At 42.6% G+C, this 895105-nt stretch overlaps 37 protein-coding genes, 2 long non-coding RNA genes and 1 other non-coding gene across 83 annotated transcripts; 20 read left to right on the top strand and 20 right to left on the bottom strand.

Annotated features, from left to right (window-relative positions):
• Positions 1–11858: 11858 nt before the first annotated feature.
• On the bottom strand, positions 11859–17604 carry adcyap1a (adenylate cyclase activating polypeptide 1a). Of its 5 annotated transcripts, XM_076761706.1 has the most exons (7): positions 17296–17604; positions 16980–17084; positions 16217–16357; positions 15470–15574; positions 14502–14636; positions 13851–13971; positions 11902–12341 (listed from the first exon to the last, which is right to left on the bottom strand). In XM_076761706.1, the coding sequence occupies exons 2-7, from the start codon at positions 17075–17077 to the stop codon at positions 12333–12335; spliced, it is 609 nt and encodes a 202-aa protein (XP_076617821.1). In that variant the 5' UTR covers positions 17078–17084; positions 17296–17604; the 3' UTR covers positions 11902–12332. The 5 variants fall into 5 exon arrangements, with proteins under 5 accessions (XP_076617822.1, XP_076617821.1, XP_076617819.1 ...); XM_076761707.1 differs by lacking the exon at positions 15470–15574 and having other exon boundaries at positions 11859–12341; positions 17296–17592; XM_076761704.1 differs by lacking the exon at positions 11902–12341 and having other exon boundaries at positions 13624–13971; positions 17296–17505.
• Positions 17605–23821: 6217 nt separating this feature from the next.
• Positions 23822–43272, top strand: LOC143339708 (tyrosine-protein kinase yes-like). Its single transcript, XM_076761103.1, has 12 exons — positions 23822–24076; positions 32990–33299; positions 34767–34866; positions 35346–35444; positions 35706–35809; positions 35996–36145; positions 36628–36783; positions 37284–37463; positions 38323–38399; positions 38682–38835; positions 40260–40391; positions 41613–43272. The coding sequence occupies exons 2-12, from the start codon at positions 33002–33004 to the stop codon at positions 41819–41821; spliced, it is 1659 nt and encodes a 552-aa protein (XP_076617218.1). The 5' UTR covers positions 23822–24076; positions 32990–33001; the 3' UTR covers positions 41822–43272.
• Positions 43273–43311: 39 nt separating this feature from the next.
• Positions 43312–47859, top strand: enosf1 (enolase superfamily member 1). Of its 2 annotated transcripts, none has more exons than XM_076761106.1 (15): positions 43312–43517; positions 43623–43725; positions 44412–44527; positions 44976–45062; positions 45152–45178; positions 45260–45332; positions 45444–45482; positions 45641–45723; positions 45815–45937; positions 46013–46147; positions 46578–46619; positions 46703–46832; positions 47136–47235; positions 47356–47437; positions 47587–47859. In XM_076761106.1, the coding sequence occupies exons 1-15, from the start codon at positions 43437–43439 to the stop codon at positions 47677–47679; spliced, it is 1314 nt and encodes a 437-aa protein (XP_076617221.1). In that variant the 5' UTR covers positions 43312–43436; the 3' UTR covers positions 47680–47859. The 2 variants fall into 2 exon arrangements, with proteins under 2 accessions (XP_076617221.1, XP_076617222.1); XM_076761107.1 differs by having other exon boundaries at positions 43352–43517; positions 44412–44906; positions 44991–45062.
• Positions 47860–47861: 2 nt separating this feature from the next.
• tyms (thymidylate synthetase) lies at positions 47862–50986 on the bottom strand. The gene is made up of 7 exons (XM_076761108.1): positions 50644–50986; positions 49928–50001; positions 49653–49827; positions 48832–48933; positions 48558–48733; positions 48395–48466; positions 47862–48314 (listed from the first exon to the last, which is right to left on the bottom strand). Exons 1-7 carry the CDS (start codon positions 50885–50887, stop codon positions 48177–48179), a joined length of 981 nt encoding a protein of 326 aa, XP_076617223.1. The 5' UTR covers positions 50888–50986; the 3' UTR covers positions 47862–48176.
• On the top strand, positions 50724–53511 carry LOC143339713 (uncharacterized). The gene is made up of 3 exons (XR_013079365.1): positions 50724–50861; positions 52879–52972; positions 53389–53511. It is a non-coding gene; the product is annotated as an uncharacterized LOC143339713 (long non-coding RNA).
• Positions 52037–55935, bottom strand: LOC143339709 (clusterin-like protein 1). Of its 2 annotated transcripts, none has more exons than XM_076761104.1 (8): positions 55825–55935; positions 54795–54898; positions 54559–54707; positions 53902–54072; positions 53339–53795; positions 53120–53248; positions 52756–52970; positions 52037–52367 (listed from the first exon to the last, which is right to left on the bottom strand). In XM_076761104.1, the coding sequence occupies exons 2-8, from the start codon at positions 54883–54885 to the stop codon at positions 52158–52160; spliced, it is 1422 nt and encodes a 473-aa protein (XP_076617219.1). In that variant the 5' UTR covers positions 54886–54898; positions 55825–55935; the 3' UTR covers positions 52037–52157. The 2 variants fall into 2 exon arrangements, with proteins under 2 accessions (XP_076617219.1, XP_076617220.1); XM_076761105.1 differs by lacking the exon at positions 55825–55935 and adding an exon at positions 55691–55761.
• Positions 55936–60518: 4583 nt separating this feature from the next.
• LOC143339707 (collectin-12-like) lies at positions 60519–96441 on the top strand. Its single transcript, XM_076761102.1, has 10 exons — positions 60519–60784; positions 61797–61847; positions 86038–86160; positions 91604–91690; positions 91785–92828; positions 93238–93735; positions 94261–94397; positions 94541–94650; positions 95313–95458; positions 95554–96441. The coding sequence occupies exons 1-10, from the start codon at positions 60778–60780 to the stop codon at positions 95571–95573; spliced, it is 2223 nt and encodes a 740-aa protein (XP_076617217.1). The 5' UTR covers positions 60519–60777; the 3' UTR covers positions 95574–96441.
• Positions 96442–96562: 121 nt separating this feature from the next.
• Positions 96563–104175, bottom strand: hacd1 (3-hydroxyacyl-CoA dehydratase 1). The gene is made up of 7 exons (XM_076721631.1): positions 103914–104175; positions 101532–101649; positions 101434–101452; positions 101238–101326; positions 100811–100932; positions 98385–98563; positions 96563–97901 (listed from the first exon to the last, which is right to left on the bottom strand). Exons 1-7 carry the CDS (start codon positions 104030–104032, stop codon positions 97819–97821), a joined length of 729 nt encoding a protein of 242 aa, XP_076577746.1. The 5' UTR covers positions 104033–104175; the 3' UTR covers positions 96563–97818.
• Positions 104176–105641: 1466 nt separating this feature from the next.
• LOC143314508 (transmembrane protein 236) lies at positions 105642–108413 on the top strand. The gene is made up of 4 exons (XM_076721573.1): positions 105642–105913; positions 106160–106232; positions 106953–107076; positions 107716–108413. Exons 1-4 carry the CDS (start codon positions 105642–105644, stop codon positions 108411–108413), a joined length of 1167 nt encoding a protein of 388 aa, XP_076577688.1.
• A 2514-nt stretch (positions 108414–110927) lies between these two features.
• Positions 110928–122433, top strand: mrc1a (mannose receptor, C type 1a). 2 transcript variants are annotated; one of them, XM_076721477.1, is made up of 30 exons: positions 110928–111086; positions 111218–111619; positions 112584–112757; positions 113244–113399; positions 113490–113603; positions 113796–113936; positions 114027–114209; positions 114621–114778; positions 114882–114998; positions 115092–115207; positions 115424–115572; positions 115770–115969; positions 116065–116180; positions 116275–116353; positions 116447–116591; positions 116722–116760; positions 116916–117079; positions 117245–117309; positions 117467–117567; positions 117675–117814; positions 118315–118423; positions 118572–118744; positions 119482–119587; positions 119735–119967; positions 120079–120244; positions 120350–120496; positions 120584–120700; positions 121354–121512; positions 121591–121623; positions 121708–122433. In XM_076721477.1, exons 1-30 carry the CDS (start codon positions 111017–111019, stop codon positions 121938–121940), a joined length of 4305 nt encoding a protein of 1434 aa, XP_076577592.1. In that variant the 5' UTR covers positions 110928–111016; the 3' UTR covers positions 121941–122433. The 2 variants fall into 2 exon arrangements, with proteins under 2 accessions (XP_076577592.1, XP_076577591.1); XM_076721476.1 differs by having other exon boundaries at positions 121591–122433.
• Positions 122434–123219: 786 nt separating this feature from the next.
• LOC143340009 (zinc transporter ZIP12-like) lies at positions 123220–133615 on the top strand. Of its 6 annotated transcripts, none has more exons than XM_076761591.1 (14): positions 123236–123470; positions 124054–124145; positions 124283–124582; positions 125262–125582; positions 125657–125864; positions 126696–126859; positions 126982–127153; positions 127379–127551; positions 127675–127830; positions 128049–128129; positions 129537–129609; positions 129744–129902; positions 130004–130191; positions 130697–133615. In XM_076761591.1, the coding sequence occupies exons 3-14, from the start codon at positions 124334–124336 to the stop codon at positions 130823–130825; spliced, it is 2073 nt and encodes a 690-aa protein (XP_076617706.1). In that variant the 5' UTR covers positions 123236–123470; positions 124054–124145; positions 124283–124333; the 3' UTR covers positions 130826–133615. The 6 variants fall into 6 exon arrangements, with proteins under 6 accessions (XP_076617704.1, XP_076617706.1, XP_076617707.1 ...); XM_076761592.1 differs by having other exon boundaries at positions 123271–123424; positions 124062–124145; XM_076761593.1 differs by having other exon boundaries at positions 123300–123424.
• A 926-nt stretch (positions 133616–134541) lies between these two features.
• cacnb2a (calcium channel, voltage-dependent, beta 2a) lies at positions 134542–193372 on the top strand. Of its 6 annotated transcripts, none has more exons than XM_076761012.1 (14): positions 134542–134923; positions 137459–137551; positions 175777–175896; positions 182108–182230; positions 182342–182478; positions 182586–182662; positions 183325–183344; positions 185880–185960; positions 186069–186127; positions 187054–187163; positions 188336–188487; positions 189746–189841; positions 190370–190552; positions 191540–193372. In XM_076761012.1, exons 1-14 carry the CDS (start codon positions 134840–134842, stop codon positions 192344–192346), a joined length of 2142 nt encoding a protein of 713 aa, XP_076617127.1. In that variant the 5' UTR covers positions 134542–134839; the 3' UTR covers positions 192347–193372. The 6 variants fall into 6 exon arrangements, with proteins under 6 accessions (XP_076617127.1, XP_076617125.1, XP_076617129.1 ...); XM_076761010.1 differs by lacking the exon at positions 183325–183344 and adding an exon at positions 182992–183125 and having other exon boundaries at positions 134610–134923; XM_076761014.1 differs by lacking the exons at positions 134542–134923; positions 137459–137551; positions 183325–183344 and adding exons at positions 145639–146330; positions 182992–183125.
• Positions 193373–194578: 1206 nt separating this feature from the next.
• nsun6 (NOP2/Sun RNA methyltransferase 6) lies at positions 194579–200965 on the bottom strand. 4 transcript variants are annotated; one of them, XM_076761017.1, is made up of 13 exons: positions 200917–200965; positions 200370–200405; positions 199964–200047; positions 199632–199787; positions 199449–199546; positions 198605–198711; positions 198359–198512; positions 198036–198117; positions 197791–197910; positions 197504–197648; positions 197250–197395; positions 195866–195991; positions 194579–195780 (listed from the first exon to the last, which is right to left on the bottom strand). In XM_076761017.1, exons 3-13 carry the CDS (start codon positions 200036–200038, stop codon positions 195601–195603), a joined length of 1389 nt encoding a protein of 462 aa, XP_076617132.1. In that variant the 5' UTR covers positions 200039–200047; positions 200370–200405; positions 200917–200965; the 3' UTR covers positions 194579–195600. The 4 variants fall into 4 exon arrangements, with proteins under 4 accessions (XP_076617132.1, XP_076617134.1, XP_076617135.1 ...); XM_076761019.1 differs by having other exon boundaries at positions 199449–199543; positions 200917–200957; XM_076761020.1 differs by having other exon boundaries at positions 199449–199540; positions 200917–200952.
• A 948-nt stretch (positions 200966–201913) lies between these two features.
• Positions 201914–208455, top strand: arl8 (ADP-ribosylation factor-like 8). Its single transcript, XM_076761271.1, has 6 exons — positions 201914–202325; positions 204401–204461; positions 204557–204704; positions 206072–206155; positions 206311–206462; positions 206993–208455. Exons 1-6 carry the CDS (start codon positions 202280–202282, stop codon positions 207039–207041), a joined length of 540 nt encoding a protein of 179 aa, XP_076617386.1. The 5' UTR covers positions 201914–202279; the 3' UTR covers positions 207042–208455.
• A 136-nt stretch (positions 208456–208591) lies between these two features.
• maf1b (MAF1 homolog, negative regulator of RNA polymerase III b) lies at positions 208592–213985 on the bottom strand. The gene is made up of 8 exons (XM_076761270.1): positions 213445–213985; positions 213017–213105; positions 210922–211053; positions 210634–210796; positions 210421–210542; positions 210201–210320; positions 209907–209999; positions 208592–209800 (listed from the first exon to the last, which is right to left on the bottom strand). The coding sequence occupies exons 2-8, from the start codon at positions 213097–213099 to the stop codon at positions 209776–209778; spliced, it is 738 nt and encodes a 245-aa protein (XP_076617385.1). The 5' UTR covers positions 213100–213105; positions 213445–213985; the 3' UTR covers positions 208592–209775.
• A 959-nt stretch (positions 213986–214944) lies between these two features.
• On the top strand, positions 214945–215017 carry trnar-ccg (transfer RNA arginine (anticodon CCG)). Its single transcript has one exon. It is a non-coding gene; the product is annotated as a tRNA-Arg (tRNA).
• Positions 215018–215797: 780 nt separating this feature from the next.
• On the bottom strand, positions 215798–218525 carry zfand1 (zinc finger, AN1-type domain 1). The gene is made up of 8 exons (XM_076761578.1): positions 218417–218525; positions 217827–217869; positions 217443–217482; positions 217205–217332; positions 216914–217005; positions 216599–216717; positions 216298–216453; positions 215798–216022 (listed from the first exon to the last, which is right to left on the bottom strand). Exons 1-8 carry the CDS (start codon positions 218469–218471, stop codon positions 215846–215848), a joined length of 810 nt encoding a protein of 269 aa, XP_076617693.1. The 5' UTR covers positions 218472–218525; the 3' UTR covers positions 215798–215845.
• Positions 218526–218874: 349 nt separating this feature from the next.
• On the top strand, positions 218875–221144 carry chmp4c (charged multivesicular body protein 4C). The gene is made up of 5 exons (XM_076761701.1): positions 218875–219223; positions 219712–219889; positions 220070–220178; positions 220362–220488; positions 220709–221144. The coding sequence occupies exons 1-5, from the start codon at positions 219010–219012 to the stop codon at positions 220768–220770; spliced, it is 690 nt and encodes a 229-aa protein (XP_076617816.1). The 5' UTR covers positions 218875–219009; the 3' UTR covers positions 220771–221144.
• Positions 221145–221471: 327 nt separating this feature from the next.
• On the top strand, positions 221472–225771 carry gimap4 (GTPase IMAP family member 4). 2 transcript variants are annotated; one of them, XM_076760956.1, is made up of 3 exons: positions 221472–221618; positions 222263–223033; positions 223385–225771. In XM_076760956.1, the coding sequence occupies exons 1-3, from the start codon at positions 221588–221590 to the stop codon at positions 223387–223389; spliced, it is 807 nt and encodes a 268-aa protein (XP_076617071.1). In that variant the 5' UTR covers positions 221472–221587; the 3' UTR covers positions 223390–225771. The 2 variants fall into 2 exon arrangements, with proteins under 2 accessions (XP_076617071.1, XP_076617070.1); XM_076760955.1 differs by lacking the exon at positions 223385–225771 and having other exon boundaries at positions 221492–221618; positions 222263–223041.
• Positions 225772–227434: 1663 nt separating this feature from the next.
• On the bottom strand, positions 227435–307701 carry plxdc2b (plexin domain containing 2b). 2 transcript variants are annotated; one of them, XR_013079393.1, is made up of 15 exons: positions 306988–307701; positions 274077–274300; positions 263904–264050; positions 261423–261492; positions 255487–255609; positions 251765–251883; positions 250745–250844; positions 245505–245600; positions 245240–245321; positions 241724–241784; positions 241415–241568; positions 236806–236844; positions 232697–232863; positions 229190–231383; positions 227435–229151 (listed from the first exon to the last, which is right to left on the bottom strand). XR_013079393.1 is itself a non-coding variant. In XM_076761697.1 (14 exons), exons 1-14 carry the CDS (start codon positions 307079–307081, stop codon positions 231264–231266), a joined length of 1596 nt encoding a protein of 531 aa, XP_076617812.1. In that variant the 5' UTR covers positions 307082–307701; the 3' UTR covers positions 227435–231263. The 2 variants fall into 2 exon arrangements, 1 of the variants encoding a protein (XP_076617812.1); XM_076761697.1 differs by having other exon boundaries at positions 227435–231383.
• Positions 307702–314319: 6618 nt separating this feature from the next.
• malrd1 (MAM and LDL receptor class A domain containing 1) lies at positions 314320–363974 on the bottom strand. The gene is made up of 33 exons (XM_076761672.1): positions 363797–363974; positions 362621–362752; positions 362420–362508; positions 362178–362336; positions 359701–359797; positions 356982–357113; positions 355479–355631; positions 353413–353518; positions 351483–351850; positions 350613–351055; positions 348428–348515; positions 348153–348332; positions 347863–348016; positions 346786–346942; positions 346576–346686; positions 344289–344502; positions 343937–344184; positions 342055–342343; positions 337753–337998; positions 336048–336205; positions 330544–330724; positions 327594–327722; positions 327340–327501; positions 324911–325068; positions 324126–324327; positions 323218–323496; positions 322327–322452; positions 321287–321353; positions 318666–318757; positions 318429–318525; positions 318272–318332; positions 316538–316645; positions 314320–316437 (listed from the first exon to the last, which is right to left on the bottom strand). Exons 1-33 carry the CDS (start codon positions 363972–363974, stop codon positions 316324–316326), a joined length of 5478 nt encoding a protein of 1825 aa, XP_076617787.1. The 3' UTR covers positions 314320–316323.
• A 12262-nt stretch (positions 363975–376236) lies between these two features.
• LOC143314474 (leucine-rich repeat-containing protein 14) lies at positions 376237–380236 on the top strand. The gene is made up of 3 exons (XM_076721503.1): positions 376237–376843; positions 376930–377787; positions 378099–380236. Exons 1-3 carry the CDS (start codon positions 376566–376568, stop codon positions 378664–378666), a joined length of 1704 nt encoding a protein of 567 aa, XP_076577618.1. The 5' UTR covers positions 376237–376565; the 3' UTR covers positions 378667–380236.
• On the bottom strand, positions 380229–383934 carry LOC143314473 (uncharacterized). Of its 2 annotated transcripts, none has more exons than XM_076721502.1 (14): positions 383748–383934; positions 383543–383675; positions 383377–383453; positions 383226–383274; positions 382974–383132; positions 382676–382822; positions 382443–382550; positions 382181–382357; positions 381881–382075; positions 381676–381797; positions 381265–381433; positions 380766–380938; positions 380625–380689; positions 380229–380524 (listed from the first exon to the last, which is right to left on the bottom strand). In XM_076721502.1, the coding sequence occupies exons 1-14, from the start codon at positions 383891–383893 to the stop codon at positions 380343–380345; spliced, it is 1902 nt and encodes a 633-aa protein (XP_076577617.1). In that variant the 5' UTR covers positions 383894–383934; the 3' UTR covers positions 380229–380342. The 2 variants fall into 2 exon arrangements, with proteins under 2 accessions (XP_076577617.1, XP_076577616.1); XM_076721501.1 differs by having other exon boundaries at positions 382443–382553.
• LOC143314524 (WD repeat-containing protein 97-like) lies at positions 383931–387054 on the bottom strand. Its single transcript, XM_076721587.1, has 7 exons — positions 386833–387054; positions 386330–386583; positions 385664–386241; positions 385464–385585; positions 384661–385381; positions 384275–384423; positions 383931–384199 (listed from the first exon to the last, which is right to left on the bottom strand). Exons 2-7 carry the CDS (start codon positions 386477–386479, stop codon positions 383931–383933), a joined length of 1989 nt encoding a protein of 662 aa, XP_076577702.1. The 5' UTR covers positions 386480–386583; positions 386833–387054.
• A 249-nt stretch (positions 387055–387303) lies between these two features.
• On the bottom strand, positions 387304–395204 carry dync2i1 (dynein 2 intermediate chain 1). Its single transcript, XM_076721565.1, has 23 exons — positions 395094–395204; positions 394817–394870; positions 394033–394699; positions 393873–393940; positions 393470–393697; positions 393298–393363; positions 392833–392883; positions 392308–392539; positions 392059–392161; positions 391804–391933; positions 391579–391690; positions 391409–391503; positions 391182–391311; positions 390898–391070; positions 390540–390702; positions 390009–390122; positions 389830–389891; positions 389166–389217; positions 389010–389070; positions 388594–388693; positions 388330–388461; positions 387993–388216; positions 387304–387898 (listed from the first exon to the last, which is right to left on the bottom strand). Exons 1-23 carry the CDS (start codon positions 395106–395108, stop codon positions 387727–387729), a joined length of 3204 nt encoding a protein of 1067 aa, XP_076577680.1. The 5' UTR covers positions 395109–395204; the 3' UTR covers positions 387304–387726.
• A 501-nt stretch (positions 395205–395705) lies between these two features.
• On the top strand, positions 395706–424222 carry esyt2b (extended synaptotagmin-like protein 2b). 2 transcript variants are annotated; one of them, XM_076761837.1, is made up of 23 exons: positions 395768–396438; positions 401240–401281; positions 401792–401926; positions 402236–402312; positions 403289–403361; positions 405506–405595; positions 408930–408985; positions 412450–412570; positions 413088–413264; positions 413395–413477; positions 413920–413968; positions 414431–414520; positions 414646–414741; positions 416132–416194; positions 418365–418439; positions 419966–420052; positions 420151–420300; positions 421251–421603; positions 421911–422009; positions 422301–422432; positions 422838–422943; positions 423058–423107; positions 423212–424222. In XM_076761837.1, the coding sequence occupies exons 1-23, from the start codon at positions 396037–396039 to the stop codon at positions 423279–423281; spliced, it is 2676 nt and encodes an 891-aa protein (XP_076617952.1). In that variant the 5' UTR covers positions 395768–396036; the 3' UTR covers positions 423282–424222. The 2 variants fall into 2 exon arrangements, with proteins under 2 accessions (XP_076617953.1, XP_076617952.1); XM_076761838.1 differs by lacking the exon at positions 416132–416194 and having other exon boundaries at positions 395706–396438.
• A 396-nt stretch (positions 424223–424618) lies between these two features.
• On the top strand, positions 424619–435118 carry ncapg2 (non-SMC condensin II complex, subunit G2). Its single transcript, XM_076761377.1, has 27 exons — positions 424619–424692; positions 424921–425048; positions 425758–425937; positions 426032–426146; positions 426243–426400; positions 426498–426632; positions 426759–426853; positions 426932–427088; positions 427174–427266; positions 427351–427476; positions 427575–427754; positions 428248–428400; positions 428955–429177; positions 429293–429384; positions 429940–430107; positions 430196–430266; positions 430353–430506; positions 430635–430808; positions 430919–431035; positions 431614–431772; positions 432908–433007; positions 433153–433355; positions 433546–433680; positions 433828–433931; positions 434546–434646; positions 434750–434849; positions 434956–435118. Exons 2-27 carry the CDS (start codon positions 424971–424973, stop codon positions 435005–435007), a joined length of 3423 nt encoding a protein of 1140 aa, XP_076617492.1. The 5' UTR covers positions 424619–424692; positions 424921–424970; the 3' UTR covers positions 435008–435118.
• A 1811-nt stretch (positions 435119–436929) lies between these two features.
• ptprn2 (protein tyrosine phosphatase receptor type N2) lies at positions 436930–559825 on the top strand. 2 transcript variants are annotated; one of them, XM_076761378.1, is made up of 22 exons: positions 436930–437254; positions 451980–452030; positions 459018–459131; positions 466166–466422; positions 468782–469235; positions 469379–469672; positions 469932–469972; positions 470502–470926; positions 473540–473626; positions 479283–479362; positions 507848–507912; positions 531056–531271; positions 533631–533834; positions 539164–539311; positions 541124–541197; positions 545764–545841; positions 549005–549124; positions 550506–550672; positions 552991–553044; positions 554044–554108; positions 556244–556317; positions 558272–559825. In XM_076761378.1, the coding sequence occupies exons 1-22, from the start codon at positions 437170–437172 to the stop codon at positions 558341–558343; spliced, it is 3225 nt and encodes a 1074-aa protein (XP_076617493.1). In that variant the 5' UTR covers positions 436930–437169; the 3' UTR covers positions 558344–559825. The 2 variants fall into 2 exon arrangements, with proteins under 2 accessions (XP_076617493.1, XP_076617494.1); XM_076761379.1 differs by having other exon boundaries at positions 436933–437254; positions 466166–466416.
• Positions 559826–576764: 16939 nt separating this feature from the next.
• On the bottom strand, positions 576765–600451 carry dnajb6b (DnaJ heat shock protein family (Hsp40) member B6b). Of its 3 annotated transcripts, none has more exons than XM_076761713.1 (10): positions 600320–600451; positions 592733–592855; positions 590777–590886; positions 589931–590005; positions 589690–589794; positions 586504–586641; positions 586269–586416; positions 585822–585892; positions 579606–579764; positions 576765–577724 (listed from the first exon to the last, which is right to left on the bottom strand). In XM_076761713.1, exons 2-10 carry the CDS (start codon positions 592795–592797, stop codon positions 577615–577617), a joined length of 981 nt encoding a protein of 326 aa, XP_076617828.1. In that variant the 5' UTR covers positions 592798–592855; positions 600320–600451; the 3' UTR covers positions 576765–577614. The 3 variants fall into 3 exon arrangements, with proteins under 3 accessions (XP_076617828.1, XP_076617826.1, XP_076617827.1); XM_076761711.1 differs by having other exon boundaries at positions 577479–577724; positions 589690–589791; positions 600320–600445; XM_076761712.1 differs by lacking the exons at positions 576765–577724; positions 579606–579764 and having other exon boundaries at positions 585319–585892; positions 589690–589791; positions 600320–600445.
• Positions 600452–604585: 4134 nt separating this feature from the next.
• ube3c (ubiquitin protein ligase E3C) lies at positions 604586–630314 on the bottom strand. The gene is made up of 24 exons (XM_076761421.1): positions 630179–630314; positions 629433–629543; positions 629225–629278; positions 628939–629013; positions 628080–628226; positions 627839–627954; positions 627459–627616; positions 626803–626956; positions 625725–625945; positions 625438–625589; positions 624623–624810; positions 621577–621663; positions 621297–621454; positions 620307–620533; positions 617190–617294; positions 616982–617069; positions 615389–615486; positions 614777–614909; positions 613137–613384; positions 610077–610289; positions 608026–608214; positions 607864–607930; positions 607494–607624; positions 604586–605845 (listed from the first exon to the last, which is right to left on the bottom strand). The coding sequence occupies exons 2-24, from the start codon at positions 629496–629498 to the stop codon at positions 605675–605677; spliced, it is 3246 nt and encodes a 1081-aa protein (XP_076617536.1). The 5' UTR covers positions 629499–629543; positions 630179–630314; the 3' UTR covers positions 604586–605674.
• A 5576-nt stretch (positions 630315–635890) lies between these two features.
• Positions 635891–638087, top strand: mnx1 (motor neuron and pancreas homeobox 1). The gene is made up of 3 exons (XM_076721514.1): positions 635891–636389; positions 637230–637390; positions 637800–638087. The coding sequence occupies exons 1-3, from the start codon at positions 635891–635893 to the stop codon at positions 638085–638087; spliced, it is 948 nt and encodes a 315-aa protein (XP_076577629.1).
• Positions 638088–640280: 2193 nt separating this feature from the next.
• Positions 640281–647208, bottom strand: nom1 (nucleolar protein with MIF4G domain 1). Its single transcript, XM_076761223.1, has 12 exons — positions 647170–647208; positions 646063–647006; positions 645858–645973; positions 645563–645758; positions 644629–644952; positions 644426–644536; positions 643930–644100; positions 643105–643226; positions 642830–642962; positions 641935–642066; positions 641702–641811; positions 640281–641073 (listed from the first exon to the last, which is right to left on the bottom strand). The coding sequence occupies exons 2-12, from the start codon at positions 646990–646992 to the stop codon at positions 640896–640898; spliced, it is 2523 nt and encodes an 840-aa protein (XP_076617338.1). The 5' UTR covers positions 646993–647006; positions 647170–647208; the 3' UTR covers positions 640281–640895.
• Positions 647209–647287: 79 nt separating this feature from the next.
• On the top strand, positions 647288–678386 carry lmbr1 (limb development membrane protein 1). The gene is made up of 17 exons (XM_076761224.1): positions 647288–647540; positions 650767–650839; positions 651954–651993; positions 653218–653357; positions 654648–654751; positions 661575–661701; positions 661997–662065; positions 662217–662281; positions 662566–662638; positions 666248–666337; positions 667493–667569; positions 668077–668154; positions 672603–672676; positions 672929–673019; positions 673658–673724; positions 676456–676617; positions 677126–678386. The coding sequence occupies exons 1-17, from the start codon at positions 647478–647480 to the stop codon at positions 677209–677211; spliced, it is 1479 nt and encodes a 492-aa protein (XP_076617339.1). The 5' UTR covers positions 647288–647477; the 3' UTR covers positions 677212–678386.
• Positions 678387–681234: 2848 nt separating this feature from the next.
• On the bottom strand, positions 681235–688852 carry rnf32 (ring finger protein 32). The gene is made up of 7 exons (XM_076761225.1): positions 688838–688852; positions 687955–688195; positions 687736–687878; positions 686242–686399; positions 685711–685819; positions 682463–682630; positions 681235–681584 (listed from the first exon to the last, which is right to left on the bottom strand). Exons 1-7 carry the CDS (start codon positions 688850–688852, stop codon positions 681354–681356), a joined length of 1065 nt encoding a protein of 354 aa, XP_076617340.1. The 3' UTR covers positions 681235–681353.
• Positions 688853–739577: 50725 nt separating this feature from the next.
• Positions 739578–748413, top strand: shha (sonic hedgehog signaling molecule a). The gene is made up of 3 exons (XM_076721563.1): positions 739578–740232; positions 744274–744535; positions 746634–748413. Exons 1-3 carry the CDS (start codon positions 739933–739935, stop codon positions 747311–747313), a joined length of 1242 nt encoding a protein of 413 aa, XP_076577678.1. The 5' UTR covers positions 739578–739932; the 3' UTR covers positions 747314–748413.
• A 2588-nt stretch (positions 748414–751001) lies between these two features.
• On the bottom strand, positions 751002–777042 carry rbm33a (RNA binding motif protein 33a). 4 transcript variants are annotated; one of them, XM_076761039.1, is made up of 20 exons: positions 776817–777042; positions 773872–773950; positions 773438–773486; positions 772951–773024; positions 772492–772807; positions 770432–770599; positions 769518–769686; positions 769133–769347; positions 767437–767758; positions 765895–765956; positions 763221–763350; positions 762444–762811; positions 761605–761862; positions 761115–761399; positions 760469–760694; positions 759867–760420; positions 757980–758159; positions 756952–757137; positions 756516–756604; positions 751002–756316 (listed from the first exon to the last, which is right to left on the bottom strand). In XM_076761039.1, exons 1-20 carry the CDS (start codon positions 776833–776835, stop codon positions 756268–756270), a joined length of 3798 nt encoding a protein of 1265 aa, XP_076617154.1. In that variant the 5' UTR covers positions 776836–777042; the 3' UTR covers positions 751002–756267. The 4 variants fall into 4 exon arrangements, with proteins under 4 accessions (XP_076617154.1, XP_076617151.1, XP_076617153.1 ...); XM_076761036.1 differs by having other exon boundaries at positions 759867–760694; positions 767437–767755; XM_076761038.1 differs by having other exon boundaries at positions 759867–760694; positions 762456–762811.
• Positions 777043–777779: 737 nt separating this feature from the next.
• Positions 777780–843013, top strand: LOC143339673 (uncharacterized). 14 transcript variants are annotated; one of them, XR_013079352.1, is made up of 7 exons: positions 780536–780807; positions 781450–781524; positions 783771–783828; positions 784453–784521; positions 797994–798061; positions 798170–801506; positions 801807–802030. It is a non-coding gene; the product is annotated as an uncharacterized LOC143339673 (long non-coding RNA). The 14 variants fall into 14 exon arrangements; XR_013079353.1 differs by having other exon boundaries at positions 784453–798344; positions 800122–801506; XR_013079349.1 differs by having other exon boundaries at positions 784453–798061.
• On the bottom strand, positions 802478–807639 carry en2a (engrailed homeobox 2a). The gene is made up of 2 exons (XM_076761033.1): positions 806757–807639; positions 802478–804834 (listed from the first exon to the last, which is right to left on the bottom strand). Exons 1-2 carry the CDS (start codon positions 807241–807243, stop codon positions 804515–804517), a joined length of 807 nt encoding a protein of 268 aa, XP_076617148.1. The 5' UTR covers positions 807244–807639; the 3' UTR covers positions 802478–804514.
• Positions 819561–827909, bottom strand: insig1 (insulin induced gene 1). The gene is made up of 6 exons (XM_076761654.1): positions 827658–827909; positions 827182–827529; positions 825533–825657; positions 825164–825330; positions 824376–824475; positions 819561–822129 (listed from the first exon to the last, which is right to left on the bottom strand). The coding sequence occupies exons 1-6, from the start codon at positions 827713–827715 to the stop codon at positions 822100–822102; spliced, it is 828 nt and encodes a 275-aa protein (XP_076617769.1). The 5' UTR covers positions 827716–827909; the 3' UTR covers positions 819561–822099.
• A 10500-nt stretch (positions 843014–853513) lies between the features above and the next one.
• On the bottom strand, positions 853514–867269 carry htr5ab (5-hydroxytryptamine (serotonin) receptor 5A, genome duplicate b). Its single transcript, XM_076761032.1, has 4 exons — positions 867097–867269; positions 866876–866947; positions 863214–863994; positions 853514–856526 (listed from the first exon to the last, which is right to left on the bottom strand). Exons 3-4 carry the CDS (start codon positions 863919–863921, stop codon positions 856194–856196), a joined length of 1041 nt encoding a protein of 346 aa, XP_076617147.1. The 5' UTR covers positions 863922–863994; positions 866876–866947; positions 867097–867269; the 3' UTR covers positions 853514–856193.
• Positions 867270–895105: the final 27836 nt, after the last annotated feature.

Genomic DNA, 895105 nt, shown 5'->3' on the forward strand with positions numbered 1-895105 from the left:
ACGTGCGATGTTGTTATGGAGGGAAAATGTCCACAGAGAGAGGAAGTGGAGGTGGATGGATGAGACAACAAGATGTCGGTCTTTGCCAAATGTTTGCTTCCTGTTTCCCGCCGACAGCTAACTTTCTTTTAACCGTGGCTGTTGTTATTCCCTCACCAGAGTGTTTATTAGTGCAACCATGATGATGAAGATCCCCGAACCTTAACAAACCAACAACAACTAACTACTGCTTTAATTAGTCAAATTGCTAATCTGGACTGGACTGTCATGTCTTCCTGTTTATACTACAGTCTAATAAAGCATGATATGAGCCTCTGATGGAAGGAAACGTTAGACTCCCTCAATCCAAATTCATTTGTAGCATTCAGTGGTGATAAAGAAAAGTGTTGCGTCGTAAATTAGATCTCATTTTGTAAATAATTTCCCTGGAAGTGCACAACAACTCCTACTGCATGTTTATGCCAAACATCTGCAGAATGCACGTGCACATATAGATTCTCTCGGCCTTTTTCAATGACTCAATTAATAATTTGGATTTCTCCGCAGGCCTGAAATAGCTTAATTTATGGGCACATGTTGCTCCAGTAGCTGCATATTTTCACCCGAGTATTAAGAAATTTAATAAAGGAGGAAATCAATGAGTTGCAGGCAGGATATTATTTTCAATATAGTGTATTTTCGTTATATATAATATATTGTATGTAAATGTTATATTTCAATACAGCAACAGAAAAGAAAAAAGTTAAACACATAGAAATTAAACACAGACACATTTAGAGACTTTGGGGTATAAAACGTTATTTTTGGGCTCAGATATTATAAGACTTCACGACTGACTGTAATAAACCCAAATGGTGATTAATGATGATCTACCAGACAAAGAAAAACAGCATAAAGCACTCAGGTTTCAACCCTTAATATGTTTCATATGAATAGGAAGACTCACATCATCTCATCAGTATACAGTGAGGTGATTCAAGTAGGCTCTGTGGGGGGAAAAAGTACCACAGTACTGGATTATTAAAATGTCTGCGCGCATGCATTACCCATAATGCTGTGAGCCTGTATTATGAACACATTATGGCCATTAAATGAGATTGTGGGATCATTCACCTTCATTGTTTATCACCAAGAGGCTGGGACGTGGTTTAAGTTTGAGTTTTGTCGACACAAACTTGCCAAACTTTCACAGGGAGATGATATCCTGGCAGAACCCATTAGAAAGACGCATAAATCCTTTCCTGACTTCATCAAATATTTACTCATTTTCGCCCAGTTTTCCCATATATCTGCAAACATTCTTGTCAACAAAATGACAGAATTTCCCCAAAAGATATTTAGCCTCAACAAGACATCAGCGCAGATTAGAACAGATGAGAGTCGGCGCCGTGTGGATTGTGGATCATCGTCCCTTCAGCTGCAGGGGCTCCGCGCTCATGTTGCCCATAACAGTAGTGAGCCAGACAGGAGCAATTATTCACCATAAAGCAACATAGAGCTGGCTGAGAGTAAATTACACAGAGAGCCTCGACCAATTACTTCTTGTAATGGTGAGACAAATCTCATTTGACACCATAACACCCTTGCATTGAATGGACCAATAATGAGCAAGTCCTCGTTCCTACAAAGCAGAGCAGAGAGGGAAGAGGAAAACACTCATCCTGCTGGTGCATCCTCTCAATTAAACACCAAGAAGTGTTTTTGACGTAATTACTCCGAGCTGGCTGAGACTTTTATTACGGCCTTTTAATGCTGTTTTTCAGATGGTGGTCAAACGCTGTGTGGGGGAATCTTTGCTTCCCCGGGGAGGTTTTTGTTGAGTCTGGGGTGTATGAGCTGATGAGTGTCAGGGTGAGGTGAGGGCGCCGTGCCCTCGCTGTCATTAGACGGGCATCACTGTGCACAAATGAAAACGTCCACACAGGCCATAAGGACCACAATTAATAACGCGTCCACATCTGGGATGATGGTAAACCACCTCTGGGTCACATTCTGGTATGAACTTTGACTGTATGTGATAATTATTTGTTGGAAATTAAAACACAGCTTCGGTTATTTGGAAATGAAGTGAGATTTGCCGCCAGTTAACGTCGTTTCATATTGCTCTTATTAAGATGACAGAATGGATTTTTCATGATATTCCAGCCGCCTCAAGAAGAGATTTAGCTGAGCGTCGTCGTTTTATATTTGTGTGAATCATATGTGTGTGCTATATTAGTAAATAAGCCTCCCCTTTAGCTTTTAAGATGTTTATTTAAATAGCTTTTAAATTTTCTTTTTATTGGTCAGGCAGAGGTTGCTTTAATGAAAGAAGTCTTCATTAATTTAATAATTAATGAGTCACACACAACCCAACACTGTGCACACATATCAGACAATATACATAAACAAAGCTGCATCCATGCTAGCAGCTCTGTGAGGCTGCACTTTAAGCTAAATGCTAACAATGTAAGCATGGTGATGTTTAGCAGGGATAATGTTTACAGTGTTCACCATTGTTGTTTAGCCTGTTTGCTAACAAGCACTCAACACAAAGCAGAGCTGAGGCCGATGGGAATGGTTTTACAGGCATCTGGTTATAAAATGAAGTATTGAATAAATCAGTGCGAGTATTCTCTGTTTTGCAGGCTCAGTATGAAACACCGATATGAAAAACATCCATATGAAAAGAGAAAATATATACAGTAGATGCTGTGCAGTACCATTGTTAGAAAATAGGAATGTGCTTTAATCTGAGGGGCTGCAGAGGACCAGGTCTCGAGGGTCTCCAGCTCGCCCTCGATGCATTCCAGCACTGCACCATTCACTGTGAATAATGTCTGAATAATGTTTAATGTTTGTATGAATGCAGAGTGTATTCATAAAGAAGTGATGTGCTGCGGGTGCCATGTAAGCATATTTTAGCAGCTGTGAGACTTCCCTGTAATACTAATTTCTGCTGTGGTGAAAGACAAAAAGAGAAATCGTTGGTATGAATTAAAGGATCGTCTGGTGATAGTTAAACGTACAGTGTGTATTCTCAGTGGATGCTACATGTCTGAAGCTCATTCCCAGCATGTGAATGAAAGAGTGACGAGAGAAGACGAGGCCAGGGTTTCATGAGCGACATCTTTTTAAATCTGATGCACGAGTTAGATTTAAAGATGAGCTGTTTTAGAGGCATGTGTCTCCCTGCAGATGTCACCAGTATCGTCATTCACACTGGACATGCTGAACCGGTCATAGGATTCACTTTTAAAACAAACAACAAGTGAGAACAAGACAGATTGGTAGACACAAATGCTACTGATGCTGCAAGAAATTACATTTACATACAACTGTTTTACAAGAGCAAATATGTCTGGAGGGAAACGTAATGCTGGCCGAATTTTCTGTGAACACAGTGAGGAAATGTTGTTAATTAAAGAACATGGCAAGTCACAAAATGTTGGTGAATGCATGTTTGCTGATGACATTTGTCTCTCTCTCTCTCTTCTGGTGTTACACCCATGATCCATCTAACAAACAGCTCTTTTGTGAGTCTCGCTAAGTCAGCGGGGCGCTTGATGATGTTGGCAAACAAATATATGACATAATTAGATTAGTTCAAATAGAGTGTGGGGACATAAGAAGAAAGAGAAAGTGCATAGGATGACACCCAAGGGTGTTGCCCCATCCATATGTTCCCAAACACCAGCAAAAAGGCTCTGCTGAGTGATTCCGGGCTGTCAGCAGATATGGCGTGATCAGTCTTTTTTAATAAGCTCAGAGCTTAACAGTGCACCTCACTGCCAGACAGTAATGGTGCTGATTCTGACATAAAGACTTGTTTGTTGCTCAGCTGTGATTTTTCGGTACATGCAGGGGGACAAATAAACGAGCATCGTGCATTTTTCGGGACTTTGAGCTTAAAGGAAACTGTAGATCCTGTGAAAGCCGTACAACTTTTTCCATCCTCGCGTCTTTAAAGTCTGCAGCTGGTGCGTTGCTGAGTCGCTCGTGGTTTTTCTGTGTTCCTGTCACATCTCTGATATCTTATTTGGACATTATTTATCAGCTACAAAATGATGATGTCAATGCTTTTCAGTGGTTGAAAGTGTTCTGGTTTTCCAGTCATTCGCTCCCTGCTGCTTCATCAACACTTCCGCCCGGCAGCATTACCGCAGGAGCAATCTGAGAAGACAAGAGACTTTATTTCAGGAGCAGTCACTGTCTGCTAAGATGAACTGTGAACGGCTAAAGATAGAGGCTCTATTTTAGTAACTGAAGATATTAAAGATACATATGAAACAGGCACAGGCAGGAGATGAATGATATCACACTCATTCAGATCTTGGCTGACTGCAAAGCTGCTTTTGTTAAACATCCAAAGGTTATCTCCAGTCAGCGGCCACCAGTGTAATTACAGATGTTTAATTGACAAAGGTTAGTTAGCTGCTGATTAGCGGTCAAGCTACAAATTAGCCCAACATCTGAGAAACAAACCTGCTGTTATTTTTGGTCATTAACCCACTGACTCATTACATAAAACCATCACGCTGAGTGCATGTTTGTATTTCAGGGGCGCCTGCTGACATAGAAACAAGAAAATATGCTTACTGTGTACTAATAGTGGCTCAAAATCAGCAGCATGAAGGAAATGTACACCAAGGACCGGGCAGTGGGGGCACATTATACTGAATGACAGTAACGACCCAATAATGTAATAGTGCACTTAACAGTCACCACCCAGCATTATGAGTACTTTTGTTTTTGAGTTTCAAGTATTTTGATGCTAATACTTGTGTACTTTTACTTGTAATGGAGTATTTTTATACAGTGGTGTTGCAGCTTTTACTTAGTAAATGAGCTGAACACTTCTTCCACCACTGGGTAATGACATGTAAAATCCAAAGAGGGATGAATGACTCATTTGCTTCACCGTGAACAGGATAATATTCAGAACAAGCTGTCTAATCATGTATGACAGGAAATTAATTCCCTCCGCACAGCAGAATGTAATGGTCATGCAGCTATTGCTCAGATAATTTAGAGATATGTCCCAGCTTGAGTCATATCTAATTACCTTTCTTATTCGTCACCTGTTTATTTGTGTGTCATTTCAAAGGTGGCCACTTAAAAAGGGTTAAAAGAATCCATGAAATCTTATTAGGCTGCTGCTCACTTTGGCAGCTGGAAAGACTGATGGAGGAAATCTCCGATGAAGATGTACAACACCAGCCTCTCTTCAAATGCCAGCCCGAGGCCACTGCTGTACTGTAGAGAGGAATGAATGGACTCCTTATAGGATCAGTGTAGATTTGTCCAAGCACAGTTTCTATGATTCATTTTTTACAGTGTGCAACTTTCCATTTTGAGAAAAGATATCCTTAGCTTAACGTTGAATCAAAAGTTTTAATATATTAACGGTGGATAAAGGGATGACCTATAACACTAAAGGGGTCACTCATAGTTATGAACCCACAGACATTTAGATATTTTCCTCCAGAGTTGGTTGAGACCAAACACAGAGCTAAAAGGAGCATAAATAACACAATTTTGCTTCATATCATCAACTGCGAGGTGATGTGTTTACAGCTTGCATGTGCTTCCCACGGGAAGCCAAAAGTCTGTTAATACAGAATTAAAATAAATGATCAGGATAAATAACAGTTATGTTACAAATAGGCAAATTTGTTGTCATATTACCACTTCAGTTTCCCAGCAGGTGTCCCTCCAAATGGTCTCTATTATTTTTATTCAAGTTGCCTTTTTGTGTTCATTTCCATTATGAGCATAATAAATATTAGCCTCACAAACGGTAGCATATGTTCAGAATCAACACATCTTTTATCATTTCCTTATCAAATATTTGGCTGGAATAAAGATTATTTGTTGCTCAGGTGAAAGTATGTTTTCACGAGGCTGCACGGGAGCAAAAGAATAAGGCTGTAAAGGTCTGATGCTCTTTTTTAAGAGATGAATGAATGCTCTGTTCTGGTAGCATGTGATTTATCTCCGCTTGCCCTGTACCTCCTGCAACAACACAAGACAGGTATATCCACGTCAGCACAAGTGAGATAAATTAACTTTACCTCTATCTTTAGCAGGATTTAGAGCAAGCAGCTGAACTGATTTATTACCTCCATCTCATTGCCGTCAGATGAATGATGAACGCCTCGACGTGAAAACTACCACAACAGACACTTTATAGCCTTGTTTTTCTTTTCTTCTGTGACCTCTCAACGCGGTGGGCAAGAGCATACTGTAATGTGCAGAGAAGTGTGCGATTTAATTGTGTACATATCTGCCAAATCCCCCAAAGCGTCTGTGACCTTCTTCATCCTGTACGCTTGTAAAGTTACAGCCGCTGTCCTTTCTCAGTGATGATTTCATGAGGTAATAGGTTGTGCTAATGGAGAGATCGATAGCGTGACGTCAGTAGATGCATATTAATGGCGCTGTGGCCTCTGTGTGTGTGTGTGTGTGTGTGTGTGTGCTCTGCTTAGCCTTGAGACCTACAGTACCTCTAATGATGTGAGGAAAATGACATCAGGGGTCAGCTGACAGCCCAATAATGAGTACAGCGTTCAGTCCAAATCCAGGTACATGCTCCCCTACCTCTGGCCTCTGAACCCAGCCTGCCCGTGACGTCTGAGCCGGGAGAATGCTAATTGGGCTCTGATGTACTTTTCGGTGTCCACAGAGGGAAGAAAGGTGGAGGAGAATCATGAGGAGCGGGCTGCAGATGAACAACTTTTAAAGGAATATGGAAATAAAACATTAATTCGTCATTTAGATACGGGGCTCTGTTCAGATGTTGTTGTTCATAAAAACTTCAGCACTTAACGCCTCGGTGAGGAAGGTGGGATGGAGAGCAGACATTTCAAACACTTAACAAGGTATCCTGTGAACTGCTGTCAGCTCGCTCTATTCCCGATGCACTCGCAGAGCAGAGACGACCAGACACACACACACACACACACGCATAACTGAGACTACTGCAAACAAATTGCCAGCTGCTTGGCCTTTATCAAATGCCACATGTCCGCGAGTCATGTGGTCCACTACCAATATAAACCAGACACAAATCTGTTAAACCTTCAAGTGAATCTCATTTAATTGTTCAGTGATATTTCTATAATTGATTGACACTTTAATAGCCTGTATTGTGGCCACATGTGACACTTATGGGAACATGGTAACTGCTGCCACTGCTGTCCCATCTGTATGCTGACACCTCCTTCCGTCTGCAGGTCGGATCTGATGTGTCCAGGCACCAGTTCAGCTGCATTTAACAGTCAAGTAAAGAAAAATCATAAGTCGGCAAACTGGTTTAGTAATAATGTCCGTCACACAGAAAAATCCACCTCATGTTTGCTGCTGATCAAAGTCCGTAGCTGAGAACGAACGCTGGAGTGTATTGAATTGAAGCTTCATTTTGTTGCTATGAATTGCCATGAAGGTTTCCTTTGCAAGAGGAAGGACTTGTAATTTTGTAATTCAGAAGCTCCGGCCTCACTTTAAAGAGTTGCTAAAGGAATCAATCCCTCCTCGTCTTCGAGAGTGATCTGAAAGCTGAAGGTTGTTCACCTTGATACGAATCAGATTCTTGTCTTTATCCGGTGCAGATGTCTTTGAATTTAAGGCTGAAGAGTGGCACAAAATCTGGGCAATCCATAGCTTCAGTACAAAAATATATGATATTTCCCTGTTGGTTACACAGAGCTGCTGGTCATACCAGACCAAGAGAGGCTGTAGCTGTAAAGTGCATTGACTTGTGTGCGATTCATTGCTATGATTTTAACTTTTTATTTGTAAGAGAGAAATGTGTTGAGTCTCACTTAAAGAGATTTAATACCGGTCTGAAAAGTGGCTGATTCACAGCTTCAGTCCAAAATAAGTGGCCTTGAAAAAAGAATCAAACTCAGGGTTGATCTTTGACTTTTTTGATTAATCAAAATTGCTGTAACCCTCATACCAAACTTAGGCTCTGTTTACACACAAGAGTAAAATGTCCCCTCCCTTAAAAGGTGGAAGATGAAGTGCACGTGCATAACAAATGTCTCCTGCTAGATGTCTGGCATTAAGGAAATGACATGTTTCACTAGTGTAAATACAGCAGCAGCTTTCCATAATGGCTGAACTTTTGCACTGTGCTGCAGTCAGTCAAGCAGGGCCCAGGGGGCGGCGCTGATGAAAGGGCTTCATGTGGATTCCCCCTCCGGAAAGCTGCCACTCACACGGCCCCCAGAGGAGCAGGGGGGGATCCCAAGTTTGAGCTGTGGAGTAGGAGTTGAACGTGGAAGACAGACAGTCTGAGTATTTTAAGCAGCACTTTGCCATCAGCATACTTGGATTTGACTAAAATGGAGACAAAGTCAAACAATCACACCACATACTGTAAAAGTGTTAAAAAATTGTATTATTAGTTCACAAGAGATTTACTCACCACTGTGCCCACATACAGCCGAGCAGAAACGCAAGCATGGCTTAGCCTCTTCGTCTTGTTTCTTCTTCAGGCCTCTAAAGACTTCTAATAAGAAAAACTGAGATGGTAAAGTACTCTTTGGCGCAGATTTACTGAGCTGTATCAAGGCTGTGGAAATCTTAGTCTTATTCATCAAAATCTCTCTTTGAATTTTTGTTGATTCACTTCCAATGATTCGCTCAAACGTAGCCTAGAATCTACGTTTCCTCTTGAGCCGCAGAATTGTTTGTACTTTTAGCACATTTTCTGTCTGTCTTGCCTCTTGCTGAGCCGTGTGAGTAATTTGTGAAGGCATTATTTTGAGTGTGTGTGTTATGAGTTACTACACATTACTCAACCTCAGTTTTGCTCTATCTATCAGCAGCTTGCCTTTGCAGCCAGTAAAAGACATCATAGCTGAGACTGAAGACATTTGAGTGAAATATATCCAGGTTGATCTTTGGGTGTCCAGGAAGGCCGACGGTGCCCCGCCCAATCCCAAACGCATCCTCCCGGGACTGGTTGCCTGGCAACACCAGCTGATTGGGTTAGCAGGGTTAAGAAAGGGTCTGGTACGGGCCGGAGGAATCAGATCACTCCCATTGATCATCTTCTCTCTGCACTCCTCTGAGAGCTGAGGCCACGGCCACAAAATCAAAGCAATGCCATCATGTCTGAGAGGGGGTTATTACGCACACAGGGGAGCAGAGAGAGACACGGCAGGCTTTGTGTGGTTGCTCGGTCTGACATCCCATACCACACATCACTGTGCGATGCTGCGACTGTACTCACAAGCGACGTGATTGTAATTGAAGACCTGCCCTGGAGAGAGCAGGTCTGGAGAGCGGGGGCGTATGGATAAGCCTTCCATGTCCGGAAAAGGTCCTGCTCCGTGGTGACCTATTATCAGATGTTATGAGATATGGGGGATCTATTTAGGGTCATTAGCTGTGATTTGGATTGACGCACAAGTATGAAAAGGTGTCATGTGTGGAGAGAAGACAGAGGGCGGAGGGATATCGGGTGGGTGGTGGTATTCCAAATGCCACCTGCTGCACCCACACTGTGGGACTCCCCTGGTGTCTCAACAGGAGGGGGACACGCTGGACTGATGGATCACATTACAAGCAAGAACACTTTAATGTGGTTATATTATATTGATGATAGCATTGTTCCACCTGTAACAAGCACAACAGATCTTTTTCACCGCAGACGTTTTGACTTGTCATAGCAGGAAAGAAACAGGTGCAACAAACATTATTAACGATCCAGTGAGCCAGCATGCAATAAAAAACAGAAACCTGGAGCTAGCTCACCCAAATGTAATGTGATGCCATTATTCACACCTGTGCGTGTCCTGCTATGACATGTCAGGATGCCTGGTGTGAAATAGTCTGTGTGCGGGTTAAATGGCCGTCTAAGTGAGTAATAATGCACCAGTTGTTCTGACATACAAAGACTGTAGACAAGACAATGTGGAAGATTTCCACGCTGCAAAATAAGAGCTCTTTGCCTGTATGACAGCTAGCAGCTAAAGCCTTCCTGAATGGGTCTAATAAAGCCCAAACAGATAAAGAAGAAGCTGTATTTAAAAAACTCAACACAAAATAAAGCTATACAGAAAGCATATTTAAGATCGTGGCAGCTTTACAAAGTTATCATGTCAGCATTTAGAGCAAAACAGGCGTACATTTGCTTGCTACCTAGCTAAGTTAGCTAACTTAGCACTGTCCTCCGCTAGTCCCGCTCCATCTCCGAGTTGTTTGCTTGTGTTTTCTTACAGGGGACAGGCATTTAACCCATGATTTGTTGTGATAATAGAGTGAAAAATAAATAAAGGATTTTCAAAATTAACATTAGCTTACATATGTAGCTACTAAGTCTTTGTAAGAGAGCATAGCTAGGCTATCCTGTGCAACCTGTGTGAATGGGCTACTAGCTCGGTGTGTTTATGCTTTTTTTAATCATTATTTTAAAGTGATTATAACATTATTTCAATCATTTGCTTCTCCTTAGGTGTACTCTGGTACCACTGCAATTACAAAGGGAAATCATTTTGGAAATCTTTTCAGAGCTAAAGCCGCAGTCTCACTCAGACCTGGTAAAACACCTACATACCATCATAGTGATGAGGTCCAAAAATACAAAGACAAACCTCCTGAATTACAGCCTTTGGTTTTTATATTGTTTCCCACTGTTGCAGTAATTTTGTATGCAAATAATATAGGGCTACAATAAACTAAAAATATATATTTTTATTATGATTCATCAACAACTGAATTTCAATCCCGTAAATTTGATGCCAAAATCAAAGATATTTGATATAAAATTAAATATGACTGCAGCAAATATTAATATTTAAGAAGCTGGAGTTTTTGATGCTTTTGCCTTAAAAATTATTACAGCTGATTAATTTTTAATAAATTGTAATCAATCGATTAATTGACTAATTGCTCTCTAGAATAAATGCATGCAGGGCATTTCCACTGAGATTAACACTGTGTAAAGAGTGATCAGCCACAGAATTAAACTGCATTCAGTCTATTTTGTGATTTGAGCTGAGCTATGAAGGCACGCTGGGGAAAAGATGGCTTCTCCCAAAAGATTATTTTCTGTACGACCGACCATAAAAAGGTAGATTTCTATCTTAATACATGTGGATACATTCCCTCGTTTCTGTGCATGTTTAGTTGAAACCAGTCCGCACCGGCTCCTTTGTTTTTGGCCCAAAGTGACTGTACCACAGTTGAGACTGGCCAACTGTTCCACCAGCACTGCAGGCCTTTGGTGGCGACTGCTGAAGTCCTGTAGAGGTGTAAAGTGCAGCGTGGCAGTGTGTGTTGCGGGCTGGGTGATCCCTCCCACGTCTCTTTACTCATGCTGTCCCGAGGGGAGGCAGACACCCGGCCAACTGGTGTCACTGTTCCTCCGCCAAAGCCACTGAGTCACCATGAAAATGGGGCAGAGATTTGGATCTTTTGCTCTCCTTTCCACCAGTTTATCCTTTCTTTCTGCAGTTTGCTGATTTATTTTGCAACATCCCGTTACTGACCGTCCATAGGGCGACAACACACAACACCCACACAGAAGACGGGTATTTTTGTTATTTCAGCATGAATTTTACAGTTTGTTTTTTTTTACCAGGTGTGTGCATGTGTGTTTGTGCGTTGAAACTAATTTGCAGTATGCTGCCTTGTCTTATCTGTGTGTGGCTTTTTGATGTTTCATGTTTCCCTCTGTGATGTCCACAAGCTGATTTTTCTCTTAATTCCTTTCATCTCTCTTATGAAACATCCCGTTAAAACTGTCGAGGGAGGGTCTATCTCCATTATAGGAATATTAGTACTCATTTTCATCCTCCTAAATGTGACCTAACTTAAAGACTTATGGTGATATTGGCTTCAAAGATTAGACGAAATTTTTGTTGTTTACAAAAATTTATTCATACAAATCTTACAACACTTTTTTTTTTTAAACATTTATTGACTTGACCCTTGCAGATCGCCATTTGAAGTAGTAATCTAATATTCACTTTGTACACAGTAAATATATATATCTTTGAAGATTACTTCATTTTAGTAAGGCTATTGGCGCTTTCATTATCATACATATAATGTTTCATGGAGAGCGGGAAACTGATCCTTCCCTCTATTTTCACAAAAATCTACATCTAGTGCTCTAAAAACAAAGTGCAACAGAAAGCAGTGCAAGCAAGAGCGCTTGACGTCTAAGCTGGATGCTACTAAAGATCCTACCAAACGTCTGTGAGACACAAAAACAACAACAAAAGGGTGAAATGTAAGCTGATGATGTGCAGCATTGTAGGGCCACTAAATAGCCATCTGTGATTCATGGCGATTTTAAAGTCGATGCAAGACGCCACAGCCGCAAACTGCATCCTGCGTCACAAAGCCTAGAGGAGAATGCAAAATTAAAGAAAGATTGATACAATAAACACATCGAAGAACTTTTTTTACCCTGCTGTTTTAAAACTAAATCACTTTCTCTGCAAAAATCTGTGTTCCTTCCTCACAAATCTCAAAGTCGTGCAAACGGGGGGGAAGCAGTGAGACTGATGTCTACTGCTGTAACTCCTGCAACGTGTTTGGTTTTTAGTCTTACATGTAGATTTTCCAGACTCCTCAGCCCACCCTTTGCTCCCTTTATTTCCTTTCTCTTTATGTCTGTCTAACTGTGTTTTCCTCTTGTGTGCTTGCTTCTCATCCTCCCTCTTCTTTTAATCTAGTCAAATCGTCAATTATGGCAGCCTTTGTGCCACCCTACAGATTGATAATAGAGTCCCTTTAAATGTCCAATCACAGCTGTGTCCTCATATACAATTTAACAGTTGGGTACAAAAATGGCTTGGTCACAAAGCCTAAAAGATAAAGCATGACATTAGACTGGGAGATTCTTGCCAGCAGTTAAGTACATTCAGATAATTCTCCAAAGGAGGACAAAATTCAACATACAGCTTGTGTAGAAACGTCAGCGAGGAGAACAGAACACAAAACAACATCCAGGTATGACAGGTATGTATGTTTGCAGTAGTCAGAAAGCAAGCAAAACCATCTAGTTGGAGTCGTCTGCACAGATGCGGTGGCTAGTGCAATTACTTTAATCATGCAATCTACTGTAGTTTTTACATTGGTTCACATGACAGAAAAGGGAAGCACAATAGACCCAGAGGGCTCAAACACAAAAGTTCAAACTGCCTCTTGTGTCTCTCACAAAGAACAAATCGATGGATCAGTCGCCATGTAACAAGTATCATATATTTTTTTATGCTTTTTTTTTTTCTTTAAATTTGCTTGATGGTGCTTTAGATGTTAGTGATACTTATTATATGGGCAGAGAAACATGAGAAAACCTTCAGAAGGATAAGAGGTTTCCAAACACACAGAAACCAGTTGATAGAAACACAAGATTGGCACTTTACATGAGTCAAAGGTGTAAGCTCAGTCTGTAAACACTGCGGAAGAAAAGGACAAGAACAACCTCAAAAGTACTCTGGTCCTCATCTCAGATTTGGGATTTTTGTCTTAAAATGTGGATAACTGGCTTTTTGAGAGCCTCTAAAGCCAACAGGGCTTTCATCCGGTCTAACCCAGATCTGTTAAATAATTTCTTATCATCACAATATCACCCTTGTGTCCATAAACAGGACGCAGATAAATCTGTTCCTCTTGTGTCAATCAGCAGTGATATGAGTGACACATCGGCCTTCGCCACATTAGGTGGGATTAAAGGTGCTAATCTGTGAGACTCTCGAGAGACAGGAGCACAAATGAGGTGGAAGAAGAAATCAGGTTTGAGTGTTTGGAGCAAGATCACAAGGTTAAGAGTTAAAGGTGAGAAGGAAAGGGAGGGACATGAGACGCCCCCGCGAGGACACGGCATCAGGAAAGAGCCTGAAACTCACCGGAAATTCGGGAGAAAACTGTTTCAGCCAGTCTCCCAAAAAAGCCTCAAACTCATCCCCGTCCGGGAGGGCATCAAAGTCTATGTCTTGTAGGATTTGTTGAATACCTATGTCTTCAAGGCTGTTGTGAATAAAGACAACTAAACTCTTAATGTCACTTTACAAAAAGCAGCATTCAATACATTGATTGTCTTTTAAACTATTTATTTTCCTCACAATCATATCTCTTCACTGGATGTTTAAAAGACAGGGCTGTTGGAGCATATCGTCACGTGAACAATTGTCTCCCCTCAATAAATAGGTTTAAAAAAAATAAATCAATGAATACATAAATAGAGGCTATTCTTTTCTTTTTTTTTTTTAGAATGAACAAAAATTGGTCCACAAAGTAGATATGTATGTCCTCAAGTGCTTTAAGTACAAAATAAAAAAACAATATTATTATCAAAATATTCATTTTAATGGCTTACTTCATACATAAATACATGTTTAAGAACACAAAAGCGATCCACTGATTGTTCAGATCTCAAAATGACTTCATCTGGGGCTGCACACACTTAAGTTTTTTTTGTTTTTGTTTTTCAGGAGGATGGGGGAGGATGCTACAAATATGCCAGCCGGCGTCCTTTGTTTCTAATTCTCTGTCTATACCTTTTCCCAAGGACTGCCGCCAGGTATTTCTTGACCGCCATTTGCTTTCTGTAGCGGCTGTAGCTGTCTGTGAAGATCCCGTCTGAGTGTCGCTTGGACAGAGGCTCCGAGCTGTCCTCCAGTGTTTTCCCCCCGCTGCGAGAGAGAGAGTGAGAGAGAGACAAGATGCAGGTCTCACTACCATCACACTGATGCATTTCCATCCACATGACCCCCTGTATGTACAGCCTGTGGTGCTGAGCTGAGGAGCCTGGACACTTGGATTGAGGCTGGGGGGGGGGGATCTTTGTGTCATCTTGCAGATGATCAGAATTTATTCAGAACAATGCAGAGCTGTAGAGACCCAATCTGGGTGCTTATTTTGGAGCATTTTTGGGAAAATAATCAGATTTCACTATTTGGGTGATTCTAGAACAAAGCAGGCAGCCTGTGCTGTCAGAAAGAGTTTGCCTGAAGAATGATCTTACAAAAGCCTCAGAGGCATTTTCTCTCTTTGTTTAACTTTCAGCCCACCCCAGGACGATCTGGCATATATTTTCGACCTGCAATAAGATGTGATAGGCCTTCTCATAAGCCTGGAGTAATTGCAACCCACCCCGCCTCCCCTCCACTGGGACCCCATCCTATAAATTATTCATATGGAAATAAATTTAAGCCTGCGCGGGGGGTTAATTCTTCCCTCTGCGCCTGCACGACGCAGCAGCGGGCTCAGAAAATGACTCTTCCCAAATCAATCAAGTGCCCGTTTGAGCTCTCCACGACCATCCTACAGCATTAACAAAGGCTGATTCAGGGGGCGCCAGCTTTGGCTGCACGCTGGGCGATAATGGGACCACAGACACGTACAGTACGTATAACAGCGTGAATTATGAGCATTTAAAGGATCAGTCCAAAAGAAAGGAAAACGCACATAGGACAGAAAACATCAAGCATAAAAGAAGAGGTGACAACCAAGAAGATGTTCTTACCCTACACGTTTTGCCATCAGAGAATGCAGATATTTCCTTGCTGATAACTGACCCAGCGCTTTCCTGTAGGCTTTATTAAACATGCCGTCTGCGTGCCTTTCCGTTCTGGGGTGACAGATAGCCACACAGTAAAATCACCACACACGCAGCGCAAGAGGCAACAATTTCAAGTAGCTGCACTGCAAAAAAATACCCATCTGAACAAGTCAATTATAGGAGGAATATCGGGCCTCGTGTTCTGTTTTTTAATTGGAGAAAAAGAAAAATTCAAGTGGTTTTTGGATTAATTCACTTGAGTCTGTGTTTGAGGGGTTTTCTTCGATTATTTTGCTCATAATATATTGCATTGTTTTATAATTTCTGCTGAAAAGTAAAAGTTTTGCCGCTGAGCTTCAGCCTTCGTTGCGCGGCCAGATTTCACAGATGTGTTTTACTCTTTTTTCGCAATTTGTTTATTTGTTTGCTCAGAAAAAGATTGATTTAAATCACCTAAGTTCCCCTGGGCATTGAGTTAAAACAGAGACTAATTTGCTGAAGTCGTTTCTTGAGGTGATAAATAATAAAAGACGCTTCTCGTCGTGTTGAAAGTTAGACAACACCTCGACGGTACGTTACACTGATTCACACAAAACGCCAACTTAGGTGGACAGAAATAGGACTACAGCGATGAGATGTTCAACATGAATGTCTCCAACGTTGAGGGGGGGGGGGGGACAGAAAAGTTTTCAGACTGGTGGTGATAGTCACCTTTTCTCTGCTGGTGGGTAATACAACGAGTAGACGTCGTCAGCCACAGACACAGGGCTCCTCACATGATCCATTTGGTCTCTGTCGTAATCCAGGGACTGTAAGGAGTTCCCATCCTCATCATAAACCTCACTGTCGAGTCTGAAAGAAGCAGACACGTTTTCACAACCTGTTTCCCAATCTGCGGCTGAGAGGTGACAGCACGCTGAGATATTACCTGCATGTTTCAGTCAAATTCATGATCACACGGAGCGGTTTGATATGTTTTATGAGCTCCTTTAGACTTTTTATGTCTTAAACTTAAAAAAAAATATCCACCACAAATGTTTCTTGTTGCCACACGAGCTATTTAAATAACATTTCTTTGATTGTGCTTGTACAAAAATGCAAATTTATCCAAAATAAGCCATTTTTTTCTGCAAAAACGTTTTCCAATCATCAGGCCCAATCTGACCACATAAACTGGTGGATTAATGGCCGCAGGACGCATTGAGACACTGGTCTTCACTGCCTCAGCAGCCTAAATCACATCACAGCCGCTCCCTGGTGAATGTTTCTGCGCAATTATTTCTGTGTGAACAGCCCTATGGATTGATGATGATGGTGTTATCCAGTAATCCAATCGGCAATTACAGCCCCAGACAGAACTAACTGTGACTGTGAGGCAGGCATGATCTGCAGCCTGCGCCCCGCTGCTCAGCGCAGTAACGCACAAGTTCTCCCCTCAAAGTGACACTGAAACGATGGGTGAGGGTGTACGTACCTAACACTGGGAAAGCTAAGCCCCACAGGTGAGCAGTTGACGCTGTAATGCATCATGATTCCATAGATGAGTAAAGCTAAAGTCGCTTTGCTAGACATTGTCCTGCTGCAAAAGAAAAAAGAACGACGTTAAGTGAGTGAACAGGTGAATCACGTGTAAGAACAATTCTTTGATGCCTTCTTTTGTTTCCTGTGACATTTAGTTACTTTTACACCTCACCTGTGAATTCTAAAATGAAAAAAAAAAATCAGCCACACCTGACTTTCTCCCCAAACGCTGCCTACTTTTACGCTGCGTAAAAAGTGCATCCTCTTACCAGTTGCGAGACGCTGGACGCGATCCGCTGAAGTCCTCGACTGGGAGAGTGAGATAGGATCTCTATCTCAGTCTCTCTCTCTCTCACTCCCTTCTTCTCCTCTTCCTCTATTCCCTCAGTGAAGCGCCTTCCTCAGTCTCCTTGTGCTTGTTCCGAGTGTGCAGCCCTCCGTGCGCCCGCAGCTCAGTTCTCCGGGATTTCTACGTGTACTCGGTCATGGGCAGAATGAAGAGCGCCAAACATTTGTCTGCGGGGAACTTTCCTGCGTGCTAAGAACTCAACTCCCCTTGGTTTTTTATTCATGAATCCGAAAGGCATGCCTTTTTCACTTCTCACGTAGGTGTGGAGGGGGGGGGTAAGGGTAGGAGAGGGGAGGTGGGCGGCTGCGTCATCGCCCCCGTCCCATTGGAGTGCATCCGTCTTCCGCGTCAATGAAAGACCCAGAGCCAAGTCATAAAAAAAAAAAAAAAAGAATGGATCTGGAATTTAAACATGATCATTAATTACACAGTGAATTAATGTCAACATTTGACGTCACGCCATTAGCAGGATCACGTGGCCTGTGAAGCCTGGCGGGATGGAGGGAGTTGTCCGGTGCTGAAAGACGACTGACAGCCTCCCTTCTACAAAAAGTTTGTCTGAGCAAGGCATCAAAGAGATGTCTGATTGATTGACCTGCATATTTTTAGCTATTTTTCCCATGATTCACCTGTCCACCCCTGCTTAGGTCAGGGGTCAGTTACACAACCAGATACTTCAATAGTGCTCAGAGGGACGTTTCATCTGGAAGCAAAGCGGATCTAAAATGTTCAAAACCACCAAATATGGGAACGCATGGTTTCACTGGCCGGTGACGAAAAGCTTTATTAGCATATTTATATATCTGACATAAGCTATTGTCTTGTGGAGCTGACTGACTTTGACTAACTAAGGCACCAGAAATGTCTATTATAAGTATATTCATAAGTTATTTTTAGCGTCTTCAACCCGTCCTGTTCAGGTTGGAGGTCGGGCTCAGTTACACAACCAGGACATGATAATAACGTACAGATTTAAACCTGAGTCATGTGGCCGAAGGTTTTGGATGAATCAGCTTTTACATTCTGATGTCTTGGTGTCTTATTTTAGCCTTATTGCTGCACTCCTTATTTGCAGTAATAAAACAAACCATCAGTCTCCCGCGAATGTATTCTCGAAACGTCACCTCGGAGTTAATAAAAGGAGGCGTGTTTTCAGCTGTGTGATCGTGCATTTTTCAGATAATTCAGTGGGTTTTAAGATGGTTTATGATCTTTGGAAGAAGGAGTCATCCATGCGGTAACACAGTTCATGTGGAGAGTCATGGTTGTAATTTGACGGCGATGAAAAGATGATGTTTTAGTTTATTTCTGTGTTTAACATTAGAGACTGCCGTGTGGAGCTGGCCAGTGCTGAAATGTGACAGACGAAAAGTTTCTCTAAGGCACCAAAGAGATAATTTATTTTACGATTTTCCCCATGTTTCACCTTTCTGCCTCCGTTAAGGTCAGAGGTCAGACTGAGTTATAGAAGCAGATCTTTGTCAGCTGAGTCATCTGGTTGAAGGAGAGTCTCTTCGGCTCTACTTGATGTCGCTCTCTCAGACACTTAAGTGGGATTTTATCACAAACCCAATTTCCACAACTTTCCCAGTCTTTAGTTGCTTCTGTCCCAACTTTTTTGAAACATGTTGCTGCATCAAATTCAGAATAAGCAGATATTCACAAAAATCAGTGAAGCTCAAACATTAAATATATTGTCTTTGTGCTGTTTTAAACTGAGTTTATGTCAAAAAGGATTAACGAATGATCACATTCTGTGTCATAACGTTTTCTGAGTCAAGGTTGTAGATGATTAGATTGTTCGTGCTTTTATTTTTGTAGCTGCTGGAGGTGGAGCATGTTTGAACAATTTTATAGAAAATTAAGTTTAGTCTAGTGGTTCCCAACATGGGGGTCAGGCCCCTCCAAAAGCCCTCAAAATAAATCTGAAGGGTCATGAGACGATGTGAAAGGAAGAAAAACCAAACCTAAATTTACTATAATTTTATTCTAATCTTTGCTTTTTCGTGTGTGAAATAATGGATAAATAACGGAGCATCTAGAAGTTTAGAAGGGAAATGACACGTGGCCTCAAGTACAAACTATCAGTTATTAATCTTCATCATGTGTTTTATATGTTACATATTATCTGTCAAACAATAGTTCCCTCTGAAATGTAGTGAAGTTGAAGTACAAAGCAGCATAAAATGGAATAACCAAAGTACAATTACCTCAAGGCTTTACTTAAACACAGTACTCGGTGAGTGTACTTGAATTAACTTTGTGTTTTCTGCTTTACTTTCCCTCGTCTGCAGCTCTCGTGACTGTCTTTATGGCTCGGACGCTTTTCATTACCAGTCAGCGGAGTCCTCTGTCCACAGAGGTATCAGGACCATGTGCTGAATCTTTAGTGGGTGATTCAGACCGGTCGATCCTCCTCCGGCTCTGACGTCATGTGGTGGTTTTTACACCTGACTCTGAATCCTTCAGACGTAGAGAGGAACATGCCCGCTGAACCGAGGCGCAGTGTTTACTCTGAGAGAGCACTGCACCCAAGTGGTCATGAGAAGAAAGTGCACTGTGATCCGAGTCCGGTGACGTTGTGAGAACTGGGATCTGGAGGATCAGGTTATAAGATAATAATGATTTTCAAATGGTTCGATGAATTGTAAATCAAACGCTGTAGATTATTGGGGGGGAAAAAAAACATGTGTTTCAACTTTCTGCCTTAACTAAGTGCATTTATTCAAATTTCCATTTTATGCAACTTTATACTTTTTACTCCACTACATTTGTCTGACGGCTTTAGTAACTCATTACTTTTCATACTGTAGGATGAGTTGTTCCTTCACGGGTTGATCAAACTCTCCTTCATCTAAATAAACAGATTAAAACCCTCTCGGATTATCTGGAAAATGTATCGTCACAAAGATGAAAACAGGCTGTTTCTCTCATGAGAAGTTGACTTTTTAGAGATACGTGGTTCCCACAGGTCAACGACAACACAAACATATGGTGATCTTATAGAAAATGATGCATTTCTGCAGATTAAACGCATATTGATCCAAAAACATCAGATATAATAATAAAAAAAACTGACAGGGGCCATTTTACTGCACAATGAGTACTTTTACTTTTGATACCTGAGGCATGTTCTGCTAATACTACTTACATGCTGAGGTTTTGAATGCAGGACTTTTACATTTAGTATTTTCACAGCGTGCTATTTGTACCTTTACTGTAGTAAAACTACTTCTTCCAACGCTGCTTTTGGACCCTGAAGTGAGTGGAAATTAATTAACATCATATACTGAAATGTAAAATGCTGATTACTCAACCAGCCTCTTAATCATGTTAAAACATATTCACCAGGATATCACTTTTTTTTTTTATCATCTAATTACCTGTGAGAACATTAGGTAGATAAGAATATTTATCCTGCGATCACCTGACGCTTGACTCACCACACCATATAAGAGTCTTCCTGTAATAATCACGGTGGAATATTAATAAACCTGCTGCCTGAGCAACCATTTGTGGAAGCACACAGAGTAAAAGAAATAAACCCGTGTTTGCTCAGATGTGTCTGCAAACAGCAGCGTTTCATAGCTCTCACGTGGAAAGACAGCTGTGGGTAATCAGAGCAGGCGTACAGTGTGTGGCTGAGCTTTACACGCCAAACAGACAGGTGAAGAACATATGACTCACTCCGGTTTTAGCGCTGTTCGCTTTTTATAGCGCCGACTGGTGTTGACGCGTCGTGTTTAGAGAGTTTTATTGAAGTTTGAGCCCCATGACTCAAATATTTTAATACTCAGCTTTTACAGCCACCAGTGTTGACAGAGAGCGGCTTTTTGAATCTAATTTGTAAGGTGTGTGTGTGTGTGTGTGTGTGTGTGTGTGTGTGTGTGTGTGGAAGGGCAGAGATGAAACGAGAAAGAGACGCAAAAAGATGTAAATTTGACACACTGAGAAATGCGCATTTATTAACTTTGAGTTTTTTTGCTCCTTATTTGCAGCTTTTTGCTGTAAATACGAGCTCCTGTAGAAAACATGTATCTCCAAAACATGATGATTTCACGAGTTAATGAAAACAGATTTATTTTCAGCTTTGTGATGATGATTTTCCTCAAATAATTCCCTTGATTTTTTTAAAAAATGGTTTATTTATCTTAAGAATTAGGCAAACCCTCTTAACCTGGTAACAAAATTATTGGAAATATTCCAAATTTGGAGATACGTGGTTTTCATTGGATAGCCATAAAAAGCCACCATATAAGGATGTCATGTATTTGATATTAGAAATTATGTTTCTAAACCCTCAGCTGCCAGTTTATTAGGCACATTTAGCTATAAATCAGTCTTAAAGACGTACATGTAGCATATAAACTTCAGCTTATGTATCTTCTTCATGTGGGAATTTGTACATCAGTAAATTAAAGCGGTTTGTTTGACTCAAAGCCTTTTTCTAGGTTTATCTCAGGCACCTGATGTCAGATACATACACTGACTTTATTGTTCCAACAATGATTTGGAGAAACTTTGACTTCCAAAATCATTTTTCTCTGGAGGAAAGTGACTTCATCAGGGTCAATGACAGGCGAGTGCTTTACGGTTCACGTTACCATCCTTCTCCTCAAGTTTGTAGTATTGTGTAGTATTTCCGTCTCTTCACTGCCATATTTTTAACATTCTGTTGGCTGTTAGTATTAGTATTATAACTTTGAGCTGAATTATTCATGTGTAGTTTTTCTGCTGCTGCAACAGCTAAACTCCCCCTCCAGTGATCAACAAAGGCTTATCTTATCTAATCTTATCAATAGACCAATAATGTGTTGATCTAATATCCATCCATCCTTTGCTCACACAAAGTAACTGTAACCTCAGACGTCTTCACTAAAGCCAAACACAGACAGACAAAAACAACATGGTCTCATCCATAAAGTGATTACAACATCATGAAGCCCTTTTTCTTGTGCTGTATTGAGGTTCTGTTGTACAACAGTTGCCCAAGGACACTTTAACAGCAAACTTGAACTCAGCACGTCCTGCACTATCTGACAGTACATTGTGTGTGAGCGTTACAAACTGATGATGTGTGGGCACGTATTGTTCAAACTCACAGAATCGTGTTTCTTAAGAGTCACAACAGCGACGTGTGTGAAATGGATTAAAAAAAACACATTCATGGATCTAAATATTCAAAAATACCTAAAGGACACAAAGTAATGAGGCTGTAAAATGAGATAATTTCGTCCCTTTTACCATAAATCATGTAAATATCTCTCTCCTGTTATTTCTGATGTCTAAAATCAATCAACCAATGTTGTGTGAAGAACAGCTGGTGAGAAGAGTCCAGTCGCACAGCTGGTTTTAGGCGTACGGGCTCACGCTCACAGGGAGCAATGAGCTTTGATCAGCATCTTCATCAGGCTCTTATATGACTTCAGGTGTCACAATAGATAAGATACGATAACACTTTGTTAAGTGTGGCCTGCCTCATCTGAGCAGACCTCCCTCATGACCACACAAGCACTCCTCAGATCATGAAGCACATCATTCAGATGGAAACATACACACAACCTGTGGTTATACAGCAAGTGAAACACCAAGACACCAATCAAATAAATAAACAGAAATAAAATTACTGTAGCTTGCATTTGCTTATATTTGCGTCTTTGTGAATTTATAATGTCACTGTCCTCTAATTACAACCAGGAAGAAGTATTCAGATATCTTATTTATGTTAAAGTACTGCAGTTATACCACCCTGTGAAAATACTCTGCTAAAGGGAAAAGTACTGCATTCAAAACTTAAGTGATAAGTGTTATCAGCAGAATGTATCTGAAGTATCAGAAGTAAAAGTACGCATAGAGAGCTATGAAAAAGTATAATCCTCCAGTTCCCAGATCTCACTAAAAATCCTCATGAATAAGCACAGTCAGTCAAAGGCTGTGATGAAGGCTTTTTCTGTCTCTACAGCTCCATTATGTCTTAATACAGTTAGTGATATTCCAGCTTTGACAGCTGCTGCAGCCTCGACAGCGAGTTACAGATGTGCAGCCGCTGCAGCAGCAGCGCTTTAACCAGCAGGGGGCGCCAGAGCTCCGCACTTCTGACTGAAAGCGGTACAGATCGAGGACGCTTTGAGTCCTCCTTTTTCTCCACATGAAACCATCCTCGGCTCCGCTCCGCTCCTCTTCCGCCCTCGCGTTGTTATCTCTCTATGGTTTTGTTTAATCCCGCCGGTTCTCCTCCGGTGATGGTCCGCTCTCCCCGCTGCTCTCGGATCAGCTGCACCGGACGGATCTGCGTCTCCAGCTGTGTGGCTCCAGTCCCGCAGGCAGGGTCGGCCATGTTGTTGTGTGGGGGTTGATGTAAGTTTAAGTAGTAGGAAGTAGAGGCGACAAAGAGCTGGGACACTTACGGACCTCACTTTTTTTTTTTTTTTTTTTTTTTTTTTTTTAAATCCCTGTCATGCTGCTGCCGCTGGATTCATCCTCTCTGACAACAATGAGCGTCTCCTCCGCCATCCTCTCACACAGCAGCGCCGCTCTCATTTAACTTCACTAATTCTGCTCTGCTGGATGCATGAAGTGAGGATGAAGGCGGTTCGGTCCCGGTTGGAATAACTCTGATTTTTTTTCTTTCTTTCCTGGATCTGATCGAAGGTGGGGGGAAAAGGGAGCGAACCCAGAAGAAGGACGCGGATTTGTTGAAGGTAAAAAATCCCAAATGAAGCGGGTCTTTGTCAGAGCAGCAGGATTAGATAAGGATGGGCCGAAACGCAGCTGCTCGCCTGTCTGACCTGTCATCAACAAAGGAATGAAGCTGCCTCATGATCACACTAATATATACCTGTGTGCAGGTTGTAGTCTGCGCTGCAGTTCTTCCTGCAAACTGTGTATTAATCCTCAGAGCGTTTTTAAATGGGCAGAAACACACAGCATGTGCTTTAAGTCCCACAGGAATATTAGTGCAACCACATCCTACAGCAGATAAACACTTCAAAGTAGGGCAAGGTCACAAGACCACAGATGTTTTACAGTGTAACAGCATTACAGTCATTTAAATATGTTGAATAGTTCATAATAGCTGGTTTAATTCGCATGAATGTGAAGCTTAACTCGTCATTGAAGATATATGGTTAAAAAGGTTAAAAGTCAAAACATGTAATTGATGATATGAGTCTTTTTTTTTTATCATGTATGATTTCATCACAGTTTTCAGGATGTTTCCCTCTTATGATATTAATTTAAAGTCACATTGGCTCCAGGACTGTTAGACAGACACAAGAGGCAGAAAGTGCCACCTCATCATTTCAAATATCAAACCCAATCTTTGACTCATGCTGATTCAGATTGTTGTCAGAGAGTTGAGGAGGAGGAGGAGGAGGAGGACGAGGAGGAGGAGGTTCAGGCCCTTTTGGCACTGCTGTCAGTCTGAATTCAAACTGGTCGAACAGCTGAGTCACAGATTGTGTCTCCCGCACTTTGTTATCATTCGTGTAGTTGTACTTTTCCGGGTTGAGGGGCTGAGGATCGTCCTCAGTGTGTGGCAAGCCCGGCTTAAGTAAACTGACTCCACATTGTGTCACATAAAGGATGCAGCTCATCCTGCACTTTTTGCACAACTGAGACTGAATCATTGCTGGTGTAAATCCTTATAAGGGCTGGTGAACGTGGAGTGAAGCAAGTTAAAGGGGAATACCGCCATTTCTCAGAGGTATGTCATTAAAATGAGGCGCCACGCCTCAGCCAGCACCCCGGAAAGGTTGAAATCCCTGGTCATATACCTAAGAGATAAGACAAGCCTGTATTTACCTCACAGTGGGGACATTTACAGCAGCAAAGCAGAGTGTAATGGTGTCAAACATGAGTAAAAAAGCAAGATATGATAAATAAGTACACAATATAGGAAGTAAAAAAGATTTAAATCTCTGCTCATATGACTCACTGTTTCCAGTTCTAAGTTATAAGGCTCAGTTCAGGATGTTCAGACTCGCCAAATATGGATCCAGTTTACAGATTCTTCGATCCAAGACCAGAACGGCTGCGTGGAACGTATTTAAATTAACTTTATTTAACGAACCATGAGTCAGAGAGGCGGAGAAAGGATGTAAATGATAGAATAACGTTGACAAAAAAACAAAAACTGTTGCGTAATTAGAGATCCCCAAACAGCTTAATAAGGTCAGTGTCAAGCTGGCGGCAATCTGGTGTTTGAGGTCGCTGCAACAAAGTCACTGTGCCATTTAATCTGTAAGGAGCAGCTGATTTTATATCACAAATTCTGATTTTCTGTCTTTCCAGCTTCGGGAAACGCTGTCAGTTCAAAGCTGCTGACTGATGCTTCTAGAGCAGAGAATGAAAAAGGCGTTTACCTGAGCGGCAGCGAGCAGGGCAGCAAACACCCACCTGCTCCAGCAGCACCTCTATGAAACACTGGTAGCTGTATGATCTGCCCCTGAAAATGAAGTGTTTTTTGTAAGATTTTCCTAAAATTGAAGTCAGTAATATTTGACAAACATAAGCGAAACAAGGACAGAAAGGACTTCCTGTGTCGTCGTGTTAAATCTTGATCGGGTTCACCGTTTTTCTGGTCAAGATGTACCTGTGGGTTTGGCCCAGAGAAAACAGCCTAATCCAGTCTTTCACTCTGTTAGATGTTGGCTGTTCAAACACTCGGCCCTGGATGATTGCAGACACACTGAGGTTCCCGAAATAGCTCACACCTAGCCAAGACTCAGGTGCCGTATTCAGGTATTCCCATAAGAGCCGTTATTCTAGAAAACGTGTGATGTCTGGCAGCACAGTAACTCACACGAGCGCAGCAGAAAGCTCAGGTTTACTGATCACATTAACTCAAATTCTAAAGACAGCTGAGGAATTAAGCTGCTATGTTTCAAAGTGAAACGGTCAAGGACCCTCAAGTCCCTCCATTCATTTCCACCGCGGTTAATATTTCTCGAATCGAACAGCTTCACAAGTCATTTCTTGCCTTCAGACTGTTGTACGCCTCGGTTTTATTTGAGCATGCTCTCAGCAGAGCTCTACACCCGGTGCAGTGTAAATCTCATTAGGAGCCATTTATTGATGTTTCTGTAGAGCTGTGAGGCTTCACATCCGAAACATCACATGACATTCCTCCAGACCCAGTTTTAACCCGTTGGCATTGGAGGAATGTGGGAGATGGTGGCAGGCAGCATCTGTTGCAGATCTGAGGCCCAGTAAAGCTCCAGAGACCCTCCCCGTCTTGCAGCCGCAGCGTCAGCCGCTGACAGCTGTCCGACGGGATGTTGGGCAGGGTTTCACTCCAACCTGATGGCTGATGGATGGAGGAACTCCACCATTGTACCACTCATGACCGCCATCCGGCCGAATGTCGACTTCATCACAGTCTAGATGATCGAAACCCCAGCGGAGTGGAGGCTGTTTAAACAAGTGAGATGCTAAAACAGACCAAAACATATCCGAGAATCAGGGTTTAGTTTATTTATAATGCATGATATGCAAATGAGAGATTTGAAATGCATCTGTTCAGTCACTCTCGAGTGAAAAGTGCATCTATTTAATCAGTTTGCAAGCTCTGGAGCAGATAACACACAGTTTGCTGTTGTTTAATAATGAATACTTCACAAACACATTTTGTATTGTAAATTTTCCAATTCGATTCCATCAGTATTACTTTAAATTGTGTCTCTCTTATCTCAATAATACTCTAAAAAACACAAATATGGAAGGTTTTCCTAATGATTATTAAGTGTCAACCATGCAACAGTCCAAAAAAGTGTTAAGAAAATGGAGAAATCCTCACTTTTGAGGAGCTCTGATCAGTCATAATGCACAGGCTTACATTCAGATTGGTCCATAAAGAAAGCTTCATATAATTTGTGTGTAAGGCCACAAGTAATGGCTCTTTTTATTAAACGTTCAGAAGGCTTGTTTTGTCCATCTAACATCCTGAAAGCCAAAAGTAATCAATTCAAATGAAATGAAACACAGGAAAGCAACAAATCCGATTAAGTGTCTGTCAGTCTGCGACTCGATTAATCAACCAGTGTTGCTTTCTTTGCCCTAACTTGAGTGCATTAAATCTAAAGGCATCTCTTTGTTTGTGACCACCAGAACTGTAAATGTGGGCCTTCACGTAATCCTGCAGCGTCAGCGCACTCAACTAAACTAATGTCTCTGCAGCCTTCTTTAAAATTCTGAACCATGACCGCCGCAAGCTCCCAAACTTCTTCATCATTCCGGCTATCGGCGAGCGTGAGAGAGACAAAACTGAGCTCTCGTCTGTCTTATCAGCACGTCGTGAAGCTCGGGAGGAATTCTCACACTGTGGCTGAAGCAGGGGGGGGAAGGAAAGCGTAGGCAGGTCGCTGATAAGGAGAGCGCAGGTTAGCGTTATCACTGTAACAGGAGAATATGTACAGTTTTGATTTCATAGCTTTAGTTTGAAGAGCTCAGATGAATGTTTTTCTCCCACAGCTGATGACGGAAACGCTCTGTTGTTGGTTTAGCGTGCAGAGCTCTCTCCAAGCCTCTGCTAAAGGTCTCACAGAGGCATGCATTGATTGGAATCAGGACAATATGAGCAAACACAGGTAATAATAGTGAGGGTACGCCTCTGTTAAAACTGTGTGTTCGAGCTGGAACCAAGCAGGGACAAGGGAGGTCAAGGGTCACAAGGAAGCTCAGATGTTCCTGGAGGACTCTGTCCCTCAGGGGGAACATCTGGAGGCTTCTCAGACATCAACCAGTACATTTAGTTTTTGTTTTTTATGTATTTCCTGTAATATTTTTTGGCTTGCTGCTACGCCTCTTGCAAGAAATGTATTTGTCTATATTGGCGATGTTGGATGTTTGGATAATTCATAACAGCAAGTACAAAAACTCAACTTGCTTTAGAGGATTAATCAATTATTTCCATAAACAAATAAGCCTTTTAGCCATTTTTTATGCAAAAGAGTGAAATAGTTGCTGTTTTCAGCGTCTCAAATGTGAGAGTTTGATGTTTTTCTTTGTCGTAAAGGATAGTAAACTGAGTATCTTTAGGTTTTGGACTGTTGGTCAGACAAAATAAGACATCTGAAGATGTCATCTGTGGGAACTTTTAGCAGGAATCTTTCACAAAACAGTCGTTTAGTAGAGAAAATACTGTCTGTTCCAGCCCAGTCTGCAGGCTTTCAGTTACTGACATGAAATCAGAAAATTTACTGCCGTAGCTAACCAAATCCTGCCAGTTCCAAAAGATAATAATCCTTTTCAAAATGTCCGCGAGCTGCTGTGTTAGTGTTCACCCTCCAGCTAACGGCTGGGATAGTTATCATATCTGCGGCAGGTCTGTCTGATGAAGTGTCCTTGAGCAAGACACTGAATCCCTTCCAGCTATCAGTTCTACAGTAGCTAATAGAGCAGTGTGACCTCCCTGGAGGAGGACTATTAAACAAAGATCGTATCTAGTCTGTGGCACGTCAAAGAGTTTTTTGCACAAAAGATGAGGAAAATCTAAGCAGTGACAAAAAAAGTTATCCAAGGTTTTTGTGCTCTTATTTCAAATACTTCACTCTGAAGAAAAGGCCTCTGCCAGCACTGAATAAAAGAACACACCTCTTTGTTTTTAAGATTTCACAGTCGTGTTGGCTGAAGAGAGACACGTTTCTGCCTGTGGCGGATCATTTCAAACAGTCTGTTCCAAATCACAATGCTTTGATTGAAGCTGAATGAGAAGTCAGACTTACTTTGTCCTCATTTTGTCTCTCTTATCTGTCAGAACGGAGGAGCGCCAAGACAATAGCGCCACGCCTTTCCAATCAGATAGAGGAAGGGGCCTCGGTATATGCATGTTTGTATTTTGTGACGACGTGTAAGCTTCCTCTTGTAAACTCTTCACCTTCCTTTCTCATTGTTTCTGAGAGGCTCTAACTGGTGCAACTGGGAGTCCTCCCGAGGTTTGCATGCAATGTGCTGTTGTAGGTCATGCTATCATCCTGGGGGCAGCGGGATGTTGCCGGCAATAAGAATAAGCTTCTATAATTAGCAGCACAGCAGATTTTCCTTGTGGTTTCAAGGCTCTGCTGCTCAGGAATGATCAGAACTGAATAGACTTGGCTGGAAAAGACAGTGAGGTTTGACATTTAAGATCCAGCCTTGCTGAGTCTCTCTGCACAGTTTTGGACTTCTTTATAAGATTAGATGTGACACTTTGTGGCCATAAAGGCCACACGAGCCGTATTTGTTGCATCATTTTTCGCCTCATCCAGGGTTGCTGCATTCTCACTTTGCAGTCTGAGGTGTGGACAAAGCCCAGGGTGTCATTATGTGACAGCTGGCTGGTTTCCCCAATATGACTCTGATAGAGGGTCAGATGAGCCGATTCAGAGGCTCCAGGCAAAGCCGGTCTGCATTGTATCCTCACGGCCAAGAGTCAGTAAGAGCCCTCCAACAGAGATCCCCCTCAGCCCTGAAACACATCTCACTGTAGTGCTTTTCAGACGAATGCAACAAATATTGAAGGTCGCTCCAGGCCAAAACGACCACGTGCAGGTGGAGACTGGGGCCAGCACTGTTTCAGCTCCAGGCCCTGGTGGTCACTCCTTTTTTTTGTTTTTTGTTTTCTGTTATTATCTTCTTAGGGTAAATCCTCCATCCTCATAATCCTCCTAGTAGCTCAAGCTGGTCGAGTTGGCACTGGCTGTCCAGTTGCCCCCTCCCTCATTCGACCAACCTGCTGTTTCCCTCTGTGGTTCTCCATCAGACTAGAATCTAAAGCATTTTCTTTATGCCCACACGGCCGCTAATGGGAATTTTATCTGAGTTACTCTGTTGCTTTGCAGTGCTCGACCCTGGATGTGGTGGGAATCTTAGATATTGTGTTTTTATGTGCATAAAAGGCAAGGATTTACCATATTTTCTAAATTTCCCCCAAAGAATTCATTTCATCCAAGTTTTAGCTCCTAGTAAAGATGGAGGACCGTATATCATGTGTCCAGCTTCGCTCTGTTAATGCAAATATGACCAGGGAACAGGTGTGTATGTACACACCCTGTCTGCCAGATAAGCTCTGAAGCTCTGCTTTCCAGTGGGAGCGTCTGTGTGTTTGCAACTGTGCTTCAGAGACATTTACTGCATATTAGGGTAACCACCAGCACTTATTTGAATCCTTGATTGATCTGTTTTCTAAATGCTAACATACTGAAAAACAGGTGTTTTTTGGAGCATTTCACACTTTTCCCAGTCTTTTGTTGCTCCTGTCCCGACTTGACTGAAACGTGTCGCTGGCATGAAATTCAGAATAAGCAGATATTAACAAAAATCTGTGAAGCTGATGAGTCAAGCATTAAATATATCATCTTTTTACTGGTTTCAATTGAGTGTATGTTAAAAAGGACTAACAAGTTACCACTTTAACCGCTCCAGTTCCCCACAAGGACAGACTTTCAAAATGTAGTTAAATGAGTTTGATCACCTTTACTCCTTAGAAAAAGAGACATTATGCATGATTATTAATCAAAGTTCTTGTGCAGTGTGAAGGTAAATGACAATATACTAATGTGGTGTTTTACTTTGACATCCAAGGACTTGAGTTCTCTTTAAAAGGCTCCATAAGTTCAGCTCAGTATTTGCGCAGTCGTGATCATTTTGGAAGAGTGATGTCACTTTCATGAAACGGCTGATGCCTCGTTTTTGGAAGGGAAAAACATCCTCTCTTTAAAGTGCAAATATTCCTGGGACGCCGTCCAGTGTTTAACAGCGTGGTAAGTTCATTGCTGAGCCATCGAGCCAGGCTCTCGTCTGTCTGATGATGAAACACAAGCCCACCATAGTTGACTAAGCCGCTGAGTGGAGACCTCTGCTTTCCGTGACACTGGTTCTGTCTCGAGGTTGAAGGAAAGTTTGGCTCGGAAAAAGCCTTTTTTCCATGCCAACATTCTCGGCATATTGGCTCCAGATCTAACATCTGAGATTAGATTTATTGCCGTATTCCTCTGCATACGTTTTTAAGAAATCAGCTTCCTTTTGACACATTTCCAGTGACTGGTCACTCATGAAATGGTTTCGTAGAAGTCGACCAGTGCGCAGCACGAGCCGTAACCTGCAATTTAACCGGTTGTACGGTTTTATTTGAGCAAAGCGTTCTGAATCTTTGGAAGGTTTCTGTGGTTTGTCCCCATTTTGTTGATTTCCTTGGCAGTTCAGCCGGAGAACTCGATGAACTCTCAATTACGCCCCTCCTTCTCCGATGCGGAAAAAATCCCTCCCACCTCGAAACATCAAGGCCACTGTTCCAAAATCAGTGAAAGGTGTATTACTGCACCAGCAGATCCTCCTCTGTGTCACCGATGCACGACTGTGACCCTGTAATTCACTGAACTGCTGCCGTGTCGCTCCTGTCACCAGCTGTGCCACAAAGCTGCCCAGTAGCACCACGTTTGTATCGTCTGCGTTCATCCTCCACACCTTCTCCACACTGAACAAAAGCTCATATTTCACTTCAATCCTCTATTGTTTTACTGTCTTGTAATGTGTCGACGCCAATTAACCAAGTCCAACTCCTCGAGCAGCTGTTGTTCTTGGCGAATGAAAACGTCCAGATCTCCCCGAGCTCAGACTTCTTTACAAGCGTGTCTGATTGTCTCCACATTTTCCAGCCCTTCACCTCACAAAAGAATGCCTCAGTGTGACTCCGGCCAAGTTGTGTTAGGAGGAGGAATGACAGCCTCGCACATGGAGACACACCGATGTTTTAAATCTTGTAGCGTGGTCCGGCTGAGGCGTGGAAGGACTATGAGGCAATGAGCCCCTGGGTACAGCCATGTTCAAGACTCTCCTCCCCTCCTGCATAGAGGAAAAATACCCAGACTGTACATGTGATACTCTGCAGGTGAACCAGAACCTCACTGTTTTTAGTCGTTTTGTGTCTCTTTGTTTATGTTTCGCATCTCTTTGTGGTCAATTCAAGTCTCTTTGGGGTCATTTTGCTTCTCATTTGACAGCCACTTCATACAGAGGCTGTCACACAGGGACACCATGACCCCTCGGGCCCCTGGGCCTGTGTCCTCTGGGCCTTTTTAGTCATTTCTCCATGGGCTGAGGTCTCTCAATAAGGCAGAAATGTAGAACAAAGCTCTGATGCTGCAAATAACTCTTATTTTTTTCCATTTCAAGGCAGAATGGCTTCAGACTGACTTTAATCTGTCATTTGGACGTGAACATTACGTGATCTCTTTATCGAACAGTGACATGTAATAGATCACAACAGTAAAAAATGATAATGACCGTTTCATCCGTCCGTTTTACGCTCGTCATTCTTCAAACATGCATGCACCATTGAATCTATGCGTGTGAGTCAAGCAATTCGAAGCGGATTTAACCATATGTCCCAGTTACCACTTGGCTTATAGTCTTAGTCTTTGCAACAACAACAACAAAATGACTCACATATTAATATCAGGTCATTAAATTTTCATTTCATAAGGCATGTCCTACAGGCCTTATGTTGCAATCGTTAATCCTGCACCTCCCTTGGCCCTTCACTTTATTTATGGATAATCATTGTGAGTCATGAATTGGATTCTGTATTCTTCAATCTTCTGGCATTAAATTGACGGTTTTGGGTTGTGTCTGTCCAGGCTGGCGAGACGATGGGCTGCATAAAGAGCAAAGAGGACAAGGGTCCTACGATGAAGTATCGGCCAGAAAATTCCTCGGTGTCAGACCCCAACGCCACCGCCACCACACCTCACATAGGTCACTACGGTCCGGATCCCACCCAGCTGCAGCAGAATCAAGCCCCCTCCTCCTCATCAGGCTCTGGGGCTGTAAACTTCAACCACACCCTCACGCCGTTTGGCGGCTCCTCATCTGCCATGACTCCCTTTGGAGGGGCGTCGTCCTCCTTCTCCGGTCCTGTGTCCAACTCCTTCTCTGGTGCTGTCTCGAGTGAGTAGTGTTTTTTGTCAGATGTCATTGTAATGCTGATAAAGGTCTTCAAGGAGAGCGTCTTCATATTCATGCTCAGTACACATTGTTCATTGCTGACCACATTTTTAATGCTAACCGTTGGGTTTTCAGTTTTTGAATGTATTTTTCGTATCTTTAATTTATGACCAAACATCTGCAAAAATGACATTGCCATTTTTCTACTTTATGTTTAGTGCTAAGCAACAAATGTTACAATGCCAACACAGGCTGAACTAAGATGTTGATTGTGGTCAGTATACCAACCAAACATTAGCATGTTAGCATGTTCACTGTGAGAATGTTAGCATGCTGTTGTTAGCGTGGAGCTCGATGGAAGGCAGCGCCCACATAAGTAGAGCCTCTGTGATTTGTCAGCATGGCTGTGGACTCCTGTTTCATCCAGTTTTGTCTTTTTTGTTGTGTGGTACACGACTGTCTAACCAGTCTGCATGGCCACATGACCGTAAGTGACAAAATGTCAGAGCTAGCATAACGTTAACTGTGTTAGCTGCGGAGAGTGGTCATGTAAAGTCTAAGAGCTTCGTATTACAGTAAACAGTAAATGGGCTAAAACATGTAAACATGTACTTAACACCGATCTTCACTCGGTCACTATGCTGATCCGACATGTAGGTGTCGCGGCTAATGCCCCAGTCATTGTTGTTTTAACTAGCTTTTGCTTGTTAGATTTAACACAGGTCCCGCGATCAACTCTGATAAACGTGCCTGAGCAGCTTACAGTGATCCTGAGAGCACAGAGATGAGATTGAACCCTCCTGTTTCAGTGGGATTTAGGTTGTAATCCTCCCCCATGTTGGATTATCTGCTCTCAGAGGGGGGGGGTGAAGGTGGCACTGCCATGGCATTTGCTTTCTACAGGAGATAATGAGATTACTGTTGACAGCATTGTTGTCAGTGGTGGGTATATGAATGTCATCTGTTTGGAAGTGTGGCTGCACAGTAGGCACAGTGTTTGCAGGATGTTGGCATGGGATGGAGCGACGAGTTCATTTATACCAGAATTGACTGTCTTGTAATATTTAATTTGAGCTCATGCCAACACCCTGTACCAACATGTTTCATACTTGTAGATTATGAGGGAAATTATTCTATTAAAAACAGGTTTGATGTATTGACTGTCCTTTGGCTTCTGTCTGTCTTTGCAGAGTCTCATCACGGTCATATTTCCATGCAGAGGAAGTACTCATTCTTATGAATTACAAGCCAAAGAAAATCAATACAGTATGAGCTCTCGGACCTTGGGGAGACAGATTTATCCACTTTAATTGGCCATTAAACAGTCACACACACAAGCAAACCTGCTGTGTCCTGATATGGTCCCTCTGCAGCATCATGATGTCCTCTGCTGCTCTTATGTGTTTACTCACTTTTAAAAGCTCACAAGCTGTTTAATCAATACGCATGGGCCTGTTGTTGTGTTTTCAGGTGGCGTTACGTTCTTCGTGGCCTTGTATGACTATGAAGCTCGGACATCAGATGATCTTTCGTTTAAAAAAGGAGACCGCTTCCAGATCATCAACAATACGTAAGCGTCTTCCTCGTCTCTCCGGTGCAGCAGGGGTGACGAGATGCCTCGCTTTCACACTGTCATCCCAAACTGCACCTGTTCCTTGTGTATCTGGATTCATGAATGAGTTTGATTGCAACTTGTTTCCTGAAGCTGGCTTTCTGCACAGTGCTGCGAATTCTTTTATTTCATTCATGCTGTGGCAAAGTTGTCGCCTGAGGTTATAGCATTGTGATGTAAAGTAGATTAGTCTCATTCAGCCCCCAGTGTGACCATGTTTTCCACTCCCACCTCACATGCTCACAGTTTTTGCATCAAATATGGAGGCTTAAATAAATGCAAGGACAATTTTAAACCTTTAAATTACTGATTATTAACAATTATTAACCAGTTTTTCATCCAGAATATCAGTCATAGCAGGATGTACCAGGCCCTGGTTGAGTGTTAAATGAACGAGTCATTTGTTTCATCTCTCCTGTGTCATTGTCCTCCTGCAGAGAAGGAGACTGGTGGGAGGCTCGCTCCATCAACACCGGGAGGAAAGGCTACATCCCGAGCAATTACGTGGCCCCTGCTGACTCCATCCAGGCTGAAGAGTAAGGCCCTCTTATAGCCTCATTACTCCGTCTACAGCGACTGTACCAGGAGACTAATGACACTGGTGTGATCTGATCTCACTTGCAACAAGCACACAGTCCAAATATTAACAGCTTCACAAACCAGATTAAGCTTCAGAACGTGATTTTGATGTTCTAAGCAACGACATCTAGTGACACTGACTGATTTTCAGCATCTGAGTCACCGCTCAACGTGTTGAGTTTGGCAGGTTTTTTTATGTCAATGCTTTCTATTCATAGGTGGTACTTTGGTAAAATGGGACGCAAAGATGCAGAGAGGCTGCTGCTGAATCCAGGGAACCATCGAGGAACTTTCCTGGTGCGAGAAAGTGAAACTACTAAAGGTGATGATTGTTTTTTTAATAAACAGAGTGGCAGAATATGAGACATCATTGAAAGATAACTGGGAATTTCCAGCAGTAAAAAATAGTCATGGAACCAGCGTCTTGCAGCTTTTACAGGCATCACGGGGTCCAATCATTGACACTCTTCTTTAGACGGATGAAGAACATTTCCCTCGTCTCCTCCAGGTGCTTATTCTCTCTCCATACGAGACTGGGATGAAGCCAAAGGAGACAATGTGAAACACTACAAGATCCGCAAGCTTGACAGCGGGGGATACTACATCACCACACGGGCGCAGTTTGACACCTTGCAGAAGCTCGTCAAACACTACACAGGTATGTCACGTGCAGTGTTTTCGGCTGGCCCTCTTTTTCTGCCTTCACTCATTCATTATTCATCGCAGTCTTTCATCACACCTGGAAATTACTCTCAGTCACGCCCGCCGCTCTGTGCCACCACGCGTGTTCCTGTGATACCTGCAATAAGCCCCAGACTGTTACCAAGGGAGATGAATAGCCTGTAATTTTAATAACAGTTGGTGGCGCAGTTATGATTCTGAGCCTCCCTCCTCATCTTCAGCCCGAGGAAGGTTGAGGTTAAAGGTTTTGTTGTGTTAAAAAGCCACTTCATCTCGTTTATATTTCCTCACAGTTAGCATAACAGTATAAATTCATCCACATCAAATGGCATGAATCGATGCATGAAAGAGACTGGCTTTAAAAAGCTGCATCCTGCTGGTTCAAAGGCTCATGTGGGCGTGTGTGGCACTGCTGGGCGTAATGTAGCGTTTTCATCTCCGCGTCTCGCTTTATCACAGAGCACGCCGACGGGCTTTGCCACAGGCTGACCACGGTGTGCCCCACAGTCAAGCCTCAGACCCAGGGGCTTGCTAAAGATGCCTGGGAGATCCCCCGGGAGTCCCTGCGACTGGAGCTCAAACTGGGCCAGGGCTGCTTCGGAGAAGTCTGGATGGGTAAGAGCGAGGCAGACAATACACGCAGGAACATGCTGAGAAAATTCTGTCTGTTGTTGTGCATTTGTTTAGCGTTCAGTCGTAATTAATGTAGATGTGGAAACACAAGATCAGCCCAGATTTACTCAGGAAATGCAGACATCATGCGCATAAATTGAACACACACAAACACTCTGAAGCCTGTATTTATTGTGTCTATTTTTGTCCAAACTGGGGAATTATCCACTTCCTGCAGTCGCTTCCTCTGTTTGTTGTATTCTGTCTGTCTCCAGAGATCATCTCACTCAGGAGGACCAGACAAATCTATTTGTTCCCTTTTGAACCGCGGGCGTGCATTCGCTCATCCCAGAGACATTTTTGCGAGGAGCGCATGCATGACAGCACATGTCTGAGCAATTACAAGACCTAATTAATGATATTGTCCTGCTCCCACCCCATTAACAACACTGATTACCCCTGCGGCCTGTGGGCGTTTTCTCCCCCTGTCTTTGTCTCTGCAGGCACATGGAACGGCACAACTAAGGTGGCCATAAAGACGCTGAAGCCGGGCACCATGTCGCCTGAGGCCTTCCTCCAAGAGGCTCAGATCATGAAGAAGCTCAGACACGACAAACTGGTGCCTCTCTATGCTGTGGTGTCTGAGGAGCCCATTTATATCGTCACAGAGTACATGGCCAAAGGTACACTCAGATACCTGAAACATACCTGAAAAGCTATTACAAGCTTCAGACTGGCATATTTGATTAGCAATTAAACTGATTTTCTGGGAACCCTTTGCCCTGGGGAGTAACAAGACTCAGCTGTTTCCTGTTACTTGACACTGACGAGGTCTATTTTTAAAGAAAAGCAAAACAACATCAAGCCTTTAGAGACTTTTCAGGCACCAAATTGAGGCAAGGCGCTGATGTCAGATATACGCCTGGTGATTTCCTTAAAGGAAAAATGTAAATTTTTACGGTGTTTTAATTAATATGCTGTTACATATTGAAAGTCCTTGAAGGTCCCTTGTGGTTCCCGGAGGCCTGAAACTGGGATGTTTAATTGAAAACTGCAGTAGTTTTGTGGGAGGCTTTCGTAGCGTCAGCTGCAATGCGTTTTTTTTTTCAGGCTTTTATGAGTAATTAGATTTATGTGTGTGTAAATGTTAACTCTATGACATACGCCTCCGTGTGTGTGCATGCGTGTCTAAATGCCTGCATCTTGCTGATCCGCTGTGTGTTGTGATCTCATAGAGCAACTGCTGTAGTATTTTCCACCGTTCTGCTGCTCTTCCTGCAGAAAACACTCCTCTGATAGGCACTAAAGGAACACTAGTGGTTAGATGCCACTATGAATAGCATACCAATTCACTGCAAAGCTTCATTTAATATTCACTTTAATTTTCCAACTAGGATATGGTGAAGACCCAGGCCTAAATTGAAATATGTAACATGTCATATAGCAGTACATTAGTATGCAGGTGGTATCGCGGGCCTTTTATTGCCTCTCCAGTATATCTTGGCTGTCCTGCATTTATGACTTCTGTTTCTGTGTTTATAGGAAGCTTGCTGGACTTCCTCAAAGAGGGTGACGGCAAATTCCTGAAGCTCCCCTTGCTGGTGGACATGGCCGCACAGGTGAGACAAACCAAATATCTGCATTTTTGTTTCGCGAGAGCAGAATCTGTGTCAGTGAATCATTCTTTTAAGCTCTATTTTAAGCCTGTGGTTTTAAAAAAAGATCGACAGCCTCGGGTAAACATGTCTTCCTCTCCCAGATTTGGCCCGCTTTGCTTTTGTTCTGTCGATATTAGCCTCCCCTTTGTGCCTGACAGAGGGCTGGATGAGAGGAGTGCGAGAAGCTAAAAATTGTTTGGCGAAGCAGCCGTCGTGAGATGCTGTCAAATGTTTTGTTTGTAGATCGCTGACGGCATGGCTTTCATCGAGAGGATGAACTACATCCACCGGGACCTGCGTGCCGCTAACATTCTCGTGGGAGACAACCTGGTGTGCAAGATCGCTGACTTTGGTCTGGCCAGGTTGATAGAGGACAATGAGTACACGGCGAGGCAAGGTGGGCACACACACACACACACACACACACACACACACACACACACACACACACAGACTGTGTGAGTCACAGGTGAATGAGGCATCCGGGTCGAAATGGACAGAGCAGTGACCTCACAGCAAGGGCGACTCCCTGTTGTCTCCTATCATGGTGAATTAGGTTAATGGTGGAAACCAGATGCTCCTGTTCTCTCTGATTAGTTGCACTTTTCACACGCTGGGAGAATTCAGCTCACTCGAGTGTCTGCTCCTTAAAGGGCTGCTTCACCCAGATTACAACCTTACCTGTAGCGGCATCTAAGTGGAGGAGTTTTGTTGTATTTACTTATTTCTGCCTCCAACCTAGGATCCAACCAGACTTCAAATAAAGGTTGAAGGTAGGAGCTGGACTATAAAAACAGCACTGGACAGCAATTTCAATATATAGTCAAATCAGAAACAGTGGACCAAACACTCTGAGTCCACAGCCACATGAGTTAATATCATCAAGCCAGCGAGCCCCCACAGACCCACCGAACCAGGAGAGGCGCCACAGCTCTAGACCCAACACTTATCCAGCAACTTTTGGAGACTGCTAGAATCAAGGCTGCCAACATTAGTTTTTAAAAAATAACCCATTTTTCTAGTCTTTTTTGTATTACATTCTATTAAGGATTAAGAGGCTAGCTTGGTTAGCATCGCAGAAAAACTCCGGCCGTAAAAAAGAATAACTGCAGATGATGCTCCGACGAGGATCATCGGAGAGAACATAAAAGATGCTCGTCAATAGTTTCTCAGTCACAGATCTGACAAAAGGCTGAGAGGAACGACGTTAGCTTAGCTGCTGCAGGGCTGTGACAGCAGTGCTGTCGGCAGAACAGGAGATGAATGAACTTTAGTGTCAGGTGGGATGTTTATGATGCTCAAAGCACTGAAAAGGTTGTGTTTAAAATATTCAGAGGCAACATCTCTTTCCAGTCCCGGTGTTACTTTGATTTATCCACTGATGTCTGGAATTTACAAAAAGACAATGAAAACTGCTCACGGCGAGATTTTTGGATTACTTCTCTTTACCAAAATATGATCTACTGTTTCAAGCTGATGACAAAGAAACATTTCCAAAGAACATAATGTCATGTTTGAGCACGTGGAAACTCACTCTAGAGACCTTGTTTTACCATGAGTGATCCTTTAAACACAAGATCCTTAATAATGTCCTTTATTCTCAACTGCATCCCTTAAATCGTAAATTTGAGCCTTGCAGGACTTTTCTTTGAGCTGCTTTTACAAGCCTGTATGAACCAGAATACCAAAATAATGATGTGATCTCAATGATGTCATCGTGGGTCACTTTGGTCATCATGATTTCCTGGAAACGAGGCATGAAATGAAGGCCTGCGCCCTCTAGTGGAATCAACTCACCCCCCTTCTCTCCATCACATACAGGAGCCAAATTCCCCATTAAATGGACGGCCCCCGAGGCTGCTCTGTACGGCCGCTTCACCATCAAGTCAGACGTCTGGTCCTTTGGGATCTTACTCACCGAGCTCGTCACCAAAGGCAGAGTGCCCTATCCAGGTAAGTGACAGTGACAGCAGACGCGCACACACACACTCACACTCGCCGGTGGTGGCGAAAGAAATGTTCAAACTGCTGTCGGAGGGCGGTGACTCACGGCCGGAGTTATCAGCTTTCAGTCTGTCAGCAGACGTCAAGCTGGCGTGCTCGTTAATGTCGGAGGATGAAGCGAAGCTGTCTGACATTGTCTGCGCTGGTTGTTTATGCCTCTGCAGGGGGAACAGTGACACCCACGCACACACACACGCACGCACATTTGAGATTAGATGGGACCATCTGGTGGAGGACGATCAGGAGATTGAACACCACTCTTGTTTATAACCATCTGCCAGACTGATATTGCCCTGGGGAGCGGTGCCTGCAGTGTTTTGCACCAAATTCACACAGCTCCGCTTTCTATCAGATGTAGCCCTGAAAGCACCAATAGATCAGTCCATCGAGGGGAAGATAAAAAAAATATTTTGATAATTGTTTTAACGAATAATTGGACCTTTTGGGAAATACGCACATTCACGTTCGTGCAGGAAGTTAGACGAGAAGGTCGCTACTCTCTCACGTCTGTGCGCTAAATATGAAGATACAGCTTTGCAGCCCGTTAACTCGGCTCAGCATAAAGACCAGAAACAGGAGTAAATGGTTAGCCTGGCTCTGTCCAAAGGTAACAAAATCTGCCTATCAGCATCTCCAGAGATCACTGTTCAACACGTTATGTCTCATTTGTTTAGTCCGTCCAAAAACTGAAGTGTAAGAATGACAGTGTGGTTTTAGGGATCCACTTTAGATAACACCACCCCCCTTTCCTTATGACGATAACGCGTTCCCTTTGGCCCCTGTCACGGCAACGCTAGCTAGCTAATCCTGGTCTTATTTGTACACCAATAAACAGTAAATTCATCAAAGTCATTCCCCCATATTGCTATTTTCCAAGCTATAGATAATGTACCGTCAATACTTGACCCAAAGTGTTCACTCAGAGTCCTTCAGAATTAACGCTTCACATTACTCAACACCAGACACCAACTGAATAAATATAGAAAATGATCAATAACTTCAGCCCTAATCTGATCTATAGTTTGGCAAACATACACACGAACCCCTTCGAGTTTCCTTCTCTCATTTGTGTCGTTACCATTCCTCTTTTTTTATTCTAGCAACCTAAAAAAAGCCTGAAAAGTGATTAAAAGCTCTGACGGTCCTTTGTGTCTCGTGTCTCCCCCTCAGGCATGGTGAACCGGGAGGTGCTGGAGCAGGTGGAGCGAGGCTACCGCATGCCCTGCCCCCAGGGGTGCCCCGAGTCCCTGCACGAGATGATGAAGCTCTGCTGGAAGAAAGATCCGGACGAGAGGCCCACTTTCGAGTACCTCCAGTCCTTCCTAGAGGACTATTTCACGGCCACAGAGCCGCAGTACCAACCTGGAGAGAACCTATAGCTGCCTGGACTCGAGCAGACCTGCTTCATGGCAGAGAGAAGACTGAGCTCTTAATTATTCGACTATAAAAAGTCGACTGGAAACCAGGCCAACCAGTCGCACAAACCACTACTCGCTCTACCCACTCTTGCTTTTTCGTCTTTGCTTTCAGCGTCCACCACCATTTCATTTTCATTTTTTGTTTTGATTCATGGTACTAAAAGTCTTAGCTGTGTGAAATGTTTGAATTTTAACGTGGATTTTACAACAATGTACAGCAATGACTGAGCTAGAGTCCATTTCAGCTCTGTTTTAAACACGCTGCCGTGTATCGCTGTGAAGTACTGTGATAATACCTCGCAGCAGAATAACATATTGTAGAAAAGCAGTCCAACTGTTGGGGCTTTTATGTGGTCTAACGTGGAGATCTCACGCTCCGCTTGCCTCCATATAGTATTGGTTTGTGGTGAATTGGTGAATTATGCATCAAAACAATAAATTATTAACAGAGATAATATATTAAAGTGATAGGGAGAAGCTCTCAGGGGGCTGATGGTCATCATCACAGTCCGTTTGACGGTGAATATTTAAAAGTAAATCCCACACAGCTTAACCTTAGGTACATTTCATCAGCCACATTTCTTTATTTCTCACAAATGGATGACTGGAGTGAGACTGTGACTTGTTTTTTTCTGCCTTTCTAATCTTCTGCAATGCATTTTTTTAAATATTATGTTCTTTGTTCCTTTGCTATCATAAGATTTTATTATCGCAATTTATTCATATCACATGGATGCGGTTTTACAGCATCGTCTGGAGACTTCCCCAACTGTCCATCATCATGCAGAAATCTCTGATGAGGTTTTTGTCATAATGCTTTCTGTCCCTCGCTGCCCGGGTTGTATAATCTCACTGTGATCACTACAGAGATGTGCTTACACAAAGACAGCCTGTATAACAGGTCAGTGAGTTAAACGGTGATGAGTCTCGTGGACTTGTGGCTTCTTGCCGAGCCGGACTGACTCATCACACATGAAATTTCTGCCAACAGGAAGATTTTACAGACTATAAAACTCTTTCCGAAAGTGGAAATCATGATGAAAGCCACCAGATGAGTTGGGAACAACCATTTTATCTTCTAAAATGTGACTGATGAAGAACTTCGGACTCTTTTATGTTCACGAATCTGAGGTGGCTCCACAAAGACTGTTTGTATTGCAGTGATTACAGTTTTTTACAGTGATTTTATCTTTGCATTTTGCTCCTGTATCGACTCACTGGGACAGTATTATCATGGGAATAACACTAATTGACGCCTGGGCTTGCAAAGAAGGGCTCTGTTATTATAAAATCCTCATTTTATAAGATGATTAATAAAAGATTGTGAAATTCAGGCCTAGTTGGGAGGGAGGTAGTGGGTGGAGACTAATCTGAGCGAATCTGTACAATAAAAACGTGATTTTACAGTCCAGTATTTTATTTTATTTTATTTTATTTTTTTCTAAACTGGATGATTTGATTTGTCTCTTTAAACTGGAAAATGATTAAACCAGTGACAGGCTGAGGTGGGTGGGCTCAGCTTCTGCAGGTCAGTTAAGAGGAAACTACTCCAAACAAATGTTGTATCAGGGCCAAAATGTCGCACAAAATTGTTGATTTGACAGTCAGGGATGTGAGATTCCCGACGTCTTTGGAGCAACACGGCTCAGATGCAATGGTAAGGAAGTCGCTCCAGCTAAGAATCAAGATTCATGTGTTCACATTTGGACTGAACTGGCGTAAAGTGTGAGACCTTTCTTCGCTGTAACTTTCCACACTGCAGCACACTGACCCGGATTATTCGGCCGCATATGTGGTCATCGACACGGACTGCGCGTTGAAAGGCTTCGGCCTCACATTCACTTTGGGAAAAGGGACGGAGATTGGTAAGATTTGCGCAAGAGAGGCCATGATCCCCCGAAACGCACCTTTATGACGCGACCAGCTCAAAGGCACGAGCTGTTTATTGCAATGTTGCAGATACGTTCAAGTGCTCAAAATAGACTCCGAATTTTGAATTCCCTCATCGAACTTCTTGCAAATTCCAATAAATGAATTTGTAAATTGGACGAAATCGTCGTTGGCTGAAACAGTAATTATATATGCATCAGCTAATGAAATTAAATGCCAAAATGCTACTGTTTTATTGATAAACTTTAGTGACATGCACAGTATTCAACAGAAATAACTAGCCTGTACTTCGCTCGTACAAGCAGAGCAAAAACATTAACACAAAAAATACAGAAACAAAAATATCATTGTGGCAAATAAACTATTTAATAACGAAATGTTACATGTTTGTCTGGAGAAAGTTCCCATGATTCCGACTGTACGGGAAGGTAACACATCATTTCTCACGTGCCTGTCTGCACAGTTGGGCCACACACCGCCATCTTGTGGTAATGGAAAAACAACACAATCGATTTTAGTTTCGCCTCAAACACTAAACTATTACAACTGAGTCAAGTCCAGTAAAGTTATTTAACAGTAATGGTGTTTGTATTAAAGTTGTAAAGCTTTGTTGAGCTTTCATCCTTAAAGAGGATGATTTTTATCGATTGTAACCCCGCAGTGGTGCGTGCTGTGGAGGCCCTGGCAGGACTGGTTGTTGGGAAAACCTTGGAGGAGATTGTGAGCGACTTCCGTGGATTTTATCGCCTCCTGACCAGTGATGGCCAGATGAGATGGGTAAGAACAAGAAAAGAAAAATGGCTCTTAATTAACATTAACATTAACATTAACGTTATCTTTCACGGTCACAGCACCTTGGTGTACTTGAGCATGGAGAGTGATTCACATCCTCTTATCAATGATTCCTTTATTCTCATTTCAATGAGATACTGGCTTCTGTCTCCTCACCCAGAACATTATGATTCACGACACTAAATTAAATCCAAAAAATAAGAGCCACATAAATCCTGTTTGGTCAATGTAAAGCCGCTGCTGCTCAATGTCCTCTGGCCAAAGTCTTGATTTGGACTGATGGGCCAAGACAGATAAACAAATCCAGGTTTTTCAAGAAGTGGCAGGTGTGTGCAGAAGAGGCCCTTCAGATAACAAAAAAAAAGCTATTTATAACTGTGCAAAAGTGGTCAAATTTTTTTCAACTGTGCCCACCAACTCTGGTCTGGAGCAGCTCGGCCCGGAGAAGGGAGTGATCCACCTGGCCACTGCTGCAGTCCTGAACGCTGTGTGGGACCTGTGGGCGAGAGCGGAGGGCAAGGTGAGAGCGGCATTATTAGAAAAACACCTTTTCCCTCCATGAGTGCAACACCCCATGACTCACAGCCTGTTGTCACTGTTTTCCTGCAGCCGCTGTGGAAGCTCCTCGTTGACATGGTGAGTCACAGGAACTGTAGATCCTCGGTTTTTCAGATGTGATCACAATAGAAACAGCATGTCTGATATGTGCCAATTCAGGATCCCAAGCAGATTGTCTCCTGCATTGACTTCAGATACATCACCGATGTGCTCACAGAGGAGGAGGCTCTAGGTGAGGCCGGTTTATGACGTGCAGCGTATGTCTGGTACAGTTTGGGTAACGGGATCCCTTCTTCTGTAGTCAGAGCCACAGACTCGTTCTGCTTCTCTTTTTCTCATTCAGACATACTTGTGAAAGCACAGGAGGGCAAGCTACAGAGAGGTGAGCACGCTGAAAAGACTCATTAATTACATGGCTGAATGGGATTTTACAGAACAAAATTGCCTCTTTAGAAACTAACAGGGGTGCTTTTAGCTTGCATAACATCCCCCTGCACTCAGTGATTGCTCTATTAAAACACACTTCTCCTCCTCTGCCAGAGCATCAAATGCTGAACGAGGGTTATCCTGCCTACACCACCTCCTGCGCATGGATCGGATACTCAGACCAGCAGCTCAAACAGGTCTCCAGGCTCTCAAACACATCATTTCTCAGTCTGGACAAATCCTATCCAAATAGCCACTGTACTGTATGTGAGTTGTGTGTTTGTGCAGCTCTGCGCAGATGCGCTGAAGAGCGGCTGGACCAAGTTCAAGGTGAAAGTCGGCGCTGATCTTCAGGATGACATACGCAGGTGCCGCCTGATAAGGCAGATGATTGGACCAAATAACACGTTGGTATGGTTGTTTTGGCCCCCACCGTTGTATTTACATTGGGAAATTTTACAGCATACCAAAGTGTTTCTGTGGTAGATGATCGATGCCAACCAGAGATGGGACGTAGCCGAGGCCATCAGCTGGGTGTCTTGCCTGGCTGAGTTCAGACCTCTGTGGATCGAGGAGCCCACGTCTCCAGATGACATCCTGGGTCACGCTGTCATCTCCAAGGCGAGAGAGAAGTTTGAATTTACAGCCTGTTTGCTTCCCACTGTTTATTTTTTCAATTCATTTCAGTTTATGTCCTTTTGTAGTTGGTTTATGTCCCTTGTTGTCTTCATTTTGCATCTTTTCGTGGTTGTCTTGTGTCTCTTTCTTAGTTGTTCTGTGCTTCTTTGTGGTCTTTTTAAAGTTGCTTTGCTCCCTTTTGTTGTCATTTTGTCTCTTTGTGGTTGTTGTACATGTCTTTAACATGATTTTGCGTCTCTTTGTAGTCACTTTTCATCCCTTGGTGGTCATGCTTGTCTCTAGTCATTTTGCATCCTGTTCTAGTGGTTTTGTATGCGTTTTGAAGTTTTGTGCCTCTGTGCCCAGTAGGCCCCTTCAGTAATCCATCCATGGTTTGAAGGCTGATAAAAGATATTTGATTTTGTTGTTTTAGGCTTTGGCTCCACTTGGGATTGGAGTGGCAACAGGAGAGCAGGTCAGAGTTTGTTCTAGCGTACATATAAACTGACTGATATTTGTAGTATTTATAGGTAACATGGGTAACCGTCTCCTCTCCAGTGTCACAACAGGGTGATGTTTAAGCAGTTCCTCCAGGCCTCGGCCCTGCAGTTTGTTCAGATAGACAGCTGTCGGCTGGGCAGTGTCAACGAGAACCTGGCTGTGCTGTTGATGGCTCACAAGTTCCAGGGTACAACTCATGAAACCACAAATCACACAAGAGTGAAGTATGGAGCGGCAAAAGGGACTTAAAGGTTATCAGATGAGTCGAAGATATAAGTGATTAATAAACAATGTATCAAAATTTCTTCTATTTATCTCCCACTAGTTCATTTCATCTTTCATCTTTGTTTCCATTTGTATTCAGTCATATTTCTGATGCATCTGAAAACCTCTCACTTCCCTTTTTCAGTTTCAGAGCTCCATAGCATCATCATACCCAGAGTGTAATGAAAACATGCCTCTAATGCACATACTATGGTTTTTCACCCAGTGCCAGTTTGTCCTCACGCCGGAGGAGTCGGTCTCTGTGAGCTCGTCCAGCATCTGATTCTGTTTGACTACATCTGTGTTTCTGGAAGTCTCAGCGACCGGTATGAGCAGGATTTGTTTTCGTCACCTGTCGGATCTCTTGACTGTACCTGATAAGCACATCATCATCATCATCATCATCAGCATCAGTTTTTCTGTTCTGCTTATTTTCTCCCTTCCAGAATGTGTGAATATGTAGATCACCTGCATGAACACTTCACCAGTCCTGTGGTGATTCATGACGCCCACTACATGCCCCCCAAGGTAAGATGAAACACAGATGCAAAATATCACTTGAAAAAAAAAAAAAAAAAATCATCTCTGCATCGCTCTGAAAAGCCAATGTCGCTTCTTTACATCGACATTTGTTGCTTCAGGCTGCTCGTTTGAGTACGTGTGCTCATTGTTCTCAGGAACCAGGATATTCTTGTGAGATGCTGGAATCGTCAGTGCAGAGACACCAGTACCCTGAAGGAGCTGTATGGAGGCTGCACACAAACAAATGACTGCAACATTAAGGCTTTTAGGCTCCAGATTAGACTCGGCTAAGTGACTAATTAGCTGTAATCATTTTAAACTGCTGGAGTAGAAGTGCAGCACACGCTGTTAAATTCAGACTTTTGTCATATTAAACTGTGCTTTGCTGCTGGGCTCCTGCTGGGCAAATAACAATTCTGAACAAGCTGACACAATGTTAAGTCTTTATTTACAAATTAGATAGTTTGAATACTTAAAAGACAAGAAAGGAAACACATCTAAATGGCATTTGATCCAAAAAACCAAAACATTCCCTCTGCAGTAATCAAACTTCACATCAACTGTACCTGTCTGCAAGGACTTAATGTGGTTTAAAGTGTCAGTTTTATTACATGTACATATATATATGGTCTTTTCCACACGTGGAGTGACAGACACACACACGCAGAGCAGTGTGATGATAGATTCTCCATCATTTTCCACACCCACCATATTTCTCCCTCGTCGCCATTGAAAGTGGGACTTTTCACACAGCCATCTGCATCTTAATGGCGGGGTAAGGGTTGTAGTTGCAGATCTCAAAGTCCTCCGCACGAAAATCATCGATGCTCTCCACTTTCCTCAGGATCTTCAGCTTGGGGAAGGGGCGGATCTCCCTCTGAAGCTGCAGATTTAGACAGACGAGTTTAAGGCTGAAGTCAAGCGGAGAGTGTGCAGAGGCAGAAAACTCTTTCCCTGACCCACCTGAACTTGGAGAGGTTCGATGTGGTTGACGTAGATGTGAGCGTCTCCCAGAGTGTGAACGAAGTCGCCGGGCTGAAGGGACAAAATAAAAAAAATGTGACAGGTGAGGTGACGCCAGGTGAGCGCACAACCACACGCTAAAGACTGGACAAGACTGACTCACCTTGAGTCCTGTGATGTGTGCGATCATGTAGGTAAGAAGTGCGTAGCTGGCGATGTTGAACGGCACCCCGAGGCCCATATCGCCCGAGCGCTGGTACAGCTGACACGACAGCTCGCCATCACACACGTAGAACTGACAGAGGGCGTGGCAGGGGGGCAGAGCCATGAGGGGCAGGTCTGCAATGACAAGATACAGATTTAAAACGATAGAAAATCACTGTTAACACGTATAACGAGCGCTCTGCAACTGTTAGGAAGAGGTTTTAAATGAACACCTTTGGGGTTCCAAGCGCACATGATGATCCGTCTGTCCTCTGGATTCCTTCTGATGGTGTCAATGACCTTCTGCAGCTGGTCAACACCTTGTCCTGTGTAATCTGTTGAAGGAGAAGATGAAACTGATTACTGACAATCTGAAGCTCAGTAATCTGTTGTGTAGCATAATATGATCCTAGAATGAAATAGCTTTACATTTTGGGAAACGCGCTTAAAAATGTTCTGCAGCCACGGATGCAGCCAACCAGGAAATAGTCAGTTCTCCCATTTTTCTAGCCGTGATGCTAAGCTAACTGTCTGCTGGCTGTTGCTTCATAGCTGTAGAGACATGAGAGTGATCCTTCTTCTCATGTAAGCCTCAACAAGAAAGAATACAGGCATTTCCAAAGATGTCAAACTGCTCCTTTACGGTTACAAACATGAGTAGCTGTGTGGTTTTTGTGTTGAAACTCTGTTGTCAGGGATGGGCCGACTTTTAAAAACAGAAGCCTAGCAACTGCGATTCTCAGTGGAGATCTGCCCACAGCGGCTTTACAAAGTCTGGGCATCCAATTAAAAAGCTCACTAATACTTTGAGTGATTAACTGCCGCCAGCAGCATTTCCAAACGACCTTGATCATAAAACCAAATCCACATTTGCTCAACGCGAGAGCTGCTTTAACTGAAATGGAGGCTTGATGTCAAAAATCAAATGATATGAAAGACAGATGGGTGGAAACCTTCAAATAGGACTGACCTTGAGTCGATAACACACACACTCACAAAACAAAAGGCCTCGGTCGCTGCACAGTACTCTGGGTGTGGCTGTGACAAACTGTACCTGCGTGCATGTTCGTGTACTTGGCCCCAAAGTGCCTCCACTGGAAACCGTACACAGGTCCCAGGTCGCCCTCCTCTCTATCTGTGAACCCAAGGTTGTCCAGGAAGACCCGGGACCCGTTGGCATCCCAAATCTTCACCCCTTTCGCTGAGAGCTCCTTGGCATTTGTTGATCCCTGCGACCACACAATACAGACAATTAAAAGAACAGCTCAGTGCATTTTTAACACAAAGTCATTTGGGTTAATAAAGAAGGGTAAATCTTATCACCCTCACCTTGATAAACCACAGCAGTTCCTCAAGGATCCCTTTCCAAAACACCTTCTTGGTTGTCAGCAAAGGAAACTGATCTACAAATAAACAGAAGCAGGTTATTTGACATCACTGCCGACAACACCGATGTAGATACAAACACATTGAATATTATGATTTATGTATGAGACAGTTAACACCTGAGAAATAAACTATCAAATGAGCCTGTCGCTGCTCCCTGCTGGACAAACTATGAAGTGGTGACACACTGCTGCTGAGTTACGTATTTGGTGTACAGCGGTTCCTGGTGGTGACTGTCGCTCGAGCGCCATTCAAAATCCTTCCTGCACTACACATATTTCTATACAGATTAAGATTTTACAAACAGACCGTGATCACTTCGTAAAACGTGCAGTGTTGATTCATTAAACTACCGATCGGTGTATCAATCAGATGACCTCCACCTACAACATTAAAACGCTGTTTACCCGTTAATGCATGAATAACTATTATCCAGCAGTGTTTAGGACAGGGCAGTCCTGCATAATGTACTTCGCAGATACTTCTGTGCTCTTTCTTCCTGATATTTTGAATGCAGCACTTATTAATGAGTATTTACACTGTGGTATTACTTTTACTCGAGTAAATGTTGTGAATACTTCCTCCACTACTTTGTTTCGGGTATTCTTAACATTCACAGGAAACAGATGAAGTACCAAACAAAGTGGGAGCTAGCAAACCTCGCAGACTGTATCTGGCCTGAGCGCCGAACACAGAGATGACTCCTGTCCCGGTTCGGTCCCCCTTCCTGCGGCCGTGCTGCATGATGTACTCGATCTGATCCAGGTACCCGCGCTCATCACAGAAAACACCGAAGTTCTTCTTCTTCATCTCCTCCGCCGCCATCATGAGGGTCTCTCCCTCCGTCTGACTTCCGTCCTTCCTGTGCAACTCTTCGGTGTGTATTTCTGAAGTGGCGGGCATGTTGGCGGAGACGATTTCTGAGCAGCACCGACAGACAGCTGTCCTGTTGTTGTGTGTCTCCGTGAAATTTTCGCGGGTGATTTTGACGTACTCACGCGCCTCATTAAACAGCCAATAGTGGGCCAGGGACTGCTTCCGGGTTGACAGTAAATCTCGCGAGACTATCGGAAAAAAGCGCGCTACTCAAACAGGAAACGCAAAACTTTTTTTTAACAGTACTTTCATCTGCCAAAAGTAAATGAAAATAATAATTCAATTATAGAAATAAATTAATAAACATAATCAAGTAAAAGTACATCACATACATCCTGTAAAATGTTGTGTTTTTTTAATGCTACCATTATGCTATTTAGACCTATTATTTAAGTAAAAGTAGCGATACTAACATTTTAAAATATTCCTTATAAGGAAAACTCTTGTGTTCAAAATCTTACTCAAGTAAAAGTATGTGAATATTATCAAGAAAGTGGGTTTAAAGTATAAAAGTAAAAATAGTCACTGTGGAGCCAAAATGGGCTCTGTCATTATTACATTATTATATATTAAACTATTGGACTATTAGTATTGATGCAGTAACATGTAAGATACATTTTTATATTGTAACTGGCTGCTGTAGAATTAATTTTATTTATTTTTTCTGGTTAAAGCATCACATTATATAACAAGAAAATAACTACAGTACAGTTAAATCAATATATATTTCAAACAACAATATTGATATGATAATATAGAATAATAAAATCGAGGTTTTGTTTTTGCACAGCCAAGAATACAGAAAAGATCAGCTTATTTGTTCAAGACAGCTGGTTCTGCACTCCTCAGTCAGTATCTGAAGGTAATGTGTGAACACTGGGATGCTCACGTTACTCCATTAGAGAGAGAAAAAAAAACCCAACAGTTTTTAAAGAAAATCAATCACAATTTAAAAAGAAGTCAACACAAGTCAGTCACAGTTACATATTATTATAAATTCCCACATTAATATTCCCATGGTTACAAATACCAGTGCTGCAGTGCATGTGGATCCATTTAATCTTTTAATAGGAAGTCAGTGAAGAGTGAAATTCCTTATTGTTTCTTAGTTACCTCATCACTTCGGATTATAACATATCATCCCATTTGCATTGTGTCTCTCAGAATAAGATTAAATTTGAAGAAATGCACAGGGATTTGTCTCTGTGTAAAGTTGGCGGTTTCAAATTAGCTCAATTCATTTTGCTCAAATTCAATTTGGAGCTCTGCCAGATGATGCTGGGAGCCAAACAATTAACTAAGCTGCAACACTGCCAGGATCAATACCTCTTGTCTGCCGTTTATGGAGAGCCAGAGCCTCCTGAGCTACATATTGGATAAAAGCAGGGTCATCCACCTTCAGCTCTGCTGGGACTGAGACAGTTATTGGGGCAGAGTCCAGTAAGGTTACAGCCACGATGCTGTCAGCCTCAGGTCTGAGATTCTTCATCTGTTGCTGTGGATTCACCTGAAAAGGCAGATTGAGTGAATCAGTTCTTATGATGGCAATAAAACAAATTTTCTGGCTCACCTGCCAACAGCTGATACTCTTAAAATAACACCTAACAAGATTCCAGCTAACATAATGTTTAATGTATAGAGTCAGGGAGTTTTAATTTAAACCTTATTCATTCATTTTACAGATTGAGCCTGTTATCTGTGACAGACTTCAAATAACACGATTCATTTGAATTCTCTTTGGCGAAGAAATTCACATGTTGCAGGTGGGTTTAACAGTAATCCTCTGTGAATTATCAGCCAGAGAGAAACGCATTTGGCACTTAGCAACTGTCAAAAGATCCCAAATTAAATACTGTAAGATAATGCAGACAAATCCACTGTTGCTGCAAACATACCGCAATCACACTGAAGATGTTGTGTGGGTCCGCCGTGCTGGCCGACAGCCGGCCGACCCAACCGTACTTGTCATCCATGTGGCTGAGCCATCGCTGTGTGTCCGCTGTGTGTCTCTGAACCAGCTGCAGCCTGTCGTCGTACTGCTGTCGGGAGGCGTTGAGCAGCATGTACATCTCCTCCATCTCAGAGTGTAACTGCTGGACACTGGGACACTCTGTGAGTACAAAAGATCACATATAGAGAAGCATGCATCAAAGTCGAGAGAAGAACTGTACAATCACGTCTGTAGACTTTTATTTTCTCAACTTCTTTGGAATAACTGTTTCAAACACAAAGATATTATCAGATCTGGCAGTTATTTACCTTTTAAGAGATAATCTTCACATGTCTCACACAAATTCTGGAGCTGCCAGCACTCTGATGCTTGTCTGCGCAGTCGTCTGCACAGATATCTGCTCTGGGTCTGTCCCAAAGCAGAGAGTGATGCTGTATCTTTGTAGATAAACACACAGGAATACCTGTTACAAAGCTTATCATTACTTTATATGTTAGTGAATAAAGTGAATGGAAATGCTGGGACACCTCTGCTTGTTTGCTGGAAGTACTCCTCAACTTCTTGTACCTCCTCGTAGACATCAGCCACTGTGGAGCTGAACTCTTCGAGCACGTTCCTCCCAAAGTCATACACTGAATCCACGATGTGACCCAGACCCACCATCCCGAGGAAGGCGGCGCTCGAGCCGCCCTGCGTGGCTGGCAGCAGGCTGGGCTGGAGCTCTGTGTTGAAGGCCGCCAGGAAGGAGCGGCCGAACACCTGCTGCATCCTTTTGACCAGAGTGGCGCTCTGGTTGTGCAGGAGGCTGATGTTTGACAGCAGCTGGCTGAACAACGCGTCTGCCTGCAGAAGCTCCACATCTGCCTCGTCCTCCGTGACCTGGTTCTCAGGTGAGTTGGTGCGACCGACGTTCTCCTCATTTTGATCATAAACCTGCTCTGTGGCTTCCAGCTGGGCAGCCATTTTCCTGAAAAACTCCTCCACCTGCAGGCAGAGATTCATAGAAGGGCCACCACGTTTGGCGTTACAAATCAGTCTTAACTGCTCTAATCATGAAGGATGAGACAGTTATATGAGGAGCGTGTCAGACCTTGAATGAGAAAGAGGTGAAGCCACGCCGACACGTAGAGGTATAGAAGGCCTTACATGTATCTTCAAGACAAGGTCGACATTCCTCAAAGGAAGATTTGGTTAAGTCTTGACATTGCTGCTCAGCCTCCTCTAGTTTCTGTTCTGTTTCGCGGGCCAGCTGCATCGCCCCCTGAGGGAACCCCAAAACAGAAAATTCTGTCACAGATACGTTACCTCTTAATAAGCCAGACAGGACGGGAATGCGGTTTGGGGCCCTGGCACAAAGCTCCCGAGTTTTATTTTGAAATGGCATAAAAAAAACCAGATGAATCTACAGACAGTTCATTTATCCTCGCTGTAGTAAAACTACACCCCGACTCCCCAAACCAGCCCCGCTCCCACATGCATTATTCACTGTCTGCTCTGAGGTTTCTCTGAGGCTTTGTGTGGCTTTGTCTTTATGAGGCAGAAAATATGTGATGGGCTTCAGAGTTATGCACAGAGACTGCCATGTAGCTGCTCAGGTCTTGTTCTGTGGAAAGTTATTGTGATTAAATGCAGCCCGACTTGATGCTGTTTTGATCGTGGGTTTCTTTAATAAGGAACGATTACTGTGAATTCAATAGGCTTGCAGAGGCTGGGCGCTTAACTCCAATCACAGAATCAGAATTTATACCTTCTTCTTGTCACTGCTGTGTCTCAGGGCGTCCATAAGATGCCTGTGCTTCTCCTCTTTTTTCTCCATCACCTCCTTCACCCGCTTCACCCCGAGTAAGGCCCGCTTGATCTCCTCATCAACATACTGCTCTCCGGCTGCAGACAGCTCTACACACACACACCAACGAAACATGCTGTCATTCAGTCCTGCAGCCACAATCACTGAGAAGTGTTTTCCATGATTGAAGGCCTCACTTGTCAGCGTGTCCTCGTTCAGCGGTGGAGAATCAGCAGCACAGAGCAGGACCTCAGCGATGCAAAGAATCTGAACCAGCAGCCTCCTCATCCTGTCTTGAGCTCTGTGAAAAGTGAAGAACTGACTCATTATTCTGCTGTCGAGGAACACAAAGCACCGGGTCTTCATACAAACAAATGTTTTGCCTGCTATGTAACCTGCCACAAGGTGGTGCCGTTTCTTAAGTAATTTAAATTAGAGGTCCTTTAAAAACTACAAACACTTAATAAAATAATATAATAACATGCACCTAATTATCCCAGTGGACAAAAATGTCAGAATATCACATGAGGGTCAAGACAAACAAACATGATTACCAAAAGAGATCCCGTGAACTAAAGCTACCGCGGTCTAATCTTTCAGGGGCTGAAGTGTCACATTGCATAACAAGGATAATAACAAGAATACAGTGCAACTGAATTATAATTTATAAATAATATATATAAATTATAAATAATTATAATTTATAAAAAATATATATATAATAGCTCACATGACTTCTTTAATCTTTGCTAAATAAGGTTGAGTAGTCCTGTCCCAGCACCTGTAGAGGTGGACTGTGGACATTCAGCAACAGCAGGCAACTTTCATACTATTATAATCTCTTTGTATGAATATCAATCAACAAAATTAAAAAAATAAAGTTGAAATTGAGTGATAACATGAGTCAAAGTCAGCACAAACTGCCATTTCAGATGCAAGTACATTGAATGCAATGTTTAAACCGCAGTCAAATTCCTTATATGTGCACACATACTTGTCCAAGAAATCCAATTCACATTCAAATTCTGATCTTCATTGACTTTCTCTGAAAACTGTATTTTCCAGGCTGCATACATCCCAAAATCGACCTTACTGGAAAGTTAGAGCTGTCTTTGATGCTTCCTGTGAAGAAAGACCTCCAGGTGTTAAAGAGTGAATTATGGTGATCCTTGCAAAACAGGAAGGAGATTAATTGCGAAACATTTTAAAGAAGTATGAACGATTTACCTTGACAACTAACAAAAGCAGCAGGTTGAGCCGGAGAGAGCAGAGTGAGGCGTCTGCATCCTCAAAGGATTGTTCTATTTTTATGGATCTACTCACCAGCACAGATCCTATTAGTGTGTTTGAATTATCAAGCCTTACGCGCACAGCATAACTACAGATTAGCTTAAGACAGGCTTTGCTGCACGGTTAACATTACATGCTCGGTCGTTTGCAGGCCTATCTCACTTAATTGTCTCCAACATACTCCAGAGCCCCTCTCAGGTAAAACATTCTGCTCTAATCTCCATCAGACCGACAGTAAGCCTGAGCTCCCCGCAGAGACCTGGCACTCACTGGCATGGTCCCTGCTAAGCTCTGTATTGTAGGCCACGAGAGGAGCAGACGGACTGCATGTACATGTGCAAATATGCATGCTAATTCAAAAGCACTAAAGAGGAGAGGAGTGTTCGCAGCTTCTGGCTTTAACTACTCATCATGTCCTGCGTGCTGCATGCTGTAGAGTTTTACATTTTTGGATGTACTGGTTTCAATATGAACATTGAAATCTCTAAACCACACATGGACGTTTTCTTGGTTAGCTGTGATTTAAAGGGGGTATTTCTGTGATTTAGTGTGGCATGTCCATAGAGGACTCGTGAGAGACAGATTTAAGCAGCACAGGCTGAGATATTGTGACCTGCGGTTAGCAAAGCCCCAGAATCGGTGCAGCTGGATAGTGTCGTTCATTAAACCCTCCCTGCCTCCTGAACTCCTGCTTCTTTCGAACCCAACATTTCGCATTTCTAACGCAGGCTTCATGTTAAAACTGATGAATCTCAAAACCACATACTGTGTGGTCCTTCAGGCTCTACCTGCTTTATCTCAAGCCATGATCGGACTCTCGAAAGCCTCTTCAGGTGATGAATTAGAGAAATAAACTACATGTAAACTACTACACTCACAGCTTCACGCGTTCCTCAAGTCTGTGAAACAACATGTCACTCCAACATCTCCCATAGGTGTCGAGCTGGGTTGAGGTCTGCTGAAAATGAAGGCCACAGCATATGATTCGCATCATTTTCATGCTCATAAAACCCCTCAGTCGACCCTCGTGAACTGCTCAAAACCATCTGGATCTGTTATGTTTCTCCACTTGTTTATTCAGCTTTTTCTCACTTGGCTCTATATTGTATAAATATGTCAATTCATGATGAGCGCACAGAGAGACAGTTGGAAGTTGATGGATTGATCCTCCAGGTCAAATTTATTTCAATAATCTGCATCACAAGCTTGACTAAAAAAACAACTAAGAACTCATAAAACTTACTTTTTATTACTTAAAGTAGCTAAATTCAATATTTTGATATTAACAGTGGATCATGTGACTGCTTATATCAGACAGGTCTTGCCTCAGTCTGCCCTTCCCTTCAGCGTTTTAGCATCTTTCAGCTCATTGTTTTGGTTTTCCGGCCTGCAACTTCACTGTTTTGGTTCACTGCTCTCACAGTATTGTTTCCAGCTGTTGCAGGCAGCTGCTTTCAACGAGAAAGCTCTGCTAAACTGGTTGTACGCTAAAACTAAATGGCAGACAGACACAGTAAGGGGCTAGCTGGTGAACATAGTGGAGCATTTAGCAGCCGAAGAGGCAGATTTCCCTCAGGAGAGGCCAAAACAGAGCTAAAACAGAGTGAATATTGACTCCAAATGAGTGATGAAGTTGTTATGTAATTGCAATAAGCAACTGTTTTCCCAAAAAAGAAGTTATTGCAAGGCTCCTACGATGGGATAATGGGATGCCACAAGGTAGCTCACTGCCCCCCTTAAATCTTATGCCATGAATGCAAAGTTAGAAGCAGAGAACTTCCTGTTATCAGTACAGATCCATTTCAGACTTCACTGCAAGGTCTTAGCTGACATAATCTAAAACATCCATCATCCTGTGTCAGCTCTGTATGAGGAAAAAGTCATGTTGCTTCCTGTTCTTCTGGCCTCCACCGCCAGCGACTCTCTCCTGCAGCGCACAAGACAATCAGAGCGGTTCTTATCACGATATCTAAACATGGCAGCGGCGTGGTAAATGTGGAATTCCTCTGTGCTTTCTCAGCCCTCCCTCAATCTGAGCCCACTGCTGAAAGCCTTGACCCAGCAAATGAGGTCCCAACCCCTGAATGAGGACCAGCAGGGGCAGGGCTGTAAGATACCTGACCCTCAGCTGCTTTTTATCAGCTCGTCACGATCCCTATCTGAGCCCTAATACCAGCCCGCTGCTCCAATTATAGCCGACAGTAAAATAACAGTTTTGAAGCCTTTAGGAAAACAAGTAATTAGTCGCTTTTTATCATCCCAGGCTGGTCTGGAATCTAATATGTGGTGGACTGGGTCAGACTTGAGCTATTAGCACTGAGCCTGGGTTTGAAGGCTCTGCTATCCAAAGAGAGAAGAAAAACAGATCCGAGTTTTGTGTTTGTGTTGCGTTTTTTTTTTGTGAAGCTGAGAGGATTTTAGAGCGGGGACAGTTTGCGTTATCTGTATCTCTGCCCCGTAAATCAGCTGGTTTGAAGTGGACGAGTGTAAATGTGACCCAGTGACACTGAGCTGCGCCGTGAGGACACGAGAGTGAGTCTGTCTGATTTCTTTGATGTTTGATGCAGCTGTTTTCTGCCTTTGATCGGTGATCTGCATCTGCAGGCTGGAGAGATTATGGACACAGGAACTGTTGAAATTATCACTGCACCTGGAGGAGTTAAGGGGAAATGACCGCCGGTGAACCTAACAGTCTGATTTTGATAGATTACGGTTAGCTTTGGCGGCCATTCCAACATTTCATGCAAGAGAATATATTGCTATTACAAATGCAAAGATTTATATCATCTTATAAAAAAAAAGTTATGAAGGATATTATGTATCACAGCATAGCAAATCTGGTTTGGTGTATATCAAACACTGACACCAAGGAAGACACGTAAAGCACATGGTAAAGTTATCAAGCCTGATACAGATAATATAGTACTAAAATTTAAAAATATGCATCTTCATCAGGTGATTTTTGCAATTTGTTTCATGCAAATGAAAAAAATAGCCATTGAAGTGAGGCAATTTATAATTAAATTAAATTAAAAGCTGTTTGTACCATACCAGGCTGAAATCATTCTGCTGTGCTGTCTAATTTTTTTTCCTTGTTTCATGGGAGTAAATAGAAAATGACTTGAAAATGTGTACATTCTGCAGTATTACAGGAATGTGAGGTTATTGTGATAAAACAGTTGATAAAATACCCCAAAACCACGCGATGAACCCATTATTGAGTACCACAGAGAGGTCAAATGGCCCTGAAGGAATATCATATGAATATGAAAGTCAGTTTTCATCCTTAAAGGAAATGAGCTGTGAAAATGTAAAAACACAGGAACTGTGCTGAAATGTCGCTGTTTCAGTGTCGCTCCACCTCCCCAAAACTTTGAAATTATCTTTAATGGGTACCAGATTTTCACCCGGGGACGCGATTGCCATCAACCCCCAGTAACTTAATCTCATCTCCGGCTGGATTAGTGCTGTAGCGCCGCACGACGTCCTCACGGGTCTGTGGTGTTGAAAGCAGCCCGCACCTCCTCTGTCTCTGCCGGGGGGGACGCAGCAGGGGAGGACGGGACTGTCATTGGTATGACCTCAAAAGACGAAGTGGGACCGCGGCTGTGGTTAGAAGTGTTGACGATGTGAAGTTGCAAAGAGAAAGCTGGAGAGAAGGATAGGAAAGACCGGAAACGAGACACACCAACCTTCAAAATAAGTGTTTCTGTAGGTTGGCCTTCGTTTTGAGGGAGAGAAATGTGATTTACATTGATCTGTAAACACCTATCCAGCTACATGCATATAAAACAGGACCATTGCCCTCATAAAGAAAGACCAGAAGGAGGAGTTAAACATTTTGCCAAAAAATATTGTCTATCTTTCTGTGAGTTGAGAGGATTGAAACTGCCCTACTAACTACTGTCTTCAGTAACTATGAAGCCAGAGGGAGCAAGGATAGCTAGTTATCTTAGCTTAGCAGCTAACAACAGCGGCACAGTTTTGAACGAATAATATGGCAGCCTTGACATTTGTGTAGTTGATATTGCACTTCACCTTCATGTTTGTAATTGAGCTATTTTTGGTTGCTGTAGCTTCAAATGTTGCTGGCTGTCCACCACTCAGTGTAGCATGAAAACAACAGTCAAGCTAACCAGCCATGAAGCTACTGCCAGACCCTGTGGTGGAGCTTTGACAGTCACTAGCAGCACATTTACGTACGACATATACGTCATTGCAAACAAGACATAGTTAAGATATTTTATCTTGTTTGCTTGATCAGTACAAAAAGCAAACGTAAAAAAACATATTTAGCTATTTCAACAAGAAATATCGTGTTTAATCGTGAGCTTTAGAGGTGCTGGTTTGGCGAATTTTGTTGCCTTTCAGCAGGACTGCATGCTAGCTTTCCCCCCTTTCCAATCTTGATGCTAAGCTAACTAGCTGCTGGCTGCTAGCTTCACATTAAACAGACAATGTGAAAGTGGTGTTCTTCTCATCTTTATCGAATATTGCACTGAATTACTACATACTGTGGCTTTCTCGACAGTGTTACGGCAAAAAGGATTTAATTCTGAAAGCGACACCGGAAGTGCATCACGTCGGTCTGTGTGGACTGCCTTCACACTGGCACCAGAGTGCACTCCTTCAGCACAGCGCTGCTGGAAAAAGGCTGAACATCGCATCACTCCTGTAACAACTCCTCTGAAGCGAAGCGAGCGAGAGCACAGAGACGATGGGATTGTAAACCGAAGACATGAAGACATACTTTTAGTGTCATCATTTCTGTTACCAGCGTGTGTCGTTCTCCGTGGAACAAGTTTACGCCTTTGCTCTGGATGCTGAGATGCGCAGAAAGTGACAGGGGTCCTCATCTCTTCTACAGTCCTCAACGAGTTACAAAGCGCCATGAAAGGTATGTCGCCTTTACGTGCAGCTGTGCATTTTATAATCCAGACAGGTAGATAACACTTTTAATTCAGACTATGCGTATTCCTTTGTGGTGCGCGTTGCACATCTGGATGACATTACGGTACTGCGGTGCAGAAGTTGTGAAATACTGAAGAGTTTTTTCTTCTGTTCCACCACTTAGCTGCATCCCATTGAAGTTTATAAAAGAGCAAATAATGTTTGCACAATTAGCACAATAGTTTGCGGTAAAATGCCACATAATGCGTGAAAAATCCTACATTAAACTTGTTGAATGTTTGATTATTTGAGAAGCGGTTGAGATGCATTTTCTGAAAAGTCGCGCTAAAGAACGACTGATGATGACCAGTGAACACCTCTTCATCACTAACTTGTGTTTACACGCCAACCAGTAGCCACTTAAAGCAACATGCTGCATTTGTAGCATCTAAAAACACAATATTCATTTGCCAAGAGAAACTGAGGTGAAATAACTGATTGAGTTGGCATCAGAGACTCTTCATCCAGTCAAACCCCCTCCGACCCCCCACCAACAAGCACACACTCAGCTCATCCCTCCCTGTCTCCCCTGTCACCCCCCTCAGTCCCATCTGGTTACCATTACCAGTGATGTTCTCTGAGCTCTGCCCCAGTACTCAGTGTAGTGCAGCAGAGTGTAATTAGAGTTTACTGTCAACAACCCAGAGAAACCGCAGCCTGTGGCTTTTACAGTTCTCTGGACCTCCTATCTCCACACACACACACACACACACACACACACACTCAGACTACATATGATGCTCCACTATCTGCAGCCGAATGCCTCGCTGGCTGCCTCCACTCTGGTAAACTCTACACTGTATTCAAGGATAACATTATGAGTTCTTGGCTCCGTGCAGCTGCCCTGTTGTGTTTCTGTCTGTTTTGTTTGTGGAGTCCCGCCGACTGCTTAAACACAGCGCGGCCCCCATAGCGTGAGTATGACCTATTTACATCATGTTTCTGATTATGTCACGCAGACGACTTTGCAGACGAGGAGGAAGTACAGTCTTTCGGATACAAGAGGTTCGGTGAGTGAAAAGTCCTTTTTCTTCAGGTGGAGGAGAGAAAAGCCGGCACACTTGGGGCTCCGATCACAAAACCTTTAATAAACTGTTGTGAGTTCAAGCCACTAAGTGTGCGGGCTTCACTCTTTTCCTCCTTTCTGCTGTTACTTACCTTTGTATTTACGGGCATGGAGCTGTAACTGAAACTTCCAGCTGACGTAAAAGACACGTTTTCCATGTCAGGACTGTCCCCATCTGTCCTGATATTTGGCTCGGTCACTAATGGTTCTGCAGGGTTTGGGTTGGACATAAATGTGGCTGACAGTCTGTGAGGTCCAGCCCGCCACAGGCCCGACGACTGCTGACAGAGCTCACCAGATCAAGAAGCTTCAGAAACTCTCTTCTCTCTTTTATCCACTTAAATCGAGCCACTTAAACACACTGAGTCACACAAACATGCCCCAGGACCTCAAAAATGTGCAGTTACTCAAACTGAACTTGTCGTCAACATATATCTTTCTCTTGTGGTGCGACACGCAGACACAGCTCACATGCATTTGGTTTATGTACAAGTGCACTCGTGCAGCGTGGCTGTGTGGCTCAAAGGATGCAGCCTGGCAGCTTTCCCAGCAGACTTGTACACTGGTAGTGAACCAGGAAAGATCGGGATGATGAGGATAAAAAAGCTTAAAGGGTCACTTCACCCAAATTACAAACAGTCGAGCCGTGCAGCGAGCAGTGGTTGCATTTTTCCCAGTTTTGAGAGATCTGACCCTGACAGCACAAAGGAGGTGATTAGACTTTCGTTAGTGATGCTCATAAATACAGAGGACGTCTGTACCGTCACTTCTACTGAAGGTTTTCAAATGAAGCTCTGAATGTCATATTTTATAACATCATGACCTAAAAAATGTTGATTCCTTGATCAAAATCCTCAATTTTCATCGTCTTTTTAATTACATCAACTTAAATGCACACAGGCAGCAGGTTAATCCAATAAAGGCATAAAACATTGATGAAATAATGCTGCGGTGTAGATGAATTTTGTTTTTGAAAGGCTCAGCGTGGATTGAAGCGGAACATTTCATTAAATGTAAACATGTTGTGAATTTTGGAAATCAATGCGTCTCTCTTTCTTCAGTAAGTTTGGACTTTTGAACTTTACAAAGCTCTGAAGTTACTGGAAACTGGATCATGTGAGTCTGGAACAATCCTGCGCAGCCACCACTAGTTTAATATTAGTGCAGCCTGATTTTCACCTGCAACTGTGCAGAAACACTATGTGTGCTGTGACCATCAACAGGTTTCCTGCCTAACGAGTAGTTACTGTGACCAGTACTTCCTGTAAAGTGGGAAAACGTCTTTTTGAGACCTTAAAATGTGCGTCTCTGGCCTCTTTTGTCTTCTGTGGGGACTTTAATACAGTCCGTTCTGGCCTCCCTCGTTTCTTCTGTAATGCGACACATTTTCATGCGGATTTCTTCCTCTTACACGCGACATTAACGATGCACCGTCTCACCATCACAAAGAAGCATCAGTCGGATTCGCTGCTCCTCCAGCTGCAGCTGTTGGTTTGCTTTTCCCATCAAGTGCTTTTGGATAAAGAAGAAAACCCTGGCAGCAAAGGGCAAACGCTGTGTCACACACACACTCAAACACATCATCATTACTCTCCATGGGGACAGAGCGCGTGCCCCATCGATTCAGCTCTGACTTGGGATCAGGAGCCTCTGAGTCTCTGTATTCAGGGTGTTGCTGCTGTGTGACTCATTCACACGCAGGCCGGCCGAGGTCCACGAGAAGTGGATGTGAGGCAGCGGACAGCAGCAGCAGCAGAGACGAGCTCAAACTGTGTTTAAACACGATCTCTTTCATCCGGGTCACCCGAGTAGAGGCATCCTGTTTGTCTTTCTCAGTGAGCGCGTGCGAGTCCCGCTCATGGATTAGATTAGGGAGCTTCAGGGAGGGAGCCAGATCCAGCTCACTTTTAACTTTATTCAAATGAACTCTTGACATTCGGAGGAGTCGGAAGAGAGAGCGGCTGAACTCTGAGCCGAGTGCTGTTGGCCCTCTCAGGGGCACGGCAGCTGTTTTGGAGGGGTCGGCTCCGAGGGTCCGCATCACCGCTCCAGAGGCTTTGTTGTGCAATAGAGTTGTGTTCATGCGAACCATCACAAACGCTCATTCTTTCAATATTAGCACAGTAGTGTCAGGTCTCAGGGGAAAACATGCGGTTATTTCCTCTCTGCATGTTTTGCTTTAATTCGCTGCGATCTCCCCGGAGACCCATCGTGTTTAAAGTGTTGTGATGTGTGGAGGCTGCGACAGTTGTACAAATGTGAACTCAAAGGAGGATGACTTGACACCGACACAGAGAACACTTAATCCTGCTGGTTTTAAGTAGTGAAATGGGTAAGAAACACAGAGTCCCAGTGGACTTACATACTTTGCATTGCTGCTGATTTTCCAAAGTCCTTTAGAAGTTTTTCCAGGAACAAAGTGACTTCCACCAGTTCCAGCACACAATAAAAACCACTTTGCAGTGGTTTGAAACATGAACGCATATTCCATCAGTATTAGCATGTTAGCTTTGAACAGCGTCGCATAAGTCAACTTAGCTGCTTAGAAGGCGGTGGCTGTCGCTCAGCAGGCACCGTCCACTAATCACAGGGTTGGTGGTTCGATCCCCGGCTCCTCGTGTCCCCTTGTTGAAGTGTTAAAGTTGATCAAGACACTGAGCCGCCATTGGTCCTCAGGGTGGTTTGCCACCATCCGTGTGTGAATGGGCGGATGAAGTCAACGCTGATAAAGAAATCAGTGGATGATGTTCCTTAGAATGTGGACTCCAGTATAATAAAGGATGCATGGCTGGTAGGTAATTGCTTAAACATGCAAAAAAAAAAAGTTGCCTCAGCTTCGTGGGATAAAGAACTGGGAGTCTGTTGGTTTTTTGTGCTTTGGATTGTCTCTCTCTAAAGCTGTATTAGGAAAGATAAAGGAGCAATAAAATGCCATATGGTCTGATGGCTGGCTTCATCTCCGTCCTCCAATTCCTTGAATTTCCAGAGTTGATGTGCTCATCTCACTTTTGTAATAACATCTGACACAGCTCTGAGTTTCCTCGCTGCTTTGGCTGTAATTCATCGACACAAACAAACACAGGCCGGCCTCCAGCCTTTCAGTGAACACCTCTGGAAGGTTTGCATTAAGAAGTACACGTGTGTAATATCAACACACACGTACACGTAACACACTGTGACCACGTTGCTGAAATGTCTTCAGAAGCACCTCTGGGGTAACGAGTCAGCGGACGTCAGAAAGAACCCAATGGGGAGACACACACACACACACACACACACACACACACACACACAGTTTAAACAGACTGAACTGTTTTTGATTCTCTATCATACACAAATGTCATCCAGAAGGCTTCATACATCAAGTATATTTACACAAATACACAAATAGACACACATTTTTCCACCCGTTTTTGTTTTTTTATAGTGGAAATGCACAAAACACACACACACACACACACACACACACACACACACACACACACACACACGTACACACCAGTGCGTTCACTGAATGAATTCATATGGTAATCCCATCTCTCCTCCTGCCAAGTCGAAGCCCGGCCGGAATTGCTTCCACAGGGCTCAAGGTTTAAACATATTTATTTTTCAGTGGGGGGTTGACATAAGAAGGCCATCAGAATAAAACAGAAATCTACCTGAGCTTTGGCTGAACTCTCGCAGTCCCCTTTAGAGCTGGTATAATCATCGGTCATTGGCTCCACTCACTCCATGAACCGTCCAGTCATAAAAACCCTGTTACTGTAAGGTTTATGTCATATCTTCGTTAACGTGGCAGCGTAGCCCTGCACACACATAAAGAATGATGCCGCGTAAAGACGAGCAGCAAAAATCAGTGGAAAGGTATTAAAGTTAAACATTTAGACTCAAAGAGCTCTGAGAGATGTGACGTGGTTTGCAGTCCGTTGTGCAACAGGAGTGGATGATACTCCCTTAAAATAACTGCATTAACTTTTATTTTGGTGGTGACCCAAAGCTAACAAACCGATACGCTTCTAACGCAGAAGCTCCTGGTTTGACGTGTATTTCGGACACATGAGTGCCTTATTCTTAGTTTAACAGCTGAAAACATTTCAGCTATTGGCACCCATCAGGTTGAGGTGTCATATATTCAGTGTCTGTCAGTTTAGTAGTATTTATTGCTCTCTGTCTGTATGTATTGAACTCACAGCTAAGCGCAACAAATTCAGGCGCACATCTGATGAAAATGAGGATATAACTTCCAGCGAAAATGTTAGCAAAATGCTAGTGGCACCCAATGGGAGCAGTATTAGCGTTAATGTGTGAGACAGCAGTCAGGTTTTCTGACTAATGGTATGTTTTTGAATGGGAAAAATAATGTTTATATAGGCAAAGTCTATAGATTTGAAAGAACTACAAAGGACACTTTTCTGAAAGCACAGCAAACTTCCATCTTGATCCCTTGTTTGAGCTAGAATAGCAAGTTAGCAAGTAAGTCAAACATGAAAGGATTGCGGCCTACATTATGTTTCTGTTTTGGCAGTCGCAAAAACATGTCAAGTGTTAAACACGAAGTGATGTATTGTGAGTTCTCCCAAAGGGTTTTCTGTGGAGGAAGATGAATGCAAACTGAGTTAGAAATGCACAAAGCAGGTTGAGGTAAAGTCAGGACAACAACGAGTGAATAAGAAAAGACTTCCTGTCAAATTAAAGATTAAACATCATACGATGACAATAACAAAGTGTGATTGCTTCACAGTCCAGTGAGCTTCCAGTTACCAGTGACATGTTGTGCGAGTAGGACTGTACTTTGGGCTGTTTTTACTGGAGGACTGGCATGTTGGTCTGCAGGTAGGAGTCCGGGCCAGTCACGAAATAATGGAGGCTTGATTGCTCCTTGTAGCAGGTCCCCCTGGGATCAGCGCTGATGTCTGGATGGGGGTCTTACTCCCTCCGCTGCTGCGTCTCCTGTTCCCACACATGTGGGTTTGGAGAGGCCGGGCTCAGGAGGTTTGTGGCCGGTGCGGAGCCCAGAGTGCACTAATCTATTTCCTGCACTTGTTATGGTTTCTCCAGCAAGGCCCGGAACATTCCTGGAGCCGAGCATGGCGTTGGGCCGTCTGTGCCTGCGTGGAACCAGCTGTGTCAGCACAGCCGGGGCTCGGTTCGGTCCGGTGGGTTTCTCTGGCAAAGAGCATTCCTCGTCTTCACAACCACCTTCAGCTGTAGTCGTAATGACACTTCACCCACCACCTCATCCATCCTGGTTAACATGGAATCAAACATGGTTATGTTGACAGTGCTGGCCAGCTTTTGTCCGACTTTGACACGTTTAATACACGCTGTCATGTGGTACGTTGCAGTGTGTTTGTCAGAACGTTTGATGGGGATTTTCGTACACTTTGCTGTGGTTTCTTGGCCTTTTCTTTACAGTGTTGTGTTGTGGTTTTCTCAGATTTTGCCTCTTAGTTCTTTCTGAATATTGCGTGGCAGGTTTTGATCACTTAATAGTTTTGTGAAGTGTACAAAGCCTTCTTAAATGTCTGCCTTACCACCGTCAAAAATGTTGTTTTGGCTTTAAGATTTCGCAGTCAGCATGTCTTCTGTGTGAGCAGAAATGTATTTGTCTTGATCTGTTTGTGCTTCTCTTTTTGCTTCTTATGTTTTCATTTTCTCTCATAGTCCATCAAGTCTGCAATTCTTATTTCCAGTTACCTAAACTGCATTTTTCCATAAGAACTGATACAATCAAAGAACCAAAACCAAAACCCAAAGAAAGCATCTTACAGCGTTCATAGAGGAGCAATTGTCAGCAAAGGAGCTACAGCGTATACTTTCCCTCCAGAGGTGGTGGAGACCAAAACAGAGCTGAAGAGAGCGAATAATGGACTTAGATTCATCAAGTGGAGCCAAACATGACTCACATGGACGCTAATGTTGCTCTGTATCAGCAGCTGTTTGCTCACATGTTACCATACCAACTTAAAGGGTGACAGTATGTCAGTGTTGTGTGTATAGATTGTTTCTGCTGCCCCCAAGTGGCCAAAAAAATCAGCTATTGCAGCTTCATTTCAGTGTTTCACAGTGACTTCCTCTGTTGAAATGAGCTCTTGTAGAAGCTCCAGGCACAGAGGTACCTGACCTGAGCATGCAGCGGGTTAAACACCTGCTGTAGGGAGCAGACAGGGATGGGAAAACACTTACCAAAGTCACCTGCTAAAATGGTGCAGACAGCAGTAAAACACAGGGCTTGTCTGGTAAAAATCAGGAAGTGAAAACTGGCTGCTGAGGTTTTGTGTTTTACTCATAATCTTTACGGTGAAATCACTGATTTTGAAAGCTGTATCAACATAAATATCCACCATTCCTCCACATGCAAAGTAAAGATAGCTCTTTAGTGATTTAAATTGATTTCAAGGCCATAAATTCATTTTCGAGCACACATGTTTTAGTTTTATTACACATTTTTTCCCCTCTATCAAAGGTGTCACGCCTCTTCAACACCTGTTCTTGATCATTTGTGGTTTGCTGCCCCACACCTGCTGCTTATTGACTAATGATGCCCTTCAATATAAACCCAACCGTGTGCTTCTGCTCTGTTTGGCTCTGATGATGATGTGACAGTCAAAATGTCTGTCTTCCATTAGCTTGTCTTTTCGATGTTTTTAATATTTCAAGTGCCATAGCCTGGGCACACGTCTTATTTAATGAGTGATTTGTCTTATAGATATTCATACCCACAGCAGTGGGGAGCCCTGAAAACATCCCAAAGCACATTTAAGACAAATTGAGACGTTAATGTGGTGACAAGAGGAGAAAGAGACAAATGAAGTGTTTGTGTGGATGAGAAAGAAAAATGTAGGCAGAGACTATAAATGAGTCAGACGTCAGCCACTGGGTTATAGAAACCAGCTCCATCTCTCAGTTTGTCATTTGAGGCTTAAGTCGTATTTTCTCCGTACAGGGGAGGAAAGTTCTCCCATAGACTTTCGCAGCAGGCTGTTAAACCTGAAGCCTCTGCGGTGTAAACAAAAAGATGATGTACAGACCTGGAATGAGGGATTTCCTGGTATCTGGTTTTGGGAGAATCTCACACCAGCGGACAGGACAGGAGGAGAGATAACACCCAAGATGCTGAATGAGCTAGAGGAGCAGGGGGCGCCGGGCCAGAGGGCATTTATCCCAGGAGATGGGAGGGGAGTGAAAAGGAAGTGGGAGAAGGTGGAGGCGACGCAGCTGGTTCCAAGAGAAGAGCAGGAAGTGGATGGATGGCTTTGGAGGAGCATGAGAGGAGCTCTTTGTGAGGAGATGAGGGTTTTTGAGTGTGTGTGATGGTGGTAGATAAAGAAAATGAGGTAACAGTGTAAGATCCAGCTGGAACTGTTTACACACACCTTCAGGGCATCTATGACACTCACACATGTCGTTAAAAGCCTTAGTTTAGCGCTGCAGTTTTCAGACTTGATTACTCCCGCTGTCAGGCATTGAGACGCTTCTCGGTTATAATTCAGCTCTTCCAACCTGGAAGCCCACAGAACTGTCTGAACGTGAAGAGAGGCCAAACAGGATAATGGCAGCAGATCACAGAGGAGCTTCACAGTGGTACGGTCCAGGAGGACAGAAGCAGTGGTGGAAAGTGGCTAAACACATTTACACACAGGCTGTCTTCAAGTATGGAGCTACTTGTACTGAAGTGTGTCAGTTTTACACAAAAGTCTGAAAGTAAAAATATCATCCTTTACTGCGTGAATCTCTTTTTTTCACACGTTTTCTGTTTGTTCTTGTAAGTTTTGTGTCGTGTAAAAGGAGATGATGCATCCTGATATGATAAATATGACTAATATTATTTTTATTTATCCGTGAATCCAATCTGATGCATTGCTGTAAATCACACAGCTAACCTGGAAGTTAGCGTCTGGGTTCCCTCAACAGAAAGCCAATGGGATTCTTCCATTAGCTTTTGTGATTATTGCAGAATATGAACTCTCTTAAGATCTTAGAATCTGGATTTGAGAGGATGAAAAGCGAGTGAGTGGCCGTTGATGAACCATTGAAGCAGAAATGGCTGAGATATTCTGACTTAAATCCCTAATATGGGTCAAGATCCAAAACCCTTGGACCCCACACTTCCCACAATGCATCTTGATAGGATCTTTCATTACACCTCCTGTCTGTTAATGTCGATATCTGAACGATACCATTTGAGGAACTTTCCCAGAAAACTCCTCCAGGACTTGATCCAACTGCTTTACTCATGGGCTGTTAATTCAGTGTGACACGTGAAGTCAGTGGACTGACACCTTCAGTAAACGCTCTGAACATGTCTTTCAACATTGGACAGTTGGACAGCAGGTATAGAAACAGCACAATTGATGGCTTTAACATCAAAGTCGGTTCGGACAGATCCCGTAAACTTTTGTCCAAACTTTCCAAACCCCTCCCTCTTTTTCTCGCCTTCATTAGGCTGAATAAAACAGCAGTAACGTGACTCCGGGCGCTGGATGCGAAGAGCAGGCGTCAATCGGTGATGTTTTTGCCAGAACAACACATGTGCTGGTAGTTAGCTGCTATTTTCAATCTGGCCTGTGATCATCCGAGTGTCAGTGACTTTTCTGACTCACCTTTAAGAGTGAAGAAAAGCAGCAAACCCCATCACTGCCCCCCCCCCCAGCTCTCACACACCATAATAACCCCCGGTGTCCTTGACGTGACCCACATGCAGATGTCAGGGAGGGTTTCTGGAGCTCAGTATGGCCTCTATTTAAGTGCCTTTAAGGGGGTGTTCAGACAAGGCGTGTGAGTCATTGATTTGGTGATTAAATAAAGAATAGCAGGGCAGAGAGACGCCGCTTCAAGACACCTGCGTTCCTTCAGTGCCTCCTTGTGTTCTTGCTTGTGTTCAATCTGGCAGCTCTTTGTTCTGCAGGGAACGTGCTTGAGCATTAGATCTTACACTTGTATTCCCTCCAGTGTGTGTGTGTGTGTGTGTGTGTGTGTGTGTGTGTGTTCAGCCTCACAACATCACACTTTTGTAGTACAAACTGCTAAGTTTTCTGCATGCGAGTCTCTCGTGTCCGCGAACGCTGAGAGTTGTCCAGCACCTCCGGCAGCAGCTCACACAGGCGCACTTTAACAGCGAACGTGGGGATTCTAATTTCTCTTCTTTTAGTACAAGTAATAAAACCCCCTGAATCTGTTGTTCACAGCCCAAAATGTTAATGAAAGGGGGGAAAAAATGACTGTGACTCTTGCCAAGATCAACCTACAGCTTCCTGGTTTGCAAAAGGGAGTTGAAGCGGAGAGGAACAGTGTTCGGCTCCAAAACTCTGTCAGATGCATAATGACTATCACATTTTCCATGTGTGGCTAAGACTGCAGACAGAGGGAGTTCACTACACTCATTCTCTGGCACCTCGCACAGCTCTGCACAATGCTTGTCATGCATGCATACGGTTAATTGACAGATTAAAAAGGACTAAGATGCACTATATTTCTGTTGTTCTTCCAGGGATCACACACCTGATGGAGTCTAGCTGCTCCACTTTGAGTTTGAGCGGCTCTGAACATGCAGAGTTTGTCCTGATGCGGATCACATTCACTGTAGTCTGTGTTCAGTGACTCCATATGTCCACTGCCTGCAGCCTCCCATGGATGGTGGAGCTGTTAAGGAACCAGTGATTTGCCAAAAATAGCAAGTTTTTTGTGCAGACAGACAGTAGCAGGACATCATAGAAAGAGCAAAGAGACTGTGTGAGACACAATAAGCAAACTATACACATCACTCCATAAATATACAGCAGTTTTATTGGAGTTTGGTTTGTTTTACTGCTAGTAAGAAAAATGTCAAGGAGAGAAAATGTTTACGGTCCCTGAAGAGGCAGAGCGTGAAAAGGTTAAAAACAATGGTGGTAAACCTTAAATGAAAATGGACGAACCTCTGGACCATAAAAACTCCAAATCTACATCTTCACTGTTTCCACTGTTCAAGTTATGGATCAGACAATATCGATTTATAAAAAGGCAAAGTTATTATCACTGTTATGTTGTAGGATTTACGAGGTAAAGGCAGCTGGACTTGCTCACAGTAAATCATGGAAGACACCTTTGACTGAGCGTTCGTAGATATACTATGACCTTTGTGGACGACTGAGACAGACACAGATATGTGTGCTGTATATACTGTAGGATTAGGACTCTTTTTCTTGTGGTATGAATGGAATGGCAGCACTCTTGAGTCCAGGCCAAGATGTCTTTCTACAGAGACGAATAACTCATCTCATTCACCAGTTTGTGTTTGCATGGAACTTTCTTTAAGGACAGATTTCCTCAGATGTAAAATCCTGCCGCTGTTGTTTCTCATTTTCACTGTCGAATTGTTAAAGTAAATCCTGTAATCCTGTAAGTTAATACGGGACGATGCATGAGCGCTTTCACAGATTCCTGTTACCCGTCTCTGCACACGTTGCTGAAAAGGTCTTGAACACACAGCAGTTTAATTACAAATTGGTCCGGGTAATCAGATCTTGCTGTTGGAGTAATACAGTAATCACAGTGCAGCACAGATTCAGTTCTTCCATCGTTTAGAGAGTTTCTCCTCCCAGCACTTCTTCCAAATTGCCCTAAACAAACAGTGGAGTAATTTAAAGCCATTGTCTGGTGTTGATTACTGCTTTCAGTGAGTGGTATCGCCTCCGTGCGATTCACTGCCCAGATGTCAGACGGCTCCTCCTGCGTCCTGACGCTTCGTCTTGACTGCAGGCTACTCTGAGGTAGGAGAGCGTGCCACCCTCATGTCTGGAGCGCGTCTGTCTGAGCATATCTTGGCAGAAAAACGTCCTCTTCTTCCTGACCGGCGGCGGGGAGAAGATGGCTCGTTGTCATTCAGCCTGACAAACCACGCCCCCGCATCCGACCGCAGACGTGGCGGGCCACCCAGAAGCACCTCCAGCACCCTGGATGCCGCAGAGGAGAAGGCATTTCCATTGTTATACCCACCTCAGAGAGCATCCCAGCGACCCTCAGACCTGCTCCTTTTTTGTATTTTGTCTTGCTGACTTTGGAGGAAAAGTGTATAATTTAATAATTTGTGGTTTGCTCTCACTCTTGAATATGAATTATTGTCCTGAGCAAATCCTCCAAGTGATCGTAACTTCTTGTTTCCATCCCGAAGTTTCCACCTTCTTAGCAAATGCAGATTTTGTTCAAAACACCCATCTCTGCTTAACATTTACAGCATTAAATGCTGCTTCACTGACACTTTATGAAAGAATATCACCTGTAAAGCTCAAAATATGGTCAACTACAAGATTACATAACCACAAACTGCATGTGACATCCACTTTTTGACCATTTATGTTTTCTGAAGGCTCACCTCGTGTAATTTAACTGATTCTCAGCCCCTTTGAGGCAGTCTAACCACCTGACAACACACAGACCACAGCCGTATTCACATTTTACAGCCCTCCATGTTCTCTCGAAGCCACTGTCAAATGATAGAGCGTCTTATTACAAGCAATCCTGAAATCACAGAGCGGCTCCCTCCATGACGGCCATAATGTTATACCGACTTTACCCACAAGCAACGCCAGACCAGAAACCGCCGGGTCGAGTGGAGGAGAGAAACTGTCAGTCCAGCGTCGATGTGCTGGAGGAGGAAGACGTTCAAAGCAGAGGTGCTCGGGTGTCCTCCGTCCGCTTGGCAGAGCCGGTGACGCGTGTGGTCGACCTGGTGACGAGCTCGGCTGGTGCGGTCGTGCTCTGAAAAGAAGCGTCCCATAGAGACTTCTCCCAACCGGCTTTCCGTCAAGTATCCCGAAAATCTGCGCTGTTCTTTTAAGCCTTCCTGGTTTTATCTGGCAGCACCTCAGCAGAGCAGGAAGTGCAGTTCAGCACATTTACATTTCAGACGCTGTTTCAGTCGGACATGGAGCGCGACAGTCGACCGAGGCTGAAATTCGACCTGACATTACAACAACTGGATATTTTTAGCTGTAGATGTTTGAGGAAAGTCAAGTCTTTGTCAAGATAAGATCGTTCTGCTGCAGACTTTTTGTTCATTCATCCATCTGACAAGCGATATTTCAAACACTGCTCATCAGATTTTGATGGGTATTCACTTCACCCCACCAGCGATAACACGGCCAGTCGCATTTGTGTCGATTTAGCAGCTATAATCCTGAAAATGAGTGCAACCGCAGCTGAGAGCACACTTCTTTAACAAGACACACGATAAACTAAAATTACCTTGGAGATCCAAAGACTAATTCTGATATATGTACTGCAGTGTTTATGGATCTGTACTGTCTAAGAGAAATAAACTTTATGGTGAACCAGCAGACAGATAAAACGTTGTGGACGCTGTGCAGACGAGGCAGAAAGAGGTGGATTTTAATCCCTCAAATACTTTTTTGTGGTTTATTATCTCAGCTGCTCATCAGAGGGAAAAAGTGATGTTATTTACTTCTGGCTTTCTCCGACTGGTGACATTTAGACGTTTGTTTGTCTTTGAAGTACGTGCCAGAACTCCGTCGGCAGCGGGGGTCTCAACAGTGGTTTTCACGTTTTGACTGGCACTTGAGGCAACCACCTGGAGACCTGACCTGGGAGGGTAGACGGCGATCAGATGCGGTTTCAGAGACAGAAACTCGGATCCAGATCGGCTCTGCAGGATGGTTCTGGATCCCTGAAAATGCTGACGGGAAGAGAATTACAGATTCTCAGATTTTCTTGTGTTGCAATTTTATTATGAAAGGGAAGAAGATTCAAATACCGTATGGTTATGTTGTGAAGCGCTGCAGTTTGTGATCATTTCTCACAGCTGAATGGCAGCTGACTTTAGACAAACAGCCTTTGAACCTGTTTTTCATTGGATAAAGTGTTTCTTTTGTTTTTCTTGTCCTGCTCTCCGGACCTCTCTCTTTGAACTCACTGCTTCTTTTTGCTGATGGTGTTGTATTTCCTTCAAAGTTGAGCGTAGGCAGGCTATCAAATTCTGGATGCTAATGTGATGGTCATTAACCAGCGGGCCACACACACACACACACACACACACACAGACAAAAAGAAACACACTCACTGACGAGAGAGCTGCAACGTTTAGGGTGCTTAAACTCCGATGTTTTGGTTTGTAACTAAAACCCAAGTCGCTCTGTGGGCCCCAAATCCCCGAGCTGAGTGAGTCCATTCCCGCTCTCCGCTCCATTGTTGATGTAGTTTTGTGGAAAGACGACCTGTTTGTGTAACTGCAGCGAGCGCTGAGTCTGTGCAGAGCCGAGCGGGGGCCTCCGGGCTCGTGGGAGGGGGCAGGGCTGCAGGCCGGGAGAGTCCGTGGATGCTGCTGCAGCCCGCCTGCCTGTCTGACCGCAGCTCATCTGAGAACCATTTTGGAAGTGTTTATTTCTCTACCTTTACTATCAGTTGGTGAGATGTCATTATGGTGGGTTGAGGAGTGGGCAGCTTGGTCGGCTCTCTGTGTGTGACCAGAGTGGTTTGCAAGCTGGAGGGCGACTCGGGATTCCTTCTGTTCAAGAAAACAAATTTTCACAGAATTTTGAGAAAATCAACCAAAAAAAATATGTGAACAAATGCTTGTTTCCATCCACAGCTATTATGTGATTATTGGGAGATGGTTCATAGCGTTCATAGCGTCTTTTAGTGTTGTTTTGGTTTTTCTGGCCTCCTCTCCACTCTTACCAGTCGCACTTGGAGCAAAAGCAGCGAGCTGTTTTTTATGAAAAACCTCTGATAAACACACCGCATCTCCAGCACCAAGCAGCAGGCAGACAAAGTTAGCAACTAGCTGGTCAACATAGTCAAGCATTTCGCTGCAAAATTTTTGGCTCACCAGATGGTGGAGACCAAAAACAGAGCTGAAACATAAAGGTAAAAGCTAAATATTGAGCATGGCTCTAAATGAATGCTCCATGTCTGCTGGAAGTGCAAATGAGCAGCTGTTATATATTCACAGCAAAGTCTTCATAATGCGATAATGTCAGCGTTTTTCAGCTGCCCCAAGTGGTCCCAAAAAAATCACTTAATGCAGCTTTAAACATTTCCTGTGACACTTTTCCAGAGGCATAAAATAAGTGTTGCACCGCTCAAAAGCAGAGATTTTCAGCATGTTAAAGCACTCAGTGAGACAAAATGCTGTGTTTTAACAGAAACTCTCATTTTCTACTTCTTGCCTCTTTCCTCTTTAATATGTGTCTAATGCCGCCCCATAAACCTGTCACCGGATCAAAGGCGATCTGACACATGAATTAGAAAATCTTAATGTGGAAAACAAAGTTCTGCGTCGCTCCCCCACAGCGAGGCGGCAGACAGTTGGAGCCTGGGAGAGCTGCTGGATGCTGCAATGCTGGTTGCCTCACAATTTGACAATGCCTTTCGTTGGCCGGGGTACAAAACTCAGAGATATCCTGTCAGAAAGCACCACTTTTCTTCTCTTGTTCCCACTTAAACGTGGACGACCTGGCCCATGTCACAGTCCCTGAGAGGTTCTTGGCTCGCTGTGGGCGATGTGACAGGGGTTACTGGCTTTCAAAGTCCATCCGTCACTGCTTTCTCTCCACCTCTCAAATCTTGAAATCATTTTGCTTCCCCACTCTCCCTCATATTTTCTCACATTTTGTTTTTTTTCTCCAAAGTCAACCATTTTGCAACTGAGCGATGGCCTCGTCCTGCCTGTCTTCACGTCTCCTCTCACCCTTCTTTGTTCACTTATAACCAACCGTGAGCATCGTGCCCACCGCTCTCATGTGATGGAGGCGTATGGTTTCCATTGCATGTAATAAAAGAGACTAAATCAGGCCACACACGGAGCCTGGATGGTGTCGGTTTCCTGCAGGCCCCCAGAGCCATCCCATGAACTCAGAACCCTTTGGCCCTCTTTCTGCACTTCCTCTGATTGCGTCATTGGCAGGTACAGCCTCAACGTGCGCTGTGGTTATGCTGTAGGACGGAGCATATTCTCCAAGCTGTTAAAGAGTTATTGGATGGGGTAACCATGCAGCCAGGACCTCCGCTGTGAGAGAGCTTCATGCATTGGCTGTGGATCATGTTCAGCATGTCTGCACAGCACCTCTCTTTGCATGTTCCTTTGGAGGACTATCCAACCAAAAATACTGTTACAAGAGCTGCTAGTGATGTCATGATCACTTCCATGTCTGTTTGGGACGCGGTCTTAAACATAAATAAAACAGAATGTGATAACTTGCTAATCTTTTTTGACATATAGTCAACTGAAAACAGCAGAAACAATAAATTTAATGTCTCACCTCATCAGCTTCATTGATTATTGTAAATATCTGCTTATTCTAAATCTGATGCAGCAACATGTTTCAAACAAGTTGGGACAGGAGCAACTAAAAAGGCTCCAAACACACCTGTTTGGAACATTCCACAGGTAAACAGGTTCACTGGTAACAGGTGAGAGTATCATGATTGGGTATGAAAGGAAAGGCTCAGTCGTTCACAAGCGTGGATGGAGCGAGGTTCACCACTGTCATCATAAGCTCAGGAACACTTTGTAAAACCACTGTCAGTAAACACAGCTTGTTTGCAACTAATCGCATTTTATTTCCAGCTTTTTTTGGAATCGGGCTTGTGTAAAGAGATAAAATCTATTTGCTGGAAAATCACTTTGATCTCCTTCGTTGCAGCTAACTAACTTAACTTCTGATGCCTTCTAGGAAATTTCGCCGTAAAAACTAAGATAGATGTTGCCAAGATAAGCTGGGGAAAAGCAGACACACCGAGGAGGTAAATTAAAACATCACAGAACTTCACCTGGAACGCATCAAACATCACAGATCGAAGCATTTTAAGTGTGAGAATACCCCAAAGGCTTATTCTTTACAATCAAGCAGAGGTTAGAAGTGTCTGAAAGTCACTGATTTATGTCCACCAACAGTGAAAGTCATGCACCAGCTCACTCGTTCACACACACACACACACACATTCTTGTGCACACACACCGTGGCAGACCATGATTCAGTGCAGGCCACCTCGCCGTGCCATTGAGAAAGCTGAGCAGCGTATGACTCATTCATTGAGCCATCATCTCCCTCCTGACTCTAAAACATCTTGGCTTCGCTGACAGTGTATCAGAGATCTTGTAAAACTTCTCATTTCAGTTTGAGTAATGAAGGACAGATGGCATGAAAGACAACTGCAATGTCAAAAAACCAAAAAAAAAACAATAAGAAACAAACGACAGCTTTGGCATTCAGCGACAAAAAGCATGTTTCACAATCAGCAGAGATGATGTTGTTGGATAACAGCCGCCCACCGTCTTTGTGATGTAATGATGTCAGAGGGGGTAAAGATGCGTTTAGTCAACAACCTGGCTTACGTGACTACGTGTGGAATTATTATGGGATGTAGCGTTGCTTTTGTTTGCAGAAAAATGACAGTTCTGGTGACAACTGGAGCAGTTTGTGTCACTTCCATCAATCTCAGTGTCGCTGGGTTGAATCCACAAGCTGCTGGTGAACATGTGTTACTGTCTCCCACAGAGCTTTTCAGGTACCACCACTAGGGGGTGTGGATGTCAGGACATTTTAAAGCAGCAAACAGTGGCTTTAAGGACTTTATACTTGTTTTATTTGGCATTTGTTGTTACTAGTGGCTTTGCATGTTCAGATTTTAGATTTCAAATGATATCAATTTAAGTGTTGTCACGTAGCAATCTTGTATCTCAAAACTGTGAGTTCATGAACCCTGAAACTGACTTGCCTTAACTCTGTGACACATTATTGAGGGTATTAAGAGGATTCAACCTAGTGTTGGGTGGTACGATGCTAGAAATGCGTAGAGATTTGGCAATACCGTTTCCATAGCTAGAGCTATCCCTGGGTGTCTTTGCCGTATATTGGGAGTCGGCTACGTAGCAAATCAGGGCTGGAGTCTCGCATAATCTTGAGAAGGTAATTAAATTTGGGCAGCAGGACAGCTGACTACGTTCTCACTTGACATGAGAGCAACAGGTGGCGGTAAGTGTAAACACAGAGCAGGAGGCATCTCAACCGACCCACGATGAGACAGAAGAGCTTGTTACGAACTTCTGTGTCGTGGATGTGGTCTGGATTTTGAAATGGATCTAACCATTTCTTAAATGAATTTGCTGAATGAAATTACTGTATCGTGATATATATCGTTACCACGATATAAAATTACATATATCTTGAAGATTTTGGCCATATCGCCCATTCTTAAGTCAACTTGTGTTTGTTTTGTACATGTTATCACTCCTTATGTGCATTTTATGATTTTATAGGTTTGAAAACATTTCTATAAACATGTAAAAGATAGAACAAGGCTTTATTTTTTTTGTATGTTCAGGGGACAAAGTCCTCCAGTAGCTTCAGTAATTATGAAGTCACAAGGGTCGAGGTGGTTGGATGAAATGTCAGATTTTAACGCAGGAGACTTGTTTGTTTCCTGTTTCTATGCTGAGAGTCAGTGTTAGTTTCTTTTATAATTGTGACCGGGTCATTCTCTAACCATAACCACATATTATTGTAAGCGTGACGATGAAGCCAAGTAGTAATTGTATCCCAAAGCAAGGTCTTTCCCTGACCTTAACTGAGCACTCATTTTAACCTAAATCATGATGTTTTGTGCCTGACTGTAACCAAACCTTAACCGTAGGGTTGTCACATCATAAAATGGATTTAATTTTGAAACAGCGATGATGTCGATCATGGCATAATATCAGAAAGCGCTCGTATGTGTCATCCTGGACGGCATGGACATATTTTGTCATTTCGTTTGGACGACTTGTTCTTTCTGTCTCTTTTTTCTTCCTTTGTTTCTTCTCTCTGTCCCTCTTTGATCCTTCTGTGCTCATTTCTGTCTCCTTTTCCAGGGTTTTTCTCTCATTTTATCTGCCTTCCCTTCTGTCTTATGTCCTAGTTGCTTTCCTTTTTCTGTCTCTCTTTCATTTAACTGCCCTGAAATAGTGGAAAGTGGACACAAAGAGCTCACCTCTCCTTCTTCACAGAGAGTCTTTTTAATATTTTAGCTTGAGTACTGTTTAACTTAAAATACATGACTTACCATCCCGTGCTGATACACTTTCAGTCAAGGCTTTGAGGACTTCTTCCACCGCTGTAGTTTGTCTTGAACTCCTCTCTTTGTCTTTGGTGCCAGGTATAATTCACTGATTGCCCTCTTGGAGTAATCTGCACTCTGGTTCCTGGAAAGGGGTTGAGTGTGTGTTAGGCAAGGCAGGGATCCAAATCACAGTTTGTGTGACCTCAGCTCACAGCTTTGTGTTCTCATCCGTTACTATAGCGTCCCTTCTGCTATTTACAGTAAATAAACATTGTCTTTTAATGAGCGAGGCCCATGTATCAGCAGTCCTTGGCTGTGGACATTATTAAGGCATGTCAGGGTAAGTTAATGGCCATGTTGAGATGAAAAAGATGATGTTTGGGTAATCCTTTCTTACAGGAAATGAGGCTGGTGAAAGACATAGACTTGGAGACACTTAATTGCATCTAAGGTGGACACTGTCCGGATGTTTTTTCAATGTTTTGCTTGAACAATGGGCGGCTTTATCCAGCCAAAGCACACAATGACAGGGAATCCATTCACATTTAAAAGCCCACTGGTTGTTCTTGTTTTGGGAAGGCTCTTTGTCTTCGGAGCATCATTCTTGTTTTGCTTTGAGCAGTAAAAGTGTTGTTGTCAGCTTGTGGTCTGAGCATCCTGGACGATGGTTGTTTTTGCGGTTGTGGTCGGTCAGATCCGACTGCCTCTGACTGTGCAGGCGAGGGGGAAAGATGACGAATCAGTGTCTGATTTAATGACGAGCAGCAACTAAAGGAAACCGAGTCCCCGATGTGAAACTGTGAACAAGGAGGTCAGTGTCCACGTATGTTTTTCCACAGCCTGCTTCACGTTCTCTGCTTCCTAATTTTGAACATTCATTAAGATTTCTGTCACTCCAGAAGCTTTTTTTCATTGTATCAGCAGGCACACGTAACTCTGCATGCAGCCAAACTTCGTGATACGACCTCAAGATATTCTATCCATGTGTTAGGATTTGTGCATCTGGGCTCTGTTTGTGTGACAGATATTTGAGATTGTGTGAAAGACGTTTGTCCTGACTCTCAGACAGTCAGGGAATGTGGAGCGACGCCATTTCCTGTTGTCTCTGTGGTGCTTCATGATGATGTTTGGTTTTCTAACTTTAGTTTAGAGTCAAAACCTATTTGGTTCTCTTTGTCGACAGTATGGTTTATATTTTTCAACATGTCCTCATACCTAAACGACTGAATAGGCTGATTGCCAGTGACTCCCAAAACGACATATTTGACCATTAGAGAGTACCACTGACGACCGGACCTTCATCGTCATGTGGTTAACGTTGCGAAACAGTCGTCATTTGCTTTGGTTTAGGCACCAAATCTATTGGGTTAGTTTTCTGGAAACATCATGGTTTGGGTTTCTATGTAAATTCAGTACGTTATGTAAGTCAAAATAGGTCAACGTCTGGTGTCACACAGGACATGAACAGCAGAATGTCCTCTGTTTGTTTCTTTGGCCTGTTCATTCACCCCACTTTCCTCCATATGTGGACTTCCTTGCTCTTTATACGGAATCTGACTTCCTTGTTAGCTTCCCTCGTAATTCCTATGGCCACTAGAGGTCACTGTGAGGGAATTTTCTATCACAGGCCTTCTGTACAGTTAGGCGCCCAAAGGTCTCAAGGTTGGACAACACAGAGACCTCAGACAGAGACACATTGACATAATATTTAGAGACCATTCTAGCAGACAGCAGATAGGAAATCTCTCCCCCCTGTTCTTACTACGGAGGTAGCCAAGGTCTTATAGATAAACTGTAGAGACATAGACCAGACCAATTCTAGGAGGATTGCTCGAGGTCACATTTTAATAAGGGATTAGGTCAAAATGTCCTCAGTTAGAGGGTTGGAGGTCAGGGCATACGTAAGTACAGTAGGGGCTGTTGTTTGGTTTTGACTATCCAATAGAGTACCACAAATGTAGAAGGTAGGTTTAGAATATCCATAATAGGGAATAGTTCAAGGAGTAGAAAGGAAAACATGTGACATTGAGGGTAATAATACACTCCATTAGAAAGGACATCTTCAGAATTTGGTGTGGCACTGCCCTGTTTCACTTGTGGACATTGTGTTGCTCCTCAGCTTCTCCTTGATGCATCAAGCCTGCAATACCTGCAGTACTTTACTCGTACAGACGACCGTTTTTCTGGTGAGGTCGGCCTATTTTTTTGTTTATCATTTTGAAATGCAAAATATGTCCAAATCTATCTTGAAATTACTTTCTGTTCATGCTAACAAAAACTGCTTGAGTCAGAGGACATGAATGTGACGTGTGCCACATCCCATGTAAGCATGGTTTTGGTAATTTGCAGTTTGAAAGACACCTAGGCGTCTAAGTTCAAACTGGGCTAAGTCTGGCTGCAAAAGTGAACTGTATAGGTGTCTCTATTTACATATAACCATCCTTTTAACCGATTTCAGTGATTACCTTTTTAAGGTGTAATTAGGACTTGCTTGACCTTGAAATGTAGTCATTTAAATACTGTAGAAAGAACAGTTATAAGTAACCTGAACAGTCACTTTTCGACCAAATTTAGCCCAGTGTAAACCTTCACTCCCCTATCTGTGTAGGTAAGTGGTGACTGACAGTGAGCAGAATCAAGGTTAACTAAGGCTAGTTATTGACCATCAGTACTTTTGGTATTAACCAAAACATTTCCAGTATTTTTAGGTATTGAAAGCTGATATCGAATGGTTGATCAGATTCATGTTCTATGCAGCGTATATAACTTATTTTTCAGTCAGCAGTGAGTAGACCCACAAGCAAATTCCCCATGATGTGCATCATTCAGTAGTGTGTTTTTTTCCAGGATGGCAAAGGCATAACTCACCTTGCTCTGCCTGACTGGCTACTACTCGTTGGCTTCAGTGTTTGAGTTGGTAAAGCATGAGTGATTGGTTAGGATTGTGATAAGAGTACCAGGTTAAGCCAATCAGAGGCAGAGTATCAATCAAAAGTAACAATCAGAGGCCTTGGCCATCCTAGAAAAAAATGTGGCCTACCTGCCCCATTGGTTTCCCTCAAATAACAACATGATAAATGGCCTTTGGGATATGTACTTAATGAAATGAATAAGAAAGATGAAGCAAACTACTTGATCTTGATCTTTTCAGACTTACAAATTAAGGGTATGTCCACTTCTCCAGTACACCACTGATTGGTGCAAATGAAGAAAACACAAATGTTTTCCTAAAGCCTCAGTCAGCAGTCCAGTCCATCATCTGTCTCCTTATTTGTCCCGCTCATCCAGGAAGTGACCCACTGGGAAATGAACAGCAAGCAGGTCACAGCCCCCGATGGAGCCTTAGACAGCCCACTGGTGTGTCCACACTCAGGGGTTGAAAAGATTACAGCTGCTCCGTCTCACGTCTGCTCTCTCCGTGAGCTCGCAGAGGAGCTGCAAAACTGAAATCTCGCCTTTGCTGTTGTGTTGTCGGCCATGTGTCTTGTGTTATGCCAGGTGTCCTCCATATTTGACAGCCAACCTAAAACTCTCCACTTATCCACTGAGCATCTGAAGTTCATCAGTCAAATGCAGCGCTGAAATGGAAAAGCCTTCTGCCTGTGTAATAGTTTATACCCTTACAAAGTGTTTTGGTATCATTTCAGCACAGCAGATTTGTAAACACTGTCAGCGTGTTTGGATTGGAACAGCAAATTTGGGCAGCAGCACTTTGATTACTGTGAACTGATGAACTGATATGTTTGCTTTATTGTGGAAGCATGCATGAGCTGACACTTCAAACATGTCAGCAGTTCTGAATGATTCCGAAATGCAATCATTTATCGTGGCCGTATTCCCAGAGTGCACTTCTGTGCTTACAGTTGAACCGGTGGCGAGGGAAGACTTTGGTAACTCCTGATGTTTCATCCACAGCTGTGTTTGGAAGCCACTTTGTGAACTAACTCGCTCCACACCCAGAGCTGGAGCTGTGCTTTTAAAAGACAAATGTCTTTCAGGCATATACACTTGTTAATACATTTTAAGGAGCCATTCGAGGCTCTTTACGTGATTTGGGCCTGAGCGTCAGCCATGTTTCAGGCTCTAAAAGCTGATGTCATTTTCAGGTGGGTGGTACAATATGTAAGCAGAAAACAGCGATCCATTTTCCTCCAGATTCCCCAGTTTCTTGTCCTTTTCTTAATCCCCATCATACGTCTTTCTTCCGTCCCCTGTTAAAACATTTTTTTCCCCACATAACGTCCCGCTTGCTTTGAAGATGTGAACATTTTGGCAAGAAATCAACAAGCGTCACGAGTAGTTGATTTTGTTTATTTAAAGATGTCATGCTTTGAAACAGTTTGATGAAATATGCAGGCCTTTACTTTGCCATTCTTTGGAACACATGTTCGAGATTTATTTACAGATTTTTCAGTGAAGCTTTAAGTGAAAAAGTAAAGCAGGGCTGTGATTTGGCCGCAGAGCTGGTGGTGTCATCGGTGCTGGCAAACAGTCAAAAGAAGCATTACATTAAAACCTTTAAAAAAACAAGTAACTTTAACTCTCAAATGACTTGAAAGGAGCTACTCACAGTGACAAACCCACAGGGAATCTGTTGCCCTCAACTCTTCTGAGCATCTTTTTGGGGACCCAATTAGTTAAAAAAGACCCACAACTTACTGTGCCGCTTCTTTCTGATGGCTGTCATGACTGTGTTTTCTAACAGCAGCATGCAGCTGTTCTCAGAGGGGAAAGCTCTACCTGTTCAGCCGCACCAAAGAAAGAGAAAGTTAGCATCTAGCTGGAGAACACTGTGGAGCAGTGAGGAGAAAGAGAGCCCCTCCGTCAGCCAATGTATGCAGTGAGCTGTATGGGAGTTTGATGATAGTATACAGCACTTTTGGAAACACAGAGTGCACCTTCAGGCGGATGAAGTAAAGTAGGTCTGTGTTTTGGCCTGTGAGGTGTCATTGGCAGAGAATCAAAACTCTGGAAGTATTACATTTAAAACCCTTTTAAACTCGCAGCACTTGCCCTCGCTCTTTACGGTAAATCTCATGTTCTCTCAGGTTGGCCTCCCCTCCAGCTGGACTCGGCGTTTAACACTCGGTGGTCATTAACGATCCCTTCACACCCATAAGAAAGAGTCAAGTTGTTAACTTTGGCATCTAAAGTCCCATTGAGACCGCGACGAGCCAATCGGCGCTGCGTTTTTAATTCATTGAAGTATTACCTCATCTAATGCATTTGAACTAGATGTGGGGAAATATTTGGCGCTACACACTCCCCGCACCTCACAGATTGATTAATAATGGTCATGTGATCGACTGGCTTTCAGATGGCGATGGTCATGTGTTGCACTCTTTGTGTTGCCATGTCCTTCTTTCATATCACGAATCTGAAGTTTAGTTCCAGGTGCATGAAAAAGCAGAGCCCCACACACTACTGCACCCCCCAACCTTTCCACACACACGCACACACACACACACACGCACACACACACACTTCCTGAATTGAAAATGAAACGCAGCTGTGTTCCCGTCAGCACTGGATCTCGCCACTCATCTGTCATGAAAGATATCCTCAGAAAGGAATATTCCACCAGTGTCCCCACCAGCTTTTTAGTTTGCCTCCAAAGTCAACCGACTCTGCACCAAGAGAAGTTTAAGGTGCAGATTCAGGGGGAGGCAGCGTTTAAAGTGCGTTACACGTGATTAACTTTCATCGCCCCTTGTGCAAAACTCATGAAATCTGTTTGTGCCTCTCTGGGAAGGAATCTTTGTGCGCACGAGAGAGACGGCGACTGACAAAGAGGAAGTTTGCTGAGTGAAGCCTGAGTTCAGGAAAATAAGCATGTCGCTGAGTGTAAACAAGTCAGTGGGGGGGATTGTTTTTGTGTCCCCTGCCCCTTCACCACCCGGGCCCTAAGGGAACTGCTGGACTCTTTAATGTGGACTCCAGGGCTGTTTGTCCAGATGTGGGACTCCTGGACATGGAGAGTCCCCAGCTAACACCAAATTCTACCCACATGTCCTTTTTAGACCTCGCTGCTCCAGAAAATGTGCAGTAGGCAGCAGAATGTATTGAATCATGTGGTCCTCTTCATTCTTTTGACACAGGGATCCAGGAGGGCACCCAGTGCACCAAGTGTAAGAATGAATGGGCGCTGAAGACCTCCATAGCTCTGCTCTATGTGCTGTGTACTCTCCTCACCATCGCTGTCGCTGTGCTGGGATATAAAGGTAAGACGAAGCTCCTTTCAGCCCAGTGAGCTCCACTGTTCCCTCACTGTGATCCGATGGCTACAATTACAGGGGCTCGGGATGACAAACATTTCTAAACATCGCTTCACTGATGCAATTTGTTTCCTAAAACGTTAAAATGATTTGCTTACGCTGTACCGAGAGAGCCGGCGTCCAAACATATAATTTGATTTCTCGTTAGTGCTGCAGAGAAATACGAGCGTTTCTGTTTGATGAGTGTGCGAGTACACTGAGACCTCATGGAGTTCTTAGTCACCAGAGTGGCTTTCTGCACGTCCAAGCATGACATGAATGTTCTTTGGCAGTGTTTCTTTGTCATTATTTAAAGGCAATAGATCGGTAATGGAAAATATGAGGAGAGCGACGCCACACCTAAAAAAAAAAATCAGCAATTTTTCTCTCAGAAGTCACTCGTTCGTACAGAATAAGAGTCGGTTTTGAGAGTTACAGGAAAAAGGTGCCACTCTCATGTACTGAGAAGCTACAGCCAGCAGTTGGTTAGCTTAGCTTAGCACAAATACTGAAAGCAGAGGGAATCAGCTCGCCTGGCTCTGTCTGAGAGTAACAAATTTCACCTTCCAGCACCTCTAAAACTCAATAATTAACACATTACATCACCAAGCCTGGCCAACAAGTAGTGCAGCTCATAATCCCCCAACGAAACCACAACTAGTCATTTAACACAGTTTTTTATACAGATTAAACAAGATATATAACATGCTAATTAGATAGCTTTAGAGGTGTTGGTACAAAGTCAGACTAGCTGTTTCCCCCTGTTTCCAGTGTTTGTGCTAAGCTAAGCTAACTGTCTGCGGACTGTAGCTTCATATTTAGCCTGCAGACACCAGAGTGTATCGATAGCTCTCTGCAAGAAGGTGAATGAGTGTATTTCCCAAACTGACGCATAGTTTTGGCATGATTTGTCCAGGTTTGAGGTATCTGTCTCTGAGGTTTCTCCTGCTGCCTCAACACAATGCTGTAGTCCAGTGGAATTACGGTTTCAGTGTGCAGGGCATTGAAAAAGTACATTTATCTTCTCTTTCCACAACATCCCCATTAATTTCCATAGACCTCACTGTCGACAGTTGCAGGCAGAAAATACAGCGTGTCTCTTTGTCATTTGGCTGAACACTTGAGTTTCGACCCCTCTCTCCCTGCTTCAGCCCCTCTGTCTCCACCCCGCAGCCTTCTCTCAGTTTATTTTACCAACACCCCAAAGCTCACACCTCCGGGGAGGGTCTTCAGCCGTTGTGGAGCTGAACTTCCTGGTTGGCTTTTTTACATTTTTTTCCAGGTCGGGAAACGGTCTCGCCGTCTTTCAGTGACTTGAACTCTGAATGTTACTGCCATAATTGTGCTAAACAGTTCCATATGCAGCTGTATATGTCCCCCTTATTTTCAGCCTGTGAAAATGGCATGAAGTTAACATGTTCAGGGGTTATCTGTGTACATTAACAACGATGTCCCCTAACTCGCTGAGCTCAGTCGGCCCTACTTGTTCCATGGTGCATGTTTTCATGCGGGTCTAATTGATCCCAGATGAGCAGCGAGTGAACTCGGTGCAACTCCAGCAGAACCCACTGAAATTGGGTTTTTACTGGCACCGAAGCAGCTCTGTCAAGGGAACCACAGCTCGGCCTAAACACACTCCCAGCTCCAGATGGTTATGTAGTGAGACCGAGAGTGCTCTATGCACTTAACATGTGTGCTTCTCTCTGTCCTCCGTCAGTGACCCACAGAAACGTCCTCTATGTGTCTCCTTTGTTTGATGCAGTTTAAGTTTGGCAGGGTTTCAGTGGCCTGCTGTCATCTCTCCCACGGCCTGTTGTCTTGATTGACACGACCAAAGGCAATATGAGGTAATTCTCTGGACTCTGGAGGATTTCAATCCCATTAATTTTCCTCAAAGAGGGTATGAAAAGTGACTGAAAGAGGACATAATCTGTGCATTTCACCTCCAACTGGTTTTGAATGTGCACAAAAGGTATCATAGAAGCTGAACATCCTGCAGAGTTCAGCGGTATTACAAAGAGGAGCCTGACGAATATCCATCAGTGTCTGGATCCATGGAGCCATGCATTTAAAAAGCTTCAGAAGAAATAAGAGAAACATCCTCAATTCAGTGTCATAGATAGAAAATCAAGGTTGAAAATAATTGCTGATTTAAAGTGAGCTGTGTAAAATTTGAAAGACGAAATAACAGTCCTCATCTCAAAATAAAAAGTCGGATTCATGAGCAATAAAATGCATCCTTTCTCAGTTCAGTAAACTCGGGGATTTTCCTGCTACAGCCTTACTTTGTCTGGTATGACCAGTAGCATTAATGTCAGCCAATGTAAGCAAACTTTAGATAGAGGATCGCTGAGTCAATTCTGACTTTCTGACTCTCCTCTACTTGTGCTACTGTCACTGCCACAGCTAAACCTTCTGTTACAGTAAAACAAGACGTAAACAAACCTCACTGAGCGACATACTTGTTGTGTGTCGTGGGTTGTTGTTGTATTGTAACACCGTTTAATGACAGTTAGGATTTTGTATTTGGTTGAGCTTAAAATACCTGAAAAATGTGCAGAGCAGTTTGTAGGTGGTGTCTGGTCCTGAGCGCTGCCTGCAGGCTGCAGATACATTCGCCACCAGTAGCCTTTTTGTAGTCTGACAGGCAAAATCCAGGGCAACAAAGTCCAGTATTCACTCACTGCTTCTGCCCGTAAAGCTTACTGTAACGGATGTGAGCACAGGTTATAATTAAAGGCAACCTGAATCAACTTATCAACATGTTGATCAGCTGCTCTCCTCTCATCTGGATTGTTGCAGCTGGACAGTCAGAGGACTTCTTACAGAGATTTAAGTGGGCAAATCAACTTTCAAACTATAAAAGTTGGGGGAAGAAATGACAGAAATTTAGAAAGTGAGGCAAAGGAAAATGCCTTAATGTCAATTAGTTGTTGAGGATATAGAGTTACTGACTTTTTCCAGTTGATCAGGAGGACATTTAGCACAACATTCAGTGAGTAAAGCATGATTTTAGTAATCAAGCATGTAATATTTCTGTAAAAACATTACATGAAGGCCTTAGATTTATGTTTAGATCCACGTCCACTTGAAGCATCAGTTTGCCCTCAGATGTTTTTCATGTTTCTCCCAGCAGCTGTACGTTACAGTGAGTTTTGAGATTCTTGCCCCGCGGCTCCGAGAAGTTATAAAAGACCCAAAGCATGGAGTTTACTCTGCACTAACTTCATAACTATTTTTACTATTCCTGACTTTAAATGTACTGTATAAGAAAGTTGAATTTTACAAGACAACCCGGACAGTTTTAAGAACCACCCACACAAGAGCTGGAAGGAGTTCAACTTGGGTACAAAACAGCTCATTTTTACAACGTTTGGACCAAGAAGGTCTTTGCCAAAGTAACGCTCTCCTCAGCAGCCCTGTTGCAACTTCTTTGCATGTGTGTTTTATGGTTAATTTAGCTCCAGTATGATGCAATGAGTCTCTCTGGATGCCAGGACATGGACAGAATGTATGGAAAAGGTCCAGAAATGTCTGCATGTGGGAGTGCTTGTGTTAGTTTCAGTTTGCAGGCGAGTGTATGTGTAAGTGTTGATGAAAGAAACAATGTGCCATAGGTGGAGCATATGGTCCAGGCCCTTGGGCTTGAAGTCAAAGTGGTTTTTTTGGGCTCTGCAATGCTGAAGTGTACCTTCTGTGTCTGGAAATGTGTCCCATGTAGCCTAGTGTGTGCAACACGTCCTGTCCAACTGACCATTTTCTCCCATACGTAAAAGTAATGTGGCAATCCTGGATAATTTTATAGGTTCATATGGTTTCAAATGTGTTTATTTGTTCCATGAGACAACATTAGGTATGTTTCTAGGACAGCTAATAGGGTGAAGAAAGGAAACAAGAAACAGCTTTGACCATATTGGTTAAACATTCATTTTCCAATTTGAAGTTTCCCAAACATTTCAGTGTCAATTACTCAGAGGTAACTCAGAGACTATTTTTCCATAACAGGCATAAAAGGTCTTCTTTATTCGCAGTCTGGAAACTAAAGAATAATTTTCTTTTGCCTTTGAAGTCTTTATTCTTTAGTGTAGGTCTTTATTAAGTTTTATTTTATTTTTTATTCAAAGGAATTGTTTGACATTTTGAGACTTGTACTTAATTGCTTTCTTACAGAGAGATCAATCTGCCTCAAGCTTTATATTCACCAAACAGAAGACAGTTAGCTTAGCTTAGCACAAAGACTGGAAACAGTTTTGAACAGCTAGCGTGGCAAACACACATTTCAGCACTGCTCCCAGAAAATAGTCAAGAAAGCCATAAAACCATTTGGATTTTTTCACTTTGGTTTTTTAGTGAGCTTTAGAGGTGCTAGCAGGCCAATTTTGTCACGTTGCTATAGAGCAAGGCTAGCTGTTTCCAGTCTTTATGCTAAGCTAGGCAGAGGCTGGTGGTGGTTTCATACTTAAAAGACAGACATAAGACATATTATATCATCAAACTCTCAGCGAAAAACCAGGCATATTCTCCAAAATTTGAATGTTTTGCTTTAAGTTTAATATACACAGGATATAAACTGGTGTTTAAGTATTATACTATAAAATTAAGGCCACTATCAGAGTTAATTGGGCCATAAATAAAAGGCTTTACCTGTGTCCCCATTCGGAGGGATGGATGGATTTAAAGCAGCTCATCTTGTCTTTCTGGTGATTTGACCTCTGGAGGTGAACGCCTTGTGACTGAACTGTTGTCTTAACTGTCGGAGCAAACAGCTGGGATGCAGCTTCCCAGCAGAGGAGCCCATGCAGTTCCCAGTTAGAGGATGTGTCCCCCTGGCGAGGCTGGTGGTAGAAGTGGGCTGATTCCCTGGAATCCCAGACACATTCCAGAGGAAATGAACACCGGTGTCGCCTGTGGGGGCGTGAAGAGGCTCCCTGCCATAGCGTCTGTCTCTTTGATCCGCATGTTTACTGAACCCCCCCCCCAGGTCACTTCCTGTCCCCAAGGGCCCTCGCCAGTGTCTTCCCATGCACCTCCAACTGTGGTTTCTGTCATTGGCCACCCACTCCATCTTTGCTGAATCAATGTTTCGTCCTCCCTCTCACCCTCCATTTAATTGCGCTCCAACTCCAAATTCCGCTTTTTCCACATCTCCCTGCCTCTGTCACACTCTAAATCTGGCCTAACCCAAGAGATTACATTAATCGAGTCCACCATTATTACATGCCTACAAGATATGTAGACACATCTCTTATAGTGTCTGTCCGTGAATTTCATTGGCTTCTGCGCTGATCCCTTTTATATATGATGTCTGTGGTTGCAGGCGATGCAGGTCTGTTATATCTTAATAAAACATGGAGCCTGTGATGAGACTATGACACTAACCTTTGTCCTACCTGTCCTGTTTTTCTTCCAGTGGTGCAAAGAGTTGACAGTGTGTCTGAAGGAATTGCAAACTATGGAGGAAAGATAATAGCTGTTGAGACTGATCTGAAAAAGCTAGGTAAGTTTCACGTATCTGGGTATGAGCTGGACTAAAAGCTAAAGCGACAGTCTGAGACATTTTTGTGACTTATTGTGCAAATCTCTGTCTTCAGATGATCAAGCAGGGGCGAAGTCGGAGAACACCACCACAGAGATTCAGGCTTTTAAGAACAACATCTGGAATCTCCAGAGGCAGCTGTCTGCGGTGGAGGAACGCATCCACAGCGATCAAGCTAAGCTGAGTCAGCTGGAGAACATTGGCTCAGACATCCAGAGCAACCAGGGCTCCATTCAGGGACTGCTGGATAGCAACACAGCCACCCTGCACTCTGTAAATGGCACCCTGCAGTCTTATGGCAGCATCATTGGGGGTCTGCAGGACGACACAGCCAGGCTGCAGAGAGAACTCCAGCAGCAGGTGAAACTTCAGGACCAGGCGCTGCTCAGCATCAGCAGCCTCAACTTCACCCAGGCCCAGCAGAGAGGCCTCATCGCCGTTCTGCAGCGCTCAGTGGATGACACCAGCCAGGCCATCCAGAAAATGCGCAATGACTTTCAGAGCCTCGAGCAGACGGCCAGACAGACCCGCTCTGACGCTGAGTGGCTTCGTAGCAAGGTGGAAATCCTGCAGGTCATGGCCAGCAATGCCTCAGTTCTTGCAAAGGCCAACAATGACAGCCTGGAAGAGGTGGGATCACAGCTCACTTTTATAGCAAGCGAGCTCCAGAACACCAGCAGCCTGGCTGACGCTCACGACCAGACCCTGAGGGAGATTTTGGACCAGCAGAGGGACTTCAGTAACCTCACATCCACCAAGTTCGACCGACTGGAGGTGCGTCTGGATGAGTCAGAGCAGAGCATGGACCGCGTGACCGGCAACATCAGCTTCACCACACAGCTCCTGGGCGCCATCAACCTCAACCTGAATGAGCTGCGCACTTGTTCCGAGACCATCGGCCGCCACTCAGACTTCTTGCTAAACCTCAACAGCAGCATGACAGATGTGAGGACAGATGCAACCAGCCTGAGGTCCCAGCAAGAAGAGCTGGCATCACGTTTGGACAAGGAAGTCACCAACCTCTCTATTGTCATGGAGGAGATGAAGCTGGTGGACACCAAGCACTCACAACTAATAACCAACTTCACTATTTTAAAGGGTGAGGGCCACAGTGTGCATTGTACTAATGAAATTGATAGATAATAAAAAGAGATCGATAAGAAGATTGATACCACAGTAAATATGAAGCAATAACCAGCAGCTGGTTAGCTTAGCTTAGCACAAAGACTGGAGAAGGGGGAACAGCTAGCCTGGCTCTGTCTAAAGATAACAAAATCGATCTACCAGCATTAACATGCTATGTCTTCTTTGTTCAATCCACACAAAAACCAAAGTCTACAAAACAAAAGTTGTGTTTTTCCTTGGGGTTTTGTGACAGATATTAAGCTAAGCTAACTGCTACTGGCTGTAGCTTCACATTGATCCTACAGAGGCGACAGTGGTATCAATCCTCAGCCCTTTCCCCAAAATGTTTGTTTCATTATCTTACAGTATGTCTTATTTTTCAGGTCCCCCTGGTCCCAGAGGGCCAAGAGGGGACAAAGGACCTCAGGGACCATCTGGTCAGCCTGGCCAGAAGGGAGAGAAAGGAGAAAAGGGTTCTCCAGGGATACGAGGAGCTAGAGGAGAGCAGGGTTTCCCGGGACCACCAGGTCTGCCAGGGTTAAAAGGCCTGCCAGGCGCACCGGGCAGCCCTGGGTCCAAGGGTTCACGAGGGTCAGGAGGAAGGGCCGGACCTCCTGGAGCTAAAGGAGAGCCAGGTACTGCCGGTCTGCCTGGAAGAGATGGACAGCCTGGTCCTCAGGGGGCACAGGGCCCACCAGGTATCAGAGGCTCAATGGGACCAGCTGGGGAGCAGGGGCCAAGGGGACTGCCAGGACCAGTGGGGCCTCCAGGGCCAGCAGGACCACAGGGACAACCAGGAATGCCAATCAGGAGTCCCGTCATTCCTTTTGGCCCTGTGTCTCTGCAGGATGAGGCAGTAGCCCCGACACTATGGGCCCCAGGTACGACCTCACTCATGAAGTTTCTGTCGCAGTTTCACATTTCAACACTTTACTACAATCATATCATGAGATGCTGAAGTAATGGACTGAATCAGATAACATCAGTGTACATCACCAGATCCAGTGTGTACAAATTTACTGCTTTGTTTTATCACTCCAGAAAAATACTAATGTATTACTCACATTGAATGACATCTTAAAAGAACATTTGAACTTATTTGTTTTCTTGCTGAGAGTTAGATGAGAAGATCGACATCTGCGAGTTTGAAGGCATAGCTAGCAGCTGGTTAGCTTAGCATGAAAACAGCAAACAGGAGAAAACAACTAGCTTCTGGCTGACAAAGACAAAGTATTCTTACCATAGCTCATCTTCATGCTAAGCTAAGCTAACCGGCTACTGTTTCTCGCCTCGTATTGGCAAGAAAGCAAATAAGCATATTCCCAAAAATGTCAATTATTTTTATAATGAATGTTTTTGAAGATTTATTTTTTAATCATCAAATGAAATGGCGTGATGTTTTACAGGATGTCCTTTTGAGTGGCTAAACTACAGAGACAAGTGCTACTTCTTCTCCAAAGACCTGCACAGCTTTGATGACGCGAAGGCAACCTGCGAATCAGCGTCTGCTTCCCTGCTGATCATCAACGATATGGAGGAACAGGTGACTCATAACAGTTGGGATTTTTGCACTCAAAGACTGAAATCTATCAAAATCATTATGTAATGGAAGGAAAGGTTGTCGTTGCTCTGTAGTGTGTGAGCTAACTTCTCAGTTGTGCTTTTTCTGTCCTCGTGTGACCTCAGAAATGGCTGAAGAAGCAGACCTTTGGAAAGGGTTATTTCTGGATGGGTCTGACCGACAGGGAGGAGGAGAACGTTTGGCGCTGGCTGGACGGGACTGAACCTGCTTTCACGTCAGTACTAAATCAGAAAATAGCTCTCTCTTAGGGAACACCATATCCTGTATGAAAGTAGGGGCTGTTCCTGGGATGGATCATTTGTGTCAGAGCTGTGCAAAATACTGCTTTCCAATAATAATAACACGCGGTAGGCTTTCAGTTACATAAAACAACACCAAATAAACACGCAAAGTCTTCTGAAAGTCTCAACTTTCTGATATTTCCTGATTGCTCTGACCTGCATGCAGAACTCACCGCTCCTCTATTCCTGCTGCCCAAACAAAGCAAACAGCTTCACATGCAATAAAGCTTCAATTATTTAGGGTGGTCCATCCAGAGAGAGCAGTTCCCTCTGGTTTGCATGTGTACAAAAGACAACAAAAGCAAAAATCCAACATTTAGGCAAACATTAACGCTCACGAAACGGATAAGGTAATAATATCTGATACAATCTGAACACAGCGATGTGGGATAAAAGCCTGTTAACCTCAAAGATCCACACCGGTGGTCTCAATTAAAATTTCAAAACTTGCCAAAGAAATCAGATGATCCAACTTCAATTCCTGCTGCAGTTGATTCTCTTTTATTCCCTCCTCCTCGGCTGTGGTTTTCCACCAGCCTCTTGGATGAAGTGCTGTAAATCTGATGTGTGACCGCCCCCTGCTGTTTGCCTGCAGGAAGTGGAAGGCCGGTCAGCCTGACAACTGGGGCCATGGCCATGAAATGGGAGAAGACTGTGCTGGCCTCATCCACGAAGGGTTATGGAATGATTTCTTCTGTGAAGATCTCATAAGCTACATCTGTGAGAAGGAAATGGAGACCTGTACGTCTGTTTCCCTCTTAATTCTTACTCGACAAGTATCTTCAGGGTGATTTCCCCACAGGTCTTCTCATGTCTTTCTGTATCTTTTCCTGCAGCAAGATCGCCTGGATCGTAGCGATGTCTTGAAAGGGAGCTTGCGGTGAGCAGCTAGACTTCCCCCATGTGGCCCCGGTCCACTGACGCAGCACATGGAGAGTCCATACGGAGAGAGCAAAGGGACAATTTTGAAATGAGCCCAGGGCTGCAGCAGCAAACGTCTCTCCGATGTTGAAGAGATGCCTTTCTCCTCCAGAGTGAACCCAGTCCAACTTTACCAGCAAGTGCAATACAGCAAGGCAATCAAAGATGGAGGACTTTTATTTTTTAAAAGTACCAAATCAGCAATTGATTTATATATATAAATATTTTTATGGTTATTTGAAGTACGTTTTATAAAACTGTATTCCATGTGCAACTGAATATCTGAATGTATATTTCATTATGCAAGTTTTGTAGGAAATTATAAATTCTATGAAGCCAAGTGGACTTACCGTAGTGCTTTTCATAACATGTAATTGTCTTCAAATAAAAAGGTGCAAAATGATGCGCAAAAACCATCATGTCGCTGATATGCTATCTTTGAGGAGCCTGTTATCTATCCTCACAAATGTCTATTTAGCATTTTCATTTATACGAGTAGAAACAAGAAGTATTTACGCATAAATACAGAAACATGTCACAATCAGTTTAAGTTCAAGACTGCAAGTTTACACTTTAGTACTCTGTCTGATACAGTGTTTTGTGATTAGGAGATCTATTTTTCACTATTTCAGACGTACATGTATGTTTATGACTATGAATCTGTGGATCCTACCTACGAATATAAAATGTGCCATTTTCTGCACTCAGGTACTGTTTCCTGTTATTAGAATAAAAAAAAAAAAACACTTGAGTTAAAACAGCAAAGATGAAGGAAACTGTCACAAATAAATCTGTAAAACCTGCGAGATGTTTGCATTGGTTGGCTTGTTTCTACTTTTTTATGCAGCTCAGACGAGCAGATCTCGAGTCAGATGATCTGTCTGCATCTGACTCGGTGTGAGCGTCATCACAAAACTCTCCACAGTATTTTAGAATTTAGTTTATTGATTTTCCACAAAAAGGTATTTTCACATTTCTGTTGTTTTTTTTCTTGAAAAATAACTTCCCCAGTGATTTGACATTGACTTTTATTGTTTTTCTCCTCTCTAACCCAGATTATAGGCAAAACTGTTGGTTTTCTTCTTCTCAATCGTTTCACATCCTGGTTTCCTACTTCAGGTCAAATCCAATCACAGTCACTCCTTCAGCTGCACAGAAGATTGAAATGATCTCACAATAGCACCTTTTGTAGGAGGGAATCGAACTACCTTTCGATCAACACGGACATGAGATCCTTTATGTTAAAAAACAAACACAACAGCGACTGAAGACCGCGAGTGCTAGTCCCAGTGGTCTCTAGGAAAAGCCGCTACTCTATGAAGACTGGGATTTGTTTAAGATGCACTCTTGTAAATTAATTTGACACAGCGAACATCAAAGCAACATAAAAGAATGCAGAAGCAGAGCCGAGCAGGCAAAATGTTAAGTCTGAGCTGTGCTTGCTCAGGATGTGAATGCGTTAAGAAATGTGCTTCTTATGAGCCGCTCATGTCGCGTTGCATCACTTACACATAAAACAAAACATACACAGAAGAAGCAGCACATTGTCTAAATGCAGATTTATTGTTGAGGTATGATAGAACTATGAATATTCTCTCTTTTGAAACCTTGGTTTGTTACAGCCATGCTCTGTCTATGTAAAATCACTGCGCTGGAATCAAAGATAATAAAACTGCCAATTTGGTAGGCTGGGCGATGAAGTGGGGACAACTTCAGGAGACACAACTTACAATCTTCCTCCCATGCTTCATTTCACATTTCCATGAAAGCCTCTCATTTGCCTTTTTCTCCTTCAGACAGGTGGGTGCAGCGCTGGGGCTCATGTTTTTCAGTGCAACAAGGTGCAATAAGGCTGGCGGGTGAATAAAGGACTCAGGATCAACGTCTCAAGCTCCAGCAACACTGGGACTGTAAACATGTTTCCAATATTACCACTCAGATAGGAATTAATCCTGTACAGAGATGCTTGGGATCAGTTATGACTGCTCAGTACTGGTGAACTCCTTTCTTCCTGATGATCACTGCCGATAGCTCTCGTCATCTGTGCGGCTCTTCCGGTCCCGTGCAATGAAGAATGTAACGGCCGATGGTGCTAAAGATGAGGATGGTGGGGATGAAGTGAGCGGGTGAGGTGGAGGCGGGTCTGGCTCAAACGAAGGCGAACTGAGGCGGCGGCTCGTCTAGTCGTCCTTCTCCACGATGACCTCGCCGTGAAGCACCCTTCTCCTCTGTCGCAGCATGTGGAAGTAGAGCTGAGGAAACACTGGAAAAAAGGAAGATAAAGAGGATTGATCATTTAGTCTAACTGATTTTCTGTATGTTGCAATCACTTATTTGATAGGAAAATAGCTCCAGAGGCTTCAGTGAGCACATGTTTCCTGTCTCTCTGTAAAGGCCCCAAAAAATCATCTTAAAAAAACAAACATGAAATTGTGAAAATCACTGACCTGGACACTTCAAACTAAAGCAACTTTCAGAACATTTGTTGATTAGCCTCTTAAAATTAGCATTTTCTGCGTGGATGTTGTATTGGATTATACTGTTCATGCTATGATTTCCACAGCTAATACATCCCCCTAAATCCGACACACTGCACCTTCAATCATGTAGATTTACTGCTACAGTCAGTATTAACTAATGCTAATAGCTCACTTGTCATGTTTATAGTTTTTAAGAGGCCATTAGCATCATAGCCTGACCAGTGTTTCATCGTAAAGTGCAGCGTAGGACGAAGAAAGCTCCTTACGTGGGATGTAGGACAACATGAGGATGATGAGGCAGTAGTAGTAGTCGAAGGACACGTTATACAGGTTGGGGAGCCTCATGGAGTACATCCCAGATCTGCGCACGAACGGCAAAGCAGCATAAATGGTCATCAGTTCTCCGATGACTCCCAGGGGGTACAAGACGATGAAGAGGTTGTATCTGAAAGATGAGTTTTACACGATCACACACCTGCAGAAAAACACTCCTGCAGTTTGTGGATGTTAGAGCACACACATGCTGAGATGTCCAAACATAATCCACATTCAGATGCAACCACAATCGATGCATGTGTACAACAGTCAGACGCTCTGATGTAAGCAGACGTAACATAAAGTGTATTATCTTTTTTTAAAAAAATATTTGTAATAAGACATCTGGGAAATCTGGGATTTGATAGTGCTATGCTGCAGTTTTCCTGGAGCTGGTGCAACAGAGTGTTGTTGGAAAACTTTGACATTGGAGACTTAACAGTTGGCTGCCAAACAGCAACTGATCAGGAATTGGTCAGGAATGCTGCTCAGTCGCCAACCATCAATCATGGATACTGGAGATACCCACAATGTTCCAGAAAACTGGAAATCAGAAAGTTGTTCATCAATGTGGAGCCGAGAGAAAGAACAGGCTGAGATAAAACAACATTGAGGTCACCAAAAACTCCTTAATGTCTGCTTTTAAAATACAACCTTTTTGTAAATAACTTTGATGTAACCTGTTGGAAAAGTGTCTTACAGTAAAGTTATCCTTCATACCACAAGTGCTGCTGGAGTTTTGACCTTGTCAGGTTTCTTCCTTTCTCCCTGCACTTTGAAAGTGGGTGTAGTTGAGCCACAAATCCTTAATCTGCTTCTATAACATATTGGAGGAAACCAGCCAATCAAGAGAGACTTCCAGTGCTAACGATGGGGGGTGGCTAAACCTTGGACGTGGATCTCTGATTTGGGAGACGCTGTCATGGCCAAAGCTGCAGGATCTGCTTGTGGCTGAAATTTCTGCCTCTGACAACTGAGACAATGTTCTACATGACAAACACAGTCCATCTCTCAACTTGGATGAAAACTTGTGTTTCAATAAGTTGGAGTAACCATCAAAATATGGTCCCAAATTTGTCCTAGAATCATCTAAAATTCAGACTCGAGCTGCTGTTTGTGATATCCTTCATCATCGCTTCACTTCAGTGTGAGCTCGCCCGCCTCCCTTTGTGACAACACACGGCCTCTCGAGTGCGTCCGATCTCCGCCATGCGTCCGACGCACAGAGACCCTGCATTCAGTCAAGACCACAGCAAAGGCTCGGGGGAGCGTCTCAGCGGATGTGAGAGAAATGTTGGCCGAACATTCCATGACCAAAACAGATGGTCTTAAAAACAGGAGCAGCTGAACATGAGCCGCTCTCCCGGAGGGCCTGGCGTCTCCTCCGTGCTTAAAGAAAGACGTGAAGCGTGGGGGGCAGGGAGGAGAGGGGCATTCAACGCACAAGAATCAACCCCCGACACAAAGGAGGGACTGGCACAGAACTGAATCCTCTCCTGAGGATCACGTGGCAAACGGAAGCAGCAGGAAAATGAGCATTTTGCCGGTGAGCCTCTCTTCGTGGGAACCTGGAGGCGGAACAATGTGTCGCCTTGTAAATGAGTGGATGTAATATGCAAACTTCAGTATTCTGAAGGGAGATCTCTGGGCTGTAAGATGCCAAGTCTGTGTGTCGGGCAGCTATCAGTGTGTACAGCTGACGGCCCTCCAGACGACTCCAATTTCAACTGAGCTACTGTAGCAGAGAGGCACACAAGGCCAGACCGCCGCGTCACAGCCGCTCTTCATACAGTCGGCTTATGTCACTACAGCTGAGAGCGATCATCATCACAACTCACTCATAATCAATGCGGTTCTATGCTTTTCTGTGCTGATAATTAAGCATTTAAAACAACACTTTCTTTGATGGCTAACCTCATCAGAAGTCGTGTTTTTTTTAACAGTTTGTTACAAACTGTGTGTCAGGATGAAGGCACGCCATCGTAAACCACACCTCATTCTGCTTTTAAATCTGTTTTTTAAATGATTCAACACTTGATAAAACAGCCCTAAATGTCAGCCTGTGTTTTTTGTATCTTCTGCATGATCAGTATTGTCACAGCACAATGTTAGCAGTTAGTTCGCCCACCATTTACACAGAATGGCTAATGAGGTGCTAATCAATAAACACACACATGCTTCTCCTCTGTGTGTGAGCCAGGCGATACTTAATACACAAACGGCTGCACCGCTTCCTGATGTAAAGCCGGTCTAGGCCCGGGGAGGGAAACATGCCAGAGGTGAAATCGGCAGATCAGTGCCGGCATGCTCAGACACAATGTCCGACACGGTAAAGACACTTCAAGCTCATCCCGGCCGCGGGCGACGGCGTCTCCACCTGGCCCATTTGATGAAGTACGGCAGGTGGTGGAGCAGGTTGAATGTGTAGTAGGAATATCTGGTGATCTCTGTCATCGTCCACACAACCAGGAATAGGATTACGCTTTCTTCACTCTGGATCTTCATTCGAGTCAGACAAAAACGGCAGATGTACAGATTTACGGTGCAGCTCTCACAGGGGCTCGTGCACAGGAAACACTAGAATCTATCTTTGCTTATAGAATATAATTAATGTGTTCACTCTTTTAATAAACAGTAAAATTGTACTATTTTTCATTTGCTTGTGCGACTACATTTACTATAAACTGCTTTTTTTGAGGGGGCATTGATAAACACTGAAAAAAGAAGCTTGTGTGACTAACTGAAACCCCGCAGCAGCAGCAGCAGCAGCAGCAGCAGTGTGTCATGCTCTCTCTCATAGTCACCTGTCTGATGCTGTTGGTGATGAACCAAACCATGAAAATCCGTGAACACACTTGAACCCCGGTTACAATCACAGAAGTCCTCACGATCCCTGCAGCGGAGCAGGAGAAGAGAAAACAACAGTCTACAGCTGCAGAGGTGCCGACGTCAATTTCTTTACATTTAAACATGAGCCATGAACAAAAAGTCACCACATACCGATGGCACAATGTCCCACCTGCAAGACAAGACACACACGAATCAGAACCTGAACACGAAGAATCAAAACTCAAACAGCGTTCGACTCAAATTCTCACCTCAACTAATGCGAAGGTCTGGAAGAACTTGAGCGTCCTTGCTATACTTCTGTACAGACCCTTGTGTGTGCCTTTCTGGATGTAGAAGCGCATCATCGCCATGGCCAAAACCATCCACCTGGAGAAGAAAAATAACCGCAATATTACACAACGGCACCGCTCAGTGTGAACAGCAAGACTGTCAGGACATATGGGACGGATGGCTTCCTGTTTCCCAGAGCTGATAAGAGAGTCTGACCAATGAAAATCATGTTCTTCAGCTCTGCATGTGTTTTCAGACGTCCTGTAAGCAGCCAATATATCACAATAAAACAATCCAAATCAGATGCCGCACATGTGTATGTTATTGCTTCAGTTAGGAAACTAAAGAACGGGAGAGACACCAACCGAGGACAGAATATAAAACAGACAGAATGAAGAAAATCCACATCCACCACAGGAGCAACATGACAAAGAGCTCATGGCCGCACACACCTAAAGTTAAGCTGACTTTCCATCAGTTTAAATCTTCCTCTCACGTCTGCTTCAAAGTGATATTTGCACAATTTCATTTGCATTTTAAGAGTCAAACATTAAAAGCTAACGTAGATCATATTAGCGTATTTAAACTTTACATCCAACCTGCACAAAACTGCTTGAAGTTGCTTATTAGCATTCATATTAGCAGCATATTGGCTCTTTAAGACAGAATAAGACAGGCGATTAGCTGAGGATCATAGTTTCCATTTGTTTTATGACAACAGTCACAACAATAGCCAACTGCTAACATAAACCAGTGCAAACATCTGCAGGCTCTTTCACTCAGACTTCAAAAGTTCTGAGTAAAGACGACCAAACTGCTCCTGAACTCTTAATATACAACCGAAATATAATCCAGGTGTAACATTCAAAGCTCCTTTAAACAAACTCCTCATTCTGTCCTCTGACACTGAACAGCTTCATAGCAGACTACAGGACAGATTATCTCACAGATCAGCTAACGGGATCAATGATTAAGTGTAAGAAATGACTGTCAGTTCACTTGTTGTTAGACGGCATGTTACAGTACTGGAAGGTCAAACACGTCGTGTTCAGCCGGAGTCATTGTTAGAAACAGACAAACGTCGCTCTGATATAAACTTAAACAACAAATCTGTGTCCTGGCCAGTTGGTACGACTGGAAAAGTACTGATGCCTGCCTGTACGGTCATTAACGTCATAATGTTTCATAGAGCCCAGATTAGCTGTAAGTGAGGCTGTAATCAGTGGTGGAAAGTAACTAAGTACTTTTATTCAAGTATTCTTCCTAAGACTTTAACTTTGTAATCCTACTCCACCACATTTCAGAGGGAAATCTGTACTTTTTACTTCATTTATCTGACAGTTTCTTCACAAATGAAGATTTTACATGAATAAAATCATGTGATCGGTTTATAAAAGGTAGTTTTTAAAGATTAAACCAGCGGCTGGTCTAGTCCGGCCCCACGGTCACGCCTCAGACGTCTCTGAGTTGGTTACTTTTTACTCTACTTCATTTATTTGACAGCTTTTGCTACTTTGCAGATTCAATTAGTAATACAAAATATGATCAGGTAAAATATATGATGTATTACTTTAGATAAGACAAAACGTCACTGGTGAAATTAGTAGGCTACCAGCAGTACAGAAAGCAAAGTATAGGCCTCCTATAATATAATATATAAAATAAGCTCCTTTTTTTAGCAGCAACATTAATGTACATATTAAAGCAGCAATATTTAGAGTCCAGTCATTTAATGTTCATTATTCTGGGCCATTCTGCATAAAGTAAAAGCTCTGAATACTTCTTCTATCACTGATCTGACAGCTCTGTGTTATGGCTGAAGTGACTCAAGCAGACAGCTTTTGACTCCAACCTGTCTGAATTGCCACTTTTTCGCATATAAACGACGGAAAATCGACTGGCTTTGATACACAGAAATGTTATGTTGTTACTGAAAAATGTGCCCATTGAGCATTTCAGTGTCCTGGACCGGAGCTCCAGTGTCAGCGCGCTCCGGCTATACTTATCACTGGAGCTGTGGGACGCGCGGTGGGCCTTGACGCAGACGCCGCGCAGTCAGCCCTATTTGGACACGGCTGCAGCGCCAGCCTGTCACTTTCACCCAACGCCATTCATTCATTTTCCAACACTCACACACATATTTTGATCTTTTTCTCATTTTTTACGCTCCAAACCTTCACTCAACCTTTCTCCAGCTCCGGTGAGCCGCTGGATTTTCAGCCAGCTGGACGCACACTTTCGGCTTGACACTAACACACACACAGTCCTATAAACAGCAACACGCTTTCAGTTTTTTAGGGAGCGGCTAACTTAAAGGCTTTTCTTATTAATAGGCGACGTGGGCGGAATTACGCACGTACCCGGCGGTCATGGCGATGTTGTAGAAAGTGAGCCATGCGGTGACGAGGGCGCTTTTCGTTCTCTTCTTGTTGTTGTTTTCCTTCTCCTCAACCGCGCCGTCCTCCTCGCTGGACGCCATGGTACCAGGGGCAGGGTGGGGAAGTCAGGCAGGGGGCTGACAGCTGGGGGCTGGTGGGGAGGGGAGCAGCAGGGTCATCCATCCATCTATCCGCCCACGGCGCCCCTCTCTCGCGGGACTAGTGCTGCAACAAGCGCGTGGCCTGCCGGTGGGCCGCACGCGGTTATTACGCAGTCTGTGTACTGAAAACAGTGGTGGAATGTAACTGAGTACATTTACTGAAGTACTGTACTGGAGTACAAATTTGAGGTACTTTACTAGTTTGTCCATTTTCTGCTACTTTCTGCTTCTACTCCACTACATTCCAGAAACAGTTACTTTGAGTTTATTATGATTGCATTATTAAAGTAAGATTTTTACATGCAAAACATATGAAGAGCTTAAAAAACTGTGGGAGTAAAACACGCAAATAACTTTATTTGTCATCATCTGCTCATAACTGACAAACATTGGAAACAGACACAAAGGCAGTCTGGATATAATCTGCTTTATTTATTTTAAACTGCAGATGACTTTTCCTCTTGGAGGGAAAACTGTGAAAACAGTCTGACTCCTCACAGCTTGAAGCCTTGAGCCTGAGCTTTGTTTTGGCAAGGAGACATTATAAGGAGCTGAAGGAGAAGAGGCCTGTGGTATTATTATTATTATTGTTGTTGTTGTTGTTGTTGTTGTTGTTGTTGTTGTTGTTGAGCTTATCATATCTACAGGTATTCATTTGGACTGGTCTGGCTGTCACGGAGGCTCTGCCTGAGAAACTGCATCAATGCAGAATCTAAAATTAGCTCTTCTAATGGCATCCAGTAGAAATGTGTATAAACCTAAGACAGCACCAAAGTGCAGACCACCTGACCCTGATCCAGATACTCGATCAGGTGTTCAGGTGCCAGCAACAGTACAGTGTCTGCTGTTTCAGGTCTATCTAGACAAGTCAGCAGCAAATGTTCTTGACCAACTTGAAACTGCATGAACACACAGTGTTATGGCATTAAAGACACTGGATGGTATTTGGACTTAGTGTGTAGCTCCAGACATATTACAGTTATCACATGTGGCCACTAGATGGCGATCTATCGACATGAGAGGAGCCACTAACGCCTTCAGGTTCTCTGTGGTCTTTTGGTTCACACATGTCTCAAATCCTCTTATGTTTGCTGGCTTTGGAGAATGCTCAGGTTTAATTCAGTTTATAACAAATGCAAAGCTACGTGCAGTTTAGGTGCTCAGAATAATGCAGGTCATCTATTATATGTGGCTGATTGATAAGATGGGATTGTAGCTTCAAAAGCGTTGACTAGATCATCCCGCTGAGATGCCTGCAGTACACACGTATCCTTCAGGGTGCAGAGTTAGACAAACTTTGTTTGTATCCTGTATATAAAGAGAGTAAAGGGCCAGTCACATCACCGTCACACCGAGGCACACAATGCCTAGTGCAGTGTAAGCAGTTGGGCGAGCAGAGAGCCAGAGCTGTGGTGTGTGGAAAATGCTAGTGGAGGCAGACAATGCACTGGTCCGAGGCCTGACAGCCCTCAGAGGGACAGGGGTCGCCTCACTGCGACAACAGCCCCCGTCTCCCTCCCTTCTTTTTCTTTTTTTGAGCTACCACAGCATGGGCTCGGGGAGGACGCTGAAGTTCGCCCTGTGCGAGGTGCTGCAGTTTGCAGGCCTGTGCGTGCCGCTTTTCATCGTCATGCAGAGGTTCGCCATCATCGTAGCAAAGGTCAAAGCGTCGGCGCAGCCCCCCGGCGACGGCAGCACGGCCTACTGGTTGATCGTGGCCTCCTCCATTGCCTATGTCACCTCCACCGCCCTGCTGGTCTGGGTACCCCTGAAGTATATGGTCTTCATGAAGAAGAAGTTCCTCATTGGGAGGAAGAAGTGGTGAGTTTGTCCTGACGCCGGCGGGCTGGAGAGCCAGAAATGCAGGTCCAGCACTGTTCTCAGCAGCAGCTGGGACCCCAGTGCAGCACTGACCTGAAAGCTGACCAGCTGGTTTGACTCTGAACAGGCCCGTAGCTGGTTTGGACTGCACTTGGCTTGTGAATACCATGAGTTAGCAAGTCCTGCAACTGCCTTTGTCTTCCTTCCTTACTTTTTTGTCTTTCCCTTCCTTTGTGTTTGTATCAGGAGGCCTGTGGCCCTCGTATATGTGATCCTGTCCACATTACCCTGCTTTGCCTTTCTCATCGCCAGCTCCGAGGTACAACATGCTGTGGATTGTTTGCCATTTGTTTCATCAGTTTATCTGTACTCTGATCCTGAACTTTGACCCTTACTGTTGCCATATTTGTGACAAGAGTCAGTCTGTAATTATAGATCCTTTGTGGTTATTTTGGATGATTGTGTTTATCACCCAAAAAAGCTGCTTGGAGCTTAAAATAATCCTTAAAAATATTCAGTGCAACTTCACATTTAGGACCAACATTATATCTGTGAGTGGAATAAAGGTGATGATTTGTGAGGAGCTTTTTGGTTCTCAGGGGAGGAATATCAAGCCTTATGGATAAGGAGCTACTGATAAGCAGCTTGGTTCCTCTTCCTGTCCAAGCTGCCCTTGTCAAATCATCTGTCCATGAGGCACATTTTCACTTCCTCGCTGGCTGCAGCCCAGCTCCTATTTGCTGTTTTATGTGGCCCTTTCTAGAGCCAAAGCTGACCTTTTGGCCTTTGCTTATCTGGTGTCTTTTACATAAGAGCCATCAATTCTGCTAAGATGACCAGCTTGTCTGCTTTGTTCTGTGTCCTGTTGCCATTAAGTCCTGACTCAGGCAAATATCAGAGCTGCAAGTGGCCCACAAACCACCAGAGGAGGTCAGAAATGTAGACGTAAATGCTCAGCGCAAATGTCTTTGATGGGTTCTGTATTGATTGGAAGTGACTGTTCGGCTCAAAACTAATGATTTTCTGGCTGTTTGCACAGGTTCAGATAAATAACAATATGAAAGATGATACATTCACGGAGCTCCCTGTATCGCTAGTCCTCTTCTCGCTCATCTGTATTGACGTTGTGGAGAGGATACGCCACTGCAGACTGACCGGCCAGGGTGAGCACGGCTCTCTGAACACACTCACTGAGGGCTATAGATCCTGAACTTTCCTCTGCCAACTTCTATAGTGATACCAGCCCAGCTTTACATTGCAGGAGGCAACAAATACAGCTCCCAGTTCTTTATATCATTTATCCGGAACAGTTTAGAGAACCAATTTTAACTTCTTATTCTTTGGCTCTGTGCCTGCAGTTGAAAAATATTGGTGCAACAGAGGAAATGAGCAGGAAATATCTTTGCCACCTCTTGTGGGACAGTGCTGAATTGACAAAAATTTCAGCAGTTTTTCAAAAAGGGAGGCAAGGTGTGGTGTGAGTATAATGGTATTCCCTTGAAAACCTCAATCCTTCTGAGAATTTTTAATGTCAGCTGTCTCAGGAAGCTTTGGCTCCAACTGCACAGCAGTTTAATAGTTGGATTTTTTTTATGATCACTGCATGTAGTGGTGACATGTTGTGTATTTATTATATTCATTTATCACCATGTCTGACAGTTTTCAAAATAAAATCGTGCTGATCATTGGGATTCTTGTCATGTTCTCCAAAAAACAACCGTATGAACACAAACAACACATATGCAACATGAGCAAATGTAATGTCAGAAATAATTTGCTTGCCTGTCCTTTTCTCCCCCCAGCTAATGACATGGAGAGAGACGCCGACATCCCCTCCACTGTCCTCACACACGTGGAACAGGTAACACCAGTAACACCTATCACTCCAGCTGTGCCGGGGCCAGCTGTGCCCGGGCAAGCTGTGCCAACTCCCATGCCACCGGGAGCAAGCCAGCTCAATGACAGGAACCAGAACGGAGCAGGGGCTCGGCCGGAGACCAACGGGACAGTCCCGGGGATACCAGGTAATGCTGGGAGGCCGTTTAGTATCTCTGGACTGAGCTCACGATCAGCGAGCACCACGGCGTACCGCATACCCCCGTACGCCTACACGGGTCCGCTGAGGTTCCTGTGTGCCAGCGACGCCCGAGCAGATGTGTTTGTGGACAGCTTTATGTTCTGGATGGATACAGTGGAGATGGTGAGGGTGGCAGGACATCCCCTGGTCTACTACTCCGGCTGGGTGTTCCCCATTTATATCTTCAGCTACCTGTCTTGCCTGCGTGTGGTGGTCATGCCCCACAGCCCCCTGCTGTCCTCACTAGGAGTGGCCGTGCAGGACTTACCCTTCTTCTTTGTGCGTGTTGGCCTCATTGCATTCTTCGGCTTCGTCACACCCCTGCTGTATCTGATGAAGAACCTGTTGATCTGCCTGGCCTTTGTCTATTTCAACTTTATGACCAAGCTGAGGGTCTTCAACACAGAGAGGATGTTCTTTTGAGACCAACACTTCAAGCAAAGACGGCAAAACATTAAAACATATAGTAGGAGTCCTTGGCCGGCACAGTCAGGAGGTGTAGGATGATAGGATTCAGGAGGCGGTCGCACCAGCTCTTCACGGGTTCAAACTTAGCCCCAACAGTGTTTACTGAACCTCACAATCTACTTTTTACACAGAGATTTGTTATCAGATATCAAACCCAGTAACTGCCAGAGTTAATAGTTACTAAGAAAAACCTTAAGCACAAACTTATTTGTGAGTTGGCGTACTACTTATAATGTTTATTGGAGATTTACACATCACTAAATTAAAATGAGCTTCATTTCGTTGCACAAGTAGGACTCATTCCAAATTGCATGAATGCTATGAACTACTTTACACTGTAAAACACATTTTAAAACAAATTTTTCAAAGGATAGGTAGATAAGATTAATATCATGTTTGGTCCCATAATATCTAAATTTTTAACGTCAGCTTGTGGTGCTACAGTTATTTCCTGTTTACAAAGTTGATTAATATATTACAAGCTAAAACATTTCTTAAGTGCTGATGGTGCAGCCTGGTTTAGGACATCACCAACTAGCTATGAACACAGGAAGCACTTTAGGCGTGAACTGTGTCATGGATTTAAGAAAAGCTGGTGCAACCAAACTCAAGTATGAATTTGTGTATGAAAGGCAAGAAGATATATTTTGTTAAAATGCATGATGGTACTTTTCACAGGCCAAAAGGGAGCTCTTAGGCAATGTTTTCCCATGCAGGACATTATGTGTCAAATGACTGTTGTGTTATGTATTATCTACCTTTATGTTCAAACACAGCCTACTTTTTTTACCCCTCAAAACCCCTCCCCCTCACCAAGCATGGCACTTTGGGAATGTACCTGTAATGTCACTTGAGATTTTTTGGCAAATTTTTTTCTACCATCATAAAGTGCAGTGAAAATGTAAAAGCATAAATCCATGTTGTTTATATTAGGTTTTTCTTTGCTAAGTTATATTCACAGAAGAAGAACAAAGTGTGAGTTTGTACCATTGATACATATATTTTGGTAAGATTAATAAAGAAAGTCATTCAAATATATGTTTTCAGTTTTAAGTTTTGATTTATCACATATGTAGCAACATGAACTGAGAGTCCATTCAGTATGTTTTTGACCTCCATTCAAACCTTTTACACTGGAATTTGTCCTCTTTCTTCCCAGTCGCTCCCCCAGAGAACAAGTTTCCTGTCTTTATTCCGCAAAACATTCTCATCACATTCCTTCCCGCAATCCGATGTGGTCCACGGCACAAGAGCACTGACACCTGGAAGACACCGTGTCATTCATTGCACATGTGCAGTCTGATGCAGTTCAACACAACAGCATTGGATGAGAAAAAAAAAAGGTTTTCAGGATGGGATAGAATGGCACAAAACAATATTTATATACATACATCATCATCATCATACATCATTTCATATATTTCTTACTAAATTGTACATGGGTTCAGATGTGTGCCGCAGAGTTATGGGACTTTAATGCCCCCACTGGACACAAAAGCTGCAGCCTCATGACTCCCAGTCCCAGAGAAGTTTCATGCAGTCACTGTATTTTCATGAGAACACGCTGCACAACTTGCACAACAAGATTTCCCGAATTCTTTGTGTTTTGTTCTGCGTTGTCCGTGCGAAGGACAGATAGTTCACAGGTTCGTGGCCTGTTTGTCTGTAGCTCATTAGTCTGAGCACCATTGCTGGGCATCCCTGCAGTGTGAGGCCAAAGCGGTCAGATGTCCACTCACTTCCCCCGATAGGAAACAGGATTTCCTCCTGTCATCTCTTTCTACTGACTTGTGTCATCATTGCACTGCTCACCCGAAGCTTCCAGACCTCCTGGGGGTTATTATCCCACGAAAACCCCTTCATCAGCAAAGTGCTTCAGAGTAAACCCAATCCTCATTTACCCTGGCACAGTAACTATGAAGCTGGCACATTCCTGATCAGATATGATTCTCTTAAATCTTGACACCTGACACTTCTTCAGAGGTAGTCTTGCTGAGTGACACGTGTTCTCTGGATTCGTTATGAACCGGGCACAGATTTAGCACAGGCTGAGGGGCTATTTATAATTATAAATAATAACATTATTCACAATAGATCAAAAACCTCAGATAAAGGTAATACATTAAAGCCTGTTTTGATGAATGAATTCACAAAAAAAAAAAAAAAAAAATCATCCAGCTCCTCTTTAGCCTTTGATTTATTAAAAATAGAAATATTGTCCTATCCTGGCACACTGTGTTTCCTTGAAGTTATCACCTGCGACTTTCAGTTTTTCTTGTTTAATAGTGACATGAGTTTGCTTGCTTCACACTTCCTGTCTTCCCATCCTCTGCCAAAAAATCTGTGGAAGCTCAGGGAAATTGCTGTTGTTTGACCAACCGTAGTTGCCCATGTGACAGGATATCCATCAGTGTGATTAAGGGGGGAAAACACCATGTCTCTGTGTCATTGTTGCTCTATGTCACACACCTTAGCACACACCAGACACCGTCTCTCATGACTGGAAAACTCTCCAACCACCTCATCCACCACTGAGTGCAAACTACACACAGAGGATAATGTTACCCTGTTCAAACCTTGCTGTGGTCCTCTGTCTCCTGCAAGTCCTCCTCATCACTGCTGACATAGGTACGTACCCCTGACTCATCTTTTCTTTATTCAATTTGGCTGTGAGTAAAGCTGTGGGAGTACTTGGATAATACATTTGTTTGAAATTGTCATAAGAGATGTGCTGCTGAAGCTGTTCTGTTCTGCTCCAGACAGTGGCTCCTTCCTGATCTTCAATGAGAACCACAACAAGTGCATAAAGGTGGAGAGTGCCACCTCCGTGACGGTGGCTGTTTGTAATCCTCACGCCAAAGAGCAGCAGTTTCGTTGGGCGTCCGAATCGCGCATCCTCAGTCTGTCCCTCAAGCTCTGTCTGGCAGCTACAGAGATTAAAGACTGGGTGAAGGTGGTCCTCTTTGAATGTGATGAGAGTAATGAGCTCCAGCATTGGCAGTGCAAGAATGAGACCCTCTTTGGCCTAAAAGACCAGGACCTGCACTTAAACTGGGGCAACCGCAATGAGAGGAACATAATGATCTACAAAGGCTCGGGGCTCTGGAGTCGCTGGAGGATATTTGGAACCCGGGGTGACCTTTGTTCAAAGGGGTATCAAGGTAGGAAGTGTGGGCACGCGATTGATTTTAGTAAGGATGAAGTCCCGATAGTTTATAGTGTAGAGTCTAAACTGTGCTGCAGTTTTTTTTAGAAAGGTTGAAGGGGCATTTTATGAGCTTCCTCAATAATGTTTGTTGTGCAAAATCTTCCCATGCTGGAGATTGTTTCCAGGCATTTCATTTTTCAAGCAAAGGCAAAATACATTTTTGATGAATTGTAATTTCTGAGATTCAGTTTGGATTCTGGAACGCATCCTTACAGCACTAAACAAGGTGGTGTTTAGTGAGGAGTGAGTGCGTGAGGCCAAATACCAGCACCAAAAGCATTCTAATAGAATATCTATAGGTTGCTGAAATGTTTCTGTCCACAATCTGCAACGCATCGCAAATATCAAGCATGATTGATACAAGGGGAGTCACTCATAATGCAACTGCAGCACCTGGGATCAGTCGGTCACTGATCTTCTCAGGGCAGCAGTGAGATCCTGGGAAATATGTAGCCTGACTGTTGGACTTGAACCTGTCTGCAACTCAATTAAACTAGTCCTGAATGTAATTGAAGGCAAAATAAGAAGCTGGCTGGTAGCAGAGCTTGAGAAGCTTGAGAAAAAGCTTCAGTGTGGGCAGATGGGCAGCCAATTAATACTTTACACTACTCATCAGAAACATATCGTAGAGGTAGAGGTATCATAAAGGTAGATGATGTGCTTCCAAATTTGTTTGTTGAAAGAACCATTTTCAACATCACCCTCTTCCATTAAGGAACTGTTCTGGAAGTTTGATGTGGAAGAACTTGATTGGCCTGCACAGAGTTCCGACCCCATGACTCCCATCTAACACCTTTGGGATGAACTGGATACTGCGAGCTAGGCCTCCTGGCCCAACATCAGCGGAAGCCTTGTTTATTTTATTTTACTGAAAAGAACTTCGATGATCTTTAAATCCATGCTCTCTGTCTCCTCAGAGATTTTCACAATAGGGGGCAATGCCTTCGGAGGTCCCTGTCAGTTCCCGTTTAGGTTTGAGCAGAAGTGGTACGCTGAGTGCACGAAGGACGGCCGCTCAGATGGACAGCTGTGGTGTGCAACAGAGAGAGATTATGATAAAGACACAATGTGGGGCTTTTGTCCCACCAAAGGTGAGTGTGAGAAACATATTCCAACCATTTCATATCTGTAATAATTAGCATTCGTAAAGGGACTGTACAGAATCAACTTGTTTGTCTGTAATTCCTCTAAGCGTGATCACTGAAGAGGTCACCGCTGACAGGTCTGGTTTCTGACCCCCCTCCTCCTCTCCGCCAGCAGAACACTATCACTTCCTCTCATGAGTTGTCAACACAGCACTGTTCTTGTTTTCCTCTTCTCTCAGGCCTGTCTTTCCTGATGCTGCTCTAAAACTGTGGCATAAAAGGGACAGAAAAAGAACGCCAGCTCACTTTTACTGTACTTTTCTATGACGCAAAACACAGTCCTAGATAGGAACATAGAAGATATTTGTCAAAGTGAGGTAGATTCAATGTGAAGAAGGAGACACTTAAAATCCATTCAGCTCAACAGGTATTACACTAATTTTACTTCATGTTTTATAATGTTTAGTACTTTGTGTCTCTACCAAAATGCAGCAACCCCAGGCTGGGACACTGACCCGGTCACAGGGGTTCAGTATCAGAGGAACACACAGTCAGCGTTGACCTGGCATCAGGCCAGGAAGAGCTGCCAGCAGCAGGGAGCCGACCTCCTCAGCATTGTAGAGCTACACGAACAGTCATACATCTCAGGTACAAAGCCAGCCTGACATCAGTTATCCAAACAGCACAATGAACATTACTGAACAGTGACTGCATTGCCATGTACGGGTTGACACACAGGGTTGACAAATTCCTTGGGAACATCTCTGTGGATTGGACTGAACAGCTTGGATTTTGAGAGTGGATGGCAGTGGAGCAACGGAAACCCATTCAGATATTTAAACTGGGCCCCAGGTTAGTGAAGACAAGCAATACACTGTGATGGAGGCACGATATTATTGTCTGTTGTGGTTTCACTTAATGTCACTGGATGCTTGATACCAACAGTAGGATTCTTAAATTATCGAATTAACTTGCGACTACACATTTACATCAATGAATTTTTACCTTAAATACACATAATACATGGATTGATGTTTCCAATAGGTCATCCCTCATCAGAGCCAGGCCTTACCTGTGCGACTCTAAACGCTGGAAAAGCCTCAAAATGGGAGAGCAGCGCCTGCACCAAGAAACTTGGTTACATTTGTCGCAAAGGGAACTCAACCAGTCTGCCCACACCATCAGGTAAAATAATATCACCATTTCTATTGAGGATAAGTTGGCATATTATTAGAGTGAATCTTCATTCCCACCTCTTTCGGTCTCTATCCACAGACAAAGCCCAGCCCACCTTCTGCCCCAGTCACTGGGTTCCATACTCAGGTAGCTGTTACTACCTGGAGAGGAGCAAAAAGATGTGGAGGGACGCTTTGGCTGCGTGCCGCAAAGACGGTGGAGATCTGGCCAGCATACACAACATAGAGGAGCAGAGCTTCATAATATCTCAATCTGGATACTGTAAGTGTCTTTTTCTCCAGCAATCTGTTGGTTCATCATTGCTAATCATTTGAATCATGTGATATAAAATGGTGAAGAGTAACAGTAAATAATTTGATACAAATGTGTAGAAAGAAGGTATCTTTGTATCTTATTTGCTTCCTTGCCCACTAGCTCACTAACTAGCGAACTTCAGAGGTGCTGGGGGATGTATTCTATTCCTTTGGACAGAACCATGCTAACCGTTTCCCTCTGTTTCCAGTCTTTGTGCTAAGCTAAGCTAATCAGCTGCTGCCTGTACCTTCATACTCACCGTACAGAAATGAGAGTGCTATCAATCCTTTTATCTAACTCTCAGCAAGAAAACAAATATGCCCCAAAATGTCAGAGGAGCTGTACTCTAAGACTGCCATGTGCATTTAAAACACACAGTGCCAACAGATCTACTCTGGATCGGCTTGAATGATCAGAGGAACCAGATGCTGTTTGAGTGGTCTGATCACTCCCACGTTACCTTCACCCAGTGGCAGACTGGTGAGCCATCTCATGCCACCAACCTCCAGGAAGACTGTGTCCTCATCAGAGGAAAGGTAACGCTCATTACTGTCCAGATGCAAAAAGGACTCGCAAAATGTTTATGAATGCAATGATGATACATGTGCTGCCGCTCCTGTCTGTATGTGGCCGACGCAGGACGCGAAGTGGGCTGACCACATGTGTGAGAAGACGTATGGATACATCTGTAAGAAGAAGGCCTCCACTAAACAAGACGAAGGCGCACATGAGGAGGCCAACCCAGGATGCAAGCTTGTGAGTGATGTAGCTTCCTTTAAATAATGGGTGTAATTATACAACAAAGCCTTTATCAGATTTGGTCTCACAGTGTTTTTTATTCATCTCAAGGGCTCGGTCAGGTTTGGCTCTTACTGTTACAACGTCGGATCTGAGACAAAAACCTTTGATGACGCAAAGCGGGCATGCTCAGACGCTGGTGGTCACCTGGTGGATGTGGCTGATAGGTATATTTTCCTATTTATTTGCGTTTATGTGAAACATTTCCATATTTCAGTAAAATTTCAGAAAAATGATCTGACATGTTTTGACACCCGTATTTCAATCACTTTGATTAAAACAAAAGCTGAGCATTGTAATAATTTTAGTTAGCTGGGAACAGTTTGTGTTTTTATTGCTCATTACGGCTCATTGTTTTCCTTTTCTATGTTTTTCGTGGGTAGGTATGAGAATGCCCTCTTGGTCAGTTTGGTGGGTTTGAGACCAGAGAAGTATTTCTGGACAGGTTTGTCCAACACAGACGACAGAAGCACTTTCAAGTGGAGCACCAGACGAAAAGTCACATTCACTAACTTCAATGTGGGCATGCCAGGTACAGCACACCTCTCCTCAGCTCTGCATCTGTGCTCTCTTTCATGTTGTCTGCTTTTAGTTCGGTCGTCCAGCCTCAGAGGACACTGGCAGTCTACTCGTCTATCTTGTCTTTTGTTATCTTTGATCGTAATCTTGACATATTTGAGCTCAGTTTATCTATATTTTCCCCAATTCTTTTGGTGTGTTTCATAAAAGACAGAAAACAAGGATGCGTTGCCATGACAACGGGGATTTTTGCTGGATTATGGGACGTTGTGAGCTGCAGCAACAAGGAGAAGTATATCTGCGAGAAACCAGCAGAGGGTATACAGGTGACAACAGTTCCACCCACCACCCCAGCCCTGAGCTGTGAGCCTGGGTGGACCGCTGCAGGCAGAAGGAACGTCTGCTACAAAGTAGGAGGACAAACTGAACTAACCTGTGACATCTATGCGATTTTGAGTACACATCACTCATACTTGCATGTTTTTCTTTTTCGTTCATTAAAAAGTTTTACAAAAAACCAAGGAACCTCAAGAAAACTTGGCAAGAAGCGCAGGACTTCTGCAGGGCCATTGGCGGGGATCTGATGAGCATACACAGTATGCAGGACCTGAACAACGCTCCGTATGTTAGCTTTACAGCTTGTATACGTCAAAATTTTCAAAATACTACTGAACCATTCGAGTAATCAGATCTGCTGTTTTCTGCTGTCGTAAAGGTTTCATTCCTCTGATCCAGCCTGGATTGGCTTCAGCCTGGGTACCAATAAAGGTTTTGTCTGGAGTGACGGGTCGCCTGTATGTAGCACTTTACAGCTGTCACAAAAATATTACTCACTGTCATTCTCAGCGCTGGTCTAATCATGTGTATTTCCAAAAATTATGACCTAGTCCGACTTTGAGAACTGGGGCTTTGGTGAACCAAACAACCACAATGACGATGAACACTGTGCAGAGGTCCACTTTTACTACGGACGACACTGGAATGATCGGCACTGTGAGGCCTACAATAACTGGATCTGTCAGATACGTAAAGGTAAGGCCGACCGGCCTCATCATGCAGCTTCAGTTTACACAGAGTCATTTGTCCAGAGTAGTTATGTGAGGTGAAATTAGAGCTTTGCCCTGCTGTAAAGACTCTTCCTTCATGGTTCTTGTACCCCCAGGTGTGACTCCAAAACCTGAGCCTGCCATAGTTGCCCCAGGTAAGTTTCACGCATGTTAGCATGCTGATATTCTCATTTGGCTCAAAGCAGTAAGTGCTGCCTCACAGAGCTGTAAGTACATTTGCCTTGTTTTTCATCAGTCTCTAATACTGTGTCTGTGCGACATGTGGTAACAGTTTTGTTTCCCTTCACAGTGTACAACACCACAGAAGATGGCTGGCTCATATACAATGACACACAGTATTTGATCAACACTGAAAACCTAGATATGGAAGCTGCTAGAGCCGTCTGCAAGAAGGGCTTTGGCGACCTTGCGATCATCACAGGAGAGAGTGAGAGGAAGTTCATTTGGAAACAGGCAAGAACCGTTGAATTTTCTTTCCAAGAGAACAACAGTGTTGAAAATGACAACACATTGGATGTTCTCAAAAATCTGATCTGTTGGCAAAAGTACTGAAAACCATATGTGTAACAGTTGTTTCTGTTGAACCTCAACGTAATGTCCCTCTTACTATGACAACAGGTATCGAAAGGCTCACAAGCGCAGTACTACATTGGCATGACAGTGAATCTGGATAAATCATTTAGGTAAATCAAACTACATTGTTTAGGTGTAATACTGTGCAGACTGGCTGCTTTCCATTAGCCAGCCATCCAAGTCCGAAACCTGGAACACAAATACAGATGTTGTACAGAGGTTTTTTTATAAGCGATGTCTTGCTCATTATGTTATTCCCATTTTCAGCTGGGTGGATGGCACCCCTGTAACATACACTGCATGGGAACAGAATGAGCCCAACTTTGCTAATAATGATGAAAACTGTGTGACTATATACAGGAGCATGGGTGAGTATACATACTGTGTTGGGTTCATGAGTTTTAGATAACCTAACTTAACCTAATCATTAATTTCTTGCTATCATTCATTCCTTGTTCTAACTCTGCACATACAGGATACTGGAATGACATTAACTGTGGTATGGAGCTACCGTCTGTTTGCAAAAGAAGCAGTAATTTTGTCAACACAACTATGGCCCCAACTGATGTTCCCACAGGAGGATGTGCACCAGAGTGGCTATCTTTCCATGGAAAGGTAATGATCTATAACCGCATGTAACAGATTACTCCAATACATTTCTAAAACTATTCACGTCTCTGATCAAGACAAAGGTTTCCTCCTGCTTTTGGGGAGTGATTTAAAGCTGGAGTGTGGGACTTTTACATATAAATGAACGTCTTTTACATTCAAACTCTTGCCAAATGAGTTCACACAATTCTGATTAAACCTATAACCACCAGGTAAATCTCTCTGTATTTTGCAGCAAAGCAGAGTTTTTAAATCTAGCGTCTGTGGTGACTTTTTCACGCTGCCAGTAGTGATCTATTTCCATTTCATAAGGGCATCATTAGTGTTTGTGCAATTACTCTCACTGCCAGAAGGGGGAGACAAAGATTCCGTCCTGCAGGTTTAAACTCTCAGATGAATTTACGTCCGTGCTGGTAAAATATGTGGTCCCATTTTTTCACACTGGTTGCCTGCCGTCCCTTTGCTTGTTATTCTAACACACAGTGCAAATTCCTCATTTAACACAGTGCTACAAAATTGTTGTGGGGGATGATAATAAGAGCTGGCAGGAGGCCAGGAAGTACTGCATAAACCAGGGAGGAAATCTGATTTCTATCCTCAACGAGAGAGAGCAAGGTGAGCGATGGCAGAAACATGTCTCTAATGTTGTTCACAAAGCACTTTGTTTTTGTCTGTGAAAGTTACTTTTCACTGTGCAGTCATGAAGAATGGAAATAAACCACAATTTTAGCGAGTTAGATCACAGTTATGTCTTCCTTTCTAGCATTCCTAACGACACAGATGCTGAAATACAACAGCGATTTCTGGATCGGCATGAATGATGTGAACTGGGAGATGCACTTTGTGTGGACGGACGGCAAAGGGATATCATACACCAACTGGGCCAAAGGGCATCCGACAACAGTGCCTGAAGGACGTTACCCGTTTATGGATGAGGTTATTTCAGCGTCAATATCCAAAGATTTTTCTGTCCTTCTCTCTCTGTCCTGCAGTTTATGTTGACAATGTGATGGCCACATGCTGCCAGAGTAGTCGCAAAGAAGTGTGACATGAGCACAAAACAACTATTTATCATTGGACATCCTGTCACCTCTACCAAAGAACCTTGTTTATCCTAACCTCAGACATTAAAATTACAACAATGACAGCGTATAATAAACAAATTATGAGCACACATGTATGTTCAGATGGTGCATGCAGTGTATTGTACAAGAGCTGTACTCTACCATAAACAAGAGTAAGACCAAAGATAATGTAAAGATTAATTAGTTCTGTAAAATAGTGGAGCCTTGCTAATAAACTAGATAGTTAATAGTCGCTGGTGACAGGAAGAAACAAAGTATCATCAGTGAAAGTTGAACATTAAGTCCCCACAGGAAGTACAATGTAGTAACAATTACTTTACTGAAGTAAAATACCATAGGTACATTTTACTCCATTACATTTATTTGATAACTTTAATCCTATAAAGGTTAACATTGTACTTGAAAGAACGACGTATGAAAAGGTTGTGCAGTGTATTTCTAAAGATCAAATCAGTTTTTAACATTTTTCACTTATGATTCCCACAATCAGTAAAAATAATCAACATGTAAAAAGGAAAGCAACTGTAAGGAAAACCTCTCGAAACTGTGCAACCACAGGCAAATAATGCACCTTCTTCTGCCTGACAGACGTATGACTGTGTGATTATGGTGGGCAGCGTTTCCAAAATAACAGGATCCTGGAAGGTGGAAGACTGCCACTCAAAACATGGCTTCATCTGTAAACGAAGCATTGGTGAGTAAAATATGAACGACGCCACATTATCACGAGCTGCACTGACGGAATTAATCGTCCATGCTAACTGGGATCAGCGTCGACATTAAATTTTATGTTGGAGAGATTTTCCAGCTGAATGATTTATGTTATTTCTTGTTTACAAAGATTCTCAGATTGTAGTCCCACCCACAACCGTATCACCCAAGGCTTTCTACAAACTTGGCAATGACTCCTACAAACTGGTGACCCAGAAGATGAGATGGGATGAGGCGAGGAGGCAGTGCCAAGCAGACGACGCAGAGCTGGCCAGTATCCTGAATCCTGTAAGCCAGGCGTACACCACCTTGCAGATTTCCAAGCACAACGAGCCTGTGTGGATTGGCCTCAACAACAATGTGGTAAAGGGTCTACCTGTTGTTGCATACCACTAACCCAAACAGGGTTTCTAATGGAGACAAGGACCTTTTGGCCAAGTACTATTTTGCAAGTACTATTTTTCTTTGTCGCAGACCGGTGGGCGGTTCAAGTGGGTCGATAACTGGCTCTTGTCTTACACCAAATGGGGCACAGATGAGCCTAAACACAACTATGGCTGTGTGTATATGGATGTAGACAAAAGATGGAAGACTGCACCGTGTACCAATACGTACTACTCCCTTTGCAAGAAGTCACCAGGTCAGACAATCCCTCCATTAGTTGTAATGCAATATATATAATATATACTGTACATAACCAAACAGTAAGTATGTTTTCTGATGCGATGTAATATCACTATCCCAGATGTAGCTCCCACTGAGCCCCCACAGCTCCCTGGAAACTGCCCAAAGAAGCGAAAAGCCTGGATACCTTTCAGAGGCCATTGTTACGCCTTCCTCAGCTCGATGGTGGACAACTGGGCGCATGCCTCGGTTGAGTGTCTGAAAATGGGTATGTTATGAAGACTCTCCACTAATAAGTTCAAAATTGTGTGAGTGTAAAATCTTGACAGCATGTTGTTGCGGCTGTGTTTTCCAGGTGGTTCTCTGTTGAGCATTGAGGACCCTCAGGAGGCTCTGTTCATACAACAGAACCTGGAGCTTCTACAGGACGGAGCCAAGTCCTTCTGGATCGGCCTCTACAAGACTCACGAAGGTGAGCATGGTTCAAGTGTCTGAAGAGTGTGGCTGAGTAATCAGTCAACAGTCTTCAAGAACACTGAATTAATATTAGAACATCAAAATGAGTCACATTTTGACGTAAGTTTTGTTTTATTTCTTGTCAGAATAAAACAGTCAAGCTCGCTGATTTCTTGTGTAACAGCTGCAAGAGGAATGCAGTATGAACCTCACCGTCAACTACAACCTGTATACAATAACTACGACTGCTACATGTATGTTCCCAGGGTCCAGTGTTCCCCAGTCCAACATTGTCAGCACACATTAACCCTCCTACTGTGTTCAGGTCAAAACCCTGACCCTGGAAACACAGTACCCTTTGCCACGTTCCCATTACGTGCGATATAAATCTGGGGAACATAGGAAGGACTTCAATAGGTTAACATAGCAACCAGAGAAAGAGGTTAAAAATCTTTTCCATCACACAGTGGACTGAGTACTATTTATCCAGATGCTTAGAAGAGTCTTTGAAGACTGTTTAGCAGCCTTCTGAGTGTTTCAAAGATCATTCGGGTGTTTCTTTTTTAAAATCGGATGATCAGCTCTGTGTCTTTAATGTAATGACAGTACAGGAGAGGCACAGACTGGAGCTAAAGGTAGAAGTTAAAGTAACGAGCTTCCATGTTTCAGGTGAGTGGATGTGGCTCGATAACAGCGCTGTGGACTACACCAACTGGAAAAAAGGGATGCCAAAGTCAGAGTCATGTGTGGACATCAGTTCTGAAACTGGACAGTGGAGTACAAACAGCTGCGGCAGATATAGGTCCTACATCTGCAAAACCGCTAAAGGTAAGTTTAATCAGCTGTTATGCAGTTTTTAAATGAGCCATCTGTCGCCTACAATGAGTAATTGTTCTCTTTTTTCAGTTATTACACCGACAGAAAAGCCACCATCTGTTGGTAAGTGTTTTAACCTAAGATATATATTAAATATGATGTTTCAAACTCAAGTTATGTCACTGCTGTTATGTTTTTCCTCCGCAGCCCACGTCGTTAAAGAACCGTCTAACGGGTCTGCTGGCATCACTGTGGCTGTAGTGCTAGTCGTAATCGCCGTAGTTGGACTTGGTGCTTTCTTCCTCTTCCGTAAACGGATACCCACGCCCGTCTTGGGAGAAAGCACCTTTGACAACAAGTTATACTTCGCCAATCCTCTCCGAGCCACTGTAGACACCAAAGGCCTGGTGGCCAACATAGAGCAGAATGAACAAGCATAGACCTGAGATCAGTGGTGATCAGCACTATGACAATGATATGACCAGATGTTTTCATCTGGTTCAATCTTTATTTTGGGTCACTTTACTGGGAACTGAATCTCAACCAAACCCTGCAGTGTTTTTCCATATAGAGAAGACTGGATCAAAGATAATGATTCATTATTGATTCATAAGTATTTTATAATAATCCATAGAAGAACTGGCAATGCACTAAGTGAATTTGGGACAAGGTAATGTAAGTGAACAATCTTAACAAAATTTACATGATTATGTGAGCTGTGAAATGTGTACAGATTATTTTTTACTTCCAATCAACCAATCAACATAACTAAGAGCATTTGTAGACCAAACACCAGTTAAAATCAAGAAAGGTGAAGATGTTTTATTAATGCAATTAGCCCGATTTTTTTTTTTTTTTTTATCACTGGGGGCTCTATGGGCTGTTCATCAGTCTATTCCTGGCTTACGATGTAAATAGATGCTCAATAAAAGAAACTGAAACAAACTAAACAGATTTTTTTCTCTTTTTTGTTTCTTTTAATTGACCTGAACGTTTTACCATGATTTTATGGAGAACAGTGATGTGATTCATCAAGACCAATATAAAAGTGACTCAAACTGTTTTCACGAGAGCAGAAAGAATCAGTTGCAAAATGTTCAATGGACACTATTAATTAAGCCAGGCTAAGTGCTAACATCAGCATGCTAACGTGCTGACAATCACAAGGCTAAGACGCTGATGCTGATGTCTTTCACTTGAAATGTTTCAAACCTAAAAAAAAAAACCTCCAAAAAAGTCTTAAAATCAAACACTTTGATAAATTCCTGAACAAAGCACATTTGATTTATTAAAGATATAATTTTGTCATACCAGGAGTGATTACAGGATACTCTGATGACTTTTCTCACAGCTGTCATCACTGCCTGTCAGGCTCTTTAGTAAAAGAGAGACGGGGACGCTTGATTCCTGCCTTCTGCCAACATCTCTGTGGAAACCTTTAATTCACTTTTGATTACAAACTGTACACAAATAATGTTTCTTTGTTTGTATTTTGCTGTGCCTCCTGCAAGTCTTCTGCATTGCTGTGGATATACAGGTGCAGACCAGCTTTGACTGGAATAACAGCATGACTTATAAACTGTCATTTGATACACTGGCACGTAATAATTACCACAGATTTTTAGCATTGAAAAATATTACTCTGCCAGGCACCAGGCATTCAATCACCCCTACTAGTAGCTGGCCACCCCCATCACCTAATATTGAAAATGAGGCAGCATTCTCCATGGCAACCACAGCCCTTTAAGGCAGTCGCAGCTAATCCTCAGGAGCTTACTCAACTCTTACTTCTCATAAGAGGGTTTTACCAGCAGCACCAATGCCCAAGAATTCTCCCCAAACAAACACCGGATCCTCTGTTTATTCAACCGGAGGAGGAAAACAAACCTAGTTACAGCGGCTGAGAGGAGCAGAGGGGAGAACGGTAGGCCCGGTTCAACCGCTAAGCTTCTTCTTCTGTTCTATCTGAGGTATTACTGCCGCTTTTGTCCTCTTATTGCTCGCTTGGTTTGACCTGCAGGGTGTACAGTGTGGGAGGCTGCTGGAAAGTGTTGCGAAAAAGCTTGGCGTGTTTTGCATTGTATGTTTGATCTGCGGTGACTCAGAGATCATTCAGCATAAGAAACCCTTTGATTTGAACGTCCCCGGTGCTTTATGTATGGGGCAGCTCTGGGGCTCGTAGTCAACACACTGCATGCACTCACTCATACCAGCGCCTGTCTTGTTCTTGAACAATTGATGCTGCTAAATAAGGCAGCTGGTTCAATATTTATACCATTATGAAAACTGACAGTTTTGAACACATTCAGACTTTCTTAAATTGAGCTACAAACCGAAGAGGTGCAGCATTTCCAGTGACCAGCACTTTATAAAATCTCCTTTCTTTTAGATGTGGATCTGTCTGTGTGAGCCTCCACGTTGTGTTAATTATAGCTTCTCCCTAGTTTTCCTCAATACTAATTATTTTCTGTACCGTCTCCCCCCTCATGCCCCCTTCTCCCTGCCCCTGTGCTCTCTCACTTGCCTGCACTAATCCTTTTGTTGTGGACTGAGGGGCCCAGGCTTTGGCTGACCGTTTGGCACTGTGAGGACTGGTTTTGCTGAGGGGTACCCACCAAGCCCTCCTGTCTTCCACCAGATCAGACGTACCTATTATTTACACCTCCCACAGCTCTTCTTTTCTAAAAGCTTTTCATTCTCTCTTCTCATTCACCTTGAAACAAACTTCTTTCTGAATTGGCTTGTTTGTGTTTTCTATCCATCACCCCCTTGTTGTCTCAAGCCCTAAGCCAGTCCTGGGAGCTTGAGGGAGTCGGACGGCCTTGGTAGGAACATGCACTTCAGGAGCAGTGCTCCCACTTTGCTGCTGCTGCTGTGTCTTTGTCTGCTGGCGAGGGTGCTGGAGGTGAAAGGACAGGAACCGGGGTACCTGCAGGAGGCTCTCAGGGCCTTGGATCTGCCTCTGGGTACCAACGGCCAGCCACAGCTACAAAAGAACCACACAGGTATCCTAATCACCAAGCTCCTCCAGGCGGTGCACTGTGCAGAGCGGACTGGCACCTCTCAGGACGTCTGCGACAAGGTAAGGACGATACCTGTCTAAATGTTACCATGTAAGTATCCCTACATGATAAACTGAGGTACTTTTACATCTATATGTAAATTACATTTTATGTATTCATCCCATTCCCGCCTGCCTATTCCAACAAATGTACTTGTTGTGGCTGGAATGTGAGTGAATGTGGAGGCTTAAGTCCTTGACCTCTCTGGGGCATTCATGCTGAGTGGCTTTAAACATCCTTCAGTTTGACCTAATAAACTCCATAGAGTGGAGTTAGAGGTACCTCACATGTTTGTGAGGGCGGGCTGACAATAGGATTATGTGTGTGTGTGTCGAGCCTCGAAAGTGAGATTCAAAAATTAAGAGCAACTTTCTACTTTTCCTCACTGTCTGCTGAAAAGTCTGCTCTCTCTCACAAGGAACGGTGCCTCGCTCACTCTCCTAAGCTTCTGTATTTTTCTGACTGGATCTAATTGGGCTTGTATTCCCCTCGGCAAGACACAAACAACAGCACAAAGCTTTTCTGAGAAGCGTAGTACAGTATATTCAGGGAGAAAACAGGCCTTTTGTCAAGCGGGCTCTTTTCCATCACATGCTGACATGTAAACCTACAGTCAATACTCACATGACCTGATATTTTGTGACTTTCTGTCCTTTTAATCTGCCTCTTTTTACTTCTATATTCCTGTTCTTGTTGCAGTGCTTGACACCAGATGTAGCTCTCTCTGTGCTCGAGGACGATGTGAAGGCTTACCTCACTGAGGAGGACTACCAGCAGATCTCCACTGTTCTGCTGTACTACATAATTAACTTGCAAGACCTGTGTACATCAAATGCTGCCTCTCCTTCCTCCCTTTCCTCCTCCTCGTTTGGGAACTTTCAGTTCTACCTTTTGGCCCTCACCAATCTACACCCAGCTGAGGACAGCCGCTTCTTATCATCCAGTGAAACAGAAAGTATTCTGCAGCTCATCAACCAGCACTACCACTCCTCCAATCAACATAGCTCATTAGATCTGCAGGTAAGATCTGAGACATCTGTCCTGTATACACAGTTGCACATCCAGATATGATCATTTCATCTTTGACTCCACAGTGCATTGATGCCATTGGCCTCCTTAAGGATGTTAACGAGCAAGAAAATCCAGGTGCTGGCAAGTCTTCTGTGCCCAAACTGGCTGCAGCCATCATCAGCCATATCCTGCAGGGCCACTGTTTCCGACAGCGGAACCTCCCGTCTCCTGCTTTCTTTACAGACTACATCTTCCAATCCCTAAATCGCACAAGTAACCTGCAGATAATGGGTAAGTCCATGAGCACAGTTGGTTTGTTAAGTGCAATGGCTTTCACTTTCCTGTTGCGTGTTATTAAAAGTTGGTGAGACAGTCCAATAATATGGCGTCCACCTCGAGGCAAAATCAGGCCCTCTGCTATTTCTCGGCCCTCAGTGCTGAAGATAAAATAAGATAACACTTTACTGCCTCTGAAGCCTGGGGCGCCCTGCCCTCGGGCTGTGATGCATTGGAGGGAGTCTTTGAGAAGTTGGGTCATGGCGAGGCTCACGCTGTGGAGAACGTGGAAAACTTCACAGGGCAACCGACTCCTTCTCCTGCTGTTCAATCTCGTGGGTTTGGTGGGAGGAGTTTAGCAGAGTGACTAGAGGCAGCTGAGAGAGAGGCGGAAGGTTTTGCGTTGAATACTTTCGAGCTGCCTACTGTAGCTTTAAGTTAATTCTCATTTCAAGGGTTTCCTCTCGCTGCCACTGAATAAGAGGAATGAGTCATCATGCATGAAAGAACCGCTAACCCTCCTGAAAGATTTTCATTAGTCTGGGTTTTTAAAGAGAGATTTTCTAAATACTGTTTCAGCTGCTTTTCCATGCTGCTAAAAATAAAATACAGTCATCTTTTATATGAAAATGGTCAAACTCATTATTGAATACAGGCCCCCTGCAGGTTCAGTCCAAAGTCTCAGTGCTGGTTACAACCATTAACGATCAGTCATCTTAGCCGTTATTTGTTTTGACAACTTTTCTTTTCTGCAAGAAGTTGTATTTCCGCCAATCAGACGGATTCATTTGGTTGAATCTGACCTGCTGTGCAGTACAATGATGCATATCATGATTCTTTGCTCAGACTTGGAGGAGCTGCTTCATCAGCTGGGAGTAGGACAGGACGGAGCAGCACACACTCACAACAGGAAGAGACGGAGCGTAACAGGAAGTTCACAGAAAGGGGCCGGGCGTCCGCTGGATGGATGCAACCATGACACTGAAGGAATAAGCCGAGACTGGGCTCAGGTGAGGCTGAGGCAAACGTTTGATTTAAGAAGCGTGAAAACAGGCATGCAGGTGCTGTGAGGCTTGATGTGAAGAGCCTCCAACTCATCCACAAATTTGTGTTTCCCTTTGAATCGATTCAGGTGTGTTTTTCAGCCAATCAGCTGGTGGATATTTTTGCTCTGAATCCTCATTTGCCAATTTCCAAGGAGCACTTCAGACAAATTTGCCCAGCCATCATTCAGCAGTTGCTAGGCAATGCATGCGAGTCTGCAGAGCAAAAAAGAAAAGGATCTCTGCCCACTGCTCTCGAGAGTAAGACATTTTACCTCTACAGCCCACAGTCACCGATAAACACATTGTACAATTTGTTCTTGATTTGTGACTTTGTTTTACTAAACAATTTAAGTTTAATTTTCAAACATTATAAAATACATAAATGGATAAGTGCAGGTGATGCCTAATGAGAGCTGCAAGTGGCTTGTTAGAATGAATGATCTTAATATCTGGGCAGAGAATAAACTTCTCTCCTCCCTGCAGAGTATGGCTACAGCACGGCTGCTGTCCTGCTCATCACGGTGGGCTCCATGCTCGGTATCTGCCTGATCTTCTTCAACTCCTGCCAGGAAACGTACTCACTCATCCTGCAGCTGTTTGTGGGCCTGGCAGTGGGAACCCTGTCAGGAGATGCACTCCTGCACCTCATACCACAGGTATAGGACACAGAGCCACTGCACCATCCTCTGTAACAGTGAGTCAAGCGCCACACATGTATAAAACTCTGTTTTGACTGTGGAGTGAATGTCTAATTGTCTCCCTCTTTGTCTCCTTTGGAGATCCTCGGCCTCCATGATGACACACACAGTCACGATGACAAACACTATATAGAAGAAAAGGACTATCTGTGGAGGATTCTGGGCATGATCGCAGGGATCTACGGCTTTTTCCTCATTGAAAGAATCTTCTCCTTTTTGGTTCCTTCTCATGGCCATGTGAGAATGTACTTTTTGTAGCCCTTATCAATTTAATGAGACAGATACAGAAGCAAAATACTCAAAACATAGTGTGTTAAGAGGAAGGTGCTGAAGTTGGAGCTGATTTTCTTTATCTAGCCAGAGGTTGAACTTTTCGAGTTTTCCATTGGACAAGCAAGTTTGTGCCAGGTCTGAACTTTTGCAAAGCTGGTCTCATGACTTTCTTTTGTCTGCAGGGTCATTCTAGTGACCTTCCTCTGGAGCTCAACTGCAACAGTCAGTCACAGAGAGGAAAGTCCATCTCAACCATACAGCTGGTGAGTCTCACAACGCCCCAGACTGAACTATTGTGTTTTTTATTAGTGTTCTTGGCAGGAAAACCTGATTCCAGTCATCACCCCTGTTATTTACTTGATAGTGGAGACACAGGGACCATGACAAGGCAGTTCCTGGAACTTAAACAGGAATATATTAAAACAGTGCTGCATATGAAGTGCCTAGAAGACAAACAAGAAAGATTTAAGGCATCATGTTTCTACAATAGTGGCTTCCAACCTTTTTGGTATGATTTACCCCCACAGCCCTCACCCAAGTACCCCTCATCGACGCCTTTTCGACGGCATCGACGTATTTTGCATACAAGATGTAGAAATCCTGCAACTGTAGTTTAGAAGTAGTGTTTGGTCAAGTTGAATTGGCATAACACTACTGAATTCAGCCACTCATCCATTACATTTAGCCACATATTACAGTAATTTAGACTGGTCGGAGGCATGTCAGGCGAAGTTGGTGTATCGTAGCTAGTAATTAATTATGACAATAAATAGCTCGGCAGAGTTTAGCATCACATTAATTTGTAATCCTATTTGTGTTTATTTTTCTTTTAAAGACAAATATGTGATTTTTTTTTAAATAATCTCATAACATGAGAAGCAGCTGTGGTTGCAGCTAAGTCAACACACTGGGTAAATATTGTGTTTATGTGCTGTTCCACTGTGGAGTTATTAAAGTCAATATGGTTTAGTCTCCCCGCTGATGCTTCACTCCCTCACAACTCCTCCACCCACGCGCCAAGAAAGCACTCATGCACTTGATATAAACAGTGGAGTTCTGCTGGAGGGCACTGTTGACAGGAGAGCAACCAGTCAATTACAGCACAATTTTGGACAGTTTCTTTATTTGCACACATACACAACAGCACAAAGCAGCTGTGACAATGGCAAAAATTAATCAACCCATCTATCTAAGAATCTCTCAGCACACATACTGTAAATCGAAGAAAGTATGAATCCACTGAATCCATATTCACATTTTAAAGAACTGACTGAAATTCACTTAAATCAATTTTCCTGTGCTGCTCTTATATAACAGGCGATGAAGAGTGGTGTGGGAGGGAGTGAAGGAACAGAGCATGTAGGATGTTGGAGAATGAGAAGTATTGAATCATTCAGAATGCACTTCATGCTTCTGTTGAATCATGTACAGATGAATACATCAAAACGAGGACATTTCGGACACAGAGACAGGCCAGTCACGTGGAAAGCCTCTTTTTTTTTTGTAAAACTGCAGAGTGGGACCAATTTTCCAACCACTCATGTTACATAAAAATATCCTGTTTTAGTGAATTTGTCTCACCTCCTCTCATTTGATCATTTTTCATTTCTCAGATTAGAATCAAAGGTTAAGAAAGTTCATAAAACTGTGCTGTGAATAATTATCTGCAGGGACCAGTGGATGATTTGGAGTGTACAGAAGTATCTCCTGAACACGCAGACACAAGGAGGCCTTCACATCAGAGTAAGCTCTGTCACTGCGAGCTGCACAGCGCAGCTGAATGTGATGTACTTTGTAATTAGTTGCCTGGCATGACAGATTAATTGTCACGGTCTGAGGATGAGCTGTAGCGACACAGGCTCCCTTTGTGTTCCCAGGACAAGGGGTTCCCCTGCTGGCTGTGATGGTAATCGTGGGAGACAGCCTTCATAACTTTGCCGATGGCCTGGTTGTCGGGGCGGCCTTCTCCTCTTCGGCCGAGACTGGCATGGCGACCACCGTGGCCATCCTTTGCCACGAGATTCCGCACGAGATGGGTGAGAGGTCACGGTGCTTACTTTGGGAACGCTTTTGTTTTTGGCCCGGAAACACTCTGCGTGACTGACAGCTTATCTTTCTTCTGCTTTCTGTCTCAAAGGGGACTTTGCAGTGTTGCTCAGCTCCGGACTCTCAGTGAAGACTGCTGTGCTAATGAACTTCCTCAGTGCTCTGACAGCCTTCATGGGCCTCTACATCGGGCTGTTTGTCTCCTCAGAGATAGAAGTGCAGCAGTGGATCTTTGCTGTTACAGCTGGGATTTTCCTCTATTTGTCACTGGTAGAAATGGTAAGAGAGCCTTAGTAAAGTCTCTTATTGTCAATGAATCCCATGAGATCTTTTTTGACAAAAACTATTAAAAACACACCAGTGAGGCATGCCGTTGAACTGGGACCCACATTCTGTCATTGACCATGGGAACATAAAACCATCCCACATCCAGTCTCCAGCTGATGTGAAAACTCATGACAGCACTGATTCCTGACCAGGTGTACTTGTACTGCAGGAGTTACTTCTACAGTTTCAAGAGGTACATGGATAGATTGTGGAACTTTGAAAATACATAAATTGTGATTTGATAGTATATATTGCAGCGCCCAAAAAAGCCCACAAAAAGGTCGAGAGGTAAATGGTTGAAATGTCTGCTTACTGCCACTCCAGATTTTGGCGATAAAAATACAAATTTGGCTGAAAGAAATTTAAAAAGAGGTAAAATACTGAAACTTTCTGACCAATATTTCCAGCAAAACTGTTAGTAATTTAGTGTTGCTCTTCATGTCTTCCCTTTCCTCAGCTTCCTGAGATGAATCGAGTGAAGACCGACCGACCGTGCCTCATGTTCTTCCTGCAGAACCTCGGTCTACTGATGGGTTGGGCCTGTCTCCTGCTCCTCGCACTCTTTGAACATGAACTGAAATTCTAAATGCAGCGTACATGACGTACCTCTTCACACGGGGTCGAGCTGAAACAAAGGTTGACTTGTTTTCTAGAGCTACTTTCAAATTTTCTTCTGCTCTGTACACATACGAGTGCTAGTGTGCGCAATCAGGATGTTTTAACAAGTCGTTATCCGCCAACGAGTGAGTATTTATGATGTTGTAGTCTTTGCACTGGATAAGCAATGTTCATTAGTGATATGAATCCTCTCTTTTTTATACTTTGTGATTTATTTTTGTATGTTAGGTGTGGCTGGGTGACTGTCTCTGGACACTAAATAGTTAAAACTCCAATGACCGTATTTGGAGGCATCAGGTACAATTGCGCATTTCTGTTTTTCTGTATTTCCGTGAAATATTTATGTTGCCTCAAACACTCAGATCATTTGATTTTGAAGTAATTTCTCACCATCAAAATATAAAGCCTTGTAAATCTACTTGTTTTGATTTACATGTATTTAAGTCAGTGTCTATAGGGGATTGTGTAATTTAAAAAGTCTTCTATAGTCCATATGGTTTTATACACTGAATTGGGCCACAATGTCTTTTACAGCTGTGTAATTTCCAGAAAGCTCCCTGAAAAAACTATGAAATTTGGACCAATTACAAAGACACTACAGACAGTGTTTATTTAGTTTTCTTGCAATAAAATGCACACTCTTGTGATTCAGTATTTCCCTCCCACAAATTGAGAGGACTGATAAAGGAGACATTTTAAAAACATGTCCCTCTTTTTACACTGTCTTTCATTGGACCCTCTGTGCAACAAATCACAATGTGCTTTCCAGGAAACTTCCTCAGAAATTACACATCTTTAAAATAGAGCATTACCTTGATTTCAACCTCAAAATATTCAAAACCTGATTGGCTTAATGAGAAATTATTACATTAAGTGCAAAGAGAGGACTAATGCCTCTTTGTAAGGCATAAGCTGCTCTAAAATACATTTATTTTTGAAGCCTTGTTTGGAGAAACACTGCTCTCCTTCAGCATCTCATCTCAGAGGCATTGTTCTTTGTTTTTGAGGCCTCTCTGTGATCCAATATGAGGGCACTTCCACCCACCTGGGCTACTTGTTCTCTTCATCCACCAACCTGGATGACTAACGCTCGCTGTACAAGACAGAAACTCCGGAGCGATCCGGCCCACACAGCACACGCGCTCTTTACTGGCCAGAGTGGGCCTGTAGAAAGAGGTGGAGGAAGAAGAGAATATGATGAATACTTCATTACAATGAGATAAAGGAAACACAGTAAATCAACTTATTTGTACATAAAATTGGATTTGTGATATTGAAAGAATGAGTGGGCTTAAGGGAAGATTTTTTTTTTTCCTTCTTTTTAATCAGCTTGCTGTGATTCAATTCTGGTGCTCTCAGCATCAACATGCTTCTGTAAAATCTGAACAAACAGCTGTCAAGCACTTGCCTTATTTGTGCTGGGGATTAGTTGCATGGCGATTATGTTAATTTGCCATTCTGAGCTCACTATCAAAGTGCAAAGTCAGTTATATTGACAGTGTCAGGAGATTATTTGGCTATCACGTCAAAAAAAAGCTGACACCCTTTATTGTGGCTTCCCGAGTAATGTTCCAACAATAGCAGGAAGTCCATCGCGTTTTCTCTTGTTTGAGCGTTTTTGCTGTTTTTTTAGAAATGCCAACCCCTTTGGCATTTCCTGGAAAGCCTCAGGCCTACTGGTTTGTGTGTGTAAATCTGCTCTATTGCACCAAAGAGGCATTTTTTTGGCATGTGTGCATCTTTTCAAGGCAACTACTGCCAGGATGGAGGAAGGAAGGGCTCTTTATCTGGACCACGCTGGTGTGAACACTGAGTATCCTCGCTTGCTCATCAGAGACCTGCCAGAAGAAGAGTTCAGCTCCGGGGCCATCAGGGCAGCAGAACACACGGAAACAATGGCATAAGCTAAGAGACAAAGCAGGAAATATAAAAGTGTTTTTCTTTTGATTTGAAAGGACTGAAGGGCCGTCTGACTGAAAATAATCCTTTGCACCTGTTATTGTTATTACACAAAACCACATGGGATCAAATCATAGATACTAGGAATTACTTTAGTTGTAGTTGTATTTTCTATATGTAAAAGTGTAAAAATTTATGGAAAACAACAACTTTAGGTGAGTTTATTATCTGTACTAAAAACTGCAGCTCAGCAGGATTCTTGTGTCATTAAGTCTCTAGTTTAAAGGGGCACTCCCTCAGTTTAGTTACACTGGATCCTACATTTCACATACTGCAACACAAGACCCTCCATATCTACCAAATGCCCCAAACTCTATGCAGTTTGTAACACTGGCTTTCTATTAAAGATTTCCTCAAGGCTAAGATAACCCTAATGACATCGATATGACATCATCTGGGGTTGATTTTTTTTTCTTTTTTTCCAGACTTTAGGGAGCTCCTGGACCCACAGAGGCTATTAAACAACTGCTTTCAGAGTGGTGCTCAGTAGTAAACTGACTTTGAAGAGTGAAATCAGTGGAGTGGCCCTTTAAAATGCAAATACACAAAAACCCACTAGAGGGCAATAATGAATAACAAAACTTTAGAGCACTCTGTAGTTAAAACTGCTCTGAGGAAGGGGTGCACTGTATAGGGCTTGATCTGCTGCTTTTGTCTTGATTTAGTCAGAAAAGCAGAGGTGTTACTGGTGTTAACAGTGGTTTCGTTTGTGAGTTTCTAAGTAAAAAAAATTTTCCTACTGTGAAATGTCAAAAATAAAGAAATAAAAGATCATGGCCAGTATATGCAGCAGTGACTATCTAATTGTCCCCCTCACCTTCTTTTTGCCTCATTAGAGCTCCAGCATCATATTCTTCTGCCTTGTAGCCAATGGTCTGCAATCAGTCACAAATAATAATAATTTGGCAACAGTCTCCTTTTGAGTCTTAAAATCTTCCTTAAATGGCAAAAAAAAATGAATTAGGTTCATTTCACAAATCAGTTCTCCACCCACTCTCAATTTATAAACGAATACAGTTCAGTCTGTACATCCACATTAATGGATTCTAGAAAATCCTTGAAACATTGTTGCAGTGGTGGAGGAAGTATCCAGATGCTTTACTTAAGTACAAGTTCTAATGTCACACTGTAAACATACTCTGTTAGAAGTAAAAATCCTGCACTGATGTGCCCTGGGACTGTTACATTATTACAGTATATATGATTAGATTAATGTAAAAGCAGGTGTAGTTTGTAGCTGATGTAGTTTGTTAAGGTGGAGCCAACCAGTAGTGCAAAATCCTAAAAAAGAAACCTTAAATGATCAAAATCCTTAAAAGGAAATTCAGCAAATCCTCACATATGTGAATTAAATGTTTTTGCTGAAAAAATAACTTTAACGATCATCAAAATATTTTTCTGTCAACCTGTAAAAACTACAATAGTTCCCCCTGAAATGTAGTGTAGTAGAAGTAGAAAGTGACATGAAAGGAACAGACTGAAGTACAAGTACCTCACATTTTAAGTACAGTACTTTTGTAAATGCACTTAGTTACATTCAACCACTGCAAATGTGTTGTCACTCGAAGGCAAAAAGGCTGTAAAACACTTTATTTTCAGACACATTTTCATCTTGAACGCTGTTATTCATCTCCATCCTTGTGCACTGTGGGGAGGCAGAAGTGTTGGCGTTGGGTGGGGGCACATGGAGCTGGAGAGCTCTCAGCCGCTGCAGGTAGGAGGGCACTGATGAGGAGGATCTGTGATGCTTAAGGCTATAATATCCGAGAATTCAAATCACCATCATCATCTGAACTAGAGGTAAACTGCTTCACAAACCTCTTCCGCTCAAGCTCCTCCTTTCACTCCCCTGCCTCAAACTTGAAGATTGGCGGTGCCAGCTTAACCGCAGCTCCGCTTCGCTTCTCCAAACGCGGACCGGTGACTGGCTAAAAATGCGCTTCAGCTTTCATCTTGGACGCAGCTGGGGCGTCAGTCCGAGCCGAGAGGTTTTGTTGAGTATTTGCTCTTATCAAATGATGTAATGGTCGTCAATACTACCCCTAAAACAAGAGCCGAAACACCTCTGGAGAAACACATGGACTCGCTGGAACATCCGAGATTACTAGTAAGTTCATTAAATTTAAATAATACCGACATTTTTCATGTAACAGCCCCGTTACAGTTCAGGAAAGTTAGCATGCTAAAGATACAACTTTAGCTCACCTGCCCTGAACCTGCTGCTTCCTAGCGCCGATTGGTGGCTGCTAGCTTAAATTGAGTTTTGATTACGTAAACCGCGAGGACACCAGCTCGTGCGAGTCAGTTTCTTTTTAAATTTTAACGGTTGACTTAAAACAGAAATGTCGTCGGCGGTGGTACGTTTAAGTGTCACTTTACGGTGGTGCCGGTCAGGTTGGTGTCTAGCATTGTTTTTGTCTTGTTAGCCAGAGTTTAATGTTTTAATGTACATATACAAACTTAAAATATCAGATAAGTTTGAACAGTTGACTCGTTGCTGGTGACATTTTTCTCTTGACCTCTTTACATTTCCACACGAAACCGTTTTAGTCCAGCGGTTTAAGTATTTAAATCCTGTATTTAAGTAAAAGTAGTGATGCCACCGCGTAGAAATACACCATTACAAGTAAAAGTCCTTCATTCAAAACTGTACTTCCATTTGAGCGAAATGTACTTGAGGTATCAAAAGTAAAAGTACATATTATGTAGACCCTTTAAGGTTGCTGTTTCATATTGTCTGGCTTAAGTAAAGCTAATTTTAACAATTTTATACGTTATTGGGTAGTGTGTAATAAGACAATACGTCCAATTTCAGTAACTGATCAAATAAAATCCCTATCTGCAAAGTAACTAGCTGTCAGAAAAATGTACTGGAGTAAAAAGTACAATATTTCCCTCTGAAATGTGGAGTAGAGATACTTCAAACCGTACTTGAGTATTACTGAACTGAGTTACTTCCACCACTGTGCCACTGCCAGAACAGGGTGTTCAGAAAGCCTCAGGTAAAATATTACAGGTGGATTATTCATTATCTTTCTCATGCAGCAAAGTGTATTTGTTCAACATATTTCTGTTTGGCTTAGTGGGGTTAATTAAACCTCATCCTGTTCCTCCAGACGCTCTCTGGGCAGCTCAAACTGTTCTACATGACCGGCTCCCTAAGAAACAGTCAGAATAGCTGTCTCTCCCTCTTTTTATATGCATGATTAACATGTCCCGGGGGATCGGGCTGGAATAAAAGGCGGATTTGAGATGAATTTCTGTTTTTCAGTTGCTACTGGCAACACATGCTGTATGAGCACTCGAACTGAGTGCATTACTTTTCCAGCCCTTCACCATATCAGCTTGCATGTTCGAGACCACCCACATAATTACCATCATTTTTATTACACCTGTCATAATATTACACTTCAAATAAAACACTGAACGCTGTATGGTAACTAATTGAATTTACAGACAGGCTCTATGTCTACACTAAAAGGATAGGTTCACATTTGTTCAGATCTGTGTTAAAACACACTCTCACGTGCTCATTTGTAAAGTGAGACAGTCTAGTTTGCTGCAATTGATGCGATTAAAATGTAAGAGCTGAGGTACAAATTCACAGTGCTCCCTTGAAAAAAAAATGCTTTTTAAAAGCTTAGCTGGAGCTCATATTAGGCTTCAACAAGTTGCATGGATATCTTTCCAAGTTTTAAATGTTTTAGTATGAAATCGCTGCATTAATAGCCCTCCACTATAGCTCAGCAAGGAAACATTGTTTGCGGACACAAGAGGAAGGTCTGTAATAAAAATGACTAATGTAGACAGTAGAGCTGAAACACTGAGTCCGTTAGCACTGACAGAAAAATAATCCCTATCTGATTTCTGATAAATATCTTAAGGTCAACAACCATAGATTATTTTCATTATTGATTAATCGTCTCGATTAATTTTCTCAAGTAATGCATTAATTGTTTGGTGTACAGGATGCCAGGAAATAGTAAAAATGCCCCTCAAATTTTCCCAGTATCCTTTCTGATCATCAATCATCGTCGATCATCAAATATCAGTTTTTGTCCAACCAACAGTCCACAACTCAAACATATTCAGTTTTCAGAGATGGCCTCAAATTCTGGACGCTGCAACCAGAGATTTCTTTGGGCTTGTGCGATTGTGAAAATAATTTGCCAATTAGTTTTTTGTTGCTCGATCAATCAGTTCATGACTAATTGTTGCAACTTGTTCACATCATTTTTCACACAAAAATATTTTCTGGTTGCTGCTTCTCCACTGTGAGTAATTGTGGCTACTGTTTTATATCCTTGTAAAGTGAATGTGCTTCTGTTTGGGACTGCAATGAGTTCTTTATACTCTTTGTTGACATTGTATTGCTGACTGCTGAAGCCTCAGATTAATTCCTGCTGAACTTTAATGCATTTTTGGAGAGAAGGACAACTGTGATTTTAGTCCATTATCCCTTAGATTGAAATAGTGTTAAGATGAGATCTCTTTACCACCCGTATGGACAGAAGGAACTACAGCAACAAAAAAAACTGTTTTAGTGTACCTATAGGCATGTATGTGTTGTATTAAAACAGGCTGTAAAAGACGGAAACCTCTTCTTTAACAAGTTTGTTCTTTCCTTTTTGGCTCTATGTAGTCTCATGGCAAAGGGGCTCGAAGAAAAGGTCGATTTAAAGGTTCAGATGGCAGCACCTCCTCCGACACCACAACCAACAGCCTAGTTCGCCAGGTAAGGATCGCAGTTCACTTTTCAGCAGTCAAACTTTGGGGCCAGCTGGAGGGTTGGTGGTTAACCGCTAGTTGAAATTTTAGCTAATCTTTTTGAAAAGATTATTTTCTTCAGCATATCAGCTTTATTGGAAAATGACAGTTGGGGAGAGACAGGAAACACAAGGGAGAGAGAGGGGACCAAAGGGCCCAGATTGAAATTGAACACTGGCCACTGTAATAAGGACTCAGTCTAAATACATGGTACCCGTTACCAGGTGAGCTTCAAGGGTGCCCCCCAGAAAAATTTATTTCAACACCTTGCAAAGGCAAATGGTGCCACGGTCTGTGAGCCATATGCCAAAGTACGGAGAGAAGGAGATTTCTACTGCCTAAGGACATAGTTGTGTTTTTGACATAGTGCAGGGAAGATGTACCTGATCGTTTTATGCACCATATAAGAACATCATAAAGCGTTCTGAAACTTTCTGGCAACAGTTGCTCCATTAAGGAATGTAACACACACACACATGTGTGTGTGTGTGTGTGTGTGTGTGTCTGTCTGAGTAGGTGTAATGCAAACTGGCACAAGAGCCCAGCCTCAGTCATCATCATCCATCAGGGATGAGATGTGCATTGCAGTGAAAGGCCTCTGTAAACACTGCTGGGTACAGTATGTTAAGTGGAGGCCTTTCTTCTAAGCTGCATCCTCAGTGCGGTGAGTGTAGCTGGCCTGTTATAAAGCAGACCCTGCAAGGTACAAACTCAACGTGTCTGGTCTTTGTTGGACAGACCTGCAAGAGACAGGATGGGCCGGGTTAAGGATGCTCACCCCTGCCTAAATGTTTTTGCCTTTTTTGGAGGAGGCACACAACGTCTCATCTTTGGCACAGCATCTGTAGAGTGATGGGAAGCTGGAAGAGATCAGAGCAAGACAGCATCTCCAAGCCTGCTGTCTGCTTCATCTCAGGGCCATAGAGAACTTCTGAATGAGCCGCTATCATCAGTGTTACAGCTCAACAGGAGCTGCTTATTGAGAAATTTCTTGATTTTACCACTACCCTTGGGAGCTCATGCCCATTCCCACAGTCCTGTCCCGAAATGAAGAGTTTCCCTCCAGTGTGAGTCATCACAGATAAACTCAATTAGACTGAGACTGACCATCTATCTGCAGCGTAACACCACATCCTACAGAAATGAGCAGCCATTAAAGTAAGAGACAGTGGAGGGATGTGGGGAGGGTGGAGGAGTAATGTGTTTCAGGGTCAGCGAGGCCCTCGCTTGCCGAGCAGAAATGTCCTCTTTGAGATATTTGCCGCAAGAGGGCCCCAGAAATAGCAGACCTTCCAGTAACTTCTCCTGTGTTTGGATAATAATGTAAATACTGTTTTTCATTTGTGTTATCATAACATCAGTTTTAATCTGGCCTTATTTTCTTCACCCCCGTGCTCAATCATGCTGCCTGCGATTATTTTCCCTTTTCACAGAAGAATGGGCACGTAGTATTGAAATCACTAAACTAACACCATCCCAGGGAAAGTATGAAACTAATCTTTTGTGTGGTTATCTCACTGCCTATTCATCAATCTGTCATTTGGCTTTCATCTTGTTCTTGTTTCTCTTTGTTTTAGCAATTCTCTCCTCACCATCAACAGTCAAAGTTACTGTTTACTGAGGAATGTTTGCATGACTGGATTTTAAGATTTTGAAATAATCAGTTGTATATTTTGTTTTGCTCCCCCTCCTGTCTGACCTGTTGTTTTTGTGCCTCATAGTCCTGGCATGCCCGTAGGCGTCTTAAGAACAACTAGTCAAGGTTACTGTGTGATCGATCCACTGCAGCTTTGAGCATCAGAAAAATGTCTTCCCAGTAACTTGGTATAAATGGCTCCTAAAAAAGAATTAGTCATGTTGCTGCAGATAGAGGGCAAAGGGCAGACAGTGAGTAGGTTGAGAGAAAAAGGATGAGAGACGTTCCCTGTGGTCGTGGCCTGATGCCCGGGGGAGTATGGTGGAGGCTGGGAAGGGAGGAGGTCCAGGACAAACCAGACTGCTTAGCCGTGGGAGTAGCGAGGTCAGTGTTGGAACTGGAGCTCAGCTCTCCATTGAGAAGGAAGAAGGTCAGAACTGTCATAGATTTGTCAGCAAACTTCAACATCAGGTGGTTTATTTTTATTGATGTGGTGGTGGTCTGGTTGTGTAGTGTACGCAAAGAAATTGTCTCGCTGATGGCAAACATTTTGTGATTTGTGGTGCATCGTCCATCTGCCATTGTTTTGACCCTACATCATTGTTTTAGCACTCTACATGGATTTCTTTTTACAATCCAGACATTTACGTCAAACCGTTTCGCATGAGGTAGAAAAACAGATGTTGGAGCCAGCAGCCATTTAGCTTAGCTTAGCATAAAGACTGGAAACTGGAGGGAAACAGCTAGCCTGCCTCTGTCCAAAGTAGGGTGGGTAATATGAGCTATAATTTCTATCACACTATTAATTTTTTAAATGATGATGGTATTCTATCATGGGATTACAAAAATAAAGGGGATTAAATAAAAGGGATACGCTACTCAAAACACAATACTACCTCTTTTTATTCTGCTAGCAGTGGAACAAATCTTAAAGGAAAAAATAGTACAAAAAATTGGTGTGTTTATTGGCTCAAATAGGAATGAAAATTAGGTATAGGCCTACATTTCTGGAAGGAGGAACCTGCTCCATAATATAGATTAATTAGTAAATGTAATTTGATTCATTCTCTGAGTTACACAACATGTAGGATAAGGCGTCTCAACAGCATTTATTTGGCAGGAAAGCCAAAGTATATTATGCGAGTACAATTGTCAGTGTACCACGAAGCATGTCTATCAAGTACATTTACACACAACAGCAATAGACACTGATGGGGCACACTCCTGAGGAGGCTTTCCTGTAACAACAAAACCTGCTGAGCTTGTGTTGCAGTATGCAGTACTTTCCCATATCCAACATACAACTCTGGTTATTGAACTGGCTTCACGTGAGGCTTAACGTTCAGTTTCCCTTGACTGTCTCTCAATATTAAATATGCCAGTATGTCAAAATATGTATTTGGTTATGATTAAACAAACAACGTGTTAAGTGAGCTTTAGAGCTGCTGGCAGGTGGATTTTATTACCTTTAGACAGAGTCAGGCTAGCCCATTGTTTCCAGTCTGTATGCTAAGCTAAACTCACCAGCTGCTGGCTCTATCTTCATATTCAGCTTACAGATGTATGAGTGATTTCGATTTTCTCACTTAACTCTTGGAAGAGAGCAAATAAAGGACATTTTGCAAACTTTTTTGTTTTCAAAAGACAGTATGTTTTAGTGTGCACAAGCAGTGTTTTGGTGAAATACACCATATGGAGTCTTCAGACTTTTATTTTCTGGTCATATTGGAAACTCAAACTGCCAATAGGTGTAAATGTGAGTGACTGTCCATCTGTCGACTGGCAATGTGTTTAGAGAGCCTGCTTTGTGCCTAATGCATCCTGGGAAACGATCCAGCCCCCCATGACCCTGAATAATAATAAACTTTCTTTATATAGCACTTCTCTAAAAACAGAGTTAACAAAGTGCTTTACAGAGAATGAGAAACAAAGCTCAGAGCAAACTGCAGGATTAAACACGAAGGGAAGAGTTGCTTAAAAGCAAGTCTATAAAAGTGTGTCCTAAGTGGGGAATTTAAAAAAAGACACTGACTTTGCAATTTCTTCTGTCAGGCTGTTCTAAAAAGTATGATCTGAAATGATGAATATCTGAATATCACCTTTTCTTGTGTTCATGCCTGAGTCTGATGAGCTCTAATTGAGGATGTCAGTTTGCCCTGTGGCTCTTGTAGAAATATTAGATATAAGATACCAGGCTTACAGTGGATTGCCTTGAAAAGTGTAGACCAAAGTCTTGAAATATTCTCTGTAACTGACAGGTAACACATACAGAAAAGCATAAAGTCAAAAGAAACCAAAAAAACAACAGTGAAATAAGAACAATCAATTCAATATCAAAGCAGCTGCCAAAAAAAAAAAAGATGTTAGAGACTCGGGGGAAGATAATTTGAATGAGATTTTTGCTGCATTTGAAACAATATACAGTAAATATGAGGATCTGACGGACAATAGTTCAAACTGTGATTTGCATAACCTGCAGAGCATTATGTGACAATTAACCTCCTGCTGCTTCCCACACTTGTTATGTTTATGTAAATGGTTGCACCAACCTCTGTATCGCCCACCTCCCTCTGTCTCTTTAACCTCTATCTCTATATAGCGGTTTGTCTCCCAGTGGAGCAGCTTTTTCTCAGCACATACTTGGGGTTTGATCCTCTCTGTCTTCTCCGTCTTTACGTTCAGGTTGGAGAAATGTGTTTGGTGATGAAAGGCTGTCTGAGGGGGTGTGGTGAGGCCAGGAAATCTCTTCTCACACTCTCCCTGATTGTGGGCATTTTCACTTTTCAGCATCCTCTAGATTGTTTTTTCTCTACTTAATGGAGAGAAAGGATGACGCAAAGAGCTAATCATTTACTGTGATACTTATCAGATCTGGCAACCCTTTACTTTTTATGTAACAGATACCAGTGCCATGGAGAAGCTGCCACTGGAAATCTAACATTAACCCTGCAAACTAGCTGAACTTTGAGCAACGTATGTCATAGTTTTCCAATAGTAGGTATTTCTGGAGAGCCATATGTATTTTCTGGCATGAAACTGCAGTAATGATGTGTGAGTTTAGATACCGTAAATGTGGAAATGTCATAATGTGAAAACCACTGGTGCTCTATCAGCCATCATAGAAGCACCAGACTGCCATCTAGTGGCAAAACAAATGAATATAGGTATGTAATTTAGTGATAATTCACAGGATCACCACCAGAGTAACGAAATCAGGGTAAAATCTGTATTTGGGCTCCGAATTTCAGCATTTGACATTTGATACAAAAACCAGCTAGGAAGTTTCTTTTTTATAAACATTTTTACCTTGTCACATTTGCCTTTGCAAATGTGAAACAGAGAGAAAAACACATATGCAGGAAAAAAGGCTTTGCTAAAAGACACATCAGCAGTGCACGCCTTGCATTCACAATGACCTGAATCCAAGTTTCTCTGCTGTTACATTAACCCTACCCTGCTGTGTTATAGTGAAGGCTAAATTAATTTGGCACTGTGTTGATACACTACCCCCGTAGTCGACAAGGTCAAAGCTTTGTGCTGTTGTTATGAGTGATCAGAGTCTTCCATTTTAATAACGTCCATCAAAATGTTATATCAGACCTCATGTGTTAAAACAACGGATGCTACATGATATAGTGCTTTTCTAACCCACTAATTTGAAGAAAAGTGCTGCAGATCATTCACAATTTTGCGATTTTTCCTCACTCTTATTTTAGTAGTAATAGTTTGTAAGCCATTAAATGGAGAGTGCTGCTGTTGATTCTATGCAGTTGTTTTGTTCATAAATGGCTGCAACTCTTGAGTATTATCTTTGTATTATTCTGACATAAATCCTTTAATTGTTAGGTAAAGGTGTGTCCAGAAAGTATAATGAACTCAAATGTAACATGCAGCATTTTAGTGTGTAGACAAGATCTCAGCAGCTGAACGATGATTACTTCTTAAAGGGGGGAAACACTCTGACAGACTAACTGATGGATAGGATTCCCTTCTCACTGTAAGTTGCACCTCTCTATGTCTATAATGATGCCTTTCCATCACAGCAGACATGTGTCAGCAAGTGAATTATTGGCAGTAAACTAAAGAAGCCACGGTGTTTATGAAAGACGGTGCCAGATTTATGTTTGGCTGATTGTCTGTCAGGCCTGAGCAGGAGATATAGATACTGATACTATCGCTGATGAGCACAAACCTTTACAACAGGTTACACACCATCTGCACAGAGCCACTTGAGTCCTGAAATGCTGCCTGTATCCACCAAAACAACACTGTGATCCATAGACCTTACACTCAATACTGCAGTATGGTGTGAGAGGACGAAAATTTAAAAAGAGGCCCCAGGGGTGTTACATGGACACAAACAGGGCCTTTCTTGTAAGGCAGCTTTAGGAAAGACAAACGATTTTTTGTGTGTTTGTTCCCTATTTCTCTAAATACTGATGTTTCACAAAATGGAAATTATATTACCTAGTAAACTGTAACATATTTAACATATTTTCAGAACTGCTGTTTATATTGGGTTACATTTGATTGCATTGCTAATATTGTAGGTAAGGTTCAGTAGCATTATACCAGCACTGAATCCTCTTAATGAATAGGTATCCATTATGAAACATGGATTCAGTCAACGAAAGACTGGGAAAGTTGTGGAATGCTCTAAAAACACCAGTTTGGAACATTCCACAGGTGAACAAGTTCTTTGGTAACAGGTGATAGTATCATGATTGGGTATGAGAGGGCATCCTGGAATGGCTCAGTCATTCACAAGGATGGAGCGAGGTTCACCACTTTGTGAACACATGATTGTATAAAAGATTTTACTACGTGGGCTCAGAAACACTTCCTAAAACCGCTGGCTTGCGTTAATGAACACCGTTCATTTGCAAATGGTTGCATTCTGTTTTTATTAACATTTTGCATGGTGCTCCAACTTTCTGGAATTGGAGTTATATATAGTAATACTGGATATTTGTATCTGTTTGGTGAACACAATCAATATCACTTCTGATTTTCAGAGACAGTTGAGTTTGTCCTTATCTCTCTGACAGCAGAAAAGATGTTGTTATTTTCACTGTGTGGCACCTTTTATACAGAGGAACAACACTGATAGAGTACGTTGCCTCAGATGAGAGAAGCTGCCCTTTGCTTGATGAAACAAGTTTTGGGCTTGTCACCATCAAAGTCAGCTCTCCACAGTATTAAGAACTGGCTGCTATAAAGGAGGTGACAGTAAGGGTATTATGTAAAAGGACCACAGCAAATGCATATATACAGAGTCAATGCCATCTTTTAACATTAACATGCCATCTTAATCATCTATCTCAACAGTCATTTGTGTCAAATTCCATACGAAAAGGCACTTCTTAACATTTTCAGTAAATCCTTTAATTACAACTTTGTGCACAATATGAGTGCAGCTTCACTCTTCAGTCATATCCAACCATACATAATTAATGCATGTGGAAATATTACCAACCGTTGTACCAAATTGTAACACCCAGTCAAATAATGCAAATGTTATTGAACTGAGTGAAATTAGGCATCATGTTGAAAGCTACCCAAGTGAATGATGCAGCTTGGGATGATTGAAAGCCATGACGTGTTTACTGTGATGAGACCTGATTAATTCCATCACAAACCCCTGTAATTTAAGGGAGTGTCTGTTATTATCTTAATATTCCTACATCATTCACACATACATTAATGAAGTGTTTGCAAGTGTTGCCAGAAATATATTTCAAAGCCAAAGCACATTGTTAAATCATTCAAATTCAGTCCATCACTCATGCTTCATGCTTGTGCTGTCCTTGTTGCCAGATGACATTCAAAATCACATCCGCGGTCATGCTGTGTATATGAATATACTGACACAGAGTGAGAGAATATGTGCCCTTCTGGCTGACACAGCAGTTATGACGACACAGCAGTGAGGAAGCCTGTCGGTCTGGAGTCAATCACCTGAACGCAGTGGGGAAGGGCAAGAGTGGAGAGGAGGTGAGTGAGGGGAAGAAACAATCACGCCAGCCCTGCGTTCACACTCAGCAGTGTGGCATGACCGAACTGTGCGAGTGACTTCCTTCTACACCACAGGCAGAGTTGTGCCGATGCTCTGCATGAGACACACACACACTTGCTCTCTGTAATATGAAAGCACAGTGCAGTCTCTTCAGCAACCAGTAGCTGTCTCAGCCTCTGTCCTAACCACTCACACACAGAAAGCATGATGGTAATGCAATGCAAATGAGGAGGGAAATACAAGGAAAAAATAAAGGCAAGGAGCGAAGAGGCAATAAAATCTGAGATAGAAGGGGAGGCAAAAAGTCAGGAAGAAAGCCTGAGTGTGTGTGTGTGTGTGTGTGTTAAAGCTTTTAAAGCAGATTGAACCTTGGATGAAAGGAGGGGGAAGAGGTGGAGAGTATAAAGGCGTCGTCGTCCATTAGGAAGCAAGGGACAGCGGTCAATAAAGGACACTCAGAGCTCCACTCAGAGCTCCACCTCCTTTCCATGCTGCGAGGGAACTTGTGTGTGATGATGAGTGTGTCTAAATCCACCAGCAGCTGAACCAGTGTGCCAGCCAGCAACTGTTCCTCTCTGCCACAGCACACAGCAGCACTGCAGAGGATTTGGCAGCCCAGAGGATCTGTCGGAGTGGTTACAGATTTCGGGGTGGGGTAAACAGTCAGCTCAGACGTGCGCCTCACTGACAGCTCGTGGACACTGTACTGCAACAGTCCGAAGATGTGTAGAAGATGAGGAGGAGGAGGGAGCATCAGAATCTGACTTTCTGAATCCTGAGAGTTTGTGAGTCAGGGGGGATTTGACGAGCACGTGGGGGGTGAGTGGACAGAAGTAGGGGGCTGGTGTGGAAACGTCAGTCCTCTGTTTCCTCTGCTCACTCCTCTGTCAAGGATCTCCTCCGTCCCTGTCATCTCCTCTGCGTCTTTTGGTGGTCCGCACCCGTGTGGGCCAAGTGTGCAGGCATGGACCGAGGCTGAGTGGATGCTGCTGCCTGACAGGGAGTCTGTGAGACGGCTGTCCATTCCTCCCCGCCCTGGTCCCCTTCATGCCGTGCTGTGGGCTGGGCCATCGCCGGAGAGCACAGCTTCCATATGTGAGTTTATGCCTCTGATGCTGAATTATCACAAGGGCTAGAGGAGACTGTGCGTGAGGGAGATTAAGAGAAGGTGATGAAGCTGACAGTCACCAGCGTGTGCACACTAATGTGCTTTATTATAATTATTGCATGGTTTAGACTATGAATAATTCAGACATGATTTGTGCAGGTGTTACATCAAAACTTTGCCGAAAATGTCATTGTTGCTTCAAAGCAGCAGACTGAATGATCAGTGGACGCCTGCCAGCTTTCTCCCTTGATGTTGTTCACTGTTCCCAGCTAGATCTCTATCCAGAATCAATCCTGAATGCTGCAGGATTTAGCTGAAATATGTCATTTGCACTGCTCTGACAGTTTTCTGCAGAGCTCTGGTCTTGCTGTGCATGCCGCCAGACACGATAAATCTTTTATTTCATATTTATTCCGGGTTTTTGGACAGCGAGCTGAGGTTGTAGTGTTTTTGAACACAGAGGGCTCACACTGCAGGTTGACAGCTGCACTTTATTGGGCTTTGCTGGGTAATCTAGTGTGTCCTTTGTGGTTTCTGGAACAAATAGCTGTGAATTTTGAGAATAAGAGTACCACAATGGCCGGTGGGTGAAATGAAAGACGGTAAGAGGAACATGTGGGTGCTAACAGGTATGGCTTGAGATGGGAAATTTGATGAGACATGCATTTTTTTATACTGTCCCCTGCATCAGTAATTCTGTCATTCAGCTGTGGTTGGATTCTGCAGACTCTTGTTTATAGCTCAAAGGAAGATTTCTGTTGACTAACTGAGCAATGCAAAAAATTAGGATGTTTTTTTCCCCCTCATCCAGACAATCCTCCAGTACTGCAGATAAGGATGATGCTCTTAATTGAGTTTTACCACCAGATGGCCATGTTACACTTTTACTCTCACTCTCACACACACACACACACACATAAATTCATAAACACACCATTTCCATGCGGAGAGAAAATGTTTTAATGCCCTCAAGACTCAGAAATAAAGTTTTCATGAGGTGTAATTTTTTTTATTTCATTGTCTGAAATGAGTTATGATGTCATCCCCAAATCAAAGACAGAAGCTCATTGCACAAAATGTTCTGAACTCAATGAGCCACAGCAGCCTTAGATTGACCAACAGAGTGATATGTCAACACAGAAAGGTCTGTGTGTTTAAGTAGTGTGAGGACATACCCATTTAATGTGACCATAATTAAGTCGTCTTATGACTCAAATGTTTCATGATGCATTTGTAGACCTCACTGTACAGACTGTCAGAAATGCAGGCACAGATGAATCAATTGGATGATCAGGGGATAAAACAGTGACAGTTTTGATAATTGATTAATCATTCCAGGCATTTTTCAAGCAAAAAATGCTAAACATTTGCCCCTCAATTGTGAGGATTTGCTGCTTTGTTTTATCTTATGTGATAATAAACTAAATATCTTTGCACTGTTATTCAGACAAAGCAAGACATTTGCAAAAGCCATTTTGGGATTTAGGTAATTGTGATGGGAATTTTTCACTATTTTCTTCCTTTAAAAAAAAGATCAAATGAAAGAATAATCAGCAGAGTGCTCATGAGGAGATGGATTTTCCAAAAGGCATGCACTGTTAACCTGGATCCCTGCCAAAGCAAAAAGAGAAACTGCATCGGACATCAGTCGACCTGAAGTTGGGCTGAGCCTGTGCCACCAGCCTAAATGAGACTGTCTGGCCTCATACAGATTAAAGCTAATGACGTTTCAAAGCAGCTGTATTTGTCAGAAATGTCCAAATTCATTACTAGGCTAATTTACAATGTGTGTTTATAATTGTGTTAACTAACACATAGTACACAACTTGCAGATAATGTCAGATAATAATGCTGAATAATGTCTTTATCAATTAATAGTGTGGTTTATAAAATGTCATAAATGTGGTCTATAAAATCCCAAAGGCAAAGAAGACATCATCTAAATAAATAAATAAATAAATAAACAAATTAGTTTTACCCCCCACCCCCCACCAGGAGCCCCCAGATTCCAAACTGGGACAGCTACTCAGTGCAGACTGCTGTTTTTTTTTTTTGTTTTTTTTTTTGCAGACAGTCTGTTTTTTGTGACACACACTGCAGTAGGCTGAATCAACATTTACTGTACAACTGAGTAAGCTTTAATTTAACTGATGAGTGGATTAGTGTAGCACCAGCTGTTGATACTCTACACCGGACTGTCTAAACCCCATGTGTAAGGTGTTTGCATGAAAACAAACCATTCAGTGTGATGGAGTATCACTGGCAACATGTGTTTGTGTTTAATTACTGCGCAAACTGAGCATGTTCAAATTAATAAAATGAGCACAGTTAAAACTAGAGTTTTTGGTTCACAGAGCAGAGTCTAGTTACCTAATGCCAGTACTGACCTAGAGAGACCTTAGCTGCCGTGACTTGCCACTCTTTCTATGACACTCCTCTCACATGTTTCCAATATGGAGCACCAAACCGCCGTTTTACGTCTGAAATGGGGCGGAACACAATTCCGCTCTGTATGGAATGTGGAGCACGGAGACCCGGCCGGATGGGACTCCGTCTGACAGACTGAGTGGCCAGTCCCAGACACTCCTCACGGAAACTCAGCTAATTGAAGACAGCAGGCCCTACTCCATTCCCCCCTTTGTTTTCTAGGCTTTCCTGCTTGCCGTGATGCAACAGTGGTAGCCGGTACTACCTGTGAACAGAACAGAGAGCCAGTGAAATGTACAGAACGTTTGGTTACACAATGCAGTACAATATATTTGCTATGATACAATAAGTAATATTTTGCAGACGGCAAATAAATAAGTTGTCATGATTGTCGTAATTGTCATTTACATTAAAAGCATGTAGTCCTGCCTATACCCTAAACGTCCAAGTATATTTTTGCCGAGTCTACAATCATGCTAGTGGGTCTTTGAAGCTGCATAGCAGTGCTGAAAGCCAAACGGTAACTTTAGCATGCTAACAGTGATAATGGTAACATGCTGTTGTTTAGAAGGTATAATATTTACTGTATTCAACATCTTATTTTAGTTTTTTAGTGCGCCACCATTGGGTAATTGGCACCAAACACAAAGTGCAACTGATGATGATGTGAATGTTGCAAGTTTTGCAAGAATTTGGATATAAACAAAAGTATTGGATAAATTGAAAAATTATAATTCTGACCTGATGATGGCACCGTGATGACGACTCATCCTGAGGGGGATGTGAATGTCTGTACCAAATGTTAATGGAATTGCTGTCTGTGCATTTTATTAAAAAACAAAAATGTCAACCTCATGTTAGCAGTAGGAGGGAAAGTCAATGGATCCTTAAAATCAGTAAGATTGATCCTTTACTGATCATGAATATGTGCACCAAATTTTGTACCCATGTATTATTTAGATGCTGAGATATTTCACGTGACAAGTGTAAACTCTGACCTACTGAGGACGCTGAAGTTACCACATGAAGAATGAGAAATGGCAGAGACTGAAGTATTACTCAGAAGACTATAATTATTCTCAGACAATACTGAGCTTTTGTGTGCTAGTGGTGAGCTAATTTCCCATGGCGAAAAGTGTGCCCTGGAATTCCCAGTTTTCCAGGCCATGGGATGCACGCCCAGGGAGGAGTGTCGGGCCAGCGCAGAGCAGACTGGAGCAGGGTTTCCTTGGCAGTAGTTGCGCGTTCTTTCACTTTTCCAGAGAATATGGAAATGTCCGGAAATGGTGCAGCTAATTGGCCACGGAGGCCCTTAGGAATGTCTCGGATTTAGGTGGATTTTTACTGCTTTTACATAATCCATCACCTCACCATGGGGCTGGAAAGTGTGATATATATCTTTGAGGGCCTATGTAGAGCATAGCTTCACTCCAGCCTGGAAACACTGATGTCAGTGACACTGTGTGCTGTGTCTGTGTGCACTGACCCCGGTTTAGTTACGGCTGGGCTGTGACAGTCTGAGTTTTAAAACCCTCACTTGTCTGGAAACGGTGAAGTCATGGGGGGAAAGATGCAGCTCACTCGCTACAAAATATACAGTATTATGAAGGTTATGTATGTCAAGTGGTAAAGATGCATACCACATAACCACAAAAGTTAAAGGGATCACCAAAGATATAACAACTCATCCAGAGGGGAACATGAATTTGTGTACCACATTTCAGATCAATCTATCCAATAGGCATTGAGACATTTCACCCAAAACTACAAAGTGTCAACCTGCTGGTGGTGCACGGTGAAAAGTAAGCCAGAGACACTGGGATTCATCCTCTGTTGACCATGAATGTATAAGATTGCATGGCAATTGACAGTTTTTTTTGGTTTGGAAAAAAAGAATTGGACCAACCAACTGGCCACCCACAGAAAAATATAAAAACTACACATAATGTAATAAATCCTATATCACCCAAGTATTTATGAAATCTATTCATTACTCTTTATCTTCCTTACAAAATGCACAGCTTCTGTGTGGCCAATGTCAATAGATATGTTGAAGAATCAATATGAATCTGTGGTTTTACAACCTGCTGCATGAGATCCATACATATGAAGTAATTTGCTCCCTGTGGTGAATGTTAATTTTAGCAGTGTCTCTCCTGCAGCACATCATATCGGCTGCTTCACTGCTATCGGTGGAAAGCAGCTGCTTTGAGGGCTGGGGTGCCGTCATCCATTTTTGTGAGGCTTGCAGTTTCTGGCAGTCTATCCAGTAATTCCATTTATTAGCGTTACACTACAACACATGGCTTTTGGAAGAAATATGTCTGCTGTTGATGGAGCTGATGTATTCATTTGCTGTATGTGAGGCATAGGGGTTAGTTTAAGCTCGCTTTAGTTCAATTTGACACCATAAATTCCCATATAATTCCCTGTTAATACTGTTATTCATCTTTACTTTCCACTGTCTTGAATACACCTTGTGCTGACTGTACTTTGTGTCACTTCCTTCCAATAAGGACCAACAAAAGGCATAGTACAGAATCTGCATAAAAATGGACAATCATGCTATCATGAGAGGGATGAAGGAGCTGTGGGCTCAGCTCACGCCCATTAAACTGGCACCTCAGACAGCGAGGGCAGCCAGGCCAAACCGAGCATCACTTAAAACAGGAGCAGATGTTTTTTGAGGCCAATTAACAGTGGAGAGATGTAGACAACCTTGTGCACCAGAGGAGGGCTGCCAGCCCATATGGATACTAGAGACAATTAATTAGAGCGACAGACGTTAAAAATGGATCAGGACTGTATAAGGTCTTGCTTTAAATCCCTGCACTCCACAGATTGGGTTTTAATTATATGTTTGCTATTTGTTATTTGCTGATTTGAGTCTGGAGCTGGAATGAAGAGTCGATCGACAGAAAATTAATCAACTGCTTCAATAACCGATGAATGGTTTCAGGTATTTCTCAAGGAGAAATACCAAACATTGTCTGGTTCCAGCGTGTCAAACGTGACAGTTTGCTGTTTTTCTTTTTTACATATGACATCAAGATGAATATGTTAAGGTTTCGACAGTCAGGCAAAATAAGCAAATTGAAGACATTAGTGTGGTATCCTTTTTGTTGCAGCCCTAATAAAGTTATTTTGTGTGTAGCAACTCAAATCTGCAAGAACAGCTGAAAAACCCTTGACTGATCTTTAGTAATCCGGATGGACTCCTGCAAACAGACATGAGGCGTTGTTGGTGTCAGAGAAAGGAAGAAAAGACAAAAGTGAGTTAGTTTGTAGAAGTTGAGTAAGAGAGTAAGAGGTGAGATGATGATTCAGGACATTAATAAGCTAAATTGTTGCCAGAGAGAGTAGATTTAAGTTTGTCTCTTAGCAAAGAGGTACCATGACAACAGGTACCAGCTGGGCAAAGGAGACACACCCCTGAGAGGGACATGGAGGTAGAGAAGGAGGCAGGGAAGAGAATAGAGGCAGGAGAGTGAGATGAAGTAGGTGGAGAGGAGGAGAGAATAGATGAAACAGAAAAGGGGGGGGGGGGAGACACCTACAGTAGATGAAGACAAGGTCAGTTTCTTTAAGTTTCCCCCTGTCTCTCCCAGTTTTTTTTTTTTTTTTTAGTTTCTGGAGGTTTCAGTGACCTATCAGTCAGCGGAGAGCCACATCCTCTCCTCCTCTCCAGAGAATCAGTATGTTCATCCTAATGCTTCTATAAGCTCACCCTCGGGAGCTGGCCACAAGGATCTACTCCACGATTGGGCGTGCGCTGAGGCTCAGCAGGGCGGGGTTAAACCTGCTGGGATGTTTCATATTCATACTCAGCGTGAATACATAATCAGTCCATCAGGTCACTGTGTGCTGTCAGGAGGAAGAGACTCTGACTTTGCGGGATAAATCTTATGTGATCTTGACTTTTTTTTGCCACGTGAAGGAAAACTTTGTCATCGTCCTCTTCTACCTGAAGTGTGGTCTGATGCTGCTGACAGATGCTGGATTCAGTCAGAGCAGGCAGTCTGAGCTCACAGGTTTGCAGGGCAGATGATGACCCCCGGCCATCACCCCTGATCCTCAGACCTGCCCACACGACAGGCTGTGGGGCTGAAATCTGCTGAGGAGGGGGCTTCTCTCTCCACTTTACCTGCCTGCTCTCGTTGCCATGATCAAACAAACCAAGAATAAAAATGTCTCATGGGTAAGTGAGGTGTGTTGGTGGAGTTTCCTCCTCTATACTTGAACTACTTACTCCTTCATATGTGGCTTTTAGTATCCGTGTTGTTAGCTAACAGACAGGAAGCCATGTAACATTTTTGCATCGCTATTGATAAGATGTTATGATTTAACAGATTATGCAGAGACTATTACAGTATATTCCCTTTGGTTTTTGATGCTCCTGTGCCCAGTGGCAATTCCAAAGAGAGGCTTAGAGATTTAGGTATTATATAACTACAAGCTACTACATGCCCACTTTATGAAATCTGGTTATCAGTCTGCCAGCTCTGCCTGCATTACAAGGAATGTGAAGGATGTTGATGAGTTGAAATTATAGACAAGGTCAAGTCATGGCTGATTCTCCAGAAAATAGCAATTTAATTAAAATCATAATAATAACAGTAGGTGAACTGGTATTTTCTATCATGTTGTCCCAGGTTTTTCAGTGTGTGTGTGAGTTTGATATCTGATTCTTTGCCAGTGCAGATGGATCAGGGGAGATTAGAGTGAGAGTGGGTTTGCGAGGATGAAATCAGCTACTTGGGGAAAAGGGGGGAGGGGCAGGGAGGAGAGGATATGATGGAGTTATGGTTGACTACAGAATCTACTTTCTGTCTGTGGACTTTAAAACATTCTCTCTCTCTCTGACTCTGCAGTTACTCTGCTCAGCCTCTTTGTTATGTAATCTTTTAGCTCAAGTTACTGTATGTCAGGTGCAAGTGACACAGTCGTGGTGTGATGAACCTGAGGCTAAATCTTCTTCCAAATACACCATATGTCGTGCACTCCTAAACAGGCATTCATGTTTGACACTGCGATTACTTCGTATTTTTGTCCGGTATATTGTACATGTGCACATGTGCGTAAATAGAGACGTACTTATGTGTTTTCCTCCGGAGGGAAACACTGCTCCACTTTTGCTCAACCCACCCATATGGCACATATGTCACGCTGCTGCTTTCTGCAGCGCAGCTCTATGTCCTCATAATGAACCTGATCATTACTGCACACACACAGCCGGAAAGTTGAGTACCTTAAATACCTTGGTACCTGGTGAAATGATGTCACAGTGATGCCTTAGAGACTTAATTAATGTAGCTTACTAGTTTCAAGAGTCTTTGAGTCATAAAGCAGTTTTGCCAGTTTTTAATTTACATAAGATTCATTTTCGTTTAATTACGTTTTTTGGTGAATGCTATTTAATTTAGGGAATAACTACTCCCGATACTGATACTGATGATGGTGGTATATTTCATTGCAGGCTGCACTGGATTTTAATATATCTTGTGTGCAAGTCGAAATTCAGTTTGATGGTGGTGGTAGTGGTAATGTCAGTGGGTCATCAGAAACACTGGGTGTCATTAAGTAATGGTCAAGACAAATGGTAGAGTTGGGCCAACTGCACTGTTCTCAAATCATTGTGGCCTATAGCTGCATTGATTATGAACAATTTCTCATTGTTGGTCTGTAGTCCCCTAACTTAGCTATTGGCAATGGAGATATGCATTCTCTGTAAAAGTTTTAACAATGAAAGATCACATGCAATTTTCCTTTATGTGTGCTGATTTGTCCACAACTCCCACTATATTTGAGAGCAATAGCAACTCCCTCAAAGAGGAGAGTGTGGCTTGTGCAAGCATGTGCACATTGATAGAGCAATGTGTCATCCAGACATCCCCTCTAAGTGTCAGCATGCTCACCAAACCTTACATATACATTTTCATTAGTTCCTACTGGTATCTGGCAGAAATCAGGCTGCAGAAAATGCAGATTTATGCGATGGAGTTTCAGCGCCTCTGCAGTGCGCTGATCCCAGGTATCTATTTGTCTGTCCAATAAGCCTAATGACTTTGAGGGCCACATTCATAATGACAGGGGTGGGCAGTGCCAGGCGGATTAGGACTCCAGATGGTGCTGTTACTGCCTGACTGTCTGTCTGGCCACGGATGTACAGCTGCAAGAGGTCACATGTTTTACTACAGCGGTCAGCTCTGACACTGCAGCTCAGTATCACATAGACTCTTCAATAGCACTAACGCTGACTATCACAACACCAAGTATCTGTTGACAGAGTGTTTCTGGACTTTTAAGGTATGTTTGTGTATCTGGTGTGTGTTTCTGTGTGCTTCTTATAGCGTCATGTAGTAGAGTTGACCATGCAACAGATGTCACACTATCAAATTAAAGCTTAATGCCCGGCCAGCTGAAGAAAAACACTTCAGAGCTAACCATGACACCACAGAGCTTAAATGCTCAACTGTGTGTGTGTGTTCATTCGTGCATGTCAGTGTGTGTGCGATCTGCCTGAGATACTCTTTACTCCACATGAGGCATGACACTTGCTGTTGGAAGGGCTCTTTTGGATGACCACATCTCATTTCCTCTCCTCTAGATATCATCCCAGCAGTGTCACCGGTTGTGACGACTGCAACTTACCAGGTAGCACAGCAGTCAGTATTATCCCTTTTTGACTGAGGCAGAGAGGTTGGCTTTTTTTATGCCAGGCGTCAGCTGCTTGCACCCCTGGGTCATGGTACTCTGAACAAAAACCAGGGGATTTGCATAATTCATTACAGTCGCTGTGGAACGGAGAGGCGACACAGGTGTCCCGGGCATTGTGGGAGAACGAGCATGTCTAAGAAGGCAAAGGTAAAAAAAACAAAAAAAGGAACAACATACAACCTGTTCTTGTTTTTGCGTAAATCAGCAGCTTACCTCTCTATCCAGAGCTTGTGCTATTAGTTGTAGCGGTGGCTTGTTTCTGAGTGCTTTTTCCGTGTTTGGATTCCATGGATTCTTTGCTGTGTGCACTTGTGTTTGTGATGACATCAAGAGTGTCACAGTCTATATCCTGTCTGTGAGGTCTGTCTACATAGGCCTATACTGTTGGAAATGCACCTAATATAACTAGAGCTTAGTTTTTAATCACGGATTCATGTGGGACTGTGTCTGCCTTGTAGTCCTGTAAAGAGGCATTGATGCTCACAGAGCTTTTCTGTAGGTGAAAGACAATCTGCAGGGTCATCTTTCTCTTTCCATGTGTAGATACGTCCAACAGGTGCAATGAAAGAGTCTGTTCATGCGGCTAAATCCCTTCTTTGAATACTGATTTAGAATATTTGGAGCAGAATGATTTAACCTTTTGTCATTGTACACGTTGTAGGGTGGTGTGTTTGAACCTTTTGACTGGTGATTCCTTGAAACTAAGCAATATCTGTTTGTGACTAGTGACTCCTTGGTTTTTTAAAAGAATTTTTACAGGCTTAAAGGTTACACAAAGCTATGTTTACTTGGACTGTTACTCACTGAAATGCGTTGTGTGTGCATGTTAAACCTGACAAATACGTTCAGTGTGTTTCCTTATCAAAAAAAAAAAAGCATTTTTTGAATATTTTAAATTGTGCATTGTTTACATCCATGTTTGTTAGCTAGCTTTGCTGGTGCATTGCATAGCCCAGTCGCTAGAATGAAATGTTGGCATTGTATGTTTCTGCAAACCATGGATACGTTAAATTTGCACATTTCATATGTGTTATTTCTACAATAGGTGTCAAAGTGATGTAGTTCAGAATACCGGTACGTTTGTCTTTGCTGAATTTTTCTTACGGTGGTGTGACAGCTAGGTGAGATGACTGCGAAGCAGCAGAATATGGTTGGAGTCATGTTTGTGGAAAAAAATAAATAAATAAAAAATGGGTATTTTTCACAAGATGTTGGGACATTTTCCCAGCTGTATTTGTGGTAACTATGCCGGGCATTTTTAATGAGACACTGGGATATTTTCCAGCTTGTTTGTGGCGACTACAACGGCCATTTTTAACAAGATGTCAGGACATTTTCCAGATGTGTTTGTGGCAACTATGCCAGGTATTTTAAGCCAAAACATAATCTTTTCCTAACCCTAACCAAGTGGTTTTTGTGCTTAAACCTAACCAGACCTTAAACCCAGTGTTGTCACAACATACAGTTGAAAGTTGAAATATAAAGAAACTTTGAACGGAAAGAAACAGCGTTTCAGCATGGCTATGGTTTGCAGAAATGTATAATGCCAACTTTGATTGGGTTGGCATTACCACTTTTATTTGTTTCTTAACGTCAACTGTCAATAGACAAATAGTGAGTTATGGGTAGCAAGAATATGTATTGCATGTGTGTCCTCATGTAGATGCATGATATAATCCAAACGGGGACCCACTTGTAAAAACATTATTCCATTCCGCTATTAGTAGTCAAAAACTCCACATGGCAATTTAAGAGGTCAGATAATCCAGTAATTCACAAGATACAAACCAGAGATTAGAGGAAAATGCATAAATAAAGCCGCAGGTTTGCGACCATTGCAGTTAAGTGCAGTCTCCTGTTCATGTTACCATTGTACTATGACATCTTTCAAGGTATAAAGGACAGACTTTAACTGTTTCCAGCCTTGTTTGATGTCAGTCATTTCTTCTATGCTAAATCCTGGATTGGTTGAAAGGCTGGAGCAGATTCAAATCTCCTTACTGAGAGAAGCAATCATTACAAAGTGAGTCAGGGGATCAAGTGGACACAAGCAATCACCCCTGTGGGTGTTATTGTGTGCTGCATGGATCGTTCTCTTCCTCCTGTAGAGATGTACAGTACACAGAGGACCATGTGACCACACAGCAGATGATCATCTCTTACTGAACTGCTCAAACTGTTGGACTGTGTTCAAATTAGAGGCCCATTAGTGATGTCAGAGCAGCACACAAAAGTGGCTTTGTTAGTGGGGGGAGTATACTGTATGGTTTCTGTTGTATAACAGAAAAATAAGTGTATCGTGATGTGTGAACTTCTGTTTTTTACATCTGACTGCAAGCTTAAAGTAGATAGTCTAGTAAAAAAGAATCAGGAAATTACTAAGTGTTTATGTCTGGAATTTAGAAAATGTGATCAGTTGACAAAAGAATAATCAGCTTCAAGGAAATTCAGGCTAAAACCATTAACTGTTTACTTTTTTTACTTAATTAGTATGACTCAATGGGGCATTATCAGCCACTCACTTGAGCTTCCGTCCCCTTGCTATCCTAATCTTCTATAACTGGAAGCAGTTCCTGAGCTGTCAACATTTTAAGAGGACCTACTTTACTGTAAAGTGCAGTGGGCAAAGGAAGCAACAAAACCCAACAATTTTTTGGTGTATAGGGACATAAAATCTAGGTGGAAATTGGTTCCCATTGAAATAGTAAGGTATTTTTATTGGAAATATGTAAATGGATAGCACAGTGATCTTTAAGCTAGAAGTCTGGCGAGATACTATATTTTTCTCATTGTCAGCAAATCCCATTAGAAGACCAAAACCAGCGAAGAACCAATCTTATGAACAGGTAGTGTCTGTGTATCCAAAGCCTGATGTAGCCAGATAAGCTATTTTACCTTGTTTCCAGTCTTTATGCTAAGCTATGCTAACTGGCTGCCGGCTCCAGCTTCATATTTGTGATATTGATGTTTTCATCTAGCTCTAAGCCAACAGCGAATATGCATATTTCCAAAAATGTCAAACAGTTCCTTTAAAGTCAGGGTAAGCTTTCAAAAAAAACAACACATCTTTAGTGCCAAAAAACAACTTTTTGAAAACAAATGTGCACCCAAACCCTGATCACTAAATTACCAGTTATCAGGCCATCCGTTTAGCTGATTGAAAATGACTGAGCCATAGCTATCTGACAAAACAACTCATGTATGACGACGTGTGGGTCTGGGTCTCTCATCTGCTCTTCTATCCATCATATCTGTGTGTCACCAGAGGGCAGGGATTGCATTCTGTGAGTGTGAAGGTGTGTTTGCATACAGTGTGCAAGTGTTTCGCCCTCTGCCTGTGTTTGTCTGACCCATGCGTGACTGTATTGGTCACAACGGCCCCAATTTGTCGGCTGAAGAGTTTTTCCTATGAGTCCACGTGGGACAGCCGATGTGTTGATGTGTTCAGCGAGCGTGAAGTGACTCAGCACCACACACTGCACTGCAGCCGCCAAACGTTGTACACTGTTGTACATGTCAGCGCTTCAGAAGTCATCAAGTCTTTGCTTCCACTCGCTGTCCAGAAACTGAGATGATCTTCATTCCCTTGGGCATGCTTGACAAGCTTCCTTTGTCTCCACTGACTAAACACATCTTGGGAAGGGTAGGCTTTACTCAACTTTTAACTTCAGTCTTTGGTCTCACCTGGAAATGTGCTGCTCTTATACCGCATTAATAGGCTGAGGCTTTTAACTTTAGACTTAACTGTCATTTCTACAGAGGAGTACAGACACTTAGCCTCATTTGTGTGATGCGTGCACAGGTTCAGTGCTATTCTCGGGTTTAGCACACATGCTAGCAGGATGCCCGTTGGTGGAGAGGAGGAAACAGCAGTCGAACTCTCGAGTCACTCAGAGAGGCAGCAGGAAACAGAACAGCTGGGACCTCTGTCTCCATCTCTTGTTCTTATTCCCTCTGTCTCTCAGTCTCTCCCCCTCATTTTCCCTGCTTTCCTTTCTCTCATTGTCTGTAATTAGAGATGGTCTAGGGCTCAAGTGGCCTGGCTTGTGTTGTAGCTAGGTAACCTCAATCAGATGCTGGCTGCTGGCCCTGGGGGTTTTATTAGATGTGAATCACAGCCACATCAGGCCCAGCATGGATTCTCCAGTCTGATCTGGCTGTTATGCATCAGATTCAGTTTAGTCCTGCTGTAAATTCATGCTTTACCTTCATTTCAGTAGAGTTGTTCAGTAGGGCATCATTTGATTTTTTTGTTTTTAATACCTTCCTTTTTGGAATATAAACATGAAATCTTATTTTTCCCTGTGTAACAAAATAAGCTAAACTCAGCAATCGTATAAAGCCCCTTTTCCATAATGTCAAACTATCCCTTTAATTTTGTCTTAACATAAAACAGCTGGGAAAGAACTTTCCCTTCAAAAAGGGTCAGAGTCTAAACTTACAAAATTATGATTTATGTGAAAATATCTGATCAAAGAATACATAAACAAGACTAAGACGCTAACCAAGTATTCAGTGCCAACTTTCCGCACTCAGCAGTCTTTGATACTCAGTGTTACAGACATGCCAGTCAGTCACAAAAAGTATTCGTTTTACAATTCAGGAATATAATGTCATTTAAAGTACTATTACTATTTGACTATATGACCACTATAGTAGTGAGCACGGGTGATGTTTTGTCTTAAAATTCATGATCATAAAGGGTAATTAACAGGACCAACTAAATACAGTGAATTTACTGTGGGGTTTTTTTGGTTTTGTTTTTTTGAAACAAAGAAGAAGAATTCTCTAGTGAATAGGGAATTTCTGGGGGGAATTTTTTTTTCTTCCAGGGAAATTGAAAGATTTATCCACCAGCACTTGAAGTCCGCTTGGAGAGTTTAATTTCCGTAACAGCATTCTTGGCAAGGCAGAACACCATCGGAGGGACCTTTCTGACAAATCTTCGGTGATCTAATTGTGGTGTATTTTAGTGCACTAGTGATCTTTTTAATTTACTAAACATCCATAACATAATTTGTGTGAATCATGGCCTGACATATTAGCACATTTGACAGGAACAAAACACTGTTGCTGTGGTTGGATATTGTTTTCGTCTTTAACAAGATGCTCTGGGTCAGAATCAATCAATTATCTTCAGTAGCTATCTTTGTTTGGTCTTGTGTAATGATGTCTTCAGTGTTGTGATCTTGTAGTGATGTAACACAGATTAACTCGTGATTCTGAGTGCTTTAACACTAGCAAGTGAGTTTGGCAGGGTGGAGAGGTTTTGTTTGGGACTGTTTACTGTAATAGTGAGTGGTGACCACTGTGCAACATGCTTGTTGGATACTTGTGTTCGCTCCTGATATGGAGGTAGATGGTGGTAGGTCGGTTTGGTGGCATGAGAGAGCGTCCTGTAACTAAAAGTACACGTGTAACCAGCCTAATACAGCACTTGTGACTGATCTGACTTTGCACTCTTCCCGTTTTAAAAAAGGATGATGTTGCAGGCCTTATAAAAACAAATGGTTAACTTTAGGAATTTATAGCCAAATCAAGGAATTCAGTACAAACAGGGATGTTACACAGGCCTCTTCATACTGTACAAGGTGACACTTTAGTAACTACATAATGAAAGGAAACAACTGTTGGCAATGTCGTTTTTTTTTCTAAGTGAAGCACATTGGGATGTTGTATTGATCCCCCCTTGTGGTCCAATTACTGTATGCTGGTTTTGTAAGGTATCCTTGTTGGCCTTTGTGTGCTTGTCAAAGTGAATGCCTCTTGACGTCACTGTGTGCATGTATACTGATCGATAAGCCAAAGGCAATGCCGGCACTCATTTCCCAGCGCTGGCAGAACTAGCAGGCATTGATCCATCAAATCCCATTCAGAGAGCCCATTCAGAGAGAGCTGACAAATGCTGTCGGTAGTGAAGAATGCTTTTATATCATTATATTATAATTACTGCACAAAATAAAACAGCTAATCTGGACTATGATTTAATTTGCTTTAGTTTATTTGGCAAATTGTATATAGTAGAGGCTTTCAGCTAAAACCCATTACACATTTAAACACCGTAAACTTTTCTATGGGTGTCCTCAGCATGAGCAGATCCTGGCAGGGACATAGGATCAATAAACATACAGTGGTTCTTAAGGATTATTGTAATTAAGTGGCATTTTAAAATCATCATTCAACGTGTTCCCTGATCATAATCTCGCTTTTTAGATTTATTAATTTGTTTATTTGTATTTTACGGCAGACTTCACATGCGAAAGTCATTTTTAGTGATCTTTCAGTGACACCAGGTCACACTGCTGATCAACTGTCATCACGCTCAGCATGTGAGGGTTTTTGCCTCCAGGAATGAACTTAATTAGAGTCTGCTTTCACCTTCATTTACCTTGACCTCATGCTGCCACTGTAGGGTTTGGATCGGACTATCAACTTTATTATGTTTTAGGACTAAAAAGCAATAATTCCACAAATTCAATGGTTCTAGGCTCTCAAATGTCAATATTTGCTGTTTTTTAAATCTTCTGTAGAAGCTATAGGAAGCTATGACACTGAAGCCACAGCACAAAGAGCAGGGAAACCAAAGGTAGTAAAATCTGCCTGCCAGCAACTCTTTAGATCACTAACATGACACATTATATTTTGTCTTATCTGTACAAAAAACAAACTCTTTCTTGGCCTGGCGAAGTGACTTTTTGGTGTCTTGTCTTGTAACTGTAAGGTTAACTGGCTAAGAAACAGTTTTGCACTTAGTTTTGTTTTGTTTTTTAAAACATATTGCTACATATTAATAAACTTAATGTAGCACATTCATTAAAAAAGACACAATATAAGATATAGGTTATGTTACAAAACAACTGAAGTTTCAACCTGACTTTGTCAGAAGAATTTCATGTCAAACTGATGCACCGGGACTTGAAACCATTGTCCTGGTGAGATGAGGATAACTATCTCACAGTTTGTCACATGCTGAGCACACGCCCTGGATGATAATCCCCAAAAAGGGGTTAACCCTGATCAAACACAATATAATCCAGGATTTAGGCTGGGCTGCCAGAAAACATTTTCTCCCCACTGAAAAATACAAATCTGGGCTTTACTGGGATGTCAAATAAAGCTCACGGCTTGTACTTTTATAGTTGTATGATCTTACAGGTTGGACATAAAATGCCACTGTCTGTTCAGCTCTCATCTGTGCTGTTCAGTTGGTATGTTTTTCCAGTGACATAGCTGCATTCCTCTGTCACTGTTGTTTTTATAAAATGAACATTTAAATGAGTTATGGTTTCATTTTGTGAACTTGTGACTCAGCTGTGGCAGTTTCCAGCTCATGTTTTGAGTCACTTTTTACCACTTTAATAGAATCTTTAACTTGTTCAGCCTACACGAGCTCTGACGCAACAGCGGCGTGATTACAAAACACACATCACAGCTTCGGAGTGTCTGATGTCAGATCACAAAGAGATGGATCTGCTGGGAGTTCCTTTGATGTGAATGTGCTTTTTTTTAACAGGAACCACTACAGTTTCTTAGATACCTACCAGCTGCATTACACTGGATCTCTGACTGGTAATAGAAATCTGTCACTTGATTACTGAAACAGATTTTGTATGACTTTGATTTTATGGATGTAATAGAATGTAGTGTGTAAGGAGCTCTTATTCTACAAAGTAGTCTTATTTTTTTAGCATAAGGCCGTCAAGTGACCAAACGGAAAGTTTCAATGGCTTTGGTCCCCTTGATGATGAAGGCGAATATGGCATTTTGTCGATGTAGTGAAGATAATTACTTCCTGACGTTTTGGTCTCAGCAACATGTGCTGAGACTATACAGTGAGTTCAAATCCTTTAGCCGTCCTCTCGTCAGAGTGTAACCTCTTTAAGGCGAAGCGGAACACATGTAAACTCCTCAAGATCACACACTCTCACACAGACATAAAAAGCTTCTGCAGCTGCTTTTGGTACTTTCTGGAATTTTCAGGTCGGCCCTGTTGGCCAGAGATCTTACTTCCTAACTGGCTGTGTGTGTGTGTGTGTGTGTGTGTATGTGTGTGAAACAGAGAGAGTGTATATGTGTGTGTGTGTGTGTGTGGGAGGGGAGAGGGGCAGGGGGGCTTGTTTTTGGGGCTGTAGGACGGTCGCGGCGCTCTGAAGGAGTGTTCTCCCAGCGTGGGAAAGACGCTTGTCTTTTCTTTGCCTCTCAGGGACTAAAGTAGGCCAAAGAAGGGCTGAGAGGAACTAACTTCTCTCCTCTAGTTCCGACTTTCTCTGCAAAACCGTTCCCCTCTGGAGCTGGGACAAGCGGGTTTTTAGGAGTGAAGCAATCGGGCTGGTAGGAGTTGCTGTGCTCAGAGAGGAGATGGGCAGCAGCTGAGGAGATTTTCTCCCAGCCGGGCTGAACAGCACAGAGTCGGGTAGGGCAGAAATGTATCACTCGGGCAGTGAGGAGTCAGATCTGGTAAGTTTGAGTAAACATGTTTCCTGCTATTCAAACAGTGTCCTTTCACACTTTTCTGAACCTAAGTCGGCTGTACCGCTCATTCTTCTTCTCTCTACCCTCTGAACAAAGAGGAATGGCTCAGACTGCAGGAGAATGGAGGTTATTAGTGCAGGATTTAAAGGGGCGTAATCATACACTTCCTATTTTTCTCTTTCGTCGCTTTGCCTGAAAGTTAGTGAGAGTCATGCTCAAGATGCACACTGTGGCTCTCTTGCAGTGTGCTGTTTTGAGACAAATCTGCATCTTGTCTGAATTTGCGAGCACCACTGCGTGACCACTACTAGCTTAAAGTGGGGAGCTCAGACAGTGGTTAACAAGCAGAGAGAGGGAAAGAAAGTAAACATCTGGGGTAAGCTTGGTCCTTTATGTACAGAGACCGGTAGAGAGCACAAAACTTGGCCGTGACCCGGAGCAAAAGCTAAAGTTTGGTCTGTTTGTCACATGAGCCAAATAGTCTGTAGTTTTTTGTTTTTCAAGTCCTTTTTGTGTGACGTCAGAGCAGAATATGAGCACAAGTGTAAATCAGAAGATGTCATGACCATTCAAGTTTCTAGTTAGTATTTCAAACATTTCCTGTTCTATTTGTGTGTGTGTGTGTGTGTGTGCGTGTGTGTGTGTGTGTGTGTGTGTGTGTGATGCGGTAGTAATAGTCCAAATATTTTTCTGTGATAGTAATCAGTGATCGTCACAAACCACATTAATGTCTGATCAGTCTCCAAAAGCAAGTCTGAAAAGTAGCTATCAACGCAGAAAACCCTGTTATAAACAGACTGCTCAGAGCTGCAGAAGTTTATTTTAAAGTCTAGTTGAGATACCAGGTATGTCAGGTTGATGAAGTAAATGTGCATAAAATGATACACAGGATATCTAGAGTATTTCTATTTGATATGATGGTTCAGCCATAAGAATCATTTTGGTCTTGTGATTGAATATTTCACTCAGTGTAAACACTGTAAAACTTCAATGAAGAATTGAAACAGATGACCCAGAATATATGTTGTATGTTACTATTCAACAGTGTGGTATAAGAAAAGGGAAACACATAGGGAAAACAGTATGCTAATGGCTTAACCAGTCTGGAATAACGTCAGTATATGAGTGACTAGAATCAGACCAATTCAAGCCATTAAATCACATCAGTGCTACAGTGTATGTGGTGTGTGTCCATGTGTTGAAGAAGCTCATGCAGCAGATAGTGTTGTCTATCCTGTAGTTGATTTCCAGTTGTGGGTATATGAGAAACTATGTGATCAATAGCTGGTTGCTGTTCATTTAGGTCTTGGAAAACCAATTACTCACTCCCACACATGCACGCACACACACACACACACACACACACACACACACACACACACACACACACACACACACACACACACACACACACAGAGAGAAGAAGAAGCAGAAGGGATCTGTTCAGAAGTTGTACTTTAAAGTATCCACTTGGTTTGGTTCCCACATCAAGCAACACCTTGTATCTTTTCAGAGTGTGTTCAGTTGCCACTGTGTGAGTATCTTCATCTGTCATTGAAGGCTGTGAATAGTCAACAAAGCTGATAATGAAGAGGTTTAACATGTACAGCAAGTGGTATTTCAGATTGACTAACACATTTGATGAGAGCATGTAGCGCTTTGTGACACACATTCAAGGTTAAGGTAGGATAAATAAGACCTTTATCGTTCCATTTGTTTCAGGGGTTTTGTTGACCGCTTTGCTGCTTAACTCTTCCTAACATCAACATAGAAGTCAAATTAGAAGTCAAATTAGCAAGAATGATGGAAAAGACCTATGTGGGTCCGCAGGGCCTTAATGAAGGAGTGTTTTGTAATTTAGCCTGTGATTTAGTTGATGATCACCATAAACACTAGTTTCAGGATTGCTAACAATGACTAGCATTATGAATAATTTACTTAATTGACAAATTCTCTTATTCATCGAGCTGAAACAGTTAATTAGCAATCGTTGAACTGGTTCCTAAAACAACACGAAAAGACCAAATTAAACATGTATTGTCTCCTCCTTCTCGAGATATAATTAGAATATATTTTAGGCATATTTACAGAGAGGTTCTTTTGTTTTGTTTAGCACTAAAATATGGAAAATCCCCATGCCTCTTTGGCAACAACATCCATTTTGCATAAATCATAAATTTACCCAGGAATTGTTCTAGAGTATTTAATTTATTTCTATATGAGATAAAATAAATGAAGCTGAAATCATTTTACTCGAGCACAGTCCCATTTGTAGGATGGCATGTTTTGCTCCACTGAAGATGGTTAGCAGCTTGTTCTGCGCTCTTAGCCAGTTCTCATCAATCATCCACAGCCTGCTTCATACACCAGGAAACTGCCAGAATATTGATGACGCAAGCACAAAATAGCAGCACAGAACAGCCACTGGCCTCTCTTCCTGTATCCCCTTAATCAGCCATCATCCTATTATAGTGCTTCGCTTTCACAGAGGGACCTGAGACCTGCTAGATAAACTAGATCTCACTGTGAGGGGATTCACTGTTAACGAGAACAATGCCCCTCAAGGGACTGCTGCTGCTGGTTGCAGGTATTACTTACTGGAGGGAAAGGATTAGCACATAATTTGCAGTTGTCGGGGTCCCGTCACCCAGCATTGACTTGACATTATGTTGCAGGAGTTTGAACTGTTCTCTGGCACAGCATCAGTGAGCAAGTGTCCAAACAATACCTGTTCATTTGTAAGTCACACAGTCAGAACAGCTGAGCACAGAACAGCGCCTGAAATGATTTAATCAGTCTCGGTACTTTTAGACAGAAGTCATCAATGTTTTGTTGTTGTTTTTTTTTCCAGACCGAAACCTTTCAACAACTATCCCCAGAGGATGAATCTCTGATTTTTCATTAAGCCAGATCAACAGGGCAACATTTTAAATTTATTAATACATTGGTTTATGACTAAATACCTGCAAAAGTATGTGTGTTTAGTGTTAACAACAAATTTTAGCATGCTAACACCCAAAACTTGATACCTAAATAGCAGGTATCCAGTGGTTCTCTATCCATGTCGTTGTAACGTCAGTAACCTTAAGAGCTGAATTGTTGGTCAGACCAAACAAGGAATTTAACTTTGTGTTTAGCATTTTTCACTTAGTTACTTCTGAGAATTCCTTTTATTTCCTTGTTACCATTTCAGTTCAGTATTGTGAATTGTATCTATGTTTAAGTCTTACTCTACGTGTGCAATAATAGACGTGTACACAAAACGCTTGTGGAAGCAAGAACGTCTTCAAGAGGCATATCTAGTTTTATGTCCGCTTGTTTCTAGCCATCAACTGTGCGCTCTGGGATCCTGTGACTGACAACCAGTGAGTTCATCACCTCGATGGGATGATGCACTTATCTAATGCACAGGCACATGGAATGCTGGGTAAACACTTTTTTCATAGGCCTGTCAGTGTCACCTTGACATCCATGTAGCCAATCCCTCTTTTGCCACAGCAGAGAGATCATTACTCCTCCCCCCCTTCTATCTCTCCCCATTTCTCTTTCTCACACACTTTCTTCTTCTTTCTCAGATGTGTCTTGCTCACTTGGTTTTCGTTCCTCTGTTGTGTGTTAAATATTAGCAATCATCCCTTGTAGCAGTCTCACATCTCTCGCTCTTAGCTGTCGTGTCTGCTCTCATTGTCTCTGTTTGATGAAGGAGGTGCTGCTTGTGGCCCGATGATTTAATTGACTTTGTGTTGCACTGAGTGAAGTGGCAGTGATGGACAGATGGCTAGGAAAAGAGGCTTTGGTTCTAGCCAAGAATGAGTCATGCCAAGACTGAAACTGCTAGCACACTTGCTTAGCCCATTGTCAGCCCTCTGCAGTTAGCTGATGTCCATCAGTCAGAAGTGAACATGACTTGGCACGAGCAATAATCTTCATTTTTCAACCATGATGCATGTGAGGATTACTGTGAAGTCTGACCACACTGTCCTATTAAATTCACTGCTGACGCTGGTCTGCATTTTGGCCTTTTTTTTTTATTTTGTTAGTAGGTCAGGATTTTAAGATGAGGTTTGCACCGTCTTGGCATTCTGATTGGGTTTACTAGTGGGTGAAGTTTGCAAACTGCAGACTAAACTGTTGCGTCATTCATAACTTATTAACCTCTTCTATCCTAGTCCATTCATACGTGTTTTTTAAAGATTAGGGATCACTAAAGTCAGGGGAACATGAATGTTTCACAGCACAACAAATATTTGAAAAGGATTCTGTCAGTGTCCCAAGAATGTAAGAGTCATGGTGATGGGACAGTGAACCTCAGTACTGTCTCACCACAAGGTCCTCTCAGTAGCTGTTCTTGAGCTTTCAAAAGTCTACAGTGATCTTCCTCGGCAGATTGAGTTGTCATGAAAATGTAGTTATGCAGATTTCTATTTTTCTGAACATTTTAAGGACTTGCTGTTCATCTTAGCTAAGAGTTGATATGTAAAGTTAATTCTTGACCTTGGAAACAGAAGTTGACAACGCAGTTTTCTCCACTACTGTTCCCAAGGTCAAGAATTTGCTTTCACTCTCAAACAAGGCCTTCATAGTGTACAACAAAAATGTAATTGTCATGGATTTTGTAACTCCTATTTTTGTGTTGGTCTTTGATGAGTTTTGAGGCCTTCATTTTCCATCATGGTTTGGGAGTTGTAAACAGGAAGTGTGATGCCATAGAACAGTTCAGTTAGCTGTGGGCTACCTGAGCCTTGTTATTTTCTTCTATAGTTGTTTACATTTTGGTAGATCTGTGCCATAGAGAGTCATATTGTAGTCGCTGTAACCATGGATGTGTCAACAAAAATGTCCTTCACATGTGAGTTATCAACTTGAGTTCAACAATTCTTTCTTAGCCCTAGAAACAACTGTTGACAAAACAATCTAGACTCCTGTTGCTTAATTGGTCTGGAGCTTTTGACGGTATCACACCATCCTTATCAACAGATGAAGTTTGCTCAGTTGAACGGTAGATGCTCAACCTCTTTGTCCATGTTGGCCAAGTATCAACTAAAAATCAGCAAGCAAAAGATGCATGTAATCATCCCTTCTTGAGCAAACCACAGAAGCAACAAGGCCAAAGCCATTGGGAATCCTGTGAGAGACAGGAGAAGAGTAGAGCAGAGTAAGAGGGTCATATGGGATGGGAAGGAATGGCAAAAGGTGAAAAGAAGTGCAAATGGGAGAAATACGAATGAGAGACCTTCTGGGGAACTAAAAAAGAGAGGGGACATGAATGAAAATAAAATTGGGACCAGTAAACAAGCTGTGAGAGACCAGGCAGTGTGGCCTGAGTGGGAGGAAAGAAGCAGGAGTCTTACCATATGTAAGAACTGAGATAAAAACAGCTAAACATAGCAAGGATTCCTCGACCATGAGAGCACTTTATAGCTGACATGCACAGCCTTTATTTTCTGCATGACAGCTCTCCATTTTTATAGTGGATACATATAGAGAATGACTTCTATAGTGGCCACAAATGAAAATGGAAGCGTTCAGATCACAAAGCGATTCTTTACTGTAGCGGCTTCGTCCACTGTAAGTGATTCTGTCAGATGCAGAAGGCAGGAGTGGCTGACTCACAGCCTCCTGTTTGACTGTGGTAATAGCCACAATGATTTGTAATGTTGTAATGTAATGATCGCTGTGCCACTGCTGCATGTAGAGGTCATTGGTGGTCTTACAGCAAGGACCTCTGTCCAAATGAATCAATAAGTGTGGTATAGAGACCACAGGACAGTTGCCCTTTCAATTCCCCCGTTCATTTCTCTTTCTCTTACCAATGCATGAAGATGGCCAGTTCTCACACACAATTCTGTTTGTCTGTTCTGCCTCCCAAGCGCTAGTGCAGATTTGCAGCCTGGTTTCTTTGGCAAGTAGGATTAATATTCGACAGTTCTGCACGACACGATTTAGGTCCAGTGCCAACTTTGTACGGCAATGCTTGAAGTAGTGTGTTATTTATGTGGCAAGGCAAAGGGTGTAGAGGTCGTGGTGATGGATGGAACTGTACTGCTGCATTGTGTCCCATCTCAGGCCAACATTTAATGTTGGGTTTTTGAGAAAATACTTAACCAAAAAGAATTTTCATGTGATTTTGAAGTGTTTTTAGTTGATGTTTGATTGATAAGGGATGTTGTTGAATGTTCAATGAGATTAAAAGTCTGCAGCCATGCCAGTGGCTCTGTCAGGCTGTACTTTGGAACAGTATTGCTCTGAGCTAAATGCTGATGCTAGCACGCTAAGCTGCTCACAGTGACAATTGTAACATGTTGATATCTATCAGGTATGTTTTTAGTTTAGACTGTGTTAGCATAATATTTGCCAATTAGCACAAATCAAAAAGTGCCTTGCGTGTATTTGGCAACAAACCAGTTTTTTTTTAATAGCTGTTGAGGTATTTCAAAGCACAAAAGTCAGCCTTGTAGTGGAGGAAGGAAACCTCACCGAATCACCAAAGTCATTAGCATACATCATCTTGAGACCATGGGTATCAACCAAATTCCACACCAATCCGTTTAGGAGATGTTGAATAGCCATGATGCTTGTATGGCTAAAAAACACTGCAATCAAATGTAATTCAGGGTTTTGCTGAATTGTTTGATACCAGCACTTTGTTTGGCAAATGTGATGAGATTTGCTTTTTCCAGATAAATGGGAAGTAAAGTTGGGAGAAGTGTCCTGTAAACACAAGGTCTTTGAACAAGACAGATTCTTCCTACTTTGAATGGAGTTGTGATCCTCAGTCAGGAATCAAAGCAGTATCATACTGCTGTTAGATTATTATTAGTGGCCTGTGTGTGGGTGGCACAGCGCTGTCAGTATCAGTGTGGCAGCGGGTCTAGAGGTCGGTCATGTCAGGCAGCCGGAGGCTCGTTCTGTCGCTGTGACTCTTTGTCAGTGTTGCGATCGGAGTGCAGCCTTCACAGTGTCACCACTCTCATCTGCGGGCTCCACAGCTCCGTGTTCAGAGCATCTGTGCCCTGTGTGCTCTTGAGGCTAGTGTCAACCCACCTATTCAAACATATGTGACATCGCATGATTTCTTGGCAAAGCAGAGGAGTCCTGTTTTGTTTTCTCTCCTAAACTAGCATTGTAGGTGAGGTGAGAGAGAGAGAGACAAAGGTTTGATGCAAAGATGGACAAAATCAATGTTTTTGTTCACCATTCCCACCAGTCTCACGTCAAAACATCTCAGGTAATCGCCCTCCTCATCACACTAAGTGGTCTTAATGAGCTAAATCACATAATTCTCCCCCAGCCTTCCCTTTCATATAAGAAGTGTCGTTTTTAAGTGCACGTCATGTTGAAAAGACCCTGAGCAGATGGAGGCCTGTCATTGATTGGTTATGATAAGCACTACTGATTAGCATGTCATCCTTTGATGTACAGTTAGTGCTCCATGGGGAATGACTGCTGATCATAAACTAGCAGGCCTCTTTCAACTGCTCGTCCCACAGGCTGACCCATGACTTCTCTGACCTCACACAACCTCATGATGGGTCAGACAGAGGAGCATCATGCGTCAGCAGTCCAAAAAAAAAACAAGAAGAAGACATTTTAAATAATCCATCTGCAGGGCTTAACTTTGGCTGTTTCTTGATGAGGATAGGAAATTTTTAATTAACGATGTGATTATTCTCATTTGTCCTGTGTGGCTTTGTGATGCTCCGCTCAGTTGTAATGAACCACCGCTGATCTGACAGGCGAGGATTTTAGAGCTGCTTTCACCAAGGAATGCCTAATGCTGACATCATAGTGAAGAACAGATTATTTAAAAACACATACAGTATATTTAAGTCTCATTTCTAACAATTAGGGCTGCAGCAAACATTTTTTTTATTATCTATTAATTTGCTGATTACTGTCTTTACTGTTGAAAATAATTTCTGGTTAGCATTAATCAATTGTTTTGTCTAAAATGTCAGAGACCCTGAAGTGACATATGTCATTTATTGTCTGACCAACATACCAAAAGTCCAAAGATATTCTGTTTAATATTGTGCATAACAAAGAAAATCCTTTCATTGTTGAAGCTAAAACTTTATGCTTAAGAACTTACTTAAACAATTCATTCATTCTGCTTTGCTCAAACTAGACAGTCAATTAATCCAGAAAAAATAATACAGATACAAATGTATTCATGTATTGCATTAGAAATATGTATTAGAAATATGAAAAGAAACATGCAGTCTATGTTGTAGATAATGCTGTTGAAATAAATTTCACCTTTGTTTGGTGTTCCTGCTAAAAATTAAAATGCAGCAGTTGGACGAGGCATGAATTTTCAGCTTCCAAAGGATGGTACGAAAGGAAGTTCCAGATCTTCTGCATGAATCAATAATGAGAATAATGATTAGTTGCAGCCCTAATATGATGCATGATAAAAAATGAGCAGATGTAGATTCACATTTTGGGATTATCTGCAGTAAACATCCTCTGAGAAGATGGCGATGGGACACCTATTTTTCAAGTATAAACAGCTCATATTAGGGTGGATGGAGTGTGTTTACATGTGAAAAGAACAAAACAGCATGCACAGTTGACACATGAACATTATCCACATAGCACATGCACTGCCCAGAACTGATCACTGCAGAGACACAATGAGCAGATGGACTGACTGTGAGGGGTAACTGAGGAAAAAAATGAGGGGAGTGACAGAGGAGGAGGAGGAGGAGGAGGAGGAGGAGGAGAAGGAGGGGTGGGTAGAGACAGAGATAGAGAGGCAGAATCACTGAGGGAGTGTGCAGGACAAACACTAACAGGCTGAGACACATAGTGAGAAGGAGGGAGCTTGCAGCACCTGAGTGGCAGCAGCTTCATTAGCTTTAGGAGGAGAGTCAGTCACACGCAGCCACACCAGGACTCATGTAGATAAACTGCTGTTATCCATCGCTTGTGGAGCAGCACGGGGAGGCTACAGCGGAGGAGGAGAACGAAGCTGGAGCCAAAGCTTGAATGAGAGAATGAGAAGCATCGCTGCCACCTGACTCATACTGGGAGTCAGCCTCAGCACCTGCAGCGGCAGTCTGAGCAGCTATCAAGGAGACTGGGGCAGACAGGGAGAGAGCTGCTGAGATTATGCGCGGGGCAAAGAGCTCCTGTGGATTCCCCATCTTTGGCAACGGCAGCAGGAGCAGCAGGATCTGTGGCTCTACAGATAGCAGCAGAGCTAGCTGGAGCTGCAGCAAAGCAAGGAGCTCTCACTCCAAAGCTATTTATTTATCCAGAGATGAAGGTAGCATTTACAGCCAAGGTGTAACAGGAACCAGCTGTCGATGCTGCCACAGTGTTGAATGTACCTGTAGCCAGAGCAGTGACGGTCACTGCAGTACTGTTGTAAAGGTGACCACAGCAGTGCAGTTAGGTGTAGTTGTAGCAGTAGTGGGGGGGCGCAGTGGCTCAGGACACTGAATGACCAGTGTGGCTGATGAAGGCCACCTGGATCCGCTTGCTGAAACGAGCCAAAGGAGGTCGCGTCAAGAGCTCTGATGCCTGTGTAAGCAGATTTTGAGTGTGTTTACATTGTGAAAGCTGGTCTGTTTTTGTGTGCTTGTGCATGTGTGTGTTGTGCCGTCTCTAGTTCATCCATCAGTCCATAGCGTTGGGGTCAGTGTGGCACAGTTGTGAATTGCCTGGTGATGATGAGAGGCTGGGTGTTGTTATCAGTTATGGCTGTCAGATTCTGGGCAGAGCTCCATATCGCCTCCCCCTGATCCACTGGGATGGTGTTCTTAATGACGCCCCATCGTTAGACATGACCTGATGACATAATCATATCAGGCCAGGTATTTTCACCTGTATTTTTCAAGGCCAAATAGCTCCACAGTAAAAGAGAAGTTAGTGTGCGATAAGATGCCAATTTAGTATATTTATATCCAAATGTGGAAGTGATGCAGATTCAAGCTCAGTGGCATTTGACACGTACTGTAGATGCTTGTTGATGTTTTGAAAGCCACTGAGAGATTACATTGATCATGAAGATGGTGCCAGCAAAAGCAGCCTATGGATAGTTAATGAGCTTGCTTTCAAATGAGTTATTCATATCAGGTACAAAGGAGGGAGGATGAAAGACACAGAGGCAATTGAGGAGCAGCAGGGTTTACCATAAGATGGAGGACATAAATATGAATGACCCTGTACTGCAACTGTATGTACGGTAACAACTCTTGTGTTGTCTATACACACAAGTCAGGTATTGTAAGTGGAGAGGTTGGAGATCCTCCTTTGTATGTGTATGTGATGGCAGGGTAATTCTAATCAAGCACAGAGTGAGGGAGGCTATTTTTAACTCAGACAGCAGTGTAATGGTGCAGTGAGATGAATGAAAGACCTTGTGTGGGTGGCATAGTAGCGTGCAGGTAAGGATAAGGCTTACACTGCCTTCACTTACTTAAAAATCCTTTTTAATCTTACAACCTGAAACTGATATGTGGCACTGGGAAATTTTTCTGTATGTACATCTGTAAATGTTGGCATTGATTCCAATATTTTACAATGAAATTGTAAGACTTTTCCTCACATGTTTGTGTTTTTCTTCAGTATTTAATTGTATTTCATTGTTGTTTTTATTTCATCATTGCTTCCATACATAGCCAAAATGCAGTAACTACATATTTATGCCAGTCGAAGACCAAAATCTGGCTCTGTTTTAATTTAAATTTTCTTAGTTATATATGTGTTACAAAAAAAAAATTAATGACATTTATAAATGTATTAAATTACAGGTGAATAAATTACATACATTTCAAGGTAGATGTTAAAGAACACATTTGTTTGCTTATCTTATGCTTTTGTTTCCTAAACTACTTCACTTTCCCAAAAGGTAGAGTGCAGTTTTTCGGTTGCATCTGCGGTCTATGCCACTTATCATTTTGTTGTCTAAAAAGACATGAATGAAGATTTACATCCTATCTATCTGTAACAGTTTAGCCAGTCAGCCTGAAAGCTTCGAACCCTTTTGTATCTTCTTCGTCTTCTTGTGTAGCAGTTGTTCTCTGCTGTTTGCAGGGCAGAGTGCTTTAAGAAATCCTTGTAAACACTATGGTCTATACAGCCATAGCATGCAAGTATTACTTTATCTATTTCAGAAATTATTCATGATCTGTGTACATGTAGTATATGACAAGCAAGTGTGTGCGTGTGGTAGTGTGCACTAATGCACTGCACTCAAGAATGTGTCTAAGATAGTAATCATGTGTGTTTCGGTATTTGTGAGTCTGCTTGTTTATGATATCACATATCACATAGAGATATACTGGGACCTAGTGTTCTTTAACAATTTCCCCCAGTGTTTGTCATAGAAGGATCACAACAAATCTGCAGGCGAGCAGCTGAGAGAGCTAAGGATAGAAGAAGAGCTACTGGTGACTTGATTTTATGAAAAATGACTGTTTGTGTCCTTTGGCGTCTTTTCCAAGAAAAAGAGGAAGTCCAGATGATTTGCTACAGATTCAATCAGCTCATGTGATTTCCTCAAGTTGTTGCAGAGATGTGATTGATTGTAGAATTCCATTTTATTGAGCACAGTCTCTTTCATTATTTCATGAAATCCACTGAGACTCCTTTGATGATCAGAGCTGAACACTTCAGTCTGTGTGGATGTGTTTGCACATTGAAGTTACACGTCAGATGCTCAACTCCAAAGTTAAGCATGTCTTTGAAGAGCAAGGGCAATGCGAAGTAAATTAAGTTGCGCGTGTGAAGCCCACCATTTCTCTTACACCTGTCAAGTGTGAATCCAAATGGATGGAGTTGAGTTTCAGCGTACGTTTGTCTCTGCAGGGTTCGGCCGACTCCTACACCAGCCGTCCATCAGACTCCGATGTGTCCCTGGAGGAGGATAAGGAGGCAGTGCGCAGAGAGGCAGAGCGACAGGCTCAGGCACAGCTTGACAAGGCCAAGGTTGGTATCCAAAACCTAGCAGCAATAAGGTCACTCTGTCCACTTCTTACCCTCCTGAAACATGTGCTCTATGGGTCCCAGATAGGGTTTGTCAGGAGCATTTTGAATTCTGGGTCAGGTGGACACACAAGATTTATCGAAAGTGCGGACTTTGTGGTTGTTTCAGTGGGCTGTTTTAGGGTTAAAACTGGACAAATAAAACTGCAGGACTGCAATTTATGACATTAGGTCTGGGATGGGGCAAGAGAATGCATTATGTCAATGAGGGTCCCCACAGACCGGTTTATTATGCTTGAATGAATGATGTCAGGCATCACTCAAATGGTAATGTAAACTTTGCACTGGTTGGTTTGTTATTGGAAAATGAGAAGCTGCATCTGCTTCCTTTTTGGTCTCATTTCTTAGGCCTACATGTTTTTTTCTTTTTTTATAAGGACATTAAAATGAGCAACAGTATTCTCAACCTGGAAGAGGGGTCGCCAGTCACATTTGAGTCGGGGACAGGGCCACTTATCAGTCTAGTCAAGGTTTCTTTATAAAGTTTTTTTTCTTATTTCTGACTTCCCCCGCTCATTTTACCCAGATCTTAATGGTGACTAATTTATATGGTGTTTTATTAATCCTGGGGCAAGATTAGCGGACAATGCTACAGGACTGACTAGACGACTATGAGAGCAGGGTATTGGAGCTGATTTCAACTGGTTTCTAAGTTGAAGCTGTTTGGGTCTACTGATGTGAGAGGTTAGGGGCCTCGGAGGAATCAGCGTCAGTATTTATCAGAGCCAAGCCTCGCCTGCTCTGCTCTGCTCTGCTCTGGGCCACAATTAGTAGCATATAAACAAACACACACGGCAGAGCAGGCTTGCCTTTGTGGGACAGGAATTGCAATCAGAGCTCGCTTCCACAGAATCACTCAAATTGCTGTCACTGTTAAAATTTATGCCTTTGATCTTTGAAATAATTTGGCTAATGTCACATTCTGTTCTGTTCCCTCTTTACAGCTCACTGGATATCTCACAGTGTTCTATTTTTGCATATTAATTCAACCAAGTGTCTGAAAAATTGGTTTATTGTCTTTCACTGGGTGTTCAGTGTCTATAACCCAGTAGCTGTAAGCTGTAAGCTTTTGGCCATCTATCCATTCCAGCAGACACTTTTCTCCTGCTCTGTGTCTTGGGGTAGCTCGAAGCTGGCAAAGACAGATCATTCCAGCAGATCTACAGCATGTTGTTTCCAGAGCCACCCTCTCTGGCTCACTAATTAAAAAGATAAGTTGGCTTTATAGATAACCTGTCATAGATTGCCCCTGCTGGCATTTTACATGACAGATGACCAGTAAAAAATAGCCTCTCAGTGGTCTGGCCACCAGAGAGAGTGAGCTGGGGTCAGAGGAAGTGCAGACTCTCAGACTGTGAGCCTTTATGGGCAGTAATTCACAATGACTTCCCTGATATCACGCCATTGATATTTGTAAATAGCGTGGATAAAGTGGATGCCTGTAATGCTATGTACAAGATGTCCCATTGCCTTAATATATTTCTTCACATTACTTTCATTTGGCATATGAAAATCCACATGCATTTAATATTGAGAGTAATAGTCAGTCTGTGAAAACAGCTGCATAATGTCAGGTCTGACAGAATCACCCCCAAATGATGTCATCAGGCTTGGAGGCTCAAAATTTTCACCGAAAGTCTGTTAGTAAATAATTCCCAGAGGATTTCACGAATGTATTATTTCCATAATCCCGCATAGTTCATCATAGTCATGTTACAAACTTGGTGAGTGGAGTTTAGAATTTAAGATCATTTAGAGAGAGAGCATTGAAGTTGCAATATGGTACCTTATAATCCATACATGTGTGACTGTATATGATGATGCACAACAGAAATGAATATACTATACTGTCTCTTAGGTTATCTGATTAGTGGCACATGTAGTCTGGAGTCATGAGACTGTAATCTGTTTGAAAGGCACTGTTCAAGTCAGTCCAGTCATTGTGAATGGCTTACTGAGTATTTAAAGGTGCAATAATCAATCGTTTTATAATAGCAACGGATGAAACAGCTACCTACATGTGATTCATAGGGTTGAACCTGAAGACAATTATCGGCGACTCGTCCGTTCCCCTCAGCTGTATGGAGAGTTTCACAGTCTTTAAGCAAATTCCTTTGGTATCTCAGCCCATAACAATACATTTTTATGTTCCTACTCACTGCTCAGCAGGCAGATGTAAAAGTCAAAAAGGCTCTGCTAAAGCCACTGTACACCACCTGCCCAGCACCAAATGGCAAAAAGAGAAAGTTAGTGACTAGCTGGTGGACATAGTGAAGTATTTCCCTCAGGAGTTGGTAGAGACCAAAAACAGAGATAATAGGAGAGTGATAATGTATCAGATGTTGTGTTTACAACCTTTTTTCCGCTGCCTCCAAGCAGCCAAAGAATCCAGTAATGCAGCTTAAAATGTTATGAGTAATGAGTGTTTCCCCTGGTTTTGCTGTACAGTTATAGATTATGTAATAAATGTAGATCTGAGTCAGAGTTCTTTAATCTCACTTTGTCCGTTGAGAAGCCTTATCTAACCAGTGACAGTGAATACAATATGGAGCTGACAGGACTTAGTGCACACACACATTACAAAACAAGCAATTAATTAAGATAAAAGTTGATGTATGATAGAATACAAACACAACCTCCCTCTAGCAATACAGTCCAGCCAAAAAGAAAGCCAAATAACCGATCGCTGCAACTCCATTGTTATTAACAGGCTTCATTTATCACTACTTAATGTGCATACCTACAAAATGCTGGAGCAACCTTGGATAATTACAGAAATCTTCCCAGACTAAATTAATGGAGGTTATGGTTCCCTTCAAACCACATAATATTACATTTTACAGGCTCTCAGTACAGCCTAAGGCCAGCGCACACATCTAAAGAGAAATCATTTCGAATCGATCGACAGCATTCAAGGTGAAACAATGTGGGTATCTTGATTTATAGCATGAGATCCTGTGTGTGCTGCTAATGGAGAGGCTATGGCATGTAACATGGCAAATCTGCAACAGCAAGGGCAAGTGTTCACTCAGTCAGTTCAGGCACAGCACAGAGAGGAGTAGGAGGTATCGTCAGCTGAAATACACATGGTGTGATGAGATGTTGTGACAAGCATTGTGTGGTGTTAATTGGCTGTGGTCCATAGCACTGCCTCCCAAGGTTTCCAGTTAAAGATACGGCTTCTCTTGAACTGGTTACCTCTGCCTTGTATTTACTCTGCCTCTTCTATCCATGAATGCGTCTCCTCTCTCTTCCTGTGCTCTGCTTCCTTTATCTTGTCATTTATCCTCCCATCCATTTCCTTAACCTTTCTTTTCTTCACCTCCTCCATTTCCCCATCCTCCCATGCTTCTAACCCCCTGCCTCTGTCCTTCTCCCTTCCTCACTGCAGTCAATATGGCATCCATAATGAAGGCAGGTGTTACGTAAGAGGCAACAGAGCCTTATGGGCTCGGTCAGGAGATGGAGAGATACTGTAGAGAAGTGTTTAAGGTGCCATTATGTACAAATCCTGCAGTCACCTATGGTACAAGGTGGCATGTAGGACATTTATGTGTGCGTGATTGCCTACAGGTCTGTAAAATGTCATTAAGCCAATAGAAAGCTTCATCTGACAGCCAGCCATGATGGATAAAGGCGAGCAGAGCAGCTGGGAGGGAGGAAAGACGCAGCGGTCCATGAGACACCCAAGAGAGCACACATACATACATGTCCTAATGGACCTTATACCTTCGTGCAGCCATGTGACTCAATGCATGCAAACGCCAAGGACACTCTGTCCTGTACGAGTCCTGGCACTGCACACATTGGACTGAACGATCACCTCAATGGATGGACGTCACAACCATGCACACACACACACACACACACACACACACACACACGCACAGCTTACAACCATCACTTCATGTTACATTGCTTTCCACGTGAGGAAAATTATTCCTGGAGGATTTCACTAATGTATTATTTCCATAATCCCTCATAGTTCGTCATAGTCACTTCACACCTGTTGTATTTCAATGAGGCATTAGGGGACAGTGAAAGCCATGATGACAAATAACGCCCGTCATCTGTAAAGCTCCTCCCGGCGCTGCTGTTGAATTAACTCCCATGGTGCTGAGCTTCACTGAGCGCTGCTGCCTGTTTGAAAGATTTCGAGTAGCGTTTAGATACAAGCAAATCCGATCAGTTCAGTTTTTAGTTGGAGGCGAAGGGGAAAGAACTGCATGAAAAATAACCATCTTTTAAAGTCATTTCATCCCATATTGAGTATTAAAGCTGCAATAACATGTTTTTTTTTTTGCTACTTGAGGGCAGCAGAAACATATTGCTAACACAACATTGACATAGTTGTGTTTGTGTCCATGGGATGAATGTTACTCCAATATTCACTCTCTTGTAGCTCACCTTTTGTTCTCAACTAACTCCTGAGGGAAATAGCAGCTAAATGTTCCACTGTGTTCACCAGCTAGTTGCTAACTTTATCTGCTGCTTGGTAGGTACGATTAATGGCTGGAAAACCGAAACAACGGCCTTAAAGATGCTAAAATGCACGACACATATCTCTTAGAAATGCACAGTAGGGCAAAGATTTTACATTTTGTTTTCTATACCAATTCATCTCCCTAATATCAGTGGGGAAAAGTGATCAGTGATTGTCTCTTTAGTCGTCACTAGCCAAACTAATTGCCAGTTGGCACAAGCCCACTTTGGATATGTAAATAATAAATTGTGGGCTAACATGTGCCATGACAACTTTTAAAAGTGCTGGCCGTGAGTGATTGCAGCTTTAACGATAATGGAAGATCATTTCCACTTGCTTCTATTCCAGATCAACTTGACCTTATACATTATGTGCATTGAACTAACACTGTACTGAAAATTAACACAACCTGTTGGTGCATTTTATTTTTAGCTTGTTTACTAAAAGTCAGATTGTAGGACCGCTATGATGAAACCAGCTGTTTGAGTGGTCTTTGAAAGCATTTTTCAGAATCTGTTCAAAGTCCAAGTGTCATTATATCATCAATGCTCTGATTTGGTGGGTTCAGTTTGGCTCAGAGCTGAATATCACACACTCCTTCCACTCATCTTGCCTTGTTTCATCTACAGGTAAATATTAAGCTTGTGAGTCTATGCTGGGAGATTATTCTAAGATACATTCCTGTGCATTCGTTTTGGCTTTTCAGCTGACTTCAGTCTTGCTTGTCACGCGGTCAGAGGCAGAGCAAATGTAATCTGGTTGAGGGCATGACTGTGTTGCCAACTGTTGCTGCCATCGCCGCCAGGCTGGCTCCAAGATTATGTCCAAATGCATTTTATGTAATTCTGAAAGGGATGTGTGTTTTTTATGGGTACGTTCTAGCCTTGCAGAGATCTAGATTTAGACGGTTTGTCTGTGAGCATATGGTTCCCACTTTGCATTTTTTCATGACGTGACCTTATTAAATCTTGTTCAAATCCCTTTTGTAAAAAATGTAATACGTCATTATGGGCAGAGGAGATTTGCTGGCTGCAAAAATGTGTTTGGAAAGAAAGAAAGTTATTCTCTCATACTGTATGTGGACAGTCAGCGCATTAGGTGGCTATGTCATGTGCAGGAAACATTTCATTAGCTGTATGCTTTATCTCTATTTCCTCTTTGTCCTTAAGAGGAAGATCAGCAGTGATCCGATAGAGAGTATTGATTAAGCTGTTGTAAAGATTGTGGGATTGATTTATGAACCATTTACATGAGTGCTGTTTGTGCTCCTCATAAGTGCAAGACAAGTGGCGATTGCTACAGACACTTACATGTTGCATCTCTCTGAATTGTAAAGTGTAAGTGTTTTAGCCTGCAGCAGAGAGACAGTGCAGCAGCCAAATCATTCATAGAGTGATAGCTAAACTATAAGTCTGGATGAGTCAGAGTCTGCTCGTAGCCCTCACCCAGGGTTATTTTTACACCTCGCACATCACAGCTTACCAACAGTGCACAAACAGACTGAAATTTAAACAGTTCTCTACTCTCTGGTTGTTATTCTGAGGTTATAGGTCTGTTTTTTTCCCCCAATTAGGATACAGTTGCTATTTGACATTTTGACATTTTTGTCATTTATATCTTTTGCACAATCTGACATTTTCATTTTTCTCCCTCTTTTGTTCCTCCTGAAAGACAAAACCAGTTGCATTTGCTGTTCGCACAAATGTCAACTACAGCCCAAGTCACGATGATGATGTCCCCGTGCCAGGCATGGCTATCTCCTTTGAGGCTAAAGACTTCCTCCATGTCAAAGAGGTGAGTTCATTAGAGCTGATATTCAAGACAGTGATGCTGAGGGAGATAAGGATGATGATCAGGAGAAGATGGAGGATGCGCAAGATAAGCGCCTTTAATTATTCTGTGCAGAAATTCAACAACGACTGGTGGATAGGACGCCTGGTGAAGGAAGGCTGTGAAATCGGTTTCATTCCCAGTCCAGTGAAGATTGAAAACACTCGCATCCTCCAGGAGCAGAGAGCCAAACAGGGCAAGTTCCACTCCAGGTGAGAATCCTCATATGACGTCTCTGTCTTGGCTTTGGAGTTTGTCTAAAATTAATGTCAACTTCTTCAGAGTCGTTGTTGATCTCAAACACGTTTTCTTTTTTCAGTAAATTGGGAGCAAACTCATCCTCGAGTTTAGGTGAAGTGGTTCCTAACTCACGAAAATCTACTCCTCCTTCGTCTGGTAAGTGGCATGGCAGAAAACTTTAGACTCCAACTTTACACTTAATATATTCTTTCTTTTAAAACAGCTTTTTCCAATTAAATTTAAGATGAAGGTAAGATGTGCTTCGTAGATTCTAAATATTTTTAATTTCCTCCGGCAATAAAGTTGATATTTACCTGTTAGTTATTTGTTTTAATGGCCATAATTGTACTTTTACATGTTTCATTTTCTGTCTCTTTGTAGTGGCATACTTCCTGTGCTACTGTCAATGTGAAATGTGTCCTGATACCTGTGACCTCCTGTGTTCACCTCTGTGTGATGGTGCTCTTGTCTGTCTGTGTGCGTAGCCATTGACATAGACGCCACAGACTTAGACCCCGAGGACAATGAGCTTCCAGTCAACCTGCGCTCCCCTAAAGCCAGTCCAAACACTGTCATGTCACCCCTAGCAAAAGAGAAACGAATGCCCTTCTTTAAGAAGGTAAACTCTGGACTACCCCACCCTCTCTTCTGCTCTATCCGTCTGCACGGCTCAGACTAAATGCCTGTGGCTGCATAGCCTCACTCAGCGCCCGTTCTGTTTGTCTACACCACTGTCCTTGTCCCTCGGCGTCCACCCGTCCATTAGCTTGCATGCCTGTTCTTAATCTCTCTCTTTCTCCTCTTCCGTCTCACCACAGCTAAGCAGAAGCAGAAGTCGGTAAGTCGTGGCCCGCAGTGCACCAGCTCAGCAGGGTCTGGGGATGACCTCTGTGGTCTGAACTGTACCAACCCTCTATATGATTCCTCTGCAGAGACTCAGCTCTGTACTGACCTCTCACCCTACTCACTGCCCGCAATCCTGTGTGTGGTGTTTGTGATTGTTCATGTGTCTATAAGTCAACTTGTGACCCTGACAGAGTGAGAGCTTGGTGTGAACAGCATTTTAAGAAGATAGACAAGATCTTAGTCGGCTTCTTTGTATTTTAAAGGAATAGGTCAACATCTTTGGAAATATGCCTGTTTTCTTTCTTGCAAAAATTCAGCTGAGGAGGTTGATACCATTCTCATATCATTCATTGAATATGAAATGGTTTACTTAGCTTGACATAAAGACAGGAAACAGGAGAAAAGCAGCTCGCCTGTCTCTCTCTAAAGGTAACAAAATCAGCACCTCTAAAGCTCACTAATTAACATTGAATCCCGACAAAAAACTGAAAAAAGACTCCCCACTCCAGCCAACAAATGGTCTGACGCCTAACGATTTTATATGTTTCTGTCTGGATTAAACAAACAAGATATATTGTGATAATTAGTGACCTTTAGAGGTGCTGTGAGACACATTTTGTTACCTTTGGACAGAGCCAGACTCGCTGTTTCCACCACTTTTCTAGTCTTTGTGCAAAGCCACACTAAATGAAATGAAAGTGGTATCAGTCTTGTTATCTAACTCATCTCACCTAACTAACAAAGCAAATATGAACTATTCCCCCAATGTTTTTGTAAAAAACAAAAATCATAATAAGTAACATTAGTTATTATTTTTAATATTCTTCCTTTTATCGAAATATGTTTTCCATATGCTAAATATATATATACAAAATCACAACAACTATCAGTCAGCTTATTTTTTAAAATGCTAATACATTTTGATGATATCGTGATAATACGGACAGTTAAAGTTTCCCATGACAATGCCGATGTTAACTAAGTCATCCAGAGCTGAACTTAGGCTACCAGAAGTATTTGCCCAGAACCACACTGTCCATTAATACCCTTGTGTTAGTCAGCAGTAGTGTGCATCGGTTCCCACAATGTCCCAAGGGAAGCCCGATGACGACAGCAAATGTTAGACAGAAAGAAAATGTTTGGAAGAGGAGAGAAGAGGAAGAGGGGGTGATAGTCTCCACCATGAAATCTACTAAATCACTCATAAAGATAGCACAGACTGAGGGAAGAGCTTCAACATTAGGACGAATAAGGGGGAGAAATTAGTAAATAACAGTAAAAAGAAGAAATACTGTGTGGTGGATATGATAGACGACAGTCCTTTTAAGTAGCTAACCCTCTCTGCTCTCCTCCCGGCTGCCTGCTCTCCAACAGAGTTTCAACTAAGATCACGCACATTTTCTGTTATAAGAAAAAAGAAAGACAGAGGCAGTACTTCCACTTTCCTGCAGTGTGCAGACACATCCTCACATCCTTCAAACACGCAGCTCTGCCTGACGCCTGGGACTCACAGCAGCATCAGGTTCACTGCCTCCCTGTCAGATGCAGACAGAAGTGCACTTTCCTGAAAGAAAGTACAACCAGTCTACAAACAATTTACTTCTGTCCGAAAGTACACAAACGACTCTGAGGATCTAAATGTGGCTCTCACTGTAAGAAAGTGAAACAGCAGATAATAACTCCTCCATCAAAGAAAATTACAGTGTGCACTAGTCATGCCATTTTTGACTATAACCATCCTCATCACCATTATTCTGATTTTTCATTTCTTTTCAATTATAATTGCTTTGCCAACACATTTCAAATAGAGCTGCAACTAACGACTGTTATCAATTAATCTGCAGTTTAATCGGTTATTCAGTCTATAAAATGTTTTAAGACATATGAAAATACTCTCCTTTGAATAATAATTTGGATTTGATGTGTTTTTCCTACAGGAAATATTACATATATGCAAATATTGTTTCAAAAGTTTGATTAGTAACGGTCACCAGTCAGTCTAATCTGATGGGTTCATCCTTTATTCTCAACTGCTCTCATTTTCAAACATCTTTGTCAAAATCACCTCCATGATTTGGTTTAAAACTCAGGCTGTTACACAAACTGAGCTCCCACTTTGTCCCAACAAGTTTTTCTACCTGCGTCCAAGTTTTTCAGTTGTAGCCTCCTGTGACTCGCTGTCTGACTAACCTTTCCTGTTACATAGTTTCCCGTTTTACTCGGTGACATCAGAACCATGAAATGGGAGGATTTATCTAAAGATTGTAATCCATCATAAAATATTGCAGTTTACCGTAACTTGCTTGAAAGTTTGCCAACCAAAGTAAACTGCCAAATTCATTATAAATCACAGCTAGCTTGTGTTTTGTCGGGCCAGCAGAGACATCCCGTTTCATGGTTCACAATGTTCCAGCGCTTTTAAATTGTCAGGTTCATTGTTGTTCCAACCCCTGAAGTGATTTGTGATGGCGAGTGTTTACTTTGTCTCCATAAATGTGTGCAACTGTTTTTCTTCTTCTCTCTTAAGACGGAACACATTCCTCCATACGACGTTGTGCCTTCCATGCGGCCCGTGGTTCTGGTTGGACCGTCACTGAAGGGCTACGAGGTGTTTCACAACTTTGACAACACGACACGTCTGGGAAATTACCAGCAAAATATGTGTCCCGTTTTAACTCTGTTGTCTAAATATCTCCCTGAAATTTCCTGTCCACAGGTGACAGACATGATGCAAAAAGCACTGTTTGACTTCTTGAAACACAGATTCGAGGGAAGGTAAGTTCCCCGTGACCTTTTTAAAATGCAAGCTCTCATCCTGTTTCCTCCCTCATTCTTCGTCTCTCTCCGACTCTATAGGCTGGTATTTATCTGTCCCCTGAGGTTAGCCAAGGGAGTGTGTAACAAGTTTGTTTGGCCTGGAGATGTGTGCTGCTGCTTTAAATAGGCCCTCTCCATGTCCTTAATAGGCCATAGTGGGCCCTAGAGCAGAGCAGGATTCTCCTTACTCAATGTTGAGTCCGTCCACCCATCTGAAGCAGAAAGGCCATGAAGTTACACAACACTGAGATCCACCAGACCACCAGCAACAGCAGTGAATTCTGTCAATTCCCTTTTGAGCCCTTTTTCTGCAATCACAGTTTAACTAATGCAGGATGACATGGTGTCATGCTAAAATGATCCTGTTTGTTCTTATCCAGCGAGTTTGGTCAGAGAGTGGCTACATGAGTAGAGAGTGTAGATCATATGATTGCACTTACTGTATGAAGTCTCCCAGCATGCACTTAGGCAAGAGTCCCATGAACATAAGCCTCATTTTATTTGTTTTTCAGTGCTGGTGCTGGTGTTTCAGTATCAGTATAAACATTTTACAAAGTTTAGAGTTCATGCCTCCATCATAAAGGGGTGAATACCATGTATGAGTTGGCCTGTTAGCTTTTTAAACCACCTTTGAAGAACGATAAAATACAGGTCATGTTATCCACAGTAAAATCAAGCTAACTCAGGTCCTTTTTATCAATTGTGTTTCCGTGATTTTTAACAAATCTACACTTGTATTCCTTTTGTTTGAACTCTCTGTTCTCTGTTGTTTGTCTGTTTTCTTCTCCCTTATTTTTAGTCTCAATACTGCAAGAATGAGTGTTTGCCTTGATATCTCATATAATATCAAGTTAAGTAAGTGTTTTTCTTGCCCATTGTTTCAGAATATCAATCACACGTGTCACGGCGGACATTTCTCTTGCCAAACGCTCGGTCCTGAACAACCCCAGCAAGCACGCCATCATCGAACGTTCCAACACACGCTCAAACTTGGGTACGTTCAGGCTAGAAATCACTGCAATGCCTGGGAACATCTGGTGTTTTGATTCATAATGTTTTCAAGGAGACCAGCTTATGTGGAAAAGGAAGGAAACGATTAAAGAAACTCTTGACAATGGCAATGATAACTCCTGACTGCCCAGAGTGGCCTTGGCCAGTTTTCTTTTGTTAGGAATGAAAGATAGAGCATAAACGCACGATAACAAGTTCAAGAACCGCTCTGATTCGACTGGGGTTGATTGGGGTTCAGATGTGATTAGAACGAAACAGATTCCAGAGTCAAACTGAGGTGACGAGGCTAATGCTTGCTACAGATCAACATGAGCATCAGTCAGCGCCTCCAGCACAGTAAGAAGTCCCAGGAAAAGAGTACGCTGGAAGCAAAGAGTGTATTATGTTTAAATTTTTTATAATTACAGAAAGCCACCACGCTTCAACATGATCATGTGACCTCAGTCTTTTTCAACAGTGTGCTGCTGTCCCAAAAATAAAACTCATAATGAGATAAAAATATCTTATAAAGCCGTTTTGTGCTCTATGAAGCCTGAAATCACTTTCCCAAAAAAGAGCAGATTTGTAGATTTGTTTCTAAGTCAGATGAACATTTTCATGAATTTTCTTCAACCAAAAGTGACATTTGCTGAACGCTTGTGAAGCCTCCTCTGCTTCACTATACAGTGCATGACTACAGGAAAACTCTGCCCTGGAAACAAGCGAAATTATCTCACCCCTCTGGCATATTTTAGCCGGAAAATGAAAATTTGTGACTCAGTCGAACTCTAAATGAGCTGTTAGGTTGGAATGTTTTCATGTTATCAGTTTACTTCAGACTTTGTCGTGACTGGAAGTCATGAAGCTTGGCCATGACTCCTCTCAGACTGGGAGTCGTGCCCTGCTGTGATATTTGTAAGATAGTTTTTGCAGCCACGTCGTCATCTGTTGGAGTCGGGGTTGTGTGATGTTAACAGTCCGTATTTGTTAAAAGTAATAGAACAGGGCTCACTGTTTGACGTCAGCAAAGTCAGGATGTCTTTTGAATATTTAAGTTTCGGGGGAAAACAGCTAGCCTGGGTTTGTCCAAAGGTAACAGAATCAGAAATTGGTATTTCAACACATTGTATGGATTAAACAAACAAGATATAATATGTTCTTCCCTTTCTTCTTCAGCTGAAGTCCAGAGTGAGATCGAGCGGATTTTCGAATTGGCCCGGACGTTACAGCTGGTCGTTCTGGACGCCGACACCATCAACCACCCGTCACAGCTGGGGAAGACTTCCCTCGCCCCCATCATTGTCTACGTCAAGATCACCTCTCCCAAGGTGAGTAAACATAATTTGATCCAGACGATCAGTCAATGTGAGAATAGAATATAAGGAAAATAAGGACCTGGCGATGTTCCCTCTACTTCCCTGGATGTATTAGTCAGCTGGTCTATGAGTGTCTCTGACTGGTCGTGGTGTCTTGTCACTGCTCATGTTGATTTTCTGTTTCATGTTGATTTGCTCCACAGCTGTGATTTTAAATGCATCATGTATTTGAAAGCACTTGTTTGAAAGTGAGCAAATCTCCGAGTGGACTGATTCATCACTCTGACCTTCAGCATGAATAAAAAAAGCTTATGATTCAGTGATCAATTAAAAAACACAGGCTTGTGGGTAACATATTAAAAGAGAAAAAGCATAGCTAAGGAGGCATGAGATACAAGCTTTAAATCAAAGTGGCATCAGTGTGAATCACTCACAGTGGGATAAAATAAAATACTTCTACCATCTGTCTGCTCAGTTACAGCCTGCTGCCGTGTCACGCACAGCTAAGCCTAATGGGATAATCACAGTATTTTTACAAGGTATAGCATAACTGCTAATATAAGCAAGAAGTACTCAAGTCATTTACATAAGTACCCCCACACAATCATGTATAAATACTAGCACTAAAGTATAAGCTCGAAAGCATCAACAACAGTATGTATTTAAAGTATCAAAACTTAAAGTACTCTGCAGATGAATGACTGATATATGGTTACATGTTACATGATTAGATTGTTAAAGGGCATTTCCACAGTTTTTATCAGTCTGTTTACTGGTCGGGGAGTACTACTGCATAAGCGCTGTGTTGCTCCAAATCTGATAATTTGACTCAAGTGACATCACTTGAGTCAGCATCAGTTGGAACTGAAGACAACAAGTTTTAAAATGAGAGAAAGGAGTGAGAAGTTTACCGGACCTCTGGAGCCCACTCCTCATGTCTGCTTGAGGCTAGCGGCTAGAGGCTACGTTGGCCGCTGCTAGCATAACACCACCACATCTCTGATTGAAGCGTCAGCGGTCGAGTTGCGTTGTTGGTAGTGTAGTCTTCTGGTTTTGACAAGTAAGAAGAAAAAGAAGATATCTGGTTCTGCTGTTTCTGCTTGATTGTTTTTAACTTTAATTGCCTAACTTCAAAAGAGGTTTTCATCTTTTTTGTACAGTGTATAAATAATTTTCACCAACTTGAAAAATGCCCATCCATAGCCTAAATTTAGTTTTGTACACTAAAACAATAATGGCCTTGTTGCCTTCTGTCCTTATTTGCCTTCAGGTGCTGCAGAGGCTCATCAAGTCCAGAGGAAAGTCTCAGGCCAAACACCTCAACGTCCAGATGGTGGCCGCGGACAAGCTGGCTCAGTGCCCTCCTGTAAGTTCAGTGGACCCCAGTTATCAGTGGATCCAGTGTTTAAAATAACCTGGAGTTTTGTCCTTGAAGAGATGTTTTGGCTCTAGGCTCTGGTTTCATGCATAGTCAGATGCGAGTCTGATTTTTTTCTAAAGCTTTATAATTCGTGCCAGTTCTATTTCTGCTCCTCTGTAATCTGCTTAGTTATTATTTTAGAAAATGAAGCAAGCACCCCAGGCTTGTGAAAGTGCAGTCTTAATTTAATTCAAATAGCAGTTCTTATCTTTTGGGAATTACTGTTTAAGATTTTCTCAGAATCATTCCTTACATAGCTCAAACATCTTGTGTATATAAAGATCAGTATATTTTTTATAGATAACGTTTAATTTTAGACATCTGTTGATTTCTCAAAACAGTCCAAGAATCAGATTTTCAAAGCAGATCAAGAATCTTTTATTGTGAAATTACACGACAGCACTGTCTTGTTTCCTTACCCTCGACATGTCTCCTTTCTATCTTCTTTAACATGTCTGCACCCTCCTTCCTCAGGAGATGTTTGACATCATCCTCGACGAGAACCAGCTGGAGGATGCATGTGAGCATATGGCTGATTACCTGGAGGCCTACTGGAAAAGCACTCACCCCACCAGCTGCAACCCCCCGAACCCACTGCTAACGAAGCTGCCCACGGCCACCCTGCCCTCCAGCCCAGCCCCGGTCTCCGGCATGCAGGTAAGAAGTGCTGAGTGAAGTCAGGGTGCGATACATGTTGCAAAGCTGTGCAGATGAGCTGGACAGAACAGAGGCTGTGCTAGAGGGCTGGAGAGAGAGAGGAAGAAACCCTGCAGTAAATGAGGTTGAGGGTCCGCCCTAATACCCATGCTTATGGTATTTGCAAGGAGTCAAGTGCCTACATGCATTTCTGGTGTATTTAATTGTTCATTAGACACACTTGATTAATGAGGACACCATGCTCGCTCCAGCTAAGATGCTTTGTTGGTCTTATTTAATTTCCACATAATGAACAATGAGTAGGATCAATCAGACAGTTTTTATAGATACAGTCACGTACAGGAGCTGCACTACTGCCAAATCCTTGATTTCAAAAGTAATTCATTTAGATTTCTTACTATAAAATGTGTTGTTTTTTTTTAAGTGTAACATGTAGGATGAGTTGTCATTAGTATTGACACTTAAGAGTAAGAAACAACACACAACTATGAGTCTTTTCAGCTAATGTCATATATGAGTGTGTCAGTGTATAATCGCTTAACCTGCACCCTCTCTCCATCCACTGCCACCACAATGGGAAATGTAAGATTGAAAATGAAGAATATCCTGATATTGATGAGGAGCAGGAGTGAGCTTGATTGCTAGTGTGGTGAGTGTGAAGTGGCCCTCAAAGGTTTTGAGACTTCAGGTGATCCAGATCCAAGAGGAGTCTGCCTTGATCCTGGAGAAAATACAAACCTTGACATTTTTTTATTTGCCTCCTCCAGGATTCATCAACCTTCAATTGAAGGTTGATGGATTTTCCAGCAGTGTGTGTGTGCTCACGTTTGGGTTCAGATGTGAGTGTGTGTGTGTGTGTGTGTGTGTGTGTGTGTATACACCAGAAACAACAAGTGCATATTAATCAGCATGAGTTTGTGTGTGTGTTTGCAGTGTGTTTCCTTTCTTTCTGTCACCCTACTGACTGACATGTGTTACTGACCTCAGGGTAGCACTGTAGAGCAGAGAGGAGATAAAGCATTAGTGGAGAGAAAGGGCTCCAGAGAGGATCACCAGCACCACCATCACCATCACCACCACCACCACCAGAGCCAGGACCAAGCTGATGCCGACGCAGAGGCCGAGGGGGAAGGCAATGAGGAGGAGAGGCCTCTGAGGACAGAGTCCTCCAAGAGAGCCCAGCACATCCACCACCGTTCGTCTTCCACCAGGACTGAGCACCACAACCACCATCACCACCACCACCACCACAGCAGTCGAGGCCGGGGCCTCTCCCGGCAGGAGACTTTGGACTCGGAGACTCCTGAGAGCAGAGAGAGCCGAGAGAGCAGAGAGAGCAAGGACTCGGCTTATATCGAGCCACGCACTCAGCTCCTCCACCAGGAAGAGGAGGAGGAGGAAGAGGAGGAGGAGGAGGAGGAGGAGGAGGAGGAGGAGGAGGAGGAGGAAGAAGAGGAGGAGGAGGAGGAGGAAGATCTAGGGGAGGGGCACCCTCAGCAGCAACAGCGTTATGAGCCACTTCCCCACCGGGACCACAACCACCATCACCATCACCACCACCACCGTGGTGGGGCGGACGAGGCCGGCCACAGCACGGGACACCACCGCTCTAAGGAGCGCGAACAGGACCATAACGAGCGGAACAAGCAGCGCTCTCACCACCACCGGCCAGCACGCGACCACCACCATCACTACTACGACCGGGACAGAGACAGGGACCGAGAGGGGGAGGTGGCTCCCAAAAAGAGGGGTGATGCAGGGGAGTGGGCCAGAGACTCTTACATCCACCAGTGACAGACCAAATCCCTCTTCAAGCTCATTTGGACTCTCCTCTTAAAGACCTTCTGTTCTCCCATCGTGCTGCTATACCCTGAAACCACAGCATCCTATTTATGTACACTTCCTTTGTAAATGCTGTTGCATCTTTTTCAATGGCAGGATTTTGATTACATAGATACAAATATAAATATATAAATATATGTATGTGTGTATCTATGCATAGACGTTGTTTATGTGTGGATATGCATGAATATTCTTAAATATGCATATTTTAAACCTGTGTTTGATAAAGCATGACACAAAAGCAGAATTTTTTTCTGTATTGAGCTGTGCTTTCTGTGATTAGCATTTTTATTTTTATTATTATTATAATAATTATTATTTTTTTGCTTGCTAGCACTTGAATCATTTGTTCCTTCAGACTACTGCTAGGGTTGACTGCAACGGTTGACTAACCAAGTTAGTTTGATGCTGTATTTGCAGAGGTCTTTTGTTTAAAACAATAGTTTGGCAATTTGTGAAATACGCTTTTTCACTTTCTTGCTTAGAGTCAGACTTGGTTGCCAGTTTATTAGGTACACCGAGCCGAAACGAATGCAACACCAATGCAGCAGTCCTGCCATGAATCCTACCTTCAGTTCTTGTTGAAACTGTTTGAGGGAATTTTATGATCCTTCCGGAGGATGTAATTTGTGGTGCTGTTGACGCTGTTAACTTGCCAGATGTTTCCGACATTTTGTCCACCACATTAATATCAGAATGTGGAATATGTGTGTGAATATCAGTATTAATGCAACACAGTTGAACAGCACCAACGCCTTCCTAGAACCGTTCTAACAAAAACGTACAATCTTTATAATTTATTACAGGCCTGTTTTATTGACTGCGTTAGTTTTGGCTAACTGTACCTAATAAACTGGAAACTGAGTCTAGATGAGAAGATGAATGCCGCTCATATTTGTACGATATACATGAAGCTAGAGCTAGCTACACTTAGACTAAAAACAGCTAGTCTGGCTCTGTCTGAAGGTAAAAAAGAAATCACCCACCAGCACCTTGAAAGCTCACTGATTAACACTTTATATCTCATTTGTTTTTTCTGTACAAAAACCAAAAGTCTAAAAATGAAAAGTTACAGTTTTACGGTGGAGTTTAAGTTTAGCTAATTTAAGCTAACTGGCCGCTAATGCTAGCTGTAGCTTCATATGTAACAGACAGACATGAAAGCGATCTCCGTCTTCTCCTCTGAGTCTCAGCAAGAAAGCTGCCAAGTGTGTTTCCCAGAGTGTCTGACTGCTCCCTTCATTTTATGATCATCGTTTATTGCTTAGTTCCTTTTTTAATTCTGCGTCCATGGTTTTAGACATTTGGTTTTAAGCCTCCTTCGAGGTGCACCTTAGTCTTGCCTTACAAGACAAACGACTTCTACAATAACTTCCTCTCTTACATGCAGTACTGTTCTCTTTGTATGGGTCCAGAAACATTTTGTAACATTGATACACCCTTTATTCTGCACTTTTACTGATTTCACGTTGATTTCAAGTGAAAGCAATTTGATATGACATCACAACTTACCGTAGGTCTACTACCAAAACTCCATCGAGGTTCATCTTTTATTAAGTCTGACCCCTTTTCTAATGAATGTTGTTTAATTCCCACTTAAACTCCCACTTCATAGTATAAAGAATGTTCATGTCAGGAGATCATCTTCAGTGTGTTCCTCACTAAAAATGAAAACCAACTCAAAGCATTCAAAATGTTTACCAGACAAAGATAGTTCTGTTTTCTGTCTTCTGTCCTTTTTTTTTCACTCCCCTGACTCCATCGGTTTGATGCAGAGTGATGCCCCGAATGCTCAGTGACGTTGGATCAACTCATATTTTCACAGATTCACCATTCTGAAAATCTGAATTGAGCCCCTCTGTTTACAGAACCACCAACCCCGTCCCTTCACTTTCTTTGTTTTTGCCTGACAATTGTAATTATAAAAAGAACTACTCCATTTCTATGCTACGTTGGTAGCATTACAGATTTTCTAACAGTGTACATGTGTATGTACATACAGCATAAATATAAAGAATAAAGTTGGCAACAAAGGACTGACGAGGGGGGAGAAGAATTTGATGTGTGCTTTGTCAGAAGACCCAGACAGAGGAGGGAAGCTGTGTCTATAAATAGTCATCTGAAAACTTGAGGTAGACTCACCGGCCTGCCTCCTTAGTCGTCATGACAACATCGACATGATGACAATACAGAGGGGATGCATCTAAAATAGGAAGCAGCTTCTCCACAGTCAGATGCCTCCAAAGTAGACAAACAAGGCGCCCAGAGAGGCAGCTGATTTGATCTCTGAATGTTAATGTTGTCAGACAGAAAAGGCAGCGGACAGAGCGGCCATTTTAATCTACAGCAACATACAGCGAAACACACAGGCTGCTGCGTCCAGACAGATGTGTGGATGGATGGATGATAGGAGTGCAGTGGTACTCCCAGGAAGAGGGATTGAGCTGAGGTCACAGTGAAGGTCCTGCGTGACGGGGGAACAGGCCAGATGTTTGCTCACTGGAGGCGCAGATCTATAAATTACACTGTGTGCAGATTTATGGACGCCGCTAATTCAATTTGCACAGAAGAAATTAGTGCTGAGTGTTGCAGTTTGTATTTAAACCGGTTTCATCTGTATAATCACTGCGCAGTTGCTTAACATGTAACAGACGTGAAGAAAGACAGATTTTATTTTAATTGGGAACTTTCATAACGATGGATGTAACTTCCTCTCCAGCATCATCTCTCTCACAGGCAGCTGAAGCACTAATTAGACGTCCCAGTTGTCTCCACCGCTGCTAAAAGACACTAAATTGTTAATACCTCTCATGACCTCTTTCTGCATGCTACTTCCTGATCTGAGATCCAGCCAATCCGCTGTCACCATGGCAGCTATGTCGTCACTGTTGTTATGGCAACGCTAGCACTGCTGCATTTGCCAATACTCATCCAGTCTCCATCCCCATGTGCCCCATCTCCCCCCTCCCTCCCTCCCTCCCTCCCTCTCTCTTCCTTGCCCTCGGTGTTTATAAAGCTTATCCCTATATGGCCTGCAGTTTCAGAGAGCAGCTGTTAAGAGGCAGATGCTGTAAACAGCACAGTGAGCGTCTTTGTCAACACTGCCCCGTCAAAGCACACAGAGTGTCGAAATATAAACACTATTGTTCCCGTCTGCAGTCTCGTGTGAGAGCTGATGGCGCTCTAAGAGAAAACATGCCCTCCGGTCAGTTTTTCAGGAACTTGGCGATAAAAAAGCCGATGGTGTCCCTGTCGGCTCTGCAGGGGAAGGGAGCCGCCGACCACGTCTGGTCCCAGCTCAGCTCGGGACTGAACCTCTGGAGGAGGCGCAGCTGCTCAGGTGGCAGGCCGGCTCCCAGCATGCCTTCTGCGCCGATGTGAGGCTCCTGAGACAAACAAGAGCGCGGTTTTGATGAGGTTTCCTAACATCGACATTTGTGGGTCTGTCCACGTGGCTGAAGTGGTTTTTACCTGAGGCTGAAGCGCGAGGCAGGGGAAGGTATCGAGGGCCCAGGCTACCTGCTCCTCATTCTCCGCTAGAGTCACTGTGCAGGTGCTGTACACCAGAACTCCACCTTTCTTCAACAGCCGCACTGCCTGCAATCACAAGATGTATGTATTCATGTATCTGCTTCATAACCACGAAGATCTTTTATTTAAGTGGCTGTAATCAATATTTTAATGTTGACAGTGTGAAATTCGTTGCTCGTGATGAATCTACAGAGAACTATCACCCAGATCTGCAGCGCTCCTCATTGTCATCGTGTTAATAAGCAACTGTTTGCTGACCAGATCGTATTATCAGAAGGTGAAGGCATGTCAGTGTGATGTTCACAGCTGATTTGCGCTGCCCCCAAGTGGCCAAACAAGTCACCAAAAAAGTTGTAAATAAAGACAGAACGCAATCACGTGCAAACGAAGTATTTACAAAGTGTTCCTGAGCTCATGCAGTAAAATCCTTCATACAATCATGTGTTCACAAAGTGGTGAACCTCGCTCCATCCTCGCTTGTGAATGCCTGAGCCTTTCCAGGATGCCCCTTTCATCCCCAGTCATGATACTCTCACCTGTTACCAGTGAACCTGTTTACCTGTGGAATGATCCAAACAGGTGTTTTTGGAGCATTCCACATTTCTCCCAGTCTTTAGCTGCTCCTGTCCCAACTTGTTTGAAACATGTTGCTGGCGTTAAATGCAGAATATCAATTATAATCTATGAGGGTGATGAGGTTTTACTTTTGTTGAACACAGCATCTCAACATTTTTGGAATCAGGGTTGTAACTTGTCACATAGTTCCAACAAGTCTGTGGAAATGTGTCACACACTGACACACGATGCTGAATAACCTTGAGGAAATGCTGATGGAGCACTGCACAGTATGTCACTGGGATAAATGATTGGAGTCTAATCACACTCTGGTAATCCATCTACAAGCCACACTTACAGAAAAATTCATACTAATTCTGATTTTCACATTTGCTTCAGTCTTGAGCTACATTTATACACATTTGTAGAAAAAGCGAGGAAGACGAGTGCCACTACTGCTGAATGTAGAAGAAGAAATACTTTCTGGTACTGCTGTCTGACAAACTATCAACAGTCAAAATGCATGACGTGGTTTTAAAAGTCACACGATGAGATTGGAATCGCAGCTTTGAGCAGATTTGTAAGGATTTTTTCCCCATAAATAACATTTTGAGGTGTATTTACCCTTTTTAGATCTGAAGCTGTGGATCAGTCAGTCTAATAACTGCCCGATGCTGCCATCTACTGGTCAAAATGAGCTGCTATCAATGTGATGTGAGAAAACCCCCAAAGGATATCAGGTGTTTTATCTGTGGGTGGTGAAACCTACAGCGTGGAACAACTTGCGCTGCAGAGGCTGATAGGAACAGATCTCCTTGAGGCTCCAGGTACTGCCCAGGTTGGGTCTCTGGCCGAGTCCACTGCAGGGGGCGTCCAGCAGAACCCGGTCGAAACTTTCAGGGGGGAACGGAGGTCCTGGAAAACGTTCAGAAACACCAGTGCTTTGTAAAAACTAAGTCCTGCTGTTGGTCATTGATCAATGTTAACAGGAAACTTAAACGTGTCCCTGCTGTCACTCGTTACCTTCAGTTTCCTGTGCCGGGTCACTGCTCACAGCTTGAGTGCTGTTAAAGCAATAAGCTTTGATGGAACTCAAATGCAAGATTTGGGCGTTTTGACGAATTCGATCAACCTTATTTCGGATCCTCTCCAAGGCCACAACTTCACCCTGTATGAGACGGACGGAGACGGGAGTTCATTCATGTTCAGGGCTGTACAGTCTCCAGATGCTCTAACACTCTCCGGCCTGTGCATGTTAGGAGCAGCTGGCGTGTGCAGCTGACTGGTCACGACCTTTGTAGAACTTGTACCTGATCCCCCATCAGTGCAGCGATGTGGCAGGTCTTCCCCCCGGGCGCAGCACACATATCCAGGATGCGCTCTCCAGGACGAGGCCCCAGCACGTGTCCCACAACTACAGAGGGAAGGTTCTGCACAACATGAGATCACTTCAGTTTTTCACAACAACGAACGTGAACAGTTACCAAAAACTGAACGAGTGCATCACCAATCAATCATTCTGACATCACCACAGAAGAAAAGTAGACACAAATACCTGTAGGAAAGTCAGGCTGGGGAGAACGCCATCAAAGGAAGGACTCCGGTAAAGTGGATCCACCATGCGAACACCTATTCCTCTAAAATAAGACAGAGAGTGAACCATTTCCCTTTTTGAATCTTAAACCACAGCATCACCATCACTGTTCGACCCTGAGGACAGACTGATCCTCGATGGCTCACCTGTGCACCAGGAGCGCCTGTTTTGTTCAAGAATCACTTCCTCATTTGTTTGTTACTGAGTGTATTTACTGCATTATCCTCCTCATATCACACCAAAGCAGAGTCATATATTTCTCTATGAAGCTAAAGTCTACTTACTTGACAGGTTCACCTGTGCAGAAGATGCTGGAGCGGTCAATTTGAGCGACTCCGTTTCCCAAAAACGTTCTCTTTCCCTGGAAGCTGGTGGCTCCACGGGTGCACTTACCCTCCATGTCAGAGAAGACGGACACCACGTCTCCAGCCTTCATGTCTAAGAACAGAGAAACATCAAGTTAAAGAAGCTTTTGATTCAACACACGCCACGTTTTTTTTAATTTAATGACACGCGGCTTTGAGTCTTACACTTTGGGCTGGCGACGATGCCCGGGACGAAGACATGAGCCCCCCTCAGCACAGCGCTGCCACACTGAGCACCAACCACCAGCTCTGAGCTGAGCTGCTTCACAGGTCTGAGAGCACAAAACAAAGGGAGGTCACACACTGCTGAATCAGTCTCATCAGACAACCAGCAGCTGTACTCATGAGATCACATGGGATCACTCGAGCCAAGCATGGAGGCAAATAAGGGTCATTATCAGCGTGTGAAATGATGTTCAAAAAATAATTTCACAGCCTGCAGCTGTTTATCAGTTCTGGATGTCTCACAAAATCAAGTCTGTGAATGTGTGAAAGTTTTTTTTCCACGTGCAAACAAAAGCTGAGATACAACTGCAGGCTTTGAAGTTATTTGTGAACTTCATTTGACAAGCTGTTTGCTTCCACAGCTGAGAATCCATCTTTCCAGGTTTCAAGTTATGGCGCTACCCTTTGTCTGTCAGCTGGTGGATCAGGTTGCATTTCCATATATACTTTGTCATGTGCAGTCATGTGCGAAAATACCTCCACGTACTTGACTCAAATATCCCCAAAACAGAACAAACCACGAGATCTTTTTGTGCCGTTTCTGTATTTTTAAAAAAATCTCTTTGGGCTCAAACCACACTTGAGTACACACCTAAAAAAAAGTCAGCCGAAACGGGTAAACGAAAAGTGTTCCTTCTGTCATCGTTCTATGAAATTCCATGAGGGTTTGGCCTCAGGAAACACCCGCCCAGCGGTTGGACTGATACTGCAATTTAAGGCTAAGTGTGTGCTCCGTAGAGCAGATTCGGATTTGTCTGACGTCGTTCCAACATTCCTCGCATACCTCGGGCCATCGACAGGAAGCAGCAGCACATCTGGAACTCGCGGGTGAGGAAGAATCTGAAGGGAGACCTCCTCTGCTGATGAGTCGCACATCTGCTGCTTCAACGACAACAACGGACCGACTGATTAGGACTCACGGCTGACGGGCAGTGACATCTCAAAACACACTGAGGCCAAGATTCACCTTTTTCAGCTCTTCTGCTAACTTGTGTCTGATCTCCTCCAGGGGAGCGAGATGAGTGTTGGCCCGGACACAAGTGCACGAAGGCGGGTGAGACAGGCATGAGAGCAGCTTCTGGAAGCGACTCTCGGCCTCCTGATGACCCACCGCAGCTAACACCTGAACACGACAGAGACGAGCCAGCCAAGAAAAAGAAAACATGAGAGTAAAAATTAGAAAACCTTCAGGAACGAATTACAATCATCTGTTAATGGTGTTAAGAGAGGAAGACGCTTCTTTTCAAAAGGTGCGTTCATGATTCTCCAGGAGAGAGCGACAAGCTCAGAGAGTCCTACCTCGTTGTTTAAGAAGACGCTCCTGAGAAAATCAGAGACTTCAGGACTCAGAGAAATTCTCGGGAAAACAGACATTTCTTTAATCTGTGCAGAGAAAAGTATCCAATCAGTTACAGAAAAACAAATCAATCATGATTGATGAAGTGCAGCAGGAGGGTGCTGAGCATATCTAAGAGGGGATTACAGGCTGGAAGCCCCTGATGTTGATTGGATAAGGCTGGAAACCCATCAGGGGTTAAAACTCCATTACTTTCCAGCAGACAAAGAAGTGATTTACCCCTCAGTACAGAGGCTATAATAACAATAACAATTCAAAATAGGTCACAACTTATCATTAAATCGTCATGTTTATTCTGTTTTGTCTGTATTTTATTGTTTAGTTTTGTGAATTTGCAAATGTGCTTACATGAATCCAACATGTGGCATTCGTTCATGCTTGTCCCTGTACAAATAAACATCAAATAAATTAATAATAACAATACAATAAATAGTATACAAATAAGTAAGATTACACTGAGTGGCACTTGAACAGATGTAATTAAAAATAAATGCAGTATAAGCATAGAATAAATGACCAAATAATGTGTTTTTAGCAGAGATTTAGCTTTAGCTTAGCTCAGCTCGCCTGTTCCTGATTATGGTTATTCTTTACATATTCTGTTCATCCTTCTTCACACTGTCCGTCTATTATTGCCACTAATCAAATGTTAGAAATGTGAAATAATTAAATAACAGAGTCCATTTGAGGTATCGACCTGAGGAGCGCGTCCTCCTCTTCCAAACATTAAATCCTTTTCAATAACAGAGCTCATTTTTATCATGTAAATGCTCGTAGTGAGTCCTGTTCAACACTCCTGCTTCTTACATTCACAATTAAAAACGCGTTGAGTGAATTTAAGAGTTTATTCTGAGTGTAACAGCCACCTAAAGGCTGATAAATCGTCTTTACTCACGCTCTGTGCCTGCGTGCGTGCCCGTGCTGACACTTCCGCATACGTCACCAGGCTAGTCACATGACACCAGTTGAATTTATAAATCGAAGTAATGCAGCCTGTTGATCGCCACCACCTGTTTGAGATTTGTTTGTTTTATTTGGAGCAAGAGTAATTTTAGCTTTAGGGACAGACTGAACGCGTTTATCACACAAAATGCAAACAAATACAGTATTACAGCGACAAAAACTGTCTTTTCTAAACCTCACTGATCAATAATGATATTATAACAGTAACACTTTCACTTTATTTTGCATTAATTTGCGGTATATAAATATTCTATTACTGGATTATTAAACTCTAGGATATAGAGACATGTTTAAATCCTGAAGATGGTTTGGCAGTTGGATGTGTAGTTTCTGACAAATACATGAATAAACACTTATATCCGGTTACAACCACATTATAATGTGTTAGAAATCATTTCTAACGTGTCTGCATACTACTTATAATTGCTATTTAAAGTGTTGTCGTTATAAGTCATTTCCAGTTCCGTGCAGTAAAAAGAAAATAAACAATAAAAGTAATAATAATAAAAAAGGAAAGTATAAATGCAATTTGTCTGCCTGGTAAAACGAAATGTTAAATATTGACATAATTTACAGTAAAATAGCTTTACATTTAATACATCTAAAACTAAAGCATTAAATTCTTAAGATAGCTCATATCAGGCTTGATGTTGAGTTAATGTTCATATTACTGTTATTGTCAATTGTCCAGATATCTGACAAATTGTATTTTGATGCTTTGGCGACATTGATTTAAAAAAATATTAGATAAACGAATTACTTCTCTATATAACTGTACCAGTTAGACGTGTGTATGTGTATATTTATCCCTTTTTTGAAAGTGTTTTTGAAAGCTGCTCTAAAAAAAGCAAACAAACAAACGTCAACGTCAACGTCATCACGTAACCGGAAGATAACTGAATATCTGGGGTTGCTCTTTTCGCCGCACCAGCTAACGGGCAGAGGAAGCTGCACGAGCAGACTCAACACAGCGTAGCAGTTCTCGCCTTGTGCTTTTACGTTTTGTGAGGCTTTAACGACACCTGAGAGGCTCGATAAGGAGTCATTACATCTGTGTTACCTCTCACCATTTTAACCTCGCGTTAGTTACGTTTTGAATGTAACGGGGGCGCATGGAGTCGGCGTCGAAAAGGTCGGTGAGGTGTCTTGCGGACAAGAGATCATCCAGCTAATGTTAGCTAGCCGCAGCCAGCCACGGATTGACCGGTCTGGATTCGAGAGTGGAGAGGCTCGGTGCTGCTGCCCACTCTACTGACGGACGGACGGACGGACGGACATTTGTATTAACCTGAACAATGGGCCTCATCTTCGCCAAACTGTGGAGCTTCTTCTGTAATCAAGGTGGGTGTCGGTGAAATTGTTACGGCTCACTAACCGAGCCGCTAGCTTCTCAAAGCGAGGATAATGCGAACTGTTAGCCTGTTAGCATAAAGTGAGCAGCACGACTCATAATAACGAATGGGGGGGAGTTATCTCGCTACATATCTCTGTGACTTCAAGACCCAACTGTCTTTGTTTAAAAACAGCCATTTAAAGGACAGCTCTCTTCATCCTCAGCCACTCATATAGTTAATCTGTTTATCACTTTGTCAACCAACATGATCACCTTAAGTCACGGTAAGCCTGCAGGAGCACGTTCATCGAGTTGTCAATCAGCTTTATCTCACTTTCCAGGACACATCACATTACATAACTTTCCCCTCGCTTTCCGGAGAGCAGTTTAATGTAAACATTCTCACCAAGATAAGGAAAACTGAGCAGAAATGACAGGAAAATAATCTGAGGAGGAAAAAGAGAGGCAAAGGCAGCAGAAAGCCTGGATAATCCCACCCTTGTAGTTTGTGGCTGCAGGATATGTGGCGAGGGTGTGTTTTGTTTGAGTTTTTCTTACGAACAGTGAATCTTTAATCTGATAGGTTTTCATCTAGAGCTGCATCGATTCATCGGTTTGTGTTGTTTTTTCGGGAAAGCTGTCAAAATTCTCTGATTTTAGCTTCTTCAATGTGAATGTTTTCTGATCTCTTCACTCCTCTTTGACAGAAACATCTTTGAGTTGTTGGCAAAACAAGACATGGGAGGACGTCATCTAATCAATTAATAACCTGCAGATTAATCAACAAATAAAATGGTCGTTAGCACTATATTAAACTACATTTTGCTGGTTGATGAAGGTGATTGATAAATGATCTCAGGCTAAACAAAGGAAATACTGACTGAGCCTTTTCACAATCTGTTCTTGATCATTATCATTTGATAGTCAACACGAATCCTTTTCGTCTTGACTCTTTTGGCCTGTGTAGCTGCATTGTTGCCTGGATCAGAGAAAGACTCCCGATTTTCATTCCCTAATTCTGGATTACACTGCTCCCAGTGTCAGGTTTCACTCACAGATTACAGACGAGGTCTGAGGGGGATTGTTAGCAACAGAGTAGAAGCTAATTACATGTAATCAACACCGTATAATTAGATTAACTGAAAGGTAGTTTATCAGACCAGGCATATTGGTTGTATGATTGCTTTTTAATTGTATGCTTTGGTGTTTTTTTTATTGATTTATTCTGTTCTGAAGCTTTGTACTTGCTTGCAGCCAGTGGAAATTAGCATTTTTCCTGTAGTCAGTATTGTCGTATAAAGCTGAAATCTAAATGAACACATTGCTGCTTAAGAAGTTTTCTGCTTAGATAAATATTTTTAGGTAATCCACTGATCACTGACTGCTAACATTAACATCTAGTTTGTCCTCAGCAGTGCACATTTCAAAGGAATCTCACCCAACCTGTGTTAGAGCAACACATTTCCCTCTCCATAGACAGGCCTTTGTTTCCATTAGATTGTTTATTGAAGAGTTGTATGCATGACAAATGCAAATGTTTGAATATGACGATGACGAGGGTGATGGCGACAGTCAGTCTAATTGTGCTGTCAGGATCGTGGCAGGGTAGCTGCCCTTTTAGGAAGCAATAGACATGCAACATCCTCCGAAACCCCATGTGGTGCACCGAGGCTGCGGGTCCTCCGACCAGACTTCCTTCCTCCCCAGCAGCCGGAGGCCTCAGAGGGGCAGAGAAGTCAAAACACTAAAGTGGGACGCTTTGGCACGACCGTGTCAGCTCTGATTCAGTCCTCAGTCCGTTACGTTCGAGCCTTCTCTGCTTCAAACTGCGCTAGCTGCGTTTTCTGAATGGAAAGAATTCACATGGAAAAATTTAGGTCAGGGAGTTTTGAGGAAGGAAATAAGTTCAGCCTTTATGATTCTGAAGGAACAGCAATGAATAGCAGGAATGCATTTAATAGACTGCAGACACACATGCTTTCTGAGGCAGTCATTGCCGCTTATTGTCTTTACTGTGACAGAGGTGAGGAGCCTCGTTGAAGATTGTTTCTCACACCTTTCATGTGCTGTGCTTGTTTTGCAGAGCACAAGGTGATCATCGTTGGACTCGACAATGCAGGGAAAACCACTATCCTCTACCAATTGTAAGTAGCTTTATTTTCACATTTACAGCTGGGACCTCCTTCTTTACTGCATCCGAACGTGCAAGAACTCACTTTCTGATTCTGTTTTCATCAAGTCTGATGAACGAGGTGGTGCACACGTCGCCCACTATCGGAAGCAATGTGGAAGAAATAGTGGTGAAGAACACCCACTTCCTGATGTGGGACATCGGAGGACAGGAGTCTCTCAGGTCCTCCTGGAACACCTACTACTCCAACACAGAGGTGAGCAGCACGTTTTGTACGCTTTCAGAGAGGACAGAGGGATCGTCCAGCTGCGGGTTTTCTGGCAGCTGGTGTGTTTGCTCAGAGCACAGACGGCAGCAGGGGCCGCCCAGGTCAGAGGGCAGCCTTTCACAAAGGGGCCTGTCTGAAAGGCAGAGCGAGGGTCAGGGGGAGTCGTGCAGAGGCAGATGTGTGGAGATCTTACAGAAGGCTCTCAGAGTAAACTTTCCTCATGCGGCGTTGTTTTTACTGTAGTTCCACAGGCAGCAGACTTCGCTCATTCGCGTCGCTTTCACGCACCGGCCCGCATCTGTGACGTGATTTTCAGCGTGGGTCCACCATTCATGTCACACAACAGGTCACGAGTAAATACGGGGCCCCCATCCATTCACACACTGCCCGACTCGCCAACTGTTGCTCTCTTACAAGAGCAGCATTTTGTTTCCTGTAGAGCTGAAACAAAAGGTTTTATTCAGCAACTATTTTGATAGTTGATTTCCATGTCTATGATTTTACTGTACGTCACAATAAACTGAATATCTTTAGGTTTTCTGACTGCTGGTACTGTTTCTCTCTTGCTTGTTGCAGCCTTTCTGTTTTCAGACAGTTCATAGACCAAACACATAATCAGTTAATCAAGATAAGCGCCCACTGTGGCCGATTCTTGTCTTGTATGTTTACTGGTTAGAGGACTAGTATGTAACATTTCTGCATTAAAATGTCTAAACATGACCCCACCTTTGTTAGATATTTTCTTGATTTGTGTACATTATCCCAAATGTTTTTCAGTCAGTTTGATTTTCAGTCTGGTTGTTCAACAATGAAGACAACAGCTCCCATGATCCCACACTATTTCACACCGTCATCAGACTACCTCTTTTGTTTCCATTGTTTTGATTGAGAGACCCCTAGCAACAGAAATCACATACAGTACATTTGAGGACATTAGCTGGCCAGAAGCCCTAAATATCTAAAATGGAGTTACCAGGAGCCCTGCGGTTACTGTCGGAGAGTTCACCCTTTCACTGAAACAGCGTGAGACTTTCTGGAGATCTCTGGCTGTGGTTTGGGTCTCGCTCATGTTGGATGACACGTGTTGTTGAAGCGCTGCTCTTTCCTGGGTCGTTTGCTTTAAATGGCGTCTCTCACATCTCACCAAAATTAACGTGCCTTTAGTCTTTTGTCATACGGGCTCGCTCTGTCATTCACAAAGGGTTATTAGCATAGCAGTCACCGGGGCCCATTGTGAGGCCCCTGGCCCGGAAGTGGCCACCCGCTGTGTTGCATTTCATTGCTGTATGTGTCGTTAACGTCTTTTGGAAAGAGGCCTCTCAGTGTGATTCTTGCCTCCTCCTCCTCCTCTGCAGTTCATCATTCTGGTGGTGGACAGCACAGACAGAGAGAGGCTGGCCATCTCCAAAGAGGAGCTCTACAGGATGTTGGCTCATGAGGTAACATCTTAATACATCTTTACACGGCCATGAGGAAACAGACTACACAGAACTGGCTGTTTTTCATTGATTTTCCACCAAGCTTCGCCCTTTCCACCCTGCTGCATGGCTCATGGTTTCATTGTTCTCTTTCCTCTGCCTCGGCCTCCCCTCAGGACCTGCGGAAAGCAGCTGTGTTGATATTTGCCAATAAGCAGGATATGAAGGACTGTATGTCTGCAGCGGAGATCTCCAAATACCTCACCCTGAGCTCCATCAAAGACCACCCCTGGCACATACAGTCCTGCTGTGCACTTACAGGAGAGGGGTAAGAGATGTGCAGTAACAGTGGACCTGGAGTCACAGTCGGTTTCCAGATGTTTTAAACTGACCTTCACAGGGCCACAGGTTATGAATCAATACCGTGTTTCCTCTGCAAGGAAAGAAAAGGCACGTTTATTGATTAGAAAGAGGTGTTCAGATGTTATCCCACAGCAATTTGTTCTCTTCTTTGCAAGTTAGAAATGAATCACATCACTTTACACTGCAGTTCATATTCACTGTGGCGCAATAATATGTGCATTTATTGCACTAATAAAGTACAATAGATTTTTAAAAACGTGCAGGTTAATTGGACTTTAATTGCTCATTTGAGATTAGTTGAAACCAGACTTGAGGGGCTGCTGTGAGCTCTGCAGACCACCAGGTGTCGCTGTGGGCTTTCAGTCCAGAGCAGTCACAAACAAGAAGTCTATCCATCAGTAGTACATCAGAAATATTTATTGTGTTCAGGGAGAAAGTCACTAAACATTGTTGAAGTATTCACCACCTACATGTTTTCCTTCTTTGCTTCTCCAGTTTATGCCAAGGTCTGGAGTGGATGACCTCGAGGGCTGGGCTCAGATAGCCCCTCCCCCAGCCGTCGGCGGCCTGACTACCTGCACCACCCGCCCGGTGGCACAACAGCTCGTCCTTACTGGCTTCTTGTTACTTTTTATTTTTTTAATGATGAATTTTAACGGACTCTGACAGCCGGCACAGGACGGGAGCGCAGACCCTTCCACGGCTCAAGTCTTTGCAGGGCAGCGGCTGGAAAACGTGACCAGAACTAATGAACTCACCTGGTTGTGGAACGAGAAGAAATCATTTCAGCGGTACTCAAGTTCAGAGTAAGTCCAAGTGCAAAGCAGGGCTGCGCTGGACGCTCGTCGACACTCCGTACATATCATGTTACACTACAGCACGTCATATCGAGAGTGTACCATTAACATCACGTTGGTGCCCAGCGTTGGGAAACATGGTGCAGCTCTATTATTATTTTTTGCCTCTATGTAAGTTTGTCGATGTTCAGGTGAAAACTGGGGGGTTACAGTCAGTATTGTAAAACCAGTTTTAATGGGACACTAATTGTTAGTTTTTCAGAATAATGTTCTCATATTTTTTTTTTTTTTTATTTCTTTTCAGTTCTCATTCTTAGTACAGCCAGTAACATCTGCACACATGACTTCAGTTTCATAAGCTACATTGCTGGTGGTTATTCTCACACGCACACTTACCGGTGCCGTCTTGAGATGTGGTCAAATATGAACCTCCCTTCCTGTTACCTTGGAGCCTGTTTGTTATTGAGCCAAATGGTGTGGAGTCAGAGTGTTGGCATGCAAACGTTTTCTTAAAGCTCACCCTCTGAAACAAATGGAAAGTACTCCGGCCATTTACTCAGCTAAGCATTGAATGGCTGAAACTTGATCATTTCAAATGCCGGTACAAAGCTCAGTTTTAATAACAGTATTTTTTGAACACTGTTTTGTCAGTGATGCGTTATGATTTTTATTTAATTTTTTGCTTTTTTTTTTGGCCATCATACAGTTACGATACTTGATCCTCAGCCTTAACCATGCCGTTCTGAGTGTCTGGAGGTCCGTATGTGTGTGAATCTGCTCCTGATTTTTACCCTCTTTGATCCTGTGTAAGAGTCCACTGGCAGAAGAGCTGTGCACGTGTCACTTTGAGGCCATGCATAGTGAGCTCCTCAGTGGCCCCAAAGGAGGAGATGCATGAGTCTCACTGTACTGGTGTCCATCTTGGTCAGCGAGGTGCCTCTGGGTCTCTTGTGTTTTCGTTGTGGGACAAGGTGTTTTTACATGTTACAGGAAAAAGGACGAACTGTGCAGCCCCCAGACTCTTCACAGCGTTAAAGTTTACAGCTTTGACCTTGATCTCTCAAAGCAAGGGAACAGATCATGTGCTCAGTGTGGTGACGTCTAGTCTGGGTCACGTACTGTATTTCAGTTTTTTCAATTAAAGTTTGTTTTGAACTTTGAGCCTTTATAGTTGTTTTTTTTTCCAGTATGTGTGGAATTATACAATTTAGGGGAAATTACATACTTACACAAGCTTGGGCCAAAATTTTACCTTAATGCCAAACAAGTTGATTTTCACGTCAAAGAGGAGCCAGGCTGATTCAAACACCGGTTTAATAATTCACATCTGCAATATATCGGCCAATTAAACAAAGCACAGAGCAGTCAAGAAAAGTCACAGAACTCCTACCCACATTTTAAGGAACGTAAAGAGGAGCTTCTCAATTTCTAAAAAAAACAATGGAAAACAGCCATTTCTCTGTCGTGTTTTTTCCTCTAAATTGAACTATACATTCACCTTTCAATGAAGCCATTGCACTGAGGAACTGAGCAAAGAAAAACACTGGCAGTACCAACATTTAGAAACGGGATTAACCACCAACAGGTCGGGGAGAGGAGCCGGGAAAAGGCTGTCGAATCAGACGAAGTATAAAATGAATCATGGGACTAGAAAACAGTGGATGGAAAGAGGACGATGGGACATCTGTTAAAAGCTGATATGTTTTCTAAGCTGCAACTCAGGTGCCAACGCTTTCCTTGGCAATGCCCTACTGTCTAAAGTACAGATGAGCGTTCGCAGTAATGTTCAACAATACAAGTTTCAGTTATAAATGCAGCGGTTTTTTGTTTGTTTTTTTTAAGATTTCAAACTCAGTGCTAAAAACAGTCTCACAGTAACGTCACTGTCGCACATAAGAAGCAACACGTAAAAGGAGCAAACAATGAACAAAAAGGGAGTTTCTCAGCCGATCGGTGAGTCAGTCTTAGCTGGGTTTTGGTGGACCCAATGCAGCCCCTTCCCCGGGTTATCAGAAATCTCAGTTCTCATTGTTGCTGGTGTTATCTGGGCTCCTTTTTTTTTTTGACATCATTTGCAAGAAACTCCGTTCCCTTGCAGTCTTTGTCCGCCACTCATCCACAACAAGACCTTCTATTCGAGCGTCCGTGGTCTCTCTGGAGATGTGGCAGGTGTGGAGAAGCCTGTGTGTGCTTGTTTGTTTGGAGCTTACGGTCAAAAAACGCCACACTGGAGAATGAAGGAGCTTAAAGTTACCGCGGGGTCTCAAAAAAAATGTCCAACGCCTCACGGCACACAGTTCACTGCCAGCAGAAGAGAAGCCTTCAAACATGCACTAGTGTAATGTTGTGAAAATGGCTTTGGATGAGCAAAATCCCAAAAAAACAAACCAAAAAGGAAAAAAAAATAGATGGGGCGAAAAACTGGAGGAGAGGAGGAAAAGCCTAGATATTCTTTGGCCGAGGTGCGTCCATCAGGGACGTTCACACGCACAGAGCTCTGGGGAACCTGGCACGAGAGGAGAAACACATTAATGCAGGTTCGTTTCATCGCATCCTTTGCATTAGAAGCCACATCCAATCGCTGAAAACCACCGGAGGGTAAGGAGGCTAACCTGTCCTCAGTGAAGCCGTCCATCTCCTCCTCGTCCTCCAGCTCCATGTCCAGCTCGTTGTCGAGACAGTCGCGGCCGTAGCCACTCAAGACGCTGCAGGTGTCAAAGATTCATACAACTTTTGTTGGATTCTACCTTTCTGTCACCTGAGTGTTTCTGTTATTTGTGTGTGTGGAAATGAAGGCTGTGGTGATTTAATGTTATCTCGCTGGTAAAGCAGAAATTTCCCCCGTAACGATTAATTAACTAAGCATTCATCTACACTCTACACAGCCTGAATGTCTCTGTGCTGACCTGACTGAGCGACATGTGAAGAATACAATCCTCTTCAGCTTCTTGTTGTAGAAGAAGTAGTTGAAGGACCAGAGGCTCCCCTCTTCACCAAAAGGGTCTGAGTCCAGATCAGGGTTGTAGCTGAGAACAAATAAGACATCAAGTTGAAACGGCTCACCTCAACACCAATTTTCAGAAGCATAAATAACACACACACCCACGTGTGTTAGTGCGTGCCTACCTGTAGATGTCACAGCCCTGCAGGTTGATCTCCTGGTCGATGGCGCTCCACAGCTCCGGCCCCAGAGAGTTGAACTCCCCTCCCACAGCTGAGAACAAGCTGCCATTTACTGCATTCGCCACCTTGAGAGAAACCACAGTCCCTCAGTTATCTGACAGAGACTTTCCTGTGTTGTCACAGTTTTCTGTAACAGCTACAGAGCAGCACACTAACCCAGTTGAGGCTGGGCTCTCGGCTGAACTCGTGAGCCCGTGCCGCACTGAAGTCATAGTCCGGCCTGAAGGACTCGTTGAGCGTCGTGATGAGGTAGAAAAGGGTCTTCCTGCAACACTTGTCACTCAGGGGGTTCTCCCCGTCCTCAATGCTCTTCCCCAGCCTGGACAGCAAAACACAGAGAGTGAAATCCAGAGAAATGCTTCATTATATTTTCTAACTATTCTGAAAAAGGTCCCTGGTGCCAGAGTCCCTGACAACAAACCCACTCTGGACTGCAGTACTCACTGTGAAGGGCTGGTGGCGCTGGTGGACTGAGGGGGAGACAGGGCCTCCAGGACGTGTGGCTCCCCCTCCTGGCAGAACTGCTTGAACATATGTTTGTCATCCCCTGCCATCTTACAGGAGTAGCTCTCAATCCTGCAGAGCACAAACAAAAGTGCATTAAATATGTGACGTTCGTGTGCTGCAAACACCACAGAGGAGGTCAACAAAGACACATCAGGGACACTTTTAAAGAATTTCATCAAAGACATGAAGCATATAAACCAGTTTTAGTCTTCCGTTCACAGATGTAAACAAATAAAAATAGAATAAAAACAAGCTGTGACGCAGATTAAACTTTTTTTATTGTGTTGCTATTCAGACCTCTTAGTGCTACTGTTTAAGCGTGCACTCCATCTTTGTTTTGGGAAAATACAAGTATCAGATTTGACAAACTTATTAAAAAGGCTCATAATGAGTGCAAAACAAGCAGACTGCAAGATCTCTATGAGCCGCGCCTCTGTTTGACAGACAGCCCTCGTCTTTCCACTGGGAGCCATATCTGCACAAACATCTGACAAGAACAAGCTGGTGCTAACATTTCCTGCCCGCTCTTTCATGTTTCTGGGTCAGACGCTGATATGCGAGCGGAGCAGACTGTTGCGCAGTTGTTTGTTTTGCCCCTCCCACCTACAAGTTATGCAAGAGCAAAAGGTTGTGCAGCTTAAGACTACTGAGACCCTCGCTGTCCTTGCCAACCTAATTATAGGAACACTGGGTGGCAGCGACACCACAGTGGAAATAACTGGCCTGGTTTTCCATACGCAACACAGCTGACCTGCCCGTGAAAACCCTGTGGGTAACCAGATGACAGGGCAGACACTGGAGCTGAGTGAGGATCAACACCAACAGACTGTTTTTAAAAAAGCCACAACAGCAACAAGCTCTTAACATCTGCGCACAACTCTAACCAAAAATGCATGTGTTTTAATGCATTTAGTAACGTAGTTAGCTCTGTGTAACTTTAATCAATAGTGGTACAAAACAAGCTGATAATTGCTGTTGAAAGTTGTTTAATTCAACCCTTACATTTAGTACAACCAAATGCTTATCTCCTGAAAATATCATAACCCTCCTGTAAGCCTGGTTGGTACATTTTTAGTCCAAGGCTGCAGTTTGTGAGTCCTGCTGCTATGATGGGCCGCCTCACTAATCCACTAAGCAGCCTAAACACCAGCAGCCTTGGCAGCCTCAGCAGCACTCAGCTATCATGCACCACTGCGGTATGTGTTTATGCGTGCATCCACATACGCTCTGATAACATACTTCACAACAGCCTCCAAAATAACCCCAGAGTGGTGGTGTGAGAGGACACCGTGCCATGCGTCACTCTAGGTCACAGACAGCACAGAAGCTCGGTTTCACCGCCCACGCTCAAACCCTGCACAGCTCCGCAACCCACTGCCCTTTATGTAACTCCACTGTCACTGAAACTGAAGGCCTTACATAACCTGAAACACACTGTAGCATTTGTACAGTCTGCAAAGTCGAAAACATGCAGTGCTGGTTAGCTATTAACTTTGAGCAGAGGCTCTGAAGCAGAATTTCAGCCTGGTCGTCTGTTATCAGGATACTGCAGGTGTCTGTTTGCTCCACTACCCCCGTTTATGAGCACTGTCAGCGATCTCTGGACCAGCCACACCTTTCATACACTGACAATCCTCGTTTGATGACATCACACCAGACATGATTTTTTGCCCTATAAGGGGAACTTCAGCGTACATGAAGTGCTCTCCACTCCAGTGGCTTTTGCTTTCTCTGGCTTTGGTACAAACACAATGCCTGAAGTTTCACTTTGGAGCTGATTTTCCTGTTGAGCCGATAAGTCTGCTCTTCTGACATAAAAACCACAAAGCTATTTGCACAAACACACCCTCAGATGGGACTCATGCATGCATCTCTCCAGGGACGATGGGGGGGGTGTTTACTACGTGTCTGTGCAAAAGCACTTCAACTACAGGAAGTTAGACCTCTGGAAAATACTGCACCCAAAAAGTCTGTCAAGAGTCAATCCTGATGGGCTCAGGTGTTCTTGTGTTGCTAGGGCGACGACCCTTACCTGCCAAGAATGCGAGACTCTCCTGTTTCAACACACAGTCGCGAGCTGAGGGCTTCAAAGCTGGAGTTTTCCAACAGTTTCATGGCTGTCTGTGACAAACAACAAACAAACACACACATTAGGAGACTTTACGTGTCTCGCGCATTATAAAACATAAAGTTTACATAAAAACAGACGCAATGGTTACCACGCGCACATAGCAGAGCACCGCTGATTGGTTGTTCAAGACAATTTAGCTTTTGCAAGCTAATGATATAGAATTAGTTACATAAATAATTAGCACGATCGGGCTACAGCGCCCCGCGAGGGTAAATCTTAGGTCAAAACACAGTTTCCCCTTTCTGCAGACCGCTGCCCCTCCCCCACCATGTTCAATTGAAGTTGACAAATCGTCTTCCTGTTTCCATATTACGCCACAATTTACTTACCGAGCAATATTTTCAGCGCAGGCAGAAAACAACTGGTTCAAAACCAGACACTCGTCTTCTTCGCCGAACTGGTTCCTCGGTGACGCCAAAGATTAACGACCCCCGCTTTGTTGTTGACCAGCTAACGTTAGCGGCTAGCTTGCTGGCTATTAACGCTCCTGTCTTCAATTCACAGCTGAGCTTTTAATTCGCACTCGAGCTTAAGCGTCTTACAAAAGCACTCGGTCGAGAATGAATTATTCTGAGGCCTTTTAAATTTATAGAAAAGCTGCTCTTCCCGATTAAATGCGACGAGATTAAATCCAAAGACTGTTGGCGTCCGTCGGAGTCTGTCTTCAGCGGCATCCCTTTCGACCTGATTTTACTAAAAGGTTTGTATTGGCCGAATCAAGTCGCCTTTTTCTGAGCGACTCGATCAGAAAAGTAGAAACTAACGAGCTACCTAGCCTAATAATTAACCGAAATGGCTCAAGGGTTCTGAAAATCGTCGACTACCTCAGCAACACATCTATTCTCATGAAAACAACGGAATCTACTGTACGCTCAAACCCAGCCCCTTTTCCATTATATACGCTGAGAAGACGTTCACACCCACTTTTATCACAGCCCTCTTGAGATTGGCTAGTTCATCTGTCTATATATAGTTGACGACTAATGTGATTGGTTAAAATTTCCTCCGTCAGTCCCGCTTGTACAGCTGTGTCAAATTTCTTGGTTATCTTGATGTTTTAACACGTTATCATAGATTTTATTTATTTTTTTTTTTAATATTATATTTGTTTTTTTTGCCCTTTGTGCTGCTACCATGTTGAATTAGTCGTCCAACAGAGAGCAGAGTCATGCCCGTTAAATTATCCTTATTCAATTATGATGCCAAACGTTATTATATTACTGTTTAAATGTCACATGTTGTAAGTGACAACTTGTAAAAATACAGTGATAAAATAACATTTCTTGATTATCTCTCAACCGCTATTGCTGAAACAAGAACTGCAAATTCAGAGTTGTTTTGCATTTATTTAAGATATTATGATAGGGTTTAGGTTTTGGAACAAGCCGTTAAAAATACGTATAGATGCACATATTCTCAGCCTGGCTCTGCATAAAATACGCAGTTTAAATGGTCTCTTTATTCAAGCTTCATTATTAAGTGGTCCAAATTTATCTTTCGTCATCAGTTTTATAGCTATCATTTGTGTTGCTTTTGAAATTTCAGCTTTTTTTTTTTTTTTTTTTTTTTTTTTTTTTTTTTTTTTGCGCTCTGTTATATCTCGTTATTGTAAAATACTGTACACTGCAGTACATTTCGCGAAATGTGCTGACTGAATTCATTAAAAACGTATCGGAGCATCAAGCATCCTGCAGCAGCATGATGATCTGACGAAATTAAATCCACCTTGAAAGGAAGAGCAGGCTGTTTTTTTGTTTTTCTGGTCTTCCCTTGTCAACCAACCACCTGCTGAAAGTGAAAACAAAAGTCTGCATTTTTTTCCTTACATCGGCCCAGTGGCCTAATGGATAAGGCATCAGCCTCCGGAGCTGGGGATTGTGGGTTCAAGTCCCACCTGGGTCGTATAAATCCTACCTGGTAACATGATTTATAAAGCAGCACATCGTAATCACAATATGTAGCACCCTGTTAACCTACCACATCAACTTGAATGTGAATTGGGATGCTGCTATGTTCCCTTCAAAGGAAATTGGAGCTTTTCAAACTGGACATGTTGTCCAACATGTTTTTGTGTCTAAGCAACTAATAATAACAATGTGAAAAAATATTGTGCACTGCAGCTGTAAAATAGGCTGCAATCTAACCCCTGAAGGAGTTTATGTACTTTCAATGCATGTCCACTAATAATGTTTAGTTTTGCCACTGACAGGCTAAGACTGTTATTGCTCTCCTCATTTTACCTCAATGTTAAACACACTTCATTCAAACTTTGCAGGAACAACAGGAAACTCAAAAATCTCTCGGTTGCCTTTCCACTTTTCCAATGACCATCAGGTCTGATTTCATCAAAATAAACTCTTAATTCAGAGTTTGAATTGAAAATATTGGGTGAGGAGCAATATGGAGATCAGGCATTGAAGAGGCAGCTGGGAAAACAGCATGAAGGAGCAGAATAATTTCATAGTGGACGTACATTGATCGTGCTACAGATTAAACTGCAGCCTGTTTCATGGCTGCAACACTCTCACTCAATAATGGACTAGTTTCAAAAGCAGATGCCCCCATTAGTCACTTAGACACAAAAACATCGGAAAATAGGGTCCAGGTTGAAAAAAGGTTTCCCTTTAGCCAACAGCTTCCACATTTTAATAAAACCTACCAGATAAGAAAGTGCAGCCCAAGTTAAAATTATCAATAAAACACTTTAATGATAGAAATACAAACAGTTTGTCAGGTCTGTGGGATATAGTCAGAAACATCCTCGAGGCCTGTGCACTCATTGTCCAAGTACTCCAGGATCACATTACCCCCATTGTACAGAGGGGTTTCTGGGTGAGCCAACAGTGAGAGCAGGGTGTCGTCCATTCGGAAAGCCTCGCCTGTAAGAGGGTGACATAGCCGTAGTTTCTGTAAACAGAGAGCACAGAGAATCACTGTTAAGACTTATTGGAGAAATATACACCATGTTGTGCTTTTTCCCTGGAATATTTCAATGAGAGTTTACAATTCAGTTACACTTGGAGGAAAACTTAGCCTGTTAGACTAAGAAATGTATAAAATATTGAATTCCTTTGCGTTCATGCAGAATTTAGAGAAGAGACCCTTAAAATGGAAAGAGAGGATGATTCATTTAGTGGCAGCTGTAAACTTTGTGATTATCAGTGACTCCTGCTTTCTGTTACCTTAGCTGTCAGTATGTTATTGCTGTTCTTGAGGCTCGCTAGAGACGCTGCAAAATCCACCACTTTCCCTACACTCCATTTGGAGCAGAAGAACATGGGTTGGCTCGATTCTTTGGATTCTTTGGGAAGATACACCTGAAAATAGGTTCTTTCTGTCTGGAAAGCCAAAAAAAATGAGAGGAAATGAGTAGTTGGACAAAATAATAGAGGAACAGATGAACAATGCAGATAATCATGTGAATGTGAAAAGTTATTTTCACATCAGGATTCATGAACAGAATCAAGACAGCTTGGATTTTACCTGTGGCAATCCCTTGTCTCCTGCAGCATGCAGCTTCAGTTTCATTAATGCTACCTTAGCTGCAGTTGCACTGTTCTTAGCTCCTCTGCGTCCTTTACGTTTGGATCCATCCTTTGACTCTGAGTAATCACAAGAGAGTAAAACACACATAATGCAAACACAAGCAGGTTGAGGATCACAAAAACATGCTAACGAGTTATGACAAAGATCAGAGCTGTTTCTTTTAATACTGATTCCAGGTGGACAAATAAAGAATGACAGAAAAACGTCTGTCTGTGAGCAACTTGTCAAGATACAAACTACACAGTAACTAACCAACGATCTTCTGAACCAGCTCTTTCGTGGCTGCCATTCGAGGCTTTTGGACCTCCAACTTCTCACACTTGTGATCATCTTGATGACGATGGCTGTAAGGAAAGAACAAAAGAAATACGACCCTTTCAGTTTCTCAAATACAATAATCATGTACTGTAAAAAATGAGGACAATGCAGTAACCCCTTTCCTCTTCTGTGTAAAGTCTATGAGGTGGGATGTGCCATACAGGTCAAGACAAGCTACGCTGTTTAATAAAAATGTTACTAGAAAAAAAAAAACTGTAAACCTACACCAGACAGAAATGTTTTTCACACTGCGGACATATTACTGGAAGCAATTCTTTCCCCTTGCAGTCGTGAAATGAGCATGGGTAACTTGTGCTGCCACCCACAGACCGGGATTCCTTTTTCACCGGCTCCTGAAAAAAAAGTTAAAGGAAATATGAAAACAACCCAGGACAGGACAGAGGAAAAAATGTCAGAGTGGTAATCTTATCGAAGAAAAAGACATTAGAAATCAACAACATACCTCTGAACATGAATGGGCCTCTCTGCTTCTGTGTTCAAGGCTGTAAGAGGCAAAAAAAATAAATAAATGTTTAACCAACAATAACATATGTGGACTGATCAGAGGTGAAAGTATCAAAGTACATTTATGATGTACTTTATTGGACCATTTCTATATTATGCAGCCTTATACTTTTACTTCCCTATTCTGCTTTGTGGAGTAGACTAGAGTTACAAGCAATTACTTAAAAAAATAGGACTTTTTAAATGAAAGTAATACTTAACCTTTCTTTGGGTTGAGTGCTTACACAGTGTGGTATTTCTTCTTCATTACTTAAAGTTCGTGATCTGAATACTTTCTCTGATTTTGTAAAGTCATAAACATTACAAGATGATGAACTCGTACCAGAAAACACCGCTGCAGCAATCACAAACAAACGGAAGGAAATCTAGAAGAACAAAGCAAATCCAGTGAGTCTCAGAGCTGAATTCAACAACAAACTGCAAAACACAGACACTTCAATGTTTCCCAACTCAAAATCTGTCTATCGGACACAACATATTGGGCTGAAGTCGCAGATGTAACAATGGTGAATATAGGTAACGTTAGACACCAGAGTTATTCAGTGATGCTAACTCATTTGAATCTGGGCAGAAACTCTTACATTTTTAGTGGCATACCTGAGTGCCAAACATAATTTCTCCACAAACACCGGTTTCCCATACGAAACTCTGTATTTGATATAATTTACATTGGAAAGTTTTTAATTGATATAATAACCGAACACCGACCATGATTAAAACTAGTTAGCGGTTAGCATGCGAGCTAGTGTAGCGAGCTAACAGTTACAGAAAGTCAAATGATACCAGCTAGCTAGCTAACAGGCTAACCACGCTAAAGGAACGCTAGGTGTGTTTCATATTAACAAATACGACAGACTAATGTCAAACTTTAATACACTTGCTTATTTCAACTCGGGTGGCGATGACACGGACCTTTCTGATTGCAGGAACCGATCTGACAGTGCTTCCCAATATCTAGTTCAGCCATTAGCTAGCCGTGAGTCTGCGGACATCAACATGAACCTTGACCCCAGAGTTGACGTCACGTGACCGAGATGTTTTTTTCTTCTGTTCTTTTTGAAACAGTTTCTCTCGGTTTTACCCCGAAAACTGAATTTTAATTACTTTCTTGGCTGTTTAGATTAAATTAAGATGCAGGTTTAAGTATATATTTGTATCTGTTCGCCTCTCACAAAATACATCCGATATAATTTGTTACATAATTAAAGAAAAACTTTATTAGTTTATTATCTAACTTTAACCAAGAGACGTTCAACCATGAGATTAAAAAAAAGCTTAGGGTGAAAAAGGAGGGAGGCGTCAAGTGTCACCACGTCACGCAGGTAATGATGAAAGGTGTGGTGAAAGGTGCGTTCACTGACTGGTTTGAATTGAAAGGACAAAGCCGTCGAGCTGGAAAATCCGCCGCAACGCACCCGCCCGTCGAAAAAATTTGAAGTAGGACGGTATAACCACACAGCCTGGAGGAGTTCGTCTATACTCCAGACATCAACAACGGCTAAGAAATGAGCAAAATCACGAAATTATTCAAGGGGAGCTCCGGCTCGAGCTCCTCGAAGTCCAAACACCACCGGTCGCGCGGCGGACCTTCACCCCAGGAGGCCATCCACAAACTCCGGGAAACAGAGGAAATGCTGACCAAGAAACAAGACTACCTGGAGAAGAGGATAGAGCAAGAAATCGCGATAGCCAAGAAGAACGGCACAAAAAACAAACGGGGTACCTCTTATTTTAATCTTGGCCTTAAATTATCTGTGCACCTGCACTTCCTTGGCAGAGGCTTTTATTACGTATGTGCGCCATGGCTTGAAACGGGTGGGACAGTGTCAAAGTTTACCAAGTTTTAAGGGAAATATTATAATAGAACTCCTTAAAAGTATTAGAAAATTAGATTGAAAATGATAAAACACTTTGAGGTGGAGGAACGAGCCTAAACTCAAGGCCACACATACGTACCTGTAAGACGTACGTTTCTTAAGGTAGTATGCAGCAAATACAAGAGGTTTGTTACAAGTGAAGTATTTCATTAAATCTGACAGTGAAAGGAACCTACAGAGCTCAGTGTGTTTTCTCATGTGAAGCCTTGTGCTCGTTTAATCACCCCAGACTAAAAATAACCATTGGGAGGAACCTTGTATCTGTTGTTTGTAAATGCTGAATACTTCACAGACAGATAACACCGTCAATCTGCGACCTTTCTGTATCAGCTGCCCTGCAGGCCTTGAAGAGGAAGAAGCGCTTGGAGCAGCAGCTCACGCAGATTGATGGCACGCTGTCCACCATCGAGTTTCAGAGGGAAGCTTTGGAGAACTCGCACACCAACACAGAGGTCCTGAAGAACATGGGCTTTGCTGCCAAGGCCATGAAGAAGGTCCACGAGAACATGTAAGAACACCGTCCAGTAAGCACTGAACCTTCTCACTTGACAAGTGTCAGAAAAGATTAATAAATGGAAAGGACAAATAATCATTAGCCATAATGACATAATCATTAGCTGCAGCCCTGTAATTTAAATGTAAGTTTACACTTGACTTTGCAGTGTTGTTTAATTTTTTGTCTTTTCAGGGACGTTGACAAGATCGATGATCTGATGCAGGACATCACAGAGCAACAGGATGTGGCCCAAGAGATCAGCGATGCCATCTCCAGACCTTTCGGCCAGGAATATGATGAGGTTGACGCATTTCCTTCCTCCTCCATGTTGTCATTTACCCTTTTGACACATCACAGATTTGGAAATGCGCTCTGTACTTTCTGTGTGCTAATCTGTTCCCTGAACTGCTATTATTGTAAAAATGGACCAAAAAAGCACCTGACCGAAGCCTGAATCCTGTGTGTACTTTGTGTGTTTTGTTAGGATGAGCTGCTGGCAGAGCTGGAAGAGCTGGAACAGGAGGAGCTGGAGGACAACATGAGGAGTATGGGTGGACTACCCGCCGTGCCCAGCTCCAAACTGCCCTCAGCGCGGCCCAGTCAGCGCGCAAGTGAGTGCAACTCTGCAAAGACCTGATACTGATTACTTTTTTTAAGCAGTAGCCACAGGAAGCTGCCGCATGTACTTCAACATGTATGAACCACTGTCACCACCGCGGAGCAGCAAAACTGAGCTGTCACCTCCAAAACTACAAGCATGTGATTGATGCTGAACAGGGAATTTTTACTTCCTAACCCATTCAGTGTTAACTGTTCCTTTCTTTTTCACAGCAATCAAGAAAAGGGCTGAAGAGGAAGACGACATGCGTATGCTGGCATCATGGGCAACTTAATGGCATGAAGGCTGCCTCTCACACCAAGAGAAACAAATAGAAAAATTCTAGAAAGATCTCTTTCTTTGTTTAGCTTTTTGTATTAATTTTGAAGGTTTTTAGGGAAAATGAAGAGCATCACATCAGTTTTAAAATAAGCTTTTTGTTTATCGGCTTCTAATGCCACTTTGCAGATTGTATTTATCAAGGAATTGAAGTTTTTAAGCGAAGGAACTGACAAACTGAATTTTAGATTTGTCTCTTTTACCTTTTCTGTCTTTACAGTAATCGTTCTTACTTAGCCTGTACAGAATGCACTATTTCCACAGGACTAATGAAGACACAGTTATGACTGTGATGTTTTAACACATCGAGTTGATGCTCAATTATATTTCATACAGCTGTAAATAAAGTCTGATTTCACATCATTGTTGTAAATATTTTGCTTTATCAACATTCAACAATAAAAACAGCTATTGTCTAATAGTATTGTCTTTATTATGTTCATGTAGTATTTGTCCTGTGTGCCACATATTTGGGTTAATGTGGACTTTTTGGGATTTATATATTCTTTACAAGTTTCAAGTGGTGGGTTCTGTAATTTTAGAAGAACCTTTCCGCTCCTCATTTGTAATTAACTTTCAAAAATATCACGTCGTGTAGTTACGTAGCATCCGTTTTGTCGGACCTTTATTTTGAAAGACGAAGCCGGAACCAACGTCATTACATTTCGGTTAGCTTGCCACCTCTGTCATCAGGTAGGAAGTCCTCGTCCGGCTAACTAGCCTCCCAAAGACAAACAATACCTGAATAAAACCGCGATCAGGAATAAAACAATATGGAAGCGAATAGACCAGTTCAGACGACAGGTGAGCCAGTGACGTTAATATGTTTTAAAACTGTTTGTTGTTAACTTGCGAGTTAATATGAGGAGTTTCCATGGCTATTAAAATTAGCGCAAAGTTAGCAGACTGTCTCCAGGCTAACAGTATTTCCCCTCAATCCGGGATGTGACACGTTTCACACGTAATATGTTATGACGTTAAGAGGTTAGAAATATCTCATCTACTTTTATGTTCTTCTTACACTGTTATTAACGACGTCTGATGCAAATATATCAACTTTAGCAGTACGTCTTCATTAATCAATTGGGAAACTATGCTGCCACTGCGCGCTAACTTGACAAAAGCTTTTATTTGTGAAAGTTGGGTAAAGTAGAAAAAACATCCCAATGTAAATAAACCAAATGGGTTTGCTGAAGCGTATTATTTACATCATTGTGTTTTTAATGTACATTCACAACATATAAAAACAAACTAGACATATACATTTAGTATATTAAAGAAGATTTAGAAAAAGGTATAAATAATAGAGCATATTCAGGTAAGTGGAGCTAAAATAATCAGTTAGTTGATCAGTTAGTTGACCAGTGGAAAATTCATGACTGTAAAAATGTCTGCATGAAAATAATAAGTTACTCTAGTGCTGAAATATATCCATTCAATGACCGCAGCCGGAGATGTCTCTGGATCAGAGGAGGAAGCCAGAAAGGCGGCAGCTGCAGCCAAAGCAGCTAACCGCCTGCCTGAAGTCCGTCTGGTGGTGCTGGGCTGGAGGTGGCCGGGGAAGAGCCTGACTGGAAACACTATCCTGGGCCGAGAGGAGTTTCGGCTGGAGCGAGCAGCTGAGTTCTGTGTGAAGAGGCAGACGGAGGTGCAGGAGCGGCAGGTGACTGTGGTTGACACTCCAGGATGGTTCTCCGCCCAGGATACACCATCCTCCTACAAACAGGAGCTAGTGAGGGGAGCATCTCTCTGCCCTCCAGGTCCACACGCCTTCCTGCTCGTCATCCCTGTGGGCATGTTCACAGAGGTGGACCGGGCTCGCATCGAGGAGCACGTGAGCCTCTTCGGCGAGCGTGTGTGGAAGCACACCATTGTGGTTTTCAGCTGGGCGGAGGTGTTGAGGACCATTTCAATCGAGAGGTACATCCGCAGGGAGGGCAAGGAGCTGCAGTGGGTGCTGGAAAAGTGTAAGCGGAGGTACTTTGTTATCAACAACTGCATATTCGGGGAGCATCCCCAGGTGGGACGCTTGCTGGAAAGAGTGGAGAAGATGGTGGCAGAGGAGGGGGGCTTCTACAACCCAGAGGAGGCGGAGGAAGAGAAGAAACCTCTGGATGAGAACCAGAATCCAGCCAGGGAGGTGCGGGAGCTGGGGGCACGGCCCAAACAGAACTCTGGGCTGGCTTTGTCTAAGGCTATGGAGGTGGAGCCGCTTTCCAGTGAGTGATGTGTTTATGTTTGCTCAGGAGAAAGTCAAAGTGAGGTTTTGAAATGTTGTGAGTACCTTGAAGGACCCCTCCATTAATCAAAGATTAGAATTAAAGCTTGCTAGTCTTCTTTGAGATTTCAGTTTCTTTGTGCCAGCCTGGTGTGCATGAAATATAGTCGCTCACCAGCAAGGATAGAGCGAGGTTCACCACTTTGTGAACACATGATTGGATAAAGGATTTTACATGGACTCAGGAACACACAGCGTCAGAGCTTTTTTTGGTTAGAGCTAAATCCATGTGAATTAAGCTTGTATTTATGTGAAATGCAGCTGTGGTAATAATGCGTTTTTGTGATTCTAGATTAACAGGACACTCTCGGCTGATGGACCGTCTAAAGCACAGCAGCCTCTGCCTGACTGCACCGACGGCAAAGCTGCTTATTTGATGAGACAGAAAAGGGTAAATAACAGAAATGTTACTGAATGTACAAGCCAGTGTGATTTATTTATTTTTTCAATCAGACATGTTAGCGCGTGTTTTAGTCGTGAGCATTCTTTACGATGCTGTATGTTCTTACTGTGATGATATGAGAGGCCTTTGCCACATAAACCCCCTTTTCTTCATGCTGTCAAAACATATGTAATGCCCTGTTTTAACATATAATGATATTTTGGACTTAGCGAGATGTTCGAAGGTTTGTTAGAGTCTTGCAGGTTGTGTGATGGGATGGATTTTTAATTTAATGTAAACGAGGAAGCGCGAGCTGTTACACAGGTAACATCCAACCCAATGTGTACTGGACACTCCTTTTTCAGGGCGCATACCAGTTGAAGAACTGCACTAGTAAATTGTTACTATAATATTCTGTTAATGGCTGTGGAGGGAATTGCTTTTTTAACAGTTCCCATTTGTTGTGACCAAACTGTAAATGCTTTACTCATGTTGTAATGTTTATTACACTCTCACTGTACAGTTAAAAAGCACTCCAGCTGTTATTGATTTTTCGTCTGTTGCCTTAAAGAATTGATTTTGTTTCCCTTAAATGGATCTGTGAGATGTTTTTAATCACTTTGTGTGGGGGGATACGCTTGAGGCAAGGACGGGCGGCCGCGTAGAGCTGCGACGATGAGTCGATGCAGAGAAAATTAATCAGCAACTACATTAATAATCGATTAACTGATGCCAAATGTTCACTAGTTCAAGCAAAAGCAAGCAGAAAAGAAGTCATTTGACTTTAGGAGACTGTTCTGGATATTTTTCACTTTTTTTTTCTTTACATTTAAAATTCACTACTTTGACATTTTCTACCTCAAATGATTCATCAGTTAACTGCAAAAATATCCTGCAGATTAATCAGGAAGAAAAATGATGGTTAGAAGCAGCTCTGCTTGTGCTTTCTGCTGCAGAGCGACCTTATAAAGCCTCCACACACAGATGCACTCGCAGCCAGCTGGGAGTCACGTAGCTCCTCTTCCACGGGACAGATGTCCCTGCCTAACAGCAGAGTCAGCTGCTCTGGACAGACCCTCAAATCTTCCATGAGGAGGCGTGCCTCTGTTTTTTCTTTCATAGGCCCTTGATAGCTCAGTCGTCTTTTGTTAGCCACACTGATCACCAGATGAATCGGGCACTGTTGCACCACCAAAACAGTCCAGTTTAATCACTCCAGTGCTGCTGCTTGTGTGTCTGTGTTTATGGGGCCATTATAACGCTGGCCGAGCTGCACAAAGCATAAACAGGTCATAAATCCTTGCCTTAAACGTATCCCTCCACTGCAGGCCGTTTCACACGTAATTATACTTCACTAGTTTGCTTTTAGTTAACCTGGTGAAATGTAGGCGTGAATCAGGTACTAAAAGCATTTCTAGAGTAGCTGCGAGTTTTAAGAACCCTGTTTGGAAATTAGTGCCTTAAATATTATGTAAATGTCACAGATCACTCGTCACTCTTGGCCCTCAGGACCCACATCTGCTGGTTTTCACTCACCAAGATGGTCAGATAGAAAACCAGCAAAGCCTCGAGAGCCAGTATTTAACTTAAAGCCTTTCGCACTGCTGTAAATACTGTCTGTCGATCTGTTTCTTGAAAGCAGCTGTTGGTCTCGCACGAATGTGTTAATAATCTCAGCAAACCTCATGCTGTAAACGCAGCTCCATGATTGTTTCACCCCATGTGGGCAAAAACAGACATTTGTTGGCATTTAACACAAGAATATGAGACATTAAACAGGACCTGCTGTACACTGGTCCCTAAAGGACTCAATATTATGAAAAAGGACTTTAACTCTAAATATTCACCATTACAAACACTGCTGCTGTTGTTCAGTAGCACCAGTCGCAAAACAGCTGAATTATTTAACATGTGAAGGAGTCTTAAAATCATGACAAAATGCCAAGCACTTAAATTGAAAAAGAATATCAGGCACAAAATAAGGTTAGGATACAGCAGATGTGCAGCATGCACACAAACTGCTGGTAAACATGTAACCTAATATAACCCACCTCTGCAGCAGTGTTTGTAACGGAGACTCAGTTACTGTCTGAGTTCAGCACATGAATCAGGTTACTCTTAAGAAATTAATGAAAGAGTCGTCGTCTCTCTGAGCTTCGCCGTTCCTTTGTAGACCTGCAACATGTCCACTGACTGACACCACTTACAGTTGATTTGTTTGTGATGGAATGGCTTTATTTTAACTACAGCTGCACTGTCATTTTTCTATTAGGTCTAAATAAATGTATATTTTGATCAAACTCTGCAGCCTGTTCCTTGAATATCTGACAGGTGAGACTCATGAGGATTTGTCACTAAAGTGTACCTCTTTAATTTGTTATAAATTATGTGTCTGGGGTGATTTTAGATGCCTGGGCAGTAACTGTAAGACAAAATGAAAGCTCCTGGCTCAAAGAGAAGAGGTAGCTATGAGGCTAACCAAGGCTGCAACTTCACTTTTTGTAATTGATTAATCTGCAGATTCTTTTCTTGATTTATCTCTGCATTGTTTAGTCAATGAAATGTTTTAACAAAACCAGCATCACTTCTCAGAGCTTGTGCTGATGTCTGCAAATTGGTTGATCATCTGGCCAACAGTCCAAAAAATATTCAATTTATATCACAAATAACACATAAAAGGAGTAAAAACCTCCCATATTTCTAATTAAGCTGGAGCCTGAGTATATTTGGCATTTTTGCTGAAAAAAGGACTGAAACACTCAGCTTTTAAAATTGCAAACTAACTGATTTCTCGGCTTATTGTCTCCACTCACAAACTAATCCAGCATAACAAACAGCCTGAACATGAGGAGAGTAGGTGGTCTTGTTCAGGAAACAGATGGGAAACAAACTGCTGTCACAAAGGATCAGATTGTTTTTTGTAATAAATCACAGATGCGTTCAACCTCAGAATGGAGCCATCTCACTTATGTTTGTTTCTTTATGGACAGCAGTTCTGCAGTCTGACCACCAGGTGGCAGTAAAACATCATGTTGACATGGTGCACAGCTCTGGTGTGACCTTGCCAACAATATATTCATTAACTTCGTTTGGAGAATGTCATAGCTGAGTGCCAGCGCCCACTTATTACTGTTTATATGCAAACTATGCGGCGCCTGTGTTCATGTAGCACACTTCATTACTCCTGACTGTGCTGCTGAGTCTGTTCTTGTGCCACACATTACAGAAGTTTAATTCTAGCTTCGTCCTTAGTGCTGCTGCACCAACCTTAGGTTAAAAAGTCTGTAAGCTCTGCCTGGCTCGGTCAGTAATATGTTCCTCCTTCCTCGTACCTCCCAGCTTGCTGCGCTCCCCTTTGCTGTCCTGTTTAGTCAGCTTTTTCTCTGTACCGCTGTGGAGCTCTATCTCCTCAATCTGCAGGAAGGCAGTTCCACTATCTACCTGATCCAGGGATTTCACACAAACCAGGCAGCATTTTTCACTGCCATGCTCTCTCTCAGGGCCGATACAGATGATTTAAAGTAGAAAATTAGTTGTTTTTTTTTTTAATATACAGAAATGGGCCGCATGAAGCTGTGGGAAGATTTCAGTCAAGAGATTGATGTGCAGAATGAACACTGACAGGAAGCATTCAGCCTTCTGTCAGTCAAACGTCGGCTTCCCTCCAAATTAGCCCGTGCCAAGATCTTATTTAAAGTTTTGGCATGCATATTTAAATTAATTAAGGTGGCATTTAAGCCACAGTAATGCAGTAAGTGCCTCTGTTTTCCAGCTGCTCAGTGTTGGGCTTCGAGTGTATGCCTGAATGCTGATCACTTGAAGTGGCTGCACATGAAATTTCCTCCTTCTATTCTATGGTACTTATGAATACAGCCAAATGTCCACTTAAATGAAAGAGACAATCAGTTACACACAGCTGTAGGAGTGCAATGGAGATATTCTGAGGATGTCTTTGTATTTAACAACATTGTTTATTATTTCAAATGTAATCAAAACAACAGCAGTTACAGAAATTACAGACAGCTATGATACTGTGTGATTGAGTCTCATTGTGTGCTATGGAGTGTCATGATAAGATAGAAACAAGGTCACAGTTCTTGTTTCTTTATATCGAGCTCTGGCGACCGTCGCTCAATCTCTCTGACGTAACATCTTTCAATCCAACCCATAAGTCAGAGATCAAAATAATATCACACAGCAGTAACCTATCTCAACAACACCACTATGCTGCTTTTCGTCATCTAAAATAACACTGTTAAAGACAGTGGGAGTGAAAGTGATTAGTCCAGTCCAGTGAAGCAAGTGAAGCCTTTGCTGCGAGACAACATCAAAGTGTTTTCGGCTTTTCTGGTCGTGTTTAAGACAAACCAATCCGAGCGTCGGCCACCTTTTCTCTGACTGCATTTGAACAGTGGTTATAAAAACACTTGCAGTTTCAGGTGGCAGTGTACAACAAGCAGATGTTACAAGCACTTGCAAGGAGCAATTTCTCCACAGGGTTCAAGCTAACAGTAATGAAAAAAAAAATCTGTATGCATGAAAAAGCCATCGGCCTGTTAAACCTAACCCTCTGTGTCTCTCCTGTTGTGGAGAGGAGTTATGAAGAGTCACAAAAGAGGGTTTGAAAAGCAGGTTTGTCCTCAGAACTCAGTGTAAAGACGGATCTGTGTGAAGGTTTAAACAGCCAGTGAGTCCGTAGTTTGGTATTTGCGCATGACTCTTTGGGTATGTAGGCGACGAGGTGTGTTAACGTATTTAGAGGATGAACGTTTACGTCGTGTTAAGATGATTTGATTGGCGTCTACCGTCAGCTAAGCCCCGCCCCATTCGTTACTGTTGCTAGCACGTCCAACCTGACCTCGGTCGGTTCACAATGATAAGGTGGCAGATTTAACATCGAGATTAAGTTATTTCTGAAACAATGGATCCTTGATTTCAGGCAGTGGTGGTCAAATTCAAGTTTCTCATTTCGAGCCAAATGACAACTGTGGCTTTATCAGCCTCAGCTAGCGAGCTAATGAAGCTAACGTTAGCTTCTGACCTTAAAATGTTTCCGGTTGACTGCTTTTAAAATACGAATAATGTAAAAGTGGCCATAAATATGTATGTACATGACTAAAGCTGTCCGAGGCAGAGGCGAACACACTGTTGTGATGAAGAAAAAATATTTTGTTCGGCTTGCATACTCCTAGGAACAGGACTAACTGACTGGTCCGGTAAACGCAACGCGACCTCGGGTAACGTTAGCGCGAGTTTGTGCCTCTTTTTTCTAACATAATGAACCAGCAATGTTTGAAGAAAAAAAACTTACCAGTACTCTGACTGTATTTTCAGAATCATCAAAAACTCCTATATCCATACGGATGAAAAAAAAATGTCTATGGCAGGACAGATACGATTTTTAAACCGTTTCCCAAGTTTGCCACGGTTTCCCATCCCGATTATCGACAGGCCGCCATCTTTGTTTTCATTCATTAGCTTAATTCCGCGATTCTTGGCTCGGAAGTTGCTACTATAGGAAGTAAGCTAGTTAGCCGGACATGCTAACGTTTGCAGGTCATGATAGAGCAGATAAACACACTGATAAATCCATTCCTTACACTGTTTCTCTTGTATTTTGGTTTTGGTATGGCTAAATAAAGAGACACCACCCGCCTATTATTTAAATAGTGAGTACCTCTCTTACCACAGTCACATGAAATGTCAGCCTTCAACAGGTGGACGAATCCAAATCTTCACACCGTGCCTATTTACGGCTGCGTAGCTAGGATTGGACAATCCGCATTAGGGGGCGGGGTTTAGAGAGATCGCTTGTATTGCAGGTGTATATTGGAAATGGTTGTTTACTAACCAGTAAACCACCATAGCTACAACTAAACTGGTATGTTCAGGATGGTGTTATGGCTGCTGAGGCTGTGGGCAGGTTGAGGTAAATACTTGGAGATATATCTCACTCAGATGCTGATTAGTCTTTGGTCTCGATGTGATGAAGACAAGGTGAGAAATAAAAATAAAAAAAAATCCAGATGATTGTTATTTTTATGTGTTTTCAGTGTCAAACTGAACGGGTGTAATATTGCACGTTTTATTTTTTCAGTAGGATTCCAGGATATTGATCATGTCTGTAAAATGCGTCTACAATCATTGGTGTAAAAACATGATTTTGTCTTGAAGTGATACCTAAGAGTAGAAATGAGCGAATGTTTTCAGTTAGAAGCCTTGTGTACTGATCAGTGACAGTCATGACTGGAACAGTATTCACATTTAAGTAAAAAAGTAGAGAAAAAAAGGCCACTCATAAAAAATAAAAAACGTTTTTTGTACCATAACTGCTATACTACAAATGTTTGCCATGAGTTACCTGAATCTGCAAATGTTTTGGCCTTGGTATATACATTAATGTGTTGACGTGGATGAGCCAATCATAACATAAACACAGAGGTGCTGGCAACATCTTGGAAAAGGAAACCACACTGTAAAATCAAGGAAAACTCCAACCACCAGTACCAGTGTGTTTTCTGGCTCACACAAACTGTATCCAGATACCTCAGATTCCAATCAATAAGAATCAACTGTGCAGAGCCAGCTCGAACATATGCACCCATAAAGCAGGTGGATATCCAATCACTACTGTAAACTGCTCTCTTTTGCATTCACACAAATATACACACACACAGAATCACTTACACTTTAGAAAATATATTCAGCATACACACTCACAAGCGCCTGTCTTGTCATTTTGCATTAGTACCACATGTCAAATGAGCAAATAAAATGTGCATGGGGGAAAAAAAATGTGCAAACTCTAGTCAGGACAAAATGGCAAGGCAAAAAAATAAAATAAAAAACAACATAAAATGGTGTCAATGATGTAAGGAATCAATCAAAGAACCAATCAAAAGAATGAGAAGGATAAGAGTGTGCCCATCACCCATTAAAAATAAAACCCACTGAGATATTCCCAGTGAACAAAAAACATCTTACACCTCATTTGCAGAAAATGAAACCGGCCAAACATCACAAACTAAACTTCAACACCGAAGCTGAAAGTTCAGAGCTTTTTCTCTGAGCCGCGATCAATCGCAGTGACAGGAGTTCAGCTCGCGTCATATCGCGCGGCTGCAGCCTCTCTGTGCAGAGCGGGCAGTGGAAAAGTCAATCAAGCCTGCTGTGGTATTGAAAAGCAATACCGGCGGTCTATACAGATAAATGTGCCAACCCCTGTGAAAACAACATACTGAAAGAAAAAGGAAAAGAAGTAAAAACCTGATGGATATACAAAGGCCTATACAGTATAACCCCACCGACAATAGAGTGGAAATCTCTGTTCACATACTCTGTGTTGTTTCTGAAAATATATATTGTATAATTCACCCCCTCAGACACACCAGTATCCAGTCTAGGCAGTCAGGCTGTACAATCCCTCCATGGCGGCATGATAGCAGCCGTACAAAACTTAACCAACGCAGACTGAGTCGATGACATCAATGCTGTTCCCTCCCTCTGTCCCCGGTAGGTCAGTTCCTTGCCAAAAGGAGCTGAACGACGGGTTCAAGTCTTGGATCAGTTTTCAGGTTTTTCTCACTTCCTCAAGTCGTTGGCTGCTCTATCCAGTCTCATGTAGCGCTCAAGGGGCCGATTCCGCAGTCTTAATGAGTCATTGTGTACACTGAGCTCCTCCGTCGATAAGCACATCCTGGAGGTTCCTGGTGAGAGGTCCCTGTGGAGCAGGAGGGAGGAGGGCCGGTACAGGAGGGGGGCTGCGGGGATGCAGGCGCCCCCCCCTCCCTCAGCACTGCTCGGACTCGATGAAGCCCTCCTTCTCCTGGCCCACCGGCTCCACCTCTGCATAGGCTGGATGACCCGAACCCCGGCGAAACTTCATGGCCGGCCATCTGCTTGGGCGTCTCTGCAAGGGTGGGCAGGAGAGGACGAGCGTGAGGACAGCTTCAGGGCAAAGGTCAGAGATCACAGCCTCATCTAAAGGTTACGGCTGAGGTTGATCTTTGTCTGTGACCTGAGGACAGCCAGTGTCCACTGCCTATATAGCGCACTATATTTAACCTCGTATCAAATCAGCCATATTCACTTTATAGTGCACTGTGTTTAACCTCCACCATTTGATTTGAGTGTCTGAATTCAAAGGGTGTAACAAATCATGCTCTCCCTCGACATAAATATACAAAATAGTCCCAGAAAATACATGATTTTATTTGTGTTTAAGTAACATTGACAAAAAGCTACAGTGTTCAGCAGTTTCAGGAAGTTATTTAGCCTTTTTAAAAAGGAAACTATATACCTAAAAACATTTTTTTAAGTTTTACATCTTCAGTAGAAACAGAGGGGAGTCAGAAAGTATCGAGAGACTGACGCTGGTTTCTAATGAGGTTTGTTGACAATAATAAAAATATCCCCTTCCTTATCCCTTAAAAAACCTAAATTCGCTGTCTGATGTACGGCATGCCAGGACGGAGCTTCACTTCAGAGAAAGACATCCACATCAGGGAGTTCCTGTGATTGATACTGACCTTGTAATACTGACGAGGAGAACAACTTTGAACATGTGCAGTTTTGGTTTTAAAAGACGTTTGAACACTACTCAGTGTGCCACACTCTGCAAACAGCACCTGCTCATCCTCGGGGGAATTCACATTCATTTATTAAGAAAGACTGTGTGCACAGAGTTTCATCATTCCCCTCTCAAAATCCCCATGCATATGTATGAGGCACGAGTGGAAGGATAAAATGCACTGAGTCCTGAATGTGGTGTGTTTTTGTGCGGTCCTACAACTGTCTGTCTTTTCTTACTATTACACTGGAATGTGTGAAGGTTTAACAAAACGTGTCTTATTAAAACCAGAGGGACTTTGTACACATTTAACTACATGTCCATCTTTTTTACTGAGGCTTATATCCTGTCCTCATCCTACAGGTCAAAAACTCGTTTAACTATTTTTCTGTTTACCTAATTAGTAAGATAAAATTTAGTTTACAAAAAAGTTAACAAGATGATTGAATAAAACATTTTCAGAAAACTTCAAGGACTTCTCGTATGTGTTGGCTTAAAAGTTTAAAACTATGAGACTGAACGAAATACATTCTTGACCCTAGAAGAGCGAAGCAATGGACCTTGTTGTGTGCTGATGTTTCCAAAGTCAAGGACAATCTTCCACCTGGAACCAACTACCTGGCTTCATGTCAGATGGCAGCGCCTCTACTCACCTCAATAAGGAAGAGGCTGGCTGCAGAGGTCGGGTGATGGTAGACGTACACGGTGACCAGCACGCCGGCGACCATGATGAGCATCACCAGGAGGATGCCGAGGATCAGGCCGATGTGCAGTGGGTGTGTACCTGGCATCCTGTCTACAGCGCTGTCCGCAGGCATCACTGAAAAACAACACAAAAATATCCCATTACAGCCTTTTATGCAGCGATACCAACGCTAATGTGTTTATAAGTGTTTATACCTTCAGTTTCTCTCCTGTTTTCATTGCAACTTTACTGTGTACTAATGCTTTTTATTACTAAATGGATGCTGTTAAATGTTAGCGATGATTAATGTGCACTGCCTGCTCTAAATAAACAATAAACACGCCTAAAATGCTGAGATAAAGCAGCAAAATTAGTTTTCTGCTTTTGCTGCAGTTCTGTTGTTGACCAGCAGGGGACACTCATCATTCATCAATACCTACTTGTCTCACAACATTGTCACACTTCTGGACCAAATTCTGCAATTTGTCCCCACATTAAAAAAAAACAAAACGCTGAAAACATAAACACTTCTACAGCAAATCTCCTTCAGCCATGTATGTTTGAAAATATTCATTTTCAGTAGATTTCATAGGGATGATTAACGGGACATTTCCTTCACTTGGAGAGCAGATTGAAGGTTCATGTTTAAATTGGGTCTTTGGTACTCTGTGGCATGATCGCTCTGTGCTCTGTTTAGGTATTCATGGGCAGTTTCTTCTCCCCCCAAAGTACGAGTAAGAGTTAATCCCAAGACAAGGTTAGCAGCATATGGGACTGATAGGACGAAGAAACAGGCCTACAGATGCTGATAAGATTCCTATTGCAGCCTCCAGCCGTGGCGATGCAAACTGAAGAGGCTGTATATAGTGACTACATAATGGGTCTGTCCTTCAGCGCGCCTTGGAAGACATCACTCGTCTTTAAAGCACTTTCTCAGATTCATATTGGAGCCTCGACCCGGCAGGTAGTTCTGAGAGTTCTTTTGAAGATGATGAGAGCATCCTGTCACCTTTTGGGAATATCTGTTTTCATCTATGGCGGCGCAATTTCCAAACAAGAAAAATACAAGAGAATTTTCACCTGCAATTTGTCAGCTGGAAGAGCACATAGAATAAGAATAGAACAGAGCAGAGAGAGAAAGAGTGTTCGCAGTGCTGGCAAGACCCAGCAGCCAAACACTGATCGTAGCAGGGGAGAACAAATGAAGTGATTATGAAACAAATGGCACGGATGCAGCCCTCATATCGTGTCTCGCACAGATTTATAGCAGGTTCAGTCCAGATCTATTCGCAGATTTCTTCTTCTATGGCCCCCTGACAACCTCTCCCCTGTGCCGATCTCCTCCCTGGCTTTAATTAGCAGCTATAGCCACTGCCGAGCTTGTCAGCCAACCGGCCTCTCCCCTGGCTCCCTGCCTCATTGATTTCCAGCACACAGAGTAACCGAGTGGTAATCAAACCTGTCTGATGTGTGTGGCCGGTAACTGTGAACGCGTGGTTGTGTAAGTCAGTGTGGCCATTATGTGCACTCCTAAGCTGGAAATTTAAAAAGCACTAAGTATAGATGTTTTGGTGCGCTGAGAGGAAAGATTACCTCCACTGTCCACAATCTGACTGTAAACTGTTTTCATAATGCCATTTGTTGTTGGATGTAGTGTTTTTTCATGATAGCTCTCAGAGCACGCTGTCAGCTAGCAACTCAGGAGCCCTACTTTTCAGAGAAAAACAGCTTGGCAGAGAAAGTGACATTATGACATCCTCACTATTGTGCTTTAATCCTAAAAGAACACAGCATGAGGCTGTTTGATTTTTCTCAGAAGGCATTTCTCCTGTGTTTATCTGTCAGACCTATAGAGCCCAAGAGCCATCTCTTGGTCAGCTGGAAGCCCAGGCGACGCAACGGGCTGTTCGTCTGGGGCGTTGGCTGGTTAGCAGGGGGTTGTGACTGAGCGGAGAAATGGACTCAAAGAGAAATCAACAGCCTAGCAGCTAAATAACCAGCTGGATGCTCGGCAGACTCTATTTAAACCAACAAGACAGCAGAGGCAAGGGCTCCAAAATATCATCTTTACTTGGTTATAGCAGGATGCTCAAAGACGGGACAGCTAAAAATGCTGATGCTAAGCAGTTCTAACATTTAGCATGGCTAAAAATATTCTTGACTTCATAATTGTGGAAATGTTTGGTAATATTTATGCAGTCGGGACACAGAAATGGCACATCTTTAGCAAATTGCCCTGAATTCATTCTCCATTAGCTGTGTCCTTATGACTGCTACAGCCTGAGTAAACACTAATGGACTGCAGGAGCTCTTAGACAGCAATAAAATACATTAGAGTTTTGATAAAGGACAAATGAGACCAGCGGAAACCCAGCCAAGCTGCTCTTCTTTCAGCTCTACATTAGAGGTAACACAGGAGCACAACTGTAACGTACTCTCACCTGGCTAATGGCTTTTTAGGAAACTGACAGTATTAACTAAGCAGGCTTATAATTCACACTCTTTGCAAATGTGCGCTGAGGGTGGAAGGTGTTGAGGGTGGGTCGCTCCTGTTCTTCCTTATTTCAGCACCTGAAGCTGCAATCCAGGTCAGAGGGCACCTTGCTGAAACTGGCTGATATGAGAGCTCAACAGTAAAAGACAAACTACTCTAGAAACTGTCTGATTAATTAAATTAATCAACAGCAGTTATAATATGGACAAAACCTTCTGTATAAAATCAATAAATAATCTTTGTCTTGGACAGCTTTGCGTGTTTTCTGCTCAGGGTGATAATCCTGCCGCCTACCCCGCAATTACTTTTCACCTTGAGCAACATTATTGGCGGGCAGACGGTGGAAAAAGGGTTAGATGCATGAAAAAAATTGGAGATATCATCACAGTGCCAGGCGCGGCGCACGAGTGCCGGCGTGATGAGAGACGTGGAGCGTTTGAGTAATGAAAGTGTGAGAGAAGCCGCGGATTTCCAATCCTTTCGAGCAGGAAATGAAACATTAGTGAAGCCACCTCCAAAAAGACTGATGGAGCTGGAAGCCATTTCAGAGTTTGGATGTTTCGCACATGTTGGCGACATTTATTCACCTCAATGTAAAGAAGTGGGATCGCTGTCAAAAAGACCACGACCTTTATCTCAAGATCTGCTGTCAGCTCTGTGGAGGTCGGTGTTTTCACTTTATTTTCTCTTTTCAGGGTGAATGTGAAGTAATTTTTCAACAGATGCTTAAAAAAAAGTCTAATTTTAGGAGCATTACCTCCTACTTTTATTTTGCAATTCAGCAGATTTCAAGCTAAATCCACCCAGGCAGCACATAACCTGCAGGAAAAGGTAGCGTGGTGGCTGCTACAACAGTCCTGTTTATTTCTACAGTTAATACAGACGATATATCAGCAACTTCTTTGATAACTGATTTTTTCAAATAAAAACATTAAACATTCCCTTATTTAAGCCTCTCAGCTGTGAGGATTTGCTGTACTTTCTTTGTTATTCTGTACACACAAACATGCAAAACAACCTACTTTAACAGCATTTTAAGTTCAGTCTCATTCCCTCCTGCAATTTCAAAAATATACGATTTTCTTTAGATCAACATTTATGCTAGTTGACATCTAAAAAGCTGCTGCATCGTCATGTTCGTCCAGCAGCTTTCTTTTCCACCTCTTACAGGAATACGGCCACATCCGAATGACAAAATATTATACATTGTTCTTCTGTGTGTCGCCTTTGCGACTAATATAAAGTGATATAAAGTGTAACCTGACACAGCTACAACTTTTGGGCACACTGCCTCTACTCTCCTTCACACCAGCCCAGACGCTGCAATTGATTGCTGCAGCCCACAAAGGACAGTTAAGCATTATAGTCTGCGGCTGGATGAATTTTATCAGCTGATTGAGCCACATATCCGTCCAAAAAGATCAAAAAGCAATCGGGGATCAATAAGTCAGTGGTAAAAGCAAAACAGGAGGCAAAGAAAACACACACAGCCATGAAAACGGCAGGGATTAAAGGCACGGTATATCAGCAGCCAGGGCAACAACAGCTACTGAGAGGCAGAGCTGAGGAAGACAGAGACCTACCCTGGTTGTCTCTGAGATGCAGGGCGATCTTGGTATCATCTGTGAGGAGACAAAGACACAAGTGTCAGACAGAATAATCAATATTTCTCTTTGTAGTTTGTTTTTGAAGCTCTCACAATATAAATAACTCCCCGAAGGTCCCAAATGAGATGTGAAGCTGGCTTCATTAGTGGGCCATCTTGCTTTCAACATGAAATTTACTACATTTAAAATCTGATTAAAAATTAATGCTTTGAATATAATGTTCCAGCATGCATAATTCAGCACATAAAAGCTGTCTGGGGTTAACTATACACGTGAAATACGGAAATGTAGCATGACCCACTTCTCCTCGAAAGAGGTAGCAGACATTTTACACGCATTATGCAAATTCAGCACATACACCGGCCGATATATTTCACCGAACCATGTAATTCAAAAGGATTTTCTGTGTCAATCCTCAACAGGGCGACGGCGGCCACATTTTGGCGTCCGAAATGAATCATTAAATGAGATATCGTACTGTAAGCGACCACATAAAATTTAGTCAGTGGTGTGAGTCAGTCTCACACCAGAGTGAGGGTCATGAATATGAATCATCATAACCGCTCAAGGAAAATAACACAAAGACGCTATCTGTATCTGTTCTGTTCAAAAATATCTGTACCAGTGTTCAGATTGATTCCAGAAGTGGGTGGAATTTACTCTGGAAGTCAGAAAACATCTACAGTGTTTCACTTTCTGTTTTAAATGGTTTAAACTGTACACTTCTTGTACATATAGCTCGCCCAAAGTAATCAAATATCAAAGCGTGATTTGTAGAATAGGCTGTAGAAGGTAAAGTTGGTCTAAAGTGTTTATGAGAAAAGGAAAATGAGAAAGATATTGACAAAAATCAGCCATAAAAACACTGAGAAAGCTGCTGATTCAAATCTGTGACTCTCTCTTGACCGTTAAGCACTTTTGGGACGGTCCCTTACTTCAACGAGGTGCCAGGTTTCAGAAGCAGAGTAACAGCTGTACGTCAGTCCTGCACTGCAAACAAATCTGGTGAAAACTGATTAAAGGTATTGAAGATGAACTTTAAACTGAAGCATCACAGAGGTGTCTTCTGTTATTTACCGCTTCCTAATTTAACAGCACCACAAACTTCACCCTCCAAAGTGACCATAAAGTTGAAAAACTAGACCTCTCCAAAGAGTTTCTACAAAAATTGAACTTTATAACCTTCCTGATTTACTGCAGGGCTGCTGCTTTAGTTTCAGCCGGCTGTACCTGGCAGCTGACTGCATTTCCTCTGGAGCAGTCACAGTTTAGTCGAATGAAAGGAGATCTAAACTTTCCATGTTGGGATTTTCCCACCCACACGGATACATTTCTCCTCTCCTCTCCCACTCTCTCATCCAGCTGCAGATCGCCAGCTCGACCGTGAGCCACCCAGCCTGCTCTCTACTCTGACCTTTGACCCCTGCAGCTATAGAGACAGGTGAGAGTTGAGGAACCTGATCTGCTGTACGTGCAGGAAAGTGTGCAGAGCTTCTCGGCGTTGACTAAAAAACAAATACCACCAAATGACCTCTTGACTTCCTGGACATTAACACACACACACACACACATACAGTCACACACGCACCAAACATGTTTTATGTCTCTTGTCCTCTGTTTGTCCTCTCAACATGAACTGGTTTGATCTGTAGGGCGACTCGTCATGCTTTGCCTCACAGCTGGACAGTTTTCACAGTCCTCCCTGAACTCACTGCAATCACACTCATCCCAGCAGCCCATCCAGCAGCCCAGCTGTGATGGAGCGTCCATTTCGACTCGCGACAGAGAAAAGGCCGCCTACTAAAAGTAAACACTTTTTTTGGGAGAATGAAATAATGGATGACCCAGGTTTCAATGTAGAAAGCTTTAAAAAAAAAACACTCGAGGGAAAATACCATCAGCGAGATAGAAGCAGAGTGGAATAACACTGCAGAGGCTGCAGTCTTACACAACAAGAGTCCGTCTCACGTCGTTTAGTCTCTTAAAACTCTGATTTTCAGGCCATCTTTAAGGATTTAGTTGTTCTGGAAAAATATCTTAAAACTAAGTCGTCAGAAGAAATTTAGTTGAAGATGCTTTTTTCAGGAACAACAACCCAAATCACCTCACATCCAAGGTCAAAGCATTGACCAAAAGTCCCTTTCAGAGGACCTTTAAGGTGGATTATGGACATTAACAGATATGCTCCCTTTGACCGCCATAGCTCATTCCAACATTTCCCATCAGGCCCTCAATATAAAGTTCCTCTGGTGAGGTCGCACACCTTCAGAAAATCACTCACTCCAACTGCTGAGTCTGTAGATACTCTACACTTTACTTTCTGCAAATCCCACGAAAAGACTCACCGGCAGACCAAATGTCCCCGACAAATGCACCATTTCATTCTGTTTGTGGAGCATTTGCTAAAAAAAACTACAGTCCCCAGCTGTTTTTGGAAATCACTGAGCCTAATTTATGTCTTCAGTGTTTATCTTTACATTTTAAACCAGCATTGAGCAGTCTACCCAACACCTGCACATATTTTGCAATTCTTCTTCTCCTTTTACAGCCATATTTGATGTATCTTGTAAACTATAAGATAAGTCACATTTCCATCAACCTGTGATGGTCAATAGACATTTTCTGAGCATGAGCCAGACGCAGTTGAAGCCGAATGTCCTTCAAAGGCTCACCTACGTTTGATGGGGTCTCAGGTTCTTAAAAGGGTGCAGTAAAATGACTTCATCAGAGAAGAGTGCATGTCTGAAATGATTAGATATTCATCAGCTCAATGTGCATCCAGATTTACCCAAAGCGAGCACGGGGGACACTACATACAGTGCAGTGCGTATGGTATTGATTATATACATGTCACATGATGACACGCTAAAATGTAAGACTTGAGTAGGTGAGTGGCTTCTTCCAATCATTTTGATTCAACACCACCACATCTGGAGCTGATTAAGATTAATAGCCTGTTTACTTAGATAAATTGCTCAAAAGGCCATAAAAAGTGAATTGAGCTGAAAATTGGCACCATAAATTCAGCCAACTCGTAACTCCCACGTCTCCAGAGACGAGGAAGAAAAAAAGAAATGGAAGTAAACAAACTTTAAAGGACACCTTGGCCGTTTTCCTATCATCAGCAGAGGAACCCCGAGTCCTCCGTTCAAAGATGATTTGCATGAGATAACTCTGAGATTATGCAGCAGCGTGGGTTGGGTTAGCTTCCCGCAGCGAATCATGTGCTCAATACGATAAACTGCAAAAAAGCACGAGAACCTTGAACTTTGGGGGGAAATTAGTAACGTTACAGATGAAGCGTGAGCCCTTGTGAGTACTTATATCTGATCTGACGTCTGTTATCGACACACCAACGTCCTTGTTGGTGTCTGTGGGCTCTCTTTCTATTCTAGCTGTGCTGTGATTGTTGATTTGAGATTTAACAGAATCAGCTAACTACTGAACTAGCTCTCAGATGCTAACGTGGTGCCAAAGCAACACTGCAAACTGTAAACTACTGTTGGGTTTTTACTCTTTTTTCTTTTACTTGTGTGTATTCTATGTTAGGGAAGCTTAATTATGGCAGAAATCATAATCATGATTATTTAATACAACGGAATTGAAACCAAATGCTGTGTTTATTCCAGTATATTTTCCTGATCTGCCAGCCATACTGGAATGTTCAGCCGACCACATATTACACATCTGTACGCTGCCTCTGTGGCTTTATGGGACATATTCTACACAGATTGACAGTCTGTTTAAGCAAAACATAATTTCACCGTGCCTCTGTATTCTGTTTTCTCCTTTTCTCTAAAATGGGACCCGACAAGAAGCAGCCCTCAAATGTAAAACGCGACCTTGAAAGACGAGATAGAGAGAATGCAGGTAATAAAAAGAAACAGCTCTCAGAGAGCCCCGGTATCTGGATCAGATCGAGCCAATTTCACTAAACTCCAAAATGATTGTAAAGTCACTTTCCACTTACTGTGACAAAAGCCGGCGCCCATTCTAATTTCCTATTAAATGCTCAGCCTTCAGAAATGAAAATTGGCCATCACTCGCCTTCACAGTCATATAATGAAAGCTAATGCTTTATAATTAACCTGAAAAATGATTAAGAACAATAGCAGGATGAGAAAACTTTTGACACGTCAGCCGATCCATCGTCTGAAAAGGACGTTTTTAGGGAATAAAAGATTTCTGAGAACAAAGATCGATGGCGAGCCGGCAGAGCTGAACGACACGATCACAGGTTTGTGAGGACGCATCTATTTTGGACTGGTGAGATTTGTCTTATTCAATTTGCATTGTTTAAAAGTTGGTACAAACACAGCTGCTGAGCCTTGCTCCACTGCCTGCCATCTGGAATGATTGTTTCAGCTGAAGTGAGAGCAACAGCACATATTTATCCAAAAGAGAGAGGTGTCTTCTGCATGTTGTAAAAGAGGAGACACATCAGTACCAATAAAGCACAGTTCCAGCAAATGCACTTCATTTAACATCAAGCCAGGACAGAGTATCCGTCACTGCTGGCGGGAAAGCTGGCGGCTCTGGCGCGATGTGCACCGTGGCCTCGTTCCAGCTGTGTTTTCTGCTTTACCTTCAGTGGGGACGCTGGTGGGAGGGTGGGAGGTGGAGGGCGTGTCCCCGCCGGCAGTGGCTTCTTTGCTCCTGGGCGTTGTTTTGGCGACAACCGTGGTGGTGAAGGGGTAGAGATGTGTGGTGTCGATGACGTCACACATCTTGTCCTTCGTCTGAAAGAGGGGAAACTTTGTCACAGAAATCACACAAATGATGTGCATGCAAGGATCTAAGAGGGATCTCGCTGCAGACTGCAGACAAACACACACACACACACACACACATTTCAGCAGACTTATTATTTTAAGTCCTCATCTTGACTGCTTACCTCATCTGGGCAGCTGTTGTCCACCCAGTCCTGTCGATGGCGGTCAAAGCCACTGGAACACCTGAAGGCAGAGGGAGCAAATATCAAATATCAACGGGGAATCTTCAGTCTGTTTAATAAATATGGTTGTGTGGTTGGTGCATGGGGAAAGATTAAGAGTCACAGAGTTTGTACTCCTCATGACAAGTGAACTGATCTTGATCTCTAAAAACTGGTGGCCCTTTAACAGATCTGTAGTGTCATTAAAACCATGCTCATAGGAGTCACAGGTATGATTTCTCATTTTACATAATGATACTTCTTAAATTTTTACTCTGAATCAAGCCAAACATCTGCACCTCCCACTGCCTCCCGCTGAGGTCTGGATTCAAGGAGGGAGCAGCTTTGTACAGCGTGAAGACAGAGGATCTGCGAGGGGGAAGTTCAAGAGGTCATGGGGCCTTGGGATAAGGGTTCTGTTGAGTCGACTGTGTATCACGGTCCAAGACTCTTAATAACCTCAAAAGGCAGACAGTAATCGAGGCGGCAGCTGCTAATCCTTCATGCTGTAAACGGATCAAAATTTTAACTCGCCCACTGGTGAACTCGCCATCTTTCTGTCTTGGCCCTTTGCCACAAATAGTATTGTGTCTGGAAGGAAAGGTTAGCATGCAAAGCAGTAAACCCACTCACACTGTGCTCTGCCCAATAAACTGGAGTTGAAAAGCTGTGGTAGTCTGCAAATTATGTGTCACTGCAGGTGGGAGACGTATAGAAAAATGCCCACAGACGAAAACGACCTATGACTAACTGGCAAAGCAGAAAAGCTGTAGTTTAAAACCACCAATGGTATCTGTGCTTTGTGCTGCCAGGACAATATGAGTCCAGTAGGGTCTGAGACATCCCCAGCAGGCCCCATTTCTCCACTGAACATATTGTTATGGTAATAGCTTTATGTGAAGAAGTCCATTTTCATCTTTCTACCTCTCTAATCATCCCATTCCTTTTATTTCCCCCCAAAAACATTCGGCCTCATCTGCTCAATCAGGCGAGACAGATTCCTCCGCTTAATCCCCCACTTTTGCCCGACTGCTTTCCCTGCGGAGAGGAAGGAGAGGGAAGCAGAATGAGACACAATATTAGCGAGCAGGTCTGGTCTAACCTGTGCCTATGGGGAGCTTGTGTTTTGTTTCTTCTCAATGGCATCCATCTCAGCTCGTTGCCATCTAGCGCAGTGAACCACAATGCTTTTAATTACAAATGGGCAGCGGTGCTTCATCTGAATATAAATGAATCCACTAAAGAGAGTGTTTCTCCTCAGGTTTCCTGCATTCACAGCAGGATGGATAGATTTCATTAGGAGATTTTACTCCCACCTCTTGAAATGCTATCTCAAATTCAGGAAAGACTTTTTGTCTCTCAAGCTGCAGAAAGTAACCTCGTGCACTGTTTTTAACCCCTGTTTTTAATAGCATTCATGGTCTGACTCATTATGTATTGTTCAGCTATACCAGAGCTGTACTACTTTATTCTTAATGCATCAATTATCACGACTGACTTCTCTGTTAAAACAATGCAAACTTGCTGAGAAACATTTCATAACTGCTTCCTTAAAACAATCAACAGTGAGTACTGGCTTCACTTTGGACTCAAACCCTGGTCTCCTGTGTGAAGGTCTTGTCCCCGATGTTGCCCTTTATACTACGTTTGTTCTTAGCTTCCATCATTATCACCCCCTGCTGGTACTGCACCTTCATCCATGCGAGGCATAACCTGATAAGCTGTCCTCTTGTGGCTTGTACGCACTATGATGTGAGACTGAGCTGTTTTTTACGCAGTTATTAGATTCACTAATGAGACATATTAAAACTCAATATTTGTCTCCATAATGACCAAAGAGCTGCATTCCTGAAGCTCACCAGCTATAAAATTCCTCTAAACACATGAATGTTGGGCTACATGGGCACTTACGGCTCTCTGGTTCCACTGGAAATTCTGTCCTGCTTTATTAACCTGCTTCAGCACCGACTGCACGCATCAGCCACAACAAGCTCTTTAGCTCAGAACTTAGCATGAAAGAGGCGCCGCGCTCTCACCTTCCCAGCACTTCACAGTGAGAAAGGTTCATCAGGGCTGTTCTCTTAAAATGTCAGCGCCTTTCATTAACCCCGGAGCCAACGAGGCTGCCACCGTTTTTAATTAGTGGGTGTTCAAGGCATGTTTGCCTTTTTCAGAGGAAGCGGCTAAAGGATACAAAGGGCAGAGTAAGGCTGAACAGTCAGATATTAACACAGTGAGAGCTAATTAAAATGCAGCCTAATGAGAACACTGCTACAGGCATACAGTATCTCTCCACGGTGTCCATAAATTGCTAAGAGGAAAAACACTTCTTCATGTTGCTGCACTGTACTGTAAATGAGTTTGTCTCTGTCAAAGGCAGGAGAATTTAAGATGCAGAGTGAAGGGAAAGTCAAATTCAAAACCCCCCCGCAAGTCCTAAATAACAAATCTCAGCGGACGGAGCAGAAGTGCTGCACATTTCTCACGTCAAACACATTACTCACAGAATAAATGATGAGTCCAAAATAATAGAGTGGCGGATTAATATTTGATGCACAAGGCATTCAAAGTGCAGCAGCGTACGAAAGAGAAGAGATGGTGGCTGTCCCGAGCAAGACTGAATAAACCCCAACAACAGCCTCCAAAAAAACATCCAGGCTACACATTTATTAGGACAGCAGACATCTGTTGACTTGCAAGTTGGAACTGTCTTAACTTTCAGTCTAGGAATGATTACACAACTGTCTCTCCATAATTTATTTCTTCTTCTCGCTGCCTTTTTCACCCAAACTTTTCTCATCCAGCAAAACAAACCCCGCCTCAGCTCACATTTCAGCTGTCAGGAAAGTCTGAGGAGGAGCGCTAACACTTCTTTTAGCAGCTCAAATATTTAGCTTTGTTTGAAGTGCAGGGGAGACGGGAAGGATAAGATAAAAAGGGGAGCAGAGGTTGACAGAACAGGTGTGAGTTGAGTGATGAGCTGCTGTCTCATCTAAATGGTAGAACTACATTCCCATTCACTGAGTACGACTCTGCTGCAGCGGTAACAGATACCGTGGACGGCTGTGAGTTCTCCAGATGGCTGTTGTTTGTAATTAAAATATGCAAAACCACAGACAGAACATAAGTTTAACCTTGACCAAATTAAGTTATTCAAATATCAAAGTGTTCACGCTGAACATTCCTGTTTTGGGTTCCTGATTGATTGATTCCTGTTACTGATTAGCTGAAGGACAAGAGAAGTTGTAGTGACTATTTTGATTGATCAATCATTCCAGTAACTTTTGATTGTCCAATGACTCCATGTGAGTTGCTACTGAACATCTTCAGCTTCTGTTTGTCAGACAAAACAAGTCACGTTGGGCTCTGGGAGACATTTTTTCATTTCAGTTGCAGCCACGGTGAGAATGTGTCGGGGGGAGAGGAGGAAGAGGAGAAACGGGTGAATCTTTTGAGGGTGAAAGTGTTCAGTCCAACCTGTTGAGCCGATGGCACCAGCTACAGTTGAAGTTGATCTGCGAGGAGATGCACGAGCTACAGCTGGTGAACTGGAGACAGGCTGGAGAGGAGAAAGGGTCAAAACCGGTCAGATCTCAAACTGTTAATACAATCAATAGCCTAATGGACATACAGCCAAGGAAAAGGTCTATATGTCATATAATGAGAAGGAATCCATCTAATAATACTTGTCCAGAGGCCCACACTGACTGAGCTTAAAGCAGTTACAATAAATTCTTCTTACTGGGTAAAGGCATTATTTCCACGGCTGTAGAATTGGTGATCTTCGTCTTCGTCAGCTCCACGCGGTGGTACTCGTAGATTGTCCTCCGCCTCACGTCTATATTTTTGAAGAAAGAGGAGACAGAGTGAGAAAGCGAACAAACCATCACAAATCTTCCACCCAGAGATAAAAACTGGGACAAGTGGTCCCTGAAGAAAGAGGAGAGAGAGCAGGAGGCAGAATCAGGTCATAAGGGATGCTACCACAGCACTTTATTTCTCCCCTCGCTTTGTGCCCAAGCATCAGCCCACAACTTGGCAATGGACGATAGCAATTTCCCCTGGGAGCCGATATCAATCAGACCCTGTTGAAAGGCTGCCTTCCCAGTCATCTGTAACAGCAAGTCATCAGCCGGGGTAAGATGGAGCAATTGATTAGATACATCATTGACTCTCATTGCATTCTGGCCCTTATAACTCATATGGGTCAGTGTGAAATGGGCTGCTTGCTTTTGCTGGTCATGCATCTTCACTACCGTCGGTGGAATTGAAAAAGACAAGGCTAAAGTACATCCTTTGTTAAAGTGAGAAAGGCTTTTTTCATGTGTGGTATCTAGTGCTGTTAATACAGTGGTCAATGTAAACCCTAATTGGGTTATGAAACGTTCTATACAAGTATTACAGCCATTAAACAGTAAGTCTGTAAAAAAAAAAAAACATTAGGAAGCACAGAAACGTACATGTGGCATGGCTCAATACATCACATTTCCCTTAGGTTTGAGGACAAGAACGCAAATAAGTAAATAAAAAATACATTTGATTTAACAGTATTGAAGGTTAGCTGAGTTGAGTGTGTGTGTGTGTTACACTGTTGCTCTCCTCATGTGAGAGGATGTTGTTTCCCTGCAGACCTGCTTGGTTTGATTATACACGGAACAACTGATCAAAGCAGCAAATGTGAGCCAGCTCCGTATAACCTGAGAATAAGACCGCCCTTCCTTTCCCCTTCTCTCCTCCCCGGGTGCCTGACTTCCTCTTGCCTGTAGCAAAGGGATTATCAGGTGCCTAATGACACGGTGGGGGCCAGAGGAAGGTCAGTACCCCAGCCTGAGGCTGCTGATGTGTGGGCAGACTGTGCAGCCTCACGGGCTTCTGGTTTGTAGGTGGAAGGAAGCCAATCAGATCAATTATAGCTTGGTCTCAGCCACAACATAAACAAGGCCTAATGAGGATTTAGCTACCTTCCACTGATTTTATCAAACAAAGGTTCGCAGAAGTGTGTCGTCAATTACACACAAGACGGTCAATATCCCATTCAAATCAAAATCACATCCAGAGAAGTTAACAGCTCTTTTCAGCTGTGAAACATAATGGAAAAAACGTGTGTGTCTGGATACTTGCTTTCATAAAATCACAGGAACTGTTTGGAAATCAGTAGAAATGCGATGTCAGTGCATTGAGTAAAGGATCGATGGTGAGATGGCAGGCACTGCATTGCCCGCTCATCAGACAGCACTCCGGCAGTTTGTACAAAATATTAAAACACCCTCAGTCGACCTCTTAAAGCTCACGATTACACTCTTGGCTCTTCTCTAATATATTAAATAACGCTGTTTCCTCCCAAGCTTAAATAGAAAAACAGAATGAAGACTGCATACTGTATATAATTAATAGCTCCGGTCTTGGCATCTTCCTCCTGGGACTCACAATTATTAATCCAAAGACTGAGGTGGTTTTATCTTAATTTTCAGGATAACTCACACTGACTGATACTGCAGAATCTAGCACTGAGAAAGTTTATTAAAACCTGGGTCTCCACATGTGGTTGTACCTGACCTGTTAATTACACACCGTGGCCACAGGACACCCACAAATCGTCTCTCTCATCTCTTTCTTTTACTGGATGGGCTGTCGGCCTGCTCTGCCTGGAAGCAGTGTAAAATGTTTTATTTGAGCTTTTAATCCGTGGCGAAGCTACAGTCGGTTAAAAAAACGTCCCCTTGTTGCCATGGTTGCTGTGCAGTAATTGGCCTCAGAGACAATTAACCAAGTAGAAACACTTCTTCATGGTACAGCCTGCAGCGGTCATGCCTCTCCTCTCTGTTTTTTCTCTGGTAATTAAGGTTTAATGTTCCCAGGATATGGAATCTTAACATTCCCCCCATCAGAGGCCAGTTATTAATCTGGCACGACTGCCTCGATACATGCTGAAAAATGTCACACTTATTTCTTCCACCCAGATAATCGCTGTTAAATAAGATCTGAAGCAGATCTAGACAGATCCCAAGCACAACCTCCTTTTTTTCAGACAAATTAATAACATTACTTTACAAGAACGGTCTTCTCAGCTGCATCGTTTCCAACCTACATCTCTACTGTACATGCAGAGATCAAGAACAAATGACTTAAGATAACACATTAACTCTAACCATCCTACAATGATGGACTGTTTCACCATGAAAACTGCTGATTCTTGCTCTTCCTAAAGGTTAGTCCCCATCCATCTATGTATAGCATCCTATTTAAGTGCCATTCTCTATCATTTGCATCAATATAAGGACTGTTACTGTAAGAACTGTTGGATCTTTGATGCTGCATCCTTTGCTGTCTCCACAGACTGCACGGACATCAAGGCCTTGACGGGTGCAGGATGCAAATACTGCCCTTTTCCTTCAGACATGGACATGAACCTGTGTGCTCTGCTGGCTCATTGTACAGCAAGAAAGCAAGGCTTTGTTTGTTTCAGCTGCTGCAGGAGTTCGATTTTGCTTGCAGTGACTGAAGGCAGTCTTAGGAATTGACTCCTAATTTAAAAAAAATCGTGACTGTCCAATCATAACGTAACGAACCATCACTAGGCACTGCTGGCCTGTCAATATAAGGATTACTCCTCATGTTGAAACACTGTGCATCGGGCTGTAGTACGACACTCCATTTAAAGAGTTTGGAGGGTTGTCTCTTTCATTTAGCCTTCCTGAAACCAAAAACTAAAGGACAGAAATGTGGATTAAACTGCGTGTTTCACTTCTCTAACGATTAGCTTGGAACTTAAAATTCCAGCAACCCCAGCCAACGTCACCTGAGACAGCGCTACACAAAGACAGCAGTTACCTGGTTTCTCAACCAGCTCTTGGCGCTAACATTAGCTTCACTAGTTAGCTAGCTATAGTTGATAAATTCTGCCTGATAGTTGTTATTTGAGACACAGGCTAACATGAGAAGACTGCTTTTGTCTGCCTTTGTCTGTTTAAACGTTTCCGAAGAATTTTGATCCACAACACCAGAGGCAGAAAATAAGAAGCCGCTTTCGTTCTTTTATGCGTGAAACCAGAGGCTTGTCTCAAAAATTACGAAGAATTTTTTGTGGTAAACCTGACACTGTTGTTGTGGGAAACAGCATTTTACAACAGAAAGTTTTGACGGGCGTAACAACACTAAGTAAGACGTCAATTATCAAGCAGTGTCTCAAATACGGACACATCATTTGGATTTAATGTGATACTTGTAAATGAGGGCAAGGCAGGTATCGTATTTCGTTGTTTGATCTCTCCAAAAATTAGACATTTTAAAATATTTAGGTTTCTTGAGAAGTACAGTAAGTGCAGTGATGTGATCGTTGCAGACGATCAGAGCACACAAAGAAGAGAAACACTCCTCAGAGACGTCATTCATGTTCAACACAATACCTCGGTTTCAATCTGCTTCCATTCAAGATTTCATCACTCCATAACCAAGAAGCTGCACACACTGGTTTCATCACGCTGTGTCAGAGGCATCAAAGGCAGCTCGGTTTATGAAGTCTCGGATGACTGCGCTAACAGGTTCAATATACAAATCACTCAGTGCCAACTACAGCCTTCGAGAAAGAGATTTTGTCGAAAAAGGCTTCAAATGAGACAGAAAACAAAGTCCATGTCAGAAAATCCTACCACTCCAAGGATGTGGTGTTTTGTAGAGTTGTTTTACTCTTATAGCAGACTTACAAATGTCAGTCTCGTGACATATTGAGCTACAACTGCCTCCACATCCAAGTTAACATGAAGATGCCCAACGAAGGACAAAAAAAGGCCCTTACTATGTAATGGATTTTAAGTTATAAGTTATTAACTTTGAAATAAATGCGATGCAAGTTTCACACACGCAACCAAAACAGAGTTTAAATGGCTGAATAAATCATACTTGACAACTCATTATTGTGGCAGACTTTGAATCAGAGCCCATGAGAGAAAGAGAGAGAGAGAGAGAGAGAGAGAGAGAGAGAGAGAGAGAGAGAGAGAGAGAGAGAGAGAGAGAGAGAGGGAGTTTGACTGTGGATGAAAAGGTCTGAAGTGTCTCCCCTTTGCTCGCATTGCTTTAAATTTAATGGGCCTAAATTGCAGTACCTCAAAAGCAAATGGGAGAGGCAGATCTGGAGCTGTGCCCACAGCTCTGCCTGCTGCCCACTGAGAGAGATGGAACAGTGTTGGAGAAGAGGTGGCGACAGCTGGAGCTAAAGCAAAACAGGCCAGGCTGAACTCAGAGGTACGAGACACAGTTTAAAGGGTAAATAGGAAGCTGATGAGACAATGCACTCAGTCATCGTAATGACTCTTTGCTAGGCCCCGCCCCCCTTAGTTACTGCTGCTACGCCGTCAAGCTTTGCATTACTGGATGTAATTTACCACAGCATCACTGACCTGCAGAGGTGGAGAACTCCCCATAGATTGTATTAAATGAAGGATCTTTTAATCAATACGAACGTTTATTACTCTAAAACAGCTGCCTACACACACAGATACACACGCGGACAAACACACAGTCTTCGTTTGTTTTTCATTTCGACTGGGCAGTTGCTTTGCCTCTTGCGTCGCTGCTAGATTTGGAATTCATGAAGCAGAGCTGCACTTCAAAATAAGCATCCCTTATTCATTTTTCACTTGCATTTTATGCAGATTTTACCATTCACCGAACCACCGCTTTCATCTGTTGTTTAAACTCCTGCATCTGTACATCTGAAATGTGGGTGTGGATCTGCAGGGGCTCTCCGGCTCAGTGGCAGGTTTACCACTCCAGACTCTTGGTGATTTTTAAAACAACGAGCCTTTTGATTTCACACAAAAGTGAACAAAAGCAGTTTATCATTTCTTGCTATTCTAGTCTTCATCAGCAGGTTTCCTCGGCTAATTAGCTAATTAACGCTAACTGAGATGGTTGAAAATTATGCCTCCAGTGGACTTTTGATGTTTCCATCTGACGTGATTTAAATGTGTGTTTGAGACTCACTGGGTATCTGTTGGATCTTGTGGACCACCACAAAGGCATCAGACAAGCCCACCTTCACCGGGTGATTGACAGAGCTGATCTGGGACACCTCAATGGGGATCTGAAATAGAAGAGGAGAAAATCAATTACCAGAACCACGATGGTCCGACTGGGACAGCCTCGCCTGACAGCACCGACAATTCCACCAATGTATCATCATCTCCCATGGGAATGTGCTGGGGCATTATGCAACTTCAATAAGCATACGTCTGTCTTTGGTGCACAGAATAAACATTTCAGACACAGAAGGAAGCAAAAAGAAAAGTAAAGAGAAACTGGACAAAAAGTCCTCAATGTTCCGCAGATAAATTCTTCAAAGTAAATAAGAAGGAGGTCTGGTTGCTCTTTTCAGACCAATAACAGCAGCACTCCAGCAGCTTTCAGATCAGCTCGTCTAAAAGGTGAAAATAACACAAAAGAGGCCTGAGTCATAAAAGAAGGAGCCCTGCTGTTGTAACCATTGCAATTACCACAGATCATTACTTAGTTATTGCAATTTCAGACTCTTGCAGCAGTCTCTGCTGGATAATATTTTTCATTGCCGCATGTTTTTCTATGTTCAGTTAACTTTTATATCTATTTGTTTTTGAAATAAAGAAAATTAATAGACACTATTGGGACATTTAATAAAAACGTGATACAATTTGAAATAATGTCACGAACAAATCAAACATGTGGAAACAGCATGAGGGCATTAAGTGATATTTTCTCAAGGAGCGGCCGTCATTAAACTGATTTTCTCAGTCATGTGGGCGTCACTCTTCTGTGTAATGACCAGAGTGAAAACACATGCTGAAAACTCAAAAGAGCATGTGAGCTGTGTGTTATTCATTTTCCGTGAAAAGCCTCCATCAAGCCCTGAAATATTCTAGCGCGGATCATGTTGTTCACCTGTAATGTAGTAGCTTCATTTAAATGCGTTTCACTGTCTTCGATACCGGAGATAAAATAAAAAAGCTGCTTTGGTAAAGGAGCCCTGACCTCTTTATATGCAAAAACAATCCTGCCGGTGTTGTGCAGCGTCGCCTGAAAGGTGAAGCTTCCCAGGTTGTAGTTGTCCTGTAGGTGGACATGGTCCCACTGCACCACCAGAGCGGTACCTAAGGGAAAAAGAGGCATCATGAAAATTCATACAGCCCATTACCACATATGAGAGAATCACCGAGGGAAAAACAGGCGTCACTGCTGCCTGCGAATAGCTCACACTGATCTGCTTTTCACTGGCTTTGAAATACCATCTCTACTGTCTCAGATCTAGCGTGAAATGAACCACTGACCAGCCAACAGGGTGTGAGTAAGAAGACATTAATGTAACAATCATGTTTGCAAGGCGATATGTTTGTGAGGGCTTATTTCCTGGCAGAGGCTTCAGTTCCCCCTGTGGGTGTGAGGTGATTGACACTGAAGTAGTGTGAGCAGTGATATGAAAACACTCCACTGGAGCAGGATGAAACAGCAATAAAACTGAAACTTTTGACAAAACCAAATCAAGGAGTGGTGGTTGCTGTGATGGATTATGTAGCTCCGGCAATTTTCACGACAGTGAAAGTTTTTCATACTGTGCAGGCGCGAATGGCGGTGCTGTAAATGACTTCTTCTTATGGAAAAGTAAAAAGAAAATACTTCCAGCTACACTGGCTGACAGCGTTCACCAGCAGAGGTAACGTGAAGCAGAAGGACAACACTGACGGTAACTTAAAGAGTGCATAAGAAAAGGACATACTTTTCACCTTTAGAGTCATGTAGTCATGCTTATACTGTAGTTTTGGCTTTAGTTGCTCATTTTTTGAGATATCAGTTTAAGTAAGTAAGGTTTCAGTAGTCTGAGCTGCACAAGTAACCTTCTGTAAACCACCAACTATAACTCTGCATCACACTTGACCACAAGGACTCATCCTTTGGTGTTGCCTTAATGTGAGTATGTACGTTAAATTAGCACCAGACTCACGGGGCCCTCAGCTCTACCCTGCAGACAGCAGGGCCCCGCATTACTTTTAACACTATTGTGTTTTACTGTGGACTTCAGAGAGCCTATTGACGGGAAAGTCATTCTCTGAGATATCCATTTGACCATACGCCAGGGCAATAAAGGTCTGTTAACACAACGAATCAATTTTTACATCACACAGCCAGAGCTCCTCCATCCAAAGCAAAGATGAGATTTAGCTCCTCTGCTGACAGTGTGGAGAGCACAGGCGTCCGCTCGCACAGGAAACCCCATTATAAATTCCATGTGGTGTGAACAGACAGCCTCTAGCACTCGACATGGATGTTGCATGTGTTAAAGCAGGAGCTGAGACAAGTCTGGGTATGATCTTTCATTGACATTTAATATCATGCGACTAATATCGCAGCTTGACAACTGTTGAGTGAAGGGCAGCAACTGCAGGGCATTCTTCACTATTTTGAGTGTTTGGATGGGAAATAAGGAAAAGGAGGCAGTGCTGAGGAGCTGCTGTGTAATGCATTAAGGAGGACAGAGTGTAGGAGAAGGCAGGGAATATCTGAGAGGACCAGAGCACTAAATTGCTGCCTTATGGCACGGCGTGCTTCCTCAGTCAGCACAAGTTAAAGCCTAATATAAGTCTACTTAAAATGCATTGAGTTCAGGAGGGGAGGCTGCCACGCTATCTGGGGCTTCCTGGCTAAAAATACAGAGTGGGTGAGGAGGCCTGGAGGGAGTACACACTGGCCTTGTTTCTAATTCCACTTACAAGCTTAACATGCTGTATAAACTCAAAACAAACAAATGGAATCTAGCTCTATTACGCAAGACCACCCTCAGCACGGCGAAGCAGATTTTTTCAAGAGGTTTAGTGAGGTTTAGACAGCATCAGCTCTAAAATCGGTTTAATTATGTTTAGTCTGTTTCACATTGAACACTTTTTGAACTGTATTTATGACCATTTGAATAGACATTTCAAGTGTCACTAATAACGTTAACAATGGCGGTTCAACTCAAGAATCCCAGTAAGTGATGACAGTGTGAGGCCCACTTGTCATTTTACAGTTTAGTTATTAGCAATTAGCAATAACAAGCTTGTTAGCAAACAACTAGCTGTAAACTCACACAAATACATGGATTTGTCGTATTTATGAACTAAACAAACTTAAGTTTTAGCGTCTCATCAGCTCAAATCCACATTGTTCACCCACACAGAAAAGTGTATTGTCACCAGCACAGATATTTCAGTGCTTGAACTGATCAGGGATCAGATAAATGCTACAACAGCTCTGTTGGTCTCAATTGACTGGAAGTGCAAATTTCCTTGTAATTTCAGTCTAATTTAAAACGTCATCATCTCAGTGTAAATTGGATATTTGATTCCTCTGGGCCTGATGAAGAGCACATTTGTTCTAAAAACTACTGCTTCTTCATATAATAAATATTTGAAGAGGATCAGTGTTGCAGCTTCTTTAGGAGATAGAAGTCTTGACATTAATCAATGAGCAATGGATTAATACATACTTGCTTACTATGCATGGACGTTACAGCAGAGTTCTGCAGTTGTATTAAGTCTAAGTGTCAAACAGGCTGTGAGAGGTATTTTTACCACTGTGGTGCTCTCACTACGGTCACGCTGGCGACAACAGTCAAATCTCTTATGTGCTGAAACACTCCTCTATAATTGTGTGATATCACTTGAAAAACTCACTTCTTAGCCAAACACATGTATTCTGCATTTGTCAGATTCTAATTAACACAATAAGTCAAGGTTTTTGTTAAAATTGACAAAGAAGCTTCACACCGTCTTTGTGAAGTTGAGAACAAACAATAGGCCTCATCAAACTGCTTACAGTCTGATGGAGAGCAGCACCGACTCTCACACAACACAGCACACCATACAGTTCTTCTGATGTATTGGCAGGACATTGACTGATGGACAGTGTGTTGAGAAGCAAGCGGGCTGAGAATCGATCGGCTGCCAGTTTGGTTAAAGTCTGATGAGCTCCACTGTAGAAGGTCACACAGTTGGTCAGTCACTCTGCTGCGGAGGGATTAGACGGCTATGACTGACATGATGGGTAACAACCATCACAGATGGCAAAGGAAAGGTGCGGACAGAGAGGAAGGGCAACAGTTTGGTTAGAAGTCAGAGAATGGAATTTAAGGCGATGCTGCAGAGGTCATGGGAAGTTCAATAAATACAATCTAATTAGGAAGAACTGCTATTTCATGAATTTCTCTCTGAAGATGACTCATATCTCTTAAGTAATAACAGATTATCTGCATTAATTTCACCATTATTTTGTGCGAATTTGGATAAAACTGATACATACTGTATCAAATAATGTATTGTAATACACTTTCTGTAAAATCAGTTGAGAAATTGTTGATGTCCAATATGTTTGGTTTAACGTGAGTAAGTGGAATTATGGGGAATGTTACTGTAGTCATAGAGGGTTATGGAGGGGTGTAATTTATTGAGCGTTCCATGACATTTGTCAGTTTGCTGGATGCCTGTTTTTCGTGACTCACAGAGCTTAAAAAGAAATTGTGGTACAGTTTGCTAACCAGCAGTTAGCTGATTCATTTCTCTCTCTGTTTGAGTATTTTCTGGAGCTTGTTAGCACAAAGTTGGCAGCAGGAAAACTAATTTCATTCTGTCGTTACCAAAACAAATGGCTAGTTGGAGCCAAAACTGTGTGAGTGAGAACACAACGGCTACACATTCAGGCAGAAATAAGATATCAGCTGTTACCGTTGTCAAAGTAGATGACGGTGGAGTTTCTGGAGACACTGGGGTCAAAGTTTGCCATGAGAGGAGCGATGTACTGTGTAGCTGTTAGCATCCGGTGGACAACGTCACCTGTGTAGATGAACCCTGAGGAAGAAAAAGAGAAAATAACATATAACTACTAACAGAAGGGAAATTTTCCCTCTCAAACATGCTTGCATGGTTAGAAAAAGCAATGTGTGATGTTCAATATATCACTTTTATGGTGGATTTAGCCTTCAGCGACTCATAAAATCAAACATCCATGTTCTCTCCCTCCACGGCTACTCGTCCTCCCTCTGTAGAGCTGTTAGCAGTAGTTAGTTACAGTATCTTTCAGGAAGACAACACGTCTGGCCTGCAGTCAAAAGCTAAAGCTCCTCATTACCCAACAACTATAACTTCGCTCTCTGTCTCTGGCCTCGTGCTGCAGGCTGCTTCTGCTAGCAATGGCAATTAATTAGCACCATTATCAAAAACAGAAGGGCAAATCTGAGGGGCTTTCAAGGAGGATATGCTGAGCGAGCAGTTATATATCACCATGGGGTTATGAGTCTGACTGATTCTCCCTTTTACTCTCCTGTGTACTCCTTTCCATCCTCCTTTGTGTGTTTTTACTCCGCATCATTAATCACAGGCGCTAACGAAGAGACCATGACAACAAAATGGGATTATGTTAACTTTTCCAATTTATTCGTCCCTTCAACGAGGCACAAATAGATCTCTCCACAGAGAGGGACGTGCTCAGTCAACACAAACTAGAGCTGCATCATTTAGCAGCCTGTAAACATGGATATTAATGGACTCAGAAAAGGGGGAAAACGCCCACTATTCATCACGAGGGAATGGCCTTTGCATAACGAATAAAGCACTGACGACAACAGAACCAAACAGTGTCTTAATTTCCCTGCTGACAAGAAGTTTAGCAAAGTCAGCTGCTACTTCAAGATTTGTTCAAAGGACAAGCTTTTGTTTCTCCTTCTGGCTATGCCTGAATTGGAAAAATACTCATTAGACACCTTAAAATGTACCTTTGAAAACATATTTTTCTCAGAATGAAAGGAAAACATGGCATTTGGGTGAGACAATCACATGTATCCAATTCAATGTACCTCTGAGGAGCATTTGAAGAATTAATAAGACATTAACAGCCACAGTATCTTGAAAAAAGTGTGTTTTTTTTTAAACAAATGACTCTTGTTTAAAATTATTCTTGCTACAGAAAAGGGGGCATCTATTGTTCCCTGCTGCTGCCACTCTTTTCTTGTTGAAAATTGTGAAAAAACTGCATGATTTTTATGATGACAGACAGGGTTCAAACATTAAAGACTGGCTCTTACTTTCCAGTAACAACTAAAAACCACTAAAAACATGGTCTTTTCTGGACAAGAGGAAAAAGTATCAATATTAAAATCTGAGAGCAATAAGTTCTGGAAATGTTTAGCACACATGTATTATTACAGAAATAGTTCAACATGCTGGGAAATATGCTTTCTTACTGGGAAGTTAGATGAAAAGACTGATATCACTCTGGTGTCTGTACGCTAAATACGAAGAACAGCTAGCCGCCGGTTGGCTTAGCGTGGCATTAAGATTAACAACAGGGGGGAATAGCTTGGCTTTGTCCAAAGGTAATCAAATGCACCTATCAGCTCCTCTAAAGCTCACTAATTAAGATGGTATATCTCATTTCTTGCAGTGTAAGAACAGGTTGAGTGCTCCCAGCCAAGAAATAGTCACATATCCCCCATAAAATTGTGAACTCATGTTTTTACACTTTGTTTTTTTACAGATTAAACAATGATAACATGTTAATTATTGAGCTTTAAAGGTGCAGGAAGGCATGTTTTGTTATCATTGCTAGGTTTGCCATGGAAGCTGTTTCCAGTCTTTGCGCTAAGCTAACTGGCTGCTAGCTGTAGCTTTATATTTACCATAAAGACATGAGGGATATCATTCTTCTCATCCAACACTGAAGAAAGTGAACCAGTGCTTTTCTTAAATTGTCAAACTACTCCTTTATATCACTGTTAGACATGGGAAATGCTCTTCACCTCACTTGGTCTTAAGGATGGACAGTTTTACAATAATGTCACCAAACAACCCAGAGTAAGAAATCACTCTCTTATAAAGGGATCTGTTTGCCTTTTTTTGCAGAAGTTCAACAAAAATACAGCATACATGTAAAGTGGCTGCCTGAGGCATTTTTCTTTCCCTGCGCGGAAAGAAAAGAGGATTTTGGGGAAAAGTCTCATTGAGGCCAAGCCTATAAAAGCCCATTTCATGTCACCATATGTCTTCTCATACAGTGGGCGGGCTATCAAAACACATCTATCACTTTGGAAATCAGGAGCACAGCATATCATGAGAGGAATCAATCCTTCCCTAAAGACCTCCCTGCTCTCTATATAGAGCGCTGTCAGCACACACACAGTGAGAAGAGCAGGAGAGGGAGGCGGGAGTGAAGATGTGACTTCATTTAGTTGTGTCAAGTCCTCTGACTACATGCTTTGCCGTCGTTATGTTGTTATTCCTATTAAAACTGTACATCGTATTTACAAAATAATCTGAACTCGTGGGCAACTCGCTAATTTATCCAGAGCTCTGTTTACATGCTTTTTGTTAAGGCTGGCTCAAGCTATTCCACTAATTAATATGGCATTAAAAGCAGCTATTGTTAGCATAAGCTAAGCTTCACGGATGCTAGCTGTAGCTGCATATTTACCAGACAGACATGAGAATGACGTAGCTTGACGACATGGCTCTTGTGTGATCTCATGAATCCAGCTGCGTCGCAAGGTAAACATGAACACAGTACAGCAAATCATCTCATGTTATGATCTACGATTGTAAACAAGATAGAAGATAAAGAGGCAGGGTTGTTTAGTCTACCTGCCTAAATTAAGGTAAACAAAAACATAACGCCAAAGTGACTGGTGATGACTTCATGGTTGTGTGTTGCTGCATTGGCACTTTCACTTCCTTTATCTGATTGTACGACGACACAAACGACTTCCTCCAAATCAGCACTGCACATTCCACCTCATCTCATATTTACCCAACATCCTATTCAAGCACGTTTTATCTTTCGCTCTTTCTTCGGTCTTCGTTGTACTTCACAATTTTCTCCTTTCACTTTAAACCTCCAGAAAGCTTAGAAATCCTCCACACACTTGGCTGGACACACGCACAATGCCCTGTGTCAAAGGCTTTTACTTCTGGTGCTGCCTCTGCTCTCCGCCGGCAATCTCCTGAAAACACAATACCACGTATTTGACAGTCTAAAGAAAATCAGACAGCCTCTCAATACACTAAAGAGCTGAGAGCTGCGGGGCGCTCAATAGAGAGGCAATTCATTCATTATGGCCGTCACTTACAGCAGAGGGGGACTGGACAGAGGAGGGAGGGGGGTACCTGAGGAATGACAGATGTAAATTGAAAGAGGAGAAAGAAAGTCGACGTGAAATAAAGGAGTCTGAGGTCAAGAAGAGGTTTGAGGATGGTGGGATGGAGTAGCATAATTCTTCCAAAGTTATGTTTATATGTGCTGCTTTCCAAAAGTGCGGGGCTGTGTATGCCCAAGAAAAACATGAGCAGGAATTAGCAGTCCCTTCTAGACTAAAGCTTCACTTTATTGGACATTGTGTTTAGATAAGGTCTTTGTTCCTTGGTTCTGAGCTGTGTTTAACTTACAGGATATTTACCACAGCTGTTCTGAGTGAGAACTGGATCGCACACACACACACACACACACACACACACACACACACACACACACTCTGTTTAGTCTTTTGTCTTTTAAATAAAAAGCTACGAGGTTTTTATCTAAATGAAATGTCTGCTTTTCGTGTTTTGTTTTTTTTTTATTGCTGATTGATACGGAGCATTACTGAGTCAGCCTTCCGATCCATTATTTCTCACCAAGGGACAATCCTCTGGCACGCAGAACAAAATGCTTTTTGTATTTCACAACTTTGGAGTACGGAAAATTGGCAACAATCACCGCCATGACTGGGCAAAAAAAAGCCCAAAAGTTCCCATCCTTGTCACAGTGCTGTCTCCCACAAATTACGTTGATACGCTACTTATTTATTTTGTAAAACACATTTTTCAGGAAACACAATTGCTTGGAGAGGTGGCCTGCAGTGGACTGTCTGAGGGGCAGGGGCAAAGAAAAACAAGCACCGGCTGCATGTGGTGGGGCACCAGCACGCAGAAGAACTTTACATTTATGGTGGAACAGTTTTCTAGCATGTAAGGCGCACTGTATGGCACTGAATCAGGTCATCTTATCGAGCCATTTTGGTTACAATTGAGCCTCAGAAACAGTTTTTCTTGAAATTTGTGCAGTGATGCGTCCTTATCTCTATCTTGTTTTGAGGTATTTACATTTATTTGCAGAAACAGTCTGTCAGGTTGATTTGTATTTCAATCAGCAGACAAAATTTCCTCTTACGGTCGACACTTTTTGCAGAGTATCTCTCAATTTAATGGAATGAAAAACCCATGAAAGAGGATTTAGACCTCATATGTTTGACAAGGCTGCATGCCAGCCCCATCTTGTTGCCCACATCGTTAACGTGTTTGCGAACTGGCTGCTGGGCTGTTTGGAAAGTAACTGTAACTCTGAAAAGACAACACTAAATGTAATTGTAACTCCGCTGTGGAGTTTGAGCACAGGTAGCAAAAAGAAATACTGTTTATTTAATATTCATAAAAACAGTGACTCGCTGACAGCAATGAAAGCTTGGAGAAAAGATGGTGCGGTGGGGAGAGGAGGACGAGCTGACTGATAGGCCCTGAAACAGAGGGATATGAGGAGGGAGTCCTGGAGAAAAAGCCCCAGAGGCCTGCGAGAGGCAGATAGCCGCCTCCTCCTTCTCGGCTCCCCCACTCCTCCTCAGTCTCATTCCTCCATCTCCGTCTGGAGGAATGCAAATTCTCGTTATCTCCTCTGTGCTTGTATCATCTGAGCCCGTCCATCCCTCCACACCATCATCCAGCACATTTCTGAAGCCAAAGAAACCAACTCAAGTTTGCCAGTGATGGAGGATCAAGTGGGAAAATGAGACAGTGATGATAATGATGATAAGAGACACGGTGGATTATTTCTTTATTATTCCAGTGGCAGTTAAACGCAGCACAACATCTCTGAAATAGTTGGGTAAGAGCAGGGCTTTAGTCTTTGATGTGATAATAGCTGGTTGGGGTGTTGTGGTTTCGCCGTCAAGACTCAAGTGGAAAATTGCTTTGCACACTCTGGCAAACACGTCTGCTGTGTCACGTGTCCAACCCACGCATACACATCTCCCGATACCCCCACCTCCATATCCACGTCTATCAGAGTGTGCTAGGCCACTTGGCAGAGGGACTCCGGTTTCCAGTCCAAACCGTCGGTCTGGTTTCTCTTCCAGTTAAGTCTGGTGTGGAGTTGGTGGTGCTGAGCCTTGGGAGTGGTTTGTTTTGTTATCCCCCAGTCTAGCAGACTATCCCACAGAGGTGAGAGCTGTAAATGGTCTTGTATCAGGCTGACTGCCTGGCTGGCAGAGCGTTGTTGGTGGTTTTGTACGGTGGTTTGTGCCAGACGAGCCTTTTTCAACCCTGGATCTTCTGATGTAATCTCCCACAGAAAAGAAATAACTCATTGTTTTCTGTTTTCAGAGGTGAGATGTCTTTGTGCAGCCGCCACCACACTCACAGGTACCAGAAACACATGCAGAAACTCTCGTTTTCTTCTCCATTTCACAAAGGTCTCTCCACCCCGGACTCATTTTAGAAACCTTACCACATTCCCTCCTAAACCCGGCAGCAATAAAAACTGCCTGTGTACAGTGTAACATGCCAAGCACATACAGTATATCCAATAACAACACTAATAACTACTATTGAGAGAACAGAGTCCAAGAACAGTGTTCACTTACCACCAGTCGCCACGGTGATTTCGCGCAGGAAATGTCCATAAAAAGGGAAATCGAAGGACAGATTAACTCTCTGTGAGGGGGAAAAACAGACAGATGACCTCGGTCAGAAAGATAGAGGTAAGAAGAGGATCAGAGAAGAGACTGTTCACATCTTAAAAACAACAAGAGGATTTAGATCAGAAGAGAAATGTGGAGAGAAAACACAAAAGGTGCCCTGTGTGCTGCATCAGCTCTGCTTTGGGAGGCGTGTGTCACTTCTGAGCAGAAATCTAAAATAGAGATCTAAAGAAGAATGTAAATGTGGTGAAATATATCTGCATATGACCTTTATTACATCTTTGTACAAGAAGCAAGAAAAATCACATCCTCTTTTAAGAAATGTCCAATTTGATCATTACTCAGGCAAAATGCTAAGAAAGTGAGTTAAAACTATTAAATATGTCAGTTTTTACTCAATGTTTTTAGTCTGAGCCATGCTAACTGCATGACATAAGGTATGCTAATGTTTTTAAAACTTATGACATTCCTATTAGCCTCAGCTGTACTTGTGTTTAGAGGCAATCAGCAAATGTTAGCATGCTAACATGCTAACTAAGATGGTGAACCTGGTAAACATTAAACCTGTTAGCGTTTTCATTGTGAGGAGGCTGATGTTTGCATCAAACTCAAAGCATCACAGAGCTGCTAGCCTGGCTGCTGGATGGTCATGTAGCTTTGGAAACCCCCTTCGCTGACACCTTTCCAATGTTGGATCAGTGTGCTTCGTCGACCATGTCTGTAACCTTCTGAAAGCGACAATCTGACATTAAAATTTCTCTTGGACCAAACTGCTCAAGAACATCACCACAAACGATGGTTTAGGCATCCACTTTTTTATCCCTGAACTGAGTATGCTACAGTCAGACAGCACCACCGCCAGAAAATGTTATGGAAGTAAACATGCAGCTATTATACATGATCCTTGATTAAGCTGGGAGGAGTAATCCTGTGGCAAACCACAATGAATCTCACAGACTATATAGCCGATCCAGAGCTTAACTTTTCTACAATCCTGTGATGAAGCTGACCTCTGCGGCTGTGTTTTGTTTTACGACCTCATTGGTCCAATTCCTTTCAGCCTCTCTGGCAGGCGGCAGTGCCAGGAAGGAATATGGACGCTTTCCCCAACGCTGCTCCAGCACTCAGGGTTTTATACAGTTTCTCAGGACTTTAACTACCATCGTAATAAACTCTATTTGTTTAAAATGTTAGTCTGCTGACACAGTGGTTAAATTTTCAGCACAGATGGTTTTCACTTCTTCTTGCACTGTAATCTCTCTATGAAATTATCCAGTCAAGATTTCCATATCTCCTTTTGACTCTGCATGACATGGCTGGTCACTTAACTGGGAAATTCACTTATGCATTATTTCAAACTAAGCCAAAGTCAGAAAAACCCCCCACACCCCTCCTATACAAATTGGAGGAAAATGCTTGTCTCTTTGCCAGGTCTGTGGCTAAGAAGAATAGCTTGTATGGTTCAATCCATCACTACATGACTGAAGGTAGGGGAGCAGAATGCACAATGTGGGACTCTATTCTATCTCCTCTCCAGCTATTGTTCACCCTGTGTGCCTTTTCTGTTTTTGTCCCAGTCTGTGACTGCTCTGCTGCCTTGTGTGACTTCATCAGTATGTGCCTCACATGGGTCACCTGCTTGTGCAGAGGTGGAGGGAGGGGATCTCTGAAATTCACTGCAGAGAAGCTTTTAAAACTGTTGCTAGAAGGAAGACATTATTTTTCAACCACATCTCCGTGGTTTTAATGGTAAAGTCTTTCTGGTGACATATTATCAGCAACCAATGGAACAACATAACAGCTGAGGCTTGTGGGTATAACGTCATATTTGTACAATGAAGCTGTAAAACATACACTGCATAAAGTACACATGAATACTGAGTAAATCTGTCTCTTCTTTGTGTTGCTAGCTTTTCCATCTCTGGCTAAACTAAAGGGCTAGCAGGCACAGGTAGCTGATGACATCACGGTGTGTGTTTGTGAGAGGATTAGACCCCCAAATGCAGATTGGTGTTGAAAGAAAAGGCTGAAACAGCTCAAAGCTTGACTCTGAGTAGACAAATGGGAGGCTGCTGCTGCGTCACTTAGCATCTGACTAGTTCAGCTGAACTGGAACATGCAAGTTCAAATGAATCTCGTTGGGTTTTGGACTGTTGGTTCAGACAAATCTACACTTTTGAAGATGTTTGAAAAGTGAGATGGACATTTTTTTACTGCTATATGATTTTTTTTTTTGGAGAGAATATCCACTGGCTGTTGCAGCCGCAGTCGACATTATTGTTGCATCTTAAACATAAGATTAAACCGCAGCTAAGCTAATGGCAGTAAAGCAACAGCCCTCCAGGTTTGGGTATATTTGAACGCAGCAGAGCATCACCTTAAACTTCCACAACACGTAGGAACTCTCCTCTCATGCCGACTTACCGCTGCTTGTCTGTGCGTGTTGGACAGAATCCCGTGAATCTTCACTTTGTCCTTTTCCATATGGTTGATGTTTACCCACAAGTCCTTGCTCATCGGATCCGACGGGCTGTATGTTTTTGACGTGTAGTAGTCATGATCTGTATCCTCCTGCAGAAACGACAAAACAACGTGCATCCTGTGAGTTTACATAACAGCCTCAATATTAAGACTGTGAGGAAGCGCAGTACAACAGAGGTTATTTAGAGGGATGTAATACAGCTTGAAGAAGAGAGCAGATATTGCTGTGTTGCTCTGTGAATTAAGCCGATGGAGTCTGTGCTTTTATGATATGGTATACAGTGTGAAGAATATATAAACACAGATTTATAAAGACATCCTGTGGCTCATTGTTCCTCTAAGCTGCTGTGAGCCCAAATCAAATTCCAAGCGACACAGTTAGCTGCAATTTCCAAAAAACAATTACAGCCTCTGCGCAAACAGAAAACTTCTACATGTGGAAAATCTATAACAAAGAGTATTTTTAATTTTGCTGCAAAACAAATTACCTGCTAAATTAGATTATGTCACAATGCAATCCTTTGTATTGTGCGTGCTGTGTGTGCATTCTCTTTGTCCTTTCATTCAACTCTGTGGTTTTCATTAGGGCACAATCAGCACACAAAGTGGTTTTAATGCCCGCTAATCAAATTAAATAGAAAACCCAGGAAGCAAATGGAGTTCTTCGACTCTTTTAAAAGCCTGCACCAGGCTGCGTAGTCAGGATTGTCTTTTATAACACAAACATTCATGGACTTTTATAAGCCACGTGGGAGCGGTCTGTCTGCTTTTATGTTTCCTGTACAGAATTAGGAAGAATGCTCGTGTCGTGTGCTTCCTATTGCCTCTGTCTTTCCCCGTGGGTCTAATGAGATACCTTACAGCTGCGCCTTTTATCTAAAACAATGTTAAAGTTGATGTTTTGCTGGATGGGGAGCCAGGGAAGTTTACACAACATCTGACTGTGATCTGAGTAAAAGGAACTCACACAGCTCTGCGGATACTTTGATATATGGGTGGTATAATTCTGAGCTACTGCGCTTTGGTTGTCAGAAAGCCATGAAACAAACATTAATTAAAGTACAATCCTTCCCTGTTCAGTTCGTTTTGCTTCAAGGAGTCATATTTCCCTCAGAGAGTTATAATCTAATACCTCTACACAATATTCAGCCTGGAATATAAGACAATAAGATAATGTTTCAGGCTTAGCCATGCCTCTGTGGGACTGATAAATATCAAAATACCAAAACGGAGTTCGGCTGTGTAGGTGGTGTTACTTCTGATTAATTTGGAGATTTAAACAAACATTGCCAGAGGCCTTTCATCACAGCTTAAAGTGCAGACAAATCTTGTCGGCGAAAAAGGCCCCTGCAGGCAGCCTTAGTCAGCACATTACTTTCAGAATAGAAAACAAGGGCACTTGTAAAAGGAGTAGACACAAATGCAAAGCTGTAAAGCTTCCTCCTAACCAGCACAAGATGTTTTCTGGTCTTGTGGAGAAGGAGAAGGGAGATACAGGCTCCACAGAGGTGAGAAAGACCAGCTGGTGGTTCTTACCCTCACGGGGGAGAGAGAGGGGGAAGGCGGGCAGGGTGCCATCGTCCAGCTGGGTGTAGGTGGAGACCACAGCAAACAGAGTGCAGGGTGCTTGACCAGAGAAATGGCCTCACACACACAGAAATACACAAGGGTCCGGAGAGGTTTGGTGGGTTACTGTGTCTTGTGCCAAAATGTGCCACCAAGTGAAGTGTGGTACTCAACACTGATGTGTGGAAATACAAACTGGAGTTCAGTTCACCCACTCGCCTGTTAGAGTGCTTTCAGCAACACAGAAATGGTGTAAAGTGCACACACAGCCAGTCTTATTTAAGACCTCCACCCACATTTCAGATACACTGCATGTGTATATTGGTATTGGGCCCATTTATGGCTCTTTCTTGTTGGTACAGTGACTGACTTTAATATGCAGACTCTCGATGTCAAAAATAAAAACAGGTGACCTTTATGCCCCCTCTCCCTCCAGTCATTGCCTGTTACACCTCTATAGTCAGTGATCAAATGAAGGCAAAAATATCTAAAAAGTCTTTCAATTTCAAATGTATCGCTAGTGCAAACCCATACATTTAAAATCTATTTAAAAAATAAGCCAACAAATTCTTATATATTAATGGATATATAGTACTATACTGTATTGTAAAAGCATGTCAGATATATCTTCATGACCTATGTGATAAACACACACACAACTCCAGTCGACCCTCAGAGACAATAAAGATGGCTGAAAAGTTCAAAAGAGGATAATGGATGATAGATGACGATACATGATGAAACGAGGGAGAGGAGAGGAGGAGCATGACCCTGCCGCTCAGCTTCATCCCCTGCCTCATTTTCATCTGTCCATCACAAACTGAAATACTGCAGCTAGACAGAGGTGGAGAAAACCAAAATTGCTGCCAATAATGGACCCAATAATAGACCATTTTCTGCCTCTAAACACAAAAACAAACTGAAGAAAAGATTCATTTTGTGTGTGCGAAACCTATTCCACATTCTCTCCCGTCTCTGTCTGAGGCCTTCACTCGAGCTGCCCACCACATCAATATTGCATTATACTGAGACCTGAATTTCTTGTGCCAACATAGTTTTCACTTCTGAATGGCTCCTTAACACACAGGAGAGCCTAAAGAAAGGAATTTATCGCTTTGCCTTTATGAGATTATTGCTGATGTTTTACTTAAAGAAAATAAGATGTTTTGAAATGTTTCTTAAAGCTGCTACTGAAGACGTAGTCGTGGCTGTGATTCACGAATGTTTTTCAGAGAAATAAAGGAAAACCATAATCCCCTCAACTGCAACCATGTCTCTGCTCCTCAGAAAATAAAATTTCATCACTGCACAAGGAGCGCTTGAGCTTTGAATAAATGTTCCAATATGTTGGGATTAAGCTGCATGTCAGCCATCCCCATACTTCTTTTTCCTAAGACGTTGCACACACACACACACACACACACACACACACACAGAGCAGAGTTAAATCAGACTGTCTGAAAAAGCGCCATCGCTCATGTGTGCAGCTCTTCATCAGCTGATAATACCTGTGATCCATTATTCATCGCTCCGCTCCATCTCCTGCAAGTCGTAGCAGCCTGATGGTACTGCTGCTGCTGTGTGTGTGTGTGTGTGTGTGTGTGTGTGTGTGTGTGTGTGTGGTGAAACTCAACAATGTGAAACCACAAACTGGTCTGTGCTGCAGGAGCCAAATTCTGCTGCCTTTCAATAGTATTATGGATACTCCGGTATGATCCAAAATGTCAGAGCTAATCCAAAGCAGACCTGCTGAAAAGTTACCAAAACCGAACGTGCATAAACTTATTTTCACTTGGATATTTGAGATACTGACACACAGACAATGGCCATAAGTCAGCTGCTACCTGACCTGAGTTTCATTTGGACCCAGTTTGACTGTACTCGGTCAGCCTCCTCAGAACACAGAGGAGCCATCAAGACCTCTGCTATTCAGTTGGATACAATTCATGTGTCGGTCTGTGATTGTTTCAAAAAAATGTGACAATACAGAGAGAAGAAAGTAAATTATAGTCTGAGGTGAATTCAGGCACCTGATTTACAATTTGAAAGTTCTTTAGGTCTTTGGTTGTGGATTTGACAGCTGCTGGGTTCAGACTGATTGACGATGAATCTCAACTTCCCACTGTACAAAAATGAAGCCAAAATATCTGGAACATGGGCCGAGACATCTTGCAAAGTCATTTGGACTCTGCGCATTTGGGAATGGACCCGTGGTATCGAGGTCATGTCTAAACACCTGCCGAGCTCAGTTGCAGGTTAGCTGTCAATCATGGCATTAAATAACTCATGAAAGACAAACCGATCAGAAAAACGAACGATTGAACATACAAAAGCGTGGTAAGACCTACCTAAAACAATAGAAACCATAGTACAATGTGTAATTCTTTTTTTAGTTTGGTCCGTGACCCATCTGTCATAATGAGGGGAGTGGGATTTATGACCTATACTGCAGCCAGCCATCAGGGATCGATTGAGATGGTTCTGCTTTTGAGGAGCTGTCACATTGCTTATCTTTAAATACAGTCACTGGTTCAGACAGGATGTATCTGCGTGTTAAAGTGACCTTCAGGGACGTAGAGCCACACAGAGTTCACTACACAGCGTCATTGCAAACTCACTACCTTTGTTGTCTTTGTTCATCTGCAGAAATGACTGCAAACCAAAATGTTGTCTGATCCACTGAGACGACTCTAACACCAGGAGATGACGCTCAGTTAGACAGTAAAGCCTAAAGCAGACTGGACTCACAATGAAATTTAAACAACTTCAGGTTCATCCGTGGAGCAGCTGCCTGAGCTCGTATAGCATTTCAGCATTAAACGCTGAACAACATAAAGACAGTAAACATCTCTTTCCAAACACATTATCCTCTGGGAATCCTTTTTTTTAACAGACCTGACAAACTGAGACGCAAAACAAACAAAGGAAAAAAAACCCCCTAATTTGCATTCGCTGCAGGTTTTGAAAATGGAGCGTGGTGAGGGTAAAAGCAGTACTGGGAATCAAGTGAAGTAATAAAAATTAGCAATCCGAGCTGCTTGCTGCCTCGCTGCGTGAATTCTCTCCCTTAAGAAATAACACAAATAAACAGTGAATGCAGTGAAGCATGTAACCCCCGAAGAGCCTCCTGAGCTCCAGATATCCAATAACAAGTCTTCAGCATAAACCACACCCTTATTACTACACATCAAAGTAAGCTATACAAACAACACCCCCAAACACCAATACACTTTATGCTTACACTGGCAACCTGACATGTTTGACAGTAGTTAAATTATCAGGACAGGCTGTACTTTGCCAGGCGGGAAAATGAGACCCTCAAATGTACTTATTTCTGAGGGAACATGAGGAGTTATATGTCTGACTTGGCTTCACTTGTGGTGTTGACTGGCGCTGCAATATGACACAGGATTTGAAAAAGAAGCAGTCCGTACAATTTACCATCCAAGTGGCCGCCACATGTCTCCTGGATGCATGTTTGTGTGGTTTGTTTACGCTCCTCATAAAGTTCTGAACTGAAACGGTGCCACCTGACAGCTGTGAGCGACCTCTAAAGCAGTTTCTAAAAGTTGAGGTCAGGACCCCGTGTCGGCTCGCTTGGTATGCAGACGGGGTTTTCCACCGATTTGTCAGACTGAGCTGGTGTTGAGAACAGAAATGGCACTATATGCAAGAAGTCCAGTTTGAGTAATACAACCACGAGTTTTAGGGTTCACCTGATACCAAATCACTGCACAGTGGTTTAAAACACTTCTGTACGAGACAACTCTGCAAAGTTATCAGAGCTACAATGATTTTATCCAACAATCACAAGACAAACATGCCATTCACATTGCAAAGTATGTACAAGGAATGCACACTTAATTTTAACTGAGTGGCTCAGTGATTACTCCTGAGTTTTCTTCGCCACAGCTTTCTGCATCTGCACCTCTGAAATGCCAATATAGTGTTCTCACTAACATAAATGAGGAGATTGTGTTGATAAACATTACACACTGTTAATTTACAGTGCAGGACAACCTGACAGCTGGGATTATGAAATGTCTGGGAACTAAAAACTACGATCCTAGACAGGCTAGACTGAAGAAACTGCTCTGAACCAGCAACTCTGGAAGATAACAAACAACAAAAACACAACAGCCACAAGCCATCACTGACAGCATGTCTGGACTAGCATAAACTTTGCCTTTCCTGAATAAAAGAAACTGTGATGAAACCTGGCTTGAACTCAGTGATACCGACCCGCTCCCACAGTTTGTTCCAGCCTTGCCTTATTTTACCTTACAGTGACTTGAAGACACCTTTAGTCAAGAGGTTGTTAAATCTGGGTTAATGATCTGGAGAGCTGACACTGAGTCACAGTCGTTCAGGGCGTCAGACAGTCTGCCGTTAAGGCCACTGTTATGAACCTGCATGTTGAGGTGAGATGAATCTATTGTTGGAAACTTGCGTTATGACACCAGTTAACCCAAACACAGACTGTCCTCAAAGCAAAGGCAATGAAGGAGATGGAGAGATTTCACGAGTTTCATAAAAGTGGAAGCCTGATTTATGGAAATTAAAGCAATTTGGAGCGAACGCTGATTCAACATGCTATTACTAAGAGGCATATGATACACCTTAAACTGCATCTCTGTAGATATTTATGTTTTTCATATTCTAACAGATAATTGGCCAAACTTATAGAAATATGCTTATTCAGTTTCTTGCCAAGGGTTAGATGAGACGACTGACACTACTTACACGTGTGTATGGTACATATGAGGCTGGAGGCAGCAGCCAATTAGCATAGCTTAGCATAAAGACTGGAAACATGGGGAGACAGCTAGCCTGACACGTACCAGCACGTCTCATGCTCACTAATTAACACGTCAGATTTCATTTGTGCAAAAACAAAATGTTGTGGTTTTACAGTGAGTTCAAAGCTGAACTATTTCACTCCAGTTCCTTGGGTTTTTGTGGAGATGTCGAGACTCCACTTTCCAGTCTTTATGCTAAGCTAAGCTAACTGGCTACTGGCCATAGCTTCATGCTAAACTGACAGAAGTGACAGTGGTATCAATCTTCTCAAATGTCAAATCATTCTTTCAAAACAATACATTTTCGGTGTAGCTGTAATTAAACAAAATGATCTATCTCTAAGCTCCCCTTCACTAAAAACTGTTTTTCTTCTTGTTCCTACAGTTGAATGTTTGAGCTTCACTGTGCAGATTGATGTATGTGCAGAATTTGACGCTAGAAGGCTGTTTTCACATTCATCTGCTGAAAGTGGAAAGTTTCTCTATTCTCATTGAAGATCCGGTTTTGAAGATGTGCGAGCATGATTTGTGACATCACAGTTAGATTGGAAGCCAATCCTGGTCCAGTATTCAACTTCTGTAACTGCAATGTGGAAACATGAATCCTCTGATGCACAAACACTGAGAAATCTCCTGTGAAGCAGTTAAACTTTTGAAATGCCACATATTTGCAAAATCATAGATTGGTAATCTTTTAATGAGGAGGAGTAGATGTAATTTTAAGGATTTTAACAAGATAAAAGAACTTTTTTGTGGAAAAACCATATCAGAAATGCATGTCTGGAGGGGATCTAAATATCAATAATTAACATCATTTCTTGTTGCCAGCCTCTCCAAAATGAAAGAATTCTGAACTCACTCTTTTTCAGCAAAAGCCATGAATCATTTAAAAAGAAATCAATGGTGAGAGAGTCAGAGAAACCTGTTTCCACAAGGGACAAATCTTCAACAGACTATTTGAGAGAAGACAGGAAATATAGTTCCAAATCACTGAGTGAAGGATTGAAGGGGGTGATGGACGGTAGGCGTGCCAAAAAACATAAATTATGACACAAAATAACTCTGGGAATGTGTTCAACATCACAGATATACAATGATATATGGCTATGTGTGTGTCTAAGGGTAGATTTTTCCTCGAGGTGGGCACACAGTCCCTCCTCTGTCTGTCTTTCGTCAGTTAAGCTCATTCAGAGCAGCGGAGACAAGTCTTTAGATCCATGCAGCTCACTGCTGGGTGGAAGATTTCAGCTCGACTGTTTCTGCCCTCTGAATACAGTATGAAGGCTTTCACATGTCAACAAAGTGTTAGAGGCAGGTGAGGGAATGTGTGTGTGTGTGTGTGTGTGTGTGTGTGTGTGTGTGTGTGTGTGTGTTGAATAATCACAGGAGGAATGACAGCGTGTTTGTGCCGTGGACTGCTTCTCCATCCTGCAACAACAAATGAGCCTCAGAGAGGGACAACAATGAGGGCGGACATGTTTGTGTGATGGTATGTGTGCATGCACGCGAGAGTGAGTGTGCGTGTGGATGTGACATCTGCAGTGCGCGTGTGTATGCATTAGTGTGTCTCCAGTTGTGTCCATACATGAAGGTCTGTGTGAAGTTTGAAGTGTGGCGTATGCGTGTGTGTGTGTGTGAGTGTTTACAGCTGACGATCAAAGCCCTCCCCCCTCCTCACTGAGAGACGCGGGGCTGTGAACCTGAGATGATTAGAAGCCACAGGAAAACTTAACGAGCTGTCTAAGCCCGGGCGGCCGCCATCATTATGACAGAACGCCTCGACGCTGTGCGCCGGCCAAGACGCCATAACAAGAGGACACGGGCGATGCCTTTAATTTACGTAGACACAAGCACGGGCCGGACGCAGCTATCAATCTCCAGCAGCTCCACCAACCCCCTGGAACTGTGGGAGGCCAGGTTAATTTCCTGTTCTGGTCTCTACGAGGTCAAGTTTAAGAGGATCCAGTCTCACACAGAAGGTAGATGAACACCTGAGGGCTGAGCTTAATTTGATATAAAATATTAATCCTCAAAGGCCACTCCTAGTCCTCTTTTTCATTATGAAACATCCACTCTTCTGAGGAGATTTATAATTGCTCAAGGGAAGCAACCAAAGAGTATTTTTAGGTACAGCTCAACAGACGGCTTTATCGATTCATTCTCTTTGTATTAGTTGGCTTTTTTAGGAGACAGGAATGTTTTACTGCCTGAGCCGTTATGTTCTGTTGGAGGTGCACTGATCTGAACTGAGCCACAATGAAGCTGGTTCATATTAACCCAGCAGGAAGATGGTGATGGCAAACACTGAATGCTATTAATTAATGGGATTATGATTATTCAACACAATCATGTGCCGCAGTTCCAGGACACCATTTTTCATTCCATGAAATAACAACATACTATAGACAAATCATATAAAATGAAACTCTTTCCAGTCCACTTTCTATTCATGCCCCATTAATGCTGTAATTCATTTTGCATGACTAAAGAATCAGTCATGAGGCAAGTGATGATTATCCACTAAAACACTTAACATGAAAACAGTGAGTGAACTCTGAAACTCAATTTTTAAGCTAACATGGACGACAGGCTCAGAAAACAAATGGAAATTTGAGCATCTACATTTTCATGACAGCTGGGCAAATATCAAAAGCTCCAGAACTGCAGCTAAATTGACTCTGTGGCAAGTATGTTTGTCAAGAGAAAAAAAATACTTGTTGTAGCTGTAGTTCTGTAACTTTGTGCATTGTATCTTAAAACTTTCGACTGGTTGTGAGTCATGGATGCACTTGATCTATCACACCAGCACTTTGAGTAGAACATAAAACACAACAAATACTTTAAAAGCCCTGCACACCCATCCTGCACTCACACAGCTGATTTCACATATTATTGAATCATTAAGGCTCTTTGCAGGAGCTTGTTCAGGCTGTTTGATTGACATCTACCTCACTTTGTTGCACCTGCAAGGACAGAACAAATTACACCTTTAAGGGGTCCGGAAACCTCACGTAATTCCCAGCAGCACACCTCTGCCCATCTGGACGGACGGTAGCGATGGGAAAGATTCGACTTGCCAGTGATTATATCATCAGACTACTCAAGGCAGTCGTGTGATTGCTGTGATTACTGTGCATTGACAATATAACACTGTATCCACTGCATTCGGGTTTAATTACATTGACTTTCACTAATGTGAGTCGTCCATGTTTGCTCGACTTTGAGGCACTTCTGTATTATGAAGCGCAAAGTTAGGTATTTTAGAGCTCCCCAGTCATAATTATGACTTAGAGGTTGTCTACACTATTTAAGATTCTGAAACTCATAATTAGAATTACTTTGACACAAACAAGGCATAAAATAGAAAGAAGGATCACAAAGATGTCAATCAAGCACACTCTCACACAGCCCTCAGAAGAGCCAAAATAAGTCAAGACGTACAAGGCTTTTAATGTTGCTTACCTACACAATTAAAAAGAGCTTCAGAGATTTACTGTTGCATCAAATTTCCATAAATTTGTTGAGTAGTTAAATAAAACAAACTGCCAAAATCAATGTGGCAGAAGCTGAGAAATCCCGACTTTGTATGGGTCAATCTCCAAAAGCCCTGGATGCTACACCTCCCACAATGCAAGTGGATGGTCTTCCAATAAACACTAAAGACAACCCTCATGACGCTCCCTTAGAGTCACAGAAGAGTCATGCCTAAACTCAGTGGAGCAACAGTTTAATATTGATGTGAATCACCTACCTCTATCTGGGAGCTGTTGTCTGTGTCCTCTGCAGACAGCAGGCCTGGGAAGCCCTCGGGCTCCTCCTGCACAGGATCCTGGTCCTGTTCCTGACTGGCCCTGTTACTGTCCATGTTACGAGGTTTTGGGGGAAGCCATCTCCTCCACCGGTGACTGTACAGCTTCACGTCCACTGCTGTGTCCTCATCTCCTGCCTGCTCCTGCACATATGAGTAAGAGACCCCTGAGGAGACAGGAAAAAAAACATGTCAGCAACAAAAGAAAACATCAGTGCAACCAAATCACCCTAAAGTGGTAATTTCATGTCATTAAATTTGCAGTAGGTCACCACATATATACTTCCACTGTATGCAGTGTTTTGCAAATTGGTGGGTTGTGCAAGAAAAATAACTACACAGGAGAATAATATTTTTACTTTCAGTATAGGCAATAGTCAAATCACAGAGGCGGAGACTACTCAGGCTATTGTGTTTCTGCTGCTCCCTCATAACTCATGGTCTCTGCAGACTTTTCTCATTTCCCTGTGGAGAAATATCACTGCTTGAAACAGATGCACATTAGGAATGACTCAGCAGCCATCACACAGATCAGTGGGCCACAGTCATACAAAATCATACCTATCCCAGAGTGTGAAATGAGATGCTGAGCGACAGGTGAAAAATGGTACTGTGTTAATGTAAACACTGACGGAACTGATTAACCGAGCCTGAGACAGACTGCTGGATCCGAGGCGAAATGTGCTGCATCACTGTGAGGATTGAAATGAGGATTGAAATGAGGATTGAATATGCAAGAAAATTACATAACAATGGTAACAGATACACACACGAGCAATTGAGTGAGTGAATTTTCCCTGAAAAGGAGTTAAAACAGAGGTGCTGTCCTTGTGTCCTAGTCTCTGTTTATTAGCAGCGAAATGTAGAAAGCACACAGTAGCCTGTCCTTTCATGGTGTTACAGTACAGGCCACACATTTCATTTGAGTCCTGCTTCCTCGTGGCTGACAATTGATAAACGCACCTCTTGGTTCATTTGCAACAAGCCAGTTGGAACATAACACAGACCAAACATGAAACAACGGGTTTATAACCAGCTCTCTGCAACAGATTTATCACATCACGTTTATTTACGTGGGTTTGCCTCTATTTCCTGCTCCCTTGCTTTCCCTACCGATGCAATAGTTAAGCTTTAAACCTGAAAAGGATGCGTGTTCTCCATTTGCTTACATGGGCATGGGTTTCCCCAAATCATATGGATTAGAGATGTTAAATCATCAGCAGGTATGAGTGAGAGCAGGCACGTCTGTTTATCTGTTAGCCCTGTGATGGGCTGCAGGCTTGTTTCCCTGCCTGCAGGCTAATGCTCAGCATGCTTGGATAAGCTCCTGCTCCCCATGACCCTAATAGGATTAAACGGTTAAATACAATTAGTAATAAACTTTATTTTCATAGTACTCATCCAAACACAAAGTTTACAAAGTGCTTGCATGCTGCTGCAGCTACAAATAGTTTTGACTTTAGGCTAGAAAATACTGCTGAATCCTCTACTATTACTCAGTTGCTTGTTTTTTACGAGACAGAGGTCACTGGGTTTAACTAGCAGAGCGCGTTTTCCGCTCCTTTCCTCTCTGCCTCTTTTCTCTCACGCTCACATTTCTTTCTCCTTGTCGTCCTCCTCTCTCCTCTCTCCTCTTTCCGGGCCCCCGACCAGTGGTTCTCAGGAGACGAGGAGAGAGGTGGTGAAAGCAAGCGGAGGCGCTTCAGATGCTAATTCACCCAAAGTGGAAGCTGACAGATTCACTTTATAATGAGCATCGGCAAAGCAAGAGGCAAAGAGACCAATCTGCTCTTTGAGGTGGATGTTGATGTACAGTTTAATTGAGCAGAAGGCACAGCAAAGAGTAAGAAAGAGGGCCAAGCTCAATTTGCGGCTAATTTTTTCAGAGCCAAAGCAGAACAATTAAAAGTTAACGCTCACGTTCAATCAGTAATGATAACAACCTTCCTCTGTCACAAATCTTGGTGGAATTATGGACCCACTTTACAAAACTAAGAGAGGCAGCATTCATCTTTTAAGTGCCACATATCTGGAAGAAACTCCAAAAAAACTTCCAATCAAGGCCTAATACTTTTCTGTGTATTTTAGACTGTCCCTAAAAATCTCTTTCCATAATATGCTATTTTAAAGCTTTTACAGCTTTCTATGAACATAAACACATCTTATATTATTTGCCAAAGTTATATGAAAGATTTCTGTATTAATGGTTTGAGTGCGTTCTTCTCACTGGTTTTGAAGTGAGTGAGGCATAAATGCTCTGTTTTGCACCATAATTTGACAAACTAGAACAGAGTTTATCTATATGTTGATCAAAATCAGAACCCAATTTCGAATTTGAGGTTGTTTGCTTTTGTTGCTACAAGATGTCACTGACAGTACATTTGATGACTTGACCTGATTTTAAACAAAATAGTTAAATAAGGTATTATACATACCTTTTTCTTGTAAACAAACAGAACATTCAATGTCTCCTGTAGCACTTTCTGCAAGAGTTGTCTTTATCAAAGCCAGACAGTTAGCTTAGCTTGCTAGCTAGCTAGCTAAGTCACGGGGTGACTGGCTAGTTTATCTTGCTAACTAGCTAGCTAGTTAAGATTTTGAAGACCACAAGTTAACTCAAGGTGTAGCTTTTCTTGGTTATCTTGAAGCTTCACAAATGAGCACAACTGACAAACAAGTAAAATTACAGACATTAAAAAACTAATACAAATTCATGAAAGCCCCAACCGCTTTCTGCTAAACAACTCCTAACAGACAGAATATGCTGAGTCATAGCTAACAATGCTAATTACCAGTCTTCATTTATGCTAGCTCACAGTAAGCTGAATTTGAGACCCAACCTTCAGCAAAACAAAAATACAGCAACAATATTTTGCTTACAACATGTTATGTTTGATACTCACAGACAAAAAAAAGGAGATAAACCGCAGCAGGAGAAGCAGTCACCCTCTCACACAACAGTACTGTCACAGAATTTCCAGAGGGGGCGGTATAGCACACAGAGCAGTTAGCAGTTAGCTGTGTGTCAGAATAAATTTTCATCTTGCTGTTGTTAGCCTGCTAGCCATGCTAGCTCTCACAAAGTTGCAACCCTGCTCAAGCATATTTGTCCTATTTTTTCCAACACCACGCAAGTAATTTTTTGCTGGGCAAAATTGGTGTCTTTGTTCATTCATAGTGCCTCCTCTTGCAGAATAACCTGTGTTATACTTTGCCTTTGTGCGTAAATACAACTTTAAGGCCACTAGTTGGAAGTGCTGGCAGCTCTCCTGATCTCATTCTCACCCCATACCACTAATACTTCATGACACTCACTCTATGCCTAATGGTCATTAGTCACACCCATGCAGACAAAGTAGCCCAGGCAAACTTCCTGTCAACAGCAGTTATATCCTATACTTTAATCCAAGAGGCACCTAAACATCTATTTTCATCCTTCAAAGGATCTTTGTCAGTTCCTCAACATACGATGGAAAGCTGGCAAACAGCGGATGCTTTAAAACACACCATGACCACAACATAGGGGCCTTGAATAAATGGCTGCTCTTTTCCCAGCATGCCCCCCTGTGAACAGTCATGATGAGTCACCCTTCATAGGGGCACATGCACCTGCATTTCTCTTGTGAACACCACCTCCGTGACTCAGGGGCAGCAGATTCTTATTATCCAGGGGAAACTCAGAGTCTTTTGTCAAGCATATGGGAGGACACAGAGGGCAGACCCCTGAGGGACACTTAAAATAACCCCCCAGCAGGACAAGGCTTCTCCTCAGTGTGAGACTGTTCCTCACCTTTTGTGCGAAAGGAAATCTTTCCCCTTCTACTTTTCTTTCAGTGCATCTCAAAGCCCCTGCATACCTTCACCCTGACTCTGTCAAGCAGCCTTGTTGGCTGGACTCATGCCTGTCAACACCTCTGATTCACAAACACCGGAGGGACTGTAATTCGGTTCCACCTAAAACGTTTCAAGGACGTTTAGGAGGTCATAAAACCGCAGAATAAAGGTGCTGTCTGCACCCCTTCTTTCATTCAGTTCCTGCTTGTTTTCCCTTCTTTTCGCTTAGTTCCCACCTGACTCAGTGTTGCTGACAGGAGACTGCCACACATGGCTGGCAAGTAGAGGAGGTGGGATGCTTCGTTGCATTTGTGCATGCTAGTGTTTGACTGTGTTTTCAGCAGAAAAAGGATAAGAAAGTCACATCCCTCTACGGTTTCTTAGCCTTTCTATCGCTGGATGTCAGAGTGCTTAATTTAGTGCCCACTGAAAGCTGTTTTATCAGTGTACCAGCAGACCCTGCCAGGCACTCAGGAGGACCCTTACAGTGTGGACTCTGTGCAGATCAACTCAACAGGGTCAACACAGATTTAAGTTAGCATAACTATTGCTGAGGCCCATCATTTTACTGGAATTGTGCCAATTGTAGCTTCGAAATAACAATAAAAATGTAGATAACTTGTGTGATGAAAGGCCTCTTGTAAGAACAGAGCTCAACATATTCTTACATGAAAAACTGGCAATGTGATTAATGGCATCGCTCCAGATCATATGGGAGAACATTGCAATTTTTCCTCCATTCAACATGTCTTGGTCTCTTCATTAGCAGTGATTCATTGGGAACATTTGTCAGGAGAAGCACTCCATCTCTCTCTCTCTCACACATACTTTCAAAGAACTAGCAAACAATAATGCATTCAGCAAAATCTGAGCCGTACAGAAACCTTTAAGCTGTGTGATAATGTTTTATTTAGTCAATTCACCCAAATTAGGAAAAAAAAGAGTACATTTTCTCACTTGCACGGTTCAGTAGCTAGTCATGGTTTTACATGTCTGAGTTTTGAGAAATCCATCTGTAATTTTGTCTCCACGCAAAAACAACAGCAACTGACCCTTCAGATATTTCCGTTTATTTAGTCTCTAAAATGTCAGAACATTGTGAAAACAGACCAATGTGATGTAGTCAAACTGCTTTTTTTGTCTGGTCCCACAATATTACATTCAAAATAATATAAAATAGAGCAATTGAGCTAATCCTTGTTTTGAGAAGCTGACAATGGAGAATGTCTGGCATTTTTGCTTCATTATATTCAATGTTATTTGGATAGGGACAAAGATATAGCATGAACCAATGCCACACACCACAATAATTCTAATTAATTTGCAATGCAATCAAGTCCTTGTTTCATCTTAGAATGGTTGGTGCCTGACGTCGTGTTTGACACTGACCCACCGACGAGGAGCATGGTTTCACTTTACAAGCCGAGCTACGATCAGGATCATCTCAGAGCAAGAGCAATGACAACAGACAGAGACTCAAAAATATGGAAAGTCCTGACGGAGTGTTATCAGCCTTGGCTGATGCTAAAATGATGAGGCAGAGATAGAAAAGATGAGACACTTAATATGACTGATTAGTTCATAAACTGGGTCTAATAGGAGATGGCTGCTGTTTTGATCTTGACTAGATGTGAGTTCTTGAAGGAGCGTCTCTATTCCTTCCTGTGTGTTCATAGATTATAGATTACACACAGAAAACTACAACACTACATGCTCCATTGTCATATTTAAATGCACAGCATGTGTGATGCTCAGTAATCCTACAGCAGACCGTTTAAATCTTTATGGCCTGGGGTTGAGAGACACATTAACCATTACTGCTGCCTCCACATAAAGCAGAATCCACAGAAATCACAGACAGGAGACTGTCTGAAATGATCATGCAGAGCAAAGTGTGCTTTTCTAACCTGCCGAAGCTTGCTTTTTACACATCCTCTCTTAAAAATCGCAGCCTGTCATTAAGCAAACACATAAAGTCGAAAAGCTGACGGCAGGAGAAAGTTAAACACCGGCAGACAGAGAGGCAGCACCTGCAAAAGAGATCCAGTTTCAAACAGCGCTCATAAAGTGATGAAGGGCGTGATAAAACAGAAAATTTATATAGATTAAATGTGAGATATGTCTAAACCTCAGATAATCGGTGCGTGAGAGAAGCTAAGACAGGAAAATTAAATAGTGCAGGAGAGACCAAAACATTCTTCTTTCAGAAAACTCAATGACACGCCAGGTTTCTCCGCTAAATATATGATGACTTTGACTACAGACAGAGGCATCAAGCGTCCTGCCTGTCATGAATGCCTGATTATATGAGAGATTTTGTTTTGCCGACAATTAGTCACACCTTTCCAAGTCAAAGCACTGCAACACAAACGTCCCCTGAGGTCCAGATTAGGACTGTAGATAGAGATACGTGTCTCTCTCTCTCTCTCTCTGAATCATATTAACTTGCTTGTTGAGGACATTACATCTAAAATCTTCAATAATGATTTATAACTTCAGTAGCCCACAGATGGATCTAGGCAAAGCATGAAGAAACATTCGAATGTGATTTTATCATGTAGTGACTTAATATTGAATTTTCACCCGTCTATAGATATATCAGAAAAGTAGGGGCTACGCCAGAAGCGGTTAACAAATAAGGGACAAAATAATCTCTAATCCAACACTCTGTGGTGAGCAGGCATTTCTTGCATGTCGCCCAAATGAGAAAAAGGGCAGGTGTGAAAGGGGGGCTATAAATAAAAGCCCATTTTTAAACTCTCAAGGTGTTAATTACAATCTGCAGAGCATGGAAGGTGGAGGGAATTCATTAGACGGAGACTAATGTTGCGTTTGCTGTGCCTGGGGTGACATGGCGCCTATGAAGAGGGCAGGTGTCACGACTGCATGTTGGAGAGGAAAGACGGAGGGAAGGAGACTGAGGGGGGAAACAGGAGGTGGCAAGTGTCTGGCTTCAGGTCCAGATCATTTTAATCAAGGCTTTAACCTTGAAGAACATAATTGGTATTTCTGTGAAAATGTTCCAATTTGCCTTACGAGATTCTTCTCAAAACAACTAAATGCACTGGACACACAATCCAAGCAGGCTAAGCCACAAAGCACCCAGTAACATACCCGAGCACACAGTATCAAACCCCAAAACACAGGGTTTAAAGTGCTGGAGTAAACCATCATGGAGTCTGCTGTCACCGCCGCGGCTTTCTTTATGTAATTGGTGGTTGTCTTGGCTCTGGCGTTGGTCAGTGCAGGAAGTGTATACAAAAATGCTTTGGCAAAGAGACAAACAGCCAGGCACTGAGGGCTGCAGGCAGTCAGGAGACAGCGGGATTACAAAGAGAAGTGCGCTTCCTGAGTGACACAGGCGTTCAGGAATTCAGGATTCCAGTCAGGCACAGTGTCTGTCTCATATTTCAGGAGATTGAGTGATATACTGTACGACTATGAAGCGCTGCTGTTGGCTCTCATTCCACTTTTGAACTTTGCGAATGAGCAGGAGCCCTCGAGGCCTTGAATCGCTTTACCACGAGAGTGCCGGAGCCTGGCAGGCAATGTATCACTGGACACTGGACCTCCCGTAACTGATTATTTCTCCTCCCTCCAGTGCAGACCATTACCTGTGGTAATATTGCTGTATTCTTGCAGGTCACCGGCTAGCCGTGGCCAAAATCGTCATCTGCACAGAAGAAAACTCGCAGTTTCTCACTCTGCCTAAATCTCTCCATGAAAACACAAAATCTGCGCTTTCACTGTTCCCACAGTCCTTAGTGCCTGCTTAACAGACCTTAAAATTGAAAATGGTCACATCTCTAGCGGTGAATAGAGAGGGATAAGCAGGACAAAAGCCTGCACTTTTATTCTGATACGCCACATCACAAACAATAGCCTCGCTTTTATCCCCCGGGCTCACACACTCTTCAGCTGAGCCTTTGTGGGTAGAAACACACCTACACACCGAACATCTGAGACATGCTTGACACAATGATCGCTCTTTTCGTCCAGTGTGCCTCTCCAGGAGTTGATCTCTCCATCACTTGAGGTCACAACCTCATTGACTCACTTGTGTCGTGTTTGTAAAGTATATTTTTTGCCAACTACACATTACCGTGAATAATATTTGTAGGTAAGATAAATCAAAAATTCAGACTCACTTTTCACAGTTTTCATCATATCATGTGCTTTGATTCAAACGCTATTACGAGAACAACTTCCAGAACTAAATTACGGTAATTTTAAACATATTGATTAGCAAGGGTTCTTTAGGCTAATTGACCACCTCTACATTTCGGTTACTCTGAAAGCAATCGATCTGAGAGGTGACTCAGAGACAAACAGTGATGCATGTGTGAGAAATAGCACGTCTGTGCCAGGCAACGCCGCCTAACTGAAGATTGATTCGCTGTGGTGTGGACAGGCTTGTTCTAAGTGTGTGTGTGTGTGTGTGTGTGTAGATGTATGAGTCTGCAGTGTGTTCGATGTTTATGTGTAGATTGTCTTGCAGGTGGAGATTGATTGACTGAGTGTGAATGTGAGTGTATTAACTGCGTTTCTTCCACTTTCTTTCTGGAGCGAGGGCTCGAGGCGAGGGCAGACGGGGCCCTTGGGCCTGTCCTTGTCCTTCCTGCTAATCCATCAACATCACCGGGGCCCTCGCCCCTCCACCCTGTCAAACCTCTCCACACCCCAATGTTAAGCTGAACACTGTGTAAACACAGAGAGACTGGTCGAACTCTTAGCCCGATGGACCTGCCATTTCCCACAGTTACAAAAGAGAGCGGAGCTGAGGAGGAGTGGGAAGGGCAAAGGACAGCCATGAGGACTGCGATATCTTGATTGAATAACTGAACACACAGCCGATAGCAATAACAATAGCCGATATGACTCTTTACATGTTTAGTCAATGACGCATCCCCTTTTCTCAGTAGTGTCCAATCCATCATGACCAAATCGACCGACAACACGTACTGTGGTTCTCAGACTCCACAGTCGGTCCATTTTCCAGTACAAAGCCAACCCTCATATCCACTTATGAAATTCCTTCTAATCAACTTAATTTGCTTCAAATACTTAACATGTGAGTGATACAAACCTCTTAAATAAAAACATTCATTACACATGTTTTTTTTCCCAGATTTGGATCATTTCCCAGTGAGCAGATGTAAACATATAACCCAGGTTTTTAATGTTCTACAGAAAAAGATTAAAAAAAAAATGGAAAAACATACAAGAAAGTCCTTAAAAACTTGCCAAATCCCATATCCTCCCACCTACAGCCTCCAGGCACACACTCCCACAAACCAGCATTAACAAAGAGACTGAATATACCGAAAATCTACAGCACAAGCATCCTCGCAAATACATATTTTAAGACTCCCTTCATCTGTTGTCCATACTGAACAGAAGACGAGCGAAAAGGAAAGAGAGGACCATTTGCTGGGCTTAAAGCTGCCAAACCAATCCCAGCACATTTCATATATCTGTTGACAAACTGTGAGCCACATCCAAGTCACACAGAGTCTGTAATTGCTTCAATCTCTTCCCATAAAGCGGTGGTGACTTCAGCCACTCAAAGGAAATCAATATTAAATATTGTTTACAACACAATCGCCTCACCCTCGATAGGGGTTTTACTGTGCAGCGTGACACCGACAGAGTGTCACCAGACAGGCTGCTGATTGTGTATGTAGAAAAGCGTATCTCGTTAAGACTCTTAAACTCCCATTCAATCAGAAATGAACACTGCCAAACATTTGCACTGTCAATTGAATAACAAGATTTCCTCTTTACGTCCTGTGAAAACTTCTAATAAAAATGTCCAATTATGCAGATTTATCTTAGGGGAGAAGATATTCCATCTGAGCTCTGCTTCGTTTCTTTTCTGACAGGACGAGTGAAAAGCACAAAGGTTTCTGCACTTATCAAAGTATGCAAGCTTAATTAAATTCACTGAATATACAATTCATCAGATTTCTCATTTATTTCACTCGTTGCACGCTCCCCGGTAATTGCAATGGCACCTAAAATGACATGGGCGACTGCAAGAAAATGTTCTGCAGGCTTCAACAATCTAATAAACAGTTCAGCTATTACATTTCTTTAGTCAGAGATGGTTTCCTCAGGAATTAGGCACCTTGATGTGATTTAAATTGCTGTCTAGGAGATAAGACGTCAAACACATCACATTAAATATTGCAGTTTTTGCAGGAATCCTCTTATTGGAAGAGGCAGAAATAGAGTAGCTGACAGATCATGTTGTGAATGTTGCTCAATGTGGGAGAGAGGTTTATTGGTGAGGTCACCAGGGTTGAAATAAAATGGTGAAAGAGAGAGCAGGTTGTTCTGGTTTATTGCTCCCTGCTGCAGCTCTGGACAGCTGCGTAGTGCAGCTGCAGGGTCCAGGTTGGTGGTAAAGCAGGTTGTTAACAGGTATGCTTGCTCAGTCAGTGGATCATGAAGCCAAAGTTGAAGGTGCCAAAAACTGCAGTTCCTCAAACAGCCACTTGAGGCTGCCTCCAAAAGTGAGTCAATCCCTATTGGCCCCATATTAAAATGCCCAACTTTACAGCAGGTACAAAGCAGGTACTGCCAGGTACAAAAACTGTTTATGACAACTGTACGGGGAAGGCTTTTTCCACATTAGCAGTCACATACTGTCTAAACGATATAATGTGAATGCAGCACTGCCTGTTTGGTGAGGGCCTGTGGAGGAACTCTGCAGTGCTGTTTTCTGGTGTGCATGCTGACACTTGCCTCTTCACCCTCAGGCTCAAACACTCACCGGACAGCCGCTCATGTCGATCACCTCGGCCGTATGCTGACTCTGTGCATGTGCTATGCATGTTTGTGGAAGCAGCCCCTCGAGTGTTAATGAAAGGTGAAATCAGCTGGCCAACATGTGTCTGCTTCTGCACCATCGATCCCCCAAACATGCCTATTGATCTTACCCAAACATATTTCTGACCCCTGCAGAGGACACGGAAGCAATTGCTCACTCCAGGACTGATGGCACCATTTGTCTTGTACGGCTGAACGTGGCTGCACTGAGTCTTTAATAGAAACAGACAGTTCAGCGCCCTCTGACAAACAGCCTGAGAGACACTGGCTTTGAATGCAAATGGGATACACTTCGAAAATATCCTCCAACTTTCTCTCTGCCTTTGTTTGTCCCTTGCTGCTTTTTTCTAAGGTAGTCTGGATGAGGATTGGTTTGCTGCTCCTGAGGTGATGATGAAGAGGGGGGAGGAGAGGCTGGGTTGTTATTTGGGTAGAGAGATGGATGTACCTTGGCAGTCTCAACCCACACTTACAAACCCTCATGATTTTCCCAGGAGGAGAACTACTAACACTGCCTTTGTTTTGGCTTGGAGTCAGCGAGAGTCTCCTAATCAGTCAGTGAGAAATTCATATTCACACCTATTTGAGCCCTGGGCTTTTTTGATTTAGAGGAAAAACACTGTACTGTTGGCTTATTTGTGAGGGTGGGGTGAGAGCTTCACGTCCAGGGAGGGAAAAACAATTTTGTTTGTGTGGCAGGTGCTTCTGCTTTGCACATGCACACCCTATTATTATAAAAATATGCAAGATAAACTCATTCCTCCCCCATGTTATTTTTAATTGGTTATTAGTGCTGGCAGTAGTCAGACGTGATCCCAGTAATCATCTGCATGTTGAAAAGGAACCAGAAATCCAGCACACTTTTGTTTGCTTGTATTCACTGTATTTAATCACAATGATTTGGTCCTAATTTTTCTTGGTAAACCTTCTGGTCCCCTCTCATTAAAATGTGTTTTAGGAGATACATATATTTACATCCTTGTGCAGTGTGAGATGAAAAAATCAATACCACTCTCAAACTGGTACACTAAATACGAAGCTACAGCCAGCAGCTGATTGGCTAAGCTTAGCATAAAGATTGGAAATGGGGAAACAGCTAGTGTGTCCAGAGGTGAAAAAAACACCTGCCAGCAAAAAGCTCACTGATTCACATTATATCTTCTTTATTTATTCTGTGCATGAACTGAGGTGTAAAAATGACAAGTTCATCAGAAAAAGCAAGAAGGTGCATAAGCGTATTTCCTAAAATGTCAGCAATTTGGTTTTTGGTCTTTTGCACCTGTCATCAAGACGTCACGGTGGTCAAAAGCGTTGAAATCTACACTTTCGGAAACCTTTCCACAATAACATACAATAACACAGTTTTCATGGTCGACTGCACTGTAGAATTGTTGCAGTGTACTTGCAGGATCTTGACATTTTATGGGAAAGCTAAGCCCCAAACCCACTCTGCCTTTGAAAATCTCCCTGTCTTGAGACTTTCAAGTGTGACAAGTATGCCTCAGCCCCCCCCTCTCTCTCCCCATGCCATGCTTCTGGGCACCCTGCCATCAGCACTGGGCCCCATGTTCTGCCTCTCTGGGCTTCATTGATCAAACTGTGGGGCCCACAGCACAGACACAGCCTTGGCTGGCTTCTCCAAGCAGCCAGAAGAAGGAAAGGGAAGGAAAGGTAGCAGCACTGATGCCTTTACACTCTTCTAGTGGTGGAGCTATTCAGACTATTACTTAATTTGAGGTAAGGCTTTGAGGCTAATATAAAATCTAACATTACTGCATTTGTAATAAGCAAAATGTACTTAAAATATAACAACTTCTCCAGAAAAAAGCCTCTTCTGACTGACACATGAAGAAAAAACAACATTTTTTGGACTTTTCTCTCGTTTATGGTGAAATAGTGGATTATTTTACCCGTTTGGGCCTCAAACTGTTATTCAAATAAAACCACATTAGAAGTTTAGAGGAACAATCTCTTTGGTGGAAGTGCTAACAACTAGTGATGTGTAAGACAGTAAAGGGCCCCAATCTGATTTTCTGCAAGGGGCCACAAGACAAGAAGGTTGAGATTACTTTCTTTTAAATATACATGCAAAATCTTAATCTGAATTAAATTAATACTGTAGTACAGAACAGGACTGGAATGAATGTACATAGTTGTCACCACTGCTCCTCTCACAACTTACAGCTGCTGCACAGAGACCATACATATTCAGAGGCAAATGCTTACAGACAAACAAATAAGTGATGACACATGAATAAAACATGAAAATCTCCCTGCAGTGATAACCTAAAACCACTCAGCTTTTTCTCCTACACATCAGATGAAACGCGTACGACTCGACTCGGGAGCAGGTCAGAAACCACACTCGCGCTCTGTTTGAGTTTTTTGGGAGTGAAAAGCAGGTACCAAAAACAAGGCAACGTCAAAAAAGGTGTTTAAAAAAGGGGGCTCAGCCTGCCACGGTTCAATGTGCCAAAGGTAGGTGATGATGAAGGAGGGAAACAGCAAGAGGGGAGCTGTCAGAGCCGCTGTGCAGGGGTGGGAAAAGCCCTGAGGGGGTTGAACGCTGGGCTGAGCTCACTTTGTTACTCCGAGCTGCTGTACGTGGAGCTGCAGCAGACGCTATCCCCTGACTTCACACCACCTGTCTCTGAGGATTCAACCACGGGAGACAGACTGCCGGGGGCTTTACAGGCAGAAAACACAGGCTCTATTACACTGAGACACACAGGGAGGCCCTGGCAGAACTGTATGTGACAGAGGAGTAGACTTCTGAAGCTACAATTCATCTTTTCTGAAATAATTGGCAAGTCTTAGAAATGAGCGGCCCAAATTTGTCAAGAGCCAGTGAATAGCGTGAGGTAATGACGGCCATTTGGGCAGCGATTTTAGCAATTCTTCACCTGTTTCTAAAATGTCTCAAGAGTGATTCTGTCCTTGGAAACAGAAGACAAAGTTTGGTTTGACAAGGAAAATAATTACAGCATTAACATACCATTACTGGCTGGCAGGGAGACAATATATCAGCAAGAATTCTATTTGGTCCTGCTCCAAATGTAGCCATAATATTTGGCAGATAGTGAGATTATATCGCCATCTTGAATTGATTTCCTATCACACTCTGACTGGGCTTTAAAACTTCATATGAAAAATGATTTAAATAAACATCAATCAAAATGGGAGAATGTAAAACAATATTGCAGAGATGAAGCATTTCAGTTTCGAGGGGGGTAAAACTCAGATTCATCAAACGCAGAGACAAAGACAGGCTAACAAGTCCACAGTGGGAATGAAGCCATGCAGAAGCTAGAGTTGGTGATTTGACTTGGATGAGAGTGTTTCTACAGCCTGTTCTGTGCAGACCACCAGAGGTGCAGACAACAAAGCCAGGTAGGTTTTGTAGAGACCTGTCCCACAGAGGCATATGACTAGCACTGTGTAAGACTGCATAATGACGCCGCTGGCTCTTTAACAGTCTGTAAGGACAGTGCAGTCGTGTGTTGCTGTGTTTATGACCATGTCAGCTGAGGAACTGGGTCACCGCCCAGACACAAACCTGCAGAAACACGACGGAGACAGCTCTGCGCCGTCTCTTGACGCTGTCAGTGGAGCAGAGAAAATGAACTTGATGCTTGTCCTCGTACTGAAACACATTCAGCGGATCTGCTCATTAACTCCTCCTCTGTGTGACAGTTGACATTGAAGACAACTGGGATTCAGTTATTTCACACCAATTATCATTAAATCAGAATGACGTACGCCTGCACAACAACTGAAAAAAAAAGTACTATCAGTACTGTCAATACATTCAAGCAGCATCTAGAAATGAAGAGACTACAACTTAAAGAGATGAGGTGAATCCAAAAATTTGACATTCTCTTAAGTGAGTGCTTTCTCACAAGGCTTAAACTTGTTTTATAATTATTATAATCATTTTGAACACTATCTATCAAACCCACTAAGCAGACACACATGCCAGTTCCTTAAGAGAGTGGGTGATTGTGCAAATGTCAGAATTGATTCAAAGTCAACCAATTTCCATAATTTCTCCACTAATTTTGCCAATCACTGCAGTTTTCCACATAAAACAATTCACAAGTGGTGGATACCCACAAACAGGCATTCCCCAAATCAATGTTACTTTCACAGTAATTTATCAAACAAAATGAGAATCAGTAAGCTGTCTCAGTGTTTTACAGCTAAATAACAAATTAAAAATATCATCACAATTTATCACTGGACAAAACAAGACTGAGAGTCTCTGCAGCCATGCAAGAGGCTCTGCGAGGCTGCACAGTGGTGCTTTAAGCTAAATGCTAAAGTTAGCATGCTAACAGGCTCAGAGTGGAAATGCTAGCGAGCTGATGTTTGCCAACATTTGCTAATTAGCACTAACCACGAAGCACATCTGAAGGTGATGGGAATGTCATCAGCCATTCTGCAGGTATTTGGTCATAAATGAAAGTATTGCACAAACTGAAATTTTGAACTGATGAGGGAAACACCACGTGTTTCCCAAATTTGCCAAAAAAAGAAGAAAAAATTAGATCCAGGAAGGATTGACAAAAAGGAAAATAATTTCCTTTGTATGCCTCAGCTGACAGGTCAGAGGTCAGACCAGCAGTTTTAGAGCTGGAAGCAAACTCTTCCTTCATGACACTCCAACAGGAGACATGCTGGCTGTCCCCGGGGCTTGAACCCAGATCTTTTCCATTCTCCCAGGACAACCTCAACACAGGCATGATGCCACCCTTTCAAACACCTGTGTGAGGGCACTTTATTTATAATGAAACACCTACACTCTCTATGTTCTTCAATAAAAAATAAATGAACGCATTCCTGGCCAACACAGCTGAAGCTGTCCAGAGCTCAGGCACGGCCGGGATGTTTGGTGACTTACAAAAGCTTTCACATCTGCAGGAGAGGAAAAGGGGAGTAGTGGAAAAATAAGGCTGGGAGAAAACAAGACATCTGCACAAAATTCTGCATGTTTTCTAAAAAACTTCAGCTTTTCATGACAGGAGCGGGGGCTGTGGAGCGTGGGCTCTGTTTATGTTCATGGGAATGTCTGTGTTTGTGTTTCTGAAAGACGGAGCGAAGGAGTGGAAGCTAGCAGGAGAAGCTAAGAGATACAGAAAGGCCAAGTCGAACGAATGTCAAGGAGGTGAGCGAGTATTGCATGCGAAGCAATAACAGGCTCGCTCTGCTAACAAGCTGGTCATAGGAAGCACAAGCCTGAACTCTGACCTCTCCAACACACTCTGCAATCCCTGTAAAGCAACATTGAGAGTCTATATGTTCTCTTCAGGTGACCTTTTAAGTTCGAGCCATTAAATATTTATTTCAGAGAAGTTGCTGTGCCGCATCCATGCTTTCGTAGCATACAAAATAAGCTCTTGTCTCTGAATCGAGGTTGAGTGCATGGTGGCTGAAAGGAAGCTGCTCCTCCAGCTGCTCGACCCCGGAGTCAATGAGATCAGACCTTGGTGTAGTTCCTCCACTGCCTGCCCTCGCATTCCCTCTCCAGCCTCTCCTCATCTCCTTTCTGTTCATTGTCCTCTTTACGAGGCCAGACCTGTTTTTTTCCCCTTTAAGGCAGATGTGCAGTCCCACATGGTATTCCCATCGTTCTTTCCCTCTGAATGCCTGGACTTTCACTGAGAAGAAATGGAAAACTGAAACAGCTGACAAGAGGAAGATTATCAGCCAGAAAGTGCAAAATGTGCTGTTAAATTGACTTGTTACAATAGTCTTATCTCAAAGCTGCTGAATCTTCTGGCAAATTATGAGAAGCATCCAAATGTAAACTGTCGTGTACACTCAACTTTTGACAGATTAAGTGCATCTACAATTCGAGCAGATAACCTGTGACTGCCCAGACAACCACGTCCTCGTTGTGGTGCCACCACATAAAGAGAGACACCCTAACAGACAGGGTCAAATTATCACAGTCAATCACTCCGCAATCTACTTCAGCACCGGCATCGAGTGGGACAGCCGAGGTGTCAGGGAGACGGGGCCTTTCATTACCTTCCTGTCAACGCGATTGTAGCCTCATATCAAGCCGGATATGTTGCCTGTCATGTCTCGGTGGTGGGCTGTCACTGCAAATCTGCCACAGGACACAAACACCTGGGGTGATGCACCGAAATCCCTGTGTCACCCGGGCCAGAGGGAGCGATTTACCTGCCAGCACGTATGTTAGCCTGAGATATGACCCCAGCGGCTGCAGCATGCACAAACACGAAAGCATGCAAAGTAAACTTTTTGCTTATCTTAAATAAAAGAGCGAAGATAGCAGATTGGATAAGAGATTTGCCTCTGAGCTCCACAGATCTTGTATCCTATTAACTTGGAACGGAGTCCAATATGGAGCCAAACATCGGACCGATGCCAGCGGTTGAGCTGATGTTGATGTGGATTATGTCAACATTCATGTAAAAATACTGGACTGGCAAATGTGAAGCTTGTGGGAGTCAGTGGGATACTTGAGACTCTACTATTTGACTTTAAATGAAAACATTTAAATCTTTTCCCTGCACAAAATTAAAAACACCTCTCAAAGTAGCTATAATCAATAGTTTTAGATTAACAGTGGATTGCATTTGTTTTGGCTTCCAGCTCAAAACTCTCTGAACATGACCCGCTCAGCATCAACAGGCTAGCATGTAGCAGGTAAAGAGACAATTAGCTTGCTCGGGTGTTAGGGGAAGCCAAAACAGAGCTTAAAGGAGCGTGCATGTTGGACTTGGAAAGACCACTAATGTTGCTCAAAATTGTGTAATAGTACGTTTGCAGCTTGTTTCCTCTGCCAGCAAGTGGCCAAACTACTTGACAAATGTACTGTTAATGTTTTTATGAGTGATATGATGGAAAAAAGTGGAAAAATTGCAGAAAAAAAAAAAGCAGCACTAGTGAGGGACAAACTGTGTTTTGTTAGCTGTCTAGACAAACTCTAGATCTGCATGCTATAGCAGCCAAAACATACAATTCAATCTGAGTTGGATACACATCAGGATCTGACTTGCAGGGTGTCTGTCTTTTTTAAAAGACATTACCTTTCAATTACTTTTAATGATGCACTTAGAGAGGGCAGGGGCAAGTATTTACTTTTCATATTGTCAAATTTATCTCTTTCGATAAAGCACTCATAAAATTATGAGTTAGGTGTTCTTATGAGCTCATTGTGCGACAGATTTATGCTGAAGTTCGTGAGATGCAGACGAATCCAAACATAAGCAGAGAGAGAGAACCTTTTATCTGAAAAATGACTGACTTTATGAGGCTCCACTGACCTTAACAACCCTAAAAGCCCCCCAAAGCTTTTCTCTGTCAGTGACATTCTGCTGTAAATAAAGATTTATCACTGAATCATCTGAATGTGTTCGCTGCAAATGCCAAGATGAAAAAAGAGACAACATCCTGCCGAAACTGCCAAACAATAAGTTGATGAAATGCAGCCAGCGATAACTGAAGAGACACTGCTGGTTTGCAGCATTTCTTCCCGCACCAACAATCAGCAGAAAAACATGTCATAAATGTTGATCATTCACTCTGTTTGTCAGGGTTTTTTAAAGAGCCGTGTAATTACACAGGACATATTTATAGTATTGCAATGATTAATTTGGAACAGCATTTCCTAGAGTTTCTGTGATTTACTTTTCCTTTAAAATCAATTAGCCTCCTCTGTGACTACTTTTCCAGCCCTGAGTGAAAGTCCTCACTGGAGCTTAAAGGCAGTGTACTCATGTATGTGTTCATTGATTAGAAACCTTTTCCCATTGTCTGCATACTCATGTTTATATTTGCCTACTTGCATTGGTATTTATTTGAGGTCTGTTGTTGGTGAGTGCTTTATTTGGCCACAGGTCGACACCACAGTGTTAATGTGTTTGCTTCCCTCACGCCCAGAGAGACCAATTTAGCCAACGGGCCAACGAGTCAGAGGGGCAGACTGAGGTCTTTTCTTGCCACTAGAAAAAGGTCAAGGGTCGAGAAAAGGGACATTGGCTACTTCTGTCTAACTCTGTCTTTTCCACTCTCTCACTCATCTATACTTAAGGAGAGTTTTACTGCTTAGCCCCCACAAAATGCATGATACTATAGTGGATATTATTCTGTAAATGGCCAAAAGTACCTGGACAACCCTGTTCTGGGCTTTTTCATGCTCAGCCACTCTCATGTCTGTGTGGAACTAGGAGGTGATTGGCTTAGCTTAGCATATAAAACTGGACTCAAGGGGAAGTATCTTCTCAACTGACTCCAAGCAACACAGAGAAGAAGTGCTCTACCCAAAATGTCCAACCATTCCTTCAAATCGCCGAAGCGTGCAATGATATTTTAGACAAGAGTAAGGTCCAACTTTGTGGTTACAGTTTAATGACCGTCCTTTCCTGTTTCAACTGGATAATGTCCCAGCGCATAAAAACCAAGCGGCAACCCACGGGGCTGAAGAATGAAACCAATGCACAAGCGCCAAAGACAGTTCCTCAGATGGCCACTTGAGGCTGCCTCCAAAAGCAAGTCAATCCCCATAGACCCCCACATTGAAATGCCAGCAGAAATAAGCATGTTTACAGCTTGGTACAAAAAAAATGGATTTGGACTCTACAGATAATTTCCCCGTTCATGACAACTGTACAGTGGTGAATTTTTCTAAAGGTCATTCATTTAAATTATATTACGGCTTAACATTATGCGTAATTATTTCAGCAACCAGGCTTCATCCGACCCACCTCAGCTCCACATGGAATGAACTGATGACCTCAAACACCTTTGGGATGAAATGGATCTCCAAATGCAAGCCAAGTCAAAATGCCACCAATGCTTTTGTTACTGAATGGGTATACAGCTGAAAACATGTATCCATTAATCAATTAGTCAATTGACAGAAAATTAATCAGCAAGAATTTGATAATTAGTTGGTCATTATAGTTCTCTATCAAGCAGTTTAACAGGTTGGACTGCTGGTCTCTTTTTGTAATGCTCTAAAAACTTGTGTGACTAAACATTTAATTAATCAAAATCAATTCACAGATGAATCATTTTGGAAATGAATCATTACTTGCAGTCCTAAATTGGAGTGAATCCCTGACAGTGAAGTTACAAAATGATGTGTAAAGCCTTCCCAGTTGAGTGGAGGCTATTAACAGCACATATTTATGGGTCTACAGTTCATGTGTGCACATACTTTTGTCCATTTAGTAAAATACGACCAGAAACCCTCAGTGCAAGAGTGCTGTTTTGTTTGGCTGTGACACTGGTGTCATGGTGACTTGGTGTGATTTTAGTATGATATTGATTCTTATCTTCTTTCCTTGGGTCAAACTCAAAGTTTGCAGTGATGTATTGATTTCCAGACTCTTCATCAGCCAGGGTATATAGACAGCAGGTGAAGGACAGGCCACACAGCCAAACTCAGATGATGGATGACTCGGCTAAAGACTCCAACACTCCTCATATCTAAGACTGTTCATCTTTTACAGAGCTCTATAAAAATCTGGAGCAGGAAGAGAAATGAGACTAAGAAAGTGGGAATGTGAGAAATAGAGAGGCAGAAGCAAAGATAGTAGTTAAAGGATGAGTTTTTAAGAAGGCATACAGGATGTGTGAATGCTCATAATGCATTTCTCCACCATCAGGACGGACTGTGAGATGTGAGAAGAGAGGCAGGATGTCTCCTGATCTCAGCAGAAGATTACTGTGACCTCCAGCTTATTAAAAACACATCCTCAGGCCATGGCTCACAGTCACTCTGGGCCGCCATGCAGCAGGCAACCACTCATTCGAACTCTATGGCTAATCACACAGGAACATTAACAGGAAACTAAGAAAGCTGCAGAGATCCTGATTGTACGCAGGTAGAAAGACTCCTATACTGCAGCTCTGTAGGATTAGTTCATTTGGTTTGTTTGGAGATCTCACTGAGGCTTTCACATTTGACAACTCTGACCAAAAGCTAACTGGAATGAGGTCATCTTCTCTGTTTTGTCACTAAAGTCAAAATTAAATTTGAATTTTCCCAAAGAAAAAGGAAGCTAGCAAGCTAGGCTAACTAGCATCTACCAAGAAATTGAAAGCTATTCTATGAAAGTGAAAGCTAGCAAGCTAGGCTAACTAGCTTCTACTAAAAAAGTGAAAGCACCAATCAGAGAGCAGATAATGAAACTCTTAGCAGTGGGTATGCCTGTAACCTCAGCCCTCCATACATCGCCTGTTGATTCAAAACACGACACAACGTAATAACAGAGTCATGGAGTAACATACAACATGCTCAAATCCCACATGGAGCTATGCAACAGCTAGCAATGTCGGCACCCCACCTCGTATGCTGCCTGTGTGGTTGTTGGAATTGGAGTGCTACTACAAATTAGCTTTAGTGCCAAGCAACACTGATGTTGCTCTAATATAATTACGAGTAACATATCAGTTGGCACCAAAATTCATGGCCCCTGGAGAACAGTAATGTCAGGGGCGCTATCGCTGCGGAAAAATAAACATTTTAATTCACTCTGGCACTTTGACCCAAAAAGTACACAAACACCAGTGATAAAACCAATTTTCTGCCAATTTCCTGACACTAAAGTATTGCCTGACCTTCATCTTCATCCTTGCATCACTGAGGTGCTGCAAAGATTCATCCAACAACAACCAATCTATTCCATCTGTTTGTACATAATATACAATTATTAGCTGACAGCTGCTGATGGGTTGCTGTGAAGTTAGCTGCTCAATAATCTCAAACACAGGCAGGACACATGCATGCACATTCAAAAGCTTTCACATGCACATAGAGACATGCACACACAGACGGGGCAACCATGTATAGGGCCTAACCTTTTAATAACCTCCAATTCATCCACTCAGTCCTAATTGTTTGCAGAAATGATGTGTAGACAATAGAGCGCCTCAGTGCAAGATCGGATGAGCTCATCGCCTCCTCTGATCTGAGCTGATCCTCTGCACCATTGAGGGAAAAACACTCCCACAAATTCTCTGCATGTGGCTCCACATCCACGAAGATCAAACAGCCCTGAAGCAAGGACAATTTTTTACAGTAAACATATAAACTTAAGTTCAGGACAATGCCGGCTTTTACCACTGTTGGCTCGATTCCTCCGCCATAACTTTGCTTTTGATTCTTTGTAGGGTGATTTTACTTTTCATTTTTGTTATGTTCAATTGAGTAAAAGTCATCAAAAATTATGAAATATCTCTAACTTTAGTGGACACGCAGTTCTGCTCTGAACTGTCAAAAGGGCATCTGACAGCATTTAAAATTGAATTAGCTCCCATTAGTAGAAAAAGGCAATGTGACTTTGAATGACATATTAAAAATCATGTTATGTCATAAACAGCCCAATTGGCTTTGCAGCAGCAGAGAAATTAGAGATTATTGAAGGACTCAGTGACGGGCAGGCGCCTTCAAAAGAAAACTGGCATCATGCCTGCCAGCCAATTGGGGCAGGCTCGTGGCAAGAAAAGGACATCAAGTAACTCATTTATATTCATATCGCCACCTCTCATTTTCAGCTTTGGCTCCTTGTCAATAGATGAGATTTTCAGGCCATATATCAATGGTTTGGCTGCACCCTGGAGAGAGGGCATTTCACATTTGACCTCCATTCAATATGTGCTGGGAGGCAGGTCTGTCATTTTATCAGGCCCAAAACAAAACAGAGGGGAATTTTATTACATCACAGATGTCAAATTACATTCCCACAACAACTCTTTATTTACGACTTCATAAATGTGTTCAGATGAAGTTGGGTTGGCAGCAAGTAGGTCCCAGTTGTGATGATGCACAGTGCGTTGGCACCCTGACCACTTCCAGCGTCTGTGATACCAGAGGCCTTTGGGTGAACGGGGAGCCAGCCAGACATTTAGTCAATACCTGGACCTCCTCTGCCTGAGACACACATCAGCTTTTGGTTGCTGTGGGACACCAGTGTAATGATAAACCCCTCAACACTGCCCCTGGGTTGAACAATAACACCAAAATGAGGCTGGACGTTCTGATAAAAGGACATCTTTTCATTTATCTTTCCTTTTATACAATAGCTGTGAGGTGTGAAAAACATCAACGTTGGCCAAAAAATTTGTAAAAACCCAATAATAATAATAATAATAATAATAATAATAATAATAATAATAATAATAATAATATAGAAAAAAACATTCACGAAAACATTAAAAAAAAGCTTTTAATATGTTGTATTTATAAGATGTTGCATTTTCTGATTTGCTGTTCTAATTTGGGAATGTTTTTTTCTGAAATATTGTGTTTTCTATTTTGTTGTGTCTCTTCCATCAATTACAAATCCTTTACTGTCTGCTGCTTGTACTGGTTGGATGCTTCATCATTCACCTGTCATTCACTCCCACCTGTTTGAGAGAAGAGCACATTTATTACCTTTGTGCAATGGTATGAATAACATATTCATAATTAAACTGCTCAGACTAATTTACCCACAATCTAATTAGAACATTCTGGGGCACAGGAGACAAAGGCATTTAAATGGGAGCCAATTAACACTTTATGATGTTAGGGCTCCTCTCAGCACCTGACAGAAGAGCTCTCGCGTAAACACCTTTTCGTGGTCACAAACACAAAGAATTACCTCCGGAACAAACACCATTCATCACAGTCTTTGGACAGGACATCATTAGCAGCCTAAAATTGATGCCGTTCACCATTTTAATACAACACCTTGCTGCTAGAAATAGAGTGCGACACATTTCTAACGCAGAGCAGCCCAACAGTCCTAGAGAGGTGACAGAGCACTTCAGCAAGATGGCCCAGATCTGAAGAGCATTCATTCTCCGTGACTTTCAGTGAGCAAATACTGCATGAGACAAGACAAAAGACCCATCAGCCTAAAGGAAGGAAATTATTGAGAGCTGCCCTCCCCGAGAGCGAGAGGAGAAAGTGGTTGATAGTCAGCTGTGTGAGCAACCTCTTCCTCCTCGCAGCAGCTCCGTTTTGTTGTCAAAGACAAAAGGACAGGAAAGCAAAAACGCAAAATGTTCCAAGTGCAAACACACTTTACAAGACATATTCATACACAGCTGCACTAAACAAACGCCTGCGAGCAGTGAGGCCAAGCTCACAAATCCAGCTCATGCTTTGATCTGTTGTGCCCTTTACATTGATGTGTTGTTGCCTTCTGGATCATAACATGTGTACACATCACCACATCCAGACCTACCCTGATATCAGGCTGGTACAAGAAAACACAATCAACATCCAGTCAGTGCAGGACATACCACTGGATTAAGACGTGAGGGTCTCTGGTTACCTGGGCAGAGTTTCCCACTTTCTCTGTCTCCCATACAGTCCACACATACAAAGGGTGCTGTTACACCTTGCAATTCATCACCACAAAGACTGAAAGCAAGCCTTTGTTCCTGGCTCTGTGTTGAGCTCTGGGAGCAGCTTTCAGCTAGCAGGCACTGGCGAGGAGACAGAAACCTGAACACCTGGCACATACTAAACTTACCAGAATCACTTGTTGATTTTTTTGTGGTTTGACTCACTTTCGCTCAATCAAGCATGTTTGATTAAGTCAAAAGAAGTACTGGTAAAAAAGGACTCAGATGAAAATGTGGTTGGTGCCAGTGCTGCTCACACTATGAATGAGCTGCCAAGCCCTCCTGTTTACAGCTTCAGGCTGAGCTCAGTCCCGAGTTAGGAGTTGGACAGCTGAGAGACACTGGAACAAGTTGTCCTAAACTGCATGATCCAAACAAAGATCACTCTGACCTCCAGAAACCTTTGCTTACTTCGGGGAAGAGGCCATTATCTTCCCATTCCTGGCAGTCCTGTTTCCTGAAGGGTCAAGTGATGAACAGCAAAGCCGAGCAGAGCCAGCAGAAAGTCTCAGTGATGTATTACATGAGCTGTGTTGCATCTACATGACTCAATCGACGAGTGAATCGGCCAAAACAAGTAGCGGAACAATGTTGACCATTCTCTTTCCAGGACATACTGCGACAGATGACGTTGTCCAAATGTAATTCCCTGAGGCTGCTTTGCCCAGAAATCTGAGCCAATTTCAATTCGTGTGGCATTTGGTGTTTCAAGGCATCGAGTAATAACATTTAAGTCACCAAGAGGTGCCTCCAAGTGCACAGAACAAAGATAAGTTCAGCAGAAAGGCACACGACAACAGCAAGTTTCTACATTCTACATCTTTTCAATCCATATGCATTATACTGCAGATGTAAGGTGGCAAAGAGACGACAGCTCTGAAGCAGTCATCAAAGTCACAATCTTTTCTCTGCCTTCGCATGCAGAAATACACTTGTGGCTGTAAATCTTTTCATTTTCACCCAAAAAACGCTCCAGCCCGTCAATGTCTTGCAGCCTGTGTTGCACTGTGAAAAGCCGTTGCTTCGGGGCATACTTGTTCTTTGTCAGGATGAGTTTGGTAGGGGAAAAGAAACTTCTGGACAGGGGACGCTGAGACATTTTCCGGGCAGAGTAACAAAGGCAGCGCTGTTGGACCTACAGCAAGGAAAACACATCAATGTCTGCGAAGGTTCGCTTGGCACAGTTCAAAACACCGTTTGAACATACTCAAGTGTGTGCAGCATTAGGAGGCTAATCATGGCAAAGGCCACGTGTTACACCAGGTTTAACAGGTTTAATTCAGAGGAAGGAACAACACCTGCGCGTTATGAAGCCAGAATTGATGGCTTTTCGTGTGAACACGCTATTAAAATGATAAACAGACGAATAGATCAGTCTGAGCTTCGGGGGGTCAGGTTAATTATAATTGCACTCACTGAAATATATGAAGACGTTTTGCATTTTGCTGACTCAGGCCACCTCAAAGAACCGAGGGAAATCAGTCACTTCACTCTTAGCTAAGCTGCCCCTGCCCCCTTTATTGCTGTTGCTACACCTGCCAACCTTTGCATTGCCAAGTTCATGATGATAATGACGGCAGATTCCCTGATTGAAACTCATAGTAATTTGTGTAACAAACATATTGCATATGCAAAGTAAATCTATCCCACTGTACCACAGGCCCATGTACAAGGCTTCAGCATGTGGATTCAAAGTATGTCAAGTCTGCTTTGTTACTTTTGCACACAGATGCCAGAACAGCAATTATTCAACGACTCAATTTGCAAGAAATCTTGTAAAAGCCAGATTTTCTTTTAACAATCTAAAACAAACTTCTGAAGTGTCTCCACCAGACCTTGATATCTGATGAATAAGTAAACAAGACTACGAATCTGACAATGCCTTCACTGCCAAATTTCAATCTCAAAAAGTACTGAGGTTTGAAACTCAACCCTGCCTCCGTTTACTTCACTTGCTGCTGTCTGAATTTAAAAAACATAAAGAGTAAAGGCAAGAAATCACCAGTGGAAAAAGAAAAACCGTGTGGGAAACTGACAGACAAAGATAGAGTGTGAGAGAGAAGATTTTCACACACAGTTGCACATATAGGCAAAGGCATGTAGCAGCATGCCGTAAACCCCGTGAGTGACACTGGCTTTTGTGGGACAAAGCCAAGCTGCTGCTCCCGCTGGGCCCAGGATATGAAGCCTGCTCCGGGGTGGGGTGACGGGCTCCTCTGTCGGGCGGGCACCTTATCTTCTTTCAGCATGCCTGGACGACCTGAAACACCACCCTCTCCTTTCACGATAGCCATGCATGTAGCACTTTGTTCCCTTTGGAGGGCTGCTTCTTTCAACTTTCTCCAGTGAGCGCAACAAATCTCTGGATTCTTTTCATCATTCCTGTGCAGGCGCCGCGTGAAAAAGCGACAGGAACCCGTACATAATTTTCACATTCAGAAAAGCTGGTTTATGTTGTGATGCACAGCTACAGTACGGGCACCTGCTGGGGCTTGTGTGTGGAAAAAACGACCTAGATAGAGGGTACCAATCAAAATCACTCCCTGTCTTCTTAAATAATTTGACTGATTGTTACATATTTGTTGTGCAACACCTGCAAGTAATTCCCGTCTTTCTTGCTCTCTCATTACAGACAAATAAAACACATAAATGCCTCCCTAACAGGTCTACTGAGTATCATGCATGAAGTCTTTCCATCTGTGTTTCACATCATCACATCTTTGAGACGTTTTAACAGGTTTCAACCAATGGAGACCCTGTTACAGATCATTCAGCTGAGTGCCAACCAGCCAGCCTTTTTACGCTATCTTATAAAATTCAGCACTTAGTTTGCTGTCGTCAAATACCAGGCACTTACTGGCATGTATCGAGCTTATAGGTGCAAAGGTGACCCCCTCTAAGACCCACTGTGATCTAATAGGGCACTCAAAGATCCTGCATGAAGCCCAGTCAAGGTGAAGACATTTTATTTTACCCAAAAGCGGGTAAGCACGTCTCTGCACACATGCAAGACTAGACTGGTATTAACAAAAGGCCAGATTAGATGACTTCTAAGGAAAAGTCCACCCTTAACCATTTTAAACACTGTGCGCAAACTCCTGCAGGCAACGTTTGCTGCATTTTCTGACTGTACTGTTGACTGTTCTCTGCTTTCAGTACAAAATATGATTATATGCCATCTTTTGTTGTCTCTTCCCTGCAGCAGTTGCCATGGGATCATCACCATTTCCTGCTTTACCTCGATCTGTAGGTGCCCTCACTGTCATGGAGTGCAACAAACAAAAGAAAGGCACAGAAAGTTAAGGCTATTTCAGGCATATATGAGCTGCTGCTGTATGCACTGCCAACTCTCATGTATTGTGGACTACAAGACATATTCACTTTGGTGGATTAAATGCGTTACAGTAATTAAACTGATCCAAAAGCAAATGCTGCAGGTAATTCTTCAATTGCTGGATCTTATTGTTGAACATTAACTTGCTAATATATACCCGTAGAAGAGTGTCCAAGGGAACAGTTTTCCTTTAATATTACACCCATATATTTTTCCCCCTATAATCTCTGTTGTTAATCATCACTCACTATCCTTCAGAGTGTATTATTTTTGTAATTATGCTGCTATAATTCTTCTCCTCTAGTGAGCAAAGAAGCAAGAAACTGCCTATTTTCTAAACCTCCTCCCTCTCCTCGTTATCTCCTCAAACTTCCCCCTCCAGGCAAAAGAAAAGGCGACCCCTCCCACCTAAATAAAAGCCATTTCGCTCATTTCACTCGTCATCTTGTGATCTAGCATCTCCTCTGGCAGCATCCCGCAGCAGAATCAACAGGAGGAGCCGATAACAGCCTGACTGTGGACGACGCCGCGGTCTACTGGCAGCTTTGCAATCATCTGTGGAGAAGGGATGTTTATCATGGACAGAAAGTGCTCGCCATCTCTCACTGAACCGCTGACATTCAGATCTGTATCACGCTGTAACAAGGCCGCTTTAACAATCACGAGGCTCCCGCTCCTGCTTCTGACCTTTTCAAACTTGCTAGACGGACAAGATCCATAATTCTGCTGCTTTGAATAAACTGAATAAATCACACAGAGTAGAAAATGCCAGGGAGTGATTACCCCAGCACATGATAACTCTGGAGAAGCACTGCAACAATTGGAAGTGAAGGAGCTTTTGAGCCACATGAAAGACAATGAGGGGGAGCTAAAGAGGAGCTTAACTGCGCTGGGTTTCATTAACTAGTGGCCTCTTTGCTCTTTGTCTCGGAGCCCCTTGAACTCTGTGTGCCGCTCACACCATCAGCCTGAGCTTCTTCCCGGACTAAAAGGGGCAGGGAGCTCAGCGACAAGGGCCAGGCGTGACTAATGCAGGAGCCTGGTGCTGCTGTTGCATGCTGGTACAGGGGGACGACCCTGCCTCCCTGCCGCTGCGATGTATGGCACGGCCCACTGTGGCTGCATACAGCATATAAACCCCAGCCGCCGCCCCTCTCTGTCTCTCATCCCCTCATGCTGCCCCACCCCCGTCATCCATTCATGGCAGATCTTTTCAGCAGGTCATTCAGAAGGCCAATAAAGAGGCTAGCTCATTCTGTCCGTTCTGAAATGTGCAATGTCAGAAAGGAGGGGAGACGGGGGAGGGCTGGAGGATGGGCCGGCGGGGGTGAGATTCCAAGAAGGCTTACAATCTCCCCACTGAACCAGACAGAGCTGGACCTCCCATTTTGTGGAGAGAACTCCTCCGCAGACAGTTTATGTCGGGAATCACCCCCGTGACAGGGATGAGGGAGCGGCCATGGCTGCATCAGCCATGAAAAGGGAGGGCAATTCAGAGCATTTTACTGAATCTGAATCCAGTTTAGGAATCAATTTATCAAATATGAATCCTTTCAAATCCCTTTTTAGGCAGTTTGTTTGGTGGGAAATGAAGGCATCGTTTAGTATGTGCTGTAAACGTGCAGGATCATACCTAAACCACTGAAATTCGACTGCCTGGAAACAGTGCAGGGCTTCCATTCTGCTTCTTCTCTGTAACATTTATTAACTCTGTCCTGACTCATTTATCCTTTTGCTGTGAGTGCTTACTCCTCGCTGGAGGCTGTGCTGCTGCTGCAGAAGCCGGAGAAGATAAAGTAAAAACAACACTGTGCAAATAATATTAATCTACTTTATCATTCATATCAGGTAAATAAATCACTGTTTCTTCTGCATGAGCAATGCGCTTAATGGTACCTGATGTTGAAATCTGGGCAGGTTTGTTCCCCCTTTAGGTTCGGTCATGTTCAGGCTCAGCACAGGTAAATTTTTGGATTAGGGATATGGTTTGGATTCAAGTTAATGTAGGAAGAAACACATACCACCACAGAAACAGAATTCAACACCAGCGGGAGCCTGAGGCGGAGCACTCGTCAGTCTAAAGTTAATCAAAAGCACCACAAGCTACACACCACAAGCACCACAAGCTCTTCCTGTCGATGTGCTGTTGACTTTGGTGAAATGTATCCACAGTTTGAAACATTTAAGGTTCAGTCAGTCTTGTTAAGAACAAAAGGCAACTTTCCATCCAAATTTTGTGCAAATATTAACGATATTTCCAGAACGCCTTCAAAAGAAAACGGGAATTAATGCGCGTTTCCATCCAGTGCTCTTAAATGAATATTGAGGAATTGGAGGCAGCAAAGTAAACAGGTGGTGGCGCTAATTTTCCAGTCTAGTGAAATTAAGTCGCAGAAGAAGAGAACGCAAACAGATGATGCATTTAAAAAAGCTCCGGTGAAACCTCAAACGGTGGACAACAAAGTGGACAACAGTTTCCCCGTGGCTCCTCACGGATCGGATGCTTTCGCCTGCTGCAGTTTTTCAGTGCAGTGTGGAGGCTTAATGCTGAAATCCATTGAACTCTGAACTCGGAAAAAAAGGACCCGCGACATGGAAAAGTGCAGTGGAACAATCATTTGAGCCGGAATTCCATGTCGGAAACGAAGAGCCATCTAGGCTGAGTTTGCCGACATAAACACACCTGACGTCACGGCAATATGGCGGCAGTGTCAGTTAGCAGAAGTACCTCTTCATCAGTTTTTCCTTTGTGTGGTGTTTATGTTATGTGTTGCTGTAACAAGTTTACAGTAGCCATTTCCATTCGGCTGAAGTCTGGAATATCAACTCAGAGGTATGGACTTGCAATGGACTGCAGCATGAGTCACATGCTTCATGCACGTCCCGGTCTGACTCACAGGAAGCAGTCTGTCAGTGTAAGCCTGCCATTGGCCCACCGTTTCCAGTTGGGACTACGTTCGTCATGACGTACCTGCGATACACCTTTTCAACTTTTCAATCTCAGCAAAGTCTGAAAATTTGTTTGCGATATCTCAACGTTTGGGGGAATTAAAAGCATTTCAAGATGTTTTATGAGTGTACAAAAAGGTGAATGGAAACGAGCTAGCACGCGCTCCTACAAGAGGAACTAAAGAGAGACTGTGAGCATAATACACTATAAGGGATTTGTTGTCTATGCAGCTTCAAATCCAGGTATCCTAGAACTGGATCAAAATGCTAGCAGCTATTGGAACCCATCCCTTGTCATGAAGGTCAGTCTGTGTGTGTTTCTCTGCAGCTCACACTCCTATGTGCCTCTGAGTGTGTGTTTGTATGATTGCAGAGGCAGCTGCTGGCAGTATGATGGATGAGGAGCGGTGCGTCGGAGCTGCAGACGTCCACATCGCTGCCTGCGAGCGGGTTAACCCTCCATCAACCTCCGCTCGCCTGCATAGAAACACAACTCCGAGCGTGCATCCACAGCGAATGAAATTCCACACACGACCACAATCTCAGCACATTAACAGCCCTCAGCGCAGGCTTTTAAATCAGACCACATCATTACACCAGGCAAGACTTTCTCTCTCACGCTCTCCCTCTTTCACAGACACACTCCAGACTGTAGTGGAACATCTCTTTTTCCACTCGGAGAAGCACCGGAGTGCAGATTAACCCCAAAATCAGCCCAGATTTTGTGAGTGTGCCACTGGTGAGAGTATCACAGAATGAGCATCGCAGACTGAAAGCTTATTAAAAAAAAAAAAAGAAAGAAAAAAGGCGATGCACTGAGCTCACAGGATGTTGTGTAATTTCACCCAGATGTTCTCCACAGCTCATCTAACTAATAAATGCAAGGAGGGAAATGGATGCCTCAAACGGTCTCAGGCTCTGCTGGAGCTGCTGAGACACTTTCCAAGAGCCTGAAAGCTTTTCTGCATCACATCTTTCCAGGTGACATCCAGAGAGTGGAGGAGTCCACCTGCGCTCTAATAATAAAGGCTTATCAAAGGAGGGACAGGGGCTGCTCCTTACAGTCAGGTCAGTCTGCGACAAGGGAAGCACCTCGCCCAGATGTCTAAAAATACTGTCCTACATACTAAATGTGTCCAGCTTGAGCCGGAGATGAAGCGATGAGGCACTATGAGAGGGGAGATAGACATTTTGTTTGGGGTCCTGGAGGCTCCTTCTGATTGTTTTCCAGGTTATGTCAAGGAAAACAAGCTGTTTTCGACCAAAGCACCCACGTCAAAAGAGGCAGAGTGCAGCTGCAGCCCGGTAGATTGACTGAATTCACGAGTAAGACTGAAACTAGTGTGAAACTTAAAAAGTGTGTGCAGCGACCGGTCGCACACAGCTGATAGCATCTCTCCCTGCCAAACAGAGCCATACATTCCTGCAACTCTGTGGTCTGCACTCACACACACACACACACACACACACACACACACACACACACACACGGGTTTAATTTACAGTGACTGTCAGCAGCCGAACATTTCTCTAACCACTATCTGATATGTGATGAAAATCCACGGCCAGCAGTGAAAGCCCTGGGAAACAAGAGCTCGCCTGTGTGAACAGAACCAACGCTGGCATGAACTTATTCCACCGCCTGTTGGAGGGCGTGTGTGTGTGTGTGTGTTTGCAGCATATGAGATGGACTAGATTTGAGATTAGTGGAGTTGAGGTGCACACGCTGTGGCTTTACAGTAGGGATATTGTTCACACTGGAGTCCTCATCTTCCAGGATGTCAAGAGGGACAGAGCATGCAGGTATCCAGCGTTTCCTCTGCAGGACTCTCTACAGAGAGAAGCACCTGCACCATTCAGTGGTAACTGATCTCAAACCTGCTAAAAGTTGCAGAGGGTTACAGGATGTTCCGGCTCTGAACAGAGGGGAAAATCTCATGCATGAATAAGCCAAAAGACACAAAAAGAGAAAGTTCCAGAGGCAGTTTGTGATTTCCATCTCCTGGACTGAATGATTTGACTGTATTACTGTACGCACACTACACAGCATTAATCAGTGCAGCCTGGGGGAGATGCATGAGCAAAGATGGAAAAAAGCAAGGCAATTAACTCAAACTTGTAGTAGTTGTGAAAATATTATAATTGGAATAAAAATAACGGCTTTGATCTAGACAGAAAAAAAGGGAAGTTAGTAGGTCATGACAGCCTCCTCTGCTCAGATTATTCCTAAAAATAAGATAATGAAACAGCCTTCAGGGTGTCTGACTTCTCTTTGTTTTGCACACACAGAACCTCTGCTTTCATTTAAATATAATAAATAAGGGGTTTATGCAACAACAAAGGATGCAATTTGAGCAGAAACGAAGTCATTCCCATGCACAGCAGACCATCCTCCACCTGTGTCTGATAGTTGTGTGAGCAGGACTGATCATTTTCTCCTGCATGTTCTGCACAAACATTTGCCTTCAGCACTAAGAAACGGACCTCAACTGAGTCTGAGCAGGTCTGGTGAAAGCTTGAGGTGTTGCCTCTTACCGTTGCTGGCTGTGGTCTCGGCTTGGGCATTCCGCACACACTGCAAAACTAAAACAAGTCCAACGAGAAGGTCGAACGTCTTCACACCCGCCATATCCAAGTTCCGCCGCTGATCTCTCCTCAGTATCCCGGTCGTATTTTATAGAGGGGTCTCCGTGTTTCTCATGCACCGACGCCGCTTCCCCGCGGACTCCGTCACTCTCCTGCCTCTCCTGCTGCTTTTAAAACGGAAACCTGCCTGCGCTGCACTCGCTGCACTGAGCTGTTTTTGTTCCAGCGTGTGCCACACTGCGCGCTCCTGGAGAGAAAACGCGCTCGTCCTACTGGCTCTCCACCTCCAAAATAAGCAGAAAATAATGACGGCAGACAAAGAAAAAGTTCTCCTCTTAAGTGTGCATGCCAGTCCGGCACACTGGTCTCATGCCACAGGACGGAGGTGCAGTGTGTGTGTGTGAGTGGGCTAATGCGCTCCTGGAGAAGACAGTGCGCTCCCTCCGTCATCAACTCCTCAGAGCCAATGGTTCTTCTTCCTGTGTTCGATGCTCGCCGTGTGCACCAGAACCCGAGCAGACAAACGCACTGCCGGGGGGACAGTGAGGTTTTTGCCTTGGGGTATTATCAGCAGCGTGTCTGACAAGCAGCGTCTGAGTGATGTGGAGAGATGTAGAGAGCAGAGGTGCTTTTGGAGCCACAGGAGGTGCAGCTGTAGGCCTCCTGTTTGCCAGCGGACAAAAGATGCTGATCATCCAAGACTAAACCCCCAGAGGGCTTTGTTTTGATTGAGGATGGAGGCTGTAATAAAAGATATACAAGAGGGGTGGGCTGTGTGGTTTGCTCTGAGTGCAGTCTTCTGTCGGGATTTCAGTCTGTTTTATTCCAAATCTTTGAGTGTCCCTCTGTCTCTAATTCTTTATTTTGTGATCTATCTATCTATCTATCTATCTATCTATCTATCTATCTATCTATCTATCTATCTCACCTTTGCTGCACAGCCAGGTGATTGTGAGGGCGCCCTCTTCAGGTGCAAATTAGGTCATGATATATGAGTGTGTTGTTTTGTCTGCTTTCTTCAGACCACACTGCTAAAATACTTGCAAAAAAAATCATCTATTCTGTTTTGAACTCGTTAAAACCAAATATGTAGAGTGAAGTTGTGACTGTTTCCTTCAAATATATTTTAATTTTGTTTGCTTCAAAGTCATTTATAGACAAGGAAATGTTATCCTACATGCTGGTACTTGGCTCAGTTGGATCCCAGAAAAGCCTGACTCCTTGTTTGACCTCTTAAAAACCCAGTAAGAGAAATCCAGTTATTTGGGACTTGTGAGGAGTAGAGCTGCAGAAAATGTGCTCCTAACACCAATATAATAAGAGTCTGAGAATATTTAACAATGTTTTACAACATGACAACAACTTGTCATCTGTTCCAGTCGTGCCGTCAGTCAGGTAAGTCTGACCAAACACTCGTTCTCTCCCTTCATTGTTTTGTGTTTTCAGTTTTCTCAGCAGACATCCAAGAGAGAAAACTTGAAAGCTCTCGTGTGAGGAAGCATTTCGTCTTTTTTTCCCGTGGCAGCCTCCTCTGCACTCAGGACGACTCACCAGACCTTTTCTTATGCTCATTTTGCACAGGAAGGATAAGTTGGACCACATGCTTGTTCCAATTAAGACGCTCGCTGTGGGAATTCAGGAGCTGCACCACAAGTCATGGAAAAGCTTAAACAGGAGAGGAAACTCTTGCATAAAGCACCACTTTTGTAATGCACTTGGCTGCTGTACATGCATATTGAACATTTCTAGTATATGCTTTGTGCTGAATGGGTTTTCATACATTTTTAGTGGTTAAAGAGGTAATAAAAGTCATCAAAATCCAAACCAGAGGGCACGAATATTCTCCTTTCTCACAGTCTGGCTCCAAAATGAAAACAGATCAATAAATAGCAATTACTTTCATAGCTTTGTCAGTAATTAGTCTTTACCTTGATTATCTTCACAGGCCACTGAAAGTCATCTGTCCCATTATCTTTACAGAGTGGCGACTGCCAACAAAGTGGGTGAAGCTGCCATGATGGGATTTGTCTCTGAAACAAAATGAATACAGTGGCTGCTTTGTGCCAGAAGTGTCAGTGATGGTACAAGAACCTGGATTTTACTCTGGAAGAGCACTAGAGTTTTGTCTATTATTCTTTTTTTTAACTTTCACAAACACAAGTCAGCTGTTTAAAGAAATGATGTAAGACAGAGAGGGCATAACCAAAACAAATTCATTCAATGATTAATAATGTGATTAACATCTAACATTAATATCTATCTCTATGCTCTGTCTCTAATATTTCACCTAATGACTTGCTTTAAATCAAAGCAGAGAACGTAATAAATGTCCATAAATCTGCTCAGAAATTCTATTAAAAGAGAGGCACTCCTAACTTCAGAACTTGCCTGAGAATCATCACATTTTTAGGCTTTCTTCAGTATTCAAGTTTTCCAGTGATAGTTGTCCATATATCCATGGCTACATTGCAAACATAAAGTCCTAAAAGTCAATTCGGCATACTTTTAATGGTGCAAAAATGTGAAGAAATATGAACAAAAAAGAAAAAAACTAATGGACTCAATGGCAGTATTATACTTCCCGTTTACATTGCCCATAAATCCTAAACTATGGGAACCAAAAATTAGAGCTGAATATCCTCCAAACAGAATAAAAGTTTTCAAAATCTGTGGACATACAAACAAAAAAAATCATTTATTTGAAGTTGCAGGTATCTTGGAAATCACATATTGGTGGGCTTATTGTTGAAATGAGGAACCGTATTGTTAATATAAGGATCCTGTAATTACCACTTAGCAAGTCTTGAGGATGAGGCAGTCAGGGACATGTGAAAACTCTTCGCTCAGGTTTGAGAAATAGAGGATGTTTTGACTTTCGCTTCCCTCTTAAACAGCCGCGGGTGACGTTAAGATCATAAGATCAAATAAATATCTGCTGACAGCGCCTGTCCGCGATAGTGACAAATCCACTTCCTCACATAAATCTGATTCACCCTCAGCGTGATTTGATCAACACACACCTAAAGGGATGTATATCAAACATCTATACAGCAAACAATCCCACTGCGATAGAGAGATGTGCTGCTCAGTGATGTGTTTTCCTCGCAAAGGGAGATTGTGGTCGACAAAAGCAGTGCAGCAATTTGAACCACAAAACATCCTCAATCTGTCCAGGATCAGGATGAAATGTGATTTTGTCATGAGTCTGGGAAAGCAGACCTTTCTCCTCCATCCGCACACATGCACTTCTCCACCCTCTTTTCTTTCCTTTCCCCTCTCTCCAAGCAGTATAATCATCACAGGAGTTGAGACTCAGCGGCCGCAGCTCTCCATTCAGTCTGCAGCTCTAATCACCTTGTTCCACAACTCCAGCAGAAAGAAGCCAGGCTAGTCCTCAGATGACCACTGTGAAAAGCTTTATCCATTTTCCTCAAAGCATCCTCTTTCACTGTAAACTCCCTTTGAGCCTTTCTTTCTCCCTCACTCACAAACCCTCTCTGACTCCTTCCCTGTGTGACGTGAAGCAGGATCAGGCACAGATGCCGTGAACTTTTGCTTGGCCGGAGACCACACCGCACTCCGTCTCCCCCGGGCGACCTTAAAGAGCATCAAAAAGTCTGTGACGAAATTAATGAAATGACGCGGGAGGCTTCCAGCAGCATCAAGGCGTTTAGATCTGAGGGCGGTGGCAAGTGTACATTTTCCAGAGAGTGCTCATGTGTAGATTTGGGTCACACTTGTTGAGTTGCAGAGCAGCACGTCACCGCAGCATTTATGATGCTTGGCCACTTAATCACCAGAGGACAGGGGGGCGGTGTGGCGAGCTGAAAGCACCGAGGAGAACAAGCTCAGCTCTGTTTCTGTTTTTCCATTATAGCACTGACGATTATTAGCCTTTCTGTCTCACAGTAATATTAACAAGACCTGAACGCACACAACCATTTAGCTTCGAGTGGAAGCTGTTTTCCACAACTTAACTTGCTTGGTGCACCAAATGACAGACTTTCTTCAAGGTAGATTAATGTTGGACGTCAGCCCAGTTGCCAGAATAAATGTTGGCATTGTTTCTGCAAAACACGGATATGTTAAATTTGTACATTTCATATGTAGCCTATCAAAGTTTCTACAATAGGTAACCACAAGTACAGGAGCTGAGGGGAAGATGGTCACATGGCAGCTGGAGTATTTTTTTATGAGGTTTTTTTTTCCCACATGCATTTGTGATGACAAAACTGGATTTTTGTGCCTAAAGCTAACCAGACCTTAACCACAGCGCTGTCACAACATTAACTGTAAACTGAAAGGTGGAGGTTGAATGTGAAGCAATGTAAAGTTTCAACACATCCATGGTTTGCAGAAACGTACAAAGCAAACATTTATTTTGGCGAATGGGTTGTGGATGTGCATGATAATCGCATGAATCAGGAGGACAAACTTGCCTGGTGCATGAATAAACTTGATGTACATGATGCTGCACAAGCTTTCTCACCAGCGGTCATGCAATGATCACACTCCAATGAGTAATTTACTGTATTTCTAATCCATGGCAGAATAAACAGCTCTGCTGCGGAGGCTGTTTATCTCAGTCTCTACAACCCCATTTGTGCATCTCATGAAGCAAACAATAAAGAATCTCATTAATTCAGCATGTTTGATGGCACAACTGTCTTGTATTTAGAAACTTAAGCCTCACTGCACAATGAGGGAACGCGGCAGAGCGTGGGACAGGTCAATATTTACAGCAAGAACAGGGTCTAATTGGTTCTACAAGGCGCATAAAATACCCTTCACAATTAGCTTCAAGTCACAATGAACCTTTACTGTACAACACAGGAGGCAGTTAAGATGTAGATAAAATAGTTTTACAGCCCAAAATCCACACGAGATCCAACCAGAAGCAGCTCAGTGGTGTCTTCTCTACTCAGCCTCAACAGAGGCCGAGACCTGGGGTGTTTTTCTGAAGAACGGTCAGAGGACGGCCCCCCTGGGCTGGTCGCCATCCACTGTCACTGAACAGAGAGAGAAGAAACAGACATTTTCCTCTGCACTCAGCCAGAGAGGATGAGAGAACCAATTCTTAGCTATCATTACAAGGAAAGCGGGTACATTTCACCTTGACCTGACTGGGCTGGTTGGGTAACCCCAGTGCCCGGCTGCAGGAGGAGAGAAAATTGAGCTGAATGCTGTGATAGCAGGTTGACAGCCCGGGACAGGAGAGGACTCAGCTGAGTAGTTATGTAAATGAAGCAATAGTCAACTGTTATTTTGACAGGGGGAGTCCTTAAAGGCTGTCAACGCTCTTCAGGAGCGATTCCATTACAGGCACCTCTCGGAGCCGAGTGGTACACAAACAAAGCGGTGACCTTCTGATGGACTCTGCTCTGTGACTAACAAAACTGTGACAACAATGGCTCCGGTGAGAAAAGCTGACTAACGTTGCTTTACCGACAACACAAAGACAAAGGCTGGTGGCGCGTAGCAGCTCTCCAGCGCGCTATTCAACAGCACGAATAACGAAGCTACCAGAAAAAGGTTCGCCCAGGACAAAAAACATTGAGAGCTGCACATTCTCAGCAGGCTGTCATGTGAGTGTGTGCAAGCTAGGCAAGGCAAGTGGAAGGTGGCATTGTTTGTGTATGTGTGTGGTGGCACGTTAGTGGAAAAGGTTTTTGTGTCGGCCATTGATTGGAGGTTTGTTAGGTCAAATGTCACCGGGTTGACACAAACAAACATTGATGTAGAGGCTGTGAAAAGGCTGAGCTGGGGGTTTTTGGTGATTCACAGAGAGTTGTCCTTCTACAGGACTGTTGGCTTTGTGGTTGTTAATACTGCTAACGATGACAAAACTAAAACAAGAACACAAATAGGAAGACAGATCAGAATGTCTTCTGAAATGTTTATTCAATACTGCTTTTCAATGGCAGGGAGCAGGTAGCAGTGAGGGATTAAACGTATCTCAGTTTTGCTGTTTGTCTGTCCACCATTAACATTTACATTATATTCAAATCAATGACACATAAATGTAAAATGTAAAAACATAAAATCTACAAAATGTATGCTGGCATGTCAAAGCCTGAGCTGGCACTTCCTGCTACTCTGCTAAGCTAGTTAGTGTTTTAAGAGTTTAGCTTGGTTTTTGTGCTTGGATTTAGCTTGTGTGGAATAACAATGTTTTCCCATCATGGTAAATTAAAATTGACTCGCTACATTCACTATGTGACTCACTACGCAGTTTGAGAAAAATCAGTAAGTAAATTTAGCTTTAGCTTGAGCTGAGGCTAACTATTGCTATCTCCCCAGTTAGCATTTTGCATGATCTCTCCCATTTTCTGTGCCTCTCAGTTCACGTTACAAATATCTTTGAGATATTAAATTCTGTTTGTTTATTACTAATCTTTACACTACAAAGAAATCAATTTTAACTACATTTAACGTGGGATTTAAATGTAGTTTCACAACACCAAACTGCATGAAAGGGTCCAAAGCTGACCATTACTGCTACTCTGCTAGTAACCGTTAGCAAAAGATTAGCTGATTTCTTTTTTCAAACATGATTGAATTACAGCAAGCAACTGCCTCATAATGTCTGAAAACAAACTTAAGGACCAGTTGGTTTATGAATATTGATATTTTTCAATTACAGTTGGAAAAATCGCCAAGTAAATGTGGTTTTAGCTTAGGCTAGCTAAAGCTAGCCATGGCTATCTGTCCACAGAGCTATTTCTCCTGCTTTAATGTGACTTTCCAGCGGTCGGTCTGTCACTCTCTTACATGCTGTTTTCATGGAAATCATACATTTTTATGGCCTAATAATTTTTCATACGGTAAAACAGAAAGTCAGATTCCAGCTTAAACTCAGTTCTGACCAAATATTGAGTTGCTTTTTGGCTTTGCAGGGCAGAACGGTGAGTCAGAGGAAAAGGCAGTGAGCCAATATAAGGCGAGGGCACAAACAATAAAACAGTGGAGCAGCTCAAAGGCTGAAATTGATCCTTTGGCCCTCTGATAAATCTCCGACCCAGAATCCACCTACAGACTCAGCAAAGACTCTGAAGTGATGGAGAACAAGACTAAACAGTAATGACACTGGAGATTGTGTTCAAGCAGTCTAAAAATTAAAGATTCATAACTTGAACTTGAACCAATATGAAGGAATGGGAGTGTGTTTTGATGTGTTTTTGACTAAGTGCAGGCTCTCAGAGCACTCACACAAGCCAACAGATTTACCTGACATTTATTATAAATGGGATGGACACGACATCGGTTCATCGCTGCTTTAACTCTAAAAGCCATGAGTACAAATAGGGAAAAGGGCCAAAGAAAGAAAAAGTACTTTAAAAAAAAAAACATGTTTTTTTCGCCCCTATGTATGTTGAGCTATTTTCATTTAGAAAAAATAATATTGAACACATACACGCTCATTTGAAGTGTCCCAGTAAGCTTGATTGAACAATATCACGACTCTAATTCCGCGGTGGCTAAATGGAATTCAGCCATCATTTACTTTATTATTTACACATGTGCTTTCACTCCAATGACATGTCAAAACATCTCCTGAGAATAACTGAATTCTGGGTTCGTACCACTCTATAAATACTGAAATATGAAGGCAAGAAGATGCTAATCACATTAACTTTTTATTGGTTTCATCAAACTTCAGTTCATGTGTGTATTGACAAAGCATCAATGTGAGCTTTCTTCCTTTTCCCAGTGAGTTTCAGTTTCACAATACTGCAGCGCAAGAGTTTGCATAATATCTGAAAAATGTGATCAGGACCAACAGCAGAAGATTGCATACACTCTAACTGTGCTGCCTAACGTGATTTTAAAGGAATCGTTTCGCTTTCTGCCAAAAGTTACATGACATGATCGATGCCACTTGTGTCTGCAGGGTAAATATAAAGTTAGGGCTTTAGAGGTGCTGGAAGGCTTATTTATTATTTATTTCGGACAGAGGCTGTTCCCAGTTTTTAAGTTAAACTAGCCAGCGGCTGGTTGTATAGCTTCATGTTAAACTATAACTCAAATATATTTCCCAACATGGTGAACAAATCCTTTAATGAATTTTAATCTGAAACATAGTCAGTACTTACTGAGCCCGAGAGGAGGGTTCCTACATGAATCTCCAGCAAATCTTACTGTACAGAACATGTCCTGATCTTGTAAATCACCGTGTTGACCGTCAAATCAGAGCGTTATTTATGCTGCCATGTGTGATGATTCACAGCTGAGGAGAGCCATGACTGTGAAATTCATAACAGACTGGTTTAACTGTGCTGTTTATGGTCCCATCTGTGCGCATCTGTGCGCTGGTTGATACAGAGAGTTAGACTAAGTTCACACCACACCCAAAGCAGCTGCAGGACAAAGACTTGTAAGGGATTTTAATTTGTAAATAAAACAGGGCAAACTATTTTATTTGCACTTGTGAGGATTAGAAAGGATCACTAATGAAGTCGGGACTCCGTTTTGAGACTCTGCATGTTCAGTGGAGCCTTTCAGCTCAATGAACTGAATGTTTTCTGCTTTTGCCAGCACTAAAGAAAACCTTTAATCACCATGCACAAGGCACAAGGCACCCAGGACCATTTCTGCAAGTTAGAGTACCGGAACACTATTGATAAACTGATGAAAAGGCTGTATTAGGTGCACAAAATGGACAAAATTTGTTTTAATTTGTTCTCATGGCCATTTTGATGCATGTACTGTTGGGTTTTGACATTCAGCCTTTTTTTAAAGTCTATCTGAAAATGTTTAGTTTGACTGTCTCCCCAATATCTTTGACTATTAAAGGAGTGGTTTGACATTTTGGAAAATACAGTTAGCTGGTTAGCTTAGCTTAGCTTAGCATAAAGACTGGAAACACTTGAGGATGCAGAGGCATCTAACACCCCGAAGAAGTTTAAGTTTCAGAGAGCAGAGATGCCTCAGAAGAATCTCCATCTCTGTTCACCTCTTTAAGTATTTTTTAAACTAAATTTATTGGTATTTACAGAATATGGACACAATTGGCTCAACAATCATGGGCTCCCTTGCAGCCCTTTTAGCTTATATTTTCACACTGAGTGCCAGATGGGTGGCGGGTGTCTCATCATTCATTTGATTAATGAATAATTTAGTTGTCAGTCAGAACAGTAAAAGCAATGTGTCAGAGCTGACACTGAAATACTTGTAAAATAGCTTTTTTCCACTCTTTGCCCCCTGCTCTGCACCTCAGCGGGTCAAGACAAACTCATCAAGGATGTGCACACACTGTTTGACCCAGATCTACTGCAGTGTCAATACCTAAGGTCCATTGTTTTTATGCTTCAGAGTTTTGCAGTCAGCGCTGTTAGCATCAGGGGGGTAATTGTACAACGGGTTAGCGAAGGACAGCTTGGCATCTTTCCAGGTCGAACCCTGCCGAGGACGAAAACACAGAAAGAGAGTTACATCACGTCAATGGCTTCTGCACAAGTAATGAGAGTAAAGCCCCGAAGGCTGAGCAGAGATACCTTACCTCCACCTCCCTCCTCCAGGGGTAGACACTGATGGAAAGCCCCCGACCATCTCTCCTCCTGGGGTTAGCTCTGGGACAGCCGCCTGGCCTCTCATGCGGGGACGGGAGCTGAGGGAAAGAAAAATCACGTACGCTGGCTTAAAATTAGATGAGGCTTAATGTGCGAGAGCGCATGAAATGCAGATGCAATTAAAATCAAATTGACCTGTTATGCGTCCATAATTACACCTCTAACCTCCATAAAACATTCCATCATCTTCCAGAGGTGGAATAATCACACACTGTTTCCGCTGTTAAACGAGGGCTGAAGCGGATCTGCCTGGGCTGTGGAGATACCAGTTCACACCTACACCTCTCTATTTATAGCTGCGTCCTCACTGACAGCCACATGAAAGTAAACCGGTACAAACATGCAGAACACACTGAAATACATGATATATGTTGTGTGTGTGTGAGTCACATTATGGGAAAGTCGTCTGCTTTGGGAACATCACACTTGTTGCAATTAATGAAGCACACAGAATATTTATAACACTCTCTCATAAAAAACCATGAACAGTATAATGAGACTACATTTCATCAGCATCACACACTCACACACACACTCAAGCAGCACCATTAAATCCGTGATAACCTCCATCGTCGGAGTCATGACAGTCGACTCTCAACATCACTCTCACTTTCATTACTGGATCACACTTGCTGCAGATAAAAACCTGTGGGTCTGTGCTCGGACGTCCAGCTCACTCGCTTTGTCATTTTTAGAAACACACACACTCGAGAGCCATTATCCAAATGGAATAACTCTGACAGTATCATCTCTGGTGCTGGGATCTTTTTCAGAGATAGCAGGAATAACAGTGGAGAAACAAAGCAGGGTGAAAATGATAATGGTACACAGAGGACTAAATACATTTACTCACATACTGTACTTAGTATAATTCTGAGGTACTTATACTATACTTTACTATTGCCATTTTATAAACAAAACATATTATAAGATTATAAAAAACACACAGTTGAAGATCAAACCAGAGGTCCCCAACCTTTTTGACTTTGAACATCTCAGTTGATTTGGCTCCACCTCAACCAGCTTCAACAGTAAAATGTTACCGACACACTGGTGTATCAGCATTAACATAACAATGTCAGACATTCAATGATGTATCAGTTCCAGGGGTGTTTTTCTACATAATAAATACTTTTAATTTGAATATATTGTTTTTTTCTGTAGGATTTTGAATGGAGGACTTTTACTTACTTCTTGCACTGATACTTTTACATGAGTGAAGGACCTGAGTACATATTCCACACTGCAGCTGTGTCATGTAATCAGCCACCAGTCTAAAAGCCTTGTAGTGTCTGAAGCTTCTAATCAAGCTGCATTTTTGTTGTTGATTAAACCGGTTATTTTGGGTGCTGTAGCTTGTGGCGTTGCATGTGACCAGACTTTCTTTATCTTTTTAGTTATTGTGTCTACCTGCTGTGTGCGCATTACTGTGTAAATATAACAAAAACACATGTCCACATAAACCATAAAATCAATACTCTAACTCAAAAATGTAATCGAGCAGAAAGGCTGGGCGGTCACCTCCTGACCTCCTCTGACATCAGATCCTCTTATTGAATAAATGTGAGGCGGATGGTGGAAAAATGAGATTTGTGTGGCTGAGAAACCTAATGTTGCCCGAACAGAATTCGCTGATGATTGATTGGACATTTTAGTGTGCTGACCTCTGCTCTCCCATCGAAGGCTGGGTTATCCATCACCCCGTAGTCCATCGTGTCGGACTTTCTGTGGAGCCGGCAAAGAAAGTCCACTCTTCATCATCGACATCATCATCATAAGTAACAGCAAAAGAAGCCACGGTGTCATTATTGCAGAACTCACGTAAAGCAGCATTTTTTCTTGCATAAAGCCAGAACGCAGACAGCGACTCCAGCTGCGAGCAGAAGCAGTCCAATGGCGATACCGACGTACACGGCGTCTAAACGAGAGGGACGTACATTCAATCCTCGCTGCCTTTAACGAACTGCGGCGATGTTAACAGGGTGTGCAGCGATACAGTGCATAAATTCAGGTGAGACAGTTTAATAGAGACGAGTGGGGAGGCACTTTCTTTATTACCCAGCTGTTTGTCCTCCGGTTTGGGCGACATGGTGGAGTGAGACGGCTTCTCCTTCACATGGCAACGGTTGCCCGTCCATCCTGGATGACACCTGTGATCAAAGAGCAGTTCAAAGTTATGGCACTGATGACAATGACAGCAGCCAATTGATTAGCTCGTACTCACTGTTAAATAAAGGCTTTTTTTGGTTTGTTTTTTTGGGTTAATTGTCCGTCCCTAATAGTCTTGGGCATCACCATTTAAAACACCTCCATCAGCACCACTCCTCATGTTCCACGTCTTAAACTTGGATGCTATGAAACACTTCTACTCTTAAACTACTTTTCTCACAATTGCAGCACATTGTTAGGGTGTTAAAACTGGCTGTGGCTGGTGGGAAGCGAGTCCTTTGCAGTTTATTAGTTAGACAATGAATATGTTTAAGATCAGCCTCACAACAATTTGTTATCCTCTTAAATATAAATATTTTTCACATAAACTCGTGTTTTATTTGTTCAAATAAGCTGAGCCACTCCACAATCTTTCCACGTACCCTCTGGTAACTGCTCCAGGCTGCCCAGGTTGGGATTTGTTGACATTAAGAAAAGTAAAGAATAAAACTGGCCTCATCCTTTTAAATGTGACCAAAATGATAAAAGTGAAATAAAGTAAAATACTAAAATACTTAAAGAATATAAATCATAATCTCTATTACCCCTGTACACACGCACACACATTCTTTCACACCACTTAAAAAACAAACAGAAAACCATCACTATCTTGATAAATGGTGCAAGATTTATCTGCTGGACATCCAGCATGGAAACACAGAGTAATTACAGTTTGGGCCTCCCTGGTGAGCTGCACATTCGACCAAACGCAGACTCTGCTCCAAGTCAACATCTGTTCAGTATCAGCTTGATTTCTGAGCAACATTGACCTTCTAATGCGAAACACACAGCTCTCAGCGAAGCCAGACTGTCATTATCATTCAGAGGGGGTCAGGGTATATATTGTGTGACGGTCTGGCCATGGCAGTGGGCGGTCCCTGGCCTGGTTCCCTGGTGGGTCCTGCTCAGCAGAGTGGAGGAACGTGATGCAAATACTGAGCCAGAGGTGCCCTCCAACGCTGGTGTCGGGCTCTGCTACACCGCGGCTGTTATCAAGGCTGGAACAGCCACCAGAGCTCCATACCACACTGTGCAGTGAATGGCGGCGGTAAAGTCCTGTTACATAATGAGAGGAGGCAGTGGTGGTGGCGCTGCATCGGGGTGAATGTTGGACAGGGGGTGAATAAAAAAGGGGAATCAAAGACAAGGAGGCCCAAAGCGAGAATGAGAGCGAGGGAGAGGCAGCACGTCTGCCGCGAACAGCAGTGAGACCTCTTCACAGTGCAGAAAAACCACCTTTAAAGCCCAAATAAAATCACATTTAATCATCGTTTTTTTAGCAGCCCAAAACAACACAACACACACAACTCTTTCTATCAGTCAGAGGAAAAACAGCCTTAAATATTCCTGCTTCTCCGAGTGTCAAGGGGGGCATGTCTGTGTCTGATTGACCAGAAACAGATGTTGGTGGTATTGAAGAGTTAGAACCAAACCAGCATGCATCTGAAGGCACCAACGTGACTTTTGCAGGTACGTTAACATGGTTTGTTACAGAGAAACATCTGGGAAGTCCTTCATGGAAAACTGGTGGGAAAGGGGCAAATATGGCTTAAAATGCAGAGATTTGATTGGCTATAGGGAAACTGTCCACATAGACAGAGAACTGATGGCATTACGATGAATTCATGCAAAGAGAGGAAGCAGATAAATATGCAGTAGCTGGCAAAAATTTTAAAAGGTCTTTAAAAGTCTTCAGTTTTGAGTAGGATTGGGTTTTTCTCTTCAATAATACATCCCAATATACTCTGGACACTTCGTGCCGTCAGCGATGTGACTTTGGTAAACAAGTGTCTCGCCTGCTGCGCAATTCACATCCAGTCTGTGGAAAAAGCAGCCTTCTGACTGAGGATGAGGAAATGTGAATCTCTCATTGAGGATTCGCTGGAGCGAAATGATGTTAGCAGATCCAGCAGCAAGTCTCATTATTGCATTCTTACTTTCATAATGAAATATCTCGTTGCAGACATTCCAAGCCGCTGATGCAGACAACCAGATTCATGACCTTCCTAAAAAAATCTCCAACAGAGCCATCCCGGTGTGTCTGTCTGGAATGTGTTGTGCTTATGCCAACATGACGGCCTCCCTGCAGATTTATCTGACGCGTGAGGTTATTTTTTTTTCGTTCAGTCTCCCCACTAAGACCATCGGTAGCAGGGCCGTGTTTAAATATTGACCAGCAGAATCCACGAGAGATTCCCAGGAAACACTGTGCGGGTGGATAAAAGAAGGCAGAGCCACCCTGGTTAAGCTGTCGTGGATAAGCAGATTCCCACATGCTTCATGGAGCGTGTCTTTTCCAAGGAAAGAAACAAGGCTGATGGGATTTCCATGTTTCAAGTGTCACAAAGAGAGATAAAAGATGGGAGGGTGAGTACGAAGAGCAGACATGATGCTTATCTTTGTGCATGTTTAGAAGTGTGACAGAGTCTGTAGGTGTGTGTTCGGCGGCGTGAGCGTGAAGTTCAGCTTACATGCAGACCGGCCCGTGTCTCTCCACCAGGCATGAGCCACGATCCAGGCAATACAGCGGAGGACACTCTGAAGAACACACAGAAGAAGAAACTGACCATCGTGACTGATAATCTTCTAAAAAATACATAGAAAATAAAGCTGTCTGCTCTGTTTCTGTGTAACCCACAACCATCAAGTTCTCTCTCTCCTCCTGACGGGAAGCAGACGCACAGTGAAGCATGTTACTGCTCTGGCATCAGAACATGAAATCAGTGAATTAGGTTGCTGGAGGGAACGATGCAGTGTTGAACGTCATCCATTAACCTCTGCAGAGAGTGTTTTTTTTCCTATCTTGTGCATCTGCTGACAAATGTTCGTCCCTCCGTAGGTTGTGTGAGGTTTATCAGGGTTGCCTGTTAAATAATCATCATGTTTGAAACACCATTATGAAAACCTGAAGTCCTGTTCAGCCTTGATAAAGTGACTTTGGCTTGGCAGTGAACGCAGGCTAAATGTGAGGTTTGGTCTTATTCCTGAATATGCAGGAAAGCATGGGTTTTAATGGATTTTGGCAGCTCGCTGTAGCCGCTGAGGTGTGCTTTGAAGACTAAACAGCCAGACTTGAAAATGTCCTGGGAGTCACTGCTGAGGCTGGAAATGAGCATGAATGAAGTTTGGCAACACTTGAGTCAAAACTGACTGGTGTCTCATGAGAGTGTGATATATGTATATAAATAGCAAAATCTATGCATTTCAAAACAAACAGATGGAGGGAAGACAGCTTGCCACCCAGCTTGAAGGCCTTTTGTACAGGGATGGAGAGCTATATCTAAACAAAATGTGACACTAACTGTAATGAAATTAAAGTGAAAACTACTTAAACTATATGAAAAGTGAAAAGCACTGATCGACATGGAGCTATGATGAAGGTGACAATCTGTATTTCTAAAATCAGTGTGCCTCTTGTCACATGTCTGACCCTCAAGGTCGGGGAGTGATAAAATGGACTACGGTTAATGGCAAAAAGCTTGAGATGAGAAGGTAGGTAAAAGCATGTTACCATGGCAGCTGGACTCATCGGAGTGAAACGGCAGACAGTCAGCAGAGTGGTCACAGCGCCTCTGAAGAGGGACACAACCGGGCGAACCTTCACACACCAGTTCTCCCAGCTCACACTGCATCAGAGCTGGGGGACAAAAAAAAACGAGAGACAGAGAGGGAGACAGTACTGAGACATGAAAAGGGTCGAGCAGAGTGTTTGAGAGGTTTATTCTCAGATCACTACGAGCAAACCACAAATGGGATGTGACAACTCAAGCTCTCATTGATGCAAGAGGTGGCACAATTTCCCACTTCTTGCACCAATATTCAAACAGTTCAGAGCATTTCCACCGCCAGGAAAACTGGTTCCTACACAGAAGAATCGTTTTCTTTTTTTAGTTAAAAGTAAGAAATGCATTTCAGTTAAAATCATGCAGTTATGTTGGTAACTGATTTAACTGGCTGGTTTTAAACGCAAGGACACAGACCAGTATTACAACTGGCCTCACAGTTAGAAAAACATGTTAAAATATTATATAATAATATTTCCTTCCCCATAATCATTTCTACAAGAGCCACACAGTTTTATTTGTCCAGCCTTTGTCTGTAATATCATGTATCACCACACATTTGCCATTGCAAACATGACATATAAATGAATTAGGCTTAAAGGTATTGCGATGGCTACATACCACTGCTATGAGAAAGCATGTTTTTAATTTAATCCACACTTGTTTGAACCACCTGTGGCTGTCAAAGCTCTTCATAGCTTTTATACACTGTTGATAAATCTGTATGAGTCATATTCTTGAAACCAAAACACCTGTCAAGTGTTTGTTCTGTCCTCAGTGCTGCATGTGCACTGACATCAGTCACTAACCCTTCTTGACAAAGACACACACACACTTACGGCAGCTGTACTCATCCTCTCCGTCGGGGCAGTCTGCGATGCCGTCACAGCGCAGTATGGAGGGGAGGCAGATGCCATTCAGACACTGGTAATGTCCAGTCGGACAGCTGTCCTGAGGAGGGACAGTACCGGGCACGACAGCCTGACAAAACTCTTCATCGGAGTGGTCGGCACAGTCCGGCTCTCCGTCACACCTCCAGCTCTCTGGGATGCACTGAAAGGAGTACATGCACTGGTACTGGTCCACAGCACAGGTCAGAGGCTGCGGAGTTACTGGTCCTGAGGTGACACATCACAGAGAAGACACATGCACGTACTTACACATGCACACAAACAGCTTAACACACCTTCAATCTGCTTTCATGGACCACACAGTTTCAGCATCCCCCAGTGAGAAATCTCAGAGGATGTTTTTAAGACACGTGGTGAAAAAAAAGACAGGCATGCTAATGATCTGTCTGAGATCGATCACGAGGACTGGCTCTTCAGAAGGTCAGCCGAAGAAGCGACTCAGGGGTGAAACGAGAATGTCAGGCTGGGAGTGAGGAAACGACACAATATAAATGGAATTGCTTTCCCCCCCCATTGCCCTCTGTGCCGTCCCTCGGTGCTGACCCAGGGTCCACAGTGAATTTATATGGACCTACAGGGCAACAGGCCCCATTAACTCACTACACTCTCCCTGAGGGTCTACACAATTTAAATGGAAACGGAGCAGGGGAGCATGGATGTTGGTGGACAGAAAATGTGGAAAAAGAGGAAACGAGAGAAGGTGAAAATTGGAGGAAATGGCTTGAAAAATGAGCAGCAGTGCTGAAAGGAAAGGAAATAAGGAAAAAAACAAGAAACCAAATGGAAATGGAAAAGTGAAAAGTGAAAAGAGACAATGGACAAAACATCGGCTTTACCTCCAACCACACACTCTGCAGTGTAGGAGATGTCATCCAAGGCGATGTCTGTCCACATGTCTCCGCCCACCTCCGCCTGGAAGGTCACTCTGAAAGGAGCCGGGTTGGACAGGATGACATGCGCGTATGTCCACTGGTTACTGTGTTTTCCGGTGGCTGACCACATCAACAGACTGGTACCACTGGGACCAACAGTGTAGACCTGGGTGGAAATATTAGGTGACGCTACATGGGATTACGACTTTCCACATTAAGTGATGTACAGGAGTGAACAGAGTATAACAGAACCTGATTTAAGAAATCTTTTATACAGGTGACATTTCAAACTCTAGCCCATTTGTGAACATCGACGTGTTTTTCATTTTTTCACTGTCATTCCCAATTAGTTTGCTTTCTTAATGTCTGCTTAGTGTTTGTCGTCCTGAAATTAACCCAGCAAACAAAGACAGCTAAAAAAGACATGAAAAGATGGATATGACAATCAAGCCTGTGAGCTGACGGGCTTTGATGGATTATTTCCTGGCAGGGTGACGTTCATTTCTTCCTGTGGGTGCGCGGGTGATTGACAGTAAGCAGACTGTAATGTGGTGACAGGCTCAGTGAAATAGGAAATACATTTCTGACAAAACCAAATTAAGCCTTCAGGTTGACTGTGATGGATCATCTGAAAGCTCATGACAAAAAGAAAAAAAAAAAACATGTTTGGAAGGTAAGATGCATGACACAAACTAACAGGAAAAGACTTATAAGAATTATTTATGGAGATGTGGCTCAGATTAAATTACCTTCAGTGTTCCCATCCTGTCAGAGCTGCGCATGTAGAACCAGAAGCGGAGGTGACACACGCCGATACTGGCAGGAAATGGACTCCTGGTTGTCACCTTGGCAATGTCTCCCTCCCTCTGCGTGGCTGAGTGTACGTACAGGAAGTTCCCACCAGCACCTTTGGACATAAAGCACAACACATCGGTAGTACATTCACGTAAGTTATGAGTAATATTTCTGTGTGATGAACGACAGTGAAAGAAGAAACCCTTCTCAACCATTCGATTTTAGCACTACAGAAGTAAGAAGTAAGTAATATACATGGTATTTGGACAGAAGAAAGTATTTGTGTTGCAGCCTGCAGCCTAAAGCTGCAGAGAGCTTCTTCAGCTCGGCTTGGTTCAAAGATGAGACGGCATCTGTGTGAGGCCAGAACAAAGTGGGAGTTTTCCACATGAGAAAAAGAGGATTTAAGCCCACCACAATCCAGAGTGTGCAGCAACCTGCTCCCACTCAAAACACACTCCTGACTCAAAAAACCAAAACAGAGTCTCTGCAGTCAGACAGATTAAAGCCATTGTCTGCGTCCGCACATGTGGCTCCGTCATCCAGATGTTAACTGCAACCAGGTGATGTCACGTGTCCCTCTAGTCCTCCAGCTCTCCTGTGTGTGTGGTACAGATGGCTTATTGATCTGCTCTGGAGTGAGGTCATAAGTTCATTCTATAACACAGCGTCCAGAAGCATCTCTGAGATCAATAAACTCAACTGGCCAATCAGAAGTGGGCGTGAACTCACAAACAGTCCATAAAAGGAAGAATTAGAGCTACACGGTACTCAATCTACAAGATATGCTGGATGATATGATGACTCGGTGTCACACACACCTTCCTCCAGTCCAGTTACACTGGATGCTCTGATGCGTGATACACGTCCCAGTACAGTGACGAATAAGCTGAAAGTCCTATAATATCTCAAAACGGTCTAATTAAGGCTGCAACTAACGATTATTAATATTACTGATCAATGTGACGAAACAGATCATCAGAAAATAATAAAAATATGCAGCTTGGTCAAATAAAAGTTTAACATTTTTCAATCACATAAAACAGACTGATTGATTAATCAGCTAGTTGTTTTAGCTGTAACTCTGACCAGTGTTAATGAATTCAGGCTGCTCCTGGACTTGGTTCTGCATTACTTGTTGTCTATCGCTTCATTTTCTCTCCATGAAGTAAAGCAAACAGTCACAGTCTCGCCTCAAATTAACTTATAATACACAAAACTGCAGTTTCATTTTCAGCATTTCACACTGTTACTGTTTGTTTATCAAGGTCATCCATGAACACCAAGAGTGATTTTTTTCCAAGGGCAGGCAAACAAAGCTGCACTAACAAAATGCTGACAGCCAATGTATGAAACAATAATTAATGAATACAAATTACAGGCGAAGTCAGACGGAAATGAAGGTTTACACTGCCTTGAGTAGTGAGTGCAACCTTACTCCAGGATTAATTGTTCACTAATCGGTGGCAAACATCATGTTTTGATACAGCAGCATCACTGTACACAAGATAAACAACACGTCCAATGCTGTTAAGCTCAGTTTGACTCAGGCCGACATTGATCAGGATGTATTATTAACCCCGCCTTCACATGCCTGTCGAAAGCTCCAGTTTCCCAGCTGTCAAGCCGTAATTACAAAGGCGTTGCACTGAGCCGACTGCGAGCTGAAAAAACATGGAGGATGTCAGGAGGACGCAGGAGCTGTTTGTTCATAGTTTTGGCGAAGTCTTTTTTTGACAGCATTATTAATCTTTTACTAAAAAACAGGGCAGGAAGCAAACACATGCAGTGAGTTTTGAGCACAAACAGAACCCGAATGAAATGTGTCAAAGGTTAGGAGAACTCACAAACTTGATTTCTAAAGCGGGCTTCTGTAACTAAAACCTGGAGATAAACTTGTGTCCCAGTAAAATCCCCAAAACAACACATGTTAACATTTAAGTGACAAAGTCCTCGAGCTGACATACGACTCCGCCGGGCGCAGAGGAGAATGTTGGGTGGCGTTATTATAGAGCTGTAAAGTCTGCACAGGGAGGAGGTGGGGGTGAATGGACGGGTCAGCAAAACACAGGACTCTGCCAGCGGAGACCGCAGTTTGTTTCCCATTTCCTACCAACAGTCAATATTGTTTCTCTTAACCATGACCGAGATGTTTCCCCAACATTACCCAGTGCTGTTTGTGCCTGAAGTTACCCGAACCGTAACCGTGGTGGCGTAAGATCACAGGGCAGATTTATTTTTCAGTGGTGATTTGTGGCCGCTTTGGAAGGCGCAGACAAATAACGTCGCCCTGCTGATAGTTGTGTCACATCAGAAATGCTTATGTAGTCCTTCTGGATGGCAGATTGTTGAATTCGGAGCAGTCGGGTGGGTGGGTACTGACCAGGACTGTGGTCGGTCTGAGGTCCAGCTCCCGGTGTCTCACTGCAATGACCGATCCTCCAATCAAAGTCATCATCGGTGTCCTGATGGAGCTGGCAGGTCTGTTCCCACTGGTTTTCATTAATGTCGAAACTACAAGCGCCTGGCACGCCAGCGATGTGGTCTGCGAGGGAGAAGAGGGAGAAGTCCGGCCTGAAAGTTGTTTTTCTGCTCCACAGCAAGGCGGATTCACTCTCATTTCTCATTTCTACTCACCACAGTCTATCTCATCTGACTCATCAGCGCAGTCTGCCTTGTTGTCGCACACCAGGTGGGACTCAATACAGTGACCACTGCGACACACAAAGTCTGTGACAGCAGGACAACTGACAGCATCCACGGCATCTAAAACACACACAAACACAGGGAAAGATCTGAGGGAGGAACAATTATCAGATATTTCATCTTTTTTTAGGACTGACCCAGCAGACAGGAAACTATCTCCCCTTTTCAGTTCAGATCCATCAAATCTAACGTCAGGGAAAAAGCTATGACTGTGTCTTATTAAAACACAGCCTTCCTGTTGTCTGCGCCAAAGGATGCGAGCGGTGGAGAAGGCGGTAAACAAAAGCAGACAAAGGCCTGTCAGGCGAGTCAAAGCCTCCTTCCTCCAGCTCCGCCTGGTTTGAGACAGAACGGAGAGGAAGGAAAAGAGATCAGGTGGAGCAGAGACAGCACATGAAGCTGCGTTCTGCATGTGGACGGGTGTGTGCGCTGTTAAACTTCAAAGGCAGAGACATTAAACGTTGACTGAAGCGAGCAAAGAGTTGAACGTCATTCCAGGAGTTCAGCAGGGTTAATACCACCACAGAACAAACTGAAAATGTTTTTTTTTTTCATGCATTTAAAGCTGAGGGAAGTTGAGCCCAAGTGTCATTTACTTTTGGACAGACAGCCAGTCGTCCAGCGGACGCCTCGCTGTCTGTTTTGATGACAGTCTCGTTGACTGTCGGTCTGTATAATAGGTTATGTCTCCCTGTGTTCTCCAAGTGTGTTTATGTTTATGTGTTGGAGAGGGAAAGGAAACATCCCACATGGTGTCCAGCTTTGTGCCAGGTCCTGTTTAATGTGGAACATCTGTCTCGGACATAAACATCAAACGGCGTCTGTCAACACAGAAAATCAGACTCTCTCCCTCTAAGACACAGTCCCGCTCTCTGTCTCTGCTCACGTCCTGAGTGTGCCAGTGGCAGAATCAATTTCGTACCCCAAACTATCAGTTAAAAAGATCATAAAATAATTTCACAGCATATTTACAACTTGCTTGTGAAGATTACTGGAAGTGTGTTTGATAAAGCAAGGACAGAGGATGGCGACAGAGGAGTGTAATGGAATTTATTCCAGAATTACTTTAAAATTCAGATTCATTTTCTCAGCCACGCTCGCTGCTATGGTCGCTTATTCAGGGAAACCACCTCAAAAAGTAATCATAGCAAGAAACCTTGGATCTGGAGGGGATTACATCAATCATTAATGGGCTGTTGACGGTTCACAAAAACAGAGTCAATTCATGAGTTCAGTAAACTTGAAAGACCAGTTTACAGATGTGATAACTTTCAAGGAAAAGTTAGATGTGTGCTGGTATGAAAAGCCAACTGACTAAACCAGTTAATGACATTACAAATGAAATATTTTTCTCTAACTATCAAAGGTTTAGCCAAAAAGTTACTTTTGAATTAAAGAAGTTAGACTTGCACAGCCGCTCTGCACAGAGCGTGAAGTTTGCTGAATACTGGTGATTACTTTGCCAGGTGGTGAGATTTTTGGCTTAAAAAAGAAAAAAACTTTTCCACTCCAGCGCTGCATTCGGGAACAATTACCTTTCAAGACATTTCCCATCTTCTCTGCCCACCTACTTGCATTTTTAACACCTCAAACATGGATGAAAGTGCTGTAAAGTACTTAAGCAAAAACAGGCGAATGGCTTTTTATAAATCACACGTGAGCTGGTATGATGGGATTCAGTAAATGTCCTGGCATTTCTTACCGGTTTCCAACAGATGTTGATCACTTTCCATAATACCCTGTTAAATGAATGGTTTGACCTTTTGTTAACACATGCTTATTCACTGAGAGCTACATAGAGCAGTGCTACCTGCATTTCTGTTTCCAATCCACATGCTAAGCTAGGCTAACTGCCTGTTGGTTTTGGTCAAGTATGTATGGTTGTTGAAGTAGAGGCCAGTGTGTTTGTTACTCTGTGGGAACGTGTTTTCAGTTGTGAAAACAGCCAATCTTGAGCATCATTACAGCTACAAATACGCTAAACTGGATGAGCTACGATGACAAATGTAGTTGGATAAAGCAGCTTTCACAAGACCACATTCTGACAGAGGCAGTGTTATGCAGGCCAGTTTTGTGGTGGGCGGGCTAATGGCTAAGAAGCTAAAACCTCATTCAGAAGGAGAATTTGTGAAGGAGCGCCTTGTTGCTGCTGCAGAGCTGCTGGCACTGGACAAAGTCAAACAGCTCCAAAGAGTCAGTTTGTCTCAAAGATTTCATGGAGATGAAAGGAAAACCTGTCGTGGAAACGATGCAGCGATGGCAAGTGCGAACTGGACTTCATGGTGGACGTCACCAACAACCTCTCAGAGCTGAAGCTCAAGCTCCAGCCAGATTCATTCCTCCCTGCTTTCAAATGTGAAATCATCTGAAGTGCAATTAAAGCTGTGGCAACTGTAAAGAGGAAACACTGAGCATTTTCCTACTCTGCAAGAACAAACTCATTTAACAAATTTAATGTGGGACCAGCTGATGAGCCCGGCAACAATGAGCTCAAAGCTAACAACCTCCCTCTGCTCGAGGTCTATAAACTGTATGCACGTCCTGAGGATTTTCCCTTCGTGAGGAGACATGCACTGAAGTTTGCGTCTCTGTTTGGGACAGCCTTCGACTGTGAGCAGCTCCTGCAAACTCCTGCAAAGACTCGCTAAAGTAGTATCATCATCACTACTATCTGACATCAGACGTCTCACCAGAGAGAGGCAGTTCCCGCCATCGCATTAGAGGTTAGTGTGATCTATGTGTTCAATAATTCAGTACGGCCCTCGAAGGATGTTATAAAAATTCAAATGGCCCTTGATAGGAAAAAAGGTTCCCCACTGCTGCTCTGAGGGCATAACACCTACACTGCTTACAAAATGTGTGGACTGTTCATGTCACATACTTGGGGAACAGGCTACGAACTCCAGATCATCCAGGGCGGCTCCTCCACTCACGTCCCTCGAGCGAATCCCCTCAAAGATCAGCTCAAAGTTCCTCAGCTTCCTCAGGGGGACCTCTGCTCGGTTCCAATGGTTCCCTTGATGCCCCGTTTGGTTCCACGCCTCCCACAAGTCGTTCTCCGTCTGGGGAGAAGAGCAGCGTTGACAAAAGACGATCATGCGGAGCCATTTCTGGTTACGACGTCAACTCTAATATCGTCACCAAGAGCTTCAAAGCGGATTCAGAGAAGCAGCAGTGATTATTTTCTGAAATGTACACTTCAAAATTTGAGCATCATTGAGTCACAAGTCAAGAGTGAGGAGTGAAGATAAAATGAGCTGAAATTAACTCTTGGCCAGATCGCTGCTGCTGAGAAACAGTGAAAACCATCTAAGGGGAGTCATTAAAGTTTCATTAGCGTAACATTGTAGTAATAAGTTCCCCTGCCTTGAGACCTGCTATTGAGAATTAAAGTGTGCTCTCCCTGAGTTATGGTAATGGCTTTCTCTCATGCCACATGTGGAACATATTAAAAGACAGACCGATGTGTATTCCTCTGTAAGTCCTCTCTGTCTTTTCCCATAGTACCAGGCAGGCACTAAATCATGACTAATACAGCTTTGAACCAACAAATGTGACTCTCAAAGGGCTTCACTGGATGAATGCGTTACGAGCCAGAATCTCACTGGTGGTTTTTAAATGTCGTGTCAAGAACATGAATGAGACATTTACAAAGTCATATCGCATCATATTGAGAAGAAATGGTTTTCATTCAAGAACATGAAGAAGCAGTGAAGAGTTATGTCCTATGTCTACGTCCTTTATTACATTTCTACAATAGCACAGAGGTTATTTTACTCAAGGAACGATGAATTTGAAAGATATAAAGGAAGACTGATCTGTGTATCATGGTACTATCACCTGCTACCAATGAACCTGTTTACCTGTGGAATGATCCAAACAGGTGTTTTTGGAGCGTTCCACATGTTTCCCAGTCTTTAGTTGCTCCTGTCCCGACTTCTTTGAAATGCATTGCTGCATCAAATTCAGAATTAATGGTGTTGCAAGCTAACATAAACTTTACTGACGGAGGCCCTCCGAGGTATTTTTCCAGGTGATATAACTGACTTCTGTCATGTTTGCCTTCCTGCAGGTTTAGTGCCAGACTGACTCATCAATGCTGTTTTCTATTGATTTGAAGCCTGACTGTCATGCTGCTGATACCTGCTTATGTCTTTTTCCTGTAGGTAGTGGGAAGCCCTGCTCGTGCTGCATATACAGCCCTCTTTGCATGCACTGTGGTAGGCCTGAAGGGCAGCGGTCACTTTAATCATCTTGTGGGTTTGCTCTTTCTTGCAGTGTAAAGTTGCAGTGTTGCCAGTGATCACTGAGCACACACGTGGTGTTTCTGTTGCGGTTTGCAATACAATCTCCCCGCGGTACGACCACGTCTACTTAATTGCGACCATTATATACTGTGTTATATTTCATAGTGAAGTCAGTTGGTGTTCTAGCAGTTGAGCTGTTTTATCTATTATGCATTCTGAGAAATAAAAGGTTTTGGCTTAGATTTACGATCGTTTCTCCACCAATCAGCCCATTTTTCACATTTAGTTGTGAGCTGAGTGTACATCTTCTGATCTTCATGAGCCCATAAACATGGACTGTGCCAACACCTAAATAGTCGGGGCCTATTACGGACTGTAGGCTTATATTGATGTATTGTATCTGCCTTGGACATTGGCTAATCAAGAGGAGGTAATATGGACTGAAAGGCTCTTATTGTCGCTTGCAGCTAAATTACATCCATGTTGTGGGAACAAACAAACCTTCGATCTTGTTTCTCTGTGAGGTGACTGTGGTGTTAAAATCCACTTCAGCTCCAGGTCGATACAGAGACATGCTGCCTAGTTAAACTACAGAGTGTTTAATGGAGGAAAGTATAGATTTAACTACCTGTCCTCCTGCAGTTCATGAGTGTCATATTAAGACTGCCGTAACACAATAATTCATAACAGCTTCCTCGACCTCTGGTCTTCTCAAAGGTGACTGCGGGTCTATAACATCACATCATTAATTCAGTCTTAGCACGGTGAGAATCAATCTCAGAAGCGTCAAACTTTCTGGACATTGCAGGTGAACAGACATCTAACTTACTGTACTTGGAATTGACTGCAGTAAAAGACCTGATCTAACGTACTCAAAACCAGAGGACAAGCAATGTCACATTCTGCTCTGCAGTTTGAAAGCCTATTAAGATGCACCCTTGGGTGAGGCATGCACAGACTGTCTCCTCTGCTTTACACCAGTGGAGCCCTGGCTTGAAATAATCTTGTTACTGTGAGAATAGAGCATAGATTAATAGGCAGCGTTACAGCAGGACTTATCCAGATTTATGTCATGGAGTAAAGGCTCAATCTATAAAAGCAGCCTTAGAGCGACTGACGAGTGCATGATACTGGCATGTGTAGCTCACACTTTATGTCTGGGTGGCGTATCAGCCGAGGCATTTCCTCCATCAGTTTGAAGGTTTGTCTCCTGAGCTCGCAGTCGAGGTAATGCTACCGCAAATCCAGTTTGCTTAAAGTGAAGAGCAGACGCACATTTGCATAATTTCATTTACATTAACCCCCCCAGCGACAATCGAGAGGCCAACAATGAAAGTGGTTATCAGAATAAAATGTTTATTGTATTGAAAATTTGATATGCCCTATGTCTTAACCGCATACTGAATGTTCCACTAAACTGAAATCCAATTTGTATTCATGGATTTTTTCATTTTATGGAACCGCTGGCAGCTGTTTTTCTGTCGACTCACCTTCGATTCAGAGTGCGACCGCTTCTTTTCTACTCAATGTGAGCATATTGTTTGCATGACAGAGCCGCTCTACCACCGCGCTTCAAATCAGGAACACGTTCAAATGATTAGCTTTGTCGTGCTACGTTTCACTTGGGGGGACATCCCTTCTTTGGTTGACTGGCAGATGTTTGGCTCGCCATAATGGCAGGCGGGTGGAATACCAGTGTACTTCTATACGACGCTGAGATAATCCCTGTCTGATGCTGTATTTCAGAGTTTGTGCTGATTCCATAAATATATATCAGACTGCAGAACATGCATGCAAGCAAGGTTTGAGATCCTGATTCTGTTCTGGTCCTAGCCGACACATCCAGTCCACCCGCTGCTGAAGACAGTTATCAGCGTGATGAATAATGACTCTTGGGAGCAGTTCACAGGCCTGGTGATATAAATAGACAGGACGGTTGAGCCCTTTGTGGACTTCACAGGGGAAAACACTTGCCAGGTAAATATAATCCCCTCCCTCCCACCCTGTGTCTCTGCCCATTGAAGCCTCCAGTGCCATTACCATAACTGCCTTTGTTCTTCAATCAACCTTTAAAGATGGCTCACACTGTGTTTACACTATGATGCTTGCAGAGTGTGTGTATCTGTAGTCATGCCTGTGCAAATGTGTCTTCATGTTTGTATTTATGTTGCTGTTTTGACTCAAGGCAACACCGAGGCTATAAAAATGCTATGTTGTAAGTTACAGCACAAGCAACATCTCTGTTGATATCTTTGAACCTTCATGGTCATGCACGCACAGTCAATGTCTAAAATCATATACAATGACCTCTGACCTCATCATTCTCTGTCTGTGCTTAAGTGATTCCACCATTTTCAAGTCTCGAGCTAACCTTCTTTAAAAAGGCCAAATGTTACATTTTCCATCCACATGTGAACACGGAGGACATGTAAAATAGTCCACATGCATTCATCGTCTACTGCCTCTCAGGGAGTCACATAATCAATCAAACAGCCAGTGGGCTTGATTGAGAAACTGGGCAAATCCCATGATATGAATTTCTAAGAGCGGTGCTGTCCTCTCTCCACCAGGCTTTAATGTGCAATCAATAATATAGTTGGGAGGTAGAGTGTTTGCACAATAGCTACACTCAGAACAGCATGAATAAATAAAACATCCACATCCACGCGTGCCAGATTGAGTATAAGAGCAGTATATGATACACAGGAAGGATGAACATTTAAAGGAAAAGTCGGCTGATATTCTTTATTTAGATTTTATGAGCAGGTCCCACAAAAAGACCAAAAATATATCAGTCATTTCAAGTTGGTTCCAACTAAAGACATAAATCTTTAAAAAAGTAGTATCTACTCTCACCTTTAAGACAGCTTGAGTGCGTTTGTAATTCAGCTGAGAATGTTAATCAGACAGGAGTGAATGGTGCATTAGTTGGGGATGATTTTCATTATTTTACAGCAGCAGGACAGTGGATGTGAGAATCGCTCACTGTAATCAAGAAAGATGTCACTTTTTTATCGTTTCTGGACAACACGGTGGTCAATGGCACAGAGGAATGCGCTCTTAGTAGGATCAGTTCAGTGTCCTTTTTGGTCTTTTCATAGGATGTGTTGACAAAATTCAATACTGTGCCTTATTCCCTAATCTCTATTATTTATTTTTAATGTTTATATTTCCACTGTGCGTCTGTCACCTACCAGTAAGACCCAAAGAAACACTTCAGTTCAAAGTGCCGATGGAGCTTTTACCTCCTGAATAAGTCAGTTATTCTCTCCAAAAAACAGTCACGTCATGAGCTCTGTTGCCTTTTGGCTGCTGCAACACAAGACAGCATCAGTGTCATTTTTGCAAGAGTAATGGTATGTAAATGCTGTGAGATGGGACACAACGTCTGGCTGTTTGAGGAAAAAAACACTGTAAGATTTATATGATAACTCGCTGACCTGTTTTGCAAAATGGAAAAAATAAATAAATAAATAAATTTTCTGCAGCGCTCGCAAGGTCACACTAACAATGGCGTTCGTGCTGCGCATGTGTGAGCATGTGAGGAAAATTTGCACACTCACACACCAAAGAATGAATCTATCAATGCACAGCTCCTGCACCTTGCCCTTGAGTCGCACCTGAGAAAGTTAAATGAAGTTGAGGGTACACAGACCACAGGATGGAGGCAGAGTAAATCACAGCAGAATTTCAATGGCAGAAAGCTGCAAGCAGAAATCTTAATCCCTGAAAGTCAACCATGCATGCACAAACTCGATGGCTGAGTGCCTAACAAGCAAGAAGCCTTGAGAACTGGCAGGGCTGGTGTGGGCCCAGATGGTGGGGTGGGGTCGCTCTGAGCCGAGGCCTGACCATCACTCACCTCCACCCCCCACGGACGCACTGTAGATCAGAAAAACTGGCAGAGGTTGACAGCCTCACCTCCCTTTTTACCAAATTACTGAGACCACTAGACCGCAGCGCTAATATGATGCAATTACTGTCTCCATTAAGGTGATTTAATATAATCAGGCTTTATTTCTGACTCAGTCTGACCGTGTGACTATCGTGAACTGGCATCTGTGAGATTCATCATTTCTCATCATGCTGCGCACAAGCTGAGTCAACCCATATCTAAGTCAAAACACAGATGGTCTACCTTGATCAGCAGGCGGATTGTTCCCGTGGCCTTGTGGGAAATGTAGTACCAGAAGGAGAGCTTGCAGATGGCGCTCGACTCTTTCCAGACAGAGCTCCTGATGCGAGCTTTATCGCCTTTGAGTCCCACTGGTGTAGCTTCCAGATAGAGAAAATGACCTGAAGAGAGACGAGGCGAAGAGGAAATATTTCTGTTTGGGCAGCTGTTACAGTCAGTGACAAATTACAGCAAGGTCACAAACAGAGTGGTCAGGGAGTGAGGGGCAGGGGTCACAGAGTAATTTCTGACACATCTAATATCTCACTGCCTTTTTGACACTCAGGGACCTCTCTGAAAGTTTCTCAGTCGAGCCACGCTCGTAAAGAAAGGAGAAAACCTGGGAAGACGGCCGAGCACCAAACCAAAGGGAGTGCACCTGTGCTGTCATAAGTCTTTCTTTTTGCAAATATCTGGCAATTATTCTCGGAATAACACACACTTCAGAGCGCCTTTTTCATAGTCTTTGCTCTTTATCGTTATAACCTTCAGTGCTGAACATCATATTCCAAACAATCTTAAATTATAAAGCCATAATCCTTCAGATCTTCATGAAATAGAACCAAAGTCATTCAGTGTCTTTACATGCAATATCTCTCTATAGAGTAGTTTTCATTGTTAGTGGCGGGGTCTGCCATTTCCATGCCGTATACAGTTGCCTTTCGTTAAAAGAGGGATTCACAGGAAATGAAGAACGCATATCATCCAGTGGTTCTGTTTAAAATCATATCTTACGGACATCAGCCTCACTCAGCTAAATCAGAGCTGTTTCACGTCATAACTGAAGGAAAACTGGACATTTCCTGCTGTTGCTGCTTCACATTAAAAGCATTCAGCTGGCCAAACACGCCGTGGTTTTTATTGTGATCGCTGCACAAAAAAACAAGACAATGATCCATTTCTGCATTTTTTCACGAGCCGGTAATTTTTAGTTTTCCAAGTATGTAGTGGAACGAGAGGGAGCAGCCAGATTGAGCTGTTAGATAAAGAGCTGCAGGCGACAGGCTCCACATCTCCAACTTCTCGGCAAGGCAGCCATCTCCTTTACTGTGCTCTGCTGTTGTGTGGACGCGACTTGAAATCAGAACACGGGTGCAGGCATTAGTGACTGATCAAAACAATGTGAGTTTGTTTGGCTGCACTGTAAACAGACACAATTGCTCTCAACTCATTGTTTACCGTGATGGGTCTTGAGGATTAGAACTTTAAGATGTTTAGGAGAAGCACGTCCACAGGAGCTTTGGTGTGCATGTGTGTTTATTTATTCATGTGCATCCCCCTGTAACATGGACATTGTGTAATGGCCCTAAGACCCTGCATCAATCACCTGAAGGCTCACCTGCTGTACATTCACATACAGGGAAGTAGCTCATTGATTTTGTCACTGGAGTGGCTAAAGCATGAATTAAACATCGTGGAGAGAGACCACGGCATTTTGGTTTGAACAGGTGGAAATTTAAAGTCAGCTCACTCTGATTATACGAAACCACCCAGAAGAGAAGGCGCACTTGTTCAATTATACAATGGTAATTCAAAAAGAGGCTATAACAGTAAGGAACTTATTATCTAATGAGAAATCTGGACTTAACAAAATGTTATAACTTTTAAATTAGTTTATAAATGTGTACGAACAACTCACAAAATACATAAAGGAACACTGAACACGTACCGCTTTCATCCGACCACGTGTGATCATGCGGAGGCCGTACGCGTTTGAGCGATCCAGCCCCCAGCGTCCAATCAAAACTGTCAGCCGGGGAGCTCCTCCAGCCACAGCGGCCGTTCTCAAAGGAGCAGGAAGTCCCACAATCCTTTTCATCAGTGCCATCGCCACAGTCGTCTGTGAAGTCACAGCTCTGGGCCGGAGTGAAACACCGGCCGTTTTCACATGGCAGGAAGCCTGACGGACAGGAGCCTGGAGATAAGACACAGACATTAAATATCGCTCACACTCCTCGTGTTGCTTCCCAACATCAGTCTGTGGCTGATATATGTCCTTAAATGTGAAGTTATCAAGGTCAAGGTAGGTGGTTTTTGTTGCCTTTTGACAGTCAGACGAGCAGCTTCTCCATTTCTAGTCTGTACGCTAAAATAAGCTAACCGTATCTGGCTTTAGCTTCATATTGACTGTACAAACATGAGAGCGGTATCGATCTTATGACCCACATCTCAAGACAGCAAATCGGCCTAGTTCCAAAAATCTCAAACTATTCTTTTAAGAACTGAATAGTGAAATGTTTTTTCATAAAAGCTTCACCAGATTTAACAGCGCCACAACAGTTTAGTATTAACTTCAGAGCATAAGAAGTCAACTCAAGAGTGTGGAGACCATCTGCATGCAACGTCAGGGACTCTTTAAGAAGCTTAAGAAGACAAAGGAGCATGGGGCTATAAGCCCAAATCAGTGTATCATAGGGTGGCGGTGCTGGAGTGGCTGGAATCTGCTTCTTTTGGCGTCAGGCATTCCAGCAGGGTCAACGCTTGGCTTTGGGGAGTGTTAGAGAGGGAGATGAGGCGTGATGAAGAGGGGTGGTCCCAGTAAGTAAAGGAGAGAAAGGGGTATAAGTCCCTCCTAATCCTTTGTTCCTCTTCAGATGCACAGGACCAGAAGCAATGCGCCCCAACAAAGGCACATAGGAAGCCAGGAAGCCACGGCCCCCGGCTGTGAAACCGGGCTGCCTCACCGCCCGATGTGGAGCACGCTGAAGCTGTGGTTCAAGAAAAGAGCCCGTTCAGAGCGAAGAGTATCTGTTCACGTATGTATGTAGTTCTTCAGCTGTTACTTCAGCTGTGAACGTAGACTAATGAGTTTGCCCTCATTAATTCCAGTACGTATCTTGTTACATGGATGACTTCAGGGCTCTGCACTGCTATCTGTAATGTGACCTTCACACCAGGGACCCACTGTCCTCAGATACAGTGCGTCTGTCTGTCAGGCACCCTGGGTGGCATACTGCCCCCTGGTGAGAGGATGTTACTGCCGATCATCATTATGAAGAATTCACACTGAACTACTTCTGACAGACACACGTTATCCAGTCATGGCAACAAAAGGAGCCATGTGATCCACTGTGCTGCTGCCTTGACTCTGACATATTTCTCATTTCATTTACAGCGTTTCTCTGGCTTCCTGCCGTTTTCTTTGAATAACTCATAAATGAAACTGAAATAAATGAAGCTCCCTTGTTTTCCAGCTGCCCTTCGCCCCCCTCCATTCTTTGACAGTGACGGCATCAAAACCACACTGCTCTCGTGGCATGTGTGATCAGGAAAAACTTGTATGCACAAAGTGCTTTTTGATCAAATTCACAGCTGTCACGAAGAAGATTAGATTGAACTTAAGAGATCAGAGGCCACTGATGATAAGAGAAAGACAGAGAACCAGTCTAGTAACATCTATCTGTTAAAGTAGTGGCTTTCTGTCTTTTGGACACATACACTCAGTGGCCACATTGTCAGGCACACCTCTACAGCCTGATGCCATTTCCTTTCGTCAGTTTTCTAATTATTTAAAACATATTTAGCCATTGAAGCCTTTATGAATAACCCTCATGAGTGTGAGGGACATCTCCCCAATTCTCCTCTGCTGAATTTAATGTTTTCTCATCACTTTCAATATTTATTAGATAAAGATTTCTGCAGCCCATTTTGTAAAGTCTGCTCTGGCAGCGAACGGTGGAGCTTAAATTGGGACTTCTGTATGTAAAACGACTCCTGGATATCCAGTTTTCCATGCAGCTGGCAGACATAGATACATACATACTAACCTCTGAATATGCTAAGGCTCCTCGTGACAGTGCATTATATTAAAGTTGTTTGCAAGTACTGGCCTACAGTGTCTTGTTAAAGCCAAGACAAAACGCCTAGTCATAAAAAACACATTTCGCCACTCCATCATGTAATGTGATAGTATTATAGAACGAGGCAGTGGAGGAAAACGGCCCTGAGGGGCTTCAGTATTTAATTACAGTTCTTGCTGTCTTCTGTCTCATCGGTATAACTGTTCGTCCTCTGCAGCCTGCTGCAGCGAAGGCTCGCCCTCCTGGCTCCCTTAATGATGGGATGGACTTCACTTCTCTGTCAGGGCAGCGGTGTTACTCCCCGTTTTAACCTTCAAGAAATACTTCCTATCCCTCTATCCTCCAGACCCCCAGACATCCCTTTCTTTTTCCATCGAGCTTTACTTGCTCTGCTTTTACTTGCTCTGAAAATGTCCCTGTCATGTTTTGTGAAGGAAAAAAAACATCTTCCCTCTCACCCTGGCAATATTTTTTCTGTCCGCCTTGTAGCTCTACATCCTGAAATCCTTACGACAGATGCTGCCAGCTCCTTTGCATAAGCTAATCACTTACTGTACAGCTTATGTATGTAAACTGCTGCACTCGTACAAGTAAAAGTCATTTCACCCAAATGACAAAATGAACCATACTTTCTCACTTCTTTCTGTGTTTAGATTTTTTTTATACCTGTCTGAAATATCTGCTCAGTATTTAAATAAATCACAGCATAAACTGTGTTAAAAACAGTCCCTGTTGTTCTGGATAATGCACAGAATACACGGTCGAGGGACTATTTCTTCAGTAGAAAGAAGTTCCAGTGACAATGTATCACGACGAGGAGTAAACGAAGCTTTGTTCCTGTAAAGACGCACTGCTGCTGAATTTCTTAAATGCATCACAGACAACATTGCATTCACGACCCCGTGTTGGGGTTTAGGGCAGCAATCTCGATGCTGAGATCTCAAAACCTGGACAAATAAAGCTAAAACTACCCTTGAATACCACTCGAGCACCCTGGTGAAGGCATCACACAGGAGCAGGAGGGTGAGATGCTGAACGTAAAGGGTTTAAATTGGAGGCATCATCAGCAGACCTGCGTTACATCTCAGTGAGGCCTCATGACTTTAGAGCTCTTTAGTGACTGATTAGCACCCTGACTCTGTGACAGTCTAGCTATTCACTCTGAGCACTAACTCTGGCAAATGCAGAGAGACAGTGAAACACTGCTAGAAGGAAACTCTTCACTACACATCACACCTCTGCTGCCAAAGACTTGTCCAGCTCATCTCAAAATGACAGGGAGACTGTTGCAGGGGCCACACGGCTTCAGTTTCACCCCTTTCCAAGCACAGACAATGCAGGAACTCTGTCTTCTGACCGGCATCCAATACAAGAGAAAGGCAATAAATCTAATAGGGCAATCATAGCCACAGTAACAAAGGCAATAAATCAGCTCTTGTTCTCCTCTCTCACCTCTTAAAAGCCTCCCTAATAAAGAAGGTAAGGGATGCAGAGGAACATCTAACAGATGAATAGTTCCCAAGTCTGAGATACAGACAATGATGGGGCTTTTTGTCAGGGCTTGGACGAGCAGCGACAAACACTATGTGGGACCAAGCAAATGTTTTGCGGTGTTTTTTTCAGCAGCATAAACTAGTTGAATTTAATTTTGTTTTCTTTAGAAATGCTGCATCAATTTCTGAAACAGGCGTCCAAATGAAGACAGAGCTCTAATATCCCAGCAGACAGTCGTTCTCTGATTTCTCATATGAGCACACTATTACAGTGAAAGTCATCACAGCTGCAATTATCTACGTTTTAGTGACGTAATATCGTTTCTAAATCGAATTTAGCAGCTGGGGCTCCACAGCCATGTTCTTCTCACACTGTCAGTTCATTTCAGTTTCACTCATACACCGCCAAAACACAGCAAAAGTTATCGGTTTTCTTAAAGAGATCGAGGGCTGTCGGCTGCCGGTCAGTGACGTGCAAAAACTGAACCAAAACTTTGAATCTTGGCCGACTCTAAACGTTATGGAATATTCTCATATAGGAAAGTAGCCCTAAAAAAAACACAGATGTAGAGTTATTAACTAGGGGGAGGTTGGATTTGGTGGGAGGGTGGAAGAACACAGATGCTTAAAAAACAAGCTCAGCCTATAAAAACAAGGGAGACAAAACAGAGTGTATACCTGCAGGAGGTGGAGGAGCGTCGTCCTCTACTCCAGCTGAGGAGGCTAGCAGACACCCCGAAGAGAAAGTGATGTCATCCAGGCAGATGTCACCCTTTGGACTTCGGCCCACCTTGCCCTCAAATATGACCTGAAAGTCCCTGGTGTCGCTCAGCGGGATGTCCCTCATCTGCCAGTAGTTGCCCTGATCTCCCGTCAGGGTGAGGAGCAGATGAAGATGTCCTTCGCTCTTCCTGAACACACTCAGGGTGCCGATGCCGTCGCCAGACATGTGAAAATAGAAACGCATCTGGACAGAGGAGGGGAAAGGAAAAAACATGGCTGACCCACCGAGTGTGCAAATGTGAATTTTCAAAATTGTCCTACACTGATGATCAGGTTCAGTTTTGCAGGTATATATCTGCAGAAAAATACAGCATTGAAATGGAAACCCAGGCAAATTCTGAGTAACAGGCATATTATGTGTTATTACTGATGACTAAGTAGACATATCACGTCTTCTTGGCACTCTGACACCGCTTTCTTCTCCATTATGTTTTTCACTTTTCCTATCTCCCAAATTACCATTACTCCTCAGGGGAGAATATGGAAAAAAGAAAAAAAAAAAACAGTGTAGACATACAAAGGTAATTACATTTCAGTCTCTTTCCTTTCAGTCCTTTTCTTTACGAAGGCTGAGAGAGAAATTGTGTCTCTCCATCACGCAGCACTGAGGCAGTGATATGTTTGATAGGTTTTCTCTCCAAATGGAGGCTTGTTCATGAGCTGGAGCAGCACAACAAACCGCTCCATCACAGCAGGGAGATGGCTGGTACTTCTCTCCTTCTCACTTGCCCCCTGCACAGCCTTCCCTTCAGTTTAATTGGGGTCTTTTAGCTGACTGTGTGATTGATTGACAGGTCAGCCGTGGGATAAGACAGACATGACACACAGAGCAAACTGTGCAGTCAATCAAGACATCATTCCCTGTAGAGCATCAGGCTGACAGCCGGGAGGGTGCGCACGTGCACGTGCACGCGCACGCGCACGCGCACACACACACATACACACTATGAAGTGCTCAAGCACATATATTTAATTCTAATTGCTTGTTTAGTTACAACACATTTTCATCTGTAAAGTACACGAATGGCTGATTCAGAGATGGTCATATTTTAACATCAATTTCTGAAGGCTGCCTTTTTGAAATACCTCCAAACTTTTCAGAAATATGCTCCTATAAAATAGAAATATGAAACTACAGCCAGGTAGTTTCATATTTATCTTACAGATATGAGCGGTATCGACCTGCTCACCTAACCCCCTGCAGGAAAATGAATTAGTGTATTTCCCAAAAAGCCAAACTAAAAAATGTCAGTCTGTAAATATACCAAAAGTGTTACAGCACTGAATAACACATAGAAATACGAATATATATTTTAATACAAATTAAATGTATGCAGTATCTTCAGTATGTAGTTAAAATATGCCAATATATCGATTAGAGCAATGGTAACACAGGAGGAGGCTTGAAAATTAGATTCACAGAATACATTTCAGTGTTCATGCTAGGGAAGCCACATGAATGCTAATGTTTTATTACATGTTTTAGTGTTGTTAACTTATTCTATCTATTCTGGTTGTTATAGTTTTTGCATTCCTGTTTTAGCACTTTGTAGTATTTGTGTATTTCAGAACGTGTAAAAATGACCTCAGTCCCCAACGGAGCAAAAATAAATAGAAATAAATTGTTCATATATTGATCTTATTCTTCATACAGTTAAATTTAAAGTAATGGCATCATAGTAACTTGCCTTCCAGTTTGAAGAATGAGCTAAAAACAATATTCAATATTCAGTGTAGCTTTGTTAGTCAAATAAATGCTCCAGGACCTCCGCCTCACCTTGCACTGTGAGCTCCTGAGGCTCAGTAAGGGTCCTTCTATGCTGGCGGTGTCTCCGGCTGTCTGGGGGAAGGAGCTCTCCAGATAGAGGTAGTACCCTGAGGAGTCCCTCAGGGTGTGGTCACTCAGTGGCCCGGTGCCAAATGTTGGAGTGCTGCCTGTTTTGATCAGCCAATCAAAGTCATCCTGTTGGCACTGGCGCCAGGAACAAAGGTCGAACTCAAAACTGCAACGCCCGCTAAAGCCCTCTGAAAGACAGCAATAAAAAAAAGAAATCCATCCAGGCTATCCAATTATCTGAAAATTAATCTCTTGCATGGTGTCATCGGTCAGACACTGGAGGGGGCCTCACTGCAGATATAGGGGTCCTCGTCAGAGCTGTCCCCGCAGTGGTTGATGAAGTCACACAGGTTGTCCTGAGGGATGCAGTGGCCATTAGCGCAGGCGTACTGCTCAGGTGTGCACGGCTGGTCTGAAGGAAGAGGCGGGGAGCAGTGCAGAAAGCTGACATCATCTATCACCAAATCGCCCATGTAGCTGATCCCTCGCTTTGCCCTGAATACCACCTGAGAAAGAAGAACAAACCAGCATCAACTCTTAGTCCTGTCTGTCATATAAGCACAATCACACCAGGGTTGATGCTTAATATCATCAGACAAGGCACTGAAACAACAGAGCTCTAACGTCCAATGGGCAGTCAGTTGATGAAGACCACAGAGACAAAAGGGGACTGTGACTGTGAAAAAGGGGCTCGGTGTGAAAAGGCCCTTCAGCTGCTGATTGTACCATCAGCATGGATCTGACTCTGGTCAGGGGTTAACGAAAATGTGCAAAGGCCGTGTTATCTGCTCAAAGAGGTGACTGCTGCCGGCCGACACAGGTCCTCTGCCCCTGCAGCGTGTGGACACGACCTGAAATAACCTCAGCAGAGAGACACCATGAGGGGACTGCAACTCTGATCACTGTCACTCACAAGTTAAAACTCATTAGACTGAATTAGAATCAATCGATTCATCATCGATCAAGTCTGTGTGTCCAATTTACCCCGGCCTGACTGAAATTAGGCCAATTATAGCGATGTGCGCGGCCATCTCAGAGGCTGTCCATCAGTTCAAACTGAATGACAGTAATCTGAAACACAAGTCTAGGGTTGAGAAAGTGATGATGACACTGGAATACACGTCATGTCAGAAGGGCTCTTCATCTCATATACTACATCCCAACACTGTACACAGCCTTCCACACATTGGTCAGTAAAGAACTGAGAGTAGTAGTGAAGTAATGAATGACTGTTGTTGCTGTTCAAGCAGCAGTTCTGGTGATAATTCTGCCAATAAAAGCAGCCGTTGGTTCCCTGACAATAAAGCAAGTCACAGTAACTACCATTAAATATTTTATGCTCCATGATAAATTCATCCAGAGCTGGGTCATAATTACAGTATATATTAGAGCAGGGTGGGGGCTGACTGTTGTGGGTAGGTACAATCAACGTCAACACTGTACTGCCTCTATTTCATTCATTTCCATCCTATTAAATTGCGGAAAACCAGAATGTAGCATTGGCTCCATCACTGTTGATGTTGAGTTTTTGTAATGTGTTAAGAAAATGATCATTTTATGGAAGGTTACCGCCCCACAATGTCATGCCATATTGTTATCAGCGAGCTAGCTAGCATATATTCCATGCATTAGCGAGCAAACAGCCCACACATTTGAAGCACACTCCATTCTTTAGCTTTGCACAGGGTGTGTTAATGTTCCCATCAGTTGTTGACGGAACACTTATCAATAAGGAGCGAGAGAATAAATGACTGCAGAGCAGGGGAGAGGAGGAGAGACCAGGAGAGCAGAGCAGAGTGAAGGGGAGGAGAGGAGAGGGGATGACTGAAGCATTAGCTCAGGAAGTAGGTTCAGAAAGTCATCTGATAAGTTTTTTCTGACATTTTAGGAAAAGGCATCTTATAAGATGAAGGCCAAAGGAAGCTTTGCCTGGCCTCTGTTGCCAGGTGCTGAGGGAATTGTTGGGTCTCTGTAGATAAGGATGTGGGATCTTTACCAGCTCTGCATGGATGAGTTGAACATTAAATCTATGCAAGATCTGCGCAATCACCACAATTTCAAGGTGGTACCCAAGACCTCCAATTAGTTATCTGACCACATGTGAAATATGGTCACAATCTGCCCTTTTATTCCTGAGTAATGGTGTTGAAATATGGCCAGAAAAGTGCTTCTGCAGAACACTATGATGTCACAGTGAAGTTGACCTTTGACCTTGACTTCTTCATTTTGTCCTATAAGACATTAGTGTGAAACTTTGCCAAAATTAGCATATGAATCATTAAGTAATGTGCGGTCACAATGACTTTGAGCTTTTATCCTCGACCACCAAAATGCAATCAGTTCATCCTTGCGTCCAAGTGAACGCCTTAGAGGTCCTGAGATTTTACATTCCGGCGAATGGTACATACGCATGTAAATACGTGTGGACAGGCAGCCCGAAAACACAATGCCTGCAGCCATGGATGAGGCCTGAAAACAACTGAAAAGGGGAACTCTGTGGGGAACAAACCATGATATGAGCCCTTTCACTGCATTCAATCTGCTGAAATAACACACAACACAGTGACAAAATCACTGACCTGAACGTTGTTTGATAACCCCAAAAACACTTGTCCTCGTCTCCATTTGTTGCCTTGGTTACCAGCCTGAGACCAAACCACATGAGAGACGTTTCCATGCTTCAACAGCACCTGCAAACGCGAGAAGAAGAGATACGAGTTTTCTGATGAAGCTTTTTCTTACACCGACGAGTCTTCTGCCGCTGAGTGCAGCATGTTGAATCTTCTTACTTGCAGTGTTCCTACTGTGAAGCCGCTCATGTAGTACCAGAAGACCAGAGTGCACTGTGGCCCAGTGGAGGAGATGACAGGTGTCTGGAGGTCAGTGGTTTGACCATAGCCACCGTTTGAACTGTCTGCACACATATACCAACCCTCTTGACTGTCTCTATGGGAGGAAGGACAGAAAGTACAGCACAACATCATAATTATGTCCCCAGCTCGAGAGTCAAGCAGCGAGTCTTAGCAGCGGCTCGGGGTTTGCATCATTATTAGATCACTGTCTTGTTTTTCTTGTACTGTGAGTGTAAGTGATGTTCTATTAAACACCTCTGCTCTGAGGACGGCCTCTGGACACTGATTGCTTTAATGGTGCGCCATCCTTTTCTACTCTGGCATATATTTGGCTTTTCGTCTGTTGGTCAGACAAAACAATATTTTATAGGTGAATCAGTCAGCAGATTAATCGATAATGAAAATAATCATTACAGTGTTTGCAGTCCTAATGACAACACTTTACCTACTCTTATTGAAGCTCATCATCTGTTCTCAAGCTCATAAACCAGAAGCTATAAACTGGCAATCACAGAACTGCTCACCGACAGTAAGATGAGCAGTGCTGTAATAGCCTTCAGAGCCTCATCTGTATCCTCACACTGCGAGCACTGTGCCTTTATCTGCCTCAACCGTTTCTGCTTCTGCTTTATTTAAGTCCCATGAGGCGAGTGGCTCCACTTGGGTTAAATAAGACACAGCTTCCCCTCTCGATTTCACCCTGCCTGCCTTATCGATTGAGAGCCAGCCGAGGCTGCTGCAGGAGTGAGGAGGGAGAGAGTCACGCAGACGGAAAGGTGATGAAAGAAGATAGTGTCTGCATTTCTGGACGAGGAAAGAAATGACTGAAATATATTGGTCAGGGTGCGCTGCTCTCACTGCCCACTCAATAAAACACATAAGGATGATCAAGTCCTCTACATACGCTATGGATGGGCCATGCTCCCTCATTTTTTGGACAATCAACTAACAACTAACTGACTTATTGTTTCAGCTCTAATGATATTGATATTAAATTGTTCTGCTGGTACTCACAGGGTGTGGTCATAAATAGGACGGTGGTACTCGTCTCCATCGTGAATGTTCGCACCTTGGTCAGGTGACCAGCGAAATGTGTGGTTTGGGATGAAAGAGGAGTGGACAGTCTCCCAACCACAAGTATCGGCCTCAAAATCACACTGTTCCTTCACTGCAGAAGGAGAAGGGCAAAGAAGAAGCAAAGGGAAGAGGAACGAGAAAAGAGAGAAAAAGCATTGTGAAAAAACGTGAACGCTGTGATGGAAGTTGTTCATGTAGAGATTTTGAGTGAAGAAAAGATGTTTTACCACAGTTTAATTCATCTGAGCCATCAGAGCAGTCCTGCCTGAAGTCACACACTTTGCTGTTGGCAACACACTCCCCATGTGCCCCACACACAAACTCTCCATCAGGGCAGCTGTGGGGCTGAACTGTGGGGGCTGGGGTGGTCGCTGCTGGGGTAGTGTTGTTTGGTTTGGGGAGCTCTCCTGGAACAAGGGATGGTAGAAGCACACAAATCGATGGTAGACACTGAAAATGAGGGAGGTGCAACAACATTTGGTGTCATGGCACAGTCATTCACCTTCATACGGTTCGCAGTCCAGGAAAGAAAGGTCATCAATGGAAATGTCTCCATTAAAATCATCTCCAACTGTACCTTCAATCAAAATCTGTCAGTAAACACAAAACAAACACCGAAAAGAGGAGAGTGAATATTGGACTTACGCTTATTATTTGACCAAACATATGACCCAAAATGAATGCTAATGCTCCACCTGTAAGAAGACAACGGTTAATGCACTGCTAACACATTAGCTCTAGGCTCCGGCAGAAAAGTCAGAAAACCAGGATGCTGAGTACTGTATGAGAATATATCGACCTTTTCAACAACTGGTAACTGTTGACATAAACAATGGCTATCAGTTTAACATCCTTGTTTCATGCTAAGCAACACCAGTTAGAAAGCACGATGTGCAGCCCTAATTAATGAAAGTTATTAATTATCATAATAATAACCCAGCAATTCTAATGCTGTTATTTTTTCTTTCTAACACTGTTTAAGTGTATTGAGTGTGTTTCCTGTTGGCTTGCTCACAAGCTTTGCTACATACTCTGAATTTTAAGTTTTGTCACAGCTTTCCAATGCAACAAATCATTAGCTAAAAGATTACTGCGCTAAATAACTGGCTGTCAGCAGCCACCAGGTCTGTTGACTTTGTGTCACTGCCAAGGAGCAGAGCATAATTTGGAAATACAAAACAAAGAGTCTGCTATTAGTTTTCAATGAAGGCAAATTGAACCTCAGAAATAAGGAAATGTTTTCTCCTGATAATGTCGTTACTGAAGTAATCAGGCCAACACTGAATGGGCATATCTAACAAGCAAAGAAAGCCTGTTAAATGTTCATTTGAAGCACTGTCTGGAAGAGGTCCTGTGTGAATATTTACTGTAGCTTTTTAGAAAGTCACATTAGCATGATTCAAGCAGCAGCAGTGTTCAGCTGACACATTTTGAAATATTTTTCCAATAATCAGCCATTTCCACTTGTTGCCTCTGCAAACAGCTCGGAAACAGTTTAATTAACTGTAATGCTGCTAAGCTCACTGTGGCTTTTTTGTGGTCTTCAGTCGTTCCAAGCTGAGATGGTGCGGTTTTCACATGTAACGTGGTAATGCATGGAAATCATTATGCAGCGCATGCAAAATAAAAATGAGCAAATGGCCCGAGTTTGAATTTAATTCATCAGTGTGTCTTTTTTGTTCACTTTTAACCTTTCTGCACTCAATTAACTTGACAAACAGAGCTCCTGTTTTCAAAGCCGTAATGAAGGAAAGTCTTTAACCGCCTGTCAATTTATATTCACTTATGAGTAATGACAACAGCGCATCCATCTTCAGGGATCGATGTCGAGTAGTGAAGCTATTAAATAGATCTTCATCATGCGACGCTGTGGTGCACTCTTAAATACAGACTCTTTATGTCAGTCATTGTTGCCTGCTGGGGAGCTGTGTTTACCTGTAGCTCATGTCTGCATGTCTATCTTTGATTACACAAGGGCACTGAATGCAAATGACTCAGAGAGGGATGTGATGTGACTACAAGTGGCATCATCATAACATAATGCCTCTTAACCAGTGTGGAAAGCAGCTCAGTATATTTTCTCTTTTACTGCACCTGTGTAGAGATACTTGTACTTAGAGAACAAATTTTAATTTTTTGATAGTTTCATTGTAGCAGGGAGATAATGTGCTTTCAATTGACTACATTTTAAGCTTTTAAAATATGACGCTTTGTTACAGATTAAACTACCCAACAACATAGGATGAAATTAAAATTAGGTCCACTTTAACCAGCTGCAACATTAACATAATGCCTAAAGCATCAGTAATAGTCCAAAAATACACGGCAATTCTGCATAGCCAATACTTTTACATTAGATATATTTGTTCATAATAATGTGTTCAAAGTATAAAAATTCAATTAAAAATATCAGGTATGTGGGTGAAAGCACGATATTTACTTGTATTGGAATATTTTCACATTGTCGTCTTGCTACATTTAAGTGAAGGACTTGTATACTTCCTCAATGATGGTTCTTAATGTAAATGAACAACTTGTCTTCAGAGTCAATGATCTAAGGAAAACAGAGGACGTGAAAGGAATGTAATATAAAATCTCAGTCCTATTCTACAGAGCAGAACCGTCAACACACATTAAGAAAGATTTTATTCCCCTTTTTGGGTCAGTCTCTGGAGCATTATAGTTACCTGGAAAGGCCGAGCGCTGCTGAGGTAAAGAGTCTTCCTGTGCCACAGGTTTCCCTGGTCTCCATATCGTACCCACAGCATGTACCCACGGCCTGTAGCTGTGGTCCTGAGGTACACTGCCAGGCAGAACACATGCGAGCCGAACATGTGGTAATGGAAGCGGAAAACACAGTGGCGGGACCTGGACGGGTCCTCGCCGCGCCGATGGGTGGGCTGGAAGACTCTGCTCAGCAACACAGCCGTGTCCTTGAACTCCTGGGGCGCAGAGGCCTCGATGTAGAGGTAGTGGCCGTAGCTGGTGCCCAGCGTGTGGTCCTTCCAGGGCCCCGTGTTCAAGGTCGGAGTGGGACCTTGGATGCGGGTCCAGTCAAACACATCTCCTCCACTCTGTTCTTGTTTCCAGCTGCACAGCCCGTCCTCAAAGTTACACTGCAGCTCTGGAGCTGTGAGACATGACAGGGAAGTGGATTTCACTGGAGCAGGAAACACTTGGATTACAGCGGCAACATGAACTTCACAAGCAGAAATAGAAACAACTACTAGGTACTGTACTGTACAGAAGTAGAATTTTGCTGTATTTGTATTTTACTTGAATGTTTCCATTTTCTGCCACATTATACTTCTACAATCATTTTTTTCTGCATTAGTCCTTTTAATACTTAAAGCACATTTTGCTAAAAATACTAACATACTTGTGCTTAAATGATGTCTCAAGTGAAACAAAAGACTTCATACAACTTTTTTCACATGTGCACCAAAAATCTGTAAACACACTCTGATGTGTAAAATCAGAGGAGCTCCTCTGTAATTGAAGGATCTGAGTATTTCTTCTTTCACCGCTGAATATTTGTAAGCAAAAGAGACACTCACAACATCCCTCCTCATCGGATCCATCCCCACAATCATCCACAAGGTCGCAGAGCTGCAAGTGCTCCACACATGCCCGGGTGTGCACGCAGTGGAAATGTGTGTGCGCGGGGCACTCCGTCACTGCTGGGGGCAGCGAACAGTTCTTGAAGATGACATCGTCCAAGGCGGAGACCCCGTCAAACACACCGAGGCTGATCTTAGCCAGAGAGATCTGGAAGGGCTGGGTGATGCGTCCCAGCTGGACAGTGGCCTGGTTCCAGTGGGTCCCCTGGTCGTACAAAGCCTTCCATATGAGGGTGTTGTTTTCGACCCCGTTGATTCGAAGGTACATGTCTGCAGCCCCCACGGATATGCCAGAGTTATAATGCCTGAAGAGGATGAGGAAGACACGGACGTTCAGCTTCTACTGACATTAATATTAAAGCATAGCAATGTCTGCCTTCCCTGGTATTATTCTTTTGAAAGGATTTCCTCACACCAGATAGTGTAAATCACAGATTCCTCTTGTGACAATGCATATGCTTGCTAGACATAATACAGGAGAGCTTTTGATTACCCTGCAGAAAGAAATATAATTTATAAACCTCCAGCACTTTTCTGTCAGGAGTACCCCTCCAATCACCTGGTAGAAAAAATAAAATCTGTCATTTGACATAAACTTTTAGGGGCCATAAAACTGTCAAAACATGAAAAATTCAGATGCGCATCTTCCCATTGTGTTTGACTGTGAAGTAAGAGATGCTGAGAGAGCAGAGCTGAGACAGGTGAAATGATGGGTGGAGGAAAAGGAACAAGATCACGAAAGACAGAGGTAGAGAGGCAGCAAATGGAAAAAGTCTGAAAATTGCAGGGTGGATCTACAGTGATGAGAAGTCATGTTGAATAGAGTTTATAAAGGAAGCTGAGTCAGATCAGACTCAATGCTAATGAAGCATTCACAGATGGATTTCTGGATTTATATGCAAATGACCACATAAATATTTTTCAATGCACACAAATAGTTCTGGTATTAAAATGTAAAACAGATCCACATATAAAAAATAAGCTTCACAAATGTAGCTCTGATGCAAACACTAAAGATCTTGTTTAAATGTAGCAGAAATCCACAAAAATATGTATTTGAAGTATTTATAATTTTCATCAAAAAGACGTTTGGATGTTGTCACATTTATATACAAACTGTTGAACCTGCCGCCACAAACTTAACTGCATTTGTGTGTGGGTGCTTTGAGACTCCCCTGATGTGGGAATTATCTGTAGCCAATCAGATGGCTCGCTCTGCCTCAGCCAATCACATAAGCATAGATTCCAGGGGATGTGGTGTACAAGTGATAACTCTCATGTCATGCATAATTAAGTATGTCTGAGTTATGAATAAGTTAGCTAGCTAGCTAATTTAGGTTGTCAATCAGCATTATATAGCTAACTTGTTAGCTAGCATTAGTATTAAATGCCACATCGCTATTTAACATACACATTCATGCACCACAGGAGAGTTATCGCTTACCTGTGGGGAGCAGACACCATGATGAGCCTGACCTTCAGGCAGCTGTTAGAGACTCATGCTCTAATTCATTATCGCAGACTGTGGGTAGAAGTAACGCTATCACATTAAACGATACCTTCGAATCTACGCTTACGTGACTGGCAGAAGAGGAAAGAACAAGCTCAAAACATCTGCACACAAATGCAGTTCACACAAGACAGGCAGTTTGTAAATGCAGGTTCAGCAGTTTGTTTATGTAAAACAAGAAATATTTGTGAACCTTTTTCTATATGTGGATCTGTTTTACATTTATGTACAACTTTAACTGTTTTTGTGTGCAGGGAGAAATATTTATGTGGAGAAAGTCATTTGTATAGAAATCCCTTAACACATTTATGAATCCTTGCATTAATATTGACTCCGTAAAGCTTCAGTGTGTCTCACCAGAAGGTCATGGTGCACCCAGAGGCGGACTGTGTGAACCAGGGTCCTCGCAGTACAGCCCTTGGATAGACACTGGTACTGTTCTTCACTATAAACATGAAGTGGCCTGCAGTGAGTGAGACAACAATTACTATTCGAACCATATTCAGCTTCTGCTTTATTACACACACCCCCACATTGCTGAAAAACACCTTGTTCCGCCAGACAGTGAATCACCTTTAAAAGAGCTAAAACCATTACGGATGCAGACAGTGAAGAGGTTCAATTACTATTCGACTAAACGCCTTCGCACGCTGTTGTTGTTGTTGTAGCCAGATGGGTCAATTTCAATACCTCTCGCTGTGGGATTTTTGTGCACGACAATATCTAGTGTGTATATTAAGAATCATGGGATAAACAAAACATAACCCGGTGACTGCAGTCGACATGCAAACAGTGTCTTGTTGATGAGATGGGTCAGAGGACAACGGCGTGGCTTGTTTGTAACAGCCGGGCTGCAAATGTGCAAATAGCTGCGCTGTGAACAGCGATACGCAGAGGGCCAATTCATTTCACACATTTTCAGGCTGAGAGCTGCATGCACGACACAAAGAAAGGCTGCAATACCAAGAAAGAAAAACGTAGCCAAGGAACCTACAGGACACACAGCATCGTTCACACGGATTAAATGTAATGTTAGCGCTGTCTTGCTAATGAACTGCTAATATCTGTATTGAAATTAACATAAAGATGTCATTTAAAATTGGATAGATTTACATTTGTGATTTAAAATCAGCGTAAACACACCAAGTCCACCAAGATGGTGATGGTTGGAGCCACTGAGCTTCACAGTGGCTCCTCAGAAATCTATGGGTGACGTCAGAGAGACTACGTCCATGTTCCCTCTGCTGATGGAGTTTGTCTTGGGTGGTGAAACAGTTTCAAACTTTTTCTTGCATGTAGGGCAGCCTATGTGACACTGCATCACATGTTCTCTACTGGACTTTTTTTCTTGCATGCTGGGCTGCTGTAGAGGGCACTTCAACATGTTTTATCGACCATAGGGGGCGTCCAAGAGGGCACTTTTGGAGGGTGTTCCTCAAACATGCCGTTGGCCATGGGAGCAATTGCCCTCCACAAATGTTGGGCTGTGCCGTGGTGATGCATTCATGAAAAGTCATTGAAACAGTTTGACGAGGAAAATGACAGCTGGTCAAGGGGAGGGTATGAACAGCAAGAATCCATAAATCCATTCCACCTGATTCTGTACAATATGAGCTGGTGCTGTGATGGAGTTGGATCGTTTCCTTGGCTCCTATTGGATGCTCAACTGCCAAATAAGCAGTGTTTGAACACCACACTGCTTACACATTGTTTCACACAAGATCTCTGAGTGGACACAATCATATTTTCTAATTATTCAAACAGATGCTCCCACCAGGATACGTGCGATTCCACAAAGCTCGAAGAAAAAGATGCACTTAACTTCGGTTCACTGCCTGCACAGCCTTCAAATCTGAGCCTAACAGGGCATCTTCTCACAGCGTGTTCACACAATGTACATAACAAGACAACAGATGGTGTTGTCATGTCAATGTACAACAGGATTCCTCGTTAAACCCATAAACACATCCTCAGATTTAAACATTTTCTGGAGAAAAGCCGATGAAGATGTAATGAGGCAGAATATACAGTAACATTTTGTGCTACATAAACCTTGAAGAGACTAGTGGTGTTTCACTGCGAGCGCTTTTCAGTGAATGATGTGGCGTTAATATGCAGAATGGGTACAGCACATGTCGATTTCCTTTCTATTATTCAGATGGCTGAGAAGGCGTTTTTCCATGAATTGCTTATCTCTCAAAAACACACAGAAAAAGGATTTTCTTTCCTTTCAGAAAAAACTCGATTTGATCTTTTGATAATATTATCTTTTGCCGGTTATTTCTGACCAAACACTGGGGACGCACTGAAATCATCTTATCAGCTCATCGCATTTCTTTTCTTATCCCACCGACTGGCAACTAACTGCATATTGCTAAAGGCAGCGCTGCTACTGAACATATGTGGTTCATTTGCTTCCTTACCATCGGTGCTGTTTGTAGAGTGGTCCAGAGGCGGTGGGTGGCCATAGAAGTGTGGAGGTACCTCAACAGAAGAGCCCCTGACCCAGTCAAAACCATCGCCAAGGGTGAGCTCGTACCAGCCACAAGAACCACCCTCGAAGTCACACTTGGAGGCTGAAGGAGCACAGAGGCAGGAAGTTATTTAAAAGAAGTTGAAGCTGTTCTGGAGCAACACAACATCATTTTTTCTTGTTTTCAAGGTCAAGACTAACTTTTTTAAATCTCAACTTTTAAACCATGATGGATGAAAAGGTCTCAAAGCGCTCAGAAAAACAGACATTTGAACATCTATAGTCCATGACAACCTGAGCTCCATCTGCTGAGGGAGATAGTGTGATCTGATCTAAAGCTCCAGAAGGCCGTAAGCCACACTTCTCTGGCTTGGATGGACATGAAACCCTCCAAGTTAAATCAGTATAAAAGATTAACAACTGCTGTAGAAAATATCAGGTTCTTTGATCAAAGAAAAGGTATAAGCCTCAGTACAGAAAAACTTCCCGAGGAGCTTAAAATTCTGTTACATGTGCCGCGAACAGGAAGAAAAGCTCAAGATCACACTGGGGGAAAAAACTGACAATCCAATCAACATCTTAAATCAATTCACTTTTGGATTCTGGGTGTATTTTGCATTAAGTCTGCAGCTCTGACGCCAGGTTTTATTCACAAATTCAATGAAGCGCTTTGAATTCACTACGGCTGTGATTGGCTTCTTCTCCCTCGCAAATTTAGACCCATCTGCCAATCAGACGGAAAAAACTCATTTCTCACAGACAAAATTTAAATTGATGGTCACAACATGAACCTCTATGATCGTTACAGTATCCCGGAGAGAAAACATTAGATAAGCGTGAGTTTATTCATTCATTTAATGGAGACATGAAAGCAGGGAGAAACTCTTTAGTAGGTGTTGAGAAAAGCGAACTGTGTCGGTATCATGTCATGTTTTTACAAAATGAAAGAAACTGCACAGATAAAATATTCTCTGTCAGCTGATTTTCATTAACAAGCCTGACTGGATCAATCTACAAACTATGATTGATGCACGTCCTTTGTGCCATAAATCGTTTTCCAGGGAGATTGTATCTGGTGGCAGACAGAACTTTATAGGTTTATAGGCAGCCAATCAAAACGCTGATGGTGTCTTTATTCCACAGCCGTTACAGTGTGCAATCAACATTTACTTCATGGTGATAAATTAAAGCAAGAACTTGTCTATTGCCAGTTTAAATAAAGTTTTCACATATCTTGATGAACTCATTCGGTGGGCTCTACTTCTCAGCACACACTGACGAAACAAATGTAAAAATAACAGAACATCAGATGGAAGTCTGGTTGATACTGGAACAGGAAGCACTCATGTGTTTCCAACCACTTTCATCATACTGGCAGATTAAAATAATCACCAAACTGCTCTCGGTCAAACGTACAAATAGACTGTGATTATTTGGCAACAGGGTTTCTTACGGCAGCTGGCTTCGTCCTCTCCATCAGGACAATGTGGGGTGAAGTCACACACTTTGCTCTCCTCGATGCACCTCCCACTGCTGCAGGCAAACCAGGAGGGAGGGCAGACGGGAGGAGGGGGCGTGCTGCTCTCTGCAACAGAAACCAAAAGTGAAAGACGAATACGATCCACATTTTTAATGGAATTACTGCGTTCAGTTGCAAGAGGTGCTGGAAAGGCGCTATGAAAGCAGATGCAGACCCAAAGAGTTCCAGTCGTTATCACAGGCTGCTATCATGGGATTTTATCATTAAAGAGCACTCATGGGAGATCATGGTGGATTAATATAGATGAGTTCTGCTGCATCCAGAGAAAGTGAAGTACATTAGCCGTGTTACGGAAGATTAGATTCAACTGTGAAGTAATGAATGAAGTCCAGATACTTTGATCAATAGTACGTCCCAGACCCCATCGCTTAGATGAACTCAATTCCATTCCGCTTATGAGGAGAACTGGAAACATAAGTGAAAAATGGCCCAATTTTTAAATGGCTTTTGGCCGGCTATTAGAAATCAGCTCCTAAAGCGGTTGCTACTTTTAGGTTTCTGCAGTGACTAACTTTGAAAGAGAAAAAAATTCACAGTCTTTAAAAGCGACAGACGGTGACTGAAAATGTGTTTCCAGTTAATATGACTGATTAGACATCAGCAAGAGAAGATATCTGCTAAAATGATTAATTTACGGCAGAGATTCTGGAGAGTGGGCCAGAGAAGAGCCGACCAGGCATAATGATTGGGACTATCAGGCAGGCATATACAGTGAGAGGATGGCCCTGATGAATCATATGGTGGCTTCTCAAAAACAGGCACAGACACAAAACACCTTTGGAGACACTCCCATATACAAAGAGTGTGATTTATAATAACAGGGTGTAAAAGATGTGTCAAACCCAGCCTGAAAATACGATATACAATAACATGTTTCTGTCGTATTTTCAGCCCACATCCAGTAATTTATAGGCCAGTTTTCAATGATTATAGTGTCAGTTTTGCGACAGTGCACTTAATCTGAATTCATTGATGTTATGACCCCATAATTTTATGTAGTAGATAGGATGAATAATAAAGCACATGGGACATAAAGAATCCTCTATAGGTTACCGTAATGGCAGGTAGTTAACAATATTAGATGTGAGCCATCTCTCAAAACCATATCCTTGTCTTCCCTCGCCTGTACAGGTCAGGCTGCACATGCCAGCCATGCATAATAACCCTTTGCAGTGTAGTAAAGTGTTATAGATATTTTAATGTGACACCCATTGGTTTTTTTCTCCAGCACTGGAGCTCAAGTTGGCTCCAGTTTAGGATGTCGTTCTGACCAGCTCAGTGCCTTGTGCACCGCTGCTTATATGATAACACCAGCCTTGCTTTGCGAGCTGTGGAGCAGTTCACAAATCCACTGTTGGGAGCAGAAGACAGATGGAAGCTACGGGACCAAGTGCCAAGGTGACAGTGTCCCGTTTCATCCACTCAGACATGATAAACGTCTGGTGACGGTCCAGCACTTGTCCCTGTGTGTTTTGCTCTTATTTAACACACTTTACTCAACTTAAACCTGGTAGATGGAGATAGATTTTAGCTCAGCAAGCTGTGAACAAGCTGCAAACAAGTTGTACAGCCAGCAGATGTGGATTTAATCTAAAATACTGATTATAGCTGCTTTAGTCACAGAAATATGTCTCTGGAAAAGTTCCTCTACAAACAGAAATAACCTGTGTGGGTTATTTAAACCTAAATGGGTAAAGAAACACTGGTTTTCCACAAATACAGTCTAACAGAGTGACAGATGAGGGAACTAACACAGCAGAAATCAAAGGAACCAGCTCATTGTGGCTTTGGGTGCCACTGGGGACGAACAGGAAATTTCAGCCTCATGATTGGCTAAAAAGCAAGCAACCTTGCCGCTAACAAAAAAGATGCAATCTCGGCAAAAATAAGTTACACAGGTTAGACAGCTTGCCTGCACATCTTCCATGGGGTTATTAATAAATTAATGAGGAAGCTAGAGTTGTTATTGATTTTTAAAATTTATATATTCAGTACAAATCTTTGCAATTCATTTGGCAAAAGTCCTTGGTGCAACAGCTCCAACTATTGAAATTAATCCTGCCCTTAGAGCAGCTCTGTTACCGCTCTGGCACTGATGCTCCACCAGGGAGCCCTAAAAAACCTGAAGGCTACAGGTTCTATCCCAAATGAGACAATAAAGAAAGTTCAACACTTGTTTCACAGGTAGAGAGCGTGGGCATCATCCCATATTGGATGAATAATAGCAGTTGTAAAGAGAAGCTGAAATACCCGTATATCACGAAGGCAACATGTAAAAACTGTGTCCAAAACGCCAAGTGGACGGTGCTTCATCAAATCCTCCTAGCGAGATGTTCAGCTGTATTACATTTATCACTGAGGTGCAGGCAGCGCGCTACAGCAGACATAAATAAAGCCACAGAATGTGGCGCTGACTGTGCTCCATATTCAGTGCAGGGAAATGTGTCGTAAGCACTATTTTAATGATTCAGTTATTCTGTTGTGAATCTCATCCTGGACTTTAATGTCTCCCCCTGTTATCAGTATTCAAAACAAGTTTGTGGTGGTTCGTTTATGCGTGGCGATATTTCAGCATGTCACGGTCTGAACTTGTCCTGTCTGTGTGGTGAGGTGTTATTAATGGGAGCCGTACCAGGTACAGTCACGCAGCCCGGACTGAAGGATAGGTCATCGATGGCCAGGACCTCAGAGGCTTCGCTGTCTGCTGAAAGCTGCCCTCGAATCAGCACCTGGTGGACACAGAAAGCATCTTTTTATTGCCGTTCCCCACAACCTGTCTTTGTGCATTTTGGCACAGGAAAAGCCTACATCAGCTCTGTGACACTGTACGTCTGCGCTTTGAGCTACACGTTAACACCAGCATACCAACATGCTGACGGCGGCCGACAGGGTGGAAAATCTAATGACACACTGTATTGTGGCGGGAATATTTTGGAGTTGGGGAGGGGGGCGACTGAAGAAGGCTGTTAGAGGGTTAACATCCATTGCTGTGTTGAGGGTCTGGCCAAGTGTTTTAAATATCCTGGACCAAAAGAATGTCAGCCACAGGCAAGTCAAGAACATATGTAAAAGCAACAGACACCGTGGCTTCAATATGCTTCAGCTTTGTTTCCAGTATCAGGATGGTGGTCTTGAATTCAGCTGAGACGGCTTTCACGGTGTTCCTCCAGAAGGCTAACTATGGACGCCATGTTGCTTTCCTTGCCAGTAGCCTCAATGCAGATCTTTTTGCTTTCATTTACCAGCCATATTTCTTTCATCTGTAGGATGCTGATGAGCTGAAGTCAAATTTCAGGGCAGGAAGCAAGATTCAAACTGCATCTTCGCCATCTGTGTGCTAACATGCTAATGCTGTGCTCGCTGGGCAAATTTTGACCTATAATGGCTAAAGATGAAAAGCAGTTCATCAGAGTTAGTATAACTCACTCTGAGCAAGACATTAATGTGTCATCCATCCAGTAACTGTAGAGACATTTGACTAAAAGCTACACATCCAGAAAGGCATGATCATCTGGGAAACATAAGTTTTGTACCAATCCATCTAATAGTTGCTGAGAATGTTCAGTTACCCCAGAGTCATGATGCTAACTAGCTAAAAACATCACATTTTCTCTGACTGTCACAGCGCTAATATCAAAGCTGCACTGATCAAAGTCCACAGAGCAGCTTTATCTCGACCCGTGGAGGTTTACAGCCCGTCATGACTGATCTAAACAAACAGTGGTTGTGTCGTCATGCGTGATGAGTAAATGCACTCAAATGCACAACTGGTGATACTTGTCAGCTGGTATTTCTTCTCTTTCCTCCAGAACTGGACTTTGAGGCCATAAAAGTACTATCTGTGGGATGATAGCAATGAGTCTACATAACTCTGTTTTTAGGATTTCACAGCCAAACCAGTGAGTTTATCTGATCCAGACAATGAACCCTCACCCTGAGAAAATCCTGCTTTTATCCACAGAGCTCTGCAAAATACTCCTTCATAGATTTTCTGTGTTTTTGCTTCAAGCTTTAGGGAAAATTTTTATTATATTGTATACACAGCTGTCCAAAGAAAAGGTTTTCTACAACACAATTAGAGAACAACCTGTTCAACAACAGCATGAAAAAGTGCTGATCGTTAAAGCAAACTGACTGAAATTGGAATCACCCGCAATCACTGTGGTAAATAAAAACCCAATTAACCTAACTGCCTTTAAAACAGGAAGTAGATTAATGGCAGGGAAAGTGATTGTTGGCAGAGAGCTGACCTCCCTTTACCCCCAACGCTGGTTCAGCCATGTTATGAAAGTGATCTGGCTGCAGTCGGTGACAGCTGGTGAAGGCAGAGAAGAGGAGAAGAGCAGCGCACTGACATTGTCTGAGGATATAGAAAGGACACGAACAGCAGGCTTCATAGGACTCCAGATGGCCTCTGAAGGGTCCAGTTGGGTCAGTACCCCCTCACTGCACATAAATGGCTCCTGTTGCGCAGCTCATTTCTGCTGAGGTGACTTCAGCAGTTTCACTTACACTGTACATCTTCCATGGTATATTTTAACATGCACACACGTTGGCCTTTGAACAGTCCTGGTGCATGTTGCATATCATCCTACAGCATAACCTACTGTGCGACACAATATGGTGTAATTTAACAAGATGATGTCAGACATAAACTTTACATTGACAACATTTTCAGTTAGACATTAGCAAACAATTGCTAGTTTACCAACTAAAAAGACAAAGAAAAAATTTCATTAATTTGTGTTTTCTGATGAACCAATGGACTTAAGTTCAATATTTGCTCTCCTTCTAGCTCTGCTTTGGTCTCCACCATCTCCACTATGTTCACCAGCTAGTCGCTAACTTTGTGGTGCGTGGTGTGTGGTTAGGTAAGTAGCATACACTCAGTTTTTAACATACATATAGCTAGGTTTTGATTTTATAATACATTATTTCCAGCTAAAATAACAAAGTCTTCCTGAACAAGAGCGTATGATGACAATCCTTCTAAAGACTACTAAGAATTAAGAGAGCAAAGAACAACACTTGACTGGGCATAAATATAACTGAGTGATGTGGCTACAGTAACTGTATTAGCTACTAAAGTAATTTCTGAATGTTACAGACCTGAAAACTGTGATTGCTGGAAAACTTAACCACCGCCCTCGACCATTTTCCCGTCTGTGACTGTGTCGAGTTTTTCCACACCTCTGTGCTCTGACCCAGAGTCTGAACCAGGACCTGAAGATCTCCATCTTTTGCCTCAACATAATGGTAGAAACTCATCTATGGAGAGAAAAGGCAGGATGTCACCAGCTGCTGTCATGTGGCCGTTGAGGATTTTGTCTGCATGCCAAAGATGTAGTTACCTGGCAGGTCTGACTGGGCAGGAAGACGGGACTGTTCAGCTCTGCTGTGGTTCTGTTTCCTCTGACAGGTAGAAGGGACAGGAAATGTGCTGACGGAGAGAGACGTGTGGGGGTGCGGGTATGGACAAATATGAATAAAACAGGTACAGCGCAAGGTGAATGTTGTTAATTCATGAAACGTCAGGTGTCAAATGCTCCCACCTGATGTGTTGTTGGTGTGGACATGTTTGAGTCCCGGGGCCTCAGTTGTTCTGATCCAACCAGAAAGCGCCTCCGAGCTCTGGATCAGGTCACAGAGTCCCTCCTCAAAGTCACACCTCCTATATCCGGAGCCTTCAACAGAAAACACTTTTTCTTTTGTGTTTCACCCTGAATATATATTGTGCCGTGAATGTGTGTACTGGGATTAGGCTGTGGTTTCTACACACCATAAAGATTCATCAACTCGGCAGCGCTCAGGAACTAAGTGGCCTCTCATTTTAAGCAGGGGCTCTTATTTGGCTTTATGACCAAATGTGCAACAAGGGACAATAAAGCATTAGTGTAATACTGTATTTTCAGAGGTAGCCAGACAGGATCGGCAATGATGCAACAACGAATCACATTTCTATTTTAAGACACATAAAGAATTGAATTTAGTTGCCTTTTTGGCTGCTGTGGTTTTTGTGAACACTGTTGAACATTGTGCTCATATCACTGATGCTTTTAGTTTGCGTCCAAGCCACTATTCAACTTCACATTCATCTGTATATTATTCAACTGCAAAAGAAATTCTGCCACCAATTACAAATATGTTTCTGATGATTTTCTTTATTGTTTATATTATCTTATATTTTAGTCTTGATAATAACCACGCTGCTTTTCACCTCACTGCACATGCGTTGCTAATTTATCTGACTAAAAGACCTTTGATTTTTTGAATACTTGATCTACCAAAGTACCAACTATAGCCTCAAAAGTCCACCCTTTGGCTTTTATGAACTTCAACAGCAGTCATGTGAGAAAACGTCACTGTCAACAGACGTGTGTTACTGCCGTGGCTCATTAGAGGACACACAGACATTTGTTTAAATTGAAGTCATCCTTTAAGTACTTTCAGTAGTTTTGTTAGAGAAATAGACAGATGGTGTGAGTCTAAGTGGAAGGTTATTAAACATCGTGGATATGTTGTATCCAATTAGTCCAGCCCTGCACACCTTCGCCATAGAGGGGCAGTTCACTCTCCATGTCAACGTCAATCCCCTTGAAACTTTGCTTTCACTTCACGTTTACGCAAACAATGAGCAGCATTACTTTTGTTTTTCTCTAATCTGCTCTCTTCTCTCAGTGTCGTTCGGGTTTATATGATTAAACTGGAGATTTTCCTTCTTTACTCACAGTTTTCCTCATCGCTGCCATCTCCACAGTCGTCAGTGAAGTCACACACACAGTCCTCAGGCACACATAATCCCTGAGAGCAGGTAAACTCCTGAGTCAAACAGGCTCCGACAGACACGGGGGTAAAAACCAGAGAGAAGGCCAACAGCAGCCACAGCGAGCCCAGCCGCAACGTCATCAGCCCGGTTATTGTTTGTCCTTTAACGTCTAACGCCTTCTCTTCACCTCCAGGTAAAGCATTTTGTTGTTAGGACATGAGGAAGAACTTCTGTCAAGGTAGAGACTTCCTTCACCATGTACACTTTACTCGGACTGATCCTGTACGTGTGTTCAAGCTGTTAGCAATCTGTAAAGGGTCATAAATGGCTTTTATGGCTGTTACTCAATAAGGTCACTTTGCCACTTTGCATGTCGCTGTATTTAACATGGACACATGTCATTACAGGAAAAAAAGAAAGGAAGACAACTCTAGAGTCTTGGTGGTGCTGTCTTCTTGATATGGTTTATACTTAAAATAAGCGTTAAGATTAGCAATAAAATGGGTGATTACATTTGGAGATACGTGGTTTTCACTGGACAGGAAGGGCATGAAAAACTGTAATCTGTAAAGTAACTAGTGACTGAAGCTGTCAGTTTAAAGAAGTGGAGAAAAAAGTACAATATTAGCCTCTGAGATTTAATGGAGAAGTGTAAAGTTGCATTAAATGGAAGCACTAAAGTACAAGTACATCAGTACTTAAGTAACTTGAGTAAATGTACTTTGTTACATTCCATCACTGACTAGTACTCATGCTACCACTACTATAATAATGTGGTTTATACACTTTTTTTCCTCCAAAGCTAAAGGAAAAATGGCTCTTGGGTTGGGAGCAGAGCCAAAAAAAAAGTCTACCTTTAAGATCGATAGCCTCAAACACAAAAGGTAAAAAAAATATATATATATATATGGTACTACAGTGTGTGCACGCACAGCAAAGCCACAAGGTAAAGGAGGGAAATCAAAAAGCTGTTCGCTGCTCTTGGAATTGAACACTGCAAGGCAGACAGGAGAGCACAAACAGGTTTTAAATAACCACTGCTAATAATAACACAAAATTTAATGGCAAAACTATGTGTGTACATGTGGAAACTGATGAGTCTGCATAAAGCCCACTGTTTCCAACAAGATAAAACACATTACCTCTAATTACAAGTAGGTAGACTGCAGGTATAACAAGGAAGAGATGAGCCGAGTTCAGAATATGAAGTGCCATAAGAGGATCATTAACTGGGTCCAGCAGGGCTCAGCCTCACTTTACAGTGAGGCATAATTTCATTTCACAGCAATCAATAAAGACAAGACCTTAAAACAGACAAGCAGCAAGCCAATACAAGAGCTGCTGTAGTTCAAATGAAATTAACCTTGAGAGAAAAGACGGGCTCGACAGCTCCATGAGGGACGAGGGAGCAGTGGAACAAGGAAAAGATCATGTCTATATTGACCTCTATTGGCAGTGGGAGTGAGGGTGTATAGAGTGCAGCTGGCAGCATGTTGAGACTCTGCCACATATAATGCAGAAGGCCACAGGCTGAAATGTGTCCTGTTGTTTCTGAATACCAAACCTCAACTCGTCACTTTGAATCACAGTGTTAGGATACAAAAATATATAGAGAGAGTGGAAGAGAATATAAGGTCAGGATAATTAGAGACTAATCATCTTATTCCAATTTTAACATGTAACAGGGAGGTGCGAGAGTAAATCGTGGTCAAACATGATGACTCATGACCACAATTAGCTGATCTCAACAAGGGGGAGTCATTAACATCTGCCAGCAAAGAGTTGAGCCAACAGGGCAGCACAAAGCTGACTTCATTTTTCAGTAAATAAAGCTGGGAGTCCATTAAAAACAATTATTTTCAGACAGGCTCGTAATATTCAGTGCAGCTGGATATAAAAGCAGTCAATCACTCTACTCACTGGATTAAAATGGGACTTCACATAAAGAATATTCAGTGCAGTGTAGTACAGGAGCTGAAGATGCTGGAGAAAAATAAGAAGTCAACAGCTAAGCTAACAGCCCTGTGGTGCTGCACATAGGCATGTGCTTTGAGCCAAATGCTAACGTCAGCATGCTAACATGCTCAGAAAAACAATGCTAACATGCTGAAGCCATCTTACTGTAGTATGTCAGCACTAGTTAGGAAGAGACATTGAAGAAAATTCAGCTGAAAATCAGCAAAATCAGAAGGTCTTTCACTGCAATCCATCCAATAGGTGCTGCGATTTGACAAAAGAAGAGGATCAAACAACAGACTGGCATTGCCATCCATGGATCCACCCCTCCATCACCATAAAAATGATCTTCTGTTCATGTATTTCCTTCCTCTTCTGTCTTGAAACTTATGAGCTCTTAAGAGCTCTTGTGATTTGATTCACCTTCAGCACTTTGAGCACTAAATAAGATAAATTTAGCACTGATGACACCGGTGTGACCACTACAACCATTTGTCAAAGATCTGAACTAATCTGTTTCACACACATAGTCTTGTACATATTAAAACAAAGATGTGATTAAATCCTGTTCTCGTTTCCAACCAGATGGATTGTCTTCGACCTCAAATGTCTGCCCCTCTGTTGATGTTTCATCTGAGTAATGATGAGTGGGAGGTTACCTTCACACACTCACAGACAGCAATGGAAAAAAAAATGTTGAGTGAGTTAAAAATCCCATTATCTCACAAGCTTAGAAAAAATACAGAGAGACTGCTGAATAGAAAGTCGGGATGTAGAAAGAAATGCTGCCTGGTGTCATTTTTTAATGTAGGACTGAAAGGCATCAAGCAATGGTCTGTTGTACGAAAGACAAAAAGAAAACAATCAATGAAATCTCAATGAAATACACACTTTACATTCCCACACATATTTCATTCAGCAGCAGTAGGAGAGCTGTGCAACTGTGTTTTTATAGGAACTGTGGCTCTAGCAGAGACACAGAAAGTTGTGTTGCCTCATCATTCGTCTTCATAATGGCTTTCTTCCTACTCTGGCACCTTGCGACAGCCTGTTAATTAGAACTTATTGACAGAGAAGCACATTTGCATGGCACTTTGAATGCAGCCATTCTGCTTTCACAGTCTTGCTCAAGCCGTGGAGCACCTGCTAATCTTCCTCCAACCTGAATCCAGTGATTCACTGCTGAGCGGAGTCATCATAACAGCTGGGGTTTAATCTTAACGGTGTACGTGATGCTTCAGTCAGCCCCTCCAATCTACACAGTATGAGAGGGAAGATCCTGCAGTGCTCTGTGATGTGTGATTGTGCACAAAGCGGCCAACAAAGCATTGACAAACGAGAGGCAGAAGCCCAGACTGCATTAAACGTCCCAGTCTTATGCATCAAATTTGCCAGATCCTTGTCCTTCCACAATGCTGCCACCTGTCAGTATTTAAGAGGCACACTAACAAAATACCTGCACCTTACCGGAAACCAGTTAGTCATCAGTCATGCTATTCATCTGAAGCCCCCTGCAGGCGACCAGACTTTATTTCTAAAGACATACTTCACACCAACACAATAGCATTGGTGGAGGAAGTATCGAGATTATTTAAGTCAGCCTGTCGTCACCAGAAAAACAGCCGTATAGGTCGTCTGTGCAAACAGGTTATTACAGCCCATATTTACGTCTGTTGAACATAATGCATCAAATCACGATAAAGTCTTTGGAGGGCAAAGAACCTGTCCTTCTCTCCCTCTGGTCATTAGCCCTCAAAAGGAAATCACTGGAATAAATACAGCTTGATTGCCAAGCATTTTGTTAGACAGGAGGAGAAGACAGGTTTTATAGTGGCAATCCAAAATGATCATCTGATCTGATTTAACAGGCATTTTCTCCACAGTAAGTTTAACCTTTAAACCATCTTCACAAAACACAAATCTGATACAGCCTCAGTGTTGTCTACTCCATCATGAAAAGCATGATCCTATTGCAGAGAAATAAAAAGGAATATGACGACCTTTTTGATGTTAAAGTGCTGCAGCGTGTAAATTAAAAAGGGAAAATGACAGAATCCTTGACCATGGCAGCCCCGTGTGTAAGTGTGTGTATGTGTGTGTGTATGTGTGTGAATAATGAGCTGACATCAGGGCCGAATTCATGCAGTATTTGCTGTGATTAAGGCATTTACATGCATTTGTCATGGACAGAGAAGTATTGAGTCTGTGCAGTTATAACCATGTGCAGGTCAACATGCAGCCGTCTGTATCCAGGTCAATGACAACTGCTGCATGTGGGACTGCTTCTACACATGATCAGTAATACAGACATGAAATTATAAGTGCTGCCATAGTGGAGCAAAATGTCAAGGCTCATACGAACCGTGTCTGGAGTTCAGGTTGACAGGTGATTGATGTGGGTTCGCAGCTGCTGTGCTGGACTCATGTTTATCTTGTCCATCACATCAGTGGCATCAGACCTCCTGCTTCCTCAGGCCTGTAATGATTACAAAAGGCTGTTTTCCTAGCTCTTATTCAGACTGCCAACCCAAATCTGTTTTTTAGCTATATCCAGATTGTATCCAGCTTGATTTTAGGAAGTCCAGACAGCAAGAACCACATGAAATAATGTTTGCAAATGGAATCCAAGCCACATCTGGAGGTGATGAAATGCAGTTCAAATGGGATTTCTACAGACGCATCTCAGTCCAGATGCTCTGGTCGCTCAAATCGGATCTTAAAGTGTCTTTTGCATCACAATCTGACAACAAATCCAGAGTGATGAATGTGTATCAGAGTAGCTGAGCAGAATCCACGGTGCTACTAGCAGAGCGATGGAGGGCAACACAGAGAACAACAGTCCAGAACAACAGACCATGCAATAACCTGTCTGATGGCACTTTGGTGGGAAACGCTTGTTCAGGCAAAGCTGGAATTTCTCATGTTTTCATGTTGCAAAGCCACATCTTCAGCGTGCATAGTTACTGACGCCTACATTGTTATATCAGCAACCCACACAGGTTGGTTTTTGATGTCTGGACACACAAATCCCATCTGAACACTTGGAAATAACAGTGTGGACAGTCTAAAAGGCTTTGAGAGACAAAACAACGAAGCCTTTGTTGAATTTCTCTCTACTACAGAGATGTTAATTTCATGTATTTCCAGGGATGGTACAGACTTAAAGATATTTCTCCATAAAGCACATTCTCATGATAAATGTGTGGTGTGCCCCAGGGGTCAACTCTTGGTCCATTCTTATTCTCTGTGCTCGTGTTCCTCCAAGACAACTAAATTTATCATGAGGCCTTATTGTTGATTAAGATAAACAATACAGTATATCTCTCTTTCTCAAAAACTTAATTATGACAAAACTGATTTTTTTTTCCTTGGGCTTTATGCTATTTTTCACAATTAGCCAAAATGAAATATCCATATCTAACGGAATGTTGAAATAAAGGAAAATTAATTTTCAGTCTAGATTTCAAGCTGTTTACATTCAACTAAGAAACACTGCAAATATCAAACCTCTTCTTCAGCTAAGACCTGTTGTCACTAATGCCTTTATTGTTGTTATGGTTTGCAATGTGGACCCCAACACAGAACATAGACAGGGAAACTGGTAAGGTTTAAAAGGCTTGCAAACAAGCAGGCAGACTTGTACTTATCCTAAGTACGAGGGAAAGACAGTTAGTACAATCTAAGAATACAGTATAAAGAACAGATTACTAACCCTAGAGGCCTGCAGTGTGTCTCTACCGCTGAAGCAGAAGCAATGATCCAGCGACAAGTGGGAGTGGAGCCAGCGTTGATATACTGCCATGCTGATGAGCTGATGGACAGCAGGTGGGGAGGTTCAGCAGGTGTGCCTCATCAGCAGGGATCAAGGAGCCAGGGGAGTGAAAAAGGGATTGTGAAGACCACACCAAAAACACAGGCATGCAGGAGACAAAGGGAAGGGGGAAACATAAGGAAACAAGGGAAAATAAAACAGGACTGGGATACAATGCCTCTACCTCAACCAATTGAACACAAACAAGACATAGATCACACACTTCCTTGCTGTCCACTTTAAACATGTTATCTTTGACTGACAAACACTTGCATGACATGGTCAGGTGGCTCCTCGTGTCCTCAGAGGAGTTATCCCCTCATTGCTGGGAGAAGCCACAGCTCCTCAGAGCCGAGACTTCCAAGGCCACAACTGAAAACTATCTGTGAGTGTATAACTGATTTTACTTGCCTCTGAATTTGAAACAGCCTTCCTCAAGGCCTAAGAAATGCTTCATCAGCATGTTTTCAAAATTCATTTTGAAATGCCCTGTATGCCCTCTGCCTTTCATGCCTTATCTATCATTATAGGGAGATGACAGGAAGTCGAGAAAGAAAGATGGAGAATAGTGTGCGACAAAGGTCTTGAGCCAGACTCATACTGGGGATGTTATTATCCCTGATCTGTGCCCCAAACCTTTAAACCAGCAGGGCACCTAATGTCCATATTTATACTTTTTGTTTGTGTGTTTGTTTACATTTTCACAAATTCTGCAGCCTATATTTTTTTCTCTTTGTAAAGCACTTTGTAACTGCTGTTATAAAGTGGTTGGTTGGTGTCTTACCTTGACTGATTCAATGTAGATATGCACGAATTGCAGCATTACAGCATTTTATTGCTACAACAAAGTATTAAGCTAGCTCTGCTTTTAGCACTGGCAACAGACTGCAATGCTCCTCACCCAGAACAAAGTTTAGACAAAATATGTCAAAATGTCTCAGCACCATTAGGTCTGTCTTTGCTCCATTGGTTTGGATGATTTGGGTGATGCACTCTTCTTAGTTTGGAAAAGTCCGAGGTGGGTAGTTCAGGGTTTTGGGTAGGATGTTCCCTGTTGTGTGTGTGAAGTTCACTGGTAAAGGTTCAAGGAGTTCCTGACAGATTCTGACGGAGACAGTGCTTCCTCTCCTCAATGCCCTTGATGTGTCCCGCCAGGAGGAGCTTTTAACTTGTCAAAGTCAATATTTCACTTTTCTTACTGGCTCATTTCAAGGGCACTGCTTACCAAGTTGAAACATTTGGAGAGTTCTTAAAAGAGGTGAAATATTTCTAATTTTACTTGGCAAGATTTTGTATTTCTAAGACACTGTTACATGAATATTTTCATTGTCTTATAAAATCATCATCAGTCAAGCAAATTTCAGTGCTCATTGTTTTAAAAAAAAAAACTGTACAAAGGGTTATTTGAACTTTTTAAGATGTTCACTTGATTATATGAGAACTTAAAACCACTGTCTCTATGATCATTTCCTTTCCATTTCACTCCTGACGGCACACCTAATTGTTTTGCCATGTTTCCTGTATCACACAAAGTCCTCAGTCTTCTGCCAGAGCAGATCAGCGAACACATGCTGCCATTTCAACCTCGTCCAGTCACAAGTGTTGCCAGGATATGGCTGCAATATGTGTCAAATTCTCTGCTATTTACAAGGGAGGTGAACATGATTCTGCAGAGGATGCTGATTAACCTGTCATCATATCAAATATGTACCCTCTTAAAGGCCTATTAAATTGCATGAAGAGTTTATGCTCACGTATCATACCTACTGTGTGTAGTTTTAGAATGAGAAAGAATTATCTTGAAGGAAAAGACTCTTTATCATTACAGAAATGTAGAAGAAAAAAGTAGATGCATTGTGATTTACTGTAATATCTAACTCTCATGCCTACAGCCACTAGAGGCAGTAATTACCTTTTAATTTCGTAACCACACAAGAGTATGAATTTGGGTGACGAGCCACAATAACATTTCTGCAGCAGTTTAAGAGGCTGTGTGAGATGTGGGGTTAATTTTGAGGATTTTCAGTATTTTCAGAAGAAAAGAAAAGATAAAAATTTACTGCTATTTTTTCTCTGGTATGTGATTTGACATTTACAGCCAAGTGAGGACAGCTTAAGAGTGCATACTTTCCATAAAAACGTACTATTTTATCATTGAGTAAGATGCATTTGTTCTGGCTGGTAACAAAAAGGTTGAAGGCTTGCTCTCCAGCACCATTAGCACTGTTACTTGCAGGGGAAACCTGACATTTGTCTTACACTGCAAGTGAAATATTTACACACCGCTAAAACCTGAAAACAGAAGGGAAATATGTGAGAAATCTGTCTTTAAAAGCAAAAGGTAATTTAAAGGAAGTAAAGACCTCGTGCATTATACATCTGGTCTGCTGCTGAACAATTAAACATCTATAAAAACTCTACATAAAATGTATGGTATATAAGATGTTCAGTAGTGTCAGTTTTGAATGTTTGCTGATGCAAGCATCCTATACTTGGTGTATAATTGATGGAAGTGTCATGGTTAAACAATGAAGCATCCCTGTAAAATGTGAATTAAACTGCACAATGCATAAGAAGACAAGCTTACGCTGACCCTTATATGACTGTCAGCAGAGTGGTGGCTGCTCAACACATCTAGGAAATTGAATTTTTCTGTGAATTAATCAGAATCTCAGGCACGGTAATTATCTCTGCGCGGAGAGTAGTTAAAAGGAATAACAACTCTATGACTGACTGGCTGGGAAAAGGGAATCAGGAAGATATTGGATCCCAAAGTGTGGAAATTTGTATCTAAGGATTAAAGGACTTCAGGGAGAACTGCACGTCCAATTAAATTAAATAGAGATTGTTGGTCTTGTGGCTTTTGTTACTAACCTAAAGTAATAAAAGCTGCAATAATCAAATATGCTCAGTCAGCAACAAAAAAGACTGGGATTGTCAAGAAATGAGCATTGGTGGGGTGAGGCCACAGGGAGCTGAAAGTTACTGGCCCATCATATCTCTCTAATAGCATCCAGCTGCATAGTTATTGATAAATTACAGGCATGAGCCAGTCAGAACTGCAGAGGTATTACTGTTTTTGTGTACACATGTTTAAAATACACTATCCAGGATTTCAGGAACGGTGCGGTTGAATTTTAAGAGGCTCCAATCTTGTGTACATATTTCTTGGAGGCATTGTACGACTACAAGCCAGGAAAAAAACATAAAAGGTGCTTTTTCTCCTCTCCATTGTATTGTACCAGTGCCCGAGGCTTCCATTCTGCCCGTCTGTTGAGCATATGGTGTTTATTCCACCAATTTTAGTACAACAAATCAGTTTCATCTCAACTGAAAATATGTTCAGTTCTAACAGATCCGCCCTTATTTGGAAGGGGAAGGCAATCCAGAAACTCATCTTGTTTAATACAATGTCCAATTAACAGACTATCTGTGTGAAAATAACAAGGCATATGTGCATAATAGATTTTAAAATAGAAAGGAAAAAAAACTGTCAAAGAACATGAGGCAGGGTGACTGAATATGAGACAGAGGAGACATTTTGACATAGCACAAAGCACAGGTGTAGGTGACATTCTCAATTAAATCTGAATGCCATGCAGCTGCTTCAGTTTCAGGATATTGTGCATGCTGCCTCACTGACACACTGTCCGGGTTTACAGGGACACTTAAATGGAGAAATTCAAATTACTATTAGTAATACCTGAATTGTCCTACTATGACAAGTCAAGTATTTTGGCACGTAAATATGCATAATATTAATTATGTTCACCAACTTAACTAAACGTATTAGCATGCTATCATTGTTCCGGTTCCGCAATGATTGCGTAGTGTAGCGTAAGCCATTAGCTAACTGAGGCTAATTTGCTGCTAATGCAAAGCTCTAAATAAATATTAATATAATGTTCTGTATTGTTTTTATTTGTACTCTTATGTACTCTGTCTGTTTAAAACATTAATGACAGTGTCATACTCCCTGTACGGACTGAAGGTTTTGTTGTCACTGTCAAATTAGCATGCTAGCACTAGCCCAAGCTAGTAGCTAGCCAGTAAGCTACAAGCTTTTCCGCTTTTAAAATTCCTTTGGTCTAACTCTTGTTTGTCCTGTCTCATCTTTCTCTAGCTTTCTGTATCACCAGTACTGTTTTCACAGTTTCATAATTACCTTAATTTTTCGACTTGAAAGGCCAACTGCTGTCTTCAACCTTCACATGAAGTGTTCTTAATGCTAACCTACATCTGCACACATAGTGAGGTTAACGATACCTGTCCACAGTTTGTCAATAAAGATATTGTACTTGTTTTTTGACATTCATTCAAAAATAAATCTCCAACTTTTCAGGACAAACAGGCATGTATGCCAGTCTGGATAAAAGGCAGTTCTCTCTTTCCGCTTAATATCTTTCAATTTTTTGAAAAAATTGGTATTCAAATAATGATAGATACCAAACTGAAGCAAAGCCAAGGTAATGCACACATCAAAAAACCACAACATCATCAAACCAGAATGACTCTGGCTCCTGCTTGCATTTCAAAAGGTGTTTTGATGGAAGTGGTATTAAACTGCTTTATATCAAAGGCTGAAGTAATGAGATGGACGAAGATCCCGCAGGTCATATGAAGGGACTGCAGCAATAAATTAAGTAAAAGCATCTTTATTTGTGTTGTGCTTGTGCGCGCGCTGCTGTCTGTGTGTGTGTGACTGCTGTGTTGCAGTAGTGTTAAACCTGTGCTCTCTGTGAAATTAGTCCTTCAGAGTGTGCAAATAAAAAAAGTCATTACATTCACAAACAAAGCATCAATTAGAGCTGACATAAATTTAAAGCCTGAGCAAGCAGGAAAATATTATAGCATCTCCCATGATGTGAATCCACTTGCTATCAAAGTATTCATCACTGTCATCATAATTAGTCTCAGTGGTCTTAACTAAGAGCATTTCTGAGGTCAGGCATGATAAAGGATGAAATAGCATCGATTTCAACTGAATCAATAGCTGCTTGGAATATATATACAAATGAAATTTAAGCACTTTAATATCAGTGACAGCTAACATGCATCTTGGCAATTATTCATAAAAGTCTTGTTTGTCTTTTTTAAGGCTTGCTGCAAGAGAGAGGAGCTTCAGAGCACAGTCATCTTACACAATCCTTTAGCGCCATCTAGTGATTGATCCGTTTTTTGGGGGGGGGGTTTGTTTTTGTTTTTTGTTTTTGTTTTTTTTAGGAAACAACACAGTGAGCACAAATCAAATTTTGTGATGTTAAATTATACTTGTATTCTCCCTCAAAGCTCCTCTGCATGTTTTTTTACTTTACAAAATATCACCAGGATAATCCACTCAGTATCAATGCTGCTTCCCAGGGAGTCCTGGACACATTACTAAAATTACAATAGTACAATCAAATCATATCAAAGAGGTGGTACAGTCTGTGGATCAAGTGTGTGTTTTACCTCGAACATGCTTTTGATAGAAGTCCTATTTTAAAGCACATTCTTCACACGGATGGAAGAGTTAACTAACAGAAAAAAATTCATTTCATTTCCTCACTTGTTGATCAGTCAGTCATTCTGAATCAGCAAATTCATTATCACTCTGGATGAACCGTATGTTTCAATTGCACAATAAATGTATTATGTGTGTTGTGAGATTTTAAGTTGACATCTTTCAGTATTCAGTGTCTTCAGGCAAAGCTCTTCTCTGCGTAATCCATGAAAAAGAGCATCACCAGTGTGATACGATCTCTTCTTTTACTTGACTGAATCAATCACTGAATTTAACTGTACAGAAGTTTAGAAATCACAGGTCCTGTGAAATATCATCAGTCCCTGTGGCAGCATGGTGCGCTCCTTCATTCCAGACCACTTTCATCACTGGCAGGCGAACTGTTTTTCAGTGTTTACATATTTATGAACACCTCTGCAGGAAGATGAAATGCGCTCATAGAAAATCAATAGAATGCACAGATCTGTATCGGGAACCGAAGAAAGATTTTTCCTGCAGTAGAAAAAAAATTAAAATAAAGTAGAAGGAAGGTTTGGAAATGTTGGGGGGGGGGTGCCAAAATATATATGGAAGCTTCTATTCAATGGTGGAAAGTTACACAGTATACAATATTTTCTCAAATGCTTGTAGTACTTGAGTATTTCCATTTTGTGCTACATTCCAGCAGAAAATATTTTATTTTTTTCTCCACTGCAGTTATTTAAGACCTTCAGCTACTAGTTACTTTACAGAAATGTACACATAAAATATGATTAACTGATAGTACTTGTCAGCATGTCTGATAGCCTTACTGAAGTTAAACCCCAGGTTGTTTTCTACTTAAGTAAAAAGCTTTTCCCAGTATCATCCCCTTAAAAAGATGCCCCTTGTGGAGGGTTATAGAACCTGAGTTTCAGCATTGTAAAGCCCTGAATGTACAGACCATTCATTAAACACTACTAGGTGAGGGTAAAAGTGCAAAACCGAGCTTTCATGCAAAATAACTGCACAAAATCAAGCTTAACAGAGCACAAAAATATGTCACAAGCGCACAGGATCGAATCTATGTTTTCATTTCTACAGCCGTGACGTTACGCCTTTACGTCTTACGTCATACGTCCGCGTAAAATGTAAACACTCTTCCTGCTCCAGCAGCAGCAGCATCCTCAGTCAGTGAGAGTTAGCGAACTGGCGAGTCAGCTAACATGGTGTGCCAGCGTTTTATATTTCAACCGCAAAACGTTTCCAGTCGTGGCTGTATAAGTTAATGCTGTTGATAATCCATGTAGATATCAGGTGATGTCCTAAATCTTTTTCGGGGCTTTACAAGACCGCATCGAGTTACTGTCATAAAGTTAGTGGTCGAGCTAGTCACAGCTAGCTAACTCTCAGGCGTCTTAAGTCTGCTTCCTCTGCAAAGACGCCACATTATTTCCGCTGCTTTATTGTTTATGCTAAAAGCTCGCAGTGCTCTGCGCTGAAATGGTGCTTTCCTTGGTGAACCTTTGCGCCAGGGAGGTGGTGAGTGACCACAGCTCGTCACCCTGCTGGCTGAGGTGGGTGCCCAGGGAGCTGTACAGACCGCTGCTGGAGGCCGCGTTCAGCAGCTGCAGACCGCTTGCTGTGGGCGAACTCGTGCAGAGGTGGCCTGAACGCACCCTCCGTGTTGGCGGACGGAGGAAACAAGGACAAACTGCGCCAAATCGACTCTGCATCCAGGCTCTGTTACTTGCAGTTGTCAGAGGACTGTCAGACCAAAGGTGAGTAGTTTCTAGCGAGTGGCTCTGTTCTTATATATCAGTATTGCTCCCATGAGTGGCATTTAAGACCAGTTCCTCTTTCCTAGGTGCGCCTTGAAAGTTTTAGATCTCTGTGGACTGCAGGGAGATGAAGGAGGACTGGGAGACCCCATGGGAGGCTGGTCTCTGACTGTAGCTCTCTGCACCATGGCTGTTCAGGCCAGAGCTGCAGCTCTGAGGGCCCAGAGGAGAGAAGGAGAGCGGGAGAGGAAAAGGTTCTCGGCCCTGGAGAGAGAGAAGGATGTGAAAAGAGAGAGGGGGCCGTGGAAGAGGGAAAAGGAGTCAAACGGACACGAAGCAAGCACAGGCAAAGAGCTGGGCCTGAAAGACAGAGAGAGGACAGGCTCGTGTGGGATTCTGGGTGAAAAGGAGCTGATAAAAGGTGTCAGGAGGAGGATGGAGATGGAGAGGAAAAGAGAGACTGCAGTGACAGGTTTTGGAGGCAGCAGAAAGGAGGCAGAAGAAAAAGATGTAAGTAGTGAAGTGTTGGTGCATGTGAGAGCTGATCTTTTTGTAAATGCTCGTTCTTTGGAGCGTTTTCGTGTGGCTCTGAGCACATTGGGACCCCTCAAGCTTCAGTGCAGATACCTGCGCGTGGAAGAGATTTCGGTGTCTAGTATCAGGACCCTGCTAGACCTCCTGCCTTGCCAGGGTCTTCTAGGCATTGATATTCGCTACAGCAGCCTTGGGGTGGCTGGTTTGGCGGAGCTGTTACCTCTGCTCTCCTCCTTCCCTGCACTGAACTCCCTTCGCCTGCACTACTGTAACTTGGATTTTCGTAGAGACCACCCTGGCCAGGAGGACACACTGAGGGACTTGTCTCTGGGTCTGGCAAAGCTTCAAGAGCTGCGACGCCTCAGCCTCACTGCTCTGCGCCTGCCTGGACAGCTTCGTGTTCTGCTGAGGTATGGCCTGATCTGATGGGAATCTTGTTCGACCCCGATTCCAAAAAGGTTGTGACGCTGTGAAAAACATAAATGAAACAAAATGTAATGATTTGCTAATCTTTATTGACATATACTCAACTGAAAACACCACAAAGACAATATGTTTGATGTTTGACCTCATCAGCTTCATTGATTTTTTGTAAATATATGCTTATTCTGAATTTGATGATCCCAATATCTATGAGACAGAACAGAAACAATTCAAGCTCCACCATGAATATTTGAATTGAATAATAATTTTTTTTTTGTCCTTCCTCCTCTTGCCACAGCTCTTTGCCTCAGCCTCTGCAGATACTGGAGCTGCCATATTTGAGCCTGAGCCCAGCTGACCTCGCTTATCTGTCCTGCAGCCATCATGCCTCCACGCTGCAGCAGCTGGATCTAAGTGAGAACCATCTGGATGAAAACACCCTGCCCTCCATCCGCCGCCTCATCTCCCAGGCTTCCAGTACCCTGCAGCATCTCTGTCTAAGTGGCTGTGGCCTGACCGATGGCCTGCTGGGACTCTTGCTGCCCTCGCTGGGAGGCTGCTGGGCCCTCAAGAGCCTGGCTTTGGCCCTGAACCCACTCTCTATGGCTGGCCTCATGGACCTAGTGAGGATGGCTGTGAGAATGCCCTCCCTCCGTCACTTACTGTACCCCAACCCCCTGGAGGACTACCAGCCGGGCCTTCCTGACCTGCCCTCCAGCGCTCAGCTCTTAGACTGGCCGCTGGATGAAACCACAGACATCAACACGACCAGCAGCCAGCTCAACAGAGTGCTGATGGAAAGCGGACGCTCTGAACTCTTTCTGACCTGCGACCTGCTCAATTATGATAAAGACTTGGTGGACTAGAGCAGAGGTGAAGGGAAGGACACAGGTGCTTTTTAGTTTGCTCACCGACACTTACCAGAGCAATGTAGACACACCTGACAATCAAACCATCACCTTCATGATGGGCTAGCATTCAGTTATGTTTTTTAATCTTTCCCTTATCACCACCTGTCTTGTGTTCAGGCAGAATTATTCATTTATGCTTTATATAAAATACAAAGTAGCAGACATTCAGTACAATGTAGACCTCCATCAAGGCACAGCAATCTCCTTTTTATTAATGACAATTTTATGGGGTAAATGTCAGAGTAGTTACATGAGGGTAACTGGATCGGAGCGTGATGATGGGGTGAGGAAGAAGTCCTCGTGTCACCAAATCAACAGGTCTGTTGTCGTATCATTAGGGGATGGATCAGAAGACTTCTACGACATACGGAGGAAGCAGTAACAAGCCGTGCTTCAGTAAAACGGTGCTATCCTACTTTAATAAGTTCACTTGTTGACTATGAATTTAAGTGTCACTGCTGGTTTTGTACCAAAAATAAGTGCTTTGTAAATAATAAACTTCCCGCTGGCAGAGTATTACAGGCTGTCTGCGCTTGTGCCTTTACAACCATCACCAGTCAGACGCAGCATCTGATCAGCTGTTATATGTTCGACTGGTCACAACCAAGTTTGACAAGTTTTCCTTTATAATGGCCTTTCCAAATACTACATCCTTCAATGCAAAATGAATTTTAACTGCAGAATATTTAGGGTTATTTTAAATGCATACCAGTGAACTGAGCGGGGGTGGAAGGGTTTAAGTAAAAAAATCTGACACATTCAGTTTTGCTTTCCAGAAAAACTTATAAAAACAAAACAAAAAAAGCCTCGCTCCTGTAACTCAGTGAAACCTCTCAGTTGGCGCGGATGAAGTGCAGCTGTCAGTCAGTCTTGGAAAGTGGAAAAGACAAAACACAGCTAGAGGACCTGCCAGCATCGTTTCGGTCTGCTGTACAGGAGCTTTACAGATTGACGACAGGAAAAAAAGAAGTGCTGGATAAAACTGACTGTGTGCAAGCACCGTGCGATGGGTGTGTTTTACGCTGGCAGCAATACTCCAATATGATGAAATATTTACGAAGACATCGTCCCAGCGTGCCTGTTGATAAAACCTGATCTGCACAGAGCCACAGTCCTGGATCCAAAGCTCACGTCCCCGCCTGAGCTGACCAGCAGTGTTTTGAAACTTGTACACTGTGTGTTTGGTTTATGCTAAACGTATCGAACCAAACCGAAAACCATGACCCCTAAACCGTGAAATGAACCAAACAGGGAACTTTATCAACCGTTCCACCCCGAGAGCTCTAATGAGTTTTTTTCTGCTTTATTCACCAACTCATGTATTGTATCTTTGTTCTGTTCTAATTTATAAATCTGTCAAATTGTATTTCTTGAATATGGGTTTTAAGCTGTTCATGATTGCACATTTTTGTATTCAATCAACTTCAAATCAAAAAATATCACCATTATCAGGAAAAGACTGTGCCAATCAGCCTTGTACCACATGAATGCATTTACAAGTCACAGAATAAACCAGCCATACAGCAAAGTTTTCAGAGTCCTTTCACTGTTAAACATATGAACATATTTCAAGCTAATGTCTGTTAGATGACTGGTCAGGTGTTAATGGAGGTGTTACAGACTGAGCAGTATCATCTGTAGTAGTCGACATATGACTGCTGTTGAATGAAGTAGCGGCGAGATGGGACCTTCACCCAGTCCTCGTCTGAGTAGGTGTGAAAGGGACGAAGAGTGACCCGAGACAACGGCAAAGAGATGAAACTGGGAAAGTGTGTGAGGCAGGGACGGCTTCTCAGCGGGGGCAACATTAAACCTGCAGGACAAGAATGCAATAGATGTTATAAACCATTAGACTTCTACAAGCACTGCTGCATGTAATCACAAGTCTTCACTGAAGTGTGGTGAAATCTTACCTGGTGGCCTGGATATCCTCGCCATGCTGTGCGTCTCTCCTAGACGAAGGATTGGCTGAGAACTACTACACAAACAGACAACTGGGTTACATTAAAAACTAGTGGAGAAGAATTTACCATATGTGCATGATTTTTACCAACCAGTCAGAAAAGGGCAAAAGCACTGTGTTTTTGCGATCGGTAGGTGCAACACATCGCGTCATTCTGTACTCCTCTTTTTGGACGGAGCAGAAATAATTCAGCACATCCACCCCGCTGAAGGTCGGCGGCTTCCACTTTGCTGTACTCCTGAGGTACAGATATCTGCCATGTCCCTGGAGGCATGGGAAGAGAGACAGAAAGCAGTTAATCACTTACAGTAGCAGGCCAAAACTAGCCACGTCATGCCAGTCAACAACACTGTGACAAGCTCCCATGCACTCCTATTTAGAGGAGTTAAGGTCACGGTGAAGGACATCAGAAGGAGCGATTCACAGAAGGAGAGCCTCTCAGTTTTCAAACACCTGTTCTGTCCTTTTGTCACACTCAAAAATACTCCATGGATGGTGATAATGATCGTGAAAGATGTCTCATTTTTTTCCATCGTAAAACAAAAATTTAAGGTCGACAGATTAAGATTTAAAAGAAACACGTCTGTTACTTTGTATCTGGAGATCCAGAACTCCAGCCAACAATCTGCTCTGTCATGGAGGCTCTTCCAGGTGTCAGACGGGTCCTGCAGCTCTGAGTCCCAGCTCTCCAGCTCCGGCCACAACCACTGCTCAGCCTCATTTACCCCTAACGTAGTCAGCATGCGCAGCACTGTTTCGCTATTGACAGGACAATAACATCATACAAAGTCTCAGTCATTTCAGATTTCAGAAGATTCTTAAATTACACATGCAATAACATTTGTTGTTGGAACTGTGAACTCTGAAATATCATCACCTACTAAGGTGATATGGTGGATGTTTTCGCATACAGTTGCTTATTTATTTTGTATACCCTTTGAATATTACGACTAAGATGCTTCTATCGTCATTAATTGGGATTTTAACATGGATGAACTCACCAGAGACCCAGTTTTTTAAAAGCCAGAAGAGCAAGAAGCTTTTTCACAAGGTCATATCCAGCAGGTTTAAGACCAACCAAGAGATTCAGCATTTCAACAAGCACAGTCTGCTCCACAGGTGACTGAAACACACACAGGAAAAACAATCAGACATGTCTACCTCTTAAAATTCATGTTGACAACGTTGATCCCGGACATACAGTACCATGTGAGGTCTCACAAATCTGGGCACCAAGTCAATGAGGCAGTGATAAAGCTCGTCTGCATTCTGTAGGAGTCCCTGGGTGTGCAGAGCCTGCAGTGCAGCGAGGATCTTAATCTTCGACGGAGCACTGCAGGTGTTAAGACAGCCCAGCAGCTCCAAGGAGAAGTCCTCTGGGGACAGGGAGCTCGGGATACACTGCACGCAAGCACACGTTCATCAAGACCTCAACATGGACCAACTTCACCAATCTGCATGATTGGCTGGTGAATGGATATACAGTATGTGTCTGGCACAGGCTACCTTTTCATCAGGATACAGGTCTTTAAACCAGCCTGCATCTGCAAACTGTTTGAGGAACGACGGCACCTCAGGGGTGGGTTCCCGCAGTGGGAGTGGTGTTGGGGTCCTTGAACGGTGAGAAGGTGGAGTAGGAGTTTGGGGTTTAGGTTGCTCTATTGGAGAAATTTTCTGTGGAGGCTACAGGGACAAGTGAAGATTTACACAAATGAGAGCTGCTCTTTTACGCGTTCTGCTGTGAAACGAAGACGTTGCACGCTGTCACCTCTTCATCCTTCTCCACGATGTCGGGTTTCTTCGGTATGGCAGCAGGCAACGGTTTGACTTTCATCAGGGTCTTTGGTTTAGAGATTGTTACTGGAGTCTTTTTCTCCTGCTTTTAGAGAAACAGATCAAGACTTTGCTTCCAGACACGCTTGCATACTATTAAACATTTCTGCACATTGAGTCCAGAATGACTGAGAATAACTTTGTTCTTATCATGTCAGCAGTTTTTACCTCTTTTCTCTCCACATTCACAGGAATGTTTAGTTTAGATCCAGGGTGGACGTCCTCTTTTAAGGTAGGAAGGTTACAGGGCTTGTAGTCATATGGTTCAGGATGAAATGAAAGTTTATCTGGGTCAAAGGTGTCCTCCAAATCAATCTGAAAACACAGCGTAAGGCTATCAAAGATATAGTTCTCTCAGCGTAATGAAAATGTGCAAAATATTGAAATAAAACACCTGATTTGTGAAAGCTTCAGGAAAAAATATTATCACAATTGAAAAGAAGTGAGTGAAGGGAGATGGAGAAACCTTAATATTGGGGGGCAGCCTATATATTATCTTCATGTAGCGATCAAAAGCCTCTTTCTTGGTTTCCTTTGTACTGGGAGGCTTTGCTTTGTTGCATTGTACTGAGTCTTGTAGCAGTGCAGCTAGGTCTTTGTTTGAGGTCACTAATCCCTCAAACTCCTGCAAAAAGACAGATGGAAAGGATATTCAAGGTATTTGAATAGCTTTTTCAGAAAGCCACTGACGTCTTAAAAACTATCAGTTCACACTCACCTTCTGTGTCCACATGTCTTCAGTTACTGGAAATTCCTCTTCCTCATTTCTGTCAACACGTGCATTCCTGTTTGTACTAGCATTGCTCACTCACAGCTTATTAAGTCAATGTTTTGGATTATTCTTAATATGTAACATGAATAAATCTTACTTCCTTTTGTTGTGCTTTTCTGTATTCTCCATGATAGGCAAGTCAGGGACGGGCTCAGGGCAATAAGTGGAAAGGAGCTGTGAAAACAGAACAGGATTAAAGAAACGTTTTGTTTACATTTTATCCCCTATATGCCCATCAGGCACACTGCAAGCTGAATAGTTACCATTTGTTGGTAGTTGTGTGGCAGGAACGTTGTGCAATTCATCCTGTACAGATCCCCTCGGAGGCCAAGAAACAGTTCCCCTCCAAACCCACCGTAAGCCAGACACTCAGGCACAGCATTCAGCTGTAGCGTCCTGGAGAGGTCACGGATACATGAAGATGAGTAAAGTAATATTTATCACTAAATTACTAGTCACAAGCCCAACCTGATCAGGTGATTCTCCTCATTCCAGATACACACTGTCCCATCTAGACTGCTGGAGACAAACACCTCCAGATCAGGACACACACACAATCCTGCAACAAAACTGAGCCAGTCACTCACACACACAGAAAATAAATACAGCACCATCCAGAACAGATAATCGATTCATCAGGGACACAACATTTCATGCTGCTTTTTTCAAACTGTTTTTGTGACCTGTGAAGCGGTCTAGATGTCCTTCCTTGGGTGAATAGCTGGTTTGGTTCTGGTTGAGTAGGTGAAAGTGCATCAGGCTGTAGGTGCCATTGTTAGGCCCTTGAAAGGTCAGGGCCAGCTGGGGCCCCAGTGCTGCCATGTAGACTAGAGGCTGGCCACAGCGCAGACTCAGGTGCTGGCTGAGACACTCCTGGATGTAGGGGGATACTCTCCACACCACCACTGTCATGTCCTCACCTTTGGAATCAGGGAAAAATTGTAATATAAACACTGACAAGCATTCAAAGGCAATAAAGTTACATTGGGACATACCTGTAGAGAGCAGGTAGCCATTCTCAGGGTACGCCTGCATTGTGGTAACTCTCTGGCCATCGTGTGCCACCGTCCGGTACAAGACCTTCCCATCATCCATTTTCAGAACACTCACACAGCCTCCACTTTGGCCAAGAATGACAAAAAACCTGTGACCGGTTGCAAAAAAACCCCAAACGCCCTTAAATTTTTATCTCAGGATAGCTAACAAAATAATAAGTTAAATAAAATCCCCATAAGTATTTCCCTAAAGAAAATATTTAGGATTTTCTTTTGAGAAAATCCTTTGATTTCAAACTGTTTACCCTTAGTTACGTATAAGTATTCCCTTGTGTGTTGATATTTTTTACTATAGTGTATTTACTAAAAGCAGAAAAAAGGCTTACTTATTCTTGGCATCATCAAGAGTTGCTTTGTTCCTGTGACTGCATCCTCTTCTCTCCTGCAAACTCCTCCACTCCTGTAAAGCTCCCTGTGTGTCAGTCACATGACTGTAAAGTACCAGGCAGCAGGCCGGGCCAGGTATCTGCAGATTCTGGGAATCATTCTCTGTCATGTTGTCCCTGTGGTGCCAGGGCCTCTGGCCTCTCCTCTTCCACTCTTGCATCAAAGTGATTGGATTAGTGAGTGTGTTGGCTTGGAGTACCGTACCTGTCTCAGTCAGAGCAAACAAAATCTCTTTTTGCAGGCAGTAGTCAGCACACAAAATCCTCTGCTTTGCCTTGAAGGAAGTCAACACAACTCCTGTTTCTGCAGCCACAAGCATGATATCACTGTCCCCTCTGACACAGAGGACTCGCGTAGGGTAAGGAGCAGGGATGGGGGGAACTAGGATTTGTCTCAATGGGCATCCTTTGTCCTCTTTGAATTTGCAGTGGAGCGTGTGCAAGGTTCTGATGGTCCATAAGTCGACACCCTGGAGAGAGAAGGAGAAGAAAGTGTCTCCCTTTCTATTGCCTCCTATGCACAGTGGAGGGGTTTTCTGCTCTGTGTGGACACACTCAACCATGTGGCCCTCTTCCACGTTCCAGCAACAGATTGTACAATCCACAGAGGCTGATAACAGCATGCTTAATGCAGGGCAGTAGAACAATGAGTTCACCACACCTAGACACGAAGAAACAGAACATTTCAATCTTATGTCTATTCATAAAGAGGGATAAAATGTGCATAGACTTTATGACTGTACCATTATGTCCTTCAAGAGCCACACATGGTTCCCATTCTGGACCCCATATTCTAATGGAGAGCGCTTCAGATGCAATGATCAAACAGCCCAGTTGAGAGCAGTACACCATCGCAGTGATATTGCTGGAAAAAATAACTTGTTAATCTTTATGCTGAGAAACTCGACCCTCCACCAATCACATCACATGCTCCCGTACACACCTCGAGCAGAGATCCCTCTTGTGCTCCAAAACCTTCCCGCAATCAAGGTCAACCACCGTCAGGACCCACCCATGCACAACAAAGGCTCTGTGGGACCTGCCAGATTGTGGGGGAGCCAATGCCATTTGAGTGAACGTGCTGTGCCGCAGTCCCTCCTGTATCTTCACCTTACATCTCATGAGCATCACCGACCACACACACACATTCCCCCCACCTGCAGTCACCACCTCTGTGGAGTGTTCTGCAGCTTGACAAACACGTATGTCCAGGGCATCGTCAGCAGCATCCAGGGGGTGTAACTCACTGTTCAGAAGTGTGAAGACAGGCCCTGGGCCCCAACCAACCAGACAGCCACAGATCTTTGTGTCGGTCAGGCCCATGAAAGGGAGGTGTGCTAAGGAAGTCTGCTTGTGGCCGTCAGCTTTGTAGAGGCAAGCTGTGTTGTCTGAATGGAGGCTAATAAATCCTGCAGCAGCTTCAGAATACATCATGAAACGCACAGGGCTGTCACATGAGAAATGCTGTTGAGGATGGAGACCGTGAGTGAACACATGCTGCTTGCTCTTGGAGTTTTTTACCTAGAGTCAGACATAGAGAAAGCATATAAAGTGTGTGAGACCTCTGAAAGTGATCAAAGCAGGTGAGGATCACATCAACATGGTCTACCTTGCCTGTAGTGTGCTTCACATCCTGCTTGAACAGATTCTGCTTTCCCAGTGTCCTCCCATTTGATGTCCCATTCAGAGGCCTTATGTTGGGACTGGAGCAGGCTGCTGTTGTTACAGTTGTCTCCTTGCCTGGGGTCGCCATCTCCATTACTTTGTACACGGGACTGCTGCATCCAGCAACCTTTTGCACTTTTGCAACAAAATTCTATTTAACTGCTGATGGCTATGTGATATTTACTTGTGTAGGACCGTCTACAAAAACACAAAAATTAAACTTTGTACGGTGTTCAAAGAAGATGATCTTGTCTAATGGTAAATAAAAAATGTAAAAGGCTACAATTGCACACAATATCTTACGTACCTGTACCTTTTAAAACAACGTCATGCTATTTGGTAATACAGTAAGAGATAGGAAGTACACTAATTAAAAAGTGGGGGGAAAAAACATGGTTTCAAAACAAGTCATCATCAAAAGACAACCAAACAACAAAAATAACTCACCTTTTAGCTGACGTGAACGTCACTCCTTGAACTAAACACTAGCTTAGCTAACTTCAGTTCTGTTTTGTTTTTTTCGGTCTTCTATAAAATTGAAGATTTATAACGTTAGGTATCACACCAAAAGTGGGCTAAACTAAGTTAATATTTGTGTTTACCCTCCACAAACTAGTATTTATATAGCCCGGGTGCTACAATATGTCTTTAATCAATACAACGTTATGTTAAGTTAGCTAAAACAATGAACAAAGCTACAGCTAAGTGTGCTAAAAGTTCGATCCTTCAGGTTGCAGGCACAGCGCGAGCAGCTCACTGTTGCCAGGCAGCGGGTTACTCGGCTACATCCATAGCTGCGGGTCGCACGGGTTCGACTGAAAGCAGCAAAAATGGCTTCTCATGAAACAGTGAGGACAAAACAAAGAGGTCCTGTCCTGAAGTTCTTTGGGGATAAGCAGGTGCTTAAATAACACAACTAGAGATATACTCAATTTATTGTATAAAAATGACTCTTGTTAATACCGTACAAATATTTTACATTAATCAAACAGTAGAAATATTTACATCAGCAAACATTTACATGATGTGTTTTTTTTTGTTTTTTTTTTAGAGTGTGTTTATGGAGGATACTAAATGAATTGTGGCCCCTGTGGAGGATCTTTGGTATTCAGCCACATTCTTCTCATAGCTATGTTAATGTAAAATTTTCTAGCCACGTGTCATCAGTTTAAGAGGAAAACAGATCGAAATGAAATATGCCATACACTATACAATGTGACTGTGACAGAAACAGATTTATAAATTGATCTTTATGCTCTTGTGGTGTTAAAAAATGCAGAAAAATCTTCCGAATGAGCACAAACACATCAGTCTAAATGCAGCCATATAAGACGCAGCGTTTCAGAAGGCTTCATTCATCATACTCTCCAACTTCTCCTCTTCAGCAGTAACGGACGCAGTAAAGTCTCTTGTGAAATATTGCATTTCTATTGTTCCTGACTCGTGTGCCAGTGCTATTCCTGAATATATGTTTTGTTGTCCCGCGTCTCCAAACACAGCCATGGCAGTCACCCTGAGGAGAGAGCAGAGCATGTGCACCACGAATCAATACAACAAATCAAAACTTGCTCAGAAAAACATCATCCCTCATGTCTGAGTGCTTCTACCTGTCAGAACCCATCCTTTCAGTGACCACAGGCTCTGTGTCATTTTTCAGCAGGTCCCATATGTGGAGGTGAGAGGCTGCGTCGAGGACACAGAAGACTGCTGGTCTGGTTTGAGCCCACTGCAGTGAGACCACTGCTTCACCAGCTGTACCACTCTTCCACTCTGCCACAGGCTGCTCATGGCTGACTGCATGCAGCCTGATGCTGCCATCCCCACAGCCCACCTGGAATAAGTGAAAAAAGTTTTCAATGAACATTATGTAAGACATTTATGTTTATGTCTTTATCTATGAGATGGTCTTGAATGTTGGTCTGTGTTGAACATTTGCACTCTCACCAAGAACAAATGCTGCATGAAGGGAGAAAAGTGGATTGAGCTGACATCAACAGGTCGAACTCCCACCTCCTCAAACCTGTAAAACTTTGGCGGAGCCTTCAAACCGTGACTCGTTCCATGATTGACCAGACCCTAGACAGAAATCATATTAACGCACTGCAACAAAATGACCAAAGCTGTCATTGAGGAGGAAATAGTTTCTGAATATCTTCACGGTGTCAATTTGAAAGGACATCACGGTGCAGCAGACAAGATTATGCTCACCATATTGGTGCCAATAAAGAAATGATTGGAGTCTGTTGGAAGGAATTTTAAATGAAGTGTCTGCAACGGCCCCATTTTCACTGCATCTCGTGGTGATACCCTGAGAGCCAGACAGCCCAAGAGAGGGAGAAAAGTGCCGAAGCAGAGGTGAGAGGTTACAACATTCCCAGCCAAAAACAAACTGTGCAACGGTGGAACACGACACTGCCGCACATTCACGCTGCACATACATGACCGTAGATATGTTCCCATCAAACGTCGAGGTGACACAAACAACAGCCCGCAGTACATAACAAACAAGATCGTATGACCATGACTGAGCAGCTGTGTTCCACTGGGCAAAAACATTGTGGGGTATTTTGAGCCCAGCGGCTGGCAGTGACAGATGATCGTCATAAGCTATTTATCAATCTCACCTCTCAGCAGTGAGGAGGGAGGAGCTGTGAAGTAACTTTACTTTGCCCCCAGGCCTGAGTCCTGCGAGAGAGATGGAGAGAGCGGCTGAAGGTGGAACCGCATGTGTGAGAAAGCTGAGGAAAGGGAGGGAGTGCTCTGAAACGTGACTGCCTTACCTAGATCTGTTGGAGAGCCAGACTCGTTGGCTTTTGGGAGTTCCACTACCACCTAAAGGACACAGGGAGGAAGTCATGAAAGTCCGTCATGGTATAACTTGGCTGTTTGTGTAGAGCAGTGGTTTTCTAGTCGCCCTGTCCACAGGTGTTCACCACAGGACGTACAGACAACTATCACTGGATGTCTCTAGCACTGAAAAAAATGTAAAAACATGATGATTCTCAAGCAAGTTCTGCAGTTATAAGGAGGCATCTTTTTTCTATGATATACAAGACGATTTATGGCCAGTTACTTGAAACAGACATCGGAGATAAGATGTCCTCTGGAGGTCTGAGTCACGCTGTGTCTGAAGATAGGTGCATCAGGTCTGTGTGTTTGGATTCAATTGTGGCATTCAGTGATTAAAGGTTTTTAAAGTACCTTCACTTGCCTCTGTGAGCTGTACGATAATAGTAATTACAATAACTTACTTCATGCTGCTTTTAGAACATTGGCATGCACAAGTCACTTTCGCCTCACACAGTATCTTCACCTCATGTTTCTCCCACTGCGTGGGACTCTCCTGTGGCCCCCCAGGGGCAGCATGCCACAGTTTTTAAACCTCTGGTGTCGACAGAAGGTATGCACTATACTGTATATGTACTACTTTGTTGACCAACCTACCCAGAAATTTAAAACCCCACTTTCATCCAGAGAAGCCAGCTGGAATGACAATCCTGACGACTCTGGATTGTGAAACAGAATAACAATTTAATATAAAACCAACTGTGAATGACAAAAACATAGAGCACATTCATAAAATGATACACACGATCCCGATCAGTGGGTTTTCCATTCCATACCTTCCTCAGACGCCAAAAGGGGGACCTCTGGCCTCAGCCCTCCTGCTACTGTGGAGGGGACAACTTCCACAGAAGTCACAGATGAGAAATGGCCTGCGCTGGACATCACTGCATCTGTGTTGACAAGATGATAAAAGAGAGGCTATCAGCACACACTGAATCAGAGCTACTGTTACGTAAGAAAACAGCCTCTGAACCTTAAGTGAGAGAAGGAGCAGGGGCCGTGCCGAATCACCACAGACAGTAAATAAAGATGTTTGTCTCTTAGTGGCTGCTGACATTCATTTTCTCGGGACTGCAAAGCACAGGGTGAAAGATCAGGGGGCTTTATGTTCTCAAAATAAAGCGGGGGGGGGGGAGATTCCCAGTGCCACCATCCCAGACAATCAATAATAAATACACATGGAAAGAAATTCTAGGTCTTATCATTCCTCCTGGTTTTCATTGATGTTTTTTTTTTTTCTTATACAAAGATTAAATTTGAGTCAGTGAAACAGAGAAGAAAATGGTTACCCATCATCTGTAACATACCAGTGGAGAAGGTGGGCTGTCGAAAAGTCCACTCATCCTCCCCTATCTTCAGGCGGTAATGGTTACGAGCGTGCTCCCTCAGGTCCCACAGCAACACAGAGCCGACTGATGTGCCTGCAAACACCAGTGTGGCCTTTCCAGGGCTGAAGCAACAACACTGCACCTGCAGCAGTGAGCATTAAAGAGGGTTACTGATGCACACCGAACAAGTGAAGCTGTCTCCTGCATCACAAACATGTCAATCTCAAGTTTTGAAGTCTCTTGACTGTCTTGAAAGTAAGTTTAGAAATTTATGCTTATTTTACTTATTGTTAATTCTCACAACTATGTTTGCTATAACTGAAAAATGAAATGTCACCTCAGATTCGTAGACGAGGACTTTTTGAGGTCTGGACGGCTCCCAAATGTTCCAGATGCAGATGATGGTGCAGCTGTCCAGACGCACAGCACTGGGCTTAGTTGTCGGGCTGTGGACTGACATCATTGTGTGCCTCTGCACCTGAGAGAAGTGCACCAGGCTGATGCTGCGACCTGCAATTGATCAAAAATGGTGTGATCCACGGGAAGAACTTCCTGAGCAGTACAATCACAACTGCTATGGACCACAAGGTACAAAAAACAGCTGATAAAATACAAGCTTACCATAAAGAAAAGGCAACTTAGTGTTGAGCTGTAAACTTCCATCGCTGAAAGACAGCATGTCTGTTTGAGACCTCAGCTTCCTGCGGGATTTCCTCTCAGCTCGATCCTCTTCCAGCAGGACCACCATCACCTTGATTCAGTCACACAAGACAACAGGCGTTTGTTGTTTGATGTAGGAAGTCAACAACTGCTCCATTTTTAAAACTGTGTGCGAGCGAAAAGCGAACCTGTGAGGCTGAGCGCAGAAACGCTGTCAGACGCTGTGAATCAAAGTTCGCTTCCCTCATGGATTTGTCTTGTGCTTCATGAGCGAGATTGGGATCTGTCACAACAAAAACCTCGTCATTAAACATGCAAACTCTGAGGTGATCGGGGAAAACTCTTGGCTGTTCCTTACCACCACAGGCCCCACTGTGCTCTGGAGGATGCTGTGTCCACTTCTGACACACCTCTATCTCTTCTGTCTGGATGTCTCTGTCTGCATTGTCCTCATTACACTGAACGTAAGCCTGACAGGGACGAAGTTTTCACACGTTATTCAGACATGAACAAGATTTCCCTTTTATAATTTGGCTGCAGGTATCTGTGTAAACCAAATGCGGCAACAGAAACAAACACGGACCTGCTTTGTGTTTGCATTTCCAAAGTTTCTGATATACATGTCATATTCATTAACAGGTGGGAGATCCAAAAGGGAGAACGTCATGGAGAAATCCAGATCGATTAAGCGAAGAAGCTCCGTGCTGCGTTTCCTGTAGCCAGAAAAAAAACACATCAAAGGCACAATTAAAGAGCACATTAAAAAGTGCTTGAAAACCATAAAACGTGAATTACAATTATTCATTTACATGAATATGTTTATTGCAAGTTAACTTACTTCTGTTTTGTGGCAACTTTCTTGCTGACTTCACGCTGCTTTGCGGCCACAAAGTCGATAAACTTCCCACGCTGGGAGGCTCTGCTCTGGGCTTTCTCAGATCCTATTAACAGAGCAGCAAAGATGCATTATGTCTCGTACAATTCTGCACAAAAATATGCTTCAGCTCAGTCATAAACAAACCAGTCTGGGTACACCGTAACATGCAATGACACTAAGTGCATATATGTTGGGTAGAATTAACTTTACCCCTGGACCATCTAGGCCCATCTTCCTCCTCTCTGCTTGTAATTTGTCTGGACTGAGCTGTTCCGACTCTCTCGTTCTCTTCATCCATGGCTCTCTGAATCGCTTCAATTTCCTTTCTCCTTTGTGCTGTGAGTTCCTCCCTCTCTTCACCCACCTCTGGATGCTGTGACTCCTTCTCGTCTTCACCTTCATTTGCACTCTCGTCCATCTCCTCAAAATCCTCCTCATAATCCTTTGAGCAGAGAAATGTATTAAGAGCTATAAAGGGTGATCTATTTATTTATTTATTTATTTATTGCTTATTACATTCAATATGTTTAATGCAAAAATATATACCCATGAGCACAAACTTAAACTGGATGCAGTTATAAAAAGCTATGAATACTCACCAGTTTCTTAGAATGTAAATCGATTACAGCATGCAAAAGTAACACAAAAATACATAAATGAATGTTAAAAAACTAAAATTTTATCACGATGAGGATTTGATTCTACAGTATGTGACCGAGTAGGCTGTATTATTACCTCAAAGTCATCCTCATATTCCTGGTCAGCCAGATCTCCATCATTGACAACCTGCAGCCATGACATGAAAGCATGAAGAAGAAAATATCTTATATATTTAAATAAGTGTTCAGAAACTCTTTGGGACGGCGCAGCATGACAGTGAAACTGAAGATGAACATAATGTATAAGAGAAGGGGTGCAGTGCATGCAGTGCAGACAGCAGATGGCTCCCAAGACCAAGTTCATCAGTTCAAGCTTATTTTTTCCAGTTTCAGCTCATAACGTCACATAACCATCTGCACTGTGAGCTGAAATATGGTTTGCTTTCATGCAAGAAAAGGAAATGTAGCTGTGAGATAAAACTGTAGCTGGTGTGGTATTATAATATTTATGTTCAACCCGTTATTGATGGGAAAGAGAAATCACCAGATTAAAAACAAAAAGAAATCCAGAAATGCACAGCAAAGTAACACAGCATCTTACAGGCTCCTCTGTGTCCCCTACACCTGCCACACTAGCTGTCCAGCGCTCAGATACCTTTGTTACATCCTGGATCACAAAAATGACACATGGGGGAAAAAAGGCAAAGGCTCCATTAGAGAAAATAGAAGGATCTACAGGTTACAGCATACAGGCAACATACGTGCATACAAACCTCAGTTTTAGTCTCAGGCCTATGACTTTTGTCAGATGCTGATTTCTTGGAGCTGGTTCGGTCTCTGTGATGATTTCTTTGCGGGTCCTCCTCATCTCTGTGCCTTCTCTCCTTGTGTGTGTCCCGCTCTGCTCGCTCTCTGTCACCACGGTGATGCCTGACCTCTTCACCTGACCCCTTTAAGTCTCGATGTCCCCTGGATTCACTGTCATGCCTCCGCTTTTCATCCTGGAGAGCAGCAAAATCCAAATAACACCATGTAACCGAAGGATTTTGACACAACAACATTAAAGTTACAAGCCACAGCGCTGAAAGTGAAATGCTCCACTTATGTGACATTTAGGCACAATGATGATGAATCACTCAAACTGCAAAACAGTGATGAACAACTGCACATTCTTACATGATCTCCTCTCTCTTTGTGCCTCCTCTCTCTCTCCTCTTTATGTCGTCTATGTTCGTCTCTGTGCTCTGAAATCACAGTCAAGTAAATCAGGTAACGAATGTTGACCGCACCTATAAATAATATGACAAGCGAAGTGAACACTCTGCAGTGGCCTTACCTCTTTCCTCCTTCAGTTCCAAATGCTTTCTGTCTCCGTGTCTCTCTCGTCTTTCTTTGTCTTTCCTCTTGTCTTCATGTTCATCTTGGTGTCTCTCTCTCTCTCCATGCCGATCTCTCCTCTCTTTTTCATGCTTTTCTATCCGGTCTCTTTCTCCGCTGTCCTCATGTCTCCTTCTCTCCCTCTCAGTCCTGTGCTCTCTGTCCCGTTCTTCTCTCCTTCTTTCCTTGTCTCTCTCTTCCCTCCTTTTGTCCCTGTCCTCCTCGTTGTGCCTCTCTCTATACCTTTCCCTCTCTTTCTCCTTGTCTCTGTGTCTTTCCTTGTCCCTCTCCCTCTCATGCTTTTCCTCTCTATCTCGCCTCCTCTCTCTCTTCTCCCTGTTACCATCACCGTACCCCTTTTCATCTACCAACTTGTCTCTTTCCCTTCTCTTCTCCCTGTCCCTCTCATCTCTTCTATCCCTTTCCCTATCGCCTCTCCGATCCCGTGAGCCCTCTTTCCGTCGATCTGCATGTCTGTTTTTCTCATCTTCATCTCTTCTCTCTCTTGTAGTCTCCCTTTCCCTCTGCTTGTCTCCCTCTCGTCTAGACTCCCTCTCCAGGTCTCTGCGGCGCCTATCTAGGGATTCTTCACCACGGTGCCTTCTCTCGTCACTATATCCTTCCTCCTAAAAAATGAGAAAATAAAACCATTTACATTATTTAGATGGAATTTAGTCCACTGATATAAATCCAGCTTGAATCACCGCCACTTGCAATGCTTCGCCACACTCTCTGAAACTTACCCTGATGTGTCTTCTCAGGTCAGCTGGTCTCCATGTGTCTTCCTTCGTGATTTTCTACATATACAGATTATTTATGTTCACTGGATGATCATATTAAAGCTCATTCAAAGACAATATAAACATATGTTAACATCAGACCAAATATATGCCAACCAGTGCATCAAAAACACGTTCATTTCTTAAGATAACTAACGTTCGGCGGACATGACGTTATCCATTGAAAATATGTTGCCCAGCTTTAGTCCGCATACGGTGAGGTCAAAGATAAAGCAGTTACCTTGTCGCTTTGCATGTTCTCATCTGTGTATTTAATTCTGAAGTCTCTCAATCGCCGAAAACTCGCTCATATTTTTGTAATAACGCCGCCATGATGGTCTATCTCTAGTGCGCAGCCGCAGTTAGTTGAAACCAAGGAGACGCGTCACTTCAACTTGACAACAGGATTTTTAATCAATAACAGAACAATCCCTGGAATCAACAACCAGTCGCCATGGCAACAGTTAACGAATTCACCGTTAAATCCGTATTTAGCAAAACGTATAAAACGTTTCAAGTTTGCACAAACGATTATTATTATTATTCGACAGTAGTCGACTGGTTGCTGCGAAATGAGCTCCAGTTCATTTCGATGATCACTGTGAGACTCGTGTGCTAATCGATTTCTCTGTGCTCGTCATTCCACAACAGCTTCTATTTTAACGGCTCTGTCATTTGATAACTAGTTAGCTAGGTAGAAACATACGTATTTGTTTGAAATATAAGCACTGACGTATGCTTGCTTTCTTCTCGTTACTTTAAGAATAGCTAATGGACTTGGTTTTACCACAGCTAATAATTACAGGCTGTGTTTACCGCGATAGAGAACCAGATGGCGGTATTTCATCTTTTTAGCTAGGCTACAGGCACCACTGGGAGCGCACAGTGCATGATCCCTGTGCGTTTTGAGAAATTATCATTTTAAACCTGTGAAGAGACAGAGCAAGTGGAGCTGTGGACCGGACTGGGTCAGCTGGTCATTTTAACAAGGAAATGCACTCTGAAGCTTTTAATCGTTTTGGAAATTAAAGTGGTCAATGCCAGCGATTCCTCCGAGGGCAATGGGCTGGTGTGCAGTTGAGCCAACGTGAGAACAGGGTCCCCAAAGGAACCGCTTCGGTCCGCTCGCACATGGGAACCGTGTCTCCCAACTACATCCGCATTTTATCAGTTTGAAGACGGACATGTCTAGAGACAGCATGACAGATGTACGAAGAGCCCACTCCCACAATGCGAGCCCTGCTTCAATTAAGGAGAATGGACACGCCGTACCGAGCCCCGCTCAGCCCAACTTTCCCCATCCCTCAGCGGGGAACATACCCGACGACACCCCGGTGTCCTCGACCAGCGAGCTGACCCAGACCTGGGTTCACCTCGCAAAAACGTTTGTTCTCATTTTCCCCATTTACGCATTGGGCTATTTCGAGTTCAGCTTCAGCTGGCTCTTGATCGGACTGGTTATTTTTTTCTGGTGGAGGAGAAACACAGGAGGGAAGCACAGCCGGCTGAGTCGAGCTCTCGCTTTCTTTGAGCAAGAGGAGAGAAGTGTCAAGCAGAGTCTGACGACCTCTGATTTACCACCATGGGTAAGACACTGTCAGATACAGTAGATGAAATAATGTCCACGGCCGCTTATCCAGGCTGAGCCGTTTCTCTGAAGACCGTGTGGTATTTTTGTGCTAAATATTTTGGAGTTTCCAGGAAAAACAATCAGCTGACAGGAGCATGAGTTGAGCTGTAAAGCTGTGATGGAGCAGCTGTTCCCCCAGCAGTGACATTAGACTGAGTCCCAGTCTAAATACAGCAGGGTACAATGGTAAACCAGACACCACGCTGGAAAGAAACATGCCCACAGGGTCTCTGTTATTTTGGGATTCAGGCTGCTGTCTCTCAGTTAACTCACCCTATTACAGCAACACTTGTTAGATTGTTAGATAACATTGGTGTTCTTGACTTTTCCATTCAGGGTTAACAGTTCAGTGTTTAGGGTTTTGTTGGGAATCTCCTGAAACCTCCTCCAAGACCCTCAGCGGACCCAGTATGCAAACTGATGAGATAGCATAGGTTGCATTTAATCAAGTGGTACCCAATGCAACCTAGATAATAACATAATGACAGCAGGTATTACGTATATATATATATATATGCAAAGTTCAACTGCAGGATGTTTTCCCCAAAGTTAAATATTTAATGTTTTGGAAGGCATGCGTTATGTGACTTGTCTCCAGCACTAGTGCCTTTGAAAGAGGTCTGTAAAACACCATGTAATCCATGTTGTTAACTGGTGTCTGGAGGGAGCTGGATTAAAGCATCAAGGGGAAACATCTTACAGTAAATGCCATGGCTTCTTTAATAATCATATATTATTGTAATTAATATATAATAATATTAATGCTCTTAGTTTCCCTAGTGAAGGCAATACAGTGTTTATGTGTCAGTAGTTTAAATTCCATGTTCTCTTCAGTGTTGACTCTAATGGAAGTCCAATGGACAGAGATCAACTGTGGAAGCCCCTTCATATGTATTAGTGCCCTGTGTGTCTTCAGGACTGGAAAATAGAGTGAAATTTTGAGATTTCTTTTCACAAAAACGTTTTTTAGGACACCAGATGGTCCCAGGAGTCCAGTTTGGAAATCACTAAGCAAACAGTTTCGATTGCATTTAATCAAGTGCTATCCAAGCACAAAATTAAATTAAAGTGAGCCTCGAGTCTCGGCTCCTCAGCTTATCTGACTTAACTGTTAGCCTAACTAAACTATAAACCCAACGCTTTCCGTATCAGACTCATCCAGCTCAACTGGTCAGCGATGTTAAGTGCAGCCTCATTTTGAACAGTAAAAAGCTTATTCTGCTGACACATGGCTGAGGAGGCATTGAGGCTATTAAACGGGAATGGAGGAGCGAGATGGGGTAGAGCAGCAGCATCCCACTTATAGGGAAAAGGCATTATTGAATGGCCTCAGCACCCCCCTGCCTTAAGTTTGCGGTTAATAGAAGAAACTGCAAGCCAAGCGCTGCATGTACCTCCGGTCAAACCTGGTGAGGCCGTGCATGACCATCACAAGAAATAACACTGCATGTCCCACACTGAGCGCATGTCACTGCATTGATACTGTAGCCTAACCCTAACCCAGCTCCCAAATCTTGGCTAGGGCCAGTTTCTCAGCTGAATCGAGTCTTAATAGACTTGTCACTGTTATCACAAAGGCTTTTTTAGCAGGAGTGCCTCCATTCCCAAGCTTCCATTGCTGAAGTGTACTCCTCCTTGTTCCAGTTTAAACCCTCAGATGTTTTCATCCAGGGTGAGTCACTGGCTGGGTGGGGTAGCAGCTACTTACACTGAAAGTATCAGTAAGGGTCTGAGTTTAATATCACATGGGAATGGAAATGAAAAAAAAAAAAACATGCACTGTCTCACCAACTGCTATATTTATTCATTAATGATGTTTCAACCTGCTTTGTTAGATATATGAGGAAGCATCACAACAGTTCCATATGGAGAGATGCTCATGAAATCATCCAATTAGAGGATCCCAGACATTAGTTCAATTAGTGAATGACAAAAATGACAAAGTAAATAGCAAAAGTGACAGTGTTCTTCTTTAATCATACAATTTAATTATACATAAAATATTGCACTGTGTATTTTTTGATGTCACATGGGACAAAAGCAGTAGTAAAGAAGGAGGCCAGTATGCTGCTTGTTTTCAGTTTTCTGATGTGTTGTTAAGAGGAGTCGTATTGTGTGCATTAGAGTAGAAACACGTAGCAGCACTTATGTCAGTGTGACTTATGGGATGTACTGTATGTTTGAGAGGTAAGCATTGCGGTATGTGTCTGAAGTCAGCAGGACAGATGTCAGCTGAATCAAATGGTTTGTCTGCTGTGTCTCTGAACGTGGCACTTTAGCACTTTTTGAAGATGTAAAGCTGATGCCTCATTAACTATACTGTCTAATTATATTTTGAGTTTGTCCTGATGACTTTACTTGCACAGTTTAGGCAGTTTGAAGTAAGGGAGAATAGTTTGAAAACCCAAACTGTTAATTACACTCTCAAGACGTAAACCCCAACAACACAGCAACAAGCTAAATAATTAAGATGCTCTGCTCCCACTCTGCTGCACAGCTCAGTTTCCTCAGCCAGCACTTAAATGTGTCCTTTTGACTATGGCATCCATTACTTCACTGACATTTCCTGAATAAGATCACTGTGTCAGCGCTAATAATGAAGCCATGCCAGCGTCCCTTCCAGAAGATTATATTGTTTACACCTCACAACATAAACTATAGGCCTGAATCTGTCATATTAAGAAGGACTTTCTGTTCCCTGTTCTCCTGCTCTTTTCTCTGCTTCATCCACACTTTGACATAAATGCTGGATAAGCACTTTTGCTGCCACCATGAGGAATAGTGCTGTCCCTTGTAACTGTCCCAACACATCTCATATCTCACCAGCACGCCGGCCAGATCCGTCACTTTATCTTACTGTTGAGATTAGGGAATAAATGCCTTCAATTCAGTGTGATAGAGAGGTAGGGTTGTATATCTGTTATTTATTAAGGTGGTGCGTGCATGGCTGCACACCTTTGTGCACGGTATTGACTTCGTTCTCCCCATTTCCTTTTCCTCGTGTTAAATCAATGCCTGATTTACTTTGGCCGTTCGAGAAGATTAGTCAAACTGCAACTCAGTCTCTCAGCACAGTTGTATTATGGACATGTGTGGAGGCCTAGAATGAGACGGATAGAGGATTTATTTTGGAATCTAGGAACATTATAAAAACACAGTCTTTAGGTGATCTTTATTTTCTAGTTTATCTTTGAATTCAGCAGTCTTGAGCAAATAACGACTAACATGACATGACTGCTTGTTGCTCACATTCAAAATGTGAAGGAAAAATAAGTGTAAGGTTTTCACTGATGTCTGATAACAGCTTACACGCCAAAGATGATGATGAAAGAATGGTCATGGATCAATGCATTCTTCACGTAGAAATGAAAATCCTTGAAAAAATTTAACAAACTTTTCCTTCATCTTCTTTCTATTATATATCAAGCAGCCACTCCACATCAAAGAGCTCCTGCAGCAGTGGGTCTCATGCATCACCCAAAAGAAGCACACTCTTTGTAATGATGGTGTTGTCAAACTGTGGTATTGCTGTCAGCAATGTAGAATCCAGGTTTGTTTTAACATTTCCAATGCCCAAGAGACATGTCTTGTTCAAGCTTTTGCTTTTCTGTGTAGCAGAATTACAACCCAAAAGCTTTCCAGAAGCAGAATTTGACCTTGGAGTTTGGGAAAGTCACTTACTTTACAGATTTCACTGTACACAACCGCAATTTGAAACAGTTTGAACTGGAATGCTTCCAATGAACAGCATTCAGTGCAGCGTCTTTGGTCCAGACTGAAGTATCTGAACAACTATCCAATGAAAATTTGGAGCAGATATTTATGTTGCCTAGAAGATCATTCCTACTATCTTTGGGGATTCCCTGACTTTTCATCTAGCATCACCATCAGGTTAACATTTGTGGTTTTGAGTGAAATGTCTCAGCTATTGGAGGGATTGCCTCAAGATTGAGTACATCACTCATGTTTGAATTGTTGTATTTTGTGTTTAGTGCAGATTAGTAACATGCTGTGCTGCAATGTGAACATGATAAAGCTTGTTAGCATTGTGAGTGACATTAGCATTTAGCGCAAAGCACAGCTTGTGCCAAATTACAGCCTCTTGGAGATGCTAGAAAGGCTGTTGACTCCACCGTGTTGTAACGATGGTGTAATAAAGGTTGTGTAAAACATAAATAAAAAGAAAACGCAATCATTTGCAAATGAACTGTTTTTGTCGACAGCGGTTTTTGCAAAGTGTTGTCGAGCCCATCTGCTAATGTACTTTGTACAGTCAAGTGTTTCACAAAGTGGTGAACCTCGCTGCATCCTTGCTTATGAATGACTGAGCCTTTCAATTTAAAACATTAAGTATGTTGTCGTTCTACGGTTTTCAGCGGAGTGAATTGCAAAATGGATTAGCAGCTTATCACAATCTGTTTTATACATCATCCCAGCCATTTTTTGAAACTTTGAAATGGGAGCAAAGAAAGCTCTGCACACTTTTGTTTTTCATCAGAGTGATCCTGCATCTGTTCTCTGGTACGACTGCAGTGATTTTCTCCAAAGTGGTGGCTTTTTAAACTGAAAAACAAAGAATTTTCATTAGTATGAGTCAAAGTCCAGTTGATTAAAATTGACGTTTAAATACAAGCTTTTAGTTTCAGCGATCACACAAGAATTTCAAATGTATTTAAAGTCCGATTGCCTGTGGAACAGACCTCTCCCCTGAAAGCCTCACAGACTAGAGATTATCTGCTCTGTTTTCTCCATTGTAGGTTCACTTCCCAGACGTGGAGCGAGTCGAGTGGCTAAACAAGGTAAAGAATCGAGCGGCTGTCTCTTGAATTTGTTTGCCTGAGTGAAGCCCTCCTCCCTGCTTTTTAAACACTGGAGTAAATGGGATGTCTGTCGCTCCTCTTCCCACTGGGCCTGTGACTGTTGCCACACTGCAGCACGTCTGACTTAACATGCAGCCCTGTTTTCACAGCGCAGTGAAATGCATTAACCCCTGTGAATCCCCATGGCAACAACCTGGATGGACATTTTAAAGCACTCGAGAGTAAACATTAAAACAATCTAGATCCTGACATCAAAATTTAATTTGTTGGTCCCTGCTTGATGCTTGTGAGAGACTTAAATAGAGCAAAATTTTGAATATTTTAAAATAGCTGTGTCATTCGCAGTGTGAGAGATGTACCGGTATGAGGTAGCCAGAAGAGCCTGTACATGCCTTTATGATTATATGATGGAAAAAGACAACATTTTTTAGACAGACTCTGCTATGATTGGTCTATAAAGTTCAGCCCTGTCTTCCTGTATCCCCTCAGACAGTGAAACAGATGTGGCCCTATATCTGCCAGTTTGTGGAGAAACTGTTCCGCGACACCATCGAGCCGGCGGTGAAGGAGTCCAACTCCCACCTCAGCACCTTCTGCTTCAGCAAGATCGACATAGGAGACAAAGTGAGCACCTCCTAGTGTTCCTGCACGGTTTAAGACCGATCATGTGTTGTTTCAGCTGTCACTAAACAGACTACTGGCAGCAGGTGTCGTAAGGACAGCTGGTGAGGGTGCGTGGGAGCTTGAGCGGGAAAATACATGCATGTCGCTGACATATGCCCTTGTTTCATAAATAGTTTCCATGTGGGGTCAGGAGAGGGGTCGACTGTGTGCTAACCACGTGGGAGTTTGTGAGCCGTGGAGGTGTTGGTGTTGTGTTGATAGACTGGAGTGGTGCAGTGGCCATAATGTTTCCCTTTTGTTGTGTTGTAGCCCCTGAGGGTCAACGGGGTCAAGGTTTATACAGAAAATGTGGATAAGCGGCAGATTATCATGGACCTACAGATCAGGTGAGCCTACCACATCCCTTTTTAAATCACTTTTACCTCCGTAGCTTCTTTCTGATTGTGGCTTCAAGTGGTTTGTGCAGACCTTGAAGGAGTGCTCCACTGATTTAGCATTGCACTCCGATCACATTGTCAGACTTGTGATTGACAGTTTGAAAAAAGGATAAAAATGTATAAATGTAAGACCAGAGATATACTCGTTTTGTATTCCACTGATTCTTTGTCAAAACCTAACATTACCCATAATGCAGCATGATTACCAACAGTTGAGTCGGGGATGTGGGCAATTTTAGGCACTTTGTCAGCTGTTGTGCAGCTCCCTCTGGAGCCACAAAAGGCTTCATGTGACTGTTTTCACATATGCAGCAGTACTCCCCAAAACATGTAAACAGATTTTGATGTGTAAAATAAGTGGCGTTGCCCTTGAAGGGATTGTTGATCTGAAATGAAGTTTCAGTCCTTAATAATTCACTGCTGGTTCATTTGGCAACACCCATAGTTAGTGGTGATAACAGGAAGTAACGTGCTACAGCTCTAATATGGTGTTAGTAGACTGAGCAATAAACAGTGAGGTTGATAATGAAATAAAATTAAAAACAGCAATGCTGGATCACATGCAGCAGTTTGAATCTAGAGGAGGCCACAAACTTTAATAACTACATCGAGAGGTCATTTCTGAAAATTTCTGATTGCTGAAAAATGTTGACCATAGATAGCATCAAAAATAACTTTTAAAGTCTGGAAAATAAGATGATTTAAAAATGCTGAATATGATTCACTGAGCTCAGTAACTGGATGTTTGTAAGTATAAATTCAAATACAGGAAAGGAAATGAATAAAACATGGAGTCGCTATGATGTCTAAATCAATGTAATGCCTTATCCGACCGAATCAGAGCTTCAGAGTCCTTCTAACATTGATGGAACAGTAAAGGAACCATGGCACGGTATCTGACACAGTCTGTGTTTCTGTCACTCAGCTTTGTCGGCAACACAGAGATCGATGTAGACATCAAACGCTACTACTGCAAAGCTGGCATTAAGAGCATCCAGGTAAGGAAACTCCTTTTTCTTCACATCCTCACAGAGCTGTGGTCCTTTGGCACGAGTCTTGGCCTCTACAGTGGTTTTCAGAAGGGAACCTGAAGTGTTCGATAGGAAGTGATACAGTGACTTCGGGTAAAGGTTGTCCTGTCAGCTTCAAGTTAAGAGGTTTTTCCAGTACTGGATGATCACAGCTTTGATTTTTGTGCAGCATATTACAGATGTTGAATGTATTTGTACAGGAGCTTTTCTCCTTCACCAGAACAGTTTCTTATTATTCTTGTGCTGTGACGTGTGTTAAATGTTTGCATGTATAAAGCTTTAAGCGTATAATTTCATCAAGCAGTGGTATCAGTACAAATTACTTATGTGTGTTGTGTACTCATACTGATGAGGCTGTACTAATAACAAGAAATTCTGTACAGCAATGCTTTCCAAGCTTTTTAACAATGCCCACTTGCAGCCCTTTGTCACAGACGGCATATGGCTAAATATTGTGAACAGTTCAACCAAAGACTCATTTTCGGAGATTGTTTACTCTGAATCTTATTTAGAGGCCTTGTAAGGTAAAACCCCACGGTCTTGTGTTTTGTACTGCAGAAATGTTTTTTTTTTTTTCTTACTTTCCCATTTATTGTCTTGTAACCCCTTAAGGGTCTGAAGTTGGGAACTGTTTCTCTGTAGAGCTATGAAGGCAATCAAGTACAACAGAGTGGCTGAGGAGAAAGTAAAATGAAACAGCATCGTAATACAAAATAGAGTGTAAAAACAGAATTATAGAAGGTTTTGGTGCACAGTTTAACTTTGAATTACTGTAAGGAATATATAATTATCTCAGAATGAGCCCCTCCTCCATGAAATGTATGTAACTCACATCATTTTAACGTATAAACTGTGAAAAATGAATGAAAATATGTTCCCTTTTAATTTAAAATCATCCTCATTCAGAAAATACACCTGCTCTCTGTTGTGCCTAAGTGTGTGTGTGTGTGTGTGTGTGTGTGTGTGTGTGTGTGTATTCTTGTATGTCCTTGACCCTTTTGTGTGTGAAAAAAACAATCAGCGTGTCTCCTCGGAGACCGAGCGCTGTTAGGTCTGTCCCTGGGGGGAGATCTGTTGCTCGCTGCCCTCATTGTGTAACTCAGGCAGACCTACATATCTCTGCAGCTCATTATCAACCACTAATACATTAGTCCCCATCACTCCTTGAGCTGGTTTACACAGAGCAGGTGTGTTGGACTCCATGACACTGCTGAGATTAGTGATGGCTTTGTGAGTGTGAGTGGGGTTAAATGCCGGCTGATATTGGTCTTTTATTATTTATTTTATATGTCGCGTGGTCCCACTACCATGATGGAGCTCCACCACAGCCACTGTACATTAAAAGCCTGTTAAACCTCCAAATAAATGATGTCATTTTCCTTTCATAAACAAACCCATTATGTAAGATCTATGCATCGTGGCATTGATCTGTGTGCTGCTGCATTTGAGACATCGTTTCTCTGTTAAAATGGATAAATCAAAATGAGGTTTGAATTCTTGCTCACGCCTCTGACAAATTCAAGGATATATGCTTCACTTTGGTTGGCCAGCTACTGTCTGTGCCATTAAGGAGCTGATTTAATCTCAGAGGTGTCAGAGGGAAATAACGTCTCAGATTGAACTTCCTTGACCAAGAAATAACATGAAGCAAATGAGATGACATTTCCTTTGAAGAGCTGCACAGAAAAACTTAAAAAGAGCTTTATCAGTAACGGTATCGAGAGTGTTATTGATACTGGTTGGGCAAGATTTTCTTACCATCCATCCTGAAAATATAAATATAGTCCGAAAACAAATATATTCGTGCTAGAATTTAAGCATCCTTTGTTCCCTGGTGTGGATTAGAGCAGCTGTGTGGCATCCACATGACGCACGTAAAGCGCTTCCAGCACCATAATCCCTGTAATTGTCATAATATGTTACTGAGAAGGTGGAGGATGACACGGGGCAGGTGTGAAATAAGGCTGTGATTGAGTTTCCAACCTGTCATGTGCTCCAGCTGACAGCTCCACTGCTGAGGAATGTCGAGAGCCAGCGAGGCGTGACTTCCCTTTACCTCTAAACCTTTGTGTACGCGTGTGTGTCAGTGCGTTGCTCTTGTGTTTCCATAGATCCACGGCGTGTTGAGGGTGGTGATGGAGCCGTTGCTGGGTGATATGCCTCTTGTCGGAGCTCTGTCTGTGTTCTTCCTCAAGAAGCCAGTAAGTCCAAACACTGGTAATATGACACTGGTTAATTCAATTAAACCTGTTTGATTGAGAAGCAGTGGAAATTATAATGATGCCGCTCTTTAAATAAAGGCAATATGATTAGAGTGGAGGCTATTAAACTGGGATTTGCATGTGGAAATACAAAACCAGCTTGCTCCTACGTCTTTGCCAGCACCTGAGATGATGCAGCAATGCAACACTTTGAGTGTTAGACTGTTATTTTACATGACATCTGAAAATAATGGACATTTTACATGATCTTCTCTGTATCCATTGGTTTTGTCAAAGTTGCCCCCATTTCTGTGAACATCACTCTCACTAAGCTTTATGATATTGCATGACATAAAACAAATTGCTCCTTGGTTTTCGGCTTTGCTAATCTGTTTGCCTCTCTCAGGCAGAAATAATAAACGTAAATTGGACGTTAAATGTTAATTTTGTAAGTCAAGTCACTGCTGAATCACAGTACAATCTGTTTCTTCATTCATCTTCATTTTACAGCTCAACAACTTGCAGTTTAATTTCAGTTTCTTCTCCCTCTCTGGTTTTGCTGTTGACATTGCATATTGTGCTCCATTGATTAAACCCTTAAAAGCTCATCTCTGTTCATCAGAAATAAATATTTAGAAGTCCATGGAAAAATCCTTCAGGCCTTACTGGCTGAGCTGGAACTCTGCACCTTTGCCTTCATGTGCAGATCTAAGCAGTCCCTGTCTGCAGGTCCGCCCACCCCTCCACCCTCGCCTACAGCCGACAATCTGAAACTGTTCTGAGTAACGTTTGCAGTCATTTTCTTCATCAACACCCCCAAGCCATTTAAAATGTCCTGTCAGCATTTGACATGAATCATCATGTAACTTGGCAGGCTCACGTTGGCTAACATTATCACACTGCAAATTTGCAGTCAACAGATAAAACACAACAAAAATAATCTTACCAACATTGGCTTGTGCTGCTGTGTCCTCAGGACAAACGGACGGAACAGTGTCGGGCTTCAGTTTCAGTTCTGTGTCTGGAAACAGGTTTCAGTTCAGCTGGATTTTCAGGCTCTTTCTTAATACATGAAGGCTCACCATTGCTCCTTCTGCAACTTTGCAACCGTCTCTGCCGTCATTTTGAAAATATTGAAACTTAGCTTGAAATATACCAATACAAAGCTACACCTGGCTTCTCCTCTGATACTCCGCCTTTCACGGCAGCCTTGTCTGCAAGTTGACGGGTTTGTTCCTGAGCTGTCTTATACATGAAACCCTGCTCAACAATGGTATTATCTGCTTATTTATTATGATATGTCTTGTAGCATATAAAAAACTGCATATGGACATGCTAACTTGCTTAAAAACTTGATTTTAGTTGGAGGTAGTATTTAATCGACATCACTTTATGTGACTTGCACTTCACATGGCTTGTTACTTCCATTTTCCAGTCCATCAATCTCCCTGTTCAACCCCTGTGCAGAGCCACTGCTGCATAGCTTAAAAATGTTTGACCGATTTATACTAAATGGGAGGACCCAGTGGAGCTATAGCAGAGCTTTAAATAGCCGCAGATCAAGCCAGTCCTACTTTGGCAGATTTCTCTACCCAAGGCACTCAACTAAAGCTCGGCGTGGAGATATTACTGTAGGAGGCTGAAGTGAGAAGGTAGCAGTCAGTAAATCACGATGCAGTTCCACATGTGTACACACGCACTTATGCATCTCATCTTCTGCCTGCCTCTAGTTGAGGAACGTTGCATTGAGGCGAGAGAAGAAAAACACAAAAGCAATTTCTTTAAAAAAGCAAAAAGCAAAAAAAAAAAATTCTTGACATTGTGTATCCTGGAAACCAAATAACTCATCGTCTTCCTTTCAGCGTGCCATACAAGGCCTGATCCACAGTACCAAATGAAATAGAAACGTTTCCAGACCATAAGAGGTCTTGACCGCGGCGGGTCTGTGTGATCGCACTAATGTGACTCAGTGCAGTGTAAATAAAGAGATGCAACGCGTTCTGCTGAGAGAACTGAAAAGAGATTTCAGAGCTCAGGTTCAGCTGAACAGTCCTGCTCTTTAGAAAAGGACCTCTGATGGAAGACATCCACTCCATATTGTGAGCACATGGTTCTTTATGTCACCCACTAAATAATAGATTGATTGCAACACGGTGACAAAATGTCAAAATGGAAAAAGAAACCTGTAAATCGTGAATATTTTTCAGGATAAATTAATGTTTTGTCATTTGTAGATTGACCAAGTGATTTAATGAGCAATTATTTCTGCCTTGATCGCAGACCAAGTGCTGTTTTTCCCAGTACTACATTGCTACTCAACAACAACAAGTCGAGTCTTTTGCACACTCTGCAGAGAAGTGATTTGCAGGCAGTTGTGTGTCCCTTCGCGCCACGCTCCCACAACACTCAGACCTCCCATCACATCATTCAGAGCCCTGCAGTGCTCCCTCTCTCCCCTGCGGCGCTCACTTCATCTGCTGCAGTGAAAGCGACTTGGCCAGAAAAGAAGGGTGGGAAGGAGTCATTAAGAAAACACAGCGACTTCAGCATGGAGGCAGAAACAGATCAAAGCTCAGTGAGAGGCGGGATCTGCCTGATGCTGATGAGCCACACTCTCTTTGGTTTGCTTTCCTTTGTACTGTCTTCCCTTTTGAAAATGTGAAAACCTGCTGCCAGCTTTACCCAAAAACTGAATGGAAATTGGTTTGCACTTTACTCCAGATGTACTCTGGAGTACTTTGGAAAAACTAGTACTTTTAACGATAGATAGCTAAATTGTTCCTGACCTCATTATGCAATGAAAACTAATGAGACCCCAGAGGGCTGCTGCTATGTCTATAAATATTTCAGTAAGCAGGTGTTTTTGTATTCATTTCCATATAAGGATCTGTGATTTCTGTCTAATTGTGCATACAGCATCCGCTTAAACACTTAGAAGGTAAAGCATGAAAAAAACAAAAAAGGTAAAAGCAATCCGCTTAAGGGCCAGAAAAGGCTGCTGTTTTTATATTTTATTAACATTCCATTGCTGAACATCTTTCCTAAATAATTTAAATATCACATTAAGTATTTCTTTGTTTTCAAAGTCGACCAAAGCAGCAGCAACTTGTTCACAGAACTTTTGATTTATATTATTTTGCTGCAACTTGTGTCGGACACTGTCTGTGCTGTTATTATTCAGCAGGGCTTGTTGGCCAGAAATAAGAAGCGATGAGGTGAATGTAGCACAGGGGCCAGAAAACAATAAACTGAAGTGTTTGAATCAATTTAATTTACACTTTCTTCTGCTGCAGCCCGACCACCTGATATGTTCTCCTTTCCCATTTTCTTTTAGCTTCTGGACATTAACTGGACTGGCCTCACCAATATACTTGACATTCCTGGACTCAAGTAAGTAAGCTCAAACGTACTTTTCTTGCTCATCAAGAAATGTCTTTGTTGGTGCGTGTGAGGGAAAATGAAATGGAACCTCGAGGATCAAATTTCAAAAGAACAATAATTCATTATGCGCCTGAGACTTAATCTGCAAATAATGAGGAAATGCTTTCACTGCACTTTCTGGCTGTATTTTCACCAGAGCCTGTCTTGTCCAATATCTGACGAGATGAATTTCACCAAATGCACTGATATTATTTTCTGCTAAAGTTTTATTGGAGTGCTGAACGCCTGGGGTGTCCTTGTCCTTGTTGCTGTTGTGATTAAGAGCTTGACCTGACTTAGCTGATGGAGGTCATCTTTTTGCAGGCTGACAGTGAGCTCAAGCACAATGTTGGCAGTACGTTTACATGCACACATCACTGTGAATATCCAGATTAAGATAACAGTTTAATGATCTAACTGGACTAAAAGAGTTAAGGTCAGAAAATGTGCTGCTTGTAGCCAGTTTCCTCAATCTTTGTTAGGTTGTCTCACTTGTATTAAGTGTCTTTTCCCCTTGGGGTTGTGTGGGCTGAGCAGGGAGTAAATGAGCGTCAATTAAGAGTCGCTAACAGCCAAACACAATTACTCGCTGCTGTCTGAGTGGTTCATACATTATTTACACCCCAAAGAAAGTGACACATGCATGAATGCGGCTGCATGTGATTTTCTGGGATTATGGCTGGTTGTCATATGCCCTGCTGATGTGGGCAGACATGTTGGCACAGGCAGCACTTAGTGGCCGGTCGCTGTCAGCTCTTCTGTTGAGTCCTCTGTGGGTTGAAATGGATCTATGTAGCTTGTGCAATGCAATATGTGTGTGTGTGCGTGTTGGTTGTGGAGGAAGGAGAGCACGTGCATATGAGAGGGAATAGCTGGTGGAGTGGAGGCGCAGATGGTGAAATCGTAGCTGCAGCGAGACGGTCCTTTGAATGCAGCGGCAGCAGACAGACAGCATCAGCTGCCGACTTGAAGGCTCGCCCAGTGTGTCGTCGTTAAAGCCTTTTTTTATTATGTTATGTGAACATGTTGTGATATGTCATGGTTGTTGAGTTGGTTTTAGAATCAGAGTCAGAGTACGAGCACGCGAGCAGCTCTGTTAGGCTGTACTCAGCAAAATGCTAACGCTAGCATGCTCCCAATGACAACATGCTGATGTTCAGCAGTTGCAATGTTTACCATGTTCAGCATCTTAGGTTAGCATGTTAACATTTGGTAGTTAGCACTGAATATTTAATGAACACGTGAAAACTCGGATCATGAATGTCTGCTTAGAATTTCATTGCCATCCATCCCATAGTTGTTGAGATATTTCAGTCTGGACCAAACAGACACACCTGTGTTACTAACCCTGCAGCCATGCCGTCGCTAGCATGGCTAAAAGCATTACTGTCTGTCAAAAGATGATGCACATTTTTCTTTGACATGGCTCTTGAGAGTGAAACACACACTCTAACACTATATTGTACATTCTGTATATTGAAAAGTGTCCATGTCTGCAGTCAGCGCTGTTCTGAAATGAATAAACGGTCTCCCTGTTATTACTGTGTGCACACTCAGGCAGGTGTGTGGGGGTGTTCCAGTGTTTATACCAGGGGGGCAACAAAAATGCAGCAATAAGCGCTGATGCAGCAGGAATCCCTTTACGCTCTCAGATCTCAGCCGAAGAAACGCTCTGATCAGTCCCCCTCCAGAGAATCATGAAGTCTCTAATCGGCTCACAGAGAAGAGCTGCAGCCTGCCGTTTCAAAGAAGAGCTCAGGGTTGATCGAATGAATGTTTCTCCTGACTCCAGACAAACACGGTGGAGTTCATTTCATTGTCATCAGATTAGATAGTGTGTTGTTTTTGTGTTGTTTCAGAGAAGCAAAGGAATTTTCTGTTTTTAGAGGAATCTTAATTGCTTTCCTTTGACAGTCCTGCTGAATTACCTTTATGACTGTAAGAAATTGCAAGGTTAGAATTAACTGCAGGCAGTTATAAAACATTCATTCTGAATGTCCTGCTGTTGGAACTCATTCATAACCTTGACTGTATCTGTATCACCTACAACAAATCCCAATAACCTCAGAACTACTCTTTACTTTGAAATGTCAAATAGCTGCTGGCTAATTGTAAATTGCTGGCATCTGAATGGTTTGACATTTAGAAATCTTTCCATAATTCAGTTCACATTTTGCTTATGGATTTTGGTCTCTTAGCTGCTGAGTGAGGTGCTTTCACTGATCCGCTGGCTTTTAGTTTCTGTTTGCTATTGTATGCTAGGCAGGGCTGCAGCTAACGGCTATTATGAGTTAAACAATGACTCAGTGGCTCTTGTTTAGCTAAGCTAAGTTAAGCTAAGCTTTTTATGGTGTATGACAAATTCAGTTCTTAAGACGTGGGAGTATCAAAATTGTTGGTTGGTTTTTATCTCTGTTTTCTAGTTTGTTTGTTTGTTTGTTTGTTTCAAATTTTACCGACTGTTTTTTTTTCTATTTTTATGTCTTATTCTACTTTTAGATGGTAAAACACGTGTGAAAAAGTCTGGATTTAATTTAACCTTCACCAAAAATGTAGTTACCGCGTTTTGACTTTGCAGTACAGGAGACCTAATCAGTGTAAGTGGACGTTCTTGGTTTGGGCAGCGACTCTGAAACATCCTGGGTCTAATTCAACAGGACATCTCGGATAGAAGTTCCTTTAATTTATAACACCAATTACACACAGGCTGTCATCTAGCTACTGTAAGTTGCTCCACTGGTGCACTGGGGATAGGTACATCAGGTCCTGTGTATTAGTTAATGTCCCATTAATTCGGCCGCTTGTCAGCAGACCATGCTGTTGTATCTCACATGGCAGCACTTAAGTGTTTCCTCCAGGCCTTTGTGTACATTTAGCCGGTGTGTTTTCAGGGTCACAGGATCACTCCAAGAGACTATTTCAGGAGCTTCCAGTTGGTATCTCAGACAGTTTATGAACACCTTTCACTGGGACATCTGCATCATGATATATGGACAGCTGTGCTGTAATCACAAATGTTTTTCTTCGAGGGACAGGCGGAGCAATAACACCAGATGATGAATTCCAATTCTAATTCCATTTTTTCCTTGCAGTGATTGCATTTTTACAGCTGTGCCGCAGCTAAATGAATCTAGGGACTCCTGGCGGTAATGCCATTTTCTGCCCTCACTGTCATTGTTGTTGCCACGAAGTGTTGAATCATTTGCAGAGCAGAAAGACATTCAGAGGTTTCTTGGCTCGCAGCACCAACATGCTTGAACTGACTCCAATTTTCCTACTATCTTCTCACATGTAAAGCAGAAATGTACTGTACTAAGCTGAGATTAAAAGAGAATATTTATAACCCAAGGGCACCCTTACTTAAATAATTCACTGCTTCATTCTGTTTATCCTGCTTTCCTCCTTTCTCTCAACCCTCCCTTCTGTCCTTGCAGTGGCTTCTCTGACAGTCTGATTCAAGACATTATCTACAGTTATCTGGTTTTACCAAATCGGATCACCATCCCACTGGTAGGGGATGTGGAACTGGCCAAGCTGCGCTTCCCCATGCCGAAGGTACCAATACAGTGTGAAAATGAAACGACACATCAGGTGGTTTAATCTGCATCCATTAAGTGTTTGGGTGCTTCATGGGGAAGTATCTCATTGGCTCTGTGTGCTGTGTGTTTCATTGTTCTTTCTGTAATAAAAGGAAGTAGATGTCAGGATTTTGTCAGTAACTCACATTTCATGGCTTTGTCGCTTGTAACTGTTATGTTTATATGTTTAGTGTCTTCTGAGTCACATTTAACATGATGTACAACACTTGTTCCCATTCAAATAGTTTTTTAATTTCTTGTCTTTAGTTCTTGCAGCCATTAGCTTAATTAAATACTTTTAAATAACAATATGAAGAATATTATGTGACTACCTGACGCCGGTAATAAGCCACAGTGTTCTCTTGCATTGCCTCGTGATACTCGGTAGGTGAAGTCACATCTTATCAGCTCTGACTCTGTCGTGGCCTCGAAGTGTCAGAGGCTGCTATTTCAGAGTCGCTCCCCTTAACGCTGTGCTCTGCACGTCTCCACAGGGAGTCCTGAGGATTCACTTCCTGGAGGCTCAGGATCTGGAGGGGAAGGATAAATTTCTGGGAGGGCTGATAAAGGGCAAGTCCGACCCGTACGGCGTCGTGCAGATCGGCAATCAGCTGTTCCAGAGCAAGACGGTCAAGGAGAGCCTCCATCCCAAGTGGAACGAAGTTTACGAGGTGGGGTGTTTGAGTAATTGTATCATTTGTTGACAAATTAAACGAGTGTGTTCTCCCAGCCTGCATTAGGTAATCTGTGTATTGATTGCACATGCCTGCACCCGCCTCAGTCTGTGCTTCTGCTCATCAGGCACTGGTGTACGAGCACTCAGGTCAGCACCTTGAGATTGAGCTGTTTGACGAGGATCCGGACAAAGATGATTTCCTGGGAAGGTGAGCTGCTTTCATTTCCTGCCCTGCTCTGATCCTAACACACATTCTCCACAAGAAACAAGTCCACAGAAATGCGACTGACACATCAGAACAAGTGCTGTTGTAATCGACCAGCTGTATATAGACAAGCTAAGGGTCTGGTGCGGCGTTGCATACTGTGTCCTAAACCCAGTGTGGACGCCTGAGGGGACGGTGTGGTGAAAGTATCTGAACCAGTAGACATCAGTTACAGTACAGAAGAAGAGGTGTTATCCCACAGTTCCGAGCTCAAGGGCAAAGTCATTGATTTTGCCCCAAGGCTGTAACACTACACCCAGTGCTCACAACACGAAGGAGCCAATCAATAGCTGGACCCCCTCTGCTCAGATTAATTGGTGTGATTTCCCTGCTTTCTGTCTGTCCGTCTGTCTTGATTTGAGGAATTATTTGTCATTATTTACAGCCTGATGATCGATATGACTGAGCTGCACAAAGAGCAGAAGGTTGATGAGGTAAAACCATGTCAATGGTCAAGTTATGGTACTCTTGTAATTAGAATACAAGGAATTGTTTGACATTTTAGGAAAGATCTTTATTTGCTTTCCCGCTGAGAGTTAAGTGAGGGGATTGACACCACTCTCATGTCTGTGTGGTAAGTATCAGGCCACCAAAAGCAGCTGGTTAGCCTGAAAACAGGAAACGCAGTGCAACCTCACAGTGATGACAAGACTTGTCATACAGGTATGAGAGTGGTTTGAGTCTTCTCATCTAACCCTGAATGAGGAAACAAATAAGTGTGTTTTCCAAATTGTCAAACCTGTTCCTTTTAAAAAAACTCTTATGTGCTGTTTTAGCACAGCTTCTAAATGTTTTCAAGATATATTTTTAGCCACCCATTACCTAAATCAATACTATGGTCCCTTCAGTGACTTAACTCAGTGATTTAACTTTGACGTTTTGTCACGCTGTTGCAGTGGTTTAACCTGGAGGAAGCTTCTACAGGGAAACTCCACTTAAAACTGGAGTGGCTGTCTCTGCTGTCCACTCCTGAGAAGTTGGACCAGGTACAACTTTCTTGCTTTAACAGAGCAAACACTGTGTCACTGTTTCGATATTTGCTACTGATACTGGAGGGTTGATACACAGCCTCAGTCTTTCTCTGAGGTGACTGCATTTTCTGCCCAATTAGGTGCTGCGAAGCGTGCGTGCAGACAGAAGCCTGGCCAATGATGGATTATCGTCAGCACTGCTCGTGGTCTATTTGGACTCAGCAAAGAACCTGCCAGTAAGATGTGACTTTATTTTGATGCTGGCAGGGCTGTCGTTCTGATGTCAGAGCTTGTGCCAAAATATTTGACGAGGCTTCTGCAGGCTTCTTGTTCTCCACCCAAAACTCACACACACCACATTTAGCAACAGTCTGAACCAGTTTAGTAAGAAATACCAGTGTGGCCCACTTGTTTAGATAAGGATTATTGGTCACTGTGCAGCAATGCTCCACTTTCCTGTTACCGTAATGTTTCAGGCTTTGTGGTGCTTGACTGACCTCCAGGTGAACCTAACAACCAAGGCAGGTTTATTATTTTGCTCATTATCTTAGCTGCTCCAAACCTACCCATAAAACCAACAAGTGGCTATTATGAATGTGGCCCACAGCTCCAAACGGGTCAATATGTTTTATGATCAGGTCGTTACAGCTCAGGTATTCTGTCTTATATCAAGATTTTTATAGCTGGTGTCAAATGAGAACCTTGAACTTGCAAAACCTCAAATTTTCAGGAGCGTTGTGCATTTTTTTTAGTGTCTAATAAGCTCTCATTACACCAAATGAGGTAAAACTTACCTGTAACCTTTAAATAACTTAGAGTCAAAACAGCTAAAAGGCTTTTCGCAGTCAGTTACAGAATAACACCTTTTAGTCATCTCAGATCTCATGACTCCACCTTTTTCTCTCCCCTCTTCACCCAAGAGCGTCTTCACAGGCAGCTTAGGCTGTGGAAACTTAAGCGAGAGGAGAGCGTCTGGTCTAGTCTTTTGTGAGAGCAATACCTCAGAGTATAGGACAATATGCGTGAGTCCCGCAGTGATGTTGCATCCTGCTAGTGTTAGCATTAGCCGTGTGCGATGGTGTGGGTTGGACAGTAACAGGACCTGTGTCTCAAAGCATGTGTTAGCTGCACGGTTTTATTGTAATGTCTGAGGAAAATTACCCCGAGTGCCCAGTAACCATTAACATGAGGCAGACACTCCAAATCACAGGAAACAGACATTCAGATGCATATTGTGCTAAATCAGGTGCAAGCGTCAAATATCAAACGTCTACAGAACAAAGAGCTGGAAACCGTATTAGTGAGCCAATTAATGCGTAGTCGTACAGATAAGGAAAGGCTGTAGCTTGTTAAAAAGTCACACATTGTTAGCAGCGCCTCCAAATGTTCCCAGAAGGAAATAGCCTCATTATTCTGACCTACGTTTTCATTGTTAGCTTGCTGCAGTGTCGACACAATCAGCCCTCATGCTGCTTTTTACTATGTATTACCCATACTATCATGTTTCAGTACGTATATCAACATAGTCTTGTGGGCTTTTCTCATGCCTCTTAACCATTGCCAGTCACTCCCGCCCTATTAACTGTGGGTGTGATTTTCTCCCCCAAATCTCCTTGTGGCTTAAAGAGCAACCTGTCAGATTTCACCTATGATGGGTTGAAGCAAGTCTCAGTCTTTAAGGCCCTGAAGGTAATGTGGGAAAAATGGATTGCATGTACCGATCACACCCTGTGTCTCATCTGTTGCTCCTCGCCTGCGCCCTCAAGTGCTCCGTCCAGCGTCATGTGACTGTGATGACTCAGCCAAGCAGAGTGAATTTCCTTGATGTGCATGAAGTTGGATGATTGCATTGTCTGCTTTATGCCGTGTTGTGCTTTGCACGCCTTTCTTCTTCTGTGTAATGACACATGGTTTTCCACATTTCCTAACTCAAGTGCTTTTGCATGCATGCGTCTAATATTGCACAGAAAATGTGTCTTCATGGTCTTTATGGTTGATTGAAACAGTGGCCACTTTTGCTGGATCCATATTGTAAGAGAAATGATCGTTCTGCCTATCTTACAGTCCCTACTTATGCTTGTTTTTATGGCATTAGAAATGAATGGGGCCATGTCCACCTCAGGTTGGAAGTTATGGTATGGAACAGGAACTGATGATTGTCGGCCCAGCATTCCTGCATTTCTCATGATGTTGGACAAGCAAATGTCCAGTAACAGTAAACACTAAATGCGGCATTATAATGTCAAAACATGACACTACAGTTAAAGAGGCAGAACATCAGCGGGTGATCATGTCACCCGCTGATGTTCTGCCTGTGTTACAACATACGTAGTTGTTTGTATCCAAACACAGTTTCAGGTTACACAAACTCTCAGTCAGAGGTCAACTGCTGCATTCTTCCAATTGACAGAAGTCGTTTCTTACCTTCAATTGTTCCAGGAAGTTTTAGCCTCACATGCAGCGGCACTCCCTCAGTGCAACATCAGTCCATGTTTATTATGGGCCACTTTCCTTTGGCATCACAGGGTAACTGGAGTAAAAATACTTCCAGTTTGCACCCAATATTTTTATTATAGGGACTGCAGTGCTGCTGCTACCGGGTTGGGCTGGCTGCTAGCAGGGTGACAGCCTGAGCTTCTGCATCTCTTTGTTGCCTTACATCATTAAATGATATAAACCAGCTGAGCTGCTGCACATCGCTCTTTAATTTCCTTATTGTGTCTGTACTGAGAAGTTGTTTTGATATCTAAAATGCGTCTTTTACTTGCTCTTCTCGTTGGTTTTTCCACATCAGTCGACATCAGAATAGATGTTTTTGAGAACACTTAACACATTTTGTGCACACAATGAGGAGCACACCGCATTTTCAGTGAGCTCTCCTTAACCAACCTGATGAAGGCAGGATATTTAAAAATGTGATTCACTTGTTAAAGATGTGTCACCATGATGACAAATGCGTGGAAATAAGATTGAAAATCAGGGTTTTGTAAAAATGTGAGTTTGGCTAATTGTGGGATAAACTGTTTACTGAATATATTTCAGTGCAAAAGCACAAAATGCCAAGACACCCACCTACCCACACCTAGTGATAACCCCAGTTGCAGATGTGAAGTCAAGCCAATTTTACTTATGTAACTGAATTATGTAGCAGAAACGCAGAATTTTCTCAGAGGGCAAAATACCCTCGATTCAGATCAGGAAAAACTCCACAAAGAAAAACTTTAACAGGGTAAAGAAGGGAAAATAATGCAATAGGTGTTGTTTCTCCACAGATGTATATAATGACAATATAGAGAAACAGAATCACATTTTAGGCAAATGAAGTACAAACATATAACCTCAATAATATGAAATGTTTTTGTGCTCAGTTCCCTCTGAATTCAAGTCGTGGCATATTAAAAAGGGTGGGGTTGTGTTAATCAGCCTGCGTGAACAATATGGAGCTTAATTCTAATGCTGGTGAGAAACTTAAACTCCCTCCTCGAGAGAAAGGATGGGTTAACACGTGAATCAAGACTTTCCCCGTGGCTTGTAGATATGCACAGTATTATTATTCTGTAAGGAGTCCTGAATAATACTTAGCTGTCAGAACCCAGCATGCTAAAATTAGAAAGCAGAGGAGACAAAGCTTGGCAGTCTCCTTGGTAGCCTCTGTGCCTGCAGCCCTGCTTGTCAAAGCGTATGGTAATGTTCCTTCCCCTTTGAACCGCAGACTCTTCCACCATTGTGTGCTTGATACAGAGTTCCAAAAGCTGATGTTTGAGTTTGGGTGTAATTATGTTGTCCGTTACTGACTTTGTGCATTGTGTGTCACAGCGAAGAGAATCGGCTAACTCCCCTCTCTCTGACTCTCTAATAGTCTGCAAAGAAGAGCAGCAGTGAGCCCAGTCCTTATGTGCAGTTGACTGTTGGGCACAAAACACTTGAGAGTAAGGTGAGTCATATAAGCATCCACGAGTGTTATTATATTGTCAGATTTCCTTCTGTCTGAGCCAAAAAAAATACCCTCTGCAGGTGATTTTGGATTTTGGTGAGTTTGGAATTAAAGGAGAGAGTGTAGTAATACAAGTGCTAACAGCCTCCAACATACCATTATGTGTCGGCAAAAGAGCCATTACGCTGACATTTAGTGTGCTTACCCGCTATTTCTCATAGAATTCAAAGGGGAAATTAGTCAGGAGGAGGACCAAGTTATTATTGATGCTGAAGGTTTACTACAAGCATCTAATGGGTTTAGAGAGGTTTGTTGTATTAGACTCCTTTTGTAGCAGAGTTATGGGCTAAATAGTAAGAAAGACTGCTACAATGCCCACGAGACTCTGTGCTATCACTACAAAGACGAAGCCAGTCAATCAGAGTTGTAGAAAACTCTAAATGTTCTGTCGTTGCAGGAACGAAACAGAGCACCTGCTGAATTCAAGTGAAACTGAGCCTGAATCTCAGTATGCTGCAGACTGTATCATGAATTTTCTCTATACTGTAATCTTTAGCCTCTGTCCACTGTTAGCTGCCCACGTAACAGCATTTTAAGCTCTGTGATTAGATGTTTCTGGCTGAATTGCACCTTGGGAGTCAGAGCTAACTCTTATGTTTTCATGTACATCGGCTTAGCGGATATTTTTAGTTTTTAATCTTTTGTGCTAATGATTCAAGCGAGAGAATTTCATATGCATCTAAGCCGCTTTACAACTATATGCATGAGAGTGAGTGATGCCAGTAAAGTTGCAGCGTGTACATGCCAGCATGGTCCTTAGAAGAGGTCTAATCAGACAAAATAAGTAAAAACACCTGTGCTGACTGGCTGAAGTTCAGGACCAAAGACATCTCTGCCAGGCCTGTACTGCTGCCATCTTCATATTCTTGCTTGTGTCTGTGGCTTTTTGCCTTCAGGCTGGTCTTTAGCAAGTGAGAAACAGACTATTTGGGGCTGAGGTGACTGAACGGGTCACTCGTGTTCGACTGCCTGGCTATAGAAACTCCTTGTCTCTCCTTGCCTGCAGTATACTATGTTTAGGAGTGTTGTGTCGTCCTAAAACTGTGCAAAACTATGTAAGTAAGAAACACCCTTAAAGTTTAAAAGAATAACTTTAAGCTTATAGTCATTGTTCCATTTAAAATCCTAATCCTAATTGCTTAAGTAAAGAGCCAAAAATATGAAAAGCCTGTCACTGTCCAGATTCTTTATTCATGGATAGGAGTTATGTGGGGAAACTTTCTGACACATCGAAGAGTAGATACTGAAAATGTATATGTATGTATAGGTTAAGTGTGCAAAAATAACTAAGTATAATATGCAATATATATATATACACAGTCTGAGTGTGTTACTGCTGATATTATGGTGGTGCATTCAAGCTCAACACTTTGTAATGTCCTCTCGTGATGAACTGCGGTTTTAATCAGTTGCTCTAATGTCGTTTAATTAACACCCAACAAATGAATACTTGTCTGCCCGTAAAGATCCGGTTCAAGACCAAGGAGCCTCTGTGGGAAGATTGTTTCTCATTCCTCGTTCACAACCCCAGGAGGCAGGAGCTCGAGGTGGAGGTAACGCTGCAGCAACCTTCATTGACAACATGCCTGTTTTATAAGATCGCCCACTGACTTGTGGAAGTAGCTGACTCTTCATCTGTCTTAATGCACAGGTAAAAGATGATAAGCACAAATGCACCCTGGGTAATTTGATGGTGCCTTTGAGCAGCCTGTTAGCGGAGGAAGACATGACGCTGACTCAGTGCTTTCCTCTGAAGAACTCCGGACCCAGCTCCGCCATCAAACTGAAGATGGCCCTGAGGGTAAAAAATGGACCTGCGTGCATTAGTGATTTAGGGATATTCATTTCATGAGAGCAGAGCAGATGTTCAGGATCTGCTGATTCACACAGGATGGGTTGTCAGAAGGCTGTGAAGTGGGCTGTGAACTGTTTGCTGAACTGAAGATAAAGATAAGCTAATGAAGCTAATATTAGCTTCAAGAGTAGGTTGAAAACACCGTTGCCAGCTGAGTTCAGTCCCTGGAAACCATCCCTGTCACACCTGAACTGAACCTCATTGGACAAGCACTCTTTAAACCCTGAACTCAGACATTCACTGATTTCATAAACATGCTTTGCTACTACATGAGATCGACGATATATTGACATTGTGTCAGACTAGAATAACTTTTAATACTGTCTAAAAACACAGGATGCTGCTGCAAGTAAATTGCATTGCCCTTCTTGAAACAAAGTACATTCTCCATTATTGAACGACCAAAACTGATCAAATAAAAGAATGATTGCAGCCATGTCACAATATTGACCCGCACTGAAATAGCTTTCCTATATTGGATCACAACCAACTCAAGATTCATAATGGATATTCACAAAGGGAAACGGCTTTACGGGCTTATTGACAGTTCCGGATCCATTGTGGAGAGATAGATAGCACCATAAAGACAGGTGCTGAGCAGCCACTCGAACATACCTGGAGTGTTTCAGCAGCATTAATGCCATTTTACAGGAAAAGGTTAGTCATTCTGACTGTGCAGGCTTCTTTGAACAAATCAGAGGATTGCAGTTACTCTAAGGTTGCATGTAAACCCACCAATCGAACCAAATCCCCTTTGTGGAGTTAATATTAGGAAGGTGTTTTACTTGAGTTGCAGTATTTTGACAGGAAATAAGAGTAAAATTATTCTGAAACTGCAGTATTTAGCTGTAGTCCTTGGTCATCATTCCCTGTAATGTCCTCCTGTCTGTCTGTAGATCCTCTCTCTGGAGAAGCAGGTATCCTCAGACCAGCCTTCCTCCGTCCAGGTCAGGAAGTCCAGTGTGCCGCAGCCGAGCACAGCCCCCACCCAGAGGCGATCTGTCTCAGAGTCCCCGCTGCCTCCGCCCACGCCTCCGCCACCTGTAAATGCTTCCACCCTCACCCTCCAACAAAGGGACGGCGAGCCGTACTCAGCCAGCCCTCGCCGCAGTACCTCCAACCTGAGCACCTGCATGTCCAGCTCCCAGAAACACCTGCCTCATAAGGAGTCCACACCCAGCCTGGCCTCGGACATCTCCCTGCCCTTCGCCACCCTGGAGCTTCAGCAAAGGCTCCGTCAGCTGCAGAAGTAAATGGCACACGTGATGCGTTGCTTTTAAAATCATTTCAAACCTACTCCTCCTGTCTTTCTCTATATTTTGCTCCACATTTCTAAATTTCATCATAATGTTTTTCGATTTACTCATTTATCGACTCATACATTTAAATTCTGCACTTGCCTCTGATGAAATGGCATTGTTTGTTGAATATGTACTTTTAATGAATATCTTATCAGACTACCTGTCAAGCTATCCGTCTGTCCCTGCTTTATCCATGCTGTATAAATTCACCTGCAGCCTCTGGAAGTGACACTGACTTCCTCTGATGTCTTATAGTGGCTCGGCCCCCAGCCAGTTCCCCCTGGGTGAGGTCCAGCTGACTGTTCGACACAGCTCCCAGAGGAACAAACTCATTGTGGTTGTGCACGCCTGCCGGTGAGGTCCACAACTGCCAGTGTACTCTGCGTTCCCATTTGTTGTTTGAAAGATATATGGTAGACTTGCTTTCATTTAATTTCCAAAGACTTTTCCTGCACACATTTGTCCTTGTATTTTGGCCCAAGTCTCAGGCCTTTATTGTAATTTATGGGAAGTAATTCTTCAGTATCCAGATCCTCTTGCCTCTTGTGGAGCCACCAGCACTTAAGAAGAAATAAGCAGCATCAATCTAAGCAACATGTGCTTAGCAACATGTGAGTGAAACACTTTTGTCCTGTGTGTCCTCAGTAACTTGATAGCCTTCACCAAAGACAGTTCAGATCCCTTCATCCGCCTCTATCTGCTGCCCGACAAGAGCCGGACAGGGAGGAGGAAGACGGGCACAGTGAAGAGGACCCTTAACCCAGTTTATGATCAAACGTGAGTTTAGACATCATTACTGTCTCATGCTTAAAATTAGTAATGCATGATATTACATTTTTGCTTATATGATGATAGTTTCCAACCTATTTTGGATGATTGCTGATGCAAATTTATGCACATGTTGTTTAAAGTGTCATCTTATCGGCCTGTCACATCAGCGGAAATGTCCATTTTTGTCCAATACCAGTATTTGATTTTAAAGCCTTTATCTGCCGATACCCTTGATGTGCCGATATCATCATGTATCCCCACTTAAAATGCTCATCAGTGGCATGTTTGTAATCTACAAAGTATCAATAAATACTCAGATGTGTGCTACAGCCATTGGGCCTTTCACATGTGTCTAATGAATAAGTGCTTGTTTTGTACCGTGACATCTGTCTAAAATGTGTGTGTTTGTAGGTTTGAGTTTAGTGTATCTATGGTGGAGCTCCACAGGAGAACCCTGGATGTAGCCGTGAAGAACGGAGGGAGCATCCTGTCCAAACACAAAGGGCTTTTGGGAAAGGTAACTCCTGCAAGTTCCTCTTTCTGCCTGTTATTAGAAGTATTTTCCAGCAGCACAGCCAGCCTTAAGTCCTCCCCAGAGCCAGAAAACATAATTTCTTTTTGCTTTTTGCAGGTGCTGGTAGATTTAAGTGGGGAGGATATATCAAAGGGATGGACTCAATGGTAAACTTGTATTTTACCCTGTGCAGCTTTGAGTGAGTTCTTGAGGTAATAAACAGACTATCTTTGTGCTTAAATGTATTTATTTTTATCATTTTCTCTTGCAGGTATGATCTGAGTGAAGATGGTTTGTCGTCTCAAGGCTTAAGAAGTATTCAAGATCCCTTCCTCACATAGTCACACCGTCTCCCCGCTGTAATATAGTGATCTTGTTTATATAAGGGCACATCGTTCTGTTGAATTCATGTACATGTTTCATATAGTTTACAGCCTTTATTTCAGCATGCAAGAAGTTTTTTCATGATCATGATTGGAAGATACTGTAACGTATTGTAATGCGCTGAAACACACTAACTGCCTTGTCTCTGTTTTCAGTGTTTTATGTAAATATCAGTTTGTTAACGTGTAGTTACAAGATCAAGCAGGAGGTCCCATGGCATTTTATTTAATTAAGGGAAATGATATTGAAATCTGTCAAAACTGTTGTTGCTTTCTGTCCAGTTTGTTCAAATGTGACAAATTCTGTCGGTTTGTTGTCTGAGAAAACTCTTACCAAAGGAACAGAAACAATCACAGAAGTAGGCTTCAGTAGCAGTCTTGACTTTGATATGTTTTTGTCATGCAGTGTTATTTGATTGTTTATTGTTCTTTACGCTCGATTACCAACGTGGAATGCATACATGCAAAGAATGAAATGATTGCTCTATTTTAAGACGACTTTGTGCAATATTGGTTGTTCTGAACGTTGTCTTGGATACTGAAGACCTGGGGGCATTTTAGGGCTATGAACAAGTGCTGTACTATATGAACAGTGCAGAGGATACTTGAATAAGGGTTTGACTGTTGTTCAAACCAGTTGAGTCTAACAAACAATATAATGTGAGCAGAGACAACAGTTATTGCATTTTATGAGCAGGGCTGCCAGAATAAGTTGTTAAGATGACATTTATGTCATAGACTTGTACATGTTTTGCCATGCTGTTGGAGCATTATAGACTTTTCTTGTTATCTATCCTGTGCCTTAAAAAATGCAATGTAATTTTTGCCTTCTTAATGTTATTATTTTGAATGATGCCTCATTGGTTTTGAAAAATAAATGGTTTCTCTTGTGAAAATGGTCTCTGTTGTTTTTTTTTGAAACTGGTCCTTCTGTCCAGCAGCGTGGACTATGAATTATTCGCACTTTAGATGTAAATGCGCATGTGGATTGGAGTATGTGGTCAGGGACTTGAACAAATTGCGGGATTCGACCTTGCAGCATAATTTCCCTTGAGAAATTGGGTGTGATCGATAAAGGAGATTTCTTAACGGAATAAATAAAATCACGTGCAACTTCGGTACAACGCCATCGTCAAAGCCTATGTGGTCTGGTAAAAACACCGCAATCTGTAAGATGCACACAACATATATAGTAATTTGTCGCCATCAAGTGGTAGAAGAAGCGAATGATAATTGTACGTCAGCGTCTTGAACGGACGTAAGACGTCATGACGCACGGGGCGTCGACTTCTTCCAAATTTGCGCGGGTTCGCTGTTGTGGTTGGTTGTCATCCGTCTGTTGTCGGCTCACAAAATTACAAATAAAACGGTAAGAGTCGAAGTTTTTGATTTATGTTTTGTACTTTTAAGAGTAGAAGTAACAATACTAGCAGTACCGACGCACAGTGCAGGAATAGCGCTCGTAAGTAACACTTTTAACGTAAAACGACAAACGGACAGCCATGTTTGTTTGGACCCTGTTACAGTAACGTTAACGTTAGTCAGCTAGGTTAGCTAAAATGGTATAACCGTAACATTTCTGTGTTTCTCATCACAGGTTCACGGGGAATCTTAACGTTGTTTCCGGTCGCTTGGAAAAACAAAATCATGTCCAAGCGAGAAGCGTTTGTAGAAGCCGCCTGTAAGGAAAATGTGGAGGACTTCCTTCGCTTCGTCCAGCTTCATGTAAGTAACGTTAATATCAAACCGGGAAGAACTGCGGAACCATCACAAACCTCCTGAATGTGTCTCGGCTTCGTCTGTTGCTTGTTTCGTTGGTGCTCTTGCCTTAAAGCTGGAGAAATATACTAACTATTCCCACACATACAGCTACAGTCTCCAAAATAACACCAGGTTGAATCAACACTTGTGTTAAAAAAAAAAAAAATCTAACAAAGACTGAACATTACAACCTTCATGAAGGTTTTTTCAGGGCTGCTGTATTTGACTGTCAATTTTAGTATGTTCAATAGAAAGTGACGACTAAATGTACATATTTAAAAGAAAAAAAGGCTGTGCTCTCTAATACAGCTGCAACTCTGAAGCTCTGCGGTTGTAATATAATTTGGAAAATGAGTCTTAAATTTCATTACATCTGGCAGCTTCTGCAAATCAGGTTGCTCTGGTCATTGTTTATTTAATTCCATGTTTTAGTCTGGTTAATACAATTTTGATTAAACGTAAGATTTTCTGGCTGACCAACACAAAACAAAGAGCTCAGTGCAGCACAGAGAAGCTTCCATAGTACTACTAAGCTACCAAGCAGCTATTTGCATTTATTTAAAAAAAGAAAAAAAAATGTAATCACCAGTTTAAGGTTTGGTATCTGTCAGTGTGTCTATCCTGCATCTCCCAAGTTGTTTCTCTCACTGCTCCTGTCTGTATTGTTGAGCAGAAGGACAAAACGGAGCCTTTCGATGTGGAGGAGGTGGTGCAGGAGATGCCCAGAGACCAGAGACAGACTCTGTGGAGGAACCTGGCTTCACTCCTGCAGGAAGTCCTGCAGGAGTCGCCTCCGGAGCGCTGGGAGGAGGGCAGGGGGGAGGGTATGGAAGTGGAGCTGGCTGCAGACCCTGTGAGTTTATCAGTCAGTGTGCAGTTGCAGTTTTGCTTCTATATGAACAACATGTATTGTTAAAATCTACCTGTATTTACTTTTCCATGTTCAGAAACATGTCATGGCTGTCGTGGACGGCGTGACACTAGTGGCTGCAGTATCCTTAAAGGTCCTACAAGACGGTGACACCTACAGTGTCCTTCTGGAAATTGCCCACAGGCTTCATGGTTGGTGTCCCTATGAATTTTTCTCTCTGCTAAATTGATGTGTCTGTAGTTTCTTTTCTTTGTGAGATGAGTCTCTTGTTTGTGTCTTTCCACCAGATGTTCTGGTGTCGTTGCCTGTCTCAGAGGCGCCGCTGCAGCTCCGTATCCACATGCTGTGTGAGGCGTGGTGGAAGAAAGGCCTGAAGGAGAAAGAAAAGTTTGGTCGCACTGCTCTCCTCATCTCTCTGCAGAAGAGCTTCATTTTGAAGAAACCAGTCAGTATATGATCCCAGCTACGCCTCAAGTCGATCGATGTTGGGCCTTTTGCTGTGGCCTTAAGCTTATATTTTCATCATTCATCTGTCTTATCAGGGTGTTGAGATCCAAAGAGTCTGGAGTCTGCATGATGTGCTTTTGAGCCTGGACTACGCATCAGAAGACAACAAGCAGATTATCGACCTATTGCTTCAGTGCTTTCACAGTCCTGTTTACATTAGAAACGATGACGTAAGTAGAGTGATAATTAGCCGCTGTGTGCGTTTAAGTCGCTGTCATTTCTTTTCCCTTCTCTTTTTGTCATTGTTGTGGCTTCGTCTGTGAGCTGTCAGTCTGATGATGTGCATATTGTCACAGGGAAAGCGATTCCTGGTATTTCTTTTCAGCTGGAACATCCACTTCATCTGGGTTATTCATGGCACCATCAAAAACCAGCTGGAGTTTTATAGCAAGTAAGACGCTCACTTTGTTCAATTTGACAGTTGTCACTTTTCTCTTCATATTATTTATTACTGAATTGCTCTGTGCAGGACCATGATGACTCATATTACGGAGATCTACTTCAGAGCATGGAAGAAGGCTAGTGGGGACTTCCTGGACCAGATTGAGAGCACGTGCATTCAGGATTTTATGCAGAATGCAATCTTCCTTCATAGAACATCTCCTGTCCACGCCAAAGTCCGACAGGTAGACGTGTCACCTTCTTTCATGATGTCCATACTGTCCTGTGTGTGTTTAGTACATCGACAGATCTCTCTGTTCTCATACGCAGATCGTGAGCTATTTCCATGCAAGGAAGGGCTGTCACAAGGTGGACAAGATGCTCTATAATCTCTACAAGCCCATTCTCTGGAAAGCTTTAAGTGTACGGATACAAATTTGTAGCTCATTCAAGCCAGTGCTTTAGTATTTTATTCTCGACTAATGTGTTTCTGTTTGATTCCTTCAGGCTCCAAACTTTGAGGTGCGCGCAAACGCCACTTTCCTTTTCACTGAGGCCTTCCCAGTCCACGACCCGGATCAGAACAACAAAAATATAGATGAGGCCATTCAGAAGCAGCTGGACACAGCTATGGTAAGATCCTTTAAAGCTATTCATCTCCTTTTTGAGCTTAAACAGGAGCGAAATGCAGTCATAATCAAAATTACAAACCACCTGTCTGTGAACCACAGGGCCTCCTCAATGACCCTCATCCCACAGTGCGTTCAAATGCCACGCTGGGAGTCTGTAAGATCCTGGCTAAGTGCTGGGAGCTCCTTCCTCCCACAGTCATCGCAGACTTCTTGAAGAAGCTGGTGACGGATCTGGCGGTTGATAGCAGCTCCCCTGATGTCCGGTGCTCAGTCTTCAAGGTAGGAGATGCTGTTTCTGTCTGACCTGGTGTAAGCTGTGCTGGAAAATGTAGCGGTGGAGCCTTTTAGACTTAAATTACTGTTATGAAATCTTACCTGGGATCTGAATAAATCGACTGTATTTATATAGCACTTTTTTAGTCTCACTCAAAGCACTTTACGACAAGAGCCAGCATACACACACACACACACACTCACTCACTCACTCACTCAAGGATACTTCGACATGTAGCCTGCAGGGATCGAACCACCGACCTTCTGATAAGTGGACGGCTGCTCTACCCGCTGAAAGCATGTTTAACAACATGTTGAACAAACAAGCAGCATTAAGTCAAATTATATTCGTAAATTATGATTATTTGGGATTCTCGTCTAAAGGTTTTGTGATGACAGACTGTGAGCGTTGTCGCTGCGGACAGAATTAGCACAGCTGTCTTCATTGGCAGCAAACAGGATGTTTAATGACTTGTGGTTTGTGTAATGTTTTCCCCAGTGCCTGACTATTGTATTGGACAACGCACTCAGCCATCCGCTGCTGGAAAAACTCCTGCCTACTCTCAAATACAGCCTTCATGACACCTCGGAGAAAGTCCGCATAGCTTTCCTTGACATGCTTATCAAGGTGAAGGCAGTGCGTGCTGCCAAGGTACTGTTTGCTTTATACGTGGTTGTGTAATTGTTGCAGGTTTTGAAATGTTCTTCTTTTGACTACTTTGAATTATTATTATCTGGTTTCTAGATTGGGAATTTGATTTCTTTAACGCAATGTATTTGCTGTTTCCAGTTAAACAAAGCAGTATTGACAGTGCAAACAACTGAAACAACAAAGAAAAGAAAAATACAATTCAGCTATACAACCACAGACTCTCCATGTTGAGAGCAACATGTTGTCCATAGTATATTTTAATGACAGAGCATGCCTGTCATATTGTAGTGGGTGCTTTTCATCATAGATACACAGGGAGGGGAATGGACTGCGAAGACTCGAGGATCAGGGCAAAAACAAATCTAACTAAAACAGTATCCACAAGCAATAGTAGGTAACATGAAAGTTAATCAATAACAATAACAAGAGAAGTATGCATGTATATGAAATACTGAAGATATGTTTAAGTGCTGGTACAAACTGAGATCTAATCCCCTCACGAGATGCACATTAATGCCAGCTGTAAAAAAGGCCTCTTGTGTTCCACTCTTCAGTTTTGGGATGTGTGCAACATGGACCACCTGCTGGCCCGTCTGGCTATCGATTCCCATTCGGTGTCCAAGCGCATCGTCGATCTGCTCTTCAAGTCCTTCTTCCCTGTCAACGATTCTGAGAGGGAGTGGTGCTGTCGGTGCATCACCCTCATCCAGATGAACCCCATGGCTGCCAGGAAGTTCTACCTGTACGCCCACAAACACACAGCCCCCACTAACATAAGTAAGTGCTTGTAAACCTTGTCAAAGACGAGCCAGAGAGTAAATCATTCAGCATGTTGTGTTTGTACTTGAAGTTCTTCCAATGTCCAGTAGCCGTTTATCCTTTTGTCTTCCAGTAAAGCTGATGTTGGCTATTCGCCGTGTTCTGAACAGCTGTATCCAGGCTGACCTGTCTGAGTTGAATGACAGCAACAAGGAGAACAGCGCAGTAAGAGACACCGATGCTAACAGACTGTTTCTGTAGCTCCACAAAGTGAACTTTGAGAAACACTCAGATCTTCCCAAGATCAGACTGAAATTTCTGTATTTGATGTGAGTTTGTGGACACGTGCTCAGTGGCGGCTGTATGAGGCACTCCTGTAAAATCTAATGTCATCCAATACAAGAACTCAGCCATCAGTTAGTAATGTTCAGGTTTAATTGACACAGTCAGAGGTTTAACGTGTTTGTTATTGAGTTTGCGGTGTTGTTCTGCATCTGTCCTCCTCAGTGTGATCTGCATTTCTGATTTAAAATGATGAAAAGCTTAATCCATCATCAGTATACTTGCTGAGTCAGTGTCTTTGTTCAACTTTAATTTCATGCCTTTGAACATGCAGATCGAAACGATGAAGTCTGAAGGTTGTTTTTCTAAATTTTGATGTTGCAGCTGTTATTTAGTTGTCAGTCTTAACCTTTATTTCCTTAAATGAAATAAGACGTGACAGCTCGTTGATATTAAATAGTGTATACACTTTGAGTTTATGGAGTTTGATCTCAGCAGGCTGAACCTCTGCTGGGGAAAGACACGTCCGTCATGGCCCGTCTGCTGGAGGTCGTGGTCATCCTGTGGAGAAGTGTCCAGAAGGCCCTGAAACAGCATGAAGAGGCCCAGAAGTACACTTTTGCCAAGTTTGGAAATGTCATGGCCAAGTATTTCCAGACCTTTGAGGTACTTGAACCTGCACGTGTTGTTTGTATTTTCCAGTTGTGCTTCATGAATGAACGACACTGTAAAACGTTCTTGATTTGTTTTTCAGGATGAACAGTGCACCGTTCCTCTCATACAGCTGGCCTCCTTCATGCCTGCTGCTGCAGTTCCAACCTTCAGGTGTCTCCATCTCGTCTTTTCCTCTTCCGTCTGACTGACTCGTTCTTGTCTGACATGCCTCCCTCACGCCGCTCTCTCGTCCTCAGCTGTGGCGTTCTGTCCAGACTGAGGAGGATGGACCCAGGAGCGGCGCCGGCACAGTACAGCCAGCTGTTAGACTGTATGTGCAGCTGGGGCCACGCCGCCGACATCCTCGAACTTGTCACCGACTGGCTCACCGAGGCTCTGCCCAAGCCGGGGGTCAGTCAACACAACACCAATGCACTGCGACATGAAGGGCTCAAGCTAATGTTGGGTTTCTCAGATTTTATGAAAAGTGAGAGGTTCTCGTTGCTCTGTGTAAAAGTGCCTCTTCCTTTCAACTTCAGGAGAAGGGGAACACCAACCGAAAGGTGCGTATCCAGGAGACGGTGGAGGCCAAACCTGACCTGGCTCTGGCTTACCTGGAGCACCTGTTCAGCCGCACTTCAACACGAGAGAAGGTCCTGGCTCTCGGTGAGAGGCCGCTGAAGCAGCTCCATACAGTTTTAGGAAACTGGAGGGTATGTTGGATTTTAGAAGCGGAATAATTAAACAGTGAATCCCTGTGACGAGAAACATTTTATCTGTTTCCTCGATGACATGTGAACCAGTGTGACATTTGTCTCAACAGTCGGTGCTCTACACTCACCTCAGCTCCACCACAAATGACCCCAAAACTCCCAGCGTGGAGACGGCCCTGAAGGTCTTCGTGTACCACGGCCGTCTCGGTGCACATCTGCAGCATCATGTGAGTTTTTCCTTCTGCACACACTGTTTTTCTACCTTCTCATCCTGCTGTTCACTGCTATTGACACTGCGGCCGTACAGGGTTACAGGACGTTCAGTAATCACTGTTTGTAAATGAGCACAGAACAGCTTGGGACTGAATTCTTGGTGAAAACTAATCAGCGATGCTTTTGTTAATAAAATTAATTGTTTTTCAGGTGAAAATAGCCAAACACTGTCAGGTTCCAGCTTCTCAGTGGACAGGATGTGCTGCTTCTCTTTGACATAAACTGAACACCTTTTGATTTTCAACTTACTGTCACACAAAATTTGAAGACGCCACTTTGGGCTCTGCAAAGTTGTGATAGCCATTTTTTGACACGTCATAGACCGAATGATGGAAAACATAATCTGCAGATTGAAGGATAATGCAAACGATCGTTAGTTGCTGCAGTGGGTGAGGCGGGGAAGAGAGCTGATGACTTTTCAAGCTTGTGTCTGTCTGGTCTCAGTTGTATATTTTACTCATGTCCAAATATAAATTATTTTCCTTGTTAAACTACAAAAGTTAGGAAATTGAGAGGGTTGCTTCTGTCCTAGTCCCCAGAGGGTCGAGACTACCTGCTCTCTCTGGAGAATGTGGCAGCGTGGGTAGCTGAGAGGGTGCTGCCCTTCCTGACTAAACATCCCAGTGATGATGATGAGGAGGAGGAAGGGAATCTGGCGAAGTCTGAGCCACTGGCTGCACAGATAACTGAGGTGAGCTCCATACATTTAATTATACCGGTGTGTTTTCACCAGAGGACTTTAGACTGGAAAACTTCCTCTAATAATTAATTGACCCAAACAAATATGTGTTAGGCATATTCTAAGTGTCTGTTGTGCCTTAACAGTCTACAATTAGTGGATCTAAATGACTTGCTGAATATGCAAGGCTGCAGGAAGCACCAGCATTTAATTTGGCCAAATAGGGAAAATGTGTGTGGTCTCCATTAAGGGAAATGGGACGCTCTTTTTCACTGCAGCACAAATGAGGAGGGTACATTTCTGCGGGCATTACCTGCAGCAGCTGCCCGTGAAAATGCCTTTTATTTTGTGACCATGTAAATTATTGTTTGATCATTACGTCTTTCACCGCACAATTACAAATAATTACCCCGGAGCTCGCAGCGTGGGACGTTTTTCTGATGCCTGTTGATACCAAACACAAGCGTGCAGCTACTCTGAAGTGAGGTCTGTGAGGTGTGTTATGATGGATGGATGGATGGATACGAGTGTTGGAGTCTGTATCTCCTAAAAATATTTCTGCAGTGAGGTCATCTGTGTGAATAGTAAAGATCAGATTTCTCTGCAGGAAACCGTGTCTCCTTGTTCGCAAAGAGCCAGTTTAGGTTTTTGTCTGACTCATTTTCAGCCTAATACACGGCCCGCACCAGGGCAGGAGATGAAAATACACAGTTATGTTGTTAATCAGAACATTAAGTTTTGTGGAGCCTTTTTGCCTCCTGCCTTCAGGACTTTCAGTTCTGCTCAGTAAATTTAGACTCCTCATAGATTGTTCTGCTCCGCTCCACACACACTCTGTGTACATACCTCCTCCTGCTCATCCTGCGACACTGAAATAGGCTTATTTTCTTTATTTGTGCCATTATTCTTCAGCCTGTCACCACATGGCTGCTGTGATCAGATATTGAAACTAAGCCCGTTTCACTGCATTTCTTATTCATGTCGTGGTGGGGGATCGTAAGCAGCCACCAGCAGAAATGATCATTTTGCTGAAGTGTTGTTCCCCTAAGACTCTGTCTCATTTCTGTTTGTTGATTTTAATAAGTGCTCTTTTTTTTTTGGAAGTGTGAAATGTTTTCTTCACCGTGACGCTGATGCATTTCACCAGAGTTTCCTGACGGTGTGCCGAGACGTTTTGCTCGTGGGTTTGGGCGACGAGACGCTCAAGGGTCAAATCCTCCGCCTGTGCTCGCTCACCCTCCTCTCGGGTGAGTGTTTCAAATGTCTCTTTAAGTGAATAATACAGCAACAGCACTGGAACAGCATCTAGCAGAAGCTGGAGTTTATTTCCCTTTAAAACGGCCCTGATGCCTCTCATTTACCTGAATGAACATCCTCATGTTGTGTTTCCAGATGCAGGCTACCTGTGCATTCCTGCCGTGCTGCTGATTCTGAAGGAGGTGGCAGACAGCTACGTACCGGAGGACATCAACCAGGCTCGGGAGAATCAGGAAGACCCGGCCGCTGTCATCCTGGGTGTGGTGGCCAACATCTTCCAGAAGATTATAGAGCTCTTGGCTCGCCGTGTCAGGAAGGAACCAGAGGAGGGAAAGCAGGTGGACATTTCTGTTTATTAGTTTTACCACTCCCTACAGTTCACTGCATAAATTGAACCTGTTTTTTTCTTTCATGATCATCTAATGGACTTTTTTCCACTTCTGTTTAGTTGCCCTCAATATCCCAGCACTGTACAACTTTCTCCATCAGTATTGTGTAAGAATATCTCCATATTGTTGCCTCACTTAGCTGTGTCAGTCGGCCGTCCCTGGCCTGACAGACTTCCTCCAAGTGGCTCAGACGTGGGACACAGCACCCCTCAGCGGGGTCTTCTCTACTCTTTTTGCTGTCATCGTCGTGGAGAAGAGACATTTGCTCCAGAAGGTATGAGCCACAGCGAAGACGGGACACGGCATTTGTCTTTTACCAATATCCCACATGTCCTGAGCATGATAAGGGGCTTGACGGATTACATTCTTGAGCAATTCAATTAGGGGAATGATGAATGCTGGTGTGGTCTCATTTTTAAAGATTACCCATCCTGAGGAGGTGATGACTTCAGAGTCATTGGAGGACATGCCTCCTCTGTCCAACATCCTGCTGTCTGTCATCCTCAAATCACCCTCTGTTACCAGGTAAATATCCCCTGTCCACTCTCCCGTACCCACGCCTGAAAACATAAAACCTTAACCTGGTGCGCCAGACGGTTTCTTGCACAGAACCATCTGGGAAGTCGTCCCTGGAAACAAATCCTTGTCAGGTGATTGGCTGAACCATCTGTCCATCACCGTCTGTTACGGGGTAATTTCAACCAATCAGATCAACAAACCACATGATGCTGTAGTAGCATTCTTGCTTTTTTTTTTTAAAAAAAAAAAAGGCAAGCTTCAGTGCCGCTCTTCGCTCTACTTTCAGTGAAGAAATACTCTCCGGCTCTGATGCTAAAGCAGCATCTACGCTAACCTCTTTAGGAGCCGGCTTTAAAACACCGCCGGCTCGTAGCTTCCAGTAGTTCTTCATAGGACGCTGGTTGATCCAAACTGCTGTGGTTTGGACACAAACACGTAACTTGAAGCCTTGCGTGATGGATTCTCAGCTAAAATTTGCCGCAGCGAACTGAACATGCCCTCAGCTTAGTCTGTCGTCTGTCCTTTACAAAGGTAAGTCTCATTCTTCTGTCTATTTCAATACATTTGCTTAACCTAATGTGATTAATATGCAGTGTAATAACCGTGTTGTTTTCTTTCAGGGCCTTTTTGACAGAGGTCGTCTCATCGTTGGACTCGGAGGCCATCTGCAGTCTGCACGAACTGACCGCCGTCCTGCACGTCCTAGTGGTCATCAAACACGGTGCGTTCACAAGATCAGAGTTTTCCTGCTTATTATAAACCCAGATCAGATATTTTTCTTTCTGCTGGTAAAGATGAATCACAGTTTGTTACATGTGGCACAGCGGGTCAGTCTAAGGCGGGCTTGAAGAGCGCAGCCACATCCGTCCAGCAGCAGCTCCACAAACATGCAGTCATGTCTGCAGACGGCGCAGACATCCAGAGGTAAGTGAAGAAAACACGATGTTTATTTCAGATAATCTGTGAATAAATACATTTATTGATTTCTGAGCTGTAATGACTTCCCTTCTTCAATCCCTTTCTGCCACAGGGTTATTTATGAATCTTCTGTGAAGGCCTTGAATGAAATTCTGGATTTCTAAGTCGACCTGTTTGATATGTATATCTGCCAAGGAGACCAGTATAATATCTGCTTTTTTCTGTTAGCATTACAGACTTTATTTGGCAGATAACAATGAAAAAAAAAACCTACACTGACCAGGTGTTTAAAACATGATTTGGACTGAATCTGAGGCTGAGGACAGAGTGCCTGTCTGTTACCATGTTTTTCCAGATTGGCTCCACTTCTCTGTGTTTATTTATTTGTTGATGGCACACATTGCTCAAGTCTCGTCTCTCATAATGTTCAGAAATATTGATCGTGTACTCCAGACTGCAGACGTATGGTTTCTCCATCATCCTTCTTTAAAGCTTTCTCTCCACAGCTCTTGCTCCACTTATTCTTTGACCGGTTTCATTTCATGTTTCTCTCTGTTTATATATATCTGTGGGTCTGTCACTATGTAAGCTATCGCGTGCTTCTAATGAGAATAAAACAAACGGTATCAATCAACGTAAACCTGATGTTTACTTCTTTCTCCGACGTTTGGCTCGCCTTTAAAGCAGTTTGCCAACTAATCACACTGTACAGACAAGCAATAAATCACCCTCTCTTCATCCTTCGAGGGGACTGGCCCATCTTAAGAATATGCACACTTATGATTTAGTCAATATTTGTTGCTGCGCACCCAAGAGACGCAAATGCAAACGTTTTGTCTGATTTCAGTAAAGCAGAAAAGAAAAAGGTGATTCTGATTTTTCCTCTTGGAGAAAGAAGAGCAGGTAAACGTTTCATTATCTTGGGGCACATGTGTTATATTTTAATTCTTCAGGCCTCTTTGAAGCTTTTGTTCTGCTCTTCTGTACTGAAGAACATTTTGAGGTACTTGTACTTGATCTACTCCACAGGATCTCACAGGCAAATGTTGTCATTTTACTGCACTCCTTGTATTTGACAGCTGTACTTTCCAGTTACTTGCAGATTAAGATTTTACATACAAAACATAATCAGTTAAAAAACATTTTGCATGGTCACAGATTAAACTATGCAGCAGTTTACATAAAGTAAACATCGAATACTTCAGCAGTAAAATGCTGCATATTCAATATTCAGTACTAACAAACCACTGATATGATATAATCATATTAGACTAACGTTTTGCATAACTAGTACTATTAAGCTAATTCTGCAGTTAGATTTGGAATGCAGTACTTTTAATCAAGTATATTTACACTAGTATTGCTTCTTTTAAGTAAAGGATCTGAATACTTTCTGCCACCAGGTACGATGTTGTCTGCCTTTATGTTTTGGTATCTTTGTGTGTGCAGCATCTAAAATCACTTCAGCAGAATTAAACAATTAAAATACTGATGCTTTTTTTTGTAATATGCGTTTTTATATGTGTGCATGTGTTACATATATGTATGGGGATATATATACATATATAAATACATTGTATATATGCTGTATATTATGTTAATATTTGTGTCGCCTTTGTCTTTGTTTCATTAAGAGATACTTTCACTTCATTTAGTCACTTTAATTTGGAATATGTGGGCCTTTATGTTTTTCCTGTCTCTATGTATGTCGAGGTATCCTGCTCCAAAAATAACTAAAATAAGAATAACAGAAAATCACCACAGTAGTTCAAAGGGACGATAAAAACGCCAGCTTTCACCGAGGTGTACAGTGAGATGTCGTGTGTTACTCCAGCTTTCCTCTAATGGCATTTTTGCCGTCATGCTTCTTATGAATCAGAGTTTAGAACAGTACGTTCATTTTTCCAGTCGAGCTAATGAGATTGTGTTTCCTTCAAAGCCTCCGGCCAGTAATCATTTAGTAGCTGCTCCTGTCTCCTCAGCCCTCCATCCTTCATCCATCCTTCATCCCTCCATCCTTCGTCCATCCATCCAGGGCGCTGTTGCATGCTGCACGCATCATCCCTCCTCACCATGTGTGTTTGACGTCAGAAACTTAGGAGGGGCTCTCCGTCAGGCTGGTTGCTGTTTGTGGTGCTGAAACAACGCCTGTATTGTGTTGCCATTTAGCGATCCTTTTTCTGCGCCCGCCTGCGTTTCCAGCCGCGCTTTCTCCCTCCAAACATGCCGCTTTTAGTCCGAGCAGCTCGCACCTGAGCTCGCGTTAAACATGCAGTTTTAGCGGAGGTGTGCGATGGATTAGTGGCAGTGCATAGGCAGGAGCGGTATGGATTCAGTGTGGTGTCCCATCCTCTTCGCTGCATTGGCTGTCAGCCTCTGCTCCTCACCTGCCCTCGCTGACAGAAAATTTGGTAAGCAGTTGTTTTTCAGCTTCTTCTGCTTTTATTTTCCCCAAACACCCTCTGGTCTCATCTGCCTGTCCACGGTGCTGCGTCCACCTGACGGTCTCGGTGTGTCTGGGTCATCTGCGCTGACATTCGCTCTCTTCGCAAAAGTTAGCTTATGTAATAGTTCATTCTAGTATTTGCAAGTGCATGTCGCCTTATTGCAATTTCCAAAACTTGTGCTTTGGTGCAGCTGTTGGGATGAGATGTGAGGATCCAACAGGAAAAGTTACATAATCCATCAGGCCTAATGATGATGATAAGATGTTTGCTCTGATCACTCTTGTGCGGTGAACACTTATTTATCTTAAGTTCAAGGTTTATCAAGAAATGCACGGCTATGCTTTACATTGTAAAAAAAAAAAAAAAAAAGACAACTTTTGCAGCCACCAATGAGTTTTACAGCCAGGTTGACACTCGCAGTGAAAATAATGCACTAAAATTCATGTGGGGTTAATGGTCTGCGTGCCCATAAGAATTACTCAACACATGCCCATAAGGAGCATGCAATTTTAAATCCAGTTAAATATTTAATAATATCCTATGCCTCCTCAGGAAAAGGGCATCTTTTATACAGCTCTGTTTCATTTTCAGACTTGGCCGGGTTGTATTTTCATTACCCTTGATTTGTTCTTCCAGCCCAGCCTAAGACACTACACTGTAATTGGAAAAAGTGTGGCCCATGTCCAAACTATGCCATATTAGAGGAGCCATTGTGGTAATTGTGTCCTTTTGTTAAGACGGAAAGAGATTAGAGGATCTCAGAGTTGTTTTAGGGCTTCAGGTATATGTGTGTGTGTGTGTGTGTGTGTGTGTGTGTGTGCTTCCTTACCGTCCTCCAATTTTCACACCTCGTATCACACTTACTGGTGTAGGATCAGCAGTCAGAGCACATGACAGTATAAACTTTATTATGAGCAGGAGGCAAATATAGGTCTCAGGCTGGCACTCTGCTCTCTGGTGATTCACACAGGCATCGAGCTTCATCATATTCTTTATATTTAGAACACAACGGTGTTTTTTTTTTTTTCTAAATCCATCCACTGTACACCTTTTTCCTTTTTGAATGCACATAATCTGTGCTGTTGTTGCCTATTAGGTTAACAAGCATAATATAGACAGCTCAGACCCTGTCATTTAATAACATGGGGATTCTCTCCCTGCAAGTTGGCCAATTTATGCTTCGAATACTTGTGAATGAGTCAGTGCTTATTCCCCGAGTGCATTTCTCTCATTGAATTCTCAGTCTGTTTTTCTCTGTGTGTGCAGGAGGTCTCCATTGTCAGAGTGTGGCTGGGACTTAGAGATGGTTATTGTTTTTAATGAGTCCCACTGCACATTGCGCAGTGTCATTGAAAAGCTTTAGATCTAAGTGTGCTGGCGTGATGCATGCATATAGATATATATATGTGTATGTATATGCGTGTGTACGTATACATGTGGGTGTGTCGATGTGTTTGTGTGGGAGAGAGACAGCGAAAGCGTGCTGTGTGTAGGTGTGTACGTCCTGCTTGTCTGAGAGCACATGGAAGCCAGACGGGGAGAAATAAGTCTGCAGCTTCATGCTCGGAGTATGAAATGAAGCGCTGTAAGGTTTAAACAGCGTTATGAATGTGGTCCTGTGCGCAAGACTAAAAACATCAGAACTTTTCAAGTTTATGCAGCCTGAAAACTCCAGTCTCCAGAGAATATCTGAAGAATCACCCAAATATAGAGTTCACAGGGTTTTTGACTTTTTCATGCACAAGCTCAAGTGTAAATCAGCGGTAATATCCACACAGACAGCAAAACTAAAGATTATATTCAACTACACGGCACATGAATTCTTCAGAAGCAGCTCAGGCTCTGTTATACTGCCTCGCAAACACAGTAAAACATACTCGTTCAAATTGAGTTTAGATCTGAATCAGACTTTTTGGCATCACATTTAACAAATTAATGAAAATATCACATAAAATTGTCAGAGAGACAGACAGCTACACAGCTAACGCTAAAGCACAGGAGACAATGGGGGAGCTAGCCACAGCTAGTCTTAGCCAACGCTAAACGTTAGCTTACCGGTTTTCTCTAGCTGTAGTCTAACCTGTTGTTTAAAAATATCCATTTTGATTTGACCAACATCTTGGTAAATCAGTTTGTTATTCCATATAATTAATGATGCAGTAGCTAAATCCAATCACAGGGACATAATAACAGCTAAACTCTTGCTAACTGTAGTTAGCTTAGCTTTTACCTCTAATGGAATTGCCATGATTGGTTCGATTAGGCCTCCTTAAAATCACATTTAAATCTATTAAATTTTAAATTGATTTATTAAACTAATATTTTTCTATAGAACTTTTCTTCACATTGATTTCAGTATAAATATTAGCTAGGAGTAGATGGACAGGCACACACAGAGCCAAACAGAGACACATTTAAATAATCAATATAGCCAAAGTTTATTTTAACAAAGTGGACTGAGAAACCGCATTTTATTGGTAGATAATGCATTTTACATTTTGTGAAAATTATAGCCCAAGGCAGAGTACGCTTTCTGAATTTTTTAGGTGTTTTGTAGGTGTTTGGTGAAATAATCAGCCTGAAAAGGCATAAAAAAAAAGGAGTTATGCAGTTTTGGCAGCCTGAAAACTTCAAACATACATAAATCCAATCATGATGGAGGTAAAAACCCAGCTAAACTCTTGGTAAGCTAAGCAAAGCAGCAGTATCTGTCACCTCCAGTCTGCTGGGATTTATGTGATCTGTGTTGTTATCCTGCCTTAAAATGACACATTAGTCACTCAAGCAGACGTAAAATGAAGAAATTCCAGCCATTCGATCTGTTTCAGCATAGTGAAGGTCACATCTGCCTCACATGGTTTAGATTCAGACATGAAAAGCAGTAAAACACCAAGTCAGGCTGTTTGGTCACCTTGATCCGATGGTGACATCTCTTCCAGGAGGACGCACTGGTCTTCCAGTGAACTGGAGAGGTCATGGAGGGGTTAATATGTTGTGCTTTTCCTACTGGAGTGACTCACTAACCAGCCTTGAGTCCAGCGCCTTCAAAGGAGGCATAATTTAAATGGATGCTTGAGAATTAGCCAAAGGCTGGTATTTGTACCAGTGGGAGGCGTTTGACAAACGTAACGAAACTGTTACACATTAATTATGTCATAAAGTACTCCCTGGAAGGCTGTTTAATGCTTTTCTTCTGATGAAAGAAGGGAAAAAAGTGGATGGAATTAAATTTAGGATTGGCATCTGTTCCTCTCAGCTTTATTTTAAGAGTGCAGGAAGGTTAATGCCCTGTTTACACTAAGTTAGGAAGAATAGAATTTGAATAATGAATGCACTGACTACTGAAGGGAGGCCTGCCAATGGAAAATTTGCAGAAATTGATTTTGTAGCGCATTAACACTGAAGCGCCTTGAAATCAGTGTTGCTATCAGGCCTGTTGTTAAAATTCTGTTTGGCGTCTCTTTTCTGTTTTTTTTTTCCCATTTGGCAGTGTCCTGAATCCCAACAACAACCAGTGAAAATCCCAGAGTTTGTTAACTAGACGGCACATTCTCCGGCTGCGAGGTCGTGTTTTGTTAGCAAGATAAATGTACTTTCACCAGGTTTGTTGAGCAGACCCTGAACGGACTGAAATAGGAGAAATATAAATCTAATAAAACGGAAGTTCTGAATAGCTTTTGGGATTTTAATGAAAATGGAAATACCAATCCAACTCCCACCAGCTCTACTCTAATAACACATTCACAGATCTAGCAGGAACACAGAGATCAGACATTTTTCTCCAAAGTGAGAATGCATGAAAAAAACTTCAGGCCTTAATCACACCATATTGATTGAGTTGATTACCAAAGCCTCACGTCGCATTTGCAGCAGGCTTTAAAGTATTCTGTCCCAGCTCACGTAAGCCCACTTTATAGAAACAACTGCCTTTTAGACTCAGATTAAGGAGTGTTACACTGGTATTGATGGATAGAGATATGTGACAGGGTCGGTTATCTCCAATATGAACATGGAGACGCTGTCCTTTAAAGCTGTGCTGCTGGGTCTTTTCATTACGGCTGGCTATCAGCAGCCATCGCCTAATATACTCAGACAAGTTAGATTTGATTCATAGGCTGCTGAGCTCTATCTATTTCGCCACGGGCCTCTGTCATCCCATAGATATCAGGACTGAGTAGTGATATCAAATATTTTACAGTAGTTATAAATCACCTGAGAGGATTGAAATGTGGTGTGATGTGAGGATGGACATTTTACAGCCATGTGGATTACGAACACGGTGCCGTGCAGTACAGTGAGGTTAGGCATTTTGCTCCACTGGAAGTGGTTTGTTTTCATCCTATATGTTGTGTGGTTTGTGCCGTCTTATTTCCTGAGTTGCTAGGACACTCCCAGTCTGTCCCAGTGGAGCACTTACTTCGATGTGGTTTATCCTGGGAGTAAACTTACTATAGAACACAGGAGACAATATTACACTGACTAACTTTATGTGAAAGGAAGGAAATGTGAGATAACTACGACTGTACTTTAAATGCAATTCATATATATTTTATATTTTTTGGTGTGTGCCATGATAAGAGCATAGTGTACGAGAGTCTGCAGCCATGCGAGCAGCAATGTGAGGCTGCACTCAAGCACAGCAGTGCTTTTTAAGCTAAACGCTAACTTCAGCATGCTAACAAGTTCACAGAGACAATGCTAAAATGCTTATCTTAAGCAGCTATAGTGCTTATTTTTACGGCTAATTTCAAAACATCTGCTAATTAGGATTAAACACAAAGTACAGCTGAGGATGATGGTAATGGAATTATAGTTTTGTAGCTATTTGGTCATAAACCAATCACATTCCTTGACCTGACGAGGGCGCTACAGGGGAAGTCAAGTATCTTCAAAGTTATTACAATTCAGCTTGAAAATTTTATGCTAATCCATCAAAAAAGTTGGGACATTTCGCTAAAAGCCACCAATGTTAGCCCCATGTTGGCACCAGAGGAAAAGTCATACGCTCACCAGTCAGTAGGATTCATCCTCTGAGGACCATGAATATCTGGACCAAAATAGGCTCACAGTCCCATCCCTGGAGCCCCAGCATGGCTAAAAACCTTGACTCAACTGGCTAAACGGTCCATTCAGACCCCAAATCAAAATGCTTTTTACACCAACACAAGCAACACACCCATCACAATGGCTCATACTGCTTATTAGTCTTTAAAAGCCAAGACGTTTCTGAATAATGAAAACTCCATTTCTAAAACTCTGCTTGAATGTCCTTTGAAACCGAATCATAATTAAAGTAAAAACCGATCCAAGGATAAAAGCTAATAGGACTGCCAAAACTAATATAACTCTGCTGTGGTGTCTCTCATGCTCTCAGGAAAGGTCGCAGTGCGTTTTTCTTATCTCTTAGGACGCCTGAGTCATCTTGACAGAACTGGTAAAGGGTCAGCTTGAAGCAGCTAGCGCCGCCCCTCAGTTCAGCCTTTATTGACACTTTGGATGTGGAGCTTTTCTAGAATTCACTAAAGGCTTTGACTCATCCGGTAAATGGCAGGCTATTTATTGGATAAGACTTTATTTTGAAATACAGCCCTTCTTTGTGCACATAGCTGCGCAGGATGGGTAAATGAGCATTTGGTGTTATTTGCAAAGCCTGTTTTTTTTCCAAATTAATAATCTCAAACAGCTGCAGCTGAGTGTAATTGGTTTAACATCAAGATTTTCTGCCATCATCTGTTGTTGAATGTAATATACGCCTATTGAATCAAACTAATAAAGTATTAAAGATGACTTCTCAGCTGCACTGAACCAACATACAGCTGCTACAGTCTTGTTTTAGGGGTTCAGCTTGCCATGAATTGTAAACTGATCAGCTATTCATGAAGTGTTGTTGTATTTCATGGGGAATGTGAGATTTTTCAGTTAATTTCGAAGTTGCAGCCTCTAAAGTGTAAGCACTGAATTTCAGAAGGAAACGACACAAAGCAGGCTGTATATTCCTGGCTTGGGATGCTGCCACGGCTGGTGTGATAACAGACGAAGTGCGATGTTTCTTTGTGACTCAACAGATGCTCGGAGGAGTGTGTTGGCTTTGAGTAGTTATTGAGACGAGGGAGTGGGAGCAAAGCGGCTGGCTGTGCTTCTGCGTCTTTCCCGACAAATGTCAGCGGCTCTTGAGAGGAAGTAAGTCAGAACTGTGTCAAATAGACGTGTCGAGGCCATCCATCTCGTTATTCTCTTCTCCTGCTTCGGTTCAAGGTGAACCTGGAAGACATTCTGGGTCAAGGAGGAAGAGTGCCACAGGAGAGGGAAGGACGGTTATGTTAGTGTTTTTTGGGGGGGAGGGTTGCTCTTCTTTTACACTCTAATCTAAAATTAAATTACATTTCAGTGGAGGTTTATCACTCCTTGGAGACTTGTCAGGTGTAAGAATACGACGCATTTATACTACTATGTTGGTAAAAGTGTTTTCCCACTTGCACATAAAAGTGCAAAGAATGTGCTCCTTCTGCGTTCTCACCTCGCCAGATACCTGAGCTTCATTGCCTCGTGACACAGAGAGCGTGAAAACATCCTCAGGCATTAAAAGGAAGGTTGGACGGCTCTGTTTTGCCTTTTCACAACAGTTTCATCCAGTTCAAATTAAATGGTGTTGATAAAGGGGTCAGTGTGAAGGTCACCTCTGTGTTTCAGAGCCAAGATTTATAATGAGGACAATAACACAGTAATGAGGGTTCTGAAGGCTGCGAGCTGAGCACAAGAATTAATCTATACTATCTCAGCTGTGATTAAAGCAGTAATGTGTCTGCTTCGTATTAAGGTGATGCTGATTAATACTCTGGACCATTTCTCAGTGCAGCAGGGAAACAAAATGACTGTCGGTGGGCAGGCAAGGCAAGGGAGAGTTACTGAAAACCTAATGGGGGAGGTATTTTCCTATTTCTGTGACTAATTGATATGATTGCTGTAGTCCATGAAGTGCATTAGTGACATTTTCCTCCTCAAATTTGGCTCAGATCCACCACAATTTATTTGGTTTGCAGCACTCCACGCTTGGGTGTGGAGTGCTGCAAACCGAACACCAAGCTGTTTGTAGCATCACAAAACTGCCAGTGTGATTAGCTGGCAATGCTGCTGCATCCTGCTGAACCTTAAGGCTGCACTTACCAATGTTTTTATATTAACAATGGATCAGATGAATGTGTGTAATGTGAAAGGGGTCGCTCATAGTGGCAAACTCACAGAGAATTATCACCAGAATCTGCAGTACGCCTCAGCTCTGCGGGGCTTTAAAACATCTTTCAGTTCATTGTTTTGGTTCAGTCTAATTGCTGGTATCAGTGCTGTATCCAGCTGTAGTAGGCAGCTGTTAAAGCGAAAAAGCCCATATGAATCCAATATACGCTGCCTGCACAGGACCAAACGACAGGCAGACCATGTTAGTGATTTAGCATTTAGCTCCTAAAGATATTTCCTTCAAGAGTTTGTGGAAATCAAAGGAGAGCTAGAAGAGAGTGGACTTAAATTCACCAAAAAGGAAAGAGATTTTATCAGTTGAAGAGAAGCTCTTCATAAACACAAGCTTGGACAACACTGTTGGTGAAAATCCAATTAATGTAAGTCTGCGCAAGCTCTGTTTTAATTGTACTGAAAGTCTGTGAGAGACTAAACTGATTGGTTTGTTTGATTTTGGAAAGATCTGTGGATTCTCCTCAAGCCACAGAAAGCGCCTTTCCCCTGTGATGAGAAGCGGTCTGAAGTGTGGATACAGTTTCGAGCTAAAGTGGGGACCCAAATGGCCCTTGAGCCGCATTAACACAGCCAAAGGTGCTTCACTCCACAGGTGACGCCGCTGAGCAGTTTAATTTGAAGCTATGAAATCACCAAACAGGCAACAAAAATGTCAAGCCAGCTTCATTTGCATGTCCGCTTTTCATCTGCAGGAAAGTAGTGCCCAAACACAGTTGGGGGTGCGATGACCCGTGCTTTAAATGAGGTTCAACTGGCGCTCATAAGAGTTAAATGTTTGACTTCATCTGGGGGCTGGAGATTTCCCCCGGGGACCAGATGGTGTTGGTTCACTTTGAGCTCCTCAGCACATGAGGAGGATGCTTCGCTGTTTGACTCGCTCGGGCTCTGCACTTCAACACCCAATCACACCTCAGAAGAGGGGAGAAAATCAAATGTCTGAATCATTCATTGCGGGTCACAGAAAAGGTCAAGCCGACCTATTTCTGGGTCCTCCGTTGCCGCAGTGACGCTGCCATCTTTAATTCATGGCGGTTGTCTGGGCTGTAGCCTGGAGCTGGCAGCTGAGTGACTGAGAGTGACCTGCCTGCCTGGGAATCCTGAGACAAATTCTCTGGAAAGTCGGTGAGAAATGTGTTCAGTTACACTCCTCTGGACGTCAGGTGGTTTCACATCAGGGTCCCTCTTCAATCAAAGTGACCTCGAAGCCCCCTGACTCCCTGCTTCAAGCTCCTGCTAATTATTCATGTTGTTAAGTAACTTTGGATTTATTCTCTGATGCATTACGTTTGCCTTGAAGGAAACTTTGACATTTTAGGTAATAAACCTATTTGCTTTCTTGCCAAGAGTTTGACATGTCCTCATGCTAAATATAAACCTACAGTCAGCAACCAGCTAACTTAGCTTAGCACATGGACTGGAAGCATCTAGCCTGGCTCTGTCCAAGGTAACAAAGTTTGCCTATTAGCACCTTTAACGCTCAATTGACATTATATATCTCATGTTTTTCATTGTACAAAAGCAGACGCGTAAAAACAACAACTGTTAACTGTTGTTAATCAACGAGCTTTAGTGGCGGGCAGATTTTGTTACCTTTGGACTGAGCCAGGCTAGGTCTTTGACCCTGCTTCCAGTCTTTGTGCTAAGCTAAGCTAACTAGCAGCTGGCTGTAGCATCATATTCAGTGCACAAACATGACAGTGGCATTAATCTTCTCTCCCTCTCAGCAAGAAAGTGAATAAGTGTATTTCTTAAAATGTCAAATCTGTCCTCCAAGCACATAATGGACATTTATCTGTAAAACAGTATTTAAAAAGCAACGTAGCAGCATTGTTGCAGTCTGAAAATGAATTGTCAACAGTGTGATTCACCCCAGAAACATGAAATATAGTTGTGTAGAATGTCACAGCATTATTTAAACAACTGTTATCACAAAATCGTGTGTTTAGATGAAAAGTGCATGAGGAAATGATGATGCTGAGGATGCGGATAAACTCACCGCAGCTGATTTGCTGACTTGTAACGTGCAGCTTTTGACAAGAACAGGCCTGCTGGAGCAGAGAAAAGCTTGGAGCCATCTTTAATTTTAGCAGGAGAGCGCCGTAATGACACAAGCTGTTTAAATCTGCGGACATGGTGTCAAGCTGATGCTAATTTGCTTGCAGGTGATGTTCCTCTCTGCTGTCCCTGCTCCAGCCACGCTCCCTTTTCAATTCACTTGCACTTTTATTGCCGTTGTCACCAGCTGCACTTTTCCAAAATGGCTTTTTTGGCTGACAGTACAGGTGTGTGTGTGTGAGTAGAAACGAGTCAGGTGTCCTTGGTCGCATAATTATAATAAAAGATATGTCGGTGGCCCCAGAGAGTGAATGAAATATGTCCTAAACTGCAGCAGGCTCTGGGAGTGGCTGTCCTCGCTGCCAGACTCCCAGCGTCCTCCTTGGCCCCTCAGACATCGCAGATGGTATCCCGGCACCGGCCAACCACCTGTGAGGGGAAAGTGAACGATCAAGTCACTGACTTCATGTTCGGCCTTGGGTTTAGCCTCATCGGGACATATTTAATGTTCCAGGCAAGGTCAGCCAATCGCGGCCAAATGTCTGAGACAGTCTCGAGCAGCTCGTGCAGACTGAAGTCTGCTCTGAGACGTGTCGGGGTGGCTTGGTAATGCACACGTGAAGATTGTCTAAGATATTAATATGGCTATAATGTTTTCTAATGAGAGACTCTAAGTTATAATTGCTTTTCCTGAAATGACCTTAAATGAGCTTTTCCCTTTAAACACGCTCCTCTCTGATTTCACGCCCCCGTGAGGGTAGACACGCATTCTGTTATGTCCCTGACACGCCGTGTAGCTGAGATTTAGCTGAAGGAGAAGGTTTTGTTGTGTGTGTTCGTGTTCGTGTGTTCGTGTGTGTGTGTGTGTGTGTGTGTGTGTATTACTCATGCTGTGGGGAAATATGTCTGTTTACACTGTCACATTGTAGGGACTCGCCTTCCTTATGGGGACAAAATGCAAGTCCTGATAATGTAAATCATTGCATTTTAGGGTCAGGAATTGGGTATATGTTAGGGTAAATCTGTGTGTGTGCGTGTTGATCCTTGCTTACTTTTTGAGACGATGCACTTGCTGCCCTTAATAGCGTTTAGTTGCAATAAGGCAGGCAGGGGGTGTCATGGGAAAGCGTCTGCCTGATTCACAGCTGTGGATGAAGGCTTTGGAGAGGTTTAGGCCACACTTAATTGATCCGGGTTCCCTTTTCTACATGCATTTCTTGAATTGCTTTTATGCAAACCCTCCATAACATATGGCATGTAATTTGCAAAGACACTCTGAGACAAAACGCTGTGGGATCTGTAGAGCTGCAGGTTTATCTACCATCTCTTATTTCACAGTCTACTGAGAATACAGGCTGCTAACTAGCAGTATATCATGTTAAAAAACTGTGAACTGACTTACTGCATCCATTAACCTTCTGGATACTCCCCGCATACTGTAGTTGTAAATTAGGTCACACACTGCCTATTTTGGGAGGTGAAGCTGCTGCACATTTGCAGCACCTGTAGGTAGCTCGCATCTAGTGCCGCTGCTCGTGATCATGATCTTTATTGATTAGTCTGACAGCTATTTTAATGATTAATTGATGAAGTGAATCAAATTCTCTAAAGATGTTTAGTTTGCAGTCATATTAAATTGACAAAGCAGTGAAGCCACGCAGTCAAGCTGTTTTGAATATAGGTTATATATGTACGAGTTGTCCATAGACAGCAAATCAATCAGCAAGATTTTTTTTTTAAGACAAAATGATAATAAAATTCTGTTTTTCTTCTCTAAATATATTTGGGTTGTGGACTGTTGGTCAGACAAAGCAAGCAATGTCAATCAGGAAAATATTGTTCTTTAAAGCTCCATAACTGTCGAAATTGTAGTTGATTAATTCTCCACCAGTTGGCTCATCGATTAAACGGCTGATCAATCATTTTACTGTAGCACTAGTGTTGTTATTACTAGTATTTTTAACATATAATGTATGTTAAATATTGAGAAACTGGGACACCAGATAAAAATGAAGATTACACATTGAACAGGTTTAAGCATAAAGGATCAGCTGAAAAGCTCTCATATCACCTCTGTTGATGCACTGAATCCCACTGAGGCTGCACATGCTCGACTATCAGCGTTTCCCTTTGATGAGATCTCTGTGATTGATCTGTGATGAGGTTGACATGGCAACAGAGCATCATCACTCAACAGCGAGCGTAGCACTTTTGTGGAAAGGTCATTTTGCTCGTGAAATTATCTTGTAAGCCTAGAATTACACGAGACAATGTGACTATTCTCTGTCAAGATGCTTCATTGAGATATAGCCTGGACACCAGCGTTCCTGCTCAAACACAGTCAGTCCAGCATCCTTTTTTTTTTTTTTCCTCCACCTGAGGTAATCAGCAGCATCCACTGTGATTGCATTTTAATTAAAAGCCGCCATTTTAATCATCTCTGGCATGGTGTTGGAGAAAGAGGATGTGGCGTTATCAATCCTACGTCCCTGCCTATCACACATGCATGCGCATACCATCACACACGCATGCACACACGCACACACAATGTCTGACTAACTATGCTTGGCTGGATGCTTCATTAAATGGAAGGTCGTAATTAATATTGAGAGCTGACAAGGCCTCCCCGAGAACCCAATGAATTAAGCAGGGAAGTGATGAGGAGGTAAAGTTGAATGGACTGACACTAATTGCAGAGCGGTGAGATGCTTGATCAACAGGGATCCCGTGAGTCTTTCAGCTCAAGTGGCTGCTCTGTATAAGTTTGGCCTTGTTGTTGTCATCTTCAAGCTAACTCTAAGATCTTCTTGGTACAATAAGATGGAATACTGAATGGGCCCACAAGCCTTTTTTTTGTACACCCAAAGTCTAAAACCTAAATATGTTCAGATTATTGACACATATGATAAAGAAAAGCAGCAAATCCTCACGATTTAGAAGCTTTAACGAGTTCATTTTTGGCATTTTTGCTTGAACGATTAATCAGCTGCCAAAATAATCAGCCGACTTACTGTTTCAGCTTTAATTAACATTTCCCAATAATTACTCTTTTATTTCTCATTTATTATATCTCAGTTTATTTCTTTCTAATATAATACTAATCTAATATGTATTTTTTGCCCACTTATTAAGTTAACATGACAGATGTGTTAGCAAACAGTCACCTGTTAACACATTCAGCAGACAGGGAGCAGCACTAGCATCCGTTTAAAGCTGCATTTCTGTCCACCTGATGAATGTAAGTCCAGTTGTCCCTCTCCTTTTAGCTCTGTTTGGGGGCTCCACCAACCCCTGAGGAAAAAATCTGGCTCTTTAGTTGCTATATACTCCATTATGTTCGCGAGAGAGTTGCTAACTTTGTCTGTCTGCTGTTTGGTGCTGGCCAGGTGGTGTACAGACTATTTATTAGGCCTGATTCAGAACACTTTGTCTTAAACGATTATCATCGTGTCAGATTTAGCTGCCATAAAGTCTTGCAGTGTCTTGGTCAGGTGACTGGAACATGTCGTGGGAGATGTCACACTCAAGACAATAAATTCAGAAATGGTAGTCTTTGCATCCCAAACTATATTGTAATTTAATCTTCATTGTTAACAAAAAATATTGATTAAAGCAGCCTTAAGCAGTTATACGTGAGCTTTAAAAGATGAAACAGTTTGTAAGGTTTCCTTTTGTGTATATATTGCCATCCAGTATCATATATAAGTGTCGTTATGTATCTATTGTGGCAGGAAATCGATGTGCAGTTTTCAACCAGCAGTAGCATTTTAAAGTTATGGTTAACCTGCAAAAATAGCTGAGTCTGTCCATGAAGATGAGAGATGTATGAGTGAGGTACAAGTTGTCAGAAAAACAATTTGTGGTCTTGGTGTTCGAGCAGCAAGTTGTTTCTCTTCAGTTCAGAACATTCTGCCTTTTAGCTTTGTTCCAGAGAACTGAGTGACCTTACAGCTCTGTTATGATGCCTCACTCTACATCATTAAATAGCCATTTCGCTGACATATTGAAGCCATTATCTCCAAAAGGTGTAATTTCATGAGATGTGCCCTCAGCTTCCAAACAAAATGGCTGCATATTGTTTCTCTACGATCAAGTTCTCACGCAGGACTGGACTTTAACAATTACAACAGAATAATGACCCGAATGATGGATCCGCAAAGACGAAACTTGAGCAAACTCGGATGCCTAAAAAGTTCCCGTCTCGTCCGCACCTGTGCTGATTATCTGCCCTTTCTCTGTCAATTGATTAACGGACTTCTCGCACCTATCTCTTCTCATTATTAAAGAGGTCTGACAAAGGCCTCTCCTCCCACTCAGCCTGTTCTTTATTCACCGTCATGAGCTGCTTGTTGCTGTCCATCGAGGCCACCGGGCCGAGAGGGTGCAGCCAATTACGTCACTGCTGCTGATCAGCCGAGAGAGGGAAATAACAAAGATAAAAGACTTGAAGAAAGAGGGGTGAGGCTTGGCCTAGTTGTTTACAGATTGTTTCTGTGCAGCCAACACCGCAAACGGCATAAACTCTCTAGCATGAGCCTCTCGACTGCTTACTGTACGAACCTAAATCAAACCTAAATTCTATGTTGTTAGCGGCTCATTTCTTGGCTGAAGGTTTGGTTATTGTCTGGGCTCCTTTTGACCCTCAGTGTGCCACTTCATTCAGCCTATGAGACAGAAAATAACACTTCACGAGGAGTTTTTTTTTTCCTAGCCCACAGACTTTTTCTCTCTCAACTCCGTCTTTTCCTGGAAACATGTAAATGTGGAGGATCACCTGTGCAGATCGGCGAGCAGAACAATCAGTCCTCTGCTCGCTGCAACTCCCACGTGTGAAATATGAACACAGGGTACAGCTACCCATAATGCTCCTGCCATCTGTTCATTTATTAGTCTGGAACACCCAGCCCTAGTCCAAGCGTTAAAGTTCATTAATATTCATACAACATTCATATATGGAAACGTTGCCCATGGAGTTGGGGTATTAGTGTCAGAGACAGGATAGGAGAAGTCGCACTAATTGATGATTGATGGCTCTGCCATTAGCAGCGAGGCCCACAGCCAGAGTTAATGTAGTACTAAGCTGCACTTTTATAGACCGGTGGCATATTTAGAAATTGTGACGGGGGGATAATTTTGCACTGCAATTTAGTACATTTTCTGTATATTCAGTCATCTGTTGTATATACTGTGTATGCTAATGGACTCCATTTCTATCCAATATCAAGCATTTTTTACGATTTCATCATTGCCATTTGAAGTATATTTATACAGTCAAATTAGGCTGTTGCTAATTGTATTTATTATTATTATTTTTTATATATATATATTAATATTTTTCCCCCTTCTATTTATTATTCATATTGTCTGTCTTCTGTCTCACCTCCAGGTTGCCTGTTTGAAGACGAGCTCTGTACACCGTATGAGTTCTGCGTCAACGGTAGGTCACATTCAGAGAGTCATGAACGCCCACCACACCTCATTATATTGTACAGCATCCCTGCGGTACACGACCACCATCGACTCAACACAGTTCTAAAGCCGCCCTGGTTATTTTTAATCATTCGGGGATTTCTAGGTAGATAGATGGCCATTGGAGAGCCAGCTGAAAGTTTCAGCTCAGTTAAGACATACAAGTCATGTTTAAAAAAAACAGCATTAAAACATCTGGACTGCAACAGTAAGAAACTGTACGACGTAAACAAACAGTAGTTCATCTAACTCACTAACTCCATCTCTACCAGTGACATGTTTTGCCTTTTATATGTCAAGGTTTTCCCCCAAACCCCGAGTGGTCACGACCTCATCTACAAATCATCTTGTCTTGTAAAGATGGATGTGTGTGTGAGTGTCAGTGGTTGTCATGACAACGCGTCACCTGATGAATAGAGAGGAAATGTCGGGGCTTTTCACAGTGTGGCATTCAGCGGGCTTTTCATCCTGAAGGGGATTGAAAGCATGTCGATATCGAGGATCATCTTCACAACAGAGCCATCGAGAAAGGTTAATGTATTCTCCCATAGCTGACGGCTTCAGCACAGGAGCAGTGGTTCAGGATAACGTCTTAGGCTTGCATGTATACTGGGAATCCACATCCATCCCAGTGCATGTTTGTTTTTGGCCTCACGAGCATAATGATTAAATGCCTGTGCTTTGAGGTTGTTTGTTTTGTTTGACTGAGTTTTGCTCACTTAATTTACCCTCTGCAGATTCATCATACAATCAATTTCACAAACACGATGAAGTCAGCAAAGGCAACGTTTGCTCTCTGGCTGACAGTAAAAATGCGTACAAAACGTGATGTGACCTATAGGAAACTGCATGGAGTAACACGCATGACAAACAATGAAAAACAGGACAAGTGCCAGTTCAATATTAATATGTCAGTAAGAAGAGGAGGAGAGGAGGACACAAGATAACATAACATGTCGAAAGATAAAAGTCCCCAGAGCTCAAGGTGACATCCAGAAATTAATTGTTTTGTCCAATCAGCAACCCCAAAGTCAAAAGTATTCAATGTATATGTTATATGTCAAATATTTGCAGATTCATTTTCTTTTGATCAACTAATTAACTTACTACTAAATGTTCACCTAAGTGCTTGCAGAGACATTACATCTACAGTCAGATATGAACTGAAAAATATGCAAGTCACTTAAAAGTTGTATAAATCAAAAATAATTGTGAATGAGGATAAAAACAGTGTCTTAAAAAGGATATCAAATAACTAAAGAAAAAATGGGTCTTAAAGAAATAGTGAGATGAGAAGATTGATAGCACTCTCTCATCTGTACGGTAAATATGAAGCTACAGCTAGCAGCCTGCTAGCTTAGCTTAGTTTAACGTAAAGACTGGAAGCAGGGGGAAGCAGCTAGCCTGTAGTAAAACCACCATACAATACCACATGACACCCTGCCCCTTGTAACTTTTACATTTCAGACTTTCTAACACTAAACAAGGCTATTTGTTAATTAGGGAGCTTTAGAGGTGCTGGTCAGAGGATTTTGTTAAGAGCTAGGCTAGCTGTCTTGATGCTAAGTTAAGATAACTGTCCGCTGGCTGTAGCTACAATTAGCATACAGACATGAGAGTGGTATCAATCTTGTTTGTTTGTGAGATGTTTTGCAAAAGATATATCTGTGGAGGGCTAAGGTCTAATAGGGCGGAGGAGTCTGTAGTCTTTGGGTTTGCAGCATGTTAGAGAAGCAAATTTGGATATTTCTACCCTTATTTCCATATTAACCCAGTTATGGAGCGCACAGCGCTGAAGAGAAATCTAAAAACCTGACTTTAATTACACCGGCTGCATTGGTACAGAGCTGTGTGTAGCCTAATAGAGGGAAATTGCTGACACCTCGACAGAAACATCCCCCAGAGGCAGAGAGGAGGGTCGTGGTGGGTGTGGAAGTTCCATATTACATTAGACTATCATGCAAATCATGCAAAGCTATGATATGGTCATTTCTTTCGAGATTTAATGCGCGTCTTCTCCCACATCTTTTCATCTTCAATTTTATTTTTTTAACCACGCTTTGGCCCAAGGAGCAGCACTCACATTATCCCTCTCACGCTGAAATGTAATTACAGGCGCTATGCTTGATAAAGGCAAACATATACAGGCAAGAAAGACTAATGTTGGATTAATGTTGTACCTAATATGCAAGTAATGAGACATTATTTAGCTTCATAACCTTGTGCGCATACTCAATCTACGCTCTGTCACTCTCCATCAGACTCCTGATGAGCAGCAGCCTCAGCACAGACAGAGGATGAGTGGGAGTAACTAGGTCTACCACTTCAACTCATCCCCAGGTCCCTGAAGGAGTAACCTGGTTTATTCTGGGCTGGGCCAACCATGCTCTTCCTCACCCGTGCTGTTGCCATGCAAGGTGGCTGAGGGGAGGGAATGTCTGGATGTTGCTAATCAGCACCATTTTATGTGTGGTTGATGATCACTTATGGTGCTTTTACCTTAAAAAAAAAAAACAAAAAAAAAAAAACGGTGTTTTCATGTTTCGCTCTTTTACAACATCGAATCGGTAGATTTAATGGGGCTTTTTTTTAAACACTGATCAGCAGAAAAAAGCCTACAGATCTTAAAAAGGCAGTGTAAATTAATTTACAAATACTCAAAACATCTCTGGTGCAGCCAGTTGGATGTTGGCTAAACCTTGTACAGAAGCTACTAGTGATAGCATTTGCCTGTTATGCTTGGCGGCACATACGAATAATGCTGGCAGGTTTACCACCCAAAATTCTTCATGATTTTCCAACAAATGGGTCTCTAATTTCACACGTAAGTAAATGAAAGCAGACTTTTCATTTCTGGCAGACGACTGAAATGACTGTTGCTAGCAGTCTTGAACAGCTGTGGCTAGCTAGTGTAAGCTAATGCTAATGCTCAAACTGTACGGGTTGAATGAAACCTCTGTCTCTAAAATGACCCTTTTAATGTTTCAAGCTTTGTTTTAAAAAACCAAGAACCTTGTAAAATGCAAATTGTATAATGCTCAAAGAACATAGGCATATGAAAATAGCATTGCTTGTGTATTGCAGGTTAGCATGTGTTAGCTGTAGTATTACATTACATTATTATAAACAAAATGAAAAATTGGGACAAGACTGTAAAGACTGCTGCTAAAGGTGCATGTAGAACAGTAAACTGACTTAGAGGGGGTGAATACTTACGCAAACAGGCATTTTCTGTTTTATATTTGTGGTTAATTTTGATCAATTTGCCGCATTAGGACTAATTTAATCAATTGTTGCACTAGCAGCAGCTGAATAAATGAAGAGTCCATTTTCGGAAAAAGTTTCCTCAGTATGTTCTTCTGCTGCTGTTGTGTCATTGATTAAGTAGGTCAATTAACACCCTCCATATATCATTTGATCTTCTGCTGCTGCGTCCCGTTTTGGAACCAACGTCTTCAGATCTTTATTTCCATCTTCAGAGGAATACTTTCCTCGAGATTCCTCTAAAGGGTATGTGATTACCCTGAGACCGGAAGTGCATTTTAATTTGATGCAATTCTCTGGAGTCTGTGGCTTACTGCTATGATAAGCTAACCTAAAGTACAGCGGATAAGTGCTACATGATTCCCTGAGGGCACCGGTTGGCTCCTATTAAACACTTAACCAACAGCGTTTTATCGATTGGCGGTTATCTTGCTTCCACTTGGGCCAATATTGTCTGAAACGTCTGCACTGTATTTTAGATTTAAACGATTTAGGTGATGCTTCTATTGATCGAAGCTTGCAACAAGTTCAACTGCAGCATAAACACTTTAAGTAACCACTACAAAATCTATAATCCCAAACAATCTGCATGGGCAGAGAAGGAACGCCAAGGCAGGAGATGCAAATCCAAGAATAATCAAACAAGAAGTGATCAGTGAGGAAACACTTAAGTAGCTCTTAGGTTGCAAATATGTGGGGCTGTAATGGAAGAAGTAAACAGATATGTTAAAAATAAATGTAATAATAGACCTAATTTATATTCCACTGCCAAACTGAATAAGCAGCATGTTTTGATGTCGCTCTGAGAGTCTGGTTTATCTTTATTAATTTCTGTATTTACATGTAGATTGCATTGCATGCATAATGTAATTATCATTTCAAAGCCACAATTTTCACATAAAAAGGCTGTAAACACTTCATTAATCATATCCTGATCACTATAGCTTTTGTTTCTGTTCTTTTCTTTATTAGCAGACTACATCTGGACGGTCTCGGTGCATTGATTTAGGCCTATTCATTTTCATGACATGAGTTGCACAGCTAATACACCTGTTCCAATACGTCTTAATTTGTCTCCTGGGTCCGTCTTCCCCTCCTTCCAACGTACAGTCTTTTGGAATTGCTTTGCTGACTGTCAGCATTAGTGTTTGCTCCTGTTATCCCAGAGCATTAGCTTTCACAGTTTAAATAGCTTTAGCAGCAGCCGGGTGTCACAGTGGGAGGAGAGACAGTGTCTGGATTTAGAGCTCTTTACCTTTTTTGGCTGAAAATCTTCGTCTTTATTCCTGTCAACATGGAACTTATCCAGACATCGCTTCTCTTTAGTGAGAGTGACACTCATTTGTTGGATTGTACATCCAAGGACTCATTGGTTGACTGGTTATATGGCCTGTTTTATGCATTATTGATTACATTGATCAAGGCTCATTTGCATTGCAGTTGCTGTTTCTTCATCACAGTGACAGCATTAGTCTTGTCTTGCAAGGAGGCACAAATTGATCTATTGTCAGCTTAATATTTCCTTAAACGTGACAGATGATCTATAGAAAATCTATGTGTTCTGCTCTGCTTGATAGACTTTGAATGTGTTGTACCTACAAACAACCCCAGTTCCAAAAAAGTTGGGATGCTATACAAAACAGGATTGAAACACAATGTGATCATGTCCTTTTGGACATATACAGTATATAAAACAGTATAAGCACAATAAATTTCATATTTTACCTCATCAGCTTCATTGATTTTCATAAATATATGGGAGACCTCTCTGATATTTAATTGCACTACATTTCTGTTTTATTTCCAGACTAAGACAAACCTCCATGCACTAAACACATGCTGCGCTCCCCCAAGCCTGAAATTAAAATGTTTTAGCTGTCAGAAACAGGGAGAAAAAAAATCTGTTTCCTGCAAACTGTCAACTACAAAGAGCTGTTGTGGCTTGTTTTGATAATCTCAGTATTGTGAATATACACGATAAAGTGACAGAACGGCGCTCTGTGATTCATCATGCATGTGGCTCTGAATGGCTCAGCATCACCTCGAGAAATCAATCAACTGTTGTGTTTGCCAAACATGAATTTCTTTGTTGTAAAATACCTCTGACTTCTATTTTTAATGCACTGAGTCCCCGCGTGTTTGTGTGTCTCTGTGTCTGGTTGCTATCGGGAATGTCCCTGACAACGGAGAAGGAAGTAACATGTTTAACAGTGTCCGTTGCCATAGAAACCAATGAGGGATGCAGAGCATCAAACATTTAACAGTTTCCCATCACTTGTTATGTCACCAGCCTCCCCTCATTCCTTACATAATATGTGTTGTTGGTGTCTAACTGGGAAAATAAATGACACCAGAAGTCCTTAAAGCCTTACACTATAGTGACAAAACCTTATTTTGCCATATTAACCGTGTCACTTTTGATGATGTCATTACAAAAGAGGCGCTGTTGTTGGCGAGGAGCATCGAGACAGTTGACGTCTTGTGATTCAGACCCGTCTGTGATGATCTGTGCATCCGTAGGTGGGAAGTTTTCCTCTGCGCTGCTCGAGATCCCAAAAATAACTCCTCTGCGTTGTGCTGTGTCGTCTATGCTAATTCGCCGCCTCCTGCTGGCTTTTCCCTGTACGGAGCTGTCATTTAACGGGTCACAGGCGAAGGGGGGACGTCAGGAAAACACCCGCTTCTCGTTTAGAATAAGAATTCAATTTAGAGCCTGGGCTGACATCACATTATTATCTTTGTAATTATCAGTCACTGAGTTTTACACCAAACATGGCACTGTAATTACATTTTGCTAGTCGAAGGGGAAAACTGATGACGTTTAAATAGTTGAAATAAAAAAGTGAATATTCCTCTTCCTCACTCTTGGTGCAGAGATGAAGCTGGACATCTCTTGGTGTCAAAATGTTGCCCGTGTCACTGAGCATCAATCGGACCATTGATGTTTCCTGCCATTGTCCGACATCTTGGGGCTAATTAATGGGATGCTGTGGTGCGTGACAACGTGTTGATTCACATCATTAGATCCCGTCTAATCACAGTGGCATCGTCTCGCATACTCTCACATGGTAGTATGCATGATTGCACACACACATACACACAGATAAGATGGCCCGGATCGAATCTGCAGGATTCATCTCCAGAGATCATCTGTGCGGTGGAGTTTTCATTTAGTGAGTGTAGCCAACAAGATGCATGGATTTATCTCTCCAGCTGAAAGAAGGTGACAACGCAGGTCATTTATATTCCAGGCATTACATCTGCACACTGCTTTCTGACCCCATGAGCCTCAGCATCCTTCTGAGGTCTAGACCAGCCACTGAATTATGGGGCTGATAGGGACTATGTGGCGTGGGTTGCCTGGCAACCTGTATTGAGTGAGGCGGGAGGCCTGCTGATAGGGAGATTACCAGGGTCCCTGATAAAGTCCTTCCTGCCATGAACGGCTGCTTATCGTGGTGCTGTCAGAGAAAAAATGTCAGCTATTAGCTCCCCCAAAACAGGCAGTCAGAGGTACGGAGACACTGCAGGTGCCACACGCCGTTACAGCATTTCAACTGGGAGACGTCGTTTGTCCAGAAACATTTGTTACGTCTTTCTAATGTGTGATTCTCACATTCAGCTATGAAAGCGTGTCCCTCATGAACCTGTTTTCACTGTTTTCACTGTTTCCTCTTTCCTTTTTCCGTAGATGGAGTGTTTGGAAGGTGCCAGGAGTTAGCCCGTGCAGACCTGTACACGTACGATATTTCTTCCTCCGCTCTGCAACGCCTCAGGATCCTGCTACAGAAACTGGCGCACAGAGGTACACGCTGCCCGTTTGCCTGTCCGTCTTTGTCCGAGTGCCTTTTATTTTTCTGTCCGGCAGCCGTTATCAGTCATGTACAGGGCTTACAGCAAATGCCTGTCAACTACTATTGTGTGAAGCAAGCCAAATAAGCCAAGCTGTCTCTTTGGCTAGCACAGCATAGCGCCATTGAGCCAGAACAGGTCATTTGACTCATAGCGGCCCATTGTTTTGCCATCATCACCTAACTCCAGCAGCCAGTCTAATTGGCTTGTATGTGGTAGGACATTTAGAGCTAATTTTGCGGATGAGTAACTGTGAGGTGTGCAGTGTAATCACATCAGACAGTCTCTCCTACTCAATCAGTGGCAACAGCTATTGTACTTGTTATAACAGGTTGCATCTTCACGGCCATATAGTGCATTTACAATAAGATGTCTTCATTACAGAAAGGACTATATAGCTCACTGTGAATGAAGTTACAGCAGGGATTTCGAGAGTCAGTGGTTTAAGTTCCCCGACCTGGTGCCACGCTTGAGTCATGCTGAGAGTTTAAAAGTCTCATCACCTCAGTTTTGTCATGTTCTTATGGCTTATTTTATATTGATGTTTCATACTGGCCGTGGTCGACGGCGCTTCTTCTTCATCTTCTTCTCGCTGATGGTTTTTACTGTGTGAACAACAGCTAGAAATGACTGAAGCCTGCAGGCAGTCTGCTGTTAGAGATCCATTGCTGGAACTGCTAAACAAATGGCTCTGGCATGTTTGTTTCAACAAGTAACGAAAGCACTCTTGGAAAGAATATTTTCTGTCCTTGACATGCCAACAATTCAGTGAAAAATGGCTTGACTTAGGAAGTTTCCAGCAAAGAAATATGTACTTTGGTACATATTATTATTATCACTGTTATTATTACTTGGGATTGAATTTCACAGTTTTCTTCTCAGTCAACGATTTCTTATAAGCTCAAAATCCAACTTATAATTAGTACTAATTTCATAGTTCTTTCCAGGAAAGTCAGAAAATTATTAATGAATTTGTCGGGAAATTGCAAACCCGTAAAATAAAATGTTTCTTTTTTTCTCTACACATTTTCTCCACAATTTAGCTGCCTGTAACTGCAGTCATAACCCACCAGGGGGCAGTAGACACCTTTAACACAGACCGTGACCACAAACACCAGCTTTCCAAACATAATTGGCTTTGCAGGCCACTCTGAGCTTAATATCTTTTAACAGGCGTGAACCAGTGTTGAAAATCATTAAGAGTAAGCAGTCGGCCAGAGGAAATAAAAAAAAAAAGAGAGAGAGAGAGTAAAAAAATCTGTGATGAATATTAAGCCAGGCGAGACCACACATTCATTCTAATTACTGCTTAGAAATAAACAAATGAGAGTGAGGAGGATGAGAAGAGATCTGGTGTGTAATTTTTTTTCCTGCTTAATTTTAAGGGTGTTTAATTCTTTAGATGCTTTTCATCACGAGCCTCGTTCCCTGACCTTGTGTTTTTAGACGCCCGTTTACAGACGCTGCAGACATGACATCATCACTTTGAATCATTCTCCCTTTTCTGTCTTGTAGAATCACATCCACAGACACAGAGCATTATCTTCGGATGAGTCCACAATACACTGTTAATGCTCGGTGGCACGTTATTCTTATCAGCTCAACAGCTATTGAAGTGTCATCTTTGAGATGTGCAGGACCCTTTTTTTTTGGGCCCATTGTACTGTAACCTAAATTGAAGAGATGACGGGGAAAAACGGGGAGGAACATCAATGGAATCGATTTACAATCCTCTTTATCTTGCATCAGAGACGCAGGTAGAAATCACACAATCTCTGCTCACTGCACAACACCAATGTCATTCAGATCAATAGGAATTGACCCTTGCACAAAAGGGCTTGGGTTGTCTGGATGTGTCCCCATAGGCAGAGCACACTGTCTTCTATTAAATTTTCACTACAATACCTTCTGAATGCGAGGCCCTGTCATCCAACTGTAAATGACTTTTATATTACACAGCATCCAAAGCTAAGCAACTTTAGTATTCACCATGTGCAGCCACAGTGTGTCTACACATTTCATAGCCCAGACTGCTGTCATATTTCTTGGGAGTCATTATGGCTCTGCTAAATGTGTGCGTGTGTCTGTGTGTGTTTGTGTGTATGTCTGTATGTCTGTGCAAACTGGGATTACAAGCACAAGAGCTAATTCAGTAACTATAGTGTATTAATTTGATGCACAATACATTAAAATGATGGACCTTTTAATTAAACATTTTGCTACACTTTGCCCCTGAACAGCAATTGTCCAATCAGAGCTTAGCATCCGTTACTAAGCACGACAGGTCTGTCTGGCTTTGGATTTTACTAAAACCAAGAACAGAACTGCAAATCTGGATTTAACTTTGCATTTATGTGCTCTGTTGCGAGATGCAAATATTAGCAACCCTTACTGAAGCTTACTACCTACAGTAGTAACCTAGCATTATTCACAAAGGTATGGGTATTTGATTAGCTAACTACATTGGGTTTGCAAGTTATGTTACCTGCTCATGATTCGAACATCCACCTTATGTGAGCCAAGAGGCTACTACACCAGAGGGTAAGGTTAGTGGACGTTTACACTCCTACTGTTATCCAAGTATGGTTTTTCATCCTGAGTATTCAAACCACCAAGGTTTATGATAGAACAAATAACATTTTAATTATCGCCATGTCTATTTACAATACAGTACTACAGCTAACCAGCTCTACCGTGCCTTGACATACATGGACAGTGTTGCTCTTGATAAGCCCGTGAGGATGCTAACTTTTGCCTGGGACAAGTAGCATTAGCCTTGACCTTTTACCATGATATCACGTATGTAGCCATTGTGTGTAAAATTAAGAAGCATCTAGAGGCTTCTCGCTTTAAAACAAAACAGCTCATGGAGTTTTAGGATTAGCATTAGCTCATGCTAGCTAGCAACACACATTATTCAGTCAACAAACCCCACAGTTACCATGTAGAAATGATAGTGGCTCCATCACTGTCTTGGCAGTGTCTGGCTCTGCCAAACTCCCGACTTATCCAGAAATGATCAAAGAGGTGGAGCGTGGGTGGAGCTGAGGTGGACCGAATGAAGCCCAGTTGCAGAAACCTAGCGGCTAACAGTCGCTCAAAGCAGCCACACCCATGATTATGAATATTACTTTAAGCCTTAACAAAACTTTAATGAGTGAGTTATATAAAGGCTGTTCTCATGTACAAGAAATTAGCTATAGAAACCAAAGCAGTTTTTTTTTTGTACCAGACTGTAAACATGGTTATTTCTGCATTTTAATGTGGGGGTCTATGGGCTTGCTTTTGGAGCCAGCCTCAAGTGGTCGTTCGAGGAACTGCAGCTATTGGTGCTTCCACATAAGCTTCGTATTTCAGTCAAAGGGGCTGGAGTTGCCGCTTGGGTAAATCTCATCATTGTAAACTGGTTATGTACCACCATGCCAGAATAGAAAGCTTGACATGCAAAGCAACAGTGTGTATGGGGTGGGGGGTGGGGGGGCTTAGTGAACGATCAGTTGGGACCGCAAGACCGATGAAGGTTAATTCTGCTTTTTTGAACTGGTTATTGTCATATTTTTCCATCGCCGGTCAAGCTCCATACTCTCAACTTCAGAAAGCATCATGTCAGAAAGTAACCCTGGTGTTCTTGATATACCACGTTAGACTACACTAACGTGCAGTCGATTGACCTCCTGACCCTGTGCAGAGCGGTGGATACTCCTGTAATACAGACAAGTGAAGTAAGATGATGCGTTGTGACATTTGCATTAGCTCCATTGACAGGAAGCGTCAGTCAAGGGGAATCAGTGACCATAAACTGACATTGTCACTCCAGTGCTACTGAAACCGCATGTTACTCCCACTTCCTGCACAAACATGTTTTCTTTGACAGACAATCAACAAAAAACTATTGTTGTTCCTCCTCATATTCTGCTCTGTCTGTTCCTTGACAACCTTACTCGTGCTGGAGAGAAAAGAAGTCAGACACAGATACGCTCGCGCACTAACATGCCATGTGAAAACAAGAGTGCCTTTATTGAACCATGCAGTGTGAGTCCATGTCTGTGAAGGGGGCAGGATCGTTTCAAAGAAACCTGCTGCAGATTTTTACTCTGAGAAAAATGATTTCCACCTCAGGAAAGTAATTGTTTGTGTCCTCAGAGATGTTCACCACTTGTTTTGCAGTAATGCCAATGTGTGTATTACTTCAGTAGATTTGGACAGTGTGGCAATGCATATTATTGTGGTCCTCAGTAGGCATTCGCTAGCACAGAATACAATAACACCTTTAACCTTCCTGACTTGCTCGCCGATCAGTCATTACAAACTCACACTGTGCAGTCAAACTTTGTTCAAACCCTCAGAACTTTATTTTGAATTCTGGTGGAGATCCTGAGGTCTCCGAAGATACCAAATATATCTGGCTGGATTTGGGGGAAATGTGTGTAAAATAATGCACAAGATATCTAGAATATTCCCATTTTAAGAAATAGCACAGCCTCAAAAACATGGAGTTGTGGGTTTGAATATTTCTCGACTCTAAACATAATACAGCTTCAGTGAGGAGCTGCAACGCGACTATAAGATGAGTTTCTCCTAATATAAAACTGCATAAGGGTAAAAAATGTATGTGTAAGTATGTAAAGAAGATGGAAACATATTCATATTTGTGGATCTGCCACGCCATTTCACAGTTGGTTTTATTTTCATGTCAAATGTGGATTGACACATTGCATTTTGACTAATTAGGTAGAACTTGCTGCTAAATTATTCACGCTGTCTTCCATTAATGCCTTTAAAATCAGTCGGTGGACAGAAGTAAAGGAAAGGGGAAAATCTGCATTTCAAAAACACCAGATGAAACTACAAGACGTGTAGACTGGATCCCATCTAATAGGCTTTGAATATTTAGGAGCACCCCTCCCCTCTCTCCCTCTCTCTCTGTCACACAGAAAACAGACAGGAGGCCAACAGAAATATCTTGCTTGTTTGAAAGCTGTTGCGCTAATGGCAAGGCGTTAATTAACTGAGGCATTTGCCTGAGACGGCATGCTATCCTTAACAGGCAAAAACCGGCAGCACTTGGTGATGGAACCTGCTCTTTCTCCGGACTTACAGATGAATTTGCATGACATTTAGCTCCTCAGTGCCAGGATAATCAGCTGAGAGGTTGATTGAGAGGAATTCAACCGTAAAGGCCCCACTACTTTTCTTCCTGACTTTTTCCTTTACAAAATGGCTCACTTTGAGGCTGTAATTTGCGCTTGCATACCTTTTCCCTCAAGTGTGCCCATCACAGACACACAAAACATGGTATGTATGGAAATGAGTGCATCCCCCAGGAGACGGAGGGGATAGAGGTGTCACAGTCAATGAAGCCAGCCTCATCCTGTTGCGGCGCCATCGCACTCTGAACCTGTTTAACCAGCTGCAGTTATCCGCAGGTACCATATGGATCCTTTAGGGCTGAAGTCAGACCTGATTTCCCCATCGCGACTGATGATAGCGTAAATGATCATCACCATGCTGATATATAACAAGTATACACCACATCGGTTAAGCCACGGGTAGTTAACCGTCATTGTTGTACGGATGGATGGCTGCGTTCCAGAACAGTGACAACATACGCTGCTTTGTGCTCCATTCAGCGCTGCCAAGAATGACTGGAGGCATCTGTAGCTGCTCTGCATTGCTCAGATCCTCATCTGGTGCTTATGAATATCCCATGAATATACCCAGTGTCTATGGGTGAGAAACCAGGGTAATGAAGACATTCTGTGGCGTTGATACATTCATTCTTTCATATATGTTTAAGCCCAGGCTTTTAGTTTATCGCTCCATATATGTCCATGTCATTAAGAGCAGCATGGTTTCTTTAGATGGGTCCGGTAAAGGGTCAGGTATGTGGCTGCTAGGAATCCGAGCCATGGCTGCAAGGTAATTACAACTTTGTCATTAAAAGGTGGTTCTGCACTGGTATGAAGTGTGGTCAGTGGCTCCTTTAAAAAAAGTATATCTTTGGTATTTCTGTGCTCTTTGCCGATGGAATGCTGGGCCTCTTGGCTCATTGGGAATGGGGCCATGTTTTGGGTATCTTTTTTGCTTGGGTAGCTCCATCTGGTCCTGGCACCACTGCGCTTTGCCCCTGCCCAGGAGTTCTGCATCCCAACTATGTGTTGGCAATTAGCAGAGATGTTGGCAAGGCGTCAGGCCGCAGTGTGACATTCTCCCTGGGCTTGTTGACTGGCTGTGTGTGTGTGTACATGTCTGTGTGTGTACGTGTGTGTGAATGTGTAGTCATGGCTTCCTTTGAATGTGTCGTCATTGAAGCCCTCCTCCACTTTACCATTCTGATTCATCTTTGCAGTTTTGTTTACCTTGTAAAGCTGAGAGAGCTATGGACAATCTCCCCAAGTTAGAGGACATACACACTGTACAGTCACCGTTTACAGACATACTGTCCCAAAGAGAAACTTTTCTAATCATATTTAGTAATATTAGTCTCAGGGTAAAAGTCAATTTTTCAGTAATTGCATACCAGCCATCCTTTGTTGTTTGCATGCAGCTCTTTCCATGTGATGGCAAAGTATTTTAAGTTCATCGGAGCGATCCAAGACTTCCAAATGTTTTAATTTCATCTCTTTTCCAATGTCAAGCAATAGTGCACTAAAGAAAATTACAAGAAAAGCCCAGAAAGTATTAAAATGGTCAGGCAGTGTGCCTCCAACATTCATTTTGTCCCTGGAAACAACTCTGGAGTCACAAAATATCAATAACTGAACTCTTGCCAGGAACTTGAGTTGGTAGTTTTAGCCTAGCATATATTATTCCAGTCATCCTCAGTTATCTCCAGGCCTAATTCTCTTTACTACCTCTGAGTTTGTCGTTAATTTTGTATTTTATGGTATAATTTAAATATTGTTTGACCTGGAGATATCCACAGAAATCTTCTATGTTCAAGGTTATTTTGAAGTGAGAGGTCCACCATGTCCCTTTTGTATCCAGGTTTGACATGGCAGGACGACATCACTCAGCAGGTCATCTCTAGAGAGCTTTCCAAGCTGAGGAACATCCCTCTCCGCCATCGGGCCACACCTCCCAGCCCCCTGACCGCCTACAGCAGCTCCAGAGACAGGAAAGCGAGGCCTGCTCAGGCAGAGCTGAACAGAAACATTCAACAGTACCTGACCGGCCTGGGCTTCCTGCCATCGTCCGAGGTCGATGCACAACCGGGGATCCAACAAGAGGGAGCCGGCGTTCAGGTAAGACTCGTAGCAGTTGCTGGTATTGGAGCAGATTAGACAGGTGTGAGTCATGAAAAAATGCTATATAGCTGCATTGTGGGAAATGTAGTATCTGGTGTTCTTGGATCAGAATCTATTCCAGAGACACCAAAAATCAAGATGTCGCAGCCTTTTTTGTAATCCGTCTCTGGCTGCCTCAACTTTCAAGGAAGTGACATATTAAATAGCTGGAGACCTTTAACAAACTGTATTTAAATGTCATAATGTCACCACGTGGCTCGAAATATGGCACAAAGGTCTAGATTTAAGGCAAGAAATACACAAAGTAAACAAAAAAACAAAAAAAAACAAAAACATGTTTCCACTGGCTAAATTATGGACGGGCCTCTTCCTATTCCTTTTGAAAAAGAGTCAACGTCTTTTGCGGGGGTCTCCCTCTTGTCCCTGCACATCTTTTGTTTTTGCCTCTCTGTCTTCTCCTCCTGCTCCCACTGAGCAGGGACCCTTTTACACAAAGATCTTCCATCACCTCTTTACATTATTCAGTCCTCATATTTAGGGTGGAACCCCAGCTTTGTGTGAAATGTGCTCTGCATCCGTCATTGCTGAGCCGCTTCCTGCTGCTGTGTCAGTGCAGCCATAATGCAAAGTTGAAGAGTTCAGGACCTTCCTTATTGATGAGACGAGGTCCTTTGTTGTGTAGTGTGATGGAAAAAAGCAAACATGGTTAGTATGAATGGCAGAGCACCCCCGTCTCGCTGTGCTAATGCCATTATGGCCTCTCAGTATGCCGGGCTTGGAAAGACTGACATTTTCTCTATATACATTTGAAGGACAGAAAATGGCACCAAGGGAGATAGCTAGTATTAGTGCAGCAGGGACATGGATAATAATGCTGCTCAGTGGATCGGGTATAGTGCATGTTGAATTGAAGCGTGGGTCCTTATGATTCAGATGAGAAGAATGATTTATCTTTCTCATGAAAAAACAAAATCACACATTTTGGTGCCAGTATTAATGCCAACTACAATGCCAAATGGTTAAAAGGCGTCTGTGTACCAGCGCATTGCAATGTAAACACTTAATTCATCATGTGTCAAATATAAATTTATTTGGCTAACTCTGAAATCAGATGACTTATATTTTTTTCTTTTTAGATAAGGGTTTGCTGCTACTTCTCTGACAGAAGGGATGTGCTTTTAAAGTTTGTTGTGTGTTGTGGGAATGCATGAAATTACTGTTTGAGTGACATTATCTCATCTATGATTTCCATAATGTAATTTCCAAGGGCAGTTGTCTTTGATCTCAAATCCCTATTCATATCCTGTCCTGTCTAGGCGAGTCCAGGTTGCTTCTCTTTTTATACTAAAACCTGTCACAACAATGCTGACCCAGCACAACCCATCTACTGTTCTCATGGGGGGAAAAAAAGCTATTGCAGAGCAGGAGCTAGGTTGAAGATTAATCACTTGAATGTTGTCACTTTAGCTTTGCAGAAATGAACAAATCTCATAGCTACGAGCCATGCTAACAGCTCTGTTAGGCTGTACTTGGTCAGTGCTTTTATGCTAAACGTTAATTTTAGCATGCTAGTGTGTTCACATTGAAAATGATAACATGCTTGTTTAGCAGATATAACGTTTACTGTGTTCACTGTCTTAGTTAGTGTGTTAGCATGCTAGCATGTTCACGGTGACAATGCTAACATGCTGATGTTTAGCGGTTATGTTTACCAGTTTCACCATCATAGTTTTGCATATTAGCATGCTAACATGTTCATAGTGATACTGTTAACATGCTGATATTTAGCAGGTATAATGTTTACCCTGTTCATCTTCTTACTTTAGAGTGATGACATATTTTCAGTGACAATGCTAACATACTGACGGTTAGTGGTTATAATGTTTACCAGATTCACCGTCTTAGTTTAGTGTGCTAGCATGCTAACAGTTAACAGTGACAACGTTAACATGCCAATATTTAGCAGTTATAACGTTAATCAGATTCACTATTTTAATTTAGCGTGTTAGCCTATTAACATGTTCACAATGCTAGTGCTAACAAGCTGATGTTTATTGGGTTTAATATTTACCATGTTCACCTTCTTATCTTAGTGTGAAAGCATGTTTAGTGATAAGTGACCAAAAAAAAAAAAAAAAAAATCACTAGGATTCACCCTTTAGGGACCATGAATGTCTGTAATTTCAAGGTAATTCATTCAATGGTTGCGGAGATATTTCAGCCTGGACGAAAGCAGTGAATCGATTTTCAGGCCTTCAGTCATCCCCAGTGCCACATCGCTTGCTAGCATGGCTAAAAATTATGTTTGACATATTAACAATGCTCTAATGTGCTAAGTGACCACCTTCTGTTATAGAATGGAGACGTCAATTCTGATGATCGTTTGGAGGCCAGCCGGTCAAAACCACAGCAGGGCTGGAAGGAGACTACTCTCTACAGCATTCATAAAGGAGATGGGCAGCCTCCACTCACCAAAGTCTTCACCCAGAGTGGAGAGGGCAGACACCCCAAACTCAGTACAACCTACTCTAACCAGGACTTGGGAAGGAGCAAACTGCTGTCTAGCCAGCTGGAACGGCTTCTTGCAGAGGTACCAAGCACTCAGCAGGGAGCCCCAGGTGGCAAGGCTGCATGGCCCAAAGGGAAGCTCCACTACCTCAGCTACATCCGACCAGCTCAGAGTGACCACACAGAGGCGCAGTCTCAGATAGCTTTTGGCTCCAAAACCCAGAGGCCCAATCTAGACAAACTTCTGCTCAAGGCTGGCTCAAACCGACTGACCCCCAAAGAACCTCTTAGTGTCACGGACGGTAAAATCAGCTTTTTAGTTGGTTGTTATAAACATTTCACACCCTGGCTTTCTATATTTACCACCAGTATGCCTTGTTTTTTAGGGTTTTTGTTCTCTTCTTAGTATGATTGTGGTTCTTATTCTTCTGTCTTCCCTGTCCAGAACAATTCATCCAGAATATGGTGAACCAGCTGGGAAGGCACAGCATCAACATGGAGGCTTTGATGGGCAAAGACCTGGACCAGCTGGCTGAGGTCATCACAGGAACGCTGCAGGAGGTGCACGAGAAGCGGCCTGTGGTTGAGGCCCAGCCAGAATCTGGAGCCGCTGTCTCCAGGGGGGGCAAGGAGGGTAACAGGGAGCCACTGGCAGCCATGCAACTGAATCAAGACCAAGACCTGAAATCAGACAAAGGGCAGGATCTAAACCAGAAAGACAGACTAAAAATGAAACAAGGTGCACGTTTTTTCTGTTGAGAAAGAGAATATAAGCTGGCAATATTTGGAGTAGTTATGTGTTTATTTTCTGTCAAAGACACAAGTCTAAATTTATAAATGCTTTGATAATGCTTTGTCTGTATGATCCTCATAGAAAGTGCTGCCAAATGTATTTTTGAGTCTTTCATTTTTAGTCATAACTGCTTTTGCTTTGCTAAATACAAAAGAGAACTTGAGTTTTCACACAATCTGCTCACATACATTGTGTTTGTTTCCAGGCCAACAAATAGACGGTGCAGACAAAGAGCCTGTTGACAAGGTGAATTTAAAATTACTCTGCTCAGCCAACAAATTGGTTTCTCAGGGAGCGAGACATGTCCAGACTTACACTTTATTCACTTTTGAATGCTACTTCAGATCGGGATGATTTCAAAGTTGTGCAGACCAACCCTTACTTTTAATTTATTAGTTCTCAAAAGCAAACTCACAAGTGCAGGAACTTTAAAAGCAACATGAATTAAACTAGTTTTGCATGATGCTGTAAATCTTTTGTTTAACTTAAAGTAAGTAAGCTAAGCTACTTGATGCGCCCTTTAATAATTTGTAAAGAAAAAGGATGTCATCAGACCTTGGACCAGCACTCAGACATAGAAATGTCAGTGAATGCAACACAAATTCATACCTTTTCAGTGACTGAAAGAATTTAGGTCTCTATTCAGGATGCTAATTAATTTTTCCTCAGTACTTAATAAAGTCTCTGAAAAGCAAGGTAAAAGTAGTATACAGGTAAAATGAAGCAGAAAAAGCTTTGACTATTCTGAAGAGACATCTTCTTTGATTCAACACAGCATGCAGCCTTCTTCTCCAAGCTGCTGGACTACCTCAACCTGCAGCCCTTCGGTAACGCGCCAGAGGTCAACATCAGGCCACCAGCTCCCCTCCAGAAAATGGTCGGGCTGGAGAGTGTCCAAAGCCGGACGACGCAGGGACAAGTTCTTGTTCCCCACTACTGGGAGGAGAAGACTCTGGCTGTGCCTGCGAAGGAGGTCTCCTCCCTGCGATTAACCGGTGGTGCAGAGGGACCTGACGCTCAGGTGGACTCAGAGATCCAGAGGTGGATGCAGGGGCATCAGGCTCCAGCAGGGAAGAAGCAGCTGGAGGAGCCGCAGAAGAAGGACATGAGAGTCAAAACTCAGCTGGTCCACGTGGGGGTGAAGGAGTTTTCCAGCAGAGGGAAGGACAGACACTTTGGCTACATTATCACCGGCTCAGAGTGAGTTTGATTCAACTATACAGTAAAACATGTTGATATAAGCAAGATTCTAATCTGAGTTGAATTGAATCATGACCGATTAGACGCCTTTTATTAGAATCTTAGACATTTTATTCTGTCAGCATTTGATATGATGTGTACTTTTCCCAATAAAGATAAACAATAATTAAAAACATTGCTTAGAAAACAGCATTGCACTGAATTTTACAGTACAGAGAGACATGCTGTGGCAGCTGTCCAGGACAACATTACAGATGTAGGCTTGCAAACACTAACAACGGATTGATCTCCTGCATGCCTAAATCCTGCTTTACCTTAGTCATCGTCCTCGAAAACACACACGCAAAAGACATCAACAACAATCTTGTAAAAGCTACTCTCCTATTTTTAAGTGGTTATTATAAACTGACTTGATGGTGTAGCTCACAGCTTCATATTATAGTTTATTGCTCCACTCAACAGTCGTCAGCTGCACTGTTGGACCCGTTTCAAGGCAGACTCATTTTACATACCTTAATACCAAGCATATATCTGCTTTGTTCGGTTACTTAAAACTGCCTTTAAGAGACGCAATTTCTGTCAAAACCGCCCACGTATTCACGTCTTTATGGAAAAGAATACTGTAGTTTGAGATCCTTAGTGTGTGCTGCACCTGATTACAATGGCGGGGATGATAAATCCCTCTGTGTGTGGGTATTACTGTGCCGTATTACGGCTTTAATGATGATACTTTGTCAGGAAGGGTAGCCAAGTTCTCTCTCTCTCCTTCGCTCTCACCTCTCAGTCAGCTCAGGCTCAGCAAAGATAAGTTCCTATCGACTGTGTCTTCGCCCGTGGCCTTCTCTCAAATCCCTTTATGGCGTTATCAAGTCCGGTGTCAGTGGGTTGTCCTTCACCTGTTCAACAGACGTAGGCTCATAAAGGTCCGATGGGCACAATCTGTGTCGCCTTATTGCCGCACGTATAGAAGTGCAGATTAAGATGTAAACACACGGTATAGTTGATTATATGGCAGGGGAAAGGAAACAGGTCACCTTCTGAATGAAACATCTTCACCCCCTCCTCCTCGTCTGTCCTCAGCCCACCGAGTGGACACCTATAGTTGGCCCATAGAGGTGTCTGCATTTGCTGCAGACCTCATGATTGCACGGTTGTTATCCCCAGCTCCTTCGCACCCTGCAGTGAGGCTACGCAAACCTGCTTATCTGACAGCTCCTGACATTGTGGTGGTGGTAGTGGGGGGTTTGGGGAACGGGGGGGGAAGTGGGAGGAAGGGAGGGAGTGGAAAGGTATGGAGAGAAGAGAAAGAGACAGAGAGAGAAACCCAAGGGGAAAAGTGCTAGCATCAACAACCAAGTCACTCCTGGAGCTCTCCAGTTGCTAGAATTACCGCAGAGGGATGCAAACGTGTCTGGAATTGCTTCGGCGAATCTTTAACTTTCAAAACCCCTCAAAAAGTGGAGAAAAAAAGAGCCACCCACTCTCTCAAAGGTGGAGTGAACCAGCCGCTCATGCACAGCACGCTGCTCTGTGTTCTGCTTGCCGTATTGTGTCAAATGTGGGCCAAACAAAACAACGTCTCAGCATCATTTTTAACTCCGATGATGTCTAATGATTGTACGTTTTTAACGCGGGAGGACGCTGAGAAAAAACATATAACTGATAATGCACTCAGTACCCAGTGCTGCATGGAATTGGTTCCCAGTTAATTTCCCATTACTCTGCTATGGAGTGCTCGGGAAAATTTGAACAATGTCTCATTATGATCCATGACTTTTTGCTGTATGTCACCTTGCAGTCACTTGGCAGTCTCAGTGATTCCAGGTTAAGCTGTCAGCAATAAAGTAGCTTTCTGTGTGTGTGTGTGTGTGTGTGTGTGTGTGTGTGTGTGTGTGTGTGTGTGTGTGTGTGCCCTTCTCATTTCCTCCATCCAGCGCATTGGCCTGCAGATTGCCTTTGTTTGGTCTATTTCCTTGGCGATTTACTCTCTGAGTGAGAGAGCAGCCACGGACTGAGCTGAGATGAGGCATGGCTTTATCAGACCACCATTACACTTCACCTCCATTCCATTTGCACCTTATTATTCTCATCTCACCGCGAGGGAGCGTGCGTGGCCGGCGTGTTTGTGTACTTTGTGTTATCATGTTTTACTTTGAGCGTACGTGCGCGCGGGGGAAAGAAAAAGCGAATGTGGGCGAAGAAAAAGAAGGATGAGGGAAGGAAAGGGAGAGAAAGGCACGTCCATATGATACAGCCATTACACCTCATGCAGGTTCCATTTGCACCTTATTGTTTGTCTCATTGCTGGAAAAAAGCGGGTGATTTACCAAGCCTGAAGAGGCAGCTGATCCCTTTTCCCTTGGCACAGCTCTTTGTGTGTTTGTTTGTGTTTGTGCGTGCCTTGTGTGTCTGCGAGTGTGTACATGTGTGCAGTACATCCATTCAGACAACCGTAGCTTTTGCTTGTGTGCAATGACCCATTTGTGGGTATGAATTGTGGCAGTATCTTCCTAAAAAAAATAGCATTTTAACGGCTGAATAGCTGTGTGTATCTCGTGTGGGTATGGACCTCTGAAAGTGACGCCCAGCTGTCTGTGTGCGTTTCTCCCCCAGCTCCCTCACCGCTGACCAGGGCTCGGACCTGATGGAACGGCTGACGCAGAGGCTGAACCTCCACGCCGCGGACCTCACCCAGCTCTCGTATGTACAGGCCCAAACATCCCGTACGGTCTCAAATAATGATTCACCTTGCCATTTACAAGTCATACATTGCATAAAGGATAATTGCCCCTTTTCAAAGCATTTGAAATGGTTTTGTTGTGTGCTTTTGAGCTCGGGGAAACAGTGAAGGTTGTCCAGACACGGCAAGGACTGTTTGTGAGAAAATTCTATGCCACACTGCCAGAGACTGTAGGCGTTTGTTGTTTTTCTGACCTTTTGGAGTGTTTGACTTCTCGCAGGGAGTGAAATCAGGCCTAATTACCTCCAGACACATACTGATGTCTCCATTGTATTCAAAACACTGCCTCGCCACTATTGTCACTGTGCGCCTTGTCAAAAAGAGAGCAGTCAAGCCATCAAACGATGCTCAGTTAGAGGCAGACAGAGGAAGAGAGAGAAAAGGAAGCAGCAGTGGATCGAGAGCTGGAAATAGAGAAAGTAGTCCAGCAGGAGGCGGTTAATATATTAATGAGCGGGCGAACTGTCCTTGAACCCAGGCTGGTTTGTGCTTGTACCATAGTTCTGCTGTACATTTGGTGTCAGACCATGTAGGAGGCAGAGGAGATGTGTTCGCCTAAGATCTGACAAGCCTTTCAAGACGCTCCTGCAGGAGAAGTGAAGTCTGGGTGGTTCAGTAACACCCGCAGCATATGAACACCAAAGCCGGCACAGTGCAGTCTGTGGCTGCACTGTAACTGTAGATACAGAGTATTCTGACTCAGATAATAGCTACTGAGAGGGTAAACTGTCTGACAGTACTCTGTAGTCTAGAGCTCAACGCTGAAAATACACAGTGACCTCAAAACAAATGCAACCAAAGAGACGTTATGATCTCCATCTTTTAATTCAAGCTTCTGATTTTGATGAGCAGGAACACCAGGACGTGTCACCGCGCTGGCACTGATTGAGTCAACCTTGTGATTACACCTGTCATTTCACATCACTCAGAAGCAACTCCTGATTGACATAATGATTAATGTCATTATCTGGATGCTGATGAGTAGCCAGTGACGTTATTGCTCTATGCAATTATTCATATGTCCGGTGGTGAAAGACGAATTCACACCCTTTACTCATGTGAAAGTAGTAGCACGACAATATAGTAATACTTAGGACAGCTCTAAGCCATACATTCAAAGTTTAGTTTAGAAGTTTTATCAGCAAAATATAGTAAGTATAAAAGTGCTCATTTTGCACAGCGTTAGAAATTTACTGTATATCACTGGCAAATTATTCCTGGTTGATGAAAAGGGCTCAGTGATAATTCAATATTATCCTTTTTACTTTCACTGGAATCTTATCATTACAATACAAACATACGTATTTTATCATTGTACAGGACTGACTTAAGATTCTGAGCAAATTTTAATTACATTTATTTTCATTATTACCTATGATTTCGCATACATTTGCTGTATTTTGGCATATATATGTTGTTGGCAGAACCCTCTAATATCGTCTTATTGATTCCAACAGTCTCATCCAGCCTCACAGACGCATCAACGCAGAGGTTTCCAAACACACAGACATGATACACATATTTTTAGATTCAGTGTTACTCACACTTTCTGAGGACGTCATTAACTCCAATGTCCTTTTACGAATAAATCCGCTAAGATATCATCAACCCAAGAGACGCTGCAGAAAGTGCCTGAGGAATCTCACGTTTTTAGGTTTTCTTAAGTATCAAATAATCCAGTGATAGTTGTCTGTACATCTGTGGCTGCATTGCAAGCAGGAACTACTAATAGCGAATTCGGCATACTTTTAATGGTTTAAAATTCATTTGTTTCTTCCCCCTTTATTCTTACTTTTCTTTTTTTTTGCGTTCCCCTGCTTCAGACTGTGTAGTTTCATACAAATAAGCATCATAGTTTAGCAGCAGATATGTAACAAGTGTAAAATCTGAATCTCCTAAGTGATTATAGTTTAGGTTTATGTGTAAAATAAGATAAAATGTACATACTGAAGTACACTACCTGATTAAATGCTGCATATTTCCTTGATCAGCTTTAATGCACGGTGCATTAAAGCTGTTAAGCCAGTGTGAAAGTCAGAGACAGATGCCTTAAATCAAGCTTTCACACTGTATTTCACCTCATATTGATAACAGTATTATATACAGAAGACAAACACAGAAAATGCCCTCTTTGTTGGGCTTGTTTACCCCTGTTCTCTTTCCTTTTACAAAGTAATGAAAATGCATTTGTGTAGAAGTAGCCAAGGCGGACGACGTGACGCAAACCCATTGTGCCTCTTGCTGCGTGACGACGGCAGGTGAGTGTTTGAAAGCCTCTGTCTGGATATGAGGCGGCTCGAGTACGAGAGCTGGGTCAGAGCGCGCCGCCCTGCTTCGGGGGCCGCTTGCTTCGCGCTCGCTCTGATGAGCCCTGATAGGAAGACTGGAGAAGAGATACTCAAATATGACAACAGGCAAGGCAGAGAGGAATTTCAGACAGAGAATATGAGAAGAGGAGGCTGAGGGTTTTTTCGATGTTGTTGAGATTTTCAGACGCCGCACACAATTATGTTCAAGCCTCTCGCTGCAGTAATCAGCGCGGAATATTCCCTTTTCAAAAGAGATTTGAAATAGCAGTTTTGGATGATGATGGGCTGGGGGGATGATATGTGCCTTTTTCAGATGACGTAAGTGCTTTGCTCGTCAGAAACACTAGGGGGAGTGGGATACACACTCACAAGTCCATCCTCACACACAGACTGTGCAGGCGCGCAAACACACACACACACTCCATGCCAATATCCCGCCAACCAGTCTGCACATACACACTCATCATGTCCCAGCAGCAGCGCCAATATGAAGTCCAAGCTTACGCATCCGATAACACAGGAGACAGAGTGAAGTCCTCCAGATAACTTATCTGTCTTAACTTCATCTCCCAACTGTGGTAGTGTTTCCCCCCTAGTATATTTAAATAGGGTTTGTGCAGCTTGGAAAAAAAAAAAAAAAAATCACGTCAGTTCAATTTGAGATGCATCGAGATCTCTGGCAGAATACGTTCATCCAGGAAGGATGGAGGCAGGGGTAAAGATTGTGGAAATATTGACATTTACGTGAGCAAACAGAGCCCAGGTGAAGGCATTAGAGAAGGACATATTTCTTTTCGAGCCGTGTGTGGGTGTATGTATGTGTGTGATCATGTTCACAAATGCATCGGTGCATGGTTGGGTCCGTCTGTCTGCCGGTGCCGGCTCATATATCGCCTCTGGCCGAGTGAGTGAAGCTGCCTGTGTAGCGGGCTGACTGATGGTGAGTGGGTCTGGGTCACGGCACTCTGGCAGTCTGATGAATCTCCCTCTCTGTTGTTCACTCTGCAGAGGCGCACTATAAATGTATGTACACTTTCCAAGACTTACAGTAAGTGTTAAGACACCGTGATGTACTGTAATGGCTTAGTGATTTAGAGCTGATGGAAAGATGGCACAAGTAGACATCTCAACTCGCCATTTATGTTCATATTGACTAATTATTATGGAAATTCAGGACTAACTATTGGCCTGTATCCATCTTCTCTCTGTCTTTCTATAAGTTCGTTATTATTCAACAACCCTGATTCTGAAAAAGTTGCAACTGTGCAAAACATAAATTAAAAAGAATGTAATAACTTCGTAATCCTTTTTGACATATGCAATTGAAAACAGTACGAAGACAATATATTTAATGTTTTACCTCATCAAGTTGGGACAGAACCAACTAAAGACTGGGAAAGTTGTGGGATGCTCCAAAAACACCTGCTTGGATCACCAGAGTTAATTTGTCATTGCATCAAAATGCTGTGAAGTCTATTCAAATCCACAGTATCTGCGCCTAAACTGTATTGCCATGCAACACTAATGAAACAAAAACCAGAAATTGTTTTGAGGCGAAATGAATGGAAATCAATAGCTAGCTGGAAAAGCATATCTACGATCATAAGTCCTTGGGCTAAAACATGGTAAAAGAGTGGTATGGTCTTAAAAGGGAAGATTCACTCCAAAAAAAATCATATTATCAGGCGAAGTCTGTCTTTTATTGAGCCCAGAAGTCTTATTTTCCTGAAACAAGTGACAAAAACTGCCGGTGCTTTATGATTATGTCGGCCTGTTTCAAGCACAAATCAATCTGGAAAACAATTTTCCACAAATGTCAGTATATTGAAAAATACAGAATAGGGCTGCATTAGAATCAAGAAAGAGACTCGATTCTGTGAAATTATTCAAACAAGTAATGTGTTGGAGACAGGCTGAAATATGCTGACCTAAAAGACAAAAGGTCCTTGATAAGATGCAGATTCTCACCGTGTGGAGCACATTTTAAAAGCCTCGCTAACGAACTGTGAACCAGCTTGGGAGAGTGATGCATGTGACTCCTGCATTGATCATGTGCTCTCTCATGCCAGGTGTTCATCATCCATACCTCAGATATCACTGGTTTCATTTTGATTTTGACAAAACTCGAGCAAAATGATCTCACTGCTGCATTCCAGCATTCAGAGCTCTAATTGGCCCATTGGGGAACTACAATTACATCTCAAAACAAGGTGCCATGTTTGTTACTGATTGGCCCCGACAGGGTCTTCATCATTCATAGGGGGATGAAATGCTCATTGTTGCCTTGTTGAAACCTGCTTTGAAAGACAGCCCTCCCCAGGACTATGAAGTCACTCTGTATTTGTTCTCTTAGCTGTCAAAAATGCTCTTTTTTTGAGCTTCTTACAAAAATATCTTCATGTGGGATTTTAGTAGGTTACAGAAGACTTGAGTGTGATTTTGATTTTGCTTCAAAATTCGCAGTTAAGTACGCTGTTTTTCCTGACCGCTGCTGGGAGTTCTTACAGAGTCTGGTGGGGTCGTTAGATTTTATTTCATGGCCAACCTCAGGGACCTTCGATATTTATTCTGCTCCAGGGGGAGAAGTCTGTTGCTGACTCTTGACCAGACAGACGAGAATATAAGCACAGGGAGTACAGGCAGGTTATTGTAGTGAAAAGAAAACAAGGTGCTCAGCTGATGACTGCACTTTGGTCTTTGGCCAAATTCAAACTGAAAAAGAAAGAAGAATTCATGGTGATTGTATGCCTTTCAGAAATACGGCATCTGGTAGTTTAGCCTCTCTTTGCATCTTCACACCTTTTATTTGTGCATTTGTGCAAAGTCAAACATAAGTTAAAGAAGTTAAAGAAGATCAATACCAGTGAACATATAGCCAGCAGCTGCTCAGCTTAGCTTAGCAGAAAGACAGGAAAACAGGGGGAAACAGCTAGCCTGGCTCTGTCCAAAGACAACAAAATCCACCTAGCAGCACCTCTAAAGGTCACTATTTCTTAGCCGGGTGCAGAAACTTCCTGAAGTCTCCGCTGGGTGCAAAGAGTACATCACCCACGTTTTCACAGTCCCTATAGTTTTGCACTTAAAGCTGAAGGAAATAGACCTGAGGCATGAAAATAAGCCTTGGATTGCGTTTACATGCGCATAATGGTTGGTAAAAATGTGAGGTGTTATGCTGTGCCTGTAGACAGCTGGGGTGATTAACACAGGAGTGTATTTATTTGGTCAGGTGTGTTCAGATCAGCACAATTCCCAAAATGCCAAGCTATTCCTTTAAATTTCCTGCTCTCTCTTTGCTGTTTTCCTGCAGAGTTCTGGGCCCAGCGTTGACTTTCAGAATTGGCCCCAACCCCAAGAACGTGACCACCGCAGATCTGGTTCAAGTTGCAGGTACGAGCGCTCTATATTTTCCCTCGTATCACCTCTCACACAGTCATCCTGTTGACAGCCTTCATTGCGATTCATCTCATTTTCACTAGCCAGACCGTTCTGTCACCGTCTGTGCTTCAGCAAATGAGAACACAGATTAGTCTCTCCAGATACAGTAGATAGACTGGTGTTCATCTTGTTCAGACAAACCCCTGTCCCAAAGAAGATTATCAACAGAGTGCAATGACAGATGACCATCAATTACTGAGATGATGAGTCTGGTGTGCACACGTCTCCTGTCTACACACACGCACGCACACACACTTGGATACAGAGTACCAGATAGTTTATTTGGTCTCCTATTATATCCAACAGCCTGACAGGTTGAAACAGGTTTGCACCAGCCAATCAGTTAGAGTGTATCCTCTTTTGTGTGTCTGCGTGCGTGTGTGTGTGTGTCTGCGTGTGTGTATGCACTTGTTTGATGTAGACTGATGGAGAGCTGTCACCCACAGAAAGGAGGGTTGTCAGTATGCACTGCCTCCGCTCCCCTGTTCATTGTCTGCAGTCCGACCTGCCCGGCGCTGGTGTCGGTGTGTGCGCGCGCGATGCTTGTTGGATGTGTGTCGGTGTCCTTGCTTTGGTCGGAAATGACTTTCAGAAGCACAGCAATACTCCCAACAGTCAATATCATCCAATATCACCCCACTGGAATCAACATGTTGGTGTTGTTATTGGCTGAAATGTGTTGCTGCTCCGGTTTTTCAGCGCGGCGACATTTTTTGGCACCAACTCGTTTCCTATTAGGGATGTGCTGGATGACGGCTGATGATACAGATTTACCGCAAGGAAGGCTGGGCCGGGGGTTGAGCTTTGGTTCACTGGTTTCGTGCGTGATTTTTTTTTGCACATGTGTGTGCTTGTTGGATTAAAGTGTGTGTCTGTCTGTATCCCTCACTGTCGTCCCACTATTGCAATGTTTGTTTAACAAAATGATCAAATGAGCAAATAGCGCAGCGGCTGTAGATTCACCTCTTCAGCATGAGGTGTAATAATCATACTGTATCATATCATCCACTCCGTTCTTCTTCTTCTTTTCCGTCCCTTTTCTGCTTCCTCATCTCTTTTTTTTTTTTTTTTTTGCTCCTCTCTTGTGTGACTGACTTTGATGAGGTGGCGTGTGGCGAGAGCTAATGACAGGCATGAGCACGGCTGAAATGTCAGACCAAATGTTAAGTCAACATGATCATCAGCCTGACCCATGTTGATGAATTATGAACACAGCCCACCTGAATAGTGATTTGTAAAAGGCGACAGAAGGAGCTGATTAAACTTCTCGTGGTTCAGATGCATCGCCGCCGTCGCTCAGTCCTGACTGACTTTGGGTCCTGAAATGTGCTAAAAATGTAACTGTGTTTGGAGACAGCAGAGTGCTTAAATCATCTGTTTTGAACTACATGTGTGGCTCCACTGACCTTAGACTAAATCTTGTTAGGGCTTCATCTCCTGCGCCCCACCTCCTACCCCCCCCCCCCCCCCCCCCCCCTCCTTTTCACCACAGTGTGAAGTGAAGTGGAGTTCCCACTGTCCTCCTCACATTAAAAACAATGCAACGTTAATGCAAAAGCTCTCCTTTCAGTCCTTGAAATGCTTTTCCAGCTGTATTCCAACTGCAAACATGCATGCATGACACTGAATTCAACACAATGTGTCGATGGCATCATGCTTCCAGAGTGGTTACCAGGTTGTGCAGCAACAGCGTGGTTTAAGGAGTCTGAAAATCAAACTGACACCCACATGCGGTGGCCACCTGGGTAATCCTGGCTGACCATTGCCTTATGTGTGACTGTGCATAAATGACACGGCCTCTTAATGAACTCATCAAAACCCCTGCTGTATTCTGTGCTCAACCTGCTGCTGAGAGCCTGCACAGCATGCTTTATAGCAGTCATTAAAGCAGAAAACCAAAAAGTGTTGAATGCTGTAGAAAATTCAGCGCACATATTCTTCTTTATAACTTATTAGCCATTGAGAAAGAAGAAAGTGTGTTTGCATTGGAAAAGTTTGGGCACCTCTCCTTAAAATGTATATTATTGTGAATAGTGAGTGTGAACGCATGAAGTTAAAGATCTCTTCAACATTTTAAGCAAGGTTTTGTGGATTTTAGAGTGAAAATATGGGAAGGAGCACAATGTAAGAGTTTGGGCACCCCAAATGAGTTGAGCTCTCAGATAACTTTCACCAAGGTCTCAGACCTTAATCAGCTTATTAGGGCTGTGGCTTGATCACAGTCATCTGTAGGAAAGGCCAAGTGATGCAAATTTTAAAGCTTTCTAAATACTCTGACTCCTCAAACCTTGTCCCAACAATCAGCAGCCATGGGCTCCTGTAAGCAGCTGCCTAGCACTCTGAAAAATAAACTAATTGATGCCCACAAAGCAGGAGAAGGCTATAAGAAGACAGCAAAGCCTTTTCAGTTAGCTGTTTCCGCAGTCGGTAACATTATTAAGCAATGTCAGTTAACAGGAACAGTGGAGGTCAAGTTGAAGTCTCTAAGATCAAGACAACGCTCAGAGAAGTGTTCATAGGATCGAATCAAACCCTCCAGTTTGACTGCAAAAGATCTTCATGATTATTTAGCAGGTGATGCACTCCTCAACTCTGCAGCAACACTTGCACAAATATGACCTTCGTGGTTGAGTCATCGGGCAAAAACCTTTACTGTGTCCTCACCACATAATTCAGCACCAAAGGAAAAGAACATGCAAACAGACAGAAACTTACTTGTCATGAATGTTGCCTCCATTATAAGCTGCTTTTTCTAAGACCTTAGTTATGAAAGATAACTTCGTGTAGTTCTGGGGCGAAGAAGGGTCAAGATTTGGTTTTTGAGATAATAAGCTGGAACAGGACCAGATGTCAAAGAGTTATTGATTATACAGAGCACACGAGGACGTACAAAGCCAATGACATTTTTGAACAAAGGAGTGGTTTCACTGTCAAGTGGACGAAAGGAGGTTTTCTCATTTTCCAGGGTTATTGGGAGCGGGGGCGAGGAATTTTTATATCTTCCTGCAGTGATATAACATGTATAACAGAGAAAATAAATAAATCCTCACATTTAAGAAGCTGGAAGTGACGCATGTTCACATTTTTTGCTTAAATGTCTTAAATACTCTTACAGATTTTACTGTTGGCTAACGGCTGATTGTTTCAGCACTACATAGGATATTTTGCATGGACTGTTCGAGCTGCAGCTAGCTATAACTTTCATTCGGTTGATCATGTTCACCATTAAACTGTGAGCGGTTACATTTTTCAGTGTCTCATTTTCATGACCAACAGCTCAAAACCTCAAAAGATGTCAGATTATATTATATGAAACACAGAAAATCAGCAAATCTTCACATCTGAGACGCTTGAAGCAGCTTGAAGAAGTTTAGCATGTATGCTAATGAGAAATGTGAATTTTCCTACATGGGAAAACTCCTCTGAATACTGTCAATTCACTGTAAATGGCTGTGGTGAGTTAGTGCAAATGTTGCACTGTACATTTACTGTTTGATGAAGCAATGTTTTAAACCTTCAGTGCTCTTACCTTGACTGTACTCTGCAGCGACTGAAGGAGGTTAATATGGCTCGGCTACATTCTGCTGTCCATCTATCTGCCCATCAGTTCTATTTGATGTGTTCAATAGACAAAGAACAGACAAAGAGACTCGGTTGAAAGGCATGGACAGTATAGAGGAGATTTGATAACTCATTGAAAAGCATCTTTTGGGCAGCAGGTTCTTAGCGGCTGTGTGGTGAAAGGCCTGCTGGGAGGTCTGACTGTATTAGTGGAGGTAGAGGCTCTTGTGTTCTGCTCAACTGGAAAACCGCAGGACAAAGACCCGCACTGCCTAATCCCTGCTCGGCTGCAAAACAAAAGAGAAAGCTGCTGCTTTATCAAAACTACAAGGCATTCTGTGTGTCCGTGTTTGTGCGCGCGTGTGCGGATGTGTGCATGTTTGTGTGCGTGTGTGTGTGTGTGTGTATGTGTGAGATTTTTTTTTTTTTTTTTTTGCAGCTGTGTTCATGCTGTGCCAAGAAAATGATTTATTCAATATTTGATGAAGTGGCAGCCAAGCTGTTAAAACCAGTGTTAAAATGTGTTGTTTAGAACTCTACTTTTTTGCCGTCTTGCTTCCTCTCAATCTCGACGTGATTTCTAAACATGTAAATCACCTTCAGTTGGAGGAAATTGGATCTGCCAGAGTTGCTTTTGCTCACTGTAAAGCAACATTTTGTCGCTGATGATGGATTTGATCCACTCCTTGTTTCCACTTGCATGTGCATGAGTAGGTGGATTTATGTGTAGGGAGAGTGTTTGTGCTTCGTGGAGTGCCTATAATTATGTCCCATCTTTATTTTTTTAATTGATGATATGGATGTGTTTTGATTGATCATCCTCCAGATTCCAGATAATTATATCTTACACTGGAGCTTCCTAATGAATATTTTGGTTATTATATAATGTTATTGAGTTGGTCAGCAGCCTGTGTGAGTGTTGGCTGATGCCTGGTGTCTCTTCCACTGTCTACCAACTGTGGTCAAGGGTGGCCAGGCCAAACGCCATGGTGAGTGAGCATATATGTGTGTGTTAAGAGAGGCTGGTAGGTGGTGGGTGGGAGCTGGGTGAGGACACTTCTATTGTCTTGGCTGTCACGGCTGGGCGACCCCGGAGGCCCTCGGAGGCCCCAAAGGCCCCAGAGGCCAGGCCACAGCAATGAGTCCGCGGGCCCCCAGGCCGTGAGAACCCCGGCCCTGGTCAATGAGCGCTGGGAGCCTGGGGACCCTGGGAGCAACTGGCTGGGCCATCTGGTCCAGAGAGCAGAGACCCTGACACACGGCTGTCACCCGAGGGAGACACGCAGAGACGTCGACGTAGACAATGTCTGCCCCCATGTTTCTGCCTCTGCTTCTGTCTATCTGCCTCACACACACACACACACACACACACACACACACACACACACACACACGTTCAGTCACATGTAAGTGACAGCAGAAAGGACATCAGGGGAGAGTGAGAAGGGAAATGTTGGTGAGGAAATTCCTTCAACGGACGTTTAAGTCACATGCTTCATGTTCATTGTGACTTACTCACCGAGCCTGTTTCCATCGCACTTTGTCCAAACATCAACTTTTCCAGCTCAGCCAAACACAAAAACCTTTTTTTTTTTTTATTTCCGGTGTCTCCACTCGTGTTTTTTTTTTTTTCTTTTTCCACCGCAGATCGAATGTTTTGCATGAAAACAGATGGTGGGATAACGCACTTAATGAGAAGTTTGCCTCAAAGCCAAGAGGAGAGACTTTTGTGGGCAGATGTGAAATGTACTCCGCCCACACTATGTCTATTGTTTTGTTGTTAAAAACATAAGAGCGCCAGCCTAAATATAACTGGGATTCGTCTCTAGCTTACTCCATTTGTCCCGGTCTGTCTGCCTGGTTCTGTCTGTCTTCTCTCTGCTCTTTGGGAAGGCCTGGTGCTCCCTCTGATCTGCTTGCAGGCGCAAACGCACACACACACACCCGTGCAGACAACTCCAAAAATGAAAACACGGTAGCTGTGGCTGCATAATGGTGCTAGCTACCATTTGAGTGGTGAGTGGTAGTCTTTTCCAGCTGAGCAGATTAGCATAGATCTCCCACGCAGACAGAGTTGACCTTCACTCTGGCAAACACTTGTCAAAATGCCAACGATAATTACCTGCTCTCTTCGCAAACAGCACAATGGTTTACCCACCTGCATCTCAGGCGTGGAGGACGGATCTGTAGTGTGTAGCCGCCTGTTTTCGGCCATACACTGTTTGTACAGGTAATATAAGCCATGGGGATTCCTATGTGACACAGGTGTGTGTGTGTGTGTGTGTGTGTGGTTTCTGCTTGATATTGTAATATTTACCATTCGGAAGTCAGCAAGCCGCCAGAGGCTAAAGAAATAAGTGTGAATTAAATTCTCCGAATGTTGCCACCGCTTTCAATATGCTCATGTCCAGACACAGCGTTCATACAGCTGAAATGAAATTAGTTTTGTCAGCGTGGGTTTGCGCGATCAACAAACATGTCAAGAAAACTTGTTTATTTTATTTTTTTGTAATACAACAGAGCTCTGCGGCGTCTGTGTCGGATGCCTGATTGTCTGTGTGTTCATGCCTTAACATCTGTATCAATGAGCGTAGAGGTCAGAAAACAAGCCGAGTCCTCTCCCTCCTCTCTCCCCCCCCCCTCTCTCCCTGGGCTCTCTCCTCTCTCCTCCTCATCACTGGCTGCCCTCTCTGGTTGAGTGCTTGAATGTGCTCAGCTCGGTGATCAAAGTCTTCCTCAGTCTCTTCTCCTCGTCGCCCCTGGCTCTGTGTATGTGTGTGTGTGTGTGTGTGTGTGTGTGTGTGTGTGAGAGAGAGAGAGAGAAAGTGTGAGAAAGTGTGTGTGTCATCCAGCTACAAGCCCAGCTCTCAGTCGTCTAAACCGTCAGTCTCACTATCTTCTTTCAGTCTCAGTAGTACCCTGCCAGGCTCCCTTGCATCATCTTCCCGTCTGCTAGAGGGCACACACACACACACACACACACACACACACACACGCATGCACGCACACACAAACATAAACCCACGATGATGCTTATTCGATATGACACATCTCACTTTTCTGTCTTCCTTAACATTTATGCATTGTTGATCTCAGAAACTTCCGCTGTCTGTTGCAATAGGTAAACCGCAATTTATTCCCTCCACACATGCATGCATCTGTGTGCGTGTGTGCGTGCGTGTGGATGTGTGTGTTTTCTCGCTGCAGGATGCTAGATAACCAGAGTTGCATGAGTCACGAGAAGAACCGCTAAATATTTTTGCTTTGTTTTGTTGGAGACTTTTCGTCTCTACCAGGGTGTCAGACATCTTTTTAATTCCAAGGTCACAATACTTCATCCTCATTTTTTATTTTTTTTCTAACCATCTTCTCTTGTGCCTCCAGTAAAAGAAAATATCTGAAATTGTCAAAGACAGCCATTAGAAATGCTCTAACAGGGCATTCGGGCGCTGGATATCGGTCTCAAACGTTTAGTTTTTATCCTTGTCCCTGGCCCTGGGAGTGAGCTTTCATCAGCCGCTGACTCTTTGTGCTCAAAAAAAAAAAAAAAGGTGTGGTGTGGAAACATTTGCTTTTGTGCTGAGGAGCCAAGAATGTTCCAAACGAGGAATCGGGCTGTGTCTTACATTACCCTTTATCCTGTTTATCCTGTTTATCCTTTTCAGTCGTGCTCTTGCTCTTTGTCCATGCTCTCCTGCACTCAGTTATTCTTCCTTTCCTTCAGTCTTCTCGCTGTACCTCAGTGCAGGGTCAGGGCTGCACTGCTCCTGTAAACATATTTACTGTGTCAACATTGCTGTTGCGAAGCAGCTGAAGACAGTAACAGGTGCCTGTCAACAGCCGGCCAGATCTCTAGTGCATTAAAGGATCTTTGCTGTAGACGAGGATTAGTGTCGCCTGGCATTGTTTGTTTGCTAATTCCATCTCCAAGGTATTTGTGGAAAATAGGCATGAATAATTGAAAGCGATTTCTAGTGGACGAAACGAAGCTATCAGCGAATGGAAGGAGATTAATGAGTAGGGGGTGAAACACAACGCAAATTGGAACAACGGAGCAACCTCTGAGACACCCGGAGAGACCCAGAGTTCGTAAACAAGAATTGAATATGCATTGTTTAAAAAAAAAAAAAAAAAAAAATAGCAATGAAATGAGAAAGACGTGGATTAAGAAAGGAAAACAGCGATATGTTTAAATGTGAAGTGTGTCAAGGCATGATGCTGTGGTATTAAGGTGCTTTCTCAGTTTCTCCACTCGGAGCGTTTCCAAATTGAATCAACATATTGTGTGTCCTAAATGTGCTTTGATAAAAATCCAACTTTCTGGCAAGGTTAGGAATACATTTGTTCTGGTGTCTAAACCCGTGAGTGGCACTTTGCATCTGTGAGTCTCTGATGAAGGAAAATGGCACATCTTGATTTTGCTTTCAACTCGTAAGTTTGTAGCAATTCTGCAGCATTGTTGGTCCATATGCATCTGTACAGACCACACAATCACTGGACAAGGGCTAGTTTCTGCTTGGATTAGCATGAAATTTGGTGAATTGTAAAAACTTTGGTGATTCTGTGAAGTTGAATTTAGCGCCACCATCAGGTCAAAATTTCACTTTAGTTTATGACCAAATACTTAACATCAGCTCTACTTTGTGTTCAGTGATACCTGGCAAATGCTAGCATGCTAACGTACTAAACTAAGGTGGTGAACATGGTCAACATTACACCTGCTGTGTTAGCATTGTCATTGTGAGCATGTTAGCATTTAGCCTGAAGTACTGCTGTGACAGCGCACTCTTCTTCCCTGATGGTTGCATTAATGTGATGAAGTATTTTGATTTTACAGGTTTTCAATTCAATTTATTAGTCAAAAACAGCAAGCAATTAATCAGAAATATATCACAACAGGTGTCAGTATTTTAATACATGAATTACCTGAATAGAAGATTTTATCCATATTTTACATGCATCATACTTCTCCACTTAGACCTCATTTCCTCTTGATATTACGTCTTTTGAAGAAAACTTTTGTGCCAGGAGTTTCTTGCAGTCACACTGAGTGTACATGAAAAGCTAATGAATATGCTATTTGTGTATTTGTTTGGTACAAACGCTTCCAGTTTGCCGGAATTCGTCACAATGCGACTCCAAACTCTTGTAATTGATCATCTCTGGATTGGAGCCAGAGTGCTGATGACACGATTTTTATCTGACCGAGGATTTTACCATGATCTAATTTCCAGCTGAGCCGCGCAGGGCGGCTGGCAACAACACATTTTCTCACACATGGTGGTGAACTTAATAACACAATGGCTCACTAGCTTCATGTTTTATGAACTGACAAAACGGAACATTTTGCCACAAAGTCACAATGATGATTAGCTGCCCCTGAGACGCTCACACATCACAGTTTTTCTCTGTGCATCTTAACAGAATGTGCTGAAGTAAAATGACAGATTTATTAGTATTTTTGCTCAGAAAGACCAGGAAATGTAGATTATTTGCACCCTGTGTCTGCAGCCACCTTTGGACTCTTCATGTTTTCTATTCTTTGTCACTATAAACTGCAGTAGCTGAAGACATGCGAGCTGTCTGACCAAAGAGATTGGGAGTACTCGTTCAATGTTGCAGGTTTAAGCACCATGTTGAGCAGAAAATCCAACCTCCTCTTCGGTTCTGCCACCACCAGTACTCTTATTCCCCTTTCGCTTCATCCTGACCCCCCACCCCTCATCTTCCCCCATCCCTTCATCTTCCATGCCTCTACCCACAGTGAACGCTACTCCAAGCGAGAGACCGTGCGCTGATGGCCCTCATGTCGAGAACAGCAGGTACTTGTGCATTGTGTTTGTTGAATGCACAGTGGTTTGTACACTTGATGGGTGCTACTTTATGAGGCAGCAGATACAAACAGCTATGTAAATGAGCTTCTTCCCATTTCCTGCTATGAGTCATAATTCAACAAAAGAAAAACTTTCCCATTATAACGTTCTGAACATTCGTGAAGGTTTTTGCCTCACAGGGAAGTTTAGTTGCAGGCTTTATGTTCCTATTTGTCTGAGAGTGATGCCTCTTAAAGTGAGCATCTGTTTCATGAAACAAGACAAAGTAATGCAGATCTCCGGTTTAGTATCAGGAATTTTGATGCTTCATTTGACAAACATGATGACCCAACTTTAACTTAAGATGATTCACTTTTTAAGACTCAATAATAGTCCAAATGACTTGTAAAGGTAAGAATGTGTTCTCTTTATGTGTAGCACTTAAAGGGGCATTAAAGCTGTTATATTATTTATATAATTTAACTTTCTGCAAACCAAAACTTCCTTCACCCTCCTTCTTTTTCTCTCTCTAAGAAAATAAAGTATTTTGCTTTGCGCTTGCTGTGTTGGTGCAGCATTATTTCTTATTCTCAAAGGCCTCTCCTCGATCTGCTGCGGCTCAGATTGTTCCTCATTTGTGTATCATTTTGGACTAAAGTGTTTGCCAAATGATTGCATAGAAAATATAAAAAATTATAATAGTCTGCCACCTTCCCCCCCCCCACCATAAAAACCTTGAAAGGAGGTAATCAGACCCTGCTCATTCCCAGGTCGTCAAACACTGATGTTTTGTCACACCCCTCTGCGTCTCATACGGACAGACAAGGTAAGCCTGAGCATCTGTATGAGGCGCTCTCGGCTTGCAACTGACGCCAGCGTAAACCCATCTGCTGCAGCACTAGACGCTGAGAGCAAGTCAGGTGACGTAGTATGAAGAGTGACAGTCCATGTAGGGAGCAGGTTGGGGTGGATGGACAGGATTTTCACCCAGGACACTCTGACGTATTGTTTTAACTCAAAGCATCGTCTTTTCTTAAGACTAACCAAGTATTTAACTGAACCGAACCGCAGCCTGTTTCTACAGCGTTAAACATGTTAGAGAGGCTCTCTGGCAGAAAGGCTTTCTGAAGGCGAAACTCTCCCAGAAGCAGAGTTAGTTGAAAGCCTCATGCGCTCACACAGATGCTAAAGGGTACCTTGTGCAACAGTATCAGATGGGGGGGCTTGACAAAACATTAAGAGCTTTGGAAATGCATTTTAATCATTTTATGTGGCTGCACAGAAACATTTTTGCTCTCCAGCTTGATGCTTATCAAATCTTTATGATGGCAGTACATTAGAGCTGCAACCGAGGATCATTATCATTATCAATTAATCTGCTGATTGTTTTCATAATTTATCTGTTCCTTTCTACTTAATCTGTGAACACTGGCCATCACAGTGTCCTAAAGCTCAAGGTAATTTAATCGAATTGCTTGTTTTAACTCTAGATATTCAGCTTCCTATCAGATAATGCAAAAGAAAAGCAGCAAATCCTCACAACTGAGAAGCTGGAAGGAGGGAATGCTTTAAAAAAAATGACTCAAAAGATGAATCCATTATCCCGATAGTTCAGATTCTTTATCTGTCGGTCAGCTAATTGATTAATCAACTCATTGTTCCAGCTCTGCACTTCACTTTGTATGCGTCACAGCCCTCTCTCACACTCACAAAACTGAGTCGAGGGTGACTAATTGACAGTTGCAGAAACTCTCCGTGTTGAGCTTCAGTATATATGCTGAAGAGATGTATGTTGTTTCTGTTGAATATGGCCGTTAATGGACTAACAAAACTGCATCAAAGAGGCAGCAGATGACACTTAAAGTCCTTGAAGCCACAAAGGGTTGTTACAGTACAAAACAAAGAGAGATGGCCATACATTTGCTGCAGGATGTAGCCTTCCAGGTGTGTGCGTACGCGTTAATGTTTCTACAATATATCACTGTCTGAGCTCATGAGCATGTGTTTGTATATGTGTGTTTTTCCTCTTAATGGTACATCCGCACTAAATTGGCCCCTGAATGCAGTGCTCTCTGTCAGTGGTTTTGTGAGCTACAAGTGTAGAGAAACAAAGAGAGCCAGGGAGCTTCAAAGCGAGTAGGTGACATTTCGGGCTTTCCATCTTCAAAGCACTGTTTGCTTTTGTAGTTCCTCTTTGAGAATAATTATATTTTTTTTTTCCTAAAGGATTACAGCTGTCTGAAAACATACTGTAGAATCTGAGGGCCATTTCCAAACAATGAGCTGTCTGTGTTTTTTTTTGGTTTTTTTTTGACGTCGTTATTTCGCAACATATTTATTCCACTGTAATTTGGCATTATGTATAATTTAACACTGCTTTTTATGAAGCATATAGTACTACACTATATGACAGCCTTATTGGTGGCTATTGGCAGTGAATTGATCGTTGACCCAATAGAGGCACCCGGTAAGTGTCTCCAGATGGGGGAGACGTGAAATCCACCCGGTCCCCTCATTCTCATTCACCTCTCTTCCTCTTGTCTCTTTCTTCCATCCTCCTCATCCAAGTGCCTCTCTATAATTCATGTCCAGGTGCAGCACCAGCTTTCTTTGGCACGGCGCTTGAAAGGAAAAAAAAAAAAAGAAGAAGAAGACAGATGTTCAATTTTCACTTCCTTTGTGCATCTCTCTATATCTGTTTGTGTTCTTGCGGACCACTCATGCCCCCTTTTACCTGTAATGCAGATTGTGGCGTCCCCGTAGTTCAGCATAAGCAGTAATTAGGGCGAGTCACAGCCGCGACTAACCGCTGGCTTCCTCTTCTTCGCGTGGATTTAGATGTTATGGTCTGCAGAAAGATGTGCTTCTTGTTGCCTTTCAGTTTAAACATGAAACAGCAACTGACTGAACCGACGGAAGTAACTGACGGACTGACAAATAGAAGATAATCTCCGATTGCGCCGTGTTTTTTCTCTTAATGTAACGAGCTGTAACGGCCATCATGAGAAGCATGAACGCCACGATATGCCCGCGGCACAGCTGTATTTACATGCAGCTTCTGTGCATCTTGTCATACAAAACGCGCGAACCCCCCGCTGACTGCAAAGCTGCTGGAGTGACTGAACTCCGCAGGTGGATATCTATATTGTGAAGTGACATGTACAGTGTAATGCACAGCTGCGGTCTGGAGAGAGCCAAGACTGAAATCTATAAAGCGTTTCATCGCCATCTTTAACTTTACCAGATGAGACAGACGGTATGTTTGAATATCAGAAATGTATTTTTCTTTGGTTCTGGCTGTTGAAGTTGAGGGAGTCTTTATATGTGATTACGACAAGGATGAAACGGTTTGATTTTTGAAATGCTAAATCAAACAGTGGTGTCTTTCCAAAATACATAAGACGCTGATATTGATGCAAAAGATACTGCTTTGGAGTTTAATTTGGCTCTTTGGTCAACTCACAAAATGAACATGGATTAACTACAGTTGAGTTAATTTGGAGGCTACGGTTCTCATATCTGCCTGTTAAACTCTCATAGTAACCGGGTAAAACTGGTTGAGAATTAGCTGTAATGGCCAAGTATGTGTGCACATACAAGGAATCTGACTCAATGTACCTGCACAGGAAAAAGGACATACAGCTCGAATTCACATTATGACCTGTCACCGAGCATTCATTGACTGTTATGGATGCTTCACTCGAGGAGTTAATAAATATGTCAACTGACAATTAACAAACATCTTTCTGGCGTCTTATAAACCGTTTATTGATTGTCCATATACCGCTTGTGAGTTCCAAATAGCACAAGTTTAGAATAAAGTTTCAGACAGGAGTGTCGACATTGGAGGCTTGTGCAAAACTCACAATTATGTTAAGATCAGGCCTCGCTGCATAAAGGGCGCGCCGCTTCCTGCAGCGGCATCAAGCGTTGAACCGAAGTGTCCAGCATGAATGTAATGCCAACGGAAAAATAATTATTGCTTAGTGGGATCTTATGCAGGATTTTCCACCATGATCTCACTGCTCATGCCGTTTCTCCCATTGTACAAATGAGACGAGTGAACATGCCTGGAGGAGCTCACAGCACTTTTAAAAGGAAATCATTAGCAGTGGCTGCAATGTAGGTTTTCACACCTCTACAGAGTTTGTTGGGGGGGGGGGCAATAACACAGTGTTTACATTTTGAGACAAATATTATGACAACTTTCATAGTGCTTAATGAATTCGGCATGTTAATTTACCTTTTTATCTGTGTGAATGAGCAGAAGTTGCTCACGATTCCTCGTCAGGCCATCGCTGCCTAACAGACCCTGCTTCATTTTCACTGAATGTCCACAATTATGTGCTTTTGGCAGTAACATGCCTATATTGAATCTGATTTTTTTTTTTTACATTATGACCATTAAAACCTGCAATAACGGGCTCACCTCATTGTAATTTCAAATTTCAAGAAACAGGGAATAATCATTGCTCTGATATTCAAATGGTTCCTGTTGGGCACATTTCCTTCGTTCCCACAATAGGACTGTACGATCCAGGCTGCCAGTGTGTCTGTGTGTATCCTTATGAACGTACTGTATGTGTGAGCGTGTGTGTGTGTGTGTGTGTGTGTGTGTGTGTGTGTGTGTGTGTGTGTGTGTGTGTGTGTGTGTGTGTGTGTGAAACGAGTACCACAGGGATGCATTTCAAAATAGGTCGTTGCTAATCCCCCTTAAAAATGAACATTCCCCCGCCATGCGCCCATCTGAAAGAGAAAGAAAGAAAAGACAATGAATTATGGATAAGTTTTAAGAGGGATATTGCTCCCTGGCCTCCTCACTGTTTTTCATTTCTTTCCTCCTCCCCTCCCTCCCCCCCGTCTCTCTCTTTTTCTCCGTGTCCTCTGCCTCTTCTTAAATCGATACGGGCTGACTGTCATGGGTCAGTAGCCTGTATGCATCAGGCTGGACTGCAACAGAAGAGCGCTGTGTCTCCCTGGGCTCTCTGTAGAGGTGATAACTCGCTCCTATCTCAAACCTCTCTTTAAGGGACACCAGCTTTCAATTTAACTCCAATATCCACCTCAGATTGACTTGGGATGACACAAAGGAATATATATATATATATTTATATATATAGATATATATATATATAGATATATGATCACCATTTATCCAGAAAGAAAGTGAGCATTTCTGAATACCTGCAGTTGTATCGTTGCATAGATTGAAAGGATGAAAGTCTGTTTGGCCTTAAGATATTGTGGAGTATTTTATATAAAGTCTTTCATACAAAGATGTCTTTTAACTGATCTTTTGCTAAACCCTGCCCCGCTTAGTTACTGCTGATACTGTATGCTGGACATGCTAACGTTTTCTTCTTATGTTAGCGCAGACAAACACACTGTTTAATCCAGGGGTGGGGAATGTTTGACTTCTGGGCCGTATGTGGCCTGCGAGACCGTTTGATCCGCCCGTGATGCAATTCATAAATACAAAAAAGAAACTCAGAAATATATAAAAAAAAAAAAGGCAATTACTTTTTGCTCTGTGATGAAAAAAGTAACAAAATAGCAGATGAACACGTCCTTTGACGCCAAAAGAAATGTACAAATGTTTTTTTTTTGTTGAAGTAGTGGCGGTGGGCCTGAGTTAGGGTTATGGTCAGTGATGAAGAAAGCCCACCTCAAGCATCATTACAGCTCAAAACATGTTAAAATGGACAAATGTGCTGGAGATTGGGTGTGAATAATTCATAGAGATGAAGGGAAATCCTGTCGTGGAAACTCAGCGATGGCAGTGTCTGTGTAATTTGGCCTTCGTGGTGGACGTTACCAAACAACCTCTCACAGCTCAAGCTCAAGCTCCAGCCAGCTTCTCAGCTCTCTGCCTTCAAATGTGAAATCATCTGAAGTGAAATTAAAGCTGTGGCAACTGTAAAGAGGAAACACTGAGCATTTTCCTACTCTGCAAGAACAAACTCATTTAACAAATTTAATGTGGGACCAGCTGATGTGCTCGACATCCTGCAGCACGAAATCACTGAGCTGCAAAGCTCAAACAACAACCTCCCTCTGCTCGAGGTCTATAAACTGTATGTACCTCCTGAGGATTTTCCCTTTGTGAGGAGAACTGAAGGAGCACTGAAGTTTGCGTCTCTGTTTGGGACAGCCTTCGACTGTGTGCAGCTCTTTTTAAAACTGACTCCTGCAAAGACTCGCTGAAGTAGTATCATCATCACTACCATCACCAAAGAGAGGCAGTTCCCGCCATCCCATTAGAGGTTAGTGTGATCTATGTGTTCAATAATTCAGTACGGCCCCAGAAGGATGTTATAAAATTTGAAGTGGCCCTTGATAGGAAGAAAAAGGTTCCCCACCCCTGGTTTAATTTTCCATTCTTTACACTTTTGCACCCGCACTTTTGGTTCTGGAGAGAATCAGATGAAGAACCCAGCGTCCAAACTCCAAACACAGCCCTGGTTTTTGTGAATACGCCTGTCAAGCAGTTTGTTCTTGCACTGCTAGCGTTACATAACACACCTTACAATAATAACAGTGGCATTTTCAAAGAAACTGGTCCAAGGCTGTAGACAGACTTTGACAAAAGCAGGCCTCTCATTTCTCCCCAGCAACCGTTGATTTTGTCAGTTGTTTATCTGTTGCTAACAGATTTTGTCAGCAGTAGCAAGCTAGCTAGTTCAGCTAATGCTGGTTGTGTTTTTAATGAACAAGTTTGAGTGGGGTTGCTTGAGACTGGCTAAATGCTGGAAAAACAGTACAGAGCAGATGTGCTAGTTACCTGAGAGCTGTGTGAAATGTAAAATGAAATTGGCCTTGGAAGTAGCCTTTGGTTACTGCTGTAGGTGCTAAGCTTGTTAGCCGCACATGCTAACATTTGCTGCTTACGTTTGAGCAGAGAAACACACTATTTAACCCATTCTTTATACTTTTGTTCTTGCATTTTTGCAGCTCAAGAGGATTTTTCAAAGAATCCAGCACCTGAACTCTTTTTATATTCTTTGTATATCGTCTTTATCGATCCCTGCCCACAGCTTCGACATGCAGAAAAATCCTGAGCTCGACAAAAATACGAGCAATTCTGCTCTTATTTCAAATCAGTCTGCAGTTTGTGTGTATCTCAGCGGTGTGTGTGTGTCTAGCCACAGGCTTCCTCACACTCCAAGTCCAATTACCTGTGTTAAGGCCACATCTGAGACGGGGGATTACAGCATATTATTCTAGCACAAACAACAGTCTCTCTGCCCACCAACCTGCAGGCAGCCAGACACAGGCAACCGAGGAAGGTGTGAGAGGTGTTACATTAGCACCTGGATGTGCGAACAGCAGACTAGTGACCTTTTACCGGTGACTGATACACTACCTGGAAAACTTGTTCGCCTCCCGTAGCTTCCTCCTCTGTCCTCAACTCTTCTCAATATCTTTCCGCCCCTGCGTCTCACTTTTTTTGCCCTTCTTTTCTTGTCTTTCTTTGTCTGATGTTCTGTTTTTTTTTTTCCTCTTTTTGTGCCTTAAATCGAGCTTTTATTTCATCCTTCATTTTCGCTGCTGTATCCATTGAAGCACTCTCCACAGAACCACAGCCTGTCTCAATTTTTCTCTCATTTTTTTGACAGTTGATACTTTTACCAGAGGATGTTAGTCAAGATGTCGCCTCTTTCTCCTGACTTGTTGTCACCACTTGAAATTTCCTGTGAAAATGACTGTGATGCAAAATACTCTATTAAACCTCCTCAAGGCACCTCCTGTTCCCCAGAAAGGCCCTGAAAATACATCCCCCGCACAGAAGCAGCTTTACTAGGAGCGATCTGTCACAACTCTCTCACCATAATTTCATATCCTTCTATTTTATTTGTTGCATTATTGGATTTTTGTCTTGTCCTCTTCCTTGTAACATGTAGCAGTCAGCATGCCTGTACAAATCGTTGTGCCTGAACATCCGTGAGACACACAACTTCCTTCAAGTCACCTGCCAGGGGCTCTAATTAGACTGATAAGCAGTGCAACTGGAATCAGCTCTTCCTGGTAATCAGCCCCACGGAGCCCAGACAGACGGCTAAATGAGGAGGAGATGAGCCATGCAGCCCAACAGGTGTCCTTAAAAAGACAGGGAGGTGTGCTTATACGGTCTCGTGTTTCCCCTCTCTAACAACTCCAGAGTTCAATCTCAGGAGAGTTTGGAACATATAGAGAGATTCTGCCGTTATTTGGGAAATTAATGCTGAAAAATAACAGTATGTCTGTGCTTCTGTGGTGTATAGATTTAATCATCACGCTGTGACTCTGAACCGCTGCCTCACTTTTAAAAGGAATTGTCTGAGAAGCTCTGCAGCAAGATGATTGATTCAGAGTGGGGGGATGTATACAATAGCAAACACACCAGTCAAACTGTGTGTTTTGATTTTCGAATCGCATCCTGAATACATTTCTTGCTTTTCTCTTTGCAGCCGCAGCTGCTCTGCTTTAGACATATAATAATGATTATCACATTTTGTCCTGAAGCAAAGTAGTAATAAAAAAATAAAAAAGAGCCCAGTGACACATCAGGCAGGCTGAATACAAAATGATATCAGAACTAATAAAATCTCAGAAGGGAAATGTCATATTTGTCATTTTGACACCTGCGTGAGACTGTTGTGTTACACTTTCATTTTACACCCACCACTCCCAGCTGTACACAGGGAAGCAACACGGCGAGATTAACGCTGCCATCTGAGGAGCAGCCGGGGTGCTTCACAGAGACGGAGAGGGGAAGGCAGATAGGACCAAGCTCTGGTTACTTCATCCACTCCGAGGAAAGATGTCCACCGCACTAACATCTGTAAATGTGGTTAGAGGGATTGACTTAAAGGCCACTGACAGCAGACGCGCTCGCTTTGACATGAACCTCCTCAGGCTGAAAGCACTTGAATACCTCAGCGAAAAAAAAAAAAAAAGAGCCTCGGAAAATTAATCTAGATGCTCAGACGGTGCATTAGCTCCAACTTGGAGGCTGAAATTGGTTGAAAGGGAACAAAACAGAAGCTATCAGGTGTGTTTTTATAGCGTTTTGATGAATCTGTGCTCTGTCAGGGCGACGTTAGCAGCTCAGCACTTAGAATCTGATTTAGGATCCATTGTGGGTTATTGTTTTGAATTATAGAACATGGTGGCATCTTTATCTTGAAATAAAAGAGAAAAAATTAAGCAAACATAGTTAATAATTTTGTTTAATTGGAGAAATGAAGCATATCCCGGTCCCAGCTTTTCTCTGTATTATGTGACAGTAACCTGAATGTACGTCGGCTTGCTGTTCGTGATGGCATTTATCAGTGTTTTCTGCCATTTTATAGACAAAATGATGCATCCAGATAACAATTAGCACATTAATTGACGATACAAGTGATCGCAGCCCTAATTTCAAACCTCAACAGAGTGCATGCAAATGTAGTTTTTGACTAATTTATGACAACAGACGTAATGATGTTTGATCGACATCGAGCTCCTGTAGGACCACATAATATTAAAAGTATATAGTTGGTCACACTTTATTTTACAGGTCCCATCGTTTCCCAATAATTTCCTTAAAGGGAAGCCGTTAGTTCTCACCTGACAGTTGAAAATGTCTGTCAAGCAGTTGTGAAGGAGTTTCCCATCACAGTGACATTAGCTTTATTTGTAACAAACCCCGTCTTGTAGCTGGAGATCATGGTGGATTCAGCACAGTAACGGTTTAATGTCTCATGGTGGGAGTCGTCTTTGGGCTCAAGCGCAGATATGTGTCCTTGGGCCAAACGTACACTCGGGTAAACACACTCTATGTGCAGATGTTCTCTGTTATCTGTAGATTGTTTGACGATAGATCCTGTTTTCAGATCAAATCCACTTGATTACCGGCGGAGCCCAGCCCACCACCCCCCACCCCTGCTTACATCGCCCCGTCTCTCATCCTCTCCCTCATATTCCTGACTTGAGTGATGGTGTTTGTGATTCCTAATGACAGTCGGAACAAATCTACGGTAATGAGGTCACGTTGGGTTCGTTTTTTCCTTTCTCTGAAATCACCCTTCACAGCTCCGCGCAATCAACCTGTTCCTGAGACTCAGACTGGGTCCTGGATCTGAGCTCCAGTGAACCAGCGTGAAACAGATCAATTCCTTCCTCTGGAAGACCTCCCTGCAGCCAAAATGGACACCCTGTCCTTCTGAGCATGTCTGTTTTTTTTTTTTTCCAATATCCAAGACTTATTATCTTTTGACTCAGTGGAGCTCATATCCTGGCCTCATGTTAATGCTGCCTGCTATGTTTTCAAACTCTGCCTTATGACATCCTTAGCATATTTATTGATTTATTTGGGTTTTCTAGTGTGTGTATTTGCGGACCTCTTAGCAGTCTCATCTATGATAATGCATTTATATCTATAACAGAAGAGATATGTGTGCATGCTTGCATGAGCACCCACATCCACGTAATGATGTGTGTTTCTCCTGGCTTGAGCAGGATGTCTGCACCAACACATCATTACGATTCGTTCGAGCCATTAGCTTGTGGAGAGTGAATTGTGGATGAAAAGCACAACCGAGCGTGTGCAGCCCTGCGTGTGTGTGTGTGTGTCTGCGAATATGTACAGTATGTGTACTTGTGGGTGTGCGGTGTGCCCTCCTGTGCGTCAGTGTGCATACTCAGTATGTGTGTGCTCAGTGATGTGGTTAGTAATGTGGAGACCTGCAGGAGACGGTCCGTGGAGAGAGCCTGCAGGATAATTGCTGCCACAGTGACAGGTAGGGCTGCCTCTGTCAGAGTTCCCTCAGTGGGGAAGCAGCTGAAGAGTGTGTGTGTGTGTGTGTGTGTGTGTGTGTGTGAGTGTGTGCGGCTCTGTGTGTCAGCCTCACCATCTCTTCCTCCAATAAGCTTTCCCCCAGTAGGCTCCCTTCAGACGGTGGCAGACTTCCAGATGTTTTCATCTTGTATCACACACACATCCAGGGAAAGAAATGAAGCGTCTTTTACAGAGAGCAGCAGGCTTAAATTGTTTTTACCTTTTTACCCGAGGAAAGACCTCGGAGTAATGTTTTTCATCATGTCTTAATTTAACACGTTGTTTCGCACGTTGAGCGGATTTCACTTACAAAGAGCTGTGTACTGTAGTGGACTCTAGATGTCGATGTGTAAAGACTTTCCACTTGTTGACGTCTCCCTGAAGACTGCAGTGAATGTTTTTTATGCAATGTCTTGCTGACAGCGAGGCTGCCAGCTTGTGTTATTGGAAAAGGTCATCCAAAGACCCAGCAGCATCGCTCTGCAGCATGCTGGACTTCTGGTGACAGTGATTGTTTCAGATGCACATTGTTTACCTCATCACTCACTGCGATCCTCAAACCTATCCGTTCTTTTTGAGTGATTGTCAGATGCGATTCATGTCGCATATGTCACACATCTGCAGATTGTCATCTCTGAGAGGGAGCGTAAACGCTGTAAACGTGTCCCGGTGAGAATGCAGAGTGACATCCGTGGGGTTTCTCCCACATCTGGAGGTGCCTGCCATCCAAGTCATTTGCCGGTGCTGCTTCTGTTCCCCCAATCTCCTGCAGTCCGTGAAGAATTGGTGTCAGCACCTATCAAAGGCAAAATGCCTATTCTACACAGAGTGTCAGAGCAGCCACAATCTATTAATCAACCAGCCGGCAAAGAAACAGATATTATGTGTGTGTGCGTGTGTGTGTGTGTGTGTGTGTGTGTGTGTGTGAGGCTGTTTGCGTGTCTGAGCTTGCGTTTGTGTGTCTGCACATGTGCAGCCAACACTCATCCAGTTGTATTATTCAGCCATCTTCGAAAGGGGCCTCTAATAAGGGAGGATGCAATTATAAATGTGTCATGTGGGTTCTGTTTGAAAGAGGAAGGGGCCAGTAATGTGTTTGATACCCAGGGCAGGGTCTGCCGCGGACTCAAGGCGCATGCCGATCGCACGACTACAGCCATTACAGGAGCGGAAACCAGGCGGCGTCTCCTGTCCTCTTTTCCTGCCACGTTGTCTTCTGATGTCTTCTCTCTCCGTCAACCAGAAAACGGGTTTTGGCACCTTAAAGGAAACATTTAGCTTTTGTGAAGCGCTTCGTTTTGCAGGAGAGTTAGAAATAGCGAAGGTTTTTGGTGCGTTGATTTAGGCTGAATAACAGCAGTTGGTTTGTTTGGGAGCTCTGTTGGCTTATCCACAGGAAGCGATCGATCAGGGTGAATAAACAGTGAGCCAGCCAGGACCCCCTGCTGTTAACAGCATGGTCCGACCATGTGACAGACATGGTGGTATATGATTGGCACTGCTGACTGGACATTAGAGCCTAATGATGTCATCACTATCATCATGAAGGAGAGAAGAGGGTTTGTTTTCTGTTCAGATGAATTATTTGGCTGATTGAACAATATTTACTGTTTATTAAGTTCAGCTGTTATATTGAATTATGATTATTGTTATTAGTATTATTAAAAGGAAGTAGTTTTAAAGAGTGGACGGGTTGAGAGCTGTAGTACTGTTACATTAATGAGTGCTGAAATCAGACCATAGACAGGAAATGAATGATCACTTTTTTGCTGTAATTATTTAATCTTCATCAAACATAACTGGTTTTAGCTTCTTGGTGTGTGGATTTGCTGCTTTTCTCTGCCCAAATTGAATCAGGGCTGCAACTAACTATTATTTTCATTGTGGATTAATCTGCAGATTATTTTCTTAATTAATCGAATGATTGTTTTGACAACAGTCCAAAACCCAAAGTTAGCTAGTTTATTATTGTAGGAGAGTAGACAACCGACAAACCAGCGATAATTAATCAGTTGCCAAAATAGTTATTTCTGCTGATCGACTAATCAGTTAATCGACCAACCGTTTCAGCTCTAAACTGAATACTTGATGTTCGACTGTTGGTTGGACAAAACAAACAATTTGAAGACATCATCATCATCTTTTACACACACACGTATATATTCATCAACAGCCTCATTTGATTTAGTAAGATATTTATTCATATCTTGATTGGATATTAGCACATAATGATGTTGTTTTTCTACCTTTGCGCTCTTTTATTGTCCTCCGGCTCGGCTCCACTTTGCCCTTCTGTTTCATTTGTAGGTCTTCTCAGGTGCAGACCCTCTGATTTGGTGTCTTGATTTATATAAAGCAGGAGGAGCAGAACAGCATCTGATGTGTGTGAACGAGCAGAGGAGTGGGTCTGTGGGGTTTTCAGTGTGTGCTCAGAGAGCGCTATATATTAACTTATTTACTGTATTTTTATCCTCACTGTAAAACACCAGAGCTCATGTGAAAGCCATTTTTTATTAGTGTGTTTGTGTCTCCTGTAGAATATCCTCTCTGTGATGAGTTTCCAAGAAGCCACACTGGAAGTGAAAAAAAAAAAAATAAGATGAACAAATAAGCCTTATAAAAGCAACAACAGTATCTGTGGACTGATTTGCATTTTGATAAGCATCAGCGTGCAGGAGTCATGTGTAAAGGGGTCACATACATGTTATATACATCATACATGTAATGAATACGCTGCTGCGCTCTGCTTCCTCACACTCCGAATATTATTGTTTTTATTTCCCGCCCAGGATTTTGACTGAAAAATGGGTTGCCGTGCGTCTTATCTGGCAAGGGGATCAGGTGCATCTCCCTCTCTTTCCCTCTCCCCCTCCCCCACCCCCACCTCCCCCCCCTCCTCTCGCCACTCTGATAGGTAGAGACAGCCATCATATGTGCAAGGGGAAAGTGATGGGCGGAATGGCAGCTTTAATATCGGAGCGATTGCCTGCTGATAAGGCTAACGGCTGTGGAGAGGCGTGAGCGTCAGCCCTCCTCCGCAATAAACACTTTCATTTTGTTTGGTTGGAGTGACGGATGGAGAGATGGAAGTGGTGAATAGACGACCTGAGGAACAGGGGAGGGACGGGGGGAGATAGATGGAATGGATGTGGATGTTATTCAATATTAACAGATCAATCAGAGGGTGGTGAAATATGCATTTTGTCAACTATATACCGCCATTTGGCCAAAGAGGCAACATTATGATCATGTGACAGCGCCGGCTGCTGCGCCGCGTTGAAATACAAAATACTTACAGCAAACAGTCAGTGATTTGTCTCCCGATGCTGAATTAATATTGCTTCTAACAATAACAACCCTGTCGTATATCAGAAAAATGAATATATATATTCATGACTTTAAGCTCTGATGACTTCATGATAATCATTTCTGAATTGCGATGAGAATCTATGATGAGGAGTGCACAATTGCCTCAGTTTGCAGCATATGGTGGAGAAAAGCAACATTTTAATCAAATTATATCTCACCACAGATAATTTGTGTTGAGTGCATATGCTACAGAGCAATTTAAAGGTCACATAAAATCTAGCTTAAATGCGTGCTCGTGTGTTTTTCGCTGTTACTTTTTGTTCATTAGCGTTCTTGCCAAAGATGTTTTGAATGGTTCTTTAGATTGATGATTGAAATGGCCTTTCCCTCTCCTTCAACAAGTCCTTGATGAGTTTTTGAAGTATTCTTCTGTTCTGTCTGATCGCCTGGCTGCATGTTCGGATCCTTAACAGAAACACGGCGATTGTGGACAGAAGCGAAGCACGTTCCTTAACGCTCTTCTAATATTTTGATAACGTAAGTGTAATTGTAAAAATGAGAACCTGCTCTTTGGCAGCAGGCGCACTTCCAGCTGAAATAATTCAGGTATTTTACGTGTCCGCAATAAATACATTATATAGTGAGCAGCCGATTTGCAAGCCAGTGGGCCTAATTTAAAGATGTAATTTAAAGTTATAACTTGAAAATTTGTTTGAGAGTTTGATTGGGAAACACCTGTGGTTACTGGTGATAACAGTAAGTGTGGCTGATTACAGCAAACGCTCCCCGAGCAGCTACTTTGTCAGAAATACCTCAGAAGAGCGAGTGGTGTATCTGTTCCAGGGCGGCCAAACAAACTCACATTGTTTTAATCAAGAATGGAGGAAAAATAAAGCGATTTCGTGCTGCACACAGCGCAAGTACTTTCCAAGCAGAACACAGTAAAGTTCACAGTCGCTGTGGCTGCTCGTCTTCTTCCATTACTCCTTCAGCAAAGTTTGAAAACGACCTGCCCATGAAAGCTGCAGACCCCTTGTCTTGTACTGTTGACACATTTATGATGAGTGATCTCGGCCAATATTAACCTTGCTGGTAAATACGTTGTTTCCTGTTGCTGCTTCACAATAAAAGCCACCTCATCTTAGGTCGATGTGACGAAGCAGCAGCAGGAAATGCTGCATTGTTTCTCGTGGATCCCTCGTATTCCTCTGTGTTAAGGGTGGACTTCGCTACTAACAATGCAGACCACTCTATGAATAGGTAATTACAAAATGTAAATTCACTGAATGGCTATTGGTGAAAACGTGGTGAGCATAAATAGCATCAAAAACAGGTTTTTTATTTCATGAATAGTAACTTTAATAGTTCATTTTGCAGATTTAGCAGCCACCTTCTCTTACAGGGTGATTGTTGGGATTTTACTAACAGAGGTCCTTTTAATTATATTGTTTCTGACTGAAGATGGACCAGGTCCAATTGTAATTGTATTGCAAACAAGCGACACTGTTGTCCAGTTTAAGCCATTTATTCACAAAATAGTAATCACCCACTTTGACTGAGTTCATATTGAATAGTCCCAGGCAATTATCTGTTTTATATTCCAATAAAACTGGTGTGCGTGTGTGTCATCCCAATTGAAAGCACATGAAAATGGAGCACATTTTAACACACATGAAAAAGCCCTTTTCATTCTGCCTTTTTTTTGCCTGCTGAACATCAAATGATATGCCTCAATATGACTCGGATAGCGAAAAGATCAAATGAGCAGCAGGGATCAGATCTCGATATTAGAGATCAGACTAGATAGACTTGGACAATGCCTATTAAAATGGCTGGAGGAGCCTCTCTGAAATGAGACCTGACATCTCTTTTCCACAGTCTGTCAGGAGTATTTGGTGGCTAATTTGAAGCTTCCAAAATCTTTGTGTGTGTGTCTGTGAGGAAAAAGAGAAAGAGAGTGAGCTCCAGGGGGAGGTTAATATAAGGGGTGACCAGAGAGAGATGCTGTAGGCTGTTACCTGTACAGTCAGTGACAGAACAAGCGATCCATCAGCTGGATTCTCTCCTCAGCCCAGATCCATCCAGTTACCGGCTAATGAGTGCGGCAAGTACATGTATTTACATTTAAAGTGGCTGTTGTGGGACCGTCCTTTCCCTCAGGTTGATTGGAGAGTCCTCAGCTTTGATTCACGAGTAAATGCCGACCTTCAGGCTTCTTTGGTTTCGCCATAAGACGGTTAATGCCAGCTTGTCAGTCAAAACCTGAGCCGCGGCCGCCGTGACGTGTATGTGTGTTGATTCCAGGCTAATCTTTCGTAGTTTGACTCATGATGTGTTGCGACCCCAGAGGGGTCCTCATTAGGACCGAAACGTTGTGTGACCTTTTAGCAGCTTCGCCTCCCCCCACCATCTACGACCTCACACAGCTGGGCCCAATTACCTCGCTCATTACCCCCCTCGTAAATAGCACGAGGACCACGCAGGTACTGTATCTATGTATGGAGAGGCAATATGTCGGACTAAATTCAGGGGTGGCAACATGATATCAAAGTGAGCTGAGACATGCCAGATGAAGACTTCTCTCCTCTCACTAATAGCAGAAGATTTCATTTCTTCCTCCTCTTGTCTCCCTCTTTTATGTGGCACTCTAATTTAGAGACTTTGAATGTATATTTGACCTTTCCAGCCCACTCGCCGCCTCCTTTATCCTCCTTTCAGCCATCCTTCAGAAAACCCTGGCTGACACCTAAAATATAAGATGCCCCCTTTGCTGCCATGTTGATGAGATGATAGGATGATCAATGTTTGCAGGATCCTTAATAACCAGAAAGAGAAAAGGGGAGAGAGGAAGAGCAGGGGAGATGGATGATTATCCTAAAAGTAGCGTGCTTAATTAGATGGAATGCTGCATACATTGTGGACTGAGTGGATTCATTGGGATAGATTAAAATACTAATTAAACAGGCCCTTGCCGAATTTGGAGTGTGAGGTGGGGTTCAGCTCTTCAGGGTCATTTGCATAGCCTTCATCTGGGGAAATGGGATTTAAAGGACCTGCTCTCTTTCTCTTTCTCTCTTTAACTCTCACTCTTTTTCCTTTTCCCCATTACCAATCACATTCACATGCTAACAAACTCAATTAAAATTATGCTCCTTTTTTTTTTTTTTTTTGTTTCACTCCGTAATTTGGCATAATCTATTAAGGCCCCTTTGATTTTGTTTTTCAATATAAATGTCTCCATCAAAGTGAGGAAGGGGCGCAGGAGGGGGAAAAAAGTCGGCGAAGTGAGTGATCTTGAACGATGGATATTTAACATTGCCTCACTTTGGTTTGATTTGCATGAGAATATCTTTCGTGAACAAAGCTTTGGAAATAGCATGCCATATTTGATTAGATCAATAGATCTGAGGATCAAACTCGGGTGGTGTATTAATTACTGCAAGAACAAAGGCAGGAGCTCAAGTTATTGTGTGCTGTGAATCTACAAGCACTTCATCTGCTTTCTGGTAATCTTTAGTAGGTCTGACTCAACGTGTGTGAGGATACGTTTTTCTTTTTGCCATTTTATGTTTTTATCCGTCCTCGCGGCACGGCTCTGTGGATCACACTCTCTTTCATCCAGACTGAAATATCTCAACACTATTTGATTGTCATGAAACATTCATGGTCCCCAGAGGATGAAGCCCAATGATTTTGATGATCTCTGACTTCTCCTCCAGCAGCACCGTGAGGTTTTTTGTGTGAAGGTCTCAACAACTGCAGGATGGATTGCTACGAAAGCTGGTACAGCTAGCGCCATCATCAAGTCACAATTAAAGTTTTGCAGTACATAGCTAATGACATGTGTTTAGTGCTAATTAGCGAATGTTAGCATGGAGCACCGTCTCCTAGAAATTACCTTTATACACAGCTAATTAGCAACAGCAAATATATTTTGAAGGAACTGTAATGTCGACTGTATTAAGTAACGTACCTGGCAGGTCCCACAATGTATTTCACTTATTTTCCATCAGAACAGGCAATCTTGCAATGCACTGTCCACTCGTAGTGACTACAGCATTATTCAGCTTTTTTATGGTTATGTTTAGGCGCTGACAGCACTTTGTTCAGGTTAGGGAAAGATCATTTTAATACAGAAAAAGTAGCAGCAATGATGATCTTTCCCTAACCTCAACCAAAGTGCTTTTGTGGCTTAAACCTGAACACAGTCTGTACTTCTGCATACCGACAGCTGATGTCCACCTCCTCAAAAATGTAACCACGCATTGGAGCTACAGCATTTACAGAAATGGACATTGAGGAGAGACTTGGTCACACACATCTAGCACAGCCAACTCCTCTGTCCATTGCGACCCCGTGCTATCACAGTGAAGGTAACAACATGCGTTATAATCCCACATTCAGCCGCCCGCATCACAGAGCAAATGAAAGCATGTAAACACACTTACTGATATCATTGAAGTGCGATACGACCCGATCGTGTACAATTCATCCGCCAAGTGTTGCAGTGGTGATATCAACGGGCGAAATCTGACGCTGAGCAATAAATCAAACCTACTCCCGTTAAGCCTTTGTGTCAACCGTAAATCCAGTTTAAACACCAGCATGTTAGCATTGTCATTATGAGCATGTTAACGTGCTGGCATTAGCATTTAGTACAGCCTCACAGAGCTGCTGCCGTGGCTCAAGACCATTACCTGTTGCAGGCCTGCACAGCATATCATTCCTCCAGGTGCCACCACAGAGCTACCCTGAAGATTATTTTGCTTGATGAAGATTTTATGTGTGTGTGTGGGATGGCCATTTTCTATGACCAGTTTGACATCTGACTCACGCTGTCACATCCATTGCATCATTCTCGGTTTCACTGACCAGTTGTTCTGCCTCAGGAACTGAAAAATCTGCTAGCTTGTCATCTCGTACTCAACACCTCCTCTGCTTTTGTCTCCCGTGCAGTCCAACAGAAGCAGCAGCTGGAGAAGGAGACAGGCCTGAAGATTGTGGAGGCTGGAGTCAGTGATGTAAGTTATACTCTCTAAAAATATCCGTTGTGTGTAAAAAAAAAAAAAAAAAAAAAGAAGAAGAAGATGAAGAAAGCAAGAGTGGGTGTGCTTGTAATTGTGTGCGTCTTCTGCGCTTGGACTCATGGGACAGGAATAGCTCTGTGATTCCGACTTGTCTTTGCATTCGTATCACACCTGCAGCTTCAGTTGTGCAGCCAAACACTAATCTGCAGCAGCAATGAATTCCAAACACACATCCTTTTAAGTGTGCTGCTTTGATTACCGTCCCCCGTTTGCGTTTCCTTTAGGTCTCTGAGAGCTGTTGTCACCATGGCAAATAAAACACAACAAGACAAAAGCCGGATGCGTTTTGTGAAACTTAAAGTAAGTGTTGATCATCACCGCGGAGCGACAATAACCAGATTATCTTGAGTGCTGTCACTTTGTCGGGGGCCCTGATGCTCCTGTGACATATTCATTGGCAAAAATTAAGAGGAGAGCAGGAGGACACTCAGGATGATCCAGATGAAAGGAGAGTAAATGTGTATTCATTCAACACTGATAAATATTCATATGTATCAGCGGTAAGGATCTAATCAAGCACCCATTGATGCATCATAGCCCTCCATGCTTGCCTGGTAAATGAGTTTCTCTATGGAAATGAGACAGACAGCCTTAGACCCCTGAGCTGCCCTGATCATGAGGCATGCTGGGAGCTAAATGGATGTGGCCTGTGCATCGCAGGACAGTTGCCATTGGCAACAACCGTCACACACCGTATAGACAAGATCATTTTCCCGTGTTAGTCCTCTCTCTGCTGTCTCCCCTTTGGTGCCACTGCCTTTATTCGCCCATCTGCCTCCTATTTATATCTTTTTTAGCGCAGCAGTCTCTCTCATCTTATTTCACATTGTGTCTTTATCACATGCTTCTCAATTATCTCTGATTCACTTTGTTTCTTCTTTTTTTTCCCCTCCTCACTCTGACTTTTGTCCTGTTCTGTGTCTGCCTCTCCTTGCCTCCTTTTCATTCTTTTATTCCTTCTCAGACTGATTCCTGCGCTTAGCCAGCGCTGGTACAGGGCTGTGTTTGTCATATTGGGCCTATTTGTAGATAATTAGCTGCAATAATAGCCTCTCTGCAGGAGCCAGGGTGAGGGAGGGATGGATGGGAAGAGGGAGGGAGGTAAGGAAAAAATCTGTCTTCCACCTCATGGGGAGAAAATCTGCGCCAGACTGTGTTTGTAGAAATGCATGTTAGGGAAGCTCGGCATTTACTGTACTACAAATAAAGAGCTGGCAAAGTATAAGCCCTGAAAACTCATTCAGAGGGCGTTTTATTAGCAACAGCTCTAAACGTGGATGTGTTGATCCTACCAGTTTGTATCCAAGAAGTGGAGAGTTGATGGTAAGTTGGGCAAAATAGTAGCTTTTGACAGGAGAGCCTGTGGAGTGGGCTCTTCAAATACATTAGTTTAAAAGGTGTTAAACCAAAAGCCTGCTTTCAGTAAATTTGCAGTAAATTGACCACGGTTATGAGTGAATGCGTGCTAGAGGTTGCAGAATAGGTCTCCTGTAGCCTGTTTCTTAGTGGCAAAAATAGAAATATGCTGGCTAAAATTGCTCAGTGGATCCATAAGAGGTGCAGAGCGGGAAATTAAGCGAAGCACAGTGCTACGCTTTGCACAGGCAGCATTCTTCCCTCTCCCGGTAAGCTCGTATAAAACCATCAATGTGGTCGGTGTCATTAAGTCTTATCACTGACAACTCCCCCCCTCCTCCGTTTTTATTTAAGAGGTGACAAATGACAAAACAGCTTAGGAAGATGTCCAGATAGAGCGAACGTCAATAGCAGTAGATGTGGATGAGGATAAGCAAATGTCAAAGTGGGGGGAAGGAGACATCAATCAATAGGCCGAGCAATATCTACTCCATTATAGATTGCAGGGAAGTCGGCTTCCTAAAGAGAAAAATCAACAGAAAAATACTACTTGTTTTTTTTTTTCTTTTCCATTAACGTATGTGTGTGGGCCAGGATATTTTCTGAGTACGGCTCTTATTAACAGCTGTTTCCCAAGTGTGAGCTGCACTCTCGTGGAAACCCAAAAGGCAAATGGAGGTCCTCTCACGGCAATTCGTGAGTCCTGTAAACGTGTGAAAAACTGTGAGGAGGAAAAAGAAGCCAAGTGGAAAGAAATTCATGGTTGATGTGGCCTCTTTGCAGCTTCTGCATCAGCTGACTCCACGGTCCGTCCTCATGCTACATTGAAGTCATACATATGAATACGTGTATCCGTGCTATTATCAGACACTTAGTACTCTAAATGTGGAAATAAGCCCCGGCAGATCATATCGCACCTAAAAAGCTCTGTGACTGTGCATCGCCGCTGCTTTCCCCTGCCTCCTCGTATCTTCTGCCGTGCAGGAGGGGGGGTTGATGATTCAACCCCTCCCCACCCCCCACACCCACCCAAACTGGAGACAGCGGCCAGGCACCAGGCAAAAGGGTTGCTTTTGCTGGCAGCCATAGACACAGCATCGCTGGTACCAGTGGGGAGCGTGGGGAAGAGAAGCGAGGGAATAAAAGAGGTTCAGAAGGATGTTTTTGAAAAAGGGAGGGGCGATGTTGGTCAGATGTTTTTTCGAAGTGATTTCTCTGTTTAGTCACAAAAAAGTCTGCAATCGTCTGACAGTCCTCATGCTGTATGTGGGTCCAAATGATAGAAGTATAACAAATCTAGAACTTAGAAATTATAGCTTCTAGTGAATGACCTTCAAATCTTACTTAATGCTGGTGAGGTGATGCTTAATCTCCAAGAATATTTTCTGAGGTTCAATATTTCCATGCTAATATTGCCCTAATCAAGGTCTTAATGACCGAACACTTGGTCTGCACACTGATGCCAGTGTGCAGAAGCTTTCCTCTGGATTAAAAATTAAATATTAAAAGAATAGAAAGTATCTCTGACAGCTGAGACGACAAAACTCCACCCAGACTGAGCGGCTGGGAAAATATTGCTTCCAAATCAACATTTTCTTTACTCCGGTATACCTGCTTAACTTGAAATTGCTTTGAAGACTTACAGTGAATGCCTAATGACCTATAAAACATTTCGAACTGCACATCTGTAAAGAGCCAACGGTAATGTTTTCCCAGATTTCCATTTTCTCCCTGCCGATCTTTCCAAACACGCAAACGCGATACAGATCTCCACATTCTGTATGAGATGGTCCCCATGTGATTAAGATGGTAGTTAAATTGAGATTCATTGACATTTTGACAGCGGTCTCATGTTCGAGATAACTCCAGCATACTGCTTATGTGAAGAGGCACTTACTAAGCATAGAATTCCCTGAGCTGCATGTCAACTGATTATTCAACCACTAAATGTAAATCATATATGGCAGCCAGGGACTCTCTGCTCTGTGCATGTGTGTATTGTCTGTGTGGATGCAAGCACAAATGCACAGTAAATGTGTAATGTTATTGTCTGTGTGGCCGCAGAGTCTGTACTTAATGCATACTATAATTGGTATTTATAGGGCTCGCTGCAAGTGTGCATTTTTCTTGTTTTAGCACGCTCATGACGTGTCGATGTGCGCCGGACTCACTGGTCTTCCATGTGATTTCTACACTTGCCACAGAGTGGAAGTGGAAGTGGATGCAGGCGAAATGATCCTGTCGTGTATCAATCAAGAGGAGCTGGTGGAGAATGCCACCGTCTCATGATGGTCGAAAGCTCACATTATATTTCTAATCAAAAAACTAAGTGCAGAGGCACAGAGGCAAAACTCATCTCAGAGAAAGGTCACATGTGATGATGACCCCTCCCGATGGATTTGAAGGCTTTCTTTCCAATATCCTGTGCCGTAATTAATGCAAGGGCACATCCATTTGAAACTGTTCTGACAGGCTTCTTTATAAAAATGATGCGGTGCATCAGGTTTTTAGTATTATTGTATATGATGCCTCAATTTGAACAATCGAATGTTGAACAAATTAGACCAACATGCAACATGTTGTGCACTGAATTTCAACTAGACACAGCAAACTGCTTATTTATTATCTTCCTGTAAACCATCTACATGATGAGTTATACAGGTATATTTAAGACCAGAGGTCGAAATAGCAATGGTGCTTCATTCTGCTATGTTTAGTGTTTATGTTTATTAGGCATGCTAGCGGCATTTTTCTAGCAATGTCAGTCAGTCAGTCGGTTGGTCCATCGCTTTGGTCCAGACTGAATATCTCAACATTTACGGGATGTATTGGCACAAAACTAGGTACAGTGAAGTCAGAATTTTAAGCTGTACAGTGTACTAATTAGCAAATGTTAGCATGCTAACACGCTAAACTAAGATGGTGAATATGGTAAACATTATACCTGCTAAACATACTTATGTTACCTAAGCATGCACGTTGAATCTTGGTACTAGTGTTTGGCCCTGCTTCTGTTACAAATGCACGTTTTCTCATTTCACTCTATCCTCCTGTGTCATTTTTATGTTGAAACACAACGCAGTGGAAACTTGAGCAGCACACACTACATTTGTACAGTCACTCTTAACGCACTCAAGAGGATCCAACTTCTGCTTCGGGGTTGATCACTTTAAATTTGCATTTTGTTTTGCTTGAACCCTTTTTCGCATTAATATTTATATCCACATTTTTTTTATATTATGCGCATGACTATCAGGCAATATCAGTGCATTTTGCTTTCCTTTAATCTAACAAAGCCCGAATATTGTAGTATAAACCACTTAACAACAAATACCATGTGCAACCATCAGCGAATGCAATTCCTCCGAGCGAATGGGACAAATCATTTCAGAGGGGACTTCAAAGGAAAGCTGCACTGACCATTTCCTACCAGAGAGAAGAAACAGACACACAGGCTGAAATAAATAAATAACGGTGATAAGAGTTGTACAAATTGATCATGTAACGGCACGGCTATATGCTTTACTTCAAAACATATTCAACCATGTTGGCTTTTCAAGCTGTGTGTGTGTGTTTTTTTTTTTTTTTAAAGAATCACAAGATGAGAAAATATATTTTTATGTTAATTTCAGAGATCTCTTATTCTCATTTAAGTGCCGATGTAGTTCCTCAGAGGACATCAGAGCGGCTTGGTTGCACTGCTGGATGTATTTTCTACCCATCCTTACGTGTTGTACAGTGTGTGTGTGTGTGTGTGTGTGTGTGTGTGTGTGTGTGTGTGTGTGTGTGTGTGTGTGTGCGTGCGTGCGTGCCGTAGGTGTGTATTTGTATCAGCCAATCAATTCCACATTGGCCCTCAATTGCCTTTTCCACATTGACAACCAATCCAATCTCCTTCACACACTGTAATAAACCCAAACAATGAAAAAATTGCGGCCTATAAAATTTTCAACAGTGAAGGAAGGCCAATCTGGCTGTTTTAAAAGTGGCTAAAATGCCATTACTGTGGCAGATCTGGATGCGAAATGTCATATTGGAGCAGCCCCACTGTGCCTGCAGCCCTGAGTAACACTGCCTCTGTGGAGACTCCAGCTGCCTCCCACTGATGAAAGACCGTCCAGCAGCTCCGTTTCTCAGCAACCTTTTACCATCACCTGACCTTTGGACTGCAGAAATGCCTTTGATACCATGCCATGCAGTTTGGTATTTGCCTCTCTCTATATCATGACGTGTGCTTTCCCCTGGGTGAGGGTGGACTTGTCTGTTTTTAATGAGTGTCAGAATGTAAAGTGTTTACTCTCCTACCTTTTGCTTCTTTTATGTTCCGCTGCCTTTGTTAAAGAGAGGTATGGTGACTGTGTATAGTTGACAGTGGTATTTTTATTCAGCTTGTTGAAGGGCAATTCCTCCGCCTATTGTAAGGAATTAAATGAGATACTTTTTTTTCCTGGTGTGTTCGTCTCTTCCTGGAAATAAAAGCTCAAGGCCAAGGTGGCCTTGGAGGTGTTATGGAGATTTAGATAAAATTAAAGCAAAATCCACTGATGAAAACTCTAACACTGTTATAAATCATCAATCTGTGATGTTCGGTGCTTTCAAACATTCATTCCACTTCAGTCTATGATTTCCTGAATTTTTCACCATAACTCAGGGTGATGTCGTAGTTCAGTGGTTAATGCCGTTGCTTCAAAGCGAGAAGGCCTTCTTTCTGCATTTTTCCAATTAATTGCTTCATTGTTTTGTCTTAAACATGTAAAAAACGGCTGTTATATTTACCTAAACCTCAGAGTGAAGTATCCAAATAGCTTGTTTTACTCAGCCAAGAGTCCAAAACCAAAAGATGTTCAGTTCACTGTCTGATATGACGAAGAAATGCATTAAAATCCTCACATTTTAGAGGCTGGAACCAGAGAATATTTGATATTTTAGCTTGAAAAATGGCTAAACCAATGAATCAGTGATCAGAATAGTGGCAAACTAACCACTCAACCTCTTCTTGCAGTGTTCCCTGGCATTTGGATGATGGCGTCTACAATTTGTGAAACAAATTACTCACATATGTGTTACTGTTGTTTGTATTTAACGTGCACAAAGAGTAAAACAAAGGCCATTTTAAGGCATTAAGATTAAAAAAGCAAATTGAATGGAAATATGTAAAATCAGGCGGAAACAGGCCTGCGAAGAGGTTTATCGACTAACTGGTGTTTTACACGATTGCTCTCATTAGTCTACATAAGGAATTAGTTGTGTTGATCGTTTGATTGCATATTACAATTATAATTCGATACTGGGATACTCTCCATTAACCTTACAAAGCAATAAGCCCGAATAGTGAATTAATAGACTTTTGGCGACTCTATATTTAGTTGATGTAGGTCGACACGGCAGCACTTCTAGCAAAAGCACAGTAGCAGTAAGAGATGACAGACTTCTTGCAGCTGGAGTTGTTCTCAAACTGCAACATGTCCTGTTCTGTAGCTGCTTTGCATTTTAGACAGTTGAGGCTACTGTCAGAGGAGGAATTTAAAATTCTGCCTCTTCTACGGTGGATTTCTCCCTTTATGTTTGTTAAATGTCAGTAGAAAATGGAGAACCTGGAGAGAGGCTCTTGAGCTTTGAATCTGACATGCTGACACCAAACCTGATGTTTACTGTCGATGGTTTGAGAAAAAAATCTGTTGTTTATGTTTTAGTCGTCGTAGCTGTGCCGTTTCACCGTATCATGCCATCTACTGTTGGACAGTTATCCACAGAAACTAATAGAGTAAGAGTAAGGAGACAGTAATTAATCCTGACCTTCAAGGTAGAATGCATTTGTTCCTGTAGTTTAGGCAAATATATGTGTATGATAAATACACATATATTTGTGTGATCGGAGTGATGAAGTGTTAACGAACATTTCCTCTGGATCTGGATCTGGATCTGGATCTGTTGGAAATAACTCATTCAGCTCAGCCATTTTGATTATTCAACAACATTCAACTTCCATGACTCTCAAAGCAGACTTAAAAGCTCCAATGACATCCTTGTGGGCGCAGGTTGGCCTGGTTGGCATATTTTAAGAGGAAATAATGACACTCTCGACTGCAGCCGGAGACTGACTGGACACCCCGCTGCTTCCCCTCCAACTTCGTCACGGCAAATTCCCTACGTGGTGATCACTGAACTGAGCTGCCACTGGTGTAGAACAGCTTATGATTTCTATGCTGCCGTTATACTCTTAGGGTACATGGTAGGCGCCGAATGGGGCTACTGCAGCTCTATGAATAATACTCATTGTGGAACAATGGCAAATAAGCCTAGAAAATTAATGCAAGTAGTCAGTGTCTAGACAAACACTTTACAGTGATAATTATGCCAAATTCACCACTGAAATGAAATGATAGTATTCACTGGTAGATCTACATCAGCTGTAGTTTGCTAGCTAATTAAACTACTGTTAGCTTCACGGGTCGAATGTCTCCGACTGAGTTTTTGATGTGTCCAGCTGCTTTTGAAATGAAAATCCCATGAAAGATTCATAAATATGGCCTGGATGGCTATCATACTAAAAAACTGAGGCTAAAGCTCCTTGTCCCGGGCAAATGTTAGCATCCTCGCTGTATGATCCATGTAGTAGACATAGAAATAATGGAGCCAGGGTTACGGTTAGCATGTGAGGGCTAAGAGGTGTTTTTGATGTGGTGACTTGTGTACTTTCTCAAATATAATGAAGAGGAGGAGCTAATGTCAGCCTAATATGATGTAGTCCAAGTTTAGTTAATGGTTAACTGATGGCTGAGATTATGACCCCATGTGTGACCCCCACACCTGCTTTGCCCACAGTTGATAAATACCAGTAATCTGCCTCATTTTTAAAACTTCTATCTACAGGTGTGACATGTCCTGCACTTTCACTAAATGATGCCACACTTGTTTGAACAAAAGCTCCGGCTGCATGTTGTCAACTGGTGTCTGGCAGCAGCAGCAGCAGCGGCAGCAGTGAGGGCTGGGTGCCTGGGGGAGGCTGAGGGTAGGCGGGAGGGGGGGGGGACCTGCGGTGTCCACAGCTGGATACCATGGCAGAGGTTTTAAATGTCAGTGTTGAAGGGGGATGTGGTTGCCATTTGGCCTGACAAGCTGCATGCCAAGGGACTGGCAGCGGGATCCAGGGGCAGGGTGCTCCCGGTCCCGGCCACAGAGCTCTCACCTTCTGCCATTTATCATGCGGCTACTTGCCTAGCGCATCTGGCACCTTAGCATTGACGGCAGCAGGAAAAGCCGTTGCTGCAGGCTAAGCGGTGGCCCATGGTAATCTTTTTAACATTATGAAAAAATCAGGGCAGTAGTATTTGTTTGCAATATAAATTCAGCCCAGAGTATCTTGTGGTTTAGTTGTTGGAGGATTTTGAGGAAGTTTTGAGTTGCTTGGAGTTCAGATGAGAAAGGGTGCTGGTGTGCTTCTGATGTGATCGACAAGGCACAGGTTGTAAATTAACCAATAACCAGCAATAGGAGTGATGTTCAATCAAAAACTACACATTTGAGAATATACTGTCGTCATTTGCTCGCCCTGATGTATAAATTAGTCATAGCTGTCTTTTTAGGAAACCCAACATTTTGAGTTTGTGGTTGATGTGATGCAGTAGATTAATTATTGCTCAGCGAGCGCACAATACGGAAACCACTTTGCTCTCAGTAAATTAAATGTAATCAACTGTCATATCATCTTTTATTGACTTTAATTGACTGTAATTATGAATCCTGCTGTAACTGCTGGTTACTTTCTGCATGGCAAGGTCAACTAAATTGCTTGATGAGCTGTTATGGTCTTTTATATGATGACCTTGACTTGGGAGGGTGTGTGAAAATCTTCTATCTGTGGTGATAAAGCATGAAATGAAACTAGACCACTCTGCTTCTAAGTGGCTTTACAACATCTACTGGCTGTGTCACTGCTTGAAAATACTGTGCTCTAATGGCCTGACAATATTTAGACATGGCAATAAGTGTTTGATAAATATTCTGTGCATTATACCTTAAAGCAACACATAGCTGTAAGACTTACATATCCGACCCCCTGATTTTATCCTTTGTAAATGAGTGTATATTCATGTATTTTATATAAAATAATAGACAGTTATTCATATACGTATTTCACTACTGTGAAAGCCATGTACCTCCAAGACTTCAATGTTTCATGAGCTCAGAAAAACAGCCTTGTTTTCAGTTTTGTGACATTGCATTTTTTGCTAATCCGCTGGGTTTTAAATGGTTTATTTATCTTAAGCAGTCACAGAATTTTCTCCTTAATCTTTTAGTCTTTATGGAAAATTGAAAATAACCAAATCTGGATATTCATGGTTTTCTCTGGAGCAACAGTATATTGAATTTAAATCAAAACTATGCCAGAAACTTGCAGAAAATTAAAACTGTAATTTTTGCTCTACCTGGATCTGCACCTAGCACTTAATTAAGTCTAATAATCATTAATCTGACAGCATTCAGCAACTGGTGTTAGGCCCTTTAGCCATGAACTGAAGACATTTCTTTAATGTGTTTGCTGTAATATATGTTGTCTTTCATCCTAATATATGATGCAATCATTGCAAATGTGGTGTAGATGTGAAGGTAAAACGCAGTGGCAAAGATCAGACGCTGATAGTGTGCTGTGAACTGGAGAAGCATCCTGCTGTGATGGAATTTTTGCTTTACATATCACAGTCATGTCCATGTGCACTTGGTTGCCATCATGCCGATTTACATTCACAGACATGCTCATCATGTCGGGTGTTAGCGGCAAACGCACAGATGCAGCTAACACCCAGTGCGGTGCAGGTGGATGTCTGTATAAAAATAGGATTTTCTGCTCATAAACAGAAGCTGCTACAAATGCACCAAACCTGAATCATAAGCCCAGACAGACAGGAAGACCAGCGCACAGATACATGTATGCAACTTTAAAACATGCAGAATATCAGATAGTAATGACACAAATCCTGCATGTCACTTTGGTATATCTTGTAATTGTTTCCCACAGTTTCATCCAAAAGTATTTTTGTGCATTTTATCCAGAACACCGACAAAAAAAATCAACAAACTAAATGTCTCCCACTCTGTATAATTTGGAGGAATATAAAATGTGTCATTTTCTGTGGCTTCATCAACATCAAGCACTAATAGAAGGACTTACATTTCATTGTTGGAAACAACAAAAGGCAAAAGGATCTTGGCAATCCAGGTCCATGAATACATGCAATCACATGTCAGTCACTATTCATTACATTATCCACTTTGAAGAAGGAGGAAAAAAAAAAAAGACATCATCACAGCTTCACAAAAAGCCATACAGTGTAATTATGTTTGTGGATGAAAATAGGCGAGATTGATTATATGCATTTACAATAATGAGCCGTCGATGTATTATTACGTTACAGAGCCATCAAAATCTTGACATACATCATAATTAATTTTGCCTTCAGAATTTCTGATCAGCCATACTTTGTATTGTTGTCAGAGGTTGTGGTGTGAAGCGATGGGAGATGTGAGCGGCAAACAGGCGGCTGATACCGTACTACAGCTGTGGCAGCGGTCTCATTAGGGATTCACAGGGGTTTCTTTCGACGAGCGGTGCTGCTTGGTTTGGCTCGGGGGCAGACTGCTCTTATAAATCTGCTGGAGCTGTGAGACAGACAGACAGACAGCGAGACACGCAGGCAGGCTGCGGCGCTGGGCAGGCAGAGTGTCAGCTCTGTTCGTGCAGAGGATTGTTTTCCAGCGCGAGGCCCCTGACTCTCCCCCAGCTGATTGGTGTGGCTTCATTAGCATGGGCTGCGGCTCCTCCGATTTGCAGTAATTAAAGAGAGAAATCAGAGCGCTTGCCTCCAGTCCAGACGCAGCCAGTGCCTGTCAAGTGAGATCGCTGTGGAACAGATCTAGCGTTCCTGGCCGCCTGCCACTCCACTCCCCCCCCCCCCACCCCCCCCGCCTTGTCCCTATAGTAAGAGTGAGTCTGGAGGAGAGGTACGGGGTGTTGGCGTCTGTGCCAAGTTACCCCGTAAGTAACCCCCGGGGTTACACAGGCACACACGCCTCTCCCCGTGGGCGCACGCTGGCCCAGCGTTGTCATGGTGATAACAGGGGAAAATGTTTAATGAAGACACTGATGAGAATTTATGAGGCGGTGGCTGTGTGCATTTACAGTGATACGACCCTTAGCCTATCACGCACTGCCTCCTGTGGTCCTACATCTATATCTTCACTTACACAAGCCGGTGCTGATCATCAGCGTGTATGCACAGGCAGGGGGCCTCAATATGCTGCAAGTACAGCAACCCTCAGGTACGGGTGGAGACACGTGACGTCGGTTGTCCGATAAAGTTAATCCAGTGGGATCAGAATTATGTATCATTTCCATTTAGTCTAAACTGGAAGGATCATTATCTACTAATCTCTTGAGAGGGATTCTCATGGGGTAATTTGAATAAGAATTGTATTAGGGTGACTGTACACTCCAGACAAAATTGAATCTGGCGTTTTTAAACAGGCAAAATGACAAGAATTCGACAATAAAAAGCATCGATTGCCAAACATGGATGACTAACTGTCAGCACACCCTCAACTGTAACTGACCACTGGAGCCATGATTGGGTTGGACATAGCTTCAATTTGATTTTCCACAGAACTTCTTGAGGCTTCTTGTTTCCAGCTGTTTTTAGTAGTTTTCAAGTTGTGTCTTGCAAGACCACATATCTGCCATGGACGTCACTGAACAAACAGGTTAGTCTCATGGAGTGTGCTGGCATTTGCCCAAGTTGCTAACCGCAGGTCTACAGCCCTTGAGAACATGCCAGATTTCATTCATTTTAAGTATACTGCTAACCTTAGTGTGGACACAAATGAAAGGCCATCTGGAGTGTGAGGACCTTTGGACAGTACCTTAGCAGACATAGCATAAATGTCCACAGGTGCAAACCCATTCATCTTGTCTAAGGGTACCATATAGTTCCAGTTAAAGGTCCTAATTTGTATCTGTAATTTAGCCTAAAGGCGCACTTATTTAAGGATCAGATGGCACAACATTAAAGGAATTGTACGTTTTTTGGGGGTTTTTGTGGGGTTGTAGTGCCACAGGAAAAGCGCTGTCTGACGGCAATGTGAAATGGTGAATGTACTGAACAGTACACTTAAACTGATGTTGATTATTCTAGGTGGACCTTTTTTAAGGTGGATACATTTTGCTGCTGACCCTGTCCACAGCAGGACATTGCTTTGCTTTCTACAGCGGTGCTCCTGTCTGCCTCTCTAAACCGGGAACATGCTGACCACCATCTACTGACTGTGCATAAGCACCTTATACAACACCACTTCAAAAACCTGAACTATCCATTTAATGTCTTTCAAGATGGTCATTATTTCAGATTAGGTGATCATGGTTCCTTAAACTCCTGCCATGACTTGACCCAGATACATGTCAGACTTGCAGTGTTTCATGACCCGAATGACTGACTTCTAGCAACCATCAAGACTCATGTTGTAAACGTTGACGAACTAACAAAGAGAAGGCAAATTCTCTTGTCTTTTTACTTCCTGGCACCCCTTGTCTCTTGAATCTAGCTCCTTTAGTCTAATCCCGGTGTTACTGAAAACAGTCGAGTAAATTGATTGCATTTATACAGCGTTCTTCTAGTCTTACCGACCGTTTAAAGCACTTTACGCCACAAGGCAGCTACCATGCACCTGCTCATCAGGAGCGATAACTATTCACACCCACACTCACAATTTGGGGTTTGGGGTTCAGTATCTCATCCAAGGACACTTTGACCACAGTGTCCGCTGACCACCGACCTTCTGATGAGTGGGCGACCGCTCTACCTCCTGAGCCACAGCTGCCCACAGTTAAGGCAGCACACTGATTTGGCTGCCTGGAGGGTGCACTGGAAAAAGCACTCACCCAACACAATAAAGACCTGAGTTCAATCCCCGGCAGCAGTGCTTATGCATTTTTCTGAGATTGTGGTGGAACTCTTTGTACAATCAAATTCAGCACTACTGAGAAATACTGTGTTTCAGAGCCTTTGAGATGGTATGTGGACCCAGGTGTGGAGGGGACACATCCTACTGAACCCATGAAGTTATTCTGTGCTCTCCACTGAACACTTCTTTGTCCTTTTACTGTCAGTCTCAGTATCAGAGTCTCCCAGCCCACTAAGTCTCTTGTGACTGGGGTTTCAATTATGAATGCTACCTTTGACTACCTCTGTTATTCCGCGGCAGCCCACATATCCCTGCCTGCCACCACTCATGTGTGACTTGATGTATTGTCTCACTGTTTTCCCCCCTTTCAAAATTAATTGCAGTTTTATCTCTCCCCAAGATAAAAAAGCCTGCCGAGAACATAATAGTCTAAAAGTAGTGTGGATTCTATTCAAACAAAACAATTAAAACCTCGGTGTTTTCCTTGTTGTTTTTGGCTGTGGAGGTGCGGATGAGATTTTTAGTGGCCGTTCTTCTTTTATCTTTTCACTCAATAGAATGAAGTATTACCTTCAATTACCTTTTGTGATTGGGTTGTGTTTTAGCAAACTCAGATCACATTCCGGACCTGACCATTTCATTTGTTGTCTAATGACTTTTCACCTCCACTGTTGTAATATCCCTCATCAAAAACTAATTACATCTCGAAAATATTTCTTGCCTTTGTGATTAATGCAAATCTGAGCGTAATTTGCGCTTTCTCAGACCGCAGTGCAAACACCTTCACTAATACTGAGTTGACTTCAGTTTTTGGGTGTGTGTACAATTTGCTAACTTGGTTTAATTAATTGTGGCTGGCATTTTAGCAAACATGAACATTATCCTTGTCAGGCATATTGCTATTGTCAACACAGCTGCAGGTAGAAAGGATCATTGCTGTCAACTTAAGCCAGTTGAGAATTAACGCTGCAACTTAAATGAAGAAAGAAAAGTTTAAGTAAACTCAACTTTTACAAAGATAGTTGACGACTTTGTCTTCTCTGCAAGAGTTTTATTTAAGTGACCATTCCCTTAGCTCGATCGCTATATGCCATAGCTTAGATTTAGCAATGTGTATATCTGCTCTGTTAAAACAAAGCCCTGTTCATGACTAGCACAGCCAGCGTTTTGTGTTTAGTTAAGTCAGAGTTTAGTGAAATGCTAGCAGCATGCTAGCAACATATTAGTCCTTATCGTGAAACATCATATCATGCTTGCTACACAGGACTAACTAGTTCTACACTGCAATACGAGGACAGTGCTTTCTCTTTACCTCCACGTCTTCTGCACAGATCATCATCTGATCAGGACGCCAGCTTTTTGCCGGCAATATGTAGCTTTAGCCCCAGTTGTTTAGCACAATATCATCTACATGCAACCATCAAGTGTACATTTAAGATCTCTTTTACAGACTTCTTGTTTTAAAATGAGTCACCTGAAGGTAGCAGTTCCATCCAACTAAAGGTGGTAATGTTATCTTAATCAGCTATCTAACTACAACTGATAAAATCTGCTAAATCAACAGCTACGTTTATGGTTGCTTAACCTATATATCATAAATCATTAGCAAAACTATAATAGCCTACACACGATCTGTAAAGAGATTAAAATGAGCGCTCAATATGTATCACTTTGTAGTCATCCTCATAGATTACAACATTTTCTATCATTTTACAGATTATGGTGTGATTTTGTACCCCAGGCTATGACGCCACAACACTGTTTCTTTTTGAAGTGCACATTGTTGTGCATGTGTGTGGGTTTTCCTCTCTGCTTTAAATATAGTCAAGATGACAGGCATAGCATTTACCTTGATGTTTACTGCTTTGAACTACTTGGCATGGGCAATGCCTGGGCTGGGATTCACATAAGAAAGAGGCCTATTTGAACAAGCTCATCTGGGGAAAATACCAGAATGACATGGCTGACACACACACAGGATTTGAATGGTTCGTCTCTGAGCAAGTGAGGAGCATGAGACACAGCAATTCAGATGTTTCAAGAAAAACCTAGAAATGGGACCTTTTTGTGTCTTTGAACATCATCCATTAGGAAATATGGTGTTTCTCTGTCTCTCTCTCTCCATCTCACACATTCACCAAGACTCAATGCATTTAAGACATTCACTGTCAAGTTTCTGCACCTTAAGTGATGTTTAAAAGGGAGTTAAGATGGAAGAGCAACGTGTCACCTTTTCCATTTGATCTCTGTATAAGTGCAAAATCAAACCGCTGTCGTACCAACTAACAATATACCAAAATTACATCACAGGAATCCAGACAGACTTTCATACCGAACTTTGTTTTCTGCCTATATTACAGCTATGTCTCGTTATAAATGTTAAAGATAAGCATGGAAATAGAATATTTAAAAAGAGTAAAACCCAGATTAGTCTAGATCTTTCCCTCTCGCACACGTCTTTTAGTATCATTTCAGCAGCAACAATAACAGCTGGTGGATCTGATATAAAAAAAAACAAAAAAACACCAAGAACACCCAAATGTGTTTTGTTTTGCATACATTTCTCTCCGCATTACAGTTTGAAACTAATTCTCCAACACCTTCCCAAATGGAGCTGCAGCAATAGTCGTGCTCAGATATTATTATGAATAATTTATTGCACCCCATTTCAAAGAGCCGAGCAGAAAACCCAACTATTTTTGGTGTAACGGTATCACACGTTAGTTAAGTCTGCAGGTACACGTTGCAGCTGTTGGTTTCTTGTGCAGCACTGGTGTGCAGCAGTGTAAACGGTATTAGCCTCTCACTGATATCATTATAGTGTGATTGGTATGTGGACCACCGGCACAGTGTGCTACTGGGCAGGTGTTCTCTTCTGTTTGCTCAAATATATTACAGTTTCTGTCCTCTCTGTGGCCACACGGAGGTATCCTTGCAGGTATACACACTCAGTCATATGTACTGTATGTGTACATGCATGTGTTTTTTGCAATACAAGACCTACGCACACCTGTGCATGCATATTCAGATTGCACACACGAGGACGAACATGTAAATATGTTCAAAATTGCGCAGCCTGTAGGTGCAAGCAAACATCTAAGTTATTGTCTCTTCATCCCTTCTGTCAACTCACATGCACCAGCATCAGTGGATGTCTCTGCTCTGCCATCTCAGGTAGCGCACTTGATCATGACATTTGTTTAACATTCCTCATCCCCCTCTCTCAGCGACACGGCGAAGTGCCGCATACCTCTTTCTCCCGTTGTTTAAACACGCTCGCCGCTTTTCCATCTTTTTTTATTAGAAATGAGAAGTGTGTCATGGAGGCAAACACCGGAGCAGCACGGGAGAGGAGGACAGATAAGCCTTGCAGGACTCACGCCGACTGTTCGAACATGTGTTACCCCGAGGAGGTACTTACCAGAGGAACACACAGGTGTGACAGCAACCACGAGTATCACCAGTGACCATAAGAGTGACTTCAGTACGTCCCTGAGTTTGACTGCTCGTAGGTTTTTTGTGCGAATGAATCGATGCACGTCAAACCTCCCTGGTGTGATAACCATTAGCACCGGCCTCGCTGGAGGATGTGACATGAGTTGTGAAATCGTACTGTGTAGTGCGTAGTGGTGGCTGAAATGTGTGAAAATGTGTCCACTTACGCAGAGTTCAAGTGAAGGAAAACAACAGGTGCTAAAGTAAGGTTTTCCTTCAAAGAGCAGGTGAGGATGGCGTCTTCTTCTTGGTAGACATTTTCTTTTTTCCCTCCTTTTTTTTCTCCATTCTCTGTGGTGTCAGGGGAATGCTCTTGTTGGATGAGGTTGGATTTAGATAGGACTGACACGTGGGTGACCAGGGTATCTGGTATGAAAAAGAGTGAACAGGGCTCTCTTCCAGTTCGCCAGACAACAGGATAGATATGATCGTATGGTTGACTTAATGTAGGGACTGATTTTCTGGGGATTAACTTCTGGGGGCCTCTATTTCTTTCTTTCTTTCCAGTTATAAAACCACTCACTGGCAGTCATGATGAAAGTCTCCCACCATGCATTGCTGGGTTGCTTGTATGTCTTGCATTCGTGGAACAACGTGCATTGCAGTCAAGCTTTTTTGCATTCAAAGTGAACGCTGCAAGATAAAAATTTGCCTCTCTGTCGACGGGTGGTCGGACCATTTTTGGGCCCTCTAGCAGGCGAAAAACTGAATTTGGATTCTGAATAATTCCTGATAAATGAGGATGCCAGTATGCAAAAAGCATGACGTGAAAAGTGTCACTCTGTGGCATATGAGGATGGAACAAATCTTGTTCAACAAACAGCATAAAATCACAAAATGCGTGATTAATTTCAATTCTGCAGCAGCATCATACACATTGTCTAGAATTTAAGAGTTTTGGGGATGCAAAAAAAAAAAAATTGTTGAGTCAGTTTGAGTGTGTTCTGCATCAGATTTGGTCAATGCAGGCCGTCTGGTTGGCTCTGCTTTTTGAAGGTGGGGTGGCGTCCGATGCGGCCACGGACCCAGGCTGGACAGCGAGCTCGTTTTTGTTCTCCCCTTCACATTGCCAACTCCAGCTGTCACACAGAGGGACAATAGAGAAGAGGAGGGGGTGCTCTCTGAATGGAAAAAATAAACTGGAGAGCCCCCCGTCACACAGCCACCCCCCCCCCCACCTCCTCCCCTCCCTCCCCAAGACTCGTCATCTGCATTTGACAGGACCCCCGTTCTCCTCTCTTCACCGCCCCTTTTCTTTTTCTTTCTCCTTTTCTCTCCCTGTGCTCTCCATAATCCCCCTTTCTCTCTCTCTCCCTGCTAAGTGCAGCTGTTGCTCTCCATTGGATCCTTTTTTTTTCAGACTGATTGCTAATTAGGATAGCTTTTTGGTGAGTTTTATCTTTAAAACTTGTTAAACTTGCAATTTTCCTCCCTCTATTTCCTTTATTCCGGCAGATCTTGGAGGGAAGCAGAGAAAAGACTTAGCCAATTACACACAATTTACTTTAGGCTGAGCATTTTTTCAGACTGCACCCAATGTCCCATACAGCATTCATATAGTTTACAACTACTGTACTGTGTGGTAGCCTCTTATTATAGTGCTCACTTCAGCTTTGAATGCAAAAGCCTACTTTGAAGAATAGACTGCCCCATCTCCCTTATTCTGCTCACATAACTGAATCCCTGGGAGAGGGAGCAGAGGAAAAGGAGAGCCTGAGAAAACAGCAATTCACACACCGAACACAGAGACCCCTAGTAGCTCAACAAATGAGTGTCTAGCCCTATGTCCATTCATATCGCCCCTCGGTCCGCAAGCCTATTAGCCAGGCATCGCTCCTTGAACATTCACTGTCGACAACATGTGGAGGCATCGCTATAGCAACCAGTGGATATGACATGTGCAATGGACGGGGACTCCTGAGCTGCTGAATATAAGGAGGGGCTCAGCCTTAACTAAATGATCGCAAAAAACCCAACCCCACCACCTCCCCATCTCTTTTCATTGGCACAGAGACGCTGAAAGGACTCACTAGTGGGGCTTCTGCACATTCTTCCGAGGCTCGGAAAATCAGGCGGGCATATCCCACATTCTTCTCCCTTTTCTTATTCTCTCCGACTCTTTTTTTTTTTTTTTTTTTTTCTTCTTTTTCTTCATCTTCGTGTTGAAGCCGCGGTCTTTTGTTGGCGCTGGGGGACGCATGGGACCCTCGCAGGGGAACTTTTGGAGAAGCGGACTGAGTGGGCGGCCGGGACGCACAGACGCTTCTTGGAGCTGCGGCGGGCGTCAGTGGTTAGCCATGCTCTCTGGAATACAAGACACAGCATCCTCCGTTTGCTGCGAAATGTGCGCTCTGCCCCGCGACATGGATTTGGGTAATTATCTCCTGGCTTTGAAACGTGTGTCTGTATTTTATTTTATTTTTTTCCCCCCCATTGCTGTGTTGCAAGTTTTAATGCGTCAAATGCGTAAAAGGCGCCCCGAAGGACCGGCCTTGAAAACTTGTCAATAGTCTTCACATCACGTTGAAAGCTGGTTTTGTTTACGATTGAAAATGATTTTCGTGTGTTGCACAGTATTTTAGGCGCTGTGGTTTTGTGGTTTCGTTCTGTTTCATCCTGTGTGCTGCGATAGTCTGCTGGAGATCGAAGCTCCAAAAATCTTATGAAATATGATCCGCCATCGAAGTGTTGCAACATGCATGCAAGTGTAGTCAATCCAAACGTAAGATCATCGACACATTCCCGTAAAGCTGAGGCTTGAGCCCGGTGGTTTGCTGCGAGCACATCTGGCTGAGGGGGACAAAGTTTCTGTGCAGGTTCATCCAGCCTGGTGCTGCCTGCTCCAACTCACAGACCCTGAGAACTGAAAGCTGCTAAATCCGCTCTGTGTCTGCACAAATCTTCCTCTTTTAATCATGTGTTGAGTTTAAAAAAATAAGAATAAACGCAGTTATCTTGATCTAATTTAAATCTGATGCATCTGAGCTCTCATTTTATTACTAGATTTAGTTCCATAAATCTGGAGTGGGATTTATTAGAAATTTTAGAAAAAGCTTGCAGCAGATGAGTTTCTCCATTAAATGGCTTTATTTCTTTATTTCTCAAATTAATGATTATTTGCAAAGGTTTTTAGAGTTTATTTATTCATTTGAAAAATAGGCCAATTTCCACAAGTGCTGCATTTATAAAATTAGTACTTGGTGTTTCCAGTGTTTTCAAAGATCTCTGAAAAATAGCTTGAATTTTGTGTTTCATGTGTAATCTTTTTTTGTTAATGGCAGGTCTACCAGTCACATTTTTTTCATAGAAACCACTGCATATGTCACTGATTTCAAATCTCTTAAATCTTCAATAGTAGCTCCAACTTTAAAAAAAAAAAAAAAAAAAAAAAAAACTCCTTGGATTAGGGTTAGCTGAGGTTTGGCAGTTGTGTGTTTTGGAGGATATTCCTCTTGTACTTCTTAGAGGTATTGTGATGGGAGTGAATGGAAAGCCAGCCGCCCCAACAACACCTCTCCGCCTGACCTTTCCTCTATCATTTGAATAATCCAGGACACCGAAATCCATCTGCCCCTTGTCTCCTCTCAGATTGGCTAATTCACCAGACAGGGGCAATATGAATAGAAGAGAGGAACAGAAGAGGAAAGTCTGTCAGCCAGTTTGGATCCTGCACAGGAGCAACAAAAATGGCCGTGCTGAACGTGATTCGAAAGGAATAAAAAAATGAATTTATTGAGGTTTAAAAGGTGAATTTTGATTGGAAGTAGAATTCATGGAGGGAAAAAAAAAATCTCAGTCATATTTCATACAGATCTTAAATTTCAATACAAAATCCTGCATAAACAGTCATATTAAAAATGTACAAGTTTTGATTATGATAATATTTAGTCTGATTTATTTAAAAAAAAATCATATATTGATGTGTAACCACTCAAATGCTTTCTTCAGTTAAAGTGATTCAGTGTTTTTGAATATTTCAGTCAGGCAAATCTGTTTTTAAGACATGCTCCAATTATAGTAAAATAGAATAACAACAAAAATGTTTTTTATAAAAAAAAGCAAAGGAGCAAAACTCCAAAGGCCCATGAAGGTAATTCTTAGCCTCACATCTCCCCCCTCTTCCTCCTCCTCTATTCTCTGTCTTTCTGTATCTCCTCTGGTTTCTTTCTAACACGATTACCACCTTCAAACACTCTTTTTGCTTGCAGTGCATTTCAAGCCTGTTTTCTCCCACAGTGGAAATGCTTTTTTATTCATTTCAAGGTGTTTACCTGCATATATTTCAAAAGTAGCCACAGATTGAGGAGGGCCACGTCTTTGATTGACTCGATAAGACTTGTTGTCTTTTCCAGAATAGAGGAAATATTTGAGTCGAAGGGAATAGCTTGGAGTTGATAAGCAGGTTTGGACCAATATGTCTGTAGGGGGCACTTTGGTTTCAGGAGCAGCAGTCTTGAAGCACTACACCGATGTGACATGCTGTGTCTACATTGCAAAATATGCTGAATATTAGGCCTAATGAGGGTTTTCAGGTGCTATATATTCAGTCTTTTATTGTGTAATTAAGTCAGAGAGGACGGTGGCTGAAATACATTCTCAACAAGTACTCTAGCAAATGAAAACTGTGTTAATTTCTAAATGTTCCTGCTGTGTGTATGTTCATTTGATCACCGAACACAGACGAGTCACTGGATCGAGGCCATTTCTCCCCTCTGTTACCCGTACATGAGCCTCTTCAAACCTCTCAGTTGTTGACTAACCTCTTAATGCTTGATTGAAACTACATGCTCGAGCTACAGCCATTGCAATCAACAGCAACTGTCGTCAGGCCCAACACAGTAATCGAAAAGACCTGGGCATCCGCACAGCCGCTAAAACATTGGCAATTACGAGCCACAAGGTCAAACCATATTGTTACTGGTCTGAGGTGAAGTGTCTTGTTTTGAAAATGGTATAACAAGATGTAGCCATCATTCAGCCAGCCCATTAGACCCCTCGGGCTAAATGTCAGAGCTCTGCCATTTTTTTTTTTTTTTTTTCTCATGTTCTAGATTTGATTCACTTCAACCATCCATCTTTCAATATTGCATGCAGACAATTAGGAGCCTGCTGATGTATTTGTGCACTGTTATTGATATTGCCCTTTTGCAGATGCATAGCTATTGGCATGTATGCAGCTGATAAAATTGGATCAAAGACTGTGGAGAGATGGCTTTTACAGAAACTACACATTTTTGTGTCAGTCACCGAGGACGGAAAGGATGATTTATGTGAAGCAGATTTTGTTGGGAAAATAGTATCTTCCTGTTTTTGAGTAAACTAACTTCGCATGATGTCTGCATTTTATGCAATCAGCAAAGAAAATCTTTAACAGCAGCTACATTTTAGGTATCATTAATTATCCCTCCCAATTATTGCTGCTATTATCGCTGTTATGCTCTCAAAATATTCCGTATCAGTGGGGCCCACAGGGAATTTATCATTACAGTAAATGGCCATGAGTGGACCCAATTATCTACACTACAGGCCAGTTTTTTAACCTAGGCTGATAAAAATCTCTTAGTTGATATTACAGCACATTAAAAACAATTCTGCCATAGTGAGACAACCCCTATACCCTCCTGTTTGAATTAACATGCAGTGTGGGTGTGAATATTTGAAAAGGCTTTTCTATTCAACTGGTGGTGGATGTATGAAGGTCCAGACTGGGCTGTGCCCGTGTCTCTACAGTCCTGGTAGCCATTAGCTGTGCGGCTTGGGCCAGGGCCTAATCCAGCCAAACTCAGGACCAGAGGAGCTAATTAAGCACAAGCTTTTAGTATCCCAACCTCCTGTAGCTGCACAGTGCCAGCCCGCCCCATGCCAGCACTAAATGGGGTTGTAAATATCTATAGTGGGCCACAGTGTGGACACAGCACTGGACATGAGCTGGTAATAGGGGTTGACTGAGTCTGAATGCATATTATAAGACCAGTTTTACAGCTGGCTAATGAGTGGGGGCGGGTCGGACAGTGGTGGTGGGAGGAAGGAAAGAGCGGGAGAGGAAGTGGAGGTAGGTAAGGAAGCACTCACGGCGCTGTCTAGTCCACATTTTTTTTCACAGGAAAGTCAGGACGAGCCTTCAGGTGAAAATTGATGCACTGCAGACTTGATATGGAGGTTGCTGTAAATCAAAAAAAAAAAAGAGCACATCAATCAGAAAAATGACAGAGTAGCATCCTTTACTGCTCTGACACTGTGTTCTCTCTCTGTGTTTGTGTGTGTCCTCCAGAGGGGCAGCCTGACCCAGATCCCCGTGGTGAAGGAGACCAGGGTGGAGTCGGGCCAGTTCCTGCTGCTCTCCGTCCTCTGCATGCTCTTCATCCTGGTGGCGCTGGCAGTGTCCGCCACTTTCTTTTGCGTGCGCCAGCGCTCCCACCTCCGCATGAAGGAGAAGCTGGCCAGCCTGGGGACTGACACCAGCACGGATGCCACCGCAACCTATCAGGTTAGACCAGCCCCCTCACTATGGGCCAATCAGGAGCCGGGACACTCAGCCTGTGCTCTGCCATTGGAAGAACACACACTCTGTTCGGATACAGTAGATTTTCTGATTGGTTTGTGAGAGTGTATTTGTTAATGCGTGTATGTGTTTGAGTGATTCTCTTCTACCTGCTCTGATGACGGTTTTTGGCTGTTGTGATGATAGTGGTTGTCTTATTTTGATTAAATTAATTGTCTTTATTGTGCAGTGCAGTAATTGTACATCAGAAAGAATCCTTTTTGTGTTTATATACATAATTTTCATGCTCCATATTTCTTGCGTTTTAGACTTCTTGCTCCAACAGATACTCACTCTATCCAATTATTGAATGCTCACCCTTGCCTGAGAAGTGTGTGTGTGCGTGTATGTATCGGTGTGTGTGTGTATCGGTGTGTGTGTGTATGTGAGAGAGACAAGGGAACAGGCCGCCACTGTGACCTATTCCCTCTGTTCCTCCAGGGCCATGGGCAGCCAGGGCTGTATTGATTTTCAGCGTTGGGGCTCAGCTGTGCCCAGCATGGCACTCAGAACATATTTATCTGCATGTCGCGTTAACATTTTCAATATTTAATCAGGTTTTCACAGGGCTTCTCGATCTATTGAAAGCTGGAGGTGTTACAGTGTTATAACAATGGCCGCAGAGATGCAGAAATAAGCAAAAATGTTAAAGAAAGAAAGCTTTTTTGGTTTTAGATGCTAGGATTGTGTCCACTTTTGTTTATTATGAATAGATTTTTCATTTTTTAAAATCCTGTTGTGCTACTATGTCATAGTTCTGTCTCAGTATACCTTTAATGATGGGATGCCTGCTCTGTCAGGTGTTCATGTGGGTGTGTTCTCTGCGTTTGAGGTATACAGTTGTTTTCGTGCTATGGGACAGAGATATTGTTAGGTGGCAGCACATACTATAGATGGTCTTTCCTCTTGGCCTGTTTTCATTCTTATTAGCAGCCTGATAGTGGTAGGGGGGTGACAGGGGCAGTAGTCCCACGACCAGTGCTCCTCCCTGGGCTCCATGTGTCTCTGCTCTGACCCTCTCTGGTGATAACTGCATCCCCCTACCTGCTCCAGGGACGATTTCTCGGATCCAGTACAGCACGCTGCTTTGCAGAGATGTTGAAAAGTAGGATGAATTATGAGGTGGACCTGGATATTGCCCCGAGGCCAAGGCCCAGGGCACCACTTCATGGCTCTAATCATTAAAGTCTGACGGCGGGAAAGCTGATCCAAGACCAGGGCTTAGAGGGGTCTGTGCTCCAGAGGGAAATATCACTATGATAGATCATGAGATAGCATGTGCTTTCACGAGGCATTTTCTCTGGCCTGCCCTGCCCTCGCTGTTATTAATTGAGTATGGAAATGAATTCTGTGGAGATGACTTTGCCTCCCAAAACCAAACATGATGAGGTTTACAGATTATGAATTTAACACAGAAAAGCAAAATGTGACCACTCCTTCCTCGTGGAGGAAATGAGGCAATGTGTGTGCCTGTTTGTTTACACATGCATAAGATTGCTCAAATCTGGCAATAGGGGCTTTTTCATTATTTTATTTTTTTCTTTCTTTTTCATTTTGTGTATACTAGAGGAAATAATGCCTAGTCTTCAAATTTTTTGATGCCTTGTCTCTGCACTGAGGCATGATGGGAAACAGCTGAGTCATTGGGAGAAGCGTAATCTTCATCGCAGTGGGTCTTTTAGCAAGTTCCAGAAACCAGGAGATATCAATCAAACCAGAGGATTATACTTTACAATTGTGCCAATGCATTTTTATCTCCTTTGGTTCTCTGTGGTTATACATTTACGGTGGAACTCCTGTTTGACTGATGGATAGATTCTCCTCTTATGTTTCTATCTTTGCACATTCTCCTGTTTAAAGTATGCAGTATTTGCTCTATAGAGCTTGACTGTGCAGGATTTTACTTGAAAAGATCATCTTTTTGACAACTAAAAGATCCATTCTTAAACAATGAAGACAGTCACTGTGTTGCAGCCAGGTGTGACATTCTAAATTTATTCTGTAAATCGTGTAGGTTTCCTCAACCATGTATTTTTGACATAATTAGTATAAGCTCCATAATCCACGAGGATAAGCCATTAATCTACAGGCGAGTGAGGACAGATCAAGTCGAGCCGAGATACAGGATTTTACAAGGTGCATTTACAGAACTCAGCCCCTAACAGCAAGGATAAGCACATAACCTACATAAAACTATTGTTATGTGCATGAAAAGAAGATAAATGCATGAAACCTTGCAAAGAGTCTGGAAGAAAACTGCATATCTTATGATCAGTGCTTCACAATTATCTCCTGTAATCCCCAGGAGCTTTGTCGCCAGCGTATGGCGATCCGGACGTCGGAGCGTGTCGAGAGACCAGAGACCCTGCGCCACTCGCGGCTCAACAGCGTCTCGTCCCAGTTCAGCGATGGCCCCGCAGCCAGCCCGTCCACCCGCAGTAGCACCTCCTCCTGGTGTGAAGAGCCAGTGCCGTCCAACATGGACATTTCCACTGGTCACATGATACTGGTAAGGAACTTACTTTGACTCCAGAAACAATGTGAATGATGATTCATGCGGTGGGGAAAGTGGCAAGGGAGGAGGATAGATGGAAGATGGTTGAGGTGTGGTTTGTTGTCAGGCCCTCAGAGACCTTTTGTGGTTCTTGGCATCAGACTGTTATGACTAAACAACCACAACATGTCATGTCTCACTGACTATGCACTAAACCTGCCAGGGTGGGTTTAGTGTTCTTCTGGAAACTCCAGTGCTTTACATAAGAATAGGTCATAGATCATACATCAGTGGTTCACAACCAGGGTTACTCATACCCCAGGAGGTACTTCTACAGTTGCCATGGGTTATGTAGAGCTGCAGAATTAATTAGAAAAACAGAAATAAGGATGAAAAGCTGAAACAGTTTTGCTAAAAGTAATGAATAGCCAGTTTGATTAGTTAGCTAAAAGTAGGATAAACATTTGAAACAGCCAGCTAAAAGTAATGAATAAACGGTTGAAACAGTTGGCTAAAAGTCATGGCTAAGCAGCTGAAACAGTTAGCTTAAAGTAACTGATAAACAGTTAAAATAGCTAGCTTAAAGTAATAAATAAACTTGAAATAGTTAGCTAAATGTAATGGATAAGCAGTTGAAGTTGTTAGCTTAAAGTCGCTAGCTTAACTTAATGGATAAACAGTTGAAGCTAAACATAATGGATGAATGGTTCAGATTGTTAGCTTAAAGTAGCTAACTTAGCTTAACGGATAAACAGTTGAAAGAGATAAAAGTAGACATGCTTTGCTGAAAGTAAAGGGTGGTTGAAATAATTAGCTAAAACTAGTGGATAAATGGTGGAAACAATTAACCGAAAGTAATGGATAAACGGTTGAAATAGTCAGCTGAAAGTAATGAATAAACGGATGGATAAACGTGGAAACAATTAGCAAAAAGTAATTGATAAATGGTGAAATGGCTAAAAATAATGGATAAATGGTTGAAATATGACGTAGTGCAAAGGTAAACTTGACCAGGCTGAACTAATGACAGCTCAATTTTACAACAAAATATAACAGCAAACAATTTGATATAATTAGCAACACCAATTTTAAAATCAATTAAAATGAACACATTTGGAGCGTGACAGGTTGTGTCAATGTAGGCGGAATTGTAGATGTAGGCATAGTCTGGAGAGGCCTTTGGGGATACGTCAGACAGAAATGTTGGGAATCACAGATCTCCAGGAATAGGCTCGTGCATAGATTATAGTGTATGCTTTTAAAACTCCCTGTGTCTATGAATATGCTAGACCCTGTGCTGAAAACCAACAGCTTGATTTCTCTGTTTATCTGTTTGGATGTGTCTCTTTTTCATCCCTCTCACCTCATCCCCCTCACAACCCTGTTATCGTTGAGGTTTTTTTTTTTCTTTTCATCACTCTTCCCGCTGTTTTCTCCCTTTTGCTTTATCTTGGCTCTGTTGTCTTCATTTTTTCTCCTCCAACTTTTTCCTCCCTTTACTGTGTCATTTTCTCTCTTTATCATTCCGTCCTGCTTCTCTCCACACTGTCGTTTTCATCTTTTACCCCCTCCGTCTCTCTCGCTCTCTCACTGCTGCAGCAAAATAAGGCAGACATTGTTTTGCGTGATGGGAGCTGCTCAAAACTGAAATATCATTACCCAGCTGATTGTCATTTGGATGTTTTAGAAATTTTGTTAGGTTTTTATTTTGGTTGAAAAAGCTTTCAGTTGCCAACGCTTCCACAAACACACAATGGATTGTTTTAATTTTGCACAACTTTCGCTTCATTCATTTGAGACAAGCTTGATAAAAGAGATGGATAGATGCCTTGCAGTGTTTCCATTAATGGAGAGAGCATTCATCACACTGCATGTCTAGCTTTTATATTGGGAGGCTATAATGAATGAGAGTGAATCTGAGTAATGCCTTGTATTGGTGGTAATAGATGGGTTTTGTTGCACTCGTCAAGGCTTGTTTGTGAAGCCCCTTTTGAAAACATTGACAATAGAAAAGCATTTAGCCCTGCAATAACAAAAGAGGCACTGTGAATCATTTCTAGGAGCTGTTATTATTAGCCCCAGTTTCTTCACAGCAGCAACGCAGGCATTGCAAAGTAGAAAGGTAAAACACACAGGGACCTTTACTTCTCTTTCATGCCATGATTGACATGGAGATGTCCTATAGGGGTCCTTCTTTAAAATTCCACCACCATCTCACATGAAACCATGTGTGAGATTGCCTTGTTATCACTGATCTCAGACCTATATTTTCCCATCTCTGCTCTCCTCTCCTCTCATCTCCCCTCGCTCGCTCTTTGGAGCTCACACCGTGTGGAGAAGGATGATGAATACATGGCTTTCCAAAGCACATATGCTGGGGGTCCTTTTTTTTGAGGCCCAATCACCTCTTACACACACACACACACACACACACATGCAGTATACACAGCCGCTATGCTACAGCGAGAGCTAGGTTCCATCAGGATAAATGAACTATGATGCTGCACCCCACTGTTCGGCCCACCTCAAGACTTAAAAAGTCTTGCATAACGACTTCCAACTTCAAAACTGAAATTGGATGCCTCTTTGTGCTGAGTCATCTGTTGTGTTTTTTTTTTCTTTTTCAGAATTATGACACATCTCTACTGTCTGAAATTTTCTATCTATCTCTTTTGCCATTTTCAGCTGCAGTTTGGTGCTGCAACAATGCAAATATTACCGACTGAGTGATTCAAATCCTCAAAAATGATGATCAGATGTAGCGTGGAAGTATATGTAGCTGTATTTCCATGCTTATGGTTGCAGTGCTAAGTGTGTTCAGCACCATGGACAGCACTTTACAGTCACAAAACAACATCCACTGTCCAGAAACAGGGTCAAAATGTTGATACAGTTGCTTTTGCTCCGGTGATCCTTTGCCTTAATCACCTCTCTCCTGAAAAAAAGAAAAAGAAAATCCATAATTATGTAGCCTGGGGCTCTTTTTCATTATGTTGACTAGTTATTGTTCAATTTTTTTTGAAATGATGAATTATTTGCTCAAAAAGAAAAACAGACTCAGGCAAAGGAAAATAGCCACTGACTCGTGCAACATGTTCTGCCCTCAGTGGCTTTAAATCACAATTTTACATTTAGTTTATGAGCAATTCAGATTCCATTTAAGGCAAAACAAATGTGTTCTTTTAATTTAGCTATTATTAGTCAGACAAAAAAAACCCCCAGCACATTAATATTTTTTTTTTAACCTTTCTCCACCGTTTATCATATCATAAAGCTCCCTGTACAAACTGTTACCAGCATTGTTCGTTTTAATTTGACAGCAGAGCTTGACAGTAATGTGTTACCTGTTGTGTCTGGCTCCCCTGGTTGTCCCTTCATCCTGATTTCACCCGGCACCCTCTGCTGCCGAGGAGACTGCTTAGGAAGGATTAGACATTGTTTCCCTGACACCCAGGCCTCCCATCCCAACCCTCTGATTGGCAGACATAATCCCCCCATTCACTAAACCTTCGTTACCCTGTCTCTGGAATACGCCATGGTCCACTGCCTCCCCCTAGGAACGGGAGGGCTTGATAAGGGCCTGCTGGCTGCATTGCATTAAGCTGCGAAAATATGAATTTGGAATGCAATCGATTCAGGGCATCGTTTGAATAGAATGGGATGCAATTCAGAGTGGATTTATCAAGTACATGGAGATGTAATATTGGTAGGGGAGGTGGAATGCTGTCAGGCTGGCAAGCAGAGAGTACTTGTACAGGGTGACAAGAGCATAGTGGTGACAGGCTCTGTCAAGTGGCCATAATGGCATGCTGTCATTTTCCTGGGAAGACAGCACTGTGTGTTTGCGTAGGCGATGCACAACAACACACATGCAAATATACTTGTGTTGCCTGCTATTAGAATTGACATTAACTAGATTTTTTTTTTTTTATGTAATTGAGTTTTTTGCATGCATAAAATTAAGGACTGCTTCAAAACCTAAATGTAGAAATCTACAGTGGTGTCTGAGAAATATCACTCTGTGTCATTAATGGGTTCAGACAGAACACGTTGTGCTTTTGTGATCTCTCATTATGCAGCTGCATTAATCGCAAGAGTTGCTTTTTTTTTGTTCTCTTTGTGGCTTTTAAGACCCGAGTGGCACCTTTGGCGCCATATCTAACAATAAACTTTGATTTCTATTGTCTGTAGGATTTGTAATGTTCTTATAAGTCACCTAATATCCTTTGCGTTCATGCAGGGGATGTCTGAATTTGTGAGCCATCAAAGGGTAATTGCCTATTATGTGTTGGACAAGCTTATTTGTGATTATCATCGAGGTAGGAATTGTGTATATGCTGCAAAGGCTTGAATTTCCCTTTTGACAGACAGGAGAGAATAAGTCGGATGTAACAATGGAGTGTCACCTCTCTGCTCAGCCTACCTACACTGCCTTTAATATGGGATAAAAACCCAGCACATCTGGGTATCACTTTCATTGTATTAGCCAGCTGATCCCTGACATCAGTTTATGAGTCTGTAATCTTCTGCCTCACACAATAGCGGACTAAACCATTTAACCCCATCGGGAGGGGAGCTATGATACAGGAGCGAGGGCGAAGCACGGCGTTACGCTAAAAAAGACCGTCTTGCCAGCTACAGCCTCTAAGCTCCCTAAGACTTGCCCTGGTTTGGGAGAATACACACGCACACACACACACACACACAGACACAGGCCTCTTCCCCTCCCCCTTCTCTTTTTCCATCTTTGTCTCTCTAGCGAATTCAATTTTGTCTTCTCCAAGCGACGGCTTAAATGCAGACAATCTTATCAGGGGCTGTGCAAGCAGTGAGGGACGTGATTGAAACACCCCTGAAGTATTTCCAATGCAGACAAACCTTTCAGGAGTCTTAATTGTGTGTGATTTTTTTTCTCTTTGTCAAACACACATGCATCAACACACAAAGACGCAAACATTACCACACCTTCCCCACCTAGACCTTCAGCAGCCTCCTCCTCACCCAGTTGTTACACTATAGAGCAGCTTAGGACAATAATGCTCCATGACACCTGATCATGGCTTTAATAGCAGATGCTGTTGTCAAGGGTTTAGTGTCTTGCTCCAGTTTATTTACTGGGTAGCTCATGGTGAAGAAAATATAATGAATAAATAACAACAAGGTATCTCAAGCCAGCTATGATATGGTGGAAATGAATTGTTCTCATTTAATTCATTCAAATTCTCAGCAAACAAACACAAACTGTCTTTTTACAGCCATAATGTTGGAGACATTTGACTGACTTCTGAATGGTTTTGGCTTGGTGTGTGAAATGGTGGCTAAGGGGGTGTCTGTTTTCTTCTAGTCATACATGGAGGACCACTTGAAGAACAAGAACCGTCTGGAGCGTGAGTGGGAGGCCCTGTGCTCCTACCAGGCAGAGCCCAGCGCCTGCAGTGTGGGACGGGTTGAGCAGAACTCCAAGAGGAACCGCTCAGACGCCGTGGTTGTATGTGAGTCCGTCCTCATGTCTTTTTTTTTTTTTTTAGCTGTCAGAGTGTTTCCACCGTTTACAAGGCTGCTGCTGGTGGTATATTTATATATCATATCTTTTATATGGATCCTTCAAAGAGCTTCATAAAACCAGTTTGGTAAAGAAGCCAAAGCACTATAAAAAGCTGCTAGTAGAGGCCTCCGTCATTGTGATCAGAAAATTCTGTGTTTTTTCAATGCAAATCAGCAGCTTTGAGACTACTTTGGATGAAATTCACATAAGACAAAGGGCATGTTAATATCTAACTGTATTATTAAGTCGTCAGGTTATAGATTCCCTTAGAAAAATACCTGTTTTGGACTGGAACATACACCGAGTCAACATGCTGGTATATCAGAGCTTCAGGTAGTGATAGTCGCTCCATTCTGCTGTTTTTTAGGTTGGAAATGTTTACCTTGAAATAACTCCAGCCAAACCTCTTAGATCGCATTAAGTTTCCTAAAATCATCCATTATTCCCCTCCTCAAATCCTTTTCTCTGTCCACAGGTTGGATTAGAATGAACAATCACATTTTGATTAATAATCCTGTAATATTTGGGCTAACTAGCTCTGAAACATGCAAACAATGCAGGATCTTTTATTCCATGAGGACATTTTGCCAGGCACGTGCTTTAGCCTTAGTACTTTAACTGGGTATTATGTTTGAGGCCATCAAGTGCTTACGTAAGACCCCTTCACAAGGTTCTCATTCTTGAAACGAGCGAGCTAGAGATGGAGTGTTCAACCAATTACAGAATTTTAGCGTTAGCCTACGCTAGCCAGCTGCTCAAATAATCTTCTCAACAACATCCACGGTTGTCGAGTAGAAATGAGAAGTGGTTTTGTTTGCTTCTGGATGAAATGTAGACATATAGTTTCAAAAATAACAGCAAATTAGGAGTAGTAAGAAAAATGAGAATGAAAAGCTTGACGATCAATTACTTCATCTTCATACAAGTGGTGTTATCACCTGATTTCCACAATCAGCCTCTTTGTAATGTGGATCCATAAGAAGATTCTGTCAAAGTTTGAACATTTTGGGTAATTTCACATAAGAGATTTCTGTTTTTCTGTTTTTCTCTGCCCTCTTCTTACTGGTTTGAGGTGGGCGGGGCTCAGTTAGAACACAGTGATGTCACATAGTTCCATGCACCAATCAGGATTTAGCAACATTTGAATTGGAATCTGATGACATTTGGTGGGTTTTTCTGTAACTGTCCATCAAGTCTGATCAAACCACACCCACACAGTCCTGATGAAGATGAGTTTTTGACTTTTAAACTCGTATATATTATCAGAAATAACAACAAAAGCTTCTTTTTTTTTCAGCTTAAAGTTGTGCTTATGTAGTCATGATTATAAGAAAAAGATTTGAGGCTGCGTTTTCAGGGGCTTTAACTTCAAACAAATGTGTTTAAGAAGACGACTGAAGTGGGTTCAGATTCATTGGAAGCAGATTATATGAATCCTGCAACAGTTTCACTTGTTTAAGAAAAGGAGGATTTTAAGGCTCCGTACTTACAGGCTTCTCCACATAAAATATATTATTATTATTTCACTTGGAACATTCCTTATTAAAGGTGGAGCAATTCAGGACTTCAGAATAGTGTGTGTGTGTGTGTGTGTGTGTGCGTGTGTGTGCGTGTGTGTGTATGATGAAAGTCTGATGAAACTGCCCTGCAGCCTTTTCAGTTTCATATTTCTGTGTTGCTGCTCAAAATTCTGTTGTTATTGTGTGGGGTGGAAAAACAGTGGAAAAGTATGTTGATGAATTATGCATCTCCATTACAGACGATCATTCCAGGATCACCTTGAAAGCGGAGAATAACCACGGCAACTCCGATTACATCAATGCAAGTCCGATAGTGAGTATTGTTTATTCATTATAGCTCTGCGTTGTGGCTAATATCTGTTGTCTCTCAAGCCTTTTTTGTACCAGGAACACCTGTTGTGGTTGGATATTACTTTGAGATAAAAAGAAGTTTCAAAGGACTTGTCATTGATTCAAGTGCATTGATCTTCTTCCTAAACTTTGTTCTCCATGCTGGGAGCCTCAGTGGATTCGCTGTGTCTTGCTGAATTGCATTGCTACTTTCAGTGCTTTCAAAATGGCCGCTCCCTGGAGATACCCCTTTTTTTTCATCGGCACTAAAAAGAATTATATATTATTTTTGACTAAACAAATGAATCCCACCACAAATCCAGAAAGACCTCAGTGTTGGAGAGTGCTACGTTTTTTTTCTTTTGTTTTGTTTTTTTTTTTTTTTTACTATTTTTTCCCCAAAACATTGCCAGTCATGATTTCCCCTGAGGCTGCTGAAAAGGGATTCCATCAAAGGGAACAGGAAACTATGCATTTCAAATACAGTGCCAAAATTTCTGAGGAGATAGATGAGGGGGCTACACACAGCTGCACTAAAAGCCTATTACTCTTCAGAAACAAACAGTGGAGACTTCTAGATGCTCTATTTATTCCTCCATTTTCTCTAATGGCATATTCATAGAGGTTTTTAGCTTATTTAAACAGTGCTGTAGTGCGACATTTGCCATCTTATAGAAATATATTATAATAGGCATAATCAATCATGGGAAGAAGTTAGCAAAAAAGCAGATTGGTGCATTTGTAAAAGGGTGTAAAGTTACCCAAGTCTGTTTTGGTGCAGTTAAAAAAAAAAAAAAAGAAGCATCTAGAAACACAAGCGGATGTTGAGGATGGGTGAAGTAATGGCGGATGCAGTGGTGTGTGGATGAAAGGACAGTAATTACACCACAAAAGGGACCCCTGGCTGAGCCCAGCAAAACTGTGATAATTATGTCTGTCAATGCGGCTTCTTCCTCCTCATTAGCTTCAGGGGCAGTGGCCTACGAGTAAATAATCTGTCGCTTCTTTCTTGGAATCCGGGGTCAGAGAGGCAAAGGGAAGGAGCTCCCTGCAAAGCAGAGGGTGACATGCACACAGGGTAAAGCTTGGATAATGGTTAATGCTTGACCACAAATGATGCAAGCGCTCCCAGATGCACAGCATCATTAGCGGGAGGAATGGTTTCAAGGGAATGTGCGGTGGCATGAAATGTGGTCGGAGCCCGGTTGCCTTTGTCTTTGCTGGCCTTTTTACAGAATCAAACGCTGTGTGGCTTTCTGCATTCCCCACCTGTTCTCCATGCTTTTGTTTTCAAACTATCTGTGATGACCTCAAGCCGGCGCTTAGCTTCCGAGCTCCCTATCTCTCATAAACACCGGATCAAGGTGTTGAAAGTTGAGACGCTTCTCCAGGAAGTGATATTTGTGCAAGCTATTTTAGCACAAGCTATTTTACTTCAAACCAAAGAGCACTTCCTTGCCTTTTTTGTTGTAGTCTATCTTCTTCCCACAATGGCAAGGGGAGGACAGCTGAAACGCAGGACTACTCTTTCATGTTTGCACTTTAGTATTCATGCAGGGATGTCAACACACAGCTACAGCATGTCTGTGTCCTTGAGATTGGCTAAACGGAGTGGCAGCACTAGCATTCGGCACCACCCTTTCATTTTTTTTTTTTTTAACAAACCCACGAGAGGAATTTCAACCAGGACGGATGAAGGGAAAATTGAACAACATGGTTATACCTAATTGAAGTAGAACAGTGGGTAATGAACATAACATTTCCTGTGTGTCCTTTTGGGAAATTTCTTTAATAGACAGGCAGGTACATTTTGAAATAGCAGCCAGACCTTGTGAAGGTGTGTTTAAAGAACATGTTCAGTCACTCATGCTTCACTTCTGCCCCCCAATGATCGTTTAGGTACTACTAACAACAATACCCACAATGAATATTGACATCCTGCCTGACATCTTGTAGACACTTGATACAGGTAATATAGCTATAAATCATAAACTATGAATATGATCAAATCTGATCTCAGTAGAATCTGCATTATTAAGTGTTTCACTGCTAAATGCTGCAGAGAAAGAATTTCCAGCATGAGGATGACAACACAATAGTCTGTTTCTACTGAGCCTGACAATTTGGAAGTTAAAAGAGAAAACAATTTGACATTTTTAATCCACCGTAATGAAAATACATTACAAAGACATAAATAATAAAAGACTTGATTTTTATTTAAAATCTTGGACTAAAGTTGTACGTTGGGGTTTATCGCCCGTTCAGAGCATTAAGAATTAATCCTGTTGTTGAGGTTATTAAACATGAGGAGAGAAAAGTGTTATGGTAATATTAAAGCCGTGAAGAATGCTCCGTAATTAAGGTCTATGAGCTTGACAAATGAATCAAAGAAATGAAAAGAGAAACTAGATGTTCTTATAAGCTCATGTTCGGTGTCCTTGACCAGTTGTTCTTCAGCGTTTGAAAAAAAAAAAAAAAAAAGGGAGTTCATAAAGAATGAAAAGCCATTAAGAACGACGATGTGGCTTACTGTCGTGGTGGTCCTTAACGTTGTGCTCAGAGATGTCTCCTTCCTTAAATCCCTCTGTTACAGTTAGGGGATGTGCTGCAAAGAAAGCCTCCATTTTCATTGGTGGATGTCGCTCAATGTCATGTTGATATGTAAAGATACAATTTTATAAAGACTTCTGCGTCTTTGGTGACCTCGTGAGGCAGCTGGATCTCATGAGATCACGGCAGAGTTCAGCTTGCCAGGTTTCAAGTTATGTGCTTGTAGCTGAACCACAGTCATTCGGACCAATTGGTGTCCTGTGAGACACTTCTGGCAGCTTTGGCCGTGATTTAGGTGTGACGTCAGAGCAGGAAGTGACTGTTCATTAAAAAACATCAATGGCGCCTCCTTAAGAGGATGGCACTGAAGCCTGTTCTCCATGGAAAAGATGTTTTCACTCACCTACTACGTCATATGGTTCATCGATTTGATTGGTTCGTCCATGATAGATGGTGACAGACAGATGGTTCATCCAATCACCTGCCAAGTATTATTTGAAAGTGCCTGAGTGTTTCCGAACGGTGTTTCCACAGACGACGTCCCTGATGGTTCAGTGTAACAAACCGTCTGGCACATCAGGTTATATCTTTAGTAGGTGTACCATAAATAATAGATTTACAAAAATACAGCACTGTTGGAGTGCCTCATCTATCATTATAATGCCAAATATACATCAAGAATGCACTGATATGTACCCACCCATTTCTTTTCCTGCGGAATGTGTCAACATCTTTCCACTGATGCATCTCGCACTCGAGGGTGTGCATAAAAATTCCATTCAATAAAATGCGATCATTGATTTTGCAGCCAACACCTACTCAATCAAGTCTCAATCACATCCCTCAAATCAAGTCCCCCATGTCATTATGTACCACCTCAACACTCAGCTCCCTCACATCAGCCGCCTGCAGGCTTTACAGGCCCGCCACACCACCATGTTTCATGCAGAAACACGTCAAAGCGTGGCAGAAATGGAGATCTGAACGCCATTTCATGAGGTCATAGAGGACATTAGAGAAGGCTGTACACAAGACAATGAGTGGGAAACTGAAGGTAATAAGAATTAAAGCCTAAATATTTTGAATATTCAAAGGATTTGAAGTTAGTTTTCAAGGTTTAAGGTTTTATTGTAATTATACCATACAGATCAGTTGTAGTCCCCTATATGCTACACGTACAGAAAGAGTGGAAACAAATATTCAAATAGCTGAAATTAGAGTAAAATAGAACATACTATATAAAAATAACAATAAAGGAAGAAATAAAAAGGAAAACCAAATGATATTTACAAGGAAGATCTACCGTTATGTACAGTGCGTTAGCAGCAGTGGGAATGAGGGTAGCACAAGGGTAATGGCATGGTAATGTCTGCGCATAACAAACAGTTCAGTGTAAATTCAGAAATCTTTTCACTATCAAGTAGAAACAGTATCTTTTTGGAGGAGACCATTTTCTATTTGCATTGAAAATTGATGAATATCATTTATGCCGTGGCATTCTTCCCATAAACACTAGAGGTGCCTGTTTGCTTAATTTTCTACTCGACAGGCCGCACCGTGCAAGGTCTTCTTCAGTCTTTTTATGGAAACGTAATGTTTAAAGAGACTGATCTTAAACATTTTGTCACAAAAACAAGTTTGACTGACAGGCGTACAAAGGATGTCCTTCAAATAGGTGCTCAAAGCTTATCCAGCGTAGCACGGCGCGATGTTCACAGTTTACCAATGGGAGTCTGTGGTTTTGTCCGTGTTCCAATTTAGTGTAATCAGACCCATTAAAAACTAGTCAGATCTTGAGGACAGAAGGGAAGCGACAAAGAGGAGCGAGACTGAATCAATGAATGAAAACAGACAGGAAACACATCAGAGGCGAATGTTTTCTGCTCTCATTTCACCATCCAGATGGAGGCTTTGATGGAAGTCTTTTTCCCTGACTGTGTGTTTTCATCCACCAGTCTCCGCCCAAACACTGTGTCACACTCTGTTCCCTCTCTCCCAGATGGACCATGACCCTCGCAACCCTACTTACATCTCCTCGCAGGGCCCACTTCCCTCCACTGTGGCGGACTTCTGGCAGGTAATGCTCATCTCCGTTCACCGTGGTCTTTCATCTTTTACCGTTTTCTTTCTGCACAGATGAAGGTTTGTAAGAACCAGGACAGAGCTGCACTACCTGTGGTTTTGTGAGTCTGGTGTCTTCCTGGTCCAAGAGAAGAGTATAGATTACTATTTCTAAGGTGTTTAAGCAATGGTGGAATTTCTCAAAGAGGGATCGATGAACTTATGTTGCCCCACTTTGTGCCTCTCATGAGCGAAACATCAGAGCGAAGCATCCGACTGTCCTAAAAATATCTACTTTGAAAAACCCAGAAGGTCCTGAAACAACAGTTACTGCTGTTCTGAGGGCGTTTCCACAATTCACAAAAGCTCCTCCAATCATCTGGATAAAGAAAATATACTGTCTGGTGCCTGAGAGAAACATTTTAACCCTTTTCTTAAGCTGTGACTGTATAATCCAGGTAACATTGAAATGGCAGAGGTGTCCTTGCTCTCTGTAAAACAAGCAAAAAACTAACCTTTAATGCATCATTGCTGCAATTTGAATCCTAACTCAGTCATCTCTGGTGTCCATTGCAAATAAACTTCTATAAATCTGCTTGGAAATCATTAAGAGACGTTTCTTATACTGGGAATTTGCTTGGAACTTGCCTGGGAATCATAACATTTTTAGTTTTCTTCAGTATTTAAGTAATCCAGTGATAGTTCTGTGTACATCCATTGCTGTGTAAACAGGAACTACTAATGGCTAACTCTGCATACTTTAATGGTGACAATTTGCCAAAGTGTGATCAAATAGGGGCTATAAAAACAGGGCTAAAGTTGGAGCCAACAGCTAACTCACTTCATCCATGGCAACATTATACTTCCTGTTTACATCCCCCAAATTATGGAACTATTGTTCCAAAACTTAGGGCCTGATTATCCCTCAAATAAAGGAAGGACAAAGCATAATTGTATATTTTTCGTGAAACTGTTTGCTTTGCTCTGTAACTCCAGCGTAATGCTGATACACGAGAGGCACAAAGTGGGGCTTGAAGTAATGGTGCTTCTACTGTTCCTACTCATCAATAAAGCTGTTTAACTCGCTGAAAATGTGCTATAAACCTGCAGCTTTTAGTTCTATATAGTAGTTTAGTTATACACACCCCCAGGAATTCTAATATTATTTATAATGATGCTGATGTTGGCTCATATTTGCATTTTTCTCCATGCTATTTGCATTCCTTATCTTGTCCATAAATGTCATACGAACCCGCCATTATTCACTGGCTGTACGTAGGCTATTGTAAAACATGTCGTCTTGTGTGGAGGTACAGTATGCCTTAAATGATGCATGGTTGCCAAATGGCGTTCTTATGTGTTAATAGGACAGGACTGTAGTAATTAGCGGGCCCATCACCTCCATATGGTGAAGTAACTCCGCTAGCCGTGACCAGGATGTAGAAGTGTGAAGCATAAATCCTGGCGGACCAGCTGGCCCTGCACTCTGCACTCTGCATCATGTACTGAATGGATACTCATTTCGAATCATTATGGTAGTGCTGACTTGGTGTTAGCACAGACGCCGGCACTTGTTTGTGTCCAGGGACGGGTGGTAGCACAAAGTTTAGTCTGGTCAGGTTGTTTTGCACACCAAAAAGAGTGAAGCCCTTGATTTTTGTTGTAAATCACTTTTTAAACCCATAAAACTGCTGCAAGCTCTGTCCTCACATGGTGTTTGAATCCATTAAAAAAAGAAAAAAGAAAAATTCAGTTCCTATTATCTGAAAAGTGTACCTTTGACCACATTAGCTCAAACAGGAACAACGGCTTCCTGTATTTAATTTGTAAATTTGAAAGTGCCTCAAATGAAACAGTTGATAATTATCTCTTTGTCAATTTGGTTATTTGTTTGTTTGTCTGCCAATTTTTTTCCGTGCCAGGTGAATAAATGCACATCCATTATCTAATGAAATGGGCCATTTAGCCATGAACTCGACTCTAAATCTTTCCCAATTAAGCAGAAAATAATGGAAAATTAGACACAGATTGACTGACACAATGAACATCAGTTCTGTGTCTGGCAATAAAAAGTAGCCATTCATTATTCAATATGGTTAACCTTGGTTTGTGACAAGAGAGAAAAAACACTCTTTCCCCCCATTAGAAGTAAACAAACAGGGGAAACACTGCCACTCTCATGCAAATGGACCGTGCAGGAGGCAAATCTTTTTGCTCTGTCCTATCTAATCCACACCAGCCCCAGGCAGCGCTCTGAAAGGCGGCTCTGCTCTAATCCTCCACTCCTCATTCCCCCATCCCTTCATCCTTCACTCCTCCATCCATCTCCCCTCCCTCTCTCCGTCCCCGGCTATTACCTGAGCTCTGCTGGGCCTCGCTTTCCTGCTCACTTCCCCTCAGAATTCAGTTCACAGAGCGGCAACTTCGGCCATTTTTGAGCTTTTTTCCTGTCTTGCCTCCTTCTGCGCAAGTGATGTAGAGCAGCTTTATGTTTTTGGAGCCGAGAAATTGATTATCACATAAAAAAAAAACTGACAGGCTTTTTATGAGCTGAAGGTGGAAAATAAGAATGCACTTGTTCCTCAATACCTACAAATATTTGCCAAACCTTACAAGACTAAATGGATAATATTCCCCCACATTATCACCTTGCCTAATCTCATCACATCTTGGCGCAGTTGGCACAGTTGGCGTGTAATGTGTCCACTGGGCTGGATCACAGAAGCTTGTGATTAGTGTATAGTCAAGGCCATTGTGTTTTTATAGCAATCATAAAAGCCGCGTTTCCTCCTCATTTTCCTAATGGCTGCCGTGGGCCTGTATTTTTTTCCCAAGGACACATTAGATTGTGATAAGATGAAATGGAGCAGCAGCTCAGTAGATGTTGTGATCCCGCTCAGGCGACTGAGAGAGGGCGCCACGTGACCCGCCCTCCCGCCGCTCCGCCCAACGTTTATCATTTGTCACACACAGAGAGGTGACATTTATTCATACTTCCTGGGCCAAGATTAAGAAATCAATTTCTCTCTAATACAAGGCTGCCATGTAATGCTAATGTGCAATATGCTGCTCCTGGTGGCACAGTTCAGCTACACATTAGTGCTACTTTAATGTCACACAGATGAGTATTAAAGGGTTGTTGTTTGAGGGATGTCTGACGTCTCTCCTCCGGCGTGTAGATGGTGTGGGAGAGCGGCTGCGTCGTCATCGTCATGTTGACCCCGCTCTCTGAAAACGGGGTGAAGCAGTGTCATCACTACTGGCCCGACGAAGGATCTGATGTCTACCACATATACGAGGTACGTCGGCGGGGGATTGAGGAGAAGTCACAAAGCCGGGGAGTTTATCTGAATCAGTTCACCCACATCACAACAAAACATCCTTCCTCCTCTTAGTGGTGTCTAGCAGTGCACATAGTTTTGATTTTATGTTCTGAGTTTATGAGATTTCTGTCTCCACCCCAATGCAATCAAGATGAATTTTATTTGTGGTGCTCACAGCGCTGCAAAACGACGTTTAAAAAATTCAACAGCGACATGTCCCTCCAGAAAACAATGTCTATAATTTACCAACTTCACTGTGAGCGGTTTTCAGTGGAAATACTCCCTGCCAAATAAAATAGTCCCCGTGAAAGCTGCTGAGTAACAAGGACGCTGGTCTTACAAATGTAACTTTTACTTTGAGCGCCACAAACAAAATTCAATCACCGCTAATTTTATTGGGACGCTGGGAGAAATCTCAGAGGCCGATATCTCACAAGCTTTTAAAAGAAGAAGTCTGTAAATGAGAAGCCTCTCAGTGCTGCGCTGGTGCTGCTCTTCAAACCAGACTCCATTGTACTTACGTATAATGGTAGCGCCCACCTTCCCAGTTTAACCTGGCCAATCAGGTTGAGGAGTCAGAAAGGTTTAGAAACACATAGACACTCTTTTGCCACTTTATTATGTACAAATATACCATTAAACTCAATCCACTGCAACAGCTCTGCCACAAACTCTACAGTTAGGGGGTTATTAAGACCTCCCTGACAGTGTCTGTCAAAACTGAACATTATTATCTTTGTAGCAGTCGAATTTATGGCTGAGCTGTTCCATTGGATTAGCATTAGCCTGTTCAGGTGTACCTAATAGTGGCCACTCAGTGTATATTCATATCTCATCATTACTCATAACAGCAGCGTCTCAGGTCTTTGTTCGACACTGCGGCATAAAGACGCTCACAATAAATATAATGAACACATTCGTATCTAACTTAATTGCACCTCATTTCACCAGACAAAGTTACCTTGTGATAAAAAGTGCAGACTCTGAAAAGAACAGTTCATATCTTTGATTACTGTGTGTCATTTCTTTAAGCCTTCTTTAAACCAAATTAACCTCTTTTAATGAGAACTGCACATGTAATCACTCCAAAGCTTCCTCCTTCCTCCTCGCGGTTTCTTTCTTTCTGAACTGGAGGAAACTAAATTGCCAGTGAGGGAAACCTAAACTATTTGCATGGTTAGATACCACAAGGACTAAGTTGTAATTTGGGTGAACCAGCCCTTTAAAACATTTGGTGCAAAAGCTTCTTTAAGCTTGTTCCTGCAGGTTGTTGCATAGTTATGAATGAGATTTGACTGCTGGCTTGTCATTCATTAACCAAATGTCATCCTTCGTTTATTCCTTTTTCTATTTGTAGGTCAACTTGGTGTCGGAGCACATCTGGTGCGAGGACTTCCTGGTGCGCAGCTTCTACCTGAAGAACCTGCAGACGAACGAGACGCGGACCGTCACCCAGTTCCACTTCCTGTCCTGGATGGACCGCGGCATCCCCAGCTCGGCCAGGACCCTGCTAGACTTCCGCAGGTAGAGTGAAGGACGCTGCAGGCTGCCCTCTGACACTGGAGCTCAGTGGATCTCAGGCAGATTCCCACCTTTACGACCGGCCTTTATCCTGAGCTTGTTCTTAATCATCTTCCCTTATATTCTGTGTTCTGTCAGCGCCTCTCTGGTCCGTCTCCTTTTTGCCCCTCTACCTTTTGGTGTCCTAGAGAACAGTTATTCTAATAAGGACTGTGTTTCTGTACTATCCCTTTCATCCTGGGCCTGTTTCCCTCACCTCCCTCCAGCACATGTGATGCAGCAAATTAACAGCCCTGCACTGCCTGGCTTGGCTTGGGAAGAAAAGAAAAGAGAAAAAATACCTAATTCAAACACCCAATTAAATGAGAGCTGTCTCACTAAAAACACGGGAGAGGGGGAACGCTAGTGACTGAATAACCTCACTGTGTTCTCCATATAATGTGTTCTGGCAGAAGAGCAACAATAGCTCCTCTGGGAGAACCCAGAGGGATCGGAAAAGCCCTCCAAATGAGAATAGATGCATCTGATTTGTGGATGGAAGTCTGTCCCGCCAGTTTGTAATGCAGATGAGAGAGAGAAAAAAGAGGATGTGCAGCGTTATCTTGTCATCCTTTCCTCAGAGTTGATGCTGTTTTCTTTTTTCTTTTTTTTCTCTAAATTAAACTGGGTGTAGCTTGCAGTTCTATTTATTTATGGTATTGGTGTGCTGGTTTGAGCTGTGTTTTGATTACATACATAGGTTTTCCTTTCCAATCTGTTGACCAGATTGCCTTGATGTAACCCCATTAACGCTGCTGTAGGTTATTGGGAATCTAAAGCTCTCTGATTATGTGAGTCAGAGGTCTCAGATCCACACGATGTACTGCACACTCACGGTTTTCACGGTTTCGGCCAACTCGGTATTTTGCGGTTGCCAGTGTCATTTTTGTGATGTTGCAGCTAGTAATATGAGCCCAGTTGCATAGTCACAAAAGTGATCATTGGAAACTGTGTCTCCTCAGCCAGGCCTGTGCACAAACTGTCTTTCTCTCACTCCTGACTCTGTCTCCTCTCTCCCCCTCTCACTGCTCCTTCCTCTGGCTTGCATGGGAACTCCAAACATCTCTGTATGCTCTTTAACTAAGGCGATATTCTGATTTCTCTGATATATATATACTTAAAATGTAAAAGATATACCCTTAATGTAATATAATTTGATGTCAAAACAAAAAAATGAGTATAGTACAACCAAAAAAATCAAAGGCCTTCCTCCTGCAACAGAAGCAGTGGTTCACTTGAAGTAGCTTCATCACATTTTGATTTTTGTGTTCAGTGCATGTATGTAAATGATAAAGCCAAGCCAACATCACAGCAAAGGGAAACGTCATAGTGACATCAAATGGGGCACAGCTGTGCTTTGAAGTGCAAGTACACATGGGAAGGGCACTTCATACTTGTACTTCTTAATGTTCAAATACATTACAAACTCACAAATACAACATGCAAAATGCAAAAACTGAGGTTAAAACAGCAGAAAGCAATGCAAATGGAAATATAAGTCAGACATTATGCACAGAAATCCTCTGTATCAATACAGTATCTTACAGTACATTTAGCAAGATAAGATATTATAAGCTACAACACATTATTATTACTATAAGTAGTAGCAGAAGTACTTTAGTACAACTGACACTTTTATACTACAGGATTCATGCAGTGTGCTTTATGCTGTATTTTTCCATTTATTTCTAATGATTATGGCTAATAAGTTCAGTTAAAAGCAACAAAAACATTCGATAGACGAGACAAACTGAAGACGCGATGAGATATTCAGACGTTTATTGTTCGCGTCGTCGTTGAAAGGTGAGAAACGAGGGACACGGAGGCTCTCGGTGTAGTCAGTTTCCATGGCAACGGCGGGGTGTGAAAAGGCTTGTTGGCCTTCACCGTGCCTGTGGTGTGTAACAGTCATAATTGGCCGGGGTTAATGCGTTGGCGGCGGGCAATCACAACATCACACCGCCGCATCCATCAGCCTCACGTGTCACAGTGGTGCCGTTTGAAATGATGCTCAGTTTATTTAGGCGGCGCGACACGGACTTCTTCCTCCGTCCTCGAATTAAAGTGATTGATTGACGGGCCGGTGCATCTCTGCGGATTCTGCTTGTTCCTTTGATTATTGCTGTCATTAATTCCATCCTGACCACAGCGCAGAAGTCCTTCATTATCACTGCTGTTATTCAGCAAAAAAAAAAGAGTGTGATTCAGCAGCCTGTGCATGTCAAACAACGTGCCGTCAAGCTCGCGATAACATCCAATTTTCTCTTTTTTTTTTATTGCAGAAAGGTTAACAAGTGCTACCGGGGTCGATCTTGCCCGATTATCGTTCACTGCAGGCAAGTATGACTGTTTGAACCTGGTGACAGTGGCTGACCCTGCTGAGTTGGGATGGCGTTTGTTTGTCGTGGCTGTTTGTTTTAAAGCCGCTCAGTCCATTTACTCTATCTGGGTCCACTGGAGCTCCTGCTTATTCCACTGGCTGTGCCTTTATGGAAATGGTGTGGCACAAAGACACTCAGCCAGAGACACTTCCATTTCCCATTTGGTGGAGTTAGTTAACTGGCCTTGATTGGTTTGTATTAAACACCAGGTATCTGTCTGACCACTTTTAATAGTCACATCCTGTTAAGTCATGCGTGGGGCCGGGCTGCCTCTGAGGGAACTGTGCGGACTGAGTGTCTAGCAGTGGATTAATGAAGCAGTGGTGCTCAGGCCTGCTCTCCTGTTTTATTGGCCTTGCCTTTATTAGAGAGATGTGCACGCCTTGTTTGCAATTAACATGCAGAGCCGTTGAATGGCCGGCGGGCACAAAGGGAGGCTTTTCATAAGACTATCTCTGGAGTAATGGAAAAGCAAGGCTCTCCAAAAGCTGTTCTCGAACCGCCCCTGGCCTCTCAACCTCTCCTCTGCTCCTGAGGTGCATTCATTTAAAAGCCTTTGTCCCCAGTGTGCCTCAGAAACCATTCCCCTCTCCCCAATAGCCGAGCAAGTCTCCAGACCACACATGCACTCGTGTGCAAAGGTTCGCCATCGTCACATTTATTGGGCCATCAAATATTCAGATCTGTCGAGGCATTTCCATAAGAATATTAAGGATTATTATTGATTTCTGCTTGTTAAGTGTTCCATTTCATCCGTTAATAGCAGGTTTTCGAGCAGACGGAGCAGTGTGTGTCTGTGTGCATCGACTCATTTGTGTTTAAATATACTCCACAGTCTCTCAGCAGATGTAAATGAGCAATTTGTTTCCTTCTAAGAGAAACACTCTGAGATTAAAGCGTCACTCCGCCACCTTAATGATCTCCATCTCTCTCTCTCTCCCTGACTCTCTGCAGTGATGGAGCTGGCAGGAGTGGGACTTACATTCTGATTGACATGGTCCTCAATAGGATGGCTAAAGGTAACGATCAATGGCTTCCCTTTCACTCTCTCTGCCTGCGTTCAAGTGTTGCCCTGGCAACGCTAAAGCCTCTCATTTTCCACAGAGGGTGTCGGGGATGCATTAGAGGGTGACTTTTCTGAGGCCTGGAGAGGCAGCGAGGACAGAGGCAGAGCTGGAAGGAGTGGAGAGAGTGGAACAAAGAGAAAACAGAGAAAAGGAAAATGAAAAAGAAACCTGCGCCCACATTAGTAATTATCTATTTAAGCTAGCGTCACGCCGTATTGACCTGCAGCACAACTGCAACATGAATTTAGATAGCACATGCATGGAAATGAAACGTTTAACGGCCAAATACGTTGGAAGCCACAATCTGAAAATGTTGCTCCAATGGTTTGAATCAATATTTAATATTTAATGAGAACAATGGGCTTATTTTATTTCGTTTCATTATTGAATTATTCTCAGGTACGTTTGCTCCCTCCTGTCGGCCTTTATACCGTCTTCTATTTTTCCTGTTTTACACAAATATAAATTAAAACTGCCTGAGAGCTCCAGGGTGATAAAAATCTGTTCGTTCAGCTGCTTTTGCACATTATTTTCTGTGATTTTGACTTGTCGAGTTGGGCCCTAGTTTGCAACGCATAATCAAAAAACACAGTCAGCGGAGATAATCTGCAGCTGGTCACAAATCACAGCACCCTGGCGTCATCATGGACGTCTGCTGGAGGAAATATTACCCACAAGTCGAAATAAATTTGAAACAACCGGGCAAGAAAAGCCATCTGAAGAGGATCTGTGTGGGTGTGGGTGCATCATTACATGTAAAACAGGGATGTTTTGAAGGTAGTTTTGTTTCTAAATTGGAGGAGCTGTGCCTGAATCTCCAAGCAGGAGTTGTAGCTGAAGAGTACGTATGAATAAACAGAGGTTTTTGTGAGCTGCATCACAAAATAACCAGCACAGGTTTGACATGCAAACACACTTTGTGGACCTCCATTGTGGGTCCTTCCAAAGCCGCCTTAGGTCACCTTTAAAGTCCTCCATAGCTCAGCCTGCCCTCTGCCCCTCTGCCCTTCGACCTCCGCCCTTTACCCTCACCCCCAGCCCATCAGTGCAGGTTAGGAGGACGGCCCCCTCTGGTGCGGACCCTCCCTTCGCAGTCTGTAAAACAGTAATAAGACTGACCCGTCCTGATGGGGCTCATGTGGCTCGGTGACGAATGCGCCGTTGTCCGCGGTGATGAAAGGTGCCACCCAGTCTCTTTTTAATCTTTTGTTTCCTGCTCCAGAATCGAATGTATAAAATGAACATAATCTCACTCTCCAAAGCTTTTTTCCTTTGGTCGAAGAGCCTCTCTTCAGCTTTACTTTGGAATCCAGCCCTTCTGAGACATGAAAGTCTTGTCGGAGCATTGGAGCACTTTGAGTAGTCCAGCTGCATTAAATCCCTCTTTTTTCACCCTCTCTCACCCACACACTTACATACATTTTCACTCTTCCTCCATCTCCTTTGCTTCCTTTCTCTGCCTCACTTTCAAAAAAACATCTTGAGAGTTCAGGGGCTCCCTCCTGGTTCTCTCCCTCCGTCTCTGTCTGTTCTCCCAAATGAGCTCCGGCGTGCCGCCTGAAATCCATAAATCTGAAAGTAGAATCAGATTCCCAGATTAAAACGACACTCTCTGGAAGCCAAGACAGACTTAACTCAGCAGCGGCTGATCAGTGTCGAAGGTGAGCAACTGTTGCACAGGTTAATCATCAGAGTGGCTGCTGCAAAGGCTATTTAATTAGACTTTGCTGATTGTCAGATACACACATCCATGCACACACACTCAGATATTGTGTATCAAAAAGCTCTTTGCAGACTTTATAGTGGGACATAATCTAAACCAATTTTTGAACAAGATTCTCGCAGTGAAGCCGGCGCTCAGCGTTTCTGAATGCGTTATTGCACATTTCCCAGACCCCAAAAATATCCTCTTGCATATTTTATTGAGAAACAGTCTGTGGCTCTCGTCCAAGTCTTTCGAGGGATGAATGTAATAATTTTCAATCGCTGCGCTGTTCCAAAGGGAGCCCAGTATAAAGAGAGATTGACAGATGTGAGCTGGATTACTCTGCTGCTTTGAACTCAGTCCAATTTTCGGTCTGTTGCAGGTGCTAAAGAGATTGATATTGCCGCTACCCTGGAGCACTTGAGAGACCAGAGAGCTGGCATGGTCCAGACAAAGGTAAGGTCCCCGGCTTTGAGTTAGAGAGGTGGGGGAGACGGGAGGAGGAGGAGAGGGGAGCAGGGAGGGAGGGAGGAGGGGCTGCAGTCATTCAAACAGACGATTGTCTACTTCATGTGCGCAGGATCAGGGGAAATGATGTGGTAATTGATAACTGCTTCAGGATTAGAAAAACATTGTCTTGGAAGATAATAACTGACTGTTCCACATTTATCACAAGACACACAGAGACTGACTGACCAAGATCTCCCATTACAGAAATATTTTTTTCCATGAAACTGCAGCAGTTTAGGATCTTCTCTTCGTTTGAACCACTGACACAAATGTTTCCAACGATGTACAGCACAGAAAAACTGCGAATCCTCACATTTCAGAAGCATGTTTGGTCCATCGGCTCGAAAAATGAGTCAAACCATTGATCACATGTGTAGTTTAAAGGGTTTTTTTTATCTTTTATTTTTTGTAAATCTGTGGATTTCATGCGTTTCTCTGTGGTCTCAGCGGTTTATATCGCAGCAGACACTTCACCTCATAACATTTTAGGAAATGATGAGCGTTTCCTCTCATCCTCTAATGCAGATAACAGAACGTCTCTGTTGTTCTTCTCTTGTAATTGGAAGAAATAATAACAATAATAATAATAATAATAATAAACCTGATGCAGCAGTGGGTGATAATATTTATGGATGCTGCTCGCTAACAGACTCCAGTGTTCCTCGATGGTTCATTAATGCTGCTTTTACAGCTCTGCTCTGTTCAGCGCAGAAAAGCTTCTCAAGCACTCTCTCTTTTTCTCTTCTGACAAGTCTAAGTGAAATTATATTGGAGTATTGTTGATTCCACTTTGTGGCTTCATGCTGGGTCTACACAGAAATTAGATTGTAATGAGGTATGAAATTTAGAGTTAGGTTTCAAGGATTGGACAACCAATTATCTTTTTTTTTTCTCCTTCCTGATGTTGCCACTTTATTTTTGGATAGAGCACCAAAAAAAAAAAAATTATTTCTCCTCTTTTTCTGGTTACTCCCTTTTGACAGACGTCAACTTGCAGTAATTACAGCATGTGTGACCAGTTTTCCTCCTCACTAAGCGTCCGTCTCTGATCTGTCGAGCAGAGATTGATCTCCCCCCAGTGGTGCGAGTGTGAACAGCACGGCTCGCACAGGAGCTGCTTTGAAAAGAGTCTGTTTTTAATACACAGAACTTTAAACTCGACTTGGGATTAGACACGGGCGCAGAACCGCAGCGTGGATATAGATGGATGCACCTACATATTCTCTGGCCCTATCGCAACATCAGACGACATAAAAATAGAAAACCCTAATCACTCCGCATAATCTCCACTGCGAAGCGAACGGTACGGCCACCGGTGACTCCTCCGTATTGATTTAGCCTATCCTCAGGCCAGACTATGGCAGGCTATGTGTTGACACATCTAAAGACTGCTCCCTCCAAACTCCTACGTACTTTTTCTCTGTGAGAGGACCCCGTGGCCCGCAGCCTGGGGAGAGGAGAGGAATATAAAAACACCAGGTCCATGGGGCAAACATCAATCAGCCCCTTTTGTGCTCCTCTGGGGAAACTGTGAGTCGGATTCACAAACAACTGCACGCACACACACACACATGCACACACACGCACTCAGAGCTGAGAGACAGCTTGACTCAAAAGCTTTATTTTAAGACACACCTGGCTGGATCGATGGCGGTGCCGGGTGCTCGTGCACTCCTGGGCTGAAAGCTCAGAGAGTGGTTCACCTTCACCTCGAGTCTGCGGCCAGACGAATCCAGTGCAGGGTCAGGAGAGAGGGAGGAAGAGGAGGAGGAGGAGGAGGCTGCTGTTGCCAATCATTCTGAAATGGCATTCCTGAGCTGTTCCACACTAAAACTTTCCCTCTTCCCTTCATTCTCTCCCTGCATCTTTTCCTCCTCCTCCACCTCCTCCTCCTCCTCAGGAGCAGTTTGAGTTTGCGCTGACAGCCGTGGCAGAGGAGGTGAACGCCATCCTGAAAGCGCTTCCTCAGTGAAGGCATCGCATCCCCCACCTTCTTCTCGCTCGCTGAGCACCGGTTTCCTCTGCCCACTCAAGACTGACATCTCTCTCTGCCCTTCCTTCTCCTCGCTCTGTTTCTCTCTTCTGTCTCTGCCTCCTCTTCACCTCTATATATACTGTATACTTATGAATGTCGTGCCAGATATCTCACCTGGATCCGTATTCGCAAAGATTTTTGCCTCAGAGTACGACTGTTGATCTGGGATCTGTGTCGTTTTTAGCGATGCAGCAGAGAGTGCGGACCAGTGGGGCCTGATCTGATCTGATGTGGGACCTTAGATCAGCCCTCCTACTGTGAGACCTTTTGTCAATATGAACCCTGGTCCTCTATAACTGTGATGTTGTTCCTGAACATACCGTTTTAGTGCCACTGACGAGCTGTTTACGTGATGTCAAGTGAAGATTTTCGTTCCAAAATCAGCTATCTGCCGTCAAAAATGTAAAAATACAGACGCTTTGATAATGACTATTGGCAAATTTAAAGCAAACTATAGTCGGGCTGCAACTGAGGATTATTTTATTAATGTGCTGATTATTTTCTCAGTTGAAATGTGAAAAACATAGTGAAAAAATGGCCGCAGCAGTGTCTTCAATCTGCTTATTTTTCTGATTAGCAGTTAAAATATTCAGTTCACTATCACACATGACGAAGAAAAACAGCTTACTGTCACATTTGAGAAGCTGGAGCCAGAGACTGTTTGGCTTTTCTGCTTGAAAAATGGCCGAAACAATTAATCAGGACGGTTGCCAGTTAATTTTTTTGCAGTTTGACTAATCGTTGCGGCTCTCGACTGTAGTGCTTTAAGAATAATAATATGTATTGTACATGAAGTTCTTGGCCTGTGAACGTCCGAGCGTTGTGCAGATTGTATCCCTCTCGATGAACCGATGCATCGGATAGCTCTTTGGAAATAAAACTCCTCACATGTTCCTTCTCCTCTGTGATCTGAATCAAACACTATATACTCAGCATCACATGTTGAAGTGTGTGTGTGTGTGTATTGTTGTATTTTGGGTCCAGACATCTCACTCCTGTAAACCACAGATTCTTACAAAGCCTCATGATTCCTGCAACATATCAGGTGTTTTGTTTTTTTTTAATCCCTCATTGCATTGATCTTACATTTTACACCATCAATTGTTTGTTACATGAACATCTCTGTTAATATTTAATGTAATAGAAACATACCAACTGAGATAGTTCCTATATATCGATAGTAACAATATGATATATTTAAGCAGAACTTCGATTATTATTTGTCCCTCCATCACTGGTATATTGTGATATTTTGTGCAACATGACAGATTATTCCCTCTATGTATTGTAGAGACAATGAATGACTTTATGAATCCCTATATAGTGCTATCTGAAATGTATACTGAGAGCCTCAATGAGAACTATTTATTTTGTGTGAAAAGTAACATTCAGGTTGATAATAAATCAGAACAGATTATACTTGCTTGGCTGTCTGGTGTTTAATGTTGTTTCTCACACACACACACAAACAGGAGGCTGCTCTTACAGCGAATGGCATTTGATTGAATGGTAGCCTTAGTAAAGTCACAAAGAAAAGATGTATCGTGCTCCCTGAGGGTTTGTGTCTGGGAGAGACTCGCAGGTTTGTACAGATGAAATGTTTGGTTCAGCAGCTCTGTCAGTGGAGAAAGTGGCTGGGATTTGAAATGAAATCACTCATGTATTTCAGCCACCGAGGTCCTTTCGCAATATTACAGAGCAGAGGTGCCTCGGTCGCTCTACAAGTCCAATTTTATCAATATTTGCTGAGGGATGTAGGTGTTGGAGAGTAATTGCTTATTTTAGCATTGTTTTTATTTTAGTGTCGTTTTTTTTTATTACCACCTGATTTAGCGGTTTGTCTGCAGCTTCTTGTGCAGATGTTACATGCTTCATGTTTTTAGAAATAGCTTAAAATTATGCGCTTGCTGTTCCATAATGACATCTGCATAAGTGTGCATTTGCATTCATTTCACCCCGTTTTGATGACGATTAAAGGGAGCAGACTCATCCAGTTTTTATATTGACAAATTTGTTTTTCACGCCCCAAATTGTGACAGTCAGCATCGTTAAATGATCGCTGAACAGTGTTTGGAAATGGCAAAGAATCCCCAACATAGGGTCATCTGAGCTTTCACCCACATCTCACGACCTTCCTCAGGGGATGGAATTACTAATCCAATCAGTTACATTTGCTTTATGTCACCAGGATAATCCACTCAGTGTTAATACTCGGGTACTTGTCATAGTTTAGTTTCTTATCACACATCGCAAGCATGAAGTTTTAGTCTATGATAAGATGTTGAATAAATGTTAATGTTACTGTAGATGTCTTCTACATTTGGGTGGATTTATGCTCTTCTTCTTCACCATTGGAAACAGGTTCAGTACAGGCAATAATACAGCTTTCTTTATGGTTTAACAGGTAAACACACAGGGGAAGGCTAGTAGTTTGTATATATGTATATATATACAAACTTGGTAATGTATTTCAAAAGAATCTCTGAGTAAAACTAAAAGTACACGTTTTAATAAGTTTGTTAATCCAACTAATGGTCCTATCAATAGTTAATTAACCATTTATTGGTGCTGCATTGATGAGTTCTAAGGCATTAAAATAAGTGGTGAGTGTAAAAAATACTTTTCATGAGTATTTGTATTGATAATAATGATTGTATTGAGTCTCACTCTGTAATAAGCCATCAAGTCCACAATAATAAATGTTGATGTGTCATCAAGATCAAGATGCTAAAGAGGATAAACACCAGCCAAAGGCAAATAAGTGTTCTTCTTATTAATTGTGTGGAGCTGATCTATAAAGTATTTTTAAATGATTAATTAACCACTAATAAAGCCATTACTTACGACCTTTTAAAGGGCGCCTCGTTAGAAAGTGTTAACAAAATAAATATTACAATTAAAGTATCTGTATTCACTGTATATCAGCTTAAACTGTGTGTTGGTCACAAGCTGATCATCAGTAAAACTTTCAATATGGAGCATCCCTGAACTGAAGGGGAAATGTAGCGTGACGACCTCTCAAAGTGCTTTTACAACACAAGTCTGCATTCACCCATTCATACGGCGGCTAAGCCACCTGCTCATTACGAGTGTCACCCATTCACACACACCAATGGCACAGCATCGGGAGCGATTTGGGGTTCAGTATCTTCACTAAGGATAGTTCAACATGTATACTGCCGAGGTCAGGGATCGAACCGCCGCCCCTCTGATAAGTGAATGACCGCTCTACCCTCTGAGCCACAGCCACCCAAAACCTGAGTATGATAAGGAGCGTTAACGGAGAAGCACATAAACACATGAAGCACGTATAGAGAATATGTAATTTCCTACAGCGTGTGTGCTTCATGTGTGAACTTGCATTCGTGTGTGTGTGCTGCCCGTTGACATGTCCCTCCCTCCCCTGACACTTCTAATAGCTGGGAATGAGGCTTCATGCACTTCCTGAGGCCTCATTTGCATATGATTTGCTGATGAGCTGCCACCGCTAACCAGCAACGCCAAACCAAAGCCCTATTAATATTCTCCCATTCAGGTTGTAAAGCACACAAACCTAATCAGCTTAGAAATTACTGTATGGAAACCATAATTACGCATGTTTAATTGCTTATCATCTGATGGGTACAAGTTTATTAGAAAATGTATTCATGGTAATTGCTTCCTGAGGTATCTGGTGTGCTACAATACCATGTGATATCCTGTCAGCTCCCATTTTGGAGGATTAATGCGCTCTGGAAAAGTCACAAAATTAGATACTGTGTATTGACTCTTTGGATGCTTGGTTTAACTCAAAGTGATTTTTAATTTAGTGATTTCTAAATTACTGCTTAAGCTCTGGTAAAGTCTTTGGAGTGAGGTCCGTCAAGATCAGCATATCTCGCCGTTGTTAAGGAGAGCTGGCGTATCACAGGGATATACATGACTGTGAAGTAGACCTGTGTAATCCCGACGTCGCCAGAAAACGCTCACAAACCGGCCTGCTGTGGTGGACGCCACCACGTAGAAAAGCTGTGAAATCAGGGGAAACGCAGGAGCAACACAAAAGTGAAAAGTCACATGCATGAAATGAAGAAACACATCTTATGAGAGAGAGTTTTTGAAGTAAAGCCATCTCAGAGCCGATGAATCATTCAGTCCTGAAACAAGCAGATTAAAGCACACAGTGCAGGTTCCTCAGAGGGGCCTCCACACCGCCAAGAACGTCGAGTGGGCCTTTTCAGCCATGGACCTCAGTGAGGCTTACAGCTCCTGCCCACTCTTTGATGATCTCTCTATGGTTTATTGTAATCACTGTTGGCTCTCAGTCCTTCCGACACACTTGTAAATTCATGCAGTCTTAATAGGAAACGCATCAAGCAGCCAGTAGTTCCTCTATGCATAACTCGTTCTTTCATTACAGCGGTGATTGACAACCAGGGGTCCTTGTACCCCAGGGTGGCAGTTATCACTATGTGGAAAGATATAGTCAAAAAAAAACAAAAAAACAATTGAATAAGAAAATCAACATATACATATGTTTCATATGTATATGTTTCATATTCGGAAATTAGGTTTATTTGTATTCAAGGGAGGGCAGGAAATGGTCTGATGATGATCTTTAGTAAATGCACAAAGTTCACAAACACAAACTTGTCCTCAGCACTCAGATGCTGGTCAGGCACAGGCATTACGTAAAGAACCATCATTTCCACATGTGACAGACGACTATGCACCGCCTGCTCAGCACCAAACAGCAGGCAGGCAAAGTTAGCGACTAGCTCGTGAACATGGTGAAGCATTTAGCAGCTAAAGGAGATGGTGGAGACCAAAGCTAGAGCTCAGAGTGGAGGGAATATTGGACCTGTTAGCTGGCCAGAAACACAATTTCCAATGACTGCTAATCCATAAGAATAAGATAAGTAAGATCCGTAATCCGTAAGATAAGACGTTTGCCATCAAAGCTGACATGTACACAATAAAAGTAACTTTTGCAATTAGCAAGCTAGCTGAAAAGTTGAGATGAGTGGTACAACAGCAAACTTGGCCAAATGTACTAAAAAACAAACAAACAAATGAAAGAGTCTGATCATCCTGAATGGATATGTGGTTTATGATGGGCATGGAGTGTGTTTTCTTCGATAATTTCATGAAGCCATTGAAGGGTTACAGTGAAGGAGTGGTTTGCTTGTGCCAATCTCAAAGGGCAGTGGGGGTACGTTGGGAAGAAAAAAAAAAGGTTTGATAACTACTGCATTAGACATACTTGAGTTGACTTGCTGTGAAATGCTGTTATTAGTATTTGGTCCAACAGCCTCATGGGTGAAATATCCCCTAAAGATATTGTGGACAAGTCAACAAAAATAATTGATTTTGCTCATTAAACCACGTCCCGTTGAATTATGGGAGAGAACTTGTAGCTTTAATCAGATCTACTTGGTTGCTTAAAAAGTAATTGCTGAGTGCATTAAAAAACGCAGCTGCTCAACTTTTCAAGTCACGTTTAGGTTTGGGAGCCAAGTCCGAGAGGTGCTTTAGCTTTTTGCTCTGGAAGGAAAAAAAAAAAACACCTGTGGATCATTAAACTTGTGGATGATGCCACACAACATGCTGACAAACATGTCATTTCCCCGTGGAGAGGGTTGGGGGATCCTAGAGTGTTTGCTTGTTGGAAAACTGTCTGGGATGCTTTCCAGGATTTCCCAAAGAGAAAAGCCTTGTTTTTCTTTGCTGATGTTGTTGGGAGTGAATGGAGAGCAGATTGTAGAGGCTGTGCCTCTCATGTCTGTCCAAGGCCTTGATACCTTTGATCTTCTTAAGAAACAAACAAGCTTTTAAACTTGGCACTCCCGGCTAGTATCTCTCCTCTTCTTCTGTTCGTGAAAAACGCTGATCCTGAGAAAATTGATCTTGCCTGAATAGTTACGCAGACTCGTGCTTGTGCCATGATTTTGGTTTAAAATGTGGAGCAAGCCACATCTTAACGCAGTACAACAGCGTGTAGCTTTGGGATAAATGTTTGCGAAAGCTTGTGTTTTTCTTTCTTATCTTTGAACAAACTACTGAGCCCACAAACAAAACCGTTTTAATCAGCTACAAACAATGTTTCAAGCATCCGAATTTGCCTTTCCAAGTAACATTTGTTCATAAAGGATCAAACAAAGATTAAAACTTCACTGAAACAGTTTTAACAAAAGAGGGATTCCACGTCTGATTCCTGACATCATTTATCCTCAGAGGCTGGTTGCACCAACTGTTCATTGAGTTTAAACTTAGCCAATTTCTAACATCAGTGTTTTCTAAGTGGAGATTGCTACATTAAAATGGGTTGCATGGCACAACTCGTTCCTACATAGAGATCAGGTGTTAGTAAATATTTACATCCAGTAAATGCCAGTTATAACTGTTAGCTAACTGAAATGGCTAAACTGGCAGAGCTAACGGTAGCTTGGTAATGTTAAAGGTAAGATGGAGTATCCAACCTGACGCTGATCAAAACTCTGTTTAATAACAACTTGAAGTAACATCTCAAAAAACACAATGTAGGTCAAATTACTTGATATTAAGACTAAATTACCAAAACTGTTGGTTAGTCACGTTAGCTTAAGTTAGCTTAATCCCTCCCACTCATGATTGGGCGACTGCTGCTGACTTCTACAGGCATGTTTTCACACATGGCAACAGCAGATCAAACCTACATTTACAGAGGAATGGCTGTTAAGTTTAACATATATTTTAGCCTCATAGAAAGATTATTTGTGGAAGTTAAACTGCAGTCAGTTAGCTTGAAGCTAGCTCGTATTTGCTACAGCTGCATGTTGCTGTGACCACACAAACTGCAGCCAGCTCCAGGTGTGGGACTACAGGCCCAGCTGTAAACTTGGGTGCTGGATCCTTCCCTGGATTTATGGTCCAGTCACGATCGGTGACGCGGTTCGGTGAAAGGTTTTAGGATGTTAGCAGGTGAAGGTGAGAAGTCGCAGCGAGGGCCAACATCTGGCTGAGCAGAAAATCAAAGCCTTCAATCAAGAAGCAAATCTCCTCTCGTTAGCCACCCCCCTTGCTTGCTCCTCTCCGGTTATTAATGGCCGCACAACAGCCACAATGACATTTTACACCGTTTCATCCCTGTCCCATCATGCATCTGGGGATACCCTGGCATTTGGCGGCGGCGTTGTCATGAGTGTCTGCGGCGGTGCTGACCAGCGCGACTTCAATCCTGCTTACTGTCACTCATCATAAGTGAGTTTATCAACACACATCTAATCGCCGCACTCCGCAGGGACCTTAACCATTTGCATACTAAGATTGCTTTCTTTTGCTCGGCTAAGAAGGCGCCTCCTTTGCATAATTATTAATGATAAAGAGACGGTGAACAAATGTGTCAGAAGGTATTAGCGTCACGTATACAACTCGATTCTAAAGGATGCGTTTAGTGGCGTGCGAGGAGGAAAGATGAGGGCAAAGGGTGGGAAGAGAAGAGCAACACTGTCAAGGGATGCACTTTTGCATGAAGGGAAGGGGTTAATTAAAGGGCTATGGATGGAAAATATAGAGGAGTGTGACATTTTTTTGGTAGTTTAAAATCATTGTTTGACCATGAAGCCCCGTTGAGATTAAGGGTGTCTGTCAAAAAGAAGACAAAACTGGAAGAAAAAAAAAAAAAACAGTTGCAGACAAATACTGACAGAAATGTGAAAAAACAGCAAAAGCACTCAAAGGACTTCGCAGCAGGACGCAGGATGAGGATCCAAACTGATATATAACATATAATTACATCAAAGAAAATATTGCTCCAGTAGAAGGAAAACCCACAGTGGTGAACAACACAAGATGTTTACATACAGCAGAGTCACTGTAGCTGCTCCTTTCAGTGTTTCTGCTGTGTACCATTAAAGCAGCAGGCCCATATTGTCTGTCATCTGTTGTCGGTAATTACCACTTTTTACACTGTCTTACCCTCTGTGGATAATGTTCAGCGTCTATACGAGAAGTGTTTCATGTGAATAGTTTGACTGTTTGCCACTTTTTATGAAACAGCTGCACTGTTTTTACAGGACAGGAATAAATAAGTCATGCACACTATGGTTCAATTGGGGGTTGAAATGCCCTCCCCGTGTTCTCCACTAAACACAGGCCTGCATACCCTCTGCACAGTATAATAGCATGATATTAAAAATGCCCACAGCGATTGTTAAGTCACGGCGCCACATTTGCACCACGATGGATGACCTTTTGTGAATCCTAATGAGGCTTTTTCATGACTTTCAAAAGCAAAACGTACTGTAGCATGTAGGATAATAGCAGCTGTGTGAAAAGTCTGCACAGTTAAACGCTACTGGAAATTAAATCACAGTTTTCTGTGCAGCATGTAGTTGCACAGACGGATATCAGCTTCATTTTTTCCTCTTTCCCAGCGACAATTAAAACGATTAGGTTCATCTTCAAAGCACTGTTAGGTGGAATCCTGTCGATGGTAGCTTGAATATCAGCTGCACGTTTCCTCCCTCTCAGGAGGTCTGAAGCTGTCCAAACTTCACAAGTCACAGCATTAAGAATAATCTCAGGGGTCAGGAGGGGTCGTCGCTGCTCTCCCTGTGGCTCTCCTTCAACAAATAACTGATAACGACCTTTGACCTCCTTGTTTTTGCATGAGAATTGATATCAGTATTCTACTCCCCCCTCCGTCGTAACCTCAGGACCATTTGAAATGCCAGCCCTCGAAATCCAAACTTGATTTTTTTTTTTTTTTTTTTTTTTTTTTTTTCTAATGAACCCATCCAGAGACGGGGGGGGGGGGTGGAGAGGGTGTGGGGGGGGCTGCCTTTGGGAGGAGGAGGAGGAGGGTGGAGACGGGGGAGGCGAGCTTTGGGCTCATCTGCATCACAGATTAGGGTGCTTAGAGAAAAATCAACCATCCATGATTCATTACATGTTTCCTGCTGAGCCTCTGAGATGGCAACCGTCCTAGCAACAGGATCCTAGCAACAGCAACAACTCTCCGCCGCCGCGGCAGCCTATCAGAAACTTTGATGCCTGATCAAAATTTAGCCAATGAAGAGGGGAGGACGCGCGGGAAGCGTGATGATGCGCTTCCTCGTGCTGTTGGCTGCTGACTGACGGTGTGTTCAGGGCTCTGTGTGTCTGTGTGGAAATCTAACAATCGTTTGTGTCGTCTGTGCATTTTTAATGAATTTAATGATTTCCAAACAGTGTTTTAGAAACATTTTTGCTGTCTGTTAAAGAGGTCAATTTGACATGGTTCATTCATTTCTGCATTGGAGTCCATTTTGCCAACTTTCTGTGGATTAAGTTTTGTTTTTAACACCTTTAAAATGTCCTCAGCCAACATGCACATTATCCTTATACAGCTGCTTCAATTTGACTTATCAGTTTAACCAGTATAGAGCCAAAAATACATGAAAAATGACACAGACACCTTTAAAAATATACAAATTTTTACTCAAGATTACTCAAAATATGATTACAGAATAGTCATTCCACTGTCTGTACATACATACAGCAGGAGAATGTAAGAAATAAACTTAAAATGCTGTTTATTTTCATGTAAAGTGATTTTATTCTAGCTCATTTCAAAGGCCTGTAAATCACTGCAAATATATATTCAGTATTCTTTCAAAAGAGCAAATGTGATGGTATGGGAAAACCCCACATCAGCACTTTCAGCTGCTTTTCTCAGCTTGTCTCTGCAGGACATATCAACGAAACTACTGTTACTGTGAATAAAACATGCTCAGTGCGTTCACAGATTAATAGATGGACTCCAGAGGGTTTTAACCAACATGCATGCACATCTCCGCTCTCACTACACAGCCTGTTTATGCTCTTTATATGCTCAGTTTGTGAGTAAAAGGATTTATTTCCTTTAATTAGATCTCAAACTGCATTATATTACATTTTCTGATGTAGTCCAACAATGTAGCTTTACGAGGAAAATTCACGCTCTGTAACTAAATTTCTCACATTTCTCAGGCAAGACTTTCTGCACTTTTTCCGTCCTTCATCGTGAGCGTCTGCTCAGCAGCCTAAATGCTGCATAATGATGATCGTGTTGATTTACAGCGTGCGCTCCTCTCACATGTAAATGATCCAAAAGTGCGGGATGTTTGTTCACCTGCCGCACCGTAATCATACATCATTATCCAAAGAAAGCTTCGGCCGTCATCTGATGTCAGATAGGCCTGATCTTCACTTCAAAGGGATATGCTCTGCGCTGGTCCAAATGGTGTGATAATGTTCAGTGTGATAATGCATCACACAGATGTCTCTCTCTCTCCACTTCAGAGTAATCTTGCTCTTTCCACCGCGCAGTGTCGAGAGGCAGCGTTCCCATCTGCCTGCGCAACCAGAAAACCTTCAGATGCAGTACACAGTTTCACGTGTTGTTCAGGCCTGGAGGGGCTGACTGAGGGGTTGCACAAAGAATCGCATCTTTGTCTTTTCTCCAACAGCCCTAAAACCCAGATATCAACCACTTGATCCCCGAGCACTTAAGATTTATTTTGTAAACCTTTGCAACCAGAAGTTGCCTGTTTCCAGACCTTTGAATCCACCGAGCTGACGATTCGTGCGCCATCATGACATGAAACAGCAGTTTCACGGCTGAAAGAGCAATCGATCCAATGAGCGAAGCAGGGGAGACACGATTAGCCAATCAGCACCACAGGCGGGACTAAGTGCACTGCACTAAGTATTGTCAAGCTGTTTGTTTTTACTTTAGGTCGCTTAGGTCGCTCTTAAAACCCCGGCGAAAGCAGTATGATGGCATGGTGATGACTTTGTTGGTCTCTTGTGATTGGTTAGGAAAAATCGACCCCCCCCCCCCACCACCACCACCACCACCACCACCACCACCAGGAAATCGGTTAGAGTGGATGCAGAGTCGGACTGTGGATGGAAACTGAGCATAATTCTGTCTATCAGCTAAAACCATTTGCTTCCTGAACATATTTGTTCTAACATGAAGTCAGCGGAGGATTCAAAGCATAAACCCTTAAAGATGACTAATCTATTATGCAAGCAGCAGCAGAGTGTTTCCTTTTAACGCGAGCAGCTGTTTTGAAATCATGTCCGGTTCAGTGGAAAGGGTCATCAAATATTACTCCTTCAGGCTGGTGATGTGTTACATTTTCCTTGTTGTCTATGAATCCTGTGAAAAGACCAGGACCAACAATGAGTTATGACGAACACGAGCTCTTTCTGAGTCGACCCCGCATTCACCAGCCTGCTACTATAATACTGTATTAATCCACAGCTGAAAATAGTCCCCGACAAATGCCCTTTCTCCTCCCATCTGAGTCATGTTTGCTTGCACTCTGCAGTTTTATTAGTCACTTCTTCACCAGTAAAGATAAAACTACATACCTGAGAGCACTTTGTACAGACTTCATTTGGAATGAATGGGCTGAGCTCACCAGCTGAAAGGGTGACTTCATCCAAATTCCACAAAAAAAATAACAAAACTGTCGCTTACCTCTAGGTGTATTTAGCCATGCAGGTGGGTTTGGTTTTATTTGTCCAGGTTTGAGGTATCTGTCTGAGTGTTTTTCATCCTCTCCAGCACAGTGGACGTGGGCGGATCGTTGTTTGTGGGGGTTTTCATGTTTTCATGGCCGTTATTTCTTTGGTCGATCCACAGTACTCCAGCAAGAGTATTAATGCAGCTTTTCATGGAAACCTCAGGGACTAAAAATGTACTGAACTGAGATTAATGTAAAAAGAGTTGCAGTAACACAAATCAACATTATATACTGTTAATGTTCACCATTACTTACTCCTCACACAGATGAAATGAGGGAGTTGTTATACAGTTTCTCACATCTATGACTGAAGCCTCACAGTGTTCTGTAGTCTGTGTGTATAATTGGTGATTTCTCCACGTCGGATCAGTTTGTTGCACCTTTCCTGAAAAACTTTACAGCACACTAACTCTTAACAAGAGCTTCCACATATGGAGTGTAAATGTGATGCTTGTTTGAGAGTCAACTAAAACTGATTTACACATTGTTTTCCCCTCATTTCTTCATCTCACTGCATGTATGTTTCTTACAAGTGCGTGCTGATTGCACCCAGCGGGAGAGGGGCCGTTTTTATCATTAAAGTCGCCTGTAGATTACTCCTCCACGTTTGGGTCTCACAGTTTGAATCTACACTTTTTTGGCAGAGGGCTCGGCTCAATCAGCAGACTGTTGTTTCACTTGTAGATTGTCTTCTGTGAGACACATCCCGGATCGTTTCTTCCCAAAATAACATCCAGCGTTTGAGAAAAGTGACTCTTTGCTGGCATGAAAGTAAAAGCCTCACCGGCTGCATTTCATGTAAGCGTTTGACTGTATTTCCTCACACCTTCAGCAGTAGGATTTCATTTTAAGCCGCCACACTTCTCCTCTTGTGATGGCCTTGAGTGAAACGTTTGTGGAAATCCATCAAACACGAACTGATAGACGTGGAGCTAAAGGAGAAGAGGGGGTAGAGATGGCTCGGGGGGGTCACATACGAGGAAAAGACCAAGCAATGTCATCACCAAACAGATGCTATCATGAAGCGCCTGGGGAAACAGAGGTAGATACATCCAAGACAAGCTGGAGAAGAAACACTGAACATGAAAAAACAAACAGGAAGCTGAAGGACACACTCTGCACGCGACATTTAAGGTATAGATGAGCAGTAATTGAATTTACTGATCAGACATTTTTAGCCACACTAGCCAGGTGAAATATTTCAACAACTATGTGCTGGTTTGCCATTACATTTAGTACAATCATTCATGGTCCCCAGAGGATGCATCCCAGTGTCTCTGATGAACCTCTGACATGCCATCTAGCCCCACCAGTCATCAGAGCTTTCACTTATTCAATGAAACAGTCTGACATCTACTGGCACAACATTTGGACATTCACGGTCAGCAGATGACGAATCCTAATGACTTTGGTGAATCTGACCTTTGCTCTAAGATCTTTTTTGATTCAGACTGAAATCTCGAAAATTACTGGACGGATTGGCATGAAATTTTGTACCAGCGTTCTCGTCCCCCTGTGGATGTATCCTGCTGACTTTGGTGATCCCTGACCTTTCCTCTAGCGCCACCATGACATTGACAAAGTCCTGCTAATGAAAACTAATGAAATTCAAACCTAATTTGTGTTTAGGGACAATTAGCAATTTAACCTGCTAACTGGCTAAATTAAGTATGTACAGCTGATAAACATCAGCATGTTCAGTGGTGGAAAAACTAGTACCATTATAACATTTATTCAACATCCTGCTGAAGAAAAAGTATGAAAGTGTGATCAGATAAATATACTTAAACTAGATGATCAATCAAGATGGCCTCTTCTTAAATACGTTATATGTCATTAAGTTGTTCAATCTATGCCAACACAATGCATTTTATAAACATGTATAAAGTATAAAAGAAATACCGAAAGCTGTACTTAAATACTGCACTTTAGTCAGTGTGGTTGTGTTGTACTTGTCAGTCAATGTTCTTTTCCAGAAAGAGCATGTTAACATTGTAACTGCTAGCATGATAGCATGCCCATGTTAGCATTCAGCTAGCATGGAGTCTTGTTTCAGCACAGGTATTGTGCCTCTGAATCCTGCTCTCAGAGAGTTCGAGTGCATCTTTTTTTTACTGTGTCTCCTCCAAGCTTTGACCCACCTACCCTACATACAGTACACCCTGCTCTCGCTGAGCCCCTCTATCCCGGGATTAAGGGACACTCAGACTGTCCAGACAGATTTCTATCCCTGTCAGAAAACAACCACCTGAGTCAGACGAGAACTTTACTCACTCCGCTGTCACAGAGTCAGAGTTCCTACATGCCGCCGTTTGGCGCACTGCGGTCGCAGAACGGCCTTCACCGCGCTGGATCTGCTGTTACTGCACTCGTGATCCAGCTGGTACACAAACGCAAAACTTGAGGCTTTTGTCCAGACTCGCATAAATCCACCCTCCATTCCCAAGACAAAGCAGCATTAATACCTCTAATGCAATCATAAGCAGCACAAGCAAATACACCAACAAGGCACGAGCAGTCAGTCACTGAAGAATCTGGAGATTTATTGTGCTGCAGCTGGATGAGAGTCAAGAACAAGCTACTTGGCAAAATGTACTCCGAAAAGAAACAGAATCTCCCCATATGTCTGCAGATTGATGCTAAATTATGTTTCATTTGACATTTAGAGAAACTGTTTCATAGCATTTTGTGGAAAGCCGTTATTGTAGGCGGACACGTAAATCTCTCCGCTCCCGCCACCAGTTTACTGAAAGGACACTTGCTATGATGTTTCCTCTCTCCTAATCTGCTGAGTGCACCCTTGGAAAAATCTCACTCCAATTTAGCTCCACCTAAATCCCTGTCTGACAGCTGTTCCAAAATAAAGCACACCCAGGTGGCTTTTTGTTTCACTTTGTGTGTCCTGTTCCTGCCTCCTTTCAGTGCCGTCAGGTAGCCGAATCGTTCTGTAAAATAGTTTTAAAAATCTTCTTGCTTCAAGCTTCTTTGACCCTAGCTTTTTCTTTCTTTCTTTCTTTCTTTTTTTTATCCACTGAAAGTCTGAAGTCCTTGAGCACAACAAAAGCCTTCGACATGCAGATGAGTAACAAAGTCTCTCTCAAAGCTTGTTTGATATACAACAGATTCATGAGCAATTTCTGCACCAAACCAATCAGGCGCTGATCGAGGACAAGAAAGAAAACATCTGTGTTTCGGGGCTTGTTTGGTTTAACGCTGATTTAATCTCATGAGCAGTTATAAATGCAATTACATTTATTAATTTCAACAGCACTATACATTTGTTGCGGTCGAGACCTCCTGTTTGAACGGCTGCAGCTCGTTTTATTGTAATAACAAAGCGTTGATCTGGCTGAACTGTACCCACTTCTCTGCTTTTTGCATAATATGAATAAAACATGTATGATGCAATTTGTGACACCACAGATGACAAACTTTGTGCTTTAATCCAACAGTCGCCTCAGAACAGCCCACATTGTTTTATCTGGTGCATTTTATGTTGTTTTTTTTTGTGTGTACACATAATACATATTTGATATGTTTCATCGTGGTCTGGGACACTGGTTTGATTGCAGCTTTTTGCACATTGTGTAGAATTTAATTGTGTACAAGTATCGTGCAGTTACCCGATTTAACAGATCCTCTTTTTAGAATTGATGAATACTTTAATTTTCTGCAATTATGACCATTGTTACACTTTGTTTCTTCGTCTGCGTCTGATTTCAAAATCTCTTTTGTCCTTTGAAACAGTACTTTTGAATCTGTTTTCTATCTGACTGTCTAACCAAAGGTGGGACGAAGTCACTCTTTTGTAAGTCGAGTTTTGAGTCCTGAACACGTCATTAAGCACTCCTCACCTAATATAATACCATTTTAACAAGAGCCTCGATTTACCGCTTCTTGTGCAGCTTCAAATGTAAAACATCTCCGTCTTTGTGTTTCCAATCTGCACAGAGTTTTTGTACACAAACAGAATTATCTTTGCTGTCGTTTTTTTTCCAAGTGGAGCTCAGTGATTTACTCCTGCAGCTTGACTGGATGCTGCTGAACTGGTTCAGACAAAGTGCATCTGGGGAACGAAGTGTCGGCTTGCTGAGAATGAACAGCGTTAACTTAGTGGACTGGGGACATGAACTGATCTCATGGCGCTCTTCTTAAATAACTGTATTTGTGACTGGAGTCTGACTCGAGTGCACACCTCTGTATTTATCCGTTGATGGCGAGCTAGCCATGACCGCTGTGGAAATCAGTTCTAGGCAGGGACTGTATGTACATGAATGGGCTGGGGAGGGGGCCGAACATAAGGTTTCACCTTTAGACTGTGAGACAACAACGATCATGTCAGTTTATTGGACGTGTGACGAATCATAGAGCTGCAGTTTAAATGGAATATAGTGTACGAGAGTAGAGACGCATCAATCTGCACCATTCAATAAACAGGCTTTAGCTTTAGCTTTAGCGCTGACACCAAACAAACCTCAAAACCAGGACAATCAGAGCAACATGTTTTGTCTCTGGTGTTTTGATTTGTGTGTGTCTCCATGTATTTTCTCCCCAAACTTTACTCAAAAGCGGTGCGTGCACAACGTCAGGCCAGCCGGTGCATTCTGTGTCACTTCACGTCTTGCTCTGATTGGCTGGTTTGTAGACGAGCTTCGTAGCAGCAGACACATTGAGAGAAATCGCTCTTAAATTTCTGACTTTTTCTTGATTTTTGCCACAGGCTGTTCTTGCTTGCCAAAACTTCAAACGGAGCCTTTTTGGATGTGTCTCACAGTGTGACTGACGACCAAAGATTTCACCACGTTTCTCTCATGATTGGCAGCTTTTGTCTCAAACAGCCTAAAATCTGTATCACAGTAATAAAACACGATTGATTGGTACAACTCATTTTTCCATTTATAGCGTGTGCAAAGAATTTAAGGTGGTACAACAAATGGCAAACATAACAAAATGACCTATTTCCAATGTGCCACTGTCACTTTTTATGACACGTTTACATTTATTTTAACACATTTTACTTCATGCTGCTGTGGAATAATGATGAATAGACCAACCTTCATTCATGTGTTTATACAGAACAATTGCAGCTGCCATTTATCTTGTTTCATTTTATACCTTCGGTCTGTCTGTCTGTCTGGTTCTACTGTATTGAGTGTACATACTTACATTTAACATCATTCCTCTCCGTGTGGTGGTGGTGGGTGTCGGTCGGTGCTCTGCTTCACTCGGGTGAAAGTGGGTGATTTTTCTTTTGAAAGGAGGCAGACTGTGGCTGACAGGGAGCTTGACAGTGAGCTGTCGCTCCGCTCTTCGCTCCTCAGGAGGTAGATGTCCTCAGAGTGGAAGTCAATAGGAGGATTTCACTTTTTTTTTTTTTTTTTACTATTTTTTTACACCCAGTCAGAAACAGTTGTGTAATGACTTTAGGAGGAGGAGGGCTGTAAAAAGCAAGGCAATGGAGGGAGATGGGCCACTGCCTCGAAACTGTTTAATTAAACCCTCAGAGACTACTGGCTGCATGGGAACAAGGGCCAAATGAGTTGCTGGGTCATGTGCATGCGTTCTGCCACATGAATAATACAAAACACTGCAGTCTCATTCAAAATAATCTGAGAATACTGCTGCTTCCACGACTCTGTGACAGGAACATCCAGACTGCTTTGAGTCTGTCTGTTCAACACTGCAGCTCAGGTCACCTCACAGCGGAGACAAAGAAGAAATATGAGTTGATGGAGAGTTATTTGATGCTTATTTTTCACTTGATTAAATATATTTGTGTTGTGTTTAAAGTTTGCATAAGAAGTGTTGTTGATGTAGCTTTGGAGCAATTTTATTAAAGCTGCCCTGTGCAGTATTTTTCAGTTAACAGTGGATCAAATGACTGTGTGTAATGTGAAGTGGGTCGGCCACAGTGACGAATCAGAAACATGACTCCAAATCAAAGCTAATGTGTTGAGGCCTGGTTGAGCGAATAACAATGTAGAAATGCCGAAAGCTGCAGTTCCTCAAATGGCCACTTGAGACTTGAGATTTTTGGATAAACGTTTGCAGCTTTACAGCACAGAGTGAAAAGACGCGGTTTGAGAGTGCAGGTTTCAACGTCTGCGGTGCTTCTTATCCTTTACGATGAAGTTGAAATATATGGCTGTTTTTAAAACTCAGTACAGGTTATTGTTCCTCAGGCAAGAAGTCCTTCAGGGTGAGAAGTTTGAAATGTTTACCGTCAGAGTTTTGTGCTCAGCGCTTTGTTTTACGTGCCTGCACTGTGTGTGTGTGTGTGTTGGGGTAACAGTATTACTGTCGATGATAGGAACAGGATTAACAACTGACTCCTGATCCTTTAGAAAAGGTTTTCAGAGAAAAGAACCAGAAGTTTGAACCATTCTTCAGTTTAAAGATCTGTTTGGCATTTTTACTAACCTGAAAAATGTGCTGATGTCCAGAGGCTCCGTGGAGCGATTTACAGCTGTGAGACCTGCGAGCGACGTTTATTAGCTATCAGCTGTATTTTATGGCATGATTTTAGTTGATTTAAGGTATGATCAGCCTTTTCTTTATTCATGCACCAATTGTATTGCATTGTTTTTTAATCTAGTGGCCGGAGGTGTTCCTGAACTACACTAATGTAATCTCAGAGCATGTGTGACACAAGACACTGATCCCCAAACTGATCCTGATGGTCAGGCCAGGACGATGCATAGCGGGTGTGTGAGTGTGTGTGTAAATGGGTGAATGTATGTATATAAATGTAGCTATTTACCATTTATATTCATCATAGGACACAGCAGGATACTATGGAATACAATAGAAGATTGACCGCCCACCAGGACATGTTTTTCTTTAAGCATTTATTAGGAGGAGTCCATAGAAAATGGACATTTCTGAGACATTTCCACTTGCAGTAATCACGAGAACGTGTCAAGGACAGCTCTGATGAGGGAGTTTCAGTCTTCGAAATCTTTTACAAAAACACCTGTGGAAGGTTAACATGTTGCTGAATCCACTCTGAAGAAAATAATGACTTTGAGAGGGGTTAAGAGCTATTTTTCACCCTGTGGGAGTCGTTGTGAAAGAGTGGATAATGTTACCGCCGCAGTGTTAATAGTCACTTTTCATGTATGATGGAGGAGTGAGGAGAACATGCTCATCTCTGTCTGTCATAAAACTCACTCTTCAGTGCTTCCATCCTGCTCTACTCTCACACTGTCTAGATAGCCTTTTCCCTCCTCGTCTCCGCAGAAAAAAAAGTAGCTTGACCTCCGCCTGTTCTCACACGCTATACAATATTACTGCAATCATTTTCATGCTCGTCACAAAAACAAGGCTGCGGCTGCAATTCTCCGTCCACCTGAACTCTTTCAAACGCACTCTCTGAAACACTGTAAAAAATCCAATCACAGGGGTTTAATTAGGGTTCTGAACGCTCACTGTACATCCACAGGGCCCACCCACAATAAATACAGCAACAGCTAGAGCTCAACTACTAAAAATGGACAAAACAAAACATTGACGTGAGGTCTCTGCAGGCTGATGGAAGCAGTTATGCAGCTGATAGAGGAGGGGAGATACGGCGCAGCAGTGGGGACGTCGGGCCTGCGATACATAGCAATGATGAACTACTGCCACGCATGATTGATGGCACCTCTGCCAACAAATACATACGTGGGCGTGTGTCTAAGTGGTTGAGGCTGTTTAAAAAAAGGCGCCGAGTCCACCAAACCGAGGGAAGAGTCGAGGAGCTCTTTTCTTTTTGGACTCTGCCTCCTTTAGCCACAGTTTCTTCCTCTTGGTGTCTGTGTGTCCTGCAAAAATAAAAGCAACACGATCATTAAAACTTCCTAATAAGACAGCCTTTATTTCGAGTCTCTAAGCTTTACCTAAAGGCTTAATTAATCACTTACTAATGCTTTGTAGATCTTATGTTTTGCCAGGTTGTGACTGAACAACATTTTTACTATTTTTAGAAATACACTTATTCACTTTCTTGCTGATAGTTATCTTAGGAGATTGATCTCACTCTCATGAAATATGAAGCTGGAGCTAGCAGCCAGTTAGCTTACATTAGCTTAGCATCAAGAGTGGAAACGGGAAACAGCTAAAATTCACCTTCCAGCATCCTGAAAGCTCTAAAGCAGTAAGTAAGATATTTATCTTGTTTGTTTAATCTGTGAAAGAGTAAAAACGACATGTCACAGACTATTTCCTGGCCAGTTGCTGTAACTTCCAGGCCAGGAAATAGTCTGTGACATGAACCTCACGTAAAGAAATTGACATTTCCGCTCTTTGATTTTTTTGCACCGACGAAACAAAAAAGGTATAACGAGCTCTCGAGGTGCTAGTCGGTGGATTTTGTCATCTAGCTGTTTCCACGTTGCCCGTTTGATGCTAAGCTACGCTAACCATCTGCTGGTGCTGTAGCTTCGTGTTTACCGGACAAACATCAGAGTTGCATCAATCTTCAGGAAGAGACTTCCCAAAATGTTAAACCTTTCCTCTCATAATGTCAAACCAAGAGTCCATCATTTTCCAGAAAAGTTATATGTCTTCTGTTTGTAATATCTGTAAACAAAATGAGCGTCCGTGCTTGGTTGAAATGATTTCACATTCATTTCACTCTGGGATTTATTGGCTGTGACGCTTTCCTAAACTATTTTTTTAAGTGTTGACCATCAATCCAGGTGAAATCAGAAAGGTGTCACCTGATTTCACCTGAGTAAAACCCACATAAAATGTACTCTGAGTAAACGTTTGTTGTTGCCCGTTCGCAGTTCTCTCCTATTTTATTTATTATTTATGAGGCACTTGCGAGTCCATAGCTGCTGTCAGTTCCAACAAACATTTCACAGTCGGATTACTGCTGTGAAATGAACCATCATGCAGCGTTTGACACCTTCAGAATCCTAATAAAATGCATTTTCTAACATAATTTCTTCCAGTTGTTTTCTTTTGTTTGGCTTGTTTGTGTTATTTCAGTGTACAAATTGCACTGAATGTATACCACACACACACACACACACACACACACACACACACACACACACACACCGTCTGCTGTCTGTCCAAAAAAAAAAAACAAAAAACTATAAAGTATTAGTACGTTATATTTCATCCTGTGATGAAGCCGTCAGTTCCAGTGTCTAAACACTTTGTAAAGAGTGACTTATTAGAAAGTGGCACAGATTATTCTCACACTTAAAACTTTTAGTTTCAGCCGGCAGCAGTATTTAAACACACGCTCTCCGAGGGCCCATATTTGAGTAGTTTGTGTCATTATCTCAGAAAAAGAATTAGGGCCTTTATTTGCATCCCAGCAGGAAACATGCACGCTTAAATTAAAGGTTCCCCCCTTTAACTAGCGAAGCTGCTCTTCTAAAACCTTCAGCCGCTGCGTGCTGCAGATAATTGCTCAGCTTTTGTGCGCGACTTCCTGACCCCGCGAGGGAAAACAGAGGGCGACCTCTGACCTCTGGTCGTTACTGCAGCATAGAACAGAGCCGCCTAATGAACACCTCTGTCCTCGGTGTTTACATCTGCCAATCAGACACGCCACTCTTCGTCACCGTCCTTTGTGCGGCCATCAGACACAAAAGCAGACAATTAGCTGCGCTTATTAAGGCTCTGCTCTTAAAAGGAGAGCTTGTGCGCTGGTAATTAATCAGGCCTGCTGTGGCGGGTGGGCGGACCTCTCGTTAGTCCCAGGCTCTGTAGGCCGTGCTCCTCCTCTTCCTCTGAGGGGTTTTGGGCGGAGCTCCTCAGGTAGCGCTGGTGCAGGCCGAGGCCAGGAAGTGCGTTCTGTCTGCGGCGACGAAACTCTTCCTCCAAGGGGTCTTCGGCTGAAACGTCTGTGGGTGTGGAAAGAGCAGAGCAGAGCGGGGAATGAATCACACCTAAAGCCTCTCTCCTCGCTGTCTGGATGGATGGCCTGAGGTGTTCAAACCAACATTAAATCTGTATTTTTTTATTTTTTTTTTTTCCAGTGTAACGTCTTTGAATTTCAGCCTTCTGACACGAGGTGTGGTGCGAAAAAAAAAAAAAAAAAAGAGTCAGCTGAAAGGAAAACATATTACCTTGTGATGCCCTTGGCAGTGTGAGTACAATCAGACAGGAGAAAAAACACACATCTATTACAGCAAGTTGAGCACAAGTGCAAAAAGGCATATTGATGTAACCAACATGAAACAACAAAGATGATATAAAACAAGAAGTTCAAAGAGCCCCTGAGGCCATATAGACCCCTCCCTCCTTTCAACCATATATTTCATTCATATTTCATCTGCCTGACTTCATTGTGATTAGTCATGTAAATAAAATGAGATTTGGTTATTCTTTTCTCTAGGTAATTTACATTTATATTGAATTAGTGGCAGGCAGGGTATGGGAGGGGGGATGAGGTTGGGGGGGGGGGGGACTTATTATGCTGCGAGATTACAGGCAGATCTCATCGCCATTGTGTTGTGTAATTAAGGCAGTGGAGAGGAGAAGAAAGGGGGCCAGATGCTCGCCGTGCTGAACCTGGTCCCATTTAGAGGAGATCTGCACCAGCGTTTCAAAATCCCCGGCACGGCGCGTAACAGCGCAGCCTTAAAGACATCAGGAGCCATTAGAGACCTGGCAGCTTTGTTCGACATACCTGTGGGAGCGCGAGCCCCCTCAACGTAAACATATTGTCATTTTAATCATTAATGTACATGGGAGACTGTGTGCTGCGACACTGTCCTCAATGTTATTTTTCCTCCGCTTTGTGTGACATTTTGGAGGCAGATGCACCTCTTTCAGGTGGAGCTCAAGGGATCTGAGGCTGCGTGTTGCTCAGGTCTTAACAGAGACAAAGACATCACTGGATTTCAATTCTCTCTGAATAGGAATCTTATTACTGCAGGACCTCCATTTTGACCCAAGTCTGCTTCTTTGTCACAAACCCTTTTCGAGTGAGTTAAGGTCGAAATTGGGTAGTTTCTTGCTGGAAACACCTAAACTTTAAAGGTGATTTATGTTGCTTTGGCGGTGGATTGCAAAGAGTTTGCAAATCAGCTTTTTAAATCGAACACACTTTTAAAAACACAGAGTTGACCCCTGCGAGGAGAGACCAGCGCCCGGTGGAGCAACAGAAGCAGGACAATTGGTGGCTTTACTCTCAAGGTTGCTGCTACTTGTTCTCTATCCAGCTTTGGAAAAACAGCTAATCCCAACCTGCATTTGTCTGGTGATCCTATCAAGTGAAGTTAGACAGCTGGATTAAGCCAACGCGTATGGGACTGGGAGCTTGTGTGCTTTGTTCCAGCCCTCCTTTGCTCCAGAGGATCAATATTTGCATCTATTATGGGCCTGGACGATAAGATTCCTTCCGCTATCAAGTCGCATAATCCATCATCAGTTAATTAATTTCAACAAAAACAATATCAAAGAGCAGCGATGATAATGAGATCTTTTAGTGCTCGTAAAGGCAGCCTTTTATTTTCTGGTCTTAATTTGAAAAGCAGTCGAGTTCCTGGATGCTTTCATTTGCAGCTATTGTCTCGGGAGTGCCTGTCGTTTGTCTGCAGTGCTGTGTGTATCTGTAAAGGCTGTTTGATACACACTGTCCAGACTGCAACAGGAGCGTGCACACGGGCGCAAACACCCGGGTTAACGCCTAAACACACACAAACACAAAAATCTGTTCGTGACAGACAAAAGCAGCCTCACTTGCAGCAGGCTGGAGCCTAAAGCCGAAAATAAATCACTGTTCAGGAGGAGGCTAACGCTACATGACAACTACAACTGTGGACCAGATTATTTTCAACAGTCCACCTTCCCCCGGTTCAAGACATGTGGTGTGGTGCTGATGTGAGGCCGCTGCTGAGCACAAAGATACAGTCTGTGTCCTTGTCCAGACACAGTCGAAATGAAACTGGCAGCTTATCTTTGCCATCGTTCATAAAGTGGCCAGCAGCTCCGGGCCGATTCCATGTTTCATGCTAAGCTGTCAAGCAGACGAGGTGGGTGGGTGGGTGTGGGGGTTAAGACCGGATGCTGCTCTCTGCCAACAGGAAGCCATCTTTCATATATGGGGAAACTGGTGGACAGGAAATGACAGTATTGTGTGTCGTACTGGGATGGATGGATGCAGGAGGAGAGGCTGCAAGACGTTATATCTAACAAGAAATACATAGATTTTTTTTAATTAAATCAAAACTAATAAAAAGTGTACTGACACTCAAATATGAATTACTGATGAATACATTGAGGAAATTAAAGTTTTCACATTAAAAATCAATTAAACAAACATGCTTATACTAGAAGTGTGTCACGTGTTGCTGCAGTCGTCCTGCCCATCACTGTCTGCCTTCAATATATCTCATTCCCTGTTGTGGAAATGGTCGTTCAAGTCAAGTCATGTTGTCTTTTGTATACAAACAGCGTCATCTAGTGGCCTCACGAGGGCCCACCTTCAAATTCTGATGTCTGGTAAATGGCAGCTTTTTTTTTTTTTTCTTACAGGGACATCTCACACTGAACTAAGGACGAAAGGGTTTCATTTTCCTTCCGCTTATTATTTTACATTATTTCTTTGATTGTACATGTCATCTAAAGCAGTGAAGCCCAACCTGGAAGTTTGGGGTCGGCAGCTGTTCGCGCCAAACATCATTCTCCTTCATGGACTCGTATCTTAGTTTAATCTAAACACGCAGACGTGATACACACGTTTTAAGATTCAGTGTGACTTACACTTCCGGAAAACGTCATTATCTCGGACGTCCATCGTGAAAAAGTGTGCGCAAATCCGCTTAGAAATCACAGATGAAAAGACGGTCCTTGAACTTGCCTGACAATCATCGCGTTTTAAAGTTTTCTTCGGTATCAAAGTAATTCAGTGACAGTTGTCTGTACGTTCACAGCTACATTGCCAACAGAAACCGCTAAAAGGTAATTCGGCATACTTTCAATGGTGCTAATTTTACAAAATTAAAAAATATGGTCAAGAAAAGCAGAGCAGAGTTTATGTATCCCACAGCTAACCCACTGCCTCCACGGCAATTAACTTCCTGTTTACACCCCCTAAATTATGGGAAGTGTAGATCCAAAAATTAGAGCCCGATTATCCAAAAAATAAAAGTAAGACAAATAATTTGTAATAATATTAATTAAAGTTATAACTTCTAGTTCTGGCACAAAATCACAACACCTCTATTGATCCAGCAGAGGGCGCTAGGGCATCATTAATATAACTCCTGCTCCTGCAACACCTCCTCAGCCGCTTGTCCTCCACACTGTGATCTCTGTAGAATAATTTAATCATGTAAATCTTTATTTTTGTTTTTATTTTCCAGCCTCCTCCGGGAAGTTAAATATGCGTACATGAAATTACGTCACGCTGACATATTTGTGTAGATCCTAAGATCATTAGCTGTGGTGAGATATTGCTGCTCACAATTTACTTCTAGCGTCATCATCTTGGTCTACAGCATCTGTTTCTATAGTACTCATCAAACCTATACAGGCACACGTAGAAACACACACCTAACGGGGGGGGGGGGCGTCCAGGCTATGTAAGCCATAGAGATTGGCGCAGGGCTGCAGTGTCACCTAGCAACAGGACTGCGCAAGCGCCGCTCCAATCAGCGCTGGAGAAAAGGGAGATTTAAAGACAAAAACATACACAGGCTACATAATGGAAGACGCGGCCTTGCAGCGTCAACACAGGCAACAAATTCCCAGATGTTGCGTAAAATGTCCCAGCTGTGAGCCGCTTCGGTCGTGTTGTTGAAGCCTTGAGTCTGAGCTGAAGGCCTCACCCTGCCCTTCTCTCTCTCCCCCCTCCTGACTCGTCTCTCTCAAAAATATGCAGCGAGGCTTGTGTAAATAAACTAGCCTCGAGCACATTCCTCAAGAAACACACACAGTCTTTTATGTACACAGTGACCTCTGAGCCAGCTGCGTTCACACACACCACGCACTTGAACTTCATGCGTAATGTTTAAAGCAGCACCCGGTCAGCACACGCAAGCACACCTTAAGTTTTACAACTGATCGGATTTTCCCGGCTGGAGGATGAGGCTTCTGGTTTGGCAGATAAATTTTGAGTCCTTTGTTTAGCTCTGTGTGTGTGTGTGTGTGTGTGTGTGTGTGTGTGTGTGTGTGTGTGTGTGTGCGTGTGTGTGTCTGCACAGCTCAGGTTGTGTTTGAGGGCGTATTCAAAGGAGGTGCACCATCAGCACTTTTACAAGCCCAGAAAAATGTCTGCATGGGAGGGGTGAACGTGAAACATGATGACGGCCACATGAGTCCACGGAGTGGGTGTCGCTTCCTTCTCACCTGGTCCGTAAAGGTAAAGGAAAAATACACACAGGCGTGCGATCATGACCATCTTGATCTTTTAGACAAATAATGAACAGGATTATTTTTGAGGTCACACGCAGGCAGCACATTACCGGTTTCTGTAGTGTCAGCGACCAAGCCCTAATGTGAGTCACCTGCGCTGGAACGGAGGCATTAGTAGGTTAAAACAATGCACACACGGTGAGCTGCGCACTGGGTGAGTGTACGAAAGAGGCAGCCGCTGTGCTTTCCTTTATTGCGGTTGTGTGAAGCAGGTTCAAACTGTCATCAGGCACAAGCACACACGCATCACACATCCGGGTGGAGTGAGACGATAAAAAGCCTCTCAAGCCAAAAAGAAACCACCACACACGAGACACCAGGTGACTGCAGCGGCCTTTCCACGGCGTTCCACAAACTGATGTTTATTGACCAAATCTGAACTCTTTATTTTGGTTTTCCTTTTTACAAACAATGAAAACTCCCCTGCGCGTCCTTCAAATGGTGTGAGGATGTGACGTGGTCTACGTTCACGGTTTGAGTTGCTGACAGAGTTACAGTGAAACTACGAAAGCAGCCTCCTGGAATCAGCAGTCATGCAGAAACACATGAAACACTGTTATTCTCTCTTATTCTTGTACTTTTAAACTAGGCCTTCCCTGGATTTAATAGGTTGTTTGCAGTCACGTGACATTCAATTCAGCCGGATGGCCGGAAGTGGAAGCTGCGACGGACGCGATGGAGGAAAGTGTGCTAGTTTAGATGAAATTAAGAGTTTTCACCCTTATGAAAAACAACTTTTGGTACTCGATTAAAGCTCCTGGTGCTTTCTTGGTTTGATCTGAGGAACCATAAACGAGACAAAACAGGCATTTTCAGTGTGTGTTATAGAGTTTCCTATGTACAAAATCACTTCCGGCCCTCCATCTGCACGACAAAAGAGCGGTGTGACGTCATCTGCAAACAACCTATTCTCAAATACACAAAAATAATGGAAAAGTAAACATTGTGTTCATTAATAATCTAAGTCATTCGTATTACACACACGCAAACATGGTAACGGCTAACAGGTTAGTTCAGGTTAAAGGACAGTAGGGCAAAGGTGTCAAGCTTTAATCATTCACTTGTTAAAGTTGGTCAAATGAAAAGAGCAAAAAATGACATGCGGAAGTCTAAATGTACAGCATCTTCTTTTCCTGCCACAGTAAGAAAGACAACATCAACCCCAAAAGGAAAAAAAAAGAGATATAACACATACCCAGCATTGTGCATACAGCAGAAATTTAAAAAAAAAAAAAACACAATTCAATTATTGCAGTAAACAAAAACACAAATTCCAGCAAAATGGTCCCCCCATAATAATGGAATAAATACAAATAAACAAATACTGTGAACATCTCTCTTGCCTCCGTTGCGGCTAAGCTAAAAATGAGAAAATTGTTCTTTGGGAATGAGATGCAGGAGGACAGAGGGACAAGAGACCAACTGCCGGCAGCAAACATAGCCACTGGGCGAGTTCTTCCAGGTGTGAAAACTGTATGTTGGCCAAATGTTGTGGCGAGATAATTACTTGTTGTCCAGTCTTAGGAGCTGCTCCTTACCATTAACTGTTAGGGATTTCAACTGACCGTCCTCCTCCACTTCTACCCGCTCCTGGCCGTTCTCCACGATCCTGTGACAAACACACGGAGGAGACAAGGAAGTCAGGCTGGTACACGTGCCTCAAAGAAACGCTCGGGAAATATGCTTTTTCCATTCCTTGCCAAGAGTTACATGAGAAGTTTGATATCACTCCCTTGTCTGTACAGGAAATATGAATGTACAGCCAGCAGCTGGTTAGCTTATCTGAGCATAAAGACTGGGGAAAACCTCTGTTTCCAGTCTTTTTGCTTAGCTAAGCTAAACTAAGCTAAGCTAGGAGGGCTGTAGCTTCAACGTTTACCGTAAAGACATGAGAACAATATCAAGCTTCTCATCCTGCCAGAAAGCAGACACGCTCATCTAAGCTATTCCTTTAAAAAATTCTGGGCTGTGTGACATTTAAGTACCGTTTCGTAGTGATTTTTCTGCCGTTGATGAACTTGGTGGAGGTCGACACAGATCTGAAGTTGCCCATTCCTCCTCCCCCACCGCCAAAAGATGAAGAAGAGAAGGAAGTGATTCCTCCTCCACCCATGTCTCCAAATGAGCTGAACCCTATAAAACAGCACATATTTAAAGTCAGAATGGAAAAGCATCATAAATCTACATGTGGAGTTACTGGATTTGTTGGGATGTACGCACCTGATTCGAACCCTGAGAAGCCAGGCCCAAACGCCGGGAAGCCCCCGAAACCAAAGAGCGACCCCCCCATCCTGCCTCGGCTTGCGGCCCTGTGGCGACTGTGACTACCTCCGAAGAAATCGTCAAAGGGGTCGTCAGCTGTGGACGGAAACATTAGATATATTTGTTAGCAAAAAGATGCTTTTTTTATACACATGGTGCATATTTGGAGCAAAATTAGCATTTATCTAGAATACTGGATCAAACCAATGAGCTGAAAGTCACTTCAACACTTTGGGTGCTAACTCTCCGTGGGTTTGTCACTACACTACAAAGTCATTTGATCCATTGTTAATCTCACATTGATCAGAGCAGCTTTGAGGCTGACTCTAGATCCCAACAGATACCCGATCATAGAAAAGCTGCGGTGGATGTCAGAGCACCAGTTTGTAATTTCTGGAACAATCTTAACCCTAAACTGTCAAAGTGCCCACCACTTAATTCTCATCCCAAAGCCCTGTGGACATGCTACTAATTGCGCGCTGCCAATCTGGGTCACCCCGGCAGGATAAGGCTGGATCGCTGGCACCATTTGCTGAAAGAAGACTCCTCCTTCAACCTTGAATGTACCGAGGCAGCGACAAGAAAGCTCTGTTTGTTCCCTCTGACAGAAAGCTTAAAATAAAAGTGTCCCCTGAACACTGTTGGAACTGCACCGCTGTCCATTTACTTGGAAGAAGACATTAGAGGAGACAGCTCGGCTCTCGCGAAGCTGTCAGCGAGACGGCAGCCATCAGTGGAAGACAGAGAGGGAGATGTAAAGCCTGAGAAAGGCTGCTTAAGCACTGGAATTCTGGTTTAATACTCAATTAATCCACAAAGGTGTCCCCCACCAAACAGACCCCAGTGTGATGTTTACAGATTTTTAATGTAGTGAGACCCACAGGTGACTGTTTGAGGCTTGTGTTTGATGTCATATGATTATATTCACATAAGCTGAAGAGGCATCTGGAAACTAGTAGTTGAGTGGAGGTGTTTCACTGTCTGGACATCTGGCCGACAGCCGGTGCTTAAGGAAAACTCTGCCTATATAACATTGCACAGGGTGTAATAGCACTGAGGAAAATAAAAATGGCTGTCAATGGGTTTTCATATTGTGCGTGTCCACCATAATGTCCAACAGCTGAGAACAACACGATATAAAAGAGGAAGGCAAGTTATGGTTTATTAATGTTTCGTTTAAATCTAATTGTTAGAAATACAGCAGCTGCCCGGGGAGATACTGCGGACCTTTTTCTTTTTTCTAATATTTCTGCAGTACATCCCACAGAAAGTATGTAAAAACAGTCTGTTGATATCTCCTTCTTGTCCCCTTCTTCACGTCCACTTGAGAATGAGTGCGTGCTGTTCTTGGCAGACGACTAAGCCCTCGTCATCGTTTGAATCTCCGTTTGTCTCAACAGACAGTCTGCTGGTCGCTCAGAGGTGGGTGAGTGACAGATCTACACGACCAGCTGCTGCTCAGTGAGGCAAGCTGCTGGACAATGCGGGACTGGGAGGGGAGTGGGGGGTGTTAAAAACATATCTGGACTCTCTTCCTATCTATGTCTGCCATCTTAAGGACAGTCAAGAAACCCAAAATGGTTCTTAACAGAAATCTATCTGAGTAAATACACTTAATATAGAGCTGGAATAAACAGATCCGGTGTCATACCAATCAAGCATAATAGAGGCTGTGAAAATAGCACTTGAACTTTGCTCTTCGGGTGCAGGCAGCTTTATGGTTTGGCTTTTTTTCCAGCGGTCAACAACAACAAGAACTCCTGTGCTCCACTGCTTTATCTTATCCATGTTAATACACCTCAGTATCATGAAGGCAGCTCATAAAAACAATCTGATAAAGCAGACGATGACTTGACTTTTCCCTACGAGCTCTAATTCAAGCATCACTTCTAATAAAACTCATATATTAGGTTACTCTTTTTTTTTTCCAGTGAGTTTGTGTTGTAACGCCACGTTTCACATGTGTTCTGACACATGGACACACACGGCGCGCACACACTTGGCGTTATTACATCTGCTTTTGTTTTAATACGGAAGCTATTTTTGAAAGCATTCCAGTTGAGTGATGTAGACGCTCAAATCCATCCTCTGCCTGCGTCTGAACTCCATATTTAGAGCTACACAGGGTGAACTGCACATGCTTTCCAATCAGCCTTTTGCTGAACCCAGACACCCCAGGAGAGCCGACAGAAGCTAAACTCCCATAACTACACTTAATACTAACCTAACCTAATACTGGCTAACCATATTTCACCTTAGCCAGCAGTACACAAGCTTTCAAGGATTATATATAAAACAAAAAGCTATCTTCATTTTGTACAAATGTAGTGGACAAGAGAGGAGTATCTGTTAGGAATATTAAGAGTAAGTGCTTTGAAGCTAATCACTAAGAAGTGGTTGCAAAAACATGTCAAAATAGATAGAAATGAAAGCATGTTCAACACATAGCAAAAAAGATTCAAAGATGTAGTACTGCCACTGATGATTATTTCTATTCTTAATTAATCTTCCTATTAACTTCCACTGATTTACAATTTCATTTAATTTGTATTTATGTGTTACATTTTTAATATTATTCTTATTTTTGCTTTTTCTTTTCACGGAGCACATTTCACTAATGGAAAAACTATTCTGTAACCATTTGCTTTCGAATTGATGACTCTTCATTCATAATTAACGAGTTTTTTTTTTAGAAGAAGCTGGAGTAAATTAAGAGGTCTAAACCACAGTTACTAGATGAAGGCTACATACTGAAGTTGAGGTGAACATCCAGCAGGGACACTCAGTGTTTTCCACCATGTGACATTTAGTGGCAGATGACCTCCTGAGGTGAGCTGTGCTTAGTGTATTGGAGATGCGCATTACAGTGCTGTGGGGGATTAGCACCAGGCTTTACAGAAGGTTTCCAGGGTCTAACGCTCCATCTCCCACATTTCTACACAGCAAGAGCTGTTAGCTAACAGCTAACAGGCAAACCAATTAGGAAACAGAAATATAAAGGGTTTACATGATTGATATGAAACTGGGACCTTGTGCCGATCAACGGCGCACAATTTGACCAGATAAAAGTTACAGCCATTAGGTGCAACCCACTCCTATGAATCACTTCAGTCCCTGTTTCTTCCTCCACGCCATCAGACTTACCAAAGAAATCTGCAAATGGATCTCTGCCGCCAAAGAATTCCCTGAAAACGTCCTCGGGATTACGGAATGTGAAGCCGCCGCCGCCAAAGTGATTATAATGGCCTCCTGTGAACACAAACAACAATAATGCTCACAAACTACACGACTGTTCATCGAAAACAGGACTACAAACAGCTATCATCACAATCGTCTCCATGGCAATGACAGGAATATTTTGTCATTTTGAAAGTCCTCTCCTTACCTCCTCCTCCTCCTCCTCCTCCTCCTCCTGAAAGGCCATCTTTGCCGTATCGGTCATAAATATCCCTCTTGTTTTCTGTTGTGGAAAAAGAAGCTCTTTAGATAAGACGTACCAGCAGTCTTCACACTGCATTGTATGTGTTAGCATTAGCATCAAGTTTGCTGCCCATTTTCACTGAGACCAAATCAACAACATTTCCGAAACACATCCAAATGATGTGCGTTTCATGCACATAATTCATCAGTTTGACCGCCTGCATGTCCACTTGTGAGTACTTGAAACTGAGCATCAGTTTCTGCTGTTCAACAGCAAAAAAGCACATTTACTGCACAGGTCATGCTGACATTTATGACATCAAATGACAAACAGAAAGCAGAAACTAAACCCACCGCAAGGACTCACAAGAGCTCCACACCCCAGCATAAACAATCCTGGCACTGTGCACCATAACTGCTTCTGGTGACTGAGCGTGTGTGGTACATAACGGGACTAATAAAATGAAAATGTACAGACTTCTGCTTTGTTCTCAGACCTGGGCTCTACTCGCATGTTTACAGCATTCCTCTGGTAACGACATCCACTTCAGAAACAGAAACATGACTGAATCCTGTTAGGCACTTTTTAATGCGTGATGAATTTTACTGGTCTAAATTTGTCCGTAGCACGGTAACTAACTGGTGACTGCTAACAACAAAACTCTGAAGCTGACCTGCTCTAGTGGTCAGAAATGGAAGTGCAGTAGAGGTGACAACAAATGTCTACTTTCAAATTCGGGGTGCTAGTGACGAGACATTTAAGTTGGCTGCTGTATATAACAGATGTTCTCCCTCTGCTGAAAAGCCTTACCGTCGGAGAGTACTTCATATGCCTCTGACAGCTCTTTGAACTTTTTCTCTGCTTCGTCCTTGTTGTCTGGGTTTTTGTCTGGATGCCACTTCAATGCCAATTTTCTGTAACTGAGATACAAAATACCATACAGTCAATATAAAGACATGGACATCAAAATAGAGACAAACACACACATGTTCGTCATACACTGTGTATGTGGCAAAGGCAAACAGTCAGTTCTTAATATGGATGATGGGAAATTTGTATGTATATATAACAAACATCCCCCCTATGAGAAACACAAATCCATATGCAAGTCTTTTTTTAGAGTTGCAACCATGCCTACACCAAACACACAGACACCAACCACCCCTCTATGTGCACACACAAATACATACATGCACACACTGTCCTTCTCCCAACCCAAGCAGAAATAACAAAGACAGCCTGAACTCCACTGACGTGCAGCGTAGGCTCGCACAGCAGCTTACGCTGCATCAGCTGTTTGTTTCTGAGCTCTGCAGCAGCACCGGCAGTGGACACACAGATGCTGTGGATGAGACTGAGAGTCAGCTAGCAAAAAGGCTGCACACAATCCAGGGATTGACCCCCTTATGGATCCATACTGAATAGTCTTTGTAGTCTAGGTCTTTGTTGTAATCTGTGACATTATCTGGCAGTCTAAAGCCTGGTCAATGGTCAACCAGCCAGGCTAAGTTGAACAATGTAATGTCACTGTTTGTAGTCAGAAGTCTGTATGTCCATGAGTAAAAGCTCCAGCAGCCATTATCTTGCTCTGAATACTCCAAAGTCTCTGAGGACAGTATTAACTCTTGCTCTCTTGGCGAAAATGTCAAACCAATCACATTTAATCAACAAACAAGACTATAAGAGCCTACAGCCATGCTAGCAGCTCTGTGAGTTCATGTCATACGGGATGGATGGCAGAGATGGCAAAGACTCCCATGTTAATCATTTGCTAATTAGCACTAAACACAAAGTACAGCTGAGGCTGATGGGAAGGGCATTAGTTTTACAAGTTATCAGTCATAAACAAAAGTATTGGACAAATTAAAAAAATGCTGACGAGGACAGCATGAGATGAAAAGTTAAGGGATCACCTCTGTTATTACAGTTCACCCTGGGGTGGACATGCATGTCTGCACCAGATTCCGTAACAATCCATCCAATGGTTGTAGAGACCTTTCACTCAAAAACACAATGGACCACAGTGGTGAACTGAATGACCGACACTGCCACCCCTAGAGCCAAACTGCTAGCATTGCAAATCAATCACAGATCAATAAGACAAAGCTGGGGTCATAAGATAAAGATTAGATTCATTGATTGGTGTTAGTTGAGATACTATTTGACTTTGGCAGCCAACAATTGAGTGCACAGAGAGAGGAGCCATGCAGCGTTCTTCATCATCTTTCTGCGCTGGATTCAAATTGGATACTCTTACACTGGTTGATTTGATCAGCAATAATCAGTCATATTCAATTGTTTCCTCCTCTCACACAATATTTGACTTTACTCAGAGATTTACTGCAATACCCTCAGCAGCTTTTAGTTTCCTCTGGGGCTCATGTCCTATTTCAAACAGGCTATTTCTGTCCCTAAGATGTGGATAGAACTTCAAATCATTGGAAACTCTTCACTTATCAAAACAAAATGCGCTAGCGAGAAACCCGAGCAGGTAATTAACCGTAACTGGTCTGTTCAGTGGGTGACTGTGATTGGTGGGTGAACACAGGGGGAAGATATTTGACAGCGGCAAGGTTACAGGAAGAAGAGTGGAAACTTTCTGCATTGCAGTCTGCTCCCTCTCTCTCTCCCTCTCCGCTCATGTTGGTTTATACAGCTTGAGGGGATATAATTAACCTATTACACCCCCCCGAGTGGCCAAGTTTTAACAACACCACCACCACCACCAGGGGAAAACCAGAGCAGAAAACAGTCAGGGGCACTTACGCTTTTTTGATGTCCTCTTGTGTTGCATTTTTCTGGACTCCTAATATCTGGTAGTACTCCACCATGGCTCTGTCTGTGTAAGTTCGTAGCTGCTGTCCTATGTGACGGTCTGCCGTGTGTCCTCTGTAGAAAGAAAGTTGAGTTCTGTTAAGACATGTTAGCTTGGAGAAATAAAGCCCAGCAATCTGTGACCGAGCGTAGTCATGTGTGACGGATGAGAAACCTCTCTTCCAGACCTGAGGGGTGAATTTGTTAAGGGGAGGGAGGGGCAATGGCTTTAAACAGAGTGGCAATACCCAACAATGTAATCAACTGCACTGAAATAGAGATTCAGGGAGGAGGACAGCTAAGCTAATTCAAGCCCAACAAAATTACATAATAAGCGGGTGATCATCCCTCACCCTGAGGCTGGAACAGAGAAAACGTGACTTATGGTTTACCTTTGAAATTAGGAGACCAGGACCATGAAGCATTTTTTTTAAAAACATGACTTAATGTTGAAGTTATGAAGTTAAGGCTCTCAAAAACAAGACAGGACAGGTCTAATGAAAAAGTATCAGAAGATATTCAAGCTGTCCAGATTTAGTTTCAGATTTCCAATTTTCTGCAATACTGCAACACAGAGAAGGTAACCTGCACCAACATATTGTCATTAAAGTCATGCCATCAAAATCTTTTCTGCACTCTGCATGTAGCCGGATAGATACATAACAACATCTGCTGCCAGCACATTGAGTGTTGATCTGGAAGCAAATACGAGGAAATATCAAACTACTAAAAGCAGCAGAGATCTGACTGTTTGGATGAGCTTCATGGTGTAAAACTATTCTGCAGAACACAGAAAGAGACAAGCAAGACTAAGAGAAGAGATATCACATGACTGATCAAGTTTTGAGTTTTGAACCACCTTGTGGAGCTAACGTAAGCTTAATTAGCTCGCTAGCTACAGCTGATAACATCTGACAGTGACGGTTGTCATTTTAGCCGACAAAAATCATGGTTGCTTTTGTCCACCACTGTCTGAAATCAAGGAGCCATTGTTTCAGAAAACATTACAAATATCAAGTGTGGCATGCGAGAATGGAAAGCTAGACCTGCATAACAAAATACAGTCTTTAGCTGCTATCTTCCTCATGAAGGTTTCCTGAGGCTATCCACACCCGTTAATAATGACCTTTACAATCTACTCTAACCTACATTTTACCCTTTGTTGCTTAGTGTTTTCAGTGCATAATCCACTGATAACATATGCAAATCACATTCTGTGGGGAGCACGTTTTTGTAATTGTTTGTTAATGAAAGTTTAAGACTTTCCCACTCACATACTTTTACTGTGGGTGGGACTTGACCACAGTATGTCACAAGTTTTCTGTCAACACTGATACAAGCAGAGCTGGTTTTCAGGCTCTGCTCTGCGGTCCGTATGAAGAGGAGCTCAGCAGGAGATCTGTTTCTTCTCCCAGATTGAAGTTACATAGTTAAAAAATTAATCTCTGTATGCTTTGCCTAGGAAAGTCTTGTTTTACTTTAAAAAAAGGGAGAACTCAACCTCACACGACCTCACTTTTTAATATTAAATCGTACTACATCACGCTTAATAACATAGCTACTTTCCTCCTACACATAAATGAGTTTAAAAATAATACACCTGTAACAGAGCATGAGGGGAAACAAAAACAACACGTTAGGACATAAACCCACGCAATTCTGTTTACTGCGTGTCTTAAATGCATCATATGTAACTTCTGCCACTCGGGGTCTCTCAATCAAAACAATGACAAAGAAACAGGTACTTCGATGATGTTGTGAAGTAGCATGGGATCATGGGAGTCGGTGTCTTTATTGGGAGTCGTGTATCTGGTGTGACTGAGACAGAAATGTTCACAAACGAGGTAATTAAGTTTAATTCTCATTACATTTAATGGCGTTTAAGGACTCCCTTACTCATTCTGATGCATCACCTGGTGTGGGTCAAGGGGACCAAATTAAACGCAGTTATCTTGAATAAAATTAGGGATTTTCTGGGTTTGAACATTGTTGGAAACATTTGGGATAATGTAAGTACACAAGTCAAAAAATATGTAACATACTTGTCATTTTAAAGCAGAAGTGTTACACATACCTTCAACAGACCTCAGACAAATATCTGTGACACAACATGTCAACCAAAGCCTGATAAATCACCCAAAGTTTCTACACTTAAACAGACCTGTTTTCCCTCCAACAACTTAACGAACAATCCAACAACTCGACAGTTGCTTTGTGTGTCTTTCTCAGACAGGCAAAAATCACTCATCAGACAGCAACTGGCCAACTAAAATGAGGAAAATGCCAAGCAAACCCACAGTCGCCTATCATCAAGAGATATCTCAGCTATTGCACAAAAAAATGATATACAAACCAGTGAGGATTACTTACATTGGGAGTCCACTGTGTCCTTTTTGTTTGCTATTTATAACCTGTGTCCTTTGCCGTTAGATTGTGTTTGTGTGTGTTATGAGCATGTGGGGGGTTGGGGGTGTTTGGCACACGGCAGTGCCAGTGAGTGACTCCTGGTTGGAACATGGCGCAGGCACTCAACTCCTCTCTTTCAGATGCCTGAATCAGGCAGTAAGTCCAAATCTCCCTCTGACACTTCATTATCTGTCTCCTCATTTTCTGTTGAATTTGCTGATGTAAAAATCAAGTGTACTTCTACATCCCAGTACAGACCACAGCATACAGAGATATGACCCAGAAAGTCAACTTCCTCAGCCTTTTTCTAAAAAAAACCCCAAACCAATGTTCTGACTTCTATCATATTTAATGTATTTTCTTTCATCCCCCTCACTTCAGCCATTACTGACCCCCTCACCTCTCACCAGTCCCCTGCAGCAGCTGGGAGTTAATGGACACTAGTGCCTGCTAGTGATGTGTTTACTCATGGTTCTGTGCAGGGAGTGTATCCATGCATGTATGTGCATACTGATGCCTTGTGGTAGCATTACACAGCTAACCCAGATCTGGTGGATTCCTGCTCCTCTCAGCGTGAACCGAGCAAACAGATGTGGGTCAGACGATCCCATGATGCCACAGTGAACCAGAGGTGATGGTTCACAGAAAGAGGAAGTCAGTTATTACATTTTTAATTATCCTGAAATAAGCATTACAAGGATTCAACTAAATAATGAAGTTAACAATGATATGGGAGGTCTAAACTCTTGTTAATTAAAGCACACTCAAAGAAAAACAGATGGAAAAGCAGCATTTTCCCTATTCTGACATAATTTTGACAACGGATTTGTGCTGCGCATGAATCCCTAATCCATCTCTAACAAACTGACTTCATACATTTTTTAGCAAATTGACTGTGGGAACAGCTGTTCCCATAAACATTTGAACATTTAGCGATTTTCCCATTCAAGCCTATTTTAAGAGGAAATTACAGTGATTAATTACTGTTGTCTGCAAGGATTTCCTTCTGTTTTCATAGTGGTTTAAGAGCTGGTTGAAATAAAAAAGGCTGAAGTCAAAGTACCTTAAGTACCTTAAAGTACTTATTTCAAAAGTGAAGGTAGTAAAATCATGTAAATGAAAGTGATAGCCTGTTGAGAGAGAGGTGATTCACAAAGTAACCCTCTAAATTTACTGGTTGATCTTTAGTCTGACCCTGATGTACAACCTCAGTCTCACACTTTACAAATGCAACTGCACATAGATGGTAAGCAGCCAAAATGAAACCTCTATACAGGACAGAGTGTTTGACAGGAAGTGATCAGGTGAAGACCGCAGTAATGACTGCTTCTCTGTTTACAGTAGCCAGCTGCGGTGGTTTGGGTAACTAGGCTCACCACCTACACTTTGACAGGTGTACTGAGGACGACTGACTGAAGAGTATTTCAGGGCAGGACTCTCTGGAGGGACTGCATCACCCAGCTGGCTTTGATATAAGGGATTCCCAGGAGCAAAGGGTGGAAGATGCAAGAGAAAATCAATGGATGGATAGATGAATGAAGGATTACTCAATCATTTAAAAAAGAAGGTTGCCAGAAAGAAGAGCTTGCTGGTGTTCATGGGCTCAGGGCAGAGCTAATTAACAGAAGTCAACAGCAGGGGTTTGGTCTCAGTGTGACACATTAGTTGTAGGAATCTATGCAGGATTTTGGAGCAAACACATTCAGACAAGTTGAGCAGTGAGAGATTACAACAACATCTGCTCAGTTTTTTTTTTTGCCCCAGCTGTGCACTAATGATGTACCAAATGAGATCTCCCTTGAAGGGCCAATATTGTATAACAGTAGATAACTCAGACTTAAAGTCAAATTCTTGCAATGGTAAATCACAAGAAACTAGAGCAAAGCCAGGAAGGCAAAGACGTTAAGATGTTTTAAGTCATACCAACTTATTTATTTAGAGCATTTTTTTGTAGGGTACAGGAGCTACATTTTGCTTACAGTGTTTAACTTTGTCAATTCTTTGTCAAACTGTGCAAATAATCGATAATCACAGGGTAAATTCCATTAAGGTGCATCAATACTTTCCCTGACTCCAGGCTCAAAGGACAGGCTGGAACAAGTTTTCACCCACATTCAAAACACACTAGACCAAAGAATATTGCAAAATGTGACAACACATCATATAGATCAATGTTTCAGTGGGGCAGGATACTTTATAAAAAATAAAATAATAGTCAAAAATACATACATTTCCATCCATCCATTATATATTTATAAGTCAATATTGGCTAAATATCAGTCTGCTGATAGTTGTCAAAACCTTCCTGGGAGACAAACCTAAAACACTCTCTTAAAAAAAACACTCTTATGCAAAATATGCTATATAATTAAAAGAAGAGACATGACAGGTTAGGTGTCTTAATGCAGAGCTATTCAGAAGCTATCAGCAGCTTTATTCATTTTAATGTAGGCCAAGTGTGCACTGATTGGCTATATTGTTTATTATACAGAAATGAATATCAGATCAGATTCAAGTCGCAATGGAAACTCAGTATAAGAGGATACAGATCAAGATTGGAGGGCAACAACATGACAGGAATTTCCTGAGTTACGCCTTGCAACTAACTGTAAGCAACATAATGTCAGTATCAGCGGATTAACAGGGTATGGGCTCATAAAAGGTACATTATTGTTATAAAAGCTTTCACAATTTCTGTCTGCACAGCAACTCCCCCAGTTAATTACCTGAAAGCAACTCTAGGTTTTATCTCTTGATTAGAACCTCTGATTAGACTTTCCAGGACCTCTTTTGTTTGACGCGCAATTTGTCCCTACAGACTTCATTTTTTAGAGTAACTGCCTGCAAACTCAGAGTTACAAACTGAACACTGAGTACACAGTCACATCCAATGTGACTGCAGTCAACAAAGAAAGCAAGAGTAGGTCTGTCAGTGTTCACGAACACTCAAACGCCACTAAAAAACTGACACTGACAAGACAAGAGCACCGGACAAAACAGGCTCCCAGAAACCAGCACCTAACAAATCGCAGCTGACAGAACAGAGACACAGATGACAGCTGCACACAACACAATAATAAGCTTGTGCCTTACCTGAAATGATTCATAGCAACGAGTGGCGTGTTTGTGATTCAAACACGACAGAGTGAGCACATGATCAGCAGCTCATTTGAGTTTTCACTGGATTTTCCCCTTTACTTTCTATTAGTGGAAACATGTTCTAAGAGGTCATCATCCCAAGAAGACTTTGTTTACGGTAAACAGCAGTGAGCATTAACTCCTTGGACAGGGAATCTGTTCACAAATTTAAATATTCGTGGGACATAAAACCCAGAGGGAGAAGAGAAACTTATTAAAATTGATATGCTTCTTTTAGAAAAATTATTTACTGTTTCAGCAACAACCCTGCACCTGTTAAGACTGCATGTACCACGGGGTCTCGAAATAGTTGTTAGCACTGTAATTTCTTCTGCTTTACCCATACTTCATAAAGACGACACTAGCACAAGTCAAACCTGACTTATATGACGAAAGCGGTCAAACTGGTCAGCCTCAGGAGACCAAGACGCCCCTTTTTGTCACAAAATGACTGCATGTCAAACATTTGTATAGCTGCAAACCTATGAATATTGGTATTTACACAGCATACAGGATATTTCTAGACAAACTCTTAGTTTAATGCTAACAAGACTCATCTCACCTGAACATTTTCCTTTCCATTATGGTAGGTTGTAGTCTAGTCCAATAACCAAATAGATAATAAAATAAAGTCCACATTATTAGATTTTAATTTTAGTAGCAATCAACTGTTTGTGTCACTCAAAGGCTAAATATACCAAATTTAATCTGTTACAGCCTCACAGGGTTGCAACTAATGATCATTTTCACCATCAGTTCATGAGTAGATTATTTTTGTGATTAATCCATTTGTCTAATAAAATGTCAGAAAATAGTCTGTAACAAGTTTTCAGATCCCAATATGATATAAAAATGTCACATTGACAAGGATCCTGCAGCTGGAGTCTACAAATGTTTGGCTTGACATTTTGGCTTAATAAATGACTTAAGATTACAACTATCAACATCTGGGGCAATTACTGAGGGTCAGTTGCCTAGTTGATTATTGATCTATCTTTCCATTCACATTTGATATCATAAATTAAAGGCTCTTTGTAGTTGATCTACCAGCAAACGGAACAATATTCAGAATAAGGCTAGTTGCAGTTATTTTCCTGTATTCTGTCACACATATGCTTCCTCTATCGAGGCCTCTCGACAATGGCAACCACTGCTGAAAACAAACTGCAGCCTAAATTGAGGAACATGCAGACTAAATAAGTGTTTTTTCCTTCTGTAGCTGATGTTTGTGGACTTTCTGGAAGCTACTATAAAAAAATGGCCAGTCAGACATGACAGTATTGCTGTAACTTGTGTAACACAACAGACCAGTCAGATTAACAGAAACTTCCAGAAAGTCTCACGGCCGAATGAACTGTTTTAGAGATGCGCTCACATACGACATGAGGATATTAATAAAATCTCAAAAACGTTACATAAGGAGTGAAAACATCTCTAAAAATAGTGGCGTCGTAACTTTAATATTGGACTGATAGTCTCGTATTGCCAGACCTTCACGAGCAACGGTTGGACGTTTGGTGACAGTACGCTGCTAGCTACACCGGCAGTTTTTAGCATTAGCATAGCATAATTACCATAAACTCTAACGTGTTTGGGTATTGTTTAGGTACCACTGTAAGTTAGCTAGCTGCGGCTAAGTTAACGTCATTTAAGTGAGGATAGCTACAAAAGGAGGGAGCTCCTCTCATTGGTTATTCGTTAGGCTAAGGTTAGCTTAACGTTTGCGGGCACTTCGATCTGTCCTCAAACTGAAAACTAACTTGACCTACGTTTGTGGTGAAATGACGGTAATGTATAATTTATGACACCGACAACAGCGGGGGACATCAGGTTGCGACACCACAGCATCTCCACATGTAGCTAATGTTACTTGCGCCGATGCGACAGGAAACGGTAAACACATTCAGCGGTCTTTCGGCAGAGTAAAGCCGCACATGCAACACATGTAGTACTTATATTTTCACTAAAAACAAAAAAAAATAAAGGAGTGCTCACCTGTATGAAGGAACTCGTATCGGTCTCTGTTGTTGCTCTCTTCGTCTTCGCCTGAGTGCAGACCCTGTGACTACAGCCGCTGGTGGCTGTTCGCTGGTGATGTGGCTCCTGATAGCGACTAGCCCACTATGCTGCTGCTGCTGCTGCTTTCAAGTACTACCGAAAAAATCAGAGCTTCCAACGCTCTTCAAACCCGATAGAGCAGAGCGTTGGTGGGAGTGCTATTTATTATCTTCACAGACAATGTCAGTACTCAGTGGCTGCTGTCTGTGTCGAAGTTTGACTGTTTACAGCCCGAGTCTGACACTGCTTGAATGTGTGCGAGGCGAAGTGAGAGGCTAATTATTAAGCACTTTGGACAAGAATCCTAAGATGTAATTTGGTGTTTTTACCTCATTTTATGGCCTTGCCATGTTGAGGGCCCCTGTGTCAAATTCTATTCTTAATACCATAAATATTTTGGTTGATATTGTACTTGCATTGTGCATATTCTTAAACAAACCTGTTTTCATCAAGTTATATAAAACTAACATACTGTACAGAAAATCCAGTTAAAGGTTGGATTCCAGTATTGTAGGAAAACTGGTTGGTTTCTGGAACTCGAGGCAAAATGGATTTTGGCTCAGAAGGGGCCCACCCGCTCATTTTTGCCCCAAGGCCACTTAACAGGTAAATCCAGCCCTGCTTGGATGGACACAAAAAAATTCTCACCATTGCAACTGAATCATTATTGCAGACAAAAAGCAAAAGCATTTATAACACCATGTTTCAAATGAACATACAGGCATCATCATGTGCTGCTGCAACCACATTATCAGTGTTATGGCACCTGTGAAGACAAATACTATTGAGGGCTGGTGTTGCATTCAGAGTATTCAAGAAGACCTGGAGGAATCTTCCCTGATGGCTGATGAGACCATGGCAACAGTTAATGAGGCTCATGGAAACATTGTTGTGTGAATAATTTCATGGCTTCACTGCAGAGAAAAGATAACTGTAAATAATAATTTGTGGATTTTATATTATATTGAGTAAGAATTTATTTGTATAAATAATGGATGATCCACGGATATTTCCTTTATTTCGCTGCCACTGTGCTCTGACACTGAAAGCAAAATAAGAGGAAAAATAGGATACGCCAAGTCCATAACTACCCTGAGGCTATCAAAAACAATTGTACGTACTCAAGGTTAATTTTAAGGTGGAACTGAAAGCATGAAGCATCAGGATCAAGCATCGTCTCTTACGTTTGTTAGATCTTAGGCTCTCTGAAAACACGAGCGAAGTTTTTACGAGAGGCACGTGAAAGCACCGTGCCTTTGAGTGTCGACAGCGGCGCTGCTTCACTGACCCGCTCACACACACTCATCACACATGACACTCAACAACCCAGCAAGCCGAGGACAGAGGACAGTCTTTTCTGAACACATGTGCACTATGCATCAGGCGTATCACATGAGTCAGGAAAATGGGTAAACTGTCGGATCTTCAGTCATGCAAACATACAGGTACCAAGACCTGACAGACGGCTTTCTGCGCCATCTGTCGTGCGGTGTGGGAAACAGGTGACCTATGACTACTACAATTATCAGCTTTGCCTGTGAAACTCTGTCAATAAAGGAAGGAAAAATATGAAAAGCTTATGTAAATATATATTTTTTTAAAAAGTATTCACAGTCAAGTTGACTTAACAGAGCTTTTACACACAGAGGAACTTTTAATGAATAAAAGCTGGAAAAGCACGGATATTAGTAATAATGTCAACTTATTTGTCCACCTCCAGGGGACTGGCATGGCTCACTGGGACACTTAAATGGGAAAGAACCAATATTAATGCTGTATGAAGCTTTTCTGAGTTTCTCATACAATGATAAGGCAAAAAAAAAAACTGCTGTGAAAAAGCTCTTTGTCTCATACTTTTGACTGTTGCTTAAAACTTTGAGATACTGTGACTGTCTGCAGAGGGTCTGAGTGCAGCCTTTAAATGCTGAGATATATGGGCGTTACACGAGGTCACCAAAAACTGGACAGCATGTTGGCAGCATGGTCAAATATAATCTAATTCCCCATCATGTGAATTTGTTTGAATGTGTCGTATTTTATTAGTTTTTACTTATGTAAGTATGCTATTAGTCCCTTTTCTTCATTTTGTTTTTGCTCACTTCACTCAATTTTTTTAAACTGTGTTATGTTTGGGTCTTTAAAACACTTTGTAATCACTGATTTTGGTAAGTCCTATATAAATATTACTATATTATTGTGTCAGGAGAGACATCACAGTGTCCCTGCCCACACAGAAGAGGCCTGACCAGACAACACAAGTGAAAACTCCTGTTTAGATGTACCAACAGCATGTAAGGCCTGTATTATGTGACGTGAGGGAGACAAGCTTCAAAGTCAGGATTGAACAAAAGTCCAAATTAAGAAAAAGACTGTGCTTGATCTAAATTTTGACCCCTTTGGCAGACACGGGCTTCCATATTTTCAGGGTACAGGAAAACAAAACTGGGCAGGATCAGCAGGCTGAACTCATCGTAACCCAAAGAAACAGAATGAAGCTGTGCAGGTTATTGCAGTTTTGAACCGAATCGAGCCTGAAATTACAGACTTGCATTGATTTTAAATGGAAAATGAAGGTCGTTCTTGCAGTTATAACCGGCCAGAGCTCTTGCCAGCTAAGGAAGACCCAATGAAAATGACAGATGGCTATTAATTACACAGGACATTATGGCCAGTCAGTATCTAATTAGACTCATTGAGCAGGAGGAATCACAGCAATAGATATCATGCGCGGGTCATTTTTATCATTCAGTCAATAGCTTTTTCTGTTCATACTGACATTCATATGCTTTTCTTTGATTGCTGTGGCTGCAGTTTACATCATACATTGACAAATGAGGAAGGTTAAATGACAGACAAGGATAATTCTTGACTGTGAACTGTGAAGTTGCCCAAATAATGTAGCTGCTGCTACTCACACGCAGACTTTTGAAACCCATAAATAAGGTTGGTCGACTCCCTGTTCATGTCTGGACAGGCAGAAAGTGCACAGATAACGCTGCACTATCACACAGAAAACTGTCCTTGTGTGCTGCCGTGCCACATTATCTACCCTTTGCCTTAATTGGAAACTGTATCCACGCTCCTGAAGCCCAGGCAATCTCAATTTATTGTCTTTTCTGCTGCAAACAAGCGGCCAAAGTGTAATAATCATGTGTCTTTGAAGTGTTTCCAGGGGTCACCGGCACAGTGAGCTGTAGTTCATCCTGTTTCATTTATTAGGAGTTGGCAGTGGCAGAAGAAGGCGGCTGATTTTACATGAATTGTCCTGCAGATGAACAAGATGAAAGGCCTGTAAACGTTCAAGATGTTTTCAGGCAGTACCACTAGCTGACCGCCAGATGGCACTCTGTTATAGCAAAACACAGCCTGAGCAGCGCGCTACACGCTTTCTGTTTGATGCAGTACCTGCAGCTATGACTGTCATTCTGGTTCATGATTTGTTGCTTGTTCATTGAAGGCTGAATCAGGTGTGATTAACTTGTCAGATGCCTCCATGTTGGCCACTTACATCTGCTTTAATGCCCACTTTCCAGGCATGCAGTTGATGGAGTAATCTTGTGCAAAGTAGGCTACAATCCACCATCATCACCCTGAAGTGATTTTTGATGTTTCCTTGCTCTGCAGCAAGATAAACAAGCCTAAAAGCTTCAATTAGCCCTTAAAAGGCCTATGAGCAAGCTAAAGTATATTACGCACTGAGGATGATTCATAACATCCTGCATTAACTTTGTCAGTTATAATCCATCACGAGGTAATAGTCTTAAATAAATCTCATAGTAATTGAGATGAATCCCTCATTTCAATGACAAGTCTGGTTTTTAAGACCCAATTATCACTTTGAGTTCCCTGGCCCAGCGGATGTGCAGGGTTCGGGCTCTGGGTGGAGAAGAGGGGGCAGCGAGTTGGCTGTTTCAGCAGGGAGGAGAGGATGGGGAGATGGACTCGGTCCAAAGGGGGATGGATATCTTCCTGGGCTGTACTGCATCGGAGGGCAGGTGGATTTATGACAAACGCACACAATCTTAATTTGTGCTCAGCCCGATAATGCATCCCAAGGCCAGAATAGTTCTGCTCAGTGTTTCTTAACTGGATGTTTCTTTAATTATATGTCAGAGGCCATAAAACTCAGGAGAAGATTTTCCCACAAAGCACTGTTTTATGTCTCGGTCATTAACGTAAATTACAAGCAACAAGAAAAGAGACTTATGGAAGGAAAATGCAAAAAGAAAAGTGGGTTTATTCATTTCCATACTATCTTTTTTTTTTTTTTTCACCCTGCTGGAACACATTTGAAGCCTTATCAACGAGACACGGTTGTTGCTCCCGGAGAGCAAACGTCAGGGCGCCGACCAGGGAAGAGGCTGTTCACCTTAGCGAGCGCGTGTGAGTACACGAGGCCTCCGTTCATCACACAAGGGAAAGAAAAGCAAACCTGTACAAATACTGAATAAATGAATAATACAAGAGTAGTTGTAAACATATACATATTCACAAATCCATAATCATATAATACTCCCCCCCCCTCCCCCCCAGATCTAGTCCAGCAATAATAAGCAACACTTCAGATGGCGTGTGCACACTTACGGTATGGTTATCGGACATGACAGTTATTACTAGGAATAATAATCATTGGAGAAATCACAAAAACTGGAGTTTCAATGACCTCGGCGTGAAAATACATGATGGCTGTACAGAAAAGCTCCCCCACCTCTGCAGCCCTTGGCACACCACAAGGTGGCTTTGGAGTCCCACAGTCTGTCCCCGTCTGTCTGTCTGTCTGTTACTGAATATTGCCTTTTTTTTACACGACGCCACTTCATCTTTGGTGAAAAATAACCATCCGCTCACGTTAGGTCACGCGGGAGAGCAGCTGCTGCCCTTGTTCTCTTAGTCTTGACTGGTATTTCCTCAAAATTAAACTGTTCTCTTCTAAAGATTTCTGTAAGATGATTCAACATTTAAATTACTTAAAAGCAACAAGGATTTTTTTTTTTTTTTTTTTTTTAAAAAAGGCTTCCTACCCTGCTTCATCCTTGCACCCCTTTATCTTCAGTCTGTGGGTGATCATTTCCTAAGCCACGGCTTGGCACGCACGCACACACACACACACACACACACACACACACACACGCACACGCACGCACACACACACAAACACAGTATATCAGACAGGTCAGTGCATCATTTGCTTTCCCTCCTCTAACCCCTAATATGTCTCAAGTCTTTTCCTCCCAAGCCATTTTGTGCGGCGCAGAGTCCACGGATGCAGGGACAGAGAAGCCTTCGCCCTCCTCAGCTCAGCTCGAACCCAGCGGAGGACTCGATGGCGTACAGCAGCTTGTTCCTCATCAGGTTCTGGTCGCAGAACTCCGGGAGCTTGAGCAGGTTCATGCAGGTGCTGGCGGTGGGCAGCCGCTCCAGGTCGGTGCCGCCGTTGTGGATGCAGAAGACCGGGTAAAGCTCCTGTGTGCATACGTAAGCCGTTAATGAGCGCCTGACAGATTGGCTGCGGCCGCAGAGATACTGGAACATTCAGAGGTGCTTAAAGAGGAGACAAAAACTGAGTGATATCAAGTCCTGTTGATGATTGCCATGTCCAGAGCAATCGCGATTAAGCAATAAATGTCAAATTCCACAAGGGGATAAATGTTAAAAGAGAGACATTAAGCGTTAAGCTAATACAGTGGAAGTATAAATTTAGGAAATCAGGTTAGTGCTTGAAAGGTACTGAGTGGGAAACTGGCCCACAGTTTGACCCCTGGATGAGACACCGGAGGAATGGTCATTTCATGTTGTCTATCTGGCATTTTTTTAAATCAAGCCTCCTCGCGATGAGGCCACCTCATCTTCAGACCGTGACACTGACCGTTTCCATCACAAGCCGGACCGGCGAATAAGCTCCTCCGCCCTGATTTCATCCCGCTATTTAAAGTTAGCGTATACGGTTCAGCGGCCATACTCGCCCGATTAAATGGCTCTTCGGGGGCTTAGCCGTAATGACCCCATTTTTCTGACAATTACCGTATTAAACTATCGTTGCTTATTGAGAAAGTGCCATTACCACGGCTATCATTTTGGAAAAAAAGAGAGTTTCCATCATCTTTTTTAAATGGCTTCTCCTGACAGAGCTATTTCTCCTCTAATGAATCCTGGGCCGTTTCACGACAGCTAATTAAGGCTTAGCTGGCTCAGGCTGAGGGCCGGGTCAGGGGCCGCTCCCCCCACGAATTACCGCCCTTTCCAGCCCGAAGAAGAGACGAGGAGCGCGGGGGGGGAGGCATCCGCACTCTGGCCAAAGTCAAATTGATTGAATGAGGAGTGAAGGCAACTCTCAAACATCGAGACAAGGTGCTGCGAAGGATTTTAAGTTTTGTTCCCTCACTGTACTGCAGAACTGCAATTAGATTTTCTTAACTAATGACAGTCATAAAGATCACTAAAACCAATCATACGATGATTACAGCTTCTGGTTAGAAGAAATAAGACACATAAAAACTCTCTAATGGGCCTGAGCCCCCCATCTCAAACTACCTAAGTGTCCCACAAATCAAGTCAGTGAGAAACTAAAACGGCCTCCAATTAGGAAATCATTTCTGAAACAGGTTTGCAGTAACGACTGAACACTGCTGACACAATGTTTAGACATCAGAGGGATGAAGTTTCCTCGTATGTTCGTTTAACAGGAAATTGCTGCTTTCTGCCGTGTCACACAGAAGGCAAACGTTCAAAAGTTCAACCTGCTACCGAGTCCTGAATGGCAATATTTGTCCATCCAGGATCTCCGACCAAGCCCACACATACAGGGCTGCAGATGGGGTTCTTCAACAGATGAAGGTCATGAACTACAAAACAACAGCGGACGTGGAGATAAGGCCTCAGCAGTCTTATCGCCGCCTAATTTGAAAATGATCATTCTGAGGGCTGTTATCAGTCTGGGTATTTTCATTACAAGCCCATTAAGAGCGAACACTCCCTTCTGTTGAGCTTGGAAAAGCTGCCAATAATGGAGGATACAGGCGGTACACAGTCTGCAAGTCTGGAGGGAAGAAAAGATGGAGCAAGGGGGGGGGGGGGGGGGGGGGGGGGGGGTTGAAGCCCGGTAAACCCTCACCTTGAAGCCCAGCAGTGGAGGTCTGGAGCAGCTGGTGACGAACTTCAGCAGCTTGCGCTTTTCATCGTCTGTGAAGCTTTCGACCACCTCCCAGAAGATCTGGATGACGGGGTGAGTGGCCGTGTACCCACCTGAAGGAGATGATGATGATGAGAGAGTTCTATTATCAAACCTGCACTGACACACACACACTCACTGCACGTATTACTGTGAGCAACTTAGAATGACACTTTGGTTAATCTCTATGAACAGTTATTTGCATGTGAATTCAGATAAATCAATAATCATTTAAAAAAACTAATACAGAGCTCAGCTGTGGTCAGATGAAAGCCGATGGGTTCTATGAAAGCCTCTGAGCACCGCAGCCTACCTGAGTAGTTTGTGAACTTTTTCAGGTCATCAAGACAAATTGGCACATGGGCTCCAGATATCAGCACCTATCAAAAAAAAAAAAACAACACCACATATTTTAAGTTTCTGACTTGCTGCAGGTTGAAGGACGGTTTTGCTCGCCGTCAGTGAAGCAGTGTACCTGGATCTCCTGCTGGTCAAACATGCGCAGCCACTCCAGGTTGACCACGTTGGCCAGGCCCTGTCTGAAGGCCAGGCAGTGAGGCCTGATCTGCTTATTCAGTCTGTAGTCCGCCACCAGATGGATGTAGGCTATCCGGTTTGCCGTGGTCACGGGAATGTCTTTGCCTCCGAGCTTCAGCTCGACCACCTGAGTCAAAAAGACACGATGCATGTCCAAGTTTTGCACTCTTTTAGTTGCAGTATTTCACTTTGTTTTTGCACGTCTTAGTTCTGACAGTGGCTGAGTAATATTACTGTTAAGTAGCCATACTTCATACTTCATTATGCATATCACTGAGGCTACCTTGGGTGCCAGATGACCAACAAACAATCTACGTGCCAGGTGCATTTAATTCAATCACAGAAAAGTAATTAAATGTTTTCCAACGGCACTCTGATTAAAGGTATGGCTCAAAGTGAGTGTGTGTGTGTGTGCGTGCGGTTCAAGAGCATTTCAGTGGTTCTAAATATAGCACATCCAATGAACATCTGGTCCAATACAATTTGGCCTCAAGTTCTCTTTTCATTAGCTATAGAGCAGTTAGCACTTGATAGGATGTGCTCATCTCTGTTCATAAAGCCGGTGTATGACGACATCAGCAGCTACAGGGGGGCAAAATGTAACGCGCGTCTCTTTCCAGCGCAGCTTTCCTTCCTTTTAACATCTGTTTTCAGAACATAATGACTTCTACAACTGTGACTGAGTAACTTGATCATTTTCTCTTTTTATGATCAGTTTTTTTTAGTTTGACCACCTCCTAAAATCTGAGCACAAGAAGGTGGAAATCTAATGTCTTACTTTTATTTTTTTTTTTTTAAAGCAACATTAAGCAGCTTATAGGGTGGAAAATGGCTAAACAGTTGCCTGAATTTCTGATGCGTCAGCTGCAAATACTGCAAGATTACACTGGATTAAAACTCCAAAAACTTTGTTTCATGCCTGATAAAGAACTGCCTTTCAGTCCAGTGAAGTTTTAGGAGTTTTAATACACTATGCGGATGCTCATCATTCTGCACGGTGGAGAGTTTTTGACGTATGCCCAACAGGACCACTGCATCAGCAATGAGTGACACACAGACTGGCACAAAGACGGACTGAAAGAAACAGGATATCTGTTAAACCACAGTACGAACCGTCATGAATCAGCACCTCTCTGACGCAGTCTTTAACAAAAAGTGATTGATAAGGGATTCAGTGCAGCGATACTGAATTAGACTGCATTATAAAGTCAGTTGTTCCTCTTATTTTGTCCCTGAATGCTGCATACAGCATGTGGTTCACTGACAGGTAATCATTTTCTTTCTTTTCTTTTCTTTCTCCTCCACAGTGGATTCTGATTATGTGCTAATGTAAGAGAATTACTGTCCTTATCTTGCTTGCTTTGGCTATCTCACGAGGGCAAATGCAGGGCAGACTGCTCCCGGGTGTGTGCCTAATCTTTCGCAAATTGTTTTCCCTATCGTGTTTGCGATGCCCTATTTGTGACCAGGGAGGCTACATTGTAACTCAACCGTTTCAGGTGTTGTTTGAGAAGAGCTAATAAGACGCGTTAAGGCCCTGAGCAAACAGGGGCTCCGGGTAGAGTGCAGGTCTGGGTCCAGGTGACTCAGAGTGGTGGTGGCGGCTCGTCTCCGCAGCCTTGAGCTTTGGAGAGGACGTGCTTAAGAGCCGCGAGGTGCTTCTGTCAGGCGTGTTCTGAGATAATTTCTGAAGGAAAGGCAGGTGGAACGGTCAACAGAGCCGCTGTGTTCCCTGCGCTGCTGCAGAGCTTAGGGCGACAGTGGCGACGTGCTTTATCTCTCTCAGAGCTGAAAAGTGGTACATCATGAGGGAAATGAATTATTAACGCCACAAAGAGGAACCAAACAGGAGGAAGGAGGGACAGCTGAATGAGCGGTACAGGCCAGGGTAGAGGCAGAGACGGAAAGAGAAAAAAAAAAAAAAAAAAAAAGAGGAACATGTGAATCATTTATCCGACTCCATCCCACCCCGTCCCCAACCCCAGTCACCTGAGCCTCTCCCAGATCGTTGTTGACCACCGTGAAGTTGAGGCCCAGCTCCTCCACGTCGCCCTCGTAGCTCTTGAGGAAGAGCAGGTTGCGGTACATCTCCGGGTCCAGCGACGCCAGGTGGTGGATGTCCACGTCCGCGCTGGTTCCCAAAAGCTTGGACAGGAAGAAGCTGGCAAAGGGCAACTCCACCAGCATGTTCTCATACAGCGCCTGGAGGGAAACGCGGCTGTTAAGTTGAGGACAACTGCAGGACAAGGATAGAAGCTCTTTCTCGTAAATTCCCCCACAAACATCAGTCAATCAGGACAAATGAGAAAATGCTCATGGCGTTAAACACAGCGATTGTTTATTGCTTGGGTGTCACTGAATAAAACATGATGATTAGATAACCAAGGTAACTAAGTGGGCTGCAGCCTGGATCAAGTAGCAAGCATGATATTACTGAGTACAGATGCAAAAATCTGATTACAACATACATTAAGGAACATTAAATTTGCCTACTGCTCTTATATCAAAGAATCAAGTGATAAGATTTGGTCACATCGGAGTGACTGAGAGCAAAACACAGAACACAATCTATCTAAAACACACAGGCTTCTGTTTCCACCACCTCAAACTTTATAAATGTCAATTCTCACCTTGACCTTAAATGCCATTAAGAACCACAGCCGGGCAGGTGGCTCATAAAACCCAAAGCTAATGTACTGGAATAGTCCGAAAAAGAGCCCGTTGGAGGCATTAAAATATACAGGTCTTTATAAATGATAGCGCTAAAAACCCTGACCGCATCAGCTAAATGGATTATAAATCTAGAGCATTTCCATAATGCATGCATCTTAAACACACACGCGCGCATAAATCACTGCTATTTTCTAAACACAGGTTAATTGCACAACTTCAAACATTGTCTATTTTTTATGCAAAATAATCCACTTAGTATTTCTCTCGTGGCCGGCGCTCATTTCAGACCATATGCGCCGCATGGCCCCTTGAAACCTATCAATAACACTTATGCCGGGAAGAGGCAGCAATAAGTATATGGAAAAAAACCTGTAGCCTTATTTTTTCAATGCCACTTACTTTATTTATGAGTGTTTATTGCCAGAAATTGTGCCAAAATGACTTGGGCTGGATAGAATTAATTATTATGGCCCAGGCCTTTTAATATAAGTGAGTGCAGTGGCAACGCAATTAAAGCAGATCGCGGCACCATCAGGTGGAATAAATGCCAGCTACATTGCAGGTGCATTCTGTTAGCTGCCAGATACATTCTTTAATTTACAACATTAAGAATCAATAAAATTATAATGCCTTTCAAACGCATCTCTATCAATCAGGGGTGCCAACCTCACACACCTCTAACGGGAACTATCAGTGGCTGGAGATCAGTGAGGAGACTGTGCAGGAGTCCGGTGGGTAAGGCAGGAGGAGGAGGAGGAGGAGGAGGAGGAGGAGGAGGAGGAGGGGGATGAAACTTTCCTCACCCGTTATGGAGCAGAGAGGCCACTGCTGATGAGGTTGGAGGTTTTGTACTAATGAGAGACGAATGAGGCACAAAGAGAGCCTCCTGCAGGTCGTATTACATAATGAGAAATGTGATTTTGACAAAACCATTGTCAGCACTCCCATCGGGATTAAATTAACTTTTTAGTCCAAAGTCTGGAAGGATGGGACCACAAAAGCAAAGTAACCCATTCCACCATTTGTGTCTTAAATCTTTCGGCTTGTCAGCTGGGTGGACAGGTGAGGAAGAGGGATGATGACCGGCCCCTATTCTGATGTTCAATCCCATTTCAGTGAGTACCCCAGACAAGCCACTCCTGCCTGTAATACATCACCTCCACAACAATGGCACGCCTCGGACATTAATTAACAATATTAATCTCCTGTGTCCTTTGAGCCGCAATGTGCACTGTGCACATTGCGGCAGCGGTGATGCAATCCCAATCTATATAAACGCTCGCCTTTTATCCAGGCAATAACGGCACTAAACAAATATCAATACACCTCTCAAATGGACACTCAAACGTCCATTTTTATGGAGAAAGAGGAACTTAAGGTAGGGTTAATTGAAAGTCAAATTCAAATTAATTTCCCCCTGTCTAATTGCCTGAACCATTAGCTATTGAGAGCACAATATCAAGGGAGTGGGGGGCGGAGAGCTTGAAGCTGCTGATTGATTGCTCGCAAAGAATACAGAAGCAGCAGCAGAAGAAGACGAAGAGCAGGAGGGAGAGGAGGAGTTACGGCGCTCTGATAAGTGGACCGAACCATCTCGGGCCGAGCAAGAGAGAAGAGACCCGGATGTTCTTGACTGTAAAACAGATCAAAATGCTATTACCACATGCTTTGAGCGCTTATTTATGTCCTGTCTGTGTGGGCTCGCTGATTTAGTGCCAGCCAAATGCAATCACTACACAAACAAGAGGTAGGAATCATCGGCTAATGGAAGCCCTAATTGAGAGGCGACCGCTTGTCATGAGGTAATTCTTCTCCGGGTTGAGATGATAGCCCCCCCCCCCCCCCCCCCCCCACACACACACACACACACACCGCCATGAGGAAGGCATCTTGATAAACAATCACTAGCACATGCATTAAGGATGATTTAGAAACATTAGGCTCTAATAAATAGTGCCATCAGAGGAAGGAAGGGACAGAAAAACAACGGCGTCAACAGATTACGCTGAGGGCTAATTAACAAAACTGAAGCTTGCACGAGTGCCAGGTTCAAGTTCTGACCCCAACCCTAAAGTCTGCTCCAGAAACAAATGACGGCAATTTCTCTGAACGTTGTCAGCCGCCAGAACAAACACGAAAACAACCTCTACATTTACATATAGAGCGAGTGCAGCCTTGACACTGTCTGCGATTGATCTTCATTGACGTATTGACCATCAAATCAAAGCCGTCTGGGACTCGATCGTACTGTTAACTTGCTGATTTTACCAGCAGCTTTTCTTCAGACATTCCTCCTTGTTTTAGGGATTTGGAGGTTTTTTAAAAAGCACATGGGAATATCGAACACCATCATCAGGTTTCACTTCAGAGGCTCACCTTTCCCAAGATCCTGCCCAGAAAGTAATAATGCCTGGTGAAGGAGTCTCCGACCAGCATCTCCGCGGCCGGGCTGGGGTACAGCAGGCCCTCGTTGGTCGTCTTGAAGAAGCCCTGGTTGGGATTGAAGCCCGACTTGAGGAGCTCATTGAGGAACTCTCGGAAGATGCCGCCGCCGTCGATGCCCGCCTCGTCCAGGCCGTGGGCGTTCAGCAGGTGGACTCGAATCCGTTTCTTCAGGTCCGGTTCTGATGTCAGGAGAGAGGAGGAATTTATGAAGGTACAGAACGACACAAAGCATTTCCTGCTTTTTAACAATAAATCAGATCCACTCGACGCCGTGCAGTTACTCTTTTAATGCATCGTCATCGTCTCTGACATGAAATCGCATCACAAAAACACATTTTGTTGCATGTTATGTCTCTATATTTTAACTTCAGTACCACGTAGCTTAACTAACACTGCTGTGCTGCTTAACCTGTGTTAAACAAATGTATATGCAATCATACAATTTATCTCATTTGACTAACTTTTCATATTATATAAAATTATTACATTTTTCAATTAAATCTGACAAATAAATGGGATTTTTTTCCTTTTAAACTTTTGCTTAACATTTCATCTTAACACACCTCTTTTGCAATTTCATAGGAAACCCCTACAGAGGTAGTTTTAACAGCATCACAGCATTGTTTATATTTGTATTTAACCACTTGAGTTTGAGAATCTATCTTTGGCCCAGACGGCAGCTCATAAACAGCTGTACATAAACCAACAATTAAATCCAAAAATCACCATTAAAACATGCAATAAAACAATGAGTTAAAGCCCATGACGTATTCCTAACAGGATGACACAAGTAAGGCAAGTAAGAGGCGGCCTGTGAGACAACTTTGCTGCTCTATCTTTCTTTTAAATCGGCATTTTGACACTTTCAAGTAGTGGGGATTTGGACTCAACTGGTCCTGACTTCTAACCTTCATGCTGCCCTTTCCAAATCAGTCAAGGTCAACATTTCACCAGTCCACCTGTCTGTACGATCCCTCCATCGCTTTCTTGGTGTACGTAGAGAAAATGGATTAAAATAACTCCAGTAGCATTTTAATCCGGTGCATCATGGGATTTTTCTCAACGTGTTTTGCAAGAAAGCACTTTCTTGACCTGCAGAATATTCAAATCAAATTCTATAAAAAGGTCATCTTTCAGAATAATTAATGTACAGGGATAAATCAAGGCAGCTATAAGTTATAGACACATAAATGATATAGATCATGTCTTCAGCCCAGGTCGCCTACTACTCTTTTTAATCAGATTGGCCCCACTGAAGTGCCCTTTCAAATTCAAACACAAAAGAGGTGACTTAAAATAATTGATTCCACTTTTATGTGATCCATTATTATAATCGGAACCACAATTACGCTTTACTGAAATTCAATATTCTACACAAGGAGAGCCCTAACCTTCATCTTTAGTGCTAACGGGAGCCTTGAGTTTCACTAACAGTGTCAACATCAGCTGTGCCTCCTCTCCCTCTCGTCATCTTGGACATAAATGCGGCACACTTTGACACATGAAGCGTGCCGGTCTCACATATTTAATACAACCAACAATTATTTAAGCTGGCTCGAGGCGATCCGTACCGTTTTCTGGAGAGAGCTTATCGTAGGCATCCTCATAGATGTAGTTGCGTCTGATGGTGACATTGATGCCGTCAGGGAACGGCCCATCCCCCTGCACGTCCCGTTTGTCAGCATAGATTAACCTCTGGAAGATCTACAGGACAGGTGTAAGCCCGGTGGCAGGGTCAGTGACAAATCCTTACAGCTGTAAAATGTTTCATTCTCAGCCCGGATTCGACGGTATATTATTCAGCCTTTGTCTTTGATAAGCTTTTGTTTAGATCGGAGCAATAAAAGACAGAAAGAAGGTGGAAAAAGGGTATAAATGAAGCAAAATCAAGGAAAATCAATGCAGCATCATTCAGAGAGAAAACCAAAATGGCAGGGATGTTATCTGTCAGCTCTAACAGCTCTTATTAAACAGCTAGGATCACATGACAGATGCACACACACACCTGGATGTTTACTCAGCATCCCGTGCTTAATCCTGTCAGAGCTTTGCATATACAGAATGGCAATAATGCACTTGTAATAGATAGGACCCTCATTCTGTGTGTGTGTGTGCGTGTGCGTGTGTGTGTGTGTGTGTGTGTGTGTGTGTGTGTGTGTGTGTGTGCGTGCACAGTGCAGTACCTTCACTCGCTCCTCGAAAGGAACCACAAAAGGGAGCTCTGTGAGGATGGCCAGATGTCTCTCTTCAGACACAGACAGCTGCGGAGGCTCTAAACCAACTGCAGAGAGACAAAATATCTGACTCGATACAAGCTAAATATAACTTTCTTCTCACGTTAACTTTGAGCAGTTATCTGAGGGTTTCTTATAATAAAATGAGTGTATAAAGAGGGTGTTTTTCTTGACTTCTGGGCCTTCATCATCATTCATTTTTAGCCACGTCTGAAAATTCAAAGGTCAAAGTCAACTACAGGCTGACTGGGCTGGATCTCACAGGGATTAACAGCCTCGCTCAGAGAAACTTGAGCTGAGGAATACTCCCCAACATCAGGTGTCACCTGCGTGTGACACTCATCTAACAGTATCATTACCTTCCTCACTGCTGCACTCTACAAGTACGACGTTGTCCACTGTTGACAGGGCAGCCATTAAAGACTTTTCCATCCTACACCCTTTTAATTAGACCCTTTTAATTAACCAAACTGTGAGCTGCCCATCCACCTGCCGGGCTTTATCCATTAAGCTGATGTTTGCTTTGTATTAAACTCGGGGTTTGGACTGTTTAGCCCACAAAAAAGAAAAAGGCCAGTAGCTAAACTGCTCTTCACCCTCCACGCTTCACGTCCACTGCAGCTCAATTATTCTGCCCAATTAGTCAATCTGATCTGCATTTTCCCATCAGGTTTCCATCTTTGAGGAGAAATATGGCCTCGGAGTGGTCAATACGTTGCTCATTCATCAGCCGCGGGCCCGTCCATTTAAGGAAATGAGAAAAGGCCAGACAAACACATGGACCAGATGTGGCTGAGTTCATCAGGTACTTTCACACTAATTGAATTTATCCCATACAGCCTCTGAGTGGGATTAGGTAGATCATACACACATAGTTATCAGCTTGTTTTCACACCATACTTCACAGAAAGCAGAGATGGCTCAGAGAGAGCCAGATGAAGCGCTGCCTGCGTCAGTCTGTTTTCCTCTGAGTGCCTAATTGAGACAACGAAGGGAAAATGTGGCGATTTATCAGGAAGGTTAGTGACTTCTCTGAGGCTTTTCTGCTGTCCCAATGAAGCGCCGCAAAAGAAATCTTCCCTCCGCGTACGAGAGATAGAAACCAGGGAGATGACTCCTCGCACTGCTTATGGGAAATAATATCTATGCGCAGCTGCACAGAACATAAAAAGCAAACACAGAGAAGGTGACTTTGGGCAGCAATTAGGATGATTTCCTGGGCTATGCATCAAGCTGACGCCAGCACTACTGTGTACCATTCCAAATTTTCATTCACTGCCAACAGAGAGGCTCGGCGCTGTCCGCCGGTACAGCATTTTGGACAACACTCTGGCAGTCTAGTGGTCCAAGCCGATCACAGATGTTTCATGAGACTGTTCTAAGACCCAGATAATTTCAGATTTGTGATCCATGTGTTTGCACACTGAACGCAAAACAATTAAATCAAGCATTAAGCTACTCAACAACCTACAATCTCATGAGATTATTCAGGTCTTCTCAGATGAAAAGTGGTTTTGTAAAACAACGGACAGATTAGACTACCATCCAGTGTGGACTGAAGCGGTCCAATGCGGCCCATCCTTCTCGTTCTCCACACGTGTCTCGCAGACGGGACATACAGCTGGGTGACCTGGAGAGAAGAGAGGCAGGTAATGTAAAAGGCACCACAATAAAGCTGAAATCTGACATAATGCCACATCTGACAGTGAACAAATAGAAAATCAAAACATGTGTGATGACAGCGAAGCACCTTATCGGCTCGGATGTTGACCTCCTCAGAGAGCCAGTGACCTGCTGGACAGAAGGGTCGTCTAATGTCGCGAGCTTTCACCATCTTCACCAAGTTAGTGATGACCTGGGTAGTACATCAAACACACAGACAGGAAGAGCCAAACATTAACATCTCTAACCCACTGCACGGTGAGACAAAGAAATGTCCATTTCAGGTGCGTAGACAACACAACACTGATAAAAGAGGTTTTTCTGTGCATACGCTGTTCAACAGGACGAGGCGCCTTCGCTTAGAGGGGGGGGAAAAAAGCAATTTGAGAATTCAGCCATTAGTGAGCCATTTATGGGGAGTATAAAAGAAAAACGACCTGTGCCGTCCCTCAATGTCCAGCCTTGTTAATTACCGGCGAGGTCTGCTGACATCAGCCATCGGGTGGAGAATGCAAAAGAGAGACCAGGCAGCATCGGTTCACAGCACCAGCATGGCTCTGGACTGGACGGCAGAAGGCTCCCAGCTACAATGATCATCGTCTAATGATTTGATAATGTGCACGCTGAAGTGGCCACTGTTCTTTGCCTCAACGTGTTTATAAAGAACGTCTACCTGCACAATTTAACATGAATTCCAATAGGGATTTCAGTCAAAAGACCAGGAGTGGGACTGAAGACCTTATGGCAGTACGTTTTCTGGGTGGGTGGCATTACAGGCCGCTGTTGCGATGGCTGGTCGCCGTCAGACATCCGCTCTATAACCTCATGCATGTCATTCATTGAGGATTCGTTAAGGGAGCTGTTACGTCTGCCAATAACAGTTAGAGCCAGTCCATTTCCATATAATACCCGAGCTAGATGATTTCAATCGAAATGTTCTTTACTAAAGCACGTCATTTTCATAGAACGACAATCAATCTCGGCCAATCACTGCGAGGCAACCGGAGTCCGCAATAATGGCAAGTGCAAAATGCTGTAAAAGGTACGTGGCGATGGGTTTGGAGCAGGCCTACCCCCTGACTCTGGGAATGAATAAGCATTCCTTAATTAGCCCATCGGGTTAAGTGCAAGCCTTAATGGGCCTTTCCCAAACTCCAGCGTGACATCGTTCTCCAAACATGGCCAAGAAGAAAGTTCCATTAGCAATATTAATACAAGCTTAGTTGATCATTTTCATTCAATTAACTTCTTTCAATTAAATAGATAGCTCGACAATGGAGGTGATAAAAGATGGGGAGGGACGGCTGATGACACGAACCAAACATTAGCGTGTTAGGGGTCAGCGGCGTTAAACCGACTGTAAATCCCACCGTTCAATTTGGAAAATGCATTTCCCCTGCTCCCCACTTCTTTAATGGGTCGTTTTAGCTGACAAGAGGCCTTTGAGCAGATCTTTTATGAAAATTCCCGACGTGCTCTTCGCGTATTTGCCACCTTTCACGGAACTCCAGTGTTTCTTCTGTCAAAGACTAACAGCCAAGAACGAAGTCGCTTAATTACGGAGAACAGACGGAAGGGAGCGGGCGGAACGAACGGAGGGATGCGGAATGGGAAAAAGAGCAGAGAAGAATGAAGTTAATGCTGTTTTCTGCCTCATTTCCTCTGGGTAAACAACCAATGGATGACCTCCGGGGCAGCGCTCCACCTTGTCTTTGCCTGCTCATGCATGTATGCTTGATTTCCACGAACAGCATTAGGCCGCCATGCTTCATTGCACAGAGAGGCTACACAAGAATTATCCCTACTGTTAATGTGTCACACACCGTGGTTTATGAGCTTAGGTATCAACGGAAAAGAATGAAACAGGTCTTGAATTATCATCATGAAGATTTTTTTCCACTGACACCAATTAATGGCCAACAGATGCGGTTAAGATATGTGATGTCAATGTCAAAAGATATGACATACAATGTATAAATAGATATGGATTTCACTCTAAATGATCAAATAAGACTATAATCTGGATTATATTTATGATCATCATCTCTGGCCAGAAAAATACACATTCTTATTTAATTCTTATTCTTATTTACACACTTACTTAAGTGCTTAGATGGTTAGCTTACGGTTAGCACAACTGGACCTGAATACTGCAGTATCACCTGAATACAAATCAATCAAGCTGTGGTTCAATAATGATCTCATTTAATTATTTTTCTTTTGGGACAAAAACTACGCAATATCTAAATAGTACATTTGGAGTCTGTTTTTATCGATGTTAAAATTGCCATTATGGAAGCAAACATCTGGTCACACTAAACATTGAAATATACATGAGCATCAACTACTTTCTTATTAGCATGCACATTAGTAGCACTTTGGTGCTTTTTACTCATTGCAAAGCACTTAATAATGTCTTATTCTGGGGTTACAGTTACTAAGGGTTAGTGTCACATTATTAAGATCGTAATTCATGCACAACAACTTCCTTCTTTAATATCAGTGAGCAGCAGTTTGGAAGTTATTGAATGAATGGTTTTCCAGAATGAGGCATTATTAAGTGCTTTATAATGACTAATAAAGAGCCAATATGCTACCAATATGCTTGCTAATAAGTAACTAGTGAATGGTGAGTATGTGTACCTTAATATAAAGTGTTACCAAACATCAACAAACTCTTTAGCGGCACTGTATGTAGCACAGTCCGTAAGTATGTATGCAATGAAAAAAGCAACATTATGTCATAAGACTAAGGTCAATCATCTACTACCTGTGTGTGTGTGTGTGTGTGTGTGTGTGTGTGTGTGTTTGAGTTAACAAAGTGTGTCTGCACACACAGTGGCCGTGCAGCCTCCCGGCCCCTCCCACTCTATTTCCCACGCTGTGTTTAAAGACAGTGGGAAAGTGAGAGACAAAGCACAGAGGACAGCGGTGACACATCTCTACACATCAAGCTACATTTTTGGCACCACATTTGCAACAACTTTATACAACAAATACTTTAAATTTACTTATCATTGCTCACTGTTGCATGCCTATTCTGGCAAATTAAAATCTGCATTCAAGGACATTATCTCTACTTAATGTCCATGTCAAGACTGGATTCAGGTAAAACAAATTCAGCTGTATGCCAGGCATGATTCTGAAACATCAGCTACTTGACAAATCTGAAAAAAAGACGTATATTCAGCTTTACTGGTCTTACCTTAAAGAGCTGCACCCAGCGTTTCTGCTCAGCCTGGATGCGCTGCTGAACCTCAGTGTTCGTCTTGACGCCCACACTGCGGAAGGCGGCCATGTACTCCTCACGGTGCTCTGTTTTGGTCTCGGGGTAGGCCAGCTTGATGATTCCCAGGCACGCGTCCCTCAGACAGCGAGACAGAGTCACCAGCTCTGACAGCGTGAAGGGCATCATGGAGGACTGCGTCTGCCCTGTTGGGAGGGAGAATGGATTCATTGTCTTTTACAGATATTGATTTCACATTTGCGTGGCAGCAAGACGGTGTGTGACTGCTGAAAACAGAACAATATATTGTTTTGCTAAGACTACCAAATGAGGGAAATGGGAGAGGACTGATGAGAGTGTCCACAGAATGACCAGCTCCAGTCAGACACATGATATTCATTTGTCAAAAAGAAGACATAACCAAGGGCAGGGATGATGAACGTAAGGGAACATGATGTGAAAATCTTGCGAAACAAAGGCAGTAAATGACATTTTTTTACAACCAAGACTCCAAAAAAGTTGTGATGCTGCATGAAACATAAATAAAAACAGATTGCAGTCACTTGCAAACAAGCTGTGTTTACTGACAACAGCTTTACAAGGTGTTCCTGAGCCTTTCCAGGATGCCCCTTTTATACCCAATCACGATACCATCACCTGTTACCAATCAACCTGTTTACCTGTGGAATGTTCCAAACAGGTGTTTTTGGAGCGTTCCACATTTTTCCCAGTCTTTAGTTGCTCCTGTCCAAACTTGATTGAACAAATAAGCAGATATTTACAAAAATCATTGAAACTGATGAGTTCAAACATTAAATACATTGTCTTTTTACTGTTTCAATTTGAGTTTATGTCAGAAAGGATTAAGAAGTTTTTCCATTCTGTCATATTTTTACAAGATGTCACAACTTTTTTTTGGAATCGAGGGTTTAGGATCCAATAAAAAAAAAGAGGAAAAAAATCTTCTACCTTCCATTTCATGACCAAAGAACTCGCTGTCGTGCACGGAGATAAGGGAGTGGCTGAAGAGAGAGCTGAAGAGATAGAAGAGGGGAATGATGCGGTTGGAGTCCTCGAACGACATGGGGGACCCTCGCGAGATCAGCTGGAGCAGCGGCACCATGGAGCTGAGGGGGCAGGCGGACAGGAGGAGACTAAGTGCGCGGAAATAAACTACAAACAAAATATGAAACTATGATTGCACACCAGCAAAGATAAACTGCCAATAATCAGGTTTGATTTGGCTCACCCAGTGATCATTTTTGTCGTCATGGAAGTTATCAGGTGCCAGAGATGCCTCAGGAAACGTGCATTGAAAGCTAAACTGTACAGAAGCCTGCAGCGATCAGAGAAGCGGAGAGACATATTAAATTAAAACACTTATTTTGATAAAGTATAAAGCACTGATGAGCAGGACGCCATGCGTTAGAGAGCCATTTCAATCAGATGACACAATCTGTGCGAAGAACAGTAAAATCACTTTCCGTCAATCTGTCTGCTGTGTGAGATTGTTAACTTTGCCCTGTTAACCAGAGGACACGGGGAAAAGGGGAGAAAAAATAAATGACACTGTTAACCAACATTTCCCTCGTAGAATCTTCTTGGCCTTTCTCTCCCCTTTTATACCCTGTGAGGGCCGAAAAGAGATTAAATGAGCCATTAAGCTTTATTTAGGCGAGGCACCTTCCATTAGTAAACTAGTTGCTGCCGAGGGTACCCAGCTCGGGTCATAAACAGCCCTCTGGCTTCCTGCAGGAGCCCCATTTAACTTAATGGCCAGGGGAGCAAGACAATGGAGGACGGAGGAGGAGGGGAAGCCTGGTCCTTGCTGTGACCCCCCAGCGCCAGCATGCTTCCACACTCGTGATGAATTACATGATAACGCTGCGGAGGGGCCACATACCTCGCCATAGTCGCCCTGCACTCACGGGGCTGTGGCACCAAGGTGTGAAGCCGCTCTTTGTTCAAGTGGAGGTGCCTGTGTGTTTGTGTATACTCCTAAATTGCTTGGCTTTTCACACGGAGGGTTAAGTACAGGTGACAATAATGTGTTAAGTAAGCTAAAAGGCAAAATAAAGTGGCCCCGCATATAATAGGCCCTTGTTTAAGAGTGACAGTGCTGACACCCATAAGGATGCTTGCCTTTAATAGGGCATCATGTATTCTCAATGGAGAAGAGGAGGAAAGGTCAGCGGAGAAAAGGAGACAAAAAGAGAGAAGAAAGTCCAGCGAGACAACGAGAATCCTTCATTGGCAGAATATTCTCATCTCAATGTCAATGCTCAAATTCCCATTCCACCATTCAATCTACCAAAAACCCCGTTCAAATCTCCCAAAATGGAAATGAGCACTAGGTGCAGAGTGTCACACGACCCTCAGTGCGACTTGAAAAATGGTTTGTGCACAGCGTGCCGAGCACACGCCATCTGTCAGTGGTACAAGGCTCAGGAGAGAAGAGAGGAGTACTGCTGTGGGCTCATAACAAGTGATGCAAGTGTTTGATTGAAATGGGAAACAAAGCACTAAATGCCAGCTGACATGCTGATTTACGGCCTGAGAGAACCCAAACCCCCATTTCAATCATGGAATGAACCACTAATAAACAAAGTCAAGACATCAAAAGGGGTTGCGTGTGCATGTGTGTGTGAAAAGCAGCTTGATGAATAACGCCAGGATCATTTCATTTTGCGGTAATGAAAGAATCTCTGTTCAGCAGAAAAAAAATAACAGCAGCGCTCAGGTCAGATTTGATGTCATAAAGAGCAAAGGAGCCGGTTTCCACCTCAATATGAATTTGTTTTGCAGACTTTTGCATCAATGTGATCAACGGCATTATCTCATGACAATGCAAAAATCACAGCACCCACTCGAAAGTCAACGGAGGACCAAACCTCATCCGCGGCCCCTTTCATCAGAGCGAGCCCCGTTAGCAGCGGAGCGCTACATTGGGTGAAACCAAACTATCAAAGTGAAATTACACCAAACATCCAACACTAAACAATTAAAGGGAAATTACAGCACACGCACGAGAAAAAACCTGAGCTTAGTACAATTAGCAAGCCAATCAAAAATCAATTTTGCTCTCGAATCCTCGCACAGCTTTTAAGTCGTCTTCTGAAAAAAAAAATCACTTTATGAGACATTTTACATATTTAATAAAAAGGCAGCGTGCTGGGTCGGTCGGACGACCGGTCCGCCTCTCTCTTCTTCTTCCTCCTTTTTTTCTACGAGCAGTAAATCAAGGCCGGGATGCAATTTGCTCCCCTTAGCCTCTTGTAAAGCTATCCCGTCCACTCCTGCAGTGATTAATCTTTCTCAGTGAGCTAATTATTTTGTACAGATATCCAATAATGATGGAAGACGAAGGGCAGGATTTATGGTAAAAGCGAAGAGAAGGAGGAAGCCATAAAAAATTAAGCGGAATGGGGGGATCCGCTGAGAAATTCTTCTAAATTCTGCTCAATCACTTGTAAGCAATGCTGCAAAATTACTAATTGACCATCAGACCCGAGCTGCTTGTGTCCAGTGTTTTTATTACCGAGGAAGCTAATTTATGTGTATCCATTTACGCATGGTTTTGGGTAAGTTGGGGCTAATAAAAGAAAAAAGAAACAGAACAGATGCACAGTCAGATACAGATGCAAACGTGATGTGAGTCTTTATGCATCAACATCCCAAACCACATGTTTAAATCAGCTGGCAGCAAGTGGCTCGGCTAATAATTAACTACAGCAGGTTGACCATCCATGAAGCTCAGTCTGGACCACCTCCCGTCAGTCAATGCACCACAACAGCCCCCCCCCACCACCCACCACCTCTGACATCCTGGCCCTAATGTAATCAGCCTGAGAAGGGGTAATTGCCCTCATCCAGAACTGACAGCTTCCCTGACATCCCGGCTTCCTTTGCCGGTTGTAAATGCCAGCGGGTACGGACCACTGATAACTGCCTGCCTCACTTCACCGTTATTTACATTACTGCTTACAGCGCGGAAACACATAAAGACACGGTTTTCCCCTCAATCAGCGCGGTGTGTAAACAGGCTCTCTGAAAGCAGGGAGACGTGTAAAATGTTATGATCTCAAATGAAAATGAAAATGTTCTGTTTTGATTCAGAAACGCCTGCTTCCAAGTACCAAAAGCAATTTACTGAAATAAGGAAACCTACAGTCTCTGCTATCTGTAATCCATACACACCATCAGGTTTTCTTGCTGTTTACATGACAAAACAATAAAGTTTCAGGTTGCAGATTCTGCCTAAATAAACAACTCTCATGAGATTCGTGCATTTTTACCTGACTTTTGGCACCATGAGGCGATGCTGCACCATGAGCGTGTGACAGATGGATGCCATCATGGTGAAAACCTCCTCGCTGGCTGAGTCCCGCCACACCAGGTTCAGCAGGGCGTTAGTCTGATGCTTAGTGTCCAGCTTGTGGACACACTCCTCTGTGATCAGCTGCACGGAGATTCTGCTGTCATCCTGATGGAGAAGGAAACACGTGTGGGTCGGAAGACCATCTTATTTCTATTTTATTCAAAGCAGGCTTTTATTTAGTTATTTAAAGTATTTATTTAATTAAGTATTTTTGAGCATTTAGACGAAAGAGACAGGATATGAGGAGCGAGACATGAGGGGAATTGCTCTGTATTTTGCCTATATTGATTACATCAAGGCTGCCATTGTTCTGTCTGCATTGTGCAAAGTGAAAGGTTAAATAATGAAATATATTAATTTTCTATAACACATACAGCCTATAGTTTGTTATATCTACCCACAATGACAGCAGTACTCCCATTGCTGTGTGCTTAAGAGTGGCACAACTCTCATATCTATATAACAAAACTAGCATGAACAGGACATGCTGTACACCTGATGTTTGTTGTAACATAAGTTTTTTAAAGCTGATCCTGATGCAGCTGCAGACAGAGAGGAACCATATGCCACAACGGGATGCACGGATCTGACTCCTAATGTATCAGGGCCAGAGCAGACCAGATCAGCGCATCCCTAATGCATTGCACACATTTATGAGCCTGATTTATGAACAAAAGGAATACTAATCTACCATTTTGTGTGTACCTATATGTCCCAGTGGATGCATTGTACCTGCATGGGAGGTGGATGGATGCCGGTGTCATCGTCGTCCTCCGAGTCGCTGCTAACTTCAGGCCTGCTGTTGCTCTCCGACACTGGCAGGAGGGGCAGCAGCGTCTGCAGAGCCCGAAGGTACAGCAGGAGACCTTCCTCTGATAGTGAGCCTGCCAACACACAACCATCACTATTAGTGTGCACACCATCATATCTTCATCTCTACAAATCAGAGTTCAGGCTTCATGTGAGCCATATATTTCTAGAGAGAGGGAGTGTGCACCTCCCTGAACTGTGCCACCTACTTAAGCAGTTCTCCCCTGCAGAGAGGACAAAGTAAAACACCCACGGCGCCTGGCTCTGCGGTGCAGAGGAGGAGCTGATGGTGGCCTGGAGGGAGCTCAGGAAGGCCTCGAATGGAAATGAGAGACGGACGTCGGACAGCGCCGGGATAAAGAAATGAAAGATCTGCTCGGTGAACGGCGCAGAAATAAACTCCTCAGTAAAGGCCGCAAATACAAACTGCCTGCAAGATGACGAACAGACATGAGACAGGTCAGCACAGTGCGTGGACAGGGTAACACGTCATGTGAAATAACCAGAATCAAAACGCCGTATGTCCATAAAGACATTAGCTAAGACGATGGCTTGTTCTAACACCGCCCTGCTCTTTCTGTGGCGAGAGTGCTCCAATATTGTGTCTCCAAACAGAGCATTGTGTGGCCCAGTCACACACATCTGGTGGGTCGAGTCAGATAATTAGCTGTAAGAGTCCGTGTGTACACAAGTTTCTCTCACTCCCGCCTTGCTTTTCTTCAAAGAAGAAAAGAAGTGCCCTGTCGTTTGTTATTAAGAATGTCTGAAAATGAGGGCAAACAGCCTGATATTCTGCACTCTGGCGAGCGAGCGAGTCTGGGGGTCTTTTATGGCTTGTTGTAAATTGGCCTCTGAAGCAATTACTGCTTCAACACTGACGAGAGGGGACAAAAAACTGCTGCAGTTTGTCTGATCAGTTTAATGGATGATTTTTAAAGAATTCTCTGGGGACAAAGGCTTTCCTGCTATGGTACTGCTGTCTTCTCTCTGCACTCAGAAAGAGGAAATTTGGGAGGTCTGCAGACATCCCTGACTTTATGAGTGAATCCTCCTCATCCTATTATGTGCAGACTTATTTGTGATACTACCTTAATTGTAATTAAAGTCTGTTGCACGTGGACACTTAGCAGAATCAGTCTCATCTTCTCAGAATAAAATTTGCAGAACTAATTAAGGATAACCAATGGATGAATACTGGGTACACTCTTGAACTACTGACCCTGATTCTGTCTGCTTCTATTAAAATATATAATTATTTTGGCTTTTCATTGTACACTCGTGCTGTACCTTGCGCCTGTTGTGCAGGAGGAGTAGGTAAAGTGTAGAGGTTTGAGGATGTGCTCCAACAGTGTGCTTGCTAGAGGGACAGAAGGAGCGTCACTGTACTCCAGACTGGAAGGGAGCCTATGATTCACGAGAATATAAAGGGACCTGTAGTATCCTGAAGAAGAGACACAAAAAGAAATTAAGAGTCAAAGTGGATGCTGAGGCACTACCTCATTTTATAAAACATTTCCTGATATGATTATACACTTTAACATAAAAAAAGGAACCCAACTGATCTTATCTCATTGCTACAGCAAATGTAACTGGACTTAGAAAACAACATTTTTATACTGAGAATGCTGCTCAATCAGGCTTCAAGACATTTGACTGTGGTTGACGTGCAGAAAATGAAACAACACACTTTGTGTTGACGAGTAAGAATCATTTCAGCAGCTGTTAAATGAGTCATGCCTCCTGGAAAGTGTCAACACTGTGAGATGTATTTGACCTGTGCACAGCACTGCATATACTCAGGTGCCAGTCAGAGCAGGAACTGCCCGTGTCCAGATAAAATTAATCAAACACACTTCAGATCAATTAACACATTCACATCCCTATACAACCCTTGACGTGTCTGTGCTACAGTCCACGCTGCAGTAAGTTCACTGTGAGCTTACCTTTCTGTACCACATAGTGCAAAATCTGCTCGAGTAATGAAGCTACATAGTTAGCATCTGGAATAATAGGAAGATAGGTTTTCTCTGAGGAGAAGATTTCTAGCATCCGCATGGGAACAGCCACATTTAAACTGTCGTCCTTGCAGTTCTGCAGGAGTCTGTGGAGACAAAAAGAGGGACAAGTGAAATGGTGGCAGCAGCTGCAGCGTTCTTTGAGGGCTGCAACGATTAGCTCGAAGCTTCATTCATAATGCTTTCGTAATGTTTTTTCAGAAATGACAAAACGACATTGAGCACAGCCCTGCTTCCTTTGTTATCCCCCCTTTGTTATGCGTGTTTATGCAGCTAAAAAAATGAATTTATCATTTGAAGTACTGTACCTGCAGCAGAAGCCTAAGATCCTCTTGATCTGAAACATACATGTTTGTCTCTGTGGGCCGACCAACAGCTTCACAAACTGACTGTTGAGCTTCACCAGGTTCTGGCACAACCATATCTTTATAAACACACAAATAACACACAATTTGTTAGATGTATATTAGGCCTCTGGCTATAATGGCCTCTGTGAAACAATCAATAAACTTGTAATTGAAGAGCATCAAAGTTGTATCAAATTCTTACCAATCTATGTGCATCCACACTCTGTCTGTAGAAAAATATGAGCTGTCTGGATAAGAGGCAGAGAACGGGCCCGTCCAATCCATGCTGAGCTCCCCCTGCCAGCGTCTGGCTGACGCACTCATCAAAACTGGCCCTCTGGGTGGCATACTGGAAGAAAAAGATCCAAGGTCACATACTGCAAATGCTTTGTGTGTGAAGACTTGTTTGAAGGCTCTATCTGTGGTCATGAAATGCCACAAGGTCTGTTTCCTACAGTGATGAAACGGTAACAGATGTCAAAAACAGTAACACCTACATACACTAGTCGCACACTTTTGGCAAATTACTACTGTCAAACCAACTGTATACACAGGGAGAAAAACAATCAGCCACAGAGGGAGTAATTGTTCATGATCAGACCTCTGATTTCATGAAGTCTGACTACCAGGTGCTGAAATCACACAACAGAGCTCCAATTTAGATTTCTGAAGCTAGACACACAAACCCGCTGCCTGTAACTGCAGGCTGTGTCACCAACAACAGTGTCTACCAGACCACGAGACAGGCAGCATCATTCATAAACCACCTGCATGTTACATCAGGGAAAGTTACCAAGTGGTCATATTTCACAGATGTTGTGTTAAATTTAGCTCGCAATACTCATAACAGTCAACCCCCTTATGTTAGTGACTTACACAAGCCAGTACTAACAGACGGTGTTTTTCCTTGTTCCTCCATTCACTCTATTTCAAAAGCTGTTGTTTGACTGAACCACAGGCCGATGACACAGCCAACAATACTGATACAGATTTTAATATTTAATTCTGAAGGACGTATGTGAGATCTTAAAAACACGGGTGTTCAGTGCGTGCAGACGTACCTGTCGTTTCAAGTCCTGGTAGCCACGTATGTAGGACTGAATGATAATGGCATTTTTTAGCCGTTTTCTTTCATCCTGAGCAATAAAAGAACAATTTAGAAGTGATGAAACCACTGAAACAAAGGAAGCCAAAACCGTTTGATCATAAAACCTTCATATTCAGCTTTTACACGTTGGGCTGCAAGCATTTCAATTGAATTAGTAGCATGATTTTTAACTGTTGAAATGTGCCTGTACGGGAAAATCATTACGGGTTTCTACAGATAAACTGCACAAATAAAGTTACCTCTCTTTTTCGTCTTTCCTCTTGAGTGCGGTGCAGCAGAGATGCTTTCTCCTCCTGCAAAGCAACACAAGATAACCTTTACGGTGCTAGTTTAAACAGATGCATGTTTAAATGTGAATGCTGATCATATGTGATATATATAAATGATAATGTACTGTACTAAGAGCAGCCGGTGTTGTCACTGGTTCCTTGTGAATATGACACTTGCCTTTTTACTTGCTCCTCCAAGTGATACCTTGGGTCTTGTCTTGAAATCTCCCTCAAAGCTAAACATTGTTAGATTTTTCCCATTGACCGATTCAGAGTTTGCCACTTATTTCTGAAAGAGAAAGGGAAAAGAAAACGAACTCAAAGTCCTTATCTAACAACGTTTCCTGATGGTATGACAAGCGCTGAGAGAAATGATTAAATGAAAGCGAAAATGACACGACGGATCGTGACTTGGCTTCAACTTATAAACAATTAACTTAAGCAGATCGATTCTTCAACCATTACACCAAGCACCTCTGTTTGCTGCTTTTAATTTATGCGATCAAATTATGCAGTACGGAAATCAATGTGGACAACTTTTATACAACAAGACAGAAGGTTAAGTTATCTGCAGCTAATTATCCGGCTGACAGCTTCAGTTTGGTAGCAACAATAGTTAGCTAGCCGGTTAACTTAGCTAGCTAATGACTCAGCAGCTCTCAGGAGCTACACGCTGCTGACGTTATCTGACTCCAAGCAGCAACGAAGACACCAAATCACAAACCATTTATTGATGACATGTCGCAGGATTGATTCGGACGTTTGTGAGTAACATGATCTTGTTGACGTTAGCACTGCGGCTAGCTAGCAGAGCAGCTAAGCAGTCAGACAGGCTAACTTTACGTGGGGTGTCTTCCTATGCGCGTGTCCTTTTTGACATGACTCATATTACAGGACGCGCATGTGAGAATTTGAAACGTTTACCTTTGACTTTTGAATTAAGGAGTGAAACAGACACAATAACACTGGGAAGGCAGTTTAGGTTAATCCAAACGTCAAGTCTTCTTTTCCTTCTCTCTCTCTGTCTCTCTCTCTAGAAATCATCACAACACAGGCAACTGCCAGCTTAACTGCATCCGGTTCCTGCGATATGAGGGAGCTGATTGGACAAAATGCGTGCCAATAATATCCGAGCGGCTTAAACCCGCCTTTCAGCTACATCCATTGAGAGGGTTCTGTGACGTGTGTGTGCCGCTTGCATGTATTTATAGTCTGCTGTACTTATACAGATTAAAGAGGAAATCCACATTAAACTGTTGCTTTATATATTTATTTATTTGCACTCACAGATGCTTGTTGGTGCATTATGGAAATACAGGTGAATATTATACATACATAATGCACTTTTGCTGCTCAAAACTAGCTTGTATGCATGTCATTGACGTTGAAAGGTTACATAGAAAATGAATACAAATGCATAGAAAATGAATAGATGGACTGTTTATTGATGAGCCTTTTGAAAACGTCTGGGGTTTAATCTGACGTCTTTGATTGGCTTCTTTACACCCGTGACACAGTATAGCCAGTCATATTTTACTGAGACAAAAAACTGTTTAATGGGACCCTTGCAACAAAGCTGAACAATGTAAATGAATAAATAAACAATGCAAAACTAAATAAAAGAAAGTAGACTCATATGCACAGCTGATGAAACAATCTCACCACAAGGTCCACTGAGTGACTGTTCTCAAGCTTTCAAAAACCAGTATCACATAATAGAAGAGAAAAGGTGGAGTTTCCCCAATTGTCACAGAAGTGGATAAGGACTTCTCATCTTTGCTGGACTTTCCTCTTGACACTGGAAACAACCAACAGTTAAATACTTACACATATACTACATGCACATTTAAATTATTTATCAAATTATAGTCAGCGTGGACAAAAAGGTTTTAAAGAGCTCAGAAAAATCTCAACATACTTATATTCCCTTGATGTCTGGAGAAAACTGAATCCAAATAACAGGATGAGAGTTTTGATTAAACACATTTCAATATTCATCCAAACTGTTTATCCAGAATGGTATTGATACCCATTAGGTGACCATGGGGGCATCTTCTTCATATTAGTGCCGATTTACTTTTCTAAATATCAATAATGAAATAAGTGAAATGCAGCCCAAACAACAATGGTCTGCTTGCCAGAGGTGGTTCATATTTTGGTGTTCTTGCCAGGCACTGGACAGACTATTTTACAAATACAAAATTCCTTATGTGTGGATGTATTCGTCTCTTTAAAGTCTCTAATTATATGTGGTGTGCCTCAAGGCTTAGTCCTTGGACCAGTTACAGTCGACCTCCAGGGAATGACATCTCTCGCCATTGTTATGCTGATCACACACAGTTTTGCCAAGTGTTGACTGAAACTGAAACAAAGGCTGAACTGTAGAGCCACGAAGCTGTATCTCCCTGGTTTATCTTTCTCCTCATTAGTTGTGTCTTTATTTTAGAATTGATCTTAGCTTGTTATCTTTCTGAGCTTTTGATCTCTTATGACCCTGCACACAGCTGGAGGTCTCAGAAGAAGTGAAAAGATCTGCTTGAGCACCACTGGATGGCTGAGCCTCTGTCATGACTATCAGGCCTTTTTAATTCTTAAATCTTATTTTATATTCAAATGTCCTCATCAGATTCATTTTCTCCTATGTTTTGCTATCTTATGTTTTGTGCATCTGGAAATGAACATTATTATGTCATAATATTAAGGTATCACTGGTATCATGGTACTTTATTACTGTTTTTTTTTTCTTTTTTTTCTTACATTTACATCTATGTTTATATAATCTATTTAAATTTTGAAGCATGCATGCTTCAAAATATATATGTATATTTGCTCTGAAAAGTATTACACAAACATTTAACACATAAAGATCACAAGCTATATATAAGATGATAAGACAGTATATGTGATGATTAACAGTAGATGTATTTCTGTTTCTGCATATTGTTGTTTGCACCTGCCTGATCCAGATGGCTACAGGGAAGACTTTGCTTCATGTATTCATCAGTTTTTACACATATACAATTTGGTTAACATGTATAAGAAGTAGAATCTAATGCAACTGTCCTGCAAGAAAGCTTACTATATAACAACATAATGAAATTGTGTTTTCTGTTGAATAAAGAAGCACTGTGTTCATTAAACGTTTAAATGCATTGATTGTACAAGTTCAGCACTGTGTAACAGCATTTGCTGACTTTTTCCACTTTCATTAATTCTCTAGATTGAAGGAAAAAGTCCAATTAATAATGTCTGTCAAGCTCATAGTAACTTAAAAAGTGACATGTCTGCTAAAATAGTACATAAACAGCTGGAGAGTCCAAAACACAGTCAAGTCAAGCACAAGCATCTATGAAAAAATGTCCATTTTAGAAATTAAATTTGTGTTGTAACAAGCCTACATATTTTACAGATGTTTATTTATTTACTTACTCACTTGTGTATGTTTTTTTTTTATTAATATTATTTTTTGGAGTGGCCTTTGGCTCATTTCCATGTGAATTAAAGCCCATATACTCAAAGTAATTCGCTTCATATATTCAATACTGATTCTGATTTTGTGGCCGTATATAAGTATTTATGGGATACATATATTATTGTTATTATTATTATTAATGCACACTTTTTGTCAACAAACTGATGACGGATATCATCGGGCTTTTTATTGGCTGAACGAATAAAAGCTTTAAAAGCACGAGCACGAGACACAGGCGAATGGTTTGATCAATAACATCTGATTGGGCCCATATATAATACTGAGGACTTAACATATTGAAGCGACGCAGGTATTCTCTTCCTCCAAAGTGTATTGATAACACGTCTGAGACAAATTTACCAGCAGCATCGAATTTCACGAAGACTTTGAGATGCACAGAAATAAATCCTGCTGTAATTATCTGACACTGACATGGAGACTGGAGTTAGGTTTTTGTTTCTGACAGAAGAAAAACGTAGCTCAATGAATCTGCCGCTGAAAAATCAGGCAGAGAAAAAAAAAAGATTATGAGCCACAAACGTTTTTAAAAGCAGTTTCACGCATTTCACTTGCGCCAATTTAACGGAACGTATTTATTGCATTAAAAGAGACTCATTAAAAGAGACAGTGCAGGTCCCTTTAAATTGCCTTTTCATGCTGAATACATTTACCAAAGGTAATTAATATATAAACTATCCCGATTTGTCACTTTGATTTGTATTTTAGTTAATTGTGAAAGTAATTACAGAGCAAATTAACAGCTTTCGGGAAAGACCAAGGTTTTAGGCTTCGGTTCCATCTTAAGGTGCCTTATTAATTTTCTCTCCCCTAGATGTGATGAAAAGGAGCGATAAATCTGGGTGATCGGTGAAGGCCAATACTAAATGGCTCCATATTTCACCGCTGCTTTAATAGAAATATTCATGCGGGGCCCTTAATGAAATTAAACCCGCGGTGGGGAAGAGGCGCAGCTCGGCCGTGTGGCGACCGAGAGTCCGGCTGTTAGAATAATCACACGGACGGAGGATAAAATGTTTAATTGATGAGAGACCTGCAAAACAAGACTTCCGGTCCGCAGACTCGTTTCTGCTAAACGTCCAGAGGTTAAGATGTTTATCCTGCCCTCCACAATAAGATGATAAATTTTAGAAAGCTGCCTCTGTCCTCTTGCGTGGCTTTCGGTGTGTCTAAATTTGATATTATAATGTTTTACCATTAGAATTGAGAGCATAGGTCAACTAAAAAAAAAGAAAGAAAAGAAATGGATTAATGTAAAAAGAAAGCTAATTTCAGGAACATTTAGGACAATTTATCAAAGCAAAAGAACCAGAGACCTCTGTAATAGTCACTTTATGGACTATATGTGCTATCATCCGCATTTTCTCACAAAAATAAGCTGCCAAAAGCATATCCGTGACTTGACTCTCTCCTCTGTCTTCTGTCTTTTTTTTTTCTGTCCACGTTTCCATGCAGGCCCGCAGCCCACCCACATCAATCTCCCCGTTATCATTCTGTAATTGGTCATGATCATCAAGGTCCACAATTAAATGGCGATCCTTTACTTGGAAACTACCCGGTGACTTGTTGATTTCCCCCGAGCAAATAAACGTCCCCGGAGCGCGGTTAGCTGATGAATTGACAAAAACTAATCAGCTTTATTGGTAGACAGGTTAAGGGCAACTGGGTGTCAATAATTCTCATTCTGACCTCCTCTTCCATTAACTTTAAGTGGCTTATTAGACCCAAGTCACCCGGAGCCACGGGCCTATTAGCCACATCTCTGTGCTCATCACGCTTTCGGGCTTTCAATTACAAAATTCTTTGGCGGCTCCTTTGCGCGCAGGTTGGGCCTAGATTGGACTTAATTTGAAGCCACTCATCTTCGCTGGGAAGCACAAAAAAATCCAGTTGATTGCCCTTTGTGATGTTTCTGATTGGATAAGGAAAACATCACAGTATCTTCAGCATTAGAGAGGCAGAGATCAGTTTTTAATGCGCGAAACTCCATAAACGAAAGTCTCCAGACAGAACTCGGTTTGTTGATAACACCATGTAAGCAGCAGTGAGCTTCTAACCTAATCAATTCGGTTGTACAGCTCCATTATAGGAGGCCAGTGCGCGTCTGTCACCTTCAGGTTTGGAGAGCGACAGAAGGAGGGCTTTTACGTGAATTTCCCAGTTGGCCTCACAGGGTGATTCAGCTCGAGATGTTGACTTTTGCGCATGATTTCTTCTTCTTTTTTTAAAAAAAGGAAGATATATTTAATTACGCTCAAAATTCAGTAAAATGAGCCGGGACAGCCTTTCACATCACCTTACATGTAAGGAGTGAAGGTTTTACATCGATGGATAAACACTCGTCCAGCACGGTTTGGTCTGTGCTGTCATTTAATATTTCCTATATTTCCTCTTTGTTATTAATACCACGTTTTGCTTTTCAATCATCTCCTATGAGGCATGCAAGTCCAAGATAGATCATCCCTGTTGTTTTAATTTAAGGAAATTCTGGATATACAGTATCAATAATAAAGGGAAATTATCTCAAGGCATTGATTTTTTTTTCCACGTCAAGAAAAACGAAGGTTGTAAAATTGAATTTATTCATTAAATGTGCATATGAGAGCTAGTGGCTGCAGATGCTTAATAAAACGTTACTGCACGTGCTCCTGTGACCTTGGTCAAACTGCTGATGTATACAGAAAGCCAGTCCCCAAAATATACAGCAGGAGCAGCACATTTACTCCTATAATCATAAAACGAATAAATTCCTCCTTTAGTCAAACGTTTGCTCCATAAACCCGCTCTTAATGAATTATACAAGCACAAAAATAACATCCAGTTAGAACTGGTCCAAAAACTTCAGTTTTATTTCAAACGTGTGCGTCATTTACTTATAATAGCAATATTTTATGAAAGCAATAACGCAGCCAACGTCGTGCTTCACAGTGATTAGAGCGGAGAGGCGTTGTTGGGTCTGTGGCGCTGGGACAGCCCCCTGCTCGACGGCTGCACCAATCGCCTCCATCTGACGGGGATTAAGTGTGACACGGAGCTCCTCTCTCACACTCCGGACCACATCATAACTTTTGAGAGGTGGGAAAACAGCACCGACTTCTCCTTCGTTTACAGCAGCACAGGCGACAAGGACGCGCACCAGGGGCCCAATGGAGAAATCCAAAAACTTTCGCATTGACGCGCTTTTAGCAGTCGATACACCCAAGGTGCAGACCTCTCCGCTGGCGCTTGTGACTTCCCTGTCCTCCTCCTCCTCCTCCATCCCGTCGTCTGGAAGCGCTGCAGCCCCGGAGCTGACCACTAGCGCCGACTCTTTACGCACCGAGACGCCGTCTCCGCCGAGGATTTCCACCTGCGGGTTGATTCCTAAACCGGGTTTCCTCAACAGTCCGCACAGCATGGTTGGATTACATCCGCAGAGCACCGCAGGGATCCCCGCACAGGCTCTGTACGGCCATCCCATGTACACCTACTCGGCAGCCGCCCTCACAGGCCAACACCCTGCTCTGTCCTACTCCTACCCACACGGCTCCCATCACCACCACACCAGTGATCCCATCAAACTGTCAGCCAGCACCTTCCAGCTGGACCACTGGCTCCGGGTCTCCACAGCCGGGATGATGCTGCCCAAAATGTCTGACTTTAACTGTAAGTAGCTGTTTCATTGAAGAACGTCTCGGCATTTTGTTCTACCATTTTCACTCCAAAATAAACATACAGAATATTTATATTATGTGGCCTTTTGCTCATGAATGGCGACCCAGGCTGATTTAAAAATGTTTAATGGTGCCTAAGAAGTCATTAGCTTTACGCCTGCCAGTTCGGCTTTGAAATAATAAATATCTCTAAAAAAAATAAATAATAATAATTCGGCCTGTGTGATGCTGCTTCAAGACAGCTCGTGCTACTGTAGAAAAGGCACGAAATTCTCATTTTACTCAATAAAGTCAGCTTCCCTCGCACATCATGACGGCCTGAATGAAGGGGCTGTCACAGAGTGAATGTTTTTCTGAGAGGAACTAAAATGGACAGATAATGGACAGTGGGAAAGTCGCAGAGGAGTGTGAAACCCACAGTCGACATGCTATTTGCTCACCAGATACTGCCTTTTTGTTTCTGCTCGTTTTAACAGATTTGTTCAAAACGGAGTGGCGAAATAACTTCTCTATGGAAATATTCATATGTGGACGACCTTGAGCAAGGCAGCACCGAGATGTTGAAAATTATAGTTTATCGCACAATAACAACAGAGGGATGACAAATCTGGACTGATTTTGAGGCTGGATTCTTAAGTTTCCCTCATATTGAAGGTTTTGATTATTTATTGTCAGTCATAGGCTGCTGGTTTTGGACACGAATCTCTTAATTTAGATGTAATTAATGTATGCAGTCTATGAAAACAACAACAACAACAATTGCTTTTTAAATCACTGTTTTAAAGATTGCATTTTTAACGTGCAAGGAATTTATGTGTTTTCATTCTTGCAGCTCAGGCGCAGTCCAACTTGCTTGGCAAGTGCAGAAGACCAAGAACTGCATTCACAAGTCAGCAGCTGCTGGAGTTGGAGCATCAGTTCAAACTGAATAAGTACCTGTCACGACCGAAGCGCTTTGAGGTGGCTACGTCCCTCATGCTGACAGAAACTCAGGTAATTTGCCTCAAAGCATTTAGGTCCCTTTTTTAAAGACTTCAAATGTGTTTTTACAACATCCACAAAAAATGATGAGCAAGTTATATATACATTTTTAGCTTGGTTTCATTTTCTGGAAATGGCCCCAATGCATCCTGACTGGTTTAGATGTTGTCCAGAAGAAGTTTTCCTTTAACTCCAATAAAATCCCATCCATCCATCCCATTGGTATTCTGTTTAAAGACATATACAGTACATTAAATCACTTTTTAGACATGTTTTTAGTGTGGGATAATTGGAGCGGTTGCAGAGGTCAATGTCAGGTGAAGTGGTAACCTTTACGCAATCTTTACGCATAGTTACGCACAGGTAGTCTCATGCTTTACATGTTTAAACCAATGAAACTAACAATTTCTCCTTCCTGTAGGTTAAAATCTGGTTCCAGAACAGACGCATGAAGTGGAAGAGGAGTAAGAAGGCCAAAGAGCAGGCCGCCCAGGAGGCCGAGAAGCAGAAAGGCAGCAAGAGCGGCCAGGAGAAATCTGACGGACTCGAACAGACGGACTATAACAGCAAGACAGACTCAAAAAACGGCAGAATAAGAGACTTTAGGGACAGTGACGACGACGAGGGCGATAATTTCCTGTACAACTCGTCGGACTGCTCCTCGGACGACGAGAGGAATCACACCAGTGACACAAGTCCACAGCCTTGAAGCTGAGGAGGGCTGTGACTGTGGGGGGGATTTTCGCTATAAAAATGCAGTTGCATGTAATCCAACCTCTAAATCACCTCCATGGAATTAATGAGCATCTTTTTTTTTGTCATGAGAAGAATTAAAATTGGGTCAAGAATAGATGATCTCGGTGTCACGATCGGGCAATAAAGCAGGGGATTTATGTTGTCTAATACAGATACAATAGGAGCATCATTCAGCGCTCAGCTAAAGGTAAACTGTGACATATTGCATGGTTTCTATGCAAACGCTGTAAACTGGCTCAGGTCTTTGCGATCTCTCCCTGCTGTGATGGTTAGTCTGTCAGCAATAATCAACATCCCAAAGCTCACACTACAGTAAATAGTCCGCTGTCATTTCTCTCATGTTGGCCTCGTTTTGTTCTTTGTCGTGTTATACTTCCGCAGTGGCTCATATCACGCTGGAAAAAATGTTATGTTTATTTTTCTATACTGTATTTATAAACGGTCATACCAGTGCATGCTAAATTATTGTTTAGCGTCCCTCTTGGTGCAAACAATGTGAAATAAAATGTTTTTATATAAAACTCAATTGGCATTTTGGGCGCAAGTCTTGTGGTCTTTTTTTTCCCAAAAAAAGTAGTCCCTTGATTTACGCAGCGTCCGAGCTCGGATGTGGACGGAGGCTTGTGTTTTTCCCCTTGCTCTGACAGGTCGGGTCATGGGAATTACTGTTAATAGCGCTGTCGGATCTGTGCAAACGTGCAGTGAGAGCAAACAGCGAGTAGGCAGTCAGACGGAGGAAACATTTCACACCACACTAGCAATGGGCTCGCATTAATAAACCTTTTAAACGGCTTGTTGAGCGACAACTTGGGCTGCTCCGGCAGTGGAATCATTTTAAACGCATTTAGCCGACAGAGAATCTCATTAAATACCCTTTTAAAAATTAATTTAAACATTATTCTTAAAAATTATTACTAGCTACACCTTTATGGCCAGATACAGGCACACGCATAGACTGTAGGTAAACTCTTATTTTGACAAGTTTTTGATGTGAGGTTTGGAAAGGCAAAATGTCACGAGCCATTCTAGCTGATTTAAACCGAAAAACAATCTAACAAAGCGAAATTATACACATGAAACGGGTTAAAATTGTGAAAAAATAAGAGTGGACTTCCTGAAATGCAAACAAAACATCCCATGAGCCTAATTTTCCAACCTGCACAAAACATGCATTCAGTGTGTGTCATGAAGGTGACATCCAGCATGATCCCCTTTCAACCTCATCTTTTATTCTGTAACTTTTTCATTAAAATCTACCAATGTGACTGAGCTGTAGGGCCAGTTTAATAACTCCTCTGTAAATGGCTTTCCACTCTTCAGCTACTTTACAGAAAACACACTCCACACTTGCTTGTCATTGTTCCCGCAGTCATCAGCGTTAAACTATAGCAGGGGTTGACTGATTATGTGCCATTTGTAACAGGATTACTGAGGGATCTGGTGGTTATCTTCAGCTGTTTGCTTTAGCCTTAGCAGACTAAATCAAAGTTCAGCCGAGGGTCAAGCCCAACCAGAGTACACCAGGTAAAGCCGATGGCAACTCTCCGGCTCACGGCTGCAGACAATGGCCAGTGTATGGACTGCACAGTGAGCCTATTGATTCCACTATCTCCACCTTTTTCACTGACAAATTCTGCAGTTTTTCTCCCGCTTGCCTCCATCATTTCCCCATAAAAACACAGCTGCTCAAGCCCGAAGTGTATTCATCCATGTGGCGATGGAGGGATGTTCTCCTTGCCATAAAAAAAAAAAGGATCTTAATTATTAAATGTAATTGAAACAACTCTGCAGTCCCCTCAGCATGAGGTGCTTTGTGGACTCGTGATGGACGCTTCCTCTGGTTGACCTTGGTGGCCCATTCCTGACCTCGGGACACGCTGCAGCCTCAGATTGATACAGGCCGCGCCGATGGAGCTAATTAATAAGAGCAAGTATCAAATGTAACAGAGCGACTCTGCTATGCTAACCATGCGGGCAGATACTGGTGTCAGCGAGCAAACAGAATAGGCTAGACCAGAGGCCGCGGGGTCATTTCATCAGGGCGTGTAAACACCGGATGAGCGACACCAGCGTCCCACTCGGCTCTTGTTTAGTGGAAATATCAACAGAAAAGGAACAACATACAAATATTCACCACCAATCGGCTGCGTTTAAGGCCGGGAGAGACTTTATTATAAAGTGCTTTATTTCGTGTGAGAGTGTAAATAGACTCAGTAAAGCCCAGAAGAATGGCTCCAGGTGTCTGAACTCAACAATATTAACTCTTGCTGTGGACTGCCGCCATGAGGGCGATATCAGAAAAAAAAAAAAACATGACAGCGAAGGAGGAAGAAATGAGAGCAGCTAGAGGAAAATGGTTTGTCCAGCAACACTCCAGTGCCTACATATTCTGATTTGGGAAGTGAAATATAGAAAATATCCAAGTATCAAACTGTCATTGGCAAAACCGGTAGTTATTTATTGCAGAAAAATAAAGCTGAACCAAAACACACTGCATGAAAATAACACGCAGAGCACTGAGACTGATGTGTTTCTAAGGGATTCAGTATCTCCTCATTTCAAAAGTCTTCATTGTTAAAAAAATATGTACAATAACTCCCCAAAGCAAAATTAATTTAACATCAAAAACCTATTTATTCTTCCTTGCAGAGAGCTGCAGGTTTGGGTATTTCGAGACAATTCCCACGAACAAGCCGTCTTCTGTCCCACACTTTTCTTACATGTGTCTGTCGGGTTTCTGCTGTGTGAGCTTGTGTGTGTTTTACAGTTTGAGCTTGGCCTCTTTGGCCTCCATGGCTTTGGTGGCGACCTGGGCGCGCTCTGACAGCAGCGCTGCTTGCTCAGCTGGTCCCTGTGACTGGGCATTCTTCAGCAGGAAGTGGCTGATGAAAAGCTTCAAGCCCTCCCGCAGCATTCCTAGCTTGGGAATGCCTGAAATCCTGGCAGACGGGAAACAATGAGGGACATTGATTTTAGACGTTCACGCCATGCGGAGCAGTAAAGACGAGCGGTTTTAAAGGATGTTGGATAGTAGAAACTAACATTGATGTTACCATAGACTTTTTTTAGCCACCGCAATTTTGGTCCAAACCAAAATATCTCACCAACCACTGGATGGATTACCAAGAAATTTTGTGCAGACATTCATGGTCCCCAGAGGATGAATCCTACTGATTCTGATCATACTGTGACTTTTCATCTAGCACCATCATCGGGTCAAAATCTCAATTTTTGCAGTATTATGTGACAAATCCAGACAGATCTAATGACATTCCCATCAGCCTCAGCTATACTTGGTTAGTTGTGTTTGTCCCTAATGAGCAAATGTTGGCATGCTAACACGCTAACACGCTAAACTAAGACGACCAACACAGTAAACATCTTGTTAGAATAGTCTTTGCGAGCCTGTTAGCATGCTGGCGTTAGCATCAAGCTCAAATCACTGCTGTGCCTGTATAGCCTCACAGAGCTGCTAGCAAAACCTAAATTTTTATTTTTCAGTGTGTCTTATGTTGCCTTTACATTTACGTGCCCGAATCTCCAAACCTCTAAGAACGAAGTGCTCACCTTCCAAATATGCTGCCGAGGTCCTCAGGCTCGGTTTCTTTCAGCAGTTTGGTCAGCACCTGACGCAAGAAGCGCACTGTGGGCTTATCTAGTTCCCCAAACTCTATTACCTACACAGAAAAACACACAGGAGTACGTCATGAATATGTCTTAAGATTACATTTTATTTCTAACATCAGATATATAAATGTAACATAGTGAAGGCTTCAGCCTGCACATGACACGTCGCTTACTTTGAGTATGGAGAGCGAGAGGCACTTCCTCCGAAGGAGCTGAGTAACCAGCTGGACCAGGTTGTTAAAGGTGCTGCTGGGAAGGTTGGACAGCTCCTTGAACTTGTCCCATAGGCTGAACTGGAAAGTCATCTTGGAGAATACAGGACAGCAAATTGAAAGACGGTACAGGTGCACTGAACGATTCCCAAAAACAGTCAAACTACAAACGGGCTGCTCTGCACAGGTAATCCCCTCATCCAGACCCAGTTTACATGTGAAAAGCAAACATTCCCAGCAGCTCCGGTTGGAGCTCTTTGATGAGGACAATGGTTCATCAGTTTCTGATATGGACCTGTGGCCCACATGGCAGCAGAGTAGGAAGTGTGGTCTCACCCCCATTGTTTGGAGTCACAGTCTGAGTCAAATCATTTCAGAGGTGAGAGGTGTGAGTGGCTCCCACACTGCAGAGGTGAACCACAGGCCAGGTCACACGCAGTTTAAGAGACTGGGTGGTCACACACAGGCAGCAGGACACTCCTCTGGTTTTCTCGTGATGAAACGTAGAGTAAACTGGCCTCTTTCGATCCTTCACTGGCATGAAGTATAATCTCCTCTCAACCTTCAGAGTCCATTTTCAATTAAGGACCATGAGCAGCATGTACTGCGTCTTTAAATGGTACCACATCATTTACTGAATGTGCAACATTCATGTAAGAATTTTTAAAAACAGCAGGTTTATAGTGGCAATCTTTGAATATTCTGTGCTTTTCAGCTTCACTTCTTTACTCTTTACTGCTCTCAAGAAAACTATTTTACGTGTTTATGTATCAATCAACTGTTAAGGGAAAAGACACATACTACACACGCTAATCGGACTGTACTAGTGTCTCAGTCATCAACTGATGGCTTTTACCTGGAAGCGGCGATCTTGGCCGCAGAATTTCTCTCCCAGCACGGCGTAATAAGCGTTGAAGGTTTTCTCCTGCAGACAGCAGTCCATCAGAACATGAACAATCTCTCTCTCCTGCTTGTCCTTCAGGCCCATCCTTCACACAGAGCAAATAAAAGGCTTGAAAATATCAACCTCATAGCTGGATTATTTTGCAAAACACAGCCAAAATAATGCACACTTCCTTCTTTCTGTCTTTGGTCAGCAGAGACACACTGCAGAGGTGCGCGAGGACAAACCTGAGCAGCTTCTCGAACGCATCCAGGTAATCCTCGCTGGTCATAATCACACAGAAGATGTTTCTTCTGACCTCAGTGTTCATCCTCTGCTTCTTGGCCAGCTCCAGGACTTTGGCACTAAACTGAAACAAATAAAACAATGACAACAGTTCAGTGAGAAATGCTGCTGAGGCTGAGGACACTCATAAAAGTGCTAACATTAGTGAATCATAATGAAACAATAAAACAACATGTTTTCAATACGGTACTTTGACAAATATGAAAAGGTTTTTCTGTAAACATTTTTTTCCATTTAACAAAAGACAAGATGAACTTCTCAAATGTTAAACACAAGATACAGCACAAGAACTGAATGAATGTGTAAATAAAATAGATTAAATTTGCAAAATCTGGGTGTAAATGTGAATGAATCTTAATGAGGAATAGACTATGGATCTAGACTGTGTTACACACAGGACACACTTCAGTTGGTGCTTGATACCAAGAAAAAATTCAGACTAATTTGTATTGACCAATAGTGGCAGCCTCCCCCTAAAGCATTAAAATATAAAGTAGCCTGCGGATAATGTACAAACAAAGTCAGATAACAGATGACTGACACTAAGATGCAAAATAATTACTATTAAATAATTTTTTAATGCAATTAAAAGATGAGAAATGACTCAATTAAACACAATCCTGCAAATGCTATAAATAATACAACAGCTACACAACAAGGTACGATCGGTTCAGTTTGTGCCTTCTGCACCGCGGCACAGCTTCATCCTTTCACATCAAAAGATGCCCAGCACCAGTGGTGGGACGCCTGCCGCACACATGCACTACCTGTCCTTCAGCAGTGCTCGGCTTGGACGTCGTGTTCCCTTGTTCGCGGATCATGGGCGCCCCACTCCACGAGGAGCCGACGATCCACCAGCGGCCCACTTGCTCTGCTGCCAGGAGGTTGTCAAGAGAGACCCTCAGTTTCATGTCGCTGCCTGCAGCGCTCCGGTGGACCTGAGTGCCACATTGACCCAGAATTAGACACGAGTGCAAACACCAGGTGCAAGATATTAAAGTACTACTCCAAATTAGCAATCCTGAAGTGGACAACTGTTAAAACAGCTACACTGATGATCAGGAAAGCATCAGTAACTCCCTAAAGGTGGTACTCTGGCGCCACCTAGTGGTACAAGTGGGAGCTACAATGAAAAAAGCACCTCGAAATAAGATGTTAATGCTCAGAAGGATGAATAAAATTAGTGCATAAGCTGCACGTTAAACATTCATTTTCACTAATGTAGGGAGATGAGGATATTTCAAACAAAATAGGGTCACCCACCAGAGTCCTCTGCAACTTCCTCAGTCTCTCCACAGGCTCCGGATCGTAGCCTGGGATCTTCCGCATGTCATTGTTCTTCAAAGCCAGCATGGTTTCCAGCATGAAACGCACCTGAGAACAACGCATAAACTGATGCTCGTGTCCAAACTGATACATCATTGAGAATTCAATGTGTAGTAAAAGAGCGATTCTGTGTGCCGTACCCTGGTCTGATCCTTGAACTTTGACCCCATGTCGCTGGCCTTGCGCTGGCCTTCAGAGATGAGCTCCTTCAGAGCCAGAGCGTCGTCCTTCCTCAGGCCGAAGCCGACATTCCTCAGCACAAACAAAACCAGCTCGACGTCCTTCTCTGTAAAGGCTCCGATGAAAAGCTTTAGGATGTCGAAGATGAGGGCAGAATGCACCACCTGGAAGTTGTAGAGGTGACCGACAATGGCGACCAGGTTGTCGCACTCTTTGCCTTCGGTTGGGTTCTTGTACACCTCGTCGAACTTTCGCACGACCGTCTCCAGAAAATGGGCTCCCACCTGGGAAATGATCGAAAGGGAATATTCCGGGCTTGTGACTGGTGTTATAATCAGATTGCCACACAGACTGCATAACTTCGACATCTCAGAGTATAAATACTGATTGTCTGTTGCATTGTGAAACTCCATAACATGAAGTCAATGTTGAATCTAATGCATGTTCCAGGGCTGTTGCTGCATCTCCAGATCTCACTGTTGACTGTGGCTAATTCTGCTAATGATCCCGTCTCAGGCCATTCACAGGCTGGAGAGTCAATACAACTGAGAGATAACAATCCTATTACATCTTAAGCAAAGGAAACCAAGGTGTTAGATATCACTTTCCAATTCATTAAAAGAGCATTAGCTTACAGTGGAGATGTGCTAATGCGGCTAATCCCTTTGAAAAAAAGCCTCCGATGAATAATCCAAGATCTGATGTCAGCTCTCGGGTGAGTGGTTGCTCTCACGCAGGCTGGGAAAACCTCAAGCTTCTTATCAATGGAGGAGGCAGTGAACTGAAGGAAAATGGAAATGCCTCCAGAGAGTAAAAGCTCTTTAACTGAGATCCATTTTGCATCTATCACAGGTTTCTTAAGTCCAAAGCCGGGACTAAAGGGGGTGTGTTTACCTCTAACCCGACGGTGTGATGGAGGACGCTGACAAGCAGGACGTGCTCCATCAGCAGCCTGTCGGGCATCAGGGCTGGGGTGACGCAGGCCGCGAGCAGCACCTCCGTCAGGGTGTCGTTCATGTCCTTCCTGCTGCAGCTCATGTACAGCTCCTCCAGCTGACCACTGATGGATGCCATGTTGGGCTCACTCAGCCTGAAGAAAACAATCAGTTATATATAGAAAATCCTCACATCTTATGGCTGCTTCTCCTCAATGTAAGAGGCAGAATGTGTTTCATTCTGTGAGTGTTACCTGTTCAGCAGGCCTTTCACATTCCTCTTCAGCTTTTCAAGCTCCGCTTTCCGTTTATCGTCCCCAGCGCCGCGCAGGTGAGGCGGCACGTACTTACCTAACGCTGCGGAGCTGACCTGGACATCGGAAGATCACAGTTAGATCTGTTATACAGCAAATAAGACGTCAACGGTGTGTAATACTAAAGAAAGATGTCTGAACTCACACTTTCTGATGTGTTTGTGTCCAGAGTTTCTGCCTCTTCCTCTACTTCCTCTTCACTTTCATCATCTGAGCCAGCTGCATCACTCTCATCCTGCTCATCCTCCATTTCCTCCTCTGCTTCCTCCTCCTCATCACCCATATCATCATCATCATCATCATCATCTTCAAATGAACCCATATCTCCATCACTGCCCTCACTCGCCATCTCATCTCTGGGTTCTTCCTCCTCATCTGACAGCTGAGAATCATCCTCATTGAGCTTTTCAAAGTTCTCCTTGGCCACGTCCATGTCATCATCATCATCATCATCAAACATCCCCGCGGCCGACGAGCCGGAGTCAAGCACGCCGAGGATGTAATCAAGTCCATCGGCCACGAAGGACTGAGGGAGACTTTTCTTGTTTTTTCTCTTGTTTAATCCCAGGCGCCGCTCTAATTTCTTAATCTCCTTGTCCTCGTCTTGGTTTGCCTCCATAAGTGCCATTTTTCTGGATTCTTGAAGCTTGCTGACTTTCTTGCCTTTCTTGGAAGATGAAGGTGTTTTGGGGGTGTCTGGTTTCTCTGCAGGAGCACGACCAGACTCTCCTGAATGGGCTTTGGACTCTCCTTTCTTTGTTTTCTCCATTTTCTTCTTCTTTTTCTGCTGCTGCTGTTTATCAGCTGGTGTTTCTGAGTTTTCACCATCACCGAGGGGTAAACTGAGGGTCTTTTTTCCCTCATAATGACTTTTCATTTTGGCTTTTTTCATTTTTCGCTTTTCTTTTCGCAGCTCCTTTCTGCTTTTCTTTTTTACAAATCTCAAGCCATGGTCCTCCTCCACTTCTTCAGTGCCACTTTTGCTTTTAATAAACTCATCCACTGCCACCATGTACTTCTGTAACACTGCATTTCCCTTCTTCTTCTTGCTCTTCTGCTTCCATTTCCCCTTCATCTCTACAAATTAAACTTCAGATATTTTCCTATGAGCTGGATAACGCCAACTTCATCTGGTTACCCTTCTGTCAAAATCCTCAGTTTAGCTAACAAGCTAACGTTAACGTTATTTAAAAGAACCGTCAAACGTAAAGCACAGGATGAAAACTTTCGCCAATTTTAAACACATAAATACCTTAAACTTGCACGTTTCTCCATGAGGACAACATTGTTGCTACGACCCATGAGCACGTGACCATTCCCTTCCAGGGCAGACCGAGGAGCTGTCGCGTAGTGATGACGTACTTTATTTTGGGGCGGCTTTTTTTTTTTTTTCTTTTTTTTATAGCACAGAGCGCTTTTCCTTCGATGTAAACTGTCTTTTAACCAGACTGGGCTGTATTTGCAGAGGAGCAAAGTCGCAAGAGTTGATCCTGCTGTTGCCAGTTGTACGAGCTAGCATGTAGTGAGTCTGTAGCTTTTTCTGTATTTGCAATATGAAGAATGGAAGAAGACGATGTTACTATCAGAGAGCAGAATTTCCACAGCCAAGTTCGAGAGTACATCGTAAGTAACGTACGGAGCGGCTAGTCCAGGCTAGCAGGCTAACAACGTCCTCTACTGCACAGTGACGTTAACGGTAGCTAACGTTAGCTTCATCTGTCACTTTGACAAGGCAGAATTTATTAAGATCCATAACAATAGTTCAGTTTAAGGAGCAGCCGAAAAATATCTCATTTTATATCCTGTATAGTTATTGCTTATCCTTGTTTAATTTTAAAACAGTGAGTGAACGCGCTAGTTAAAGTTAGCTTATGGTAACGTTAGCTAACGATAACTAACGTTTGTTGATAACAGCGGTATGACTTAGCTAAGGCATTGATCGGTGGTATTGGTACAGATCTGTATTAACCATGACTGCCGTTCATGAGGAAGGTCTTTAACTGGGCCATGGACAAAATGTCCCAGCCCTTACTAATTCAGTGTCCCTCTTAATTTAGGACTAGGACACATCACTAATTCAATATCTTTGAATTAGTGAGATGAAGTCTTTGTTTTTATGTTGTCTTTATCTTATATCTTCCAAAACATGTTAAGGTGCTTTGTAATATTCGTGCTGCTCAGCGGAAATAGTTTCAATAAGGAAGGATGGTTTGTTTATGTTTGGTGCAGAACTAATTTAAAATCATAATGTCTCATGTATTATTGTCTTTTAAGGTTTATGCTTTTTGGTAAAATGTCCTTAATTTCTCATGGGTTTTTCTGGTTGGATGATTGTAAAACTTGAGTTTTTAGGAAGGGAACCCTGTTTTATGACAGCTTGTGACAGTAGACAAAGTTCTTTGTTAGCAGTGCGCTATTACATGTATGAGGTTTGTTTTTTTGTCTTGTTTCCCAGCTGCACCGTTTAGTTTTGGTGTCTTACACAGTAAGTCCTTGTGGGCTGGCCTCTTGGAAGAGCATGACAAAAAATAAACACAACTGACTCTTGTTGATGCCGTGAAAATTGATGTTGCTCATGATCCTCCTTTGCTTGAATCACGCAGTTTTTTAAAGTGCCTTGATGTCCAGCCAGACTTCTTTAGAAAGTTCAAGAGAGGACACTTTGTCTGGAGTTGGTCTTCTTGATAATCCCTGATAGACACTTCGAAAATATAGAAACTATCAAATGTCTCACCGGCAGGCAAGATGAATATCTCGGCTTTAGCTTTTGCATTTTGTCCAGAGTGTCGTCTCAGTATCCCATATCAACATTCTCATCTAAGATCCCTTTGCATGATTATGCAATATATCATTTAACCTTAATGTCCGTGGAGAGTCAGCTAATGGGTGGATATCTACAGGCATCAAATGATATTTATTGTTGTGTGTGCTTATTTTGCAGCCAAGGTTACTCTGGGCTAAGTTTCACGTTCATAAACATGACACATTGACATGGTGGTGCGCTCTTATCAGACCCTAAGTGTGGGAAACGGTTTCTTCCGCAATCGCCAACTACTGTAAATAATTACTGAAGAATGCACAGAAAATCATGTTACCCTGAGCAATCAGTCTAACACAGGAAGATGTGTCACTAATGTACATGCGATTTGGTCAGTAATTACATTTTCCACTGTTACTACCAAGTGGCTCTAACATCATTATCAGGCTTTCATGTGGCGACCTGAACAACAGACTTTACAACATCATGTTAATCACCTTATCCACAGTTTCATGCATGTTTCCTTATACTTTCTTTTCTTTAAGTACTTATAATGCCTCATACTGTATGAACCCATGTTGCTTGTTCACCCATTTGAAACCACCAGTCCACCACTAATAACAACATTACTGTCGTGCATGAAGACGTGCTGATCAGCTCATCCCCTTGGAGGAGTGACAGGATCCTCTGGCACAAAAATTACAATTACTGTCCCTCACCTGCAGCTTGAGTTCATATTTCATAAAGGTGTGAAATACTGTTCCTAACTTGTTTGGTGATGCTTGCAAAGTGCCTTTGAGAAGCTTGATTTGTTATTACCTGCTCCTTTTCCATTGCTTACAGTTTTACACCGTATATTTTGAGGCAAAACAGAGTAACAACTTTGCTGGTGGCAGTGGAGTTAACTGGTCAGCTTGTCGTTATCTCTTCCCAAACTGTTGTGTCTTAGGGTCTGTGCCAGTTTATCAGCTCTGTGCACCTGGTTGTGTTATTCTGGGTGATCCCCTTTGTGGACATGGTTTTGCTTGAGCCACTGTCACCACAGAGTTTTGCAGCTTGTAAATATATCAGCTGTCTTTCACTTGGAAGGAGACTACAGTTGATAAGAAAAAACTGTTTTTGCTGCAGCTGTCATATAACACCGTGTACCCCCCAGATTGACTGCGGGGGTGTTGGATTTTTTCTCTATATCAGTCTGTCTGTCTGAAATGTGCACGGTCTGCCTGGTGTCTGGCTGACTCATCTTATAATCCCAGCTAGGCCATGATGAGTTGTGCAATGTTGACAGGGTGCAAAGTGCTGAAGTGGGAGCTTCTAACATTAGTTACGTGCCGGCCACTGTCACAGTAGAAGGGGGAATGTGGAATGTGATCTTTCTGTAAGATCATCCAGCTTGTTTTGAGGTCGCGCTTACCTTATAAATTCAATGCATTGCATTGCATAATTTCTGTACCACTTTGCATTCAGCAGTGGCCTAATTAGTATTGTCAGACATTGGAAAACAGTGATGCATTGCTTACTTTTGTTCTTTATGATCAAATAACTGGGTCATGTTCAACTATGCTGCTTAGAAGCTAATGATTTGTGAAATAGTAGGGTGGGAATAATTTCATTTCCTTATTCTGCAAACTTTAACAGGCCTAAACCAAATGCACAGTTATTTTTACAAAGTGAACATTTGTATTTGCAAACTGTTCAAGTACCAAGTAATCAGGTAATATATTCCACCTGCTCTTCCTGTCTCTCTCCAGAAAATGCATTAAATGTACAACATTTAAACAATTCCATGGATTACCATTCATTTTAGACGGCTGGTAATGGGTAATTACTGAGGCTACACTGAAGTCTTTCAGCCTTTAATATTTAATCTTACTACATTTTATCTGTAGTATGATATTGTCAGGATTATAAAATATTTAGTAAAGTTTATTCCCATAGTCTAGAATGGGACATAGAATAACAGGAAATGGATGATCTAAGTTGGAAGTCTGCTGGGCGTCCCGTCGATAGCTGCTTGTTGTGGCTATAATGTGCTGATTCATCTACAGTCAGAGTAAATCCTTCACTAAGATTCTTATGTTGTCATTTCAGATTTGCTTCCTCCTGTTTGCAGTCCTCTACATTGTGTCCTACTTCATCATAACAAGATACAAGAGGAAGACTGGTAAGTGTTTGTGGAAAATATGAACGCTCGCTCCGTGAGAGCGGAGATCAGCATGCGACTGCTTTTAAAGCATCCGTAACGCTTACGCAGGAGAAATGTGCCCATGATGGACCCATTTTCACAGCAAACAGTAGAAGTTAGTCTGTCCTTCTGGTTATGCTGTGTTTGCTCACAAACAGAGGCCTTCATTGTGTTTCGACTGAAAGGAAGTCATGGCCGGGAAGGTTTTAGGTGCTTAAGAGACCACACCCTGTAGAGTAATCTGCAACTGTCAGCTCCGTGTAAACTGTATCCACCCCAAATTGCTTTTAGGGCAGTGGCAAAATGAATACAATTGGCCACATTATAACCTGCCAGTAACGAGGACAAGCTAGTGACATAACCTGTCCTGTCGAGTGATATTCAAACAGCGGAGGCTCAAGGAAAGTCTGAATTTCATCCTTCTTCAAACAGAAGGATATGTTTCGTTCATCTCTGACGCAGCATTTGAGCCACAGCAGGCAGACGTGACTGAAGATGTCAGAATCTGACCGAGTTATGAAGGAGAGAACGGAGACGAAAGGCACAGGCAGACATTATGAACTGTATCCCATTTTTCCGGGACAAATTTAGTATGTCCAGGTCATCTAGGCTTCCCTTGTCTCATTTTGAAAGTAGACCACTTTGCAGCAGAAATCCCTCCTGGAGTTTTGTACAGTAGAAATCTAGGCTGCTCTCTTCCTCACACCTCGAGGTCTGACAGCCTATTATTTTTACTCACAATGGAATGAAAGTAGCATGGTTTACATTGTTTTTGGAGCATTTATGGATGCATGGACATAAATAATCCGCCTTAAAGTTGCCTCAACATTGGAATGTCGAACTGTTTTGCTCCTGTTTTGCACTAACACTCTTACAGTAATTCATGTTGGTATCAGTCGATATGGGTGGGAAAATATTTGACATGACTTCAACAACCATATGTCCAGAATTAAAAAAAAAAAAAAAATTCCAGGCTGTGTTCTTCTAGGTACTGGTTGAAGTAAGATGTGATGAATGAAGTGTGGACCTTACGCAGCTGAAAAGGTCACACTCGAGCCACCTTGTGACTGAAGTGCTTTGGTTTCCTTTATAGATGACCATGAGGATGAAGATGCTGTTGTCAATAGAATATCGTGAGTAAAGCTGATTTCAGTCAATTCTACTTCTTTAGAACAATTTGTTTTAGAAACTGTGACAAGCAATGTAGAGTGAAGTCACTTTTAAGGGTAACTAGTTATTTATTAGTCATTGAGGAACTAGTAATCAAAGCTTTGTTTTATTAGAATGGATGGAAGTGAACAAATACAGGCCATGAAAGTTAGTCTGCTGATTGAGGAGCTCACAGCTAAAATGATTAGGTGATCAACTGACTGCTATTTTATAATCGATAAATGATGTAAGTCAGGTTTTACAGCAAAGACAACAAATTTATATCACAGTGAGGTTAATGTCTTTGGGCTTTTGAGTGTTGGTTAGACAAAAAAAGATATTTGAAGTCATCTTGGGCAATCCTTACACCATAACAATACATGTCTTCAACTAGAAAATAATTGGCAGATTAATCAATAATGAAAGTAGCCATTAGTCGCAGCCTTACTACTAATAACTAATTACCTAAATTTAACGAAGCATTGTACTAATTCGCCGCCTACCACTCTTGTTGTGCCATTATCTAGAGCTGTGGTGGCGAGTCTCACGTATCACTCAGTTTAGGATTACAGTACACATCACACACCAGGGTGTCTGTTGTTGCCACACGCATCCTGCATGTTTAAGTCCAGCTAAGCAAAATGGTACCTAAGGGTCCAGCATAAATAATGGAAAGCATTTCAGTTAATGAGATCCTTCAGTGATATGGTGAAGTGGGGACTTTGTGCCGGCCTACTGAGGACCACTGAGCATATGGTCCCTCCCCTGGGTCCAATCTGGAGACCCGCGGCCTCTGAATCTCGACAAATTGCAGAAACACAGCCGGCCCGTGTCTTTTGTTCTTGGGTTGGATTAAACTGAGGAGCAGAAGGACGATGGAGAGCATAGACTGACAAGTGGTCGCTTTCTCTAAATAAGTGAATTGCTCACTCGCTTTTACTTTTGATTCTTGTAACACTGTAAACCAAGTGACGCCTATAATACAACATGTGATCCAAAATGAATCTTCAAGTAACCAAGTAATTGCATGTCACATATAATCTGACTTGAAACAGAAATGTGTTATTACCTTGTCGTCTTCTGCATGCCTGTGTTTTTATCTAGATTAGTCCTAACACTGGTGTGTGTGTGTGTGTGTGTGTGTGTGTGTGTGTGTGTGTGTGTGTGTCTTTGTCTGTGTGTGTTTGTGTGTGTGATTCCATTTGCAGATTGTACTTGTGCACCTTCACCCTGGCAGTGTCGGGTGGTGCCGTCTTCCTACTGCCTTTCTCAATCATTAGTAATGAGATCCTCCTCTCCTTCCCCAAAAACTATTACATCCAGTGGCTCAATGGCTCCCTCATTCACGGTCAGTAGATCCCACAAATCACATGTGTTTGTATTTAATGGTCTGTGTTTCTCTCTCTGTCTGCTCTTCAAAGTAAATATCCTCTAACATATTTGGGATGAGATGCGTTGGTTAGCGTGCTGTGCAGATTGCAGAGGGCTGCCAGTAACTGTTAGGTTTGATCATTTATTTTAAAAAGTGATAAAATAAAAATGAATCCTTCAAGAAATATGATTGTTGAGTTTTAATTCGAAGCATTTTGTCAAACAGTTTCTCGATAAAGGAATTCTTGTCCAGTTTACTTTGAAATTAGCATGTGTGCTCCTAATTCAGTATAAGGTTTTGTTTTGGTCTTTAACAGCTACGACAATAAAACTCAAATCAGAGATAATTTGTTTGAATCCAGTTTCAGTTTGTGCTGTAACACTCCTTCACACAAACATAAGAAGAGTTATTCCAATAAAAGGAGCATAGAGGCATTGTTGCGGTTTAGAGCTTTTGGTTTTACTTAAAAACTACTTAAAGCACAAACTGGATTAAAGGGGTGTATTAATAGACTGGCGTGTGCAAACTGCAGACACTTTAAACTGACTGGATGTCAGTTTAAAGTGTCTCATCTTGTTTAATTCTTGGTTGAATGCAGCATTTTTGCTCTTATTTTTAAGAACTGACACCATCTATTGAGGTTTCCAGCGTGATCCTCTCTTTGTTGCTGTCCCCACTGTTTATGATCAAACTTTAAAAAAAAAAGAAACGTTGCTCATAAGAGTGTTGAGAGCTTCATCGAGACGTTTTTGGGCCAAACTTGTTTCTCTGAGGACAAACTATTCTACCACAAAACTGGAATGCACGGTTGAAAATGTTGTAATATTATTTGACTGTAGGTTTGTGAAGAGTAATATGTAGAAATGTGTAACAATGAGTGGCAGCTGCAGACTGATGGAATACACCCGTTTCTTTTACTTCATTTACAATCAAACTATTTTAGATGTAAGGTCTATATATCAGATCACTTTATGTCAGGCATGAAGACACTCCAGTCAGTGTTGATAAGGCTGTTGGGTGCAGCAACAGCCACCAGGGGGCATTAGAGTCCATGACAAAGAGACCGCAGTGAGACACTGGCCAGATAAAACCCTGTGCTGGCACCCCGCCTCACAACTAATACTTAATATTCAGGGGAAAGCTCTCAAAATTCTGGAGAAACCTGTTTGTGGAGTCCATTTCTCACATTAAAGTTACCACCGGCTGATTTATAACATTGTTTTTCATACAACCATGAGTGTACGCTGATATGTTTGGTTTGTGCAGGTCTGTGGAACCTGGTGTCACTCTTCTCCAACCTCTGCCTCTTTGTCCTGATGCCCTTCGCTTATTTCTTCCTGGAGTCTGAGGGATTTGCGGGGTCGAAAAAGGTACATTGTCCATAATGTTTGTCGTAGAATTTATATGCATAGTTTTCATTTTCCTTTATTGTCTTCATGTGTTACATTAGGATACCGGCTTTCATAAAAAAAAGATGGCTGCGTCAGCTTGGGGAAAATGAGTCTGACGCTCTGCTGGGCTTCGAACTTGAAAAATCCTGGAAATTCACTTTTGTGTCACTGATACTTGACTGATTTATTAGTCATGAGTCACAGGTGAAAACTGAAAAAACTCTGAACTGGAAAAGGTGGAACCCTGTCCATTTCCTCTCTTTTGTGTTGATGTATTTGTATGCTTTGCTGTCCACGCAAGGGGTTCCCTCTTAACAGCCAAAGCAGCAGCAGGTGCCTAGTCCTTGCCCTCTCCGTGACTCACGCCACTGACTGTAACTGCCACCGCGGAAAGCTCATTAACCATGAAAGTCTGAATCTGGACTTTGCCCAGCGCCACATCCTGACAAACCCTTCCAATAAGGCCATAGGCTGCAAACGCTTCAACACTGCTGCATCGGCCCCACTGATTTAAAGCCTGATTCCTTGTCACCCCCTCCCCAGCCCCCTAAAATAAAACTTCAAAAGGACAGGCTAATAATCGAGTTGTAAGGCTCAGCGAACTTCCTCGTTTAATTGATTACCCCCCAAAAAAAGAGGCTGGGGGCTCGTGTTCCAAAAGTCCATAAAGTCGCAGCAACATGACAGCACAATAGAGCCTCGCAAAATGGAGGGGGAAAGATTTACTTTTAATACACCTCTATCCTGTGTCACAGTTTGAAACTTCTCTGGTTTATGTCCCTCCTGGCAAAAGCACATAAAAATTAGTCTGTACTGTAGTGTATAGCCAGTCCTTTTCTTCCTCAGCCCACTAATTTGTTTCGGTTGGATTTCTTCGGCGGAGGGCAGGCCCTGATGTGTAGGAAGCAGGACGAGGGCCTCTTTCACGTTCCTCCTTTTTTGTTCTTTTTCATTTCAGCAAGACTGTTTCTTGCTACCGATCATCCATAAATTTGCTGAGAGGAAGCACTGTTCAGTGTTGAGCTGCACTTCCAGGTCTATATTGTGTGTACGCTATGGAAGGGGTGGAGGTGACACTCACCGCTTCACCTATATAAAAAAAAATCAACCAAAAGCAAAATTAAAAAAAAAACTGCCTGCAGAGTCGATCATGCGGCCAACAGCAAGAGGAATGTAGAACACAGATCCCGGTTTTTATAATGTGATGTTATCCCTTTCCCCAATAACAGCATTAGACCGCAATGTCATAAGGTTTTATGTGGCATTTTAACCTCCTGGGCTAATGTTATGGCACTGCGAGCTCCTTTTGACTGCGGAAATGAAGTGAATGATGAATTTCACTACTAACGTTGTAAGTCAGCCTTTTCATGTGGCTGTGTTTACGTTTGACGATGTACTAAAAGACGCCACCAGAATAAAGATGGAAATGTGGATGTTTTTTTTGAATGTTAACTGTTCAGCTCTTCAGAGGCTCTGTCACCTGAGTGATTAATAGTTTAACAAATTGTCCAAATTGTGGATGAATCAGAGCGACTTAGGGTCTTGATGTCAGATGTTATGATCTAGCTTTTATTTGCCGCTGTAAAATGTCTCCCACTTTACTGCTGCGCTCTCAAATCTTTTGCATAAGAGCTGCATCACTGAGGCCGTTAAAGGCCGTTGTGTAGTTCAGGTTGTTTGGTTCTGATCATGTTTTAGAAGCCTCTGTACCATGGTGTATTTGCGCACACAAAGAAGTACACTAAAATGAAGCACTGTGTATTATTTGGGTGTTTTTAGTGCATTGGGAAAGATAAAAATCCAGGCTTTACGAAGCTAAAAATAGCATTCCTTTCACTTATCTCTTATAGTTGTCTCCACACCACCAGTAGATGGCATTATAATGATGGCAGCCGTCCTTATCGTCCTTATTGAGATGATCAGCGCGTTCTGACAAAGACTGTGAAGACATCAGCACCAGCCTTTGTTCAGACTTCTATTTATATCGAGCCGGCTTAACAGCTACACATGAAGAGTATGATATCTGGAAGATATATTTACTCAAAAGCAACTGGAGAAAAGTTAAAAAAAAAAAAAAAAACTTCTGACAATTACAACTTCCTGGTCTATTTCAAGCGTGGTCTAATCTTATTTTCTTAACTCAGATGCTAGAAAATATGCATCCAGTGCCGCAGCCTGTACTGACGATTATTGGACATTTAGTATAATGAAAAGTTGTTAATACTTTAGGTTTTTGCATCAAGAAATGATATGTAATTGTGTGAAGTACGCGCTGCAGTGAATAGTCTTTTGGGCTTCCCCACAGTATTGAAATGTGTTTGATCCTGAAACGAGTTGGAACGAGTCTGACCCCCTGACTGACCCAGCAAAGGGCCAACAGGTTTCATCTGGTAGTTAAAGAAACTCCTCATCAATCTCATCCTAAGCCCTAACCCGCCAATGATGAGAAGTGTGTTTATTGTGGAGGGAGAGGAGCAGAGGTGGGGGGAGGCTGGGGGGGAGGCTGGGGGGGGGGGCGGGGGGCGTCTCGCCGAGCAAACCCGCGTGGTGTTACTAAGATACTCCTCTTTGTTGGAGCTCCACAATGGGGGCTTGGATATTTATTTCAAATCTCCTGCACATGCAGACATTTTTCCCAGGCCTTCTTACGGGCAGGGCCAGCCGGAGAATATAAAGTGGTGTTTACATACCTTCCTTTAAGGTCACGATGTCTCCCCAAAGCTGCCGGTTACAATGTTCGTTACCATGGCAACATATTAGTTCGCGCTGGGAATTTCAAAACGAACAAGCGAGTTGGTCGGGATTTTTTTTTTCCCCCCCTTCTTCCTCTCGTGACTCAGTTTGTCTGAACTAAGTGATAAGTTCTGACGCTTTGCTGATTTCTCCGCCAGGTTTTTAGCAGTTTTCGCTCTTTTAAAGCAAGATGTCAGCCCGTTCGTGCAGCTTTGAGGAGGGCAGAGTAGACGCCGATAGGCTACGAGGTGCACTTGGTCCTAACGTCTTGCTTGACGTTAAACGCAGGATACAGTCTTTTCTTCTTTGAAGACTCATCAGTCTGACACCTCTCTGTAATCAGAACAAGCTGCCGTCACTGTAGGATGTCAAATAAAAGTTGGCAAACATCAGAAAGTACTGAAGCTGCTTCCTCCATTTAAATTCTTCTCTTTTCTGACTCTTTTGGTGAATAAGCCATGAAAGCAGCGGGGAGACAGGAGTTTTAAGACGCTTCCTGAAAACCAAGATACTGAACTTTGCCAATGTTTTCTTTTCCTTGCCAACCCCCCCCCCCCCCCCCCCCCCCCCCCCCCCCCCGCCTCCCTCCACGGTTTGAACAATACGATGTGATGCTGATCATTTTCCATGCTCTCGTGTCATTTATTAAGAAGTCTTATGGAGAGTCTTTAGAAGTTCATTGTGCAGCTTTACAGGGGAGTGTCCCTCCTCTGCTTTCTGTCTCTGACACGGTCACTGCGCTGCGGCCGGCTGGTTGAAGGATACACTAATAAGGTCTCTGGGCATCTGGCATATCTTTAGCAAAGAGGGCAGTCCTTTTTGCTGGGGAGCAAAAAAAAAAAAAAAAAGGGACCCTGCCCCCTCCTCACTTATTACACTCTTGGCCCTTGTTCCACACGCCCCTGACAGTGAGCAGAAGGATGGTCTGCGGGATGATCTCTGCCACCGCCTGCTGACCTGCTAAGGATTGATGGTGGCAACTAGGAAGCTCCTGCGCCACCGAACTCTCTTCCTTTGTCTGATTTCTTTCACGCTCTCATCCCCCCCTCCTTCCAACATCCAGCACAGCCCTGCACCTTCCCGAGTATCATCTCTCACACTTGTCCAGCGTTGCACAGTGGCATTCAACTTCCAGAGGTGAACTCTCTGCTGGATTCGTCAGCCTGAACCACTACATCAAAGACAGTGGCAGATTGTGGTTTCGTTCCTCTGCAGCACGAGCTAGGCAAAAAAAAAAAAAGCTTGTGAACTGTTTCCAGGCCCTCTGCGGTTGTGTGTAATTGGGTGGATTTGGAGGTTGATTTACTTGGCCGGTCATGCGCGTGTGTCTGTCTGTGTGTACGTGAAGTGATGCATGTTTGTTTGGGACTGCATATGAAGCGGTTACTTTCCTCTCTGGCCACTACACGCATTTCTTGGAAGTCTCTCCAGTCTTGTTCGAGCATAGCTGCAGTTAACCAGCCCCTCACTCGATGTCGGTGTGAGGATCAGGGGATGCTGAATATTTCAGAGCTGCTATATTTAGAGGTAGTTACACATTTAGAATGGCAAGAATAGAAACTTTCAGCGGGCGCTCTGGATGCCAAGGCGCAGGTCTTTTTTTTTTTTCCTCCCTTCCTTCACCAGTTGACAGTTTTATCTTTGATCAGTGATGATAGCGTAGTTGGATTTTCCTATTTTTGTACCATGTTTTTTTGTACACATTTGCCCTCCCTTACCTTTGAGACGAGGAACAAAGGACTTAGTTTTGCCCTTGCAAGAATTGCTAACGCTAGACGTAACTTTCAGTGTGCAATGTCATGCATGTGGATGGATGAGTGAAACTAATTTGCGCTCACAGCTCGGCGTCCTCTTTCTCTTGCACACTCAAATCATGTCTGACACGGTGGATTGTTCTTCCAGCGAGGCAGGAATGATAGTAAGGGAGGTGACAAGCATTGCCTTTGCCCTAAATGATCTGAATGGGTAATGATTTGAGTCTTATAAATGATTGAGAGACCTATCTGAAGGGAATACACCTTCAGCATGGCATGGGCAGCTTGTTAAGGTGGACTGGTGCGCTTGAGCGGACGCACGTCCTGCTCGGCTTCTGCTTGTCCTGATGCATCCTTAAGAGAGCGCGTGTGGGACGTGGCTGAAGTCCCTGAAAGCATTCCTCTCTCACCTCTCTTACCTCTGGGGAATGAGATGCGCTCAGACGTTGACTCCTCTCCTCCACCACTCTCTCCCTCTCTCTCTGTTGTTCTCTTAATGTCTCTCTATCGCTCTCCATCTCTCCCTTTCTCCCTCTTTTTTTTTTTTTTTTTAATTTTGGCGGTGTTGAGAGTTTTCCCCACTGCCCCGTTGAGCTGGGCTGTGACTTGCTTGATTGCAGCTTCCATCTAGTGAGCTCAGAGTGTGTGGGAGAATGTGCACGAGGCAGTCAGCAGAACTGAACGTCCACGTCAGATTTGTGGCTGTATTTTTAGTGTATTGATCTGCATTGAGTGGTGAATTTATTGTTGGTTAAGGGCACAACGGCACATATGTGTGCATGATTCCCTTAAGGTTTGTCATCACCGTGATCTATCTATTAATGTTATATATTTATTCATAATACACCACTTAGATCTTTTAAGGTGGGTTCCTGCTAACTAAAGACTCAGTCAGGTCCACTCACCCCCTCTAACATTACCTGTCGAGTGGCTGCAGTGTCTACCTTGGCCACACTGGGGCACTCCAGACCCTGCCCACTGTCCTCCCTGTTGTGCTAGAAAATTCTGCACTCGCTCACTGAGGCTTCTCCAGAATATGAGCAGAACAGGAGGCGAGAGGCAAGTGACTGCTCAGTGATAGCCAAAGGATGCTACAGGGGACTTTGACCACTGATAATGAGTGGAATCTAAGAATGAGCTTACATTTCTGTAACGCCTACGAAAGTATTGGCTGAATGGGTTGGTGATAACGTGTAGACATTTTGCCAGTTATACCTGTGACCCATGAATGCTCACATGCAAGGAAAGTGTGAGTAAAAGAGCTCAAGAGCGAGTTACTTGTATTTTAGGTTGCATGGGAGAGAAGACAGCTTTAACTGTGAGTCGGATTGGAAATGCTAAAGGACAGGTGGTTCGGATGACAATCGTGAACTGTGTTGGGAAAAAACTTGCGCCTTGTCTGATCTAATCTGCAGAATTGAAACCATTTCCATTCTATAAAGCCACTTGATTAGCAGGGGGAACTTTCAAAGAGAGACCCCCGTCATGTACCTGTTGGCAAATACTGAACAGCAACCGCACAGCCATTATGTTAGCTGGTAACAAATTGCTCACATGTACCCAATTTAAGCAGTGCTCCAAAAGCAGAGAGCCCTTGTTATCCCATGCCTGGTAGCCTACCTGACTTGTGTATGAGAACGCCTATCTATCTTACAGTGCTAGACAGCTCGGCTCTCCAGCAGGGGTGGGGGGATGGAAACTGTGTGAACAGGTAGAGGAGGACTTTATTAACCACTCAGCAGTTTGTGACCCGGAAAACCCAAATTACCCCAAAACCCTCTCGTCTGCGCGGCCTGGGACACGACCGTGGTGCTAAGGGAGCTCCTAATCGGCCCCAGATGGGAGGCCTGCTCTTGATCGCAGACAGTAGCTGACCCAGCCAGGCTTCATGCTCCTTACAGCAGCACCCCCCCACCCCCCCCTACCCTCCCTACTCTTTTTAATTTCACCTCTGCAACCACCAGCCCCCGTTAGACCCTCTTTATAGACCACAATATGTGTGTATAAAAGAGCTGTTTTACGCAGGAGTCCGTGGGAGCGTTTATGTCATGTTTGTGTGCTGTGAATGGAAATGATGGTGTTTAATATGAGCGCGGCAGGAAGGAGATGTCTTGTAAAACGAATCTGTGTTCTGAAATCTCATATGAAATGTGGGAAATACCACCTCCCAGCTCAGTGCAATGAAGATCAGCTTGATTAATGTGTTTTTTGATGTATGTGGATAGAAATGCCTTATGTTGATTATGATACTGATTCCAACCATGTTAACAATCTCTAATTAGACTTCTTTCTTCCTTGTGTACTTTTCCTGTCAGGGCATTAAGGCGCGTATTCTGGAGACCTTTGTGATGCTCTTCCTGTTGGCTTTGCTTATCCTGGGCATTGTGTGGGTGGCATCAGCGCTCATTGACAATGACGCAGCCAGTATGGAGTCACTCTACGGTACGTTTTTAAAGGATTCTGCCTCACTTGGACTTTATAAATGTCTTGTATTTATAAGGAATAGATTGGAAGATTGATACCGCTCTCGTGTGTGCATTAACTATGAAGCTTGATTAGCTTAGCTTAGCATGAAAACTGGAAACACAATATGTCTTAATCCCTCCACAATCAAAATGTAAAAAAATATTGTTTTTTTTACTCAGAGTTGCATACTGAAGCTATTTCTTGTGTATTTTCCAAAACGTTGAACTATTTAAGTCTACATTTTGTGAAATGAATGTGCTTTTTTCTGTAGATCTTTGGGAATTTTACCTGCCATACCTCTACTCCTGTATATCTCTGATGGGAGGACTGCTTTTACTCAGTAAGCCATTGAACTTTTTCACATGCACACTGAAAAAACAAAATGTCATTGCTGATGTGGTGTTCGAGTAGCATCAATCTAATGTGGATTCGGGCACCTTGTTGTGGTCAAACAGTCATGCTGATCACGCTGCTTTCTGTCTCATACGTAGTGTGCACTCCTGTGGGCTTGTCCAGGATGTTTACTGTCATGGGCCAGTTACTAGTAAAGCCAACAGTAAGTAATTGCTACTTGTGGTTGTTCTGTAAATGGTTTGGTGAGTAGAAATTTAAAGCTAGAAGTTTTCTGTGAAAGACTGAACTTGCACAGTTCCACTCAGATCTGAAGCCACTTCGCTTCTCCGTTCTGAAAGATGTCTGTCTCAGTCGGCCATTTACAACAGCGACAGAGGACTACAAATACATCACCAACTCATCCTCCCATCTGCCATCTCTCCAGTCCCACTTTGGGCCTAATTATAACCCATTTCATCTCTTCCTCCTCTGCTCCCTCCCCTTCAGATCCTGGAGGACCTGGATGAGCAGATTTACTGCATCCATTTGCAGGAGGAAGCCCTTCAGAGGAGATTAAACGGTATGTCTGTGGGAGACGTGTTGGCACATTATAGGGGAGGGGAGGGGAGGGGTTGACTGCCCTATTGGGTGTGATGGAGCGCGCCACACTGGAATCAATTAGCATTGAATATTCAGCCAGGCATACGCACACACACACACACATACCCACAGACAGAGGCAAAAAATCCACACACACACTCGACACTGGCCTTTCCCCACCGCTGTCTTACTCTCATAACTTTCTGCTAAAGGGCAAAGCAGCCACAATGGCAAGGACCATATTTTATGTTTAGGAAGTTTTTAAGGATCCATTTAAGACACTCCAGTGCCTCTGTCACTGCTGGCAAAATGATTGCCTCATTTAATGTCAGGCCTAGAATGGCAGCCTGGGTAATAGGATGGAAATGAAATCTTTTACAAGAACTTTCGGCTAAGCGACTTTTTGGTGACTTCTGAGAGGAGACTAGGAGCCTCGTGCTGTTCTGGACTCGGGCACAAAGAAAAAGTTTGAAGAGTTTCGGGATGATGACGATGTTATTTTTTCACAGCCTGCATTTCCTTTTCACGTTCCAGCCCCCTGTGTTCCCAAATTCCTTCTTTGACATTGAATGATCTCAAAAAGCAGGAAGTATTTGGGCCAAACTCCAAAACCTACTTTAATATTAACTCAAGCACGCAACCAAGTGTACAGATGCGAGTAAATGAAGAGGACGAGCGTCCTTTCAAACCAGGGAGGTAAGGGAGATCGCTCCCTGATAACGCATGTTTTTGAATGCTACGCCGACCTCCTCCATAGACTGCCACCAATGCGTATGGTTCCTTAAGGCTCATTCCACGCTGCCCTGCTTTGAAGTAACTGATAGAATAATTGTAATCTGTTCCTTATCATCTCCAACAGTGTTTGATCTTTACAGGTCTCCTCTGTGAGGCAAAAAAACCCCTGTGGTTAATGTGTGCACAGAGGGCGAGCTGCAGCCCACTTTTACCTGTTAAAAAGGTGGGAATTAGAGGCGACAGAGGATGTTTACGTGGATGTTTTTATGCACGTAATGTATGTACGTGCGCACACTCAACGTTCGTGCTCGCGCTCGGGCCGGAGTTGCGTTCCTTTGATCTGCAGAGAGCGCCGAGCAGACGGCAGTTCAGGAACAGTTCACAGGACACACTCCAGAGGCGAGCAATGTTGTCTTCTTGCTTCACCTGTGTCCGCTCCGCATCCAGCTCCTCCAACAGATTATGCTCTTACCCAGTTTGTGTTTGTAGATGTGGACTGTTGAGCCACTTCAGTTGATGCATCAGTGTTTATTTACACATCTGGCCCTTTGTTGTCCTCCCTCTACATGTAATTGCCCATTCGTAATGGCATTGTTGATGTCTTAAATCTTGCAGATCAGACGGTATGGCTGAAATTGGCTGATTGGACATGGGTGTCTGTTTTCCTTGTCAGGGGTATGATGAGCATGATGATGGCAATGTGAAATGTCAGATAAGCACTTAACTTACGAGAAACAGTTTTTTTGCACAGTGATGTGCACGTACATTCTTTCTTTACTGCTTTTGAATACATTTAGTTATAGATCCAAGACAAAAGAGGTCATTTTCTAAGTTATTTTTCAAGCAAAAAATGCTCAAATTTGCTTGTTCCAATAAAGCAGAAATGACTTAAAAGGAAATACACGGTGGTGCTTATGAATCACGCAATAGTTTGCAAAGAATTCAGGCTGTAGGGGCAAAAGGGGCTTCTACTTAATTCCTGCCAATTGTACCCAATCAATCAAAGAACCGCTGTGCTTGTGATTTCAACAGGTTATTAGCTTAGAAGTTATTGCAAACGTACAATCTGGTAACTGGAATACACAAATATACTGCAGTACAGGCAGTGTGGCGTACACACTTGTCCACACTGCCCTCACAAGACCCTGATGTGCTGATAGCAGAGCAACAGAGCGCCTGTCCAGATGCTATGCGGCACAATGACCTTGCCGGTGCCTCTGTTGTCTCAGCATGGTGTTTAGCATATGTGTGGATGACGTAATTTTTCGACTGTGGTGAAGGTTGGAGAGGATACGTTGAATTACTCCGGGCCTTCCTGGCTGCCAGAAGCCTCACTCAGCATCTCTGCCTCGCTGTAACTCAGCCTTTTACTTGATGCTGCCAGCAGAAGGAGAAGAGGGATATATTTAACTTCGGTTTGGAGTGATGTCATTGAGGATACTGCAACTGAAATTCTCACCGTTTTCCTCTCCAGCCCTGAACAAGTGATGATAGTGTCTTTGGTTAGATCTGCTGTTTTTCAAGGCTGTTAAGGACCTGCTATTCATTTGATCAATGATTTATCTTCCCCAGGTGACGGGTAAGGCCGTGTTTGGATATGTTATGCGCAAAGGTGATAGATTAGTTCACTTGCGGCTGAGCAGATTTGGCTACCCTGAGGCAGGGTTTTCTAGTTCGTCTCTGGAGAAAAAGAGCTGTTGAACTGTCCCTGACATTTCCTGTTGTGTTGTGACTGCATTTGCTCGGAGGGTTCAAACTTCCCCCTGCTTAGATCCTGGGACAGGTATCTGCGAGGGCACAGACAACAGTGTTAACTCTCTCTCTCCCCGTCTATCTCACCTCTCTCACCTACTTAAACCCATCCAGACAGGGCGTGTCGTAATAACAGAGGGAAGAAAAAGGTTTGATCAAAGTGATTGGTCCTTCACTCCTGTAACAAAGATGAAAGATGGTATTTTTATTGCACGCTAGTAACGGTGTAACACTGAACTAATTGGTCTTGATCTGCCAATCACCCCAGGGGATGCAAATGGATACTCTTCCACTTTGGCTCCAAGGGGCCTCTACGCTGGTGCGTGAAGCTGGAAGGAAAACAGAGTAAAATAGATAAATTAGCCTTAAATGAGCTGGCCTTGTGGTTTTCCTGGAGAATCCCTTGCTGTCTTCTCCAGCCCACTCAACCAGTTGTGGCATGTGCGAGACAGCTCCTGACACAAGAGATTATTTTTACTTGTTTGAGATCACATTGTTATGTTCTGAGAAGGATTACTTGTTTTGATGGGATTTCTTAATAAGGATAAGTCAAATACCATACGCTGAGGTAAGGCAAGCACGGTGAGAAGTTAACATCCTCTTAATTAGCACTTCACCTTGTGTTTTTTCTGATTTGATGCGTTCGGTGTATGAGAAATGTCTGAAAACACTGTTTCCAACTGAGTGAAGAGTTTCTTAAGTGGTCTGGCAGATGCACACATCACATGTCAAAAAGGTGGGGCTTCAGTTGTTTTTGCTTAAGCAACATCGGAGCTGAAACTATTACTTAATTGACAAAAAATGAATTTTTTTTTTTTTTTTTTTCAGAAATGATCGAACAAAGAAGCTTCTCAGATATGACAGTTTTCTCCTTTCCTTTCCATCATTTTCAATTGAATAACTTTGGTCATTGCACATGTTGGACAAATATAACAAGACTCTCGGAACATTTCTGACAGGTCACAGACTAAATGATTAATCCATTCTTTAAAAAACGTACCTGCAGATTTATCGCTAATGAAAATGATCATCAGTTGCAGCCCCAGACGACATCTGATCGTGCATCAAATTTAATTAATTTCGCTGGTTTCTCTTTCCGCAGGATCGTCCACACACACTTACACTCGAGGAAGCTTTACTCACCAGCTCAACAAAGAACTGGACAATATTAGAAATCAGAGGAACAAATTGGGTAAGTATTTGTATTGTGTGACAGGGCTGATATATTTTGTCTTAAGACCTTGAATTGCCATGGAAATATATGCCAAGAAGTTAGCTTTTTACATATTGCTGACAGGCAGCTGCGTTCTCCCCGTCTGCCTTAATTTCTTAATTTGGACTTGGACCAGAACTGCCTGATAATTTTCCATCCATTTTAGGATATTATAAATGAGGCCTGAGCCTTTTGGGGAGCAGGGTGGGGGGAGGAGAGCACAAAGGCACTTAGGATATTGGACAAGATGCAAACTTTATATTGTAGCAAGCCTTTTAGTGATGTCATTAATTTAGAAGGATGGTGCATATAAAGTGCACTTGGCAAACTTCTCGGGCAGGCAGGGTGGGTGCACTTTGAGAATAAGGAGGACTAACAAGGTTGGAAATGCAGAAAGAAAGTCAATATGGCAAGGACTAGAGGGCAGTCGGATGCACATTGTGAGGGGACAGTGGATGTCCATAACAGACGACGTCGTGCCATGTGGTCTGCAGGCTGTCAACAGCGTCTACAAACATGACTGATGAGCTGTTGAAATAAGACGAAGACGGAGGACACAAACTTGAAATGTTTCATCTGGCATGGAAGACCGAGGCACATTAGTTGCCCACCACATGCACGCACGCACGCACACACACGCGCACACACATACACACACACACACACACACACACACACACACACACACACACACACACACACACAGCTTCTGACCAAAATATAAATCACAGAATTAATTTTGTTGCTTTTCTTTTTATCCAGGATTTATTGTCGTTTCCACTAATTAAGGCAATGATGAGTGTGGCTAATTAAAGAGGAAGAGCATAATTTATAATTTATGAAATGTATATTACCTGGAGGGAGGTGGTTACGGTGAGATGTGAGATAGTGTTTGATACACACACACACGATATGTTTTACCAAACCGAGCTGTACAAACCCTGGAAATAAAGCCAGAGGGCTTGAGGTTTCAGTGCTCGTCTTTGATGAACGTATTAATTAACCAGTGGTGGAAAGTGGTTTGTCATGGAGGGGTTCAGCTCATCTCTGAATGTTGTTATTAAAGAGTTCCTTATACATTCATTTCTTAAGACTAATAACCTCACGTTTTGTCTCACTGTCATTTCCTCTCAGAGAGAAGAAAGAAGGCATCAGGTTGGGAGAAGAACTTGTTGTATCCCATAGTAATGCTGATCCTGCTTACAGGAACGGTGAGTGCAGGGACTGACCTATCATTAAGCCCAAACTGTTTACTCATGGCGTACACAGCCTGGCTGGTGGCCACTGGGACTAACACCCTGTACCTCAAACCCCGTCCTCTCACAGTTTCCCCACAGAGTCTGGGTGTGGAAACTACTTTTGTTTAATAGCTGTTTAAGACAATGCTGAATAGCCACCTGCAATAACTGTGATTTTCAACAGATTATAGTGTGGGAATACTATTTATGCCGTCTGATATTGTTGGATAAGGCAAGAAAGGCCATGTGAGAGGCATGGCACGTGCATCAAACAACCCCCACATTGTTCAGGCTTTGAGAAGCTTAATGTTGGAACAGTTTACAATCACAAGATGGTTATTATGCTTTACCATACTTACGGATCAGCAAGGCCCCCCACAATTCAATTATATCATGATGCCGGATACTTTGAGGATTTGATCAATCTTTTCCTAAATATACCGTGTGTAAACAAATCTTTATCTTCCTCTCCGTCTGCAGACAATCTCAGTTCTTATGGTGGCATTGAATATCCTTTACCTTCTAGTGGATGAGACTGCCATGCCCAAGGGATCCACGGTAAGCCTACCATCGACACACACACACATACACACACCAGTACACGCCCAGAATGTAAACTGCAGAAGAGCTCGCCTATCAGACCTGCCATGTTCCTGTCGGAGACATAAATCAAATTCCGGACATGCTCAGATGCACGTTGGAAGAAAAGGCCCGGCCAGATGTTAATCAGGCTCCAGCCTTGAGCCTCTGGTTTTGTTTTGGAAGCTCATTGAAAGTCATTTCACAGCAGTGTGCAGATTCAATGAACTCACTACGTGTCTCGAGTCCACGGTGTGTGAATAAGCTGCTTTTCCTCCCTCCCTGCAAAGGCACACAGGGCCAGGTGAAGGGCTCTTACTGTGAGGCAGGCGAGCAGAGTGCGGAATGGCTCTCAGAGATTCTCATCTCCGCCTAACGTGCAATGTGTTTTAAGCACTCCTTATCTCATCTCATCTCATCTGCAGTGACAGAGGTGCATGTGCGCGCGTGCATGCGTGTGCGTTTGTGGTTGCATTCTTGTCTGAGAGGGGGCAACATAATGTATCCTATTACTCCCTCATTTCATTTTGCGTCTCGCGGGCAACTGACAGAGCTGCCCTCGACATTCCAATTATTTTATTGAGCAGAGATGTTTTCCTTGGCATGACGCATCCCAGAAAATCCCCCAAATTACACTTGTCATGCAGCTTGAAGCTGTCCTCCCTGACAGCGTGGCCCCACTAAATGGTTTACGCGTTTCTTAAGCTGGATGGATGCCACACCTCTGATCTCACAGCACTGCGAGGGAAGGGGGGAGGTCTCGTCCTCCAAAACAATCGATACTGATATGATATCCATCTATCCACCCCGTTAACCTTACCCTCCAGCTCTCAAACTCTCTGCCCCTGTCGCGCAGAAATTCCCCTGCAGTTAACCCGTACACAGTCTGGAAGGAGATAAGCGCAGAGGAGAGAAAGTGAAGTAGAAAGCGGCTGGTCTGAGGTCTGGAGGAGGTACAGCCGGAGCAAAGAGACTCAGACTGTGGGAAAGTCAAATGAGGCCCCGATGCGCCGATTGTTGGGAGGGGGGAGCACAATGGAAGTGCCTTGTCAATGTTTGTCTTCCTTTCCTGCTAAGCATCCCGCCGTAGTCCTTAGCATACTGAGCAGTGCCCCGATCGCCTCTACAGAGCAGAGGATGGAGGTGGAGAGGGATGATGAGGAGCAAGTAAAGAGGAAGAGAAAGAGCAGGGAGGACAAGCAGGTGGATGGAGACGAGGAGATACAGTAAAAACAACAAGAGGGAAGGAGGAGGAGGAGGAGGAGGGGAACTGGAGCTGCCTCTGTCAAAGGACACAGTGTTTTACAGCTTGATGAACACGCACTAAGAGGGACCAATAAAATTGTTACTGCAGGCCCTTCTCTTTGGTAGCAACCACACTTGACACTGTATTTTGTAAAATGGACAATTAGCTGCAACTGGGCCGCAATCTTCACCCCACTAAAGTTTCCCTTCTCTAAACACACACACAGACCTACACCACAGCACCTTCCAGCTCCCCCTCGCACGCATACTTGGCTGTGAACTTCAAACTTTTGTCCGTAAGTGAATGTGAACTTAAATGGGAGAAAATTGGTTGAGATGTCTCAGCACCGCCATCACACCTCTCAGTTATTATTTAAAAGCAATTATGGGAAACTGATTCCCTGAAATAAGGAACAATTTGACAAGATGGTCTTAACAGTGAGAATGAATGCACCAGTGGGAATACTGTTATTCCACTCTTTGCCAATTATTGTCAGGAGCTCTACAGTTAAAAAAAAAAATGGATAAATGATGTTGACATTTTTATGGCAAGAGGAAAGTGGCAAGTGGAATTAAATACATGAAACTAATATGGCCCAAAAGAATGGCTAGCACAACTCATCGCTTTAATTGCTTAATGATTAAAGATACAGCCACAATATGGGTGGTTTCAGAGCAAACAGTATGACCAAATGTGCTTTTGGAGTCTCTCCCACTTCTAATTTAACATCCAGAAGGAAATGTATTAAGGAATAGATTAATGTATCTGTAACAACACTACCGCCCTCTACATTTACAGCAACAGTAAATACTAAATTAATTTGGACTTTATTGTTATTCTCCAGGGTTTCTAGAGACTGATTAGAAACCCTTGGCAGCCTTTGAACCATGTAGAAGATAAACCTGCCATTGTTCTTGACTGACACGTGCACTGATGTCAGTTTTAATTATAGCCGTCTGTAGGATGATCTTTGCGTGTGTTGCCTCTTTAAAATTGGGGTCTGTTGTTGATTTGTCGCAAAACTGGTTGTCAACCGTGCCCACAGGGACGGCGGTGGGCTATGGGGAGGTTTGGGTAGATCTTTTCCGTTACACAGTCATTAGAAAAGGAACGGCTATGAAACAAAGATTTTATTCTGAGCTCAGAATGACTCTTTGTATAATCACAATTTGATCTAATACAGCAAGGGGAAGTCTTAAAGACTTTAGTTTGTGTGCTCGATGGGCTGTGAGAAAGTACATTCATGGTGTCAATGTCGCAGGTTTGTCTTTGGAAGACAAAGCTTTCAATATACTGTAGGCGCAGAACATTGTGTGTGTGTGTGTGTGTTTGTGTGGTACACTCTGTCGAATAACGTCAGTCTGTTGGTCAAAACCAGAGCCTCCATCTGAAAGAACAGTGTAAAGCGGTGGTTCCCACTCATACATCCTAGCACTTCCAGAACTCTGTACCTTACGTTCATAGCACCTCTATATATTACATTCACTGTGTTTTTATGGCCGCTTCTTTCTCCTACTCGTTAGATATGTGATAGCCGGGGGAATTATCTGGATAAGGGTTAGGTGGGCGAGGTAGTGTGAAATAGTTCTAACTATGTAAAGGATGTCTCTTCGTTACCTTCTTTTTCTATGTTTAAATAAATTAGGTTTTTAAAATATGGTAGCGTTACCGAGGGAACCCACCTGGGGTCAAATGTTCAGGACGTGAGGCACCGTGGTGCGTGTTCGTACAGTGCTTGCCAGCGCACAGGTATTGCGAGGTGTTAATCTCACAAGCAACGTATGCAACGTCTCTGCTGAAAGAGCCGTGGCAGGCAGCACAGACGAATCTACCAGTCCGCCCCCCCGCCGACCCCTCCCTCTCTTTGACACACACAAACACACACTCCATCACCCTTCCTGCTACTGGAATGAAAAGAAGTAAGAGTTGAAAGGAGGCGTACTGTGAAAGCTAGCTGTCCTGAGCGCGCACATACACGCATATAGCGAGTGCGCACACACACACACACACACAATCTTAATGCATGCCCGCCCTCCCTCCATTAATAAATTACATCAGATGCTGTCTGCTAATTCCCCGTGTAAGAGAGAAAGAGCACTGCACCATGGCTCTGCAGTAAGCTCCCAGGGATGACAGTTGCATAAAAAGGCATGAAACAACCTGCCAGGCTTTCCTTTTTTCTTCAGGCTCTTTTACAAAACAAATCGAGCCAAGGACACTAAAGTCGGATACCAAAGAAATAAAATACAGTAAAAGAAATAAACAGTACACTTAAAACTAGGACCGTACTCTATAATGTGCATTTGTAATATTTATTGCCATGGCAAGAATATATAGGCACAGTGCACACTGTGGATATCATGGTGCTGTATTTGAAATGCTTTACAGATAAACTGTACATTCAATATATCCAGCATGACAGGAGTATTGTTTACTGTACAGTGATTGGGAATACACTGTACAGTTGTAATATACTTCATACATCTGCAGCTGATTATCTGAATATGCAGCTTTAGTAAATAAGTATTTTTTTCTAATGTATTACTAGTTAAAGCTGAAAGTGAGCAGTCTATGGTCACCTCTTGTGGACATAATGTATAGTACTGTAGGTGCCCCACACGATACACTGATCCTCTGGAGGATCAAGCCTGGTGCCAAGTCCGACAAAAGCAAATATTTATCATTTGACAACACAGATGCTTGGTATGTGCAGCGCATGTAGATGTATGTCTTTTTCCTGCTCCAGTTTCAAAAGGCCTTAGAGGTTTAGGGGTTGGAGGGGGGGTGGAGGGGTACGCCTAGTGTGTTTGCTGAAGTATTTGTTTTGTTGTTTTTATGTTTTTGGCGTGCTTTCAGCCTGTACACTCTTCTTACCGTAAGCAATGTGCCGTTTTTGTTTGAACACCTGTTCACATATTGTATGATCGACAGTGATTTGAAAAGAGCCTCTTTCATCTTGTTCCATTCATTACTTAGCCAATTTGATTCTGTCTTTCTCAAGTGGGGAAATTCTTCATGCACCGCGTACTTACTTTGCAGGATTTCTGTAATTGCATGTGTGTGCAACTGCCTGCAGTGCTGTCGTTTCCCATTTTCTTTTTTTATTCGTGATGTGTTTATATAAGATCGGTGTGTGATGACATTGAATAACCCAGTTCTGTCTGTGTCTTCCACCTTCCAGGACCGAGGCATTGGGAACACCTCTCTGTCCACGTTTGGCGTGGCTCAGGCGGCGCTGGAGATCATCCTCATGTTGTATCCTTTCAGTGACACCCCCGCCACGCACACCTTCCCTTTTGTCTGTGGCCGAAGTAGCATGCTCCATGGCCAAGAGCAACACTGTCGAGCCAGCTTTGTTTACTCAGGACATAGTCCAGCCGGACATCTTCCGGAAGACCTGTTGTGCTGTTTCGTCACCTTTTATCGTAGCTGAAAAGGTGCAGACTTTGGATAAAAATGACTCAGTGAAGCTGTTTTGCGTTTGGTCCTTGATTGATCGCTGCACAGCTATTTGATGGTGTCCTCTGTGGTTGGCTTCTACAGCCTGCGGGTCTTTGAGGTTCTCACTCCCAGGAAGGATGACACAACCATGACAACGGTAAAGATGGGATGGGAGGGTTGGGTGTGGGGTGAAGTGGGGGCAAGGGTGCTGAGATTGCTCCTGATGTGTTTGAGACCCCCTGCGTTTCATCTGTTTCCTGTTTTTGTCCCCTTCTTCTCTCACGCCTTGCTCTCCACTCCGAACTCCTACTGCTCACTAATGTTTTCCTCATGGCCCCTCGGTGGCTTTAGTTGATCTGTCTAATATTTGTTTGTGGGTTGCGCAAACACTGGCAAAGTGCAAGCTCCTTTCTTGTACATCAGAGGGAGAGTGGGGTTTTTCTTCGGGGGGTGGCCGGGGGGGTGGAGGATGTGTGCTCTGTTTGGCCCATAGTGGCACCTATTCAATTGGTAATGAGTTTGGGAGTGGTGAGGCTTGTTAACTAGCCATGACGCTCCAGTGAAAGGGCTTGAAAGGACAACAGAGGGAACCTGGTAATGAGCAACTTCAGAGGTACAAATTGTATAATAAGTGGAACCAATTTAACATCAAGTGGTGTGTGCATATGTGTGGGCACATCATGCCTGAAAATGTTGGTCCAATGGTTGCTTTTTTCCCTCAACACGTCTCAGAGCCCCCCCCTCACTGTCATATATGTGCTTGAGTGAAGTTTGATCATCTGTTCTGATTTGTAGATCATTGGTTGTTGTGTGTCCATCCTGGTCCTGAGTTCTGCCCTGCCAGTGATGTCCAGAACTCTGGGTGAGTACAGGTGTGCGTGTTTGCCTGCTGGTTAATGAGCCTGTTTACAGGTTAAGTATTTAAAGCAGCAGTTGTACATTTTGGGAAATTGACATATTCTCTTTCCACACTCAATCTGTGCGCTAAATGTGAAGCTAGTCTCTTTAAAAATAATTCCAATAAAACTGCAACATGTCATTTTTACACTTAGGTTTTTCTACGGATTAAACAAGTAAGACGTTGCATGTTAATTAGCTTTAGAGGTGCTGGTTAATCCATTTTGCTGCCTTTGGACAGAGCCAGACGAGCTGTTTTCTCCTGTTTCAAGTCGTTCTGCTAAGCTAAGCTAGCCTGCTGTTGGCTGTAGCTTCATATTTAGCGCACAGAGTTATCAATCTTCTCACCTAACTCTCAGCAAGAAAGAGAATAAGGGTATTTCCCATAATGTCAGACAAAGTGTAGGTTGAACAAACAGAAAGCATAAATGCCCCTCCCCCACAAAAGTTTACAGTGCCGCCACCAACGGCAGACCGTTAAGGTTAGCAAGTTGAATTCTCCTATAGTTTCCCATAGTGACATTCGAAAGGAGTGCGGGGTGAAGGGGTAAAAATGACAGGAGTAGCAGCATCACAATGGCACTAATAAACATGCAGAGTGCAGAGCACAGCTGTTCAAATAGCACTACTCTGTGTGTGTGTTTGAGTGTGTGTGAGAGAGACCAACAGAGTGGGAAAATGGGACGGAGTGAGCATACAGTGACTCATTGGGAGCTTTACAAAATATCAACAGGTTCTGCTTTGTGACGCTGAATAGATAAAAAGGAATAAATGCATGAGACAGAGTTGAAGGGAAAAGGCCTCCCAGCGAAAGAAAAAGACGCAGAGAGTCGAGTGTGACAGAGTGAGATGTTAAGAGACAAGAAAGGGTTTTGTGTGTTGACGTGAGGTGTTTTTTGTGCGTCCGTGTGGGAAACATGCACCGTGCGAGTGAGTGGGGAAGTGTACCACAATGAAAAAAATATGCCAAAGTGGACGGAGTGGAGCGTTTAGCAGCTCGAGTCAGATGTTTCCCTCAGAAGTTGGTAGAGACCAAAAACGGAGCTACAACAGAGTGAAGTTACATTCATCAGGTGGGCAGAAACACAACTCTACATGTAGCTGCTGGATGTGTAAATAAGCATGTTTGTAAAAGCAACTGAATTTAATAAAACACAGATTCTTAAATCTCTTAAATCGTGCAGCCCCCACCTGACAGTGAAACCCAGTAAAACGGCTCATTGCTCTCAGATATGTGCCTTTTACCTTTAACACCAGTCGCGTCACATATTAAGTGTTGCTCACACACATGGAAAATGATCTCACTGTGTCACACGACAGTGATGAATCTGGCATAATGCGTCTTGGATGTATGACCGGCTGCATGCTAATGTATCCAACTCTGCTACCGTACCCCTGACATTTCAAATGCCAAGCATCTTTTTACCCCCAATTAGATTTTCTCAAATTACCAAACCAAGATCAAAACCTTTGGCATTAGAAACAGATGTAGCCAGACCACAGTGGCAAGCTCTATTGACTGGGGTCTCCATCATCTCTCTCCCTGTCTCTTCACAGGCAATTTTGTTAAAGGTCCTTGATGCTTGCAAACTGCTTACTGCGGCTGTAAATACATCTCTCCAGACACTGAATCGATTGCCCGGTCTAATTGACGACAGAGGTTGTGAAGATGTTACAGGAGGAGTAGAATCTATATAGACTTGTGCGTCTCCACGGTGCCACATCTGAATATCATTTCTGCATACTGAAACAGAAAATGATTGTGGTGCACAGATTTAACACATTGACGCAGTCATTTCTGTGGTCAGTGTTGTGTGCAAAATTAACATCTGAAAAAAGCCAAATACAATTAGTAACATTAAATACAATTGTACACATCAGATTAGCGAAAGCTTAATTATGTCCTGATACTGGATGGCGCAGGCAGCCCATCCTAGAGAGCAGGAACACCCGGATTGGCTGTCCAAAATGGATAAGCAGGAGAACAATAAGGTGTTGATGGCTTTCCAGGCAGCGTGCAATCAGCTCCCTGCAACCATCAGTGACAGATGGTTTGAAAATGGTGTAGCGGTGTGGAGCTAAGAGGAGCCTGCAGGAGAAACCACTCCTTTATCTCTGTCTGAAGGTCCTGGGAGAGAGATGAAATCCACCTGCATACCACCTTTGCTGCTATACTTAGTCAGCCATCCTTTCATATTCCACAGGGAACGGTCCTTACAATGCTGCAAACCGAGACACAGCCAAGTGATGAAAATAAGCAGAAACTTTGCAGTGCAGTGGATCAGTGTTTGTTTGTGGAAGCCTGAGTGGATTTGTTTCAGTCCACGTCAAATATCACACAGAAATGTGTCGTGTTTTGATGACGGCGTTGCAGGAGTATTTATATTAAGGCTAAAAGGTAAAGACGCTGAAAACATCAGGTGCATCTTTCTTTCAGGAGTAATCTCTGTTCTTGGGTTGGAATTGTGCAACTTGCAAGATGGTGCTTGTTTATAGTTTGGATTAGATACGGTGTTAGCTCAGTGGCTCTCAGGTGGACAGGCACAGGTGATGCTATGGAAGAACCACTGGAGAGAGACACTGTCCAAAGAGCCTCAGCTGCAGACAGAATGTCAAACCGAAATAGTAATTGTGTTGCGTGAGCGTCAACTTGCTTTCTAACCCAGTTATTTGACTTGTATCTCTGCCCTTCACAGGCATCACCAGGTTCGATCTCTTGGGAGACTTCGGGAGGTTTAATTGGCTGGGAAACTTTTACATCGTCCTTTCATACAATCTGCTGTTTGCAGTCGTGACGACGCTCTGTCTTGTGCGAAAATTCACCTCAGCGGTCCGGGAGGAGCTTCTGAAGGCCTTAGGTAAATTTATCTATTTATTTTTCATGTATCCTGAGGGTTTCTAACAGCAGCTGTGAATATACAACAACAAAATCAGCTCGTATTCTTTCAGCGTCCTGCCTGTGCTGTGCTGTAGAATAGAAAGCAATCTCTTCCATAATAAACTTTGACTACTCAATTTCATTCCAATTCCGCAAAGGTTTGGTCTGAGACACTGACAGCACCACCCTACTCTGCGGCTTTGGAGGGAGATAGTGTTTATTTCTCTCGGGCAGCACGACCTGCAGTGACAAAATGGAAGAAATTGCAGCGAGATTCAATGTGCTGCGGGACTGACATGTGACAGAGGATGGGGCTAGTCTCAAAGGCTTGTGGTGACAGGCCCTGGATGTTTGATACACAGGGTGGGATAGGGTTAGAAAATGTCAGCAGAGGCACTGAGGGGGAAAACAGCACATCAATACCTCTGTCTAAGTGAAAGTCTGAGGCTTTTTAATGAGATTTCTCTCCCTTATCTCCCCCTGCCCAGGTCTGGATAAATTGCAACTGTCAAACAGCCCAACAGACCCTGAATCTGGGAAGCTCTCGGCCAACGGGCATCAGAAAACTCTGTGAAAGGGACGATAGATCAACACACACACACACACACACACACACACACACACGTACATACACACACCTTAGCACAGCCAAAGGGAGATTTCGACAGTCCGGCCTGACTGCTGAAAGGTGAAAGGGATTGGAAGGGACTTAATAAACCCAGGCAGTGTCTGACGGATGCTGCAAATGGAGGCTGAGAGCAATTTAGCTTCGTGACATTCCATCCTCTGCGTCTCGGATGGAAGCTGGGACGGAGCCAGGGATGAGACCGAGGAGTGAAATAGACTGGCATCACTGCAGTGACCTTGATGTTGACCTCAACCGCGACTGTGACTTTAAACCACCCATTTCTTGCTTCAGGGGCACTCCCCCCCCCCCCCCCCCCCCCCCCCCCCCCAGCATCGCTACTAGTTTTCCTACTACAGCCTCCTCACCGCTGCACTAGACAAAAGCAAGAGGGTACAGCAGGTGAAACAATGCACCTTCTGTCTTACATCAAACTAAAAGGTAGTGGGTTCTTTGTCATCACCCGGATCCTCCTCTGTACTCAGTATAGTAAATAGACACCCCCCCCAAAGAAAAAAAAAAACCCAAAAAAAACCAGTTAGACTCACTCATTTTTAATGTCAGTACGCGGTAATCGGTGTCAGTGATACATGGTGCATTTGCAGTTTCTGGTCTCTAATCATTGGTCTTTGATTGTAATGTGAACTGAAACAGGCATGATAAGGTGTCCATTTGTCATTTTTGATTTGTTTAAAGGGCAAAATGTGAAAATAACAAAACATTTGTGAAGCATGAGAGAAGTCATTTATTCACACTCATCACAGCCAGTACATAAAAGAGCACGGCGGCACAAGTCACATGATATGCAGCGGCGCTGTCATCACTGATGGGCCTCAGATTTTAGCACTCCTGCTGTCATTTGTCTTTTTATTTGGCTTTACTCAAGTGCGCTTTAACTTTATTGATGATGTCATTCGTTTGTATGAAGTAGGGTAAGAACTTTTTTTTAGGTGCTCTAGATTTGAGCTACTCTACAAATGGGAAATTATATGGGAGTTGCATCCACTTCAGCTCCGCTGAGCAGAATGCTTCCGTGCATTTGGGGCTGATCCTGTGGTTGAATTTCCTGAAATTTTATTATGCACATGGTTAGAAAGTGTCATCACATTTTTGCTTACCCCCCCACCAAAAAAAAAAACACGATCTACTTTAAATTCACAGGGCATACAGGAAGATTTGTCAGTTTTCTTTTGTCATTTTTGTAAATGTTGTATTTACATGTACATATTATATCGTGTTTCATACCTCTTTTGCATTATTTGGATGTAAATATTGGGCTGTCATTGAGCTCATGGAGGGTCTGACTCACTAAGCTACCTGTATTTTGTTGTACATATATATTTTTTTTTTATGAACACCTAAATCTAATGCAAACCTGTAACAGTCTTCACGTACAGAATGCATGAGTGAAAAATGTGCAACTTTGCAGCCAGTAGAAAGACTTGGTGACTCAGGCCCCATTTACATGTTGTTGTATTGCTGCATAATCTTCTGAACTGTGATGTTCTTTGTCTCCAGAACCACCTTAAATGCCTTATACGACAAGCGTCTCGCAGGCTCAATGTTAAGGTTGTTTCTTGTTCCGTGTTGTTTGTTTATATGCATGTACATGTGTGTACATGTACATTGTCTCTAGACAGTTCCACTGTGATCCCCTATACGCCACCGAGTTTCTAGTCTGAAGCCAGCTGGATAGATCATACACATTGCTTTTGCTATGAATGTTGTCACAGTAGCTCTTATGTAGTGACAGGCTCCATTTTGAGATTCATTCATTACCCATGAAACTTGAGCACTTGCCAGGACAGGGCTGATTGATTGAATTAGGCTGTTTTTATGGGGTTATAGATGTCGTGCGTTTTCACGATGACGACAAAAGGAATGAAGGAAATTTTACTTTACGCATTTGAAACTTGTCTTTCTTAGAGCAGGGAATGTTTTACATCAAAGCTGTCTGCCATTGGTTGTTGCTACATTACAAAGACTGGATTTAAAGAACACTCTGCAACTCTCAATCACAAAACTCATGCTGAAGCCATCTTCTCAAATGAGCAAACCGGACCTGAGAATGTTTTGTAAAGGATGACCTACATGTATATAAAAAATGGCTCTCACCATCCCAAACCCAGATGGGATTTAAAAACATGCAGGTTTATCCCGATTCTTGACCAGCAGAAACATCTGGTAGATTTTCTGGTACGCTGGGCGCCATTTCATTTGTTTAGTGTTTGTCTGCAGCTTTTATTGGCGTTATCAAAAATCAAATCTAGCCCAAACTGATTTGGCAAAGTAAAAAGTATGATACTGTATATTGGTGAGAGAATTTTAACTGCTGGATGAATTATTGAAAGTCAAATTTATGGCTTTACTGTGTGAACTACATTAACTCTAATGGCTCGAGGTGGACTTTTCCCTCCAGCTCCATCATAGCTGTGCATACATCCACTCAGCTGCAGACTGTGGGAACACTGGGCTCTGCCATACTGAGCAGGGAAGTGTCTCACCTCTAATAAAGCATCACATGAGCGTCTGAGGTCAGAATCCGAAGGGCCATTTTCTATTCAAGCAAGCTTTTCTGGTTGCCTTTACAGTACATCTCTGTGTTGTGTGGGGGTTTCAAAAGGTGAGAGTTGGCCTTTACAGTAAGTGAAGCAGCTTTTTTTTTCTGTCCGTCTGTCAGTCGGTCTGTGCATGTCATTTTTGGTACATGTTTTGTGAATGTATTTTTTTACAATTTCTCAGTTTGCTAAATGTACGTTTTGTTATTTTTGATGTTTGTGTGTTTGCAAATAAAACTAGAAAAATGCTTCGTGAACATGTTTCCATTTGTCAGTGTGACATCCTGCACATCAGCACTGATTGACACACGAGCTGAAGGAGTCATGCGGCATTTTGGGAAATATGCTTTTTCAGTTTCTTGCCAAGAGTTTGAAGAAAGGATTAGTACCACTCATGTCTGTGCATGTGTGGAGTATGGAGCTAGCCAGGAGCCTATTAGCTTAGCATTAGGACTGTAAGCAGGGGTAAACAGCTTCTCTGGCTCCAAAGCTGAAAAATCCACCCACACATATCTTTCTTGGTCGATCCACACACAAATGATGTAGAATGAACAGTTTGTGATTTGACAGAGAAACACATGCTCTAACTATTTCTAGGTGACCAAAGGTATGATGCAGTGACTTCCTAGTGTCTACACTGGCTGCCGGTAGATGGCGGTTAGCATCCCCAGGCACAGGAGCTAAGTAATGTACCGCAGTGGACAGAGTCAGCAGCCAAATGGATGTTAGCCACCAAAAATAATCAGTACCAGTTTAAGTGTATGCTACATTTTGAAGAGCTTCACCTTGCCGTCAGACATCCTTTTCCTTCAGCACATTTTCTCAACAGCAAACAACCCTCCACACGCTGGTCCAGACCACTGCTAAATAGGCCAGGTAGATCCTTGATGAGGAGCACTGCTGTACTCAAACATCAGGTAATAAAGCACTAAATGCCTACGAATAAAAGAAACGAGCAAACAACCAGGACAGAAATGGAGTTTAAGCAGAAGCGTCCTCTCCCTCTCTCTCTCTTTCAGTCTCCATCTACAAAAGTCCTTCTGTAAACTCTGTCTCATAAAGGTTTTCTCTTGTCTCCACAGTGAACAACATTTTGTCTTTGCAGTCATAATCACTCATTTTCGTTTTCCTGTATTTGTTGTCTCTTCCACAAACTGCTGAAAGTGTGACCCTGCTGTGTAATACAGGAAAAGGCACAGTTGCACTTAGGAAGAGGTAGTCAGATGGCAAGGTAAAGTCCTGAAAATATTCTAAATATACAATTACAATTATCTTTTATCCAAAAGGATGCACATGTTGGTGCCAGTAATCCTACTGCCTCTCCAAAATGGGTCATGGCGACCACCATCTACTGTAGGTAATACAGGGTTAAGAACCTACTTCAAAAAACCCAAACTATCCTTTTAGCACACAGACATGAGTTCCTTTACTCTCATCATTGATTGGATGATAATCATTTGGTTTACAATAAAGGGTACTTGAAGTTACACCTACTACTGCACAGGATCTAAAATACCGTAAATGTGTACCTGCTTAGATGAGTTTTTTGTGGTAGACAGATCTGCAGAGGGGACAGGATGGTCTGCCCTCTACTGTAAAGGCCTCAAAGGCCTCCAGGCAGAGCTGGTGGAAGAGGTGGGAGCAGGACAGAAGCACAGTGCGCCTGTGTTGTCCATGGCTCGGTGCATCCGCTGCTGTTGGAGGGCTCGGGCTGCGCAGTGCAGTCAGGCAGATGGGGCAGTCCCATTCTCCTCTCTGGATAACCTGCCAGCAGAGAAAACAGCATAAGTCCTTTGACTAACTTAAGAATTTACACCAACAAATGTATAGTGAGAGGGAATTTTTGCATGTTGACTAATAACAGTGACTTTATTCCCGCTGCTGCCATTTCATCATAAAGACCCTAATCTGTTGGCAACTGGCTGACAGGTTTGATCGGACAAAGGGTGATAACATGTTTATCAGTGATCCTTAAGAAAACAAAGCAACACACGCACAGCTCCGCCAATGATTAACCTGAGACAGCTTCCTGTATTTAGGGGCCAACCTGCCCCGCCGTTAAATGTTTCATAACGAGCTGCACTCCGCTTTATAGAGTTTGCACCCGTGAAAAAGGTGCAAGGTATGTGTTGAAAGCACATTCACTGCTTGATACTCCATGTCAAGGCTGAGCCACTCCTGCCTTGTGCTCAACCTTTTCACACCAGATAAAGAAGAAGAAGAAGAAAAAAAGACATCTTCTTTGCACACACCCCACGCCCCCCATGGAAAACGGTCCTGGTTGCAATGAAAGCCAACAATGGAGCCTTATGGAACAGCAAATCTTAATGTCTTTTCAATTCCTCCGCAGCAGTCCAGGCGATGAAAAGCCTGCCGTGCATTATCAGACTGGTTCGTGTTTTTTGTAAACACGGAGGATTATTAGCCTACCCGCTGCCATTCACTTAGTAAAGTGAATGATCACCTCTGGAGAGATGTGTACTTTCTATCCAGCAGCTGTGATGCTGTCGTCCCCATGCAAGCGTTAACATGTCAAGAGAAAGGCAAGGCAGGGAGAGGAAGAATCAGACTAGGATTAGATATTTTCACGGGGCCTTGTTAGCGGACAGAAGTGGCTCCGGGTTGAGCTTCTTGTTCCTGACCTGCCTCTGTATTCGGTCCCAGTCGTTCTGCCGAGGTTCGGAGACGTGCTTTCTCTCCAGCTGCTGGAACACTCGTCTGCTTGCTGACAGCGAGCGGTTGATATCACTCAGAAAAGCCTCCGTGTCGGTGTGACAGTATCGGACAAAGCTGTCATTCAACTCCTGCAACTAATTAGAAAAACCATTTTAGTGGCACAAAGGAGGCATGTTTCATTCAGATACACAATAGAGTCGTGTTGTCGGCGAAGGCTAATTGTGTGTGTGTATTGTAATGGCTGAGGCATGCTGACAGGGCGCAGTTGTTAAACAGCCAGATCAATACAGTCACGTCTCCAACTAGCATGGAGAATTAATGGAAACCAGTAAAAAGAGGAAGATAGTGCTGGGAAACATGGAAACACACGCATCTCTGACACTTTCTCTGTCTGGGGATTTTATAAATTGGTCGTTTTAAGATGAAGGATATTCAAATTTGACTAGTTTTAGAGCGATAAATGAAAAAGTACTTCCACAGCCTGCAGAGTGAAGATGGCTTTGAAACAGCATTTACAGAAAACACAACTGAACGGCTAACTGAATGAATAAAACATAATAAAAACGAATACCTTTGACATTTTAAAGACAGTCTGCTTTTGGTATTCTTTCTGAGGCGGGCTGGTATTGGAGATTTGGGATTGTGACCGCTTGTCTTTCTGTTTCTACGATGTAAATTTCATGTATCTGCCCGGTCACCTCCTCCATTCAAACTGACCGATTTCACCAGACCTCTTTCAGCGTCTGTCCTCCAAGAACTCATCTGTCTCCTCCCATTTACAGCAGCTGTTGCTAAGCAACAATTAATGCCTGCATATGCATGTTTATATCCAACACATACTCGGCCGTCAGCGAATAAGATATTTATATGCGTAAGTTTCAGCAGCACTATCCATTTGACCAATTAACACACATTACTGCACAGAGCGTAAGCAACAACCAAACCATCTCCATGACAGCTGGGCAAACTGCATCCACTGATGGAAGACCATAAGATGTGGGTGAAAGGTCCGGAAAAATTAACCACACAAAGTGAGCCTTGTGATAAGAATTCTTATGAGTTTTGTATCCAAAGACATTCAATTCACCGTCTCACGAGACAGAGAAAAGCTGTAAAAACCTCCCAGCTGAAAAGCTCAAACTAGGGACGGTTTCAGACGTCACTTAATTGATTATTAAAATTCCCTGTCATTAGACTAATCTCTACATTAATGTGTTGCACCACATCTGGGAAAAGTGCTGTAATTACTGTGACATGTCACTAAGAGTAGCATTAACCTCAGCACCTGCTTGCACACATGTGCATGTTTTCTCTGCCTGTTACACACACACACAAACACACACACACACACACACACACACACACACACACACACACACACACACACAAATACAAACCCTATCCCTTGGCCTGTCACAGTGACATCAGAATTGCTTTACAGCTAGGCTTTTATCACTAATTAAACAACTGTTGACCATTCGGATGGAGGGTTTTATGAGCCTGGCTGACTTTTCAACAGTCAAGGCAAACAGTACAGCCTCTGGTGAACTTTGCCTTGCTCCACAGGAGATGCAGACGGGAGAGGACGCACAGGGGGAAGAGGAGGAGGTGCAGGGCAGAGGCGTTATCTCACAGCAATCCATCTACATGTCGGTAGTGTCCCCCTTAATGTGTTGACTCAGGGTCGTACCTCCGAAGTGAATAAAAATTGAAAGCTGGGCATCAGGATCAGCTGATAAGATTTCTGAAACTGATCTGATACGTCGAGGGTATTTTTCTCCAACGAACACCTGTAGCCTTGCGGTACAAAGATGCTTTATTGCCTCCTGCTATCAGGAGGAAAACTGAAAGACCGTCTCACACAGGTTCCAGCCCAGCACTAACATGCCTGTTTGCATTACAGTCAGCTAAGCAAATAAGTCTTCCCCTTGAAAATCAAGTCAATCAGACCTGTCAGCGCTGCGCTGCGCAGCTCAAAGCCCTTGAAGATCATCCTCAGTGTGACAAAAGACACGAGACAATCTCATGACCACCCACAACCACTGATTCACACAACTTGAATGTAAAGTGGCTGACAGCGTCTACGACTCCATCCTAAGCGTGTGGACCCGGACACGGCCTAATGTGTTAGAACACAGTTAATTGGCTCAGTAAATGCTATGTCTTTGTTTACGTGACATGTTAAAGGCACGGTTTATAGGGGAGATGATAGAGACTGACAGGGGGATGGGTAGGACACTCCGACCCTTGCAACACATTATGAGTGTGGCCCTCACGCGTTTGTCACTTTTGCTTAATCAGCCTCTTTGAAGCGCGGGAGCACTCTGCATGATTACAACACTGCACACAGAAATAAACAGAGCCTGTTCTTAAAGACTTGGGACATTCACTACATGTGTTGGAGCTATGACTATTTTAAAGCAGGGTCATGAGATGAATTTGCATGAGAAATTACTCTGTGTCAGAGCAATGGTGACCAGTCTCGTGTTTGGTCATCCAAGGCCTCAGATGGGGGAGGTTCACTAGGTGGCAATGTTCCCTTTTCCTGAGAACCAACATGAAGGCAACACAGCTTCAGAGTCAAACAACCCCATCCGCTGGCTGCTCCTGAGGCCACTTCAATAATCCGTCCATCAGGTCCAGTCGCTGCATGATTTATAGCTTTCAAATGGGACTAGAGAACAAAGTCTGAAATGACAACCCACGTCAGGTATTCAAAGAGTCTGGTCAACCTCACCTCTTCACCCTTTCCCATCCAACCCAGTAACGGAGCTACACACACCAAACATACATAGATAGATGAATGAATAGCAGACCCAAACATGCACAGGAGACATCATTGTGTTGACCCTGGAATGTCCAGACTGTTTGACTAAAACACAAAACTCTCTCCACATCAGTGGACAAACAGTGTATGATTCACAAAGCATCAAAGGAGCTTGAGAGGGTGAGAGCAGGTGAAGGTGTGTGTGTGTATCTAGGTAAGCAGTGGGGTCAGTGAGTCCCTGAAACCCATGTATCAATCCTCAAGATGTGATCTTTGCCACAGGCTTCAACTAAACCGTCTGAAAGTCTGAGGGTGAAGTGAAAAAGGAGACGTGAGGAGACAGATGATAGGAAATGTGACTTTGTGTATGTTCAGTGAGGTCCAAAGAGGATGATGAATCTGTACAATCTCATGATGAATCACGGCAGATTTTACGTCCAAACTCACCTTTGCTTCGAAGAATTTGCGTCGTAGCCGTTTGTCTTTTGGGCAGATGGATGTTCTCAGTGTTCTGTACCTTTTTCGAGCAGCATAGCCTCGCCAGCACGCTTGAATTCTACACACACGCGTGGAAAACATTCAGAGAGAACAAAGAAATAATCATCACATCACCTGAGAGGATGCTCTCCAAACTCTTCGAAAGCCAAGAGTCAATTGTTTCAAAAATGTGGTAAAATTCAAGATTTGCAGAGATTTGAAGAACACGCTATTTCCTGATTAGCTTCTTAGTGAGGCTAATTACTGAAAATGAGATGACATTATGGAAAACCTCACCTAAACTTGAACAGCTGAATGTTGATCATGTAGTTTGAAAGTCTTGTATTGGCTGAACGACTGCTTGACTTACACCACACATTAAAAACAAATATTTCACACATGAAACATATTTTAGCGTTTGAGGATGATTTTCCCTTCAGCACTACATGAGTATTTCATGCATTTCTTTTTTTTTACTTATTATTATTTCTGGCTTAGCACCTGGTGGCACACTGGTGTCTGAAGAGGCGAGCTGCATCGTGGATCACCCGTGTCTCATACTGCTCCTTTCTGCACATCGGGCAGCACTTCCTCCCAGAAAACCTCTCAAAGGCCTGCAAACATGCTTTGTGGAAAACATGAGAACAAGACAGCAGGACCTGAAAACAAGCAGTGACATAGGCTGCTTAGTATATGTGAAATAAGAACTGTATCATACATCTACACCGATCTTAAGAGTTTAGATTTCACAGGTTTCACGGGTTGATTCCAGGGGATGCTGCTCAACATGTATTGGTTTTCAGGTTTTCTTTAAGTGCTTAGGAAAGCTCTCATACAGCACGCAGTCTGTGCACATGTGGTGTGTGTGTGTCTGAGCCTTAAGCCATGCTAAATCTGTGTGTCCTCATGCACGTATGTGAATGTGCGTATCTGCTTTTAAGTGTTATTTGCTGAGAGGATAGAGGGAGTCAGCATGACCCCCCGTGGGCCTACTGGGACCTGGACTATAGCCTCTTCTACCTGTGAGAGGGACTCTTTTATCGTCTGAAAGGAGACAGCCACAGCTATGGGGCTTGGCACACAAACCAGTTTACTCAGATCTCTAGAGGGCAGGGGGGAGGCATATTGATTTCCCATTGTTTTTGGCCTGACCAACACACTCCATCACCAGTGAAAGGGCCCCCTGCAGTGTACAATTTCCAGGAGCTCGACAAGCCATTAGACCACAGAGAAATTTCCCTTCTCACAGTGCTTTAAGGCTACAAGCTGGAGTTTGTGGACAGACATACAATACAGAAATGGGATAAAAATTTAATGGAAAGAAAAGAAACCTTTTCTTTTTAAATTCCTTGCTGGTATAAAAAGAGAAGCAAATATTTCAGTGCAAACAACTGATTCAGAACAACCGCTGCTGTAAGCATTTTTAATTGTCATATTAATGCTTCAAGGCAACACAAGAACGCAGAACACAAATGCATTGTTACAATATGAAGGCTTGCAGGAAAATGCCAAATCAACAAAGATTTCCTCTTGTCACTTTCCCTTGTTAGCAGGCTCTAATTAACTTTTTTCTTTTTTTCCCCCCTGAGTCAAACTAATATTTACACGTGCATCTATGGCAACTGTGCTTTGTGAGGCCGCCTATTCTAGTCCCACATTCTTGAGGAGATTGGCATCTTAAAAGGGGATCGGAAAGGTGTAAAAGACTGAATGACCCTCACAGTAACACACTGATTGCTACATCATCACGTCACAGTTGAGTTCCAAGGCAGTATGGGTAAATTTGTACAGTTGTCTACACAGATTAGAACATACAGGAACTGCAGGGAGAGGTGGGAGGGGGGCTTCATGTGTGTATGTGTGTGTGCGCCCATGTGTGTATATGGAAACACAGGTATCCCTGAGGACAGACAGAACACTGGAAACATGTGAAAAAAAGGAAAGCAGGAGCTCTCTCACAGAGTATTAACAGTAGCTACTGTGTTGGGGGAATACCTGAGGCTGAAGGAGAAACTCCTCCCTGCATATTGCACAGGGCTGAGCTGATTCCCCCTGCTGAACAGACCTCGCCTTGACATGTGTCCATTCGTCCTCTGTCAGTCTTCCTGCAGGGGAGGCCACTAAACCCAACTTCTGAGCTAAAAGAAATAAGAAAAATTGCTAGTTAAATATTCACCAGTTACATAAAGTCTCTTCTCAGAGCGTTCGTTTTACCTAAAGATAAAGGCCGTGGAGCAGAGTCAAGCACATATTCTCTCTCCTCTTGCTCATCTTGTCTCTGCAGACCCCTTTCTTCCTGACTTCCTCTTGTTTGAGGATTTCTGGGTGCTCTTCTTTTGCATCTCAGCAAAGGGTCAGAAAGTGAGAAGTCAGGGTGCAGCAGGCTGCGTGTGATGTGGTCTTGAAATGCAACTGAGGTGATCACCAACTTGTTGCAAGCTTTAGATGTCAAGCCCTGCAAAAAACATGACCTAAATGCTCATCACTGCACTTACATTAAGTGTTGCGTAGCAAAACTTCATAACCCTGGCAAAGTAGAAAATGTAGACTTTATATTTATAACAGGATAAGCAATAAATACACGTAAATGCATTCTGACAAACGCTGTCTAGACCAAATAATAGCAAAATGCAGGAACAAATCACTGCATGGCCAAATGGAAAATGTTACAATTGCCAAAGATAATTTACCAATGCAGCAACGAATGTGTGAAAGAAATTACTTTTAAAACCGACACAAAGTGCCAGGCAACGGTATATCCTCCGGTTTGCCCAAAATATGGCGAGTCTAACCTCGTTTTACGCAGAAATTAGAGAAAACACTTGTCGTTTTTAATGTAAACTGAACCGAAACGGAGCTCAGTTCACACAGGTGTTTGCTAACTATCTCATTAAGCTAGCAGGTGCGTAACAGGCAACGTCACAACTTAACGTCGTCCTACTAACGACGTTTCAAGCCCACTATAAGAAAGTCTAAAGGCTAAATGTACGTGTAAGGAGAAACTCCGAAGATATATCTACCACAGCTTTTCAAATTAGCACATTTTAATTCATCAACAACTTCACAAAACGGGGTGAACAGCAGCTAAAATCCAAACCTTCCGCATTGCCATCCTATCACCACAGTGTTTGAGCAGTTACCAGGTAACCAGTCCATGTCCCGCCTCCTCTCCACGCGGTGCTTCATCGGTGCATCTGATTGGCTGAGCTGAGACATTTTGTTTAGCTGATTGGTTATTGTTTCCAATCTAAAAACACCATAAATTCAATTGTATGAAAACTAATAATGGCGTAATACGTTAAATCTCCTATTTGCCAATCAAAACTCGTCTGTGTTTTAAATTATGTTCTAAGCGTTTAAAGCTTATATCATAATATATGTATATTCAAATGAGATAAAAACAACAAATATATGTTAGAAAAGAGGTAAAAGTTGTATAAACCACAGAGCAAACAAATGAGTGATATCTGACAAAACCTACTCAAGTGAACTAAAACTCACAATCAAAGAGGAAAAAAGAAATGAGAGCATGACTGCACCCCTCCTCAGAACAGGTTTGAGGTATCTGTACTTTGGTACTTTCATCCGATGAGATATTACAAACAGTGGTTGATTAAATTCTCAACAATATTCAGAAACGTTAGAATTTAATTTAAATGCTGCGTACACCTTCACACATTAGTAATAATAATCAAATACCATTCTGCTGCATAATTCAATCTTTTACCACTCATATGGAAACAGCAGAGTAACTTGGTTCAGTGAATGTCAGGCCATCTTTTACTTGTATTTCTATATTGCTGTACAGCTATTCTTTTTTCACTGAAATAAAAGATCTGAATACTTCTTCCACCACGGCTGAAAGCTTTCTATGTCTATCCCCTTCTATCACCATACAAAGACAATTTTGCACTTTGAAAACTATGTACTGTGTCTCAATCTCACTAATGATTATTTTATTGTCAGGGAGTTGTCAGTGAATAGTTGGAACCTGACCAAAGGAGGTTAGTCTATGTGTCTAGGTGACTCACCGAGCTGTCGTCAGAGTAGGCACTGAACAAAGCTAAGCTGCTCATACCTGTGCTGTGAGCTAAGGGATCCCTCCCAGGTCACCCTCACATGGAAAACCATACACACAAACAGTCCAAACCGTCTCTTTTTGTGAGCCTGATGAAAAGTTTGCTTTATTTCTCACACACGGCGTGGGGGTGTGTGACTTTTAAAATGCTTTGCAGCCTTGATTGACTTTGATGTGTTCAGTCAGAATTGGTGAAAACAGATGGCCGGGGAGAGGGCTAACGGTGAGGCCTGTCAATCTAGGGAGCCTTCTAAGAAAACAAAGTGAAGACCTGGCTCTGGGAGAGGAGGAAACCCCTGAGCTTCTCAAGAGGCTGCTGCATTCTTGAGATTAGGGCAAGAAAAACGCAGACCACTGCTGTTAATGCCCCAGACAAAGGCGTGGAACAATTTATTAGTTAAGAATTCAAGCTCAGAGCTCAATCAAAGGCCTGTCGTCCACAATGGCAGACTTGGGGCTTTGGTTTGTTGTTTTAAAGTAAATAATCATGCTTAAAAGATATGGCAAAGATGGGGCTCAAGTCCCCCCTAAAGCCTGCATTCTCAACTGTCATCAGAATGGATTTCAGCGTGCGCTTTTATTTTCAACAAGTACATTGTTTGTCTTTTTCTTTATGAATACCATTTTAAAGAGCTTTTTATTTGACTTTCTTCCTCCCGGACCTCTTTACCTGATCTGTGGTATTTTTGAAAAGACAACTCACCTTGACGTGCAAAGAGCTGATGACTTAAGCGAACGGTTAAAAAAAGGAGGGGGGAAAAAAAATCTGTGTGCAGGAAGTGCTTTGCAAATTCGCACCCACAACAGGTTGAAAAGGAATATAATCTGTCAGTTCTTCAGCGCTCATGCATATTGCTATGGTGCTGAGATAAAGCTGCCACTTTGATTCATCTCAGACACCTGTAGAAAATATCATGTGAAACGAAAATGACGGTAATCAATACTTGAGTAAATAAAGCATCCAGCCATGAGTCAACACTTTCATGATACTGAGTCGGTTCATGCACATAAAACGGGTCTGTGTCCATACATCATACGCTCTGATATATTGCATTGTTGTCAAATGAGTAATTGCTGTGAGATATAGATGAGAGAGGGCAGCCCATAATGGTTAATTAACAATTATGTCAGCCAGTGAGATGACCAGGAGACCAATCACTTTGATAGGAGACAGTGGAGGGGGACAGAAATCAAATTATTTTATGACTTGACCCATAATGCTTCCCTAACATGACTTTAATCACTCCATGGTGGATAGGAGTCCCCCATGGCTATCTAAGAGTGAACCAGTCAGGAGTGGAGGACGGCGAGGCTTCACTATTTGCTGTTATCTCCTGCATCATTGCTGAGTAAGTAAGCTATAAAAGAACACAGCCATCATTACAGCCATTTCTTTTCAGAGAGATGGAGCTCCTAATGATTAGACATGTCCTTTGTAAATGAAATACAAATCACCTCAGGCTTTTGGTTTTACTTCATTTACTAAGTGCTACATTACCTCATACTTTGGACCTAACAATGGATTTCCTATAAATCTCCGGGTAGTTGAAATGATGAAGGGGCTCACATATCACGAAATGTGCCAGTGCTTATTAGCACTTGAGAAGTTATTGATCGGGCATTTTGATTAATGTCCGCTGGGGGCTACGGTGGCATTCAGAGGCCCATGGAGGCCCCAGTGTGCAACTGGCTGGGACTTCTCCCTCTCAATTACCTCCAGTTTGTGCTGACTGCCAGCCTGAGCCCTGGCGAGACGACAGCCACTGCAGCATCCCGATGCCAGGAATAATAGGAACTCACCCTCTATTTCCCAATTCTTCTCCATTATTTAGACATAAACATATTGAGAGCAGGAGAATGGCTGTGCATGGTTTGCTTATTGGATATAGTGTAGTGTATGTGTCAGGACCAGTGTTGGAAAATTGTTAGATAGGCTCATTAGCAATGTTGTGCGGACAGCATATGGTTCAAAACCAAAGTTTAATTTTTTGAGATGCATTTTCAGTTGAGACAATAATTTGGATAGAGGCGAGACAAACCAGACCTCCTTTAGCTACTATTGCTACACCAACCTTCTGTTGTCACACCACATAAAATGCAATTTATAATGATACTGGTGGCAGATTTAACACTTTAAATGTCATAGAATTTGTGAAACAATGAGTCCTTTATTTAAGACAGAGGTAGACGGAAACAGACTCCTCATTTCTGGCCGGCGGCTGAAATAACTGTCGCTGTACCTAGCTAGCTGTACAAGCTAGCTAATTAAGCTAACGTTAGTTCTATGAGTTGGCTGAAAACACTATCTCTTAAATATTTCCAGCTGACTTGTTATAAAAATCTTGTAAAAGAAGTTTTGCATATTCATTGTATTTCTGTATCGAGCTAGTTAATCATAGTGTTGTAAGTATGATAAGGAAAAATGCAATTTCCAAACTGAGTATTATTTCATCCTCAGATAAACCTCTTTTGCTATTAGCTTAGCCTCCATTTTTGGACAAGAAATACTATTGTGTTTCAGTAGGATTAGGACTCAATAGCAGACACGCAGACAGGGAGTTTGGGTGAATAGGAATTTACTGAATGAGCAACGAGTGGTGACTCGAGGAAACTCGTAGCTGGGAAGTCCTGAGAATAGCAGGTGAGGCAAGAAGTACTGAGGTGGGGAACAGTTCATAGATTCGCTGGAGCACTCAGGTGGTGTGAATACTAGTGTTGAGGGCACTTGGTAATGGAGGCACAAGTGAAGCAAGGTAGTGGGGGTTGAGGGTTTGAGGCTTGGGGCAGGTAAGAGGCTGGGCAGCATGGGGCTGGAGTTCATCAGCACTGATCAAATACAGAGAAAAAAGACACAGGAGATCAGGCCCAGGGGATAAACTCAAAAGAACGCGAAGCTAGATAATAACTACAACTCATAACACTGGTAAACGGCCAACAATACCACAAAGCAGCAAAAACAATCTGGCAACAAGTCTTCAGCGGTCCACTGCCTTTATACTGAGCCTGATTGTGATGAGTCTCAGCTGTGTGGCAGCCAGCTATCAGCCACCTGGAGAACCACACCCAGCCTCTGCCAAAAAAGGACACACAGGAAACAACCCCACACCTCTCCACAGCACACAGGAAAACCCAAGTTTTCCAAACCACCACAAATACAAGAGCTTAGATTCATGCTTTATTGTCAAATTTCGAACATTATATGCTAGATCCAATTACTAAAGTAAGCTACTAGCTAGCCTGTCCTGCTAAAGTCTGCAACCCCACAAGGGCTTCTGAGACTAATGTAAGGGGTCACCATGTAAAGTAAAAAAGCAAAAACTAACTAAATCTTTGCTTTTTTTACTACAAATATACTATAATAAGTCCTTAAGGCCTCTACAAATTGAAGAATTGGAGAAGGAGACCTGCTAACATGCTCATAATATGCAACCTGTTATGAGGAGCCACTATGCTATGTATTAAGGGATAATGTGCTAAAAAGGTTTGGAAATACGGCATTAATCTGTCAGAACAACTGAATTTCAGTTTAGGTTACTTTTGGCTGAGCTGAATGTGCAGCTGTGATTTCAATGTAATGTCAGTGCAGTGGGAACCAATAACTTCTGGCATGGTGGTGCGGCCATCTTTCTCCATAATGGACAATAATTGAGCAGAATCCATCACTATAGCTAGAAATAGACCACCATAATGGCCATAAATTGTGCCCTGCGAAGGCATGAGCACTGAAAATCTAGCCACCCCCGCTGCGTCTGAGAGGCTGTGCAACTTCTACACATTCCCTTTCATCCTTACATTTTGACTCCATGCTGATTACATACAATGCACATCCACTCGAGTCAAATCATACCTTTTAAGCACAGTCAGTGCAGAGTGCAGTCGATTGACCTTTGCAGCGTGTTGTAGGCACAATGTGCTGCAGTAATTCCGCTAAATAACAGATGCTCGATTGAAAACTTTACATCAGATTTGTCTGATTTTCAGATCCATCAGTTCTAGGTTAACACTTTTTGATTATATTTCTAAGATCAGCTCATTAAAAAATATAAAAGTTGGAAATACAGAGCATTGTTTCTCATAGCTATGGAGAATTATACACTTATCCATGAACCCTCTCAAAGAGGAGCTACTGTAAATGTAATTAACTTATTTCATTTTTTTAAAGGAGCACCTGAATTAAATAAGCAGGGCTGCTGGAGACCAACTTCCAAACTCCACCATAAATCAGCACCAGCCGCTATTTCATCTGATTGAGCGAGTGCAAAGAGCCTGAAGTTTGCCTGTGCTGTGGGGAATGTGTTTGTGGTGAGTCTCATAAATGCCAAGTTCTTTGGGCAATAAGAATAAATATCACAACCACTCTCTAGAATTACCACATAATTGGGGACTTTCCGCGTCTGCACAGGACCCCGCTGTCTCCACCTCCTACCCTACATGCACTACAACGGATGAGTCCATATTTAGGTGAAGAGGGGCGGGAACATGGTGGGAAGAGCCATATTTAGCTCATCAACATGCACAATTTAAGCAATTTAAGACTGCTTCAAGACAACAGTAAAAAAAAAAAAAAAGGGTGAGCAGCATAAGTGAGCAACATAAAAGGGTCCATAGGGTTCATTTTACATTTTCTAGTTATTGTTTTTTTTTTACATTTTGAATATTATTTTTAAGCATGGTGTGAAAGAGGTGTGTGCTTAATATTGTGTTCCACGCTATATACTAATTCTACAGTAAGAGGGTCACTGCATAAACAATGGAAAACATGAAAAAAAAAAAAGTGTATTGGAGGATGTCGGTATGGATTTCTAAATTTGCTTGATTTTTGAGTGTGATATTTCACAATACACAACAGAAGTGTGTGTATTGATGGTGTAAAAGTGTTGTGAACAGTGGTGACACAGCTCTGGGACCGTTTCAGAAAAAACAAACATAAATAATTAAACCTTTGTTAAAAATAAAAATAAAAAAAAATTGACAGTTTTCCAAGGGCAAATTTGTTTTCACAGCCTGCACATGTACATAAATCCTCAGTATGTGATACATAATATATATAATATAACCAGCCAGGAATATCTGTTTTTGGCTAATCCAATGACTTAAATACCTGACAAATAAAGTTACATCATTATATTGATGAAAAATCATATAAAAACCAAATGATGCCATAAAGCAGTCCTGCTCATTGATTTGCAGCATTGCCCATAATGGCCCAACACACCCACAGATATAAATGGATAAATGCCACACTATAAATGGTATGGGAAAATCTCTGGCACTGAACAAATCATCCAGTCTCATGGTATATATCATCATAATCTCCCACCCCTAATAAACACCCACATATCCTTACATGTAGCTATGCATACAGTCACATCTAAACATGCAGAGCTCAACAAGGTAATGTATTTATGGATGCTTTGGCAATTGGGATGAATTCTTCTGCCAAAGCTGCTCCTCTTGATTGTACATACTGAATGGTGTTGGTATGTACTGTAGTATAAACTTGGGAGAGGCAGCTCCATCACAGTGCAGGACTCTGATTGGTTTAGCCAAAGCAAGCCAGGTGGTGGGAGGTGTTAGTGTGAACGGTGTCATTCAAGACCAAAACCAGAAATGGAGGAAATTTTTGAGAATATTATATATATTTTTTCTAATAAGGAAAATTAAAGATCAGTAAGAAAGCACCGGCGCATCCTGATTGGTTATGGGTTTAGGATGCATCACTGGTTTAAACCTTTGTTTACTGCAGTCTTTCTCTACATACTACATCTCGTTTGGCACGGATCATGTCTCATTCCCAGCTCAGCGTTCAGTATGAAGCTGTCAAGCATCTGCTCTAGTAAAACAACCCCGAACAATCTGATCGTCAAAAGCAAAGCCAATCATTAAAAAAAAACATCAGATCTCGGCCGTCTAAACGACACATGTTGCTTCACCGTTCAGAGGGCAAGTCATTCAGCATCGCTCGCGCACTTCAAAGCTTGTTGAGAGTCTGCCAAACAAGCGCAGTCTCTTGGTTTCTTGTTGTAATTTTAGTGCGTGATGAAAGGTAAGGCAGCAACACTTATTTACTCGTTACTCAATGTGCCAAAGGTGCAGCCACAGATGTTTTTGTTTCCATTATCTGTCTCATCGAATCTACTCCTCTGATCATCTGATGAATGTTTATTTACGAATCTCAGCTTTAGTGGCAGCGTTTGAAAGAGAACATCAGATAACTCCATACTAATGACATAAACCCCATACCTAAAATAACTAACCACCTATTTACCTATTATCAAGATTTCCTTCCAGTAATGAGAAGTTACAGTAAATGTGAGGGTTTTTCCTGCGGCGCAGAATGAATTTGTAACTTGTAAGTTGCTGATGTGATGTTTGACTGTCACCGCTTAATTGCATTTCCCATGGTGCATTCAGGTGAGTGCAGAGGAGTTTGAGCGACAGATTGTAAAACTGGTGGCTGATGGGAAAATTGGAGACTGGAAAAGCTAAATAAGGAAGCGCTGGAGCAAATATAGACAAGCAAAACAATATCAAAATCTCAGTAATGTATCTAGAAATAATGCCATTCTGCATCTACAGCGTATATTCACCTGTTCCACCCTTCACAAGCCAAAATAATGTCTTTTCCCCGTGACACAATCAGTTTTTCCACATGCGTGTGATTTATGTCAAAGCCTTTAATTTACATAAGCTCCTCCAGGCGGGACTGATCCAGAAAGGCTCCCCTGACCCGTGCTCGTCATGTTAAGTGCAGTGCCAGGTAACATTTCTGCATGAGTTGCATCGATTCACTGGCATGTGAGGGGACACCAGTGGAGGATCCAGCGGGAGAAGTGACAGGCTACTGGCTGTTTGCCTGCTCAGTCTCCACTGCCAAAGTAAACAGGTGAGCTTCTCATCTTTTCACACCTCCGCCTGCTCCTGACAGAGAATCACATGGAACAGAATCAAAAAGAAGGTATGGACAATAGCTTGGCCTACTTACAGGTAGCAAAGGTGTTTTGATAGTCAAAGTTGCTTTATCAGACTGAATATTTCAGGTTAAACTTCTGCTCTATGTAATTTTGCTTGGAATATGGGAAAAGAGCTCCTGTACTTGCAGCAGCTCTCATTGGCCGGATCATCGGGATAGACGTGAGGATCTTTCTGGCTAGACGAGAGCTGAAATGGAAGATCAAGGCTCGCCTTGTTTACATTCCTACATATAGTCCCACTCAACATATCTCATTTGACACCACAGATCAATTTTAGGAGAGATGAAGTGGGGAAGAACTCATGAAATTCAAACATTTCTCTGATGTATATTCCAATTCGCTTGACCTTGTGATAGGGTCAATAGCGCAACGTCAGTCACGATGAGACGGCTTTGTGTTTATTTCCCCCTCAACAGCTGTCAAATACTCGTGCTGAAAAGCAGGCTGCTGCAGCTGCCTGCTGGGAACCCAAGATGTCATACAAGCAGCACAATACCTGGCCATCAGAAGCTGACAACCTTTGAACTGTCACTCCTCAAAACGGCTGAATCCGCCGAGGCTAAACAAGACGTGTCAGGCTAAACAAACTGGCGTGTAAGCAGACATTTTGAAGGTCATGCAACACGGGAACCACAGACGAATTCTTTAAGAAGCTCTCTGACCATACAGAGATTTACACACACACACTCACCTACTGTACATGCACGCACACGCACACACACTCTACAGTGTACACTCACACCTTGCCCACGCAGCAGTGACTTCAAAAGGAACAAGGAGATAAAACAAAATGAATTGCAGACACATCAAGCCTCCCATGCCCTTTAAAGCTTAATTATACCTGTTGGGGTGATGAGAGACACATCACAGAACCTAGTGATTAATAAACAAACGGCGCATCCCATAAAGCGTCTGACAAGTCCCTGCTCATCGCCCCTCACACTCACAGTCTGGGCTCAGGTGGAGTGCACATATCAAAGTGTATCAAACAGGAATGAAGTTAGCCCAGCCTTGGCCGGGGCCTAACCCCCCGTCCTCCTTGTCCTCGTCTCTTGGCCGTCTTTGCGCTCTATCTCCTGCACCTGTCCGTCTGCGGGCCGATGAGAGCATCATCCAGACACGTGCTTCAGAGCGCCAGCCTCAGTCTGAGCTTTCATCTTTCATGTCCAGGCCCAGATCACTCGACTGGGGCTTTGTACCCGCCGACGTGGTAAGTGTCGCGTTTGCTGGGGTTTTGTAAACAGACACACCTTTTGTGAAAGATGATGTGAATGAGATGAAGTTACTAACTGCTGGAGCTGTGCTGTTGCTGAAGGAAGGGGCTGACCTGAGGCTAAGGGCATATTAGATTGCCCCGTCTTGACAGGGCTACGTGTCGAGTGAGATTCAAAGTTGCAGCGAGCACTTACAAGAAGTAGTCAAAACTCAGGAGACACCAGCAACAAGACTTCCATCAGTGGCAGTAAGATTGCAGTTCTCGACAAACAGTTATCGTCTGTGCCGTCCTGCTTCATAACAGTGGTGAAAAATGCCATCCTAAATGCCATTATGGGATATCTCATTAGAATCACATTCTGATTAAGACGCTCATATCTTGGAGAAGGTCTGCACTGATGCACAGGTGCATAATGCTAATAGACCAAATGTGCTCCTTTGGGTGTACAAATAGAGTCAAACCACTATCAATATATATGCGCTGAACATTTACATTTAATCTTTGCATGAATTGTAATGAACTTGAACCCAAACACCGACAAAATGAGGCCGTAAGACCTAAACTGCTTGTTATTTTGTCAGACTTTTGGTATTTCTTAAGCCCCTCACCAGTCACTGTGTTATTATGCGGTTGGCGATGCATGCTTCTTTCTCTAAGCTGCTTTAGCCAAACAAATGTGATTTAGCCTAATCATTTCACTCAGACAAGTTGGCATTGTTTGGGGTGTTTTTCCACTTCGTTTGCATCAAACACTGTTGGTATACTTCAGACACGTGTGCTGAAGTTTCAGTCCAAAGACAGCAAAGAGCACGGTGAATTTCCACCTGGTTGGCTGTCATAAGGCTCCAGTTTTTATAACAAGACAGCACAAATGCCCATAAATAATGGCAGAAATCTGAACTATTTGATAGGAAACACTTAAATTCAACATTTTTAAGGCAAATTAGCCAAACTGTAAGTCATTGTAGGTGCTGGTTCTCAGGTTTGGCTTCAGGTAAATGAAATATCTTATAGCTTACAAACAATTGAATAAGCCACAAAATGTAAGACCGTTTGATTAAGCGAAACATCTGTAAGTATACTATGAATGCAAATTAGGCAAATTTAATTCCAACTTTGCTGAGATACACATTAAAGGCTGTTAGGTGTCAGACAACGGCTACTGTCATAACTACCGTTATTAGGAGAGCCTGTGTGTTGTACTGCTGGGGACTGGTGATAGACTTGGACCAAATGAAAGGGTTGACAGAGACACTAGAAGTGCGGTATAGTATAAATGATCATGCCTTACCATTGATTTAACTAATGATGAGTGCTCAGAGTGCAACAATAGTAATTTTGTCATAAAGCTGTCAGCAGTTAATCAATCTGTTAAGGGTTTCCTCCTTCAATGTAAGATTTATTAAACGTTCACGCTGGCGTGTCCGGACACGCTCAGGTCTGCCTACACAAAGAGAGTCGAAATGTTTCACAAGAACTTTGATGTTCCTATTTGTCACATCATTATTTCATACTAGCTACTTAGTGAATGGCATAAAATTAAGGTGACATAATTGTGCTTTTTTTTTTGTTCATGTGTGTAATGAGTTGACAAGACAATTTATGTCTCTTCTCTCACCTGTGTGATGACTCCTTTTTTTGTATTTGGGGCTCGAATATTTCGTCTGAGCTCCTCAGGCTGTGTCTCGTGTAGCCAAGACTTGCACGGTAGATGCCTAAAGGACTTTTTAGGCCTGCTGGTACATCTGCCAACAATAGGAATTTCCCCAGTTTTTACAACTCGAACACAAAGTGAAGATATCTGTAAAGATTTCGCCTCATTGTTTCCTTTTTGGAGGGTTCACGCCACTGAAATGTTTGACTGATGTTACCTCAGCTTAATCTCCCGTGATTAATGTAATGAACATTGCTCACAGGGCTGTTTTCTAATTACATCTCCTTTCATATTAAAAAGATAATACAGCAGACTTGTGGTATGGCTCATGTAAGCCTAATTTTACAAATAAGTGACTGAATAAAAACACTTTCAATCTTTCAATTCAGTCTTTACAAGCGACAAAAATGAACATGTTTATTGCCTTGCCTGTGAAAAATGTGCCTTTTGACACCCTACAATCGACCAAACTCAGATTCTGAAATAAGACAACAAAATATTTTAGGTTTTCGAATGCTTGTATTTAAATGAACACAATATTTTGGGGCAAAATGAACTCAAGCTGTGTCCTGCATTTGATACATGAAAAAGGCTTCATTTCTATCTGAACTCTTCTGAGAAACGGCAGCATTTTCTCACAGATTCACCATCCAAACCTCTCATTACACAAGGTAAACACAATAAAATCCCACTGAAAAGTAGATTTGAATTTTAACTAATATTTAGAATGATGTATGAAATTATTGTTTTTGCTGTTGGTGGTTGCTCCTGGTGCTCTTACTCTGCCACTTTGAAGTCAAATATTAAAGTGCTGTTTAATGTGGTCATGGGCTGTTCATATATTGCCTTCCGACTGTAGTCAGCTCCTCTTAAATACATAGCCAGGGCTGTAATTTTTACAAGTTAAGGCAAAATGCACTCTAAATACAGTATCATAGTTTCAAATGGCTGGGATAACCATCTCATTTTGTATATATCACCATTTGATATTCAGTCAGCCATCCTTTCTCTCATCCAGTGGCACGGTGTTATTAAAATGTATAATCATAGATTTTGTGAATGAAACGACTCACTGTCGAGTCAAAATGGCAGGTATGAAGCACTCACTTAGAGTATTTCAGACCCAGCAAGCCTCCAGGTGTGAATGTGTCATTTTATAGGCATGAAATCGTGTCTTTCTGAGTTGGACTATGAACACTTTGATATGGTGCAAAGACAGCAGTAACACACACGTAAATAAGTTGATATGAAGCTAATGGAAAGCCTGCTCTCTAATTGCAACAACCACATTATATCTGACGGTGTTAATCCCATTTTGATGGTGAGATTTGTAATTATATTGTATGCCTTTGAAAAGGACACATAGCAAATGTGCCGACACGCACGCACACTTCCTGTTTCTGGGCGTTTGTGTTGTTTTATCTTTATTTTTATCTCTGTTTCTATAGATGTGTCAAATCTGTTACCTAAACTGGTCTATAAATACCCCTGTTTTGACATGATTTGGCTTAAAATAACCTTTTATGTATTTCTAGCCCTCATCTGCTAAAATTGTCCTGAAATCGGGAGCATCAAAGCCGAATGCGCCGAATCTCTAAAGCGAAGTCCCTCTTGAGTCCGAGCCTTCTCTGGCGCTTATTAGGTTTTGTCTGCAGGTCTTGTCGGACGAGCAGATGATGAATAGGAGGGGGAACACTGCCGGTAGCTGGGCGCGGACCACCACATGCTCCCCTCTGCGTCTCCTCCACCAATATGAAGCGCTGCGGTGTTATGAGAACAGGATAGCTCTTGAGACGCTCGCCTTTCACTCCTGAGATGGTGCGTAAACAGAGCAGGAGCCGACAGATGGGCCTCAGCAAACTGGTCCCGTTGACCTTTCAACCCCACTGTCCATCACTCCCCTCGTCTCTATAAGAAAATGCAGCGGAATTCCAAGGAGATTATCATCCTTTATGTCCCTTGGTTTGCCACCCATTGCAGGCGGTGCATATACAGAATACACCAGGAAATGCAGAGCACATTCCCAGGATCCTTGCGCTGGAGCAGCGAGAACACCGTGTTCTGCTAATGTACTCGGTTACATAAAAGTTACAAAACATAAACACAAAATTATGCAATCTAATGTATGGTTAAGTGCTCGGGGTAAGATTCTAATCTGAAAAGGTACATTTTGGTTTGGCTGAATTGCTGATTTGAAGCGATGTTTCACACATACCCACCCTATGTGACAATAGCCTGTCCAAACAAATAGTGTGAATTCACCTCATGCTGCAAGCCCACCTCTTTTGTGATTATTATTACATACAGCAGCTGAGTTTGGATGCACATTCAGCTACTGTGCTGCTGCTGCTGCTGCTGCTGTTTACCTGTTCACATCATATGTATAGTGTGAGCGGTAATGAGAGAGTCGTCTGTCTGAGGAGGGATTTGAACTTGTATGGTGAGACAGTAGAAAGAGGAGACTAGCAATTTGGAAAATTATCACTTGAGATCGCCTGAAGCTATACTTTTGTATATTCTTGTTCTTATTTTCAACCTATTTCCTGGTATAAGTGGGATCTGCCCAATGTTTTAGGGGGTTAGCAGCTACTGTGAGGAGGCTGTTTCATTCATAATTTCCTGTGCATAATGTTTATTTTGCTTCATTTTACAGTGGCGCACTGCACACACACACACACACACACACACACACACACACACACACACACACACACTACAGTTTTCACTTACCTTTCTATAGGTGACTTTTAAGACATACCATATCAAACAAATTCAAACATTTCCTGAGCAGAAACAGCGTTCCTCGTGCAGATTTGCAGAGCTCGGCATTTGCTGCGCAGTGACATCTGCCTTAAATGAGCAATTACTGTATATTACTATTGTTTTTAATAGTTGTTTTACTAAACTTTCCAGCTTTACGTGATGTGATGTTTTGCTGTTTTTATGCTTAGCAACCCCGCATCTCGACCTCTTAAAGTGAGAGCGAAGGGGAGCCAAACTTTAAGTCTAAGGGGCCAAAGGTGAAGTTTCTGAATCTGTGCGAAATGAAGAAGATTCATTGACGTCCTGATGACCTGGGAAGCCACGAAAAGCATTAGATGCCATCCTGATCCATAAAATGTGTTTAGCAGCATGCTTCAATAGGGACATTATCATCTTGGACAACAGGAACATCATTAACTGTTTGCTTTCTTGGGCTGTCCTGAGCAAAAAACTGCACTACCTGTGTAGATTCTCAATCATGTTAATCATCAGGAGATATTTAAGATAGATATTTTCACTTTAAGACAAACAGTACAAACAGACTTAAAATGTAAAATGTCTTGTATGAGTATGTTTTCTCTGCAGGGCTCCATGTCTCATGCTTCTTACACAAGGTTATGTCTTTTTTGTGTGTTTTGGATGTAAGCAGTTTTGCAGTTTATGTGTCCTGCACACCTGTGATTTGGCCAATTGGGAAATCAGGAAAGTGCCTTTTACCACTAAAATTAATACTGCAACCTAGCATCCAGCTCAACATGACCTACTTGTGCAGCTGCTTTGTAAATTAGCAGTCCTTTTTCTGAGGTGCATCCATTACTTAGCGGACCCTCTCTGTGTGTCAGTGAAGTAAACATGCGTGTAGCATAGCCGAGACTGTTGCTGATCCTTGCAGAGAGGCATTTTTTGCATTCCTTGTTGAATTTTAATCTCCTTTGCATTTTTTTTTTTTTTTCATACAAGCAGAGGGAAACAATTCAGTATAAGCTGGTCAGGTCAGCATTGTGGGTTGTTTTCCATGCCAACTGCAAGGAATTAAACTGCTGTGAGAAATGGTCATTTGATGCAGTCACACTACACGCTCATAACTTTCTGTTTACCTTTTGTCTGAGCAGAAAACGAAGGGATGAACCGGACACACAGATATTACAACTGCGAGTTTACTTTCCCAACACTACGCTCATGTAATATTTGCTCATGCTCATCCCTCACTATCAATATTTTTCATCCACCCCCTCAGAGGGAGCGTTCAATCACATAGTTTTGAACGAAAGCACACTTACTTATATAACAATGCTGATTAACAGAACATTTCCCTTTTGTAGACGACCACAAAGAGCGACTCTTAGCGTCTCTGTGGCTGAGTCACCACGCAGCTTGGGCCCCATTCATGTTTTTCCCATGTTGCAATTTACTCACTGAATTAGGCTTGGACCAAAAAAAAGTGTTTCAGTCCCAATTATCATCTGGCAAGGAGAAGAGGTGGTCTGGGGTGGGGGGTGAGATACTTAAGCCTTTTCACCAGTGCTGCCTTGTTTCCCCTGTTCCTCTCCTTGAGAGAGTAATGTGTTTCCTCACACAAAAGGAGGATCTTCAGAGATATGCCAAGAGTCTGGAGAGTGTGTTTGCTGGACCTGTGAAGAGACCTCTTTAGGAGGCTTTGAGGACAATGGAGCATGGGCACCGGCCGTGGTTTACTTTGTCCACGCCAAGCATTTCACACGCACCCAGGGCAACAGCCGGTCTGAGCAAAGGCACAACATTAGTCTGAGTTATTGAAAAGGCCTTTTTCATCTTTGTCACCCAATCAGTGCAATGATCGCTCTGAGGGAGTTATGTTTGACCAACAGTTTTTTTTTTTCTATTTCTTGAGACTCTCCACATTCTTTACCTATAAGCTACTTTCTGGTTTCCTTTCCTTTTTAAAGTTAACATGTATATTTTCATCGATCATTTTCACGTCGGGTAAGTTTTGGATTTCGAGTAAGCGCGCATGAAAATGCAATGAACCCGACTACAAGCAGCAGGATGTCTACACTAATTTTACTGTGCAGCTCTGACTGCTTCCTGCCAAAGGTGTGTTTTTGTTACTCATAAATATTGAACAGGAATCAAGCAGAGGATGTAATGATACGGTGTGTTTGTTAAATAATCAAAATAATCAATGCAAAGAGATGAAGAGGATAGACGTCACATCTGGAAACGCTGGCAGGACAGAGTCAGTCTGCATGAAATAATAATACACTGTAATAATCTATAGCACAGCTTAACAGCATCAATGTTTGAGGCAGTTTATGACAGAAAAATCAGCCTCTTTTGATTTTTTTTGGTGGTTACACTACAATAAAATTCATTAAATTATCCTATTTTGGTTTAATTAAGCAACAATCTATCAAATCGAGATCATTCCCTCTGAATTTGGACACCACACTAACTTTGACCAAAGGATGTCGCTCTGAATGATCTACAGCAGAACTGGAGGAGACACATCATACATCTTCATTACAGCTGAAGTTTCCCATCTCTCCTGCGTCTCCAGCCTCAGCCTGCTCCATTTGCCCCGTCACATTGTTCATATCTCAATGGCCAGGCTGTTGTTGCTATAGCAATACGTATGTGGATCAGACAAGGGCCCAGGTTGCTCCTGCTTTAAGTAAATGGTACCTTGTGCTGGATGTCTTAAACAGTGTCTTTACAGAGGATGGTAGATAGAACAGGAAGCGTTGACATGTGCAAAAACGATTGATTTCAGGGAGACAAACATGTCAAAATCATATAGAGGGACTGTGAAACTGACAGCTTCGAGGTATGAAGCTGTTTGTTATCTTTATTGGCTAACTTGGATCTTGGTAGAGATGAGTTTTAAGTTATAAACTGCATGTTAAATATGAGAGTGGATATAAATTGAATATGTGGGGTGATAAGGACAATACTAATAATACGTGTATATTCCTTCTTCGTGCTTTTTGTTAAAGCAGTGAATTCCCAGAAATGATTTCTTTGCTATGTCCATTTTGATTGTGTGATGGCTACTTTATATTATTTTTACTTTCCAGGCTGCGGATAGAAACACAGCGATTATGCATCACAAACTGTTCCCTGCGCCCTTAAAAGTCAGCATGTACTCTGGGACAACAACAACACACCCACCTGTGCATCAATCACTTGAGACAACCCATAAATACTTTGTTATGAACGAGAACCTGATAACGGAGGCAGCAGAGCTCTTAAGAAAACACAGCCATACAAACCACAGGCTCTGTTCAGCATTTCAGCCGATGTTGTGTTAAATATTAATCTCACACACTTTGAGAGCAGCATTCCTGTGAGATCACAGTCGAGGCGACTTGTGGAATCCAACGTTAAGTCTTGAAACTGTACTTCCTGGCTGTGAACAGAGGCATGCTGGGAAGGCCTGTAAGATACCTTTTACCCTCTGTCTTTCAACGGGTGGCTCTCCCTTCCTGATCCCTAAATTACCGCTCCTCCGTGAGACCCTCCAAGTGGGATGGGTTTGACAAATATGATTGTGGTTGTTGTATTCTCTCTTTGATTTCAGTCAACAAAAGCATCGTGACAGCTTGCACTGACATTTGGACTCTGGCTTTTGAAGACCTTTAAGTTCACGAGGTGAAGCCTTGACTGTATTCCATACCCAAACAAATAATAGTCTCAGTGATCACATGGTACATGTCTTGAGCAAGCATGTGCAGGCAGATCTGTGGTAGTCCTTGTGAAATATCTTGATATAAGCCCCACTTGCCAGACCACATAATTAGCTTTTGACCTACATTTCTCCCCAAGCTTTTTGTGCATAAGCTACAGGTCAGTTTCACTGGGATTGTGACTCCACACTTGAAGGAAATCTTTATTCTTTGACCAGAACTAAAGAAGCTCACATCAATGACAGATGTCTCACAGTATTTGCCAAACAAATATGTTACCTTCTATTCTCAAGTAGCAGCTGTTTATGGTTGTGTTGCCTCAAAGCGAATTGAGAGGGCGTTTGTGCATGACTCACTGCAATTGTAAATGCTAAAAGATAACTTCCTAACACTGAAAATCCTCCTTTAGTGACGTGATGGTGTGGGTGGACAGGTCCTTGAATGGTGTTTCACTGTATGAAGGCTTTTAATTAAGTGTCTGAATAAATATGTTCTTTCAAATGCTGTGCATAACACATCACAGGCTGAAAGTGTATAACATCACATCACATCACATCACATCACATCACATGACACAACATACAAAAAACAACATAACAAGACCTAATAAAATGTGCTGTGGTGTAGCATGATGTTCCATAACATGAAATAACATGACATCCCATGACATGACATGTGACATGACATTCTATGACATCATATTCCATGAGATGACATGTCACTCCATGGCATCACACGATACAACGCAACATGACACAGTGTAATGTAACGTCCCCTGACGTGACATAAAATTCCATCAAACTGGATAACAGGCCGTGACATGACAAAGTGCGACATGACATGACATAAAATGTGACATGACATACTGATCATAACATGCCATGACATGGCAATGTGGCACAACATTCAGGACATAGAAAATCACTCCATGACATGACACGATATGACATGCGTTCCATGAAAAGACACAGCGTGCCTTGGCATTCCATTACATGACATAACATGCCAAGACATGAAATAACATGACATGACGTACCGTGAAATACTGCATTACAGACTATAACACAACAGATATAACATTTACGACATTATGACATGACAAGACGCAATACAACATGACATGCAGTTCGATGTGACACGTCATAAACTGTGGTATGACAGATAACATGACACCATATAATAACAAAAAAACTCAAGAAACATAAGAGTGCACATTCAAAAGCTCAGATCTTTGAATACACCTTCTTTAGTGTTCAATCCAGTGCACGTGGTAGCAAAGATCAAGCTTGACACGGGAAAACACATCAAAAGAAACTGGAAGGTCTTTTTTCTGTATGGCTGTTATTTATGTGGACTTATTCCTGTGAGATTCGCTTAATCCAGACAACGACATCAGATTTACTTTGTTGTTAATAGTTTTATAGCTTAAAAAGACATAATCACTGCAGGGCGTGATGTATTCTGGGAAACATTAAATGAAGCCATGAAGCAGTGCAGTGGTTCACAGAACTAATGAACTTATAATGGCAGGACAAAACATTGTTATTTTACCAAATACAATAACAGTGGTTACAATACAGTAACAACTGTCTATATGTACAGTATAGAGTCTTTAATGTGTGAAGAATCTGAACTGTTTTGTACATGGTATTTGCACAGAGGATGAATTGCTAAAGACATAATTCTTCTTGTGTAATAAAAGTCTTTTCATTGTTCATATAATACACAACATGTAACGATCATTAAGCTACTGAGCGATAACTCTCCTGAAGAACTGAACAGGAAACGCAGGCTGGATTATTACGTTCCTGCCGTGATTTAGAAATTCATGATGACACTTGACTATTCACCATAGCGCAGCCTACTTTTTGTACCTAGTTCGTGCAATAATCTATTTATGCGAGGGAACGCTGATCGTCTGTGTAATCCCAGTCGAATTTCTTGCGGTGAAAGAGGATGCGGGCCTTACAGCAGATTAACGCCATGACGATGTGTTACGCTGCTGATGAGAGCAGGCTGAGCAGTTTCTTTATGGCCGGTGGAAATGTTTGGGTTCCCTGCGCAGAGGGACGGGGGGCCACAGGGTGACATGTGTTGCAGAATTCATACTGTTCTTAATGTTCTCACCGTAGAGAATAAAGGATTTGAAAAAGAAAAGACAAAGTAATTCAGGCCTCTTTTGTATAAAATCCTCCCAAGAGCTACTCAGCCCATGATTTCATTATCAGTCCGACTTACACTAATCCTCTCAGAGTGGAGTTGGCCCTTGTTAGATGTCTATACTTGGGTATCAAAAAACCCTGGGTGTCAATGGGTAAGAGGGATGGGAGTGTCCAATATGCCTAAAGTTTAGACGTGCGTGTGCGCGACTGTGTAATTGTGCATGTTTGCAAACGAGCGTGGATGTATGTGTGTGTGGTTAGTTCGGGTGTGTGTGTGTGTGTGTGTGTGTGTGTGTGTGCATGCTGGGGAATGCTGGATGTTTGAGATCATCCCCAGACGCTCAGGACTGTTTTGATTTCCCACTTCATGGAGAACGTGAGAGTAATCCCCTCAGGATTCCCCCTCTAGAGGTCTTTAGCTGCCATAAGCCACCATTCAACAGGCAAAACCCAACATGGGCTTTATACAGCCTGCTGGTTTTACTGGATGATTGGGGAGGGGAGAAGGCTTAATCTGCCCTGGTGGCTAACCTGTCACTGAAAAGAAACCTGCAGGGAAGCCGGCCATGAGACTGGTGGGCTGACAAAGTATATTGTTCATCCTCTGGCTGCATCGCAGGAAACCTGGGAAGGATTTTGTAAACCGGCGACTGAATTATAAAATACTCAATTAGATTCTTATAAATCACTTAATAGTTTTGGAGCTTTTTATCAAAGAGTTTTACAAATGAAGTTAAACAGCACAATGGCCGTTAGATTGTAATTAACATTAATGCATACTACTAAAAAAAAAAACAAATGCTGAATGTTTAGTAAGAAAAATTACATTTTTTTAACCCACAACCCTGATTCCAAAAACGCCGTGACGCTGAGTAGAACAGAATAAAACAGATACTCAATTGAAAACAGCACAAAGACAAAATATTTAATGTTTTATCTCATCAGAGTCATTGATTTTTGTAAATATCTGCTTTTTCTGAGTTTGATGCAGCTACACGTTTCAAAGACGTTGGGACAGGAGCAACTAAAGACTGGGACAGATGTGCAACGCTCCAAAAACACCTGTTTGGATCATTCCACAGGTAAACAGGTTCACTGGTAACAGGTGAGAGTATCATGATTGGGTATGAAAGGGGCATCCTGGAAAGACTCAGTCCATCACAAGCGAGGATGGACGATTGTGTGAAGGATATTACTGCATGAGTTCACACTTTTTTGGAATCGGGATTGAACTTCTTTGACTGTCTTTCACTTACTGTTTGCAGATCTTTGTCGATACTTTTCAGAAAGCAGCTCATTGCAGTTTGTGCTGTTTTGGACATTTCAAAGGAACAGACACAAGCGATTTCTGTCGCTGAAGTTTATAATATATGGCTGTTTAAAGATGCTGCACAATACTTTCAGTTTGCTTCTGTTTTGTTTCAGACAGATGTGGAAACCTTGAACACCCTCTGCTTTAATCAGTCAATGGATCACCTGTGCAACATGAACACTTCTTCACTCTCTCAAAGAGGATGGAAACTCAAGCCTCAGCTTCAATCAGCGGCATTTCCGTTTAATATTCAGATACTGTCAACCACACAGTCACCGTTTCGGACTTCATGTTTAGCTGCGGATCAGAATCCGCTCTACATTAGTTAAGGTGCGTTCAGGTACAAATGAGGGGGTACTCCGCATTAGGCAGCCTGATTCTTCTCCAAAGGTTAAGTGGCCATGGATCACTGGCTGACATATCTGACTTAACATTTAATCTTTAAGTTCAGTAGCAGCAGTAAATTATGCAACGAATGGCAAAATTAAAAGAAATATGTCATGGCGAAAATATTTTTGGATTTACATCTGGCATTGCATGTTGATGTGTTTGCCAAATTCTCCTGCCATTCAAGTAAATCCAGATGATACACTAACTCCCTTTTAAGTGCTTGATCTGAAAGCAAGTATTGTTAAGAATAATAACATGGATGTGGGATGGATAATACTGACAAGGAATTAGGTGACCTGAATGCGATGCAGTAGCATGCCCTCCTTTCCAGCCAAAAGATTCATGTCACATTGCACATATTGGCGGATTACTGGCTAGTTTAAAGAGCTTAAGATGAGTTCCTCTGGTGTGTGATCAAGTCTGAGCAGTGTGCCTCATAATGCACCGCTCAGAAGAAAAGGCCCTGTCACACCAGCTCTCCTTCCGTCTTACTCTCAAGGTCTCTCGTCATTTGACTGTCTGAATGGCTTTGTGTGACAGCCGTAGCTACGCTGCACTGATTGCAGCCAAGCCACATGGTGTTACCATGGAAATGGCACTCAGGTTACTCCTTTTGTGCTATGCTCTGTGGCAATCTATAGCCGTCATACCTGCAGGAAATGTATGTATTCATAGCTGCAGTTAATGTGCAGTTAAATACTTAAAGCGTGAAAACGGTGAATGCAGCACACGCTTACTGACAGACTCAGCCTGACACGGTTTATCGCCAGCTCACCTAAAAGACACACTTTACCTCTGGAGGTATGGAGCCATGTGGATAGTTTTGGCTCTATTTGCAGAGGTTTTGACATATCAGCCTCTGAGATTTCTGCTTGGAATTTGTGGTGCTCGTCGTATTGACAAATGAGATTTAAAAAAAATCATCAGCAGCATCTCTTTCCAGTAAAAGTGTCCCTGCTGCTCTGGATAATCCGCCCAATACACCCTCAACAGTTTTCATAGGAATTATTCCTTCAGCCGCAAGTAAGTCCTTTCCACAGAATGTATCTTACTGCAGTTTGTCTCCAGAAAAATGTCTTCCAATACATGAAATCTTTGCTGTAATTGTACGCCTCACAGATACACCTTTTACGACTTCATGTAAGTCACGCGGAGGTGGTCGAGGTGGGCGATCGGCATTTGAAGTGCAGGACTATGTTTCTATCAAAAAACAATGTGCAGTTTGCTGTTTATAACTTACGATATATAAATGTGATTTCTGGGAGTCAGGGTTGAACGGATGGATGTTTGTTCTTTGTTAATGGCCTCATTTAAAAATACTTGCTGGGCATACAGTACTCTGTTATTCAAGATGTTATTGGAAAAACCCCTGCGGTGACATCAAGTTTGTATTTGTACACCTGTGATTCCAAAAAAGTTAGTAACAGTTTTACAAAGTGTTCCTGAGCTCATGTAGGTATATTCTTTATCCAATCATGTGTTCACAAAGTGGTGATCCTCGCTCCATCCTCGCTTGTGAACGAATGAATCTTTCCAGGATGCACCTTTCAGACCCAATCGTGACACTATCACCTGTTACCAATCAACCTGTTTACCTGTGGAATGTTCCAAACAGGTGTTTTTGGAGCATTCCACATCTTTCCCAGTCTTTAGCTGCTCCTGTCCAAACGTGTTTGAAACATGTTGCTGCATCACATTCAGAATAAGCAGATATTTATTTATGTTGATGCTCTTTCTGTGTGTATATATATATTATATATATATTTGATTTTATTTTGTATCCCTTTTCGTCATCTGTTTGTTCTTCTCTTACCTGTCCTTTTTGTTCCTGTGTCGTTGCTGTCTGTAACAGTGTCATTTCCATGCCATGGGATCAATAAAGTTATATCTAATCTTACAAATACCAGTGAAGCTAATGAGCTAAATGTATGGAGGAAAACGATGTAAAACATTAAATATATTGTCACCCCTTTATGTTGGATGTTGCATGTATTTGTTTCTCGTTATAAAAATCGGACTAAATCTAAAATAAAAGGAACGAACCTTGAATGAAAATATTTCACAGCAACATGTTTGTTTTGTCAATCGGGCGAATCAACCATTTGACGCGTCGTCTCGTTCATTTTCCAGAGCGAACCGATCAGCTGTGACACACGACCACGTGCAAAGCTCGTACGATGTTAATCATTCGCATTCCAGACAGTGTGAATATTTCCTTCAGGTCTGAGCAATGCGTCACCAGGACGGCCACCACGAAACTCAACATGTCATCACCGAGGGCCTTAGAAGTCATCACGGCAATACTCAACATAATCTTGAACTGGCAATGCCCTGTTTGAAGTTGTCTGTGGGAGAGGGAAGGCTGAGGGACAATTATCTTGTATGTCCTCAAGAGGTCTGGTATTGTGGAGGAAAGGCTGAGTAAAAGAGATCAGAGAGGGAGGGTACACACAGAAGTACATCTGAGGGCTTCGTAGATCCCAGGTATTACCAACTGTCTGAATTAACAGGATACACATACTTCACTAAACAGTCAACATGTCACGTCTTAACAGCGTTTGGCTTCACCTATGAGCCAAAATTCTTACACGAAGCCCCATGAGCCCCTTGCTGTTTCGCAAGCTTAGATGAGGTCTTAAGCCTCAACAGAAGATGAATGCCGAGTGCTAAATTAATTTGAGGCATTTTCTTTTGTGTGCTGACAAAAGCGACCAGGTTGGTGCTGGTTTCCATAGCTGATGACAGATCATTGGGCTGCAGTGTTTGCCCAGGTGTCAGGCCTCCCGCTGCAGACAGCAAAGGGTTTGTCCAGGTCTCCGAACTTCACATTGCTGAAGCGTCTGTTGCCTTAATTGTACAGATCGCTTCATTCAGTATCGCCATGAAAGAATGCGAAAAAATGATCGTGACAAAAAAACAGTGGCCCTCGTTGAAATGTTGAAACATGCCCTGTATTCAAGACATTTCAGGCTGCAAGAAATAGGAAGAGGCTCTTTGAAAACACCTTTGAAAGTAGTGTTTTTGAATGTGGTCTTAAGAAAACTTCCGACCTTTAAACTCTCACGAACTGACATTTGTCTGATATCCCGTTTTGAATTGTGTACGCAATACTTTTAAGCGCTGCACTCCCATTTTCAACAAACAACCTTAATCGAGAAGACATTATAAGTTCCCTGCATTGTATACAGCTTCAATAAGGTGTTTTAATTGTTCAGCAGAAGCCATGCCCCGAGGTGTTTGGCAGATCACCTCAGTGTTTGGTGTGGTCAGGAATTTCTTGGTGCATAAATATATCAGTATTTATACGGTTTGATCTGTGTGTCATTGAAGTTCGCAGTGTTTGGTTAAGGGTAAGCTTTTAGAGGCCAGTCCAACAGATTGTATCCCATCACTCAGGAAGCTTGTTATGTCTGCATTTGGAGGATTGGGCGGAGTGATCTTTCTGCACAGCTGGCAGATACAATACGTCTGGATCTATAAATTTCCTTTGGCTGCCATGCTTCACATCCCTCGCCTTCACCCAGCCCCTCTGACAGAGCCGCTGCTACAGGTAACAAAGCTAACCAGGCGCTTTCCGATCACGGGGAAATGCTAATCCGTCGCTCGTCGTCATTTAAATACTGACATATGCTGCACGAGTGTAACAGCATTTATAATCAGCCTATTGCAGCGAATGAGTGATCATCGACAGGCTTTGAAAGCACATTGTGCTCTGGTGTAGTGAAATCACAGGTGCTCTAAATCACTCTCTTTGCCTGGTTTGAGGGAGTGTCATTTGCACTTCTCCCACAGTCGGTCTCTTCTATGATGTGTTCAGCCTTTTGAAAAACACTCACCCCGGACCCGATCATGTGCGCACATGCTGCTCCTGCAAGTTTATATTTGTCCCTCTTTTCACTTTTAGGAGTTGATATAAGAGGGGGGGGGAAAAACTGCAGAATTTCATGACAAACTTGAAAAAGGGCACAAGTTTCTCTACACTTCTACAGCTTACTGGACAAAAGAGTGAGGGGATTCGTTTTTCCACGGGGCGAGCGGGGGGAAGAATTAGAAGCCTCTGCCACTTAATTTGGCGGCTGAGACTTACCCTGCGAAGTTTTGTTTTTCTAAGCCTCCAACATAACAGAGTGTGCCTTGCCGTCAGCACCTTAAGCAAGTAAAAGCGCTTCCTTTATGAACTAAACCCGCCAGATATTTGCTTTGCGAAGCCCAGCGAGAAGAAAAGAGGAGGGCTTGCAGTGAATAAGTTTTAAAACACTGTGTGTACGACACGAAAAGAGCGGCAGGAGACATGAAAGAGCAGGAGAAATGAATTGAATGTTGTTTTTTTCCCCAACTCTATGAGAAAGAGGGCGATGGGATCTGAAGGCTTCTTTTCCAAAAGCCTTCGCCAGGTGATTCATCACAGCGCTCTGTCAAAAGAGCTTTCCACAACATGAGACGAACAATGACACTGTGATTGCAAGGACAGGAGAGCTCTTGATTGAAAGATATCAGCTATATGTTCGGCTTCCCAGAGAGAGGAGGCCAAATGCGAGAGGGGGGCCGGAGGAGGAGGGGAGGGAGGGCACGACTCGCTGATGAAAATCAAAAATCTTAACCCTTCGACATGGGTGTCAAGAGAGCTTTTTAGGGAGTTCTGCGTAACGACAGCCTCCAGATACGAATTAACCAAAATAATTTAACAGCTGCTTAAGCGAGAACAAGGGGAGCTGCCAGGCAGATTGATTGGAGATGTAGCAAAGGAGAACAACTTCCAGATTGTGTTCTGCTTTTGTGTGACGGTGAGTCCTCAGCTGTGGAGCGATGCCGAACAGATCGTGGACCGCTGCCAGATCTTAAGATCACATATTCAGCTGTTCAGTGGAGATACAGGACACCACAGAGCAGCTTTAGGAGCTGCACTGTGGAGGCTGTTTGTTGCCTCACACTCAAATAAATATATTGGATTTTTTTTTTTCACAGTTTAGTAATTGTAACTTAAAATGCAAATGTTTCGAAGGCAAATTTTCATCTGCAGCCACTTAAAATACTACCTGCACACACACACACACACACACACACACACACACACACACACACACACAATAATAATTATTCAAAATTCAATTAAAATGTAAATGTGACAGAATGAGCCAAGATTGACTTATTTTCAGTCCCCTGGCAAAATGTTAAAATGGACCTCGCTGCAAAGATGGAGAGTCTAACAAAAATGTCTTACAGTCAGGCACATTATGTGAAATTCATACTCAACAACATGTATATTATGTGTTTTTCTGTTTCTTTTATCCCTTGTAAAGAACCTTCTTAACTCTGCTTTTAATAAGTGATGTATAAGCAAGACTTATTATCATGAAACTGGAAAAAAGCTCAATACAACAATACAATAAAACTTTGACGGCACTTCAGCAGAATAAAACACTGAAACGTTAAGACATGGATCATTACAGATGATGAAGTATTCAAACCCTTTAAGAAAGTTAAAGTAGCAACACAGCGATGCAAAAATAGTCCTGCATTCAAAATCAATGCGTACTTGAAGTACTAAGTGTGTTAAAAGTACTCCTTATGCAGTAAAATGCCCCCTGAGGGTGTTGTAATATTAGATGTTATTGGATTAGTATTACTGATGTGTTAAAGTGTAGGCAGCAGATTACTGTTGGAGCGGCTCAGGGTGGAGTTTATATACCGCTGGACGTCTTAATCTGTAATAATGCATCATATTTTATGAACCTGTCATATGTTTTATATGTAAGATATTAAGTTAATCTTAGCAAACTAACTGTAGCCGTCATGTTAATGCTGTGGAAGATTTTAAAGTAGAATTTTTCACCCTTAAATGTGATGGAGTAGAAGAACGAAGTATGGTACCTCAAAGTTTTTCTCAGGTACACTTACATTATACTGCAATGTTACGTTTTGCCTGTATTACAGTCGACTCTGGACCAAAACTCACAGCCAATGAACCAACCCGAGAAACCATCAAAATGAAACAAAACCAGCGTTCTCAGTCTGACGCCCTCCGTGTTGGATCTCACATTTTATCTTTAAGTGCTTCTCCACCTTTTCCCACCCCCCGTGATAAAAGAGTAATCACCTTAGATACTATTTACACTCAGGGCCGAGGACTACCATTACTCTTCCATCAATATCAGCACTTAAAGTTCATAAAACTGCGAGGCAGACCTCCAGCCTGTAATTTTCGTAGTCCCTAATTCACGGTGAGAAGAAATAATATTACAGGGTATTCAGCTAAATAGTGATGACACTCACGCGTAATTGTGAGAGGCAACAAGAACTCTCACTGGTTACAAAAGCCGCAATACATTGACGCCTAGTTATATAAGGAAGTCTTTGCATCACAACAATATAGGATGAAATTCGTTCTGTGGGAAAATACTAGGTGGGGTCACAACAGACAGGTTCTTCCTTTCTGCATGTATACACTGTGGTCACATTATTAGCTACGTCTTCCTGTTTATACACACAGCTTGATCCTGCAGACAGTGAGTCAGCAGTTAGCTTCTATTTTACTAAATGTGAGAACGGGCAAGACGTGTGATTTAGGCAACTTTGGACATGATACGATTGGTGATGTCAGGCCACGTCAGCTCCAGCAGCCGTGGGATTTTTAAGTACAGCGACTTGAATTAGTGGCAGACCTTTGGATTAAACTCCCTGATGGGAACCCTGAGGACAATAGCAGCTCGGCGATGTGTCGCTTCAGGTCACGCGGCTCGACGGACTGCGACGCAAAAGGCTGCAGCGGCCCACGGCCGCGCTGGCGGGAGTCGCGCTGCTAATGATCGTGAGTGAATTGTGATTGCAGGTGATTAAACAGAAATATATTCAACAAATGTCAGGATCTTCATGGGCACAGATGCCCCCTTTTTTCAGCTTTAAGCTTTGTGTGGTCATTTGAAGCAAACATCATCCCAAGATGAATCCAGCAAGGGAAAAAAAAGGTTTATTTTTTGCTTTCATTCTGCTGACCTGCTCAATCCTGACGCCTCCACAGCACGCTATGACCTGACAGACAATATTCCCTTTAAACACTTCCTGGAATCCATGATGGAACGAGGATGTCGTGAAGGCCAAAGTTGGTCTATCCAATACTGCAAAGGTGTATCTAAAAAGAAGCTGTGACGCCAACATGGTAAAAGTCTTAAGAGGCTGCTACAAGCCAGACTGAACGCACATTTAAGTGTAGGACTCCCACATGAAGATTTGATTTTTTATGAATCTCTATCACAGGGAGACACTTATTTTTACCACCTATTGCACCAAATGGTACAAAACCTCTTAAAACACATATTCATGGATTCATGTCTTCCAGTTTGTAATTAACTATTATCTCCTTAATTCACCTTAACTTCGTAATTCTTTATCAGCTTCTTCCTCTGGGAACTGTCTGTTTGATCAGAGCTGGACTGCATGACGTGAGCTGTGTAAAGATTGTAATGTTGGTCAAAATAGAATAAAATACCATAAAACTGTCCATATGCAGCACTTAAATTTGGGAGAGGAGGTAGAGGAGGGACACAACCTTGTTGCAGCCTCCATCTGAGAGTCTTTCCAAGAGTAGCTTTCACTTCTCTCTGGAAGGTTACTACACATTTAGAAATGCTGGTTAATGACTGATCTCTTGCAACATCCACTTAATGACCTGTAATGTGTCCTAAGAAGACACACACGTGCAGCCTCCTCCTCCTCCTCCTCCTCCTCTTTCCAGCATGTGATGGACGGATTCTGTCCCACAGGTTTGCATTGAGCTTCTTCCTCCTCCATGCTGCAGGCTCTGACAAATCTCCCAGGAATGTCTCATCGATCCCAAATCCTGATGTGCTAATTAATAACATCTCAGATTACACTGTAGGCACGTCATGCGATATATTGTGATTTATTGGTCTAATGTATTTTAACTGCGACAGACAGTTAAGCGGAGAGGAAGGCACTTGGCGGAGAGAGTGTGACCCGAGGCGCTTCGAAAAGTGCGAGGAAACGCTGTCTGCTTACTCACTGATCTGACTGATGATATCATGACTCAATTTACTGCTTCTGTCAACTGTTCTCAGTTCCCTGCTCGGGTTTAAATGGACCCGAGATCACATTTTAATGACCAAATATTACCTTTGGTGCAACATTTGGTCCTGCTGGATTAGATATTTTAAAGTTTGCATGTGGATTTCTCAGCACAAAGTAATTGAACCTACAGAAACACTGACAGAATAAGAAAAAAAAAGTGAAGATTAATACATACTAGATGCAGACAGTTGTTATTGTTTTTCAAAATGAAGCTGGAAAATTGGTATTGATTTTAATCCCATCTTCTTGGGAGCGTCTTTTAAGCTTAGCGATACTCAGACAGTGAGTCACTATATATTGTTAGAAGCAATTTCTTGGAGGTTACGGAGTGCAGTCGTACTTTGGCAGGCTCGTCGGCAGGGAGAGGTAAATATTTGCTGTCCTGGACTCCAATAACTGGAAATGCATCCTTATCATTTGTGTAACCAAACTACATATGGCCGTGCTGAGGTGCTTCATTTCCTTCTGCAGCTCTGGACCAGAAAAGATAAGCATGGAGGAAACTCAGGCCTACGCGTGAGCGGGGAAACGTGCTGCATGGACACGATTTGCATGACTCCATTTTTGAATATAGTAAAAAAAAATGAGAGTGAAAGAGTATGAACTGGGCTGTTTTTCGCAGTTAAACTGTGAATATTCTATATTCTCTGTTGTCACGTTGAGATCTTATCCTCCGGTTATTGATCTTCATCTGTTTGTTGTCAGACTTTTAAAATAACAGACTGTCAGATATCTAATTATAAACATACTCTGACATCTGAGCGCTGAGAGCATTTAAAATGATTTACACATGTCATAAGCAGCATTTATGCTTGTCAGCACCTCACTTTAAACATGTAAGAACACGTCGAGAACGTTTAATACCCATAAGCGTGTTATGAAAATAGAGGCTGATACTCTCCTCAGACCAGCGTGGAGACAATGGCCGAACTACAACACTTCTATCCACCGTATTCAGTGATTTTCCAAAGCATAACATTAATTATTGAGATGTGTTTTAGAGGAACTAATGGCACGCTTTTCCCCAGACAGATGTCGATATGGAGGATAGAGAAAATAGATGTTGCACTATAAAACTGTCAAACAACTCTTCAGGGGATATAATTGCTTCTTCCTGCACCCTGGTCTTGTCATTCCCACCCTGAGTGTAGACACATTGAAAGCCTCCTCATTTCCCCCCAAAATCCACCAACTTACCAAACTCCTCTAGACTATCCTGAGATACTCATTTTCCCCCACAGCATCACACATGATTGAAAAGCATCTGCTAAATGATAAAAGGCACCGTCGTTGCCAAATTAGCACCACATTCAAAAGTTCTGAAAGGCTGCTGAATGTCAACAATGGAGGCTGAGCAGCAAAAGCTTAATTATCCCAAATGTGTGTGTGTGTGGGTGTGTGTGCGGTCGTGTACGGTGCGCACGTGTGTGTGCTCTCTACCCAGGTTTAGTGGCGATGATGTAATATCATATATCTGTATTTGTCTCTGGATGAGCATTACATCATTGATACCTCTGGCTGCCAGTGAGGCAGAGATGCACTGATACTGGAGGCATCGCTGGAGCTGAAGGCAGAGAGTCTGCTCCACCTACCCGTCCGCAGACTACACAGCAGACCATGTTTCTGTGATAATAATGTGCAACAGCGAATGCATTTTGAAGAGCATTTCTTATCAACGTAATGAGGAAACATCGTTCATTACAGATTTAGAAAGACGCAAAATGTTGATATTGAACATATGAGTAAAAAGCTCCTGACAGGATGTTGAATTTGTCTTCCTGTTGCAGCTTTATTCAACTTTTTTATAGTCATGTTTAGTAAGTGTTGGAGAGAAAATGTCGTTTTGGTTTAATAAAGAAAAAGGCTGCAGTCACAAGGAGCAGCATGTTTCTAAACAAATTCAAGATGTTTTTTCCCTAAATTTGACCAAAGTGCTTTTGTTGCATGAACCTAACCACACGCAGGACTCAGGATGCAGCACTTCCTTAAGTTAAGAAAATAAAAAATTTCTGGGAATGATCAAATTTCTTATCTCAATTTTCTGTTCAGACGTTAGCTGCAAGCTAGCTAGCATGTAACAGCTCAGCCTTTGATGGACCTCGGATGTTCTTTCATTTTCCTACGGTCTCCTTTTCCCTCGTCTGTGAGCCTTTGTGAAGTAGTTTCATTAAATTGTGTGGATAAACACACATTTGTTGCTCAAGTTGAAACATTTTCAACTGGTGGAAACTACTCACAAAGCGTTAAACGATCAATAAATTCAGGCTTTGATCGAGGACTTCTCTAAAACAGATATCAGTTTTGTAGCTGCAGAAACACAAGATGCTAACACAACAACGACCCTCTGTATCTAGACTGAAAACCTGCCGCCGTGCTGTTATGCTGTGTCTACTACTGTTGTAATGGTCCATTGAAATATTTAAAACTTCACCACGAAGCATCTCTTTTGACAATACGTAACATCATAAAAGCATCTGGGAGGGATTCATCTTTTAAATGCAGAGATTACATTATCTCAGTCACTGTTCTGACCTCTTTTCTTAACCTTTATGTACCTATTTGTCTCCTACGCTGCAGTCTGTGCAGCTGCAGGTCTCTACAAAATTATAACAATATGTTTAACCTTGTCTTCTTTTATTGTACATGAATTTTGGGGCTTTGACATTAAAACTTTGGGAGCATCTGTTGTTAGCGAGCTTGGAAAGAACCTGCTAACCAGCTGTCCTGATTTTAGCTGCAGTCATCCCGTCAGTGTTGGGGACTGACAACCACATTTACCATGTCGTTCATATTCCAGCAGCAGGTAAACTGTAGCTAATGCAAAGTGTTTAACTCGCTTGACAGCTCACACCACCAGAGGCATAACCTCATCTGTCACACTCTAATAGACTGACACTGACTGTGATGTCGTCTGCTTTCCCTCCTGACAAATTTATTACTTTTAAGTGAAGTGCTCGGCGTGGAGCGCAGCCTTTGATCAACGCTGATGGAAAGACGGGGTCGGAAAATGATACCGTATCTCCGTCTCCGCAGAAGAAAGCTCAGACTGTTCTGAATCACGTTAGCGGCTGAAGCCCCCTCATCAGCCTCAATTGGCTGATGAAGCAACAGCCAATCATGTTGGGAGATAATTATTCCCTGTGCAGCGGCGGTTGAGATGCCTGTCCAGCCAGGAGAGTGTCAGTGATTTGTTTTCCACGTGTTTTGAGTATGTAGGTGTTCCATGAGAGGATAAAGGATTATGTTCCTGCGTTAAGTGTGCGTGCAGCTGTGGGTGTGACATTTCTTCATGGGTTAGCTAACCGTGTGCAGGTAAGGAGCAGATATGTGCAGATACTTATTTGCTCTTGTCACATTAATCATCTCACAACCCCTCAGATTTATCTTGTGAACTTCTAAAGGGTCCCGACCCCTATTAGGGACCCCTGGACTAAACCTTCTAACTGTATATAAAGTAGTTAAAACTTGCATCTGTGTACATGCAGGAATGGCCCCAAAGCTACTTATGAGCTGTTGCATCAGTATTAACAAGTACTTTTTGATACTGAAAGGACATTTCGCTGTACTTTTAAGATTTTAAATGCAGGACGTTTACTTTCTGTTCTTTCATTGTGACATTGGTGCTTTTATGAAACTAAAACTTCTGAGTACTTCTTCCAGCGCTGCTGAACTCTGCACACAATGCCCTGACTCAAATCTCACTTTACTGCTGTGATGAGGCAGACAAGATATTAAATGACAACAAAAAGTGGATTCTCAGGACAAAATGTCACACACAAACAAACACGCACACACACACACACACAGTCTCACACTCAGACTTACTCCATTGCAAAAAGTGCTTTGTCATTTATTATTTCTGCAATTTATAATCCTTAATATACTTTCCTCTTTGGCGAAGGCAGAGCAACGGGTTCAACCGAGGCATTTCTGAATTATGAGCCAAGCAAAAAACGGTTTTAGAACTTGGCTGGAATTAAGTTTGCTTCAATGACCTCATTACACAATTTAAGTAATCACTGCAACTGAGTCACACACACACACGCATTTAGAATAATGCAACCGGGAATGTTATATTGCAAAGTATTGATCTTTCATTTTCATTATTTGGTAACTTTCCGTCGAAGCGCTTTGACAGACTGGGGATGAAAATGGCTGTGCCCCGAGTTAATTACTCGACTTGGAAACACATCCTGTGTTCAAAGGTTGGAGCAGAGAACATAAAAAAATCAGGCATGATCATCTATGTAAAACTTCACAGTGGCCCTTCATCTTCGACAGCAGCCAGCTCTACTTAGTAAGCCACAAGAAAGTGTGGCTGACAGTGTGCAGGAGCCCTCCTGTAATTCCTACTGATACCTGTGCATTAAGCTACCTCTCCTCCGTGGAAGAACACATCAAAAGGAGATTAAAATTAAAACTAAAAACAAGGTGATCCAATGTATGGTTAAGTCTGCAGATGATAAGCTCTATCCGGAAATTCAAGACAAAAACCGAGACTTGAAAATTACCATAATGGAAATGTACCAAACTGCGGGGCTTTTTTTCCCAGAGTTCTGCAGGTGCCATAAATGACGCAATGTGGACAACCACAAAATATCAAGTGACCTTTTTATCACAATGCACGACCAATACAGGATTCAGAGATGATGTCTGCCTGTTGTGCAGTGCCAGTCACCCAAACCAAAAGATCAGAGAGAAAGGGGGGGTGGGGGGGGGGGTCAGCAACAACATGTCTGTCTGGAGGAGTAAATTGATCACTGTGTGGATGTCACATAGCTCGTGTTATTCCCTTTTGGAGCCACAGAGAGGGTCATTGTTGTATTGTGAATACATGAATACAGATGTATGGCTTTCTGCAGGGTTTTCTTTAGACCCTGAATGCATCAGCGCAGACGGAGAGCGTGCCTGGTCCTGCGCCTGAGCTAAAACATACAGGAATTATGAAGGGCAAAACTTAAAATGTGCTGCCACGCTGATACCCCCAGACACCATTCAACCACACGGCCATAATTAATACTTTATTCCCCAGCAGTTGCCTTCATGAGGAGCAGATGCAGGGAAGATGACCTGAGATTGGGAAACCACATGTGAGGAGGCAGCATGGAAGCGTGGTATCGCGTTTACTTTCATAAATATGGCAATCCCCCCCAATCATCCCCCCTCCCCGCACCCGCTCTCCACCTAGCAATTAAATCCAGTTAGAGATTACTCTCAGCTGCATCCCGATCTTCACAGGAGTCTCAGCCTCCAGCCTGGACTGATAATAACTATGGTCTGCAGTGCTTCAGCCATTCATTTGATAAAGTGCTTTTCACCTTGCAGCTTTCATTATCCGCACACCAGAAAGTGTGTGCATGCGCATGTGAAAGTTTATTTGCTTGGCTTGGAGTGAGTTGATTAAACAAGTGTCGTGTCATTACTCTGTAATCAATTTTTCAATTATGATTCAGGCTGTATAACGTGATGGAAGGTGAACTCGGATCTATACCAGAGCAGTGAGGTGATTAGACATCCCTGGAAGCTTTCGAGAGAAGAAAAAAAAAGAGGGAGAGGCTTTTTTTTTCTGAGTTAGATCGATCCTGTTGACTGAAACGGCCTTGGTTCATAACAGACCATGTCTGCTAGCAACAGCTTAGCTGGTCCACTGAGGCGTCTGTCCGCACATCTTTTGGGGGTGCTCTTTAAAGACGGTGAGTAAAGCAGTCGCTCCCAGAAAGAAGGAGAAAAAGATGTTTATTGTGATGACCCTGCTTGACACTTTGAGGCTGCCTCCATGCTGCAAAAACATGCTACTCCAGGGCTAGACTTTCAGACAGTCTGCAAGCAAAGACTTCTGAAACTATATTAACACGCCCATGAAGCAGACCGCCTGATTTTTTCCACCCATATCTTCATTTGAACTCACAGAGGAGGGTCTTCACCTGAGTTTCCTTCATCAACGCCATTTTGCCTTGAATCAAAATGCTTCTCGCTCCAAGTTTTGTTGTGCGAAACGACCAGAATCATGCATTAAAGGCCCCCATATATGTATTTTCTCAATCATCTTCTTGCTATACGTGATGGGATCCTACATGAGTAAAAGTGTTTTTGTCTAACTTTGAACAGTTTTGGTCATTTCACGGCAGAGATATAGAGATATATGTTTTTGTTTTTGTCTTCTTGCTGGGTTGAAGTGGGCGGGGCTTTGGTGGGAAAAGGTGATGTCATGCATTTCTCTCCATAAATCAGATTTTAGCAACATTTGAATCAAAATATGTTGACAGTTGCAGGGTTGTTTGGTTACGTCGGCATCAGCCAATCAAAGCACACCTACACGGCTCTGATGAAGCTTTCTGTGCGTTTCTATGAACTTTAAATTTGACTGTTGCTTATTTACCCGCCAATAAAAAAACTACTACTATTTTGACATATTTATCATTCATATATTGCCTTGCAGATAGTGAGCCATACAAACCTCACATATTACAACACAGGAGCAGGTGAATGATCTGCTCTTTAAGAGGGAAAGTTCATCTGTAGCTTGATCAGGACAAACCTTGAAAAGCAAGAAAATCGCTAAATAATTTCTTCAACCCGTACTGTAATTTTTCTGACCAGCAGAGATTAGGAGGCACAGAGGTGTGACCAGATGTCAGCAACTATAATTTACAGCACTATCACCCCCCACAGACACACACACATTCACCTCACACGTAACCTGCTCCTCCTGAGAAATATTGCTCACTGTACTGCCATGAGTTAGCAAATAATTGCTAGTCAGGGGAGGAGGTAGCTTATAATATGCATTGGGAATTTTAATCTTGACTTTTAATAAGCTTTTGACCTTCTTGCGTCTGCAGCCTATAATTAGAAATTCTGGCTGGGCCAGATTGACAGAATGCTGTGTCTTAGGGGAGGTAAAACCTTGTGCGACTGCGGTCAGCAGACCTTCTAAATCATGTGGCTGCATGAGAAATGTTTAATCTAACAAATTGGTTTCTGTTTCCTCTCCTTTTTTTCATTCTTTCATGCAGTTGGTATTCTGAATATGGAGGTGATGTCATCGTCTCATCCTTTTAAGAGTTACTGTGGACCATATATTCTGAGGGGGAGGCAGAGAATCAGGACCTAATGGTCTTTCCTCCCTCAGCCAAATCTAATTGTGCCCTTATCTTCTCCAAGTTTAACTGCCCTATTGAACAGGATTGAGCCGCCTGGACTTTAACTGTTGACTTGCCTGTGTGTGTCTTTACACTTGTGAAGTTATATATCAGATTGAGCCTGCAGGTATCCCGGTTTGAATCTCCTCAAACGGCAGCAGTTGCAGTCTTCTTGTATCTGAATTAAAAAGAACTCTCCCTTCTTCTTTGGGCTTTTTGCATCTGTCAGGCAGCACTAAATTTAGCGGCTGGCGTTTATTTACTTTATGTCCTTGCTGGTGTGTCCTTGCTAAATGAAGGCGAACAGGACTGTCACCATCCAGAGGACAGCACTGCCCAGCCCCTCGGGAGTTGATGGATAATGTGAGGATGTATGCGCCTGTGTGTGTGTGTGTGTGTGTGTGTGTGTGTGTGTGTGTGTGTGTGTGTGGACATAACAAGAACATAGATGCAAATAATCTATGCACGTGCACACAGTCCTTTTGCACAATTATTGTTTGCACTAATCCACTCAGATCATAGAGTACAGGAAGCAGGGTGCATGACAAGCCATCACAACAGGCCTGTGTGCCTCCAGTTATACAGGTATTTGAGTCTGCAGCCTGTGAAGGTATTTGGGCTTCCATGTGGCATAGTGGTATTTGCACCTTGTGCTGTTTCAGTGTGTTAGTGTTGAGCGCTACATAGTCCTATGGATCAGTGCCTCTGTATAGCTCCCCTGGAGCAGCCTCTTGTTCCTTTAACATTCCAGGTACATCCACGCCAGCTCCTTCCTGTCGCTCCCCTTGTGTGGCGCTGATTGACAAGCGTCCGCTTCTCTCAGGCGCGTAATCAATCTGCTAATTGGTGTCGGAGGGTCGGTTGCTGTTGAAGCGTCCCCTGCTCTTTCTTTGGCTAATTTATCTTTGTCACCGCCAGACTCGCAAAGTACATTAGTTGGGAAAGTTCAGTTTCTGCAGAGCCTTGTCTCCATCTCTCTCTCTCTCACACACACACAGTATGCGACTGTGCTTTGTTCATCCTTCTTTTTTTTTCTTTTTTTACTGCAATACATCACACAAAAGAGTGAGGGTAAATGTTAGCCTTGCACTGTTTCCATTGGTAACCACAGCTCATGAGACAGAGAAGGAGAGCAGGTCAGTCTCTCTGTGCGGGATAATTGGTGACAACAATGTGCTTTATCATAATTCACTACGGCAACTACATCACAGAGGCAGAGCAGAGTTATAATTAGTGGGAAGGCTTCTCAAAGTTGCTGAATAGGTTGAATGCAGTGAGCAGATTTCCTTTAAACGTTAAAACTGCACCATGTTAAATGCATGCAACTCCTGACAGAAGCAGCATTTATGCTTATGGAGAGCCGACTGAGCCCTTGAAACAGCACTTCACATCTGATTGATTTACAGGCCGTATCTACCCAGGGTGCCAATCAAGCCCTGATTAGACATCACTGACTCGTTGATGACGGTACAGACAGCGGCAGCCGTGTCCGCGGTCTCACCGAGCGCAGAAGATTGATTGCACGAGGCCGCCTCGCCCCAGATTAATCTCCACAAATGACACAAGAGTCATGAAGTTTTCATCTTTCTCCGTTTGCCAGTTCAAAGCAGGTTCGGTGTAATAGTGGGGAAGGAGAGGGAAAGCCATGTGTGTGCTACTTGAGCTTCTGCTTGCTCCCAAACTTGTGGATTAGGCCCCCAGTGCCCCCTATTGGCCCCCAAATCATCTGTTGATCCTCTCACACACACTGATCCTCCACATGCATGAGGAAAAACAGGACTTCACTGTGAGAAACTGTGAAAATTCCGATTGAACGGTCATCGTAACACAGAGACATTTAGCATTGCTATACAAGACAAACTAAAAAAGGAGAATTCTTTGATGTATTCTTATCATCCGCTCCCTCTTCTCCACCTATGTCTTCTCTTTTTTAGTGTCTTTTCTTCTTGCCTCCGCTTTCTTTCTGCCTTTATTCAGGTGCGGTGATATATAGGTGTAGACGTGAGGTAAGGTGCTCTGATGGGAGGAAATTATGGCGAGCAGCAGGGGAGAAGTCCATATTCAAGCCCTGCCAGCTTCCTCGCTCGCTACGCGACAAGAACGGCGGCTGCACACTGATCATACCGTCATTAAAGTTGTTCACTTTCTCCTTTTTCACTCTTATTTTTTTTTCTTTGATGCACTCGCTGCTCTTTAAGTGCTTTAAGCACCGCGGCAGTCGCCTCTCTAAAAGTCTGTCTCTGAGCTGTTAACAACCACCTTTTCAACAATGTCAGGACTATCAGTAGATGATTTTATGCAAACTTCTTCCGCAGATCGATCCACCTCCATTACCTCCGCTTTTATTCACTCCCTACTTTTATATTAGTGCCTTAAATGTCTTTTCAATGCAAAATAAGGCTCTTAACATAGTTTAGGGATCAGAGCAGCACTGATCTTCACATTATTATTATTCATTGCAGGCGTGTGAAAGTCTTACAACTCCAGTTTAGTTGATTCTTAAGTTTTCACTGTTACTTTTTGACTTTGATTACTTTGATGACCCTGTGAAACTTTTAAAAAAAATCTACGAGATAAAAGTGCACTTCAGGCATTCAGACACAAGCATGATTTCCTATTTCCTAAAAAGTTTACATTTTGGAGATTATTTTCATTAAATGTAAATGAAAAATGTCAATCATCTCATGGGAGACAGTGACGTACATTTTATAGTTTCTGCAGCAGAATCTACCATCAGATTTTAGACCAAAACCATCATTTTAATGGGATTTTTGGACTATGTTGAGGTGCTTCTTGTTCCACATCAAAGGACATAAACTACCACAGAGCTCCAACAGGTCATGACTAATACCACGAGGCCAGATAGCTCAAGACACCTCCGATCAGCCTATCTGCAGAGTTGCTTCATTTATCTGCCTGCTATGCGTCACACCGCACGTTGTTTCAACCCTGACCCAGACATCCAGCCAGACAGGGACAAGACCAGCGGACAAGCTGAATACAAATGAGTCTTTCCTCCTTTTCCGCAGGTCTTGTAATTGTTCTCATGATTTTTGGACATTCTTTGCCTCCTGCGGATTTACATAAACTAGATTATGACATGCGATCACTGGGTTTTCACATTCAAACCTCCTTCAAGTCAAAGTCTGGACAATAACGCTTCTCTCTGTGTCTCTGACTTTCTGTATTTGAAGAAAAAGCCTTCATGGCAGTAAATTCAACACATTTTTGAGCGCCGAGCTCCAGTCTTTTCGGCAGCTTACTCGACAATGTAGCGAGTGGGTGAGCTTTTACACACTGCCCTGTCAGTTTTCAGGGAGCTACGCAAGCAGAGGATGTGGCGAAGTCTCACACCGGCCCCGACCTTCCCAAAAACTCTGCGGTGGAAGACGGCCTCTGATAGTTTGGTGAGATTATAGAGGAACAAAAGAGGGTCTAAACTGAACAAAAACACCCGGAAAGAGGCAAAACAGCAGCAGATCCATGTAGCTGCTGAAAAATATGCTATAATACACCAAAAATGTAGAATTTTCTTATGAGAAATGGTGTGAGGTGAGGTTATTCGAGAAACAAAAGAGGACCTAAGGTGGGAAAACACCTTTTGTGCAAGAACAGAGCATAAACATCAATTTGAGCAGCACTAAACAATAATCAATCTGTGCTACTATTAAATAATAAGAGCCTTGAGAGAGATAATCTCTGTGAGATTGGCTGCACTGCAAGGTGTAACCATCATCCCCACTCTGAGCAAGTCCGTTTCCTGTGCTTTTGATCTGCACAGAGAACACGTCTTCACAAAGCTGAAAGATAATGTACGACGTGATATTATGTTCATATGTACACGGTACTAAAACAGCCTTCAGTGCGCTGCTCAAACACCTGCACAGTCTCCTCTGTGATCCCCTCACCTGTGATCTAAGCCTTTTATAAACCTCTCCACCCTGCAGAGGCACAGTCAAAAAAAAAAAACCTTCAGCCCGTAAACTCCTCCCCTGTGCTCCTGACGGGGCAGCCGTGCTCCGAGGCAGTAAAGATAAAGGATGAGGAGTTTCCCACCTGCAGGTAGGAAGTGGGGAGAAGTTCACCAGCAGACAGGGCTGCCAGACACAAGCGTGGTTGTACTTTCACCTCGTAGACGTTATCCTGTATGATTTAGAAGCCAACATCCAACAACTGTTGGGCTCACGATAAAGTCTGACCCTCTCTGATAACGCAAAGAAATACGATGTTTGGGGCTTGTGCTGACGTGCCCACGCAGACCCGTCTTCTCCATGTATCCCACCAACGGCCCAGTTCCTTGTTTGTATTGTTGAAACATATTTAGTTCTCTGGGTTTTATTTGCAGCGGCAGGATGGGATTAGTCCCAGCTTAACAAGCTGTACACAGACACGTCTTTAGACTGCGTGAACCCTGCTGGAAGAATGTAACCGGCTTCAATATGAACAGATATTACGGTGGCCGAGAGAACTCAACGCACCGCGACTCGAAGCTTAAAAACGAATTAACATGGAGTATGAAAGGGATCACTTGTAGTGACAAACCCATGGAAAATGATCACCCGACTCTGCGGTTCCCCTCAACTATTTAGAGCTTTTTAAGCATCATTGTTTTGGTTTTACGGCACACTAGTTTCCTGTTTTGGTTCAGTCTCGCCGCTCTCAACAACCACATTTCCTGCCACAACAGGCGGCTGGATGAAGTGGAAAAGCTCTGACAAACCCGACGTATGATACCTGCCAGCAATAGATGGCAGACAGACAAAGCTAGCGATTAGCTGGTGAAGCTAGAGAGGCGTTCAGCAGCTAAAGAGCCGGACGTTTCCCTCAGGAGCTGGTAGAGACCAAAACAGAGCTAAAAGAAGACTGGCCACCGACACAAATCCAAATGGATGCAAGTAAAATGCAAGCAAGCACCTGCCATACAGAAACTCACTGAAAACACAAGCAAATACAGAAACCAGCGGGAAGATGTACGCAAATCGAGGTATTTCAGACTTTTTCTACATACTGTTATTGGAAAATTTGACAACATGTCAAAACAGAAGCCACTGAAGCGAGAGCCCCAAAATGTTTTTGTTCAGGTTACAAAGGCGTCTGGCCGCCATAGGAATTATGACGGCAGGAAAGGAGGAGGTAACATGACGGGATCATCCAGTGTTAAAGTCCATGTTGGGAGGAGGTGGAGGTGAATGAATGAGCAACAAAAAACCAGCAGGTTGCTTTTGCTTTCCTGTTTCCAACCAACAGTCAGTGTTTTTTGATCATGATTGTTCCCTGACCTTACCCCACATCTTTACGATTGTAAGTATGACGACCGAGCTCCCCTAACTTTAATGAAGCAGTCATCTTTACCCAAACTGCGATGTTCTCCATGATGTTTTTCTACAAATACTTTATCCCACAAAGTCGTATTAGTGCGTAAACCAAACCAAACCTCAACCAAAGCATTTAACCAATTTATGTTTTTTTCAAATTGTTTTGGAAGACACAGACAAATTATGTCTGATGGGTGCGTCTGTGTTGTGCTAGAGGGCGTGGACGATGTATTTTGCTGTTAAATGAAGAGGACTCGACCTAATGTGCACGCAAACTAACAACCTGGCCGTGTATGCCGCAAGTTCAATGTGACGATGTCCCTGTTTGTCCCTCGTGCTCTGGTTACAAGCTACAAAACAAACCAAACAATTAATCCCAATCTTCTTATCATGCAACAGCTCAACATCTCCAGGCATCTCCCAAATATGTCAAATCAACAGATAAATACAACCAGACCCAACCTTCAGTGCTACGTCTGCGCTGACTGTCCAACGTCGCCCTGCACACGCCCTAATCGACCAAGCCAAGAGACATCTATCATAACAATATATTGTCATATTGCCCAACTCAAGGAGAGATAGACAGATCCCCCTTTCATGTGGTTAAAATAAGCTGTGTGGTGAGAGGTGTCTGTTTTGTAAATAGACACACCCAACAGTAATGGCACAAGTCTGTTATGATCTATCTATCTATCTATCTATCTATCTATCTATCTATCTATCTATCTATCTATCTATCCGTCTGTCTGTCTGTCTGTCTGCCTCATTTTACTGTCTGTCTGTCAGTTTAATCTGCCTGTTGCTGATCAGACATCAAAGGAGTTTTTAATGCAGGTCAATGCCCCACATTTTCTCTCAGGGGACACAAACAGAAGCCTCTGCCACGTAAGATAATTAACCCAGAGCCCACACAACCACGCCGGCTAAACAAATCATAAAAATTGGTATAAGAGCCCGGTGGCTGATTGTTTGGCAGCTTTTTATGAAGCTGCCATAAAGAGATTTGGTCCTTCCCTGATTTATTTGAAGTTTGTCGGGGAGTTCCTGCTTGTTAAAAAAAAAAAAAAAAACGAATGAAGATGTCTCTAGGTGGATTTTGTTATTCAGGGTGTCGGTGGAGGAAATCAGTGTGAGAGGCAGGGGTCATCGCCAAGGTGCAGTGCAGTCTGGGTGCTAATCAGACTCGTCCTCCGGAGCGGCGTTTGACATTTCCCATCAACGCCGGCTCCCTGACTCGCTCTCCCTCCTCACCTGGGCTCTCTGAGACGCTTAGCTCCCAACCAGACTGCCTTTCCTACTCTGTTGACACAGGCAGGCTGCTCCGTCAGTCACTCGCCTCATTAACTCCTGTTGGGCTGTTATTCCCACTGCTATAGTCGAACACGCACGTGCCCTCGCATATGCACACTCATGTACATCCACTGAGTCGAAGATTCCCACTGGCAGGCAGTGGAGTGTTTGTCAGTTTGCACATTCTGACATGTTTTGACGTTTTGCTGCTTGTGTGAATTACTACAGCTGCAGGATTCACTTTCTGTCTGTTACCCTCTGATCAGATGAATTGATTTCGGAGCGTGCTGACAGCATAAGTGTGTACTTCTTGCCCTGTCTGTTTGGACTGAAGCTCAATAGACACATCACTTTTCACTCTCACGCTGATAAGGAACAGTAGAAAAATTACAAGGGGGAGGGCAGTTCAGAAAAGGGGGAAGTGTTTTTTCTTCTTGCTAGAGGGTAGTCTAAATTGTTTGGGAGAGAGGGGGAAGATCGAGTGATTGAACGTCATCTCTGCCGAGAGCACGTCATTTGTCACTATCCTACAGCAGCTCCCACCTTCGCTTTATTCTGCACCTGAGCAGAAAGCAGCTAACAGGATGCATCATTTTGTTTGGCAATCGCTAATTCAACTGTCATTCTGCAGTTTGGTGGCTGTGTAAAAAAACATCTTAAAGGGGAAGTGCACTGTTTCAACAACAACACATGAGGAAAAAAAAGGTGCATAAAGACTTTTGTGGTTCCAGAAGGAGAAACATTACCTCAAAAATCTGGGTTGTGTGGCAGTCAGTTACAATCAGCGACTTTATTGTTGATGTGTGATAGGGAGTCTGCACAGGGGCTTTTATTTTGAAAATTTATCAGACTCTCTACACCTGTGTCTGACTTCCTGTCTGGCTCAATCTGCTCTGTGGAGATCGATGCATCATCCGTCAAAAACAGACTCAGAGCGTTCCACGTCTGTGCTTGAGGCTAGCGCTCTAGGCTACATTAGCCGCTACTATCGTAACACAGCTAAACCTCCCACTGAGCTGTACCATTTCAATAGTGCGACATTACTTTGAGATGTAGTGGGCATTGCTTTTTAAAAACGTGAAACACCTGATGGTTTTTGTACAGTCCCTAACTGAACCCTGAACTCTGTTTGTTCAGACTGAGTTGTTTTTGTATGTGATTAATCAGCCAAACCAGGTGCATTTACAGTAAACCGTTTGATTACAAGTACCTGGATGGGAATAATCAACACATTTCAACATGTATGCCAGAGGGAAATATTTGTTTGATTGGGTTTCTCATCTCTACCATTTCTGTTGGCCACAAAGAGCATTGATCATTGCGCAGAACGCCATCAAATATCCAGCCGACAAAGATCTGCGTCCATCCAAAGCCACATCTCATAATAGGATATGAGGCTGTGTCACTTTTGTCCGGCTTCCTTGTTCCTTCCAGGCAATAACTTTGATTGGTGGCAGCAATTTCCTGGATTAGGAAAGTTTGAATGAACGCACTGAGCGGGAAGGACATAAGTTGCTGTGGAAATGATTGCTATCGACTTTGATTTACCACAGCGTGCCAGCACTTCCTCTTTTTAAATGGGGATACATGCATGCAGTATCGATGTCACATCGGCTTATGTTAACGGGGAAAAACGACAAAGCCAGAGCGGAGGAAATCACGTTTCCGCAATGCCAAACAGGGTTTTACTGAGGAAATGTGAAATATGCAAGAAATCTCCATTTAACCAGCCAAGCTAACAAAAATAAGTGAGTGTCAGTGTGATGACAGACACATTGTTTTGCAGGTATGATTCAGACAGATGAGAAAGAGCTGATTGAGGAGAGGAATGCCTGAGCAGCATGTTAGCATATCATAATTGACTATCAGACACACAGGTGGTTACTGTGGTTGGCATGGGTAGCGTAGTAGCCTGCTAACGGGGTGTGATTAAGTTTTCCTGCTGTTTGTTGTGTTCCTACGCCTCATTTTAGTCAGGAGGGAATTATAACCTCCATTTTCGTAGCCCGGGGCGAAATGGCACACACTCAAAGCACTCAGGGCTCATTAGAGAGATAGAATCAGTGTCCCTGCTTTAATGAAAGCGAATGCTGAGGAGATCATGTTGAAGCAGAGTGCTCATCACTAAGAAGTATATTTGCATTGCCGATACTCTCACACGAGTGTGATTATATCGGAACGTCAGTCAGTTGTAGGCTGTTTCACAACATCATGTCTTGGAGTCGCCGGTGATGTTTTGATTGAGGCTGTTTCCTCTAACCTTGCTACATTTTTCTCGTATTTAACAGCGTAACAACAGACATGCAAATTATTACATTATTAAGGCATGGGAGCTCACATTCAGCCTTTAATTCTGCCAGTAGGGTGAGATCACTTAGTTCCTGCACAGACTTTCTAGAAATTATTGAAAGTAGTGGGCATTTACCAGGCGGGGAATGTGTAAGACAAGATGCTAGAGAGGTGCACTATGGGAAGTGTAGGGCTTTTGGAACATGTCTCTCTACCATAGACAGTGTAATAAGTGGACAGAACTTAAAACGGCATTCTTTCAATGGCCAGCAGGGGGTGACGCCACTGGTTGCAAGAAGAAGTGTGATTGTATGGAAGCTTATGAGAAAATGACTCTACTTCTCACTTGATTTGTTGCCTCAGTAAACATTTTCCTAATTAGTTTGTGGTCTCAATCGATAGTTTCAAGTCGTCTTCACTACAGCACGATGTTCAGTCCGATTCAGATCTAATCAGGATTGAGGTGGAGCGACGGATATCCTCCCCAGCTCCACCCTCTCGTCCAAATATGGTCACTTCTGGTTAAAAAAACAAACAAAAAAAACAAAGGTGGTGTCAGCCATTCTTCACCACCTGTCTCTTGTGAGTCCTCCAACTTTATATCCATTCATGAAATGTCATTCTGGGGCTCGAATAAGAGACAGATCAACTTGTTAAGACGCACACTCATTATTGTTTCTCCCCAGAAACTGTCAGGACATTTATGGACAAAAGCGACCTGAAATCAGCCACATGAAGATGACAAGTTGGACACCACTCATTTATCTGTACATTAAATATAGAACTGGAGCCAGGAGATGATTAGCTTAGCTTATTTTAGCTTAGCTTAGCTTAGCTTAACTTAGCTTATCTTAGCTTAGCTTATCTTAGCATAAAGACTGGAGGAAACAGCTAGCCTGACTATGTGCTAAAGCTCACTAATTTTAACATTAAAATCCTGTGTATCTGATTTGTACCATAACTGAGGTGCGAAGAAGACAGGTTGTGGTTTTTTTGGGAGGATTATGCGCAGCACTACTGCTGCCTGAAGCTGTGACTTTCTGGAGTCTCCACTGGTGGTCTGGCAACTTCACGCTGACAGCAAGACAGAGCCAAACTTGCTGTTTCCAGTCTTTATGCTAAGCTAACTGTAGGTTCATATTTAGCATACCGACACAAGAGTGGTATCAATCTTCTCAGCTGACTCTGGGCAAGAAAGTGAATGAAGGTATTTCCCAAAATGTCAAACTATTCCATTAAGATGATTATTTACAGTGTTTCTGAACAGTTACGGATGGAACCATAGAACAACTTTAGCCATTTTAGAAAAAAGAGGCATAATCTCCTTTGTCTTTTAGAAATAAAAGAAGAATTTTCTGACTCTCGACAGACAAAACAACTTGTTTAGATGTAAATTCTTTCCACTCAGTTACGTCAGAAAGTAAACAGCCGCATGTACATATCAGTGAGAACGAGCCCTTCCCTTCTCCGTCACCGTTGCTTAAGATTGTGATGGTGTTGCACGGCGGCCAGCGCTGACTCACCTGGTGGAGTATCGCTCGCTCGCGCACACACACACACACACACACACACACACACACACACACACACACACACACACACACACACACAGCCCCCTGCTCACCACTCACTCACCTCCTTCCCCTCCCACTGAGTTCACCCTGCACTGCAGTTCAAAGTGGTTTTGCCTGTCTAGCCTTGGCGTTTAATGTTTAAGTATTGGGAGCGGCTGGAGAGTGCAAATAAAATGCCTTTACAGACTCCGGGGCACGCTGAGGGCTGTGATTCCAGATACTGTATTGTGAAATTTCCATTGTGCTTGACAGAGTAGCCTCAGGGCACCTGAATCTGCTCAGATGAATTCTGTCTCTTTACCTCTTCATAATGCTCGATGCGTGCGGCTTAGATAAACCATTTAGAGGAAGATTATTCAAACTTTATTATGCTGACAAAAGAGTACACATGTTCACGGGATAGACGACAGCATGTCCGTGCTATAAACTGTTTGTCAAAAGTTCAGAACAGGATAAAGGTTTGAATGCGGACCCCACCTGCAAGAGAAAACCACAATGAGTTGTGGTATGGCTGGCTTTCTGTTTGCCTGCAAGAAAGGAAACCCTATTTGCAGCAAAGGAAAACAACACAGAAAGCCTGACACTACTTATATGTTTGTGCGTGATTATTCTGTAGTTTTAATCCGTCTAACAATGTTACAAAACATTCAGACAGGAGGAGGCTTTAAAGCAGTAATTGGGGGGACTTAAACTGGTAAAACTCCGCTCAACCACTTCTAGTTGCATCTCGCTCGTGCTTGATCGAGACTGTGGCACAAGAAATCAAACATGGGTGTGGATTTAGTCTGATTCGAAGCATATCTCTTAATTCCCTTGAATGTCAGGCTGAAGAGGGAGCTTTTTAAAGAAAGAGTAACCGAGCAGATGTAGATGCCTCCGACTGGATAGAGGCTTACGGGAGGTCTGTGTGTTTCGGGGGGGGGGGGTTACAGGTTGTTATGTGACACAGAAGGAGCCAAAAACTGATGACTCATTGGCCGTTTTCACGCCTCATGCTGGATTAGCCATCACATGCAATCGGCTTCTTAATATGAATTGTGTAATGCCCTCAATCCCTGCAGAATTGTTTCATAAAATCAGCCTCTGTTTTGCTGTGTCACCTCAATATGCAAAACCAAGGTCAGTGCACATGAAAGAGTAAAGGAATGTCACACAGCAGTACACATACGGGATTTTGGAAGCGGCTTATTTGGTAAAGGCCTTTGTTTATGCTTTGTGATGATCAGATAGCTTATACAACAGAGCTTCCAAAAAACTTGGATAATGTTGCTGTCACAGTTTCAGTTTGCTCGTTCTAACTTAAATTGCTGGATTATGAGCTCCTTTGGGGTTTAGCTCTTGGGTTTATAAAATCCTGTCAAACTCAAGATGTCTATTTTGAAGATGAAGTGCAAACTCTAAATTATCCATAGGCGTTTGAATATATTGTTCTTGTCTGTGTGCTAACCCTACGATTGTCTGCTGACCCGTTCAGGTTGTTTACATCCCAGCACGCACGCACCCTGAGCAGGAGTAACCCTGTTCTAGTCCAGAAGTGGAATAAGCAGGTATTGCAAGTATTTGAAGTGTTTGTTTTAAGCTGTCAGAGCTTTTTTTAGACAGTATCAAGGTAAGTTCTCAAACAGAAGTTCATATACTAGAATGACCTGAGATACTTTGTTTAATTGTCTAAACTGTCTGCTGTGATTTCCACTGCATATAGTCGCAAAACTCCACCCATCTGGCACCGAAGGAGGTCAAAACCAAACAATGAAGTGTAATGTTTGCAAATACTATTTGCCCCAGGCCGGGTTGAGAGATGGCTGGTTTCCTCTGTGGGAGAAACTCAAGTTCAAATCCAGTCTCTCACATCAGCACACCTTGCTCTTTAGGCTGCATTATTCATCACAATCTCTGCATTATTCATGTCACTTAGCATCACATTTTGTCACTTGGTTCATTTACAGAGGACCCCTTAAAGTCTCTATAACACTCATAATCCTTATTATCATTTTTATTACACTCTCATCCTTCTTTGGATGTGAGGACTGAGGCCTCTATGGACTCTTGCTGTCTCATCTCCTCCCATCTCTGCGGTTTTGAGGCGTTTGTGTGGCATGCCAGGTTTTATCTCAGAGCTGTGACACCTGAACCAAGACTCTGACCTGGGGCCAAACAGCGCCTCCAGTGTCCCTCAGGGCACCACCACTGCTGTCAGCTCTGTGTTTGAACAGCACCTCTGCAGAAAGACATCTTGAGAATCTCTATGACATTTAGCAAAAACAGGGGGAATTCAGTGATATTCAGACCTACAGCCATCACTGGTAGTAGAATATCTTGGTCGGGGTTGCCCAGCAGTGTGCCAAGTGCACAAGCCATCTCTTGGCCGAGACTTGATGTTCATGGTCTCGGCGAGCGGCAGGTAGTCTCACCCGCCCTGGTTGCAGTGCCACAAGCCTGGCACAGACTGAACCAGACTGGAGGTCAGCCAGAGTGAGGTTTAATGAGACTGAAGCCACACCAAAGGCTGGCATATCTGTCCTCACTTCAGAGCACCTGTGCCACACTGTCAGTGTGATGAGAGCTAAAGTTGCCCCAAAACAGCCCCTCTTCCTGTAATTACTCTAACAGTTGGTTTGTTATCACACAAATAATTTGACTTCCTGAAACAATTAGGATATCTGCTTTTGTCTGATATGCTTTGAATGCGGACACGGTCGTGTTTTATGTGTGATGGCGATGCATTCTTTTATCAACAACACCATCACTTAAACATTTCTTAATTAGCTCTAATCACAGGAATATAACTATCAGTGTGTGCCGGGTTAAAAACAACTCAGGAAGTTTGGTGATTGAAATGAAATCTGTTTTAACACCCCGGTAAGTGGAAAGTCAGTGCTGGGTGTTACTGCTGTCATGAGTGCAGGAAGCCCCCCCTCACTCCTTTAAAGGAGAGAGCACAGAGAAAGTTACACTACTGTGGCCAGTAAATGCAGTGGTTACAAAGGCTCAATCTGTCAATGAGGTGGACTTTGGGAGAGATACGGTGTGTAGGAGAGCCTATGGGTGATCCATAGTAGATGCACGCAGAACATTTTACGCACTAAACAGGCTGGTTACAATAAGAAAGGGTCTTGGATGAGTCGGACCTGCCTGGAATACACTCTCTAAAGCCTTATTGTACTGTAAATCTGTCATTCATACGGAGTCTGCTTCATGGTGTGAGTCCGAGTTGTGACAGTAAGTAGTGTAATTAGATGAGTATAGGACAGATAAAATGAATCGGGTGAAATCATCATTTAATATATGTTCTGATGCGTAAAAAGGAGGGGGCGCAACAAGGGGCGGACAGTGGGCGCACTGTACAGATATAAATGTAGGTTTGTTTTTAAGTTTAATTGAGTTTGAGTGGCGTGAAACCACAACTCCGTCATGTTTCCTCAAATTTCTTTAGTCTTTGATTAACCCAAATGGTGCGAAACGTCTCCAAAGTCATTCTCGTGCGTGTAGTCACGCTGGCATGCGGAGAAACTTAAACGAATTTCAAATTCAAAGCCACTGAAGTAATCATTCGTACAGTGAGCAAACTCTTCATTCTGTTCATTCATCTGTTTGGTGGCTGCGGGGTCACAGAAAAGAAACATCCAGCACATGCGTGCGCAGTGCGCGTCCACGGGCCGGTTTATTCTCCTGCGAAATGCAATCTGTGCGGAAAGTTATCCCAGACGCAGTTCAATCACCGCACACACACTGAAATCACTTCACCTAACTACACCGCTTCAGATTGGAGCCCGGCACCGTGCAAGCGCTCCTGTCTGTCCTGCCTTTCCTGTGAAATCTGGAAAATGGGAGGGTGAAAAAAAAAAAAAGACGGTTTATAATTGATGTTTTCCCATGGAACAGCCCCTCCTCCCCGCAACACAGGCTAACCCTCAGGTGGAAGAAATCTTTTAAGATTTTTTTGTGGGATAACATCAGGAGGGTTTGTCTAGGCGAGCCAATCAAATCCCTCCCCTGCTATAGATCGGTGCTATAATACAAAGCAGTAAAAGCGGTCGCCTCACACAAGCGGCTGCAGCTCGACTAGAGATCCCGTGGCTTTTAATTCCCTCACTACTTTTTTTTTTTAAACTCTCCTTCGATGTGCCCCGTTATTACCATTTGTCTGAGGCGTTCATTTCCGCACCTGCCACAGTAGAGACCAGGCGAAGGCGAAGTAGAGGAGGAGACAAGGACATTGCGAGAGCCGGGAGAGGCAGACGGTAGAGATAGCAGCGGCGACTCGTTTGAGATCTTAAAGGACAAAAATGCTGCTCTGGACCAGAATCGTATTGGTCGGTCTCATCTGCTTGTCCTTGGTGTCCTCTGGGATGGGATGCGGACCGGGCAGGGGCTACGGCAGGAGAAGACACCCGAAGAAGCTGACACCTCTTGCGTACAAGCAGTTCATCCCCAACGTGGCGGAGAAGACCCTCGGGGCAAGCGGCAGATACGAAGGCAAGATCACAAGAAACTCCGAGCGATTTAAAGAACTGACTCCCAATTATAACACAGACATCATATTCAAGGATGAGGAGAACACCGGTGCCGACAGGCTAATGACTCAGGTAAGGAGACAGAATAACCTTTTTCCCCCACTGGCCGTCTCCTAACGCACCATCACTGCGCACTGCAACAACCTCCTTGTCAGACTGATTGCGCACCTTAAGTGAAGTCTGTTTTACCCGCTGCTGAACTCTTCACACTGAGCCATTTAACTTCACTGTAAAAGCAGATGCGCTTTATGCAGCAGCATGGGAGTTTTCAAAGGCTGCAGGCTTGAAGCGAATGTAGAAATCCAGCTGGAGAAGTGATGTGCAGGCGGACAGTCAGGACACTCGGCCTTCATGATTGTGACAGTGTATTTAAAATATTAATGTGCCCCTCTCCTCATATCTATATTTGTATCTTTGTGAGGCTCTATTTGTTGTTTCACAGGCGCGCATTCGTGTTGCCTTACATTTCGCGAGCACATTCAGCATTTGATGCCTGTTTAAGCTCAACATTGCAGCTTGTTTTAAGCGCCTTTTCTTTATTCCAGCCATGAATACGGGGAGCTGCTGATGCGCACCGCTTCAAACAGCCGGGCTTATTCAGGCATGGCGTGGCTCAATCAGACATTTTCTCGCACAGGCTGCTGTAATTTAGCCTTTCGCATGGTGTGCATCAGTGCATGAAAACAGTGACATTTCTTTGAGAGTGTTCTGGACACTACCAGGACTTCAGAAATGGGTGGGACTCGGTCAATTATAGGAGCAAGGCGCACAGGGGTGATGGTGCTTTGCTTGCAATGGATGATGACATCTTTTTTTATACTCCATCCTCATGTAGGCAGTTAGTTACCAAAGCTCATAGCTCGATCCGTACAGATAAGACGATGCTCACAATACATCGGAGAGATGCAGCCTTGATTTCTTTCCAGGCTGCAGGATGCCGCGTCTCTTCAGCATGACTTTTAGCACTCAGAGGCTGGTGAATTATTAAAGGCGCTTGGGTGATATTGGCTCAGTAATAATAAAATGCCGGTGGTGATGGTGGTGGTGCTGGTGGTGATGAAGCCAGGCGCGCGCCGGAGTCCCTGAACCCGTGCCTCGCACCATGCATGAGCACGAGCTCCGATGAAATATTCACTGTGCGTGCGGTCTCGGCGTCCCTCTCAGCCCTCCCCACACCGCCTCTGAGATGCACCTATAGGTTCTCATACACACAGAGCATGAAATTATGGGCGCGTGGGGGTGTGATGCCCAAACTGGGGTTCAGGGAACCCCCCCACGGATCCTCGAGGAGGTTCCAAGGTCTTCAGCGAAAAGGGGATCAGTTTGATTTCACTGCTCTTCATTTCTGTGAATATTGGTGTCTGCAAGGTTTTAATCTGAGTAAAACACCCCACCTGCTGTATAAACAGTTGTGTTTACGGCTCAGTAGAAAATCATTCAAAAGAAGCGGGAGTGCCTCAGATAAAAAAATTGATTATATATTGCGCCTGTGCATGAAGTTTGTCTATTTAGGGTCCTTAAAATAACATGTTTTGAGAGCTGATTTGTGTTTTACAGACTTTATTAAAGGGTCAATAGTTGTGGCTTCTGGTTCATCATCCGCTTTCCATTCAGCATCCGAGTGTTTACAGAAAACACAACAACAGGCTCGAAGTGTGACACGAACATGAAAGCGCTCTTAAGGCACCCCTCACTGAGTCTGAAACGCAATTTGAACTTATGACCTCTGGTTAGCGGGAGGCCACAGTAAGTTGAAACAGGTGAGATTGTCGTTATCGTTCGTGACATTACAAAGCCATCAAATTCGGGTATTTACATCCAAAAGAGGAAGACTGTAGCTGTTTTGTAGGCGACTCTGCCAGGGGCATAAGCATTATCACATGGGGATTTACGCTGTGCCAACGGTCTTTGCGCTGTTCCGCGGCTTTACGCATGAATCTTGTGGGTTTTACGCACGGAGTTTTACGCACGAATATAGCAGACTTTCCTCGTTATCTTACGTTTCGGAAAATATAAGCTGGAGTCGCACATGAAACAAGGCACGTGCCTGCAGTCGCTCCCTTAGGCGTGTGCAAGATATGTGCTTATCAATCAATTCACTGAGGTCTAGCCAAGACTATAAGACGTGATACTTGAAGGAGAGCTTCAACAAGCGTCTACTCCTTTAACTGGTAACACATAGCTCACTCCAAGGAACGCTGCCAGCAGTGGCGTTTTAGACATTTACAGATAGTGTTTCCCGGAGTGACGGGGCCTGAGATGAGCAGAAGCATCAATCTTATCCATCTAATCCACAGGGTTGTTTCATATTCAGTCGTAAAATATGATTTATCTCAGTATGAGTGGAAATGTTCTCTTGTGGAGCAGTGAGTGCTGGAATTAATCAGTGTGTTTCCAATGAACTTTCATTGTTCAAAGACAACTTGTAAAGCAGAATTAGAAAATGTAGAGAAAATACTTGATTTGTCCTGTGAAACCACGTCAGCCACACGGGCAAAGGTTGCTTTGCACTTTTAAGAAAAGGTCCAACACCAGATTAAACGGCTTTTAAACGTGGATGATTGTGTTTCTTGCAGTGTAGCATTGTTGGGAGCCTGCAGTCTCTGCCCACAGTGCAAACGCGTCGGAAAGGAGATGAGCTGGCGGCTTGTTTGCACTGACAGGTAGCTGATAAGTGTTTCCTCTAACCAAATCATTTGTGAAAAGATTAAGAGGGAGGCTGTTGAACAACTTTACCCCGAGCACAAAGCGCCGGTCTAGGGCGCCCTGCTGCGCTTCACGGTGGCTGAGCAGAATTTGGCTTGATTTGCGGCACACGACCTAATGAATTAATAAATAGGTTAAGCTTTACGGCTCTTGACTCCGACAATCCTCCTCAGAATGTGGGAGGTTTTTCGGGGGCCGGTTTTTATTCAACACATTCTACAAGTGTGATATCCTCATAAAACACCCACTGATATATGTGGAAGCTCTTTTTTTTTTCTTTTTTTCTTTTTTTGTTATACGAGTTTTTGGGGTCTGTGTGAACATTCTTGGTTCAGGACACTCAGGCTGTCCATAAGGGAAGAGGACAGTGGGTCACACACAGACGCTTCTCTGTGCGCCCCGTACCACCCCTGGATATTTCACAAGTCTGTCAGTCAGCAGCCAAAACACACGGACTTAAGGAGGCATGTCACGTTTCCCAAGACTTTGCAGGAGAGGAATAATGAAAGTTTCCCTCCGCGGTTGGAGTGAAAAGACTCTTTGTGATGTTTTATTTGACATATTGGTTGAGTGTCGAGAATAGTTGTCTTGGAGAAGGCCAAGCATCTTCATTGAGCGCGCGGAGAGGCTGGGGTGCGACGATTTATTCATAGGACAAACTCCAGATATTTTAAGGCAGCAGCTGCTCTTGAAGATCATCTTCATATCATCTGCATATCAATTATTGATTTAAAGAAAACAAACAAGTTGCAACCAACAAAGGACTCGCTCATTCCGTGGCCTAATACAAGCTCATGAATTTGTAATGATGCATGTTGTGCTCAATGCGACACTTTCTGAGAGAAAGGGACGCTGCTCGCACCTTTCCAAGACCAAAAGACCCATATGTTATAGGCCAGTGAAGCGAATGCGGTGCCTTATCAATATTTCATCGGCAGCTTTCCTATCCGAGATGTGCCCTCTGACGCTGCTGCTCACACTGAGAAATGTAAGCTCACATTCAGCACCGGGGATGCAGCTCAGTGCCAGTGTTTCACCTCAGCTGGGAGGAATCAGGGGCGTCAGGTGGGGATGGAGAGGTGTGGTTTTTAATGGTATCGCTATACTGGACGGCAGAGATCAAGCCAGCAAAGCAGATATCTCTGCAGCTATTTCTGGGGGGAGAAAAACTTCCATGTGTGGCGCATGCGGTCTAAAGCTTTATTTCTCTGACCAAAAGATATATTTTTAGTCAGTTGTGAGCACCTGCTACTCTTGGCAACAGAAAAACGTGCCAATATAAGAAAGGCTTTGATGGAAACTGCTGTTCTAGATTCAGACTTTTCCGCATTTTATCCACGGACATCTTATATCTGCAAGCCATGACACACAACAGGTGACTAATTGGTCCATTTCTCCTTCCCGCAGAGGTGTAAAGACAAGCTGAACTCTCTGGCCATCTCAGTGATGAATCAGTGGCCAGGGGTGAAGCTGCGGGTCACCGAGGGCTGGGACGAGGACGGACACCACTTCGAGGAGTCGCTCCACTACGAGGGCAGGGCCGTGGACATCACCACCTCGGACAGAGACAAGAGCAAATACGGCACTCTGTCCAGGCTGGCGGTGGAAGCCGGATTCGACTGGGTCTATTACGAATCCAAAGCACACATCCACTGCTCTGTGAAAGCAGGTATGGCTGCGAGATGAGAGGAAAACCCATCATAATGGGCCCAGAGAAAAGCGGTCATGCGCACTGTGGCGGAGAAAATAACCAGATAACACCAGTGCGCATTTCCCGTCAGGTGCGAGTGCAATCATCCAAAGAGCAGGTGCAGCCCAGGGAGGCTCCTGTCCTGCTTCACCTTCGAGAAGACTTTCAAAATCAGAGTTGGTGCAGCTGTTTGTGAGGGAAAAGTAAATCAGATGTCAGTCACGAAGGTGTCAGAGAGAAACGAAGGTGATGCCTTTCATGCGTCATCTCATGACAGTGTCCAAAAAAAAAAAAAAAAAAAAACGGATTTCAGTCACCAATCAACAATTAAGAGCTCCAACAAACAAACCGCGACAGTAGAAACGTGTCATAACATCTGCTGATTGATTTCTATCGCAAAACTACACATTTCATGATCATCAATAATGTCCAAATTGTCAATCAGTGATTAATCACAAGAACTTGTAGTGGACACTGTGTCTGTCTGATGAGGTAATCGCGCGCACAGACCAAATGTTGGAGTGTTCGGTCCTTTTGACGCGGTGTTTCTCTCATGAAGTCTGTCTCTGTGACTGATGTATGGCCACATCCCAGCTTTTCCCCATGCAGCTTATTTCTTGATCTTACATCGCCCCACACTGTCTCCTGGTGGGAACCACGATCATAATCTAACAAGGCTCCTCGGTGTGACCTAGAAAAACAAAGGGTTTTTTTTTGTCCTCTCTGGATTTTGGCGCACCGGCGGACAGCAGAATAGAAATGCTCGGAATTATGACGTTTTTAGGGAATTTGGTACATTTTTGGATTTTATCATATGGCGGAAAAACGAGAAAACTTGCTGGTTAAAGCTATTTGGGGGGATTTTTATCCATCTCAGCTTTGAGATCCACTTTTAAATTTTAACACAAGCTTCATTTGAGCTCCTTTCATTGGTTAAAATAACATTTCAGGCTTTCACTGCACGCTAAAGGACACCTATGGCGCACAGAACACATTTCTTCTCGCTGATTGATGAACCGTGGCTCTTTTTCTGGGCTCAGACTTTATTGATAAATCCCTTACTTATCATTCAACACACACGTTTTGAGATCAGAGTATGGGCCAGGCCGACGTGTCATTGGGGGTCATGCGACTTTACCAAAAGGATTTGGCTGAACAATGTTGAATTGGTTGGGCTAAATCTGGTTTTCAGTTGTCACCTTATTTCATGCTCGGGAATCTTAAAAGAAGATTAAAAGCCCCAAATTCTGGGTAGGAAACCCCCTTTTCTGTGTGCAGGACAGTGTGATCCTAGAGACTGGTATGTGAAGAGCTCCACCAAGGCCAAAATTATTGTCATCAAGACTGACAACAAAGCAGGGAGAGGTGGTAGAAAGAGGGGACATTGATGTTGCACAACAGAAAGCATTTAAGAGTCCGGGCCCTCATTTAAATTCAAATCTACAACTCGAGAGGCTTGGAAAAGTGGCTCCACTGGGTAAATAGTAGTTGTGAGTCGCCTATTTGTGTGAATTGTCACATGGAGGTTTCTGCACCTGAGTAAATATGGGAAGAGTAGCTGGGAACGGCGTAAGTGTTCTTTACCGAGAGTAGCTCGATCCACAAGCTGATTTAGAATAACAATGCCTGCTCTTTATTGGTTTCTTTCTTTCTTTTTTTAATTAAGAATAGATGAGCCAAGGCTTTCGCTTTTCTCGTCTCAGACAACGTGGGCCAAGCCAATACGCATTTGGCATGGAGGAGCAGACAGGCATCATTATGCAAAATGCATATGGCCCACCATGATGTGTGTCGGCAGGAAAAATACAAGCACGAGAAAAGAAGGAAGGTTCCTGAATGGGCTTTTGAATGGGGCGGTGGTCCTGAACGGCGGTGGCTCAAAGCACCTGTGATTTATTTATTTTGAACTCCTGACAGTGTTTAAAAGTTTTAGCTAACGCTGCTTTTGCGCATTTGACGTGTCTTGAGGCTGTTTTTTTTTAATAATTCTGCAGTGCCACAGTGGGTTCTGCCTCTTAATAAACATTGCAGAAGGCACAAAATGGGATTTTAATAACACGATCTTTTGTTTTAACAGAAAACTCAGTGGCAGCAAAGTCAGGCGGCTGCTTCCCAGGCTCCTCCACTGTCACCCTCCAGGATGGCACCAAGAAGCCGGTCAAAGACCTCCAAACCGGCGACAGGGTCCTGGCAGCAGATGACGATGGAAACCCGATTTACACCGACTTCATCATGTTCATAGACCAAGACTCGACGACCAGGAGGCTCTTCTACGTGATCGAAACCGACTCGGGCCAGAAAATCACCCTCACCGCCGCGCACCTCCTCTTCGTCGGCCACAACTCCACGCGAGAGGAGCGGATGTCGGCAATCTTCGCCAGCCAAGTCCAGCGTGGACAGAAGGTGTTCGTGTTCGACGCCGAGCGAAGTCGGCTCGAGCCCGTGACCGTAAAACGGATTTACACGCAAGAGCACGAGGGCTCGTTTGCGCCGGTGACCGTGCAGGGGACCGTCGTGGTGGACCAGGTCCTTGCGTCCTGTTACGCAGTGATCGAAGACCACGTCCTGGCGCACTGGGCCCTGGCACCTGTCAGGCTCGCCCACTGGGTGTCCTCGTTGCTTTTCAGTTCCCAGCCTCAAGTCAGTGCACAGAACGACGGAGTGCACTGGTACTCCAAGATCCTTTATCAATTAGGAACATGGCTCTTGGACAGCCACTCGATCCATCCACTCGGGATGTCAGTATACCCAAGTTGAAACCTCAACTCCAGGAGCAGAACGAGACTTAAATGTAGGACACACGAACTATTCAGTAGATTAAAAAAAAAAAAAAAAAGATAAAATAATAATAATAATTAAAAAACGAACGAACAAACAAACAAGACAAAGGCCCCAGCGGAGTTGGGATATTTATTTCAGTGACTTTTCCATGTTATCCCCTTTCAAAGAATGAATGGAGCCTTAAAAAGTTTCTCTTTGAATAATTTATTCTCATGTGAACTCGCTGCTGTCACACAAATGGATTCTGAAACGGTGTGAGCGGCAAATTGTGCATAATCTATTTTTGTATATCTCAAATGCAAAAAAAAAAAAGAAGAAAAAAATATGTTAAAAAAAGACGAAAAAAATGAAAAAGAAAAAAAAATATCGCAAAGAGGAAAGGAGACCATGTAGAAAGGAGCTAACTCTGACAGGTTGTAATGTTCATATGTGCATATATGTGCAACTGACTGTTATATTTTGGGGAGAACAAACTTCGCGGGGTTCCATAAATTATATTTTTATACACAGAATTGTAAATTAGATTTTGACAGATCGCTACCGAATCACATTTCGTTATTTGAAATAGTGTAAGATATGAGAATATATTTTAATTTAAATACAGTAGTTGGGAAAGTATTGGAAAATCTTGTACTGCTTGGTTTATTAAGATTTTTATTATTTTGGAAACTGTTCGTTTAAGTTGTCGGAGAGGGACAGATATTCTGCCTCATGTCTGCATTCTCTGCTTTTTTTTTCTTTTTTTGTTTTGGTTGTGTTTCTATTTTTCTGTTTTCTTCTGAGAAAAATATTAAATGCAGATTCTGACAATTCAGTAACAGTTAAAGTAGTACTGAAACAGTTTCGTTAAATAAATTAATAAGTAACTCCTGTAAATGTACTAAAATGTATTTTTCTTTTCATATTTTGTAATAGGGAAATAGTTTTATAGAAATGACCTGCGGCAGATGCAAAGTTTGGATAGTCTATATAGCCATACCATACCAGTTAACTTTCATAACAGGGCGATGCGTCAAAAATGTCTAGAGTTTATTATTTATATGTTTATTACAAAATGAGATAAAGAAAATCTTCAAACTTGCAGTTGTTACATGTCTTTGTCTGAACTGAGCTTCACAGGAAACACAAAGAGGATCATTTGAGGACGTTATGAGGTATTTTCCGGCCAAATTCAGGACTTAGATCAGCTGTTGGAGCAGCTCATTGATTAACAAATCAGCTCAGCTTGTGGTGATAGTTCCCCTTTGGCCCAATTCTCCTTTATACCGAGCACAGCCTGCATTTCGCCTGCTTATAATTAACATATAACAAATGTTTTACAGGGTAATTGAGCGGGCTTAGTCTACTGGGAGCGCTCGCAAACAATTTCTCCCTGTTTGCTGGCTTTTCCAAAATGGGGAAAATATGGCGCTTTGAACTACCTTTTGCGTGCTTGCGAAATGTTGAGCGCCCATGTCGAATTTAACGAGGTTTGCCCTCCGCAAATAACTTCTACCTCGCAGACAAATTAAACACAAGCGTGTTTGTTGGCCCTAAACGCTTCTCGGCGTCTGCTGCTGGAGGTCAGGCTGCTCCATCAGTGACTGACAGTCCGGTCCAAAGGAAGAAAACGCAGCCTTTGTTGAAATCACAGCTCTGTAACACGTTTGTGAGTCTTAACAAATCGCTATAATCCTCCAATATTTTCACAGGGACTTAAAGTGTGCATGTAGCACTTAATAGGGAGGTTTTAGTGATGATTTTTTTTTTTTTTTGTCCTCTTGAGGTGTGCTGAGGTATTAGAAGGCTACATATCTCTGAGATTGATTACAGCATCAGATTCTGCCTGTATTAAGTTGTGCAAGGGCGACACCATGTGGTGGAGCGCAGGTAGTGCTGACTAGCAATGGCTGGAATATATTTTACAGCTTAGAGGTGGAAATAATATGAAAACTGACTCCACTCACAGACAGGAAGCTGCAGCTACTGCCATTCATAGGTTAGCTACCATTTTAGCTAATTTGGGCACATCTGTGCAGCGAAAGAACAAACTGGCTTTCAGTTTGGCGCCTCAAACTGGATAAATGCACTCGTAGTGGGAAGCAGAAGAGCAAACGAATGAGCAAAATACACAAAAATACGAGTGAATAATGTGAAAACTTTCAGTATCCACCATACTTTTCCAATCAGAATCACAGAAGTGATCCCATCCTTCACCAGGCTTATCAAAGGTAAACGGGGCCACTGAACCTGAGTTTCTGAACACTGTAGCGACATGAGCAGGAATTCCATTTCCTCCTCCCGGGTCGCCCACATTGTGTTTCCTTGTTGATACTGTGAGGTGGAAACTTTGGAGAGGGACAAAGCGGCCCATCTCTCCCGGCGCTGTGACCCTGGGTCCCTGACAGATACAAAAGCGTCGGTGCAGGGCAGCATTCCTCAGAGCAGGTAAACAGAGCCTCCTCTAATCCCTCTGGGGGCCCTCAGTCTGCTGGAGCTCAACAACGGCTTTTACAAATGTTGACATTTGCAAACATGAACAGTCTGGCATTCTGGAAAACAAAACTCCCCGTTTCTAAGAGAGTTCTGCAAATGGCAGCGCTCCCTTCTCCCATTCAGCAACCAGCCGAGTGCTCAAGACCTGAGCGGTGAGTTGGAGGGTAAAGTGATTTTACAAGGACTTGGTCCAAAACGTGGTCGCACACCTTTACTACTGCCTCCTCCTCTACTGTCAATAAACTGAACCAGAACTATTTAAGACAAAATCCAATGAGCCCATGATCAAACGGTTGGATAGATAAGACAGAAGACGGACAGATCCTCAGAAATGCTCTACACGATTTACATTTTTGAAGAGATTTAATCAGCGTTGTCAGATGTAACATGTATGACCTTTAAAACCCTTCGATTTGATGCAGTTAGAGTTATTTCAGTGAGGTCTCGACCCTCCCTGTTGGTGCTGTCTATGAAGAAGTTTGCAGGAGGTTAAGTCTTCATGGTCTCAAATCTCTTCAACCGTACACTGTTTTCAAATTCCATTAAAACAAAGCATTTAATCACAGTCAAGAGCTCAACATTTTGGTCCTTTTTTTAAAAAAATTCTGTCTGAGATGTTGGTCCCCAGCCTCATGTGAAGACGGCGAGAAACCAACTAAAGTACAGCATTAATGCAGTCAGTCCTGCTTTGAGAATATGAAGGAAAACAGTTTCTTTGGATGTTAGATGACAAGTGGTTTCCAATGAGGGGACTGGGACCCCTTAAACCAGATTAATCGCAGAGGTAACAACACAATAAGCGATCCCGCTTATAATGTTGTTACCTCTGTTGACTGTTGATAGTTCTAGTGCTCAGATGTCCTTTCTCCCTGACTTATCTTTGCTTTTTAATGTGCAACATTAGACAGAAGCCTGACGAGGTCAAACCAACAATCTGAGAGGTTTAATCACTCTTTGGTTGCTCTCAAGCTGAACTATACTGAACCTGTGACGAAGGATCGCAAGCAGAAACATCTTCATTTAAAGGGATCACAGGTGGAAAAAAGTTATGAACCACAGCTTCAGATGACACCCACTTCCTGTCTAGGCTTTTGCCTCTGACTGCTGGACCTCGGTGGTTTTGATTTGAAACAAAGTGGTTTGGAAATCTTCAGATTTCACAATAAAAACAAGCTCAATGCCACTGCTGTGTATGTGGAAAAAGTTTATTTTTCTCCAGTTTCTGGTATCAAATTTAACACAATGCATCTCTTTAAGAATTCGTTTCTCTTAAAAAACATACAGTGTCTTTTGAAAATCACATCATTTACAGCATGAGAACACATTTCACAGTGATTTCAGTTTTTCCAACACAAAACATGATTACTTCATGTTAAACATCACAGTGTGGACACACGACAGGATGGATTGTCAACAGTTTCAGTCAAAACCCAACGCTGGATTTTCAGACATTGTCTGGTGCACCGTACTGTTCGAGATGAAGAAACCACTGAAGTGTCTTTCTCAAAATCCAACCAAACAATGCATGTCAAGAAGCTGGATGGACCCTTGGTGCAGTGAAAGCCACAAAGCGGCTTTAGAGTTACGAGTCTGCTCTGTGAGCCCGGCGGTCGTCACAGAGATGGAAACCTCCATCCACTGGGCTAACAAACAATGGTAATCCAGGTGGGCCCCCCTGCTTGATACAGAAGTCTTAAGTTCATTCAACAACGGCAGCATCAAGGAAAAGATGAGTCAAATGTATGCAAGTTGGAAGAAAAGCGATGGCAGGAAAAGCAGGGAGGAAATGTAGGAGGCCCAATACTCTGAACGCAGCAACATCTATTTAGTGAGGGAAGTAAGCTCAAGTAAGGTCTTCACCCCGAGGCTGGACGAGGCACGGCTGGAAAAGAACCTCAGCGTTAAGTGAGTGAGTTAAGGCAGGAAAAGTGACAGAGCGGCATCATGGCCAAAGCTGGTCAACGGCTCCTTCCACCAGCTCGCTGTTGAAAAACTCATGCGTTAATAACACCAGAGGTCATTCTGTTGTGGTGACACCTGTCGTGACTGGTGGTCACATCAGGTGTGTTTTCATAAGAACGATCTCTGTTAGTGCCACCGAGAACAAAACATCTGTGCAGCTACAGCATCAAACTGCCCGGTGTGTTTGAACCAGGAGCCCCGCAGGCGTTGGACCATGCCAGTGGTTCGGGATGCTTTCGCTCAACCTGTTTGTACCTCTCATGTAATCAATACATCCAGTTTTAAGACAATTACATTTAAGTCTCAGATTCCTAAAAGTTAAAACAAATTTAGGCCATTTGACAACGTATAATGCTGCTTTTTGCTGGTACAAAAAATACTTCATCTGTGTGTGCGCAGTTAAACAAACAGGGTGCAGCTATTAATTCAACCAAAGACTGTGGATGACATACAGAGTCTTCTTGGTTGCCGAGGAATAAATAAAGCTGATTAAAACGTTCAGTTCGGTGATGTGTTGTGTACATCAGGCTGAAGATGAATCATTTTTCATACCAGCGGGACAGAAAAGCTTTTCAGAAAATGGAAATTATCTTTAAGTGGCTTCAAATGACCAGCTGGGGTTACATCAGAGGGACAAACGAAGAACTACCCAACTCAAATCTCTTTGCATAAGAACCTAAACGCATCACCGGGGAACCAATAATACCGACTGCCTTATCATGCAAGTATAGAACTTTGACAAAAAGTAAAGCCAACCATAGTTCAGAGAAATGGACGACCAATCGTAAGCGAGCTGACTTTCAAACAGCCTTTAAGTTGGGGAGTGCTGTAGTTAGAATTTGTAACTACAGTGCAACTATAATCCAATTTGTTGCCTCGCTAAAACACGCTAAACCCCTGGGATGGTCCGTTAACTTTGGTGGCCAGCAACCGCACTGAGGACAGTTTGAGGCTGAAGTGATGTGACCTGAAGAAAGGGAAGGAATGAAGTGGTTATTTCAGCTGGTCTGCAAAACCTCAGCAGCCATGATCACCAAACGGACCTGCTGGAAAAAAAGTTTTAGGTTAGTGTTTGCAAATGAACCCGAAGCTTGACTAAACATTTGGATACTAGTCATTAGCAGCGATGATGAAGGTCTCTTTTAAAAGAATAATAAAACCCCATAGATGTGTCACATATGAGCTCAATCAAATATCTAAATATGCTCCAGCGACCAGGAGGTGATGTGACTGGAAAACTTAACTACATAGCTTACGGTCAACAATTTTCCTCAAGGAAATTACTTTAAGAAGTGAAACATCATACCTGAAAGTTCAAGGTACAAGTATGTACTTAATCCTTAAAACTAAGGTACAAATAGATTCAATATGAATCTGTTCTTTCATTACAAGACCAGATGTCTTATACCAATATACCATCACCGGCATTGCCGATACTTTGTCAAATCCACAGGATTTACCACAGCACTAAAAATCAAGTGTAACGCACAACATGAAAGACATTAAAAATACACATAGTTAGGGAACAAAAACCTCTACATCAGTTCAACTAATAACAAAAGGAAAAAAAACATAAAGAAGTCAGTTTAGAACAACTGTACAAACACAGAAAAAGACTTGAAACCAGGCAACCTCAAGTTTTACAAGAAGTAAGAAGAAATTTGGGGAGTTAAGACATTTCCAGGAACCCCATCAGCTCAATGCTTTTGATACTTGAAGCATGTTGAGAAGTCAGTGACCTTCGCTGGCAAGAATCAGGCACGTGCAGCTTACTTTAAACCTTTGTGGGTTTCGAAGTAAAAACTAATTTAAGGCAAATACCACTAAATTGATCAATTTGAGGCACGCATGCAGTCAAAGATGGACGACAATGAGTACTCTTTGCCGAGTCTTCAAATACCAGAGAACCAAGAACTTAACCTGTGATGTCATCCAGATGCACAGCCAAGAGCTGGTTTACGGACACTAACTAAAGAGGCCGAACGTCTGATGGCGACCCTCCAAATTATCTTTGCATTATGGCTTATTCCAACCCAAATACATCAATAGAATCATTGAAAATGCTGCCACGTTTGCTTTGCCTATTGCCTTACTTCTAGCATGTCAGGGCTGTTTGGGGCTGAACATTAGCATGACATCACAGTTGAACGGGCCGGACAGAAACTCTTGTGTTTCTGGTCATGAATCAAATCATCTCAATGCCCAAATTCAGTGGCGTCCCCCTGAATCTATAGGAGATAGTATTTCTTGCCATACAAGGTGTTAAAATGTATTTGAAAGGATATGTTGATATGATGCAAGTTGAATCCCCAGGAACTTACAGAATATGTATAAATGAATAAAAAGCAGCACAAATACGATGATTCATCGTAAAGGCACCAGACACATGGACATCACACACAACCACACATCTTTGGGCTAAAGTTGAACCGGCTTCACATACCTGCATGCTCACGGTATATTGGCCATGTTTTTATTTTCTTATTTTCCCTTAAACTTCTTGTCAAATGTCTTATAAACAGAAATGTGGTCCAGTCATTCTTCATTTTGGCTCCAAATTAGAAACAAAACACTTGTAAAATGATTTCTGTCTGGACACATCAGTATATCCTTACATATAAAAATGTTTTACTTGATACAACAGAGGTAAAGAACAACTCAAAAAAAAAAAGAAAAAAGAAAAAACTGAACAGGATGAATATCGAGGGAACGTTCTCCTTATGTACATGATCACCACGTCGATAATCGTTGCCCCCTCGGCTCCCTGCGTCACATTCCTGCCAGTTATGTACACGACATTCACGTCTGAACTCATCATTAGTAAACATGGGTAACCGCGAATATTTACAAGAACTGCTTTCGATTCAATGGCTTTAAAGCCTGAATAGACAAAAATGTTGTGTGATGAAGAAATGATTATGGATTATGGAAACGCTGCTTGAGGCTAATTCGATGTATTTACTTGAATAAAGACGCCTCATGAAATCAAAGAGCCACACATAAAAATTAAGCATTTAGAGAATTTAAAGTTTTCAGTGACGTGGTAACGCTCCCCGAACGGGGGCACGTGCTCAGAGATGATTAAAATAAACTGATGCATTAGAGATTTATAACAATTTCTGACACATCTGAAACGTATCTTTATGTCGGATGTTTTAATTATAGTGAGGGGAATTTGACTCATGGGGCTTAATATTATGGTGAATTTATCTTGCCAAACGTCTACATTATCAGTTCAGAGAGAAGTCAAACTGCTCACAGTGCTCTTCCAGGTACGCCATGCAGCTCAGTGACAGTCACACTGACTCCACAGATCCACTGAACCAGAGTACGCCTGACGTATAAGCTAGCCAAAATGTTCTTAATGTGTGTGCAGCAATTCTCTGGGACCTACCAAATCTGTGAGGAACTCTAACTCCCAAACAATGTGTGTTTAAATTGTAAGCATTAAAAATCTAAAACAAAAAAAAGAAAGAAGAAGAAATATGCACGCACATTCCCTCAAAGCACATTTACTAACCGAGATCTATTTGCTCCATAATCGAACGTACAACTAAAACAGACACCCAAAAGGCCTGAAGGACTCCAGGTAACAGCTAAAAGACTAAATAACACTTAGAACAAGAGCCAGATGACCAAACTAAGCTAAACGAGAGCTGATCTGAACAATCTGTCCCTGAAGCAGCACCGAAACTGAAAAGCACCACTAAATCCACACAAGAGTCACGACTTGTACAACTCCCAAATTTAGAAAAACCACATTAATGTCACATGATGTGCCAATTTGGTCCCAATCGACGTGTCAAATGTTAAAATCGTCCACCTCTGTGCCTGTATGCCAGTTCTCCACTAGGCAGTGCCATTCACCAGAAAACTGATAGAGACTCGTCTGTACCTGAAAGCGGACTGGAGTTGGAACAAATGAAGCACCATTAGTGATGAAATACTGCCATCTACAGGGGGAAGAAGTACTGCTACTGTGTGTGAATAAGCCGGCCATGGTCTGCCACCACCACGTCCTGCATTCGATCCAAACAGCGAGCCACAAATAATACGAAACTACTATCGAGTGGTCCGATGACATTTACAAAAATGTGTGTTCTTGTTCTCTCGGTACTGAATCTAAGTGACGAGGGGAGCAACCATTATCCCGTGACAACGTCAACTTAAGTGTCCATGTAAGATGCGCAAACATTCTTCACAATCTACATAAAAATAGGATTAACTGTCAATTAACAGTGTCACTCCAGTGCCATTTTACAACAATGGACAATTGATAGATAAGGTTAAACAAGGTCATGCTCGTGGCCAAAGGTCTTTATGTCCACTGTTCCAAGTTGATAGCAGATGAATGATGCTTCTGTGCAGAGACGTCGACTGTGTGCAACCTCCGAAAGGCTGAAGAAATATTCCTATGGCAGGCGCGTGAGAGGCTCCCACGCTGGGAGGAAGTGACTTCTTGTGACAGGACTCCCTCGCTCCTATTGTGCTCCTCATCCATCAATCAGCGACACATCAATGTGGGACAAATCTATCATGTGCCTGCGTAGCAATTGTGATAATGACGTTTGAGCCGTTGTCTCAGGGGCAAAGACACTAATGAACAACTTATGCTGCGCTGCGTACAATCTGCACAGCAGCTAAACACCCAAGACCATCACAACATGCAAAGGCGACCAACCACAGTATGTCATCATTTAACTGGTATCGCTACGGAGGTGAAGGAAGGAATATTGATTACCTGTGGAAGCTCATTTGGAAACTGGCTGCATGCTCGGCGCTGGAAAATTTGGCGACTGCTTTCCTCTGCTGGGGCATCATTTTGAACATCTGTGATGCACAGAAAGAGAAAAGTACAAACTGAGTGTAACTAGGTTCTCCCCTCATCCACAAGAGGGAGTGAGGGTGGTGGAGGGAAATTGATTAATTCATTCACTTTCTCTAACTACCTAATCACTACGACAGAGGGCGCTATGGGATCACGCTACGACAGATTCCTGACTACCACTCTGGTGGGAGGAAGTAAATATCTATGTTTAAAGTTTCCATAATGAGGTATGTAGCTTCAAAATAAATATGACATACAAGTACTTTGGCATGAGGTAGAGCTTTAACTTCTGACTGACTGCTGAGAATGTTGTTGCTCTTTATATAAACGTTAAATCAAGTGTACCTACCTCTATGGGGCCGATGGACCTGAGCAGATTCTTCAGCTGAGCGTCGGTTGTGGATGAGGAGAGGCCCTCTATGGACACAGTGCAGCGCTCCTTCTCTGCAGCTCTTTGGTTTTGTCTGGTGGACACCGGACGACCTCGACCCATCTGAGCACCCCCTCTACCTCGGCCCCGGCCCGACACGACAACCTACACCGACGGCAGGTGTGAGAAAAATTGCCCACATGAGGTAAAAATAAAATACGGGGAAGTTTTGAGGGAGTGACGGCGAAAACACAGGCTGAACCTTTCAGTGCTTAAACAGGCATGTTGATGTTTTAATCCTGCATTCAACCGTGTGGAGAGGAGCTATAGTGTTTCTCGGAACAAAGGAAAATTTAAAAACGCTGCGTGTTTTCATCTCGCACCTCTCCGACACGCCAAGCGTTCACATGATTGACTTATCATATTTCTACATAGAACATCAACGTCAGAACATGATGCATGTAGCAGCATGGCATATCTTCATTTGAGCTCCAGAGTGAGAGCTATGTTTCTTCAGCTGCAGAGGAAGAGGAGGTGGAGGAGGGAGAGATCCCAAAAAGAGAGAAGAGGAGGTGTGTGTGTGTGTGTGTGTGTGTTGGGGGCGGGGGAGCATAAAGGGAGAGGGAGCCATGCAAGCGTTATGGTGACTGCCTTACCCTGTCAGCGTCAGTGAGTATGGTAACTGTGACAGCAGCCTGGTGGTGACAGGCGTGCAGAGAGGCCAGGGGACCTTATGTAGCCCCCCGTGTTACACTGCTTCCAGCTTGTCAATACTCCTGCACCTGGCATACTGTCCTGTCTTATTACCACTCCTGCTCGATTGGTATGTCTGCTGAATGCCAGGGTAGCGCCAGCGGCACAGGACAACTTTACAGGAGACATTTCAGCTTCTTCTATTTAAGAACTGCCATTACCCCCCAGTCTGCACTATTAATACATATGTTTTAGGTGAAATGGTTACTGGTGTCCAAAGAACAGAAGAAGGCCAGTGTTCAGTGATGACATACCCTGTTTTGCTGTGGGTTGCCCATGCCCCCTCGGCTCGCCAGCGGTGCTCCGCCTGCTCCCTGTTGCTGCTGCTGCCCTGTCATGGTGACCTTCCTCTGGACGGCCTTGTTGACCGGGGTTGCCGAACAGGTGCCTTGTTGCTGCGCGGTGCTGTCGGTGGCAACGGGCCCCTTTCCAGTCTGGATGGGAGTGATGAGGGACAACACTTATTCAACACCTCACACAAAATCCCAGCGTTTATCTCCATTTGCAGGCATCAAAAAACTCCTGCTCACATTAAGCATTTAGGCAAAGTGTTTATGGACAACAGGCAAAAATGCATCTACAAAGCAAACGGAAAATGTGCCAACACTGGAGCGGGATCCCTATCAGACGTGCTGTGGGGAATAAAGATCAACCCAACAAGGTGATGGTCTCATTATCAAATAAAGTCACAGCTCAACTCTGTTGACATGCGGGGAGGAATTGAAGGTCGTCTCTTCCCCGACTCTGCGGAGAGATGTGACAGATCAATACAGGGGAAGAAAAGAGGCGATATCTCTGACCTGTCCCCAGTTGAGAGTAAATGGATTAATCCCTCCTATAGAAATCACAGCTCCTGATTGCACCCATCAAATGCTAAGCTGCATTACACTGGAACGACAGCAGCTCGATGTGTACCCCATCCCCCTTACACCCCCCCTCCTCCTCAGCTTTTGTGTCTTGCGCTGCTTTGTATTATCCCTGATGAAAATATAATTTGCCTCTTATCTGTGTGCCTAAGCCATACAAATCCAAATCCTCAAAAGTGGCAACTTTCTTACACAGGTATTATGTTGCGAACCCCCACCTCCCGTTCAACCAAGAAAGATTAATTACAAGGGTCTTGGATTGGCATTCTTTTGTTGCCTCGCACCTGAGAGATGGGTTGATGGAAAGAAGCAACCGAGGGATGACAGAGGAAGAGAGAGAGAGCAAGAAAAGAAGAGAGGAGAGGAGATAACATTGTCAAGTGCCCGTTGATGACAGCAGAACAATGTGGAAGAGGGAGCATCTAGACAATCTTCTTTTCACCACGGCTATAGGCCTTAGCTGTTTCTTTCTGTTTCCATCTCTCTTTCTCCACCTCACATCCCACTCCCCCTTTTTTTTCCTCCAAGATGCGGTACATCAGATAGCTCTGCGCAGGTTTCCATTAACGCACTGACACCCAGTTATCTTCATCTGCAGCCAGCCTGCGATTTTGGCTCTGTGGCTTGATCCTCTGGGATGGAGTCGGAAAGCGGCTTATTTCAAATACTATCACATCCCACCAACATGTCTCATCAGTGACAAGTATGAATGTTTAACATGCATGCCTTTGTGGTTTTTCAATAAAGATTAATGTGTAATTAAGGCCACGGCAGTAACTTATCAAGGCAGTGTAAAATAGCCGGCAGTGGTAATTCTGGACTTTGTTGGTGTTACTGTCATTCTTGTTTTACCCTCTCCAAGGCCTCTATCTTTAAAAGAATACTCTTCTGCCCTTAAAAGAGGATATCAACCTTTAAGAGCAGTGATGAGGTGTCCTCAACTGCACAGATAAATGTCATACTGCTCTCTTTAATGCCCACAGCCTTTCTGTGTTCTAAAGGTAAAATGCGTGTAAAGACATTGTGACTTAAATACCAGTTCCCAAAGCTTGGGAGAGGAAACTCTTAACAGATCAATTTTGCCAAAATGACACAGACATCACCTTGTCATTCCCATAGGTTAGATATCTTTTAGATTACAAAATAGACAGTGTGAGGGCAATCAGTGGCATTTCCTTTCAAAACTGCAGTTTCCCCCTGTGTGCTGGGGAGGATCACATAAATGTCGGACCCAAACACAAAAGACGTTGGATGAAAATGAAATCGCATGCTCACCGGTCCCGAAAGTTTGACGACTCTGACTTTTTGTGGCACCTGCTGGACTTCGAAACTAGCATTCTTGGCCCGCTGCATCACAGTTCTTTTAGCCCCAGGTTTAGGTCCTTGAGGCTGAGCCTGGGTCTGAGCTTGGCCGGGGCCCACAGAGGGAGTTACTGGTGTGTTCTTTTGAGGGACCTGACTGGGCTGGATGTGAGCACCAGGCCTGTTCATGTTCTGCACAGCACTGTTCCTCCGCTGCTGTGGCAGCTGCTGCTGATTTTGTTGGGGCTGCTTCCATTGCTGGTCTGGACCAGGCCCGGGGGTCTGTTGCTGCTGGGTGCCACCTTTCACCATCTGGAGGCGTGCTTTGACATTGGGACGTTGTGTAGGGGTCTGAGCGCTGCCGTTGGGGGGGATGGGGGTGCCTTGATTGGGATTCTTTAGTGATTGATTTAATGATTGTGGTGTTCTCTGAGGAAACTGTCTCTGCTGATGTGGTTGTAGTTGTTGAGGCGGCTGTTTTGGTTCCTGCTGCTGTGGTTGTTGTTGTTGTTGTGGCTGTTGTAGTGGTTGTTGTTGTTGTTGTTGTTGTTGTTGTTGTTGTTGCTGTTGTACAGGGTGGGGCATTTGCCGATTTTGTTGCGAGGGCTGAATCTGTGAAGGAGCTGGGTTTTGGCTGAGTGTGTTTGTCTGGGAATTGAGTCTGTCCAGCAGCTCCTTCTTTCTGACGCCAGCCTGCATCTGCCGTCGCATCTCCTTCCTCTTCAGGATCTCCTCTCTCAGACGCTTCTGCTCCTCAATCTTCAGACGGTACTGCCGTGTCTCCTCATCCTCATCCGGGTTCTGTGGCACAAAACACAAACGGACAATATGAGTCCCTGTCTGCACTCACTGGAAGGGGAGCCATGAAGCACTGTGTCCTATATTACTTGGCTTCACACTCAGATGTAATCAAAGGCAAAACCCAAGAGAAAAAAATGCAATAGTATTGATCTGTTCTTTCCAATGGAATGAGACTGCTGTCATTAACAGGCTTATGATTGGGCTTTTAATAAACGGGAGTCCTTCTCTGCACACTAATAAGCTTGGTTGAGCTTAACATTTCTGGGTCACTGAATTTACCAGGAAAAAAAAACACTTCATTTATAAGACCATTTCAGAAGAATATAAAAAAATACACAATTATCTGAATGTTTTTGTCCAATAAGCCAGCAAATTGACTCTTTTCCTATTTTTTTCCTACATGAGTGCTAACAAGCTGACCTGTGGTGCCGTGCTGGACACTGTGCTTGGGATTTCCTTGCGAACCACTGTCCTGCCCTCTCCCCCAGGCTGTGATTCAGTCTTGGCAGCAACGTGGCCTCTTCCTCTGCCACTGGCAGACACCAGCTGAGTGTTCTGCCCGGGACGCACCCCCTGCGTTGCCTTGGCAACAGGCCTAACGCTGGCGGCGGAGCAGGCACTGTTCATGTTTGTGTTGCCAGGTGCTACGGGGAGCTCCCGTAGGTTGCTGTTGCGCTGCTGCATTTGCTTGGAGATAGGTGTGTTCTGGAGAAATGGCAAAATATAAATTTACTATCCGTGTTTACAATCAATCTGATCTTGAAACGTATTTCATTTCATCATTTTTCGACGTGGTATGTTTTTGTTCACAGAGGAAAGGTGTTGACAGAATGTACAGTAATTAGAATGACACACAAATTTGCTGCCTTTCAGAAAATAGTTGAACTAAAACAGTCTATCAATCCCTCACCATCCTCTGCCTGCTGGACATGTTTCGCTGTTGTGGGTTCTGAGGGCGGGGAGTCATCTGCCTGGGGCTGCCATGCGCCTGCTGATGGTTGAAGGGATTCTGGCCATGGTGCATCATGGGGCGAGGTTCATTGACATTTAGCTGCTGCTGATGATGATGGGGCAAGTCCTGTCTATGGTGTTGCTGGTGCATGGGCTGATGGGATGGTATGGGGTCGTGGTGCGGAATCTGGGAGACAGGAGGGCCGTGCATTAAGCCCTGAAATGTCAGAGAGAGAAGACAGACCACAACATGAGCAAACCAGCAAAACCAGAACTTAATGTTCCAGAAAATGCAAAAAGTACATGTCCTTTTTATTTCATTTTTACAGCAGCAATCACATCACTTGCTATGAAATCTCATCTCAACACTTAATCAGACAATTCTTGCTTTTAATAAACCTCTAACTGGTGTTCTCAAGTATCGACACAGTAGTAGAACAATAACAACTGAATCACTAGAGGGAGCTCTTGTCTATGTCTCTTGACAGAATGCCGAGGTGCCAAACAGACATGAGTCTTTTTCCGTACCGGCTCAGTAGCAGTGAATATGATAAGTTTATTCATGTGTACAGTACTCTCGTCTAGTCATTGCTCTTGCCACAGCAACTTTAATAATCTAGAGCAACGCTGACAAAAACTTATACATTCATTCATGGCAGAGCCAGGCTTCTTTACAAGAATTGCCACAGGTAAGAGGATGCTCACAAAAACATCAAACAGTTGGAAACAGCACACACACTGTTGCACAACAAACAGACACAAACACACAAACATCTATGGATAATAAAAATCACTTACTCTTAATCGTACCTGCATCCCGAACTGGACTTGTGGAGGAGGGAAAAGGTTCCCCTGCTGGCCAAACGGCTGACGAGGCCCCATGAAGGGTCGGGGCTGGTTGGGAGGGGCGCCGTGTTGATTCATGCCGATCATCCCCTGGTGACCTTGGTGGGGAGGGAGGTTGGGTCTTGGGGGTTCTCTCGGAAAAAGTCCAAGAGGACCCTGGCCGGGCTGGTTGAAGGCTGGTCCTGGTGGGCCAAAGCCCACGTGGCCCTGGCCGGGCAGCTGCTGCTGCTGGTGGAGGTTGTGGCTGTTGTTCATCAGAGGGCTGGGGCCCTGGTGATCAAACATGTGCTGCCCTGGAAACCGTGTTGACTCTGTGCGCTCTGTGCCCACACGAGGAAGACCAAACAACAACAGGGAATGTCAGTTTTTTACCTTGTGAGCCAATTTCAATACATCAGTAACTCCCTTTCCAGATGCATTATGTTCAGGTAAGGGAAAAGAAAACAGACGACTCCATCAAGGTGAAAGCGTAAGCAACCAAGTGGGTTGTATATAATTCTGCATCAACACTGAGAATGAAAAATCAGAAATATAGATGTTTAATGCAGTTTCCAAGGCTCATTCAGATGTATATATATACACATGCATTTAACATGAGTGCTCCTCATAGAGCAGCACCAGCAAGCTAGCAGCGTACCCTGTAGGTATACTGCCAGAGGTGATGTCGGATAGGATTAAATATGCTAAGAGAGCTTTGTAACTCTGGTGAAGGCTGGGTGTGGAACTCACCTCCCATAAAGAGGGGCTCTCTGTCTTGGGGGCCTTGAGGTGGCTGGTTCCTAAAGGGCTCCATGTGATGAGGGGGCCGCTGGGGCTGACCAAAATTACCAGACATGTGCTGCTGGTAGTCTCCCGGCCCCTTGAAAAACACAAAACTCATGAATTATAGGCCATACTGGGAACTCAATAATCACACACAAATTCAACTAATGAAAAATGGGAATTTGTTGTGGAGTATTGCATCGGGCATGGAGCGCTTGTAATTGAAGGGCTTGGGTCATTAAAAAGACGCAGAGTCTTGAGTTGTAAACATCAATATGCATGCCAATATTAAAGAAACCCTTCAGCCTGAATTTGTGAGCCAACCTGCATTAATTCTGCTTGGGGCTTTGTTGATAAACCTTCTAAAAGCCTGTTTCTAACAAGGAAAGGGTATTTCAGGAGGGGATAAGTGCCCTCACCTTTGTTTCAACCACTTCGTATGTTCAACAGCTTTCCACTCATTGCATGCATGTTACTCCCTATCTATCTTCCAAGGAAAACTAGATAACAACCCTTTAATCCCTCCTTGGAATTCGAATCCCCCTCATAACTGTCTCCTTTATTCTTTTAAACATCCATCTCTGTTGAAAAATTAACCTGCTATTCAACACGTGGCACTTCCACAAATGGGCTTCTTGCCTCCTTCAAGCCTATTGTAAATTACTTAAGATGCTATCAAGGCTTAATCCATCTTTATTCCACTGCTGCGTGGCGGTATTTAGAGAGGAGAGGTGTTAGAAAGCTAGAAGGCCAGAGTCCCAAAAACTTGCTTAACAGAAAGTTAATCAAAGGGGCTTACGAAGACAGGGGATCACAATGGGGACACAATCATACTGTTCTAAAAGGTCAGACAGGCAGGTTTGCACAATGAGGACTCTGGTGTCCATATAATACCTCTCAAATAACACCTCATCCTCTCGCTTTTAATCCTTGATAAACAGGCTGCGGGCTGCTCAATATGTAACTGATTCGAGGATAGGCCTCTGCAGTGAGGGGATAACCAAGACATATATAATGGAGAGGGGGCCAAATGTCAAAGTATTTAATAAAGAGTGGAAATTTACATGTAAAGAGATGTTTTGTTTCTGGGTTTCATGTTAACTTCTTAAAGCTAATACCAATACAGAAACGCAGGCTTTGTTTTCGGGATATCAGAGTGTTCATGAAAGAGCTAAAGAGCTGTGACTGCTACCCACTGCCACCAAGGAACCATCTAAAAAAAAAAAAAAAAAAAGGCTTCAAAAGGGTATAGACTACTACAAATTACAGCACTTTACAGACAATGTTTTCAAACAGTGTAGTTGGTGGCATCTTTATTTCATGGTCAGACTGAATGTCATTATCTAAAACGGATGAAATATTCTCATAACGTTAATTGGCGCCGAGATTAATATTTCAAACCCAGTCTCCACCAGCAAAAATTTAATGCAGTAATACTAGAGGCTATGACCCCCCATTCGCCAGGTCTTTTAACAATTAAATTTGATGGGATGATAATGTATGATAATCATGAGTAATCAGGTGCCCACTGGTAAATGGAATGTTGCCGGCTGGTATGTCACCTGCATTTCAAATTGTGTCCTTGGCAACAGCAGCCTAAATGGGATTGACAGCTGGGGAATCCAACACTATGCTGTTCATCAGCCCGCCATCATCAGCATACCCTTCCAACCCCACCTTCTTCAGTCTGATAAGGGGCAAAACAGCTTCCTGCAACTGTGCTATCAATATCTAGCACAATCACAGACCTCAGGGAACGGGAACTGCACAGTACTGACGTTGAAGTTTGGAGAGGAGGTAAATAAAAACACTGGTTTTTTTTTTGGACAAGGATTGACTCCTATGTGAAAGGCTGGCTCATTTGGCAGCAGGGTTGTAAATCCACATGAATGCAATTGGATGCAGCTATTTTCCAAAGGCTAATTTGCATAAATCCATACAAAATGCACTTCCCAGGAAGATGTCAGTCAGTAGCAGCACCACCTGATGCCTGGACATCATTAACTAGAAGGACTGAAGAACTTAAAGCACTTTGGGCTGACTTGCTGGCGAGCCATTTCCCTCAACACAGTAATTACTTTAAAGGCATTTCCGTCATCTCTTGGACGGGTTCTTTGTGAGTGAAATAAAGGACCTTTTCTTACAGGAAATCACTGACTTAAGACCCCTTTTCTCTGACGTGAAATTCAGCCTTTGGAATATGTGGTGCGAGAGGCTCGCTGCAGCCCCATCAAACCACTATGTTTCATTAATTCAAATACCGTTCAAAAAAGGTCTCCGTGCCTTTGGGACACAAACTTGTGGAAAGTGAATTTTAACTGGCAGTATATCCTGGTTTCACAATTCCATTATGTGCCAAGCTGGCTAGTCTGAGCCCCAGCCCATCCATGAAGAGTTGCTAACTAAGTCCCGCCACTGCCGCCCCGACCTCCAAAAGTCTACCGCCTAAAGCCTCTATCATGCATTTCCAGTTGTGCAGCCAGACTCGTATCAGTGTTTACAGATTTGCTTTAACAGTATTTGGCCAGGGCAGGCGGTCTAATTGCCGTAATGATATTGCCCTCACAAAAAGGGACGCTAACCGTGTGGAGAGGGAGAGAAAGTGAGGCAAAAGGGAGGGAGAGGAGCAGCTGCTACTCACAGGGAACCTCTGAGGACCCACAGCAGGTCTGGGCTGGCTCTGAGCAGGAGGCATCAAGGGCACTGCAATGAGATAGAGGGGGGGGAGAAAGAGAGAGCAGGAGAAAGGGGGGAGGAGGGAGGGGGAGAAAAATGAAAATGAGGGGCAGTAGGCAGAGAGAGGGTGGTGATAGTAGAAAGGGAGGAGCCCATTAGACATCTCCATGCTAAAGGCTGTTCCACAGACACACATGTTAAATTCTATTTCAGAGTTAGTCCTCACATCTTTCCGCGGCTGGGCACGGACCAGGGTGCTCAAAGAAACACTAAATACATGAGGATAATTTGCCAAATTCAACAAATAAAAATGAGTCAGACGTTTGTGTTTTGACGTTTGGCACAGTCACATTGATGGCATAGTGCTTCAAAACAAGGACAACCGTAATTGTATGTCAGCATCTACGACTGGAAAACATTCAATTGGAATCCTTCACTTAAATAAATATATAAACAAATAAATATACACACACACACACACACACACACACACACACACACACATTTAATCATAACCACAGGCAATCCCTGATTTTCCACAACACATCTTCCTCTCGGGAGCGAAACCCAAACCCCATGCACACTTGCACACAGTGACACACACACACACACACACACACACACACACACACACACACACACACACACACACACATGCTAACATGCTTTGCTAACAAAATTTCAATCTTGGCCTGGACAGACAGGCCAGATAAACCCTTCTCAGGGAATGAAATGGTGATGCCGCCAGAAGAAAAATGGAGGATAAACCCATTACTGGCTGAGAGAGCTATTCACTTGTCATTCAACCAAACAACAAAATGACATTCTAATCCAGACACCTTTCGGGACAGTGGAAGGATAACTGCCAGCCATAATGGCATCGCGCACCTCAACTGAGCATCTTGCTGATTAACTGAGGCTGCACAATTTTGGATGAAATGAAAATTATGACTTTGATACTTAGAATTTGAATTATAAATCTTAGCTATTTTTTTAAATAACAATATTCACTTTAATTTGTCTTCATGCAGAAGGAACACTTCGTGCCTAGTATGGGATCATCATATCAACAATAATGAACTAATAAAAGACTGAAAATCTCTGGATTTTAACTGCACTCTAGAAGGAAACCATTCACTAATATTTCTATTACTATTTTAATATAGAAGTAATTCCAACAAATTCCACACTGTTTATAGTCTCTAATGTCTCTCACATTTTGCCTTTGCACAGTTCATCGTGTGCTTTAAACGCAGTCTTGTGACTTGGTTGAGGCAGATTGTGTATAATTAGGAGAGCTTGGCTTGACGATTCATATCTCCTTGCTAATGCATCGGTGGCAGAACTGTTGTCATTTTTGAATGAGAATGCAAAAATAAATAATTTGAATAGCATTAGTCATGCAGCACTGTGCTAAATCCAGAGAAACTGTAAACTGTGGGAAAATATTTTAAAGCCATCAAAGTTAAATAAAAAAAGTGTCTGGAGTGATTGTGCATTAATCTACCTTGTACAGAGGATGACGCAGGCCCTCTGAAATGAGGGTTAATGTGGATGTTTTTGGGCTGTGGAGGCTGCTGCTGGTGATGCTGGGGGAAGTTGGGTGGCGGGGAGCTCATCATTCGTGGTGGCGGCTCCATCTGGGGCCGCAACGGCGGGGAGCGGTGAGCCATGTGCGGGGGGATGAGGGGCTGAAGGGGCTGCTGGGCCAGCGGGCGCCCATGCTCTTGGAAGGGAGGAGGTCCTCTTGGACGCGAAGGGTGGTGCTGCTGGGACTGCAGTTGCTGCTGATGAAGCTGATGAGGAGGAGGCATTCGGGAGGATGGCTGCTAATTGGAAAGAGATGGGGAAACGGAGAGGAGGGAAAAACCAAAACAACCTGTCAAAACATATTTCTTTCTGGGAAGATTCTGATATCACTGCTTGCAGCCATGCGATGACACACCAACAAGTCAATTCACCAGCAAGATTGAAGATGGAGGTATTTTAATGCAAGGCTCCCCTGAAGATTTTAAGTGCATGTATTCTGGAGACTATATATAAGAGACATGAAGCTGAGGTGGCATCATAATGTATGTTTTCATTAAGAAAAAGAAACAAAAACTAACTGTCTGCTAGCACTGGAATACATGAACGAGGCATGCATGAACTGATAAATGAACAATAATTATATCGTCAAGTGATGTCTCAGATGGGTCCTTGATAATTGGCCAGTCTACTGTTTAAGCTACCAAACAAACAAACAAACAAACATGCCAGTAACCAAATTAGTCAGGTGGTTAAACATACAGTATGCTGTAAAAAGTACAATCTCATTAACAGCAGTCAGCAGAGTGTTTGTGGGGTTGCCATGTTGTTTGTCCATCTGTCATTAAATTTTCATTTCAGTGTTTTGAATTTCACAGCCGATTATCATGAATTTGAAAAAAACAACAACAACAAAATAATGGAGAGAAATGTCACACACACAACAGTATATTGTTATTTTTATCATCTATGTAAAATACTTCTGTTTTTGAGCACATGTACACAACGTAGCCTTGGTAATGATGTAGTTTCTGTCAGCCATCAAATCATAAATAACATGAAAAATGGAAATGTGGTTATCTTTTAACGCCGTGATTAACATGAAGTGATTATGTTACAGACTAGTCCTGGCCCAGCTCCGAAATCCGATAACCATCACCACCGGTTCTTTTGATTTCGGGACATGTACGAAGTGACTTTTTCACTAGACCTTCAAAAGGTGTTGTACGAACTGATGAGCCATGTAAATCAAAGGATTAAATGCTTGGAGTGATATCTAATAATAAAAGCCCACAAGAAACTAAATCCTGGGCAAAGAACAAATTTAATTCTGTATAATACTGTCTGAATGGACTTCTGCCAAATCATTCGCTATAATCCATATATCAACACTGATACCAGGGAGCAGAGTGGTTGTACTTTTGTCACACCTAAACGACCATGGCTTTAGAGGTCTTGGATAGTAAAAAGAGAACAAAACGCATGTTGTAACGGTGACGAATACAAGAAGGTAAAAAGTGGAGGCATTTCAAATCATCTTATCCAGTGGAGCCCTCACGCTCCCTTTAGCTGCTCCTCAAGAGGAGTGATTCAGTAGTGAGTGAGGCGTCACTCAGTGTAGCCCAACAGATGATCCCTTTAAAGTTGTTCAGGTGGATGAATGTACAATGGCTTACCTGCATGCCCATGTTTCCCATCAGGGGGATCCTCTGGTCATTCATTCTTCCTCTGTTTCCTCCTCTAAAATCTGACATTCCGAAAGGTGGGAAACCTCCTCTTCCTCTGCCTCCTCGCCCGCCTCCTCTGCCTCGGCCTCCGTAGCGGTTTTGCCTCTTCTGCCGTTCTTGTTCCTCAAACGCCATCAGATCTTGCTTGGCCTTCTCAGACAGTTCTGATGATAGGTGGAGCAGGAAAACAGAGCATGAATTAAGCGCCTGGAAAAACTTAAATTTGGGAAAAATACAGGTTCAAGTCCAAAATAACGTCAACCTGATTACAGAGGAGAGACTCTGACTGTGACTGAATAAAGGATAAATTACGCCAAACAGGAATAAATTGTACCTAAAGTTTCAGGGATGTTCCTGCTTTTACTGCCCGCGTCAGCCAACCGCACAACAACGCCATCCTTTCTCTCAGATTTGAACCGTATGCGACCAGACTCTTCATCTTCCTCATCCTCCTCATCGGATTCCTCCTTTGTCTCTTCTTCAGGCACAGCTTCATTTTCAACCTGAGGACATTTTCAGAGGTTAAGGACAAACATTCTAACACACACCCTTCAACATTTTCACAGCGAGCACAACTTCATGAAAATTTGGGTCAGTAATGACACGCTTCACTTGAGTTTGGCTTCCTGATGGTTTGCAGGGCATCACAAAATCTCCTGCTCTGCACTGTTGTCTAGATCTGAAACAATTAGCCAATTAATGCATTAACTGATTAAAATACTTTTAATATGCCACAATTTTCATAATCAATATATAGTTTAAGTGACTTTTTTAAGCAAAATGCCAAAAATGATCTGGCTCCAACATCTAAAATGTGAATATGCACTGGTTTTCTAAGTACACTGAACTTGTTCTGGACTGCGAGTCTCGAGTTTAAGGAAAATGCAACAGACTTTTAAAGTTTTATAGACAAAAGAATTAACTGATAAATGGCACTTTAAGCGATTGTGAAAAAAATTGTTACAGTACTCCACATTTAACACTGAGGATCAATACTGCAAACCCCTGCATGAATTATTATTATTATTTTTTTTTTTTACAGATTATTCTTTGAGAATTAACTTAAAATTGGCTTTATACATGAAACTACATTGCTATGAATGCACCTGATAACAGCAAACTCATATATTCATACATACTATGACAAAAAGTAAAAAATAAATCAGTTCTTAACTATCGTCATCCTCTATGCTGGGTTTCAATAGCAGAAAAAAAATCGAAGGTGTCGTATGGGGGGTCTGAGCATACCTCCTCTGTGTCAAAGACCTGAGATCCCTCGGCTGTGTCTTCCTCCTCTTCTTCCTGCTGCTCTTCTCCCCCTACCTCCTCCTCCTCCTCCTCCTCAGGAGCCTCTTCCTGTTGGACTCCATGTTCATCAAGCCGCTGATCATCATAGGAGGTTTGAAATTCATCATCCTTAAAGATCACATAGATTATACATATTGATTACCTTAAGTGGAAACAACACTTCGATATGCATCAGCAATGACCGACTGCAATTCAGCCAATGCTGGAACACAGTCTCTCTGTGTATCTATTTAAGCTAAGCAATGCTGTTATGATGTACAGCAAAATATATATGTAAGAACAGGAGATACATGTATGACTTGAGCTAACATTCACAAGCAAATTTATTAAATATGGATGCACATGAACATGGCTGTACATTTTCATCTCATGGGCTTGACAGTGAAATACTTATGCAATTAAGACACAGAGACATTTCACCTTTTTAAAGAAAAAAAACAAAACTCATACAGAGCATAAAGGCAAACATTAAAATGTCATGGAGAGGATTTTGGGGAGACACCATGTACCTCCCCGCAACAAACCCCCCCTCCATCCCACATTACCATAACAGTGGGAGCCAGGCTTCATTACTATTCCTGACAGCATTTGAAATTCAATGAGATGTAAATGTTTGACATGATATACAGAAATGCAGGCACAGATAAAAACACTCCTCCCCAGTTCAGTGATGGTGAAAATATCATTGAATGACTCCTCGCAAATCACTCCGTTATTGGCTGCGCTGTAAGTTCACGACTCCGTGCCAAAAACATCACACCGACGTAAACATTCTGGGATATGACAAATCAGTTTTATGAAAAGGAAAAAAAAAAAAAAAATCAGTTCAACCCATGATGCAATCATTACATATAATCCCAAACACACACATTTCACCAAACCAGCAAACTCCTATTGGTGTTGCTTGCAATTCAAACATCCTATCTGCATATCACCCTCTAACAAAAACTCACTGCTAAATAAGGTCAGACTGTAGGTCACACCATGGTGTTTGGTGTTGCGCTCCATTAACCTGCCAAACAGCAGCACATATTAATGCAGAAAAGAAAAAAAAAAAAACACACTCCCAGCAAACCAGATGGATGGACAGGCTGCCCCAAGGGAACACAACAGCTTAATCCTTTAAACTGTTCCACATAGTACTCAATGAATACCATGACGAGCAAAATGTCAAGGCCAGGCAGTTTATTGACCTTGTAAACAGTTATTACACATTACACAAATACACATCCACACCTGCAGACATTTTCCCAAAATCCAAAATAGGCATCCACTTGTGCTGCACACCCTCAGTAAGAAGGTCAACATCTTATCTGTGTTTGGAGAAAGGAGGTTGGCTAATATATCTCTGTCAGGTGCCAAACACCATCACACCTTGGTAAATGGACCATAACGTACATTTGCACATGGATCTGGTCTTATCTTTGATCCTCTTAGTCCTGGCTAAGAGGGAAGGGAAACGAATAAAAGGGAAACTCGCATCAATCATTAGAAAACTGTATGGGGTGTCCTCAGGAAGGTCAATAATCTTTTCACCTGCATGAGACTTTATCAGATCCAGTCTAAAGCCCTAGATAAAAGCCCCCCACATTAACCTCCGCCGATTGGCAGCACATCTCCCCGACACAAAGCAGCTTCTTACTCCCCCAAAGATACAGGCCCCAAGGTCACAAAGGCACGGGGCTTTGGAGGCGACAGCAGAGCATTACCTCATGCCAAACAAGCTGTCAACACAAACTTTGTCAGCAAGATGGAGAAATTAACTGGCAGGAAGTGATAATGAATCTAATCCTCCCCTGCCCAAAAACGCCAACCGACATCTCCTTCTCCTGAATAGATTTTCAATCCGGACTGTCCCCTCACAGAGACAAGAAAACTGACGTTATCTCTTGATACAATAGAGTGAGACAGAAAAGGGAGTAGGACGTGTGTGTGTGTGTGTGTGTGTGTGTGTGCATCTGAAGGCTTTTACATGTGAGTAAGCAAACGTGAGAACTCACTTGAAATTCACCATCTATTGGCTCATTGATTTGGATGTCTAGCACTTCATCCTGGTAGCCATCGTCACCCTCAGCGTCCTCTCCAGTGTAATCCATTTGGTCTTCAGGCATCTCTGCGCTGGCGTCCTGACCGTATCCCTCTGTGTACTCCTCTTCCCCCTCTTGCTGGTACCCCTCCTCCTCTACATCCCCCTCTTCACAGCCCTCTGCGCCCAGGTTCACAACGTCATCTGTGTAGTCTGCTTCCTGCGAGTTGTCCTGCTGGTCATAGGTTGCGCCCAAGCTGTATGTGGCATTGAGGCTCACATCCTGGCCGCTGAAAACAAACAAAACAGTGGCACTTTGCAGAAAACTGAAATGAAGCCTGATGGCAAAATATGCAAAATTTGGAGCTCAAATTTGTCAGCATCATTATTAATAATGTTAAAAACTCGAATGACGCTTATGTAATTGGTGTACCTCATATTTATATCTTCATCATCACTTTGCAGAAGGTCATCATTGAGCTCTTCATCTGACACTTCTGAGGGATTCTGAAACAAAAATAAAGGAACATTAAGCTCTCTGCTCTGTGCTGCATTCTACTCTTCCTCAGCTGTTTGTCTGTGTGTGAGTTGCGGGGGCAGGAGACCACCTCCACCCCCAAAGGATGCTCTATTCCCATGTGGTGAAGGCAATCTGGGCAGGTCAACCCAGTTCTCTTTTGTCCACTGTACTTCCTCCTGTTTCACATCAACACTTCCCCCTGTGGAGGAGCCACCTGCTACAAGTCAACTGTTCACTTCTATTTTCTAAATCTTCTACCAACACGAACACCCAATGCTTTGGATGTTATTTTCCGTTTCCTGTTTGTAAGCACAGATCCCATACTGAGTGTTTACTGATGCCACGTATAAAATCAAAGTAAACAAAGCAGTGTGATTGAGTGAGATGTTATTTATCTTACCTTTTTACCTGACAGCCAATCCTCCTCCAACAAATCCTCTTCCAAATCACTATTAAGGAGAAAAGACAACCAATAGCAACCAATAGGTTAGCTGAGTCAGATAATAGTGCAGAGTGTTATCTCTATTTGCAAATGATTGAACAGATAAGCTGAAGGATTTAGTGCTTATGGAATAAAAAAATATTCTACTTCTTAAGATAAAATACACTATTCCACCTATTGAACTACCTGAAAAATACATCATCACAAAGCTGAAAACAGAGCTATGAAAAGTTGCTGTTTTGCTGATGCATGTTTTTCACAGGATGGTGACCTTTTTTTTATAGAAGGATTATCAGGCTGCATTCAGCCTGTCTTGGTTTTTAGCAGGTTGTGAATTACATACACTACAGCCCTCTTCCTGTAGAGACATGAGAACATGATAAAATTATTACCTCTCTAGATCATCATCTTCACCTCTCCTCCTGCGTGACCGCTCAGCACCAGGTTTGTCGTACTCATCAAAGTCATAGTCTGCAACAGAAAAGCAGTTTTGCTTATAGATTCGTTCCCATCAAAGCAACGGACTATGCCAGTAACATGCATCATCCTCATTGCTTAACATCAGAATATCCTACCGGTCTGCACAATTTGAAATGCACACAGACGAAAAGCACACTGACTGCACATACCGCTCATGCCAATCTGAATCAACAACTTGTGCAGCAAATACACAAATGTCATGTGTACCATTAGCACAGTCCACAGTAGAGGCAGTAAACACATCTTTCTCATGGCTTGCTTTTGCTGAATCCAAATACAAAGGCATTGTACCATTTTGTCAAATGTTTTAAAGCTGTCCAAACATGAAACTTAAATTTGCCCTTGTTACAGTATAGTTGTATAGGTTTTAGTGTTTAAAATGTTGTCTTACCAGATATTTATCCAGTTATTGACATAATCCTCAGTAAAAATTTGCTATCAGAGCACCTGCCAGACCTCCTGCTGCTGTTTGATCACCAAATGGTACAGATCAAAAACAAACCTCATGTGCCCCATGGACTCAGTTTTAATAGGTTTTCCAAACCATCCAACAACAACACATTTGGCACACTGGCTCCACCAAGGGGAGCGTAGATACCGTGAGGAAACAGATCCAGCAAACGGCAACTCATGATTCTCTCCAAGTCACACATCATCTAGAAAACAAAGGAAGGAATAACAGAACACTGACTCCACAGCAGGAGTGAGTGGTATACCAGCTGTGCCATGCTTACCAGTGTTGTCTTCTGCCACAACATGGATTTTGCAATACCATGATTACTGTAACAAATGTTTTAGCATACTAAAAGCAATGTGCTTCACTGTGGCTGTGATAATATGCAGGTAGAGGTCTATGCATGTACTCATAGCACTGAAGTTACATCCAATAACTACTATTTTTCTCATTATAACGCTGATTCGGATAAGATGAAGATGTGAAAGGTAACATTATGACCAATGCACATCAATTTCACTGTTGTTGGCTGTGAGAACCAATACAAACATCTTCATCAACTCCTACCAACTGAGGAAGTGACCTACTTTGGAATGCCTTGAGAGCCAATTAAGAACAGGATTTGCTTCAAAACTGAAACTCCAGGATCGGTCAAGACTGACTTCAAACTTAGAACCTGTAAGTTTTGCAATTTTTGTATTGCTTTACTGCTTATTTTGTTGGTTAGCCTGTTGAATGTGCTATTAGCGCGCTCTGTGGTTTGTGTGGCTAGTAGCATGTATTTTACACCCACATGCTATTGGGAGTATTGGGAGCACTGTGTGAACATTAGGTCTCATTTTCAGTCAGTTAAATAACCAGTGTAGTAGGTTGGATGTGGGAAACCGTTTTTTCACATTTTTTTTGTGTGTAGTCTCATATGGCCAGACCTAACATTATCTTCATACTTGACACTGCAACACAAGCTCAGCTGGTTCTCAAAAGCCTCCTCTGCTGCATGCTGTGTTGGTATGTGAGTCTGTTGCTGCCATAATAAGTGTACTTGACAGACGTGCTCCGTGGTACACTGACAATTGTACTTAAATAATATGTTTTGGGTTTTCTACCAAATAAAAGCCGATGAGATGCCTAATGCTACCCCCTGTCCATCTCTGAGATAATTAACCTATATTATGCAGCAGGTTACTCCTCCCAAAACACATGTAGGCCTATACCTCATTTTCATTCCTATCTGTTTTCAAAATCGTTTTTTCTTTCTTAACATATGTTCCTGTACGTTAAACTGAGAAATATTTACCTGTACAGCTTGATCAGAACCTGAATACACCATTAGAGACTAGCTCTGTGAGATTGTCTTATTAAGGGATGAGGCGAAGGTGTTCCCTGGCCTTCAGGTCCTCTGATTGACCTCCCTTCATAAGCCACATCCTTTGCGGGATCACGTCCGGCTTCAGTGAATTTATAACCTTACCCCCACTTTTGGTGCGTTAATGTGTTTACTGGCAAATTTTTTCACTGCCTTAAGTGACCTGTATAACGTTAGACTCTATTTCTGACGTGCCAGGTATTTTCCGGTGGCCACTACAGCCCAATGCTAATCGAAAATGGCAAAGCATACACTTAGACACACGTGCAGTCGTGAGTTCAGTCCCAAGCCTGGCGACAAGGCCTGAAGATAAAACCCATCACTGTCCACAGGTAAGCTAAACAACGACAGCTCCTATTAGCAACCTTGCGTACGTTCACTTGAATTTGAGCCCAAACACCCAAGTCGACTCTTCTCCAAATACCATATACAAACGGTTATGGAACCAACATTCACATTATGTTAACAACGTTAACATTTCAGGAATTACTCTAACATGGAAAACGGGACACCATCATCAACGTTACTTTCGACGAGTTAATACAAAGTATGACACATACGTACACCATGGAACTTAGGTACAAGCTAGCTAGCTAGCTAGCTCAATTGCGCAGCTGCTAGCGGCCTGAAGCCGAAAGTATCGACTGAAACATTAAAAGCTTGCGTTAGCCCACGACTTGGCCCTGAAGTCGTTCGCTTAGCTTGTGGCTAATATTATTCAGCGAATATAAACTCTAATTAATGTCGCAAATCAGGCAACGGTATACAACATTATCAACTTAAGTTAGCTACTAAGCTACCACCAGCGTTCGCGTAACGCTAAACTTATATCCGTTTACAATAAACAGTGTCAAACACTGGTGGTCACTTATTGTCAAGGGAAAGCTCTTTTAGCTAACCACAGCTTAATACCACTATGTGGCCTACAGTAAACGTAGCAGTATTTGAAACCGCTGACCACAGTAGCTAGCCATGTTAGCTAACTTAGCTACACTGCTAACTTAGCACTGTCGACAAAAGCCGCTGACTTTACTCACCCTGCGCGTTGGCTGACATGGTGCAAGGTGCGTCCCGCTTAGATTCTGACTATAAAACTGGAGATTGCATTTAATCTTCAGTATTTCACCATTATGACGGTCTGAAAAGCGAAAACTGGCAAGGGAACAGCGTCTCTGCGGCAATTATTCCCATCCACGGAGTACAAACATGGCAGAGCAGTGTTTGCTGCGATGATGCATTGTGGGTGGGAAGCAGCAGCTCCCTCGATCGGTTTGCTGCACAAAGCGAGCTGTCTGCCAGGTCAGGTAAACACACTGGCTGTCCATTGTGAATCCGACTTGTATCTGGCCTCCGCTACTGCATGCAGTCCATAATAAGTGTTTGTTGGCGAAAATACGTTCATTCTGCTTTTGGGTGGGTTATACAATGGATTCAGTATTGCTTCCATAAACACGCCACCTCATTAATACGTTGAATTCATTAGGAATCTGGCATCTCTAGATGATTTCATTTATAGATAAGTGTCTTAAACAGAAATTCCAATAGACCGATAGGAAGGCTATGAATATATGTCCTCATGAGTCTTTTTCTCAACGTTTCTAGGCTGAATTGGGAACACAATATATTTCAACACATACAGTAAATACCTTGGGCTCAAGTGTGGCATGGCCCTTGTTGTAGTTATGGGTGCAGTCAGTGGTTTTATACAAAATGATTAAAACAAAGATCATACCATTATTATGACATTTGCATATTCAGATATTTTTCTCTGTGCTAATTATTCAGAAGTAATTGTACCAATGTGTGTAATCGTCGCCTCCTGATGAGAACTATGTGTGAAAATGTATTTATATTCTCTCTGTGATTTATTATGATGGAAATTCTATAGAACAGAATAGAAACTGCAATATCATGTTACGCTTTTCTTCTCTTTGCTTTCATGAAATCTAATTAGGCCACATGAACACTGGGGCACAACAATAGCATGATGGAGCTTCCAGGGCACATCCTTTCATGTATTTAACAGTAAGTATAAAATGTGCAGTTCCTGTCATAGAAACACAAGATATTCAGACTGAGAAGGGAGGCCATATGAATGAAACACCATGCAGATAAAACACTGATTCTGTAATGCAGAATATTATCACAACAGTGTTATGACCTGAGTTTTAGGTGCATGCTTTACACACAAATTAGCAGTGGCATTTTCATCTTATATGGACACATTATAACTGATATGACTCTCTCTGCGTCAATCAACACTGTACAGTATTAGGTTGGGATCATCATCATGCAGGTGTAACTGACTCGAGTCAGCGTTCATGGTTGTCGAATGGTGACATGAGTTTGACACACTTGTATTTACAGAATTGAAGTAACTCTAATCAGTTCCACTTTTCTTTACCAGTGGTGGCAGGTTTACACAGCAGATCTTTGTATGCATCAGAGCCTGAAAGTTGGTCAGAGTTTAAAAATATAACAAATCTTGGTTTCCAATTTCAGCCCTACAGCAAATATGCCAGATGTATGAATGCTTGTCCTTTCCAAATCTTAGCCAATTTGGCAGAAATTCAAAATGGTGCTTAATCTTTATTCAGGCCACTCCTTTGATTTTTCTTCCCTGTAAGGTCAAAGCCTTTTTATCTCTGACCAAGTTTTTTCCTCTTTCGTGCTTAAGTCTGGGAGTCAAAGTTGTTGTCTACAGCGAGACTACAGCAGAATTCTAACCCCCAAATTCCTCCTGGGCTGACAAACGTCAACAAAGACCCCGAGAGACACCAAAGAGAGGTGAGCAGTGAACTGAAGCCTCATTGTATTGGCTCATTATGGGGTCCCGCAGTGAGGAAGAAGCTATTTTGTAGCACCACAAGGTCAATATCTGAAAGCCAGGGCGATGGAGGGGATCAGCCATGAGATTTTTAATTTGGGAAAGCGTAAAGGGGCTTTCCTAGTGAAAGACAGTCTGTGAATTCTAATAGACTGGGGATTGTACAGACAAGATGTTGAGTTGGCAAATGTTTTCCTCTCTCTTTCAAAGTAATATGAAATGCAATTTATCCACAGTATCACAAGCTCTTAGACACTTCCTTGTATGTCATATGCTGTTACTGCTGCAATCAAAGTAATCAGGCCAATATTTGTAATAGTCTACAAGTTAAAAAAATGGCAGTGTCCCAACATTGCCGCTCTTTTAAAATGTGCTTTTTACACTTTCTAGAAGCCTGATGTTTCAGCCTCCCAAACACATTTTGTATGTACATGCACAAACTCGTGTGTCCAGTTTTTCTCCCTGAAATGACTGCAGGTGCAGTTCATATCAATATGTATTCCACCCCCTTATTAAATATTCACTCTTAACAGCTGTTTCCAAAGCTGTATGAGATATTTCTGTGCTCCCTGGATTCACTTTCCCAGGAATTTTGATTTTACTTCCAAATAGATGTGAAAAGAGGAGCTGTCACACTCTATTATGGTGACCTCAATGATTCTGTGCCCTATCCAAATCCAGCGGTTTTCCATAACAATGCAAATTAAAGGGTGCAAAGCCGAAGGAGACAAGACTTGTTATTTTCCATCCAAAGGACAGAGGTTCTTTACAACAAACTTGTCTGTACGCCTTGTGTATTCTTTGACAGAATTTAAATCCAACTTGGAAGTTGTTTTGTGTGAGACAATAAGTTTTTGCTGTCAGTTCACAAGGATCAGCAACTGCCTTGAGAAAGTGATACTGGAGCTGTGGAGTGGGAGTGTATAGGCCGGCAAGATATTATTTTGGAAATGAAAGAAATGTAATCACTTAATTTTTCAAAAAAATCATTATGTATAGTGTTTAGCTGCAGCTCCAACATTTGGGATTTGTGGATGTCTGTTTGAATCCCACATGGGAGACTCAGGTTTGAATCCCATATTTTTCACTGGACTCTGGTGAGAAATTTAAGCATCGATTCTGAGCATCTTCTATGCAGAAAATCCAGTTAATCTATATCAATATCTGAAGATAATCCTACATCTTTCTGTACAGTATATGTGCAGGGTATAGTATTATCTGACTTGCATGTAATCTATCTATCTATCAATCTATCTATCTATCTATCTATCTATCTATCTAATATGTTTAAAATATATATTGTTTTTTACTAGTCACACATATCAGCAGGGGCGTCTTGATATTCATGAAGCCACGACCACTGCAGGAATTTCAACTGTCGTCATGTGCAACAAAGTATTGCATGTGTATACACAATGGCTGCAGCAGATATCACTGGCAATTGTAATTGGTGTCTCAGATTTAAAATAAATGGCACCAGTCTGGCCTGCTGTATAATTTTAAGTCACAGTTATTTGCTTTTATATGGTATGTAATATGGTATATATTCAAATAGCATAAGGAAAAAGGCTGATTGTGATTCACTTAGTAAATTGCATCTAGACCATGTGATGTACAGTTAATTGAATGATTTGAGGTAATAATATGTCTCTGTAATGAATAACGCCATCCCTCTGCAATGTTCCCATAGTGAATATAGGCTGCAGTCAGTGACCCACATCTCAGTGCAATGAACTGCTTAACTCAGACTGTTGTTTTATTCAGTGCACTGTCAACAGACGGGTGAGGAGAAGCAGAGGCGGGTTTTTTCGACTTATCGCCCATTGTGATTGGACGCGGGATCCGGCTCCTCTCCGCCATTGGCTGCTCGCGCTGTCACTCCGCATCTGTTATCGCCGCTTCCCGCGCCATTCGGCGTGCACGCGCAAGACAAGCAGGCACGTAACCGCTTGGAGACTGTCTGGAGTCTGTCTGAAATTGATAAAATTGGAGATGGAGTTTTTTTTTTTTTTTTACATCTCTTTGCGCATTTACCGGGAAGCCGCCTGACGGAAACGGGATTTTTTTTCGCTCTCCTCCTCAAACGCCTTCGCCCACGAGTCGCCACGCTCAGCCAAAATATTTTTTTTTTTTTTAGATAAACGCTGTGAAAGTTTTTTCTCCTGCAGTCTGTCAGCAGACAGCTCTTTACACAGAGGCAGGTAAGGCAGGCGCCACAGTGCAAGTTGCCTACACGCAGAGGATACTGCAGCATTACACATTAGCTAAAAAAAATATCTTTATTTCAGACTGCTAGCTGTGCGTTTTTGTTTGAAAAACGGTTTCCTGGCGTATGATTTTAATTATCCTCTTCTAACGTGCCAAACTGTAAGTAGCCCCAATATTTAGTCGTCGCTAAAATAAGTCGTATAATGTGTGTTTCCTCATTTCTGATGAATTCCTCGCAGTAGCTATATTGTTTTGGAGGCTTGACCTCATTCACACTACTTCAGGAGGATGCGCAGGTGACGCACCTTTGCTGACGTGAGGTTGTTGATTAACCCCACGCGCGCTTAAGCTACCTGTTACTCTGCAGACACGTGAGGGGGAAACCTGTCTTCTGTGTGTGTATGTGTACTCATCAATTGTCTTTTTTTTTTTTTTTCTTTTTTTTAACCCTTTCAGCTATACCACCTTAACAATTTATAATGACAAAGCACCGAACAATACCCTTTATTCAGGCACTGGTGCTAATTGCACTAATCTAAACTAATCTGTGGGACCCTGGGGTGAGGTAATATGAATCCTGTATGAAATGTTTTTCTTTTTTTTTTTCCCTTCCTGTCCTTGTTTGTGCTTTGCAGGGGATCAGCCGGCAGCCCTGGAGTTCAAGAGGAGTGCACCACCATCCACAAGGCAGCCTGCACCAGCTCAGGAAGGTGAGTTTCTGCACACTTTGTGGGTTGAGACAGGAGCAGTGTGTTCACTTTCTGAGGATTTCAGACCGAAATCCTTAGAAATCACTGATCATCCCTGAAATTTTCAGTGATACTGCATATGTGTTATAAGGTTATTGCATTTATCCATTTGTCATGATAACAATTTTGGAAACATTTTTAGCCACTTGCACTTTAAGTGTTTTCATTATTTACCTTTAAGTTCCCCCAAGTAGCTTCAAAGTACAATAAAATATTTTTCCACACTGTCTGATGTCACAGAAAGTATATGCATCTTTCACACTGTATTTAAATCTATAACTAGATCACAAAGATTTAAATGTAATTATAAATCTGGCAGCATTGTCACTTTAAATGGAAATTTCTTGATTTTTTTTTTTTTTTTGTTCTACACACTCTCATTGGTTGAGCCTGGATTATTTGATGCATTTTGAAATGACCAGACCTTCATTGGAATTCAGTTTGAATCATCCTTGTTCACACTTTGGAAGAGATTAATTGTCGTACTCTTTGCTGCCCATATCGATGAGCTTTTACATCTCACTGTGCAGAATTGAGAAGGGCGGAAACCTGAAACGCTTTAACTAACGTGAATGTGGGAGTCAAAGTAAGTTGTGCTGCGACAGTGCACGTGTACCTGCTCTGTGCTGCCTCAGACTCGTCTAGACGCTTTTGCTCTGTCACTGCAGTTGTCTGCAGACACTTCAGTCATATGACTTGGGGGAGCCCCCCCCGCCCCAGCGTCTGCTCTTTTTGGGCAAGATGGCTGCTATAGCATTGTTGTTACCCATGACGTATCTGAGTTGATGTGAGCAGAGAAAACATGGGAAAGATGGTGATGCATTGTTCCTCAGTGGCACAGACCACAGCTGCTCTGGCATGCTGTATCGCACACAGAAGGGGCAGTGAATGTAAACTCTTTAACGGGTTTTTCTGGCCTAAATTTGTTGTGTTTAGTCGATTGGATTATTATTTAACCACTAGTCACCATCCGTGGGTCACTGCAGCCCGGTAACTGGATGGTTCCAGTGTTATTATGTACTGTAATTCTTGCCCTAATGGAAGTTTAGTCCTTACTCGTTTCCCTACCGCCACATATCTGTCTGTTATTGGGACGCTTGGTAGCCATTTTGTCCAATTCATCACTGCCAGTTGGTGCCAAAGGCTTCCAGGGTATCCCAAAATATGCTGTGAGCAGCCATAATGTCTCTGTCTCTGTATCTGTCATCGGTGGCTCCTGAGTTTGAAATATTTGTATTTTTAGAATTGTTCTTTATATGTATATCTTTATAGCTCCCAGGTAAAACCTTCCTCTGAATATTCTACCATATCTGTTGAATACATCTTACAACTGCACATATTTGTAGTAGGATGACGAGGAATACTACGGTATCTTCCAGGCACACATAGAATCTGTTACCTGTAATCACTCAGCATTTCCTACCGTGTGGCCAAGCATGTTTTGAAGGCAACAGCGCGAACACAAGTGGCTTTTTATGCAATATGAGATGGTTTTGATCCTGAAATTAGCAACTGCAAAATGAGCATATTTGGTGGATTTTGCACTAATTACTGAGAGTAAAATCCAGTAGATTGCGTTACTCATCAGCCAGCAGCGAAAGGTAATAAGCAATAAATGATAATAAAATGTAACAGGCTGCATTTTATTATCACTTTTCATGGCTTTGTTGCTTTAGACCCATTTAAGTGGTTTAATAATAGCCAGTGAAACTTATCTTAAAAGCACCAACCTATCGTGAAGCGTGATGATAGGAGATGAGCCTCTCCTTTCACAGAGGGCTCTGTTTTGTTTTTTAATGTGAAAGAAAGATTTTACGTGCATTGTTTACATCTTTAAAAAGTCACATAACGCACCAAGTGATGAGACGTGTTTTTAAAAAGTCAAAGCAGGATTGTTTTCACAGTCCACTCTGTCAGTGACTGAGGGTAAAGGCAATATTAACTTTGGCTTGTGAAAGTGCTGCTAGCCTCATTCTGACATTACAAGTTACTCTCACACAGTGAGTCTGTGATGTTTATCTGTTTGCCATATCAGTGACCAGCCTGGACAGATCTCTTCATTATCACCTACTTAGTGCATACTCGTCTGCTCCCAGACAGCTCCTTTAGCCCCGTCTTGTCATATTGCTTAATGGTTTTTGAGTTCTTGTTGATTATGTTTTCACTGGAGCGTACAGACACACTGAAATCATGCAGTATCTTTGCAGGCCTGTCCCAAACCTGATCCAGTGTCTGACAAAAATGATTGGAATTTCAATTAGAAAGGTAAGAAAAAAGTGGCGCTTTTAGGAGTTTTAGGGTCATGAATTTTTCTTGGGGTGACCTGTTGCAATTTCTGTTCGCCTTGTGTGTCTAATTGTTGGTCTAAATGAGGCTTTTTTGACGCTCAGCTGTATATACAGTGTATTATCAGATGACCCCTTTTTGACGACATGGCTTCCATTACTGTTCAAAACAGTCACAGCTGTCAGTCATGCATGCAGTGCAGCAGTTCATTCAATCGTTTGTCATTTGTGAGCTTTATTCTGTGTGGATGAGGATTTGTATGCTTCCTTTAAACTCATTAAAACAGTTCAGGTTCCCAGCTTGAATTCTGTCTGTTTAAATATTACAACAAACAGCTGCAGCGTATGCATTTTTCACAACAATTATAACAATTCTTATTTGCTTTCAAATCGTGTCAGCGATAGTGTTTATTTATATAACTTTCTGGCTGCACATTTAGCCCGAATGTGCTAAAAGTCAAATCTCCAAAGTTATAAATTAAACAAGGATGAAAAAGCTTTTTAATTGAATGCTTTAGTTTTCTTTATTTACATGATGTGTACCTTCACTGTTACCAAGCCCCACAGTTGTTTAATGATGTTTTCTTTCTTTTGTTTTTCACAGGGGATCCATGGTTTCTTGCAGCCTGTCATGCCTTCATGTCTTCGACGCTGGAGCGTGTCCGCCCAAATGGTAAGATCTGTGTTGACCTGTTCATTAAAGCACATTTGGGCACGCTAAAAGTTGAGAGGAGCAATTCTAGGAATGCTTTAAGGTGCTGCGGTGAGTGAACGCGATTGCCTGGGGGAAATATCAGCCCGCTGCAGAGACCAGTGTTTACAGAGGTTGAGCTCTGGCTTGCAATGCCAATTCTACATGATATGATGCTTGGAAATAGCAAATCAAATTCAGTGCTGTCATTCACTCGTCAGGAGCAATCATTTTTTATTAACGCAGATTTGTGATCTCTTCATAAGATAATCATGGATATGGATCTCGTAACTTTCACTTGAGGCTTAGCCGGAAAATGCTGATGCAAGAAGGGCTCTGAATCTTCGTTCTGTCTTTCTATTGGCTCGTTGTCTCCACCCACAGTGCAGTCACGAGGTGTAACATCATGATGATGTCTGGAGAAAACAGGCTTTCATCTAGGCTCTAATGCTGCCTGAGCTATAATGAAAAGATTTCTTGGGTTATTTCTGTGCACATACAGAGTAAAATCTGAGCATGTTTCAAAGCATTGTTCTGTACGAGAGCAGCACCTGCCATTGTCTGTTGTAAACGGTGGGTTGTTTATCTCGCCAGCCTCTGCTGCGTAATGACGCAGTTTTTGACATTGGTGTGGCATATTTTAAATCAAGGCCTTCACTGTATTTTAAGGAGTCTCCTGGCAGGCTGCCAAAACATGGATCCATTTGCCTGCTCCCTCCGAAGAGCACAACTGCACAGCTGTGACCCTTCGCTGGTACTAGCCATCGATAACTCAAAGCCAGCAGCGTCCATTTTAGGTTTAGGCAGTGGCGAAAGAGATGAACTGTGGTGTAGCTCGAAGAAAATGAAATCTGAGCGCACAGCATAAATCCTGTTAGAGGACGTCACGAGTTCTGTGGAGTAAACAAACTTTTCAGTGGAAGAGGTTTGAAAACGACTCTGAACAAACGGGTACATGTGAAAAATACTCGCACTATATGTTTTTATTTTTAGTTTAACTTTTTGTCAAGTGCGGCGCGCTTAGTTTTTATTTGCACGACGAGCATTTTTCTGATTTTATTTTCATACATTTTAAACCATCGTTCAATGTTTTGGATGGAATATTTAATATGATTTACTGAAAGTGCACATCGATAAAGATTTATAGAAATGTCGAAACCGTAATTAAATTCCACACGTGTATTAGTACACTGTTGTAACATAATATTAAAAGTATAAGTTGGAATTATTTGCTGAGGAAATGTCGTGTGTGCGATTGCACAGTTTATTCTGTTTAACATTTTTCATTGCAAAAATGATCCGAGCTACAAGTGCATCAAAAACACAAGACCACCAGTAAAAAAAAAGATATTTTCAGCAGCAGTGAAAAGATCATTTTTGGATTTGATCAGGCGAATATTAGAGGTATAATTACTCATCAGCGTAGTTAAATTAATAATAAACAGTATTTATAGAAAAGACACTGTAATAAATACGCATTAAATAAAAAAGCGAGTCGGGGATTATAAACATTATTTAAGACAAAATATTTTTTGCGTGTTTCACTCGATTAATTAAGGGCAAATTAAGGACAAAATGTCAGGTAGCTATTTTGTGTCAGATTTGTGGCATCATGTCATGCATATATTTTGAACTTACTTCATTTTGCAAATACTGTTAATTTATGGACGATACCATTTTTGTTGCATAAAGCTAATTATATACACGGATATATTCTACTTCTAAAATCCAATCAGCGTCAGAAAACATTTTACTCTTTATATAATACGCTGATAATTAAAGCAATTAAAGCGATATATAATGCGATATAATTATATTGCATGAACTGAAAATTCTTGGTCTTAAAAGTGGTCTTTACATCATTTGTAATGAAGTTGCACAGGATTTAAATGCTCTTTAAATTTTAAAATCCGCCCATTGCAACATTTATTTAAAAGTACTGTATGTTGTGATGTAGAACTGAAAGGTTTAGGTGACCTTTACCCTCCTGAATACTTTGTTTTCGTCCACTGTTAAGACCTCGTGTGAAAGCCAGGCTGTGTTCTGATGCCACGTAGCACAACAGTGGCTGTCAGTAACATATTAAGCTGGGCCTCTGCTCTGTTGCCATGAAGATAGAGAGAGAAAAGGCACTCTGGGTTTATGCATGTGTTGTGGTTTCATGAGGGAAAGGAGGCAGATCGGAATTACAGAGTGCTTTTTTTTTTTTTTTCTGTAAATTTAATTTATTTTTTTTGCACACTGAGACCTGTTGACCTTTTGCAGTTGATCCAAACAAGTGAAGTCTGCTTCACCAAACAGCACGTTCCAATGCTGAAACAGGGCAGGACGTTTTCCAGTTGTAATCATGCACGCTCAAACTAAACTCTTTCAGCTGTTTTCACACTTAGACATGATGATTGTAGAAACAGTCATTCCTTTCATTAGTGCACCCACTTTTGATAGCATGCTATATTTAGTTTTTGCTGTGTAGATCTAATATATCTGCGGATCAGTTACAGTTGAGTATGTTTCCTTTATTACTGTACTCACGATGCCCTAACATTAGAATAACAACATGAGTGACTTGTTTATTGGGCAGGTTTTGCAAACTACCCTGTTCCCTGCTGCTCAAACACAATTTCTGGGGTATGAAATTGATCTTGGGTCAACAGTAAGATCTTTGCCTGGAGATAGCAGACCTTTTGTTTATCGTTAACACAACCACAACACACCACTCGCTGACTGAGCAGAGGATTTGAATTTCAGGTGCAGCCACAACATCAATATCAATGTCACATGAATATTAAATCCTCATTAGCAGAAGGCTACCTGCCTGAAATTGTGCAGTGATGTCAGTTGTTAAAACACCCTTTTTGGGGGGCTTTGTGAAAGGTAAGTAAATAACCTGGTTTCTTTGACTGCAGTGTTGTGTGGATGTTTGCCTGCATTTGTTTTCCACTGACCCGGCCGGTCTTAAGATGAGCACATGCAGCATGTCCGTTCCCACTCAGCTGCGTGACAGCTTCAGCAATACTTCCTGTTTTAATTTGACTGCAAATCCACCACTGGCTTTTAAATGGAGTGTGCTCATCTATAACACCTTCATGAACGGTACAAAGAGCGCTGTCGGCCTGGGTGACCACTGTTTGACTGCAGTGCAAGGCTGCATGCCTGCTTAAACTGAGCAGCAGCCTGAACAAGCACTTTCTGGAAGGAAACTCTTGGCCTGAGATGAACTTCTGCTTTTTTACTCAGCTCTTAACTTTCACTGAGTTCTTCGCACATACCGCTGGACTGAGGCCTCGCAAATGAAGAGAAGTCCAGTCTGAGTTACCAGCAAAACAGACAAATGGTTACATATAAGCTTTTATCATGCGGCACAATGCTTCATGAAGATTGGAACAGCAGGCTCAGCGTCTGTAGTAGTGTGTATGTTTGGACTTAATTGCCAGCTAAGATTTTTTTTTACCCTTTTGTGCAAAACGTTGATGGAAAAAACTGGTTGCTGTTGAGGAGAGTGGGTCAGTTATCTAAGCCAGGTCGACTTTGCTCTCATCTGGGTTTTTTAATGCAGGCCAGACCCTGTTCAGCTTTGGTATGAGATGCTGAACATAAAGTACATAGTGTCCTTGCGACACAGTCACTATAGAGCCTGACCAATACTGGATTTAACAACCTGACAGCGATATTCAGACGTAAGAAAAACAATCTGATATGACAAATCAGCAGATATTTGTTTGCTTCGTACACATTTTAATCCAGGATCTATCCAATCTGGTTATCGACAGTATGTTACAGTAGAAGGATAAAGTAATATTTCTGACCAGGGTGACTACAAACATCTGGTCAGACTGTTATGTGGTTGTCTGAGAACCAGGCTGAATGAATAACAACACAGTCTGTGTTCATGTCTAGTTCGCTCACATATAAATTTTGCTGTTTTCAGCCCTAAAGATGCTTGAACAAAAGCGTAAACATGTTTTCAGGATGTTTCATCTAATTGACTGTCAGGTGTAAAAAATAATACTGCACTAAGTTTAACCCTTTTTAGTCGCAAGTAATGTACATACAGTTGTGGACTTGTGTAAACGCTGAAAACATTCTCATTTCTCTGTATTTATGTAATGAATGTGTGGAAAAAAAAAAAAAAAAAACACTCTGACATGCCACAGCATTAACATTTCTCCAGTTCAGGAGCTTTACTCAAAGTTTCCTTCCAAGTTGGATATGTGAGACTTGAGGGTGTGCTTGCATTTTTCCCTAATTGGGGCTTATTTTAACACACCTGGAATACCTGCTTTCACTTTGCCGTTTGACCTTTTGTGAATTAAGACGGCAAGGCAGACTTAGAGCTCATCAACCCCGCGGTACATCATAGCGAGGGGAGGCTGCACCATGACTAATTAGTAAATCTCACTCCTCTCTAAGGTGAAAAAAATGATTTCCTTTGCAGGGAGGTTGGGGGTTGATGAGTAAATACCCACCTGCACCAAGTTGCAGTAACCTAATAAGTCTCCCTGGACTTTGAAAGTGAATATTTCATATTCCACTGATCTCTAACAGCTTTTCTGCATGTCTCATATTTGACTCTCCATAAGCCATCTAAGATGGGCGAAGGGGAAACAGACTGCAGGGTCTCTTTCCTGTCACACAATGGCGTGGAAAGGTCAGGCCTAATGAAGTCGGGGGTGTGACCCCTAGTATTCAGTGACTTTGCATGGGCCCCCATCCTACCGCTGCAACCATGCCAGTTAATCCCTTTTTGATCCTAATTGATAGGCATTAACATGATCCTTATCCAGGAGCTGTGTTTTGTCTTCCACAGCCCTCCTCTCTGGGTGTCAGTGACACAAAGTGTGAAAGCGTTAAACCAAATGTGAAATTGATATTTTTCATGTTTGTGTGCTTAAAATCTGCCTGTGTTTCCAAACACTCACACAGAAGTGCTCAGTGTGGAGCGTTTGCCCTCTGAGGCTCTTACCAGGACTTAGCAGATGACCTCTAGAATCCGACTGTGATGTGAATGGTACCAGCCCATTTCCAGTTTGTTTTCCTTTGAGTCCTTTCATCTTCATCACTGGGTGATTACTGCCTTTAACTGTTAACTAATTACCCTCTTTAAAGTGTTTGCACCCACTTTAAGTCAGGGCTCATGTCACTTTTCTGAAAGTGCAGACACTGCATGAGCGCAGGTGTTGTCCCAGTTCCCCTCATCATCGTAACATCTTTAAAAAATATTTGTTTACATTCTCTGATCTTCACCCTGCAAACCCGATAATCCAATATCATTGAATTAACAATTGATATTAATTATCAGTGTTTACAGGTAGCCACTAGACACTATTCAAGCCTTTGCATTGCTTCTTATAGCTGACCTGTTATTCGTGAGGTTTCATGCTGGCAGTAAGTGACAGTCCACTTCTCTAAACTATGTTAGACCTCTTTCATGCTGGAGCATCAGCACAGTTTTCCATTATTGTCGCGTCCGCGTCAGCTTTGTTTTAAATTTACACTGTGGCAGGCATTTGCGAATATTTGCCACTTTGCTCAGAGTCAAAAGCAACTTTATTAATTTTAATAAATTCTGTCACCATGAAATGCCTGAAACTGAATTCAGGCTGAGCCGTGAGTGATTGACTGAATAATGCAAAACATAAATAAATATTAATTCAGGATATTTAGAAAATACTTCATAAAACGAACCTTTCACTAACTAATTAGCTCAAACCAGTTACACAGAAACATGAAGATGGAGCAATATGAAGGTTTTATCAGGAATTAAGAATAAGCTTGTTCAGTTATTTGTGTGAACACAATGAGGCTTTGTTGGAGATTGATCCTCTGATCAGTTCGATTGATCTTTACAGTCTTGTGTATGCTGATGCTTTTTTTAGTACATGAGGACGACTTTTACTTTGATTAAAAAAAGCTTGAGATTCAACATTAAATTAAGATTAACTTGATACTGAGAGACAGGTCCAACCTGCAGCATGTCTTCAACAGGTTTTTTTTTTTTTTTTCATTCATTCACACTGTGGATGAATGAATCACACAAACAGCGAATGCCTGACACCCTGCAAATTGAGTGCTGATCAGCGAAATGCTGTTGATTACCGCTTCCCCTCCCCATACTGCCAAGATTACAGCGAGGCTGTAAGAGGTGGTTATAGCAAAATAATGAGAAAAAAAAATTCTAAAATTGAAACCTTTGCGATATTTAAGGAACTTTTTTCATCTGATATTCTCCCCTTTCTCCTGATTTGTGATTTGATTTTCTCTTGTGTTTTGAAACGTTTCCACCCCGTTGAATCCTGTGGGGCGTTGTCTGAAATGAGTGACATGACTAGATCATGATTCACATATTGGACAGACTGAAGTGACACTAAGCCACTGTAACTTTTGGTTTGCTCTCTTCAAGATGTCCAAACATCAATCACATGCATTTTTTTTTATATTAATAAATGCATGCTTATAGAAAAAAAGCTGCAGATTTTAAGCCTTTATGTGGACAACCATATGTGTGCTTTTTCTCGTCCCCCAGTGCTCTCGAACCTACACAATTAAGAAGCACGTCTCGCCATGGTGCTCAGCAGTGTGCAACAGCCCACTTTAGCTGGAAAATGCCAGGTGTCGTGTTGGTTCTTGTTGGTTTCACACAGCGACTCGAGTCCCTCCCTGGAACGCAGTTCTCAGGTCTCCATAGGATTGAGTGTTATTTCCAGCTTGTTTGTTGCAGTGAATAATGAGTACTCTGTAATGCCTGATGACATAATTTGGAGATTGATATGGAAAAATAACTAATTACTGAGCCAAGGAACTACAGATTGGGACTACGCTTGTGTACTTCACTTGACTGGCACCACCTGCCCTCTATATGTCACACTCACTTCACTTATCCCACAGTTGTGAAAGCGAGCTGGTGTCTGCCAGTTATGTGCAACCCCCAGCAGACACGTGCACAATGCATCAGAAGTGGGCTGGAGTTGATAATGCTTGTTGTTATTTAGATTTTATTTACCCGTAAACAAAGAATTAAAAGCACGTGGCATGCAGGATTTTGGAGTTTTGGTGGAAGAAGGGTTCAGTGGCAGCAGCAGGAAGGGAGCTCCCTTCAGTGCTGCTGTCTTCTCTGAGACAGTAAGCTGAAGTCAGAGCATCAGAGAGAAAGTTCTGGAAATGCTGCATTTCACCGGACTGTGTTTGTCAGATGTTGTAGCTTGACCTGCTGGTGGAAGCGCTTTGGTTTTCTTGCATTTTGTCTAAAATCTGTTTGAGAGGAGTTGTGGGAATAGACACTTAGGTAGGGCAGGAACATGGTGTATGATCAGATGCAGCACTGCAGGAGGAGCTCGCTTCAGTTCTGGCTGTGAATCTTGTTGCTCTGCATTATTTTTTATTTTTTTTTCCTCCACACTACCTGCTCGAAAAAGTGCCAAAGTAGTTCATGAATATTACAGTTTTCTGTTTGTAAAACTTCTGCGCACAATTGTCTGAGCTTATAGAAAGTTTTAACATTTCTGCCGGCGTCGCGCCGGTGTAGCAAGTTGAGATAAATTAAGTGAATTCCTAAAATTGTCGTAACATTCAGCTTTACGAGTAATAATCGGCTGATATCTAGTGTGTATCTGATTCCCACACATTTACTTTTGCACAGTTTACCAGTAAAATGTCATCTTGCGGCATTTTCACACTCCACAAGCACTTTGGCCTTAACTTGCATTTTATATTCTCCTCTGGTCGACAGGCCTTTTTCCCCCCGACTGTTTTTTGTATCAATAATTGCAAGGCCAAAAAGTACTTCTTGAGCAAACAAAGAACAAAGAAAAGCAGCATGAGCCATGCCAGTTTGTGTGTTTTTGGTTTGACTTTCAGTGCTGAAGGGGAACCAAAGCAGGTGCAAGCGTGCAGCATCATTAGAAAGGACAACCAGAATGACAAGCCATGTTTATGCAAGGCAGAACCTTGTTTGAATGCAAGTCAATACAGCAAGTTCTCAGCATTATAGAGCAGTTACACGCCTCATCTCTGCAGTTTGGAACTTTCATTTGGTATTGGAAAAAAAAAACCTCTTATCTTCCTCTTGAGCTTTATCACGAGGACAACACACTGATCTCAGCACCTCACCTGCTGCAGCTTATTCTCTCCATATTGTTTTTATATTAACGGCTTCTCCCAGAAATGACACAGATGGAAAAAAAAAAAAATCTGATGTAAAATACTTGCAGGATGTTGCTGCATCACAGGAGGGATGAGAAGAGCTTGTTGTCATGTTTCAAGTAGGTCTTTTAAGACACTGAAGTCTACAGTAAATTCCACTCTTCTCAGGATATAGCTGTCAAAAATCACACCAGCAGACTGTCATTCGCTTTCAGTTCATTTTTAAGAATCGGCTTATTTATCTGTGCCATCTGACCATTTTCAGCTACTTAGATGCGCATCCTTTTGTGTGTTATCACAGTCCTTTTGCTTATTTTTTCATCATTTTCATGCATTTCATTTTCATTTCAACTTATTTGAATGTGGATTAAACACAGCAGAACTGAAGGTTATGGTCCTGTATGTGGTTTACGATGAAAAATGAAGCAAGAAAACAGGAAGAGAAAAGGTGGAAAATGAGGACCTGTGGAGAATGAAAAGTTAGAAGGTAAACGGTTCACCGGATTGCTGGTTTATGTAATGCTTTACATAAAAAACTTGTGCTATGTCAGACCAGGGACACTGTATATTTAACACTAATCAAAATTTAAGACGATGTTAAAATTACATGAAATTGCAGTACTTAAAATCAGCTTTACATAATTTCTCTGGAGTTTAAAGCTAATAAGGGAATCTTTATCAAAAATCGTCTTTTGGAGTTTTACCTTGGATGCTTTGCATGCCCTCGCTCTACCACTAATATGCATATATCTCATGATTCATTAAAACATCAATTTGTTCTGGCAATGCTGTTAATTTGGATTTCATAAATCCCCCATACAGTTTCTACATTCAAAGTTAGGATGACAGGTCTATCTGAACCCTTGAATGCGTACATTCATGTAAAACTGAATTCTGTGCTGTAGCTGATTGTATTTACTGTAATCCTGCAGGTGTAGACAGAGTTTAAAGAGATGGCGGTGAGTTGGTTCGTAGCTTTCCTGTCACAACTGGTGGACGGAGGGACACAAGAGAGTCCTTTAATATCAAATTTAGGCTGTGATTTGTAGCTGTTAGACGTATAAAAATAAGTGTTTTGTGCTGGCACACAATGCATCTTTCATCGGTGCTTGGCTTGTGCCAGTCAAGAGCTGAATTTAGATTTTTAGTGTTGTTATGAAATCAGTTTTCATAACAAAGCTGGTGGTCCCACATGGGCAGGCTCCTCAATCCAACTTTACTTCTCAATGCTGCACATTCACCTTTCTCCTGACAAAACCGCTCAAGATCAAGGGCAGCATCACCTTTGCCACTAATGAGGTTGTTTATTTACCAAATTTCCTTGTGGACTGTGAGAGGAAAAACAAGCCATGCATAGCAGAGCATATAATCAGTGTTAGCAAAACAGAGCTCCAAAAGCCCCAAGTTATACATTTTGTGACAGTATAACACCTTGTAGCTTACCTGAAGTACCTGCGTGTTAAACATGTGAACATTTCAAAGAGGCTGCTGAAGTGAACACAACGTTATAATCTGGACAAACTGGATTCAAAATCAGACATAATCTGCAAAAATAAACAAATACATCTGGATTGGTCTTTCCCTGTGATTAGCACTTTTAAGGCTTTTATTGAAATTGAGCTAGAGACCCATTACCCATTCAAAAACCCACACGATTACGTGAAAATGCCACAGCTTTGACAGCAAAGACGTCCAGAGGACTGACAACTTTAACAGCAATGTCCCCATGTGATTATGCTTATAGTGGGCTGTTAGTCTGTCAGTGCACAAAACAGCCTTAAACACATCCCGAGAAAGAATCTGAGCTGTGAAGTAACTTCAACACAATCGCAAACAATGCTCCAAACGCTGGTGATACTATGTGGAATGCCAGTTAGCAGCATTTTCAGCTATAATAGAGGCCTAGTAATCAGCACTTGGATTTCTGGGTGTTTTCAAGGCAACATGAGCTGCAATTAGGCCAAATAATGTGTGCCCAAACAGCAGCTGCATCAGTGTAAAAAAAAAAAAAAAGGGTGAAATGATTTGGTATGTGGAATGAACAGTCCAAATTCATGAGGCCTCGTTCCAAACACAGACGCACAGCTTTGACAAAGTGGACTGGACACAAGGTGAATCGAACCAACAGGGATATGACAGACATGCAGCATGCAGACAAGGAGCTGGCACATACTGCTAATTGTCAATCAATGATGCTGATTTACTAAATTTAAAGTTAAAAATCCTTTTAGCTACAGTATACTTCAGCTTTTTTTTTAGGTGCATCTTGAATTATTTCCCCGAAATCGACTTAAAAACCCCAAAACTATCACATATTTTGGCGTTTTCCTCTCACTTCCATCACACGTCTATCCACGTGGTCCACGGTGGTGCAGCGAAGATGAGTTTAACCTGACGAAGAGCCTCTGGGCACGGATAGTTTGCAGTAATGATGATGTATGTGTGCCACAGTTCTCTATTTGGTGCACAGCAGAATTCCATTTCGGCGTAAATCCGCCAGTGATTTGCAGACCTGCTCATCAGAGCCCATGTACACGGCTTTATTTGCTGATTTAGATTGGGTTCCAATCTCTGCGTAAATGTGTGAGGCTTTACTGTATGTTTGCTTATCTGTCCAGCCATCCCATCTATTCAAACAGCGTTCCTTTCATTTAAGGCTGTGTGCTGCCTGGGCTTTTTTTTTTTTTTTTTTTTTTTTTTTCTTCCTGGGACCTTTTCTGTTATTTTGGGACCAGATGGCGAGGGGCACGGAAGCGCCTCTTTTGTCCGGGCGCCCCTGTGAAAAGAGGCTGTCCTCCCTAATGTAATCAGCGGCACCGGAAGGGTCCATTTTGGGCTGTGAAAGAAGACAATCGGGTCTGGACACGTCTAGATTACAGAAACGCAGAGTTCATCTCCCGACCCTGCCCCCTTTGACCAAGGCCCTGGTGTGGAGGATCCTCATCTTTGATCAGTGGAGGGTGGAGGTGCTGATCCGACCTCACGAGGGCCAAAGGCCACCCCCACCCCTGCCCTGTTTACCCTGCACTTGGCTGCTGCTGACACCTCCTTCCGGAAGGAGCCAGGGGGTGGTGGGTTGGTGTGGGCATGGGGGGGGATACCATGACCTGTCTAGACACCGTTGCTTGTTGCCCTGGTGTTGTCAAGGGGACATAATGAACTTTGACCTCAAATGTAGTTGGTTAGGAGCCACTCTGGTTATTTTTTTTTTTTTTTAATTTTCAGAGTTGGGGGTGGGGAAACGAGGCGGGGGTATGGATGTGACCCACATAATACACAATCTGCTTTGAGGGACCACAGGCATGAATTTGTTGGCAAAACTTCCCTTTTTTATTTGAATAATTTCACTGATGTTACAGGACGTCAGGACACACAGAGAACAGCATCAGCTCTGAAGCAGCAACGTTACTTTCCTGAGAATTTCACGTTTGTTTGCTTTAGTTCATCTGAGCCCACGATGACACTCCTGGAAGGAGAACTGCCTTCGCTTTTTTAATTTCAGACACGCTCTAACACCAAGGAAGTCCTGCTGCTTCTTGGTTCATGCTTGTTTTTTGAGTTTGATGCATTTTTGGACATTTTGTCTCTCATGCGCAGTAAGTAATCTTTGAATTTGATACATCTGTTTTATCTGGTTAAATATGATATTCAGCAGGCAGCTTGTAGATGAAACACAGAAAAATATTCTTACACTGACTCAGTATTTTGCAACATTGCTGAGTAATACTCGTCTCCCTGAGCTGTTTTTATGCAGTGCCTTGTTGAGCCAAAGTTATCTACTTGCATTCAGGTTTATTCTGTTTTATCTCTATGAAATTCTCATTTTATATTTCAGTAGATGAAAGTAATGCACAACACATGTGCAGCACTTCTCAGCATGCAATTTTCTTTTAATTTGTACTTAAAGCGAGGAGGTTATACATAGATGATTTAATGAAAAAGATTTGAAAACCTTATAAATGTAACACTGATGTACAGTATTGAAATACAGGGAGTATTTTGTGTTTGAACACGTGCAAATTTTGCAAATCAGATGAGTAGAATTTTTTTTTTTGCAAGTAACCAGGATGAATTTCGTGAAATTGTTTCAAATAGTCAGAAAACCGTTAACAGTAGGTTTATTCTCTAATGCAAATGTTTGGTCGTGCATGCACTGAGCTGTTGGTATTTTTTATCACGTCATGCTTCATCCTGTACCTAGAGTCCCTGGTTTTGGCCTGAACCACAACATAGCCCAACGTGCGGGTTGGCTTTGATGTTGAGGCTGTTCCTCAGGAGTGGGTGTAGCGTTTCCACCATCATGGCCGCCGCTTCCAACCCCGCCCTCTCGCCTGCCACTCAGGAACAGTTAAAATGGCAGCATGCAGCAAAATGAGTGAGAGGGAGAAAGGGAGAGACGCCCACTCCTGCGAGCTAAGGCACGGTCGACTGAGCTGCAGCTCGCCTTGTACGCCAACTCAAACTGAGATCATTATTTTTGGTGTATTCGGCCGTCTGATACAATGTGGAATCTAAAGAAGCCCAGACAGGTAGATGGTGGTGAAATCAGTGAAGGGTTAACCTCTTTTGTCACTGCTTTATCCAGAATTAGTAGTTCACGACAGTGCTCCTTTCCCAGCCACATTTGTGCACACATAGAAGGAAATGTCGCCGGATTTTCTCCTTTTGAAATTATTTAATCTCGGAATTCATTCAAACATAATTAGCGAAACCATGCCTACACTATTTTCGTAGCGTAAATGCAGCTAAATTGAAAGCATTTATGCTAAATGTGTGACGGTGTGACCCTTTTTTTGAACTCTTCATGCAGGTCTTTGGCGGGCTGCCATTTTATTCTCCATATTAGCGGTTGCAGCCTGGCTCAGTGGGAACAGGCGCTCGCTGAGTATCACCAAATTTTCTGCTCCGTAGCATCTCAAATGTAAAAACAAGCTACTTTATTCCTATACTGTATGTGTCTTGGTTGTAACAGGTCTAAGTTTGGCTTGTCAGCATTGGCCACAGCGTCATTTGTATTCTGAAGTGGTGCAGTACAGTATTTCAGTGACTGTATTCATTTTTAATGCAGGAAGAACAAAGTGCTGTGATCAGTGATCATTGAAAGCCTTTGCTCTTACTCAAACAGCTCTATGCATGTGCTTATTATGTCATCCAACTAATACCAATTAAAGGCTATACGCTACGCCAACCCATTGCTGTTTCAATGAGCTCGAGCCCCTTTTAGAATGGATCACAGGGTGTAGATGTGTGTTTCTAGTCTCAATAAACCTTCGAAAAATGAAGCATTTCCACCCAGTGGTTTTAAACCTTTGCAGGTTTCCCACTTCGTAACGACTCAATTGCAAGCATCCCACCTCCAAACCGCAGTGTGAAGAATTTTAAGGTAAATGTCCAAATCTTCTATTTTTAGGTCTCCCTCCTCACTCTGAATGACATTTTATTATTGGCTCTTGGTGTGAATATGTCTCCCCCCCCCCCCTTCCTTCCACAGTGTTGAGAGCTGGTGGTGGACTAGTAGGAAGATGTCATGCTAAGGATGGGTTTTGGTGATGATGTTGCTGCTGTTGATGCAGCATCGAGCTCTCACTTTGTGCCTCTGTCAGCCTATGATGCGTAACCACAAAGTGAGTGACAGGCCAGTCCCCGGGGAGAGCAGGGGGCCTGAGGTGAGTCAGATGTATCCTTGACCCTGTCGAGCTGTGTCAGCAAGCAACACAAACTCAGTAACAAAGGCCAGAAATGGCTTGACTGTACATTGTACATCTTAATTTAGTATGTAGAGGAATATAACCACCTTGACAGTGTCTGTTCAAGAGATCTCGTTTTCATTGGATAAACTCCCTCAACTTATAAATTATGAAATTATAATACAGCTTATCATGTTCAGATGATACCTCTGGACCCCTTGCGTGCATTTGTATTTCCACCAGTCTACTGAATGTTTGACTCTCGGCCCTGTGATGTTGTTAAGAGCCTGTCTCTAACATGAGCCTGGTTCTGATTTCTGGTAGAGATTCAACCTTGTTTACTTCAGTGCATTACAGATGCAATGCTGAACACGTGTTAAGACTTTGATAAAAGGTGTTAGAGACATATATCATTTCTGTTTTTTAAGCTTGTTTATTAGGAAGTTTTTGTTGCATACCTGTTTTTACTCATATTTTAACTTGGCACACTTTCTGAGTTTAGGGGAGCAGGAGGATAAACGTCGAGTTTATAACTTGAGAATTTGAGAAAACCTTCATTAGGATATATCCTGTGTGTGATACATGGCCAAAACAGCAAATTCACTAAAACTTTACAATACTTGAAGGTGATCTAACCTCACGGACTGAAAGTGCTGTCCACGCCTGACCATTGCTTGTTAAAATAAAAGGCTAGAAGTGCTGAATAAAAACTTCGAATAATTAAGAAATTTGTGTAGAAATTGTGGATTTCAATATAATATCAGTTGTTTTCATTCATTAGTGGTCTCATTTTTTTATTTTTGCCATAGTACTCATAATATATGGGAAAAGAACGTGAAGTTCTTACTGGTATTAAAGTCCCATTTGGTGCTGAAACAATTAGCTGATAAACCAACAACTCTGATTATCAATAAGTTCAAGTCATCGATCAAGAAAAAAGGCTAAACTTTTACCGACTCCAGCTTCTAAACTGTGAAGATTTGCTGCTTTTCTCTGTTTTATGCCATCATAAATTAAATGTCTTGGGGTTTTTGACTGTTTGCTGGACAAAACAAACAATCTGAAGATGCCGCCTCATGTTCTGGAAAATTCGTTATTGTTATTTCTGAGACTGAACGGTTAATCGATGGCGGATGAAAAATGTAAACAACAACAAACTAATCGATGATGAAAATAATGGCTGGTTGCAGCCCTCGTGTTCGGGGTAAATGTAAAGTTAGAAATAAAATCTGTCGACGCTTCATGGGTTAAAATTATTAATTGTTTGGTTCAGGGAGGAATATCTGGTACCATTTGCTAAAAGTCAGTTTTTGGAGTTTCAGGAGTGTTTGTTGTCAAAAACAACTGATTGATCTCAAACGATTGATACTATCTGCATCATCTGCAGTGATTTCCTCTGAACAAATACAAACTTTGAAACGTGAACTCCTTATGAACAGTTATTTGTTTCAGTGTTCTCTCAGCACGCTTTCCACATTTTGACCCTGAAAATAAAAGGGCTTATCTTTTTGTGACGCGTCCGTTCAGCCGGCGAAGACCAGACGAACTGCTCATCGTCACAAACAACTTTGTGAAATTTAAATTTAAGATGATTTTTGTTTGAATCCCCCCCCCCCAAAGCAGGAAACGTGCACTCAGGAAGCCAGACGTGGCGTTCATGGAGATTTGTTTTTATTCTGAATTTGGTCAAGTGAACAAAACGAATCCTCACTGAAAACTCTTGCATCTCTCTCTCTCTTTTTTTTTTTTTTTCAAGGGTCGCTCAGACACGGTGTGTGAAATGAGAGTTGCCTGGGTGTGACTTTTCCAGAAAGCATCCGCTTGCTATTGTCTGCCTAGTCAACTTCTGCAGGCCCCAGCGCCCTGACTTCCATACATGAGAGATCAAGGGTTACCAAGGTGCTTTTGAGAAAGGAGGGCTCAATGTGAGAGGGGACACACCAGTCCACAAAATACTCATTTCCTTTGCGTGTTAGGTGCCCTAGTGGGGATTCAGACGGGGTCACTGACACAGCCACTGGGCTTTTTTCCCCCCTCTTCTGTTGTTCTTAATGAAAACTGTTGCTCGCCTTTTCAGCGGCTTGCGACCGCTATCTGCCGCCTGTACAGTACGCGGCCTGATCATATGCCGAGTTTGGCCGAAAGAAAGTTTGTTCAGACTCTGGCTGTTTATCCGGTGCCAGACAGAGGCACCTCATGTAGAAAAGGTAAAAGTAATTCTGTCCACCTCTCATTCTTGCCAAAAAGTTCAGTCACTGAGCCACGGCATTAACTTGTATTCTAACAAGATTAAAATATATTCGTCCTGGGGATTAGCATAGTTAGGTGTCCTTTTGCCTCTTTTTTTTTCCTGCGCTGGTGCGGTGACAGTGGGCTTTGATCTGTGTTGCGAGGCAAGAGTCCTGGCTTGGACCTAGCCATTCGAGTGCCAAGTGTGAAATTGGCCTGATGTCATCCCCATTCTTCACCTTTTACATCTTTCACCACTTTAATTATGTTTCCGCCACAAAGCCCAGGCACCTCTGAGCAGATTCCACTCTGGCCGTAGGAAACATTTAGAAACTGTGGGTAAATGACACAGTAGGGGAGGGGGGAGGATGGTAGGGAGAGGTCATAGCAGGATGGGGCCCTTTTGTGTTTAGAGGTAGACATTGATACTTTCCTGATGTATCCTGTGCTCACTTCCATTTTTTTTTTTTTTTTTTTTTTTTTTTTTTTTACAGCATGAGAACTTTCAGCGATTCTCCAGAAAAGAACTTTCATTCCAGGCCAGTTTCTGCATCCCATCCCACAAGAGATGCTCATTTCTCAGCCTTATCTTACCCACATTACCAGTGTTTCAGGCCATATGTTAGGGTTTCGCCAGCAGTGCGAGACTTCTCTGTTGCGTGACGCAGCTAGAGGCCCCAAACAAAGACCACTTCTGGTCACTCGACCACCTGAATCTCACTTCTGGAGATGAGACTAATCACTCTCCGATAAAAGCTTCTGTTCCAGGAGAATGTGCCCGTGCAGCCTTACAGCTTCAGCTATTGTTCATGCATCGGTGTCCCTATCTGAACTTCAGGGAGCTTCCCTGCCTGTGAATATTTTGACGAAGGTTCCTATTGATGCGCCGAATGAAGGACCAAAACAACAGGGGTATGTGTGCATGTGAGGAGGAACAAGAAGTGAATGAAGTGTGTGGAGATGTGTGCGTGCCAGGCAGGAATAAAATAAAAGTGATAGTAAGATGTGTGTGTGTGCGTGTGTGTGTGTGTGTGTGTGTGAGGGAGAGTAGGAGTTAGGGAGTGAGAAAGCTGTGTGTGGAGAATGGGTTACTGAGGGGCGGGAGGGGGGGAAACCAGCCACCTGCAGCCATGACAGGCTTTGACCTTCATTGCTCTCTCTCTCTCTCTCTCTCTCTCTCTCTCTCTCTCTCTCTCTCTCTCTCCTCTCCAGTGTGTCTCCCTCTTTCTCTCACCCCCTCCCTCCCTCCTTCCCTCCCTCTCTCCCCTCTTTTCGACTCCCATTCCTGCCTCGTGATAGAAGCGCAGGCTCCTTTCAGAAGCAGCGAGGAAGACTGACCGTCGTGAAGACAGTGCTGGGAGCAGCCCTATCTGCTCTAATGCTAGTCACCGGCCGTTAGACATGGCGTTCAAAGACTAGCGGTGCAAGTATGGAAATGCAGATAAGGCATTGTTGAGGAAACATGCCTGGGAATTGTTCAAGGCTTTCCCTTGCATAATGTTTGGATGCTTTTGCAAATGTTTTAATCTCAAACCTCATGAATTTGATCCTCCATGAATGTGATCCTGAACCGCCCGTTGAACGAGTGGGCGTTTGCATGGAAGGGATTGTCATGCTATGCAAATTATTAATGTGTGTGCTCACATTTGTGCATATTTGACATCTTGGCAACATCTATTTAAAACTATCATTGTGCATATTTGTCTTTTCTGGACTGTTTTAGCCAGCAATGCATTGTTTTTTCTACATTTTGACGCCTGCAGTAGCTCAGCAGTGACTGAAGGTCAGTTTCTGCTTCAGCCAGACCTCAGTTATTTTTTCTGTGTATTTATGGAAATCTATGAACTCTTTGCTGCACACAAAGATGCTGGAAACCTCATTTGTGTATAATCTTCAAGGTTTATTTACTCTTCTTTTGCAGTTTTCAGGAGGCAGTTAATTACACAATTAATACATGATACAAATTATGTACATTTATACCAAAGAATACTTCCAACATAAAATAAAAAATAGCATTGTATTCTACAACTCTGTGTTGTAATTTTATTTAAACATGTTCATATATAGATAGATATACGCTGATGAGTAAATTCATAATGTCGTACCAGCAGTTTTCATAAAGGCATTAAACTTGAATAGTCTGCATTTGAAGTAATACTGCTTCTCTGATTCGGCACAGTTCTGTTTCATAAAAAGTTCACACTTGAACTTTAAGGCAAAGTGTGTTTCTGTTTGGTGGATTTTAATTCACACACACTTTTTGCAGATACACAACAAAAACACTTTGAAAGGCAAAAAGTCCACAATTTGGTATGGATACAGTCGAAAACTTAGCTCGATCATACTTCCGTCGATAAAGACCAAAGTTTATAAACACAGTTATTTGCCCAAGTACAACAAATTGCAGCTTTCATGCAAAGGCCCCATAAACTATATATCATTCACAAAAAAAAAACCAAACAAACAAAAACAAACAAAAAGAAGTTATTGCAAGATAAACAAGCAGTGTAAACACCTCAGATATCTACTCTAAAGCAACACTGGTCATTGGATAGATTTTTTTCTCAATATAATCTATATAAATACACATATGAAGTCCTTTCAACAACGATAAGAGATTTCCAACATTTGTAATACAGTCACTGACGGATTTGCCTTCTTTTTATGATATATGGATATGTAATAAAACTGTATATAGAGAAAGATTTAACAAGAACATCCAACCTGCTTTTATAGTCTATACTCAAGAGTGCGCAAAATGGTTGTCATTGTCTTTATGCTACAGAGTTGTTTCTGTGACTTTATAGGCAGCATTATAGCCTTCAATTCATTTAGCTACAAAAAAAATGATTCATATTGCTATTTAAAAACTATAATAGCTGCACTGATGCATTGGTATAACGAAGGGAATACGCACATAATGTTTGTTTAAAGGCTATGAGACGACCACATAAGCAAGGCCTAGCTTAGCATTTTAGTCAAGTGGCGTGTTAGGAAGAAAAAAAAAGAATGCTACCCCTCTCAGTCCCTTACAATAATATGTTCCTGTTTTTTTAATTTTTATTTTTATTATGTATCTTTTTTTAAAAACGTACCAAAATTCATTGTCTGCCCAATTAAGTCCGCAACTGCCACTCCACAAACACCTTCCTCTGTCCGTTTTTTACATCAAACACAACCAAGGAAACCCAACAAAGCGTGGAAATAAAACTCGTGTTAGCATTTATTTAAATTCACAGTAGCCTGGATGCAGCAGAAAAATACTCTTTGGACTTCAGTGTGTACACTTCACTGACAGATGGAAACGTCAAGTGCCAGTTAGTTTAAATGTGAAATGATGACCATCATGGATAGCAGTAGGCCTATATAAAAAAGAAGAGTGTAAGCATTTGTAGCTACCTCCTGGGGGGGGTGGGGGGTGGGGGGGGGCTTGGGGCGACAAACAATGAAAACATACCTTTATACAACATCTTTTATAGACGTGATATTGCAGAAATATCTCTATTTTTTTAAACAATTTATGCTGGTATACTCTACACACTGGCCCTTTATTTGATGAAATTATTGCATTGTAGGCTTGACAAAACCTCCCATATAACGAAAAATCACTATAATATTCCCATAGGAACCTATAGAGACTTGTGGTGTCATTAAATATTCCTGTAGGGACTCTCTGCAGTCCAGTGACCTTTTTGTTCCTATGTAGTATTTTATTTTTTTTAATTTCCTGTGTGTCCTGGACCTGTGGTACATCTGGAGTGGGTATAGTGATAGTAATAGAACTTTGTGGTATTTTAATCTGCTGTGGTATCTTTAAATATTCCTGTAGGTAGAGTTTCGCAGTGATATCTGTGTAAAAATCTATCATAGGATTACTATAGGGTCTTTTTCGTCAGGAGGCTGCTTGACTTCTCTGAAAATCAGTCGCTGTCTGATTTTTCGTCTTTCGACGTGATGGTGGCGTGATTGTACAGTCCCTGTGCCATCAGGTGCAAGGCCAGAGAGTTCTTTGCGCCGCTGGCCTTCTTGATTTTGGCCCTCTTGTTCTGGAACCAGATCTTGATCTGGGACTCGTTCAGGCCCAGCTCCTGCGCCAGGTTCTGCCGCCTCTGCTCGGTCAGATACCGATTTGTCTGAAACTCCGATTTTAGTCTTTGCAGCTGTTCTGCTGTGAAGGCCGTCCGTGGTCGCTTGTCCTCTTTGCTGGTCGTTTTCTTCTTTGGTTTGCGAGATCTTGGCCCTGCAGTGTGGGTGATGTGTGGGGTGGGATGGTGGGGGGGCACAGAGACACGGTTTGTCAGTATCAAAACATGGTCATGAATGTGGCGATAACCAGAAAATGGCTTTATATGCAACTTAAACGTAAAAAAATATTGTTTTTTAGGTTTTCTCATTAAAATGCTCATCTCACGTTTAATTAGTACATTATTCTACTAGTTTGTATGCAGGATAGAGCCTGAAAATGTATCTAAAACTCGTGCGTAAAGTCTATTTTAGAAGAAAATGAAGGTTTTTAAACTTATTTCAGTCCCCGAAATTGAGATATTAGTCAACAAATAGCTGTTCAGACATCTGTTGTCATTAGGTTACTGTCTTTACAAGCTTTTTCTATTTTTTAAAAAAATACAAAAATGCGTTTTCTTGGTTCCCTAAAGCTTTTTTTTTTTTTTTCAAACTTGTAAAAAAAAAAAAAAGCATTATGATTGTAAAATGTTGACACGTCCACTGAAGAAAACACCCGAGAAGCAAAACCTCCCCTCCCTCCCTGTTTCTATCCCTCTTCCTCGCTTACACACACACATACGTACACACACACACACACACACACACACACACACACACACTGGCAGTCTATAGTAATAAGGAATTATTAACCAATAGGACAACACTGGAAAGACATCGCTGGCGCATCTCGGTCACTGTTTTGCAGGTGAGCTGAAATGCAGGATTCATTTCAGTGCAGCTACTTTGCAATTTTTTGTTTTTTGTTTTTGTGGGCCACTTGAAAAGCTCCTCAATGGGCAAACGTGAATAGAATTTGAGCAGCGCACACTGGACGCACATTAATTTTCCATCTGGACGGAGGCCTATTTGGTGGAGCTTTGGACCGAGTGTTTGGTTCCTTCCTCCGAACAGTGTTCAAAACATTAATGAAACGACATAACATAGACCGAACCTCTATAGTGATGAATCAGCTCGTGTGTGTGTGTATGTGTGTACGTGCGTGTACGTGTGTATATCAAAACTGTGCAGCTCTACAACTCGTAGTAGTCGCCTACGCCACTCCATACAGCGTTACATAATGCATGAGAACAAGCTGTACTCCACTTTTGATAGACACTAAGAAAAATACACTACATATTAACCTTACTGCGGGCTCAGAAGTTGCAACTTGTGCTTTCCTTTGAATAAGGACAAGAAACAATGCAAAAAAATGGAAAACTGGCCAGCACGAACACGGGCTGTGGGAGCCTCCATTGTGAAAACAGATGCATATTTAATCCATCCCAAACACAGCTCGCCTAACGCATCTAAGGAGCAAAAACAGCCACGACAAGAGCACCAGATATTATTTTACAGTCCTGCAGATGCTCTAAGATGTGCAGCCTGTCAGCGCGCTTCAGTTTAGTATATGCTGGACCCCACTATTATCATATTCATAACCCGAGGAAATTTGCCTGAATGCAAACATTTTAGTGAAGAAAAAAATCTGTGCGTAATAGCGCAAAAAAAATGCCTGTTTTTTAAAATATGTTCATGCATTTTGGTGAGAAGTTAAAATAGAAAGATTTAAGGAAAGTTTGAAGGTTTAAAAGATTTTTTTTTCTTTCTCGCTTGCCTTTTAAAATAGGCCCACTCTCATCCGAAAAGCTGTTTTCATGTTTGCTTTTTTTTTTCTTTTTTTTTTGGCGTATTTTTTCGCCATTCTGCAACGACGTGTTCGAGTAGTCTACGGTGGGATTTGTGTTTTGCGGTGAAAAATGTTTCTAAAAAAATCTGCATGGATTTATATATGATAAATTGTCTGTTTGCGCTGCACAGCACGCTTCGCTCTGCTCTACTCGGGAGAAGTCGGTCAAGGCATCCGGGGTCAGTGTTACGGGGTATTTCAGGTTACCGAGAATACGGTATAGAGTAAAACGCATGCACGGTGCCACCAACCTGAAGAAGGCCTGTCCGAGTATCTGGTGCAGTACACCCAGGCTGGCCACAGCATGGGCTGAGACGAGGGTTGGTTTGAGCTGGCTTGGGAACTGTCAGAGTCTGAGCTTAGGCACTGGTCTCCATTCTCCCCGCGGGGTTTCACGGGCTCCTCGGCGGCTATAGCGGGCTTCTTGGTCCCGGTAACCGTGTGCGGAGTGGAGGTCCCCTCCGCCGGCACCGTGCTCCCCACCGGTTCGGTCTGAGGGGCGGCGGGGCTGTTGCGGCTCTCCCGCGATGCCAGGCTGTTCTCCTCGCGGTTTGCGCCCCCGTCCTTTTTCCGTCCGAAATCCGGCCGCAGGATGTTGTCGATGAAGAAATTGGTGACCCGGTGAGGGATCTGCAGGTTCCCCGGCGCCTGTAAGAGGGGAAGGATGGCTCTGTTTGATTCATCCGCCGACTCCTGCCGCTCCACCACGTCTCTGTTGCCGTGATCATTTTCTTCCATACTGATTCACTTTCCCCGCTTTACTCTCTTTAACCCCTTTATCGCTCTCTCTGCTGCAATAAAATTGGCAAAGAACTTCGGGGAAATTAAATTGTAAAAAAAAAATAAAAATAAAAAAATGCACGCGTAAAATAAATAAAAAAAATAAATCTCAAATTCTAGTGAGTGCCTTGGACACCATGCAAAGCCTTGCGGTAGTGTCCTCTGAGAAAAGCATACTTTTTTGACATATATTCCCTCAATCTCGGGTTACAATTGGTATCATAGAGCTAAAACATGTGCCATTTGCGCACCTTCCAATTTATTGTTATCCGATTTCAGTGTGCCCAGTTCTGCCTACGCCTAAACTAAACTAAGGGTAAATAAAGAGGCTCCTAAACTGATGCTCTAATACTCTCACTCTGGAGTTTTGTTCTTATTTTCAATACGAGCCCCCCGAGTGACGTTTTCCCACCGTCCTCCCAGACACGTGCCTTGGACCAATAGGGTGGCAGAAACCAAGCCACGTGACGCAGACTCCAGAGCAGTCCACAAACGCCCATCCTCGCCTTAGTAAAGGGAAAGAGTCCTGGACTGACGGAGAAGAAGCCTAATTTAAATCCAGTGCATGCTTCCAGTTACTCCCAATAATTCATCTGTGTTTATGAACCTGCAACTTCATTTTTTTTAGTTTAGGTTCGCAAAGGAAAACAAAACGCAGGCCACTTTGTTTGTGTTTATTAAAACAATGAGAGATGGAAGCATCGCTTGTCAAAGTGGGGTTGGGGACCCCCGGGGTTCCTTGCTTGCAGGGCAGGGAGGGATTCCCACAAAATGAAGAATAATAGATTTTTACTATCTGTTAATGCACTCTAACATATATTAGGTGTGAAAAAAAGTTTCATTCTCGACACTTTGAGTTCCCTTCAGTTCAATGCAGTTTAATTTGAAGCAATAACAACAGAAAATCTGCTCATATGAAGGCAGACGAGACAAAATCCAATCAAAATAGGGTAAAATGGCACATTGGGGTGCATTTGGAGATCCGTGACATGGAAATCTTTGAGGCAACATGCGCTTAAATATTACGTGATAATACGCATTGAGACAGGAGTGAAAACACTGTTATCTATTGGAAATATCTCTCAATATATCTGTATGAAATGTTGTTATAGCACCTGTACGGAGAACTGGACTCAGTAACTTAAAGCCAGTTTGTCCTGGACAAGGTTAAATGCGGAACGCAGAATTGCTGCATTTCTATACGCTAATCTGAGGGTGGGGTGTCTGTATTTTCTTGAAAATTGAATTAAATGAAAAGATTTATCTCTTTTTTAACCCACGGCAGCATCAACCCATTCTTCATGAAATTTTACCACCCTGGTTTGCAGGATGGTCTAACGTGACATGTTGCTTCCAGTCGCTCCATAATTGGCACCAAAACGCATCAAAACTGAAACGTGACAGCCCAAGAGTCTTTCCCTGTCTTGATTTCAAACGCGCAGGGATGTGTGTTAAGTGTTTTTGATGTTCTCATGTTCGCCTGTCGTGACGCTGCGGTCGACCAAGAACTGGGTCCATATCCCTTTAAAAGAAATCAGTGATGCAAACAAACTGTTTTGTGCACGGTGCTCAGGGTACCGAGTCGCGCCAAAGACAAAACTTTGAGTAACTTTGCTGACCAGCACTAAGTTTGTATTCCTCCTCCCAGGACACCAGCGGGCTGGCGGGGATGGCTCAGCCGGCTCTCCGCTGGCGTTTGAACCGGGGCTGCGCGTAAAAAAAAGGGGGCATCGAGGAGGACCAGAGGAGCAGCAAGACTGAGCTAAAGTGAGGAGCCGTTGAACAGATGAGTTAGAAAGTCAGTCAGCTGCCTTCTTTCTATTATTACAAGCATGCATTGTCTGTTCTTCTAGTTTTTGGGGGGTTTGGGGGTAACTTCTATCCAAATTTCGGAAATGAACGCAGGCGCATACTTTGTTGTGATTATTTGTGCATCATAGGCCGCGCAGCCGTTCTGTTATGAATGGATTGTTCACATTTATTCGAGCTGTGGTGACTTTTGGCATAAAGGAAATGTTTGGGCTGCTTTACGGATGCATCAATAACCTGCTGCCCAGAACAGTTGTTTTAATTTGTATTTGTGGCACGTTAGAGGCTGCAATGTAAGCTCGAGTCTAAGGCAGGGACTGTCCTGCAGCGAACTTCCCATCGTTGACTTTTCGACTTGCTCAGCACAGGCTTTGTGCAAATTGTAAAGCAATTAGACTGAAGTCTCATTGGCTAAATATTTGTTTGTGCTCAGTCTGTTTAAGCGTACATTTGCAGCTCACATGCACACAGATTCTCCATCTTCAAGCTGATCTTTGAATAGTGTTTTTCAACTAAATATGAACGCCTGCTTTCTGATACCGCTGCATTAAAAAAATAAAATAAAATAAATAGATAAATAAAAAAAATCTCATGCCAAAATCTACCTGAACAATACCCCCTGCTCCTATCCTCCATGTCCCCACCACAAAGGGCCCATCCGAGCTCTCACGTCGGGCTGCTGAAGTGAAAGTTGGGAGTGAAAGATGTAATTAGACAGGCCACTCTCATGCTGCGATTGTTTCTCACTTGTGAGGGGAAGCGCAGATTAATGTTGAGCGCTAAATAAGCAGCAGACAATGGAGGCACAGACAGGCCGCTACCGCCCGGGCTTGGCCTCTAACCTCACAGCAAAAACAGGGATGTCTGGAGGAAATGACACCATTTCAAGCACTGAATTATAATCAGAGCCTGTGTGCAGTGCCAAAAAAATACGCATTTTTAACAGGCCAGTCTGCTGTAAGCCCTGGAATCTTATTTTCCTTTCATAATTGACACACCTGGCACTTGTTCCCGTTTTGAAGCGGCGTTTTAAGACAAAAAAATGAAGAGTGATGATGGTAGCTGATCGGGAACAGTGGTTTTTACGCACAGGACCTGAAATAAGGTGAAACAGCATGTGTGCAGAAGTCATCTCACTCCACTGCAGGTTTTAGCAGGAAAAGAAGCTTTTCATAGTCAAAACTCGATTATATGTGTATTTTTTGCAGTGTATACTCACAAGCACAAAACCCCACCAGTGTTCACTTTTGACTGGCTTGTCTTGGTTTGTGGTGGCTAAAAAATAAAACTAAATATGTCCTGTTTTGGCAGAGAGTCAGTCGGGCTATCATCCTCACCACCGCTGTGTTTACTTTCTCTACTGGCTGAAGATTTGTGTATAAAACAGACTTTCGCTTTTTTACTTTTGTGCTTGTGGATGAAAATGCATTATAGGACAGTTTGTCCTGGTCGATTAAGGGTTAAAATCGCGCAGTAGCGTTCAGCTGATTTGCATATTGTGATATTGTTGTTATTTATTTTTATTCCTACCTAAAGTCAGTCATTAATCGACTCATATGGAGCCATCAGTTAGTCTGTTTCATGAGCCTGCCTTATGATTATGTTTGGCTGTTTTTTTGGTGCCATGCTTGCTTTGTAGTTTTATTGTCTTGCTCTTTGTCGACAATCAGATTGCTTTGGATGGTGAAGCCCCTCCATATTCTGTCTTTGGGATGTTTATTAAAATATTAATACAAAGAGCAAAGGGCAGTTTTAAAAGGAAGCTTTTATGATGGTCCCTCACTCTTTAACACAATTGTTTTTATATATATATCTGGACCTGGGCTGTCCACACGCACTGCTGAATGGATGTACGAATCCACAATAATATTTTAATTTTCTTGCTTCTAACATGCTGAAAACTGTGAAAACCAGCCTGTAAAACAGCTTTTATAACGCGCATGCATGCGCTTACCAAACAGGCCTCAGTCGCTTGTATTATGGGCGCGTGCAGTTTTTATCTAAGGTGACTTTACAACCTGTGCACGTGCTGCGTTTTCACATTTTGATCACAGTCCAGTGTTGCGCTTTGAGACAAATCTGAATGATATATGATGATATAATACATGAATTTGCTACTCAGATATGTGCAGAAATCGAAGCCTGGCCCGCCATCCCAATCGCACGTGGAACACAAATGCGCACTTTTCATATTCAAGCGTTATTTGTTAACCTTTGCTCCACAGCAGCCTGCCACGTAACGTCCAGACAGCCGCCAGCAGGCCCACGTCAGACCGCTGATCGATATTATGAAGTTTTGGAGAATTCTTTTGATGATTATTGCTGCTTTGCCCATGTGCGACCACCTTGGCATTAAGGCGTTATTTTGCCTCTTTTAGGAGTGGATTGAGAGTGCTGCCATAAGCTTAAAGCATAGGCTGGATGAAATTATTGTTCTCCACGAATACATTCTGTTCTTGTTCAGGGAAGCAGGAAATATTGATTATCGTACGTCATGTCTGTCAGGTTCCACTAAACAAGTGCATGCTTCTGTTTTTTTTTTTCTTCTTGTTTGCTCAAAAAAGCAGAGCAGGGTCTCTTTCGCTTTGCACTGAAGGGTTAATATCTTCTGGTTTTAGACAAATTCAAGGCTGCAAGCGCACAGTTTGAACGTCTGGCGTTGTTTCTATGCAGCCTATAAATCCAGCAACCGGGTCTATTTCATATTCACTTATAGCTCTGCCCCCCCCCCCCCCCCCCCCATCCTCTTCCTCCTCACGCACACACACATATATACACACCCCTCCTACTACTACTATAATAAATCGCATGCATTGTGCGCATGTGCCCTGTCCTTGAGTTCCTATAACCTATTTTTTTTTTTTTCCTCTCTATTTTCCTTGGTAGGATTGTCTTACACGTCACCAGCGCTCAGTACTATGGAGTACTACAAAAGGTGACGCGCAGAAGGAGGATTTGTGAATGGACGCCGTGATGTGTGCCAGCTCACAGATCAGAGGGCGGTGGGACCTCTGCAGATGCACCCTGAGCCCCCTCCACCCCACCACATACCCCAGCACCCCTACCTCCCCCCCGGTCACCATCCTTCCCTCCAGATGAATGGGGGTCTCTAAGATATCAGCTCTGTCACCGTGCAGGGGTCGGACCAAATCCTCCAGCTTCCTGTGCCTTTCAAAACCTGAAAGCACGTCTCTCCTATTTGATGATCCTGTATGATTTTTTTTGTTGCGCTTTTGTGGGCCTGGAAGCTCGCTGCCCTCCTGTTTTTCCCTCCCGGGTCAGCCAAAAGCATGGCGGCCGAATTAGCAAAGATTAGAAACGGGCCTAATTGCGTCTGGTCCACACTGCAAAAAGTCAAGCAGTTTGGAAATAAAATGTATCTAAGAGAAATATTCGGATTTGGTAAGGGAGCCTCGGCTGTGTCCAGTGCCCCATTGTTTCCCAGGAATTTTCCAGAGAGTGCATTGTGTTGACTATGGGACAAATGGGCAGATCACAAGGAACTTGTGGGAAAAAGTGGATTTGGATGACAAACAAATGTATTATTTGATCGCATTGGTGCACTTTGACCACTTGCGCAAAGATACAGACATTTTTGCAGCGTATCCTGCGCGAAGCTCTTCCTGCCTCATAAGCTACTCTTGCTTCGTTTTACAGGTCAAATCTTGCAGAAATACGGTGGCCTGTATGGAAAGTTTATTTGGGTTAACTCCTAATATACTAGTTATTCTTCTAAAAGTCATGGCGTGATATAAAACTTAAGTTTGGATTTTTGTTTTTAGGGAAAACATGCAGTAACATGGCGCTTCTCAAAAGTCTGGTTGTCTAATTAATTTATGCTTGTTTCCGTTGCTGATTCGCCCTCTAGATAACACTCTTTACTCCACTATTTATTCATCATACATCACTGTATGTAGATGATGTCTATATAATTTTTCCCGTGGTGTGAATGTGTTTACAGAGAAATCCTCTGGAGTCGCCACGCAGCGGACTTTGGGGCTGCTGAATCTTCTGGTTTCAGCCCTTTATAGGTTTTAATAACTCTTAATCCGTCTGATCGCTCTGGCGTAGATAAGTCTCATTTGAATTGGGATTGTTCTTAAGGAGCGGCTCGCATTTCTCCGCAGAAGTCTCAAACAGAGCTTAGCACAAACAACTGCACCACCCTGAGCGCAATTAAGGCCTCGGCGAAATTAGATGGAGGCTAATTGAATGCAGCTGAGTTCCCATCAGCAAACACTTGAACGCGTCACTAATAAGAGAAAAACATTCAGTGGAAAGTTACTTTTTTCCCCCCATCACGTTTTTAAGGAATAAATATGTCAAAAAAGTGAACTTTCTTCCAGACAAAGCAGCCGCACTTTTGTCTGAATTTACATCCTATTGAAAAAGGAAAAAAACAAAAACAAAAACAAAAACAAAAAACATTTTTAAAAAAGAGAGAAAACTTTCTTTAGCGATGGTTAATTGAGTTGTGTTAGATGTCGCCTCGGAAACTGGTAAGCTGGACCAATATAAAGACAAATAATCATTTTTACGGTGCAAAGTTTAATAAATTTAACTTTGATTTGTCGCCTGGCCCAAGCGTCGCACTGGAAAATACAGTTTTCACAAAGTCAGTGATGCTAAATAGGATTATTACGAGCCCAAGCTGGTCTCAGTGAGAGTAACATAAAACTAGATGAAGAACATGAGGAGTCAGTTTGTTCAATTTCTCAGTCTTTTATTGCGAAACGAGGAAGCTTAAGTCGAACTTCATGGGGATGAGGCTTTTAAAAATAAGACTAAAAATGCTATATAAGCTGCTCAAACAGAAATCAAAGTTTCACCAGTAAGCCCAACACAAAGGAGCAGGTGGAAAGACAATGAAACAAACATGGTAGCTCTCCACACCAGTAAGCCAGTCATTACAGGCGTGCTCTAAATTGAAAATCAATGTCCACCTGATTGATTTTATTTTGAAATTATTTAAAGGTAGAGTAGAAGGGTGTTTTGAAACAGCCTGTCCTAAATTATTACCTCAAGAAAAAGAAAAGATTAAACAATAAAAAAAAAATCGCTTAAAGTGGAGGGCCTTTCATTACGTCCATCTAGAGTTTCCTCTTTTTAACTTTAAAACTAGTTTCTCACTATTATTTTCAAAATAAACGTGTCAAAGTCATGCACGAGTTTTATTTTCTTCAGAATTTCCTCACAAACGCTGTTAAAGCCTCAAAGTTCCCACCTCCGCCTGCTGCAGGTACATCACTGTTCTGCACGTCCTGCACTTTTTCCAGCTGCTCGGCGGGACGTTTCACACTGTCCTGCTCGTGACAGCGCAGAATCAACCACCCTTTGCAACCATTTCCGTGAGGAGAACAGGTTTAAATTCTCAGTCACAGAACAAATATGTTACCGTGCAACGTGGGCTTTGGGTGGTGAGGGGGCATCTATGAGTGGTGGCCCCTGAAGTTTGTGCTCTTTGGTGCTCCTGTGCGGGGCACCCAGGATGCTTCACGGGTCTTGGATGGTCCAGATTCCTCGTGCACCTGTCCCGAGCTCCTGCGTTTAACAGGAGGCAGGGACAAGTGTGGAGGGAGACAGGTGGAAAGCACTTGCTGCAGAGTAAACTCTTATTTGTAGGCTGAGAGCAGGTTAAAGCACGCAGGCAGGGCAGTAAAATATGTCACCGCAACAAAATGCGTGATGTTTATGCTTTTATTTCTGTTTCCATGCAAATATCCTGCAAATCTGAGGCGGAAGTACTGTTTGCATTCACTGCATCTCTGCAAGGGGCTTTTTGCCTCAAATGCATGTTACAGTGCTAAATAAAAATGTCTAAATCTTCTTAAATGTAAGCAAGTCTTGCAGCAAACCAACCTGCAGCCTTACAACCTGTAGCCCGTCTAAAAGTTTTTGTGCAAGCCAGATCTGATCATACAGCTGCTAAAAGTTACGCATTTAATGAAAGGTAAAAAAAAAAAAAAAAAAATCCAGCGTGCCGTCGTTTATTTCTGTTTCACTCTAAATGGGAGCAACAATCTCTGTTATGTCTCTGAGTCCAGCTTGCAACTTTAATTATAGTGGAAAGAGGTCAGTCATAAGCGGTTATTCGACCCCTCTCCCTGTGTGGCATCGCGCCCTGCGCCGTTCAACTCGCCAAAATAGTGCTGGACTCCCCTGAAAGCGCCATGTGCGCGGAGTCCCTTTCACCCCCTTGTGCACCTGAGTTGTTTTTACCCCCCAGTCGCGGGCATGTTGTGAATTTGTCACTTATCGGGGGGCGCGCTGTCAAAGGCCATTTTAGGCGCAATAACTTTCCCAGATGGATTTAGCCTGCCAACTTTGTGCATCTCTCAGCAGCGAGATGAATAGGCTGCATGCCTGTTGCTTCCCAGAAATGCCTCTTACGCCTACTAATGAAGACTAATTAAAACATGACAAACATCGACCTTTAGTGCATCCTAAACAGGGCCGCAAGCATGATTTGGATTATGCAAATGAAGCATTCTTTTGACAATATTCGAGCAGGTGACATTGGACATATTTCCTGGATGTGTGTGTGTGTGTGTGTGTGTGTGTGTGTGTCCATGAACGGCTCATTTTGTTTACATTTGCTGTAGATGTGTGTGATTCCACACAACAGGTGTCTGGGCTTTTGATTTTAGGGATTGTGTTTTTCATATTTGATATTTTGATAAATATGTGCACAATTAAAGCCCATTTGTAGGCATCTCCTCATGTTTAATTCTTTAATGATTTATAGAAAACTAAGGATTGAGCATGATTGACGAGTGGCGTACATACTCTCTGAGTTTCCGCAACATGCAGACTTTTTTGTTGTCTGCCTCTCAGGATACATCATGCAATGGAAATGCTCACCTTGATTTATTCCATTACCTTTTATTCAGTTATTCATATTACCCGGCTCGATTTACAGAGTCTGATCTGGGCTGTAAGATGCACTGGGTGTGTTTAATTTACACTGGGAAGGATTTGTTTGGATGGCATGCATAATGTGCCATCACCTGAGGTTTATGCTGTCATTTTTATTATTGTCCTGCGGAGGAAGAAGAGGAATCAGCAGCTCACAAGGCTGAGCATGCTGACTGAACTGATAAATCCCAGTGAGACGTGAACTGTTGTTTACACTGTTAAAGATGATGCTGTATCTGCAGCCTGTTCCCTGTGTTTTTGTGCAGGTGTTTTGCTTGTGCCCCTTTGATTTTCCCGGGATTGCACCTAATCACTGGAGGGGTGACCACAAAGAGAAGCTGGAATCACAGCCTCTTAAACGAGCAAATGAAGAAAAGGTGTGAGCGGATAATTTCACCCCAGACAGGAACACAGAGAGAAGGCAGAGAGCAGCCTGAGACTGCCATTTGAATGGGATCTGAGAGGTAATTTGAGCTAAAATGGAGTCCACTTCTGAGCCACTCACTCAGCCCCCCCATGGCATCCACTGTAATTCATTATTCCTGGCCGGCACTGAGAGAGGCAATGAGCGAGGGCAGAGGACAGGAGTGGACCCAGCTCTGGTGTAATGAAGACTCAGTAGACCTAAACGACCCACACACACACTCACACACACACACACTCACACTCACACACACACTCTCTCTCTCACACACAGAATCTTTCATTATATATCGCAGAGAGCAGGACATTAATGCCACTGAAGACCTCTTGGCAGAGAAATAAGAGTGTGCAATGATTTTCTCCACACTAAATCCATTTCATTGACCTTTTCTATCATGCATGTGACTCTGCCCGCTCACTGCAGTGTGAGATAAATATTCCAAGAATAATATCCCTGCCACTGTTTAATAAATTATCTTTTTGAATCTGAATTTTTGTGTTCATCAGTGGCTGTGAGAGGCTTTAAGGAAAATCTGTGTTTTTTTTCGCCTTTGCTGAGAGGATTTTCTGAAGTTTCCCTCTTTCTGTGCAACATTTGCAGACTTGAACATGCATTTCTAGAGCTTGTTATCTCAGATGTTTAAATACTCTATCTGTATTCTGTCTGAAGCCTTAAGGAGATTTATGCTTCCTAAATTTAGTTTTCATAAAAGTAGTTGGATGATTAGGTTAAACCTTTTTGCATTGTAAGATCAGGGCTTGCAAGAAATTGTTGTCCCCTGTCCCTCCACCAGGGGTCCACAGATGTCATGGTAATAATGTCCAGACAAGCTGAGAGGATAAATACTGTCATCTGGTGGTAACAAAAGCAATCACTGTTGAATAGACAGCACAGTAATCTCGTGTTATTCTGCATGGTTTACTTCTCCTGTGCCTCTTAATGTCTCTCCATTCTCTCTGCTCTCCATCGTGTCTTTGTGCCACCTGCATTTCTAAAACAAGCTGTTTAGATTTATTTCCAGGAGGACCGAACACTTGTCAGGACGTCTGTAAAAGCAGCGGAGAGACTTTTAAATGTGTGTGACAGGCAGATGAGGAGTTCACAACAGAGGGAGTGTGAGTGAGAAGCTGCTGAGGGGCCCCAAGGTGAGCACAAATTACTGTGCAAAAGTCTGAAAAAGTCATTTAAAGTGGATTACAGACAGCGGCTCATATGGATGTATGTTAGCTAGGCTGAAAGGTGTTAATGGCAGGAATTTTATACCATTAATATGAATGAACATGGCTGACTGTGTATTTATGTTTTTGTGTCTTCATCTTTCTTTCTTTCTATGAAATCTGAAGACATTTATTTGTTGATTTATTTAATTTTATCCAACATAACGGTTTAGGAACACGACGACAATCTGATGTTTTCTTCTGTGTCAAGTTGTAAATGTGTGTGAAACCATGAGGAAAATGTAATAAAACATTTAAATCAGAGAAAAAGGTATTTTAGTCTCATATTGAATACGAAGATGTTTTCTCTCTCGCCACAAGTCTCAAACAAAATCTTTTGTTAAAAGCTGCATTAACCCACCAAAAACACAAACTTTTCCACTTATTTAAAAAAAGACGTGATTTTAAGATTCCCCTCAGGTAACACGTACACACCTCTCTGTATCAGCCTGTTCAATCCCTTCATTAAAGCTGTGTGGCTTTCAAAGCCTTTCAAATATTCAAGATGCCTCGTGCATCATTTTATACACATTTCCCCAAAATGCATCCTGACATATTTGGTATCTTTGGGAACTTTGGGATCTCTGCGAGTTTTTTAAATAAACTGCTGTGGATTTGCACTATGTTTGGCTGCACAGCATGTGTTTGTGCTGACTGAGCCCCTGATGGGCCTCTGCTTGTTATCTTTAAGTGACTTTCATAGAGGGTAAGTGCTGTGTAGCCTGTTATAATTTGAGAGTTGCTAACATCATTGTCTTCATGTTTAGTGGCAGTTGACCCGCTGCAGCAAATTAGAGGCTCAATAACAGACGTAATCAAAACACAAAGGTGCTGCGAGGAGATGGAATTGAAGAGCAGAGCCTATAGATGGCTCAAATCAATAGATCAGATGGGCCAAGGCCTGTCTCCTCGCCTTGAAGGAAGGACAGGGAGGGTAAGAGGAAGGGAGAGAAAGAGAGGGGGTTCTTTTGGCAATAAGGAGGCGCTCTAATGGAGTCTTTCAGTTTGCTGTGGCTGGAAATGAAAGGAGGTTGAAGCCTGGCCAATTATTCTGCCTGAGAAGAGGAGGAGACTGAAAGAGGAGGGAGAAAGAAGAAGTGGCGTGTGGCGCTGGATCGTTGGCCTTTCAGATAGATAGATAGATAGATAGATAGATGGATGGATAGATGGATAGATAGATAGAGAGCAGATACATGGATGTATAGAGAGGCTCCCAGAACGAGGGGTTCATTCAGAATAACCCACAGATATTGGCCCCACTCCCAGAAATTTCCCCCAGTGCAAAAGGTTAACTGTCAGTCCCCCGCTAGGTATAAATAGAAGTCTGCCCTCCAGAAAGGCGTGTTCAGAGAGAGGGGGTAGACAGAGGGGGGGGGGGGGAGGGCAGTTCCTCATGATCCCAGTGACACAGAGGGGGTGGAGGGGTAGTTTCAGGGGTTTTTGCGGGGGATAAGGAGGGGTCTTACAGAGGAGGGGAGAGGAGGGAGAGAGGGAAGATGCAGCCGAAGACATTATAATGGCTCTGGAGACTGACAGAGACCCCGGACAAAAGACTGTCCTCATCTATTCAACTTGGCTGTGACAGCAGACACAACAAAATGCCATCGTCAGCACCCCAGAAAGCTCCGGTGCGATTGAGCTGGGGCTGCATTGAACCCCCCACCCCAAAAAATAAAATTTAATAAAAATCAGAGGGCTATTGTCTCATGGAAGCTGTTGAGACGTGTAATTAGGCTGGTGTCTGGTAATCAGAGGCAGAATGACTGAAGAGAGGGTTTAGTTTCTGCTTTTCTTCCTGATAGAATGAATGTGTGAGCACCAGACACGCGATTCTTATCCATCTCCTATAAGAAACTCCTTTTGAATCCCTTCATCCAGTCCCACGCGTGAGTTACGACTATAGGCAGACATCCTTGTCGGGTGTTTTTATTTTTCACTTAAATCCATGGTAGCAAAAACGATACACAGCTGAAATATCAGACACACACAGAAACTCTGAAACATCGAAACAGAAGGTGCTTCACCACCTCAAAAAAATAAAGCTTCCTCTTCAGTTTAGCACACCTGAATGTCAGCAGATTCAACCTGAAGTGATCTGCCACAAGAAAGTATTTAAAAAAATAAATCAGGTCTCCTTCCATAATGCTACTAAATGAGATTTTTTACAACAGTTTGACACAATATATTTTTTTATGTTGTCTCTCTGGTGAGAGTCATTGGTATTGACTCTAAAAGGCATGTAATCTCTGACAAACAAAATCTTGTTCACAAAAAACAAAGATGTTATTGCTTTTTTGAAGTATCCACACTGCATATACTTACAAGTTATATTTTTTTTTAGCCATTGTCAGAAATAATAATAAATAATCGGCTCATGTATACTCTGATTGCACTTAATCCTCTAGACCCCCAAACACTAACTATCATACTGTTGGCCTAGTATGGTAATAATACCTGTCTGATTACATAGGCAAGCCATTATACATACAAGCAATAATGTCATTATGTTTGTACAAATGATAAAACTAAACTGTTATAGTGACAAAAGCACTACATTCTATAATACACAGGCAATCACAGATTGCAAATCTTAAGAAATAATGTCCTGCCCTCTCCTTCAACCGCTGTATGTTCCCAAACTGTTAGCATGAGCTTGAAGATACAATTTAAAGTGGGAAATGTGTACGATAGCACAGTAAAACGTTTGATGGGAATCACAAGTCTGTTGTACAAGACATTTAACACCTGGTCATAAAGGAAAAATCATCAGTGGAAAGTGGTAGAAACTGGTTTGACATGAACCACGAATGCTGGCAAAAGATGAAGTCAACTCCGGGTACATTCTTTCAAAACACGGACCACCATGGTGGCTTTCATCACTCTGCCGATTTAAAAAATAAAACAAAATAAAAAAGTGCACGTCTTTCAGTCCAGGCTAATGCTTTGACGTCTTCTCCTCTTTACGAAACAATCCTTTGTCCGTCTGTCTGAAACGTGTCAGAAACAGACGAAACAACATACTGAAGGTCTGCGTAGTTTTCCAACAAGTAGGCTACAATGTGATTTTGTGCTGACGGAAAGCTCCCAGTATGACACCACTCACAGGTAAATACGACTAATTCCCACTGAGGGACCTAAAACAGTTTACATTTTCTGCTCCAAATTTCTTAACACTTGAAGTGAATCATCATATACACAAGTGAACATCAGCTAGCACAAAGTGGTAGTTGGCACTCCTGTACATAATTCTTAGAAACCGAAGTGAGAACACTGATAACACTTGTGTCTGTATAGTAAACATGTAGCTATCACCAGCAGCGGTTAGCTCAGATTTTTAAGTTTGAATTAAACAAACTAGACATAATGTGTTAATTAGTGAGCTTTAGAAATGCTGGTTGGTAGAATTTGTTAACTTCAGTCGAGACAGGCTGGCCGTTTCCCCGTTTCCAGTCTTTGTGCTAAGCTAGGCTAAGCTAACCACCTTCTGTCTTTAGCTACGAGTTTACAGAACAAATACAGTATGATAGTGTTATCAATCGTCTATTTTATGGTCACTTAAGAACGTGCTAATTAGCGAGCTTCAAGATGCAGGTAGGTGGCTTGTTACCTTTAGCATAGCAAGGCTCGCTGTTTGCCTGTTTCCAGTCTTTGTACAAAGCTAAGCTAACCAGCTGCTAGCTTTAGCTAACATATTTACCGTGCAGGTATGACAGGGGCGTCAATCTTCTCATCTAACTCTCCGCAAGGAAGCAATTTCCCAAATATTTCAAATGTCAAACTATTCCTTTCAGCACTTGAAGCATCATTCATTATCAAATATTTGGCTTGGGGTCATTCAAAGATGATAAAATAAATACTTAATTTGGTTTAACTGGGAACATACATCTGTCCTGTGCCTCAGTGACGCAACCGAGGCCGCTGAATACATTTCTACGTGAGAGTGAAGACATTTTTTTTGCCCACTCATACTACATTTCCCTTTTATGATCATATTAAATTCAGGCTTTAAAAAAAAAAAGAGACATTATAGCAGCCCCCTCGTGTCTTCTCTGCTAAGACCAGGTTACAGCCACACTAAAGCACACACACGCACGCTTCCACTCCTTAAACTGCTGAGAGACACGTACTTCCAGCATGAAAATAAAACCAGTCAACAGTTCACTTCAAAACAACAAAAAAAAGGCAAACACCATCCTCCTGTCTAGCGTGAAGGAAGCCTTAATGCTAATGGAGTACAACAGAGGTCGGAGGGGGAGGTCGTTTGGCCACAAGGAGGTGTAGAGGACATGGCACGTTAGACGAGGGGCTTTTCTGACCCGCACTGTTACGAGAACAAAGGATGACGTCAAAACAATGAGTCTTTTTCTCCTGTTATTCGTCTCGTTCTTCACATAACTTGTCCATTTGTACATCGGCCATCCTTCGCCTGGCTGTCTGCGTTTCCGCCGTTCAGTCCATGTGGGGTTTCTCGACACCACCCTGAGGGGGAGACAGAGAGGAAGCAGGGTGTTAATAACAAATCGATCAATCAATCAGTGTGATGCAACAATTAGGAAAACAGTTAGAATATCAGAGTAGCTTCTTGAATGTGTCCTGATAGTGGCTAAAGTGAGTCATATGTGAGCTCTGATGTAGATTTATGATCCGTATAGTAAGAGAACTCATGTAGAGACACGTTAGTCATTGATCACTCAAACTATTGCTATGTTCTGCCCTGTAACACCCTCTGGTGACTCATTTGCAAGACACACATGAACACATTAGTTATAGTTAAGTTTCAGTTTCCCGTTAACTCCAAACTGCAGCTGAAACCAAACTCTGTCAACAATTTCCAGATTTTCCTGTAAATGCGGAAATGTTGCCGCTTTAAGAACAAATCAGGACGACTTTAAATTTCAAGATTTTGAAAAGGTGCAATTTGGCTGTTGAAGGTTGCTCTAAACAAATAGTAGCAGCATATCCTCAGAATTACCGCTAACTGCTGCTCGCTATACTCTTTGCTGTAGCTAGCTCTGGCTGTTGCTAGCTAGTTAGCTCAGTTGGCCGTGCAGCTAGCAGCCCTATCAGCTGACTGGAATCTGTCCTGACAGAGACATCAGAGCAGTGGGGGATTGTTGGTGTTCACACCGCAGACAACGGAACAAGAGACCAACAGCTGAAATCACAGGAGCTACGCTTCCAGACTTTCGCCTCCTGAGGTACAAAGCGGGCTGGAGCTAGCTGGTTAGCATGCTAACTGCAGTGGATATCTCTGACATAACATCAGAATTGTTACTTCTTCCCATTCTGTTTGGAATTTAAAAAACATTTTAAACTAAAATTCGGGCCACATGTTACACTTCATACCTTTAAAGGAAGGAACATTTTACTTTCAGTTCCCTTTCTTCCTCAAATGGAAACTGAACATTTGTACCATAGAGGAAGAAAGTAGTGCTTGTTCAGCAGGAGGAAGCTGCGTACTGCTTTTCTTATTGCTCATTTTAGCCATCAAAAACCATTGAAATGTATTCAGACACAATGTCAACAGTTTGTGTACTGAACTGTGCGATCTGTTTAGCGACACATCTGACTGTAACTTCAAATAAGCTGGTAAAATTATTAGCCATTCAGCTTTAAAGCAAATCTAATAAGTACAAGAGCTTTTATTCTGCATGGCTAATGTGCCGAACAGATTGTTTCGCTGTTACAATCTTTAATCCTTAATTTAAAAAAAAAAAAAAAGTCTCATGTTCCTCCTGATCCTTCTCATAAATGACTCACTGGAGCGAGAGAGAGAAAAACAGAGAACAAAAACACGAGTGCAGACTTGTGCCAACATTCCTCAGGCCTCATCACAAACAAAAACAACAAGTAGCAAATGACCCTCTGGTCAGCCGAGTCCTGACTGGCTCTGTGTCTCGCCACGACTGTGAAAAACAACAGCCCTTAATCTGCTTTCACGCTTTCACTGAGTCAAACTGAGGGAGTGACGGGACTCTTACTTTACAGACAGAATGAGGTGAGGCTTCCGGGCACAAGCTTAATGAAGACATCAAAGCTGCCTGGATGGGATAATTATGAAGGAAGGGGGGCGTCCAGTGCACTTTGCACAACTACAAACCATCTGACAATGTTATTGGCTGTCCTGGTTCAGATGAATAATTGCAAGTAAGGCACGTGTGGAGTCTTTTGAAGTCACCCTTTTCTCTTCCACACTTTAGACAAATGTTTGAAGGCAGATACTGATTAAAGGTGGAGGGATAATTTTTCGCCAATATGAAAGGCCAAAAAAATGTTCAAGACATCACATGGAGTCACAGCTGTTTAAAAAACAAACCTTGCAGACAGAAAGATGAATGCTAAACTTTGGGACCTGAAGCCTGCTTGCTCTTTAAAACACATTGATTGTGCAGCATTGAGTTGTGTGGATTAATTCATTAACTCTGCTCACATTTCCCATTGAGAGATTCAACAGTCACACGACATAAATGCTGATATTAGTTTTTCCCGTAAACACATATGCTTTTTCATAACTTATCAACTACGTAATAGAGATGCTTTGGGCTGATTTATTTCTATTATAGATTAACAGAATCTTCATTTTTCATTGCTTTAATGCAGAGTGAGGCTATCACCACTTATCAGATACCTGAATTTCATTTAAAATAATGGAGTCATCTGTTATATATTATATCTCTGAGGCTTAAATTACAGGATTACATATTATAAATGGCTGCAGACTTTACCATAGCAAGCTGCCGTCCAATGTTTCCCACAGTAACACCGCCTGAGAAGAATATGCATGGGAGCCAGGAGCGTACATACAAGAAGTCCGGAGACGTATACCTGAAAGACAGAAATCATCTCATCTGATCATCCTTGATAATGCAGAGCAGGTTTAATGACTCTGTTCTGTGGCTGATCCCGACCTCTGACCTCTTCAGAGGGGGTCAAAATACACAACGAGCCCTTCAAAAGCTAAATAAGATGTTGCAAGATGCCACAGAGTAAGCAACACATCAACTCTAAGAGACAACCCCCGAAGACAGATCTCTGAGAAAACATACAAAACAAGTCATGTTTGAAATCATAATTACCTCCCCTCATTTTTCCCCTCTCTGTTTCTTCCTTGTAAAGTCAGCAGAAGCTGCAGCTGCCTTTTGAACTTCTTACCGTGAACAACCATCCCTTTTCTCAGCTGTGTAGTTTTGATGATGTGCCACTGAAGCCGTTAGGAGGGCCCGTTAATTGGGCTCCCAGAGACGAGGGGGCTTCCCAAAATATAACTCCTCGAGCATTATCTGTCACATCTTTTTTCGATGGAATCGCACTTCCAGGTATTTTATCTACTTCATTCAAACCAGGGCAGGGTTCATCTCGCTGTTATATAATTAATAGTTAAGCTAAGCAATGTGGTTTTTATTGTGGGTGCGATACGAAACCAGTACTTAATGACGACAAAGCACTACTGATTACCCCCCTTGTACCTGAATGCAGCTTTATTACAGAGGATGAGAGCTAATGGCTAACTTACTGGTAGACTCCATTGTAGACCAGCAACTGTGTGAACACAGTAGCCAGGAAGGCGGTGGTGATGCCCAAACCAAAGCCACTCCTGGACCGGTCGAATGTCCACCACAGGCCCAAGGACAGGGCTGCGAGCGTTAGGGAGAGCTGCACGTTGTTGTCGAAGTCTAGTTTCTGTGTTATGGGGCAGTTAGGGACAAAGTCAAACAGTTTGACGCTAGCATGACATTAGCTCTTACTCAAATATTTGGATGACCTGCAGGCACCAAGCTACATCACGTCTTATGGGTGGAGCAGGGTGGCCACACTGTTCCATAAAAGTGAAACAAAAAAAACATTTACAAATTTACAAGGTGAGATCTTTATGAGAGGATACAACACTGGCGTGGTTGATCCCGACGAACACCGCGATGCACCTCATGACGCTGGCCCACTCCCTCTTGAACTTGTGCGGCTCTCCCAAATGGCTGTCGAGGCAGGGATACAGCAGGCCGACAACAGCTGTGAAAAGGAACAAACAGACCCGAATTACACAAGATAAGCAGAAATTCTGTGAAACGCCAGCAGGCAAATCCTGTCATGGAGCTGCTGTGTGGGATTATTCTATTTGCTGAACACGCGCTTCCATAATTAGTGACTGATTTAGACACCTGCATACACTTAAAACGGCTGAAAAATGAATTCAGTTTTGTTTTTAATGTTGCCTCTTAAACTTCTCTTTTATCTTTGGCTGTTCTTTTGATGTAATTCTTGGTTTTGTGTGATGTTGAGCTCCCTTTTTCTTTTATACTCTCTACTCTTCTTGCCAATCAAGCATAAAAAGCCCACGGCAATGTCTTCAAATTGCTTGTTTTGTGCCAGCGTCGCGCCAAAACCCAAAAGATATTTACTTTACCATCACATAAGACAAAGACAAGCAGCAAATCCCCACAATTTAGAAGCTGGAATTAGGTATTGTCATTTTATCTTTGGGTCTCAGACAGTAGGTGGGACAAGACAAGCAATCTGTGCACATCCTCTTGCACTGTGGGGACAAGTGAAAGACCTTTTTAATTACTCTCTAACATTTTACAAGATAGACAATTTATAAATTATAGAAAAAAAAAAAACTAATAGACCAAAGAAAAGAAAGATAAATGTTAGGTGCAGCAATATTTGAGAATACAGGAGACAGAAACAGACCAAGAGTTTCCTGTAAACTCGATGCTTTGTACTACAAGCACCTGAATTAAACACTGATAATCTTAAAAAAAGCTCCTACGTGACCCTGGGAGACACTGACAGGCACAGACTAATGTCAACAGATTGTTCAGACGTGTTACTACTCCTCTTCTTTCATTTGTTTTCTGCCCTGCAGCACATGGGAGGAGGAGCTGAGGATGTATGCTGTTTTTTTTTTTTTCTTTCCCCGCTTCCTGGTTCCTGGCCTTAGTACCTCCTCCTTAGCTCACCCGTTATGACACGAGCCAATGAGTGCGCAGCTCACCTCGTGTCCGGCTGTTGCGGCCAATCAGAGGTCGAGAATCGCTACCATCTGTACTGAGTCAATTTCTTTTTCATAACCGACTGCCAGACAAAACCATCAAGACTAATATAGCCTGAGAGAAGAAGGCTTGTATAATAGGTTACAAAAACAAAGCCGAATGATGATTCACTACCACCTGATCACACAGTCGCTGATAGCGGTGCCAAAACAGAAGTGTTGAGTTTTTTGTCTCTTAAATAGTTTAAAATTGCACAACTGTACAGCACAGTATGGTGTGTTGGCTGCATTACCTCACATAGATGATTTCCAGACTTTTAGCGGCCATAAATTATAGGTAAATTGAATTTTCTGTCTTCATTTTAGTCTTTATACTAGTCTTTATCATATGGAAAAGTCTACTGTACTGTAACCCCTCCCCTCTCTGCATTCCTTTGTCCCAAACTTAGCAGCAAACTACTGATAACCGAGGTCAAACTGCCCTCCACAACTATTTATAACGCACTAATTAACATTTTTCGACCGGCGTGGTGTCCACTCACCGGCTCCTGTGCCGCAGCATGGTGGGATCCACCAGGCGGACGAAAACAAAGTTGTCATCACCTCCTCGGGAAACAGTGTGACATTTCTTTGTATCTGCAGCAAGTTGAGCACCAGGGCGAGGAACGCTCCGACGGTGAAGAGGACGAGACCCCGGCGGATCAGGTTGGCCGTCCGGACGTCGTGCAGAGAGCCGTACGCATTGCTGAGCACCGAGGTGATGATGGACATCATTTCTTCAGCTTTGGATGCAAACCACTTCGCTCCAGATGGATGCTTGGTCTCAACCCTTGGTGCACAGGAGCAGCTCCAGCAGTGGTCCTCTAGTCTGGGCATTTGGCACTTTAGGGCTGCAGGAGAGGGGACGTGGGATAAAATGAGACGCATGTTTGTGACAGAATACACTTAGCTCACAAGTGGAGAGACGCATTGTTGAATGACGTTATAATAACAAAAGAGTGTGATCCTTAATCCTTACCTTGATCTCCAGACGTCTTCAGTGTCTGCTCCAATGAGAAACCTCCAGTCTTGTTCATTCGCGCCTCCGGGTCTCAACCGGGTTCGCTTCCTTGTTTTCCTGCTCGTTACAACAAGGGCTGCAATCACGTTGTTTTGTTCACATCATCGTTAGCAGACACACACACACACACTGAGAGAGAGGGGGCACAAAAAACGCAGTGCTGCTCCATTCCACAGCACAGAGCTCATACCGGGGGCAAGAGCTTCCTCTGCAGAAAACAATCACAGCTGTGTCGGGTGAGAATCGGCAACCAATCAGAGCGCGGCGGCTGATATGACGTGTCGCCACCCCACCGCCCCCTCGTCCGGAACAGACGCGCAAAGCAGGAGGCTGGAGAGCTGAAGTGAAAGTGGAAACAGAGAACTACTTTAAAAGGCAGCAAAAACGCATTAAAGAGAATTTGAAGAGTTAGAGGGTAAAGCAGGGATCCAGTACATTGCAGGAATTAAATGAGATATTAGAAGAGCAAATATAAAGATGTAGTGATGCAAAATGTAGTAAAAGTAACCCAGGATAAACTGAAATCCACAGCTGCATTAGAGATACACGATGGAAAGGAAATGAAGAAAAGGAAGTATGTGTTCAGTACCAGACTGAAAGCAGAACTTAAAAGTTGCTCCTCAACGTGCCGACGATTCCAGCAGGCTGCACCTCCACAAAATAGATCCAATCTCCTGCACAGGTACCTTTATATAAGCAGCCCTTCGGAAACTAGATTAGTGGCACAGCCTTTTCCTCATGTTAGGGTTTGTTGAACTTTGTGTCAGGTTAGAAGATCTATGACTTGCAAAGAGGAGTGTGGAAGGGAGGCGTGCAGGGCCCTGGCACGTCAGTCAGAGATAATGTGAATGGATAAGGTTCAGTCACCGGATGACATAGTATTTCAAGGCCTGACAAAAACATGGAAACATGTTTTGCAAGAGCCTATGTAGCCCAGCCCGGTGTATATAGGGCAGTACGATAACAAACCTCCACCCACTGCATACGTGCAGTGAAAAACATCTGTAGGTGCATGTTTTGTTTTTCACCGTGTCTGAGGACATGCATAAGGGAACATGGACTTGTGAAAACATTTTTATGAGACAACACCACATTGTTACTCCAGTGAGATTCATGAAAATTTATAGTTATTGACATTTAACTGTCAAAAAGTCCCAAGCCAAATTTACTAAATTTCAGCTGTTGGCAATTTGCAGAAAGTAATACCATGGATGAATCATCTTTTCCATGCAAATTGGCTTGCAAAACAAAGTGATGCTTCATGACCAACAGCGAATTTGGTAAACAAAAACAGAGAGCAAATCAATCTGATAGCATTTCTTTTCAATTAAGTTTAATTAAAAACCTTTTTTTTTGGTGTAATTATCTGTGGCGCTGATGTCTCAGGGTATTGGTGCAGTGTGGGGACTGCTTTCTGGTTGTCACCAACTGTTCAGCTTCAGAGCCTGAAACCCAACTGCTGAATTTATCTCTTCTTTTTATGGCTGATTTGATGTGCCATGTGGAGGAAAACAATGCCCCAATTACTGAGAGTTAAAAAAAAAAACCCACCAATAACTATATTTATGAAAATACACATGGAAACACTGTAGGCACACCGGAGACTTTTAGCCATGCTGGCAGCATGGCTCTAGGAATTGCAATGTCAGTCTGTTGGTCCTGTTAGATGGATTACCAGACTTTCATGTTCCCCAGAGGATGAACCCTAATGACTTTGGCGATCCCCCTGACTTTTCTTCAAGTACCACCAGCAGACCAAAGGTGTTGGACCACCATGTTATGCCAGGAGAGCTTCAGTGCACCTTGGCATTGATTCAGCAACTCTCTGGACCTCGACTGGATGGATGAAGCACCATTTTTCCTTAAGATATTCCCTCTTAAGGTGTTTTGATGATGGTGGTGGAGAGGGATGTCACACATCAGTTCAAAATCTCCCACAGGTGTCCAATTGGGTTGAGATCTGGTGACTGCAGCAACACATCATTTTTTAGACTCGTCATACCATTCAGTGATTACTCAGAACAGCTTTGTATTGATTTGCAGTGACCCTTGCCTCTAAGGAGAAAGGGGACTCAAACCATGCCAGCAAAATGCCCCCCACAGTAGAACAGAGCCACCAGATCCCCCACTAGGGGTCAAGCATTCAGGCCTGTACTGCTTTCTTGCTGCATGAATTGACTTGTCAAGACTGTAGTGAAGGATGACTCATCTGAACAGAACTCTTTTTTCCATGTGTTTGTAGACCAGTGCAGATGCTCTTTGCACCACTGAACTCTCAAATGTGCATTCATCTCTGTAATGATGTGTTTATGCTCTGCAGCTGTGCTATAATATCACTCTCTGCGCAGTTGTTGACAGACCTGCATTGACATCCTCAGTCACCTGAAGAAGGGTTGCTCCTCTGTTTTCCTTACATATTGTACTACTATAGGTCTAAATGCAGATGCCACTTCAGTTACCGTTCCTATTGAAACACAAGCCAGCTGAGCAGTCTGAGCTTCAGTGACTGAAGCTCCTCCCATCTGTACCCCTGCAATCAACCCTCTTTTAAAGTCACTTAAATCTTTTCCTCTTTCCATCTTGATGCAAAATCAGAATCAGCTGGGCCTGCTCAGCATTTTTATACATGCCACAGAGCATGACTGGATGTTAATTGCTTAATTGTACCATGCAGTGCACCTGTGTGGAAGCATCTGCATTCGTTATGCTTCTCCTCTCATGTGTTCAGGTTTTGCCTTTCATTTGTCATCCGTCTGTATCTCATCATCTACTGAATGGATTGGCACAAAATTCTGCACAGACTTTCATGGTTCCTACATGACGTAACCTGATGACTTGACGAACTAGTAAGCTTTTTCCTTCAGCACCACCGTGAGGTTCACATTTGCGGTTTTGAGTGAAATGTTGTGCCAGTAATTTGTGGATACAAAGGAGTGTTTAATTTATGCATTGACTTGGTAGTTAACCTGTGAGGCCTCAGAGGCCTTTGCACACTTTATGTTGGGAGACTCTGGTGTCTGTAGTTATAGATAAGCTGGGACCTTGGAGCTGTTCCAGACTTGTCTGATAATATTGAGTGAGAAACGACATTGACCAACAGTTACTCACATTGTTCTCATTGAGTTTATTCTTTTATTAATCAAAGAGAAGATTATCCAGAAGTGTTTCCACATCATGTCTATGAACTGTGGCACACGCATTCATGCACTGCACTGTACTGTACTTTGTGTTTAGTGCTAAATGAACAATTGTTAATATGCTAATATGGCATTCTAAGATGGTGATAGCAGTAAACATTATGCCTGCTTTGCATCGGCATGTTAGCATTGTCATTGTGAACACTTTAGCACCCTGATGCTAACATTTAGTTAAAAGCATGTTGTGTCTAAGTGCAGTCTAAGAGAGCAGCTAGCATGGCGTAGACTTAACAGTGATGGCATGTGGAGGGGAAGGGAAGCTCCTTTCTTCTAAAGCCTGAGTTACTAACCATGTCATCACACACTTTAAAAGATAAAGGAGCTTTCTTAGTCTCACCAGAGCAGTTTCAAAATGAGTTTTTTAATGTTAGCATTACGTATGGATATACAAGTCATCTTATAGGTATTACAGCTTCCAGACAGCACATTCAAATTGACTGTGTTTGAATTGGTTCCACTTGAATAGAATGAGAAAATTCCATTTCATAAATGGCAGTGATAACTGAATGGTTAAATATAAATGTCACAGCTGCACTCCACTGGAGCTGTTTCACGACTTTGTACCAAACAAGTCAAGCATGAAAGTATATTGAGGGTTGAAAAGTTTGCATTTGTCCCACGTCTCATTTCTGAGTGCTTAGAGTCATGTTGGTGTCTGCAGAAGGCTTGAACAAATACAGCATATCTTATTGGATGAGAAGACTGTCAAAGAAGAAACTCTGCTTTTTAACCATCTGAGCAGGTTTCCTTTTCTTCCTCACTCATTTCATATCTTTTTTAAAGGACGCTTTGATATAATGGCATACACTTCACTGATGACCTCTTTACAAACGCGCTGTTGTGGTCCTAAACCAACATTCAGACACATTCACTTTGCTGCAATCCATAGATAATGACATCAGTCATATTTACTCTCTCCTAATTTCAGTGGGCCATGTGGCCAGCACAGATAAATCGCCAGAGCCTCCATGTTTCACAAAAGGGGAAAGGAGGTCAAAATGAGCAGGGTGCACCTCCGGGGAGCTCCCCAAGGCCCCAGACTACTACAACGCCCCAGTAATCCGGCAATAGTATTCTTCTCCGCCTCAGGACAAAATGAGTATGTTGAAGGCTTGTCTCTGGGAAGGAGTGTGTGTACGTTCCCCAAATGAATAAGTTTCTCTCTATGTAATTCTTGGCAATCCAGGTGCCTGAGGATAAAAGCCTACAGCAGTGAGTGTGTGTGTGCGCTCTGTTTTTGCTTGAGTGTGTATGTGTTAATCCACTAAGAAAAAGTGCACTGTTGGATATGTGACCTGAGATGACTTCCACACGAGTAGACACACTAAATATCTTATATTTGAAAGAAGGCAAACACGTTTAATAGTGAAAAATAGAGAGATCCCGCAGGATTTTCGAGTCTTAATTTAGCTTCTAGTGCCTCTACTGACAGTAACATGTGCATTAATGTGGATGCTGAAATCACAAGTCTTATGTTGGCTAATGCGGGGCCATAATAACCATGACAATTACATATAGCAAATAGCTCCTAGCAACCGGCAGAGCTGGCACTGGCGCCGAGGAGGTCTCAGCCACATCAGAAGATAAAGCAGGATGCTACGACACTTCAAATGAATAGCAGATCAAGCGTGTCATAGATTATGCTGTTAGACTGGGAGGGATTGAATTATAGCTAAAGGAAAAGCCTGCTGGAGCAGCTGGTAAATTGATCTATCAAACTGGAGCTTGACAATTTCTTTCCTCCGTCCTGTGTGAAATTATGAAGGGAAACATCCTAATCCAACCTCTCGGATAGTTGACTACGACAGAAACGGCTTCAGCTTCATGCTGTTTATCCCTTCTTGCTCAGGTGTCAAAATCATTGTACTTATTCCCGTCTAAGTGCTAAAACACTGTACTTTAGACACATTAAAAAGATGGAATTTTTCATGTAAATGCATCATAGGTAATTGCAGCATCCGTGCCTTTTTATGACTCGGTTAATAATGTAGTTTGCTCAGAATCCTCCAACCTTATCTCCTTTCTTTTTCCAACACTTCAATGCATTCTGGGTACTCTGGATACATACAACCTTTTCAGCAGCTCTCTCTCTCCCTGTGCCATGAAAGATGAAAGGGAATTCTGGGGTATAGAGTGTATCAAGCTGCTTAACAAAGGGTGCCATAAAGGCCCTGACTCTACAGCCTGAGGGCGTGGCACCAGGATGCGATCTCCCAGCCCCTTTGTTCTTTACCGTTCAGCTCCGAAATTGTTTCAGAGCAGCTCACCTTCTTTCATAGCCAGATCCTGCACTTACTCCTGCGCGGCATGCTTATTTTTTGTGTATTATACCATAACAGAAACAACATGCTGGGCTTCAGGGATGATAAACATATTCTGAATCAAAACCACAAGCCAAACAAACTCTGCTATTCAGTAAATAAAAGGTTACTATCTCAGGCACAGTGACTTGCATTCAATGTGGCTGTTGAGAAGAGTTCAACACTTTGGGAAATCTGCTCATTAACTTTTCTTGCTGGGAGTTAAATGAGAAGATCAATACCATTGTTGTGTCTGTATGGTAAATATGTAGCTTTAGTTGGCTGCTGGTTAGCTTAGCACAGCATAAAGACTGGAAACAGGGGCAAACAGTTAGCTTGGCTCTGTCCAAAGGCAGCAAAATATGGCTATCAGCACCTCTAAAGCTCACAAGTTGACAAATTTAATTGAATATGTGCATTTTAGCAGGTGGATTTTGCTGCCGTTTCCAGTTTTTATGCTAAGCTCATATTTAATGGACAGACTTGAGAGTGGTATCGATCTTCTCTTCTAACTCACTGCAAAAAAAAAGCAACTGCCTTCCCCAAAATATTAAAATATTCCTTTAAGTTGATGGACAGTCTTCACTGTGCGTCTGTTACGATAAGCTGCCTGCTGCTCTTATCATCTGTGAACTTCCCTCTGCTAAGCTTATTGCTGCCGTTGACCTTTTAATGACCACTTCTCTTGAAAGGAAAACACTTGAGTTATCGTTCTTTGATTGCACCAAGGAGATAAGTACTGTATCTACTGGACTGGACTGCATTTTTAATCGTTTTATGATTTATGTGCCGTCTAGTCAACAGTGGAGTCAACACCACAAACTCAAAACTTAACATAAATAAAACCCCTCTAACAATCTCACAAAATGTGAAGCTCTGTAAAGGTGCCACTTTGTTGCAGGGCAGCTGTATTTAGATGACAGCACCCTGTTCATGATGCTGTTCCTGCCAGCCTGTATATGTGGCATATTTACACAAAAGCTCTATTCAAGTCAGCTACACTAGAAGAGCCCACAAACAGCAAGGTTCTGAGAGCCAATCAGCTTTCTAAATTATCCCCGGCTGTCTGCTCAGGTGTCATTCCTGACCAATCGCAGCCGCTCCCTCACTGGGTACATTCGTGCGAGAGACTCTGAGACAGATAGCGAGAGCAGAGAGGGTGTTTGTTTAATGTTGGACAACGCTCTGAAAATACACCTCATTTGTTTTTGTCTGCAGTTTTGCTCAGTGGTGTTTAATTTGGTAAATCTGAACAAGTGTCTTTCTGAGCAAACAGCAATGAGACAGTTTAATGATGACATAATCCATGGACAAATCCTGGAGCTACTTCACAGACAGTGAATAATCAGACAGCTCACTGTGACAGCACCCGTCCACAGTGTCTTTACTGGGATTTGGATGCATGACTGTTAGCTAATAAAACTCAATCACGTGGAAATGTCTACAACAAAAACTCTGTCAGTCATTAACTCCAGAAAAGGTCACCGGTGATCATCGCTGAATCAAGCCACATGAATTATGTCAACAGACTTTTCTGTCCAATGAAATTAATGCAATAGCATCATTTGAATGCATTCAGTCTAAAAGAATAGTTCAACATTTTGGCTTAGCTGCATGTTATATATTGTTACATAAACCTAAGAAGCTAAGCAAGCTGCTGCTGGCTCTCGCTAAATGTTTATCGAACGAGTATCACGGTTAATTACATACTTCAGTTTTTGTGTGGGTTAAACAAACAAGATAAACATGTTATTTAGTGGTTTAGTGTTTTTTGTTGCCTTTGAACTGAGCCAGCCTTCGTGTTAAGCTAAGCTACGCTAAGTGGCTTCAAATTAAGAAGCTAGTCTCAACTTATTTCAAATAAACATGCTTCCCAAAATGTGAGACTGTTCCTTTAACTTTCCACAATGAACACGATGGCACAACTCCAAGGCTTAGCTTCCCCTTCATTAACAGTTTTATAATGGACAAGTCGTCTGCTGAAGCTGTGAGGCCGGTCATATTGAATGAGCGTGGCATGTTTACGGCCACGGCTCTTTGCAAAGCACCTTTTATAGACCATCTGATCACACCACCTTCACCTGAGGTAACCTCTTCCTGACCTGTCTCTGAGTATAGTTTAATATTTAACATAGTGGCCCCATGTCAGGCCAAGCGCTGAACACCCTATTGCCAAAGAGGACTGGTGTGGGAAAAAAAGGTAAAAGTTAAAAAGTAAACTTGCCTTGTTTACTGTTCTCAGATGATTTCCACTTGACCCTGTTTTTTTTACAGAAACCTAACATCATTCCTACGCTGCTGGGATAAGCTGTGACATACTTTTCAGAAGGCGAGAGATGTTGTTTTGGAGGTTTTTGTGACAAAGTATGACTTGTGAAGGTGGACATTGGATAACAAAATAGTCCAACAATGAAGAGATTTTGCAACATTTTTTCAATTGTACAAAGACAAATTTTTTTTTTCTTTTCATACAAATTTTACAGTCCCACTGACACCACACAAATAAGACAACACGGAAATACATTGACAAAACCACCTGCTACATCCCAATGCCATCATCCTACAGCAACACCACAAATAAACAAATAAATACCAACAAAGGACATGCAAAAGGAGTCCCATGCAGGACGATAAATCGCCCTTATGTCATACAAAGCCAAAAAACTAAAAAAAGGAGTATATTTAGGGAGTAGCACTAAAAGGATACCACACCATACTACAAAAGGGAGATAATAACAAAAGTCAATCACCTCTTCAAAAAAATCCTAATATTTCCCTTTAATCCATTGAACTTTTTTCATAATTAGCAATCTCATTCATATAAAGGCAAATTTGATAGTTACTCAACCCTGCAAGCAAGTTATTTCCAGTCTGTGTTACATGATTTAGGTGACATATTTGGGTAAATGTGCTTTCTCTGACAGCTGTTCTCGGGGGAAGAAGCCTAAGCATTTCATTGTTTTTTAAGTTGATGCAAAAGTCAGCTGAGAGAATTTCAGTAGATGAATTCATGCCATCAGTCCTAAACCTGATTGGCTGTTAGATGTGGTTTGACTGTGTCTAACAGCTTCAGACTCGCTGACATCATGTGATTATGGAAGTCACAGGATTGGCTGGAGATTTGAACAGTGTGTCCCGCACAACTGTCCTACCATTGTCCTTGTTGGCCTGCCCTGCACTTGTCACAGATGAAGCCTTGATGCGTTCTCAGCATGTGATTTTCTTTTGTTTTAAATCGTTTCTTCAGCCTTGCATCACGACACCGCCTGTCCACACTGGGGGGGCGGATTCTGAAGTGACCATATTTTAAGGTTTATCACAAAGCATAAAAGATATTCTCTGCGAGCACCGTTGACAAACAAAATTTTATGAAGGACATTGTCGGTCCTATTGACATCTGAAGCAAAAAAGCTGGAAGTAGTACTGGTTTCTGGTTGTGGATCAGTATTCTGTCTGGACAGAAAGAGCTGAATAAATGTAGCTTAAATAGTTCAATCAGCTGTTGAACTGACGTACTCAGAGATGATACTGAGTTACTATTATCATCATTTATAGAGGTGAGTCATAGCTGAAAGGAATGACACTTAATGTGACTCTCCTCCATATAATACAACACTGCCATGAATTAAATTTGCTTCAGTATTTTTCTGGAGAGCGTATAATTAAACATAAACGCAGTATATTATTAACCCCCAGCACAATGGAGACTTTCATTACTTGTCAAAATGTCATAAAATGGCATTTTTAATGTGTAGTAAAAGCTATAAATGTAATAAAGTGCTGGAGAATATGACATGGTGTCATGAAATCAGTGATTATGATGATGACTGGGTACTATTTGCTATTACTACCTTAATTCTTTAGAGTTTTTTCATTACTAATCAGTATTATGAGGGCATATTCATTTTAAAACACTCTGAAATCATTATGTGATCCACATATTATAGGCTGTATCAATTTAGAGGAGCCTTTTATTACATGAGTTTTAGGTTTAGTTTCGGGACATTTCATTACAACTTTGTTAGGTACATGTCATTATTACACTTTTTATCACTGATAAAGGGCAGCACATATTGCAGCGTTATTATTGGACAGAGGCAGGCGGCCTGTAAGGCTGATCTGTTATCTCTGATAAGTTAGAATAGCGATAGCGCTGCAGCATGTGTGGCTTTTATCTGCGAAGATAAAAGAAACAACACAAGACTTTATCTGTGGAAAAATAGTTGCAAGCGCTGCAGGATGTGACATTTTATGGTGCTTTTTATCAAGTAATGGTCAGTGCAATTGTTTGAAGCTGTTTCAGTGTCCTCCTAGTGGTACAATTGAGTATAGCACAGTTATGTTTTTGCATAAGAATAACCAGCAGATGGCACCCACATAACAGTGAAAAAAGGATGATTTTAACCTGGATTTTCCCTCTTTTTATTCTTGCATGCTTTTAGTGTTCTTCCAGCTGCATGATCCATTTTTAGACTGTGAGAGCACATGTTTACACCTGTTTCAAAGTGGGGCAGTTCATCATTTTCTCACCGATTCAGCTGCTCGTCTCACTGGAGAATTAAGTCAGGTGATGTATGTCCTTCACATCATTTCCTTAGTAAATGCAAGACTGTTGCTATGGCACCAGAGCAAAAACATACGTCCTTCAGCTGCAGTTTCTCTCTGACGTTTATGAAAGAAACTTAAAGTCTCTGACATTAATTTGAATTTGACACCACGCTGCCAAGGCTCACAGACATTTAATACACAAACTAATTAAAGATTTATATGCTTGCTGCTGTACCATAAATTGGAAATTAGAGAAGCAAAGGATGTCACTTAGGGACATTGTCCTTAAGTTGTTTTCTCACTGTAAGTGGAAGCAGACATTTTCAATTTCTAGCCGAAATCTCCCTCAGCTCATTTTAAAGATTCCAGCAGGGTCCACCGAGGCGACAGACGTATTTGTCGATAACAGCCCGTCTGGTGGCCTGAGGGGTCAGAGAAAAGTGACTCTCCATTCCACTGCTGCCTCCAGAGTGCATATTACCTGTGAATGAATTTCACTTGACAGGGATAACATGTTTTAAAGATGCACATGGTCTGCGGTTCTTGTTAAAGTCTAACCTTCCCCTTACATATTGTTCTAATGCAGGTTTTCAGTCGCATGAGAGCTGTTTTGTAGAATTTACTCCATGTGCCACACTGGGAAATAAGATGTGTCCATTTCTGCTCTTGAAGCTATGCGGCCACGCTGTTGTTGCAGGTAAATTGTTTTCTACTTAGTCTGCCATTACCATCCCCTTAAAGCTAATTGTTCCTCGTAGGTTTATTACAGTTGCCGGTTTACGGGGCACTTTCAAATCCTGAAACAAGCAAAATGCTAATGGGTGCCGGCTAGCCAATAATTGCAGGCAATTATTACCAAAGTTCTCTTTTCATCTAATTGCAGATAATGAAATCATGAGATAGTGAAACAAGGATGATAATTTCAGTGAATATACATATCAAAAACCCTACTTTGACTGTCAAGTGGGTCTGCTTGACGTCACCACACTTTGAGCCGGAACACATCCCATCTCCACAGGACCAGGCTGCTAATACTGATCAAGGGAATATCACTTGCAAGTAAATGCGAGGTGTTTTGTACAGAAATCCTCACATGACACCTACAGAAACTCATTTACATTTTCACGCTGGGCAGAGATGAAGCACATCAGCTTCACATTTTTCTTTATGTTTCATTGATAAGTCGCACGGTGCCACACTGCAGCGGGACTCTGAAAGGGGCACGACTTTCATCAACGCCTGAGTGCTTGTGAGTCGAGCCGAGGAGAATCTCTTTTGGTTCATAAGGCCCCTGAAGGTGGAATCTCAATCCAGCAAGTCAAATGGAGACTCTGATGTGTTACGTTTGACACTCACTTGAGGCATCTGAATGTATATGAGGGGAACAGGCTCACTGGGTAGTTACATTAGGTGTGTGCACGCAGTCTGTCCTTAATGATCCTGAGCAAACAGGAGGAAAAGTGAGCTGAGAAATGTCACCAGTGCCACATATGGGAGCACATACTATCAAAGTCCTTGACACAGAAGAAGGCTTGAGGAAATGACTGACACTGCGTTAATAGATTAAAAAGGAGTAAAGCTGATTATGCTCTTTAATCAACGTAGAGGTTATTAAACGATCGTGGAAATTAAACGTGTTAAAGAACAGTCTTTGGAAAACTGAAAATAAAGTTGGGCAGGATTCTAATACTTTGCTAATTAAAACTGGAGCCTTTCACTCAGAGGTTTGACAACAATGCTTTGCAATTAGCCAGCATATTTCTCTCCACATTTCAATTGTGTTGCCTCAAAGTGAGCTCGCCGCCGTTCTGAGAGTTGAATGTGCATCAGTGCCAAGGAGGTCAGCTCCAGCAGGATGTAAACACACATCCTGTGCTGCAGTTTTATGATCGATTCGGCTGAAATGAGTTGCTACATGCTTTTCACAGAACGTCTGATTGATGAGGAAAGGTCAGTTTGCTCAGTGGAGATGTCGCGAGCAAATCTGCTCAGATGCTCTTTGCATTATACGCAAACCTGTTTAATGTGCATGTGCACTTGTGTGCAAAAATACAAAAGTATTTTGCATTCATACATTCAGTGGTGGAATGTAACTAAGTACATTTTCACCAAGTACTGTGAGACTGAGAACATTCTTCCACTTCTTAATCTAAATAACCTATTTAAACACCCTCTAGGATAATCTGGAAAATGCATCATCTGTTTGCCTGAGCTCATGAAAAGTTGACTACAAAGAGATACATGGTTCTCACAGGACAGCGGTGCTGCAAACACATGTTGATTTTATAGATTATGATGCATTGCTGTAGAATAAACCACCCAGCAGTACACACAGCCATTAAAATTAGCTCAACCATAAACATCTGGAGCAGGAAAATGCAAAACGCAGACATCATATATCATAGTAAAACACTGACAGGGACCATTTTACTTTTACATTTACTTCTACAAGGCTTTAATGCAGGACTTAGACTTGTAGTGGAGTGCTTTCAGAGTGCAGCAGTTGTCATTTTTCCTAAGTAAAGGAGCTGAATACTTCTTCCACTACTGAATAAAATTGATGCTGTATCATGTAGTAAAATCTTCCTCAAAGTGCTTGACAGCTTCTCACAGCACTGAACACACGAGGAATAACAGCGTCTTTTGTAAGAGAAGCATGGCTCTGTTCCCTCTGAGCGTTTTGGTATGACAGGGAGCGACACCTGACCGGAATGCAGCAATTACTCTTGTCATTAATTACACCTGTGCTTCCCCACGATGTGTGGATATGTGTGAAATGAAAAGGGTCTGTTCAGGCTGACCTGAATGTGGCAATACGAAAGTCTTCATGATAGGGTGTCCTGAGCTACATTAAAGCCCCTGCACCCTCGCTGTCCACCCACACAGGTGTTTTCACATATGGTGGCTAATTAGACCTCCCCTTAAGACTGTGTGCAGGTACGACTGCCTCACTTTCAGGCTTTGTTGCAATGATCAGAGCTGCAGATTTTACGTCGTTTTCAGTGTTAGTTCATAGAGTTTGGTGGCATCATGTAATTCCCAGCATAACAGAGGTCTAATCAGCGGGAGCGATGCTGCATTCAATGGTGACAGAGTGGGAGGAACAGGGAAACCTTCCAGTTATTCTGACCTGCCAGAGTTCACACATGCACCAACCCACTGTTAGCCTCGTCACATGATCCAAACAGCCTCAGTGAGCCTCTTCCTGTCATTTTGTTTTTGCCTCCTTATAATTTGCATCATTTAAATCATTTTACTAGAGTGTCCTGAAAAAATCCAAGAAAATAAGTGGCGTCCTAGTTCCTGCTAACAATCCAAAAATACAATGTGTTGCATTTTTAGATGGGGAAAACGGCAGCCATGGGACACTACACCCACCTGTCAGTAATGACACAAAATGATGATGATTCATAAGTGTCTGAAATCTTAGTTTGCTGCTCACCATGGAGAAATGTGTTGAACAGGGGGATGATTTTGGACACAGCACAAGTTTTTGTATTTATTCTGACCTAAGTAGACCTTTTTCTCAGCAGGCACATTTTTGACTTTGCAGGAAAACTACAAGTGTAATTATGATGGATTGGTTCCATTAAACCTACTACAAGGAGGTTTTATAGAATGGTCTCAATGCTTATGCCTCTATCACTCTGTGCAATATTTAATGAATATATGTACTCTATTTCCATCTTTTTATCACTATTATTCAGTGGTTTTATTCTCCATCTTATTTCACATTAATCCCTGCTTTTATGTTCAGTCTACATCTTTTTTTTATGTGAAGCAATTGGTGCACATGATTTCTTTGTTGCAAAGCACTTTGAGCTGCATGTCTTGTATGAAAGGCGCTATACAAATGAAACGTATTATTAATATTGTTATTGTCTGCTGGCTGTTGAAAATAGGTGTTACAAATAGCTGCTGAAACATGAAATGTTGCAGCATCCAGTCAGGCACAAAGGTGGGCTAATGTTGTTTTAATTTGACTATATACTGCAAGATTAATTATGTTTGATTAGCCAACATTTTATTAGCACTCAATTAGCATAACATTAGCTCGCCCTATCATTAACTAACTTCAATTTTGTAACATATCCTTTGCCTCTGTGGAGGGCTTCTCTATCTATGGCCGTTTGTCTTTGGTGTGTACTTCATAGATTTCTGATGATGAACGATTGACAGGCGACAGATGACAAATGATTGGTGACAGTGACAGTTAATGACAGCCTGTACGCTACCCTCCAAAAATAGCGGCACCGACCCAGAATGCTCTGCAATTTCCATTTTCTATTCCAGTGACACAACACACACAAAACTGGGAACTCCCCTATGTGGAACACAGCCATCGCTGATGTTATCAAACACACCTGTGCTCTTCTGATTGGACTAGACTGAAAACACCTGTGTGTGTGGAGGGGGGACAAAGGTGTGTTTGAATTGATTGGCTTATTTGGTTTGTGCTGCTGTTAAACATATCAAATGACCAGTATTTTTAATTTAGTATGTTCTTGGATAAATAAATCTTGGTTTTCCTTTATAGGATAAGACAACAGGAACAGTAACACTGAAGGGCAAAAGGCGAGATAAGTCAATATTTCCTCATATACAGGAAACAGGCCTCATAAATTCGTGTCAGTAACTCCCAAATGGCAAAACCAGGTTCAGATGTCAGAGTTCATGCGAGGGAACACCTCCCTCCATTTGCACTGGCATGATTGTGTGCTCAGGATGTAAGACACCGCGCTGCTCGGATGAAACACTTCAACACATCACCTCAGCTAATAATACCAGTTTTCATTCCCATATGTTACCCACTGCGTCTCACGTCACCCTAAACCTCGAAAAACAAGATGCTTACAAGCCAGGCCTGAGAAATTGGTCTTGTCGTGTGCATGGAGGAATCAGTCATCTGGTGTTTGTGTTAGGGTCCCCTCAGGATAGGAGCTGTAGTCCTGTTTCCCATGGTGAACCAGCCAACCCTGACACACACCAAACAGACACTGGCAGGTGCAGAAACGTTCTACTTTTGATCTTTCCACAGAGTGCCTTGCTATGATTATCTCAAGCTCACTGCCTTTGATTCATTTGCTGCTACACTGTGGAATCCATCTATTTTAGTCCATCTATTGCGTGGTTTTTCTTGTGTTTTCAGATGATTGTGGCGGAGAGCAGACAGGCGCAGCAAGAGGAGTACACCTACACTCTTTCATGCAAAGAAATGTATTGGGGGAGGGGAAAATAGTCATTCATGTGCGCACTTGTGGCTGTGTTAGTGGGTAAATGTAAAGGTGTTGGCAACCCCCTCCTCATAACTGAACATGTTTGGCTCCATTCATGACATTAGATGAGGTGGCGCTGTAAGCCAATCGGCATCTGGTACTGTTACTGCTCTCCATATGTGGACTCCATTCAACAGTTATGTTCAAATGATAGTTGTTTGCAAAACGTTATTAATAATTTACTGATTTTCCTGAATCACAGAATTTGTAAGTCAATGAAGCCTGCAAATATATATCAATCAATATGTTTGTATTGACCGTGGTGACCAAGGGGCAGAAACAGAGGTGAAAATGTCTCCCGGTGTTCTTGAATTCGCTCACACAAAAAGACCAGATTGTGTCCTTTTTGGCACCTGAATCGAGTGTGAAGCAAATAAACAGTTGGATTACGACTTCGATTTTCGGAGACGCGAAGAAGCAGCCAGGACCAAACAGAGCCAGACCGGCAAAAGCAGGCACTGAGCTGGTCTCTGCTTTTTGTGGGTTTTGTATTTGTGCTGGTGGCAGTGGCAAAGTGTGTGTGCATGCGTGTGTGTGTGTGTGTGTGTGTGTGTGTGTGTGTGTGTGTGTGTGTGATGTTTGTGTTTGTGCCCCTGAGTCAGAAAGCACAGAAGTCATACTGCCATACAGATGGGATTTCTATCCTCAGTGCCTCCAGAATCTACAGAACACCACTTAACACTGAATAACAATTTAAAACACATCCTGCCAAGTTACTATGTCAGCAAATGTAAAGCTTTATTCTACCAGTCTCATGTGTAATGTATTCTGCAGAAACACTCCAACCTGACTGCTTTTCTTTTACTCGCAGAGTCAAGACCTAAAAAAGCTTTTGTGATAATAAGCAGGAATAAAATCCAAAATACAACCAACCCTTCATCATAGATGTGAGTCTGCCATATCATTATTATTTCCAGCTTCTGGTGAAGATCAATAATTGCCCTGCAGTTAATCACATCAAACGGCCTCATTAGGGCTGACACAGATATTGGCTTTGCTTTGAGTAAATCTTTTTGCATCTCCAGTCTCTCTGCATCCTCATTTTGTTAAGTGCCAAGGAAATGTCTCTGACAAATATTTGTATATATTCGGCAACAGTTGACAGTAGCAGTATGCAATAGCGGAGTTGTCAGAAGTATCCTGTCGTTCCATCTTCAAATATTTCGTCTGTTCTCATGTTGCTCTGCTCACTATGCGTCGGCCATTTGCGCTGAGCCAAAAAGCTTCTTTGACAGGCCAAATGAAAGACTTATTTCGTGAGCAGAGGCAGAAAGCACTCACTATGAATCCTTTTATCTTTGTTCCTGTGAATGCAGAAGGAAGACTTTCTGCTACGTTCAGGGTCTGTGATTTCTATATTTTTTAACAAATTCCAATATGAAATGACTGGAGAGTGCCAGATGTTAACCAGAACACTGTGAAAGTATCTCAGATTGTGTCATAAAACATTTATCGGTTTATTTCTTTATACATATATAAAATGAATGAGGGGAATTCAATTTCTCCACAGAGTTTGTTTGTTTGTTTGGCCCTGCACAAAAGGATGCATCTTTTAAAATGTGACTCTCATCACTTAAAAATGACACCATGTCTTCTTCTACTCTCTGAATCACATCCAGCATCAGCTCTGCTAAAAATCATATGGTCAAATACATTTTTGCTTAATTTTCTGTGGTTTTAAATGTATATTTCCCCATTTTAATTCTAGACACACTCTGATATGTTCTTGTGTTTGGGGCATTCATTCCATCACTCTTATATAAATAAATCACTTTACAGTCATACAAGGCCAATTAAGGGAAACTGCAACATTTGGTGCATTTGTTGTCTGAGAGCAAGATTACTCTACAGCCACGACTCTGTGAGGCTGTGCTTCCTGTGAGCAGGTGCAATGTTTACCATGTTCGCCATCATAGTTTAATGTGTCAGCATGCATGATTCGACTTGCACATTTTTGTATCAAGGAGCTCATAGCTCAAACAATAAATTGCACTGTTGTAGATTTAACTGGAATCCAATAAATCACAAAGTCAATATTTCAGATGATTGCATTTCATTACAGTCATGTACTGAACCTCTGAATCAAAACTAGGCATATATTAAAGAGCATAAAACACTCATTTTGCATTTCACCCACTAAAAAATTCTCACATGATGCAGACCTCATCGTGAGGTGTAAAAAAATTGTAACAGATGAGATAGAGCGCTGGATTTAAGTGGAATTTAATGGCCTTAGCACTAGTATGCTAATTAAGATTGCTGGCTATGGAGAAGGCAGCGACGTGGGAACCATTATGTCTAAGGGAAGTGAGATGGAACGACGATTCAGCAAATGGTGTCAGTGACATGCCATTCATGCCACCTCGTTTCACCTTGTGAATGATGTCTGTGGATACGCACATTATCTATCTATCTATCTATCTATCTATCTATCTATCTATCTATCTATCTATCTATCTCATCAGAAACTGCGTCAATTCATCAAACAAAAAACTGCTTTTCTTGAGCTGATATCACCTGCTCTCTTCGTTTTTAACATCCCACGGCGCTCAGCGGAGAATTAAATTTGTCCTGCCACATTAAAGAAATATGGATCTGTTTAAGGCTCTAAATCAATACTGATACATAATGATGAGTCTTACAATTACACAGGCACAGACACAAACAGATGACCGTGACTGATAATGCCGCAGACTCTGGAGACACACACATGAATCCACATACGGTGCTCTAAATTACATCGTGAATCTCAATTAAGCCACACAGCTGGGGTTTTTTAGTCACGCAGCACATCATGTTGTACTTTTTTGAACTTTTCGGGGAGTAGCTGAGGGATTGGCAGACGCACAACGCCTGAGAAAGCTACACTTTTGCAATGACAGATTAACAGCGATCGGTCAGCGAGGTGAAATGTTTCCCAGTGGAAGGTGTGCGATAGCGTGTTGGGGGAAGGAGCGTTTCAGGATTCTTGCCTTTATGTTGATGCTGTCATGAGGATAGCTGCATTGTCACCAACACATATAAGGTGTGGACATCTCTGGGAATTCCTCTGAAATGTTCGACACGCTGACAAGCTTATTAATGGGGGAAGAAAAAGGAGGATGTGGATTATTTTTACCACTGTGAACACTGTCAGTGGACAATGCCGTCAAACAGGGCTCAGAAACATAAATGCATGGCAGGAAAAAAGGATTTGTATGAGCATTAATGGTAATTAGGCTTGTAATGGTCAAGACAGCGTCCTAATTATTTCTATCCATTTAGCATTATGCATGAGAGATGAATATTTGAAGAGTCATGGCAATACATTTGTGAGAGAGTATGAGTGTCTAGTTCATCAGTGAGGTTTATCTTATACTCAAATTATATTCAAAGGTACCAGAGGCTGATACTGTGCTAAAGCAATAATGCATGCCAGGAGGTTTAGCATATATCTCCCTGGAGTCATTACACTGGTATCACACACTGTTGTCAATGCGAGCACAGGCCGACAATGATCACTCTGACCTCAACATTATCATGTGCTCGTCTATGCTCTGGTGCCTTGTGCATACATTTCCTGTGAATCAGAGGGCTGTGATGAAGGTTTGATTGGCCTCCGTCTGGCAGCTCCTTCCTGCCTTGATGATGACAAATGACTCACATGCATGTACACACACCTGGATACTGAAACAAACACAAACACACACACAAAAATGGCCAACACAGTCAGTCAATTCAATTTTAGTTAAGCAATTAAATGGTGGCTTCTATGATGTTTGCATTCATTGTGATCAAGCATTTTGTTAGTATTTGCAATTCTTTTTTAATTGTATGTTTTATTATTAGCCGTTTGCTAAACACCTCCCTTGAGCAACTATTGTCCAATCATACCTTAGGAACCGTAACTAACATGCCTGTCAAACTCTGGATTTCTAACAAAGCAAAATGTGTAAGGGATGGATTTAACAGCTAAACTGCTATCGTTAGCATGTCTGTGCTACGACGAGCTTACTAGCTTACTACCTTTAGCTGTGAGCACGTGCCAAGGCCAGGGTGCACATTGTTTACTAACTACATTAGCTTATGGGGTTACATAAAGCCCTGTTCATGACGAGCATTTTGTGGAAGTCTGTCCTGGATGCTGTCAGAGTTTAGTTTAAACGTTAGCGGCTCTGTTAGGGAAGTTTACGCCCGCTAACGCCACCTGATATTCATACGTTTGCCAAACACAGCAAGTTCTCATCTGAATAGCCTCTTTTCTTGTAACATTAAAAGCGAAAACATATGGTTGAAAAATAGTCACGTATGTAGGCTAAGCTAAGCTGCTTAGCAGTGTGATACCACAGTTTTCCTTATCACATTCACATACTTGAACTAAGAAATATCAGCTATTTAATATATAATCTATATATAATCTGTAGGTGTCACAGATTTTTAAGAGACTTTAACAAAGATTCTTGATTTAAAACAAGCAAGCTGGAAACTAATGCGCTAATGTTAGCTTAATTAGCTAGCTACAGCTGATATTTCATCAGATAAAGTGAAGTTACGGACTCGAAATGGGAAGCCTGCTTTTATGTGAAACTGAGGAGATGTTGCTTTATTAAATTACTGCAAGGCTGTATATTTGTTATGCAAAAATGCAAAGCTTGACAGGCGTGGGAACAGTAAGATAGATGACTGTTAGCTAATTTACAGCTGTAAGTAATTTGGTAAAATAATTCACTGCATCAATATGTTGATGTTGGTGACATTTTCTATCATAGATGTTTATTTTCCAACACATTAGATGCTTAACTGTACATTTTCCTCTTCGCTTATTTTGATACTATTCACACTGATCGTAGCTATACTCGCCCACACAACACTTATTCCCATGATCAGAGTTAACAGGCTTTAGCTAATGGGACAGCTCACTCCTCTTGAATCTGCCCACTCAGCACACTGCAATCTGCCTAATTGATTAATCAATAATCGAATGAACACTGCGGGCTGTGTTTGGAAGCAGCTAAAACAATATACTCATGTATGAGTGAATACAGAAAGCTATGTGGATGGTGATCGCCCAACCAGAGATAATGTCCTAACTATATCATGATAATACTCTTTTCTTGATTATGGTTCATTAGGGAGTCATTCGTTCTCATTCATTTCCTCTTATGTTATCTCACTTTTAATTCCACTTTTTACTCCAAATTATTCATATTTAAGGCCCTCTGGGTGTAAAAATGATCAAACCTTTTAAGGAGTAATGTTCTCCGTTTATAATACAGTGCTGTAACTGAACAGTGCGTTGACTTAATGTGTCCTGAGGAGAATTCGCAGCTGATTTTGGGTTCATCGCTCATCTCTTCTATGATTTAGGTGGTATCAAGTCTTCCTGGGCTGGCAGAGAGAACATGTTGCTAAGTGCTGCAGCCCAAGAGGACATTTTAAGTGAGAAGTGGGCTGTGTGGAGTGGAGTTGGCGTGGACCAACTGTGTCTATAAAAAGCCAAGGTAGGGGTAGACAATGTAGCAATAAATACAAAGTGCCTTGTAGTTTGCCAGCAGTTAAATATTACCAAGAAACTGTCATGCACTTTTCCACTATCAAAAGAAGATGTTGTTTATGTATCTCAGTCATGTTTGTTGTGGTTAGATGATCAATGAATATGATGCACGTGCACTGTAATGAGATTTTTGGGCTTGATTTATGAAGATTGTTTTGGAGTATTTACTGAGCTGTCACTTATCTGCAGCAGCTGAGATTTCACAGTTGTTATTTGTTATGTGCGTCTTACCACACAGCACTTATATGCTAATTCAACATTTCCTCCTGCAGTTTGAACCTCTCAAAAACGGCTACGGCAGAAGTGGAAACTAACAGGCAATCAGCTGGCCAATAAAGGTTACCACTGCAGGCATTTCAGCAACGCACAATTTGTCAAAGACCCTAATGAAAATGCTACGGTGACACATAGAGATGTTTTTGCATCTTGTTGATACTTTCAGCTCTGGTGCGGATACCGATGCGCCTGATGGATCAAATGGAAATAAAACTGTCCTTTATCTAATTGAGAGAAACACACCAAAGCTAGAAGTTTGATGAGCAAGGCATCATATTTAGATTTGATCTAAAACGAGGATTTGCTGATGTTAATGCAGCTTGCATAATAGAAAAGGAACAAGTTAAGCCTGAGCAGATTCAACAAAATACCATGGCAACAAGCTAGACAAAATGTTGCAGTTTTCCAACAATGCTCATCTTGGGAAAACACCAAAACAGTCGTGTTTTCACTGTCTGAAATGAAGTAATGGGGTGTTTAGGGCCATGTAGTTGGTTTAGCGTCTGCCAGTGTACCACAAGCATCTCCTGAATATGAATGCACTACAACAATGGAATGCAAATCAAAGGCAGTTTTCCCCCTGAGACTTGTTGTGGTGCTACCATGAGCTGTAATGCAGGCTCTTGTTCCAGTTGCAGGGGCTGGGTCAACGTGGGTTCTGAGGCAGCCCTAAATCTTTGTTAGGGAACACAACCGGCAGGGGGGGTTACTATAAAATCCTGCAGGCACAAGAGAGCCACATGGTCACGCTGTTTTCATTGTCTTTCTGATCATCAGGCAGGGTAATCAAACACATTTGTTCCCGTGCAATAGATCTCATTCATATTGTAATGTGTCTTCAAGGGAATTCAAACCAGAGGCTCTCGCACTGGCGGTGTATAATGTGAGCAATGATAAAGAGGTGCCGGCGTGCACATCCTGAGACATCAAAGTGGTGCGTGCAAACATCTTCCGGCCTGACTGAAGCGGACGGCATTAGCGGGGACTAAATCAGCCGAAAAAATGAACAGAAAGGATGACAATGCATACAAGCTGTTCCTTACCAAAGTACCACGCAGCTCTGCCAAAAATGACATCAGCCCCTTCTCGATTCTCCCCTCCGGCTCGCTCGCCTGCCAAGAGTTGTCCTGCCACTCAGGCGTAACGTTGCGGTTTCTGTGAACTTCGCTGGACGTCTCGTATGCAAACGGTGCCAAGCATTGCAAACCTGAGCAGACTGCACAAGGCACCTGTTCGTGAGTGTTGAGGTGAGCACAGGTCTGGTCATGCAACCAGTTTTAAACAGGGAGTGTGTCACAGCCTTTCTCTTCGCTGATTCCTGAGAATGATGAGTGTTGAGGTAAAGGTGAGCAGACTTGTTGAATTTGTCTCAGGACTCTTGGAGGAAGAGCAAATCAGATCCGCACTTGGTTTCTTTAACTTAACACTTGTAGACATCCTATACATCCCGGGTGTCTGAATCTTCACAGACATGTACAGAGCTTTCCTTCACTGTCTTGGTGCCATAGCAACAGAGCACGAGGCTGCGCTGGTTTATCTTTACAGTACTGAAGGAAACGTTGAGGAGCAGGGGAATCACCTGCTTCTGCTCTGACTCCCCGGCAGCAGAATGACTGAACATCAATACTGTAACCTCTTTGTCTTTGTGTTTCTGTACGACTCTGGGTCTTATCTGTGTTTGTGTGCACACGTGCCTGTCTGACCACATGGTGAGACTTCCCACGGCTTACCATTTACCCACCCTGAGCAATCACCTCCTGAATTAGTTTGCTTGTGATTTCCTGCAATCTGGAAATTACAACACCACCTGCCTGATCTCACCAGGAACCAGCCCTTTTAGATTCATCTGTGTGTACAACGTGTGTTTTTTTAAACTGCTCTCGATGGTCTCTCTGCTCTCTCTTCATATCTGCATTGGTTTTACTGAGTTCACTGGGCTGTAAAACTGAAATGCAAACAGCCAGACAACATAAAGATGACACTGTTCGTTTTTTTTTCCCACTCCACCACAACCTAATAAAAATACATTTTTGTTGTTAGGATGCACGGAGAGGATATTTTAAAAGAAACCGTGCAGACACATGCTGCATCATGTTATCACAAAGAGGATGCATTACTCTTTAAAAAAGCTTTATAAGCTGATAGAGGTACTCAGGAGTGCTTCCATTTAAAATGTCATAGGCTTATCTTAATGCATCAGTGGGACTGTAGCACCGTGGCGTCTGCTGAATCTGTTTGAGATGCTTCCCACATACATTGTATTAACTATTCATGGCCTAGGAGAGTGAGTTATTATAGTGAATGATGGCGCCGGGGTCAGAAGACAGAGGAAGCGCAAAAAATGGGAGAACATGGATCAGTGTTCAGAGCGAGTGGATGACATTACTTACAAACTCCATGAAAAGACTGATGACGTTTAGCAGTCCTGAAGAATTTAGATGATAGCCTCAGGTTTAAAACTCTGTCTTGTTTTTTCTGTTGAGGCCACAAAGAAAGTTTATTAAAGTAGTTTGTTATACTCACATGCCGCATGCTTGAGACCTGGAGTCATGAAGAGTTTTATTATGGACTGAACAGCTGTTTAAATTATAGGTGCAGTTTATTCTTGCTTCGCTCTCTTTTACATCTCTGGAAAACATGGGAGGAAATACTGTTTGTTTGTGATGGTTGAATTGTTCTTGTTATTTGTGCTTTCATGAATATAATCCCTCTTCACAGGCGCATTGAGAAAAGATTTGAACCTGGCTCAGATCATAATATTTCAACAGCTATTGGATGGATTACCATGAAATGTTCTACAGAAATTTATGGTTCCCAGATGAATTATCATAATGGCTTTGGTGATCTGCTGACTTTCCCTCTAGAGACACCACAAAAATGACTTGACAACTATTGCGTGAATTGCTTTGAATCTGGTGCAGACGTCTCAGGACGACTTATAACAACAAAATACATACAAAACTATGATATTTACATCAGCCTCAGCTGTGCTTTGTGTTTAGTGCTAATTAGCAAGTGTTTGCATGCTAACATGCTAAACTAAGACGGTGAACATGGAGAACATTATGCTAAACATCCACGTTAGCATTGTCATTTTGAGCATGTTAACGTGCTGATGTTAGCACTTAGCTCAAAGCTATGCTGTGACAGTGTAACCTTAGTGTTACCTCTTCTTTTGTGCATTGTCATGTTTTATTTGTTTTTTCCACAGTCAAAATCTGCAAATTCACAATCATTCATGTCTGTCGGTGTAATGTTTTGAGTACAGTTTTGGATAGCTTATATAGCAGTTTTCAGAGAAAAGCTAAATTGGTGGCAGAAAACATCCCTTAGTACATTTCTTTTCTGTGTTAACCTACAACTTCAACCCAGCACATCAGCTGACCTCATGTATTAAAATATGAAAGACGAATCATTAAAAATCCAGTAAGCACTGTCCATCCCAGTTCTGTCCCGAGGCAAAGAAAGGTTTATCAGCTTGTATCTCCTCTGGAGTATTTTAGAATTTCCAATTTTCTGTTCTCCCACAATCACCTCTGTTTTGCCCCCAGAACCTGAATTAAAAGCAAGCAAGGAGCTGGGCAGAGGGTGAGAAAGTGAGAGTTCTGCGCTCATTCAGATCACATATACATACTCGCCAGGATCCTCTCCTCCACAGTCCTGCTGTGCAGTTTCTATTTGGATAAAAACTGAGCTGTCGCAGAATAACAAGTGGAACAACAACAGAGTCACACAGTCGACGTGGCCTCAGACAGTCAGAGACTGAGCCCACTTTGTTGTGGAGATAAGAGAGAAGAGGCAGTGAAGGGAATCTGGGCCTGTCTGGTCAATCTACACGACAAGTCTCCACCACATGAACTTCACCCGTTGCATAAAACCTGCTTTATTGTTACTGGTGGCTTGTGTTGGCATACTAGGAATCTCTCTGTTTACATAGACTGGCTGGGGTATTACATATTACATGCAGGTGCAGAAAGATAGCACATATGCATACAGCAGGTACTGTTTACAGTATTAATGTATTAAAAAAGTAATCCTCACTGCATTTGGCCACATATTCCATTTGTTTTTTTTCCCCCCTTTACTCATGTGGCGACAGAGAACATCCTATCAATGTATAGTACACGTGTGAGGCTGCTTGTTGCATCTTTTTCTATAAAACCCGGGAGCTAAAGCACAGGTTTGCCTTGCCAGGGGCATTTGGTTCTAATCCTAAGTCAGTTTAGCTAAGCCACATTTTCATGCATGCTGTCTTCCCCGAAAACATGGATGGACGTGCTCCTTTGAACAGCAGCAGGCTCACTCCTGGCTCCGAAATGTGCTTGCTGGCAGTCTCGTGTAGCGAGAGAGAAAACACACCAATCCTTGTTCAGAAGCTGACCTCCAGTTGTGGGTAATGATCCTCATAAAAATTGAAACTAAAACACTGACTTCTTTCTCCCCGTCATGCTTGCTTTTCCCTGTTCTCTTTGTATTAGGCTATGCAGATGTGTGTGTGTGTGTGTGTGTGTGTGTGTGTGTGTGTGTGTAGCCAACTGTTAGCAAATAGCTAGCAGTGTGCCTCGTGGCTCAACCTGTGTAGCTGTTACTTTCATAAGCTTCTTGTCAAAGTGCCAAGCACGCTGTGTATCACAAATTAACAGCTCGTTTATTGTCAGTTTTATCATCCAAGGCTTCTGTGGAAGGAATCATGCACACACTGAAAAAACACTGACACATACACCATTCATAATTCCACTATTTTCTAGTTGTGAATACAAGTATGAATTTCCAACACGTGCCTCTAAACATTAAAAACATCAAAAATGGCAACAGGGATGGATGGTAGACACATATCTGCAGCACTCTGCATTTCCTGAGCAGGGTCGTCACACAGAACGAGAGCTAAGAGCTGCAAAGGGCGAATAATCAGCCATCACCGTGCAGTTTGGTCATTTCAGTGACTGAACCCTGCAGTACACCACTGGCTCAAGTCGACCAACAAGTCATGCAATTAATACATGAAGGACGTGCGAAGAAAGAACAGACCAGTTTCACCAGTACTGTCGTTTATTTTAGCCCATCTGCTGCTGTCGATATTCCATGCATTTCATTTTTTACCACAGAATATTCTTCGCACTGGAACCACAAGTACAGTTAGTGGGATAATTCTCTTTTCACATGTATTTATGATTCTTCATTGTGATATATTACTCATTTAACTTGATAAAGTATTATACCTAAATGATTTATCTTTTTTTTCTTTTACTGTTGATGCTATCTCTTATACACATGGCAAATTTTAAATCGTATTTTTTCTCATAAACAATCTCATTTTAAGTGTTTTTTTAAACATACGTACATCAAAATATAGCATAAAAGTAAAAATAAATGTAAAAGGCTGAGGTCAGGTGGAGACATTACACAGACTTATTGATTAAGCCTGAATTGGAAAATCCACACTTAACATTACAGTTGTCATACAGATCGCTGTGTAACTTTGTGTACAAAAATTTGTGTAGAAAAATCATGATTCTTTGTTTTTTTAAGTATTCTTTACAGTATTTAAGCCACATAGCCCTGCTGTCCAATGAAAACTATTTCTCTCTCAAACATCAACTTTTCATGAGCTAAAATACACTTTTTCAGCATTATTTTCGTATAATCCAGCATGTTTTTTAGTCATGCTAACATGGCGGCTCTCTGGTGATGTCAGCTGATTGGTCAGCTTTATTCCAGACTGAACTATCTCAAGACCGATTGGACAGTTTGCCAAAACATTTAGTGTGATGTTTCTGGAGCTGCTGATGAATCCTTATAACGTCGGCAGTCCCCTGACTTTACATATAACACCACAAACTCAAGTTAGCATTCAGCTCACAGTCTCAGAGCAAGCGTGGCCGTGAGTTAAGTTTAACACGTAATCCTTCAGGTTACCTAAAGAATTCAACATCACCAAATGTAGAGGTACGTGGCTTTCAGTGAACTTTGACGTTAGATACTTTGAACAAATGCATTTAATCTTCTTACATCTAAAATAACGTTATATTTAATGAGATTTTGTGCAGGAAAACTTCGATGTCGCTTACATATAGCACAAGTATTTGCTGAGGATCACTTTCTCATGCTCAGTTCCTCGCGTGACAGCAGATTACACAACGATATGAAGGTTCACTAACTGAGTCTACTTTCAGTAGAAAGTGGCAAATTTGTGCAGGAAACACGGAAGCTGTATAAAAAACCGATCAAGACCCACAATTGAAAAACATTAAACAGACTGACACATAAGTTTTGTGTGCTGCACTCATTAGTGACATTTGTATCGGTTAATATTAGCTTCTCTTACTTCCATAAAGCCTGTAGTATATGGCCACAATTCATACTTTAAAACATGTCTCACTGAAGCGCCCTATTTTTTATTTTCCAGTTTCATTCCTACTGACTTCTCCCACTGCAGAATCAGGAAAATGCTTCGTCCACATGTCTCCTGTGTGCCATGGGTGCTTTATGTATCTGCTGTGAGATGTTATCGTCCGTGGCTGCAGTTTATCAGCAAAAACAACAACATGTCTTTTGAATGACGATGGAAATGATAACGTGTTCTGATATTTTCCTGCTTTCATGAAGAGGCGTGGGAGTGTGTGGGTGTATGAGCATGAATAAGTGGTGTATAGCTGACCAGCATTAGAGGAGAGATTGTACATTTATATATAATTATGTATGCATCAATAAACTCCAGGGAGTCCATGTGGAGGTTACTATAAGGTGGAGGTTGCTCACTTTATTGCTTCACTGGAGGACCTTCAGGTCCTGCAGTCCTTCTTTTCTATAGTTTCATTATTTTTTTAGCTTGACGTCTACAGCGATGAGCATTTTGTTGACTAGCTTCATAACGAATGCACAGTTTGTTCTTGGTTTATTATTTATGTGGTTCTTTTTGTTCAGTTCTAAAAGACTTTTCTTCCAGCTCTACTTTGAAATTATTCCCAGCAGTCTCACATATGATGATGAAACTGTTTATGAGGGAGTTAACATGCCTTTCTCCCTAATAAGCCTGAAATGGCAGAGAGAAACCAACATGTAGACAACTCTGTATCTGCTGCTGCCACAACACAACCAATTTATTCCTCTCTTTGTAGATTCTGTAGCGCAGACACCCGTCTCCGTCAAGCTATGAGGTTACCTCAGCATGGCAATAAACAAAACAAAACATAAATAAAAATGACACATTTTTAAAGACAGTTTTCCAGACGTAGTTTCTGGTTATCATCCATCTGAAGGATGACGGAGTGACGGATACAGAGAGGTTAGTCCCTTCCTGTCTGGAGGAGTAACACTGCGGAGTGCATGCTGGTGTAGTGTGCCTGCTGATGGTGCAGAGTGGCTCAGCGCTGCCGGGAGAAGAGGTTCCTCAGGGCGTTGTTGTAGTTCTTATTAAAGGCGGTGTATATGAGCGGATTAAAGAAGGAGTTGGAGTATCCCAGCCACAGGAAGATGCTCTTCCAGATGGGCGGGATGTCGCAGGAGCACAGCGGGACAATGAGCTCGGTGATGAAGAAGGGAATCCAGCAAAGTACAAACACGCCAATCAAAATGCCTACCATCAGCGCCGCCTTTTTCTCCTTCTGCTCACGCCATGTGTCCCCGTCTGTCTGGAAGGTCACGGTGGCGTGGCGCACAGTAAACACCATCTGGGGCTGCTGTGTTTCCTCCTTTACCTGCAAGGTGGCCGATCAGACAGTCTATTAGTTACTCCATTTATTCATTAAATAAACAGACACAGCTGGTTAGCATTAGAATAAGAAAAGGAATGTGACTAACAAAATAGGCCAAAGGAAAGCAATTGCTGAAGTGAAAATGCTGTGGCTGCTCCACAAAAGATGGATTACAGGCTGCTGAACAGGAGTGTGAATCAACAGGTGGATCAACAAGCTGAAGCTTATTCACACACACACGCGACACAGAGCATAAAGCCAGAGCTGTGTCTTAATCTGCATTTTCCTGCAGCCCATATTGTGCCATTTAACAAACACACTGCAGAGCTGGGGAGAGGAAAAGGAAAATGTCAGCATTAATCTGCTGCCTTTCTCCTCTCTTACTTTGTTGCCTGACACAGCTCAAGGCTGTCTTCATTTTTAGTTTATCAGGTGAGGTCGCCCAGGTCATTCTGCAGCCGAACAGCTTTCACAGAGACCAGCCATCCCTCTTAATGCGCCAGAAGTAACACTCTAAACCGCTGTATTCGGTTTAAACCAGAACCTGCACACGGATGGAGAAACTCAGTCGCTCTGAGGTAAATTTAGTTGAATCAATACGGGTCAGAGGGACCAATAACTGATAAGATGGATGAAGCAAATCCATTTGCCGCAGAGGCCAGAGGTTAAAAGCATAGGGCTGTTGGGAAGGAGCCCACATATTCAGTGGATGGTTTTAGATGCTTCAACATTAGATGCTAGATGGTGCAGAAGCTGAAATGTGCACTTAACCACAGATCCTCCTTCATACAGCGGACCAGTGATGAGGTGATGATGTGCTTCCAAATTGTGAGACTCATTTTAAAAGGCTCACTTCAAAACAAAATCTAGCTTCCCTGCTACTCTCATGCCTGTACATGAAGCTAAAGCAAGTTAGCTGCTTAGCCTTCTGTAGCATAAAACTGCTTGGCTCTGTCCAAAACTAATAAACTTTACTAGTTAGCAGGTTATATTCCATTTGTTTAAGCCGTAGGCACGCTGCAGTGTGATTTTTTTTTTTTAGCTTTGACAGAGACAGAGTAGCTGTGTCCTCTTTGCTTCCGCTCTTTATGCTAAGCTAATCATCTCAAGGCTCAAATTTAACACTGACAGCGAGCAGAGGTGGCGTGAACCACATTCTCCAGTGAGATCGAGTGTACAATGTCACATACTTTGTGACTGATGCTGTCTTTCCTCTGATGAGAACAGTCTCCCATCTGCAGATATGGATGGTTTTTTGTCCTGTTAAGAATTTTTCACCTGCTCTCATATGTTATAAGGGTATAAGTGTTCCAGAAAGACAGACAAGAGTACTTATGTGCTGAAGGTCAGGTAATTCAGTCAGGAAGATAGAATGTTTGGAATGGATGGAATCTAAAATGAGGAGATAGAAGTTAATTTATCAGTGTTTCAGCATCACTCATTTTTCACATTTGCAGTGATGTTAAGCATTTTATGAAAATGCACATTTTATGGCTTTTGGCACTGTTGTGTTGAGCTATTTGTGCATGCAGTCCAAGAATCTGTGCACCTCATTAATCAATACAGTCTATTTCTGGTGGCATGTCAATGTGTGTAGTCTTAATGTCTCTGAGTGGGTGTTGTTGATGGATGAGTGCAGGAGGTTTATTATCTTGGATGTTGATGCCATTGCTGACATCGCATCTCCATGCAAGACTCTTTGCAGGGCACTGTGCCTTCACTCTGTGATGTAAGATGGGAAATGATGAGAATAAACTTTGGCTGGGTAAAGAGACACGTAGAATACAACCATAATCTGCGAGTTTGTCTGTGGAAAGCAGAATTACTAATAAAGCATATTCTGTTTAATTACTATAGCTACAACATAAAAGCCAGTCTATCAAAAAGCAAGAAAAGACGAGGCTAATTCATTCAACGATTGGTCCTTCTTGACCATGAGGTCCTAATTCAGTGCCAACTGATGTCTTCCTTGCACAGGTAAGGGGTACCTTGAGGATTTGGGGTTAAATAGCAAAATGCACAATATAAATGAAAAGAAAAACGCCTTCGCTGTGTATTTTCTGTCAAACATTCCTCCTTTCTGTGGACAATTTCTCCGAATGTTCACATGCTGAGTGATTTTCATAAATAGACTTTCGTAGGTGAAAGAAAAAGGTGTCTGCTCTAAGACGTCTAAAAGGGCATAATCTGTATCACTGCAGTGTTGTTGTTTTTTTTGGGGGGGGGGGGGGCGGTTAAAATTGAATTTCCCACCATAAGGGCAGGTGAAAAGTGGGTGCCGGCTCAATTTTCACAGGGAAAATTTGCCTGATTAAATGTTTGCTAATGCTTGCGGAATAGATCTAGACCTTTGTGTCTGCTGATTAGAGAAACGTCACAGCCAGGAAGGTGCAGTGGCCCATTAAAGATGCTGGAGGTGGTATTTATAGCCTTCTACCTTCTGCCGACGCACATTAACAAGCTGGCGGTGATGAGCAGGATTGCTTCAATTATTTGTCCATATGCTCATACATCGGATACTTCTGTTTCCCTGATTACTGCTGAATAGCTCGTCAGGGAAAATAATAAATAATTGCACAGCAACCCGTATTTGTGGGCCGGGGGCAACAGCCAGTTGCAGGAGGGGACGTTTTCATCACATGATACAGGAGGGGTGTCAAATAAACCGCTGGCTGACATCGGTTATCCGTGCTCAGAACATGTGCTTTATTAATTCCACAACCTCCTGTCAATAACCTTCCTGCCTCACATACAGCTCGTCACAGCATCGCCTCTTATTCTTCCTCTGCGGTTGATTTCAAGGACACTACATGTATGACTCAATTCCCTGACATCTCCCCCTCCCCATCTAGGTCACACAGTTCCACACAGACTATAAGAATTCTTTTACTTCAGAGTAATGACCAGCTGTTTCTGGATTATCTTTGCACTGATACCTGGATGTATCATAAACATGTCTGAAACTGACAGTCTACTCATCAACAGTGCAAAAAAAAAAAAAAAAAAAACCTCTAAAAAACAAGAAAAAGCTATAAAATTGGGAAAATATAACTTATGTAGAGTCTCAAAGAGCCCACAGTTAATCTTAAAAGTAGCGTTGCCAGACTATAAACAAGCACACTTGTCTAGATTCAAAGCAGTTTTGTACTTATAATTCTGGAAAATCAAGGTTCAAGCATTAAGTTACTCTGAACCACTAATCTCTGTGATAAGATACAACATCTTAACATGCTAATTAAGGAAAAAAAGCATGAAACGAGTGACATGCTCTGACATAAAAACTCCCTGGTAAGACAATACATCCTGTCGGAGCATCTATTACCTTGATTTACGATATTTCACCTTGGTTAGGTTTCATATTTTGCAAAGCTTAACTCTGTTCTGTCTAAATAAACAATAACACTCCTGATTTCTCTCCTCTCTTCCTTCAATTCGGGACAAAGTGTATGAGAATTTACCTCCTTCGCTGGATGTTGCATAGTATTCAATAATAAATTCCCATTTACAAGCTCTACCAGACCTTGTTGCTGTCAGTCCATATTGTGTTTCAGTTCCTACTGGCTCTGAGCTTGATTTCATATTCTCTGTGTTCCCATCTGCAGCTCTGGGTGATGGATGCTGGTCCTTTCCAAGCCTCGTCCTTATCCTACTTAAACACCTTCATGCCATGAGCACTTCCGCTGGGCCCATTGATGCTAACAGCGGGTCACCTTGTTGAGGACATGTGCTGGTCGAACAGCACGTTTAGCATGTCCACTTCCTGCGCTGAGGAGGTGGGAGGACTGGACGTGACACGCACAATGTCGTGCTGTCTGAAAAAGTCTTTCCAGGTCTCATTTGTGTACCGTGGATCGTTATCGCTAATTATCTGGTTGGGAATGGCAAATCTTGCAAGAGAGTATTTCAGCAATTTAACGACCTCGTGGTGAAGGCAGGTGCAAATTTCCAAGCAACGTGAGTAAACATTCTATCACAATGTAGAGCTCGCCTGTGTGCTCCCGTATGTCTGCGGTATCTGTTGCCAGGGTGGTTCAGGCAGAGGTGGAGGTTGTAATGGCTCTTTGTGCTGTGCACGCTTGTTTTCCTGGCAGAAGTGGCAGCTTTTCACTATGTATTTCACATCAGCAGATATTTCAGGCCACCAAACTGTTTCCTTTGCTCGTTCTGTTGATGGCTGTCACGCATGTGCTCTGATATTTTCTGTCTCATTGACTGTGGAATTACAATACAACAGCCTAGAGTGAGTCTTCTGCACTGGGTGTGATGCCACTCACTTGTTCATCCAGCACCCTCTACAGTTGCTCGTCCCTCTGCATACTGGACTTTAATCATGTCCAGGTTGTGCTGTGGCATTAGCTAACTGTGAGTGACGGCTTTTACATGCAAGCAACGTCTGTCTCGGTGGTGTTGTCTCTGTCCTTTAATGGTCTGGGTGACAATGCATCAGCAATGACCAGTGTTTTTCAATACTCCTGCTATACATTCTCAATTTGCACATACCTGGCTTTCTGCATCTGTCAGTCTCCTGCAACAACATGCAACTGGCTTCTAGTTATAAGTGCATCTTTAGAATAAAGCCTGCTATCCTTTAACTGCTTGCCTGCTGCCTCTGTGGGTCATAGTGAGCCAAAATGGTTGAAGTGACCTCATGTTCATGTTTTGCTTTCAGGAGATCATACGGGGGACCTGCTGCAGTTGACAAGTCGGTACGTATATGCTCGTCATGCCCAGTGCAAATGCTTGAAACAGCCTTTCCTAAAGACGTGATAAATGTTGTGAGGATGCTACTCACTTCATACGATGCTATCTGCCTGAAACCTGAGGCTGAGATGTGAAGACCTGACAGCTTGAACAGTGGATTTTGGCTGAGTCTGTATTAAATGTTCCCTGCTGGCTACGAGCTGCACTAACCTTCTCTGCTCTCTTTACCAGCCCCATTCACTGCTGTCTCTCTGCCTAACAGACTGATGACAGTAGACCCTCTTTCTATGTGTACGTTAAAGCTGTACTTCCTCTCTTTATGGAGTGTCCCTCCTGGCTGTCTTAGGGTCTGTTATATATAAGCAGCTTTCTCTGTGGCCTAAGTTCCCTGAGTGTTTTCAAGTCCATTCCCATCAGCTCAATCATCAATTCTGAACCTCACTGAAGTGTATGCTGTATTTATTTGTTCTGTCATTGCTCTGCACTGTCCTGGTTTCCCTTCCTTTCTGCTCTGAGGTAGACGTCTCCTGACTAGTAAGTCCCATTTACACCTGGTGTTAAAATGCGATCTCATTATCCTCATTGAGATCAGATCTCTGTCCGTCAGAGCAAAACCTGCACATGAGTAGCTTGAGGTGGCAGGAAATCAGTACCAGACTCCTTTAAAAAACATGTTGTGAGTCAGGAGAAACTGTAGAAACTTTGTTAAACACTGTTTATAACAAAGTCCTAATTCTTTGTCCCCTATTGTAAATTTGGCAAATGTATTGAATGAACTTGTTCTTTTCTTTGTCTAAAGATTGTGTCACACACACAGTTATTCATCACTCTGTATCATTGTTTTCCTGCCTTTGAATAATCAGTTCATTCGGCATGTGTCTCTTTTATGTTCGATGAAAATAAACATCTGTATCTGTTGTGTTGTGTATGAATGCCAGCAGGTTGTATGGATTGTGTTTACACCTGTGAGCCAGACCGCCTCCAGATGTGGTCATATTTATACCGTGCACTGACATGCATTTCTCCTGTTATCTGTATAACATGCCCAAATATAGATTGTATTTTAATACCAGGTGTAAATGGGGTCACAGTGACTTCTCTTGCTGACTTGGAGAAACATTTTTCCTCCTTATGGCCCTTTTCACACATTTTGCTACACTCTGATTCTAATGCTGGACGATTGCCTGAGGTATTATGCTTTTCCTGCGACACCAGCACCTACAGTCCCCTGAGTGGGCTTTCTCCCATCCATCAGTTCTCTCCTGAGCTGGCTGTCTCCCACCTCTCTTCGATAGCTGCCTGTGTATCACCACCTGCACGCTGAATGCTGCCTGTTGTTCCCGCTGGCTTATCTGCTGCGCTACATCCTCTGCTGGCTGTACCATCTGCACTGCAGTTTCAAATGTAACGCCGGACCTGACCTGGAGTCGCCTGGAGAGCTCTTTGTCATGGATGACAACCGGTCTGTCTCTGATATGTTGAGTCACAGACAGAGTACTCAGATGAAGGACTTTTCCTCTGGCTTCTGCTAGTGGCTGTCTCATGTGTTGTGTTTTTCTTTGGTGAGAAGAGTTAATTGAATTTAGCAAGCACTGTGTCGCAGTCGTCCTCTTTCTCGCCTCTTCCAAATGTAAATGACTTGAAAATGTTTTTGGCCTCATAGCCTATTGTGTAAATAAGTGTGCTAACTTCATCCTCATCTTGTTTCCCAACTTTGCACCTGAGTGAATCTCTCTCTTCAGGCCGTTCAATGTTGAAGTTTTCTGGCGGGCTGAACTTTGCCATAACCTCAGGTGTCTCTCAAGTAAACTGCTGGCTGACACAGCTTATTTCTACTCAGAACATGTGGTTTATTAACACCACAGCAGCATTAGCTATTCCATCTACACTCCAGTAACTTGACTACAGGGAGGATAATGATGTTGTGAATTATGAGGAAAAGGGATTATTTTGAGAAAACTGATTTGAAAAAGGAAAATGAATAATCACCTCAGCCATGGGTGTGATTGTGTTGGTCTTGCGGGATCCAATCCGAAATTTGGCAGCCTTGTAGATCTTCCAATAAACGAACAGCACCACGCAAAGAGGCAGGTAAAACGCTCCGAAGGTTGAGAAGATCGTGTAGGACGGCTCCTGGCTCACCTGGCACTTCATCCCCTCTGAGTAAGTCTCCCCCCAGCCAAAGAGGGGCGACAGGGAAATGATGGAGGACAGCAGCCACGTGAGGGCGATCATCACATTGGAGATCTTTTTACGTGTCTTGAGCGTGTACTGCAGGTGCCTGGTGATGGACCAGTAGCGGTCCAGCGCGATGGCCGTCACGTTCCAGATGCTGGCTGTGCAGCAGAGCACGTCGAAGGAGATCCACACCTGGCACAGCACGCGGCCCAGCTTCCACAGCCTGCCGTTCAGCTCGTGGACAAGGCTGAGCGGCATGACCAGGGCGGCCACCATCACGTCGGAGATGGCCATGGAAGCCACAAGGTTGTGGGGCACCCGGTGGAATGTCCTCACCCTCAGGATGGTCACAAGCACCAGCAAGTTCCACACGAAGGTGGCCACCACCAGCATTGCCAGTAATGTAAGGGTGAGCACGCTGAAAACAGAGAAGGGCCTGTAGATGTTTCCCCCCGAGTCGTGGCCGTCCAAAGGTCCACTGAAGTTGGCTGTCAGTGTGCTGGTGTTGGGATACGTCATGGTAGCTGCTCACGGCCCCGCAGCCAAGGGCCAAGACGATTCAGAGACAGTTTGTGCAGACAGCTGGTTCATTCTGCAGCGGGGAGAGAGAAGAGGAGCAAATTAGACTAAAGAGACGCAGAAATATCAGCTTCTGCTGCAGGCTTCGCACCGTTGCGTAAATGCACTACTGTACATCACTGTGTCATTCACAAGAGAGGTACTTCAGTGATTTGCTCACAATAGTAAAAAGCACTTGAGTTTCTCACAGCTGTCAAGCAACCTGCCTACAACTTTCAAGTGCAATTTCATCTGCTGTTAAAAAGGCTCAAAAGTACTCTGGGACATCTCTGGGTCTGAAAAGACCATAAATATTCAGTTTCATCATCCCACTGCTGTCCTTTGATTTGCATCAAAGTCAGGCCTCTGTTGCGAAATGAACAGTTTTAAGTGGAGTCTTTGTTGTAAACTCATTCAGGAATTTGGTATCCGATAGAGAGCTCCCTCCGTCAAACATCGGGGCGTTATATATTTTAAGTGGTTGCAGAGAGTGGCGTCTGTTTCACTCGCAATGGGGGAGTCTGTTGGAGATTCTCTGTATTAACATTGGATTGTCTCTGTATCAGATTCAGAAAAGAAAAGATTTGACATGCCAGCTCTATCAATACATTCACAGGAGAGACTCGGCAAATTGCAAAGTCTGCAGCATTCAGTGTTCAGCAGTGCAGAAACAATGAATCACAAATCACCAACCTCTTCTGCTGTCTGGATGTTGTCAAGTTCGCTCTTCACAACTTCTATATCCACTTTGAACGAACAGACGAACTTATTTACAAGCACATTAGTAAATCAGCTATTAAGTGATTTCTGTTTTGACTTCAAACCCAAAATGAAAAATACACAGAAGGATATCTATCATTAGAAATCCATTTTTGTTCAGAATACATTGCTATGATAACGCATCTGACTCACCGTTTTAGCAGCATCACTGGGGGCAACAATGATTTCGTGCCTCATGTTTTGGAAAACATATTCAGATACGCCTGATTAAACAATCTCATAAGATGTTAATTTCAATCAACCATAATTTCTTATTTCTAAATGCTCAGGTTAAACTACTCCTCCTCCTTTAACCTATTCCTACGGCCTACACCTGCTTCGAACAATCCTCCCAGGCACTTCAAAAAAATCCACATCTCCGTTTTTTCCCATGACCCAGCACTGCACCAGTGTCTTTAAAGTGCAGCTTCACTCCTAATCTTGAATATTAAACATAATCACTCATTTTGCATCTTTCCTCTTGTGGTATTGTAATGAGGGGATCTGGATGACTTGGGTGCAGTGGCGGTGTCCATAATGAGTGCAGCTAATGCATATAATTCAGTTGAAATGAATGGCTCTAATTGAGTTTGATTTAAATTGCACGATTTAATCAATAGGATCATATTCTTGTTGTTGCATGGCCTGTAATGACATTACTTTTGGCTGTATTACTGAAGCGTTAATCTGATGAATAAATCAAACAAAGGTTCCTAAAATGTCCGAGGACACGAAGGCGTGCGGTTCTTTCTGAAATGCTGTATTCATTTATGTCTTTACACTCAGTGGGTCGTGCCAGAGTGACCACAAACAAGGCCTGATGGGTAACATCAGTGCGAGCCATGTCCCTGTCAGCCGCCGTATTTATGTGACATGTGACACTGTCTCTTAGCATCACAAACCATGCCCTCTAATCAAAGGGTCCAACCAAGTACACCGATAGGCCCTCTGCTCTCTCTTCTCCCCACTCCTATTAACAAGCCTAATAGCCATGAAATTGGACAGCCCTTATGAAGGGAACAGGCAATCAAACATGCCTGTTCCCTCCCTCAAAGAGCGGCTGTCACTCACTCTGAGACAGACACACAAGGCAGCAAAACACATGCAAACGTATATGTGTGAGAGGCACTGATAGACAAGATGTCAGAGGACAACACCTGAGTGCATTTAAGTCTATATTTCTGAGTGTTTTCCCGGCAGCCGTGTGGGTAAAGTGTCTTTTCAGGTCAGCCACTGTCTTGAGTGTCCGCTGGCTCTCTGGGCATATTTGCTCGAGAGCCTTGGGGGGATTTTGGTTAACTGAGAGAAATTAAACAGGGACAGAGGGTGATTAGCATCTCATTACCTATGAGCTCTGTGTGCTTTTACTTTTCGATGCCAGTCGGAGAACAGAGGTGAAGTTAAAGAATTTTCACGTTCCTGACAGAGCTGCAGCAGGATGATATTTCCAAGCTGTATATATTTCATTATAATGTGGAAATGAGCAAATTAATCAGTAACTAAAACCTGCTCTGAGCTCTGCGAGAAAGCCACACTGCTGCGCCATCCGAGACGGTGAACACAAACTTAGATTAATCTGTTTTGCATGTTTTTCTCTTTGCTGCAATTATTTCTAGACCATAAAAATAATGTCCTCAGCAAAAGAAAATTGCATATTTTGCACATTGGTTTTCATTCTTCTGTTTTTTTAAGTTATGAGTTCTTTTGTCCCATCTATGCAATCAGCTGCCTGCTCATTAAAAAGACAAAAATCAAACAAAGCATTGAAGGCTGCCAGCTGCAGAATCAGGTATAACGTATCTTAATCTTCTATCATCTAAATGTCTGAGCGCACTGTCACAACCTCGCCATAAAAAGACCAACATCATGAAGAGCATCCTCTTTGTGAAAAGCTCTTCCTCGTCAAACGGGTGGACGCTCATTTGTTGCACAATCTTCGCCAATGAGAGTTTGTCTGAGGCTTCAGGGGCTGGCATTTGCAGCTGAAAGGAGGACAGGTATGTGGATGCCTCCTCTGGCTTGGCTGATATTAAAAATAAAAAAATTAAACTTCGGACGTGTGAAGCATGGTTTCCAAACCAATGCAATGTGTCGAACACTCACATGTGGTGGAGGAGATTTCAAAACAGTGTAACTCTGCAGAGTAATAACTTTACCATTTAAGTGAAGACTGTTGAATATTCCCTCTGGAGCTCACGTCCCATGAGGTTCCCTGCCTGCACTCGACTCTGGTAGTAGATGAAGATCAACGGAGACACTTGTTACACATCATCGCAACAACACAGCCTCACTTTTACATCCTAATCAAAAACCAAAAACAAAAAAACGCGGTTTTCTCACAGAAAAGAAAAGGATTCGTTCACATCCGGACACTCACCCCGTTAACAGCTGAGCTTAAAGCAGTCCTGCACGAGGAGCTCCCTGCTCGGGTTCATTCGGTCCATCGAAATGCACTTTGCTGGTCCTGTCAGCGGAGTGATGGAGCCGCCTGGCTCAGAGCTGGTGACAGCACCAACACACCTCGCGCTGAGGATACAGAGGCGCTGGAATGAACCACACAGTGGTCGGAAGGGGGAACTGAGTCCGGCTGAGACGGCAAGCGCTTGGTTTTGTGGGCATGTGGGGGACTCGGGTGCGTGTGTTGTCTTGCGTGCACTCATGTGAGCAAACGCTTTCTTTATAGAGGCACGAGGACGCCTCAGTGCTGTCACACTGTAAGCTGCTCAGAAAACATTCCCTCTGTCTAATTAGTCTTACTCTGCAGTGATCGGAGGCTGCTGGAGGAGACACCGATCCTGCCGCTTTATGATGGATGACACTTCCATGCGATCACCCGTTAAACTCCCCTGGTATTTCTTCCACCTCCTGCGGACGTGATTAATCCGTATTAAAGAAAAAAAAAAAAAAAAAAAGGCATTCAAATCTCATTTGTTGGCAGGAACGTGGCCCTGCACAACTCCAAGTTTCCCCGATTGAACTCCACGTGGAATATCCAGTGGGGCACTTCCATTGTCCCGTGAAAATGTCCTGAGAAAATGTCCCAGGATGATTAATTTAATTAAATCATCATTGCACTGGTTGCCTCCTTCAATGACAGTCTGCTTACAGTGACTGTTTTTGGAAATCAATCACCCATTAAGAACCTGTTTTTAAGATGTTTTCATTCTGTAAACAAAACTATCTCACTTGGCAATGATAACTACGTTCACCAGCAGCAGACTCATAGGTCGATTGCACCAAAGGTGTCCCCTTGGATGCCCTTGTTGTAGATAGAACCAGATAAAGTGACATCTATGGTGACCCAGTGTGCAAGAAAACATGATGCTGTGCCCTCAATGGTGCCTTTCATGTGGAGAAAATATGATGCAGTGCACCAGTGGGTGCTCTTAAAATGGAGAAAATGTCATGCAGTGTCCTCTAGGCTACCGTTTCAGTGGAGAAAATATGACGCAGTGCATTGATGGGTGCCCTTAAAATGGAGAAAACGTGTTGCAGTGTGCTCCAGGGTGCTTTTCCAGTGGAGAAAATATGTTGAAGTGCATTGATGGGCAGCCTTAAAATGGAGAAAATGCAATGAAGTGCCCTGTAGGATGGCCTATATGCTAAAGAATTAGCTGGTCTCTATGTGCCTCTGAATGGTTAAACACTAATTCTCTGTGTGCTTTTAGAGGTGCAGTAGTTATACTTTAAATCCGAGACACATAATAAAAATTGCAACCAGGATTTGGAAATGTTTCACCATAAATGAACTTTGTGTGCGCTGGTGACCCATCGCATGCAGCTGGTGCCCTTTTTATTTTTCTTTCCCCTCCCCTCAGACAGCCTGAGTCCACCTCTGGATACAAGGGAGGCTATGAATCCGATCAGATTTTATAATGTCAGGCTGCTACTGTGAAGGTAACTGACACCCAGCTGTCCTTTAATGCAGCAACAGTACAGAGCAACGCCTTGACTGTGCACCGACTGCTTAGTATGACAGACACACCATGCATCTCTATAGTAACTGATACTAAATGAGAACCCATATAAAAGTTGTGGTTTCCGACCATAGCCAGCTCCATGGGAGGCTTGTTCATTACCATCAAAGAAAAAGAGCTCCTGTTTGTGACAGCGCAACCTGCATTAAGTCGAATGTTGAAGCGCTGCACGTGCTTTGGCTCCACAGCTGCGGCTGCAGTGTAAATGTCACCTTCTACTTCCTTTACTTCAGCAAACCTTGGAGGGCACGATGAGTGTTTATTTAATTGTTGCTTGTGCTAACAGTTACTTCCTTCTAATCCGTGGGATTTGTTTGAGACATCTACTCACAGTGGGTGAGTGTGCTGCGGTAACTAACCATGAAATATGCAGCTGCACACACGTATGGGCACACTTGGCGTTTATCACATCATCCCCTCCACAAGGAAAACATTTGAGTAGCTCAGGCACCGTTTCCCTCCTCCTTCCCTCCATCATTCCCTCACACAGGTGATGCTGATGCACAAAATCAAATCAGTAGCAGTTGCTTGTGCAGTCATTGCTGAATAACCTGCTTTGTGAAATTATGCCTTGCTAATTATAGGGCTATGAAGGCATTAATGCAACCCACTTAAAGTGTCAGTGCAAAGTGGCCCTTATTTAAACAGATGACATACTTGCACTTCCAGCCGTTTAGGCTCCAGACTTGATGAAAATACATGGCAGCAGGCTCACATGAAAACACTGGAAGGACCTCGTACCATGCAGTGTAGACTTGTTTTTCCACAAAAGAAAAAGTGTGAGCCCTAATCAAGCCTAACATTTGCCTCTGTGTCACCGGAAAAATCACACTGTGTCCATCCTGAGCAGCTGTGATTCACCTCACTCAAACTCCCTCTGCTCCGGTCCCTCGTCTGAGGTGAAAAGGTGTTTTATTTCTCTCTGTCTCTGGGCGCAGTACTGTAAATCATATTTCTGACCTTGTCCCAACAGATTGGTTGCATCCCCATCAATAGCCAATGTTCAATTATTCCTATTACCACCAGAATTTTACACTGTCAGCACTTTATGTTGTAGGTCCTGGAAAACGACCAGAGAGAAAAATGTTATGTGGTCTTGGATCAGGGGCTTTGCTGGTAAACCTGCCACATAAATTCAGTGGTGTGCCTGTGTGTCTTGGCTGCAGTAATTGTGCAATGAGTGATCGAATGTGATACACGCAGAGCTAGAAGGGCACTCAGAGGGAGCAGACCCCCGCCAAGGCCAGCAGTCCACTCTTCTATGATATCCAAATCTGTAAGTGTGAGCACTACAGAGGCTGTCTGAATATACTGTATCTACAAAACTATCACAATCAACATATGGTTGTGTCTGCGTAAGCCTCGTCATCTCAGCTACGCATTACATGTGTGTTAACGTGTTATACAGTATAAATCCTAAACTGCCCTGGTGAAACTGTGTCATGATTTATTGGGTGTTTAAGAGAGTTAATTGACTAATTTGTGTAGAATATAATGAAAAAAGAGCTCCACCCTCCCCTCGGGAATTGTGATGTTGAGCTGTTCATTGCCTCCAATCAGTATTTTTACACACTTTCACATTCATTAACTTCACATGCAAGTATCTGGTGCACTATTAAAGCCCACGTGTCACTTTTCATTGGGATTTTATCCAAACAACAACCTTGTTTAAGGTATTTGCAATTAAAGTGACGGCTAAATGTGCCGCAGAAGATAAAAGGCTAAGCCTTTTGAACTTGAATCACAAATTCTTCCTCTATTTTGCCGACAATGATGATATTGTCAGGCTCTACTCTCGTTCGTCCCTGAAAGTCAATGATATCTGACTGCACTGTGCCATCCTCACCTAATTACAGCATCAGTGTGTGTCAGTAGCTGGTGAGGCAGGAGGATGTTCAGACAGGCAAGGTGTTGGGCTGTGATGTGCTGAGGCAAGCAGCACTGGCCCAGCACATGAAGGAAAAGAAGAAGTCATTCAAAAAAAATTGGGAAGATGGAGGTGTGGAGGTCCTCTTTGACTGTCTGCTGGCGAAGTACACAGGGAGCAGAAATACCTGCACATGAACGATGCTTCCAACCTGTGCTTTATGCTCAAAAAATGTTTTTCAAGGTTGACTCAATGTGACAGTGACCTCAGGTAGAGTGTGCATGCCAGAGACTGCAGCAAACAATTTTACCTCTGCAGCATGTTTACTTACCTGCATATGCACCATTCTCTATGCAGCATATACAGCTGAGGGCAAAATAATAGGAGCACCTGACGATGTAATGAAATTTAAGGCTGTAAGTTGAGAAAAAAATATCTTTTTTGTGATTTAGAGAGGTGGTTATGCATGCTTGTGGTAATTACTGAGGCTGCTGTGTGATGGTGTTGTTCTATTGGATTAAGTGTTTCTGCATTTTTTCCCCTTGTAAACATATTCCTCTGCATAAACGTTTATTTATCAAGGAGAAACTTGTCTAATTTTGCATTTTGTCTAAAATTAACACACATGCTGAAACTGTAAAAGTAGAAATTGTCATTCTGAATTGCAGCTTTGCATTTGTACGTTTCCAATGAAATGGAACTTTTCTTCTAGCGCCACCACGAGGTTGACATTTTTTTTTAGGTTTGTTCCCATCAGGATAAAGTCTAATCACTTTGGTGATTGATTAACTTTCCATATGGCGCCATCATCAGTTCAAAATTTCAGCATGTTGACATTACTATTGTAAGCATGTTAGCATGCTAATGTTAGCATTTCGCTCAAAGCACCACAGTGTCTAAGTACACTTACATACAGAGCTGCGAGCACGACTGTGGACTCCCTTAATCATGTTATTCACAATATCACAGTGACAAAGGCTCAATATATCTTGTACAAAAAGTGATTTTTTTGTATTCGCACATATACTGTAATGATTTTACCTGATAGCAGCAGAAAGATGGGTTATGTTGCCCAAAACTAGAACAAACTGTACCGTCATATATCGAACACGTATGAACGGATTGACTCCTTCGACAGATTACTCGAGAAAATTGCGTCTAGTTTTAAAATATCATTGAAAAGGCATCTTCTCAAGAGACTTCAGACAGGATGACTCCATTTTGCCTTTCATTTGTTGTCATTATGATAATAATCATTATTATAGTACTTATTTCCTCTGAGGTGTCTTTTTTTGTGTTGTGCCCATTGAATGTATGTTAATGTCTATGCATGTGCAGCTGCTGTGTTCTCGTTGTCATCATGTAATTGTGTGTAAATGATGTCAGTCTGTATCGCCACCGTGTGTATTTTTATTAAGAGCCCAGCAGCTAATCAGGACTCAAACAAACACACAAAAACATTGCTTTCACGCACCTTTTTTTTAATGGCTGGTTGTGATTTTTACCAATGACACCCCTCTCAATCAAAAGTGTTCTTCTTTATTTCCTCTCTTAGGTTGTTACTCACACACACACACACAGTGTTTTGTTCCACTCCAGAGGTCTCCGCCCTGAAGCATTTAGCTGGTTTTTGGTTGTTAGGCGTAGCACATAATATGAGTGACAGAGGTGTCCTGTACAGCAATCATCTTGATGAATTGCTCTGACCCTGTGTGGCGCTGTGAACTCCCCATGACTGGAAATATTTTAGCAGCCTGCTGTGTTACGAGAATTTCAAGCTTCTGTAAATGACAGAATGAGGCTCTTGTGTTCTGTCCTCCAAAATACACTTTTTTGAGTAATAGAAGAAGAATGGTCGGATTGTTAGTGCAAAGCTATACGATATGTTGCTGTCAGCATCACCAACCGTGTTAACACTTTCTCTTTCATTGCTTATTTATTTATGATTTCTCACACAAGCAGACTGAATGTGACCCAGAGACACTCTTTAAAATGGATTTTCAGGGGAATAAATAGGGCTTTAAATTGCTGCTTTCCCTCGCGGTTGCTACTGATATCTGTCGATTTATATTTGGATTCACAAAGACAAGATTGAATAAATACATGTACTGGATATCAGTGAGAAGAGGATTTTCTGGCCTCGTCTTTCATTTTGGATGACCGCAATGCAGATGATATATTCAGTCTTATTCGCACCTCTCCAGAGATGACACATTGAGTGCATTGCATTTCAAAAACACAATGAGTCAGTGCATGAATTGTGAATGTTTGGTCATTTAACTCCCCGGGTGAAAGGCGGTATAGATGTCTGTCAAAGTATGAGTCCGAAAAATTAACCCACTTCCTAATTCACTCTCTCCAGGACGAGTCTAATTGTTCCACATGAGTTTATTATCTTCATGAACACAGCATCTAATTCAAGTGGTTTAAAATACCAGTTGGGGCAAAGCACGTCAACTTCAGCATGGGATTATTCTGCATGATAATCTCTTCTGCATTTAACTTCTTAAAGTGCTTGGCATAAAGTTTAAGCACATATCGAGCAGAGTTGATGCAGTTCTTGCCGTTTTTCAAGTTGAAACAACTCTGACACAGTTGGATGTTAACCAGACTCGTGTCACTAAATACCTTAAGTAATTACTGCCCTTTGAATAATTGAAAAGAGTAGCTTACAGATAATACAAAAGCTAATTTGATCATTTTAATTTAATTATTCTTCAACAAGAATTTTTAATTGAAATAGCTAATGAACTGTTGAAGTCTTTTTAACTGGAAATTGTCTAATTTCAGATCCTATGCCTCAAGTGATCCCCTGACTCATCTTTTAGGTGAATAGCCCGAGGTATTGCCCTAAAAAAATAAGAAAATTAATAAAGCACTCAAGGTCATGTGCCAGGAAATTCTGAGAGGAGCCATCCATCTACTACTCCGAGGGACCGGCCAAGGTAAAACAGGCCGAGGCTTCATATTTCTTTAAAATGACATTAGCATTTTCAAGTGCAACAATGAAGAAGAAGAAGAAGTGTGGCTTAGAATTACAATAGCTCATCAGATGTTGACTCTACTGCAACCAGGGAGCCCTTTCAACGCACACCATGAGGTTGTTTTTTCATCTTTTCCAACCTGTTAATATCTTTATGTTCAGTAGCGGAGACACGAGCATGTGCAATTTTGTTGCCTGGACATTTTGATTTCCCCCCTTTTCATGAGTCTGGCACCTTGGCTGTTGTCATCCAGTCCTCCTCACACCTCACTCAGTTAAAAATAAACAGCACAAGGAAGCAAGAGAGCCCGCTGCCCGACAACACACACACATTCTTACACACTCCACATCCCACATCACATGTCATCTCAGACACCAGCCAGTGCATCGGGAGCACTTGTGTAACAGTATGAAGGGCCCTTTAATCTGTAATTTGCTGCAATCAGAGACCCTGGACCTTTGGGGTACAATGAGTCAGATACTTGAAATTGATCTCTTGCCAGACATCAAACAATGAGGGTATACAGTTCTATTTTCTGTATCTGAGCTCCTTGCTTTGCCCTGTTGGTAAGCTTAATGCGAAGTCTGTGGTGACACATCTGATTCAGTCTAACTTGTGGACAGCAGCTGAGGTTTTGATCCTGAAAATGACTGGAAGTCTATAGTTTCATCATCCCAGTCCTGCCTTTATTGTTATCCTCATTTGATCTAACATAACATAGAATTTTAAATGATCCACCATGCCACACTGACTTGGCTTGGAGTACTATTTCAAAATAACATTTGCTTATACAAAGTGCTGTTTACATCATTCTTCCGCTCATAAACAGATTCCACTTCCCTCCAGCTCTAGTAATATTTCCCTTGACATTAAAATTCATATTTAATATGCAAAAACATATTGAGCATTTGGTCCGAACGCATTTCGCTTACAGTTGGAAATACAAATTCAGTTTAGTCAGAAACATTATAAGCATTATTTGATAAATAAAGTCAACCTTGTTTTCACTCAGAGAGGTTTTCCTGCCCAATCAGAAACCAACCACGCTGGACAAACACCAACTCTCAGTAGGAAAAGAGTCATAACAGAGTCGATATGTAAGAACACCTGTGAGAACATCACTGTAAGGAACATCATGAGGTAGCTCAGGCAAATGACTTTAGTTGCGTTGCTCCCATTGCTGGAATGTATATCCATTGCACCAACAAACATATGGTCAATTAACTTATTTATGAGCCATCTGAGGACTTAGAAACAAGCAGTATAAACAACAAAACATTACCATTTTATGAGGTGGTAATTTTTTTTAGCAAACAGCTGCTGGCAAAGATGGAGCAACATTAGCATTCATCTCATATTTCTGTCCACCCTGGAAATGTAGGTCCAATATCTTTTCAGTTCTGTTTTGGTCTCCACCAACTGCAGATGGAACCATGTGTCGCTTTAGCTGCTAAATGCTAGCTTTGTATCCCATTGGTGCTGGGCAGGTGTCATACAGTGGGGCTTATTAGAGCGTTTTTGCTAATGCTGCTGGAAACCAGGTGTGTTGTGTTTACGGGAAAGATGCTAAAAAAAAAAAAAAACCCACAGAAATGATCCATTGTTGAATAAAAAATATTGTTTAGAGCAGCTTTAAGCTGCCACTTCCCTTCCCACCATTGTCCTTTGGTAGGCTGCTGCTGCTAAACTGTCAAAATGCTACAAACATTTGCTGCTAATGCTGCTAATGTAGCTTTTTACAGGCCCACTTACTTCTTTGCAGAATTGATTTTGCTGCATATTTCCCTCTCGCTTACTGTTTTGAGCGGGTGTCTACAGGCTCAGTGCAAGCTTTGGTCTCTTATATCATTTATTGGCTTGAGGGATTTAAACATGATTGCATTACGCTCACTGCCCATTTTGACAATTATTTCCCTGTAATAATGACTTCTAAATGGAAACTCACATTTATGAATCTTGTTCAGCCATGAATCTGAGAAATATTTATGGTTTATGTGACAGCTGTCCTTACTGCTCTTTATTTCATAATTACATCTGAAATGCGCAGTGCCTGTTTTGTGGCTCATACACAGCAACACATCCTGATCATCATCCGCTTATCACGATAATGTTTCATTAAAAGGGATTGTTTGCTCCGAGAAGAGTGAATTAATCCACCAACTACCACCTCTTAAGCTTACCGTTTCTCACATTTTTTCTCTTTTTGTTGAATCCCTGTGTGTAACAAACTGTGATTCTTTTGGAGGTTATTTGCAGGGTTGTTTCTCAGCTCGACACAGCAGCACACACACATTGTCAGACTGTGTAAGAAGCAGTCGAGATCATCTTTCAAATTGGCATTCAATCATCACGGCAGCTTATTCGTGAATTTACGTCTGTTTGTTGCTCTCTTGCTGAAATCAAGTCAAGGTGATGCTGATTAAACAGTGAAAACAGTCGTGCATGAAGAGTCCTTGTATTTTGACATCAATTCAATATTTCAGAATCAGCTATGAAACCAGGCTGCACTCAAAAGGCTCCTTGTGTTATTTTATGATGCAGTATTTCAAGCGATCCTTTTTTTTTTTTTTTTCTGCCGGCACTTTTGTTTATGCATCTTGTTGACACGGTCCTCGTGGACCCCCGGGTGTGTGTGTTCTTTCTCAAATCTTACGTTTCAGAATCAGAATTACTTTGTTCAGCAGAGGCAGCAAAGTGAAACAGGCTTTGCTAATCTGCGTTGACACATTACAAGACAGTTATACAATGAGGGAGTGACAAACTTTGTGCAGCACAAATTAACAGGAAGCGTAGTCGAAGAGTTGCTCCAGAATTATCTGCTAGTGCAAAATCACAGATGCAGCAAACATCTGCAGACATAGACAGTTTCATTATTAGTGTCTGAAAACTTCATCAGCTCTTCAGACTGGTTCTAAACATGCGGCGCTGAATTACATTTCTATCTTTTTAAAGTCATTTACAGACCACCAGAGAACCATGTTCCATATAATTATCACTCTCTTAATTACCACTGTAAATTAAAATCTATATCTTTTGATTAACATCAACAAGTTCCTTGTTGGTTTGCCCATGTCCTAGAAGACTACATCCATCAATGCTCGTCTGCACTGGCAGAAAAGCGCCACCACTAATTAGTCAGATCTTGTTTTAAAAAAAATTATCAATTTAAAGTACTAATTATACGAATTTCACTCTTTGGTGTCTGTTGTCCCCATGTCTGGACTGAGTGGGTTTGTCTTAAATATGGAGCAATAGGAGTCAGGGATTACCAGCTAATTAGTGTAACTGTGTCATGGGATTAATCAATTCAAAGCATTTACATATATTCTAATTGTTTTACCAAGCTAATTGGCATCACTGTGCCACAGTTACAGTCTGAGGATTGTTGAAGTTTGTTTGCTTCCAGCAAAAGCCAATATGTCAACCTTCGGCATGTTGTTGTTGCCCCACCAGCTCGTTGAAATTCACACTCCATGTTAAACACTTTGAATGAATGGAAATACATTTGTTCAAAACTCGTTATCGAGGTCTTGCCTCAGGTACAAGACGCTGTATACTGTACTTTACTGTAATAAAAATAGTGGATTGGCTGTATTACCTTCATTGTGTTGTGCTCCTGAACCCATAACACTGCTGGGAAATTAACAAATTTATTCAACTTACTGAAGGAGTCATTTTCAGTCATGAAAAACATACTCTTTGTTATCACTGCGTGTTTCCAGTTTGTTTTGGGATGAAACTCTCTTGAGGGACGGGATTAAATTAATCTGATACTTTCATAAGAAATGAATCATATAAACCAAAGATGGCAAAATTTTTCAGTCTTTGTGGTAGCGCTTTAGATTTTCAAAATACTTTGATCCTTTTAATGATTTCCTCTCTTTTTTTTTTGTCATTTTCTAGACAAATCCTGCAGACTGGGACTCATGACATTTTGATATTTTCTTACAGGCAATTTCTTATTTTTATCCATTAGCCATGTTTGAAATCCCCTCCATATTCCCATGAACATAAAACAGCAGCTCTTGTCAGAAAATGTACAGTAATAGAGTGAACCAAAGAAAACCCAGAATCATCTTGTATTACTTTAGAATTCCCAAACATGAATAAATGAAAAAAGCATTATTTTTGTAGTATTTCAGGTATTGAGAACAAATACTTGTCCTGTAAGTTAAAGGTATATGACGCAGGATTCTCCTGAAGACCAGCACACTCATACATGAGTAATGCCTCTCAATCGTCACTCATGAGCCACTAGAAGTGTCTGACAGTGTATTCATCTCAACACACCCTCACACCTAAACGACTGAACTGATTCCCAATGACTCTGACAATGAGACATAACATCACTAGACAGTACAAGTGACAAGCTGGTAGGATGAAGGCGCACTTAGGTGGACCTTCAATGGACCTTTGTCCTTCCGTTGTTGACGTTGTGAAACGATTTGCAGAAGATTAGACAACTGAACTACAGGTTTGGGAGGACATTATGGGTTAAAATAAGTGCATTGCATACGTCACACAGGACACGAGCAGAGGTCTCCTGGGTGGAAATGTTCGTTTGGCCTATGCATCCACCCCACCTTCCTCCTTTGCTCCTGGCATAATCACTACCTCCACTGGAGGTCGCAACAAGAAACATAAACATGGGTTGTAACGACCTACTTGCAAACTCAACCTGTACAGTTGTTTTTCTGATCTGCAGAGACCCTGCCCTCTGCCTCTATTATCTTTTTCGGGACGCTTCTGAGCTGCAGCCTTTGGGCATTTGGTGTGTGGCCTCCAGCCAATAACAGCTCACCTCAGGAGAGGTCGGGTCTTTCTATAAAGGTAGCGACCAGGTGCTAGACTGTAAAGAGCCCACATCCAGCACCGACATGGCACCGAAAAACAAACAGTAACTGACAATTCGTGCATACTTTAAGGTCAATAAATTATTTTTCAAAAGAGCTTTTAATTAAACAGCCCTTCAGTGCAGCTGATGAAGTGTAAATTGTGCTCAGGGAGACTTCAAACACGGCCAGGTCTCATGGAGGAGAACGGTGAAATTTGCTCCAACATAAAGGCAGGTGTAAAGCTGTGTTCTAAATTAAAGCATTAAAATGCACCGAAAAGTGGGTCATAAGGTCATGCTTATGCATTTAGTCACCACGTTTAAAACTCCACTTGTATTAGTAGATTACTACCACCAACTCACTGTTTTTGGATTCCAAAAGTCTGAAGACCACTCATTAAAATGTCAGAGATAATTGATGCTCATCTGTGTAGCCGAGCATGCTTCAATATTCCAAGCTAATTTAGCTGTACCCTGCAGAGTGAGGGGGCTTGAGTGGGAGGACAACTTGGCACTAGGTAAGACTTCTTTTTCAACCCAATCTCTTTCCTCTGCATAATTATATGAATTAAATTAATTGGGAATGCACATTTGCATATCTAGGTTATTTCTCTTATGGGGGAAAAAGGCCTTTGGAGAGTATAGAAACAATTACAATCCCGCCAGACAGTAAAACACCTCCATTTCTTCCTTCTCGCCATCCTTTTCCCCTCAGTGTTTTACTCCGGGGAGGATTTGGCCTCAGTACTCTGGAGGAAAACTGTGATAACACCAGAGTGCAATATGTGCAGGAGTCACATCCATGAAGCAATTTAATGGACTTTGCAGCCACCTTTAACACACATTATCACCTGACATCTTTGAATTACTTTGAGCACTTGTTGGTATTTATAAAGACTGTTTTTCCAGGGAGGGAATAGTTGGAATTAAGTTCTAAAGGAAATTTGATTGGACCTGTTTAATCTGATACTGGCTGGTAAATGGTACGGGCGGAATCTAATTTTCTGCTCTCGCCTGAGAATTTTTCAATGCTGCATTGTGGTATTAAGCCATAGCTATTTTAAATCAACTAAGCTGATGTATTATGTTGCCAGGGGTGACTACTCAACTGGAAGTTACTTATTACTGGAAGTTTAGAAAAAAAAAATCCTTTGAACTTTACTCTGAATAACAGTTATTATATTTCACAGGAGGGCAAATGCATTTGGAGTGTAATCATTGGAGTGCGAGTGCACGCTTCCAATTCATCCCCGGTGAATAATTCCTCATAGCTAGTGCTACAACTAACAATTATTTTACTGATACATTGGTCACTTGTTCAATGAAATGCCAGAAAATGGCAAACGTGCCCATAAACATAAGGTACCAGAGTCCAAGGTGACATATTCAAATCTGCCATTTTTGCATTGAAATGAAATGCTTAATTCATTAACAGCAGTTGCAGATTAATTTCCTGTTGATCATCAATTATTCGCCTAACCATTTCAGCTGAAAACTTTCCGGCAGATGTCCTTATGATGGCAAAGGTTTTCACTCAGCTCAAATGGAAAATCCTCCTGATTAAGCCACATCATCACTGCAGGCGACTCTGTATAATTCTTGTGTTTCCAAACGTAGCAGACTGTAATATTCCATCCAAATCGATGTTTCTGCGAGCGGAATTACTCACTGAAAAACATACGCAAAACTGAATTTCGCTGATGTGATTTGTAATTAGTCATTTTCCATTCCTGTGTGCTCCAACTCTGCTTTTTTTTTTTCCGGCAGAGACCCTGAAAGCGAATCAGTTCTGCAGCATGAATCCGGAGATAATAACATTCTGCAGGATTTTCTCCAAATGAGGCAGTCAAATAAATTGCTGACGTGAGTTTATGATCAGGGTCACAGACACCCACCCACAACAGAAGGCACTTTTGCAATCTAATATCTGTAGAGGAAAAGCAACATTATGGCTTCCATGTAGTTTGTTGTATATCAATTACTCCAAACCAGTGTGGATATGTGTGAATAAGGGGGAAAAGAACCCTTCATTCCTTTATTTTTCCCACTCAACAAAACCATGAGGCCGATTTGCTCAGCTGTGCAGTCAGCATGTCCATCTGCGGACACATTCATTGTGTCCCTGTTGTCTTTTTTCCCCCCTGCTGCTTTCATGTGACGTTCGGTTCTATTCAGCCCAGCGTCCTCATCAAAGGTCGTGCTGCTCTTCCCACAGCCAACGGGCGTGTTTGATATTCCATCCTTTAAGCCGCATCAAGAAAGAGGGCACTTAAAAACTTGAGCGAGTGTGATTATCTCTGGGGTCCGACGTCACAGACACAGTGAGAGACGCAAAGGGATGGGGGTGGGAGAGGGTTTGGATGTTTTTAATGAACTTTGTTTGTTCGGCAAACTGGAAATTTTCATCATCAGGTTTCCTGTAGCCTCACCCTGGTTCAAATTAGATGAAGAGTGCATTAGGGGATTGGGTTTTTTTTTTTTTAGAGACAGATCAATATGAAGAGCCACACTGCAGAATATTCTTCATATTTGGTTTCAATGCTTTGGACTTTGTGTATTGATAAGATTCAGTTTTGAATCACAAGCTCAATAAGGGGAGATTTCCCCTGTTAAAGCTTGAACCACTGTGCCATCTTCTGGTACAACATAGCTCTGCGCGTCAGATCACATTCTCAGGGTGAAGTGGGCATATGCTGCCCCCTTTTGGTGATTAATGTAAGGTGCACACGTGCAAATGATCACTGCTGTGTGAGGCAAAGGTTATTTTATTCAGGAGTTTTATTGTTTAATAATCAAATTTTGCAGAAAGCTCTCTTGATCCCATCACTTCTGAAGTTTGTGCTTGATGTTGCCTTCAGGTTGGCACGCTGTCTCACAGCCCACAAACGTCACACGGGGTTCCATGGCAAGAGGCTTGCTTGGCTTCTCCGAGCGCAAACACCCAGAGATCAAATGGGCCGTGTTCATGGTGGTCACCAGGAGCATAAGGAAACCTAAAGATAAGAGACACTGGGTTAGCTGAACGCATTTTATATCAGGTGCGCATATTCACTATTAACAGGCTGCTTATTAGCATGAATATTAGCAGTGTATTGGCTTTTTATTAGTCATTATGAAGCACTTATTAATGCCTTATTCTGGGGTTTAGTGTTGTTAGGGGATAGGGAAAACATTGTCATCCATGCACAATGACTTCCTTACTTGATATGAATAAGCAAGTGTTTATAAGTGCTTTAGAATGACTAATAAAGAGCTAATATGCTACTACTGTGCATTTGAATAAGCACCCCTGGTGAATGTGCACCTTAACATAAACTGTTACCACACATTTGATTCAAAATGTGCATCTGCGCTCGAAGGTGACATTTTACCACAATAGACTGTGTTGGCAGCCAGGTCGCGGACACGATAGCTTCTGGTGAACATCGCACCCAGGCCCAGAATGAGAATGGCGTAAACGCTGAATGTGTGGCGCAAGTACTTGGTGAACAGGAAGCTCTGGAGGATGCACCTGAGGGGAGCAACATTTTCAGCCGTTTCTTTAAAATAAAATCTTTCCGTAATTTTGCTTCACAAACAAAAGGCAAAATCAAATGGTTAAATCTCTGGTACTTTTGTCCTTACCAGGTTACAGTGCACAAGAAAACTATGGTGAGGACGATGGTGCTGATCAGTGGGTCCGGCACACCCGCTTCGTACTTAAACACGACACCAAGACCCACCACAGCGTTCAAGAGAGACCACCAGGCAAACACTGCCAGGCCGTTCTGGGTCTGCCACAAATGAAACATCAAATGCATTTATATGGAGACACCTTCAGCTGATGATGTCAAAATGTAACATTTGACCAAATAGTGAAATGAAATTCAGAGGAATTTAATAGGGCTGTCATTTTTGAATATTACAGAAAACCAATAAAGTTTGTTACTGGAGCCCCCTCACCAGGCAGCTTGTCCAGAACACGACACCAGGGTTGTTGATGGCTAGCCAGGCTTTGAACTTGTAGAGGTTGGAGTAGGACATGTAGAGCATGTAGAAGCTGAGGACTGGTAGAAACCACTCGAGTGTGACGGCTCCAAGTATATCGCTGCAGAAAGCGACAGCAGCTTTGATTGCTTATGCACATACATTTCTTTGCAACGTCGCTGTAGCTGCGTGTGCTACAGTACAAACAACTTACTGTCTGTCCCACATCAGCATGCTGCACACTCTTGTGATGTTTATTGTGGTCCAGATCAGGAAAAATACTGGAGGGTGGATTTCCGGGTTGCAGGACTCTGGGCCGAGGACGTTTCTGCAGGTGGAACAATAGCAGTTTTAACGATGATACAGCACCTTGAAGTTATAATTCCATTTTCATTTCATTTTTGTGGTCAGCTTTAAAGACACAAACCATGCTACCTTTTAAAAAGGCTGATCACTGCATTCAAGAGCCAGGCCTTAGACCATAAATCAATCATAATCCAGAAACTTCCTGACCACCAGTCCATCGTCACCTCCAGGGGGAAGGTCTCAGACACGTTCCTGGATGAGGTCTGAAACAGAGCTGAATGCCAAGGAAGAAAAAAAATCCAGACAGTGACACATCAGCTGGGGCAGTCACGGGATAACTAATCTGTAATCAGTCTGTTAATTTGCTCATTTCAAATATACAGTCTCCTAAATACACTGTAAAATATCCTATTTTTATATTACAAACTATCAATCTAGATTGCGAGGTGTGAGGGTGTCTGTGTGATTATCTGTGTGTTTATGATGTCGAGTTTGCCTCATTGGCTCCCATCCAAGTCAGCAGTTTGCAAAAATGGCATTAGATGATTGTCAGGACAAAGTTCTTTGAGTGAGTGTTCACAGTAAAACATCTGTATATGCAGCTATGAGTCAGATATGTACATTTGACTTAAAACCCCTGAAAACGTGGGTTCAGATCTGAAGTATTTCTTTGTATTATTCAATATTCTTGATCAAATACGCAACAATCAAAGTTAAGTATTATTTATCACGAGTTAAACACTCCTGATTGGTGAACAGAAGTATGACATCACCCTTTAACAATAACATATCACAATGAGCACAAGTCAGGCTCATTAAAACCATCAAATTCTCACATTTTCGACCCTCTGCTGCGATCACATGATGGAAATGTTCAGAGGATGTGGAGTCGCTCACCATTGGGCACGCAGCTGTCCTTTGCCAGGGCGAAGATGACGTCTGAGATGATCTGAGTAATAACAGCCAGGCCAACGCTCCCAGCATGTATCACTACATGGCTGCTGCTTTTTGCTGCAAGGAGAGACATCTGGAAGTTCGCCATAGCGTCTGCGTGCTGCTCAGAAGACTGTGAGGGACAACATTTGTCACCATAAGCAAATATCTTGGACATTGGACTGCTGCATGTGCTGTACAACTTTATGGTCATTGATTACACCTGTGCAACGGCTGTCTGCTGGTGCACAGGGCAACTTAACACAGGTATAAGTTTATGTCACTTGTTAACACAAAAATGAGTAAAAAACAACTCTGATAACTGATTAATAATCAAGTCATTTACTAAGCAAAGCTGCTCCAATATGAAGCTTTTTGACATTTTATGGAACAACCAAACTATCATGTAGATTATGTTTAGGTTAGTCAAACAAGAGGGCAATTTTTCTGAAATGTTATGCTCATTTAATTTGCTATTTATTTATTTATTATTTATATATTTATTTTCATTTTTCTCTCATATTCATTATTTACTTTAATCTCATTTTACTGTGCATGTTTTGTAATCTTATTTCCATGTTGGAATATGAGCCTTTTGCTATTATTTGACTTCAAAACATGAAAAGCATGCAATGATTTGAAAACAGCATACAGATGAATAAAAAAATTCACGACTTCCTTTTTCTGTCAATTTTCTTTTATTTGTAAAAAAAAAAGTTTTATGTGAACTGCAAAGTGCGTAATTGTTGCAGTTGTCATATTTTTTTCCAGTATTTACACATTCATTAAATAATATTATTTATCGTCACACATCCATCGTAGATTTCATATCGACTGACATTGTCATTCAGAGAGATACAGCTGAAAAATAAACAAAAAAAAAAACGCGACTGAGTAAAACTCTCAGCTAACGCTCATAGACAGAGTTTTCTTTGTGTCAAGGCTATTTCTACTGGTGACAGACTGGGTCCACTGTCGTTGTAAAGCGGCCGTTTGTGATGCCTCCATGCGACCAGGCCGAGGCGTGCCACAAACATGGCGCTGGAAAGAGCCAGGATGAAAGCTGAAGAGGAAGGAGATTGAACATCCATATGAATCAATGGACAGATTCAACACTGGCAAAAGCTGTGCGGCGTCAAACGGTACCTTCGAAGATGTAAATGTGACTTTCAGGAGAGACAGAATTGCTCAGCGCGCCTGTCAGCCACAGCATTACCACGGGGTAGATGGTCACAACGTAACGCACATGCTCATCGAGGTAGAAGTTCTCTAACAGGAACCTGGGAGCAAAGAAAGACGTAGACAGAAGATTGGAGCTCCTTTGCACACATATCGTCTCTCCGGGGAAGAAAAAACACCAACAGCTAAACGACAGAACGCAGCAGGGAGTCCCACTCACCAGACTGACAGCTTCATCAGAAGCAGCAGCAGTGACAGCGTTGCACAGTCACATCTAGATACGCCCGCTTGATGCTGCACATATATCGTCAGGTTCAGCAGAGTGAAGAGAGTCCCCCATGTTGCATATACTGCTACTCCATTTTGCACCTGATCCGAAACAATGAAAGTCGCTTGAATGACGAGCAATGCCTGAAGCCAGGTTGTAACACACTACAAACTCATTAAAGGATAATTTTTTTTAGCTTGGTCTGAATCGTTGTCTGTGTTTAGTGCCTCAGCACTACAAGCAGGTCACGTAAAGCTTTGACCAGCCTCAAAGGCAGCACTCAATATCCTTATCCTGAGGACAGATTCTGTGTCTGCTTCAAATGCAGTTTACTGCACGCGGTGCTGGTCTGTCACATGACCTTATCTAGTACTTCTTCTTTAATGTAAAGTGCAAGGCAAAGAGGGACTGAAACCAGTCTCAAGGTTTTTGCTATGGCCTGACTCGGCTGCTTTTAACCTCCTTATCTCAGTCGCTCTGTGCACAGACTTAGCAGAGCCAGTAGGGCTGTGCATTTTGGTGAGGATTCACTCTTTAGATATGGGTGATGGAGCAGCCAGCAGCATGGGGACCGGTGGATGGCTGCTTTTACCGTATAATGTGCAGCAGTGTGCAGTGGGACATCACAAATGGAATGCTACTGAATGACAAAATGTCTTTCTAATGTCATAGTTTGACCTTTTATTCGCTGTTTGACCAGAGTTAGATGAGAGGATCGTTATCACTCTCATGTCTGTATGGTAAATATGAAAACAGCCAGCGGCCAGTTAGCTTAGCTTAGCATAAAGACTGGAAACAGGGGGAAACAGTTAGCCTGGCTTTGTCCAAAGGTAAAACTTACCTTACCACTTACTAGCACCTCTAAAGCTCACTAATGAACACTTTTGTTTAATCGGAACCAAAGCCAAAGTATTACAACATCACAATGTGACAGTTAGTGAGGTTAAGAGGTGCTGGTAGGCAGATTTTGTTTTGTTGTTAGACGGATTGTTGTTGGACAGAGCCACGCTAGCAGTTTCTCCCTGCTTCCAATGTTTATGCTAAACTAAGCTAATGAGCTGTTTTACACCATCTTAGTCAAAGTGGAATGAGGAGACAGTCTGTAGAAACGCTACAATAATAAATCTATATGTCCTTATGGATATCATATTTTTTCATGCATTCTTCTTCCTTGTCAAATTGTGCCTATTACCCACATTACCCTCAAGCTGCTGGCCTCTAGCAGAGTTTAGGAGGGTTGTGGTAGGATCACATCTAGATTTTTTTCATTTTCAAACTTTTAGTCTTCAGCCTCAACTGACGTTGCCTTAAGTGACATCACTTGAGACAATTTATTTGATGTCACACAGTTCTCACAAAGCCACTAAAGGCTTTAAACAACCTTTTCACACGTGCAGAGTTACTCTTCAAGACTTTCATGTGTGAAATCGGTGCAGTTATTCTTTAATGAGTGAGAAAAATAACACTTGTTTAATCTCTGTGTTGGTGCATTTTTCAGATAATCCCATGAGTTTTTAAATAATTTATCTCTCTTAATAAGTAGGCAGCATTTCTCAACCCATAAAGGAATATGCATATGTATATATGACCCTAACCCATTTGGCTATTTAAGTCCACAATTGCAACTTTCTAAGAAAAGTTGCTCACCAGCATCCAGAGTTTTTTATCCTTGCAAATAAAGATTATGATTTCCAAGGCAACATATAAAAAGAATAAGAAAAGCATGAAAGGCAACATTGAAGTATAGTAAAGATTAAAATGTAGCCGAATGAAAGCCACTGGTAAAACATGTCCTGTGAAGGTGTAATAGTCCTGCATAAAATGGCATTTTAATATTTACTCAGTCTCAGAGTACCTTGGGTTTTTGTCTTTTTGGTTATGTGCAGCCCTTCAGTCCAAAGAGCACCTCTGTTTGCTGAATGTGTGAGTTTATTACTATATTTACAAGCCTGTCACTGAAACTGTCTGTAAATCAAACACTTCTCTCTGTATAAATGCCATTCCCTTTGAAGCAAAGCAGAGATCCAAAAAAATATTCCATCCAGGAAAATTACCAATATTCTGATGAGCCAGAGGTCTGTCTTGCCATGTTTGTTCAACCAGGCTCCATAGATCTTCAGTCCGTGACAGGAGAAAAAAAGGATCATGTAGTCAGTGAGCAGCATCAGTGCTGAGGTTATCAGCCCTGGCAGCAATAACCTGGAAACCACAGAAAAGCAGACGATTGAAATGTCAAGGAATACAGCTGTTCGTCTGCATTTTACAAAGACAGAACCGTGTTTGCCCGGCCAACCTGAACTCGCACACTTACTCTCTGTCGAACAGAAACTGCCACGTAATATTCAAACAAATATTGGTGATAATAGAGACATGAAATCCATAGGGTAGCACCGCAGGCGTGGTGTACATCCAGTCATAAGCGTTCCTGCGGGGAGCAAGGATAACATTGTTAGATTCGGGAGAGAAAATACACCACAGCAAACAAATTGTGCCTGTGGGGAAATAATCACACAGTCAGGGCAATCTTGAACATGTAAAGAGAAAACGACTTCACAGAGGAAGACCAAATTGCCTCTGGACCAGGTGGAGTGATTTTCTGCGTGTAATAATGCAAGACGACGAGGTAACAGCATTAAGGAATAGACACAGTTATGCTGTGAGACGCAGCTATTAAGCATTAGCATCTTTTCTAAATTATGTATGAGAATATGACAAATGGGGCAGAAGCCTACCTTCTGCAGAGTGCTGTCAGGAAGTATAGAAACATAGCAAGCACCCAAAAATATATGAAATCCCAGACAAACAGGGCCCACTGAGCAGGAGTGATGGGTGTTGTGTACTTGAGGATCACGTCCTCTGTGCTGTACTTGAAAACACCTGCATTGAGATAAGTACAGTTTATTTACTCCATAACTTCACAAAACCTTCAAGCGATTTGATCTATCTGACCAACGCTCACCTGATTTAGCCCCGAATGCTGACAGGGAGTTGAATGTGATCGCCATTAAAAAGGCAAAGAAGGCGACAAACATGAGCACGACGCGGGCTGGGCTGCGGGTTGCCATGATGGTCTGAGGGTAAAAGTCCGCAGATAAAATCCACACCAGATATAAAAAGGTATCAAAACAAAAGCATATTAATTATTTTCTCAAAGCACAAAAATGTACAGTGAAACCCACGTCTTCACATATCTGCACCTGCACGTTCTCACTCTTTCTGGTTCTTCCGCAACAAGCATAGTCCAGCGTCTGCACACCTGATTTAGGGAAAAGACAGGACATCGACCGATAACCTGTCTTGGCATGACATAATGGCCATTGTGTCATCCCTTTTTATAGTCCTGCACTGAGCATCTGTTATCTTCCCCTGTCATAAACAAACTGCTGTTAGAAGCAGGGTAAAGACTAAAGACCAGGGTGTGAAAAGAAAAGGAGAACATAATCAGAAGGGTGTGAGAGTTTTGGACTGAAATATCTCAAACCAGCAGCGTGACCTGGATAATCCCAGCTACGCCTCAAACATAGATGCACTTGCCTGTAACCGAAACTTTCCCCTCCTTGCTGGTGTTTAGTCAGAGCTAATAGAGTGTGAGGGAGGCGAGAGTTCAGGCCGACCAGGCCGCAACTCTCTGCAGATCTATTTTACTGATATGATGCAATATGATCATTGTTTAATGAATGCAGCACCAGATTAAATCAAGAGTAATGAGGCTATGGCATTGGCTGAACTGGAAGTCATTGCTTCATTTTGCAGTATTTAGTCATGTAATTTGTCATGAGGATAACTTTTCACATTTCCAAATCAAACTGAGCTACAATAAAAAGATTTTTTTTTTTTTATTTCTTCCTCAGAAATTGATTTACATGTTGATTTATTGCTATTATAGTGGCATTTTAAAGCTCTAAGCTAATAGAATTATTAACCTTCTATGTTTGCATTACAGGGTGGACGTACTGAAACCTTGTTGATTTTCTGCTGATTTACAGTGCGTGTGGTCCGCCTGTCATTATGTCAAGTCACTGCACGTCTTGTGCGTGCAGCCTTCTTCCACACAGTGGCACCATTGCACGATGGTGTGGCAGTGAGGACTTTCAATCCACCTGGAAATGCAGCATGAAGTGAAAGTACTGAATCTCAAAGAGCTTTTAATCTGCTTAGAAACACTTCTGGTGCAAAGTAGCTAAGTACATTTATTCAAGTGCTGTACTTAGGTACAATTTCATGGAAATCTTGCTTTTACTTTTGGCACAAAGTAAATAATTATAGCACGGCTTTTACAGAGTGTTTCTGCAATGTGGGTTTGCTACTTTTACTCAAGTAAAAGACACAAGTACTTCTTTCACTGCTGCCTACAAGTATAACTATAAGATGCACAGCCTCCTGCATTCAAACTAAGGTGAAATCTTTATTCAGCAAGTCTGTTCCACCTCCATTATGACAGTTTCCTCTCTGACAAAAGTCAAAATTTCACGTCTTTCATTAATTGTCCAATAGTATTTAATTGTTTTTACCTCAATTTGCCCCGAGAGTGTCTCTGCCATTGCTGGAGTATCCTTCCATATTTTATGGAGCTGTAAACATCAAAGAGTTTCATGACTTACTATGACACCTCTGACACGGGCAGTTATAGCAGTGAACAGTAAACAGAGAGGCTGATACCAATAAAAATATAAAGAGTAACGCTGGGCTACATGCATGTGTTGTTTCTTGTGAAGTCCAGGACAACAATGGCGGACCCCGCCATGAACAGTGAAAATTATTCTGAAAAGAGTTACAGAATGTCAATCCACTGAACGCCTTTTCAGAAGAAATGCAGACCATGAAAAGTGGGTCAAAAATCTTAAAGGTTATGACTTAACGGAGAGATTCAGCCTCACTTGTTGAGCAATTCAATGTGGGTAATAGTACAAAAGCAAATACTGGCATTCAAAATCTCATAATAGATGAATTTTAACAATCGCAGGGACAAAATGACATCACTCGCATAAGTCACATGAAAGCAGTGTGGGCAGGCAGGCCGTGACACTGCAGCACAGCTGGGGTTCAACCTTTCCAAAGGAAGCGCTCGACCCAGGAAACCTCCCCTGCCAGTTTCCTCACCCGGCACCAGATGTTGCCTCGTGGTGTATTGTACTGAACGCTCTGCAATAATTAATCCACACCTCCACCAGGAGAGCTTCCATTAAAGGTTTTATGGGCTCAAACATGCAGTCATATACACAGGTACAGACTCACTCACACACTCGAAAAGCACAAACGCACACACATCGTAGGCTACACTCGAGTTGTGTCATAACGCCTCATACATGTGGGAGAAAATGAAAGCTCTGGATTGGTGCTTATGAGCACTACAAGTTCTTCATGACCATCAAGTCAACGAGCTCTTCCCTTTGTACCAGGCTAAATTTACCAAGAGAACACTTAACATCACTGTTGACTTTACAGAGCGTTCACATTCAGAGCGGTATTTGGCTTTATTTCTCATGTCGAAGTCCCGCATTGTGTCTGGACGACTCTTTCAACTTGACTGACTGATCGCTGTGACCCGAGCTGCTGGCAGAGGACAAGGCCCAATTTGTCGGCTGCTCATCATATAATGAATGAAATCATATCCAATTACACGCCCGCCATCTTTGATCGCTTACATTATGAGAGATATGTGTGTGATGGGTATTATAAAGGATCACTGTCACTTTGGTGATAGATTATGATTCACTTTATGACTCATGTAGGTCTTGGCAACAGTGAGTTCTCATAGACTTCCTGCATCACGCAGCGATTACATCCAAACGCTGTTAAATATTCAGATATTGTCAACATTTTTTTTGTCAGGATGCTGGCAAGAAAAGCAATTACCTTGAACTGACAGGGATCCAGATAAACAGAAAACAGTGTGTGGCTGGAAATCTTGATTTGAAAAGATCTTAAATTCAAATAGTTATGTATGCCAACAGCCTCCCTGGCATCATTTCTGTGCAGACTAGATTGGACAATTGGGACATTCCTACATGAACCGTTTGGTAATTAGGGACCATGACTAACAAGCTCTGTGTATTTGGAGTGTTTATCTCCTCACAGCTCAGGCTATGTGACTTTCACGCTGTATTTGTGGACGACATTTGCGGATCCCTCTAGAACCAAGTTGCCTCCTAATGTCACAATTAAACTGCCGTGACCAATAGTGGTGGCTGTGCCAACTAGATTACAAATGAGGATGGCAAAGGACAACAAAGGTGAGAGTGGAGGATATTAGCCTCTAAATGCAATCAAGACGTCCTCTGAGTCCCAGAACTATAATTTAGACATTAATAGGGAAGTGTTGAAAGTGTTCTGTCTGCAGAAATCAACATTTAAAGATACCACATGTTAATTTTTTCAAGATAAAAATACTTCTTAAGCTCCAAAAATGTTCTTGCTCAAGCACCACTGAACAAACATAGCATGTTACACCGCAGCAGCAGGGTTTTGTTGATAAAATCTTTTAAAAAATCGCCTCTTTCAACCAGCAGTAGACACCATATTTTCACATTTGATGAAGTTTCACAGGGATCACATCCAATTTTACTCCCTGGTGTCCCCACCTCTTCGCCTCAGACAAGCCATCACAAGAGATAAATCTCCACATATGAAACCACTTTGGTCTGTAAGAGGCTGTCAAAATAATATTTTCATTGCTCCAAAGGACTCTGGTAACCACGGCTGTCTACCGCTGTGCCGGATTATCACTGAACATCCAGTGTGGACACAACACATAGGATTCTTTTCTTTGATAGAACTCAAGATGTTTACAGTATTGACTGTACAACCTTTCTCAGTGCTACAGCTTCCCTGTCACTCAAACCCGGGGTGCTGGTAGTGGAGTGTGATGGCTGGGTTGAGGTGGGGGACCACAGTAAGGTGAATCACTTGTTGGGGATTTGGAAACCCAAAGTAACTTCTTATCAACTAGATCTAAAACTCCTCTCAGCACTCCTGCTTAAAGTCACTGCTGTGCAAAATAACAGAATGCTCTTCGACAAATGTACTAATATGAAATATGAAAAGCCTTTTTTTTTTTTGCTCTTTTGACAGTTCAGTGGCATCCTCTGTGACGTGGAATATATCTTTATTTTGCTGAAAAGCCTTTGAAGGTTCAAGGGGACATTTTTTTTAATTATTTCTGGCGTAATCAGAGTCAAGACAGCTGAGAATTAAGTGAAAAACATAATGAATGCAGATGCTTCCATACGGGGGTCACTGAATGGTTTGATGAGACAGAAAATTACGTGTTTGGCTCTTGGACAAATTGAACACCGATGGGGGATGTTGCTGATGTGCTAGACCAGTGGTTCCCAACCTGGGAACACCACAAGATAAGCCTGAGGGGCTGCGAGGCGATTAACAGGAGAGGAAAGTAGAAAAAAAAACCCAACACATTTCTGCAGCATTTTTTCAGGCTTTCTTCTAATTTTTACTTTCTACCAGTCATGCTTTTACCTCCATGCTATCCATCCTTGTAAATAATATTTCCTTCATACTGTACAGATGCTGTTGTTTTTGTCCGTGAATTTACAATTGTCACTGTACAACTAAGTGTGTTAGCATGCTCATGTTAGCATTTAGCTACAAGCATCAGTGTGTCTATGATCCCGCCTCTAAACAACTGCTGTTTTCTTATGAATACCACTCCTGTCATGCAGCACCTCTCTTAGATCCCGCACGCTGTCGATTTTAAACTCACGCTGCGTCATCCATCATGTTCAGCTTGGTATGGAGAGCACAGACCGTATCTCCTCAAACTACCCAGCCTGCGCTACAAATAATGCAAAATTTGAACCAAACAAAAAAAGTTAAACGGAGGTAAATTGAACGTTTAATATGCAGGAGATAAAATGGCGGCTTCACAAATGTGACAAGTGTATGTCAAGCAGTGGCTGCAGACGGACTGATGTAAAGAGGAACAGGACTGTGCCTTGCAGTATCTTGGCCCCTCTGCAAATGATTAATTATACTATTAGGAGAAGATGTATCTCATTATGGTACACATACTGTAACTGTGGTTAGTGTCGGTGGTGGGTATAGAGCAATGATCCCTCCCCGACATCACAGCCACAAAGCTTTCCTTCAGCAAACTAACATTTAAAAGCGCGTCTGCCTGCAGCGGCTTGTCTCTCATTCAGCTTTCTTTCTATTCCATCCTCCATGATTTACTGTCATATCCCCCACCCCCACCCCCGCTCTTTCATCTCTGAATCCAGTAGTGTCAGAGCTATAAACTCCCAGCAGCACAATACATGCTGGTTTAGTGGTATTGTTAGAGAGCCGCAAATGTGGAATCGCTTGATTCCAGGGCAGGTTTGCATGGTTGTGTTTCTCACGAAGACCTGAAACCACCTTTAGGAAAATTCCATTCTCAGGTCTCCTTCTATTGCATCGTCAATTTCTTGTGTAATGACATGTCGTGATAGCCGTGCTGTGTTTAATTCTGCCACATTCATCACATTTCCCAGCATCCATTGTGACATCTAGCAGACACGTGGCTGCATTTGTTGCATCTGGTCGAAGCCAATTGTTTCCAGAGGAAAGACAGAGAGTTAACGCCTTTTCAAGCACATATCATGCAGCTGCAGTGCATTATGGTCTACTGAAGCGACTGCCTGTGAAGGTGACTTTAATTAGAATTTTAAAAATTGAGGTTTCTTTAATTTATTACGCTTGATTGAAAGTAATTGACACTGGCTGGCAGCTAGAACAGTTTTACAGCCTTTTGTAAGCGAATTACTCCATTACTTTATTATAAACTTGAAGCTGTGACAAAATTTACAATCTATTTCACCTCCAATTTGAAGCCTACACGGTTTAAGAGGTGCACTTGCAGCAAAATTGTAATGACTCCCGTTTTTTGGTTTTTTTTTCTTTTTTTCTTTTACTGGTGTGGAGAGTGGAGATATGTCATGATGAATGTGACATGGGCTGACTCCTTTTCAAGGTGACAGTCTTTAGTCAATATGAGAGGAGCCCTTCTGACACCTGTCACTTCACTTGGGGCATAGTAAATTAGGGGTCCAGAGAAAAGGAAAGTCAGAGAAAAGAGCGATAGAGAGGGCAAAGAACAAGACGAGCGCAGAGAAAGCCGTGCAGTCAAGCAAAGATAATGTAGTCACTGTTTGGTTCTCTCAGCACCTTCTACCTGTCAGGGAACAGTTCAAGCAGGTATTGCTCCTGCCTGTCTCTACCAAAAGGACATGGCAGCTACAGAATGACAACACGGTGGCAGAAAGTAACAACACAATGCTACGGCGCCAATATAAACGGCTCTCTCCCAGGGGCGGGAGTTCTCCCGCAGAAACTCAAGGCTGTGGTGCAGTGAAAGCCCGCAGGAATGAATAAAGCATGCTTCGTCAAGGTTACACATTGAGAGAGCGTCTCCAAGTAGATGAAGGGTCAACGCTTCAATTTGTGCAGCAGCTCTGTGTTCATGTACAGTTGTGTGTCTACCTCACTGCTAAACAACAGAAATGTTTTGCCGAGTTGTTTTGACAGAAAATGAATGTGAAGAATAGTTTGGATTTTTGTGAAAAATGGATTTTGCTTCCTTTTTCAGCGTATTTGTATGTTACACATAAAGCTACAGCCAGGAGCTTGTTAGCTTGGATTAGCATAAACACTAGAAACTTTCTCCAAAAGTAAGAAGCTCTGCCTACCGCTACCTCTAAAGCTCACTAATTAACAGATTATGTATTCTTTGCGATATTCCAGCACATATCCAGAGAGAGCCTGTCTGCTTTATGCTAAACTAAGCTAACGGGCTCCCAGCTGTAGCTTCATATTCAGAGGTATCAGAGGACTCTGGACAAGAAGGCAAATAGAAATATTTCCCAAAATCACAAAACATGTTTTCAATTAACAAAAAAATGTATCTACAGCAAGTTTTATTATTGATTATTTAATTCCTTTACAGCACAAATGGCCAACATTTGCTGTTTCCAGCTTCACAGATGTGAGACTGTGCAGCCTTTTCTGTTTTCTGTCTCTTCAAACTGAATATTTTTGGATTTCAGACTAATTGCTCAGACCAAACAGACCATCTGAA

The sequence above is a fragment of the Chaetodon auriga genome, chromosome 21, assembly GCF_051107435.1.
Source record: "Chaetodon auriga isolate fChaAug3 chromosome 21, fChaAug3.hap1, whole genome shotgun sequence".
NCBI classification, from domain to species: Eukaryota; Metazoa; Chordata; class Actinopteri; order Chaetodontiformes; family Chaetodontidae; genus Chaetodon; species Chaetodon auriga.

What these genes read in the sequence shown, in the direction of transcription:
- LOC143314473 (XM_076721501.1), bottom strand. Translation starts at nt 383,893, where the DNA reads ATGGTGCTGTATTTATTTTCTGTGTGTGTGAGTGACTGGCTCAGTTTT. An exon ending in TCTGGATCTCCAGATACAAA is followed by an intron (nt 380,939 to 381,264) that starts GTAACAGACGTG and finishes CCATGCCTCCAG; the next exon opens with GGACATGGCAGATATCTGTA. An exon ending in CTTTTGCCCTTTTCTGACTG is followed by an intron (nt 380,690 to 380,765) that starts GTTGGTAAAAAT and finishes CTGTTTGTGTAG; the next exon opens with TAGTTCTCAGCCAATCCTTC.
- dnajb6b (XM_076761713.1), bottom strand. Translation starts at nt 592,797, where the DNA reads ATGGTGGAGTACTACCAGATATTAGGAGTCCAGAAAAATGCAACACAA. An exon ending in AGGAGGAGGAGGAGGAGGAG is followed by an intron (nt 589,795 to 589,930) that starts GTAAGGAGAGGA and finishes TTGTGTTCACAG; the next exon opens with GAGGCCATTATAATCACTTT. An exon ending in TCCATTTGCAGATTTCTTTG is followed by an intron (nt 586,642 to 589,689) that starts GTAAGTCTGATG and finishes TTCCGTCCACAG; the next exon opens with CTGACGACCCCTTTGACGAT.
- plxdc2b (XM_076761697.1), bottom strand. Translation starts at nt 307,081, where the DNA reads ATGGCGGGTGTGAAGACGTTCGACCTTCTCGTTGGACTTGTTTTAGTT. An exon ending in ACACGCACAGACAAGCAGCG is followed by an intron (nt 261,493 to 263,903) that starts GTAAGTCGGCAT and finishes TCCCCCTCACAG; the next exon opens with AGAGTTAATCTGTCCTTCGA. An exon ending in CGTCATCTACTTTGACAACG is followed by an intron (nt 251,884 to 255,486) that starts GTAACAGCTGAT and finishes TTTTTCCCTTAG; the next exon opens with GTACCGCTCTGGTGGTGCAG.
- LOC143339707 (XM_076761102.1), top strand. An exon ending in CCCGACACTATGGGCCCCAG is followed by an intron (nt 93,736 to 94,260) that starts GTACGACCTCAC and finishes GATGTTTTACAG; the next exon opens with GATGTCCTTTTGAGTGGCTA. An exon ending in GGGACTGAACCTGCTTTCAC is followed by an intron (nt 94,651 to 95,312) that starts GTCAGTACTAAA and finishes GTTTGCCTGCAG; the next exon opens with GAAGTGGAAGGCCGGTCAGC.
- gimap4 (XM_076760955.1), top strand. Translation starts at nt 221,588, where the DNA reads ATGGAAGCGAATAGACCAGTTCAGACGACAG. An exon ending in TAGACCAGTTCAGACGACAG is followed by an intron (nt 221,619 to 222,262) that starts GTGAGCCAGTGA and finishes CAATGACCGCAG; the next exon opens with CCGGAGATGTCTCTGGATCA.
- lmbr1 (XM_076761224.1), top strand. Translation starts at nt 647,478, where the DNA reads ATGGAAGAAGACGATGTTACTATCAGAGAGCAGAATTTCCACAGCCAA. An exon ending in GGGAGGACTGCTTTTACTCA is followed by an intron (nt 662,066 to 662,216) that starts GTAAGCCATTGA and finishes TCTCATACGTAG; the next exon opens with TGTGCACTCCTGTGGGCTTG. An exon ending in CCTTCAGAGGAGATTAAACG is followed by an intron (nt 662,639 to 666,247) that starts GTATGTCTGTGG and finishes CTCTTTCCGCAG; the next exon opens with GATCGTCCACACACACTTAC.
- nsun6 (XM_076761017.1), bottom strand. Translation starts at nt 200,038, where the DNA reads ATGTCTGTTTTCCCGAGAATTTCTCTGAGTCCTGAAGTCTCTGATTTT. An exon ending in CCAGCCTGACTTTCCTACAG is followed by an intron (nt 197,911 to 198,035) that starts GTATTTGTGTCT and finishes CATGTTGTGCAG; the next exon opens with AACCTTCCCTCTGTAGTTGT. An exon ending in CCCGGCACAGGAAACTGAAG is followed by an intron (nt 197,396 to 197,503) that starts GTAACGAGTGAC and finishes AACGTTTTCCAG; the next exon opens with GACCTCCGTTCCCCCCTGAA.
- tyms (XM_076761108.1), bottom strand. Translation starts at nt 50,887, where the DNA reads ATGCCCGCCACTTCAGAAATACACACCGAAGAGTTGCACAGGAAGGAC. An exon ending in AACTGCTGTGGTTTATCAAG is followed by an intron (nt 49,828 to 49,927) that starts GTGAGGGTGATA and finishes GTGTGGTCGCAG; the next exon opens with GGATCAACAAATGCCAAGGA. An exon ending in CACACATCACAGGACTCAAG is followed by an intron (nt 48,467 to 48,557) that starts GTGAGTCAGTCT and finishes TTGTCCCTTCAG; the next exon opens with CCCGGCGACTTCGTTCACAC.
- chmp4c (XM_076761701.1), top strand. Translation starts at nt 219,010, where the DNA reads ATGAGCAAAATCACGAAATTATTCAAGGGGAGCTCCGGCTCGAGCTCC. An exon ending in TCGGCCAGGAATATGATGAG is followed by an intron (nt 220,179 to 220,361) that starts GTTGACGCATTT and finishes GTGTTTTGTTAG; the next exon opens with GATGAGCTGCTGGCAGAGCT. An exon ending in GCGGCCCAGTCAGCGCGCAA is followed by an intron (nt 220,489 to 220,708) that starts GTGAGTGCAACT and finishes TCTTTTTCACAG; the next exon opens with CAATCAAGAAAAGGGCTGAA.
- LOC143339709 (XM_076761104.1), bottom strand. Translation starts at nt 54,885, where the DNA reads ATGAGGAGGCTGCTGGTTCAGATTCTTTGCATCGCTGAGGTCCTGCTC. An exon ending in ACAGCAGTGACAAGAAGAAG is followed by an intron (nt 54,073 to 54,558) that starts GTATAAATTCTG and finishes GGGTTCCCTCAG; the next exon opens with GGGGCGATGCAGCTGGCCCG. An exon ending in ACATCTTCAGTGTGATTGCG is followed by an intron (nt 52,368 to 52,755) that starts GTATGTTTGCAG and finishes CTGCCTTTTCAG; the next exon opens with GTGAATCCACAGCAACAGAT.
- shha (XM_076721563.1), top strand. Translation starts at nt 739,933, where the DNA reads ATGCTGCTCTGGACCAGAATCGTATTGGTCGGTCTCATCTGCTTGTCC. An exon ending in CCGACAGGCTAATGACTCAG is followed by an intron (nt 740,233 to 744,273) that starts GTAAGGAGACAG and finishes TCCTTCCCGCAG; the next exon opens with AGGTGTAAAGACAAGCTGAA. An exon ending in CCACTGCTCTGTGAAAGCAG is followed by an intron (nt 744,536 to 746,633) that starts GTATGGCTGCGA and finishes TTGTTTTAACAG; the next exon opens with AAAACTCAGTGGCAGCAAAG.
- ncapg2 (XM_076761377.1), top strand. Translation starts at nt 424,971, where the DNA reads ATGTCCAAGCGAGAAGCGTTTGTAGAAGCCGCCTGTAAGGAAAATGTG. An exon ending in CAGCTGGAGTTTTATAGCAA is followed by an intron (nt 426,854 to 426,931) that starts GTAAGACGCTCA and finishes TGCTCTGTGCAG; the next exon opens with GACCATGATGACTCATATTA. An exon ending in CACAGCCCCCACTAACATAA is followed by an intron (nt 429,178 to 429,292) that starts GTAAGTGCTTGT and finishes TTTGTCTTCCAG; the next exon opens with TAAAGCTGATGTTGGCTATT.
- mnx1 (XM_076721514.1), top strand. Translation starts at nt 635,891, where the DNA reads ATGGAGAAATCCAAAAACTTTCGCATTGACGCGCTTTTAGCAGTCGAT. An exon ending in CAAAATGTCTGACTTTAACT is followed by an intron (nt 636,390 to 637,229) that starts GTAAGTAGCTGT and finishes TCATTCTTGCAG; the next exon opens with CTCAGGCGCAGTCCAACTTG. An exon ending in TCATGCTGACAGAAACTCAG is followed by an intron (nt 637,391 to 637,799) that starts GTAATTTGCCTC and finishes TCCTTCCTGTAG; the next exon opens with GTTAAAATCTGGTTCCAGAA.
- dync2i1 (XM_076721565.1), bottom strand. An exon ending in ACCTGAGAAGACACATCAGG is followed by an intron (nt 394,700 to 394,816) that starts GTAAGTTTCAGA and finishes CTCATTTTTTAG; the next exon opens with GAGGAAGGATATAGTGACGA. An exon ending in TTCTGCGCTCAGCCTCACAG is followed by an intron (nt 391,312 to 391,408) that starts GTTCGCTTTTCG and finishes GACTGAATCAAG; the next exon opens with GTGATGGTGGTCCTGCTGGA.
- malrd1 (XM_076761672.1), bottom strand. Translation starts at nt 363,974, where the DNA reads ATGACGTTGCGGCTGGGCTCGCTGTGGCTGCTGTTGGCCTTCTCTCTG. An exon ending in TGGCAGCGATGAGGAAAACT is followed by an intron (nt 362,753 to 363,796) that starts GTGAGTAAAGAA and finishes TTTCTGTTGAAG; the next exon opens with GCTCCGGATATAGGAGGTGT. An exon ending in AGAGGATGAGTACAGCTGCC is followed by an intron (nt 322,453 to 323,217) that starts GTAAGTGTGTGT and finishes TTTGTCCCCCAG; the next exon opens with CTCTGATGCAGTGTGAGCTG.
- enosf1 (XM_076761106.1), top strand. Translation starts at nt 43,437, where the DNA reads ATGTCGCACAAAATTGTTGATTTGACAGTCAGGGATGTGAGATTCCCG. An exon ending in GGGAAAAGGGACGGAGATTG is followed by an intron (nt 43,726 to 44,411) that starts GTAAGATTTGCG and finishes GTAACCCCGCAG; the next exon opens with TGGTGCGTGCTGTGGAGGCC. An exon ending in GGGCGAGAGCGGAGGGCAAG is followed by an intron (nt 45,063 to 45,151) that starts GTGAGAGCGGCA and finishes GTTTTCCTGCAG; the next exon opens with CCGCTGTGGAAGCTCCTCGT.
- adcyap1a (XM_076761704.1), bottom strand. Translation starts at nt 17,077, where the DNA reads ATGTCTAGCAAAGCGACTTTAGCTTTACTCATCTATGGAATCATGATG. An exon ending in CTTAGCTTTCCCAGTGTTAG is followed by an intron (nt 16,358 to 16,979) that starts GTACGTACACCC and finishes TGCTTCTTTCAG; the next exon opens with ACTCGACAGTGAGGTTTATG. An exon ending in CTGATGGCAAAACGTGTAGG is followed by an intron (nt 14,637 to 15,469) that starts GTAAGAACATCT and finishes TCTCTCTCGCAG; the next exon opens with CGGGGGGAAAACACTGGAGG.
- esyt2b (XM_076761837.1), top strand. Translation starts at nt 396,037, where the DNA reads ATGTCTAGAGACAGCATGACAGATGTACGAAGAGCCCACTCCCACAAT. An exon ending in AACTGAAGATGGCCCTGAGG is followed by an intron (nt 420,301 to 421,250) that starts GTAAAAAATGGA and finishes GTCTGTCTGTAG; the next exon opens with ATCCTCTCTCTGGAGAAGCA. An exon ending in TCAAAGGGATGGACTCAATG is followed by an intron (nt 423,108 to 423,211) that starts GTAAACTTGTAT and finishes TTTCTCTTGCAG; the next exon opens with GTATGATCTGAGTGAAGATG.
- LOC143314524 (XM_076721587.1), bottom strand. Translation starts at nt 386,479, where the DNA reads ATGGAGATGGCGACCCCAGGCAAGGAGACAACTGTAACAACAGCAGCC. An exon ending in AAGAGGGATCTCTGCTCGAG is followed by an intron (nt 385,586 to 385,663) that starts GTGTGTACGGGA and finishes TATTTTTTCCAG; the next exon opens with CAATATCACTGCGATGGTGT. An exon ending in TGGCTACCTGCTCTCTACAG is followed by an intron (nt 384,200 to 384,274) that starts GTATGTCCCAAT and finishes CTGATTCCAAAG; the next exon opens with GTGAGGACATGACAGTGGTG.
- cacnb2a (XM_076761010.1), top strand. Translation starts at nt 134,840, where the DNA reads ATGGTCGTCAATACTACCCCTAAAACAAGAGCCGAAACACCTCTGGAG. An exon ending in CCAACAGCCTAGTTCGCCAG is followed by an intron (nt 137,552 to 175,776) that starts GTAAGGATCGCA and finishes TTGTCTCTGCAG; the next exon opens with GGTTCGGCCGACTCCTACAC. An exon ending in ACTTCCTCCATGTCAAAGAG is followed by an intron (nt 182,231 to 182,341) that starts GTGAGTTCATTA and finishes TATTCTGTGCAG; the next exon opens with AAATTCAACAACGACTGGTG.
- maf1b (XM_076761270.1), bottom strand. Translation starts at nt 213,099, where the DNA reads ATGAAACTGTTGGAAAACTCCAGCTTTGAAGCCCTCAGCTCGCGACTG. An exon ending in GAGAGCCCAGCCTCAACTGG is followed by an intron (nt 210,543 to 210,633) that starts GTTAGTGTGCTG and finishes GTTTCTCTCAAG; the next exon opens with GTGGCGAATGCAGTAAATGG. An exon ending in CAGGGCTGTGACATCTACAG is followed by an intron (nt 210,321 to 210,420) that starts GTAGGCACGCAC and finishes ATTTGTTCTCAG; the next exon opens with CTACAACCCTGATCTGGACT.
- arl8 (XM_076761271.1), top strand. Translation starts at nt 202,280, where the DNA reads ATGGGCCTCATCTTCGCCAAACTGTGGAGCTTCTTCTGTAATCAAG. An exon ending in GAGCTTCTTCTGTAATCAAG is followed by an intron (nt 202,326 to 204,400) that starts GTGGGTGTCGGT and finishes CTTGTTTTGCAG; the next exon opens with AGCACAAGGTGATCATCGTT. An exon ending in TGTGCACTTACAGGAGAGGG is followed by an intron (nt 206,463 to 206,992) that starts GTAAGAGATGTG and finishes TTGCTTCTCCAG; the next exon opens with TTTATGCCAAGGTCTGGAGT.
- hacd1 (XM_076721631.1), bottom strand. Translation starts at nt 104,032, where the DNA reads ATGGCGTCCAGCGAGGAGGACGGCGCGGTTGAGGAGAAGGAAAACAAC. An exon ending in AACATCGCCATGACCGCCGG is followed by an intron (nt 101,650 to 103,913) that starts GTACGTGCGTAA and finishes TTTCTTCTCCAG; the next exon opens with GTGGATGGTTTTGGCCATGG. An exon ending in CATGTTGTCCTACATCCCAC is followed by an intron (nt 97,902 to 98,384) that starts GTAAGGAGCTTT and finishes CCTTTTTTCCAG; the next exon opens with TGTTTCCTCAGCTCTACTTC.
- LOC143314508 (XM_076721573.1), top strand. Translation starts at nt 105,642, where the DNA reads ATGGGCTCGGGGAGGACGCTGAAGTTCGCCCTGTGCGAGGTGCTGCAG. An exon ending in CTCATTGGGAGGAAGAAGTG is followed by an intron (nt 105,914 to 106,159) that starts GTGAGTTTGTCC and finishes TGTTTGTATCAG; the next exon opens with GAGGCCTGTGGCCCTCGTAT. An exon ending in CTGCAGACTGACCGGCCAGG is followed by an intron (nt 107,077 to 107,715) that starts GTGAGCACGGCT and finishes TTCTCCCCCCAG; the next exon opens with CTAATGACATGGAGAGAGAC.
- insig1 (XM_076761654.1), bottom strand. Translation starts at nt 827,715, where the DNA reads ATGAACAAGACTGGAGGTTTCTCATTGGAGCAGACACTGAAGACGTCT. An exon ending in GGATCAACCACGCCAGTGTT is followed by an intron (nt 825,331 to 825,532) that starts GTATCCTCTCAT and finishes CCCATAACACAG; the next exon opens with AAACTAGACTTCGACAACAA. An exon ending in TTGGACGGCAGCTTGCTATG is followed by an intron (nt 822,130 to 824,375) that starts GTAAAGTCTGCA and finishes TCTCCCCCTCAG; the next exon opens with GGTGGTGTCGAGAAACCCCA.
- htr5ab (XM_076761032.1), bottom strand. Translation starts at nt 863,921, where the DNA reads ATGACGTATCCCAACACCAGCACACTGACAGCCAACTTCAGTGGACCT. An exon ending in CAATCACACCCATGGCTGAG is followed by an intron (nt 856,527 to 863,213) that starts GTGATTATTCAT and finishes GCCACCTTGCAG; the next exon opens with GTAAAGGAGGAAACACAGCA.
- LOC143340009 (XM_076761589.1), top strand. Translation starts at nt 124,334, where the DNA reads ATGCACTTCAGGAGCAGTGCTCCCACTTTGCTGCTGCTGCTGTGTCTT. An exon ending in CTCAGGACGTCTGCGACAAG is followed by an intron (nt 124,583 to 125,261) that starts GTAAGGACGATA and finishes TTCTTGTTGCAG; the next exon opens with TGCTTGACACCAGATGTAGC. An exon ending in AAGTAACCTGCAGATAATGG is followed by an intron (nt 125,865 to 126,695) that starts GTAAGTCCATGA and finishes TTCTTTGCTCAG; the next exon opens with ACTTGGAGGAGCTGCTTCAT.
- nom1 (XM_076761223.1), bottom strand. Translation starts at nt 646,992, where the DNA reads ATGAAGGGGAAATGGAAGCAGAAGAGCAAGAAGAAGAAGGGAAATGCA. An exon ending in GGAAGTTGCAGAGGACTCTG is followed by an intron (nt 644,101 to 644,425) that starts GTGGGTGACCCT and finishes TGTGGCACTCAG; the next exon opens with GTCCACCGGAGCGCTGCAGG. An exon ending in GCCAAGATCGCCGCTTCCAG is followed by an intron (nt 642,067 to 642,829) that starts GTAAAAGCCATC and finishes GTATTCTCCAAG; the next exon opens with ATGACTTTCCAGTTCAGCCT.
- rnf32 (XM_076761225.1), bottom strand. An exon ending in TCCACGGCCTTTATCTTTAG is followed by an intron (nt 687,879 to 687,954) that starts GTAAAACGAACG and finishes TATTTCTTTTAG; the next exon opens with CTCAGAAGTTGGGTTTAGTG. An exon ending in AGTTTCTCCTTCAGCCTCAG is followed by an intron (nt 686,400 to 687,735) that starts GTATTCCCCCAA and finishes GCTTGTTTTCAG; the next exon opens with GTCCTGCTGTCTTGTTCTCA.
- mrc1a (XM_076721476.1), top strand. Translation starts at nt 111,017, where the DNA reads ATGTTACCCTGTTCAAACCTTGCTGTGGTCCTCTGTCTCCTGCAAGTC. An exon ending in CGAACAGTCATACATCTCAG is followed by an intron (nt 113,400 to 113,489) that starts GTACAAAGCCAG and finishes GTTGACACACAG; the next exon opens with GGTTGACAAATTCCTTGGGA. An exon ending in CATCTGCAAAACCGCTAAAG is followed by an intron (nt 121,513 to 121,590) that starts GTAAGTTTAATC and finishes CTCTTTTTTCAG; the next exon opens with TTATTACACCGACAGAAAAG.
- LOC143314474 (XM_076721503.1), top strand. Translation starts at nt 376,566, where the DNA reads ATGGTGCTTTCCTTGGTGAACCTTTGCGCCAGGGAGGTGGTGAGTGAC. An exon ending in AGAGGACTGTCAGACCAAAG is followed by an intron (nt 376,844 to 376,929) that starts GTGAGTAGTTTC and finishes CCTCTTTCCTAG; the next exon opens with GTGCGCCTTGAAAGTTTTAG. An exon ending in CAGCTTCGTGTTCTGCTGAG is followed by an intron (nt 377,788 to 378,098) that starts GTATGGCCTGAT and finishes CTCTTGCCACAG; the next exon opens with CTCTTTGCCTCAGCCTCTGC.
- en2a (XM_076761033.1), bottom strand. Translation starts at nt 807,243, where the DNA reads ATGGAAGAAAATGATCACGGCAACAGAGACGTGGTGGAGCGGCAGGAG. An exon ending in CTCGGACAGGCCTTCTTCAG is followed by an intron (nt 804,835 to 806,756) that starts GTTGGTGGCACC and finishes CCCACACTGCAG; the next exon opens with GGCCAAGATCTCGCAAACCA.
- LOC143339708 (XM_076761103.1), top strand. Translation starts at nt 33,002, where the DNA reads ATGGGCTGCATAAAGAGCAAAGAGGACAAGGGTCCTACGATGAAGTAT. An exon ending in TTCCAGATCATCAACAATAC is followed by an intron (nt 34,867 to 35,345) that starts GTAAGCGTCTTC and finishes GTCCTCCTGCAG; the next exon opens with AGAAGGAGACTGGTGGGAGG. An exon ending in TGGTGGACATGGCCGCACAG is followed by an intron (nt 38,400 to 38,681) that starts GTGAGACAAACC and finishes TTTTGTTTGTAG; the next exon opens with ATCGCTGACGGCATGGCTTT.
- ube3c (XM_076761421.1), bottom strand. Translation starts at nt 629,498, where the DNA reads ATGTTTAGCTTTGAGGGAGATTTCAAGACAAGACCCAAGGTATCACTT. An exon ending in GCACTATGTGGTACAGAAAG is followed by an intron (nt 626,957 to 627,458) that starts GTAAGCTCACAG and finishes TCTCTTCTTCAG; the next exon opens with GATACTACAGGTCCCTTTAT. An exon ending in TAAGCTCTCTCCAGAAAACG is followed by an intron (nt 613,385 to 614,776) that starts GTACGGATCGCC and finishes TCCTGACATCAG; the next exon opens with AACCGGACCTGAAGAAACGG.
- rbm33a (XM_076761035.1), bottom strand. An exon ending in GAACATCCCTGAAACTTTAG is followed by an intron (nt 769,348 to 769,517) that starts GTACAATTTATT and finishes ACCTATCATCAG; the next exon opens with AACTGTCTGAGAAGGCCAAG. An exon ending in TGTCCAGCACGGCACCACAG is followed by an intron (nt 760,695 to 761,114) that starts GTCAGCTTGTTA and finishes TTTGTGCCACAG; the next exon opens with AACCCGGATGAGGATGAGGA.
- zfand1 (XM_076761578.1), bottom strand. Translation starts at nt 218,471, where the DNA reads ATGGCTGAACTAGATATTGGGAAGCACTGTCAGATCGGTTCCTGCAAT. An exon ending in GCTGGTTCAGAAGATCGTTG is followed by an intron (nt 216,718 to 216,913) that starts GTTAGTTACTGT and finishes GTGATTACTCAG; the next exon opens with AGTCAAAGGATGGATCCAAA. An exon ending in GAGACAAGGGATTGCCACAG is followed by an intron (nt 216,454 to 216,598) that starts GTAAAATCCAAG and finishes TTGGCTTTCCAG; the next exon opens with ACAGAAAGAACCTATTTTCA.
- ptprn2 (XM_076761378.1), top strand. Translation starts at nt 437,170, where the DNA reads ATGGATTCAGTGTGGTGTCCCATCCTCTTCGCTGCATTGGCTGTCAGC. An exon ending in GCGGACCTCACCCAGCTCTC is followed by an intron (nt 473,627 to 479,282) that starts GTATGTACAGGC and finishes GTTTTCCTGCAG; the next exon opens with AGTTCTGGGCCCAGCGTTGA. An exon ending in TGGAGGCTGGAGTCAGTGAT is followed by an intron (nt 507,913 to 531,055) that starts GTAAGTTATACT and finishes TGTGTCCTCCAG; the next exon opens with AGGGGCAGCCTGACCCAGAT.